This window comes from Hermetia illucens, chromosome 5 (assembly GCF_905115235.1).
Source record: "Hermetia illucens chromosome 5, iHerIll2.2.curated.20191125, whole genome shotgun sequence".
In the NCBI taxonomy this organism is placed as follows: Eukaryota; Metazoa; Arthropoda; class Insecta; order Diptera; family Stratiomyidae; genus Hermetia; species Hermetia illucens.
Genome location: NC_051853.1, coordinates 7001098 through 8154530, shown reverse-complemented (window position 1 = coordinate 8154530; position 1153433 = coordinate 7001098). Strand labels below are relative to the sequence as shown.

Here is a 1153433-nt window from a genome sequence, read left to right as displayed (position 1 = left end):
GAATGCTACGGGCTGGCTTTGAAGATCCGAACTGGCTAGACTCTGCCTCCCTGCACCCAGTCACGGTCTTAGGAGTTTGTGGCGTCAAAACGGCGCACCACAGCGCTAATTGGGTTCGTCGGAGCGGCCACTGATACCTACCTACCTACCCATGGTGAAAAATTCGTATTTGTATCTTTATCCAGTTCTTCACAAAAAAAATTCTAAAAAAAGCCAAAAAACGGCCTTCACACAGGATGACCCCCTTAATGGCTCGGCCTCCGTACAGCCCAGCGAGAGGAGTTCTAGGCCAGTCCAGCGGAGATGGTTTTCGGAGAGGATCTACGCCTCCTAAGCAACCTTGTATTGGACATCAGAATAGTGTTAAACGACTCGGGTATGCTGGATATGTCTCCTCAGAGAGGCACTTTCGAAGCTGCGACCGACTCCGCTTTCTCGACACGCAACAACGGAGGTTGAGATGCCCAGGAACCTCGAGACGTGTTTACAGGTCTTCATTAGATGTGATGGCACATCGGAGACGCCAACCTGATCCCCATCGTAAATTTGGCTCTTTCGTTGCATTGAATTGTCGTGGAAACAGCTGATGGCCTGACAGGAGACTACAGTGACAAATGTCAAGCACGTAGTTTCTCAATACAGAGACTGGAATCTTGTCCACCGGAACGTCGGCAGCTGTAACGTAAAAGCTAAAACACTTATTAAACTATTTTTAATTTTGATTGGATGTTTCGATTATTTATAAATAAATTAGTTAAGTTAATGAAACACGCATTTTTCAATATATTGGGGAAATAGTTTCCCAAAGTCTCATTTCATAAGTAAGTAGGTTGTTAGGAAAGTATTATTTATGAAATTTGAATATCTCAGCGAGCGTGTCATTAGTAACAGCCAGTAAAGGCGTTGAGAAATGTAGGTACGCCGATAGTGCGTTCTCAACTATAACCCAAAGAAACATTTAATCAGGACTAATGACGATTTGAGCCTACTCTCCATCCATTCCATTAGCTCAAGTCGTGTGGTCCGAAGTCAGCCTGGCTCTGTTTTGTTTATAACTAAAGCCGGTTTTGAACCAAGTCAAGCGAGCGTACAGGGCATAGCCGTCAAGTGAAAGCCTCATATGAAGATTACCATCGTCTCCACTGTTGCTCACTTAAGTGCACATATGGGCATGCAACCCATACGAGTGCTAGCGCAACATGCATCCTACATAGTACTCACATGTACAACAACCAATCTGGCCTTTCTTCTTGAGCACAAAAGTGCTGTACATTCTCGAACATATTCCAAACGTTCTCGATTTTGAGCTGATGTACTTCTTTGGATTCAGAACAAATAGACGACACACACTGACTATTGCCTTGCGTTAGTTCTTCAATTTTCTATGCAGATCTAAAGATCAGTGTTTATACGCCTACACTCTGGCAAAGTACTACGCGAGCGGCATCTCAGATTGTCTATCGAAGGATCTTGACTCTCTGACCGGGGGCGGAGAAGATTGTTTCGAATTTTTTTTTTTTTTTTCTGGGAGCTTTGTTGTGATTCTATAGAATCTTTTTGCTGATCGTCGATAGAGTTTTGAAAATTTGAAAGTACTCCACCATCCACATAAGACTACATAACACATGAGAGTCGTGTGCCAGACCCGTTCTAGTCTTGCAGGGGAAACAGCACAGAGCACGGTCTGTCTTGAAGTTAATTCGTTTCGGATTCTGTAATAAAAGCAGCTTTGGTCGAGAGGTTCCGGTGTTTTGGTGTTCTATTTCGGGATCCCTACATATTGTGTTAATGTTGCTTCCCGATCTTGTTATTTTTTCTGGTACTCTTGGTCTGTTTGGGATTACGTACGAGGTGGTGTGGATTGGTTAGGTACCGAGGCTTTAGCCAAGCTATTAGGCAAGAAGCGGTTTCAGTGAGTCAGGAACTATGTGCGTTTGACCTCTTTAATCTTGAATACCTGTCCAAAGACATCAGGATCAACCTCGCTGCCCTTCATATCTTAAAGTGATGTCATATTGTCTTTGCGTGTTAGGAATGTGCATATGTGCCTCAGTAAATCAAGAGCGAAGTGGAACATTGAAGCTAGCACCCGTCTGCAATGATACGTATAATACGTACTAAAATCTGAGCACTTCAAAAGGCGACGAGTTAATAAAATCGAATTGACTAAGTGTCCATGAAGTTATTTCCGTAGGTCGTTAAAGTCGAGCAAGAAATGGAGGAATAGATAAACATAAACAGGGACTCTGAGTCTGTGTTGGGGGATCACAGTGCGATTAAGTGAACTTTTGATATAAATCGTTTGGGAAAGTTCCGCGCCTTCCGCAAGCCCAACATTCTAATGGAAAGCAGAATACATAGTGCTAGAAATAGCCCTCAATGAACACAAGATACTTTGCAGATTCAATGCTAATTGTACTGTTGGAGGAGCTTAACTGGTTGGATTAGCATTGGATGATCTGCGTATGGGTTTTCTTCCGCCCAAGTGTGCCCGAACATCGTCTATGCCTTCCATGCAGATTGTATTCGAGAAAGCGGTTAGGAAGCGACGAGGAGCTAATACGACACCAACAATAATTTAAGACCTAACGACGGCCGCTGAAAATAAAACTAGCAACAACAACAACAACAAAACCAACAACAACGACTAGCCCACGATCGTGAGACTATCACCATGAATCGACGTTCCACGATCAACCCAATCGAGTTTTATAAAAAGACGTCGGCCGATCGCTAGCACGCCTTTAAGATACCCAACACAGTGAACTTCATAGGGGAAGAAGATTTTCTAATTAAATTCAATGTGCATCCCACTTCCGATTTGAAATTAAAAAAAAAACAATCTAAAGAAAAACACACACACACACATAAGAAGAAAGAAGTCAAGCCGAAGGAGGCAAAGCAAGAAATCCGTCTTTGCTGCGAGTGTAATTTCAAATTCAGAAGGTGAAACGCGCATTTCATTTTAAATTAGAGAAATTAAAACGTTTTCGTAACTGAACTTCCAGCTCTTCGGCCGCTTAACGTCCATATTAAATCGCATTTTACACTACTCCTAGTGCCTACGTACTCTAAGTATCTTAGATCCAACAGTTGCAATTCTAGTTTATCGAAAACTTTAAGTTAGTGCGATTTGCGACGACGAAAACGGTGGCGTGCAATTGTCTTAGGAATAAAACTTAAAAAAAAAAAATTAACAAAACCCTAAAAATTAGATAAATCTAAAATAGTGTTTAGTGCTTACACATACATAGATATAATGATGCTGGATAATCATCAGTTACTCGAAAGTACTCCTTTAATACAAAAGATAATCAGAAGGTCCTTAGTCGACCCTAATTTCGGCGGATGTTCGACCCGCAGGGATAACCAGTAATCAATAGACTAGTGCCAAGCCCACAACTATATAAAATCGAAGCAATAGTGTGCCGCGAAGTTCGTGAGACGTAACGTTTGACCTAAAGTAACTTTTTAAGGATTATGGAAATATTTTTGTAAGTTTATATCGTTCTTAGATATAAAGTGAGTTACATTAATACACATAAATGAAGAGGATAATTTCTAGCAGCCGTTGATGATGCAAATCAAAGTAAGTGAAACAAATATTAAATATACTCTAAGCTTTTCCTGGTATACTTCAGCCATTTCCTGTATGAATTAACTATACCCCACCTGTCATGTTGTCGAACCCCCAACGATGAAATTTGATGAGGAAAAGAATGCATACTAGTCAAGGCTAGAAAACCCCCACCCACGCAATTAACCTAACTTTGTTAAAGACTCTATCCCCAGGCCTCCTAGAAAATTCCACGTCCCGAAAGGATTCACCAACCCTCGTCGAACCTGACACTAGTATATCACCGTTTAGTTAGGTAGGATTCGAATAAAGGCCAAATAGTTGCACGTGGGAATCTGCTGGGATCAGTAATTTCAACGCCTCCTTCGGTTTAGGTTGGCGATGTGACAATAATTGATCCAACCTTTCAACGAGGGTCCTCCTTCCTAGACGGCTTTATAATATCGTCCAATCTCTCAGACTGTATTACTGACAGCTCACTCCGACTATCATTCCCTCAGGCTCCCTACGCATTTACAGCAAATTCCCAAGATTTCCCTACGAGTGAAAGAAGCAAATCTGCAGTAACTGCTGTTGCAAAGATAAATAATTCTGCGGAGAGGGCGTCAAACCCAGCAGCTTTACTCCGTTTAAGTGCCTTCATCATCATCATCATCAACGGCGCAACAACCGGTATCCAGTCTAGGCCTGCCTTAATAAGGAACTCCAAACATCCCGGTTTTGCGCCGAGGTCCACCAATTTGATATCCCTAAAAGCTGTCTGGCGTCCTGACCTACGAGATCGCTCCATCTTAGGCAGGGTCTTGCTAAGAACCCAAGTTTCCGAGGAATACATGAGGACTGGCAAGATCATAGTCTTGTACAGTAAGAGCTTTGACCCTATGGTGAGACGTTTCGGGCGGAACAGTCTTTGTAAGCTGAAATAGGCTCTGTTGGCTGACAACAACCGTGCGCGAATTTCATTATCGTAGCTGTTATCGGTTGTGATTTTCGACCCTAGATAGGAGAAATTGTCAACGGTCTCAAAGTTGTATTCTCCTATCCTTATTCTTCCCGTTTGACCAATGCGGTTTGATGTTGTTGGCTGGTTCGTTCTCGGTGCTGACGTTGCCACCATGTACTTTGTCTTGCCTTCCTTACTGTGCAGCCCAAGATCTCGCGCCGCCTACTCGATCTGGATGAAGGCAGTTTGTACGTCTCGGGTGGTTCTTCCCATGATGTCGATATCGTCAGCATAAGCCAATAGTTGGGGGAACTTAAAGAGGCTCGTACCTCTTGCATTTACCTCGGCATCACGGATCACTTTCTCAAGGGCCAGGTTAAAGAGGAGGCATGATAGGGTATCCCCTTGTCGTAGACCGTTGTTGATGTCGAATGGTCTTGAGAGTGATCCTGCTGCTTTTATCTGACCTCGCACATTGGTCAGGGTCAGCCTAGTCAGTCTTATTAATTTCGTCGGGATACCGAATTCTCTCATGGCCGTGTACAGTTTTACCCTGGCTATGCTATCATAGGCGGCTTTAAAGTCGATGAACAGATGGTGTAACTATTGTCCATATTCCAACAGTTTTTCCATCGCTTGCCGCAGAGAGAAAATCTGATCTGTTGCTGATTTGCCTGGAGTGAAGCCTCTTTGGTATGGGCCAATGATGTTCTGGGCGTATGGGGCTATCCGGCCTAGCAAGATAGTGGAGAATATCTTATAGATGGTACTCAGCAACGTGATACCTCTATAATTGCTGCACTGTATGATGCCTCGTTGCCAATCGTCAGGCATTGATTCGCTGTCCCATACCTTGAGCACAAGTTGATGAACCACTTGGTGTAACTGGTCGCCTCCATATTTAACCAATTCCGCAGTAATTCCATCAGCTTCTGGCGACTTATGTTTTCGAACCGATGAATTGCACGGACTGTTTCTCCTAAACTTGATAGTGGCAGTATTTGTCCGTCGTCTTCAGTTGGCAGGACCTCCAACTCGCCGATGGTCTGGTTGTTCAGTAGCTCATCAAAGTACTCAACCCATCGCTCCAATATGCCCATTCTGTCGGAAATCAGATTTCCCTCTTTGTCCCGACAGGATGAGCATCGAGGTGTATAAGGCTTGATCCTGCTGACTTGTTGGTAAAACTTGCGCGCCTGGTGCGGTTGCTCCCTGTACTTTTGTAGTTCACTGACTTGTTTGTTCTCCCAGGCTTCCTTTTTCCGTCTGTGAAGTCGCTTCTCCGCTCGACGGAGTTCGTGATAAGCCTCTGCGCATAACCACAACCAACATGAAACCCCCACTAGGGGGCCAACAGCAAATAACCGGGCCGAGAACACATCCTCCAGGAATTTTCCTGGAGCATATGCTCTCAGAGGGTCACCCTGGTTCCCATGGTACCAGATAACCTCCGGTGAGGCTTCGTTGCAGAGATACTTCAGATGAGTCCCTTGCAGACTCGGATCTGATCGACCTCCTCGAGTACGTGAGGACGGAACTCCCCAACGGGTTAACTGGTCCCCGTCTTCAACCTGACAAACTGGGATGATTTTCAACGCGCTGGGTCCACCCAGACCGCCTGGATAAATCGCGTATTCACCCCAATGAAGATTTAGCCACTTACATTCAACTCTGCCTTTAAAACCACAATTGACAAACATGCTACCGACAAAGAGCCTTGCTACTACAAATACGACTGCCTTTCCCCCTCAACCCTCCTCTTAATCCGCAACAAAAAAAAACAGACTACTGCAACGAAAGAAACGATTATTCCACCTACTGCGTAACAGATGCAACACTGACTACCGTCTTCTTTCCAAGATCATTAAAAACCTATCCAGCTGAATTAAGCTTATAAAGCTATTAGATCCGAACTGAATGTCACCTACAAAAAACTTTTCAAGTCCCCGAATCCTGGCCCCCAAGTTTTCTTAATAATTAATCGACTGGCCGGAAGTTAAAAATCTTCCCTCAACGCCAACTACTCCAGTTCCACTCCCCTGGGAAAAAATATCTGCCTCTATAGACTCCTTCAGCCATTTATTCAGAACCAGATTGCCCGCGAACTCCATCTGGAACTCGGTAGTCGCCACTACTGTCATCGATAAAAGGTTGAGTTTGGAAGGGTGTTACCTATGCCCCTTTTCTCTCAACCGCCCAGCTGACATAGTCAGAATCGGCAAGTTCGCCAAGAAGAAGTTGAACTTGCAAACATTCGGTCTAACAATAAAAAATCAGCGGGTGCTGACGGTATCTCCAACTTCATCCACACCATCAGTGAAAGTCTCGCTATTCTCTTCAGCAGCTGCCTGAATAACGGGCACTTCCCTGTATCCTGGAAATTAGCTGTCCTAATACTTATTCCTAAGAAGGGTTGCTCTGGCGAGTTCAAAGATATGAGACCTATCTATTTTCTACCCAATATTGGAAAAATGTTCGAATGCATCCTACCAATTCAATTTACCAGTATACACCGTCGGCCGGAGGAATTTCCAGCCTTCCTCACTGCGGGAATTACCTACCTTGTCCCTAAAAAGGGCAAGGTAAAAGACCCCGCGGATACAAAACCGATTACTTGCTTACGAACCCTCTACAAATTCATAACCTCCATTATTAGTGGAAGGGTCAATGCGCGCTTCGGGGCCAACAACATTCTGTCCGAGAAGCAGAAAGGGGTCAAGGGATTGCAAAGAGCAACTCATTGTCGACTCGGTAGTTATAGGACAAGCAACTAGAAGCCAAAGAAACCTCTTTAAACTTTAGGCTTTCGACAGGGTCCCACGAGCTTGGCTAATCGATGTCCTACATCTGTACCGCATTATGATTCCAAAGTAATAAAATTTTTGGCGACAGTCATGGAAAGGCAGCATAACACCTTATCAGTGCCTTCATCTGAGCCTATCCATATGCGGAGAGGCATTTTCCGGGGGGATTCTTTGAGTCTCCTTTGGTTTTTGCATGACACTGAACCTTTCATGGATACTGAATGATGCCAGAGGACATGGTTTTGCAGTAAAATATAGCCGAAGTGCAAGCTGGCACATTTGATATGCTTAGATGACCACCTTAGAAGTCTGTTGCGAAAAGCGGACATGATCAGCCATGATAATTGGATGGAATTTGAATTACACAAGTGTCGAATCCAAGCCATCCGCAAAGGTCATCACTAGTCTCATGCTGGACGCACACACCACATCCTAGCTATGACGGAAGCAGACTTCTACAAATACTTAGGAATTCTGCAAGGAACCCATGCTCGAGTTGATGATCTGAAGGATATTCTGCTGTCCGAATTCCTGCGACGTGTAAAGCTGGTACAGAAATCGAATCTGTCAGGGAAGAATAAAATATTCGGTATCCCTTCACTAGCATATGAATTCGGAATATTGCCGTGGAAGAAAACCAATCTGGAAATGGCATCATCCGAACTCTGCCGTGGAGCGGATGAACCTGCCTCGTGACATCGGAGGTAGGGGCATAGTTCACGTGGTGGCACAACATCATCGCCAAGTCGACTCACTACGCGCTGTGTGCTGGGAAGCTCTTTGCTGAGACGGAGGGAGTCATGTGTGCTATTGAGGACAGCGTGATTGCCACACGAGCTTATAAAAAACTTATAATGGAAGAGCGGGTGGAGAACGACCAGCATGGGCTAATTACGGGAACATTTCCGGTTTACCAATATGAGCCGCAAGCACTACTTGATAGTTCTGCTTACAGCATGTGTTGGGACCGGCAAGTTCTAACTGGCTCGGGAAATCGAAGAAATTTGGCATCTCGAGTAGTGTAGTTCCCATAATATTGTCAGTATTGTGCCTGAATCCATCACGGCTTCCCTTGATGTCCTGGGACTCTCACCCAGTCTGGTTGAAACCATGCAGAAGTACACCATTCTGCATACGTGCTCGATGTTGCGGGCAGTTCTCGACGGATTCTCCCATGAATCTACCACCGGCCATCACCACCAGCTCCCCTTTAGCTTTGAAGTAGGTAGGATCATCCGAGCCTAAATGTTTGGCAGTTAGTGTTAGTATTTGGTAAAATCTGGTATTTTCGGAAATTGTAACAACTCAAAAAACTCAGGATTGCACACTTATACACTTTGCACAGTCCCAAAAGTGCGAAGGATAGACCGCGTCTTCCTTCCGTGAGTAAAGAGCTGATAAGTAATTCAGGTTTGTATTGGGCCTAATCGAATAGGGCTTAGGCTTGGTAGTAAACTTTTGATCTAACTCATTTTGCATATAAATCACTATCCAAACGGTCAGTCACTTTCCGCTGACCACACTCGAAGAAGATAAAGGAGAAGATAAAGAAGATAAAGTTGTGCGAAATTGTCAAGCGAAAGAATTTGGCGCAAATTCGCGACAGTTCTATGGGCACAATCCCGGGGGGATGGCCGAAGACCAGTTAAAAGGAGCGAAACACCTTCTAAATAAATCAGAATATGGAATCTGCCGCTTTACGGTCTATTCACACTCCGAATTATCCTTCGCTGACATTTTTACGTCTGATCGTAAACCATTTGAGCTGGAGACTCGTCCGAGGCACAAAGGTAGCATCCACGGTCACTCTTTAAAATCCAGTCTTCTGTATCCCTCAATTCAATTGTATGAATTTCACTCCTCCCTCCTTGGGGGATTTCACCAAAAGGCGTACCAAATCTCGCAGCCGTTGAGCTTCATTTCCAAGAACTTGAACACAGCTCAACAGAACTACAGGACCTACGATCTTGAGCTATTAGCCGCGTACATGGCAGTCAAATACTTCCGATATCCCCCAGAAGGCAGTAGTTCACAGTGTTCACGGACCACAATCCTTTTACCTTCGCTTTTAAGCAGAAGCCCGACAAAACGTCTCACGCCAACTTTGTCACGTATTTCAGAAATCAAAATCCCTGTCACGGTCGATTTTTCAGCAATCACCGAGGCAAACAAAGAAGGATAACGCAGAGCTTCAGAGCCTCAGGGACAACCACAAATCCAAATTTTTGGGAGTTTCTCTTTTTCGACTCAACCTCCGAAATCTCTGCGAGACCTCTGAAAAGAGACCTAGGCCATGTATTCCGACCACTTCTCGCAAGGAAGTATTCCATGCAGTACACGATCTTGCGCACCCATGCATTCGGACAGCGAACCAGCTGGTCGCTGGCAAATATTTTTGGCCCTCTGGGCCAGACAGTGAATCGCGTGCTAGATGTGTAAAGTCACCAAGCACTGAGATTCCTATGGCTTCAAGGATTGCCTCATAATCATCGATAGTTCCAGGCGGCGACCTCAGGCAATACCTCTGGCCGACATTTCCACACAAACGTGCCCTAGACCTTTTGTCAGGAATGGATCCTACGCTTTGGAATTCCTGCCGATGTCATTACTGACTAGGGAATGCAGTTCACGTCTACCCTGTTTTCGGAGTTAGGCAAACTCCTAGGCTTCAAACGCCACCGGACGACTGCCTACCATCCGCAATCGAATGGGATGCTGAAACGCTGGCAGTAATTCACAGACTAGTGCCAAGCACACAACTATATAAAACCGAAGCAATAGTGTACCGCGAAGTTCGTGAGACGTAACGTTTGACCTAAAATAACTTTTTAAGGATTATGGAAATATTTTTGTAAGTTTATATATTAATACACATAAATGAAGAGGATAATTTCTAGCAGCCGTTGATGATGCAAATCAAAGTAAGTGAACCAAATATTAAATATACTATAAGCTTTTCCTGGTATAATTGAGCCATTTCCTGTATGAATTAACTATACCCCACCTCTCAGTTGTCGAACCCGCAACGATGAAATTTGATGAGGAAAGGAATGCATACTAGTGAAGGTCTTAGCTAGAAAACCCCAACCCAAGCAAAGAACCTAACTTTGTTAAAGACTCTATCCCCAGGCCACCTAGAAAATTCCAGGTACCGAAAGGATTCACTCACCCTCGACGGAGATGACACTAGTATATCACCGCTTAGTTAGGTAGGATTCGAATAAAGGCCAAATAGTTGCACGTGGGAATCTGCTGGGAACATAATTTCAACGGTTTAGGTTGGCGATGTGACAATAATTGATCCAACCTTTCAACGAGGGTCCTCCTTCCTAGACGGCTTTATAATATCGTCCAATCTCTCAGACTGTATTACTGACAGCTCACTCCGACTATCATTCCCTCAGTCTCCCAACGCATTTACAGCAAATTCTCCTCTCGCTCGACGTCTGTACAAATGCAGACTCTTCAACCTGACAAACTGGGACGGTTTTCAACGCACTAGGTCCACCCAGACCACCTGGACAAATCGCGTATTTACACCAATGAAAATTTAGCCACTTACATTAGGAAATTCAACTCTGCTTTTAAAACCACTATTGACAACCATGCTCCCGACAAAGAGCCTTGCTACTACAAATACAGCTGCCTTTTCCCCCAACCCTTCCCTTAATCTGCGATAAGACGAGACTACTGCAGCGAAGAAAACGATTATACCACCGACTACATATCAGATGGAACACTGACTACCGTCTCCTCTCCGAGATCATTAAAAACCTGTCCAGCAGAATTAAGCTTATCAAACTATTAGATCTGAACTGAATGCCACCTACAAAAAACGTCTCAGGTTCCCCAAACCTGGCCCCCAAGTTTTCTCAATAATTAATCGACTGGCCGAACACTAGAAAATCTTCTCTCATCGCAACTACTCCCCGATAATAATAGGAAATCTCCAGTTCCACTCCTTTGGGGAAAAAATATCTGCCTGTGTAGACTACTACAGCCATTTATTCAGAGCAAGGTCGCCCGCGAACTCCTTCTGGAACTCGATAGTCGCCACTATTATCAACGATAAAAGGTTGAGTTTGGAAGGGTCTTATCTCTGCTCCCTTTATTTGAACTGCCCAGCTGACATAGTCAGAATCGACCCGTTCGCCCCCTTCTTTACCTCCCAAGAAGAGGTTGAACTTGCAAACATTCGGTCTAACAATAAAAAATTAGCAGGTCCTGATGGTATCTCCAACACCAACATCAACTTCAACAACTGCCTGAATAACGGGCACTTCCCTGTATCCTCGAAATTAGCTCTTCTAATACCTATTCCCAAGAAGGGTTGCTCTGGCGAGCTCAAAGATGAGGCCTATCTCTTTTCTAACCGTCTTGTTTTTATTGCTAGCGAAATCTATAAGACGCTACCCGGTGTCATTCGTGTCTTCATGGGGGCTGCGGCTTCCTGTTGTTCCCCGATGAGAATCCTTTCGTCCAATCTGGGCTTTAAAATCCCCTAGCACTATTTGAATGTCGTTAGAACGTAGTGCATCATAAACTCGTTCCAGGGTATTGTAGAACTCGTCCTTGACCGCGTCGTCTATTCCTTCCGTTCATCCGGCAGTTCATTGGCTGTAGATTAAAAAAATTGTTCATTTATTCCTTTAAAGTCAGTTTTTCTTGGATCGCCACGATGCTGATGTTGTATCCTTCACGAAACTTGGTAGGATCATGCTCAATACTATAGCCTACATTACTGCGTGGTGCTCGGATGAACTTAATTCTAGCCAATTACGAAAAATTATACTAATATGCTATTATCAACTTTATTCGAAAGGATGTCGGTATGCAGGGTATTTCGGAGCCTAGGCTCCACATAGTTGCAGCCTCTTGATTATTTTCAGATTTTTCGGTTTGGTAGTTTCTGTGAATGGATCCGTTAAAGAGATGATCACTTTCGACCCCCGCACTCCCCACGTTTCTAACAAATGTCAAAACTAAGACCGGCTTCAGAAAGTACTAAACGAGACCTTTCATTTGATACCTAATGACTATATTCATCATCATCATCATCATCAACGGCGCAACAACCGGTATCCGGTCTAGGCCTGCCTTAATAAGGAACTTCAAACATCCCGGTTTTGCGCCGAGGTCCACCAATTCGATATCCCTAAAAGCTGGCTGACGTCCTGGCCTACGCCATCGCTCCGTTTTAGGCAGAGTCTCCTCGTCTTCTTTTTCTACCATAGATATTGCCCTTATAGAGTTTCCGGGTGGGATCATCCTCATCCATACGGATCAAGTGAACCGCCCACCGTAACCTATTCAGCCGAATTTTATCCACAACCGGATGGTCATTGTATCGCTCATAGATTTCGTCATTGTGTAGGTTACGGAATCGTCCATCTTCATGTAGGGGGCCAAAAATTCTTCGGAGGATTCTTCTCTCGAACGCGGCCAAGAGTTCGTAATTTTTCTTGCTAAGAACCCAAGTTTCCGAGGAATACATGAGGACTGGCAAGATCATAGTCTTGTACAGTAAGAGCTTTGACCCTATGGTGAGACGTTTCGAGCGGAACAGTCTTTGTAAGCTGAAATAGGCTCTGTTGGCTGACAACAACCGTGCGCGGATTTCATCATCGTAGTTGTTATCGGTTGTGACTTTCGACGCTAGATAGGAGAAATTGTCAACGGTCTCAAAGTTGTATTTTCCTATCCTTATTCTTCTTCGTGTTTGTGTTTGACCAGTGCGGTTTGATGTTGTTGGTTGGTTGGTTTTCGGTGCTGACGTTGCCACCATATATTTTGTCTTGCCTTCATTGATGTGAAGCCCAAGATCTCGCGCCAATCAGCGCCTGCTCGATCTGGATGAAGGCAGTTTGTACGTCTCGGGTGGTTCTTCCCATGATGTCAATATTGTCAGCATAGGCCAGTAGTTGGGTGGACTTGAAGAGGATCGTACTTCTTGCATTTACCTCAGCATCACGGATCACTTCCTCGAGGGACAGGTTAAAGAGGACGCATGATAGGGCATCCCCTTGTCCTAGACCGTTGTTGATTTCGGATGGTCTTGAGAGTGATCCTGCTGCTTTTTTCTGGCCTCGCACATTGGTCAGGGTTAGCCTAGTCAGTCTTATTAATTTCGTCGGGATACCGAATTCTCTCATGGCCGTGTACAGTTTTACCCTGGCTATGCTATCATAGGCGGCTTTAAAGTAGATGAATAGATGGTGCAACTGTTGTCCATATTCCAACAGTTTTTCCATGATTTGCCTGGAGTGAAGCCTCTTTGGTATGGGCCAATGATGTTCTGGGCGTATGGGGCTATCCGACCTAGCAGGATAACGGAGAATATCTTATAGATGGTACTCAGCAACGTGATACCTCTATAATTGCTGCACTGTGCGATATCTCCCTTTTTATGTATGAGACAGATAATGCCTCGTTGCCAATCGCCAGGCATTGATTCGCTGTCCCATACCTTAAGCACAAGTTGATGAACCACTTGGTGTAACTGGTCGCCTCCATATTTAACCAATTCCGCAGTGATTCCATCGGCTTCCGGCGACTTATGTTTTTTAACCGATGAATTTCACGGACTGTTTCTCCTAAACTTGGTGGTGGCAGTATTTGTCAGTCGTCTTCAGTTCGCAGGACCTCCAACTCGCCGATGTTCTGGTTGTTCAGTAGCTCATCAAAGTACTCAACCCGTCGCTCTAATATGCCCATTCTGTCGGAAATCAGATTTGCCTCTTTGTCTCGACAGAATGAGCATCGAGGTGTATAAGGCTTCATCCGGCTGACTTGTTAGTAAAACTTCCGCGCCTGGTGTTTAAGTGCCTTGAAGGGCGAAATGATTCCTGTTCAATTCAGTCCGTATCCGCTTGCTCTGGTGACTGGCCATATCATCAACAAGACGCAAAAGCTCACCAGATGTACCAGAATTAAGGATCGTGGTGAAGTGTTCTTTCCATTTCTTCAATTGTTCATCATCGTGATTGAGAAGTTGACAGTTGACATCCTTCACGGGAACATCGAAAGATTTGTGACCACATGCAAGCTCTTTCGTGATGCGATATTTACTTCTGAAATCATTGCGTTTTACAACATCCTCCACTTCCCTAACCCGCCTAATAGCAAATTGTCTCTTGTCACGGCTTACACTACGCTGAACAACTCCTTCCGTTTATCAATCCGCATCAACGATTCCGCAGTCAGTCAGATCTTATGATGCCCCTTCGGACCGTTCCCGATGGCCTGCGTATCGCTCAAGAAAGCGACATTTTTCATGAATATTCTGAAATGGGTTGTTCAATTGTATTATATAAACAATCGACGTAAAATTTGGAGGGTCGTAGCTCTCCCACCTTGCCAGTATTAACGGTGATCCATTTCGAGCCCGATATCAGAGCCTCTCTAATTCCGCATATCCAGAAGGCAACTTTGCAGCTGATCGCAAAGTTGTCAATTTGATTGCTCATACGGTCTCAGTCTATGCTCGACAAATGCCACCAATGACGAAGCGGTGGAAGCTGTAGAAAACCACAAACCTCCCACCAATGATGGTTGCGAACACCCAAATCAAGTTTCCCCATCACATATCCGAGCAAGGTGTTATCAGAGCCTCCTTTGGCATTCAGATCATCCATCACGATCATAATGTCACATTTTGGAAACCTCTCCGTTGATGCATAGCACTGTCCAATTGTGATGCTTTTAAACATGGACCAGGACCTTATATATCCTGTCAGTCCATGGTCCCCATGTCTAGAGAACACGCCCTACCGTAGCCATCATTAACCATTTGACACTCGATTCTTGTCCGCTAACACTTGGCTTATCAAAGTACAAGAGCGCAGTGCCGCAACAGCATAGGAGTACTTTGCACAGTCCCATTTCACTTAGGCTCAAAATATCATCGCCAAAATTTTCACTCGGGTTAGAGAAAGGGAACATTTTGGCTACCGTCGACACCGTAGTCGAGGAGCGTACACATATTTCAAAAACAATTCATGAAGCATTTTCTGTAGCTAAAGGCCGTAGCCATAAGATCAGTCGAAGGAAGGGAAGGACGTTCACAAAGAATAAGAAGAATAAAGTACACCTACAGCTCCGCACTGCCTTGCCGGAGCCTCATCCTGCGGTGGGGATAACGTTAAAGTGTCAAACACCTTAATATTAACTAGAAGAGGGACGATTTTTTTTCGTTTCTTGGAGGTATCAAAGTGGGTATGCTAAAAGGTTATAGTAAGCCATGCAGTGAAAACTTTTAAACCTCTAAAATGACATTTTCCTAGCACTACTCTGAATAAAATTATTCTAGATCTCCTCCTGGGGAGGAGCTTTGGGGTATACATCAAGGGCATGGTGACAGGTAGAGATTCATTCCAAAAGTGCGCAATGCCTTACATACTGGCAAATATGCTTACCGCGCAGCGAGACGAATTGAAACTATCTGCATACGATGCAATAAAAACTCCTTTCGCTCTCCGTCTGTACAAATGCAGACACTTCAACCTGACAAACTGGGATGGTTTTCAACGCGCTGGGTAAACCCAGACCATCTGGACAAATCGCGTATTTACACCAATGAAGAGTTAGCCACTTACATTAGGAAATTCAACTCTGCCTTTAAAACCACACTTGACAAACATGCTACCGACAAAGAGCCTTGCCACTACAAATACGACTGCCTTCTCCCTCAACCCACCCTCTTAATCCGCAACAAAAACAGACTACTGCAGCGAAGGAAACGATTATACCACCAACTACGTAACAGATGCAACGCCGACTACCGTCTCCTCTCCGGAATCATTAAAAACCTATCCAGCAAAATTAATCGAGCTATTAGATCCGAACTGAATGCCTCTACAAGGAACTTCTCAAGTTCTTCGAAACTGCCCCCAACATTTTTTTGAATAATTACTAGATTGGCCGGAAGTAAAAAAAATCTTCTCTCAACACCAACTACTCCCCGATAAAAATGGAAAATCTCCAGTTCTACTCCCCTAAAGAAAAAATATTTGCCTGCTAAGATTGCTTCAGCTACTTATTCGCCCGCGGACCTCATTTGGAACTCGGTAGTCGCCACTACTATTAACGATAAAAGCTTGAATTTAGAAGGGTCTTCCTATGGCCCTTTTCCCCCAACCGCCCGGCTGACATAGTCAGAATCGGCCCATTCGCCCCCTTCTTCAATTCTCAAGGACAAGTTAAACATTCGGTCTAACAATAAAAGATCAGCGGGTGCTGACAGTATCTCCAACTTCATCCTACGGAAGTGTGCCCCACCATCAGTGAAAGTCTCACCATTCTCTTCGAAAACTGCCTGAATAACGGAAACTCCCCTGTATCCTGGAAATTAGCTGTCCTAATACTTATTCCTAAGAAGGGTTGCTCTGGCGAGTTCAAAGATTTGAGGCCTATCTCTTTTCTAACCAATATTGGAAAAATTTTCGAATGCATCCTACTAATTCAATTTACCAGTATACACCGTCGGCCGGAGAAATTTCCAGCCTTCCTCACTGCGGGAATTACCTACCTTGTCCCTGAAAAGGGCAAGGTAAAAGACCCCGCGGAGACAAGACCGATTACTTGCTTACCAACCCTCTACAAATTTATAACGTCCATTATTAGTGGAAGGGTCAATGCGCGCCTCGGGGCCAACAACATTCTGTCCGAGAAACAGAAAGGGGTCAAGGGATTGCAAAGAGGAACTCATTGTCAACTCGGTAGTTATAGGACAAGCAACTAGAAGCCAAAGAAACCTCTTTAAACTTTAGGCTTTCGACAGGGTCCCACGTGCTTGGCTAATCGATATCCTACATCTGTATCGCATTGATTCCAAAGTAATAAAATTTTTGGCGACAGTCATGGAAAGGCAGCATAACACCTTATCAGTGCCTTCATCCGAGCCTATCCATATACGGAGAGGCATTTTCCAGAGGGATTCTTTGAGTCTCCTTTGGTTTTTGCATGACACTGAACCCTTCATGGATACTAAATTATGCTAGAGGACATGGTTTTGCAGTAAAATATAGCCTAAATGCAAGTTGGCACATTCGATATACTTAGATGACCACCTTAGAAGTCTGTTGCGAAAAGCGGACATGATCAGCCATGATAATCGGATGGACTTTGAATTACACAAGTGTCGAATCCAAGCCATCCGCAAAGGTCACCACTAGGCTCATGCTGGACATACACACACCACGTCCTAGCTATGACGGAGGCAGACTTCTACAAATACTTAGGAATTCTGCAAGGAACCCATGCTCGAGTTGATGATCTGAAGGATATTCTGCTGTCCGAATTCCTGCGACGTGTAAAGCTCTCTCAGGGAAGAATAAAATATTCGGTATCCCTTCACTAGCATATGAATTTGGAATATTGCCGTGGAAGAAAACCAATCTGGAAATGGCATCATCCGAACTCTGCCGTGGAGCGGATGAACCTGCCTCGTGACATCGGAGGTAGGGGCGTAGTTCACGTGGTGGCACAACATTATCGCCAAGTCGACTCACTACGCGCTGTGTGCTGGGAAGCTCTTTGCTGAAACGGAGGGAGTCATGTGTGCCATTGAGGACAGCGTGATTGCCACACGAGCTTATAAAAAACTTATAATGGAAGAGCTTGTGGAGAACGACCTGCATGGGCTAATTACGGGAACATGTCCGGTTTACCAATATGAGCCGCAAGCACTACTTCATAGTTCTGCTTACAGCATGTATTGGGACCGACAAGTTCTAATTGGCTCGGGAAATCGAAGAAATTTGGCGTCTCGAGTAGTGTAGTTCCCATAATATTGTCAGCTACAGGTATTGTACCTGAATCCATCACGGCTTCCCTTGATGTCCTGGGACTCTCACCCAGTCTGGTTAAAACCATGCAGAAGTACACCATTCTGCATACGTGCTCGATGTTGCGGGCAATTCTCGACAGATTCTCCCATGAATCTACCACCGGCCACCACCACCAGCTCCCCTTTAGCTTTGAAGTAGGTAGGATCATCCGAGCCTAAATGTTTGGCAGTTGGTGGTTCACGCCCCTACAGAGGAGACTGCAGAGTCGGAGAAGGATACCTTCTACGAGGCAGTAGAAAGAGCCCTCGAAGCCTGTCCCAGATATGATATCAAAATCATACTTGGGGATTTTAACAGCCAAGTAGGGAAGGAGCCCGTATTCAGGCGATACGTTGGCTCCCATAGCTTACACGAAAAAACAAATGATAACGGACTGCGGACTATTCAATTAGCAGGGTCACACGAAATGGTTGTTGGAAGTACCTGGTTTGCGCGGAAAGCGGTCCACAAACATACGTGGGCCTCTCCAGACGGGACCACTTTCAACCAAATTGACCACGTGTTGATCGAACGCCGCCACCTCTCAGCCTTGATGAATGTCAGAACATATAGGGGGGCCAATATAGACTCGGATCACTATCTCGTTGGCATGGTGCTCCGAGCTCGAATAACAATACCACCTAGAATCCCCTCTGACAATCAGGTGAGAGTGAACACTGAAGCCATCCACAACACAACCCTCCGCGACACCTATAAGAGGGAAATGGATGCCGCAATAACCGCAGTCAATAGAGGACCTGGAGATGAAGCACCAACAAATGATCTTCACAACCACCTGAAGAACGTTATCATGGATACGGCCACAAATATACTTGGCCCCAGCCGAAAAAGGAGTCGGAACGGCTGGTTTGACGATGAATGTAAGCTAGCAACGGAACGGAAGAATGCCGCATACCGAGTAATGTTGCATTCTCAAAGAACGCGGGCACGCGCAGAGACTTATCACGAACTCCGTCGAGCGGAGAAGCGACTTCACAGACGGAAAAAGGAAGCCTGGGAGAACCAACAAGTCTGTGAACTAGAAAAGTACAGGGAGCAACCGCACCAGGCGCGGAAGTTTTACCAACAAGTCAGCAGGATGAAGCCTTATACACCTCGATGCTCATCCTGCCGAGACAAAGAGGGAAATCTGATTTCCGACAGAATGGGCATATTAGAGCGATGGGTTGAGTACTTTGATGAGCTACTGAACAACCAGAACATCGGCGAGTTGGAGGTCCCGCCAACTGAAGACGACGGACAAATACTGCCACCACCAAGTTTAGGAGAAACAGTCCGTGCAATTCATCGGCTAAAAAATCATAAGTCGCCAGGAGCCGATGGAATTACAGCCGAATTGGTTAAATATGGAGGCGACCAGTTACACCAAGTGGTTCATCAACTTGTGCTCAAGGTATGGGACAGCGAATCAATGCCTGACGATTGGCAACGAGGCATAATCTGTCTCATACATAAAAAGGGAGATATCACACAGTGCAGCAATTATAGAGGTATCACGTTGCTGAGTACCATCTATAAGATATTCTCCACTATCTTGCTAGGCCGGATAGCCCCATACGCCCAGAACATCATTGGCCCATACCAAAGAGGCTTCACTCCAGGCAAATCAGCAACAGATCAGATTTTCTCTCTGCGGCAGGCGATGGAAAAACTGTTGGAATATGGACAACAGTTGCACCATCTATTCATCGACTTTAAAGCCGCCTATGATAGCATAGCCAGGGTAAAACTGTACACGGCCATGAGAGAATTCGGTATTCCGACGAAATTAATAAGACTGACTAGGCTGACCCTGACCAATGTGCGAGGCCAGATAAAAGCAGCAGGATCACTCTCAAGACCATTCGACATCAACAACGGTCTACGACAAGGGGATGCGCTATCATGCGTCCTCTTTAACCTGGCCCTCGAGAAGGTGATCCGTGATGCTGAGGTGAATGCAAGAGGTACGATCCTCTTCAAGTCCACCCAACTACTGGCCTATGCTGACGATATCGACATCATGGGAAGAACCACCCGAGACGTTCAAACTGCCTTCATCCAGATCGAGCAGGCGCCGCGAGATCTTGGGCTGCACATCAATGAAGGCAAGACAAAATACATGGTGGCAACGTCAGCACCGAAGACGAATCAACCAACAACATCAAACCGCACTGGTCAAATACAAGCACGAACAAGAATAAGGATAGGGGAATACAACTTTGAGACCGTTGACAATTTCTCCTATCTAGGGTCGAAAATCACAACCGATAACAACTACGATGATGAAATCCGCGCACGGTTGTTGTCAGCCAACAGAGCCTATTTCAGCTTACAAAGACTGTTCCGCTCGAAACGTCTCACCATAGGGTCAAAGCTCTTACTGTACAAGACTATGATCTTGCCAGTCCTCATGTATTCCTCGGAAACTTGGGTTCTTAGCAAGAAAAATTACGAACTCTTGGCCGCGTTCGAGAGAAGAATCCTCCGAAGAATTTTTGGCCCCCTACATGAGGATGGACGATTCCGTAGCCTACACAATGACGAAATCTATGAGCGATACCATGACCGTCCGGTTGTGGATAAAATCCGGCTCAATAGGTTACGGTGGGCGGGTCACTTAATCCGTATGGATGAAGATGATCCCACCCGGAAAGTCTATAAGGGCAATATCTATGGTAGGAAAAGAAGACGAGGCAGACCCTGCCTAAGATGGAGCGATGGCGTGGGCCAGGACGCCAGACAGCTTTTAGGGATATCGAATTGGTGGACCTCGGCGCAAAACCGGGATGTCTGGAGTTCCTTATTAAGGCAGGCCTAGACCGGATACCGGTTGTTGCGCCGTTGATGATGATGATGATGATGATTTGGTAAAATCTGGTATTTTCGGAAATTGTGACAACTCAGAAAACTCAGGATTGCACACTTATACACTTTGCACAGTCCCAAAAGTGCGAAGGATAGACCGCGTCTTCCTTCCTTGAGTAAAGAGCTGATAAGTAATTCAGGTTTGTATTGGGCCTAATCGAATAGGGCTTAGGCTTGGTAGTAAACTTTTGATCTAACTCATTTGCATATAAATCACTATCCAAATGGTTAGTCACTTTCCGCTGACCACACTCGAAGAAACGATAAAGTTGTGCGAAATTGTCAAGCAAAAGAATTTGGCGCAATTTCGCGACAGTTCTATGGGCACAATCCAATTCATCGCGGGGGGATGGACGAAGGCCAGTTAAAAGGAGCGAAACACCTTCTAAATAAATCAGAATATGGAATCTGCCGCTTTACGGTCCATTCACACTCCGAAATACCCATCGCTGACATTTTTGCGTCTGATCGTAAACGATTTGAGCTGGAGACTCGTCCGAGGCACAAAGGAAGCATCCACGATCACTTTTTAAAATCCAGTCTTCGGTATCCCTCAATTCAATTGTATGAATTTCACTCCACCCCCTTTGAGGATTTCACCAAAAGGCGTACCGAATCTCGCAGCCGTTGAGCTTCATTTCGAAGAACTTGAACACAGCTCAACGGATCTACAGGACCTACGATATTGAGCTATTAGCCGCGTACATGGCAGTCAAATACTTCCGATATCCCCCAGAAGGCAGTAGTTCACAGTGTTCACGGACCACAATCCTTTTACCTAAGCTTTTAAGCAGAAGCCCGACAAAGCGTCTCCTTGCCAACTTTGTCACGTATTTCAGAAATCAAAATCCCTGTCACGGTCGATTTTTCAGCAATCATCGAGGCAAACAAAGAAGGATGACGCAAAACTTCAGAGCCTCAGGGACAACCACAAATCCAAATTTTTGAGAGTTTCTCTTTTTCGGCTCAACCTCCGAAATCCTGAAAAGGGATCTAGGTCATGTATTCCGACCGCTTCTCGCAAGGAAGTATTCCATGCAGTACGCAGGTTCGGACAACGAACCAGCTGGTCGTTGGCAAATATTTTTGGCCCTCTGGGCCAGACAGTGAATCGCGTGCTAGATGTGTAAAGTCACCAAGCACCGAGATTCCTATGGCTTTAAGTATTGCCTCATAATCATCGATAGTTCCAGGCGGCGATCTAAGGCTTTTCGCGACCTAAGCTTTTCCTGGTATACTTCAGCCATATCCTGTATGAATTAACTGTAATCTACCTCTTATGTTGTTGAACCTGCAACGATGAAATTTCATTAGGAAAGGGATGCATACTAGTCAGGCTCTTAAGTAGAAAACCCGTGTTCTGTTACGATGAGAGTCCAACGTTGCATCACCTTGGCACCAACACGGTCACCAAGCCTGTCAACCAACCAGACTCCCCTAACATGTTTGCCAGTCGTGAACACCGACTGCGCGAGATAATATATGGAACCGGACGGCACGTGCTGGAGCTAGTTAGTTAGTTAGCTTAGTTAACCGGCGGGAGCCGCAGCTCCGAGCACTCAGGACACTATTAGGCAAATTGTACTATCCCTGTAAGTTGCCTATTCAATGGCTTCCCGCCTACGGTGTTCGCAGGCTTTAGCGAATCTGAGAACATTCTCCAGAGGCAGAGAGTGTGCAGATTCTTCATTGAAGAAAACCTTGCCAAGGTGTCTTCGTCTGAGATCTGAGGATGCCGGGTAGCTGCATAAAAAGTGCAGGGCTGTCTCCTCCTCCTCCTCACATTGGCTGCACACAGCCGAAACCACTACCCCAATCTTTTCCATATGGTAGTTAAGGGGCAGTGTCCCGTCAAAAGCCCTACTAGGGTTTCCATGTCCCACTTCTTAAGGGACAACAAAAATGCCGCTCTAGTGACCCTAGGCTCCTTCACAAGGATTTTCGCTTGCCGGCAAGAGTCCAAATTTCTCCACTCGGTTGCGTGAATCCTTGCAATTTCACCCTTCAGAGTAGACTTGACAGTAGATGGTCGGATTCCAAGAGCTGGTTCTGGCCCCACCATTGTGGATCCAGACCCTCGGCGAGCCAGTCTATCAACCTCCTCATTACCAGCGATGTTAGAGTGCCCTGGCACCCTCATCAGGAATGTTTCGTTCAGTCGGCCAAGTTTCAGCAGCACCTGATGACAACTTCACACCAACTGGCTTGATATGTTGTTGCCATTTAGTGCTGATAATGCCGCCCGACTGTCGGAACAGATTCGAATGGTGCGACCCCTCCATTTTTGTCGCAGACATTCTTCTGCCACCAATGAAATGGCAAATATCTCCACCTGGAATATGGTCGTCATTTTCCGAGGGGTCGGGCCAGTTCTATAATCGGGTTCTCCGAGAACACACCTGCACCCGATCCATCCTCCGTGACTAACCTTAGGTCTGTAGTCTGAAAAAACTCATGGCCACTTATCGCCCATTCTTCTCTTTCGGTGATCACGACAGTGTATGTCTTTTCAAAGACGAATCTGGAAACCATATGATCGGTCGGCATCAGGGCTACCGGATGTCTTTCAAGGAATTTCCAGATAGACGCATGCCCGTTGGATTGGCCGCTTTTCCACACCCCAATGGTATCGAGCCTATATGCGTCGTTGGCTGCTTTCCGTTTCACCTCCAAGTGAATGGGGGGTAAATTTACAATAGCTTCAAGTGCCGCAGTCGGCGTAGTACTCATTGCTCCAGTAATACTTAGGCAACCAAGTCTCTGAATCTGCGTTAGCAGCTTCCTGCTGTTAGCAAAGTTCAGTCTTGGCCACCAGACGATGCATGCATACATCAAAATGGGTTTTATTATGGATGTATATATCCAATATATCCGTTTAGGTGAAAGTCCCCAGGTCTTACCTATCGCATTCCTACAGCACCAGAGCAATCTGCAGGATTTCTGGTATTGTTCCTGGATATGATGCTTCCACGTTAACTTGGAGTCGAAATGTACTTAACTGTTTGTGCCAGCTGGATTTCCGCCCCTGCTAAGATGGGTAGCGTATAGCTGCCCCACCTGACGTTCTTAGTGAACATAACTAGTCCAGTCTTCCTAGCGTTCACCGTGAGTCCATTGCGGAGGCACCAGCTGTGGATTACATGCAGAGTTGCATTCAAGCGGTCACATACTGTGTCCGCAAACTTGCCGGTAATTATTACGGCTAGGTCGTCCGCAAATGCTTGCGCGAAGACTTTTTTGTCCTCCAGGAGCCACAGCAGGGTATCCATTACCAAGAGCCATAACAGTGGAGAGAGAACCCCTCCCTGTGGGCAGCCCCTGAGACATTCTGCTTCAATAGACTTCTAGCCGACCGATAAGTGGATTTTTCTCCACTATAGCATGTGAAGGATCCAACTGATTAGCAGCGGTTCGATTCCATCGCCGCATGTCGCATCACAAATTGCCGCAAATGAGGCATAATTGAAGGCACCTTCGATGTCCATGAATGCACCTAAGGCGTATTTTTTTCGAAAATCGCCTTTTCAATTTCTGCCGTAAGTTTATGGAGTGCTGTCTCCGTGGATTAGCCTTTCTGGTAGGCGTGTTGCTTATGGTGAAGTGGCCACTTAGGAATGTGTGTATCCCTTATGAGCCGATCTACTAGTCTTTCTAGTCCTTTTAGCAGAAAAGACGTTAGACTGATCGGTCGAAAGCTTTTTGCGTCTGTGTAGGTGGGTTTTCCTGGTTTGGGAATGAACAACACCTTCACATCCTGCCATTTAATTGGAATATAAGCGTGTGCAAGGCATGCACGATATATTTTCCGAATGTGTAGACCCAGGGCATCCATTCCTTCTATTACTAGCGCAGGGATGATGCCATCCGGACCTGCAGACCTGTATCTATGGAACGAGTTAAATGCCCATTTTACTCGCTCCAGTGATACTACTTTGCATGCCAGATTCCAGTCTCTCGGTTGAGGGCTGTATGCACCTGTTGGCCCTGAGATTAGATTTTGGATGCTGCCTGGGAAGCAAATGATTTGCCGTTTCTTCATCGCTTTCTGTGTACTTCCCATTCTGTAAACGTAAATAACCCAGTTTCTGGCTACGTTTTCTGACCAGAATCCGCTTCAGCTTTGAGGTTGCCTCAAGAGAGTTAGTCTCTTCGCAAAAGCATCTCCAAGATGATCGTTTGGCCGATCTTATGCTCTTCTTTAGAGCCTTCTGTGCCTCTTTCTAGCGATCCCAACTAGTGCTTGATTCACCCTTCAGAGCACGATTAAGGAGAATCCTTGTCGTTCTCCTCTGTTTTGCCAAATCCGAGTTCCACCATGATGTTTTACCCTTCTTTGGCATCTTGAGTGGACAGCTTTCTTCGAAAGCTTCTCTCATGCTAGTTGTGATCATCTGGGTTGTCTTCTCAATTCCAGTAATGGATTTGATGCGCTTCCCAGGGATCGTGATTCGGGCGCTCAATTCTGTTTGATACATTACCCAATCTGTCTTCCTCGGATTCCGAAATGGAGTGGGTGGAGGTAAATCCATGCCCATAACGAAATCAATGCGTCTGTGATCCGAGAGTGTGATATCGTTTGATACTCTCCACTCTCCGATCAGAGCCGCGATGTCAGGAGATGCCACTGTGATGTCGATGACCTCTCGCCTGACCACGTTGAAGAAAGTGGGTTCATTACCCACATTTAGGATCTGCAAATCGTTTCCTACTAGATACTCCAGTAGTCTCGATCCTCTTGTATTGATGTTCGAACTGCCCCAGCTTATGTGGTGAGCGTTGACATCACATCCTGCTATTACCCCCATGCCTCTACTTTTGGCATATTGGATAGCTCTGATGAATGTTTCGCTGGGATCGTCTTCTGCATCGTAGGGAAAATATGCAGAGCACCATAGTATCTCTTTATCTCCCTGTTGACTTTTTATGGTTAGCTTAGCCGATGTGGTGTCGCCATCACATAGGTCGTTAACCAGGTTAGCCTGGAAGTCTTTGGAGACTACCATGCAGGTGCGGGGTCGATCGCTTCTATTGGCATGCAATTGGTCAGCATGTTGGAAGTTTAGGCTCCTGACTGTCCCCCAAACAACCCACGGTTCTTGTATGAGGTATATAAATGTCTTGCAGCTATTGATCCGACGACTGATAAGTGCAGTCGCCGCTTTACAATGCTGCAAATTTACTTGGGAAATGTGGCACCTCATCTACGTTTCAGATGTAGATGCCGGGGGCTGCATGTCCCCTTCATTGGTTTTAGGAGCCGACACTTGTAACGTGACGGTCCCCAGCCCATAGTAGAGCCGGCAACCCGATTTTTCCCGAACTTTCTTAACATCAGGATCGGGAACGCCGATAGTGAGAAAAGTTCCCGGCCTATCGGTTCTCTCTCCTGTTTTGCTGCCTAGCAGCAACCAGGTGGAAGTGTTAAGGTTGTTCTGTACATCAAGTTGTTCCAGAACCCCGACACCATTTCGCTCTTCTTCTGGAAGCCAGAGAAAGCACTTTTTGATCGATGGAAGCTCAGAGACGCTTTTCAAGGTTGTCGCGCACCCTCCCACACATCGTTAAGCGAGGAGCAGTACTGCCTGAGCCACTCGTTCGTGTCTTAGCTGGAGCTAACCCGAATGCTACAAGTTCGGCAATATGTAGGCCGGGGGTATTGGTTTTCACATATTATCTCCCTGTCAGGACACAGAGATTCAACCACGTGACTCCGAAGTCAATAAAACAAAAACTACTCTAAAAGAGACGTGAAGTCTCGAGGCGGAGTGATACCACCGAGGATTTCAATCCCCATGGAGCTAAAATGCCAAACGCCCTAATAAGGGAGAGGACTAACTGACAAAAAACTTAACGCGACGAGCGGCCCCCGTTTTCCTTTCTTCTTCATGAGAGACCAGATGATATGATGGCCCTGCGATAGTCCACCTCAACCTAATCATTCGCCCCCTGTCGCTTTAAACGTAATGGGGGGAACCTTACATAAACATGGAAGGACTGCCGCTTCCTGGAAGAGGGTTAGGGAGCAACAAGAATTTTACAGCTCAAAACATTATAATAATGATTTCTTCTTAAATTTGCAAAGGCAAGTTGATGTCTTTGTTAAGGTTCTGTGTAAAATGAAGCCTTATTAAAATCAATTCACTGTCTGTCTGTCTATCACACGCACTTTTCTCCAAAACGGCCAAACTGATCCGAACGGAATTTAGTGGACATATGGGAACTATGAAATTCCACGCATGCAGTGAATGACATAAATTTACATACAGTTTAACGGGGGGCTCCCCATACATGTTAAAGGGGGATGTACATTTTTTTTTCATCGAATATAGTCATAAAATTCCGTAGCCTACACAATGACGAAATCTATGAGCGATACCATGACCGTCCGGTTGTGGATAAAATCCGGCTCAATAGGTTACGGTGGGCGGGTCACTTAATCCGTATGGATGAAGATGATCCCACCCGGAAAGTCTATAAGGGCAATATCTATGGTAGGAAAAGAAGACGAGGCAGACCCTGCCTAAGATGGAGCGATGGCGTGGGCCAGGACGCCAGACAGCTTTTAGGGATATCGAATTGGTGGACCTCGGCGCAAAACCGGGATGTCTGGAGTTCCTTATTAAGGCAGGCCTAGACCGGATACCGGTTGTTGCGCCGTTGATGATGATGATAGTCATAAAAGGTATCAAATGAAAGGTCTCAATTAGTACTTTCCGAAGCTGATGTTAGTTTCTAACTATAAATAGTAAAGTAAAAAAAAAAAACCTTCAAATTCATACAAACAACAAAAAAAAACTTTCTTCGACTAGAAATATCAAATCTTTAATTTTCTTCTGTCCATATACTTGGACCTCCTCCATTTAAATCCGTGATATTATTTAATGATTTGTACCACCGGGATCATCCGCGCAATCACGCAGCTGCCTCATAAGATATTGTTCTCTAGGCGCTTAATCGATATGAACCTTGAAGCTGTCTGCGACTTTCTCCGATTTTTATCGCCGACGTCTACACTGGTGCCGCGTTTAAAAGAACAGAGCTGACGATTCGCGATAAGAGTAATCATCGACTGTGTTTCGGGCTGCCTACATTTGGAAGCATCCTTGCCAGTGTTGAGCTGATAGTTGCCGCTTTTTAGCCAGTAAGCTTCAAATGCGTAGCTACTGGGAGCCGTGAAACCCCATTATAGAGAGGGCCCAGAACAGACCTCTGCGGACCTCCTTCCGTTGGTACATACATCTTCGACCCTTTGTCCGAATCATAAACTAGTTTAGGCTGTCGAAAATAGTCGAAGAGCGCTTCGATGATATGGTTCCATCTGGCAAATTTGAACGTAAGAGTCACCAGTGCACTCTATTTTCCTTCGTCGTAGGCTTTTCTGGCTAGTTCAAAACCCAGTTTGGTGGCATCAACCGTTGACCGACCCTTCCGGAAGCCAAACTGCCTATTTGATAAATAACCACCACTGTCAATTAAAGGATATAGCCGGCTATAGATTACCTTGCCAATTGTATTCAGAAGACAGAAAGTCTATAGGATGTTGGTTCACCTATCGGCTTACCTGCCTTCGGGATCAATACAAGCTTTTGTATTTTCCACTCTGAGGGGAAGGGCCCTTCTTTTAAACAGTCTGTGAATACCCGTACGAACATGCTTGGTGCCATTCTCTTTGCCAGTTTCAACGCCTTGTTAAGGACGCGATCAATTCCGGTGGCTGCGGTATCCCGAACCCTTTTCACTGCATCCAAGACTTCGTCTGTGATTACTGGAGGAATGTCTTCGGCGCTCATTGGATTCATTAGGTAGATTGTTTCCGAATATTGGATTGGATAACTATCTCCCACAATAATCTAGGACACATAATAGGAAGGGACCTTTTGCCTTTTACGCTCTTCCCCATGGATCGGAGTCTGCCTCACCACAGAGTCGTTTGAAGCAATAATTTTTACTCTCTGTGATGGGTCACTGCAACTTTTTGCGTGCCTGTTTATATCCGAGGCACCTTTGTTCCTATTCTGGCGTGTTTTTTCGGTGTTGATTCCGCCTTCTAGCATTCAAGCATTCCGTACGACACTTCGCTATTTCAGGGTAGTTACGGTTGCGTTTCCGAGAGTGTGCACGACTTGGCAGGAAACTATCTGTTGGGACAGCTGCGAAGCTTTTTTTAAAGCCGTTCCAGTAAATTCGGTGTTCCACTGCAATACCTCCAGAAATGCATCCTCATCAAATGATCTTGATGACCAACCTGTTTCTGGTTTCTTCATGTGAGGATTTATTGTTCTGGATCCCTTATCAATAGTATAATAATATATATCGCCTGGTGGTTGCTATGCGTATACTCTTCGCTAGCATGCCAATGTAAATGCTTGACCAGCGAATCACTTACGAAAGTCAGATCTACAACGGAGCCTAGCTCTCCACGCCTAAAAATGTTAACGCTTCCAATGTTAGCCAAGCTGACGTTTAGGCAGGAGAAAACCTCGAGTAGGATTCTTCCCTTTCGTTTGTTTTTTCGCTTCCTAACTCCATTGCCCAAGCGTTGAAGTCGCCAGCAATAATTTTGTGGCTACGATCTTTGGCTTCTCTCGCCAATCTATCTGTTTTCTATCTGCATGTTGCAATACTCTGGTGTTGTCATACTTGGGGCGGCATAAGGGCTATATATGTAGAAGTCATTGATCTTAATCCTTACAAAATCGTGTTCGTGATGCTTCAATGCTTACTGTAAGGCCCGATTACCACAAACCCACACCGCAGCCTTTCCACTTATGGCTGTGTCTCAAACGCCGTGATGGAGGCTTTTGTATTGCTTGCGGACAATAGCAACATCGATTTCCTCTGCAGTTTTGACATGTGATGACGGGGGGGTCAAAATTGATCATTTCTTTAACGGACCCATTCTCAGAAACTACCCAACCAAAAAAACTGAAAAAATCAAGAGGCGGCCACTATATGTTACGTAGGCCCTGAAATACCCGTATCACTGGATTGCGTAGCGCTAGACAAAAACCCGTTCTTTAACTTTAATATAAGCATTTATCTTACGTTAACTTATACAATCATACTGCACAGTTAATTATAGAACAATTCCTTCAGCTGGTACAATTCGAGGCGTATTCATAACCGACGCGATCTGTTCCTACTCTAGAACCAGACTAACTTTGTAGGCGGATTTCTGGACCCTTTTATACCCCGCGGAATATTCCAAGACCTGCAAAATCTTTACAAGAAAACTACTTTGCGTCTTTAACAAGATCTCCTAACTGCCGTTAGAACCATCTGTTAACATTTATCTTAACTAAATTTTCGCCTTACTGTTATACAGTTTTGGTGTCCTGCTCAATTAATACGATTTACATTGACGTCACACATAATTTTCTAAAGTGATATTTGTCACAATGTATACGAGTACAGATAATACACAAAACCTTTCATACCTGAAGCTTCCAGCTTCTGATTTCTCGACTTGTTATTGACGATGACCGATGGTTGACCTTATCATCGCTAGGGTGCCTTCATTCTCGACAGCGGGCAGAGTGGCGGTGGATTCGTTGGACGATGTTGTCACCGCAGATATGGCAGCATCCTCAATGGCGACTAAGGCTATCATGTACGGGGATTGGATTTCCCGATTTTTCTTGAGTTTTCGACTGGAAATTGCCCGACACTTTCTAAAGTGGTAAGGGCTCTCCCCTGCGCGAGACGCATTTATTTGCTCGTAAAACACAACTTACCACCATTAATTCGGGAATGAGAATGGAAATGACGACGTTTGTTTTCGCACTCGATAGGAAAACAGAATATGTCCGACTCAATCGCGATCCACTTTTCACATTCAAGTAGCTTCGATCTGGCGGAGCTTACTATTCGTCAATTTTCTCCCTAGGCGACCAACTATCTCCCATCCTTGCAATTTTCGATCTTCCAACCTCAAAAAAACATGCACGACACACTCCGCACTTGTCACCTTTTTTTTCTTCTCCTTTTCTTTCTTCTTTTCTTCCCGGAAAAACTAATTTTCCAGCCAGTTTCGATGGCGTTTGAAGTCTAGAAGTGTGCCCAACTCTGAGAACAGGGTAGACTTGAACTGCATTCCTTGGTCAATAATGACTTCCGCCGAACTCCAAAGCGTGGGATCCATTCACGACAAAGTGCCTCGGCGCACGAATGTGCTAGAATGTCGGCCAGAGGTATTGCTTCAGGCCACCGCCACCACTTGAAGCCATGCGGATCTCATAAGGGACCAATAATGTCTATGTGGATCGTACTCGTTGAGGTCCCCGACGCGCGACTACCCGATCGGCCTTTTCAGGTTGCGGACCGCGAAGGAGTTCGGAATTTACCTCCTAGTGCTTAGTGCTTACACATACATAGATATAATGATGCTGGATAATCACCAGTTACTCGAAAGTACTCCTTTAATACAAAAGATAATCAGAAGGTCCTTAGTCGACCCTAATTTCGGCGGATGTTCGACTCGCAGGGATAACCAGTAATTCATAGACTAGTGCCAAGCCCACAACTATATAAAACCGAAGCAATAGTGTGCCGCGAAGTTCGTGAGACGTAACGTTTGACCTAAAGTAACTTTTTAAGGATTATGGAAATATTTTTGTAAGTTTATATCGTTCTTAGATATAAAGTGAGTTACATTAATACACATAAATGAAGAGGATAATTTCTAGCAGCCGTTGATGATGCAAATCAAAGTAAGTGAACCAAATATTAAATATACTCTAAGCTTTTCGTGGTATAATTGAGCCATTTCCTGTATGAATTAACTATGCCCCACCTCTCAGTGGCCGAACCCGCAACCCGCTAGAAAACCCCCACCCATGCAGTTAACCTAACTTTGTTAAAGACTCTATCCCCAGGCCTCCTAGAAAATTCCAGGTACCGCAAGGATTCACCAACCCTCGACGGAGATGACACTAGTATATCGCCGCCTAGTTAGATAGGATTCGAATAAAGGCCAAATAGTTGCACGTGGGAATCTACTGGGTACAGCAATTTCAACGCCTCCTTCGGTTTAGGTTGGCGATGTGACAATAATTGATCCAACCTTTCAACGAGGGTCCTCCTTCCTCGACGGCTTTATAACCTCGTCCAATCTCTCAGACTGTATTACTGACAGCTCACTCCGACTATCATTCCCTCAATCTCCCAACGCATTTACAGTAAATTCTTCTCTCGCTCCCCCGTTTGTACAAATGCAGACTCTTCGATCTGACAAACTGGGATGATTTTCAACGCGCTGGCTCCACCCAGACCACCTGGACAAATCGCATATTCACACCAATTAAGATTTAGCCACTTACATTAGAAAATTCAACTCTGCCTTCGAAATCACAATTGACAAACATGCTCCCGACAAAGAGCCTTGCTACTACAAATACGGCTGCCTTTTCCCCCAACCCTTCCCTTAATCTGCGATAAGACGAGACTACTTCAGCGAAGAAAACGGTTATACCACCGACTACATAACAGATGGAACGCTGACTACCGTCTCCTCTCCGAGATCATTAAAAACCTGTTCGGCAAAATTAATGGAGCTCGGACGAATCTTCACCAAGCGGATCCACACTACAACGCCTCCTCACTAACCCACCTCCAGCTGATACTGGGTTTCAGCGATAAAACCCAAAACCGCCAAATTTAGGGCCGCAGATCAAATCTCACGTGCACCTTTCTTTTCCGGGACCTCAGCCCCGGGGACCAAAGGCTTTAGTTTGAACAGGGAGACGTTCCTTGGCCTGCCTCAACACTTCATAAAGGCCTCATATACTACGCGAACCAAGACGTATGTGCAGACGTCCAGGTCCTTGAGGGTATTAACCCTCATGGCAGAATGACGGAATGCCGGGGGAGATTTTAATTTGACCACGGTGTCCCGGAGCAAGCGAAAAAGCCCAGTGGTTGAAAGGGCTCACCTGGTATTGAACACAGGGTCGCTAAGCAGTCTCAAATTAACCCTGTATACTAACCCGGCAAAACGATGGGCTGTACGTAAGACAAGTAAAATAAAAGGCAAGACCTGCGACCACGAGGAGTCCTCACTCCCTTTATAGCGGCCTTTAGTGTCTTAAGCCAGCGTTCCAGCATCACATTGGATTGCGGGTGGTACGCAATTATCCGATGGCGTTTGAAGCCTAGAAGTGTGCCCTGAGAACATGGTAGATTCGAACTGCATTCCTTGGTCAGTAATGATTTCGGCCGGAACTCCAAAGGGTGGAATCCATTCACGACAAAGTGCCTCGACGCACGAATATGCTAGAATATCGGCCAGAGGTATTGATTCAGGCCACCGTGTGAACCTATCGATGATTGGAAGGCAACACTTGAAGGCATGCGGATCTCGCAAGGGATCAATGATGTCTATGTGGATCGTGTGAAAACCCTTTGTAGATCGAGAACGAGGGAGGTCGTTAATAAAAAATAGAAATAATAAAGGACCCACAATAAATCTCTCTGGGACGCCAGAGGAGGGAGAGAAGGAGCGGGAAGTACAGCCGTCAAAAGAGACGCGGCAGGATCGGTTGGAAAGGTAAGAGGCAAGCCATAAAACAAGTGATATAGGAACGTTTAGAGACGAGCGTCGAAAGCTTTAGCGAAGTCAGTGTAAATGTTATGCGCTTCTTACCGTGAATTTAGACATTTGGCGGCAAAGTTAGTAAAGTTAAGTAGGTTGGAGGCAGTAGACCTACGCTTAACGAAGCCGTGTTGCTCTTTCAAAGTGGGCGGAATACCAGTCGCTGACATATCTTTCCAGGATTTTGAAACAAGAGGAGAGAAGGGAAATGGGACGGTAATTCTCGGCAAGCGTACGATCGCCACTTTTATGTGTAGGGATGATGAGAGCCTCTTTTCACAACCCGGGAAAATGATTCCCTTCGAGGCTTTTGTTGAAAATAAGAGATAGGGGAAGAGAGATGGACTTACCAGTTTTCAGCAAAAAGAGGTTTGGAAGACAATCGTAGCCAGGTCTGACATTGGCATCAAGTTTGCCAATGAGGTCCTCGACAATAATAGGGGTAAGAGGGGGAATGATAGACGCGGCAAGCTACATCGGGAGAGATTCGAAAGAAGGTGGCGGAAAATAGACTAAGGAAAAGTAGCAGCAGAGTAAATCACAAGATAGTTGTGGCGAGTTAGCTGAGGTGCCAGAAAATTTAATGAACTGAGGGGATAACTGGGCAGAACAGCGGGAGTTGCGAATGTGGTACCAGAAAGGTTTCAGGTTTCCGCACTTTAGTGAGTCTTCCATACTGACGGGGTAAGAGCGTAAGCACTTAGGAGACGAGGGAACGTAACAAGGAAGAAGATCAGATAAAATGGTATAGAAGGTGTGCTTGGTCATACGTAAATGGAGAGGGGAGGGGGACGCAGTTGATTGCCGTCAGGGCTGGGTTCAAATCTTCGAAGTTTGCCTTACGAAAGTTGAACTTGGTAGGCTTGCGAGCGGCAGGAGAGTGGAGTCGGGATATCTGAATATTGAACTCGAGAGCAGGATGATGGGCGTCAGGGGTGAGTGGAGTTATAATATTAGGGAGGAAGGGAAGGCCAAGAGAACATGGGAAGATTAAAGTCGCCAAAGAGTATAAAAGGAACTGAGGGAAACAAAACAATTAGGACCTCTAATAATCTGGCGAAGAAATCCTCGTACAGAGAGACGGGCGGAGCAAGGAAAATTAACACACGATATAATAAAGGGGCATACGTTTGGCGGAATGACTCGTATGATGAGAGAATCGTAGGTAGAGGATGAAAAGATGATTTCGGCACGGAGAAGGGACTTAACAGCTATTAAGGCACCTCCGCCAGTTGTCTTGCCAAGCGCAGCGCAGTCTCTGTCACAACAAAATATAGAGTAACTTTCGAGGAGCTCAGAATCTAAAATCCTGTCATTCAGCCATGTCTCAGAGATGCAGATGACATGATGTTGGAATGCTGGAGGCAATTTGAAATTCGGCAGCTTGGCCCTTAGACCCCTTACATTTTGATAAAAGAGAGTATACTTGTCGGGGCGGGCCGGAAATTTTCACGAATTTTCACGAAATTCTCTGATAAGGCTTGACGAAGACCCGCTGTGGTCAAAAAGAAGATTGGACGATAGCATCGAAATCATGGGGATATGTCGGTCATGAATGCCATTCTTCGTCAGCTTCAGACATGAGAGAGGTAACAAAGTTGAGTTCGTCTTGCTTCTGATGTAGGCCAGAATTTCATCGAACGTGGTGGATTACGCTAGCCTTGACACCAACAGCTGTTTCGGTGGCAAGGCAACGTTCAATTGGGACCCGCTCGGGCGACAAAGGGTCAGAAAGCCCTGCGGTTCAGCGGTGGCGGGTGTCGATAATGCGCTGGAGGAAGCGTGTAGTGGTGCTAATGCAGCGACAGTAGGACAATCGCCAGAAGTGCATAACGCAGCCGATGCTGAGTAGGGAACATGCCCCTCGGATGGAGGACGATTTTTCAATTGGCTAGCGGATGCCGTCGGGTTGATACAATCTTTTATAGACGCACTGAAATAGTGCGTGGCAGATAGAGGCAGAGAATTAGTCGACCGGGCCGACTTAGATATGGCGCCAGTATTGCTGCAGCAGCTTGAGGGAGTGGAATTAACAGTGTTTTTGAAACAGCGTGGTACCGCAGCAAGCGTTACAACGATAGGTAACGTTCGCTGAAAATTTTGCGCGAATACCTATGAACGCAGAGGGAATCCTCAAACATTTGGCGTGGAAGGTCTTCGGAGATCACATCGGGGGTAGCGCAGGGATCCACCCTATGGCCGAACCTCTGGAACTCTTCCAATGATAGTCTACTTAGACTCGGCATGCCAGAGGAATCGCGCCTGGTCGGTTATGCAGATAATATTTTGTTTTGTTGTTTTTGGATGCATGGTCGGACAGACGCAAGCGCAAGACTTGGCATATTGATACGACGCGTAAGCTAATGGATGCTGCTCATGGTTTCAACCTTGCAATGAAAAGTAGTCATCCTGACTATAAAAAACCTTGCGTCCCATAGCGATTGGCAAGTCGATAATCGAGTCAAAATTAACGGTAAAGTACCTTGGACTCACTCTTGACTCAGAGCTGAGCTTTTTCGAGCAAATTAAAGCAGCAACGGAAAAGGCTACAGCTGGAGCTGGAGCTGGAGTTTAAGTCGGCTAATGGCAAATATTGGAAGTCCTACGTCTAGCAGGCGGCGGCTCCTGATGAGTTCATCGCAGTCTGTTCTGCTCTACGACACCGAGGTATAGACTGACGCTCTTGGCAAGGAGGTATACCGTGAGTGTCTTGCACAAGTAGTGAGACGGGGTGGCATCTCTCTACCGCACTGTCTCTGGACCGGCCATGATAGTGATGGCGGTAGTGATCCTCGTTGCCTTTCTTGCTAAGAGCCGTGAAGCCATATACAAGCGCAAGGGAGAAGGATCAGGTTGGTGGTTGTTCATGAAGAACAGCACCATACACTAGATGAGTGGCGACTCTCTTGACAAAATAAGATGAGAGACAGATGGCCTGCACGGCTCATTAGCAACTTAGGAATGTAGCTGAATCAGAAACATGTTGAGACTGACTATTTCCTTACTCAGCTCCTAAGTGGTGAAGCCCATGGTGTTTTACGTAGGCAACTGTCGTGAGACTTAATCCTACGGTCCTCTTCAGACGCGGATTGATTTTGTGACCACAATCAGAGCCCCGCTGAGGCAAGCAACAACGGTACCAGTCTATACCAGGTACATGGCTTAGCATTCATACTGGTGGATGCAAGAATTACCTAAATCTCTACCGAACTAGAGTGTTGATACGCAACACCATGTCGAGCCCCGAAGGTCTCTTCTCGCTTGAGCGTAACCACAACCACCATGAAACTCCCACTAGGGGGGCCAACCGCAAATAACCGAGCTGTCCTCACATACAACAGGAGTTCGCCCGAAGTATGTGAGTCCAGGGGCTTTCCCGGTTCCCATGGTACCAGTATACCCCTGGTTAGGTTTCGTGACCAATTTGCCACTTCAGATGAGTCCCCGTGCAGACTCGGGTCTGATCGCCCTAATTAGGCCTTTGGAGCATTCGCCTACTGAATCACGGCCGGCAAACCAAAGTGATTACAGCGTCTCCCGGTGCCACCACTATGGAAGTTCTCCTCGGCCACATGGTTTTGGTTTGGCCGATAAGGTTGCCGCCCCATCTTCCTCGCCGCCACCTCTGAGCACCCGACAAGGAGTGGTGAAGAGAGAGACAACGGCGGGTTTAAGTTCGGTGCTCACTCTTTAGCAAGTCCTTAAGAATGTGGCCAAGGGGGTGGAATTACCCGCCAGATAAAGCTGCCTCATAAGTGGATTGGGACGATTCTCCATTCTTTCGAAAAATATCTCTATCAGTTTAAGAGCCAACTCTCGAAGAGGTTTTATTCGTGATCGCCGGTACACTCCGGCGTTGCGGCCGCACTTCTTGGTTTTCCAATTGCACGACAAACCGGTATAGTGTCTCAAGATTATGCGCTCGAAGGACTCACATTTCTTCATAGTTTTGGTAGAACAAGTGATCCATGCAAGGGCTCCGTAACAAGGAATGGGTCTTATAAGGCCGTGAAAATGTTGTAAAGTGTAGATCCTGAAATGGATGCCTGCGGTACTCCGGAAGTGACTGGTAGCAGATCGGTCCCGTGCTTGGCTTGCAACCCAAAATGGCGGTTCGGAATAATGCTATTCAATAGTGTTGGACTAACCCCACTATCCATGCTTTCTCGAAAAGCTTGTCCAAGTTTGAAAGGAGAGAAACTGGTCTGAAGTTTTGTGGTTCGTGAGTGCCGCCTTTTTTCTTAATGGCAACTATCTTCGCTACTTTCCAAGTGCTGGGAAAATAATCATTGTTAACGCAGTTGTTGAAGACTGCAAGAAGGAACTTCGTCGACGTCCTAGGGAGGTTTTTGATGACAATATTTGCTATGTCATCCGGCGCGGGTGATTAGCTCAAACAGGTTTTAGTATCCGTAGGTTTGCAAAATGGGTTGGATACGGAGAAAGTAGTCAATTTAATTGAAAAATAAAATTTGTAGTTTGGAGGAAGCTACTGGTCTATCAATTTTTTGTAACCTTCGCGTCAAAATCACTGGAATTGCTACTGGACAGGTAACGATTTCTGCAAGACTTTTCCGCAAACGACCATCAATATATTGCCTTTGAAGTGGTTGACACAAATTCTCGGTGTACGTCACCCTAGCGCACTCTTTCTGTGCTTAGAACGTCGCCAAGGTGAACACCGGGAGGTTTGCAGAAACTCTTGGAACGGAGAGGGGAGGACACAGCAGCTAACCCAGCCATAAATTCAATTATGACCTTGAAAACAACGGCCTGCGGAGCTTCCATGCCCATCGAAAGGTGGCAGGCCTTCTATGTATTGGTAGACAGCGGAACCTGCAGAGCTCCATATTACAAACTCCGCCGCTTGACGCAACGTCTAAACGGCCAAGAGGAGGCATGTAACGTATTCACAGAGTGCAGATCAGGCAAAAGGAGACTCCGCGGCACAATAAACAGGGGGAAAACTCGCTGCTGACTTGGTCAACGAGGTGAATGGGGACCGGTGGGACTCGGTTACAAATCTGGGCTTCGCGAAAACTCTGTTCACTTAAAGCCGAATAGATGTACTGCATTGTAGGGACACTAATCTCTGCGCACCCCGTACGAGATGATGACGGCAGTGCAGAGAACGACGAGGACTGCCCTCTTTTCTCTATAAAAACGATGAAAGGTGCCGTTCTCTTTATGAAAAACAAGAAGATACCAGGACCCGATGGTATTCCAGCAAAGGTATAAAAACTGCTACTGCAACATCAGTCAAACTTACTTTTCGGAGCATTCAACACTTGCCTGAAAGAAGGTACTTTCCATTCTGGTTTAAAGATGGCCAGGCTAGCGCTACTGACCACTTTGTATGCTTCACCCTTCTGGTAAAGTGCTCGGAAAGTTCATCAGAAGTAGGCTCACTGAAGCGATACATGCCGCCAGAGACTTATCCCCATGGCAGTTCGATTTTAGAACGGGGTGATCCACAGTTGATGCTGTCATGGAAGTCATGGATGCCGTTCATCGAACGGAGGCACACAGCCGCTGATTTAGACGGGTGGTGCGTAACGTTTGACGTAAGAAATGCCTTTAATTCTGTAAGATGGAATGACATTCTAGACACACTAGACAATACTTTCCACGGGTCGAACTATCTCTTACGCATATTGAGGGATTGTCTGAGGAATCATTCCCTGCTCTTTGAGACACCGGAGGGTCAGAGGAGGATGAAGGTCACATCGGGGATAGCGCAAGGATCCATCCTAGGGTTGGGCCTCTGGAACGCTTCCTATGATAGTCTGTTTAGACTTGACATGCCAGGAGATTCGAGCCTGGTCAGTTATGCAGATGACGTCGCGGTGCATATTGCTGGACGCACTGTTGAACAGGCACAAAGCAGACTTGGAATATTCAACCAAGCTTGTGGCTTCAACCATGCACTGGAAAAAACTGACGTAGTCATTCTGACTAAAAAGAGAATTCCGGCCCTGCCTCCCATATTGATCGTTGAGTCGATAATCGAGTCAAAACCAACGGTTGAGTACCTTGGACTGACTCTTGACTTGAAGATGAGCTTTTTCGAGCAAGTTGAAACAGCAACGGACAAGGTTGCAGCTGGACTTTCGGCATTAAGTCGGTTAATGCCAAATACTGGGAATCCGAGGTCTAGCAGGCGACGTCGCCTGATAAGCTCAACACAGATTGTTCTACACTACGACGCAGTTGTATGGGCTGACGCTCTTGGCAAGAAGGTATATCGTAAGCGTCTTGCACAAGTACAGAAACGGGGAGGTTCGGGGGTGGCATCTACCTACCGCACTGTCTCTAAATCGGCCGTGATAGTAATCGCAGGAGTGATTACTGTTGCCTTTTTTGCTAAGGGACGTAAAGCCGTAAAGGAGAAGAGTCAACAGAGGTGATTGCTCGTGAAGAACGGCAATGTACACTAGATGACTGTCAACTCTCTTGGCAAAATGAGACTAGGGGCAGATGGACTGTGCGGCTCATTAGCAACTTAGGAACGTAGCTCAATCGGAAACATGGTGAGACTGACTATTTCCTTACCCAGCTCCTAAGTGGGCGGGGAGGTTTTCAGTCTTACTTGCATAAGATTGGAAAGGCATGATCTCCTAATTGTGTGTTTTGCAATGAAGTTGTGGACTACGGCAATCATATCTTTTTTTCTTCAGGTGAAGTTCGAGTTCGAGTTCTTCTCGTTGCAAAGAAGATAGCGCTCGACCTGTGGACGGGTCGGCTGGCAAGGGGTTCCTTGAACTAACAATTCTCTCTCTCTCCCCTCAAATTGGTGAAAGGAATTTGAATGCTCCACAAGGCGGAAAAGCTCCGAGGCTAGCCTGAAGTAATGTGACAAATGGTTCCAGGCTAGCTCTCTGATGATGGGGAGGTGTTTAGTTGGTAGTCCGATGGCGTGCGGTTGTAGGAGGAGTCCAACACTCTGTGCGTAACTGCATTCACCTACCCTTCTCCCAAAAAAAAAAACGCTTTATAAAGTGCATGGGCTACCAAAGTAGAGAAGTTTTGGCACAGCCGATTTTTTCGTTGAACCTAGATAGTCTTTCCAATGAGGAGACCAATACTTAGTGTTCAGGCACGGATTTATGTGGCTCGGAGTAATTTGTTAAAGTCCTGACGTCTTGCTCATTTCTCGGCAAGTCCGAGTAGTGTCCTGCTGGATCAGCTGAGGTGAACGCCCTAGTATTTTTCCGATCTGTTGCGGGATCGCGGGACATATTACCAAGAGAAACGAGGTAGGATTTTGCATATTTTACTAAAGGTAGCGTGTGTGTGTGTGTGTGTGTGTGTATGGTGGGGGAGAAGCTACAGCTTCTGAGCACTCAGGCCGTGTTGGCCCATTGTACTCGCCTCCCCCGTCTAACGGAATATTCCGGATTCGTCAACGTATCGCAGGATTTCCGTTAGTGGATGTGATGCTACCCGTCGCAATTGGAGGACATCGGCACCAAAGATCTGATGCCTGATGCGTCCATAGGCGGGGCATTCACATAGGAAATGCTCCGTGGATTCCGCTTCCTCATTACAGGAGGGACACGTATCATCTTCGGTAATTCCTATTCTGAACATATGCCCAGCTAGTGAATTATGGCCTGTCAGAATGCCCACAATACACCTGCAAGTCCTCCTGCTTTTCGGCAGGATAAACTTTGCGGTACGTATGTTGGGTTCTGGCAGGAAAAGTTTGGTGTGTCCAGCATCATTTAAGCTCTGCTACCTGTCGTTATGGGAAACTTGTTCCCAGTTTTTGAAAACAGATTTAGCCAATGCTACTGATACCCCAATTGCTGGCTCCGGTCCCGGCATAGGGGAGATTGACCCCTCTTTCGCTAAAGCCGAGATATCATTTCCCTCTATGCCACAGTGACCAGGTACCAAGAGTAGTTCCACCGTATTGAATCTAGACATAGAGTTCAAACGGTTTCTGCATTCCTGAACGATTTTCGAGGTGATCAAAAGACTGCTCAATGCCCTCAGTACAGCTTGACTGTCACTGCAGATTGCGATGCGCCTGCCCTTCAACCGCTCGTCAATCACTCAGTTTGCCACCCTTAGGATCGCATAAACTTCGGCTTGAAAAACCGTTGCATATTGTCCCAAAGCAAAAGCCCACTTCTCGTTTTTATTCGAGAGGTAGACTCCGGCTCCAGAACCCTCTTCTGTTTTTGAGCCATCGGTGTAGAAGACTTCCGTATATCCCGCCACGCATTCCTCTGGGTCTTCCCAGTCCTCTCTACGCTTCAGGGTAACTGCATATCTTCTGCCAAACAGATGTATGGGGACACGAGAATCGGAAGGCATTGTAAGAATTGGGTTTAGTCCTCCCAGTAACTCTTCCAATGTTCCCCCCACATCCGTTGTTTTCCCATAGATCTAATCGAATTAGCCTATGAGCTGCTCTCATTGCAATGCTTTGAATAAATATATCCAGGGACTGCAAATTGAGTAGTGCATTCAGAGCTGCGATGTCGTGCTCATGGCACCAGTGATACCCAGACAAACAGTTCTTTGCAGTGCGGCTAGTTTACGGTGAAAACCTTTTTGTCTCACCTTAACCCACCACACTACGGATGCATATACGAACATCGGCCTAATGATGGCATTACCACATGAGGCCTGAGTCCCCATGTCGAGGCAAAGGTCCGGCTGCACAGCCCATAAGCTGTGAGAGCTCGTTTCATATTTACCTCTACATGTTTGTTCCAAAGAAGTTTTTTATCTAGAGTGACCCCCAGATATTTCACTTCTTCGGAGAGTTAAAGGGTAGTACCCCTCATCTCAGGGAGACAAAGTCCACCCAGTTTTCTCCTTTTTGTGAATAAAACCATTGTGGTTTTATTTGGATTAACTGACAAACCATGTCTAAGGCACCAGCTGTCTATCAAATCAACGGCACGCTGTATATTCCTACACACCGTTCCAAGATCCCGATCAACAGCAAGTACAGCCACGTCATCAGCATAAGCTTCAGCGTGTATTGGCAGATTTTGCAGTTCGCATTGCAGTGAGTCGATCAGCATACTCCACAGAAGCGACGAAAGCACACCTCCTTGGGGGCAGCCCTTCGTCGCTTCTGTAGTCAGGTAGCGATCGACCCCTACCTCAACGCACAACAATCTTTGCGTTAGCATAGCATGGATCCACTTAATTAAAGCATCATCAACACCATGCGCTCTAGCGGCATCACAAAGTTTTTGAAAAGGCGCACAGTCAAAAGCCCCTTCAATGTCTACGAACACCCCCATCGCGTACTCACCATTCAAAGTTGCATCCTCTATCTTTGTGACCAAAGAATGAAGAGCAGACTCACAGGACTTTCCACGTTGGTAAGCATGTTGGTTTTCACTAAGTGGGTGTGACCTAAGTGCGTTTCCACGAATGTGACGCTCCAGCAGTCTCTCCAAACCTTTCAGCAAGAATGAAGTCAAGCTGATCTGTCTGAAGTTCTTTGGATTAGAATTGTCATCTTTCCCAGGTTTCGGTATGAAAACTACCTTAACCTGTTGCCAAGAAGAAGGCACGTAGCCCAGAGCAAGACATCCTCGAAAAATATTTCTTAGAGGTCGCTCTAAATGCTCCATACCCTCCTTTAGCATTGCCGGATAGATGCCATCCATGCCAGGTGCTTTGAAATGTTCAAAGGACAGTATCGCAGCTCTCACCTTTTCAAGGGTAACAACCGCTTTCGCAGTGTTCCAGTTCCTCTTGCAACACTTGCGTGTTGAAGGGGTTGCAAGAACCGTCAACTCTCCCCCTACCACTTCTCTCACCCGTTCTCCCGGGTGGTGTACTTCCAGGAGGGTCTGTACTGAGTCCAGTCTGGAGTTCGTGAAAGTACCGTCGGGTTTTCTAAGAGAATCCAACTTGGCCGACTCATCCCTTTTGAGGACTCTGCACAGCCTTGAAGTCTTCCTTTCGCCTTCCAGTTCCTCACAGTACGCTCTAAAGGAGTCTCGTTTCGAGCACCTCACGAGCCTCTTATATTCACGTTGTGAATTCGTGAAATTTAACCAGTCTTCGTTCTTGTTACTTTTGCAAGCACGATTTAGAAGTCGCCTGGTTGATTTCCTGAGTTTTTGCAGTTCTCGGTTCCATCAAGGAACTGTTTTACCGCTTTGGCCTCGGGAAATAGGACAAGCCTCTTCATAACACTCTAAAAGTGTGTAGTTCAGAGTTTTCAATTCATCTTCCAGCACCAAAGGAGTCCTTAGTCGCCTAGGGACCTGTACTTTATTGCCAAGAAGTTCATTGAACTTTGCCCAATCCGTTTTCCTAGGGTTCCGTCTTTGCACTGCAGACTGTTCGCCCGCAATAGTCAGATTGAATTCTAGATATCGGTGATCTGACAGTGAGACCTCGTCTAGCACTCGCCAGTGTGTAATCAACTCTAACAATTTTGGGGTACAGATTGTTAGGTCAATTACTTCGCTTCTTCTCGGTCCCACGAACGCAGGGGCGCACCCTACGTTTGCAGTCATAAGACCAGCTGAAGTGATGAAATCAAATAGCTTCTCTCCTCTTGGATTACATTTGCTGCTGCCCCAACAAATATGTTGAGCATTCGCACCGCAACCTATTAAGAGTTCGAGACTACTTGATTCTGCATACGCCACCAGATCCCTAAGCTCTTGCGTCAGTGGAGGATACAAAGAATCATAGGGTAAATAAGCGGAGGCACTTATGATGTTTTTTCTCTCGCCATTTATTTGGTATTGTATGATGACCGTAGCTAAGTCCTGGGAACAATATTGTCTCAGCATAGTTGCCTCTAACCGTCTTGACATCAGGACGCAAGCTCTCGGTCTTATGGATTTTTCGTCGTAGAAGATCCTAGCCCCCTTTACTGATCCAATGCCACAGATTCTGTTAAATCGAACCCACGGTTCTTGCACCTGAAAGATATAGGGGAAATCCTGCAGCTTTGTCATTCTCGCTGCCAACAGGTAGGAGGGAGCTTTGGCATACTGCAGGTTGATTTGACCAATCTTTATGTTTTTCGACATAAACTTAGTCTATTGTCGCTGACAGAAGAGTCTGGTGCGTCCAGTGTGGATTTTACCGGGGTTTCCAGTTTATCCCCACCTTCCGCCGGAGATTCCGCTTGCTTGTGTCCGATTTCTCTGGGCGTTACCGCGCCTAGTGGTACAGCCACGTCCATGTCCTCATTCCCAAGGTGCTTCATCTTCCTTCGCAGTGCTCTCTTTTGCCGTCGGCTTCGGGCCTTTCCAAGTTCACGGTGTCCGGACCGCTTGGATCCATTTCCACACACCGGCGTTAAACCACTAGCGTCCACGTCACCAGCTTCCCGTTCTTCCGCTCTTCCCGGTATGGATGAAGGAGAAGGTTCTGACAGGCAGGATTCAGCCTGTAGTCACCCCTCCTTAGTGGCCGAAGTTCCCTTCCGCCGGGCCTTCCTCTTCCGCTTGCGGGTAGATTTGGGCTGTAGTACCGCGGACGAGCCGGCCGTAGTCGGATTTCCAGTTTCTCCCAATTTGAGAGTTTCCGTACTTTCCTTTCTGGCTAACTTCGCCGTAGGCACCAAGTGCAAACTTTCCGCTGAGTCGGAAAGCATGCCTTCTACAGATTGATCTGTAGGCGAATATGAATGTGGTGAGGGCTCCAAAATCCGCGCCTCGGCCGCGACATGATTGCTCATGGTCGCGGGTGGATTCGAAGTCTGTGACCTCTTACCACTTGGAGAGTTTAAATCCATCGTTTCCATATTCATATTTTTGGACACCCTTAGTGTAGTAGTAAACTACTACGGGCTCCCCCATCACGACGAGGTGGTGTCCGAGGGGGAGACTAAGGGTAGCACTAAGGACATTGCCTCAAACCCTCCTCCTTGGGCTTGGAACCAGCGTGTTACCTAAATTGCTATTATTGTAAGGAGCCAACTAGGGAAACCTTTCCTAACAAAATCTGGTAGAAAAAGATACGAACGAAAAAGATACAAGATAGCTTACTAGGTGATTTTGTACAGATGCTCGATTGAAAAGATACAAATGCATACAGGACGAAGCTACATAAATCTGCTCTGCTCATAATTAACTTCTTTCACACGATCATTGAATCCAAAATCTGTATTCTGTATTTAACGCAACCATTCATTAATTCCACATTGCTGGTCGGCCTTAATTTTCCAATTAAATCGTAATTATTTTTACTGAAGTATCGACAAGTGGAATAAATTATTAGCACCATCATTTTATTGGAATGTTAGGAAGAATTTATTATTTGATTCCCCGCCAATTGGAGCTCTCGTTTTTTTCACGAATGGTTGCCAGGTAGAAATCAAGTGCTCGATCAGAAGCATTTACATTTGATAGGTGTGGAAGCATTGCTATCATATCTGTGAGCTTATCGATAACCACCGATGTGGGAAAGCAAATTGGGGGTAGGAGACACCGTCCCACTATTGTTCAACGATTTAAGCAATGCTTCCGTCTGTAATTGGCGCGCAATTTAAATAGTGGCCATGGTCTCGCGTTTCTGTACTGTATTGAAAAAATTTGAATATTAAAAGTATAAGTGATTACGAATAAAGTATCTGAAAGATCAGATTGCACGTTGCCAAGATCTCTTATTCGGCAGCACTCCATTGAGCCAGGTTGCCTTCAGTACAGCCCTGGTCGCTTATTCGCTGATCGGAATCTATCTAAAAGGTGGACAACGGTCGCACATAGAGTCGCAAACTGATAATGTGGACTCAGCGAGCAACAGGAAGAAACTCTTAATTAAAATTACATGCGGCTGCTTGGCAATTGATAATTTATTCAATCGGAAATGTGCCTCATGAGAGTTTTATATGAAACAGATACCAACACATCCACATGCCCCAACAAAAGTCACTGAAGCCGCGGCTAATTAGATACCAATTATTGATATGGTCAACGGTTTAGTCAGAGTACCAGACACTGAAATTTATTCTGAAAATTCTGGTCGCGGGCCAAGTGATCAGTAGTCGCCAGAATTAGATAGTCAATTTGACTTGGCCAATCTATTGTTTTCTGGAATGGAGTTTTGTTTACATATTCCGTCGTGGGCTAACTACAGATATCTGAGTGCCTTAAAGACAACCCCAATTGATGCTTCCTCACTTTTGTTGTAGTTCGAACCACCACAACAATTGGCCAGTTGATTTGATTTTAATTGATTGAATTAAAGCAGACTGAATTGAGCCAATTGAAAATATAGACATCATGCCGAGCTAATATCTAAAGAATCAGACAAAAAAATTATCTGATCGATCTGGATAATGGTATCTTATGGAAGATTCTCATTTGGCTTAATTGATACATTTGAGTCAATACAGTTGCTTAACAAACAGTCCGCGACCTTTTTTTTTCGGTTAGGGTAGGTGAATGCATTTACGCACACAGTGGTGTTGGACTCCCGATTCAGTACGTCGTCGGACTACCAACTAAACACCTCCCCATCGTCAGAGAGCTAGCCTAGAACCGTTTGTCACATGACTTCGGGCTAGTCCCCGAACTCTCCCGCCTTGCGGAGCCTTCAAATCAGGGAATTCCTTTCACCAACGGGAGAGGAGAGGAGGAAGGGAACTGTCAGTTCAAGGAACCCCCTGCCATCCGGCTCCTCCACCGGTCGAGTTCTATCTTCTTAGCAACGAGAAGGGCCTGAACGTAATGGGCAACACGGTTCCACCTGTCAGCAGTCCTCAGCATCTCTTCCACAATGTTGTCTGGAGAGAGATCCCCTGTGTTTAAATAGAGCTGCTGACGAACCCCATCCCACCTTCCACAAGAAGAGAAAGTGTGGTGGGCGTCGTCCACAACTCCATTGCAAAACACACAATCCGGAGAACGCGCCTTTCCAATCTTGTGCAGGTAAGACTGAAAACTTCCATACCCACATAAAAATTGGGTAAGGAAATAGTTAGTCTCACCATGCTTCCGATTCAGCCACGCGCCTAAGTTGCCGATGAGCCGCGCAGTCCATCTGCCTCTATTTTCATTTTGCCAAAAGAGCTGCCACTCGTCTAGAGTGTGTTGCCGTTCTTCGCGAGCAACCACCTTCCTTGGCTCATCTCCCTTGCGTTTGTATATGGCCTGACGCTCCCTAGCAAGAAGGGCAACAGGGATAACTCCCGCGATCACCATCGCGGCCGGTTCAGAGACAGTGCGGTACACAGACGCCACCCGTAAAGCTCCCCGTCTCTGTACTTGGGCGAGGCGTTTACCATATACCTCCTTGTTAAGAGCGTCAGCCCATACTTCTGCGCCGTAGAGCAGGACAGACTGCGTTGAACTCATCAGGAGACGTCGCCCACTAGATGTAGGACTCCCAATCTTTGCCATTAGCGTACTTAACGCCGAAACTCCAGCCGCAGCCTTGTTCGCTGCTGCTTGGATTTGCTCAGAAAAGCTCATCTTTGAGTCAAGGGTCAACCCAAGGTACTTTACCCCTGATTTTGACTCGATTGTCGACTCGCCGAACGATATGGGACGCAGGATCGGAATTCTCTTTTTAGTCAGGATGACTACTTCGGTTTTTTCCAGTGTAAGGTTAAAACCATGAGTAGTCTTCCATCCGCTTACTCGTCGCACCAATATGCCGAGTCTGCTTTGCGCCTGTTCGACAGTGCGTCCAGGGACCAGCGCTGCGACATTATCTGCGTAGCTGACCAGGCGCGACTCTGCTGGCATGTCGAGTTTAAGTAGACTGTCATAGGTAGCGTTCCAGAGGTCCGGCCCTAGGATGAATCCCTGTGCTACCCCAGATGTGACCTCCATCCACCTTTGACCCTCTAGGGTTTCATAGAGCAGGGAGCGGTTCCTCAGATAGTCCCTCAAAATCCGTAAGAGCTATCTCTTCTTCTTCTTCGGCACGTTGAAGGTATTGTCTAGTGTGCCTAGAATGTCTTTCCATCTTACGGACTTGAAGGCGTTTCTGACGTCAAGCGTTACGAGGAGCACCACCCGTCGAGTTCGGCGGCTATGTGCCTCTGCTCGTCGAACGGCGTCCACGACCTGCATGACAGCATCAATTGTCGATCTCCCTGCCCTAAAACCAAACTGCGGGGAAGATAAATCTCCGGCAGCGAGTCTACTTCTGATGAGCTTTTCGAGCACTTTCCCAACAGTGTCAAGCATACATAGTGGGCGGTATGAAGACGGCAATTCGGGATCGCCTTTCCCTTTAGGGATCAGCGCAAGCCTCGCAACTTTCCAACGAGCAGGGAAAATACCCTCTTTCAGGCAAGCGTTGAATGCGCCGAGCAGTAGGTCTGGCCGGTGTTGGAATACCAGTTTGTATACCTCTGCTGGAATACCATCGGGTCCTGGCGCCTTCTTATTTTTCATAGAAAGGACTGCCTGTTCCAACTCTTTTATAGCGAAAAGTGGACAATCTTCTGCGCTCTCCGCGCCGACGTCACCATCCCATACGGGGTGCGCAGGGAAGAGTGACCTCACAATGCGGTCCATCTGCTCGCCTTAAGTGAACAGGGTTTCCGCAGAGCCCGATTTTTCGGGTTACCAGTTTGTAACCGAGTCCCCACGGATCCCCATTCACCTCGTCGACCAGATCTTGCCAGCAGCGAGCTTTGCTCTTGTTTATTGCGCTGCGGAGTCTCCTTTTGGCTGATTTGTACTCCATCATTATGGTACATGACTCCCCCCGGTCGCCTAGACGTTGTGTTAAGCGGCGGAGCCTGTGACACTCCTTCCGGAGCTCTGCGATTTCCACTGTCCACCAATACATGGAAGATTTGCCGCGCCTCGATGTCTTCCTGGGCATGGAGGCTCCGCAGGCCGTCGTTATCAGGTTCATAACTGAATTTACGACAGTGTTAGCTGCGGCGCCACCGCCCCCATGAGTACCCTTCGGCGTGGCCTCACCTGTTCCCAGAGTTTCGACAAACTTCCCGGTGTTCACTTTCGCGACGTTCCATACACAGAAAGATCGCTCTGGTGGCGCACACCGAGAGTTTGTGTCCACCACTTCGAAAGCAATGTATTGGCGGTCACTTGCCGAAAAGTCTTCCAGAACTCGCCACCCGTCCACCAGCGACACCAGTGATTCCGACGCGAAGGTTACGTCTGGAATGCTTCCTTCGCAGCCCATCCGCCGGAACGTTGAGGTGGATCCGGTGTTTAGAACTACCAGTCCTGTTCTCGCCGCCATTTCCAGAATTCGTTTCCCTCTGGATTCTGTGTGAGGCATGCCCCATTCAAGTGCTCTAGCATTGAAGTCACCCCCGACCAGGATCCGCCCATCCGTGCCTAAGATAGCGTCGTCCAAAGCATCAAGCCTCCGACGAAAGTCCAGCATCGTCTCATTCGGCGTAAGATAGACACTAAAAAACGTTATCCCTGAACACCGAATCCAGACAAAGCCGTCCCCTCGGCCTTGGGCAAGAACCCCCAGGAGGGTGCCGTCCCGAACCCAGATGGCAGCGGTACCTGATATGTCTGGGTGCCATGAAACTGGGCCCTTGTTTCGGTACTGCTCACTGATGAGTACTAAATCAGCTTTGGTCTCCGCAGCGAACTGCGCTAGCAACTCGTGAGCGGTTGCACTCCGATGAATGTTGATTTGTAAGATGCGAATCATGTTGACCGTATCCTAGCTCTTTCCAGTTCTGCTCTGAAAACTGGACACCGTCCCGATCCCGCAGTGTACGCAATGCTCTCATCAGTCGCGCCACGGTCTCTGCATAGGACGCAGCTTTCCTTTTTATTGCAGGTGTTCGCTTTATGGCCTGCCTGACCGCATTTACGGCATGTTGCCCTTCTGTCAGGTCCCCGACAGTTTGCAGATGTGTGCCCATAATTCAAACATCTGTAACATTTGGTTTGGATTATGGGCACACATCTGCAAACTGTCCGCGACCTTGGCAGCCATTCAGCGGCCCGTGGAGACTTCCGCTTTGGTACCAAAGTCAAATGGACTTCCTCTACCGGCGGCTTCTACTGTTTCTACTGTATCTTCAGCTGTATCTACTTCTCCTTCTGCCAAGGATACCCATATCAAACCCACCGATTCAGCACAATCACTGAATTCCGCCGAAAACGTGAACCGCAACACTGGTGCAATACCAAAAATGCAAGGATCGACGTCGTCATCTACGTGTTCCCGAGGGCTCAGGAATTCGTCAGACGAGACTGTGACTTCCGAAAAGGCACTTCCTACTGTGCATAACAGTGTAGCCTCAACATCATCTCAGGAATCTATGCACCAGGCCTCTCAATTTGTGTTGAATTCGTCTGCAATGTCTTCCTACATCAGGGTTGCTTCCACCTCCGATCGTGTCTCGCTCCATCACGCCTACAACGGGACAATATCCGCAGCCTCTTCAGCAAGTCACGAATTGGAACGCAGCCCCCCCACTTCTTAGCATCGTTCCTGTCGCCAACGAAGCTCCACGTCCCGCCGCTGCAATATATCCTGGCACTTCATCCATCCATACCAGTGGCCCCAAGGTAAAGGTGACATCCCCACCTAAACAGCTCTTCATCTCCAGGCTAGCGTTCACAACTTCTACGGACGATGTTCTGGAATATATGAAGAGCAAAGTTCGTTTACTTTCTCCTTTGTTCTGCGTCAAACTGGCAAAAAACAATAGCACCAACCGGGTGATTGCATCTTTCACGGTTACTTATCCACACGAAGTTGACGTCCTCGGCAAACATTCTTTCTGGCCTGAAGGTGTATTCATCAAGCCATATAAGCGCCCCAATTCGTGGGTAAATTTCAGGGCAACCCCCCGGCCTCGGCGGGCTGTATAACTGGATCCAAGTTTACTGTCCGTCTGTTTCATCAGAACGTTAGGGGTTTAAGAACCAAGCTGAGGGCCTTTGATTTATCCACGCTGGCTCAGCAACACCATGCCATCTGTATCTCCGAAACCTGGAAACCTGGCTGGACGATGCCATATTAAACTCCCAGCTCCCCGAAGGGTACTCCACTTTTCGCTGTGGCAGGGACCGGGATGCTTCTCGTCCACCGGCGGTGGGGTCCTAATTGCAATAAAAGATATACTCCCCGCCGAACTCGTCTTCTCCTCCTCTGGCTTTCTTTTTGATTGTGTTGTGTTCGTGTCTCCCCGTCCAACTTCCTCCCGTTCATTGTATCTTGCGTATATGTCGCCTGTGCTGGCCCTTCTCACCTGTATGAAGAATTGTTTGACAATTTGTCTGAACTCCTTACCGTCAGATTCCCTTCCCTCCCTTTCTTCCTTTGCGGAGATTTCAACCTCCCCATGCTCCACTGGCCTAACCATCCTAGCTTTCCAATTCCTTTCAACAACCTATCCCATTCTTTCCTCCCACTTTCTTCCTTTATGAACACTTGCTCTGCCTTGAATTTTAATACCACCAAAAACTCCTTGGGCCGCACTCTCGATCTCTTCCTTTCCAACCTCCCCGAGCGCCACCTCTCTTTATTTCGTTGCACATCTCCGTATGTCAAAACTGATGCTTACCACACGGTGGTTGAATTTGAAGCGGAGCTCCCTCGTTCAAAACCCAAAACCAAGAATAAATCCACTAAGTCCAACTTCCGTAAAGCCTACTTTGACGGTCTGCACTCAGCTTTAGCGTCTTTCAACTGGGTACATATATTAAGCATCTCATCGTGTGATCGAGCTCTAAACACCTTTTATAATATCCTGTCTGATCTCCTCTCCTGTTATGTCCCCTCTTCGCCTCCTTGCCTACGTTCGTACCAAACTTGGTTCACAACGGAAATTCTTACTAACATTCGCTTGAAACACACACTGCGAAAGACGTTTCGGGCTTCTAAGAATGACGACGACCTTGCTGACTTTAAGGCTATACGCTCTACTGTGAAGTTAATGATCAGAAAAGCGCGTAAAAGGTACTTATTGAGCGTCGAAGCCGGCGTTTCCCGCGGTAACTTAAAACCAATTTGGTCTCACGTTCGCAATTCTCGTAATCCAACTCAATCTTTCCCTTCTTCTATCAGCTTCGCTGACTCCACTCCCAACTCCCCACAACAATCCTTCGACCCTTTTCTGCACCTACTTCTCTTCAGTGTTTTCTCCCTCGAGCCCTCCACCCTCTACACGTCTCATAACTGCAGACTGCTCCGAATTTCTCGCCATTCCTCTCCTTACGCCTTTCTTGGTTGAGTTCCTCATTGGTAATCTTAACCTCAATGTTGGACCTGACCCCGATGGGCCTCCTAATCTCTTCCTCCTTAACTGTAGAAAACACATTTCCCTCCCCCTGGGTATAATCTGCAACAAAAGTCTAGATGAATGCTACTTTCCCCGTCTCAGGAAAGAGACCCTTATCATCCCTATCCTCAAGAGTGGAGACCCTTCCCTTGCTGTGAACTACTATCCCATTTCTCTTCTCGCTTCTTGCTCCAAAATCCAGGAAAGATACGTCAACGACTGGTTGACCGCGCACTTCGGTCACCTCGTTGTCAAAGAGCAGCATGGTTTCGTGAAACATAGATCAACGGCTTCAAATCTTCTGGTCTTTACCAACTTTGTTGCTAAATGCTTGAATTCACGACAAGAGGTACATGCTATTTATGCCGATTTTTCAAAAGCCTTTAATACCGTTAACCATAACATTCTTCTCTCTAAACTTTCATTACTAGACTTCCCTCCCTCAGTCACCTCTTAGCTTTCCTCCTATCTCTCATACCGTGTGCAAAGTTTCTTTTCATGGTTACTCATTTGGTTCCTTCTCTCCTTCCTCTGGTGTTCCCCAAGGCTCTATACTTGACCCCTACTCTTCCTGTTTTTTATCAATGACCTCGCCTCCATCCTCACCAGCCCGTATTCGCTTTCCGCAGAGGACCTTAAATTATTTGCCTCTGTTTCGTCTCCGTTTGACTGTGCTCTCTTACAGTCCAACATCCTTTTCCTATTCTCTCAGTGGACAACCCCTTTCACTACTGACCTCCTTCAAAGACCGACGACAAACTTCATTTCAATTCCCACCTCGTTGACATCATCAATAGAGCTTCCAAAATGTCTGGTTTTATCCTACGTTCCTCCTCCGATTTTACCTCAATTCAGCCCTCCTTAACACTCTTCAATTCCCTTGTCAGAAACATCCTTGAATATTGCTGTGTAGTCTGAAGTTGTGCAACGCAAATTCACCCGGACCCTCTTTTACAAAAAGAACCTTCCACGGGTTGATTATCCGTCACGACTCCGCACCCTCAGTCTCCCCTCCCTACAGCAACGCCGTATCTTCTTTGATATGTGTACTCTTTTCAAACTCTTCAATTGTCTGATGAACTGCTCCGCCAACTCGGATATTACTTTCCGTATCCCCTCGTATCATAACACACGTAATGCGGACATTTTTGATGTACCCTTCGCCGAACTCGAGATTTACTTTCACTCTCCGATCCCGAGGTTTTGCCGGTCCTACAATGCCCTACAGCTTGGTTCCTTTGATTCTATGTCCCTCTCTAGCTTTTAGCGCAAAATATGCCATTTACTTGCTCCTCCCTCTGAGGACAATATGTAATAAGGAATTTGCTTTCTGTGTATTGTCCTCATTAAATAAATAAATAAATAAATAATTGAGTCGACTGAGGCGAATATAATTTAGGAAAACACTAGCAGGGATTGTTTACATTATAATTCAAAAACTCGGAATCATTTCGCACACGCGTCGCTGTCTATACATATGCATCCAATGCGATCTGTTTTTTTCGCACAATCTTAAAATGGACCATTAAATGGAGCAGCCAGTTCATGTTGGAAATGTAAACATGAATTTTCTTAATACGAAGTAAGATTTTCTAGAAATTTCCTCCTGTTAAACATCCGCTGTTTTCTAGCATTAGTACCAGCAGGGTGGCAGGTAGACATGCTTACATATATGCGTAGATACACGTACTATGGAAGTTCGACAAAATATCTTATTTTTCCTGATTGCTGATAATATAGTGGCTGGCATAGATCACTTTAGCTCATTCATTGATGTTCAGTTCTTGATCGGTTCCAGAGGGTGTTGAAAGAGCCGTGGATAAATTTCCGTTGCGAAATCATCTCTCAAAGTGAAATAAGACTATCATTTGCCATAATTTATTAAACTCATTTTATTAATTAATCACAATACTCACCCTTTCTCCTTTCTTTACAGATTATGCCACAACTATTATTAACAACGATCAATCATCACATACTACTCGCCTTTCTTGCATTAGTTTTACTAACGAAATGTTCCTCGAGCCAAGGATCACCTTGCCAAAGCGACAGCTGGTGGGATTCAGTTAATGATAAATGTGTCCAGTGTTCAAAATGTTCTGGACAATTAATAGCCATAAGGCCATGTCAACTCCATCGGGATACGATATGTGGTAGTATCCACGATTTGAAGATTGACATGACGATATTATCAAAAACCGAACCGAACTGGAAAGAGGTAAGTAGTCGATCTATCTATCAACAAATAAATCTTATTGATATATGTACATCTGTACCTTACAACCCTTACAACCTTCTACAAAGATTTTCTGATTTTGTTGTTCAATAGTCTTTTACTTGGAACATGGTCACTTATATTTAGTCGAATTTAGGTTTACTCGACCTTAGTGGGGTATAGAACGTTAACCACACCTACGAACCATCGCTTGCAGTTACCTGAAATGCCCTTCAGTACCCCTCACGACCTTCCGAGACGCTCGCACTTGTCCTCTACTGTTCTGCGCCAAGTGCCTTTGGGACGATCCATTCGTCGCCATCTTGGTAGAGTGGATTCCACTATACGGCCCGCAATACAATTGTCGCCCCTCCTTAAACTGTGGGACTATCCACTACCACTTCCGATCACAATGCGTGCGAGTGGCCGGCCTGTGTGGCGACCAAGTTGTTCGTTTGAGATAGTGTTAGGGCAGCGTACTACGATGAAACGACGCAGGTAGATATCAACGAAAGCTTGGAACTTTTTGGGTAACAGTAGAATTCACCCACGAAAGCGGATTTTGGGCTGTTAATGTGTCAGGAAACATCCAGTTCAGTCCTACTGTCGGCAGAAACCATGCTTCCTAGATATACAAATTGATCGACTCTTTCGATACTCTGTCCATTAATGCGAATATGATTCGTGAGCTACAATTAATCCATTGTTTTTTAATTGTAAAATAATAATGCAATTAATAGCATAGTCAGGGTGTACAGTTTCACCAACTAGGCTGACCCTGTCCAATGTGCGAGGCCAGATATAATAAAAGCAGCAGGATCACTCTCAAGACCGTTCGACATCAACAACGGTCTACGACAAAGGCATGCTCTATCATACGTCCTCTTTAACCTGGCCCTGGAGAAACTGATCCGTGATGCTGAGATAAATGCGAGGAGTATGATTCTCTTTAAGTCCACCCAACTACTAGCCTATGCTGACGATACCGTCATCATGGGAAGAACGACCCGAGGACGTACAAACTGCCTTCATCCAGATCACAGCACTGGTCAAACGGGAAAAATATAGATAGGAGACTACAACTTTGAAACCGTTGATAATTGCCCCTACTTAGAGTCGAAAATTGATGATGATAAAATCCGCGCCCGATTGTTGACTGCCATCAGAGCCTATTTCAGCTTACAAAAACTGTTCCGCTCAAAACGTCTAATCATAGCCCCTTAGGTTATCCTCCGTTGTTGGATGTGTCTGGCTATCAATGATTTGAGGGCATATGTTGGTCTGTTTTTTACTTTCGCCAGATTTGCTTCCCTTATATGTTCGTTGAACCTCATTGCTATTAATCTTGTAGTTTGCCCTATATATGTTTTTTTCATAATCGGTGCAGATTGTAAAAAAATGTAGCCAGGTTAAACGTTCCCCTGCTAAAGGCGTGGTTAGCATGCGATGGAGCGTTATACGGTGCCAGTTTTTGTTTTACACAAAACCTTAAAAACGAATATCCTCGCTGGTGCTGGCTGTCGCTTTTTATTTGTTTATGCTTTCATTATACATCGACCATAATAATTTTATTTTCAAGTTTTATGTCACTTAAAACTATCTAAAATTAATTTACAATTTAGCTCAACTTAATACCACTGTAATCAGAGCCCCGTCATGACTGGCCCAAAGGTACTAGTTTATACTGAGTGAAGGCTCAGCATTCATACAGGTGAATGCGAGGCCTATCTAACACCTTTGCCGTAACTAAGGGCTACGTCGTCGGAGTTGCACAGCGCAACTCCACCCTTGAGCCCACGAGAAGCTCTGTCTCCGATATGGACGCAACCACATGTTGCTTACGTAAGAGAGTTGGCACCCAACGTGGGCTCGAGAGGTGGCATTCCCGCTATCTTCTGGGGTTTACACCCACCGCGCTTGATAGTATTAGGACAAAACGAACTTAGGAGGATGCTCCTGTAAGTTCGAGCTTGACGGTCAAAACAGGACTCTTCAGATTCCTCTGCATATCAGGCTGATATTGTTGCCAAGGTGCCTGAGTTGAGGATATAATACCTTTTTCAATGTTTGCCGATGAGTTAGTTCAAATGACACATCAAATAGTAAATTTCAGTGCCGCGTTTTGTTGACTTTGGGGGTGTCTGGTTTGGATCATGGCTTTGAGTTTCGACCGGACTAGTCGAAGTTAGGAGGATAGCCGTGCCGTCACTCCATCCCTAGTCTGGGAGGGACTTAGGTCTGCGTTTCCGATCACATTCCTCACAAAACGTAGAATTTCCCAACTCTATCCTTTTATTTTCCCGGTTAAAGCTTTGATTTGATTGGGCTACTTGGTCGGATGGTGGCCGTCAACTTTCTTCTTCATCTGGGAATCTTTTTGTATGGACTAACATTTTCTGGGAGTTGGGAAGGAGCATAAATACCGCGAACTCTCACCGTAATTTTTTTGTTGTAATCTTTATCTCTTTACTATTTCGTCATGGCTTTTGAAGAAGCCTCTGTCTGCCTTCAGTTGGAGGAGAATGAGGAGGTGGAGTCGAAACCAGCGCTAGCTATGCCCAAAGTTCCCATAGGGCAAGTGGCCGCTCGACATAAAACTAGAAAGGGAGCCAGAGCGGATCTAACATTTAGTCATCATCATCACCATCATCAACGGCGCAACAACCGGTATCCGGTCTAGGCCTGACTTAATAAGGAACTCCAGACATCCCAGTTTTGCGCCGAGGTCCACCAATTCGATATCCCTAAAAGCTGTCTGGAGTCCTGACCTACGCCATCGCTCCATCTTAGGCAGGGTCTGCCCCGTCTTCTTTTTCTACCATAGATATTGCCCTTATAGACTTTCCGGGCGGGATCTTCCTCATCCATACGGATTAAGTGACGCGACCACCATAACCTATTGAGCCGGATTTTATCCATAACCGGACGGTCATGGTATCGCTCATAGATTTCGTCATTATGTAGGCTACGAAATCGCCCATCCTCATGTAGGGGGCCAAAAATTCTTCGGAGGATTCTTCTCTCGAAAGCGGCCAAGAGTTCGCAATTCTAACATTTAGTGCTGACTTTAAAACGCCCCTCATCTTCTCTCGACAAATAAATACCGGACGTAGCTTACACAGAGCGATCTTCTACGCTCGTCCCTCAGATTGAGGGGGCTGCGGGAGGAGATCGTGGAACTTAGGTTCTCACTGGAGCACTGCTCTGCGACAACCGTATCAACTGAAACCTTGCCGGGTCTCCAATCGTACCAAAATGCTTCTACTGCTCGAGCTGGAGTATCGCATTTGCCATCTCAACTACCGACCTGAACAGATTATCCAGACGACCGCGTAAGTAAGATAGTGTCCGAATGGTGCCTGAAGTTCTCGCCGATAGGCAATGTCCTGCATCGGGTGGCAATACTGACCAAAAATCCCCTGGAAGGGCAATTTCACCTATTGTTACCAGGACCTGCACTGAAATGATATTGACGTTGTCGGCGGAGGATCTAAGTCTAGACTCAGGTTCTCCACCGAAGAGCTCAAGGTTGCCTCTTCGCTCAGGGTTCAATCGTTTTGATCGAAGTGCTGTTGTTTTCTTTTGTATTTCAGATATTTGATTTCTGGCTTCATGGCGACCATGGCCTTTGTTTTACCGGGGAAAATAGCCCCTTTTTTGCCGAGGCAAAGCAAGTTGAAACTGGGGGTCGCCCATTCAACCTACGGCACAGTAGTCACACCTTTGTTTGGAGTTTTGATTATCGCTTAGCTTCAAGTGCCACCTCTAGTTTCCTGGAGTCTTCTCCTTAGTAATCTCCATCAGCACGGCAAAGTAAGAGAGAATGAGGGACTAAACAATACAAGCTTAGCTGCCAATTCAATGAAGCCATTCAAAAATAATTGCTACTTCATAACTGATACCTATCCGATAAAAATAAATCAGGAGGTGTCATCGAGGACCATACAAGAGAGACAACGGCCGAATGCAATGATGCGAAGTTATTATAAAAATACATGTAAAGTAGTAGTCTTGAATGAAGTGCTCTAACACACTTCAAGGCCCTGATCCAATATGGAGTGTTGTGCCAACGATTATTATTATTATAAAGTAGTAAAACCTCAGATTAGAAAAAAAATAAAGAAAATAATAGATAAATTTAAGAACTCACAAATAAAAAATGACAGCGCGGTAGTTGAGGGAGTAGAACCAGCCTCTCAATCTCGCTGGGTCCTGGATTCGTAACCCAGTCGCCATTTGTGTCATTGTTCGTCTTCTGTTTGTTTCGCTGCTGTGAGCTTATCACCTGCACAGTGTTAAGTGTGATGATTATGAAAGTGAAGCACAATCTGACTGTATGGATGCTTCCCACACTCCAGTAAGAAGTGAACAAAAAACACTACTACCGTCAGTCAACTTTTTCGTTCTCTTTTTGAAAACTTGGGTGTTTAACTCAAAAAAGAGGAGTCCGTGGACGACAAAAGAGGAAGTAAGTTGCTTCCCTACTGGTCCGGTCCGTCACTAATTGGGTGCGAACTCAGAACTCCCAGCATCCTCAACAAAAAACTACTACCATGCTAATGCCAATCGGATAGAACAAAAACCCCCGTATGGAAAAATTCCATCTCTCCAGATGAAATTAACAACTTTCCAAATCAAATTAACAGTTTTTCACGCCTAGTTCATGCCTTTTCAAATAAAATTAACGTTTTTTCCGAATCAAATTTACATTTAAACCTTTAATTTTCTACATTCATTGTCAATGATTTTCTTAGATTCTTGAAAGTTCATGAATTTGGTGTAGAAATCCGTTAATTTGATTTGGAAAATTGTTAATTTCATCTGGAATGTTACTAAGAAGGCATGTAGAATAGGCATATATGTATTTTATATATAGGAGCCCAGGGGGACGATGTTGAGAAACTAGCTTTTATTTATTTATTTATTTTATTTAATGAAGACAATACACAGAAAGCAAATTCCTTATTACATATTGTACTCAGAGGGAGGAGCAAATGAATGGCTTATTTTACGCTTAAAGCTACAGAGGGAAATAGAGTCAAAGGATCCAAGCTGTAGGACATGTAGGACCGGCAAGGCCTCGGTATCGGAGAGTGGAAGTAAATCTCGAGCTCCGCGAAGGGTACATCTAGAATGTCCGCACTACGTGTGTTATGAAACGAAGCGATACGGAAAGTAATATTCGAGTTGGCGGAGCAGTTCATCAGACAATTGCAGGGTTTGAAAAGAGTACACATATCAAGGAAGATACGGCGTTGCTGTAGGGAGGGGAGATTGAGGGTGCAGAGTCGTGGCGGATAATCAACCCGTGGAAGGTTCTTTTTGTAAAAGAGGGTCCGGGTGAATTTGCGTTATACAACTTCAAGAGCGCGACAGTCACGAATGCGACTACACAGCAATATTCAAGGATGTTTCTGACAACGGAATTGAAGAGTGTTATGGAGGGCTGAATTGAGGTAAAGTCGGACGAGGAACGTAGGATAAAACCAGACATTTTGGAAGCTCTATTGATGATGTCAACGAAGTGGGAATTGAAACGAAGTTTTTCGTCGAATATTACACCCAGGTCTTTGAAGGAGCCCAGTAGTGAAAGGGGTTGCACACTGAGAGAATAGCAAAAGGATGTTGGGGAGGTTTTAAAGGAATAGCGCATCCAGTGGCATTTGTTGACATTCAGTGTTAGCTTTTTGACCGAACACCAACGGACTAAATTATCAAGATTGGACTGTAAGAGAGCACAGTCAAACGGAGACGAAAGAGAGGCAAACAATTTAAGGTCGTCTGCGTAAAGCAAATACGGGCTGGTGAGGATAGAGGCGAGGTCATTGATAAAAAACATGAAGAGTAAGGGGCCAAGTATAGAACCTTGGGAAACACCAGAGGAAGAAAAGAAGGAACCAGATGAGTAACCATGAAAAGAAACTTTGCAGGAACGGCATGAGAGATAGGAGGAAGGCCAGGAGATGATTGAGGGAGGGAAGTCTAGTAATGAAAGTTTTGAGAGGAGAATGTTATGGCCAACGGTATCAAACGCTTTTCAGAAATCGGTATAAATAGCATGTACCTCCTGTCGTGAATTCAAGTATTTAGCAACAAAGTTGGTAAAGACCAGGAGATTTGAAGCCGTTGATATATATTTCACGAAACCATGCTGTTCTTTGACAATTAGGTGATCGAAGTGCGCAGTCAACCAGTCGTTGACATATCTTTCCAGGATTTTGGAGCAAGAGGCGGGAAGAGAAATGGGGCGATATTTCACAGCAAGGGAAGGATCTCCGCTCTTGAGGATATGGATGATAAGGGGCTCTTTCCAGAGACGGGGAAAATAGCATTCATCTAGACTTTTGTTGTAGATTATACTCAGGGACGAAGAGATTAGGAGGCCCGTCGGGACCAGGTCCAACATTGGGGTCAAAATTACCAATGAGGAACTCAACCAAGGAAGGCGTAAGGAGAGGAATGGCAAGAGATTCGGAGCAGTCTGCAGTTATAAGACGTGTAGAGGGTGGAGGGCTCGAGGGAGAAAACACTGAAGAGAAATAGGTGCAGGGAAGGTCGCAGGATTGTTGTGGGGAGTTGGCATTGGAGTCAGTGAAGCTGATAGAAGAAGGGAGAGATTGAGTTGGATTACGAGAATTTCGAGCGTGAGACTAAAAGGGTTTTAAGTTACCGGGGGCTAGGGCGGCTTCGACGCTCAATAAGTAACTTTTACGCACTTTTTAGCGAATGTTAATAAGAATTTCCGTTATGAACCAAGCTAGGTACGAACATTGGCAGAGAGGGGAAGAAGGGACATAACAGGAGAGGAGATCAGACAGGATATTGTAAAAGATGTTTAGAGCTTGATCACACGATGAGTTGCTTAATATATATACCCAGTTGAAAGACCGCCATGCTATTAACATGCCATGCTGGTCCCAAGCCCAGGTAAAGGAGGAGGGTTTGAGGCAACGTACTCTGTACTATCCTCAGTAAAACAAAAATAAAATGCTGAGATCAGGGAAAGAGATAAATAGAGTATAGTTGGAGTTATTCCACTATGCTAAATCCTACCTGATCTCTCTTGGTGACAGGCCCCGCGACAGGTCGACCAAGAAAATGCATACAATGTCGGAGAAATGCTAGGGCGTCCACCTCAGTCGACGCGGCAGGACAGGCTCCGGTCCTGTCGAGAAATGGGCAAAGGTTCTTGACGCATGGACGGCGTCAGGACGTAAGCAAGTTAGTCCGCACACAACGAACAAAACAAATACGTGTTGGTACCCTAACTGGAAAGACGGACGAACTCGCAAGAGCCCTTTGGAAAAGGTGCCTTGACATCTGCGCTCTGCGAGAAACCCGATGGTCTGGTGCCAAAAGCTGCGACATTGAACGCGAACGCGGTAAAAATGGCTACAAACTTCTCTATTTTGGTAACCCACACACTCAATATGGTGTTGGCATTGCCATCTCAGAGGGTTTCCGTGATGCCATTAAAGAAGTCGAACGATTTGATGATCGGGTGATGAAGCTCACCATTATATCAGCTGATCGCACTATTCACTTCTTCACCGCGTATGCACCATAGACAGGTCGACCTGATGCCGAGAAAGATGCCTTCTGGCAACTTCTCGATGAAAAGACTTGTCACGTGCCCGCTGACGATTACATAATCATTGCCGGCGACCTTAATGGTCATGTGGGTGAAAGGGCAGACGGTAACAGGTGCCATGGGGGAAGGGGGTTCGGAACGCGCAATGAAGGTGGCGAGCGTATAATCGATTTTGCGGACACCCATGACCTTGTACTTATGAATACATGGTTCATCAAACGATTGTCTCATCTTCCCACATTTTATAGTGGGAACAATAAAACACAAATCGACTATATTCTCATAAGACGCCAACATTTTACCACTGTCACTGATTGCAAAGTCGTTCCCTATGAAACCATCGCATCTCAACATCGGCCGTTGATTGCCGTCCTGCGAATTAAGCCACCGATAAAACGGCGTGAGGAACGCACTGGCCCGCCGCGCATTAAATGGTGGCGATTTAGTGAGAAGAAAGAAGAAACGGTCTCACTCATACGATTGCCAACCATTACGAATGTGGAAGAATCATGGAACCAAATGAAAGACACGATCCACAAAGCGGCCTCTGCAACCCTCGGGGTCACCAAGCCGGGTAAGTGGTACATTAACCGAGATACTTGGCTTTCGAATGATGATGTTGAAATGAAGGTCCGTGAAAAGAAACGCCTCTAACACAAATTTCTCGACGATAAAACGCCTGCTAATTGGCAAATCTATAAGAATGCCAACCGGGAAGCAAAGAAAGCGGTCGCTGTCACCCGAGCGAACCACTTCAAAAATCTTTACGATAAACTGGACACTCGGGATGGCGAGAGAGATCTGTATCGACTTGCTAAAAGCCGTGATGAACGCGCACAGGATATCGAACACTTCTGTTGTGTTAATGACAAGAACGGTACTTTGCTCACCAACCGTCGAGCCGCAACGGATAGATGGCGAGAATACTTCGAGCAGATTTCAACTGAAGAATTTGCTCATCCTCCACTTCCATAATCATTGCCGACATTTGGAGCAGTTCCACCAGTCAGCGCAACTGAAGTCGAGGAGGCAATAAAACAAATGAAATCGGGGAAAGCAACAGGACCTGACGACATCGCATCTGAGCTCTGGAAAGCGAAGAGCTGGGACCCAATACTGTGGCTCAGTGAATTCTTTAACCGGGTTATTCAGAAAGGAAGAACACCATCTGACTGGCAAGAAAGTACCACTATTCCAATATGGAAAAAGAAAGGTAGCCCAGCAGAATGTTCAAATTACCGTCCGATCCGGTTACTTTCCCATACCATGAAGATTTTTCAACGCATTCTTGACAACCGTATTCGCGAAATCGTTGAAATAACCGTGAATCAAGCCGGATTTGTCAAGAACTGCGGAACTACTGACGCAATACACGTTGCGCGGTTACTCATGGAGAAACACCGTGAGAAGCATCGCCCTCTTTACATTGTCTTTCTGGATCTAGAGAAAGCGTTTGACCGTGTACCACACGAACTCATCTGGTATGCTTTACGACAACACTTCGTGCCAGAAGAACTCGTGCGCTGGGTTCAATTGCTCTACCACGATCCGAAAAGTAAAGTTCGAAGTATGGCGGGTGTATCAAAACCGCCTCGTGTCTCTGTCGGAGTTCATCAAGGAAGTGCCCTCTCACCACTCCTCTTTGTCCTTGTTATGGACACCGTCACACGGGCTATCCAACGTCCAGCGCCCTACACACTGCTTTATGCAGATGATGTTTTCCTAGCATCTGATAGCAAAAATGGTCTCGAGCAATTTGTTCAAAAATGGGATGATCGCCTCGTGCAAAACGGTCTCAGATTGAATTTAAACAATACTGAACTTTTGACGACCGATCTCCATAAAACAGGGACAATCACTGTCAGCGGCAGTGATCTGCCCAGAACTGAGCGATTTAAATACCTCCGGTCAACGCTATCAGCCAATGGAGAGCTGCGTTATGAAATTGCTTCACGCATTAACGCAACCTGGATGAAATGGCGTTCCACAACTGGTGTTCTTTGTGATCGACGTATCAACGAACGTCTCAAATCTAAAATTTACCGCAATGTCGTCCGTCCAGTCGCTCTCTATGGTTCTGAGTGTTGGCTGACTATAAAAGACAATGAACGGCGTCTTGCGGTGATGGAGACGAAGATGCTACGTTGGACTAGTGGCGTCACACGTTTAGATCATGGTAGATGGTAAATGACCAAAAGGCAGAGCTAAACAACGGTGGCTTGATACGCTAGATGGGGATTTGAAAGCCTCAAGATTGCACCTAGATCAGGCATTCGATAGAGCCAAATGGCGAAGCCGATCACGACGAGCCGACCCCGCTCGTGAACGGGACAAAGGCTGAAGAAAAAGAAGAAGTGAAAGGGATCCCCTGTTAATGTGTCCGGCAACATCCAGTTCTGTGCCACCGTCGACAGAAACCACGCTTCCTAGATATACAAATTTATCTAGAAAACATTCGATGCTCTGCCCATTAATGCAGATAAGGAGAGTGTGCGTTGACTGAGAATAGTGGAGAACACGGCGAGAGACACGTCGAAAAATTCCAACAAACACTGAACAGCACCATGAGCTGAAGTACTGCAACTATGCCATTCGAGTTTTTGTCCGGGACGAAAGTAACGCTGAATAATAACTTGGAATTGACAAAGTTAATTCAAGAAGAAATGGTCACCACGTCCACTGAAAATTCGTAACTACAAAAGGATGCCAAAAAGACATTGATAAAGGTCCAAAAGGAACGAGTCAGAAGAACATTTCCCAGGGAAAATAAACCAGGAGGTGACATCAAGGACCATGTGGTCGAATATGGTGATGCGCAGGTATTGTAAAAATTCATGTGAATACCATCATGCTTAGAGAAATATACCAATTCACCAACAATAAATATTAAAGTACTTTAGCAAATATAAAGCCTGAAAACTGAACACCGCCCTAGCGTTAATATATGCACCGCTCTCATCAGATGCACCACAATCCCTGGAGAGAAAGCACCTGACCGCAGGTGAGAGGTGGTGCCCTCCTGGCAGGCCAGTCGTTCCCCAGATGGGTCATGGTCAAAACATTAACAACACTTAATAGAGGCTATCTCCATTCGTACCCTACATAGTACCCAACCAATTTTGATTTTCCCGCTGTTAAAGAATTTGCTTCCGTATTGTTCGGCAACTTCTCCCACAGCGAGTTTTGGACCTTGAGAATTCTTCTGAGACAGGCAAGATCTTGGATTTCTAGAGGGCACGTATACTCAACGTTAGAAGCCTTTTCTCCAGGTCGCCTTGACCGCCTCGCAGAACATATTCTTGTTTGTTTTCGGACTTAATGTAACGAGGACTTCGCCATCATGTAGAAAACACCTTTGTTCTACTGTGTTAGGACTTGATCTTATAGCGCTGAGAACTGGCGCGAATTCTTTTGGTGCTCGATCATACGTATCCGCCCTGGATTTAGACAAACAGTTTCCTTACGGTGCCACGTGTTGTTTCATTTTGTCCTTCTTTATTTTTTTAGCCCTGGAGATCATATGAATGAAGTCTCCTTCAGTCGTATCTCCCTTCATGCGGTTTTTTTTAGTTTTCCCCGCGTATTCTGGTGCTGAAGAAAATACGGCCGTACAGCAGTATAAATCCTCAGATTAGAAAAAAGTAAAGAAAATAATAGATCGGCGCGATCGTTGAGGGAGTAGAACGTCAGCCCCCCAACCTCGATACTCTGAGTTCGTATCGCAGTCACCGTGGGGGTCTGTGTTCATCTTATGTTTGTTTCGCTGCTGTGAGCTTATCACTTGCACGGCATTAAGTGTGATGATTATGAAACTGAAGCACAATCTCACTGTGTGGATGCCCCCTACACACCACTAAGAAGTGAACAAAAAACACTACTACCGTCAGTCAATTTTTTCGTTCTTTTTTTGAAAACTTGGGGAGTCCGTGGACTACAAAAGAAAAAGTAAATAGCTTCCCAAGTGGTCCGGTCCGTCACCAAGTGGGTGCAGAGTCAGGACTCCCAGCATCCTCAACAAAAAGTATTTTCTTCGGCCTGCTTTAGGTCTGGACTAATGACGGATTTCACGGATTTCGTACCCATTATGTGTTTGCGATTATATTTAAGTGGAGCAATTGCCATCTGTCGTTACTTTCGGTCACGCTGCTCCCAAGGTGGAGGTGAGGCAGCGTCTGATGAGTTGCCCCTGCCCTGGACGAAACCGTCAGTCAACTTTTTCGTTCTTTTTTGAAAAGTTGGGTGTTTAACTCAAAAAAGAGGAGTCCGTGGACTACAAAAGGGGAAGTAAGTTGCTTCCCAAGTGGTCCGGTCCGTCACTAAGTGGGCGCGGGTTCAGGACTCCCAGCATCCTCAACAAAAAACTACTACCATGCTAATGCCAATCAGGAAGAACGAAAATGCCGATATGTAGCATTTCCATTTCTCCAGATGAAATTAACAATTTTCCAAATCAAATTAACAGTTTTTCACGCCTAGTTCATGCCTTTTCAAATAAAATTAACATTTTTTCCGAATCAAATTTACATTTGAACCTTTGATTTCCTACATTCATTGTCAATGATTTTCTCTAGTTCATGAACTTGGTGTAGAAATTCGTTAATTTGATTTGGAAAATTGTTAATTTCATCTGGAATGTTACTAAGAAGGCATATAGAATAGGCATATATGTATTTTATATATAGGAGCCCAGGAAGAAGGTGGTGAGAAACTAACTTTTCTTTAATTATTTTATTTAATGAAGACAATACACAGAAAGCAAATTCCTTATTACATATTGTACTCAGAGGGAGGAGCAAGTGAATGACTTATTTTACGCTTAAATCTAGAGAGGGAAATAGAGTCAAAGGACCCAACCTGTTGGGCATTGTAGGACCGGCAAAGCCTCGGTATCGGAGAGTGGAAGTAAATCTCGAGCTCCGCGAAGGGGTACATCAAAAATGTCCGTACTACGTGTGTTATGAGACGATGCGATACGAAAAGTAATATCCGAGTTGGCGGAGCATTTCATCAGACAATTGCAGAGTTTGAAAAGTGTACACATATCAAGAAAGATACGGCGTTGCTGTAGGGAGGGGAGATTGAGGGTGCGGAGTCGTGGCGGATAATCAACCTGTAGAAGGTTCTTTTTGTAAAAGAGGGTCCGGGTGAATTTGCGTTGTACAACTTCAAAAGCGCGACAGTCACGAATGCGGAAGGGGGACCAGACAACACAGCAATATTCAAGGATGTTTCTGACAAGAGAATCGAAGAGTGTTAAGGAGGGTTGAATTGAGGTAAAGTCGGAGGAAGAACGTAGGATAAAACCAGACATTTTGGAAGCTCTATTGATGATGTCAACGAAGTGGGAATTGAAACGAAGTTTTTCGTCGAATATTACACCCAGGTCTTTGAAGGAGGTCAGTAGTGAAAGGGGTTGTCCACTGAGAGAATAGGAAAAGGATGTTGGGGAGGTTTTAAGGGAATAGCGCATCCAGTGGCATTTGTTGACATTCAGTGTTAGCTTGTTGACCAAACACCAATGGACTAAATTATCAAGATTGGACTATAAGAGAGCACAGTCCAACGAAGACGAAACAGAGGCAAACAATTTAAGGTCGGCTGAGTAAAGCAAATACGGGCAGGTGAGGATAGAGGCGAGGTCATTGATAAAAAACAGGAAGAGTAGGGGACCAAGTATAGAGCCTTGGGGAACCTAAGAGGAAGGAGAAAAGGAACCAGATGAGTAACCATGAAAAGAAACTTTGCAGGAACGGCAGGAGAGATAGGAGGAAAGCCAGGAGATGATTGAGGGAGGGAAGTCTAGTAATGAAAGTTTAGAGAGGAGAATGTTTTGGTTAACGGTATCAAACGCTTTTGAGAAATCGGTATAAATAGCATGTACCTCCTGTCGTGAATTCAAGCATTTAGCAGCAAAGTTGGTAAAGACCAGGAGATTTGAAGCAGTTGATCTATGTTTCACGTAACCATGCTGCTCTTTGACAATGAGGTGACCGAAATACGCGGTCAACCAGTCGTTGACATATCTTTCCAGGATTTTGGAGCAAGAGGCGAGAAGAGAAATGGGGCGATATTTCACAGCAAGGGGAGGATCTCCGCTCTTGAGGATAGGGATGATAAGGGTTTCTTTCTAGAGACGGGGAAAATAGCATTCATCTAGACTTTTGTTGTAGATTATACTCAGCGAGGAAGAGATTAGGAGGCCCGTCGGGACCAGGCCCAACATTGGGGTCAAGATTACCAATGAGAAACTTAACCAAGGAAGCCGTAAGGAGAGGAATGGCTAGAGATTCGGAAGAGTCTGCAGTTATGAGACGTGTAGAGATAGAGGGCTCGAGGGAGAAAACACAGAAGAGAAGTAGGTGCAGAGAAGGTAGCAGGATTGTTGTCGGGAGTTGGCAGTGGAGTCAGCGAAGCTGATAGAAGAAGGGGGAGATTGAGTTGGATTACTAGAATTTCGAGCGTGAGACTAAAAGGGCTTTAAGTTACCGCGAGCTAGGGCGGCTTTGACGCTCAATAAGTACCTTTTACGCACATTTTAGCGAATGTTAATAAGTATTTCCGTTATGAACCAAACTAGGTACGAACGTTGGCAGAGAGGGGAAGAAGGGACATAAGAGGAGAGGAAATGAGACAGGATATTGTAAAAGAAGTTTAGAGCTTGATCTCACGATGAGTTGCTTAATATATATACCCAGTTGAAAGACCGCCATGCTATTAACATAGTATGCTGGTCCCAAGCCCAGATAAAGGGGGAGGGTTTGAGGCAACGTACTCTGAACTATCCTCAGTAAAACAAAAATAAAATGCTGAGATCAGGGAAAGAGATAAATAGAGTATAGTTGGAGTTATTCTACTATGCTAAATCCTACCTGATCTCTCTTGGTGACAGGCCCCGCGACAGGTCGACCAAGAAAATGCATAGAATGTCGTTACAAACATGATCATCGGATTGAGTCACAATCCTCGGAGAAATGCTAGGGCGTCCACCTCAGTCAACGCGGCAGGACGGGCCCCGGTCCTGTCGAGAAATGGGGAAAGTGTTCTTGACGCATGGACGGCGTCAGGACGTAAGCAAGTTAGTCCGCACACAACGAACAAAACAAATACGTGTCTGTACGCTAAATGTTGGTACCCTAACTGGAAAGATCGAGGAACTCGCAAGAGCCCTTCGGAAAAGGCGCATTGATATCTGCGCTCTGCAAGAAACCCGATGGTCTGGTGCCAAAAGCTGCGATATTGAACGCGAACCCGGTAAAAATGGCTACAAACTTCTCTATTTTGGTAACCAACACACTCAATATGGTGTTGGCATTGCCATCTCAGAGGGTTTCCGTGATGCCATTAAAGAAGTCGAACGATTTGATGATCGGCTGATGAAGCTCACCATTATATCAGCTGATCGCACTATTCACTTCTTCACCGTGTATGCACCACAGACAGGTCGACCTGATGCCGAAAAAGATGCCTTCTGGCAACTTCTCGATGAAAAGACTTGTCACATGCCTGCTGACGATTACATAATCATTGCCGGCGACCTTAATGGTCATGTGGGTGAAAAGGCAGACGGTAACAGGTGCCATGGGGGAAAGGGGTTCGTAGCGCGCAATGAGGGTGGCAAGCGTATACTCGATTTTGCGGACACCCATGACCTTGTACTTATGAATACATGGTTCATCAAACGATTGTCTTATCTTCCCACATTTTATAGTGGGAACAATAAAATGCAAATCGACTATATTCTCATAAGCCGCCAACATTTTACCACTGTCACTGATTGCAAAGTCGTTCCCTATGAGACCATCGCACCTCAACATCGGCCGTTGATTGCCGTCCTGCGAATTAAGCCACCGATAAAACGGCGTGAGGAACGCGCTGGCCCGCCGCGCATTAAATGGTAGCGATTTGGTGAGAAGAACGAAGAAACGGTCTCACTCATACGATTACCAACCCACAGTTAGATACTAGACAGCTACCTCACTCCCCCTTGCCCCTCAAGAGGGGAAATCAGTGCGAGTACACACGATTTCAAATTGTTTTGCCCTTGAGCATGAGTGAGATGTACCGAAAACCCGATCAGCTGTGTTTGACATACTGCCCGGACTTGCCAATGTATTGGTGAGATTGGCAAGTTTTTGCTTATGTATAAGTGAATACGTAAAACAACGTTTTGCTATATGGGTGAGCACGCCGTAGTACCAGAAAGTAGAAGCTCACCGATCTCTCTCTTACCAATACGATTTGACGAAGATTATGCCTTTTCCTTGTTTAGCGTCTCTGATGTGTGCAGATAAGCTTCTGCAAGCACATTTGCAAGTGGGATCATTTTTGTAAGGGTGCTGCCTATAGTAGATCTACTGTGTACCAACCATTACGAATGTGGAGGAATCATGAAACCAAATGAAAGACACGATCCACAAAGCGGCCTCTGCAACTCTCGGGGTCACCAAGCTGGGTAAGCGGTACATCAACCGAAATACTTGGCTTTGGAATGATGATGTTGAAATGAAGGTCCGTGAAAAGAAACGCCTCTACCACCAATTTCTCGACGATAAAACGCCTGCTAATTGGCAAATTTATAAGAATGCCAACCGGGAAGCAAAGAAAGCGGTCGCTGTCACCCGAGCGAACCATTTCAAAAATCTTTACGATAAACTGGACACTCGGGATGGCGAGAGAGATCTGTATCGACTTGCTAAAAGCCGTGATGAACGCACACAGGATATCGAACACTTCTGTTGTGTTAATGACAAGAACGGTACTTTGCTTACCAACCGTCGAGCCGCGACGGATAGATGGCGAGAATACTTCGAGCAGATTTCAACTAAAGAATTTGCTCATCCTCCACTTCCACAATCATTGCCGACATTTGGAGCAGTTCCACCAGTCAGCGCAACTGAAGTCGAGGAGGCAATGAAACAAATGAAATCTGGGAAAGCCACGGGACCTGACGACATCGCATCTGAACTCTGGAAAGCGAAGAGCTGGGACCCAACACTGTGGCTCAGTGAATTCTTTAACCGGGTTATTCAGGAAGGTAGACCACCATCTGACTGGCAAGAAAGTACCACTGTTCCAATATGGAAAAAGAAAGGTAGCCCAGCAGAATGTTCAAATTATCGTCCGATCCGGTTACTTTTCCATACCATGAAGATTTTTGAACGCATTCTTGACAACCGTATTCGCGAAATCGTTGAAATAACCGTGAATCAAGCCGGATTTGTCAAGAACTGCGGAACTACTGACGCAATACACGCTGCGCGGTTACTCATGGAGAAACGCCGTGAGAAGCATCGCCCTCTTTACATTGCCTTTCTGGATCTAGAGAAAGCGTTTGACCGTGTACCACATGAACTCATCTGGTATGCTTTACGACAAAACTTCGTGCCAGAAGAACTCGTGCGCTGGGTTCGATTGCTCTACCACAATCCGAAAAGTAAAGTTCGAAGTATGGCGGGTGTATCAAAAGCGCTTCGTGTCTCCGTTGGTGTTCATCAAGGAAGTGCCCTCTCATCACTCCTTTTTGTCCTTGTTATGGACACCGTCACACGGGATATCCAACGTCCAGCGCCCTACACACTGCTTTATGCAGATGATGTTTTCCTAGCATCTGATAGCAAAAATGATCTCGAGCAAGTTGTCCAAAAATGGAATGATCGCCTCATGCAACACGGTCTCAGATTGAATTTAAACGAAACTGAATTTTTGACGACCGATCCCCATGAAACAGGCCCAATCACTGTAAGCGGCAGTGATCTGCCCAGAACTGAGTGATTTAAATACCTCGGGTCAACGCTATCAGCCAATGGAGAACTGCGTTATGAAATTGCTTCACGCATTAACGCAACCTGGATGAAGTGGCGTTTCACAACTGGTGTCCTTTGTAATCGACGTATCAACGAACGTCTCAAATCTAAAATTTACCGCAATGTCGTCCGTCCAGTCGCTCTCTATGGTTCGGAGTGTTGGCCGACCATAAAAGACAATGAACGGCGTCTTGCAGTAATGGAGACGAAGATGCTACGTTGGACTAGTGGCGTCACACGTTTAGATCACATCCGAAATGAGGATATCCGCGATCGTTATGGGGTTGCACCGATCGTGGAAAAGTTGCGAGAGAGGCGTCTTCGATGGTATGGTCACGCAATTCGTGCGAACGAGAATTCACTTGCCAAGATTGGTCTGAACATCGAAGTCGATGGTAAACGACCAAAAGGCAGACCTAAGCAACGGTGGCTTGATACGCTGGATGGAGATTTGAAAGCCTCGAGATTGCATCCAGATCAGGCATTCGATAGAGCCAAATGGCGAAACCGATCACGACGAGCCGACCCCGCTTGTGAACGGGACAAAGGCTGAAGAAAAAGAAGAAGGATACCGCGTAGAATGCAATAGTTGGGGCCGAAGGGGCAGAAGCAGCTATTATGTGAACAGTTAATAAACTGAAGAACCCCGCGAAGCAATACCAGAACGGTTGTCCCGCGGGGAGAGTGTGGAGAAAAGGTTTTAATCGGTAAAAGTCCAGTATGTGCGTTCTCGATTCTAGATACGTATCCATGATGGATTTCCCCCAGCCAAAAAAAAAAGGCAGACAGATAGACAAAAAACCTTAAAAACGGGATGGAGTTGAATTTATACGCCTCTGAGATGAAAATTATGAGGCCTCCCATTGTATCCCTTTCTTTGCTCAAACTTTCTTTCTTCCAGGCCCTCAAGCAAACAAAGGGCCCAGGGGGAATCCCCCTTTCCGTCCCTCTCTCGTCGGGCCTGTCAAATTGTTAGTAAAGTTAAACTAGTTGAGCCAAATTAAGCTAGATATGAATGACTATGTCTTGTAAGACCAAAAATCTTAAACCCAATGATGATATGTAAGAAATTTTCAATTATATTTCTAAAGATTTTTCTCTCTTATTGTCTTTTCTCAATAGCGACGAAAGGAACGAAACGAATCACTTGTGGCTGGAAATCACCAACAAGAGGTTCCACTAGATTGGCAGGCTGTATCCCTAATAGCTGTAGCCGTGGCATGTCTTATGTTCTTCCTGGCAGCCGCCTACGTATTAATACAACACATGAGAGAGTGGCGACAGATTGAACGTAGATTAGATCGAGGTAAGTGCAATGACAGTCACTTTGGGATAGCCATAAAAAATCATTTGAAATTCAACACCTTTGCCATGAATAATTCAGTTTGTGGCCCACAGATGCAATGCGGAGTTAATAGGTATAGTGTAGAGCGATTTTAAGATGGTTTGGTGGGAAATGGATAGTAGACTCCAAAGGGCTGAATTCCTTCACGGATCGATTAGGGGGTATGCGGCTATAAAAGTCACTTTGGTTCCAAATCGATGATAGACCGACACTAATGGGACCAATCAAGTTGCAGTGCTACTTTCGATTTATAGCATATTTTGAAAGAATCGGACCCAAGTGAAAGGTTCATTGTTCCGCACCCACGCTTGGAGCGATGGAGCATTTCTCCGCGGTGAAGTCATCATGCCAAATAATTCTAGTGTCCATTATCCCATAAAAGGGTCTTCATCAAATTGTTTTGAATGCTTCGATAATAAAGTTAATATTATCCCCGAAAGTTCCATTCGGAAAAGTCCACTTCCGCCGTTCACAATGGCACAATTTAAACATATTATCTACTCTCCAGGCGTAATGAAATTAAAACACATCCATCTTTCCGCGAGCCAAAATAGTAATGCTTTGTCTACCTGAATTCGAGTCTATTTGGAACCAAAAATAGTTGTCCAAATTCAGAGCTAGACCGTAGATATGTGCCTCTGCTCAGCCGTCTCACATGTGCCACAGGCACCCGGCCTGAATTTTTCCTCTGAATATTGGAACCGGAAAACGAATACATAAATTTTAATGGTGCATAGAGGACGTGGAAAAGTGGCAGCCGCTCTTCTAAAAATACTCATCATCATAATTTTCAAATTTAAAATAACACTTTTCAGACTAACCGGGTTTGGAATGGCCACGGGGTTTTTAGAGCAGCCGAGGAGAGGGGCGGGCAGGAATAGAAAAAAATACGAAGATATTCATACTTCCAGATGGTGCCCGATGCGTATCTAAAATGTGTCCAAAAACATTACATGGACAGGAAGAGCGCACGTCCTTTATTGGCACCGAATCAAATTGCTACACGAAAGGAATGCAGCAAGATTCCATAGCGTTCAAATTGGCGATAACTAATGACGAGCTAGAATTGGCACTGCTTCTATTGGGCAAGGCTAAATGGCCGCTGTTTGAATGATTTTCGAAGACCGCCGCAGCTGCGGAATTCTGAGGACCGAGAACATATGCGTTGGCTAAATTAGACGCTAAAAATATGAATATAGCGATTAGTTGGGAATCTATGTCTCGTTTATGAATTCGCAATTGAATTGGTTATCAACACTTGGAAAACAGATTTTATGACCGCACATCTGCTACCCAAAATATTATCAAATAATTCTGGAGCTTTAGTCCACAGTTATTATGACGAGAAAGGAAGACAATTAGATGAAGAAGTAAGCAACTGCCATCTACAAGCATGAGCTGCGCTCTCAGATTGAAACGAAATCTCCTGGTTCCTTCACCAAGGTTCGGACTTAAGCAATGTTGTCTATGCGTTCACGCACCCTTCAAAATGACAAGTTTTGTTTGTAGCACTCCCAGTTTGTCTTACGTGGATCGCAATCTTCATTCCCGTGGATTATCCAGTTTATCTGGGGTCTGAGAGCGGTGGTTCATCAGATACGCCTCATCCTTGCACATTATGCTTCCTTGTAATGGGGGATGCTTTAGTGCCCTGGTTCTGTATTATCAAATCGTGTTTAATTTCTAAGGAAGGCTCATCAGGAAATGTGCGATGCGGTCGGTGACGTTCCTCCAGAGAAACGTCAGCAAAGGCATCAAAAAGGGGCTGATGGAACTGGAGGAAGTAATGGACCGCATCTCATTTTACAGGCGAACGTGAAGAGCAACGGAAGATGCTTGGAAAACAGAAACATCCGCACTTCCCGCTAAGAATACCGCTAGCGCCAAACGGACCCCAAATAGCCCCTGCAAAGCGAACTGGAGAAAGAGCGGAAAAAGAGAACGACGTGCCTGAAGGAGACTTTATCCAAGTAGTTCCCAAGGTCAAAAAAATAGAAGACGAAGAAGGATAAAAGGAAACAACTAGCCATACAGCGAGACACCCATCTATCCAAAGACAAGGAGGCCAGAAACCAAATGCCAGCAACAGAAAGGACAAAGAAGCGAAGAAGGGCTAGACGGTCGACGGAAGGCAAGACATTTACGAAAGTCATTAGAGAAATCCGCTACAGGATGAAACCCGAAGACAAAGGAACAGAAGTGTCTGTCATACGGAAAACGAAGAGTAGCGGAGTTTTCGTCGAACTAGGCCCGAAAACGGCTAGGAAGAGTACGTTCTGGGAAGCGATCAAGGGGTTATTGGGGGAGAAGGCTCTCGTTTCTAGTCTAGAGCCTACGTGGTCTCTAGAAAAGATCTAAGTGAAGGAGACCATAAAGCATGAATGTCCAGAGGTAACCAATACCTGGATAGAAATCACCTCTGTGAATGCTTGAGGCCAAAAACTCGCTAGTGTGGAAGTCCCCGAGCAATATGCGAGGAAACTACTTACCAATGGGAAAATCAAAATTGGATGGGTAGTATGCAGGGTACGACTGCGGATAATCCCTATCAAGTGCTACAAGTGTCTGGACTATGGACATACGTCAGCAACTTGCAAGCGACCCGGCAGGAGGACAACATGCCGGAGATGCGGTCAAGTAGGTTACCCAGCGAAGACCTGCAATGAAAGCGAAAGTTGCGTTCTCTGCAGGAATCGAAACGCGTCTGGTGAGAACGTAACACACCTTGACGGTGTCCAGTCTTTAGGGCAAAACTAGAAAACTAGGGCACGAATAACATGATCCAAATTCTACAAGTGAACCTGTATCGGAGCGAAACCGCTCACCAGCTGCCAACGCAGTCCGCTGCGGAGGTAAAGACTGATCTAGTGCTAGTCAGCGAGCAATACCGGGACAGGGAACCGACTTCATGGCATCTCGACTTATCGGGTACTGCCATGCCATCTGAGTTCAGGACGACGTTTGACTTCGTGTTCTCGTCCAAGGCCGAAGGAATGGGTTTGTCTGGATTTGGTGTTAAGGGATACCGTTTTTAATGTTTACGTGACGCCGAATGAGATGATGCCGGACTTTCAGCGCCGGCTTGGTGCTCTGGAGGACGCCGTTTCGAGCACGGAAGGGTGTATCCTGATAGGCGGTGATTTAAATGCTAAGGCCTTTAAATAGGGTATGCCTCAGCCAGATTTCAAAGGGAAATGGATTCTGGAAATGGCGGCCAGAACCGGGCTCGTAGTTTTAAACACTGGATCTACGCCAACGTTTCGGTGTCCAAGCTGCGAAGGAAGCATCTCTGACATCACTTTTGCATCGGAATCTCTGACACCATCGGTGGACGGGTGGCGAATTCTGGAAGACTTCTCGTCAAGTGATCACCAATACATCGCGTTCAAAGTGGTTGACGCTACTTCCCGCGTGCGCCAACCTGGCGCTACCACTGTGTGTGGAATGTCGCGAGGGTGAACATCGGGGATTTCGTCGTAACTCTTAAAACAAGCAGAGTCGCGCTGGAGGGCACTTCGGGAGCTGGTAGCATTGCAGTTGACACTGTCGTAAACTCAGCGACGAACCTAATAATGACAGCGTGTGAGGCTTCCATGCCCCGGAGAGGCCCCAGCCGTGATAAGCATTCTATCTGCTGGTGGACGGCAGGGTCACCTTTGCCCTTACTTATCAGCAGAAATCTTGCTCTCAAGCATGCGTTGAACGCGTTTGACTTGTATTTACATACGGGTTTGAACACTTCGCTGGGAATACCATCTGGTTCAGGTGCTTTTTAAGGTTTTGTTGGAAACAATGTATGTATAAAGAAAACCATCGTGTACCCGAATATTATTACATGAAAGATCATCAGAACCTTCCTGAACCTGAAGCGCCGAACTTCCCTTGTCTGACTTGTTTGTCCTCCATGAACAGGACCGCCTCCGTTAGTTCCTTTGCAGTGAACAGTGAGCAATTCTCAATACTCACTCCTTCACCGACAGTGTCAGCCCAGATCGGGTGGATAGGAAAAAGGGCCTTCACGATTTCTTTCATCTTCACTGTTCCCATATAACAACGTAACCGATACTCACCGAGTTTTTTGGTAACCAGCTTATATCCGAGACCCCATGTCCCTTTTTTAACATTGTTGATAAGCTTCTGCCAGCAGCGTGATTTCGTGGCGGGGTTTCTTTTTCTCACTCTTATATTCTGCGGAACGAAGCGTCAGTTTGTCTTAACCTCTTGCACGATGAACAATCCGCCGAAGTCTAAGATTAAATTTTAGGCGTCCATGGGTACAGAGGTAATTTCCCGGGACACTGCTTCCTTTTGGGAGCCGATGCATTATAAGCTGCAGTGATAAGAACCCTCGGTCTTGTCGCTGATTTACCCCTCTTGAGACAGCTTCGACAAATTTTGCAAAGTCGATTTTCCCAATGTTCCACTCGGTAGATGTTTGTCAAGTGTCAAAACATTGGGAGGGGCCGTTTATCACTTCGAAGGAAATGTACTGATGATCACCTGGCGTAAAATCAAAATTCCAGTAACTTCCATTATTGGACTGCTGACACTAAGAACTGCTTAGAAAAAATTACGTCAGGGATAGTGCCCTCGCAACCCGCTACTGGTAATTAAAACAATAAGTCTCGCTCTGGCGGTCAACTCCAAAATCTGTGTGCCTCGAGAATCTAATTGAGGCATGCCCCATTCGAGGCTATGGCGTTAAAATCTGCTCCGACCAGAATTTTTCCTTCCGTGTTTCTAATCTCGTCCATGCCTGAGATACCAACTGTCAATCAAATCAACGGCGCGTTGTGTATTTCTACACACCATTCCCAGATCTCAACCAACAGCAGCACAGCCACGTCATCTGCATAAGCTTGAACGTGTATTGGCAGATTTTGCAGTTCGCATAGTAGTGAGTTGATCAGCATACTCCACACTTCGTCGCTTCTGTTGTTAAGTAGCGACCAACACCCACTTCAGCACACAATAATCTCTGCGTTAGCATAGCGTTGATCCACTTTATTAGAGTTTCGTCAACACCATGCTCTCTGGCGGTCTCACAGAGCTTTTAGAAGGGCGCACAGTCAAAAACCCCTTCAATGTCAATGAACACTCCCATCGTGTACTCACCCTTCAGAGTTGCATCCTCTATCTTTGAAACCAACGAATGAAGAGCAGACTTACAGGACTTTCCACGTGCAAGCTTAGCGCCTTTTCGCGAATATGACGCTCGACCAGTCTAGTCTCTTCAGACATTTCAGCGAAAATGATGTTAGGCTGATTTGCCTGACGCCTTCTTTCGCAGTGCCTTCCGTTGCCGTCGGCTAGTAGCTCTCCCAGGTTCAAGGAGTCCAGACTGCATGGATCTGTTTTCACATACCGGCGTTAGACCAGTTGCGTCCACATTACCAGATTCCCTTCCTTCCGTTTTTCCGGGTACAGGCGGAGGACAAGGTTCTGTCAAGCAAGCATATAGTCCCTTCTCTTTTGCGGCTAAAGTTTCCTGCTGCAGAGCCTTCCTCCCCTATATTTTAGAATAGTTAGCCAACAGTTTCAACGACAGGCTGGCCGTAGTCAGAATTCCAGTTCCTCTCATTAAGAAAGTAGCTGTACTATCCTTTTTGCTGACCGCGCCATAGACACCCGGTATAGGTTTTCCACTGAAGTGGAGAGCTTGTCTTCCACAGATTTCTCCGTGGGGGAATATGAATTAGGTGAGGCCTCCAAAATCCGTACCTCGGCCACGACCTGATTTCTCACAGTCACGGATGAATTCGAAGTCTGTGACTTCTTACCATTTGGAGAGTTACAATCCTTTGTTTCCATCTTCACGTGTTTTTGGACACCCTTAGTGTAGTAGTAAACTACCACAAGCTCTCTCGCCACGACAAGGTGGTGTCCGAGGGACAGGGGCTCTGACGTAGTGAACGGTATCTTTGATTTTAATCCGACACGGATAGAGTTCCTTAACCCTTCTGTTTCTTCTGTAATATGATAGGCGAATGACGATAGTAGCCATGGTGTATTCACCTCCTGTATGTGACGTCTTTTGTTTTGTATTGTACTCAGCACGGTAGTTGACCAATGGAAAGGTTTCGTTGTGGTTTTCTGCACCAGACCCGAGTTTACAAGGGACTCATCTGAAGTGGCTCTTACCACGAAACCTCACTGGCGGTTATCGGGTGATATGAGAACCAGAATAGCCCTCCGGGAGCATATTTTCCGAAACAATCCCGGGGGTATGCTCTCGGCTCAGTTATTTAGAGTTGACCCCTTGTGGTAGTTTCATGTTGGTTGTGGTTATGCCCATATCGCGGGTAGAGTTCCTTGTGGGCTCAAGCGTGGATTTGCGCTGTATAACTCGGGGGGCCGTACTCCTCGATTGCGGTAGAGCTCTCTAGATAGGGACAACTCCGATAGGCAGAAGTCGTAGTCGTGATATCAATATCTGTTTCTACCCCTCTTAGTCCTCAGCCTTTACGACACTTTGAGAGTATTCTTAAACCCCAACTCACTGGGGTTGGATTGGAAAATTATAGGCAGGGGATTGTCGGAGGAAATTGGGAAACTTCTATTGTTCAGAACGGCTGATTAGTAATTATATACTGAACAACAAATTCCGTTCATTGCGCCATGCCAAATTCACACAATAAAAAACGTGCTATTATGCCATTGCCTCCGTTCTTCTAGAGGTTCGATTTCTTTTTAAATTTATTCGTTATGTTGTAATAATAGCGTGATTATGCGGTGTTAGAACAACTCAGTCGTCACTATTAGTGGTAGCAGAGACCACTCGGAACAGCAATACAACGTGGCCATTAGCATTCCATAAACCATTCACAATACAAACCACGTAGCGCCAGTTTTGGCAGAACTGGTGGGAGGTCATACCTGTGCCAATGAGTAACCACCGTTGCTAACTAGATTGACCACCACCTGACGCAAAATGAAACTTTTTCATTCATCGTTCATTGATAAATCGAACTCTGAATGAATTTTTTTCCAGCACCTTCCATCGGGGTCAATGTGGCTCATTATTATTTGTTGTGCGTTTTCGATTATCGATGAAAAAGTATCTCTGCTGTGATATTGCAGAAATAAAAAAAAAATGCTGAAAAGCTGGGAAGTATGGTTTGCCTAATCCAAAAGCAACCCGAACACGTAACGCTCCTTTTTCGTAGTTTTGTATACACATTCCTAGTCTTACGTAAATCTGCGCGACTCCATGTTGTTTTATGCGGCATGAAGCGCATTTCACATCGAATTTAATTGCACCGATTTGCTGGTGTTTGCAAAGACTTAACATAAACATTCCAGCCAATTTGTTGCAATTAATGTCAACTATGACGTTGGTGAATATCCGCTCGCGCTTTCTAAATTAAGCTCGGAAGTTCGTAGTAGATCCATTCAGTTTTCCACTGGCTAATGCACTTCAAACTACAATTGCGATTCTGGAGCCGAAAATATCTTTCCTTGAATACAGTGAGCGCAATTTCTATATACGCAGCCACATTTTTTCTCTTTTTCTTAGAAAATGCATAGAATGTGAAGATTGCGTGAAACAATTGAAGGGATTATAAGTTCCTTCCCTCCGGTCAAAGGGTAGTATAGGTCCCAGGGCGAAACATGGATTGGTACCCACGATGGAGCATAAAACCTGGGGAACGCCTGCTGAACCAACACCAACAGCTCTACTACCAAACCCTATCTCCACCTCCACGTGGTGACCGCTGGAAGCTCTTTCTTGACGAAAAGCTGCAGACGGAAAAGAATGAAGACGAGTCTCCCGCTCCTAAAAACGGGACAAATTGTACCAACTGGTCCTCCAGGTTGGGTGTAGGGTAGGGCTGACAACCCTACACGGGAAACCGATGTTACGAAGCCACGAAAGGAGACAGATAATACAACAACGGAATAACGATTTGCGCATTTTCTCATGGAACGTGCGCTCCCTGTACAGAGATGAAGCTGATAAGCAGCTAGCCGATACCCTGTCCCAATATAGGGCTGATATAACAGCGTTACAGGAAATGCGATGGACAGGGACCGGTTTCGTGGAGAGGAGCCGCTACACCATATATTATAGTGGTCATCCAGTAAACCATGTGCTCGGAGTAGGTTTCTTAGTCAGCCAAAAAATGAAACCTGCTGTTATCGGCTTTGAAAACATAAGCAAATGGCTATGTACTCTGCGCTTGCGAGGCAAGTTTAGAAATATAAGCCTCATTAAGGTTCACGCCCCTACAGAGGAGACTGCAGAGTCGGAGAAAGATACCTTCTACGAGGCAGTAGAACGAACCCTCGAAGCCTGTCCCAGATATCATATCAAAATCATACTTGGGGATTTTAACAGCCAAGTAGGGAAGGAGCCCATATTCAGGCCATACGTTGGCTACCATAGGTTACACGAAAATACAAATGATAACGGACTGCGGATTATTCACTGGTTTGTCCGGAAAGCGGTCCACAAAAATACGTGGGCCTCTCCAGACGGGACCACTTTCAACCAAATTGACCACATGTTGATCGAACGCTGCCACATCTCAACCTTGATGAACGTCAGAACATATAGGGGGGGGGGGCCAATATAGACTCGGATCGTTGGCATGGTGCTCCGAGCTCGAATAACAATACCACCTAGAATCCCCTCTGACAACCAGGTGAGAATTAATACTGAAGCCATCCACTACACAGCCCTCCGCGACACCTATAAGAGGGAAATGGATGTCCCAATAACCGCAGTCAACAGAGGACCTGGAGAAGAAGCATCAACAAATGATCTTCACAATCACCTGAAGAACGTTATCATGGATACGACCACAAGCATACTTGGCCCCAGCCGTAAAAGGAGTCGGAACGTCTGTTTTCACGATGAATGTAAGCTAGCAACGGAACAGAAGAATGCCGCATACCGAGTAATGTTGCATTCTCAAAGAACGCGGGCACGCGCAGAGACTTATCACGAACTCCGTCGAGCGGAAAAACGAAGCCTGGGAGAACCAACAAGTCTGTGAACCAGAAAAGTACAGGGAGCAACCGCACCAGGTGCGCAAGTTTTACCAACAAGTCAGCAGAATGAAGCCTTATACACCTCGATGCTCATCCTGCCGAGACAAAGAGGGAAATCTGATTTCCGACAGCATGGGCATATTCGAGCGATGGGTTGAGTACTTTGATGAGCTACTGAACAACCAGAACATCGGCGAGTTGGAGGTCCCGCCAACTGAAGACGACGGACAAATACTGCCACCACCAAGTATAGAAGAAACAGTCCGTGCAATTCATCGGCTAAAAAATCATAAGTCGCCAGGAGCCGATGGAATTACAGCCGAATTGGTTAAATATGGAGGCGACCAGTTACACCAAGTGGTTCATCAACTTGTCCTTAAGGTATGGGACAGCGAATCAATGCCTGACGAGGCATTATCTGTCTCATACATAAAAAGGGAGATATCACACAGTGCAGCAATTATAGAGGTATCACGTTGCTGCGTACCATCTATAAGATATTCTCCACTATCTTGCTAAACCGGATAGCCCCATACGCCCAGAATATCATTCATCATCAACGGCGCAACAACCGGTATCCGGTCTAGGCCTGTCGTAATAGGGAACTCCAGACATCCCGGTTTTGCGCCGAGGTCCACCGATTCGATATCGTTAAAAGCTGTCTGGCGTCCTGACCTACGGCATCGCTACATCTTAGGTAGGGTCTGCCTCGTCTTCTTTTTCTACCATAGATATTGCCCTTATAGACTTTCCAGGTGGGATCATCCTCATCCATACGGATTAAGTGACCCGCCCACCGTAACCTATTGAGTCGGATTTTATCCACAACTGGACGGTCATGGTATCGCCCATAGCTTTCGTCATTGTGTAGGCTAGGGAATCGTCCATCCTCATGTAGGGGGCCAAAAATTCTTCGGAGGATTCTTCTCTCGAACGCGGCAAAGAGTTCGCAATTTTTCTTGCTAAGAACCCAAGTCTGCGAGGAATACATGAGGACTGGCAAGATCATTGTCTTGTACAGTAAGAGCTTTGACCCTATGGTAAGACGTTTCGAGCGGAACAGTTTTTGTAAGCTGAAATAGGCTCTGTTGGCTGACAACAACCGTGCGCGGATTTCATCATCGTAGTTGTTATCGGTGTGTGATTTTCGACCCTAGATAGGAGAAATTGTCAACGGTCTCAAAGTTTTATTCTCCTATCCTTATTCTTCCTGTTTGACCAGTGCGGTAGATGACACCGGTCTGGTCGCACCACACACACAGCATGACCTTCCGACTATAACGGCTTGGTCGTGCGGTCGATGTCGATGCTTCACCTGGACTCACCCACGATTTGTTGCGTTTAGGGTCCTCCAAGGAAATCCACTTTTCGTCGCCCGTTACAATACGCTGGAGAAAAGACTTTCTTTTGTACCGTTGAAGCAGCACACTTTTCGGTCCCCTATTTGTCTCTCGGTCAGTTCATGCGGCACCCACTTTTCACACTTCTGAATTTTTCCCATGGCTCCCAGACGTTTCGAAATTGCTTACTTTTGAACTCTCAATGTATCTGCAAGCTGTCGTTGCGTTTGCGTGTTGTCTTCATCCAATAATGGTTGCAATTCGGCGTCATCAAACGATTTTCCCTTGCCGGAGCGAGCGAATTGTCGAAACCACGTTTCAAATGTTCGGAGTGTTAATGCACGATCGCCATAAACTTCCACAAATCAACATGAAACGCAATGCATGACGCATATGCTCGAAATTCGGTACGTACACCGACATTTTTGAAGCGCAATAAAGATTTATTGGAGGAACTTTTTGGAGAAACATCAACGCAGTTTAGACACTCGACAACAACTAAACAAAATGACAGGTATTTGCGACCAACAGCGACACAAAACATAGAACGCCATCTATCGAAAAAAAAACCGGAAATTAATTAGGAATACACCTGGTATATGGGGGATACTTGCAAGGAAAGTCTGTGCGAATGAACGCCATTTGGCTCCGTACTTGAGTTAATGGAAACAATTTTAGAATGCTGGGACCAAATCGTAGAAAACTTTATATTTTTCAAGGCTTCTATATAGTCATAACAAGCAATATATGAGGTGCGTATGTAGAAATTGCGCGCACTGTACTATTTTTAATGGAATTCATAGAGCTTGATCCAATGCCCTGTCCGTAAATGAGTTTCAATGTCGCTATTGGAATCTCAAATTCGGGGTCTATATAGATTTTGGAATAAATATATTCGGGGAGGAAGGACATTTCACGTATACAATCACATTACTGGCTCGAAATTCCCATTTCATTCACAGCAGATCATTTCCTTTCTAAACAAGAAATTTTCCATGAGCTTTCCCCATAAATATTTTTCATACTCTGCTATGAGATCTCGAATTTATTCTAATTATTTTTCCGATTGACTGGTCTTTTTCCTGACTTCCGAATCTCCTCCTACGCAAATCGTCCATCATTCTGGCCACACTTTGCGCAGCTCTAATAAACAGCTTCGCCAAACAAGCGTCCATTTGAGAATTTCCTCTGGCGAATAAATATTCGGCTGGAGTCAAACATCTGCTTTTAATTAATTTCTTATGTTCTCGTTCTCCTTCAGAATATCTGCACAATCATGGGAGGGTTAATTTGTTTTGGCGAATGCAACGGCCACCAAATAGCCATTTGGCAAAGCAAAAAACCGTGAAAATAGATTTTTCAATCTAAAGGCATTCGCTCGGTTTCTAAGAATACTAAGTGTTGCTAGAGAAGGTCAAGTAAATTTTTTGTTAATTGTTTTTCTCGATATTGTATTTTCAGATGTGGAGGAGCTCTCAGCGAAGTTGATGGCCAAACTGGCCCAAGTCCAAAATTTGGAAAATGCAAGCTTTTTCATTGAAAATCCTGTAATTGATTCACATACAGGTCCTGTCGAAATTCGATGCGTTTATCTAGATCAGCTTTTGGGTAAGTGTACATATTAAAAGCATGACCGAGTCAAATTTTACTATAATTATAGCCGAAGATTTCAAAGTAATAATTACGTAATTATAAGCCCCCATATTATGGGTTTTGAGGGTAAGGGGCACGGTCGGATTTATATTTGTGAGCGCTCAGAACCGGGATGGGGATTGTTTTTTAATGGTTCAACCTTTGGGTTTGTGAAAAAATTGGTGAATGTTGAATTTTCAACCCTATCCTGAGAGAGAGTAAAGAGTTTATGGGTGGAGGTCCCATTCTTCAATTCTGAAGAAAACTCGTGGCGGTAGGCCATTCAAAGTGGGATTTTTTTCATCATGGCGAAGTTTGAAATTCCAACCCCATCCCACCAGGGAAAAAGAATGGAGAAAGTATGCAGGGGGAAGGGGAAGGTCTTCTCTCTCTAACCCCGTTACAGAATTGCGACGGCAATCCCCTTTAAAAAGTTATGGCGTCCTAAATTGAGGTTATCTTCATGAAATAATGGTCGGGTTTAGTTTTAGTTTAGTTTAGTTTAGTGGGAGTAGCCTCAGCTCCAAACACTCAGACCTTTACTATTCCAATTATACTATCCCCGGAGATCGCCTATTCATGGGCCTCTCGCCTACGGCGTTCGCAGACTTTCGCGATTCTGAGAACATTCTCCAGCGACAGAGAATGTGCAGACTCTTCGTTGAAAAAAACCTTACCAAGGTATCTTCGTCTGAGGTGTGAGAAGACCCGGTACCTGCATACGAAATGCAATGCCGTCTCTTCCTCCTCCTCACATTGGCTGCATATGGCCGGAACCACCTCGCCGATTTATTCCATGGGGTAGTTGGAAAGTTTGAAAAATAAAATGCGTTAAATTTGGCCAACTGGAACCAAATTGGGAAGTCACTAGGGGCGACTGGTGGAACTAGTTAATTTGTTACTTTTGTCGGTAGCTACCCGGAAGTAAAACGAGTTTATTATGAATACTCATGATCGACTCAAGGATTATATTGGTTTCACAAGTATCCCTCAAACCTCTGTAGCGTTCTCTATTGCGGAACATAACATATTCACCCTTCAACAAGGTGCTGTAGTAGAGACCGTCAAAGATAGCATGGGTTATAGCTACAAATCATATTGTGAATGTGGGGTTGTACTTTTGACGGCACATCGAAGGCGCGAAACTGAATCCCATCGTGAATTCGTCTCTATCGCCGCATTGAATAGCCGTGGAAGCTGACGGCCTGACTGATAAGGCTGATAAGGTGTGGCAAATGTCAATAATGACATTTTGTCACAAAGACTCCGCCAGTCAGCGAAGAGCCATTCTTTCAAAAGGCCCAAAAAGTGAACAAATTGTAATGAATTTAACATTTTGGTAATATTAAAAACATTTGTGATAGTTTTACGGAGAATTGTGCAATAAAGTGTATGGTCGACGAAAAAATGGATCTTTTAATATATCGAGGAAAACGTTTCTCCAAATACTCATGTGCGAGTGACTTCGGGAAGTAGGAGACGAAGGTAATATCCACTTTCACAGAATACGGTACATAAAAATATTGAACTTTTATTATTATTAGGAGTCACATTGTCATCCAGAGAGACAATATGGCTCAGGTGAGGATGATGCCGAACGCAAAAGGTATGTTGTATATTTTCAAGTTGTTCAAGCCTGATGAGAGGAGGGGATTATTCTCATCAGACTCGAAATTTTTTCAGTGGCCTGGAGTAGAGAGAAATAAATGGAGAATATATAAGGGGCCCGTATAATTTTCACCCCGGGCTCGGATATTCTCTCTACGGCTCTGTGTCAAAGCTATGTTATTCTGCTATTCGGCGTAGTGACGAATCCAACAGATCAAAGATTATAAAAGGTCCCAGTCCCGCCATTAACAAAATTTCGCCTGCCTTTTAGCCGATACGTGGGACTGTGGCGGAACCTGAAACAAAAAGTAGAAATAGTATGGGAATCCAACGAAAAGAAGCCAAAAAATGTGAAATTAAAATAAAAAAATACTCAACCGCGCGCGACCATAAAAAACTTGAGACCCGAGTACCGCGGTTTAACTTTGTGTAAAATAAAACCTTATTAAAATCGGTTGACTGTCTGTCTGTCACACGCACTTTCCTCGGGGCCGGTTATAACCATTGATACCAAATTTGCGACTGTGAACGCTCACGCATACAGAGAGTTGCATCCTTTTACGTGAAAGTGACCATCTCTTTAACGGACCCATTCTCAGAGACTACACAAACGAAAAATCTCACAAAAATCATGAGGATGCCACTATGTGGTGAAGCGTCCAGTCCCGAATTGTTTAGTTTCACCTTTGTTTTTTTCATTAGTTCCCTGATCATTCCCTATTTGTTTTTCAGGTTCTGGTGCGCTGTCCGTTGAAAATAAATTTCTTTCAGTTTCATTCAGTTTTTCGTCAATTTGGCATCAGATAGGATGGCAATTTTATTTCAAACTGATGGTTTGTAGCAATAATTGATAGACTGATGACCTGACCAATGAGCATTTAAATTTTTTAATAAAATCTGTTGATCCGATAACAGGCCCAGTTTAATGCAGTTGTCATTGTGTTTTTAGTCGAAACACGACTTCCGAATGGTTGGAATATGCATGCAACAAAAGCTTTTTTTTGTCACTTTGTCTGGTGCTCAGAGGTGGCGGCGAGGAAGATGAGGTGGCAACCCTATCGGCCAAACCAAAACCAAGTGGCCGAGGAGAACCTCCATAGTGGTGGCACCGGGAGACGCTGTAATCACTTTGGTTTGCCGGCCGTGATTCAGTAGGCGAATGCTCCAAAGGCCTAATCAGGGCGATCAGACCCGAGTCTGCACGGGGACTCATCTGAAGTGGTAAATTGGTCACAAAACCTTACCAGAAGTATACTGGTACCATGGGAACCGGGAAAGCCCCTAGACTCACATACTTCGGGTGAACTCCTGTTCTATGTGAGGACAGCTCGGTTATTTGCGGTTGGCCCCCCTAGTGGGAGTTTCATGATGGTTGTGGTTATGCTCAAGCGAGAAGAGACCTTCGGGCCTCGACGTGGTGTTGCGTATCAACACGGGTGCCGTACTCCATAATTCGATAGAGATTTAGGTAATTCTTGCATCCACCAGTATGAATGCTAAGCCATGCACTTGGTATAGACTGGTACCGTTGTTGCTTGTCTCAACGGGGCTCTGATTGTGGTCACAAATTCAATCCGTGTCTTAAGAGGAAGGTAGGGTTAAGTCTCACGACAGGTACCTACGTAAAACACCATGGGCTTCACTGTCACTTTGTCTATATGTTACTAAACATGTCAAGCCATTAGTTTCTCATCAGTCAATTTTGGATGGTTTGATTTATGCCAAATTGATAATAAACCAGCCGTTTAAAATCAGTCTTAAGCCTGTCATCCACGTTCAGTTCGGCCTATCACTTACGCCCGAAGAGTCCGCATTTGACGTGAATGGGATGCATTTGGTCTGTCAGTTTTGACTGTGAATAAAAAATGATTTGGCCAACCGGCCAGGCATGTTTGTTTAGACTGTGAGCGAGAATTTTACGGGCATCTATATCGCTGATGAACATTTTTAAGGTTTTGTGTAAAACAAAACCTTATTAAAATGGAACCACCATATGTCTGTCTGTCTGTCACACGCACTTCCCTTCAAAGCAGCTAAACCGATCCGAAAGAAATTTGTTGATCAGATGGGAACTATGAAATCCCACGCCAGGGGCTCCCTATATACACAAAGAAGGGATGTCAATTTTTTCACAGGATATAGTCATGTGGGATATTAAAGGTCTCGATCAGTACTCTCCAAAACTGATATTTGATTTGACGTGGCTTGTAAAATGCGCGAGTAAGTCGAACAAAAGTACTTAATATTTTTGCTTTAAAAGTACATGAGAAATTGCCTAGCATAGAGCTTGTCCGATTGTTTTGAAACGCCGTGTATAGGATGACGATTAGGTGTTTTCCGATATTAACCTGAGACCTGCGCGCCTCAAGAAAACTAAGGATTAACTCGCACAGGTGCGGATGGAAATTGTAGATTTGGGAAAACTTGTACATAAGATCAACTTTGCGGTACGTGATGGAATTAGATCCTGGTCTTCCGACTGTTTCTATGAAGATTTGATTTTAATGTGGGAAGTCCATGCTTAACAGAATGTTTAGATAGATTGACGAATTGAAAAACTGGAAACATGTCTTTCTTTTCACAGTGCAGTGTACTGCTGCTGATTATTTGTGTTTGCTCACTACTAAGGACATTGTGGCTGATGGACGAATTGTGAGGGAATCAGTGCTCGTCGAAAGGGATGGGTTGGTTTGAAATTGTCGCCACATTGGTTTAAAGCAGAGCTAAGAGACGAAGCGGTTAATTTCAGCTTCGACACCTTGGTCATAGATGTTTAATTTTGGTTTCCCCACTTGCTTAATTTTTGTTTTGCTGACTTCAACTTGACCCTGGTAAGGGAAAGATAGCCTGTCGCTCTCTATGGTTCTGAGTGTTGGCCGACTATAAAAAACATTGAACGGCGTCTAGCGGTAATAGAGACGAAGGTGATCCAACACTGGACTAGCAGCGTAATACGTTTTGATCACATCCGAAATGAAGATATCCGCGATCGATATGGGGTTGCACTGATCGTCTTCGATGATACGGTCACGTAATTCACGCTAACGAGAATTCACTTGTTAAGATTGGTTTGAACAACGAAGTCGATTGTAAGCGACCAAAAGGCTGAGCGGAATAACGGTGGCTTGATACGCTGGATGGGGATTTAAAAGCCTCGCGATTGCATCCAGATCAGGCAGCCGACCCCACTTGTGAATGGGACATAGGCTGAAGAAAAGAAAGACTCCGGCGACCGCCGGGTTCTAACACTGATCGGTTCACGTTGAGCCCCGAGATCCAGAGCATTTTATTTGCTGATAAAGTGGCTGCTTAAATTTGTAAAAATTAGTTGATTGAAGACAAGTTGTTTTTTTTGCCGCTTTGTAGCTTCTGCAGGTTGAAGTCACGTTGCTATTGAGGTTGCTGCTCTGCTGAGGGTGCTTTTATGCTTATCAATGAAAAATTTAATTAAGTTATAAGTCTCAGTCTTCTGATATACATACATATGCATTACTGTTTATTTTTCGCAAGACTTACCAAAGAATCTTCTTTTTTATTTCAGCTGAAAAAGGTAACAATAAAACGAAATCAACGAATCGAGGAAACTTATACATAGAGGATTCTAAAAGCTGAATTAAAACCGCTACTTACGAAACTTGTACATGAAATTGTTTTTATTAAATAATATAATATTTAACGTTGTTAATCTGTTGGAGTCAGTTGATTTCTGCTTCTGAGGAAGGCGCCGCTTTATCTAATCTTATCTCTATTCCAATAAAACGAAATTGTAATGTAAAATATCTACAAATAACATAAATATTATGGAATAACATTTGTTTGAAAACATAAAGTTTAAGCAATGTACAAAGTATTTGTAATTCGTTATTTGAATGTTTGAATGAGACACAAGTGCAGATATGGCTACTTTGGTGAGACGAGAGAGAACGAGGGAATAAACCCCGCCAGGAATAATTCCGCGTTCAAAATAAATTGAATAATAATGTTATTACTTAATATGAGGATTGAATACTTAAATAACTTTACGTTGCAGCTGAGCACTTCTGTAAATAGATATTTTGTGTATTGTAGCTTTTTGTACTACTGGATAACGATTTTAGAAATATAAATAAATAATCATTTTAGATTTGTGTTTCTTTCATGAAGGGAATTTTTAAAAAAGTCATTTTCTACCTGTTTTTCGTCAAGGTTAGCAGCTGCCTCGCGCCTCCACCCTGAGGAACATCGTGACCGAAACCTGCTACAAGTGGCATTTTGCTCTACTTTGTTTAATTCAAAACTCGACAAGGATATGAGTTATTGTTCGAAAGCGCCAGGTTCGCACCTAGACTGATTGTAGTTCACAAGTGATCCTGAGCCCGCCATCTACTGAAGAGCAAAGCAGAACAGATATTGGAATAAGATGAATTTTGAGGCCTAGATTTTGTGTAGGTGCATTATTGTGATTTTGTTCAGATTGTTCGGTTGGATAGGTTCTAAGAACGAAACCTGTTTCAGTTGAGCCAACCTCCCCGCGTTTCACCCATATGAGAAATAAAATATTTTCGGAAAGTACTAATCGAGCCCTTTCGTTTGATACCCCACATGACCATATTCTGTGAAAAATAGTTGCTCCCCCCTTTCGCATAAATGGGTAGCACCCCGTAACGCAAAATGATGCCACTCCTGGAATATAAAAAGCCATACAGACTCCATGTTCTCACCAAATTTCGTGACAATTGGTTCTGCCGTTTCCAAATAAAATCAAGTACGGCAGACTGACAGACAGACAAACAGACCAAAAAATACTGTGCCATAATCACCCTTGACGTGAGAAATGCTTTCAACTCAGTGCAATGACAGCATATAATAAGATCCTTAAACCAGCTGAATGTTCCCTCGTATATTCAGCTAGTCATCAGGAATTATTTCGTGAATAGAAAACTTCTCTACGACACCGATGTAGGCCCAGCTGAATATTTGATAACCGGGGGAGTGCCTCAAGGATCAGTGCTGGGCTCACTGCTCTGGAACGTGATGTATGACCATGTTTGATACGACATTGCAGACGACATTGCAATTATTGTGATAGACAAACACCTGGAGGATGTTATCTTGGCATGTGAGACATTCATCATCATCAACGGCGCAACAACCGGTATCCGGTCTAGGTCTGCCTTAATAAGGAACTCCAAACATCCCGGTTTTGCGCCGATGTCCACCAATTCGATATCCCTAAAAGCTGTCTGGCGTCCTGACCTACGCCATCGCTCCATCTTAGGCAGGGTCTGCCTCGTCTTTTTTTTCTACCATAGATATTGCCCTTATAGACTTTCCGGGTGGGATCATCCTCATCCATACGGATTAAGTGACCCGCCCACCGTAACCTGTTGAGCCGGATTTTATCCACAACCGGACGGTCATGGTATCGCTCATAGATTTCGTCATTGTGTAGGCTACGGAATCGTGCATCCTCATGTAGGGGGCCAAAAATTCTTCGGAGGATTCTTCTCTCGAACGCGGCCAAGAGTTCGCAATTTTTCTTGCTAAGAACCCAAGTCTCCGAGGAATACATGAGGACTGGCAAGATCATAGTCTTGTACAGCAAGAGCTTTGACCCTATGGTGAGACGTTTCCCGTGGAACAGTTTTTGTAAGCTGAAATAGGCTCTGTTGGCTGACAACAACCGTGCGCGGATTTCATCATCGTAGTTGTTATCGGTTATGATTTTCGACCCTAGATAGGAGAAATTGTCAACGGTCTCAAAGTTGTATTCCCCTATCCTTATTCTTCTTCGTGTTTGTGTTTGACCAGTGCGGTTTGATGTTGTTGGTTGGTTGATTTTCGGTGCTGACGTTGCCACCATATATTTTGTCTTGCCTTCATTGATGCGCAGCCCAAGATCTCGCGCCAATTGTCGCCTGCTCGATCTGGATGAAGGCAGTTTGTACATCCCGGGTGGCTCTTCCCATGATGTCGATATCGTCAGCATAGGCCAGTAGTTGGGTGGACTTGAAGAGGATCGTACCTCTTGCATTTACCTCAGCATCACGGATCACTTTCTCGAGGGCCAGGTTAAAGAGGACGCATGATAGTTGTTGATGTCGAATGGTCTTGAGAGTAATCCTGCTGCTTTTATCTGGCCTCGCACATTGGTCAGGGTCAGCCTAGTCAGTCTTATTAATTTTATCGGGATACCGAATTCTCCCATGGTCGTGTACAATTTTACCCTGGCTATGTTATCATAGGCGGCTTTAAAGTCGATGAACAGATAGTGCAACTGTTGTCCATATTCCAACAGTTTTTCCATCGCTTGCCGCAGAGGGAAAATCTGATCTGTTGCTGATTTGTCTGGAGTGAAGCCTCTTTGGTATGGGCCAATGATGTTCTGAGCGTATGGGGCTATCGGCCTAGCAAGATAGTGGAGAATATCTTATAGATGGTACTCAGCAACGTGATACCTCTATAATTGCTGTGTGATATCTCCGGTTTTATGTATCAGACAGATAATGCCTCGTTGCCAATCGTCAGGCATTGATTCGCTGTCCCATACCTTGAGGACAAGTTGATGAACCACTTGGTGTAACTAGTCGCCTCCATATTTAACCAATTCGGCTGTAATTCCATCGGCTCCTGGCGACTTATGATTTTTTAGCCGATGAATTGCACGGACTGTTTCTCCTAAACTTGGTGGTGGCAGTATTTGTCCGTCGTCTTCAGTTGGCGGGACCTCCAACTCGCCGATGTTCTGGTTATTCAGTAGCTCATCAAAGTACTCAACCCATCGCTCCAATATGCCCATTCTGTCGGAAATCAGATTTCCCTCTTTGTCTCGGCAGGATGAGCATCGAGGTGTATAAGGCTTCATCCTGCTGACTTGTTGGTAAAACTTGCGCGCCTGGTGCGGTTGCTCCCTGTACTTTTCTAGTTCACAGACTTGTTGGTTCTCCCAGGCTTCCTTTTTCCGTCTGTGAAGTCGCTTCTCCGCTCGACGGAGTTCGTGATAAGTCTCTGCGCGTGCCCGCGTTCTTTGAGAATGCAACATTACTCGGTATGCGGCATTCTTCCGTTCCGTTGCTAGCTTACATTCATCGTCAAACCAGCCGTTCCGACTCCTTTTGCGGCTGGGGACAAGTATGTTTGTGGCCGTATCCATGATAACGTTCTTCAGGTGATTGTGAAGATCATTTGTTGATGCTTCATCTCCAGGTCCTCTGTTGACTGCGGTTATTGCGGCATCCATTTCCCTCTTATAGGTGTCGCGGAGGGTTGTGTTGTGGATGGTTTCAGTGTTCACTCTCACCTGATTGTCAGAGGGAATTCTAGGTGGTATTGTTATTCGAGCTCGGAGCACCATGCCAACGAGATAGTGATCCGAGTCTATGTTGGCCCCCCTATATGTTCTGACATTCATCAAGGCTGAGAGGTGGCGGCGTTCAATCAACACGTGGTCAATTTGGTTGAAAGTGGCCCCGTCTGGAGAGGCCCATGTATGTTTGTGGACCGCTTTCCGCGCAAACCAGGTACTTCCAACAACCATTTCGTGTGACCCTGCTAATTGAATAATCCGCAGTCCGTTATCATTTGATTTTTCGTGTAAGCTATGGGAGCCAACGTATCGCCTGAATATGGGCTCCCTTCCTACTTGGCTGTGCCCCATCCCCAAGTATGATTTTGATATCATATCTGAGACAGGCTTCGAGGGTTCGTTCTACTGCCTCGTAGAAGGTATCCTTCTCCGACTCTGCAGTCTCCTCTGTAGGGGCGTGAACGTTTATGAGGCTTATATTTCTAAACTTGCCTCGCAAGCGCAGAGTGCATAGCCGTTCGCTTATGTTTTCAAAGCCGATAACAGCAGGTTTCATTTTTTGGCTGACTAAGAAACCTACTCCGAGCACATGGTTTACTGGATGACCGCTATAATATATGGTGTAGTGGCTCTTCTCCAGGAAACCGGTCCCTGTCCATCGCATTTCCTGTAACGCTGTTATATCAGCCCTATATTGGGACAGGGTATCGGCTAGCTGCTCATCAGCTTCATCTCTGTACAGGGAGCGCACGTTCCATGAGAAAATGCGCAAATCGTTGATCCGTTGTCGTTGCCGGGTCCATCGTTTTAAGGTCCGTCCTGTCCGAGGCTCCTGTTGTGGCTTCGTAACAAGTTGTTTTCCGTGTAGGGTTGTCAGCCCTACCCAATCCCCAACCTGGAGGACCAGTTGGTACAATTTGTCCCGTTTTTAGGCGCGGGAGACTCGCCTTCATCCTTCTCCGTATGCAGCTTTTCGTTAAGAAAGAGCTCCCAGCGGTCACCTCGTGGAAGTGGAGATAGGGTTTGGTAGTAGAGCTGTTGGTGTTGGTTCAGCAGGCATTTCCCAGGTTTTATGCTCCATCGTGGGTACCAATCCACGTTTCGCCCTGGGACCTATACTACCCTTTGACCACCAGGCTAATGAAGGATTGGTTGCTATCTCATGGATTAGATTTGGCGGAACACAAAACTGAGAATGAATTTTGTTTTGGGATGAGCTTATCCTTAGCCCACCATCTACTTGATGGCGGGCTGCACATATTTGAGAAGCAACTTACTTACTTACTACGCAGAAGTAAGTTGCTTCTCAAATATGTGCAGCCCGCCATCGAGGAGGCTGCTGCTAGCCAGAGTGTTTTCATCCATTTTATTGTAAGCAGCACCTGTTTGGACAAAAGCCTTTAATGTTCAGGCGTATATGGGAAAATTATCTTCAGTATATCATCTCAGTGCGTTAAAATTCGCTAGCGCATTCCGAACAACGTCAGACGAAGCAGTTTCCGTGGTCGCGGGAATGGAGCCCATTGATATTTTGGCTGTGGAGATTCGAACATTATACAATTGGAAACGAGAAGTAAGAGTGCGCACACTCAGGGTGTGTTAGGAACATTGGGATAATTCTCATAAGGGGAGGTGGACGTACAGGCTTATTCCAAATATCCATCGTTGGATTACGCGCAGCCATGAAGTTCCCCACTATCACTTGACCCAATTTCTAACTGGACATTGTGGATACCGCAGGTATTTGCATCGTTTTGGAGATGACGATTCTCCTTTCTGTCCTGAATGTATAAACAAATACAAGGACCTGGAGCACTTACAGCTTCAACTTCTCTTGACAAGACGCTTACAAGTGGAAACGATCATTCCCAAGAAGCATAGAATGCAGTTAGTGGCACCATAAACTGTATTCAGGAGGAGCTTCGAAGGTTAGAGCGCTTACGAAAAAGCAGCAGGGAGAGACCAATTCTCACCGTAGGAGTGAACCGATAGGACTTTAACCCACTCCACAATGTAGTGTCTTTAGATAGTTCCGTGGGGCATAGCAGGTGAATAGAAGTGGTTTTAGTGGAGTAAAGTCTCACACAGTGGCTTTCAATGCTTTTCACCTCTACAAACAAAAAAAAACGAACAGACGGATAAACGGACAGATGGACAAAATTCTGGATATAATTCTGGCCAACGAAGGTTATGTAAACACCTTTCAGAAATTGTAGACCTGACTTTTGGCAGCCCTGCACTGGTACTTTAGCGCGGACTACACCGGCAGTGATCGCCAGGCAGTCATCTTTGGCCTAAGGAGGGAGCCACAGGCCAGAGAAACAAGATATCTAAAGCCGAGAAGGGCATCAGACTGGCCTACAAAAGCTTTCGACGAGGGAAGCTTCTTGGAAATGACCCTACTGGACAATTCAACCTACTAAGGCAGGCGATCCCACCATCTCTGCGTGTCACACAATGCATCGTCCAGGCATATGACGCATCCATACCTAAGAGCTGCTCAGTCCCCAGTAAAAGATCCAACTACTAGTGGAATAGTGAATTGGCCAGCATTGAGTCAATCTGCCCCCGAGCCAGACGAACGGCTCAGAGGGCGATAGGAAGGAGTGATCAGGGACAAAAGGAGGATGCTTACAAGGTAACCAGCAAAAACCATGCCATTCAGCGGAACAAGAGGGAATGACTTAAGGAGGTCTGGCCGAAAGTGGATGTAAATCCGTGGGGGCGTGCCTATAGAATTGTGATGGGACAATTGAGAGGACGATCAACTCCTCAGATCACGTGCCCTACTCTCTTGTTAAATATTATGTTGGGGAAAAAGTAATGTCGTATTTTGTCAATAGATGGCGACACATAAACATATCTTGTGTTGTATTTATTGCATCGGATCACACTATACGACGATTTGAAGACGACAATCTGGGCTACAGGTGTACAGTCTTATGATCGTACGTTTCAGTCTCAAGTTATAGAGCGTCAAAGATGGAGTCCACCAAGGAAGAAATTCGTCATATTTTACATTTTTACTACCTGAGAGGTACGCAACGAAGGCGGCTAAATTTGTGAAGTTTATGGGTCCGATACTGTAACGATTCGCACAGCACAGCGTCAATTCGATCGATCTCGTTCTTGTGTAGTGGATGTCGAAGATACACCCCGTACTGGTAGGCCAATCGTCGTAGAAATCGATAAAATCGTCGAAATCATCGAAGTACACCGGCATGTGAGCATTCGCTCGATTGACCAGGAACTGGGTATGGAGCATAAAACCATTTGGAACCATTTGCAGAAGATTGGATTTCAAAAAAAGCTGGACGTTTGGGTGCCACACGAGTTGACGCCAAAAAATCTCTTGGACCGAATCAACGCCTGCGATGCACTGCTGAAACGGAACGAATTCGACCCATTTTTGAAGCGGTTGGTGACTGGTGATGAAAAGTGGATCACGTACGAAAATCTCAAGCGAAAAAGATCGTGGTCGAAGCGCAGCGAGCCGGCCCAAACCATCGCCAAGTCCGGATTGAGGGCCAGGAAAATTTTGCTGTGTGTTTGGTGAGATTGGAAGGGAGTCATCCACTATGAGCTGCTAAACTATGACCAGACCCTCAATTCGGTCCTCTACTGTGAGCAACTCGGCCGTTTGAAGCAGGTGATTGACCAGAAGCGGCCAGAATTGGTCAATAGGAATGGTGTTCTGTTCCACCAGAACAACGCTATGCCTCACACATCTTTGATGACCCGCCAGGAGCTCGGATGGGATGTCCTATCGCACCCACCGTATAGTCCGAACCTGGCACCAAGTGATTACCATCCCTTCCGGTCCATGTCAAACGCTCTTGGTGCTACTAAGTTCGCCCCAAAAGAGGCTTGCGAAAATAAATTGACTGTCTGAGTTTTTTGCAAATACGAAGGGGGGGGGGGGGGGGTATAAGAGGGGGATAATGGAGTTGCCTTCTAAATGGCAACAAGTTTACGAACAAAACGGCGCATATTTGACTTAAGTCGGATAATTCTAAGTATGTTAAATAAAGCGTTAAAATTCGATCACAAATACGACATTACTTTTTCCCCAACCCAATATTATACAGAGGATATTCCCCCAGCAAGCGAGGGATTTCTTATCGTGACTGGATTTCGGAAAATCAGCTGTGAATGGGTACCTGAGTCAAATCAGGGTAATAATCTCGATCGAGCGGTTGAATAGCTAGAAGCCACACGGAGAAAATGAGTGGTTTTGGCAATAATCGAGACTTTACACATTTCAGGCCCAAAATATCTTTCAAAATGGTATTGACAGATCCTTTCGAAATGCCAAGACCATCAGTAAGGCCTCTGACAGTCTTTTGACAATTGACACGCATAAGTTCCTCGATTTTTTTGATGTTTTGTTCAGTGGATTGTTTTCCGGAACACTGTTCATCCAACACTTGTAATTTTCCTTTCTGACAATGCATGGTTTCCAAAGGCTTTCTGTAATATCCTGAAAGTTTCTGCACCCGAAATTCCATTCCGTAAACAACAATTTAATGCAAAAAAATGAAAAATACACAGCTGTTGGAGGAGATGACGATCGACGGTTCGACGGGGGCTGACAAACCCCCCACGCAAGCAGATCATGCTGAGGGTAACGCAGATAAATCTGCAGCACTCGAAGTGTGCCTCGGCTAATCTGCTCGTCTTTCTCTTAGAGGAAGACATCGACATCGCATTAATACAGGAGCCCTGGGTCGGAAGCGACCGAACCATCAAAGGGCTCCAAAGCAAATATTTTAATTTATTCCACAGCACCGGAGACGCTGATCAGGCTAAACCTAGAGCATGTTTTCTTGCGAAGAAGAGTCTGCACGCTTTCCTGTGCCCGGACCTGAGTTCCAGTGACCTAGTTGTGGTCAAGCTGGAGCAGGTGGGGGCAGAGAACGTGTATATTTCCTCGGCGTACATGGCTCACGACCGATCAGCTCCACCAGAAGAACTACAACATCTGACGAACACCATAACACCAAAGAAAGCCAACCTGCTGATAGGCTGCGACGCAAATGCAAGGCATACGCTTTGGGGCAGCTCCGAAATCAACGAAAGAGATGAGTCATTCTTTGATTTTATTATTACTTCAAATCTATCGGTGTGTAACAGGGGCAGTACACCAACCTTTCATTTCCCCTGCTCGGAGAACTGTGACGGTTGGGAGGAGGTCCTTGATATCACCCTAATAACCGACAATGGGATTCTTAGGGTAGAGGACTGGAGAGTGTCTGACCAGAGATCCTTCTCTGACCACAGTTGGATACTCTTCAGTCTAGATCTCGCCGCAGAGGTCTCCAAGCCCTTTAGAGACCCCAGGAGGATCGACTGGAGAAAGTTTGGTCAGGTAATTAAGAACAAACTCTCCGGTGCGCAAATTGATAGGATTGGCACGACAGACGAACTGGAGTCAAAGGTCGGGGCTCTGGAGAAGGCTTTTGATACCGCCTTCAAAGTCTCGTGCCCTGCTAAGTACAGCAAAAAGACCCTGCCACCGTGGTGGAACGAAGATCTCTCTAGTCTCAGGAAGCTAACCAGAGAAATCTTCAACATCTGCTACAGGCAAAAATACTGGCAGCCATACAAGGACTGCCTAAAGAAGTACAAGTCGGCCATCAGGACCGCCAAGAGGCGGTCTTGGCTAGACTATTGTCAGAACATTGAAAGCACTAGTGCATCCGCGAGGCTCAATAAGATTCTGTCCAAGGAACATAAGAGTCCATCCTTCCTTAAAAAGTCGGAAGGCTCCTGGACGGAATCTTCTAGTGAAACCTTGGAGCTGCTGGTGCAAACGCACTTTCCTTCCAGCGAGGAGGACTGTGAGTCAGAACCTCGCTTGGAGGGTTTGCGGCAACCCCAGCTGTGCGAGGCTATCAAATCGGTAATTACCGGGGATAGGATCGGCTGGGCTATAAACAGCTTCTCCGCATACAAATCTCCAGGCCCAGATGGCATAATGCCAGTCATGCTACAGAAGCAGCAGGAAAGGGTTGTGCCGTGGCTTGTTGAGATTTACCGGAGCTGCATCACTTTAGGATACGTACCGCAGTCCTGGAGGCGCGCACGGGTGGTTTTCATACCGAAAGCGGGCAGGCGAGGTCATGAGTCTGCGAAGGACTTTCGGCCAATCAGCCTGACCTCTTTCGTGCTGAAGACCCTAGAACGCGTCCTGGACATTCACTTAAGGACGATTATGGAGAGAACGCCTTTCTCTAAGTCCCTCCACGAGGTAATTGGCACGCAGTCGCTGCAGTACAAGCAGTATACCCTTGCTGCCTTCTTGGATATAGGAGCTTTCAACAACGTCAGTACCAACGTCATCAAGGAAGCCTTGACCGGTATTGGATTGGAGGGGTATCTCACGCATTGGATTATATCCATGCTGGGTACCAGGATAATCCAGTCCGATCTGGGAGGCAACCACTTGACCAGAGCCGTGAACAGAGGCACGACCCAGGGTGGTGCTATCTCACCGGTGCTCTGGTTAATAGTAATGGACAAAATTTTACGTACATTGGACACCAGCGGGGTGAAGGTGGTGGCGTATGCCGACGACTTGGTGATATTAGTGTCAGGGATGTTTCTGTCCATTATGAGCGACATCATGGAAGGAGCGTTGCGAAAGGTGTGCCTGTGGGCCGCAAGATGCGGACTCAGCATAAACCCAACCAAAACGCAACTGATGCTATTCACCACCAAGCCAAGGATACCTGAATTCCATCTACCACGACTGAATGAACAAAGATTGGTTCTTTCCTCTAATGTAAAGTATCTGGGTGTAATCCTGGATCCTAAGCTAAATTGGAGGTTGAACATAGAACTGAGGGTTAAGAAGGCCTGTATAGCCTTCTATGCCTGTAAGAGAACCTTTGCGAAGAAATGGGGTCTCCGGCCGAGGATGGTTCTCTGGATGTACACCGCTGTAGTGCGTCCGATCCTGACGTACGGATCTATTGTTTGGTGGCAGGCTTTGAAGAAGAAATACAATAGAACGAAGCTTAATAGTATTCAAAGAACCACGTGTGCAAGTGCTACGGGGCTCTGCAGTCCTGCCCGGCAGATGCTCTCAATGTACTCCTGCATCTCCTCCCCCTTGACCTCCACATCAAATATGTTGCAGCGTGTAGTGCCGTCAGACTACGTGAGTCCGGATGTTGGACAGCGAAGTCCTACGGCCACAGCAACATTCTAGATGAAATACCTCGAGAAATCTAGGCATCCCCCACGGACTATGTCACACGCAAGCTGAACTTTACGAGAAACTTTGCTGTGGACCTTCCAACTAGGGCAAAGTGGAAGACCGGCGGCGTCTTGCAAGACTATGACACGGTATTCTTTACGGACGGATCAAAGATGGCCTATGGAGTCACCGCGGGGGTTTTCTCGAATACACACGGTGTATCCAAGTCGTATGGTCTCCCAGGTTTCGCCAGTGTATTCCAGGCGGAAGTACTGGCGATATTGGAAGTCTGTCGATGGCTGGAGCGTGATTCGAGCCCCAAGCGTAACATAGCCATTCTGACCGACAGCCAAGGGACCATCAAGGCCTTGTGCTCAACGACGACATCTTCTCGGTTGGTGGGGCAGTGCAGAGGCACGCTCAACCATCTGGGCGGCACGCTCAAGATCACTCTCCTCTGGGTTCCCGGGCATAGGAACATAGAGGGGAATGAGCGGGCTGACGGATTGGCCAGGCAAGGTTCTGCTCTTGGCAGTCCCTCGGGGAATACAGTCGGTGTTCCGCTGGCGGCTGTCGGGGGCCGAGTCTACTCGCACTACCTAGCAGCCGCGGGCCTGAGATGGCGAAGGCTTACAAGCTGTGCCAAATCAAGGAGAATTTGGCCCGCTCACAACATAGCCCGATCACGAGAGCTCCTGTGCCAGACGCGTGCAAATGCATTCAAGATTACAGCGGTCTGCACGGGGCACTGGCCCATAGGGGACCATGCCGCTAGGCTCGGCTTACCCTACAACTCGCATTGCCGAAGCTGCGGAGAAGGAAGGGAAACCCTCATGCACTTTCTCTGCGATTGCCCGGCTCTGGCTCGAGTCAGGCTGCGGACACTGGGTAAATCATTCTTTGGGGACCTTAGTGAGATTTCTAGCTGCAGGGTCGGAGAGCTGCTTTCCTTCGTGAATGCTACGGGCTGGCTCTGAAGATCCGAGCCAGCTGGACTCTGCTTCCCTGTTCCTATAACAACAGTCACGGTCTTAGGAGTTTGTGGCATCAAAACGGCGCATCAAAGCGCTAATTGGGCTCCTCGGAGCGGCCACTGATACCTACCTACCTACCCTACACATGAACCACGTATGATTGCAACTCAATCCGCGCAATTAAAAAAATTCCAACCGAACACTGAAGTGAAAGAAATATGGTAGTTTACAATAAATAACTTTTATTTATATTACATAAAACCTAACAGTACATATATTCTTCTTTTCAATCCAGAAAAAATATAATAAATCATAATAATTACTTTCAATAAAAAAGAACAACCCCTTAAAATTCTGACCCCACATAAGCCATCAATCTTTACACTCTCTTCATAAAGTCCAGTTATACTTTCTTAGTTTGTTCTTTGTTTTTACTATTATAAATATGTCTTTGCTGAAGTTTTCATGTATTTGGTTTTTTGTTAAAAGGTTTTATTAATTTTTAATAAAAATGAGATATTTTCTAGATTGTTTCCTTCTCTTTGTCTTAAAAACTAAATGCATTGTGTTAGCAGATTTAAAAATAAAAAATAAGAAAATAACATAAATCATAATGTACAAAAACAGGTTGAGTTGAGAACAAACCGTCCTATAAATGTAGATATAGATATATTGTGTAATGTTTAAGTAGAAATTCACTTTGAGAATTCTAATATGTATTGCGTTATAGTTAAGTCTCCTCTTTGTCTTTTTTGTAGTAAGTAGTCAAAATGTGAGATAAAAAGTAAGAAAATAGGGAAAAATGTAAGTTGCTTAATATTCTCTTAACAAATGCAACAGATTTTATGTGATTTTTACTTATATCGTGAGATATATTGAAATTTATAACAATTCAAATTAGAATTTAATGTAAAGTTCTAGGCATTTTAACATTTTCAACATTACATCATTTTTTGAATAAATAAGGCAACATGGTTGGAACAGCGCTGATAACAAGGCAACAGTGTATCCAATTGGAAATTTAAAATGTGATCGCGCTCCTTAGGATATAATGTCTATCCACTAGAAAAGAAGAGAATATTTATTAATTTATTGGGCATATTATCAATCATATAAATTGCTGTAAATAAATATGCGTCATAATGGAGAATGTAAAAATCAACGTAGGGGACCTCAACATCGAAGTCGTAAACAGCACTATATATCTGGGTAGCAGCCTGTCAAAGGACGCCAATAAGACTCATAAATTCAGCAATGGATACAGCTAGCGAATAAGACTTTCTTCTCGGTTCTTCCCATAATAAAATCGAAGCATGTCCACAGAAATACAAAGCTCCGCGTATACAAAACCATCATACGACCAGTGCTAACACATCATTCAATAAGTCCCGGGACTAGCGTAGAAATGGCGCTAATAATGCCATTTATATACCAAGGTTCAGAAGTACCAACCTTCAGATAAGATGTGTCAAAATTTGATGTAATTCGAAACATAACCAAGAAAGCTACAGTGGTTAAACTGACGCTACCTTTGCAATCGTGAAAAAATGGACCAAAACGAGTTTCGTGTGTTGATAAAACATTGTTTTCTAATGGGGAAAAAACACTGTCCAAGCTCAGCAATGGCTTGAGAAACGTTATCCGGACTCTACTCCGTCGAAAACAACCATTTGTCGGTGGTTTTCAACGTGAAACGCGGTCGTACTGATACAAATGATGCAGAAAGTTCGGGTCGGCCAAATGAGGGAGTAACTCCCGAAAACACCAAGCAAGTATTGAAAATCGTGATGGGTGACCGCAAAATGAAAGTGCGCGAGATAGCTAAGATGGTGAACATATCAACTGGTAGTGCATTTACTATTTAGCACCAAAAATTGGCTATGAAAAAGGTTTTTTCCAAATGGCTGCCGCGTTTGCTCACAATGGAACAAAAGCAACAACGTATCAATGATTCGGAGAACTGTTTGCCACTGTTTACTCGCAATAAACTGGATTTTTTGCGTCGATATGTGACAGTGGGCGAAACATGGATTCACCATTTCACTCCGGAGTCAAGTCGGCAGTCAGCTGAATGGCGTACGACCGGTAAAAGCCGCCGGAAGCATCCGAAAACACAACAGTCGGCCGGCAAAGTGATGGCGTCCGTATTCTGGGATGCGAATGGTATAATTTTCATTGACTACCTCGAAAAACGAAAAACCATCAATAGCGACTACTACATGGTGTTATTGGATCGTTTCAAGGCCGAAATAGCGAAAAAACGCCCACACATGAAGAAGAAGAAAGTCATCTTTCATCAAGACAACACACCGTGCCACAAGTCAATCAAAACAATGACCAAATTCAACGAATTAGGCTTCCAACTGCTTTCTCATCCTCCGTACTCGCCGGATCTGGCTCCAACGACTGCTGGCTCTTTTCGGATCTCAAAAAGATGCTCCAGGGAAAAAGATTTGGCTCAAATGAGGAGGTGATCGCTGCTACTGAGGCTCATTTTGAGTCAAAAGACAAATCGTTCTACAAACATGGCATTGAAAAGTTAGAGAAGCGTTGGAATGATTGTATAACCCTTGATGGAGATTATGTTGATGAATAATAAAGAATTTTGCCGATAAAATGTTGTTTTCATAGTTAGTATAATAAATAAGTTCTGTCGGTTTTTTTGTTAAATTTGAAGCTTTATTGTGAAAAATTGGTTATACATTCATTGTTCAAAGTATTGCCCATCGCTAGTCACAACTTTCTTCAATCTTTCAGGCAATTCATAGATACCATCGCGCCAAAAATTGGCCGGCTTGGCCGCTATCCACTCATCGAGCCATTTTTTGAGTTCGTCGTAATTGGAGAAGTGCTGGTCAGCCAGGCCATGCTGCATCGATCGGAGCAAATAGTAATCAGAAGGAGCAATGTCTGTAGAGTACCGGCGGGTGGGGTAGGACTTCCCATTTCAACGTTTCTAGATATGTTTTAACGAGCTGTGCAACATGTGGACGAACATTGTCATGTTGCAAAATAACTTTATCATGCCTTTGCTGGCATTGCGGCCGTTTTTTTCTTGAATTCGCGGCTCAAACGCATCATTTGACGTCGTTACAGTTTGCCCGTGACCATTTCGTTCGGTTTTAGCAGCTCATATATACCACACCCAACTGGTCCCACCATATACACAGCATGATATTCTCACCATGAATATTCGCTTTGGCCATCGATGATGAGGCATGGCCGGGGTATCCCCACGTTCCCCAACGCTTGGGATTATCGTAATGGATCCACTTTTCATCGCCAGTAACTATTCGATGCAGAAAACCCTTCCTTTCTTGCCGTTGGAGCAGATGTTCGCACGTGAAAAAAAACGGCGTTCGACGTCTCTTGGCTTCAGTTCATACGGAACCCAATTTCCGACCTCTCGGATCATTCCCGTTGCTTTTAAATGGTTGGAAATGGCTTGGTGAGTGACTTCAAGTGTTTTTCCAAGTTCTTCTTCCGTTTGCGATGGATCTTCGTCGAGCAATGCCTCTAATTCTTCATCTTCAAAAATTGTTGGCCGTCCGACGCGCTCTTCGTCTTCCAAGTCAAAGTTGCCACTTTTAAACCGTCCAAACCACCTCTGACACGTTCGTTCAGATAGAGCATGGTCACCATAAACTTCCACCAAAATGCGATGACTTTCGATTGCTTTTTTCTTCATATTGAAATAATGAAGTAGAACTCCCCGCAAAAACACATTATTTGCTACAAAATTGGCCATTTTCGTTGATGAAAACAGTATTGTTGTTTACACTTCAATTAAATAATTTATACTGACGTTTGTGCCTATTGACAGTAACTTTCCGATGAATGTTTGGAAATGTGTATCAATATAATAAAAAACAAGCTACGCCATCTATTGTGAAAACCGACAGAACTTATTTGTAGACCTTATATTAAATCTAATTATCTTATGAAAAACAAAAATGAGATCAGGCTATAAGTGCAGACAGTTAATAGTTCAGCAAATAGATATTAGACCCTGAGTGCATTTATACAACCCTATCGAACCCTATGGAATAAAAGAATGAAAGAAATTCACAAGATTTTATTCCGTCAGTAATGGATTCAATTGTATCACATTGGGGTAATCAATGCGTTATCCAAAGATACCTCAAACGTGATAGGATTTCAGACCATCATAACTTTGGCGGTGGTTGTAATTGAGTTGAGTTGTGTTGTCGAATGGAGCGGACGCGCGCCGGAATCGCTCTTCATCTCTGCGAAACTTAATCTAGTTTCTATTACACTAAATTAGTTTCAGTACAGTGCCAATGTAATTGGCTTATCTATGCCCTTTGCTCAAATTGGATACGCCACATAACCATTATATGTACGTTACAATCGTTCTGTGCATTTGTTATTGTAGTCTATTTCTATTTCAATTTATTTTCTAATAGAATTTTGACGCAGGTTTCCTGTGTCAACTTTTGAAACAGTCGCGGGAGAACTTTTTCTCGGTATATGTGCACTTGACAGCCCGTAAACCAGCTATTTTTGCATTAAGTGAAACTAAGGTCAGCTCATACGCTGACATTAACCAGTCCCACGCCCCTGGTTACCACTCAATGTCTCTTTTCTCTCTCCAGTGGAGGGTTGCTATTTATTTTCGTAATGATGTGCTCTTCTCCATTGTCCCTAATCTAAATTCCGCTAATCCGGAGTTCACCTACGCCTGGATTAGAATTAATCTCTCGAAGTACTTCATATTCCTCTCTCTGATGCCGATGCTGTACATTTCTTTGACACACTCTCTTCTAACATTAATAATTCCACCAAACAATTCCCCCTGTCTGAAATCGTCATTGCCACCCCGAATTCAACGTGCATAACGTACAGTGGCTCTGGTATTCAGCTACCACGAACCTGGTGGCAAGACATGTCAAGCTTCTGTGAGAGTCTCATAACTTACGACAACTAGTGGGTTGTCCAACAAGAATCCCTGATAAACCATGTCATCACATCCTAAAAAGTACATAGTCTCCGTAGCGACACCCTTAGAGAGTTCGGATCACTGCATTTATTATAACGGTCGTTGTAGAGCCTCTCCTAAACATAACACCCGGCTAAGTAACCGCTCCCATCCCCATACTCGGGACAGTGCTAGTCACACCGTGAAATATCACGAATACTTCTTATCTCGAAATATACAAATATGGAACAGACTACCATCTTCTGGCCTCCCGTCTGACTACAACATACAGATGTTTAGGCAAGCAGTGCATCGTCACTTCCTTCATGCTCAACCCCCTCCCCATTCCAACCCCTAACTTCCTTCCTCCTCGCCAAGGCTGTGCTATAGCTTTATAGCATCAAAGGGCATCTTCTAAGCTTCGGCATCATCATAGGAAAAATGCCAGAAGTTCGCAGGTAAATCGAAAATTTCCTACCCACGGAATTAAAACAAAAATGCCTGAGAAGACAAAAATTTATCGCATTTCACGTGATCACGAGGTATTCACTGAATAACGAAAAAGTCGAAAAAAAAGGACTATGAACTCAATATTCACCTCCACTCCAAACACCAGCCCCTTCAGTTTGAAAACTTTACCCTTCTACCGCCTACGAGACTTTCATGTTGGCTATTCTTTGGATTGTTGGTCTTTCGCCTGGGAATTCTTCCCTCTGTCCTCTGCACTGTTATCAGCACACTAGGCCGGCGGAGCAGCGCGCTTCTCGACCGCATGTTGACCCAACCCCAGTCTATGCAAGCTCAGAATCGATCCCATCAACGTACGAGCCTACTCAAAATCTCTGTCAACCTTAGAGAACAAAAAGTTTTCAGCCTGCCAGCCTATCATCAACCATCAACAGCATCGACAGTGCTCGTGTAATAGCCAACATTCCCAGGGAAAACCGTCTGAACCTGGAATTTCGGGAGAATATTAAACAATTCAAAATCACGATATCAAATTGCGCTCATTCCGCCGAATCCCGCAGTCGAGTAGCAGATTTTATATTTACTTTTATTCTTATTATTCGATTAGTTAAATTTTTATTCTTTTTATAAAAGTAAAAAACGTTAAACCGCAAGAGAGGCCACAAGTTTTTTTTTTAAAAGAGAGAAAAAGAGAGGCAAAATTGAGAAGGCTGTCGCTTCTGGCACTTCGCTGGTACTTGTGATTTCGTCTGTAGTTAGCATTGGGGTTCGAGTTGTTCCGCTCCGGGGATGAGTTCCGCTTCTTTCGTGATTAAGTTTTTGCTGAGGTTGCTGGGAGCCCTGAGTCCGCACCCAATTGGTGACGGACCAAACTATGATACTTAGAAACCAGCTTACTTCCTCTTTTGTAGTCCACGGACTCCTTTTTTTTTGGGTTAAACCCCAAGTTTTCCCAAAAAAAAAAAAGAAAAAGTTGACTGACGGTTTCGTCTAGGGCAGAGACAACTCATCAGACGCTGCCTCACCTCTGCCCTGGGAGCAGGTTGACCGAAAATAACGACAGTTTTTGCGTTTTTCGCTCGCTGAGGGGCTTGGACGACTCTTCGTTTTTGTTGCAAGTAATCCGTATACTTTCCCAGATATCGCTTGTGAACGGGACAAAGGCTGAAGAAAAAGAAAGAAGAAGATTTGATAACAGCGCGGCAAACGTTTCCGGCGCGTCCGCACCCTCTTGGCCGTAGTGCCGGTACGAGTGCCACTGTTTTGGCGACGTAACCCGGAGGCTCCAAGGCCCGACAACTAGAGGGCAATGCGCGCTCGTCCGCTTGGACGAGGAGTCGATTGGACTCGTCGCCGACGTTCTAGAGGAGTGTTCCTAGTCGAAATGATTGGCCACCCTCATAAATCGACTGACAGTAAATGAGTCAGCAAAGCTGAATCACTCACTAACGGAACTCACCTTAGGCGGCCGCTTCCCTAGCCAACTGCTGCGTAAAATGGATGGAGATAGGGTGGGGATTGAGCTTCTGAAATCGCTGTGATTGCAGCGGCTCCCGGAGAATACCCAAGCCATCTTAACTTGTGCGGACTCCGGATATTTGGAGGTGTTGGCAAACTCCGTGAGTAAAATCCACGAGGTGTATGCGCGTCCCGTGGCGCGAGAGACACTCGTCAAACTTCCGAGCTTCAGCAGACGGTGGTTTCTAAGCTAGCGGATACAGTGGGAGCTTTCGCGTTCGGGAGATAAGTCCCGGAAAGGGCAATCGAGTGGTCGCGCGTCGGGGACCTCAACGAGTCCTGCAATTTGCTGATATCACCGCATCTTTGCCAACAGAACAAAGAAGTGTACCAGCCCATGCAAGTGCTTCTTCAGCAACAACTTAAACTAGCGGCGGCAAATTCCTCAACCATTCACACTCACGGCTACAGGCAGGTCGACGTAAGTCTAGGACTTCGACGAACGTTCTCATGGCAGTTTGGTGTAACGGATATCAGTAGTTCCACATTAGGCGCAAACTTTCTAGGCCACTATGGATTGCTAGTAGATCTACAGAATAAGTCTCTTATAAATCCCGCAACTTCGCTCAGGTCTTCAGGAAAACTTGCCACCTGCTCTACTGTCAGTCTTTCAATCATTTTTGAAGAAGTGGTCGACCCTCGCATTCACACACATCTTCAAAAATACAGCAACATAACTACCGGAAGTAATCTCTTGCAGCCAACTAAGCATGATGTACAGCACCACATCCGCACTACTGGCTCTCATATCTTCTCCAAGGTGCGCCCATTACCACACCCCGAAGCTCGCTGTTGCTGAAAAAGGATTCGACACACTTTTATAGCAGGGTATTTGCAGACCATCAAACACCACTGACCACTACACATTGTCCCAAACTTCTACGGCGAATGAAGACCATGTGGTGGTTACAGACGTCTGAATTCTCAGACTGTTCCAGACCGCAATCCCACACCACTCATCCACGATTTTGTGCACAATCTCTTAGCTAGTGATTGCGTAGTCACACATCAGATGCAGATGCGGTAGGTGCTGCCCTTCACCAAAAAGTAAACCAAAGCTGGCAGTCGTTGTGCTTCTTTTCTAAGAAATTGAATACAGTTCAACAGAAATACAGCACCTACGATCGATATTAACCGCATACATGGTAATAAAATCCTTCCGATACTCTAGAAGGCAAGCCGTTCGCAGTGTTTACGGACCACAAGCCTCTTACCTTCGCTCTTAAGCAAAAGCAAAAGTCCCCTCGCCAACTCCGACACCTAAACTTGATAAACCAGTTTACTTTGGATATTCAACAGGTGACCGCCAAGAATAATGTAGTTGCAGATGCTTTGTCACGCGTATCAGAGGTTAAAATCCCTGACACGGGCGATTTTTCGGCAATCGCCGAGGCACAGAAGGATGACGCAGTGCTTTAGAGCCTCAGCGGCAACTCCAAATACAAATTTCGGGAGTTTCCCCCATTTGGCTCAACTACCGAAGTACTCTGCGAAACCTCTGAAACGAGACCTAGGCCATATATTCCGGGAGTCTTTTCGCGTGCCACAAGTGTAAAGTCACCAAGCACGTACAGAAAAAAGTAGGCTGATTCCCTCGTTTTCACACGATTCGTTTCGACATTATTTGTCCCTTGCGAGATTCGCATGACTTCAAGTAATACCTCACAATCATCGATAGCTTTACGCGGTGGCCTAAAACATCATCTCTGGCCGACATTTCCGCTTTCCCTTTGTCGGGAATAAATCCCGCGCTTTGGAGTTCCAGCCGAAGACATTACTGACCAGGCAATGCAATTCGAGTCTACCCTGTTCTCGGAGTTAGGCAAACTCCTAGCCTTCTTCTAATTGAGTTGCAATTTATGTGAGCAACCCACAGCATCGCTAATACTTCCATCTATACAAGATTCTGTAGTCAGAATAATCCCATAAAAAGTGGATAAATTTAATGCTGTGTTTGAAGTCCCCTTGATTGATTTAAACAAAAAAAATACCTCTTAGTGGATGAAGTTCGAGTATATGGATTCTGTAGAATCTTCGGATGTGTCTCCATCACCCGCAAAAGCAGATTATCCAGGTAATCCTCAAGCTCCTTTACTCTCGCCTTTTGAATTGACACATCACCTTCTAAACTATTTGCGAGTAACATCAGATCCTAGAAAAAAAATCATTCAACGTATTTAATTCATACAAAAACTAATAAAAAATATTTTCTATAAAAAAATTGATAATTTTCCAATTTTAATGCGACCATCAACATAAAGCTTTCGATTTCAAATACGTTTTCTTACCTCACGTGATTTTCCTTCATATTTTTTAATTATTGCGGGCGAAATTTCAGGTTGTTGAACTTTCGGTTTCATGAAATTATTCTCATGTCCTATAATGATTCTTTCGCCTACATGTTTTGGAGGACTTGATTCTTCCAGACTGTCAGGTTTCTCTGGAATAAAAATTGGTGGTCATTTGTACGAAATTGATGAGAAGTGGTGTAAGCTCCCTTAAAAAAACATACCTCGTCTGAAATATTTCAATTTCTCTCTAAAACGTTTCTTTTCAGTCTTTTCATTGTGATGCTTCTCAGACTCTTTCGCAACTAGCTCCTCTTTATCCACCAACGATGTCGAAGTTTGACTGCGTGGCAATGGTTTTGGTTTCATTGCTTCGTCCTCGAGTTCAGCTGTTTCACAAATATTACTAAGCTGCGGTGATGATGGAGCCGACTTAATAGAACTCTTTTGAGTAGGTACTGCAAGTGTTTCAATCGACTTCTGTGGTTGTTGCTGCTGCTTCACGTCCTCCTTGTGTTCCACTCCATTTTCCGTAACTTCTTCTTTTGTTACCAAAGGTACTCGCGAATTTTCCCATGATCGTCGTTTCAATGAATCGCTGCTACTTATATCTAAATGCTTTCCATATAATTTTGCTTCCCATTCATCCACTTTTGGTGAGTCGTTTGGAGTACGAGGAGGTTTCAATGGCGGAAGGGTTTTGGATCGTAAATTAACATCTTCTTTCGGCGATGAATATTGAGGCACTGGGGAAGACTGTGAGTGTTGATTTCCTGTTGAACCACGGATATTTAACGAGCTCCCTGAGCTCTTATGCGATAGATTATCGAAGACGAATTCATCTTCATCCTCGCTGATAACTCCTGGATCGGCATCTCCCACTGTTTGACCAAATCTTCTAAGTCCTTCATGGCTGTTAGGTGTCCCGATACTAGCTTGACTACTAGTGTATGACTGTGCATCTATGTCCTTATCTTTTTTTGATTTTCCGCTGATATGCATTTTCGATCCAAGTGATTTTGCAAATTTCTTTAGACCTTTACGCTTCTCTATTGTTCCTATACTTAAGAGGCTACCGCCCACCGAGGATGCCAATTGACCAATCGAAGACTTGTGTTTCTCTTTTTTGCTCAAATCCGTTAACGAACCAGATTTCACTACAAATTGTATTCGAACTTCCAGCTCTCCCCGATCTTTATCTTTCTTTTCTTTTCCTGGTTTGCTTTCCAACTTAAACCATTTTGATCGTGGACGGTCATAAACATCCATTTCATTCAGTGGAAGCGTAACTTGACCCAGGAACTCATCAATTCCCAAGTTGTTACGATGCAAACAAGTGAGCACCAGTTCAGCTCTATTTCCACGATCGGGAATGGTCCTGGAAACGAACAAAAATTTGATATTGTTTAGTGTGCAGTATATTCAATGGCCAATCTTTTATTTGAAAATATTTGGAATGTATAAGGCCTACAAATAAGTTCTGTCGGTTTTTTCTTTAAATTTGAAGCTTTATTGTGAAAAATTGGTTCTACATTCATTGTTCAAAGTATTGCCCATCGCTAGCCACAACTTTCTTCCATCTTTCAGACAATTCATAGATACCATCGCGCCAAAAATTGGCCTGCTTGGCCGCTATCCACTCATCGAGCCATTTTTTGAGTTCCTCGTAATTGGAGAAGTGCTGGTCAGCCAAGCCATGCTGCATCGACCGGAACAAATGGTAATCAGAAGGAGCAATGTCTGGAGAGTACAGCGGGTGGGGTAGGACTTCCCATTTCAACGTTTCTAGATATGTTTTAACGAGCTGTGCAACATGTGGACGAGCATTGTCATGTTGCAAAATAACTTTATCATGCCTTTGCTGGTATTGCGGCCGTTTTGTCTTGAGTTCGCGGCTCAAACGCATCATTTGACGTCGGTAGAGTTTGCCCGTGACCGTTTCGTTCGGTTTTAGCAGCTCATAGTATACCACACCCAGCTGGTCCCACCATATACACAGCATGATCTTCTCACCATGAATATTCGCTTTGGCCGTCGATGATGAGGCATGGCCGGGGTATCCCCACATTGCCCGACGCTTGGGATTATCGTAATGGATCCACTTTTCATCGCCAGTAACTATTCGATGCAGAAAACCCTTACTTTCTTGTCGTTGGAGCAGATGTTCGCACGTGAAAAAACGGCATTCAACGTCTCTTGGCTTCAGTTCATACGGAACCCAATTTCCGACCTTTCGGATCATTCCCGTTGCTTTTAAACGGTTGGAAATGGCTTGCTGAGTGACTCCAAGTGTTTTTCCAGGTTCTTCTTCCGTTTGCGATGGGTCTTGGTCGAGCAATGCTTCTAATTCTTCATCTTCAAAAATTGTTGGCCGTCCGGCACGCTCTTCGGGTTCCAAGTCAAAATTGCCACTTTTAAACCGTCCAAACCACCTCTGACACGTTCGTTCAGATAGAGCATGATCACCATAAACTTCCACCAAAATGCGATGATTTTCGGTTGCTTTTTTCTTCATATTAAAATAATGAAGTAGAACTCCCCGCAAAAACACATTATTTGGTACAAAGTTGGCCATTTTCGTTGATGAAAAAAGTATTATTGTTTACACTTCAATTAAATAATTTATACTGACGTTTGTGCCTATTGACAGTAGCTTTCCGATGAATGTTTGGAAATGTGGATCAATGGAATAAAAAACAAGCTACGCCATCTATTGTGAAAACCGACAGAACTTATTTGTAGACCTTATAGGAATGTGCAAAAAATCTGTCGCCTTATGTCTCACTAAACTCATAAATATTATAAATAAAAAATCCAAACCTTCCTCAATGCTTGGTTATGAATTTTTGTAGACTTAGGGTCTTACCCGAGATGTCAAAGGAGCTAGAAAAACCCACGGATAGAAAAAAATGTTTTGGCGAAGTTTTTGAGACCATGGGTGACGGGAACAGCCAAATGACCATTCGTTTTCCCGATGACGCAAAAGCCCAAGCGTTGAGAGTAAAAATTAATAACAAAATTTCCATTCAGAGCGTTTGAATAAAGTTGTGCCTTCTTCAGTTTAGATGATGATCCAAATCTACTGAAGAAGGCGACAAGTAGTCGCCGAAATATCGATATTTGCCAACTAATAAATGAGTTTCAGGAAAGTAAAAGGAAACTGGTTTTCGTTTTTTCGTAAGGATTAAGATGATAGCCGAGGAGACAATTTCGAGGCTATTAAACGTAGAGAAGTTGCGTCAGAGATTAGACCTGATAGGATGACCTACCAAGGGACTAAGTAAGCCCTCTTTGAACGGCTACACAAAGCATCGACGAAGATACCAGGACCAGTAAGCAGGTCCTTCTCATCGATCTCAGATAAATTGTGTCTGATAACTACATAGGAATTGAGAGATGAGGGTCGACGACGAGGGTAGCTTGAAAAGTCCGTACAAAAATAAAAACAACTTAATTGGGGGCCCATCGGAAACCAAACTGGCGACAAACCGTTTGCTGGCTTCGACGATAGTTAGGAGTCTGTTTTAGATGACTCTCTCCATCATTTTTCCCATTGTATCCAACAGGCAGATGGGACGATACGATGCTGGGTTTCGCCAGGATTCGGAAGCAATACCAACTTTTGCTTTTTCCGCTGTACAGGAAATACTCCTTCTTTTAGGCATGCCTCGAAAATGTTAGCGAAAAATCGTACCTAGTCTTCACTGCCAGTTTCAAAGCTCGGTTGGGGATGCCATCCAAACCGTGGGCCTTGTTGTCACCGATCCTACCACATATTTTTCGCAGCTTCTCTACAGTTACTGGAGGCATTATGCCTTCATTTAGTTGGACAACCGTTTGCCTTCCCCTATTTTCGTGATGAGGGGGCACAGTGGTAACATCTGTTTCAGGGGGCGCAGACAGGTTACCTGGGGTCATCTCCGCAGCCTTTTCCTTACCACTCTTTAAGCCCGCCCCAAGAGTTTATGTCGGCATTGTCACACAGCTGTTCGAGACACTTCTTTTTGCTCCTCCGAATAGCTTCTTTTAGGCGACCAGGCAGTTGTCTCTGACGCTACCGGGCTTTCCCCTGAGCCCCTGAGCCCCTGGCAAAGACCGGAAACATGCGGCTCGCAAACTTGCGATTTCGTTGTTCCGCCAGTAGTTGGGTTGCCTACTGGGAAGTAATCGCCTTCTGGGCATAATAGCGGTGCATGCTTCCGTCACCAATTGGGTGGCTTTTTCTCTAGCCATACCATTCAGGGATATGTCGGGTTTGAGCGCCGTGGAAAACATGTCCTCCTCAAAAGCTTTCGCTGTCCAGCCGAACATACCAACCGGCATTCTGCGAGAACTCTTTTTCGAGCTTGATTTCCCCTTGATTTCCATGCAGATTGCCTGATGGTCTCGGTGAGTAGTCCTCACTAACATGCCAAGCGACTCTATTGGCTAAAGCGGTACTCTCGTATATCAGGTTCACTATAGACCTCAGACCCCTTCCCCGAAAAGTGTACGAGGCCCCAACATTCGCCACGATACCTGCGACACATTGCCCAGCTTCTCCCTACTGCCAATAGTTTAGAGTGCTGCATCCACTGGTAGACTGATGATGGCGGTTTGTGTCCCACCGTAGGCTTTTCGTAGCGTCTTTACCGCTCTTGAAGTTCAGTGAGTTCGAACTCTTTTTTCAAAGCCTCACGAACCTCCCCTTCGCGATGACCTCATCTGTATCGTTGCAAACTATAGACATCTCCGGTCTGCTAGCCCTGGTTTTGCGATTTCTGTACCAAGGACTTTCCGATTTGACTCAAGAATTTATCCGCCGTTATATCCTTGGACTTCTTGAGCTCTAACATAAGGTCTCCTTTCTGAGACCGTCTAATGCGGCTAACATTATCTCCCAAAGTGGTGAGGTCGAGATCTGCCTTCACTATCTTGAGAATGTCAGCATATGACCCTTCGCCACGCTTGAAGATAATTATAACCTCCGGTCGTATTCTCCTCCTATCTCTCTTTTTCCAAGGAGCCACCTTTCTCCAGGCTTCCACATCCTCTTTAGGGGGCTCGCACCGTCTCCCCGAAATTGCGGCTACATAAGATTCCTCAGCACCTTGGGCAGTCCTCCTCATTTACTCCACTTTTTTTGGGAGTTGAGCCCTTTTTTCTCTTAGGGGATTGCTGGCCTGTTGACTCGCTCAACCGTTCGCGATGTCTCTTCCCCTGTTTCGCCTCTCTTGTAAAATGGAAATGTTTAAATAGAAACGATAGCCAATACATCTTACTTTTAAAAATACTTAAAATATGTCAACAGAGTTAGACTTCCACTTGGTTAATTTTGTGATAATTATACAAATAACAAATACTCTACGCTGACTAGAACTAAAGATAAATTCCTGTGATGAAAACATGTTCACAGCTCATTCCAACAAACCATTAATCATACGTACAGTTCACACTCTTCGTGCCAGTCCACATTTTGCGGTGATTTATCCTTAATCGAGGTTTGATACTTCTCCTTTCCCAAACCGATTGTAACAAAACAATTGTTTGTGCCATTTTTTCCTTTAGTCAGGAGTCCTTTAGCTCGTTGAACTGAAATAAATTAAAATAAAAACATTATTTGAGTCCCACTAAGTGTCATGAATTAGATACTTCTACTCAATATGTTTATCAGCTGGAAATTTTTCAACTTTGAACGTTTGATAAGAATGAGATAAACCTAACAATGACTCATTTTTCAATTATTCGGCTAAATTCCGTGTAATGTTTTACCATACTTGGCGATAGGAGCTATTGTCGCGCGTTGTGGGAGCAAGTCTACTCACCAGAACGAATAATTTGCCGCCCTAATGTCCTCAACGATTGTTAATTTACATTTTCATTGTAATAAAAATAAAATGTGTGAACAAAATACGCTTCCCCTTCACAATTATGTAAATGGAATTTGCATGGGATCTAATGATGGTCATGAACTTGGGAGTGAATATCGAGATGTTTACTCTCAATAGGCTGTAATTTCTTGAAGAAAATCACGTCATTTAAAAGTTGTGTGCTTTGGAAGTCAAAGAAGAAAGAAATATAAGGCACATGACCAACGAATATTTAATGTACCCACATTCCTAGAAGATTAATATTCACTACATCAACTGGCGCTCTTCGCTCAATGCAAGCATTTTTTTCTAATCTTCCCAAGGTGGTTAAGAATTTTACACAAATGAAAGTTGAAAAAGCAGTCGAGCAGCTCGAACGAGTTGGCCAAACGTTCACTACTCCACCGCTCATATTACTCACTGGATAAAATTGTGATTTCTGAAATGAAGAAACAGTTGAGCCATAAAAATTGCAGAAATCTTGATCTATTAACCAAAATTTCACTTGAGGTGTTTCGTTTTACTGAGCACCGCGTAATGACACAAGTCTATTTTCCACAACACATACAGCAAACGAAAACATTAAAATACCGAGGCATGAAACAAGTTAGTCATTCATCTAAATATCTTATCATTTAGTGTGTCAAGATTACAATGGTCTTTTTCGTTTGCTTTCTGCATAGGTGGGTTTTGTTTATTTCGCTAATTGGCAACAATGCCCCGAATCGAGGAGAATCGCAGAATACTTAATCTCGTCGTGAATTCAATCAATCTATGAAACATTCATGATCATTTAGAAGATAATTAAATGAAAAGATCAGAAGAGTTCAATTGTAAGCATAGTCAAGCGTTCACATGTGACGGCATTTAATGCGGAATGATCAACAGAGACTATATGGGTCGTTTCAAGGCTACCATTCGTTGTTTGGTTCTGGCTTTATTGCGCATGAAGTGCCATCGAAAATGAAATATTACTCAGAATATCAATCAGCCTAGACTTCAAGTGATCAACATTTTCAACAATTTGAAATGATATCGAAACAGCGGCTGCGCAATTTTAATAGGAGGCGATGATTTCCTGCTGGCTTCGAACAGTAAAGTATCTGGAATCGTGCATTGTTTGCATCACAGTACATCTAACAGACAGTGTCCACACTAAATGGTACGAACTTGCGGATGTATTGAGGAAACTTATCCGTACTCATCATAGGCACTAAACCACAGATATATATTGCTAGATGTGTAGGACGAAGAACAACAAAGATGCTCCTCAATCGTGCCCTGAAGTATAATTCAGCCGCTGACTGGAATCGGTGTAAAGAAGCGCAGAAAACTCTAAAGAAGAGCATAAGATCGGCTAAACGATCATCATGGAGACGCTTTTGCGAAAAAACCAACTCTGTTGAGGCCACCTTAAAGCTGAAGCGGATCCTTGTTGAGGAAGGTAGCCCGAAGCTGGGAGGTACACAAAAAGCCATGCAGAAACGGCAAACCATTTTCATTAATTGCACTTCTCAGGCAGCATCCAACATTTCATCTCAGGGCCGACAGATGCATACAGCCGTCAACCGAGAGGCTGAAATCTGACATATGACATGAAAACCCTAGTAGGGCTTTTAACAGGACACTACTCCTTAAACTACCATATGGAAAATATCGAGGTAGTGGTTGCCGGTATATGCAACCAATGTGAGAGAAAGGAACAGACGGCCCTGCACTTCATATGCAACTACCCGGCCTCCTCAGATCTCACACGAAGACATATTGGTAAGGTTTTCTTAAATACACCTTTTCTTGAGGAATAACAAACCCTAAAAAGAGACTTACCTAGGTGCAACAATTCCCTGTAGCTCCCGAATATTTTCCAAAGAAAACAATTTGCACAACTTTCGGACTCTTCGAGTTCACACGGATGGTTTTTGGCCTATGCAATGTGGTGCAGAGATTCATTCACTTTATACTACGAAACTTAGACACCTGTTTCGTCTTCTTGGGTGTTCTGCTTGTTTCTCCTTCCTCTACCAAGTCGATTATGGCACATCTGGAATGCTTTTTGCAAAGCTTGCTTGGCCTGGTTCTAAACATTGAAAAATGCAAACTGCTCCAACCGCAGTTGGAATTTTTAAGCCATTCCATCACCTCTGAAATAGAAGCATACGCGAGTTTCCGCTGCCTAAGACACTAAAATACCTCAATCCAACGAGGAACCAGGCAAGAATAACGGTTCCGAGGAGGCTTGCAAAAAAATAGTTTTGGGTCCGAAATTGATCCAGTGCCGGTACGCCGGCACACGATCACGATTGCCACATCTTCCCAAGTAAATTAAGTATCCAGGCTGCCAGAAAACTAGACGAAAACGCGCTGTGAAATGAGTTTGCCCCGAACTCCTCAATTATAGATTCGGTGATTACGAAAAACTGAAATTCATTGGGTGCACCAACGAAGATTCACGCCACCGCTTGCATCGCCTTCACTTCGCTCACTAGCGCCACATGTCTCGTGGAGACAAATCGCGAGAGGTGCGATCCTGTGACAGCGGTCGGAGTCGGGGTGTCCCCCTTCTTTTTACGGTGCCCCCAGGCATCACAACGGACGCCACGCGTTTTGATCATGCACTTATCGGCCTCAAAGGAGAGACCATCGGGTTAGTTGCGAACGTATTAGAAGACGACTCCTACAATCGACTAAACGAGCAGCTCGTACGTCAGTTGTCAGTGAGTGAGGAAACGAAGCTGAATCACTTGCTGAACGAGCTAACCCTAGGTGACCGTAACTACAACTGCTTCGAGAAGTGAGGCGGCTGAGCGAAGATAAGGTCGACTCAGAGCTTTTGAAAACGCTCTGTTTGAAGTGACTCCGGGAGAGTACCCACGCTATCTTGGCCTACGCGAACTCGGGATCGCTAAAGGTATTGTCCGCCACGGTCGACAAAGTGCACGAGATGTACGCGCACCCCGTCGTCGCGGAAGTGTCTAGAGACACACTTCGGGAGGTCTCAAGTCAATGGTGACGACACTTGCAGAGGCAGTTTCCAAGCTTACGGCAACTGTATGTATTTTGGGTTCGGGAGGTCTCTATCGCAGTCACGGTCGAAACCTGCTTCCCAACCTGCCTCAATACAACAAAAATCTAATAGACATCTGGTCGACACGGACACGGACGTGTCGATTCTCCCCGTACCCCGTCCAAACACGTTAATACCGCAAAACTTAAAGTGGACGTGAGTCTCGGAGTCGTTTCGTGGCAATTCATTTTAGCGGACATTAGCAACCCCCAATATAGGCGCAAATTTCCTGTGTCACTATGGGCTATTGGTAGACCAGCAGAACAAAACGTGTGTCTCCTATCACCCCAGAAGCTAGGTATTGAAAAGAAAGAGTTCGATGATGTCATGAAACAGAGTATTTGTAGACCTTCGAATAGCTGTTAATCATTTCCACTCCATATGGCCCTAAGTCAAACGGCGAATGGAGGTTTTGCGGAGATTACACGCGTCTGAATGCTCAGACAATTCCAAACCGATACCCTATTCCACCCATCCATGACTGCGCGTTCATTGACAAACCAAACATTGCCGTGTGTTCACGAACCAAATCCCTATTGCTCCGGATGACATACAGAAAACGGCTATCTGCACAACTTTCGGACTCTTTAATTTCACCAGGATGACATTTGGCTTGTGCAACGCTGCGCAGACATTTCGGAGATTCATCCATTCTGTCATACGAAACTTAAACTTCTGTTTCGTCTACATGAATGATGTTTTGGTCGCCTCTTCTTCCGAAATCTGACCATTTGGAACATCTCGAGTGCATTTTTCAACGTCTCCTTGATGCCGGGACCATTCTAAATGTTAAAAAATGCAAATTCCTACAGAAGAATATTGTCATCAACCAGACAAGGTTGAAGCGATCAAAAACTTTTCCCTACCAACCACGGTGAAGGATTCGCGAAAGTTGTTGGGCATGTTAAACTTCTATCGTCGTTTCCTGCCCAAGGACGCTCATCACCAAACGATCCTCAACGCTTACTTTCATCATCATCAACGGCGCAACAACCGGTATCCGGTCTAGGCCTGCCTTAATAAGGAATTCCAGACATCCCGGTTTTGCGCCGAGGTCCACCAATTCGATATCCCTAAAAGCTGTCTGGCGTCCTGGCCCACACCATCGCTCCATCTTAGGCAGGGTCTACCTCGTCTTCTTTTTCTACCATAGATATTGCCCTTATAGACTTTCCGGGTGGGATCATCCTCATCCATACGGATTAAGTGACCCGCCCACCGTAACCTATTGAGCCGGATTTTATCCACAACCGGACGGTCATGGTATCGCTCATAGATTTCGTCATTGTGTAGACTACGGAATCGTCCATCCTCATGTAGGGGGCCAAAAATTCTTCGGAGGATTCTTCTCTCGAACGCGGCCAAGAGTTCGCAATTTTTCTTGCTAAACCCAAGTTTCCGAGGAATACATGAGGACTGGCAAGATCATAGTCTTGTACAGTAAGAGCTTTGACCCTATGGTGAGACGTTTCGAGCGGAACAGTCTTTGTAAGCTGAAATAGGCTCTGTTGGCTGACAACAACCGTGCGCGGATTTTTTTTCGAATGGTCTTGAGAGTGATCCTGCTGCTTTTATCTGGCCTCGCACATTGGTCAGGGTCAGCCTAGTCAGTCTTATTAATTTCGTCGGGATACCGAATTTTCTCATGGCCGTGTACAGTTTTACCCTGGCTATGCTATCATAGGCGGCTTTAAAGTCGATGAACAGATGGTGCAACTGTTGTCCATATTCCAACAGTTTCCTGGGCCCAAAACGAAAGAATACGGGGAGATTTCGTGGTCCACTGAGGCCCTCCAGGGGTTTGAATCTGTCAAACAACAGCTGGTTGATGCTACTCTACTGACATTTCCTCGGCCAGATGCACCCCTAGCCGTGTTTGTCGATGCTACCAACGGGTGAACCAAACCTGGTAATCGTCGAGCTTCTTTTCAAAGCAACTCAATCCAGCTGAACGTAACTACAGCGTCGTGAGCTACTCGCCGCTTACCTCTCCATTAAATACCGCTTCTCCTTTGATGCTAGGCCGATCACCGTGTTCACGGACCACGGACTACAAGCGCTTAAACAAAGGCCCAGCAAAGCGGCTCCTCGCCAACTTCAGCAACTGAGCTTCATCACCCAGTTTACTTCCGATATCCAACACGTGTCTGGAAAAGACGCTTCATCACGAATCTCGGAGATCAGAATCCCCGTGCCGGTCAATTATACGGAGATTCAGAGCCTGAGGACAAACTCCAAATAAAAGTTCAAAGTGTTTCCTATCTTCGACGCAAACCCCTACTTACTTTGCGAGGCCTCGGACAAGGAACGTAGGCCATTTATTCCGACCGATTTCCGCAAGGTAATATTCCACGACGACAAACCGGTTAGTCGCCGGAAAATTCTTCTGGCCGTCCATGAATAAGGACGTAAACTCTTGGGTCAGACAGTGCTCGCGTGCCAGAAATATAAGATCAACAAATACGTAAAAAAGAAAGTAGGCATATTCCCTCATCGACAGGTTTACCCGGTGGAATGAAGCAATACCTTTGACTGATATTACGACAAGACCAAGGCCCTCTATCGAGAATAGATCCCGCGCTTTAGTATACCAGCTGTACTCATCACAAACCAGGGAATCAAGTTTCAGTCTACTCCTTTCTCGGAGTTAAGCAAGCTCCTGGGTTTCAAACGCCACAAGCCGGCTACATTTCATTCGCAGTGCAATGAGATGCTGGAACGTTGGCACAGGGGACTAAAGGTCATCTTAATGACTCGTGACGATCCGTCGTGGTCGCAATTCTTGTAGGGTTAAGACACTGTAACATGCTGCGTCTACTCAGGGACCCCCAACGACATTGAGACGTGTTCGCCGGACCTCATTAGAGTGGACACTCCTCGAAGGCCGCTGCTCACCATATCAGGGCCCCTTTAAAGTCCTGGAGCGATGGGAGCACTCCTTCAAACTAGACGTTCGGGGCGGGCCCAAATGGGTCTCTTTGTCGAGCTTTCGCCTAACCTCCAAAAACCCCTCCCCAATGCGTCAGTTTTGCCCGGTAACCTCATTGGCGGGACCACGTCCCGGGTTTTTCCGCTGAAGGCGCGCTGTTTCAGCTAGGGACAGTGTGATGTAGTGGCGCATCGGGGGCAAGAAGCATCGACTGCATTGCCGGTGGTGAGAGCACCTTCGCCGACGCACTGAGCTGCCGCCGACACAGCTAGCGGTCTAGCACGAGGCAAGCGCGTTGCACTTCCACTTCCTTCTTGTGCTGACCACCGGAAACAACAAGAAACCTATTAGATAATTACAATAAATTGTAGTAGTAACGGAACGTGCTAAACACACATTAAGGAGAGGCGACAATTGCAGCTTTAGTAGGACATACAATAACTGATCAGGATGTAGGATCCAAGGATAATCAGGGGAATTGTGCCCTCTATTGCGGATCCCACTATAGCAAAATCTAGCTAATAGCATGCATTTGTTTTAAGTAGGACACGAAAATTCAGATAAAACGTCAATAGCTTCCAGCGAATATCCATTTCTCGGTATTCCGTAAGTTTATTTTGAAATTGAAGCTGCCGAATAACTTTCATCTTTTCATGAAATGCAAAGACAAAGAGTGATACATATTTTATGCAAATCAACGTTTTTATGAGGGGAAAACAAACGCGAGCTATCGACTTCGCAATATTTAAAAAAAAAACTCCAGTGGAAGTACTCTCACCGCGATCATCGTTGCGAACAGGAGGATCGCAACTTTGCACCACAATGCATTGAACTCTTTTTAAGTAAAAGTTTGCAGCCGAAGCACGCAACGTTTTTCTTCGTTTCAACACTTCGTCTAGTTTGGCATCCACTTAGCATAATCGCCAGAATTCTCATCGCTGGTTCCGTCATTCGCACAATCACCCGATATGTGATTGCATGAGTAATGCCGATAACAATGGGATGGATTGGATGGAACCGAGATATCAGAAAGCGGGGGCTGCGAGGGCCCACGGAGGTAAATGCCAACACTCCCGCCCCAACAGGTAGGCCATGGTACCGATTTACCACTGTAATAAGATGCGTTGCCGGCAGCAATGAGTAATAGACGGCGTAATCCACAATTGATAAGCCCCGTGGAATTCACAGTTGTAAATACCTCAAACCGTGCTCGCAGCGCACCGACTACAAGCGAAACGAAAGTGTGGCGTTCAAGCTTCTCTTGATCAAGTCATCACCTAAATCATATGAATGCGATCACACATCATAGAAAGGTAGGCAAACGCCGTACATAGGAGACCGTTAAGGTTTGACCATTCCCAGCGTGAAGAATCGCTGGCGGAGCCCCGTTAGTTCGATTGGTGGCACCTTTGTTGGCATATTTTGCCGATCGCCGATCTAAATTGTTAATTCGATTCAGCAACGCTGCAGCATCTTCCACTGAAGGTTGGTCGCTTCCAAGGCACGGGGGCCGAGGAACACTCAATAAGCGACGCGCAGTAGATTCGAATGAAGGCCTCTAGTTTTTTTATTCGTCTTCTTTGTTGACCTCTTTGACTGAAGCGCTCGCTCATCCGCTGGGATCAATAGCAAATATCCGATTTTCTAGACGTGAGAATATGCCCGCAACTCACGGCGCTTGACAGACCTTCAGCAGCGCATTTCCACGCTTGGAAACCAGCTCAAATTGTACTAATTAACCCAACAAAAGTGAAAAGCTTGCTAAGCTCGCGACCGTGATAGGAAAACAACAATAATAATAACGCCAATGCTAAAAATAATTTCTTACCTGTCACCTGGATATGAGTCGGGCTCCACATTCTGCTCGGGTCGAGGCTACACAATTTCGAGTGCGACGTCGAAATTTACACGAACCGAAATCACCAATTCAGAATAATCACTGTACGACAAATGCACACACTTCACGTTCTTGCAAACTATCCACAGTCGAATTTCTCGGACGAAAGCTACACTATTTGCACTGAATCCCCAATTCCACTCCCGAGTGCCAACTAAACAAAGCAGCCACAGCTGTCAAAGTGACATCACGTCTACGCGAACCCAATTCCCAATTCAACTCACATCTCGCAGCTGCTGAAGAGAGCTAATCGGAACTGCCCGAAAACAGATGAGATGAGAGCTCGTTTTTCACTCAGAATTTTCCTTTGTTAAGCTGAGTTTACACTATCATGGTCTTCGCAACCGATTTTGCCGACCGTCTCACGCAATGCATTTTCCAAATTACTATATCTGTGTAGATCTTGCCTGTTCCTTAGTGATATGATAATCATAAATTTTGAAAATTGATCTAGGCACGTGAGGTGAGGGGAATTTTTATTCTTAAACCATATATCTACATTCAAAGTGGCACTTCAGGAGTATTAATTACGTCAAATATATCCTCTTCATCGATTTCGTCAAAGCCCATCATCATCATCAACGGCGCAACAGCCGGTATCCGATCTAGGGCTGCCTTAATAAGGAACTCCAGACATCCAGTTTTCCGCCGAGTTCCACGAATTCGATATCCCTAAAAGCTCTCTGGCGTCCTGACCTACGTCATCGTTCCATTTCAGGCAGGGTCTGCCTCGTCTTCTTTGTCCACCATAGATATTGCCCTTATAGACTTTCCGGGCTGGATCTTCCTCATCCATATGGATTAAGTGGCCCGCCCACCGTGACCTATTGAGCCGGATTTTACCCACAACCGGACTTTCATGGTATCGCTCATAGATTTCGTCGTTATGTAGGCTTCGAAATCGTCCATCCTCATGTAGGGGGCCAAAAATTCTTCGGAGGATTCTTCTCTCGAACGCGACCAAGAGTTCGCAATTTCTTTTGCTAAGAACTCAAGTCTCCGAGGAATACATGAAGACTGGCAAGATCATAGTCTTGTACAGTAAGAGCTTTGATCCTATGGTGAGGCGTTTCGAGCGAAACAGTTTTTGTAAACTGAAATAGGCTCTGTTGGCTGCCAACAACCGTTCGCGGGTTTCATCATCGTAGCTGTTGTCGGTTCTGATTTCTGACCCTAGATAGCAGAAATTTTCAACGATCTCAAAGTTGTAGTCTCCAATTTTTATTGTTTTGATTTGACCAGTGCAATTCGATGTTGCTGATTCTTTGTTCTTTGGTACTTCATCTTGCCTTCATTGATATGCAGTCCAAGACCTCGCGCCAATCACCGCTCGATCTGGATGGAGACAGTTTGTACGCCTCGGATGGTTCTTCCCATGATGTCGATATCGTCAGCATACGCCAGTAGTTGGGACTTCCTTTTTCCGTCTGTGAAGTCGCTTCTCCGCTCGCCGGAGTTCGTGATAAGTCTCCGCGCGTGTCCGCGTTCTTTGAGAATGCAACATTACTCGGTATGCAGCATTTTTACATTCCGTTGATAGCTTACATTCATCGTCAAACCAGCCGTTCCGACTCTTTCTCTAGTTGTTGCGGAGGGCTGTGTTGTGGATGGCTTCAGTGTTAACTCTCATCTGATTAGCAGAGGGGATTCTGGGTGATAGTGTTATTAGAGCTCGGAACACCATGCCAACGAGATAGTGATCCGAGTCTACATTGACCCCCCTCTATGTTCTGACATTCATCAAAGCTGAGAGGTGGCGGCGTTTGATCAACACTTCGTGTGACACTGCTAATTGAATGATTCGCAGTCCATTATCGTTTGTATTTTGGTTTAAGCTATGGGAGCCAACATACCGCCTGAATACGGGCTCCTTACCTGATTGGCTGTTAGAATCCCCAACTATGATTTTGATATCATATCTGGGACATGCTTCGAGGGTTCGTTCTACTACCTCGTAGAAGGTATCCTTCTCCAACTCTGCAGTTTCCTCTGTAGAGGCATGAACGTTAATGAGGCTCAAATTTCTAAATTTGCCTCGCAAGCGCAGAGTGCATAGCCGCTCGCTAATATTTTCAAAGCCGATAACACCAGGTTTCATTTTTCGGCTGACTAAGAAACCTACTCCGAGGACATGGTTTACTCTACGGTCACTGTAATATATGGTATAGTGGCTCTTCTCCAGGAAGCCGGCCCTTGTTCAGTGCATCTCTTGCAGTGCTTCATATTAGCCTTATATTGGGAAAGGGTAACGGCTGGCTGCTCATCAGCTTCATCCCTGGAGCGCGCGTTCCATGAGAAAATGCGCAAATCATTATTCCGTTGTCGTTGCCGGGTTCGTCGTTGTATAATCCGTCCAGTCCGAGGCTCCTGTTGTGGCTTCGTAACAAGTTGTTTTCCGTGTAGGGTTGTCAGCCCTACCCAACCCCCAACCTGGAGGATCAGTTGGTACAATTTGTCCCGTTTTTAAACGCGGGAGACTCGCCTTCATCCTTCTCCGTCTGCAGCTTTTCGTTAAGAAAGAGCTCCCAGCGGTCCCACGTGGAGGTGGAGGTAGGGTTTGGTAGTAGAGCTGTTGGTGCTGGCTCAGCAGGCGTTTCCCAGGTTTTATGCTTCATTGTGGGTACTAATCCACGTTTCGCCTTAGGACCTATACTACCCTTTGACCACCACCTTGTTAGCATACAAGCCAATAATGGCATCACCATCAATTGTGGAGCCATTCTGGATTCGGGATCCCAAATCAACATCCTGTCCCAGCGGATTTGCAAGAAACTTCAACTAAATCAGCAATTGAGTGATATTAAAATTCAAGGCATTGGATATGGACGTCAGCACACCACAGCACAAGTGATTTTTTTGTTAAAATGACAGGTGACAGCATTCTCAACAAGAGTAGAACCATTCGTACTGCCTCACATAATTTCCGCACAACCTTCAAGACAAATTGATGTTAGCACTTGGCAGATTCCACACAATATACAGATGGCTGATCCTTACTTTTATCAACCTGATCAAGTAGGTCTACTCCTTGGTGTAGAATTTTATTACCAACTACTGTCGATAGGGCAAATACGGTTAGGCAACAACCTTTCCATTCTTCAGAATGCTTCGTTAGGCTGGATTGTTGCAGGAGGAATCAGTGGAACCACTAGCAGTGACTAAATTACGTACGGAATCGGAGTCAATGAAGATATTCTATCTAAACAAGTGGAATGCTTCTGGAGTTTAGACAATGCTCCTCAAGTTAAACAACGCCTATCTCCCGGTGAGAAACAATACGAAGCACATTACGCTCGGTCGACAAAGCGAACTGCAGAAGGTAGATACGAAGTTTCGCTGCCTTTCACCACTGATCCGGCAGCTCTGGGCAATTCCAAAGACACGGCTCAGCGCAGATTCCACGGTTTAGAGCGCAAGCTACTACGTCAACTGGAGTTACAAAAGGAATATATTAAATTTATGAAGGAGTATCTGTTTTGTATCAGGATAGCTGCTAGTGGTTAGTGGTTAGAGCACAAGGCTATCGTACTGAAGGTCGCGGTTCAAATCTCATTAGTGGCAGTGGGATTTGTATCGTGATTTTACGTCGGATACCAGTCGACTCCGACCAGTCTCGGGCAAGCGCAATGCTGACCACATCACCTTCTACAGTATACTGTAGTGTACAATTACGGTCTTGAATGAATTGCTCTAACACACTTCAAGTAGTCCCTGATCCAATATGGAATGTTGCGCCAACGATTATTATTATTATTATTATCTAGCTTTAAGTCACATGCAGGAAATAACAAAGGTTCCAAGCACGTACTACTATTTACCTCATCACTGCGTCATTAAGCCAGATAGTACCACGACGAAAGTTAGAGTCATGTTGCATCAGCCAAAACTAGGTCCAACGTCGCACTCAACGACATCCTACTCGAGGGTCCAACCATCCAAGACGAACTATTATCTATTCTTCTTCGTTTCAGATAACCGAGGCATGTCATGACAGCAGACATTGAGAAGATGTACCGCCAGATTGAACTCTGCCCAGAAGACAGAAATTTTCAACTAATTTTCTGGAAGCGTAGCCCTGATGAGCCCATACGACAATATCAACTGAATTCAGTCACATATAGGACAAGATCAGCACCATACCTTGCGACTAAATGCTTGGAAAAACTCGCAAAGGAAGGGCAATTAAAATATCCTTACGCATCAAAAGCAATACTCCAAAATTGCTATGTCGATGACATAATGACCGGATGCAACAGTATTCCGAAATTATTGAAGACTGAATCGGAGCTCAGCATACTACTCGCTCAAGCCGGATTCAGGCTCAGAAAATGGTGTGCAAATGACGAGCGGTTGTTAAAACAAATACAACCACAAGATATCGTTAGACCTCAACGAGGAAGGAGACAATTACATCAAAACCTTGGGATTGACATAGATACCAAGATCGGATGATTTCAAAATTGCAATCGCATCAACATATTCAAAGGCAGTCACAAAACGCACCATCAGTTCTGATATTTTCCGCATCTTATGATGTTTTGGATGCACCTTGAATTTCTTGTTTTAATTTGTAATTCTTCAAAAAATAGGCAATGACGGCTTTACGGTTTCTTACCAGGGCAGAGGCAAATCGTAAGACGTTATCTCACCTCTGCCGTAGGAGCAATATAATTCATAGTCATGTTGTGTCCTGCGAATTTTATAGAGGAGCATTTACCATCTGCGAGCCGCTTCGGTCACGCTGCTCCCAGGACAGAGGTGAGGCAGCGTCTGACGATTTGCCTCTGCCCTGGTAAAAAATCGTAAAGCCGTCATCGCCTATTTTTTGAAAGTTTGGGTGCTAAGCCCTAAACGAGATGTCCGTGGACCAAAAAAAGAGGGAGTAAATTGCTCCCCATTTGGTCCGGTCCGGCATTAAGTTGATGCAGACTTAGGACCCCACAATTCTCAAAAAAAAATATTCCAATTCTTGTTTGAACAAGTGTTTAGGCTGGTAGAGCAGACATTGTGTCGACTTAAGGTTCTAAACACTGTACGTAGCATCGAAGATATTGTATTTTTAAAGCTCTAAATATTTTAAAACCCGGCAACCGGGCAAGCAGTTTGTTTCACTCATTTCTAGAAATTTCACTCAAATTTTTTCTCTGCATCTAAATTTTCGCTGAATATGCAAATTGAATTTCGGGTAAATTGACGTTTAAAACCTTGGGAATCAGCTGATTCATTGAAAAGATTGATGTGCTGACCATTTATCGTACTAGGAAGTGATTCTAAGTTGTCTGAGCGTAATTTGATTTGCAGTTGTCAGTTTTCACTTGAGTAAAGAAGCTAACATGGTTTGTGTGCCTTGCTTCATCATTCCCATTCTGCTGTTCATCTGGCATAAGTTCTTTCAACCAATCCTGCTTCGCTATTGGAATCCGTGGGAGAAAAAGGACGCCGACGGAAATGTGATCAAATCTGGGCCGGAATTTCCATTCCAGTGCAAAGGAGACTCTTGTCCATTCCCTGTCAAAAAGAATAACAGCGTCACAAGCACGGATAACACGCCTAATGAGACGGCGCACGAAGCAAATCCACTGACGAAGCCGGAAGCGTCTGCTGAGAGCAAAAAAGTGAAGTGAACAACTCTCGGAGCAAAAATATTATTTACGATCATCCAACTATTGTTTAGATTTTAAATGAGTAAATATAAGGTGTATAATGTGTACATTTTGTTTTGATATAATCATTTGACTGGAAGCCATCATGAAGTGGTTTTTTTTGCTTTTCCTGAAGGATTCAAGATAATACAGAAAACGATGAAGGTCTCGTTGTACTCCCTTCAAATGCACTCCTTTCCCAACAGGGTACGTGAAATGACAACCAGTTACACTTGTTTGATCATTAAGCATAGATTTCGCGCCAAGCAGCCCCATATGGTCCCCCATCAGAGGAGCAGCTGTGCCACAAACTGACCAAACCAGTCGATTTTTCAACCGACAATCGGCCCCATTTCATAGAAATACTTTCATAAGCGAAACCACCCAGGGAAATAGGTAAATCTTTAATAAAATACGCACCAATGCGAACGAAAATTCCTCCTCTCTCGGAAAAGTACCTTTTGATTCGACCCTCCCCGTGGAAATAATTGAAATTGAAATGAAAAGTTTGAGTTGCTGACAAGTCATTGAACGTATTCATTCACTAGTAAACACTTTTCCCTGACAGTACGTTCTTTGTTTACGGGTGGGCGCTCATATATTCAAACACCGGTTGATACGAATTTCGCTGAAAGTTGTTTGCATGTCCGTAGCCTAAATATGTCGCAGTCACAGCGCCCTTCGCAATCTCAAGTAACTTCAGTGCCACGCTCGACAGCTATTAAGTTCGTGAAATATATGCTGAACAACTCGCTCAGCAAAATTCCGATAAAACGAGTGGATCTAACCACTCATGTCCTCGGCGGTAATTCAAAAGCGTTCTCCGCATGTTTACAACAAGCTCAGGAAATTTTACTGGAGGTAACCATCGATAAAGTTATAGTAATTATGCAGATAACCGATATTATCGCTTTTACAGATTTATGGATCAAAAATAGTGCAAATTCCAAATAAGACTCCTCCACAATATATTTGTGTTTCAACACTGGACCCTGCGAGTGAGCTTGAACATACCCCGGCGCAAAAGAAAAATATGTCACTGTTGTTCCTGGTTTTATCATTTATTTTTATGAAGGGCGGGTCTATTAATGAAGGTAAGTGAAATAATTTAGATGGAGTGTGCCTTGTTACTCTCATTCGCTTTTACATTGCTCTTCCTTGTGAGTTGGGGCTATATATATATGGTTGCCCTTCACCCCTTCATGCGGTACAGTGTATCAACCACGTCTTCGCGCCATCGCTCGCGGTTACCCGAAATGCGCTTCAGCTCGCACTCCCCCAGGTCAGCGCACTCCGATGTTACGACGCAGGCAGGTATTGATGAAAGCTTGGAGCTTCTGAGTAACAGTGGATTTCCCTTTCCATGTCCTACTTCCACATAGCAACACAAAACAGCCTCAACTTGATCTTGATGCAACAACTGCATTTCCAGATTTTAGACAGGGCAGCAGAAGCGGATCTAGCGTTGTAAAATGCGTCGGGCGACATCCACCGTCCGCAAAAACCACGCTTCCTCTTCTTCTTTTTCTTCAGCCTTTGTCCCGTTCACAAGCGGGGTCGACTCGTCGTGATCGGCTTCGCCATTTGGCTCTATCGAATGCCTGATCTGGGTGCAATCTCGAGGCTTTCAAATCCCCATCCAGCGTATCAAGCCACCGTTGCTTAGGTCTGCCTTTTGGTCGTTTACTATCAACTTCGATGTTCAGACCAATCTTGGCAAGTGAATTCTCGTTTGCACGAATTGCGTGACCATACCATCGAAGACGCCTCTCTCGCAACTTTTCCACGATCGGTGCAACCCCATAACGATCGCGGATATCCTCATTTCGGATGTGATCTAAACGTGTGACGCCACTAGTCCAACGTAGCATCTTCGTCTCCATTACCGCAAGACGCCGTTCATTGTCTTTTATGGTCGGCCAACACTCAGAATCATAGAGAGCAACTGGACGTTCGTTGATACGTCGATCACAAAGGACACCAGTTGTGGAACGCCACTTCATCCAGGTTGCGTTAATGCGTGAAGCAATTTCATAACGCAGCTCTCCATCGGCTGATAGCGTTGACCCGAGGTATCTAAATCGCTCAGTTCTGGGCAGATCACTGCCGCTGACAGTGATTGTGCCTGTTTCATGGGGATCGGTCGTCAAAAATTCAGTTTTGTTTAAATTCAATCTGAGACCGTGTTGCATGAGGCGATCATTCCATTTTTGAACAAGTAGCTCGAGATCATTTTGCTATCAGATGCTAGGAAAACATCATCTGCATAAAGCAGTGTGTAGGGCGCTGGACGTTGGATATCCCGTGTGACGGTGTCCATAACAAGAACAAAGAGGAGTGGTGAGGGGGCGGTTCCTTGATGAACACCAACAGAGACACGAAGCGGTTTTGATACACCCGCCATACTTCGAACTTTACTTTTCGGATCGTGGTAGAGCAATTGAACCCAGCGCACGAGTTCTTCTGGCACGAAGTGTTGTCGTAAAGCATACCAGATGAGTTCGTGTGGTACACGATGAAACGCTTTCTCTAGATCCAGAAAGGCAATGTAAAGAGGACGATGCTTCTCACGGTGTTTCTCCATGAGTAACCGCGCAGCGTGTATTGCGTCAGTAGTTCCGCAGTTCTTGACAAATCCGGCTTGATTCACGGTTATTTCAACGATTTCGCGAATACGGTTGTCAAGAATGCGTTCAAAAATCTTCATGGTATGGGAAAGTAACCGGATCGGACGGTAACTTGAACATTCTGCTGGGCTACCTTTCTTTTTCCATATTGGAACAGTGGTACTTTCTTGCCAGTCAGATGGTGTTCTTCCTTCCTGAATAACCCGGTTAAAGAATTCACTGAGCCACAGTGTTGGGTCCCAGCTCTTCGCTTTCCAGAGCTCAGATGCGATGTCGTCAGGTCCTGTTGCTTTCCCCGATTTCATTTGTTTTATTGCCTCCTCGACTTCAGTTGCGCTGACTGGTGGAACTGCTCCAAATGTCGCCAATGATTGTGGAAGTGGAGGATGAGCAAATTCTTCATTTGAAATCTGCTCGAAGTATTCTCGCCATCTATCCGTTGCGGCTCAACGGTTGGTAAGCAAAGTACCGTTCTTGTCATTAACACAACAGAAATGTTCGATACCCTGTGTGCGTTCATCACGGCTTTTAGCAAGTCGATACAGATCTCTCTCGCCATCCCGAGTGTCCAGTTTATCGTAAAGATTCTTGATGTGGTTCGCTCGGGTGACAGCGACCGCTTTCTTTGCTTCCCGGTTGGAATTCTTATAAATTTGCCAATTAGCAGGCGTTTTATCGTCGAGAAATTTGTGGTAGAGGCGTTTCTTTTCACGGACCTTCATTTCAACATCATCATTCCTAAGTCAAGTATCTCGGTTGATGTACCGCTTACCCGGCTTGGTGACCCCGAGGGTTGCAGAGGCCGCTTTGTGGATCGTGTCTCCTTATCGATGGCTTAATTCGCAGGACGGCAATCAACGGCCGATGTTGAGGTGCGATGGTCTCATAGGGAACGACTTTGCAATCAGTGACAGTGGTAAAATGTTGGCGTCTTATGAGAATATAGTCGATTTGCGTTTTATGGTTCCCACTATAAAATGTGGGAAGATGAGACAATCGTTTGATGAACCGTGTATTCATAAGTACAAGGTCATGGGTGTCCGCAAAATCGATTATACGCTCGCCACCTTCATTGCGCGTTCCGAACCCCCTTCCCCCATAGCACCTGTTACCGTCTGCCTTTTCACCCACATGACCATTAAGGTCGCCGCAATGATTATGTAATCGTCAGCAGGCACGTGACAAGTCTTTTCATCGAGAAGTTGCCAGAAGGCATCTTTCTCGGCATCAGGTCGACCTGTCTGTGGTGCATACGCGGTGAAGAAGTGAATAGTGCGATCAGCTGATATAATGGTGAGCCTCATCAGCCGATCATCAAATCGTTCGGCTTCTTTAATGGTATCACGGAAACCCTCTGAGATGGCAATGCCAACACCATATTGAGTGTGTGGGTTACCAAAATAGAGAAGTTTGTAGCCATTTTTACCGCGTTCGCGTTGAATGTCGCAGCTTTTGGCACCAGACCATCGGGTTGCTTGCAGAGCGCAGATGTCAATGCACCTTTTCCGAAGGGCTCTTGCGAGTTCCTCGGTCTTTCCAGTTAGGGTACCAACATTTAGCGTGCAGACACGTAGTTGTTTTGTTCGTTGTGTGCGGACTAACTTGCTTACGTCCTGACGCCGTCCATGCGTCAAGAACCCTTGCCCATTTCTCGACAGGACCGGGGTCCGTCCTGCCGCGTCGACTGAGATGGACGACCTAGCATTTTTCCGAAGCTTGTGATTCAATCCGATCATCATGTTTGTAACGACATTGTATGCATTTTCTTGGTCGACCTGTCGCAGGGCCTGTCACCAAGAGAGATCAGGTAGGATTTAGCATAGTAGAATAACTCCAACTATCCTCTATCTATCTCTTTCCCTGATCTCAGCATTTTATTTTTGTTTTACTGAGGATAGTACAGAGTACGTTGCCTCAAACCCTCCTCCTTTACCTGGGCTTGAGACCAGCATACTATGTTAATAGTATGCCCCCCCCCCCCCCCCCCTCCTTGTTTGCAAAAAAATCAGCCAACCAGTTTTCGCAAGCCTCTTTTGATTCGAACTTAGTAGCACCAAGAGCGTTTTGCATGGACCGGAAGAGATGGTAATCACTTGGTGCCAGGTCCGGACTATACGGTGGGTGCGATAGGACATCCCATCCGAGCTCCCGTAGCTTCTGGCGGGTCATCAAAGATGTGTGAGGCCGAGCGTTGTCGTGGTGGAACAGAACACCATTCCTATTGACCAATTCTGGCTGCTTCTGGTCAATCGGCTGCTTCAAACGGTCGAGTTGCTCACAGTAGAGGACCGAATTGAGGGTCTGGCCATAGTTGAGCAGCTCATAGTGGATGATTCCCTTCCAATCCCACCAAACACACAGCAAAACCTTCCTGGCCGTCAATCCGGGCTTGGCGATGGTATGGGCCGACTCGCCGCGCTTCGGCCATGATCTTTTTCGCTTGAGATTTTCGTACGTGATCCACTTTTCATCACCAGGCACCATCCACTTCAAAAATGGGTCGAATTCGTTCCGTTTCAGCAGTGCATCGCTGACGGTTTTTGGAATCCAATCTTCTGCAAATGGTTCCAAACGGTTTTATGGTCCTTACCCAGTTCCTGGGGAAATCGAGCGAATGCTCACATGTTGGCTTACTTGGATGATTTCGACGATTTTATCGGTTTCTATGACGATTGGCGTGCCAGTACGGGGTGCATCTTCGACATCCACTACACCAGAACGAAATCGATCGAACCAACGCTGTGCTATGCGAATGGTTACAGTATCGGACCCATAAACTTAACAAATTTTTATGGCTGCCTTCGTTGCATTTTTACCTCTCAGGTAGTAAAAATGTAAAATATGTCGAATTTCTTCCTTGGTGGACTCCATTTTGACGCGCTATAACTTGAGACTGAAACGTACGATTATAAAACTATCAAAGAGACACCTGTAGCCCAGATTGTCGTCTTCTCCGTATAGTATGACCCGATGCGATAAGTACAGCACAAGATATGTTGAAGTGTCGCCATCTATTGATAAAATACGACATTACTTTTTCCCCAACCTAATATATATGTTTTCCATTCACCCCTTCGTGCGGTACAGTGTGTCAGCCACGCCTTCGCGCCATCGTTCGCGGTTACCCGAAATGCGTTTCAGCTCGCACTCCCCGAGGCCAACGCACTCTAATGATACGACGCAGGCAGGTATTGATGAAAGCTTGGAGCTTCTGGGTAACAGTGGATTTCCCTTTCCCTGTTCTACTTCCACATAGCAACACAAAACAGCCTCATCTTGATCTTGGTGCAACAACTGCATTTCCAGATTTTAGACAGGGCAGCGGATCTAGCGTTGTTAATGCGTCGGGCGACATCCATCGTCCGCAGAAACCACGCTTCCTAGATATACAAATTTATCGACGATTTCGATGCTCTGCCCATTAATGCAAATAAGGAGAGTGCGTTGCTGCGTCAGACTTAGAACTTTGGTTTTGTTGGTGTTTATCTTCAATCCAACTCGACTTGCCTTTCTTTCCAAATCCAGAGCCACGTGACCAAGGTCCATGACCCGGTGAGAGAGCAAGCAGATGTCGTCAGTGTAGTCGAGGTGTTTGAGAAAAGATGTCATTGTCCATTGAATTCCTCCATGTCCTTCGAACAAGAAAGCATAAAGAACATCAACGATAGCAACAAGAAATAATATCGGTGACAGGATGCAACCCTGGCGGACTCCGCTTTGGCCCTCAAAATCCTCCGAGATTTTGCCTAAGTGCAGCGCGTGACATTTCGCGCCATCATATGAGGCTCTGATAGTAGCTATTAGTTTCTCTGGAATGTCCCTCCTACGTAGAGCACACCAGATACACTCCCTGTTCACGCTATCGAAAGCTTTTTCGAAATCGTTGAAGAGCAGATGAAATGAAGATCTAAACTTCGCGCACTGTTCCAAAATGATCGGTAAGGTGTTGATGTGGTGAATGCAGGAGATCCGGAACGGAAACTAGCCTGCTCTCTGTCGATCAAACTTTTAGCTATTATCGACCGCAGGGACCCCACAGACACCCCTCCAATTGTCACACTCAAAACGAGTCCCCTTCTTTAGGATCTTGACGATAATCCCCTTTCTCCACTCTACCTGAAAGCTCTCGGTTTCCCAAGAGTTTTGTACGAGTGGAAGGAGCAGCAGGTCACTCATAACTACATGCACAGCGATAAATAACTCTGCGGGGAGACAGTCCAGCCCAGGCTTTACTTCGTTTGAGTGTATTCATGGCCAAAATGATTTCTCTTCTACTCTTCTTCTGCATGGAGTACAGTTCGTATCCGTGGATTACGGTGACTAGTCATTTCATCCACAAGTGGAGAAGTGTGAGTGTTTGAGGTGGGGGAGAGGGAAAGCCTCTAAGCGCTCAGACCCTAGTGGTCCATTATACTCGATTCTCCCGTCTAACGGAATATTCCGGACTCGTTTATGTATCGCAGGATTTCCGTTAGTGGATATGATGCTACTCGCTGCAGTTGTAGCACCTCAGGACCAAAAATCGAATATCTGATGCGTCCATGGGCGGGCCACTCACATAGATAATGTTCCGTGGATTCCGCTGGGAGTACGTGTCATCTTGGAGAATTCCTATTCTGAACATATGCCCAGCTAGTGAATTATTGCCTTTTAGGCGGCCCACAATACTTCTCCAAGTGTTCCTGCTTTTCGACAGGATAAACTTTGCCATATGTTTGTTTGGTTCTGACAGGAAACGTTTGGTGTGTTTAGCAGCATTAAAGCTCAGCCAGCTGTCATTATGGAAAGCGTATTTACAGCTTTTAATAGCAACAATAGCTGACATTACTGACAACCCAGGGTACCCGGGAAATTAAACCCTCTTTTGCTAAAGCATCTGAGATTTCATTTTCCTCTACACTACAATGACCGGATACCCAGAGTAGTTTCACCTTATTGAATCTAGAAACAGAGTTCAATCGCATTAGGCGATGACGGCTTTACGGTTTCTTACCAGGGCAGAGGCAAATCGTCAGACGCTGCCTCACCTCTGCCCTGGGAGTAGTGTAATCGAAGCGGGTTGCAGATGTTAAATGCTCCTTTATGTAATTCGCAGAACACAATATGACTACGAATTATATTGAGTGCAAATCCGCCCTATTGATCAGAGCTTGGCCAGAGCTGAAAATAGTTTTTTGAAAATTGCGGGGTCCTAAGTCCGCATCAACTAGGATGCCGGACCGGAGAGCAACTTACTCCCTCTTCAATCGATTTCTACATTCCCTACATTTTGAAATGATCAAAAAACCGCTTAACACCCTCAATACAGCTTGACTATCGCTACAGATTGCGACGCGCCCGCCCTTCTACCGCTCGTCAATCATCCAGGTTGCCGCCCTTAGGATCGCATACACTTCAGCCTGAAAGACCGTTGTATATTATCCCAAGGGAAAAGCCCACTTTCCGTTTTTATTCGAGAGGTACACTCCTGCCCCAGAACCCTGTTCTTTTTTTAGCCATCGGTGTAGAAGGCGTCAGTGTATCCTGACACGCATTCTTCTGGTTCGTCCCAGTTTTCTCTTTCTCTTCAAGATAACTTCATATCTTCTACCAAACAAATGTATGGGGATCCGAGAATCAAAAAAGGCACTGCGAAAACTGGAATCAGTTCTTCCAATGCTCTGTGCCCTATGGCCATTGTTTCAACATAGAATTAGTCTATGAGATGCTCTCATTGAACTGCTCTCAATAAACAAATCCAAGGGCTGCAAATTGATTAATGCATTCAGAGCTGCGCCGGATGTCGTGGTCATGGCACCGGTAATATCCAGACACACAGTTCTTTGTAATGTGGCTAGTTTACAGCGAAAACTCTTTTGTTTCACCTTAACCGACTATACTAAGGTTGCATAAGCGAACTTCGGCCTAATGATAGCATCATATATCCACATTGCTACCTGAGGCCTAAGTCCACATGTTGAAGCAAAGGTCCGCCTACGCAGCCCATAAGCTGGGAGAGCTCGTTTCATCTTTACCTCGGTCCAAAAAAGCTTCCTGTCTAGAATAACTCCCAGATATTTGACTTCTTCGGAGAGTTGTACTTCTCATTTTTGGAAGGCAAAGACCATTCAGTTTATTTCTTTTTTGCAAGTAATACCATTGTAGTTTTATTTGGATTTACTGAAAGTCCATGCCTGAGGCACCAACTGTCAATCAAACCAACGGCGTGTCGTGTATTTGTACATACCGTTCCGAGATCTGGGCTAACAGCTAGCACAGCCGCGTCATCTGCATAAGCTTGAGCGTGTATTGACCGATTTTGCAGTTCGGATAGTAGTTAGTCGATTAACTTTCTCCACATAGCACCCCTCATTGAGGGCAGCCTTTCGTCGCTACCTTTGTTAGATAGCTATCAACACCCACTTTAGCACACAACAATCTCTGCTGCATAGCATAGCGTAGATCAATTTAATTAAAGTTTCATCAACGCCATGCTCTCTGCCGGCAACACAGAGCTTTTGGAAGGGCACACAGTCAAACGCCCCTTTAATATCCACAAACACCCCCATCGCCTTTCAGAGTAGCGTCCTCTATCTTTGAAACCAAAGAGTGAAAGGCAGAATCACAGGACGTTAATTTGACCAACTCTTATGTTTGTAGACGTAAGTGGAGTCTAATATGAAATTACGGTCGCCAAGACCTTGTTTTCCAATCGCATGTCCGTGCAAGGTGTTGTCAGATCGCACCTTGACATTCAGATCACCCATCACGATCACAATATCACCTTTAGGAAGCCTTCCCTGAACTGCGTTTAATTGCTCGTAGAAAGCATCCTTCTCTACTATATCGAAAGTTTTGGTACGTAGCATTATACAATTGTGATGCTTCTTATGTTGGACCGGAATCTTGCATTTAGAAGTCTGTCAAAAACTGCCTCCCAAGTCAAGAAAACGCGCCTTGCGGTAGAAGTCAAAAGCAACCCGAGACCGGATTCTTGTCTGCTACCACTGCTCCGAAGTACAAAAACACATTGCCGCAAGAGAGAAAGGAGTACTCTCCAGAGTCGCACCATCTTCCTTCGCTTGCGCCCAGAATATAATAATAATCGTTGGCACAACAATCCATATTGGATCAGGGCCTTGAAGTGTGTTAGAGCACTTCATTTAAGACCGTAACGGTACACTAGGAGGCAATGTGGTCAGCATTGCGCTCGCCCGAGATTATTACCCTGATTTGACTCAGGTACTCATTCACAGCTGAGTCGACTGGTATCCGACGTCAAATCACGATGCAAATTCCACTGCCACCAGTGAGATTTGAACCGCGACCTTCCGTATGACAGCCGTATTGCGTATTGCGTATTGCGCCCAGAATGTCCAGCTTATATCGCTGGAAATCCCGCTAAAGTTGGAGAAAGCGAGTATTCTGAGAATCATCGCGACCGTTTCCGTTGTAGTCTCTGTTGGCAGGAGAAATTTTCAACGATCTCAAAGTTGTAGTCTCCTATTTTTATTGTTTTCGTTTGACCAGTGCGATTCGATGTTGCTGATTCTTTGTTCTTTGGCATTGACATCTGCGTCGCGGATCACTTTCTCCAGGGCCAGGTTAAAGAGGACGCATGATAAGTCATCCCCTTGTCTTAGACCGTTGTTGATGTTCTATGATCTCGATAGTGATCTTGCTGCTTTTATCTGGCCTCGCACTTTGGTCAGGATCAGCCTAGTCATTCTTATCAATTTCCTCGAGATACCGAATTCTCTCAGGCCGTGTACAGTTTTACCATGACTATGCTGAAAAGATGGTGCAGCTGATAACCATATTCCAAAAGTTTAACCATTGACATGAGTGCGAATTATTTTGAAGTGAAATCCCTAGACCTAAACTAGGCCGAACTGGATTTTTGTTGAGGGTGCAAGGAGTCCTGAGTCCACATCCACTTGATGACGGATCGGATCATTTGGGAAGCAGTTTATTCCATCTCTTGTGGTCTACGCACCCCTCTGTTTGAGTTAAACACATAAGTTTTTAGAAAAAAATTTGACTGACGGTTTCGTCCAGTTCTTTAATTCTCCCTTTAAAAATTATTACTTCGGCCTAAAGACAGGTCGACATGTTCAGTGCTCCCAGAGCTCCCAGTACTCATCGAAATAGAACAGGCGCATATAAGCAGGATATTATTTTCATCTCATGTATGTCAGGCAACTATAAAATGGGCTAAACAATTTTCATTTTTGCAGAAGCAATTCGTCAGTTTTTGAAAAAATTAGGTATATCGCTTAATGAGCCACATAACTACTTTGGTAATGTTAAGAAACTACTAACGGAAACATATCCAAAGCAGTTGTACTTATCTAGAGAGAAGCACGTAGCGGAAGGGAAAATTGAAGCAGAGTGAGTTCGGTTTTCTCAAACATAAACTGAAATTTTAATCCCACGGAATAATTTCAGGTTTTTGTATTCATGGGGTTTTCGAAGTGAAGTAGAATTTCCGAAGAAAACTGTCTTAGCTCTTGTGGCCGAGGTAATGCGCAAATTTCATTTTCATTTATAGAATTATCGTTATATGTCGGGTTATTTTCGTAGATACTCCAGAAACCAGCAGTCTGTTTCGGGCAGCAATATCAAGAAATCTATGGTGAGGAAAATGTGAACATGGAAACTGATTAGATGTACAGTTTTAACAATTGATAAAGACTTTCCGCTTAGATGTTTTTGTTTTTTATAAAGAAATAAAGTTGCGTTTATTAAAAATGACGTTTTTCTATTACTTGAAAGGGAAGAGAGACATTTTCTAATGCCCCGTTTGAGTGATTTAAAAAATAAATCAGATATAAATATGACTTGCGGTTTCGTCTAGGGCAGAAGCAACTCATCAGACGCTGTCTCACCTCGGCCCTGGGAGCAACGTGACCGAAGTGGTTACAAGTTGGCATTTGCTCCCTTATATTAACTCAAAAGCACGACATGTGTTATATAGGGTTAGATCAAGGTATGTTTGGAAGTATCGGCCAATATAGCTGTGTAAGGCGGGACGGAGATATGGTGAGCCAGTCGTGAAGTCGAAGGTGAGCCAGTCGTGAAGTCGAAGACCGTTGGAGCTACGGATTGTATCTAACTAGGACATGTACCTGGCATTGAGATCACTAGGAATGATAATGTCCAAAGGCTTGTCGGAATGGTGCAGATGAGACTCACAAAAATAGTACAATTTCGAGAAGTCTTCGGTGTCGAAGGATTGTTTTATGCAATATACGGACGCTAAGAAGATGGTCGAAGATTAGGTATCATGCGAGTGTTACCACGAGTGAATCAAAGACGCTTCACCCCACTCTTCTCCAATATATGTAGAATTTCGTCTATCACTATCACCAACCTAGAAAGTAGTTCTAATTGGGGTAAGTGACTACTACTCAAATCAGATTGGATTTTTTTTATGAAGGTAGAAATCTTAAAAAGTCGCTACTGCGCCAGGTGGGCAACGTGTAAGATTCTCACCCATTAAAATCACCCCCACTTCGTAGCCATAAATAACACCGATTGCGAGTTCAACGGGAGCGTTAGGTTCTGTCTATGGAGAAGCTTGTCAGCTCGCGTGGCCAGATTCGATACGCTTTTGATCTTCAAGTGTGGGTACTCTTCATTGAGCTCTCGCATTATGTCAGCCGGGTCTGTTTCGTGTCTCTGTGGAGACCGCGGATTGCCAAGGACTGAGTCTTTAAGGTTGGTAGGGTACTAGTTGTGGCGTGTAGCCCCTTTTCTTTAATAAGCTTGAAGATCGCCGCATAATCTTCGGTGCTCTGCGCAAAAATGGGGGTCTTGTCGGCCCTCGTATTCTTTAGGGTTGCTTTCAACCCTTTTTCTTTTCAAGTCGGGGGAACATTGATTTTGTGCCCAGTGACCAGTGGAATTTTTTTTTGCGGGTAGTTGAGGGTGTAAGGTGCCTGTGAGTTTGCCGGATCCCTTCGAGAGATGCCGATCTTCCAATTGTTTGATGATGCCCTGCTGGCAATTCAGTTACTGGGCCATGACGACCTTCTCCTGTTTCATTTCACGACCTACACTTTTCAACATTTTCCCGGCTGACGCTCCAATCCCAGAGATCGGCACAGAACTGTTACAGCTTGACGACGAAACACTGAACTTCTCATCTAGCCTCCGACCCAGTAAGGGACCTAATGCGATTGTGGAGAATCTATTAGATCTCTGCATATACTACCAGACCTGGGGCGTAAAAATCAATGAGGCAAAAACACAGGTCATTCTCTTCGGAGAAAATCCAGATCCCCACGCATGCAACAGCAGGGCAGCAAGGAAAGAAGCATAAACATTCGAGGCAACTGAGAGTAACAAATCAATCATCTTGACCAACGCATCCGTCAACTGGAGTTCGCTGGGGTCCAAATAGGGCATATCAAAGTTTGACACCAACGTATGCTTTTCCATTCGGAACACTCTGCGGCATTCTTGAAGATAGGCCATGGAACTTGTTGCAAACTTCCAAGTGAGATTCAATCCATCAGACGCTGCCTTACCGTTGCCTTGTCAGCAATGTGTTCGAAGTCAATGTGGTTTTTGCTAGAAACACGTTGTTTAGGTCTAAAGTTGGCCGAAGCTATTTTTATGGTTGAACATTGGGTTCTTACGTTCTTAGTCTCGACCCATTTGATACCGGACCGGAACCATGTAAGAGCGACTTATTCTCAATGGACGCTTCCGTTTGCGGTTCCCATTCCCCGGAAGGCATTTTCTTTTGAGGCAAAACTCAGATCCTCACAAGGAAACGACAATTGCTGTGCTACATAAAATGGCATGCATCCAGATAGAGAAAATCGATATCGCCCACAGAGAGTGTACCTTCTACCCAGGCAAATCAATAAAACCCAAAACATGTGTACATTTATCCTAAAATTTATTAAGAGAACTTATATTTACAAAATTTACCAATATAATGTCAATCAACTTTGCAGTGCCTTCTCCTTATGATTTACAGAGACTTTTCCAAAATAGTATCAACCTCACTGCAATTATACTTCCCAGAGTTACTAACATAGGATCCGCCGTGGGAGCTGATAAGATGAAACATTATGGAATTATGTTCTTTTGAGAAAAATGGGGCGGGAACGAATTTAATGGAATAATCTCTCCCTGAAATAAATGCAGGGAAAAATTCTGCGAATAAAATGTTTCCATATCGTGAAACTGTAGATGACTCCCAGATTTCGGTTTCCATATCGCAAAGCTCTTGTGTCAACTTGCTCATTACTCGGTCCAAGGCGGTTTTGCATCGCTGAATATCAGTTTCGGATAAAATCTCCAGATTTCTTAGTAAGAACTTATCCTGTTTAATGTAATATCCTGGAATTGAAGACTCAACTAAATTTTCTAGCTCCTCCTTTGCTTCTAGGGACTTCTTCAACATTTCTTTGGTGATGACGATACTTTGTGTAACAGTGAATTCCACCTCAGTGTAATTATGCGGTGTTTCCAACGATTAATTATCTGAAATAATAAAAACTTATTGTTTCTTTTTCATTGGTGTGGATATTTATTCTTGCAAAAACCGATATTTCGGGAACCACTTGTTCCCTTCATCAGTGCTAACAAGTTAGTTTAGTAGGGGGAGCCGCAGCTCCAAACATTCAGACCTTTGTTAGCCCATTGTACTATCCCCGGAGCTCGCATATTCAACGGTTTGTCGCCTATGGCGCATGCAGGTTAATGCGAATGTGAAAACATTCTCCAGAAATAGGGAATGCGCAGACTTCTCGTCTGAGGTGGCCGGGTAGCTGTATAAAAAGTGGGGAGCCGTCTCTTCTTCCTGCTCACATTGACTGCATATAATCCAGACCACCACTCCGATTTTTTCCATGTGGTAGTTTAAGAAGCAGTGTTTTCATGTCCTACTTTTTAAAGGAAAACAAAAATGCCGCTCTAGCGGCCCCGGGTTTCTACACAAAGATCGATCCACAGAAAAGCTAAACGCTTAAAATTACCCATCGGGAATACAGTACTGAACAGTTCACAAAAAATGAAATACTTGAGAATGCTATTTCATGAACACTTAAGGTTCAATCCCTACCTTGAGCTCGCTCTCAGCAAAACACGCGGTGCAGTAAGTAGGATCTACTCTTTTCTTCGTAAAAGCTCTGAGCACTCAGGCTATTGTTAGGCCCATTGTACTATCCTCGTAAATCGCCTATTCAATGGCTTCCCACCTACGGCATTCGCGGGCTTTAGCGAATCTGAGAACATTTTCCAGAGGCAGAGAGTGGAGAGATTCTTCATTGAAGAAAACCTTGCCAAGGTGTCTTCGACTGAGATCTGAGTAGGCCGGGCAGCTGCATAAAACGTGGGGGGCCGTCTCCTCCTCCTCCTCACATAGGCGAAACCACCACCCCATTTTTCAGAGGGGTAGGGACAGTTCTATAATCGGATTCCCCGAGAACACCCCTGCGCCCGATCCGCCTTAAATTACTGATCCAGCACCAGATAAGCACTGAACCACATGCAGATACTGCCAGCTGTTGAGGGTCTATGATGTGTACGGATAAGCTTCTCTAATACATTCGCAACTCCGGTCCATTGACCCTGTGCGGAGTTGCCAAATCTCCCATCAGGCGCGTCCCTTCGTGCGGATAAGGGAATGCTCGGCGAATGTGTCATGGGCGTGCACATGCACGCATCCGGAGATGTGTGTGTATGGGCATGCTTATGCGCAGGCTGGGTAGGTGGGAAGTAAACGCCCACCCGTGGATAAAAATTGGCTATGGGAAGGACACCCAGAAATTAAACCAAATATGGAAGAGGAGAAAAGTAGTTTTTTTACGGTGCAGGGCTTCGGAAACCCAGTGCCGGCGGTTTTTGGGAGTGAGCAAGCGGGCTCCCGGCCGTCGATATCCAACGACCGCAGTGCCTCAGTAGTGGGAAACTTGGCTACTGTGGCATCTAATGCTACAAGAGATAATGGTGGAGTGGAAATTAGGTCCACACCGGATCCCTTTAGAAGGAGTTCGAAGCTTGGGAGATCACCACCGAGAACAATGGTTCTTTTTGGTAGTCGAGATTCGTCGCGGGATTCTGAAAGAAATACGAAAAGTCCCTTAATCGAGATCATTCCTTGTGGCGCAAGGCGCGAAAGCAAACGGGAACATACCGGAATGGCGTTCGTTACACTCGGGGAACGAATAAATGAACTGTGCGAGTTCATCAAGGAGAGGCGGAATATCCACCAAAATATTCGAGCCTTGATAAGAGGCATTAAATTGTCTTATATCAAGGCACTCGAAGAAAAGAATTCGCAAGCGTCAGTTGGCAAGGTCACAAGGGAAACGCAGGTGACACCTCCCGTGATAAAGCAGGCGGGAAGATAGGAAAACGGGCTAGAGACGGTACCAGCGAGCCTCTTGGACCACAGCAAGTCCCGAAGAAGAAAAAAGCCTCTTCACCAAAGAAGGCGGAGCCGGCGAGAGTACCCGCGAAACTCGGTAATCTCACGATTGCAGCCACAACACCTACAAAAGTGGAAGAAACCAACGCCCGGAGGCCCGAACAATGGACTAAGGTGAGCAACAAGAGGAAAAAGGACAAAAAGAAGCTCCGCCCGGAAATAATAATTATTTCCAAGAAGGGAAATATGTCCTATGCCAACATCCTCCGAAAGGTGAAGTCAGACCCGGAATTGAAGGATTTGGGGGATAGTGTGAGCCGTATCAGGCGAACACAGAGAGGGGATCTGATGCTGGAGTTAAGTAAATCCGCCGACAAGTCGGCCGATAACTTCCGCGGGAAGGTGGAAAGTGTACTTGGAGAGGAAGCTGAGGTAAGAGCTCGGAAACAGGAGATAGTGGTCGAATGCAAGGACCTAGATGAAGTCACCTCACGGGAGGACATCTGTGCTGCGCTGAAGCAACAGTTCAACCTTGGTGATATAGACCAGAGTGCCATAAGAAGGATGAAGAAGGCATATGGTGGCACACAGACCGCTATTATTAGTTTGCCGGCGTAATCAGCTATTAAGTTAATCAATCACTGTGAGGCAGCTCAGGACCTGCTCTCGCAAACCATTCGAGAGTCGAATGTCGATGTCGCGGTTATTTGCGAGCCGTACAGAAACTACGGCGGTGCGACTTGGGCGGTGGATGCGTCTGGCAACGCCGCAATCTGGGCGTGCGGAAGACAGGCCATTCAGGAAGTCATGGCCCCCCCGGCAGCCGGTTTTATAAGGACGAAGGTCAACGGTGTCCATATTTACAGCTGCTACGCTCCTCCTAGTGCAACCTTAGCAGAATATGAGGAGATGTTAGACAGTCTGGTGTTAGATGCTAGAGACCGCAGCCCTAAAATCATTGCGGGCGATTTCAACGCGTGGGCCCTGGAGTGGGGAAGCCGATCGACGAACACCAGAGGTCAAATTCTGTTGGAGTCATTTGCGGAGCTGGACATCGTGCTGGCCAACGTTGGATGCGTGCCCACCTTTCGAGGAAGAGGGTCGGGTTCGATCGTTGACCTGACATTTGTTAGCACTTCACTGGTAAGGGGGATGGCTTGGCAAGTGAGTGAGCACTACACCCACAGTGACCACCAGGCCATCTTCCTCTGCATTGGGAACCGGGGAAGCAGTCAACGACGCTCTAGAGGTGGAAAGGCTAAGGCGGTTTGCTGGTCTATCGGAGCTTTCGACGAGAAAACATTCCTGGCCGCATTGGAGGGAGCCCATGATCCGGATGGAACAGCGGTGGAAAGGGTCACACAGCTGTCTCAGCGTGTAACCGAAGCATGCGACGCTACGATGCCACGACGACGTTTGCACCACGGCAAGAGGCCAAACTACTGGTGGAACACGGAGATCGCTGCCTTGAGATCCTCTTGTCTCCGAGCGAGGAGACTTTCCCACAGGACAAGGGGAAGGCCGGAGCACTAGGAGCGTGAGGAGGAATACAGGGACCTGCGAAGCAACCTTAAGAAGGCCATTCGGAGAAGCAAGCGGGAATGCTACCAGAAGCTCTGCATGGAGGCTAATACGAATCCGTGGGGTACAGCCTACCAAGTTGTAATGAAGAAGATCCGCGGGCGAAAATCACCTCAGGTGACATGCCCACGGCTCTTGTTGCAAATAATTGCAACTCTTTTCCCGCAGCAGGAGCAGGACGAAAGAGAACCCCAACTGGCAGCTCAGCAGGACGTCTTCTCGATCCCTGATGTTACCGAAGAGGAACTTTGGGAAATCTGCAGACGTATTGGGGACAGCAAGGCTCCGGGATTGGACGGAATTCCGAACAGGGCTCTGAAGGTGGCGGTCAAGGCCAGACCAAGGTGGTTCGCAAGCACATTCGAATCGTGCATGGCGGAAGGAGTGTTTCCCGCCCAGTGGAAGAGGCAGAAGCTGGTCTTGCTACCGAAGCCCCGAAAACCACCCGGCGTGCCCTCTTCATATCGCCCTATTTGTCTCTTAGACACCATGGGGAAGATGTTGGAGAGGGTGATATACAACAGGCTGCTCCCGTTCATCGAGCTTGCGGGTGGCCTTTCAGAGCGGCAATATGGGTTTCGGCGAGCCCGTTCTACGGTCGATGCAGTAGCAAAGGTCGTGGAATTGGCTCGAAATGCAATGGCCATGGGCAAATGCTGTGCTCTGGTGACGCTGGACGTCAAAAATGCTTTTAACTCAGCCAACTGGGGCTGGATTAAGGGCGCTTTGGCCAAACTGGGTGTTCCTAGCTACTTGGCTCGGCTCATCGAGAGTTACTTTTCGGACAGACTTCTCTGGTACGAGACGGACGACGGGCCGAAGGAGTACATTGTGACAGCAGGTGTGCCTCAAAGTTCGCTGCTGTGGAACATAATGTACGACGGAGTGCTTGGCCTTCGCGTGCCGGAGGAGACAACGCTGATTGGTTTTGCGGACGACTTGGCGGTAGTTGCAATTGCAAAGCATCCCGAGGACGTGGAGCTTTATGCAAATGAAGCCATTCATACCATCAAGTCATGGTTACGAATGGCCAAGCTGGACCTGGCGGACGAAAAGACGGAGGCGGTCCTCATTACTAACCGTAGGAAGAACAACACGGTTACCATCCGGGTTGGTAATCGTGAGGTCGTCTCAAAATCGGTTGTCAAATACCTGGCGGTGATGATCGATGCCAAGCTGAGTTTCAAGGGACACTTGGATTATGCGCGAGAGAAGGCAGCAAATGCCAGCTCATCCCTTGCAAGGATGATGCCTAACGTGGGAGGGCCGAAGTATAGTTGCAGGCTAGTCATCGCGGGAGTGGTGAGGTCGATCCTGCTATACGCGGCCCCTGTCTGGGCGGGAGCGTTGAATCACGCTGTCAACCGGAGGAAGATATGTTCGGCATACCGGCCAATTGCGCTAAGGGTGTGCAGCGCATTTAGGACGGCGTCAACGGAGGCAGTGTGTGTTATCGCAGGAATGATCCCTATTGATCTTCTAGCGAGCGAGGCACACTGGCTCTACGAAAAACGGAAGGCAAATCCAGCCGAGGTGAATGCGGATTTCCGAAAAGCCATCAGGAGAGAGTTGTGTGGCAAGTGGCAACAACGATGGGATAACTCCGACAAGGCAACCGAAAGCACGGAGAATTGAATTACCACCTGACACAGTTCCTTACGGGACACGGTGGCTATAGGAAGTACTTGCATCGCTTCGAGTTGGACGAGTCTCCCAACTGTCCTGAATGCGGTGCTACACTCGAGGACCCGGAGCACGTTATGTTCCATTGTCCCAGATTTCTGCAGCAGAAAAGGAGGTTGAACAGCATCTTAGGGGCGGACATCGCGCCCTCCAACCTGGTGGAAGAGATGTTGAAGTCGGAGGAAAACTGGATGGCGGTAAATGAGGCAGTAGCCGTGGTGCAGACAAAACTCCTGGAGTTGGATCGAGCTCGGAAGGCGGCGCGACGGAGACGTGACATGGACGAGCTGGTATAGCGAACCAGAGCCTCCCCCGCGAAGTAATACTTCACGGTGGTCCCGCGGGGAGGGGCGGAAGAGTGGGGGTGGTTTTAGTGGGTGTGAATCCCACACACTGCTGCAACCTGGCGCAGCAGCGTCTTTCTAAGATTTCCACCTCCATCCATAAAAAAAAAAAAAAATACATTCGCAACTCCGGTCCATTGAGTGTGGATACTGCCTGTTAGGTATACTGTGCTCGAGGTAGATTGATGTAGAGGTGTTCGTTTAAGAGCGTTCCGTCTGGCGACGACCCTAATGAGTGCAGGGTAATTCCTATAATTTGCAGAGTTCCCGCAGTTTACATACTTTAGGGTTTCCTCTGGAGTTATACTCCACGCTTGTGTAGACTATCGCACAGCGATCAACAGAGTGGCAGTTGAGAGATGCATGTCCAACCCGCAGACAGTTTTTACATTGCAAAATCCGTTTCGTTTCGATCGGTTCGAAGCGAACGATTATATGATTTATTGCCCTGATCTGAGGTAATTGATCCACTTCAAACGAGACATCAAAAGTAATTAGGCAGAGGTTGCATGCCCCTCAGTTTTTCAATTTGTGGTTGTGGGAAGTTTGTGTTTGAGCGGTGTCACTTTTTTGTATCTTCATGTCCGGGAATATTGCACTCAGTATAGTGTCACGCCGTTCACGAACAGTTCGATTTGGATAGGCAATTTGCTCTCTTTGCTGTATTAGAGGTGAGAACCATCAAACTAAAAAGTTTGGTTGAAATCCTACTGTTATTAACAAAGTTATAGTATAGTTTTCGCATCAAATTACTACTCCCTAAGAGATAAAATGCCACCTAGAATTAAATATCGGGTATATTCAAGCACAGAGCTTCCAATTTCCACCTTATTTACGTGAAATTGTAACCATAGAGGAGCATTGCGTCTAGACGATTTTGATTTCCATTGTGTTCACTGAAACTACCATCCCAAACAAAGATCAAATAGCTTAATAAATTTCTGATCATTCTTTCAAAATTAAATGCAGCTTTAAAGTGATTGCAGCTTAACACTTTAGAAGAAAACATTTCACTAATTCATATGTTGATGCTTATTTGTTCTCTTCGCTCAACTTCACTTGAATCCATTATCTCAGAACGATGTGTTGACGACATTTTTTTCCCATAACACCTGTCCAGTAATAGATAATTAGTACCTAGTTAAGAGCCATAAATCTTTTCCAAATTACACCTTATAATGTGCGCACAGCTACACACCTACTTTTGTGAAACGTAATTATACCTCATATATTTGTTAAGGTAAAGATATGTGTGAAAGTATCTTCTATCCTCACCTTTTCACCCAAGTAGCGATTACTCATTTTATATCCCTATTATTCCCGAACACTGCAGGGCACATTATCCGGGAAACTCAAGTACCTGCTGTTACAAATCAAAGAGCTCCTCGTTAAAGCCATATAAAGTAATGACTATACGAAGAATTCCGGTCATCGTCTCATGAAGAGGCATCAGATTGAATATGATGGCATAATTGTGAGGAACAGTCAATTCAATAGTGGATCGATGGCTGGACCCGGGTCTTAAAGGTTTGTGGTTCGTCTTTTTTTCGGTTTGGGAAATATATCGAATTGAAACCTGTGGTACTTGATGGGTTGATCTGGCTTTTGTTGCGACAGTAGTTGCACATATACACGGAAAATATAAGATAAAAATTATAGTTTTTTTGAGGTATTGATTCATAAGCGATAATGCACATCTGCACTCACTGGAAAGTATCTCTACACAGTAATTGGGTAAAACCACATTGTGATGCAATGATTTATGAATATTATTGGGCAATTTCCAGAAAATATAAAGAGCTATGATTACCAGAAGTAACAAATCACTGTGTTGGTCATTTGCCTAATCAAACGCCCACTGGCGATTAATTTCAAGGCAGGGTGAATCATGACCCCATATAAAATCTTTACTGCGTGAAGGGATGATTCAATTAACAATCATCATAAAGCAGTCAAAAAGTGTATTGCTCTTCGTGGATGAGAATGGATAACTAAGGTTTAGTAAATAATATCTGATGAACGAAAACAGCAGTTGTGTTTGAACCTGAAATAGATAGAATTCTAGATCGTAGGATGCAGTAAATCCCATTTCATACTCACCAAGGTTTCGATCACAAAAAAGGTAATCATATATGTAAGTGCGTGGAACTACATGTGAGTATATGCCAAGGATCTACATAGTACTACGGTCAGAGCATATTCGCATTATTCTTACTGGAACACTGGACTTTGCATTTAAAGCTAACAATTCTCGGTGGATTGGCACAGCGAGCGGCTCTGAAACGAAGGAGCCGAAGGCACTGCACCACATCTTCATCTCCGCCACCGTTCTCGTTTTCATCTTCGTGGATTTCTTGCGGATCATTCATCTTATTTCTGGCTTTCTGGTTCTCGTGCTGGTCAAACGAGCTAGTCTCGACGTCGCCACGGTCGCCACTTGCCCGCAGTCGCATTTAACACTTACTTTTAGTTCGTCGTCAGTGTTGTTACTAAAGTGGTTTGTGCGGTTTTAACAGCTCAAGACTTGTTCACTCGACAACGGCCAGTTGGATATCGATAATCTTAACGCCTTAAGTGCTTAGTGCCGTGTTCCTATCGTCACCCCTGTGTTGCCTTTTTGCCTTGTTTACTTTGTTGTCTAACCCGACGTATCCAAACAGCTCGTTCAATATTATCTCGATAGTGGTAGTGGTAGCGTGCTAGTGCAACTTAGTGTAATATTGATTTGTTCTGAAAGATCGTTGATTGATTTGCAATTAATCTAAAAATAGATCCAAGAGGAATTCATTCGATGTGGTAAAATAGTTTCGAGATATGTAAATTTGGACCACTGGAGAAAACAAGGTAATTTGAATTTGAAAACTCTCCAACATCTCTATTCATATATTCACAAGAATGTTATAAGACATCGCAACGCTATTGCGCATTTTTACTATACCTTTGTACAGTTATACCGATTCTAGCAACAATCAATCCTGAGTATTGGTTATGGCTTTCTGTCTCCATAGAATCTCTATTCTGCCTGCATCCATTTCCTTGAAAATCTACGCAATGCCACTATCTGGATCGGCGATCACCTGCAATTGGTCAATATATATAACTGCGGACACTATACCAAGTGCACAACTTCAGAAGCCATATGTACATACGTGCAATCTCAAAAACGAGTGTTTTTCTACTTATTTGTTCCTTTAAGAAATGCACGACCGTCGCGGTGTTCACCTCGACTGGAAGAGTCACATTTCACTTGACTTGATTCACTACTTACATTGCCGTTTGCCGTTTATCATGGAAGCCCTTTTGTTTTCCGTTTTGTGCAACTTAAGCTTGAAGTTTTTTGTCAACGATTTTCGCTGGCAATTATACTTGACTGTAAAACAGCTGCAGGCTAGCACCGTAGCGCACGCAAGACGGCAACCGGTCTCGTGTGTGCATCACAATGTGTGTTGTCCGGTTCTCAATCGCCTACGATATATATACACATGCAGACTGGAATGTGCTTATTGCAATGAAGGTTGCAGCCTACAGATGTACATACTAACTTGAAAATATCCTGGCTGAAGCTTCATAATGATAGTGAACAACATTAGGCATATGTTACTCTTTCAATTGTAGCAAACGACAATATTGAAGCTACAATTCCAAAAATCCCCTCCTGTACGCTCTCTTCGGGGTTCGCCCTATGATTATACGGGCATATGATCAAACTGTCGCGCGTCACTAGGTGTCAGGGCTAGCCCTCCTCCCGGACAGTGACTCTCCTCTCAACCATCACGCCCCCCCCCCCCCTCCCTTCCTCTTTTATCCCCTCCTTTTATCAAAGCTCCTTCCCGAATTCCACAGAGACTCCGACAGTCAATCCTCGTAAATTTACTGCAACCCAAAGTACCAAACCTAGATATGATATCAAAATCATACTTGGGGATTTTAACAGCCAAGTAGGGAAGGAGCCCGTATTCAGGCGATACGTTGACTCCCATAGCTTACACGAAAAAACAAATGATAACGGACTGCGGACTATTCAATTAGCAGGGTCACACGAAATGGTTGTTGGATGTACCTGGTTTGTGCGGAAAGCGGTCCACAAACATACGTGGGCCTCTCCAGACGGGACCACTTTCAACCAAATTGACCACGTGTTGATCGAACGCCGCCACCTCTCAACCTTGATGAATGTCAGAACATATAGGGGGGGCAATATAGACTCGGATCACAATCTCGTTGGCATGGTGCTCCGAGCTCGAATAACAATACCACCTAAAATCCCCTCTGACAATCAGGTAAGAGTGAACACTGAAGTCATCCACAACACAACCCTCCGCGACACCTATAAGAGGGAAATGGATGCCGCAATAACCGCAGTCAACAGAGGACCTGGAGATGAAGCATCAACAAATGATCTTCACAACCACCTGAAGAACGTTATCATGGATACGGCCACAAGCATACTTGGCCCCAGCCGCAAAAGGAGTCGGAACGGCTGGTTTGACGATGAATGTACGCTAGCAACGGAACAGAAGAATGCCGCATACCGAGTAATGTTGCATTCTCAAAGAACGCGGGCACGCGCAGAGACTTATCACGAACTCCGTCGAGCGGAGAAGCGGCTTCACAGACGGAAAAAGGAAGCCTGGGAGAACCAACAAGTCTGTGAACTAGAAAAGTACAGGGAGCAATCGCACCAAGCGCGGAAGTTTTACCAACAAGTCAGCAGGATGAAGCCTTATACACCTCGATGCTCATCCTGCCGAGACAAAGAGGGAAATCTGATTTCCGACGGAATGGGCGTATTAGAGCGATGGGTTGAGTACTTTGATGAGCTACTGAACAACCAGAACATCGGCGAGTTGGAGGTCCCGCCAACTGAAGACGACGGACAAATACTGCCACCACCAAGTTTAGGAGAAACAGTCCGTGCAATTCATCGGGTAAAAAATCATAAGTCGCCAGGAGCCGATGGAATTACAGCCGAATTGGTTAAATATGGAGGCGATCAGTTCCACCAAGTGGTTCATCAACTTGTGCTCAAGGTATGGGACAGCGAATCAATGCCTGACGATTGGCAACGAGGCATAATCTGTCTCATACATAAAAAGGGAGATATCAGACAGTGCAGCAATTATAGAGGTATCACGTTGCTGAGTACCATCTATAAGATATTCTCCACTATCTTGCTAGGCCGGATAGCCCCATACGCCCAGAACATCATTGACCCATACCAAAGAGGCTTCACTCCAGGCAAATCAGCAACAGATCAGATTTTCTCTCTGCGGCAAGCGATGGAAAAACTGTTGGAATATGGACACCAGTTGCACCATCTATTAATCGACTTTAAAGCCACCTATGATAGCATAGCCAGGGTAAAATTGTATACGGCCATGAGAGAATTCGGTATCCCGACGAAATTAATAAAACTGACTGGGCAGACCCTGTGCGAGGCAGGATAAAAGCAGCAGGATCACTCTAAAGACCATTCGACATCAACAACGGTCTACGACAAGGGGAGGCCCTATCATGCGTCCTCTTTAACCTGGCCCTCGAGAAAGTGATCCGTGATGCTAAGGTGAATGCAAGAGGTACGATCCTCTGCAAGTCCACCCAACTACTGGCCTATGCTGACGATATCGACATCATGGGAAGAACCACCCGAGACGTACAAACTGCCTTCATCCAGATCGAGCAGGCGGCGCGAGATCTTGGGCTGCACATCAACGAAGGCAAGACAAAATATATGGTGGCAACGTCAGCACCGAAGACGAATCAACCAACAACATCAAACCGCACTGGTCAAACACGAACAAGAATAAGGATAGGGGAATACAACTTTGAGACCGTTGACAATTTCTCCTATCTAGGGTCGAAAATCACAACCGATAACAACTACGATGATGAAACCCGCGCACGGTTGTTGTCAGCCAACAGAGCCTATTTCAGCTTACAAAGACTGTTCCGCACGAAACGTCTCACCATAGGGCCAAAGCTCCTACTGTACAAGACTATGATCTTGCCAGTCCTCATGTATTCCTCGGAAACTTGGGTTCTTAGCAAGAAAAATTGCGAACTCTTGGCCGCGTTCGAGAGAAGAATCCTCCGAAGAATTTTTGGCCCCCTACATGAGGATGGACGATTCCGTAGCCTACACAATGACGAAATCTATGAGCGATACCATGACCGCCCGGTTGTGGATAAAATCCGGCTCAATAGGTTACGGTGGGCGGGTCACTTAATCCGTATGGATGAAGATGATCCCACCCGGAAAGTCTATAAGGGCAATATCTATGGTAGAAAAAGAAGACGAGGCAGACCCTGCCTAAGATGGAGCGATGGCGTAGGCCAGGACGCCAGACAGCTTTTAGGGATATCGAATTGGTAGACCTCGGCGCAAAACCGGGATGTCTGGAGTTCCTTATTAAGGCAGACCTACACCGGATACCGGTTGTTGCGCCGTTGATGATGATGAAAGTACCAAATATCAATATCACAGTGAGTAGTCTGGCATGCAAATTGCATATACCTTACGGACGACGTACAAATGGGATAATTCTGCACTCCAATATGGGTAGGCATGGTAGGTATCAGTGGCCGCTGTGAGGAGCTCAATTAGTGCTGTGGTGCACTGCCACAAACTCCTAACACCGTGACTGCTGTTATGAGAGCAGGGAGGCAGAATTCATCCGGCTCAAATCTTCAGAGCCAGCCCGAGACATTCACAAAAGAAAGCCCTTCTCTCACCCTGCAACTAGAAAAGTCTCTTTAAAGTCCCCAAACAATAGTTTACCCAGTTCCCGTAGCCTGATTCTAGCTAGAGCTAGGCAATCACATAGGAAATGACTGAGGGTTTCCTCTCTTCTCCGCAGCTTCGGCAATGCGAATTGTAGGGTATACCGAGCCTGGTGGTATGGTCATCTACGGGCCAGTATCCCGTACAGACCACCATAACCTTGTACGCATTTGATTCTTCTCTGGCACAGGCGCTCTCGTGATCGGGTTTTGTTATAACCGGGCCAAATCCTCCTTGACTTGGCACAGATGGTAAGCCTTTGCCATCTAAGACCGGCGGCTGCTAAATAGTGCGAGTAGATTCCGCCCTTGAAGGTCGCCTGTGAGACACCGACTGTACCCACCGAAGGACTGCCAACAGCACAGCCCTGCTTGGCCAATCTGTCAGCCAGCTCTTTCCCTGTCTATGTTCCTATGCCCGGGAACCCAGAGGAGGGTGTACTTGAGCGTGCCGCCCAGATTGTTCAGCGCGTTTCTGCACTGCCCCACCAGCCAGGAGGATGTCGTCGCTGAGTACAAAGCCTTAATGGCCGCTTAGCTGTCGGTCAAAATGGCTATGTTACGCTTTCCAGCTCAGATCATGGTCCAGCCATCGATAGATTTCCAGTATCGTCAGTACTTCTGCTTGGAATATACTGGCGAAACCTGGGAGACTATGTGTATTCGAGAAAACCCCAAAACCGACTCCACAGACCATCTTCGATCCATCGGTGAAGAATACTGTGTCATAACCTTGCAATACACCGCCTGTCTTCCACGCTGCCCTGGTTTGAAAGTCTATAGCAAAGTTTTTCGTGAAGTTCAGCTTACGCATAATCCATGAGAAATGCGCAGATTTTCCAAGGTACTTCGTCTAGGATGTTACTATCGACGTAGGCGTAGTCTAACGGCACTGTATGCTACAAATATTTAATGTGAACATCTAGGGGGAGAAGATGCAGAAGTATTATACACTGAGAGCATCTGCCGGGCAGGACTGCAGAGGCCCAGTAGTACCTGCACACGCAGTTATTTGAATCCTATTAAGCTTCGTTCTATTGCACTTACTACTCAAAGCCTTCCACAATACAATAGAGCCGTACGTTAGGATTGGGCGCACCACAGCAGTGTACATCCAGAGATCGATCCTCGGCCGAAAACCCCATTTCTTTGCAAAGGTTATCTTGCAGGCATAGCAGTCCTATGTTCAATTTCCAATTTAGTTTTGTATTAAGGATTATAGCCAAGTACTTTACTTTGGATGAAACAACCAATCTTTGTTCATTCAGCGGTGGTAGATGGAATTCAAATACCCTTCTCTTGGTAGTGAATAGCATTAGTTTCGTTTTGGTTGGGTTTATGCCGAATCCGCACCAATATTCGTAAAATTTCGTCCATCACTATTAATCAGAGCACTGGAGAGATGGCGCCACCGTGCTTCTGTTCGCAGTTCTGGTCAAGTGGTTGCCTTCCAGATCCGAATGGATTATCCTGGTACTCAGCATGGATATAATCCAATGCGTCAGATACCCCTACAATTCAATAATGGTCAAGGCTTCCTTGATGGCATTGGCAGTACTAACGTCGTTGAATGCTCCATATATTCAAGAAGGCAACTAGGGTATACTGCTTGTACTGCAGTGACAGCTCAACCGTGCCAATTACCTCGTGGAGAGCGGTTTCTGTCGATTTGCCTTTGAGGTAGACATGCTGGGAATTAAAGAAAGGTGCTCTCTCCATAATCGCCCTTAAGTGGATATGGAGAACGTGCGCTAGGGTCTACAACACGAAACAGTTGAGACTGATTGGTAGAAAGTCATTCGCGGACTCATAACCGCATCTATCCACTAAAAGTATGAAAACTACTCGTGCGCGTCTCCAGGACTGTGGTACGCATCTTAAAAAGATACAGCTCCGGGAAATCTCAACAAGCCTCGGTACAATCCTTTCCTGCTGCTTTTGTAGCATGACTGGCATTCTGTCATCTGGACCCGGAAATTTATATGCTTATAGCCCAACAAATCTTATCCTAACTACTAACTATCGATTTGATAGTCTCGCGCGGCTGGGGTGACCGCAAACCCTCCGCGATGCTATTATGCCAAGAAGGCGACTGCTCTCCAGTATGTACAATTCAACTATTGGTGGAACTACGAAATTGTAAATTTGCACCGATGCTTTGCCAGACATTTAGGGGAAAGCCCGGTAGCAACGATCGATAAGAGGTACAGGCAAGAAGAACTGCTTCAAACAATTGTGCGAATATGCCACTATAAATACAAGGTCGTAATGAAAATGTTTTGCAAAGATCACCTCGGGTGAACTGCTCACACCTTCTAAAAGAAATTGTTGCCGCAATGCTGCGAGAGGCGGGAGTCTAGCTCAAAAAGTAACCGAAGAGGGCGAAAACATGTAGATGACACAGAGTTTAGGAGCTGGCAATGAAGATTAGGCCCGACCATTTCGTCAAGATATTCGAGGCGTGCCTAACAGAAGGAATATTCGCTGCTCATTGGTGAAAACAGAAGTTGGTGTTACTTCCTAAACCCACTTAATCACCTGGAGATCCAACACCATATCGCCCCATCTGCCTGTTGGATACAATGGGGAAGATAATGGAGAGACTGTTACCCCGGCAATGGCCTGTTGGAGCACCAATATGGTTTTTGACATGCCCATTGTACGGTGGATACAACAAGCATAGCATGATGATAGATTTGTCGAAAGGTGTTTTGAGTTCTGGCGGCTGCCGTGCCGTATTGACATTTGATGTCAAAAATACATCCAATTCCGCCAACTGGAATTTAATTAAAGGAACATTAGTTAACACAGCTGTTCTTCGATGTTTGGCAAGTCAGGTCGAGAATTACCGCCCAGAGAGGACTCTCTGATATGGGACGGAAGAATCGCCAAAGCAAGGGTACCAGATCAGGCGTCACCTGTAGGGGCGGAGGTCATTGCAAACTCATCAGACGGTAAACCCAATAAACCTACTTCCCTCTCTGAAGATTTGTAGCACTTTGAGAACCACATCAGATGATGGTGGCGGAGCTTTTCATGCAAGACATATAGACGTATTGCGTGCTAGGTACTAATAGGAGAAATGCTCACTCAAATGTTTCTATAAAAGAAATACACAAAGTCTTTCATACCTGAAGCGCTCACCTTCCGATTCCCCGACCTGTTTTTTTTTATGAAATTGGCGTCCACAAAATTATACGTCCAGTTATGGTATATTTTTTGTGTTTAGTGTATACATGATTGCATTAACTTGCCTTTCAACTTCTTGTTATTGTTATCTTAAGAAAACATTTTCTTTCGTTCCGCATAAAATGGGACGACGTAAATTTCTCAGTGAAGCTGAAAAAACTACGATTTTGGATTATCGTAAATATGCGCATTCAAATCAGTGGATAGTGATAAAAAAATTTCACATAGTCATGATGCTGTTAACTAATTTACAAAACATTCAGTAATTACAAGATTAAAAAGCATTCAAGTCAACAACAAAAACTAAATGCACGCGGTCTTATTATGGACCCAAGGTCAAATTCGACAGCTCCCTGTAAAGAAATTAATGGTAATTAAGTACTCAATATGATGTCTAAGGCTGTAAGGAAAACGATTTGCTAGGACAAGATTAGTAAAAGATCTAAAATGTTGAAAGCATCTGTGCTAACTAATGGAAAGCAAGTTTACAGATTAGAATTTGTGTAGAACTTTTTCAAATATAATTTATTTCAATTTTGAAGACTATTAGTGTTACTTCTGCCGCATGAAAAGAAATAGATACTTGAGGAAAAAACCAACAGTATTTTCACACGCAACTTCGATGGCGACTGCCTTTTCTTTCGGCTCGAATAGACAAATTGGAATGACAAGGTCTTTTCGATACTTACTCACTTTTTTAGGATAACAGAATGATATTCCGCCTTTCAGTAGGACAATGACGGCATCAGTAGCATTTCTACTAACCATTGGTAGTGCCAAACTCCTGTCTCAGGTGGATTATCGGCTAAAACACCCTCCTGGAACGTCCAGGACTCTGACCCGGAACTGTTTGACACATTGCCTCAGGCCAGACCTATTTAGTATAGGAGCAGGGAACCGTTTGACACATTACCTCAGACCAAGCCTACTTAGTACAGGGGTAAAACCCCGTGAATTCAGAAAGCCTCGACTACCCTGGCATCCCTCCTATCCATCTCCCTCTTTTTCGTTTAAGAATGCCTTGAGTATAACGTACCAATCGGCTCCACGTCTTTTCGCTCTGCAGCATGGCCTCAATTATGGTGTCGGGGGACCCAAAAACCTTTTCATCCAAAGGCGATTGCGATGGCGCTTCCACCTTCTGCAGAAGAAAAAGGTGTGGCAGCCATCATCCATCACGTCCTTGCAATAAATACAGTCGCCTTTCCTGAGGTATATAATCTTCCCGCTACCAACATTACAGCAGCGAGACGATACGGTAGGCAAAGGCCCTCGTCTTTGTACTTGCGCTAGGCTTTAACGGTCAATTTTCTTACTAAGGGAATCAACCCATATTTTAAAACCATAAAGGAAAAGGGACTGGATCGCCTCGCTGTAAAACCATATTATATTGGTGAGTAGTATCCCGCAGCACGTATTGCGTCAGTCAGTCGCTGACCACGCCTCTGGGACGCCTTTCCCCTTGCTTATTAGCACAAGTTTCGCAACCTTCCCGCTGTCAAACATGCGCTGAATGTGTCCAGTGCCAAGTCTGGCTTGTATTTATATACCAGTTTAAACATTTCGCTGGGAATACCGTCCGGTTCTGGTGGTTTTTTATCCTCCATGGACAGAACTACCTCCTCTAGTTCCTTTGCAGTGAAGAATGGGCATTCCTCAGTACTCACTTCTTCATCGACAGTGTCAGTTAGAATTGGGTGAACAGGAAAAAGGGTCTACCCGATTTCTTCAATCTTCGCTGCTTCTATAGAATAGAGCGATAAATGGGCACCGATTTTTTTGGAAACCAGCCTCTACCCGAGGCTCTATGGCCTCTGTTTACGACGTTGATTAGCTCCTGCCAGCAGTGTGCCTTCTGCCTGTTAATTTCGTGGCGAAATTCCTTTTCCCCACTCTTAAACTCTGCGGTTCTAAGCGTCATCTCGTCTTGGCCTCTTGCGTACTGAGCAACCTGCCGACGTCTGAGACCTGCAATTTCAGCCGTTCAACAGTATACGGGTAATTTCCCGGAACGCAGTTTCCTTTTGGTAACCGATGCATTAAAAACAGCGGTAATAAGGCTCGTTGTTGAATGAACTAGCGACTCAGGTGCAGTTCTTCTGTCTGCACCTGGGTCTTGTCGCTAATTTACCCCTCTTGTGAGAGCTTCGACAAATTTTGCCACGTCAATTTTCCCGGTGTTTCATCCGGTAGGTGTTTGCTGGACGGCAGAATATTGAGAAGAGCCGTTTGTCACTACACTGTATTGATCTTCTAGTACCTTCCATTGTTAATCGTTAACACTAAGGACTCTGTAGCAAAAGTTACGTTAGTATAGTGCCCTCGCAACCAGGACGTCGGAATGCTACCGGTATTAAGGACAATGAGTCCTGTCCTGGCGGCCAAAATCTGTGTGCCTCGAGAATCTGGTTGAAGTATGTCCCCATGTGGTGTTAAAGTCTCCTCCAACTAGAATTCTCCCTTTCGTGTTTCTAATATCGTTCTCCTTCCGCGAAAGATTTCCCTTCGTTCGGTTTAATGAGAATGGCCCTTCTCTTTTTCTTTGACTCTGATGTCATAGTCGACTTCGACTTTGCTACGAAGGAGTCACTGCTGTTGCTGTTCAACTTAGAATAGCTGTTGTTGCTGAATTTTTTCTTGTTTTCGACACTGCTTGATTCACTTGGTTACTACTTTGCGAAATGTTTACTGTCCTGGTCGGCAGATCCCCGCTGTTTTCCCCTCGCTTTCTTTTGTCGATTTTTTGTCTCCCCTCTAGCGGACAGAGGGCACTTCGTTTTGCACAACTAGAGTCTGCACTAGCGATGTGCTTTTTCCTCAGCGCCTCTTCGGCTGTCATCCAGGAGCTTCACTGGTGTGCAATAAGGTCCAACAGTTCTTCCATCTCCATTATGACATTTTCGATAACCATGTTTCGGTGGACGATGGTAGCACTTCTTGGGTAGCCTGTCTCTCTCTACTCTTATCTTTCTGATAAAAACCATCCTCTCCTGTGAGGTGACTTGCATTTCCGCCTGATTGGAGAGTTCATCACCCGTTTTCCCGACAAAGGGCTCGTAGTTTGCCATCTTTATACCTGGCCCCTTTTCCAAACTCGAATTCGATTTCCTTTTTGGTCGCCAGCACTCTTAGCCTCTACGGTATCACTCCCTTTTTCATTCCCAGGCGCCTTCACCGTTGGAACAGTGGGCCTTTCTACTTTTTCAGAAGATGACCATAGTAACTTGGCGCTTCTTGAAAAGAGATTTTTATTGGGATCTCCCATTTTAGCTGCCAGCAGTGGACGTGTTTCGTCGTGTTTGTTGTTGCTGTTGTGATTGTTGTCATTGTAACTTCGGTCCCAGCTTCAAGCCGTTATTTCCGCTAGAAAGTGCGATCGTCTTGAATGATTCCCGTGATTATCTATAGAGCAGGGAGGTCAAGCATGGGCTAACACATATTCTCATGGTAGTTTGTCTTAAGAGCCGGGATCAGGTGCTAATCAGGAATCCGTCTCAACTGAGCCTGCTCTACCAACTTAATGATGTCATAGTCTGGAACGTACTTGGAGCTCTGCCTTATTATCGGGAAGGAGGCAGCTATAACATTAGCCTGAAAGCAGTTTCCATGAGATATCACTTTGATGTGCTAAGGTAACCGAATACCAGAGCTGTCAGCTCATTTGCAACCTATTCTGAATCGTTTGCCAAATCATAAATCAATGCCATGCCAGGTCGTCGTCGTTGTCGTCGCTCACGTTAATTCACCACTAACTTGACTAGTGGTTATCCGAGACTACCGATTGGCACGCAAAAGGGAAGATATCATCATCAACGGGGCAACAACCGGTATCCGGTGTAGGCCTGCCTTAATAAGGAACTCCAGACATCCCGGTTTTGCGCCGAGGTCCACCAATTCGATATCCCTAAATGCTGTCTTGCGTCCTGACCTACGTCATCGCTCCATCTCAGGCAGGGTCTGCCTTGTCTTCTGTTTCTACCATAGATATTGCCCTTATAGACTTTCCGGGCTGGATAATCCTCATCCATACACACACCGTAACCTATTGAGCCGAATTTCACCCACAACTTGACGGTCATGGTATCGCTCATAGATTTCGTCGTTATGTAGGCCACGGAATCGTCCATCCTCATGTAGTGGGCCAAAAATTCTTCGGAGAATTCTTCTCTCGAACGTGGCCAAGAGTTCGCAATTTTTCTTGCTAAGAACCCAAGTTTCCGAGGAATACATGAGGACTGGCAAGATCATAGTCTTGGACAGTAAGAGCGTTGACTCTATGGTGAGACGTTTCGAGCGGAACAGTTTTTGTAAGCTGAAGTAGGCTCTGTTGGCTGCCAACAACCGTGCGCGGATTTCATCATCGTAGCTGTTATCAGTTGTAATTTTCGACCCTAGATAGGAGAACTTATCAACGGTCTCAAAGTTGTATTCCCCTATCTTTATTCTTCCCGTTTGACCAGTGCGTTTTGATGTTGTTGGTTGGTGGCTTTTTGGTGCTGACGTTGCCACCATATATTTTATCTTGCCTTCATTGATGTGCAGCCCAAGATCTCGCGCCGCCTGCTCGATCTGAACGAAGGAAGTTTGTACGTCTCGGGTCGTTGTTCCCATGATGTCGGTATCGTCAGCATAGGCCAGTAGTAGGGTGGACTTAAAGAGGATCGTATCTTTCGCATTTACCTCAGCATCACGGATCACTTTTTCCAGGGCCAGGTTAAAGAGGGCATGTTAGAACATCCCTTTGTCGTAGAGCGTTGTTGATGTCGAATGGTCTTGAAAGTGATTCTGCTGCTTTTATCAGGCCTCGCACATTGGTCAGGGTCAGCCTAGTCAGTTTTATTAATTTCGTCGGGATACCGAATTCTCTCAAGGCCGTGTACAGTTTTACCCTGGCTATGCTCTCATAGGTGGCTTTAAAGTCGATTAATAGATGGTGCAACTGGTGTCCATATTCCAACAGTTTTTCCATCGCTTGCCGTAGAGAGAAAATCTGATCTGCTGCTGATTTGCCTGGAGTGAAGCCTCTTTGGTATAGGCCAATGATGTTCTGGGCGTATGGGGCTATCCAGCCTAGCAAGATAGCGGAGAATATCTTGTAAATCAGCAACGTGATACGAGACAGATAATGCTCCGTTGCCAGTCGTCAGACGTTGATTCGCTGTCCCACACCTTGAGCACAAGTTGATGAGCCACTTAGTGTAATTGGTCGTCTCCATATTTAACCAGTTGGGCTGTAATTCCATCGGCTCTTGGCGACTTATAATTTTTAAGCCGATGAATTGCACGGACTATTTCTTCTATACTTGGTGGTGGCAGTATTTGTTCATCGTCTTCAGTTGGCGGGACCTCCAACTCACCGGTGGTCAGCTTGTTGAGCAGTTCATGAAAATACTCAACCTATCGTTCCAATATTCCCATTCTGTCGGAAATCAGACTTCCCTCTTTGTCTTGGCAGAATGAGCATCGAGGTATATAAAACTTCATCCTGCTGACTTGTTGGTAAAACTTGCGCGCCTGGTGCGGTTTCTCTCCCTGTACTTTTCGAGCTCACATACCTGTTGGTCTTCCCAGGCTTCCGTTTTCCGTCTGTGAATTGGCTTCACCCTTCGATGGATTTCATGATAAGTCTCCGCTCATGCCCGCGAGAGAGAGAATGCAACATTACCTGGTATGTGGCATTCTTCCGTTTCGTTGCTAGCTTACATTCATCGTCGAACCAGCCATTCCGACTTTTTTGCAACTGTGGCCAAGTATGTTTGTGGCCGTATCAATGATAACGTTTTTCAGGTGAGGACCATTTGTTGTTGCTTAATCTCCAGTATCTCTGTGGGTTGCGGTTATTGCGACTTCCATTTCCCCTTATAGGTGTTACGAGGGGCTGTGTTGTGGATGGCTTCAGTTTAACTCTCACATGATTGTCAGAGGAGTTTCTGGGCGATGTTGTTATTCAAGCTCGGAGCACCATGCCAACGAAATAGTGATCCGAGTCTATATTGCCTCTCCTAATAAGTTCTGACATTCATCAAGCCTGAGAGGTGACGGCGTTCCATCAACACGTGGTCAATTTGGTTGATAATGTTCCCGTCTGGAGAGGCCCACGTTTGTTTTTGGATCGATTTCTTAGCAAACCGGGTACTTCCAAAAACCATTTCGTGTGACACTGCTAATTGAATAACCCACAGTCCGTTATCATGTGCATTTTGATGTAAGCTATGGGAGCCGACGTATCGCCTGAATACGGGTCCGTCCCTACTTGGTTGTTAAAATTCCCAAGTATGATTTTGGTATCATATCTGGGACAGGCTTCGAGGGTTCGTTTTACTGCCCCGTAGAAGGTATCCTTCTCCGACTCTGCAGTCTCCTCTGTAGGGGCGTGAACGTTTATGAGGCTTATATTTCCAAACTTGCCTCGCAAGCGCAGAGTGCATAGCCGTTCGCTTATGTTTTCAAAGCCGATAACAGCAGGTTTCATTTTTTGGCTGACTAAGGAACCTATTCCGAGCACATGGTTTACTGGATGACTACTATATGGTGTAGTGGCTCTTCTCGAGGAAACCGGTCCCTGTCCAACGCATCTCTTGCAACGCTGTTACATCAGCTCTATATTGGGACAGGGTATCGGCTAGCTGCTTGGCTACTCCTTCTCTATAAAGGGAGCACATGTTCCATGAAAAAATGCGCAAATCGTTATTCCGTTGTCGTTGTCGGGTTCGTTGTTGAGCAGTCAATCCAATCCAGGAGGCTACTTTCGGGACTTCGTAACTTCGGTTTTCCGTGTAGGGTTGTTAGTCCTACCCAACCCCCAATCTGGAGAACCATTTGTGCAAATGGTTCTTCAAAAAGAGTGCAGAATAGCGGAATTGTCATGCACACTTTAAGGAAACATAAAATTTTTATACTTGGAACGTCCAGCTTTCGGTTTCCCGACTTGTTTAATATTGAAAACTAAATCACATCACTATCTGTCTCATTTATCTAAAACACTAAAATCATATTTTGTATTTTTCCATCATTTCAGCGTCATGTCGAATCTTGCCAAAGAATGTATGTTGTTATTATTAATATTCATTGTGACGATAACATGTAAAGACCACAGTCGGCGACAGCATAAGAACAAAACAGATGAGCTATCATTATGGATAAATGAACAACAAATGAAAAAGTTGTCAGGTGAGCCTTGATACCACGATTACTATAAAAAAACTGAACATAACAATAGATAAATTTTCTATATTGGATTATCGTCCCGCCCAGGCATTCAAATAAAAGTTTTCGCAATTGACAATGGACGAGTAAATAATGAACTGAGAAACCCAAATTTCAACCAATACTTACCAACGATACCATCTGAAGTGAATTCTGTAAATTTTACGTGGGATGCTGGCAATAAATATTATCTGTATAATTTCGACCGATTGAAGTCTCTCGATGAAACAATTCTACAAGCTCCAACAGTTTCAATCGAACCTAAAGGGCGCATACCAAGGAAAGAAAGTGGTAAATAGTAATTAGTAGAAGATATGATTTAGCAGATAGATCCCCATAGATGCTAATTGATTGAAAATGTTAAAAAGATAGATCAGTAGTCACCCAAATCCGGTCGGCCTTCTGGAGAAATTAGAATACAATAAATTTTGATCATGGAAGCGAGCTTAAGTTTATAACAGAACCGACCGGATTTTCTGGATTCCTGCCGAAAGCATCTAAAAATATGAAACTAAACTTGCATATCGTATATAGGTTTTAGCATATTTCTACCTTGTACTGGAAATAGCTCCGGAACAGCTACATTCAGTATAAGCCTTTCGATTCAAAATCGAAAAGGTAGAGCAGTGCCGGGTACACCACTTCGCTTAAAGTTTAAGAAGGAATGTGCAACGCGAGGTGTGTATGATAGAACATCATTGCAAGGTACGGTTGGCTTTTTGTATATATATATATATAACTTAATCGACACATTTTAACACTAAATACCGAACAATGTGAATAAATTGCTTTTTTAATCGACGAAGATTCATATTCCAGTCTGCAAATATTTTCATTTTTATAAAGCGTTTGTATGCATTTAGTGTTGTAAGTCCTTACATATATATACATACATATATTTTGCTCATACATAATTTTTATTTTCAACGGTTGACCTGGGACTCAACTCGGAATACATTTGAAACATCGAAATATGTGCATGAGTTTTAATTTGTTGATTTACTTTACTTTCTGCTGTTTCACAATTTGGCAAGCCCCATTCGCTGTTTTTTTTGGTTTTGATTAGAAAGGCAATTTAACATGCTATCATTAGAATCGGAAGAAGATAACATTTAAAAAGTAGAAAACGAACTGCAGGAGAGGTACTCCTGAAAAGATACCCTAATGACATTCATATAAATATTTTTCTAAATTTTGCCTTCATAATAAGTTAACGAATTTTCCGATCCTAATGAAAGTAGCTTTACAAAATTCAAAAATAAATTTTAAATTTCAAAAGTAAACATGAACATGCTTTTGCTTCTTCATCAAGAAAAGATTTTTCGAGAGTTGAAATGCAACAAAGATAATAACTGTTTTGTTAGTTACAAAAAACAAAACAAAAATTGATATTTCAACATTTTTGCTGCTTTTGTCGTCCTAATTGCTTGCCTGTAATGCATACTAGAAATTAGATTGCATGCATGCTGCACATACTCTATCAGTGGTTTTTAATTACCTTTAACATGATTCTATATCCAAATTGCGCACAGGTCCTATACCTGATCCTGACTGTGACAAAAAGTGCAAGAACAATGGCTTCTGCAACAATGACAAAATATGTCAATGCAAGGAAGGCTATATGGGTCAATACTGCCAGACGGCGTTATGCTATCCACAATGTATGAATGGAGGAAATTGCACGGCACCAGCTGTGTGCTCGTGTCCCCCAGGATATCAAGGCCCACATTGCGAAGGAGGTAAATATACTTAACATGACTTTGATTACAATTATTACAATAGAATCATTTATTTACAAACAATCACCAACAACTACAAGTTATTTCAAATCTTTTTCGATATGGCTATTGCCGTTTTGCAGCCTAATTTTATAACTTCCGTAAGTGCTTTATAAAAAGGCGCTTGCTCCGCACCGTGATCGATACCGGTATCATGATGTTCTTGTTCTTCATCGCGAAATTTCGTTATAATCTCCAATAATTCCTAAAATTAAATATTAGTCTATGTTGGTCCTGCAATCTAAAATATTTCGTTTCATGATATACCTTATCAGGTGTTGGACTTGCCTCCATAATTTGTCGCAATTGATCATTATAATGTTCTACGATTACGGTTTCAACAGCTACAGTACACGCCATAGCCGCTTTTTCACCTAACAAAGCAGATCCTGGACGGGAAAATAATATTTAAAATGAATTCTGAGAACTATCATACACACATCTGTCCATCGAATTATGAACGATGAACTTTTTTGATCGTGAGGAAAAATCAATTTGTTTCTCCACTAAATGGCTGAAATGTTATTATAGAATAAGAACCGTTATTTGCCTGGAAGTCGCTTCATTCTGTCGAAAGTCGTTTTTTACGCTGATCTATTTTCCGATATTGTTGTGGGGTTTCTCGGGAAAATCGAGAAGTTAAGGCGGATTTGAAAAATCGATTTTTTTTTTGGATCAATTGTATCTATATATGCGAGGTTAGACAATTAAGTAATGAAACTGATTCCATAAAAACCGTATATTTAAAAATTATTCTATAACTCTGCCATCCCCTTCAAAGTAGTCCCCTTGGACAGCGATTCCAGCGCGTTATCCACTCTTCGTAACATTTCTGGAATGCTTCGACTGGGATGGCCTCGGGGGGAACAGCCATTGTGAGCTTTGGCGTTTGGTTTCGGGGTCGTATTGAAAAAAACAGCTCTCATCGCCTGTAATAATTCGATCAAGCAGCGTGGACTAGTTTCCTACTTGTTCCAAATAGTCTTCTACTACGGTCATTCGATGCTACTTTTGCTCCTCAGAAAGGTTCTTTGGAACCATCTTCGTGCACAACTTTTTCATCGCAAAATCGCCTGTTATGACTGTTCTAACTGTTTCACGGTTCATACATAGTTCCAAGGCCAACAATCGAACTGCTAAACACCGATCTTCACGGATTAGGGCGCGCACACTGGTCTCCCATTCCGCGCCTCGTCTGGTCTCCTACTCCGCGCCTCATCTTCCACGCTTTCATCCCCCTCCTTAAACCCTTTATGCCATCGAAACACCTGGGCACGACTAAGAGCACTATACCATGCACTTTTACAATTATAGCGTACGTTTCCGAAGCTATTTCGCCCAATCTGGCGCAAAATTTTATCGCGACGCATTGCTCTAGATTTCGTTTCTCCATTTTTGTGACGAGCACCACCAACACACGTCTACTCAACACGACACAGCAGGCGAACTAAACAAGGTAGAGCGATGGTGAATAAATTAATGGAGAGGGGAAGGATGTCGGGGAAGGGGAAGGGAATTTGAAAGTTGCAGGTTTACCACAAACGCGGCAATAAAAAAAGTCTTATTACTTAATTGTCTAACCTCGTAGTGTAGAATATTTGGGCAACCTTCTTTTTCTTTTTTGTTTTATTCAGTCTTTGTCCCGTTCCCAAGCGGGGTAGGCTCGTCGTGATCGCCATTGGGCTCTATCAAATGCCTGACCTGATGCAATTCGAGGCTTTTAAATCTCTATTCAGTGTGTCAAGCCACCGTTGTTTCTGCCGCACTTTTGGTCGTTTACCATCGACTTCGATTTTCAGAGTAATCTTGGCAAGTGAATTCTCGTTAGGGCGAATTGCGTGACCATACCATCGAAGACGCCTTTCTCGCAATTTTTCCACGATCGATGCAACCCCATAACGATCGCGAATATCCTCATTTCGGGTGTGATCAAAACGTGTCACGCCAATAGTCCAACGCAACAACTTGGTCTCTATTTCCACAAGACGCCGTTCATTGTCCTTTATAGTCGGTCAACACTCAAAACCATAGACGGCGGCAGGACGGACGACATTGCGGTAAATTTTACATTTGAGACGTTCACAAAAGACAAAGAACATCGGTTGTGAAACGCCACTTCATCCAGGTTGCATTAATGCATGAAGCAATTTCATAATGCAGTTCCCCAGTGGCTGAAGGCGTTGACCCGAGGTATTTAAATCGCTCAGTTCTGGGCAGGCCACTGCAACTAACAGTGATTTTGCGAATATGCGGAATCACCTCATCCAAGTACGCGATATACTGCTCCAGGCTATCTGCGGGTGGACAGTATATGCTTAAGCAAAACCACCGTCCTAAAGGTCCCGTGATTGAGACACATACACCCCCACAGACGCAATCTAGATGCGTATCATTAATGACAACGGCCGCTTTTGTCGACCCCCTAGCAGTTAACACCCGCATGTCGTCAGGTAAGCCTCTGACGTAGTCGTTGACTGCCCAGGGTTACTGCAACATGGCTACGCTAATATTGTTCTCGCGCATGTTCTAGCTATGATCATGCATCATGGCAACCGCTCTGGCGCAGTTCAACTGCAGCAGTGTGACCGACATGGCGCTCAGTGGCGGGCGTTAATTCTAGCCACCCTTGCGGCATAGATCGGGCACAACATCGACCGGAGCATATGTCCAGCCGGAAGTTCACGGATCGCACAATTCCTACAGTGTACCTCGTTACTGCAAGAAGAGGCCGTATGGCACTTTGCGAGCACACAAATGGTCCTTCGTTTTGCAGTCAGCGGCCCTATGGTCAAACCCTAGGCACCTGAAGCACGGGGGGAGCACGTCATGCGACCTGGCTCGGTAATTAAACCACTTGACATACACCCACTCGGCGGATGTCAACCTATAAATAACAGTTGTAATTCCCTCCAGCCGATCGGATCGGCCGACTGACAATCTTCATCTCTTTGGCGAATCTCTCAGCTGATATCTCCTCCGCGAGATGATTCTCGTGTGTCTGCTGCAGCATACGTCGTAAATTATGGCTCTAGGCCCAAGCTCATAGGCCAAACCAATTTGCCCCATGGCACCTGTTATCGTCTGCCTTTTCACTCACATGACCATTAAGAGCGCCGGCAATAATGATTTAGTCGTCAGCAGGCACGTGATAAGCCTTTTCATCGAGAAGTTGCCAGAAGGCATCTTTCTCGGCATCAGGTCGACCTATCTGTGGTGCGTATGCGGTGAAGAAGTGAATAGTGCGATCAGCTGATATAATGGTGAGCTTCATCAGCCGATTATCAAATCGTTCGACTTCTTTAATGGCATCACGGAAACCCTCTGAGATGGCAATGCCAACACCATATTGAGTGTGTGGGTTACCAAAGTAGACAAGTTTGTAGCCATTTTTACCGCGTTCGCGTTCAATGTCGCAGCTTTTGGCACCAGACCATCGGGTTTCTTGCAGAGCGCAGATGTCAATGCGCCTTTTCCGAAGGGCTCTTGCGAGTTCCTCCGTCTTTCCAGTTAGGGTACCAACATTTAGCGTGCAGACACGTATTTGTTTTGTTCGTTGTGTGCGGACTAACTTGCTTACGTCCTGACGCCGTCCATGCGTCAAGAACCCTTGCCCATTTCTCGACAGGACGTCGACTGAGGTGGACGCCCTAGCATTTCTCCGAGGCTTGTGACTCAATCCGATCATCATGTTTGTAACGACATTCTATGCATTTTCTTGGTCGACCTGTCGCGGTTACTCATGGAGAAACACCGTGAGAAGCATCGCCCTCTTTACATTGCATTTCTGGATCTAGAGAAAGCGTTTGACCGTGTACCACACGAACTCATCTTGTATGCTTTACGACAACACTTCGTGCCAGAAGAACTCGTGCGCTGGGTTCAATTGCTCTACCACGATCCGAAAAGTAAAGTTCGAAGTATGGCGGGTGTATCAAAACCGCTTCGTGTCTCTGTTGGAGTTCATCAAGGAAGTGCCCTCTCACCACTCCTCTTTGTCCTTGTTATGGACACCGTCACACGGGATATCCAACGTCCAGCGCCCTACACACTGCTTTATGCAGATGATGTTTTCCTAGCATCTGATAGCAAAAATGATCTCGAGCAACTTGATCAAAAATGGAATGATCGCCTCATGCAACACGGTCTCAGATTGAATTTAAACAAAACTGAATTTTTGACGACCGATCCCCATGAAACAGGCACAATCACTGTCAGCGGCAGTGATCTGCCCAGAACTGAGCGATTTAAATACCTCGGGTCAACGCTATCAGCCAATGGAGAACTGCGTTATGAAATTGCTTCACGCATTAACGCAACCTGGATGAAGTGGCGTTCCACAACTGGTGTCCTTTGTGATCGACGTATCAACGAACGTCTCAAATCTAAAATTTACCGCAATGTCGTCCGTCCAGTCGCTCTCTATGGTTCTGGCCGACCATAAAAGACAATGAACGGCGTCTTGCGGTAATGGAGACGAAGATGCTACGTTGGACTAGTGGCGTCACACGTTTAGATCACATCCGAAATGAGGATATCCGCGATCGTTATGGAGTTGCACCGATCGTGGAAAAGTTGCGAGAGAGGCGTCTTCGATGGTATGGTCACGCAATTCGTGCAAACGAGAATTCACTTGCCAAGATTGGTCTGAACATCGAAGTCGATGGTAAACGACCAAAAGGCAGACCTAAGCAACGGTGAGTTGATACGCTGGATGGGGATTTGAAAGCCTCGAGATTGCACCCAGATCAGGCATTCGATAGAGCCAAATGGCGAAGCCGATCACGACGAGCCGACCCCGCTTGTGAACGGGACAAAGGCTGAAGAAAAAGAAGAAGAATGCGCCTTTTCCGAAGGGACCTCGGACAGGATGTACTTTAAGACGACGAACCCAGCAACGACAACGGAATAACGATTTGCACATTTTCTCATGGAACGTGTTCTCCCCGTACAAACCGAATGCTGCTCAGCATCTAGCCGATACCCTGTCCCAATGTAAGGCTGCAAGAGATGCGCTGGATAGGGACCGGTTTCCAGAAGAAGAGCCACTACACCATGAATGTAAGCTAGCAACGGAACGGAAGAATGCTGCAATGTGCGAGGTCAGATAAAAGCAGCAGGATCACTCTCGAGACCTTTCAACATGAACAACGATCTAAGACAAGGAGATGCTCTATCGTGCATCCTCTTCAAAGTGGCCCTGGAGAAGGTGATTGGCCTACGCTGACGATATTGATATTATGGGAAAAACAACCCGAGGTGTACAGTCTAAGTTCATCCATTAATGAAGGCAAGACAAAGTACATGGTGGCAACGTCAGCACCAAAAACCAAAAAACGATCAATATCGAATTGCACTGGTCAAACGAAAACAATAAACATAGGAGACTACAACTTTGAGACCGTTGTAAATTGTTCCTATCTAGGGTTGAAAATTTCTCCTATTTAGGATCGAAAATCACAACTGATAACAGCTGTGACGATGAAATCCGGGCACGGTTGTTGGCGACCAACAGAGCCTATTTCAGCTTACAAAAACTGTTATTGCTCTTACTGTACAAGACTATGATCTTGCTAATCTTATGTATTCCTCGGGGACCCGCGTTCGTGAGAAGAATCCTCCGAAGAATTTTTGGCCCGACGAAATCTATGAGCAATACCACGACCGTCTGGTTGTGGATAAAATCCGGCTCAATAGGTTGCGTTGAGCGGGTCACTTAATCTGTATAGATGAGGATGATCCAGCCCAGAAAGTCTTTAATATCTATGGTAGAAAAAAAAGACGATTCCCTGCCTGAGATGGAGCGATAGCGTAGGTCAGGATGACAAGAAAACTTTGATGATGATGAGTAATGATAAAGAAAAACTTGATCTAATAAAATTTTTGGACGATACAATGCAACCTGGGCAGCACATTAACGTAATACAAACAGTTTTTGTGTCATATACCAACAATCTGCAACTTCCACGTACAGAATATGCTTTCACGCAGGCTGTCGCACCTTGCCATACATCGACAGCGAGCATGAATTATCTAAATTCACTGGATCTGGATCCAATACCTTGGCCCGGCAATTCTCCGAACTTAAACCCGATAGAGAGTTGTTGGGCTCATCTGAAACCCAAGGTATACCAACGCAGCAACACTACGCTTACAAATTTCAAAGAAAACATCAAGGATATACGGCATAATGACGTTGTTTTAAAAACGATGACTAGAAATGGTATTCGCAATATCAGGTATACTACATGAGGAATGCAATTGAAAATGGGGGCGGGGTTACAAAGTAGTAAAGTAAGGAGATGTTAGGGTTTAACAATATATCACGCATATGTCACTCAAATAACAAAGTCATATTTTATTAATCTAAATTCAAAATTTTGGTTTTTATCGCTGCCTAAAGTTAAAATTTTGTATTTTTTGCAGCGTTCATAATTCAATGGACAGATACTGTAGTGGAAAATTAAATATTGCGTTATTTAAGAAAAAAATCTCCTTAATTACCTGCTCCCAGTAGAAATCCTGCTACATTCCACACCGGCGTCATTACTGTCGGCCTTACTCTGTATCTATTGATTAGTTCTTCAAACTGCCGTCTGTGTTCCTTTTCTTGTTCCCACATATGTTTAATCGTTGGTCCCACTTCGGTTTTGCCCAATATAGCCATTTGTCCGGCATAAATACGATCAGCACCTAATTCGCCAGCATGATCAACTCGAATAATTTCATCCGTTAACGGCGAAACTCTTTGATTAAAAAGGCGAACGTTCTTTATCTGCACAAATGTAACTCGGTTTCGCAGCATTTTTGATGGATTCTAGAGAAAGTTTTAAATAGTTCGATTTTTAGAATAATATATATATATGTGAACATCTGGGGTGAAAAGAATTCTGAACTTTATATTAAATTTTCAGGAATTTGTACAGAGAAGTGTTTGAATGGTGGTAAATGCATTCAAAAAGATAAATGCCAATGCACCAAAGGTTATTACGGATTCCGCTGTGAATTTTGTAAGAATATGTTCCAATAGTACATGCGATGCTTGGAAGAAATTTTAATTGAATAATCTTTTATATTTTCTCAAGCCAAATGCGTTATACCCTGCATGAACAGTGGAAAATGTATTGGAAACAATGTCTGTCGATGCCCGCCAGGTTTTGGAGGAAATCACTGTGAAATTGGTCGTCGTCAACGTTCAATTTGCAAAAAGCCTTGTAAACATGGTGTATGTCGCCAAAAAACTCAAAAATGTAAATGTGATAAAGGATGGTATGGTGCATACTGCAATTCACGTAAGGGTTACATTGTTCGCCTTTTCAAATGATGTGTCTGATTTCATTCTTTTGTTGTTTCAGGCGAGCGACGTCGTCAGCGAAGAAAAAATCCAAAGGTCGAACAATAAATGAAACAAAAAAAAAAGGGATAGTGATGTGGTGTCATTTACGTAGTTTTGTGATAAACATGTTTAATAAATGTTAAAAACGTATGATGTTTTAGTATATTTGTTAAAAATGAAGATTAGTGCAGATATCGAATTGGTGGACCTCGGCGCAAATTCGGGATGTCTGGAGTTCCTTATTAAGGCAGGCCTAGAGCGTATATCGGTTGTTGCGCCGTTGATGATGATGAAAATAAGTTAAGCAGGTAGGAAGCCATGTTTCAGTTTTCTTCTATAATTACCTTGTATGCTCTCTTTGTGAACTATGGTTTCTTTACCATCACATAATTTCGGCAAGAGATAATCGAGATCATCGAGGTCGACAATATTTATGGCAACCGATTCGAACGCAAAGCAACGAGATTGAGAGGTTCGCATTCAACCTCCTTAACCGCCTTGCCATAGCAAACTGCATGTAACCAAAGATCAAGATAACCCAAAGTCATAGAGGAAACTTGTGCCATTTGCGGCCTGCCTCGGCCAGTATCTCCAGTGAAAATAGCAATTGCTTTTTAGGAATGGCTTCTGGTTCATTATAACTTTCTAATTCTTCGTCGTCACTGTTTTATAAGCAAAAACCAAAGTCAATGAGAAAAGAGTACGTGGCTGCCAGAACTTCTTAAGAGAAAACCACCATTGATATCCAATCAGCCCAGTTTCCTTACAATGCATAAGATTTTCCATTTAATTTTTGACACAAACCTTGGCACAGGTATGTCATTTCTGGTCTCACATCTCATATGCTAACAGTAGCAAAAGATAAAGTGGTCTAGTGAAGTCACAAAATAGGTACCAGTGCCATCGAGGTTGAACCAATAACAACAGAGCTTATTATGACAGAACTACAATATGCAACGTTGGTCTTTGAAGTAACTCCCCAAAAAATCCAAAAATGAAGAGCTGGAAAGAAAGATGACGGTGCAGAAAAATGAGTCATTATCCAAATGAATCCAAATCCAGCAAACAAACTGAGAGGGATGAATTATGAAAATAGTTACCGACACCAGAGATGGAGCTAATGGCAAAAAGTGTCGAAGAAGAAAATGCATCCTGAGTTACTGAGAGTACAATTTGAATCCGGCGTTTTGTTCATATTAAAACTTTCCAAAAAACCTGGAAAATATCTGCTGAACCTACAAAACACCTGTTGAACTCACATCAAACAAACAATAACAACTGGCAGGATAGACGCCAGTTTCCCGTACCTTCAATCGGGGAAACTGTCCCTTTAGATTGGGAATTCGTATAGTGCTCATGACCCTACCCGAGAAAGTAATCTGTTAAGAAGCCACGAAATATCCCTAACGTCCCTAACGATTTGCACACTTTATCATATAATGTGGCCCTGCACGAAGCAGGATCTGTTCGACACTGGGTATGCGATAAACATTTTCCCAAGGAGAGTCTATATTCCCCCGCGGCGTTGGCAACCATTACTTACATCCGCAAGTAAACCAATGATAATGAAATGGGGATCATTCCAACTAGCAATACCACATGGAATAGTCATTGAAAGTACCTGGTTTGCGCGGGAACAAATCCACAATGAAATGTGCGGTAGGACAACTTTCTACTAAAATGATCACCCGCGGATGCCCCCACCTTTCCGCCTTGATGAATGTCAGAACATGTAAGAGACCAAGGCCAACTACTACCTTGGGAGAATTGGGCTCACATCACTCATTCGATGTCGGAAAAAATCAGTTATTGGTAGTTCGCTCTTCGCCGAGAAACTTTCTCAAGGTTAATACTTAGGAAGCAAGAAGCGGCGGTACGTCTGCACCAGTGCTAGGGCGAATTTGTGGGCCAGTAACCTGCAAATATTAAGACTATTTTTATCGACAACACTTCGGATAGGAACTGACCTCACGCCGAAGACCTTTAAATATGAAAAACGGGCAATGATTGGTTTCTGAAATGTACGCACGCTCCTCGACAATGTTATCGAAGTCTTCAGGATGTTCGCTTTCTCCAACTCGAGCAAAAATTCCAAGAATATAAGGTAGACATTCTGCGTCTAAGCGAAGTAAAATTAAGTAAGATAGTAGAACTCTGAAAAATGTTCCTCTACCTCTTGTCACACTAATGGCAACGTGCTTTTGTACTCTGGAAAGCAAAGTGGTAGCGCCAATCCGGGTTTTCTGATGGTTACCACAAGGCGCGCTCTCTCGACCTGGGAGCCGGTTTCTGACTGAGTTCTAATTACAAAATTTCGATCCAGGTTAAAGAGCGTCATAATTGTACAATACTATGCACCAGTGGAGACTTCCGATATAGTGGGGAAGGATGCTTTCTTCAAGCGGCGGCGGTTTCCTAAAGGTGACATTTTGATCGTGCTGGGTGATTTGAATGCCAAAGTGGGGTCTGACAACACCTTACTCGGATATGTGATGGGGAAACACGGTCTTGGCGACCGTAGCGATAATGGTGGGATGTTCATTTGTTTCTGCAATTTCCACAGCCTCGTAACTGGTGGCACATTTTTCAAGCATAGAGCCTGCCATAAGATCAGTTGGATATCAACTGATCGACCCCGTACAAGTAATCACATCAATCACATTGCAATCAGCAATAGATTTAGGAGTTGTTTCCTGGATGTGCGTAAAAAGAGAGGCACTGACATCGGTCTCGAAAGGGATCTCGTGGGTTTGAAGAGCTACGGCACTTCAAGTTCAGCATTGACCGTTTGTGTGATCAAGCTGTCGCTCGACAATGGGAGAGTTATCACCTGACGGAGAATATAGTTGAACATTGGGCTGCCATCAAAAATAATCTCTTCGCGGGTGCTACAGAGCTCGTCGGCCATGTCCAGAAGGGGCGTCATAAAATCCGACTGATCGTCAGTCAAAGCTCTGATGTCAACGGACTCTGCGTGATTCTATCGATTAAATAAAAGCTATCCATTCGTTACCAGGAAAAATGTTCAATGCTTACGCCATACTGGTGCATGATGGCGAGATTAACCCAGAAGAGGATGATTTAAAGGATTGAAAGTGTGAAAGAAAAACTTGGATTCTACGCAGTAGGCAGTAGTTAACTTTTTTTGTTAACTAACTAATTATTCAACTAAAAACTTGTTAGTTCAGTAGTTAAAATGAACAGCTAATAGTCAGTACCCTCATCGATTAGGGAAATCCGAGTAATTATATAACCGAGGATTTGGTCTACAAGTTTAGTCTGAAAAAGAAAAGCACAAATATTGGAGTCTCTGAGGTGGAGGAGGAGGAGGAATATCGGCCAGTTTCGTTGGTAGTTTGTATTGTTCTTCCGCCAGAGGATTTCTTACACTAGTTCTAGGACGAATTATTGGGTTCGAATATTTTGCCACAAATGATAGTGAATGAGGTAGAAACTTTGAGGAGCATCTTTCTTTAAAATTCAGAGCTATGTGGCTCTCTAGAAGCCAAGCCTCTCGTTTACCAAAACCATCAGTAGGTGGTAATAGCCGCAGCCTATACGAGGTGAACCTACTATTTACAAAACGGATCTAGACCAGAGAGTCGAAAAGCACCTCCCCCAATTCAGGGTGTTATGCGGGACATGCCCATTACATATTTGCAGTCAAGGGTAACTGACTATATTCGAACGAAGCGTCGTCTCAATGAGTATACTTGACCTTACCAGGCAGGCCGCATCTTCAAATGTCCGCACGAGCGAAAAGAAAGAAACGACGTACTCCGAAGTGAACGCTTGTTGCGCACACCAACAAGAAATACGCAAGCTCGCCAAAAGAGCGGAAAGCAGGCGAAAAGAGATCCACCGATGAAAGATTCGGCAAACACCTCGACGCAGTCTCTTGCGGCGATTTTAATTTTTATTTATATTTATGAACGAATTCAATTAAAAATATTGTATTTGTAACTGTTGTTCCTGCTGCTCGCTGCAGCTGTTGTTCTTTGGCCGGAACTTGTGCTGGGCTGCGGTTGTTCGTGCTGCTCCTCGCTGCAACTGCTGCTTTTCGGCCGGAACTTGTGCTGGACTATATCCTGCGAGCGGGCGGCGGAGGACGGGGCACACAATGTAGCAACATCACGAAATGTTTAGCGACACAGATCCGGAGGTAACCTCATCACAATCTTCACAAACCGTGGCCAGGTGGTGATTTCTTTGGGTGAATTTTCACGTTTTCCGTTCAAGGGAAAGCAGGCTCGAGCCGAGTTGCGCGACACAATCTGGGCTCGAGGTGCTTTCCTTGGTTTTTACTGTTTTACTTCGCTGCTAACCCTTTATTTGGGTTTAGTCTGCAATCAGCACGATCTGCACGGGACGGGCAAGTTTGACGTCCAAGTAGATGGGTTGTAAGTTCGGCGAAGATCAAAAGCCGGGGACGTCTCGAAGGATCCCCTCGGTGGCGACTCACAGGTTCAATTGAACACCAAGCGATCGGTTGAGTCCCGGTTCTGGCTGGATTTTTCGTCGGGACTCCTCAGATGAACTTGCGCCGACACACCTATGAGGTATCGTTCCTTCAATTCCAGAGTCTACGATTGTTGCGGATAAGGTTCAGGCGCCCTGGCGGAGGTGTTGCTGTTGTTGTCGTCGCCAAATGTTTTTAGCTCACTCCGATTCTGTGCTGAACTGGGCGTGTTCGTGCGGGGTCACCAATTTAGTATTTAATAAATTATATTTTATTTAAACTTAATTTTATTTTAAAAAACAAAATTCTATTCATAAATCAATACATTTCATAAAAACTTTTTAAAATTCAAATAGTAACCTGCTAGGCCTAATTAAGACGATGCAAAGCCTAATGACCATGGTGGAAGATAATAAGTTTTCCGATGCACAGAGTTCACCTGCCGACTCGCAATTCAGTGAGATTAGCAGCCTTTCTGCATTCCGGTTACCACCGTTTTGGAAAGCACGCCCCGCTTTGTGGTTTGTGCGCGTCGAAGCACAATTTCGTTCGAACCGCGTCGTATGTTCGATAAAGTGATTGGTGAAATCGATCCGGATATCCTGAGTCAGGTTGCGGATATCAACGAGTCACCACCGGAATTCGACAAATCTCTGACCATCATTACCGCAATCAGCGGTTGCTGAGTACTATCTATAAGATATTCTCCTCTATCTTGCTACGCCGGATAGCCGCATACGCCCAGAACATCATTGGTCCCAAAGAGGTTTCACTCTATGCAAATAAGCAACAGATCAGATTTTCTCTCTGCGGCAAGCGATGGAAAAACTGTTGGAATTTGGACATCAGTTGCAAACATCTATTCTTCTTCTTTTTCTTCAGCCTTTGTCCCCTTCGCAAGCGGGGTCGGCTCGTCGTGGTCGGTTTCGCCATCTATTCGGCGACTTTAAAGCCGCCTATGATAGCATAGCCAGGGTAAAACTGTACACGTCCATGAGAGAATTCGGTATCCCGACGAAATTAATAAGACTGACTAGGCTGACCCTGACCAATGTGCGAGGCCAGATAAAAGCAGCAGGATCACTCTCAAGACCATTCGACATCAACAACGATCTACGACAAGGGGTCGCCCTATCATGCGTTCTTTTTGACCTGGCCCTGGAGAAAGTGATCCACGATGCTGAGGTAAATGCGAGGGGTACGATCCTCTTTAAGTCCACCCAGTTATGGAACCGTCGGCATCTTTTAACGACCAGCATAAATCCTGGTTCTAAATAGTAATAAACGAAGATGCATCTGCGCATCTTCTTTCCTCCGTATCATCAGGTCTAATGTTTTCTTTCACAACATGTCCTGTTGTTGAATAATAAACGAAGATGCATTTGCGCATCTTCGCTGCTCAGAATGACCCTAATAAAAGGATAGGATTTTACGTAGATAAGAAGGATTTTACGTATATAAGAACCATATGTGTTATGTATTAGATAGTTTCGTAGAAGATAAGGAATATATATATATTATAAGGAAATATAAATACGAGGTCACCGAGAAGGAACCTCAGTCTTGTTTCGATATTACAGTACGGAAGTACTAAAAGAAACAACTGTGTAACAAAGACACTAAGTTTTATTACTTACCTCACCCAACTACTGGCCTATGCTGACGATATCGACATCATGGGAAGAACGACCCGAGACGTAAAAACTGCCTTCATCCAGATCGAGCAGGCGGCGCGATATGTTCGGATGTACATCAATGAAGGCAAGACAAAATATATGGTGCAAAAGTCAGCACCGAAAACCAACTAACCAACAACATCAAACCGTACTGGTCAAACAGGAACAATAAAGGTAGGAGACAACAACTTTGAGACCGTTGATAATTTCTCCTATCTAGAATCGAAAATCACAACCCATAACAGCTATGACGATGAAATCCACGCACGGTTGTTGGCAGCCAACAGAGCCTATTTCAGCCTAAAAAAACTGTTCCGCTCAAAACGTCTCACCCACAGTTAGATACTAGCCAGCTACCACACTCCCCCTTGCCCCGCAAGGGGAGAAATCAGTGCGAGTACGCACGATTTCAAATTGCTTTGCCCTTGAGCATGAGCGAGATGTAACGAAAATCCGATCAGCTGTGTTTGACTTACCGCCCGGACTTGCCAATGTATTGGTGAGATCGGCAAGTTTTTGCTTATGGATAAGTGAATACGTGAAACAACTTTTTGCTATATGGGTGAGCACGCCGTAGTGCCAGAATAGCAAAAGCTCGCCGATCTCTCTCTTACCAATACGATTTGAAGAAAGATTATGCCTTTTCCTTGTTTAGCGTCTCTGATGTGTAGAGATAAGCTTTTGCAGCGCATTCGCAAGTGGGATCATTTTAGTGTGGGTACTGTCTATAGTAGATCTACTGTGGTCTCACCATAGGGTCAAAGCTCTTACTGTACGAAATAATGATCTTGCCAGTCCTCATGTATTCCTGGGAGACTTGGGTTCTTAGCAAGAAGAATTACGAACTCTTGGCCGCGTTCGAGAGAAGAATCCTCCCAAGAATTTTTGGCCCCCTACATGAGGATGGAGAATTCCGTAGTCTACATAACGAGGAAATCTATGAGCGATACCATGACCGTCAGGTTGTGGATAAAATTCGGCTCGGGAAGTCTAAGGGCAATATTTATGGTAGAAAAAGAAGACGAGGCAGACCCTGCCTGGGATGGAGTGATGGCGTAGGTCAGAACGCCAGACAGCTTTTGGGAATATCGAAATGGTGAATCTCGGCACAAAAACGAGATGTCTGGAGTTCCTTATTAAGGCAGGCCTAGACCAAATACCGGTTGTTGCGCCGCTAATGATGATGAATTAACAGTGAACTTTGGCTTTTTTGTTTTCGAGTTATTTTCTGAATGCTCTTATAATACAGGGTGCGGCAGCATAACTTCCTTTTTTAAAATGCGCGCTACTCAGTTAGTTCATGTCATAGCGGAGCGCTAGTGGTCTCGTTGAAGAGGGGATACTGTAAAGTTTTGTCCCGACACGGTTCAGTCGCCATCATGCGCTGGAATAGTGAGGAGCGTGTCTTTGCCGTTGAGGTTTACTTTTCAAGCGGATGTTCGGTTATTGCAACACAGCGTGCATTTCGGAATCGCTTTTATTTAGCCCCGTTGGCTCCCGTCCCAGACCGCAAATCAATTGTTACATGGGTCACTACATTCAGACAAACTGCAAGTGCGACAAAAGGACGAACTGGAGTCCCTCGGCCCGTTAGATCACCTGAGAACATTGAAGCATCGCCACGGCGTTCTGCGCGCAAACACGCATCTGCCCTTGGACTATCCGATCGTTCTGTGAGAAGAATTCTTCGTGATGATCTTCATTTTCATCCCTATAAGATGGCGATAGTGCAGGAACTTCCAGAACGTGACTTCAATTCTCGGATGAACGCGTGTGAGCTTCTTCTTGATGTCGTTCCCGAGGGTACTATTGTTTTTTTTAGCGATGAAGCCCATTTTCATTTGTATGGTTCGGTTAACAAATAAAACATGCGCTACTGGGCTGACACCAACCTTCGAGAATTGCATCAAAAGCCTTTGCATTCACCCAAAGTCACAGTGTGGTGTGCAATTTCCTCAGCTGGAATTATTGGTCCCTGGTTTTTTGAGGAAAATGAGGTTACAGTGACAGTGAATTCAGACCGGTATGTAAACATGGTACAGAATTTTTTTTTCCCACGGCTAGAAAATTTGGATTTGGGGGACACTTGGTTCCAACAAAACGGTGCAACAGCACACACTTCAAGAGCATCGATGGCTGTTTTGAGGAAACACTTTCCAGAGCGCCTTATCTCAATTAGAGGCGATTTGGAATGGCCGGCACGCTCTCCCGATCTGTCCCCTTGTGATTTTTTTCTATGGGGTTTTTTGAAATCCCGTATTTTTGTGAACCCTACAAGATTTGAAGACCAACATCCAAGAAGAAATTGCCAACATAACACCTGCTATGCTAACAAGAGTCATGACAAACGCCAGAAATCGGTTTACGCAATATATGGAGAATGGGGGACGTCACCTAACAGATTTGATCTTCAAAACAATGTAAATAAAAACTTTGGACATGTACCTACATTATAAAAAATAAATAAATATTTTCCGATGCATACAATCGTTTTTATTGAGTTTTGAAAAAAGGAAGTTATGCTGCCGCACCCAGAGGAGGAAGGGAACTGTCAGTTCAAGGAACCCTCCGCCATCCGGCTCCTCCACCGGTTGTACAAGAGGTACGATCCTCTTTAAGTCCACCCAACTACTGGCCTATGCTGGCGTTATCGACATCACGGGTAGAACGGCCCGGGACGTACAAAATGCCAAAAACATCAACCCGCCCGGGTCAAACGGGAAGAATAAAGACAGGAGACTACAACTTTGAGACCGTTGATAATTTCTCTTATCTAGGGTCGAAAATCACAACCGATAACAGCTATGACGGTGAAATCCACACGGTTGCTGGCAGCCAACAGTTTACAAAAACTGTTCCGCTCGAAACGTCTCACCATAGATTCAAAGCTCTTACTGTACAAGACAATGATCTTGGCCAGTCCTCATACATTCCTCAGGAAGTTGGGTTCTTAATAAGAAAAATTGCGAGCTCTTGGCCGCGTTCGAGAGAAGAATCCTTCGAAGAATTTTTGGCCCCCCTCATGAGGATGGACGATTCCGTAGCCTACATAACGACGAAATCTATGAGCCATACCACGCCTTGTGTTCTTTCGAATATTTTGCCCTCAGAATGTTCCTCTACTTTCAAGAGCACCCTCTTCTGTTGCCTGACAGGACCATAGTTCCTTCCCTAATATCCCAACAGTTTTTAAATGGGATTATGTATATAATGTGCTTCTTATGCATCCGACAAATTTCGTCACTGATTGTTGTCAGTATTACTTACAGAGGAAAATCGGATATGTTTCTCGCACTGAAAGTAATTATCACAACCAAAATAATTCGGATGATTTTTCCAGTTGTCAGCGACCAATAGTTGATAGTAAATACGAAATAAATTCAAGCCGACATCAACTAGCCACAACACGAAAACATCAAAATAATCAGCTGATTCTGATTGTTGCACTCGCTGAATGCAGCGCTTGTCAAATTCCTCATATTCCGCCCTTTTGTCAGGCAGATCTGGAAACGCTGTTCGTGTCAACAAATGAGTGTCCATCGCGGATCCACGTGCGTTTGCTACTAACAAATTTGAGACTGTATAAATGTATATTGTGCGGAAATGAGTGACTTAATCGAGGCTGTTTTCACGAGTGATGCGAATGGTAGTCAGTGGACATGCTGTGCCTGGGATCCACGAACCGGCACCAATGTCATGATGTACAAAGGTGGAGGTGCTGCCGCAGAGAATTCTCTAGTTCTCGTACGCCACGAATATTTAATCACAGCAAACAACACTAAACCAATGCTACACATTTGGCCTTTGAATAGCCAAGATCAAGTGTCCGGAACCCGTTTCATTACACCTGGGAAAGTGTTAAGTTTGGATGTTTCGCCTGATGGGAACTATTTAGTTGCAGGCATTCAGGAAGTCGTCCACATCTGGCATTTGTGCTCAGGAAAAATGATAACAGCTCTATCAAAACATTATCAAGCTGTGACGAAGATTAAGTTCACAGACGACGGATCTCACTTCCTCTCTGCAGGACAAGACGGAAACATCGTAGTGTGGAATCTAACCAAAGCGATAAGCACAAATCAGAAGGAAGCACAACCCTTGTACACGCTCAGCGGCCATGGACTGAGTGTGACCGACTTCCACGTCGGGGCTGGAGGTGTACGAGCTCTTTTATATACGGTTTCACTGGACAGGACCTGCAGAGTGTATGATCTCTCGACTGGAAATCTACTCTTGGATATAGTGTTCCCTGAGGCGATGCAACGTATTGTGGTAAATAAATCGGAAACAGTTGCTTACTTGGGATCAGTGTCAGGACGCATTTACGAAGTCAACCTTTGTTCACCACCGAGGAGCAGGGAATATCATATAGGAATAGAAGAGTCGAAAAATTCGTTCACTGGTCATAACGGCAGCGTGACTTGCCTAGCGCTTTCTGTGGACGGCGAACTCTTGATATCGGGTGGAGTAGATGAGAATGTCAACATTTGGCATACACCTAGTCGGCAACTGATTCGGACCTTGCCTCATAAAGGCAAGATCAGCAATGTAGCTTTCACATGTGTCACTCGCAGACTCAAGGAACCTCTGGAAGCAAAGCACAAACCTAGCTTTGTGGTGACTGGCAACCTGAAGCGAATGGTGGATGTTGAAGACGACAACTATGTTGTTGAGACCATCGTTAACGAAGCAATAGAAGTAACCTCAGCAAGACCAAAACGACCAGCAGTTGTTACGTCTACCGGTACGGCCACAACCGACAGTTCGAATGAAATCGAGAAACTCAGGGCCCAAATCAACGAGCTGCAGAAAGTCAACAAGGAATTGTTTAATTTTTGTGCAAAGCAATCTCTATTGAGGGAATAAAAAATATTTGATAAAAGAGATTAAATGAGTTTATTCAATAACACACGAGTTTATTATTTGGATACAATACGCCGGAACTGTTTCGGTTAATCACTCTTAGGTAAGTTCGCTTGGACAGGAGTCAGCCAAAGCAGTGACTTTCTAAACGGGTTTAGCTGTTGGGTCCAGTCCACACTTTTTCATTTCCACCGCTACCGAAAACAAGTAATCGTAACATTCGGCCCTGCGAAACAAAAGATTATAGATTGGTTAAATATTTGATACCGAAATTGTCACTCACATTGTTTTTGCTTTTTGCCAAGTGCTTCCCCAAACGTAGAGACCATGACGACGAACTAGAATTGCACTAGTTCCTGGATATTTCATCATTGTGCTATACATGTCCTCTGTCAAGTCTTTTTCAAAAGGAGTGTTCTCGATTATGGGCACAACCAGTTCCTCGTCGTAGCGAAGATATGCGTTTCGTTCTTGATCAAAAATACCCTGCGGAGAAGCAATCGCTATTAGAGCTTATCCTCAACATCAATGGCAATGATACACTGTTGACGAATCGCGGCACTTTCTAGTAATCAATCGACTTCATACAAAATACCTTAATCATCTCTAAATGTGTGCAGCGAAACTCATCCCCTGACCATAATAAAGTGGCCATCACAGCATGTTGGGAATGAGTATGGATCACAGCGCCAGCGCCTCGGTGACGATATGCCAGTAAAAACAAGGGTGTGCATTGACTTTTAGTTAGCCTAGCGCAAAATAATTCAGTTTAGTTTTATATACATGGTTTAGTTGAGCAGAATAGTACTTTTTATACTCTGGAGGGAATTGAAGGTCATCGCCTTCGATATTCTGGACGAACAAGTCCTCTGGTTGAATACGCTCCTTTTGGACTCCGGACGGTGCTATGTAAATTTCATTGCTGTCGGAGATATTTGACAAATTAAATAAATTGATGAGGAATTTAATGACTATTACTAATGTTGGTAAATGAAAACTACTTCCTATTGGGCGTTTTGATTAATAAATGATAACTTAGTAGTAGCGCTGTTTACAAATAATCAGAATTTAGCAACTTTATACCATCATTTAGTGCTCCAGAGATGTTCTGTGTTAAGACCGGTCGATGGAAACTAGTAATGGCTAAATACTTCTTTGAATTAGATTTAGCCTCTATCTCCTGAGGAGAAGTGTGATGTAGGAAGGGGTTCTTTTGCATTCTTTCGTCTCCATAATCAACATCTTAGAGCGAATAACAGAGGTATGCGCAGAGGGACTTTACCGTTCTGGGTGTTTCGACTCAACAAAAGAGTCGAAAAGTTGAGAAAGGAGATTGGTCGTGTGACGCAAGCACTCCTTGGAAATCCATCACTAAGAGTACACAGATGCGTTGCGAACATCATTGGAAACTACCATCTGTCCAATGATATGCCAATCGAAGAAATCCTCGAGGTGCTGAAGCAGAAACTTGCGGTATGCTCCAATCGCATTCGTAGGTATCAGAAAAGTTTTCAGCAAAGGACAGACAACACCTTGTTCTTCCAGAGCCAACGGGGATTCTACAAAAATCTCACCAGCTCAGATAGGGAAAGTAACCTCGATCTGGATCAGGCAGAAGACTTCTGGAGAAGTGTTTGGAGCGAATCCAGTCGTTGCAATTTAGAAGCAGCGTGGCTCCCACATCTTATGCGTTCATGCGAGGCCCTCCCCGAAATGACCATGCCTGACGTAACTGAAGTCGACGTTGAAGCAGCCCTTGACAAGGCAGGTAACTGGAAGGCGCCAGGAGTTGACAAGATTCACAACTTCTGGCTGAAGCGGTTCAAGAGCACTCACAGAATATTGGCAAATCAATTTAATCAGATGATTGCAGATCCTGATTTAGTTCCACCATTTTTCACCAAGGGGATAACTTTCCTCATCCCCAAGGAACAGTGTGTCTCTTGCCCTTCAAAATGTCGACCAATTACTTGTCTTCCTACCATCTACAAGGTCTTCACTTCAGTTCTGTTCGCGAACATCTCAAAACATCTTGATGTTCATAAATTGATAGCTGAGGAGCAAAAAGGATGCGCAAAAGGCTCCCGAGGCTGCAAAGAACAGTTTATAATCGATACGGTAGCTGTAAAGCAGGCTGTCCACCAAAAACGAAACATCTCGACAGCCTACATCGATTATAAATCAGCCTTTGACTCCATATCACATTCGTGGTTACTACAAGTGTTACGCTTGTATAAAATCAACCCGAATGTCGTTCTTCTACTGAGAACAGTAATAAAGAATTGGAGCACGAAGCTATCGGTATCTTCGCAAACACCAGGAGAGATACCAATCAGGCGTGGCATTTTCCAAGGCGACTCTCTAAGCCCACTGTGGTTTTGTTTGGCTTTGAATCCGCTATCCCATCTTTTGCATGAAAGCAAATACGGGTTCCAAGTCAAGCATGGCATATTGTCGAAATGTACATTAAGCCATTTAATGTACATTGACGACATCAAATTGTATGCCAAAGACGAGAACCAACTTCGCTCCTTGCTGGACATCACCATCCAGTTCAGCAGGGATATCGGCATGCAGTTGGGTTTGGAGAAATGTCGCATAAAAACAATTGTTCGGGGAAAACACACTGACAACGAAGGATACAGCCAAAATAACATCCGAATTGAGGGCATGGATTCGGACGACGTCTACAAATACCTCGGCATATTGCAAGCAACAACACCTGCTGTGGCAATAATCAAATCTAAGTTGCTGGGGGAATTTGAACGGCGTCTGGATCTTGTCCTTAAAACTGAGCTGTACGGGAAAAATAAAATCATGGCAATCAACACCTTCGCCATTCCCGTCCTTCTATACACTTTCGGTGTGATACAGTGGAGTAATACTGATTTAGAAGCTGTCAATAGACGGGTAAGGGTAGTTCTTGCAAACAACAACATGCACAATAGAGCTGCCGAAAAATTGAGGATCACTATCCCACGTCATCAGGGAGGAAGGGGGGTACTTGATTTAAAAACGTTGCACTACAATCAAGTGCACTCTCTTCGTGAGTTTTCTATGGGAAACAATCCTCTAGCCAAATACATCAGGCTACCGTCATGGCAGATAATAAATTATCTCCTTTGAACTTGAGAAGCAGAGAATGGGATCCCATGTCGAATGTTACTTCAGTCCAACAGAAGATCGACATGTGGAAAGAGAAACCCATTCACGGAGGTCATATCAAAAATTTGTTGTTGTCAGGCATTGACATCGAAGCCTCCAACAAATGGTTGACAAATGGTGTACTTTTCTATGAGACCGAAGCATTCCTAACTTCAATTCAGGATGCTTCGCTCCCAACAAAAAATTATAAACGGTACATTCTTCACGACTCCTTAATCACCAACTCCAGTTGTAGGTTATGCAACTGTGAAGAGACCATCCAGCACATAACATCTGCGTGCAGGATGTTGAGCGGTACCGAGTACACCAATCGTCATAACTCCGTCTGCAAGATTCTCCATCAAAACCTTGCGTTGAAGTATAACTTAGTGGCAACCTACCATCCTTACTATAAGTATACTCCGCAGAGAATCTTGGAAAATGATCGGGTCAAACTACTGTGGGATCACACTATTGCCACCGACCGCAGTGTTAATCATAACAGACCCGATCTAGTTCTGCTTCTGAAGGAAGAACGAGCGTGCTTTATAATCGATGTAGCCGTACCGTTGGACCGGAACACTGTTGAAAAACAGCACGAAAAAATCCGGAACTACGGCCCCTTGGCAGACGATATGAAGCAGACCTGGAGACTACAAAAGATCGAAGTAGTTCCAGTAGTAATTTCAGCGACGGGATTAGTCCCGCAGAACTTACATAAAGCGCTGAAAACGCTCGATCTTAGGGCTGGACTATACATGGAGATGCAAAAAGCGGTTATCCTTGCAACCAATGCTATAATCCGGAGAGTCCTGTCCGGTAACAATCTGACCTAATGGGTTTCAGTCTTGATCCGAACTGTCTTCGATATAAGATCCATGTCTCTGTAGTGTAGAACCTCCGCGTCATTGGCTGAAGTGTTTGCGACAATCGGGATGTAGTAATACATTTTCGCATGGTCGCACACACTTTGCGTTAAAACGCATCATCGCTGTGATGCGGGCCTTTGGATGTTGCCTTCAGCCCATCCTTAGGTTGGTCGCCCCTCGGTCCGGTTGGGCGGGAAGAGGGTCCGTGGGCTTTTTTAACTATATATATACAAATAATTTTAAACACATTGTTGATACGTTCGCCGAAGGAGTTTCGCTTTTGTGGCGAGTTCTTTTCTTTTTGGCCTACGCATCCGCTTCGGAGTGCGTTGTTGGTGTCTGCGTTTCACTCGTGCGGGCATTTGTAGGTACGGTCTGCCGTAGTTAGTGCAGGGCCTTGTTAGAATCCGGTACAGTCGCGTCTTCGACAACACTCGCGTCGTTAACTTAGCTTTAGTTATGTCCTTTGACAATCAAGACGCGGCAGGCCCATCAGACCCTCATGTGACCGCCCTCACTGTCCGGATCCCTCCATTTGGGCGACGGAATCTGGAACTGTGGTTCGTCCATTTGGAGGCGCAGTTCTACATGTCCGGAATAACGACAGACGCAACCAAATTTAACCACGCGATTGTAGGTCTGGATGAGGAGTACGTCCTCCTGGTAGCCGACATTGTGAAATCAAATGCCTGTCGGTAAGTGAGTCAGCTAAGCTGGATCACTTGCTGGCAGGTTTGTCTTTGGGCGATCGAACTCCCAGCCAATTGCTTCGCAAAATGAGGCAATTGGGTGGGAGCACGATGACTTGTTAAAATCACTCTGGCTGCGACGACTCCTGGAGGGCACCCAGGCGGTCCTCGCGTGCGTCTCCGGTTCTTTAGAGGCGCGTTCAACAATAACGGCCGTCCAGCAGCCTTCTAAAGAAGTTGGCGAGCTAAAGCGTGAAATAGCCGGGCTAGTGGCCAGTATGGCTGAATTGAGGGCAACACGGGACGCTCAGTATTCGGACGCCAGGTCGCGAGTTCGCTCGCGGTCTGCTGCTCGAAAAAGGCGATCAGGTATCAGGTCGTCAGGATAACCTACGGACCGAAGTATTTGTTGGTATCATCGCAGATTCGGTGAAAAAAGCACCAAATGTACGCTCCCGTGTAAATTCGCGCCTACCTCAGAAAACTAGGTCCGCGGGAGTCCTGGCGACGGCCACCCAGAGCGCAGCGCCACGTTGCCTGACAATTTATGACCCCCTCAGCAGGCGCAGTTATCTCGTAGATACTGGTGCGGAGGTTTCAGTTCTTCCCGTACCCCAGCACCATCGACTATTTCCTCAATCGTTAAAACTGGCGGCAGAAAATTCCTCCCGGAGTAACACATACGGGTATAGGCAAGTGTACGTGAGTCTTGGCTTGCGTAGGACGTTTTCGTGGCGATTCATCCTGGCGGATGTCAACTTCCCCATACTAGGCGCAGACTTCTTGTGTCACTATGGGTTGCTGGTGGACTTGTCTCTTATAGATCTCACGACCAACCTTAATTCGTCAGGCCAAATGGCATCTCACCCAAGTAACAATCTTTCCGTACTTTTAAAGGACATTACTGAGTCGTGTTCGGGCACTCCTCCAAAAGTTCAGCCAGATTACTACCGAGTGTAGTCTCTCTAAACCAGTGAAGCACAGTGGAGCACCACATTAACACTACTGTTTCCCCTATCTTCTCGAAAGTGTGTCCCTTACCACCCCAGAAGCTGGCTATTGCACAGAAAGAATTTGAACAACTTATGCAACAGGGTGTCGCAGACCTTCGGACAGCTATTGGCCTTCCCCACTTCATATGGTCCCTAAGCCAAATGGCGAATGGCGCCCCTGTGGGGATTACAGAAGGCAAAAAGCGCAGACTGTTCCAGACGGATATCCTATTTCACTCACCCACGACTTTGCACATCATCTCGCAAACTGCCACATCTTTTCGACCTTGGATTTAACCAAGGCCTATCATCAAATCCCTTTAGCTCCAGAAGACATTCCAAAGACGGCAATATGCACACCCTTTGGACTCTCCGAGTTCACACGGATGACTTTCGGGTTGTGCAATGCGGCGCAAACCTTTCAAAGGTTCATCCACTCGGTCCTGCGAAACCTCGACTTTTGTTTCGTATATTTGGATAATGTTTTAGTCGCTTCTTCCTCAGAGTCTGAGCACTTAGCCCATCTCGAGTGCATTTTTGAATGTTTTCTTGAGGCCGGTTTAGTCCTAAACGTTGAGCAATGCAAGTTCCCCCAGACATAGGTGAGATTCCTCGGTCACTTCATTTCCCCTGACGGAATACAGCCCAACCCAGACAAGATGCAAGCGATCTCAAGCTTCCCATGTCCGAAAACCGTGAACCGCGAGAGGTTGTGTGGTCTGAAGAGGCTGTCCGCGCGTTCGATAAATCCCGACAGCAATTGGCTGATGCTACACTATCAGCATTTCCTCGACAAGATGCACCCCTAGCTGTTTTTGTTGATGCCTCTGACTTCGCAGTAGTAGCTGCTCTTCACCAAAAGGTGAATCAAATCTGGCAGCCATTCAGCTTCTTCTTCAGACAGTTGAACCTCGCTCAACGGAACTACAGTATTTACGAACGAGAACTGCTCGCCGCGTATTTGAGCATTAAGTACTTCCGCTTCTCCCTTGAAGGCACGCCGTTGAAACTGTTCACGGACCATAACCCTCTGACAAATGCTTTGAAACAAAAGCCCAACAAAGCGTACCTTCGGCAGCTTCGACACCTGAGCTTTATAAGCAAGTTCACATCTGACATACAGCATATGTCCGGCAAGGACAACATAGTTGCTGACGCTTTGTCACGTGTCTCCGAGGTTAACATCCACGCCTCATTCGACTTCTCGGCTATCGCCAAGGCGCAGGTAGATGACGCAGCACTTCAGAGCCTCAAATCCAACCCCAAATATAAATTTCGCGAGTTGCCCATCTTCGGTTCGAACCTCTCTCTCTGCTGCGAATACTCGGAAAAGGGACCCCGGCCATACATTCTGGCCACCTTTCGCAGGGAAGTGTTCCACGCGGTTCACGACGTAGCGCATCGAGGCATCAGGACGTCAAATCGATTAGTCATCGAGAAATACTTCTGGCCCTCCATGAATAAGGACATCAACACCTGGGCCAGAGAGTGCGTAGAATGCCAAAAGTGTAAGGTCACCAGGCATGTAAGTAAAGAAGTGGGCTCATTTCCCCGCACTACCAAGCGATTCCACACCATACACCTCGATATCGTAAGAACTTTGCGAGATTCGCACAGTTACAGGTATTGCCTTACAATCATCGATAGATTTACGCGGTGGCCTGAGACAATACCTCTGAAGGACATTACGGCGGAATCTTGTGCCGAAGCCCTCTGTCGAGAGTGGATCCCTCGCTTTGGCGTCCCTGCAGTGATCATCACTGACCAGGGAATGAAATTTGGGTCCACTCTTTTCTCTGAATTAGGCAAACTCCTGGGATTCAAACGCCAGCGAACTACGGCTTACCATCCGCAATACAATGGGATGCTAGAACGTTGGCACCGGACGCTGAAAGCTACCATTATGGCTCGCGATGATCCGTCCTGGGCTCAGGTCTTGCCTCTCGTCCTACTCGGTCTACAAACAACCCGCCGAGAGAAGTTTGCTGCCAGCCCTGCGGAGCTAGTATACAAGGAGAGCCAAAGGCTCCCAAGTCATCCGGTCTTCGACAAGAGATCGGGTCTCACGGATTCGGGATTGCTGCGCCTGCAGAAAGACAACCTTCGCCACATGAAATGAATGAATGAAAGCGCCACATGATGCTGTCCGGAAGCCGCTGCAGCCTCGACACGAAGGCCCGTGCCGTGTTCTCGAGCGTGGAGGGCATTTCTTTCTTCTCCGTGGTGGAGGGGGGGGGGTTTCTACCCAATTACAAAAAATTGTAGTAATATACTATTATTAACTTTATTTAAACAGATATCGGCATGGAAGGTATTTCGGAGCCCAGGCACAAAATAGTGGCAGCCTCCTGATTTTTTTTGAGATTTTTCGGTTTGATAGCTTCTGAGAATGGCCCCCTTAAAGAAGTGATTACTTTCAACCCCCCGCGCTCCCCACCCTTCCAACGAATGTCAAAACTAAGATCGGCTTTGAAAAGTACTAATCGGGACCTTTAATTTGATACCCCACATGACTATATTTGATGAAAAAAAATGTTACACCCCCCTTTTGCATGTATGAGGACCCCCCCCCCCCTAAATTCGACGTAAAAGGGTGTAATTCACTGTATGCGTGAGCGTTCACAGCTCCAACCTTTCTACCAAATTTGGTGTTAATCGCTATAACCGTCTCCGAGAAAAATGCGTGTGACGGACAGACAGACAGAGGAAGCCACGGTGGTAGGCTACGCCGATGATATAGCGCTGGTTGTTGTCGCAAAGCATCTCGAAGATGCTGAGTTATACTCATGCGAAGCGATCAGTGCTGTTAAGGGTTGGCTTGAGAGTTCTGGTCTAACACTTGAGGAGGAAAAAACGAAAGCGGTCCTTATCACCAAGCGCCGTAAAAGAAATTTTGCCCGTATTCAAATTGGGAATCATATCATCATTTCTAAGCCTGCGATCAAATACTTGGGAGTGATGATAGATGGGAAACTTAGCTATAAAGCACATGTGCAGTATGTCTATGACAAAGCATCCACTGCGAGTGTGACCCTGGCAAGAATGATGCCGAACGTGGGAGGGCCACGGCATGCTTCCAGGTTGCTTATAGCTAGGGTAGTGAGTTCGATCCTGCTCTATGCAGCTCCAGTTTGGGGAAAGGCATTGCAGGTTACATTTAACGGTAACAAACTGAGTTCAGTCTACAGAAGAACAGCCCTAAGAGTGTGCTCGGCATTCAGGACTGTCTCAGATGATGCAGCATTCGTCATTTCTGGAATGATGCCCATTGGCAGACGAGCTGACGAATATATATAATGCGAAGTCTATCTCTCTAGGGAGAGATCGTTAAATAGATGGTAAGAGCGTTGGGAACACTCGGGAAAGGGTCGGTGGGCACACAGGCTCATTCCTGCCATCCAGGAGTGGTTCGAGAGACGGCACGATGAGATTAATTATAATCTTACTCAATTTCTCACGGGGCATGGAGGATATCGCCAGTATCTGTTCAGGTTTAAACTGGATACCTCACCCCATTGTCCAAACTGCGATGGAGTCCCAGAGAATGTATTCTTCCACTGTCCAAGGTTTGTGGAGGAAAGGAAGAGCCTAGAGGAGACTCTAGGAGAGGTGCTTGTGCCAGAGAATCTGGTGGGAAGAATGCTAACATGTCAGGAAGACTGGGATGCGATCAACTCCATGGTCGTATCTATCTAGAGCAAACTGCGAAAAGCAGAGGAGATCAGAAAAGCGCGGTTACGTACGCCGCGTAGAGACGAAAGGGGGCGAAGCTAAAATGAGTTGACTCGGGCCTGTGATGTAATACCGTACGGTGGTTCCACGGGGCTTGGAGAGAGTCGGGGGTGGTTTTAGTGGGTAAGAATCCCACACGCTGATGTGTCCAGGCCAGTGTCTTTTGAAGATTTCCACCTCCTCAAAAAAAAAGACAGACAGAGTAAACCGATTTTAATAAGGTTTTGTGTTTACACAAAACCTTAAAAATGTGGTTTAGGTCAGGTAAATTATTTTTCTACAATATTTCATTCCAATCTTGATTTTTTATTGCTAACTATTCTGTTGCGTTCCACTAATTCATTGGAGACCTTGCTACAGAAACCAAATTTAAGGATAAGCTCTTTAGTGATTCAGGAATAGTCACAAACACGTTATCGTTCAAATAATAACGCATATTTTCAAATTGTTCTCTTCGTGTTAACGATATCGTAAAATGATTTAATTCACTGTTCAAATATAAACTGTGGTTTACATTGAGAGATTAAATAGTTAACTCTCATCTGCCTTGAGGAATTATGTAATTCCTCGCTATCTTTAAGCTATTTTACGAGCAGGTTCGTTATTATTGCTTCCTTCTGAATAGGACACCTATATACATATATATTCAAATTACCCTAGGGCATCACAACTTATAGCTAAACGGCCTAAATAGGGAAAAATGGGAGATAAAACGCAGAAGCACCCAATACTGTCTGATTGAAAAGCTTAGTATGTGTCGCTACAAGAATAGTGTTAGCTTAGAAATGTAAAATGTCTTGATTACATTAGTCAAATGACTCCTTTTTCAACAAATAAAAACACAAGAGAAAATCCTTTAACTTACTCCAACTTTATACTGATCCCGCCACCTGTGCCAGTCACCCATCCAAGATGGTAAAATTGCCTACACAATTCTGGAATCAATTTTCGCGGATGCTCCTAAATGGCAATAGTAATGTATTATTATTTCGTTGTTTTAGTCCATATCTTACCTCTGGTAAATCTTTATAGATCGACATTTTCAAGCACAATTATCTTCAGAAACCGCACTTTCCAATGGAACCGAGAAACTACTTTTCTCCGCTTCAGTGAACTTCTTCCGATAAGAATCTCATTCACTGATAAGAAATGTCTAGCAAGTCTGGTAGGCAACCGCGAGATGTTGACATTCCAGTCATAGACGTCAAGCGTTTGTGTACATCAAAATTGCATTCCGCACAGAACTGCCAGCTGCATTTGCAGCCAGTGACAATTCACAATCATCATTTAAGTATCAGCCGTTTTTGACACAGTTCTCTCCGCTCGACCGCTCGACTTTTGTTAATTCCGAGCTATTTTAGAAAGTTTAGCTATTTCGTGAAAAATGTTTTGCATTCGAAGTAAACCCTCTAAGTTTATGCCAAATATAGTTAAATATTTGAAGTGTCGCGAAAATTTTGGCAAACCATGTAAAGCAAGTCGAGCGTAGATGCGATTTATTGAACCCTCTTACGTTCTATATATTTTACTTGCAGGTTACGTAGGAGCCCAAAAGTGCATGTCCACAAGCGCTGCGGGAAATTCTACAACTGCAATCAAGCTGAAGGCACGCAAATTGAATCCTAATGAAAACTATGGTCAACCGACACCGTGGACGCATCCTCACATGTTGACCCCGGGTGAAATCGTACCTGGAATAACCCTCGATGAAATTCGAATGAGACGAAATAATCTTGCCCTGAATATCCAAAAGTTTGCTGTGGACCAGTCGAAAGCACTAAAAAAACATTTGGTACTAATTACTTGCAAGCAGCGAGATTCCATGGAATAAATATTTAATTTTGCAGATTGTGATACCTTCGTCAACCAAAAAATATATGAGCGACAAAATTCCATATGTGTTCCGCCAAAGTTCAGATTTTATGTATTTGACGGGCTGTTTGGAACCCGATTCAGTTCTACTGTTGCTTATAAATGAAAAATCAGAGCCAAAGTCAATTTTATTTATGCGGCCAAAAGACAAACACGCAGAGTTGTGGGACGGGCCACGGACCGGGGTCGACCAGTCAGTGGACTACTTTGGGGTGGATGAAGCGTATGATGTGGAGCAGCTAGAGCATTTTATTCAGAGGTAACAAGACCTGATATCTACCGGAAGCAAATTTATTCAAGCTTTATTTCATAGATACCTCCGGACTGAAACCCCGCTCACTTTGTGGTATGATAAACGATCATCAGATCAAGAAAAAATCACGAAAATTCTAGAGACTGCAGCAAAAACCCTTACCCCCAGCACGACAGAGTCACCAACAGCATTTATTCACAAAATGCGTCTGATCAAATCCCCAGCAGAAATTAATCTAATGCGAACAACGTGTGAGATAGCGTCTGAAAGCATCAACCAAACAATAGCTGACACACGACCAGGCGATTGCGAACACCACATCTTCTCGCGTGTAGACCACTACTGTCGAATGCGCAACGCCAGTTTCCTGGCCTATCCACCAGTAGTGGCCGCAGGCAAAAATGCCACAACCATTCACTATATCAATAACAATCAACTGGCCCGAAACGGAGAGCTCGTCTTGATGGATGCAGGTTGCTTTTTACCCTTCTCTCCACAATAAATCTTGGCTTTAAATTGTTCCGATCATTGCAGGATGCGAATACGCAGGCTATACTAGCGACATTACGAGAACTTGGCCAGTAAACGGACATTTCTCAACGATACAGAAGGTCCTTTACGAGGTTTTGTTGACTGTGCAGAAAGAATTGATCAGTATGGAAATCAACATATTTACCTTTTGAAATTTATTTCATGTTTCGAAACAGATACGCTGCTTACGGAAGGTGGACGGACACTTGATGATCTCTTCGATACGATGTGCATGAAATTAGGAAAATATCTGCAGGAAATCGGCTTGATACCGAAGAATTTGAAGACATTGGACCTTGCCAAGGTAAGAAATAGATAAAGTTTAGATGCAATTACATGAAAGAGTACAAAGTTTAACAACAGTTACTTGGTAAAACTTCCTTACGGTTATTGCGCTGCAATAACAAGCTGCGTGAATTCCAAATAATAATCGTTGGCGTGATAAACCACATTGGATCAGGGCCTTGAAGTGCGTTAGAGCAGTGCATTCAAGACCGTAACAGTACACTACAGGATTATAGTGTAGTCAGCATTGCACTCGCCTGAGATTATTACTCTGATTTGACTCAGGTGCTCCATCGATTCACTGTCTGTTTGTGATACGCACTTTCCTCCAAAACGGCTAAACCGATCCGAACAAATTTTGGTGGACAGATGGAATCTATGAAATCCCACGCATAGAGCGAGTAACATGAATTTAGGCGGAGTTCAAAAGGGCGCTCCCCCTGTGTGTGTGTGTGTGTGTGTGTGTGTGTGTATGGTGGGGGAGAAGCTACAGCTTCTGAGCACTCAAGCCGTATTGGCCTATTGTACTCGCCACCCCCGTCTAACGGTATATTCCGGATTCGTTAACGTATCGCAGGATTTCCGTTAGTGGATGTGATGCTACCCGTCGCAATTGGAGGACATCGGCACCAAAAATCTGATGCCTGATGCGTCCATAGGCGGGGCATTCACATAGGAAATGCTCCGTGGATTCCGCTTCCTCATTACAGGAGGGACACGTATCATCTTCGGTAATTCCTATTCTGAACATATGCCCAGCTAGTGAATTATGGCCTGTCAGAATGCCCACAATACACCTGCAAGTCCTCCTGCTTTTCGACAGGATAAACTTTGCGGTACGTATGTTGGGTTCTGGCAGGAAAAGTTTGGTGTGTCGAGCAGCATTTAAGCTCTGCCACCTGTCGTTATGGGAAACTTGTTCCCAGTTTTTGAAAACAGATTTAGCCAATGCTACTGATATCCCAATTGCTGGCTCCGGTCTCGGCATAGGGGAAATTGACCCCTTTTTCGCTAAAGCGTCCGAGATTTCATTTCCCTCTATGCCACAGTGACCAGGTACCCAGAGTAGTTCCACCGTATTGAATCTAGACATAGAGTTCAAACGGTTTCTGCATTCCTGAACGATTTTCGAGGTGATCAAAGGACTGCTCAATGCCCTCAGTGCAGCTTGACTGTCACTGCAGATTGCGATGCGCTTGCCCTTCAACCGCTCGTCAATCACCCAGTTTGCCACCCTTAGGATCGCATAAACTTCGGCTTGAAAAGCCGTTGCATATTGTCCCAAAGGAAAAGCCCACTTCTCGTTTTTATTCGAGAGATAGACTCCGGCTCCAGAACCCTCTTCTGTTTTTGAGCCATCGGTGTAGAAGACTTCCGTATATCCCGCCACGCATTCCTCTAGGTCTTCCCAGTCCACTCTACGCTTCAGGGTAACTACATATCTTCTACCAAACAGATGTATGGGGACACGAGAATCGGAAGGCATTGTGAGAACTGGATTTAGTCCTCCCAGTAACTCTTCCAATGCTCTGTGCCCCCCACATCCGTTGTTTTCCCATAGATCTAATCGAATTAGCCTATGAGCTGCTCTCATTGCAGTGCTTTGAATAAATATACCCAGGGGCTGCAAATTGAGTAGTGCATTCAGAGCTGCGCCGGATGTCGTGCTCATGGCACCAGTGATACCCAGACAAACAGTTCTTTGCAGTGCGTCTAGTTTACGGTGAAAACCTTTTTGTCTCACCTTAACCCACCACACTACGGATGCATATACGAACATCGGCCTAATGATGGCAACGTATATCCACATTACCACATGAGGCCTGAGTCCCCATGTCGAGGCAAACGTCCGTCTGCACAGCCCATAAGCTGTGAGAGCTCGTTTCATCTTTACCTCTACATGTTTGCTCCAAAGAAGTTTTTTATCTAGAGTGACCCCCAGATATTTCAGTTCTTCGGAGAGTTGAAGGGTAGTACCCCTTATCTCAGGGAGACAAAGTCCATCCAGTTTTCTCCTTTTTGTGAATAAAACCATTGTGGTTTTATTTCGATTAACTGACAAACCAAGGCACCAGCTGTCTATCAAATCAACGGCACGCTGTATATTCCTACACACCGTTCCAAGATCCCGATCAACAGCAAGTACAGCCACGTCATCAGCATAAGCTTGAGCGTGTATTGGCAAATTTTGCAGTTCGCATAGCAGTGAGTCGATCAGCATACTCCACAGAAGCGGCGAAAGCACACCTCCTTGGGGGCAGCCCTTCGTCGCTTCCGTAGTCAGGTAGCGATCGACCCCTTCCTCAGCGCACAACAATCTTTGCGTTAGCATAGCATGGATCCACTTAATTAAAGCATCGTCAACACCATGCGCTCTGGCGACATCACAAAGTTTTTGAAAAGGCGCACAGTCAAAAGCCCCTTCAATGTCCACGAACACCCCCATCGCGTACTCACCATTCAAAGTTGCATCCTCTATCTTTGTAACCAAAGAATGAAGAGCAGACTCACAGGACTTTCCACGTTGGTAAGCATATTGGTTTTCACTAAGTGGGTGTGACCTAAGTGCGTTTCCACGAATGTGACGCTCCACCAGTCTCTCCAAACCTTTCAGCAAGAATGAAGTCAAGCTGATCTGTCTGAAGTTCTTTGGATTAGAATAGTTCCAGCTTTCGGTATGAAAACTACCTTAACCATTTGCCAAGAAGAAGGCACGTAGCCCAGAGCAACACATCCTCGAAAAATATTTCTTAGAGGTCGCTCTAAATGCTCCATATCCTCCTTTCGCATTGCCGGATAGATGCCATCCATGCCAGGTGCTTTGAAATGTTCAAAGGACAGTATGGCAGCTCTCACCTTTTCATGGGTAACAACCGCTTTCGCAGTGTTCCAGTTCCCCTTGCAAGGCTTGCGTGTTGAAGGGGTTGCAAGAACCGTCAACTCTCCCCCTACCACTTCTCTCACCCGTTCTCACGGGTGGTGTACTTCCAGGAGGGTCCGTACTGAGTCCAGTCTGGAGCTCGTGAAAGTACCGTCGGGTTTTCTAAGAGAATCCAACTTGGCGCTCCCCCTACATGCATGGAGGTTTAAAATTTGGTTTCACTGGATATAGTTGTGTGGCGCATCAAATGAAAGGTCGCGCTTAGTACTTTCCGAAATGTTTTTCACGTAAATTGTTAAGTGCGCGAATAAGGAGTCAAAATGTACGCACTTAAAGTGAGACAGGACTCATTTTTGGAGACTAGCCAACCCAAAAATCCCTAAAGAATCAGGAAGATGCGCTTAGATGAAATTTAGGCCTCAAAATATGTCTCATTCCGATATCTGCTCAAATAAACTCACTAATAGTACATTACCAGCTTTTAGAAATTAACTGAAAAACCCCCCTTAAATTCATCCTAGGGACACCAAGTTCCATAGAGAACAGTATCTTGCATGCACACGCCAAATTTCATGGAAATTGGGCCATTAACGCCAAAATTATAGTAGTTCAAACTTATCAATTTCACGCGAATTTGCTGTTTCTAAAGGGAAGCAAATAAGATGCTGACGTCATAATTAACGAGAATAATTGACATTCGAATGAAATATTAAAATTCCATTCATGAAGAATATATTCCTCCCCAGCCTTTTTCTGTATCTGTTGTAGGTTAAATTCTCCACATTTGCTAATCATATTAAACTCAGAGTGTGAAGCGTATGAGGTTGACTATTATTAATACAGGGATTTCCATCAAATCTTCTTTTTCTTCAGCCTTAGTCCCGCTCACAAGCGGGGTCGGCTCGTCGTGATCGGTTTCGTCACTTGGCTCTATCGAATGCCTGATCTGGGTGCAATCTTGAGACTTTTAAATCCCCATCCAGCGTATCAAGCCACCGTTATTTCGGCCTGCCTTTTGGTCGTTTACCATCGACTTCGATGTTCAGACCAATCTTGGCAAGTGAATTGTCGTTAGCACGAATTGCATGATCATACCATCGAAGACGCCTTTCTCGCAATTTTTCCACAATCGGTGCAAACCCATAACGATCGCGGATATCCTCATTTCGGATGTGATCAAAAGGTGTCACGCCACTAGTCCAACGCAACATCTTCGTCTCTATTACTGCAAGACGCCGTTCATTGTCTTTTATAGTCGGCCAATACTCAGAACCATAGAGGGCGACAGGATGGACGACATTGCGGTAAATTATAGATTTGAGACGTTCGTTGATATATCGATCACAAAAAACACCATTTGTGGAACGCCACTTCATCCAGGCTGCGTTAATGCGTGAAGTAATTTCATAACGCAGTTCTCCATTGGCCGATAGCGTTGACCCGAGGTATTTAAATCGCTCAGTTCTGAGCAGATCACTGCCGCTGACAGATTGTACTTTTTGATGGGGATCGGTCGTCAAAAATTCAATTTTATTCAGATTCAATCTGAGACCGTGTTGCATGAGGCGATCATTCCATTTTTGGACAGGTGGCTCGAGATCATTTTTGTTATTAGTCGCTAGGAAAACACCATCTGCATAAAGCAGTGTATAGGGCGCTGAACATTGGATGTCCCGTGTGACAGTGTCCGTAGCAAGACGAATGATGCAAGATGCAGTAGATTTATGCTTTCTATGAGCATAACAGTTATCCAAAAGATAGAAGCAATAATTGATAAGGCAAATAAGTATGGCATTCAGCACTGGGTTATTCAGTTTTTTAAACACATTTGCCAGTAAGCTAAGTTAAACAATCAAAAATTAATTCACAAAGATCCTTGTTTTTTGTCGTGGCGATTGGCATATCTTGAACCATATTTCGAGGGGTCTCGAGTTCAGCAAGATTTGATTTAGAGCGCCTAAACTGTATACAAAGAAACCGTGAAAAGAGGAAAAATACCTCACTCCTCACAGTTTGTAAGAGCCTGCCGCACTTATAACCTTATCCGAGTTTCGATAGATAGCATTCTGCCGGGATTTTTATATAACTAAGGTTATGTGCCCGGAGCTTAGAGGCATACAAAGTAAGTTTTGCAATTATAGACAATGAATTCTTGTGAATGTTCGCGATTGTGACGATTCATTCGGAATACCCTAGCCAACTTCGTTCTTTATGAATCCAATTGTTTGCACAACTCTTCTTCCGATAAGAGGGATGCTATTAGTCACTATAAATCTGCATACAGAGTTTTGGGGGATGGATGGCTTGAGAAATATGTTTGACGAAATTATTGGAATCAGTCGTACCAAAATGCTGAGCCGCACTGTTTCTAAACTGACCCTTTGAATACCTATAGTTGAGAAACTTTTTTAGGGATCAAAAATTTAAAACCGTCTTCAGAAAACGTAGTCCGGTTTATTTGGACAGTTATGTACTGATGGTTTAAAGTGAGTATTCATCGTTTTAGGTCTAAACGGACACAATCAGAATCGCGCTGTGACAAGCAACAACAATACCTGTCTATACTGAGTACAAGGCTACCTGAATTCACCCAACTAAGAAGTGCGGAGTGGTGAACGCAACTCGATTTGAGAGCCGAAGGTCTCTTGTCCGTCGGAGGTAACCAAAAACTCGCCCACCAGGGGAACACCCGCAAATAACCGGGCTAAGAACACATGTCCCTGGAATTCTCCTGAAAAATATGAACTCAGAGGGCTATCCCGGTTCCCATGATACAGTATACCTTTGGTAAGGTTTACTAGTCGTAGCAAACTCGAGTCTGATCGCTCTAATTAGGCCTTGGAATATTCGCCTGCATCACGACTAAAAAGTGAAAGTAAGTACAGCGTTTCCCGGTGCCACCAAATGGAGGTTCTCCTCAACCACTTGATTTTGATTCGGCGGAAACCCTACCCCGTTTTCCTCGTCACCACCTTAGAGAACCTGTTTATTTAGACAGGAATCTTTCCGACCCAATTATTGTCTCAGATTATACAGAAGTACTGATAGAATACGCTTTGAGTTGTGCCGGAGTGGAATTCGAGGTATTTGAACGAGATTGTTCAGGAGTCCGGGCGTCAGAATTAATGCGAGATGCGCGTTTCCTTCTCCTAAGAAGCAAACAGACCTTTTATCAGGTAACCAAACAATATCATGTCTTCAGTCTCGAGCGCAATGTTCATCCGAACGTCGCAACATACTTTCAGCGTTGACATTCCAATCTTCAATTACCCTAACAACAGCAATAACATAGTTTCCAAATACTAAAAATGAGTAAATCAAATGTTTTAAGCTTTTCAACGGGATAGTCACAAGCTATAAATGTTTTAATGCCAGGCCAGTGTCTAGAAGTAATTAGCACCGCGGCAGTACTCCCCTGCCAGTGATTGAGTGCAAAAAAAATTCGATAATTCAGCTGGCCGTGCCGTGACGCCAGCTGAGGGTTTCTGGTCTTATTGTTGAAATGCTGGTGGTGTGCGAAATTACTGAAGTCCTGCCTGGTGACCATCAGTAAATCTAACTCGTCTGTTATCTTTCGTTGAGTTTGCCACTGCAGGTTGTTGAAAGCGAGTTTGGCCGGTTTTCGAGATGCCTCTCTTTCTCTCTAGTTCGTGTATTGTCACGATGATCCCCTGGTGTTGATTCGAGATTGGGTTTCCTTCAATGTCGTTGGCCATCGTGTGATTGTTTGTGAATTCGTTTTGCGATGTGCTTTGTTGAATCAGTTACTGAGAACTGCTTGCACATCTTTGCCCCATGATCACTGAGGAGTTTGCGGTTGCAGATGATGTTGGCTTCGCCTCGCTGCCTTGGAAACTCTCTTTTTATATGTGATATAATGCTTCCGAACTAAACTTCCAGTGGTACCAACATATACCTTTCGGGCGAAGATTTTTAGAGCTGTGTATGCGACTTGGACCGAGAACGTTGAGATTTCCGCCTGGAAGAATTCGCGAAGTAAATCTGCCATTGAACTGTGCTTATGCCCATTTGCAGCTCTGCGATCTAACTTAACAATTGCTGAACCAGCTGTGTTAAGCATGTTTCTGCTGCTGAAGGCGATGGTGTTTGTATGACTGACGTTACTTCCGCAGTGCATGGTGTCAAAAGAAGTGCAGCATAGACCTTGTCAGCTACGTCGACTGCGGTTTTTAAGTGACTGGTCATCAGTTGTCGCCATAATCGTTATCGATGGTAGGCGTCTTACCCATAGATTACGTATAAACGGCTCTAGAACTTCAGTACTGCCGAGACACTGCAGGCGGCAGAGGAACTGGTAGGGTTTCTCGTCACCAAAGGAACTGCTCTTCATGAACTGTTTTGTTTTCTCCTCCTGGCTGGCACACAACCGCTTTATTTATTCCGCGCGTAGGCGGTTATACTGCTGATGCCTTCTTGGGCTAAGATTCGTCGCAAGACTCGGAACATTTCCGTTGAATTTGTTGTGCTGCATTTCCGTTGAATATGTTATGCTTCCTATATATGTTATTCTGCTATTCTTCTTTAGTATTTTGATGTCGAGGAAGCGAATTCCACCGTGTGATTCCTCTTCCATCGTGAATTCTATATAAGGGTTTATAAAGGCCAGAACGTTAACCACGTAGTGTAATCAAACTCTTTGGTCATCTGTCGTTACATTTTCTTTTCTAGGCCTGCCATGAAAATTTCACTTAATAGTGGGGATAATGGGTTCCTCATCGCTGTCCCTATGGTCGTCTTATAAAATTTATCCCTAAAAGTAAAATAATTTTCGCCCCTAGTTTAGTATAAAGTTTGGCCTTTATTTTACCCTCCGGAGTACTATCGTGCTTTTCGGCCCATTCTATGCTGATGTTAGGAAATAGTGCCTTTACATCGTATGACACCAATATTTCATCGTCCTCTATACGGCACTCCTTCAATCTCCCACGACTTCTGCCGTTTTTCTTATTGAAGTGCTGTTATAAATATTACCAATTCATTTCACATATCACTCATTTGGCTATGTTGTACGTTAGAGAGTTCGTATCTGTTATTATCACCCTCATTTCTGCTTCTTCTTTGTGAATTCTTTGTAATTCTCGAAAGAGTCGGGTTAGGCATTCTAAGCTTTGCCATATTTGCTATATTCGATTTGCACTCCTTCCTTTTTCACTCGTTTAATCGAATCCGGCAATGGATTGGTTGTTAACTAGAAATATCCTCCAGATTTTAATTTCTAAAATACTCGCCTGTCATATTCCTGCTTTTCCATGACAACCAACGTGTTACCGTTGTTCGCTTTTAGATGTTATATGTGAAATGCATACTTTTTTCAGCTGTTTGATCAGCTTCGTTTCCTTGCAAAGGGCGACTGGGCTTACTTTTAGCCACAGATTTTACAACTTTGGCCATTTCTCTCCTAATCTTCTGTCTGTTTCGAAATATTTTATCTTACCCCATATCCATTACTGTAGTTTCAATTGGTGGTGCAGGTTTAACAGCGTAGCTCATCCCCTTATTGATTTAATTCGTCTATTGTAAATCGGACAGTCGATTTTTTAATAACGTAGTTAGATATCGTTTCAATGGAGTATTTCATTGCCCTATTCGGTTGCGGCTGCGAACTTAATAGGTCCGCTAGTTTTTTGTCATGAATACTTCTTTTTCTGGGTCTCGCACATTCCTGGGTTCTAAATATTTTTGCATATTTTTATATTTTAATTGAAAATATAATCAAGGTTTAGTCATTAAGACAATTATAATCAAATAGTACATATTTAGATTAAGAACATTTCTGGGTTTATTCCGCTAAGGAAGCAGCAAGTGGCGTACGTATACGGAGAATTAAACGAACATCGTTGACATAAAAGGAAATTACAATTTGTTGTTTATTTGTTGGGATATGAATTCTGTCAATGCAAACACACCGTGCGCAACATACAATACTACAAACGAAAGCATTTATAATAAAAAATAGGAAGAATGACTAACGGTTTCGTCCAGGGCAAAGGCAACTCATCCTACACTGTCTCACCTCTGCGCTGGGAGCAGCGTAACCGAGAGTGGCAACGCAAACCTGACAAGGATGCGATTTGTAATAATAATAATAATCGTTGGCGCGACAATCCAATTGGATCAGGGCCTTGAAGTGTGTTAGAGCACTTCATTCAAGACCGTAACGATACACTGTAGGAGGAAATGTAGTCAGCATTGCGCTCGACCGCGATTATTACCTTGATTTGACTCAGATGCCCATTCACAGCTGAGTCGACGTATCCGTATCCGACGTCAAATTAAGATACAAATCCCACTGCCGCCAATGAGATTTGAACCGCGACCTTCGGTACGACAGCTTTGTGGTCTAACCACTCAGCTATCCAAACACATATGCGATTTATGTCAAACTTAAAACCGCCAGTACTTTAAGCCTAAGCCAGGTTCAAGCTAAACTTAAGGTTCCTAAATTCCCAAACAAAAACCATTTATACTAGCCCGTAATTTGTGGGGCTGTTGATCCTGCCTTGAACCTGAGAAGACGATCTCACTCTGTTTTGTCTTGTGTTTCCAAATGATAGACTGTAAAACACACAATACGTGACAAAAATTTTGGGGGTCTGAATCAAGAATTTTGAAAAGGGCTTACCTCGGAAATTTTACCTTTACTGTTTTTTCATATTTACACCATTTAGACCCTTTTAAATAAAAGAAAACCCCCGCATTTAGTTTCCATCTATTTTGACAGAGATATTATGTTAAAACGATTTGATTCAAATTGTCGCTTATAGGAAATCACTTAATTTGACATGTACATTTGTTTCAGGTCGCATACAGTTTCTGTCCGCATCACGTCTCCCACTACCTCGGCATGGATGTGCACGATACCCCGCTCATCTCACGTAGTATTCCTTTGTTACCGGGAATGGTGTGTACTGTAGAGCCCGGTAAGAAGCGATTGAAATGGAAATAATCGAGTATTGATAACATGGAATATTATTTGAAATAGGCATTTACATAGCTTCCGACAGAATGGATGTTCCTACAGAGTTCCGTGGAATCGGAATGCGCATCGAAGATGATGTTCTCATACAATCATCGAACAGTGTTGAAGTCCTCACTCAGAAATGTGTAAAAGAAATAGTCGATTTGGAGAACTTAGCCAAATAACATATGTCTTTTCTGTTTATTGGATATTTTCTTTCATTTTGTAAATACTACTGGCAATTATATATTTAAAATTGATCCTAATTACTGATTTTTTTCTGAGAATTTTTTAAAGATTCTTTTCCTGGAATAAAATTACTATTCTTTTAAATTGGAAATAATCTGTATTTATTCCTTTATTATTAACTTTTCGAACTGACATTTAGTAAAAAAAAGTGTAAGTTTACAAAGAAACTCATAATTTTTATTAGAACTAGAAAACATTTTCAAATGATTGGTGTATCTTTAACTAACCTACGTGCAGGATTCCATAAGATTTATGCTTTGCTTACACCCCGCACCTCACGATCAGCCTTCTTCAAATTTCTTATATTATTGAATTGCTTCACAGCTAACTTGGACCAAATAAGATAATTTGTCAGTGCGAAGATTTGAGCAGCATGCAAGGCAGCAGCCTCTGGATATAGCACAGTAGGGCACCCTAGGCCAGATGGTAAATTTAAACTTGACCAAATATCTATCTCCACATTCTCTGGCTTGAGTGGAGGACAGTTTATCACGGGATATGTTGTATTTCCTGATAACACAGGACCCAAACCATTTGAGCGTCCAGCCACAGCAATAAACACCAAATTGTTTACAACATTTTCATATTCATGTATAATACGCAATGTATCCTCTGTGCTTTTATGTGCCGATGTAACTCTTAGCTCAACATTAAGGCCCAACTCGTGGCAATGCTTTGCAATTTTATCACAATGGGCCTTATCTGAAGGACTCCCCATGAGTATTACCACAAGGTTGTCATTTCCCGGCAAAATGGTCTCCAATTGTTCGTAGATCCACGTGAAATTGCGTTTCACAGTGTCTAAGTCACTCTGAGTTACGGTTGTTAGGTTCCGATAAACTTGCTTGTCGACCATGAGTCTCTTGTCACCTGATGGCCAAAGTCGCCACGAATCGGAATCAATTACATCAGCTACCAGGATGTTACCTGCCATACATAGAAGATAATAAAGAACAACCGCCGATGCAAAAATTGCCAAGTACTTACCATCTGAATCTACACCAAACTCAATCTTCATATCAATAAGGGCACATTGCTTTGTAGCCCACGCTTTCTCCAGGACTTCAAACACCAACCTTGACATCTTCTTCATAATTTTGATTTCATCAGAACCTATGACGTAGAAAAATAAATCATCAATCTGTATGTTATCGTAGAGAGCAACTCAATTGGAAGAAACTTAAATATTGCATTCAAAACACATTCGCGTTTATTCAGCGACACTGGCGTTTGCGACATTTTAATACAATTTAATTTTCTAATACTATGTGTGGGGCGAAGCCACAGTCTTAAATAAATGTAGGATCATTGCGCCTTCAATCTGAGACAAAAAATCAAATGATCAAGAACAATATCGCGAATCATATAATTTAGATAACTACGAAAAACATAATAAAGCCAAAGCGTCCCAATTATTCAAAAGAACGAATGCTAAAGTACGCTAAATTTCGGAAAATCAGAACTATTCTTGAAATAAACTTCCCCCTCGTATTTAAAGGAAAAACACAATCCAGGAAGCTTAATCACGAAATGAAAAAAAAACCGTGTTGCTTGCAATAAATTGACCTGATGCCGAGAAAGATGCCTTCTCGATGCAAATACTTGTAACGTGCCCACCGGTGACTATGTCATCGTTGCAGACGAACTTAATAGTCATGTGGATAAACAGACAGACAACAGGTGCCATGGGGGAAAAGTGTTTGAAGCGCGCAATGAGGGTGGCGAACGTATAATCGATTTTGCGGACATCCGCGACCTTGTAATTTTATATAAATGGAGCGATTACCACCTGTCGCTCCTTTTGGTCATGCTGCTCCCAGGGTAGAGGTGAGGCAACGTCTGATAAGTTGCCTCTGCCCTGGACCAACCATCAGTCAAGATTTATGAATACGTGATTCATCAAACGATTGTCTCATCTTCCTACATTTTATAATGGGAACAGTAAGACGCAAATCGACTATATTCTCATAAGATGCCGACATTCTACCGTTGTCACTGATTGCAAAGCCGTTCCCTATGAGACCATCGCACCCCAACATCGACCGATGATTGCCGTCTTGCAAATCAATCCACCGATAAAACAGCGTGAAGAACACACTGGCCCGACGCGCATTAAATGTTAAAAGTTGAGGGCACGATCCACAAAACGGCCTCTGCAACCCTCGGGGCCACCAAACTAGGTAGGCGGTTCATCAAGTGAGACACCTAGTTTTGGTATGACGATGTTGAAATAAAGGTCCATGAAAACAAACGCCTCTATCACAAGTTTCTCAACGATGAAACGCTGACCAATTGGCAAATTTATAGGAATGCCAACCGGAAAGCAAAAAAAAGCGATCGCTGTCACTCGAGGGGCCATTACAAAAATCTCTACGATAAACTGGACACTCGGGGTGGCGAGAGAGATCTATATCGACTTACCGAAACGAACGCACACCGGATATCGAACACTGTTGTTGCGTTAATGACAAGAACGGTATTTTGCTTACCAACCGTCAAGCCGCAACGGGTAGATGGCGAGAATATTTCAAGCAGATTCCAACTGAAGAATTTGCTTATCCTCCACTTCCACAAGCAATGCCGACATTTGGAGCAATTCCATCTGTCAACTCCATTGGTGCTTAGAGGTGGCGGTGAGGAAGACGGGGCGGCAACCCTGTCGGCAAAACCAAACCAAAGTGGCCGAGGAGAACCTCCACAGTGGTGGCACCGGGGAGACCCGGGTCAGCACGGGGACTCATCTGAAGTGGCTTCGGCGAGGAACCTTACCAGGTGTATACTGGTACCATGAGAACCGGGGTAGTCCCTGGATTCATATACTTCGGGAGAATTCCTCTCGTATATGAGTACAGCTCGGTTGTTTGCGGTTGGCCCCCTAGTGGGAGCTTCATGGGGGCTGTGGTGATACTCAAGCGAGAAGAGACATTCGGGCCTCGGCGTGGTGTTGCGCTTCAACACGGCTGCCGTACTCCTTAGTTCGGTAGAGATTTAGGTAGATCTTGCATCCACCAGTATGAATGCTAAGCCATGCACTTGGTATAGACTGGTACCGTTGTTGCTTGTCACAGCGGGGCTCTGATTGTGGTCCCAAAATCAATCCGTGTCTTAAGAAGACCGTAGGATTAAGTCTCCACGATAGGTACCTACACCCAAGGACGTAACTGTCAACTCTATTGAAGTCGAGAAAGTAATAAAACGAATGAAATTGGAGAAAGCAACAGGACCGACGACATTGTATCTGAGGTCTGGAAAGCGAAGAGCTGGGAGCCAACACTGTGGCTCCGTGAATTCTTCAATGGGGTTATTCAGGAAGGTAGAATGACATATGACTGACAAGAAAGTATCACAGTTCCAATATGGAAAAAGAAAGGTAGTAGTAGCAGAATGTTCAAACTACCGTCCGATCCAGTTGCTGTCCCATACCATGAAGATCTTTGAGCGTGTTCCTGATGACCGGATTTGCGACATCGTCTAAAATAACCATGAATTAAGTCGGGTTTGTCAAGCTGCGGAGCTGCTGACGCAATACATGTTGCGCGGTTGCCTATGGAGAAACATCGCTCTCCTTACATTGCATTGCTTCATTTGGGGAAAGCGTTTGACTGTGTGCCAAATGAACTAATCTGGTGTGCTCTACGACAATGCCTAGTACCGGAGGACTCGTGCGCTGGGTTAAATTGCTCTACTACGAAAAGTAAAGTGCAAAGTATGGCGAGTGTAGTAAAACCGCTTCGCGTTTCTGTCGGTGTTTATCAAGAGAGCGTCCTCTCACCACTCCTCTTTGTTCTTGCTGTCACATGAGACATCAAACTCCAGCGTCCTATACACTTCTTTATGCGGATGACGCTGCCAGTCTTATAGCAAAAATGATCTCGAGCAACTTAACCAAGAATGGAATGATCGCCTCATACAACCCGGTCTCAGATTGAATCTAAATAAAACTGAATTTTTGGCGGCCGATCCCCATGACGCAAAAAATACCACTGTTAATGGCAGTGACTTGCCCAGAAATGAGCAATTTAAATATCTCGGGTCAATGCCAATGGAGAACTGCTTATGAAATTGCTTCACGCATTGTTTACGATCGACGTAACATACAAACTGCCTTCATCCAAATCGAGCAGGCGGCGCGAGATCTTGGGCTGCACATCAATGAAGGCAAGACAAAATATATAGTGGTAACGTCAGCACTGAAAACCAAAACCACCAAATCGCACTGATCAAACGGGAAGAATAAAGATAGGAGACTACAACTTTGAAACCGTTGATAATTTCTCCTATCTAGGGTCGAAAATCACAATCGATAACAGCTACGACGATGAAATCCGCGCACGATTTCGGCTTACAAAAACTGTTCCGCTTGATACGTCTCACCATAGGGTCAAAGCTCACTGTACAAGACAATGATCTAGCCAGTCCTCATTTATTCCTCGGAGATTTGGGCTCTTAGCAAGAAAAATTGCGAACTCTTGGTCGCGTTCGAGAGAAGAATCCTCCGAAGAATTTTCGGCCCCCTACATGAAGATGGACGTTTCCGTATCCTCCATAACGACGAAGTCTATGAGCGATACCATGACCGTCAGGTTGTGGATAAAACGCGACTCAATAGGTCACGGTGGGCGGGTCACTTAATCCGTATGGATGAGGATGATCCAACTCGGAAAGTCTATAAGAGCAATATCTATGGTAGAAAAAGAAGACGAGGCAGACCCTGCCTGAGATGGAGCGATGACGTAGGTCAGGACGCCAGACAGCTTTCAGGGATACCGGATTGGTGGACCTCGGTGCAAAACCGGGAGGTTTGGAGTTCCTTATTGAGACCAGTCTAGACAGGATATCGATTGTTGGGCCGTTGATGATAATGACATAACATTGAACATCTCAAATCTAAAATTTATCGCAATGTCGTCGGTCCTGTCACCTTTTATGGTTCTAAGTGTTGCCCGACTATAAAGGACAATGAACGGCATCTTGCGATAATGGAGACGAAGATGTTGCATTGGACTGGTGGCGTGACACGCTTTGATCACATTCGAAATGAGGATATTCGCAATCGATATGGATAATTGCGTACAGATCGTGGAAAAATTGCGAGAGAGTCATGTAATTCGCACCTAAGAGAATTCACTTGCCAAGATTGATCTGAACATCGAAGTCGATGGTAAGCCACCAAAAGGTCAACCGGAAGAACGGAGGGTTGATACGCTGGATGGTGACTTGAAGACCTCACGACCACATCCAGATCAGGCCTTCGATATAATCAAATGGAGCAATCGAACTCGACGAGCCGATCTTGCTTGTGAACGGGGCAACGGCTGAAAAAAAGAAGAAGAAGCAATGGGCCTGTAAAGCATTCCTTAGGTTCTTTTTGGGGTCACTATTGCATCGAAGCCAGTGGTAGCGACAAACCCATAATGCGGGACATGCTGAGAGAACGCAAATTTTGCGAAGTAAAGAACTATTGGCGTTAATCAGCGCTAAAAAACTAACTAAAGGTGCCTAGGTATTTACACATGGAATTTATGTAAATTTTTCTTAAACGTGTTGTATTCCACATAAATCACGTATTTGAATAAACAATTTACGACCCGTTCATTCATTCAACTATAAATATATGCAGCTCTATTAGCAGTAAACATCAATTGCACACCCTTTCATATTTTATGTAATATCGTTTTTATGTGCTACCTTATTATTTCAATGAGTCAATTATATTTTAGAAGCTCTAAACCGCGGATATACTTCCCGTTCTATAAATATTTGTTTCATGTTGAAGCGTTATCTTCATTCAAGTCATGCAAGCAAAAACACTTGGTAACAATATGTTTTGAAACAAGCAATGAAATCTTCCCATTGTTTTTCATCATTTATGTAGGTTGTTTTTAATGGATCAAAATAATAATATTTTGTAAACAAGCAAAACAATTTTTAATCAATTACTTACCAATCAACAATCCGTTAAATGTGAATTTTGCTGATAGAATCTGTTCGTCAGACCATTGGGGGTCATGGTTTGCGTCATCTTTGAAGAAAGTCTCCTGTTTTGGCGGTGCAAATCTAGTGAATATAACAAAATGTAGATTTTCATATAAAGGAAATGTATTGTGCATATTATTTATTATAATATCGTCGGAGTATTTTATTGTGAAAACAACAACATGCAACTTGTTGTTGTGTTTATAAGTATTTGCGAATAGAGCAGCACAACATGGTGTTGCTAAAAATGATTGTTTTGAAAAGATTAAAATATCTGTTGCAATAATAAAGGAGTTTAAAACGGTAATATCAAGTAACTCTGGTCACAATACTTTTATAAAGTTTAAGGTCATATTTTTTGGCATCCACCTACAAGTCTCCTTTGACTTACCGATGGCCCTCAGGGACCCCGATATTACGCTTGAGGAATGATCCAGTCGCCAAACGTCTTGTAACCCATTCAATGGGAATCATTTGACACTTTTTCGCAATAAATGCATTTTCAGCAGCAGCTTTCACATATGCAGTCTCAATTCCTGTAAAAGGCCGTGCTCAAAATTATTTAGAGCTTCTAAAAACCACAGATAAACTTACCAGCAAGATTAAGAAGTTCGAATACCTTTCCATTCGTTTTGTTGGAAATTTCTGCTTTTCCAACTAAGTCATGGGCTTTCACTCCATCCCCAGCAGTAATACGATCCTTGCTGAGAATCAAACACAAGCCTGGATTTTCTGGGAGATCATACACTTTTTTAGTTTTACCCTCAATGATCACGGCCCCCAATTTATAACCACCAACTAAAATAGAAAGCATAATTATTTTCTTTGCTTTTATTTGTTAAATATATTAGGACAGCTATGGGTCGAAAGGAAGGTAAAATAGTTGGCTACTTTGTGATAGAAGAATGACCTTTTTCCTAAAGGTGAACTAAATGAAAGCCAATCATCATGGGGGTGGGGGTAAGAAATTTGAGTCTTCCATCAAAAATCTAGTAAAACCATGACCTTCTCAAAGTTACATAGGCAAAATGTTCGAGTATTCACTTTCAAACTTGCAGAAAGATTTAACGTAAACTGGGGCTTTTTCGTTTAAAAAGGGTGGATAGAATCGAGATTTTTTTTTTTTAAATTACGTGTTAATCGAAAATACGCGTTGAGGGACGATTGAAACAGATTAAATTGGTTAAAAATTACAATAAAATAGTTCACTTTCCTACAAAAGATATCGTTTCATTAGCACTTCTCATCTGATAGCCTTAAATAAGAAATGATGATAAACTATTTTCTGGAAACTATAAACCTAGCGCAAGCTTAAGACTACTGATACTATTGCTGAAGACTTTAGTGGATCAAAAAGGAAAATTCTGAACGGAGAACAGCATTAGGAAGCGTCAAGGGCCCCAAGGATGACAGCGAGAAAAGCCGAATCTATCAGATAACCTGTACCGATTTAAAAAAAAATCATATATAAGGCCAACTAGAAGGTTAATAACAACGAGGTTCAACGAACACATAAAATTTGGCGAAAGCAAAAAACAGACCAACACATGTCCTCAAATCATTGGTAGCTAGACACATCATCGAGGAGAAACAGGCTATAACGGAGGATAACCTAAGGGTAATTAAGGAGGTAAATGACTTCCGTAAATTGGATGCATTAGAATGTCTCATCATCCACAAGATGCGGGAGGATACAAGAATTAAAGGTGATTTAGGAAACGTCAACAGTTGGCTTTTTAGGTGAATTAAACACTTAAGGTCTGAATTTAGCCTTAAATACAGGCAGTCCTCGACCCACGTCCTTTCAAGTTACGTCGAACAATGTTTTGACACTATTCCTCAAGCATACGTTAATTGTTTCGATTTCCGGCCTTTCGATGTCCTCCCCCTAGACCTCCACATTAAATATGTTGCAGCGTGCAGTCCCGTCAGCCTACGTGAGTCCGGATGCTGGGCAGCGAAGTCCTACGACCACAGCAACATCCTAGATGAAATGCCTCGGGAAATCTGGACATCCTCATTATGCCACACGCAAGCTGAAACTCACGAGAAACTTTGCTGTGGACCTTCCAACCAAGATAAAGTGGAAGACCGGCGGCGTGTTATAAGATTATGACACAGTATTCTTTACGGACGGATCAAAGATGGCCTGTGAAGTCGGCGCGGGGGTTTTCTCGAATACACACAGTGTATCCAAGTCGTATGGTCTCCCAGTTTTCACCAGTGTATTCCAGGCGGAAGTACTGGCGATATTGGAAATCTGTCGATGGCTGGAGGGAGATTCGAGCCCCAAGCGTAACATAGCCATTCTGACCAACAGCCAAGCGGCCATCAAGGCCTTATACTCAGCGACGACATCTCCCAGGCTGGTGGGGCAGTGCGGAGACGCGCTGAAACGTCTGGGCGGCACATTCAATGTCACTCTCCTCTGAGTTCCCGGGCATAGGAACATAAAGGGGAATGAGCGGGCTGACGGATTGGCCAGGCAAGGCTCTACTCGTGGCAGTCCTCCGGCGAATACAGTCGGTGTTTCGCTGACGGCTGTCGGGGGCCGAGTCTACTCGCACTACCTAGCATCCGCGGGCCTAAGATAGCGAAGGCTTATGAGCTGTGCCAAGTCAAAGAGAATTTGGCAAGCTTATAATATAGCCCGATCACGGCATTGACCCATAGGGGATCATGCCGCTAGGCTCGGCATACCCTACAATTCGCATTGCCGAAACTGCGGAGAAGGAAGAGAAAACCTCGTGCACTTTCTCTGCCAGTGCCAGCTCTAGCTAGAGTCAGGCTGTGGACACTTGGTAAACCATTCTTTGGAGATCTCAGGAAGATTTCTAGCTGCAGGGTGGGAGACCTGTTTCTTTCGTGAATACTACGGGCTGGCTCTGAAAATCCGAGGCGACTGGACTCTGCCTCCCTGCTTTCATAACAACAGTCACCGTCTTAGGAGCTTGTGGCATCAAAACGGCGCACCAAAGCACTAATTGGGCTCCTCGGAACGGTCACTGATACCTACCTACCTACCTACATACAGATTTAAGTGCATTTTAATCTAACTATGCCACCTAAACAAGACAGTAATATTAAAGTGAAGAAGAGAGTAAGAAAGGCAATTACAATGGGGGTTATGATGATTTTAAAACTCAAAGATCGCGGTTGTTCGACTTCATCTTTTGGATGAGAACTTAATTTATCACGCACGACCGTACACACCATATTGAAAGATAAAGAAAAACTCCTAACAGCTCTACGGAGACGGAATCCCTTTAAACAGCGCTATTATACGAAAAAGGAATACTTTGATTTGCGAAATGGAAAAATTCTTGTACACTTGGATACAAAATCAAACTCAGCGACGGATTCCTCTAAAGTAAAAATAAACGTGGCGAGAATAATAGTGAAGAAAAAAATCGAGGTCTTAAAAATTACGTCAAGAGTACTTTTCTAGTTATATGAAAGGCTAATCCAAAGGCATGGGTTACATCAATACTTTTTGAAGACTGATTTACTAAGCATTTTATACCTGAAGTGAAAAAGTACTGTTTAAACAAGAATTTGGCTTATAAAGCTTTACTTATTTTGAACAATGCTCCCGGCCATCCTGTGCGTATTGCCGATATCGATCCCCAAATCAAAGTTTTGTTCCTGCCTCCAAACACCACTTCGTTGTTACAACCGATGGATCAAGGAGTTATAGCGTCTTTTAATGCCTATTATCTCAGGAGAATTTTTTCACAGGCTATAAAGGCTAATGAAAAAGGTGGCATGGAGCTGAGAGATTTTTGGAAAAGTTATAATATCTTGCAACGCGTACAAAATATTGCTGCTTCATGGGATAAGGTGACACCGAACAATTTAAAAGGAGTTTGGAAAAAGTTATGCCCAAATTTTTTTAAGCCATTTAAAAGTTCTTCATCTACAGATCAACCAAATATCGATGAGATCACAACTGACATTGTTCATTTGGCTAACAGTTTGCCTGACATTGCAGTTACTGCTGAGGATATTGATGCTCACATTCGCAAGAACTGACTGATGAAGATCTTATTGGATTGGAGGCACAAGTACAAGAGGAAGCAATCGAGTCACAAGCAATAGCTTCTTCTATTAGTAACTCTGACAAAGAACTTAGACTAAAAAAACAAGAATTCACTTGCCAAGATTGGTCTGAACATCGAAGTCGATGGTAAAAAACCAAAAGGCAGGCCTAAACAACAGTGGCTTGATACGCTGGATGGGGATTTAAAAGCCTCGAGATTGCACCCAGGTAAGGCATTCGATAGAGCCAAATGGCGAAAGCGATCACGTCGAGCCGACCCCGCTTGTGAACGGGACAAAAGCTGAAGAAAAAGAAGAAAAGTCCTTTATCAGGACGGAAAGTTCAAGATTTTGTTGATGTTTCGTGATAACTTTTACAAATAATACAAAAATTGCATCGCTATGGTTCTTATACCTTTGCAGCCACCTATGTTTTATTTAAATTGATTTTAGAAGAAATATTTTGGCTTTAGTGGCTTCGACAGTAATAGAAGATATTGATAAGTCAAAAAACTACTAAAAGAGGAATCCTAATTTATGTTAGTTTCGCCGTTGTTCTTTTCCATATCAAGGAAATAGTATGGCTGGCGTATCCACGATTACGCAGTCAGCGCCCCTTCGGGACGAGGTCGACGACCCGTGTAGCACCAGAAAAAAAGCGTGGCCCAATGTTCACCGATATTCTCAGTTGCCTTCTACTTTCCGATCAGCAAAATACCTCTCCCACTGTTGAGCGACAGTTGGATTATACAAACGCTCGATGTTAAACTTAGGGGGTCGCTGCTCTTCGACCCTGCAATAAACGTAAGCGACCATCAGATGATCCCTTTCAAGGCCGATGTGAACGCCTCTCTTGTTAACATTTCCAGGAGACACCTTACCGAGACCGTGTTTCCCCATTACATATCCGAACAAGGTGTTTTCAGAACCCACCTTGGTATTCAGATCACGAATCGCGATCACGACATCACCTTTGCGAAGCTTTTAGGAAGCATCTTTCTCCACTAAATTGGAAGTCTGCGTTGGTACATAGCATTATACAATTGGGATGATCGTTAACTTGGACTGGAATCTTGCAGTTAGAAGTCTATCGGAAACCGACTCCCAAGTAGCCGTCAGAAACAACCAGCACCGGATTCGCGTCTGCTACCACTTGGCTTTCCAGAGTACAACAGCACATTGTCAATTGTGTTAAGAGGGAGAGGAATACTCTCCACAATCCCACCATCTTACTTCACTTAGGTCCAGAATGTCCAGTTTATCTTTTGAATTCCCGATCAAGTTGGAGAAAGCGAGCACTCTGAGGATCCTCGCTACAATCGTCGAGAAGTGTGCGCATACTCCAGAAATCAATCAACGTCCCTTTTCAAACACCCAAAGGTCATAGTCGCGAGGTCAATCCCTATCCGAGACCTTGTTGACGTTTCGGTAGCAATAAAGTTTCAAAATTTGCATGTTGCTAGCCCGCTAATTGCTATCCCTTTCAGTTGCCTTTGAGTGTATTCTTAAGTACCAACTCACAGGGAGCATGGGAAGCCATGAGAATGGGCAAACTTTATGGGGTTAAATCCATCCAAAAGTCAATCCTATTATTATGAATACTGCTAACGGCTTTCCAAAACATAATATTAAAAGTATTAAATATTAAGTGCCGACACCGAGTATCGAGCTGGCATTAAGCTGACTTTGTGTTAGGTTTGGGTTGGCTTTGGACTAGAAAATAATTTGTCATTTTGTAGCTATTGCTAAGGTACCTAGATGGACAGATAGCCTCACTGATAGGCAATCAAACCGTTCTAATAGAGGTTTCATATGGAACATCAAACTCCCAGAACACGCCCTCAAAACTAGCTGCTCAACACGTTACTTCATCTTATCAACTTACTCTCGTCAAGGGTTATTTGAATGGCATATGGTATCAAATCAGTGAGCGTTTTACTACACGAAAAATAAAGTCAATGGATTCTGATAAAAGTATATAAATGTGAACACTTCCATCTTCAATAGCAACGTGCGGATCATTTTTTGAAATCAAAAAAACTAATCAGGCAACAGTGAGTAAGGCGTAGAACTCACGCATGAGTCTTTGCAGTGTTTAAGGTTTACACGAGATTAAAGGTTATAAATTCAGATTTTAAAACCCAGGACGGATTACACAAATTTATACTCATATTTGGTACTTACTTGTAGAGCTCATGTTGAATTTCTGCTGCGAACTTGAAGTAGCTTGAAACCTCCCGGTCAAGATGATACGATCCACTAAACGTCTTCAATTCGCTCTACGAAATTGCACCGCGTTGGTGACACTCACTTTACATATGTAGAACCATAAACTCGGCACGCAGACCACTGAAAATGAGAAGCTCAAGAGTGAGGCAGAATAGATAGAATGTTTTCTGGTTAGGAATACTTCAATGTGGTTCAAACCTACCATCGGACCCCAGTTATTTGATAACTTACTAACTTATCTCTCTCTTCTTGTATGTCTACGAAGATTGGGTTTGCTTGCAGTAAACCAAGCACTTTGCGCTAACCTCTACTCAATTGACTCAAATTAAGTGTATAAGCCAGTTGCTTTGAACCTTCAGTCTGCGAATACTTTTAGATTCTAGACCATGCTACGTCGATATAATTTTCCTGACCGCTTGCAAATTTGCACGACCCCCGGGTTGACAAAATGGCCAAAAATGCAAAATCGGCAGATACCCGTGGGCGATACCTTGATCAAAAGGGGAGTCGGCCCAGATTTCAGAAATGCAATAATTTTCACGCTGCGGTGGCGGGAAAGCGAGATATCGTGGAAATTCGGGCGCCAGAGGGGCTAGCCGAAATTCATGAAAATTGCAAATTTGCACGACCCCCGGGTCGTCAAAATGGCCAAAAATGCAAAATCGGCAGATTCCCGAGGGCGACACCTTGATCGAAAGGGGAGTCGGCCCAGATTTCAGAAATGCAAGAATTTTCACACTGCGATGGCGGAAACGCGAGATATCGGGGAAATTCGGGCGCCGGAGAGGCTGGCCATAATCCAAGAAAATTGCAAATTTGCACGACCCCCCGGTCGACAAAATGGTCAAAAATGCAAAATCGTCGGATTCCCGTGTGCGATACCTTGATCGGAAGGGGAGTCGGCCCAGATTTCAGAAATGCAAGAATTTTCACGCTTCGATGGCGGGAAGGCGAGATATCTGTCTTCAAACTGCTCTTGAAGAGTAAGTAGTCCTAGAAATCTATAGAACACTGACGGACACTAGACGAGTTATCCCCTGCATTTCGAATCACGCTTATCGCTTTTAAGTACATGATTCACCGGATGCTAGCTCTTCCCATTTCCTCGGAAGGAGTGATGAAAGAGGCGAAGCATATTTTTAAAGTGGCCAGAATGAATAGTTATTCCGACCATACCACCAATGGCTTGATCAGTAAAAGGAAGAGGACGCTCCGGCGGCAAGTACTCACTAAGCTGACCTCAGCCCAAACAGGGAATAGCTTTGGATTTCAACGAAATTTCCCTTTTGTTGAAAAGAAGATTGGGGAGACATGGTTTGGACGTTGTCTTCAAAAGCAGGAACAACCAATTCAAAACCCTTCTGCGATCGGCCAAAGATCCTATCGATCAAATGACAGAGTCTGGGTTATACGAAATTTCCTGCGCTGATTGCAGCAAAGTATACATCGGACAAAGCAGAAACGAATATTCTCATCCTTAACCCGATGCCTCAGCAATTTATCAGGAAGGGGTGGATACCGAAGGTACGCTGCTCGTAAATTCCACATAATTTGCGGTGTAAGAAGTCGACATGGATATTATATATTCATATATGGTTGCCATTCATCTCTTGGTGGGGTATACGGCCTCAACCACACCTACGTACCAGCGTTCGCGGTTCCCTGAAATGCCCTTTAGCTCCTCCCACGACTTCCCGAGACACTCGCACTCCTCCTTTACTGTTTTGTGCCATGTGCCCTTGGGGCAACCCGGCCATCTTGGGAGGGCGGATTTCGCAATGCAATTTCAAGTTACTAGCTAACACATTTCTATCCCTTTTTGTTGCCTCTTATGAAAAACAGGAAGGACTTGAAGTGCATTCTTAAGCCCCAACTCACAAGGCGCCAAGATGAATTATTATGGCTCCATCAATATTCTCTAAAAAGGAAGTATGCAAAGAATTGAAGTCAGCAGTGAGCCAAGTTGGAAAAAAAAACAAAACCCAAACGCGAAACTCTACCCACACCATGGTTGAATATCATCGGGTAAATAGAACAGTTTGCTTACTGAAGAGCCCTAATCATTAAAGACGGCAATAAGCGTCATGAGAATCAAAAGAGATTGAGTGGAGCGAAAATTCTCTTGAAAAGTAGAAGGAGTTACCCGGATAAATCAGATCATTCGTCGGTCGGAGGAGTTTCCATCTTTTCTCAGTGCAGAAATTACCTTGCTTGTCCCTAAAAGGGACACGATGCAGTACCCCGATGCAGTAGACCGACTACTTCCTTACCAATCCACAGAAATTCAAAATGCGCACGAGCCCCGGGTCGACAAAATGGCCAAAAATGCAAAATCGTCGGATTCCCGTGGGCGATACCTTGATCGAAAGGGGAGTCGGCCCCGATTTCAGAAATCCACGCTGGAATGGCGGGAACGCGAGATATCGCGGAAAATTGGGCACCGGAGAGGCTGGCCGAAATCCAAAGAAATTCAAAATTTGCACGACCCTCGGATCGACAAAATGGCCAAAAATGCAAAATCAGCAGATTTCCTTGGGCGAGATATCGTGGAAATTCGGGCACCGGAGAGACTGGCCGAAATCGAAAGAAATTGGAAATTTGCACGACTCCCGGGGTCGACGAAATGGTCAAAAATGCAAATTCGCCGAATCCGATACCTTGATCGAAAGGGGAGTCGGCCCAGATTTCAGAAATTCAAGAATTTTCACGCTGCAATGGTAATATCAAGAATTTTCACGCTGCAATGGCGGGAACGCGAGATATCGCGGAAATTCGAACGCCGGAGAGGTTGGGCGAAATCCAAAGAAATTCAAAATTTGCACGACCCCCAAGTCGAAAAATGGCCAATAATGCGAAATCGGCAGATTCCCGTGGGCGATACCTTGATCGAGAGGGGAGGCAGTCCAGATTTCAGAAATGCAAGAATTTTCACACTGCGATGGCGGGAACGCGAGATATCGGTCCGTATCCGCCGCTGGAAGTTTTTCAGATCGGTCTTCAGCCACAACAATATTTCGAATGCATATGTCAGTCAAGGGATAGCGAATATATTCAATGTGCTTATTTTATTCTTCCCGGAGAGATTCAGTATCAGCTTTACACGTTGCAAGAATTCGGACAACAGAGCATCCTTCAGACCACCAAGGCGAGAATGGGTTCCTTGCAGAATTCCTAGGTATTTGTAGAAGTCTGTCTCGATCATAACTTGGATGTAGAGGTCATCAATGTTATGTCCGGCATGTAGCTCGTGACGTCCTTTGCGGACGGCTTGGATTCCACACTTGTCTAATCCAAATTCCATCCTAATATCACGGCTAAACATTTGCAACAGTCTTCTAGGGGGGTCATCAGTACCAGCATTATTATTATCATCCCTTATCTTGCTAAATACTCATTTATTGCAACTTGATACTGGTCATATTACCAGGTTCAGATTACAAATCCAAATTACCAACTGCGCTTCAACAAGTTTCCAACCACTGTTTAACTATGGAGTCTTATCAGTAAATACAAATACTGCTCCAACTCGCTCCCTTGGATCCAAGCAAGAGAGGAATAAATCGGATGGGACTGCACAAATTCGAGTGTGCAAAATATGTTTGGGGTCCACTCTGACTTGAAAGCTGAAAACGTGCCCTAAGATCTGAGATGTTGGTGAAAAACGGCAGCAAACAGCTCGACTTGCTCCATGTAAATTCATTTGAGACCCAATCAAGTTGTGGAACGACGTTGTCGTGGTCGGAACTGGTGCGCTCCACGCACCGTTGTATATACGTAAAGTATTTTAGACTTGTGTAATTTTTGGCACAACTTGTTCGAAATCTCAAAACCTGTATTAAGCAATATAAGTGAAGGTATAGTGAATGAAATATAGTGAAGAAGGAGAACCTTAAGTTCTAAAAGTGAAAGAAGACGTGTCGTCTTACCAACGTGAATATCCGGTCCTACTAGAGTTGATCAGGTGTTTTAGACACGATATTGCTAAGCCTCCATTCAATATTTGATTTATTTGACACCGAGCACGTGCTTTTCTGCATACTTTGTTCACACAGTTTTCATGTGCTTAGCATTGTCAACCCGCATACATAAGAACTGTGAATTTACATTACGGAGAGAGAGAAGACCGACGTCGTCTTAAGTGTTAAAATAACATCAAAGTGAGTTTTATTCAATAATTTAAGTTTCGCCAGTGACAAATTGTTGCCATCGGTGATGAAAATGCCGGTTGGAGTGCACGTCCCACTGGACTGTTTGTCCGAAAAGTGAAAACTGGCGCTTTGCATACTTTGTCATAACCCTACGTATTATCATTTCGTTGCAACTTATGGCGAAGTAGAATTCAAAGTGAAATTTCATATCTTCCCACATGTAATAGTATATGACTCTCATTTTCTTGATATTACATAAATTTTCTAAACTTGAACATAAAAATGATTTAATTCTTCAAAACTAGTTGTGTTCGTCTATCATTTTGTGTCATTGGATATTACAAATTCATATGATAAACAAACTGAAAGTTGAAAGCTAGACGCTTCAGGTATACAAGGTTTCGTGATTTTCTTATATAAGCCATGGGACAGCAGCTTTACAGCTCGAATGTAACCACAGTTGCTATCTAATGATTTTTTTTGGCACATCGTCAAGAACACTTTAATCTGATGTTGCCAGTTTATGAAGTTTTTGTTAATTTTTTTGGCCAAATTGCAGCATACTTGCCAGATGTATTTTCGATTTCTCTTCAGGAATGAATTCAAATTTTGAGATTATCGACGTTTTCATAATTTCTCAAAATCTGTGATATAACTAGTATTCTATAGGTTTTGCAGGTTAAATTCAGAATTTTCCAGTCTAACTTATGACCTTTCGAAATTATCTTCAAAATTTTCCAGGGATTTTTTTCAATATTTTACTATAAAGTGACATCAGCTTTGGTTAAGGGGGAAATAACGTTAGAAGGCCTTTTTTAACGTACTTTTTTGAGATTTTTTTCAGTGGGAAGAATTATTCAGAATTCAATCGAATTTGGGCTTTAGTCATATTCCGGACAGTTATTGAGAATTTTTTCGAAAAGTTTAATTTAAAAATAAAAGACGCGATAATATTCCGCGGAACGTCGCAACTAGAATTCTCCAACTGTGTTGTTTGAAAATTCCCCTTTCGGATATGACGACATTTTTATCTATCTTACGAACAAAATGCAGACACAACAAATACAAATACCCTCATACAAGGAACTGACGCAAATATTTATAAACACACTATTTACATAACGCTATCAGATTTCGTAAAAGCATAAAGCGAACTTTCGTAAAGACATAAAGCGAACTTAAGATATTCTCCACTATCTTGCTAGGCCGGATAGCCCCATACGCCCAGAACATCATTGACCCATACCAAAGAGGCTTCACTTCAGGCAAATCAGCAACAAATCAGATTTTCTCTCTGCGGCAAGCGATGGAAAAACTGTTGGAATATGCACATCAGCTGCACCATCTTTTCATCGACTTTAAAGTCGCCTATAACAGCATAGCTAGGGTAAAACTCTACACGGTCATGAGAGAATTCGGTATCCTGACGAAATTGATAAGACTTATTAGGCTGACCCTTACCAATGTGCGAGGCCAAATAAAAGAAGCTGGATCACTCTCGAGACCATTCAACATCAACAACGGTCTACGACAAGGGGATACCCTATATGCGTCCTACACATAAATGAAAGCAAGACGAAGTACATGGTGGCAACGTCAGCGCCAAAACCAAAAGAACGAACAACATCGAAAATTTTCGGCCCCCTACATGAGGATGGACGATTCCGCAGCCTACATAACGACGAAATCTATGAGCGATACCATTACCGTCAAGTTGTGAATAAAATCCGAATCAATAGGTTACGGTGGGCGGGTCACCTAATCCGTATGGATAAGGATGATCCAGCCCGGAAAGTCTATAAGGGCAATATCTATGGTAGAAAAAGAAGACGAGGCAGACCCTGCCTGAGATGGAGCGATGGCGAAGGTCAGGACGCCAAACAACTTTTAGGGATATCGAATTGGTGGACCTCGCTACAAAACCGGGGTGTCTGGAGTTTCTTATTAAGGCAGGCCTAGACCGGATACCGGTTGTTGCGCCGTTGATGACGATGATAAAGCGACTATTTCCTTGGCGATGGACTCTAAGCCTATACCCGATAATCGCTAGCTTCCCTATGAAATCCAAAGGACCACGAATTTCGTTTTGACATTTCTGCAACATATTCTGAGATAGCTAGGATAACGATCTAAGCAATAAAAATAGTCGATTCTGAAAACCTCCTAATGTGGTTTCCCCCTTTAAGGATGGAGGTGACATTCTATGAAAGAAATCTGGACATAATTTTTTCATAAATAGATTAATCAGAAATAATTTTAGTTATTGAAGTAGAAAAAAACAATAGCCTGAAGGTAAATTTAAATTCCAATGTGTTTTAAGTTATTGAAATTTCGCATCCATGTGAATGTTAGATCAGCTTGGTAGAGAGTAGGGTTTGCCGATGCTTTCGGGAGGTCTTTATCATATCTATCACCACTCTTCAAGCTTTGTCTTGATGGAGCCCCTTACCCATCGCACCATCACTGATCGCACCAAGATTACATGAAAAGAAAGACAAATGAGAATAAAGAGAGTGCATTTTTAGCGACATTCTACAACCCTACTTTTCGTATACTTTTAACATGTCGTTAACTAGCTGCTCCACATTTTCAGTTCTGTGAATCCCAATGAACCTTTTTATAACTGCTTTCAGTGATACCCAGGCATCAAGTTCCTTGTCAGTAAGTTTTTTGTCAAAATTCGTGTTTTTTATCAACGTGCGTATTTGTAGTCCCACAAATATTTTGAGTTTTGCGTCATTTAACTTTGAAAATACTAAATATGCTATTGGTACTGACGCATACTTCTTGCAGAAATACCGCCAGACTTGTTTTTGAACCACCAATAAATAAAGGCTAGTCTTGTGTTACGTAGGAAGTTTCTATATAGTTACAGTAATTATTTGAAATAATAAAAACATGTTTTTCCTATTCGCTAGTGTTGAATTTTATTCTACGAATACCGATATTTCGGGAACCACTTGTTCCCTTCATCAGTGCTAACAAGTCATAACAAGACTAAGAAAAACACAAAATAAAACCATTTCTTCTCTATGTTTCCGTTGCACAGATGCATTTGTGTTGGGAGCCTATAACTCCTTCTTTTAATCTAGATTCTAGTGATTCAGCTTGCCGAACTGATAAATCTAAATTTCATATCAATCAGTCAATTCATTTTGAGTTATCAGATGTCGATAGCCAAGCGAACTTGCTGAAGGTAGGGTAGGTATCAGTGGCCGCTCCGAGGAGCCCAATTAGCGTATTGGTGCGCCGTTTTGATGCCACAAACTCCTAAAACCGTGACTGTTGTTATAGGAACAGGGAAGCAGAGTCCAGCTGGCTCAAATCTTCAGAGTTTTGACAGATCTCTGATTTATGTTTGGTAAAATTTTGACATCATGATATGCCCATTATAGTTCCGCCTTTAAGCGGGTACCAAAATCGTGTAACGTAGTGTTATTGATCTTTATTATAAAGGTCACCTTTCTTTCTCGAGCTGTTGGTATGGCTAATACAAAAGGATTGCTACGCCCAGAACGAATTTACGTTCTACCAAGGTGGAGATTATAATTCGTCGATGAATTACCCCTTCTGTTGGAGCCCAGTCGATAAAACCCGTACTTTGTTTAAGGTTATTCTCAACTTTCTCAGGCAGTTCTAGGGTTTTCATCACACATATTTTCGATGAAAGCAAGCACCTTTGCATTGGACTTTTTCAAAGTAGACGACCCGTTTTGCTCTCCTCTGGAATGCGATTAGACTTTTTATACTTTTTGAAAAAGCAATACTTTCAAATTAAGTTGGTTTTTAAGTTTTTATGTAAAAATCGATTCACTGTTTGTCTGTCTGTCACACGCACTTTTATCCAAAACGGATGAACCGATCCAAACGAAATTTGGTGGACACGTGGGAACTATGAAATCTCACACATACAGTGAGTAACATACATGCAAAGGGGAATTTAAAATTTTTTTTCACCGGATATAGTCGTGTAGGGTATTAGTTTTGACGTGAATTGCAAAGTGCATGAGTAAGGAGTCAAAATGTACGCACTTAAAGTAAGACAGGACTCATTTTCGGAAACTACCCAACCCAAAAATCCGAAAAAATCAGGGAAGTGCGCTTAGATTAAATCTAGGCCTCAAGACATGTCCCATTCCGACATCTTCTCAAATAAACTTACTAATAGTATATTACCAACTTTTAGAAATTTACTGGCAGCATAGAGGACCATATTTCGCATGCACATGCCAAATTTCATGGAAATCTGGCCATTAACACCAAAGTTATAGCAATTCAAACTTCGTTCAATTTCGAGCGAATTTACTGCTTCTAAAGCAACGCATATAAGATGCTGATGTCATAATTAACGAGACTAATTGACATTCGCATCCTAGAAGCATCGGCATAGAGGACAGTCTCTTGCATACATAGTTTTATGAAAATCCAACTATTAGTGTTAAAGTTATATCAGTTTAAACTCATCAATTTCGTGCGAATTAACCCCATCCTAAGCCATACAAATAATATGTTGACGTCATAATTAACGAGGATAATTGACATTCGGATGAAATATTAAAATTCCATTCATGAAGAATCTACTTCCCCCCAGCCTTTTTCTTATATCTGTTGTAGGTTAAATTCTTCGCATTTGCTAATAATATTAAACTCAGAGTGTGAACCACTTTTTAAAAAGAGAGGGCAATCGAATTTTTAGCGATGTGACATGCAGTTGTCACACACTCGCCGCTCCTCACATCATCTTCTTTTTCCTCAGCCTTTGTCCCGTTTACAAGCGGGGTTGGTTCATCATGAATGGTTTCGCCATTTTATTTTATAGAATGCCTGATCTGGATGTAATCGCGAGGCTCTTAAATCCCCATCCAGCGTATCAAGCCACCATTGTTTCGGCCAGTCTTTTGGTCGTTAACCATTGACTTCGATGTTCAGACCAATATTGGCAAGTGAATTTTCGTTAGCGCGAATTACGTGACCACACCATCGAAAACTCTTCACTCGCAGTTTTTCCATGAGCAGTGCAACCCCATAACGATCGCGGATATCCTCATTTCGGATGTGATCAAAACGTGTCACGCCACTAGTCCAACGCAACATCTTCGTTTCCATTACCGCAAGACGCCGTTCATTGTCTTTTATAGTCGGCCTCACGCAGAACTATAGACAGCGGCAGACGGATGACATTGCGGTAAATTTTAGATTTGAGACGTTTGCTGATACATCGATCACAAAGAACTCCAGTTGTGGAATTTCATAACGCAGTTCTCCTTTGGCTGATAGCGTTGACCCGAGGTATTTAAATCGCTCAGTTCTGGGCAGATCACTGCCGCTGACAGTGATTGTGCCTGTTTCATGGGGATCCAAAGTTGCTCCAGATCATTTTTACTATTAGATGCTAGGAAAACAGCATCTGCATAAAGCTGTGTATAGGGTGCTGGACGTTGGATGTCCCGTGTGACGGTGTCCATAACAAGAAGAAAGAGGAGTGGTGAGAGGGCGCTTCCTTGATGAACACCAACAAAGACACGAAGCGGTTTTGATACACCCGCCATACTTCGAACTTTACTTTTCGGATCGTGGTAGAGCAATTGAACCTAGCGCATGAGTTCTTCTGGCACACGGTCAAACGCTTTCTCTACATCCAGAAATGTAATGTAAAGAGGGCGATGCTTCTCACGGTGTTTCTCCATGAGTAACCGCGCAGAATGTATTGCGTTAGTAGTTTGTTATTTGTGTGAGTTCGTTATAGCTTTTGCCAAGCCGATACAGATCTTTCTCGTCATTCCGAGTGTCCAGTTTATCGTAAAGATTTTTGTAATGGTCCACTCGGGTGACAGCGATTGCAAGACGGCAATCATCGGTCAATGTTGAGGTGCGATGGTCTTATAGGGACCGGCTTTGCAACCTGTCTGTGGTGCGTACGTGGTGAAGAAGTGAATAGTGCGATCAGCGGATATAATCGTGAGCTTTAACAGCCGATCATCAAATCGTTCGACTTCTTTAATGGCATTACGGAAACCCTTTGAGATGGCAATGCCAACACCATATTGAGTCTGTAGGCTACTAAAATAGAGAAGTTTGTAGCCATTTTTAGCGCGTTCGCGTTCAATGTCGCAGCTTTTGACACCAGACCATCGGGTTGCTTGCAGAGCGCAGATATCAATGCGCCTTTTCCGAAGGGCTCTTGCGAGTTTCTCAGTCTTTCCAGTTAGGGTGCGAACATTTAGCGTGCAGACACGTATTTGTTTTGTTTGGACTAACTTGCTTACGTCCTGACGCCGTCCATGCTTCAAGAGCCCTTGTCCATTTCTCGACAGGACCGGGGCCCGTCGACTGAGGTGGACGCCTTAACATTTTTCCGAGGCTTGTGACTCAATCGGATCATCTTGCTGCTAACTATATTGTATGCATTTTCTTTGTCGGCCTGTTGCGGGACCTGTCACCAAGAGAGATCAGGTAGGATTTAGCATAGTGGAATAACTCCAACTATACCCTATTTATCTCTTTCCCGGATTCAGCATGTTATTTTTGTTTTTCAAGTACGTTGCCTCAAACCCTCCTCCTTTACCTGGGCTTGGGACCAGCATACTATGTTAATAGCATGGCGTAAGTTTCTTTTTTTAATTACTTTCACATTCCCTCGTATCTACAATTCCAGTTTCGTCTCCATCTCCATTTTACCTGATTTCAAGATTAGCAATTTTGATATCTTTTGGCTGCCCATTCACGTTCAATTTTCCCGAATCAGTAAACATTTTTGGCTTCATTTTAGTTATTCAAATTTCATTGATAGCCACATTTTGATTCCAAGAACGAGCCCCAACTTAATCGACAGTATCGACTCAAGGAATGCATAATATGCAGCATGAACTGGTATTGGACGATATGGAACTCTTGATCTCTGGAAGATAAGTTTAGGAAAGATATTACGTAGTTAGTTGTTTACATATCACAAGATAAAAAAGTGCACTTTGGGCATATGAAAGTGTGGTTTTGGTTTGAATTCCGTAAATATTTATGTAGGATTTAATGTGCTTAGGATATGTCCGTTAATCTAGCGTAGCCAAGATGGCAACATAATTGAATAAGTTGTGAGAAGAAGAGCATATTGCAGTCGGTGTCTTTAAGATTTTAATTTATAATGATTTAATGATAATTTTTCTTTGCAGAAAACAAAATGCAGTCTAACGTGGAGTGCAATTTGCCCACACCAGAGTCAACAACTCCTACGTCATGCTCGGAGTCAAATGGTAGTTTGTAATTAATCATTCAAAAATAATTGTGTTTATTAGAAATTTAATTTGGTTTTTTTCCGATCCAAATACATCAATGAAGGCGTTGAACTAGAAAAACGGAACGCATATAACAAGAGAGCTGGACGCGGCCAAGTACTTAGTGGACTAACACATGAATGTGGGGTATTTGGGGCCATAGCATGCGGCGATTGGCCTACGCAAGTGAGTTGTTTACTATCATTTCGAATCGATGCAGCTCCAATTCTTATCTGACAAAAATTTCCACTATCACTCCTCAACTCGTTTCAATATATGAATATTAACTGCAATTTTAGGTTGATATTGCACAAGTTATCTGCTTGGGACTTGTCGCATTACAGCACCGAGGTCAAGAGTCAGCGGGTATAGTAACATCAGCTGGAAAATGTGCAAAAAACTTCAATGTTCACAAAGGAATGGGAATGATCAATAATATTTTTACGGACGATTCAATAAAAAAGCTGAAGGGTAATTTGGGTATTGGTCATACCCGATATTCAACGGCAGCTGCTTCTGAAGCAGTTAATTGTCAGCCCTTTGTAGTGCATACTCAACATGGTGCCTTAGCAATCGGTCATAATGGCGAACTGGTCAATTGCGACAGTTTGCGAAGAAATGTAGGACAATTTAATGACCCCAATGGATGAACTGTTCATCTATGAACTTGGTTTTCAGGTATTAGAAAGAGGAGTAGGATTATCGACACACAGCGACTCGGAACTGATCACACAAGCATTGTGCTTGAATCCACCAGAAGGAGAAGTAAGTTTCCTAAGCAAATGGAAAAATAATATTTAATTATACTAAACTCCATTTGATTGTAGAGAGATGGTCCGGATTGGCCAGCCAGAATAAGGCACTTCATGCAACTTGCCCCCATGTCGTACTCTTTAGTTATAATGTTAAAAGACAAAATTTACGGAGTTAGAGACCCGTATGGAAATCGTCCACTATGCATCGGGAAAATCGTCCCACTAGATCTAGGAAATCGTATGTATTTGCTATCCCATCGAACTTCTCGCTGAGATAAGATAAACTTAAAAACTGAAATTTTGAAATATAGAAACGCCTGAGGAAGTACCAGCCGACGGATGGGTAATCTCAAGTGAAAGTTGTGGATTTCTATCTATTGGAGCTCGTTATATGCGAGAAGTCGAACCTGGTGAAATTGTAGAGATGACACGCAACGGAATACGTACCATTGACATAGTTGAAAGGCCCGAACAAAAGAAACAGGCATTTTGTATTTTTGAATACGTTTACTTTGCAAGAAGTGACTCGATATTCGAAGGACAAATGGTGTACTCTGTCCGAATGGAATGTGGTCGGCAATTGGCACGCGAGGCACTCGTTAATGCTGACATGGTGAGCTCAGTTCCAGAATCTGGAACAGCCGCGGCACATGGATATGCCAGAGAAGTGAGTTCGTCATCCTTAATCCTGCTTCTACTTACCCTTTTTACTTTAGTCGGGACTACACTTTGCTGAAGTTCTATGCAAAAATCGTTATGTGGGAAGAACATTCATTCAACCATCGCCCAGATTACGACAATTAGGAGTAGCGAAGAAATTCGGAGCCTTATCTGAGAATGTAAAAGGAAAACGACTCGTTCTAATTGATGATTCCATTGTGCGAGGTAAGAATTATATACAAACATGCAGAACTTATATGTAATTAAAAAATGAAACCCAAAAACAGGGAATACTATTGGACCCATCATCAGATTGTTACGAGACGCCGGTGCATCGGAAGTCCACATCAGAATAGCCAGTCCACCTCTTCTATATCCATGTTATATGGGAATAAATATTCCAACGCGAGAGGAATTAATCGCAAACCAATTGGATGCAGATCAGTTAGCTAAACATGTCGGTACGTAATGATTCCCTAGAACAAATGCTGTAAATAAATAATCTGCACGTTACTCTATAGGCGCTGATAGTCTGGCGTATCTTAGTGTAGAAGGGCTTGTTCAAGCCGTTCAACGTAATTTAAAAAGCGCCAATCCAACTCAAGTGGGACATTGCACAGCATGCCTTACAGGCGAATATCCCGGTGGTGTTCCTCAGGAATTAAGCTGGTGAACAATTTACTTTAAGTTAGAAACGTAGGAAAATAACATCTCATATCACTATCCTTTTTTTTATTATTTCTAATAAATTAATTTTTTCGTGGAATGATTGTTTCAAAAGAAGGATACCAGGGAATTGTCTGGACCATTCATTTTATCTGCTATCAATTCTGGATCCGGATAGCTGAGTGATTAGAGCACAAGGGTGTCATACGGAAGGTCGCCGTTCAAATTTCACTGATGGCAGTGGAATTTGTATCGTGATTTGACGTCGGTTACCAGTCGACTCTGTTGTGAATGAGTACTTGAGTCTCATAATCTCGGGCAAGCGCAACGCTGACCACATTGCCTCCTACAGTAATCCTGTAGTGTACCGTTACGGTCTTAAATGAAGTGCTCTAACACACTTCAAGGCCCTGATCCAATTGGATTATTGCGCTAACCGTTATTAATATTATCAATTCTAGATCGGGAAAGATCAATGCTACTTGCAGGCTAGTTAAATGGCGAGAAAGAAAAAAGTAGTTGACAAGAAACTGAGACAAACCATCGACTTATGAAGTCATTTCGCCATGATATCAAGCTCTACTCAACCATTTCCTTATCTTGGGTGTGCGCATAAGTTTTTTCGGCTTTCCCAAGTTACCATGTTCACTCGCTTAAAGACGCTCGTTTACTACCTGCTAGGCCCAGTCGGATCTATGATGTTGGTAAGGTAGGGATAGTTGCTCTCCAGCCTCAGTCTGTAGTGGAAGTAGATAAAATTCATTTAAGCCATTTTTGCTGCATGAAACGAGCTCTCACAGCTTATGGGTTGTATAGGTGAACTTCGGATGGTGGGCCTTTACCTCGACATGGGGACCTAGGCCTCAGGTAGTAATGCGGATATATTTCGCTTTGATTAGGCCGATGTTCGCTTATGCATCCATAGTGTGGTCGGTTAAAGTGAAACAAAAGAGCTTTCGTTGTAAACTAGCCACACTGTAAAGAACGGTGTGTCTGGGTATCACCGGTGCCATAAACACGACATCCGGCGCAGCTCTGAATGCATTACTCAATTTGCAGCCCTTGGATTTATTTATTCGGAGCACTGCAATGAGAGCACAGATCATTGGGAGAACTGAATCCCCATACATCTGTAGAAGATATGATGTTATCTTGAAACGAAGAGAAAACTGGGATGAACCAAAAGAATGCGCATTAGGATATACTGACGTCTTCTACACAGATGGCTCAAAAACAGAACAGGGTTCTGGAGCAGGAGTCTACCTCTCGAATAAAACCGGGAAGTGGGCTTTTCCCTTGGAACAATCTACAACCGTCTTTCAGGTTGGAGTGTATGCGATCCTAAGGGCGGCAAGCTTGATGATTAACGAGCGGTTGAAGGCAGGCACATCACAATCTTTACCGATAGTCAAGCTGCATTGAGGGCGTTGAGGAGTCCTTTGATCACTTCAAAAATCGTTCAGGAATGTAGAAATCGCTTGAACTCTGTTTCTAGATTCCCGGTTATTGTGGTGTAGAAGGAAATGAAATCTCGGTTTTAGCAAAAGAGGGTTCAATTTCCCCCCATGCCCGGACCGGAACCAAAAATTAGGGTATCAGTAGCATTGGTTAATGCTGCGATCAAAAATTGGGAACAAGCTTCCCACAATGACAAGTAGCTGAACCTTAATGCTGCTAAACTTTTTGTGTCAAAACCAAACGAACATACTGCAAGGTTTATCCTGTCGAAGAGCAAGAAGACTTGCAGAAATATTGTGGGCATTCTGACTGGAGTTTAAGTCAAAGGCTTACAATAAGCAAAGCTCCGGCCATAGTTCACTAGCTGGGCATATATTCAGAATAGGAATTCTCCAAGATGATACGTGTTCATCCTGTATTGAGGAAGCGGAATCCACAGAACATTTTCTATATGAGTGCCCCGCCTATGGACGCATCAGACAACAGATCTTTGATGGTAATGTGCTACAAATGTAGCAGGTCGCATCACATCCACTAACGGAAATCTTGCGATACATAAAGGAATCTGGGATACTCCGTTGGACGGAGGAATCGAGTACAATGAATCACTAAGGTCTAAGTGCTAAGAGGCTTCTCCCCCACATCAGACACACACATACTGCATGAGTTCCATCTGAGACACAAGGGATGCTTGATGAAATTCTGCGCATAATTTACCGCCACAACATTGTAGCCAAATTTGTATGTCAGCAGTGGTTTCAATTTTTCCTTGATGGAAAAAGACGGATGAAAGCCAAACGGCATTCTGAAAGCCCAATAAGCGACAAATTGTTGTTAGTGTCAATGAAGAAAAAGGATCAACTAACTGTTGCTGAATTATTATAGTGCAGCTCCAAATATTCAAAGCTTTGTTGGGCCCATTGTACTATTCTCTCGAACCTTTTTCGTGCAACCGATGTCTGGTTTTTGCACTGTTGTGATTCCTGTCTTGTCAACGTTGTATATATGATATCTTGAGGCCCAAATGTATATTTATCTAACACAGATTTTAGTAAAGTAAAAAATCTTGAAAAATTTGTTTTGTTGAAACTTGTAGCTCTCGCCAAACTGATTGCTTCCGGAGTGTGCAGGGATAAACATCCATATTGGTGATTAATACCAATGCGGAATAACCAACTGCGAAATGATATCGGCTGAAATTTTTGAGATCGTTGGATAGTTCGAAAATTGGCGAGCCATTAATAGCTCAAATCGACGTCAGAGCCGCTCCACTTAAGGCAAGTCTATTAATCCGATGGAAGTTGGTAACCCATCTAAAGCATGGATTTTGGAGAAGATGGTCACGTGATTATCTGAATGAACTTCAGTATCAGTGCAAGTGGAAAGAGCAATCACCGAACGTTGAACCTGGCACGTTCGTCAATGGCCTCTCGCAAGAATCATAAGGACATACAAGGGCGACGATGGAAACGTCCGGGTTGCAGCCGTTCAAATGGCAACTGGAGTTTCAAAACGACCAATTCACAAATTAGCTCCTCCACCCACCGAAGATTATTTTAGAGCTAACGGAGCTCAGGAGGTTGCCGAGTCAGAAGAACAAGCAGCCCCTAAAAAAAGGAAACGGATTTCGTCTAGTCCTGGAATCTGTGCTGTGCTGACGACATTAATGATTTTGCCATTGCCGTTCGGAAGTTACATTTTGAAGGTGTCGGTCCGATTAAATTAGTAACAACGAAATGGAATCTCATCACATACTACGATATGTATCCTTTACGGAAGGAAGTCGCTGCACTCACGAATGGAACATTTGTCATACAACACTTGTGCCAAGAATTTCAATGGAAATCCGTCTGTATCCCGTTGATCACCCAATTCGAACATATATAGGAAGATGTGTTGCTAGAGAGTCGCCTCTTATCACTAGGATGAAGGAAGAGAGGAGCAATAGACTTAGTGGGCAATATTGCCCATTCATTATTTGGAGTATTGGACTCCGAATATGCCGACCAAATGTCCAGAACAATAGATCAAGTGAAGGACAACGAAGCCCATTTGCTGAAACTTCTAAAAAATCAAACACCAGTGCTCGACGCAATGATTAACATCATGAAGTAGGACCAGGTTGCGACAAAGGAAAAATTCGATCAGATAGAACATCGCATCAACGAAATTTTAACTAAGGTTAAAGGCAATGATGAAGAGGCATACCAATCGATAAATGTTCCATTTATTTATGTCACTGTCCATCCAGATGATTTTGATGGCGTCTAGTCTACGGAAGATACAATCATCATTAATCGACGTGTTAACTGACACCCATCAATCATTACTGTCACCGCAACAATTAGAAGCAGCGATTACTAAAATAAAAACCCATTTACCAGCAGGTCTTCAACTGTCTGTCAATTATGACTAGGGGGGGATTTAACTAAAGAATATGCAAATTGCCTATTCAACGTAATTCCTGTGCCAATTGTAATCAACAACACCATGTTATCCCTCGAAAACTTGACACAATTACTTGCAGTTAGTTTACATCGGGATCAATATTTTCCTATGAATACAGAAAAATTTAATTCACGTATGCAGATTGAAGAAGGGGACTTTCTATGCTCTGGATTCCATTTACAACAAGAGGTTTGGATTACAGTGGTGCGAAGTCAGTTTACTTTCTAATGAAAGTCACCCGGACTGTAAATTCACATAGCTGAAAAAGTGAGGCATAAGAATCACTGGGTCTTCACCATCAAAACATCAGTGCGAATGACCGCAGTATGTGGACCCCAAAACTCTACATTGCACTTTAAAACATAACCTAACTATCCAAGGACACCACATCACAACGAGTATCATCTGGCCATCCTACTCCGGCTTCATTATACCACCTCCAGTTAATGAGCCATCACTATTACAACCGCTATTGGAAGGGGTCGACAGCAACCACTATGTCACCCAATTGAAGGAACTCACATCACTACAAGAGCAGCTTGTCAAGCAAAGGCTTTTCGAACTACCCAACAATCTCAAAAATATCAGCCGACATCATTTCGCAGTTAGCTATTCGGCATTGGTGTTAATCTTAATCACCATAGGCTACATCGTATGGCGATCAATAAGGAAGCACCACATTCACGATACATCTCCTGCAGTCATCCCACAACCACAACCCAGGCGATGAAATCTTGGCAACGATTTTACGGTCTCTATAGCAGGTTGAGCAGTCACTCAACGCGGGGGAGGATATGTACAATACATTTAATAGAGTCAATATACATTCAATAGATCAACATGCACACGTAATTAAAAAATTAAATTATTTAAATTCATCTTTGCTTGAACATTAAAGTGAATGGCAATTAAAGTGCTCTCGTTAAAGTGCCTGAACACTAAAATTGTTACTAATCATGGGTTAATACATTGATTGGTATCTCTTCATGAAGTTATAAAACCAATCCCATCCTGCTATGTTGTTTACTCCCCATGACTGGGGTATTTTCGTTAAATTTGCTTTCACATACTGATAGGCGAACTTCCTCACTTCTTTCGGTGAAAGCCCACATATCTGCAGCCGATTTTAAGTATTCAGACAACAGCTACTCTTGTTCTATTGTAAATACCTGTAAGGAAATGGAAGCATAAACAAATAAGGTAGATTACTCAACTGCAAAATCATAATACCACAGCTTATAGAGGAGAGGCCAAGGACCGACTACGGACTATAGCGCTATAGAAGAAGAATAATAGAGGATGCGTAGGTATTTACCATCCTCAGCAAGACGTTTCCACAAGATAAAGATGAGGCTACAGGAGTAGTTGCAGCATTTGACGTTGTAGCATTACCGACATACCTTGCAGCCTTACGTTCCCTTTCTTTTTGGGAATGTGTTGGTCAAGCTACGAAGAGAGATGCCAAATTCGGCTGATGTAGAAAAATAGAAAATTGGCCGTCCTCACTTGTTGGCAATTTCAATCAGGCTGAAACAGTAATGAATGCTGTAACACAATGCACTGCTCAAAACAAAAAAACGACAATTATTCGTTGTGGCGCCTACGTGGCAAAATTGAGAAGCTGATTGCCAACTAGCCCCGGCCGCCCCTATTGCACTTCAGGGCAATTATTTAAACTTACTTTTATCATCAACAATCCTAAATCCAACAAATGCGTTAATACTATTTCCTCCTTTATTTCAAATTCTCACATATGTTACTCTACAGTGTGAAAGGAGAATTATTACAGTGAAGATTCTCCTAAAACTTAAATAGTATAATCTAATTCATATCGCGCATATTGATTTTTCGGATCGTTACTTATCCTCGGGTAGCCTACTATCAGAGCATCTTGTCCACCAATATACAGTGAATTATAAATTTTCCAGTAAACATCTCGAACCTTTCGTGCAGGATGGAACAGACCTTGTAATGTGTACTGTAAAATCTTAATTGGTCCCAGAGATACTCTCAAACCTTCCACCGCGTCCATAAACGCCTGCACTAAATGGGGCGATGTTTCGAAAATGTTTGGCCACACATAGTTCAGGAGATGGATTAAAGCGTCTTCACATCCGAATCCGTAAACGCCCAGGGCCATGTGTTTAATAGCAGCACAAGCTGTCTGACGATGGACCAAATCTCGATCCATGAGTGCATCTTCGAGTAGAGGGCAAACAGCGTAAATATAATCCTTCCCCATTTCGCCAATGTACTCGAATAGGAATGAAAGTGACTTCAGAACACCGTTTTGAACGTTCAGTTCCGGAACACGATATTCGTTCATTAGAGCGGGGAGGACTGTAAATGGTCGACAGGTTTCTGCGACAATAGCAATGGCTACCGTTGTACAAACACGATTCTGTCTTTCCTGTACTTTCAAATTATTCAACAATGTCGCCAACACATCATGGGGACCGATAGCTTTTGCAATATAACCGAATGTGTTTACAGTAGCTCGCCGAATAGCTTTCTTGTGGGCTTTCAGAAGTTCCAACAGTTCAAAGCAAATTCTCATCCATTCGCGAGCTGACACGTATTCAGGTCCGCGATCAGCAATTCGGCCCACTAAGTCAATACAATTTTCCTGCACTTTTTCGTGACGATTCTTCAAAATAGGCGTCAGGCGGGGCAGAAGATCCTTTATGGGCGGAGTCATTTTTGTCATACCAATAACATTCACAATCGCCTTCAATGCTCCCAATATTGACCCCAGCACTTCTGGATATTCCTCACCCAGATATTCGTATAGAACGACGCCCAAATGGCCCATAAGCTTCTCTTCCTGGCATGTCTTCATCACCACCGCTATACGTGAAATCAAGTCCGCAGCTTGTTGTCGAACCTTTGCCGATTTATTATTCAATCGCCACAAAATGGTACCGCAAATCTGTGGCAAGTATGGTTTCACACGCTTTCCCAATTGATTGACAATCGTGCCGAAACCGTTCAACATGACAACGTCTTCAGTAGTCTGTTCTTGGAAAGCATACAGAATACCATCAATCAATTGTTCCTCAAGGCGTGAATCAATGTCTGCTGCTCCCAGATTTCCCATGATTTTCTCAATAGTTTCCATTACCATTTTTCTGTATTGTTCGTTTTCATCTTTGAGATCATCCACGACGCGATTTATGATTTCAGAAGCGCCTACTTTGTTCGCGATTTCCACGGTAGTGTCCACCAATTGCCGGTAATTGCGTCGATCCAAGGCCATTCGATGATTCCAGAAAAATTTGAAGAAATGCGGCAGAATTTCCTCCTTGATGTACTGCGCCTCCACACCGTCTGTAGCACAACATTGTTTCACGACTTTCAACACAATTTTCTTCATTTCCTCATCTGGCGACTGGAACTCTCGAATCAGAATCAACATCACTTCCCTCGTGTAGTAGTTAGCGTACTCGGCGTCCATGAGCGGGATCAAATAACCAATGGCCTTTAGAAAGGCAGCTAGACCTTTGCCACGATGCGTACGAATACCTTTCCAAAGAGGTTTCAACACGGAGTCAAATGATTCGATACCGTACGGAGTAGCAGCTTCTGCAAGAGCAGCGATAGCCAGCGCAGTGATCGTTCTTACCTGAAACATGAAAATCGTTAATATTTCAGTCTATAGATAGCAAGTATTTAGTGTTTTCTTACCTTTTGTTGCTCATCGACCAGACCGTGTTCAATAATTTCAACCAATGCTTTTAAATGCGGCAAAATTGCGCAGCCCATCAGAATGGCGATTTGTTGAACGATTTTAATACCCGTGTGCCGAGCTTGCCATGACTTCTTACTTTTACAAACAGCTTTCAAGAATGGTAGCAACGATGGAATGCCCAGGGCTGAAGCTACTACAGCGAAGGCACGAGCAGTGGTATTTCGCACGTATTCATCAATGTTATCAATATCGGGTCGCATAGTGGAAATCATAGTAGCCAAGCCAGCCGCCTTCGCTAAATTAGAAATGATTTCTCTGCCTTCAACACGTGCATAATAATCTTCGTCAATCAATAAAGGTTCAATAACGACCAGAATTTTGTGGACATAGGGGCGTACCAAATCGTCCAATTTGTACAGGATCCGATCGATAACCTTAACAAGCAAATGCCGTTCCTGATCCTCCAAAGTCGGACTCATAAGAAGAGGTAGAATTTGGTTGAATAGAGGACCAGCGCCAAACTCACGAGCTTTATCCGTTATTTGACGTAAAGCTGATTTACGCATTGGCGGAGTGCCGTTTTTAATCTTTAGCAAGAGCTTCATGATCTTCCTTTCTTTCTGTTCTTCTGGACTCAGTGCTTCTTCGTCCACATCCACAAGCAACTTGTCGAAATATTGGGCATCCTCCGGTTTCATGAATGGTAGATTCTGTCCCTTTGGTTGATTATCCACAAATTTTGCATTCTTATCCTCGACTTGAATGAAAAATCCTGCCGGGGTTCCAGCAATCGGAGTCGGAGTGGCCGTCAACTTTCGTGCTGGTGTTCGAAGTGGAATATACCCAGCCGGCGGTGGTAGGATCTTGTAGCCTGCAGGGAACATCGCATCTAACTCATCATCTGTAAATGGTCTGTTTCTTTCATCGATTTCCTTTTCCCACCGATATGCCTGTAATTGTTCAGGAGTCATTGCTGCAAGATGTCCTGGAGTGGGTGTGGCCATAGCCATAGCTTTTGCGCCAACCGGGGTGCTTCCACCAGGTGTTAGCAATGGCGTGGCGTGGCCAGGTGTAGCATGCGGAGTCATACTGGGTGTCATACTAGGAGTCATTGCTGAACTCGGTGTCATTGATGGGGTTGCATTTGATGGAGTTTCATCCCAACGGCTGCGTCGTTTACTAGTTCCCGGTGTCGCGCTTTCAATAAGAACGTTGTCTGCAGTTCCGCGATCGGCTTTAGGAGTTTCTGCCCAGCCACTGTGGCCTGGAGTTTCTCTTTCAGTTTTTGGGGTCTCATCCCAGCGGTTGCGTCGTGTTGATTTCTCGTGAGCTGGAGTATCTCTTCCTGGCGTAGTTGCATGAGCTGGTGTTGCATCCCATATTCGAGTGCCTAGACCAGGTGTTGCTCCTGGAGTCTCACTTCCCTTATGACCAGGCGTTTCATCCCATCGGTGATCGGCTGGTGTTTTCTGAAAATTAGATAAGAATTAAAAATTAGTTGATAATCAGGTAAACCTTTAGACTCCCGCAACAGCACGCTGTCGGACTACCAACTAAACACCTCCCTATCATCAGAGAACTAGCCTGGAACCGTTTGACACATTGGGAACCTTCAACTCAGGGAATTCCTTTCACCAACGGGAGGGGAGGAAGGGAGTTATCAGTTCAGGGAACCCCTTACCGTTCGATCCCTCCACCGGTCGAATTCAAACTTCTTCGCAATAAGAAGAGCCCGAACATAATGCATAATACGATTCCAGCTGCCAGCACTCTTCGGCATCTCTCTGACAATGTTGTTTGGAGAGAGTTCCCCTTTGCATAAAGCTGCTGACGAAAGCCGTCCCCGACGTTGTGAAAAAGGTGGCAATTCTCGACGCTTTCCGCGCTATTGACATCAACTCGTACAGGATGCGCATAATGAAGTCCATCCATCTGGTCGGTACTTAGTATGCAGGGCCTTCGCTGAGCCCCGACTTTACGGGTGACAAGCTTATAGCCAAGTCCCTACGGGTCCTCATTCACCTCGTTGACAAGGCTCTGCCAGTCGTGAGCTTTGCTTTTATTTATAGCGCCGCGTAGTCTACTTTTAGCTGATCTATACTGTGCCTTTATGGCGCATGCCTAGTCGTTGCCGTGCAAACGTTGTTCCAAACGGCACAGCTTATGATACTCCCTCCGTAGGTCGACAATTTCTGCCGTCCACCAGTACATAGAAGGTTTGTCGCGCCTGGGGCCCCTCCAGAGCATGAAAACCTCGCACACCGTCGTTATCAGGTTCATCACTGAATTTACGACGGTGTCAGCTGTGACACTACCATCCGAAGCGCCCTCCAGCGCGGCTCCGCCTGCTCCAAGAGCTTCGACGAACTTGCCGATGTTCACTCTCGCGACATTTCACAGGCAGAGGGAGCGTCGCGTTGGTGCTCGCCAACAAGTCAACTGGTGATCACTTGCCGAGAAGTCTTTTAGGACTCGCCACCCGTCTACCAATGATGCCAGAGATTCCGACGCAAAAGTGATGTCAAGAATGCTTCCTTCACAGCCTGGCGTGGATCTGGTGTTTCCCTTCGTGCTCGAAACAGAGTCCTCCAGAGCATCAAGCCGGCGCCGAAAGTCTGGCATCGTCTCGTCCGGTCCCTTGCAAGCTGTTGACGTGCGTCCATAGTCCAGACACCTGTAGCACTTGGTGAAGACGAGCTTTTAGCCTCGAGAATTTACAGAGGTGATACCTACCCGTGCATTGGTTACCTCTGGACATCCATGCTTTATCGCCTCCTCCACTTCGACCTTTTCAGTGAGGCAGTCAAGACCCCGGATTTCTAGAGAGTACATGGGCTCTAGGCTGGAAACAAGAGCCTTCTTCCCCAACAACCCCTTGAGCGCTTCGCAGAACGTATTTTTGTTAGTCGTGTTTGGGCCCAGTTCAACGACTTCATCCTTATGTAGGCTACGAATTCGTCCATTCTCATGTAAAAGATCAAAAATTCTTCGGATTCTCTCGAACGCGACTGTGTTCGCAATTTTTTTTGCTAAAAACTCAGATCACTCAGATCATGGCCATGTATAAACTATACATGGAACAGATAGTACCTCGTTGTCAGCCGTCAGGTATTGATTCGCTGTCCCACACCTTGAGCGTCAATTGTTGAACTTTTTGGTCACCTCCATATTTAACCAATTCGGCTGTAATTCCATCGGCTTCTGGCGACTTATGATTTTTAAGCCGGTGGATTGCACGAACTGTTTCTTCTATTCTTGTCGGTGGCAGCATTTGTCCGTTTTCAGTTTGGGGGGCCTCGAACTCGCCGATCGCCCATCGCTGCAATATGTCCATTCTGTCGGCATTGAGGTGCATAAGGCTTCATCCTGCTGTTTTTTTGGGAAACCTCCTGCTCCTGATGCGGTTGCTCCCTGTACTTTTTGAGCTTCTCCGGTCGACGAAATAAGTGATAATTCTCTGCGAGCACATGGATTACTGGATGGCCGCTATAATATATGGTGTAGTGGCTCTTCTCCAGCAAGTCGGTTCCTCTCCAGCGCATCTCTTGTAGCGCTGTTAAATCAGCCTTATATTGGGACAGGGTATCGGCTAACTGCTGAGTAGCATTCGGTTTGTACAGGGAGCGCACGTTCCATGAGAAAATGGGCAAATCGTTATTCCGTTGTCGTTGCCGGGTTCATTGCTTTAAAGTCCATATTGTCCGAGGCTCTTTCTGTGGCTTCGTAACATCGGTTTTTCGTGTACGATTATCAGCCCTACACAATCCCCAACCTGGAAGACCAATTGGTACAATTTGTCCCGTTTTTAGGCGTGGAAGACTGGTCTTCATCCAATCCACGCTTCGCTCTGGGACCTATACTACTCTTGGCACAATAATAATAATAATCGTTGACGCAACAATCCATATTGGATCACGGCCTTGAAGTGTGTTAGAGCTCTTCATTCAAGAGCGTAAGGTTACACTACAGGATTACAGGACCATGTAGGAGGCAATGTGGTCAGCATTGAGCTCGCCTGAGATTATTACCCTGATTTGACTCAGGTACTCAGGTGAGTCGACTGGTATCCGACGTCAAATCACGATACAAATCTCACTGCTACCAGTGAGATCTGAACCGCGACCTTCCGTACGACAGCCACGAGTACAAAAATTAATTGAGAAGAGACGAAAAATCAGCCCAAAAATATATTAATGTCTAGATTAGAACCTTGAACAAATTCTTACGGCGAAAATCAGATAGAAATCCTTGAGGGACATCAATCATATCTACATCACAAAATACTTACATCATCCCATGACGGTGTGGGCGCCTCGGCAGTTACTACTTTTTTAGCCGGAACGAATTGATCCTCGATTGTCTGATCCCATCGACCGCGCTTCCTCGGTTCCTTCTTTGCTGCCTCGCCGTTCGAAACTTTCAATGTTCCGTCTTTAGCTTTTTCCAGAATTTTCTTTCGGATCTGTAAAAGGAAGTGAACTAATATTAACAATAATTCTCAATGTTTCTGGTAATTTAATGATTTCAGAAAAACGCTTTTGAATTTGTTTTTTGAGCATTCGAACTTCGAATCATCTGATTCTATGTTCTTGTTATCGAGACCCAATTTAACGTACCTCATTCTCTTCTCCTTTGAGCATTTGTTCGCGCATAATGTCGGTATAGGTCCGAGATCCAACATCTGGAGTTTTGCCCCCTGTAAAACACAACAAATGAACAATAGTTTTAGTAAAGCCAATTCATGGGGACCACTAAACGGAACCTGTGAGTTCCGGGTAGAAACTAGCAACCGAAAATAATTGCATATGAAACATCTCGATCGATTCAAGCTGATTATTTTCGATTCCCGTAAACAAATGAAAGAATATAAAATTTGTTTTGTTACATTGTCGCAAAGTGTACGCACTGCGTATTCTTTAAAATCTACGGAATACATAGTCATTTATTAGTACAAATTTTATATTTCTTTGGGAATATACGTACGTTATCCATCGCTGGTCCCTTTTTATAACAATTTTATTTTTTAAACATTTAATAAAATTAAATGCTCATCTTTGTGTTGGACATAAGCCTGAAATAATGCTCTTTGATTAATACTTTTCTGTAATAACATTCATTCGCAATCAATCATACTGTACTTTTGTACTTTTGTACGCAAATCTGTGCTTTCTTTCAACTTCTTCAGTTACGTACCAAGCAAAATTACAACATTATTTCTAAGCCAACTAGAAGATACTCAAACATTTTCTAATGAAAGCACAGATTTTGTGAACCCGTTAGCAACTCTCTGCTTTTCTCACTGACTTTCTACATATTACGAGAAAACCGTCAGTTTTGATTTTAAGGCAGAGTACTGAGTGGGTGCTTTCGCAAGCTGTGGAGCAGCCGTTGACCTGTTGTAAATTTTGATGCCATTAATTACTTTTTATTTCCACACGATCGGTTTTGCATTCACTCTATCGCACGCACACACAGGAATAGAACGTGGTTACATTGGAGCTATTTTTTTTAAAATTAACTGTCAGGACGTTCAAGCTAAAACACCGCAACAATGAAAGTATATTGCGATGCTTTATTGCAGTAGCAACTATAGTCCTAGTTTGTTTCCTTTGCGCGCTGGATTACAGGAGCGGTGTTGAGGTTTCGAGAAATATAATCTGAGCAGTTTGGATAGTGATAAAAGCGAGATTCGTAGGCAGAGGCAACTCAATAACTCTTGAACCAAAATAGCTACGAGAAGATCTTAAACGGAGTAATAGGGTAAATTATTTTAAGGATTTATATAATGGGCAGCATAGATTTGGGCACAATTAATCTTCTCGATATAACCTGATTGATCCAATGTTAATTATCAGAGAAGGCAAAAAATTATTCATTCATCCAATCGAAATTGAGTTAGGGTGGGTGAGGGCTTTTGAAATATTGTAGCCCAAGAAACTCGTAGGCATGGTTTCGATCTTGTGAAATGAGAGTGGAATGGCTGCAAGAAGGAAAATCCAACAACTCTCATATCTTATCAATATATAACCCCTAATTTTGTCGAGGTTTGATGGAACTTCTAATCATATTGATTGAGGTTAGAGACAATATTTTGTCGAGACTTCAGGGAGCATAACAACTATATGGCAACTAATGTTAGTGAAAGAGTGAAGCACAGCTAGAATGGAAGCATAATCAACGGGGAGATGCATGATAACCATAGATGGGCGTCCTTCTTCCCGGAACTTCAGAACTCTACTCGCTCTTTGCGGAACTTGCAACTGATCCTCCATCCACAGAAGAGGTGGATAACGCCACCTTAGACCTGAAATCAATCAAAGCTGCCACGGTTTATAACACACGTGGAACTAACTCATGAAAGGTTACTTGTTCATCCAACAAATATGGATCGAGAAGAAACCCCCTGTACAAGCAACATTCATCTTATCCAGATCATAGAGTACTATACACAAAGTAATCACCAAAATTTTGAAGAAGAGGGTCAGACCTGTGCGGTCTTAAAGTTGGGACTTTTGGATTTCAAACCTTAAAAAATCTCGCACAGCACAGCGTTGGTTCGATCGATTTCGTTCTGGTGTAGTGGATGTGGAAGATACACCCCGTGCTGGTAGGCCCAATCGTCGTAGAAACCGATAAAATCGTCCAAATCATCCAAGTAGACCGGCATGTGAGCATTTGCTCGATTAGCCAGGAACTGGGTATAAACCATAAAACCGTTTGGAACCATTTGCAGAAGATTGGATTCCAAAAAAAGCTGGATGTTTAGGTGCCACACGAGTTGAGTGAGTCAAATCAGGGGCGAGCGCAATGCTGATCACATTTCCTCTTACAGTGAACTGTAGTGTATCGTTACGGTTTTGAATGAAGTGCTCTAACATACTTCAAGGCCCTGATCCAATATGGATTGTTGCGCCAACGATTATTACTATTATTATAGTAATTTGGAGAGTTTATACTTATGTGGAATATCAATCGAAGTAACCCATATGCTGTGCGGTACTAGTTCATAATTTATAAGCTGTTAACGTTGGAGAGAGAGCGAGAAATCGAATTTAATTTTTATATACTGTACAAGGCCTTGAATAGTAAATGAAATAACGTAATACCTCCTTCAATTGAAATGAGAAAAGATAAGGCAAGTGTACCCCAAGATGGTAACCACTAAGTTTCAATGTAATTGGCATATGAAAGCATTTAACTAAGTGGAGGGTGGTGTTATAGTAACTTACATTTATAAGGTTGATAATGAATTAATTGAGTTGGTGTTGTTCTAGCCCTCTGCCAGGATATCGTCGGTCCTCCCGTTTATTTTAGGTTCCCCCCATTATATTGGAAGCGGTAGGAGCAAACGATTAGGTTGGGGTAGGCCGCTGCAGGGCTATCATATGAACTGGCCCTTCATGAAGAATAAAGGTAGACAGGGGCCATTCGTCGCATAGACGTCCGAATCAGCTCCGAGTTAATCCTTCCCCGCCCATCCGGCGCGCGTTAGGTTTTTTCTTTGTGATTGTGAACCCTTCCTTATTAAGCAGTTAGGCAACGTAGCTCTTTTGTGATTGAAATCATTCGTGGTGTCAATCCGGCTTCAGACGTCCCTATTAGACTAATTTACCCCGGGTGGGTTTTGCTTTGTTGACTCCTGAGTCAAGGCACGTAATAAAATCTCTGTGTCCTGACAGAGAGATAACATTTGAGAACCAAGAACCCCGGCCCACATCTCGTCGAACTGTTAGCATTCAGGTTAGCTCCAACACGTGCCGTCCGGTTCCATATACAGGATGCGGCAGGTTTTGTGTGAAACAAAACCTTATTAGAATCGATTCGATGTCTGTCTGTCACAGCCGATTTATTCGGAAACGGCTAAACCGATTGTCACGAAAATTGGTAGGAGTATGTGATCTGGCGTTCCCTTTACATGCAGCAACTGACGCCATTTTGTGTTAAGTTTAAGGGGGGCTCTCCATACATGTGAAAGGAGGGTGCAACATTTTTTTTCATAGAATGTGGTCATGTGGGGTATCAAATGAAAGGTGTCAATTAGTACTTTTCGAAACTGGTTCAATATTTGATATTGGGTGAAACATAGGGGAGTGAGGGCTCAAAATATGTATAACAGGTCTCGTTCTCAGAACCTATCCAACCGAAAAATCTGAAAAAAATCTCAATAGTGCATCTCTACGAAATCTAGGCCTCAAAATATACCCGGTTCCGATATCTGCACAAATAAACTTAATAATAGTATATTTCCACATTTAAGAAATTTACCCGGCACCCCCCTTATGTTCGTCCCAGAAGTACAAAATTTAGCATGGGTATAACGAAGAATATAGTGCACAATTTGGTCAAGTTTGAGGAAAATCCCACTATTATTAACAAAGTTATAGGAGGTAAAACTACAATTTTTTGTGAGTTTCGTGGACTCTACAACCTGATGACGTCATCATCACATATCAATTCGTCAATACCACAACGAAGTAAGTTCGTATGAATTGGGTGGAAAAGGATTATTTTGTTTTAGTTTTTTAATCATTTGTATATGAATATCAATTATTCCAACGGGACATGTGTGTATGTAGGTATATAGTATATGCGTGCTAATGGACTTTGCGGGTAGTGCCTAATTCTGATAGATATAAGAAGTAAATCGGAAATATGGGCACGATCAATTTATATACGTGCCTATATGTGTACAGTCTTCGAAAATAGACAGTTTGTTTGTTTAGGGCGAACGTAACATCTACGGCTGTAATATGTACGTATGTCTCGTAGTTTTGTAGCTGTATACGGATAGAAAAATGTGAGTTGAAATTTCTTAGATAAGATGAACACAAAACCTTTATACCCGAAGCGCGAGCTTCCGGTATTCCGACTTGTTTAAAATGCGCGCCACTCAGTTAGTTGATGTCATAGCGGAGCGCTAGTGGTCTCGTTCAAGAGGGGATACTGTAAAGTTTTGTCCCCCCCGGTTCAGTCACCATCATCCGTTGGAATAGTGAGGAGCGTGCCTTTGCCGTTGAGGTTTACTTTTCAAGCGGATGTTCGGTTATTGCAACACAGCGTGCATTTCGGAATCGCTTTAATTTAGCCCCGTCCCAGACCGCAAATCAATTGTTACATGGGTCACTACATTCAGACAAACTGCAAGTGCGACAAAAGGAAGAACTGAAGTCCCTCGGCCCGTTAGATCACCTGAGAACATTGAAGCAGTGAGAGCGTCAATGTTGCGATCGCCACGGCGTTCTGCGCGCAAACACGCATCTGCCCTTGGACTATCCGATCGTTCTGTGAGAAGAATTCTTCGTGATGATCTTCATTTTCATCCCTATAAGATGGCGATAGTGCAGGAACTTTCAGAACGTGACTTCAATTCTCGGATGAACGCGTGTGAGCTTCTTCTTGATGTCGTTCCCGAGGGTGCTATTGTTTTTTTTAGCGATGAAGCCTATTTTCATTTGTGTGGGTCGGTTAACAAACAAAATATGCGCTACTGGGCTGACACCAATCCTCGAGAATTGCAACATAACACCTGCTATGCTAACAAGAGTCATGACAAACGCCAGAAATCGGTTTACGCAATGTATGGAGAATGGGGGACGTCACCTAACAAATTTGATCTTCAAAACAATGTAAATAAAAATTTTAGACATGTACCTACGTTATAAAAAATAAATAAATATTTTCCGATGCATACAATAGTTTTTATTGAGTTTTGAAAAAAGGAAGTTATGCTGCCGCACCCTGTATTATCTCGCACTGCCACGACTTGCAAACCTGTTACCACGATCCGAAAAGTAAAGTTCAAGTATGGCGGATGTATCAAAATCGCTTCGTGTCTCTGTTGGTGTTCATCAGGGAAGCGCCCTCTCACCACTCCTCTTTGTTCTTGTTATGGACACCGTCACACGGGACATCCAACGTTCAGTGCCCTATAGACTGCTTTATGCAGATGTTATCCTAGCATCTGATAGCAAAGATGATCTCGGGCATCTTGTCCAAAAATGGAATTACCGCCTCATGCAACACGGTCTGATTTAATCTAAACGAATCCCCATGAAACGGGCACAATCACTGTCAGCGGCAGTGATCTGCCCAGAACTGAGCGGTTTAAATACCTCGGGTCAACGCTATCAGCCAATAGAGAACTGTGTTATAAAATTGTTTCACGCATTAAAGCAGCCTGGATGAAGCGGCGTTCCACAAGAGGTGTTTTTTGTGATCAAAGTATCAACGAACGTCCCAAATTTAAAATTTACCGCAATGTCGTTCGTCCTGTCGCCCTCTATGGTTCTGAGTGTTGGTCGACTATAAAAGACAATGAACGGCGTCTTGCGGTAATGGAGACGAAGATGCTGCGTTGGACAAGTGGTGTGACACGTTTTGATTACATCCCAAATGAGGATATCCGCGATCGTTATGGGGTTACACCGAACGTGGAAAAATTGCAAAAGAGGCGTCTTCGATCGTTTTAGTAAAATTCACTTGCCAAGATTGACTTGAATATCGAAGAGTTGGCGCCCAATGTGACGCCACAAATGTTGCGTATATAACATACTTGGAGACTAAGGTCGCCACCACACCACCTCTGTTGTTGTAAATTGGAGATCACTACCGCCGATGTGCATGTAACAATAGCAATATATCAAAATAGTGCAAGATTTTCTGTGGAATAAGCATTTTTGTTAAATAGACTTCACAGCTCTGAAGTGATACCCAAACTGCCTGACAAATTTTCAAACGCTTATATACGCAAAACACCCGAATCCTTCATTTTTGAACTCGATAGAAAACATAACTTCGAAAAGACTCAATGTAACCACGTCAAGAAACGGGTGATCTGCCGTGCTCTCACTTAAAATAGTTAGCAAATTCCGTTCAGATCGCCCGTTTCCCCCCAATCACACTGTTGCCTAGTAATCCAAGAAATGTTAAAGGTGAATGAGAGAACAAGAAAACTATCAACTACTTAAGCCCAAAGATACTCGGAAGGGTCCGATTACCCACCTTCTGCGAAGGGATCCGCCCGCTCCGGGGAAATTTCCAGCTTTCGCCGCTTCTGCCTGTACTCATCCTCGCGATCAGCAATTGTCGGTCGGCGTCTATCCGCCAATGGGTCGAAATCATCCTTGCCCTGAAAACGTAAAAAGTGGTCATTTACTACTTTACAAATGGAAATTCTAGCGGTTTTCGCCAGGAGTCATTAATTATTCGCAATACTACGCAGAATGTTTCTATGCATTAACATTTGGCGGCGAAATCAAATCTAGCAATCACGTAACCCCACCTGGATTTCCTTTAAAACTGCCTTGGGAGCAGTGTAGGAGGCGCGCTTCTGGGTAACAGGCAGTCCCTCATCCTCGTCCTCATCGGCCTCGTCGTTGGCTGCGATTGACGTATTGTAGCCCTCATAGCGATTCTTCTGCAAGCCGGCGTCATAGAAATCTCGATCGTAGTAGTTCCCACTGTCGAGCAAACCCACTCCCTCGTCGGTGACTGTCTTCAAGTCCTTTTTCTTTGCCTGCAGCTCCTTAATCTGCGCCTCGATATCTGGAAAACATCAGAAAATTTAATGACAACATGGCGACACTATAAACGTCGTATTGGGAAATCGAAAAGTCGTCCCTTGCTACCAAGGGAAGAATTAATAAAAGTCATTATGTTGTCCAATACTATGCACAAATGTGACAAACCTTCGTGTGTCCTAGGAATATTTTCCATAATGTTTTTAAACGTTGAAAAACTTCCTCATCCGAAACTAAACTTGGTTATTGCACTCTCTCACGGCTATCTTCTTCTTCATACAATATTATGAACTGGTTTGAAATTTGTGCCTTCTTCTTTACCGTTGTGATTGATTATTAAAAAATATAAATAAATATTTAGAACAGATAGCCGTGCTATCTACATTTTCAATTGAAATTAATTAGTTTGGTTTTTGGATGGGCTATCCGAACGACAAGAATTCAGATAACTTTTGAAAGAATACAAATCTTGTTAGAGCTCTACTGCATTTATTAGGAAATATACATTATTGCCTTTATTACATTCCACTTGGACTATGAATGTATGTTATAAAATTAATTTACAACTGGATAAGATGTCCGTAGTACCATATGTCTATCAGAGAAATTTCTAAACCGTTGGCGATGATGGAGAAGTTAGAAGAAGAAAGTAGTTACTTTTTACAATCAATTTCCGAAAGTGCAGTTTCCACCTCAAAAACTTCTTTTAACTGTTTAGCCATGTTGATGATATCTGCTTGCTTTCTCACCAGGTCATGGACCTTGACCGAACGGCTCTGGATCTGGAAAGAGTTGGATTAAAGATAAACACCAACCTAAGAACGTGTTCTCTGAAAATCCGAGACCTTACATACAAAAGAACGAGGTAGAAGAAGTCATCAAACGCGAATGCCCGTAGGGAACCAATTTCCGGACTGGTATCATTTCTGCAAAGCCCCGAAGCCAAAAACTCGCTATGGCGGAAGTTGCGGAGCAATACGCGAGGAAGCTTCTAAACAGCGGGAAAATCAGGTTGGGTAGTGAGTAGCATACGAATCCGGGCCGCCTCAATTAAATGTTACAGATATTTGGATTATGGGCACACGTTACTGTTGGGGACCTGACTGAAGGGCAACATGCTGCAAATGCGGTCAGGCAGGCCATAAAGCGAACATCTGCAACGAAAGGAAAGCTGCGTTCCATGCAAGGACCGTGTCGCGTCTGATGAGAACGTTGCGCACATTGCGGGCTTGGCCGGCGTCCAGGCTTCATAACAGAACTGGAAAGAGATAGAAGGCGGTCAACATGATTCGCATCCTAGAAATCAATATGCACCGGAGTGCAACCGCTCACGAGTTGCTAGTGAAGTTCGCTCTGGTGATCAAAGCTGATTTAGTGCCCACTAGTGAGCAGTACCGACACAAAGATCCAGTTTCATGGCACCCTGACATATCAGGTACCGCTGCCATCTGGGTTCGGGACGGAACCCTCTTCAGCGTTCTTTCCCAAGGCCAACGCATTCGACTTTATCTGCAGCTGACACTGTCGTAAATTCAGTTATGAACCTGATGACGACGGTCTGCGAAGCCTCCATGCCCAGGAGAGCATCGAGACCCGATGGTATTCCAGCAAAGGTATACAAACTGGTATTCCAACAACATCTCAAATCTAAAATTTACCGCAATGTCGTCCGTCCAGTCGCTCTCTATGGTTCTGAGTGTTGGCCGACCATAAAAGACAATGAACAGCGTCTTGCGGTAATGGAGACGAAGATGCTACGTTGGACTAGTGGCGTCACACGTTTAGATCACATCCGAAATGAGAATATCCGCGATCGCTATGGGGTTGCACCGATCGTGGAAAAGTTGTGAGAAAGGCTTCTTCGATGGTATGGTCACGCAATTCGTGCAAACGAGAATTCACTGGCCAAGATTGGTCTGAACATCGAGGTCGATGGTAAACGACCAAAAGGCAGACCTAAACAACGGTGGCTTGATACGCTGGATGGGGATTTGAAAGCCTCGAGATTGCACCCAGATCAGGCATTCGATAGAGCCAAATGGCGAAGCCGATCACGACGAGCCGACCCCGCTTGTGAATGGAACAAAGGCTGAAGAAAAAGATTCCAACATCGGCCAGACCTACTACTCGGCGCATTCAACGCTTGCCTAAAAGAGGTCATTTCCCCTTCTCGTTGGAAGGTGGCGAGGCTTGCGCTGATTAGCAAAGGGAAAAAGCGACCCTGAGTTGCCTACTTTGTATGCTTGACACTGCTGAAAAAGTATTCGAAAAGCTCATCAGAAGTAAACTCACTGAAGCGATACGCGCTGCCGGAGATTTATCTCCACGGCAGTTCGGTTTTAGAGCGGGAAGACCCACAGTTCATGCAGTCATGCAAGTCATGGATGCCGTTCCACGAGCGGAGGCACACAGACGCCGATTTCGACGGGTAGTGCTTCTCGTAAGGCTTGACGTTAGAAACGCCTTTACTTCCGTGAAATGGAAAGACATTCTAGACACACTACACAATACTTTTCACGTGCCGAATAATTCCTTACGGATATTGCGGGACTATCGGAGGAACCGCCCCCTGTTCTATGAAACGCTAAAGGGTCAGAGGAGGATGGAGGTCATGTCGGAACGCTATCTATGATAATCTACTTAAACTTGACATGCCAGATGAGTCACGCCTGGTCGATTATGCAGATGATGTTGCGGCGTTTGTTGCTGGACGCACTGTCGAACAGGCGCAAAGCAGACTTGGGATATTTATGCGACGGGCAAGCGGATGGATGGTTTCAACCTTGCACTGGAAAAAAACATATGCGTGTCTCACGCTAGATGTTGGCATTCTAACTGGAAAGACCGAAGAACTCGCAAGAGCCCTTCGGAAAAGGTGCATAGACATCTGTGCTCTGCAAAAAACCCGATGGTCTGGTGCCAAAAGCTGCGACATTGAACGCGAACGCGGTAAAAATGGCTACAAACTTCTCTATTTTGGTAACCCACACACTCAATATGGTGTTGGCATTGCCATCTCAGAGGGTTTCCGTGATGCCATTAAAGAAGTCGAACGATTTGATGATCGGCTGATGAAGCTCACCATTATATCAGCTGATCGCACTATTCACTTCTTCACCGCGTATGCACCACAGACAGGTCGACCTGATGCCGAGAAAGATGCCTTCTGGCAACTTCTCGATGAAAAGACTTGTCAAGTGCCTGCTGACGATTACATAATCATTGCCGGCGACCTTAATGGTCATGTGGGTGAAAAGGCAGACGGTAACAGGTGCCATGGGGGAAAGGGGTTCGGAGCGCGCAAAGAAGGTGGCGAGCGTATAATCGATTTTGCGGACACCCATGACCTTGTACTTATGAATACATGGTTCATCAAACAATTGTCTCATCTTCCCACATTTTATAGTGGGAACAATAAAACGCAAATCGACTATATTCTCATAAGACGCCAACATTTTACCACTGTCACTGATTGCAAAGTCGTTCCCTATGAGACCATCGCACCTCAACATCGGCCGTTGATTGCCGTCCTGCGAATTAAGCCACCGATTAAACAGCGTGAGGAACACACTGGCCCGCCGCGCATTAAATGGTGGCGATTTGGTGAGAAGAAAGAAGAAACGGTCTCACTCATACGATTGCCAACCATTACGAATGTGGAAGAATCATGGAACCAAATGAAAGACCCGATCCACAAAGCGGCCTCTGCAACCCTCGGGGTCACCAAGCCGGGTAAGCGGTACATCAACCGAGATACTTGGCTTTGGAATGATGATGTTGAAATGAAGGTCCGTGAAAAGAAACGCCTCTACCACAAATTTCTCGACGATAAAACGCCTGCTAATTGGCAAATTTATAAGAATGCCAACCGGGAAGCAAAGAAAGCTGTCGCTGTCACCCGAGCGAACCATTTCAAAAATCTTTACGATAAACTGGACACTCGGGATGGCGAGAGAGATCTGTATCGACTTGCTAAAAGCCGTGATGAACGCACACAGGATATCGAACACTTCTGTTGTGTTAATGACAAGAACGGTACTTTGCTTACCAACCGTCGAGCCGCAACGGATAGATGGCGAGAATACTTCGAGCAGATTTCAACTGAAGAATTTGCTCATCCTCCACTTCCACAATCATTGAAGACATTTGGAGCAGTTCCACTAGTCAGCACAACTGAAGTCGAGGAGGCAATAAAACAAATGAAATCGGGGAAAGCAACAGGACCTGACGACATCGCATCTGAGCTCTGGAAAGCGAAGAGCTGGAACCCAACACTGAGGCTCAGTGAACCCTTTAACCGGGTTATTCAGGAAGGAAGAACACCATTTGACTGGCAAGAAAGTACCACTGTTCCAATATGGAAAAAGAAAGGTAGCCCAGCAGAATGTTCAAATTGCCGTCCGATCCGGTTACTTTCCCATACCATGAAGATTTTTGAACGCATTCTTGACAACCGTATTCGCGAAATCATTGAAATAACCGTGAATCAAGCCGGATTTGTCAAGAACTGCGGAACTACTGACGCAATACGTGCTGCGCGGTTATTCATGGAGAAGCACCGTGAGAAGCATCGCCCTCTTTACATTGCCTTTCTGGGTCTAGAGAAAGCGTTTGACCGTGTACCACACGAACTCATCTGGTATGCTTTGCGACAACATTTCGTGCCAGAAGAACTCGTGCGCTGGGTTCAATTGCTCTACCAAGATCCGAAAAATAAAGTTCGAAGTATGGCGGGTGTATCAGAACCGCTTCGTGTCTCTGTTGATGTTCATCAAGGAAGCGCCCTCTCACCATTCCTCGTTGTTCTTGTTATGGACACCGTCACACGGGATATCTAACGTCCAGCGCCCTACACACTGCTTTATGCAGATGATGTTTTCCTAGCATCTGATAGCAAAAATGATCTCGAGCAACTTGTTCAAAAATGGAATGATCGCCTCATGCAACACGGTCTCAGATTGAATTTAAACAAAACTGAATTTTTGACGACCGATCCCCATGAAACAGGCACAATCACTGTCAGCGGCAGTGATCTGCCCAGAACTGAGCGATTTAAATACCTCGGGTGAATGCTATCGGCCAATGGAGAACTGCGTTATGAAATTGCTTCACGCATTAACGCAACCAGGATGAAGTGGCGTTCCACAAATGGTGTTCTTTGTGATCGACGTATCAACGAACGTCTCAATTCTAAAATTTACCGCAATGTTGCCTGTCCTGTCGCTCTCTATGGTTCTGAGTATTGGCCGACTATAAAAGACAATAAACAGCGTCTTGTGGTAATGGAGATGAAGATGTTGCGTTGGACCAGTGGTGTGACACGGTTTAATCACATCCGAAATGAGGATATCCGCCATCGTTATGGGGTCGCATCGATCGTGGAAAAATTGCGAGAGAGGCGTCTTCGGTGGTATGGTGATGCAATTCGTGCTAATGAGAATTCACTTGCCAAGATTGGTCTGAACATCGACGTCGATGGTAAACGACCAAAAGGCAGGCCAAAGCAACGGTGACTTGATACGCTGAATGGGGATTTAAAAGCCTCGAGATTGCATCCAGATCAGGCATTTGATAGAGCCAAATGGCGAAACCGATCACGACGAGCCGACCCCGCTTGTGAACGGAACAAAGGCTGAAGAAGAAAAAGAAGATGGCACATATCTATGATGGACCCGATTCTTTCCCTGATCGGCACGTGAAAAACACCGGATGGGAGAAATCATTAAGCAGGTCGCACCAACGGTAGGAACGGGCGCAAAAGGGTCGGTGGACCCACAAATTGATTCCCAGCATCACGGTGTGAACGCAGAGAACGCATGGTGAGATAAACTTTTATCTCACGCAGTTTCTTACTGGATCTAGTGGTTGCCGTAAATATCTCCTAAGTTTTAAACTGGACAGTTCATGCAACTGTCCCAGCTGCGACGGTATTCCGGAGGAACCGCAGAATGTTTTTTTCCATTGTCCTACATTCGCTGAGGAAAGGCAGAGTCTAGAGGAGACATTGGGAGGAACACTAGCACCGGAAAATATAATCGGAAAAATGCTTGCATGACAGGAGAGCTAGAATGCAGTGAACGACATGGTAGGGCCGATTCGGTGCAGATTAAGAGAGACAGAGGAGGCGGGAAAGGTGCGACTGTGAATGCAATCGATGGGCGAAGGCTAGAGACTAGAGTCATGTCCATCCCGCGACAAAATAGTTTCTGATGATACCGCGGGGAAGAGGACAGGAGTTAGGGGGTGGTTTTAGTGAGTAAAAATATCACACGCTGGAACATGTGTATCAGTGTCTTTGGAAGATTTCTACCTCCGGAAAAAAAAAGACAGACAGTAATAATAATAATAATAACAGACACCCGTTGTTGAAATTCTGGACACACTAAAACAGAAACTTTCTGTTATATGCAGTCGGTTACGACGGTATGGCGAAAGTTATTCCAGACGTGTCCAGAATGCAACATACGCGAGGAACCAGCGGAGCTTTTTCAGATCTCTCAACGAATCCCAACAGAGCGCCCAGACAATACAGTTCTCGGTGACGGAAGCAAAAGAGTATTGGGGTGGACTTTGGGGGTTACCTGCCCAGCATGCTGAGCATGCTGAGTGGATCACCGCCGAAGGCACCCGCCATGCCAATACACCTGGCATGAATTTTGCGGATGTTACCGAAGAGGAAGTTCGACGAGCCATAAACAGCTCGAAGAACTAGAGGGGTCCAGGTCTGGATCGGGTGCAGAATTTCTGGTATAAGAAATTTACCAGCGTACACAGTCGGTTGGCACGCAGTATAAATGAGGTCATGAGTCGGCCGGAGGAATTTCCACCTTTCCTCACTGCGGGGATTACCTACCTTATCCCTAAGAAGGACACGGTGCAGGACCCCGAAGACACAAGACCGATCACTTGCTTACCAACCCTCTATAAATTCATCACGTCCATTATTAGTGGAAGGATCAATGCGCACCTCGAGACCAACAACATTCTGTCCGAGGAGCAGAAGGGGTGCCGAGTTGGGTCAAGGGGTTGCAAAGAGCAACTCATTATCGACTCGGTAGTTGTAGGACAAGCAACTAGATGCGAAAGAAACCTCTTCAGTTGCTATATCGATTATGCCAAGGCTTTTGATAGCGTTCCGCACATCTGGCTAATCGACATCCTACATCTGTATCGCATTGATCCGAAACTAATAAAGTTTTTGGCGACAGTCATGGAAGGGTGGCATACCACCTTATCAGTCCATACATCTGAGGGTGCTAATACCTCAGAGCCCATCCGTATACGGAGGGGCATCTTCCAGGGGTATTCATTGAGTCCTCTTTGGTTTTGTATGAACCCCCTTTCATGGCTACTGAATGATGCTAGAGGGCATGGTTTTGCAATAAAATATGGCCTACGTGCTAAGTGCGAACTGACACACTTGATGTACCTAGATGACATCAAGCTGTATGCTGGTACTGACAACCATCTTAGAAGTCTGTTGCGAATAATATACATGTTCAGCCGTGATATTCGGATGGAGTTTGGATTAGACAAATGTCGAAACCAAGCCACCCGCAAAGGTCATCACGAGCCGCATGCCGGACATAGCATTGGTGACCTCCACATCGAAGCTATGACCGAGACAGACTTCTACAAGTACCTAGGAATTCTGCTCGAGTTGGTAATCTGAAGGAAGCTCTGCTGTCCGAATTCCTGCGACGTGTAAAGCTGGTGCTGAAATCGCATCTCTCGGGGAAGAATGAAATAAGCGCGTTGAATGTATTCGCTATCCCTTCACTGGCTTATGCATTCGGAATATTGCCGTGGACGAAGACCGACCTGGAAAACGTCCAGCGGCGGATACGGACTACTATGTCCAAATTCCGAATGCATCACCCAAAGTCTGCCGTGGAGCTGATGAACCTGCCTCGTGACATCGGAGGTAGGGGCGTGGTTGACGTGGCGGCACAACATCATCGCCAAGTCGACTCGCTGCGCGCTTATTTTTACCGTAAGGAGCAGACGAGCCCCTTGCATGCGGCTGTCTGTAAGGCAGACTGTGGACTGACTCCACTTAACTTGGGGTGAAGTCGGACCAGGAGCGGATCGAGGAATGGAAGTCGAAGGCAATGCACGGTAAACACGTGAATTGTCTTTGGCAGCCATTTGTCGATTTGCATCTGTCGAACAGATGGCTGTGTGCTGGGGAGCTCTTTGCTGAGACGGAATGGTTCATGTGTGCCATTCAGGATGGCGTGGTCGCCACCCGAGCTTATAAAAAGCTCATCATGAAAGAACGGGTGGAGAACGACCAGTGCAGAATGTGTGGTTCGGCGTTAGAGACGTTGGACCATCTCATTTCTGGCTATACTGTTATGGCACCGGTGCAATACATCACCAGGCGTAATGCTGTATGTAAGGTTATCCATCAAATCCTTGCATATAAGCATGGGCTGATCACGGGAATATGTCCGGCTTACCGATATGAGCCGCAAGCAGTACTTGATAGTTCTGCTTACAGCATGTATTGGGACTGGCAAGTTCTGACTGATTGCCATACCGCACACAACAAGCCTGACGTACTGCTAGTTGACAAGACGGGTCGCTCCGCGTATATTATTGATGTTGCAATCCCCCATAATAGCAACATTGAACGGAAATACGTGGAGAAGAAGGTGAACTATGAGCCATTGGCTCGTGAAATCAAAGAAATTTGGCGTCTCGAGCGGGTGGTTGTAGTTCCCATAATATTGTCAGCTACAGGTATTGTACCTAAATCCCTGACGGCTTCCCTTGATGTCCTGGGACTTTCGCACAGTCTGGTTCAAACCATGCAGAAGTACACCATTCTGCATACGTGCTCGATGTTGCGGGGAGTACTCGACGGATTCTCCCACTGACCTACCACCGGCCACCACCACCAGCGCCCCTTTAGTTTTTAAGTAGGTAGGATCGTCCGAGCCTAAATGCTTGGCACTTAGTGCTAGTATTAGGTAAAATCCGGCATCTGCCGAGATTGTGATAACTCGGAATATAATAATCGTTGGCGCAACAATCCATGTTGGATCAGGGCCTTCAAGTGTGTTAGAGCACTTCATTCAAGACCGTAACGGTACACTAGGAGGCAATGTGGACGGTAAACCGATTTTAATAAGGTTTTGTTTTATATAAATCCTTAAAAACGACCGAGGCATGAGCAACCTCAAACGCGTTCGCATTCATTGACGCCACCAAAGGAAGTAATCAACTTTGAAATCAATTGAATATGGGGTAGGTAGGTAGGTATCAGTGGCCGCTCCGAGGAGCCCAATTAGCGCTTTGGTGCGCCGTTTTGATGCCACAAACTCCTAAGACCCTGACTGTTGTTATGGGAACAGGGAAGCAGAGTCCAGCCGGCTCGGATCTTCAGAGCAAGCCCGTAGCATTCACGAAGGAAAGCAGCTCTCCGACCATGCAGCTAGAAATCTCACTGAGGTCCCCAAAGAATGGTTTACCCAGTGCAGCCTGACTCGAGCCAGAGCTGGGCAATCGCAGAGAAAGTGCATGAGGATTTCCCTTCCTTCTCCGCAGCTTCGGCAATGCGAGTTGTAGGGTAAGCCGAGCCTAGCAGCATGGTCCCCTATGGGCCAGTGCCCCGTGCAGACCGCCGTAATCTTGAATGCATTTGCTATGGGGGCTATGTTATAAGCGGGCCAAATTCTCCTTGATTTGGCACAGCTTGTAAGCCTTCGCCATCTCAGGCCCGCGGCTGCTAGGTAGTGCGAGTAGACTCGGCCCCCGACAGCCGCCAGCGGAACACCGACTGTATTCACTGAGGGACTGCCAAGAGCAGAGCCTTGCCTGGCCAATCCGTCAGCCCGCTCATTCCCCTCTATGTTCCTATGCCCGGGAACCCAGAGGAGAGTGACCTTGAGCGGGCCGCCCAGATGGTTGAGCGCGTCTCTGCACTGCCCCACCAGCCGGGATGATGTCGTCGTTGAGTACAAGGCCTTGATGGCCGCTTGACTGTCGGTCAAAATGGCTATGTTACGCTTGGGGCTCGAATCACGTTCCAGCCATCGACAGACTTCCAATATCGCCAGTACTTCCGCCTGGAATACACTGGTGAAAACCTGGGAGACCATACGACTTGGATACACCGTGTGTATTCGAGAAAACCCACGCGCCGACTCCATAGACCATCTTTGATCCGTCCGTAAAGAATACCGTGTCATAGTCTTGCAACACGCCGCCGGTCTTCCACTTTGCCCTGGTTGGAAGGTCCACAGCCAAGTTTCTCGTGATGTTAGCTTGCGTGTGACATAGTCCGTGGGGGATGCCCAGATTTCTCGAGGTATTTCATCTAGGACTTCGCTGCCCAGCATCCGGACTCACGTAGTCTGACGGCACTGCACGCTGCAACATATTTGATGTAGAGGTCTAGTGGGAGGAGATGCAGGAGTACATTGAAAGCATCTGCCGGGCAGGACTGTAGAGCCCCCGTAGCACCTGCACACGCGGTTCTTTGAATCCTATTAAGCTTCGTTCTATTGAATATAAATCAAAATATTTGATAGACAATGAGAGTTAAAACTCAATTTTTCAATTATTTTTTTTTTCTCGTCATGTTTATTATTTTTTCTTTTAGTTTCGCTTCACAGTTATCTACAAAAATTGTGTTTGCTTCTTTATCTTATCTTTTGGTATTTAATTCTTAAGAATTTCCATTTTTTTTTATTTAAATTTAAATCCTTTTATGTTAAATTCAATTTTTTTCACCATTGTTTTCTCTTAGTTTAAATTTACCATTTTTTTTTCTTCTTATATATTTTATATTTCAAGTATATATTTATTTTTGTTGATTTTTTTTTTATTATTTTCGATTTTTTTCTGTATATACTATATCATACTTAATTGTAATGTAATTTCTTTTGTCATTGTTTTTTTTTTGTTGCATATTCACATTCTCTGCGCATTTTATTCCCATCTGTAAGTATGTTTGTTTTGACTTGTTTTTTTTTGGTTTTTCGACAAATATAACATCTTCTATCACTGAATGACTTAGCGGCTCTATGCTGTGTTGGTTTGCTTTCATGTTTTTGTCTTTACAATTCCCCAGAAATTGCCAGCAATTTGGGTTGTTGTCTAGTGAATCGGAAAAAGAGTGTCTTGAAATGTTACTTCCGCACGAAAGTTCAGGTTGTTCAAGTGTTTATTTTTTTTTGTTGTTTTTCGTCAAAGAGAGATAAAATTGCTCAAGATTTTACTTTTTAATTATTCATATAGTTTAAATGTTCTTATTTTATAAGAATATAGAATACTTAAAATTAAGGGTGTTTATTTATAATGAAGGTTGCTCCTTGCTCTGTATAATATTTATAATGTTATTTCTTGGCCTTTAGGTTTTCACCTTAGTTTCAATTGTCCTTGGCGTTTTCGCCCGTTTTACACGCTTTCAGGTCTAACATCATTGGAGTTAGTAGTCTTCCTCTCTTGCTGTTTGGAAGAGATTCTGAATATTTGATATTTGTCTCGTAGGGATTCCATGCTTGTTACCATCATGGCAGATGGTTCGAAAGAGTCAGGGTTCAGAAAAGTCGAGGGAAAGGACTTCACTCAACAGATCGATTTCGACTCCACAAAAACGATTTAGAGAAAGATGGAAACCAAAAAAAATATGACCTTGTCTTGTAAAAATAAAGAAAAAACACGAGTTTAAATTTGAAATTAAAACTAGAAATGTATATTTCAATTATAAGTTACAAAAAAGAAAACATAATTTCAATACATAATAAAATAAAACACTTAAGTCCTAGGAGAAGTTTGACAAAATGGAGGATGGAGAATACATATAGCGTTACAATAATAATAATTAATATTACTTTCGATGTTGCTTGCTAATTTTCAGTTTTTTTCCTTCAATTTATTTAAATTATCAAATAAATTATAGCTATACATCATTTATTTTTCGGTTTACATACAAATTTCATTAGAATACAATATTCCATTAAGAATATTTGTTTATACATTACACAGACAGGTTACAGGTTACAAATAAAATATAAAAAAGAATTATCCTATTTCAACAGTAGACAATGAATTTAAAAATTAAATTATTAAATAGAAAGAAAAATAAAACAAAAATTCACAATTTCTCTGTTGCATTACTATCAGATTCAATTAAAAATAATTAAAATTAGAAAATTATACACTTTCACTGTTTTTTTTTCATTTCACATTCACTAAGATTTCTCTTTCGCGTAGGGTTTTAGTTTTTCTACTTTTTTGTCGTAGGTTCTAGTCATCACTTGAATAGCTTCACGGATTGGTTTTCCGTTCATTTTGAGTGTGGATCTATGTGCATTGTTCACTGTTTTCCATTTTTTGTCTATTTTTTTCTTATTTAATTCGTCATCTATCGCTTTGTTTAGAACAAAAGCCAGCCAATGTCTTACAATAATTTTCACGTACTATCTTCATCGTTTGCATTTTTTTCTTTTAATTTCTACAAGTTGTTCATAAAAATTAATTTTAATTAACTCTTATTCATATTACAATATTTGTCAATTTAATCGAAATGTCTATTTACATGTTTTCTACATTGCGTAAGTTTTTTGTGTGTTCACTTTCTTAATTCTTTTTTTTTTTTACAAAGTTTTTAACACATTTTGTTTGCTATTTTTTTGTGTTGTCTCTTGTTTTTGGGGAGGTTTTAAAAATTAACTTTTGAATTGTGTAGAGAATTCTTGTCTGGGGTATTCCAGAGGTTTTCAGTTGTGTGTTTCGCCTAGTTCCTACCTATTATTATCTTAATGCCCGCCTAGTAGGGCGAAATTTTGTAAATAGATTCGCGATTCGAATGGCAGAGAGGACCTTAGTCACTTCCTTTGCTATTGATTTTATTAGCTCAGAGCGATAACCAAAGGGAAAAAATGTATTTAGATACAAAACAGCAATCACTTTATCTGCTTCAAGACAGCAGAAGGGAGAATCTGTTTAGGGTCATGGTGTGCGCCGAAATCAGCCAAACTTCTCACTTTTAGTTCTCATCGGACGAGAATGACTACAAAAATGTTTTTACTTCAAAATTCACCCATTTGTCTCGTCAGGAGGATGCGTTTAGGTAATACTCGTATAAAATGAATCGAACGATTCAAGTTTTATTGTGTTCTGCGCCATTGAGAAAAAAATTCCCAAAAAAAAGCCAAAGTTCCAAAGATTTTGATTTTCTGATTTCCTTTCAAAATTGTCCGTTTTTTTTTTCCTAAATGCTTGTTAATACTATGAATGTTTTCTTTGCCAAAGCAAATTTCACGGATCTTCTCTTATCACAGTTTCAGCTTTTGATTGCTTACAATTATTTATCAAAATTTCTAGTCAAAATCGAACACAGTTGCTTTATTTTCGAAATAAAAAAAAAATGTTACTTTCGAGTTGTTATGACAAAAAACGGTTATCAGAAATGGAAATTTAGGCTTGATTTGTCCGTTATAGTCGTAAATGACTGTTTGATTATTTTGCCAGCGGAAAAAGTCGAGAAGCAAAATTATTTTCGCGCTCAAGATTCACATCTCTATCTGGAATAGAATCTGATTGGATTGGTCAATGGTTTTGAGGGAGATTTTATGTTTTGATTTGATGAAGTCGTTCATTCATACACCTAAACGTTTTGTGTTAATTTCTAAAGTACCCCCTTAAAATTGTGTTCATCCTCATTAAGGATTTCTAGTTTTTTTACCAGTTCAATTTGCGATCATTAGAAAAAAGGTGGCTTTGTAGAGATCTTTGTTTGTGATTGTTCAGGATAGTGAGGGATCCTAAGTCCACATCGACTTGATGTTGGACTGAACCAAATGGAGAGCAACTTACTCTCACGTTGTATGGTCCGCGGATCCCTCGTTTGGACCATGGCACCCAAGCATTTAAAAATAGTGATTAACCGTTTCGTCCAGGGCAGAGGCAACTCATCAGATGCTGCCGCTGTTACGGTCACGCTGCTCCCAAGGAAGAGGTGAGGCAGCGTCTGATGAGTTGCCTTTGCCCTGGATGAAACCGTTAGTCACTATTTTTGTTTGAGTCTGCATAGCTTTTAAGGTCCAAACAAAAACTTCGGGAAATAGATAAGGAAAATTAAATCGCATAAAAAAATACTTTTCCAAGTTTGGATTAAAGAGATCGTGATTATCACCATCGCGAAGGTGTTATTGATGATTGATTAGATTTTTCAGATGCTCTTCTATTAAGTCATAAAAGATTAAGTGCTCGCAAAGCCATGCGGGATAGAAACCCTTCGAAAAAAAAACCCAAAATCAATTCGAAATTAATGAATTATAAAAAAGTACGAAAGAGCTGACTGACGGTTTCGTCCAGGGCAGAGGCAACTCATCAGACGCTGCCTCACCTCTACCCTGGGAGCAGCGTGATCGTAACAGCGGCAGCGCCTCTGCCCTGGGAGCAGCGTGACCGAAAGTAACGACAGATGGAAATCGCTTCACTTAAATATAATCGCAATTTAAGTGGAGCAATTTCGATCTGTCGTTACTTTCGGTCACACTGCTCCCAGGGCAGAGGTGAGGCAGCGTCTGATGAGTTGCTTCTGCCATGGACGAAACCGTCAGTTAGCTTTATTGTTCTTTTTTGAAAATTTGTGTTTAACTCAAAAGAGAGGAGTCCGTGGACTACAAAAGAGGATGTAAGTTGCTTCCCAGGTGGTCCGGTCCTTCATTAAAATGGTGCGGACTCAGGATTCTCAGCATCCTCAAGAAGAACATACTGAATTATAGTTTGGATCATGACTTTGCAGCAAAGTTTCGAGTTACAATTATTATGAAATTACGCCCAATAAATTTGGCGACAGATTATTTTTCGAGATCTAAGTTTCACTAAACTTTTAAACGATAAGATCATGTCTAATTTGTTCAATATCACAGTTCAAAGTGATTTTCGTGTGACCTAGGGTTGCACATTTCTTTTTTCTTGGTTCTAAATAATAAGCCGGAAATGTGAAGCCTTCTTCCCTTCTTTCTAAATCTACACATTTTAGGATGCAAAGTTGGTTGTATTATTCTGATTATAACATTTCATGATCTTCGCCTTAAATTCTACATTTTTTGTTTTTGTTTGCTAACATATTTCTCTTGATTTTAGTTCAAATGGTTTTACAGTTTCTCATCAGTAAGTTACTCATAAATATAGAAAAATAGAGCAGCGCACACACAACTGCTAATACTCCTATGCTTCGTGAGAGCTTCGTTAACTCCGCCCTCTTTTTCAAGAACTCTTTTTGTTTTTTGTTTTTAAAAGAAATGTATTCTCCTCACTTCCGCCTTAGCAACGTAAACTAATTCATTATCAAATCAAAAATATATTAATTTGTATTTCAGATTGAGATAAATTCATATTTCAGATACTAAACTTATAAATTCCTTTGTTCTGTGATCGTTTAAGGGACATTTTCTGTTTTCTTTTAATAATTATTGTTGGCTTTTCATGGCACCAAAATCATGAAATTAAATTCAATTTTTACTTTTTTTGGGTGAATTCCAAGATGATAAACAAGAAATACAGAGACAATAGTTTTAGGAGTTCGAAAGCGATATAGAGTTTTCAACAACTTTTACGAATTTTTTTCATATTTTTCCTTTCTTCTAAAAAAATGTGTTAATTCAATCTTCATTTGTTACATTTCTCCTTACATTAAGTATATATAAATAATTAAATTTGTTTCTTTTACATTATTTTTTCAGTTTTTTTTTTCCATCTTTATTTATAGCGATTTATTTTTACAAGTTTTAGTTATTTCATAATTAGAATAATTACTAGAATTAAGTCACTATTTAAACTAACAAATTATCATCGAGCAGACGTTGAATCGTCCTTTTTGTGCATTTCAGTAACTGAAACCGGAAGGCCAGGCATATGTTGTTGTGGTGGCTTAATAGCGCCAGGTGGCAGTCTATGATGAGATTGCGATACAACAGATGGCGGTACTGGGCTTGGTTCTTTGCCCCGTAAATGTGCAGCCGAATGGGCAGCGAACATATTCATTTTGTATCGTTCTTCATCGGCACGCATAGCTTCCACCAGAGGATTGTATCTAGGTATCATATAACTATCACGATAGGGATCAATTGTAGGCGGCCAGCCTGGTGGCCCGGCAGAGAAATGCGGCATCGGTGGTCCACCCATGGAGGGTGGCATCATTGATCTGGTTAAAGTTGGATGTGGCGGTGCAAGCACGTGTCCATGTCGTGCAGCCATGTAGGAGTGATGATGGGCCGCAACTTGGGCAGCAGCCAGAGCCGCCGATGAGGTGTGATATCGGGGATCAGTTCGCATCAGAAGTTCGGGATCATCTTTTCGGGGCATTTCTTCTTTAACTCGAATTTCAGCATCTGTTCCGTTTCGTATTGGAGATCGGTCTCGTGATGCATTCGATGCAGCGGCCGCAGCTGCCATTTTCGAGCTTTCGTTAACTCGTTGTTGAAGCAGTCGTTCTCTCTCCATCATTTCACGTCGCTCCATTTCACGTCGTTCACGCTCTTTCCGTTCACGTTCACGTTCTCGCTCTCGTTCTCGTTCCTGTTGTTCACGTTTCAATTTTTCTTCCTTTTCACGTCTTTCGCGCTCTTCACGTTCACGTCGTTGTCGTTCACGTTCTCGTTGCTCGCGTTCACGCATTTCACGTTCTCTTTCTTCAGCTTCACGACGGGCAGCATCTAATCCTGGGTCGGGTTTTAAAGGCCACGATCCTTGGCCTGGAGCAGGTGGATAACCGGGAACGGTTCGTTGTAGTGGGCTGGAAAGAAATAGAACAAGGGTTTAAAGTGTATTCTAATCCATCGTAAATGCTTATGGCGATTTGGAGGCTGATTATCCCAAATATTCAATAGACAGCAGACCAAAGACCGTAAAATAATCAAAATTACGAATACTAATGGATACATAGTCTGACTTGTTGAAAGAACTACCTACTGATGCCAAGCCAACACCAGAGAACTGAAGCGATTACCACTTGTCACTACTTTCGGTCACGCTACTCCCAGGGCAGAGGTGAAGCAGCGCCTGATGAGTTGCCTCTGCCCTGGACGAAACCATCAGTGGCTTTTTTGACAGTATTTATTTATTTACAATTAGTATTCACCAGATATACAAGAGGCAAAAGGCCAAGACGAGGTGATGCTTAGACCCGCACAAATCAATAGGCAAAAGCAGGCTGCTGGTAGGAACTAATCGGTGACCTGAACAGAGAGCCATGAGGCCTCAAAAAATCCTAACCCATCTGTCGCCCTGTTAGATGGAAGCAACGAAGGTAAAAGAAATCATGCAGGCGCTTCCGAACTGACGCTGTCGATAAAGGAGTGAGTACTGAGAAATGCCGACTATTCACTGCAAAGGAACTAGAGGAAGCGGTCCTGTCCATGAAGGACAAAAAAGCACAAGGACCGGACGATATTCCCAGAGAAATGTTGAAGCTCGTATGTAAATACAAGCCGACTGCAGCACTTGAAGCCATCCTAAATTTACCCCCCATCCACTTGGAGGTGAAACGGAAAGCAGCCAACGACGCATATAGGCTCGATACCATTGGGGCGTGGAAAGGCGGCCAATCCAACGGGCATGCGTCTATATGGAAATTCCTTGAAAAACATCCGGTAGCCCTGATGCCGACCGATCATATGGTTTCCAGATTCGTCTTTGAAAAGACATACACTGTCGTAATCACCGAAAGAGAAGAATGGTCGACAAGTGGCCATGAGTCTTTTCAGATTACAGACCTAATAATCTTCACCGACGGGTCAGTCACGGAGGATGGATCGGGTGCAGGTGTGTTCTCGGAGAATCCGATTATAGAACTGGCCCGACCCCTCGGAAAAATGACGACCATATTCCAGGCGGAGATATATGCCATTTCATTGGCAGCAGAAGAATGTCTGCGACAAAAATGGAGGGGTCACACCATTCGAATCTGTTCCGACAGTCGGGCGGCATTATCAGCACTAAATGGCAACAACATATCAAGCCAGTTGGTGTGGAGTTGTCATTAGGTGCTGCTGAAACTTGGCCGACTGAACGAAACATTCCTGATGTGGGTGCCGGGGCACTCTAACATCGCCGGTAATGAGGAGGCTGATAGACTGGCTCGCCGAGGGTCTGGATCCACAATGGTGGGCCCAGAACCAGCTCTTGGAATCCGACCATCTACTGTCAAGTCTACTCTGAAGGGTGAAATTGCAAGGATTCACGCAACCGAGTGGAGAAATTTGGACTCTTGCCGGCAAACGAAAATCCTTGTGAAGGAACTTAGGGCCACTAGAGCGGCATTTTTGTTGTCTCTTAAGAAGTGGGACATGAAAACCCTAGTAGGGCTTTTGACGGGACACTGCCCCTTAAACTACCATATGGAAAAGATTGGGGTAGTAGTTTCGGCTGTGTGCAGCCAATGTGAGGAGGAGGAGGAGACAGCCCTGCACTTTTTATGCAGCTGCCCGGCATCCTCAGATCTCAGACGAAGACACCTTGGCAAGGTTTTCTTCAATGAAGAATCTGCACACTCTCTGCCTCTTGAGAATGTTCTCAGATTCGCTAAAGCCTGCGAACACCGTAGGCGGGAAGCCATTGAATAGGCAACTTACGGGGATAGTACAATGGGCCTAACAATGGCCTGAGTGCTCGGAGCTGCGGCTCCCCCCATTTAACTAAACTAACTAACTAAATACAAGCCGAAATTGCTTTTTCCCTTCCACTAGAAGGTTGCAACACTGCTGCTGATCAGCAACTACACAACACGCAACACCATCAGCTTATCGTCCGCTCAGTATGTTGGACGCAGCGGGGAAGCTGCTTGAGAAGTTCATCAAGCCACGACTGACTGACGCAATATATGCTGCGGAAGACTACTCACCAACACAAAAAGGTTTTAGAGCAGGGCAATCCACAAATGATGCCATTGAGAAGGTTATCCAAGTGGTAAAACTGGCTGAGGCACACAGTCGTCACTGTCGGCGAGTGGTGCTCCTTATGACCCTCAACGTAAGAAACGCTTTCAATTCTGTGAGGAGGTGTGACATGCTTGAGGCACTGGAAAATCTTTTCTATACTTCAGGCTACCTATTTCGGATGTTGAGGGCCTATATAAAGGACGGTGCCCTACTCTATGAGACCAGGGAAGGACAGCGCAGAATGAAGGTAATGAAGGGACCTTTGGAACGCTTTATACGATAGCCTTCTACGATTCGAGATGCCTTATGAATCGCATCTGGTGAGATACGCGGACAATGTTGCGGTACTGGTTACCTCACGCATGGTTAAGCAAGTTCAGCGCACACTGGGAATAACGATGCGTCGAGTAAGCGGATGGATGGCTGAACATGAAATTTTAGAGAAAACTGAAGTCGAATGTGCTGATCAAGGAGAGGGTTCCCATAGTCTCTCCTATTCAAGTTGGTGAAACAACGGTTTTGTCGAAGCGGAATACCTGGGCATGCTAAACATGAAGATGAGTTTCTTCGAGCAAATTCGCAACACAGCCGATAAGGCTGCGGCTAGAAAGCTTGCGATTTGCCGTCTTAAGTTAAACGTCGGAGGTCTCTTATCCAGCAGGCCACTTGCTAATGAGCGCGGTACAGTCCGTTCTCCTTTACGGTTCCCCCAAATATGAGTAAGGAAGTGTACCGTAAGCGCATAACGCAAATACCTTTGTACTTGGTGCTCTACGTGTTGCCTATCGTACCGTCTCGGAGCCAGCTGCAATGGTGATAGCGGAACCTATTCCGATCGCTCTCCACGCTGCCGAGCGGAGGCTTATATGCCTCAGGAAAGCCGAGGGAAATAAAGAAGCTGCCGATTGTGAAGAGAGAGCCCGTACTCTCTGCGCATGGCAGCAATAGTGGGAAACAGAATCAAGAGGTAGATAAACCGCGCATCTCATAAAAAACGTGCGATCGTGGTTCAATCAGAAGCATGGTGAGTTTGACCATTACCTAACACGGGTATTTTCAATCTTATCTGCACAAAATCAGGAAATCACGGTCGCCCGACTGTATTTATTTCAAGGAACTGATGGATGCCACAACTTTTTCTTCTGCAGAAGGTGGGAGCGCCTTCGTCCCACCTTTTGATGGAAGGGCGAAGACACGTGGAGCCGAGCAGCACCTTACACTCAAGGCATTCTTAAGACGAAGAAGAGGCAGATGGATAGGAGAGATGCCAGGGGAGCTGATCCTCCCTAAATCCACATGGTTTTGCACCTATACTGTGCCTGTGTCAAACGGTTCTTGGTCAGAGTGCTGGTGCCTAGTGTCGTTGGTGTTTTTATTTGAGGAAATCTGCGACTGAGTTTGACCGGTTATTTCGAATGGCTAAGCATGCTCCATCGCAAAACACGTGAGAACGTCAATTTCGGCGTTCCAAATGTGGTCACATCGATGTAGTAAATAAAGAACGCGGAAAACCGCCAAAATCAGGAGGTTGACAAACGAATAATATATGAATTGAGCGAGAGAACGATGGAGAGGCGCAAAAAAACTCTGCAATTTTGCATCTCATCGTAACTGGAGATAAAAAGTGGAATCTTTTCGAGAATTCCAAGTAGAAAACAACATGGATAGACCGAGGTGCACCATCTACATTGACCGCAAGACCATATCGCGCTAATCGTAGGAAGACGACGCTCTGTGTTTGGTGGTACCATAAGGGTGCGGTGCTATTATGACCTAATTAAGTTTTGCGGAAAGTTTAATGCTAGATAACTCCAACAACAGTTGTCAGATTCGAACCGTTGACTGGTTGAAGAAACAACCAAAAGTGGCAATACAAGATTGATTGCCGTGAGAAGGACGAAAAGAGCAGAATCTACCCGGCCTAAATCTTCAAAGTTAGACCGTAACGTCCACGAAGGGTAATAATTCTCCCACTACTACCATCAGGGGCCCTCCACAGAATTGTTTACCTAGTATAACAGCCTGGCTCTAGCTAAGGAAATCGCAAAGAAAATGCCCAAGAGCAATTTCGACAATGCAAAATGTAATGTTTGTCGAGTCTGGCAATTTGGTTTACTATATTCCACCGTCTTGATCCTGTATGCGTTTACGGGTTTAGATCTTGCTGTTGGAGGCCCAGATCATTCTTGACTTGACATCTTCGCCATCTGGAATGAGCGGCTGTCAAGTTGCCAGCAGAACGCGGACTGCGTTCACCGAGGAATTGTCTAGAACGGAGCCCTGCCTGGCTAGTTCATCGGAGTGCTCATTTTCCTCCATGTTCTTATGCCCGACGAACCAGGGGAAAATAACTTTGAGCGTGTCAACTTTTCAGCGAGCCTCTGCACTACACCAGCAGCCTGGAGGATGCCGCGACTGAATACAAGGTGTCAATGGCGGCTTAGTTATCGGGCAGAGTGACTGTGTTACGTTATGTGACAATGGACGAAACATGGCTCCATTATTTCATACCAGAATCAAAACGATCGCCATCTGAGTGGATTGGACGTGGTGAACCGACTGAGGTGAAGTGAGGCTAAGGAATCAGTATTTTGGGGTGCATTTGGTATAATATTCATCGATTGTCTTCAGAGGGGAAAAACATCAACAGCGACTATTACATAGCGTTATTGGAGAACTTGAAGGATGAAATCGTGGAAAACGGAGCCATTTGAAGGAAAAGAAAGTGCTGTTTCATCAAGGCAACGCATTGTGTCACAGATCAATGAAAACGATAGCAAAATTGCAGGAATTGGATTTCGAATTTATTTATTTATTTAATTAACGGACAACAAACAGAAAGAATTCCAATTAATTATTGTCTTCAGGAGGAGAAGAAAGCAAAAAAATCTTATCCTACGTTTAAAACTACTTAAAGTAGGGAAGTTAAAAGGACCAAGCTGTTTTGCATTATAATTTCGGCAAAGCCTGGGAATCGGGGAATGAAAATAGACTTCGAGCTCCGCGAAAGGCACGTTGAAAATATCTGCGTTACGTGTGTGACGGCAGGTGATCTCGTCAGCGGCGGAGCAGTCCATCAGGCCCGAGGAAAGTTTAAAGAATGTGCATAGATCCAGATAGGATTTACGCTGTTGTAGGAAGGGAAGGTTTAGAAAGCGGAGGCGGGAGGGGTAATCCACACGAGGGAAGCTTTTCTTAAAGAAGAGAGAACGGGTGAATTTACGTTGCACATTTTCAAGGGCAAGACAATCACAGTTACGAGTGGGTGAACAGATCACGGAGCAATACTCGGGTGTATTCCTCACAAGGGAATTGAAGAGAGCTAAGGAGGGTTGAATGGAGTCAAAATCAGAGGAGGAGCGAAGAATAAAGCCTGACAATTTTGCTGCTCGATTGATGACATCGAGGCAATGGGTGTCAAAGCGGAGCTTATTGTCGAAAGTGACTCCGAGGTCTTGAGTGGAATTTAAGCCAGATAAGGAATGTCCGTTAAGCGCGTAGGAGAAAGAAGTGAGTGAGGATTTTAGGGAGTAGCACATAGAGTGACACTTTCTGACGTTTAGCGCTAAACCATTAGTCGAGCACCAACGAACCAGAGTGTCCAGGTTATTCTGAAGGGAAACACAGTCCATAGGCGACGATATAGCAGAAAACAACTTAAGGTCGTCTGCATAGAGCAAACAGGGACAAGTAAGGAGGGGAGGAAGGTCGTTAATAAAAAATAAAAATAGCAAAGGACCCAGAATAGACCCCTGTGGGACGCCAGAAGAGGAGGAGAAGGAGCGGGAAGTACAGCCGTCAAAAGAGACGCGGCAGAATCGGTTGGAAAGGTAAGAGGCAAGCCATAAAATAAGTGGTATGGGAACGTTTAGGGACGAGAGTTTGGATAGAAGTATCTTGTGATTTACAGTGTCGAAGGCTTTCGCGAAGACAGTGTAAATGGTATGCACTTCTTGCCGTGAATTTAGACATTTGGCGACAAAGTTGGTAAAGTCAAGCAGGTTGGAGGCAGTGGACCTACGTTTAACGAAGCCGTGTTGTTCTTTCACTATGTGTTGGCCAAAGTGGGCGGACAACCAGTCGCTGACGTATCTTTCCAGGATTTTGGAACAGGAGGAGAGGAGGGAAATGGGACGGTAATTCTCGGCAAGCGAACGATCGCCACTTTTGTGAATGGGGATAATGAGAGCCTCTTTCCACAAACTGGGAAAATGATTCTCTTCAAGGCTTTTGTTGAAAATAAGAGAGAGAGGAAGGGAGATGGACTTACCAGTTTTGATCAAAAAGAGGTTTGGAAGACCATCGTAGCCAGGTCTGACCTTGGCATCAAGTTCGCCAATGAGGTATTCGACAAGGATAGGAGTAAGAAGGGGAATGGTAGGCGATGCGGGGCAGGCTACATCTACTATCGGGAGGGATTCGGAAGAAGGAGGAGGAACATAGACTGACGAAAAGTAGCGGCAGAGTAAATCACAAGATCGTTGGGGGGAGTTAGCAGAGAAGCCAGAGAGTTTAATGGACGGAGGGGATAACTGGGCGGGGCAGCGGGAGTTGCGAACGTGGGACCAGAAAGGTTTCAGATTTCCGCGCTTTAGTGGGTCTTGCACGCTGGACAAATATTCGTGTCTGGACTTACGTATTAAAGATTTGACCGAGGAACGAAGGGATTTGAAAAAAACTAAGTCAGCAACGTTTCTAGAGGACAAGAACTTCTTTCTCGCAGTCTGTTTTTGACGTAGTTTTTTGTGAATTTCAGTGGTGAACCAGACGGGGTAAGAGCGTAAGCACTTAGGAGAGGAGGGAACGTAACAAGGAAGAAGATCAGATAAAATGGTATAGAAAGTGTTGAGTGCTTGATCACATGTAAATGGAGAGAGCATGGGGACCCAGTTGATTGACGCCAGGGCTGAGTTCAGACCTTCGAAGTTCGCCTTACGAAAGTTGAACTTGGTAGGCTTGCGAGCGACAGGAGAGTGGAGTCGGGATATCTGAACATCGAACTCGAGAGCAGGATGATGGGCGTCCCACATACACTGTATTCTCCAGATCTGGCCCCCAGCTCCTTTTTCCTGATCTCAGACCTCAAGAGAATGCTCACCGAAAAGAAATTTAGCGCCGATGAAGAGGTAATTCGCCGAAACTAAGGCCTAGTTTGAGGGTAAAGACAAATTGTACTATAAAAATGGTATTAATAAATTGTATGACTGCTGTAATCGTTGTATCGCCCCCAAAGGCAATAGTCAAATCAAATTTTATCATTTTCTATGTTAGACTACGAATTTTTCAGCCCACCTGGTATGGACGAGAAACTGAGTAAAGTTGCCACGAAATATAGTATGGTAAATAGTGTTTTCTTACCTTCGCCATGGATCATGTAACGATGCACCAATCTGTAAGTCTCGCGAAAATGGCGAGAGTCCTGGAAATGGTGATGTACCAAATGGTGGAGCACCATATCGTCCAAACGGTGACACTGCACTCCCTACAATATTCAAAAAAATAAACCGGATTAAAAAAATTTCTTTAATTTCAAATCCTAACTTAAGAAATGATTTTTCTTACCTAAATGACTAGTTGGTCCGGCCAAAAAACTTGCTGGCAGTGGAGCAGTATCGAATGGTGTTCGACCAGGTATTCCCACTGGATAACCAGCCGGGGGTAATTCATGAGGTCGGGATAAACTCGCTGCAGCAGCGGCTGCTGCCGATTGAGGAAACATATGGGATGGCGGTCGTAGCATGTCCGTAACGGACGCTTTAACACCCAATGATGGTGTTGCAGTCTTTTCTGGATTCAGTTTGGCTTGATGGTAGTAGATCTCCCACGCAATACGTACGTGCATAGCATTCCATCGGCCGGTTTTCTATTTTGGAAGAAATGGTGATTTATAATTTGCTTTTTTGGTTTTTAATTTCTTAAGTATTCACAAAAAAATACAAGCGCATAGTGGGTTATATACAAAACCATCGTTATTGGAGTCGAAACATTTTTTCTGGTGCTGTTACTACCATTTCTTCTAGATTTCCATAGGACTCAAATATCTGAAACTAGATCCCTCACTGAGGTACCAAGAGTAGTTCACCGAGGTCTTCCAGAGGCTATTCACTACGGCCTTCAGGACGGCTCTCTGATTTTTTCGCTCTCGACTCCACCTAACGATGATTTTGAGTCCTAAGATTGGACTTAGTGGGGTAACCTCTATAAGTGGCTTGTACTTTTTAGGTATTGCCTATATTTTTACAGCTAGTGACCTTCTCTTAATAACTAAAAATGCATTGATATGTTTATATGAAAGTGTCACACTCAAGACATGTAGCAACTACAGAAATAAAAAACCGCATGCCAACTGAACAGTATTGCATCAGGAGGGTTAGTTGCGCATGATACCTGTGTTAGCAGCTAAGCGGATTTTTAATGCAGTAGCGAATTAATTGAACTTGAGAAGACAGGATGAGAGGCTGATAATGAAAATGAGTTATTCCAATTTTGCTACGACCCCCATGTACTCTGCCAGTTTAGGTAAAATATGGACCTTTCCCGAATCTTTTCTTTTCCGATCTAGTTTTATACGATATCTTCAGAGCATATGGGGTAGAAACAAAATTCTAATAACGCAATTGAGATAAATTCGAAGAGTGCAGATTTCACCAATTTTGACAAAGATACAACTAAACAAAAGGGAACTGAACAAAAAACTAAACTGAAACCTACCATTTGCTTAGGCTTAGTGGGATCAACGACAGAAGGTGGCTGCTGCGAAATGAAACGAAACAATGTATGTAATAATAGCGATGAAATGGTTAAAGATTTTTTGATGATCTATGAAATCAGCAAAAGGGCTCCTCCTGTGAAGAGGGACCCTTTTGCCAGCTTTTAATGTTAGCGTCGACTATAATTAAATGAATTTGAAGATGAGAGATTGGAAGCAATGTAAAGGCAATGAATGAGGGTATTTGGTGTATAATTTCCAATTCGTATCTTATTTCATCCCCGTTTTGTCCGTTCTTAATAATTACATGAAAGCGTTCGTTCTAGAGTCAAACCGGATGAAGATTGTACAGATTAATCTTTGCTGTTACGTTACTTCAAACATATCGAAATCTTACAGACTTTGCGAATTGTAATTCTGGTTTTAACGCAGGGGGTCCTGGTTCTGATTCTGATTCTAAGTATAAAGAACGGAAATGAATGCCCAAATACATGCAAGCTATAATAAAAACAAGATTGTTTCCATAATAGAAGACAACAAATTCATCTATTTACAGCATACAACGGCTTATTCTAAGGGACAGAGGCTCCGATGTCTCCTTCGTATAACTGCACTCACCTTTGGCGCGAAGGATGGTAGATGGTTAGGAGGCACAAACGGTGTTGGACCCCCAAGTCCAGGATGCAGCAAACTTGGCGAGTAGCCCGGATAAGCAGGCATTCCCAGACCCGTCCGATAGAATGGCGAATCGACAGCACCCATTTTCGGAATATCCTTATACAATGGTGGGGGAAATAATGGGGCCGGAGCAGGTGGCGCTGCCGGCAATATTGGTTGATGTTGATGTAAGTGCGTGTGTTGATGTTGATGATGATGCAGTTCTTGGCGAAGATATGTAGGTGGCGGAACTGGACCCAATCCGGTTCGATCGAGAAACCTACTGTCCAGCTCGCGACGTAGTAAGTCTGCTTGATCGGCTGAAAAATCCAAGGTATATTATTATCTCTATTCAATGCAAGCAAGTTAAATATATTCAGTTACTTTTACTGGACTGAAATAACGATTCAGCCGAAAATGGATGCGGAGCAGCCGAGGATGAGCTTACGGCCGGAGGAGGAAGCGGTGCAGCGAATAAGGGTTGTTGAAAAGTGGGATGTGTTGATGCACTTGAATGTAGAGGTGACACGGAAACGGGCACAGCTGGCGGTGGAGTTGGCCGGGTTACCGTATTTGTTATCGCTGGCGATAGTTGCGTTGTAGTTGTGCTGCAAGGATGGAAAATCCTAAATTATAGAAGCATTTTATATGGGTCGTGTTGACACTTTCGACTTACCTTGACCACGCTGAGCTTTTTGGATAAGCAAGACTAGAAGACGATGTTGCACCGGCAACTGATGAAGGTGGCAGTGGCACTGGGGACGACGTGGCCCCAACTGAACTACTGCTATATGGCAGCGAGGGCGATGGACCTGTTGGTGCACTACTGTACGGCACACCACCAGCGCTGGGAGTTGTTGAAGAACGCGACAAACTGCTTACATTACTACTGTAAGTAACAAAACTAATAAGGACCAGGAGGACAGTATTTAAACTTGCTTAACACAACAATGTATGTGCCAGCAATTGGGTATAATCCTTACCTATAGCTATCCCTTTCCCGATTTGGGCTATGTCCTCTCGGTGAATGGGCTCGCGGAATCACAGATGAGTTTGTTACCATCGAATGCTGCGAATGCGGCGGCAACTGTGGTTGCTGTTGATCCCTGAGACCTGAAGGCGGCACTGTCGGCGGTGGACCACTACTGTTACTACTGTTACATAAACTACTACTACTAGTACCCGTGGCGCCCAGCAAGTGCGGCGAAGATCTATGTGGCGCATGCTGCGGCTGATGTAGATGAGGTGCAGATTGCGCCTGCTGTGATGAATGTTGAGACTGTTGTTGCGACGATGTCGACTGTGTTACACCAACAGATTGTGATTGGCCAGATTGCTGGAGCGGACCCTGTTGAGAAGTAGGTGGCGGTGCGGGTGCGGGCGGTAGCCCATTGCTTCCTAATATCGTAGGTGGTTGGCTTCCAGCTGCACTTGACGGGGTTAAAGGTCGTACAGGCTTTGACACCAGCGGTGATTCTCGGTTTGTTCTTGAATCAACCGCCCGTGGAGACGCAGTCGGAGAGGTCACAGCTGGAGGTAAGTAGGGGCTGTGATTATGATGTAAAGCGCTGTACGGCGTATACATGTAATTGTATGGTGTCCGATATGGTGATGGCGGAATGCTTCCATTTGTTGCGTGATTGGGGGCGTTACTGCTTCCATTTAAAGAGGGTGCAGTTGCGGATAGAACCGCACTCGTTGCAACGGCCGGACTATTCGTTCGACCGCCTCCTGCTGCTGTCGCTGCGCTATCTAATCCGGGGTGATGGGAGACTGGCGGAGGTGCAGCAGGTGCCGTAGCCGGAGGGGGCTGAGGCACTGGTACTGACAGCGATGCCGGTAGTTGTACTAAACTGCTATTACTTAAACTATTACTATTACTATTTCCATTGCTTGCAGGCATTGGCTGCGGTTGCTGTGGTTGGGGCTGCTGCTGGGAAGGTGGTACCTGCGATTGCGGTTGTTGCACTTGCGATTGTTGCGCTGTTTGCGGTTGCTGAAGCTGTGCGTGATGTGAATGATGTGGTGGACCAGGCGGATGTTGTGGTGATGCTGGCGATATCCTTGAACTGGAAATCGGATGTGACGTTGTTATCGATGGTGGTATTGACGAAGCGAAACCATTTGCTAATGTCGTCAACGGTGGCCCTACTAAATTTCCTATCGACACTGGTGATTGTTGCGGATGAGATGGGGGCTGTTGTTGCACCTGTGACTGTGAATGATGCTGTGGTGGCTGTTGAGATGAAGGCTGTTGTGGATGCTGCACCTGTGGCTGTTGCGGTTGTTTGCCAGGCGATTGTGCTTGCGCAGACTGTGATTTTATTGATGGCAATGGTGATGTACTTGTGCAGTTGGGTGGAATTTTAGCAGCTGTTGGCATTGGCTTAACCAAATTCGACTGTGACTGCGATGCAGCTTGTTGATTGGATATAGGCGTTAGATGTGTACTTATAGGACCATTTGAGACCTAAAAAAGAAAAATGATATGCAGTTATTTAATGTGGTAAGGATTTTAATTGTATTTTATATGCAGATGATGTTTTCCTAGTAATAAAGCTACCCTCGAACAATTTGTTCAAAAGTGGAATGACCACCTCATGTCATATGGTTGCAGACTGAATAACAGAATAAAACAGAGTTTTTACGGCCGACCCTAATGAAATAGGTACTATCACTGTCAGGGGCAGTGACTTGCCCAGAATTGAGCGATTTAAATATCTCGGATCAATGCTCCGAAATCCAAAATTTACCGGAACGCCGTCCGCTCTGTCAGCTTCTATGGTTCTGAGTGTTGACAGACTATAAAACACAATGGACGATGCCTCTTAGTAATGGAGATAAAGTTTTTGCGTTGAATCAATGGTGTGTGATGTATGATCACATCAGAGAGACATTTTCGATGGTATGGACTTGCATTTCGCGTTGTCGAAAACACACTTTCAGAAATTAGTCAATGGGAAACGACCAAAAGGTCGGCCGAAACCACATCTATGGTTCTGAGTGTTGGTCGACTATAAAAGACATGAACGACGCCTCGTGGTAATGGACTTGGGGCGTAAAACGCCTTGGTTCCATCTGAAATGAGGATATTCGCAATCGATATGGGGTTGCACATATCGTGGAAAAATTGCGGAAGAGAGAGACAAAGACTAAAGGAAAAGAAGAAGAAGAAAACTGCGTTTCGTCAGAAAAGATGATTTTTCCGAGTGAAATCGTTGCGCATTTCGGTTGAATCAGTGATGTGTGATGTATGATCAAATCAGAGAGGCATGTTCGATGATATGGACATGCAATTCGCGTTGTCGAAAACACATTTGCAGAAGTTAGTCAATGGGAAACGACCAAAAGGTCGGCCGAAACCACATCTATGGTTCTGAGTGTTGACCGACTATAAAACACATTGAACGACGCCTCGCTTTTGAATGAGTCAAAGGCTGAAGAAGAAGATGAAAGTAGAAAATTCAAAACTCAATGAAAGAATTTCACAAACATTTTTCCTAATCTTCATTCAACATGTGGATAAATTTGTAGTTTCTATTTGCATAAAAGATAATAAATCTTTCATAGTGCGCGCTTGAGTGTAATGAAGGTCATTAAAAAGAGCTCTCACTGTGAAAGAATGGCGTGCAAAAGCCAATTATTATTGCCTAATCACATCAGTATAAATTCATTAACTACATTATTTGAGGCTTTTACATTCCTCTATTGGCTTAATGCACGCGAAAGAGGAGAGTTATGCCTCATAACCTTGATTAACTACAGGAGTGGTGACAATAACAACCGCGAAAACGAGAAAACTGCCACCTAAAGGTAAATGGATAATATTTCGGGCAAATGAAGTCCTGTACGAACACTCGAGAATTGTCGCAATAACTTTTAGCATCATAATTTGCTCGCTCAGAGGGGGAAGGACCTTTTTAGGTGGATTCCTTTCGTGGTTAGAATGCGTGATAGTTATGGGTAGCAGTAATCAGAATTTCTATTAAATGCTATTTATATTCTTTTTCCATTGTAAGGATTAAATGGAGCGAACATAAGTACGTAGGTTTTGTAGCTGGATCTCAGCAGGGGAGTGGAGCTCACATTTTGACATCACCACCTCCTGTTTGCTTTCTATAATCTTTTCGTCGTAATGATGGATTTCAGTTTATCATGCAATCCTTGGCCGGTTCGCGAGGGAACTTCAGCCTCAGCACAACGACCTCACTTGTATGCATTGCCATGTTAAGGGGATATAAGGTTATGCTTTCAATCTGAGTAAATTATTTAGGACTTTTAGGGCTCTGGTATTTTGGAGTTAGCTCCATGTCAAAGTTGCTACACTTGCTTTAATTTGAAGCGAGCAAAGAGCCGAGAGAACGGTGGTAACACAGTTCTTTGTTAATACTTCTTCCTTGCGGGGAGATCGTATCTACTCCCCGTACTTTTGCTTCATAAAGCTGCACGCCAAAATGGAAATCATCTCTCTTTGAAATGTCCACCACCATCCTATTCAACACTTTTATGACCGCAGTTTTACGGTTGGACTGCGTGTTAAATGCGACACGCCACACTTAATAGAGTCCACGATATGGATGGGACTCCGAAGTCTCGAATTCAACCGAGGACGCCTGCAAAGTCTCAACGCATAAAAGCGCGAATTTGTTGCGGTTAATGGTCTGTAAATCTGAATAAATTCTCTATTATAACGTGGCTGTGTAGTTCATTTATTGCGAACATTGTTGCTATACCGGCCGTTGATATATTATCGTTCATCTATATAATTCCATGGCTGTTAATGCTCTTGTTGCGAGATGTTCTGCTCAAGAGGTGGAATAGTGCCAAGGAGTCGCTAATTGAAATGATCTACCGTCAACCGCCAATTAAATGTGGCCGTTAGGAGTCGTGGTATTATGGGAATTGAATGGAACATGGGGTGGAGTCACGGTCGAAATGGGATCACGGTGCGGAGTTTTCACTTTCTTTTGGCCAACTGAATTATTTACGGACAATAATTTAACGGAAAATCAAGGAGAATAAACGAACATATCCGGGAAAATAATGAATGAGTTTTGATTTCAATCCGCATGTCGGGGTATGGGTATTTACAAGGTGTACCGAGATTAATTCGTTGACTAGGTTCATAGTTTATATTCGAAAGGGGTTCACATCCAGGGCCGAAGGGAGAAAATCCGAGCCCGGGGTGAAAATTATGCGAAAAAATGGGGCCTGAGCTGAAAATTATGTGGCTCCCTATTATCCTTTTTATTCTTCTCCTACACCTTTCAAGGATCAGGCGGGAGAAAGGGAAGCCAGAGATGTGAAAGGAAATGACTTGATGCCGGTTCGAGTGATCGAATCTATGCAAACCGGACACCGCAAACCAATCAAGGTGCTAAGTGGAAAACAGACGAATGCTCTGCGGGATGAGATGAGATTTTTCATGGATGAGGACATAGGAACTGCGGCTTTTTTCAGAGAAATCAAACACGAGGGGATCGAGTCTCTGCCGGTACGGTGTGGCGGAAACCCCGTCACACGCGAACTGCCGCATAAGCATCTAACTGTTTTCTATACCACAACAGACTAAGTTTATGTCGAAAAACATAAAGATTGGTCAAATCAACCTGCAGCATGCCAAAGCTCCCTACTACCTATTGGCAATGAGAATGACAAAGCTACAGGATTTCCCCTACATCTTTCTGGTGCAAGAGCCGTGGGTTAGATTTAACAGAATCTGTGGCATTGGACCAGTCGAGGGGGCTAGGATCTTCTACGACGAAATGTCCATAAGATCGAGAGCTTGCGTCCTGATGTCAAGACGGCTAGAAGCAACCATGCTGAAACAGTACTGTTCCCAAGACTTAGCTATGGTCATCATACAATTCCAGATAAATGGCGAGAGGAAAAACATCACAGTTGCCTCCGCTTATTTTTACCCTATGATTCTTTGTATCCTCCACCGCCGCAAGAGCTTAGGGATCTGGTGGCGTATGCAGGATCAACTGGTCTCGAACTCCTAATAGGTTGCGATGCGAATGCTCAACATATTTGTTGGGGCAGTAGCAAACTCAATCTAAGAGGAGAGAAGCTATTTGATTTCTTCACTTCAGCTGGTCTTATGACTGCGAATGTAGGGTGGGCCCCTACGTTCGTGGGACCGAGAAGAAGCGAAGTAACTGACCTAACTATCTATACCTCAAAAGTGTTAGAGTTCATTACACACTGGCGAGCGCTAGACGAGATCTCCCTCGCTTAGAAAACCCGACGGTACTTTCACGAGCTCCAGACTGGATTCAGTACAGACCCTCCTGGAAGTACGTCACCCGGGAGAACGGGTGAGAGAAGTGGCAGGGGGAGAGTTGACGGTTTTTGTAACCCCTTCAACACGCAAGTGCTGCAAGGGGAACTGCAACACTGTGAAAGTGGTTGTTACCAATGAAAAAGTGAGAGCCTCCTTACTGTCCTTTGAACATTTCAAAGCACCCGGCATGGATGGCATCTATCCAGCAATGTGAGTATGCAGCATTTTTCGAGGATGTCTTTCTCTGGGCGACGTGCCTTCCTCTTGGCAAATGGTTAAGGTAGTCTTCATACCGAAACCTGAGAAAGATGACTATTCTAATGCAAAGAACTTCAGACAGATCAGCTTGACTTCATTCTTGCTCAAAGGTTTGGAGAGACTGGCAGAGCGTCACCATCGCGGAAACGCGCTTAGGTCGCACCCACTTAATGAAAACCAACATGCTTACCAGCGTGGAAAGTCCTGTGAGTCCGACCGTCATTCTTTGGTTTCAAAGATAGAGCATGCAACTCTGAATGGTGAGTTCGCGATGGAGGTGTTCGTGGACATTGCAGGGACTTTTGACTGTGCGCCTTTTCAAAAACTTTGTGATGCCGCCAGAGAGCATGGTGTTGATGATACTTCAATTAAGTGGATTCATGCTATGCTAATCCAGAGATTGCTGTGCGCTGAGGTGAGTGAGTGTCAATCGCTATCTGACTGCAGAAACAACGAAGAGCTACCCCCAAGGAAGTGTGCTTTCGCCACTTCTGTGGAGTATGCTGATCGATTCACTACTATGCGAACTGCAAAATTTACCTATACACGCTCGAGCTTATGCTGATGACGTGGCTGTGGTTGATGTTGATCGAGATCTTGGAACGGTGTGTAGAAATATACAACGGACCGTTGATTTGATAAGACAGTTGGTGCCTCAGACATGGTCTTTCAGTTAATCCAAATAAAACCACAATGGTATTATTCAGAAAAAGGAGAAAACTGGATGGACTTTGCCTCCTTGAGATGAGAGGTACTACCCTTCAACTCTCCGAAGAAGTGAAATATCTGGAAGCCACTCTAGATAAAAAAAGCACTGGAATGGGAGCAGCTCATAGACTAATTCGATTAGATCTGTGGGGAAACAACGGATGTGGGGGGCGCAGAGCATTGGAAGAGTTACTGGGAGGACTGAATCCAGTTCTTACAATGCCTTCCGATTCTCATGTCCCCATACATCTGTTTGGTAGAAGAGTTACCCTGAAGCGTAGAGAGAACTGGGAAGTCCCAGTGGAATGCGTGGCGGAATATACGGAAATCTTCTACACCGATGGTTCTGGAGCAGGACCCTACCTCTCGAATAAAAACGAGAAGTATACTTTTCCTTTGGAACAATATGCAACGGTTTTTCAAGCCGAAGTTTATGCGATCGTAAGGGCGATAAACTGGGTGATTGACGAGCGTTTAAAGGGCAGGCGCATCGCAATCTGCAGTGATTGCCAAGCTGCATTGAGGGCGTTGAGTAGTCCTTTGAGCACCTCGAAAATCATTCAGGAATGCAGAAACCGTTTGAACTCTATCTCTAGATTCAATACGGCGGAACTACTCTGGGTACCTGGTTACTGTGGCGGGAAGGTTACTGTGGAGGGAAATGAAATCTCGGATGCTTTAGCGAAAGTGGTGTCAAGCTCCCCTATGTCTGGACCGGAACCAGCAATTGGAGTATCAGTAGCATTGGCTAAGTCTGTTTTCAAAAACTGGCAATAAGCTTCCCACAATGACAGGTGGCAGAGCCTAAATGCTGCTCGACACACCAAACTTTTCCTGCCAGAACCGAATATGGGTACCGTAAAATTTATCCTGTCGAAAAGCAAGAGGATTTGCAGGTGTATTGCGGGCATTCTGAAAGGCCATAATACACTAGCTGGGCATATGTTCAGAATAGGAATTACTCAAGATGATACGTGTCCCTCCTGTAATGAGGAAGCGGAATTCATGGAACATTTCCTATGTGAATGCCCCGCCTTTGGACGCATCAAGCATTAGATCTTTGGTGCCGATGTTCTCCAATTGCGACGGGTGGCATCACGTCCACTAACGGAAATCCTGCGATACGTTAACGAATCCGGAATATTCCTTTTAGATGGGGGTGGCGAGTACAATGGACCAACACGGCCTGAGTGCTCAGAAGCCCCCACCACATACATACACACATCCCTTTTTATGGTTGAAATTTCTATTCTAAGCCCCCGTAGAATCCCTCCTTTCCACCCCCCTCTCGTCGAGCCTGTTGATTGGTAAGAGGTCTCAGAGCCATGAAACTTTTTTTGCCAAATGGATTGCCATAATCATTGGGAACTATGTCTTCCAGAAAAAGTAGGCATTGACTTCAATGTCCTGCTAAGCGACCTGGTATCTCTATTCCGATTTTCCGATGATTGCTCCTGCATCAGCGCAACCAAGTAACTATCACAGATGCCATCGTCCATTCCTACGACCAAGACTCTGTACGCATCCCTCAAATAGACATTACTAGATTGTGCTATAGAACTAGAAGGGATCGTTTGACCAGAAGTTAATGGTGCAGTAAATCTATTTAAGTGACCGGCACAAAAACTCCTAGAGATTTATAGTTTTCGATTTGCACGTATTCCAATCGGAACGCAAGACAGGCCTGTCCAAGCCGTATGAATATTGCTTTGCTTACTGCTATCTGAAACTCTGCATTGTGTATCTACGATACGAAACTTTGTTGGTTTTATATCACTCCCAAGTATCTATCCGGCCATATAATTGCAAGCAAAAACCAAACAGACGATAAGCTGTAAACGGTCGACCGATTCCCCGGAGGTGAAATCGAGTCAACAGTCAATGGTATTGGGGCCTGAGAGGTGCCCGGGATAGACTAGAGGAATTACTGTGTTTATGAAACACACTCCACTCTAGTCTACGCCACTTTGTTTCATATAAGACACCCATCCAGCAGATATCTTAAGATAAACATCTTACAATCCACTTTATATAAAAACGTTCGCAACGCGAAACCTATTACTCAGTTATTAGTGCCAAGTCAAGTGTTATTATAAAGCGGCTAAGTACTTCAATTAGACGCCTGATTTATGAACAAACAAGTCATACGAAAAGAGAGAGATCGCGTTGAATTTAATGACTAGGCCACTCGATGACAATCAGCGAGGCAAGATTGCGCTTAATAAGATCGTTCGTGACGAGAATGCTGTGTGGGAACACCAAGCCTCTGCTCGTTGTTCATGGAAACTATTAATTTGCTTATGCAGAAAAAAAAACAGATTTTGTGAAAGTAAAATTGATTTATCTCTTTGCATTCCTTTTTTGCACGAATCTACAATTGGAACAAAACATGAAAGCAAATATTTGAGTATAAAACGTTTGGTATAGTCAATTATAAGTGAATCTCCGATTGGGATCAGCTTTCGACAAGGTGGAAGTGAAAATTGTTTAAAACAAGAGAAATATGCAAGAAAAATAACCTGAGGCTGCAGACAAACTTAATTGCCTCCAAAATGACAAGACTAATCTTCAAGCAATGTTAGTAATAATGACAGATATTGCACCAAACTTTCCACTTTTGCAGCCTGGACTTAATTCTCCGTTGGCAGAAAAAATCGACTCCCACAATAACTCTAAGCTATCTAAGCATATTTCCAAAATATGCAAAAATAACATTAATTTTATTTTTCCTAAATTTTGAAATATTTTTCTATTCGAGCGTTGTCCCCCGGACTGACACTATTTGTTTGAAAAATGTCACTGTATTAGAAAGGACATAATATATTTTTCTTCTTTTTCTTCAAACCTGGTCCCGTTCACGAGCGGGTTCGAAAAGACATAGTATGTCAAGCATATGTGTCAAGTTTGAGGACGCCACATTGTTTAGTATTTGTTTGGCAGCCATCAATAGTGAACGTTTTCTGTCAATTTATACAAATGGAGAAAATTGGTCATCGTTATGTGATACAATACTTTTATTTGAAAGGCTTCAGCGCAACCAGCATAAAAGCTGAACTAGATCCAAATCTGGGTGAGTCTGGTCCTTTGTGTACAACAATAAAGTATAGGGTAGAACAGTCTAAATGAGGCCGTACGAGCTGCCAAGAAGAGTCTCGCTCGCACTGGTCGACCAAATGAGGTAACGACTCCAGAAATGATGAAAAAAATCCACAAAGCGGATGATGGTCAACTGAAAGTCCGCGAGTTAGCAGACTTAGTAGACTTTTCAAAAAGTGCGGCGTATCGCAGAAAATTTAGACGTGAAAAGACTTTGGCAGGATGGGTGCCGCGTTTGCTCACACTCGAGCAAAAAGAGATGTTTCAATTGAGTATTTAGCGAAGTTTCACAGGAACAAAGCAGAATTTTTGGGCCATTTCATAACCATTGGATGAATCATGGCAGTACCACTACGCCCACGAAACAAAAGTAAAGTCAAAACAATGGACTTAAAAGGGAGACCCGGCTTCAAAAAAGTCTCAAACTTGAAAAAATGGCTCAAATTTTCCAACGATGACACGATATCACGGCAGTTAATGGCTATTTTGACGAGCTGGGAAAAGTGTATAGAGCTGAAACTGATTACTTTGAAAAATAAATATGTTTTCTTTGTTAGGCCAAGTACTTTTGGGATAACCTTTGTATATAGGTACCGCCATATTAAGGGTATGCTATGTGTTATTCTTAAGTCGCATATATTCTCACTGTGACTGTGTATCACTCCAATGAGCCCCGTCACCCGTATATACTGTACCAGCCTTTTTATGAAGTTTTCGTGCACTGCTGAAAGCATTCTATGATAATAGCAATTTCAGCAATATTGGAATCTTTAAATTTGAGGTATCCCCACAGGAAAAACTCGCAAGGAGCCAAATCAGGAGAGCACGATGGCCAGTTAAAATCTCCTCTTAAAGAGATAAGGCATCCGGGGAACCATGGTCTCAAAAAGACAATGACAATCCTTGCTGTATGGGCTGTGTCCCCATCCTGCTAAAATCAGAAGGCTCCCAGTTCAAACCCATTCGATTCAGGCAAGAAAAAATCCTGGATCATGTTACGAGCTGAATTCACCGACACGGCACGGGTAGGTTATCTTCTTCAAAAAATAAGGGCTGTTGATCCCACTTCTTGAAATCATACTGTAATCTTGTGGGAGGGCAGTACGCTTTATTTATTGACACTGAAGTGGGAATTTGCTTCATTCGGAAAGAAAGTTACGACCTCCTGCGGGAGCACAGCGGGCATGTTTTCAGCTAGTTGTGTGTGAGCAAAGATATTGATGCAAGTGGACGAGGGCATGGTTTTAAAATTATTGCTAAATGAATGGAAAGACTCGATAGCAAAGGACACGCTTTGTACATGGACAGCTTTTTAGTTTCGTCACACTTACGGAATAGCGGCTTGATCAAAAGATATATTGTACCGGGACGCTTAGGGCGAATAGGAAACGATATCCTCAAGAAGTAGCAATGAAAAAGTTACCAAAGGGTAGAAACGGTTTGCATGTATACGAATAAAGGAATCTGTTGCTGCAAATGGGGAGACAAAAGAGACATTTTGACCATCTCTCTCAACTCCCCTCCCTGCCTACGTTCTTACCCAACTTGGTTCACAACGGAACTTCATATTAACATTCGCTTGAAACATACAGTGAGGAAGAAGTTTCGGGCTTCTAAAAATGACGTCGACCTTGCTCACTTTAAAGCTATACGATCTACTGTGAAGTCAATGGTCAGAAAAGCACGTAAAAGGTACCTATTGAGCGTCGAAGCCGCCCTTGCCCGCGGTAACTTAAAACCCTTTTGGTCTCACGCTCGCAACTCTCGTAATCCAATTCAATCTGTCCTTTCTTCTATCAGCTTCGCTGACTCCACTGCCAACTCCCCACAACAATCCTGCGACCTTCTCTGCACCTACTTCTCTTCAGTGTTTTCTCCCTGGAGCCCTTCACCCTCTACACCTTTCATAACCACAGACTCCTCCGAATCACTAGCCATTCCTCTCCTTACGCCTTCCTTGGTTGAGTTCCTCATTGGTAACCTTGACCCCAATGTCGGACCTGGCCCCGATGGGCTTCCTAATCTCTTCCTCCTTAACTGTAGAAAACACATTTCCCTCCCCCTGTGTATAATCTACAACAAAAGTCTAGACGAATGCTACTTTCCCCGTCTCTGGAAAGAGGTCCTTATCATTCCTATCCTCAAGAGCGGAGACCCTTTCCTTGCTGTGAACTACCGCCCCATTTCCCTTCTCTCCTCTTGCTCCAAAATCCTAGAAAGATACGTCAACGACTGGTTGACCGCGCTTTTCGGTCACCTCATTGTCAAAGAGCAGCATGGTTTCGTGAAACATAGATCAACGGCTTCAAATCTTCTGGTCTTTACCAACTTTGTTGCTAAACGCTTGAATTCACGACAGGAGGTACATGCTGTTTATACTGATTTCTCCAAAGTCTTTGACACCGTTGACCATAACATTCTCCTCTCTAAACTTTCTTCGCTAGACTTCCCTCCCTCAGTCATCTCCTGGCTTTCCTCCTATCTCTCATACCATTCCTGCAAAGTTTCTTTTCATGGTCACTCATCTCGTTCCTTCTCTCTTTCCTCTGGTGTTCCCCAAGGCTCTACACTTGGACCCCTACTCTTCCTGTTTTTTATCAATGACCTCGCCTCCGTCCTCACCTGTCCGTATTTGCTTTACGCAGACGACCTTAAATTGTTTGCCTCTGTTCTCTCTTACAATCCAACCTTGATAATTTAGCCCGTTGGTGTTCGGTCAACAAGCTAACACTGAATGTCAACAAATGCCACTGGATGCGCTATTCCCTGAAACCCTCCCCATCATCCTTTTCCTATTCTCTCAGTGGTCAACCCCTTTCACTACTGACCTCCTTCAAAGACCTGGATGTAATATTCGACGATAAACTTCGTTTCAATTCCCACTTCGTTGACATCATCAATAGAGCTTCCAAAATGTCTGGTTTTATCCTACGTTCCTCGTCCGACTTTACCTCAATCCAGTCCTCTTTAACACTCTTCAATTCCCTTGTCAAAAACATCCTTGAATATTGCTGTGTAGTCTGGTCCCCCTACCGCATCCGTGACGGCCGCGCTCTTGAAGCTGTACAACGCAAATTCACCCGGACCCTCTTTTACAAAAAGAACCTTCCACGGGTTGATTATCCGTCACGACTCCGCACCCTCAATCTCCCCTCCCTACAGCAACGCCGTATCTTCCTTGATATGTGTACCCTTTTCAAACTCTGCAATGGTCTGATGGACTGCTCCGCCAACTCGGATATTACTCTCCGTATCGCCTCGTCTCATAACACACGTAATGCGGACATTTGTACGCTGAGCTCGAGATTTACTTTCACTCTCCGATCCCGAGGTTTTGCCGGTCCTAGAACGCCCTACAGCTTGGTTCCTTTGACTCTATTTCCCTCTCTAGCTTTAAGCGCAAAATATGCCATTTACTTGCTCCTCCCTCTGAGGACAATATGTAATAAGAAATTTGCTGTCTGTGTATTGTCCTCATTAAATAAATAAATAAATAAATCTCTAACGAATGAGTAATAAAAGAGGCCAAGAAAAGGAAAAACCCAAGACCGGAACAATTGAATATAACAAGAACATGACGGTTGTTGACCGACAAACATTGAGATATCACAGAACTTGGCATCCATATTCTTTTACAACAAACACAGTGAATAAAAAAAAATAATTTGTATGATTTCCATATTGAAATAGTTTCAAGCTTATTGCCACAGAGGTCAGAACAAACGCGATCAACTAGTGAATCCACTTATTTTCCAGATTTTCTACTCAGAGGCCCAAACAACAGCATGCAACCCAAACGCTGCAAATTTTTTTAGAGAGGTAGCGCGCCTTAAACTAGAGCAAACACCTGAGTTAGTACAACTAAAAGGACAGACAATTAATTCAAGCTAACTCAGGAGACGCGCAGGTTCGACTACTGCTGAAGGTCTACGGAACCTTAGGCGGCTGCCTGCTCTACAAAGGTTACTCGGTGAGAACGCTGGAAAAATAAGCCGTGGGGGGATGGGTGAAATACCTGCACAGATCTCCAAAAGGACGAAACGCCCTTCCGCAAAGAAACCGAAGCAGGCAATGAAAAAAGCCCAAACTGTCAAAGAAAAAGCGGTAGCTGCGATGCCTGCAAAGGTTGTCTCCAAGAAGAAGGAGAAGAGGAAGATTCAGCCAATGACGATCATTTGTCATTTCCTAAAAGGGGGAAGCAACTTATGCCGACATCCTTAAGCAAGTTAAGTTGGACCCAGAACTTAGGGATCTAGGGAACAGCGTCTACCGAATTAGGTGGTCACAGGAAGGAGACCTCATGCTGGAACTAAAGAAGTCTAACGACAAAACAGCGGAAAAATTCCTCGGTCAGGTGGAAAAATTCTTTGGCCAGCAGGCTGATGTAAGGGCCAGACGGCAGGAAGTAACTATCGAGTGCAAGGATATCGATGAGGTTACCACAAGGGAGGATGTCTGCGCAGCACTGGAAAAGGTGTTCGAGCTTCCGGGACTACAGGAGTCGGCAGTCAAATCGATGTGAAAGGCTTATGGAGGGACGCAGACTGCAGTTTTCAGCCTGCCAACAGAGACAGCGTTTGAAATATTAGCGGGGGCAAGGTGAATATAGGTTGGGTCAACTGTCGGCTCAGACAGCGAGTGGAAATGAAAATGACAGATTTAAGCGGTGCCGAAAATGCGGAAGAGAGGGACATACCGCCAAGGAGTGTACAACTGACCCGAAATGCATGCTGTGCGAAGGAGAGGAGGACATCGACAACCGACATATTACAGACAGTAGCAGATACCCAATGTCCAGGAGAGCGCTAAAAACAAGGCCCAAATGAGATTGATTTAAACCAATCTCAACAATTGTAAGGTGGCGCAAAATCTCTTCTCACAGACCATCCGAGAGGAGGGAATTGACGTTGCCATTATATGCATGCGAACCTTATCGCAACTACGGTGGTGGTCCCTGGGCCAGCGTCCAGACCGGTAAAGTAGCGATATGGGCGTGCGGCGGGCAGGTCATTCCAGAAGTTATGCAATTTCCGGAAGCTGGTTTCGTGAGAGCAAAGTTGGGCATAATTTATATCTACAGATACTCCTAGCGCAAGACGTGCGAGTTGCGAGATGCTGCATCATTTGGTGCTAGACGCAAGGAGTCATACCCCGAAAATCATAGCGGGTGACTTCAATACTGGGCATGTGAGTGGGGTAGCCGAAAGGCAAACGAGATGTATCTTGCTCGAGGCATTCGAGTTGGATGTTGTACTTACCAAAGCTGGGAACTCATTTGCGTTCAGAGGAAGAGAGCACCGCATTGATGAGGGGAACAACCTGGTATGTTACTGAGTATTACACTTACAGCGACCACCAGGCGATCTTTATTAAAGTCGCTGGTGGGCCAAGTGGCGAGTTGAATGCTCGCAAAAAGCGAGTAGTGATGCCAGGCTGGATGACGAGGGCGATCGAGCAGGATATGTTCTCTGAAGTTCTGGCGAGTCATCACGACCTGGTATCGAGGATCACGCGATGGGTGACCGAAGCATGCGATGCTACTATACCCCGGAGGCGAGAGTTTGCAAGCAAACAGCCAGACTATTGATGGAATAGCCAAATCGTGGAGTTAAGATCGGCAAAAGAGATTGCTTTAGGCGACTGTGTGGAATGCCAACATAAATATGGTTTATGAACTGTCCACGGCTTCTACGAAAAATTTTAACCACGCTCTTTCCTCACCATATGAGGAGCAGGTATCAGATGGAAGCCCAATTCGAGCTGGATGCAATACCTCGCGTTACAGAGGAGGAACTTCGGGAGGTCTGCGGAAGGATCGGCTTCGAGTTTGGATGGCATCCCTAATAAAGCGCTGAAGCTGGCGGTGGGGTCCAGACTTGATTGGTTCATGAATACCTTCGAGGCGTGCATGGCGGATGATGCATTTCCTCCATAACGCAAAAGGCAAAAAAACTGGTGCTGTTGTCTAAACCCGGCAAGCCACCGGGGGACCCAGCATCCTATCGGCATATTTGTTCGTTGGACACTATGAGGAAGATGTTTGAACGCATCATCTACAATAGATTGCCCTCAATCGTGGAAGACGGGAATGGTCTTGCGGATGAACAGCATAGGTTCCGCAAAGCTTGCTACTGTTGGCGCGGTGGGAAGAGTGGTTGAATTGGCTCGAGAGGCTATGCTTTCTTGCAAGTGTTGTACCGTGGTGACGGTGGTTGTAAAAAACGCATTCAACTTCGCCAACTGGGACCGGATTAAGGAGTCATTGGCCACAATTAATGCCCCTGATTACTTGACTTAAGTATTACTTGTCAGACAGAGCTCTCTGGTATGGGAGGGGTGACGGGCCCAATGAATACGTCATCACAGCGGGGGTACCACAAGGCTCGATGTTGGGCCCTTTGTTCTGGAACGTGATGTATAACGGTGCTCTTGCTTCCTGTAACAGAGGAGGCCTCGTTGGTCGGCTTTGCAGATGACCTGGCCATAGTAATCATTGCAAAACTTCCGGAGGATGTGGAGGTTTATGTCACTGAGACAATTATGGCTGCAAGATCTCGGCTTAGGGAGGCCGGATTGAATCTGGCGGAGGAGAAGACGGAGGCAATCCTCATTACAAATCGCCGGAGAAGAAATACGATCAGTCTGGGAGTTGGAAGCCATATGACCGTCTCAAAGCCGACCATCAAATATCTTGGCGTGACTCTCGATGTCAGGCTGAGTTTCAAAGGGCGTATATCGTACGCCTGTGAAAAAGCTGTAAAGACCATCACGGCCCTTGCCAGGATGATACCGAACGTAGGTTGACCGAAACGGAGCCATTGGACAACGTACAGAACTGGAGCAAGATGAATTCTGCCTATCGTCGAACTAGATGAGAGAGATGCGATGCCTGTACAAACGGAGGCATGCGGGTCCATCAGGAACTGAAGAAGAACGACGGTGGGACGAGTCGTGGGGGGGGGGGGGGGGGGGGGGTCGGTGGACATACAAGCTTATTTCTGATATTAGGGAATGACTTGACCGACGACACGGAAAGGTGAATTATCACCTCACACAATTCCTCACTGGGCACGGTGCTTCCTACCGAACGTATTTGCATCTCATTGGTGTGGATGATTCCCCGAAATGTTACAGAAGTCGTGGGATCCCGGAGGACCCGGAGCATGTGCTGTTTGAGTGTCCGAGATTCTGGGAGGAAGGAAGAAGTCTGAGCGACGCCCTGGGAGTCGGGGAAATGTTCAGGTCGGAGGGAAACTGGACTTCGGTCAACATGCGCAAGAAGAGTGCAAAGAAGTGGAGAGGTGGTACCGTAAAGACAGAATGGAGTTGCTGAAGCAGGCAAAGAGAGGAAAACTGCAGAGCTGAAAACATGAAGGCCTACGGAAGGCAAGCTCGCCCCGTGAAGTAATGCCTAAATGGTGGTCCCGTAGGGCAAAGGCAGGAGAGAGATGGGGATGTTTTTCTAGTGGGCGCGAATCCCACACTACATCCACGTCAGCTTTGACGCTTATATGGAATGGATGTGTCTTTCTAAGATTTTTTAACACCTTCGTGTATGAACGAGAAAATATCGCTGCAAAGTTTCTAGCATGAACTTAAGGGGGGTTTTACAGTCAATTACTTACTAATCATTATAATAATAACTTTATTTGAACAGATATCGGTAGAGAGGGCATTTCAGAGCCAAGGCACCATTAGAGAATGGGTCCGATAAAGAAATGACCACTTTCGCTTCACACTCTATTTTAATTAGAAAGGTGCTGACCAATCTCCGCCGAAACGAAACACTTCTAGAAGTCTCGGAAAATGGATGTTATTTGAACCCCCGAAGTTCCCAATTTTCGTATCAAAAATCACATAGATGCTGAATTCTCCATAGGGACCGGTGAAACGAATGCCCACTTATAACTCCAGCTAGAGCTGATTTTTCCAAGAAGAAGGAGGTTTGAATTATTTTTTGGAAAAATGGGAAACTCACCTGCATTGGTGTAGGATAAGGCGGTGGCAGGCTTGGTGGCGGTAGTGCTGCTGGTGCTGGTGATGGTGCCGGCGGTGCTGGACCAGGACCAGGAGGTACAGGCACTGGACTAGCGCTGCCTCCCAGCCCCAATGGTCCGTTGCTGAGAGGCAGACCAGTTTGTGGAAAATCGGATGATTTTCGTGGTGCTGCCGGACTTGGTGTTGTATTTGTAACTTGTGTTGGTGTTGACGGAAACACCACTGACCCTCCATCAGAACCCTGCGAACGAGAATAATAAATAATTGAGAGAGTTAATTAAAGTCCATATTGTTATAATCATTAAATGAAAGTTAATTAAAAACACCAAAAATCAATTCCAATTCACTACTTGAAAAGTAATTATCGAAATATCGTTTTGTGAATTACTGTATGCTTTCATTAAAAGTGTTTATTTTAATATATTATTCGTACAATTTGCGCCTCCATGGAAATTGAATTGCTCTCGCAGTCCACCGGACCTATCCAAACATCATTTTCGTGCAATTTACATTGTTTGAAATATTAATAAGTTTCATTAATGCACGGCAAACTGTATTGGCAAATTATTGTTTACACTTTCCCAATTTAAAAATTTTCCATTTCGTCGTTTTCCACCCCCATTTCAACGGTCTGGGCCACCATCCGGAACGGCTTGTCGGTAATTTTTTATTCATATGAACTAAATGATTATACGAGTATGCATGGAAATCAGCAGAGCGAAAATATTAAAATTGAAGGCATCACCGAGGTCCTGATTCCATGGAAGGGGGCAAGGGCGATGCAGTTCAATACTTTTGATCAGTCGTAAATATTCATTCCTGGTTTATGGATGGGAAGCATGTTTTATTATAAAACTCAATCAGATGCGTCAAAGCTAATAAATTCACTCAATTAATGTTGTAATCAGGCAATAATTGACAATTAATTAAAATGTAAATTGCCAATGAGTGGCATGCATTTATGGCTGGCTGAAATGCAATTGGTTGGGCAGTAGTGGAGCCTGGGTGAATCGGACAAATGGGTACTGGGACCCTCGTCAATATGCATTTGCTGTGGTGACTGCGGTGTGGAAAAGACAAGATAATGGGTAAGCAACTGATTTATTGTACAATTGTTTCCAAGAATTACTGTCAATCGAATTAACAACATTCGAAATAAATTTCGAAAGTTGTTAATAATGGTAACCCGATGACTCCCGGAGGGCACCCAGACGGTCCTCGCGTGCGTCTCCTCTCAGTATGGCTGAAATGAGGGCGACGCTAGACGCTCAGCGTTCGGGCGCCAGGTCGCGAGTTCGCTCGCGGTCATCTGCTCGAAAAGTGCGATCGGGTAGCAGGTCGTCAGGACAACCTACGGACTGAAGTATTTGTTGGTACCATCGCAGATTCGGCGAAAAAGCCACCAAATGTACGATCCCGTGTAAATTCACATCTACCTCACGAAACTAGGTCCGCGGGGTATAGGCAAGTGGACGTGAGTCTTGGCTTGCGTAGGACGTTTTCGTGGCGATACATCCTGGCGGATGTCAGCTTTCCCATACTAGGCGTAGACTTCTTGTGTCACTATGGGTTGCTGGTGGACTTGCAAAACAAGTCTCTTATAGATCTCACGACTAACCTTAATTCGTCGGACCAAATGACATCTCACCCAAGTAACAATCTTTCCGTACTTTTAGAGGACATTACTGATTCTCATGTTCGGGCACTCCTCCAAAAGTTCAGCCAGATTACTACCGAGTGTAGTCTCTCTAAACCAGTGAAGCACAATGTGCAGCACCACATTAACACTACTGGTTCCTCGATTTTTTCGAAGGTGCATCCCCTACCACCCCAAAAGCTGGCTATTGCACGGAAAGAGTTTGAACAACTTATGCAACAGGGTATCCGCAGACCTGACAGCTGTTGGTCTTCCCCACTCCATATGGTCCCTAAGCCAAATGGCGAATGGCGCCCCTGTGGGGATTACAGAAGGCTAAACGCAAAGACTGTTCCTAACCGATATCCTATTCCGCTCATCCACGACTTTGCGCATCATCTCACAAACTGCCGCATCTTTTCGACCTTGGATTTAACCAAGGCCTATCACCAAATTCCCTTAGCTTCAGAAGACATTCCAAAGACGGCAATATGCACACCCTTTGGCCTCTTCGAGTTCACATGGATGACTTTCGGGTTGTGCAATGCGGCGCAAACCTCTCAAAGGTTCATCCACTCGGTCCTGCGAAATTTCGACTTCTGTTTCGTATGTTTGGATGATGTTTTCGTTGCTTCTTACTCAGAGTCTGAGCACTTAGCCCATCTCGAGTGCATTTTTCAACGTCTCCTTGAGGCCGGTTTAGTCCTAAACAGGTGAGATTCCGACCCAGACAAGGTGCAAGCTATTTCAAGCTTCCCGCGTCCGAAAACCGTGAAGGATTTGCGGAGGTTCTTGGGCATGTTAAACTTCTGTCGTCGTTTCCTGCCCAAGGCCACCCAACACCAGTCCGTTTTGAACGCGTACTTGTCTGGCCCCAAAACAAAGGACACACGAGACATTGTGTGGTCTGAAGAGGCTGTTCACGCGTTTGATAAATCCCGACAGCAACTGGCTGATGCTACACTCTTGGCATTTCCTCTGCAAGATGCATCCCTAGCCGTTTTTGTTGATACCTCTGACATCGCAGTAGGTGCTGCTCTTCACCAAAATTTGAACCATGTCTGGCAGCCGTTGAGCTTCTTCTCCAGACAGTTGAACCTCGCTCAACGAAATTACAGCACCTACGTTCGAGAACTGCTCGCCGCTTACTTGAGCATTAAGTACTTCCGCTTCTCCCTAGAAGGTAGGCCATTCACAGTGTTCACGGACCATAAGCCTCTCACATATGCTTTGAAACAAAATCCCGACAAAGCGTCCCCTCGTCAACTTCAACACCTGAGCTTTATAAGCCAGTTCACGTCCGACATACGGCACGTCTCCGGCAAGGAGAACATAGTTACTGACGCTTTGTCACGTATCTCCGAGGTTAACATCCCCGCCTCACTCGACTTCTCGGCTATCGCCAAGGCGCAGGTAGATGACACAGTACTTCAGAGCCTCAAATCCAATCCCAAATATAAATTTCGAGAGTTCCATCTTCCCATCTTCGGCTCGAACCTTCCTCTCTGCTGCGAATACTCGTAAAAGGGACCCCGGTCATACATTCCGGCCACCTTTCGCAAGGAAGTGTTCCACGCGGTTCACGACTTAATGTATCCAGGCATCAGGACAACAAATCGGCTAGTCATCGAGGAATACTTCTGACCCTCAATGGACAAGGATGTCAACTCCTGGGCCAGAGAGTGCATCGCATGCCAGAAGTGTAAGGTCACCAGGCATGTAAGAAAAGAAGTGGGCTCATTCCCCCGCTCTACCAAGTGGTTCCACACCATACACCTCGACATAGTAGGACCTTTTGTGAGACTCGCACGATTACAGGTATTGCCTTACAATCATCGACAGGTTTACGCGGTGGCCTGAGGCAATACCTCTGAAGGACATTACGGCGCAATCTTGTGTCGAAGCCCTCTGTCGAGAGTGGATCCCTCACTTTGGCGGCCCTGCAGTGATCATTACTGAGCAGGGAATGCAATTTGAGTTCACCCTTTTCTCGGAGTTAGGCAAACTCCTGGGATTCAAACGCCAGCGAACTACGGCTTACCACCCGCAATCCAATGGGATACTAGAATGTTGGCACCGGACGCTGAAAGCCGCCATTATGGCTCGCGATGATCCGTCCTGGACTCAGGTTTTGCCTCTCGTCCTACTCGGTCTACGAACCCGCCGAGAGGAGTTTGCTGCCAGCCCCGCGGAGCTGGTATACAGGGAGAGCCAAAGACTCCCAAGTGATCTGGTCTTCGACAGGAGATCGGGTCTCACAGATTCGGGATTGCTGCGCCTGCTGAAAGACAACCTTCGCCACATGAAAGCCACACCTCCCGCACGACATTCGTCCAAGGAGCTGGACACCTGCACGCACGTCCTGGTCAGGACGGATGCTGTCCGAAAGCCACTGCAGCTCCCATACGAAGGCCCCTACCATGTTCTCGAGGGTGGAGAGCATTTCTTCCAGCTCGAGATTGAGGGACAGAAAAAGGCTGTCTCCTTATCCAGGCTGAAGCCCGTTTGCGCCCCAAATCAACGTCGCGTTCACTTCGCCGTATGATGGAGAACGCAGTTCCGAAGTCAGTCGCTGAAACACCTAGGTTCCATCTGGGGGCGAAGTGGACGAAGGACGGATGCTGTCTGGAAGCCGCTGCAGCTTCCATACGAAGGCCCTTACCGTGTTCTCGAGTGTGGAGGGCATTTCTTCCAGCTCGAGATCGAGGGACAGAAAAAGGCTGTCTCCTTATCCAGGCTGAAGACCGTTTGCGTTCTAAATCAACGTCACGTTCGCTTTGCCGTATGATGGGGAACGCAGTTCCGAAGTCAGTCGCTGAAACCCCTAGGTTTCATCTAGGGGCGGAGTGATGTGGCGCAGTTGGATTTCGAAAAAGGAATTTAGTTTAATGTCAGTTGTTTTAAGTGAGAAGTCAGAATTTGAGGAATGAAGAACTCTTGGGATTCTTTAAATTTAGTTAGTAGTAAGCAAAATGTTTTAATGGAATTAAATGTGCTCTTAATAAAAGGAAGATTGATCGGAATCTGTTCGAGTCGGTATAGAGAACTCAGGATTTCCTCAGAAAGCTCAAGATCTTCTCAAAAAATGTATGCCTAGAGAAGCTGCAGAAGACATTTATGGACATTTAGCCCCTGTAATGCTTCTAATAAGTTGCATCCAAGTTTCCCCGAATCTACCCGCTCTATCCTTCAGATCAGATAGATACCGACCAAATGTGATTACTTCCCTCAACCATCTGCTTGGTATACATCGACTGATGGGTCCTCCAGAACCAGTCAGGGCCTGCAACTCCCAGCCCATTTAAATCCATTTAAACGAGCCTTGTTAACTATTACACCTTTGAAGTTCCTAATGCTCTTAAACCGTGGATATAAGCTTATCTGAAATTCACAAGCAAATTTCGCGAAAATTGACTTCCATTATCGTAACTTCAAATTAAGCCTTTCTCTCGCTACTTTCGCTCAACACTGGGGAGCACATTCAAAACGCTTCCAATTATCCACGCCCAACTGAACTACTCTTCTCTGTAGGCCTCCATGGCAGCCCACTCATATAGGGATTGGTACCTCTACCAGCCATGCCATCAGCAGTAATTTATGCAAGCAAGGGAAGGCAACCGAGCAGAGGAGTGTATCGAGCTACCTTTAATCCTCATCTCGTGTCAAATTATATTGCACTAATATGAGCAGTTGCGGTTAATTAAAATTGAAATTAACTCGAGCAACTTGAGAGTGCAGAACAGCGACGTCGTGTTCACAGCCTACTCAGTTTCCATCTGAAATTCAATTCTCCTCCTCTATCCCTGCCTGACTGAGTCGTGGTCTGACCATCTCCGAGCAGGATCCTTTCGTGATTTTCTTGTTCAACCTACTCAAGAGCTACCACCAATTCAGGTTCGCAGCATACCTTCAGCAAGAGACTGGATATAGCGTGTCTCGAGCTCCTGCTGCCTATTCGATTATGTTTGCATCCATTACCTGCCTGCAAGCCAGAATTAACAAGGCAGACACACTTATGCTAATGTAATATGTAAATAGCAATTAAATGCAAAGTAGTACGTAGGTTCGTGAAGCGTGTTAAGTTTTGTAGAATTGGCGCTAATACACGCGAATTAAACATAAGAGGCCAACAACGAGCAGGATGTATTAAGTACACAGCCACGCTGGCTGGGAGCCCTCAGCGCTCACAGTGCTGCACGTATACACCACCTTACCTGGATTACCTGGATTACCTGTGGTACTGAGTTCGTTCCATTAACAAGTTAATGAGAGGAGTGCTAATCTAACTTTACATTCGCCTTTTGCCTAAAAGGTGCCACGCTCGTTCGATTCCAAGATAGCGCGATGACGGTAATTGGTAACACGTAAAATGACTGTTGGCAATGCAAATATGCTTCGCGGCTTAGCATAAACTATCATTTTTAAGCATGTCTGCAAAGTCATAATTTCAACAAATTTATGATACTGTGTGGGGCGAAATGTCGGCACTTTGAGGACTGTGCACTTGTATATATGTATATTGGGTTATGAGCGAACACATATCATTTTCCTTTCCAACAGTTGCTGCTCATGCAAAATGTAGATGATACCACACCGATTGCTTTGCATTTGAATCGATGGAAGTCTTTAATGTTCGCAAAGGATCTAGCTGTGTAAGTAGATAAACGAATTAGTGAATCTTTTTTCAGCCCTCGATTAGTAGCATGTTAGCTTCCTAATTTATCATTCGTGGAAACTGCGTCCTAATCGCTGGTCAAATATAGTTGAATTTTTATAGCATACGGAGGTACACTTTCTATGGTTCTGAGTGTTGGCCGACTATAAAAGACAATGAACGACGCCTCGCGGTAATAGATGTCTTAAATGCAACGGCTTTTACGGCCCGTGACAGTGTCCTAAGAAAGCTGACGAGAGCCGATAACGACGTGTTGCAATTGCGGCACGAACAAGAACTTCGCTTAGGCACGAGCCAGACAGAGCCAGCAACAACAAATCAAACTCGCATCTATAACGAACCCCAGATTCTTGTCACCCACACCATCTAACCAAAATCCTGACATACTCCTCCTAACCGAGACCAAGCTTAAACCTAGAAATACCCTACTTCTTGACTACAAGTCTTTTCGGACGGATAGAATTGAGACCCCTGGAGCAGGCACATCAATTTTAGTGTTAGTTAGATACAGATATTTCTTAAGGGACAACAGTGATTGAAATTTGAGACATTTATCGACCCCCATACAGAAATTATATACCTCCAGCTAATTTATATAAGAACGCATTTGATATATGCTTTTTACATACAGTGAGAACTATCTAGGTGAACGCCCCTCTTGGGCGGACAATTTTTCTTTGATTATGATTTTTTTTTGTATATGTCGGAACAATTTGCCTCTCTTGGCCGGACACCAGATATTTAAATCCCTCAGCTCTGTTAGCGGTAGTGACTTGCCCAGAACTGAGCGTTTTAAATATCTCGATTCAATGCTATCAGCCAACGGAAAACTGCGTAACGAAATTCCTTCACGCATTAACGCAACCTGGATGAAGTGGGGTTCCATAACTGGTGTGCTTTGTGATCGACTTCTCAGCGAACGTGTCAAATTTAAAATTTACTCCATGGTTCTGAGTGTTGGCCGACTATAAAAGACAATGAACGGCGTCTTGCGGTAATGGAGACGAAGATGCTACGTTGGACTAGTGGCGTCACACGTTTAGATCACATCCGAAATGAGGATATCCGCGATCGTTATGGGGTTGCACCGATCGTGGAAAAGTTGCGAGAGAGGCGTCTTCGATGGTATGGTCACGCAATTCGTGCTAACGAGAATTCATTTGCCAAGATTGGTCTGAACCGTCGAAGTCGATGGTAAACGACCAAAAGGCAGACCTAAACAACGGTGGCTTGATACGCTAGATGGGGATTTGAAAGCCTCGAGATTGCACCCAGATCAGGTATTCGATAGAGCCAAATGGCGAAGCTGATCACGACGAGTCGACCCCGCTTGTGAACGGGACAAAGGCTGAAGAAAAAGAAGAAGACAAAAAGTTGAGCAAGGTCTCTATAATAGGAAGAGTACGATAGGGTCAAGGTAGAGAGACTAGAGCTCTCAAGTTGACGGAAAAAGTGGCGAATTTTGATTGTTCATCTACGATACCACCCACTTAGTGGAGCTCAGCCGAGTACTTATCAAGGATAAATTTTAGAGAAAGACACAATTTTGGACTACTATAACTTCGTTAATAATAGTAGGATTCTCATTAAACTTTCCAGTATCGTGCTCTATATTGTTGCAAGTTTACGATTCTGGGGTCAAATTTAGGAAAATTTCTTAAACAGAGCTATACATTATTATTAACCTTATTTGACTAGATATGAATGGAGAGTATTTGTGAGGAGCATTTCCTTTTTTAAGGAATCTTTATCAAGGACTTCAAGAAGAGGGAATACACATTTTGGGAATGGCAATAAGAAGTAGGTTATACGAAGGAAATTTAAGATCGAGAAGACCGGCAAAAAAACCAAAGCTGACCGCGGAAATGAAGAAAGCCAGGCAGGAGGTTAAAAGGCACTATCGGCATTATATATAATTCATAATTGTCGGTCCTAGGCCTGCTCTTGTATATAAATTTTTATAGCGGAATACTGACATTAGATCTCCCCACTGGTGTGGCGTCCATTGGTTCCACAGACGACATTGGAATGACCGTGGTTGCACGCCTCCCCGAAGAAGCCGAGACTTATATGAATGAAGCGATTTATGACATTAAATCCTGATTGGGAAACTGGTCTCTCGCTTACAGAACGTAAGACGTAAGGGAAGAAAGTGCATGTCTGTAAAGATTAAAGCTGGAAACCAAACCATATATTCCCAGCCAGGGCTCAAATATTTAGTAGTAAGAGGCTAAATTTCAAATTACATGTGGAGTGTGGACAACAACTTCTGGAGAATGACCAAATATTTTAAGAACTCAATATTCCCTCCCCACTAACTAATATGAACCGATTTCAATAGAGTTTTGTTTACCACAAAACACAACTTTGGAAAGTCGCTAGAAGCTTCATCAGCTTGAATGGAGATAGTGGGAGACAAGCTTGGGAACTCACTAAAAAATTTCTAAAGTTTAGGTCGAAGGTACCTAAGCGCTCTTATACGTACCATATGCATATTCCAAATTTGGTAGTCTCAGATTATTCACTCTTTCGGCCTCTACCATTTTTTTAGATGGTAAAACGTTTACTAAAAAAATAAGGACGTTAAGAAGGACTTGGGTCAATTGATTGCCAACAAAGATCAGAGATTTGAATTGGTCCCAGGCTCGATATCCTATTGGCCTATTCGAAATGGGATGCTTCCAAAGTGAGCCTTGATGGGTGTTAGGAGGAGCACAACTGAAGCCACCATTCCGCTAATACTGAAGCAGACCGAAGAAATGACGAACAATCTCGGTAGATCAGCAAAGTGGCGAACTTTATACATATGACACAAATTATAGCTCGCTTTTGCTTCACTGAATACAGCAGCATTCTGGAAAATCTATTACATTTCTTTAGTAGTTCCAGCCACGCTCTAGAAGGACGAGCAGACCCGAGTTTGCAATGGGATTCATCTGAAGTGACTTTCGTCATGAAACCACCATTGAAACAGGGATGACCCTCTAAGAGCATATATTGCCGGAGAATTCCTGGAGGATGTGTTCTCGATCCGTTTATTTACATTTGACCCCCCTGTGGGGGTCCCATGGTAGTTGTGCATATATCGCGGGCAGAGCTCCTTGTGGGCTTAAGCGTAGAGTTGTGCTATATAATTTGGTTGCTGTATCCTTTAGTTGCGGCAGAGGTGTTAGATAGGCTTCGCATTCACCGGTGGGATAGGTGCTGCCTATGCCTAATATGGCTAGCGCATTATATCCAGAAGACATATCTGGTGACTGGAAGACGCCTTCCTCGGTATGTTATTACACTTCGTTAGAAGAACTAGGCATTCGGCGTAGTGATCTCTAACACGGCCTGCCCCTAAACTCGTGCAGCTGTAATGAGTTATATTTCTGTGACTTAACCATGACATTAAATTCTAGATTAAACCATCCTCTTGACTTAAAAACAAAGCAAACGTTAAATCCATCGGATTGATGTGAATATGGATATGGGCCTCTGGAAAAAATCCTTTTTTTATGGGCACTGAATGTATTATGATTTCCCTGAAGCTGCTGATGCTTCCCTAGCTTTCCAATATTCCTTCTAGTTGACCGATAAAGCCTTGCTGTTTGGAAGTATGCAAGCCATAATTGAGTGATTTCCCCTTTACACCAATAACGTCGCTGCCTGTTGGGGTACGGTTGACATCTCAGCAAAGATATTTCGCATGCTCCAAACATACGCCTTCTGATCCGTATTACCCATTTAGATTCTGTCCAGTTCTTTTAGATCTTGATGAACTTTTCCCTCATCAGGTCCTCTCAAGAAGCTGAGGAAGGCTCCATGATCTCTACTTCTCCTCCGGACCTCCTAAATTTCCTTAACCTATCCTTTTCGCATTTACATGCTGCCGCTATAGGGTTAAATTCTGAGGCATCTGAATCATCATTTTAGAGACGCTTCCCCGTTTCAATTTGGTTGACCCCATGTTCGCTAACCAGATGCTACATCATCGGTTGTTGCAATCCGTGCAGGGGGAACTGGTCTTCCAAGAGCAGTTCATATGTCCGTTTTTGTTGCAGCCGAATTTGTATCTCAAATCCAGCAAGAACCTTTCTTCCTGAGTGTGTCTAATAAATTTTACGTTTTCTCCGCAGGATATCGATATATCACCCTCTCTCCCCCGTGATTACCTCAGTTCGTCCAGCATTTTTTTACCGCTCTTATGCGTCTCTTCACCGACGAGTGGCATGGGCAGCGTTTTTTGTGTCGATTCTAGGCTTTTCCTTCCCTGATTTCGTCCACTTTCTGTTGGGTTCTAACCGTATCATAACCTTATACCCTTATCATATTACATATACTTCAGTTCACATTTTTTCTACCCTTGATAAACTGGCAAATTCTACATTTCTGTTTTCGGATTGAGGGAGTCCTGAGGCAGCTATCCATTTGAAGGTGGACCAGACCAATGGAGAAAGTTTCTCACACTGTTTTTCTTCCATGAACCTTCCTGTTTTTTTTGGCTAACAACCAATTTTTAATAAGCAATTCCGAATCAATGCTTCCAGGGCAGAGGTGAGTCAACGTCTGATGAGTTGCCTTTGCCTTGGGCGAAACCACAAAACCACACCTCGGCTTTCGTAGCCGCTCTCCCCCACCGGTGGTGTTACGTTTTATTATTTCTAGAAAGGTTAGGTATCTGTCCCAGATTTGGGCATGACTCCGCATTCACGAGAAAGATGCAAATAACTTAGATTTATTCCAATGATCCTGGTTTAAAATAGCTGAGATGAATTTTGAGACCATTATCACCCTTGATGTACTTTCAAAGTCCAAGTCATCTAGGCTGATCCGTATTGCTATCATTTGGATAGATTGCATGTAAAGTTAGACCAAAAATAGCAGCAAGTGTCAACTATCCTTTGTCCTTATGACGTTTGTTCCTTGTTTTAGGAATTACTGCTAATTTTTAATAAAGATACACACCAAATGTTCCTTCATGTTTAAGATCTTATTCGTAATACCACAGCTCCCGCTGGCTCCCTCGTACTTCTTCTGTTGAGTCAGTCCTAGTGACCAAATCATTCCTGCGGTTACCTCACTCTATCTCTCACTCAATATAAACATTTGGCTAAGAATTTTGAACAGTTCCAACATTTTTTTCCTTATGTGTTTATCACACACAGAAGGAGGGCATTATTCACGTATTAAATGTCTCAAAAGTATCTTTTTAGTATCAATCCTTCCTGCAGGCATAATTTATGATGGTAACCGCATGCAGTGAGGCAAAGTAATGAAACAAACAAACCAAAGCAGCCAAAATGTTTCATAAACCGACGCCGCATTGCATTTTGGATGTATCTTTTTTCTCTCACCAGAAGAGCTTATATAAATTACTGACCACATGGGGTAGACCACATACTTTTACTTTGAATCTTCTGAACAACGGAAATGTTTCACGATGGAAGTTTGCCCGGCAGCAAAGGCAGATCGAACTAGTCCAGCGAGAAATTCATTCGGGGAAATGTGAATGATGATTGTTTCTGGCACAACAGGAGTGCACAGTGAAGCTGTTTGTTTAATTGTCAATTAGATACCAACAAATTGTTCTGATGTAATTAATTATGTTGAAATTGTTAGACGTGTGAATAGATGAAATTTTTAAGAGCAGATAGTGTAGGTTTTTTTTTTAAAATTGATGAAAAATGAAAGGCATCGGGGATGGGAATTGCTATAGTTACTTCTCCGAGAGATTAGCATCCTCTTTTTCCAAATAGTTACGGTGGAACAAGAAGGATTCATTGGCTTCCGAGCAACATCATAAATAGCAAAGTATCTAAAATCTATGTTACATATGTAGGTCTCTTGACTCAGGAAAAATTTCAACGAGGCAGAACGTTTTATCTACTGTTGGCATGTTTTGGATATTGGTGGTGTTTTTTTAAAGAAAGTGACGCTGGAAATCCATAATGTTATGGAGTATCTTTTTTGGTTAATTTTCACAAATGATACGAGTCCCTATTTACGAATAAGTTCATCATAATCTTGCCTGGGCGACATTAGCGCTATTTTATCTGCCTCCTATTGCTGCGCTATTTAATCGGACCAGAGAATGGATTCAATAATGAATAATATTCCCTCTATCCTCACATTTTTTTACACACCGTAGCTTTCCCAATCGCCGCTCTCAATTTCGTAATTACCATCCTATGATTCATTTATATACACTATCTGACATTTCAATTAATTAATGGTACTTATTTTTAAAACAACCTAACAACTGGTCTCTTTCCCCTAAATTCAAGAATCTAATTTCATTGGAACAATTTCAAATTTTAGTATTTTAATAATTTTCAAATGGTGTAAGCAAAAATTGGCCAGACCAATCGTTTGTTGACCCTCATAACCTTGCTCATATTACATATTATTGGATGCCGGCAGGTTACTGATCGAGTTGCGAGGAATTTGCATGCCATAAAATTCAATCCAATAGGGTGCAGTTTTTGTTGTCGCTGAGCCGGCTTGGAATTTCAAGTTCAAGGCCGTTCTCAGCGGGGTCAGTATTAACGAGACCGGTTGATTAAATGCGCCGCTGATCAGCTGGAAAGGAGTTCGTTTGAGTACTTTAAAGAAGAAAGACGCGGAGCAACAGTTGGCGGAGGAGTCGATTCGGATTGCCTAGTTCGCCTCGTTTCCCAGTTGGTACGTTTATTTTTACAAATAATTCCCACACATGTGTTTTAGATCCCAATATTGCGGGGGGGCAGTTCCTTAGATTCATCTGTGGAAGCAGCAACAGGTGGTCGGAAGATAGGAATTCACTGTCGGAAAAGGCGAAGCCATCAAATGAGCTAAAGGAGGGGAGTTCTTGTTTAGGATCTGCGGGATCCTAAGTCCCCATCCCCACCATCAAGTGGATGGGGACTTAGAATCTCGCAGATCCTAAACAACATCCTAGCTTTAGTCAAGCTTAGACTACAACGACTGGCGGTTCAATATAACTCGCAACCTTGTTGTGTTTTTGCGATGATAAAAGGGAGCGTCTTTCCACCTGTTGGCACTTTCGGTCACGCTGCTCCCAGGGCAGAGGTGAGGCAGCGTCTGATGAGGGGAGTTCTTTTTTGCTTTTAGAGGAAAGTGGCCGTGGAGGAGTGCTGTTGTCGTGGTGGTGTTGTGGATTATCCGTTTATTGAACACATTTCATTGCTGTGTTTTAGTATCTCATGTGAAAAAGGAACCTAATTGGAAAAAATGTGTGATCGCACAGAGCTCTGGGTGAAAGTATTTAAACCCTTTTGTTGCTTAGTATTGAATTTATCTTGCTTTCCTATATCATTTTTAAGTTTCTTTAACTTTCCTTTTTCTATTTTCTATCTAATTTTTCTTTTGTTTTATTATTTTCTTCTTCCTGTTATTTTTATGTTCTTATGTTATGTTTCTCTCATGACATCTTGATATGAGTTATTGTTTTCCTTAATTTCGATTTTATTTTATTATTCTCCTTCTTTTGTTTTTTTTTTATTTTGGTTTAAATAGACGACTTACCTCCCTCTCCTCTTCTCTAGTCCCGCAAAACACTCTTTACTAAGGGGCATCCTACAAAATAATGGACTGATGATGGCAAGGCAAGGTATGAACCTCGAAGGCCCGGCCTCATCATATATCTGAGGCAGAAGGAACAGTGATCGAGGATGCGATTCGTCGGTGATCCTCCCTTTCGATCGCGGCACTCGAGTCCGAAATTTTACGGCTCTCACGCATGCGGTCGAGCAGTAATTTTTTTTATATCAGTTTCAGGTTTAATTCGCGTGTCACGCATTCGATAGACTTGCACGAATCCTCCTTTTGTTTATTTTTTCTTCAGATCCGATGCGGACCCATGCTCGGGAAGGATACCTGAATTTTTGTAAAATGACACGTGAGGGATCGAATTATTCAAAGGACCCACCATTGTCTGGCTAGCACATAGTAGTGGAAGCGCGTGTCGACGGAGCACTTCCATGGAACTTCAATATTTACGGACGAACCCCCAATGTCAATTTCGCCATCTTTTTTAGGTTTTTGGGGTCGCTCTCTTCTCTTGGTCATCTCCAGCCACGCAGGATTGTCTTTCAACTATCACCAATGCCTTTTTGACATTACAAATATCACAAAAATGATATCACTTTAAGAGTTTCATACCACATTCCCTTCGCCGAGCGCGATTCAAACATCCCCAAATATCATAACATCACTTAACGTCACAACATCACTGCATCACCATCCAGTGGAAAAGTGATGATAATATCACTCTTTTGAAAAGTAACATTTTGTAATGTCCATACGGATGTGATATCACATTACAAAACTCGCCATTATTACCGTTATTCTTAATACAATTGGCAGTGACGGTTGTCGGATGAAGAGTGTACATCTCTTGGCTGACTTTAGCCCCACCACAGAGATCACGATACCAGCAGTCGAGAGAAATCTCGGTATTCATGTAACAATAAGGATCAACGGATGTAGATCTGTGTTTGGTGGAAAATATCATAAAATTCATTGCCAGTTTCAAAACTCTGTTAAGAATGCCTTCCAAACCTGGGTTATCGTTGTTGCTGATCCTACTACATATTCCCCGTAGCCCCTCCGTAGTTACCAGAGGTATTGTGCTCTCCTTGGGCTGAACAACCGTTTGTCTTCCGATGTTTTCGGGATGAGGAAACAGAGTGATAATTTCTTTCAAGGGTCGCGGCGAGATCACATGAGGTGATCTTTGCAGCCTTTTCTTTACCACCATGTGGGCCTCACCCCAAGGTTTGTATCGGCATGGCTGTTAGAAACAGTTCTTTTTACTCCTCCGAATGGCTTCTTTTAAGAGGCCATGCAGTTGACTATGTGTCTCTTTTCGACTCTTACGACCGATACTGGACTTTCTCCTGAGATGATGGTAAAGCCTACTTGACCGGAAATAGGCGGCTCATAAATTTGTGATTTCGTTTTACACCAGTAGTTGGGTGTCACTCATCGGGTGTTTTGAGTGGTTTTTTCTGTGCCTGTATGTACCATCCAGGGATATGTCGTGCATGCTGCGGGAAGCATATCCCCCTCAAAAGCTTTCGCTGTCCAGTCAAGCAAAACACCTCGCATAATCTTTTCGAGCTCGATCTTCCCTTGATTTTCATGAAAATTAACTGAGTGGTCACTGTAAGTATGGTACTCACTGACTTGCCAAGCGACTCTACTGACTGAAGTGATACTCACGTATGTCAGATCACTATAGACTCCAGGCGCCTTCGCCTGAAAGTGTATGAAGCCCAAACATTCGCGAGTACCATTTCCTTGCCTTTACGCAGTGAGCAATTTGGGTCAGCTCCACCGTCCTTGTTGATGTAGCCTGCCACTCTGTACCTCCTGCATTGCTTCGACCTGTCATTTGGACTATGCATGCTTTCGCGATGTGACCAAAGTCAAGACATCTAAAGCATCCCTTTAGTGCCACCTGCTCCCTAAGCCGACATATAACCCAGCCAATTCTTACCGTCACTGCTAACAGTTTGAGTGGTGCCCAATTGGTAGGCTGAAGATGGCAGTTTATGTTCCTTTGTAGGCTTTCCTCTTGTAGTCGAATAAAATCGAGCTGTTTCTCAAAGGCTTTGCGAACTCTTCCTTCTTGCGATCTCATCTATATCTTTGCAGAATGTAGCGTTGTTCGGCCTGCTAGCCATTATGTCAGCTGCCTGTCTTAAAGACTTTCCTTGGATTTTCTGAGCTCCAATATAAGGTTGGGGATACTACCGTGGATAACAACAGTGTCGAAGCAACTTGAAAACATTGTCTATTCGGTGATACACTCTTTGTTAAATGTTGATGGTATCGTTGACGTCTATGTCCTTACTCAAAATCTTCGTTCCTTTGCACAACATTTTTACTCAACAGCTCCACATACGTTTTCTTGAACAGACTATTTTGAGCAAAAAATAAGGTCATTTTTGAAAATTTTTTGGTGAAAGGGGGACGAATTCCACCACGCACTCAAAATACAGTTCGCCTAGAAACGAGCAGATAATCCCCATGAAAACGCAGTATTGCTTACACAGCAGACAGACTGTATAGTCTATTTTCAAATTTTTTTGCAGCCAAAAGTTCAACATCCCTCGCTCCCTGTAAGCTCTTTTCACCTTATCATCTCAAATTCAGGACATCCTTTCATATAATTTTATATTTTCATCCCCAAAAGATTTTAAAAGCGGAAGAAGTAAAACTTCCTCGTCTCCGTATCCACCCCCTACTTGCCTTCTTCGCAAGTGAACTCGGAAAGATTTCAACGAAAAGAACATGAAGGAATTTCTGGCCACCCTCCTTCCATCTCATACAGAAAGAAAATTAATTTTTGAGATAAATTAAGATGAAGAAATTTTCAAAGTGTATATCCATGAAGTGAGGATATGGTTGGTTGGTTAGCATCTTGCCGCCTTGCCAGCTTTTCATCTCTGAAGTTGGATGAAACTGTCAGAAAATTTTGAAGCAGAAGAAATTGTATAGTAAGCGAAATGGGATAATGAAATTTCCTTGAAATGTAATCTTATTAATTTTCGTCGGTAAACATACTCTTCTCTCAAGGTTTTCCCTTTACACATTTTCCGTGGTCCGGGGAGGAAAAACTGGGTGGAATGATGATGGTGGAAGGAGGAGAACAAAGAAGATTTGAGGGCGAAAAGATGATGGTATAGAATGATGGGAGCCTACTGGTTTTAATATGTTTAAATTATGATTCCTTAAGTATCGTTTCTCCTTCGGGTGAAAAGATAGGAGGTGGAGGGAATGAAGCATTTAACGCACTTAATGAAGCTCAAAGCAACGTTTTCTTACTAGGATGCTATGAGGTACAGTTTGTAGGAAGTGAAGAAATGTGAAACTTTAGCGCGACTTAGTTAGTAGCTGCAGATAGGACGTTAGTGCCAATCAGTTGCATTAGTCCACATGGGGAAATATTCATATTTAGTTCTGAAAGAAATGACGCTCCTCATTTTTAAATTACACCACATCTCTATGTTATCTAAGATTAAAAGGTTGGAGACACGATGACCAAGTAGGTAAGGACTGGTCTTTGAATCCGCGGTGATTTGGATTGAATCGAGAATGAAAATTATTACAAAAAAAATGATAATGGAAGCAGGCAGTCCCCGTATGACTCCTTGACTGGAAATTCCTACGTGAAGCACAAACCGACTGCTTAAGGTGTCAGCCTTGCGTTGGAAAAGCCGAAGTAGTAATCTTGACCAGAAAAAGAATCCCAACCCTGCGACCCATATCGATCGCGAATTGATTATAGGGTCAAAATCAGCGGTTAAATACCATGGTTTAATGTTCTACTCGAAGATGAACTTCTTCGAGCAAATCAAAGCAACAGTGGACAGGCCTGCAGCTGGAGTTTCAACCTTGAGTCGACTAACGGCGAATGTTGGGGGCCCTGTATCTACCAGGAGAAGTCTTCCTATGGGACCAACGCAGTCTGTTCTGCTCCGTGGCGCTGACGCCCTTGACAACGAGGGTGCATCGCTTATTTCACTGTCTAGAGCCGGCCGTGATGGTAATCGCGGGGGTGATCCTCGTTACCTGCCTTGCTATGGAACGTAGAGCTATTCACAGCAGCAAAGGCTAAGATTTAAGAAAGGTGGTTGCGGGTGAAGAACGTCAACACATACTTATCGAGTGGCAAAATGAGCCAAGAGGCAGGCAAATGGACTACGCGGCTCATCGAAGATCCGTGGCTGAAATGAGCGCATTGTGAAATTGATTACTCCCTTACCCAATTTCTAAGTGGACACGGAGGTTTTCAGTCTTACATATTTACAAAGTCCCATTAAGACACAAATCACAAAACTGAGCACGACCGCCTCTAATCGGCACCCCGCAGCCACCAGTACCAGGATTTCTCCTTTCCTTCCCGCTTAATACCAATTGCTCTCGCTCTGGAGTATCTCCGCTCGAATTCCGGAGACCCCGGGTATTCTATCCTTTTGTCCTTGGCCTACCTATGTATATGATACATAACCGTCAAGATACAAGAATGCTTCGGGAGGAATGAAGCCTGTCGTGAGAGTTTTCTTGAAATACCCATCATTTGGGTAGAACGGGTGCGAATTCCAAGGATTCCGAATCAATCTGACGATAACTGTGTCCCATCTCGGCACAGCAGTAGCTGCATACATCACCTCATTAGTTACATAATGTTCATAGGTTTACGAAGCGGTCCTTCCAGCGTTTCGTGAAATACCTTTTAAGTTCTCCCGCTATTGAGAGTTCGCTTCATTTATGTGATATTGTCGGATAAGATCCCGCGTGTTCTTAAAGAGTAATTTCAACTCAACCAATATGGAATGATGATAGTCCCCTTATCTCCGATAGATTTTGTTGACGCGAGTGAGCAGAAGGCTTTTCACTTTTTTGAGTCGTCTTATGGCTGTAGTTTCATATCCTCCTCTATTGTAAGTTTCAATCTTAGGGACGATTTGTTCAATTGTATCCAGGGTCAAGTTCTCCAGCTTGAGAAGATATCAAGTATTTCATCGTTGCTCAAATTCCTGGTACCTGGCGCAATTGTGCTATCGGTTTCCCTACCAAGAGCTGGGCATTCCTTTCGATATCCCGGAATAAACCTCTCTTGGAATTTCTTCCAATCTGTTTGTTTCAAGTTTAGCCTGTGGACGATAGTGTCCATCGGCAGAAGGCGAACTCTTCGTCCATCAAACAGTCCTGTTTCCAGAAGTAGTTTTCGTTGAGGATTCCTAAAATTAAAGTTCAGACGCGCGTCAGCAATGCACAAATTCAAATAGGTATTTACCCTGGGCCAGGTTGGACTATCTAACCCGTATAATTCGCAGAGAATGGAATTTCTCCTTGAGCTTGGCTCTCTCTTGTTTCCCACTGCATAGACTGACGGAATGTATAAATTCCCTCCTTTAGACAGTGAAAACAGAATACAAGAGACTTCCATACATTCAAAGGTTTAAAATCAGACCTATTAATATATCTAAAACGATAATGGCGACCCACAAGTATTCCGGTACCACCACCCCCATGACAATTTCGTCTATCATTCCTCACGAATTCAAAATCCTTGAATGTTATCGAATGTTCCGGGCTGAGGTGGGTTTCTGAAATCAAGACAAGGTCACGCTGTTGTTTGGCAGTAAAATCAAGGAGCTACGCTGTTCGGTTGATCCCTACGATGGGATTCAGATTAATCGCGATGATCCGGAGACCATCCAGTGGTACCGCTGTGACTGCAAACCTAACGGCGGGCATGCTGTTTGTGTAAATATTCTGTTTTACTGTTTATTTTTGTATTGTATACGTGCAGCGTAGGCCATATTTTCATCTCATCACTTGTATCTTGATGGGGCTTCTTAGTTCCTTCTTGTCGGACTATTTCTGCAAATGGCATTCCCGGGGCAATTGGTGCTAAAGGGGCGGTACCGTCCAACGCCGCTGAAATCTTCGTACTTTGGGCCGATCTTGCCGCCTGCTGTCTTGTTACCTTAACATTGCGGTATGCAGGACATCCACGGTACGAAGCCAGATACCCTCCGCTTCCGCAGTTGACACGGAAGGTTTTTTCCTTACCCTCCGGCTGCGCACTTTACACATCGCAAGATCATTTGACAGTTCACTGCCGCTGGCATCTTCGGCACTGGGCTATTTCGCCCCTCAGCAGGTGTTCAAAACGAATTGCCTGGTAATTAAGCGGCCTGATGCCGATCAGATCGCTTCCCCGGCTCTCCGGGCTTATCTGCACGAGGAAGTGTGGCAGAATTGGTTTTTTCAAAACGGACCTCTTCGTATTAAAACGCAACACTGGGAGGAACTTGACCTCAGTTCCCGTCTCCCGGAGCACTTTGAGCACCTTTATTAGGTTTTTGGGCTGCCTCACGATGCAGGTTTGACTGTTTGTTAGCTCCACGCAAGCGATAGAAGAACATAATTTGAACCATGTTTTCTAAGCATGGCGGTTTCAAAATTCTCTTTTTGGCACGCGTCCATGTACTTACGGTAGATATCCGCCTTGGAGAAGTCTAACGGCGATTTCGTGGCTCACGGGATGATTCATGTAAAACAGAAGGTTGTGCAGAGGCTATACTCGTACTCGGCTGCGGAGCAGCACTTTGAACAGACAGCTCCATCGACTGCCTGGAAGCCTCACCTTGCTTTCTTTTTTGGAGACACGTGTTAAGACTTCCTTCTTTTTTATATTCCGGGAACCATTTGTTCCCTTCATCAGTGCTGAAAGTCCAGATCTTATGTGTGGAAGTTTTCTCGCCCACATACCGAGGACGGTCGAAGATGCACAATGATAAAACATACAATTTCTACCAATGTGGCCACAGCAGATGCTTTTTCCAGGCTCAAAGAAAGTGGACTGCCACCGACTTGTACCCGTGGCTACCCAGAGAAAATTCGAAGGACCGCTATCAACTGTCAGCTTTTAGGTGCAGAGACTTGTATTGCCACCAGACTGTCGCCGGACGTTATAGCTCGTCAAGAAAGTAAGTGCTCCTCAACTGCCAAATGTCAGTGCCTCCTCTGCTAGTGCCTTAAAGTCCAATTAGGGCACATAATATTAATGTCCCGTAGCTACTGAAATCATTAAAGGGCATAGACCTAAAGGCGGCCCTAAGAAACACGAGGGGTGATACAATCCTCATTTTTGCGGAGTAGACAACGGACCATACCAAATTTTTTTCGCTCATTAAAGAGCAAGGGCTCTATCCCTTAGAACTCAGTCCATTATTATCCGCGGTCTCCACAGGGAAACTGACCCTGAAGAAATTATAGATATACTCACTTCAGAGTACTGATTTCTGAAATTTCGCTCTGTTGCAAATTTTGTGACCCAAAAAGATAAGGCCCTCCACAGGGAGAATACTTTGCTCCCTATCAAATCTCAATCTGGCCTTTTTATAGCCAACTTTGAGCTCGGGCTCTTCCTACGCATTCAAGGCTTTCAGACGGAAGGGGAGTAGGTGAAGTGAGAGGCCTTCACTTGCTCGAAGACTTCTCGTGTTTTCTCGTAATTCGCTATTTTTTTACATTTGATTTGGACTCTCTCGGTCCCCTCTTAGCACCCTCTTCTGGGACATTCTCACGAACACCGTTGTCACTCTCTCGTGCCGTCAGCTTGATGGACAGATCCGCTGCCGAAAACTTATTCGCCCTCAAAGCGGTCCGGCACCTCTATAGCTGCGGAAGTATTCGGAGAAAACTTCACTTTTTTCCTGGCTACCTTTGGAGACGGCGGGCCCGCTTTTCCAGCCATTAATTGGTCCGTAAGCTTTCCATTTTTCTTTATCAAGATTGACATATTATTCTTAAGATCTGCGAGTATCTTCGCCAGCTCGCCATTTCTTCTTTCAAGGTTGCCTGTCCTTACTTTGGATCTTTTGAGGTCTGGATCCTCCTCATTACAGACTCCACGACCGATTCGATTGACTGTGGGAGGCCGGTCTAGCCCGCCACCTGCCGGCGACTCGTTGCTCATTTCCGTCAACAACACAGAAAACAAAAAAAGGGTTTTTTTGCAAAATTTTTCGGGGAAAAAGTAACTTAAATAACAAATCAAATTAATTAAATTTTAAATTAAATTGTATTAATTAATTAAATATAAATATATTTTTATATTATTGATAAAATTTAATTTAATTTAAATTTTAAATTCTTTTGGCAGATGGAGTCGTGTTGCGTATTTTGTTTGGGCTCTTCTTATTGTGAAGAAGATTGAGCTCAACCGGCAAAGGGACCGGATGGCAAGGACTTCCCTGAACTAACAACTCCCTTTCTCCCTCGCGTTGGTTAAAGGAATTTCCCGACTTGAAGGCTCCCGAAGCTGAGAGAGCCATAGGGCTAGCCGTGAATAAAGGTGCCAATCAGTTCCAGGCTAGTTCTCTGATGACAGGGTGGTGTTTAGTTGGTAGTTCGACGGGGTACTCTTGCGGGAGTTCAACACTGTCCATAAACTCATTCACCTACCCTACCCCCAAAACATCTTTCTAAATAATACATTACAAGGTTCATGAGAAATTTCCAGAAACAAAAGTCCTTATCCAGCCAATTTCACATAATCAACTCTAGCAAAATTTGTTATCAATAGCAGCAACCATGTTTTCCACTTCACTGTTCTCAGCATCATTATGTTTCCATTCGTATCTTCTGAGAAAAGAAAAAGTATCTCCAGAAGATGCTTGAAATTCAATCTAACTTCAGAACCCGATGCTTATTCCCAAGAATGTGTCCATAAAACTTATTCAAGCTGAAAACCATAAAAAATCAATGACCGCAATAAACAAGTTAACAGCCGTTAAATGAAAATGAAAACGAGAATGAAAAGCCACGAGCAATGGCAGCCTAGGCTAGTCTGGGCTGTCAAGCAAGACAAGACAGCCCAGAGTAAGGTCAGCAGCCATCTTTACGCTATTGGAACTGTTTATGGCCAAGAAATAACAGAGCCGAAGACTATCCACTTGCTTGTTGCTTCCAGGGGTTTTCCTCCTTCACGTATGGTCGCTCCACCAACAGATACAGCTCCATAAAGCAGATACAATTTCCAAGAGAAGCAACAGCAGAGAAAGAGCCCAGAAAAGTATCGAAACAATTTTCTATGGTTTGATTGTTGCATTACACACAAGCCAATCGTGGGTTCTGTTAAGGCCTCCCTTTATTGTGTTGTTATTTTGTCGTCTTCGACATGCATTTAATTTTAAACAATTTGCTATGGCTTTGCTTTTATTGACACATTAAATCGTTTTAGAAGTGAAACCAACAACAGAACGGTAGCTTAATGGCGGCTTGTTTTATTGTCTGGGCTAAATATAGTCATAATATGCATGACTGAACTAAACACGACATAAAGCACCACCAATTCGCCGGCGGCGCATTATTCTCCATCATTCAATAGTAATACAATAATGGCTGGAAATGAGGCAATAAACTTTACAATAATTTCAATAAATTACACTAAGAAAAGGGAACGTGAGTTGCGGTAGTGGATCCAAAGCTACCGGACATGTTTCAGTTTTATAGACTAAAACGATGTTTGGTTTGTGAGTGTTGCATTTATGGTGGAGTTCCTTAGGGCTACATGTTTTTGCATTGGGGTTTTGTAAGGTTTTCTCATGATAAATATGGGATGAAATACTGAGTGTGGGCTAGTGAATCAACTTCAACATGCAAATATTCGCATCCACAATCCTCGACCCTACAAATTAAAGACAATTCGAGTGTGCTAGGCGACAAGTACGAGTGTGGCTATCAAATATTCAGAAGACGATAGTATGTTCTCGAGAGTCCACTCTCATGAGAGTACCAGTGTTTTTTCATATGCTACCGTACTATGAGGTGTGATTGAGGATTAGTTTATTTGGACCTAAAACACGATTTTAACCTTGGCTATTGTGAAATCAAATGTTATAAGCGCGATGGATGGAGTAGAACTGGTTCCATTGAGGGACCTGTTCAGAAGAAGCTCGATCGTTCGTAGATCCTCACCCTTACAGGCATAAACCTCCGCGAATGAAAATACTACACCCATGGCGCAGAGCGTAGCGTGGTACGGGAAGGAGGAAACAATGCCGGATAACTACTTGAGTCACAAAGGCGCAGCGACAAATCGGGAGCTGCCTTCATTGCACTAGGTAATAAAATCCTAGAGTTTTGCGAATTTATCAAAGAATGATGGACTATCCACCAAAATATAAGGGCCATGATTCGAGGCATTCAGTTGGCGTACGACAAGGCCCAGGGTAAAAGAGTGAAGGCATCGGTTGAAAAAGTAAGCCAGGCAACACAGGTGACGCCCACCAAAAATTCGGGAGAGGAGAAACCGGGGAAGACGCTGCGCGAACGATTGAACGAGTTAACTGTCCAGCAATCCCCAAGAGAAAGAAGTGGAGCAAGTAAGAATAATTGCTCAAGCTGCTGGTGACCCTCATGTAGCCGCAATTCCGGGGAGAGAGTGCGAACCACCTAAAGAGGATGTGGAAACCTGGAGAAAGGGGGCTCCACCACGGAAAACGAGGGATAGGAGGAGGATACGACCGGAGTTCACCATCAGCTCCAAGCGTGGCGAAAGGTCATACGATGACATTCTCAAGAGAGTAAAGCCAGACCCCGAACTCACCAATTTGGGAGATAATGTTAGCCGCATTAGATAGTCTCAGAAAGGAGATCTTATTCTGGAAGGCTCAACAAGTCCAAGGATATAACGGCGGATACATTCTTGAGTCAAATTGAAAAGTCCTTGGGACAGTAAGCCGAAATCAGAGCTAGCAGACCGGAGACCTCTATAGTCTGCGAGGATATGGATGAGGTCATCACGAAGGAGGAGGTTCGTGAGGCTTTAGAAAAAGAGTTCAACCTCATTGGACGTCAAGAGTCAGTGGTAAAGATGCTACGAAAAGCCTACGATGGGACGCAAACCGCCATCATCAGTCTACCAGTTGAGGTAGCACTCGAACTGTTGGCAGCAGGGACAGTAAAAATAGATTGGCCGGCACATAGCCTTAGAGAGCAGGTATCGCTGAAACAGTGCTTTAGATGCCTTGGCTTCGGTCATATCGTGAAGGCCATGTTCCCCTCCCGATGACAGCTCGAAGTTATGCCGGAGACGCGGAGTAGAGGGCCACATCAGCAAGGAGCAGACCCCATCGCCTACTGTGCAAAGGGAAGGAGGAGGTGGACCAGCAACAGATGACCGGAATACAGGAGAACCCTTAACACAAATCGCAGAGAAGGTTGATACAAATCATCCGCAACCACTGCGAGGCGGCGCCGGATCTACTCTCTCTCAAACCATCCGCGAGAAAAACATCGATGTGGCCATATCGAAACCACCATGGTAGCATTTGGGTCAAAGACCAAACTGGCCCAGCAGCGTGTGGAGAACAAGCCTTCGAGGAAATAATGGAGGAGGGCTTCATCAGAGCGAAGGTGAAAGGCGTTCACATCTGCAGATACTTGCCGCTCTGGTTTCGGATGCAAGAGGACGTTGCCCGATCATAATTGCAGGTGACTTCAATGCGTGAGCTCTTGAATGGGGCAGTCGGATAACTAATGTGAGGGGACGTGTGGGGATGTGGTACTTGCGAATATTGGTCTGAGATCTGTAGTGGACCTGACATATTTGAGTACCACTTTAGTCAGTAGAGTCGCTTGGCATGTCAGTGAGGACTATACTCACAGCGACCACCAGGCAATCTGCATGGAAATCAAGGGCGGATCGAGCTCGAAAAAGAATTCTCGCAGAATGCCGTGTGTATGCTCGGCTGGATAGTGAAACCTTTTGAGGGGGACACATTTTCCGCGGCGTTGTGCGGCTAGAGAAAAAGCCACTCAAATCATCCGATGGGTGACGCAAGCATGCGACGCTACCATGCCCAGAGGCCGATTGCTCCCCAATAAGCAACCAACTAGTGGTGGAACAAAGAAGTTGCAAGCTTGCGAGCTGTCTTTTCCGGGCAAGAAGGCTTTGCCAGAGGCTCAGGGGAAAGAAGCTCGGTAGCGACGGTCGAGGGGATGCACACAGGCAACTGCGTGGCCGCCTAAAAGAAGCCATTCGGAGAAGCAAAAAGGACTGCTTCAAACGACTGTGTAACCATAGCGACTTAGATCCTTGGGGCAAGGCTTACAGAGTGGTAATGAAAAGGCTGCGTAGATCACCCCAGATGACCTGTCCTCGCCGCTGAAACAGATTGTTACCACTCCGTTCCCTCACCACGAAAATAAGGAAAGACAAACGGTAGTCCAGCTAAATGAAGGCATAATACTTCCAGTACCTGTAGAGGTGCTGCGGGAAGTATGTGGTAAGATGGGTGACAACAAGGTCCCAGGTTTGCATGGTATCCCCAACCGAGCTTTGAAACTGACGGTGAAGACTAGGCCCGACTTTGTCGCCAATATCTTCAAGGCGTTGGGAGTATTCCCTGCCCAACTCGGACTATGAAAATAGAATTAAAGGGGCGTTGGCTGACCTAGATGTCCCCAGGTATTAACGAATTTGGTGGAAAACTACCTCTCAGAAGGGACTCTCTGATACGGTACGGATGAGGGCCCCAAATAGTACATTGTCACGGCCGGGGTAGCACAGGAATATCATGTATAATGGAGTGATTGCTCTTCCCGTCTCAGAGGGAACACTACGATTGTCGGCTCTGCTGATGACCTAACTGTGACTGTTACAGGAAACCACCCCGAAGATGTGGAGATCTACGCGACGGAAACGGTAAGAGCGGTAAAGTCCTGGCTAGAAAGAGCCGGGGTGACCTTGGCGGATGCGAAAATGGAAGCAGTCTTAATAATGTGATGTTAATGTGAAAGTGGAAGTCGGTGGATATACGCTCGAATCGAAGCCAGCTATCAAGTACTTGGGAGTGATAATTGACACCAAATTGAGCTTTAGGAAACACATAAAAAATGGATGCCAAAAGGCCGAAACATTGTCGCAGGTTGCTTCTAGCCGGAGTGGTACGTTCCATACTGTTTACTCGTTTGTATGGGCAGAGGCGGAAGCAGGTGAATTCGGTTTACCGGTTGTTGACTTTTAGGGATTTGCAGTGCTTTTAGAACCACGTCAGACAAGACAATATTGGTGGTGGCAGGTATGGTCCCTGTCGACATTCTGGCGAAAGAAATGAGTGTGCTGTACCATGCAAGACATATGGAGGGGCAGACAGAACGTAGAAATGCGGGTCAGAGTCGCTTGATCTTTGGCAACGCAGATGGGACGAGTCTACGAAGGGTCGGTGGACGCACAGGCTCATTCCCAACATTAGGGTGTGATTTGAGCGGAAACATGGGGAGACTGACTACCACATTACCGAGCTCTTCAAGGGACACGGCGGTTTTTACAGGTAGTATCTGCACCGCTTTGGATTGGATGATTCTCTGAATTGTCCTAGATGCGGTGGTATACCGGAGCATCTAAAGCGTTTGATGCTTCACTGCCCAAGATTTTTCATAGAGAGGAGGAACCTAAACCAAGTATTGGGCAGGAACGTAAGCCCGGAGAATTTAGTTACGGAGATGTTGACGTCCGAGGACAACTGGATTACGGTTTGCTCCGCAACCGTGAAGATACAAGAGAAGTTGCGGAAGGAGCAAAGAAGGAGGAAAGCCGAAAGGAGAAGAAGGGCGAGTGCCTACCCCGCGAAATCATACCTAAATGGAGGTCCCGCTGGGCTGCGGCTGGGTTTTTAGTGGTCGCAAATATCACACGTGCCCGCTGTAGTTCTATCGTTTGTGCGGCGGAGCTGGGGCGGACGTGCCTTTCTATGATTTTCCGGGGTATGAACAAAAAAAAATATAAAATATTGCCACCGACCACAATGTTAATCACAATAGAATCGATTTAGTTCTGCTTCTCTAGGAAAACCGAGTGGGCTTCATAATCGATGTAGTCGTACCGTTGGATCGGAACACTGTTGAAAAACAGCTAGAACAAATCGGGAACTACGGCCCCTTGACGGACGATATGAAGCAGACTTGGAGACTATAAAATATCGAAGTAGTCCCAGTGATAATGTCAGCGACGGGATTAGTCCCGAAAAATTTACATAAAGCGCTGAAAATGCCCTTTGGGCTGGACTATACATAGAGATGCAAAACGCGGTCATCCTTGCAACCTGTGCTGTAGTCCGACAAATTCGTCCGGTAACAATCTGATCTAGTGGGCTTCAGTCTCGATCCGTACTATCTTCAAATTAAAATCTATGTCTCTGCAGATTATAACTACCGCGTCACTGCTTGAAGTGCTTACGACAATGGGGGAGTGTCACTAGTAAAAGATCGCGGAACGAAAAGACCTTCTTTTCCGACACGAAGGAAGAGCACCATGTTCTCTCTTCCCTCTCGTCTTAAGGAAACTTTGACAGGATCGCAATTGGCAGATATCAAGAATTCTTAAGGATATGTGACAGCGATTGTGAAAACGATTTCAAAACAAGAGTTTCCTGCCAATTTCCAAAGTTAACACGAAAGTTATAGGTAGCCTGTTGTTCCTAGTGGCAACAACTTGAAAAGTTAACAAAGGTATTTCCAGTGTCGCCCTGTCGCTCTCTAAGGTTCTGAGTGTTCGCTGACTATAAATGACAATGAACGGCGCCTCGCGATAATGGAGACAAAGATATTCTTGATATGGTGTTACACCGATCGTAGAGAAATTGAGAGAGAGACGCAAAGATTGATCTGAACATCGAAGTTGATGGGAAACGACCAAAAGGCCGGCAGAAATAATGTTGGATTGATTCGCTAAATGGTGATTTGAGAAGCCTCTTGACTCCATCCAGATCAGGCATATGGTGAACCAAAATGGCGCAATCGATCAAGACGAGTCCACCTCGCTTCTGAACGGGACAAATGCTGAAGAAGATCTTGATTGATGCTATAATGTGTTGCTTCCCCTTTACTCATTGCATACTGAGTGCATCATTAACTAATTGAGAAGTCTTACATTATCAGGCATGTGCCGGACAATGGATTGCATAAACTCGATGAGTCCGTATAGTTTTCCTGAAGGTTTTGCCTTATTTTTGTATTATTTTGCGACGTACATCTTTCTCCACTTTATGCAAGTAACCTAAGGCAAATGGAGGCAGATATTGTCCACAGTGTGCCAGGTATGTCTGTCTGGCTTTTCATATGCACCAACCCATATGAACATGTACGCATACCTTATCTGTGCTGATTTAATCGAATCATTAATTACCTGAAATCCTATCGTGTTCAGCATCCATTTGTTTGCCTACTTGCCGGTATCCGGCTATACTCTGTGTCTGCCATTCGTCGTCCATTGTATCATACGAGTATGTTGGATAGATTTTTAAATAAAGGCGAAGTGGTCAATTTGCATGCTAGACATATTTCAGACTACGGTATTAGGTGATATCACATTGGTGGTATTAGGTGATATCACATTGAAAGCCATTATGTCGTGAAATCAAATTCCATGACTGGTTCCGGTAAGGAGTAGGTTTTTAAAATGTTCGTAAATCGTGTTGGGTTACGGGTTAGTGGCATTTTAAGAATTCATTAGAGCAGCTATTTATTAGGACTGGAATGTCCTAATTGCAAGTTGGAAGTTTGGGGTGGAAAGGATACAATAGTTCTTTTAGGACGCAGTGTGACTTCCTTTGGCAATATTATTGAGGTGAAAAAATGATGATGAGCTCTTTTCAACGCTCCTTCCAGTGTAAAAAATTAGGGATTTTTACAACGAATACAGGTTTAACAATTCAAATTCTTGGAGCATGTTCCGGAATGGCAGGACCTAACAGGGTACAATGAACCACATTTGATCCATATAAGTAAATGAAAACTGCACAAGTACGTATGTTCCCCATACGAAAAAAACCCTATGCTTGGATAGAGTCATGTAACGAATTCTGTGTTACTTTTGAAAACGTTGTTGAAACAACGTTCCCAGATACACATGCACAGAAGCACTACCATTCGCTCCCATTTCCAAGCAATCCTTGCGACTTACTTTCCTTCAGGAACTCTATAAATTGCAGTAGGTATCATGTATCCTGCAAAGTAGATGCATTCGTAGTCAGTGGCCCGAGTAAAGCCTAGAATGTTTCCGTTTACACATTCTTTTCTGCATCCTTTAGAAGCTAAAGCGGAAAATTTATGCAGTCTTTTTAAGTTTTCCATTACGTACCTCCCTGAACCCTTTTGCACGCTTACCAAGTATGATGACGACGATATTTTGCTGAGAGCCTTTTGAAAGTGGAAAAAAAAAGTGGAAACACTGTGATCATAAAAAGATGAAAGGAAAAATTATGAAAATGATTTGCAAAGTGCACTTTTAAGTTCCTGCCTGCTGTTGCCATTCTGGTTCCAAGGAAGAATTGGGCGCCGACGAAGCCAAGTGGATAACGAATGGGTTGGGACTGGTAGAAGGTGCAGGCAACACCATGTCGATGATGAAAACAGAATGATGTGCTTTTCTGTGAGGCAGAGTGGTACTGGCGGTACTGCATAGGAGCAGAATGAACAAACACCAAGTCGAGCAGGAATAGCGCTCCTTTTATTAATTCAAAGTTTTTCCTCGTTCGTGACACTATATTTGCTCTAAAGTGCACAACATATTGCTGGAAATGTAAGAAGCTCAGCAGTTGTTTTCCAAAACGAAGTTACCATCGGCCGGGGAAAGTAGAGCTGTGTGCTCGAGAAAAGGACGCTGTAATGATGGTTATTACAAGTCCTGATGAATATAAAAAACGTTCCTTCAAGGTACATTTACTTCTACAGTAAATACACACAATACAGTGAAGTGAGAATGGTAGGCACTTATCTCTGCACTTTGTCTCCCATTAGCCAACAAAATTATCTCCAGCCCTTGCACAGGGCTCCTTGGTTATGACATAAGGCATCCAAGATAAAAAAAAGTGTTGCTCCGAAGCCCAAAAAGATGAAAGGGTGGTTGGTATTGTAAAAGTTATTCTCTTTTCATATTAATGCATTTAAATGGTCATGTGGAAGAGCTCTTGCGATGACATGCTCAGGTGAAGCTTTCACAGAGTATCTATGCTAATCCTAAACTGTGTGGCCCCAAAACATTTCTTTTTGCAAATACCTCCACCGTAATTTAATTCAGAGTCACAGACACACAGAGGACCCAAGCACAAGGCCATCGACCTCCGATCAAGTAAGACAAAGAGAGGAAAGCTTTGGGGAATCAGCAAGCACCGCCCATTATCAAAAATATCATTTTCGAAAAGTACTAATCGAGCCCTTTCATTTGATACCCCACTCGACTATATTCTGTGAAAAAAAAATTTCACCCCCCCTTTCATATATATGGGAAGCCCCCCTTAAACACAACAGAAAATGGCACCACTTGCTATATGTAAATGGATTCACAGGTTACATCTTCTCACCAAATTTCGTAACAATCGATTCAGTTGCTTCTGAATAAGTCAGGTGTGACAGACAGGCAGATAGACAGATGGACAGACAGACATCGACTCGATTCTAATAAGGTTTTGTTTTATACAGAACCTTAAAAGGGCGTCTTGACCAGTCCAACAAACGGAACTAAAAGTTCAGAAGGGAGAAAACATTTGTCCAAAGTGAAAATGCTGGCTACCGAAGCGAAACCGAAGGAAAATAAAAACGATGATTGGACTAGGGTCGTAAAAGAAAAAAGGACCAAGAAACCAAAGGTGCGAATTCGCCCGGAGGTAATTATAATTTCCAGCAAAGGAAATCTCTCGTATGCAGAAATACTCAAAAAGATGAAATCTGACCCCGACCTAAAAGACCTAGGCGGAAATGTCATCAAAATCCGGAGGACCTAGGAAGAGGGATCTCATATTTGAGCTGAAAAAAAATCCAGCATGGGGAAAACTCTCGGCTTTCGTTACCAAGTTCTTGGGGAGAATACCGCGGATCGTTTCCAAAAACATGAGATCTATATACAATGCCCTTGCATGTTGGTCCTTGGTCGAGATCCTTATCTCGATGAAGTAACATCCAGAGAAGAGATCTGCACTGCCTTGAAGATACAATTCAAGTTGGAGGAATTCATGGAAGAATTTAGCGTGAGCCTAAAAAATGCTTATGACGGTACTGAAACGACCCCAATGCGACTGTCAGTGGGAGTAGCGCAGAAATAGTTGGCTGGGGGGAAGGTTCAGATTGGATGGGCTGTTTAGATCTCTCTAAAGAGGTGCTTCAAATGCCTAATGTTTGGACACTTCACGGAGGCATGCACTAGCGAAGTTGTGGAGAGAAAGGACATATTGTCAAGGAGTTCAATAAGGACCCCAAATGCATTTTGTTCGAAGGCGCAGGAGGGACGGAATAATCGGCATATTGCCGAAAGTGGTAAATGCCTGTAATTTAGGAAGGCATTAACTGCCGTGAAAAAATGAGGTTAATACAAATGAACCTCAATCATTGCAGGGCCGCACAGGATTTGCTTGCGCAAACCAATTACGAATCCGCGGTGGAGGTTCCTATCATTAGTGAACCGTATAGAAATCTTGACGGTGGTGTATGGGTTACAGATTCGACTGGCGGAGTGGCGATATGGGGGTGCGGTCGTCAAGCCATACAATATAGGATGCGTCAGGCGGCTAGTGGCTTTGTGCGGGCAAAAATAATTGGTATATTCGTATACAGTTGCTACGCCCCACCGAGCCTCACGCTGACTGTATTTGAAGACCTGTTAGACGATCTTGTTCATGACGCAAGGGGAAGGGGTCCAAAGGTGATAGCCGGTGACTTTAATGCGTGGGCCATCGAGTGGGGCAGCAAAGAGACTACGCAAGGGGCCGGTGCTTATAAGAAGCATTCGCGCAGCTGCATGAAGTTCTGATCAACGAAGGGGATATAAACACCTATCGGAATAGGAAATCTGGTTCAATTGTAGATCTGACTTTTGTCAGTCCTGTGCTGGCACGTGATATGTCCTGGCAAGTTAGCAAGGACTTCACGTACAGCGACCACCAGGCAATCACGTTTGAACTAAGAACGAAGCCACAGGGCAGGACAACCGCAGCCCGGAAGCTGAAATCCAAAAGAACACCAGGATGGTCTGCAAAAGCCATGAATGAACAAACATTCAAGGGGTGTGGTTAGACCTACTTAACAAAGCAGGCACCCCCACGGAAAGAGCTCTCCATGACACACAAAGCATTTCTAAAGCATGTGACGCGTCAATGCCTAGGAGATGTCCATTTCTCAGTAGAAGAACCAATTAATGAGTATCACTATTAAAAGGACATGGTTCAGGTTTAACTGGGATCAAGGCCAAAAGGAGCATGCTTATAGGGGAGCCCGCAAGAACCTCAAGCTCGGTATCCCCCGGAGTAAGAAGGAATGTTTTAAGGAGCTCTGTTCGGAAGCGGACATAAATCCTCAGGGTAGCGCCTATAAAATTGTGATAGCACGATTCAGACGCCGTTCATCTCCGCAGATCATGTGCCCTATGCTCCTGTTCAAAATAATTCAAGGGACATTTCCCCAGCAAGAGGGCGATACTGACACCTTCCAACCGCCCCTGAATGTGACGCCGATTCCACCAGTCACCAGGGACGAGCTGCTGAAAATCTGCAGCCAAACAGACGACATTAAAATCCCGGGTTTGGACGCCATACCGAATAAGGCCCTCAAACTTGCTGTCTAATATAGACCAGATATGTTCCCGAGCTGTTCCAAGCGCGCATGTGCGAGGTATCTTTCCTGCACCATGGAAGCGACAGAAGCTAGTGCCGCTGCCTAAGGCTTGCAAACCTCCAGGGAAGCCGTCCTTTTATAGACCCGTATGTCCTCTACATACTATGGGGAAAACGTTGGAGCGGGCAATTTATAATAGATTATTTCTGGTCGTCGAGAGCCTTTCAGATCGGCTGTATGGGTTCTGTAAAGTCAGAGCAACCATTGATGCCATCAAAATGGTGGTTACTGGCTTGGACGAAATTGCAATTCACGGAAGGGGCAGTACCAGCAAATATTGCGTGGTGGTGACACTGGATGTGAGGAATGCATTCAACTCGGCCAATTGGAACTTTTATACGGAAGTCTCTGGCAACGATTGCTGTTCCCACCTACCTCGCTGCTATTGTCGACGCACTTGCTCTGGTATAGGAGTACATTGTCTCCGCGGGAGTCCCACAGAGCTCTATACTGGGCCCATTACTACCGAACATCATGTATAATGATGTACTTAACGTTCCGGAGGACGCCACGGTGGTGGGTTACGCCGAGGAGGATCGACTAGAGAAAAGTTCGGTCAAGCTATCAAAAACAAACTCTTCAGTGCACAAATTGGCAATATTGGCACGACAGACGAACTACAGACGACAGACTAGAACTAGGTTTCTGGAAAAGACATTTAAAGCCTAAGGAATCTGATCAGGGAGATCTTTAACATTTTCTACAGGCACATATATTCGCAGCCATACAAGGATTGCCTGAAAAGGTACAAGTCGGTCATCAAGACTGCGAAGAAGCGGCCCTAGTTGATTGTTGTCTGACCATTGAAAGCCGCAACGAATCTGTGAGACTCAGAAAGATTCTGGCTAAGACCATTCTTCCTTAAAAATTCGGAAGGTTTCTGGACGGAATCTGCGCTATAAATCGCTTCTATACATAATTATCCGGTGCTAGTCATGCTATAGAAACAACAAGAAAGGGTTGTGCCGTGACTTGTCACGATCAGTGTATACTCTTGGAGACGCGCGCGTGTGGTTTTCATACCAAACGCGGGCAGGCGCGGTTATGGGTCTACGGAAGACTTTCGACAAATCACCGTTGCCTTTTTCGTGCTAACGACCCCGGAGCGCGTCCTGGGTCTACTTAAGGACGATTATGGAGAAAACACCCTTATAGAAGTCTCAGAACGCCTTCCCGAGGTAATTATCACGGTTGACTGGTCGCTACAATACAAGCAACATACTCTAGTTGCCGCCCTGGATATAGAGGGAGCATTGAACAACGTTAGTATCAACTCCATCAAGAAAGCTTTAACCAGATAGATGTCTTACGCATTGGATAATATCCATGCCAAGAACTAAGAGAATCCAGTTTGATCTGGGAGGTAGCCACTTGATCAGAGCTATGAGCAGAGGTACCCTTCAGGATAGCGTCATCTCTCCGGTGTTCTGGTTGATAGTGATGGCCGAAATTCTACGCAAATTGGACAAAAGTAAGCTGAAGGTAGTGGCGTATGCCAACGACCTGGTGATATTGGTTATGAATGAAATCATAGGAGCATTGGGAAAGGTGTACCTGTTGACTGCAAGATATAGACTCGGCATAAACCCAATCAAAACGGAGCTGATGCTCTTTGGTATCAAGACTCTTCTACTAAATGAAAAAAGATCAATTCTTTTCTCTAATGTAAAGCATCTGGGCGTGATTTTGGATTAATAATAATAATCGTTGGCGCAACAATCCATGTTGGATCAGGGCCTTGAAGTGTGTTAGAGCACTTCATTCAAGACCGTAACGGTACACTTGGAGGCAATGTGGTCAGCATTGCACTCGCCCGAGATTATTACCCTGATTTGACTCAGGTACTCATTCACAGCTGAGTCGACTGGTATCCGACGTCAAATCACGATACAAATTCCACTGCCACCAGTGAGATTTGAACCGCGACCTTCCGTATGACAGCGCTCTAACCACTCAGCTATCCGGATCACGGATTTTGGATTAAGTTAAATTCTAAATTGAACATAGAACTCAGGTTTAAGACGGCCTACCATAGTCTTCCTTCGCTTGCAAGACGGCCTTTTTAAGGAAATTGGGTCTCCGGCCAAATTCTCTAAATGGGCACAGCTGCGGTTCGTCCCACCCTAGCGTATGGGCTTAATAGGATTCAAGAGACCACGTCTGCCGGTGCTATCGGGGCTCTCAGTCCTGCTCGGCAGATGCTTTCAATGTGTTGCTATACCTCCTTTCTGCTCAGCCATAGTATCATCTTAGACGAAGCACCTCGAGAACTCTGCATATTCCCTATGGACTACGCCGCATGCAAGACGAGCTTCACGAAGAACTTAGCCGAGACGTACGGTCTTCCAGGTTTCGCCAGTCTATTCCGTCTGAGCAGAACTCTCAAAGTCACCGACATGACACTAGTTGTGGTCGGAAAACATCTCGAAGATGCTGAGTTGTACTCAAGTGAAGCAATCAGTGTTGTTAAGGCTTGGTTAGAGAGTGCTGCACTGGCACTCGCAGGGGAAAAAATGGAAGCGATCCTCATTATTAGAATCGGGAATCGTATCGTCACTTCCAAGCCGGCTGGGACACTGGGAGTGATGATAGACGGAAAACTTAATTTTAAGTCACGAGTAAGGCTCTGCCAAGGATGATGCCGAACGTAGGAGGACCGTGGCATGCTTACAGGCTGCTCATAGACAGGATAGTGAGTTCTACCTTACTGTATGTAGTCCCAGTTTGGGAAAAATCGCTGCATGTTTTAGGCGATGCACATAAACTGAGTGTGGTCTACAGAAGAACAGTCTTAAGGGTGTGTTCTGCCTTCAGGATCATCATAGATGATGCAGTGTTCGTCATCTCAGGAATAATGCCGGTTGGCATCGTGTCAACCGAGATGATGAACATTTATAACACCAGGTCTTATCGTAGGTGAAAAAAACCGAAAGGGAGAAATCCATAAGCAGATGGCAACAGCGATGGGACCAGTCCGTAAAAGGTTGTTGGACTTACTGGTTGGTTTCAACGGGGAGTGGCTGGAGACAAAGCATCATCCAGTTTTTCACCGGCCATGGAGGATACCATCAGTACCTATACAGGTTTAAGTTGGACACCTCACCTTGTTCAAACGGAGTCGCAGAGGAAACTCTAGGTGAAGTGGTATCACCAGAAAATTTTATCCGGAGAATCGCAGCTTGCCAGGAAGATCGAAAAGCAGAAGAAGTGACGAAGGCGTGACTGCGAACCCCGCGGATAGACGGAAGGAGACCTAGCTAAAGTAAGCTAACTCCGCCCCGTGATGTCATAGTGAAAGGTGGCTCTACGGTGTAGAATGGGGGGGGGGGCATGCCCACTCTGGCATGTCCAGGCTAGTCCTTAAAAAAAATACTTTCAATTTTTGTTTGTTTGAATGCGGGTTTGAAATTTTCGTTGATCTAGAAACAGACGGTCATTATCCTTAGGAAATGGCATTAGCTTTTTCTCTTACAGAATAATTAATCTACGTTCCTCTCAATAGATCTGGAAAATGATGAAAATTTCAAATAAAATCTGAACTATAACATCTGAGATTAGTATGGCAACTCAAAACAGTTGCTTGGGGCTATATTATCTTACGAAAAAAAGATAAAAAAGGCTCTTAATAGATTGAGTAGTGTTGTGCACTTGGTTTTCTGCCGAATCCCGACAACCAACCCCTGCAAGTCATGAGCGTTGTCCGGTCGTAAAACATTCATAACATCATTAAAGTCATCTAGCGTTCACAAGGCTCGAACTTTAACACTTTTCAAACCAACATTGGCGGCAAAGTCAAATGCATTTATGCATGCACCATCCACGGGTCCTTCTTTAGTGACATTTATGCGCTGCAGCAAACTCCTAAGTGATAAAATATGCTATTAAGTTCTGCCACGAATGTGTTTTAGGGGAATGCTTCCCGGATAGCCATGTGTAGTGCCAAGAATACAATACCAAAGTAGTTCTTGGGGGTGACTATGCCTTAGATACTCGTATATCGTGTGGGTAGCTATGGATAGTGTACAAGGCGTACTTGTATCTATGCTTACAGTGCTAGTTGTCGACTACTGTTCACTTTGGTTTTAGAGGTTCTATCGTAGCGCAGGACTTTGATCTACCCTGTCTTCCGGATGGCTGTCAAATGTGGGAACAAGTATTTGAAACGATTTTGGTATTATGAATATTATATTACTTGGGTTGGATGGTGTCCAAAGATATTCTTGGCAGAAAGTAAAGTTCGTGCTTCGGACATTTTATTACGCCGCAATATTTTATAAACATTTAATTTGAATGTTTTTATAGCTACATGGGATAGTGTGGAAATTTACGATGGGGGTTAGGAGTGAAAACAGTCAAATTTTATGAGTTGTTAATCCTTTTAATGATTTCCGCTTTTATGACTTAACTATTTAACAAATGCTACACACTTTATTCTAGTTAGGAGTTTTTGAGAATGATTCATAGCTTAAGGGGGTAGTCTTCTATAACGAGCTACTTTAGGAAGCTTGGCAGCTTAGCTATGAAAGGCTTTGGGAGTCTTATTGTTTATGCATTGAGTATTCAACTTAATTTGATACTAACATTTTATCTCTAGGGTGGTGTAATTTCACGCGTAAGATACAATTTCAAACTCCAGTAAATCAGTTAATAATAGTAGGATTTCCACCAAACTTTCCGGTATGATGTTCCATATCGGTTCCTACAATGTCAAAAATTCTAAGATGAGTTTAAGAGGCAGTTCCAATCAATTCCCAAAAATATAATATGCTATTAATAATCATTTTTGACCAGGGAGAGAGTATGGAGGATACTTTGATTTCTAGATGTCGTGCGGAGGCATGACCACTTTCTTTCAGATTTTGGAAATCGGCAGTTTCTGGGAATGGCCTGAAAACAAACTCAACTGAATATCTGCTTGTATCCTGAGAAAATGCTTGGGTTGACCAGAACCACCCCATTGCAGCAAATTTTTGCTTTGGTCAAGAAGCCGCCTTTCCGTTTCAGAAGGCCCCTCCTGTCAGCCAAAAAACTTCTTAAATTATGCTGCAAATGGGTTCTTCTCGATCTGTAAGTCGTTCCGGAGGTTGTTTGACACTGTAATTCCCGCAACCTCTAATAAGATTCAGGTTTTCTTGTCTTATGATTTGGAGGGCACCGGTGGCACAACTCAGGTGGCGGCTGCATGTGGCAGGTTGGTGAAGAGTCTCAAATCAAGGGGTTGTCTGGTCCTGGCGTCTGATGATGCGTTTATGCGTGTTGAGTCTGCCTGTGCGGTGGTTGGTCCGGATGGGACGCAAGTCTCACATTTTTTCCTTGGATGTCAGTTCGATTTTAGCAGCTGAACTTTTTGTCTTGCTTTAGGCCATCAAGACGGCTTTCAGGATGAGTAAGGAAAAGGTTGCTATCATTACAGACTCTCTCTATACTTGTAAAATACTGAACGAAAAAAATACCCCATCGCATCACCTAATGGGCAAAATACATGCCCTTGTTTCTGACTCTCTTTTTAGGTTTTTAAAAGTTTTATGGTGCAGGGCGCATGCGGGGCACCCATTAATGAACTCGTTCATGTAGGGGCCCGTAAGGCTCTGGGCTCGAGTTCCACAATTTTGATCGAACCCTCCCCTGTAGATGTTCTGGAGGCAATTCAGGAACACTCCTATAGAAAGTGGGTGGATGACATTTTGGCGATATCATGTGTCAAAGGACCATTTTTCTCTAACATTCACGCTGCTTTACCCATAATTCAACCGGAGGCTACGAGTACGCTTACAGCTTCCGAAGAAAAATTATTGAATTGTCTTCAAACCAATCACACATATAACAAAGTTTTTCTCAAAAGGCTTGAAAACATAGATTCGAGTTCGGGATAAGTGTAGATAGTGTAATAAGTTTTTTAGCCTGCAAGAAATCTTTTTGTGTCTACTTGCATGATTGATGACCTTTTATTAGGCCTACAAATAAGTTCTGTCGGTTTTCACAATAGATGGCGTAGCTTGTTTTTTATTCCATTGATCCACATTTCCAAACATTCATCGGAAAGCTACTGTCAATAGGCGCAAACGTCAATATAAATTATTTAATTGAAGTGTAAACAACGATACTTTTTTCATCAACGAAAATGGCCAATTTTGTACCAAATAATGTGTTTTTGCGGGGAGTTCTACTTCATTATTTCAATATGAAGAAAAAAGCAATCGAAAGTCATCGCATTTTGGTGGAAGTTTATGGTGACCATGCTCTATCTGAGCGAACGTGTCAGAGGTGGTTTGGGCGGTTTAAAAGTGGCAATTTTGACTTGGAAGACGAAGAGCGCGGTGGACCGCCACCAATTTTTGAAGATGAAGAATTAGAGGCATTGCTCGACCAAGATCCATCGCAAACGCAAGAAGAACTTGGAAAAACACTTGGAGTCACTCAGCAAGCCATTTCCCACCGTTTAAAAGCAATGGGAATGATCCGAAAGGTCGGAAATTGGGTTCCGTATGAACTGAGGCCAACAGACGTCGAACGCCGTTTTTTCACGTGCGAACAACTGCTTCAACGACAAGAAAGGAAGGGTTTTCTGCATCGAATAGTTACTGGCGATGAAAAGTGGATCCCTTACGATAATCCCAATCCCCCCAATCCCCTTTGAATATGTCCCACTATGTCATTCAATGTGATGCTGACATTTTATCTCATAGGGTTCTGTAATTTCACGTGTAAGATGCAGCTTTAACTTGCTGTAAATTTGTTAATAATAGTAGGGTTTCCACCAAACTTCCCAATATCATGTTTGTTTCCAGTTACGTATTGTTCTCAGCGGGAGGAATAAGTAAGTGGTTTAACTTACGCTTAAAACTAAGGAACGAGCAGACCCCAATGACCCAAACTGAGGGGCGTTGCAGGATCAGTCTCGGCATCGGGAAGTGAAAGTCAATTCCGAGCTCCGCGAAGAGGTCTTCAAAAATAGCTGCACTATGTGTACCATGAGAAGCGACCCGGAAAATGATATCGGAATTGGCAGAGCAGTCCATTAGGTAAATACAGAGTTACGAATGGGGACACATATCAAGAAAGATGCGGCGTTGCTGCAGGAAAGAGGGATTCAGGGTGCCGAGCGGCGACGGATAGTCCACATGGGGAAGGTTCTTTTTGAAAAAGAGGGTCCGAATGAATTTACGTTGTACAACTTGCGCGGCAGTGACGGTTGCGGAAGGGGGACCACCACACAGCAACTACACCGCAATATTCAAGGACGTCCCTGACAAAGGTGCTGAAAAGTATTAACGAGGGCTGGATTGACGTAAAACCGGAGGAGGAAAACCGGACATTTGGGAAGCTCGATTGATGATGTGAATGAAATGGGAACTGAAATGAAGTTTGCCATCGAAGATTATACCCAAGTCTGAAAAGGAGGTCAGTAGTTAAAGAATTGCTCGCCAAGAAAGTAGCGAAAGGATTTTTGGGGAGGGTTTAGGTGAATAGCACATCCAATGACATTTCCTGACATTCAGTAGAAGTGTTCAATATAATGCTCTGATTCTAGGATAAATTTAAGAAGGATTTCCAATCAATTTCTAAAAAATATGTGAAGCTCGTATTAATTACCTTTGAGCAGGGAGAGAGCCTGGAGGGTATTTTGATTCCTAGATATCATCTGGAGGAACCACCACGTTTTTCAGCTTTTCTAGGCTAAGTTAGATTAAGAAATTAGGAGGAGCCTAAACTCTACCGAACAAAATACAACCCGAACCGATTGATATAATAGTTGAATGAGGAAAAAACGATTGAATACACAGGTTGATCGGGAAGTTGACCGGTTCCTTCAAAGGGGTTTTACCAGAGGCCATTTGCCACAAATTGGTTCCAGTTATCCTGAGGTTCAAAATGGATGTTTACTGGATTAGTTTTTATCAGAAACACCTAGTTGTAATGACAAAATGGGTTTGTCGATGATCAAAAGATCATCCTGAGTGGCCGGAGACGACCTAGAGGAAACAGCTATCCCAAAAACCCAAAAAATAATTGGCTAAATTGACCGTGATAGTCCGATCCAATTCGTTAATTAAGTGCCGGACAGTGAAGTTGATTTCTGAGAAAGAGCGTGCATGGGTTGAAAACGTGTATTTTTTCGAGTGTCTAGAAAGATTTCATCCTATCCATCATTGGGTGGTGACACCGGTTCAGCCAAAAAGTATCAGCTAACATTGTAGAACCATACAATGCCACATTGTACATCAATAGGCCGTGAACATAGACGAAATGTACCACCATCAGTAACGAAGCTCTCTGCGACATCTTAGGACAAAGGATTTGAAGTGCCAGTGATCGGGAAAACAAACGTGACCTGAGGAAAACCATTCAAAGGGATTGCGTGCGTGTGAGGGATTGAAGTGTTCGAAGTGTTAATAATAGTGAGATTTCTCTCAAACTTTCTAATACGAGTGTTGTTTCAAAAATAAGATTCCCAAGGCTGAAACTTTGCTGCGCGTTAGGCTAGGCAAAATCTGGCAGCACCGCCTTGGAGCTCGTAATCGCAGTCATCGCGAGGTGCGAAACTTGTGTGGTCTTCCGATTGTTGCACGCAAAAAGTTACCACCCATAGAAATTCATCGCCAGTTAAGTGAAGTGTATGGGGAAACCTGTATAGGCATTCCACATCTCTGCAAATGGTGTAGGGAGTTTGCTGACGGTTGCATGGACATCCACGATGAACAACGGACCGGGATCGGTCTCCGGTTGAGCATTCGCTCGATCTTCGCTACACTGTTCGAACATCGGCAAATTACGATCCGGGAATTGGCTGCTGAAAGTCCTGAGGCTTCAGAAGCTTCACTTGGCAGGATTTTGAAAGCTAGGCTACAACAAGGTGTGTGTCCGCGCGTGCTTTCAAAAATCCACAGACAGCAGCGCGTCGGCTGTGCTTGGCTGGGAGGTCATTGCCCATCCCCCTTACAGCCCTGATATTGCCCCCCGCAATTGCCATCTGTTTCCGAAGTTGAAGGAGCACCTAGACGGTCAACGATTCGAGACGAACGACAAGTTGCAAGACGACATTTTCAGGTTTATCAACGGGTTGGTAGCGGACTTCTTTAAGGCGGGAATGCTAAAGTGGATTACTCGTCAGAAAATGTGCGTAGAAAAAAATGACGAATATGCAGAAAAATAGTTTAAAGATCAACGTTTCCAATGGTGTATTCATTTTTTCATATGAAAAATTCTTTGTGCCTGAAAAAAATGTGGGAATCTTATTTTCGAAAGAACCCAACTTAAGGAGGTGGCAGAAAATATACAAAATGAAAAAATATACTATCAACTTCGGGTTAAAAATAGTGAGCGAAACCTTGATTTTCGAGCGGCTTTTGAGCGATTTTTTTTGGTTCGGACTCGTATTCAAAGCTCCATTCAATCGATTGTTGGCTCGTTTACTTTTCGTTTTCATACACCCGGGTCTCATCTCCTGCAATGATGCGTTTCAGGAAGTCTAATTCACGGGAAATCATGTCTTCAGGGGCCTTTTTCCGATGCCCTTTTTGTAAAAAAATGAGCTCTTTCGGAACCAATCTTATAGCAACGAGGCAAATCTTCTCCCTTCAGGCCCTTCTTTGAATTATTTGTATAATTTATATGATTGCGTTTTCGACATAGATAAGTCACCGAAGGCCTTGTTCAACATTATCAAAGAATCAGCACAAGAAATTACGTTTGCAACACAAAATTTGAGTCAAAATCTATGTTTAACTATTTTATTCATAGTAAAATTCGCAGAGCCCTTTTGAGGTAGACTGACACTGACAGCAGCTGGAAACACACAAACTGACAGATCGCGAACATTTTTTTTTTTGTAAATTAAGAAAGGTGTACCAACTTAAGGGAAAAAAAATTGTTACTGAGTCCTTTTGAGCGGCTATTTTAAATTGCCGTCTCCCGGTCCTTTTTATACAGAAGGTATACTGCCGTTTACCACACATCAGCGTATATATTTGAAAAGACATCATATCGACATATTTGGAATGCGGGACGGGTTCAGTGACATTAAAGCGTTGTTAGAGGACACGTATTCACAACTCTGCTGATGGGGCGAAATTTTGCAGAGTTTTTATAGAGATCACGCTTTTAATAACAACGATGACGAAATTTCAAAGCAGCAAAAGTTGATCCCGGGTTCCCATGAGATTAAAGGCACGAATTTTGGTAGCAGGATGAATTTTGCCGATAAAATTGGCTGATGCATTATTGAAAAAAAAAAAACAGTAAATTGATTCCCTCCTCGAATGTATGAATTCTGCTCTTTTTGAGTTCTACAGCTTCCTTCGAAGATGATTGAAAATAATAATTTAAGCTTACCAATGGCCATTTGACACATACCTGTAGAAAAAAGAAAAATAGAAGATTAGTATTTGTCAAACGTGGTCTTTTTGTAATAATTTCTAATTAATCTAAGTGTTTCAATCGATTCCATCTTGCAAGACGTGGCTCATATTAGGGCGGGAATAATGAACAATTGGAGAACAGTGTGCAGTTTATTTAGAACAATCCGGTGAGTCAGTGTACCTAGTCGCGTGAATGATCACTATAGGTGCACTATTCCTACGACAGAAGAAAATGGAACCCATTCGAAGTAAATGTGGACTGCCGGAAAACCTCTATGTAGGAGCTTTATGGGAGGTAGCAATAACTTCACTTTGAAAAGGGTAACGAGATTCATATACGAAGTATCAACAGACACAGTTCCTTGCCGGACCGGAAATATTTGCATCACATGGGATGGACGAATCTCCCGACTAACCTGAATGCTCGAGGGCCGGAACTCCATTCTGTTTCCTTGTTCGAGGTTCACAAAGTATAGAAGGTTGTTGAGCGACGACTTCAACGTGGACATTTGTAGTGTACGCGTCTTTGGTACAAGTACAGAACTTCATTCACCTTTTCTAGAGGTAATCTTAAAAGGGAATGCATTTAATAATAGTTAATTTTCATCTCTTTTTTTCCATTTTAACACCCACTTTCCCAATATACTTCCCTCATTTTCCAATTTCTCACCCCGACATTCACTTACATTAGCCACATAATATTTTCAATTTATCAGGTTGTCCACAAAGTTTTCGCACAAATATTAATGTGACAATTAAAAAGCAATTAGCAGACAAACCAAAACAGCAGGTACAACATGTGATATCCCAATGGAAAGGTCAGAGTCCTAACTATAAAATGCATGGTAAATTATCCTTGAAGGATCAGTGTTGTGAAGGATATTCAAGGATAAACATGGAATTCGACAAAGTACATTTTCGTCATTGCATTTTGTACGAGTTTCAAATGGGGACGAAGGTGCCGAAGGCGATTGAAAATTTGTCGAAGGTATTCGGTGAAGGAAAGGTAAAGCGCAGGACAGTTTACGATTGGTTCGAAAAATTCTACAGCGGAGACCTGACACTTGAAGATGAACCTCGCTCAGGAAGACCCTATACGATTGACGACGATATCCTGCGCAACAAACTGGAAGCGAATCCTTTTCTTTCGACACGTGTGCTTGCAGAGGATCTCGGTGTATCAAAATCAGGAGTAGCAGTAGCCATTACGCGTCTTGGATATGTTTTGAAGAGCACAAAGTGGGTACCGCACGAAGTGACTGAGCGAAATCTGGCCGATAGAGTGAGAATTTGCTCCGCTAACCTTTTACGGAACGAAAACGACCCTTTTTTGAATCGATTGGTAACTGGCGATGAGAAATGGATTGTGTACGAAAACGTAGCGAAGAAACGAGCCTACACTCATCGAGATCAACCGGGTCCATCGGTAGCAAAGCCGTCTATTCATCAGCAGAAGCGAATGCTCAGTATATGGTGGGACGTTCGTGGCCCCATACACTACGAGCTTTTGGGACCAAACGAGACCATTACTGCCGATAAGTACTGCGAGCAGCTCGACAGATTAAACACCCAGCTACGTTCGAAACGACCAGCATTGGTCAACAGGCGAAATATTGTCTTTCATCATGATAACGCCCGGCCGCATACATCTTTAACTACTCAGCGAAAATTGACTGAGCTTGGCTGGGAAGTTTTGAGTCATCCTGCGTATAGTCCCGACCTTGCTCCTTCTGATTACCATTTGTTCAGGTCCCTCCAACATTTTCTGGATGGTAAAAAAATGACTTCTGAAGCTGACCTCCAAAGTGCACTTCGCACGTACTTTGAGGGGAAGGGGGAAGAGTTTTATAGAGGGGGGATTTTGAAGTTGCCCGATAGATGGAGGGAAGTCGTATCTAATGGAGGCAATTATATATTAGATTAAATAATTAAAGGTTTTTATAAACTTATCTGCTGAATTCTGTCTTTGATTTGTGCGAAAACTTTGTGGACAACCTGATATAATTTTATTTTTATTTGTCCAAAACCTACCACCTGTTAGCTTTCCCTAAAATTCTAAAACTCATTTATATATTTATCTACAAATTGTCATTTTGTATATAATAACAATATTCAAACATTGTATGGCCGGTCAAAAGGGAACACCGACCTCGCATTTAAACTTGACTCGTTCATATATGTCGGTATGCAGGCCTAACGGTTGATCTGGTTGAGGCGAGTAAAATTGCATTTTGTAATAGAATTAGCGGAACTGGGACCGGCTGATCGATGCACAACAGAACAGCTGGACCGGGAGTGGAGTTTGGAGTGGCGGCGACTATGCAGTGCAACAGATTGTAGTGACCACGGCTGCGCGACGGGAGCGGAATCTCATTCGGCTCTTTCTTAATTAATTTGCTGAAACAATACATTTAATAGTGTGCAATTGTCTTAATGTTCGCCGCAGATTGCACATTATTGAATGCATTCGGGCGAATTCATCTTGACAAGAGGCGAATGATTTGCCGCATCCGCAGGCGCATGCGCATGTTGCCGCAACATTGCCTAGCGAGTGAGAAAGGCTATGTAGCGGGAATAGAAGCGGTGCGGGAGAAAAGAACGGTGAGGGTCTGGTTTTGGAGCGTTGAAGCGGTGCGGAGAAAAGAACGGAGGAGTTGGAATTTGCGGTTGGAGTGGATGAGCTGGGCGAAACAAAGGAAGAGGAGAGAAGTCTTTTTCTGAAGGAGTTGGAATTTGCGGTTAGAGTGGATGAGCTGGGCGAAACAAAGGAAGAGGAGAAAAGTCTTTTTCTGAAGGAGTGGGATTTGGCAGTTGAAGTAGATGAGCTGGGCGAAACAAAGGAAAAGAAGAAAAAGTTTTTGGATTTGGGTTGGAGAACTTGGAAGGTGGAAGAAGCACAACTGTTAATATTTATTAAGTGAAGAAAGAGTTTTCGGATTTGGGTTGGAGAACTTGGAAGGTGGAAGAGCAGCAAGTGAGTTAAGGAGAAAAAGTAAGAATTGACATTTGGAAAGAAGAAATATACGGAAATTCAAGCTGACGAAAGTGTTGTGATTCCATTTGTGATGGGATGGATCATTAGGATCGAAAATAGTGGATAAATCCCAGAAAGACACAGTTGTACAGTGAGAAACGTGTGGATTATAGCCTAAAGGATTAATCGTTACGTAAGAGTAAATAATAATAATATTCCAATCTAATTGAAATTAATTTTTGTTTATAATCGTTTTCTTTAATCAATTTGTTTTTAGAACTTTGTAAACCAGCCGCCAACCGAGCTCGGAGTGACGACTAGGGGTGATTTATTGTTTTTATTTTTCTTTTTCTTGTTTTTTTTTTTATTTTCGGAGTTATCACAATCTCGGCAGATGCCGCATTTTACCTAATACTAGCACTAAGTGCCAAGCATTTAGGCTCGGACGATCCTACCTACTTAAAAACTAAAGGGGCACTGGTGGTGGTGGCCGATCGTAGGTCATTGGGAGAATCCGTCGAGTACTCCCCGCAACATCGAGCACGTATGTAGAATGGTGTACTTCTGCATGGTTTGAACCAGACTGTGCGAAAGTCCCAGGACATCAAGGGAAGCCGTGAGGGATTTAGGTACAATACCTGTAGCTGACAATATTATGGGAACTACAACCACCCGCTCGAGACGCCAAATTTCTTTGATTTCCCGAGCCAATGGCTCATAGTTCACCTTCTTCTCCACGTATTTCCGTTCAATGTTGCTATTATGGGGGATAGCAACATCAATAATATACGCGGAGCGACCCGTCTTGTCAACTGACAGTACGTCAGGCTTGTTGTGTGCGATATGGCGATCAGTCAGAACTTGCCGGTCCCAATACATGCTGTAAGCAGAACTATCAAGTACTGCTTGCGGCTCATATCGGTAAACCGGACATGTCCCCGTGATCAGCCCATGCTTGTATGCAAGATTTTGATGGATAACCTTACATACAGTATTATGCCTGGTGATGTATTGCACCGGTGCCATAACAGTACAGCCAGAAATGAGATGGTCCAACGTCTCTAACGCCGAAGCACACATTCTGCACTGGTCGTTCTCCACCCGGTCTTTCATGATGAGCTTTTTATAAGCTCGGGTGGCGACCACGCCATCCTGAATGGCACACATGAACCCCTCCGTCTCAGCAAAGAGCTCCCGAGCACACAGCCATCTGTTCGACAGATGCAAATCGACAAATGGCTGCCAAAGACAATTCACGTGTTTACCGTGCATTGCCTTCGACTTCCATTCCTCGATCCGCTCCTGGTCCGACTTCACCCCACTCAGAGGATTGAAAGATCGATCCTTCAAGTTAAGTGGAGTCAGTCCACAGTCTGCCTTACAGACAGCCGCATGCAAGAGGCTCGCCTGCTCTTTACTGTAAAAATAAGCGCACAGCGAGTCGACTTGGCGATGATGTTGTGCCGCCATGTCAACCACGCCCCTACCTCCGATGTCACGAGGCAGGTTCATCCGCTCCACGGTAGACTTTGGGTGATGCATTCGGAATTTGGACATAGTTGTCCGTATCCGCCGCTGGACGTTTTCCAGGTCGGTCTTCGTCCACGGCAATATTCCGAATGCATAAGCCAGTGAAGGGATAGCGAATATATTCAACGCGCTTATTTTATTCTTTCCCGAGAAATGCGATTTCAGCACCAGCTTTACACGTTGCAGGAATTCGGACAGCAGAACTTCCTTCAGATCACCAACTCGAGCATGGGTTCCTTGCAGAATTCCTAGGTACTTGTAGAAGTCTGTCTCGGTCATAGCTTCGATGTGGAGGTCACCAATGCTATGTCCGGCATGCGGCTCGTGATGACCTTTGCGGATGGCTTGGATTCGACATTTGTCTAATCCAAACTCCATCCGAATATCACGGCTGAACATGTCTATTATTCGTAACAGACTTCTGAGATGGTTGTCAGTACCAGCATACAGCTTGATGTCATCTAGGTACATCAAGTGTGTCAGTTCGCACTTAGCACGTAGGCCATATTTTATTGCAAAACCATGCCCTCTAGCATCATTCAGTAGCCATGAAAGGGGGTTCAGCGCCATACAAAACCAAAGAGGACTCAATGAATCCCCCTGGAAGATGCCCCTCCGTATACGGATGGGCTCTGAGGTATTGGCACTCTTAGATGTACGCACCGATAAGGTGGTATGCCACCCTATTTTATTTTTTCTATTATTATTTCTTTTCTTGTTTTTCTTTTATTGATTTTCTTTTCTTTCTATGTGTAATTTTTCTTTTCTTTCTTTGTGGAATTTTATCTCCATTTTCTTATTTTTTGAATAATTGTTATGAAATTGCTTTGGAATAATGAAGTGTGAATAGTGTGATGGTCCCTTATAAGACAGTTCCCCCCCGCGGAACTGTCTTATAAGGGACATCCTCAAAGTAATAACTGGCCTGAGGATGTCGAGGTAGGGTGGGAACCTTAGAGGCCGTGCCTCATACCAGATCTGAGGCGGAAGAGACGATCATTGAGACAGTGAACCGTCGTGGATCGTCCCCTCCTTGATCGCGGCACTCGGGTCCGGAGACTTACGGCTCCAAGCGCGCGGTCGAGCCATTTTTTTTTCTTTTAATTTCTAAGTTTAGTTCGCGTTTTGTTTGTCCTTCGATAGGCCGTCGCGAAATCCGTACTAAGGTCGAGTTTAGAATCCGGTGCGGACCCACGCATCGGAAAAGGCACGTTGTTTTGAGTAATGAAGCGTGAGGGATCAAAGCGCTCAAAGGACCCCCCTCCCCACATTCCCGAGCCTGGCTAGCACAGAGGCGTACAAGAACGTGTCGACCGAGCACTTTGATGGAGCTTCAATCTTTGTGGGCGGACCTTCACGGTCAATTTAGCCAATTTGTTTAGATTTTTGGGATAGCTCTGCCCTCTAGGTCGTTATCGGCCACTAAGGATGATCGACCTGATTACCTATTTCCACTCTTATCATTACAAGATTGTTAATATCTATGATTTGGGAAGTGTTGGTTGGCGCTGTTAGTGGCGACCTTTTTTTTCAAATTTCCTCAAAGAAATATAGTGAAGGATTCACTCTAGACTACTTTCGAGCAGATGATAAATTTGAGAACAATTTAAATAAATGAGGACCAACAAGTTTCTAAGTAAAATAACCTTTCTATGAGGAACAAGTATTCTACTATAAACGGGAATTAATGTAGACATCTAGTCAGGTTAAGTCTACGCCGGTGGTCCGGACCCTTGAAAACATCTCACCGCGATAAGATTAAAATACTCCGTAAAGAGTTTTCCTCTAAATCACACTTGGCATTTTCTTTCCTTTCATCGAAACGATATCACAGAAACCATGGTTTCCAGCATACATAATTAAAAACAACTCAAAAAGTGTTCTCCTTACACACTAAAGGACATCAGCCCTTCACTATGCTTCTTGCAAATACACAGGACCGAGGTGATGGTGATGTTATTTTCAAAAGGTAATGAAGTGAGCGGCGGGTGAGTGGGTGTGACGCTGAAGGAGTCGAGAGGACAGACGTGGCAAAATGTTCTTAAAGGTACTACAATTTTTCAACCCCAAGCTGAAATTGGATGGTTGTTACTGCATCCCTCGTTTCCGTACACTTTTCCCTCCCCTACCCCCAATGGCTCATCTCCTTGGAATGCTTTTCTCCTTGTCCGCAGGAAAATAAGATAACTTTTAGAATGTCGAGGATGACGTTGAGTACTACACTGCCTGAATTCTTAACGATGATTAATTAGTCAGAGTGTCTTGTGAAATTAATTAAGTTGAAAAATACATTTTTATCGTCTGTTCTTGCAAGATTTTCAGAGGGAATTATTAGGGCTGCTTTGCCAGGCGTGAAGTGAATTAAGAATACTTTAACAAGGATCGAGCTGTAAGGAGTTTGAGCCTTGTTTCAAGAATGGAATGAGGTTTGAGGAGTCTCTGTAGTGGTGTTGAATTTTCGACCACAGTTTCGGTGAAATTTAATTACACTTTTCCTCATATAGCAATGCTTAACCTAAGGGATGCAGATTATCCCTTAAATCGACTCAAAGAAATCAAACCTAGCTTCCCTGGTGTACTTGTATTAGTCAACTCAATCTAATCTTCTTATTACCGCTAATTGAGTTACAAAGTAATCAAAGGGAAAAAAAAATAATTGCTTCAGGCCGAGTGAACTTGTAAATTGCTCTTAATTAATCCCCTCTGCGTATTAAATCCTTTTGGCTCTTTTTCTTGAAAATTTTCCGCCTTCACATCATCCAGTAACTTTTCTAATTTGATTCTATCAACATCTTGCCGTATTTTTCTTTTGCTTTCCTTCAATTCAATCTTTTACATTTATCCTTTTTCCTTCGCAAGTTGCCAGTATCTTCTCAACTTCTTTCTTTGCTCGCTTAATAATATTTGATGAGATGTGTGCAAGAAAGCGTAATAATAATCTGTAAAAGTTCCTCTTTGTGTTGATGCTGGGAAGTAAAAGTTTTCTACTTCCACTTAAAATTTTTACTCGTTTCAAGTCCTTTTAGCACAAGTAAAGGAGAGCATAGCATGAAAATTTGGAAGGATAATTTTAATTGGATCTTCTTTTTATTTGCAGAAAGAGATTTTTATCCACTTCTTATTCCTGCGATGGTTCGTGTAGACAGTGCTGAGACTTCCTTGAAACTAAAGAGTTTTCCGTATAAATTCGCTATTATCTGCGCTCGCTGAAAATGCGGGAGACAATAATTTCGTCTGTGGTGGATTCTTGTCTTACTTTCAGTTCTAGGGATTGGGAAATCTCCTTCTTAGATTAATAGTTTGGTCTATTTTGCGGGTATAACGTATCAAGTCAGGGGGAAGCACATTAATCGACCATTAGGGTAGTGCTCTAGACAATAACAAAATTTAAATTAAGGGGACTTCCTATGTGACCCTCAATATTCCATTTTTAGATTTTTTGGAGCATATGAATGAGCTCTGAGGACCGGACCAACTTGTTTAGATTTTTTTGTGCGATAAAACTGCAATGTTTTCAGAATTTTAATACATTTTTTTTTAATTAAAATTAATTAATTAAAATAGACCCCTTAAAAAGTAGGATGGCTGAATTCCAACGATTCCTTATTACTTATACATCGCTCTATGGTCGGAAACAATTATTTCGGTGTTGAATGTCTTATAAAAGGAAAAAAATGATTTTTCGGAAACCGTCACTTAGGAAGACCCCCTTAAAGTGAAAACATTTCCTAGTATTGGAAGATACTTTTTTAAGAAAGACGAAAAATTATTCAAATTTAGGATCCCCTTGTCGAATCAGATTTTCGACGCTGTTTAAGTGGAGGTTTTCCTAAATGGGAAAAAAACGATATTTTTATTACAAAAATACCCCAGAAGAGTGTAGAAATCTGTCTAACAGCTTGTAGGAATCCAAAAAGGTGGAAACAATATTTCCCACTCTTGCGCCTAGGAAATGCTAACTGGGCGTGTAGTGACAATTCAGTGGAAAACAAAATCCAGCTTCCGAAATGCTCGTACTTATCAGTTAGTTAAAAATGTTGCTCGTATCATCAGAGAACTCGACTCTAAAAATGCATGTTGTCACGACAAAATTACAAACAAAATGGTCATAGAACTCCCCTTCCATGCCAGAAACAGAAAGATACACTTCTTCCACCGTTCCTGCCATTTTTTAACCCCTCCAAAAAAAAAAAGGATTTATCGAACTCTACAAAATATGCTTCTGTCTTCTGAATAGCTTTAGTCATTTCCTCCTGCGTGAGAACCATTCCGCTAATAAGGGATGGTGGAGTAACAGACAGGTTTTCATCACCATCATCAAAGGCGCAAGAACCGGTATCCGGTCTAGGCCTGCCTTAATAAGGAACTCCAGACACCCCGGTTCTGCGCCGAGGTCCACCAATTCGATATCCCTAAAAGCTGTTCGACCTCCTGACCTACGCCATCGCTTCATCTCAGGCGGGATCTGCCTCGTCTTCTTTTTCTACCTAGATATTACCCTTATAGACTTTGTAGGCTGGATCATCCTCATCCATGCAGATTAAGTGACTCGATCACCACAACCTGTTGAGCTAGATTTTATTCACAGCCAGACGGTCGTGGTATCGCTCATAGATTTCGTCGTTATGTAGGTTACGGTTTTGGTGAGCTGAAGCTGTCCGCAATTCAGTTTCAAATTTCCTGTAGGTAAGTAGAGGCAATGGTTCCTCTGGACGTGGGATCAGGAAAATCTGTAGTTTTTCGTTTCATATTAAAGAAGTCAAAGAATTTTTTCCGGTTAATGATGATTTCCTCCCCCATTAAATTTATATATAGCTCATATGCTTCGGGGGATTTGGTGGAGAATTTTTTGAGTAACTATCGTACTTCTCTTTAAGGTCTTCGCTGATATTGGGATCATAGCCTCGTAGAGCATTAAATTTATGTTCAGCCAAGATTCTGTAAGTATATTACGCTTCTTTATTTTTGGTATGAACTTATTAATAGCGTCGAAGATTATCCTACAGAAAGAAGAAAAAGAATCATCAGGATCTGACGTAGCCAAGGAGATTGCCCTATCTAGCGCGCTGGTACAGAGAATTTGAAGCATTTGGGAGATTTAGACCCGTAGAAATGTAGGGGCTATACTTCCTATTTGCACTCTTTGATGCACAATCCACCCTTCAATGTTGTTCAATGCAATGTTTCATCAGCAGGTTTAGGTGCTCATTTAGCGAAGAAAGTTGTTTTCCAAGTGTTGTCAAGATTAGATTTACGAACTCTTTGATTCCGGATATGATTATTGGGTGCACTAATCCTATCGATTCTGCGGTCCCACTCTTATCGAACCCAATAAGTGCCAAACTGGGAGGTTTTTCAGAAGCCGTAGACGGGGAATGATACTGGTTACTCTGATGATGTTAGTATATTTTGGGTACAGGGGACACCCAATTGGAAGTAAGAACTTTTTGGGTATAGCATTTACTTTTGGAACAGTTGCCAATTGATTTGAAGCGGTTTCTTCTATCACAATAGTGTCCCGTCATATCCAAAATAGTCCTGTAAAATATCCCGAGATTTCGCATTTTCTCGTGTATTTTGTCCAGAACTTCAATTGACATATTTTTCATGTTGTTGCTTTTTGTCGACAAGTAATATTAGTTTCTTGATATTTCGACCTACTATTTAAATTTGAAATGGTGTTCACCAACCACCATCGAAGCATCTTGCCATTTCAGTGAAGCTGCCACCGCTTTAGTTCGTGCGAACTGCTTTGCCACACTGACATCTTTGTTCGTGTTTAGATTGTCAATGAGTTCGATAATATTCACAAACATGCATCTAAGTATGTTTTTTTTCGTGCTTTCTCAATCAAAGCAATATCCTGTTCGAACTTCTCTCCTCTTGTGTCCCTTATTCTCCTATTAGCTTTCGTTCTTATTCAACTTGGGTCACAATGCAGATCCTTAATATCATCCGCCTGAAACAATGCGTTACTATTAAAACGAGCATGAACACCCTTATTAAGTTTTAGCCCATTAGTCTACAGAATCACGACCAGCAAACCAATGTGAATACAGAGTCTCCCATAACCATCTCGTGGAGGTTCACCTCAGCCACTTGGTTCTCGTGCAGCCGACAGGGTTGTTCCTCCCCGTCACCTCAGAGCACCAGTGGCACTGACGATTACGTCTCTGTGGATTAACCTGGGTACCTGTCTCGGGGACTTAATCCCATGGTCTTCTTGAGACACGGATTGATTTTGTGACCACAATCAGAGCCCCGCTGAGACAAGCCAAAACAGTATTAGTCTATATTAGGTGATGGCTCAACATTCATACTGGTGGGTGCCAGACCTACCTAAATCTCTACCGCACTATGGAGTACAGCCCCGGTGTTGAAACGCAACACTATGTTTGAGCCCTAAGGATGCTGTTCGCTTAAACGCAATCACAACCCCCATGAAATTCCCACTAGGTGGCCAACGGCAACAACCGAGGTGAACGCACGTACAACAAGAATTCTCCCGAAGTATGGGAATTCAGGGGCTATCCCGGTTCCCCCCCGAAGTGCTACTCAGCAAGTGAGTGGCCCATCGATGAAAACAGATGGTAGTCGGATGAGGTCAGGTCTGGTGAATAAGCGGGATGGGGTAATATCCCCAGTTGAGCGTTTCTAAGTCGTTTTGAACTTTTTTACACGTGCGCGATGAAGCATTATCATGGAGGAAAATCAGCTTTTCATGTCTTTACTCTGATATTCCGGCCGTTTTTTATTCAGAGCACGATGTAATTTGATGAGTTTTTAGTGATAACGGTGGGCATCGATAGTTTCACCAAGTTTCAACAGTTCATAGCAGAAAATACCCCGTTGATTCCACCACACGCACAGCATCGTCTTGCAGAAATCGCTGGTTGGCCGGCATCAACTCACAATTTTTTCGTTTAGGATTCTCGAAATAAATCCACTTATCATCGCCAATCACAATCCTATGCAAAAACGTCTTTTTTTGTGTCTGGCAAGCAAGATTTCGCATGTAGACACATGGAAACGGCTTGCTGAGAAGCACCTAATTGCTTGGCGAGCATTTTCTGTGTTTAAGTATCGTCCTTTTCCAAAAGAGTTTTCGATTCATGGTCCGTAACTTTTCTGGGCCGATTTTCACGCTCCTTGCCGCTCAGAACGAAATCGCCATCTTTAAACTGACAGAAGCAGTCTCGGCAAATTGTTTCCGATAGAGCATCACAAGCATTCGATGCGATTCAGCGGCTGATTTCTTCAAATTGAAGCAAAAAAGTATAGCTTGCCAGAAATCCAGGAACAAAACTGGACATGATTATTGAAGAGAAACAACATGTTTTTGCATGAAATTGCTGATGATATGGACTGACAATTGCTGACAAATATACTAAAAAAAAATATGGCGTGCTAATAGCAGCTGGATACGCTCACTGACGCCACCTGTGAGCAAACAGCGGATCTAAGCTTGTACATCTGGTAGCACTCAAGGACGTGCCAGAAAATTGGACCCCCGTGTGAGTAGTTTTCACACATTTTGAGCCCTCCAAGATCAGTTTCGAAAAGTGCTAATGACCATATTTTGTGAAAAAAAAAATGCTGCCACTCGCTATATGTAAAGGGGCACACAGATCATATCTTCTCACCAACAATCGCTTCAGTCGTTTCCGAGTAAATCGGGAGTGACACACAGACTTAAAAAAAGGGTCAACAAAGAAAAACTAGAAGGTATCACCTTCACCTCACCTTTACAGGACAATTTAGTAATGAAAAAGAAACCAAATTATTGTATTCTGATTTTGTGACATGCTAATGACGTACCGATTTGTGAAATCTTAAATTTTGGGTATTACAGTCACAAGGTAAAAGGTGACATTTGACGGGTTTTATGAACTAGCGATTTTCACTTCTTTCTCTATTTCTTCCCAGACCAAAAATTATTTCAACAAATATAAATTTAGTCATAAAAATAACCTCATTGACGTTATCTCAAAACTATTAAGACTTTGTAGCCATTAGAGTTTCACTTTGTAGTTGAATCAACTGCTGGAGTGACTACTTGTTCATCTGGCACAATGTTTGCCTCAATCCACTAAGAAACCCACTGGCTTATGCAAGACCTAAATATAATTTTTATTTCGCGCAATCGTTGTTACTTTTTATGTGTTCCCATAAAATTAGCATTTTCGCTTAAAGTTAGGCTAGGCTAGCTGTTTATAGCCTCCGCGGCCTGGCGATACGGCGTCTTCGAATGTTATGACCGACAACGATAATTCCTTGGCCATTTTATGCTTATTTTATTTTACTATTTCTATTCACAGCGTACGCGTTCTACTAAAACAATCTAATTTGCCTTCTTCACAAAACTATACATTTGGAATATTGCTTATGTATCTAGATATATTGTACGCTAACAGCAATTTCAGTTAACTTCATTATGGTCGTCAATGTTGTCGTCGTCATCCTTATGGTCGTCATTTTCACATTTTATTGTTTCAACAAGCACAGTTTTATCGTTCTCGCTACAATTTCCTCATAGAACATATTTTAAGACCAAGAAGTATCTTATTCAATGAGTGCGGAAGAATGAGCATGGAACTAACTTTTCTTCGGCTTCCTTCCAAAATACCGTGAGGCGTTTCAGGAACGCGCGATTAGGGGATAAAAGTCAACCGCCAAACCAACCGATACTAACAACAACAAAAAGGAGGAACATGGAGGAAAATGTTTATTATTTCTCAAGTGAATGGAGAAATAACACAAAAAGTCTATAAAGCCGTAAAATTTTACGACGAGGAATATAAATTCCATGATTCGAAAATAGACATGGAGTTGAAAGAGCTTTTTGGTCTCCAGTTATTACTACTATTATTAGTCTCATTATTGTCGTTTCTTAAGTACTTTATTACGTCAATTGTTCATTTAATGACATCATAAGCACTTGCCAAACTGGCCACCCAAATGCTTTTTGAGCCTGCCAGTGATCCCCCGGTCTATTCCAGGAAGCTTCAAGTACGCAACCAGCTTATAAGGATTTTAGTATTATTTAATTCACGCTGTATCTGTATCTATATGTATTCGGTCACAGATAAACTGATTTATCTGAACAACCAAATAATCTGGTCGACACTCTTGTCTCATTTAGTTTTGAAAATTATAAATAATGCGCGCACCCCCGGAGGGGTAACATACATATATTCTGAAATATATTCTGCAATTAACATTTAATGGCAAACAACTCTTCGGTTAATTTTATGTCTGTTCTAAAAATGGTTTTTATGAGTAAACGCGCGAGAAAATTAAATCGCCGAATTTATCTAAAACAAAAAAAGATGGCCAATAAAGATTTTAAACCTTCCAGCGAAATTTCTTAATTTTTCAAACGGTCTGTGTTTGCAGCCATTCCCATCGCTCATGGATCTTCCTTTCCCTCATTTTTCTCTGTTGGTTCCCCAATTTAATTGTTAAGTTATTTGCTAAAATACTTAATGGTTGTTGAAAGAGTTTCTTTCTGGTCATTAAGCTTGTTTAAGAGTGATTGGAGCAAAGCGAAAGAGAAGAAAAAAAAGATCAAAAATTCAATAAAAGTAACATGAGAGGGTCTATAAAATTTAAAAAGAAATCTATGGGAGGAAAAAACGTTTGTAGTAATTTTTTTTTTAATGAGATTTTCGTGTATTTTATTGCATGGCTTTATTTCTATTTTATATTTGAATCTTTATGAGGTGTTGTAATTATTGGAGTCGAGGTTATGTGCTTTATAGATGCAGTCCATTATATTTTAGATGTTTTATAATGATAACCATAAGTCGACTACTAATAATAATTTGGAAAAATCAAGTGGTTTGCATAAATATGAAATGTGAGAGGATTTCTACTTAAGGGGGTCATCTCGTGTTAAGGCCGTTTTTTGGCCTTTTTTAGAAATTTTTTTGTGAAGAACTGGATAAAGATACAAATACGAATTTTTCACCATAGATTCATTAATATCTTGAGCGTACATAATAATTTTTCCAACCCGATCGCATAGTTCATTATTGAAATACAGAGCAATTTATACACCCATCTCCAAAAAAAGGTGTTTTTCTGTTGCCACGCAAGAGGGCGCTATGATCATCTTAAAGAAAAAAAGTAAACGGCATTTTAATTTTATTACGGCAATCGACATAAATCTGGTATGTGACTTATTTCGTGTTTAACACTATAATTTCCGAATGACTCCGAATATCAAAAAATCCCTTTGCCCATATATTCTACATTATATCTAGATACAATTGATGCCAAAAAAATCGATTCCGCGGATCCGACACACGGGATGACCCCCTTAAAGCATTGGAAGCCAATATTCAAGCCACTATTGACAACATACCGCCAGATTTATTGAAAAAAGTAGTCGAAAATTAGACTGATTGAATGGACCATGAAATTCGTAGCCCCGGCAGACATATGCCCGATATCATATTTAAAAAATAAATGGTATGAATTCACCCACCAGATTATAATAAAAAAATGTCATTCCGACAATATTTCTGTCTCGTATTATAATTTTAAGTTCTCAAGCTCTTAAAAAAACCTCTATGCATTCAGTAGTGATTAAAACTTTGTTCATGTAAAATGAATCACAGGCGTTTTTTTTAAATACTTTTTTTGGCGTTGATTTTATACTTTAAATAAATATAATAATATAAATATAATAAATAAATAAATAAATATGATTCCTGGTAATTTAAAATAAAAATAAAAAACTTTCCCTTAAAAAACTAAAGTGGTCGCTTTTGTCTTAGAAGCAGTTTACAACAATAACAATGTGAAAAATGGAGTATTTTTTTAGTATCCTTTGTGAATAGCCTTTATCCTTTATTACTGCTTCAAATCTGCGCGATTAGATTCAACTAAGTTTATTATTACATCTGTTGAAATTCTGATCCATTTTTTTTGGAGAGTAAACATTAGTTCAGCCGTTTTTTTAAAGTTTTGAGTTCAAATACGTTGGTCTAAATCTTCCCAAAGATGCTCAATAAGGTTGGGGTGAAGACTTTGAAAAGGCCAGGTTATTTTTGTAACTTGGTTGTCATTTAGCCAATCTTGTACAAACTTGGACATGTGCTTAGGATCGGTATCCTATTGGAAGACCCATTATTTTTCCATTTGATCATAAGCATGTGAAAACATGTGCTTTTCTAAAATGTTACAATAGATTGGCCGCCACAGAACTCCTCCAATTTAGATCAATGGACCAACACAATTGTGGGAAAAGCACCTCATAATAAATGTTCGTAGTGCCGAAAATTTCACAGAAAAGTAGTATCGGTCCCAGATCACGCTTCCACCCCCAAGTTTCACCGGTACTTGGGATCGTTTCATGCTCCAGCTGGACGACGAACATATCTTATTCCATTAGTACCAAGCAGATTAAGGTTGCTTTTGTCGCTTCAAAAAATGCGACCCAAATCGACTAATCAGTCTTTATCTAAAAAACATGTATACTATTTTTGCGCAGATTTTCTTGCGGAACGTTAACCAAAAATCTGCGCATTGATTTCGTTAAATTAGATGGGTGTCCACTTCCTTCCGCCGAAAGTTCCGCTTTCTTGCGTCCGATGTCTCTGGTTTTCGCCACATTTGGTGGTGTAGCAACGTCCATGTTCTCATTTCCAAGAAACTTCGCCTTCCTTCGCAATGCCTTTCGTTGTCGTCGGCTAAAAGCCCTCCCAGGTTCACGGAGTCCAAGCTACATGGATCTATTTACACATACCGTCGTTAAATCAGTTGCGCCCTCATTACCAGCTTCACTCTCTTCCGTTTTTCCGGGTAGACGCGGTGGAGAAGGTTCGGACAGGCAAGCCGGTAGTTCCTTCTCTTTGGCGACGGAAGTTTCCTTCTGCCGAGCCCTCCTCCCCTGTATTTTAGAAGAGTTGGATAAGGACGTATTGCACTCCTTTCCTTCCATTTCTTATGGACTTTCCATACCGTAGATTTTGTGAAACCAACAGATACTCCACCTTCTCTAAAAGTGATACCATTCTCGATTGCACTTATCATTATTTACTTCATCTCATTTGAAAGTATTTTAGTACGAAAGGTGTAATATCCAACGTTAAAATTAAAGTTTCCAAAGTTTTGATGGGTTAAACCGAATCAACGCCTGCGATGCACTGCTGAAACGGAACGAATTCGACCCATTTTTGAAGCGGATGGTGACTGGTGATGAAAAGTGGATCATGTACGAAAATCTCAAGCGAAAAAGATCGTGGTCGAAGCGCGGCGAGCCGGCCCAACCCATCGCCAAGCCCGGATTGACGGCCAAGAAGATTTTGCTGTGTGTTTGGTGGGATTGGAAGGGAGTCATCCACTATGAGCTGCTCAACTATGGCCAGACCCTCAATTCGGTCCTCTACTGTGAGCAGGCGATTGACCAGAAGCGGCCAGGATTGGTCAATAGGAATGGTGTTCTGCTCCACCAGAACAGCGCTCGGCCTCACACATCTTTGATGACCCGCCACAAGCTACGGGAGCTCAGATGGGATGTCCGGACCTGGTACCAAGTGATTGCCATCTCTTCCGATCTATGCAAAACGCTCTTGGTGCTACTAAGTTCGCCTCAAAAAGGGCTTGCGAAAACTGTCTGAGTTTTTTTACAAATAAGGAGGGGGGTTTATAAGAAGGGGATAATGGAGTTGCCTTCTAAATGGCAACAAGTTTGCAAACAAAACGGCGGATATTTAACTTAAATCGGATAATTCTAAGTATGTTAAATAAAGCGTTAAAATTCGATCACAAATACGACATTACTTTTTCCTCAACCCAATATAAAGCTCCAACAAAAAAAATTTTTTTTTCAAATATACCAAAAAATAGCAATTTTACAAGCATTTCATTCTCTTTACAGAGCAGTTTCCAAAGTTTTGACCACTACTGTATGTGAAGCCGGCAGGTGTACAAGGTTACGTTTAAGGAGACTCTCTAAAAATTTTGAATTTAAAAAATATGATTTAATTAATGGATAGATAGAATGAAATAACACTTTTAACCCTTCAAAAACTTTAAATACCATAGAAGGACGGTTTTTATTATAGGCCAACTTTGGTATGACTCCACGAAGGTTGGGCTCCAGGAAAGTACTTTCCTGACATGATTCCTCATCCGCTTCAGGTGTGGATGGCATCACTTATGATATGCTGTATATCCTGAATGAGTTTGCTCAAGTACAACTGTTAGAGACCTTAAGTGAATCATTCGTGTAGTTCCGATCCCAAGAGACAGAGATCTCACGGACGTCCGCCAGACCAATATCGCTTATCAACGTTTTTGCCAAAACACTCAATGAAATGGTTAAAGATCGGCTTTACAATTGTACAATTGCATGCATCTGCTGCTTCCTTTAACATCCTGCATGAGCGCACACTGCCACACATTCATTCAGAATGGCAGCTGCCTAAGTCCTGTGTATACTTCCAGCATACACACTATTGCGGACGTCTCAACGGCAGTCTTTTAATTTGCTGACGACTTCCGCATTATTTCGTCTGGTATGACCAGAGCACCATAAGATCCGTCAGACACCAAAAGGAAGACCTCAGTATCAGAACAGGAGATCAGCTGATCTTACACATAAGCCATATCAAATTCCTTGGTAGAACGATAACCACTTCCCTCACTATCAATCTTCATTTTGACGATATTTTAACAAATACATCAGCTGCAACCAACGCTCTACGAAAAGTGTCTAGTACAGGTTACATTAACAAGAAGCGATGTTGTGCAGGATTCGCTAGTTCCATCCCAGAGCATGCCATCTTGGGTACTACGGGCGAACCTCCGCCTAAACACCGAAGAATGATTCTCACTGCAAAAGAAATGATCAAATCAAAAGCCTACAAAAGAAAAATTTTAGACAATATCTATCCAACCCTTGAAGTTGAAAAAACGCACTGTTTCAGAGTCTTCGGAAACATCTTTCATCAGGTCAAAGCCGAAGCTATTGCGCTGCTGAAATTCCGTCAAGTCTTCTTGAGACCAGCGTTTCCAAGAATCTTCCTTGATGCGCGACACTAGCTTCCATCTTGTATTGAGGTCCCCTTCTGTTGTCCTCGTATGTGGACCGACAGTTGCTTTCAATGGCTCGACGATGAGAAAATGTCCTGGTGTTAAGGCAGCTAGATCATTGAGGTCTATGTATAGGAGTGTAAGTGGCCTTGAATTTAGAATTGTTTCTACTTCTACACTCAAGGTGCATAGTTCGTCACAGGTTGATGAGCCTGACGCAATTTTTTGCTGATTCAACCGCTGCTTCCCATAGATCACCGAAATGTGGTGCTCTTGGAAGGATGAAATGAAAGGTAATCTGTCCTCCGCTGTATTCCTATGCGTCTTGATAATATATTGCTGGTATGAGTTCGTTCAAATTCCGACTCGCTCCTACAAAATTGGTGATATTATCGCAGTAAAGGTTCTGAAAATGTCCACGTCGTCCAATAAACCATTTAAGTGCCCCAAGGAAAGCATCAGTAGATAAGCCGCAAACTCTGCAAGATGAACCGCTTTGGTGCTGAAGCAGCAGAATACTGCCAGACAGCTTTTTGTGGACGAGTTCCTCGTGAGCGATAGTAGATCCAGATAGGCCTGCAGATATCCACTCCGCAGTTGATGAATGCATATGAGTACATTTGGAAAAAAAGTACACCCGCCCCTTGCACCCCCCCCCCCCCTTCTACAAAAATAAGGTTGTTTTTTAAACAAATCCTTAAGGAAGAACAACCCTGAGTTTTAGTACTGAATTGAGAAAGGCCGAACACATAAAAATCATTGGGAATTCTATCTAAAACCACTCCTTTGTGTTACACATATACTGTTCTATTATCATTGAGATATCTGACAGAGGACGAAAGTGTTAGAAACCTGCTTTCTAAATACTGAATTACAAACCATTTTTCTGCTGTGTTAATTGCCAACTTTCATCAAAGGCCGACATCGACATGTGATTTTTTTCATAAACTTCTTGAACATTTATATCATGGCTACGATCAGTCGAGCCCCAATTCATAAGCCTAAGAAGCATCACGAATCACATTATCGATTTAAACAAAATCCCACAAACAATCCAAGATACATTCTCCAAATATTCCACTGTCTTCAATGGGTTCTCTAATTATAGTTGGTAATACCTCGATAAATACTAATCTCTGAATATATATTTTTCTGCAGTACCGAGAATTTTTTTTAATCCCTCACTCAACAAAGCACTAAAGCAAAAAACCTCATCTCAAATGGCGATAAAATTAATTCAATAAGATCCTCCTGAAGTCCCACAACGCTCCAGAATTAAATCACACGCTTAGCTCCCCAAATTAAAATTTAAGCTTCGTCTGCCTCGCGTACATAAGCAAACTCCGTAGACTCAGCGACTAAAACCCCCGCCATACTCCCTTAATTTTACAACAAGCACACACTCTTATCGACTTAGTGTTATCGAGCAGCTCCAGGGGAAGAAATAGAAACAAGAAAATCACACTTAATCAGATTTAAGCTACTGGACTTAGTGTCTAAGTATGTCGCACCATATTGTGAGCTTGCCCTGAGCATTCGAACAATGCCATAAACATCATTCCAGGGATTTATGCTGCTTATTATAATGTTTCGATTGTAACGCGATGACGATGATGACTTAGATCCCAAATAAGCTTAGGAATAGCAGGCAGAGCAGGCAATGGAAGCGGCCACGAATGAACCGACTTCGAATGGTATTTCTGTCAGCGCGTCATGCTCCTCAAAATAGAGACGTCGGAAAATGGCTTGACTGTAATCTTATTACAGGCAGAAGCGAACCAGGCGCAACGACGAATCATGTTCTTGATGGATTAGAGCAAATGCAGATATAATGTATCGCATTAGGTGTAAAAGAGTCCAGGAGTTACCTGTTCCTCACCTGTTGCCAGCTAATAGACCAGCTCTGGACTGACGACCCCATACCGTTTTACCTCCTTTGATGACCCAATCTAAAAACAAATTCCTCAACATCCCATGCATCCCATGCGTATCAAAATTGATTTTGGCCACATTCTGCCACAACGGGAGACATAATATCGCTACTTCATAAATGGAAAGCAACCCCCATTCAACATGTCGTCCTCACGAACTCCCCGACAGTCGGCAGCCATTTTTAGATTTCCAGCGTCACATCGGGAAACATTGAATAAAGTGCGCGTATTTCAATTTGTTGGCAGGATGTTGGCAGGAAGCATAAAAGCAATTCACTTTTTATGTTGTCCTATGACAGAAGCGTTTCCTTCCACTTCAGTCTTCCCATTCAGATAACGTCCCAGTGGGAGGTGGTGGTAGCGAGCGCAACATTTATCGCGCATCGTTAGCGATGTAAGTAAGCTTCAGCGATTAATATGTCCCTAAATGGCATGAAAATGAAGGAGACAAGAAACAGGGAAGGAGAACACTACAAATCCATTACAGCAGCTATGCCAGGATAAATGTCAACGTACATGTGCTTTTAATCCTATTTCGTCTCAAGAGCACTCTTTTCACCCAATCCCTAGGTGTGTGATGTCTTTTTCCGCCATCTTTACGTTGACTTCAAGCGTTTTATTTTTCAAGAGAAAGGACTACGTAGGAAGTGGGAGTTTGTTCGGAGTGTGCTCCCCGTAAGGACTAACCCAATGACAGTATGACAGTAGAGCACTTGCTGATTCTATGCGGAATGTGGATGATGTGGTTTTTACAGTTGAAAGGATAAACTCAGGATATCTCGTTGGAAGGCATTAGGTTTGGATGAACTCAATTTAAATTAGGTAATGAAGGATTTTTTGGATGGAACAGGTTAGCATGGAAATGTGCTTCACAAACTGGTAAATCATTAGTCCATAGTGGAGATGACTACACTTGGTCGGGAGATTTCGCAGGACTTAGTAATCGATCAATTTAGGAGAAGCCCGACGATCCTGCGGTCTCCACCGACATCAACATTGGCGAAGGAAGTAAATCAAGGAAGCTCCTAGAAGGCAAATAAATATGGGAAAACCAAGCAGAGGGGCAGTGTCAGAATACAGACGAATCATCGTTTGCCCTACTCGGAGGAAAAATAATAGAGTTCTCCGAATTCATAAAGGACAAACACAATGTGTATTAGGCCATCAAAAAATATGGTCCGAGTCATTCGTGTACTGTACAATAGGGCCAAGGACGAAAAAATGCCTCGAAAAAAGCAAGCGTCACTCGGTTAACGCAAGTGAGACCACTTCAAAATCCGAAGAGTAGTGCTACCGCTTGAAAGAAGGAGCAGAGATGGCGCGAACAATTCTTTCAGATCCTCGCTGGACGCTAAAAGGCAAAAAGACCTCTCACCGGCATAGGGTAAGGCAAACAAAGTGACCAAAATCGTGGAAACTGTGGCGTCAGCTTCAATCGACCCAAGCTCCAAAAACGAACCAAGGAAGCATGGACCAAAGTTGGCGGAAAGAAAAATGAGACACGATTTGATTATCATCTCGAAAAATGGTGGTATGACATATACTGCTATCCTCAGGAAGGACAAATCAGATGCGCCCAAAAAGGAGATTTAATGCTGCAGCTGCAGAAGTCTCCGGGAAAAACGGTTGAAAATTTCTCCAGTAATTTAGAGAAGTCCTTAAGGGAAGAGGCACATGTACGGGACAGAAAGCAGGAGATTTTGATACTATGTAAAGACACTGATGAAATCACGATCACGGAGGATATCCGCAAGACCTTAGAAAAGTAGTTTGGATCACTTGGTTTGCAAGATTCCGCAAACAGACGGTGGAGAACGGAGGCTTACCAGCTGAAGCAGGGTTCAAACTGCTTTCGGTTGGTAAAGTACAAATAGGTTGGATCGTTTACCGACTCAGAGAGCAGATGTCCCTCAAGCGCTGCTTTATATCCCTTAAATTTGGCTACATAGCGGTGTGACAGGTCAAAAACATGCAGAAAATGTGGAAGAGAAGGTCATATGTTCAGGGATTACTGAATGTATGTGTTGCAAGGGGGAAAAGTGCGTTGACTGTCGGCACGTTGCAGGCAGTAGCAGATGTCAAGCGTTTAGGAGAGGAGCCTTGGATGCAGTAAATAAATAAATGAACCACTGCGAGGCAGATCAAGACCTATTTTCGCAGACCATCTTTGAGAAGGGAATCGTAGCTACCATGATCAGCGAACCTTACCGCAAAAGTAAGAGTGGTGCCTGGGCTACAGATGTAACTGGCAACGACGATTACCTATCTTGTCGTGGTAAAAGGGCTCAGTAAGGAAGGATCCGCTAGGAAACGAGAGGTGACACCTGAAGCCAAGCGGTAATCAAAATTCCAAGCCAAGGTGTGACTATCGTGCCGAGGTCTGAATGGTCACAGGGGTTAAGACCCCCAGTTTCAACTAGCCTTGTCTCGGCAAAAAGGGGCTCTGCTGGGGTCGACTTAATTTCCCCGATAAAACTGAGGCCATGGCAGCCAATTAGGAGGAAACAAAAAAACAAAAACCAATTAAGAAACTAAAATTAAATCTCGATCGTGACAATCCAATCCCGAGTGAAGGCGCAACCCTAAGCTCATCAATGAAGAACCTGAGTCTAGACTCACATTCTCCATTTACTCGAATGGGAACCAATTTAATTGGGACCCAGTCCTTAACGGACGAGCCGAAGCAGACTCCTTCTGTCAGCACTCCTGACCCCGGAATCCAATCGGTGCCACTTGCTGAGGGTAAAGTCTTGTTCACGGACAGCAAACAGCCTTCGGGCAAACCATTTTCGGGTAAATCGCCTCCGGGAAAACCACCTCCGGGCAAACCGCCTTCAGGCTAATCACAACCCACGGGCTGTGCCAAGGTTGAGGGGAAAGAATCGTTCGGGGCACCTGCAGCCAAGAAAAAACCGAATTCTTTGATACAAAAGACAGCAGAGGGCTCGGCCAGCGACGGCTAGTCCTTCATTTGCAATCAAGGCTATCAAAGCCCATGAATGGGTCTTATATGACGACACCATCCATCCGGTTACGATACTAAGCAGTGCGAACAGCTTAGGAGGAAACCCCTCCTAGCTGTAAGGACTGCATCCTCCCAAGGCATTAAGCTTGGCTTCGAGTCGCTTGGTGTATACCGTAAAATGTTACGGCTAAACTTTGCCGGTGAAAACACGAACGAATGGCTCAGAGAGTACTGATTTCAACATGTGGGCTGTGAATTGGGGCAATCAAGCTACGAACACTATGGGCCGTATTCTGCTCGAGGCTTTCGCGAAGCTAGACTTGATGCTTGCAAATACGGAAAATGTGTCCACCTTTCGTGGGACAGGGTTGAGCTCACTAGTCAATCTGACATATGTGAATACCAAATTGGCGAGGAGAATGGGATGGCCTGTCAGCGAGCGTTATACTCATAGCGACCATCAGCCAATTTTCCTCCAGGTCGAATATGGGACATGCGCGTTTCCGCGGAGCTACCAACCAGGGTCGGTCCGTGAATAAGTTTGAAGAGGATGTGTTCAGAGAGATGGTATTGGGAGGCCACAATACTGGTGGTGGTGCGGCTTCAGAAAAGCAAATAATGGCACGTATAATGAGACCATACGACGCAGCTATGCCGAGGCAGTGAGGCCTCACGGTCAAACTATTGGTGGAATGAAAAGATCGCAGAGTTGCGGGTTGCATGTTTTCGAACTACAAGGATCTGCCAAGAAGACCAAACTTCGACGAGGAACGGCAAGTATATGTGAACCTTCCAGGTAGGCTTAGGCAGGCTATACGGACCAACAAGCGAGAATGCTTCAAGGAACTTTGCGCAGAGGCAGACCAAAGACTCTAGGGAACAGCGTACAAGGTGATTATGAAGAAAATGAGAGGGCGAACACCACAAGTGACCTGCCCGCATCTTCTGCTCGAGATCTTGATGACGCCTTTTCCCCAGGATAAAAGGGAGCACAAAAAACATAAGCAAGCATTGGACGTCTACACCATGCCTGCAGTAACTGAGGAGGAACTTTTGCAAGATTTTCCGGAGAATTGGTGATAGGTCTGGATACTGCTCCCAGAAGAGTTCTTAAGCTCGCTACTAGGATCAGGCCCGACCGGTTTATAAGCGGATTTGAAACATGTACGGTAGAAGGGGTTTTCTCCGCTCGGTGGAAGAGACAGAGTTTTACTTTCGAAGCCGAATACCCACCCAGGACATCCATTATCATACCGACCGATTTGCCTAATTGACACGGTAGGAAAGATCCTCGAAAGGGCCATCTACAATAGACTTCTCCCTATCACTCGAAGAGGACACTTTGGTACGATACAGATGAGGAGTCAAAGCAATAGCAGGAAGCGATAACGTGTGAGACTAATCGAAGGATGGTAAACATGACTTACCACTTAGTGGCACTAAGACTATGTAGCGCTTCAGAACAATATCAGGCGAGGGAGCGTGTGTTATTGCGGGAATGATCCCTGCTTGTACGAGAAAAGTAGAATGAATCTAACTGAAGAAGATACAGAATACCGAAAGGCGGCAGGACGAGAGTCGCTGGATGACTCTCAGAGGAGTCGCTGGAAACACACTTTGATTCCTCGTATTGGGGAGTGGATTCAGTGACGACACGGCGAGATTAACTACTATTTGGCGCAATTCCTGTCAGGACATGGTGGTTACACGAAATACTGCACCAATTCAGGTTGGATGATTCTCCCTTTTGTCCTGAATGTGGTTACACATCTGAGGAGCCGGAGCATGTTATCTCCCACTGTCCATGATTTTACTTGGAGAGGAGGAAGACGGAAGAATTAAGATGAGAAGACGATAACCCAAAACTATTCAGGATGAAAAAGTCCCCCATCCTTGCAGGCATCCAAGACTTCACGATTGTTTCATTACAAGAACTTTTGCCTCCCTTTTACTCTGAAACCTAGTTTTCTTGACTAAATGCCAAAACTTTCCCTACAATTTCCTACCATTGTATCATATTTACGTGCTCTCCGAAAATCCCAATAATGCAAATTTCATGAATCTTTCCAGAGAACCCACCCTCTTTCAGCAGCAGCCCTTCACTACATCTTCATCGTATTCATGCTTTATGGTATTTTTCTCGTTGATATACGGAAATGTCTGGTTTTATGCTGAAGGGAGGAAAATTTGCTCAAGGGGTTTATTAAGGAAATTGAAGGGAAATTTAATGGAATTTACAAGCAGCAATGTTCGCTGTCTATGGATTGTGAACTCCATGTTCATTTGAAGTGACAATCCGTAATGAGTTTATTTTCTTTATGGATGTCTCCTTTTCAGGTTGTCGTTTAGCGACTGTGGTTCCTTATATTCGTTTGATGATAGTCTGACGTTTCTTTGACATCATTTGTACAAGGTCATGATGTAATTGATGCTACCCTATAATTATAATAAAATAATAATCTGGAATCTCTGGAATCTCCTCGGGGTTTACTGTCTGTCTGCCACAGGCATTCTACTTCGAAACGATTGACGTCTAATTAAGGGGACATACAGAAACTATGAAATCCTGCCCGATGTAAGCAGCATGATTTTAAATTGAATTGAAGGGATGCTACATGGGAGGAAGGGGGGAGGGGGAGTAAACATTTTCCTAGGCACATAACCATGTGGGGTATCAAATGAAAGGTCTCGATTACTACTTCCCGAAACTGGCCTTAGTTGAAGAGGAGTGAAGGGTTAGAAATTTCATCACTTATTTCACCGGCTCATTCTCTGAAACGATTCAATCGAACTGAACCGAACTGAACCGAACCGAATCTGAAAAAGATAACAAACCTGCTCTATACAATATCTTTGCCTCAAAATCTTCTTCACACCGATGTCCGCTCCAATAAAGTATATAAAAAGAGGTAACTATATTTTTAGAAAATCGACTGGAAACTCCCCTTAAGTTTACCCTAAGATTAAATTTTTTTCAGCAATGTAAGCTACAAAATAAAAAATGGAGCCAGGAACATTAGAGGACTCTACTCCTCTGTATACCATACTTAATTGCACGCTGAGGCAGGGGGTTTATATTTCGTAGTATGTTCCTAGAAAATAAACACCTCCGAGGTCCATCCACTTTTCACCAGAGAATAACGCAAAAAAGGCCAAAGTCTGATCACATCAGATGGAAAAGCGATTTTCAGAGATGTAGTTGAGGCCATACACATAAACTGTGATAGCATAAAAAAACTATAACTAATAAACTTTACATGAAAAAGATACCCCCCACAGAATTCTAAGAATGTTGACCAATGAAAAAGAGGCGATTTGACATCATGGGATGCTCCAGGCTGACTATGATGAGACTTCGAATCATCACATTGGTGCAAATACTTGGTTTGGAATACCTCCGTAGATACTGAGAAAATTCAGGTTTCAAATTTTCCAGGGAAAGTTACGGCACCCGTTTTTTTACGCCTAGGAAACCACTGTGATTGGTTATCTAGATGAGAAAGTCACTACAAGCAGATCCTACTCCGCAGAGCAGATAAGAAAACTCCGGGAAAGCATGAAGGAAAGAGAGCGAGGTGAACTACGATCTGCGATGGAAGTCAAAACAGCGGAAAGATATGAAAATGTAAGAGGAAATTGCTCGAAAAGAAGTTTAGAGCTCTACAGAAGAAGCAGAAACCGAAGAGCGTTCCGGGACCCTATGGCCAACAAATCGATAAATTCGTAGTAAACCAATCCTCGCAGGAATTCATCGAGCAAGAGTAGAAACTTCTAAACAATGGACTAAAATTTGCCGTCGAAGGCCGAGCAAATATTCCGCTTTCCTTACAGATATAGAGCCGGGAATTAATGCATAATCTCCGACATCACCAATTATTCCAGAATAAGGGCAGGTCGCATCAGGGCAGTAACAGCGGACGCCATGAAAGAAAATAGACTTAGATAGGCCAGGAACACCAACGAAGAGAGGAAGATAATTAAAGAGCTGAGAGAGAAACGCGTTCACTGCATCAAAGTAGCTAGAGGGAATGCACTAGTCATTTTGGACAAAGAGGAGTACGACAATCCAATGAAGGAAAGCTAGAGAAGGGACCGTACAGAAGACTTAAAGTCGATCCTCTACCAGATCTTGTAAACAGGTGGACAGATTTGTTAAGGACTGACAATCACTTTCGGAAACCAGCAGACTGAAAGTTTCAAACCCAGTACTTCCTAGGATCAAAGGACTCCCCAAAATCGATAAACCAGACAAGGAGATAGGGGAAATCGTTTCACCATAAACGTCTCCCATGCATTAGATTGCACAATGATTAATAAAGGAATTCAAGTATATGGAAACACAGATCCGTCAAGAATTCAGGTGAGTTCTCCAAGGCTTTTCAATTGACTGGCGAAATTGAAGAAGACAAAACCTTAGTGTTCTTCAAAATAAAGGCCCTTTTTCCAAGTATCTCGGTCAAAAAACGACCGCTTTAGTAGAGGACTAGCTTCTTCAAAAACATGAGGCCCAACAAAAAAAAACAAGACATAAAGCTGGTCAAAATCTGTATGGTGAGGTGAGTATCATAAACAGTTAAAAGATGTCCCGATGGAGAACCCTTTTTCCCGTTCATTAGGGAAATCTTCATGACCACCCTGGAAACGAAATTAGATTCGGCTGATCGGATGCCAAGGTTTTGAAAGAGGTATGTGGAGGTTATCTGCGCTATCATCAAGTAAAACGATCTGGAAAAATCGGCCGAGTTTCTAAATAAGCTGGACCCCATTATCGAGTTCATCTTGAAGATGGAAAAAGAGGGTCAATTACTTTTTTTGGACCTGCTGTTGAGAAGGAAGCAAAAGAATTTCTTTTGACCTAGAAAGCTACCGGAAATCGACGGACACCAAATGAGTTATCCCTAGCACTTCGAACCACGCTCATCAGCACAAAATCGCCTCTTTCAACCACATTATTTACCGGATGCCAACTTTTCCCCATTTCCTTGGAGAGAGTGATGAAAGAGACGAAGTATATTTTTGAGATCGTCAGACACACCATCAGCAGTTTGATTAGCAAACAGCCCAGACGGAGAATAGTTTTGGAATCCAACGAAATTTCCCTTTCATTGAAAAATGAGGAGAATTGGTTTGGATGTCGCAACTTCAGGAACAACCAGCGCAAAACCGTTCTAAGATCGATCAAATGGTCAAGGTTCGGGATAAACGAAAATTCCTGCGCAAATTAGGAAAGTATATAAAATTTTTTGTTGACGATGCTAGGAGTCCTGAGTCCGCACCCACTTAGTGACGGACCGAACCTCTTGGGGAGCAACTTACTCCCTCTTTTGTAGTTCCCGGACTCCTCTGTTTTGAGTTAAACCCAAGTTTACAAAAAAAAAGCAAAAAGTTGACTGACAGTTTCGTCCAGGGCAGAGGCAAATCATCAGACGCTGCCTCACCTCTGCCCTGGAAGCAGCGTGACCGAAAGTAAGAGCAGAGGTGAGGCAGCGTCTGATGAGTTGTCTTTGCCCTGGACGAAACCGTCAGTCAACTTTTTGCTTTTTTTAGGAAAGTATACATCGGACAAACCAGATGAAATGTGGAAAGAAAGACAGATGACCGACGAGTGGGTTGTCCCAAGAACACTTCGTGCACAATAGTAGAGGAGAAATGCGATCATCTCGGAAAGTCGTGGGGAGAGCTGAAGCGCATTTCAGGTAACCGCGAGCCATGGTACACTTTTGAAAAAGGATGATTGCAGGACAAATCGTAAATTGGCCGAAAAAATGAGCTGCGGTCATATGACAGTGCTCAACGATCTTCATTCGATTGGATTTGCTGAAAAATTAGAAACATGTGTATGCCAAGAGCTCACTGAAGAAAATAAAGTTTACAGGATTGACACATGGATACAAGCATTGTTTCTGGTAACAATTGGTGACGGGGGATGAGAATTGGTGCCTAAAAGTCAACATGGAGCAAAGGAAAGAATGGGTGGTCCCAGGAGAAACGTCCTATTGCCCAGTTACATCGCGTATACTAATTCGGATGAAGAGTTCAGACCGATACGGTCAAACCATACTGTTCCATGACCGACACTATGCCCCGTATTGCACAAGTCGTCAAAAAGGAACTCCAGGAGCTCGAAAGGAGATTCTTTAGCATCCGATGGAAATCCGTGTAGGGGCCGATGGTGTTTCCCCAAAAGGAACAGTTAATTGAAAATAAAACCAAAATAGAATTGGGGCTTTAGGTTCCAATTATTATAATTTATAATAATTTCAACTAAGCCAGGAAAAACTGCAATTAAAATTCAATCGATTCGCTCCCTTGCTATTACTCAACTATAAAATTTATTATGACCTAGAAACATGAGATACTTATATCCATTTAGGGTAGAATTGAGTTAATTTGTGGCATATGTACATGTCAATTCAATCCGATTCAAGCTAATTTCCATTTACCCTCACAGATATGCTATAATCAAATATAATGGCAGTCATTATCTGATCTAATCGGAGGGTAAATAAATGGTTACTATACGGTTTCAAATATCTCTTTCTCTCTCTGTTTATCCCTAGATGTTTATAGATATAATTAAAGCAAAAAAAAACTAAAGGTATCTGTTCCGAAAACCACTACATTGAGAGATATAGGGTATAATGTGTGTAATAATGACCTCAGTTTCACTCAATCCTAACAGAAACATCAGAACATAGTCATCAGAGCGTTTATGGAAACTATCATTACGGAGTGTAATTAATTAATGATACAGTTGTCTAATATCTGTTTATGGACACCACAAACCCTAGCTATAGAATCAGGCAATAATTGTAGAATGTAGAAGGGTTTCATAAGGGAGATGATTTAAGCTTTATATGGTATTATATATTACCAATGGTTTAGAAGTATAAAATCGAATTGTTCATTTAATTTAATCATGATTAATGATTAACGATTAAAGTGACTAATAAAATAACACTTTCCATGATTTTATTATTTTATATAACCAAAAATCACAATGTAATATTTTTTTGTAATCAAGATAGCCAATTTTGATTATTTACATTTAAATTAACATAAAAAGTAAGACGATAATAAACCACTTAAAAAAAGCTTGGAATTATCCACAAGTCAATCAATATAACTCTTCATTGTTTCGATTATTATTTTATTTTATATCAATTCCGATTAATCTGATCGCGATTCTTGATTGGATTAATCGAAATTGATTATATCTAATCAATCAACATTTTAATTAATCGTGACTAATTTAATCAATTTAAATAATAATCATTTAATGACAGACTGTTTAAGCATGCTTTATTACAAAGGACTACTATAATATGAATGGCGAATTGCCTGAGAATTCACAGACCACATGTCCTCACCGAATTTCATGACAATAGGCTCACCCGTTTTCGAATAAATCGGGCGTGACAGACAGAAAAAGAAGGAACACTTTCTAATGGAAGAAACAGAAACTAATGCTAATGCCCAAGCCAGACACACCTTTGGGTGAAGCTTCACCCTATAAACCGTATGCCTTCTAAATAACACTGCAAATTATTAGAACGAATAATCTATAGCAAATTACTTCCAATTGGCAAAAAGGGAGGCGGTCTCTCTGAGAATCAGTTCGGTTTTCGAAAGGGAGGTCTATGACTGATGCAGCTAAGGCGGCACATCTACGAGAATAAATGCTGTGCGGTGATCATACTCGATGTGAACAAAGCCCTCAATTCCGTGAGATGAAGCAAAATAGTTGAGTCCCTAATCAACTTAGGCTGGCCGAAGTACCTGGTGCGTACCGCTGCCGACTTTTTAATTGATAGGTTTCTGCACTACGAATCAGATCGAAAAACACGGGGAGTCCCACAATAGTCCCTCCTAGGCCCACCCTTGTGGATTATTATGTATAAAGGAGTACTGGAGTCCTGGAGGAGTCCTGGTTGACGAATATTAGGCCATTATTTGCAGAACATGGGACGGAGTACTACTTATTACCAAGTGAAGAAAGTACACGTCCATGAAAATCAAAGTTACAACACAAAAAAATCTGCTTTCGGTCACGCTGTTCCTAGGGAAGAGGTGAGCCAGCGTCTGATGAGTTGCCTCTGGCCTGGACGAAACCGTTTGTCACCATTTTTTTCTAAAAAAACTTGCCCAAAAGAGAAATTTCCATGGACCACAGGAGAGGAAGTAAGTTGCTTTCCAAGGGGTCCAGTCCGTCATCAAGTGGATGCGGACTCAGGACTCTCTCCATCCCTAACAAAACATTCCCTTCCGCCTAGTTTAGGTCTGAACATACGACGGATTTCATTTCAATATAATTCGCATTCATCTGGTGTTTGCGTGGAGCGATTACCACCTGTCGCCGCTTTCGATCACGCTGTTCCCAGGCAGAGTCTGATGAGAGAGAACCTCTGTCCTGAACGAAACCGTCAGTCAACTTTTTTTAAATATATTCCAAGCTTACGCTCAAGTGCTTAGGTGTAATGGTTGACCAGAGGCGCATATGGAGTATGCGGCAACAGGAAGCACTGATTGCGAGAATGCTCCCAAATCGACTCCTTGTTTCGGGGATGCTCACTTCAATCCTATTGTATGCAGCCATAATATGGGCTGGTGCACTGAATAATATACTAAATAAGAGATAAAAAAAACAATAAAAAAGAGAAAAAACGCTTGAACCCCAAGAAGTGTGGAATGCAGTTAGTGGCACCATAAGCTGTATTCAGGAGGAGCTTCTAAGGTTAGAGCGCTTACGAAAAAGTGACAGGGAGGGAACAATTCTCACCGTAGAAGTAAGGAGATGGGGCTTTGACTCGCCCCATGAGATAATGTTGGAGGAAGATAGTTCCGTGGGGCATAGCGGATGAAGAGAGGTGGTTTTAGTGGGTTAAAGTCCCGCACTAGCCATGCTTTCCACCTCTATAAACAAAAAAAAAACAAAGATTAATGGAAAAGCGCCTACAGGGTTGTGGTGGGGAGATTTAGAGATCAGGCAGCTCAGCAAATTACATGGTTGTTCTCTCAGGAGAGCAAAAATGGGTACAGTGTAGAGGCCACCAGTAACGAAAAAAGAAGTACTCAAGATTTGGGATATGCTAGGAGACAATAAAACGTCGGGCCTCGACGGCATACCAAACAAAGCCCTTAAGCTCACCGTTAATTCGCGACCAGACCTTTTCGTAGAGTTGTTTGAAGCATGCTTCGAGGATGGGATCTTTCCCGAGACATGGAAAAAACAAAGGTTAGTGTTGTTGCCTAAACGTGGTAAGCCTCCTGGCGAACAATTTTTCTACAGATTTATATGTGTATGTCTATTGGACACTATGGGGAAAATGTTGGAGCGAATAATCTACAACAGATTGCTCGCGCCTGTAGAGTCTGGGAAACTTATCAGATCGACAGTTCGGCTTCCGTACGGCCAGATCAACATTCGACGCCATCAAACTGGTCACTGGCTTAGCTGAAAACGCAATGCATGGAAGGGATTGCACTAGCAAGTATTGTGCTGTGATTACCCTTGACGTGCAAAATGCGTTCAACTCGCCCAAGTTGGAACCTTACAAGGAGGTCTTTGGCGGCGATTGGTGTACCCAGTTACTACACTGCGCTGGTCGACAGCTATTTAACAGATAGAAGGCTCTGGTACGATACAGACAATGGAACCAAAGAATACATTGTCTCCGTGGGTGTTCCACAGGGCTCTGTTCTGGGGTTGCTATTGTGGAACATCATGTATAATGATGTCCTCGACTGGGACAGCTGTTAGCGAGGGTACAATACTGGGTTACGCCGATGACATAGAGGTGATTGTTATTGCAAAAGATTTGGCGGATGTGGAATTATATTCATCCGAAGCGATCACTGCTATAAAAAGAAGTGGCTGAAAGATGCAGATCAGGTACTCGTGGAGGATAAAACAGAAGGACCATATCGAAATGGGGAAGCTTATCATAACTTGAAAACTGGCAATTAAATACCATTGAGTGATGATAGATGCGAGGATGAATTTCAAGCAGCACCTCCAGCATGTCTGCACCAAGGCGCCGAATGTTAGCACAGCCCTGGCAAGGATGATTCCAAATGTTGGTGGCCCGCGATGCACTCTTAGACTGCTTATAGCTACAGTGGTGAACTCTATACTGCTCTACGTGATGCCAATTTGGTACCGCATGCAATGCTCAAGAGATGAGTGCTGTTTATAGAGAGACTGTCTTAAGAGTGTGCTCTGGTTATAGAACTATCTCGAGCGGTAGTAACCGGAATGATGCCGATCGATATTTTGGCCATTGAGGTGGCAATCTGGACCCGATTCTTCCTCTGATCGGCACGTGAAAAGCACCGAAAGGGAGGAATGCTTTCCACCAGGTGGCAGCAACGGCGGGAACGGGCGGAAAAGGGTCGATGGACTTACAGATTGATTCCTAGCATCAAGGTGTGGACACAGAGAACGCATGGTGAGATAGACTATGATCTCACGCAGTTTCTCAATGGACATGGTGGTTGCCGTAAATATCTCTATAGGTTTAAACTGGACAACTGGCTCACCCAACTGTCCTAGCTGCGACGGTATTCTAGAGGACCTGCAGCATGTTTTCTTCCATTGTCCTAGATTCGCAGAGGAAGGGAAGAGCCTGGGAGGTCTGGTCTGGTCTCAAATGCAGTGAACGAAATGGTAGGGTGGATTCAGTGCAGGTGGAGAGAGCTAGAGGAAGCAAGAAGGGCGGCAGTTGTGAATGAAGTCAGAAGGCGACGGGAGAGGCTAGAGCCATGTCCACACCACGACGAAATACTTTATGGTGGTTCCGTGGGGAAGGGAACAGGAGTTAGAGGGTGGTTCTCCTCCATCGAATAGTATAATCTTATCTTTGACTTCAAGCCTCATTTCACTTCATATAAATTTCATATTAAATATCCCATGAATTCATTCAATTGCTGTTGACCATTGTCCTGTTGGGGATACTACTGAAGATTTTTCATCTGTCTTGACCCTTAATAAACACAGCAAACTACAAAATTCACTTCTCTTTAACCCCTACGTTATAGTCGTCTCTCCTTCATCATTGTTTCACTATTGCGGGTGACAACTAATCCTTGAATAGCCATACCATTGGTCGCCTGAATTATCCTTTATTCGGCAACACATTGCCTGCCGGCTCAACTCAAGAGAACAGTGAACTTTGCAATCTTTTATTCAAATCCATCTCCAACTGAGTGGATCAATTCACCCTCCTCCTTTTGCTCCCCATTGACTTCAATCTATCACATTTCTCTATCTCATTTTCAATGACCCCAAAAATCTTTAATCTTCGCTACACATTCCTTTTTCCAGTGAAAAAAAAAAGGCGATAGACATACGGGAAATTATTTCTTTCGCATCAATAACACAAAAGTGGGGGGGGGGGGGGGGACGAGGGGACGAGGGACGTAACAAATAAGGAAGCCAGAAAAAAGGCGAGCTTGACTTTTTCTTCCCGTTTTTCTGCTGACGTTTTCGGAAAATTCTTTTCTGACAAGGGTTTTCCCTCGCCTGTCCTTTCATAATATTCCTTAGCATTCAGCAATATAATGCTGGAGGAAAACAGGACTTTCGGCATTTGGTTTTGTTGACTGTTTTTATTGCTTATTTTTTATTTATTCTTTTTTAGGGGATTTCCCGGGTTTTAAGACGATTTCCTATGCACTACTGAAGCTGGTTACTGAAGGAGGGTTGCTTCCTTCTGTTCTTTTCCTTTGCAGGGGATGAGTTTCCTGTAGAAACAATAACAGATCCGATTGGTTTACTACTCAATAAACATTGCGTTTGTATGTGAATGAGATACGAAGAATTGAAATTAAGATTTCCTTTTTTTTGAGGAAATTGTCTTTTCTGGAATATGATTTTGGGGTTTCTTAGATTGGCAGAGTCAAAAGTTTATAGAAAATCGATTTGGAATTCGATTCATCAGAGAGGATAGCAATAAAATAGATAGTTTGCAGGAAGGGTAAGTACTTGAATGCTCGCTCCTAAATAAGGATAGCTTGCGTACTTCCCTCCTGCTTTGAAAAACCAAAACCATGTTAACACTTTTGAACGTTGTTTCAAAATCTCCCTCCTAGACTCACTTGTTCCATCCTTATTGAGCGGATTATCCTTTATAGCGAACAAGTGAAAACCCTGTTAACTTTCCAAAATTCAATAGGACAGGATCCTAATACGAAATTCCACTCGAAACTGTAAACATTTCCTGGAGTCAAAAGCTTGCTGACTCGCTGTTTACAATCCTTTTCCCTTCGGTTTTTCGTGTTCTCCCTTCACATTTCACGGGAACGTTATTGAGGTTCAATAAAAATGTTACTTCTGTTTCCTATTATCCCATCAGACGATTTGCTTTGTCGCTTCACTGACTTTTCATGCGAATTGTTGTTGTTCATATCATACATATTACTCTATCAATCCGGTCGTATCCCTACTTTTGATATCATCCTGGCCTTGTTGATCCTTTCTACACAGGAACAACGTCGAAGCAGTCATGTTCATTCGTCCCTTGAGGCTAAGTAATGTTACACAAATTCGTTTTATCTTTTCCTGAACTTCCATACAGTTCTTTTTACCATTCAAGATACGACAGCAGTGTATGATCAAACTAGTGCTTATCCTTTTTGCTTGTTCTAGCTATATCCGCCATAAATCCATGAATATATGTATGTGCACTGTTTGCAGAGTTTGTGAATAGTCATCCAATCTCTTTCCATTTTCAGATTGCGAAGGTTTTATCCTTGTTCTTGACTCTTTTTTTTTCTGCATTCAGCCTTGTGAAATCCTGTAAAATTTGCGGATGGTTTGCTTGTGCTGGAAACATGGACTGTCAGGATGGACATCGGGATTTTTTGCTATCTTCGGAATTTATATTACATGCACGCGAAGTACGAGTATTTCTTTGGTATTCATTGCCAAGTCCTTAACGAAAACATATAGGAATGCATATTAGATGAATTCAATGAGTAAAAGTCGGAGCTGAATACTGGAGAAGGTTTTGTAGGGGTAGGGGAATTGGACGAAGCAGAGGGAAACCAATAGAACCAAAAAAAACTCTCCTTTGCATATCCATTTGGGGCCAAGTAGTGCACTGCAGGATAGACTGACGCGGAATATAGTTCCCTGGGACCAACCTTTCTCTTTCTGAGATTAAGCTGTCTCCCCCCTAGGGTGATGTGTGGCTTTCCAGGGGCTAAGACTCTCGTCTACCAAGACCCTGCTATTAAGAAAACGCTACGGATCTAGATTGGGGAGCCGAAAAACACCTTCCCCAATCCAGGGTATCAAGCGAACCGTGTTCGTTGGATAGTTTGCAGTCGGAGGTAACTGACTGTGTTCAAACGGAGCCCCACTGATACCTGGTCGTCTCAGCGAGTAAGTTTGACCTCACCATGCTACGGAGGCTCTGGCATGGCGGATCTAACCCCCATAAATAAGTAAAATTATAAACACAAAGAAAACTATAACCAAACAAGCGGCACCCCGTACCGCACACAAACTGGTCAACAAAGCGGAGGCACATCTCCAAAATACTATGAGCCAGGTGATCACAGCCAAGAAGGGAGAAGTTGGGATGTCAAGTAGCAGATCCAAGGTCAACATTGGTATACTGCTAGGACAACAACCAAGAAAGACCACTGCTCAAAAAGTAGGGACAAGCAAAAGCATGTCTGAGATCAATACATTAAACGCCAGGAAAGAGACTGGTCTCAGCGGTGCATGTGCTAAATGATAACTGTGTTATCTGAAGGAGGGCCTGAAACCAGAAGAGGCTCAGGACAGACCAATGCCATCTTTATCGGAGCCAAGAAAACCCAAACCTGAACCCAAGAGGGAAGAAAACCTGGGTAGGTCAGGGGTGAAGGCAGGAATCAGAAAGCCCACCCTTAGCTCTGCTAGTGCGATCAAGAGCATTCGACTGGCCATAATGCCAAAAACTTTTCCCGAGCAAATACTCACTCGCGAGGAGCAGGAAACTATCAAAGACCTTATCGTCAAGCAAACGTGCAAAGGATGAACTGCGAAACTTGGACCATAGTTCCTAAATTGCCTGGCCAACAATGAAGAGCAGAAGCTGGACGACCTAGATCTAGATCTTCTAGGACTTAGGGTGGACAGCAACATGCAGAAAAGTGCCATGTCAGAGGAGGAGGGTGATGCTACGACAGTGGAGAAGAGCTCCAAATAATAACGAAGCCAATGACCAGCACTAAGATAGCCCAACATTCTGCCTACACCCCAACAACGAACAAATGAGGAAGAAAGGAGAACTGGAATCTAACAAAAGAGGTATCCTCGGAAGCTAGAGTAAAGTGGGCAGTGGGAAAATTTAAACCACTGAAATCACCTGGAGTGGATGGCATCTTCCCAGCACTAATCCAGAGAGGCCTAGAAATCATCTTAGAATTTCTTCTAAGGGTGTGTGACAGCATATCCCAAAGGCATAGAACAAAAAGGATCCTTTTTGCCCTAAATTTTTAAGACCAGTTTGTCTAACATAGTTCATACTCAAAACGGTGGGGAAGGTCATAGACAACTATCATATATCAGACGTAACGTTCTAAAGCGTAATTCCCTAAATCAGTGCCAATACGCTTACTGGGCAGGACGGTCAACCAAAACTGCTTTGTATCAGCTGTCGGACGTGTTACTGGATACCATAGAAACAAAAGGAATACAACTGTATCCGTTTTATACAAAAAAGGAGCGGTTGATGACACATCGCACATAGAAATACAAGAGGCTCTGATCCGCAAGGCAGTGGGAAACACCATGGCTTTCTGAATGGGGGAAATGTTACAGATCATTGTCATAAATACTACTACCACGGATGTCCACAGGGCGGGGTACTATCACTATTATGTGGAGTATGATAGTTGACGAACTCTTGGACGAATTACCAAATACTCGAATACAGTTCCAGGGTCACGCGGACGATATCGTTTTAATCTGTAGAGGCAAATATGAGGATCGATGAAGCAGTTGCCTCCAAGGATCGGTTATCGCTAGATGGGGATTTGAAAGCCTCGAGATTGCACCCAGATCAGGCATTCGATAGAATAGAGCCAAATGGCGAAGCCGATCACAACGAGCCGACCCCGCTTGTGAACGGGACAAAGGCTGAAGAAAAAGAAGAAGAAGGATCGGTTATCGGATCCGATCGTGAGGAGTTTGCTGTGACCTTCTCCTTGCTCCATGACCGTGTGTTGAAATGCACCTTTTGGGTAATGAGGAGGCATACGTTCAGATGAAACTCTACAGTTGTTTCTCGAAAATGATTGAGAACAATAATTCAAGCTTACCAATGTCCATTTGATACATACCTGCAAAAAAGAGAAGAAGAAGAAATTAATATTTGATAAATGTAATTTTTGTGTAATAATGTTTTTGTGGTCATAATCAAGGATCAATATCTCGGTGGTATCTGGAAGCAATCCAGCAGCATCATAGAATAGAGGCTTCAGTATAGTACACACACTTAGGTAGATGAGATGTTGACTACATTCGTTGAGCTAATTGTGGTATCCACCAACGATTACAAAGGGTGACCAATAGCAGCAGGCGTTCTAAAGCTGAAGGACAAGTTCATCATAGTTCTTGCAAAACTTAGAAGACAAGATCACCGAGAAAATTACACTGATTAGTAACGGGCCGTAGAAGCATTTCGTGACATTATGCTCCCATGAACTGAAGGTCCTGGGGGTTTAACGTGAGTACCCGCTGTGTAGGTACAATCCCACGGTGCCCTTCAAATACGGATTGATTTGGAGACCACAATCAAAGCCCCGCCATGTCCACCACAGCGGTACTGGTTTATACTGAGTTCAAACTCAGGATTCATACCAGTGGATGGAAGGCCTATCTAACACTTTTGCCGCAACTAAGGGATACGGCACCTGGGTTGTACAGCGCAACTCCACGCTTGAGCTCCAAGGAGCTCTGCCCGAGATGTAGGCATAACGACAACCACCATGAAACTCCCACGAGGGGGCTATTGCAAATAACCGGGCCGAGAGCACATGCTCTCAGTTGGCCATCTCGGTTCCAAGAGAGTACCAGATAACCTCAGTGAGACTTCGTGGCAAGAGCCACTTCAGATGAGTCCCTTGCGGACCCGGGTCTGATCACCCTCCTGGAGGACGTAGGAGGGTTGGAATTTGCTCAGAGCGGAGAACCGCAACGAAAAATTGACACCAATCAACCACTGCTTTGCGTACACTGCCATGAACTGTGACTTTTGACCTAAGACAGGAGGATAATGCCACTTTTTGGAAGTTGTATCTTCCTATCTTGAATTGACCTCGATGTTGATACTGCTACTATGAATTTAGCATCGATCACGTTCATGTGCAGTCCTGTATGGGCAGTCTGCTCACCCTGGGAAACCATTTCAATATTATGGGCATATACTATTTATTGGGTTGACCAAATGCAGATGGTATTTATTGTGCTTACTCATGAGCCTGGAATCATTTTTTTCCAATGTCAGGTTAGAAAAGGTGTGAGGGGATGGGAATGCAAATGGTTGCTGGCAACCTTGTTTCTCGAGTTCTGACAGATAATCAAAAAGAACCAGATTAGCTCACAAAGGCCATTACTGGTGGTAAGTTATGATGCTATGGTTATGACCCAGAAACAAAGCCACAGTCAAGTCAATGGCAGCAAATATCCTTGGAGCGACCCATGCCGTAAGCCATCTTCGGAGAGCGAATTCCTCTGCATGGCATAGCCAGTAATGCATTTGTTCACCCTCCGTAATGTGTGACCTATTTACTGCCAGTTCCTGCTTCCTCTCAAATCGCATATAAGCGCCAAAGCGAGATGTTCTTTAATGCGTTCCAGGTTTATTTTAGCTGGTATCTTTGCGACGGCAGGTAGCACCCAGATACCCCTCCAATTGTCACATTCAAAAAGGTTGCTTTTTTTTTGAATATTAACGGTCATCCCCTTCTTCCATTTTCTGGGAAAGCTCTCGAGTTGAAGCAGCAGATCTGCAGCAACTGCAACAATAAATAAATATGTGGGGAGACTGTCATGGCCGAAATGATTTCTCTTCTGCTTGGAGGAACAGTCCGTATCCGCATGTTACGGTGACTAGCCATTTCATCCACAAGAGGAGGAACCTCACCGGATGTAATACGATCAAGGATCCTAGTGAAGTGTTCTTTCTATCTCTTGGGTTGTTCATCATCGTGGATGAGAAGTCGATCGTTGATTTGATACCATCATATGCATCACGTGATGCGGTAGCTAGTTCCGAAATCATTGCGACCGCAGTACCCCTCGCTTCTCTGACCAGCGCAATTGCAAATTCTCTTTTGTCACGGCGTAGAATATGCTGAACTTCTCGGAATTTCGCTCGGTATCGGAGGTCGAGCGCGTCACACCCGTCATCACCCGCAGCGGTCGGTAGGGCCTTCAGCCCCTTCCGTTCATCGATTCGTTTCCATGACTCCTCGGTGCGTCAAATTTTATGACACCCCTTCGGAACGTGGCTAATGACCTATGCAGCATCCGGGTAACGAGCATTTTTGATGGCGGCCCAATTCTCATCGATATTTTCAGGCGCTTTATTCAGTGGATCTGCCGTTCGATTAGCAGGATAGCTCTTCCACTGTCGAGTGACAGCTGGGTCGTACCAGTGATCGATGTTGGACTTAGCGGGGTCAGTTGAAACCCAACTAATCTTATGGCAGGCTCTGTGCTCGAACAGTGTCACCAATGACCAGCGGTGGAAGTTGTAGAAATTCACGAACCTGACATCATTACCATTCCGCTAGCCAACACCGTGCTTCCCCATCACATATCCGAGCAAGATGTTGTCAGATCCCACTTTGATATTCAGATTCACTACCCCATGCCCCTTACTTGTCTGACCTGACACCGGTCGACTTTTTCTTATTTTCACTCATAAAATGGGGCAAGAATTCGGTGTCCTGAATTGACACTATTGAAGAAGTCAAGAAAAAAGCCAGGCAAGAGCTGTCAGCCATTTCTAACGATGACTACAAAAAGTGGTTGGAATATTGGAGCGTCCAATATGTTTTGAAGGGGCTAAGATTGCTTTGATCTGGTCCGACACATAGGCCATTGTTATCCTAGTCAATCCAATCAATTTTCTTAGACTGTTGAGTTATCTTATGGTTGTGTTAAGTTTGATATCCTCGGGACGGTGTCCAATCTTTAGAGCGGAGCTGGAAAAGGCTAGGATGCGAATAGCACAATCCGAATTTTATAAATTAACATGCACCGGAATGCAACCACTTACCAATTGCTAGCACATTTCGTTGCGGAGCTAAATGCTGATCTAATGCTAATCAGCGAGCCGAAACAGGGACTCGGCTTCATGGCATCTCGACTTATCAGGTACCGCTGCCATCTAGGTTCGGGACGATTTTCGCCCTCGTGTTCTTGCCCAAGGCCGAGGTAATGGGTTTGTCTGGATTCGGTGTTTAAGGATAATGTCGGTTTGATCCTCTGGAGGATGCCATTCGGGCACGGAGGGGCGAATCCTGGTAGGCGGTGAGTTTAATGCTAGGGCATTTGAGGGGGGCATGCCAGACTCCAGAGGGAAACGGATTCTGGAAATGGGGGAAGGAGCCCGGGCTCGTAGTTTTAAGCACTGGATACACGCCAACGTTTCGGCGCCCAGGCTGTGAAGAAAGTATTCCTGACATCACTTTTGCGTCGGAATCTCTCGCATTATCGGTGGACGGATGGAGAGTCCTGGAAGACTTCTCGGTAGGACTACATCGCGTTCGATGTGATTGTGGCTACTTGCCGGTGGACATCAACCCGACGCTCTCCCTGCCTATGGGATATCTTGATGGTGAACAGCGGCAAGTTCGTCGAAACTCTTGGAGCAGGCAGAGCCGCTCTGGAGGACATTCCTGGAGGTGGTAGTGTCGCAGCTGACATCGTCGTAAATTCAGTGATGAGCCTGATAAAGTCAGTGTGGATGGCTTCCATGCCCCGGATAGGCCCCAGCCGCGACAAGCCTTCTATGTATTGGCAGACGGTACTAACGAGGAGGCATGTGCCATAAAGGCAAAATACCGATCAGCAAAAAGGGGACTCCCCACCGCGATAAATAAAAGCAAAGTGAGGACTTGGCTACAAGCATGTCACTTGGAAAATCGGAGCTCTGCGGAAGCCCTGCATATTAAGTACCGATCAGATGGACTGCATTGTACAGGCGTTATTCCTCAGACATCCTGTACGGGTTGACGCCAATAGTGCGGAAATCGTCGAGGGTTGTCCCCTTTTCACAATGAGAGAACTCGAAAAAGCGATTGTGACTATGAAAGACAAGAAGGCACCAGATCCCGATGGCATTCCGGCGGAAGTTTACAAATTGGTGTTCCGCCAATGGCCAGACTTGCTGCTTGGGGTGTTCAACGATTGCTTGAAGGAGGGCATTTTTCCTTCTTGCTGAAAGTTGGCCAGACTCGGGAAAAGGAGACTCGGAGATCCCGTCTGCATACCAGGAAAGTGCTCGAGAAGCTCATCAGGAGTAGACTCACTGAAGCGATCCACGCTGTTGGTGACTTATTCCCAAAGCAGTTCAGGTTCAGAACAGGGTGATCCACAGTGGATGCTATTCTGGAGATTGTAGATGCGGTTCGTCGAGCCGAAGCACATAGCTGCCGATGATGTCAGAAATGCCTTCCAATTCCGTAAGATGGACACATTGGAAAACTCATTTCATGTGCTACCTCTTGCGGATATTGAAGGATTATTTGAAAGACCGATCCCTGCTCTATGAGACGCTAGAGTACCAGAGGAGGATGGAAATCATGTCGGGAGTAGCGCAGGGATCCATCCTAGGGCTGGACCTCTAAAACGTTTCCTACGGTAGTCTGCTGAGACTCGATATGCTTAAAGAGTCGCGCCTGGTTGGTTATGCAGACGATGTTACGGCACTTGTTGCCGGACGCACTGTTGAAAAGGCGCAAAGTAGACTTGGCATATTAATGCGACGGGTAAGCGGATGGATGGCTGCTCATGGTTTCAGCCTTGCGCTGGAAAAAACCGACGTCGTGATCTTGACCAGAAAGAGAATCTCGACCCTGCATTCCATATCGATCGGTGAGATGACTATAGAGTCAAATCCAGCTATTAGATACCTTGGTTTAATGCTCGCCTCGAAGACGAGATTCTTCGAGCAAATCACAACCAGCAGCGGACAGGACTGCAGCTGGAGCCTCGGCCTTGAGTATCTATTAGGAGACGTCTCCTTATGGGAGCAACACAGTCGGTTTTGTTCTATGGCGCGGAAGTTTGAGCTGACGCCTTTGACAAGGAGATGCATCGTAAGAGCCTTGCTTAAATGCAGAGACAGGGAGCTTTGCACAGTCTCAGAACCGACCGTAATCCCCGTTGATTTTCTTGCCAAGGAGCGTAAAGCTATCTACCGCCGTAAGGGCGAAAACCTAAGAGAGGTGGTTGCCCGTGAAAAACGTCAACGTACCTTTATCGACTGGGGGCAAGGGCAAGGGGCAGATGGACTGCACGGCTCAGGACAATTTAGACTAAGCGGGCATGGAGGTTTTCGGTCTTATCTGCACAGGATTCGAAAGGCATGATCTCCTGATTGCGTATCCTGCAATGGAGTGGCGGACGACACTGAACACTCCTTTTTCTCTTGCGAGAGTTGAGGTGGCTTTCGTCAGCAGTTTTATACCAGATACAGGGGAGCTTTCTCCAGACAATATCAAATCAGAGGGATGGGGACGAGCACTGGCAACCGGAGTCGTGTTGCTCATTATGTTCTGGCTCTTCTTATTGCAAAGAAGATTGAACTCGACTGGCGGAGGGACCGGATGGCAAGGGGTTCCTTGAACTAACAACTTCCTTTCTCCCCTCGCTTCCGTTGGTGAAAGGGATTTCCTGACTTGAAGGCTTCGAATGCCGGGAGAACGGGAGGGCTAGCCCGAAGTAATGAGTCAAACGATGATGAGGAGGGAGGTGCTTAGTTGGTAGTCCAACAGCGTACTGTTGCGGGAGTCTAACACTCTGTGCCTAAATGCATTCACCTACCCTACTCCCAAAAAAATGATATCCTAGATTACCCCGAAGTTGAGCTAAGACGATTGCTGATATCAACGACGACTGTAAATCTATTCAAAGAGAATATCTCGCGTGATACCATGCACGTTTCATTCCATTAACCGATAAAAAGTATCATCCATCTTTTCCCTCTAGGAGACTCCACTAATTCAAAATGCAATTTTAAAATATCAAAACATCCAAGGAGAGGTAGGGGTCGATCGTCAGGAAATATGATGATGATGATCAAGTAAAATCAGAAAATGCTGGCAAGCAAGCAAGCAGGAGGCCACAATTTCCATCCCCAGACCACCATCAGCACCGAATGCAAAGGACGAATGGTGTTGGCAAGAAGGAACGTAAGAATGTAAATCATAAGCAATTTGGTATTTATTGCTTCACATTATGCCACATCGTTCACCGGGGGGTGGATGGATATATGGGGAACATACGACAGTCGTGAGTTATTCTTAGTCTTGCGAATGGATGATGTAGCACGACCATGATGATGATGATGACGACGACTGGAGAAGGTAGACGATTCGAGCTAAGGTGAAGTAAGTCTGGTAATAAATATACGTCACATGGGTAGCGCTGCAAACACCAGATGCTCCAGTCAACTCCATTGATATTCACAGATTGTTCGGATGTTGTGAGGTAAAGTGAGTACTGATTACCTAAGTTGCCACGGAATGTTGCAGTCAATTGCCAATGATGGAACATAATCATTGTCGACAATGGAGATGCATAACTTCGTAATGTTTGGGAATGAGTGACGGTAACCAACCAACTCATGACCAGGACGTTCGCAGGGCATCTGTGTTGAAGTGGGAATCAGAAGTTGATGGAACCACGAAGTTTTACAAAAGTTGCCTCTTTGTTACGTAATTTAGGACTCCTCTTGTGAAAAACCAAGAGCTTGCATAATTCTTAAACGTAATTTAAAATACATATGTCCTTCAGAGCTCTTAACCGGGGACCTTGTGGCTATCCAAGTCTCATTGGAAGCCGGGAGGAGCACTCGAGAGGCAGTTGTGGCATCGGGATACTTCTCAGGAGACGAAATCTGGACTCCACCGGAACAAGTCGCAAAACTAACGAAGTATTGCGAGAAGAGGGCGTTACCACTTCTTCTCGACTGCGATGCCAACGCCCACCACGAAGTCTGGGGAAGCAGCGACACCAATCGTAGAGGTGAGTACCTTCTTGAATTTATTCTTAGCAAAAAGTTAGAAATATACAATGTAGGGAACACCCCAACATGTTTGACCAGCACCAGACAGGAGGTACTTTAGGAAATACCCTAATGTACGGAATGGTCAGGAATTGGAGGGTATCGGATGAACCCTCTATGTCTGATCACAGGATAATCAGATTCGTCATTGAGGGTAACTCCGAAATAGAAACAATAATAAGGAATCCCAGGAGAACGGATTGGGAATCCTACGCAACCCACTTGAATAACAACATTGCCCACCTTCAAGGAGGCGGTGACATCAGGAACGAACTGGAATTAGAAACGGTGGTGGAAAACCTCAACACAATCGTCATTGACGCATATCAGGCCAGCTGTCCGGCTCAGATAGTCAAGTCATCAAGTGATGTACCATGGTAGAACAAGAACCTAGCCAGAATGAGAACAGAGGCACGAAAACTCTTTAACCGGGCAAAACACACTGGGGACTGGCAGAGGTACAAAAATGCACTGACTGCGTATAGCAACGCGATCAAAGAAGCGAAACGGAACAGCTTCAGGGAATTCTGTGAAGGGATCGAAGAGATCACAGAAGCAATCAGGCTGTACAAGGCTGTAGCCAAAGACGGGGGAATATCCTCTGTCTGCTTGAAAAAGGAAGATGGGACATTTACCGAGAATGAGGAGAACAGGGTACACCTGCTTCTCAGAACTCATTTCCCGGGGTCCTACCCCACGGTGGCAGGCGACAACATTCTGCCTGACACCCCAACAACGAATGGAAGGGGAAGGAAGGAGAGCTGGAAACTAGCAAAAGAGGTATGCTCAGAAGCTAGGCTAAGATGGGCAGTGGGAACTTTTAAACCAATGAAATCTCCCGGAGTAGATGGCATTTTCCCAGCACTTATCCAGAGAGGCCTAGGAATTATCTTAGAGTCTCTTCTGAGGGTGGTAAGGGGGAGCATAGCACTGAGACACATACCTGGAGACGGGCAAAAGATGTCTTTATTCCGAAAGCGGGTAAAAAGGATCCTTTTCACCCTAAATCTTTCAGACCAATTTGGCCAACATCGTTCGTACTCAAAACGGTGGAGAAGGTCATAGACAACTATATTAGAACTAACGTTCTAAAGCGTAATCCCCTACATCACTGTCAGCACGGTTACCGGGCAGGACGGTCAACTGAAACTGCTCTATATCAGCTGACAGAGGTACTACGGGATGCCATAGAAACAAAAGAGATTGTCCTATGCGCGTTTTTGGATATCGAAGGAGCATTCGACAACACATCGTACACAGAGATACAAGATACCCTGAGCCGCAAAGGAGTGGGAAACACCCTGGCATTCTGAATGGGCAAAATGCTAGAAAACAGGCAAATAGAGGTACCGACAGGTACAAATTCTACTATTATGAACACCACTCAAGGCTGTCCACAGGGTGGGATATTATCGCCGCTGATGTGGAGTATGGTAGTGGATGAACTCCTGGACGTGTCAACAAATACTGGAATACAAGTCCAGGGTTACGCGGACTACATTGGTTTAATCTGTAGGGGCAAAAATGAGGATACCCTATCTGATAGAATCCAAACTGGACTAAGGGTTACTAGTGCCTCGTGCAGGAAGGTGGGACTGCGGATCAACCTAGCCAAAACCACCATAGTACCATTCACTAGGAGGCGTAAGCTTGATCACCTGAGAGCCATCACATTACATGATGTGGAGGTCAAATACTTGGGAATTACGCTAGACCAAAAATTACTCTGGAAGACACATGTCGGAAACACTTGTCGGGAAGCCACGAGGGCTTTGATGACTTCTAGATCCATAGCAGGAAAAAAATGGGGTTGCAGTCCGAAGATACTACTTTGGATATATACTGCAATAGTAAGGCCAATGATTACCTATCGAGCGGTAATTTGGGCAGAAAGAACCCAACTCAGCACACAAGCCAGCGAATTACATAAGCTCCAAAGGCTGGCTTGCGTGTGTATCAGTGGGGCAATGAGAACATGCCCTGGAGGTCCTTCTGGGATTAACCCTTCTCCATCTGCACATACAGATGCAGGCAAGGAGGTCAATATTCAGGATGGGCGGTAGTATGAGTGAGGCGGGGAGCTGCCTAAATCGAAGGAAGATCGATATTCTTTCTAGGCGGTATCCCGGATTACTGATACCAAGGGATAACATGACAACGTTGCTGACTTAGTTTTTTTCAAATCCCTTCGCTCCTCGGTCAAATCTTTAATACGTAAGTCCAGACACGAATATTTGTCCAGCGTGGAAGACTCACTAAAGCGCGGAAATCTGAAACCTTTCTGGTCCCACATTCGCAACTCCCGCTGCCCCGCCCAGTTATCCCCTGCGTCCATTAAATTCTCTGGTTTCTCAGCTAACTCCCCCCAACGATCTTGTGATTTACTCTGCCGTTACTTTTCGTCAGTCTATGTTCCTCCTCCTTCCTCCGAATCCCTCCCGATAGTAGATGTAGCCTGCCCCGCATCGCCTACCATTCCCCTTCTTACTCCTATCCTTGTCGAATACCTCATTGGCGAACTTGATGCCAAGGTCGGACCTGGCTACGATGGTCTTCCAAACCTCTTTTTGATCAAAACTGGTAAGTTCATCTCCCTTCCCCTATCTCTTATTTTCAACAAAAGCCTTGAAGAGAATCATTTTCCCAGCTTGTGGAAAGAGACTCTCATTATCCCCATTCACAAAAGTGGCGATCGTTCGCTTGCCGAGAATTACCGTCACATTTCCCTCCTCTCCTCCTGTTCCAAAATCCTGGAAAGATATGTCAGCGACTGGTTGTCCGCCCACTTTGGCCAACACATAGTGAAAGAACAACACGGCTTCGTTAAACGTAGGTCCACTGCCTCCAACCTGCTTGACTTTACTAACTTTGTCGCCAAATGTCTAAATTCACGGCAAGAAGTGCATACCATTTACACTGACTTCGCGAAAGCCTTCGACACTGTAAATCACAAGATACTTCTATCCAAACTCTCGTCCCTAAACGTTCCCATACCACTTATTTTATGGCTTGCCTCTCACCTTTCCAACCGATCCTGCAGCGTCTCTTTTGACGGCTGTACTTCCCGCTCTTTCTCCCCCTCTTCTGGCGTCCCACAGGGGTCTATTCTGGGTCCTTTGCTATTTTTGTTTTTTATTAACGACCTTCCTCCCCTCCTTACTTGTCCCTGTTTGCTCTATGCAGACGACCTTAAGCTGTTTTCCGCTATATCGTCGCCTATGGACTGTGTTTCCCTTCAGAATAACCTGAACACTCTGGTTCGTTGGTGCTCGACTAGTGGTTTAGCGCTAAACGTCAGAAAGTGTCACTCTATGTGCTACTCCCTAAAATCCTCACGCACTTCTTTCTCCTACTCGCTTAACGGACATTCCTTATCCTGCTTGAATTCCACTCAAGACCTCGGAGTCACTTTCGACAATAAGCTCCGCTTTGACACCTATTGTCTCGATGTCATCAATCGAGCAGCAAAATTGTCAGGCTTTATTCTTCGCTCCTCCTCTGATTTTGACTCCATCCAACCCTCCTTAGCTCTCTTCAATTCCCTTGTGAGGAATACCCTCGAGTATTGCTCCGTGATCTGGTCACCCACTCGTAACTGTGATTGTCTTGCCCTTGAAAATGTACAACGTAAATTCACCCGTTCCCTCTTCTTTAAGAAAAGTTTCCCTCATGTGGACTACCCCTCCCGCCTCCGCTTTCTGAACCTTCCTACAACAACGTAGATCCTATCTGGATCTATGCACATTCTTTAAACTTTCCTCGGGCCTGATGGACTGCTCCGCCGCTGACGAAATCACCTGCCGTCCTGCGTCTTATAACACACGTAACGCAGATATTTTCAATGTGCCCTTCGCGGAGCTCGAAGTCTATTTTCATTCCCCGATTCCCAGGCTTTGCCGAAATTATAATGCAAAACAGCTTGGTCCTTTTAACTTCCCTACTTTAAGTAGTTTTAAACGTAGGATAAGTTTTTTGCTTTCTCCTCCTCCTGAGGACAATAATTAATTGGAATTCTCTCTGTTTGTTGTCCGTTAATTAAATAAATAAACGAGGTTTGACTTCGATAAAAAGTTTGAAACACGTTGGAGTAACAAGGTAAACTGGGAGAGCGTGGCTAGGACATATGGCTTAAACCAGCAACTGATTACTTGGTACACTGACGGATCCCTCACAGTAGAGGGAGCGGGTGCCGGTGTCACTGGTCCAAGGAGAATGTACTTTGAGCCAATAGACAGGTACAATAGCATATTCCAGACGGAAATATACGACATAATCAAATGTGCCTTCTTTAATCTGGAAAGGAACTGCAGGGGGCAGAACATAGCTATTCTCACCGATAGCCAAGCAGCGATCAAGGCACTTAGGTTCAACCAGGTGAACTCTAAACTGGTATGGGAATGCCTTGAGAGACTGAATACACTCGGCTTGTCCAACAAAGTCTAGATACTTTGGGTTCCAGGCCATGCTGGGTTGAAAGGCAATGACGCAGCGGACGAACTAGCCAAGAAGGAAGCAGGGACGCCTTTACACGGGCCAGAACCCTTCTGTGGAATCGGAAACGGTTTCATGGCTATGAATCTAAGAAATGAAGAGGAACGGTTAAGGCAACTATACTGGGCGGGCCTACCGGAGTTGCCAAATCTCCCATCAGGCGCGTCCCTTCGTGCAGATAAGGGAATGCTCGGCGAATGTGTCATAGGCATGCACATGCACGCATCCGGAGATGTGCGTGTATGGGCATGCTTACGCGCAGGCCGGGTAGGTGGGAAGTAAACGCCCACCCGTGGATAAAAATTGGCCCACCCGTGGTGGAAAACGGGCTAGAGACGGTACCAGCGAGCCTCTTGGACCACAGCAAGTCCCGAAGAAGAAAAGAGCCTCTTCACCAAAGAAGGCGGAGCCGGCGAGAGTACCCGCGAAAGTCGGTAATCTCACGATTGCAGCCACAACACCTACAAAAGTGGAAAAAACCAACGTCCGGAGACCCGAACAATGGACTAAGGTGAGCAACAAGAGGAAAAAGGACAAAAAGAAGCTCCGCCCGGAAATAACAATTATTTCCAAGAAGGGAAATATGTCCTATGCCGACATCCTCCGAAAGGTGAAGTCAGACCCGGAATTGAAGGATTTGGGGGATAGTGTGAGCCGTATCAGGCGAACACAAAGAGGGGATCTGATGCTGGAGTTAAGTAAATCCGCCGACAAGTCGGCCGATAACTTCCGCGGGAAGGTGGAAAGTGTACTAGGAGAGGAAGCTGAGGTAAGAGCTCGGAAACAGGAGATAGTGGTTGAATGCAAAGACCTAGATGAAGTCACCTCACGGGAGGACATCTGTGCTGTGCTAAAGCAGCAGTTCAACCTTGGCGATATAGACCAGAGTGCCATAAAAAGGATGAAGAAGGCGTATGGTGGCACACAGACCGCTATTATTAGTTTGGCGGCGGAATCAGCTATTAAGTTAATTATCGTAAGAGGTAAGAGTAGGTTGGGTCGTGTGCAGACTCAGGGAGCAAGTCTCTCTATAGAGATGCTTCAGATGCCTCGATTTCGGCCATTTTGCGGCAGCATGCACTAGCCAGCATGATAGGTCGAGGAGTTGCAGGAAGTGTGGGGAAGAGGGCCACCTCACAAAGATTGCCCCGGAGATCCACGGTGTATGTTATGTAGTGGGAAAGAGGGCGTGGACGGTCGGCATATTGCGGGAAGCAGCAGATGTCCGGTATATAGGAGGGAGCTGAACCGCACAGGCAAATGAGATTGATACAAATCACTATGAGGCAGCTCAGGACCTGCTCTCGCAAACCATTCGAGAGTCCACATTCGACTCGCGGTTATTTGCGAGCCGTACAGAAACTACGGCGGTGCGACTTGGGCGGTGGATGCGTCTGGCAACGCGGCAATCTGGGCGTGCGGAAGACAGGCCATTCAGGAAGTCATGGCCCCCCGGCAGCCGGTTTTATAAGGACGAAGGTCAACGGTGTCCATATTTACAGCTGCTACGCTCCTCCTAGTGCAACCTTAGCACAATATGAGGAGATGTTAGACAGTCTAGTGTTGGATGCTAGAGACCGCAGCCCTAAAATCATTGCGGGCGATTTCAACGCGTGGGCCCTGGAGTGGGGAAGCCGATCGACGAACACCAGAGGTCAAATTCTGTTGGAGTCATTTGCGGAGCTGGACATCGTGCTGGCCAACGTTGGATGCGTGCCCACCTTTCGAGGAAGAGGGTCGGGTTCGATCGTTGACCTGACATTTGTTAGCACTTCACTGGTGAGGGCAAGTGAGTGAGCACTACAACCTTAAGAAGGCCATTCGGAGAAGCAAGCGGGAATGCTACCAGAAGCTCTACATGAAGGCTAATACGAATCCGTGGGATACAGCCTACTAAGTTGTAATGAAGAAGATCCGCGGGCGAAAATCACCTCAGGTGACATGCCCACGGCTCTTGTTGCAAATAATTGCAACTCTTTTCCCGCAGCAGGAGCAGGACGAAAGAGAACCCCAACTGGCAGCCCAGCAGGACGTCTTCTCGATCCCTGATGTTACCGAAGAGGAACTTTGGGAAATCTGCAGACGTATTGGGGACAGCAAGGCTCCGGGATTGGACGGAATTACGAACAGGGCTCTGAAGGTGGCGGTCAAGGCCAGACCAAGGTGGTTCGCAAGCACATTCGAATCGTGCATGGCGGAAAGAGTGTTTCCCGCCCAGTGGAAGAGGCAGAAGCTGGTCTTGCTACCGAAGCCTCGAAAACCACCCGGCGTGCCCTCTTCATGTCGCCCTATTTGTCTCTTAGACACCATGCGGAAGATGTTGGAGAGGGTGATATACAACAGACTGCTCCCGTTGTATATCACAGGTCTTTCAGAGCGGCAATATGGGTTTCGGCGAGCCCGTTCTACGGTCGATGCAGTAGCAAAGGTCGTGGAATTGGCTCGAAATGCAATGGCCATGGGCAAATGCTGTGCTCTGGTGATGCTGGACGTCAAAAATGCTTTTAACTCAGCCAACTGGGGCTGGATTAAGGGCACTTTGGCCAAATTGGGTGTTCCTAGCTACTTGGCTCGGCTCATCGAGAGTTACTTTTCGGACAGACTTCTCTGGTACGAGACGGACGACGGGCCGAAGGAGTACATTGTAACAGCAGGTGTGCCTCAAGGTTCTGTATTGGGACCGCTGCTGTGGAACATAATGTACGACGGAGTGCTTGGCCTTCACGTGCCGGAGGAGACAACACTGATTGGTTTTGCGGACGACTTGGCGGTAGTTGCAATTGAAAAGCATCCCGAGGACGTGGAGCTTATGCAAATGAAGCCATTCATACCATCAAGTCATGGTTACGAATGGCCAAGCTGGACCTGGCGGACGAAAAGACGGAGGTGGTCCTCATTACCAAACGTAGGAAGAACAACACGGTTACCATCCGGGTTGGTAATCGTGAGGTCGTCTCAAAATCGGTTGTCAAATACCTGGGGGTGATGATCGATGCCAAGCTGAATTTCAAGGGACACTTGGATTATGCGCGAGAGAAGGCAGCAAATGCCAGCTCATCCCTTGCAAGGATGATGCCTAACGTGGGAGGGCCGAAGTATAGTCGCAGGCTACTCATCGCGGGAGTGGTGAGGTCGATCCTGCTATACGCGGCCCCTGTCTGGGTGGGAGCGTTGAACCACGCTGTCAACCGGAGGAAGATATGTTCGGCATACCGGCCAATTGCGCTAAAGGTGTGCAGCGCATTTAGGACGGCGTCGACGGAGGCAGTGTGTGTTATCGCAGGAATGATCCCTATAGATCTTCTAGCGAGCGAGGCACACTGGCTCTACGAAAAACGGAAGGCAAACCCAGCCTAGGTGAACGCGGATTTCCGAAAAGCCATCAGGAGAGAGTTGTGTGGCAAGTGGCAACAACGATGGGATAACTCCGACAAGGGCAGGTGGACCCATACATTGATCCCGTGCATCGAGAAATGGGTCAACCGAAAGCACGGAGAATTGAATTACCACCTGACACAGTTCCTTACGGGACACGGTGGCTATAGGAAGTACTTGCATCGCTTCGAGTTGGACGAGTCTCCCAACTGTCCTGAATGCGGTGCTACACTCGAGGACCCGGAGCACGTTATGTTCCATTGTCCCAGATTTCTGCAGCAGACAAGGAGGTTGAACAGCATCTTAGGGGCGGACATCGAGCCCTCCAACCTGGTGGAACAGATATTGAAGTCGGAGAAAAACTGGATGGCGGTAAATGAGGCAGTAGCCGTGGTGCAGATAAAACTCCTGGAGTTGGATCGAGCTCGGAAGGCGGCGCGACGGAAACGTGACATGGACGAGCTGGTATAGCGAACCAGAGCCTCCCCCGCGAAGTAATACTTCACGGTGGTTCCGCGGGGAGGGGCGGAAGAGTGGGGATGGTTTTAGTGGGTGTGAATCCCACACACTGCTGCAACCTGGCGCAGCAGCGTCTTTCTAAGATTTCCACCTCCATCCATAAAAAAACAAAAGGGTGCTTATTGGGGGATACGAATCCATGCATACAAAGGATTGCTTAAACCTCACCAAAAAGAACCTCCGAATCATAGTGGGAATTCTCACTGGTCATTGTCGGCTGAACTACCACCTAGGGAAGCTAGGGATATCTACGGACACTGCCTGCAGGTTTTGTGAGGAGGAGGGCCAAACCTCTATACACGTCCTGGGACAGTGTCCGGCACTTGTGCAAAGTAGGTCGAGGCATCTGGGAGAACACTTCATTCCAGATGCAAAGCTGAAAGATCTGGAAGTGGGGAACATACTAAAGTTCCTAACGGTTATAGGCCTGCTTGAGATACTATGACCAATAGGTACATTATAGCCAGTAAAAGGGGCACCATAGTTCTTCAAGGACGCGGTGCGACTTTCCCTTAACAGAATAATAATAATCTGTTGTGTAGCGAACCACACTATACATGAAAGAAATCAGCAAGCATTCTATAATAGTTAAGTTCGTGTGATTCGAAATTTTTGACCCCCATTGTTAAAAGCAAAAGGAAAACATGTTTGCGCTATTATCACCTGCTTCCTTGACCGACTGTTTAGTCGGTTCTCGCTCTCCATGTTCCCTGTATAATTTGGACCTCAACCTAACATCCGAAACTCAGAGACGACATATACATAAGGGTAGAAGATAACATGCCGGGGCTATCACCTTTCAACCGGTAACGACGACGACATCCACCGTAACAAGACCAACAAGAACTAGGACGAGACTCCTCTTTAACCCGAATGAAGTGTTTGCTTGTACACATCATTTGCTTAATTGGATGTTCAGGCTTTAATAATTGTGAATCCAAGTGGCAGTAGGTATACACAGACGGGAGAGGTTTAAAATTCCTGCAAGAAGGAACATTGAACATGACACCTTTTACCCCTTTGTGTGTTTTTGAGTGTTCATTTGTCACGTTCTAAAATTATGTTCATGCATATATGCGCATACTTTAGTGGAGAGAATGAGACTAGTCCTTGCGTCGTCGTGGTCAGTGACATGGAAAATGATTCTGGATCTTTTATTCATGCAGTTTAGGGAGGATAAGAGATTAAAATACGAAGCAGATAATGTATTCAGTGACGTTGGCATGGTTGTATCTTTTTTATAATATCTGCTATTACGGACTGGTAGAAAATTCCATACAATTAACTCCCTTATCTGATTTGTATGCCCGGCACGAGTGATTAGGAACTTGCTCTGATTCACAAACCCAGGACCAATAACGTTTCGTGTTTGCGTCTAACAACCATTTGTCGCCATTCTTCTCCACTTTATCTACATCACCCAATAAATCAAATTCAAGATTATCTGCTTTCCACTGATTCAAACAAAACATCCCATTCATCCAGTCATCATCTGCGCTCCCGAAATATACCACAGCATCACATTCATTCATGCCGGGGAAAGAACATCTTATTTCTGCCTCCTCTGCATCCCTGACTAACATACAAACTACTTCTCTGTAAACAATATGTCATGGAATAGTGTCACACATCGTTTACATGCATTCAGGAATTCAGAAAACATTACCCATATCGCTAGCGCAACATTTCACCAAGTTGACAAGACAATCTAACATCTCACATCTTACGTTTTCCTGAAGACAAATAAATGCTGGTCGTTGACGGGGGGATGGAATTGTCACCCGGCAAGTTGACAGGGAAGCATGGATAATAGAGGAGTAGTGAACGTTTTAGATTTCTGTATAATATCCATTTTCTTCACGTCATCATTCACTTTGACGAAGAATGGAGGATAAATGAACTGAGGTGACAAACATTGTTTTTGTCACGTTGAATAATTAAAGTGCTAAAATTAGGACATGGTTAATGGACCAGTGATTTTTTTGTATATTCATTAGTTTTGAAGAAAGAATAGAATTTCTGGTAAGGAGCAGGAAGCATTTGTAGCTTTGAAAACACGTTGAGCTGTGATTAATATTTGAATATGCCTCCAGCCCATTAGCTGTCCATCGATCAGCCGGTCTCGGTCCCGCCAATATCATTCCCGGTCCATGGCCTTGCCGCTCAAGTTTTCCGCATAAATTATTATTTCGTGGCCGACTAATAGAAGATAAATTTCGCTAAGAGAGGTTTTTAAGAAGACTAGAAGTGGAGGGAGGTTGAAGGTGTCCAGTATTGCAATTCTCAACAAAAACTTGGCTAATTCCCGCTGATTTATTTCTTAATTCTATTACCAAATCATATTCTCAACTCTACGTTGATAGCCCCTAGGTAATGCAAAACCGCGGAATCTCTGCCTCGTACACCAAAGATGAGCCGGCTGGCCCTCCAGATTGGAGTTGTGCAACTTGTTTAAAATCTGTTCACAGTACGCTATTGTCATGGAGCCTGAAAGAGAGCGTCGCATGGGATCGGAAATACCGCAACGACTACGGCAACGGGAAAAGGACTACGAGTTCGAAACCAGGAACGCGCGCTCCTTGTTCAGAACTGATGCTCTTAGAGCACTCACTGAACAGGTCGAAAAGTACAATTAGTAGGCAGTGACGTATTTGACTATTTTCAAAAGCGGAAAAAAGTCTGGGAAACGAGAGTGTGACATAGCCACAGGGCCACCATCATTTGAAGCTGGTGATCAAACGATGATTGACGCGAAGATTCAATTTTAAGGGAGACCCGCACTACAGCTGTGGGAGAGCACGAATGATACCTTGTTAGGTTAGGTTAGGTTGGAGCTACTATAGATATACAGCCACATACTACTGATGCCGGAGTTTTCCATTCTACGATACACAGCACCGATATGGGAAGGAGCACTGGAATGTCAGAACCAGCAAAGAAGGGTAAACACTATATACCATTGAGTAACGCTACGAGTGTGTATCAGGCGAAATGGCATGTGTTATGGCGGGAATGGTTCCGTTTGATTTGCTGGCAAAAGAGGTTTGTTTTCTTCATGGGAGAAACAGAATGAATCTACCTAAATAGAAAGTCCTTGAAAAAGTACTAGCGGCGGTGGGATGATTGATACAGATTTTCCAAATTGACGGCATGGCAAAATTAATTACAATTTGAAATAATTTCTGATAGGGCATAGTGGGGTACCAGGAAGTATCCCTACAGATTCAAGTTGCACTCCTGGTATACAATGTCCCAAGTTCTACTCTCTGTGATTTGGCTCAGAAGGAAGGAACTTCTTATAGTGCAAAAAAAAAACTGGTAGGGATTTAATCAATATGTGAGCCCATAGGACCCCCTTTCAACACAACACAATTGTTTCCATACCTAAATTCATAGGGTAGGGGCAGACATGAGGCAAAGTTTGACAGATTGCCTTTGCCCTGGTCGAAAATGCAAGTTGTCCGCCTTTCCCAGCAAGAAGATAGAAGGTTTAGGATTCTTTCAACACGAAAAAAAAAATGGTTCTACTTCACCTGATTTAGGCCTTCACTAGACGGTTTTTCATCTCAATATAGTTTGCATGCAAGTCGAATCTATATGAGGAAGAGCACAATACCTAGAAACCATTTCGTTTACGCTGTTTCCCAAGGTAAAGGCGAACCAGTGCCTGATGCGTTGCTTCTGGGCTAGACGCAAGAAGTCTGCATACTGGAAATTCGTCTCCCGGGGCATTGCATGAATTTGCATGGTGGAAGAAAGGCATTGCATGTTCGTTCTTTAGTCACTTGCGCGTGAAAAATTTGGCGCATTTACTTTAGTGGTAATTTCGTGTATGTGATGCATGGGATTAGGAAACATACACAAGAAAACTGTCTAGGCATCATCGACACACGCGTCAATTAGTTACCTCATACCTAACCGGCGTATTTGGAATGACATTCCATGGCACCTAGAAACTCGATTTGCTCCTCCTGTATGTAGTCTTGTTGCCTAGACGAGACCGCAAATAGTGTTTTATGGGAGGGGAGTTCCTTGACTATTTTACTTTAAATTCTAGGCATGGTAGCCACATGATTTACTAGGATCGAATTTTCTAATCCTAACAGCATTTTTAGCTCTGAAGGGGACATTCCTTTTGGTAGATAAAGAAGTTGAGCTTTGCTTTCCCTCATTTGCATCATCAGGTGTACATATACAAGGATTTTTCAAGTGAGTAAGGTATGACGTACTTTTTTTTCAATAGCATTACTGTTTCAAGTTTTTCAGATTCCTACAAGCTTTCAAAGGAGAATAGCCCGTGTCCGCTCCCAAAGTCGGATCTTTCAAATAAATTCTGCGTGGAGTAGTGTAACTGACTTTCGAGTGTTCAACCGGCTGGGTGTGGAGCCTTCGCGAAGTGAACACGACTTGTACAGTAACCTGTAGACCTTAGTAGATAGGGACTTTCTTTCCTGTGAACGACTGTTTAGAAGAGTCTTCACCATGCAAGGGAGTGTCGAGTAGTACCACAGCGTGAAGTTTTCTTCAAACTTGGAAATACCGCCAATTGATATGATTATGGAGGCCTACGCCGATTCCGCTCTGCCCAAATCAATAGTTTCTCGATAACATGAGTTGTTCCGATTGAGAAGGAAGCCTGTCCGGGATGTCGACCGCACAGGTCGCCTGCCAACATAAAAGGTTGCTGGAAATGTGACGGAAGTGAATGCCCTGTTTTACGCCAGTTTGAAGAAGCTCCACCTCGACAATGCGCCGTGTTTGTGCGGAAGCAGATCGCTCGGTATGACGTTGCCACGTCCCCTCTACAGTCCAGACATAACTCACCTGGACTTTTTTCGCAACAACGATTCCACTTCATAGAAGAAATTCAAGCCACTGCAATATGGACTCTCGGCAGCATTTTGGCAAATGGCTTCCCGGAGGCGTTTGATAACTGGCAAACACGTTATACCCAGTGTGTTGAATCAGAAGAGTTTCGAAAGCTATTAATGTTTTCTAATAATATGATGAGGATGATCCAGCCCGGAAAGTCTATAAGGCCAGTATCTACGGTAGAAAAAAAATACGGGGCAGAATTCAAACGTGGGGCAACAGGATCGACAGGATGACACTCAAACAACTCAATCATCGTACCGTGCATCTTGATGAAATTGGCGTATATGAGCGTTGAAAACTTTGAAAAGGGCGGTTGCCTGTTGAAAGTTTTCACAGAATTTACTTTTGGTAGTTACAAGCAGAATATTAACGACAAATATTGAAAAATTGAAGACGAAACAATTTTGAGAAAATACCTGTCAACTTCTCAAACATAAACTGCTGAAAGTGGCCGCGTTCTATCTATAAAGATGTTCCCCAGAGTAGCTACAAAAAAGCCTTCTAAACGGCTAGTGATATATGGAAAGATCATAGTACTATACTTGAACCAATATCTAGCCCAGCTATGGAGCCAACTTCTGCGTAGACATAGTGGTGAAATACCTACCCCGCTATATCCATATCACATAGGCCTTTCAGGACGATTTTTTTAACTTGACTAGTGTTGATTTTGATTTCACAAAAGGAGAGAGTTGACCCACGAGCCACCAAGATATAGTATTAAATAGATAAAGATACAAGCATAGATAAGCCGCATTGTTTTCCAGGTTTCGGAGACTATAATTGCGGTCAGCTTATATGCGTGTAAATACGGTGTATGAGCAGAAATGGTTAAGTAATTTCAGAAGGTTGTAATGATTAATTGAGATTGAGATGATCAAAAGACCATCCTGAATGACCGGAGACGACCAAGAGCAGAGAGCTATCTCTAAAAAGTTGGCGAAGTTGGCCGTGAAGGTCTGTCCGCAAATATTGAAGTGCTCAGTCGATATGTGCTTGCGCGCCTCTGTGCTACCCAGGTTCGGGAATGTGGGGGGTGTCTTTTGAGGGCTTCGATCCTTCACGTGTCGTTTTTTCAAAACTCACGTTTCTGTAATTCGAGTGGTCCGCTACGTACTGAATCCATGGTGCCGGGCTCTAAATCAACCAATACGGCACGAAGCGCGTATTTACCACCGGATGCATGTTCACTGGAGATGATTTCCCAGAACTTGCTTGACCGCTTGAATATAAACAATTTCACTCCTTTTGACTGATCTATTTTCACAAAATTAAAAATTTTCAAACAATCCACGCACTTCCTCTGAAATTCAACTGCACTTACAAGACGTACAGCTCATCAGCTGTCCATCGATCAGCCGGTCTCGGTTCCGCTAATTTCATCCCCGGTCCATGGCATTGAACTTAACAGTCCATGCCGGCTCAGCGTCAACAGCAACATACACTGTTGTGTGAAGTGTGCGACAGGTCATTCCCCACAGCCACGAACAATCGGCTGCTTGCACCCAATAATGTGCAATATAAGCATTTTTATAAAAAATTGAATTTGAAAGATTTCCAATGAAATTGAACTATGAAATTTAAGGGAAAGGGACCAGTTGTTGGATTGTTTAAAATATAAGAAAATTTAATTAATTGGACTGTTAAGTGTTGTAATGAAGGACCAGATGGAATTGGGAAATAAAGAAGGATAATTGTTGGTTTCACGTCCTAAATGCAGTTGAGTGAGATTCAAAATGAAACCCAGTTCCAAAATTTCATCTAAATTATTTCCTCTATTCCAACATTCCCAACCCAAATTCACTTTCAATCAAAATTATCTACAGAAATAAACCTGTAAAGTACATCACAATAATTAGGTGTCACGCGTCGTGTACTTTTTCATCAAACCATTCCTTCCTGTCGTTGTCAGTATTATACAATTGAAAAATTGAGATACATTAATTTCATGCTACAAGTGTAGCAATTTACTCACTTCTTTCAAAAGTACACTCGTGCACTGAATGAATTGAATAAACATACGGTAGAAGTGTTGACATTAGTCAACAAGTTTAATTGAGCTGAATGGTATGTTTGAATGTGTAATTAATCAAAATTAGATGGTTGAGCTGTTTCATTTCATGTGAAATTTATGCTGGCAATTAACAAAATATACAACAACCAAATGACAAAATCGTTGGGTATTGTTGATTGTTTGATGTTTTCTTGATAAAGTGAGATATTTAGGTCGGGTGTGATATGTGTGGTTTGATAAAGAAGACACATCAATTGTATTCTTAGATTCATTCGCTGTGCGACCATGCCGACATAAACCCTTGGGGCGAGACTTACAGAGTGGTGATGAAAAGGCTGCGGAAATCACCCCAGGTGACCTGTCCGCGCCTCCTGAAACAGATTGTTACCACTCTGTTCCCTCACCACGAAAATAGGGGAAGGCAAATTTTTGTCCAGCTAAATGACGGCATAATACCGCCTGTAACTGTGGAGGAGCTGCGGGAAATATGTGGTAGGTTCGGTGACAACAAGGCCCCAGGTTTGGATGGCATCCCCAACCGAGCTTTGAAACTGGCAGTGAAGACTAGGCCCGACCTTTTCGCCAACACCTTCGAGGCATGCCTAAAAGAAGGAATATTCCCTGCCCAGTGGAAAAAGCAAAAGTTGGTGTTGCTTCCAAAGCCTGGCAAGCCACCTGGAAACCCAGCGTCGTATCGTCCTATCTGCCTGTTGGATACCATGGGGAAGATGATGGAGAGAGTCATCTACAACAGACTCCTGCCCATCGTCGAAGCCAGCAATGGTTTGTCGGAATGCCAGTTTGGTTTCCGACGCGCCCACTCTACGGTGGACGCAATTGGCATGGTGGTAAACCTGGCAAAAGGTGCACTGATTCTGGCGGCTGCTGTGCCGTGGTGGCGTTGGATGTCAAAAACGCATTCAACTCGGCCAACTGGAATAGAATTAAAGGGGCGTTGGCTGACATAGGTGTCCCCGGATACTTAGCGAATTTGGTGGAAAACTACCTCTCAGAGAGGACTCTCTGGTACGGGACGGATGAGGGCCCCAAAGAGTACATTGTCACAGCCGGGGTACCACAGGGATCGGTACTTGGTCCCCTGTTGTGGAATATCATGTATAATGGGGTGCTTGCTCTTCCCGTCCCAGAGGGGACTACGATTGTCGGCTTTGCTGATGACCTAGCTGTGGTTGTTGCAGCAAAACACCCAGAAGATGTGGAGGTTTACGCAGCGGAAACAGTGAGAGCGGTAAAGTCCTGGCTAGAAAAGGCCGGGCTGACCTTGGCGGACGCGAAAACGGAAGCGGTCTTAATAACGAAACGCAGGAAAAATAACACTGTAAAAGTGGAGGTCGGTGGACATACGGTAGTATCAAAGCCGGCTATCAAATACCTGGGGGTAGTAATTGACACCAAATTGAGTTTTAGGGAACACCTAGAGTATGCATGCCAAAAGGCAGCCAGTGCCACCATGGCACTTGCAAAAATGTTGCCAAATATTGGTGGACCGAAACATTGCCGGAGGTTGGTGCTAGCCGGAGTGATGCGCTCCATCCTGCTCTACTCGTCGCCTGTGTGGGCAGAGACGCTTGCAAACTCTCAGAGACGGAAGCAGGTGAACTCGGTTTACCGGCGGATGGCTTTGAGGGTTTGCAGTGCTTTTAGAACCACATCAGATGAGGCAGTAGTGGTGGTGGCAGGCATGATCCCGGTTGACATTCTGGCCAAAGAAATGAGTGTCCTGTACAATGTAAGACATATGGAGGGGCATGCACAGCGTAGAAATGCGGCAAGGTCAGAGTCGCTTGATCTCTGGCAACGCAGATGGGACGAGTCTACGAAAGGTCGGTGGACGCACAGGCTCATTCCCAACATTAGGGTGTGGCTTGAGCGAAAACATGGGGAGACCAACTACCACATTACCTAGTTCCTCACGAGACACGGTGGTTGCTACAGGCAGTATCCGCACCGCTTTGCGTTGGATGATTCTCCGAGCTGTCCCAGATGCGATGACATACCGGAGGATCCAGAGCATGTGATGTTTCACTGCCCACGATTTGCGATGGAGAGAAGGAGCTTAAACCAGGTTCTGGGCAGGAGCGGGACCCCAGAGAGCTTGGTTACTGAAATGCTGGAGTCCGAGGAGAAGTGGCTTGCGGTTGGCTCCGCAATCATCCAAATGCAGGAGGAGTTGCTGAAGGAACAAAGAAGGAGGAAAGCTGCAAATAGGAGAAGGATGAGTGCCTAAGAGCAAACCTACCCCGCGAAGTAATATCTTAATGATGGTCCCGCGGGGCTGGGGCTGGAGAGACCGGGGGTGGTTTTTAGTGGGTGTGAATCCCACACGCGCCCGCTGTAGTTCCGCCGTTCGGGCGGGATTCATTCGTTTTAAAAGGAGTCTGATTGAGCAGATGCCTCACCAGCATGCCCAATGTTAAGTAACGCTCGAAGGCCAATAGCCATGCATATACCGTAAATGAATCTTTTTCCATGTATAAAAGATTAGATACTATACTAGAACTAGTTGCATTGGAGTAGTTAACGACTTCACGCCGCAACTTGAATTAGATTTTAACTTCAACATCACTTGCAACTTTGAGAACATCTTCCTGCCATTGGTGCCATTCCTCCCTTTTTCTTCCTTCCGCGCTGCTCCAACTCCTATTAGTGATATCCTTTCGACGTTTACACATGAGGCCAAGACTCTGCTATAAAAGCGTAGTAGTATCATTAGACATCCACTCAATTTTGTATTTAACTTTGCGCTCAAAACTTGTCTATTATTTCCTCTTGGCTTGACTACCAGGACCAACTAAGAACTTCCAAGTATGCTCCTGCAACATCAGCACGCTTGTTTTTCGTCTCCATGATTATATCGTTTTTCTACGTATCTTTTCTTGTGTAAAAAGGGCAAATTTTCCCCCGAGGACGACAACATGATAAGGAAGACCAGATAGAAAAGTAGTAAAGAAGAAAGAACTCTTGAAAAGAAAGTTTTTCTTGTACCAAGAGCAAGAAGTTGCATCCATCGTCATAGGAGAAAAGCACTTATTCTTTGCTTCTGGTGAAACTACTTCAACAACTTTGTGAGGTTCTATTGCCACTGAAGAACGGCAGAAAAAAGTTCGTTTTAGAATTCATAGAAGTTGTAGTTTCCTGTGCCAGAGAGATTGGCAGTTTCATTCCAACTTCTTCTGGAGATTGCACTGGGTGAGTCAAAGTATGATTTCTTGTGTTTTCATTTTCTTTCGAACCGAGTCCTTTTGTTTTCAGTCATGTTATGGAAGTGAACTGTGCTTGTTACGGCAGAACGAAAAGTTAAGAAGTTTTACTGAGCACAAGCACTTCTTCTGAAGGAGTAGTTGGTGGAGTGTTCACATTTCTGAAAAATCTGAAAGAATTGGTATTTTTTGGATACAACCTGAAGGTGATATATAGGTTTGGTCCTACCATTTACTCAGGGTTGTCAAAATAAAAGTAAGAGCAAGAGTAGAACAAACATGGCTCGACTTGACAATTCAATGGTAATTCCTTATTATCCTTTTCGAGGAAGGATAATATATAACAAGACTAGTAACGAATAATGCCTCCAATGTCCTGTATAAAACCTAACTAATGAACATATATTCAGGACCTGTGACTTTTGAACTTGCATATTCATATGTGAAGGATTTATCCCTCCACCTTTCAAACCACTTCTTGGGGATGCATCCTTTTTGGCTCCCCAGAATTCGGTGGACCAGGCTCCCATTAATAAAGCGAAAGATCCACTCTTGTATGGCGTTGCAACCCAGAGGAAAAGCTATCCCGTCTTGGTCGAAAGGATCGAGATTGCAAAAACTATCCTTCTCAGAAAGTACTCCACTTTGTACAAGCTAGTTGAAGGGGTGTGAAAATACTGTTCCAAGGACTCTTCTAGTGCACACAGGCTGGTCCAGGAAGGCCGTTTGACATCCATGAGCTTCAGAGCGTTCACACCCTTTAGATGCCTCTACAGATATGGGGTGATCAGAAATATACCTCTCTGCTATGACATTTAGGCGATTGTGAATGCTGAATCGTCGACTAAAATCGTCAATGCCGAAAGACTATCTGGTAAAAGTCCTGACCTGGATTAAGCTAGAGTGCCTTCGACCACTGCCAGGGTAACTGGGAGGTTGCCTATTTCAAGTTACGGACGTGGCAGTGTTTTAACTGTGACCGGGCCACATGCACAGATTTATTGTAAAGCCTGAGTTTCGAGAGGTCTGAACTGTCCTGGGCGGTCAAAGGGCACCATAGGTCCAAGGACGAAACGTGGATTGGTACTCACGATGGAGCATAAAACCTGGGAAAGGCCTGCTAAACCAACATCAACAGCTTCACTAGCAAATCCTATCTCCACCTCTACGTGGTGATCGCTGGGAGTTCCTTCTTCATGAAAAACTGCAGATGGAGAAGGATGAAGGCGAGTCTTCCGCGCCTAAAAACAGGACAAAATGTACCAACTGGTCCTCCAGGTTGGGGGTTGGGTGGGCAACCCTACACGGAAAACCGAAGCCACGGGAGAAGCCTCGTACAGGATGGATTCTACAACGACGAACCCGGTAACGACAACGGTTTAACGATTTGCGCATTTTCTCATGGAACGTGCGCTCCCTGTACAGACCGAATGTTGCTGAGAAGCTAGCCGATACCCTGTCCCAATATAAGACTGATGGGACCGGTTTCCTGAGAAGAGCCGCTACACCATATATTATAGCGGCCATCCAGTAAACCATGTGCTCGGAGTAGGTTTCCTAGTCTTTTGGTTGACTAAGCAACCTGCTGTTATCGGCTTTGAAAGTATAAGCGAAAGGACTTTGCGTTTGCGAAGCAAGTTGAGAAGTTCACGCCCCAACAGAGGAAACTGCAGAGATAGAGAAGGATACCTTATACGAGGCAGTTGAGCGGACCCTCGAAGCCTATCCCAAGTATGATATCAAAATCATACTTACGATACGTCGGTTCCCATAGCTTACATAGGGATACCAATGACAACAGACTGCGGATTATTCAATTAGCAGTGTCACACGAAATGGTTATTGGAACTATCTGGTTTGCGCGGAAAGCGGTCCATAAACATACGTGGACCTCTCCAGCCGGGTCCACTTTCAACCAAATTGACCACGTGTTGATCGAATGCCGCCACCTCTCAGCCTTGATGAACGTCAGAACATATAGGAGGGCCAATATAGACTAGGATCACTATCTCGTTGGCATGGTGCTCCGGGCTCGAATTACGACACCACATACAATTCCCTCTGACAATCAGATGAGAGTGAATACTGAAGCCATTCACAACAGAGCCCTCCGCGACACCTATAAGGAGGAAATAGATACCGCAATAATCGCAGTCAACAGAGATCCTGGAGATGAAGCATCAACAAATGATCTTCACAACCACCTAAAGAATGTTATCATTGATACGGTCACAAACATATTGGCTTCAGCCATAAAAAAAATCGGAACGGCTGGTTTGACGATGAATGTAAGTTAGCTACGGAACGGAAGAATGGTGCATACCGAGTAATGTTGCATTCTCAGAGACCGCGGGCATGCGCAGAGACTTAGCACGAACTCCGTCGAGTGGAGAAGCGGGTTGACAAACGGAAAAGGGAAGCCTGGGAGAACCAACAGCTCTGTGAACTAGAAAAGTACAGGGAGCAACCGCACCAGGCGCGAAAGTTTTACCAACAAGTCAGCAGGATGAAGCCTTATATGTACACCTCGATGCTCATCCTCCTCAAAGAGGGAAATCTGATTTGCGACAGAATGGGTATATTGGAGCGATGGGTTGAGTACTTTGATGAGCTACTGAACAACCAAAATATCGGCGAGTTGGAGGTCCCGCCAACTGAAGACGACGGACAAATACTGCCACCACCAAGTTTAGGAGAAACAGTCCGTGCAATTCATCGGCTAAAAAATCATAAGTCGCCAGGAGCCGATGGAATTACAGCCGAATTGGTTAAATATGAAGGCGACCAATTACACAAAGTGGTTCATCAACTGATGCTCAAAGTATGGACTTTGCCTGACGACCGGCAACGAGGCATTATCTGTTTCAGACATAAAAGGGGGGATATCACGCAGTGCAGCAATTATAGAGGTATCACTTTGCTGAGTACCATATATAAGATATTCTCCTCTATCTTCCTAGGCCGGATAGCCCCATATGCCCAGAACATCATTGGCCCATACCAAAGGGGCTTTACTTCAGGCAAATCAGCAACAGATCAGATTTTCTCGGTGCTTCAAGCGATGGAAAAACTGTTGGAATATGGACAACAGTTGCAGCATCTTTTCATCGACTTTAAAGCATAGCATAGCTAGGTTAAAGCTGTACACGGCCATGAGAGAATTCGGTATCCCGACGAAATTGATAACACTGACTAGGCTGACTCTGACCAATGTACGAGACCAGATAAAAACAGCAGGATCACTTTCAAGACCATTCGACATCAACAACGATCTACGACAAGGGGATGCCCTATCATGCGTCCTCTTTAACCTGGCCCTCGAGAAAGTGATCCGTGATGCCGATGAAAATGCGAGAGGCACCCTCCTCTTCAAATCCACTCAACTAATGGCTTACGCTGACGATATCTACATGACGAGAAGAACAACCCGATATGAACAGTCTACCTTCATCCAGATCGAGCAGGCGCTGATTGGCGCGAGATCTTGGGCTGCACATCAACGAGATAGGAGACTACAACTTTGAGACTGTTGAAAATTTCTCCTATCTAGAATCGAAAATCACAACCGATAACAGCTACGATGATAAAATCTGCGCACGGTTGTTGGCAGCCAACAGAACCTGTTTCAGCTTACAAAAACTGTTTCGCTCGACAAGTCTCACCATGGGGTCAAACCTCTTACTTACAAGACTATGATCTTGCCAGTCCTTATGTACTCCTCGGAGACTTGGATTCATAAAAAAAAAACTGCGTTCGAGAGAAGAATCCTCCGAAGAATTTTTGGCCCCCTAAATGAGGATGGACGATTCCGTAGCCTACATAACGACGAAATCTATGAGCGATACCATGACCGTCTGGTTGTGGATAAAATCCGGCTCAATAGGTTACGGTGGGCGGGTCACTTAATCCGTATGGATGAAGATGATCCCACCCGGAAAGTCTATAAGGGCAATATCTATGGTAGGAAAAGAAGACGAGGTAGACCCTGCCTAAGATGGAGCGATGGCGTAGGTCAGGATGCCAGACAGCTTTTAGGGATATCGAATTGGTGGACCTCGGCGCAAAACCGGGATGTCTGGAGTTCCTTATTAAGGCAGGATTAGACCGGATACCGGTTGTTGCGCCGTTGATGATGATGATGACGAGGTGTTGCTAGCTAGTCTCATGAAAGACCATGCATATCATACACAGGATTTGTATGGTGCTACAAGACGTCTCTACATGGCTACAAGGGCGATCTATACGGAGGAGTACCAAAGGCTTGGTAATGTTTCTGACCCTGTCGGAGGCTACGCATTACCCACGGCGAAACAAATTATAACAGCGCTAACCATAGAATACTTCTCTTCTTTTTCTTCAGCCTTTGTTCCGTTCACAAACGGAGTTGGCTCGTCGTGATTGGTTTCGCCATTTGGTTCTATCAAATGCCTGACCTGGATCAAGCCACCGTTGTTTTGGCCTGCCTTTTTGTGGTTTACTATCGACTTTGATGTTCAGACCAATCTTGGCAAGTGAATTCTCGTCAGCGCAAATTACGTGACTACACCATCGAAGACGCTTTTCTCGCAATTTTTCTACGATCGGTGCAACCCCATATTGATCACGGATATCCTTATTTCGGATATGATCAAAACGTGTCATGCCACTCGTCCAACGCAACATCTTCGTCTCCATTACTGCAAGACGCCGTTCATTGTCTTTCATAGTTGGCCAACACTCAGAACCATAGAGAGCGACAGGACGGACGACTTTGCGGTAAATTTTAGATTTGGGACGTTCGTTGCTACGTATCACAAAGAAGACTAGTGCAGAGCGCAAATCCTGTCAGCCTTTCAACACGTGCAACATTCACAATAGCCTGGCTATGGGCTACAGCTACTACTACTACAGTTACTTCCGCCCCAGCAAAGCAAGGTCCTACTCGTAAGGCGGCTTACCCGCTTTGAAAAACATTCGATACAATGTTCACTCTTGGGATTCAATACTGGTTCGCATGGCCATGAGAAAACTCGATGCCCAAAACCTTCGCATGTTTGACGAAAGTCTACGATATCCAAAAGGGATGCCAACCCTTGAGGAATTATACGACTTTCTTTTGAGGAAACACCAAAAACTGGCAAAATTGCCGCGGTAATCGTTTCCCGTTGTAGAAACAAGTCGGAATACCGGAAGCTCGCGCTTCGGGTATAAAGGTTTTGTGTTCATCTTATGTAAGAGACGCACATTTCTCTGTCCGTATATAGCTACAAATCCAACATAATCCTTCATATTTTTCCAAACTACGAGACATACGTACATATTAGAGCCATAGATATCACGCTCACCCTAAACAAACAAACTGCCTATTACCTGCTGTACACATATATGCACGTATCTAAATTTATCGTACCCATAATTCCGATTTACGTCTTATATCTATCTGAATTAGGCACTACCCGCAAAGTTCATTAGCACGCATATATTATCATATATACCTACATACACACATGTCTGGTTGACAAATAACTAAAAAACTAAAACAAAATAATTGTCTGCGACCCAATTCATAAGAATTCATTTCGTTGTGGTATTGACGAATTGATATGTGATGATGACGTCATGCGGGTTGTAGAGTGCACGAAATTCACAAAAAATTGTAAAGTTTCACCCCCAATAACTTTGTTAATAATAGTTGGATTTTCTTCAAACTTGACCAAACTGTGCATTATATTCTTCATTACACTCATGCCAAATTTTGTATTTCTGGGATGAACATAAGGGGGGGTGCCGGGTAAATTTCTAAAATGTGGAAATATACTATTATTAACTTTATTTGTGCAGATATCGGAACCGGATATATTTTGAGGCCTAGATTTCGTAGAGATGCACCACTATGATTTTTTCCAGATTTTTCGGTTGGAGAGGTTCTGAGAACGAGACCTGTTACACTTTTTGGGGGTCATATTTTGAGCGCTCACTCCTCCATGTTTCACCCAATATCAAATATTGCATCAGTTTCAAAAAGTACTAATTGAGACCTTTCATTTGATACCCCACATGGCTACATTCTGTGAAAAAAAAATTTGCACCCTCCATTCACATGTATGGGGAGCCCCCTCTTAAGCTTAACACAAGATGGCGCCACTTACTGCATGTAAAGGGATCACCAGATTACATACTCTCACCAATTTTCGTGACAATCGGTCCAGCCGTTTCCGAATAAATCGGGTGTGACAGACAGACAGACAGACAGACAGACAGACAGACAGACAGACGGACAGACGGACAGACAGACACCGTCACCATTCTAATAAGGTTTTGTTTCACACAAAACCTTAAAAAAGGGTCACATATATGTGTGACACAAAGTCTGGTCCATCTACAAAGAATAGGACCAAGGATCTGAACTGTGGTTCCCACAAAGAACAGAGGTATAATACATATCGGTGTCAGACGGCCAAGGATTTTCCCGTGAGCGACACAACCAGCAATTTGCGCAGAAATTGTCTGTTGGATAAGAAGTCCATAAAATGCAACATCAAATGTACTTGCTTTGAGTGCAAGAGCCTCACCATATCTTGAGCCACTGCACAACAAGCATCAGTATCCTCCAATCTAGCACCGAGAAGACATGTCAATAAAACACTCACCAAAAGGACGATTCTAGGGACCGGTTGCTCCATTCTCGCTTTCTCAGACACGGTAAAGACATCCATCTTTCAACTGGAGGGTCTGCCATTGCGCCCAATAAGACTTTGCGATTGGGCTTTCATTTGAAATTTCTTCCCAGATAAACTCCTAATTTTTCTCCTTGAACTCTATTATTATGGGTAGATCAGAATCATCTTTCTGGTCTTTTCGTTTCTGCCCTTTAGTCCATTCTTCATCGGGTAAAACCGTCAGTAGACGAATGTCGATGATCCCGGCCTTTCTTTCTGCACTGTTACAGAACTTACACTCCACATCACACGGTCGCTTTGCCCTCAAATGAAATGTGTGTCCATAGAGGTACTTATGGAGATACCAATAACTCCCGTCACGTGACGCAATAGTTCCTTTCAGGTTTCGCCAGGACTTTGCTAAAATATCCTATAATTTTTCTTGTCCATCAATAACCTGTGACAAAATTCCCCCGATTCCGTAGTTGCTTGCATCAGTGTCCAATAAAACCTTCTCTCCAGGTATAGGGTATGCCAAAACCGATGCTTCCTCTTGCTTCTTACCCCACGACTACTTACGACCCTTTCTCGTAAGCTCATGTAAACTGCTACCAACATCTGCAAAGCCGGGTACAATTCGGCGATAGTACGTAGAAACACCAAGGAACCTTCGCAGCTCGTGTAAATTATTGGGTCTTTGCCAGGTTTTCATTGCTGCAATCTTCTCTTCATGGATACTTACTCCTTCTGCTGTAAATTTATCGACCAGATACCCCACCTCTTTCTGGAACAGCGAACACTTTTTTGGACTCATTGTGAGCCCGTAAGTGGGTAGCTATCTTTTATTGTTATATCCTTCAGCTCCCTATAGTCTACACAGGACCGAGTACTGCCATCCTTCTTCTTCATGAGTATAACTGGTGAAATCTATGGACTAGCTGATGGCTCAATGACTTTACTTCGCTTCATTTCTTCTATCAATTTTGCGACCTCATCTCGTTTTGCTAATGGCAGCCATAGATTCTGGTCGAGGAGTAAGACCACAAGCGCTGATCGATCCAGGATCGCAGACACCATTCCTTTCTGCTAAGTCTGCTAAACGAATCGGGCTGCGAACTGAAAACTTTATGGCAAATATCACCGGGATCGGAGGCAACGAGACAACAACCGTATGAAAAAAAAGGAACAATCGGAATCACTTCAAGGTTCCCCTCAAGGTCTCATCTTGTTGAAACTTTGGTTATACCAAAACTGACTTCAAAGCTGCCCGAGGAAATCCATTTTTGTGAATGATCTTACTCCTATTTGGTCATTAAAGCTCGTAGATCCATACTTCAGCGAATCAGGAGATGTTGAGTCCTGAACAAGCCAGCCAGAGTTCCGTAAACAAATTGGATGATACTAGGACCACTTGAGAAGCAATTTAATTCCTCTCTGGTCCAGGGACTTCTCTTTTTGGGTTAAAGATCCAAGTTTATCAAAAATCATGACTGATGCTTTCGTCTAGAGCAGAGGCAACTCATCAGATGCTGCCTCATCTCTGCCCTGGGAGCAGTGTCATCGAAAGTAGCGACAGGTGGTGATCGAGTGCGAATTATATTGAAGTGAAATTCGTCCTAAATTCAAACCTACACCAGACCGAAGTGAATTTTTTTGTTGAGGATGCTGGGAGTGCTGAGTCTGAATCCACTTGATGACAGACCGGACCACCGTGAGTCATGATTTTTCAAATTGAACGATTTCGAAATCGACGCGAAGCCAAAAAGGAAACCGAATCCGACAGAAGCAAGATGTAAGGAGCTTAATCACACAACAGTCTAACGAAAATTAAATGGACAATATGAAGTGAAGCTACAATTTAAGGACGAAGCAGGTCTGAAACACTTAGAAAATCCCAGAGACATGGCGGTATGCAGATACAAACAACTGGAAAAATGGTTTAAAAATAGATAAAGAGCTGGCTAAAACCTATCATGAATTTCTGGAGGAATCTGTTTGGTAGAAGATATGTAGTTACCCTGAAGCGTAGAGAGGACTGGGAAGACCCAGAGGAATGCGTGGCGGGATATACGGAAGTCTTCTACACCGATGGCTCAAAAACAGAAGAGGGTTCTGGAGCTGGAGTCTACCTCTCGCATAAAAACGGGAAGTGGGCTTTTCCTTTGGGACAATATGCAACGGTTTTTCAAGCCGAAGTTTATGCGATCCTAAGGGTGGCAAACTGGATGATTGACGAGCGGTTGAAGGGCAGGCGCATCGCAATCTGCAGTGACAGTCAAGCTGCACTGAGGGCATTGAGCAGTCTTTTGATCACCTCGAAAATCGTTCAGGAATGCAGAAACCGTTTGAACTCTATGTCTAGATTCAATACGGTGGAACTACTCTGGGTACCTGGTCACTGTGGCATAGAGGGAAATGAAATCTCGAACGCTTTAGCGAAAGAGGGGTCAATCTCCCCTATGCCGGGACCGTAGCCAGCAATTGGGGTATCAGTAGCATTGGCTAAATCTGTTTTCAAAAACTGGGAACAAGTTTCCCATAATGACAGGTGGCAGAGCCTTTTCCTGCAAGAACCCAACATACGTACCGCAAAGATTATCCTGTCGAAAAGCAAGAGGACTTGCAAGTGTATTGTGGGCATTCTGACAGGCCATAATTCACTAGTTGGGCATATGTTCAGAATAGGAATTACCGAAGATGACACGTGTCCCTCCTGTAATGAGGAAGCGGAATCCATGGAGCATTTCCTATGTGAATGCCCCGCCTATGGACGCATCAGGCATCAGATCTTTGGTGCCGATGTTCTCCAATTGCGACGGGTGGCGAGTACAATGGGCCAACACGGCCTGAGTGCTCAGAAGCTGTAGCTTCTCCCCCACCATACATCCACACACAGCCCCCGAGGATCCCCCCCCCCCCCCCCCGAGGACGACACCAAAGAAGCTGCTGTTCAGCCGTATCAAGATATAAAAGGGCTTCTTCAATCTGGTGGTTTCAATCCAGGGAATTGGACAAGTAACGATCCAGAACTTCTTCCTAGGATCCCGCATAAGGATAGAGAATTCGGACGTCTTGAGATATAGGAAGACAACCAGACCAAGACTTTGGGTGTAATTTGGGTAGAGAAAATTAACAAAGAGGCGGTCGCTGTCTAACATAACGAGGATTTATGATCGCCTTCAATGGTTAGCTCCCGTAACCGTCAAAGCTAAGCTGCTAATGAAATAGGTCTGGAAAGCTAGAGCAGATTGAGATGAATCTCCAGCTGATGAAATCCTGCAAGATTGGGAGTAATTAGAGGCAGATCTCCCGGCGCTGGAAAACATTAGGATTCCACGATGGATTCAATACACTAATACGTTAAAGGCAAAGATATCGCTTCCCAAACTCGAACTAAAAGGAGTCTTGCTGCTAGTCAAATAGATGCATCAAGCAAATTCATAATTGGATATACGTTGTAGCCTACATAAGGACGAAATATATGAGCGATACCATGACCGTTTGGTTGTGGATAAAATCGGGCTCAACTGCCTGAGATGGAGCGATGGCGTAGGTCAGGACGCCAGACAGCTTTTAGGGATATCGAATTGGAGGACCTCGACGCAAAACCGGGGTGTCTAGAGTTCCTTATTAAGGCAGGCCTACACCGAATACCGATTGCTGCGCCGTTGGTGATGATGAGATAGGTTGTAACGAAATCTACTGTTGGACTGACTCCAATATAGTTCTAGAATGGCTAACTAAAGCTCCTTCTTCAATGGAAACTTATGTTGCTAATAGGTGGTGTCCAAAAATCAGAAAATAGGCAGACATTGTCAGCCAGATCTAAGGACATTCCGGCTGATTGCGCCTCCAGAGGTATCACCCCCTGGGAATTGCTAAACCATAAACTTGGTGGATTGGCCCAGAATGGATGACACAAAGAAGCTCGTCAGTCACTATAGAAAACGTTAACACTCTTGCCACGTTGATTGACCTGAGGAAACAATGACGAGGATACATACATAGCCTTGTTCAGCTTCTGAACATAATGCCCCAAATGTCCACAGGAATAACCCGATTCACAACACTAATTAGTTCGAAGAAAACCCGTCTTTGATGTTAAGCATATTCAGGACTTGTGATTTTTGAACTTACATATTCATACCTATAACCATCTGAGCATTACCGATACCAACCCCCTCGCATTACCCGTGACCATCTTCCCTCAGTCTTCCTTTAATTTATTCCTGAAGTCAAGAGTAACGGTGAATTACAAATTTTCATTGTCCTCGTGAATCTCCTTGTTTCGATTTTATCCCCTTCTGCGCTAAGCTGGTTCTATTAAATAAAGTAAACTCCTGGAGGACATTTGTCCTTCTTATCGGCTTCAGGCATCACTAGTTCCAGACTGTCTCTGCCAGGACATAAGAGGATGTAAGGCAGGCAGCAGACGAGCATCGGCTGATGGGTTTACTGTAGAACGATCTGTGAGAAGTCTACCCTGGATATTACGTCTACCAGTGAAAAATTTCCGTTCCTTCTCTCGTCCTGGAGTTTTCTTTTTTTTACGTTTTTCCTTCTTCTTTGGTCGGTCTTGCTTGAAATCGCTTCAGAAGCGACTACATTATTAAAAGTTTTTCTTTGTATAGAAAGTTTTCATGTTCTTCGGTAAAGTTGCAGTGGCATGTAAGCAGGCGAAGGAAGGAACTCTTCAATAAGTTTTTCTTGGAGAAAGAACGAATTAATTCGGGAAAATTGTTGATTTTCCATGTAGAAGAAAAGAATTTGAGAAGATGATATAAACAATCTTTTTTCTTTTGCTTGGGGAAAATTTGAAGGGAATTTGAAAAATATTCGGGATTTTCCTTCGCTCGGGATTTGCGTGACTTTATATTTTTTAAGTGCTCAAGTTTATGCATTCGGAAAACGTCTAATATTAATTGAAAAAGATAGTTTTCCAATTGAATTCAGCTTAAAATTATTAATATTTTGTTAACCCAATCCTTGGTGAAGGCTTCTTAGTATACTCGTAATTTACCGAATACCCCACTTCACTTCTTGTATATTGTGATTGAAAAATGGCCGAAATGATTACCTGTATCTAGAAGAATGACCAACATTAGTCATGCAGGTCTGACAGTATCTACGAATGCTCACACATGTAGGTGGTAACAAATATTACACCAAATCTGCTCTGGGGAAATCAATCAATGACAAGTTCGCCGCAACAGTGGCTAAAATTCGTGAATTAAGCGGCATAGCAGGAGCTAAGAATACTCGTCTGCCGACTTGAATTCGTATGGTGGAAGAAAATCATTGCGCATGTACACCGTCCCATAGATTTCGGTGGAACTTTGTGTAACTATTTTGCTCTTGCATCAATGCCTCTGCCCTGGTAAGAAACCGTAAAGCCGTCATCGCCTGACATTTTTTTAAATTATGAATACTTTCGCTGAGCACGTTCAGTGTTGGATACGGAACGCGTACTGCTGGATCGTATGAATACTCTCATAGTAAATATATGGAAGATTTCTTTGTATCTGATACGTTAGGTTCTGAACACGCTAGCTCCAGGTTGATACGAATATAGCTTTATACTTCCGACTTTTAGTTTCTGTTCAATACATAAACAAACATTCTAAAGAAACTTGATAAGGTGCAGGACCAGGAACTTTTTGAACCATGCAGGTCCACTGAAGCGTTTGGTCGACGCTTGCCACGTGGGAAAATGTGATTATGATTCAACCGCGTGCGTTGAAGCGGAGGTTGAGGATAGGAAACCACTGACAAGTTGCATCCTCGGCCTGATTCTTCGTTGCGCTAGGGGGTTCTCACTCTTTCTCGGTATAGTCTCGCAGGTATCCCAATCAATTATAGGATAACCGAAATAAGACAGGATTCCTCAAACCAAATCTCGGCATGCATCAAACCAACGGTCTCCCTGTGCGTGGAATATCGCAAAGGTGGACATCGGGAGATTTGTGGGAGCTCTTACAGCAGGCAGAGCCACAGTGCAGGACACTTCAAAGCGTGATGGCGTAAATTCAATTATGATCCTTATAACCACAGCCACGGGCTTTAATACGCTGGGAGGCATCCAGCCGTGGCAAGCCTTCAATGCCTTGGTGCATCCTTTCACTTAATGATGAACAGATGAACTGAATTATCCGGAAATTATTCCCTTTGAATCCCGTTCGGATTGATGATAAAAGCGTGGAAAGCGTCGAGGATTACCCACTTTTCAATTTGAAAACCCTGGAAGAGTCAGTCCCCTCTGGGCAAAATAAGAAGGCACCAAGACCCGAAGGTATCCCGGCAGAGGTACAGTACTGGGCAAAAAAAAATCCAATCAATTGAGTGCGCCTTACTTAATCTTGTGTAATTTCCCTATTTTGATTTGTTTTTTTTTTTTTTTTGTGAATAATGGCAGGTGTCAAGCAAGTATTTGCACCGTTAAATTGCAGATCCTCGCATCAATAAATTTTAAAGTGAATTATTGAAAGAAAAAGGCAAAAATTCGTAAAATGAGTGATATCGACAAAGGAAAAATAATTGCCTTATTTCATAAAAAATGTAACACATGACAAGCAGCCAGTCCTCTGTAGGTTACTCCCTTAAAAAATTCCGGATCACAGGCTCTACTGCCCGAAAAGAGGGTTCTGGAAGGCCGAAGAAGACTACATCAGCCGACGACAGACTACTGCAGAAATTCTGTGTGTACGATCGGTTCGGTATTTGGAAGGCCTTTTACGCAAGGATGCATTGTCCAATCTGAAAGCCTTTTTTCTAACCCTTGTATTTCAAGGGTTAGAAAAAACTTTTAAAAATACCGTATTGAAATATACCAAATACCTTTCTCACAGTAAAATTGCAAAAAAACCCTTTAAAAAATGGCCACCACATGAGAACATCCGCTTAAAAAAGAGCTGAAGGATGCCATTGGGATAGAAATTGATCCAGCAACGACCTGCTGGGAGGTCAAAAAGGTGGGATTTCATGGTTGACGTCAAACAAGAAAGTCTTTTTTAAATGGAAGGATGCGGAAACAACGCTGTTTATGAGCCAAGGACTACGTGCAGCTTGAGTTTCGGTCATTAACCGGTCAATGGCAAACGTCGGGGGTCGTTACCTTCTGCTATGTGCGGCGGAAGTTTGGTCTGATGCTCTTGATCTCTTGCTTTTGCGTTGTCTTTTAATCGCCAGTGATGGCGATCGTGGGAGTGATTCACGTTACCCTTCTTGCTGATGCTCTAAGGTGACGAGAAGGCAGAAGGGGTAGCAAACCTGTCAGCTGGATCAAAATGGTCGGAGGGAAACCTCCACGTAGTATCTAACCACCGACACGTGTGCGGTATCCAAGCATGCCATAATGGCTTTCAAATTATTAGAGGACGGTTCACCGGGAGACAGCATAAGCTGTTGGAGCTTGGACTGCGTTCCGAATCCAGCAGATCCCTAAAGGAATTGAACGGACGATTGTACCGGCTTAGGATGAATCTTTAGTGAACCCATGCCTCGGGGTTGAGCAGGCATGATTCATATGCGCTCAATGGTGGAGTTGGACTCGGATTGGCTGTGGTGTACCTTTCGACAAATCTTCCATCTGACTTGCCAGAAAAACGCCGTTTCGTCGGAGAAGAAGTTTGGTCGAAAGGCTTAGGGATTCCTACGGTAAGTGCAGTAGACACGTGGTGCCTGCCCTCCTTGCTAGGGTTGCTCATGAAGATCGGCACTAAAAGAGTGGCCTTGAGAAAACGAATCAAGGGGCACATAGACTGTGCGGCTCATCGGAAACTTAAGTCCGCGACAGATCCGAAAGCATGCTTAGATTGATTATTTCCTTACCCTGCTTCTAAGCGGGAATTGAAGTATTCAGTGTTACCTGCACAAGATTGGTAAGCCAGGCTTCACTGAGTGTCTGTTTTGCAATGAGGTCGGGATGGGATTCGTCAGGAAATTTATCAAGATAAACTGGGGTTTTCGCCACACTGCATTGTCAGAGAGACGCTAAGCAGTGCTGACAGATGAAGCCGTGTTGCACATTATGTTCGGGTTGTTATTTTCATGAAGAAGATTGAGCCCGACCAGTGAAAGGACCGGCTGACAGGGGGTAATTCACTTCCTCGCCCTCCTCCTGATCCTTCCGGTCAAACGATAAAGATTCCCAGCTAATCTTAAATGGTTCTTCGTTTTGTAAGTAAATTCGCCTAACCCACGCTACCGATCAGCAACGCGCACAGATGAGTAACTTCTATATAAGCACCAACCGAGCTCCCAGGAAGGCTACTTCAACCACGCTGAATTACGTACTGTACCCAGAAACAACGTGAAAATTAAAGGAGATGAGGGAATCGAGCGATAGATGGAGGTCGATAAAAAGGGTGAGGTTGCGATGAAGTCTTTTTCGCCCCTACGAGATGTCCCGGTGGAATTTAATAGTAAGGGGTTCAGTAACAACGTCCAGGACCAGTCCCCACTCCGTAGTTTTCGCCGCCAAGAAAGAGACATGCCAGCTATAATGACTGACATTATTTAAGACGTTTCACCATTCATTTGAAAAACACCCTGGATTGGGTCGAAATGTCACCATTAAATAAAAAAATGTAAAAAGTGCAACCGACATTTTCAATTAAACAGAGAAGATATTATTAAAAAAAAAGATACGAAATACAGGATGAGAAAATAACTATTGCGACTAAGAAGAATAGGACGAACGAGGATTTTCCGCTTATTTTTTTTTCCAACATCGAAAACTTCTCTAAAGTCATTAAAAACTTTTCCAAATTAAATTATTAGCACAAAATCCGATTAGCGTCATAACGAGCGCGTTCACTCCAGACGTAAGGGGACTTACTGCCCAACCACTCCCGCCCATCCTTCTGTACTTCCCATCTCAATTAGGATCTCATCCGTCTCCACTTACATCCTTCATTTTCTTGATTATTATTCCGAACAGTACGAGGACGAGAAACTTTTTAGTGTATTTAAACGAATATCGCGAAGGAATGGAAGGACTAAAAACGACGGACCGGAGAAGAGAAGATTTTCTCGTTGAATCAACTGATTTTCATAAAAGATGAAAACTTTTCTTGTCTTAAGCTTCATTTTGTTTTTGGGTCCCGCTAAGCTATTGTAGGGAAAAGGGATTTAAGATAGGAGGCAGATTGTCTATTATTTAGATAATGTGCTCGGATGCCCTGAAGAAGTTATTGTAAGCTGATTATGCGGATTCTATCTAATATTAATTAGGGAGCAAAGCTAGGGGAGGATTAGGTTTACGGATTCTGAGAGGGTTCGAAAATTCCTCGCTCTGAAATGAGGTTTAGTACCACTAAAATTTGTCTGGGTGGATTTTTAAGCCGCGGTGGATATCTTGAAGGAGATTCGCCTCTTCGGAATTCGACTTATTTTAAGGCAGACGTTTATTGATTTTTTCAAGGACTAGACTTTTAAAGTTTAGATATTTACAAAAAATACACACAACACAACCAAGGGGATCACTTATGACAACATCAAGCAATAGGCGTTGTGGTCGGATGGCGATCAGGCGGCGCAAACGGTTCCCAAGCCAAGATTGACCACAAGTTTTACTGTGTTTGGTGGGCAGGGAAACACATACTACAAGCTGAGATAGGGCAGCAACCCTGTCGGCCAAACCAAAATCAAGTGGCCGAGGAGAACCTCCACGAAGAAGCACCGGGGAACGTTGCATTCACTTTGGCTTGCTGGTGGTCAAAGGTTTAATTAGGGCGATCAGACCCAAATCTGTACGGGGACTCATTTGAAGTGGCTTCGGTCTCAAAGCCTTACCAGGAGTATACTGATACCAGGGGAACGGGGGCAGCCCTGCGACTTTGCATGTCTTAAAAAAATTTTTAGCGCGGTTGTAGCGGCTGGTTCCCGAATTGGAGTTTCATGGGGTTACCCTTACGTCCAAGCGGACGAAGGGACTCGGGGTTCAACATGGAGGTCCGCTTCAACTCGGGTGCCGTACTCCTTAGTTCGACAAAGATTTGGGTCTTTCATCCACCAGTATGAATGGCTGTGCACGTAGTATAGAATAGGACTACGCCGTGGTAACCAGCCGAAACCTCCGGGAGCTTAGTTGAGAGGTTCTTAGGCAAAAAATGACCGAAGATCATCTCTTCACGATCGACAAAATTTCAGAGTAAACAGGCGTGCGTCGGAGCTCGTACCAGCAGGTTTGTTATCACTACATTTGCTCCACGACTTTTTAACTAGGATCAAAATACAATCGATTAGCTTTGAGCCAGGACTTGGAAAAGGAAATTGAAAGTAATCCAAACTGTTTGCTCCAAAGTGACAGGTGAGGGGCTAGTGTTACAGGTATCAGTCAGGACCGAAGCAAACGATAAGCTAGTGGAAAATTCCCAAATGCCCTAGATGAAAAACAAAGCAAAAGAAGTGAGGTCGAATACGAAGACGATGGGTTATTGTCTTTTTTGTTCAAGGAATTTGTTCTTCCTGGCTAGACTGGTGACCAACACTTTTATTTGGAAGTTTTAAGACATCTAGGAGCGGATGTGCGGCGAAAAGCCAGGAACCTTCGCGTTAAGGTAACTAGTATCTCTATCACGATAAAGCACTGCAACATTCGGGGGAATGAACCTCGATTGTCCTCTCAGGGATGGCCTGTCAACCTTCGTCCTGGTGCTCGCCATACCAAGTTCGGTGTGACTTTTCCAGTTTTATTTTGAAAACGCTTTCGATAACGTGAACGGGGAATGTATCTGAAATGCTCTACACAGGAGGGGCCTTCCTGGAGAAATTAATGCCATTCATCCAAGGTGTCAACGAGCGGATGTGGGTAACATGGAGCTCGACTGCCCACAGCGATCTATCGCAGGTCAATTTATCTAGAACCTGATGAGTGATGAACTCTTGAATCAGCTTAACTCAGTGATTGGATGAATGGTACATGCGCATCGTTAGTCCGTGACCTCTTAAATTCGATGTCGCGGTCTCAACGGAGAAAATCATTGCGATGTTACTGACAGGCAAGCGGAGGGTACAGGACAGGCCACTGCTCTACGCCTGTCAATGGGTAGTGTTGTTAATGTGTCGTTTTGTATTGAACACGGTTTCGACCGACGCCGTGCAGATATTGCTGGGTGCTCTCTTTTAATCTAGAAGTAGTCCGACGAGCCAGGGCCTGCAGGATCAAGAGGGGCATACCTTTTCTGTAAACAGATTTAGTCAGCGGTGGCCAGGTGGAGGGTCTAGGATGGCTTACGGTCAAAAAGGTGTTATATGAGATAGTAACATCTAAGTTGCAGCCCAGGTCACGAAAGGGGAAAGGTTGGAGCATATATGAGTATTTGAGAAGTTTGTCTACCAGAGAAAGAATTATTGTGGACTTGGGGCTCGAGATGGGCTGCCTCCTGACAGAGCATGTTAGCATGAATGACTTTCTCATCTTGCAGAACCTTGCCTTCCGTCAAGGTGGTCTGCAGAGTATTCATCTCAAATGGGTCTAGCTACGAATCCTCGCCGGAGGTTATCTGGTAGCATGGAGATCGGGTTGGCCCTCTCAGAAAATATTGTGAGGATGGACGTCATTTGTTTTCACAGCACTCATCGTCGTTTTCTGGACGCTGCCTCTTCCAGCGGTTCCATCAATGTCGTCGGATAACCCTCAGCGCATTCCTCAAGCTGGAATGGCGCCTAAGCGTCCTTCTTCTCCATCTGCGACCAATGACAGCCACGGTAATGAGCAAGGTCCTCCTCGATGCAATGAGTATAATGTAAGGATTCCGAATATATCTTATAAAAAATAACAATTCAGATTGTTATTTGCCCGCGATTAATGGGGAAACCAATGGAAACCATCGACGCAATCAAAAAGAAAATAACAGTGAGTGTGTGTGAACAGTGTTTTTTAGAATGAAAAGGAAGGTGCAGTGATGCGTTTTCTCCGAGCGATCCGAAACTGTGGTCACGTTCGAGGTCAAGAAAATCGTCCTCAATTCACCACTAGTAAACCCGTATTCTGCATTCAAAAAGGCATTAATTAAAGGCTTCGATATGTCGCAAGAACAAAGGACCAAACACCTGCTAGAATATGAGGAGATGGGAGACCACAAAACCAAACCAATTTTTACGTCATCTGCAACATTTAGCCGGAACCACAATGGGTGACGAGGTTGTGCGTGCATTATGGATGAGCCGATTGCCAACCAACATGCAGGGTATCCTCGCCACCCAAAAGGAGTTCGCATTTAGCCAAGCAGATTAAAATCGGCGTCAAATGGTACTACCATCGGAACTCACGGCTCAGAAACCTGCACTCTCAACCTCGGTCTGCAGCGTGAGTTTACGCTGAATTTCATAAAAAAAGACGTAGAGCAGGCCATCAATGGCGTCGATTTTTTAGCTCATTGTGGTCTCGTGGTCGGTCTACAAGATAAGCAACTGATCGACAAGACAACCTTGTTCTCTTCGAGAGGTCAGGTAGTGAAGTACGCAACTCTATGTATCAAGGTAGTCTCCAGTGATACGCAGCACCACCAACTACTAGGGTAGTATACGGAAATTACATGTCCTGGTGACCGGCCACCACAAAATTATCCCATAACACGAAACACCATATTTTGACCTCACCAAAATCACAGCTAGCCTACAAGGTTTGTCGCCTCGTCTCCGAACGCTTGGCGATAGCTAAAAAACAATTTGAGCCAATGAGCAAGCAACTGGGCAGCCTCGATGCACATGGTGTCGAGAAGGTACTGAGTTTAGCGACCATGCGGCGACTACTGCCCTTATCGTTTCAAAAGTTCATCGACCAAGTACTGAGCAACCTTGACTTCGTCAATACTTATATAGACGATGTCCTGATTGCACAGAAGAATGAAAAACAACAGCTCGAACAGCTCAAAATTGTCTTCGAACGTCTCTAGAAATATGGTGTTGTCCTGAATCCCTCAAAGTGCGAGTTTGGTCAGGACAAAGTGCTCTTCCCCGGCTACGTTATAGGTAGCCGTCATTCAGAACTTCCCGGAACCCAAGATGGCGAAATAACTACGCCAGTTCGTCAGTATGATCAATTTTTACAGGAAGTGCATACCCTACGCGGTGAGCACCCAATTTCCGCTCAACGACCTGTTACAGGGTAATATCAAAGGTAAAACGCCTGTAGTTTGGACACCAGTTGTTCGTAGGGCTTTTGAGAAAGCAAAGAGCGACCTTTTCAGCACTGCGTTGCTTGCACACCCACGTCCCAACGTCCGTCTTGGCCTCACCTGTGACCCGTTCGACCTCGCGATTGGACCAGTTCAGGAATAGAAGAACTGTAGCTTCTGGGAATCATTAGGTTCGCGCAAATTTAACGCTGCACATGCTTGAACCGCGTGAATTTTCAGTTTTCACCGACCACAAGTAATTGACATTCGCCTTTAAGCGAAAGCACGAACGCTCCTCACCTCGTCATGCTGGATTACATAGGCCAGTTCATGATGGATATCCAACACGCGATTGGAAGAGCGTCGAAACTCTCGAGGGTTCCAATCGATTATGAAGCTCTCGAGAGAGTACAACGCAATGATTCTGAAGTGCTGCAACTTCTACCGAGTGAGTCTGATTCTCGGTTGGAACTCAAGAAAATACTGGGTGCAGCCATTGAAGTCTATTGCAACACTTTCACCGGAAGAGATCGGCCGTTCATCACGCCAGAATTTCAAAAATTCGCATTCAAGTATGTGTACGAACTTATGGTGGCACATCGAAGACGCGAACCTGAACGCCATCGTGAATTCGCCTCTGCCGCCGCATTGAATGGCCGTGGAAACAGCTGACGGCCTGACAGGAGATTGGGGTGACAAATGTAAAAAATGACATTTGTCATCACTCGAATCTTGTCCGCCAACCCGCTAGGGCCAACTGAAATAAAATTCTAGAAAATATCAATTGTAACTGAATGTGAATTAGAAAGGCATCTATGATAATTTAACTAATGAATTATTTTGTAATAAAACGTGTGTGGAATGAAAAACATAACTTTCAATATATTGGGGAAAACAGTGCCCCAAAAAGTAGCTATCATATCCGAGAGTACCCTGCACCGTCAAGAACACCAAGCAACTTAGAAACTACCAAACATTATTTTTCGCCCTACCTACCTTTTACTTAATTTAATCTCAAAATTAACAGGTAATCACTCCTACGTAATTAGTAAATCGTGCTACTACTGAATAGCAAATAGACATGTCAACTTAATGAAATTAATCCGTTTTCAACATACATTCAGCGGCAATCGTTCGTCATGATAACGTCAAATAATCACGTTTTTCCACAACACTACATTTCAAGTATGCGAATTTCCAGTACGGATTCAGAATTCGTAATCAGATTAACATAAAAAGTTGTGGGTTTTTAATATGTGCGATAAGTATGTAAGCGTATTCACGGTTTAATGTAACCTTTCAATATATTCAAGGTGTCATGATTTTTACGAGCTTTTTAGCTGGTAGGTAGCCTCGTGGTATGGCGGTGCATACTTTCACGTTACAAGGAGAGAAATTGGAGGTAGTTATCTTTCAGTTGCCGAATAACATTTAGTTGTATACTTTGTAGATTGCTATACATAAAATATTCCACTTAAAATGGACGACGGCCATTTTTTATACATGACATTTAGGTACCCCCGCAGTGAAAATTACCCTTACTGAAACTGTCAGTTCAACCTAATATTGTGAAAGTATCTATTCCAGAGCTCCCTGAGAAAACTTCATGTCCAGGAAGAATCATCTACTCCTCCCTCTCCATCTTTCTCTTGTTGGCTGGGATTTAAGGGAGGTTCCCCATATACTTAAAAGAGGGGTGCAAATTTTTTTTTCACCGAATATAGGCATGTGGGTTATCAAATGAAAGGTCTCAATTAGTAGAATTAGAATCAGATATTAGTTTTGACATTAGTTGCAAAGTGGAGAAGTCCGGGGATCTGAAAAGGGCAATTATTTTAAGGAAACTACCCAACCGAAAAATGTGAAAAAACTTATGGTGGTACTTTAATTGCGTCTCTGATCTAAGCAAGATTTTTCCCACAATCTCAACCAGGCCTTTTTCCTTCTCAATTAATTTTTAACAAATTATGACATGTTTAAATTATCAAGTTCGTTTTTTGCTAGTTAAGATTTATCGTCCAGTTTATTTTCGCCCCAAATACAGTCGTCTTGGTTTACCCAGTATCCAGGAAAGATATTGTTGAAGTGAAAGCATGAAAACATGAAAAACACGATGTTGAAGCTAAATAGCATACTTGGCATAGTAACATACCCAGCATTAACCATTCTTGGTCTGAAGGCAAAAAGGGGACGAAAAATAAGTCAACAATTAAAAAATACCACTGGATGGTGACAATTTCTCTCCAGCTTAACACACTGGGTTTATGGATAGTATCCAGGTACTCATGTACAATTTAAAGGCCAGATCATCATCATTATTGTTGCTATCTTAATTGTGGCATTGAGACGATGGAGATAACAACAGCAAGAAAGAAAATCTCAGGAAGGAAGAAAAAAAAATAATATTACACCTCTTACACGAATTCTTTGAAGTTTAACAACATGACACCATTCGCTAGACATGTATCTTGCTATATGGAGTCGGATATCGTGTCTTGTGGAGTCGATAACGCTCGACATTGTCTCTGAATTGTTAACAAATAATGACAACAACGACTCCCCCGTTAAGTCTTAATGCGAAGTTTAAGTCAATGTGACGTGATCTCTTGTGAAACCTTCGGTCTTTTACGTTTCCGGTAAATCTTGGTGATTCTAGTCGGACTGACCTTTAACTTGGATCTAAAAATTATTGCAAATAAAAAGATACAAGATTTTGAGAGTAGGACCCGAAAAATCTTGATATTCAAACAGATTTTTAAGATGACTGCGAAAAGATACATTTGATTCCTATTTTTTATAGGAGTACCCTTATAGTGGCGACCTGGTCTGATTATGCTTCAGACTAAGCTCGCATAATTCGGCAAATATTAACATGACCTCCTCGCCGTGGTCGCCTGGAAATTGTCTTCGGATGGGCTACGAGTACGTAGTACCGGGCTCATCCAACTGACAAGGATCTGTTTGCCTGTTGGTCATGTGTTAAGGGCAAGCGAATCTGGTGGGGTGAGGAGCCGAAATAACAACCCGGGGCTACACTGGAAAAGGTGCTAACAGGACATCAAGCCAAAGTGGAACAACAGACGCCGAGCTTGGCCTTTATTTATGCGGCCTCTGTGCACCTTGGGTATCTTCAGTTTCAAATAAGACCCTTACTCTGGCAACCGGGCTAGTCAGACTGGACACTTTTTCAATTTAACAAAAAATAAAACAACAAGGATGGAAAAAGAAGAGATGCTGATAACAGGTGCGCATCATCGGAGGACGAGCTACTGGAATCCAGCCAGGAGACAGTAGCCGCCGAAGGTAGTACAGACGATGCCAGACGAGTCACCGTTGTGCTGAAAAGAACTACCGGTTTCTAACTTGGAGATCACTAGCATCGAGCTGGATGTAGCAAGTACCAACCATAATACTGCTAACCTGAAATCGTCGATTTCAACTGTTCCCTCAAAAGCTAGGGCTGACAAAAATGTCACTCACCCGAAACTAGTAAAGAAGTGGAGTCCTGCACAAGAGCCAGTACCAGAAAGCCATATACATCCTGAGTAAGAATGTGAAGAACAAGGTGGCCGGTACTGTCGACGGGCGGAATGAAAAGGACCTCGCAAATACTAAACGATTGTCCAAGAATATAACAACAAACGCCTGGGAAAGCCAGCAGAAAACAAAATCCACCGCCTTCAAACGCAGACGATGTCAAGATCAGATCTAAGGTCAGCCTTACATGTTCAGTATCTCATCAGTCTACCACAAGTCAATCCATTCAAAATGGACTGATGAAATGACTGCCGCATGTATTTACAGATCTGAATCATTTGGAAGTCAAGTTTCGATTAAGAACAGAAAATCTGAGATTTTACTTAAAAATTTAAATTTTCGTCAATGACTGATGGGTCATTGTCATAAATATACACTAGACGGTCAGTTTTCCATAATTTTGTCATTAGACAGACGCCAGACTGATGAAATACTGATGGTCTAAGACTGATAAGATTTGCACGACAGACGACCTGAAGTCAAAGGTCGGGCTTCTGACATGGATTCAAAGCCGCTTTCAAAGTCTCGTACCTAGTTAAATACAGCAAGAAGACATTACCACCATGATAGAATGAAAATCTGTCCAGCCCCAGGAAGCTGACCGGGGTAGTCTTCAACATCTGGTTCTTAGTGTTGGCCGATTATAAAAGACAATGAACGGCGTCTTGCAGTAATGGACCCGAAGTTGTTGCGCTGGACTGGTGACGTGACACGTTTCGATCACATCCGAAATGAGGATATCCGTGATCGATATGAAGTTGCACCGATCGTGGAAAAATTGCGAGAGAAGCATCTTCGATGATATGGTCATGTAATTCGCACTAACGAGAATCCACTTGCTAAGATTGATCTGAACATGAAAGTCGATGGTAAACGACAAAAATGTCGGCCGAAACTACGATGGCTTGATCCGCTGGATGGGGATTTGAAAGCCTCCCGATTACATCCAGATCATCCAGACCCTGGATACCCACATAAGAACAATTGTGGAGAGAACACCTTTCTCCGAGTTTCAGTGAGCCTACCTCCAAAGGCAAATCCACAGAAATTGCTCTCCATCAGGTAAATAGCACGGTTGAGCATTCACTACAGTACAAACGTTATACTCTAGCTGCCTTCTTGAATACCGAGGGAGCTTTCAACAATGTTGGTTCCAACGCCATCAGGGAAGCCTTAACCAGTATAGGATTAGAAGTCCATCTTACGTATTGGATGATATCCGTTTCAAAAATTAGAATAATCTAGTCTGACCTGGGAGACAGCCACTTGAACAGAGCTGTGGGCAGAGGTACTCCTCAGGGTGGCTAAATCTCGCCGGTGCTCTGGTTGATAGTGATGGTCGAAATTTTAGGCATATTAGGCAGGAGCGGTGTGAAGGTATGCTGACGACTTGGTGATGTTGATGTCAGTGGGTGACATCATGGAAGGAGCGTTGGGAAAGTGTGCCTGTGGGATGCGGACTTGACATAAATGCCACCAAAATGAAGCTAATGCTCTTCACTACCAAGGCAAGGGCACTCGAATTCCAGCTCCTCCAATGTTAAGTATCTGGGTATAATCCTGGATCCGAAGCTAAATTGGATATTGAACGTAGAACTGAGGGTATAGTCCTCTGCGTCTGCAAAAGGACCTTTGCAAGGAAATGTGGTCTCCAGCCAAAGATGGTTCTCTAGATGCACATAGCTATGATGCGTCCCCTCCTAATGTATGGTTCTATTGCGTGATGGCAAGTATTGAGTAAAATGTACGACGCTTAGTAGTATTCAAAGGGCCGCTTGTTCCGAGGGCATTTCGGCTCGGCAAATGCTCTCAATGTAGTCCTATACCTCCTCCCACTAGATCACCACATTACATGCACTGTAGCGTGTAGTGTGGTCAGGCTATGTGAGTCCGGATGTTGGACAGTGAAGCCCTACAGCCATAGTAACATTCTATACACAGTACCTAGGGAAGTCTGAGCATCGCCCATGGACACGCAAGTCAAATTTCACGATGAATTTTGCTGTGCACTTTCCAACCAGAACAGAGCAGAAGACCGGCAGCGTATTGCCAGGCTATGACACGGTATTCTTCGCTGAGGGATCAAGGATTGTCTGTGGATTCAGTATGAGAGTTTTCTTCCTCCCCACCTCGCGTCCAGCTTACAATAAAAATCATTTGGCTTGAATTAAACTAATGGGCCACCATCGTTATTTGATAGTGTTTCCATTGTCCGCTGTATGGGCTCAGATACTGAACTACAATGGAGCGATTTTGCCTACTTCACGCTTTTAGAGAATCCTTTTTTTCGTAGGTTCTGTTTGAAGTCCGATATGGATTGCGCTGAATGCCAGCAAGAAGTTCCAATGTCTTAGTTTCAAGGTTGGACGTTTGGAACTCCAAAATTACCCAAGTGCACACAATGCCTACAATGGACGTTTTAATTTAAGTGTATCATTAATACTTTAAGCGCTTTTGGGAGGAGGTTCCACCGGAACCGTGGGGTAAGGGCGCCTGATTGGATTGCACGTGAAATGTTGTAATTTCGAGTCTGAAGCAAGGACGGCGTCTTGATGGAAATGAGTATTGCATTCATTTAATTACTAACTGTCCATCTGTCCTGCTTTCTATTGCAACAATAGATATATAATTTGGCTTGGAATCACTCATTGTGGATCGGAATCTCGCAGTAATTATCCTGTCTGAAATCGGCTCCTAAGCCAAAAAAGAGAGCCTTGAGGTTACCCAGTCAAAAACTGGATTCATGCCTACTTCAGAATGTCCAAGTAGTAACACTGGAACTCCCACTTAAGTGAGCATCCTAAGGCTCTCAACACCCTTGTCGAGGAGCATGCGCATATTCCTGAAACCAAATCTTGTCCTTATACGATACCCGAAGGTTTTAACAGATAGTCCTTATCCCAGGTGATAACAAAGTTTCGCTAGTTGAAAGAAGAATCGAAATTTGGCTATGAGAGGAATACCCAGAACACAAAACCAACATGGAAGACAAGAGAAGGGGTAAACTTGCGATACAGAAGCTCGAAACATCAGTGCCGGCGACTTTTGGAAGTAACCAAGCGCACTCGTGGTCATCGACATCCCTCGGCAGTGGACATTTTGGCTAAAGTGGCATCAAGTGTTACATATGTTTTAAATTTGGAGAAGAAATTGAAACATGGAACCACTTTACCGAGAGCATTAATAACAAAACTGAAGAGGGATGGGCAAAAAGTAGATCGCTGGAAGACGAAAACAGCAGCAACAACAGCAGGAATTTCTCCAGGTCCAAGAAAATGATCCATTCAGGAGAACCTCGACAAATCCCAGATCTCCGCCAATACCAAAGACCATATGAGATGAAATACAGGGAAGGGCAATACATGACAAAGGTACAGAAGCTTATAAAAGGAGTAATCCTGTTTGGACGCATAGAGAACAGAGTCCTGCTCCGGAGGAATTGCCCTTCCATCAAAAATAGGACATACACCATCTCAAAAGGATATGGTAAGGGGGATGAGATAGGTAAGGTGGAGGAGGTAAGAAATTTACATGGGAAGCCGAATCCTGCAGTCCCCAATGATGCCAAGCATAACCATACTGCCATCGATTTAAGGCCAATCAAAGCAGCGCGGGAAAACGGGGCGGGGTCCCCTGGGAAATCAATAGGTACCCAAGAGAGAAAAAAAGCATATACGCATTTTCGAAAAGTGGAACTAGAAATTCAGAAGAAGGAAGGAATGGACCAAGGATGCCAGAAGAAGAAAAACGAAATGGATAGCAAAAGCCTAAATTCCCCCAAAAACGATTATTTCCAGTAAGGGCACTCTGTCCTATACAGTGTAGCTAAGTCGTACGGTCTCCCAGAATTCGCCAGTATATTCCAAGCGGAAATACTGACGACACTGGATGCTTGCCGATGGCTGGGGCATGATCTGAGCATCAAGCGTAACATAGCTATTCTGACCGACATTCAAGGGGCCATTAAGGCTTTGTATTCAATGGTGGCATCCTCAACTGTTTAAGGGAGCAGCTGCGGAAACCAGATGGGAAGGCTTCCCACCTGCGCCAAATCAAAGAGAATTTGGCCCACTTTTAAGAAGATCTAATCGCAAGAGTTCTGGTGCCAGACGCAAGCAAATGCATACAAGACAAGACCACACTGCCAGATTCGGCATACTCTATAAGGGAGAAGCCCTCAGGCAATCCCTTTCCGATTTCCCAGCTTTAGCTAGAGCTGGGCTACGGACACTAGGTAAACTATTCTTTGAGCTCCTCGGAGAGATGCTTCATCTGGGAGAACTGCTTTTCTTCGTGAATGCTACGGGCTGGTTCGGAGGATCTAAGCCGGCTGGACTGTGCCTCCTTGCTCTTACCACAACAGTCATAGTCTTAGGAGTTTGTGGCACCAAAGCGGCGTATTGTAGAGGAAATTGAGCTCCTCTGAGCGGCAACTGGTACCTACCTACCTACCCTACCCATACAGTCTTTGGTTGTTCTTTATCTATTACTTTTTATTGAGAGAATTCCTGCTCCTTTTTATTATCTCATTACCTAAATCAGAGCTTTGAACTAGCACACGGCCAAATGCCAATTCTCCACCTAGCAGTCAGTGACCATCTCGTCTGTTCTCCAACATAGTGAACTCGGGCTAGAACTATTGAGCACAATTATTCAGAGTATTCTAGGTGTACGCGGTAGTCATCATTGTTTGTATTTAATATAGTCAAACAATACCATTATGCATCCTTACACTTCACACAAATATAGGTATCTTCAAGAGGTTTCAAAGCTACAACCATGAACGAAGAAGACATCTAAAGGGCTTCCTTTCTGCAGCAACTACTCATCTATCTAACTTTAGCGGCACTGCAGGCACTGAGGTAAAAGCGGTTGGAAATCAAATGCATTCCTCCAGCTCCACACATACCTGCAGCTACCTAACAAACCGCTTGTTAATTCAAAATTAGATGCATGTAGAAATCATGCAGATACCATTCTTCAACGATTAGCTGCTCTGTGATTCCATTTCAAGATTCTCAAGAGCAGCTTCAGGTCTGCATTCAACGTGTGCATCATAGAGAAGCACTTGAACAATTTGTTTCTTTTTGCCTTGTACGCCATGACGATGGATAAAGCCAAGAGCAGCAGAAACATCAGTAGTGGAAGTGTTTTATGCCATTAATGACGCTATTTATTATTTAAATGATACACTCGTACCCGCCAGGAAGAGAAGACGTACACAATCGGGGCTGATGATGATAATGGCGCACAGTGACGAAGGTACGACCAAACTACGCAACACTACTCCAGAGCTCTTGGTACCGTGCCGTCACGACGATGGAGTGGCTTCAATTAGCTATAACGTGAATCTTGTTATGAAATCATCTCAGGTGAAGTGCTTTTGCACTGACTTCAGCAGAACACAATGGACTACAGAAGATAGATAAAATGATGTGGTTCCGTAGTACAGTCCCTTTCAGAAAAGTGAAGACAATATGACCTCGCACACCCCAAACGTATTTGGCTACTGATCCACAAAGTTTACGGAGCTTCCTAAGAAAATAGTTTCAGCAGGACCTGAGTCTCTAAGAAGTTAATTTAGAATAGTAACTGGTCCGGATTTCAGATCCAAAAATGTCCTTCCTGAAAGTTTTATCTGAGGACTCTCATTTTTCAACCCCGTCCCTTAGCAAAGCGCTTACAATATTTTTAGTTCTTCCACACTAGCAGCATAATTGCTCCTGTGAACGTCAGGATGAATTCGTTCAATTCTTACACTGCTCCTGGTTTCCCACAGCTCTTCAACCCTCCTAGGTAGATCCCAATAAACTGGGAGCCCTTTGAAATGTAATTTCCCCTGGATATTGTACAACACCATGTAGTGTTGCTAAGAATTATTTATGCTGTTTTCAGAGTGAGTGTTTAGTAAAAGGCAAAGTACCTCCTCCTTGTTTGGTGGTAGTCCCCTTGGTCGCATAAGGGTTTTAGTACGGCTTAAGAGCTACACATAGGTGTAAATAATGCATTAAATTTGAGTTGATGTTTGATGTTGGAGCTTGTAGGAAACCATGTTCTTATGTTCACGTTTGTTATGTTTTACTCGACGAACGAAAGGGTTATGAAGTGCTTATGTAAAGTGGATAACAATTTATGAAACTGAATTTGTCGTTTTACCCAGAATATGGGGCTTTCTGGGCTCCAACTAGAAGTTGGAAGCTCTAAATGTGCAATTGCAAGTCGTGTAATGACATAGCAGTGCAATAATTGACTGATGGCAGCGACATTGGATCACTTAATTTTCAATTAATATCAACACTTCTGAGGGTTCATAATTTGAAAATGAATAAAGGACAATAGAACTTAGCTACAAACTCCAGAGAGTGAACAACCTCTTAGTAGACTCAGTTGCGAGAATCGAAAAGGCGCCCTCTGACTAAAAGGGGCATAGTATGAAGACCTGAATTAAAACCTGTCAAAAGCTCCTCATCGGCTAGACTAGATGAGTGACCAAGTGGCGCTTAAAGCATCCCTTGCCTCCTTATAGCACTAATGTTGGAGGAGTCAGCACTTCGACCAAAAGTGGTGCAGACTCGCTCGGAAGCACTACAACGGGTTAGCTACGAACAGTGGACATCATGTTCTGTCACCTATGCAGCAATGAATGATACCACACAAAAAAAAGTTTATAGATGTACAGGCCTTGCTAAATCTTAGGTTGAGATAACTCCCAATTAAATTTACCTTGCCGTGAACTCTCATGCTCATAAGGTCGCGGAAAAGAGCCAGCCCTTGCATGGATCTCACTACTTGCATCAATGGGACAATCATGTTAACCAAAAATTTGTGACGGTGCGATGATTTAGGGGGTAGAGCGTCAGCCTCCCAATCTCGGTGCTTTGGGTTTGAATCCTAGTCGTCATGGGTATCTGTGTTCGTCTTGTGGTTGTATCGCTGCTGTTAGCTTATCACCTGAACAGTGTTAAGTGTGATGATAGTGAAACTGAAGCACAATCTGGTTGTGTGGATGCCATATACTCCACCAAGGAGTGAACAGGCCAACGTCAATATGACCCTTAGCGGCATCTGGTGACCAAAAACCAGAAAAATGTGGCAGACAATGGAAAGAACCCCTGGCGTCCGAGGACACTTTGAGATGCAGAAAGTGCCAAAAGCAAGGCGTTTCCTAAGGCGAGAGTGAATACTAAAATTACGAGCAGAAAATTAGGACGTGTTGGTTGACTGCAGACGAATCCTAGGTAAAATGTAAGCTGCAGTGATGAAGCAGAAAAACATCAATGTCAGATATCAACATCGGTACTATCTTCCGAGCTCGAAGAGACTTTTGTATAAAGGGAAAAATGCAGAAGGAAACAACACAAAGTAACTCAGTGGTGACCTCGATACTTAATATGGAGATTCCCATCATACATGACATCATACACCTCTTCGATTACGATAAATTGACGTCAAATACACAACTTTGATAACTTCGATAACTTTGTCAATAATATTTGGTTTTTTTTTTTGTAAACTTGTATATTACATTATCCCTTATGACGGTATCAAATTTTGTACTTCTATGAGGAACTTAAGGGGGGCTTCCAGGTAAATTTCTAAAATATGATAATATGCCCTTATTAACTCTTTTTGGGCAGCGCAATGGGATGTATTTTGAGACCTAGATTTTGTATAGCTGCACCATTATGAATTTTCTCAGATTTTTCGGTTCTCTCAGTTTCTGAGAACAGGACCTGTCACCTTTTTCGAGGAACACATTTTGAGTCCTCACTCGCTTATATTTCACCCAGTAGCAGAAATAAGACCAGATTGGAAAAGTACTAATTGTGCCCTTTTATTTGATATCCCACATGATTAAAATCGGTCAAAAAAAAATTATACCCTCTTTTCACATGTAGCGGGAGCCACCCTGCTGTATATAAACGAATTCACAGGCCGCATGTTCGCACCAAATTTCATGACAATAGCTTTAGCAGTTTTTGAATAAATCGGGTGTGACAGACTGACAAACACATAAACAAACAGAAACCTGCCCACTATCCAGATAGATTCCGATGAAACTACCGAGGTAACCACTGTAGAAGTCCTGGATTCCGCAAAGAAAATTGGCGAAAATAAAACCCCAGGCTTAGATGAGATTCCAAATAAAGCCCTGGAAGTGACCGTTAAAACGGTTCAAAGGTGGTTTGCTGAAACATCTCCGACGTGCCTTAAAGACGGAATTTTCCCAAAAAAGTGGAGGTAGCACTGCGCTAATCCCAAATCCCGAAATAAATCTTTGGATGATCCTTCGTCTCTGGAAGAAATCAATGTTAAAGTCATACTGGCCAGCGAAGCGGCTGAAATACCACTCAAATAAAGATGCATAAACTTTTGTGGGATCAGGGCCAAAATGCGCTTCTGCCCGAAAGCGAAGGAATGCTATCAATGTGTCCATCCAGAGATGGACTGCAAAGGTCCCTCCAAATGCCCCCTCATTATACACATGTCGTGTTTTTGAATTAATATAAGGAAGCAAATGCCAATGGTCGGTCACGCTGCTCCCAGAGCAGAGGTGAGGTAGCGTTGGGAAAACTGGCAACCCACCTATTCTTCAAATTTGTTACTTTCAGACCTCCATCTGCTCCTAAAGCTGAAGAAATGGAAAAGCTTTCGTATCCAAATGAGAAGTTAAAAGGGCCGCAAATTGTTGTTTTAAGAGCCTTTGAGACTCTGACCTGATGAAGTGTGCTGAAGTCAAAGGAGATTATACAGGAAAATAAAATTACTTTTTAACTGAAAATCACAGTTCCACGTCAAAAACTGCAATTGGAAAAATCTTACCATATTTTGAAACAAAGAAGAGACCATGTTCGTACATACCTGGAATGAAAAAAGAAAATTATTTAGCGTTATCTTCTAACAAATGATATGAGTACATAGGTTTAGCTAAATATTTAGGAAGGGTGTAGCTCCTTTTTATAAAAAAAAAGTATTAAATGAATTTACCCCTTTAGTAAGGAGAAAAATATTTGAAAAAAAAAAACCGAAAAATAGAAGGATCACTGAACAAATCAAAACAAACACGTCACTGAACAAACTAGGTAGGATCAAGTTTCGGATACACGCTATATCGGTCCACTACTTGTGGGGTTTGATTTTGATATACACTGAATCGGTCTACCTTCACCCAGTTGAAGAAGAAATTTCTGTAATTCTCCCATAGAAATTCTGACACTCCAAATTGAATCAACTATTTATTATACTAACAACGTAATTTTCAACACACGCAACAACCATAGGATTGAATGGGTTCAGATGTACAAGGTAAACTTCCTGATCGCCTGTAACTCGGCAAAGGCCAGTGAAGATCCTGGTCCAGGTCTGCCTCAAGTCGACTCACATCTCCTAGTAGTAGCCCTGGATCGTGTGGAGACAAACGTAAGTGGTGTCAGTGCGTACATACTTTAGAGTCGGACAGACCCCACTGATAAGTGACAAGAAAGAGCGGCGACCCAAGGGAGACCGAAAGATGTAAAAAGATAGAGACCTTGCACTATAGTTGTACTTCTACAATTCGGAAATGGGGCCCAAAGTGCATGGTTGCAATACATAGCACCGTCAAGGCCGGAAGTCCGTGTCTATTTCAGTAGACCATGGTCCATTCGAGATCAACAACGGTCTACGACAAGGGGATGCGCTATCATGCGTCCTCTTTAACCTGGCCCTCGAGAAAGTGATCCGTGATCCGGAGAATTCGGTATCCCGACGAAATTAATAAGACTGACAAGGCTGACCCTGACCAATGTGCGAGGTCAGATAAAAGCAGCAGGATCACTCTCAAGACCATTCGACATCAACAATGGTCAACGACAAGGGGATGCGCTATCATGCGTCCTCTTTAACCTGGCCCTCGAGAAAGTGATCCGTGATGCTGAGGTGAATGCAAGAGGTACGATCCTCTTCAAGTCCACCCAACTACTGGCCTATGCTGATGATATTGACATCATGGGAAGAACCACCCGAGACGTACAAACTGCTTTCATCCAGATCGAGCAGGCGTTGATTGGCGCGAGATCTTGGGCTGCACATCAATGAAGGCAAGACAAAATATATGGTGGCAACGTCAGCACCGAAGACGAATCAACCAACAACATCAAACCGCACTGGTCAAACACAAACACGAAGAAGAATAAGGATAGGAATATACAACTTTGAGACCGTTGACAATTTCTCTATCTAGGGTCGAAAATCACAACCGATAACAGCTACGATGATGAAATTCGCGCACGATTGTTGTCAGCCAACAGAGGCTATTTCAGCTTACAAAGACTGTTCCGCTCGAAACGTCTCACCAATTTTTGGCCCCCTTCATGAGGATAGACGATTCCGTAGCCTACACAATGACGAAATCTATGAGCGATACCATGACCGTCCGGTTGTGGATAAAATCCGGCTCAATAGGTTACGGTGGGCGGGTCACTTAATCCGTATGGATGAGGATGATTCCACCCGGAAAGTCTATAAGGGCAGTATCTATGGTAGAAAAAGAAGACGATCCAGACCCTGCCTGAGATGGAGCGATGGCGTAGGTCAGGACGCCAGACAGCTTTTAGGGATATCGAATTGGTGTACCTCGGCGCAAAGCCGGGATGTCTGTAGTTCCTTATTAAGGCAGGCCTAGACCGGATACCGGTTGTTGCGCCATTGATGGTGATGAAAATTGGTGATACAGCGAACAAAGCTACGATGATAGAAGATGAGTTCGACGTATTGAACAAGATACCAAAATAATCTGATCCTTAGTAGCATCTATTGACCAAAAACCAGAAGAATGTGGTAGCCAATGGAACGAGTGAGGTTCGAAAACACTTTGAGATGCAGGAAATGACAAAAACAAGGCATTGAATAATCAAATTGCGAACAGAAAAATAGGAAAATCTGGTCGAAGGAATGAAAGCTACAATAATGAAGCAGAGAAACATCAGTATCAGATGTCAAGAACGATATTATATTCCGAGCTCGAAAGGGCTTTTGACATCGTTCACTATTCTCAGAAATCATGGGGAACCTGGAAGATGAGGCACTACACGAAGATTACAGAAGAGGTTCCCATTGCATGGCCAAAAATACCAACTTTAAATACAGTGGATCTCTGCACTGGTAGGAAAACAAGCAGCAAAATGTCACTAGGAGCAAATACCGCAAGGAATCAAAGATGTAAAAGAATAAAAATTAAAACGGAGAAAAATACTCCAAAAATGATAGGAAGACAGCGTAGTAAGACAGAATCAGTGGTTATCATTTATGGTGAAATCTTAAAAAACATAAAAAAATTCAACAAGACGAGGCTATAAAGTTCAATGTTATCAGGATGACAAAGACTGGTACCCTACCTCTAGACTTTGGACAAAAGCTCAAACCTAGGTTCCTGCGAAGATTAAAGACGACGATGCAAGGAGCTGCTCCGTTTAAGAATAAAACAAAAGCTGCTGAGTTTACCAGCTAAAGGAGCCACAATTGAGGTACATGACCTCAACTGTTCACTTTGAAAGCCTTTTGGGAGGCCGAAGTAAAATCAACTAAATGACATATTAAGGCTGTATTCAATGAAGCAAAAATCGTACCAAAGTTGGAAGAATTCAACACCATTCTGTGCCAGATAGAGGCATGTTTAAATTCAATGCCGTTTGTACCTCTTTCTTGCAATCCCCCTGATACGGAAGCATTGATACCAGGTCACTTTCTGGTGAACCGTTGATTCTACCACAGCTGGCAACAACACAAATCCGCCAAATCTTTTGGAAAAGGTGGAGTACTACGGAATATTTACACCACTTGCAAATAAGATCGAAATGGATAGAAGATAAACCCAAAGTGAAGGTTGGCCAGTTGGTTTTAATACGAGGGATGGATACACCCCCGACTAAATGGCAGCTAGCTAGAATCACAGCAGTCCACCCTGGAGATGATGGTAGAGAACGTACTGTGATTTTGTGATATTACGGAAGTTAATCAAAGCAAACAGGAGTGGTTAACCTATGCCTTCTACCTATAGATACACCCGACACCAGTACAAGTTTTGAGCAACAAAACTCATATGTCGACCCCTCGGAAACGTTAAGTCAACCAGAAGACTACAGAACATGCATTATCAGATAGCGGAAGGTCTCCTAGCTACAGGAGGCCCAAGGAACGCAGAAGCCCATACATTTGGGCAAAAACCCTTATTAAGTACAATGCTATTATTTTTCAATTTTTTTATGAAACAAAACCTTATTAGCATCGATTCGATGTCTGTCCATCTGTCTGTCTGCCACACCCGATTTCCTCGGAAAAAAACGACATACATAACAGCAGGAGTCCTTGATACTTGAAGATGTGAAGAAAGTCAAAGTCCTGTGATAAAAAACACATGCATTTTCTTCTATCAACTGAACTCGGAAAACTGCAGAAATGACCATATCAGTATGGGGGGTATTACGGAACCTAGGTACCAAATAGTGGCAGCCTTCTGATTTCTCCAGATTTTTCAGTTTGGTGGTTTCAAAGAATGGGTCCATTAAACAAATGATCACTTTCGACCTCCTGCACTCTCCACCTTTCCAATGAATGTGAAAACTAAGACCGGCTTCGGAAAGTAATTACCATGGCCTTTCATTTGATACCCCACATGACTATATTTGGTGAAAACAAAATGTATGCTTTACATGTATGGCGCGAGCGTTCACAGTTCTCATCTTTCCACCAAATTTGGTGTCAATCGCGACAGCCGTTTCCGAGAAAAATGAGTGTGACAGACAGACGGACAAACAGTAAAGCGATTTCAATAAGGTTTTGTTTTACACATTTTTTCGCATATCTAGGAGCTAAAAACGTAGTGTAAAAACATTTATTAAAATATTTTTAGACGGAACTGTCCCAGAACTACCCCCTTAAGTGGCTCTGAATATCTTACTCCTCCCCGATCTGAAAATCGCAGCTGTAAAACCTGCTTGTTTGAAAAGTCTTACCATATTTTGAAACAAGGAGGAGAGCATATGCGTACATACCTGGAATGAAAAGAAAAAAATATTTAGTGTCATCTTCTTACGCATGATATATGAGAACGTAGATATAGTTAAATATTTAGGGAGGGTGTAGCTCTTTTAAAACAACAAAAAAAAAGGTTTTGAATTTAGTTATTTAATAAGGGGATGATGGCAACGTCGGTGGCTTTGCGAGATGGACGATATTTCATCCCACTTTTCGAAGGTCAATCTGACAAGAAAAAGCGTTCAACAAAAAGGTGATATTACCTCTTTTTTTCTATTTTAACACTCCTTAACATTCCCAATTACCCCTGTCAATTTCATAACTCCCGTCCCGACATTCTTTTAACATCTAAAATAATTAATTTTGCTTATTAAAAAAAAAACCTAACAATTGGTCACTTTCCCCTAAATCAAAAAACCCATTTTTATTTGAAGCATTCTAAATTCTATTTGTTAATAATATTCGAATGGTGCCAGCAAAAATTGACCGGGCAGATTGTTCGTTGACCCTCATAAGCTAGCCCATATTACCTATTATAAGATCCAGACAAAGCGATTGGCCTCTATTGAGACGAATTTGCATGGCATTTGTAGTGCAATGCAAATGTCGAATTTTAAAGTTCAAGGTCGGGACCAGCAAAAGGGAACAATATCGAGATCAGGATCGGCTGATGAGGTTGACAGGCAATCAGCTGGACGCAGCACAGGAGGTGGTTTTGGTCTTTGGTAGGACGAAGATTGGAGATTGGATATTGAGTAGTGTTTTTTTTTAGTGTATTTCTTCAGTGATTTTTTTCGTTTTCCAAATTCGAAAGACGTCAATGGGGAAAATAGTTTAAATGGCAGAGATGTGTGAAGCTTGTTCTTGTAAATTTAGAATACATTAGAATATGAAATATATCCTTTGAAACTTTTATAGCGTGTCTTGTGTTGTCTGAACGAAGATTTTTGTGTGAGTGGATTAGAAGAAGCATGATGTGTGCCCGCTTCGCAACCGCAAAACTTGAAACATCTTTGCAAGTGAAGAATATTTTCAGAAGGCAGAGTACAACCTCTGCGACCATCGCTATTATCAGTGTGCGAAGAGTAAAATCTCCAGAGACCAGATTAATCCTCTTTTTTGGGATATAACATCAAAAACTTCATACTGCCAATTGTACCACTACTCACAATAAATATTGATACTTTTGGACAAAAATTTCGTTATATCATCAAACAAAAGGAAACTACAGGGGGCGCCATTTAAATTGAAGGCATCTGGCAACACTATAACTTTTGACAGAACTGTCAAATCGACTAATCAAATATCGCGTTACAAACGCCAGTCTTAGGAGATTTTTCGCCATGGACAGATACACTCCAAAAGAACGTGCTGAAATTGTGCAGCTATACATTCAAAATAACTTCTCAATTGTGCAAACACAACGTGAATATCGAAAAATAAAGAAAGTGAAAACTGCACCGACTGACGTTACCATACGACGTTTTTACGCGAAGTTTATTGATCACGGCAATGTTAATGATGCCAGCCACGCGTCCAGAATGCGCACATCACGCTCCGATGAAAACATCGCGCTCGTTCAAGCCAGTGTTGACGCCACTCCAACAACTTCGACCAAACGCCGTTCTAAGGAATTGAACATCCCGGAAACCACTTTGAGACGCATTATTCGTATAGATTTGAAATTATTTCCGTACAAAATTCAAATGGCACACAAATTAAACCCAGCCGACTGTGTGCGTCGTGTCAATTATGGCAAATGGGCTGTGGAAATGGCTCGAAATCAAAGTGACTTCTGGCAAAAAATCATTATGTCGGATGAGGCACATTTCTCATTATCTGGAGGTGTAAATAAACAGAATTGTCGATTCTATGCCACTGAAAACCCACAAATAATTCATGAAAAGCCTCTTTACGAACAAAAAGTCACAGTTTGGTGCGGCATTTGTGCAACAATGATCATTGGGCCGTACTTTTTTGAAAATGGTGCTAGTGCTACCGAAACCGTCAATGGCGACCGTTATCGAGCTATGATAACCGATTTTATGATGCCGATTGTTCGTGAAAATGATCTGGAGGACTTCTGGTTCCAACAAGATGGCGCCACATGCCATACATCTCGTGCTACAATGGATTTATTGCGCCCATTGTTTCCTGGTCGCATAATATCGAAAAATGGTGACTTTGACTGGCCACCGCGCTCTCCAGATTTAACGCCACCGGACTTTTATTTGTGGGGCTATTTAAAATCCAAAGTATACGCTGGAAAGCCTAAGACTCTGGCTCAACTTAAGGACAACATTCGAAACGAAATCGCCGCCATTACGCCTGAAACGTTGGCCAAAGTGATGCAAAACGCCGAAAAAAGGACCAATTTGTCCATCAAGTCCAAAGGCCAACATTTACGCGATATCATCTTCAAAAAGTAGTTAAAACAAATCTCCCTGAAGCAAAATAAATGACTACGTAAAAAAATTGAAAATATTTGGTCTTTTATTTATATTTTTTTTAAAAAAACATCCCTTCAATTTAAATGGCGCCCCCTGTATTTAGAAAACTGTTCCAATCGAAACGTCTCACCATATGGTCAAAGCTGTTACTGTAGAAGACAATGATCTTGCCTCCTCGGAAATTTGGGTTCGCAACAAGAAAAGAGAAGAATCCTCCGAACATTTTTTGGCCTCCTATATGTGGATGAACGATCCCGTAGCCTATTAAGCAACAAAATTTATGAGCGATACTATGACCGCCTGATTGTAGATAAAATGCGGCTCAATAGATTGCGGTGGACGGATCACTAAATTCGTATGGATGAAGATGATCAAGCCCGGAAAGTCTATAAGGGCAATATCTATAGTAGCAAGAAAAGACGTCGCAGACCCTTACTGAGATGGAGCGATAGCGTAGGTAAGAACGCCAGACAGCTTTTAGGGATATCGAATTGGTGGACCTCGCCGCAAAGCCGGGATGTCTGGAGCTCCATAGTAAGGCAGGCCTAGACCGAATACCAGTTGTTGCACCGTTGATGATGATGACTGGAATCCGCAGTTTTATGGCTCCAAGCGCACGGTCAAACCTTTATGTTTTTCAATTTTTTTTTGCAGGGTTAGCTCGGTTGATGATATTTCGATAGACTCGTGCGAATCCCCTGATTGTGGTATTTTTCCGAATCCGGTGCGGGCCCACGCATCAGTAAGAAATACATGAATTTTTGTATCATGACACGTGAGGGATCGAAATTCGCTCCATATTCCCGAGCCTAGCTAGCATAGAGGCATGCAAACACGTATCGACGGAGCACTTTAATGAATCTTGCATATTTACGGGCGGCCCTTCACCGGCAATTTCGCCTATCTTTTTAGATTTTTGGGGTAGCCTGTAGCGTCCATGTTTTTGGGATGGGTGCAGTCCTTCCAGAGACAATCTAAAAAGAGAATGCACCTAGTAATATGCAATATTTGCCGCTTTCCTTCCATTTTAACACCCCTTACGTTTCTCAATATAGTTTTCCCTATTTCCTTTTTCCCTTCTTCGATATTCATTTACATTCACCATTGAAAATTTTAAAAATCAACAATTTCATTTCATTTATCAAAACCTACCACCTCGCCCAATGCGAGTGAAAATGCGTGTTGCATGAAAATTAGCGGGATCGGGACCGGCTAATCGATTGACAGCGGAACAGCTGAATCGAGGAGTTGAGGTCGTATAGTGCGGGAGAAAAAAAGATCCATTTAAAGCGAAACGATCAAGAAGTTTTGTTTGTGCTTCGGTAAAATAAAAAAGGATTTAAGTGGAAAGTAAGTGGTGGTAAGTGGTGGATGCCAACTCAGACGTGTAAGACCAGATCCTAACTTAATTGAATGAGTTCAAAAGTGGATAATATTTAAGCAAACGATTCCCATATCACCCCTCCCCCAATTCGTGGACTTGAATTTGAGAAAGGCAATGACAGTCTTTTATATGTTGGCTTAACTGAAGGGAACTATCGATGTATGATTCAAGGAAGAATCAGAAGATTCAAACGTTTCAAGACGAATTTGATGCTTAACTAATACCAATCCCGTGGTTGGATATCAATTCAAATGAACGATTATTTCGCGCTGGATTGGAACAAGTGATTAGTGATGCGTTGCTACTATTCTTCGACACACGTCAGAGGAAAAAATAGGTGATTCGATTTTATTTCTGGCTTCAGCATGGCCTACGGTTTTAGTGTGTTGCTGTTCTTCTGCGTCATGTGAGGCTGGGAGGAAAATCTGATGAGGACACTCCTTTCTTGTGAGGAAAATCAGATTTGTGGGAAAAATTGGTGTGCGTGGTAGTTTTAGACGGAAGACCTCAATTTGACGTTTTGTTTTGAGGCTTTCTTGTGTATTGTGTTGGGGTGCGGCGGCCACGATTGATCGATGGATGGATGTATTTTCTTCCTTATTTTACTTTCTTATTTCTTTCTTTATTATTTTCTTATTTTATTTCTTTTTTATTTTGATATTATTTGTTTTTTTTTTATTTTCCTTTATTTTCCTATTTTTATTTCCTTATTTTTGTTCTTTTCTTATTTATATTTTTGTAGCTATTGGGTGTAAACGTTTGTAAATTAAACGCGATTTGTAGCTAACAATTAAACTTTTTATTTAACTCAAATTACAAACACGCGGAATTGAAATTATGACTGTAGATTGAGCGAGAGGATCTGACAGTTGACGGATATATGTATGACAACTTATGACAGCATTGTCACACCCCTACATTTTCTTTTTTTAAGTTTCTGTTCTTCTTTGATTAAATGCGCTGGATTTATATCTTTTTCTCAGTTTTTGAATTACACATGGAAATGAATTTGAATTGATTTTCCTTTTAATTTCAGGACCTCCTTTTCTCCTATTCCTCTTTAACTCCGCAAAACTGTTTAAAGGAGGGACATCCTCCAATGTAATGGGCTGAAAATGTCAAGGTAGGGCGGGAACCTCAGAGGCCGCGCCCGAAATACATCTCGGCCAGGAGGAATAATGATCGAGGAAGTCATCCATCGTGGATCCTCCTTTTCGATCGCTGTACTCGGGTCCGGAGGTTAAGGCCCCACGTGCATGATCGAACCATATTTTTTTTATTTTCAAGTCTAGCTCGCGGATTGTTTGTTTCGATAGGTGCACACGTATCCCCGGGTTCGTGTTTATTTTGTGAAATGACACGGGAGGGTTCGAAGTGTTCTAAGGACCTTATGAGAATTACACATTAGAAACGATTATTGTTGAAAAAAAAAAAGTAATTAAGGACAATGTAGGCGTCATACCATGAATTTATGAATTTTCATTCCCAACGATTCAATTTTCAAAATTGCTTGCACAACTGGTGTTCCACAACTGGTGTCCTTTGTGATCGACGTATCAACGAACGTCTCAAATCTAAAATTTACCGCAATGTCGTCCGTCCAGTCGTTCTCTATGGTTCTGAGTGTTGGCCGACCATAAAAGACAATGAACGGCGTCTTGCGGTAAAGGATATCACATTTAGATCACATCCGAAATGAGGATATCCGCGATCGTTATGGGGTTGCACCGATCGTGGAAAAGTTGCGAGAGAGGCGTCTTCGATGGTATGGTCATGCAGTTCGTGCAAACGAGAATTCACTTGCAAAGATTGGTCTGAACATCGAAGTCGATGGTAAACGACCAAAAGGCAGAGCTAAGCAACGGTGGCTTGATACGCTGGATGGGGATTTGAAAGCCTCGAGATTGCACCCAGATCAGGCATTCGATAGAGCCAAATGGCGAAGCCGATCACGACGAGCCGACCCCGCTTGTGAACGGGACAAAGGCTGAAGAAAAAGAAGAAGAAAAAGAAGATGCGCTCTGAAGAAGGAAACAAATGGTTCCCGAAATATCGATATGTGCTGAATGAAATAATCACTACCAGTGACAGATACGAGGTAACGTTTTAATTCCTTGAACCTTTTCGCTAGAAACATCGCGAACACACATTGATTATAACTGAAAGAACCTGGAGAGGATCTGAAGGAGATTAACGTAGAGTTCACATATTGCTATAAATTTAAATCTTACTATTATTCAAAAAGAATTTAAATTTAATTAAGGAAATTAAGGAAAAAAAAAACGTAAAAATAAAAAAGACCGCCGCAAGAAACGGCGCAGGACCGTTTGTCTTCTCCTCCGCTCTTTCGCTTCTTTCTGTCTCGAACTCCGCTCGTTTTACTTCCGCGTTCTTTCTACTGCATTGTTCGCTTCCGCTAAACGATGTCTTCCGGAATAGAGGCAAGTCCCGCGGTAACTACCGTGGCCGTACAGATGGCACCCTTTTTGGTGTAGGAGCCTGGCGTGGTTCCTCCAACCTGAGGCTTAATTCACTTTGGCCGGCGTCAAAGCGGATGCCGTTCGTTTCAATTACGCGCTGGTCGTGCTGGACGAGGCGGAAGTTGAGCTTGTCCCCGACGTCCTCGAGGACTGCCCTTACAGATAATTAAAAGAGCAGCTCATAAAACGCCTGTCAGTAGTGAGATGGCCAAACCTTACCACTTCCTGACAGAGCAGGCCAACTGCTGCGTGAAATGAAGCAGTTGGGTGGTAACCAGGTCGGTACCGAGTTGCTACAATCTTTGTAGTTGCAGGGGTTTCTGGAGAGCACACAGGCCATCCTGGCATGTGCGGTCCACGTGTCACCCATGGTTGCTGAGGTCTCGCGACAACTCAAGCCAGGTGCTCAGCTGCAGCAGATGGTGACAGCATTAATAGATACCGTCTCTGAGTTGCTTTCGGTGCTTTGCGTTCAGGGAGTAGGACTAGATTAAGATCTGGAACCGCCCCCTGAAATAGGTTAGTAGGTCGCCGGGACCTTAGGCAAGTACCGGGGCATACTGGTATCATCATAGATTCGTTGAAAAGACTAAAAAATATACCAGCCCCTGCAATTTGTCACCAAACAAATCAGACTTGCCGGGAGTTCTGGCGACTACTACCCGAAATTCAGGACCATGTCGCCTCACAATCAACGACCCCTTGAACTGGCGGAACTACTTGGTCGCTACAGGCGCTGAAATTTCGGTTCTTCGCGCATCCTAATTTAATACCATAATCATTGAAACTCGCGGGAGTGAATATTGTCCTGTCATAGTATAAATTTATGAATTTTCATTCCCAACGATTTAATTTTCAAAATGCTTTCCCATTCAAGATACATTTTGTGACGACATATAATCAGATTACGATATTTAATAGAATCAAATAAACTTCCTACAAATTAAAATTAAGCCTGAAAATTTACTGTTTGTCAATTGACCATAAAACGTCGTAAAATCGATCAAAAATTATTAACTGGAAATCTTTTTAGCTGAATAAATATTTTCAGACGTTTTGGTTTGAAAAAAGAAGATTTAAAAATATTATCGTCATTTTAAACGTCAGTTTTCAACTAATGATTTGTTTAACTCAATAAAAATGTTTTTCCAGATATAATAAAAAATCTAAAGAAAATAAAATCAGAATTACTATAGATATTAGGTTTATTCACCTCAGAATGTGGGAAAACGTAAGATAGCATAGTTGTCATGGTCTCGTTATTTTTTTATATATTTAGGATGATGACAAATGTAAATAAAATAAAAAATCAGCAAATAATATACAAAATAAACAGAAACAATCTTTTTTTTTAAACCGCAAAAATCCTATAAATTCAATTGGTTTATTACCTTGCCTATAATCAACATCAAAAGCAATTCTAGTTTATACACGTATGGATTATAATCTGACGTTATTCAAAAGATTAATTTGTTTGAAGCAATTTATATCTTTTTTCAAGGATTCATCATCACACATTGTGTCATTTCGGGTCGTAGAAATTTTAGTATCATATATAAAAAAGATTTATATTTAATGAAAATAAGAGAAAGATACGCATCAACAAACGAATATTTTATCATTAAATTATATCCTGGAAATTGAAAGAAAAAATCTTAAAAATAAGCAAAAATCTTTTTCTGAATGGCAATGATAACAGATTGTAGAAGGTGATGAACATGACTTGGATATTCAACTTGAAAATTTATATTTCATTGTTTATTGTTAACTGCGCTCTTATTTTATTTAGCGATTGCAACCACTTTGTGAAATACAGGATTGTAAAAAAGAAGTGAGTTATTATGTCATATTAATTGTATCTTGTGGACTGAAAGCATGTATCTACATATGGCAATTTGCTTCAATATTACGAGGGTTGTCTGAAAAGTTTCCGACCTCAATGTGAAGTTGGCTGCACTCGTCAATAAAAGCTAGGGAATATGGTTGTGCATCTTTTGACAGCTACTCAGCAAAATTTCAGCCATTTTGGATGCACAGCTGTTGTTTGATAATCGCTTGAGTGAGCCAATATGAGTGTTTTTGTGAAAATGGAAAAAAATCGAGTATCTAGCCGTTATTAAATATTTGTTTTTGAAAGGTAATACGCCTATGCAAATCAAAGATGAGTTGGGGGCTGTGTACGTGGACTCTGAACCATAATTTACCACCGTGAAATTTTGATCAGCTGAATTCAAACGTGGCCGCACAAGCTTGGGAGACGATAAACGTTCGAGGCGTCCAAAAGGACAAAGATTTTCGTCAAATGAGAAGGCCATCACCTTTCTAAACAAGTATTTTGCCGAGAAAGACGCCAACTACTATTTGGACAGGTTAAAGATATGGGAGCATCGCTGGAAGAAGTGTGTAGACTTACAAGGAGACTATGTAGAAAAATAAAAATAAATGTCTTGTGGGAAACTTTCCAGACCAACCTCTTATATAATGTTCACTCATCGTACCCCCAACAGTAGAAGTTCCTTGATTGAATCTATTAGGTACGCCTTTACTGATTATTATCACATCATCAAGTTTTCCAGTAACATTTCTCGGTATTACCAGTCTCGAACTCAGATTATCATCATTATATCTTCTCTCAATAATAGATGGATACGTTTTAGTACATCTTCTACCAATGTTATATGGATGTGCTTTTCCAGATTCGTCCAACTATTATCCTAATTAAGAACCCGGCCTCTTTGCTCTTCATCACAAGAATACGCAACTGGGTAATTTGAGCAAGAGAGGTCGATCTGAATGGATTCTTCCCTATATAGGTTGCAATTTCTTACCCTCTTTTGACACCCCCATCCCGGTCGGGCCAATGGCAGCAAGACGTTCATTTGCGTTGGGCTTTATGTTGTGGCTGAATCTGGTTAATAGAGCATACAGCCTCTGTTATCTCCAGAATACTACCCGAACTGGAACGAGATGTGTGTGGGGTGGGGGCAAGCAAGTTGGCAAATATACTGTGAGATGCTTTTTCAGGCCTTCATGGTAACTTCTGGAAACTACTATCTGTTCATGCTGTGTGACTTGGGTATATAATCGTTTCGAATATTCAAAAACTTTCCACATAACGTTAGTGATTTAGTAACCTCCATGGAAGAGCAAACATATTGACTTTTACCCTCCATTACCCTTCGTGAAGTAACCAGGATAGGATGTAAGAAAATAGTTTTGTGGTAAATATTACATTCTTCGAAGGATTTTGTGTACAAAGAAATCTCGGTGGAAGTATGTTAGTGGGTATTAGAGAATTAGGGAATGTGAATTGGGAATTCTCCAATGGAAGTGAAAATCTCAAATGGATTTAGGGTAAGTTTCGCTTGGAACGATTATGGCAGTGGTAGTAATTGCAGGTGGAAAAGGGAGCGGTGTTTGCTTTTGAATGTACTCCGAGGTTCATTTTTCGGAGGCTTTGCCATTTAAGGGCTCATCCTCTGAGTCGGGTTGGAGAAATTGATTGTTGCAACAACTATGTCCATGTCATCTGGGTAAAATGATTTTCAGATATTCGAAGCCATCATCTTTAATAGTCAATCCGCTCCGGCGAAGTTGGTACCATTGTCGCTGAGTAGGATTCAACATCTACCCTTTCTAGCCATAAACCTGCTTATTGCTGCAATGCGACCCTTTTATGTAAAGTTACTCATCAACTTGAGATATATTGCTTTAGCATATAAACGCAGCTTTAAAAGGAGGTCCTGAACCGAAGGGGATGGCGCTGAAAAAGATGAGCCAATAGGTAAGGTATCAATAGGTAACTGAAGCATGCGACTCTACAATGCCGCGATGGCAATTCCACCACAGTGGGAAACCAAATTACTGGTGGAACCAGAGGATCTCGTAGTTAAGTTCATTGTGTCTATGTGCGAGAAGGCATTTCCAAAGGATAAGAGAGAAGTCAGAACATCGGCAGATGGAGAAGGCGTTGTCTACAAGTTTATAACGAACAAGATGTTAGGCAAAAGTCAGCCCAAGTGACAATAGGCAGGTAGTGGACCTCAGCCCACGGTTCAACAGGACGTCTTCTCGATCCCGAGAGTGACCAAGAAGAAAATACAAGAGGTCTTCGGACGAGTTCGGGATAATAAGACTCCGGGATTGAACAGGATTCTGAAATATGGTGCAAGGAGGTGGAAGGAGTATTTACGGCCCAGTGGAAGAGGTAGGAGTTGGTTGCTACCGAAGCTCCAAAAACCACCTGGCATACCCTGTTCATTACTCCGTATCCTTTTTTTGGACACTATGGGGAAGTTGTGGGAGACGGTAATATACAACAGGCTACTGGATTTCCGAGAGGCTGCTGGGTTCGAGAGCCGTCAGTCGGCCGTTGGTAAGTGCTGCACGATGGTGACGCTAGATGTCAGGAATGCTTTTAACTCGGTCGACTGTTATTGGATTGACTAAGCTAGGCTTCCCTGATTATTTAGCTCGGATAATCGACAGTTACCATTTGGAGAGACTTCTTTGGTACGAGGCGGCTGACTGGCCGGAAGATTATACTGTTCTCCAAGGCTCCGTATTGAAGCATCTGCTTTATGAAAGAGTGCTTGGCTTTCGCGTGACAGAGGGGGCACCAACCTAGCGGTAGTTGTAGTTCGGGAGTGAAACCATTCATACTAACAAAGCATGGTTACGAATATTAAACCGAACGTGGAACGGTTCTCATTACTTATCGCAAGAAAAACAATATTGTCCAAATCAGGATTGGAAGATACTAGGTCAAATCGATCATTAGATACCGGTTCAGGGGGCACTTGGACTATGGGCGAGAAAAGGCAAGTTGTCGGCTGCTTATCGCAGTGATGATAAAATCCATCTTGCTATACGCGGTTTCTGTGTGGGTGGGAGAACTGGACAACCCGATGATCCCGAGAAGGGTGAGTTCGACATACCGGCCAATCACAATCAGGGTGCGCAGCACATATAGGATAGTATCAGGTGAGGAAGTATGTGTCACAGTAGGAACGATTCCGTTGAAATGAGGCACAATGTCTCTCGGCCGATGTGGCTGCGGACTTCCGAAGAGCCACTTGACAGGAGCTGTATAAAAGATAGCAGCAACGGTTGGAAAATTCCGGAAAAAGCTGCCAAATCCATACGGGTTGAACAAGTCCACTGCATCATGTAATGTTCCATTGCCCGAGATTGGGGGATGAAAGAGGGAGATTAAACGATGCTCTCAACGCAATAATTGGATCTCAAAATGACGTGAAAGAGATGCTGAGGTCGGAAGTAAATTGGAGCGCGACAAATACAACAATAATGGCGATATACGAAAAGCTGCTTGAACTGGACCGAACCCGGAAAGTGTGACGGACGCGTGACTGGTATAGACCAGAGCTCTCCCCGCGAAGAAGTGCGGATGGTTTTAATTGATACGAATCCTATACACTGCTTCAACCTGCGGGAGAAGGGTCTTTCTAAGATTTCCACTCTCATACATAAAATTAACTTTATAGCTCCCAACGTATTTTCTGATAATTCATTTGAATACTGTTGTTCCTTCAGCTCAGAGGTAGATAGAAATGAGTTGCTAGGTTTATTCTTCCATCTACGGCAATAAACTATGATCTCTGGGAGCTCTCCGAGCTATGTCTACTCACGAGACACGTGTTATCGGTTCTCAATTCAATGTAAGTATTTTCAAAAGTCAAACTTGCCTCTGCTGCCCCCACGTGTGTGGAAAAGACAACATCTTTGCGGACATTTTGTCACGAATCTCGGAGGTCGCAGTTTCCGCCGCGGTCGATTATACGACAATCGCTGAGGCACAGAAAGACGACGTAGAGCTTCAGAGCCTGAAAGCAAACTTCAAATATAAGTTCAAGGTTTCTTATTTTCGGCTCAAATTTCTACTTTTTCTGCGAGACCTCAGCCAAGGAACCTAAACCATTTATTACGACTGATTTTCGCAAGGAAGTATTTCATGCAATATACGATTCTGCGGACCCAGGCGTTAGAACAACGAACTGGTTAGTTACTGGAAAATATTTCTGCCGTCCTAGCAGTAACCATCACTAGGGAATGCAGTTTGAGTCTACTCTTTTTTCGGAGTTAGGTAAGCTCCTGGGTTGCAAACGTCACAAGACCACTGCATACCATCCGTAGTCCAATAGGATGCTGGAACGTTGGTCTTAATGGTTCGCGACGATCCGTCGTGGTCGCAGTCCTTGCCTCTCGTTCTCCTTGGCCTTCGCAAACCTCATCTAGAAAAGTTTACGGCCAGCCCCGCGGAGATGATATACGGAGAGCATATGCGACTCTCCGCCGACCCTGTGCTGAATACTAGAGCAGGGTTAAGCGACCCCAGCATGTTGTGTCTGCTCAGGGACGCGGTTTCGAAACTGCGGCCGTCTCTACTTTCAGGACATACGACCTCTGAGGTCGACACCCCCAGGGACCTAGAGACATGCTCGCAAGTCCTCATTAGGGTGGACACTCCTTAGAAGCCGTTGGGCCCACCATATAAGGGCCCCTTTAAAGTTCAGGAGCGACGTTCGGGACGGACTCCTTGTCGAGGCTGAAGGCCTTCGCCGAACCGGAAAGCTTCCGCGAAGCGTCAGGTTCGCCCGGCAACCCCATTGGCGGGATCATGTCCCGAGTTCCTACGCTGAATCCACGCAGTTTCAGCTGGGGGCGAAGTAATGTGGCGACAAATCGGAGGCAAGAACCACCGACTGCACTGCCGGCGGTGAGATGAGTGCTTAAAGGGGAGGAATTAAATTCGGACTAACATTGTAGCAAATACGATATAAAGACAACTTATAGCATCAATTTCGAGTCATGCTCACTGACATGACTTCCCAGAAAAATATTTCGTCCCCTTAGCGACCAAGTTCTTTAACTTCTGCAACATCTAAACGCCCCTTTGCCCTGAAGTCACTTAGCCATATTAACAAAAAAAAATAATCCATTTATGGAGAAATCTCACCAAATTGACAATCGAATGCTAACAATGTCTTATTGGTCAATTCCAGACGCAAAGGTGCTATCATTTAACAGCATCGTGTTAAAAATTTTATATATTATCTCAATATTTGATTGGGAGGCTCAAATTACCTATTTTCGTCTTTCAAATGTGCTAAAAACTCTTAAAATACGTTTGCTAATAGATAATCCCAAATTTAGGTAGAATCTAATAAAAACATCTGACTGTAAGCGCGTAAATAGCGGTCATATGGTTTCTACGTGATTACAAGGAAAAAGACCAGAAACTGTGAAAGTTACAATGGAAGGAAATCATCTGACCGAAATAGGCTTCGATAGGTTATTGGTGAGATGCTAATCACTTAAATTGATACGTTCTGCAGGTTGGGCCAATAAAAATAGATGCTCTGTAGCAACAAACTTCATTCGGGGTCGATAATTGAATACGAAAATTGACGGTGTAATATTCTTTAAATTGAAAATGAAAACAATCTGAAGATTTTTCCGTTGCAAGGGAAAATTTTTTAATTTAAATATATGTTCCCTATTTCGGGAACCATCTCATCTAAAGGAAAAAGGAAGCCATTTTTTAAATTAGGGGTAAACCTGTGCATATATCGATAATTAATGAGACAGTTGCGTCTCTCCGGTAATAGGCACTAAGCACGCACTGAGGAAGGGAGCAACTGGCTCCCGAAATATCGGTATATGCACAGGTTCGAGACCCCTTTCTTGATCACCTTATGTACTGATTTATTTAAATTAACGGGGGGAAGGCCGTCAATAAAAAATAAAAATAACAAAGGACCCAAAATAGATCCCTATGAGACGCCAGAGGAGGGAGAGAAGGAGCGGCAAATACAGCCGTCAAAAGAGACGCGGCAGGATCGGTTGGAAAGGTAAGAGGCAAGCCATAAAACTAGTAGTATGGGAACGTTTAGAGACGAGAGTTTGGATAGAAGTATTTTGTGATTTACAGTGTCGAAGCCTTTAGCGAAGTCAGGGTAAATGGTATGCACTTCAGTGTAAATGGTATGCACTTCCGTGAATTTAGACATTTGGCGACAAAGTTGGTGAAGTCAAGCAGGTTGGAGGCAGTGGACCTACGTTTAAGGAAGCCGTGTGGCCAAAGTGGGCGGACAACCAGTCGCTGACATATCTTTCCAAGATTTTGGAACAGAAGGAGAGGAGGGAATTAGGACGGCAATTCTCGGCAAGTGTACGATCGCCATTTTTGTGTACCAGTTACTTACCAGTTTCGAGTAAAAAGAGGTTTGGAAGACTATCCTAGCTCCGACATTGGCATCAAGTTTGCAAATGAGGTACTTGACAAGAATAGGGATAAGAAGGGGAATGGTAGTCGATGCGGGGCAGGCTACATCCACTATCGTGAGGGGCTCGAAGGAAGGAGGGGGAACATAGACTGAGGAAAAACAGCGGCAGAGTAAATCACAAAATAGTTGGGGGGAGTTAGCTGAGAAGCCAGAGAATTTAATGGACGGAGGGGATTACTGGGCAGAGCTGTGGGAGTTGCGAATGTGGGACCAGAAAGGTTTCCGGTTTCCGCAGTTTAGTGAGTCTTCCACACTGGTCAAATATTCGTTTCTGGACTTACGTATTAAAGATTTGACCGAGGAACGTAGAGATTTGAAAAAAACTATTATAAGTCAGCATCGTTTCTAGAAGACAGGAACTTCTTCCTCGCAGTCTGTTTTTGACGTAGCTTTTTGTGAACTTCAGTGGTGAATCAGACGAGGTTAAGAGTTTCAGCACTTAGGAGAGGAGGGAACGCAACAAGAAAGATCAGATAAAATGGTGTTGAGTGCTTGGTCACACGTAAATGGAGAGAGGAGTTGAACCTAGTTGATTGACGCCAAGGCTGAGTTCAGACCTTCGAAGTTCGCCCTACGAAAATTAAACTTGGTAGACTTGCGGGCGACAGGAGAGTGGAGTCGGGATATCTGAGCATCGGACTCGAGAGCAGGATGATGGACGTCAGGGGCAACGCAAGACGGAACATGAAGGGATTGGGAAAGACAACACACAGGAAGGTTAGAGAGGACAAGGTTAAGAGTGCGATCTAAGTGGTTTCTAGAAAGGTTGAACTGGAGGGCGCCACAGGTGTACATGAAAGTGGATAGAGGAAGGGTGGGTGGAATTATTAGGGAGAGAGGGAAGGCCAGGAGAGCATAGGAAGATTAAAGTCGCCACAGAGGATGGAAGGAAGTAAGGGAAACAAAACGATTAGGACCTCTGATAATCTGTTGAAGAAATCCTCGTACAGAGAAGGCGGGCTTAGACAGGGAAAGTATACACACGATATGATAAAGGGACGTACGTGTCATGGTGACAGAATCGTAGGTGGAGAAAGGAGGTACCAAGGGCCATTCAGAAGTTCAACTCTGAAACCACGGACCCTTTCATCATTTATTCAGTTTGAGATGTTACAATAAAGAAGGATCAAATGGTTCCCGAAATACGGTTAATATACTTTTCAGCCAAAAATGGAACCATCTTTCAATTGCGTTGATTTGAAAGATTGACTGACAAAGATACTTTAGACTCAACAACAAACAGTTCTCCTCGAAATTATTCAAAGATTCTGATGTAATAGAGTCCAACCTCGACTTACATTCCCCATGAAGGTGTTCACTACCGAGAGCTTCACTGCTTATCTACCGAATCGATCTTGACATGAGTGCTTCTTCGAGTATCTTGTGTTTTTTTCAATTGATTTTTCCACACAACTGGCATATCACATGTTGTATCTACAATAGTTCGTCAGTTTCAATGCGCGAATTATTTGCATTATGAGATGGAAATGCAATGTTAACCATTATCCACGCGTTTTCACTGCTAATCAGCAGATAGAAGGCACTTCATTCACCCAACCATGATGATTCGCCAGAAAAAAAAAAAAAAAACAGGAATGAGCAGTTTTTACTCTTAATAAAGCAATTCCCACCTGGATTCTATGGAAATGTGTCTACCACTTTATAGGCAACCTATCACTCAACACATCACGAATTCGCAATAATATGGGAGATATTTGCTTGTGATTGGACTTTTTCTCCTTGCAACGAACCGCTAAAGATACTAAAGATACCAGTTTGGAATCAATAATGAATGCATTTCTCGATTGTACTTTTAAGTAGACGTATCTGATTGGCATTTTAACTGGGGTTTTAGCGTGATCAGCGATTATGTATTCAACAAGGTTGATATCAGATATAGACAGCCAGGCACATACATGGCTGAAAAGAAATATTAATGATTGCCTTAAAGCATCACGTATGCAATTCTGCGCATATGTGTCCTGCAATTTTAATGATTCAAGATTGAAGCGAATTCCATGGAGCGTGAGGTATTGTGGAAACTTTTCCAAGACAAAGTTCTTAGGAAAGATACTCTCAGAAGTGCAGGTTTCTTCAAGAATTCAGGGCTCTCTAGACATACATGGTTTTCGTCCCCCCTATGGATAGCTTCCAAATTTAAAGTTCAATTCGAAATTATAGATATCTTTTTGGCTACGTTTATCTTGATAGTTTTTACAAAAAGATCCAACTTAACAGCTGCACATTCTGATCTATTTAGGAATAGTTATCGAACATGTCGTTAAGGCCATAAATTGAGGGCGATCAATAAAACGAATAAAAGCTTTTCCGCCCCTAAAAAAAATCAATAATCTTATAATAACCATGTCAGCATGATATTTACAACACAAAAGAAAAAACACGTGCCTGAAAAAAACTTCAAAGAAAATTATTTTTCGGTTTTAAATCAACTTTTGGAAAACAAAATAAACGCATAGTCAACTTTCAAAGAGTGTTTATAAACGAACAGATTTCTTTGCCGTCCCACCGCGGAATGGGAAAAAAAGATGAATAAAAAAAAAAAAAAGAAAAGATTTGGCACTCCTAAAAGATGTAAAACAATCCTCGAACATATCGGCTGAAATGCTGAAATACTTCAAACATCTATCACCAGTGAACAAGTCATAGCATTCTGGCTAATGGGCTGCCAAAAAATTTGGCGAATGCAGAACAGAGCAAATAACGAGGTGACAAATGATTAAACTCATTTCTCACTTTCAAGACACCTAACCCCAATGTATAGAACTTTTAAAAAGATTCTTTTTCATGCATTGATCCGGAGAGAACGAACGAGACGGGGGTCGATTTTTTTTAAACTAAAATAGCAGCTCCTCCTGTTTATTAGTTTTTATCTCAAAGAATTGTACCAGTTTTCACCAGTTCCATTTCTCCTTTTGATTTAATTAAATCTATAGATACATTGAAGAAAGATTTATATCCGAAAATCCGACCCATACCATAGAAAATCACCATTTACTTGATTCCATCCTAAGCCATTTATAAGGACTCTATTCCTTGGAGTAGAACCCTGGAAAAATCCCTTAGTTAGTTGTTAATTTAAGGAAATTGTTCTCGATATCTTTCGTTTGAAATAAATGACAAAAAGATTGTTCCGATTTGCTTGGGCACGTCTCCTGTGCGCCACGAGTACCATAGAGAGACAATTCGGGACCGGGTTGAAAATTATGTGAGCTCTCTATTATCCCTTTAGTTTGTGCTATTTCATTGTGTATCTCGACTCCAGACTACCCAGAAAACTCTACGTTCGAACGATGTTTTATAACAAGCATAGTGTGCTGCAAAACGAAAACTGCATTTCGGGAATCAGTTGTTCCTTTCTTTAGAGTTTTCCTTTCTTACACTGAAGAAGAGATCAACTGGTTCCCGAAATACGGTTCTAGTTTTAATAGATTTTTTTTTGCAGCCCAAAAAAAAAAGGATCTTTTGAAAGTTTTGTATGAAACAAAGCCTTATTAAAATCGATTCAGTATCAATCTGTCCGCCTGTCACACCCGATTTACACGGAAACCGCAGAATCAATAATCACGAAATTTGGTGAAAATGTGTTCTGTGTGTCTATTCACATGCAGTGAGTGCCACCATTTTGTGTTGAGTTTGATGGGGACTCCCCATATATGCGAAAGGGGGTGTAATTTTTTTCTCCACAGAATATAGTCACGTGGGGTATCGAATAAAAGAGCTCAATTGGTACTTTCTGGAACTGATTATTGTGTGAGGACTTAAAATGTTTACTCCAAAAAATGAAACAGCAGCAGTCAAAGTCAAATTTTTTTTTATGTAAAATAAAACAAGTCGGGAAACCGGAAGCTAAACGCTTCAGGTACGAAAGGTTTTGTGTATTTCTTAGTACGTAGCACGTTATATATCCATATATTATGTGAGAGTATCCACTTTCGGGTGATATTGACATTCATAGTCTTCAATTTTCAAAGAAGCAACAAATTTGAGGTATTATAACTTTGTTAGTAATAGTGCAATTTCCACCAAACTTGGTAAGATCATGCTCTATATTATAGCCTATATCACTGCAAAATTTCATGGTACTAGGATGAACTTAAGGGGGGTTTCTAATCAATTACAAAAAATTGTAGTAATATACTATTATTAACTTTATTTAAACAGATATCGGCATGGAAGGTATTTCGGAGCCCAGGCACCATATAGTGGCAGCCTTCTGATTTTTTTCAGATTTTTCGGTTTGGTAGTTTCTGAGAATGGCTCCCTTAAAGAAGTGATCACTTTCAACCCCCCGCGCTCCCCACCCTTCCAACGAATGTCAAAACTAAGATCGGCTTTGGAAAGTACTAATCGAGACCTTTAATTTGATACCCCACATGACTATATTTGATGAAAAAAAATTTTACACCCCCCTTTTGCATGTATGGGGACCCCCCCTTAAATTCGTCATTAAAGGATGTAATTCACTGTATGCGTGAGCGTTCACAGTTCCCAGCTTTCCACCAAATTTGGTGTCAATCGCTGCAACCGTCTCCGAGAAAAATGCGTGTGACGGACAGACGGACAGACAGACAGACAGACAGACGGACAGACAGACAGACAGGCAGACAGACAGACAGTTCCATTCTTTGGTGGAGAGGCTAGTAACAGACGCACAAAACCATAGTCCTAAGATAGTGGCTGGAGATTTCAACGCATGGGCTGACGAATGGGGCAGCCGAGAAACGAACGCAAGAGGACGAATATTACTCGAAGCTCTTTCTCGTCTGAATCTTGTAGTGGCTAACACTGGATGCGTGAACACTTTTCGTAAGAGAGAAATGGGGTCCGTGATAGATGTCACTTTTGTTAGCGATGTTTTAGCTAAGGATCTGCAGTGGTATGTCAGTGACGAATATACACATAGCGACCACCAGGCCATCATTTTTGAAATCAGGCATGGAAAACGATTGAAAGGGTCTCGGACGAGAGCTGAAAGGTGGGCAGCTAATAGGTTTGACGAGGAGATTTTCGGAGAGGTTCTGCAGCAAAATACAGCGCTTGAAGGAAGCGCAGAAAATAAAGCTCTGCAGATTGGCGAGAAGTTGCGACGAGCATGTGACGCATCCATGCCAAGGTATGTTGTATCACAGAAGCGAGCTCCGAACTTTTGGTGGAATTCTGAAATCGGAGAATGCCGCAAGGCCTGCCTCAAGGCCAGAAGGCGCAGTCAGCGAAATAGAAACCGATCTGGATACGAGCAATTACATGAAGAATATAAAAACGCTCGGAAGAAACTACATGTGGCCATCATGAAAAGTAAAAGCGAACACTTTAAGCGACTGTGTAATGAAGCTGATACGAACCCCTGGGGTGGCGCCTATAAAACCGTAATATCGAAAGTTAAAGGCAAACGCTCCCCACCGATCTCTTCCCCTACTCTGCTTGATGAGATAGTAACGGATCTTTTCCCGCAGAATGTGAGTACCGCTGACCTTCCCACTGTCGAGATAGACACCGCCGAAGTTCCAATGGTAAGCGAAAAGGAGGTCCTCGAAGCTGCGGATAAAATTGTTGGAAACAAAGCACCTGGCTTGGATAGCGTCCCCAATAAAGCTCTGAAGGCAGCAGTAAAAATAGCTCCAAATATGTTTGCCGAGGCGTTCACCACATGCCTTAAAGAAGGAGTATTTCCTACACAATGGAAGAAGCAGAAATTAATTCTAGTCCCCAAGCCAAACAAACCTTTGAGTGAAGCTTCGTCCTACAGGCCGATATGCCTTCTTAATAATACTGGTAAACTATTCGAACGAGTAATCTATAACAGATTAATTCGAATTGCGCGAAAATCAGTTCGGTTTTCGAAAGGGGAGGTCTACAACCGATGCACTTCTCCTAGTAGCTAACACAGCTAAGACCGCACTTGACGAGGGCAAATGTTGTGCAGTGATTACACTTGATGTGAAGAATGCCTTCAATTCCGCTAGATGGAGCAAGATACTTGAGTCCCTAATGAACTTAGGCGTGGCGAAGTACCTGGTGCGTATTGTTGCCGACTTCCTAATCGATAGGACTCCGTGCTGCGAGTCAGATGAAGGAATGAAATCCTACCAAACGACATGCGGAGTTCCACAAGGGTCTGTCCTAGGGCCACTCTTGTGGATTATTATGTATAACGGGGTACTGACCCTAGACCTTCCTACTGGTGTGGCTTCCATTGGTTTCGCGGACGATATTGGTGTGACGGTTGTTTCACGCCTTCTCGAGGAAGCCGAGCTCTATGCAAATGAAGCAGTCTATGAGATTAAATCCTGGTTAAAGAATGCTGGTCTACAGCTCGCAGAGCATAAGACGGAAGTAGTACTTATTAACAAGCGGAGAAAGTGCACTTCCATGAAGATCAAAGTTGGAACGCAAACAATTTATTCCAAGCCTGCACTTAAGTACTTAGGTGTAATGATTGATCAGAGGTTAAATTTCAGATTGCATGTGGAGGGTGCAGCAACCAAGGCATATAACATCGGAGCGCTGGTTGCGAGAATGCTACCAAATATAGGTGGCCCAAGGCCGAGCCGTCGACTCCTTATTTCAAGGGTGGTCAGTTCGATCCTACTGTATGCAGCCCCAGTATGGGCAGATGCACTGGAAAATACAATAAATAAGAAAAAGATTGGAGCTGCGTATCGCATAAGTGTACTCCGAACATGTTGCGCTTACAGAACAATTTCTAATGAAGCAGCTTGCGTGATAGCAGGAATGATCCCGATTGAGATTCTGGCGAAAGAAATACAACGACTTTACGATCGAACGTACCTCACCGGAGAATCTCCTGCCCGTCGGCGACAGTTCGCACGAGGTGAAACTGTCGCGGAATGGCAAGAGAAGTGGGACGAGTCAGAAAAAGGCCGTTGGACTCACAAAATCATATGGGATATCCGGAAATGGATCGAACGACCTCACGGCGAAGTAGGTTTCGACCTAACTCAATTCTTGAGCGGACACGGAGGCTATCGAGCATATCTGTATCGATTTGGGCGTAATGATTCGCCATATTGCCCACAGTGTGCAAACATTCCAGAGGACGCAGAACACGTCTTTTTTCACTGCCCCAGATTCGAAACCCAAAGGGCTACATTAGAAGCTACAACCGGGGAGCACTTTACACCCGAAAATATCATGGAGCTTATGGTGAAAGCCAAGGGGATATGGACCGAAGTTGAAAAAGTGATTACAGCCATCGGAAAGAAGCTTAGGCAGGAGGAAGTCATCCGAAAGAATGAACGCGAGAGGAACACGAATGTTGACATGAGCGCAGAATAAATTCTGATCCAGCCCCGCGACGTAATACCAAATGGGAGTCCCGCGGGGAGAGTGGAAGGAGGAGGAGGTGGTTTTAGTGGGTAAGAGTCCCACATAACCGTGTGGCAGGAGCCTGCGGTAGCTTTTGAAGCTTTCCACCTTCCATCGGGGAAAAAAAAAAAAAGACAGACAGACAGTAAACCGATTTTAATAAGGTTTTGTGTTTACACAAAACCTTAAAAAGAGGAAAACAGAAAATTCCTAAGAAAATGGAGAAAGGTATCGTAGCTGTAATTCACCGGCAACCGGGGAATTGGCCCACGATCAAAAAAGAAATTCAAAAAAAAAAATCAATTTCACGCAGGCAAAGAAAATCGATCTCGGCGTGAGGATTACACCCGAGCAGCTCAGTGACCATCGAAAACTCACAAACTTTTCAGAGAGCAAAGAATTAAATTCGATGCATATCTCTTCCCGGAAGAAAAAACATTAACATCATCATTCGAGGACTCGAGGGAGTAGCACCAGAGGATGTGAAGGAAGATCTTGAAGAGCAGGGCTTCCACTCTATAGAATGTTTCTTCATCAAGACGAAAAACGGACCATCCTGCAACAACTGTAGGGGAGAACACCTAGCAAGCTACGGCGGATTCACAAAAAACCCCAAGAACATCAGAAAATCATTCGCCAAAATAACTCAAACCAATCCTTTTCCACAAATAATTCAACCTAATCAACCAACCAACAAGACGACTGGAAAAAATATACCAACAAAAACTCCCTCTTTCACAACGAACCCGAAATCTGTAGAAATGGATTAAGTGTTGACTAACATGCAATCGCAAATCGAAAATATGATGGAGTCAATAATGCTAGAGAATTTATTTTATTCACCGATCTTCTTAGCCCACCCAATCAGGCACCACTACCACCCAAAATGGTATAGGCTTCCTGTGAAAGGTAATCTATTCCGGCTCACAACTTCGCTTTGTAGTGTTGGATAGAGAAACCATAGATTCTTAATATTGTTCCTCCATTGGTTCTACGTGCATTTGACTTCATCATGCTAGTTTTAGGTTTCACACCTTTTCCCCTGAAAGCAAGCGTTCTTAAGCCTCATTTTCGTTGCCCACCTTATAAAGTTCTCCTATCCTTTCTTTATAGTATACCACGGAAGTAGAGTCATTCTGGCGAGTGTGTTGCGTTTTGTTTAAAGGGGTAAGGTGTAGACCTCACTAGGGAAGCCTCTCATGTACCGATCGAGATGTGTCCAGGCCTTATAGAGTGTCTTCCCCTGACCTTCGTTTTATGTGGTGTTTTGAGATGTAAGGTCTCGGGAGGGGGCGCCTGTTAAGTCTCTGGAATACGAGCCTTGCCCGCCCCACAGGAACAAACCCACTATGGTCGCAGCACAACCGGCTTCATAATCGATATAGCACTAGCAAAGAACGTTAACAACCACATCACAATCAACGTGCTGGGGACGTTTTCTCCTCGGATCACAAGCCAATGTTATTCTCAATGAAAAGAGAAGCGAACCGGGTCCCCAACATCATCAGAGACGAAATCGACAATTTGAGGAATCAGCAGTGGGAATACTTCCTCCAATACCCGGAACCAGGAAGCAACAACTTCTGGCGGCTCACCAAATATTTTGAAAGAGACTCGAAAAGATCGATGCCCACAATACATGGACCCAATGACCTGGAGCACTACAAGGAGGGAAAGGCCGAAGCTTTTGCGAACCACTTAAACTCCAGTTCAAAGAGAGCGATTCATCAGACGATACTGATCAGAAGCGAAGATATAAAACCACTAAGCCTAAACCGAACACATTGAACTGGAAACAGACCAACAGGAACTCCAAAACATCATTCACGGACTAAGTAAGTCTCCTACACTTCCGCAATGGACTCAATCGACGGGACTAATTATGTTCGACATCTCGAAAGCATTCCATAAATTTTGGCATGCAGGCCTCGTATCCAAACTGTACAAATTTAAAATACAAAATTCACTGATTTATCTAATCAAATCACTTAATCAACGAGAGAAGGATAGAAGCAGGAGTACCGCAAGGATCATCCCTTTCACCACTGTTATATACAATATACACGGCGGACATACCAACCGTCCCACAGGGATCTCCTTGTTCGCGGGTGACACGTGTCTATTCCGCACCTCCGTGGCTTTAGCAAAAGAAATATACAAAAGGATTCATTATTTGCTTAGGCAAGGAAACACCATTGCTTCGATCAGCCGCCAACTGGGATGTTTCATTAAAGGCCGTGAAGCTATGGACCACAAGACCTGCAGGACACTTCGAGGAACTCCGCAAAAGTGGTAGACCCTCTGTCCTGTTATAGCTTGTCAAGGGTAAAATCGGGGTTGAAGCTAGGACTGTGACAAAAACCTTAAATGAGTCAACTGAATTTCAATCGTGTCATGGGAAAAAAAATTAGCAGGACAACTATCAGGAATTACATCGGAAGCCGTTCCTGGGGAAAACATGCTTACGTAAGGCCAACGAAACGACTTTTGACTCAAAAAAAAAAAAAAAAAACATTGACGATCGGAAAAGTTTCTGTAAAAGGCTAATGGATGAAGGCTTTACTCTAGATAATGCGAGGGGCAAGCGACAACGAGCTTGCATCCTTTTTACGGACGAATCCCCAGCTGAACTCTACCCAAAACCGAACCGGCAGAACATGCGAGTAAGGACATCGGATCCAAAGTCGATAAAGCCAGTGCAACGATCTAAACAAAGACTTCAAATTATGGTGGTCGAAGGCATCCGCTTGTACGGAAAATCTGAGCTGATGATCATAGTCGAAAATTACACTGCTAACGGCGAGTATAATTGAGATTGAATTTTGCCAATTTACCGAAAGTGCACCAAAGTCCGAAGGCAATATCTCCGATATTGATGCAGGATGAACATCGCTGTCATACTACGAAAGCCAATATCCAGAAGACCAAACAATACTTTTCTACGGTTTGGACAGATTGGTGTGATAACTCACCCGAACTTAACCCCCATTGAAAGTTTGTGAGCTACATTGAAGACAGCTCGAGGGGTGGAATCAATTAATTTTCCAATTTTAACTGAAAACAGGCTTAAATCTTTGTTACTTATGTGGCGGCATATCGGAGGCGCGAACCCAGGCGCCATAATGAATTCGCTTCCGCCGCTGCATTCAGTGACTGCAGAAACAGCTGATGGACAAATGTCAAGAATGACATTTGTTAACCGTCTCAACACTCGAGCCCTGTCAGTCGGCCAGTCAAGGTCGATATAAATAAAGTTTTTCAAAAATTAATTTATCCAATTAATGAAATAGTAAATCTCCAAAAAGAAGGAACGTTTCTTGTAGTCTATTGGAAGGAAATCAGTACCCCAAATTTATTTAGGTATTTTTCTGAAGTAATGACCAAAGTCATGTCAATGCAATCTTTCTAATTTTTCACTATTCAAAGACAACATTTATCATATTTTCATCTCAACTCTTGTTATGAGATTTTGATAATTAGCAGATCTAGCCAAATTATTAATAAACTAATTCAACATTTTGCCAAAATAACATCCATTAATCTTTGGTGAAACTTTCTTTTAACACATGACACTGACAATATTTCAGAGAAAATTTATGACATTTTTTATTTTCTTTTTATTTCTGTGATGATAGGGAAAAAACCAAACAATTTGTTTATCTTGAATTCCTGCTAATTTTGTGCTAACAAGTTAAATTTGTTTAATTAACATGTCACAAGCAACACGATGTCTGACAACCACAAGCGGTGTTGATGGTGAAATATGAAATGAGATTTGTGTGACGTTAGTTGTTATTTGATCGAGGAAGGAAAAATAGATATTTTATTTATGTTGAAGATGCGTGTAAATTTTAGTTGAAACCGGTGTTTGATTTTTCCTGTTCGGGTTTGGAAAAAATAAAACCAGAAACCAGAATTGGCTCATTATTTGACGTTATGTTGGTATTCTATCCAGGTTAGGTCTGACAAGAGGGGTGGCGAGAGGTCGTCGCAGTTTTCTCGCGGGGTGAGAAAGATATTGATTTGTCCGTTCCATACAGAAGATACGGTGATTAAGGCCCCGTTGTCAACGAATGAGACAGGACCTGTAGCGTTTCCCAAATTTGCCTTTGCTGTTTATAATTCGCAGGTGCAAAACTGGTACGGATTGATTTGTTTCCATTTCCATGGTGAATTGGATTTTTGGATGTATCTTATTGATTTCCGTCAGAATATTCTGTATCTTTGTCCAAACTATTGCAGAGTTTGAAGATGTCGATCGCACAAATGAATTGGCAAATCACTGTCGACTGACTGCAGTTATTGCAAGTTTTGATGGACGGTGGCTGTCACCTCCATTTCCTTTTGATGGAAGGGTGTTAAGCGTCCCTGGATATCATAATTGAGGCCATGATGCAGAACGAGGACACCTTACACTCAAGGTATTTTTAAGGCGAAGAAGAGGGAGACGGATAGGAGAAATGCCAGAGTAGCTGAAGCACGGGGTTTTGCTCTTATATTCAAGAGGACTCGCCTGAGGTAATGTGTCAAACAATTTCTGGTTAGAGTCCTAGCCTCTTTAGCTTGATATTTTAGCCGGTAATCTGTCTGAGACAGGAGTCCAGTATCAAAAAAATCAAACACAGGGTATTGGATCAGATATGTAAAGTTCAATTTTAAGTAATACGGACACTATACTTACGGCAAAATATACGCCACAAGTATAGCTCTGACAAGGATGATAAAAGTAAGAAAGACGCGGTATACCGATAAGCTACTTGCAAACAGGGAAATGAGCTCCACCTTGTTCTACGTATATGAATTGTGTTCTATACAGAAGAACGATCTCAAGAGTGTGTCCCGTTTTCAGGACCGTCTCAGCAATCGTCTTCTTGGGAATCATACCGATTGACATTTGCATTGTGCAACGTGTTTACGTGAAATTTTGCATTAAATTGGACAAATCGCTCATGGAAACTTTTCAATTGCTGCAAGTCTTTGGTGATGAAGTGGTAAGTCGTTCACGATGTCACGAGTAGTTTAAATGGTTCAAAGAAGGCAGAACGTCAACGGAAGATGACCTTTGCTCAGGAAGGCCTTCAACCACAATTGAACACTTTCATGTGGCCAAAGTGAATGCTCTTGTGCGTTCCAATCCTCGTTTGATGATTCGAGATATTGCAAAGGAATGGAGCATCTCATTTTGGTTATGTCAGGAGATTGTAGGGTTGTGTATGATTGATGACAGAAGATTAGAAAGCACATTGCTTGGAGGTAAGCGAAACTCCTTGAAAACCATCATTACATATGACGAGTCTTGGGTTGATGGCTACATCATGGAAACCAAGGTGCAGTCGTCCCAGGAGAATGAAAAAGATTACTAAGCCAAGAAAAGCTCGCCAGATGAGATCACCCGTTAAAGTGATGCTCACTGTTTTCTTCGATTTTAAGGGTGTTATCTACCATGAATTCCTCCCACAAGGTGAGACAATCAATGGTATCGATACCTTCAAACCATGAGAAATTTAAACCAAAAGATTCTTCGGAAGAGGCCAGAATTGCAGGCAGGAGCAGAGTGGTTTTTCCACCACGACAACGCGTCTTGCCACACCACGCGACTCTTTTGCAAAAACTCGATTACAACCCTTTCCTAATCTCCTGGCCTAACTCAGGTACCCAATGAAAGAACAGCGGTTTTAGACGATAGAGGAAACCAAGGGAGAAGAATCCTCCGAAGAATTTTTGGCCCCCTACATGAGGATGGACGATTTCGTAGCCTACACAATGACGAAATCTATGAGCGATACCATGACCGTCCGGTTGTGGATAAAATCCGGCTCAATAGGTTACGATGGGCGGGTCACTTAATCCCACCCGGAAAGTCTATAAGGGCAATATCTATGGTAGGAAAAGAAGACGAGGCAGACCCTGCCTAAGATGGAGCGATGGCGTGGGCCAGGACGCCAGACAGCTTTTAGGGATATCGAATTGGTGGACCTCGGCGCAAAACCGGGATGTCTGGAGTTCCTTATTAAGGCAGGCCTAGACCGGATACCGGTTGTTGCGCCGTTGATGATGATGATGATGAAGGGAGAAAAGGATGGAACAGCTGAACAGCATCCATGAAACAGAATATTCCAGATGCAGGTATCGAGTGGAAACCCCGTTGAGAGAAGTGTATTCGCTCCCAAGGGGAGTATTTTGAAGCGGATAAATTAGAACAATTATAAATATTTGTAATAAAGAGTTATTGAAAAAGTGCTAGAACTTTTTGGTTAGACCTCGTATCATGGTCTCCAAGGAGGTCACCAAATACTTGGTAAAGACAATGAAAATAAAGTTTAAGCAACGCGGGGAGCATACTTGCAACAAGGAAGGATGATGCTGAATGAAGGAGGGCCATGGTATGCCTATAGGTGGCTTGTAGCCAGAGTGGTCAATTTCGCCTTGTTCTGCATATTTGTAACTTGGAGAACGGCAAGCATGTTTTATGTGCGCACATAAATGAAGCGTGGTCTAAAGGAAAAAAAAAAACACCTTAAGGGTATGCTCCGCCTTCCGGGCCGTCTCAAATGATTCAGCATTCGTCTTCTCGGGAATGATACCGATTGACATATTGACAGGCGAGATTTTCGTGTATCGTACGCGAAGAGCATTGAAAGCAAGAGATCCAGGAATAAATAGTCGAGATGAGAGCGCTCAGAAAATGGATGATAGACACCCATATTTGTCCTTGCTTTGAGGAAGTACCTGGGGGTTTGGCAAATCTAATTTAACAAAGTTTTTCACAGTTGTCCGGATAGCTCAGTGGTTAGAGCACTGGGTTGTCATACGGAAGGCCGCGGTTCAAATCTCGCTGGTGGCAGTGGGATTTGTATCGTGACTTGACGTCGGATACCAGTCGACTCAGCTGTGAATGAGTACCTGAGTCAAATCAGGGTAATAATCTCGGGCGAGCGCAATGCTGACCACATTGCCTCCTACAGTGTTCTGTAGTGTACCGTTACGGTCTTGAATGAAGTGCTCTAACACACTTCAAGGCCCTGATCCAATATGGATTGTTGCGCCAACGATTATTATTATTTTCACAGGACATGGTGGAAATTGCCTGCACTTATACAGGTTTAAATGGGACACTTCACCTGATTGAGCCCCCACTTCCCGAGAGGAGAAGAGAGAGAACTCAAGGTGGAATGTTAGTATTAGAAAAATGTGATCAGTTTCATCGTCGAATGCATCCAATGTAAACTGAGCGAAATGGAGAAGGTCAGGGAAGCGGGGTTATGAGAAGCGCATAAACACGAAGACCAAGTTTCAGTATTAACTCTGCCTTGTGATGTTTCCACAGCGCAGGAGGGAGTTGAGGGTAGCGTTATTAGACGTGTTGTTTCCAGAGACACAGGTCATGGTCATGGACAGAATCTTAAGTTTTCAATGGGTATATGTTTGCGAGAAATGAGCACTAATAAAACCAATTACTATTCTTTTCATTATACACTAATTTCCATTGTATCCATGGAATTTGTATTCTAATATTTGATAACACAGGGCAGTTGTCTGAACACTACCCTCTACGCTAATAGTTTTTATGTAAAACACGACAAAGTAGCTATTGCTGCAGGGATCTCTCCATTAGGTGTCTAGCATGACACTAAAAAGAAACTGAAACATTTCCTTCATTCTCTAACCACAATGCAACACAGTAGCTTTGGTATACTCCCCGGGATGTAGGCTTCTGGGAGTAATCAAGATAATGATACCGTCGTGGTTTTGGATTCCATCAATCAATCACGAAAGCGTGATGGGAAAAATTCTTCTGAACATAAAAAGATACAAAGTTGCATCGAGGAGCTATGAGCTATTGGTTATCTCATTAGTCTAAGAAGATTAAATTTCCGACTCTTCTCTTGGTTAGAACAACAAAGATAGGGAGGACATATGAGACCGTTTTTATATGTCAGTTGTAGATACATGTATCTGTGGTAAGATCGCATTTCTGAATTTTCGAGTACATGAAGACAAATCAAAAGCAAATAAAAACACCTTTTGATTGGCAAATACTCTAGAAGAAGCAAAAACAAAGATTGGCCAAGAAACATTTCACGGAGTGTAGGAATCATAAAAATCGACGTGCGATGAATTTTTATTGCAATTTCAGCATCATTATTGTCAGTGAATGTGAATAAACTGTAGCACGTATCATTCGCCTGACATCTCCCCCCTCTCCTTTTGCTCCACCTTCTGTCGATGGTATCTCAGGCTCAATATAAAAATTGCTGGCCAAAATGTATCTGTAGATCGTCTGTTGCTTGCCTGTCGTTCGCCCTGGGACTCCCTGGTTACTATCTTCTGTGGAAGACATGTCCGTGTGCATATTTGAAGACGTTTCGTAGTCATGACAAGTATCATTGGGTTAAAATAATGTAATAAATAAAAAGGTAGATGAAGAAGAATAAAAAATGGGATACTGGGATACACTACAAACTGAAGAAATGTGCATACGAAAGATATACTGAGAGTTTTTAAATTTCAGTCACGATGACAAAGCTGTGAAGTTTCGCTAGGAATATTGATGTGAGCCAAGGCGTATTGTTTGGGAAGTCCAAATGTGTGTACGTGTCTGCAAAATAGGTCAGGAATTCATTCGTGGCGAAAACAGAAAGAATTCAGTGGGAATGCCAAAGCATTTTTTTAGATATGTTCATGCAAATATCTGACATCTACGGCTGTTTCTGGTCGGAATCTTTAACGATACCATCTAAGATTGAAGATGTGCATATCTAACTAGGAATTCAATATTGAATACCTACACCATGTAGCGTTGCCTTGGAATACCTTTCAATTCCCACAGATGTAATCAAACTTGGATAGGATCGAAGAAACACTAGCCCCGTTTCAAGACTCATCACTAATCGTCTGCTATTAATCTTCAATGATTTGCTTTTCTTTATTTTCATTAGCTTTAATGTCAGAAGCATTTTCCATATTAATTACAGGCTATTAAGCAATCAAAATTTGATTACCTCTTACCACAAGCTAAAACACTTCTGACCGAAAACCTAAAAAAAAAGCCCCAACCTGTACCCATGGTATCTGTTTAGTCGATAATAAATAAAAATTTAATGGCAGCATTAATTTTTCAACTTAAGACAAATAATCAAAGAGATATTCAAGCAGGAGGTAATATAACACTTAATTGGCATTTTTAATTGCCACCTTGAAGGTATAACACTTCAATGGCCTGTTTTTTACCCTCTGCCCACTCTCCGCACAAAGCGCGTACATGACTTACAACTTTATTTCTTCTTTTTGGTTTTTCTATCTTTTTTTTCCAAGTTTTCCTTTTTTCTTTCATTCTGGGGAAATCAACAGACCAAACAAGTAATCAGATACCGTGTATGTTCGTCCCGATAAAAATCATTAACTTTGTACACAGTATGGGCATATGTAATTAAGACCACAATTAAAAATAATAAATACCACGTTAAGTAATCGTGTTTTATGAGTAATTAAATCTTATTCGTATGTGAAAATAATCGGATTGCTGTAATTTCTTTATATTTTTTTTTGTTTGTTTGGAAAATTAAATCAATTCAAGTGAAGTTTGATCAGCTTTTTTGCTGGTGAAATACAAATTGCAGCATTAAAGGCAAGCAATGAGTTAAAAGGCTAGATAGGTTGAGTTGACAGAGCAATTAAAAGATAGAAATTTATTCATTCCAAGGTTTATTTAATAGTATAGGAATGAATTTATTCATGTTTAGTATCTGCCAGATTGACTCAGAATTTGTAAAGTATTTGCGCCTCGGCGGCCTGGTCTGATTATGCCTTAAGTTAAAACTGCATTAATTCGGCAAGTCCTCATACGATATCCTTGCGGTGGCCGCTGGGAGTGGGCTCATCCAACTGGCAAGGATCTGTTTGTCTGCTGGTCATGTGTTAGGGGCAACTGGATCTGACGGATCTCCCTGCACTGGAGAAGGTGCTAATAAGACTTCAAGCCAAGGCGGAACAGAAGCAAGGGGAGGTCGGTTTTTAGTATGCGAACTCTGAATACTTTGGGTACCTTACCCTGGTGGCCGGGCTAGACAGCGTGGACATTGTTCCCGGACTACTCGTGGGACCAAAACATGGACTCAATTAATAAAAAGACAAAATAACAAACCGACGAGAGAAGAGGTGGTGATGCCAGGTGCATCATCGGAGGATGAGCTGCTGGCATCTAGCCAGGAGGCAATAGTCGTTGAAAGCAATACAATCGGTGCCAGGCTCAGTACCGCTGTGATGAAACCGCAGGGTCCTCCCGGAGTAAGGCGGAAGAGCGGTTTCCAGCTTTGAATGCACTGCCGTCAAGCTGAGTGCAGCTAGCACCAGATACAGTACTCCTAACCTAAAACCGTCGACGTAGGTGGATCCCTCAAAAGCAAAGATCGACAAGAACGTCAGTCACCGGAAACCGGCAAAGAAGCGAAGGTCCAATGGAGTCCGGCTCAAGAGCCAGTACCAGAAGGCTACACATATTCTCAGTACGAATAAAGAGGCCGGTACTACTGACGAGCGAGATGAAAAGTACCTCACTAAATACCAGGCGATTGTTAAGGAGTATAACAGCAAACGCCAGGCAGACGAGCAGAAGGCGAAGCCCATCGCCCTCAAACGCAATCGACCTCAAGACGAGGTCGAACAAAAGCGCAAGCGGAGCAGAATGGCAAAGAGCTCGAACGCTAAGCAACCTCTGTCGAAAAGTAAGCAGCAACAGCCAGTCGACGAGCCACGAACTGCGAAATTTTTTCGCGACGCAGCCAAGAGCCACTTACACATGGTACTGGCGGATGGCAATTCCACTAGCGGCAAACTATCGCCGGAGGTGTGGACCAAAGTTGAGGTCAGGCTGTCGGAGATGATCATTGAGTATCTCCTGGACGCCAAAAACTAACACATGCGATTCATTCCCCGGTTTGATTATTCTCAGGTGGTCCGTGAGTGTGGGTCGCTAAGACTAGCGATGCTTGAGAGGGCGTAAAGCTCAAAATCATCCCCTACGACGAAAACCCCTGGAGGCCGGTCACTCGCATTTGGTTGCCGAAGATCCACACGAATAAGAAGCACCTTGTCCAATCTCTGCGCCTTCGAAACCCGAAGATTCCCATGGACAACTGGGTAGTTATTAAGGAGGAAGAAGCCCCGTCGGGATAGCTGAGCGCTTAGAGCACAAAGCTGCGGTACGGGCTGTCGTGGTTCAAATCTCACTGATGGCAGTCGAATTTGTAACGTGATTTGACGTCGGATACCAGTTGACTCAGTTATGAATGAGTACCTGAGTGAAATCAGGATAATAATCTGGGGTGAGCGCAATGCTTATCACGAACTCCGTCGAGCGGAGAAGCGATTTCACAGACGGAAAAAGGAAGCCTGGGAGAACCAACAAGTCTGTGAACTAGAAAAGTACAGGGAGCAACCGCACCAGGCGCGGAAGTTTTACCAACAAGTCAGCAGGATGAAGCCTTATACACCTCGATGCTCATCCTGCCGAGACAAAGAGGGAAATCTGATTTCCGACAGAATGGGCATATTAGAGCGATGGGTTGAGTACTTTGATGAGCTACTGAACAACCAGAACATCGGCGAGTTGGAGGTCCCGCCAACTGAAGACGACGGACAAATACTGCCACCACCAAGTTTAGGAGAAACAGTCCGTGCAATTCATCGGCTAAAAAATCATAAGTCGCAAGGAGCCGATGGAATTACAGCCGAATTGGTTAAATATGGAGGCGAGCAGTTACACCAAGTGGTTCATCAACTTGCGCTCAAGGTATGGGACAGCGAATCAATGCCTGACGATTGGCAACGAGGCATTATCTGTCTCATACATAAAAAGGGAGATATCATACAGTGCAGCAATTATAGAGGTATCACGTTGCTGAGTACCATCTATAAGATATTCTCCACTATCTTGGTAGGTCGGATAGCCCCATATGCCCAGAACATTATTGGCCCATACCAAAGAGGCTTCACTCCAGGCAAATCAGCAACAGATCAGATTTTCTTTCTGCGGCAAGCGATGGAAAAACTGTTGGAATATGGACAACAGTTGTACCATCTGTTCATCGACTTTAAAGCCGCCTAGGATAGCATAGCCAGGGTAAAACTGTACACGGCCATGAGAGAATTCGGTATCCCGACGAAATTAATAAGACTGACTAGGCTGACCCTGACCAATGTGCGAGGCCAGATAAAAGCAGCAGGATCACTCTCAAGACCATTCGACATCAACAATGGTCTACGACAAGGGGATGCGCTATCATGCGTCCTCTTTAACCTGGCCCTCGAGAAAGTGATCCGTGATGCCGAGGTAAATGCAAGAGGTACGATCCTTTTCAAGTCCACCCAACTACTGGCCTATGCTGACGATATCGAGATCATGGGAAGAACCACCTGAGATGTACAAAATGCCTTCATCCAGATCGAGCAGGCGGCGCGAGATCTTGGGCTGCACATCAATGAAGGCAAGACAAAATATATGGTGGCAACGTCAGCACCGAAGACGAATCAACCAACAACATCAAACCGCACTGGTCAAACACAAACACGAAGAAGAATATGGATAGGAGAATACAACTTTGAGACCGTTGACAATTTCTCCTATCTAGGGTCGAACATCACAACCGATAACAACTACGATGATGAAATCCGCGCACGGTTGTTGTTAGCCAACAGAGCCTATTTCAGCTTACAAGGACTGTTCCGCTCGAAACGTCTCACCATAGGGTCAAAGCTCTTACTGTACAAGACAATGATCTTGCCAGTCCTCATGTATTCCTCGGAAACTTGGGTTCTTAGCAAGAAAAATTGCGAACTCTTGGCTGCGTTCGAGAGAAGAATCCTCCGAAGAATTTTTGGCCCCTTTCATGAGGATGGACGATTCCGTAGCCTACACAATGACGAAATCTATGAGCGATACCATGACCGTCCGGTTGTGGATAAAATCCAGCTCAATAGGTTACGGTGGGCGGGTCACTTAATCCGTATGGATGAGGATGATCCCACCCGGAAAGTCTATAAGGGCAATATCTATGGTAGAAAAAGAAGACGAGGCAGACCCTGCCTAAGATGGAGCGATGGCGTGGGTCAGGACGCCAGACAGCTTTTAGGGATATCGAATTGGTGGACCTCGGCGCAAAACCGGGATGTCTGGAGTTCCTTATTAAGGCAGGCCTAGACCGGATAGCGGTTATTGCGCCGTTGATGATGAAGTTTATGAATCCGATACTGTAACGATTCGCACAGCACAGCGTTGGTTCGATCGATTTCGTTTTGGTGTAGTAGATGTCGAAGACACACCCGGTATCGGTAGGCCAACCGTCGTAGAAACGGATAAAATCGTCGAAATCATCCAAGTAGACCGGCATGTGAGCATTCGCTCTATTGGCCAGGAACTGGGTAAGGACCATAAAACCGTTTGGAACCATTTGCTGAAGATTGGATTCCAAAAAAAGCTGGATGTTTGGGTGCCACACGAGTTGACGCAAAAAAATCTCTTGGACCGAATCAACGTCTGCGATGCACTGCTGAAATGGAACGAATTCGACCCATTTTTGAAGTGGATGGTGACTGGTGATGAAAAGTGGATCACGTACGAAAATCTCAAGCGAAAAAGATTGTAGTCGAAGAGCGGCGAGCTGGCCCAAACCATCGCCAAGCCCGGATTGATGGCCAGGAAGGTTTTGCTGTGTGTTTGGTGGGATTGGAAGGGTGTCATCCCCTATGAGCTGCTCAACTATGGCCAGACCCTCAATTCGATCCTCTACTGTAATGAAGTTGCCTTCTAAATGACAACAAGTTTGCGAACAAAACGGCGCATATTTTACTTAAATCTCATCATTCTAAGTATGTTAAATAAAGCGTTAAAATTCGATCACAAAGACGACATTACTTTTTCCCCCAACTTAATAAATCAAAAAACCCATGATTTATTTGATTTTTTTTTAAATCACAAACAAATCAAAAAAATCTGTCAAAAACAAAAAAATCATGATTTTAACAGCCTCATTTAATTTTAACAAAACAAGAACGGGTAGAATTAATTCACACACCAAATATTATTCACTTTTTTTAGCAGATATCTGGAGAGAAGTAGTTCCATGATTTTTTCGGGTTTTTTAGGTTGGACAGTTTTTGAGAATGGGACCTCGAAATATGAAAAATCAAATTAAAAGTTTTTTGGGAAAGTTGAATGTGGTGAATTCGAACGTGCTTCCATACATTTTCTTGTTTTACACTTCGTTATTATAATATAAGTAAAATTTCAAAACTGGACGTTGATAATCTGGTTCAGCAATTGAAATGAACATCAGGAATCTTTTCAATAAATAAATTTGTGTAAAACAAAACCTTATTAAAATCGATTCAATGTCTGTCTGCCTGTCTGTCTGTCACACGCATTTTTCTCCAAAACGGCTAAACCGATTCGAACGAAATTTGGTGGACAGATGGGAACTATGAAATCCCACGCATACAGTGAGTGGCATACATTTAGATGGAGTTTAAAGGAGGGCTCCCCATACATGCAAAGGGGGGATTCAATAATTTTTTTCACCGGATATAGTTGTGTAGGGCATCAAATGAAAGGTCTCGATTTGTTGATTTGTTGATATTAGTTTTGGCATAAATTGCAAAATGCGTGAGTAAGGAGTCAAAATGTACGCATTCGAAGTGAGACAGGACTCATTTTCGGAAACTACCCACCCTAAAAATCCGAGAAAAAATCAGGGTGGTGCGCCTAGATGAAATTTAGGCCTCAAAATATGTCCCATTCCGATATCTGCTCAAATAAACTTACTAATAGTATATTACTACATTTTAGAAATTTACTGAAAAACCCCCCTTAAATTCATCCTAGGACTTCCGAATTGTACCAGCATAGGGGACAATATTTCGTATATATGTGCTAAATTTCATGGAAATCAGGCAATTAACGCCAAAGTTATAGCAGTTCAAACTTAGCAATTTCGCGCGAGTTTACTGCTTCCAAAGCCATGCAAATCAGATGCTGACGTCATAATTACCCGGAATAATTGACATTCGCGTGAAATATTAAAGTCACATTTATGAAGAATCTATTTATCTGCAGCCCTTTTTAAGGTTTTGTGTGTGTCCTAGGTGTACCAAATGGTGCACCGACATAGAGGACAGCCTCGTGCATACACATGCCAAGTTTCAATCCAACTATTAGTGTCAAAGTTATAGCAGTTCAAACTTGCCAATTTGGTGCGAATTAACAACATCCTGAGCCATACAAATAAGAAGCTGACGTCATAATTAACGAGAATAATTGACATTCGAGTGAAATATTAAAATTCAAGAAGAATCTGATTCTCCCCAGTCTTTTAGGGTTTTGTGTAAAACAACACCTTATTAAAATCGCTTTACTGTCTGTCTGTCCGTCACACACATTTTTCTCGGAGACTGTGGCAGCGATTGACACCAAATTTGGTTCATCCTAGCACCACAAGGCAATTCAGGCAATAGTATAGAGCTTGATCCTACCAAGTTTGGTGCAAATCGCACTATTACTAACAAAGTTATAATAGATCAAAAATGTCACTTCTTTGGAAATTCAAGATTTTGAATGTGAATATTACATAATATATGCGTATATTAAGTTACGTAGTAATGGGACAAATTCACACTGCAATGTCTTTATAAAAGAAATACACAAAACCTTTCATACCTGGAGCGCTCAGCTTCCGGTTTCCCGACTTGTTTTAATTGATTAGCTCTTTTAACTTTTAACGTTCTCAATGCCCATGGCTGTAAAAAATATTAACAATTCGATTCCTTCTCTCATATTAATAATCTCAAGGATATCTAACCAAAAATTCGACATCTGCTCCCTATGCTCTGCACAGAAAATGAGCTATAAATAAGGATAAGACGCAACGTCTGTTTTCACTGTTCAACAGCCTCTTAAAACCGAAAATCAGCTTCAAATGGAAACCTATCTAATGGGAATCGAATTAATGATCCCTTAAATGAGATAATCACTCGTATAGAAAAAGATACACTACACATGGTGTCTTCGTTCCCGATTAAACCTCTGAATTCAATAATAAAAAAAAACAGGAAAGCAAGAAACACCGTGGCCAAACCCAAGGGACCAAGAAAACCCATCACACAAATCGACCAGGCCCAATGGAAAGAAAATCCGGCAGCGTTTAATTGTATCCTGTTTAATACCTAATGATTCTTAGCTACATCTTTTTATCGAGCTCCTGGAGATCTGCCTTTCTTGTTGTTATTTTCCTCTCTTTCTCTGGCTTTGTGTGTGACGTTATTTGTTGGGTGTGTTGTAGCAGCAGTAGCACCATTATCCGCACCATATTACAGTCATTCAGATATGATCCCTTTTATAGGGTCGTTGTTGCATGGAGGTTACTCTTCCCATGGCTTTCTTTTATTCTTGGGATATGTTCGCTTCGGTTTGGCATGAAGAGGTTTCAAATAACATATTCATTGTTTGCTTATTCATGCTTTTTTGTTTTCAATGTTTTGTTAGTTCCTGTGTTTAGATGTTTATCTTGTGTTTGTTGTGCATTTATCTTGGCCCTATCATATGACGTCTGTTTTTGGAATTAATGCTTTCTTTTTCAGAATGTTTTGAATGAGTTTGTTTGGCTATCGGATTATTGTAATCAAAATTTCTCCATTGGAATCAATTTAGGTGCTTGTTAAGATATTATGAATACACAGGAAAAACATAAACACTAAATACAATTCCTAATGAGTTGAAGATTTTGCCCCGCTCATACTAATTCATTGACATCTGAAGGAAATAAACCTACCGGGATTGACGTTATTACTAGCAACCACTCAGTAGGTCAAAAAGAGACAACTTTGAGCTCTATAACTTAATCAGTAATAGTGGGATTTTCACCAAACTCATCATATATAACCCATATTACTGAAAAGCTTCGCGATTTCAAAAGAAACTTAAGGGGAGTCCCCACTCAATTTCTAAGAAATATACTAATATACTAATAATAGTTTTGAGTCCAAATCGGTATGGAGGGTATTTTTTCTGAGAATGGCTCCGTCACACAAGTGATCACTTTCCAGCCCTCCATTCCCCCCTTTACAATTAGGATCAAAACTAATACCGGCTTGGAAAAGTACTAATGGAGACCTTTCATTTGATACTCTACAAGACTATATTCGGTGAAAAAAAATGTACACCCTCTTTTTTGCATGGAACGCAATGTAGAACTACGTTACTCACTGCATGTTCACGGTTCCAAAATGCCCATCAATTTTCGTATCAATAGGTATAACGCGTAAGTGGCGGAAAGGGCTATCACTGCCAGCAAACTCCGGTCTGGGGGTCTGCCAGCTACAAGAGCAAATATTTCTAGGAAAATGCTTTAGATATTTGGAATTTGGCCACATCGCAAAAACCTGAACTAGTGTCCATGACTGGTTCGTGCTATGCCGCAAAAGTTCACATTGCTAAGGATTGTAATGAAAACTGGTCTGTTTCGCAGACGAAAAACTGACATTAATAGCGGCCACATCACAGGGAGCTCTTTTTAAAGAGGGAAACGCAGTTCCAGTACTCAAGCCTTTAGAAGGCCCACAGTACTAATCCCGTTGGACAATTACAAACATCCATGACTATAGCCATAATCCGGACCAGGGCACGAAGTCTGGTGTGCAAATGAGGTTCTTATAGCTAAACCTGAACTATTGTCAAAAAGTGCAGGACCTCCTCTCCCAGGCGCACTTGAAAACAAAATCGATGTCGCCATTGTCTTCAAACAGTACAATGGATGCAAATGATCATGGCCCTAAAATAATAGCTGCCGATTTCAACGCACGGGATGAAAATTAGGGCGGTTGAGAAACAGACGCAAAAGGCCTTGTATTACTCGGAATTTCTTGAATCTTGTTTTCGCAACAACTGATTGCGTCAACACTTTCCGAAAGATGGAAATGAAAATGGTGATAGATCTCATATTTGTCAGTGACATTTTAGCTAAGGACCTTCAGTGGCACGTTAGTGAAAACTGCATACGCAGTGACCATCAGGCCATCATTTTGAGCAGCTTAGTAAGGAAGCTGACTCAGACCGCGGGGGTGAAGCCTTAAAACTGTACTGTTCAAAATCAAAAGCAAACGCTATCTACCGATTACTTGTTTTAACCAGCTACACGAGATATTGACGTACCTTTTCCCCATTGTTCAGGTAGATTCTGCTGAAGCTGGCAAGAAAATGGCAGAAATTACAGGATCCGTTTAATAAGTATCGGGACTGGTTCGCTGTAGTCTCAACGGAGCGGTAGATAGGTGTCTGACTGGTCGACTCGATAGCGGGGTGTTCTACCATTCAGACGCACTTTAGTTTAGTCGTCAGCAGGCATGTGCTGAGACAGGAGGTGGATTTTTTTTATGTGTGATTTTTTACTGGGTGCCCGCGCCTGCATGGAACGCACCGTCGAGCACCGCTATGCTCTGAAATTTTGGTTTAATCTCGAGAAACCCGCATCGGAGACCTTTAAACTCATTAAACAGACTTATGGGGATGCTGCCTTAAGCTGCAGAAGAGTTTTTGAGTGGCACAAAATGTTTAAGGAGCGATTATTGTGCGGTAGCTGCTGGTAAAATTCACCGTAGCAACGTTGCCTCACCCCTCCTACAGCGCAGACCTTGCTCCACCTGACTTTTTCTTGTCTCCGCGAATGGAAAGGCAGCTCAAAGAATATCGGTTCGATTTCATCAGGGCGGTTCAAGTGGCGACGACAAAGGCTCTTAACAGTATTCCAGAAACCGGCTTCCAGGCCCGGGCTTTTGACGAGTAGCAGACGTGCCAATAAATTTTGATTTTTGGAACCAGTCCTGATACATATTGAACGAACCCGGTAAAGCTCTTGGCTTAGATAGCATTCCTAAGAAAACTCTTTAACTGACTTGTTAACACTGATGATGGGAGCAAGTGCTTCCCGAAATATCGGTATTTACAAGACCAATAAATAACACTAGCGAATAGAAAAAGCAAGTTTTTTTTTATTTTAAATAATTTAATCGCTAGAAATATCGCATAATTACAGTCAGAGGTTATTAAGACAGTAGCTCAAATGGCGCCAGATATGCTTGCCGAGGATTTTACCGCAATTTCGAGAGATGGACCAAATTACTAGAAGCCCTAATAAAATTAGTCGGACCAAACTTCCTGGTGCGTATCATTGTCGACTTTTTAATCGATGAAGGGCCAAAATCACATCAAAGAACATGCAGAGCCCCATTAGGATTTGTGGAACACTCTTGTGGGTAATTATGTATAACTGAGTGCTGACGTTAGATCTTCCTATCGACATGGCCATAATTGTTGTACGCTTTATACATGAGGCCAAGCGACACTAATTTTTGCCACGAGTCAGTCGCCCGTAAAACATAAGACGGAGGCAGTCTATGAAGATCAAAGTTGGAACGCAAACAATACATTTCCAGCCTGCGTTCAAGAATTTAGGCGTAAAAATCGCCCAGAGGCAAAATTCCAAATTACATGTTATCAGTGCAGCAACCAAGGCATATAACACCGGAACAATTATCGTGAGAATGCTACCGAATATAGATGGACCAAAACTGAGCCGTCGCTTCCTTGCTTCCAGGGTAGTCAACTCGATCCGACTATATGCAGCAGCCCCAGAGTAGGCGTGTTAAGAAGAAAGTAAATGGAAGCTGCATATTGCCTAACTGAACTCCAAATATGTTGGGCTTATTCAACAATGTCTGATTAAGCGGCCTGCGTGATAGGAGCAGGAGGACTAATTACAATCGATATTTTGGTGAGAAAAGGACAAAGACTTTGCGATCGAGCCTTGCGCGCCGGTGGCAGCTCGCACGTAGTGAAACTATCGCCCAGTGGCATGAGAAGTGGAACGAGTCAAGAAAGGCCGCCGGATCCGCAGGATCATACGAGATATTTGGGGATGGTAGGTTTCGACCTAACCCCACTTTTGGGCGGACTATCGATCATACCTTCATCGATTTGGGGCATGACGATTCGCCATATCATAAGTTTCCATACATCGTCGAGGGCGCCGAAAAGGCCTTATTTCAATGCCCGAGTTTGGCAGTTCGAAAGACCCCATTAGGACCTACAACTTGAGAGTACTTCGTACCCAAAAACACCGTGGAGCTAAAAAAAAAAATTACATCCCCCTTTTGCATGTATGAAATGAAATAGCCTTCTCGTAAGTAATACTTATACAGACACGACACGAAATGGGATGTCCCGTCGAATAGGTTTGCATATTTCACGAGTCATCCCATTACATTCTAGCCATGCTCTGTTCGATCTCATAACTGAACTGAACCTTTAGCGTAAGCGGAGGGAGACACCGAAGGCTCGGATCTTGCTAGGAGTTCATCCTGCAAGGCGCCAAATCTATCAAGCCAAGTCTGCATAGGCGCTCCGTGTTTTGTGAAACACTTTTCTACTGTTTCAAAACTTTTAGTCTTTACCAATTTCGGTACCTTAATTCACGATAGGAGGAACACGTTATTTATACCGATTTCAAAAAAGCCTTTGATATCTTTGATTACAATGTTCTCCTCTCCAAACTATCTATACTCAAATCCGCCCCCCCCCCCTTAAGTATTTTTGGCTTTCCTCCTACCTGCCGAGTTTCTTTTCATTGATACTCATCGTGTTCCTCTTCTCCTTCCTTTGGTGTTCTCCAAGGCTCTACACTCGGCCCCCATAATTTTCGTTTTTTATATCAATGACCTCTTTTCCATCCTCATCAGCCCTTGTTAGCCGTACGCTGACGACCTTAAATGATTTGCCTCTGTTTCGTCTCCGCTGGACAGTGCTCCTTGACCTCCACCTTGACAATTTAGTCCGTTGGTGCTCGGTTAACAAGCTGACATTGAATGTCAGCAAATGCCACTGACAACCCCTTCTTAAAGACCTGGATGTAACTTTCGATGGCAAACTTCGTTTCAGTTCCCATTTCATTGATATCATAAATTGAGCTTAAAAAATATCTGGTTTTATCTACGTTGCTCCTTTGGATTTACCTCAATTCAGCACTCCTTAACACTTTTCAACTCCCTTATCAGAAATACCCTTGAATGTTGCTGTGTAGTCTGCTCCCCCTTCCGCAGGCGTGGCTGTCGTGCCTGTTCATCTGGCCCCTCTTTTTCCAAAAGAACCTTCTCCGTGTGGACTATCTGTCGCAGTTCCCCATCCTCAATCTCCCTTCCCTGTAGCAACGCTGCATCTTCCTTGACAGGTGTACCCTTTTCAAACTCTGTTAGTGCCTGATGGATTGCTCTGCCAACTTCGATATTAGTTTCCGACTCTCGTAGTATACGTAGTCCGGGCACTTTTTAAGTCTCTTTCGCGGAGCTCAACATCTAGTTTCACTCCCAGATTCCGAGACTATGCCGGTCCTACCACGCCCCATAGGTTGGGTCTTCTGGCTCTAACCCTTTCCTTAGGTTTAAGCCTACGTCAAGCCACTTACTTGCTCCTCCCTCTGGGGACAATATGTAACTAGGACTTTATTTTCTGTGCACTGTGATTAAATAACCAAATAATATCTATTATCTAAATAGATTTTTAATAAGCAGAGGATGCCAAATGCCAAAATGGCACTCTTCCAAATAATCTAAGACAACAAGGGACAAGAATGGAATTTTCTATTGACCCGGTCGTTATTTTATTCTTATAATTTTCAACGTCTTTTCGCATAGAAGCCACTCCCAATCATTGCCAACAATCTAATCTGCATCTGTTGTAATGATTCAAAAACTCAGCGACTTAATCCATTCACAAAGATTAAACATTTAATATGCATGAATTACATTCCTCTGCGTCGAGTTCTTTAATAGACATTGTAAGAGAGATTCGCATTTACCCCGTTATTCTAATTTAAATTATTATCCATATCTTGCTTTTTGGCGTTCATCTTGAGAAATTCTCAGAAGAAAATCTTCAGATAAATTATTGGACTACCGAGAGTGACCGAGGACGCATTTGGCGGAGTTGATTCTTGGGAGAATCTCATGAATGGCTTAACTAATTTAATGCAGAAAACTAGATGAAAATCCTTCTTAAAATTTTAATCTAATTTTTTTTCTGGGTTATTTTTGGAGCTGAATTTTCATTTTTGTTGGCGTCATCATCATTATTTAAATATATCTTTCAACGCCAAGTTGATGAGCGAAGATATTATGGTGTGTGGACTAATTGGTGGAGTGCAGCTTGTCACCATGGAAAATCTATGTAGGTACAGTGTGAAATATGAGTTCTGCTTTGATCTTGTCGACAGTATTTTGAAAATTTATGGAGGAGCGGTTGGACCGGAATTTGAGAAGTACATTGCTAACCTCAGATATTCAAAAAATGTTGGTGGGGGTAGAGACGAGCTAAAAAAAGGAGTATGTCGGCCTTGTAACCATGGATACTGGTACTAATAATAACACGTCGGTAACCGGAAGCTCGGATCTAGGATGAATTTAAGGGGGTTCGCAAAAATTTTAAAAATATAAAAATCTATTATTAACTTTATTTAGGCAGATATCTTAACAAAGAGTACTTTGAGGCCAAGATACAATACGCTCGGACATCACAATTTTTTTGCAGATTTTTCGATTGGGTAGTTTCTGAGAATGGGTTCTTGAAGTAATTGCCCCTTTTTGGACCCCCGCACTCCTCCCCTCCTCCAACCAACCAACCATGTCAAAACTAATACCTGATTCGAAAAGTACTAATCGAAACCTTTCATTTGATACCCCACATGACTACGTTCGCAGCAAAAAACAATTTGCACCCCTCTATATGGGGATCCTCCCCCCTTAAATTCGACATAGAATTATGTGGCTCACTGTATGAGTGAGTGCTCAGAGTTCCTACCTTTCCACCAAATTTGGTGTCAATCGCTACAATCGTTTCCGCGAAAAATGCGTGTAGCAGACAGGCAGACAGTAATTTGCGAGTAGTTGCCAGATCTCCCATCAGGCGCGCCCCTTCGGCATGTTTATGCACGGGTCGGGTAGGTGGGAGCAAAACGTCCACCCGTTGACAAAAATGGCTATGGGAAGGATACCCAGAACAGAAAACCAAAAGTCATTGGTATGTGAAGACTGGTTGGCAGTAAGTGGGCCCCGGGGACATACCCACGCACCAGTTACTGATGCAAGCTGGTACAGTAACCATTTGTATCGCCTTGTAAGCGGACCTCCCACCCACACGTGTCAGTGGGACGTCCATGTTCCTCCTTGCATGGGCGATACGGCCACCCGAATAGGATTGCGTCTGGTCGGTTGAGGTGAACGTTCTCTGCGGGTTTCGGAATCCAACACGCCACTTTGTCACAATCCCAAGTAAGTGAACGGCGGTTTACTGGAGGTAGCACGCCCTAAACTAGGGGAAACACCTGATTTGGTCCAGCTAACTCAGGAGATGTGCAGGAGGAACTATTACTGAAAGCCGACGGAACTTTCGGTTGGTGTGTATTGTTTGGTAGATGGGCAGTTCAAAGCAAGGAAAGGACGGCTGGACAAAATAGGACCTTCTATGGAGCACAGGGGTAGTGACAGGCGAAAAGCTGGCGAACGCGAGCCTGTGCCTGAATTTGGGGGCAAATACCCGAACAAAAATATGAATGAAGGAAACAAAATACTGCAGGAAAAAGAGTATATTGACGTCATGCTTGTTGATTATGGAACCATCGAAGTAGATACTGCAACAAGTGATAAGGAGGAGGTAACGAACCTGGATGTCTTTAAGCGAAATGGCAAAATGCTACGCTCTCCATCCAGGTCCGTGAAGACGATAGACGACCAGGTATTGATTGTAGCAAAGGCTACACCGGGCGCAGCAAAGAAGAAGCAGTGCATGCTAACGACGAGAGAATTGATGCAGTCCTAACAAAAGTACTCAGGGTGAAAAATTGTCTGAAGGAGATGGATAATACACTGAACACGCTCTACGAATTCTTCGGGTCCAAGCATAGCGTTCATTGCTATATTAAGGCTATATTACAGATGACTTCTAAAAGGCTAAAAGGCCATCGGTTAGTTAAGTTCAACGAACCAATACTCATACAGGTCAGTACAAACTCCTACGGTGACCCCATTGCGACAGGTACCTATTGCTACCAAAAGGATGGAACGAGCCACTCAAACAAGCTCAAACTCGAAAGTTGTAGAGGCCGTAAAGAGGAATGGAGGATACCAAAGAAAAATCTGAGGGACCAAAGAACCAGTAATGGAGGGAGTGCAACGTTTGGACCCCAAATCGGCTCCACAAATGAAATCCCAGGAAATGGAAACAAATGTTTGGACAACTGTGAAGCCAAAGAAGCAGGTAAAAAGAAAGAGGCCCCGTCCAGACGCAACTCTTATCGAAAGCAGAGGTGACCTCTCTTACGCTGAGATTTTGCGGAAGGTCAAGGGATATCCGGTGCTAAGCGATCTGGGAGACAATGTCATACGGATCAGAAGAACGCAGAAGATAGAACTACTCCTGGAGCTTCGGGAGACGCAGGACAAATGTACGCTCAACTACCAGAACTTAGTTGGTAGATCTTCACATGAGGAAGTTACAGGAAGGTAGTGAACCCACTAGATAACTGCGGAGTGTAGGGACCTTGACGAGATCACGACGAATGGGGACATATGAAGAAAACTGGTGCGACAATTTCAAATTCCAGGCAGCAATGTCAACGCAATTCGAAAGCATACGTTGGCACGCAAACAGCAATCATTAGCTTGCCAGCTAGTTGGGCAAACAAGCTGCTGGAACCTGGCATAGTCAAGATGGGATGGGTTGTCTGTAGGATTCGGGGGATAATATCTCCTGCTAAGTGTTTTAAATGTGTGGAGTACGACCCTATAGCCAGATCTTACACAAGCAAGCACGATAGGTCTGACCGGTGTAGGCGGAATGGCAAAAAGGACACTTGGTTTTGATGATAAAGGTCATGCCACAGGAAGCAGAAAATGTCCTTTTTCTAGGAGGGAACCAAAAGCAAAGAATAAACGAGATTTATACAGATAAATCTCAACCATTGGGCACAAGGCGCACACAATCCTTTTGAGCCAGTCAGTCCAAGAGCTGGATATGGACGTGGCGATTATTAGCGAACCATACCGAGGAAAAGATAACGCGGTAATTGCCCAATTGGACGACTGGATGACAGCGGTTTGAAGAAATAACCGCAACGCTTGGAAATGGGTTCATAAGAACTAAAATTAACGCTGTTGATGTCTATAATTGCTACGGTCTGTCAAATGCAACAAGCGTGAAATATGAGCGAATGTTACATGAACTGGCGTTAGACGTAAGTGTACGATCCCCTGTTGTCATAGCAGGAGACTTCAGCGCATGGTCTACCGAGTGGGGAAGCAAGGTTTCTAACAATGGAGGGCCCATATTGCTGGAAGGTTTTTCTTCGCTGGACATTGTTCTGCCGAATATCGGAAGTACCTATACCTTCCGGAAAGAGAGGATAGGTTCAGTCGTAGATATTACCTTCGTAAGCAGTGCGTTGATGAGGGACATTAGCTGGCGAGTTAGTGAACATTACACGCATAGCGACCATCAAGCCGACATCAATCCGTGGGGAGGAGCCTAAAAAGCGGTAATGGCTAAGGTGAAAAGAAGCAGAGCCACGCAGATAAAGTTGTTCGTTTCCACTTTTAACGCCTGGTTGGAAGAGGGCACCTTCCCGGCTCAGTGGAAAAACAAACGTTAGGGCTGTTACCAAAGAATGGTAAACCACCTGGAGAGCCATCGTCCCATTTGTTTGCTGGACAGTATAGGAAAGTTAATGGAGCGTATAATATACAACAGGCTGCTCCTCCTAATTGTAGAAGGACCAGGAGGCATGTCCACACAACAATATGGTTTTCGCGCCGGCCTATCAACGTAGTAGCCATTCTGGCAGAGGAACCTATTGCAGGTATGAGAAGGCAGGATGGTACCAAAAAATACCCCGTGGGAGAAAAAGCAACGAACGTTGCAGCGCGCGTTAACTGACATGAAGCCCAATATTAGAGCGCCCCAACCACCGAGGAGGCTGACTAGCAACCAGAGTGTGTCATGGATATCTAAAAAACCTCCCTAGTCCCCGAAATTAACAACTCAGTTCTTTATACTTTGTTCCTAACGATTCTATGACTTCGTCTTAACATTTCTGCTTTCAAATTGCTTTCATCCCCTAGTGTGCAGCATAGAACCACATTACAACCAGAAGCTTACTGAGAACATGAAAATCCTAAGAAATCCTCAGCAAAATCAAGAAAATGATTAAAAATACTGTGAACATTTTCATCTGTATCTTTTTGTCACATCACGGCATTGAGATTGTAGCTCCTCTGGTTAAATTATTTTTGTGTTTTCTTAATCCGACGACTTCGCTTCAGTCTAGCTGATTGAGATTTATCATTAATTATTCAACTATTAAGAAGTCGTTGCCCAGGTCCCGACATTCAAGACGGCAATACAAAGTTGATTTTCATTCTTATGCGACTAAATCTGATGGAGCAGAGGTAAGCCAACTAAATTTACTGATTATGTGGTATTATTAATCTGAAATAATTGGCTGGGAACACGAAGAACATTGAAATTTAAATGCACCAGGAGCAAGCTGACCATTCACTAAATAATTTATTCATAAATTTTATCATTAAAGCTGAATTGGAGTGAAGCATTCATGCATAGATATAGCTATGCGACTGAATTTTCTGGCCACGATTTGCTAATATATAGTACATGGCTGGCAATGGATCACAGAATTTAATAAGAAAATAAGATTTGGCACCAGCCTTGGCTTGCTGCATGGTCGAACCAGAATGAGGAAAGACTCCACCGTCTCCTAGCAAACGCCCATCCAAGCACAAACCTGTCCCAACTTTAACACAACCCTTTCCACTTTCCATAAAGGTTCCTATCAGTCACATCTGGAGCACTTCATCATAAGAAGTAACATTACTGTTGATCCCCATGCTAAGATATATCCTTTTCTGGAAATCGTCCCCAGCATTAGGAGCCAGTTCCTGAAAGATCCATCTGCCCAGCCCCACCCTCAGTTCCGAAATCGTCCCCAGCATTAGGAGCCAGTTCCTGAAAGATCCATTTGCCCAGCCCCACCCTCAGTTCCGGATTACCAGAAGGCGAACTGGAAGCCCATTAACCGAATCCTTAAGGCCAGACTTGATGCGCTACTGGTCCCATCCAACAGCATGATATCTAACGACACCACCAACCGAGCAGTTCTTCAGTACACTGAAGTAGTTCAGCGTGTTTACCATGAACTGATTTCCACTCGTCTCCTCAACTACCGCAAGATCATCTCTTTCGCCAAGGATATCCTCAACGATATGAAATTCAAAAAGACTTTTCGGCGGAGACTATTTAGAAATAGTTCTCTCATCTCACCTAAGTGAAGAAATCCGCAACCTTGACCGGTCAATCCACCAATTAACCTTATATACCGACTACCTCAACAAGTGCCTCTCCAACATCGAATTGAATCCTGGCACGTTCAGGGAAATCAGAAAAACTTGGCCCCGCCTGGGCAAAAAAAAACAACCCAACAAACTCCAATCCTATCCCAAACCATCTCTCTTCCTGAAAAGGCTAACATCCTTGCAAAGAGCTTCCTGCAAGCACATCATTGCACATAGGGTTTTTAAAACCGAGGTCAACGAATCAATTTCCCGACTCCAATCGATCCCATCTTCCGAGCGCACCCAAACTCAATCACCCGGATCGCCGGGAGAACATCCCACTCTTCCATTTTGTCACACCGAACATGGTCACGGCGCCGAAAAATAAGAAAACGATAGGTCCTTACAAAATTCCATCCAACTATCCCATCTGGAAGCTCGACGCTTCTTGTATGAAAGGTTTTGTATATTTCTTTTATAAAAGAAGGAAGGATGGAAGGTATTTCGGAGCCTAGACACCATGTAGTAGCAGCTTATTGTTTTTTTTTTAATTTTGTCGGTTGGTTAGTTTCCGCCGTCACATTCCCCACCCTTAGAACCAATGTCTTAACTAAGACCACCTTCGGAAAGTACTAACCGAGACCTCTCATTTGATAACCCACATGACTATATTCGGTGAAAAACAAAATTTACTACCACCTTTTGCATATATAGGGATCCCCCCCCCCCCTAAAATTCGACTTAGAATGATGTGTATCAGTTAGTGTTCACAATCGCCACCTTTCCACCGAATTTGGTGACAATCGCTACAACCGTCTCCGAGAAAAATGAGTGTGCCAGACAGACAGACGGACAGACCCTGTGCCGAGCTGCCAGCTCTTTCATCAGCCGCGCCTCTTTGTGCGGATAGGGGAATGCTCGGTGGATGCTTAGCAATATGCACTTGGACGTATTTGGAGGTGTGCGTGGATGGTCATGTTTATGCGCAGGTCGGGCAGGTGGGAGAAAAACACCCACCATGGACAAAAATGGCTTTGAGAAGTACACCCAAAACAAGAAGAAGAAGAAAGGAGGGAAAAATTTACGGTGCAGGGACTCGAAACCCCAGTATCAACGGGTTTTGGGGGTGGGCAAGCAGGATACCGGTCGTCGATATCCCTCGACTGCACCGCCTCAGTGGTGAATTACTACGCCAGGGACAAGTGAAATTCCAAGGGCGATAAGCTTGAAAAGAGCAGTAGAGAGGTACGATTCTTTGGGATCCCTGCAGGACGCGAAAAGGCAAAAATGTCTTTCACCGGCAAAGGGGAAGACAAACAAAGTGTTCAAAATCGTGGAAACAGCGGCGCCGGGTCCAATCGACCCAAGGGCTGGTAAAGTAAGAATAGGTTGGGCAGGTGTCTCTCAAGCGTTGCTTTAGATGCCATGTATTTGGCCACATAGGGGCGGAATGCACCGGTGGCTTTGACAGGCCAAAAACATGCAGAAAATATGGAAGATAAGGTCAGGGAATGTAAGGCGGGACTGAATGTATGCATTGCAAGGGGAAAAAGGGCGTCCACTGTCGCCACGTTGCAGGCCGCAGCAAATGACCAGTGTTTAAGGGAGCATTGGATGCAGTAACGAAATGAGATTGATACAAATCAACCTCAACCACTGCAAAGCAGCGCAAGACCTTCTCTAGGAAGGCTTAAGCAGGTTATACGGACCAGCAAGCGAGAATGCTTCAAGGAAATTCACACAGAGGTATGCCAAAGCCTCTGGGAAACAGTGAAGAAGCCAAGAGAGCGAAACCCCACAAATGACTCGCCCAGATCTTCTGCTCGACATCATGATGGCGCAAACAACCCAATAAACTCCAATCCTACCCCAAACCATCTCCTGAAAAGGCTAATATCCTTGCAAAGAGCTTCCTGCAAGCACATCATTGCACATAAGGTTTTTAAAACTGAGGTCAACGACTCAATTTCCCGACTTCAATGGATCCCATTTTTTGACCGTATCCAAACTACACAAAACCTTTTCACCCATCCCCTTAATCACCCGGATCGCCGGGAGAACATCCCGCCCATCCAATTTGTCACACTGAACATGGTCACAGCGTCGAAAAACAAGAAATCGATAGGGCCTGACAAAATCCCATCCAAAAGCTCGACGCTTCAGGTGTGAAAGGTTTTGTGTATTTCTTTTATAAAAACACAAATTATTAACTTTATTTAAACAGATATCTGGATTGAAGATATTCCGGAGCCTAGAGCCCATATAGTAGCAGCTGTTTTTTTTGGAATTTTGCGGTTGGATAGTTTCCGAGAATGAGTACGTGAAAGAAATGATCATTTTCGATCTACCGCACTCCCCACCTTTAGAACCAATATCTTAACTACTACCGGCTCCAGAAAGTATTAACTGAGCCCTTTCATTTGACACCCCCTTTGGCATGTACAGGTGGGGTAGGTGGGAGAAAAACACCCACTCGTGGAAAAAAATGGCTATTGGAAGGGCACCCAAAACAAGAAGAAGAAAGGAGAGAAAAATGTACGGTACATGGACTCAGAACCCCAGCACCGGCGGCTTTTGGGAGAGGGCAGGCAGACTTTTGACCGTCGATATGCCTCGACTGCAGTGCCTTGGTAGTGAATTATAACACAAGTGATAGCCCCTCAAAATCCAAAGGGCGATAAATTTGAAAAGAGCAGTAGAGAAGACGCGAGCGATTCTTTCGGATCCTCGCAGGACGCGAAAAGACAAAAAGGTTTCTCATCGGCAAAGGGGAAGGCAAACAATGTGATCAAAGTCGTGAAAACAGCGGTGTCAGGTGCAATTGATCCAAGGGCTGGTAAAAAAAAGTAAAAATAGGTTGGGTCAAAAATGTTGACTGATGGTTTCGTCCAGGGCAGAGGCAACATATCAGACGCTGCCTCACCACTGCCCTGGGAACCGGGCCGGTGACTGTGCCAAGTCAAAAACATGCAGAAAATGTGAGGGCGTCGACTGTTGGCACGTTGCAGGCAGTAAAGAAATGAGGTTGATACAAATCAACCTCAATCACTGCAAGGCAGCGCAATGCCTTCTCTCGCAGACCATCTATGAGAAGGGAATCGAAGCTGCCACAATCAGTGAGCCTTATCGCAACGATAAAAGCGGTTCCTGGTCTATAGGTATAACTGGCAATTGGTTATATGGGCGTGTGGAAATCAAGCCATTCAAGAAGTGATGGAGTTTCCAGAAGTTGAATTCGTCAGGGCAAAAATAGCTGGCATCTACATATATAGTTGTCATGCTCCACCAAGCGCGACGAGAGCAGAATTCTAAGGAATGCTAGGTATGGTAGTCTCGGATGCAAGAAGTCGAAATCCCAAAATCATAGCGTGTTATTTCAACGCGTGGGCCGTGGATTTGGGGCAGTCACACTAGAAATACTGAGAGCATACGATGCTGCTATGCCAAGGTGGTCAAACTACTGGTGGAATGAAGAGATCGCGAAGTTACAGGCGACATGTTTTCGAGCTAAAAGGACCTGACAACGATCTAGAAGAAGATCAGACTTCAAAGGGAAACGACAAATATATGTGAACCTTCGAGGTAGGCTTAAGCAGGTTATACCGACCAGCTAGCGAGAATGCTTAAGGATTGTTACGCAGAGGCAAACCAAAGCCCCTAGGGAACAGTGAAGAAGCTGAGAGGGCGAACACCGCAAGTGATCTGCCCGCATGTTCTGCTTGATATCGTGTTGGTGCTCTTCCCCCGGATAAAGGGGAGCGCAAAAAAACAGAAGGAAGCATTGGACGTCTACACTATATTTGCGGTAACTGAGGAGGAACTTGCCCAAATTTTTTGGTGAACTGGCGAACTCCCGGTTTGGGTGCTGTCCCCAATAGAGCTGTTAAACTCGCTGTTAAGGGCCCGCCCGAATGGTTTATCAGCGTATTTGAAATATGCATGGTCGACCGATCGTTGAAAGAGGAAAAAACTAGTGTTGCCCTCTAGAACATCTATCATCATATCGCCCGATTCGCCTCATCGACACGGTAGGAAAGATGCTCTAAAGGGCCATTTACAATATACTGCTCTCTATCATTGAATGTAGGGATGGACTATCGGAGCGACAAGCCAAGTCAACGATCGACGCCGCAGACGCTAGCTTGAAACGCAGTGTCGTCTAATAAATGCTGTGTCGTGGTGACGTTGAATGTGAAAAATGCGCTAGCTGGGAGTGAATTAAAAGTTCACTGACTAAAACGAGTGTCCGTAGTTATTTGACTATGCTCCTCGACAGTCACTTTTCGGAGAGGACACTCTGGTACGATACGGATGAGGGATCCAATTAGTACACCGTTACCGCAGGAGTACCACAGGGATCAGTGTTGAGTCCTTTCCAGGGGAACGTGATGTATAATAGGGTCCTTGTCCTTCCCGTGCCAAAGTAGGCCACAATAATGGGTTTCGCAGATGATCTAGCCGTGGTTGTCGTCGCGAAACAGCCTGAAAACGTTGAAGTATACACAAACGAAACCGGTAGCGCCATGAAAGCGTGGCTGGAGATGGTTCAGCTTGACATTGCGGAGCAAAAGACGGAGGCGGTCTTGATTTGGTGGTGGTTAGTTTAGTTTAGTTAACTGGTGGGAGCCGCAGCTCCGAGCACTCAGGCCATTATTAGGCCCATTGTACTATCCCTGTAAGTTGCCTATTCAATGGCTTCCCGCCTACGGTGTTCGCAGGCTTTACCGAATCTGAAAACATTCTCAAGAGGCAGAGAGTGTGCAGATTCTTCATTGAAGAAAACCTTGCCAATGTGTCTTCGTCTGAGATCTGAGGATGCCGGGCAGCTGCATAAAAAGTGCAGGGCTGTCTCCTCCTCCTCCTCACGTTGGCTGCACACAGCCGAAACCACTACCCCAATCTTTTCCATATGGTAGTTTAAGGGGCAGTGTGCCGTTGGTGGTGGTTAAGGCCACATCATCACTTCGAAGCCGGTTATCAAATGCAACAAAGCGAGAGTCGCTGGAAAAGTGGCAGTAACGATGGAATGACTCTCAGAGGGGTCGCTGGACCCACACTTTAATTTCCCGTATTGAGGACTGGACGACACGACGAGATTAACTACCATCTGACGCAGCCTTATAGATGCTTACCTGTTGGGAATTATCCCCTAATCCCCAAAAGTTTGAAACAAGTGTATTTCGCGACAGCAGGAGGATCACGCCAAAAATAAGAAGAGAAATTGTCGTCCTTTCCCTCAAAATTCAGGACATGCCCATTATCGCACTGTGAACGAAATCACCTACCTAGGGGTGACCATGAACTTGATGACTGACGTTAATCGTTCACAATTGAAGATTAATCTAAACCGATCAACCATCTCATCGGTTGCGATTTGCGCGGACAAAAAAACAGCTTTGTTGATATCTGCTGCTTTTCATCTTTCATAGAGTCAAAAAAGTCGCGGCAGGTGCTGGGACGTTTGCAATGTTTACGGATTTACAAAATTTAAAAATGGTGACTTCGACTTCTACAGCAGGCCTAGTGCCGGACGAGCCTTAGAATTCAACGAAGGTAACAGTGCCCAACCGTCTTCATTCAATAGAATTTTCCGATAAATTGCAAACATGGTTGACTCATGTGCTCAGCGAAGAGAACAAAGGTGCCTTCAAATGGCCTCTCAATATTTTGCTCTTCATCGAGTTATGTGGATACAAGCAAGGTTCTTCTACGAATACATGACCTAGGATGGGAAATTATGGCTATACGGCAATATGAGTGGCTCAAGGAGTAACGCCGAAGCCGAGAGTTAAGCAAGACCTCCAACCAAACAAGAGATGATTTGGGTTTGGGGCGACCAGAAGGGTATAGTGCATTGGGAGATTGAAAGTAACAGCACGATCAGTAGAGAGCACTTGACTGTCTTCCTACAATACAGAAACGAAGCGATTTAGTTTAAGACATCCGACCGACACTGCTTCACGGCAACACTAAGCGAAGTTTTCAAAAGCGCACTGCAAGCTTTCGAATGGGAGGTACTTTAGCATCCACTATACTCTCCAGATCTTGCATCAATTGATTTCCATCCTTATTGAAGCAAATGAAAGGCGTTACTTCTGACAATGGAAAGGACCTTAAAAATTTACTCAAGAACAAAAAAAAACCTTTGGACCGATTGACCAACCCCATACTATCTGAGTCTCTAGCATATTTATTGGCCATCCTTCACGAGTTCCTCACAAGATCTCATGCTGAAGGTGAAAACTGGTTCCCGAAATACCATATATGAAAAGCAAAATTTAGTCAAAAGTGGAACTATTTGCCAGCGTTCTAATGTCCTTATTTTGAGGTTAATTTTACTCACCAAAATCGTCATTTTAGAGGAGATAAACGCTGAACATACCTGGAATTAAAAAGAAAAATATTGTTAAGCAAACTGGTCTTCCACACTTCTTAGTTTTAGAAATATCGTTCATGTACGAGTATATAAGATGAACGCACATAAACTGCATGATTCCCTGGTAGTATATGTACACTTGCACGGGGATGGAAAATAAATAACCCCACTTAATACCTTTATTCCTCTAAATCTTCTCTGAATCTCTTAAAACTTCCAGTTTATACTCCTTTTATCATCGTGTAAAACCATAAAAAATAAACAAAAAATCTATAAAATGTGACTTAAGCGCAAAGCCAAGAAGCATACCCCAAAAATTCTACCCTTCTTCGTCAGGTTTTTTCTATCCATTCATTTCCATCCATAGAATCATCCACAAAGGAATAAATAAAAGAGTCTACTACTCCTCTGGGAGCATAAACCCCTGAATATTATTCTCAATCTTGTACGCAATTTTCTCGCCCCGGCCCGACCATATTCAGAAGGGAGATTTCTTTCTTGGTTGGGTTTTTTTTTTTGTGGGCCCACCACCTTTCCCCCATTCATTTTCCTCGGAATCTCGGGTTATATTACTGGATCTACTTTTCTTATTAGAGGCTTACACAAACGGAAGGCGAAAAATTCGAACAAAAGGCATAAAGAAGTATCCGGGAAAATGATGACATCCCACAGTGGCACTTATCAAATTCAATTTAACTAAGCAGAAAGAAAAACAGGGTAGCATAGTCATATGCATGTGCGGATGGGGTGTAGAGTTACGAGGGAGGAATTCAAGGCTGTAAAATTATTGTCCTAAGAAAATTGCATGGAGTGTAGTTGAGTAACTCTCCGGCGTATTTAATATGCTATAATTTTTAGAACATAAATCTCTATTAGGGGTGGCAATTTGAGTGCACTTAATCCACCCAGAGGGTGGCTGGAAATATTTTTTGAGCGAACTAAGCGGTGATTAGGAGGAAAAAGGTACAATATTTTTATTCCGCGCGTTGACGTGAGTGATCGAAATAGAAAACGAAACGCACGAAACGCATCATGCTGAAGAAATGTCAGAAAGGTATTGTCAGTCCACTCAGCCTGAAGTTGAAACTGCCTCCGCAAATTGGATTTCAACGAATAAATACGAGAAGGCAATCTTCATTTACCCGCCATAATAATTCTGAAGGATGATTAATTTAAATCATTTGATTTAAATCGATGATTTATGATTTTAATCAATGATTTATGATTTTGGTCAATGGTTTGTTGGTTTAAATCAATGATTTATTTATTTTGTGCGTGTGTGGCGGAGGAGAAGCTACAGCCTCTGAGCACTCAGCCCTTGTTGGTCCAGTGTACTCGCCACCCCTATCTAACGTATCGCAGGATTTCCGTTAGCGGATGTGATGCTACCTTACGCAACTAGAGAACATCGGCACCAAAGATCTGATACCTGATGTGTCCATAGACGGGGCAATCACATAGGAAAACTCTGTGGATTCTGCTTTCTCCTTACAGAAGGGAGACGTATCATCTTGAACAATTCCTATTCTGAACATATGCCCAGATAGCGAATTATGGCCTGTCAGAATGCCCACAATACTCCTGCAAGTCCTCCTGCTTTTCGACAGGATAAACTTTGCTGTGCGCGGGCAGCATTTAGGCTCTGCCACCTGTCATTGTGGGAAGCATGTTCCCAGTTTTTTAAGACAGACTTAGCCAATGATACTGATACTCCAATTGCTGGTTCCGGTCCGGCATGGAGGAGATTGAACCCTCTTTCGGTAAAGCATCCGAGATTTTATTCCCCTCTACGCCACAGCGACCAGAGTAGTTCCACCGTATTGAATCTAGAGTTAGAGTTCATACGGTTTCTGCATTCCTGAACGATTTTCAAGGTGATCAAAGGATTATTCAACGCCCTCAATGCAGCTTGGCTATCACTGCAGATTGCGATGCGCCAGCCCTTCAACCGCTCGTCAATGATCCAGTTTGCCGCCCTTAGGATCGCATAAATTTTGGTTTGAAAAATCTTTGCATATTCGAGTGTAATTATGCGGTGTTTCCAACGATTAATTATCTGAAATAATAAAAACTTGTTGTTTCTTTTTCGTTGGTGTGGATATTTATTCTTGCAAATACCCATATTTCGAGAACCACTTATTCCCTTCATCAGTACTAACAAGTTTGCTCATCTGTAGGCAATAAGGTTGTATTTACACTACCCTAAATCTATACTATATGCTATGATATAGATTTAGACTAGTATAAACATTACCTTATTGCCTATAGATGATCAAACTTGTTAGCACTGATGAGGGGAACAAGTGGTTCCCGAAATATCGGTATTTGCAAGAATAAATATCCACACCAACGAAAAAGAAACAACAAGTTTTTATTATTTCAGACGTTGCATATTGTCCCAAAGAAAAATCCATTTCTCGTTTTTATTCAAGAAGTGGACTCCGGCTGCCGAACCATGTTCTGTTTTTGATCCATCGGTGTAGAAGACTTCCGCATTCCTCTGGGACTTCCCAGTTCTCTCTACGCTTCACGGTAACTTCATATCTTCTACCAAACAGATGTATGGGGACACGAGAATCGGAAGGCATTGTAAGAACTGGATTCAGTACTCCCAGTAACTCTTCCAATGCTCTGTGCCCCCACATCCGTTGTTTCCCCATAGATCGAATAGAATTAGTCTATGAGCTGCTCCCATTGCAGTGATTTGAATAAATATATCCAGGCGCTGCAAACTGAGTAGTGCATTCATCTCATGGCACCAGTGACACCCAGACACACAGTTCTTTGCAGTGCGGCTACTTTACGGTGAAAACCTTTTTGTCGGCCTAATGATGGCAACGTGTATCCACATTACCACATAAGGCCTGAGTCCACATGTCGAGGCAAAGGTCCGTCTGCACAGCCCATAAGCTGTGAGAGGTCGTTTCATCTTTACCTTTACATGTTTTTTCCAAAAAAGTTTTTTATCTAGAGTGACTCCCAGATATTTCATTTCTTCGGAGAGTTGAAGGGTAGTACCCCTCATCTCAGAGAGGCAAAGTCCATCCAGTTTTCCCCTTTTTGTGAATAATATCGTTGTGGCGTTATTTGGATTAACTGAAAGGCCATGTCTGAGGCACCAACTGTCTATCAAATTAACGGCACGTTGTATATTCCTACACACCGTTCCAAGATCCCGTTTAACAGCAAGCACAGCCACGTCATCAGCATAAGCTTGAGGGTTCAAATTTTGCGGTTCGCATAGTAGTGAGTCGATCAGCATACTCCACAGAAGTGGCGAAAGCACACCTCCTTGGGGGCAGCCTTTTGTTGCTTCTACAGTCAAATAGCAATCGACACCCACCTCAGCGCATAGCAATCTCTGCATTAGCATAGCATGGATCCACTTAATTAAAGCATCATCAACACCATGCACTCTGGCGGAATCACAAAGCTTTTGAAAAGGCGCACAGTCAAAAGCCCCTTCAATGTCCACGAAAACCCCCATTGTGTACTCACCATTCACAGTTACATCCTCTATCTTTGTAACCAAAGAATGAAGAGCAGACTCACAGGACTTTCCACGCTGGTAAGCATGTTGGTTTTCATTAAGTGGGTGTGACCTAAGTGCGTTTCCACGAATGTGACGCTCTACCAGTCCCTCCAAACCTTTCAGCAAGAATGAAGCCAAGCAGATCTGTCTGAAGTTCTTTGGAATAGTCATCTTTCTCAGGTTTCGGTATGAAGACTACCTTAACCATTTGCCAAGTGGAAGGCACGTAGCCCAGAGGAAGACATCCTCGAAAAACATTTCTTAGGGGTTGCTCTAAGTGTCCCATACCCTCCTTTAGCATTGCCGGATAGATGCCATCTATGCCAGGTGCTTTGAAATGTTCAAAGGACAGTATGGCAGCTCTTACCTTTTCATGGGTAACAACCGCTTTCGCAGTGTTCCAGTTCCCCTGCAGCACTTGCGTGTTGAAAGGATTGCACCGTCAACTCTCCCCCCGCCATTTCTTTTTTTTGCCAAGAAGTTCATTGAACTTTGTCCAATCCGTTTTCGCAGGATTCCGCCTTTGTACTGCAAACTGTTTGCCCGCAGTAGTCAGATTGAATTCTAGGTATCGGTGATCTGATAGTGACACCTCGTCTAGCACTCACCAGTGTGTAATCAACTCTAACCCTTTTAAGGTACAGATTGTTAGGTCAATTAATTCGCTTCTTCTCGCTCCCACGAACGTAGGGGGGCACCCTTCGTTTGCAGTCATAAGACCAGCTGAAGTGATGAAATCAAATAGCTTCTCTCCTCTTGGATTGCATTTGCTACTGCCCCAACAAATATGTTGAGCATTCGCATCGCAACCTCATGTTTTTCCTCTCGCCATTTATCTGATATTGTACGATGACTGTAACTGAGTCCTGGGAACAGAACTGTCTCAGCATAGTTGCCTCTAACGGTCTTGACATCAGGACGCAAGCTCTCGGTGTTATGGATCTTTTCATCGTAGAAGATCCAAGCTCCCTTTTACTGATCCAATGCCACAGATTCAGTTAAATCGAATCCACGGTCCTTGCACCAGAAAAATGTAGGGGAAATCCTGCAGCTTTGTCAGTCTCATTGCCAGCAGATAGGAACGGGCTTTGACATGCTGCAGGTTGATTTGGCCAATCTTTATGTTTTTCGACATAAACTTAGTCGGTTAGAAGCATATGCCACCGTACCGCCAGAGATTAGATGCCCTCGCGGTTGATTTCTCTGAGAAAAGCCACGCTTGAAGGTACCGCAGTTCCCATGTTCTCATCCATGAAAAATCTCGTCTCATCCATCCATTCGTCTGTCTTCCACTTAACACCTTGACTGGGTTGCGGGGCCCGGTTTGTATAGATTCGATCACTCGAACTGGCATCAAGTCAGTTCCGTTCACGTCTCTGGCTTCCTTTTCTTCCGCCTGTTTCGTAAATGGTGTAGGAGAAGTTACTAGCAGGTAGGATTCACTCTGTAGTCCCTTTATCCCCGCCCCGCCCAGGATGCACTATCCACCGCACTCAACTCCATTGTGGGAGAGCGCACCGAAGATGCTGCAATTTGCTCTATATTGTATGAGTCGAAGACCATCATTGTTCTTCGCTCTCAAAATGGAGATGATGCTTTACAGTTTTCTGATATGACTGAATTTCAGTCTACCTAGGAAAAAATGGAGCACCATATGGTGACTTCCCTTGAACACATTCAGACTCTTTTGGTCCAGTGCGAACATCACTAAGTTGAAACCCTCCACGTTTGTAGATTTGCCCTTCCTGGCATTCATGAACTCTATCCTCCAGTGTCCAAAGTCCATGCCCGGGTTCTGTTCACCCAGCATGCGGATGATGTCCTCTGCCTTCCTTCGAGAGCCCGGTAACCAACATTCGACATTTCCTGTCTGTCATACCTCAGTGTTCACAATAATGTACTTGGGCCGACCGCCGGAATTCAAAACCGGGATTGCCTGCTGGAGCCACTTTAAGCCAGCCTCATCAGTGCACTCCAAATGGAGAAGCCCGTCGCGAAAACCTTGATTGTTAAATCTTGGCTTCGTTCCAGGCTCCAGCATTTTTTTCCAGAGGCATTCCCGGAGGATGGTAAATTGCCCCTCTGACATTTTGCCATCCTTGAAGGAAACTCCCACGGCAGCAGTCAACACAGAGGCTGCAGCTTGCGCATACGTCCTCTTCCTTCCCGTCTTCGTGTCGGTATGTCTATGGGAGGGACCAGCTTCATTGAGATTATTTATTTTAAATATTATTTTTTTTTAATCAAGTGATTTTTTTTATAAAAATCTTTTATCTTTTTTAAACCGGAAAAATCAAAAAATAATTGTTTTCATCAATCCTTTCTTCATTCAAGATCGAGGTCTGCATTTCGGTAGTCACTTTCGATAAAACTGTTTCTCATATCTTCAGATAGCTTCTCCAGGTGCTGAATTATAACCAATAAAAGTTTGGTCCATCCATCAAGCCACACATCATTCCAGGCACTTCTCTTTAGGCTTCTGCCCGCGCATTAGCCTAATTTCCACCACTTTTCCCTCGTTTTCAATTTTCAATATAAATTTCATGTTATACCCCCAATAAGTGCATAATCACATTATTAAAGTTTCAACCGTCTCAATCCAAATTATACGCGAAATACAATTTAATTGATTCAAATTAAAAGCCTGTCGACATGCTGAGTGGTACACTGTTCGTAACAACGGCAGCAATTTCTTCCATTTAACCATGATGGGATACCGCAAGGCACCATAAATGGGCCTTTACTTATTCCACAATAATAATTCCGATATTTTCGCCTTATTAATTGCAGTCATTGCCATTCACTTGCATACCTAAGTGCATACAAATGTGCCTGAATTGACTGAATTTTCGAAAGGCCAACACCGAGATCTTTAAGATACGTTTTTCCGGCCCAAAACAAGTATTTTATTGATGTTAAGACTGAAATTTACAACTGAATTTAATTTGCCAGGAATGGCAGCTGCCGAAGTGCTCGGCCTGTTGTGCTGTTGTTACTAAATTAGTGGTAAATTTTAATAAGGGAATTAATGTAATGCCAATCATGTGTAAAATGTGCACGCTCGTAAACAACACTGCCGGGGGGCAACGCTGAATAAGCTGGCCGTTGTGCAAAATAGAAAAGAAAAATGATGGAAATTTTAATTGCGATATGTTATTAGTGGCCTGGTGACTTTCTGGCATTTAGGTCAAACCGTTGCAGTTATGGAGATTGGATCGAGTTACTGTGAATTTTATGGACAATCTTAGATGCACAATGTTGCTACCACAGATCACTGGTGGTATGCCTTTGTTTGCAGAAGAGTGCGAAGTGAAAGTTGCAAAACTGTTCCTTAGTGGCCTCTAGAACTTATGTGGCTATGATGGAAGACTAGGCCAGATTAATCTCCAAAATTTGATCACAAATTGTTCCTTCTTAAGGTACAGATTGATTTTGTGACTACAATCAGAGCCCTGCAGTGACAAGCCCAACCGCATCAGTTTGAACTATTAGAATGTTGCACATAAAATGGCCGATTTGACAATCAAGTGAAGTTAGTTGCGATTTTGCTGTATCAAACCACAACCAGTTGGCGCTGTTGGTGTCAGATAATGAACTACAAAGATTCCTACATTTAATTAAAGACTCATTTCGGTTTTGACCATCGTTGTGATAACAGTGAATAAAAAGGAAAAAAGAATGGAAAAGAGCCAAGAACGTATACTTTTTCTGTATGAGTCCAAACTAGATCATAAAGCAGCGGAGGCGATCAAGAACATTAACATCGTATTTGGAGCAGGTATGGTAAGCGAACGAAACACACGGCGGTGGTTCGAAAAATTCCGGTCAAGCGACGTAAACATTCAAAGTGAGCCACGTGGACATCCAGGACCATCGATTAACAATGACGAGCTGCGTTTGCTAGTCGAATTCGACACACGTCAGTTTGTGAGAGATTGTGCAGACAAACTGGGTGTACACTATTCGACAGTCTTCCGGCAATTGCAACAACTTGGAAAGGTGAAAAACGCGACAAATGGGTTCCGCATGCCCCTACGGACTAAAACATGGCGCTTTGAATGGAAATTTGCAGTTCTTTGCTCTTCCGCAATATAAGCGAACCCTGTTTGCACAGAATAGATGAGATGAAAAGTGGATATTATACGACAATCTTCGCCGATCAGCAGAATGGCTAGATGCTGATGAGCCACCGATGCATATGCCGAAACCGAGTCTCCGTCCGAACAAGGTAATGGTGACTATTTGGTAGTCCACAACTGGAGTTATCCACCATTCTTTTTTGGCACCTGGAGAAACGATAGATGCACAGAAATGCTGTGCCCAACTCAAGGAAATGCACCAAAAATTGAATACTCAACGGCCGAGATTAGTCAACAGAAATGGTGTGACACTCCTTCACGACAATGCATGGCCTCATGTATCCAGAAAAACGGTTCAAAAGTTGAACGAATTGCAGTATGAGACTCTGTCGCATCCACCATATTCACTGGACCTTTCGCCAACCGACTACCACTTTTTTAAGCATTTAGATCTTTTTTTGGCGGAACAACAATTTGGGAATGAAGAGGCCATCAAAATTGCCTTCGACAAGTTTATCAACCCTCGAAAATTGGATTTCTTTGAAACTGTCATACATGGTATTGTATCTCGCTGGGAGAAGTGTTTTGAATCGATTGGCACCTATTTCGATTAATTAAATAAATTTTTGTAAGCTTTACAGTTGTTTCAAATTTTAGTACCAAATCGGCCATTTCATGTGCAACAACCTAATAAGTGCAGGCTCAGCATTCATATTGGTGGATTCAAGACCTACCTAGCGTCTCTACCGAACAAAGGAAGGCCCCAACGGGGTTGTGCAGCCCCGCTACACGATTGACATCCGATGGTCTCTGTCTGCAATGTGGAAGTAATCACAACCCTCATGAAATTGCCACTAGAGAGTCAACCAAGCAAATAACCGGGCCGAGAACACATACCTCAGGAATTCTCCTGAGACATACGAGCTTGGAGGTATATCCCGATTCCCATAGTACCTAATAATCTTTGGTGAGACTTGCAGAGGCCATTTCAGATAAATCCCCTCACAGACTGGAGTCTGATCGTTCAAAATTTTGGAGCATTCGCCTAAGGCATCACCACCAGCAAATCAATGTGAGTATAGCGTTAACCGGTTATACAACGTCGATGTTCTCCTTGGCTAATTGGTCTTTCTACATTGCGATTAAGGGGGGGGGGCCCTCATACATGCAAAAGGGAAGTGTACAATTTTGTTCTCACCGAATATAGTCATGTTGGGTATCAAATAAAAGGTCTTGATTAGTACTTTTCGCCAGTCTCCAGTCTAAGTTTTGGCATTTCTGGTAAAGGCAAGGAATGCGGGGGATCGAAAGTGATGATTTTTTAACAGGCCCATTCTCAGAAACTACCCAACCGAAAATCTGAAAAAAAAATCATGAAGCTGCCTTTGTACGGTGTCCAGGCCTCAAAATACTCTCCATATCGAAATCTGCTCAAATTAAGTCAACAATAGTATATCATATTATTTTTGGGGAGAGTGACTAGGAACCCTCTTAAGTTTATCCTAGAATTACAAAAACTGCAGCAATATAGGTTATAGTATGAAGTGTGATATCCCCAAGTTTGATCAAAACCGTATTATTACTAACAAAGTTACAGTAGCTCAAGGTTGTCTTTATCATGTAAATTTACTGCAATTGAATATCAATATCACACTAAAGGGAGTAGTCTGACGTTCTATCATAAATGCATATACATTACGAGCTACGTAAAAATGGGGTAGTTCGGCACTCCAATATACTCACACAAGAGACAAACAAAACCTTTCATACCTGAGTTGCCGAGCTTCCGGTTTTCCGACTTGTTCTTTTCTGTTTTCTGGTTGACGAAAGCCTGCTCCTACCTTGTTGCTCCGTCGGCCTCGTGGCTGTCAATCTGCTATCAACCGATAGGTGTGACACTCAGGCGGGGGAGTTTCGAGTCGCGGTGAATTGCGCTACTTTACCCCACCCCTAGTTGATAACGATTTTCAACAACAAAACCCGAATACTGGCCCGCCAATTTTAGGGACACAGATCGAATCTCGCGCGTCGTGCACCTTCCTTCCCCGAAATCTCAGCCCTGGGGACAGAAAGTTTAAGTCTGGACAAAGCGACGTTCTTGAGTCTGCCATCGACATCAAGCCTAAAGAAATGCTCCCTTTTGTTCAATACTCCAAACGAGCCCTCATACCGCCTCAAGGACTTCCTGAAAGCATCCACACAAACCAAGACGTGTGTGCAGAAGTCCAGGTCCTTGAGGGTGTTTGCCTTCGTCGAAGAATGAAGGCGTCGTGGCCAAATTAACATCACCCCCACCATCCAGGTGCAAGCGTGGAAGCCCAGTAGTTGAAAGGACTGACCTGGTATCAAACACAAGATCGCTGAGGAGTCTTAAGGAGTCTTAGGAGTCCTGGGGACAGAAAGTTAAGTCTGGGCACGGCGACGTTCTTGAGTTTGCCGTCGACATCAAGCCTAAAGAAATGCTCCCTTTCGTTCAATACTTCAAATGAGCCCTCATATGGTGGTTGCAAGGACTTCCTGAAAGCATCCACACAAACCAAGACGTGTGTGCAGAAGTCCAGGTCTTTGAGGCTGTTAGCCTTCGTCGAAGAATGAAGACGTCATGGCCAAATTAACATCACCCCCGCCATCCAGGAGCAAGGGTGACAGCCCAGTAGTTGAAAGGACTGACCTGGTATCAAACACAGGATCGCTGAGGAGTGTTAAATTCCCCCCGTATACTAGCTCGGTGGAGCTGGCGACAAACTCTTCACGATACGCAGGCTAAGAAGAACAAAAGGCAGAACTTGCGACCACCAAGAGTCAGCATGTGTCATTATAGCGGCCTTCAACGTCCTATGCCAGTGTTATAGCATCCCATTGGATGTCGAGTGGTACGTAGTCGTCCTAGGAGTTTGCCCAACTCCGGGAACAGGATTGACTCGAAATGCATTCCCTGATCAGTAATGATTTCGGCTGAAACCCCAAAGCCTGCAATCCATTCTTGATAAAGGGCCTAGGCGCACGATTGTGCGGAAATGTCGCCAGAGGTATTGCCTCAGGCCACCACGTGAATCTAGAGATGATTCTGAAGTAATACTTGAAACCATGCGAATCTCGCAATGGGTCAATAATGTCGATGTGGATTGTGTGAAAGCGTTTTGTATATCCAGGCAATCAGCCTACTTCATTCTGTACATGCTTGGTGACTTTCTGGCCCAAGAGTTAACGACTGCCAGATTTGGTTGATCTTTTGGTGAAGCGCAGCATATACTGCAATGTCTGAATACGACTAAGGGGTGCGCCTGATTGAAGGAATGCCAGGAGTGCAGCTTCCGCCAGCTGTCGTTTGGGTAGCTCAAATGCCAGGACGGCCTGTGTGGACCACGAAATCACGCGGGAAGTCTTTGGTCTTGGATCCAGACAATTAGGCATAGAGGATCCCTTGATGCTTTCATTTTATTTCTTAAATAATTGAAGGAGTTTCCAACGACGTGGTGCAACACAAGTAGAAACAAAATTTACAATACAACCATTACCTTATTTTTGAATGAGGCAAAGGATGACGCTAAAGGACATTCTAGGCCCAGGAGAATAAAAGTAACGTAAAAGCTCCGCGAAAGGCACTTCGAAAACTCTAAGGGCGGCTACAGAACCTCATGAGGCCGTTACGAAGCTTGAGCCGGACACAAGCGAGAGAGATACAATGTTTATATCGGCACCTGTGCCTACAGGCAACTGCGCTTTCGTATTTTGATTGGACATAGACAGGCGTCTTGAAAGGGATGAAAGGGAGCCATTCGCATTAACAGAAGTCCAATTACATGAGTTCGTACATGAATATCTGAGGCTGGAGGATGTGATTCGTCGTGGATATTCCTTCTCTATCACGGCACTTGTGTCCGGCGTTTTGTGTTTTCACATAAGCGATTGAGCTGTCATTTTTTTATTTTCAACTCTAGATCCGGTGTTTACTTCCGATAGGTATGCGCGATATTTCTAGGTTAAGGGTAGGGTGTTGAAACCAGTAAAAGCCCTTAATTCTTCTCCTATAATGCATTAGCGAAACCTGGATGTAGTGGCGTTTCCCAATTGGAGTTATGTGTGATCGACATATCAACGAACGTTTCAAGTCGAAAATTTACCACAATTTCGTTCGCCCTGTCGCCCTCTATGATTCTGAGTGTTGGCCGACTATAAAAGGCAATGAAGAGCGCCTCGCCCCTGGATCACACCCGAAACGAGGATATCCGCGGTCGATATGAGGTTGCACGGATCATTGAAAAATTATGAGGGAGAGGCATCTTCGATAGTATGGCCATGTAATTGGCGCGAGAATTCACTAGCAAGGTTGGTCTGAACATTGAAGTCGATGGGGAAAGACCAAAAAGTCGTCGGACACGTGACTGCATTCAGAGCAAGCCTTTGACAGAACAAAATGGCGGAACCGATTAAGCCGAGCTAACCCCTGTTGGTCGGCGACAAAGGCTGAAAAAGAAGAACCCAAAATGACTCAAGGAGGTACGAACCCCTTGGGCATTGTTGGTCAGGGGGATACCTCAGTAAAAAAGTTCAATTTCATGAGAATATCTAACTTTCCACCCCAGGGTTCAGTGAACTGAAAAATAGTTCAAAGTATACAGTGGAATAAACATTCTGAATACGTAGCACATTCATAAAATACTTCGTGCAAACGCACTCCAGTTTTGCATCAACTTATTCTTCCATCGGAGTCTTCCAAGTTCCATTATATTTAAGTAATTCGAATTGCTTGAAGCACCATGAAATGAAGCTCAACAGTTACAGCCTATGAACGCAAAGCCATTTGCAATGGTGGCGCAACACTACAAACAGTCGTCGGACGTGGCTCTTATGGCCAGAACGAAGCATGGGTCTTCGTCTCCTTCTTTCTGTCTCCACAAATATTATCATTTCGTATAAACTTATCCAAGTTATAGTGTCCATAAATGGCCATCGTAAATTATTATATTGACCAGAGTGCATTTTGCACTATAAGTAATTGAGCTTAATTGAGTTGAATGGCTTTGGGGACAAGACACTAGATGCTTTCCGAGCAGGCTGCCTCTGTGCCTCTAGACCTCGATGATTGAGTTCAAAATGTCTTGAATTTGTTATGATGGTATTTTATTGAAATGATCACCAGCGCTGATCATATAGAAATTGCAGAGGAGCCAGGTCCATTGGATATCGCTACAAATGATGATGGTCGGCGACTGGAACCTTGGTATAAAGACGACGAAGAACTGGTCCGATTAGTTAGTGGTTAATTGATCAGAGACATAAAATAAATTGATAACGAGTCCTCTCTCAGTTTGAATGGAAATTATTATTGGAAATATTACGGTTTGCTTTCATTAATTTATGTGTAGTAAGAGGATTTAGTAAGACAACCAAGGAATAACTTTCGAAGCGCACGCCCAAAAATTTCTCCTAATTTCTATAGGACTATAGGTACTTGTTTTTCTGGTCCCCATAGTAGACCTCAGTCAATAAAGCATAAGACTCTTAATCTCAAGGCCGTGCGGACCATCCTGAGAGGCCGGCGACGACCTAAAGGGAAGAGCTATCCCAAAAACCTAAAAAGTTGGCGAAACTGACAGTGAAAGTCCCCCCTGCAAATACTGAAACTCCATAGGGCAGGGAACTCTACTCTATTAGGTGAGAAGGAAAAATTGACACTTAGGAACACTGGGGCAAAAGGGCGTGAAACCTAAAACTGGAACGTGGAGCCTAACCGGGAACAACAAAACGAAGTTGTGACCCGGAACGGGCTATCTTCCATAGGTTCAGGGAACCTGAAACTAGAAAATGTGTGCCGGAATTCAGAAAACGTTGGGCCCCACGTTGGGCGCCATTTGTAATGAACTAATGGGACTGCAATAATCAACCTACCAACCTGAGTGATCGAAGACGACCTAGAGGGAAGAGTTATCCCAAAGTCTTCAGTATTTATGGGCGAACCTTCACGGTCAATTTCGCCAACTTTTTAGGTTTTTGGGATAGCTCTCCCCTCTAGGTTGTCTTCGGCAACTCAGAATAGTCGGCTGACCATCGCAATCCCATTGGTTGATTACACCTATTCCGCTGTATCTATTTTACCTTCTCATATCTAAGACAACAAAAAAACATGGAAACAACTGATAATCTCACGGAGTAATGCCAGTGGATTAGGTCAACGCGACAATTGTGTCATGAATTTTACTCTGCTTTAATCGTCCCAAAAGAATAATTAAAAAATCTAAAAAAAAAAACTTGGCAATTTCTAAGATTTCAGATCAGGATTTAAGTCTTCCATCTCAGCATGTGGCTAATTGATATGTTTATGAGATTTTTTTTCTGGCCTATTCAACAGTCATATAAAAGCCAAGAAATTAACCACTTAATTAGCTGCATTTGCTTTTTGGTCAGAAAGGCAGACACTGAAGAAATAAACTCGTTATGTGACCGGCCTAGACTTTTAAAATTTATTCTGACACAAGTCACTGCGGGGGTCCTCTAATTGCCCAAAAATGTGAAGAGATATGAGAATACGTGTTAATTAAGAATCTTTCAGTTTCCGGTAAAATATCGTAAATTTAGATATTGAAATTGAGTCCTTGAGGAAGGTGAGCGTGTCAAAGTGGTTTGCCCAGTGTGTGATTCCAAGTCTGTATCCGCATCGAATTGTTAATTAAGTAAATTCATCTCAACAGTTTTATATCGCGATTAATAAAAGTGGAAAAATAGATGAAACATCACAAGATGCTAGAATTTTTTTTAGGGATCGTCTATTGCCCTGTACTCCGACCTTTTTCAGGCAGAGCTCCCCTGGGAGCACCGTGAGAGCTAAGCGGATCACAGACACCCCGTTGCAGAGCGAACTGGGGGAAAAAGAAAGTAGGAAGGGACATCTGAAGGAGACTTCATCCAGGTACTCTCCAGGACTCAAAAGAAGAAGGCGAAGAGCGAGAAGAGTCAACCACATGCCGCGTGGTCAGAAAAACCTCTGCATAAAATAAAGGCGGACACAAATGTTGGAGCACCAAAAGGAAAGGTAAGGAGACCAAGTAGGACTAGACCACCAAATTTGCTGATGGAAAGCAAGACCTCTGGGCAAGTCCTTAGCGAAACCCCTTATAGGATCAAGCTCGAAAATGCCGAGGTAGAAGTGTCTTCCATTGGAGTGGTGGTGGAATCCTTGTCGTTCTGTGAAGAAGTCAACGGATATATTGGTGAACGGCGAAAATTGCGGAGTTCTGGAAGGAGTGTTCGTCGCTTGGCAAAACGTGTAAACGACCGAGAGAAGGCATATAAGCATGTTAGCATTATGACAGAGTACAGATCAACCACAAGGAGACTCTGTCGCGTAATAAACAGGACCTGGCCGACGAGGTGAATGGGGACCGATGGGGTGGTAATCCAAAAAATCGGGGCTCTTCGGAAACCCTGACCACTTAAGGCCGAGCAAATTACCGCTTTGTACGGGCACTATTCTCGGCGCATCCCGTACGAGTTGATGAGACCAGCGTGGAAGGCCAAGAGGATCGCCTACTTTTTTCTATGAAAAACAAGAAGGCACTAGGCAGAGGTATATGAAGTGTGCTCTAACATCGGTCAAACCTACTGATCGGCGCATTTAATGCGTGCCTGAAAGAAGGCATATTTCCTTCCCGATAGAAGGTGGCGAGCCTTGCGCTGATCAGCAAAAGGAAAGGCGACCTTGAACTACAAGCGACTTTGCATGCTTGACACGGCCGATAAAGGGCTCGAAAAGTTCGTCAGAAGTAGACTCGCTGAAGAAATACGTGCGGCCGGGGACCTCTCCTTATGTTTTAGACCACAACAAAAAATCGAAAAAAAAACATCTGGGGTCTACACAGGATTGGTAAGCGTTTCGTACCTCCAATCCTTTAAGTTCTTTTTTTTTAGGGAGCTTCTGACGAGTTGCCTCCACCCTGGTAAGAAACGGTACAGCCATCTTCGTCTACTATGCATATTACCAATCTTGGTAAGTCCTAATTGGAGATGCCCTTAGGTGTTTTGGATGTGATACTCATCGTGCCTTATTGAAATCTGGCCTAAATGTCCAAAATTTTAAAGGTTACAACAAACAAATCTAAGGGGCGACCAAAAAACATGGTCTTTCATAGAAAGGTGAAGTCTCCTGGAAGAGTGATAAAAACGGCTGCATCTTATCATTATTTTCTGGAAGTTCTTCAGCAATTTTACTACGGCGTTCTTAGAATTTTTGGAATATAAGGGGTACCCGGGATCGACCGTTTATGATGTCGTTGCAAAGTACAATGAATCGGATAAACCCAACGAAGGCTTTGCAACACAAGTGAGGAAAACATACTCGAAGGAATGCATTGACAGAACGCCTGCCATCATTCAACGGTGTCAGGAGCTGCTTTTTAAAACTGGGGACAATCGATCTGAAAATTGGAATGACCGTTGGTTTGCCCATGAACATAAAAATGTAAAAATTGCTGCAAGGACGAAATTTCTGGTGAATGCTCATATGCTAGATGTTTTACCCAGTGAAGGTGAGTAATGCCAGCGCATTTTTTTAGCAAAAAGAAAAGTGTCACAAAAGAGGTTTATTTATGTATTCTATGCATTGAAGCCATGGTTAGACACTGTTTTGTCTGAAAATCCCCATGTTTTTCGGGGCAAAATTGGTTGTCAAACATCGTTGAGAGGTCTTCATCGTCCAAGGAATTCAATGCAGTATGAAGAATGGGGTTGAGTTTTTTCAGACATTTAAGCGAAAATGACGCGAAAATTTCTGACGTTTTTTGGGTTTGATCAGTCATCCTTTCCAAGCTTTGGTATGAACCTGCCGAACTTTTTGAAAAGAGGTAGATACATACCACAGAGCGAAAATTGGCAAAAATATTTACTAAAATAAAAGTCAATCTTGATGCTCTACAGCCTCTTTTTTGCGTTGGTAAATAGACGTTGATTAGAGGAATAATACAGAGTTGGACGAAGTTTCCCAATGTCTGAGAGCGCACTAAAATTATCGGGTTAATGTTGATCAAACATTCAGGTCCGGTTCATAAGCAATCATTTGTTGGGTCAATCGGGGATGTTCGTCTAATTTAGTTTTCACTAAGGTCACATTCGCATCAGCAGTCAAGGATTATGGGTGACCTTCACGTGGTTCATCATCCAAGGAAAAATGCCGAATCTGAAATATTTCAAACCACTTTGACACAGTTTTCGGTGAGGCTGCATCTGTCCCTTATGCGTCCTGACATTCATAAAAATTGGATTGGCTTTAGATGACGTCGAAAGGCCTTAAGAATAATGCATCGAATTTCCTGCATTGAAATCTTTTTTTAAACGAGCTGGAACCCAGTCATCAAATAGATGAAATGGTCTCGAATCGGACTACCAAGTGCGGTAGATTCGACTCTGAAGGGTCACCGCATGTGCGTAAAAGGTGCGTAACAGTACCACCTGCGATCATCGACCGGGAAGACTGTTCTAAGCGGCCCCGAAATTCGATTTTCCGAAAATAGTGGTAGAATTGAATTTTATCGCTATATATTGTGGTTCTGATTTTTATCCTTTCATATGTGAATGGTATCAACTATGTTATAAGGAAAGCGAAACAGGATCTACCAAAAAGAGTGAAGAAGAAAATAAGTTTCATTTGCAAGGGATTGGTGGAGGTATGAACCCTGCTACTTGAAACTTTTTCAACTCAGAGAATATCTCTTCAAGGTAGCAGCGCTTTATTCCTTTCCAAGTCTCCCTAAAAAGTCTAGACTCCTCCCCTACGTCGGTTGAAATAATGCGACCAAGATAGACAAATTGATCGACACCTTCTAAGTTCGGCCCGTTGATGCAGACAGGAAGAGTATGATGATCAGTCAGGCTGAGGACCTTGGGTTTGTAGGTGTTTCTCCAACTCTGGTTGTCTATCTTTCCGAATTCAGGGCCATTTGGTCAAAATTCATAACTCAGTTGGAGTGCAGGTAGATGTCATGAGCGTAGACGAGGTGTTTGAGACAGGATGTCATGGTCTATTGAAGTCCTCCATGACGTCCGGTGAAAGTAGCATAGGAAACGTCACAGACAACAAGGAAAGAGGGACCACTTTAATTTTTATTCGATTGAGTTAAAATTTTAAAGGTAACCTCAAAGTATGATTTTCCAGTAAGCATTATTGGAATTCTTCGAGAAATTCAAATTTGATGCTAATTTTTTTTTTTTTGGCAATTTTTCGAAAAACAAAGGCAAACAGAAAAAATCACCGCCTTCCTTTAAAAAAAATATAATTTTTTAAAAATATTCTACAATGTTCACAGCCATATTTTCATTTTTGTTAAGCACTTCCCGGTACCGCTTTAGATGCGTAAGGTAAGGTGCTAGCTACTTTTTTTTTGACTGAAATCCGGTTTAACTTTGACCTCGTCACGTTACTCTCTTCACAAAAGCATTCCCATGACCATTCAGCCGATGTATCTTTTTTGGATCTCTCTGAGTGTCTTTCTACAAAATTTAAGCCTACGGTTGGAGAGTGTCTTTGTCATCCTCTTCGGTTTTGTCAAATTCGAGTTCCACCATTGTTTTCTCCCTTTCTTTGGCGCGCTGAGAGGACAGCTCTCTTCGATTGTTTCCCTCATTCCAGTAGTGATCAACTGGGTTGTTTTTTCAATTCTGACAATGGATCTGATGTGCTTCCATGGACTGCGATCCAAGTGCTTAACACTAGTCTGTAGGTTACCCAATTTCGAATCAACAGTTCTCACATTTTTTTGGCTGCTTTCATCTGGTACAAGGGATACATTGTCCAAGAGCGACCGTGGGAGCAACGAGAATAAATTTGTGTGCAATTAATGTATTGGTGCGTCGATGGTGTTTAGATGGTTTTCTCGTGTGCGTTCCCACATTTCATATGACAAGCTATAAATAGTTGTGCAATACCACACGCCTGCTACCATGTGGGCACATACCAATGCATTGCGTCCCACACACGGCACTGACATCAAACCTTACGGGCGGAATTTTTCTCCCGCAATTACCGCCGCGGTCAAAGATGCGCAATGATTTTTGTTCCCATAAAATTTCGAAGAATGCGCTGGGAGTTGAATTTACTGGATACAGTCTTCTTTAAAGGATACGCCCGCTTGATTTCAAGATAATCATTCCAAGGCCTTTAATACACAAATAGCAATCATAATTTTACACTTGGCAAAATATTTGTTGAATGATTTTACTTAGTCAAACCACCCTCCATACAGAGCAGAATATTCCCTATATAATTCTGTGTCCTTCCACTTCTGAAATTTCTTACTGCTTGCTTTGGAGATAAACAATCAGTCTGGGCGGAATTTAACTAATACACGACATTATTAGTCCTCACGCTCATCCAACTAATCCATTAATTATTCCAGCCAGTTCTCTCCAGCGTGTGGATAATTGCTGGTGTCTACTCCTGGTGGTCCTACTCCTACCCCCTACCCATAAGTGCGATAAAGCTCCAGACCTTCTGCCTCTGCAGTTGCTATTACACTCCTCGGAAGGCAGGGGAGGTAGAAAGTTATCACAGTTTCGCAACAATCCCAATTCAAACAAACATTCATGGATAAAATTATAGACAACATTTTGTGCTGGCATTCTCTTCTATTTCCGTTGCTTATATATTCCATGGCATGCACAGACGAAATTTTGTATACATAATAGGTGTAAACAGCGGTAGGAAAGTTTGCCGGTCGAATCCTGTAGAAACAAAACCTCAACCAGGAGAACATGTGCAATATAACCAGACAATGGGAAGAGAGGCGAAGGGAGGAAAAAGGAAATGGAAGTGATAATTGCGCATATACTGCTTCATTTCAACGAGTATCTTGCACACTTGGCCACCATAGTTGTGTTTATTGTCTCAAACTGAAGCTATGATTCTCACATCCTTGCTGAAGGAAACACAGATAACTCTGACTAGGTGGTCGTCAGGAGAAACAAGTGGTGTTGGAAGTTTCTTCTCTCCTTTAGCAGATCCCCGGTTCATTAAGAAAAACACTTTAGGGTGAAAACTTATATTTGATTAAGGAAATTGTTTAAACCGGTTAGTTAAAAGTTCTCCTTCCCTTGGAGAGTTCTCTTGGTTGACTCAAAGTTGTGGTCTGGGCATTTCGGTGTATCGTCACAGAATTTGTTGGGAATTGTGCTCCTTGAAATCATCATCCTATCCACAAGGATATCTTGAGGGTGATTTTTAAGAATAGCTGCTGGTTAAGTTGGCTGGTTCAGACTCCTCCGAGACGAAAGTGGTATGAATGGTTGGGTTATACCATACTATGCGGAGGGGTGGACAGAGAAACTCAGTGTAGATATGAGTATAGTCGCTGTTTGTTGGTAAGCCAATGGTGAATGTTTATAGACGCTCTAGCGGAGTTATTTTAAATGTTGATACTTCGACAACAACATGGTATTAACGACAGGGCTAACGTTCTCCCCAGATCGCTTCGGATACGAGGAGCGACGTCACCGAGGTGAACAAATAAGTAGGTTTGACTCCCGTGGTGGGAGTTAATGCGAGCCTAGTTCTACCAAGGTGGTAGTTGTAAAGTGTATCAGGAGCCAACTCCAGGTCAAATGGTGTGCATTGAACCAGTATTAGTAGACCGCGTTGCCGCGAGTAAGCCCTGATTTGTCCGTGAGTCCCGGGATCGGCTAAGTGTAGATCAGGCCTTAAGGAATTGCTTTGTTCCCGATGGTACATCTGTTCCTGTACAAAAACAAAAAAAAATCGATGGAATATCAAAGAAGACGGAAGAGCTGACTGCGTTTAGGCGCAGTACCGGCCAACAAAAGAAGGACCGTGGGTTGAAACACCCGATGTGACACGAAGGCGCCCAAATCAAAAGGACGTCTTACAAAGTGACGCGACTGATGGTGTGGGTGACGGTAACTCTAATATCCTGTAGTGTCCATGTGCCAGAAAAAACCCAATCAAAATCGCTGGACCTGAGCAGGTGGATTTGGACATGAACCGAATGGAAGTTCAGTCGACCGTCCTAGCTAGAGCCAAAGAGCAAGGGCTTATTCGAAAGTGCGCGACAGTGGTGGAGTGTATGCGGTCGGCAACGTTCCTCCAGAAGAACGTCAGAAAAAGCCGCAAAAACAGGCTGATCAAACTAGAGCAACTAATGAACCGCATCTCCTTCTACAGGCGAACATGGGTCGCAGCAGAAGACGCGTGAAAAGCAAAAACCACCGCACTTTTCGCTAAGAAGGAGATTTTATCCAAGTACTTTCCAGGGCCCAAAACAAGAAGACACAGAATGACAAAATAAAAGAATACACTACGCCGCTGAGACCCGTCTGTCCAAAGACAAGGAGGTTACAAATCGAAAATCAGTTACAGAAAAGACGAAGAAACGAAGAGAACTAGACCGGTAGCTCTGGTCATTAAGCTGACGGAAAGCAAGAGATTTGTTGAGGTCCTTAGTGAAATTCGCTACAAGCGTGTCTTCCATACGGAAAACGAAAGGCGGGGGAGTCCTCCTTGAAATAGACCCGAAGACAAATAGCCTTAACAGCATGAAAATCAAATTTGAATGGGTAATATGCAGGATATGAATGCGGATATCCCCTACCAAGTGCTAGGTGTCAGGACTATGAACACACGTCGGCTACTTGCAAGGGACCCGTCACGAGGACAGTATGCCATAGATGCGGTCAGGGAGGTCACCAAGCGGATACCTGCAACGAAAACGAAAATTTCATTCTCTGCGAGGATCGTGCCTCGTCTGGTGAAAGCGTTGCATACACTGCAGGTTCGGGGCGGTGTCCAGTCTTTAGGGCGAAACTAGAAAGAGCTAGGACGTGACTAGCATGGTTCGCATCCTACAAATTAAAGTGCACCGGGATGCAACTGTTCACGAGTTGCTCGCGCGGTTGGCTGCGGAGGTAAAAGCTGATCAGCGAGTAATACCGGAAAAGGGACCCGGCTTCATGGCATCTTGACTTATCGAGTACCGCTGCCATCTGGTTTTAGGAAGGCGTTCGACTTCGTGTTCTTACCCAAGATCGAAAGAATGGCTTTCCCTGGATTCGATGTTTAGGGGTAAGGTTTTTTCAGCGTTTACCTAAGGCCGACCATCTACGCTCAGTTCGGGTTGTCAGTTACGCCAGAAGATCGTATCGAGACCGTAACATCATTAGTTCAAATCTGGACGTGGAAGGCCCTGAGATGATCAAAAATGTTCATCAACGATAAAGATGCCAATGAAATTCTCGCTCACAGACTGGACAAACATGAAATCCTCGTTCACATCCTATGTATGTGTGTGGGTTTGAGGCGCGGGAAAGGCAAAGCCTCTGAGCATTCAGACCTTAGCGTGGTCCATTGTATTGGACTTCCCAGTCTAATGGAATATCTCAGATTCGTTTATGTATCGCAGGATTTCCGTTAGTGGATGTGATGCTAACTGCTGCAGTCGGAGCACATCAGCACCAAAAATCTGATGTCTGATGCGGCCATAGGCGAGGCACTCACATAGAAAATGTTCGGTGGATCCCGCTTTCTCATTACAGGATGGGTACGTATCCGCTTGGAGAATTCCTATTATGAACTGCTAGCTAACTATGGACTGTCAGAATGTCCACAACTCTCTTGCAAGTCTTCCTGCTTTTCGACAGGATAAACTTTGACGGATGCTTGTTTGGTTCTGACTGGAAAAGTTTGGTGTGTTTAGCAGTATTAAAGTCCATTCACCTGTCATTATGCGAAGCTCCTGATTTTTGGTAGCAGCATTAGTCAATGCTACTGACACTCCAATTTCCGCGTCTTTTTTGGGATAGGGAAAATTGAACCCTCTTTTGCTAAAGCATACGAGATTTCGTTTCCCTCAATACCACAATGATCGGATACCCAGGGTAGCTCCATCGTATTGAATTTAGAAACAGAGTTCAATCGATTCCTATATTCCTGGACGATATTTGAAGTAATCAAAGGACAACTCAACGCCCCCAATGGAGCTTGACTATCGCTACAGATTGCGATGCGCCTGCCTTTCAACCGCTCGTCAATCATTCAGGTTGATGCCCTTAGGATCGCATACACTTTAGCTTGAAAGACCGTTGTATATTATCCCAAGGGAAAAGCCCAGTCTCGTTATTATTCGAGAGGTACTGTCCTTTCCGGAATCCTGTTTTGTTTTCGAGCCATCGGTATAGAAGACGTCAGTATATGCTAACATGCATTCTTCTGGTTTGCCCCAGTTTTCTCTTCGTTTCAAGGTAACTTCATATCTTCTACCAAACAGTTGGTGGCAATCCGAGAATCAGAAGGCATTGCAGAAACTGGGTTCAGTTCTTCCAATAACCCGGAATTGGACGACCTACGGAAGGAATGTCAGAAGACTGAGTATAGATCACCAAGAAGGAGGATCGGGTTAGCCAGCAAAGGAAAAGGAAACCCTGAGCTGCCGTTTGCATACCACTATGTATACTTGCCACAGCAGGGGAAGTGCTCGAAAAACTCATCAGGAGTAGCCGCGCTGAAGCGAACTGTGATGCCGGGGACTTAATACCATGGCAGTTCCGGTTCAGAGTAGGGAAATCCACGGTGGATGCTGCGGTTCATCGAGTCGTGGCACACAGCCGCCGATCTCGACGAATAGGGCTCCTCATAACGCTTGATGTCAGAAATGCCTTCAATTCCGTATATTAGAAAACTCAGTCCACGTACCGAGCTATTTCTTGCGGATATTGAGGGATTATCTGAGACTCTATGAGACGTTTGGGCCAGAAGAGTATGGAGACCACATCGGGAGTAACAAAGCTGATTTGGCATATTGGTGCGACGGATAAACCGATGCATGGCTGGTCATGGTTTCAGCCTTGCACTGGAATAAACCAAAGTAGCCATATTGTCCAGACAGCGAATCCCGATTCTGCGTCCTAAATAGATCGGCGAGCTGACTATTTAGCTCTACAGCGCAGAAATATTGGCTGATACCCTTCATAAGGAGCGTAGGTAACTTGCCCAAGTGCAAAACCAGCCGTGATGGTGATCGCGGGAGTGACCCCCGTTGCTCTTCTTGCTAAGGAAGGGCAAAGATTTAATAGAGATAGTTGCCCGTAAAGAATTACCGAGTGGTAGCCTTCTTAGCGAAATGGGCCAAGAGGTAGATGGACTGCGTGGCATATCGACAATTTAGATTTATAGGTGAACTGAACGCATGATGAGATTGATTATTTCTTTATCCAGCTTCTAAGAGGGCATGGAGCTTTTCCAGTCTTCGGTGCACAAGATTGAGAAGGTACGATCTCCTGATTGTATGGAGACAACATTGTCAGAGAGATGCTGAGGAGCGCTGGCAAATGGAGTAGTGTTGCGCATAATGTCCGGGTTCTTTGTATAGCGAAAACGATTAAGCTCGACTGGCGAAGGGACCCGATCGCAAGGAGTTCCTTGAACTAACAACTCCCTTCCTCCTCTCCCATCTTGTTGATGGAAGGTTTCCCTAACTTGAAGGCTCACTAGGCCCGGGACTACGGTAGGGCTAACCCGAAGAAATGTGTCAAACGGTTCCAGGCTACTTCTCGGATGACAGGGGCTTGGTAGTCCGTACTATTTCGAGAGCCCAGCACTCTGCCAGTAAACGCATTCAATTGCGCTACTCCAAAAAAAGGACGTTCCTGGGATAATTCTGACAGGGCATGCAAGTGCAGATAACGATGCTCTTTCTCTCGGTGATCAATATTGTAATACCATTCATTCTTCATAACAATTTGTACATAAATTGATTACAATTCAAGCTACACCAATATCCAGGATGGCAGAATTCCATTGAGTGTATCCTCACGTCTTACAAAGTGTTCACATTGATACAACTGTCTCAGGAGGTGCCATCCCATGCACTGTTTACCTACTAGAAAGTATGCATGGTGCGCAGTGAAAGAATATCTTTTCCATTTCATCATAAAGATTTCTTTTTCACTTTTTACTCAAAATGAAAGACTGTCGTGCCTTTCGCAGAAGATATCTATTCAAGAAACAGTAAGAGCATCACCGATACGAGCACAGTGGGTATCAGCAGTAGCACCAGGAGAAGCAGTAGCATCACACGATGGAGATTTTCTGCTGATGACGCGAATGACTACATGAATAACACATCACATTCCAACATGTCTTGTATGTCGTCCTCTTTTCGAGAAAAGCAAAAGGAGATTTTACGTAGCCTTTTTGCCCTCCGATGCATATCTGACTAAAATATGTCGTTCACTTGCTTCTTCGCCATCGTGAACGTTTCATGTTTCTTTTCCGTCTATTTGCCAAGGAACGTATGTGATTTCCACTGATGTTCGTTTTTTTTGCAGTGTAGAAGTAGTTCTGAACATGGAATGAGCGGCTTGACTGCATTGACCAACCTGACGACGGACGACCAAGCTATGAAAAACCATGAGTATTGTTGCGTATAAGTTTCCGATACGAGAACATGCCAACGCTCCAAGAATTTCGCCAAAAAAGTGTTGGAATCTCAAATAGCTTTACGATGCCACCAAGGAATTCTCTATGTTAGATTGTCTTCTTCGTCGTTACTGATAAAACTGAGAATAGGGGAGACCTGTGCAACATGTTCCCTTGTTCTCTTTGACTTGATGATACAGAGTAAGGGGAGTGTTACGAATGGAAGACCAGTGTCTTCCCAACCTTATGGAAGTCTACCGGTTCCCAGGTTCCCTTAAATTTTGAGCCATGCATTGTCATACCCTCTCAATGGTAATATCAATTGCTGAAAAATATGCATGCACGCCCGTTGGCATCCACTTCGTCAAATCATATTCAAAAGACCAAACGCCTAAAAAGAGAATTATCATGTCTGGAGGTCTTGTATTTTTATTCCAGCATATCTACCAGCAAAAACCCAGCAACTGAGACGACATAACATCACATCCAACAAAAGACTGTCGTCATTGTCATCATCTAGATTGCATAAAACTACATAAGAATTTCTTTTTTGTCCAACTCAATGAATCTGTGTCCGCTAGCGCATTCGTTGGTTTCACCATTTGACAAGGCTTGCGTTCGTCCGTTGTGAGGCAAGCGTGTATGAAAAATCATCGTCAACCAATTCAATCTTGCCTGAATTCATCCATTCGAAATGAGGTCTTTGAAACACACACACAGGATAACAACAAGGGAGTGCTGGAGAAGCAAGAAAAGTGGAACACTAAAGGGTAAAATAGCATTGAGGACGACTGCATGTACATGAAATATTCATTGAGAATGTTTGTTTGTTGTTAATCGATCTCGAGTTTTTTCAATTGGAAAATGGCCTGGAATTGAGGCAACATGGGCAGCACAAATTTAGTTGAATGGAAATGGAATTCCTTCGAGTATTTCTTTAGTAACGGATAACTCAGGTTAGTTATACTTTTGGTTGGAAGATATTTCGCCTCTTCTTCCTGGCAAATTAGATTAATTATTTCAAATAAAACCTAAAATTCGCGGTTTTCTTGTCTGTCCTACAATGCCAACCCTCGAACGAAGTCAAATATTTTTTACTACTAACGACATCTATCTTCTGTGTTGATACTGATTCGATGTTCAGCGCTATAGTCGTCACCAACTGTCATGCCCGGTCAAATTGTTCGGCCTGATTTAGGTCTGAACTTACGACCGATTTCACTTCAATAAGATTTACACTCATGTCATGTTTGCGATTATATATAAATTGCGATTACTACCTGTCACTACTTTCGGTCATGTTGCTCCCAGGGCAGAGGTGAGGCAGCGTCTGATGAGTTGCCTCTGACCTAGACGAAACCGTCAGTCAACTTCTAGTGAAATATCCTCCAAGTGATTTTACGCAAGTATTACAATGCTATAGTGGGTAGCCAACCGCTGCGTAAAGGACTTATTTGCTTTATGTCAGGGCTCACTTCTGAAGGTCGGCCAAAGGAACCGTCGCCATCAGAGTTGTCAAAAGAAAATCCGAGGAGAGCCAAGCATCCTTCTTTTGAAATTGCGTGGTTAATATATATATATATTTTTTTTAATTTCTGGTTTGGGCTCTCGAAAACGAGTCAGAAGAGAATCACATCTTCTTGCGTCGCCTTTCAACGGGTCTAGTTATCATAAGATGCCTAAATTGATGCATGAGACTCGTGCGATATACATGGGTGCAGTGGTGGTGTGAGACCCCCGGAAACATAGTAAATTTTTGCTGAGATTGAATCACTTGCGTGATGTAAAAACCATCAATCCATCTATCTAGAGACACCCAAACTTCTGCAATATATCTTTTTTAATATGGTATATCGGCAAATTGCTTCCCAATGTCCTTGAAATCTCCCGGAATTGTTTTACTCCCCAAATCAACAGAAAAAGATAAGAGTAGTTTCCAGCCGTAGAAGGGCGGAACTTTTCCTCCCTCGTTTGGTAAAACTCAACAGGATAATGGTCTACCGACTTGACATTTTTGAGGGGTCTATTGAATCAAAGAAAATTTCCTCCTTTTTGGCCTTAAAGATCAAGATTTTTTGAAATTATATTTTTTTCGGAATTATAGATGTTTTTATGAACGTTTACAACATTTAAAAAAAATAATTTTTAGTGTTGATTTTAAATTTCACCTCAAAATTGATAGTAAAAGAGGAAATACTCCTCGTTCTAACAGGCAATAAAGCCCTTGTAATCCTCGTACTGTGGAACATGATACAAGCTTTAAGAATGTCTCAGCTGCAAAGCGAGAATCCAAATTTTCAGCGTGTTTTTTGCAGAAACTATGTTTTTTGAAACGATTCACATATCTAAAATTCCGCTGAACCGATTTATTTCGAATTTTGCAGTCTCGTAATATAGATAAGATCGTACTTTGTTGAAAGAGGTCTAGTCTTGAACTGTATTTTCTATGGTAACATTTTACCGATTTTGACAAGTAGCCGCGTGTTGAAAAGGTGACAGTTTATAGAATATTTTGCGTCTTTTGGTCAAATGTTTAAAAGTTGTTCCATTTTGAAAACGAATGTATGAAGCGAGGAATTTCGTACTATTTTGCAGATATATTTCCTGAAAGGCAAGAATGCGAGGCAGACCGATAAAAATATCTGTAGGGTTGATCATAACATATAACTGTTTTAAAATATTTGAACTCCGCTGGATTTTTCAAGAAGCTCGATAGATGGCTGCCGCATGAACTGAGTGCAAAAAATTTTATCAACCGAATTTTCGCATTCATTGGGCTGCTGAAATAGTTAAAAAAAAACAAGCCTCTGTTGAAACGTCTTTGCTGAGCGGTGAGACTGAGTACTTATTGGACCGCCTAGGTTTATTAAATCCCTTCACTTCCTCCAAGGACAAAAAATATTGGTAAGTAGAAGCAATCCTGGCAAACCCCAATTCAGACTTCAATTTTTTTTAAAATTTTACCTCGATGCAGCGTGTGACATACGCTGCTCTGATTGTAACTATTAGCTTCTCCGGAACGCTCCTACCGGAGACCATTCCAGATACCCTCTCTGTTCCCACTGTCCGAAGTTTTCTTGAAATCGACGTGGAGTATGGAGCGATGATCTGACCCCAACAATTGTTCTACAATGATTCGGAAGGTATTGTTGTGGCCGGTACAGTAGGATCCAGAGCGGGAACCTCACTGCTTTTTGTCGATCAAGGTTTCGAAATGCACTTTGATGCGCTCCAAGATTACTTAAATTAGTATCTTCGCGACCCTGAAGTTGTTGCACTCAAGATAGAAGTTCCTCGGAATCTTAACGATCATCGTCCTCCTTCCACTCGCAGTGAAAGTTCCCAGATTCCCAGAACTTAAAAAGTCAGTGGAGGTAACAGCTTTAGAGAGACTGCACACGCTGCCAAAATCAGTACCGCAGAGAGACCAACAAGACCGACGGCTTTACTCCAATTTAATGTGTTGATGGCAAAAATAAATTCACTAATATCTGGAGGATCGTGGTAAAGTATTCCTTCCACCTTTTCAGCCGTTCATCACCGTGAATGAGAAGTCTGCCGTTAACATCCCTCATAGCACCATGATCACCTCCAAACTCTTTCGTGATGCAGTATACGCTAGTGAAATCTTTATTATTTGCGGGAGCTTGTGCTCCTCCCACCAACCCAACATTGTGGGATTGCTTTTGTCACGACGTACGATATGTTGCACTTCGCTTTCGCGCTCACTCCTCACTCGCAGCCATTGATCTCTCAGACTCTCCTATTCGTTCGATCCGTCTCCAGATTTTTTCAGTTAGACAGGTCTGACGAAGTATTTTTAAAACGTCTTACCCGCGCCAGAGACGTAGACTTTTTAATAGCGGTTCAGTACCTGTCGGAAGTTCATTATCACTGGTGTTGGGGGAGGGCCTGAGCTTGAAAATGGTATATAGTCTGTGGAGTCTAGGTGACAGGAAAATTGCTGAAATTTTGAGGAATCTTGGGAAGAATTTTAAACCCTTATTCTCGTTAATATTGAGAATTTCGAGAACAGGCGCGAAATTCGTGATCACTGGTGTTGGGGGAGGGTCTGAGCCTTAAAATGGTATATAGGTTTTGACCTTGTCGGGCGGGCGCTTTGGTACTGGTCGAAAAGCATGGATCGACTACTGACCTCTCTACAATAGATTGAATCCAGACACAATAGAGTTGAAAGAGATAAATCACTGCTATCAGAGATCATCAGATTTGGTGAGTCAATTTTTTGTTAAACCAATATATTAGCTTTTCCATTTGCCTTTTATCAGGATTAATTTAAGCAAATAATGCATTCTATAGCGTGCATTTACCTTAAATTTCGGCGCATGTTGCACACTATTAAATGCACTCGAGGGAACCGATCGTGGCAGAGGGGAATGATCTGCCGCACCCGTCAACGTACTGCAGATGTTGCTGGCAACATGAACTCTGAGACTTCAGGGCAATGTCACCGGCACCGGGAGCTGTTCATGGAGGAACAGCTGATCAACGGAAGGGGACCGGCAACTGGGACTGGTGAAAAGAATTTTGGAGAGTAAAGTTTTGAAGGTCGAAGATGATAGAATAGAACACGATACCGTTGATTAAGTCTGTATCGGAACCAAATCCAACCTGAATAAAAGGGTAAATATTCCCAAAGTGCGAATTTCTATTTGGGGTTGATTGTGTTTTGTTCTTCTCCGGCATTCTGGTAACATCCTCGCAATAGGTAGATCCCAGTGGGTTCAGGGTGATGTTCAACTAACAGCCAAGCACAAGAATGATCTGATCGCAACAAATAACAATTTCACTCTGGCACTTTCAATCCGGACAAATCATAAGGTCACAGTAATCTATAGAGCGGCAACCATAGTGACGTCCCTCGAGGAATATGGATGGTGGTGATAGGGATATGAAGAAAGTACATGCAAAAGAGGAGTGCAAATTCTTTTTGCATCAAATATAATCATGTGGGGTATCAAATTAAGGGTCTCGGTTAGTACTTTTCGAAGCCGGTCTTAGTTTTGACATTGGTTGGAAAGGTGGGGAGTGCGTGGGTTGAACGGACCCATTCTCAGAAACTACTTAACCGAAAAATCTGAAAAAAAAATCAGGACGCTGCCACTGTATGGTCCTTAGGCTCCGAAGTACCCTTCATACCGATATCTGATCAAATTTACTATAATTTTTAGTAATTGGCTGTAGAACCCCCTTTAAGTTCATCCCAGACCAGCAATGTAAGCTATAAGATAAAGTATGATCCTACCAAGTTTGGTGGAAATCGCACTATTACTAACAAAGTTATAATAGGTCAAAATTGTCGCTTCTGTGCAAATTCAAGACTTTGAATGTCAGTATCAAGCAGAAGTGGGTATTCTCATATAAGATATGATATATATTACTTGCTAGATTTTAATGGGACACGTATCCACTCAAATATTTTTATATAAGAAAAAACCTTTCATGCAGTGTTTAGCTTCCGGCTTCCCGACCTGTTTTTGATTTTCCAAGTTTACCTCGCTTTCTGTTTTAACTCGTTAGGTCGTCGCGAATTCCTTTATTTGTTTGATGATTTTCCGGTGCGGTGCGGACCCATGCATCGGTACAGGCACGTTAATTTTTTTATAATGACACGTGAGGGATCTAAGCACTCCTCATACATGCAAAGGGGAGATTAAAAGAAATTTTCACCGGATATAGTCGTGTAGGGTATCAAATGAAAGATCTCGATTAGTACTTTTCGAAAATGACATTAGTTTTGGCGTTAATTGCAAAGTGGGTGAGTAAGGAGTCAAAATGTACGCACTTAAAATGAGACAGGAATCATTTTCGGAAACTCCCCATCCTAAGAATCCGAAAAAAATAAGAAAGTGCGATGAAATCTAGGCCTCAATGTATGTCTCATTCCGATATCTACTCAAATAAACTTACTAATAGTATATTACCAACTTTTAGAAACTGACTGAAAAACTCCCCTGAAGTTCATCCTAGGCGTACTAAATTTTGCACCGGAATAGAGGGCAGTATCGTGCATACACATGACAAGCTTTTAAACTCAGAGTGTGACTGTTATCAATACAGGGCTTTCCATCAAATGATTTATTTAAATCGGTTTCTAAAAAATAGAAGGCAATGGAATTTTCAGCTATGTGACACGGAGCTGTCGTGCACTCTTTTTCTTCAGTCTTTGTTCCGTTCACAAGCGGGTTCGGCTCGTCGTGACCGATTTCGCCATTTTATTTTATCAAATGCCTGATCAGGATGTAATCGCGAGGCCTTTAAATCCCCATCCAGCGTATCGAGCCACCGTTGTTCCGACCGGCTTTTTGGTTGCTTACCATTGACTTCGATGTTCAGACCAATATTGGTAAGTGAATTCTCGTTAACATGAATTACGTGACAACACCATCGAAAGCGCCTCACTCGCAGTTGTTCTATGATCGGTGCAAACCCATATCGATCGTGGATATCCTCATTTCGGAGTCCAACGCAACATCTTCGTTTCCATTACGGCAAGACGCCGCTCATTGTCTTTTATAGTCGGCCAACACTCAGAACTATAGAGAGCGGCAGACGGACGACATTGCAGTAAATTTTAGATTTGAGACGTGCGCTGATACGTCGATCACAAAGGACATCAGTTGTGGAATGTCACTTCATCCAGGTTGCGTTAATGCGTGGAGCAATTTCATTACGCAGTTCTCCATTGACTGATAGCATTGACTCGAGATATTTAAATCCTTCAGTTCTGGGCAGGTTACTGCCATTGCCAGAACTGAAGGATTTAAATATCTCGAGTCAATGCTATCAGCCAATGGAGAACTGCGTTATGCTCCTCACGTAGGGAAACACAAAACTTTTTATACCTGAACCGTCAAGCTTCCGGTTTCCCGACTTGTTTTAATGTTATCATTTCAGGGAGCGTTGAAGAGACTAGGTTCCGATTTTGATATCATGAAATTAATTTGAAATTTTTAGTAATCCCCATCAGAATAAATATTAAATTTCACATTTGATAACATTTGAATTAAATCTAAAGCAGAAGTCTTTAACTTCGAAGTTGGTTCCATCCGGGGTATTTTTCAAAAGTTAGTTAATCCGAAAGATTGTGCCGATTTAGGGTGGAAAACCTTTAGATGTAATCTTGCACTTACTGTTTTCAAATGTAGTATTCCGGAAAATTCATGGAAAATCTGCGAACCAATGCACTTCCCCAAAGCATGACACCCATCTCTATAAATATCTACAAAAACGTCCCAACACCAAATGGGACGAAAAGCAGATTTTACGGTTGATCTTTTCCATTTTTCCTTTCTCATCTCCAGGAGATTTTTGGCTTTCCAACAATGCGGTATTTTTATTCGAAATATTCGGACACATGTGGTGTTCTCTCACTGCAATCGTTTTTATTGGATTAATATTATTTTATTTTTGGCCTTTAAACTCACACATGAACCACGGACACCCCATCCCCGGCCACCCCTTCCCAAACGATTCAATGCGATTGTGGGTAGTCAGTCAGACAGCCCAGTCCTGAGGATAGTATGGAAGACAGCCGGATTTATAACCAACCAAGCAGGGGGCAATCTATGGATTAAATTGTGAGTGCGGTGGAGTTGAGCCCCAACTAAGCTCTCGACCCAATGGCCGTCGTCGTTGTTGTACTGCTCAGTATGTGGAAAATTTATAGGTGGGAATAATGTGTTTGGATTAGATTACAGACTGCGGTGAAAAATGAGGTTTACGTGATTTTGACCGGAAGTAATCGGTATGTTTAGGGAGCAATAAAAAGATTTAAGCAGCTAAAGAGCAAAGGGGGTTGGTGATCCTAAAAACGAGCCTCCCAGGTATGCGGTCGACCCCGTTCGCTCTTTGTTATTGTTTATAGACTCTAAAGCTGCACAGCTGAGAAGATTAATAGCGGCCAACTAATAGATATCCAGGATGTATCTACAGGAGAAGTGTAAACATCGATTAATGAACGGGAATGTTTATTGGTTGGGGATGAGTGTTTTAAAGTGGAATTTGATGAGTTTCGGGTGAATTCGAACTAGTGGATGATTGAAATCCCGACGGTGATTGAGGAGCGCACTGTTGGGATTACACGTTTATGGATAAACAGAATTTTCCAGGAAAAATAAACACAAAAGGTTTATAAATTGCCTACGTGGAAGGAAACACGCTCAGGGTTCATTTTCTGGTACCAGACCACCTACCCTAGCTTTTTAATGGCAAATTTCGAACTGATTAGCGTTTATTTCACTAACTAAAACATCCATTTATCAAAGCGTTTTATATCATTCCAACCATGCATTCCATGTATAACACGGATCACGACTATTTCGCTTTGTTCATCGCAGGCCATTTATCTTTCCGCTTGGCCGTTTTTTCTAAATCCCCACAAAGTGCTCCACTGATGACACCACCAGACCGACCACACTAAATAGTTTTGATGATCATTCAGAGTGAATGGTTCATGTCAATATTATCACAATTCTCCGGATATTTATTTAAATTTATGACTAGCATATGTCACTATTTATCTTGAACCACCATAAATAAATAAAAGGCACTCGGGACTCACTGGAAATCGAATGCAACTCTATTGTTGTCTCCCGGCTTGCTTTTTCCTCATGTTGTTTGGCATTTCAATATAAAGTGATATTTGTCAAACAACAACAAATAAACAATACAAGTTGATATTGTTAATAAATTGTTTAGTAAGAGCAGTGATAATCATAGTGACAATAATCGATGAATAAATGGATTTAAAAGTAAGTGGGAGTAGCTAATAATCTTTTTGGATAATTTAAGATGGAATTTGATCACTTTTGGAGCAATGACAAAATAGATGTTTATTTATAAGATTTTTTGAAATATAAAATGGAAATTTATTAGCTGAAATGGAGACGGATGACTAATTTAATGATATAATTTTATTTTAATTCGTCACTTGGTATATCGGGACAGATTTGCTGCTCGTTTTTTAAGGTTTTGTGTGAAACAAAACCTTATTAGAATCGATTCGATGTCTGTCTGTCCGTCTGTCTGTCTGTCTGTCTGTCTGTCTGTCTGTCTGTCTGTCTGTCTGTCTGTCTGTCTGTCCGTCTGTCTGTCTGTCTGTCTGTCTGTCTGTCACACCCGATTTATTCGGAAACGGCTAGACCGATTGTCACGAAAATTGGTAAGAGTATGTGATCTGCCGTTCCCTTTACATGCAGTAACTGGCACCATTTTGTGTTAAGTTTAAGGGGGGCTCCCCATACAGGTGAAAGGAGGCTGCAAATTTTTTTTTCACAGAATGTAGCCATGTGGGGTATCAAATGAAAGGTCTCAATTAGTACTTTTCGAAACTGGTCCAATATTTGATATTGGGTGAAGCATGGGGGAGTGAGGGCTCAAAATGTGACCCCCAAAAAGTGTAACAGGTCTCGTTCTCAGAACCTATCCAACCGAAAAATCCGAAAAAAATCACAGTAGTGCATCTCTATGAAATCTAGACCTCAAAATATATCTGGTTCCGATATCTGCACAAATAAAGCTAATAATAGTATATTTCCATATTTTAGAAATTTACCCGGCACCCCCCTTATGTTCATCGCAGAAGTACAAAATTTAGCATAGGTGTAATGAAGAACATTGTGCACAATTTGGTCGAGTTTGAAGAAAATCCGACTATTATTAACAAAGTTATAGGGGTTGAAACTTTACAATTTTTTGTGAATTTCTTGCCCTCTAGAACCTGCATGACGTCATCATCACATGTCAATTCGTCAATACCACAACGAAATGAGTTCTTATGGATGGGGGCGGAAAGAATTATTTTGTTTTAGTTTTTAGTCATTTGTATATGAATATCGATTACTCCAACCAGACATGTGTGTATGTAGGTATATAGTATATGCGTGCTAATGAACTTTGCGGGTAGTCCCTATTCAGATAGATATAAGAAGTAAATCGGAAATATGGGCACGATCAATTGATATACGTGCATATATGTGTACAGTATTCGGAAATAGGCAGTTTGTTTAGGGTAAACGTAACATCTACAGCTGTAACATGTACGTATGTCTCGTAGTTTTGTAGCTGTATACGGATAGAAAAATGTTAGTTGAAATTCCTTAGATAGGATGAACACAAAACCTTTATACCCGAAGCCCGAGCTTCCGGTATTCCGACTTGTTTCCACCTTCATCTTCAGCTTTTTAGATAAATTTTCTGATACCAGAGCTTCTTCTGACAAAAAAATCGGGAGACCAATTCTTAGCTTGTTCTATAAGGACCAATTATTATTATTCTGTTAAGGGAAAGTCGCACCGCGTCCTTAAAGAATTAGTGCGCCCCTTTTACTGGTATAGTGTACCTGCTGATCATAGTATCTCTGCGGAGCTGACCCAAATTGTCTACTGTGCAAAGAAGGAAAGGAGGGTGTGGACCATCGCGACATTGCGGGCAGCAGCAGGTGCCCGGAATACAGGAGAGCCCTTAGCACAAATCGCAGATGAGGTTGATACAAATCAACCTCAACCACTGCGAGGCGGCGCAAGATCTACTCGCGCAAACCATCCGCGAGAAAAACATTGATGTGGCCATACTAAGTGAACCATACCGAAACCGCGGTGGTAGCGTTTGGGTCAAAGACCAAACGGGCCAAGCAGCGCTGTGGACTTGTGGAGAACAAGCCTTCCAGGAAATAATGGAGCACCCGGAGGAGGGCTTCATCAGAGCGAGGGTGAAGGGCATCCACATCTACAGCTGCTATGCTCCACCCAGCGCTACACTCGTCGAGTATGAGCGGATGCTTGCTGCTCTTGTTTTGGATGCAAGAGGACGTTGGCCGATCATAATAGGAGGCGATTTCAATGCGTGGGCTCTTGAATGGGGCAGCCGGATAACTAATGTCAAGGGACGTAGTCTCCTCGAAGCATTCGCGGAGCTGGACGTGGTACTGGCGAATGTTGGGTCTTCGTACACTTTCCGGGGAAGGGGCCTGGGGTCTATAGTGGACCTGACATACGTGAGTGCCACTTTAGCCAGTAGAATCGCTTGGCATGTCAGTGAGGACTATACTCACAGCGACCACCAAGCAATCTGCAAAGAGATCAAGGGCGGATCGAGCTCGAAAAAGAGTTTTCGCGGAATGCCGGATGGTATGCTTGGCTGGACAGTGAAAGCTTTCGAGGGGGACACGTTTTCCGCGCTGCTCAAATCCGACATATCCCTGAATGGTACGGCTGGAGAGAAAGCCACCCAGATCATTCGATGGGTGACGGAAGCATGCGATGCTACTATGGCCAGAAGGCGATTGCTCCCCAGTAGGCAACCCAACTACTGGTGGAACAACGAAATCGCAAGTTTGCGAGCCGCATGTTTTCGGGCAAGGAGGCTTTGCCAGAGGCTCAGGGGAAAACCCGGTGGCGGCGGTCGAGAGGAGGCAAACAAGCAATTGCGTGGCCGCCTAAAGGAAGCCATTCGGAGGAGCAAAAAGAACTGCTTCAAAAAGCTGTGCGACCATGCCCACATAAACCCTTGGGGCGAGGATTACAGAGTGGTGATGAAAATGCTGCGGAAATCACACCAGGTAACCTGTCCGTGCCTCCTGAAACAGATTGTTACCACTCTGTTCCCTCACCACGAAAATAGGGGAAAGCAAATTTGTGTCCAGCTAAATGACGGCATAATACCGCCTGTAACTGTGGAGGAGCTGCGGGAAATATGTGGTAGGTTCGGTGACAACAAGGCCCCAGGTTTGGATGGCATCCCCAACCGAGCTTTGAAACTGGCAGTGAAGACTAGGCCCGACCTTTTCGTCAACACCTTTGAGGCGTGCCTAAAAGAGGGAATATTCCCTGCCCAGTGGAAAAAGCAAAAGTTGGTGTTGCTTCCGAAGCCTGGCAAGCCACCTGGATGCCCAGCGTCGTATCGTCCTATCTGCCTGTTGGATACAATGGGGAAGATGATGGAGAGAGTCATCTACAACAGACTCCTGCCCATCGTCGAAGCCAGCAACGGTTTGTCGGAACGCCAGTTTGGTTTCCGACGCGCCCACTCTACGGTGGACGCAATTGCATGGTGGTAAACCTGGCCAAAGGTGCACTGATTTCTGGCGGCTGCTGTGCCGTGGTAGCGTTGGATGTCAAAAACGCATTCAACTCGGCCAACTGGAATAGAATTAAAGGGGCGTTGGCTGACATAGGTGTCCCCGGATACTTAGCGAATTTGCTGGAAAACTACCTCTCAGAGAGGACTCTCTGGCACGAGACGGATGAGGGCCCCAAAGAGTACATTGTCACAGCCGGGGTACCACAGGGATCGGTACTTGGTCCCCTGTTGTGGAATATCATGTATAATGGGGTGCTTGCTCTTCCCGTCCCAGAGGGGACTACGACTGTCGGCTTTGTTGATGACCTAGCTGTGGTTGTTGCAGCAAAACACCCAAAAGATGTGGAGGTTTACGCAACGGAAACAGTGAGAGCGGTAAGGTCCTGGCTAGAAAAGGCCAGGCTGACCTTGGCGGACGCGAAAACGGAAGCGGTCTTAATAACGAAATAACACTGTAAAAGTGGAGGTCGGTGGACATACGGTCGTATCAAAGCCGGCTATCAAATACCTGAGAGTAATAATTGACACCAAGTTGAGGTTGGTGCTAGCCGGAGTGGTGCGCTCCATCCTGCTCTACTCGTCGCCTGTGTGGGCAGAGGCGCTGGCAAACTCTCAGAGACGGAAGCAGGTGAACTCGGTTTACCGGCGGATGGCTTTGAGGGTTTGCAGTGCTTTTAGAACCACATCAGATGAGGCAATATTGGTGGTGGCAGGCATGATCCTCACGGGACACGGTGGTTGCTATAGGTAGTATCTGCACCGCTTTGGATTGGATGATTCTCCGAACTGTCCCAGATGCGATGGCATACCGGAGGATCCAGAGCATGTGATGTTTCACTGCCCACGATTTCCGATAGAGAGAAGGAGCTTAAACCAGGTGCTGAGCAAGAGCGGGACCCCGGAGAGCTTGGTTACTGAGATGCTGGAGTCCGAGGAGAAGTCGCTTGCGGTTGGCTCCGCAATCATCCAAATGCAGGAGGAGTTGCTGAAGGAACAAAGAAGGAGGAAAGCTGCAAATAGGAGAAGGATGAGTGCCTAAGAGCAAACCTACCCCGCGAAGTAATACCTCAATGGTGGTCCCGTGGGGCTGGGGCTGGAGAGACCGGGGGTGGTTTTTAGTGGGCGTGAATCCCACACGCGCCCGCTGTAGTTCCGCGGTTCGGGCGGCGGACGTGTCTTTCTAAGATTTTCCACCTCCGTGTACGCACAACAAAAAAAAAAAAAAAAAAAAAGTATCTCAAGCAGGCCTATAACCGTCTGGAACTTTAGTATGTTCCCTACTTCCAGATCTCTCACCTTTGCATCTGGTATTAAGTGTTCTCCCAGATGCCTCGACTTACTTTGCACAAGTGCCGGACACTGATCCAAGACGTGTATATAGATTTCGTCATTCTCCTCACAAAACCTGCAGGCAGTGTCTGTAGATATCCCTAGCTTCCCTAGGTGATAGTTCAGCCGACAATGACCAGTGAGAATTCCCACTATAATTCGGAGGTTCTTTTTGGTGAGGTTTAAACAATCCTTTGTGCGCATGGGTTCGTATCCCCCAATAAGCACCCTGGACTACTCCATCCCTGGTAGGCTCGCCCAGTATAGTTCCGTCAACCGGTCCGCTTCATTTGTCAAAGTCAGACCAATGAAACTGTCACCGATTCCACAAAAGGGTTTTGGCCCGTGTAAAGGCGTCTCTGCTCCCTTCTTGGCTAGTTCGTCCGCTGCCTTGTTGCCTTACAACCCAGCATGGCCTGAACCCACAGTATTCAAACCTTGTTGGACGAGCCGAGTGTATTCAGTCTCTCAAGGCATTCTCACACCAGTTTAGAGTGCACATGGTTAGACTTAATTAGCGCTGGTTGGCTATCGGTGAGAATAGCTATGTTGAATGTATGAAATTACTGGACTATCACAACGAAACAAATGACCCCTCCCCCTCTCCTTACCAATTTACAGAATTATTAATTAAATCTCTGCTGACGTTTTCAACCCTTCTTAATTTGGCTAAACTACCGAGTATATTTTCAAAGAATTATCAAAAAATGTCTTATTTTCAAATTTCTGGAAAAGAGTCCCCAAACAACAAGAAATGGACTACGCATTGCCCTAATTTCCAAGCCACCATGTCATGTACAGGGAGTCGCCTAATTTCGTGGAAATAAAATAGATGTATCTCTGACAAGCAATAACCATCCGCCCTTGTTCCGCATAAAGTGTATGACCAATTTTACAAATTATGGATTTCCTGGTCTAGGCCTTACTCTGTTCCGGACTCTAGGTCTTCTCGGCCACACACTCTCTTGTAAATGTAAATAGTTTGGGGGGTTTAGGGGGTTGGGTTCTTGTCTCTTTTGATGTATTACAACTGAATTAGGATCTATTGTAAATTGTCATATGTAGGGCTATCTTGATGATGCTTCAGCTATTTGTCGGTTTATTGTCATCGTAATTTCCATTGTCATGATCATTATGGAGCGACTCTGTTGTCGGATATGGATATAAATGTAGATTAGAGTTCAAGGGGTGACGGATTTGACTGGGAGTTAATGTTTGTTTATGAAAGAGATGATTATGCGCAAAGGGAATTAAGTCGGGATTAGCTGGGTTGATTCCCAAGAAAATGGGAGAGATAAAACGCCATATTCAAACGTCAAAAGTGGCATCTTTTGTTTTGAAGTTACTGTGTTTAAGCTTAGTCTTTTCCTTTGATTCCTACAAAATTTGCGCCGAAATCCGGGAAAACCAAAAGACAAAGAGGTTAGAGGTTAGACTCGAGCGCGTTTAAAAGATACAGTGGAATCCCTGATCAGCCATCGCTTATACTAACAGCGAGGTAGCTGCTGGGAATGCTACTCCGGGAGAAAGGAATGAGTCCCCTCACCACAGAACATGGAAGGGTGCCTTTATCTACTGCAACAGCAACTGGACAAAGTGAAAAAAATACCCAGCAACGCCTGTCACACAGGGCCCTTCTCCGACATCTCTTGGTTTCGACGTATAGGACGAGGGCATAAAGAAAATTCCCAGCCTTTCAGAAGAAAAATCTGGCCTCCTGAAGTCAAAGCCAACTTTAGTATCAATAGAATAGCGCGAAAGCACGAAATTAGACGATATCGTCCAGTACGCACAACTGGTTTTTTTTTAAAATTGGCAGTGTCAATTGCAAGGGACTCCCTGCAATCGAATCTGTACACAGTGATCAAAAACTGTATCATCTCCGCCTTTGAGGAATCGGAGGCGCGTCCCAAACGCCTGCTGCATGGCCAAAACTTAGGAAGAAAGTTGTCCACACTTACAGGATCTTAGGAATTTGACAGGATTCGAAGGGTAACCTCTATTTATGGAGCATCTGTCTGAGCATGCTCGTTGTGTGCTCACAGTTTTTGATAAAGACACGAATTTGGACAAGTTGGCGGAAACTGTCGATCGAATCGCGGTGTAAAAATAGAACAGGATAGGGAACCGGATCCAACCGCAAGAAAGTCCACTCCAGATCTTGTGGCTCGCATAAGGGTGGACGCGTCTATTTTTATTACCATCGTTTCGGTGACAAACCCCGCAAATGTGAATTGCTGTGCCGTTGGAACAGTTTCTAGAAGCAGGAAAACTAGAAAGGTTACCTAGCATTCAGGCGTGCAGGGTCGACCTTTCCAAAGAAACTCGCCTGATAGTACTCGACAAGAATACAGGAAACAAATTTCAAGTAGATGCAGGAGCAGGCGTCTCATTACTCTCGCGGATAAGATCGAAAAGAGCACGCCAAAAGCCGACTTAACACCATACGCTGTCAATTCCACACCCATCCACACGTGCGGGGAAAGACCACTGGACCTCCGTTTGCGATGGGAATGCAGATGGGAGCTTATAGTTGCAAACGTTGAACAGCCGATCCTGAATGTATATAAAAGACAGACAGATTATTGATGAAGCGTAGAGCCTTAGGATATGAGCAATAGGGATTGACAAACAATATTACCGGCCCAGCCAGCACAACGAAGATAGAGAAAAGAGGAGTATTCCACTATATAACCACGACTGGTCCGTCAGAGGCCCACCGGGCGCGCAGAGCAAATCTAGTAAAACTCCAAATAGTCAAGGCAGAATTTGAATCTATGATAGTCCAGAGAATCTTCCACCCATCTAACATTCGATGTATGAGACCGTTCGTAGTGCCCAAGAAAAGTGATACCACAGGGACGGTGCGGTGACCACCGGGGCTTGAATAATATCACCACACCGGATAAGTATCCGACTGCCTACCTAAACTGCATGTTTCTAAAATCTACAACCTTGGATCTCACCAGGGTGTATTACCAAATACTGGTAGCACTAGAGAACGTACCCAGGCAATCGTTATCACACTTTCAGGCTATTTCAGGTAATAACGTTTGGCCTAAAAAATGCGACGCAGACTTTTCAACGATACATAGACACCGCCAATACACGGATCAAGACCACTACCACTACGCTTCGTTAGATTCATGGGGATGGTATGCACAGGCGCCTCTACATTGTCTGTTAACCGGAACCAAAAAGGGGGACAAAACCCCAATTTCCCCAAAGGTACTGCAGGGGGTGTTGTGCCTGACCAACAAACTGACAACAGATAGGAACCACCAGATTTTTTTCCACGAAATTTAGCGAGACGCAGACCCATAAAAGCATAATTTTGATTGAATATCTGGTTCTGGGAAGATCACCACCGAAGCAAGATATTCTAGGACCCACAAAAGATACTGAAAAAGGCAATTAAGAATAAAAGGAGAGACATACTGACAAAAGGAGTCAGCCTGTTGGATGGCTATTCCAGGTCTCATACGGCCAAAGTCATGAAGTAACTTCCAAACTCCTTTGTATGGAGCATTTCGAGCCAACACGTGCATTTCTCTGCCCTTGAAACAATCTGTTCTTTTTCCTGATGGTGTGCATGAGTGGAAGAGGTTTCCAACGAACGAAGAAATTAAAGAAGGTGGGGGAAGGGGTTGAAAAAGCTACCAGGAGATTTTTTCGAGGAGTCATCAAAAAATTGCCGGGAATTCATTTATCAACGGAACATAGGAATGAGTCAGAAGGAAGATGGCAACCCAAAGCACAGAAAGGCATGAATTAAGCCCCACCCAACTATCAGCATCAGAGGAGAAGCAGAATATCTATGCAACTAAGCACGTTCTCCGCATTGGTGCGTGGTGAAAACAAAGACGTGAAATTTACTATAATCTTCTAAAATCGAATAAAACCATGACAGGGGATCACTATCAACTACAATTGATGCACCTGAGTTGGGCCGGTATAGTGTCAAAGGCACGACAAAGTAATTTTGATACACGACAACGCAGGTCTTCTTGTTGCATATTTAGGTCCACCGCTAGTTTGAGCAGACGTTCGCTTTTTATGAAGACCTTGGAAAATGGGCCGATTCACAGCTTGCATTTAAAAACGAACCTTTCCTCTGATGCGGTCCCCCCCCCCCCCCTATTTTTAGCCAATTTTTCAAAGGAAAGCAATTGGAAGGTTTCTAAGTTCTAGCCTAGAGCAAAGCATACTCCGTATTTCGGGAACCATTCGTTCCCTTCTTCAATAGAAGACCTTTTGCTGATACCAATCTCGTTGTAAGGAACTCGTGAAACACCAGAACCCTTCTTGGTAAAGAATTGCTCCAAACAATTTTTCAAATAGCGAAATTACACCCATTTTGGATATCACTCCACAAAATCATATTCACATATTACAACCATATGGGAGACATCACCATGAGGAAGGAACAAGCAGATGGTTTGAGGGAACCGACTAGACCGGACAAATGAACGGACGGAAGTAAATTATCAAACAATATTCAGACGAGATTTCCCTCTTCATTCAATATTGAGCTCCTCACTTTCGCCGCACATCTACCCCCGGTCGAAGGCAATTTACTCCATACCTCGACTACCCCAACCCATTCATTGTGCAGACGAGCATAAACAAAATTCATATTATTAAATTATATGTGGCCTGTGGCTTATATCGAATGGTCATCAACATCATCTACAATTCTACAGTTTGGCCACATGCAGGTCCATTCACTGCCCGTCACATCCTCCGCATCCACTTAGCTTCTGCTTCGTTCTTCAGGACTTCACTGCCTCCTTCTCGACTACCGAAATCCTACCCACAAAGTTTCCAGAGTTTGGACATATCACAGATATTTTGAAACGATAGATGGAATATACCTTTATCATTTTATGGCCTATGACCATCAAACCATTTCCGATTCGATACGAAACGGATAAGCCCATTAGGGATACACACAGAGTTCGACATAAACCTTCCAAAAAGGACGACATGTGTACCATATGAATAATGTAATAAAGGTCGTTTCGAAGGATTGAATGCGGGTCGAGATGATGGGGAGAATGGGACTGGGAAAGGATAAAGGTGGGCACGTCCACTGCCGGATGCCGGACTGGAGTTGTAATGCCTTCAAAGCGTCAATTCTCTCAGAGAGGACATTCCAATACTAAACACATACTTTTATATCTCGATATCGACCCATTCACATATTCTAGTTTTGGGGTTGAATTTTCCATCTGATATTTGCAGGGATAATATGATTACAGATCAAGAGCCAATTGGCTGTATGTTTTGCTGGATTGCTTTCGCTTTGCTTGGTTGTGCTTATTATGGAGCTGTCTCCGTATTTGAGGAGTTTGAATTCCGATTTAGAAGTGGTATCTGAACTCTTGTTGATGTTATTGTTGAACTGACAATAATTTAGTATCCGGTCAAGCAATGTGATGACATTTTTGAAGAGGAAGGGATGGTCCCAATTGTAATTATTCCCGAGAACCAGATGGTTTGGTATTTTCATTGTTTTCCGAGGTAACCAGCTATTTGGAACAATAACATGGCCCCGTGATTGAACACCTGTAGATTCAGATAATTCATCTCAATCTAAAACGAAAGCTGAGATACAAAACTATTTAGTGAAAAGTACATTCAGATTGTCATCTAAATTCGTTGATTCCAAACTGAGCTGCTTTCTGAGTCCTTCATTGGAGCTCTTAACGACGCCTCTCGATTTGATGATGATAAAAACAATCATTGCGGAACTACTGCCTAGAATTTAAAACCACCCCATTCCGGTGATTACTGATTTTTCAATCTCAACACGGTAATGCTGATCGTGATGTGGATGGACTACGTTGAGTGATTGTGCCGTAAGCCAAGAAGATAGTGCGGGCGGCACCGTGTTAAATGAAAGGGAACCAAACACGAACGACCGAAGATTGAGGAAGACTGGATGTACTCCTTTATTAGCTTTTATTTCGCTTCTCTTTGCATCCATCATGTTATCATTAGCTTGAATAATTGTCGAATATTAAAGGTAAATTGTAGATAATTTACGATGAAATTCTCTACTCCACCCCTTTCATTATATATTCAATTTTTTATGCAGTTTTGAGACCATGAACATTTCTGGGGAGATATTTAGGAGCTGTAGAGGAGTGTGGTGTAGCTGTATCTTTTCCTAGTAGAATTTCTTGACAGTTTTCTAAGGCAGTATTGTATATCCTAATCCGTACCGTTATTTCACTCAAAATAGATACCACGCATTAACCAAACCCGATATTTAGTTGAATTCTCCAACATTAAAGCGAGATTCGGCTTTCAAAGTTTTCCAAAGGATTTCCTAACTTTTCTTCAATTTTCACCAAGTTTTGATCCCGCGACCCATATACCACCCTCCAGTTCTCCTCGCCCTCTAGGCCGGTGATCATGAATTAAGTTCCTTTTCTTCGAATTCCTAATATTAAGTGAGATATCGGCCTTAAGTTTTTCAAAGAATTTTCCGTTTTTTTTCGACAAGTTTCGATTCCCCAACCCATATCTCACACTCCTCTTCGCCATCTAAGCCGGCGATCACGAATTAAGGCAGGCTTCGAAAAATACTCATCGAGACCTTTCATTTGATACCCCACATGACTATATTCGGCAAAAAAAAATTTACTCCCTCCCTTTTGCATGTATGAGGAACCCCTTCCCTCTTAAAGTGAACATGGAAACATGTAACACAGTTCCTACCTTCTCACCAAATTTCGTATCAATCTGTGTAGCCGTTTCTGACAAAAGTGCGTGTGTCAGTGTGGCTTGGGTTGGATTCTCCCCGGGCTCGCTGTTTTTCGGGGATCCCTCACCCCAGACTTGTGCAATTTTCACCCCCAGTGCAGTATTTTCGCATAATTTTCACCCTGGGCCCAGAATTTCTCCTTTCAGCACTGTGTCGCACGAAGCATGCAACGCCGAGTCCCTCCTAGCGCAAAACAGAGCCAAACTCGAGCAACTTGTCCAAAAGTGGAATAATAGCATGATTCGCTAAATGGTGATTTGATCGCCTTTGGACTCCACCACGCTCACGGATCGTCGACACACAGTTGATCAACTCTCAGTGAACGGTCGGTTATCTTGGAGCTCGGTTCAGCGAATATAAACGGAAAATTTGGGAATGGAAAGGATCACTGCCAAGTTTGTTCCTTGGGTTCTTACTGACAATCAAAGGGAACATCGGGTTGAAACAAGTGGTGCTTGAAACAGCAATTTGTTAGTGTCAAAGGATGAGTCATGGTCCTATGGTTATAACCCAGAAACAAACTAACAGTCAAGCCAATGAAAGAGATGCCAAGGGTATAATTCATTCAAAATTTGCTTCCCCAGGTCAGACTGTCAATGAAACCTTTTATTTTGAAGTTTGAAGAAGAACATACAACAGTGTTCGTCAAAAAGACCCGATTTATGGCGGACAAGAGACTGGTTCTTCTATCACGACAATACACTCACCCACACAGTCATCACAGTTTTTGTCTAAAATCTGGCTCCGTGCGATTTTTTTCTTATTACCACGAATGAAAAGGGGGATGAAAGGACACCAATTTGATAGTATCAAAGAGGTCAAGAAAAAAGGGAAGAACTGTCAGTAGTTTGTGTTTCGAACAGCGGAAACACCGGTGGGACAATTGTATTAGCTGTACAAGAGAGGATTTTGAAGGGGATAATTCCTGCTTTTGGACTCTCTCTCGCATTTATCTGCGATATTCAATTCAATGTAATACTGACAATTTATCTCTTAGCAAGCAGTAATATGACGCGCAGCTTTCGGCAAGTATACCTTTGCTAATAATTCTAGAATTTCCACCAAACTTTCCAGTATGATGAGAGAATTCATCGCAGATCTACGATGAACTTAAGGGGGACTCGCAGTAAATTTACAAAATATCACACACTCAAATAATAATAGTATATTATTATTTGAGTAGATATCGTGATAGAGAGTATTTTAGTATCCTAGATGCCACGCGCAGAGACCACCATGTTTTATCAGATTCTCCAATTAGGTAGTTTCTGAGAACAGATTCTTAAAAAAGTGAACCCCGGCACTACATCACTTTAAAATGAATGTCGAAAATAACATTTTCTTCCCCGATACGAAGCCGGGAACACGAGATATCGCACAAAATCCATGGTCGGAGTGGCTGGCGGAAAAGCAAGAAAATTGTAAATTTCCACGACCCCTGGGTTGACAAAATCGTCAAAAATACACAATCGGCGGAATCCTACGGGAGATACCTTGATCGAAGGCTAGTGCGGTCCAAATTCCGCAAATGCATGAACTTTCACCATCACCGGAGTGTTTGGCCGAAATCCAAGAAAATTAAGAATTTCCACGACTCCCAGGTCGGAAAAATCGCCAAAAATAGAAAATCGGCGGAACCCTGCGGAAGATACCTTGATCGAAAGAGGATGCGCCCCAGTTCTGGAAATGCAAAAATGTTGAAGCTACGAAGCCAAGAACACGAGATATCGTGAAAAATTCATCGCCGGGAGGCCAGAATTCGAGCAAATTGAAAATTTCCACGACCCCCGGCAAAATGGCCGAAAATCTTCGGAATTCTGCGAGAGAAGCCTTGATTGGAAAAGGAAGCAGTCCAGATTCAGCAAGTGCAAGAATTTTCACACTATGAAGCCGAGCCCACAAGATATTGCGGAAAATCCATCGCTGGAGGGGTTGGCCGAAATCCAAGAAAATTGAGAATTTCCACGACTCCCAGGTCGACAAAATAACCAAAAATGCCAAGTCTTCGGAATTCTGTGGGATATCTTGATTGAAAGAAGATGCGGCCCGGATTCCGGAAATGCAATAATTTTGAAGCTACGAAGCCGGGAACGCGAGATATCGGGGAAAATCCACCCAAGGAGGGGCTCGCCGAAATCCAAGAAAACAGAAAATTTCCACGACTCTCAGGTCGACAAAATGACCAAAAATGCAAAATCGTCAGAATCATGTGGAAGATACCTTGATCGAAAGGGGATGCGTCCAGAATTTCGGAAATGCAGAAGTTTTCTCGATACGAAGCCGGGAACACGAGATAATGCGGAAAATTCATCGTCGAAGGGGCTGGCAGAAAAGCAAGAAAATTGTAAATTTCCACGACCCCCGGGGTTGACCAAACCGTCAAAAATACAAAATCGGGGGAATCCAACGGGAGATACCTTGATCGAAAGCGGATGCGGCCCGGATTCTGGAAATGAAAAAATTTTGAAGCTACGAAGTGTTCCCGGGCAGAGCTCGTGAAAAATCCATTATCGGAGAGACTGGCCAGAATTTGGGAAAATTGAAAATTTAGACGACCCCCGGGTCGGTCGTCGAAAATGCAAAATCGTCGGAATTCTGCGGAAGATACCTTGATGGAAAGGGGACGCAGCCCAAATATCAGAAATGCAAAAATTTTTAAAGCACGAAGCCGGGAACATAGGTTACCGCGGAAAATTCACCCACCTGGCCGAAATCGAAGAAAATTGAGTATTTCCACGACATCTGGGTCGACAAAATGACCTAAAATGCAAAATCTTCGGAATTCTGCTAGAGATACCTTGATCAAAAGGGGCAGCGGCCCAGATTCCGCAGATGCGAGAATTTTGAAGCTACAAAGTCGGGAACACGAGATATCGTGAAAAATCCATCAGCGGAGCGGCGAAATTCAAGAAAATTGAAAATTTCCACGACCCCCAAAAATGGCCAAAAATGCAAAATTGTCGGAATCTTGCAGGGAATACCTTGATCGAAAGGGGACGCAGCCCAGATTTGGGAAATGCAGAAATTTTTAAGCTAGGAAGCCGGGAACAATTGATATCGTGGAAAATTCACCCAAGGAGGGGCTGGCCGGAACCGAAGAAAATTGAGAATTTGCACGACTCCAAAATCGACGGAATCCTGCGTAAGATACTTTAATCGAAAGAGAATGCAGCCCAAATTTCGTAAATGCAAGAATTTTCACGATACGAAGCCGGGAATGCGAGATATCGCCTAAAATCCATCACCGGAGGCGCTGGCCGGAACCAAAGAAAGTTGAAAATTTGTACCACCCCCGGGGTCGCCGAAAATGCAAAATCGGCAGAATCCTGCATGAGATACCTTGATCGAAAGGGGATGCGGTCAGAATTTCGGAAATGCAAAAATTTTCACACTACAAAGCCGAGATATCGCGGAAAATCCATCACCGGAGGGGCTGGTCGCAACTAAAGAAAATTAAGAATTTTCATGACCCCCGGGTTGACAAAATCGCCAAAAACACAAAATTTGCGGAATCCTGCGGGAGATAACTTGATAGAAAGGGGACGCAGCTCAGATTTCGGAAATGCAAAAATGTTCACACTACAAAGCCGAGATATCGCAGAAAATCCATCGCCGGAGGGACGAAATCCAACAAAATAAAAAATTTCCACGATCTCCAAGTCCACAAAATGACTGAAAATGCAAAATTGTCTGAACTCTGCGGGAAATACCTTAACCCGAAGGGGATGCAGCTCAAATTCCAGAAATTCAAAAATTGTAAAGCTACGGAAACAGAAGATGTCGCGGAAAATCCACCCAAGAAGGGGCTGGCCGGAATTCAAGAAAAATAAAAATTTACACAACCCCGGGTCGACAAAATCGCGGAAAATGCACCCAACTTTTTGAAAAATGACACTAGCTACAAGCTTTTGCAGCAGTGTAGGTCGATTGTCCATTATCCTCGAATAGATTGATATATGAGTCGTGTAGCACAGAATCCTACCCTGGTCTCTTTGAAGCATCGTATCGAGGAGAATCCACTCAAGAGCTGGCCGAAATCCAAGAAAATTGAGAATTTCCACGCCCCCCAGGTCGACAAAATTGCTAAAAATGCAAAATCTTTGGGAGACACCTTGATCAAAAGGGGATGCGGCCGGGATTCCGGAAATGCAATAATTTTGAAGCTACGAAGCCGGAAACGCGAGAAATCGCGGAAAATCCGTCGCTGGAGGCGCTGGTCGAAATGCAAGAAAATTGTAAGTTTTCACGACCTCCGGGTCGACAAACTCGTCAGAAAATACAAAGTCGGCGGGATTCTGCGGGAGATACCTTGATCGAAAGGGGATGCGGCCCGGATTCTGGAAAATTTTGAAGCTATGAAGTGTTCCCGGCTTCAGCTTCCAGAATCCTGGCCACATCCTTGAGAAATCGTGAAAAATCCACCGTCGGAGAGGCTAGCCGGAATTCGAGAAAATTTAAAATTTAGACGACCCCGACCAAAATCGGCGGAATCTGACGGAATATACAAGAATTTTCACGGTATGAAGCCGGGAACACCAGATATCGCACAAAATCCATCGTCGGAGGGCTGGTGGAAAAGCAAGAAAATTGTAAATTTCCACGACCCCCGGGTCGACAAAATCGGCGCAATCCTGCGGGAGATAGCTTGATCGAAAGGGGAAGCAGCCCAGATTTCGGAAATGCAAGAATTTTCACGTTATGAAGCCAGGAGCACGATATATCGCGGAAAATCCATCACAATTGCCACGACTTCGGTCGACACAATGGCCAAAAATACAAAATCGGCGGAATCCTGCGAGAGATAGCTTGATCGAAAGGGGAAGCAGCCCAGATTTCGGAAATGCAAAATTTCTGAAGCTACAAAGCCGGGAACACGAAATTATCGCGGAAAATCCATCACCGGAAGGGCTGGCCGAAATCCAAGAAAATTGAAAATTTCGACGACAAAATGTCAAAAAATACAAAATCGTCGAAATCCTGTGAGAGATATCTTGATCGAAAGGGGAAGCAGCCCAGATTGCGGAAATGCAAGAATTTTCACGCTACGAAGCCGAGACCACGAGATATCGCTCAAAATCCACCCAAAGAGGAGCTGGCCAAAAAACGAAGAAACTTGAAAATTTCCACGACACCAGGGTCGACAAAATCGTCGGAATCCTTGCATGAGATACCTTAATCGAAAGGAGAAGCGGCTCGGATTCAGGAAATGCAAGAATTTTCACGCTACGAAGCCGAGGAGGCGAGATATCGCGGAAAATCCATCGCCGGAGGGCTTTAAGAAAATTGAAAATTTCCACGACCACCTTCGACCAAATAGCCAAAAATGCAAAATCGCCGGAATACTGCGGGGGATGAAAAGGGGTCGCAACTCAGATTTCAGAAATGCAAAACTTTAGAAGTTATGAAGCCGGGAACACGAGATATCAGGGCAATTCCACCAAAGAAGGAGCCGGCCGAAATCGAAGAAAATTGAGAATTTTCACGACAAAATGGCCGAACATGCAAAATCGTCGGAATCCTGTGGGAGATACCTTGATCGAATCGGGATGCGGCCCAGATTTCCCAGATCCAAAAATCCTAACAGAGCGAAGCTGGAAACACGAGATATCGCGGGAAAATCCATCCATGTGCACGACCCCCGTCGACCAAATGGCCGAACATGCAAAATCGTCGGAATACTGCGGGAGATAGCTTGATCGAAAGGGGATGCGGGCCTGATTCCGGAAATAGAAAAATGTTTAAGCTTCGAAGCCGGGAACACGAGATATCGCGTAAAATCCGCCCAATGAGGAGCTGGCCGAAATTGAAAAAAATTGAGAATTTCCATACGAAATTGGCGGAATCCGGTGGGAGATGCCTTGATCGAAAGAAGACGCAGCCCAGAATTCGGAAATGGATGATTTTTTACGCTACGAAGCCGGGAACACGAGATATCGTGGAAAATTCATCGCCGTCGAGGAACTGATTCGTATTCAAGAAAATTGAGAATTCCACGACTCCGAGGTCGACACAATCGAAGCCAGGAACGCGAGATATCGCCCAAAATCCATCCATGAAAATTGAAAATATCTACAACTCTTTGAAAAATATCCAAAATTAGGGGTGGAGCTAAAAAACATTTGCAGTATTGTAGGTCCATTTTTCTCGAATCAATTGGCATATGAACCGCATACCACAGAATGCTGCACTGGTCTCTTTCAAGCAAGCAACCGCAAGGACCTTAAATAGAATCCACCTACTTTTGCATGGTCCTTTGACAGAAAAATCGAATAATGTTTGACTGATCAACCCTAAAATAATCCTCCTATGATTCATCCATAAATAGTCACGACATTTTCGTCGAAAATAGATTTTAGAAGAAAAAACAAACATAATAGAGCAAAAAAAGATTCAAATCATTCCCGGATACACCAATATCTCCTGTACGTCCCCTTCCCTATTGGAATCATCACGGAACCTCCCAGAGTTATGTTTTCACGCTGTTGCGACCAATTCGTTTCAGAATTAACTTGGAAATTACCAATTAATTTCTATAGGTGAATCTTTTGATCGTGTACAATTCAAGTTTGAAAATTCTAGACATCACAGCACGCAATCTATCACTGGAAATAACAAAAACTAAAAAAAAAGACTTCTGTTTCCAATTTATCTTCGACATAGTTAATAAAATTACTGTAAAATCAGTCTCACTCGCTACTGATCATTTTACTATTATGACCCAATTATATGTTGTTTTCGGAGAGAATTATTATGCTATAAAGATGGTTTCATCTGACATTTCTCTATAATAGATTTTAGATGGTAATAGTTTAGGTTTCTAGACTGTATCTATATTGTTTCACCTTCGGACCATCTCTATATATTTTTTTCTCAAATTTTATCGCTTGAGATTTTTTCTTTCTACATTTTATACGATTTTTGCCATATTTACGACCTCCTACTGAGTTGCTTGCATATTATACCATAATTTCTTATTCAGATTCCATTAATATTAATATTAAACGAGCACATTTTATTTCATTTCAACAATAAATTATCAGTCACTAGCGTTTATGGCTTGTTTCAAAATAATAGTAAGACAATAAAAAAGGTTGACCATCATTTATTGCTCCATTGTTTTAATATGGTCGCCATGGATGACCAAAAAAACCTTAACTGCGCCATCACTTACGTCAGATATTTTCAGTCAAACATGAAAAAATTCAGAATAAAACAAGATAAGCATAAATGCATATTCTTAATGTGACACTTATTATTAGTTATATTGCTCAGCGAGGACAACTTCATATAGAGACGGAAAAGGCATTAAAATAAGAAATAATGAATACTTCTCGCCGTCGTCCAGGAATGGTGGATGGACATGCCCCGTGTGGTGGTCATTTTTTCGGAAATTTATGCGATTGCTTAATAGTTAAGTCGAACCGGTTGGATATGTCGCAAGTTTGCTAAATTGCTGCCAGTTGGTTCCCTTTCCTTTGTTCGACCAGGGGCTGTTTTCTGTTTCTATGACTCTTTCGAGAATTCAACCATTTGCTAACTAGTTTGCGATGGGGTCGTTAAATAAAACTTTATTGCCAAATCGTGTGTGTGAATTTTCGAAATAGTTTAGCTCGTTACGAGCATACTTAAGTAGTGTGTTACGTCTATTGAACTGGTTTTTTTTTGTCAGACCATTAATACCGTTTTCTTCGAGGGTATTTCAGTTGGTGGCGTATGGTTCGAATTGCAAATAACGTCGATCCTGAGTAGAATGGCTTAAAAAGCGTCAATCATCGCCTTCATGTCTGTGATTTTTTCCTCATCTAGGCCTGTAAGTTACCAACAGGCCACTCACCATAAATAACAATTTCTTGCAAACTCACCTGCAAAAAAAAAGAAAAAGAAAAACATCAGTTAGTGAGGAAGCAACAACAAAACTCCACATTAAGCTTACAATATAATCAATTCAAAAACAAATATAAGTAATATTCAAGTGGTAGTCATGTCTATTAACTATTAAGACATAATTGGACACGCTTAACTTCTTACGAATGATTTAGCATAAATCAAAATCCCATAACCGCCCACACAGCCTTCTCTTTTTTGTATTTGTGCCTACTCGAATTAATGCTGCTCGAATCCGAACGTAACATGTAGGACTGCTATAAGAAATGCATGTAATGGGCGCCTGACGCCGCAACGTCGACTTTCAAGAAACTGAAACGGAGCAATAAATACTATGTAGCCGAGGTAATGATTGGAATGTTTAGTTGCGAGTATCTAATTTGTTGCGTAGAGTTCAATTTATTTTATTGGGAATTACGTAGGCAAGCTTAAGAAATAAGCAGTTGCTAGGGTGAGTTTACCCGTGCCTACCTATTATCCCATTTGCAGTACTGTCGACTGTTTGAGTCTTTCATTTTTAAGGTTTTGTGTAAACACAAAACCTTATTAAAATCGGTTTACTGTCTGTCTTTTTTTTTCGGCGTTGGAAGGTGGAAAGGTTCAAAACCTACTGCTGGCTCCTGCCACGCAGTTATGTGAGAGTTCTACTCACTAAAACCACCTCCTTCTCATTCCACTCTCCCCACGAAACTCCTATCAAGTATTGCATCGCGGGGCTGGATCAGCTTTTAACTGCGGCTCATTATGGTCCTCTCTCTTCCTTGTTTTCGTCGTAGTTCTTCCTGCCTAAGCTGTTGGTGAATAGCTTGCAGTTCCCTTACAACCTGGTTCCAGGCATCCGTTGACTCCAGCATAAACTCCACAATGTTTTTGGATGTTAAACGCCTGTCTGCGACCGCTTCCATTCTTGTTCGGTGCGCGGTGAACCTGGGGCAATCAAATATGACATGCTCCGCATTCTCAGCCACGTTACCACATCTTGGGCAGCATGGTGATTCGTCGTGACCAAATCGATGTAAATAAGCACGATAACCTCCATGTCCACTCAAGAATTGTGTTAACTCGTAGCTTAATTCCCCATGGTTTCGTTCAAACCATCTCCGAATATCCTGAATGATGCGGTATGTCCAACGACCAGTTTGGGACTCGTCCCATCGCTGTTGCCACCGTTCGATAGATTCCCACCGTGCCAGCTGCCGTCGAAATGCGCTAGACTCTCCAGCTGCATACGGTTTGTCGTAGAGTCGCCGACTTTCCTTCGCCAAGATGTCTATGGGGAGCATCCCTGCTAGTACATATGCCGCTTCTCCTGATGTTGTCCGATATGGACTGCATACCCGGAGTGCACTTAACCGATACGCCATTCCCAATTTTCGGCAGTTCACTTTGTTATTCAGAGCAGTTGCCCAAACTGGAGCTGCGTAGAGTAGCACGGAGCTGACTACCCTGGAGAGCAGAAGTCAATAGTTGTCACGTTGTCCGGTAGGCGTAGCGTCAACACTCCATCGTACATAACTAGCCACAGCAAGGCACCCAGGACAGAACCCTGTGGCACACCGCAAGTTGTCGGGAATATTTTTAGCCCATCGTCCGAGTCGCAGTAAAGTCCTCTCCCAAGGAGAAACTCGACCACAATGCGTACAATGTACTTCGGGGCTTGTATTTTGTCGAGTGCTCCGATGATTTTTTTCCACTTTGCACTATTGAACGCATTTTTTACGTCGAGGGTTATTACTGCACAGCATTTTCCTTCCTCTATTGCAGCCTGAGCCAAGCCAGTCAGCATGCTGATTGCGTCGACAGTTGATTTTGCCTTACGAAATCCGAATTGTTTGTCGGAAAGGCCTCCTTCCTTTTCCGCAACAGCGAGCAGTCTGTTATATATTACTCGTTCAAATAGTTTGCCAATGGTATTGACCAGACATATCGGCCTATATGAGGAGGGGACACCCAATGGTTTACCTGCCTTCGGAATGAGTATTAGCTTTTGTACCTTCCATTGCTCGGGGAATTCTCCTTCCCTAAGGTATGCTGTGAAAACTTGGGCAAACATACCTGGTGCTGTCCTGGCGGCTACCTTCAGGACAATGTTAGGGATTCCATCCGCTCCTGGAGTCTTTTTTTCAATCAATCTTTTTTGCGCGTCTAGAACCTCCTCATTTACCACTATCGGAACTTCGTCGGGACTTAAATGTAGTGCAGACAGACTTGTACCATTCAGATCCACTGGGAATAGAGTGTTCACTATATTCTGCAACAACTCTGGGCAAGTAATCGGTGGGGAGCGCTCGCCTTTTAGTGATGACATCACCGACCTATATGCGCCACCCCATGGGTCAGAATCAGCTTCAGTACACGTCCGCTTGAAATGTTCGGATTTGCTCCTTGCGATATCTACTTGCAAACTCAGGTCGGTTTCTTCTGCGCTGGGTGCGTCTCCTAGCTTTGAGGCACTTTTTCCGGCATTCCTCAATTTCGGAATTCGGAAAGTGCTACGTCGAGGCATAGCGGCATCGCATGCCCGCTGCAATTTTTCCACGACCTGTGAAACTTTGTTTTGTGCGCTTCCCGATAGCAATGTATCTTCCAGAAGTACCTCCTTGAACATTTCTGCGTCTGTCTGTCTGTCACACGCATTTTTCTCGGAGACGATTATAACCATTGACACCAAATTTGGTAGAAAGGTGGGAACTGTGAACGCTCACGCATACAGTGAATTACATCCTTTTACGTTGAATTTAAGGGGAGGTCCCCATACATGCAAAGGGGGGTGTACAACTTTTTTTTTCAAATATAGTCATGTGGGGTCTCGATTAGTACTTTTCAAAGCCGATCTTAGTTTTGACATTCGTTGGAAGGGTGAGGAGCGCGAGGGGTTGAAAGTGATCACTTCTTTAAGGGGGCCATTCTCAGAAACTACCAAACCGAAAAATCTGAAAAAAAAATCAGGAGGCTGCCACTATATGGTGCCTGGGCTCCGAAATACCTTCCATGCCGATATCTGTTTAAATAAAGTTAATAATAGTATATTACTACAATTTTTTGTAATTGGTTAGAAACCCCCCTTAAGTTCATCCTAGTACCATGAAATTTTGCAGTGATATAGGCTATAATATAGAGCATGATCTTACCAAAGTTATAATACCTCAAATTTGTTGCTTCTTTGAAAATTGAAGACTATGAATGTCAATATCACCCGAAAGTGGATACTCTCACATAATATATGGATATATTACGTGATACGTACTAAGAAATACACAAAACCTTTCGTACCTGAAGCGTCCAGCTTCCGGTTTCCCGACTTGTTAATGTTTTCGTGTGAAACAAAACCTTATTAAAATCGGTTCAATACCTCTCTGTCCGTCCGTCAGTCTGTCACACCAATTTACTCGGAAGCAGATGAACCGATTATCACGAAATTTTGCGACAACATATGGTCAGTGTGTCCCTTTACACACAGCGGGTGGCGCCATTTTGTGTTGAATTTGAAGGGCGGCTCTCCATACATGCGAAAAAGGAATGTAATTTTTTTTTCAAAGGATATGGTAGGGGTGGAGTATCAAATGAAAGGGCTCAATTAGTAACTTCGAAACAATTGTGACTTAGTAGCTTTGTACTGATAAAAGGTCGCTCCCAAATTATATATTTACATTTAAAATTAAAAATTATAGTTTTGAGGAACCACCCCTTGTCTATTAATTTTAGACTAGGCTACAAGTAGCAGATGAAAATCTAATCTCTTAGAAATGGTACCCAACCAGAAGTCTGAGTTCAACAAATTATTGAGGCTGAAGAAAATAATTGGAAGGAAAAACGAAAATATCCGATTTTTAAAGAAATGCATCAAATCCCGCGTAATACCGAAATCCCATCGCATTAAGCTGAAATCGGGGCGCGTTAATAGCAAATTAGTTCTGAAGTAAGAACTGCACATGTCACCGTAACTCTTAATTCTATGCACGCTAAACAGAGTAGCATCGCGTTACGGCCATACAGCACAAACCTCAAGATGACAGTTACGTCACCGTGTTTAATGTGGATACCTGTTTCGTGGACTTAATCCCATGGTCTTCTTAAGACACGGATTGATTTTGTGACCACAATCAGAGCTCCGCCGCAACAAGCTACAACGATACCAGTCTATGCCAAGTGCATGGGTCAGTATTCATACTGGTGGATGCAAGACCTGCCTAAATCTCTACCGAACTAGGGAGTATGGCACCCATGTTGAAACGCAACACCACGCTGAGACCCGAAGGTCTCTGTTCGCTTGAATGCAACCACAACCCCCATGAAGCTCCCACTAGGGGACCAATCGTAAACAACCGAGCTGAACGCACATACAACAGGAGTTCACCTGAAGTATGTGAATTCAGGGGCTATCCCGGTTCCCATGGTACCAGTATACCCCTGGTAAGGTTTCGTGACTATTGCCACTTCAGATGAGTCCCCGTGCAGACTAGGGTCGAATTGCCCTAATTAAGCCTAATCCGCCTACTGCATCACGGCCGGCAAGCCAATGTGATATAACGTCTCCCGGTGCCACCACTATGGAGGTTCTCCTTAGGAACTTGATTTGAATACTTGTGGACGCCTACGCCGACAATGCTCTATGGGAAACAGCGTGCCGGGACTGGTTCCGTCGGTTCAAAGATGGCGATTTCGATCTGAGCGACGAGGAACGTGAAAATCGTCCCAGGAAAGTTAAGGACCACGAATTGGAAGCTTTTTTGGACGATTACTATCGCTATATTTTCTCAAGGCGGACAAGGGGAACAACTTCGTCGGTATGGACAAAAATAAGTAAGACCAGGCTGTTTTTCGGAAACTGGAGAGAGGAAACTTCTTCGAATTTTGGAACAACCTGCTTCCCAACTCTATCAAAAGGATCTATGGAGCGTTGAAGGAAGTTAGTGCGATATTCCCGAGCATTGGCCGACTTCGAATTCCTAATCCTGAAAAGCTGATTTTCCCCCATTGCACACGCCGAAAAAAGTTCGAAACTACTTAGAAACGCTCAACTGGGAGATACTACCCTACCACACTTGTTCACCAGACCTGGCCCCAGCCGACTATCATCTGTTTTCGTCGATGGGCCACTGACTCACTGGGCAGCACTTCGATTTTTACGCAGACGTCCGAAAATGGCTTGATTGTTGGTTTGCCTCGAAAGATCAACAATTTTTTTGTCATGGAATCCATAAATTACCCGAGAGATAGGAGATAGGCCGACTCCGAATTCCTAATCCTGCGCTTCCAAGAATCAGATGTCAAGCAAAAATTCACAAGGATGAGGACGAGATGCGAGAAATCATTGCCGACTCGAACTCACCGACGTACAACATCTCCGAGTGGTTGATCAATGAGAGCCAGTCCTTGTAATTATTTAGTGGCTAACTCCCATGAACTAATACAGAAGCTGCAACGCATTGAGAGGGTGAGTGAGGGCGAGGTGATGGTGTCGTTCGTCGTGAAGGTATTGTTTTTCAACACGCCGATGAAAGAGTCAATTTTCGGATTCGAGAAATGGTTGAGTCAGTTTGGATCTGGCCCGGAATGGAATCTATGCAAACCTTACCAGGCTCTGCATGAACGGGAACTATTTTACGTTTCGGGATAGTTTCTACAAAAATACTTGGAGAGTAGCGATGGGGTACCCCCTCTCACCGTTACTCACTTAGGTTCATGTCATCAATTGATATCGACGACGAGACGATATCAACATGGGCATCTCCTCTATAAACAAGATTCATCATAAAATCGAGCTTACACTGGAAGTAGAAAAGGATGAGGCTCTATCCTTCCTTGATCCGAATATCATTAACTTTAGCGGGAAGCGTAAGTTCGAGATATAACGTAAGCCTACAGTAACGCAGAGAACGATATCAGCAAGTTCACCCCATATATTTTCCTAAAAAATGGCAGCCATGATTCACCGACTTAAATAGGGAGCGACAGCATATTATTGACACCGCTATTAAGAATGGGTATAACCCTTAGACTATTGGGCATTGTCGTGGTGGAGCTTGAAAACGTCTTTGAAGTCAGGCGTACGCGTGCGACTGTCGTTTCAGTTTCTTGAGTACCTCCTGATAAAAAGCTGGGTTGACAGTTTGTCCTTGCGGTACAAACTCAAAACGGACGATTCCTCTAACGTCAAAGAAGACAATCAGCACTACTTTGATGCGAAATTTGCTCATGCGCGGTTTTTTGGGGTTGGGAGAAGATTGTATGTGTCATTCGGAGCTCTGCCTTTTGGATTCTGGATCATACTCAAAAATCTTAGATTCCTCGACGGTTAGAGTGGAGCTCAAAAACGCTGGATCATTTATAATCAATCGTAATAATTTTTTACTGTGGAAAACTCGAACTTCTTTTTGCTCCTTCGGCATAAGCTTTGCACAAAACTTTCGCATTTGCAAATCCTCCATCACTATCCCATGTACCACGAATATTGCGAAGTTCAAGGTGTCAGCGATTACCTGAATACTTAACTGACAGTCAAAACCCAAAACTTCGCACACACGCTGGACGTTTTCATCAGTTCGGGCTGTTGTTGGGCGCCGAAAACGAGGCTTGTCAGTGATCTCCTCCCGGCCATTCTTGAAGGCCTTGGGTCACCTTCCGCATTGGCATCTCAAAATGCATCCCTCCTTAAAGGAGTTTTAAAGCATTTGCCAAGTTTCTATTGCATTCTTCCCAAGCCGCACGCAAAACTTGATCGCGTACCGCTGTTCCAGTGAGCGCTCCATTACGTAGTGACACAATCGAAAAACAGACTTCGGACAAAGACATGTCCTAAACCTCCTACTACTCAGAGAAAGCTGAGAGAAGGCGCATTTGAAAGAGACAAGTTTGGTGCAACCGATGGATCAAGGGATGGTTGGCCGTAGAGGACAGTATCGCGAATAATACTGCAAACTTTCGCTGAAAGCCGATTATCAGTGTCAAAGTTGTAGCAGTTCAAACTGTCATGCACTTATCATTCCGGGAAACACAAAACCTTTTATACCTGAAGCGTCTAGCTTGCGATTTCTCCACTTGTTTGCAATTATTATCGAAGTTCGTTATCATAAACCGCACCTAATCCACATTCAAACAATGTCTAGGAAATAACCCCAATTTAGATCAATGTCAACAGCTCTTTACTACTGCGAAATGTCCCAATAGCATAATAAATTATACTGAATTAAACTGAAAAATGAACAACGAAATCGTCCCACTTCAATCTGCTATTATACCCAATTTCGACAGCCCCGTCTAACAGCCAACGTACCTATGCAACAATAATGACCATCATTTCAACCTCAAATAACCATGAAAATTATCATCATCGCTAGTTAATAATAATTATCATTCACTATAAAAAAAAACCTCCCCATGCCAAGCAAAAACTGGGTATAATAATTAAACAATTTATTCTCAATAAATTCCAATAAATTAAACACGAAAATTACCGGCAATAACAATCACTCATTCCCATCTGTCTTGTTCGCCTTATGCTCCCTTGAAAATGATGGAAGAATTAATTTCTAACTTTATAACGTGCATTAAATGTACCCAAACACTGGCTGGTGTTCTTAATTAGCAGCTTGAGATCCGCATTTATAATTATATTTCACCTTCAGAGAGTATCTCTAGAAATACGGGCCAGTTGGGTGCTGTCGTAATGGCTGACTTGTCCCCTGTGGGGCTATCTATCTATGAACATGAAATTGATTCTAGGGGAAATCGGGGAATGTCAATGATAGTGTCACAGCTCAGATTTCTACCAACGCGGATCAGAACGGCCTAGATTCGACTGGAATCTACTGTAAGAAAAAGATTTTAGAAGATCTCAACTAACAATTGGGAGATTTTCCTTTTATAAACTGTATTTCGGGAACCAGTTGATGATCCCTTCAGTATGAGACCTGGTCCTGAAGAAGAGATCAAATGGTTCTCGAAATACAGTAATAAAATATTTTAACCTAAATCAGGAAAATCTTCCGATCATTTCGTTTTTTAAAAAAAAGATTGACTACAAAACGTACACAAAGGAAATTGGGATTTATGGGGAACTCTAAACTTCATCAGTTTGGTCCCCCTTCAAGTTTTCCCAACTTCTTGAATTTCCTTGAATCTCAATGAAGAAAATTTGACATCGAATCTACAACTAATTACCACAGAGACAGATCGAATTGAAAAGAAACTTTATATGATTTGGAGACTGGAGTGCATTAGAAAGATATTTTTCTTTAAATCAAAAGATATTTTTCTGAAGATTTTTTTTCAAATGCTTCCGTCTTGCGCCATTACGAGTACCATGACCCTAGTGAGCCAGCAATTGGCTGGCAATCAATTGACACTCAGTTGTAGAAAAAGCAGATTTTCACCTTTCCGACTCCGGATAGAGCGTCCAACTTTAATAGTAGCGCTCACCGTTCCACTGGATTTTCTCGAAGCAACTTTTCTTCAGCTGGCGTTGGTGGTTGAAAAACGGCGGAGACACATAAACTAACATTTTTGACATGTGGATTTTTTTTTGCATTTTTCGATAGGAGGGGTGATCCCGAATCTTCAAGATATTCATCGACCTAGCCGCAACCGAGGTTATCTGGTACCACGTGAACCGGGAGGGCCCTCTGAAAACATATATTCCAAGAAAATTCTTAGGAGATATGCTCCTCATAGGCTCTAGAGTAGAGATGCGTTCTACAACTCGTGCGGCGTACCCCTTCGATATTCAAATCGATGCGATATCTCTTAAAGAGTCTCAATTTGATGCAAAGGAGGCAACTTTGACGTACTGAAACTTTGTTAATAATAGTAGGATTTCCACCAAACTTTCCAGTAGGCTGCCCCATATTATTAAAGACTATGTCAATGCAAAATTCAACAGAAATGGGGGATTTTAGAGGGGAGGGGGATGGTGGGGGGAAGGTATCGCAACTTATTTTAAAAATATATTAATATACTATTATTAACTTAATTTTAGCAAATATCCGCATGACGGGTATTTTCGAACCTAAATGCCATATAGAGATAACCTCAGGATTTTTTTTACAGATTTTTCTAGGTAGTTTCTGAGAATGGCCCCTTATCTTAGGAGCCCCTTTTACGATCCCTCCCTGTCACTCCTCCGTTTCGGATTCGGCTTCAAAGCTAACAACTGATTTCGAAAGTAGTAATCATTTGATACCTTATATGATAATATTCGGTGAAGAAAAATTTACCCTGGATCAACAGCCTAAAAGGAGAATAACTTTGAAATCGAACTAAATTTCTCTTTCGTTAAAAAGAAAACTGGGCAAACATAGTTTCAAACTCGTTTTCAGCAGCAGGACCAGTCAACGGAAAACTCTTCTGGAATCAACCAAAGACCCAATCGAGCAAATGACGCAAGTTCGGGATACACGAACCTACTTCAGAACGAAAGTAGCGGAACACATCGTTTTCAAGAATGACAACGTTTCCAACGAGAATGCGTGATCACTGAAATATGTAAAAGATGCAAAAAACAAGCGTGAAAGACACACTTCTTAACAAGGTTCAAGGCAGCGGACACCTGATCACAGACGTCCGATTCCTCAAGTGAACAAAATGAAAATTTCATCAGCTCAACCCAAGAAAACTATGGTATATATACGAGATTCAACTCCCAGCGCACTCATTGAAATTTTCTCCTTTCTTCTTTTTCTTCAGTCTTTGTCCCGTTCACAAGCGTGGTCGGCTCGTCGTAATCGGTTTCGCCATTTGGCTCTATCAAATGTCTGATCTGGAAGCACTCGCGACGCTTGTAAATCCCCATCCAGCGTATCAAGCCAAACGTTGTTTCGGCCGACCTTCTGGTCGTTTACCATCAACTACGATATATGATGACGTAAAATCATTGCACATCTTCGACCGTCATGGGAGTTCCGCGACCAAAAATTCCAGTGCGGTTTTCCGAGGCGTTTTTTGGAATTTTACCGAGAGAAAAGTGTGTAATATTTTTCATTGCTCTTTTTTTTAGTTTCATTAGTCTTTGAAGTACAAAAAATATTGACATTTTGTATTTGGGCACTGCAACCTTGCCAAGAAAGATTGTCAAAAAAAGATGGATCGATGGTTCGCATGAAATGGCAAATACTGTTGGTCTGAAACACAGTCGAGATTTTTTTTCAAACTACACTTTTGTGGTTTTCGTCCCACAAACTTATAAATGTTTATCATAACAATTTTTAAAATGGCGTCCTCAAGAAAAAAAAAATTTTCAGCCATTTTTATGTTTTAAAAAAATTGTTAGATTTAATAAGGAGCAAAATTTCGGTCGAATGATAGCGACGAAATTACTACACCAAAAAAAAAAAAGTTCATTATGCTATTATTAACTTAACTTGGATAGATATCAACATGGAGAGTATTATGGAGCCTGAGCACCTTATATTTTCATAGAATGGGTCCATGAACGAAATCATCCCTTTCCAACTCCCACACTCCCCCCTCTCCAATAAATGTCATAATTAGGTTAGCTTCGGAAAGTACTAATCGAGATCTTTGATTTGATAACCAACATGACTGCATTCGATGGAGAAAATGTTGCACTCCCCTTTGCATATATGAGAACTCCTCCCCCCGCCTGAACTCAACGTAGAAAGATGTCACTCGCTGCATGTGTGAGTGGGTGTTCATCATCATCCTCAATTTCTCACTAAATTTTGTGTCAATCGGTATAGCTACTTCTGAGAATAGCGCTTAGATAGGCAGGCATTGAAACTGTGGCGCGACAGGATTCGCAAAGGCCCTACTATGTCGAGGTGTATTGTGTGGAACCGCTTGGTAGTGCAGGGGAATGAGCCCACTTCTTTCCTTACATGCCTGGAAACTTTACACTTCTGGCATGCGATGCACTCTCTGGCCTAGGAATTGACATCTTTATTCATAGAGGGCCAGAAGTATTTCTCGGTGACTAGCCGATTTGTTGTCCTGATACCTGGATGCGCTAAGTCGTGAACTGCGTAGAACACTTCCTTGCGAAAGGTGGCCGGAATGTATGGCCGAGGTCCCTTTTCCGAGTCTTCGCAGCAGAGAGAGAGGTTTGAGCCGAAGATGGGCAACTCCCGAAATTTGTATTTGGGGTTGGATTTGAGGCTCTGAATCCTCCTGCGCCTTGGCAATAGCCGAGAAATCGAGTGAGGCGGGGATGTTAACCTCGGAGACACGAGACAAAGCGTCAGCAACTATGTTGTCCTTGCCGGACACGTGCTGGATGTCTGACGTAAACTGGCTTATAAAGCTCAGATGCCGAAGCTGACGAGGGGACGCTTTGTCGAGCTTCTGTTTCAAAGCATACGTGAGAGACTTATGGTCCGTGAACACTGGGGGCGGAGTGATGTGGCGCGGCAGGATTCGCAGTATTCGAAATTTATTTCGTATGTTGCGAATCCTTCCGCGCCACAAAACGACTTTGAGAAGCTTTTGCTTTACAAACAAAATCTTTCAAAAAAAGGATAATATGTTATTATCAACCTTACCTAACCGATATTGAAGGTATTTCGAAACCTAGACACCGTGTATTGGCAGGTTCCTAGATAACTTCTGAGAATGGATCTGTGAAAGAAATGACCATTTTCCGGTCTCTGCACTCGTCCTTTAGCAGTAAATGTCAGAACTAATGAAAGAGCATTCTAGTGTGACCAAGTGAAAAATAGGATTTTTTCTTTTTTTTTGATAGTTAAGCAGATTTCCACTTTCGGGTTATCGGTATCAATGTTTAATGGTAGCGCTCAACGGCTACGTAGTCTATTTGCAGCAGTCAACTAAATAGGCCGTCTTGTCCTCTAATAAGGACTTAGTTGAGGTTGAACTCTTGTGAAGAAGTAGAAGAATCGATTCTGTCTGAAAAGTTGTTTAACGCTTAGCAACCGGCTTTGAGTGAAAACTTTTCCGCCATTGAACCAGCCAAAGTAGGCAGGGCACCAGAAACTTTTAAGCTTATATGCCCAACCTTGGAAGCAAGTTAGAGGTAGCGGTACCTTCTACGTGGGGCCAACTACCTGTAAATGAAAATTCCCGTAATAACTAGATATAATCTAAAAGTTTCATCATTTCTGAAAGCCTTCAAAGAAAAAAGCCTTAAGGCTTCATTAAAAAACACAAAGGCAAATAGGACCCTTATTTTTGCTGATTCCCTTGAGGATCATGCCAAAATATTCCCCCTTATCCAAGAGAAAAGATTAAATGCCTCAACAAGAACCCCATCCACTATTAAACTTATGATGGCAAGTGTCGTTAAATGGGACCTCGCGTCGTTAATTTCAAGCGTTCAACGCCCTACTGTCCAAGTCTTGGTTGATTCTCTGAAAGCAGACTTCTACTGCATTTGAGAGAATCATTGAAAGAGCAGACATCATGTTAACTTCACCGAATATAACACTATTCGGAATGACTAACCACAGCGCTGCCTTCTCAGTCATGAAAGATCATAGTCTTTCATGAGAAAGTTATCATCGAGAATCCGCCTACGTCTTCCTCTGCGGCGGCGACGGATTTTGATAGATTCAGTTTATATCAATATAGACCCCTAATCAAGTAACTAGAAAACGATGTAAAAGTTTCAAATTAAAATCTAAATTTTTGATGGTGGCTTCAACCTCAGTCACACTTCCTGAGGCGATACACGTTCCAACACATAAACAGATTAACAAGGAAACACGAACCTCGCAATTTCGTTCCTAAAAAGAACAGGGATCCCATCTGCAGCGCTACTAGTAAAGGGGGGGAGGCACTCCGGGAGGTGGTATTATCGCAGCTGACACCGTCGTAAATTCAGTGATGAATCTGATAACGACAGCGTGTGAGGCTTCCATGCCGCGGAGAGGCCCCAGGCACGACAAGCCTTCTATGTACTGGTGGACGGCAGAAATTGCCGACCTACGGAAGGAGTGTCATAAGCTCCGCCGTTTGGCACAACGTTTGTCCGCCAACGAGGAGGCATGTGCCATAAAGGCACACAAGGATCAGCAAAAAAGAGACTCCGCAGCGCTATAAATAAAAGCAAAGCTCGCGGCTGACAGAATCTTGTTAATGAGGCGAATGAGGACCCGTGGGGACTTGGCTATAAGCTTGTCACTCGGAAAATCGGGGCTCTGCGGAAGCCCTGCATACTGAGCACCGACCAGATGGACCGCATTGTGCGGGCATTGTTCCCCAGACACCTTGTACGGGTTGATGTAAATAGCACGGAAAGCGTCGTGGATTGTCCCCTTTTCACAATGAGAGAGCTCGAAGAAGCGGTTCTCACTATGAAAAACAGGAAGGCGCCAGGTCCTGATGGCATCCCGGCGGAAGTTTACAAACTGGTGTTCCACCAACGGCCAGAATTGTTGCTTGAAGTGTTCCTTGTCGCTGGAAAGTGGCCAGACTCGCGTTGATCAGTAAGGGTAACGGAGACTCGGAGCTCCCGTCTGCATGCCGACCGCTGCGTATGCTTGACACGGCCGGAAAAGTGCTCGAGAAGGGTAGACTCGCTGAAGCATCCGTGGTGCCGGGGACTTATCCGCAAGGCAATTCGGGTTTAGAACAGGGAAATCTACAGTGGATGCTGTTATGGAGGTCGTAAATGCGTTTAATCGAGCCGGGGCATACAGCCGCCGATCTCGACGGATAGTGCTCCTCATAACGCTTGATGTCAGAAATGCCTTCAGTTCCGTAAGATGGACAGATATGCTAGGCACACTAGAGAACTCCTTTCACGTGCCAAGCTATTATATCTCTTGCGGATATTGAGGGATTATCTGAAAGACCGCTCCCTGCTCTATGAGACGCTAGAGGACCAGAGGAGGATGGAAATCACGTCGGGAGTAGCACAGGGATCCATCCTAGGGCCGGACCTCTGGAACGCTTCCTACGATAGTCTGCTTAGACTCGATATGCCCGAAGAGTCGCGCCTGGTCGGTTATGCAGACGACATTGCGGCACTTGTTGCCGGACGCACTGTTGAACAGGCGCAAAGCAGACTTGGCATATTGATGCGACGGGTAAGCGGATGGATGACTGCTCACGGTTTCAACCTTGCGCTGGAAAAAACCGAAGTAGTCATCCTGACCAGAAGGAGAATCCCGACCTTGCGTCCCATATCGATCGGCGAGTTGACTATAGAGTCAAAACCATTGATTAAATACCTTGGTTTAATGCTCGACTCGAAGATGAGCTTCTTCGAGCAAATCAAAGCAGCAGCGGACAGGGCTGCAGCAGGAGTCGCGGCCTTGAGTCGGTTAATGGCGAATGTCGGGGGCCCTATATCAACTAGGAGACGTCTCCTCATGGGAGCAACGCAGTCCGTTCTTCTCTATGGTGCGGAGGTATGGACTGATGCCCTTGACAAGGAAGTGCATCGTAAACGCCTCGCTCAAGTGCAGAGTCGGGGAGCTTTGCGAGTGGCGTATGCTTATCGCACCGTCTCCGAATCGGCTGTGATGGTGATTGCGGGAGTGATCCCCGTTGCCCTCCTTGCCAAGGAGCGCAAAGCTATCTATCGCCGTAAGGGCGAAAACTTAAGAGAAGTGGTTGCCCGTGAAGAACGTCAACGCACCCTTAGCGAGTGGCAACTTTCTTGGCAAAATGAGCCAAGGAGCAAGTGGACTGCGCGGCTCATGGACAAATTAGACCCATGGTTGAACAGAAAGCACGGTGAGATTGATTACTTCCTTACCCAACTTCTAAGTGGGCATGGAGGTTTTCAGTCTTACCTGCACAGGGTTGGGAAGGCGCGATCTCCTGATTGTTTGTTCTGCAATAGAGTGGCGGATGACGCTGAACACACCTTTTTCTCTTGCGAGAGGTGGTACGGCCTCCGCCAGCAGCTTTATGCAGACGCAGGGGTGCTCTCTCCAGACAACATTGTCAGAGAGATACTGAAGAGCGCTGGCAGCTGGAATCGTATTGCGCATTATGTTCGGGCTCTTCTTACTACGAAGAAGATTGAACTCAATCGGCGGAGGGATCGGACGGTAAGGGGCTCCCTGAACTAACAACAACTCCCTTCCTCCCCTCCCCTTCCGTTGGTGAAAGGAATTCCCTGACTTGCAGGCTCCCAAAGCCGGGAGAGCGGGAGGGCTAGCCCGAAGTAATGTGTCAAACGGTTCCAGGCTAGTTCTCTGATATGACAGGGAGGTGTTTAGTTGGTAGTCCGCCAGCGTGCTGTTGCGGGAGTCCAACACTCTGTGCGTAAACGCATTCACCTATCCTACTCCCAAAAAAAAAAAAATCCTTTGGAGGGCAGCTTAACGCACCTCCTCCTCAGAAAAACCAGGTTTCAATCACACTGGGGAAAACTTTTTGAGAGAGAGTGGACATTTGGGTTAGTCCAGCACTCTGACCTTAAGAATATTATCCTAACCACCTGTTTGGATCCATCTATACTAAGAGGGTAAAGCGTCAACAAGGCGCAACTATGCAATTTGATCAGGGCCCTGAAGCTTGTTAGAGAACTTTATTCAAGACGATACATTACTGAGGTTCCCTGTGGAAGGCAATGCCCTCGCCAGTGACTTATACCCAGACTCAGATACTCGTTCACAGCTGACTGTCATCCGGCATTTAATCATGGTACAAATCACTCTGTCACCAATGAGATTTGAACCGCGGTCTTCCGCTTTGACAATCTAGCGTTCTAACCACTGAGTTATCCGGACCAGTTCAACTGACATGAAAGATACGTGCGTCGTAATTTTCTGTCAGTCAAGTTTTCAATTACTTTTGTAATAAAAAGAAACAGATTTAGGTCTCTTACTGGATTTATTTATGAATTCAGACTCTCGAGTTGTCAGGAATTTTTGTGTTTGTCTGGCTGCTGTAGGCTTACCGCCAGAAACACTGAAGCGCAGGCATGGAGAAAATACTTATGGAGGTTAGTTTATTTGCTCGGCTACCGACTTCCATTTTCATAATAAATTAACGGACGCTCTCGGTCAATAAAACTATTTATTTTAGCCACTCAAGATTTAATTTTTTTTGGGTTAATCTACAGCATTAGCTTCTCATCCCCCAACTCCTATACCTTTTATCTATCTTGCATATATTCGTGTCAGCTCTAATCTATTATTCATAGATACAAATAGAAAATAAATATTTTACGGTGATCTTGTCATATTCTTGTTTTTCTCCAGTATCTTATTTTTATTTCCTTTGTTGTCTGGAGATATATCTAAAATCTCTGAGAAAATATCATGTTATCGTTTGGCGGCAAATATCTATATATAGTCAAGACTTAATTATCTTAATTAATCTTGAATAGAAATCATATAAATTTTATAATGCTTAACAAATAGACAAGACAGCCAATTGCATATAAATAAATATCTAAACATACTATAGATACCTCCATCCATATGTGCAGATGAAATATTTATGAGATTAGGAGAGCATTTAGTAAGAATGGTTTTTGTTAAATGTTAACTAATGAATTGAATTTTTAGTATCGAATAATAAATTTTATTTTTGTTCAGATGAATATTTGAATAATAGTTTGACAAACTGATGATGTTGTCGTGTCTATTGATGAAGTGATATGCATATCGTCTCGATTAATCTAGGTAGCCTTAACGGAGGCCAATAGATGGATTGGGAATTTGAAAAGGCTGACTGATCCCCACGACTGTCGTATTATATTAGAGATACACGACGGATGATTGGGGAGAGTAACGGGGCATGTAGGTGTTTAGAAAGGCGTAAAATTACAAGGTAGCTGATTGGAATCATTTAAATCGTGCTCATAATTGATGAAAATGTTGGTTACAAGCATTAATATTCATAGATATAAATTTGATTAGGTGGTTGGTATTTCAACGGGCTGCACGAATGCACAAATTATGGAGATTTGATTGAATAATGATGTTTGCAGTGTTAATCGTACGGTTTTGCAATTGTAGTTAGTGTTTTTGGAAATTTGAGATATGTTAATCAAATTTTGATTTATACACGACGAAGCGTTTATCAACTACCCAAAATACAGTTTATCTACAGGAAAACCCTCTGTTGTCCTCAAAACAAAAATTACTTTTCTGCCTAGGTTCATAAAAAAATCCTATATTTCGTTTGAAGTGCACCAAAACTATCAAAAAGTGCCGCCTCAAATTTGCTTTCAAATACTATACCTATCCTGTAGGCGGGGGAGGAATCAGGATGTGGGTTGGGATAGGGAGCATGCGGGAGGGGTTTGGGCAAGGAAGCTTGGGTTGGCGCTGGGATGGGTGGGTTTTGCAAATTGTGATGAGGAGTAGTTGCCGGTGTAGAAAATCACCTTACTATCGGAGTCGAAAAGGGAGTTTCGGGTCTGGAGAGATAGGAGAATTTTAGGAAACAGATGAGTTCGCAGTAGATTCACTTCGACAATCTCGATCTGCATGGCCTGGGAGATAAGGGGATTAGGATGGGATAGACATTTATTGAGGAATTTGAGGGCATGACGGACTAGGACGGCATCGATGCGAGTCGTTTAGCAGGAGTCGCAGAGGATTTGGTTGGGGATGTATTTGTAGCGGTCTTCGTTTTTGTAGGCGTTTTAACAGTGGCGTAAAATTCTGCGTTGTTTAAGTCGGAGTCGTTCAATTTGGATAGGGGAACTGTCGGGCCAGAAGATGAAACCGAAAATGAGGAGGGGACGGATAAGCTATTTGTAGCAAAACAGCTTGGCTTTCAGAGTGGTTGGGCTGTGGGATTTCAGGATTGGGAAAAGGGATTAGAAGGCACCATTTGCACGGCTTAGTGGTTTCGTCATATGTGGGATAGGCGGGAATTCATAGTCACAGCAAGATAGTTGACTTCATTTACGATTGGGATTGGGGCGTTGTGAATTTTCAGGAATAGGGGTGATATGTTACTCCTCATTTTCGGTATCATCCTTGCGTTACCGTAGAATACCATAGTCTTGCATTTCTGTGGATTTAGGGAGAGTTTCCAGCGAAGTACCGATAAAACTCGTCCAAATAGGAATTAAGGCTGGCTTCATCGGCCGGGATGGTTCTGGTGGATGTGTAAGGGACGAGGTCATTCGCGTGTTGGATGATTCGGATTGGGTTTGGGTAGGTCTGCGATGAATAGGGAGAAGAGTGTAGTGGAGAGGACTAATCCGCGAGGGATGCCAGCCGGACTTGAAGGGAGAAGAGAGATGCTCTTGGAGTTGGACTTGTCCTTCTTCTTCTTCAGCCTTTGTCCCGTTTACAAGCGGGGTTGGCTCGTCGTGATCGGTTTCGTCATTTAGCTCTATCGAATGCCTGATCTGGGTGCTATCTCGAGGCTTTTAAATCCCCATCCAGCGTATCAAGCCACAGTTGGTTCGGCCTGTCTTTTGGTCGTTTAACATCGACTTCGATGTTCAGACCAATCTTGGCAAGTGAATTCTCGTTAGCAAGAATAACATGGCCATACCATTGAAGACGCCTCCCTTGCAATTTTCCCACATTCGATGCAACCCCATAACAATCGCGGATATCCTCATTTCGTCAAGAAAGCTAAGAATTAACATGCAGAAGTGCGGATGAAAATGGAGGACTTCGAAAAGTTTATAAACGATTCCATATTACCATACAAAGTCGAAAGCTTTCTTTATGCGAGGAGACAGGCTATGATCGGCGTTCCAGTTGAGACCCTGGAGAACGTCCGATTGGAGCACAAGGAGTACATGCTCAACCGAGTGTTTGGGTCGGTTGGCGAATTGAAAATCGGTGAATGAATGATTGGGAGTCACAGTGCTCTTCGATGATGGCTTTTATGGTCCGCTCGAAGATCTTGGCGGAGGATGAAAGGGTCGAGATAGGCTTGTAACTTACGGGATTTAGAGGTTTCTGGTTCCTTTTTGGGTTAGGAACTATTCCGAGCACTCCTCCAATCTGTTGGGAAGTGGGCATTGATCAGGCAATGGTTGATGATGGAGGACATGATGGGAGCAATGCTAGCATCGCATTTCTTTAGCACGATGGAAGGGATTTTGTCAAGTCCAACCGATTTTTTATTTTTTGAGGTGGCGATTGACGCCATGACGGAGTCTGGACTGATAAAGTGCATAGGGAGAGTATTTTCGCGTTAACTTAGGTCGGTGAGAGCTTGATTGAAGGGATTTTGTGTAAGCAGAGAAACGTCGATGGAAGGAAGGAAAAGGAGTTGGGAGATTTTTCCGTTTACCTCGTTGTCAAAACGTGGTTCACGGAAGTGGAGGGTGCAGTGTTGGGCATGGAGGAAGTGCTCAGCAAGGATGTTCACCTTTTCTGTGGGAGGAGATGTTTTGGGGTAGAATCGCGTCTTTTTGGACAGATTTGCCCAAACGCGGGCAGGTGTTCCGGAGTTCCCTGTATGTACTAGGGGTCAATTCGGTTTTGGAGAGGCGGCTGTGGAGATATTGGGTGTAGAGGGTGAGGATTCTTTCGCGGATGGACTTGCTCAATTCACGTATTTCGGAAAGAAGCTGAGAGGATTGCGGAGAGTATCTATTTCTAAATAGTCTCCGCCTGTAGTCTTTTTGTATTGGATATAGTTTAGGATGTCACCAGGGAGGGTAATGAGGTTCCGGTAGCGTAATGGCCGGGATGGGATCAGTTCGTCACATACTTCCCGAATTGCTTCGGTGTATTCACGGACTCTTTCGTCTATGGTGTAATTGGGAACTGCACTGCTGGTAGGTAGTAGGAGGGGTTGAAGTTTAGTTTTGAGGGCCTGGTTGATGCGTTTCCAGTTTGGGCACTGGAAGTCGGCAATTGTAGGCAAGGTGGAACGAATAACTCTGACTGGAAACTTGATGTGTATGATTATGGCATCATGGTCGCTGATGCCAGGGACTCTTTCGAGGAAAGGAAAGGTGTTTGGGTTGGGAATAACAGTTCGAGTAATACTAATCAGCAAGTGGTCTAGGTAGGAATGGTAGTTAGTAGCTTTTGTTGAAGGTTGGAAGGATCGGGTTGAAATAGGCTAGACTGATGGTAGGATGGGAGGTTGTTAAGAAAGGAGCTGTTCTGGTGTTCTCGTTCTGGTGCGACCGTGCATCGAAAGAGAGGGTCTGACGTTGGGCTCTTCACCGCTAATTAAGGACCATAGTTTTCCAGGAGGACGGCGTTGAGAAGCGCAGAGGGATGAGGAGCAAGTCGTGTTTGTCTGGGAATTGGTTAAGGCAGTAAATGGAGGCAACGAAGACCAAGGTTGATTGGGATTTGAAGCTGTTGGGAGGTGGCTGAATTGGTAGGAATTGGTAGGAAAATGACAGAACTGTGTAGCTAACGATGGCCAATTTTTCGAATGATATAAATTTAAGCATTTTTTTTTTTTAAATATATACGTGTTTTGACAGATTGATATTTATACACTTAGTAGACTTGCCATTTGCGGTCTGACCTAGAATTAATAGACCATTAGCTTAATCCCAACTACAATTTTATTTTATTATGTATATATATATTTTATTTAGCTTTGTACTGATGAAGGGAGTAAGTTGCTCCCGAAATATATATATACATAATAAAATAAAATTGTAGTTGGGATTAAGCTAATGGTCTATTAATTTTGGACTTAACTACAAACTGAAGGCGATATCTAACAGGTCTGACCTAGATTATTCCATTCCCAGAAGGAGCGTAAGTGCCTCAGGATCAGGTCAATTAGAAACTCTCCTAAGCACGCCGTTGTGGCCGATGATTTTTTAAGTCTCCTTCGTGGAGCTCGATATTTACTTTCACTCCTCGATGCGAAGACTATGTTGGTCCTAAAACGCCGAATTTTACGACTTCAAGCACGAGGTCAAACCAATATTTTTTTTTTTATTTTAGCTTTGCCTGTGGGCGAACATGAAATTTTGGTAAATAACATATGAAAGGGTAAATTGTCGTGTTGTTGTTCGTTTGTATTTTACTCAGCCACAAATTACATGTTTCCTGTTAAACCCCTTGTGGAGTAGTAGTAGCAGCTGTCATAGTATCCCATTCGTAATTTTTTTTCCTTTTATCTGATTTTCAATGAGATTGTGCTTCAGTTCCACTGTCATCATACTTAATGTTGCATCAGTGATAAGCCTACGGCAGGGCGACCGCATAGAGACGATAAAAATAGCCATGACCAACGGAGATTCGAACCAGGAGCATCGAGGTTGAAGGGTTCATGCTCAACCAACTCGACCATAGCACCGTCATAGGAAACTACATTTTATTGGAAGGTAGCATTTTACCATTGGTAACAAAATTTTAAGAGGAAGGATTTCGAGTATTTACGATGTACATAATTTGAAGTAACTAAAAGTCAGATGTGTATGGTCTTTTACGCTGTTTGTCCTTTCGAACCTCAAACAATACCATAATCAATGATGCAAAAACCAGTAACCTGGGCCTGACTTAGTAAGGAATGCCACACATCCTAGTTTGGAGCCGGACTTCTCCCCTTTGTTATGTCTAAAAGCTGTCTGGCGTCCTAGATTGAAAAAGATACATACGTTAATCTGCAGAGTTCTTCAAATAACCTTGCTAGTAACACCTCTAAATATGACGTGGAGAAAATTTGGTTTGAGGTCGCTGACCAAAAAACTCTACACATTTCGACTAGATACCTTACCAACAGGCTCCTGTCCCTTTTATATGCATACAATCTCCCAACTTTCAGACTAGACATGCGATTTTCTACAAATGCAAATAAACTTCCCATCATCCATAAGTTCGGAGTGAAAATGGAGGAGATAGCTGACATACGCGTACATAATTTCAGTTGGAAGAGAAGATATCACGTCTATGTCTGGAATGCTGCAAGCTTGGACCAAATTGTGAATTTTCGATTCTTGAAAATCCTTGTATTTGTCGTCCTGCTAATCCTTCGCTATCTTTGAAAATACATCCCCGAGTGGTAGACGTTCAACGGAGGGTTTGAGGTTGAAAAATATACACGAATATGTAGAGGCTCGATGCCGATAGTGAATGTCCTTGTTTCCGGTCTTGTGGTTGTATCGTTTCGTTCTTCTACCCGAAAAAATCTATTCAATTTGTTTCAGTTGAAACTGTTTTCTTTGTTATGGCCAACCCTTTTTGAGTCCTTATGGCATGAAGTTGCCCTTAACCAACCAAACGTTGTTGGCTGTTATCTTGTGTAAGTTTTGTATCGGACGAACCAAAAGACCATAACGTGATAAAAGGGGATGAAATTGGTAATTGGTTTTCAGCGAGATTGTCAGTTTGTAGAGCGAAAGGTTATATCGAAAACCTATCCTTGACCCTTTGACTCTGTTTGAAAGGACTCCGCAATAAAACTGCGTTTTCGAGCCCGTGGTATTTCAGCGACACGTAAAAGGTTATATCGAAAAACTATCCTTGATCCTTTGACTCTGTTTGAAAGGACCTCGCAACAAAATTACGTTTTCGAGCCCGTGGTATTCCAGCGAAACGTGAGACCAAGCAATTGACAATTCACGAGCTCTACATAGCTGCATACACTACTAAAAAGCAAAGAGCTTCCAAACCGAGCCACACAGGCTTATCTCCTGAAACTCCAAACTCCTTCATTCCAAAGTCATCCATGCTTTCCCAAAAGCTTTCAAATCCGCACATCTCACTATGCTGAAAAACAAAAGAAATACTAGAACCATACATTGTCACGAAGCCATATCATAAACTTTCCGGAAAATTCAGTGAAACTCCAGCAGCAGTTCATGTCTTCCGGGAACAAATAACCTCAGGGAAATTTATCCCGCTACAATAGAACCAGACAGTTAACATAACCAAGCGAAATATCATACAAATCAGACACATGAACGTCTGGAACAAGTTAACAGCTATATAAACGAGGACTTTTCCAGTAGGAAAGGATCTGATGGTGGTGATACGAATAGGGAACACCGAATATGAGCCAGGAAGTGCTTTGTTGAAACATTTCATGCCAAGCAGTTTGTAGGTAGTGTCTGTCATGTGAAAAACGAGATGGCTACGATTTGGTGTATACTTCCTTCCACCATAGAATATTTTCAGAATTTATTCACTCACTGGTGCACTTGGAATCCTGCCGGGATGTACAAGGATAGTAATCGTCACCCTTCCATGTGCAATGTAGACTCGTACAATCTAGTGAGAACATGTTGAGCTACTATTCCATTTACTTGGAGGAATTAGTACTTCGTCGAAACGAATGCCAGGATAGCTGGTCTCATACTCTCAGAAAGGATAAAGGATAAAGGAGAGGTTTATTGTGGAAAATTATTGGAGCATATTCTAAAGGATTAGGTGCAAAGGCTTAAATTTAGATAAGGCCTTGCTTTCTATGTTTCTGGGTAAGTTATTGAGTGAGTGTAACTTCAGCCCAGTTGGCATGTTCATCAGCCGGTCGTATCCTTATTGGGGATGTCATTTTTGACTGAATCAACCCCACTTAAAATGTAGTAGAACCAATAAAAATCGCACCGACCTCATAAACCAATTAGAGGAACAGTAAACTGTAAAACCTATAACAATATAATTGGCCTTTCCTCCAGCCCTTACTGCAGAACAGTCTCATTCTTGCCCTCATTGAGCATAATAAACATTAGCCCTTTTCCCTACATATCGCGGATACCGCAGTTTCGTACGGTGCCACAGTAAAATTAAAACCTCGACTATAAACAGTTTAATGTTGTTCGTCGTAAATAGAATACTTAATAGCGAAACCATTTAAAGTCTCAATTGCTTCCCTGGGGTATCATGAAATCGTAGAACGCGCCACTGTCACAAGGACCAAGCCATTGAAAAAAAGCGGACACGGATACACACATATTACAAATGCCTGGAATACCATACCACAGTAACGTCGCTTTCTACATCGCGTCACACAATAAAGCCCCACCCGGGGCTATCCTAGAACCAAATGCCAGACAATGTAGTGAGGACTATACAGGATAGGATTCACTAGCAACGGTTATCATGAACCTCAACGAAGAGAATCTCATGGCTATAATCGTAAAAATAAAAATTCCAAGCGCTCTCGGTTGTAAAAATTCCTCCTCGTCGTCAGGATGTTAAACAGCATCATCTGCACTGCACAGTTGCGCACAACTTCGGGAAGGACCCGTCCTCCATAACCTCCCTGCACTTCCTGCAAGCGTTCAGACTCGGCCTCGGCTAGGTCTGTTCTCCGGAGCTCCTAGAATCCTATAGAGCGAATAATATGCGAAAAGATACTTTTTTTTCAGGACACCGACAAATACGAGTACATATTTAGATAGAAAACAGTTTGCAGGGAAAAAACATCCCCCAGACCCAGAGAATAGGAAAAATATGACAGGAGAGAGGCAAAGGATACTGAAAAGAGCATAACCGTTAAACCACTTTTACGGCTTGAACATAAAGCTGAGGAAAGAACAGACAACAAACCACGCCGCAAAGATTGCAAGGGAGAAAAGATATCGCCCAAGGTTTTTATTATACTTTCAAACTAGCAATATTTCGCCAAAATGGAGTAGTTTTCGTATAAATTGGGAAAATATGTTTGTTGAAAAGTATTCAGCTTTCACTATTTGGAGTGTTGCAATTATTTTTATTAACCGTGAAAGGAGAAATAAAGCAGATAATTGAAATGCCTTTTACGCTTTTACTTTCTGCTCCATTATCTGTGCCTGGAAGCGCAAACCACCCCAAGGCATTTGATTGTTAGATGATGTTGGGAAGACAGAATATTTTTAGTGAAGGGGTCATTGAATATTCTGGAAAGTTGAACTGATAATAGTTGATAACAGCGAACGGTTAACTGAGTTGAACTATAAGAATCTTTAGGCATGGTTGCTCACACCACAGAGGTAAAATCGAGTTACCTAACTTGTCAAAATATAAGAAGGACTAGCGACAAACTGCCACAACGAATACTCTCCTTTACACTGGTGGTAGGTGGACACCCTACTATGCAATCATTAGTATGTGACGGCACATGGGAAGCACGAACCACGAACATTGATGGGCCGCGGACACAGCTGACAGCCCAATAGGAGGCAGGTGGACGTGAGTCTCGGACTGTGCCGAACGGTTTCGCAGCGATTCGTCCTGGCGGACATTAGCACCCCCATTTTAGGAGCAGAACTCCTGTGTCACTATGGGTTGTTGGTGAACCTGCAGAACGAGGCATTAGTAGACCTCCAAAACAAGGCATTATTAGCCCTCACAACCACTTGACAGACCTCAGGGAAAATTTCCACCTGCGTAAACGACACTCTTTCCATTATTTTCGAGGACTTTGCCAACCATTGCATTTGCGCACTCCTTCGAAAATAACGCAACATAACTACTGAAAGTTGTTTTTTCCAGCAACACTACCGACTCCCCAATCTTCTCAAAGGTGCATCCTCTATCACTCCAGAAGCTGGCTATTGCAAGGAAAGAGGATTTCAATGATTTCATGAAACAGGGTATTTGCAGACCTTCCAATAGCTGTTGTTCAGATGATCCCGCAGACAATAGACAAGACCGGTACCCTATTCTACTCATCCATGATTTCCGGCAATCACTTACAAACTGCCGTATTTTCAGGACTCATCTAGCCAAGGCGTATCGCCAAATCCCTGTCGCTCCTAAAGACATTCCGAAAACGGCTATCTGCACGCCTTGGGAACTATTCATCATCAGGGAAACTTTCGGCTTGTATAACACTGGGCAGACATTCCAGAGATTCATTCCCTCTGTCCTGCGGAACTTAAACCTTTGTTTCGTATTCATAGATGATATTTTGGTCGCTTCTTTTTCCGAATCTGAGCACTTGAACCATTTCGAGTACATTTTTCAACGTCTCCTTGAGGCCTGACTCGTTCTAAACGTTGAAAAATGCAGATTCCTGCAGAATAGGTGAAACGTCTCGGCCACATGATTACTCTTGACGAAATTGAGTCAGACCCAGACAAGGTTGAAGCGATTAAGAACTTTTCCCTGCCAAACACACTGAGGGATCTGTGAAAGTTTTTGGGCATGTTAAACTCCTATCGTCGATTCTTGCCCAAGCCCGCTCATCACCAAGCGATCCTCAATGCTTACTTGTCTAGGCCTAAAATCAAAGACTCCCGCGAGGTTGCATAGTCTACTGAGGTCATCCAGGCGTTGAAGACGGTCAAACAACAGCTTGTTGATACAACACTGCTGACATTTCCTCGACCAGATGCACCCCCTTTTTTTTTTTATGGATGGAGGTGGAAATCTTCGAAAGACACTGCCGCGCCAGGTTGCAGCAGCGTGTGGGATTCTCACCCACTAAACCCACCCCACTTTCTCTTTTTTCCTTCCCCGCGGGACCGCCGCAAAGCATTATTTCGCGGGATGGACTGCGCTTTACGCGACCACGCCTTCCGTTCTTCGCGTCCACCTTGCGCGCTCCGCTCTTCCCAGTTCCTCTTGTATTCGTTTGATTGCGGTGTTCACCGCACACCAGTTTCCCTCCGATTTCAACATTTCCCCGACGAAATTCTGCGGGCTTAGAGTGGTTTTCAGGGAGTCTTCCAGACTCTTCCTTTCTGAGAGAAATCGTGGACAGTGGAACATAACATGCTCCGGGTCCTCAGGTGTGCAACCACATTCAGGACACAAGGGAGAATCATCCAACCTGAATTGGTGCAGGTACTTCCTGTAACCGCCATGTCCTGATAGGAATTGCGTCAGATGGTAGTTAATCTCACCGTGTCGTCGCTGGATCCACTCCTCAATACGGGGAATCAAAGTGTGGGTCCAGCGACCCCTCTGCGAGTCACCCCACCGTTTCTGCCACTTCTCCAGCGACTCTCGCCTTGCTGCCTTTCGGCATTCTGCATCCTTTTCAAGAGGATTCATTTTCCTTGTCTCGTACAGGCAGCGTGTCTCATTTGCCAGAATGTCTATCGGGATCGTTCCCGCAATAACACACGCTGCCTCGCCTGATATTGTTCTGAAGGCGCTGCACACCCTTAGCGCCACTAAGCGGTAAGTCATATTCACTCTCCTACTCTCACTCGCTAATGCTTCCTCCCAAACTGGTGCCGCGTATAATAGTGTGGAGCGAACCACTCCGGCCACAAGTAATCTGCGACTGTACCTTGGACCTCCAATGTTAGGCATCATCCACGCTAATGATACGCTGGTATTTGCCGCTTTCTCACAGGCATAGTCCAGATGTCCCTTGAAATTGATTTTAGCGTCAATCATGACCCCTAGGTATTTGATAACCGGCCTCGAAGTGATGACGTGACCACCAACGCGAATATTAACCGTATTCCTCTTCCTACGATTGGTAATCAAGACCGCCTCCGTCTTTTGTTCCGGAAGGTCAAGCTGAACCAGCTCCAGCCACGCTTTTATGGCGCTAATGGTTTCGTTAGCGTACATTTCAACGTCTTCAGGTTCTTTCGCGACGATAACCACAGCTAGGTCATCTGCGAAATCGATTATCGTGAAGAACAAGGACCCCATTGTACATGACGTTCCACAGGAGAGGACCCAACACTGAGCCCTGTGGTACTCCTGCGGTGACGGTGTACTGCTTGGATCCCTCATCCGTGTCGTACCACAGTGTCCTCTTCGATAGGTAACTGTTGAGGAGCTTAGTCAAGTAACTAGGGACACCCGTTTTAGCCACCAGATGCACCCCTATAGCTGCGTTCGTCAATGCCTCAGACAAAGCGGTAGGCGCCGACCTTCATCAGGAGGTGAATCAACCCTGGCAACCGTTGGGCTTCTTTTCGAACCAACTCAACGTAACTACAGCGCTTACGATCGCGACCTACTCTCCATCAAATACTTCCACTTCTCCCTTGACTTGAGGGCAGGTCGTTCACATTGTTCACGGAACATAAGTCAATCACTCACTTTTGCTTTGAAAAAAAAGCTCGACAGAACGTCCCCTCGCCAACTTTATCACTCAGTTCACTTTTGATATCCTACACGTGTCTGGAAAAGACAATGTTGTTGCAGACGCTTTGTCTCGAATCTCGGAGATCGCAGTCTCCGCCGCGGTCGATTATACGGCAATCGCTGAGGCACAGAAAGGTACAGGGCTTTAGAGCTTGAAGGTCAACACTAAATACAAGTTCAAGGAGTTTCCTATCTTTGGCTTAAACTACTACTTACTTTGCGAGACCTCACGCAAGAGCGGCCGATTTTCGCAGGGAACTATTCCACGCAATACACGATCTAGCGCTCCCAGACATCAGGACGACGAACCGGTTAGCCATCATCTTGACATCATTGGCCCTTTACGAGATTCATACGGACACAAACATTACCTCACAATCATCGACAGGTTTACGCGGTGGCCTGAAGCAATACCTTTGACTGACATTACGACATAATCATGTGCAGGGGCCCTCTGTCCAGTATGGATCCCGTGCTTTTGTGTACCAACCGTAATTATTACAGACTAGGGAATGCGGGAGTTTGACTCTACTCTTTTCTCGGAGTTAGGCAAGCTCCTTGGCTTCAAAAACAAACAAACGGCACAGGAATATTGCATACCTTCCACATGGGATCGGGAACGTTAGCACCGGACGCTAAAGGCCATCTCGTGATGATCCGTGGTGGTCGCGGTTCTTGCCTTTCGTCCTTCTGAGTCTTCGAACAGCCTACCGAGAGGATTTCACGGCCAAATCCGCAGAGATGGTGTACGGAAAGAATCTGCACCACCTCGCTGACCCTGTGCTAGACATCAGGGCTCAGAGACGTGGTTTCAAAGCAACGACCGACTCCACCTTCCGGAAACACGACAACGGAGGTCGACATCCCCAGAAAGCTGGAGACATATTCACATGTCCTCATTCGGGTAGATGCTCCTCGGAGGCCGGTGTAAACAGCATACGAGGGCCCCTTTAGAGTTCTGGAGCGGGGTGAGCACTCCTTCAAGCTCGACGTTAGAGACGGGCCCAAGTGGGTCTCTTGTCGAGATTGAAACCGTTCGATGAGCCGGCGAACGCTTCAAACAAAGAGCCTGCGAAGCATCAGGTTCGCCCAGTAACCCCATTTCGGGGATCACGTTATCGGGTTGCTCCGCTGAATCCGCACGATTTCAGCAGGGGGCAGAGAGATGGGGTGCACATCGGAACTACGAACAACGAGCACATCGCCTTGGTGATTCGTCTCTGCTGACGCATTGGACTGCTGCGGATACAGCTGACATCCTGACAGGAGGCTGGGGGAGAAAATGTCAACGGATTGACACTCCCGAAGAACTCTTTGGAGATTGGACCATCGGCGTTAACGGCCGAAAGTTGAAAATTATTATTAGTGCTTGCATCCGATATCACAAGTTTCATCTGAGTTGTTTAATTTTTTAATGACAGTCGAGTCAAGTTTTGGTTAATTACAAAGATTAAAAAGACGGCTTCCACGCCCAGCAGGATCGAGTATTTGAAAACCGACACCAGCCCTTCAAAAAGAACGAAGAAACATTAGTCGGGCAAGAGAATTATTTTCAGCAATTTTGCTTGTCACATTACTTGGAAAAGCAAGAAACCATTACGATCGACTTTTCGAAGTTAACTTAGAAATTTTCTAATATTTCCAGAACGATCATTAACCTTTTTTGTTGTTGTTTACATATATCTAGATTTAATCATGTTACTCATTACGAAATGCATTCCTAGCGCTTGTTCTTGGCTAAATTGAAATAATGCTCGACCGAATAATAGGAAAAAAAACGGGGAAGCGAATACTACAATCATATTCTAGTCAGTTTCGATGACAGTTCTGGTTCCGTGAAAAATTCACTAAAGCGAACGCTTCCACGTTGTCGTCATGCGAAATCAAATGAGAGCTTCTTCGGTCGGTTTATTTTGCGGACAGAAAGGGTGACGTGACCACGAGCAAGAAATCAGATGAAGGCTGCAGACTCCTGCGTTCAAGGTTGGGGACGAGGAATCCCGCAAGATTTCCTCATTGAGTGACCGAGCCGAGGCTAAGTTGCAGAATTTGAAGACTTCCTCTTCCCCTCCTCCTCTCTAACGCCCCATTATAAGGGGCATCCTCCATTATAATGGCCTGAGGATGCCAAAGCAGGGTAGGAAGTCCAAAGGCTGAAGCATGAGACGTATCGATTGAGGATGGATCCGTCATGGATTTTCTGACAGCTCCCCTTTTTTAGACTACTCAAGATGGTATTTTGACAGTAGGCAAACCACACTTTGTTATTTAAAACGTCCTTACCAAAATGTGCTTCTATGGTTGGAAAGGTTAATGTTAAAATATTTATTATGGAGTCCTTTAAGGATTGTGATCCTGACTTAGAGTAAATTTGCTGAAAAACACTGGCACATTGCTCAGCAACGCTGCTTTTGTTGAAGCGTGAAAATAATGAACTTTTTTAAAGGGAGCAACTGAAACCAGAAACAAATGTTTCATCCGTGCTTAAGCTAACCAGGATGCTATGCTGTTTCGAAAAAACCCCAAAACATCACATCAAAATTGCAAAAATCACACATGCCCACAACAATTCCTTTGAGTACTAAGTTTCCACTTTGACACATTAAAAATTCCTTTTTCACAAACACGATGAAGTTCTTGAGAATCCTTTCTCTCGCTTTTCCCTAAGATATGCGTAACATGTCCTTTGACTTCTTTTAAGATAATGCGGTTTTTCATCTTCTTTCTTTTTGTCATATCTGCATTAAGAAACATTAACACAACGGACCAAAGGAAAGCACAATGATTTCAGCAGAACTGACATTTTAATATATGCTTGTGTGGGAAACAGTTTTTTGTTGAATTGTTTTCCCTTTGATAAGGATATAATGTGGAAAGTTGTTCTAGCTTCGTCAGTGACATATGGAAATGTTCAGTGATGTCTGAGTTGGCGGTAAATTTTCAATGAAACTTTATTAAAATGAAAGCATTTTTGATGATGGTGTTAAAAAAGAAAATGATGGAAGAATTGTTAGGATAAATGGTATCCTAATTGGGGGGTGTCAAAGCAGTGGACTGCAGGATAGCCTGATGGGGATCTAGACTGAAGTGTCGAAAAACACCTCTCTCAAATCAGGGTGTTATGCCAGCTATGCCCACTGGATAGTTTGCAATCGAGGGTAACTGACTGTATCTGAAGGGAGCCTCACTTGACACCTTGTCGCCTCAGTGAGTTAGCTTGACCTCATCAGGCTACCTGGGTCTCTGATACGCTGGGTTTACCACCAGCATACTCCTGGGATTCGAATGAGTACACCTGGTTTAAAAAAATATAACAAGAGCCAGGTGAGTATACCTAAGAAGGGAGAAGTTGGAAAATCAAGCAATTGAGCTAAGGTCAACATTGACCTAATGCGAAAACTGCAACCAACAAAGGTCCCTGTTCCAAATGCAATCGTAATCTGATAAACTGCACGACTGAGGGTACAACGGACTGGTTTAGGACCATAGTCCCAAATTTCCCCGATGATATACCAGGAGTACACACGGTGACGGTCTACTTTCCCATAGACGCAGCAACTGAGACTCATCACTCAAAACGCAGATTTCCCCACACTATTATCGAGAGTTTTTAGAAACAACCTATGTGGAGTTGACAAACCTCCCATCAGGCGCGTCCCTTCGTGCGGATAAGGGAAAGCTCGGCGATGTGTCATGCGCGCATCCGGAGATGTGCGTATATGGACATGCTTATGCGCAGACCAGGTGGACGGGAACAAAAAATCTACCCCCAGAAATAAAACCGAACATGGAGGAACAGGCGGAGAATAAAATTACGGTGCAGGGCTTTGAAAACCCAGTGCCAGCGGTTTTTAGAATGGGCAAGCGGACTCCCGCCGTCGATATCCAACGACCGCAGTGCCTCAGTAGTGGGAACCTTGACATCTAATGTTACAAGCGCAAGGGAGGAACTGGAACTGGCTCCATCGACGGATCCGTTCAGAAGAAGCTCGATTCTTTGCCCAGTGGGAAGTGTGTAGCAAGAATCTTCGATAAAGAAGAATCCTTGGTGCTGAATCACCCAAGCCATGTTTTAGGCAACGATTAGTCTGGAGTTGCCTTTACTGACCTCAATAAAAAGATTACGGCAAGGTCCAGCACGAAAGAGGGGGAAAGCTGTCGATTGAAAAAGTGAACCAGGCGACTCAAGAAACGCCTGTTAAAAAAAAGGGGAGAAACCGGGGAAGAGGCTGCGCGAAAAACTGAACGACTCAATAGGCCAGCAAACCCAAAAAAAAGAGCGAATGAGGACTACGACTGAAGTTGCTAGCGAAACTTTTGCAACGACCTTCAAAGGTGGGTGCGGAAGACTGGAGGAAAGTGGAACGGCGGAAAAGAAACGATCGGAAGAAGATAATATTGGAGGTGATTATTATTTCCAAACTAGGTGAAGGGTCATATGCTGACATTCTCAGGAGAGTAAAGACAGACGTCGAACTTACCAACTTAGATAATGTCAACCGCACTAGATAGTCCCAGAAGGGAGATCTTACGTTGGAACACAAGAAATCCAAGGATGTAACTGCGGACAAATTCCTGGGCTAAATTGGAAAGTCGTTAGGACAGGAAGCCGATATAAGGGCTAGCAGCCCGGAGATCATTATAATTTGCAAAGGTATAGATGAAATCACCACGAAGGAGGAGGTTCGCGAAGCGTTGGAGAAGCAGTTCGATTTTGTCGGACTACAAGAGTCAGCGGTAAAAACGCTAAGGAAAGCCTACGGGGAACACAAAGCGCCATCATCACCTTACCAGTAGGGGCAGCACTCAAACTATAAGCAGAAGGGAGAGTGAGAATAGGCTGGGTTATATGTTGTCTTAGGGAACAGGTGGCGTTGAAGCGATACCTTAGGTGCCTGAGCCTCGGTCACATTGCGAAGGCATGCAACAGTCCAAATAACAGGTCGAAATCAAGAGATGCGGAATGTCAGGTCATATCAGTAAGGATTGCGAAGCTGAGACAAATTCACAAATGACAGGTGCCTAGAATACAGAAGAACACTTAACACAAATCGCAAATGAGGTTGATACAAATCAACCTTAACCACTGCGAAGTGGCGCAGGATTTACTCTCGCCAACTATCCGCGAGAAAAACCTCGATGTGGCTATAATTAGTGAGCCATATCAAAACCACGGTGGTAGCATTTGGGTCAAAGACCAAACCGGCCAAGCCGCGTTACGGGCTTGTGGAGAACAAGCCTTCGAGGAAATAATGGAGCACCCACAGGAGGGCGAAAGGCGTCCACACCTACAGTTGCTATGCTTCACCCAGCGCTGCACTTGCCAAGTATGAGCAAATGCTTGCCGACCATAAGAGCAGGCGATTTTAACGCGTGGGCAGCCGGACAACTAATGTGAGGGGATATGTTCTCCTCGAAGCATTCACGGAGCTAGACGGTACGGCTGGATAGCGAAAGCTTTTGAGGGGGATACATTTTCCGAGGCGCTCAAAACCGGCATACCCCTGAATGGTACGGCTAGAGAAAATGCCACCCAAATCATCCGATGGATGACAGAAGCATGTGACGCTACTATGCCCAGAAGGCGATTACCCCCCAGTAGGCAACCCAACTACTGGTGGAACAACGATGTCGAAAGTTTGCGAGCCGCATGTTTCCGGGCAAAGAGGCTTTACCAGAAGCTCAGGGAAAAGCCTGGTGGCGACGATGGAAAGGAGGCACCGATGCAACGGCGTGGCCGCCTAAAAGAAGCCATTCGGAGGTGCAAAAAGAACTGCTTCAAACATCTGTGTGATCATGCCGAAATAAACCCTTGGAGCGAGGCTTAGAGGATGATAATGGAAAAACTGCAGAGATCAGCCCAGGTGACCTCTCCGTGCCTCTTGAAACAGATTGTTACCACTCTGTTCCCTCTCTACGAAAATAGGGGAAGGCAAATGATTGTCCTGCTAAATAAGGAAATAATACCAGTAACTGGAGAAGCTGTGAAAAATGTGGTAAGATCGGTGACAAGACCCAAGGTTTGGATCCCCAACCGAGCTTTGAAACTGGCAGTGAAAACTCGGCCCGATCTTTAGCCAACATCTTCGAGGTATGCCAAAAAGAAAGCGTGGAGAAAGTAAAAATAGGTGTTGCTTCTGAAACCACCTGGAAACCCAGCATCGCATCGGAAGATTATGGAGAGAGTCATCTACAACAGACTCTTGCCAATCGCCGAAGCCAGCAATGGTGTGTGATAACACCAGTTTGGTTTCCAACGTGCCCGCTTTACGGTGGACGCAATTAGCATGGTAGTAAACTTGACAAAGGCGCGCTGATTTCTGGTGGGTGTTGTGCCGTGTTGGCGCTGGATAGGTGTCTTCGGGTATTTAGCGAATTTGGTGGAAAACTACCTTTCAGGGAGGACTCTCTGATGCGGGACAGATGAGGGCTCCAAAGAGTATATCGTCACAACCGTGATACACAAGGATCGGTACTTAGTCCCCTGTTGTGAAATATCATACATAAGGGGGTGCTTGCTGTTCCCGTCCCAGAGGGGACTACGATTGTCGGTTTTGCTGATGACTTAGCTGTGATCGTTACAGCAAAACACCTAGAAGATATGGAGGTCTATGCGACGGAAATAGTACGAGCGATAACCTTGGCGAACGCGAAAACGAAAACGTGAAAGTGGTAGTCGGTGGATATACGGTCATATGAAAGCCGGCTATCAAATACCTGGGGGTGATAATTGACACTAAATTGAGTTCTAGGGAACACCTAGAATATGCATGCCAAAAAGCAACCAGTGCCACCGAGCCATTTGCAAAAATGTTGCCGAATATTGGTGGGCCGAAACACTGTCGGAGGTTGCTTCTAGCTTGAGTGGTGCGTTCCATCCTGCTTTACTCGTCACATATGTGGGTAAAGATGCTTGTAAACTTTCAGAGACGGAAGCAAGTGAACTCGGTTTACCAGCTGATGGCTTGGAGGTTTTGTAGTGTTTTTAGAACCACATCAAATGAGGCAATATTGGTGATGGTAGGCATGATCCCTGTCGACATTCTGGCGAAAGAAATGAGTGTGCTGTACGATGCAGGGGAAGATGTTGGAGGGGCACAGAGAGCGTAGAAATGCGGCAAGGTCAGAGTCATATGCTCTCTGGCAATTTAGATGGGACGAGTGTACGAAAGGTCGGGGGACGCATAGGTTCATTCCTAACATTAGTGTATGGTTTGAGCGGAAATATAGGGAGACCAACTACGAGATTACCCAGCTCCTCACGGAACACGGTGGTTGCTACAGACAGTATCTGCACCGCTTTGGGTCGAATGATTCTCCGAATTGTCCTAAATGCGGAGACATACCGGAGGATCCGGAGCATGTGATATTTCACTGCCCAAGATTCGGAATGAAGAGGAGAAACCTAAACCTATTTATTGGTCTTGCAAATACCGATATTTCGGGTACCACTTGTTCTCAAGTCTCTGGGACTGGGAAGTGATTCCCGAAATATATGTCTGAGGTCCGAGGAGAACTGGATTACGGTTTGCTCTGCAATCGTGCAAATACTGGAAGAGTTGCTGAAGGAACAAAGAAGGAGAAAAGCCGAAAGGATAGGAAGGACGAGTGCCGAAGGGCAAACCTAGCCGCGAAGTAATACCTAAATGGTGGTTCCACAGGAGTGGGATTGGAGAGACCGGAGGTGGTTTGTAGTGGGTACGAATCCCACAAGCGTCCGCTGTAGCTCCGGCGTTTGTTCGGTGGACGTGTCTTTCTAAAATTTTCTACTTCCGTGTACGAAAAAAAGGGAAGCCGACATGTACTGGCGATGATATACCAGGAGCAGGTGTAAAGAGGTAGCAACTAAGACTCCTTCCTCAAAACGCAAATTTCCACACACTATTAGGGAGAATTTTAGGAGAAGATTGAAGGCAAACTCCTCACGATCGGGATAAATGATCGATTCTTTGGGGAAATGCTGCTTCATCACGTGCATACCTCTGCACGTGCACAGGGAGAAACTGAGCAAGGATACTTCGGAGGATATATCGGGTGGAAGGCCTGCCGCGGGTCTCGAAAGAATCGTGAATACCCTAGAGGTGGAAAGGGCAGGACCGAATAGGGAAGAAGACCTGCTGCCCACAGAATAGGAAAAGCTAGGCGACCTAGACTTTTAAGGACCCAAGTCGAACAACGAAACACAAGGAAGTGCCACGACGGAGGAAAAGGATATAACTCCGACAGTGAAGAAGAGCTTCAAGGACTAATGGAACCAATGGCCTGCACTAAAATAGCCAAGGTGAATTTCCACCAGGCAAAAACTGCATCTGTAGTAATTTCCAAGGATAACACTGAAATAGTCCTGGCTCAAGAATCGTGGGTGTACAGGGGCTAGATTCGGGATCTGCAAGGAGGAAACGTACAGGTATTTTGGAATTTTTCTTGGGGGAAACCATGAGTTTCTAACTGGGGAGGAAGAGAGAGGCATACCCCTGCATTTTGGGACCAGCTTGTTCTCTTCTTCAGTGCAAAGTGTCCTGGAGAAGGAGGCTGGTATATGCAAAATAAAAAATTGTGTTTACTTCCGCTAGAAGCAGCGCTTGCTGTTACCTGCTGATAAGGCTCTGTCGATAATATATATTTGCAATGGTCCTTTGTATTGAACCCTAAATTAATGGGAAATTCGTAAGCAATCTCTGCTGCTGGTTCCCTGGAATACCTATCAGAATATCAAATCCACTGCCTGTGCTCCAAAAGAAAGTAAAACGGATGAAAACCAGAAGCTCTATCTCCCAGGGGTCTACTTTCCTTTCTTCGCAGCATAGCGGTAGCGACGCTCTTTGTCCATTTATTTGACTTTGTTGTCTGAATGCGATTAAAATCAACTAAACAAAGTTCTTATGCCACCTCATTTGCATACCTTCTTCTCGAAAGATATATAGCCAAGCGGAACAACGAACCAAGTGAAAGAAGGCTGGCGTGGCAGAGGGGTTGAGTGCAGAAAATTACGCCGACCAAATGGAGGATCAGAAATTTCGTATGCTGAAGCACGAAATGCAGAAGAGAAAAGAAAAAACAGAACACATCCTCCGGCAAGACAAGCCAGTATGAGGGACTATCTTTTGTACCAGTAACAGAACAGCAGCAGCAACAAGAAAAGCAACTCCACAACCAAGAAATGAAGAAGTTTTAGAAGGTATTAAGATGGAGTTCTTGTTTTTGTCGTTTCAAGCGGAATTAGTCAGATGGTTGTACGGATGGCTGGGCTGAGTTGGTCTTTGTCTGGTCCTGGCTAGTCTAAGTACTGATTTCCCAACTGGATTAGCTACAGACCAGCAACCCTCCTCTCTCTTGGCGACGGAAAAGATGTCTTCACGTAAAGTTTGCTAATTAAGTTTTCTCTTTGCTGGTATGGTGCACGATGTGCCATGAAAAACAAGAAAATTATGTCTTTTGCATCTTCTTGAAAGATGGAAATGCAAATTTAATTTTGAAAAGATGAAATGATGCCGGAAAAGTTTTCATTGGATTGGCGGGCGCTGGGTTTGAATTAAGTCTTCCAATTGTAGTCTGTGAGCCTCTAATCATACTTAAAATGGAAAGAGCTATCAGATTATCGGGAGTTTCATTTAAAGTTGAAATTCAGTTGACAATGAGATAGTCAATTGGTTTGACATAGATTGAACCATTGACCATACTGCCGGGGCCGTAAAGAGAAAATCTGAGCCGGGGCTGAAAAATTATACGGTCCCCTTATTATCCTTTTTTGATTCGACTTTCTATTTTGGGTCTCTGAAAAAAAATCGGCCCCGGGGGAATCCCCGCATTTTCCCACCCCTCTCTGGTCAGGCCTGCATATTTCAGAAGCCACTTCCATCAGGTTCCTGCTCCTCCAAAAACCAACTAAACCTCCCAGCACTAAGGGGCAGCATTCATTCCTAAACGAGTGGCTTAAATTTTATAATCCAAAACCTTAACCCCAACTCCTCACAATTGGAGGCATCCAATTCTCCCCTTTTTTCCGCAACTTATTTGATTCATCCCGATAATTACGAAATTAAGCCTCAACTTGCACTCATTAAGATAATATGCTGATTGTTGCAAAAAGGCACCCCACTTACACAAATTAGACATTAAGGCGGCTAATAACCGTTGCCAGGTCTGCAATTTGTTTAATGTGGCGGCGGCGATGGCGGAGTGTTTTGTTGGGCCCAATACATTCCTGTGTGAATTTCTTTGCCTTTTGTTTCTTCCGAAAAGGTGGGAAATCCCCTCAGTGTATGATAAAGCCGCGACTCACCTGCCCGCCAGCCTCCTCAATTTACCTTCTCAATCGGCCCCGAAGACGACGGCAATAAGGAAATCAAGTTACAGGTGAGGAACGAGAAGAACGCGAAAAGCGATTCATGTAAATTAGAGTCCTCGGGTTAAAATTGTAAATGAGCCAATTGCAGAGTAACAAAGGGTCTCGCCTTTCAGAGAAGTTTATCGTTGAGGTAAGTCGTTCGTGTGAATTCACCTGGAAATGTTATATTGTTGTGTGAATTTATAATGGAGGAATGATTGAATTAGCGTGCAACATCGGTATGTTGCGGAGCACGGTCAGGTCGGGAAGAAGTCATGGTGAGGCTGCTGCTGGTGGGTATCAGACTATTATTCGTTTAACGACCGGTAGCAGTCTTTTGCACTTTTGAAGTGTTATTAAGTTAACAATAATTACATGATCAAGAGCTGTGATGGGTGGTAAATTATAGTCGTTACATATCGCATATGGAATGGTTACATGGATTGCAAGGCGATGTAAGACTTGTGGGCAAAGAATGTGTTGTCGTTCAGGAGAATGTCTTTTGCGGGAGCTTCAATGGTGGTATGAGTTCGAACCGTAGAAATGTTTCGCCAATGACACCCTAAAAAACAGCCATTTATCAGTAGCACGGACAGTGCAGAAGCGATCATTAGTCCGTCGACGATGATGGACACCCCCTTCACCATTACAATCGAAAATCGACGAAAACACCTTAACCTCGCACAAGATATGATACATTAAACACATCATTACCGAAGATTGTAATATACCACGACTTAAGGCGAGCTACTTGAGACGTCGCGAGAGGATTGGCTTGGCAAATTTCTTTAATTTAAGCTTTTTATCATATCAGGACACTTTTGGCAATATAATTTTTATTATAGTTTATTTTTATTCAAATTTGTTGTTTGTTGAGGGAGGCGGGTTTCGAAATTTCCATTTTTCACTTTTTGGGAACACTTCGAAGGAAAAAACAGGATTTTTTGCGAAAAAATCGATTAATTTGTTATTGTAAAATGGAAAATATTAAAAAATTTCAAAAATTTATCCTTCCAGCGTTAACTCGTAAATTATGTACAGAAATAGAGTTTAAAATTTCAAAACGGTCCGTGCAGTAGTTTTGAAGTTATGACGGGGACCGACTCTGAAAACGTGAGTTGTAGGGAAAATGCTTTAAAGTTTTGAACACTAAAAAAATTGGGATTAAACATTCATGAGCGAGTTCTATCGGTTTACCTCACACTGAATCATCGATGCCAGGTCCATAAAGGATGCTGCAATCATCCATGGTGTCTAAGGCATCTTTTTGCTTCTGTCTACGATGAATCCTGCCTTATTTTGTTTATTTTTCAGCTTTTTCCTCTGCTCGGTCTATACGCATGCAGCCAGTTGATCACGCCCACTCATGAGCGTTTGATCCACTACTGATTCTTATGTTTTGCATGAAGGTTAGATAAGCAAAAGCACCTTCATTGAAGACACAGGCTGCCACATAAGCTGCAATCTGAACGATGACAGAGGTTCCACCCAAGTGATTTGGTGAGTTTTTCCAAAAAGGATGGTTCAAACTGTCATTGTTGTTCTGCGTAAAGCCTCCGGGACATCGCTCCACGAGGGCATCTTTGCTCAGATCGTCATAGATGGGCTTGCTGGCATCCAAAACATCCTTCGGAAGGGCACTATACGTATGTTTCAACGAGTTCAATTCATTGGCACCTGCAGCTTTTTGCCATGCCTGCCTGGTAATTAATTTTAAAATTTTGAAACCCTACTCCCTCCTTAAGGGAGCAACCTACTATTCAATTTTATTTTCTGTTATTTTTTACTTGTTTTAGGAGAAAAATACTTCAAGAATATCTGCTTAAAATTTCAAATCGGTATTTACTTTCGTTTTCATTTTTCAGCGCTTTTTTTTGCGGTATTGCAACGCGTTTTTCTTGAAACTTTTCTAATGAATATCGTAAAGATTCAGAAAAACTACTCGTCCAATTTTCGTCGTTGCTTACCTAAACATCGTTTATCTGTTGTTGTTTGAACCTAAATTTTTAGCGTAAAATAATTTTTTGGACATCTTAGCACACTTTCTCTAATCAAAAAATTGAACAGGGAGCATTTTGAAATCAAATGGGCGTGGAAATAGAGTAGGCTCCCCAAAAAGGCCGCACTTTAACTTCATCAGATGCTAGGTATGTGTTTCCGATGTGGATGCTATCCGTCGTGAAACTTTCATCCCTACTTCGCTGCTACGTCCGAGTCTTCTGGCCTCACGCTCGGTCGCGATTTACCCTGCCTATGGACGAAGCTTCTCTTTTGGCACAAATCTCTCTCGTACCTGTTAGAATGAACGCATTTCCTTCTATTGTAGTGGAAGAGGTACTGAAATTTTCAACGAAGCCCCCACCGAGGGGCACAACCGATCAAGGGATCGCGCCAACTCTCCAACATCCGACCCACCCTGATGCTGGTATCACCAATAATATAGCTTGCAGGGGTAGTAATACAGGACGCTTTGTTTGTTCCATAGTATTATAGCACAACCAGAAAAATGGGTTAAAACGGTTTGGTACCCAAAGAGATTGACACTACTATTCCCATAGGAAACTGCTCGAATTTATTCGACCGTGACAGTGTCATCAAGTACTTAACACACCCCATCTCACTACTTTCTTAGGCAATAATCAAGAAGAAGCAAATCTAGCGTAAACCTTTCACTCGTCACGCAGTCAACTTTTGACCAAATACCACGTTCGGAACACACAATGATGCTGAATTTGGGCCTGCGACATCCCTACACCTAGTATTCCACCGTCACAGACGTGCAATTGGCAACCATCGGCGCATACTTTTTGTCCCAACAAGGTCTTCTTGCCGAAATCAGAGACAACGCCTCAATTATTTCGGAGTTTGCTACACCTTTAGGAGAACTCATGCGCCTCGCCTCTTCTATTGTAGAACAAACCGAAAATGTCTGTTCTTTATAAAGTGCAGTCATCTCAATTCGAGATCTACCAGTATATCATGAGATTCATACAACTGGCTCACCGATTTTCGATAGACCATGCACGCTCGTCAGATCCCGCCTTCAAGCAACCAAGAAGCAATTTTATGAATGAAAGCAGGGCATTATTTGAACATCGTTCAGCCAGTTCTACCTCCCCTCAACCGCAGATTGCACACGTTGAATCACCGTACGACTCCTATGGGATCGTCTGGTCGAACGATTCTACTTGGCCGAAATATTCGTGGACGTTTGGACGACCACGGTCAACACCTCCCACATCCGTGACAGCTTGTTCCTACACTGACTCACTTGAAACTACACATTAACCCTTGGGGCTCAGAGGTGGCGGTGATGAAGACAGAGCGGCAACCCTGTCGGCCAAACCAAAACCAAGTGGCCGAGAAGAGCCTCCATAGTGGTGGTACCGGGAGACGCTGTACTGACTTTGGCTTGCCGGCCGTGATGCAGTAGGCCTAATTAGGGCGATCAGACCCGAGTCTGCACGGGGACTCATCTGAAGTGGCAAAAAACTGATACCATGGGAACCGGGATAGCTCCTGGACTCTCCTACTCGGGTAAACTCTCGTTGTATGTGAGTACAGTTCGGTTGTTTGCGGTTGGCCCCCTGGTGGGAGTTTCAAGAGAGTTGTGGTTATGCTCAAGCGAGAAGAGACCTTCGGGCCTCGGCGTGGTGTTGTGTTTCAACACGGGTGCCGTACTCCTTAGTTCGGTAGAAATTTAAATATGTTTTGCATCCACCAGTATGAATGCTAAGCCATGCATTTGGTATAGACTGGTGCCGTTGTTTTTTCCATCACGTGGCTTCATTCTGAGAACTACTGGTACTTTAGCTCCACTGATCAGACATTTCAAAGAGAAATCCGCTTAATTTGAACGCCCGAAGGAGGACTCACTGACGCAACTGTAATCTCGTTTTCGTTGCCATTAAACATTTTCTGGAAGACCCTTCCTTTACAGTTTCTACCATAATCGACCACTGATCTACGCCACATGGCAATGATCGGATAAGGCCTCGCCTAGAAAAGCGCAACAATTGGGCTATATCCTGTTGAATCAGATAACCTTCAAGTTCGTGAAGGATATGGACAACGACGTAGCACGGGCGCCACCGCTATGCAATGTAGAAGCGAAGCTCAAACGAGGGACCAGGACATTTACCCTCTAGCCGAAAATTCTCCAACAACTAAACACCCATGGACACCACTCTGTGCAACATTTCGACTGGGAGCGTTAGGCCATATCTATCCATCGCCTTAGCCTTACGCAGGAGAGTTTTGGACTTGCTTCACCACCTGAGACTTCCCAGCATTTCGGGGCCACCTTTCTTCCACTCCCCTACCATTGGTGAATGAAATTCCCTGACCTGATGGATCCGTAAGCCGGGAGAGCGGAGCGTTAGCCCAACGAAATGTACCAAATATTTCCATAGTAGTTCCAGGCGTATGTTCAATTGGTCGTTCGAAGGTGCACAGAGGAGTATTTCCAGGAAAAAATAAAGTCAATTTCAAAAACTCTGCAATCAAGCCTACATCCTCAGAGGACCATTTAAGGCAAGTCACGCCTTTCTTTTATGATTTATTTGACTTTTTTTTCGGCGCTCGTGTTGAAACATAAAATTCCATACGCCTTTTTGAGTTCGTTTATAATGAACATCTGTAATAAAAACACATAGCGACCATTCACCCCCCGCAGATTACATGCCCTACTCTCTTCGGGAGGAGAAGCAGTATATGTACTACTACTCCTCATAGACAACTTGACGCCCATCCATTTTGTCAGCCCAAGTTCAGTGGAAGCTGCAGTCGCAGCCTCCAAGAACAAAAATTCAGTGGGTCTCGACAAAATCCCCTCCATAGTTTTGAAAAAGCGCGCCCCCAACATTTCCACCACACTCTCCTCGATCATTAACCACTGCATCCTCAACCCACACTTCCCCACCGAATGGAAAAATGCTCGCATAGTTCCCGTCCCAAAAAAGAACCTTAATCCACTCAATCCTGATAGCTACATGCCTATCTCCATCCTTTCTTCATCCACCAAAATCTTCGAGCGGATTATCAAACCCCTCATAGACGAGCATTGCACTTCCAACAACACCCTACCCGAGTTCCAATTCGCCAACCGAACTAAACACTCGGTTGAGCACGCACTGCTTGTCCTCAAGACTGATATCCTACTGGGTATCAATTGGAGGACACCCACCATAGCCTGCCTCCTCGACCTAAGGAAAGCTTTCGACTCCGTATGGTAATACGGATTCACGTACAAGCTTTCCGAAATCCTCAACTTCCATCCGCACCTCTGTAAGCTAATTCTTAGCTTTCTAGATAGGCGGAAATCCTCAGTCAACATCCAGCAGCACCTTTCCTCGTCTTATACTTGCCCCGCCGGCATTCCCCAGGGTTCAGTACTGTCTGCAACCCTTTTCTCTCTGTTCACCGCAGACATCCCCAAACCACCTCCACACCCATGTCCCATCCAGATCCTCCAATACGCGGATGACCTAATCATATACACGGCCACCAAAGACATCTCCCGTGGTGAAGCGCGTCTGAATGCTTATTTGGACGAACTTTACCACTATTTCACCCGTTGGAAACGTTCCCTAAATCCCGACTAGTGTGAGACCATCGTCTTCCACGGAGACATGAGAATGACACCGAAGATGTGGAGTGACACCAGATCATTATCACTCACAATCCACGACCAGCCCATTCCCACTGTTAAAGAAGTCACCTACCTCGGGGTGACAATGAACTCCCGCCTCTCCCACGTACCACACATAACGAAGGCACTAGGCCGTGCAACTGGTGCCTTCCGGTCCCTGTATCCTATCCTTAAATACAACATCCCGACTCCAAAAAAGGTTAAACTGTTTTGCTATAAACAGCTTATCCGCCCACTCCTCATCTTCGGCTTCACTTTCTGGTCCGATTGCTCTCCATCCCAAATGGAGCGACTCCGCCTCAGAGAGCGCAGGATCTTTCGCCACTGCGCCAACCTCTTTAAGAACGAGGACCGCTCCAGTACATTTCCAACCAGATCCTCTATGAATCCTGCCAAACCCCACGCATCGAAGCCTTCCTTGCTCGTCTTGCCCTCAACTTCCTGGCCAAGTGCCAAGCCCATCCCAATCCTCTTGTCGCCAATGCCATGCAGATCGAGATCGTTGAAGATAACCTTCTCCGGACTCATCTGTTTCCCCAGATCCTCCTTTCCCTCCAGTCACAGAACCGTCTGTTCGATCCCCTAGGCAGAGTAGTCTTCTACACGGGCAACTTCTCCTACTCCCAATATGACAGAGTGGCAAAAGAGATAGGACGAGTCACAAACTGGTCGTTAGGCATACGGTATTATTCCGGAAATTCGGAGGTGATTTGAACAAAGCCGCGGGGAATTAAGCTAAGTGAGTTAACACAATTCTTAAGGGGCATGGAGGCTGTCGAGCATGTCTTATTCGATTGCCCCAGGTTTACCGCCCACCGAACAAGAATGGAAGCGGTCGCTGACAGACACTTGACACTCGAAAATATTGTGGAGTTTATGCTGAAGTCAACGGATTCTTGGAACCAGGTTGTAAAGGCCCCATCAGCAGCTTAGGCAGGAAGAACTACGACGAAAACAAGAAAGGAAGAGAACCATAATGAGCTGCAGTTAAAAGCTGATCCAGCCCCGTTGTACAATATTTTAAAGGGGTTCCGTATGGAAGTAGTTTTAGTAAGTAGAAGTAGAGTCAGAAATAGGTTTTGAACCTTTCCACCTTCCAGCGCCAACATTTTACAACCAAAACCTTAAAATTTATTTTTTGTTGAGAAAGCTGGGATTCCTGGGTCCACACCCACTTGGTGACGGACCGCATCACTTGTGAAGCAACTTACTTCCTCTTTTGTAGTCCACGGACTCCTTTTTTAACACACACAACCCAAAACCTTATTAAAATCGGTTTACTGTCTGCCTGTCTGTATGTCTGTCCGTCCGTCTGTCTGTCTGTCTGTCTGTCCGTCACACGCATTTTGCTCGGAGACGGTTATAGCGATTGACACCAAATTTGGTAGAAAGGTGGGAACTGTGAACGCTCACGCATACAGTGAATTACATCCTTCTACGTCGAATTTAAGGGGGGTCGCCATGTACATGCAAAAGGGGGGTGTAAAATTTTTTTCATCAAATATAGTCATGTGGGGTATCAACTTAAAGGTCTCGATTTCAAAGCCGATCCTAGTTTTGACATTCGTTGGAAGGGTGGGGAGCGCGGGGGGTTGAAAGTGATCACTTTTTTAAGGAGGCCATTCTCAGAAACTACCAAACCGAAAAATCTGAAAAAAATCAGGTGGCTGCCACTATATGGTGCCTGAGCTCCGAAATACCTTCCATGCCATTTTTTGTAATTGGTTAGAAACCCCTCTTAAGTTCATCCTAGTACCATGCAATTTTGTAGTGATATAGGCTATAATACAGAGCATGATTTTACCAAGTTTAGTGGAAATCGCACTACCACTAACAAAGTAATAGTAAATCAAATTTGTTGCTTCTTTGAAAATTGAAGACTATGAATGTCAATATCACCCGAAAGTGGATACTCTCACATAATATATGGATATATTACGTGCTACGTACTAAGAAATACACAAAACCTTTCGTATCTGAAGCGTCTAGCTTCCGGTTTCCCGACTTGTTTTTGGGTTAAACACCCAAGTTTTCCAAAAAAAGAGAAAAATTGATTGACTGTTTCGTCCAGGGCAGAGGCAACGCCTCAGAAGCTGCTTCAGGACAAAGTATATAAATGGAGCGATTATCATCTGTCGTTACTTTCGATCACGTTGCTCCCAGGGCAGAGGTGAGGCAGCATCTGATGAGTTGCCTCTGCCCTGGATGGAACCATCTGTCAACTTTTTATCTTAAACAGTAACTGGAGAACTAAAGGGCTTTTTAGGAGATGGTTCCCAACGGAGATGTTAAGGGTTCCTTTACATAATTCGCAGAACACAACATGACTACGAATGATATTGAGCTTGGTCAGAGTTGAATATATTTTTTTAAGAATTGCGGGCTCCTTAGTCCGCATCCACTTGATGCCGGACCGGACCAAAAACCCAAAAAAAAGGAATAAAAACAGACGGAGTAAGTTGCTCCCCATTTGGTCCGGTCCGACATCAAGTGGATGTCGACTTAGGACCATGCCATCCTCAAAAAAATACCTTCTTTTACGGTTTTCACCAATCATCGGTTCCTGGTCAACAACAAGACCTCGACGAGGAATACGTCAATTGGATTACACCCTGCAGCACTAAGTAACTTTCAAATCCATGAAGGCAATTGACGAAGAAGCAGAAGACACTTTCTCGCGCGCGTTCGTCATCGCTATGCTTTCAAAATTCAATCAATCCGGAAGTTACCGACGAAGCTCAAGCCAGCGGCCTGGAAAACATATAGCCGAAAACCTGAAGCTAGGTCTCTAACTACATCGAAGGCGACCGCATCCCGTGCGACACTTCGACCAGGAACTTCAGACCATATCTACCAACCGCTTTACGCAGACAACATGAGGTAACCCAGCGTACGAGACGGTGTTCGCGTGCTGGCGTTGCTGAGCTGGCTAAATCCTTCGAAGCTAAATGGATCCGAACAACTTCACATCACCCGCAATACAAAGGCTTGGTTGAACGCTCCATCGAGAATAATCAAGCCCGACACCTTTATACAATCGAGACGTTCCTTGGCCCGAACTACTACCGACAGCCTTTCTCGGCCCTTAAAGAGGATCTTTAAGTTTCCCTACACGGAACGACGTCCCAGTCCTAGGTGAATTTTTCTTTTTGTCGTGCGGATACTCCACTGACGACCTAATGTGCGAATTTCTGCAGACTTCTCGATGTCAAGGTCCACATGGACATCAGGTCCTTTGGAACACAGTAATGAATTCGCAACATAGCGCCACAATCCCAGGAGTAATCCCCACCAGTCTCGCAACCCATGCAGTCAAGAGACGACCTAATAGGCGGATGTCTTTCAGTCCGCAACTAGGAACAAGCACTGAAGGGGTAGTGGCAGTGGTTGCCCCAACGTCAACTCCACTTTCGAACCGACACCAGAGCCTTGAGTGGGGACCGATCTTTGTCGTCCGGAGGAATCTTCTAGCGCATTGAATTGGAGACAGAAAGAAATCGATTTAGAACTCTTTCTTTCAGGGCGGTTACAGTGGTTGAATTCAACACTTTATTATCCTGAAAGGTCCTTCGAACTCTCCCCCTCTCTCGATTTTCCAGCCAGAGATCCCAGGTTTTTTCCGGGGCTCTGAGCTGGTATTCTAGGATATTGCAGGATGTCTAAGGTGGCCAAAAAATTTTTATCCTGAGAAATCCGATAATAGGATTCGGCATAGTGCGAAAAGTATATCCTGCTCTTGGTGCAACGGTAACACTACCAACAAGAAATACATTCAGCACAACAAGATTGATACCCATCGACTGAACAAGTTAGACGTATCCTTGATACTCCCAACGATTGCTACTTTACTAAGTACCTCATACTTAATTCAAGTGCATGGAATGCTTCTGAAAATTGAGGCACTCTTCAACGGCTTCCAAGTGCCGGATGGCTGCATTGGTCTTTCTTCTTCGCCATCATCGTCTGTCGACAGCGATGTGGCGATTATTATATTGAGCGTGCATATAACTCCCAACTCCACGGCCATAATACCAACAAAATGGAAAACTCAGGTTTTTCTTCTCAGCTATTTTCTTTTTTTAGGGTTTTTGCTTTTATTACGATTTCAAGACCCTCTCCAACTATACCATTATCACAGAGCTCGCAGTCGATTCCGACCGGGCAACAAAGCATGGCTCTAATTGAAAATAATTTTGTTAAGTCACGACTTAATATCCAAGAATCCAGGGAAGTTCGAGGAGGTTTCATCGTCAGCTCTCCTTCATATCCGACGTTATTATTATTCACGTTTCGTTGCGTGCTTACAACGTCGTGAAGAATTTATTAAATGAGGTAAAATGAATGCCACGCCAGGGGGAGCGAAGTGGCTTGAGGATGAGAACGGAGACGGGGCAAGTGGCTTTTGGTACTTCTTTTTTCGTGTTAAGAGTGCGGAGAAGTAGGAGTCGAAACGTGTGATGATTAGCCGGTTACGTGGAATTGTAATTGGATAATTTTATACACTAATTTTTAGGTGAATTCATCTTTTTTTCGCAAGGGATTTCCACGGCAGCAGGTGCGAGAATTATCGATGGGGTTGGGGAGAGAGTGAATGAATTATTGGCAGAGTTCACGCTTGATCCCTGATAAAACCAAAGTGAAAACAAAAAGATATAAATATGGCTCGAAAAAATGAGTTTTATGGATTAGATATTGAAAGTATCTATCTCTATGTATCTACGGAATCTATAGCTAGTCATAATGCTTACGGTTCTCAATATTTACCATAAATTATTCAGTACAGATATTTTTTTTGTAATTATGATGACCATCCGTTGATATACTCGATCAGTATCTTAAATCCTTGCGTTATCTGATTAGCTTCTGTTAAGCACACAATAAGTCTTGAAATCACTTCAAAGTCACAGAGCTCACATGACCCGGCAAACCTATCTTAGCGACACACTATTACTAACAGTCACACGACCTATTCAAGAAATACAGAAAATACTATCTTTATTGATTGAGACCACAGATTAATTGTACATGTGACCAGTCAAAATAAGTAGATTAATTTTTGATGAGAGTTGCAAGAACTTTTTTGTGACAGTGATTAGGCAGATTACAGTTGATTATCTATATTTTTTGCAACAAATATGGGTGGATTTTCAATATCTTAGGGTCAGACTCAGTGTCAGTTGCGTTTTTTACATAGATACTCCCCTCCAACGGGTGTGGTATAGACCGATGAATTGGAAGAGTACGAAAGGTATCCATATTGCCGTGTTGGGAATGTCTTCGGGAGCTACAGGGATTTGATGGTATGCCTTGACTAATTTCAAGGTTAAGAAGATAGAGTTCCCAAAGTCGTGGATAAGAGGTATGAGATAGCGGTCTGGAATGGTCTGAGCATTCAGATACCTTGTGCCACCACAAGGTCTCCATTTGCCATTAGGTTTAGGGACCATGTGAAGTGGCGAAGACCAACAACGTCTCAAGGTCTGCAAATACCCTGCTTACGAAGTTCGTCGAATTCTTTTCCTGATGACCTAAGGGAAACTGTCAGGTCAATGAGGGGCCCATTATGGATATCCGCTAGCAGACCATAGTGGTACAAGAAATCTGCCCCTAAGATGGGTATCCTGATGTCCGCCATTAGGAAGGGCCAAGAAAACGTTGGCCAAAGTTTTAAACTTGCCTGCAGCCATACGTGCGAATCAACTAAGAATTTGCTGCCATGAGTTTCAATGATTGTGGTAGTAAATTGCTATGCCGAGATACGGGGAGAACCGAGACTTCAGCGCCTGTAGGGACCAGGGAGTTGCACCCGATCAAGGGGTCGAAGATTGTCAGGTGACCTGGTGTTGGATTTTGGATAGCAGTCGTTAGAACTCCTGGCAAGTCTGATTTATTTGGTGAGAAATTGCAGGGGCTGTTAACTTTGTAGTCTTTTCAGCGAACCTACTAACCGATCGCCCATTTCGGGAGGCGGATCTAGACCTTAATCTACTCCGCTAACGCAAAGCACTGACGGCCTCTGCCAACTCAGAGATGGTGACTGTTAATGCTGCCACCGAGCCACCTGACCTAAATTGTCGCGGGATACCTGACCAACCATGGGTCACACGTGGACCTCATGAATTTTGTCCGCGATGACGGCTAGCTTATCTAGGGCACACGTCAGCATAATATGTGTGCTCTCCGGAAGCCTCTGCGGCCACAAAGACAGTAGCACCTCGGTGCCGACTTTGTCACCGCCCAATTGTTTCATATCACACAGCAGTTGGCTTGGTGCATGGTCGGTCAGTGTTAGCTCTGTCAATAAGCTGTTGAATTTAGCCGTCTTACTTACTCACAGGCGTTTCACGAGCTGCTCTTTTAACTGCCTATAAGAGCAGTCCTCAAGGACGTCGGAGATAATCCCAACTGCTTCCTTGTCCAGCCCGATCAACGAGTAATTGAAACAAACGGCATCCGCTGTGACGCCGGCCAAAGTGAATTGGACCTCGAGTTGAAGAAACCAAGCTGAAGGACTCCTACGCCAAAACGTAGGTTACCAAACACACTGTTTTGCAGAAACAAACGGCCCAAGAGAGAAAACGCGCAAGTAGAATGAGCGGAGTTCGAGAAGCAAAGAAAAAAGCGGAGGAGAAGAAAATGGTCCGGAGTCGTTCTCTCTTTTTTTTCGCTAACAAATACGAGGCAGTGACGACTCTTGCGGCCTGACGTTGTTTTACTACAAAAAAAATCTAAGGTTCCTTTGAGAACCGACTGGCTAGTGAAGGCGACTGGACCTGATAAAGATATTGATGTTGCGATCAATCAAAAGACGCTGTTTGTGGCACCTCCGTTTTCACTGTCATCTCCTGCGATAAAGTGTACGACGCAGTTGGTTCAAACCGATAGTTATCAGCACCAGCATTATAACTACTGACGTCAATCAAGTGATTAGTTTTAGGAGCAGTTATTATGTGTGAAATTAAATGATTCTCTGTCATTGGAAAAGCGTAATTATTCTGAGATTCTAGCTCTGAATGTTGATAGGTGATCGCACTCGTTGGATTTTCCTGGGGCGTCGGCTCTCCAAGTACGCCTGAATACATGGTAACCGACGAGTTCGCTGCGATGAGTGAGAATTGCAACAACGGTGGTGGAGTCTTCTGACAGTGCGAATAGTCGACACTTTCAATTTTCGCGTTCGCGACCTACTGAGCGGCCTCGGGCAACAAACGACCCCGAATTATTGCGTGAGATTCCAATAAAATACAAAGACGCTGGACTATGAGATATATTACAGGACACACCGATCACCGCTCTGGAGCTTCTTTGAAACCCATTGGCCAACACTTTACAGATACAGCATTAAGGCTCTGTCACCTGTCATTATGGGAAGCTTGTTCCCAATTTTTGATAGCAGAATTAGCCAATACTACTAACACCCCAATTGTGGAGTCCTTTTCGGGCATGGAGGAAATTGAAGCCTCTTTTGCTAAGGAATCCAAGATTTCGTTTCCTTCTACACCATAGTGACCGGGTACCCAGAATAGGTTCCACCGTATTGAATCTAGAAATAGGGTTCAATCGGTTTCTACATTCCTGAACGATTTTTGAAGTGATCAAAGGATTGCTAAACGCCCTGAATGCAGCTTGATTATCGCTACAGTGCCAACGAGGAGGAGACTGTAGCTCCAGAACCCTGTTCTTTTTTTGAGCTACCGATATAGAAGACTTCCGAATGTCCCGCCACGCATTTCTCTGGCGCTTCACAGTCTTCTCTGTTTCAAAATAACTTCATACTTTCTAACAAACAGATGTATGGGCATCCGGAAACCAAAAGGCATTGCGAAAACTGAATTCAGTTCTCCCAACAACTCTTTCAATTGCTCTGTGATCTAGCTAGAGCTGCGCCGGAGGTCATGCTAATGGAAGTGGTAATACCCAGACACACAGTTCATTGCAGTGTGGCTAGTTTACAATGAAAACTCTTTGTTTCGCCATTTAGTGGATGCAACCTTAGCGTCTTCTGACGAATGTGATGCCCAACTAGTCTCTCCAGACATTTCAGCGGAAATGATGCCACACTGATTTGTTTGAAATTCTTTGGATTTCTTTCCCAAGCTTCAGTATGAAGACTAGCTTAATGTAGCTCAGAGCAGCACATCCTCGAAAAATATTTCTTAGAACTTGCTCTAAGTGCTTAATGCCGTCCTTTGGTATCGCTGAAAAGATGTCATCCATGCCAGCAATGCTGGGATGACAACCCAGGCAAGGAGCTTCTGAACCAATAGAGATGCTTAGAAGCCGAACTATCAATGTTAAAGTCTATTATCGGGTCCCTCGATTGGTTCAACATTTATAGAACCAAAGAAACGAGTGACATGGATACTTTGACGCATCAAAGTCTGCGCATGCCGCTGTCGTCGACTATAAGACAATGGACATACCAGAGGAAGTGAATATTACCCTGTTCAATGTCAAGAAGACAAGTGTGAAGCCGCTGAAAGTAAAAATAACTCTGCCACAAGTGGAGCTTAATGGAACCCTATTAGCCAAACTGATGAAAATGATGCAATTGAAAGTATCAAAGGTACAATGCTGGGGTGACTTGACCATAGTCTTAGAATGACTTCAAAAGGATGCAACGAGCCTGGGGAATTATGTCCATAATCGGGGGACCAAAATACAGAAAACCACCGATAAATCCTAGTCTCGGGGCTACATAAATCCGAAGTCAAAAATACTGTATACAGAAGATTCAACCCCCAGCACATTGTTCGAAATTACATGGTGGAGAAAAATTCTTGCGCATCTTCGACCGCCGACGGTAATTGCGGAGAGAAAATTCCGCGCATAAGATTTGATTTATGCCCACGTGGTTGCGGACATATTGCATTGCACCACTGTTCATGGCTTATCACATTTGATGGGTAACATACACTATGACATTCCGAGCCCTTTTGTCGTTGGATTTACATTCCTCTGTATACAATCCTGCAGACCGAAGGACAACCCTCCAAAATTGTGTTTCCAGAAGAATGAGCAGCAAGAAGCTCATAGTGCATCGAATATTGTAGAACAGTCTTCGATGCCTAGAAGTGGATGCGGTAATTCAAGACGAGGTAAGTTTTCCCAGCGTGGTTAAGGAGCGGGATATACTAGGACGCTTTTCGTCACGGCATCTCAAAAGATGCATGGGTCATATCCTGCATGCAATTCTGGGCATGGAAGAGGCTGTCGGTGCAACGTGTGCCGCGTTTGCTCACTCCGGAAAATAAGCGCAACCGTGAGACCCCTTCAGAGCAATGTTTGGCATTGTTTAAGCGCAATCCGAAAGAGTTCCTGCGTGGCTTCGTCAATGTCCTCGAAACATGATTCCATTGGTACACACTAGAGACCAAGGAGCAGTCGAAACAATGGACTTCACTCAGTGAACGTGCTCCACCGTTTTCTGCGATTCACAAGGTGGGATCTACTTCAACTAGGCGGTCAAAACGGTCACAGGACGCTACTATGCCGAATTATTGGGCGGATTTGAAGCCGAATTGCAGGAAGAAAGCCTTCATTTGGTGAAGAAAAAAGTGCTTTTCACCATGAAAACCCAGTGGCTCACACCTCCACCGTCGCTACGTCCAAATTGGGATACGAGCTGCTACCATATTCTCCAGATTTGGCCTCATGCAACTTCTTTCTGTTCTTTAACTTGGAAAAGTCACTCGCTGGGCATAAATTTGAGTCGAATGAGGGGGTCATCGCCAAAGAAAACGTATTTTTAAGACGGATTAAAGAAATTAGACCATCGCTGAATCAAGTGTATCAAGCTCAAAGGAAACTATGTTGAGAAAAAATTTGCCACTTCTCCAAAATTTTCATTTTTCTTTGAAGTACTTACGGTGCCATCCCATATAGTGATCACGGTAGGAGTCAAGAACAAGATGGATGGAGAGATGCAGAAGAGGATAACTTCGGCGTCAAAGAAGGTTGGGTCCATTTCCGTGAAAAAGAGTGTCACTTAGTGGTTTATTCTGGTGACAACCCCATATTTTGGCGAGTTATTAGAAACTCCAGTAAAATCAGCAACGCAGCAGCTAAGTGAATATTCTATGAAACGAAAAAAGGCCGGAGACGACCAAGAGGAGAAAGCTATCCCAAAAACCGAAAAAGATGGAGAAATTTACTGTGAAAGTCCGCTCGCAAATATTGGACTCCATAGAAGTGCTGCGTCGGCATGTGGTTGCCCGTCTCTTTGGAAGCCAAGGTTCGGAATGTGATGTGTGGGGGCGGGTCCTTCACGTGTCATTTTACAAAAAATCACGTGCCCCTTCCGATGTGTGGGTCCGCACCGAATGTTGAAAAATTAACCACCAGGGAGATTCACGCGAGCCTATCGAATGACCAATGCGCAAAGTAAACCTGAAAAGTGAAAAAAAATAATAAAAAAAAAACAGCTTGACCGCGCGCGTAGAGCAGTATAACTCCGGATCTCCGGAGTACTGTGATCGGAAGGGAAGATCCATGACGGATCACGTCCTCACTGATTGTTCCTCCAACATGGTGAGGCGTAACCTTCGAGGATCTCTCCCTGTCTTGGCATACTGGCGATTATATCGAAAGATGTCTCTGTTCATTTACTTTTCAGGGACTGGTGCGGACTCACACATCGCAAAGGACACGTGAATTTTTGTAAAATGATAAGTGAGAGATCGGAAGGTTCGAAAGATCCTTCCACATTACCAACCCTGGCTAGCACAGAGGCGTCCAAGCATGTGTCAACAGAACACTTCAGTTATTTCAAATGGCGCCCAACGTGGGTATCATTTGTAATGACAATCTTGAGGCCATCGAAGCATTGACGCCGGAACAATTTTTGGTGCAGCGACCGTTAAAGGTATTACCGGAAGCCTACAAATCACAGCGGGATTTCTGTGCAAACAGCTCAAGGCATTTCACCAAGCGTTCTCGAGTAAACTATCAGAGGTATATCTGCACCACCTTCAATCCAGAGCAAAGTGGACTAAGGAGCGTAAGATAACCCGCCTGCAAGATGGCCGTTGCTACGAATTCGTGAAGAGATGATAAATTTACCGTGTAATATCACGGCGCACAAAAGAAATAAGTCGGACTTGTAAATCTATGCTTTTTACCAACCAAGACGCCTGGCGAATCTAAGCCGCCGCTTCTGCCACTGACAAAGCTACGGGGGAGTACGGAGGTGACAAAACGACCAAAGAAGTCACGAATCGCGAAATGTACATGGGAACGCGCGCTCCTGAATGTAATGATTTTGTCCCTCACGTTTGGCAAGGTACTTTCTCAAAATATCACCACCGAGGACTAAGAAATTTGGAGACCTCACACCGGGTACCACGTAGAAAGGTAGAAGAGGCAAGGTCAGTCCAGAATAGTTCGGGGAGTAGCTTGAGAGTAGAGGTCGATTTGTCCGTTTAAGGAACTTTACAGGATGTGTTAGGAGTTGCAGTACGTTATTGTGGCACCTCCTATTCAAGTGTGGGGGCATTACTCTTCAAATCGGCGAAATCCTTGACGTTCCAGTAATAAGGAGAACTAAAAAAGGACTACCCGGGAAGGTGTTAACACCTTTTGGAGTCAATGATGAGATCTATCCCACAGAACGTCTTACTCAACTCTCCGATAGAGGGGTACTATTGGGGCCTGACAAATTTGCGAACTTCTACGACTACGACTTGATGACCTCAACAGGATGACCAGGTGGTTCGCCAAAGTGGATGTTGGTATCCTGAGGATGCAAATCTTATCCACATACCTAACAGTCATCGACTACTACGATAAAGTGGACACGAAATACACCAGAATGGGATCTGCTTTATATGGTCGAGGAGACACATTGGGGCTCTTGAACATTGATAAAGTGACAATGGTTAGAGAGCTAAGATACTCCTTTCCTGAAGCTTCCCATCCCCATCCCAAAACGTCAGTTTACTGAACCTCCTTCAAACAGAACCAGAAGTTTATAATTTTGCGGTAACAAACATTACAAATAACGACAAGTCTTTACAATAATATCGTAATCGTGTTAAAATCGACTTAACTCTGCAGCCAGCAGACAAAGAAGCTTGTTAAGCTGCTCAAAAACCCTTCACACATCCAGTCGAAAACAACATAGCGACGCGACACAATGAGCGACAATGACAACAAGAACGACGACTTCAAGATGAAGGGATTAGTGGTGTTGGTTTTCTAATGCAAATGTTTGCTGTTTTTACTGCCACCATTATCCACCTTTCGCTGCACACATATCCCTCATATGGGTTCACAGCTAGTTATCCAGCACCTAAGAGGATCTTGACTATTTATCTTTCATACGAGTTTTTTTCTTCTTTGCTTTTTTTTGCTGCTCCTCACGCTCACCTTAAATTTGTTGTCACCTTAACAACGGAATAGTGGTTTTTTGCCCTCCGGTCATAAGACTTTTAAAATGTTATTAAAACCGGATTACAAAATACCAAACACCATACTCTAAATACCATATGCACATTAAGCAGATACAGATACAGATACGAGTAGACAAGATAGTCGCGTATGTTCAGAAAACATGTTCAGCTACATGAGAGGATTAGGTTGCGCTTTAACATTTTTAAATCTGATCTTTATGACGCTCTGGGGCTCTTTGGCTCTCGGGCTCTTGGGCAATATAATATCACTTGGGGACCAAGACATAATACTTCTAATCCTCGGAATTGTACCGTTTGTGATGAAAGTTCAAACGAGTGCGGGATCATTAGATTTCTGCAATCCAATCTAAACCACAAATTCCACAAAAGATTTTTGTTCGAAACCATTGTACAGTGTTACGAGGTACAGCCTTCCTACGAGTGGTGTAAATAGACCGGGGCCCCTCGAGTCAAATTATCGCCCTGGTTAGGCGGCTATTGAGGTCTTGGAATGCGATGAAATAATGATATATGATTGTGTACACTCAGAGGTATACCAGCTGAATTTCGCTAGTTATGATTCGGAAAATGGTAATTAATTGCAACAGGGGCCACGAAAGAAAAGAGCATGACGGACAGATATAAAAGAGTGCCAAGGATTTTTGAGGTGCATTTGATGAAATGCAATTCTAATTATTGGTTTGAATGGTATGAACGGTTTGGTTACCAATCAATGATTTGTCTAACGATATCTACACAGTTGCAAAATGTGCCAAATTGCAAAAAAATTGTCCTTGCTTCAAGGGATTTAGATGAGTAGTGAAATTCGAAATAATTGCCTTGTGAATATCTAATCAGCTTCTTTCAATAACTCTATTATAGATAAAGCGAGATGCGGAAATGTTGTGTCTACAAAAGGAAATACTTCACTTTATTTGCATAAAATGCTTGTTCCAAGCCCACATAAAAGAGGATTTAAGGTAATGCGCCCAGTACTGTCGCCAGTAAAATAAAACGAGTGAGACCACAAAAAGAGATAGGTAAAATATAAGTGGGATAACTCCAAACCATGCTAAATTGGATATAATCTCCCCTGGTGACAGGTCCCACGATAGGGCGGACAAATAGATTTAACTTCGTTAACCATTGACAATCCTGAAGCGTCCACGAGGTGACAGGCCCGGACCCGACCCCTGTCCTGACTAAAATTCCAACGACATTTTCAATCCAAATCAAATTTGCATTAACATTTACTAAAGGAAAACGAAAGGGATCTTCTGAAGGGAATAAGTGGGGGGAAGAGGATCGGCTCTCCTGCTATTTACTTGGAGTACAGGTCGGTCTGTCAACTAATTCTTTGACAGTTGAGAGGTCAGTTCATCGTTAAGGATCAATTTTATTAGGATAAGTGTATTGTATTGGTTTTGAATGTAAACATAAATGACTGAGAAAATTTGGGAAATTCTACCTAATCCTACAGCAGAGCGTTGTCCCCGTGAAGACTTTTTTGCTGTCTGTGATACGACCAGTGATAAGATTCGTCAATCGATATGTAATTAAGTTTTGTGCGAAACTTAAAAGCATTTTCGAGGCTAACGCAATGATCAGTCAAGCTTAATAAGAAAAGTTTCTCTAACTTATTTACAAGTTTTAAGGTGGTTGAAGAAGTTTCAGGACAGTCAGCCGTAGTCCTTCAAACTCAAGAAGGGGGGAATGGGCAAATCAACAGTCAAAAATAGGCTGATCAGATTTTCCAATTGTAAAGCTGTGGTCTGCAACGATTTTCTACTTCAAGGCTTGACAGTCAACGCTGTCCACTATGCGAATCTTTCGAAAACTGGTAGAGGCGTCCAAATCAAAAAGGATATTGCTGTTACCTGAAAGCTGCATTACGATCACAAGAGTACTTCAAACTCAAGAAGACAGGAATGGGCAAGATACGAAGTCGAAACAAGGCTGATCAGATTTTCCAATTGTTAAGCCGTGGTCTGCCACGATTTTCTACTTCAAAACTAGATAGTCAACGCTACCCACTATGTGAACCTTTCGAAAACTTCTAAAGTCGTCCAAATCAAAAAGGATATTGCTGTTACCTGGAAGCTGCATTGCGATAGTTCTCCGAACCACACCGGTTTGTCCGCCTTGTAGTATGGGCGAAGTACAATTCAGAAACTAGATAGTGCCCTACCGTAGCCACCCTAAAACCTTAGCTTGGATCTTTATTTTAGTTGATTTGAGACATACAAACCCCAAGTAGGACCTTACAAGACCTTTCGATTGATACGTTCCACGAAGCGCGTGTGTGTGCAGGGCCGGAGAGAGACCCTATCTTCGAACGCTCAGACCGTAGTGGTCCATTGTACTCGATGCCCCGCCTAATAGAATATCCCAGGTTTGGTTAAGTATCGCAGGATTTCTGCTTGTGAATATGGCGCTACTCGTTGCACCAAAAATCAGACGGATACGAACTCAAACGGGAAGTTTGGCATGGATTCCATCTCCTTATTATAGGATAGACATATGCCCAGCCAATGAATTTCGACCAATAATACTTCTGTACGTCATCCTGACTTTTAATAGAATCCACGATGTCTACCATGAGTGGTCGCATCGTTGAAAAAAAAGAAGATAGTGGGAACGCAAGGCGGTTACTTTTGAAAAATAATGAATATTTGCGACGATACTTTTAACGAATTATGTCCGGACCTATAAGATAGTTACAAAAAGAAAGTGTTTGGGCGCCTTATTAACTTAGTAAAAAAAAATTCAATGCACCAAATTGTTGCCCGAGCTTGTTAATTGTCAGCTCTTCGGTCTTATGTTTTGGGATTTGAATCCTGGTTGCGTTTCGGATGCAATTTGGTTTTGTGTTTGTTTCGCTGCTGTAGGCTTATCATTTGACCAGCCTCACGCTGAAGCACATTCTCATGAAAAATGAGGCAAGGTCGGAGTAACACTAAAAAGGAAGTGAATGGATTTGAACGAACCGAAATTGGGACCATTTTTGAAAATAGAGATAACGTATGACGAAAAATTGGTTTTATAAAATCTCGTGTAGAAGCGACTTGGGTCGAGAAGAAAGACTAGGCTATCCCAAACTGTCAAACTGGAACATACTCGGAACAAACTCTGCGATTATCACATTCTTGTCTCCTTGTCTATCTTGTCATTCGTAGGTTCACTCCAGTCCTCATATTCACTGGGTAATTCAAAGTTTGCATAGCCTAGCTCGGATCTACTCTTGACTAACATTCATTTATCTGGTCCGAGGATTAGAGCGCAGAGCCATAACAAATACTCACGGTCAAAAGGATATATGTGAATCGTCGCTGGGGGTTGGGGGGGGAATCGTGGCTTTCAGATTGTTTTGTTGGAATAAAGAGCCAAAATAATATTGCCGAGGTATCAGACAATCGAGATCATTGCAGGAAACTGGTTTAATGGTAGGGAGAATACCACTTAAATTAGCATGATTTTTGTCAGTGAAAATTGATTTGTGTTCAGTGATTTAAATGCGAGTCGAAAGCCATTTTCACACTCGATACAAAAAGAGCGAGTTTGACCTACTGTAACTTTGTTATTAAAAATAGGATTTCCACCAAATTTTCCATTTAAGCTTCCTATTAAAATCACTTCTCTGCAATTTTACGGATCTAGGGTGAACTTAGGGAGGATTCGCGGCGAATTTTCAAAATATAACAATATGCTATTGTTAACTTTATTTGGGCAAATTTTTGAGTCCAAGATTCCATGTTTAATACATGGACCACCATATTTTCTTTCAGATTTCCAGGTGGGGTGGATTCTGAGAACGGGTCCTTGACATAATTAATCCATTCCCCAACCTGTAACCAATGTCAAAACCATAAATTCGAAAAGTACTGATCGAGACCTTTCATTTGATACCCCACATGACTATCTTCGATGAATAAAAAATTCTGCATCTTCCTTTTGTTTGTATGGGTTTTGTTTTTATTAAAGTTTGTTAAACTTTTAACCTCTTCAATAGGATCTTTACTTCTTACACCGAACACTCCTGCTAATGCATATTTACTGAATTGAACATTCTTGCTACTGTTGATTTATTAGTGGTCTCGAAATCAATGTTAGTTTTTCATCATTGTTTTAAACACAAGGCTCTTGGAGAGTATCTTTTCGAAATTATGGAAAAAATTGATGATAATAATTGTCCTTCTAGAAAATGTCTTAACATTTTTTTTAATTGTCACAAAGCAAACTTTCTAAATATAGCGTCCAATAAGTATATCATCGCTTTTATCCGTTTTTCATTACTTACATACGTTTTTCCAATATATGCAACTTTTGGGCTTACCTGAAACGAAAAAAAGTTTATGTTTATTTCAATCCAGATCCATAAATAATGATAGATATTACTAATTTCTATTATACTACATTGTTTAGAATTACTACGAATATCAGGTCGAAAATATTGGTATAAAACCTTCTAGTAGAACATTGAAAAAAATTCTGAATCTGAAATGGGAAATTCTAATTTTGAAATGGAAAAATTTGAATTTGATATGGAAAATTCTGAAACTGAGTGGAAAAATCTGAAATTGTTTGGAAAATTGAGAATTTGATTTGAAAAATTCGGATTTTGATTTAGAAAATCCTTGCAACTCCTATGAAATTGCTCATCCTTTTTTTTCTCAATAGTAACTTGGAAATACCAGCCCAAATATCTATGGAATCATCTCCTGCTCTCGCATATAGATGACCGTTCCGGACATAAAATTGAAGCACACGCTGACATTTCACGTTCTTTTGACAGAAAACCAAACCACCACATTGAAAGCACTGAGAAAACCCTGTTTGGAATGCTTGTCCCAGTCCCAGGACTTTATCGACAAATGACAGGTCTCGATTAGCACTTTCGAATCAGGTCTTTGCCTCAATATCAAATACAAAGGAGGAGCATTGAAAGCATTATCATGAACTAGCAACTCTGTTTCCTTATCTGCTAAAGACTCTTCAGTGCACTGTATTCCCCAAACGTCGGCTTCAAGGTAAAAATGATAAAATTGGAAGTCAATTTTTATGATCGAGGCTTTCATAATCCAAAGGGTTTTTGTTAAACCCTCATTGAAGTTGTATGCCTGTTGGATTTGGAAGACTCGAGTGAAGAAGAAATTTTAAGCGTGGGCCAGGTAACTCCAGAGAGGTTCCCCAGGTAGATCCCCCTTCCTTTCATAAGGGATGATGAAATTTGACCGTTTTGGGGATTACGGGAACGGATCTTTCAATTTATTGTTCAGTAATTTATACAGATTCTGGTGATAGACATATGAATAATCAGGGACACGCTACCAAGTTACTCAAAAAATTGATGACTGACTTTTAGGGGAAAAACGATAAATATGGGCAAATAATTACCTTACAGTATCAGTCTTTAATCAGTCTCCCATAAGTCAATCCTTCAAAAATGGGTTGATGAAGTGACTGATAAAACTCACGTGTTCAGTGTAAACAAGTCGACAAAAAAGGAGTTTTGATGCATATATTTAAAGGTCCGAATCATTCGGAAGTCATGTTTCGATTAACAACACAATGACAACTACACTAAACTTCATCAGTCCGGCCAGTATGATTTTTTATTAAAAAATTTAGATTTGCCTCAGTTCATGAATCATTGCCAGAAAAATACACTAGACGATCAGTTTACCATAAATTTGCCATTCAAATCGACGCTAGACTGACCATCTGAGGTCAGCCATACAGTGAATCACTTCAATTTACCTTAAGTGTAAGGAGCAAAAGGAGGATAAATTTTTTTCGACTCCATATAGTCATGTGGGAAAATGAAAGGTCTAAGAGTGGGAGGATGAGAAAAGGGTCACTTAAATTAAGTTTATCCGAGTTGCAAAATTTGGCTATACAAGTCATAATATACAGCATGATGTTGAAAAGTTTGGTGAAAACATTGCTACTAATATTGAAGTCATCTACTATTCAACTGCTCAATGTCATCATCGGCTAGCGATGCAAAAATTTTGCTGAAGCCATCGATGCTGAGCGCACAACGCCGGAGAACCGGTGCGCATCATCTTCTACCAAGGAGACTCGTACAGCCTGAACATCAGAAATCCTAAGTTTTTTGAAGAACAGGAAGGACTACTGTATGGGCCAGGGATAGCTGATTAACATCTAATTACTGGACCTAAAATTTTGAAGTGCGTTTTCTCGAGTTTTCATTTTTACGATCCCTCGATTCCGAAAAATCAAAGTAATATAGCTTCAGTATTAAATTATCTTTTATTTGAACTAAAAAATATATAATTTAAACAATTTTTTTGGCAACATAAAATTAATCTTTTTTTAAAAGTGATTTTCTTTTTTTTTAAAAAAAAGGGATTTTTTTTCAAGTTGGAAAAGAAACTGAAATTTAACAACTTTTTTAGTATTTTCTTAGTTCATATAGAAAGGAAACTTACAGAAATTAAAAAAAGCTGAAATACAGTACAAGCTTAATTTCCTTTCAAAAAAAAATCGCTGGTAAAGCGCTTTTTGGGCTCCTAGATCCGACTCCCCCCTTAAGGAGCGTAGACACTGGGTGGTTTTTTGTTCTCAAGTATATTTCTCTAGATCCTTTCGGAGGTTCACTCTCACTTGTTCAATTTCCAACATTTCGTAATAGAAATTCGGAAAATGGTATTGAAATATTTCACTATTATATCGAAATTGGTTAAATAAATTGACACTATCTGTATCCGCAAAACAAAGATTCTTAAACCATCATTTTTTTGCACCAAATTGACCCTATCCTCCCCCCTTTAGTGTACCAATCAACAAATGCAATAATATCAACCATAATATGGGGTACGATTCTGGAAAGTTTTGTAGAAAATCTATTATGACTAACGAAGTTACAGTAGATCGAAATTGTATCTTTCTATCACCTGAAGCGTCGAGCTTGAGATAATTTATTAATTTCTTGGTAACTACAGTCACAGAATCGAACAATTCTAATACAAAATCCTAATCTAAATCCTCCATCATCTCGTACATATTAACAATACAAACATTACTCAAATAATTGAATATAATCCACTGTTCAAACATGAAATGATCTCCGAACATCTTTGAAATTATGATGATATTGAAGCTCTTTATCACTGCTCAATTGCATTCAATCCAAAGTGAATGTCAATACGTGTTTACTCTATTCCATATGAATTATTTGATTTGATTTGAGATTTCATCCGGAATTGAGTCGATTCCATGATTTCCTATATTCCTGGATACCCGTGGATTCGCACTCTCTGCCTCAATTCAAGTGTGTTCTATTTTTCAGTCTTTTTATCTATTCATATATCATAAATATTTTAGAACGTTTTCAGCTGCATATGTGAACGGAATCAAATGATGATGATTCATTCCTTTATGCATGATATTCCACTTGGAAAATTCATCGTCGTCAGTTGGATATTCTCAACTTTGAATCTCAATATTTCATAGGATATTCTAAGAGCTTACAGGGCTGTCGTCGGTGATGATGGGTCCCGATGATGTAGTAGGAATCTGGCTAATCTGTGAAATTTTCATGAGTGGAATATTTCGTAGGTTGCGTTTTAGTTTTGATGGTCTGTTTTGATTTATAGTAGGGAAATGAGGATTCAGATTTTTCCTGAGGTTTTAAAGTGCCAAAAGATACATGAGATCTATCTTATTTTTGTATAGAACATCATAGCTCCACAATTTCATATTATATTTTGGGGAATTCCCTGAATCCAACGCACAATGAACAACACAAGCAAATCTAAACGAGCGTGACCATTGGGACCGACACGACACGACAATTTTGCTAACACCCACTGGAAACGCTACGACACGACACGACAGAATATTGCCTAATGTATTTGTAAGGTAAGCACATTGAAAACACTATTATTAACTTATGTTTCATCATCATCAACGGCGCAACAACCGGTATCCGGTCTACGCCTGCCTTAATAAGGAACTCCAGACATCCCGGTTTTGTGCCGAGGTCCACCAATTCGATATCCCTAAAAGCTGTCTGGCGTCCTGATCTACGCCATCGCTCCATCTTAGGCAGGGTCTGCGTAGTCTCAGCTCCTGAGATGCCGCTGACTGGCTCTGCTTATACCTCGCCGGCGACTGCAGCCAACAAAACTGGCGCCATATCTAAGTCGCCCCGGTCGAGTAATTCTAATTCTTTGCCTCAATCTGCCTCGCTCTATTCCAGTGTGTCCATAAAAGATGGTATCAACCCGATGACGTCCGCTAGCCTACTGAAAAATTCTCCATCCGAGGGACAAGTTCCCTACGCAACATCGGATGCGCTACGAAGTTCTGGCGTTTATCCTACAGTCGCTACATTAGCACCACCGCACGCTTCCTCCTGTGGATCATCGACGCCCGCCACCGCTGAACCGCAGGCCTTTCCGAACTCATGTCATCCGACCGGCCCCCAATTGAACGTCGCCTCGCCACCGAAACAGCTGTTCGTGTCAAGGCTAGCGTACTCCACTATGCCCGACGAAATTCGGCCCTATATCAGAAGCAAAAGTAACTTAACTTTGTCACCTCTTTCCTGTGTGAAGCTGACGAAGGATAGCTCTCCTGACCGAGTGATAGCTTCCTTCAAAGTGACATATCCCCATGACTTCGATGCTATCGTCCAATCCTCCTTTTGGCCACAGGGGGTCTTCGTTAAGCCTTATCAGAGGTCTAAGCTTCGTGAAAATTTCCGGCCCGCCCGCCTGCCTCGCCGAACTTGAATGATTCCAATAACTATACGCTATTTTATCAAAATGTAAGGGGTCTAAGGACCAAAATTTCAAACTGTCTGCCTTAGCATTCAGCAGCATCATGTCATCTGCATTTCTGAAACCTGGCTGGATGACAAGATTTTAGATTCTGCCCTCCTCGAAGGTTACTCTGTCTTTCGTTGTGACAGAGACTGCGTTGCGGTTGGCAAGACAACTGGCGGAGGTGCCCTAATAGCTGTTAAGTCCCCTCTCCGTGCCGAAATCATCTTTTCCTCCTCCTCCTCCTACGATTCTGTTACCATACGTAGGTCCCTTTATCATATCGTGTGTATATTTTCCCTGCCTAAGCCCGCCTTCTCTGTATGAGGATTTCTTCGACAGATTATCAGAGGCCCTAACCGTTTTGTTTCCCTCACTTCCTTTCATCCTCTGTGGTGACTTTAATCTTCCTATGCTCTCCTGGCCCGTTACACCTGGCCATCCCTCCCTCCCTAATAACTCGACCCACTCTTCCCTTCCTCTATCCACTTTCATATACACCTGTGGGGCCCTCCAATTTAACCTTTCTAGAAACCACTTAGATCGCACTCTTGACCTTGTCCTCTCTAACCTCCCTGTACGTTATCTTTCCCAATTCCTTCATGCTCCGTCTTACGTTGCCCCTGACGCCCATCATCCTGCTCTCGAGTTCGATGTTCAGATATCCCGACTCCACTCTCCTGTCGCTCGCAAGCCTACCAAGTTCAACTTTCTAAGGCGAACTTCGAAGGTCTAAACTCTCGTCCCTAAACGTTCCCAAACCACTTGTTTTATGGCTTGCCTCTTACCTTTCCAACCGATCCTGCCGCGTCTCTTTTGACGGCTGTACTTCCCGCTCCTTCTCCCCCTCTTCTGGCGTCCCACAGGGGTCTATTCTGGCTCCTTTGCTATTTTTATTTTTTATTAACGACCTTCCTCCCCTCCTTACTTGTCCCTGTTTGCTCTATGCAGACGACCTTAAGCTGTTTTCCGCTATATCGTCGCCTATGGACTGTGTTTCCCTTCAGACTAACCTGGACACTCTGGTTCGTTGGTGCTCGACTAATGGTTTAGCACTAAACGTCAGAAAGTGTCACTCTATGTGCTACTGCCTAAAATCCTACCCACTTCTTTCTCCTACTCGCTTGACGGACATTCCTTATCCTGCTTAAGTTCCACTCAAGACCTCGGAGTCACTTTCGACAATAAGCTCCGCTTTGACATCAATTGCCTCGATGTCATCAATCGAGCAGAAAAATTGTCAGGCTTTATTCTTCGCTCCTCCTCTGATTTTGACTCCATCCAACCCTCCTTAGCGCTCTTCAATTCCCTCGTAAGGAATACCCTCGAGTATTGCTCCGTGATCTGGTCACCCACTCGTAACTGTGATTGTCTTGCCCTTGAAAATGTACAACGTAAATTCACCCGTTCTCTCTTCTTTAAGAAAAGCTTCCTTCGTGTGGATTACCCCTCCCGCCTCCGCTTTCTAAACCTTCGCGCGGATTTCGTTATCGTAGCTCCTATCGGTTGTGATTTTCGACCCTAGATAGGAGAAATTGTCAACGGTCTCAAAGTTGTATTCTCCTATCTTTGTCTCCTCCTATCCTTCGTGTTTGACCAGTGCGGTTTGATGTTGTTGGTTGATTCGTCTCCGGTGCTGACGTTGCCACCATATATTTTGTCTTGCCTTCATTGATGTGCAGCCCAAGATCTCGCGCCGCCTGCTCGATCTGGATGAAGGCTGTTTATACGTCTCACTTATGTTTAGCGTAGGAAAATGCCTCCGGCTGCCTCAGATAACAGAAGGACAAATGTCTGTGCACGTTTCAGTGATGAGACAAATGTCTATACCTGTCTCACACATCAAACAGATATTTGTCAGACAAATGTCTGACTTTATCTGAAAAAACATTTGTAAAATGAACTATGATTGGTTTCTGGAATGTGTGGACACTTCTTGATAACGGTAGCGAGGGTCCTCAGATTGTTCCCTTATTTCAAACTGAGTTCTGGGCCAAAGCGAAGTAAAATAATGGAACTCTGAGGAGTATTCCTCTCCCTTTCGCGGCACTGTACTTTTATGCTCTGAAATCCGAGTGGTAGCAGACAAAGCTCCAGAGTCTATTATAACTGGCAACTTCAACGAGATGCGCTCTCTTGATCTGAAAACTGGTTTCTGACCGGATTTAGACTGTAAGGTTCCGCTCCAGGTTAAGGAGTACCAAAATTGTACAGCACAGTTCAAGGTAGCTTTCTAAAGTTGACCCTGCGGTCGTTCCAGGTGATCTGCATGCCAAAATTGGTTTTGACAATACCTTCCTCGAGCATGTAATATGGAAGTGCGGTCTTGGTTATCGTAACAGTGATGGTAGGAGGTTTGTGGAATCCTACAGCTTCTGCAGCCTCGTCATTGGATGCACACGCTTTAAGCAAAGAGTTAGCCATAAGGTCATTTGAGTTTCAACTGGCGAGCAATCAGACCGACCACTTCGCGATCAGCAGAAGATTTAGGAGTTGTCTTCTGGATGACATTGTCTTCGAAAGGGATCACCATCTGATGGTCGCTCACTTTTGCTTGCTTGTTGCGCTCGCACTCTTCCCACTTGTTCAACACTAATCGCTTGTGTCATCTCGATGTCGCTCGAGCTATCTAGCTGCGAGTGATGAAATTCCGGGAAGCTCAACGAATTATGACCTACATAAAAAGGTGTTTATCATTTCGCTGGTCAGAGAAGGAGAAGATGCCATGAAGATCCTGTGAAGAACGTTAACGATCGACTCCCTATTTATCATAACGAGCAGTTGAAGAGGTGAAAGGAACATTTCATCACGATTCATTACCATATCCCATCTCGTGAGGTTCCCTTCCTGTGGCTGAAATAGTTAGTCACCTTAACATATGGGTACGAGCTGGTTCTCTAAACAGAAAGGGAAATTGTTTCGGCCATCAATTTACTCCAGCGGGGTAAAGCCACTGTATTGAACAGCCTCGCCGTAGAGTTATTTACCGTGGCACCTGGAGTTACTGCATATCAACTATTCCCAATCGTATGGAAACCTCGTGACTCCGAGACCTTTCCGAGAGAGTGAACGCGGTATATGGTCGTCTAAATGAAACCCGTTTTGAGTGTAACAATTGCAGGGGTATGTGCGTGTTCCCTGCTGTTGAAAAAGTAATCCTGGAGCGCATCAGAGAACATCTCGAGTATGATCGACAGAGAGCAGACTGGTTTCCATTCCGGATCATTTCGCATTCGCCACATCGATACCCTATGGATCATTTTGGAAGAGTGCGCGAAGTTTAGACCTTCACTTCACTTGCTTTTCATCGATTTCGAAAAAGCTTTCAATAGCGTATCTGGCGTGCTCTACGCTGGAGGAGCATAAGGAAGAAACTAATAACTATTATCAGAGCGACATATGATGGCGCAAAATGTCACATGCTGCACCGAGGTAAAATCATAGAGGATTTTGAGATCCAAGTGGAATCCGCCAGAGTTACATCTTTTCAGCGATATTTTTTCTTCTTCTTATCGGCAAGATTCTTCATGCGACCTTGTCCCTAGGATGTGGAGCAGTTAAATAGACTATGACATCTTTCCTTAAACACTTCAACTATGTTGATGACATTTTTCTGCTCTCTCAACGGATCATAAACCTTGGCCAGGAGGCTGTGGATTCGGTTAGAGAATCGGATAGAGTCGAACTGAAGATAAACACCAATAAGAAACCAAGGTTCTCAATTTGACGGGCCAGCGTACTCTCCCTATGGGCAGAGCATCGAAAGCGTTGATCAATTTGTACATTTAGGAAGCGATGTTTCTGACGTGGATCCTGGACTCCCCTTCGTTGTCTTTTCTAAATTCCGGAAAGACAGTTATCTCAACACCAAGATCAAGTTGAGACTCTTCTGGGCTAGTATCCTTTCCGTGTTGCTATATGGAAGCAGCACATGGAAAGTGACCCCTACTCTTACTCGGAAGATCCAAGCCTTCATCAACACCTGTTTACACCGTATCATCGGAGGACGCTGACCTAATATTACTACAAACGAAGTACTTGATCGGCATACAGGCCTGCCACTCGGAAGCACTGTGAACGGAAGGCGCAAGTAGCAGTGAATAAATTATATAAGGAGTGGCAATTACATTGCGGGCTATGCCATGCAGTGGAATCGTCTCTGCCAAGATAACCGGCCATGAGATGAGAGAAAAGAACTAACAACTCGTATGCTCCTCCGGTAAAAACTGTTAGTTGCAGTATAGTCTGCACCATGGCCGAAAAATTTTACGATGCAGATAACCAAGAAAGTAACACATGCCGGAAATAAGGGCCATTTCCGTATAGTGTTCTATATCCTGAAACAGCTTACAGGTTATTGTAAATCCTCTAGTAGCCTGGACATCTAGATTTACATGAAGGTCTTGGGAGCTTAACGTGAGTGTCAACTTTGTAGGCATAATCGCATGGTCCTCTTGCGAGTACGGATGGATTTGGTAGCCACAATCATAGACTCACCCTCCATGATTTGCTCCGCGGTACAATTTTTAATGAACGTTTGCTCAGCAGTTATACCAATAGATACGCGGCCTATATAACACTTTGGGCACTACTTAGGGGTACAGCGTCCTCGCAGCTCCACGCTTGAGCTAATATGGAGCTCCGCACCCGAAATGGGTGCAAATACAATCACCACAAAAATCCTAGAAGGGAACCAGAGAATTTTTCTGAAGCATATCTGTCGTGACAATGAACTGATGCTCAAACTATGGGACAGCGAATCAATGCCTGACGAATGGGAAAGAGGCATTATCCGTCTCATATATAAAAAGGGGGATATCACACAATGCACGCCGGATAGCCCCATACGCCCAGAACATCATTGGCCCATATCAAAGAGGCATCACTCCAGGCAAATCAGCAACAGATCAGATTTTCTCTCTGCGGAAAGCGAAGAAGAAGAAGAAGGCCAGGGTAAAACTGTACACGGCCATGAGAAAATTCGGTGTCCCGACGAAATTAATAAGACTGACTAGGCTGACCCTGACCAATGTGCGAGGCCAGATAAAAGCAGCAGGATCACTCTCAAGACCATTCGACATCAACAACGGTCTACGACAAGGAGATGCCCTATCATGCGTTCTCTTTAACCTGGCCCTCGAGAAAGTGATCCGTGATGTTGAGGTAAATGCGAGGGATACTACCCTCTTTAAGTCCACCCAACTACTGACCTATGCTGGCGATATCGACATCATGGGAAGAACCACCCGAGACGTACAAGCTGCCTTCATCCAGATCGAGCAGGCGGCGAATGGTGGCAACGTCAGCACCGAAAACCAACCAACCAACAACATCAAACCGCACTGGTCAAACAGGAAGAATAAAGATAGGAGAATACAAATTTGCGACCGTTGATAATTTCTCCTCTTTAGGGTCGAAAATCACAACCCATACGATGATGAAATCTGCGCACGGTTGTTGTCAGCCAACAGGGCCTATTTCAGCTTACAAAAACTGTTCCGCTCGAAACGTCTCACCATAGGGTCAAAGTTCTTACTGTACAAGACAATCATCTTGCCAGTCTTGCCAGAAGAATTGCGAACTTTTGGCCGTGTTTGAGAGAAGAATCCTCCGAAGAATTTTTAGCTCCCTACATGAGGATGGACGATACCGTAGCCTACATAACGACGAAATCTATGAACGATACCATGACCGTCCGGTTGTGGATAAAATCCAGGTTGCGGGCCACTTAATCCGTATGGATGAGGATGATCCAGCCCGAAAAGTCGATAAGGGCAATATCTATGGGAGCAAAAGAATACGAGGCAGATCCTGCTTGAGATGGATCGATCGCGTAGATCAGGACGCCAGACAGCTTTTAGGGATATCAAATTAATGGACCTCGGCGGAAAACCGGAGTATCTGGAGTGCCTTATTAAGGGAGGCCTAGACTGGATACCGGTTGTGACGCCGTTGATGATGATGGTACCCTCAACAGTTCGTTTATAAACCAGAAGAGTTTTGGAAAACGACCAGTCGAAATTTAACATTTTCGGTTCCGATGGCCCAAAATTGGTGTGAAGAAGAGTAGTCACTGCCTTAGAAGACGATATTTGCTAGTAGTTAAACACGAAGGTGGCAGCATCATGTTGTGGGGTGCTATGGCTTCTAAAGACCAGTGGGCTACCTTAATATACTAAGGCAGCACATACCAGGTACGATAGCGATGTTCAGGTCAGTTATCATGATAGTTCATGATAACGACCCAAAACACACAGCCATGGTTGTTAAGGAATGGCTGCTTTATCATGTTAAAAAGACCCTTCCTTATCCACCTCAGAGCCCGGATTTATGGAGAAGAGCATCCTATTAAAAAAAATGTGTTAACCTTGTTAGCAAAAGAATGGGCTCGAACTTAGTAAAGCTTCACCCTTCTTTGAAAGGGAAAGGATTGGAGCGCAGATATACAGGTTGTCCAAATGTTATGGAAATGCAATTAGAAGCAAACTTTTGAAGTAGAAGAAATAAGGAAGGCCATAGCGACCACCTATTGCCACCGTGCCTCAACTGACAATGACTCACAGCACTTTTACTGCCTGCAAGGTGGAACGTCATGGTGAGGCTGACAGTGGGCTATGGCATGAAATGAAGAAGAATGCAAGCACCAGGATCTCCTTCCCTATGAAGCAATGGAACCAATCTAAAAGGACCAAACAAGAGAAGAGTAGCTCTGATAAGACGTGCAGGAGCCTTTAATCAAAATACAAATGACAGTTTCAACAGCATGACTTGCCAAATTGCACCAGAGACACTGTTCAATGGCAAAGTGGTAGTTGACACTGCCTGCAATATTCTGACTGTTCAATGAAGGACACTTCACTCTCAAGAAGATCATGGAAGAGTTAGGTGTGACTACAGGAAAATAAAATAGCAGAAATGATTGTCAGAAGCCCAAGTAGTAGCTGCACAAGAGAAGCGAAGATCTCCTTTAGAGAAGCCAGGAGAAGAGCCCAAGAGGAAGCCATCGAAAAGGATGGAGCACTGTTCGGCCCGGGGATTGATTCAGGCTGGTAAGGTTCGTTTTATCCAAGTTTTCGTAAGGAATCCTCCCTTTTTTTTTAAATCGATTTTTCTCAAAATGCCGCTTTTTGAAGCGGCGAACCCTCCTCAGGGCGTAAAAATGAAGATAATTTAATGCGGTTTTTGGGAAACAACACATGCCATGCTCGTGTGAACCTCTGACATTAGTTTGTTTTTACTCAGAAACATTTTTTTTTAAAACTTGAAAATTTTTAATATTTATTTTCCACATTTTTTTTCTTGAAGGCGGGGACTTAAATGGGAGGTTCACATGATATTTACAAGTGTCCTGAGTGCTAAGAATTTTGGTTTTTGTATTTCAGACCGGCCGGAGGGCTGCAATCGTGTCCGCTAATGGACGCCGTTTTTTTGTTTACACCCCAAACGGTTGGTGACGTAGAGGGGGTAGGGAGGGCCTAGGAAGGTTTTTCTTTTAAATTGAAGTCAAAGATGTGGTCAATAATTCTATTTGAACAATAAATACCTAATTTGCCAATTTTAACCTTGATTTACTTCCGAAAATAGACCTGATTTAGACCCTTCTACACTGTACTCCTCTCTTAATTGGTTGACTGTCTTATTTTTGTAAAAAACATCACCACTGCACAATTTCTTATTGCATTTTGTGCAGTTCCCCGAATTCAACGCGCAATGGACAACACAAGCGAATCTTAAGGAGCGCGCTCATTGGGACCGACACGATACGACAATTTTGCTAACACTCATTGGGAATGCCAGGACACGACACGACAGAATATTGCCTAGTGTATTTGCAAGGTAAACATATTGATTTATGTTTGGCGTAGGAAACTGCCTCCGGTTGCCTCAGACAACAGACAGACAAATGCCTGTGCATGTTTCAGACATGAGACCGACAAATGTCTGTTTCAGGCAAAATCAATTTCTGCAGCGGACAAATGTCTGTCTCAAACACCCAACAGATATTTGTCAGACAAATGTCTAATTTCATACGAAACAGACATTTGTCTGTCTGATGTCTGATGCCGACCCAGATACTTGTCTGACTGATGTATGCGACAGACATTTATTTGTCTGTTCCAGAAAAAATTTTTGTCTAAAACAGACATTTGTCTGTATTCTGTCGTGTCGTGTCGTTCCCAGTGTTTGCTAGCAAATTTTTCGCGTCGTTCCCTGGGGATGTGACCAAAATGTCGTGTCGGTCCCAGGTGGTCGCGCTCTCTAAGGATTCCTCGTTAAATCTCTCATCAGTTTATTAAAAATCAAGTGCCAATTACTTTGGCTCTAAATTTCGGGACGCAAATAAACAATGTTTAAATATTTATTACAGCATTTATCTGTAGATTTGTTTCACTTAGAAAATTCATTGGCAATAACATAAAATATCAAGTGATTTTCTTCAGGTAAAGGATCAATAAATACCCAAAATTCGTCGAAATTTCATTACGACAAGCACCAACCATTACAAACTTTTATTGATTTTCACCAAATGACCATTGAATTACAAACAAATTTCTTGTTTACATGAATTTTAGATGAGTTTATCTTGGCGATACATTAAACACCTTCTAGATAGGTTCCCCAGATACTTTTCAAGAAGCTACTTGCCCCCGTCAATATATTGACGGTAAATTTCATCCATGAAATTCTCTGGTTTATACAAGAGCCGGTGATTAAATATATCAAACTCTTGACCCGCCCCCTCCCCCTTTCACTATGATATCACTCTCAAATGAATTCAAACCCGGTCGGCAAACAACAAAAGCATCCCCAATGCTTCACAGGATGTAATTTGAAATTAAATTAGTCTAAACTTCCGGAATAGTTTTAATTATTGTGTTTTATGGTCGTTCAATAATTTATACATTAAACATGTTGAATGTTTATGAACGTCGTGCCGTCCGTCGTTGCGCTCTTTGAGTGTGCAATTTATGCTTCAACATTGGTTTGGCGGACGAATAAAAATGTACTCCGTATGTAGGTAAAACGTACGTGGATGAAATTGAAATGAAAATGGGAAAATTGTCGGTTTATTTAATGGATTTTCGCTTTGATGTTTTATTAGTCGATTGAGTAGTTGGTGCTGGGTTGTGCCTTTTCTTGCTTTTATGGCATGGAAACATGAGGAATGTTATAAAGTAAAGTGAGCACGAGAAAGTCTTGTTTGTTTACGGATAAAACATCAGATGCAGACACGCAACGAACTTTTTTTTGTCGACGATATGACGTATAATTATCACTTCTCTCCCCACTACCCCCAGAAAAAAAATTTAGTCCAACCCTTCTGACAAGAGTCTCCTGATCATCTGTCGCTTATAGACTACTAATTCCATGTCATCTCACTGTATCCCAAGGCCAGGACACCATGACGAGATTTTCAGGCTGGTCTGCAAAATCTTTGAATGAGCAGACCTTCATAGAGGTGTGGTTAGATGAACCTGATAAAGCAAGCGCCCCTACGGAAAGAGCCGTTCATCTGGCTCAATGCATCACATGTAACGCGTCTATGCCTAGGAGGTGCGCATTCCCCAGTAGAAGGCCTTCGATCAGCCTGCCACTGAACCAGAAGATCGGCTCAGAGGGCGGTAGGTAGAGCCGATCAAGGGCAAAAAGGGCCTATAAGGCAGCCTGCAAAAACCTCAATCTTGCCATCCAGCAGCAAGAGCGAGTGCTTTAGGGAGCTCTGCTCAGAAGCGGACATAAACCCGTGGGTGGGTGCCTACAGAATCGTGATAGGACGAGTCAGAGGCCGTTCATCTCCGCTGATCACGTGCCCCCCCCCCCCTTTTTGCTAGAAATCATCCAGGGGTTATTCCCCCTGCAAGAGGAGAGCACCGACACATTCCAACCACCTCTGAATGTGACGGCAATTCCGCCAGTCACCAGAGACGAGCTGTTGGATATCTGCGGTAGAATAGGAGACAATAAAGCGCCGGGCCTGGACGGAGGCCCTTAATCTTGCCGTGAAATCCAGACCGGACATGTTCGCTAAGTAGTTTGAAGCGTGAATGGCGGCATGGAAGCGGCAGAAGTTGGTAGTTCTGCCTAAGCCAGGTAAACCTCCAGGTAAACCATCCTCATACCGACTCATATGTCTTCTGGACACGGTGGATCAACCATTGGTTACTGGCTTGGCCGAAGATGCAATTCACGGAGAGGGTAGTGCCAGCAAATATTGCGTGGTAGTATCATCCAAAATGCATTCAATTCGGCTAATTGGAACCTAATACGCAAATCCCTAGCGAAGGTTGGTATTCCCGCCTATCTCGCTGCTATCGTCGATAGTTATTTAACTGTAAGGAAGCTCTGGTACGACACCGATGACGGACCCCAGGATTACTTTGTTTCCGCGGGTGTCCCGCAGGGCTCCGTATTGGGCCAACTTCTGTGGAACATCATGTACAACGATGTACTTAATCTTCCCCTTCCGGGAGAAGCCACAGTGGTGGGTTACGCTGACGACATAGCGCTGGTTGTTGTCCAAAAGCATCTCGAAGATGCTGAGTTATACTCAAGTGAGGCAATCAGTGCTGTTAAAATTTGGCTAAAGAGCTGTGGTCTGACACTTGCGGAGGGAAAAACAGAAGCGGTCCTCATCACTAGGCGCCATCAAATACTTGGGGGTGGTGATAGACAGGAAGCTTAGCTATAAGCAACGTGTGCGGTATGTTTGCGAACAATCATCATCTGCAAGTATGGCCCTGGCAAGGATGATGCTGAACGTGGGAGGGCCACGGCATACCTCGAGGTTACTTATAGCCAGGATGATGATCTCGATCATGCTCTATGCAACCCCAGTTTGGGGGGAGGCGTTGTGGATGTTAGGAGACGCTACCAAACTGAGTTCAGTCTACAGGAGAACAGCGCTGAGGGTATGCTCTGCCTTCAGGACTGTCTCAGATGATGCAGCAGGCGCAGGGCTTCATCAGAGCGAAGGTGAAGGGCATCCACATCTACAGCTGCTATGCTCCACCCAGCGCTACACTCGTCGAGTACGAGCGGATGCTTGCCGCTCTTGTTTTGGATGCAAGAGGACGTTGGCCGATCATAATAGGAGGCGATTTCAATGCGTGGGCTCTTGAATGGGGCAGCCGGATAACTAATGTCAGGGGACGTGTTCTCCTCGAAGCATTCACGGAGCTGGACGGGGTACTGGCGAATGTTGGGTCTTCGTACACTTTCCGGGGAAGGGGCCTGGGGTCTATAGTGGACCTGACATACGTGAGTGCCACTTTAGCCAGTAGAATCGCTTGGCATGTCAGTGAGGACTATACTCACAGCGACCACCAGGCAATCTGCATAGAGATCAAGGGCGGATCGAGCTCGAAAGAGTTTTCGCAAAATGCCGGGTGGTATGCTTGGCTGGACAGTGAATGCGTTCGAGGGGGACACGTTTTCCGCGGTGCTCAAATCCGACATATCCCTGAATGGTACGGCTGGAGAGAAAGCCACCCAGATCACTCGATGGGTGACGGAAGCATGCGGTGCTACTATGCCCAGAAGGCGATTGCTCCCCAGTAGGCAACCCAACTACTGGTGGAACAACGAAATCGCAAGTTTGCGAGCCGCATGTTTTCGGGCAAGGAGGCTTTGCCAGAGACTCAGGGGAAAACCCGGTGGCGACGGTCGAGAGGAGGCACACAAGCAATTGCGTGGCCGCCTAAAGGAAGCCATTCGGAGGAGCAAAAAGAACTGCTTCAAACAGCTGTGCGACCATGCCGACATAAACCCTTGGGGCGAGGCTTACAGAGTGGTGATGAAAAGGCTGCGGAAATCACCCCAGGTGACCTGTCCGCGCCTCCTGAAACAGATTGCTACCACTCTGTTCCCTCACCACGAAAATAGGGGAAGGCAAATTTTTGTCCAGCCAAATGTCGGCATAATACCGCCTGTAACTGTGGAGGAGCTGCGGGAAATATGTGCAACGGTTTGTCGGAACGCCAGTTTGGTTTCCGACGCGCCCAGTTTACGGTCGACGCAATTGGCATGGTGGTAAACCTGGCAAAAGGTGCACTGATTTCTGGCGGCTGCTGTGCCGTGGTGGCGTTGGATGTCAAAAACGCATTCAACTCGGCCAACTGGAATAGAATTAAAGGGGCGTTGGCTGACATAGGTGTCCCCGAATACTTAGCGAATTTGGTGGAAAACTACCTCTCAGAGAGGACTCTCTGGTACGGGACGGATGAGGGCCCCAAAGAGTACATTGTCACAGCCGGGGTATCACAGGGATCGGTACTTGGTCCCCTGTTGTGGAATATCATGTATAATGGGGTGCTTGCTCTTCCCGTTCCAGAGGGGACTACGATTGTCGGCTTTGCTGATGACCTAGCTGTGGTTGTTGAAGCAAAATACCCAGAAGATGTGGAGGTTTACGCAACGGAAACAGTGAGAGAGGTAAAGTCCTGGCTAAAAAAGGCCGGGCAGACCTTGGCGGACGCGAAAACGGAAGCGGTCTTAATAACGAAACGCAGGAAAAATAACACTGTAAAAGTGGAGGTCGGTGGACATACGGTCGTATCAAAGACCTGGGGGTAATAATTGACACCAAATTGAGTTTTAGGGAGCACCTAGAGTATGCATGCCAAAAGACAGCTAGTGCCGCCACGGCACTTGCAAAAATGTTGCCAAATATTGGTGGGCCGAAACATTGCCGGAGGTTGGTGCTAGCCGGAGTGATGCGCTCCATCCTGCTCTACTCGTCGCCTGTGTGAGCAGAGGCGCTAGCAAACTCTCAGAGACGGAAGCAGGTGAACTCGGTTTACCGGCGGATGGCTTTGAGGGTTTGCAGTGCTTTTAGAACCACATCAGATGAGGCAGTATTGGTGGTGGCAGGCATGATCCCGGTTGACATTCTGGCCAAAGAAATGAGTGTCCTGTACAATGCAAGACACATGGAGGGGCATGCACAGCGTAGAAATGCGGCAAGGTCAGAGTCGCTTGATCTCTGGCAACGCAGATGGGACGAGTCTGCGAAAGGTCGGGGGATGCACAGGCTCATTCCCAACATTAGGGTGTGGCTTGAGCGAAAACATGGGGAGACCAACTACCACATTACCCAGTTCCTCACGGGACACGGTGGTTGCTATAGGCAGTATCTGCACCGCTTTGGGTTGGATGATTTTCCGAACTGTCCCAGATGTGATGGCATACCGGAGGATCCAGAGCATGTGATGTTTCACTGCCCACGATTTGCGATGGAGAGAAGGAGCTTAAACCAGATGCTGGGCAGGAGCGGGACCCCGGAGAGCTTGGTTACTGAGATGCTGGAGTCCGAGGAGAAGTGGCTTGCGGTTGGCTCCGCAATCATCCAAATGCAAGAGGAGTTGCAGAAGGAACAAAGAAGGAGCTACAAATAGGAGAAGGATGAGTGCCTAAGAGCAAACCTACCCCGCGAAGTAATACCTCAATGGTGGTCCCGCGGGGCTGGGGCTGGAGAGACCGGGGGTGGTTTTTAGTGGGTGTGAATCCCACACGCGTCCGCTGTTGTTCCGCCGTTTGGGCGGCGGAGCTGCGGCGGACGTGTCTTTCTAAGATTTTCCACCTCCGTGTACGCACAAAAAAAAAGATGATGCAGCATCCGCATCTCTGGAATGATGCCCATTGACATCTCGGCAGATGAGATAGCGAACATATACAATGCGAAGCCAACCTCTTCCTCATCGCGGACGAAGAAGATTGAAAGGGAAAGATCCATAAATAGATGACAAAAGCGGTGGGAACGCTCGGGAAAGAGTCGGTGGACTCACAAGCTCATTTCTGCTATCAAGGAGTTGTTACGGAGGCGACACGGTGGGATTAATTATAATCTCACCTAGTTTCTCACGGGGCATGGAGGATATCTCTAATATCTTCACAGGTTTAAATTGGAGACTTCACCCGACTGTCCAAATTGCGATGGAGTCCCAGAGGACCCAGAGCATGTATTGTGAAAAAAAGGAGGAATCTAGAGGAGACTCTAGGAGAGGTGCTGGTACCAGAAAATCTGGTGCCGAAAATGATAGCATATCAAGAGAATTGGGTTGCAGTCAACTGCATGAGCAGTGTCTTTTGAAGATTTCCACATCCTCAAAAAAAAAAAGGACACCATGACCACCATTTGCTCCTGTACAGAACGTCTCTCTCTTCGAAGCTTTTCCATATTACAGCAGATAATACCGCTGTTCAGATTCCCAATTACATAGATCCCATAAATACTAAAGTCACCCTCTGGCTCTCATTGAGCCCAACTCCACTTGTACGTAAATCTAATTAATCCTCCCTCAAATTTTCCACTATATGCCAGTAGACTTGCACACTTATATTAGCTTTGTGGAATTTCCAGATTTTATTAGGATATTCGTTTACACAAGACCAACGCTGAATATTGCACGCTCCTATCCAAAATGGAACGTCGTTCTCTCAGGACGACGACAGGAACAAGGTGCATCAGGTCTAATCAAAGTTTGGACACATGTTTCAATGGCACATTCTACCAAGGGTGCATGATGCATTGGACCCTATTTTCAGCATATTTCCCTTTTCAAATCCACTTTGCTTCTATGGTAACATTGTGAACGATTTCAGAACAACATAATTAATTCACCCCTTGGAGTACAAGCTACTATAAGCCACCAAAAGTCCAAGAGGGATTTACTGAAGGGATTCGAAGCCACCCCACGACGGAGATCCGATATGCACCCTTGGTTTCATGGTCTCGTATGTAAGGGATGAATAACATTCCCGGGATTAAATTGAATATTGCACGCAGAGCCAATACAATTGGTATCCTTGATGTTGTATGTAACATTCGTTGAAGTACTTTGCATTCATGCAATTGATAGGTGCTCCGGGACTGGCTACTCTTCAATGTAAGTTTGAGTACAGAACCCTCAACGTAGAAACATGATTACCCTCTAATTTTGTTACGTTTTATATTTGAAGTTCAATTACCAAATTGAACTGAATTTCGATCCAGTGAATTGATTCAACAGGATTCTCATGGGGCTTCAAACTTCTATATTTACATCCAATTGGTTGGATTTCTGTAGAGAGCAATACTCTCGCGCAACCCTCCTCTCCCTGGCTGCATTTTTTTCGCGAAGAAAGACTTTGCCAAGCCAGGGAAACCCCGACGTCAAGGCGGAAATGGAAGGGGCCTCGCTCGAGAACCTCAAAAGGGACTTAATCCGAGAAAAATAAGGACTCCTTGGATACAATTTAAGGGACATCCAGCCTTACATCGACCACTTCCTGATAAGCAGCAACAGTAGAATAAATTTCAATCCAAACACCGCCCCTCGCTAAACTCAGTGGATTGTCAGGATAATCAGCAAATGAAGCCCAACTACAAGCGCTGAAGGCCATCACCTTTGAAAAAGGGGTGTCAAATGACCCGCCTTTCTACTAAGGTCGAGAAATTGATAAGACATTTTTCTGTAACCAACGATAAGTTCCGAGGGCGACACACATGTTGTATAAGCAGTCGTTGAAAAATTCAAAAGGACTTCAATCCATCGGCGGATTTTTGCAATTCCTCAAAATGCAGTTCCAGTCAGTTGAAGCCTTAGTACTAAAAGGCAAGTCACCCAGCGATAAACAGGCACCGTCAAAGGCATGTGTCATTTGTAAGGAATATCATACGCTACATGCCTGCAAAAATTCCTTAAATAAAGCCCTTAACGAGAGGATGCGAATTGTCCGAAGCAACCATCTGTGTAGAAACTGCCTTAAATCCATCCATTATTCGATCACCTGCGTGCCGAGTTCCTGTCGAAAATGTTCGCGGAAGCACAAAACTCTGTTGCATAAGGATCAGCGAAAGAAGAATGTCACACCACACACCACTAGTGAATCAACAAAAAACAAGGCACGTAATAAGCCACCATCAGACAAGGCCGCCCTTCTGACAACTCAAGATAATCAGCAAAGAGGAAATTATGTCCTTTTGAGCACTACAAAAGTAGGACTAACGGCGGTCAACGCGCAATCACTGGAATGTCAAGCATTATTAGATTCAGGATCGCAGGTGAACCTCATCACAGAGAGACTAGTGAAAAAACTGGTGATGACAACAAGTTCAGGCAACTTGTCGATGCAAGGCATTAGCAATTGGAAACAACGTACTCAAAGGCGAATCAATGTGCAATTAGAATCCAGAATCGCAGGATTCTGACAACCCCTTGAACCCTACGTTTTACAGCAAATAGTACCCCGGCAACCAGCAGAGACATTTGACACTAAGAACTGGTCGATCCCAAAAAACATCAGTTCAATATTTGAGACTGTTGACGTGCCAATTGGCGCAGAATTTATCAATTGTTGGTCATCGGCCAAATCAGGGTCCACAATGACTTGCCAACATTATAAAACTATGTATTCGGATGGATAATTCCTGGCGGAATAAGGAACAATGCAATCTAAAAAGCAGTTTACGGTGTGTTTAGTGCGGATGAGTTACTCAATCAATTTTGACAGATCGAGAAAATGGATTCAGGCGCAACAACACTAACCCCCATGGATAAAGTTTGCGAAAACCAGTTCAATCAAACAACCAAGGGATCACCAGACGGAAGGTTCATGGTTTCCATTTCCATTGTCAAGTGAAGCTGATGTTTTAGGAAAATCCATAGACATGGGCGCTACGAAGGTCCTTAGCGTTAGAAAGACGAATTTTGGTCAGTCTCTGCGGAGACAGATAGACCTTGACGTTGGTCGTCTCCGGTATCCTATTGGTTTTCAGAAAACCTTTCATACTATTCGAAAACATGCACAGGGGATAGAGAATCCTTAGCATAGGCCTCTTTCAATAACTTATAGCTCCCAGTCGTCTTTTTTTTTTAACACACACGAGGTTTGACCCATTCAAAAATTGTCCAGCCTCCGTTTTGAAAGCCCAAATGAAACTAACGGCCTGGGACCTAAAATGTCAGCTCTGTCAAATAGTCAAGTCCTTCATGTCCACGTCCACCTTGCCTTTGCATCGTTTACGGGGTTTTCTACTGGTACGCCCTTCGGGGTGATCTTGTATCTCGAGTGCTGCTTGCAGAGCCTTTCCACTTTGATATTGGGTCCTTCTTATTTATTTATTTAATGAGGACAATACACAGAAAGCAAATTTCTTATTACAAATTGTCCTCAGAGAGAGGAGCAAGTAAATGGCATATTTTGCGCATAAAGCTAGAGAGGGACATAGAGTCAAAGGAACCAAGCTGTAGGGCGTTCTAGGACCGGCAAAACCTCGGGATCGGAGAGTGAAAGTAAATCTCGAGCTCGGCGAAGGGCACATCAAAAATGTCCGCATTACGTGTGTCATGAGACGAGGCGATACGGAGAGTAATATCCGAGTTGGCGGAGCAGTCCACCATCAGACCATTGCAGAGTTTGAAAAGAGTACACATATCAAGGAAAATACGGCGTTGCTGTAGAGAGAGATTGAGGGTGCGGAGTCGTGACGGATAATCAACCCGTGGAAGGTTCTTTTTATAAAAGAGGGACCGGGTGAATTTGCGTTGTACAGCTTCAAGAGCGCGGCCGTCACGGATGCGGCAGGAGGACCAGACTACACAGCAATATTCAGGGATGTTTTTGACAAGGGAATTGAAGAGTGTTAAGGAGGGCTGGATTGAGGTAAAGTCGGACGAGGAACGTAGGATAAAATCAGACATTTTCGAAGCTCTATTGATGATGTCAACGAAGTGGGAATTGAAACGAAGTTTATCGTCGAATATTACACCATTGAGAGAATAGGAAAAGGATGATGGGGAGGGTTTAGGGGAATAGCGCATCCAGTGGCATTTGTTGACATTGAGTGTTAGCTTGTTGACCGAACACCAACGGGCTAAATTATCAAGATTGGATTGTAAGAGAGCACAGTCCAATGGAGACGAAACAGAGGCAAACAATTTAAGGTCGTCTGCGTAAAGCAAATACGGACAGGTGAGGATGGAGGCGAGGTCATTGATAAAAAACAGGAAGAGTAGGGGGCCAAGTGTAGAGCCTTGGGGAACACCAGAGGAAGGAGAGAAGGAACCAGATGAGTGACCATGAAAAAAAACTTTGCAGGAACGGTATGAGAGATAGGAGGAAAGCCAGGAGATGACTGAGGGAGGGAAGTCTAGCGAAGAAAGTTTAGAGAGGAGAATGTTATGGTCAACGGTGTCAAAGGCTTTGGAGAAATCAGTATAAACAGCATGTACCTCCTGTCGTGAATTCAAGCGTTTTGCAACAAAGTTGGTAAAGACCAGAAGATTTGAAGCCGTTGATCTATGTTTCACGAAACCATGCTGCTCTTTGACAATGAGGTGACCGAAGTGCGCGGTCAACCAGTCGTGGACGTATCTTTCTAGGATTTTGGAGGAAGAGGAGAGAAGAGAAATGGGGCGGTAGTTCACAGCAAGGGAAGGGTCTCCGCTCTTGAGGATAGGAATGAGAAGGGCCTCTTTCCAGAGACGGGGAAAGTAGCATTCGTCTAGACTTTTGTTATAGATTATACACAGGGGGAGGGAAATGTGTTTTCTACAGTTAAGGAGGAAGAGATTAGGAAGCCCATCTGGGCCAGGTCCGACATTGGGGTCAAGGTTAGCAATGAGGAACTCAACCAAGGAAAACGTAAGGAGAGGAATGGCTAGTGATTCGGAGGAGTCTGTGGTTATGAAAGGTGTAGAGGGTGAAGGGTTCGAGGGAGAAAACACTGAAGAAAAGTAGGTGCAGAGAAGATCGCAGGATTGTTGTGGGGAGTTGGCAGTGGAGTCAGCGAAGCTGATAGAAGAAGGGACAGATTCAGTTGGATTACGAGAGTTGCGAGCGTGACACCAAAAGGGTTTTAAGTTACCGCGGGCAAGGGCCGCTTCGACGCTCAATAGGCACCTTTTACGCGCTTTTCTGACCATTGACTTCACAGTAGATCGTACAGCCTTAAAGTGAGCAAGGTCGGCGTCATTTTTAGAAGCCCGAAACTTCTTCCTCAGTGTATGTTTCAAGCGAATGTTAATATGAAGTTCCGTTGTGAACCAAGTTGGGTACGAACGTAGGCAGGGAGGAGAAGAAGGGACATAACAGGAGAGGAGATCAGAGAGAATATTGTAGAAGGTGTTAAGAGCTTGATCACACGATGAATTACTTAATATATGTACCCAGTTGAAAGACGTTAAAGCTGAGTTCAGACCGTCAAAATTGGCTTTGCGGAAATTGAACTTAGTGGGTTTAGGCTTGGTTTTGGGTTTTGAACGAGGGAGCTCCGCTTCAAATTCAACCGCGGGATGGTGAGCGTCGGTTTTTACATACGGGGATGTGCAAGGAAATAAAGAGAGGAGGTGCTCGGGGAGGTTGGAAAGGAAGAGATCGAGAGTGCAGCCCAAGGAGTTTTTGGTGGTATTGAAATTCAGGGCAGAGCAAGTATACATAAAGGAAGAAAGTGGGAGAGGTTGTTATAAGAAATTGGAAGGCTAGGATGATTAGGCCAGTTGAGCATGGGGAGGTTGAAATCTCCACAAAGGAAGAAAGGGAGGGAAGGGAATCTGACGGTAAGAAGTTCAGACAAACTGTCAAACAATTCTTTATACAGGTGAGAAGAGCTAGCACAGGGGACATATGCACAAGAAACAATGAACGTGAGGAAGTTGGGCGGGGAGACACGAAGAGCAACACAATCAAAAGGAAAGCCAGAGGAGGAGAAGACGAGTTCAGCGAGGAGTGAATCTTTTATAGCAATTAGGACTCCACCGCCAGTGGACTTACGAGAAGCATCCCGGTCCTTGTCACAGCGGAAAGTGGAGTACCCTTCGGGGAGCTCGGAGTATAATATGGCATCGTCTAGCCAGGTTTCGGAGATACAGATGGCATGGTGTTGCTGAGCCAGCGTGGATAAATTGAAGACCCCCAGTTTGGTTCTTAAACCCCTGACGTTCTGATAAAGCAGGTGGACAGTAAACATAGATCCAATTACATTACTCGCCGAGATAGGCGGGTTGTCTTGAAATTTACCTGCGAGTTGGGGCGCTTGTATGACTTGATGAAAGAAGGGTTGCCGAGGACGCCAAATTCCTGAAGATAAGAAGAAAGAACAAGAAGAAAGATGTCAGTCAGTCTCACATAGAACAGCGAAAATTAACTTTGCTCTTTATGTACTTCAGCACATCGTCCGTAGAAGTTAAGATCGTTAGCCTGGAGATAAAGTTTTTTAGGTGGGGATGCCACCTTTATCCCGGGGCCGCTGGTATGGGTGGATGAAGTCCCAGGGTATTTAGCAGCGGTGGGAAAAAGAGCGATATGTAAAAGTGAAGCGGCTGTGTTCCGATTTGTGGCCTGCTGACAAGGCTGCGGATGTTGTCCCGTTGAAGACACGATGGAGCGAGGGAGAATCGGAGGCTTGGAGCTCGCTGCATCAGAAACATAGAGCAAGTTAAAGCAGCCTTGATGTGGGGAGGCTTTGCAGATGAAATCAACTCAGATTGAGAGGCCTAGTGCACAGACTTCTGAGAAGATGGTGAGGCTACACTGTTAGGCACAGTAGCAAGCAAATTTTCAGAAGTCAAAGTCCCGTCGACCGAATTCCTAAATCCCCAGGAACACGAACAACTTAGTAGGTCGTGGCATTTTTGACAATGCCCCAGTGCTGCGATTCACGTTTTCGAGGGAATTCAGTGATTGAGCTGAATCGCTGGGCTTGATTAAGTCATCCTTGGCAGAAGGAGAAGTAGAAACAGCTGTAGATATAGTTGATACTGCCGGTAGAGGGATTGCATTCGACTTCGGTACTAAAGTAGAAGCCTCAACGGCATGGAAAGGCTGTCAAGGTCGTAGACTGTTTATTAAGTAATGCCAAAGAGGCCAAACTACTGGTGGAACACGGAGATCGCTGCCTTGAGATCCTCTTGTCTCCGAGCGAGGAGACTTTCCCACAGGACAAGATGAAGGCCGGAGCACCAGGAGCGTGAGGAGGAATACAGGGATCTGCGAAGCAACCTTAAGAAAGCCATTCGGAGAAGCAAGCGGGAATGCTACCAGAAGCTCTGCATGGAAGCTAATACGAATCCGTGGGGTACAGCCTACCAAGTTGTAATGAAGAAGATCCGCGGCCGAAAATCACCTCAGGTGACATGCCCACGGCTCTTGTTGCAAATAATTACAACTCTTTTCCCGCAGCAGGAGCAGGACGAAAGAGAACCCCAACTGGCAGTTCAGCAGGACGTCTTCTCGATCCCTAATGTTACCGAAGAGGAACTTTGGGAAATCTGCAGACGTATTGGGGACAGCAAGGCTCCGGGATTGAACGGAATTCCGAACAGGGCTCTGAAGGTGGCGGTCAAAGCCAGACCAAGGTGGTTCGCAAGCACATTCGAATCGTGCATGGCGGAAGGAGTGTTTCCCGCCCAGTGGAAGAGGCAGAAGCTGGTCTTGCTACCGAAGCTCTGAAAACCACCCAGCGTGCCCTCTTCATATCGCCCTATTTGTCTCTTAGACACCATGGGGAAGATGTTGGAGAGGGTAACATACAACAGGCTGCTCCCGTTCATCGAGCTTGAGGGTGGTCTTTCAAAACGGCAATATGGGTTTCGGCGAGCCCGTTCTGCGGTCGATGCAGTAGCAAAGGTCGTGGAATTGGCTCGAAATGCAATGGCCATGGGCAAATGCTGTGCTCTGGTGACGCTGGACGTCAAAAATGCTTTTGACTCAGCCAACTGGGGCTGGATTAAGGGCGCTTTGGCCAAACTGCGCATTCCTAGATACTTGGCTCGGCTCATCGAGAGTTACTTTTCGGACAGACTTCTCTGGTACGAGACGGACGACGGGCCGAAGGAGTACATTGTGACAGCAGGTGTGCCTCAAAGTTCTGTATTGGGACCGCTGCTGTGGAACATAATGTGCGACGGAGTGCTTGGCCTTCGCGTGCCGGAGGAGACAACGCTGATTGGTTTTGCGGACGATTTGGCGGTAGTTGCAATTGCAAAGCATCCCGAGGACGTGGAGCTTTATGCAAATAAAGCCATTCATACCATCAAGTCATGGTTACGAATGGCCAAGCTGGACCTGGCGGACGAAAAGACGGAAGCGGTCCTCATTACCAACCGTAGGAAGAACAACACGGTTACCATCCAGATTGGTAATCGTGAGGTCGTCTCAAAATCGGTTGTCAAATACCTGGGGGTGATGATCGATGCCAAGCTGAGTTTCAAGGGACACTTGGATTATGCGCGAGAGAAGGCAGCAAATGCCAGCTCATCCCTTGCAAGGATGATGCCTAACGTGGGAGGGCCGAAGTATAGTCGCAGGCTACTCATCGCGGGAGTGGTGAGGTCGATCCTGCTATACGCGGCCCCTGTCTGGGCGGGAGCGTTGAACCACGCTGTCAACCGGAGGAAGATATGTTCGGCATACCGGCCAATTGCGCTGAGGGTGTGCAGCGCATTTAGGAGGGCGTCGACGGAGGCAGTGTGTGTTATCGCAGGAATGATGCCTATAGATCTTCTAGCGAGCGAGGCACACTGGCTCTACGAAAAACGGAAGGCAAATCCAGCCGAGGTGAATGCGGATTTCCGAAAAGCCATCAGGAGAGAATTGTGTGGCAAGTGGCAACAACGATGGGATAACTCCGACAAGGGCAGGTGGACCCATACATTGATCCCGTGTATCGAGAAATGGGTCAACCGAAAGCACGGAGAGTTCAATTACCACCTGACACAGTTCCTTACGGGACACGGTGGCTATAGGAAGTACTTGCATCGCTTCGAGTTGGACGAGTCTCCCAACTGTCCTGAATGCGGTGCTACACTCGAGGACCCGGAGCACGTTATGTTCCATTGTCCCAGATTTCTGCAGCAGAAAAGGAGGTTGAACAGCATCTTAGGAGTGGACATGGAGCCCTCCAACCTGGTGGAAGAGATATTGAAGTCGGAGGAAAACTGGATGGCGGTAAATGAGGCAGTAGCTGTGGTGCAGACAAAACTCCTGGAGTTGGATCGAACTCGGAAGGTGGCGCGACGGAGACGTGACATGGACGAGCTGGTATAGCGAACCAGAGCCTCCCCCGCGAAGTAATACTAGCATTGGACACCACTTTCAACCAGAAGGGAGGGAGTTCGATACACCGACCAAACGCGCTGAGGATGTACAACTTTCAAAGGACAACATTGAATGAATCAGGAGCACTGCCTCTACGTGAGGAGGATGATGAATCTGTCCGAGGTGAATACAAAGTCACAAGGAAAGAGCTGGAAAGAAGATGGCAATAGGGGACACGTTAGGATGTAGGAAGTTCACCTCAGATTGGATGAGTTTCCTGACTGACTGATCTCCAATGCATCGCTATGCCGGAGGGCCCTGAACGTGTTCTGCTCCAATGTCCAAGAGGGAGGTTGAACGACGCTCTCAACGCTCAGTTAACCTCCGTTGACAGCGTTCACTGATGAGTAATAAGAATCCTTTCAGAATAATGTAAACAACCCCTCTCAAATTCAATTTCCAAACAAGCCAAACTGAAAACTTAATCCAATTTGAAATGCCTAACCCTTTCCTTTCATCGCCATTTTATCCTTTCACGCACTCATCTTTCAACAAATAAAACACTTCCATTATTCCATCACAAACCATTTAAAACATTATCCTTTTTAATTCCATGTGTGTGTTTTTCTTCTAATTGAACTGTGAGGCATGAATAGGGGAATATGTGATTGAAGAAAAGTAGCAGTAATAAACTAAGGGATCATAACCCATCCGTTTAATGTATATTTCCACCCAACACAGAAAAAAGGGTTTACTTTTTTCGGGAGGATTTCATTTAGACTTGGTAAGACCACATTTGTGACCGCTTAGTCACTGAGTCTATGTCCTTCTAGAGTGTTTCACCCCTTTTTTGGTTTTTTCTTTGTATTTCTCTTGGCTCATTTTTATGCCATTACCGTCTTTGCCTCTTTCGACGTTATAGACTTTTAATTTTTTACGAAATACTTAAAATACAAAGATTCACAAGGACTTTTTTTCCGTGTAGCCGTTGACAATAATAAAAGGATTTTACAGAGTCTACTTATCCTGGTTTTTTTTTGAATATTTTTTAAGTATAAGGGGGCTCGGCAGGATATACTATGAAGACCAATGTGACGAAACTTGATGAGAGAAGAAGTAGGCAACACGATAAATGAAAGTAGAGGACATAGCTAAGGGTTGTAGCAGGCTGTGGCACCACAATCCCTCAACATTCATGAGCCATCTAAGTTAAAATACAAACCATCAAAGCCTTCCGCAGAGCGGGCATGAAAGAGGGGGAGGGGGGACGATACTATCTAAAAACTCAATTAAGTTGGCCCTCAACAGACGAGGCCTTATCTAATGACTCTGCAACTGCCTGAATCTCTGCTCAAAAAAGGAGCTCGAAAACAAAGAGTAATCACCAAAAACTTTGCATACCCCCCCTTAAGCCATTTGCAAAATCCCGAATAGCCGGAGGAGAGAGAAAATTCAAGAGTATACCGATGGAAATGTGTTCCATGCACAAAAACTAGTGCTAACCCTTCCACATACTGGCTTTTGTGCACAGAGAAAAAAAGCGATTCCAAAGGATTTCCATTATGCACTTTACATGCGAATGGGTGATTACCGCATGGTTGAATTTAAGGGGTTCTGCCAAGAGCCCATTATTACTATCCCTTGTTGTCGTTGTTGTTGATTCGATGGAGATCGAAAAAAAACGGCGCTCATATATCGTTTCGTTTCCAACGTTAGTCGCCGTTCTTGACGATGTCAAGTTTCCCTTCTACTCTGCAATAAGAGGGTGCACATAAAGTAGGCTCTACTTCCCGACTTGAGTGGCGACATAGTATGTGAACTTCTTCATGTCGTTAAAAGAGGATATAACGTATAATGAGACACTCCATACACCTCCCGAACTCTTAGCGGTGAACAGAACAAGAAGTACCCTTGGGGCTAACTAGCTATGACTCTTCCTGTTTTTTTCGTGAACGGCGGAAAATTGTATAATGTGGTGTTGACGGCTATGAAAAACCTCTTCAGCAGATCCTTGAGGTTGTGTTTCTACGAAAAAAATAAACCATTGTTAACCGAGGGAGACAATAGGAAAAAATAAAATCTCTTTGGAAAAGACAATAGAACTTAGCCGACGAATGTCACTTTGGGGATAATGAAATCCTTCCAATATATATCTCGTCCTTGAGCAAACTATCTCAATTCGACTAGCAAAATCAAGCTAATTCGAACTTAATATGAAATGAAAAGTGTCCAAGAAAAAACCATGCAATCAGAAACATGTCACCAAACTTCCCATATGATTGTATGGGTGTTTCCTTGCAAAAAGGACGAACTCTGGAATCATACTCTTCACAATACTTAATAAAATGTTCACAAGTTTTCCCCGAAACATTTTCGCCTCACTGAACACCAAACGGACATTGTTGTGTTGCCGTCGTTGTCGTCCTTTCACGACAAAAGCCTTTCCATTTTTTTTTCTGGAGACAGGAGCAATATAACGCCAATGCGGATAGCAGTTACGGTTGTTAGCCACATTGGGCGTCTGTGTTCAAATCCGGTCACGCGTACGATTACCCTCCAATAAGAAACTCGGTGTGAATAGATTTACAATGAAGGCAAACTCGGGAGGGTTAATAATCTCCCTTACATAGACCCTTGCCACTCTCATATCCACTCCACCTTTATCCCTCGATCCGGTTGAGTTTTAATAGTTTCTGGCAGGCAGTCGAAAACGGACAATATCCTGTGTGTTGTATAGTGAAACGTAGACACTTTATTATCTACTAACATACGAAACACGATAGAGCGTATATCACGCCATTTGATATGCCTTTTGAGATTTATTGCTAACGGACCGTACAGGCTTTAATGCAATTAAATCATTGTCGCCCTCTGTCAAGGATAACGCAAAAACCACAAGGGTTAATTAAATATATCAAAGTAGCGATTGGTCGCTTTTGTCTGGTGTTATTTATATGCCAGGTCGACTTTGTGAACCGTCCCTGAGTGTTAACTGGGGTGAAGTGGAGTAATCAGAATTTCTTGATAAGAAACTCGAAGGGATATTTTGGGCCTGGGCTTTTGGATATGGAACAGGACCGCTGGCATTGTCAAGTCATAAAATGATACTATAGATATCAAAATGATCAACACATTCCAACCCATCAATCCATATCCACTGCTACCTCTCCTCAGCTGTCCTGTGATTTATTTTGCAGTCCTTGGTCCATCTCCTTCTTCTGAGTACAGCTTCCTCTGAATCGCCTGCCATTCTCCTCCTTACTCCATCATTGGTACTTCATTGACAACCTGGATGTCAATGTCGGACTCGGCACCGATGGTCTTCCCAATCTCTTCCTGATTAAAACCTCTAAGTTCATTTCCCATCCTCTCTCCATCATTTTCAATAAGAGCCTCGAAAAGTGTCATTTTCCCAGCCTGTGGAACGAAGCCCTCATTTTCACCATACATAAAGGTCGCCCTATGTCGCTCCTCTCATCCTGGTTCAAGATTCTCGAGAGGTACGTCAATGACTGCTTGATCACCCACTTCGGCCACCTTATAGTTTAGGAACAGGCCGGCTTCATAAAACGCCGATCCACTGCTACCAATCTTCTGGACTTGACCAACTTTGTGGCCAAATGCCACAACTCTCGGCAGGAAGTCCACGTCATTTGCAAGGACTTTTCCAAACTCTTCGATTCCGATAACCACGAGATACTATTGTCCAAACTCGCCTCTCTCAAATACCTTCATCACTTATTACATGGCTTGCCTTCTACCTCTCTTTGTGGTCCTGTGCGTTTCCTTTAATAGTTACACTTCTAGTCCTGCTCCCCCTTTTCATTCTAGGGCCTCTTTTATTTTTATCCTTTATTGACGATCTCCCCTCTATCCTCACTTGTCCTTGCTTCTTATATACCTCAAGCTCCTTTCCTGTTTCGCCCCCAATGGATTGCGCTTCCCTGCAGCCAAATCTGGATACTTTTGTCCATTGGTGTACAGTTGCTGCCAGAGGATACTTCTAGGAGTGGTGGCGCTCCAGCTGTCGTAAATTCAGCTATGAACCTGATAACGACAGTCTGCGGAGCTTCCATGTCCAGGAGGGCATCAAAACGTGGCAAACCTTCCATAATTGATGGACGATGCAGGGCTCCGGAAGAAGTGTCTCAGACTCCGCCGCTTAACACAACATCCAAGCGACCGGGAGGAGGCATGTACCATAATTACGGAACACAAATCAGCCAATAGGAGACTCCGCAGCGCAATAAATAGGAGCAAAGCTCGCCGCTGACAGAATCTGGTCGACGAGGTGAACGGGGTCCTGTGGGGACTCGGTTACAAACTGGGAACCCCAAAAATCAGGGCTTCGCGGAAATCCGATTCACTTAAGGCCGAGTAGATGGACCGCATTGCACGGACACTATTCCCTGCGCACCCCGTACGTGGTGATGACGTCGGCGCGGAAAACGGACTGAAAGCGGAAAAAGGAATGTACACTTTTCTCTATGAAAAAGAAGACACCAGGATCCGATGATATTCCAGCAGAGGTGTACAAACTGGTATACCAACATCGGCCACAGCTAATACTCGGCGCATTCAACGCTTGCCTGAAAGAGAGGATTTTCCCTTCTCGTTGGAAAGTGGCGAGGCTTCCGCTGATCAGGAAAGGAAAAGGCGATCCTGACTTGCCGTCTTCATACCGCCCACTTTGTATGCTTGACACTGCTGAAAAAGCGCTTGAAAAGCTCATCAGAAGTAGATTCGCTGATGCGATATGCGCTGCCGGAGACTTATTCCACCGCAGTTTGGTTTTAGAGCAAAGAGATCCACAATTTATGCTATCATGCAAGTCATAGATGCCTTTCAACGAGCACAGGCACATAGCCGCCGAACTCGTCGGGAGGTGCTCCTCGTAACGCTTGACGTCAGAAACGCCGTTAATTCCGCAAGATGGAAACACATTCTAGACGCACTAGACAATACTTTCCACGTGCCGAACTATCTCTTGCAGATATTGGAGGACTATCTGAGGAACTGCTCCCTACTCAATGAAACGCTATAGAGTCAGAGGAGGATAGAGGTTATCCGAGGGCCAGACTCTTGGAACGCTACCTACCATAGCTGGAACGCTACCTAACATAATCTACTTAAACTCGACATGGCAGAAGAGTCACTTCTGGTCGGTTAAGCAGACGATGTCGCCGTGCTTGTTGCTGGACGCACTGTCGAACAGGCACGAAGCAGACTCGACATATTAATGCGCCAGGTAAGCGGATGGAAGACTAGCCATAGTTTCAACCTTGCACTGGATAAAGCCTCATCTTTGACTAAAATGAGAATTCCAACCCTGCGTCCCATATGGATCGACAAATCGATAATCGAGTCAAAATCAGCGGTAAAGTACCTCAGGCTTTTGACTTTTGACTCAAAGATGAACTTGAGATTTGCTCAAATCAAAGCAGCAACGAACATGGCTGCAGCTGGAGTTTCAGCGTTAAGGCAGCTAATGGCAAATATTGGAGGTGCTATGTCTAGCAGGCGACGTCTCCTAATGAGTTCAACGGAGTCTGTCCTGCTCTACGATGCAAAGGTATGGGTTGACGCTCTTGACAAAGAGGTATATCGTAAGCGCTTCGCGTAAGTACAGAGACGGGGAGCTTTGCGGGTAGATGGTGATCGCAGTAGTGATCCTAGTTGCCCTTCTTGCTAAAGAGTGTCAAGCCATATACAAGCCCAAGGGAGGTGGTTGCTCGTGAAAAAAAGGCAACGCAACCTAGACGAGTGGCAACTCTCTTGGCAAAATGAAACTAGAGCCAGATGGACGGCGCGGCTCATCGGCAACATAGGTGCGTGGCTGAATCGAAAGCATGGTGAGGCTGACTATTTGCTTACCCAGTTCTTAAGTGGACATAGAGGTTTTCAGTCGATGACCTATCATATTTTTTTTTGTGCAAGGTGGGATGGGATTCGTCAGCAGCTCTATTTAAACACAGGAGGTCTCTCTCCAGACAACATGGTCGAGGAGATGCTGAGGAGCGCTGTCAGGTGGAGCCGCGTTGCTCGTTACGTTCGTTCGGGTCCTTCCCATTGCAAAGAAAATAGAGCTCGACCGTTGGATGGGCCGGATGGCAGAGGGTTCCTTGAACTGACAGTTCCCTTCCTCCTCTCCACTCCCGTTGGTGAAAGGAAATCCTTAATTTGAAGGCTCCGCAAGGTGGGAGAGTTCGGCTACTAGCCCGAAGTAATGTGACAAACGGTTCCCGGCTAGTTGGTAGTCCAAAGTTGCGGTAGCCCAACACTCTGGGCGTAAGTGCAGTCATCTACCCTACCCCCCAAAAAAAAAAATTGGTGCACAATTAATAAATTGGCTCTTAATGTCAGCAAATGCCACTCGATGTGTTACTCGCTTAAAATCTCCACCACCCCTTTCTCCTACTCTCTTGGTGGCTGCTCTCTGCCCTATCTGAACTGTATCCTCGACCTGGGCGTAACTTTCGACGAAAAATTCCGTTTCCACAGCCACTACCGTGCTTCCAAAAGGCCAGGTTTTCTACTGCGTTCCTGTACTGATTTCACCTTGGTCCTCCTCCTCCATAAGGCTTTTTAAAACCCTCGTATAACTATTCTTGAATATTGCTCCGTGATTTGGTCCCCCTTCTGTAATTGTGATTGTCTTGGCCTACAGAAGATACACCGCAAATTCACCCTCTCGCTCTTCTTCAAGGTGAACCTCCTTGGTGTTGACAATCCCACCCGCCGCCGTACCTTTCGCGCCCTTTACCTACAACAAGGTAAATGAAGAAGGGAATAGTTGGTTCCCGAAATACCATACACGTACTACATATATCCAAACACGGAAAAAAATCCTTTTTATCCTTTTTCAATCTTTTAAAAATATATTTTATCACTTACCTGTTTCGTTGCTGGCGGCAACTGTTGTTGCTGTGATTGTGTCTGTTGCTGGTTTTGTTGCTGTTGTTGTTGCGGAGTAACCAGCTTTTTTGGGCTCTGTGGTCCCGCAGAATCCTGCGGGTTACCGGAGGGTTCAACACGTACTATGATCGCAATGATTGATTATTAGAGAAGCGTCCTTCTATAGCAGAAGGACACTCCACTTAGATTCAATTAAAGAAAGAATATAAAAGAAAAATATGGAAAAAGGAGGGATTTGAAAAGGTTGGTCTTTGGTAGTGGACTGTATTTCTCTTTCAAATAAGATCCTTGCGATGAACCAATTTCATCAGGAATTAGGGAAAGATCGATCATCGACGATAGATACTCTGTTGAGAGTAGGGAAATATTATAATCCAAATTTCTGGTGATTACTCCTTTGAAGTTAGATCCAATTGAATCGTAATCCAGGTTAGAATAATCCAAGTGGTATGAACGCGTTTGGTACGTTTTTTTGTTCAATTAACTGAAAAAAAACCGCAGGGTTTTCCCGTTTTACGGAAATCTGTAAAAGACATACATTGTCTCATAAGGATTGGGTAACATTAGTAAAGGTTTCTAAATGGTGATTAACTGCAGATCGACGCTGGAGGGATAGTGTTAAAAAATTGACGCTACTGTGTTGGAGCTATCTTCCTACGGGCTAGAAAATCCTTGAGAAAACTAGGCATTTTTTATTCAAGAGATTAAAACTGAATTTCAGTTTGTCTCAAAAGGTCAGCTGCCGACTACCAGACAGCAGCTTGCAACTCACTTACCAATCTGAGCTGTATACAATGGTCTTGAATGTCTTCCACCATCTGCCGGTCAAAAATCTTGCCGAATTTGTCTAAGTGCTGCGACATTAGATACAGATTCCGCATGAAATTTCCCGAAGTTGCGGTGATGTACTTAGGGTCGAATGCATTCACCTGTATCAAACCCAGTTCCACTATTCTGGTTCCTAAGACTCCCCACCAGGACGCCACAGCAGCTGGTAACAGGCATAGACACAGCTGAGTGGCTAGATGCGCCAAAGAAAACCGCATCCTAGTTGTTTCCCGAACTGGGGTTGGAGCGCGCGACGGAGCCATGGTCGGGTCAGTCCCACTATTGACGGGCTTCTGTACTTGGGCTAGCTCCTTTTTCTCTCCCGAAAGAAGAGGAATGAGCTGATGCACGGATCGATGAATGTTATTTCTTCCGCCGGTCCTAAGCTTCACTTGGATGATACTCTTAATGTCTGGATAAAGTTCCAGCAATCATCCCATTTTAGAGCTCAACGAACTGTGACCACCTTTCTTCATCAGTATCAGGTCCCCTTGAGATACTTGGCTTTCCGAATTCTTCCACTTGTACAACTTTTGAAGATAACCAAAGTAGTCAGCCTCGAACCTGGTCCAAAAGTATCTCTTCAAGTCCTGATCTGAAACCATTTCTTGGTTGCCGAAAGATTTTTCCGAAGTCCTTCGCCAAGTGGGTGCGATAAAAAACGAAGTCAGTAACGGAAATCATGTCTTTTGCAAAAATTTAATATAAACTCGTTATTGTAAATTCAATTCCACTTATTTACTGACAAACGCACTTAACACAGTGCCGCTTCCCTCAGTGATGAGTTATGACGCTGGAGGGAGTATCAGTGACAGATCGGGCAACTTAACAAAAAAAAAAGGAATCCAAATTGGGTCAAATAGGAGCAGGTAGCAACTCCGAGAACTCTTTGGGAATCAAGGCAGTATTCCTCCCCTTTGGTGATTACTATTGAAGCCGATTTGGACTTGTTTTGGAGGTCAAAGAAAACCCCATCGGAGGAACCCATGGAGAGACGGCCATTGTGGTCAGTTCCAGGTTTCTAGTCAGAAGCTTGCTTTATGACGGGATGAAGAATAAATGAAATGTTAAAAGGTGGCACCCAAAGGAGATTTTTTCACCTCTCCAACTTTGAATTGGATTTAGTGGAAAAAATCAAACGGAAAAAGGCAGGGATTCGAGGTACAAGAGGGACAAAGTAGAGCGACCAGGTATAACCAGGATATAGATGCGACCACACTGTGGTTCGAGTTAGATTAACGAAAAGAAGAATAGACCATCTGGGACACTATGAGGAAAGTTATGCTCGAGCATGGAAGATTTACGTAGTAATCCGCGAGAAAAAGAAATGCAAGAATTTGTTGACCCCAGAAAGATCCAAGTACGCTTGAGGCACAATGCGATTGGTGATACAGAAACTTCTCAAGAGGGAATGCAGTGTTGAAAGAGTACCAGTCACTATATTTGTCCTGACACGAAGAGGATGGACATCTCGACGTGCAGGGAGTTTGACACGGTATTGCGATCCCGCAAAATCGCGTGGCGACAGAGCAGTTGGACCAGTTCCTCAAAAATGGATACGTTGTAATATCTCCTGGCTGAGAAGAGATGTATGGATTCCAGCGAGGTGAAAAATCAAAGTAAAAAGAAAATGCATAGACAAGTCACTCCTCTCATAAGTGTTCCCCCAAATGGGGGAAACATCATCAAATTTTTAGTGACGCTGCCTTTGAATATTCAGAGTAAGCAGAGAATGGGAGAAATTAACAGAGCACTATTCTTCAGGAAAGGGGACTCTGCAAAAGGGCAAGTATCTGAAATGCGGTATTTACAAGGATCTGCATCTCACTCTCCATTCCTCCCGATGAAATCTCATTTAGGAAAACGACCATCCACTGGCAGCGCTACTATTTAGGTATTTGCTAATAAAGCTTACGGGTAGCAACCAATACAATGGACTTGTGTGTACCTGGTTACTAGCGGTTTTTAATTTACGGATTTGCTTTTACGGAGTGAGATGCGTTAGACCAATTTGATCATGAAGACAAAATCATTATACCCAAAGCGCCCAACTTTCGACATCTTAACTTGTTATATTTATTTAATATTCTTAACAAATAAATTTTCATGTATTTCAAAAATAATCATTAACGATTTTGTTGTTGTTTTCACTGTCTGATCTGATTATGCTGCATATAACTAAATACATTTCTAGCGTTTGTTTCGGACCAAAGCAAAATGCTATATATAAAAATTGTAATTGCTGGGATCTTACAGGGTTTTTGTTTGTTGAACGGAGGCCGGTTAGAAAAAATTCGAAATAGCTTTTGTTGTTGTTCCAGTTGATATAAATTCTGGGTACATTATCTGGGCCGCAAAATTAGCAGGATATGGACCGGCAAGTCAGCTGACAAGACGAAGTTGATTCAGGGCTATTTCTGGAGTAGCACAGTTCTTATGATTATTGAATTCGAAAATCGAATGAGCCAAATTAAGTAACCAACAATTTCTAGAGACTTACGGTACACTCACCCACTTGGTGACGGACCGGACCACTTGGTAAACAACTTACTTCCTCTTTTGTAGTCCACGGTCCAAGTTTTCAAAAAAGAACAGGATAAGCTGTCTGACGGTTCCGTCCAGGGCAGAGGCAACTCATCAGACGCTGCCTCACCTCTGCCCTGGGAGCAGCGTGACCCAAAGTAACGACAGATGGTAATCGTTCCACTTGAATATAATCCCAAACACGTAATGGGTACGAATTATATTCAAGTGAAATCCGTCATGAGACCTAAACCAGGCCGAAGTAAATTTTTTATTGAGGATGCTGAGAGTCCTGCGCCCGCACCCAATTGATGACGGACCGGACAATTTCGAAATGATTTTGTGATAGTGATGTTCAATCCTACGTTTAGTTTTCACTGATGGATGTGGCGGCAAACAGCATTCTATGTTGCTCCGGAGTGGTTGTGAATGAGAATAGTGGCAAAGTGCGCGGACCCCTTTCTATCTAATGTGAAGTTCCTTGACGTATCTCTGCGATTCTTTCATATGAGATTCTCGTGACCTCAGTTGAACGTCTGATGATCTCTCTTTAATCAACTATGATCAGGTCTTCGATCTTTAAAGGGTTGTTTTCTGCGTGAGTCCTTGATGGACCAGTTTTACTGAGTCCATCTTTTGTAATTACGCCTCCCAACTAAAACCCCTTACATCAGCGTCCAACGGTGGTACAAGGAGGACTCAAATATTCTGGCTAGCGTGTATTTTTTAGTAGATTTTTTGAAACAGAGGCGCCTATTGGCGTATCTCAAATTAAGGTAGATTGCAGCAATGACGACATGTTTTTGTGATTTTTGGGTATGCAACTAACAAGGGTGGGGTCGATATACATATTTTTCATATTCATATAGGCACTGTAAATATCAGTTTATCATTACTACCCTGGGATAACCCCGCGTATATCATGTGAGCATTTTCAAAAATGTGTCGTTTCAAGTCACCTTTTGCGTAATCACAATCTAATCACAAACTCCAAATCTCCATATAAACTTTTCCGACAGTTCTGATGAACTATTCCCTAGTCTTCCAGGGAAATTGAGGCAAAACAATTACATTGTTTTCTTTATTTTTTTCCAAGACTTTCCTCTGTTTCCTCCGAATTTTTTATCTGTGATGTTGACAATGTATCACTGCAACGTACAAAATTCAACCTCAATTTAGGAAATATGCAATGAGAATCGTGTTTTTTGTCACACTTCACCAACTTTTTCGTGATCCAATCATGTACAAAAATACACACCACATGTACATATATTAGACGTGTACAAAATGATACTGGAAAACTTAAATATTTATGAACTTCATAGACGTGATAGTGAGCACGTACTTTCCCAAACATTTGACGTCGAGGACTCACTCAACTGAGCAGAAAATTGTGTTGCTGTTGGCATTATTCAATGGTTCCATGTAAATTGATTGAATAATTGAAATTTTACATTTAAAACCATTTGAATCTAAAATATATAAAATTCACATCACAACTGTACGCTGACGTGGTTTAACTTTTTAAATGTTTGATGTAATTCACGAAGGTTGCGTGTCGAGTATGGAGTTGGGTGTCAGAGATGTGATCGGAATAGAAGTGCGAAAAATTATGAGGGAAATGTGTGATGTTGCGGAAGTTGGTCATGGAAAATGGAGGTTTTATTTTCAGTTTGGACAGTGATTTGCGTTGATTTATTCTGAACATTTCACTGGTTTGCCCACGTGTGTACCATATTTCCGGACTTCACGGGAGTTGTATTACTTAGTGTTGACAGAGCCTGTTCAGCAGAACTTTCAACCCCAATCAATGTTTCCGCGATATCTCTCTACATCAGCACGACATCCCCTATTATTTCATTATGATTCCTAAAATGAATCCATCTTCCCTATCACCCTAAGCTTCCCTAGGCAAGGAGCCTTGTTGCCAGACAACTGACTTCACTAGTCCCTACCCTCATCCTGGACGTATGAAGTATCCATATTTGTCTATACAATGTGCAACCACAATCTGAATGCTAAGCAGTCACCATTCTCATCACTGCATGTCTCTCCTTCCTCCTTTTGTCAGAGTCATGCTAGTTGTCATTTTTTGGCAAGGATAACCGAGCATGAAAGGAAAGTGCTCGGAAGCGAGGAATTCCAGGACGTTGTAACATGAACAGCAGAAGCAGTCTAAAAACTTGAACGATTAGCATAAAAATGGTGTGTTGAAATGCTTACACAAAAAATTCTTCGGTGCCTTTTTTGTCTGATGTCCCATCGAGCGTGGAGTGGAATTTTTTCAGGGACTGTGAGCTGATCCTTGGTGGATTCGGTTCATATTTTTCACGGTTGTTCTGGAGTCATCAAAAAAAGACACTTTTCACGATTGAAGCTAGGTCTTATGAGGCATATCTCAAATTTGGCAAACACCAGCCTCCGCAAATATTGGCCTTAGCCATGAGTCCTTACTTTGTTCATTGACTTCAGTGGAGATAAGAAATTAAATTTTCCGGTTCCCTTTTTCGCAGCTTGAGGTTTGCTAATTCCTGGGCTGCTCGCAATTCAATTATAGTCCCTGAACCAAAACATGTCCAAACTTTCAAGGTTTTCCCATTTTACATTATGAGACCAGTCCAGTCCTAAAGTAGAACAATGTCCCATCCCTATTCCGTTTCTCGAAAAAAGAACTTTCAAATACACTTAATGCAGTACATCTACTTATCTCCTTATCTCCCATTCTTCATTTCTTCCATCGCAATTTGCATTTTTTGCAATCTCAATCTCGTTCGAAGGCTCTTTTTACTCCGCATTCAAATAGTTGAATTGCATTTCGTACAGTCCTTGCTATCCGCTCTATCTCCACCAACCCATGCAATGGTATCACATCCGATGACAACCACGTCTCTTTCTTCTTTCCTCAAAGGAGTCCTTTTCATTGCACCATTGAATGTTGGAAAAGTCGGTAGAAAATTTGCATAACAAAAAAATCTTTTTTCGTTCGCCATGAAATAGTTCGTCTGGCTCCTCGATAAGCAAGTAAAGAAGCAAAAAAATTCAGGACGCAAAAGGATGATTTCAAGTAAGAGCGACGCGACGATGTGCAATGGAAAAGGGGTGCAAAAGACGTAAAGAAAAAACGAAATTTTCCTCTAACAGGATAAGTATATCTTTCGCTTTTCATCACCGGTTCGAGGGATATTCAAGAGAGAACATTTTCAACTCTGATATTTAGAAGGATAATTTGCAAAAGATCTCTATTGAAATTGTTGATTCGGAAACGTTTAAATTAAAAATGGAATACTTTGCCCTAAGAGAGCCTCTTTTCGGGCATATTTTTTTCTCTCTCTCGAAAGGAGATGCGGAAAGGGACTATTTGATTAAGATAAAATGTTGATAGGATAAGCTGTTTTCAAGTAGAGTACTTGGGAGCTCATTTGAAGTGTTTCCTTTTTAAATGTCCACCTAAAAGAACAGGCAATCAAAGCCCGGAAGAATTAAGAGCGATTGAAACCCAAAGCAAAAATGAGCTCCTGTAAATCAACCCAAGGACCAAATGCAGTTTGTCAGATGTGTAGAATTGTCCTTTGACATGTGCGAATGAAATTTGTGAAGTGAGGTCCATCATGAGCCTCACGCCGGTGCTCGCAAGAGAAAAAGAAAAAACAAACGTGGAAGCTGCCTGATGTGCAAATGTAAGTACCGACAGGTTGTCCTCAGGGCGGGGACATATGTCTGGAAGACACAAGTCGCAAAGCCACGAGGTCTCTGATGATCTAAAGGTCCATAGCAGGAAAAAATGAGGTTACAGCCCGAAGCCGGAAGGCCTATGATTACCTACGAAGCGATAATCTGGGCAGAAAGAACTGAACTCAGCACACAAGCCAGGGAGTTACACAAACTGCAACTGATTACTTGGCACACTGACGAATCTCTCACAGCAGAGGGAGCGGGCCCCGGTGTCATTGGTTCATGGAAAATGTACATGAAGTCAATGAGTAGGTACGCTAGCATATTCCAGGCGGAAATATACGCTATAGACAGATGTGTCTCCTTCAATCTCCAGAGCAACTACAGAGGGCAGAATATTGCTATTTTCACCGACAGCTAAGCAGCGATCAAGGCACTTAGGTCCAACCAGGTGAACTCTAAACTGGTATGGGAATGCCTTGAGAGACTGAATACGCTCGGCTCTTCCCACAAGGTCTGGATACCCTGTGTTCCAAGCCATGTTGGGTTGGAATACAATGATGCAGCGGACGAGCTAGCCAAGAAGGGAGCAAGAACGCCTTTACACGGGCCAGAACCCTATGACATTAAAAAATGAAGAGGAACGATTGAGACAACTATACTGGGCGGGCCTACCAGGAATGGAGCAATCCAGGGTGCTTATTGGGGGACACGAACAAGCGCACAAAGGATTGCTTAAATCTCACCAAAAAGAACCTCCGAACCATAGTGGGAATTCTCATTGGTCACTGTCGTGTAAACTGTCACCTAGGGAATCAATCCTTTCCAGAAAATTCTCAATATAGCCGTTTAAAGTCCTTCAAAAGATCCTTTCACTTTTCGGCCTTTTTCCTGGTCCTAGGCCCCCCACCCATATACGATTTTGGAGGTGTTTTTCGCCTCTAAACAAGTAATCACAAATTTGAATCCTTTTCTCGACGTTTGCACTATTAAATTTTTCAAAAGACTCCTCCAATTTTCGGCTATTTTCCCAGCTCCTAGACCCTACAACCCATATATCATTTTGCAGGCGTTTTTCGCCTCTGAACAAGTGATCACGACTTTCAATCCTTTGCCCGAAGTTCTCAATATTATCGGAGATATAGTCCTTCAAAGGAGTTCTCCATTTTTCTCTCTGTCGCACGTCCCAAGTTACTTTCACTTTGACATTATCCACCCCTGAACCAAATCGAATTTCATCCACTCAAATCTGCTATTACTGCTTCCAAAGAGAAGCGCCACATTTGATAAAGTATCTTGTAGCCAAATGTTGCTGTTGTTGCGAAAATCACCTCTGAATTCACCCTGAACTCGGAGACTATCTCATAACACCACGGTCCACAGTTGATCCCTGAACCCAAACAGAAGACGGAAAGCACATTCCTGTATGCTCTGCTCCCATACGTGCTCTTCCTCCGCAGCATATATAATTTTTGTACTTTCACGATGTACAATAATCACAATATGGTATCGAATAAAATGAACTCCGTTATGTTCCGTGATAGATTCAGCCAAGGATATGATGGCTCGTAACGGCCACGACTACAACTTGGGCTTGCTTCGGGGTCATGATGCGGAAAATGTAGTCGTAATGTGTGTGCGATATGGGCGACAATATGTGAGAAAGCCAGAGATCCTCCAGACTGGAAGAGAATGTAAAAGGATTCCGTCTGGACTTCAGAGCACGATTCAAATGTTATGACCTTAGAATCGCATTTGTGAAACTTAAAATGTCGTTTTTTTCAGAGATTTTCTTGTTGCCACGAAGACCTCTCTCTGCTGGGTTATTGCTACGAATGGGTTTAAGCTTATGCATGGATAGTACTTTCTCTCACATTGTTCGCTGGCCATGTACACAAACTTGCTAATATGACATATACAAAAGGACGAGTATAGAGTTTTTTGCTTGGTAATTCAAAAATTGGGTTTATCAGACTTCATCAGACAGAAAAGACTTTCTTAGCTGTAGAGATATTTGATTAGACAGGACAGATATCTCTCTGAGCGCTTTAAGAGCAAACTCTTTTAAATCCGGCTCTCACCAGGTTTCCTTTCATTTGTTTCTAGAGAATATTCTACCGAGTTCAACGCCATTAGAGTACGATTCCACTTCATTTTCAAATGTCATCCTGACATAAGAAGATGTCCTATAGACCTCGCATTGGCAATTAATATAACGACAGAGCAAGGGCTCACCAGATTGTACTCATATTTCAATAGGGAACCGGGTTATTCTCAGTTCCTCTTTCCTCGACTCGTTGGCCATTCCGAGGATAGTCGATTCCATAGCATGGTGAAACCTGGAAACAGGAGCACGTACGATTTCCTAACTTTATACGCCACCAACCGTAAATTTACGAGCCATACCACGACCATTTGGTAGTCAAAAAAATCCATCTGAGCAAGGGTCCAACACAGAAACTCTATTAGGACAGTATCTATCATGGAAAGAGAAGACGTGGCACACACTGCCCCCAATATCCAATTGGCGAACCTCGTCGCAAAACCAGGATATCTAGAATTCCTCAAAGAGTCTAAACTGGACACCTATTGTTGCGCCAATGATGATTATGATGACAAAATTGTATAACTCACAATGGAATTGTCACCCTTTTTCAATATTTGTTGCTTCCGCGTTTTGGTTTCGCGGACTAAGTTCTTCATTTGTTTTTGTCTTAGCCAAGAATACACCGATGACACCAAGCTCATATCTGCTTGATACAAGCTTCGATATGTTTGAGGAAAAATGACACAGTTTATTGAAACCCTCCAAGTCGTCCAACTAAGGTAGCAGGAAGGTCATTACTGATAATCAGAAGAAATAATATTGTCGAAAAGATGCCATCCTGTAGAGTTCAGTTTTCAATTTCACTAAAGGATATTAACGCGATTGATGCAAGAGAATCCTTAGCGAAAACAAAACCTGTTCTATGTCTACCAAATGTTCAAGGTTTTCCTTGGTGCTTTCCAGCTAGTATTTTCACGACAACAGATAGCACACAAATTAATTGAAATATAAAATTCTGAAATTGACGTGATAAAGTCTGAACTTAGTTTGGCAAATTCTGAATTGGTTTGGAAAATTCTGAATTTGACTTATAAAGCCTTTAATCGATTTGTTCTTTGTCGGCCATTGGAAACCCAACTGACCTTGTGGCAGGTCTCGAACAGTATGCTCCCGACGACGTATTGCAATGCTTCTTAACTTGGCCAGAATCTTGCAGTCAAAATCCTTTCAGAAATTGGCTCCCATATAATGACGGCGCACCTTATAGTAACCGCCAAAAGTAGGTCAACACCAGGTTCGCGTCTGCGACCACTCAATTTTCCAGAGTAGAGAAGCATAGTAGCGCGAGAGTAGGTATACTACCCGAAGTCCTACCATTTCAATTTGCTTAGGCTTAGCCTCAGAATATCAAAATTGAAGGGAGCATGCACCTTGGGGGCCTTGTTGACGTTTCGGTAGTAGAAAGGAAGCTTGGAGCTACCACGACACTAGTTAATCTGAACACATCAAATTTAGAGAGCTCAGTGTATCACTTCTAGCGATATGCAATATGCCTCCAAAGAGATGATTTTTTGATAAAAATTTTGTTCATTGTCCATCACGCCTATCTGCGAACTCATGTCATAATTTTTAGCTTGAGTGGTTATGAAACCTTATATGGATGAAATCCAGAATCCAAGCGGAAAAGACGCCAAATAACCATTTTACATAGGCGAGGGAGGCGAGGCGAGGGAACGAGGCGGAATCGACACATTATTGTTGGAGCAACACTCACTTAAAAAACTGCAGTCTTCTCGGAACTACATGCAGTACAATGCCATTTTGGTGACTTAGTTTTATGCAGAGTAAACTAACTTTATCACTTTATCAATTTTTTGACGTTCGCAAGCTCAGAAGGAGCAAATTGACGGCCATATTTTGCACGAAATGTTCTTTGAGTAGGAACAAAACTTCATTTTCGGATTACTTACAAACGTTCTGATCATGTTAACTTACTTGTTCATGGGAAAATGGTAAACTTTGCTGAACGCAATTGACACCAGATGTCAAAAATCTATTCGTAAATATGCCCACTATGAACTATCGACATCCTACCATCCCTAATGGTAAACCCTTTATTAGGCCCACAACTTAAAAACCGCGTATTCACAATTAACTTCATACCTAATATTTCGACATACTTTTTGGCAGTGACAACTGTCATAAGTACTAAAACTACTGGTAAAGCTTGAATTTTCAACACCCAGGGTCCCCGAAAATTTTTAACAAGGCTAGAAAGGGTTGAACTTTCTCTTTCTCCCACATATCCTCCCCATCCTCTCCTCCTATCAGAGTAGGATTGACAATTCAAACTTGATCATAATGATTTCAAAGAGTCCCACTTTGAGGGGCCATAATTTTTGAAGGCGGGGTTTGAAGAAGGATCATCTCCCCCGTTCCCACTTCATAGACTTTTCTGTCCCCTCCGAGGACTGGGTGAAAATTCAACCTCTACTTTTCCGAGAAATATTACTATCATTTTTAACAGAAAGAAAAATGAAGCGTTTATTCGCTGAAGCTTATAAAGAGTGTGTTTTACCGTCTGTGTGAAGCGTGGTTCACGCGGTTTAATAGTGGTGATTTTGACGTGGAAAGTAAAGAATTGCATGAATAGCCTAAAAAGAAACTAGTTAATGAATTGGAAGCGATACCGAAGGGAAAACTTGAGCCAAATACGAGAAAAACAGGCAGTGTCACTGAAAGTTACCATTTCTAAACCGGCATAATCCGAAAACCAGGAAATTGGATATCACATGAATTGATTCCAAGAGAAGTGGGAAGGCGATTACATATACATATGAACTGCTCTCGAACGGCAAAGCCAGGAAGACTTTTTATGTGTGTGATCCTTCAAGATGATAACGCATGTTGGGAGACCACTGAAATAGGAAGTCCTATCTCACCCGCTGTATTTACCAGACTTCGCTCCTTAGGATTTCTACCTGCTTCAGTCGATGGCGCATAGCCTATCTGGAGAGCAACTATATTCATATTAGCAAACGAGAAATTGAGTTGATTGACAGTTTGACACCAAACATAATCATATATTCTAAAAAAAGCTCAACATCTCCCTTTTGCCGGCCGTTTGTTACCCCCTCCACTTTGTAGACTCAATATGGAATATTTTAATCGTCTTATTCTGAGGAAATTGAGAAGATCATATGATATTGCTCTCTGGCCGAGCCATTGGACATACTGTGGCAGTACATACCGAGGACTAAATTAAACGTAAACATCAAACCATCCACAATAAGATAACTGGCGGATCAACACAGTTTTTGGAGATGGTAGGTAGGAAATCGGTGCTCAGAGAGGAAATTGTGCACAATCAACCTACTTTTTTTAGCTCCCCTATTCCGGGTCTGTGAGAAAATTCCGAACCCGACACAAACAAGATCTCGGTGAGTACCTTCAGGAGTTTTTAAGAGATAGTTTTGGCGAAAATTATAAAACAAGAAACCAAGAGGCCAAACTTAAAGTGAGACAGGTCTCATTTTTGGACACTATCAAAAAAATGAAAAAAATTCAGGACGGTGCCTCTTTCTCTCTCTCTCTCTCTCTGCGGCTGTATTACGGCCAAAATAGTGCCTTGTTTAAAGTCGAAATCGCTTCTGCAGAAGGTATCTTTTTTTTACGAGTCTCCACTACCTATTCCTGTCTGTGAGCTTCCACCGTGTGATTCATCTGATAAAATTTGGCAGTCACCCATATTCCTAGAGTCGGTTTCGGTTTTACCCATTGACAACACTTAAAATTTTCTCCTTTCTATTCCTAATTTTGTATATAGACGATTTCGAAAAATTCGGGAGGCCGAAGAAACTATTAGTCATCATCATCAACGGCGCAACAAGCGCTATCCGGTCTAGGTCTGCCTTAATAAGGAACTCTAGACATCCCGGTTTTGCACCGAAGTCTACCAATTCGAAATCCCTAGAAGCTGTCTGGCATCCTGACCTACCCCATCACTCCATCTCAAGCAGGGTAATTTTTTGAACAGATTTGCACGATCACTTAAAATTCTTTAAATTAATATCCTTGAGCCTCTGCCATGACCAGTACGCGCCCCGAAACGCGTCTTCAAAGACCTCCCGCAAACTCTTCATCATGACTGATTGATCTCTTCTACAGACCAAAATGATGCTCCTTTCAGGACCGCCTTAATTCGAAGGAACAAAAAGAAGTCTGCTGGGAGGACGTCAGGACTATAGAGGGGTTGGGGCACCGTTGGCACCTAGGTATTCGGCCAAGAACTCGCGGTACTAATTCGCGATACGTTGTGGCAAGGCGCGTTGTCGTAATGGAGTTTCCAGGTAGCGGAGATGTCTTTTCTCGTCCTGATGACTTTTTTCAGAGTCTTTCCAGCGCATCCATGTGTCTTTTAGCACATCCTTGTCTGTCCTTGAGAAACAAAGTCCTTTTTACTGTCGAAAAGACAATGAGCATTACTTCACTTCTGATTTGCTCATTCATGTTTTTCTGGACTTGGGTGACCGGTCGATACCCCATTCAGGGCTTTGTCGTTTTGTTTCTGGCTGGTATTGAAAAACCCAAGTTTCAGCACCAGTGATGACGTTATCCAAAAAAATAGATTCAATTTCAGTACATTGCAAAAGTTCACTTGAAATTTCCGCCCGTTTGGTCTTTCGACCATCTGACAATACCCTGGACACAATAACATTGCGAAACACAGCATCAGACGACAAGTTCAGTTCATTGGCAACCATGTTCATACTCAATCGACAGTCAGAGTCCAACAATTGGCCAACACGAGCCACATTGTTTTTGATTTTGTTGGTTGACGCCCGTCCAGATCATCGCGATCCTATTCCCGTTGGTTATTTAACGTACCAAATGTGAGAAAACTGTTGTTCGCGATTTGGGGTGTTCGTTATTCCAAGCGCCTACTGTACTACAGTCTGTTACATAAGAGCGTGGTCACTGTTACACGTAGATAAAAAATCTGACCGTCCTATTTTCTATGACACTGAGGGCACCTCAGTCCTTCATGCTTTTTGTAAAAAGTCACCTCTCTGTCAAATTTAGTCTTCAATTGAGTGGTTTTTCGAAATGAGTGCTGTTTACGCCTCTCGCTTTGAGGCAATTTTTCTATGTTTGAATGAAAAAGGACCCAAATTAACGCAAACTGCTGCTGCGAAATATATGGGAAAGTCGAAGCAGTTCGTTAGCAAGTGGATAAATCGCTATAAAAAGATCGGTAACGTTGATGATTTTCCTGATCGCGGAAGTGCAAGCAAAGTCTCAAAAAAAGACGAAAAAAAGATTCTCGCATTGTTCTCGAAAGATCCAACTTTGACTTTACGTGGAGCTACTGTGAAATTGAAAGCAAAAGGTGTTGACATATCTTACGGAACGATTCGCAGGCTCTTGCTTGCCAATAAACTGAAATATCACAGTACTTTGGAAAAATCAATGTTGAGTGCAAAACACGTTGAAAAACGAGTGGAATGGGTGAACGGAAACTTGGACCGCGATTGGAGCAACGTAATTTTTCCTTCTGGGCATTTCCGAGCATCAAACGCGCGGTTCTGAGGCGCCCATTTGAGGGAGAAAATAGACCGATGCCAGAGTTATATTGGATTGAAGGTTCGGGTTTCCGCAATGATGACATCTAAGTCAGTATTAACTTCTTTCAATGTGATATCATTTTTGAAGGCGATGGCCAACCCTCCAAAACCATCCTTTCATATATTTTGTTGAATATTAGCATCATCTTGTGGAAGTCTCTGGTAGTGAGAGACAATGTGGTATGCAGGGCTATTGAACACCGGACCATTCTTGATTGTATTATTGGATTGCTCAGCCCCCTCCCCTTTCTAGCACCACGAAATTTTCAAGCAATATAAGGTAAAGCCGTCATCGCCTAATATTTTGAAAGTTTGGGTGCTAAGCTCCCGATTTGGTCCCTGTCCAGCATTAAGTTGATGCTGATTTAGGAGACCACAATTCTCAAAAAAATATTTTCAGCTCTAGCCAAGCTCTGTTCAATAAGGCGGATTTGCGCTCAATATAATTTCTAGTCATGCTGTTTTCTGCAAATTATATAAAGGAGCACTTAACATCTGCGAGCCGCTTCGGTCACGCTGCTCCGAGGGCAGAGGTGAGGCAGCGTCTGACGATTTGCCTCTGCCCTGGTAAGAAACCGTAAAGTCGTCATTGCCTAATATTTTGAAAGTTTTGGGTGCTAAGCCCTCAACAAAAAAAGGGAAAGTAAGTTGTTCCCCATTTGGTCCGGTCCGGCATTAAGTTGATGCAAATTTAGGAACCCACAATTCTCAAAAAAATATAGGGTATAAGGGGTTTGATGGAAATCGCACTATTACTAACAAAGTTATAACCGGTCAAAGTTGCCGCTTCTTTGCAAATTCAAGGCTTTAAATGTCAATATCATCTGAATGTCGATATTTTAACATAATATTGGGTTGGGGAAAAATAAATGTGGTTTTTTGTCAATAGATGGCTACACTTAAACACATCTTGTGTTGTACTGATTGCATCGGGTCATACTATACGGCGATTTGAAATCTGTGCTATAAGTGTCTCTTTGACAGTGTTGTGATCGTACATTTCAGTCTCAAGTTATAGCGCTCAAAGATGGAGTCCGCCAAGCAAGAAATTCGTCATATTTTACATTTTTACTATCTGAGAGGTAAAAATGCAACGTAGGCGGCCGAAAATATTTGTGAAGTTTATGGGCCCGATACTATATTGATTCGCACAGCACAGCGTTGGTTCGATCGATTTCGTTCTGGTGTAGTGGATAGTCGAAGATACACCCCGTACTGGTAGGCCAATTGTCGTAGAAACCGATAAAATCGTCAAAATAATCTAAGTAGACTGGCATGTGAGCATTCGCTCGATTGGGCAGGAACTGGGTAAGAGCCATAAAACCGTTTGGAATCATTTGCAGAAGATTGGATTCCAAAAAAAGCTGGATGTTTGGGTGTCACACGAGTTGACGCAAAAAAATCTCTTGGACCGAATCAATGCCTGCGATGCACTGCTAAAACGGAACGAATTCGAGCCATTTCTGAAGCGGATGGTGAATAGTGACGAAAAGTGGATCACGTACAAAAATCTTAAGCGAAAAAAATTGTGGTCGTAGCGCGGCAAGCCGGCCCAAACCATCGTCAAACCCGGATTGACGGCCAGGAAGATTTGGCTGCGTGTTTGGTGGGATTGGGAGGGAATCATCCACTATGAGCTGCTCAAGTATGACCAGACCCTCAATTCGGTCTTCTACTGTGAGCAATTCGACCGTTTAAAGCAGGCGATTGACCAGGAACGGCAAAAATTGGTCAATAGGAATGATGGTGTGTTCCACCAGCACAACGCTCGGCCTCACACATCTTTGATGATTCGCCAGAAGCTACGTGAGCTCGGATGGGATGTCCTATCGCACCCATTGTATAGTCCGCACCTGGTACCAAGTCATTAACATCTCCTTCGGTCCATGGAAAATGCTCTTGGTGCTACTAAGTTGGCCTCTGGGTTTTTTGCAAACAAGGAGGAGGGGTTTATAAGGGGGGATAATGAAGTTGCCTTCTAAATGGCAACGAGTTCGCGAACAAAACGGCGCATATTTGACTTAAATCGGATAATTCTAAGTATGTTAAATAAAGCGTCAAATTTCGATCACAAATACGACATTTCATTTTCCCCAACCCAATATATGCATATATCACATGATATGCACTAATGGGACACGCCTCTTTTTCCAAGCTGTTGTCTACAATTTCGTTAAGTAATGTCGGACCCCTGTCCGGGTACTCTCTTTCTTCACCATTCTTGCCAAAAGCACTTTAGATCCCGATTTCGCACCAGAGTACGAAAAGCCCGGGCCCCAAAGAAACAAACCAATAATTCGGAGATTAGGATTACAGTCCCCAAGAATCAAAATGTACACACGCGCTGAAAAAGGGAACCATTAGGCAGTGCTTATCAATCCACAGCGGGAAAAAAAAGACTTCACTGGGAACATTTCTCTGAAAACACAAGAGGACCACAACGTGTCTGTTCAAATCTCCCGCTTCTCATCGCGTAGGCGCGACAGTACTCTGTCTGCGTTAGCGCTGACTTAACAAAGTCAAAATGGATTTCACGCGGCAATTCAGTAGGACATCATTCTTCTGAACCAAACCAAACTTATAAGTGTACAACTACATCACCGCTTGACATCTATCATATCATTTTTGACGCGCACTTCGCCCTGCTTACTTTTTTCTCTTTTTCGTTTCGTTTTCGTTTTCTTTCTTCTCATCGTGCTTTGTGCGGTCAATAAATTTAATCAAAATTAATCTTTCGCTTTTTTTTATATCATTTCGTTCTCACCCGACCGTGAATTTGGTTGAATGTCGAAAGAAGTCCGGTCCCAGTATTTTCTAAAAACGAGTTTTTCAGACATTGTTTTTTGAAGCGTTCCCCAAACATTTTTTGGCCCTTCGAGCCGGATACGGGCTTCTTTAAGCTTACATTTTGTAAGAAACTGTGTGGAGTGTAGTTCGTGTCTTCAACTTCGAGTTATCGCCGAGTACTTCGAACTCTTTATAGTGAAGTGCGATTTTAGACTCAGTGGTGCGATCCTGTGAGTACGCGTATTACAATACAAAGAACATTTGCACATTTAAACATTCTCAGTTTTACGGACTTTTAAATCGGCTTCTCATCTGCTAACTATGGCTATTACAAAGTTAATTATAGCCCAAGAGATCAACTTTGAATACGTGGAGCAGATAACCACAGAAGTGGACAGCGGTGATATCGGCCAGCTCACCATCTTTCTCAGCCAGATCTGGCAACATCTCGGTTTCATCTGGCAACATCACGTGCTCTCTGCAATAACTGTCTCGGTATGCATCAAGTAGAAGATTGCCGTAGTACAAGGCACTGTAAGATTTGTCGCGCGGCACATCATTCAATGCTGCACGACTCTCGCTTTTTCTGAAAGCCATCTCATCAGAACACTCAACCCAGCTTAGCTTATCCAACAAAGTCCAGCAGCCAGGAAAAGGCAACACAAAATTGGTGTACTTCTCATCAATCACTTCAAACTGACAGCTAATATCTCCAGGAAGTCTCATCAACGCCTCAAATCGGAAATCATACCTCGTCAAACGGTTTTGCTGGCAATTGCTCTAGCTCTCATCTTAACATCGTCACGGAATTCTCACCCAGTAAGACTTCTCATCGATCCAGGATCGGAGATCACCCTCATCTTTCGCACTCTCAACCCCGCTGTCCCGAATGTTTACATTCCATTTGTTGGAATAGGCAGTGTCTCATCTGGAGAAACAAAAGGAGCTATCACCTTTAAATTGTTATCAAGATTTTCAACTCAAAAAACAGAGTTCGACGCACACATTCTCCCGAATCTCACCCTCAAATTGCCGTCAGTCGAAATATTCGCAAAGAGTTGACCTCATCTTCATAATCTGGAACTAGCTGACCCAGATTTCCTCTCACCTGGCAAGATTGATATTATCATCGGTGCAGAGCCCTACGGCAAAATCCTAAAACCTGGAGTTAACTCTGGTTCACCAAATGGGCCTACGGCTTTTAACACCATGTTTGAATGGACAATTTTTGGTCCAGTCGATGGCTCTTCATCCAGTACACCTTCCCATACTGGTTTCGCAAACTTAAATGAGCAGCTACATGATAACATCTCCAAATTCTGAGAAATTGAGGATGTTTCGTCTCATCGGGAGGATTCGCTCAGCGCCCAAGAAGCAGAATTCTAAAAGAATACAAATCGCTGGGTCACATGAAAAAAGTCTCAGAAGATAAGGCATCACCTACTGAGAGCTTTTACCTTCCTCATCACGGCGTATTGCGTGAAGATAGTCTCACTACAAAGCTGAGGGTCGTGTTCAACGGGTCCTGTAAATCAAGCACAGGAATTTCACTCAACGATACGTTGCATACTGGTCCGAAACTTCAAGCAGATGTTTTCGATATACTGCTGTATGTAAAGCAGTACAAATTCATCTTTACGACGGACATTACCAAAATGTTCCGTCAAATCGATGTTCATCCAGATGACTGGAAGTTCCAGAGGATACTTTGGACTCATCATCAATCAAGCACCAGCAAGCCTGCAATGTACGATCTTACAACCGTTACTTACGGTACAAAGCCAGCACCATACTTAGCATGTTGCGTTCTTACACAACTTATCAGCGACGAGAGCCACAAGTTCCCATTAGCAATCGAACCTTTTGAAAAGGGTAGCTACGTCAACGACATCACCGGAGGTGCTGACACTCTCTCACGTCTGAATGAAATCGTGTCTCAGGTTGAAGCTCTCTGTCTCACTGGGTGTTTCCCAGTAGCGAAGTGGAAAAGCAATCATCCCTTGTTCAGTAAAATCAGCCCATCGAGTCTCAGCCGCAATACATCTCACCAGTTCGATGAGTCTACGTGTAAAATTCTCGGAATGTCCTGGAAATGTTCTCCGGACATTTTGACTTTTACAGGCCATATATCTCAAACTTCGGCCATCACGAAACGCATCATACTGTCAGAAATAGCACAGTTGTTTGATCCTGTTGGATTAATCTCACCAGTCATTGCCCGAGCCAAAATTCTGATGCAGGACTAATGGCTAGAAAAGATTGAATGGGCTGACCCACTAACTCCTCAGATAACTCATCGTTGGAAGACGTTCAGGAGTGAATTGACTGATCTTGCAAGCCTCAAAATTCCCCTCATCTCACACGTCGAGATACACGGATTTTCGGACGCATCACAAACTGCAATGGCTGCAGCAGTGTACATCAGAGTTTCTCATCCAAGTCCGGTCCCAGTATTTTCTAAGAACGCGTTTTTCAGACATTGTTTTTTGAAGCGTTCCTCGAAAATCTTAACAACTTTCAATTTAGAAGTGCAAATAAAGTATTGAGATACATATACCTGCTACTTTAAAGTCATCTTAGAAGTATCGCATAGCAGTAGCATAGATAATAGAATCACGCATGATATTGGAAAGTTTTGTACAAATCGTGGTATTTGTAACGAGGTTTCAGCAGCTCAAAATGATCAACCGTATGGAATTTCCCCTACCCCAGTTGAATACTTGATTATTCTCTGGAGATATCCTTATTCCAACTGGCTTCTTTCCCTCTGTCCGCCAGCTACTTCTCCCCCTGCAAATTTCGAACTATAGTGAGTGTTGGAGATCCCTTTTCTTCAAATAGATAGTCCTGGATTATGGGAGTGAATTCCAACCCCAAATTGATGATGTCAGCGGTAACTATGGTCGTACTTAACGATATTATTCAAAGCGATACAGTTAAGCTCTCCAACACAATTCTACCATACCATATTATCTATAATCTAAATATCTCATCTCATGGATCTGCAGTTATTCACCATCTAAAAATTCCATATCAGAATAAAATAACATTACATTTTCTCATACAGGAATACAGCTGGTGCCTTCCTTCGTAACCGTATTACCATAAATCCTCATTGACTGCCATTAATCCAACGTAATCCTCTTGATTTCATATAATATCCCAAATATAGCACACAATTATCCAGTTATCTATCAAATGCACAACACTTCAATATCACATAAATAACCAGATTTTCTCGGCTTTTTGCACAAAAAGGCGAACCGCAATCCGTTTTTCCAACGAAATCAGCATTAAGATCGGCTCAATTTATAATTCCAAAAACACTGAATGCATACATCATTTGTACTTGATGTATTCCTATACTTTCCATGCACTTAATCCCGCTGATTTTAGCATTACAGATATTAGATACTTTCTCGCATATAACGTCGACCATATAAACAATTTAGATACGACAGGGCGTAATTTAATGACCGGATATTCACACTTAAATCCACATTACCGGCGGCGATGGTGGCGGCACGCTTTAACTGAATTGGGCCTATCACTGGGACAGACATTAAATCATATAACGATTACATTAATTCCCTATGTTTGGGTACACACAGAGCGACAGATAGGCCGACATTCAGATATCTGCAAACATTTCAAATATACACACTCAGCACTAGCGACAAGAGCGATAATTGAAACACTTTGGAGAGTGTAATTAACCACAGAATCACTTAATGATTAGCTCGTAACGCGCGACATGGGCTCGAATTACCAGAGTATTGTCACTCCTGCAATTAACACTTTAATCCTCTTGGCAGTTAATTAATCCGCAATAATACATGTATCTGGTGTGAGGTGTAGAGTGCTTGTTCCTGCTGTAATGGCGCTTGTTGTTGGCATTTCCTTGGAAAATTATGAGTGGGTCGTCGCTCCAGAGGGGCTCCCTGTCAGCAGAGTGCAACAGAGTTTCAGTGAAAACAGAAACCTCGACTGTGCTCGATATCTGACAGATTTGTTTTCAGATTAATGTATCTTATAGTGGAGTAATACAGGGGGTCGAAAACTGTGCCTGCATCTCCTTTATCACATGAACGTAACAATAGTTGGGTTCAGTTCCAGGTATTCATCTCCCGCAAATAAGGGCCTTTATAACAACGCTTCATACATTTCCATCCAATTCTTATCACAAAAAATTAACATAAAAACGAACAAATGGGAAAATTCGCGGTTTGGTCGCCGCATTCACATTTCATTTTCATACCAGGAATTTCCCTTGTTTACTTTCAATTTGTCGTGGTTTATTGCACAATTTCCACGAAATTCACGATTCAGAATAAACACAGATAAAACATCACAAATTTCCTCTATTTTTCCAATGGAAGCACATCAAAGAAAATAGGTCAGACCATGGAAAACTATATAAAACTCGGGACGAAAATCAAGATAATCTAACCCTTATTTCAATATTGTTATTAGATGTATCTATTTACGAATAAAGACGGCACGAAACGGCAACATCCACTCGTCACAAGCACTCTACTCGTTCTGAAGTACCCCAACATTCCGTGAAATTTTCTCTTACGAAACAAATATGGCCGCCTGTATTGAAGTAGCGTTACTCTGAGCGTATTCCAATCTCACCAATCTCTTCACCAACACACAAAAGATACATTTTCAATCTAGATTTCGTGTAAGAGATACGATAGACCGGTCTTGAATTTCTAATTTAAGAGTTGAAAAAGATACACCAACGCTACTCGTTGGTGAAACGGTAAAAGAGCGAGAAATCGAGGCAAAAAAAGATAAAAACCGGTGAATCCATGATGGTGAATATGTCATAAGGCGCAGTACAGAATTGTACGTCGCTATGGTAACGCCTGAAGCAGAATATTGAATCAAGCGGAATGGGACATTCACCAACGGACTTGTTCTTGTTCTTAGTCAGCAGGTTGAGCAGCGTGGAGCGAGACATGCCATGGGAACTACCAGAGACCAGAAATTGGTCAACTGGAAAACTCCCAGAAGATCCGGAAAAAGACAGGAAACAACAGTATTTGAATGATTTGACAACCGATTAGTGTCTTCCTGCTGGTGTCAACCATACCCAGATTATCTCAATGAAACCAAAAGACAAAACAAAAAAATCACCTTATCGCATTCTAGACAAGGGAGAGGTTGAAAAACAACGCGATTCCGCGCAGAATCTTTAAAGAAGTACGCCATGATGGCTGCCATCGACGTCGCGTACTTCGTTCCTCTACACCGGTCGAAACTTCTTTTTGTTTTTGACTGAAGGGGACGACGGAGTCGCGTTTTTGCTACCACGAGAATCGAGGATTGTACAGCCAATGCATTTTCTTGGGAGAGAAGTAGGAGCGTGACAACGCGGTCAAGATGAAGAGGGTGTTTGACGGTGCGCGCTAAATGTTATTGTACAACGAGGAGAACGGATGGAATTTCATTTACCCACAATAGTTTCCATGGTAGACGACGTTGTCAAGTTTGGTTGGTGAATTTCGATTAAAAATATTGAAATTGACGTTTGAAATCTTTTTTGGGAGTATCTTTTAATATTTAGATACAATGAAAGAGTATTGAGACTCCAGATATAATCTATACAAAGATGGGTCCCACAAAATATAAAAGATTAATTAACATCTGTCATTTATTGGCAAATTTTAAACCAAAAATGACTTTAGGATGCCCTAATGACAATGGAAAATTCACCCACATTGGGCGCCCTTTTTATAAAGCAGAAAAACGGCTAAAAAACAACGGGAAAAACACTACCTGAAATCTATCAAAAAATTAAAAGTTTACTTAAAATCTACAAAGAACATTTAGATACAATTCTCAGCTATCTGGAAGTCTTTTTTCAACACTCCTACTTTAGTTTTTCAATTAACTCCTATGGAACAAAGATGTCATGCCCCAGATTATGATAAAAAGCGAAATATTGGTTAAATTCTTTCGATCCCTTTCTATATTTCTGGATTAAATAATAAGAAATCAAGTCCTTTCACCTTCCTTGATATCGAAAACAAGTCAAACCTGTCAAATAACAGATAATTTCCTATATGAGCTGATCAAAAAAAATATAAGAAAATCAGCCCACATTGGGCGCACTTTAGAGAAAGCATTATTTGAATCTTAAGTCACTTAGTTGCGATGTATTTAAGATTTTCAGCGTTTTCAGGAGCAGATTTTCTGGTTACCGTCCTATATAACCTGGATCTTCCTTTGACTAATATTAAAAGGGAAGTACAGGCGGACGGAAAGAGGCAAAAACGAGAGTGACAAGAGAGAAGCAATTTTCGAATTCAAAAATCTCATCCTCTGGGAAGATCTTGATTGACACCAAGGGCGACTCGGTTGATTAGATTCCAAGAATGGGACCTACTATACCTTAGGGTCCATAGATTTCGACTCCTCATTCCATTTTATGGTTCATCAAACGATTGTCTCATCTTCCTACATTTTATAGTGGGAATAGCAAAACGACTATATTCTCATAAGACGACGACATTTTACCACCGTCACTGATCGCAAAGCCGTTCTCTATGAGACCGTGGCACCTCAACATCGTCCTGCGAAACAAGCCACCGATAAAAGAGCGTGAGGAACGCATTGGAACCGGATCCAGTGAAACTCCTACATTGGTGATCTCCCGTCAAGGGGAAATAAGGCAAATCAAATGCATCATCTGCGCAGTTCATGCGGGATTCGGCATGCATTCTCCGCGTCAGCCTTACTGGCCCTGCATGCCTACGGCACAATTCAACATGACGTAGGAAAAGTTCGATGACGCCCAGAGCTCTCCAAGTGACCAGCAGGAGAGCGAAATCAACAGCGTGACTGCTTCTCGGCTGCCTCCGTTTTGGAACGCGCGGTTAGCTCTGTGGTTTGCGCGTGCGGAAGCGGGGTGACAAAGGACGACACCCAGTTCGACAAAGTACCGAACGAATTGGATCCAGAGGTTCCTGGAAAAGTGGCCGACATCATTGAATCACCCCCACTCACTGACAGATATCGAACAATCAAAAATAGGATTATTACTGCTTACGCAGCGTTGGAGGAGGTAGAACTGCGTGCTGTCTGCAATTCGTCCAGGCCATCATCAGCGATTCAGAAGCTACGGATATGTCACGGTTGTCAGAAATGGTCGACAGAATCTTAGAAGGTCGAGAGCCACTAGAATTGTCCGCGGTGGATGCATCTACCTCCCCGTGGTCTTCAGCGGAAGAAACTTGCAAAAAGGGTTGCAAAAATCCGCAGTCGCCAAGATCGAATGGGTTTGAACAGATTCCCAAGTCGTCGCGACAACAGCCGGGGTAAACACGCGGTTTGCAAAAAATCTCGGGAAACATATTCTAGCTCCTTGTGGTATTTCCACCGAGAGTACTCACGGAAGTGCCAAAAACCTTGTTCTTGGGTTTCCAGGGGCGAGTCATAGGAAAACTAATTATGGCCCTTGCAGATTCGGTGGATGGAAGCGCCACCAAACAAAGTCGCCTCCATATCCTTTCCGAACAAGTTGATATTTTTAATAGATACGGGCGCGGACATATCAGTTATCCCGCCACCGCGAAATATCCGCAAACTCAAAGCCGGTGACACCAAACTTTTCGTCGCCATTGGATTATGTATTAACACATATGGCCAGTAAGTGACCCCAGTTAGCCTTGGCCAGCGCAGGGGATTTTGCTGGAAGTTTTTTTTTGAACGTACCATCAGCTACTCAAAGAGTACCCCAACATATCGAACTCCTCCGTTCAAATCAATTGCCAACATGGAGTCGAACACCAGATTGTTACCAACAGACTGCCCGTTGCAGAGAGACCTCGACGTCTGAAGGTATCGAGAAAGGAGTACATCGCCAGGATGGGTTTTTGCCGCCCGTCGAACAGCCTTTAGGCCAGTCCCTCGCATTTAGCCCCCAAAAAGGATACAACTTGAGGGAGATTCAATGCGGTAACAGCCCCGGATCGATATTCAATGCAGCATATCCAGGATATCGTCGTCGGACAAAAAACGCGTTTTCTCCAAGATTGACATTCACAGAGCGTTCCACCAAATACCAATCGCCGAGGCAGACATCTCCAAAACCGCCGTGACAATGCCATTTGGTCTTTACGCGGGGCTGGAGTTTTGTGAATGATACGTCGACGATATCTTGGTCGCATCCGACACCACGCAACAACACACCGAACACTTGCGCAAGGTTTTTCAGCGTCTAACTGATTACGGTCTCGTGGTGAACATGTTGAAATGTGTGTTCGGAACCAATGAAATCGAGTTCCTTGGCCATACGAATCACGAACGTGAAATCTTACCACCATAGTCCCTTGTCGAGGCAATCCAGAAGTGCAAACGTCCTACGATTGCCAAACAACTCAGACGATTTCTGGGTGTCCTTAATTTTACAGCTCCAGTGAACGGCCTAGTGAGAACGCGAAAAAAACGGGACCGAAGACCCATTACATGGACAACGCAGGCAGACCAGCCCTTCGACGCTTTCAGAAACAGCCCAGCGAACGCAACATTCCTGATGCACTTCCAACTGAACGCAACATTTGCTTTGGTAACCGACGCATCGGACGTGACCGTAGGTGCTATCTTGGAACAACAACATGACGACAGCTGGCTTCCAATAGCATTCTTCAGGCGAAACCTTTCAACCTCCGAACGCAACACAATCGACAGAGAGCTGTTGCAGCGTTTGACACTTTCGTCATTTTTTGGAGGGCTTGCAGTTTGTTATCAAGACGGATCACAAGCCGCTGATCTATGTGATCAGGTAAAAGGCGGATAAAGCATCGTCTCGTCAAGTACGCTAACTGACATACATAGCCGAATTTTCAACCAACATCGTTAATGTCAGGGGAGAAGCCAACGTGGTAGCTGACGCATTCTCGCGCGTTGACACTATTTCTCTACCAACAAGTTTGATACTGACGAGCTGATAGTGGGACAAGAGAAGGGCCAACAGCTCCAACAAATAAGTGCTGACAATTCAACATCGCTCAAAGTGGAATCAGTGAACGTCGGTGACGGGAAGAGGTTGTTTTGCGACACTTCGCGCTCCAGCCGCGCTTCGAAGGCGCATATTCGACACAGTACACTCAATCTGATCAACAGAAAGTTCGTGGCCAGGCAAACAACCCGTACCAACCATTCGAGGTGCTTGATGGAAGATTCCAGCAGGTTCACTTGGATATTATGGGTCCCCTTCCCCCTTCACCTGGGTACATGTATTGCTTGACAGATTCTCCCGTTGGCCGAAAGCCCCACCACTGGCAGACCAGTCTGCCAATTCCGTTGCGGAAGCATTCGTCGCGACGTCGGTGTCGCGCTACGAGACGCTTGAGGTTATAATCACAGATCAGGACACTCAGTTTGAATCGTCACTTTTCATTGCTTTAGAAAAAATCCTGGAATGCAAGCGGACCAGAACATCCCCATGCCATCCGGTATCAAACGGCACATCGAACGGTGGCACTGTTCTCATAAGGCATCATGTGCTTAGAAGACAATCGCAGCTGGGTAGAGGTCTTGCCTATGGTTCTCCCGGTCCTCAGGGCAAGTGTCAAACAAGACCTGAATGCGTCTTCAGTAGAGCTGTTATTCGGCGCCGCATTACGGCTGCCAGGTGAATGGTTCCTGGATTCGGAAGTCCAGAGTGATCACAGCGTATTTCTCAGCAAAATCCAACAGAACCTCAGACAGGTTCGCCCAACGACCATCCCCCATTTGTGCACAAAGAATTAAAGTCTTGCACACACGTTTTGGTTAGGGTGGATGCCGTAAAAAGATCGTTGGAAAAGCCATTCAGTGGACCTCACCACGTTATCCACCGCATTTCGCTTGTACTGTTCAAGGTGGATCTTAAGAGACGGCAGGCAAATATTTTCACTGATAGGCTGAAACCAGCCTTCCTGGAATACGACGTGGACAATCCAATGCCGCAATCAGAATACAGTCAGCCAACAACACGGCCTCTCGAACTAAGGTCCAGCACATTACGAATTTCGGATGCGGATTCTCCGGGGCAATCGCAACCGCACATCGGCCATCAACTAGAACCTCCAATGGAAAAGCTATTAACGATTCCCCAGCCATCAGAAAAGGCTCCTTGATGGCCGGCAAAGTTTCAGCCTACGAAGAAGACACCAGTCAACACCGAGTCAGGACAAACCTCTGATTCCAACTCAAGCAGAAGCAATCCCGACTGCAGTTGCAGAACACTTGACCCAGTCACCTGCTATCTTGAGTCCATTCAACCCGCGTCCGCAGCACATCCAACATGTGTACCAACCGAAATCCGGAACGTCAACGTAGAAAAAATGACGACCCTAATCTCAGGTGACTTCATCACTCAAGGAGGAATTATGTAGCAACACAAGCACACCTCACTTCAGGCGCCAAAAACTCACCACCAGGGCTGTTTATTCGGGAAGCAAAGAAAGCAAGCCGATCACTATCCCCCGAGCGATCCATTACAAAAACATTTACGATAAACTGGACACTCGGGATGACGACAGAGATCTATATCGACTTGCCCAAAGCGCACACAGGATGTCGAACACTTGCGTTAATCACAAGAGCGGTACCTTGCTTACCGACCGTCGAGCCGCGACGGATAGATGGCGAGAGTATTTCGGGCAGTTTTCAACTGAAGCAAGCTACCATGAGTTTCTCTTCTCGCGGAACCTTGCCTCCAGTCAGGTCAGACTGGTTCCATGTCCTCTGTGTCTGTCCGTCATACTGTGACATTCACAATCTAGACGAAATGGGCGGTCACGTGGTGAACGGTATCTTTCATTTTAGTCAGTACCTTGCTAGCAGTGAGACACTTCAATGCGTTAATGACAATCCAGCTGGTTACTTTCCTATACCATGAAGATTTTTAAACGCATTCTTGACAACCGTATTCGTGAAATCGTTGAAATAACCGTGAATCAAGCTGGATTTAACGCAACACACGCTGCGTGGTTACTCATGGAGAAACATCGTGAGAAGCATCGCCCTGGATCTGGAGAAAGGGTTTCACCATATGCCACACAAACTCATCTGGTATGCTCTACGACAACACTTAGTGCCAGAAGAACTCGTGCGCTGGGTTCAATGGCTCTACCACGATCCGAAAAATAGAGTTCGAAGTGTAGCAGGTGTATCAACACAGCTTCGTATCTCTGTTGGTGTTCATTAAGGTAGCGCCGTCTCAACACTCCTCTTTGTTCTTGTCATGGACATTCAACGTCCAACACCCTATACACTGCTTCATGCAGATGATGTTTTCCTAGCGCCTGATCTCCAGTAACTTTTCCAGTAAAAAATTTACCACAATGTCGTCCGTCCTGCCGGTCTCTATGGTTCTGAGTGTTGACCGACTATAAAAAACAATGAACCACAATGACTAGTGGCGTGACATGTTTTGATCACATCCGAAATGGGGATATCCGCGACCGATTTGGGGTTGCACCGATCGTGGAAAAACTGCGAGAGAGACGTCTTCGATGGTATGGTTACGTGATTCTTGCTAAGGAGAATTCACTTGCCAAGATTGGTTTGAACATCAAAGTCCATGGTAAGCGACCAAAAGGCCGGCCAAAACGGTGGAGTGACTGTGGATAACCAATTCGGATGGTAATTCTCGGCGTCCAAATGCAATCAATAACTACTTTCACGTGCATTGTTTGCAGCAGTCAGTAAAGAGAAGTCTGCACCCTTTCTATACTGTAGTCCGCCTTCTGTACTCCTAGACGATTCACTCCTTGGTCATTCTGTCATAGTGTACTTTATTGCCAGCAAAGCTAGCAAAGCATTTGCCTTACTTAAAATGTGACCTACACACTGCCACTTTCGCCTTCTAATCAGTATGTCTGCTAGTACCTTGTCCGTTCGCCGACACAATTCTTTATTCGAGATTTGTCTGGGTCAGATTTTAGACAAAACAAGGTACGTGGAGCAAGCGCTATTAATGCGTCGAGTCACATCGAGTTCTGTACCGTCGTCAGTAGAAACAATGGTGTCAAGATAAATAGATGCTAGATTGGTGTTCTGCGTACTAATACAAACAGGAAGCATGCATTAAATTATCAGACTGAGGACCTCAGATTTATTGGTGGTATTGTCAGTCCCAGTCTGCCAGTCTCCTTCTGCAAATCCAGAGTCAGAGACTCAACTCTAACTACAGAGTCAGATGTGGTAATAACCACATCTGTTTGCTTTCTCTGACTCTGTAGTTAGAGTTGAGTCTCTGACTCTGGATTTGCAGAAGTTGGGGTATTCCCCAACGCCTCCGAGCACAAAATTACAGTCCGTGCCTATTCTTAAGAGATAATTTCTTGGACCTTCAAGTTTGAGAACAATCAACCCCTTTCATTTTTCTACCAACCGCAGCTTATAGCCTTATGAAATTTTCAAGCACCACTTCTCACCTTATCTAGCAATAAAAGATACAGTATGACATCTTCCTAGAAAAACGATAAACGCTTGATTGTTATTACTGCAATTTCTGAGGTGGCTCTGTGTTTGCACATTGTTGAAAGTGCATAAACCCATATTTATTACTCAGAAACCAGTCATAATTTATAGTAAAAAAATTTTAAAGATTATTTTTAATAGTGTTTTGACAGAAATACCGCAATGCAATACACGGTATCAAAGGAGTAGGAAAAATCATCCTCTGAGAGATGTTTTCTGTTGAATCAAGACAACGAACCCTTGATGAATATTAGCTGAACCGCATAATAAATGGGTATGCATTGAAGCTGAAGTATATCTTTTTCTGTAGTTTAGGGTTATAAATATAAAAACTCTCTCTAAAACAAAAATACCAAACTGGCAACAACTGAACCTCAACTGTCGTTTACCTTCACAGAGCACTGAACCTGGTACTGGTAGCGAGCGCATCATGTTACGTCGGCATTCAATGTGATGGCAGCACAATCGCAACAAACTACTTACTGGTCCCGCTGAGACTTGCTCTGGCCTAACCGAAAATCCACGAACCTTCTATATATCCGCCGACCACAAAGAAGAAATAAGCAAATACGTTCAGTGAACTTTGGCACAACGAACAGTTGCGAGGAGTTGAACCTCGTCTCCACTGTACCCAATGGTATACCTCACCTCTACTGTAGCTCTACTACTCCGTCGTAGATACTACACTCATGCTGCACTGAAAACTCATAGTGGATAGATATAGTGAACCTGACTGCCTCCACCCTTCCACTCTACCATCCCCCTCCGTGACTGTGTGTATCTGTTGTAGACGCGAACCTGTTTGCTAAAACATCACAACTTCTAAATTAAGGTTATAATACCCTCGACGGTGTATTATTGAGGCAGTTCGGAAAGTTATAGGTTAAATATCTGCTTGTATAACTGAAATGTTTGTATCTGTATCTAGCAAATCCGGTTTTTTCGGCTCTCTTTCAGTAGTCAGGTATCTCTTTACCAACAGCCGTCAAAGAGAAGTATCTACTGCCAGAATCAGATACTCACCAACTGCGTGCGCATGATATCATCTTCAGTTCACCAATCTCTCTTCGTTCACTGCTCTCCTCTCTTGTACAGTCGTGGCTGTTTCACCACTGAGGAGCGCAGACCTACCAGAGAAACTTTCACCAGCTCTGCCGATTCCCTCGTGGGTATTCCACCGTTTCATTTCATTAGTTTTCCTTACGTGAGGCTTGGAGGCTGGGCATGGATGTTGGATAATCAATGGGGGTTAGATATCGGATTTCGTAGCTCCTTGGAACGGTTATGCACGTTGGTGAATTGAAAAGACTTGCCAAGTACTGGTAGCGTTTTGTACACGTTTCTATCTATTCACTTTTCCTGGCTTCTTGCTCGTTTGTCCTGGCCTAGGCTGTACTTTTCTAATAAGGGTTCAGAGTTTTATGGCTGTTGGGAAATTTCTGATCGGAATTTAAATGTGTACTTTGTAATGAGAAATGTATGGAACGTGATTGTGACTCGTTTTCGTAGTTGGGAGTTTTTATGTACGTTGCAGGGAAGTTTTTTTTTTATTAATTTTCCAAGTTTTTCTGTTGCTAAATAAATTTTGTTTTGGAGAGGAATTTTCACTTGGAAACAGCTGGCAAATTAGATTTGAGTAGAAATGTTATTCGATATGGTTTTTGAGGAAAAATAGTCACAGTTACAAAAAGGATAATAGACGATCTTGCCTTAACTTTCGTCCGTAGTTAAGATCCCTTGAAATTAGCCAGGACTCTGCAATCCAGTCCCTCTCTCAAAGCTGGGTGTTTTAAGAGAACCCACAATGTAATTATGTATGAATGAATTTTCGTTTAAAAAATCCTGTCTAGGGGTCCTTTGAATAGTATCGTAGTAACAATCAATCAAAAAGTGGAAAAATTCGGCCCATTTCGTGAATGTAATGAATTTTTCAGACTTTCTCCAAATGGCGCCCAACGTGGGTCAAAAAGTACTCTAATTTCAAACTACGATTTGAGGTGTCAAATAAAAATGACAGTAAATCTGTCAAACATAGTCCAAGGCTGAGATCTAGGCCCACTTGTCTCACTTGTCAAGCACAATATTTTTGGCATTGCATAGGTTGCTTGCCTTGCTTACAAATTATTACTCCAGCTTTTTACGAAAAGTAGAACTTCCACATCCTTTCTTCTTTACTTTCCCACCCTTTTTCATTCTGACAGGGATCTGAGTTAAGTTTAAGTTAATTTAATGACAGTCAAACCTCCAGTGTGCATTTATGAATAGTCACCATAATGCATTTTGTCGATAAGCGGAAATGAGACGAAAAATTCCATCACCAACAATGCTCAATCACTCTCTGTTTTTCTAAGCGATTTGAAAAAAAGTAATTGATGAAATAAAATATCACTGGCGATGTGATCGGAACGCGGATTGACTTATGGCAGGTTAGTAAAATACTGACCGTGTAGCGTAGGTCACACTCTTCCCCCTGCAAAATCTGCGTCTGTGTTCCCTGAATTTTTTGAGGCGGGAAAAACACCTCCACCACTTTGAAATTGTCCTTTTGGTTTTTTTCACCAGTTCTGCTTTCGGAAACACGAATCTTGGTTTCTCAAAATCCAGGCCAACGAATCCTTGGAACAAAGTGAGAAACACGAATAGCATGGAGCAGGCACCACTTGCGCTCCCAGCCCGAGACCTTCCCAACGCTCAAAGAAGCCAAGAAGCTACGTCCCTGCCACCGTGGCCAAGCAACCATTACCAGATCAACCGAGGCGAACAACCGCTACGACCAACAGCGCGTCGCCAACAAATAAACAAGAAATAAGTCGAAAGATCCCTCCACTCGTGGTCGTAGAGAGCCCCGGGATTTTTTAATCAATTAAATCATTTCCCGCGCTCCCTAACAGCTACCTGATAAAAAATCAGGTAAGTCTCACCAAATTTTAACAAAAACACCAGAAGATTACTCTACCGTCAGGCAGATCCTTGTGGAGAACCATAACAAGTTCTTCACGTATACCCTCACGTCCCAGAAGACTACCAGCCTCATCCTCCGAGGATCAGACGCAACGTTCTCCCCTCAGGTCTCCAGCACAGCACGAAACCCTTTACCATGAACTGGGCAAAAAACAACAATATTCACCTCGACCTGTGGCTGGTCACTTTTCACGCAACGTTCAACGAGGAACAATTCAACGTAGCACATTATCGTTCGTTTCGAGCAGATCAAGAACAAGCAAGTACTGCAATGTAAGATTTGCTGGCGCATAGGACTCGCGGCAACCAACTACCATCTCGCATTCAGATGCGTTAAGTGTGATCAGCTTTATGGTCCAAGCGAATGGGCCAAAACACCTAAACAGGCACCTAAGTGTGTTAACTGCGCGGGCAATTTACAAGAAATTCCCTCAGTTTGTTCAGGTAGTGGCAAACGTGCGCCTCCCAACCAGCCTCTCCCCACAACTGCATCTCGTCCTTCTGGTCGCGCAATAACGAATTCCGCCTTCACCCGTCCATCTGTATTCTTCGCAGACGCAGCACGAAGCGAAGCCTCCCCCCCATCCACCTGTAAAAACCACCATCTCCAATCCTGACTTCCTTGGGTTTGCTAGGAAATCGCAGACACGAGTTCGATCTATTCCTTGGCGAGGACAAACCCCATATAGTCCTCCTATATGAAACTAGGTTGAATTATAGATACAAACGTTCCATTCACAATTTCAACCTCTTCCGGACTGACCAGCGGTGGAATGGCCGTCCTCAATCCAGAAAAATTCCCAGCCTCGGAAATACATCAACCTCCCAGCACCTTCAAATCAATTGAAGCCACCCATCTCCTTTGAATCCCAATCAACCTCGGTCTTCGTCGCCTCTGTTTCCTGCTCTAATCAATCACTTGATACACACGACTTCCTCCGCATGAAGTCCCTCTGCGCTTCTCAACCCCACCCTACTGGAAAACAATGGTCCTCAATTATCGGTGGAGACCTCAACCCTAAACACCTGTCCTGGTTCGATGCACGGTCGAACCAGAACGGGGAACAGCTTCACCTTTTCCTCACAACCTCCCATCGCACAATCAACCTAGCCCATTTCAACCCGGCCCTTCCAAGCTTCAACTAAAGCTACTACGATTCCTACCTAGACCACATCTTGATTAACAGTAACCTAACTGTTATTCCCAACCCAAACATCTTTCCCTTCCTCGAAACAGTCCCTGGCATCAGTGACCATGATACCATAATCCTAGACATCAAGCTGTCAGACAGTCATTTGTTCCACCCCACCCTCAGTTCCCGACTTCCAGCACGGAAACTGGAAACACATCAACCTGGCTCTCAAAGCTAAATTTCAACTACTCCTGCTCCCATCCAGCAGTACAGTATCTAACACACCATCGGTCAAACAGTCCGTCAATCAAACAAAGCAATTCGGCAAGTATGTGACGAACTGATCCCATTCCGTTCCTTAAACTACCGCAATCTCATTACCCTCCCTGATGATATCCTAAACGATATCCAATATGTGATTCTCAGATTTGCAAAAGCCTGCTAACGTCTAGCGAAGAGCCTGAGTACTTGGAGCTGCGGCCCTCAAATTTCACAACATATAGGCGACAGAACCTTATAAACGGTGTCCACTGTACTGAATTTTTGCCCCCCCGGGGTGGCGATACGAGGTGTGCTGCCCCCGAGGTGGCAGAGCAAGCAGTTCTATCCCCCAAGCTGGCAATATACCTGCGTGCTAGGTAGTAGCCTTGAGAAAACCTCTCGATGAAGAATGAACCGCGAATGACCGGTACACTTCGGGACACACTGGGAGTTCTTAGAAGCCGTCGACAGCTCTCTGTCGACATCGATGCGGTGATGGGAGCCTAGTTCTGCTAAGGTGGTAGTTGTGACGTGTATCAGGAGCCAACCCCCTGGGGATCCTGGTCGGGTAGTGTGCATTCCACTGGTGTTAGTAGATCGCGTTGTCCTGAGCGAGCGAAGATTCGGCGGTGAATTCCGTGATCAACTAAGCGTAGGTCAGGCCTCAGAGAACTGTGTCTTCGAGGGTACACCCGCTCCTGACTATTGCGGCCCGCTCCCTTACACACGATGCGCGCGATGGTAAATTTTCCATGGAGAACAAACCTAAATCAACAAAAATATCGACGAAATAGGAAGGAAGGAGGGGGAGGAGGAATAAGAGCTGAGTACGTTTTGGGTGCAGCTCACCGTGGTGATCAGCGAAAGAGACAGCGAGGGCTAAAGTATTCGATGTTACACCTTGACGTCCAAATAAAGAGAAAACCTTACCAAATGACGCGACCGACCGTGTGGAGATGGCAATTCCAATACCTTGTAGTGTCCTTGTACCAAAAAAAAACCAGTCAGAATCGCTAGTCCTGAGCAGACGAATTCTACCACAAACAGTGCAGTCAGCCGTTCTAGCTACAGACGAAGAGGAAAGGCTCATCAGGAAATGCCCAGCAGTGGTGGCGCGTATGCGGTCGGCAACGTTCGTCCCGAGGAACGTTAGTAAAGGCGTCAAAAAGGGGCTGATGCAACGGGAGGAACTATTCGATCGGATCTCCTTCTACAGGCGAACGTGGAGAGCAGCGGAAGACGATTGCACAGCAGAAACAGCCGCACTTCCCGTTAAGAACGCTGCCTAAGCCAAACGGACCGCAGATAGCTCACTTCAAAGCGAACTGGGGAAAAAGCAGAAAGACGACTTGCCTTAAGGAGACTCTATCTAAGTAGTTTCCAGGGACGAAAAAAGAAGGGGAAGAAGGATAAAAAGAAACAACTGACTAGGCCGCTAGAGACCCGTCTGTCCAAAAACAAGGATGCTACAAACCAAAATCCAGTAGCAGAAACGTTTGACTTCGTAAAATTGATAGACCAGTAGCTTACTCCAAACTACAATTTTATTTTGTTATGTATATATATATTTCGGGAGAAACTTACTCCCTTCATCAGTACAAATCTACTTAGCTTTGTGCTTGTAGACTTAACTACAAATAGAAGACAATATCTAACCTCTCTGTTTGACTTCGTGTTCTTGCCGAAGGCCGAGGAAATGGGTTTGTCTGGATGGGATGTTTAAGGATAACGTTAACATGACACCGATTGAGACGTCGCCGGACTTTCTGTGCCGACTTGATGCTCTGGAGGACGACGTTTTGAGCAAGGCGGGGCGAATTCTGGTAGGCGGTGGAAAATGCAGAGCTCCGGAAAGGATGTCATAGACTCCGTCACTTAGCACAAAGTCTAAATGACCGGGAGGGGGCATGTACCATAATGAAACAGTACAGATCAGCCAAAAGAAGACTCCGCAGCGCAATAAACAGGAGCAAAGATCGCTGCTGGCAGGTTCTGGTCGGCTAAGTGAATGAGGACCCGTGAGGACTCGGTTACAAACTGGTAATCCGAAAAATCGGGACACTGCGGAAACCCTGTTCACTTAAGGTCGAGCAGATTGACCGCATTGTACGGGCATTAATTATTCCCTGCATACCTCGTACGGGGCTCTCCGCGTCACGGACTGTCCACTTTTCTCTATAAAAGGGTTGAAACAGGCAGTCCTCTCTATGAAGAGCAAGAAGGCGCCAGGACCCGATAGTATTCCAACAGAGGTATACAAACTGGTAGTCCACCATCGGCCAGACTTATTGCTCCGCAAATTCAACGCTTGCCTAAAAGAGGGCATTTTCCCTTCTCGTTGGAAGGTGCAAAGGCTTGCGATGATCAGCAAAGGGAAAGGCGACTCTGAGTTGCCGTCTTTATACCGCCCATTTGTATGCTTGACACTGCTGGAAAAATGCTCGAAAAGTTCATCAGAAGTAGACTCGCTGAAGCGGTACGCGCTACCGGAGATTTATCTTCACGGCAGTTTTGTTTTAGAGCAGGCAGATCCACAGTTGATGCTGGCATGCATGTCGTGGATGCCGTTCGTCAAGCAGAGGCACATAGCCGCCGAACTGGATGGTGCTCTTGGTAACGATTGACATCAGAAACGCCTTCAATTCCGTAAGATAGAAAGACATTCTAGGCACACTAGACAATACCTTCAACATGCCGAACTATCTCTTACGGATTTTGAGGGACTATCTGAGGAACCGCTCCCTGCTCTATGAAACACTAGAGGGTCAAAGGTGGATGGAGGTCACGTCGGGCGTAGCACAGGGATCCATCCTAGGGCCGCACCTCTGGAACGCTACTTATGATAGTCTACTTAAACTCGACATGTCAGAAGAGTTGCGCCTGGTCGGTTAAGCAAATGATGCCGCGGCGCTTATTGCTGGACGCACTGTCGAACAGGCGCAAAGCAGACTCGGCATATTGATGCGACAGGTAAGCGGATGGATGACTGCTCATGGTTTCAATCTTGCACTGAAAAAAATCGAAGTAGTCATCCTGATTAAAAAGAGAATTCCGACCCTGCATCCCATGTCGTTCGCGAGTCGTTATTCGAGTCAAAATCAGGGATGAAGTATCATACATTGAGATGACCCTTGATTCAAAGATGGGCTCTTTTGAGGAAATGAAAGCAGCAGAAACAAGGCTGCAGCTCGAGTTTTGGTGTTAAGTAGACAATACAATGGCAAATATTTGGGGTCCAACGTCTAACAGGCGACGTCTTCTGATGAGTTCAACGCAGTCTGTCCTGCTGTACCGAGGTGGTTGTTCGTAAAGAACGGCAACATACCTTAGATGAGTAGCAATTCTCTTGGCAAAATGAAACTAGAGGCAGATGGATTGCGGGGCTCATTGGGAACTTAGGTGCAGGGCTTAATCGAAAGCATGGTGAAACTGACTATTTCCTCACCCAGTTCTTAAGTGGGCATGGAGGCTTTCAGTTTTACCTGCACAAGATTGGAAAGGCACGATCTCCGCACTGTGTGCTTTACAATGGAGTTGTGGACGACACCAATCACACCCTTCTTTATTGTGGAAGATGGGATGGGATTCGCCAGCAGCTCTATTTAAATACAGGGCATATTTCTCTAGACAACATTGTCGAGGAGATGCTGAGGAGCGCTGGCAAGTGGAGCCGTGTTGCCCATTACGCTCGGGTCCTTGTTGTTGCAAAGAAGATAGAGCTCGACCAGTGGAGGAGCCGGATGGCAGAGAGTTCCTTGAACTGACAGCTCCCTTCCCCCTCTCCCTTTTCGTTGCTGAAAGGAATTCCCTGATTTGAAGGCTCCGCAAAGCAAGAGAGTTCGGGGTCTAGTCCGAAGTACTGTGACAAACGGTTCCAGATTAGCTTTCTGACGATTGCGAATTGTTTAGTTGGTAGTCCGACGATGTACCATTGCGGAAGTCCAACACCCTGTGCGTAAATACATTCACCTACCCCACCACAAAAAAATGGCCATCCTTTTCAAACCTTAGGCGGAGAAATTTCGGAAAGATTTTCTTCAGCATAGAATCACCATTTCTAGAGGTAAGGGCCATTGGAGACCCGATTCTAGGTGACCGTACAAAGGGCATAGTGAAAGGCCTGAGTGCTTGGAGGTACGTCCCCCCTTCGCCCAATTTCACAACCTAACTTAGCCTAACCAGGCCTTGTCGGGACTACTTCTGCCGACTCTGAGTCCCATACGCAACTGAATCTTATATCCCCAAGTCCTAGAAGGGAAGTCCACTGTACTGTGTTTCGAGAATCAGTTTTGTCCTTTTCTAAGATTTACAGAGTAAAATTGGACTGCCGCTTTCCTTAGATATCATAGTCGGATTCAGAACTGATAGAAAAGGTCAGCAGCTAGTCACTACCCAAAAATTGAAACTGGAATTAACCACGAAACCTTTCATAGTCACCTCTAAAAACCCTGACAAATTCGTCAGATAATATAATTAATTTTCTCATTTTTGCTTATTCCAACTATACAAACATGTACACCAAAGTATTAACTGGATCCAACCCCCCAAAACCAAATAAACAATTCTCCTGAATTTCCGTTTGCAATCATTGCAACAGATAAACCTAATTTCAGCCAAAAGGCAAAGTGCTAACACATGAAATTATAATGTTCATTATGGCGATAATTAATACGTCCACAACTTCCATCTATTCACATTATCATCATTCACATAAAATATACATTCACCTAAACATCTGTCGGGCATGTCATCTCAGCACCATCATCCCAGATACTTGTATTCCACAATCATTTCATCTCCTATACAAAGTTGGAACATGGAAGCGAGCAAGGAGTGCCTGTGCCGTCACTAGTCCATAATTAACAATTATTCCGACTCAACTTCTAATTGAATCATCACACATCAACTTGCTCTTGACTCGAGTTAAGTAAACTTTTAGCAATCTCCGAAAGCATAACAAACATTATTATTTGTATGCTTGTGTGAAGTTTGGTGTTTTCCGTGTACAGTGGATGGTGTGAGTTTTGTGATATTTGAGGAACGCAGGGAGCGAAGAGAAGGGGATTTGATTGAGGTCACAGTCGCCAGAATTATTAGAAGGTATCCCTTTTTAGACTATCAAAAGATACAGAATTAGACGAGCTCTACAGATTGGAAAGATTAACCATTTTCTTCCTTATCACACATTGCTTCTACTTTATCACTTCACTTCACTTCACTTCTATCTTAGTCAAGGAACGATTGCTGCCTTCGTTGGAAACCAAGACAATCTTTCTTTTTGCAGTGATTCTTTCTTATTCGGATATAATCCACTAGGGACTCATCAGTTTTGGGCTGAAAATCGAGACGATCTTCGTAGAAGATCTTAGACTGAAAAAGGAAACAACTGGTTCCCGAAATGCGGAAAATCTTAACAACTTTTGTCAGCAACGGAGAAATCTTTTAATTGTCTTCAGGGGTCAAGCAGTGCACTTCAGGATAGACTGACGCGGAACATAGCTCCTTGAGGCCAACCTATCTCTCTCTGAGGATCAGCTGTCTCTCTTCTGGGGCGGTGCGTGGCTTTTCAGGGGTCAAGCCTCTCGTCTACCAAGACCGTTAGTGAGTGGTGATAGCCACACCCTGTACGAGGTGACCCTACTATTAACAAAGTACTACGGATCTAGACTGGGGAGTCGACAAACAATCCAGGGTGTTATGCGAACCGTGCCCATTGGATAGTTTGCAGGCGGGGGTAACTGACTGTATTCGAACGGAGCCTCACTAATACCTGGTCGCCTCAGTGAGTAAGTCAGACCTTATCGTGCTCCGGGGGCTATGGCATGGCGAACCTCATAACCCCCATACTCGTAGGAATCAAATGAGTACAAAAAAAGAAAAGAAAACGAAAACCAACAAAGCGGGGCCCCGTACCGCACAAAAACTGGTTAATCAGGCGGAGACCCATCTCCGAATTACTGACAGCCAAGTGATTACACCCAAGAAGGGAAAAGTTGGAACGTCAAGCAATGGATCCAAGGTTAACATTGGTATACTGCGTCAACAACAGGCAACGAACGCCATTGCGCACAAAACAGGGACCAGCAAAGGCACGTCTAAGATAAATATAACAGACGTCAGGAAGGAGATAAGTCTCAGTGGCGCCGGTGTTAAATGGTACCTGCGCTATCTGAAGGAAGGCATGAAACCAGAAGAGGTCCTTAAGAAAGCTCAGGACAGACCTAAGCCATCTCTACCGGAGCCGAGAAAGCGGGGAGCAGCAGAAATCAGCCCGTATGAAGGGAATGCTCCCAAAAAATTCAAACCTGAACCCAAGGGGGGAGAAAACCTGGGCAGGCCAGGAGTGAAGACAAGACCCTGGAGACAATCAAACATCGGAGTTGCCATATCAACTACCGATTTGACAACATACCCGTGCATGTGCACAGGCAAAAGCCGAGGAAAGATACCTCGGAGGAGCCACCGGGTGAAAAACATACCAAAGTCCCCGAAGAAGTCTCGAAAACGATAGAGGCGGGAAGGACTGGATCAACCAGGGAAGTAGACCTGCTGCCCAGTGAAGAGTAGAAGTTGGACGACCTAGACTCAGGACTCCTAAGGCTCAGGGTGGACAGCGATGCGCAGAAAAGCGCCATGCCGGAGGAGGAGGGCGGCACTCCGACTGTGAGAAGAGCTCCAAACAATAACGGAGTCAATGGCCAGCATTAGGATAGCCCAGATAAACCTCCACCATGCGAGAGCTTCATCTGCAGTGATTGCAAGGGCAAGTTCCAAGGAGAACATTAGAATAGTGCTGGCTCAGGAGCCCCGGGTGTACCGGGGGAAGATTCGCGGTCTGCAAGGAGGGAGCATGCAGGTAATTTGAGACTTCTCTTTTGAAAAACCCAGAGCTTGCATAATTCTTAAACGTAATTTAAAATACATATGTCTTTCAGAGTTCTTAACCGGGGACCTTGTGGCTATCCAAGTCGCATTGGAAGCGAAGAGGAGCACTCGTCAGTCAGTTGTGGCATCGGGATACTTCCTAGGAGATGAAATCCGGGATCCAACGAGACAAGTCGCAAAACTGACGAAGTATTGCGAGAAGAGGGCGTTACCACTTCTTCTCGGCTGCAAAGTCTGAGAAAGCAACGACACCAATCGTAGAGGTGAGTACCCTCTTGAATTTATTCTTAGCAATAAGTTAGAAATATATAACTTAGGGAACACTCCAACATTTGTGACCAGCAACAGACAGGAGGTACTAGACATAACTCTAGGAAATACTCTAATGATCGGAATGGTCAGGAATTGAAGGGTGTCGGATGAACTCTCTATGTCTGATCACGGGATAATCAGAGTCAACATTGAGGGTAACTCCGAAATAGAAAGAATAATAAGGAATCCCAAGATAACGGATGGGGAATCCTACGCAACACACTTAAGCAACAACATTGCCCACCTTCAAGGGGGCGGTGACATCAGGAGCGAACTGGAATTAGAAACAGTAGTGAAAAACCTCAACACAGTGATCATTGACGCATATGAGGCCAACTGTCCGGCTAAGACAGTTAAGTCATCAAGGGATGTACCATGGTGGAACAACAACCTGGCCAGAATGAGAATAGAGGCAGGGAAACTCTTCAACCGGGCAAAACAAACCGGGGACTGGCAGAAGTACAAAAATGCACTGACTGCGTATAACAACGCGATCAGGGAAGCGAAACGGAGCAGCTTCAGGGAATTCTGTGAGGGGATCGAACAGATCACAGAAGCAATCAGGCTCTACAAGGCTGTAGACATAGACGGGGGAATATCCTGTTTGTTTGAAGAAGGATGATGGGACATTTAGCGAGAATGAGGAGGACAGGGTATACCTGCTTTTCAGAGCTCATTTCCCGGAGTCCTACCCCACGGTGGCAGGCGACAACATTCTGCCTGACACCCCAACAACGAATAAAAGGGGAAGAACGGTGAGCTGGAAACTAGCAAAAGAGGTATGCTGAAAAGCTAGGCTAAGGTGGGCAGTGGGAACTTTTAAACCACTGAAATCGCCCGGAGTAGATGACATTTTCCCAACACTAATCCAGAGAGGCCTAGGAATTATTTTAGAGTCTCTTCTGAGGGTGGTAACGGGGAGCATAGCACTGGGATACATACCAAGGGCATCGAGATGAGCAAAAATGGTCTTTATTCCGAAAGCGGGTAGAAAGGATCCTTTTCGCCCTAAATCTTTCAGACCAATCTGCCTAACATCGTTCGTATTCAAAACGGTGGAGAAGGTCAGAGACAACTATATTAGAACTAACGTTCTAAAGCGTAATGCTCTACATCAGTGTCAACACGCTTACCGGCCAGGACGGTCAACTGAAACTGCTCTGTATCAGCTGACAGAGGTACTACGGGATGCCATAGAAACAAAAGAAATTGCACTGTGCGCGTTTTTGGATATCGAAGGAGCATTTGGCAACACATTGCACACAGAGATACAAGATGTCCTGAGCCGCAAAGGAGTAGGAAACACCCTGGCATTCAGGATTGGCAAAATGCTAGAAAGCAGGCAAATAGAAGTATCGACAGGTACAAATTCTATTGTCATGAACACCACTCAATGCTGTCCACAGGGTGGGGTATTATTGCGGCTGATGTAGAGTATGGTAGTGGAAGAACTCCTGGACGTGTTAACAAATACTGGAATACAAGTCCAGGGTTACGCGGACGACATTGCTTTAATATGTAGGGGCAAATATGAAGATATCCTATGTGATAGAATCCAAACTGGACTAAAGGTGCCTGGTGCTGGAAGGTGGGACTGCGAATCAATCCAGCAATGAGGCAATGAGGACATGCCCAACGGCATCCCTGGAGGTCCTTCTGGGATTAACCCCTCTCCATCTGCACATACAGATGCAGGCAAGGAGGGCAATATTCAGGATGGCCGGTATTATCAGTGAGGCGGGGAGCTGCCTAAATCGAAGGAAGATTGATATTCTTTCTAGGCGGTATCCCGCATTACGGATACCAAGGGATAACATGACAACGAGGTTAACTTCGATAGGAAGTTTGAAATAAGTTGGAGTAACAAGGCAAACTGGGCTTAAACCAGCAACTGATTACTTGGTACATTGACGGATCCCTCACAGCAGAGGGAGCTTGGTCCAAGGAAAATGTACTTTAAGCTAATGGGCAGGTACACTAACATATTCCAGACGGAAATATACGCCATAGACAAATGTGCCTCCTTTAATCTGCAAAGGAACTACAGGGGGCAGAACATAGCTATTCTCACTGATAACCAAGCAGCGATCAAGGCACTTAGGTCCAACTAGGTGAACTCTAAATTGGTGTGGGAATGCCTTGAGAGACTGAATACACTCGGCTCGTCCAACAAGGTCTGGATGCTTTGGGTTCCAGGCCATGCTGGGTTGGAAGGTAACGAGTCAGCCGACGAACTACCCAAGAAGGGAGCAGGGACGCAATGACACGGGCCAGAATCCTACTGTGGAATCAGGAACGGTTTCATGGCTATGAATCTAAGAAATGAAGAGGAACGGTTGAGGGAAGTATACTGGGCGGACCTACCAGGGATGAAGCAGTCCAGGGTGCTTATTGGGGGATACGAACTCATACGCACAAAGGATTGCTTGAACCTCACCGAAAAGAACCTCCGAACTCAATGGTCATTAACGGCTGATCTTTCACCTAGGGAAGCTAGCGATGTCTACGGACACTGCCTGCAGGTTTTGTGAGGAGGAGGACGAAGCCTCTATGCACGTCCTGGGACAGTGTCCGGCACTTGTGCATAGTTGGTCGAGGCATCTGGGAAAACACTTAAAACCAGATGCAAAGCTGAAAGATCTGGAAGTAGGGAACATACTAAAGTTCCTGACGGTTATAGGCCTACTTGACATACTATGATCAATAGGTTATTCCGTATCTTTGTAAGAAAAATATAATAAAATAGAAAAAATCAGCATCAACCAGAGACACTAAGCCATAATCCGTGAACTATCTCTTTCGAGACTCAGTGTAATCACTTGTGCAATCTGCATCCTACAATCCATTCCGTTCAAAAGCTGAAAATTCAATTACCAAATGAGATATTTCGCCTATTTAACGCCAACATGCTTATTAGCTCTTCTATTTTTGACGTTCCAAAAACTACCTCCAAACTGAAGTTTCTGAGTGAACGCGTCAATGATTCAACCCCCAACAAGTTCGATACATTTGCCACTAAACATTTCATCGAATTCCCTGGCAGCACTATATCTGAAAGTAACGTAATTAACATTTGTGCATGTCGAGTTGTCTGTTCAAAATCAGCAGCAATAAGTAGCAACACGAGCAACAACAACAGCAACAACAATATTAGCAACAAATGTAGGAGCTATAATGGAAATGAAAATATGAGCGCTCGTGTTCGCCCTAGATAAACTTTTAATGATTCCTGACACTTTTAATAGATACTTTTTCAGATAGCGACAAATATTATCTTTCATTCAGTTTGTGTTCTTGTCGCAATAGTCGTGAACATTTTACAACAACTCGTTTCTGGTATGATTACTAGCGTAATTGTTGTTGTTGGTGTTGTCAGGTTTTTTAATTAATTACCCCCTGATGGTTGGATGTGGGTATGTAGGGGGAAGTAGCCAGTGAGGTATTGTGTTGGGAATTTTTGATTGGTAAAGTGTATGGAAACGTTATAAATTCATACTAAGAAACTTGCTCTGAGCATTTTGATATTTCCTGATAAGTTAGGTAAGCTGAAAAAGGGATGCTTGTAATTGTCTAAGGCTTCCTGCACAATGGGCCTACTAAATGTCTAAATGTTCGATCTGCCGCTTTTCTATAAAATAAGTGAAAGAAGCTCCTCATATATGTGAAAGAGGAGAACAAGACTTATACATTTGTGAACCGGTTAAGCGTTGTTGGTAGTTGTTAGTACTTTGATGGGTGACCACATGGAAGTATATTACTTTTAATTCTTTCATCATTTCTTCCAAATCTTTTTTATCATTCATTAGTGCGTAGTACGTAATATATACATACATTTTATGAAAATATCCACTCTCAAGTAATATTGACATTCAAAGTCTTGAAAGTCTGAATTTGCAAAAGAAGTGACAACTTTGGCCTATAATAACTTTGTTAGATACAGTATGATTTTCACCAAACCTGATAGGATCCTGCTCTATATTACAGCCTACATTGTTGGTACTAGGATGAACTAGGGAGGGTTCTGCAGTCAATTACCAAAAATGAAATTATGGAGGTATTCCGGAGCCTTTCATCTTTCATCTTTCATATTTGATGAAAAAAAATTACACCCCACTTTTACATGTATGGGGACCCTCCCACTAAAATTCGACGTAGAGTTATATAACTCATTGTATGCGTGAGCGTTTACAGTTCCCACCTTTTCACCAAGTTTGGTGCCAATCGCTACAACCGTTTCCGAGAAAAATGCGTGTGGCAGACAGACAGACAGACGGAAGAGGAAAATCATTTGACGAAGGACTGCAGTAAAAACCCTCACTCCCTTTTATGCAGTGAAACCAAAGATCGGGATTGGAACCACATAACGGATAGTATCAAGTGTCCAGCCTACAGGATCGCTTTAAATAGCCTACGTAAATGAGAGTCATCCAGCATCCAGCAGAGAGCATCACTGCCAAACCGCCCAGGACCTGCTAGCACAGAAAATGTATGAAGAAGACTTCGATGCTGCTATTGCCTGCGAACAATACAAAAGCCTCCATCACGACGTTTGGGAAATAGACATAAGTCGAAAGGCTGCGGTGTGGGTTTGCGATAATCGAGCCTTAGAGCAATCAATGAAGCACCGCCGACACGATTTTGTAAGGACTAAGATCGATGACCTCTACACTTATAGCTGTTATGCCGCCCAAAGTATGACAATACCAGAGTATTGCAACATGCTTGATAGACGAGGTCGAGAGACGCTAAAGATCACAATCCAAAAATTATTGCTGGCGACTTCAACGCTTTGGCAATGAAGTTGAGAAGCCAGAAAATAAATGAAAGGGGAAGAATCCTACTCGAGGTTTTCTGTTGCTTAAACATCACCCTGGGTAACATCGGAAGCGTAAAAACTTTTACGCGTGGAGAGCTAGCGTGATTGTAGGGAGGATCCCGGTGGATATTCTAACCGATGAGGCAAGTCGTCTGCACGAGAATCAGGAAGCGACCCTAAAGAAGCAAATTGTATGCGGTCATTGGCTGCATGGCAAACAATATTGAACCAGGCGGAGAATGGCCGGTGGTCACACAGGCCTATCCCAGACATAATGTGGACTATGCGGAACCACGGTGAGACGAGTTACGATCTGACTCAGTTCTTAACCGGACACGATGGATACAGGAATTATCTCTATAGGTTCGGCCCAATTGTCCTACGTGTGAAGGTGCAGTACGTCTTCTTCGCCTGTCTAAGATTTAAAAGCTCCAGGAGAAAACTTGAAACAGAGCTAAATACCCGCTTAACGGTGGAAAATCTGATAAGGTACATGGTGAAATCAAATACAGTATGGGACGCGGTAGTTGCAATAGTGAAACAGATCCACCAGCAGCTAAAACCAGCAGAAGCGCAGCGGAGACATAGAAGGGGAGCTATTATTAGCTATTAATGCCACGCAAGGCAGCTTGTTTAGAGTCACGAAGCAATACCAGAACTGTGGTCCCGCAGGGAGAGTGTGGAGAAAATATGGGAGGTTTTACACAAAACCTTAGAAAAATGTCGCTCTCCTTGGGCGATCCCGCATTCGAAATATCAATACGATCTTTTCATTAAAAGTCGCTTAGTTGTATCAGATACTTCCTGTTTGACATGAGTGCTGAAGTTTCACTATTTTCTCGAATGCTTGCAGAAACTGCAGCTAATACGACGCACATTGATACTTACGGAGAAACGCTGCTCGCATTTAATCTCCGCCTTCCTCGCGAATTCCACTGGATATTTATTCTGGTAGATGTTGAGCATCTTATTTTGGGGCGAACTTTTCAAGCGTATTGACCGGTTTACTATCTTGAGAGTCGGATAGATTATTAACAAAGCAACCAAACTATATTCTCTGAAGTTTAAGTCAATCACTGTGTTCCGGAAATAATCGTCATTATCCACTTCAGGGCCTTCAAGTTTTAAGATATGACATTTGGCCTACGTAATGCCAACCTAACAACGATTCACTGACAGTTTTGCTACGGGACTATAAATGATATTCTTTATCTATGCATCGTCTTTGAACGGCTTCGAGAATCTGACCCTAACATCAACGTCGCCAAATGTAGAGCCACTTTTCGAAGGACAATTTAGAATCGTCGTGTATTGCGAAGCATGTTTTCACCCTGGATGGTACGGAAACATAGGTCAACGTCGATCGTCCAAAAGCTGCATTTTTTGAAGCAGCTGCCGAAGAATACCTTGATCGACAAAACACCACTCTATCAAATGATAACCTTTTAAGTCCTTCAACAACTGAGGAACAGCTCACACTCAAATAAACATTGTTTCAGGTCAAGATCAATTGTCATCTGGAAACACATCTAATCAGTTCACAACCTATCCAGAGCCAAAAGCAAAGCGAGGTCCTTTTGTCCAGAAGATACTATCAGCAGGTGGACTGTGACAGATTTTCGTCTCTATGTCCGCCGACACAATTCTAAGAGACCTCTCTTCTACATTGCGAGGTATAGGACGCGATGTTCTTAAGCAAAAACTCTGTTGCATCACCTTTCATAGTGAATACTAAAGATGGTGAAAAGACGACAATAAAGCTAAAATGATCTCCGGTATGGTTTTGACACGAAACGAAAATGCTCGATGTAAAATAGAAATCTTAGCCCTCCGATTTGGCCTTACTAAAAACTGCTCCAGGTTTCAATTCCCAGAGAAAAGGCCCATCAAGGAGCTTCAAAGAACTGTCATTTCTGGGTTTTTATTAAAGATTTTTATCTGGTTTGAAAAGAAAGAAGATGATTCGTTTTTTTCTTCGGTTTTGTTTTTAAGGAAGAACTTCTGAAGAAGTTATGGTCAGTCGGAGATAAATTTAATCAAATATCAAACAAATAATTTTATCAAATAAAATTGATTAAGGGCCAGCTTTTCGATCTCGTTGCCCCCGAGTTCGAGTCCCTCATGGTCATGGATGCTTGCGTTCGTCTTTGTGCTGTTCCGCTGCTGTAGGTCATCCCCGAGTTCGGGTTCCTCATGGGCATGGGATGCTTGTGTTCGTCTTTGTGCTGTCCCGCTACTGTAGGTTTATCACTTGTACTGTATCAAATATGTTGACAATGAAGTGGATCGTGGACCCATTGACATGATGTAAATTCCAAAAATGATTTGCTCACAAAAATGGGATCATCAACACGAAAATTCTCTCTGAGACGCTTTATTACTTACAAGTAATGCTTCTTGTAGAGTTTATGGTGTTTTTCGAGAAATTCGAAGTGGACCATATCACGCCATCGGAAAACGATAAGCGTGAATTTAATTTTCGACCGACTTTGATGTGGTTTTCTCGATTTCGGGTTCTTTGGTAGGCACCATTCTGAATTTTGTTGACTTGCTTCCATCTCATATTTACACACCCTTGTTGTGCCATCACTAGCAACAAGAGAATCCTTTCAGTGACAGATTTTCGGTGTTTTTTTTTTTGTGAAAAACGAGTTTTAGAGAAATCCATTTATACAAAAACCTACACATAGCCAAAATCCGGCAAAACTCCTGAGGTAGGCTCACAAAAACGATTAATAGGAACTGACTAAATGATAGACGGTGCGAAAATTCAACGTCATTTCATACAAGAATTTATGATGGTTGGTGGGAAAATCAAGGAGCGAAACTTCCGACATGCTGACGACAGGTTATCTTGGTTGCTTATTTTGCCTATGAGGACGACGGAATTCCAAGTGGAACATTCATTAGAACTATCTAATAGGCCAAGAGTACAGGCATCAGATTATAGCAGGATGTAAAGTTAACGTCCATCATATCTGTTGGGAATAATTGTAACATCAATACGGCAGGATCAAGACTATGAGAGTATCTAGTAGGAATCGAACTGCAGAGCATCAACTTGGGTACTGACCCATCGTTCTTTAATGCGGTCAAGCGAGAGGTTATCGAAATCATGGTGGCATCCCCTGATATGGCGGCTCTTGTTGGAGAGCGGAGGATCATTGAAAGATACCACGTTCTCAGATTACAGGAACATGGATTTCGAAATTTACCTCTAATCGATCCATTTCTGAATCCAAACAAAGCCTCTGGGCAGGGTATAAAGCAGAACTGAGCGCCCTGGGAGGCAGATCAAGTCTTTCAAAGGGAGCTCATCGCGCTGGAACTCACAGCAAGGTAGTTTTCAACCGAGCCCTAAAGTCTCACACAAAGAGGCGTACAAAGCTCTAGAAAACAGCATAAAGTAAGCTAAATAATCACCATGGAGGTGCTTTTGGGAAGAGACTAAGTCTCTTGAAGCGACCTCAAATTTGAAGTGGATCCTTGCCAAAAAACATAGTCAGCATCTGGGTTATCTACGCTTACAAAGGGAGAGATACAAAAAAGTGACTTCTCAGGCAGCATCCAAAAAATTAGCACACAAGGTAGAATCGCGGAGCGAGTAAAATTGTCATTTAACTCGTTTCATAGAAACAAGTCTACGGGCCTGAAATTCCACCATTTCTGCTGGATGCCCCAGGTCTACATATTCAAAATATATATCATACATGCATGCATATGCTTAAATTCCAATCAACTGGCGTGATGCGAAGGTGATATTTACCCCAAACTAGCGAAATCCACGAACACGGAGGCAAAATGATGCCAACCTATCAGTCTAACTTCCGTTCTTCTAAAAGGACTGGAAAGACTAGCACATCGGGTCCTAAAGGATGCATACATTCCTAGGTGGCCGCTTCATTGTAGGCAACATGCCGACCAGAAAGGCACATCCACGAAGATAGTACTCCATTAACCTTAAGCGCTTTGATAGATATCGAAGGTGCCTTCAATTATGCCTCTATCGGCGGTTTAAAACGTGGCAAACATTCTGTTCACTCTTTGATGGAGTATAGGGCATCCACAGTCAGATTGTGCAAGTGATAATCTCACAGCAGCGAGACAAACACAAGCCGAACACAATAACCCATGACGATTGGGATTCGAACCCAGAACAGCGAGCTTCGGAGGCTGACCCTCTACTCCCTCAACCATCGCGCCATCATGCAGCAACATAGCATAAAATCGATCCACTATTAATCAGTTTGGTCTTTCATATGCTGGAATGGAGATTGATCGAAGGGAAGTCTATTGAGGCATGATGTCTAAAGAGATGCTCACAGGAAGGGGCGCTCTCTAATTCCTTGAGAATACAAAGGTCTTTGCACAGTATATGACCGCCTGAATTCAATTCTGGAGGTAATCCCCAGATTGTGCTTCCGTAACGAATTCACGGTGAACGCTAGGAAGGCTGAGCTAGTTATGTTCCCTAGGAGATTTCTTGGGAAACATCTGATGGTTCCAATACCTATCAATCATTTGGTTTCCAGATTTATCTTCATATCGTCCTAATCACCAGAAGAGAAAAATGGTCGATAAATTACCACGGGTGCTTTGGGATTATAGACCTAATAATCTTCATCGACGGGTCAGTTATGGAGAACGGATCGACGCAAGAGTATTCTTGGAAAATCCGACTATCTAACTGGCCCGACCTCTTTTACCATACTCCAGGCGGAAGCATATGCCACTTTCTTGAAAGCAAAAGAAAATTTCTGACCAAATTCTCAAAGTACTCTGTTTTGGCAGTCGGACAGCATTATCAGCACTAAATAGCAACAACATATTAAGCCAATTGGCCTGGAGTTGTCACCAGTCACTGCTGAAATTTGGCCGACTAAACGAAACACCCTTGATATGACTGCCAAGGCTCTGGAACATCGTTGATAATAAGGAAGCTAACAAATTTTCTCAACATGGAAGTGGGTCCATTATGACGAGGCCAAAGCCAGCATTTGACATCCTGCCATAAAGTCACAAGGATTCACGCAGCCGAATGGAGATATCTGAATTCCTGGCAGCAGGCGACAATCTTTGTGAAAGAATTCGGTGCTGTTAGAGCGGCATTTGTATTCCCCCTTAAGAAGCAAGGCATGAAGGGCTTTTGATGGGACACTGCTCCTTAATCTACCACGTGCAAAAAAATTGGAGCAATAGTCTTGACTAAATGTAGTCAAGGTGAGCAGGAGAAGATGGGCTTGGACTTCTTATACAGCTGCCTGGCCTCCTCATATCTTAGATCAAGTTACCCCCCTTAAGATTTTCTCTGCGGCTTAGATTCGCAGAAGTCTGCTAACGTTACAGGTGGGAAGCCATTGATTAGGTGATTTTCGGGTATAGTACAATACGCTTAACAAAAGGGCCTGAGTGCTTGTGCTTTTCAACAAAATCTGCTTATTGATATATGTATATGTCATGCCGTGTATTGTCCTTCAAAAAGGGAAAAACAATCTTTCACTCCCAAAATAGACCAAACAAAGAAGCCTAAACACAAAGCTAAACCCATTTCGGCCACGTTACCCTACACAAAACCAACTACCTCATGAACCAGAAATAAAAGATAGAAAGTAACAAAAAGTTGGCGAGCCAACAGTAACCACTCACCAGTTACGATTTATTCATTATCCATTTTATATAGAGCCCATACTCGTATATTTCGTACGTGGGTGGTGGACACTTAGATCGATTTGCATTTTGTATAATAATTAATTTAATTGATTTCCTCTTTGTCGGCATAGACATGACCCCGGCGTGCGCACAACATAATTTAGTGGAATCTATCTAAAGTGTCAATTAGCACAACAATTGTCACGGTTAAGAGATTATGATCGTGTAATTAAAAGAATTGATATATTTGCCTGTGTACGTAATTTACGCTTGGCTATATTCGTATCCATATGAAGAGATTATTTCCTCGCCGCTAATATGATTAGATACTAACACAATACGGCAGCAATTAGCGGATGATATGGGCTGTTAATCGCGGCGTTATAATGATTTATTTTTATGGTAAGCTGATTTGATTTGTCGGAATTGAGAGATTGTTATACGCAGATAATTAGAATTTGTAGTCGAAAAGGGGGAGAATAAAATGAGAGAAGAGTAAATGAACTAAAAGTGCCCCCGTTGGGGTTAGAATGGGAGAAGGTCCCACATACGTAAAATCTAGATGGGATCAACTACGGTGGCAAATTAGGAGGGGTACGGTCTTACACTCTCAACCTTTCTATTTCACGGATTTCCCGAAATTACTTTGTTTTTCATACTTACGTCTAGGTCTGCTACAGGAATCTACTGAACTACGCAAAAGTTCATACCATTTTTAAGTGTCGAATCCTTTTATCCTCTTGTAATATCGAGAAAAATCCAAACCATACATACCTGAAATGAAAGAAAGAAAAAAAAAATAGTCATGTAATTCGATAGGACGTCATAATTTATAATTCATAAAGAAAGCACAAGCGAGTGGTATATATGCAAGTCAAATCAACGCTCTTACAAATGAAATTAACGCTCTGTCATCGCTTTTTACAAGTGAATTTTTTCATCGGACCGGACCCTCTAAGTGCGCGCAACCCTAGTACTCCGCTGCAGGCAAATCTTACGCACCGACAGATTCTGTTACAGCGGTCTCCACAGCATTCCACCCTTGGCTGAAACCAGGGGGCTTCAGTGAAAGTCCGAGGCGTAACTGCCTCAGCTCGGCAAGTAGAACTGGACGCGCCGCTCGCGTTTTTCCATGAAAGTATTTATCTCCCGGAAGAAAGGTTTTAGACGAACTGTCGAGACCTTCTTTGACACCCTTCCGACGTCGAGGATAAAGTAGTGCGGACCTCGCTCCAGAACTTTGTGAGGCCTCCGGAGGGCGTCGGTCCTTATCAAGACGTGCGTGCAAGACTCAAGACCGCTGGGCACGCTGGCGACGTTTTCCGCATGGTTGGTGGGTGGCAGTGGTTTGATCCGGCTCATGGCGTCTCTAAGCAGACACAACAGGCCGGTTGGATTTATGCTCGATCGCACCTCGGGAACTGGATCGTTAAGGAGTTTCAGGTTTCCCCCCGTACACAAGTTCCGCGGGGTTTCCAGCAAACTCCTCGCGGTTCACTGTCCGTAAGCCAAGTATGACGAGAGAGAGGACTTGCGACCAGAAAGGACCGTTTTGCGCCATTATAGTGTCCTGTGCCATCTTTCGAGTATCCCGTTGGATTGAGGGTGGTAGGCAGTTGTCCATTGGCGATTGAAGCCAAGTAGTTCGCCTAACTCTGAGAAAATAGAGAATTCGATTTTCATTCCCTAATCAGTGATGATAACCGCCGGTACACCAAAACGTGGGATCCACTTTCGCCAACAGGCCTCGGTACATATATATGTGAACCAATCCACAATTGTGAGGCAATACCTGAAATCGTGCGAGTCTCGTAATGGCACAATAATGTCGAGGTGAATGGTGTAGAAGCGCTTGGTGGACCTGGGGAACACGCCTCACATGCTTCAAAGTTTTACACTTCTGATATTGATGCCCTTGTTCATGGATGGCCAGAAATATTTCGCAATGACTAACCGATTCGTTGTTCGGATGCTTGGGTACGCCAAATCTTGAACTGCGTTAAATACTCGCTTGCGAAAAGCTGCGCAGAGGTTTCGTAGCATAATGTAGAGGTCGAGTCTAAAGTGGGGAACTCCCTGAAAGTGTATTTGGAATTACTCCTCAGGCTCTGAAGAACTGCGTCGTCCTTCTGCGCCTCCGCGATTGCCGGAAAATCGATTGTGGCAGAGTTATCTCGACGTCCTCAATGTGTGACAAAACGTCAGCAACTACGTTGTCTTTTCCGGATACCACGTGTTAGATGTCAAAGGTGAACTAACTTATGAAGCTCAGGTACCTGAGTTGACGCGGAGACGCTTGGCTGGGTTTCTGCTTTAAGACAAACGTAAAAAGTTTGTGGTCCGTGAACACTGTCAACAGCCTGCCTTCCAAGGAATAGCGAAAGCATTTTATTTGGAAAGTATTTTAGTAAAAATGAAATTAACGCTTTAACAAATGAAATTAACGTTTGAAGAAATGAAATTAGAACTTAAACAAATGAAATGTTTTTGAAGTTTATTTCGTCTTGTTTAAACTAACTGCCCACAAGTACGTATAATTTGTTGAAAACAATTAGACCAACCGCAATAAGCACCGGTAATTTCTAATGAAAATTACAATAAGTCCATTTCTAAAATAATGGCTGTAAGATAAGATTTTGTGGTCCTCTTTATGAAGTCTAACTGTTTTGACCGTAATTTTTGAATGAATACCTCAGTAAGTTTCGTCAGATATTGACGTCCAACAACCTCCATCCGGGTCTTCATCTAATATTCGAACAAGTGTAGTGGCTTCGCGACGGAAGTGGTATTTTATTCGCCTTTTTCGGGATTAATTTGATCAAATAATGCATTCTATAGCTTAAAATTCAGCGCATATTGCACATTATTAAATGCATTCGGGTAAATTGATCGTGACAGTGGGGAACGATCTGCTGCATCCGTCAACGCCGGTGCGCATGCTGTTGGCAACATGAACTCGAGAAGTTCAAAATCAAAATTAGCGAGACCAGCTGATCGAGAGACAGCTGATGGACAGAGGAGATTATTTTTGGTCGAGATTTCAGTCGTGTATGAAGTGAATGACAGTTCTGTTCTTAGAGGAAGGATTTTGGACCGTGGTGGATCAGAGTCGGAGATTTTGTTGTGAGGTAGTCATCTCGGGCACATTTTCTTTTTTGTTTCTATTTCGCATTTTAGATAACTTTACGAAGGGGTGAAGGATTGAAAGGATTCGTTGAACGGACGGATCGAACTCGCCAAGTTATTGTAAAAGGAGATTTTGTTTCGGATCGCTTGGTGGCGGTTGAGTCATCATCTTTTGTGAAGTTGGGGTTCCCGCAATTTCTGGGGGTGTGAAGATGGAAGGGAGGGCGTGAGTTTTTCTCAACGGATTCACATCAACGAGGGGATTGCTTCTGATTTTCTGCAATTTTCCCTTTTTCAGTCAGGGAAAATTTTTTGGAGGAGATTGTAGCTCGGGGGAATTTTCCACGGTTAAGTGTTTAGTGCAGTTTTCTCGGTTTCTTGGCAGATTTTGTAGCCTGAAAACGTTCAAAATTAGCAACCGAGCGTGATGGTAGAGAAAAAAAAGAAATTTTTGACTTTGTCGAGTGGAAAATTTGAATCGCAACCAAAAAAAGGCCATTAACAGTGTTTAGGGTCTTTCCAACCTCGATTTCGCTTTAGATTATGTGGCATCGAGGGTAGGTACTTGTGGAAATTACTCATAATTTGGGAAGAGTTTTGCGTTCGGCGAAGAGGAGACGCTATGCTAGTTTCGACTCCGAGAGTTTTTGTTGATCTTCTTTTCGATTTTTGTGAATTGATGTACAATTCCGAAGAAATACTGTTCGCGAAGGAGTATTGGCTGGACTGTATCATTGGCCGGTTATAGTTAGTGTATTTAATATTTCAGCGACTCTGTGCTCTCTCAATAATTTGAGAATCTTATTGCTCGGTCCGGCAATCGAGCTACCCGCAAGTAGCGACAATAATCATGCCATCAGACATCCTGTAAAATAATGGCTGGACGATATCAAGGAAGGGAGAGAACCTCGGGGGCCGCACGTCATTGAAAATCTGAGACAAAGGAAACAATGATTGAGGCTGGGAGTCATCGTGGATGTCCCCCCCCCCCCTCCCCCACGATCGCGGCACTCGAGTCACGATTCCAAGAGCGCTGTCGAGCCGTTTCCTTATCTTCCAGATTTCGCTCGCGGTTTGGTTTATCTCGTTAGGCCGTCGTGAACCCCTTTCTCGTTAGGTTATTTTTAGATCCGGTGTGGACACGCTGACTTTGTAAAAATGACACATGAAAGATCAAAGCACTCAAAGGACACCCCTCTCCCCCACATTCCCGAGCCTGGCTAGCAGAGAGGCGTGCAAGAGAGTGCCAACCTGATGAAGCTTGAGTATTTGCGGGCAGACTTTCACGGTTACCTAGCCAATTTCTTTTAGGTTTTGGGATAACTCTTCCCTCTAGGTCGTTTTCGGCCACTCATGATGGTTGTTTGTCCACCTTAATCCAGTATATTTCATGACACCAGACAGAGGGACCGACGTCATTATACTTGGCCTACCAGGCAACAAAACGGCCTCTTGAGAAAAATGTATAAGGACGGAATGAGTGTAAAGGAAGTAGCAAAAGTCACCAATAACATCATCATTCTATGGCAATATAAACAAAACTATGTCTTTTGGTGGGACAGAAACGGGGTGGTTGTTGCCAGAAAAAACTGACAGATAAAGTGTTAGTTCAACTTGAAGCATGCGTGGAAAGAAACCCATCAATTTCCATCTAGGAAATTAGGTGCCAACTTTCTCTAAAAAGGGTTCAGTGTAGGTATCTCGGCGGTCAACAATGGATTGGCAAAACTTGGCATCACCTTGAACCCTGCGCACTTCGATTTAAATAGCGTTGACGCTCCACACAGTATTAAGCTGAAAAAAGAGTATGCCTTCGAGTTGTCGAAAAGGTTTCAGCAAACACAACAGAAAATGGTTTTGATTGATTAATGTGGTTTTAGCTTGCACCTTCGACGTCGACAGGCTCGATCCAAAAAATAGTAGTAGTAGTACTGCCGACAGTAAGGGACCGCAATTTATTTTGTATTTGATGGACAGTAAACAGAGTAAGCCCCTACTACTTATTGTCCTCAGGAAGAGGAGAAAGCAATAACCTTATCCTACGCTTAAAACTATTTAAAGAAGAGAAGGACTAAGCTGTTGTACGTTGTAACTTCGGCGGATACTAGGAATCGAAAAATGGAAGTAGATTTCGAGCTCTGCGAAGGGCACGTCGCAAATGTCTGCGTTACGTGTATTATGAGACGCAGGATGGCAGGTCGTTAGCGGCGGAGCTGCCCATCAGGCCCGAAGAAAGTTTAAAAAATGTGCATAATCCCAGATAGGATCTACGCTTATTGTTGGGAAGGGAAGTTCAGAAAGCGGAGGCGGGAGAGGTACGAAAGAATCTTCTGTTAAAGAAGAGGGAACGGGTGAATTTAGGTTGCATATTTTCAAAGGCAAAACAATCACAGTTGAGGGAATTGAAGAGAGGTAAGGAGGGTTGAGTCCAAATCAGAGGAGGAACGAAGTATAAAACCTGACAATTTTGCTGCACAATTGGTGACTTCGAAGCAATGGAGTGTCGAAGCGGAGCTTATTGTCGAAAGTGACTCCGAGGTCTTGAGTGTAATTTAGGTATGATAAGGAATGTCTGTTAAGAGAGTAGGAGAAGGAAGTGGATGAGGATTTAGTTGAGTAGCACACAGAGTGACACTTTCTGGCGTTTAGCGCTAAACCATTAGTCGAGGACCAACGAACCAGAGTGTCTAGATTAGAATGAAGGGAAGCACAGTCCACAGACGACGCTATTGCAAAAAACAGTTTGAGGTCGCTGGCATAGAGCGAACAGGGACAAATAAGGAGGGAGGAAGGTCGTTGATAAAAAATTAAAATAACAAAGAACCTATAATAGATCCCTGTGGGTCGCCAGAGGAGGGAGAGAAAGAAAGGGATGTGCAGCCAGCAAAAGAGACGCGGAAGGACCGATTGAAAAGGCAAGCGGCAAGCTATAAAACAAGTGGTATGGGAACGCTTAGGGACGAAAGTTTGGATAGAAGTATCTTGTGATTTACAGTATCGAAGGCTTTAGCGAACATAGCGTAAATAGTATGCACGTCTTGCCATGAATTTAGACATTTGGCAAGAAAGTTGGTAAAGTCGAGCATTTGGCAGACCATGAATTTCACTCAACAGATCGATAACTTGTCTTGCAAAATAGTTAATTTGTCTTGACATGTCGCTACTTTCACTTCTTAAAATGTTAATTTGATTTGTTAAAGCATAAATCTCATTTGTAAGAGCGTTAATTTGACTTGCAAATGGTATATGACGTATAAAATGTGATATGTACGAGCACATTCCTTGTGTAAGGTGGACAATCAAATGCATAACAACTAAGCTACCACAACGTCACTCTATTACTACTAAACAATTTCAAACTTTTCAATTATACCCTAATTGAATGCAGGGGAATTTCGCTAAATCATGTTTTTCTCAAAGCTCCACTTAATTGAAATTACCTTGGACTAAATCTCAATGTTCATCTTATCTCCATTGCAAACAAGTATCAGAGATTCAGTTACAGACTCAACTATTCAATCTCATCATTCGACACGATCAATGACGATGAGATTGTTATAAATTCCAATGGCACGTGACCAGTTCAATTCAAAACAATTTCATCCTCTACCAAGGGGGGCTGAGATCAGGAGATCGGGAGATTGGAGAAGACGACTAGGGCATACCACATTCAACCTAAATACCACACTTTTAACGACTCGTTTCTCCCCAGTGAGTAGATTCCCTCTTCATGTGTCAGTGATCTCCATTGTAGTGGTCCACGCCGATGATGATCAACATCTTATCGCATCTTGTTTGATTCATCCACTAAAGTATTCATCAGGACTGTCAAAATGTCCATCAAGTGGGCTTTTGAGCCACGTTTGCGACGCGGCTCTTCGCCTGTCTGCCTTGGCTATACAGTGTCCACTTCGCTGGGTATGGTTGTTTGCCTGTTTGTCGTACGCTAAGTGCCTTCTTTAAATTCATCATTTCATCGACTTGATGAGATCTTGAGGAGGACTAGATGCAGACAAGTTGATGGAGAAAAAGAAAAAGTTAAGAAAGTAGTGAAAAAAAGGCACAATTGGGTTACCAACTTTGGGAATGTAGATATATTACTGCTGTCAGTTATTTATGAATGTTTGAGGTAACAAAATTGGCTAAATACTATCCAGTTTGCAATCAAATTTCCACAATTTCTCTGATATCTTTTCTAATTTCCCAGAGATTTTGAAGGGTTTCGCATGATTCCTCGGAAAAGTAATTGACGCCCCCTACTATCTGCACCTTTAAAATTCAGATATAAGTATCAATCTCACACTACAATAGTAATATTATGGCATTTCTAAGGAAAAAGCATCTACACTTCACGTGGTAACTCCGAATAAACAGCTTTGTTAATCTTGCATCTTTTCTCACTTTGAACCATTCGTGCAGTGCCTAAATCCAGAAGCATTAAAGTATCTTGCCCCTTTCAATAATGTGCTTCATCTCAAAACCGTAATAATTAAATATTTATTTAGTTTAGATTTTTGTTTGTTTGATGGAAGTCTGCAGATACAACTGATTCAACTTAACTTTGAAGTATGAAGCGAAACCGTGAAGAGGATATGCAACTATTTTTAGAATGAAAACCAGATAATTAGCATTGTTTTGACAATCGCTCTTATGATGAAGGACTTCTGTCTGAAGTGAATGAGGTCTGCATTTGTTGTTTGTTGCTTTCTTGAAGGTGATGCAGTAGTCATTAATCCTTAAGTAAATACTGTAAAACATACGCTCAGTAGATAGATTATCTTGTTTTAATATTCAGCGTGACTAGGGCAATCTAAATTTGTCAATCTAAAAATCTCTTCCACAAATATTTTATGTATCTTGGCTCTGCACTGAGAAACGAGATTAACCACCCCCACCCCATGACTTATCTCGTCTAGATGATGTTTTGCCTCAAAAAAATTTATTTCCAATATAAATCTCTCAAAAAATTCGTTTAAAATAAATGAAAAATTATTTCAATATTTTGCATGCATCACTTCCAGATAATCTCAATGAATTCTCTTTTTCATGGCTTCCTGTTGAACGACATAAATCTTTATAATTTAATGGCTTTGAATTGCGGCATACGCACCCCAAAAAAAAAAAATTTTATCATGTGAAGAAAATTCACTTTTAGAAAAATTATCTGTTTATATACAAAATGACAGTGCGCAAACAGAAAACAGTCAGCAACGTGTTAAATGGAAAATTTATAGATACGTGAAGCTGCAACGTGTGAGTGTGAAACGATGGTAAAAGATTAAGGGGGAAAAGATAAATTTTCATGTCGCGTTTTAAATGTCAGTTTATAGAAAGATGGATTTTGTATATTTTGAGAAAACATGTAAAGTTTGGGAAATTATGAGTGTTAAAATATCTTTTTATTTGGCATTCAAGTTTGTGGCAAAATATCCTTGAAAGTAACCGCAGACACGTTTCCTGTTTAATTCCGATACCAACGCAGATGTTCCATCATATGATGTCAGCTCTTTTCAATGTCATACTATCGCATTCAGGGTGGACTGACCTGATTATGCTTCAGGTTAAAGTTGTATAATTCGGCAAATCCTCATACGTCCTCCTCGTGGTGTCCGCTGCAAACCGTCTTCGGACGACCCAAGAGTATGGAGGGCCAAGGTGAGAGTAGGCTCATCCAACTGACGAGGATCTGCTTGTCTGCTGGTCACGTGTCAGGGACAAGTAGATCTGGCGGAGGGATGGACGGAAGCAACAGCCCGGGGATCGTCCCCCCTGCACTGGAGAAGGTGCTAACATGACCCCAAGCCAAGGTGGAACAGGATATGCCGAGGGCCGCGTGGCCAATGGGGAGGTTGATCTTTAGTATGCGAACTCTGAATACCTTGGGCACCTTCAGTTCCAAATGAGACCCTTACCCTGGTGACCGGGCTAGCCGGGGTGGACATTCTTCCCGGACTACTCGTGGGGCCAAGACGTGGACTCAATTTTAAAAATAAATAAATCGACGGTAGAAGATACCAGGCTCATCGTCGGAGAACGAGTTGCTGGCATACAGTCAGGAGACAGTAGCCGTCGAGAGCAGTACACTCGGTGCCAGCGATAGCAACGCTCTGCCGAAACCAACCACAAGGACCTCCTAGAGCGAGGCGGCAGACGGACTAGTGGTTTCCAGCCTGGCAACCACTGCCGTCAAACTGGGTGTAGCGGGTACAAGACATAGTTCTCCTAACCCGAAACCCTCGACGTCGGGGAACCCTCAAAAGTGAAAATCGACAAGAACGTCGGTTGCCAGAAACCGACTAAGAAGCGAAGGTCCATTGGTGTTCTGTTCAAGAGCCAGTACCAGAGGGTCATGCATATTCTCAGCAAGATTGCTACGAATAAGGAGGCTAGTACTATCGACGAGCGGAATGAAAAAGACCTCGCTAAATACCAGGCGATTATTGAGCAATACAATAGCAAACGCCTGGCAGACGAGCAGAAGGCGAAGCCCATCGCTATGAAACGCAATCGATCCCAAGACGAGATCGAGCAAGATCCCAAGTCGAACCGAGTGGGCAAGAGCTCAGACGCTATGCCACATTTGAAAATAAATACGCAGGAACAGTCAGCCGATGGGCCCCGAACTGCGAAACCCTTCAGCAACATGAGACGCTAGCGGATGGTAATTCCGCTAGTGGCAAACTAGCGCCGCAGGTGTAGACCACTGTTGACGCCAGGCTGTTGGAGATGATCATTGAGGATATCCTGGAAACCGAAGGCAAACACACGAGATTCATCACTTGCTTTGATTCCTCTCAGGTAGACCGTGGGTTCCACGTTATAGCATGCGAGGACCAATTTTCTAGGGACTTTCTCGCTAAGATTAGGCGACGCCTGGGAGGGCGTAAAGCTCAATGTCATCCCTTACGACGAAATTCCCAGGAGACCGGTCGCTCGCATCTCGATGCCGAAGATTTGCATGGATAAGGACAAGCTCGTCCAATCGTTGCGCCTTCAAAACCCTAGGTTTCCCATAAACGACTGGCTTGTTATCAAGGAGAAACACCCAACCTCTTCTACTCTGTATAAACGAATAGTGCCTAGATGTATTGGAAAAAGTCAACTATAAAATGCGGTGCGGAGTCAGAAAAACAAAGATAAAAGTGTTCCGCTCTGCAAAACCGGCCGACGATCTAGATCCAATTAACGCCGCCAACGAGCTGTTGGGGGAAATGACGATCGACGGTCCGACGGAGACTGACAAACTCCCCCCAGTAGATCATGCTGAAGGTAACGCAGATAAATCTGCAGCACTCGAAGTGCGCCTCGGCTAATCTGCCTGTCTTCCTCCTAGAGAAAGACATCGACATCGCACTAATACAGGAGCCCTGGGTCGGAGGCGACCGAACCGTCAAAGAGCTCCAAAGCAAATATTTTAATTTATTCCACAGCACAGGAGATGCTGATCAGGACAGACCTAGAGCATGTATTCTCGCGAGGATGGTGTGTTCTGTTCAAGAGCCGAATAAGGAGGCCAGTACTGTCGATGAGCGGAATGAAAAAGGCCACGCTAAATGCCAGGCGATTATTGAGGAATACAACACCCAACGGCTGGCAGATGAGCAGAAGGCTAAACCCATCGCTCTGAAACCCAATCAATTTCAAGGTGAAGTCGAGCAAGATCACAAGTGGAGAAGAGTGAGTAAGAGCACGGACGCTAACCAACATCTGAAGAAACGCACGCGGCAACAGCCTGCCAACGAGCCGCGAACTGCGAAACCCTCCAGCTTTGATTCCTCTCAGGTGGTCCGTGGGCTCCACATTATAGCTAATGAGAACCAATTCTCAGGGACTTTCTCGGTTCGTGCGTCGCTAAGATAAGGGACGGGGAATATATTAAAATATTGCTTTGGAGCCCCCCTTTGATGGTTAGGGCGCCTCCGTATAAGTGCAATATCGATGTCTTCTTCTAGGAGGACAACGAGCAGATTAGCCGAAGCGCACTTTCAGTGCTGCAGATTTGTCTGCGTTACCGTCAGGATGCTCTGCTTGCGTGGGGGGTTCGTCAGTCCCCGTCGGACCTTCGATCCTCATCTCCTCCTACAGTTCTTTGGCGGCGTCGATTGGATCTCGGTTCCGATTTTGCAGAGAGGAGCCCTTTTATCTTTCCTGACTCCGAACCACATTTTATAGTCGACTTTTTCGAGTGCCTCCAAGCATTCTCATTTTATACGGAGTAGAAAAGGTTGGCTGTTTAGTCTGATAACAATGCATTCGTCCATGGGAATCCTGGGGTTTTGAACGCACAGGGATTGGACGAGCTTGTCCTTATTCATGCAGATCTTTGGCAACCAGATGCGAGCGACCGGTCTCCTGCGAATCTCGTCGTAGGGTGTGGCATTGAGCTTTACGCCCGCCAATCAGTCCCGTCAGACGAACTACAAAATCTGGCGAACACCATAGTAACAAAGAAGGACAACCTGTTGATAGGTTACGACGCCAATGCAAGGCATACGCTTTGGGGCAGCTCGAAAATCAGCGAGAGGTGAGTCATTTTTTGATTTTATTATTACCTCAAAACTACCGGTGTGTAACAGGGGCAGTACACCAACTTTCCATTTCCACAGTTCGGAGAACTGTGACGGTTGGGAGGAGGTCCTTGATATCACCCTAATAACCGACAATGTGGTGGAGGACTGGAGTGTGTCTGACCAGAGATCCTTCTCGCATCACAGTTGGATACTTTTCAGTCTAGATTTCACCGCAGAGGTTTCCAAACCCTTCAGAGAGGATCGACTGGGGAAAGTTTGGTCAAGTAATTAACAGCAAACTCTCTAGTGCGAAAATTGCCAACATTGGCACGACAGACGAACTGGAGCCAAAGGTAGGGGCTCCAGAAAAGACATTCGATACCGCCTTTAAAGTTTCGTGCCCTACTAAGTACAGTAAAAAGACACTACTATCGCGGTGGAAAGAAGATTTCTCCAGCCTCAGGAAGCTGACCAGAGAAATCTTCAGCATTTGCTACAGGTATAAGTATTGGCAGCCATGCAAGGATTGCCTGAAGAAGTACAAGTCGGCCATCAGGACCGGCAAGAGGCGGTTTTGGTTGGGCTATTCTCAGAACATCGAAAGCGCCAGTGAATCCGCGAGGCTCAGTAAGATTCTGTCCAAGGAACATAAGAGCCCATCCTTTCTTAAAAAATCGAAAGGCTCCTGGACTGAATCTTCTGGCGAAACCTTGGAGATGCTAGTTCAGACGCATTTTCCCGCCAGAGAGGAGGACTGTGAGTCACAACCTTGCTTGGAGGGTTTGCGGCCACCTCAGCCATGCGAGGCTATCAAATCGGAAATTACCGGGGATAAGATCGGCTGGGCTATAAACAACTTCTCCGCATATAAATCTCCGGGTCCAGATGGCATAATGCCAATCATGCTACAGAAGCAACATGAAAGGTCCTGGAGACGCGCACGAGTGGTTTTCATCCCGAAAGTGGGAAGGCGCGGCAATGAGTCCACGAAGAACGCGTGTTGAAGACCCTAGAGTGCGTCCTGGACATCCACTTAAGGGCGATTTCTCTAAGTCCTAGCATCCCTATCTTCACAGAAACCGCTCTCCACGAGGTAATTGGCACGATTGAGCGGTCCCTGCAGTACAAGCAGTATACCCTAGTTGTCTTCTTGGATATAGAGGAAGCTTTCAACAATGTTAGTGCCAACGCCATCAAGGAAGCCTTGACCAGCATTGGATAGGAGGGGTATCTTACACATTGGATTATATCCATGGTAAGTTCCAGGATAGGATCTAGGAGGCAACCACTTGACAGAGGCAAAGCTGTAAACAGAGGCACGCCCCGAGGTGGCACCATCTCTCCGGTGCTCTGGTTAATAGTGATGGACGAAATTTAACGAACATTGGACAGCAGCTGGGTGAAGGTGGTGGCGTATGCCGACGATTTGCTGATATTAGTGTCAGGAATGTTTCCGTCCATTATGAGCGACATCACGGAAGGAGCGTTGCGAAAGGTGTGTCTGTGGGCCGCAAGATGCGAATTCGGCACAAACCCAGCCAAAACGGAACTGATGTTATTCAGCACCAAGACTAGGATACCTGAATTTCACCTACCGCGGCTGAATGAACAAAGGTTGTTTTTTTCTTCCAATGTAAAGTATCTGGATGTAATCCTGGATCCAAAGCTAAATTGGAGATTGAACACAGAATTGAGAGTTAGGAAGGCTTGTATTCGATAGAGCCAAATGGCGAAACCGATCACGAGGAGCCGGCTCCGCTTGTGAACGGGATAAACGCTGAAGCAAAAGCTAGCAGAAAATACAATAGGATGAAGCTTAATAGGATTCAAAGAATCGTGTGTGCAGGTGCTACTGGAATTCTGCAGTCTTGCCCGGCAGATGTTGTCAATGGACTCCCACATCTCCTCCGCCTAGACCTCCACATTTAAGACGTTGCAGCGTGCAGTGCCGTCAGTATGGTCTCCCAGGTTTTGGCAGTGTATCCAAGCCGAAGTACTGACGATTTGCCGATGGCTGGAGCGAGATTTGAGCCCAAAGCGTAACATAACCATTCTGACCGACGGCCAAGCGGTCATCAAGGCCTTGTACTCAGCGACCACATCTTCCAGGCTGGTGAGGCAGTGCAGAGACCCGCTGAACCGACTGGGCGGCACGCTTAAGGTCACCCTCCTCCGGGTTCCCGAGCATAGGAACATAGAGGAGAATGAGTGGACTGACGGACTGGCCAGGCGAGGCTCTGTTCTTGGCAGCCCTTCGGGGAATACAGTCGGTGTTTCGCTGGCGGCTGTCAGGGGCGGAGTCTACTGACACTACTTAGCAGCCGCGAGCCTTAGATGGCGAAAGCTTACCACTTGTGCAAAGTCAAGGAGGATTTGGCCCGCTTATAACATAAGCCGATCACGAGAGCCCCTGTGCCAGACGTGTGCAAATGCATTCAAGATTACGGTGGTCTGCACGGAGCACTGGACCAGGCTCGGCATACCCTACAATTCGTATTGCCCAAGCACGGGGAGAAGGGGAGAAACCCTCTTGCACTTTCTCTGCGATTGGCCACCTGTAACTAGAATCAGGCTACCGACACTGGATAAACCTTCTTTGGGACCTCAGAGGGATTACTAGCTGCAGGGTAGGACAGCTGCTTCGTAGATGCCACGAGCTGGCTCTGAAATCCGGACCGGCTGGACCCTGCCTCCCCGCTTTCATAACAGCAGTCACGGTCTTAAGAATTTATGGCATCAAAACGGCATACCACAGGGAAGGGGGGGGGGGGGATTTCGTTGATAGGAAATCAGGATAATAAAGGACCCAGAGGAAGGAGAGGAGGAGCGGGAAGTGCAGCCTTCAAAAGAGACGCGGCAGATTCGGATGGAAAGATAAAAGGCAAGCTATAAAACGAGTGATGTGTGAACCTTTAGAAATAAGATTTTGGATAGAAATATCTTTGATTTACAGTGTTGAAAGCTTTAGCAAAGTTAGTGTATATGGTATGCACTTTCTACTGTGAATTTAGCGACGAAGTTGGTAAAATCAAGCAAGTTGGAGGCAGTAGATCTGCACCTAACAAAGCCGTGTTGCTTTCACTATGTGATGGCGGACAACCAGTCGCATATATTTACAAGACTTGGGAACAGGGGGAGAGAAAGGAAGTGGGGAAATGATTCTCTTCGAGGCTTTTGTTGAAAATGGGGATAGGGACAGGGGATGTACTGACGAGCTTTAAGCAAAAAGAGCTTTGGAAGACCGTTGTAGGCAAGGCCAACATTGGCATCAAGTTTGCCAATGAGGTACTCGACAAGGAGAGGAATATTAGCGATGTTGGGCAGGCTACATCCACTAACGAGAGGGAAGCGGAGGAAGGAGGGGGAACATGGACAGAAGAAAACTGACGCAGAGTATATCACAAGATAGTTGGGGACAGGGGGTAATTAGTTGAGTAGCCAGAGAATTTAATGGATAGAGGGATAGTTGAGTAGGACAGCGAAAGTTACCAATGTAGCACCAGAAAGGTTTGAGGTTTCTGCGCTTCAGTAAGTCTTCAACATTGGTCAGATATTTGTTTCAGGACTTACACTGGCCAGATATTCGTTTCTGGACTTATGTATTAGGGATTTGACCGAGGATCGCAGAGTTTTGAAAAATAACTAAATCAGCATAGGTTCTCGAGGACAGGAACTTCTTCCTCGCGGTATTTTTGGCGAAAATTTCGGGGACTTTAGTGGTGAACCAGACAGGGTAAGAGCACAAGCACCTAGGAAAGGAGGGGACGTAACAGGGAAGAAGACCACGTTAATGGAGAGAGAAGGGAAACCCAATTTCACCTTACGAAAGTTAAACTAAGAGGGGGCACGAGGGAATTGGGAAAGGCAACGCATAGGAATGTTAGAGAGGACAAGATCAAGAATGCGATCTAAATGGTTTCTACAAAGGTTAAATTGGAGGGCGGCATAGGTATACATGAGAGTGGATAAAGGAAGTGAAGGGTGGATAGAGTTATTATGGAGGGAGGGAGGGAAGACCGGGGTTAGCACGCCAGGAGAACATAGGAAGATTAAAGACGATTAAAGCTTCTGATAATCTGTCGAAGAAATCTTCGTACAGCGAAGGGGAGCTGAGGCAGGGAAAATATGTACAGGATATGATAAAGGGGCATACGTTTGGCGGAATGACTCGTACGGTAACAGAAACGTAGGTTGAGGAAAACATGATTTCGGCACGGAGAGGGGATTTAACAGCTATTAGGGCACCTCCGGCGGTTGTTTTGCCAAGCGCAGCGTAGTCTCTATCACAACGAAAGACAGAGTAACTTTCGAGGAGCTTGGAATCTAAAATCTTGTTATCCAACCAGGTTTCAGAAACGCAGATGACGTGATGTTGGAATGCTAAGGCAGACAGCTTGAAACCGGACAACTTGGTCCTTAGTACCCTTACCTTTTGGTAAAACAGTGTAATGTTGTGAAAATTATTTAAGTCCGCCGAGGCAAGCGGGCGACTCAGAAATTTCCACGAAGCTTATTCCTCTGATAAGAACTGACGAAGATCCCTTGCGGCCAAAAGGAAGATTGGAAGTCGTGGGGAACCGTCATTTTAAAGGAACCTATCACTCGGCCTGGAGATTCATCCTTTGTCAGCTTCAAACATGAGAGAGGTGACAGATGTAGGCCAGAATTTCGTCGGAAGTGATGGACTAGCCTCGACAACACGAACAGTTGTTTCAACAGGAGAGCTGCTCGGGCGATATGAGGTCGAGTAGATCGCAGGTGTAGGCTGCGGTTCAGCGGTGGGGGGTGGGGTCGATGATGCGCAGGAGGAAGCATTCCAATGCAGCGACTGCAGGACAATTGTCAGAGCTGCGTAGCACAGCCGATGCTGAGTAGGGAACACGTCCCTCAGATTGAGGGCTGGTGGTCTTTTATAGACGCACTGAAATAGGCTATGCTGGCGCTTGATGAAGCAGCAACTTGAAGGAGCAGATTGGATGGTGATTTTAAGACTGCATGTTGAATCGACGTTAAAATTGACGTGTGTTGATGCGCGAATATTTAGTTCTATTTGTAGCACCACACTTACTGACATTCCCAAAGAGCTTCGCCTTCTAGTTCCTTTCTTAAAGCTCGGGACGTTGATTAATTTTAGGCCATACTTAAAAGAAAATTTCCTGTTGTCACCAGCAATCTCAAACATTCGTGACTTTCACTTTGACAATGTCCCATGCAATGTTAATTTGAATAACATGCATGTCAACATGACTAGCTTAAACACATGCATTTCACACATCCACTTAAAAATTTATGTAGTTTTCATGTCCTGAGCAATCACAACAATAGTTTCAATAATTCACCATCTTTCCACACACCATATGAATATATTCCAATGGACTATCGCCCACAATTTGTGGTGTTTGCTTGTTAGCATAGGTTGCGTGCATAGTCGATATTTCGTCTGATTTGACAGCACACGACATAGCTTAGTGCAGAGGTGTACACTCCTTCCTCAGTCTCTCCATTGTCTGCCCAGTCTGACATGTAGCCTAGTTAGTAAAATCCAATATCACCACATCACTTGAATATATCACGAATAAATTTATTAGTTGCCTTTCTTAACTCTGGCATATCCATATTTCTCGCAAACGGAGTATAATGAACGAGCAATCTGACGCGACCCCCAACTGATTTGAAATGATGTTTTTATGCATATATGCCAACAGGCAAAAATTATTATATATTTTCATTGGATTATTAATATCTTTCGTATTGATTTTTATGCGGTGTAAATTTACGATGAATTTATGGGGAGTTGATTGGAGCAGGATCTTTGGATTTTGCTGTTTTGTTTGTTTATTTTTTTTCAACGATAAATTTGGAATATCTTAACATTTTGGGACTTTTTCTATTTCTTCAGCCTTTGTCACGTTCAGAAGCGGGGCCGGCTCAGTTTCGCTATTTGGTTCTATCAAATGCCTGATCTGGATAGCAATCGCGAGGTTTTTCAAACCCCATCCAGCGTACCAAGCCACCGTTGTTTCGGCCGACCCTTTGGTCGCTTACTTCGATGTTCAGACCAAATTTGACAAGCGAATCTTCGTTACCACGAATTACCTAACCATACCATCGAAGAGCCTTTCTCCTAGTTTTTCACGATCGATCGCAGATTTCCTCATTTCAAATGTGATCAAAACGTGTCAAACCACTAGTCCCAGGCAACATTTTCGGTTCCATTACCGCAAGACACCGTTCATTGTCTTTTATAGTCGGTCAACACTCAGAACCGTAATTTTAGATTTGAGCCGTTCATTGACGCGTCGATCATTGGAATTCTACGTTACTCGATTATTTATCCTTTCCATCCTGTATTTATCTTCTACTAAATAACAAGGCCGCAACCAAATCGATAAAGCTCAAACCAAACCACAATCGTAAGCTTTTTTTGTCCTTCTTACTCAAATCACAGAAACCTCCTTTTTAATTCAACCAAAATGTAGATTTCTAACCAATCAATAAAATAGATTAAAAAAATCAACCCCCTAATGCCTTTCCTCTTTGCATTTTTCTATTTCCGTATTAATCCTCCCGGAGGACCTCAGTCCACCATTAAAGCTTCCCAATATATACCGAGTATCTGTATCCACTTCTAATTGCGCTGTAAAACTGAAATTAATTTCAATTAAGCAATAAACTAAGCGCCCATAGATTTAAATTTAGATTGATTGTGTTCATTAAGGGGGAGTCGATCCTACTTCCCCTAAGGGCGGCCACCACGGCAATTTAATGCAAGAGCGGCCCAAGGACATCATTCCATGTTGAGTCTATTCTCTTGAAATGATAATAAAAGTGAATATAAAAGGGTAATGGACTATATTCAACCGGACTTTCCCTGCGTTATTTCAATCTATCTCAAATTAAATGGCTACATTAGGTACTTTACTGACAAGGACATGATGTTCAGGATATTTGGGAAAGGAGATGTAGAGCCATAATATTTTACGGATAAAGCAGAATGAGTTCAGCTCTTGTAATATAGTCAACGCAAAGTAGTCTCAGATATAACTCTTGATTTCACACGTCATAAACACAAAATTCAACGTTCGTTGCTCATAACAAAGTGGTCGTTTGAAATGGAAGATTCCGGAGGTGGTATGCCTTCCTGACAGTAGCATACAAAATACTGGGTACACGTAATTCGTTCATATTTTCACTACACGGTTAGTAACTCGGGAGGGACACCCAGAAATCAAACCAAATATGGAGGTCGGGAAAGCTAGTTTTTTTACGGAGCAGGACTTCGGGAGCTCAGTACCGGCGGTTTGTGGGAGTGGGTAAGCGGGCTCCCGGCCGATCATGGCGCCTGAGTAGTGAGAAACTACTTTGGCAGCTTATGCTACAAGAGATCTTAGTGGACTGGAAATCAGGTCTACACTGGATCCTTTTCGCAAGAGCTCAAAACTTGGGAGGTCACCACTGAGGCCCACATTACTTCTAGGTAGTCGAGATTCGTCGCGGGGCTCGGAAAGGAACTTGAATAGTCCTCGAGTTGACTAAATTACCGCTGTTGCAAAATACGAGCGTGGAAGGCAGCGAACTACCGTAGCGTTTGTTTCACTGGGGGAACGGATAAATTAACTCTGCGACTTCATCAAGGAGAGGGGGAATATCCACCAAAATATCAGGGCTCTGATACGTGGCATTAAGTTCTCCCCTATATTAGATCGGTGGAGGAGAAAAATGACCAAGCGTCATGTAGAAAAGTCATGCGGAACACGCAAGTCACGCCACCTCAACATAAGATAGGTGAGAACCGGGGCAAACGAAGTAGGGACGGAATGAGTAAACCCATTGGTACTCAACAAGCGGTCATGAAGAAAAAGGTCTCTTCGCCGAAGAAAACGGCACCGGAGAAGGTTTCGGGTAGTTCTTCGACTACGGCCTCAACTTTGATGAAAGGAAAAGAGTCTACAGCTGGTAAACCCAAACAATGGATAAAGGTGGGCGGCATAAAGCAACAGAAGGAAACAAAGAAAATTCTTCTGGAAATCATGATTACTTCCAAGAAAGGAGATATATCCTACGCCGATACCCTTCGGAAAGTCAAAGCCGATCCAGAGGTGACTGACCGGGGCGGCGGTGTGAGTCGTATCAGACGTACGCAAAAGGGGGATCTGATGCTGGAACTAAACAAATCCAGCGAGAAGACAGCAAATAGTTTTCACGGCCAGGTGGAGAGAGAACCTGAGCAAGCTAAAGTAAAAACTCGAAACCAACAAATAGTAATGGAGAGTAAAGACCTGGATGAAGTCATATCACGAGGATATCTGTGCAGAAAGCGCGATAAAGAGAATGAAGAAGGCGTATGGAGGTACCCCTATCATTAGCTTGCGGATTGAATCAGGCATTAAACTAATTACCGCGGGCAAAGTAAAAAAAGGTTGAATCGAGTGTCGACTTAGGGAGCAAGTATCTCGGAAGAGATGTTTCAGATGCCTCGATTTCGATCACTTTGCAGCAGCATGTTCTGGTGAGTACAATAGGTCGATAAAGCGCAGAAAGTGTGGGGATGAGGGTCACCTTATCAAAGACTGCACTGTGCAACACAAGTGCAACATTAGCCCAGGAGGAGAAGGAGACACTAGACAGCTTGGTGTTGGACACTAGAGACTACAGCCCTAAAATCATTGCCGACGATTTCCACGCTTGGGCCTTAGACTGGGGAAAACGAGTGACGCAGACCAAGGGCCAAATCCTACTGGAACGCTTGGTAGAGTTGGACGTTATACTAGCCAATACTGGATGTGTGCCCACCTTCCGAGGCAGAGGGCTAGGCTCGATCGTCGATCTGACGTACCTCAGTACCTCGTTGGCAAGAGGTATAGTCTGGCGGATGAGTGAACACTACACCCACAGTGACCACCAGCCATCCAGCCATTCTCGAGATCAGGAATGGGGAGACGACGGTTAAGTAAGCAAGAGATGCAGAAAAACCAGGATAGCTGAGTGGTACACTGGATCTTTCGAGGAAGAGACATTCCTGTGGCGGCATTAGAAGCAGATCATGACCCGAAGGCAACGGTGCTGGAAAAAGTGAGCCAGCTATATCAACGGGTAACTGAGGCATGCAAATCTACAATGCCCCGACGGAAGTTCCGGGACAGTAGAAAACCAAACTACTTGTGTAACCAAGAAATCGCGCTGTTGAGAGCATCCTGTCTGCGAGCGAGGAGGCTTTGCCAAAGGACCAGAGGGAAGCCAGAGCACCGGCCGTCGGAGAAGGAATACCGCGGTATTCGAAGTAGCCTTAAGAAGGCTATACGGGAAAGTAAGCGGAATTGCTAGAAGCAGTTGTGTTGTGTTTTTTTTTATGGAAGAGGGGGGGCTGCTTACAAGGTTGCAATGAACAAGATTCATGGACAAAAATCACCCCAAGTGACGTGCCCGCGATTCGTATTCAAAATAATCGTAATCCTTTTCCCCCAACAGGGAAGAAAATGGACCTCAACCAACGGTGCAACTGGACGTCTTCACAGTCCGCGGGAAGACCGAGGAGAAATTACGAGGGATTTGTGGACGAATTGGGGATAATAAGACTCCGAGATTGCATGGGATTCCAACCAAAGCCCTGAAGTTGGCTGCTAAAATCAAGCCTGGATGGTTCATAAGCAGATTAGTATCGTGCATGGTGGAAGGAAGGTTTCTCGCCCAGTGTGGAAAAGGCAGAGGTTGGTTCTGCTATCGGAACCCCCAAAATCACCTGGCGCATCCTCTTCCTATCGCCTTATTTTTTTTTTAGAAACTATGGGGAAGATGTTGGAGAATCGCCGTTCTGCAGCCTCTGCTGTGGAACGTAATGTATGACGGGGTGCTCGGCTTTCGCATGCCAAAGGAGACAACGTTCATTGGTTTTGCAGACGAAATGGCAGGGACGGTAGTGGCAAAACACCCCCAGGATGTGCACTATATGCAAGTGAAACCATTCATGCCATCAAATGGTGAAGACGGAGACGGTCCTTATTACCAATCGCAAGAAAAACAATACTGTCAAAATCTGATTTGGGAATCACGAGGTCGTTTCAAAATCGACCATTAGATATCTGGGGGTAATGATCGATGCTAATTTGAGCTTCAAAGGACACCTGAATTATACGAGCGAAAAGGCAACAAAGCCTAGCTCATCTCTAGGAAGGATGATATCTAATATTGGAGGGCCAAAATCTAATTGCAGGCTGCTTATCGCAGGGGTGGTAAAATCCATCCTATTGGATAACACAGTGAACCAGGGAAGGGTAACTTCGGCATACCAGCCAATTGTGCTGAGACTGCACACTCTCAGCACGATTGGCCGATATGCCAAACTTACCCTTCCCTGGTTCACTGTGTTATCCAGTGGGATGAACAGTATCCGGTGGCGCAGTTTGTGTCATCGTGGGGATGATTCCCGTGGATCCTCTAGCGAATGAGGTACACTGTCTTCACCGGAGAAGGAAAGCGAATTCGGCCGAAGTGACTGCGGACTTCCGGAAACCCACTAGAAAGAAGCTGTACAGGAGATGGCAGCAGCGATGAGATAATTTCGAGAAAGGCCCCTGGACCCATACACTGATCCCGTGTGTTGAGAGATATGTCGAGCGGAAGCATGGGGAGTTGAGTTACCACCTAACGCAGTTCCTTCGGGACGCGGTGGATACAGAAAGTACTTACATCACTGCGCATTGGATGAGTCCTCAGGCTGCCCCGAATGCACCGCTACATCTGAAGACGCGGAACATGTTATGTTCCATTGTCCGAGATTCACGAATGAAAGAAGAATGTTAACCGATGCCCTTAACGTAGTTATCGGATCCCACAATTTTGTGGAGGATATGCTGAAGTCGAAGGAAATTAGAGTGCGATAAACGCAACAGTAACTGTGATACAAGAAGAGCTGCAGGAGCTGGATCGAGCCAGGAAAGTGAAACGAACGCACGACTTAGTTGTGCTGATGTAAACCAGTGCCCTGCGTGCGAAGTAATACTTGACGGTGGTCCCGGGGGGACATGGGCGGAGAAATGGGGGTGGTTTTAGTTTTACAGTGATCATGGAACTAACTTTATCGGAGCCAAAAACTAGATCGAAAAGAAAATGCAGAATACAATAATGGCAGCATCAGTGAAGATCGCAGCCATAACAGCCAAAGACGGCGTTACTTGGAAATTTATACCAGTCGCCACACCACGTTTTGAAGGTCTTTGGGAAGCTGCAATAAAGTCTACAAAACAACATTTAAAGCGCGTAAGATTGTGCCGAGTTTCGAAGAGCTTACTACGATTCTCTGCCAGATCAAGGCGTGCCTAATTTCTAGCCCACTCGAACAAATCAAAAATTTGACTGACGGTTTCGTCCAGGGCAGAGGCAACTCATCAGACGCTGCCTCACCTCCGCCCTGGGAGCAGCGTGACCGAAAGTGCCAACAGGTGGAAAGACGCTCCCTTTTATCATCGCAAAAAGTCCAATATAACTCGCAACCTTGTCGTGTTTTTGCGATGATAAAAGAGAGCGTCTTTCCACCTGTTGGCACTTTCGGTCACGCTGCTCCCAGGGCAGAGGTGAGGCAGCGTCTGATGAGTTGCCTCTGCCCTGGACGAAACCGTCAGTCAAATTTTTGATTTTTTCGATTCTTAATGCTTGGGGTGCTACGCTCCAAACTAGGGATCCATGGACTAAAAAACGAGGGAGTAAGTTGCTCCTTATTTAGTCCGGTCCACCATCAAGTGGATGGGGACTTAGGATCCCGCAGATCCTAAACAACAATCTAGCCCACTCGTTCCGCTCTCTAGCAATCCAGATGATGTTGAGGCTTTGACTCCTGGGCACTTTTTAGTTCAACGACCAATTTGATTGAACTCTCGGAGGCCGATCGCACTCAACGGACCCTTTATGAACGCTGGCAGCAGCTTGAGGCCATCCACCAAACCTTTTGGAGAAGGTGTTCTCAGGAGTATTTGCGCCACTTACCAAGTCCGGACAAAATGGGACAAAGTGAACCCAAGTGTGAGGCCTGGTCAGCTGGTACTGGTTCGAGAAAGGGAGACACCTCCGATGAAGTAATCATTTGCACGTGTCTGTGCAATCCACTCTGGAAACGACAGAATAGTCCGAGCAGTTTCGGCTCAGTATCACGGCTCTTTAAGGAAACAAATTGGTACAGTGAACTTGTATCGCCTATCGGTAGAGCTACCAAACGACCAGGAGGTGATATCTTCCGAAATAAGTCCTGTTAAACGAAAGCGGCCAGCTCTATCGCCCATCCCGGACCCCGCCAATCGCGTATTACACAGTAATCTGGCGGTAGTGGATCCTAACGTTCCTCCCCGGAGAAGCCAATCCGAGTAATGGAGCGGCGAAACGCCCAAAGAGACCAAGGATAGCTCCATGTTTATGGGGACAAACATTGCTTAACCTGATCATAATAATGCTATCTTTCGGAACAACGTTTCCGGAGAACATAACGACGAACAATTACAAACTATAGACACCGCAGGTTGGATTCTATGTGGAGGAACTAGGGGAATCAAGAGTGGTTCGTGGATACCTGGGGATTGAGGTGGACTTTCTGATACAGGCGATGATCAAGGATCGCCATAACATGACAGAGGTGCTAGAGCAAACTGGACGAATGTGCCGTGAAACCTCAAAAGGTATATCGACCACACACTGCGACGTCTTCAATTCAAATATGAAGACATCGTCCGAAAGATCGAGGGGATACTCAATGTCCTGGAAGCGAGGAGACAAAAAAAGTGGGTTACCTGGCAAAGTACTAACCGCACTTTTCAGCATAAACGACAAAATATACAGAGACATCGATGAACTCCGACACGACCAGCTTGTGGGACTGCAGACTTCGACCCGGCAAAATGTCCTCTTGAACGATCGGATTGAGGCGTGCCATTCAGCGGTCCCTGATTGGAAGAGTTTGGCGGCAAACTGAACTCTGTCATCAGAGCAGCCAACGAAATGAGTAGCTCAGATCTCCTGGGTACTGGGCCTGGTACCGAAAAACACCCTTACCAAAGTTGTGGATGACGTCCTTAGAAGAATCGGGTGAAAATTCCACACACTGCTGCAACCTGGTGCACCTCCACTCATTAAAAAAAAACCATTAACATCCTTCGGAATGAAAATAATGAATAGCAACTCCCTATCCATATCCTGATATATTCATTCCAGTCACTGTACTTAGCAAATCACTCCAACTGCAAAGCTGTTTTCCAGGACGCTTTTATCCATTACCATCGTAGTCTTTTACGTCCCATCATGAGGGTGATGAAATGCGGTAAAGCAACTGAAAGTAATCCAAACATATAGCTCTTTTCACGTCAGTTTATTCACGTCCTCATCTTTCTAGTTACACTCCTGTCGGGTATAGAAACTTAGACCATACCATTGAATAATAATACTTTCATTTAAGAGCCACCCACCCTTCTCTGTATCATAGAGAGTTGTTAATTCTAGAGACTCTCTCCAAAATCCTTCAGAATATATCCACTCAATTAACTGGTATGCCATTTGCAAAAACACATAAACCTTTTGAATGGAGATTGCAGCAGAAGGTAGCCTGGGGATGAAATCATGATACAAAATGATGACTACGGGATGAGCTAACTGGCGAAACGGATCAATTTGCTTCCTGTACATGATGGTATGCCCTTAAACCGAGTTCCGAAATTCAAAGCTTCCAGCACCAGCAGACGTATGATTACCCCATATCAGAGGCAGAAACAAAACGAAATAATTCAACCCCCAAAAGGGATTGGATATTGACCGTATGTGCAATGTCAAATTGTTAAAAGGGGCTACCATTCTGAGACCGTTGCAGACAACAAATGGCCCCGACCATCGTACTCTGCCACGTCCTTTCAGTGCCGCATGCTGTCCGAGCAGGGAGGCATACAACAAAGTAAAGGTGGTGGTGGATATCCCAAGCTGTCTCTCATCTTCCAGTGAAGTCAGTGGCGATATGAGATTTCCTTGTTCCTCGGTTCACTTCATTTTGTCCCCACTAATTTCCCACCCCTCCCGATATCACGAAGGATATCAGACAACATAAAAGCAGGAAATATACCGAAGAGAAAGGCATTTCATAATGTAGTTAGCCTTCAGCCTTGTTGTATTATGAATGGCAATTTGAAATGTTAGCAATCATATTAAATGCGTTCGGGAGTCCTTTTTGATTATGACGGTACGTTAGGATTTGGGCATTTTCAGAATATTTTGAAGCATCCAAATGAGCCGAACTAATTTATGGTAATTATGTTGATAGAAGTAAATGGACCATGATGAATTTTACCGTAGTAGAGAACTATCCAGGCTTCTATTCAGTTATTGAGTTCTAGATACTCCTGACATCTCCATCAATTGGAAGCATTCCCAATGAGACCGTCCCGAAAACGTCAAGTATCTTTTCATCATGAGCTCCACGTCAACAGGTATTCATCAAGTTATCTTACCTGGAAATTACCCATAGGCTTCCCTTTCTGTCGCCAACAGGAAACAAAATCGAAGCTTACCCACAGTACCCCATCCCCTTCCATCTGTCAACTATCATATCCAATGAGTTTGCTATAATATTACCTCATATCAAGCTTTATCAGCACCATGTGTAATTACCCCACAAATCACAGTCACTTTCGTAATAATTGGCACCTCAATATGTGCTGACACTTTTTTCCACTTAACCACAGCTGAATGAAGGACAGCGTCAGGTTAACGCGATAGATATCTAATTAAACGACATTAAGAATTAATGTGCGGCACAAACTACACTAGTATGATAGTGTGTTATGATAGTATTATCGAATTATGAAATTATATTCAAACCCAGGAGACAGGTAATCGATGGTGGAGGCGCTTTTTATCTGTCAAAGTTGGATAAAGACTGGAACAACAATGGTTTTTTTTAGGTTCCTATTGATTAGACCATTTAGGACGGGGACTCCAGAGGAAATCAACTTGTGCGTACTTCTATGTCTGCAAAGGATACGTCCAACCTATTTCCATTGAATTCTGAGAATCTGAACGAGCCTAATTTGGAATGCAAAACCGGGCGCGAGTGCTCAAAAAACACGAACTATTAAGGAATCAACAGTTGTAAAACGCTAAATTGTCCAGAAGAGGATTTCCATATCAAGGACTGCTTCGTTTCTTGACTGCAGGATATACCGATGCGGTCTGAAAACCAACCTGTCGCTCTTCCAGTGATTGGCATGTAGTTCTCCCGGAACCAAACCTCGCGTCTACCATAGTCACACTCTGGTCAAGGAGGCCCTGCTACTAACAAACCACTACGTATCTAGACTAGGGAATCGAAAAACACCTCCCCCAATCCAGTGGAGTGACTAGCTGTATTCGAACGGAGTATAACTGATGACACCTGGTCGCCTCAAATGAGTAAGCTTGACCTTACACTAGACCCACCAAGATTGGGGTAGTCGCAAGAGGCATCATCTACCTCGAAGCATTTTCACGTCTGAATGTAGTTCTGGCATCCTAGCATACCTATTTCGCTATTCCCGAGTTTATCCTTCTGTTATCGGAGTGTCAGGCAGAATTTGACAGTTCTCCACTGCAGAATGAAACGTGGGAAAAAGACTTTTGACAAGTAGGCACACTCTGCAAATAAGGATTCCCGATAAAAGTCCCAACTACCCCTTTCAGACAGAAAGAGGATATTTTTCAGTCTTCAGGGAAGATCTAGTTGGTTACTGATACTGCCTCTAGATGAACCACGGTGAAATTCAGGTATCTGAGAGAAGTATCTAAATTTGTTCTCCTTAGATGCTTGATTATCCTATCGATTTCAGAATTAATCTATAAAATCAAATTATTCTGGAGTCCAACATGGAAGGTTCTCCACTTCCTAATTAAGGATACTCATAAGAATGCTATCTGTGATTATGTCTTAACTCCTTATCTAGAACTAAGTACAAATCGGCTATCGATTTGCTCCAGTGAGATTTGGGTGTCCTCTGCAGATGCCACGATTTCTTCCGTAAGCTTCCGAGGAAACTATGGACAGCTACGAGGTTTCCAGCTAGGAACTTTGGAAGAATTTATACATAAAATTTGGATGTAAGGCTGATCTAAATTTTTCCTTTGTCCGAGAAGGTATCCAAAACACCTGAATAATGGCAGTACCCGGATCTGCTCCAAGAATCCACAGACTTCACGAAACAGCATTATTCTGACACCATTCTTGCTAAGTTGCTCGTGGAAATCCAGTGTATGCAGCGCTTGCATGATGGAGTATCATCTAGTTTTCTTCTAACGTCAGACAAACCGTCCGCTTTGATCTCAAGGGAATCAAATTTGAGATCGTCCACCTTGTTGTTCTCGATTGGTAACAAAACTTTTCGGAGGCGGGATGTAGGCTCAGTGATAGATTCTTCTTTTGTTATCGACATATTATCCAATGACAGATGAGCGAGGAATACCCTCAAAGCGACTATCAAGCTATCATTTTCCAGGTGGAGCCTTAGACAAGAGCAGAACATACCAAGAAAACTGCAGTAGCGGGCTGGACATTCAAGAAACTTGATAAGCAAATATTCGAAGTACTATTGCAGGAGACGATATCGTTCGCCATGTTATGAATTAGGGGGGAACGCTCACCACCGATCACTAACCTTGAGTTGCTGCAAAAAATTACTAGCATTCTCTTTCCATAAGTTCCAAGGGAATCGAACCTATCCACTGTTTAGGTAGATCCTGATGAAATTCCCGAGGTCCCCACAGAAGAAGTCCTTGAAGCCGCGAGGAAGATTGCCAAAAATAAAGCTACAAGCTCAAACGGCGTCCCAAATAAAGCGCTGTTAGTGGCTGTCATGACACTTCCAAATTGATTCCCTCAAACATTTACGGGGTGCCTGAAAAAAGGGGGTTTCCTTGTAAAGTAGAAAAAAATGAAAACTAGTACCAAAGCCAAATAAATGCCAGGACGATTCTCCATCTCATAGGCCCATATCCCTAGTAAACGGCACTGACAAACTTTTCGAACGGCTCATCTACAATAGGTTTATTTCGATCATAGAAACGGAGGGTGGTCTCCCAGAAAGACGGTTCGGATTCCCAAAGGCGAGATCTCCTGTCAATGCGATTGGTACGGTAACAAAAATTGTGAAGGTAGTATTGACGGTCCGGTAGCTACTCTCGATGTGACAAACCCCTTTATTCAAACACCTCAATTATGCTGCGATATGCAGCAACATAATTGAGGCTTTAGCTAAACTAAGCGATGCCAAAATATCTGACGATTTGATAATATAAAATGAGCATAAGACACATCAAACAACCTATGGGGTTCCACAAGAATCGGTCCTCGGTCCTCGGTCCTCGGTCCTCTTCTGTGGATAATAATGTATGACGGAGTTTTGAGATTAGAAGGTTAGGACGTCTAAAAGGGCAACCATTACTGATTTCGCAGATGACATAGGCTTGGCTATCGTGGCACAGGATATTAAAAAGGTCCAAATTTTGACAAACATGACAATCAGGGCAATCAGAGAAATCAAATTTTGACTAGAAGGCGCTCATAGAGCAAGGACAATCAGGCAAATTAGATTTTGACTAGAAGACATTCGCAGAGCATAAAAAGAGGTAATTATGATCATCTGATGAAGGAGGCAAGCATAATAAAGATTAGGATTGACCCTGACTAGCAGGGTTCAAAAATTGCCCAAAAACTAAACTTTAAACCACATCTTGAAAGCTTAGCAGCAAGAGCGGCTGGAGTTGCTACATTGTTTGCAAAAGAAGTTACCGAATGCAGGTTGTCGAAGACACATCTTTGCCAATACTGCAAAAAAGACCCACAATACCAATGTAAATTGCCCAACCCACTCTAAGTTATCCCAGATTCAGGTGATTGTAGCGGCCTTTTCGAACTCTTTAGTTTTATTAGATACCTAAAAAACTGGACTCAGCTTTCTGTTTGGAACGAGTGCTGATGATTCAGTACTTCCTCGAAGATTTGCAGACAAGACCACAAAACGCCCTAAGGACCTCAAACTTCATGCCGCTAACACGAAGCTCATTGATACCTACGGAAAAAGCTGCCCGTGTTTATCTGCGGCCTTCATCAAGAATTCAATTGGACATTTATTATCGCAGGTGTCGAGCAACTTATCTTGGGGCGAACTCCTCATGCATATTGATCTGCTTTAACGATCTGCGGGAGGGGAGACAATGAAGTGTGGGGCAGATATCCCCGGTTTTCTTGTTCCGGGGCGGATCGATATGATCTAGGGGCTGAGGTATTTGAGAAAATTGTGTTGAAGGGAATGTTGCATCGGCCATCAGAGACTCTAATTGCGTAACGAACTGTTACAATGCCAACAGACAGGAGCTAGATAAAGCAACATTTAGCTGATAAACTTCCGAGGAGGCCAAGTTTATCAGCTAAACCTTGCTTTATGCAGCTCCTGTCTATTGGCATTGAAGCAAGGAGCAAATAGGAAAAAAATGCAGCCCCGTAACGATTGAAAACATTGCGAATGGCGTGCGCTTACCATACTACATATAACAGACGAAGCAGAATGTGTGATAACAGGTATGGTCCCCATTGACATCTTGGCGAACGAGGGTCAACGCCTCTAAGACCCGGCATGTTCAATTGGCAAGGCCTGTACTTGTCGTCAACAATTAGTACCAAAAGAGGGGACGATTCACCTAAGGGACGCTTGACTCACAGAATTACCCCAGATGTGTCAAAGTGGATTAAACGACGACCCTGAGAAGCTACCTACGACATAAACCAATTTTTATGCGGACGCGGAGGATATCGTTCATAGGTTTTCCGCTTCGGACATCATGTCTTCTCGTAATTTCCGACATGCGAGAAGACTCCCGAGAATGTGGAATACGTTATTTTTTAACTGCCCGAGATTTGCCGCGCACAGGACGGAGGTAGAAATTGTCGCTATTGTCACCCGATAATATCGTGAACCACATGTCACCCACCCAAACAACTTGAAAAGTGGCAGAAAAATTACTAAAGACGATAGCAACAGGAGCCATATTTAGTAACTAAGGTGCAGGAATACCTTCCCAATAATGATACTTAGGTGATTCTATCCAAGAAAGAAGAAATTAGGAAGTCAGACACTGGAAGCAAGCTCAATATTGACCTTCTGTGAAGATCACAATCAGCTAAGGTCCTTGATCGGAAGTGCGTCTAAGGTCAGCATTTCAAACATCAGAAGGAAGAAAGTTTCTCAGTGGTGCAGGCCCTAACTGGAAGGAGGATTTGGAACCAAAAGAGACCATTAAGAAAGCTCAGGATAGACCTAAGTCTTTAGCAGCCGAACTGAAAAGCAGGGGAACAGCAGAGATTAGCCCACACAAAAATAGAAATCTAACAAGAAACACAAATTCGAACCCAAGAAAGAGGAAGTCTCAGATAGGTCGGGGCCGAAGATAGGAGCCAGGTGGTCCGGCATTAACTATGCTAGTGCGGTGAAGGATGTTCGATTGACCATGCTACCAAAATCATTTCCGGAACAATACTCACTCGTGAAGATAAGACGATCATTGAAGACGATTTCGTTCCGTAGATGTGTAAGGGATGGAATGTCCAGCTCGCGTTCTCCGGGAGATGGTTTCGACCGGGTTTTATACTGGTAGACTCGCGAAGTCCCTACATTGCCAGGCTGGACGAGAACAGAACTGTTGATATATCAGGGGCACCATGATGACAGTCTACCTTCACATGAACGAAAAAGGTTCTTTATGGCCGAATAATCACCTTGTGCGACTTGTTTAAAATCTCTATTGGGAGTAGCATTTGAATGGAATGCACAAGGACTTGACCAATTATTGCAACGTTTTTTGGAAACAAAAACATATTTGCCGTGAGGAAACTCGCAGCAGGCAACAGGTCTAGTAGGTGCTAGCGGATTAACTCGAGTAATTCACCAAATAGGCACAGTAGTTGATCGTCTATCTAGTCTTCTGCAGTGTCCCTGCGAACTTTGGTAGTCCCTTCTTCCATAGGTATTAGCTAATTTCTGGTCTCCTTCCAAGCTTGGAAAAGGTTGCCATATTATTTTCTTCAATGGGCGATAATCCTATTTTTGATCGGCATCTTTTTGGGAGCTGAGGGTAGCGGAAAGTCCTATGACTTAAGATTGATGGGCAATCAATGGCTACGCCTTTAGGATGTGCCATTTCCGGATAATGTTGAAACAGACCGTGGAATTGATGTATCCGGTATTGTCTTTGTTCTGAGAGCTAGAGAATGCTAGTTGAACCACCTTCGCCAGCGGCATAAGAGGAATGGTTTAGTTTAATAGGCGCCGATTTCTTATGTTTACCAGGAACCCATATGATATAATCAGCCTCCTGTATCGACCGAGACGGGACTCAACACTACCGGTCTTTTGCGTCTGCTCAAGAACGCAATGCGAAGACTGAAGTCGCCACCACTCGCCTCGCGAAAACCGTGATTGACGTGCCCAGGGATCCCAAATCCTGTACGTCCTAATTAGGAAGGACGCTCCTCAGAGCCCGGTGCAACCACCTTATGATGAACCTTTTGAAGACCTCGAGCGAGACCGACATTAATATAGCCTCAAAGTCAGGGGCACCACCAAACGGATCTCCTTGGCTCGGCTAAAATCCTTCATCCAGCAAGAAAACGCGACCAGGGTGAGAGGCGCGTGAAGCAGATGCTTTGACTTGTGGCAGCCGAGGTCAGGGAGCTGCGTGTCTATCTTCTTGCTGAAACTCCCCTTCGTTTCAGCTAGAGGTGGAGTATTGTGGCGGAGCGAACAACTTGCATATCGCACGCGTACAAGTGCGAATTGAGTTGACGTAGCTTGGTTTTACGTATTTGGGTGCTTGGATGTAATGTCAAAAGTGATGTCAACATACACCGCCTCTCGATTGAATTCAACCATCAAACCGTATTGGTCTAAACCGTGAATCTTCCATGACGATGTTGACCATAAGCCCTACGTAGTCGTCAAATAAGGTAGAAGTGACCATATAAAATCGGCAGTAGTAAGGTACCTTGTCGAAAACAGCCAATTATCAACAAGGATGCAGATGAAGCTCAAAGATGATGTAACGATGCTTAGGGAAGTGAGAGAGAAGAGAAGGGCCTAACGTGGCTGGAAAAGGTTCAACAGCGATAAAGGCTGCAAACAAAGTTGAAATTCATTGTCAGTACGCTAGAGCGTTGAAGCGATTGGATGGATTCAATCAGCAGAATAAATTAGGTAAGTCCATCCCAGAAGTGATATCTATGCGAATCATCAGCAAAACCAACAGTGATCGATTTGTAGCCTATCAAGAATGTTGTCACCATGGTTATATACTGACATTATACAATGTCTTATAGTGCTATAAATTGGCAAGTTGGACTTACTAGAATTTTTTTAATGACACAAAGAAAAGCATACGCTATAGAAACACACACTTACTCAAGGGTTGAAACTTAGCATGTCAGAAGGCGAAGGTTCATCAAAAAACTTCAGGAAGTTTCATGAAGATCGCGCCACTGTACTGGTTTTTGAAGCGCAGTCTCAAACTTATAGGACGTTTTACGATGAGAGTCCAGCGTTGCATCACCTTGGCATCAACATGGATACCAAGGCTGTCAACCAACCAAACTCTCTTGACATATTTGCCAGTGGTGAACACCGACTGCGCAAAGTAATATGAGGAACCGGACGGCACGTGCTGGAGCTAACCCGAACGCTAACAGTTCGACGAGATGGGGGCCGGGGTTCTTGGTTCTCAAATATCATCTCTCTGTCAGGACACATAGATTTTATCAAATGCCTTAACTCAATAGTCAACAAAATTAAACCCACCCGGGGTTAATTGCTCTAATAAAAACGTGAATTCTCGAGGCGGATTGATACCACCGAAGATTTCAATCCCAAAGGACCTACACTACTTAATTGCCTAAGGAGGGAGAGGACACAATCATAAAAAGAAAACCTAACGCGCGAGATGGTCGGGAAAGAACTAGCTCTGAGCCGATTCTGGCATCTACGCGACGATTGGTCCTGGTCTTCCTTTCCTATGCATGGGGGTCTAGATGACATGGTGGCCCTGCGCCGACCCACCCCAACCTGAACGTCCACCCCCTGCCGCCCCCTAAATAACCGGGAAGATTGACGCTATCCCGGTCACTCGCGTCCAGTTGAAGAAGACTCCGAGTAAGCATTTCGTTTAGGTATAGATACTCCCTGCTGATTCGGGAACCGACCTAGAATTGCTTCACTCAGTCCATCAATCTGAACCTTTTGGAGTATGACAATCGCCTCGAGCGACTGTTGTCCCGCTGGTGACGACTTTTCGGTAGCCGCGGTATCAACTTTATCAGAAGCGATAAATCGATGTTAGAAGCGAGCTGCCTAGGAGTGTTCCGAGAGCTAGACTTTAAGTCCTTTCCATGGAATACCCCACGATCATCCATCAGTTGGTACAGATGGGCAACCAGCTGCTCCTTCACTACATTGGGCAAGAACTTCAGGTCCAACTTGACGTTATAGTGGTTATTAAAATCGCTGTGCCGAAAGTTCCTCCGGAACAGCCTGCCAGCTACCGCGAAGATAGATGGTCTTGCCCTCAAGTTGTGATGGCCATCTGCTCTCTGCTGGGCCAATCGCAGTTTCTCTTGAACCTCCTGTTTTAGGAGTTCCGTCCTCACATCACATGAAGATGGCCGAGGAGGGATCCTGAAGGAGGTTCAATTGGCGTAACAGAGAGTAGGATCCTCCATGAGTGATCATATTCTGATAAAAAATAAAAAAGTAAGGGGTGTGTCCGATACATTGTTGCGTTTTTTCTATAATACTCCTTTGATGAAGGTATGAGGAGTTTTTCAGTAATATGGTATCACTTATTTTGTTTGAAGAGTTACTTATTTGTTGAGATCGCTGGCGACTCCTGGCAATTTGGTTAAACTCCCTTTACGATTTTCGGAGGAGTTTGCGTTCTTTCTCTACTGCTATGCGCCAAGTAGTTCTAGGACAGTCCACTCGTTGTCCATACTGGAAGGTTGGTTCGATATCATGGCATAACCCGGAATGGAGTTGTGGCCATTCCTTCATATGTGACCTATCCACTGCCACTTTGGCCTTCTATTTTTGTCTGTAACTATCCAACTATTTCAAAAAACCAATCCATTAATTAAATATATTAAAAACGTGCCATATGCTGCTGCAAAGCTCATCAATACATTCCGTTTGACTTACTGCCATGATTGCACCCCGTTTTTCAGCCCTTTAGCTGCTTCGTCACTTAAGTCCTTTCCCGGTGAAGATAAATCAAAATGAGCCTCTTCAGCGGCAAAAACCCATTAAAAATGCCCCCACGTAACACAACTATCATCATTTAATTTAATTCAAACAATAAAACAAATAGAAGTACATTTGAAATACACATTAAGCATACATAAAACGTACATCTTAAGCATGTTGTCTGATATGTTAGGTATGTTTGCCACCATAAACGCTTAGCATAGCATTCTTGCTGATTTTTTTCTTCACTTCTCTTCATGCTTTTTGCATGGACGGACTACAACAATTACTAAAGCCAGCGGCAAGAGAGCCCCACTGGCATCATCTTGCTTTCCTCCAGCTTCCCTAAACCTCATCGTCTTTGCCAGGTATATCTGGTTACATAAATTTTAATCGTACACCTTTTTAAATATTCGTGTCATGTTGGAAGAAAGACCATGTAGTTTTACACAAACGAAATTTCTACAATGTTTTGTATGATGGCGGAGACTTTCTGGATGGATTTCGAAGCGCAGAAAATGAGCCAACATGCGCTATGCTCTGGCTGCTGCCAAGGAGGTAAAAAGGCTGCAAAAAAGGTGAAAATGCAAAAAAAAAAACTGAAGAGAAGGTAAGTGGAGGCTATCGTGATTGAATGGAAGAAGCGTTTAACCCTCGGATGATATGTTTCTTGGACTTTGGGTTTGGTTAAGTTGTAGGGACCTGGTCTGAGAATCACCTCCTTTGATGTCTACCCAAAAAATGTCCTTCAAGCCTCTTCAAAGCGGGGTAGTACTGCTGGATTTCGGGGGTCGAAAAATAGTTTGCTCCAAGATTTACTAGTTCCTCGATTCATCCACCGGCCATTACCTTTGCTTTGCTTGTTCAAAGCGGGGTAGTACTGTTGGATTTCGGGGGTCGAAAAATAGTTTGCTCCAAGATCTACTAGTTCCTCCATTCATCCACCGGCCATTACCTTTGGTTCTCCAACCTAAACCATCACTACCATTCAACACAGTTCAATCTCGGGTTAATCTTAAAATTTTACCACGAAAGTAGCTTCCTCCAAGTTGGTCGATAACGATGGAACCAAGAAAGGCAGGCACGAAAATAGCTAGTCTGACCGCACACATGGCTTACTTGCCTGCCTTTACCAACTCTCAAGACCTCTGAACACTGAAAATATGCTTCTGGCTAGCGGCAAGAGGTAAAAGTAGATACCATCGTTTTCGGCACGACGGGAAACTCTGTGAAATTCACCATCTTCACGGGGCAAGCCACCTTTGTTCGTGGTTACCATGGGTAAAAAGAAGGCATAAATAATAAGCAAAGGAGGAAGTGACCTTTTCGAAATCACGACCATGTTGAAGATATCGGCACAGATACTTCTCTTTCGGATGCAGATAAACAAATTATCTTGTACGCGATAGTAGAAAGCATCTTATTCTTTGATAGTGTCCATGTGCCCGTGTGAAAAAATAAAAGTAAATTTCTTGAAGACGAAGGAGATTGAGGGAATCCGAGGTAGGGTCTCATTGAAAGATAGATTCTCTAAAACAACTGCCATCAACCACAATAAACATATTTATACCCAATAAATTTATCTACGAATCGAAAACTTGCCATGAACTTTATTAGGTGCAAATTTGGCGAAGTAAAATCAAAATTTATTCAAACTTTGTTTTCACACACATAAATTCCAATATGGCTACCAGCCAAATCTATTCTCCCAAAATTTTCAATATCATAGAAAACCAATCAACTGACTTTATAGATTTCATGTCCATTAAATCATTCCCAGATTGTTATAACTGCCATCATTTTTTAATGTGATTTTCAAAGAAGCTTTTGAAATGACAAATCCATTGATTTATTTTACTACCTTCGCTGAACATTAAAACACCATTATTAATGTAAATTTCAGATGGGACCATGATTTCAGATAAAAAAACGAACGGAATAAGATTAAAACAAAAAAATCTCTCAAGTTTGTTAGGAGACGGAAATCTAAATCGACTCAAAAATTAACTCATATCAATTAATTCGATTATTTATTGATGTTGAATGAGTGGTTGACATTAACGCCGATAACAAAATGGGCATATTCTGGGTAATTAAATTGATATAAATTTATTATTATTGATGCCGTTGCTTATTAATTTTTGGTTGTGTTTTCATTAATTATAATATTGGGACTTCTGAGCATGTGAATGAAACATAAAATTTAATTTGGTAAGCATCCATAGTGGGCGTAGGAAAGTAGCCAAAGTAGTATGACTTTTACAGTAGGAAAACAGATGGCGCGACAATGCATTGTGTTGTAGAAACATGAAAAAGTACGTTTTTAGGTTCTACCCATTTATTCAAATTCGAAAACAATTAAGTTACAAACACCGAGAAGGTCGAGAGAAAGACTGCGTAAAAGAGTCGGATGGCGTCGAAGTTATATCCTTGCCGATCCATATAGTGACGTTACTTTGTTGAGCATATCAGCTGTTGAGAGGCGTTGCCATGTTGGTGCTGTCATGTCATTACCATGTCGCTACACTGCTCCCTCCTGAGTAGTTTTGACGGTTAACGGCTGGAAAACTACGTATCGAATATTACTCGTCTCTTACTCGCTGGTTTCGCTCTTCGTCCTACATACGACCGAACGTTATTACTCGGAACTCAAAAAGCCCAAAAGGAGTAATGACAGCTGTTTTGGGAATGTCCTCGGGTGCTACAGGAATCTGGTGGTATGCTCTCGTCAGATCAATCGTGGAAAATACCTTGCATCCACTCAGTTTGTGCGCAAAGTCACTAATGTGAGCGATGGGGTACTTATCTGGGACGGTGATAGCGTTCAAATGCCGATAATCTCCACATGGTCTCCATTGTCCGTTTTTCTTGCGTACCAAGTGTAACGGGCTCGCCCATGGGCTACTCGATGGTTGGCAAACTCCCTGTTGTAGCATGTAGTCAAATTCGGCCTTTGCTTCGCGCAGTTTTTCGGGCGTTAATCGTCTGGGTCGGTCAAAAACAGGCGGTCCTTTAGTCAGGATATGGTGGTAGATATCATGAGCCATCACCTTCGCTCCGTCAGATGGAATTGTGATGTCGACAAAATCTCTCAGAATATCATGATAACTTTCGCTAGACTTCAGCGTTGTCATACCACAAGTTATGGTGTCGGTGAGCTTTGCGATGCAGGATAAGTTGGTCTTTTCGTCGATTATCTTCCTCCTGCGTAGGTCCACTAATAAGCCATAATGGTGCAGCAAATCGACTCCGATTATTGGTTGTCGAACATCCGCTAAAACGAACCTCCAGGTAAACGGTCGTCGTAAGCCGAGGTCGAGCGTTATGATGCGATGTCCATATGTTTTGATCGGCGTATTGTTGGCGACATAAAGCTGAAATTGCATTGGCGTATCCACTAGTAAATGCATGCCGCTTTTCCGATCGAGTACTAATAATCGGCTGGGTTTACTGTGAGAGGGGTCGTCCTCGACCGCCGAAATTCGGTACGACGAATTTAGTTTTCCGAAGTCGCAGAATTATTTTGCCACTTACATGGCGGTCGGCAATTACGCGCTTGTTTCCCAAACCGTTGATGAAAGAAGCAAAACCCTCGATTCCGTGAACCTGATCTTTGCCTTCTGGTGCTCCGTTGTTTGGATCGGGACCGGTTGCGTGTCGTGATTTCCAGTCGGTCAATTCGGCTCAATATTTGCTCCAAGACATCATTTTGCGTGAATGCCTTCTGAACGGTGGAAATGCAAGGCAGTTGTTGCATCTCGATCATTAAATCCGCCATTTTCGCCAATTTATCGACGTCTGCTTCATTAGAAATCGCTAACACCATTCGAATGTTTTCGGGCAATTGCTCAAGTAGCAACGATCTTAGCATGGCGTCAGTTACCTGCTCTCCGCCAGTGTTTCGCAAGTCCTGCAGGTAATGCGATGGTCTCTTTCCTTCCAAATTCTTCCCTTGGAAAAGTCGTCGCAGCTTGGATTCGGCGGACTCTGCAAATGCTGCCAATATCCTCTCCTTCACGGCTTCGTACTTATTTGTTGCCGGAGGATTGCGTGCTATCGAGATCACATGCGGAAGGATTTCCGGCTCGGCAAATTGTATCACGTACTTAAATCTTGTTTCGTCCGACGTGATGTGATTAGTGTGGAACGCAGCCTCTACCTGCTCAAACCAAAATGCCGGGTCGGGTCGATAAAATGACGGAAATTTTTGTATGTGTGCCGCTTCCACGAATACGCCTGCTGGTCGATTAGCTATCCGAGGCCGGAAATCACTCTGAAGGGATGTTTTCGGCGTCTCTGGCGATTTGGATTCGGTGGCCATTTTGAAACTCGCGCTTGGTGTCGATTGAACGTATAGAAATTTAAGATCACTGCACTTTTTATTTTAACTCTAGTCGTCGGGGTCACCAATGTAGAAACATGAAAAAGTATGTTTTTAAGGTTCTACCCATTTATTCAAATTCGAAAACAATTAAGTTACAAACACCGAGAAAGTCGAGAGAAAGAGTGCGTAAAAGAGTCGGATGGCGTCGAATTTATATCCTTGCCGATCTATATAGTGACGTTACTTTGTTGAGCATATCAGCTGTTGAGAGGCGTTGCCATGTTGGTGTTGTCATGTCATTACCATGTCGCTACAGTGTGGTAAAAAAATTTGACATTTACTGTATCATCAGCAAGTGTCAAACACGCATGATTGAGTGTGCATCATCGAAACGATATGAACTCAAATAACAAATGCAATTTGAAAAAAATTGTTAGGGAAAACTTATTATTCGGTGTCGAACGGGGTCACATGGAAATGAGCGGCGTCGAAACGATCCCCATCGCAATGTGGTCGCGTGGAAACGAGCGGCGTCGAAACGTCCACGTTGAAAGCAAATCAGCATTCGCGGACAGTATTAAATAAGAAGCAATTCGGGAAACTAAGTTGATTGAATGCAAGGGCAAAAAAGATAAGGGAACTTCCTTGTGCCTCTTTTTGGAAAAAAAAAATTAGGCCGACAATTTTTAGTATGCAAACGTACGGCCAGCTGTCAAAATTGTCACGACTGTTCATCTTATGTGAGCAACTTTCTACGCACATTTTCCCATTCGCATGTGGCTAAAAACCACTGCCAAATTTTGTACTTCTAACATGAACCTGAGGGGGGTTTCCGGCTAAATTTCTAAAATATGCTAAAATATTGTTATCAACTTTATTTGTGCAGATATTGGAATGGCATCTATTTTGAAGACTAGATTTCGTTCAGATATACCACTGCGACTTTTTTCAGATTTTTCGGGTCACATTTTGAGCCCTTATTCCCCTATGTTCCCGAGATCAAATAGGGAACCAGTTTCGAAAACTACTAATTGTGCCCTTTCATTTGATACCCCACATGGCCACATTCTGTGAAAAAAAATTTCCACTTTCCTTTCGCATGTGCCTAAACGTCACTCTGGTCAACATCGAAAGCGTAAACACTTTTAGGCATAGAAAGCTAAGCTCCGTCGTGGATCTTCCCTTCGTAAGAGATTTGTTGGTTAAGCGTCTAAAATGGCAATTACCAGGCGATATATATTACTGCCGATAAGGGACCTAGAACAATAAATCCCCACCTGAAGAAACCAGAAACAGGTTGGTCATCAAGAGCACCTGATGAGGATACATTTCTGAAGGTATTACAGTGGAACACCGAGTTTACTGGAACGGCCATAGAAAAAAGCATGTCGCAACAGATACACCGAGTATGTGACGCTTCCATGCCAACACGTGCACACTCTCGAAAGCGCAACCCTAACTACTGGTGAAACGCTGAAATAGCGAAGTGTCGTACGAAATGCTTAAAGACCAGAAAGCGGATTCAACGCCGAAGAAACACGCCAGAGTATGAACAAAGGTACGTCTCGCACGCAAAAAGTTCCAGTGGGCCATTACAAAAAGTGAAAATTATTGCTCCAAGCAACTCTGTGATGAGGCAGACTCACATCCATAGGGACGAACGTAAGGTCGGTTATGTCGGCAATAAAAGGCATATTATATGCCCTAGATTATTGTGGGAGATAGTTTCGACATTGTCCTCCCAGCATTCGGAAACAATCTTCTCAATGATACCAACGAGCGCCGGAGACATCCCTCCAGTAACCAGAGCGAAGTTTTGGACGCAGACCGTAAAAACACGACAAGATTGCGTATTATATTGAAGTTAAACCGCCAGTTGTTTGAGTCTTAGCTAGACTAAAGCTGGGTAATTGTTTAGCAAGAAGAAAGACAAGAGGCAACAACACGCAGCGCCGTCAGAAAACCTTCCATCTAAAGCTAAAATGGACACGAATAGTAGAGCACCGAAGGAAAAGGTGGCGAGACGAAGACAGCCAGCTCTGCTTATCAAGCCGATGGAAGGCAGTACTTTTGTGGAAGTCCTTAGTGAGATCCGTTACAGAACCAATCCCGAAGATAGCGAAGCAGAGGTCTTTTGCATTCGAAAAACGAAGAGTCCGGAAGTCCTTGAATCCACGTGCCCTCTGGAAATCCGAGATCTTGACTGCCTCACAGAAAAGACCAAAGTAGAAGTAGCCCGGATTGGTATCATCTGCGCGAATTCTCGAGGACAAAAACTCGCTACGGTGAAAGTTGCCGAGCAATGAACGAAGAAACTATACAGGATACGAGTTTGGGCGTTCCCCACCAAGTGTAAGCTCCTAAGTGGGCAAGGAAGTTTTCAGTCTTACCGGAACAAATTTGAGATCACCTGATCACACCCTTTCTCCTTGGGGTGAAGTGGAATTCGTCACCAACTTTACTTAAATAGCTCTCTCCAGATAACATAGTCGGGGAGATGTTAAGGAATGCCCTGTTGGGCATTCGGGTTCTCGTTGTTGCAAAGAAGATAGAGCTCGACCGGCGGAGAGTTCCTTGAACTAATAGTTCCTTTCCTCATGTCCTGACCTGAAGGGTTCCAAGGGCGGAATAGTTTGAGGGCTAGCCTGAATTAATGTCACAAGGCTAGCTTTCTGCCGACTGGGGGGTGTTTAGTTGGTAGTCCGCTGTGGACCGTTGCGGAAGTCCAACACAGGGTCCAACCGCATTCACTTACCTTACCCCAAACAAAAAAAACTTAGCGAATTACAGTACATCAAAAGTAAGGTTAGTTTCGGAAAGTGCTGACTGAAACCTTAGATACCCAAGGTAATAATTTACTTCATTCTCCAAATAAACAAAGACTACGGTTAGTTCAAACCCATAATTTTTGACATCTTACGAAATCTCATGACAACGGGTTTGATAATGTATAAATAACTGTCAGAGGGGAATTCAGAAACTGTCTCAAAAAGTAGATAAACAAAGTCAGATGCATTTTCTGGCTCACGTCGATCCTCGCATTCACCGCATCGTTTGCAAGCCAATCAAAGTAAAACTTGCATCTATCATTGCAGGTTCGCTGACAAAGCAAAAAAGTGACCGCTAAACCGTGAAGTTGGACTACTAGGCAGGAGAACTGCAGCTTCCACCGATGAATTCGGCAACTATTGGTGGTACTGCGATTATTTGTCGAATCTTCACGATAAAAAATATAGGCGTTAAATTCCTCGTCGATACCGACGCGGATATGTCGGTTGTACCTGCTAATCGTAGCCACTTACATTTAGTAACCTCCAACTTTATGCTGGTAACTCAAGTAGAATCGCAACTTATGATGAATGAGCTTTCACCCCCAATTTAGAGTTTCGACGGCCTACCTCGTTGACATTCTGTGTAGCGATTGTTCCTTGAGCAATTATAGGTGATCATTTCCTACACAAATACGACATATTAGTGGACTTAAAACGAGGTCGAATTATCGACCTACACATGGAATGTCACACGAAGGAAACAACGAGTCAGCACCAATTACCGCATTAACCACAATTCGCGGAAATATGAAGTTCACCTGCTATTACCAAGGCATAAAACACTCCACCAAAGATTTTATCACCACCACCGGCCCATCGTGCTACCAATGGGTTTGACAACTATGCCCCGAATGGCCTAAAGTTGCTGAGTCCTCATCAGGCTCATGGCTGAACTTGATTGCGCACGACATTCTACCAGCCAGTCTGGTCAGACAAATGTGTGTACGAAGCAAGTGCTGCAAAGTTTTTGGGTTTCCGCATATCTGAACAGGACTGACCACCGTCGGTGAGACTAGTTAGTCCTCATGGTTATACTGACACTGTATACAGGATTCAGAAGGTCTTCCAATGAGTAACCTTAGGGAAAAACTAAACCACTTAATAAGGACGTCGTGCGAAAAGGTTAGTCTGAATAAACCAGCAATACTTGAGAACTTCGTAGTGAATAATCCCGGCAAGTCTTCAATAAGGACCAGGAAGAACTATTGACTATAGACTTAAGTTTGCACTCCAACAGTCAGGAAAAATCATAAAGGAACTGACAGTAGGTATTTGATTTAAAAGCGGAGAAAGGGAATGCGGTAGTAATAGTCGAAAAAACGGGGCTATGTCGGGCCTATGTTGGAGAAACTTCGGACGGGAGGATACTTTGAATTGAGGAATCCTTTACCGGATTCAATCAAACGGATGGAAAAAATATTGAAGGAATGCCGCTACATTATCGAGAATCCAAGCAAAGTAAGTATGCCCAACTCCGTACTGCCAAAAATAAGAGGTCTACCGAAGATCCAGAAACCTGACAAAGAATTTCGTGAAATTATAACAGCTACAAACTCGCCCACACAAAATATCGCTAAGTCGCCGGTGAGTAGGTTTAAGGAGCTACTAAGAGGAATACTTGCTGGAAACACCATCAAGAATATAGAGTACCTCATCAGGAAACTAATGGATGTGGAGTTCACGACATCGGATGAACGGCTAGTATCATTGGACGTGGAGGCCTCGATTCCAAGCATCTTTACCTGGGGGAGGGGCAACTAAGAAAAAATCCCATATCCTTGATGTGGAAACAAGAAGCCAGGATGCTCATGAAGCTTGCAGGGAAATGCATGACAGAGAACTACCTGACTTTTACAGGAAAGTTCTACAAAGGAACCAGAAGGATTGCAATGGGAACCTCCTGTCCCCCTTTTTGAGTGACCTATTCAAGGACAGAATTGCGAATGATCTAGATTTCAAAGGCCTGTTCCCTGAAATTAGGACAAGGTATGTAGATGACTTTTTCACCATTGGCTATAAAGACAAAGTGCAAGAGATTCTAGAGGTTCTGAATTAGGTACATCGGAGCTTAATGTTTACAATGGAAGTCGAGGATGATGAAGGAGTCCTACTTCTAGATTTCCTCGTTCTGAAAGATAAAGGAAAAGGAGCACATCATCGACATCGGAGTGAAGAACGGCTTTTAACCATCGATTATTGAAAGTATTATGAGGAAAAAGACGAAAGTTCAAGAAATACGGGGACTAACATTCCTCATCAACACCTTGGAAGTGAACAAAATGAATATGGGCTAAGAGAGCAATGAAATGGTTGAATATCGACATGATCATGATGCCATTGAGTAGGATGCAAAATTCTCAAAGAAACTAGGATGCTCCAAAGGCAGGAACTTAAAACACAAATCCAGCGGAAAAAAATAAACGTGTCTGGATCGCGAAAAGAGCTAGATAGGAGAAATGAAAAGACTGATTTCGATACGGTGATTAGAGCAGAAGAGAGAAACTGAAGCGGTCAGGAAGAACGCAAGGTTGAAATTGACGATAGCACGGCACATCATAGAGGAAGGATACAGCATCCCATGGGACAACGCATGTGTAAGTCGCAGAAGAGGGCTTGGCGATCTTACGGGTACCAGAGGGTAACAGATTGAATCACGCCATGGGCAATATGCAATCGAAGCTTCTGAGAAAGGGGGCAAATGAGACACTCGGTAATATCAATTATTCTCACCGAAACTCCGCATTATAATTACTAGGAAATTACTTAGCCATCCACTAACCATTATCTTCACTGTATTAATTTTTATTTGTGACACTCCAGCTCCCTCCTCCTCCTCCCAGCCTTGTGATATTCGTTGATCTCTTGGTTCGTAGCTAAGCCATGCGTTCCATGAGCTGGTCCGGGGCCAGTTGGACACTCCATCTAATTGTCTATTTCCCCCTTTTCCTCAACTAACATAGTGTTCCTATTATTGAGCCTGCCCAACACTCCCAATGGTCTTGCCGAAACCATCTTCTAATCACCATATGATGTTCGAATGTGGTTAAATGTAATTCCAATTCTTGGTTCAGGATGTCAACTCCAAAAGTTTTCCGTGTAAGTGTCAGATATTAATCGCCCGCTTAAGATTCCCAGTTTATCCACTGTTTCAAAAAAGTGGTGGTGAATAGACAAAACAGATGCAACGGAAGACGATTGAACGTACGGAAAGAGAAACTCGTTTAATGACCAAGTTATGTTTTGGTCGAAACTCTTGGACGCTGATCCTTGAAGGTCTAGAAAGTTGGTGGCAGGCCATCACTGTTGATGTTGGGACACAACCATAAAACTAGGTTCGTAAGGAAATCTCAATTGTCAAAAACCGAGGTCAGCTTTTTGGTTTGCATTGTTGAAAATACTCACCCAAAATTAATAATTTATTTAGCTTAGTAACGAGCCGAATAGAGAACATGAGTCCTAGATTTATATCAAATGAACCCGAGCCGAGATTTTGTTATCATGAAATCATGGTATCCACTGTCCCAAAGTTAGGTCCGTTTTATAAATCAATAACTCAACATTCGCATTAGAATGAAATCGAAAAACTTGTTCATCTCTAAATGTCAGTCCAGGCCAAGGAAACTACATACAGGAGGAGCAAATCAATTTTTAAGGCGTAGTTAAGATGTACCTAATTGAGGTGCTGAGCTTGTCGTTTATATATTGATGTGCTGGTGTGCCGTTGGCGTCTAGATGGTGCCACACACCAATGCGTTGCATCATATCCACGACACTAACCATTGAAGAACGTCGAAGATGCGCATTGCTTTTCTTCCACCATACCAATCCAAGCAATGTGCCGGGAGACGAATCTACTGTATGTAGTCTAGGTCTAGATACTGAAAGTTGCAACAAATGAAGTAATTTGATGGCAGCTCTGCTGATGAATACAAAGAAGCAATTGATAGCAAAAAACAAAAAACAGGAAAAGGAAAGTAATAGTGCGAGAAGAGCACCGAAAAAGTTCATCTTTTTTAATAAGAACATCTCATTTGCCGAGTACATATCTTAGTGTTCACACTTCAACTAAAATATTGGGTGCAGATAATCCGTGAAGTAAAAAGGCCTGAAGGCGTTTTGTTGAAGATACTCATCCGGAAAAGAATGAGCATAGGTATACGACAAAAATTATATATTCATATCCTTATCCCTTAATTTATTTAACTACCTTTTCCAAACTGGCCATCCCCCATCTAAATCCAAACGCCTGGCATCCAAACAATGGTCGTAACACTTCTCAATCAACCTAGCAAAAGGCGAGAAGGGTCTAATTTCAAAGGGCACACATGAATAAATAATTGTAGTGTAAATGTTGAAAAATTTTATTGCTTCATCCGCACCATTTAAGGACAGGTGTCGCGAGACTGGCGCTTGTTCCGAACATCATGCCACGAGTCGACACCATCCACTGTTTTTCCCCCCAAGTCTAAAAGGAACCCTTGATAATGGCAGCTGAACTGAATAAATTCTGCCTTCCTTACCAGTTACCAAGCATCCTTTCAGTTCCGTTCCCTTTGGTCGTTGATTTTAAGGCCCAGAAAAAAAAAACGGAGACAACTCCTTTTCTTCTTGATATGCAAAAACTACCTTAATGCCCACAACATGCAAGCAGGCATTCAGGTTCTTGTACTGGGCAGCTGATCGTACCATAATTTAAAGCATTGTTGATCGGTTTCTTGCATTTTTATTTCCCCCTTTAAAATAAAAACCCGTGAATTGAGAGCTCATCCGCTTTTGTACTTTGTGGGCTCAAGAAGCCGCTGATCTGTACACACAACTTCAAATAAAAAATCGAGATCATGAATTCAGATACGCCAAGGAGGACTTTTATGATCTTGGGTGGTGGTCTTTGCAATGGATGGGGCACACGTATCAGAAGCAACGCATAAAAGTGGAATTAACAAATTACTTTGGTGATACGGCCAAGGTGATTTTTTTGCGCAAACGACCAGACAACAATAACAACAACTGACAGATAAAAGGGTTCGTCGTGATCATTTTGATGTTGATCTCGTACGCGGATCTGTTTGATACCCGGTTTTGTGGTCTTGCCCTACATTGCAATGAAATTTGGAGAGCAAAGGAAATGTTTAATTTTTTTGGTACATGAGTAGTGTCCGCTGAAGGTTGACAAATAAACCCATCTTTGGCTACTGCTCAAAAAATCTTTCATCTCCAGGAAAAAAGTCACCGCATTTTCTACGCCTGGAACATAATCAGGAGCATTTGAACCGAGGATATTGTCTCTTTTTCCCTTTCTTTAAGGATACAACACAAACAGTCCTTCAGCTCCCAAAGGAGAACATTTCTCTGACCGTCACTTCGCTGAAATATGTCACGCTATTGTAGTTTTTGCACCTCAATTTATTGCTATCTATCTGGGGTAATAATATCTTCGTGTGTCACCTACTCTCTTGCCGTCATAACAATTAGTTGACAAGAAAATTTATGACAATTATATATCAACCAGAAGGACGAACATATTGTTGGATTCTGGTCATTCGTCCAGGACAGTGTGCGACAATATAGGGTCGAAGGTCTGAAGGTTTACGGATTTCGGGAAATTGAAATTTACTTTGATGAAGACATATTGGGTACCAACTTTTGGAAGATACAAATGCAGAGGAAAATGGTGCATTTTGATTTAAAGCGTGGCTACTATAGGAGACCATCTACTGAGATATTGGAGCTCGAACCGACGGGTCTGTCAAATTTAATGAAAGGTCAGCTCAGGGGTGTAAATTCGAAAAGAAGACCTGGGACCTAAACTCAGACTAGGTGGTAGTAGGGACGAAAATTTTTCGATCGAATCTACCTAATATTGCATAATTATCCTAATTTTGGAACCTTTTTCTGGGATCCTCGGAGAACTTCCAGGTTCGGGGGGAGTCCTTTTTTTCCCAGTCTCTGTCTACATATTTATAAACTTCATTCGCGCAGACACCTGCGAATTTTTCCATTTTGGGAAGTAAGGGCTACTCCCCACAACGGTTAACAGAAAAAGCGGGGAAGGTATTCGGAAAAAAAAAACAATTTTAAGCCACTTTCTGATTAATATTATAGTATGATTTCGCTATTCTCAGTATAATACCCAATAGTATTAATTTGCTTTAAAATTAACTAGAAAATACAGAAAAAATGAAAGAAATTTCTAATCGGGACTCCAGCGAAAAACTACCATTTCCAACAACGCTTAACCTCGGCGTATTAAAAACTATTACTTCACCTATTCGATCAGTCTTGAGTTAATTACGCCATTTCAGTAATTGGTAATATAATTAGGTTATCTGCGAATTCCTTGTGTATTTGACAGACTTTCCAATCGGTTTGTTCCTTCATTGCATTTAAGGGTGTGCCCGGTAGAGACGAACCAATGAAACGCTTGGAAATAGGATAGAAAGACTTGCTTTCGCGTTGCTAGGATAGGTCAAAGGAAAATAAAACTCCTCCAGGCTGCAGGTAAGGATGATCAGAAATGCAAGTCTTAAATTATTCAACGAATCGTGGTCAGCGTAAATAAAAGCTAAGGAAACCGCTTTCCATGTGTAAAAAACGCTTCGTAAGCTAATTTTAGTGCGTAGCCTCGGTTGTGTATGAATTTAGGTGCCAAAAACGATATACAAGAGGAAGAGCAGTACTCTCCAGAGCTCATCCATTTTGCTTCGCTTGGGCGCAGAATGTCTAGCTTATATCACTGGAGTCCTCGCTCGAGGTGGAGAAAGCGAGTATTCTGAGTCCAGAAATCAGCCATAATCCACTTTCGATAGCCAAAGATCGTAGTTGTGAGGTCAATCCTTGTTCGAGGTGTTGTTGACGTTTCGGTAGTAATGAAATTTCGAAATTTTCAGGTTTCTGACCCACAAATTGCCATCCTTTTCAGTCGCCTTTTATCACAAACAGGGACATATCAGTGTATGAGGTGGGGGATAAGCGAAGCTTCTGAGCACTCAGTCCCTGTTGGTCCATTGTATTCGAAAGCGGAAGTGCCCAGAATCTTCAAATTAAAAATTAAGTTAGAACAATTGTCACAATTCCAATTCACCGCCCGATTTATTAGAAGAACTGAAAAAAAATTTGTTGGTGCCAGGTGTTGTTACTTTGTCACGAGGGTTCCACACATCACAAAGAAGGAACCCTTTTTTCTTTAATGGCGCAAACTCAGGACTCTCGATCACTACAAGATAAATACTAAACGCTAATCCCAGGTTTCACAGATGAATCTCAGTTTACTGAGTAAAGGAGTGAACCCCGGTCTTCGAATATTCGCTGCATTCAAGCATCACGGTCTGATCCATCGAATATTCACGAAATTCCAGTGACTATTGACGATGCGATCGGAATACATTATTATCACCGACACACTGTCAAGAATATCGGCCACAGAGCGAAAAGACAAAACTCCGCAACAACAAGACAAATAGTGGCCAAATTCCATTCGCAGCAGCCTTCGTATCACGATAAAAATGAAGTTGAAGGCCACCACCATAAGAAGGGTCGAATGAGAAACAAGAAACGAAAATCTTTGAAGGGCGAGTGCAACAGCGGAAATGGAAAAGGTGGCAAACTCCAGAGACTTTACAGCAAACACTTGGCGCAGTCGGTAGTAGCTGCATTGATTCTGGTCTTCAGCTGCCCTTTCCCTACCTGGTTTCGAAAACCTAGTTGGCCTGTAATATCCCTCGCTTCGAAGTAATATTTATTTAGAAATTATAAGTTTTCTTATTTTTTGAATTTTATGTCCCAAAAACTCTCCCCTCGTTTTAAATTTTGCGAAACCTTGAATCCCATTTTTCAGTAATAATAAATAAATTTCCAAATATACAAAACCGATCATTAACCCTTCGTTTTTGTTGTTGTTTTCATTATGCATTACATGGCTCGGCCAGTGCATGGGATGCTGTGTATTAACGAATGCATTTTTAGCATTTGTCTTGGGGTAATGCGAAATGTTAAGTATGTAAGTAAAGGTTTCCCGAGCAAATACTCACTCGGGAGGAACAGAAAATCATTGAAGAACTTGTCGTCAAGCAGATGATCAAGGGTTGGACGTCGAAACTGGTGTTCACCGGGATACGCTTTCGACCAGGCCTTATACTGGTGGACTGCGCGACGGAAGGTACCGCAGAATGGGTCAGAACCATAATTCCTAGATTGCCAGGCTGGGAAGGGGTGGAACTGTCAACATGTGCTGGAGATGATATACCAGGAGCCCACATGGTGACAGTTTTTCTCCCAAAGGCCGCGGCAATAGTAACAGAAGACCTCATGAGACTCCTAATTGCTCAGAACGAAGATCTCCATACTCGACTATGGAGAGTCTTCAGAAGCAAGGTGGAGGGAAAGGGTAAACTCCTCACGATCGGGGTAGATGACCGATCCCTAGAGGCAATTAAACGTCGGAGTTGTCATATCAACTACCGATTTGGCAACATACCCGTGCATGTGCACAAGGAAAAGCCAAGGAAAGAGACCTCGGAGGAGGCATCGGGTGGAAAACTTACCGAGGTCCCTGAAGAAGTCGCGGAAGCCATAGAGGTGGAAAGAACTGGATCAACCAGGGAAATAGACCTGCTGCCCAGTGAAGAGCAGAAGCTGGACGACCTAGACCTAGGACTGCTAGGGCTCGGGGTGGACAGCGACGCGCAGGAAAGCGCCATGTCGGAGGAGGAGGGTGACACGCCGATAGTGGAGAAGAGCTCCAAACAATAACGGAGCCAATGGCCAGCACTAGGATAGCCCAGATAAACCTCCACCATGCGAGAGCTGCATCTGCAGTGATTGCAAGGGCAAATTCCAAGGAGAACATTGGAATAGTGCTGGCTCAGGAGCCCTGGGTGTACCGGGGCCAGATTCGCGGTCTGCAAGGAGACATGCAGGTAATTTGGGACTCCTCTTGTGAAAAACCAAGAGCTTGCATAATTCTCAAACGTAATCTAAAATACATATGTCTTTCAGAGTTCTTAACCGGAGACCTTGTGGCTATCCAAGTCTCATTGGAAGCCGGGAAGAGCACTCGAAAGGTAGTGGTAGCATCGGGATACTTCCCAGGAGACGAGAGCCGGGCTCCACCGGAACAAGTCGCAAAGCTGACGGAGTATTGCGAGGAGAGGGCGTTACCACTTCTTCTCGGCTGCGATGCCAACGCCTACCACGAAGTGTGGGGAAGCAGTGACACTAATCGTAGAGGTGAGTACCTTCTCGAATTTATTCTTAGTAATAAGTTAGAAATATACAACGTAGGGAAAACTCCAACATTTGTGACCAGCACCAGACAAGAGGTACTAGATATAACTCTAGGAAATACCCTAATGAACGGGATGGTCAGGAATTGGAGGGTGTCGGATGAACCCTCAATGTCTGATCACAGGATAATCAGATTCGACATTGAGGGTAACTCCGAAATAAAAAGAATAATAAGGAATCCCGAGAGAACGGATTGGGAATCCTACGCAATGCACTTAAGCAACAACATTGCCCAGCTTTAAGGGGGCGGTGACATCAGGAGCGAACTGGAATTAGAAACAGTGGTGGAAAACCTCAACACAGGGGTCATTGACGCATATGAGGCCAGCTGTCCGGCTAAGACAGATAAGTCATCAAGGGATGTACCATGGGGGAACAACAACCTGGCCAGAATGAGAGCAGAGGCACGAAAAGTCTTCAACCGGGCAAAACAAACCGGAGACTGGCAGAAGTACAAAAATGCACTGACTCCGTATAATAACGCGATCAGGGAAGCGAAACGGAACAGCTTTAGCGAATTCTGTGAAGGGATTGAACAGATCACAGAAGCAACCAGGCTGTACAAGGCTGTAGCCAAAGACGGGAGAATATCCTCTGTCTGGCTGAAAAAGGAAGATGGGACATTCACCGAGAATGAGGAGGACAGGGTACACCTGCTTCTCAGAACTCATTTCCCGGGGTCCTACCCCTCGGCGGCAGGCGACAATAATCTGCCTGACACCCCAACAAACGAATAAAAGGGGAAGGAAAGAGAGCTGGAAACTAGCAAAAGAGGTATGCTCAGAAGCTAGGCTAAGATGGGCAGTGGGAACCTTTCAACCAATGAAATCTCCCGGAGCAGATGGCATTTTCCCAGCACTTATCCAGAGAGGCCTAGGAATTATCTTAGAGTCTCTTCTGAGGGTGGTAAGGGGGAGCATAGCACTGGGTTACATACCAAGGGCATGGAGACGGGCAAAAGTGGTCTTTATTCCGAAGGCGGGTAAAAAGGATCCTTTTCACCCTAAATCTTTCAGACCAATCTGCCTAACATCGTTCGTACTCAAAACGGTGGAGAAGGTCATAGACAACTATATTAGAACTAACGTTCTAAAGCGTAATCCCTTACATCACTGTCAACACGCCTACCGGGCAGGAAGGTCAACTGAAACTGCTCTGTATCAGCTGACAGAGGTACTACGGGACGCCATAGAAACAAAAGAAATTGCACTGTGCGCGTTTTTGGATATCGAAGGAGCATTCGACAACACATCGCACACAGAGATACAGGATGCCCTGAGCCGCAAAGGAGTGGGAAACACCCTGGCACTCTGGATGGGCAAAATGCTAGAAAGCAGACAAATAGAGGTACAAACAGGTACAAATTCTATTATCATGAACACCACTCAAGGCTGTCCATAGGGCGGAGTACTATCGCCGCTGATGTGGAGTATGGTAGTGGATGAACTCCTGGACGTGTTAACTAATACTGGAATACAAGTCCAGGGCTACGCGGACGACATTGTTCTAATCTGTAGGGGCAAATATGAAGATACCCTATGTGATAGAATCCAAACTGGATTAAGGGTTACTAGTGTCTGGTGCAGGAAGGTGGGACTGCGGATCAACCCAACCAAAACCACCATAGTACCATTCACTAGGAGGCGTAAGCTAGATCACCTGAAAGCCATAACATTACATGATATGGAGGTGAAACGAGAAACAGAGGTCAAATACTTGGGAATCACGCTAGACCAAAAATTACTCTGGAAGACACATGTCGGAAAGCCACGAGGGCTCTGATGACTTGCAGATCCATAGCAGGAAAAAAATGGGGTTGTAGCCCGAAGATACTACTTTGGATATATACTGCAATAGTAAGACCAATGATTACCTATGGAGCGGTAATCTGGGCAGAAAGAACCCAACTCAGCACACAAGCCAGGGAATTACATAAGCTCCAAAGGCTGGCTTGCGTGTGTATCAGTGGGGCAATGAGGACATGCCCAACGGCATCCCTGGAGGTCCTTCTGGGATTAACCCCTCTCCATCTGCACATACAGATGCAGGCAAGGAGATCAATATTCAGGATGGCCGGTAGCATGAGTGAGGCGGGGAGCTGCCTAAATCGAAGGAAGATTGATATCCTTTCTAGGCGGTATCCCGAATTACTGATACCGAGGGACAACATGACAACGAGGTTTCACTTCGATAAGAAGTTTGAAAAACGTTGGAGTAACAAGGCAAACTGGGAGAGCGTGGCTGCGACATATGGCTTAAACCAGCAACTGATTACTTGGTACACTGACGGATCCCTCACAGCAGAGGGAGCGGATGCCGGTGTCATTGGTCCAAGGAAAATGTACTTTGAGCCAATGGGCAGGTACACTAGCATATTCCAGGCGGAAATTTACGCCATAGACAAATGTGCCTCCTTTAATCTGCAAAGGAACTACAGGGGGCAGAACATAGCTATTCTCACCGATAGCCAAGCAGCGATCAAGGCACTTAGGTCCAACCAGGTGAACTCTAAACTGGTATGGGAATGCCTTGAGAGACTGAATACACTCGGCTCGTCCAACAAGGTCTGGATACTTTGGGTTCCCGGCCATGCTGGGCTGGAAGGCAATGAGGCAGCGGATGAATTAGCCAAGAAGGGAGCAGGGATGCCTTTATACGGGCCAGAACCCTTCTGTGGAATCGGAAACGGTTTCATGGCTATGAATCTAAGAAACGAAGAAAAACGGTTGAGGGAACTATATTGGGCGGGCCTACCAGGGATGGAGCAGTCCAGGGTGCTTATTGGGGGATACGAACCCATGCGTACAAAGGATTGCTTAAACCTCACCAAAAAGAACCTCCGAATCATAGTGGGAATTCTCACTGATCATTGTCGGCTGAACTACCACCTAGGAAAGCTAGGGATATCTACGGACACTGCCTGCAGGTTCTGTGAGGAGGAGGACGAAACCTCTATGCACGTCCTGGGACAGTGTCCGACACTTGTGCAAAGTGGGTCAATACATCTGGGAGAACACTTAATACCAGATGCAAAGCTGAAACTTCTGGAAGTGGCGAACATACTAAAGTTCCTAACGGTTACTGGCCTGCTTGAGATACTATGATCAACAGGTACACTATAACCAGTAAAAGGGGCACAATAGTTCTTCAAGGACGCGGTGCGACTTTCCCTTAACAGAATAATAATAATAAGTATTGCAGGGAGCATCTGATGCTGCGGGGATTTTCGTGGTATACGAAAATACAGCTGAAACTTGATCCTTGGTTCTTTGTACGTGGGAATTTTGGAGACCTTTCTTTTTCATCTTGTTCGAGCTCTTGGTTGAAAGTGCAATGTTGGGAAGTAAATGAAGAAGACACGAATTTGGAAAGGAGAGAAGAACGTTTTGTTTGGAGAGAGATTGTCGGGAGGAGGGATGCCTTGTTCACGGCATATGGCGTGTAATCGCGCTTACTAAGAAAGGTTGTTTAAAAAGAAATCCTTTTGCTTCCTAACGATTTGGAATTGTTTCTTGGGACAAAAAAGGCAAAGGCAAATGTAGTATATAGGAGCAGTGTATTCGTCCTTCGTAACCTTTGGCCAACAGTAAGATCTAGGCCTAGATCTAGAGATGAAAATTTATAACGAAATCAGAAGAGAAACAATCGAAAGCCGGAAGGCAAGGGATTGATTTTCTGTGAATCGGGGAGATAATTTCTAGCCGCGAAGTATAATAATAGCCAGCGACAGAAGATTGTTTAGTTGAGGGAGAAAGTAAGGTTTGTATGCTACGAATGCGGGCGGATCAGCGTTTAATTGGTCGCATTATCTCTCAATAAACATTTTCACACATTTGTCACGGATTAGGCAAATTCGACATCCCGCTAATTGCAGACCAATCCCTGCCAATTTTCCGCGTGTTTGATATGACTCTTCACCAGATAAGAAACATCAGTTTAGGGTTGATGACTTGTCTATTTGTCGCGGCGTCAATGAAAGGCTACTTTTGGTTCAGGTCTTGTGAATTGGAAATTCAGTGACAAGCCGATGGTCGAAGATACCAAAAGCCCAAAAAAAGGGTTATAGTATTATTGCTTAGACGCTAGTAGTGTTTCCTAGTGTTTCAACTTCTAGTGCAGCTCCACGAATAGGTTAAAGAACATATTCAATTTTGTAAAATAACACGAGGAGGACTGCAATGTCCAAAAGAACATCAAATGTTCCGGAGCCTGACTATCGCAAAGGCATGGAAGCGCGTCTCGGCGGGACACTTCAGCAAAATTTCAATATTTGCGGCCGGAATTTCACGTTCAAATTTACCAACTTTTCAAGTTTTTAGGATAGCTTCTCCTATCTAGATCAACTCCGACCAACTAGGATGATCTTACGTCCAACGCTTAATCTATTCTCTAGTATCTAGTCAGTACAAGTTTCAAATAGTTCCTTGAGTATGCTTCGTTACTTTTGCAAGAAAGTTCCCATCCTCGTTAAAAATGTTCTTTCTATACCAAACTCCCAATACCGTTTTGTTAGCAGGCAAAGTTGGAATTGGACAAGACTCACTCCTGTACCAAACTCCAAACATCCTTTTATCAGCAGGCAACAACGAGTTCAAGAAATTTTGACTCAGAAAGGCACGGCAGAGTTGACAATCATTAACGAGACGACTAGACCCAACAACGGTTTCAACCATTGTTGAAATTTTAACAAGCTGACACCTAAACGGATGCAATAAACTTTAGATATTAAGTGTTTTGTGTTCTTTTATCCGAAGTATTAGGTTGTTGCAAATGAAATGTCGGATTTTTCAATGAAGTGAAGTTAGTTATGATTTTAATGTTTAAAACTGCCGCAAGGTGACTCTGGTGGTATGGGATAATTGAGTATAAATAGTCGTTCGTTCGATCAAGGAGTCATTTCAGTTTCAATCGTCATTGAAGTTCCAAGTAAAACTCAAAGAAAAAAGCATGGAAGGGAGTCAAAAACGTCTACTTTTTCTATATGAATTTAAACTTGGTCACAACGCAGCGGAGGCAACCAGAAACATTTGCAGAGCATTTGGAGCTGACGCAGCAAACGAACGAACGACACAGCGGTGGTTCGAAAAATTCCGATCAGGCGACATGACCCTCCAAAGTGAACCTCGTGGACACCCAGGACCATCGATCGACAACGACGAGTTGCGTTTGATAGTGGAATCTGATCCCCGATCATCGATTCGTGACATTGCAGAGAAAATAGGCGTACACTATTCGACAGTATCTCGGCACTTACAACAGCTTGGAAAGGTGAAGAAGCTTGATAAGTGGGTTCCGCATGAACTCAACGAGCAAAACATGGCGCTGCGAATGGAAATATCCAGTTCTCTACTCAACCGCAACAGGAACAATCCCTTTTTGCGCAGAATAGTGACATGCGATGAAAAGTGGATATTGTACGACAACCGTCGCAGATCAGCGCAATGGCTAGATGCCGATCAGCCTCCACAACACATGCCAAAACCGAGCCTTCACCCGAAGAAGGTAATGGTAACTGTTTGGTGGTCTGCATCTGGAATTATTCATTATTCGTTTTTGGAGCGTGGTGAAACAATTAATGCAGAGAAATATTGTGCCCAACTTGATGAAATGCACGAGAAATTACGTGTTCAGCGGCCTAGATTGGTCAACAGAGATGGAGTGATACTGCTCCATGATAACGCCCGACCTCATGTTTCCAGAATGACGGTCCAAAAATTAAATGAATTACGATATGAGACTCTTCCTCATCCACCATATTCACCCGACCTCTCGCCAACCGACTACCACTTTTTTAAGCATTTGGATCACTTTTTGGCGGGGAAACAATTCAGCAATGAAGTAGCTGTCAAAAGTGCCTTTGAAGAATTTCTTAGCTCTAGAAACCCAGACTTTTACGAAACTGGAATAAATGCCCTTGTATCTCGTTGGGAGAAGTGCATTGAAGCTGCTGGTTCTTATTTTGACTAATAAAATTAATTTTCATAAAAGTTATAGTTTTTTGAAATTTTACTCAAATATCCGACATTTCATTTGCAACAACCTAATAGTTTAACTGTACGAACGTACTATTTATATGTAGGTTGGAATCCAATGGTTTACTCTACCCTAAGACGAATAGGTTTTGGAATAGTCCACCTTCGTTATTATCCGGCTTCATGATGAGAACTGAGCATATGTTTGGCAGTTAACTGCACAAAATAGGAAAATGGAATGTTTCCCTTTTTCTGTCCCATTTTGAGGAGTAATAGCCACTCCCAACAACGTTTAACAAAACAAGAGGTAGAGGCACTCGGAAAAGATAATTCTAAGCAACTATAGCTTTCTTAATAATAGTAAGATTTCCCCATTTTTTAGTATAATATCCAATGTTATGAATCTATTTCAAAATTAACTAGAAAAGAAAAGAATAAGCAAAAAAAAATTTTATCCGGACCCCATCGAAGTACTACCATATTCAACAACGCTTAACTTCGGCGAAAAACCACTAAATTACGTGTGATAGACAGAAACATTGACATAGACTTTTAGAATGTTCGGACAAATTTTTGGACTCTCAAAAGCAGCCAGTGTAGAATAACTGTTGCGGGGACTAGAATAGAAACTGCAACTGAGAGATGTCACCAATCAGCCGCCTAGGTGCTGTGATCTCACACCATTTGAGCATTTTTTGAGAGCATCAAACTTTATCTTAACGTGCTCATGTCTTGACAAATTTCAGGACAACGCAAAGGTAGTCCTAATCATGAACATCATACCAGATAAGGCCAGTGATCGCTTAATCCATCAAGGAACTTGTGACCTTACAGATACAGATATCACTCTGTAAAAAGGATACTAGGAAAGATTACAAATTACATTTGGCCCAAAAAAATTTTTGTCACATACTGCACTGTCTCACTCCAGACATATTATTCACCACATAGACCACATTTGCAGCACTCACATCGAGGACACAATAGTCCCTATGACCGTCAAAACCCATGCAGGAGTAATAATTTGTAATCATGTCCGCCACATGCAATGTGCGTTCGTGCGTGCTTGCGTGCTGGCCCACTCAGGATGCCGACAGGAAAGATAAAAATTACAACCATAAAGTCTACCGCACCATGGGACCAGATAGCCCTAATACTATCGTAATATACACTAACTGAGGTTGGCTAATCATGTGGTTCCGTCCCGTTATTATTTTCACTTTCAAGGAAGGGTTGTTCGCAAGACGGTTCCCTTCCAGTCATAAGTGAAATGAGTAGTTAGATCCGACCCAGGTTAATACATGGAATTAAAATATCAATCAACAATATTGTATAATTTCCAACGAGGTAACCTGTAATGTTGGCAGGTTGTTACCGTACGAGAGCTCTATGTGTGGTTCAGATTATAGACAACGAATCGACCAACGGTGGCATTTAGTTCCTTTCAAGGCAAAACACATTCTGTTACCACTCTCCTTACAAACTTCCACGATAGTAGTAATTTTCCTCACTCAAAACCTTTATCTCATATCATCAGCGGCGGCCATCACCATTATCATGATACTCTTCATTACTGACAATCTTAATGCCACTAAATTACAATAATCAAGTTTTCTGGTGCTAATCGACCCGGAGAATCTCAATTAAGTGGCTGCAGCAGAAACTCGATCCTGGTTGACCAGATGGTTGGCAATGGATGTTAACGGTTAGTTACATGGCACATTGGTGAATGCAAGACGATATCAACATGGAAGACATCGCCAGCATTCCTTCAAGAAGTTGATTGGTACAAATGGAAATAATATTTTATGGCCATGACTTACTTCATTTTATGGTGAGACGTTCTGCATATGAATGAGGAGAAGTTGGAGCATTAAAATGTACTTCAGGATTGTATGGAGACCCAGTTGGAATTACAAATGTGACTTGGTTAATTTTAGGACAACCGGCACCATCAAAATGGGAGTGATAAGTCAGAAAAACCTAAAAGCACCAGTGTTTGATGGACAAACTTCTTACAGGACCCTGTTCGAGACTGTTGTGTTAAGCAATAAATGGACTCAGCAAGAAAGGGCCTATGTATTAATTTTGACTCTAAGGGGATCAGGACCTGGACCTTCGATATGGGCGGGGACACAGAAAGGGTCCAAAAGAGCAAGGACACTCTACAAGAACTCACTCAGGACATCGAAAGATTGGTCTTGCTCTCCTCCCTGACAATGGGTCTGAAAAATAGAAACTAGGCTCCTGGGGATGCGATTATGCAGGCTCTCTGTGATGCAGAACTGCAGCAGGCATTGAGACTGAGAAAACTACGAAGGAAGCCTTGGCATACAGTCTCCAAGTTGCGCCCGCAAAATCCAAATTAAGGACCCACTCTCGAGTTCGGGTTCGGATGGACGAATAAGCAGGGAATTATCCGTTGTTGAAAATGCGACCAGACTCTACATCTGAGACACGACTGCAGAAAACTAAGGAGAAATCGTTGTCCAGTATGTGAAGGGAAAGACATGGAATGTCGAGGTGAGCACCTCGTCTACGAGTACGGGAAACTAGTAAGGTGCCCCATCTTCGTGGGGCAGAAGTTGGTTAGTAGAATCGCTTCCCCCGAAACCGTCATCACAGCTTCCCCCTGGCGAATATGATCTTTCCACGAACGGACTTATTGAAGGATTGAAATGTGTTACAATAATTGACACAAGCAGTAATATGGTAGAAGGTGATTGCTTGCAAGCAAAAAGGATGGTATGCCCTCCGAACAGCGACAGGGGAAACGCCACAGCATATGGAGAAATAGTACGGGAAAATTCTAGTTACTAATATCAGTTACGCCCCAATTCGCGGGTAAATTTCAGGGCAACCCGCCTGCCTCGCCGAGCTATATAACTGGATCCATGTTCACTGTCCGTATGTTTTATCAGAACGTCAGGGGTTTAAGAACCAAGCTGGGGGCCTTCAATTTATCCGCGCTGGCTCATCAACACCATGCCATCTGTATTTCCGAAACCTGGCTAGACGATGCCATATTATACTCCGAGCTCCCCGAAGGGTACTCCACTTTCCGTTGTGACAGGGACCGGGATGCTTCTCGTAAGTCCACTGGCGGTGGAGTCCTAATTGCTATAAAAGATTCACTCCCCGCTGAACTCGTCTTCTCCTCCTCTGGCTTTCCTTTTGATTGTGTTGCTCTTCGTGTCTCCCCGCCCAACTTCCTCCCGTTCATTGTTTCTTGTGTTTATGTCCCCTGTGCTAGCCCTTCTCACCTGTATGAAGAATTGTTTGACAGTTTGTCTGAACTCCTTACCGTCAGATTCCCTTCCCTCCCTTTCTTCCTTTGTGGAGATTTCAACCTCCCCATGCTCAACTGGCCTAATCATCCTAGTCTTCCAATTCCTTCCAACAACCTCTCCCACTCTTCCCTCCCACTTTCTTCCTTTATGTATACTTGCTCTGCCCTGAATTTCAACACCACCAAAAACTCCTTGGGCCGCACTCTCGATCTCTTCCTTTCCAACCTCCCCGAGCGCCTCCTCTCTTTATTTCCTGGCACATCCCCGTATGTAAAAACCGACGCTCACCATCCCGCGGTTGAATTTGAAGCGGAGCTCCCTCGTTCAAAACCCCAAAACCAAGCGTAAACCCACTAAGTTCAACTTCCGCAAAGCCAATTTTGTCGGTCTGAACTCAGCTTTAGCGTCTTTCAACTGGGTTCATATATTAAATAATTCATCGTGTGATCAAGCTGTTAACACCTTCTACAATATCCTCTCTGATCTCCTCTCCTGTTATGTCCCTTCTTCCCCTTCCTGCCTACGTTCTTTCCCAACTTGGTTCACAACGGAACTTCATATTAACATGCGCTTGAAACATACACTGCGGAAGAAGTTTCGGGCTTTTAAAAATGACGCCGACCTTGCTCAATTTAAAGCTATACGATCTACTGTGAAGTCAATGGTCAGAAAGGCGCGTAAAAGGTACCTATTGAGCGTCGAAGCCGCCCTTGCCCGCGGTAACTTAAAACTCTTTTGGTCTCACGCTCGCAACTCTCGTAATCCAACTCAATCTGTCCCTTCTTCTATCAGCTTCGCTGACTCCACTGCCAACTCCCCACAACAATCCTGCGACCTTCTCTGCACCTACTTCTCTTCAGTGTTTTCTCCCTCGAGCCCTTCACTCTCTACACCTTTCATAACCACAGACTCCTCCGAATCACTAGCCATCCCTCTCCTTACGCTTTCCTTGGTTGAGTTCCTCATTGGCAACCTTGACCCCAATGTCGGACCTGCCCCCGATGGGCTTCCTAATCTCTTCCTCCTTAACTGTAGAAAACACATTTCCCTCCCCCTGTGTATAATCTATAACAAAAGTCTAGACGAATGCTACTTTCCCCGTCTCTGGAAAGAGGCCCTTATCATTCCTATCCTCAAGAGCGGAGACCCTTCCCTTGCTGTGAACTACCGCCCCATTTCCGTTCTCTCCTCTTGCTCCAAAATCCTAGAAAGATACTTCAACGACTGGTTGACCCCGCACTTCGGTCACCTCATTGTCAAAGAGCAGCATGGTTTCGTGAAACATAGATCAACGGCTTCAAATCTTCTGGTCTTTACCAACTTTGTTGCTAAACGCTTGAATTCACGACAGGAGGTACATGCTGTTTATACTGATTTCTCCAAAGCCTTTGACACCGTTGACCATAACATTCTCCTCTCTAAACTTTCTTCGCTAGAGTTCCCTCCCTCAGTCATCTCCTGGCTTTCCTCCTATCTCTCATACCGTTCCTGCAAAGTTTCTTTTCATGGTCACTCATCTCGTTCCTTCTCTCCTTCCTCTGGTGTTCCCCAAGGCTCTATACTTGGTCCGCTACTCTTCCTGTTTTTTATCAATGACCTCGCCTCCATCCTCACCTGTCCGTATTTGCTTTACGCAGACGACCTTAAATTGTTTGCCTCTGTTTCCTCTCCATTGGACTGTGCTCTCTTACAATCCAACCTTGATAATTTAGCCCGTTGGTGTTCGGTCAACAAGCTAACACTGAATGTCAACAAATGCCACTGGATGCGCTATTCCCTGAAACCCTCCCCATCATCCTTTCCCCATTCTCTCAGTGGTCAACCCCTTTCACTACTGACCTCCTTCAAAGACCTGGGTGTAATATTCGACGATAAACTTTGTTTCAATTTCCACTTCGTTGACATCATCAATAGAGCTTCCAAAATGTCTGGTTTTATCCTACGTTCCTCGTCCGACTTTACCTCAATCCAGCCCTCCTTAACACTCTTCAATTCCCTTGTCAAAAACATCCTTGAATACTGCTCTGTAGTCTGGTCCCCCTACCGCATCCGTGACGGCCGCGCTCTTGAAGCTGTACAACGCAAATTCACCCGGACCCTCTTTTACAAAAAGAACCTTCCACGGGTTGATTATCCGTCACGACTCCGCACCCTCAATCTCCCCTCCCTACAGCAACGCCGTATTTTCCTTGATATGTGTACTCTTTTCAAACTCTGCAATGGTCTGATGGACTGCTCCGCCAACTCGGATATTACTCTCCGTATCGCCTCGTCTCATAACACACGTAATGCGGACATTTTTGATGTGCCCTTCGCGGAGCTCGAGATTTACTTTCACTCTCCGATCCCGAGGTTTTGCCGGTCCTACAATGCCCTACAGCTTGGTTCCTTTAACTCTATGTCCCTCTCTAGCTTTAAGCGGAAAATATGCCATTTAGTTGCTCCTCCCTCTGAGGACAATATGTAATAAGAAATCTGCTTTCTGTGTATTGTCCTCATTAAATAAATAAATAAATAAATAAATAAATAAATAAATCACCGATACTTGGAATCGATTTCTTTGCTACACAAGGCTGCAAATTGGATGATCTAGGTCCACAGATGCTAATATGACGAAACATTGAAATCCTTATTGAGGTAACCTCCAATCCAGCCCAAACTAAACTGAAGGTTGTGGTGTGTAACTCCGTTGATATCCCTAAATCCTCAGACAATTTGATATGGACCAAATTAGATGACGATTCCAGGAACCACCGATTCTACCTGTTCGAACCAGAGGCGACACCAGCATTACGAAAACTAATATTGGCTGGATCACTAGTGGAAACTCATGAAGGTTACATCAATACAATAGAGAGCTCAATATTTCAAAGAGCATTATTAGCGTAAAAAAGTAACCTTTTTGGAAACTGCGAACCGATTTCTGCAGTAACAAGGATTGACGAAGAACACCAGGAGCACTTCACTATGGGCTAGTAATCTGCATGGAGATCAACACCAACAGGCAGTAAAGCTCCTGGAGAAATTCAGCGACATATTTTCTACTGAGGATGATGATCTTAGAAGGATCGTTATAATTCATCACCGATATAACAACCTCCGAAAAGGATTTCTCTGGCAAAACAAAATGAAGCCACCTCAATGACCCAAACGATGCAGAAAGAGGGTATCATCGAGGAGTTCAAAAGCTCGTGGAATTCACCAGCAGTCCTCGTGAAGAACAAAGAGGGCCCTATTTGGTTCTGCGTGGATTACCAACGACCACGATTGAATGAAGTGACCAAAAGTGACAAGTCCACTACCTAGAATCGATGACATCATGGACGATTTTGACCAATGCACTATAGTTCTCTACCCTCGATCTTAAAAGTGGCTATTGGCAAGTAGACTTTCGATAGACTAATGGGTTTCACGTTGTGCGATCTCATTTATTATAGAAAACCTACCTTGTCTACTCAGATATCATTATTATCTGGAGATCGTTCAAGAAACACGTGAACAACTTACAAGAAGTGTTTCAACGGTTGCGACTAGCAAAGCTGAAACCAAGTCCAGAAATCTTCACTGTTCTATAAAGAAGTCTAGTACATTGGTCACATAGTATCTCCGGAAAGTGTCAAAAAGGATTCGGAAAAAAACGCTCGCCGTAATGAACTGGCCTACTCCAAAGGATAAACATCAACTTCGTAGTTTTTTTAGGTTGGTGACATATTATCACCAATTTGTCAAAGGAATTGCCAGTATTATGCACTGTTTTCATTAGTCAACGGAGGACAGACAATTCACTGGGAATGGACAACACCGAAAAGCATCTGCGTGAGTCCTCCGTTTTGAGCTACCCAAACCCAAGGAACATTTCTATTGTGGATACCGACGTAAGTAACGTTGGAATTAGAGAGGTACTCTCGCAAGAGAGGGACCTGTCGTATTACAGCTGTGAAATGATTATGCAAATCGCAGGGATTCATTGGCAGTTGTAGATGCAACTAGGCATTTCCACAAATATGGTACCGCTATGGTCTAAAATTTACCGCAACATCGTCCGTCCTGTCGCTCTCTATGGTTCTGAGTGTTGGCCAACTATAAAAGACAATGAACGTCGTCTCGCGATAATGGAGACGAAGATGTTACGTTGGACTACTGGCGTAACACGTTTTGATCACATCCGAAATGGGGATATCCGCGATCGTTATCGGGGTTGTCTTCGATGGTATGGTCACGTAATGCATGCTAACGAGAATTCACTTGCCAAGATTGGTCTGAACATCGAAGTTGATGGTAAACAACCAAAAGGCCGGCCGGAACAACGGTGGCTTGATACGCTGGATGGGGAATTAAAAGCCTCAAGATTACACCGAGATCAGGTATTCGATAGAGCCAAATGGCGAAACCAATCACGACGAATCGACCTCGCTTGTGAACGGGAAAAAGGCTGAAGAAAAAGAAGATAGTCAGAAGTTTATTCTGAGAACAAATCATGCATCGCCAAAGTGGTTGCTTCAATTCAAAAACCCCCAAAGCCAAGTCGAACGCAGATAGAAAGACTGCAATTATACAATTTCGAGATTGTTCTTCGAAAGAGAAAAATTCACGGAAATGCGGATGCCCTATCCCGCAGACTGTGTTCTCAGAACTGTGGTTATTGTACTCGTTTAGAGAAGATGAAAACAGGCGAAAATTTGCGGTTGCTGGCCTTAAGCCCGAACTATGGATGGAGTCCTCACGAATGGCAGGAGGCTCATCAAGATGATCCTAATATATCGCCAAAAATCGACTGTAAAAAAAAGGGAAAGATCTGAGTGGATAGATATATCGGGACGAATTGAAGTCCTGTCAAGCTACTGGGCCCAATGGAACTTCTTTCAACTGGGCGACGGAGTATTAAAATGGAAATGAGAATCTTACATGTCATGCAAACAATTGTTCCACGATTCAACGTTGCAGAAATGTTAAAAGAGCACTACGAAGGAATCTCCGGTGGACACCATGGAATCACTAGAACGCTAGCTGAAGTACGTAAGAAGTACTATTGGATCCACTTGTGTGATGACGTGGAGGGCTGGTGTGTGCAAAGGTCCACAACGCCGATCATGACGAGGAATGCAATAGTACAACGTGGGAGCCCCATTTCAAGCAACAGCTATCGATACTGCTGGATCGTTTGCGGAGTCTCAAAAAGACAAAAAATACGTGTTGGTTGCGATGGATTACTTCAGTAAATGGCTGGAAGCTTATGCCATTCCAAATCAGGAGACCACCACAATTATCGATCAGTTGATTACGAAGTGGGTTATCTGATTTTGAATTCCTTGGGAATTACATTCCGATTAAGGAAGAAACATTGAATCCAGCATTTTCAGACGAATGCGCAAACCATTGGAGGTATCAGTGGCCGCTCCGAGGAGCCCAATTAGCGCTTTGGTGCGCCGTTTTGATGCCACAAACTCCTAAAACCGTGACTGTTGTTATAGGAACAGGGAAGCAGAGTCCAGCTGGCTCGGATCTTCAGAGCCAGCCCGTAGCATTCACGAAGGAAAGCAGCTCTCCGACCCTGCAGCTAGAAATCTCACTAAGGTCCCCAAAGAATGGTTTACCCAGTGTCCGCAGCCTGACTCGAGCCAGAGCCGGGCAATCGCAGAGAAAGTGCATGATGATTTCCCTTCCTTCTCCGCAGCTTCGGCAATGCGAGTTGTAGGGTAAGCCGAGCCTAGCGGCATGGTCCCCTATGGGCCAGTGCCCCGTGCAGACCGCCGTAATCTTGAATGCATTTGCACGCATCTGGCACAGGAGCTCTCGTGATCGGGCTATGTTGTAAGCGGGCCAAATTCTCCTTGATTTGGCACAGCTTGTAAGCCTTCGTCATCTCAGGCCCGCGGCTGCTAGGCAGTGCGAGTAGACTCGGCCCCCGACAGCCGCCAGCGGAACACCGACTGTATTCCCCGAGGGACTGCCAAGAGCAGAGCCTTGCCTGGCCAATCCGTCAGCCCGCTCATTCCCCTCTATGTTCCTATGCCCGGGAACCCAGAGGAGAGTGATCTTGAGCGTGCCGCCCAGATGGTTGAGCGTGTCTCTGTACTGCCCCACCAACCGGGAAGATGTCGTCGTTGAGCACAAGGCCTTGATGGCCGCTTGGCTGTCGGTCAGAATGGCTATGTTACGCTTGGGGCTCGAATCACGCTCCAGCCATCGACAGACTTCCAATATCGCCAATACTTCCGCCTGGAATACACTGGCGAAACCTGGGAGACCATACGACTTGGATACACCGTGTGTATTCGAGAAAACCACCGCGCCGACTCCATAGGCCATCTTTGATCCGTCCGTAAAGAATACCGTGTCATAGTCTTGCAACACGCCGCCGGTCTTCCACTTTGCCCTGGTTGGAAGGTCCACAGGAAAGTTTCTCGTGAAGTTCAGCTTGCGTGTGACATAGTCCGTGGGGGATGCCCAGATTTCTCGAGGTATTTCATCTAGAATGTTGCTGTGGCCGTAGGACTTCGCTGCCCAGTATCAGGACTCATGTAGTCTGACGGCACTGCACGCTGCAACATATTTGATGTGGAGGTCTAGGGGGAGTAGATGCAGGAGTACATTGAGAGCATCTGCCGGGCAGGACTGCAGAGCCCCCGTAGCACTTACACACGCGGTTGTTTGAATCCTATTAAGCTTCGTTCTATTGTATTTCTTCTTCAAAGCCTGCCACTATACAATAGAGCCGGACGTCAGGATCGGACGCACTACAGCGGTGTACATCCAGAGAACCATCCTCGGCCGGAGACCCCATTTCTTTGCAAAGGTTCTCTTACAGGCATAGAAGGCTATACAGGCCTTCTTAACCCTCAGTTCTATGTTCAACCTCCAATTTAGCTTAGGATCCAGGATTACACCCAGATATTTTACATTAGAGGAAAGAACCAATCTTTATTCATTCAGCCGTGGTAGATGGAATTCAGGTATCCTTGTCTTGGTGGTGAACAGCATCAGTTGCGTTTTGGTTGGGTTTATGCTGAGTCCGCATCTTGCGGCCCACATGCACACCTTTCGCAACGCTCCTTCCATGATGCCGCTCATAATGGACAGAAACATCCCTGATACTAATATCACCAAGTCGTCGGCATACGCCACCACCTTCACCCCGCTGCTGTCCAATGTACGTAAAACTTTGTCCATTACTATTAACCAGAGCACCGGTGAGATAGCACCACCCTGGGGCGTGCCTCTGTTCACAGCTCTGGTCAAGTGGTTGCCTCCCAGATCGGACTGGATTATCCTGGTACTCAGCATGGATATAATCCAATGCGTGAGATACCCCTCCAGTCCAATACCGGTCAAGGCTTCCTTGATGGCATTGGTACTGACGTTGTTGAAAGCTCCTTCTATATCCAAGAAGGCAGCAAGGGTATACTGCTTGTACTGCAGCGACCGCTCAACCGTGCCAATTACCTCGTGGAGGGCGGTTTCTGTGGATTTTCCTTTGAGGTAGGCATGCTGGGACTTAGAGAAAGGCGTTCTCTCCATAATCGTCCTTAAGTGAATGTCCAGGACGCGTTCTAGGGTCTTCAGCACGAAAGAGGTCAGGCTGATTGGCCGAAAGTCCTTCGCGGACTCATGACCTCGCCTGCCCGCTTTCGGTATGAAAACCACCCGTGCGCGCCTCCAGGACTGCGGTACGTATCCTAAAGTAATGCAGCTTCGGTAAATCTCAACAAGCCACGGCACAATCCGTTCCTGCTGCTTCTGTAGCATGACTGGCATTATGCCATCTGGGCCTGGAGATTTGTATGCGGAGAAGCTCTTTATAGCCCAGCCGATCCTATCCCCGGTAATTACCGATTTGATAGTCTCGCACAGCTGAGGTTGCCGCAAACCCTCCAAGCGAGGTTCTGACTCACAGTCCTCCTCGCTGGAGGGAAAGTGCGTTTGCACCAGCAGCTCCAAGGTTTCACTAGAAGATTCCGTCCAGGAGCCTTCCGACTTTTTAAGGAAGGATGGACTCTTATGTTCCTTGGACAGAATCTTATTGAGCCTCGCGGATTCACTAGTGCTTTCAATGTTCTGACAATAGTCTAGCCAAGACCGCCTCTTGGCGGTCCTGATAGCCGACTTGTACTTCTTTAGGCAGTCCTTGTATGGCTGCCAGTATTTTTGCCTGTAGCAGATGTTGCAGATTTCTCTGGTCAGCTTCCTGAGACTAGAGAGATCTTCATTTCACCACGGTGGCAGGGTCTTTTTGCTGTACTTAGCAGGGCACGAGACTTTGAAGGCGGTATCAAAAGCCTTCTCCAGAGCCCCGACCTTTGACTCCAGTTCGTCTGTCGTGCCAATCCTACCAATTTGCGCACCGGAGAGTTTGTTCTTAATTACCTGACCAAACTTTCTCCAGTCGATCCTCCTGGGGTCTCTAAAGGGCTTGGAGACCTCTGCGGTGAGATCTATACTGAAGAGTATCCAACTGTGGTCAGAGAACCATTGGAGACTCATCAAACCAAGACAACACCATTTCACCCACAATCGGACGCAATGGTCGAAGAGCTCAACAGGACTTTAAATGCGAATCTGCCTAAATTGATCAGCGAAGGACAACGAGACTGACACCAGTACATGCCACAGTTTTTGATGGAGGGTGCATGCGCTAACTGGAGGAACCCCATCCAGAATTCTGTTTTGTAAAAATACCCGGATTCTTGGCGACCTCAGTTTTGGACTACCACTACGACAGGCGATGAATCTGGGAGATTATGCATCCCGTCTGCGACATTGCCAACACATAATACACGAATCTGTAAGAAACAAAATTCGCTTGGCGGCGGACCGGATAAAGACCCCATACGACCTACATGTCAAATCTTCTAGATTTTAGAAAGGTGACTTGATGTGGCTGTACAACCAGCGACGTCAAAAAGGAAAATCCCTGAAATTGCAATGTAACTGTATCAGATTCAACTATGTACACGGAAAGCCTCGGACAAAACTGAAGATGCATTTAGACCGATTAGCAAAATATCAGAACAGCGCTGCTGAGGGAACAAACTTAGTTCGGGACGAACAAGAACTAGGTAGGGTGGTAATATTGCGAATTTCCACATATAGGAAAAGGAGGCACTTAGAAGCTTCTCGAAACAACGCCAATCATGAACCGTGTGGAATATAGAATCCGGTATTAGATAGCAGATATCCCTAAAAAAGTTCAAACTACTCGTATCCTTAGAAGAGTTTAACTTTTGGTGAAGACCTAAAGGGAGTGAAGGGAGGAGAGAATAAGCCTCCTTACATCAGCTACCAACCCCATTTTTTTAGACCATGTGGGTGACCAGCTCGTCAGCCATGAAATTGTTGCTTTTTCAAGAATGTGTGACCTATGCACTGCAACTTTTGCCTTTTTTTATTCAAAAATTCACGGGTATAGGGCCCGTATGCCGACGAAGTTGTTTGTTTCATATTAACTGTTGAGATTGGGGGTGAAGGGAGGCAAATTTATGTTGGAGAGTGTTTATGTCAAAGTGATTTTTTTTAAAAAACAAACCCATTATGTGAGAAAAAATCTGATAAGGTTGAATTGTCATCATTCTGGCAGATTATAGCTCTTCGTCAAAGATGGGAGAAAATTTTCAATAAAAGAACTGAACTTTGTATACTGATGATGGTGGATTCCCACTATCTAGGATCATAGATTCCTTTGCATAATAAGATAAAAGATTTGGTAAGCCTTCTCTAACTGTACAAGCTAAAATCTAAATTTCTTAGTTTACAAACATGGAATGTATTGTTATATTCCATGTTTATCTTTTTTTACCTTTTTCGCGTACATTACACAAAGACTTTTCTATTGGTTCGCTATTTTCACTTAAATTTTCAAAGCAGAAAGGTAAATCAAATAAAATACAAACGCTCTAGAACGGAAACTATTGCACCGACGAAAAAAAAAACGCAAAGATACTTTTTGTATCTTTTAAACATAACAAGCTCTTCATTGTACTTTTTTCTGTAGACTCACGATTTATGTTAACAAGCAAAAAGTAGTAAGCAAAGTCAGAAGGGAAAAAAAGAAAGACTATCAAGAAAATAGGATTTTCTGTTGTTTCACAAATAAATGAACACAAAGAGTTTTCAGAGGTCAAAGATTCAATAGATTTATGGTGGTTTTTTTTTCTTCTGTTGATGAATCGATGCTTGCTTCTGTGTCTTACTTCTGAAGTTTCTTTAGTACAAGAAGAAATGAAGGGAAAAAAAATTGTATGAAAACTTGTAAAATATCATCTGGAACTTACTGAAGTTGGCTGAGACGTTTATCTTTAAACAACGAACCTAAATGTGATTCTAAATATCGAAAAAACGGCCCCAAATTGTTTATTGCAAACTACTTGAGTCGAATATCAAACGAGGCGACGTTCGACACAGTTTGATCTTCATTGAACTCAGATACAGTAGTTTGGAGAGCAAAGAGCTATCTGAAAAACGGCTAACTTCGAGCCAGGAGCCAACAGTCACGAAGAAAGATACCAGTCACAGTACACCAGGGCTCACATTTGAAGCAACTAGAATTCAGCCTCAGGAGAATCCACGCGCAGTTGATAGTTTCTCAGAGAAAAACTAAGAAATGCTAAGGTAAACACAGCGAGAACCAAACAAAGTACACCTGGAGTCACTGGATTGCCGATGGAGCTTGACAGTTGGACCTGATGAAGCAAAATTTGGTGCAGTATCTTTTAGCGAGATATCCAGGAGCGGAAAATTTACCAAACAAAAGCTAAACGAACACAAAGTCTCGCCTTTTCCTGATGTTTTGTGTAGTCAAGATCAACAAAACCTGGAACGAAGCTCAGTGAATGTCTGCCCCTCCAAAATACCCCTTCGGGGTTTGACAGTCATTAAGGAAAATGGGCCGCGAGAAATTAGTCCACCTTTTCTTATTCACACTAACGCATAGTGCTCGGATTTATTAAAAATGGCTGCCTACAAACTAAGGTTAGGAATGCCAAAAATAAGGTATTCTGGGCCACGAAACCGGAAAACATGAAAGATGTCTATCGGGGACAAAAACAACGCTGCTGAAGACTATACAGATTCACCTTCAGCATTCGAAGTGTGCCTGAGGTTCTCTCTCTGAAAAGAGTATCAACGTGAGAGGGGAAGGGGGATTGGATTAGATATTCACTAAAGGACTCCAGTTCAAACATCCTTTCCTAACCTCTTCTTCAATCAATACAACACAGGTAACCTTAGGACGCGGCTTCAAGTGGTATGTCTCGAAAGCTCCAGTTGGCAGGACAGGTAGAGCGTATGGACGACAGAAGGATCCCAGGCGTCTACTCAAAAGTAACAAGGAAACGACCGCCAGAAAAAAACCGCAATAGATGAGAGGAGTCAGTCGACCACGCAAGCTACACGCTCATCTCTAAATGCCCATATTCTCAGGAAGGTCAAATTGGATCCGTAACTGATTGACCTAAGAGAAAACGTCAACTAGATCAGACGTTCCCATACAGGATATTTGATGACGGAGTTGAATGTCTCCGAGCAACAAGGCTGAAAACGTTCTCAGCAAGATTGTGAAGTCGTTATGGGAACACTCAGAGTAGATGTTCCTCAAGCGCTCTTTTAGATGCCCTGGCGAATAGTCGGGTTTGCCAGTGAGCACAACGCTGACAGCGACCACCAGGCAATTTTATTTCAGATCGAAAGTGGGCCATGCGCGATGTACGTTCCCGCGAAGATGGAAATCAGGGCTGGTCTTTGAAAACGTTTTAAGGGGATGCATTGGTAGAGGTGCTATTGGCTTACCAATGGTACTACCAGAAAAGTTAGTACAAATGATGTGACACATAATGAGTGCGGTGTTGCATGGTGGTCAAACGAAGAAATTGCACGGTTGCGGGCTGCATGCTCTTGAGCAAGAAGGATTTGCCAACGAACTGGAGTAAGGCAAGATTTCGGCAGAAGACGAGAAGTATACACAAATCTAGAGGTAGTAAGCTATGTAAGTAAGCTATGAGCCTAGCAAGCGAGAATGCTTCAAGGAACTTTGCATAGAGGCAGACTAGAACCTTTGGGGAGCAGTGTACAGAATTCTTAAGAAGAATATGAAGGAACGAATGCCATAAACGCATCTCCCTTCACTTTCTTCTTGATATAGTGATGATCCTCTTCCCCCCGCACAAAGAGGAACGCAAAACATATAAACAAGCGTTGGATGTCTTCACCATACCTGCAGTACCTGAGAAAAAACTTGCGCAGATTTTCCAGAGAATCTGTTTAATAATAATAACAATAAAACTCCCAGTTTGGATGCCATTCCTAATAGAGCCACTAAACTCGCTGTTAAAATCAGCCTCGACTGGTTTATCTGCGTATTTGAGGCATGCAAGGTAGAAGCAGCAGTGGAAGAGGCGCAAACTAGGCGCCCAACTAAAGCCAGATAAGCTACCGGGACATCCATGACACACCCATCATAATTCTAGAAAAGGTCATCTATGTACAATAGACTTCCCCCTATCAACCCCCTAGAATAGAATAGGAGGGCTGACCTATCCAGGCGACAGTTTGGTTAATGTCAAGTTCATTCAACGATCTACGTTACAGATATCATTTTGAAGTTAGCTTGAGACGTGATGTCCTCCAATAAATCCTGCGTGGTATCATTGGATGTCAAAAATGCGTTCAATTCAGCTAGTTAGGAGTGGATAAAAATTTCATTGGCTAGAATAGGTGTCTTCAGTTTTTTGACTAAGCTACTCGAAAGTCACATCTCGGAAAGGACACTTCGGTACCACAAGCCATATACCGTCATGACAAAAATATCACAGGTCCCGGTGTTGGGTTCTCTCCTGTGGAACATCAGGTCCAATGAGGTCCTTGTCCACCCCGCAGCAAAGGAAGACCACCAGATTAATGCCAAGATCAATTTTAAGGAACACTTGGATTATGCCTAAAAAAACGCAAATACCAGCGTATCGTTAGCACAGGCAACGCCTTACATTGGAGGTCTAAGTTACATTTGCAGATTACTTGTGGTCGAACTGGTCTGGTTTACATTATTATAGGCCGCCTCGTGTGAGCGCAACCAAAGGAGAGTAAACGTGACTTCATGACAATTTCAGGCAAGGCAGCGTGCGTTATTGCGGGAATAGTCTTGACGGACATTTGTACGCGAAAAAGAGAATGAATCTACTTGAAAACGTTACAGAGTACTGAAGTTCGGTAAGGTGCAAGTCGTCGGGAGAGTGAAGAAAAAAGAAGAGGAGTGTGGAAGACTCTTTGAAAATCATCATAAGGCCTCAGAACATCGTCGGCGAAATGCTTAAATCGGAGACAAACTGGTGCGCGATGAACTTCGTAATCAAAAGGATTCAGGCGGAACATGGAAAAGCGGAGCACGCAAAGAAGGCGCCAAGAGTGAACGACGTGGTCGTTTAAAGTGCAGTCCCTTTCACGAAATAATGGCTAGCGATGTTTTCGCGAGGAAGAAGAAAGTGGGGGTTTTACACAAAAGCTTATCGCATTATTTTTTATGCTCATACTTGCTGGACAATGAAACCCTATGACCATAGTAGCATCCTAGACAAAGTACCTCGGGAAATCGCCCGATAAGAACACCGCGATCGTCAAAAAGAGTGCAGAAATTCTATTGCAGAAGGAGCTGATCTGAAGGAGACTTCACTCAGCTACTCTCCAGGGCCCAAAAGACGTAGGGGAAGAGGGACAAGGGACAACAACACACCGGGTGATCAGGAAATCCTCTGCTTAAAATTAAGGCGGAGACGGAGGACTAGACCGCCAGGCAAGACTTTTGCAGAAGTCCTCAGTGAAACTCGTTACAAGATCAAGTCCGAAGATAGCGGAGCAGGAGTGTCTTCCATTCGAAAAACGAAGGGTGATTGAGTCCTTGCCGAATTACCTCCGAGGGCAGCAAATAATGTTACGTTCTGTGTAGCCGTCAAAGGGCTTCTGGGAGAAAAAGCTTTGGTTTCCAACCTGGATATCCGAGACCTTGACGGCCTCACAGAAAAGAATCTGGTAGAAGAAGACATCAAGCGGAAATGTCTGAAGGAAATCAATGTCCGAATCGGTGTTACCTCTGCCCTTTCCCGACGTCAAAAACTCGCAGTGGTGAAAGGTGCGAAGCAGTACTCGAGGAAGCTTGCCAAAATTGGGGAAATCAGAATTGGTTGTATAGTATGTAGGCTACGAATCCGGGAGGGGGGGGGGGCCAACCAAATGCTACAGATGTTTGGATTATAGGCACTCGTCTGCAACCTGCCGGGAACCTGACAGAAGGGTAATATGCCGCATATGAAGTCAGGTAGACCATAAAGTGAATACCTGCAACGAAAAGGAGCGCTGCGTCCTATGCAGGGAAAACGTTGTGCACACTACGGCCTCGGGGAGGTGTCCAGTCTTCAGAGCAGAACTGGAAAGAGCTAGAACGCAGTCAGCATGATTCCCAGGCTACAAATCAATATGTGCCCGAGTGCAACCGCTCATGCGTTGCTGGCGCGGAGACCAAAGCTGATTTAGTGCTCATCAGTAAGTAGCACCGAAACAAGGACCCAACTTCATGGTCGTTGGCATCTGGGTTCAGGACGGGACCCTCATGTGTTTAGAGGGACTGCTTTTCACTGTCTATCTTACGCCGAATGAAACGATACCGAACTTTCGACGCAGAAATGGACTGGTAGTCTTAAACACCGGATCCACCCTAACTTTCCGCCTCCCAGGTTGCGAGGGACGCATTCCAGACGTAACCATTGCGTCGGAGTCACTGGTGTTGTTGGAAGACGAGTGGCGAGTTCTGGAAGACTTCTCGGCAAGCGACCATCAATACATTGCTTTCGAAGTGGTTGACAGAAATCCTCGGCGTGCGCCACCTCGGCGCTCTTTCTATGCATGGAACGTTGTTAAGGTAAACACCACGAGGTTTGTCGCTACTCTTGGAACAGGTGGGGCCGCAATGGAGTCCACCCCTGGGGGTGGTGGTGCTGCAACTTACACTGTCGTAAATTCAGTTATGAACATGATAACGACGGCCAGCAGAGCTTCCATGCTCAGGAGGGCATCGAGACATAGCAAACCTTCTATGTACTGATGGACGATAGGAATTGCAGAACTCCGGAAATGTGTTACAGAATCCGCCGAACTACACAAGACACTTTGCTGCAGACTTTCCAAACAGAGTGGAAGAGTGGAAAACTGGCGGCATGTTACAAGGCTATGACACAATATTCTCCACTGACGGATCAAAGATGGTTTGTGGAGTCTGTGCGGGGGTTTTCTCGAATACACACAGTGAATTCGAGTCGTATGGTCTCCCAGGTTTCGCCAGTGTATTCCAAGCGGAAGTACTGAGGAATACTGGAAGCCAGTCGGTGGCTAGGGCATGATCCGAGTCCGAAGAGTAACATAGCCCTGCTGATGACCATTTTAACAATGAAATCAGACCTTTACTTGTTCAGTACCGACGACTAGCTTACCAGAAAGTGTCAAAATAAAAATGGCGCCCAACAAAGAAGAGATTTCGTTGTAGAGAGAGAGATCATTTGTGAAGACTGTATCAACGGAAAAATCCACCTTTCATGCTTTTGGATTACCATCGACCTTGACAGTATTCTTCACCGATGAATCAAAGAAGGTCTGTAGAGTTGGTGCGAGGGTTTTCTCGAATACACACAGTATATCCTAGTCATATGGTCTCGCAGGTTTGGCCAGTGTATTCCAAGCGGAAGTGGTGAATAAGTTCCGGATACATTCGGTTTCCAGTTGGTTACGAGACGATTGATAAACATGTTGGTTACAGAATCATTGTTGTGGTGGTTTTGTGGTGATTGAGACATGTCACACTGGAGGCCTGTCGATTGCTGATTCGAGCCCCAAGTGTAACATAGCTATTCTGACTGACAGCCAAGCGGCCATTAAGGCCTTGTACTCAGTAGCAACATCTTCCATGCTGGTAGGTAGTGCAGAAACGCGTTGAATAGTCTGGGCAGCATGCTCCAAATTTTCCTCCTCCTCTGGGTTCCCGATCATAGGAACATAGAGGGAAATGAGCGAACTGACGGATTGGCGGGACGGGCCAGACGATTGTCCAGCTTTAACTAGAGTCAGGATACGGACACTAGGTATACCATTCTTTGAGAACTTCAGAGAGATTTTTAGTTGCAGGGTGGGAGAGCTGCTTTTCTTCGTGAATGTTAGGGGTTGGCTCCGAAAATTTAAGCTGGCTGGACGCTGCCTCCTTACCGTCACGGTCTTAGAAGTTTGTGGGACCAAAACGGCGCATCACAGCGCTAATTGGGCTCCTCGGACCGGTCACTGATAGCTACCTACCTAAGTGATCGGAGCGGCCACTGATACCCACCTACCTACGAGCCCCTGACAAGGGGCCATGAGAAGACCTGAATCAATCTTGCGCTCCATCGATAGAGCTTTCTCCTTCTCCTTTTTCTTCACGCTTTCCTTTCCATAAAATCATGCCTAACATGTTGAATGTGAAACGCTCGTTCCCTAGCCATTAAACTACATTTAACACTCCATAAATTTCCGCGGAAAAAAGAAAGATGACTGCCAACATGCCGAAACATGCCATCGAAGCAAGCAAGCAACAGTACACAGAGCAACCAGACATGTTTATGGTAAACCTATGACATATTTTGTAATTGAATATCATTTCAAATCGATTGATTTAATGCACTAACCACACCGCATAAATATTGAACATGTAAGGTAAGTATGGCTTTCCGTGCTAGCATGTGTTTAATGCATTACGAGTAACAATATAATATCGTAATTGAAAGCAAACACCGCGCACCCAACAGGCCCTGTTGTCCCATACTACGGGCCAGAGTAGATACTTTTATTTCAATCCGATTATTTCCCTTCGTTTCATTATATTGATATTTATTGTAATTCTTAATGCATCGCGGATAAAATATTAATAAAGAAACAATAAACATAAAACACCACAATGTTATGGCGGTGGTTCGAGCCTGGGAGGGTAGCCAGCGAGAAGGTGGGGCTGTCGAGGGATTCTAGGTGTTGGAATGGAGATTGTAATTTCATACTTTTCTTGTCAAGTGATATTTAACGCTGAAGTATCATAACTGAGCCGTTGAAATTTATAGGATTTGTCGTGTTGTGGCAGATGTTGGGTGGTGAAACGTTTGTGAAAAAAAAAACCTAAACATCAGGGACAAGATGTTTAACAAGAAAATGTTTAAATTCGATATAAATCAAGGCGGAGTGGGTGTGAAGGGTGGGTTGGATATGGATGTCGCTCTGGACTGCAGGTCAACGTGTTAATTTCTAGATGCATCTGAAGCGGTTGTAGATTAATTGGTTATAAATGGAAGCACTTTGTTTGTAGACATACTAAACGCTTCTCCTGAACCCATCCAAGGAGGAACTACAAAACCACCCCAAAGTTCCTCGCCTTCCATTATTTCCTTCTATTATTTCCCTTTATCCTGTCATAAATAATACCGGTAGCTGCCCTGCTTATTGCTATGCCATTTCGAACATTTAATAAACTGTGGTATCCAACCAACTATATGAGGTCATAGAAAATCAATTCTCTCTTCAGGAACAGCACAAGCTTTGACATGAAATCCCTTAGCTTCATTCTGTTCCTTAAATGGAAGGATACGTTGGCAAGTATTGTATTGAATCGATTCCCTTCTTGTGTCTTAACAATAATTCAATGAATAGGTATTATAATGGAATCAAGTATCTCTCTGTGTGCATGATATGGTTCCACTATCTGCACTATTGTGGTTTGCTTATGTGGTATCTGCCAGGCTGGGCACGTCCCCAAGGTTCGAAGCGGTTCGTCTCTATACACACCAATGTCCGGTTTTCAATTCATCCACTTAAGTCTCAATTCCAATCTTCTATCGACTCCAGGCGCACTATTATATAGTGAAGGTAGAAGTTTAGATAATATGGACATCTGAAATAATGGAGTGCATTGCATATGCAGCGTGAGAGGGTATCGCTTCAGTGGTGTAGAGAGATTGTTGGAAATTTACACTGAAAGATATAAGTTGTCAACTTCAGATTGGGTTTAATTTTTTCTTGTTAAATGTTTTTGTATTGGATGAGACCAGTTAAACGACTAAATCATATAAAAGAGTGAAAATTAATTAGTAATTTTCAGTCATGAGGTAATGTTCTGTTCGGTAGGTAATACATTAGGTGATGTTTTGGAATGTAATGAAAATCTTTAGAGGTGAAAATTAACAGATGGTCTCAACAACACACTTTCTAATCAGTAAATTACCCTTTTTTGTGGTGAATTAGCTAGTCAGTTTCTCACGTAAAAAGAAAAAGAAGAAGTTTCCTTTGTTGGCTTAAATTTTGTTTATTAAAACAAATACTGTATTTCGAAAATCACTTTTCCCCTTCCTCAGTGTTTTGTTGAAGGAACAAAAAACTAAAGCTTTGTTAACAATAATACGATTTCGACCAAACTTTTCAGCTTTTAGTGGTCCATATTATGAGTTCTATTTGTGGACTACATTTGTGAAAAATACAGCTTTTATAAAGAAGTACATAATAGGCGATCGGGAAAGTATGGAACCCACAAACTGAGGATCAATTGTGTATTTTGAGGCTCAGTGATAGTCTTTTGATAAACCAGATTCTGATCCAAGGGGGGTGTGCAATGCCGACGATAAAAGGTCCACTCCTATTATGCTCTCTAAAGTTTTGTGCGAGATAGTTTGACATTATTTTATTAGCATCCGGGAACTACATTCTCCAAGATATCACCAAAGGTCGAAAGCATTCCTACAGTAACCAAGAACAAGGTCCTGGACACAGCGAAAAAAGTCCAAAATAACGCAGGCCCAGTATTGATAGAACAAGGTGCTGAAATTGGTGATTAGAATGCTAGTCATGTTCGAACAGATGTTCACGGACTGCTTAAAAGAAGGGTCTCATCCTGCAGAGTAGAAACCCTGAAGGTTGGCAAACCAATAGGTGGACCAACATCTTTTATATCTTGTCTTCTTACCTATAACCGATTATAAGACGATTATTTATTAAATAAAAAGTTTAGCTCGTTTTTCTTACTAAAGTGTTTTTTTAGGAAAAGCCTTTGATGAAAGGCATTGGTAATTTTTGATATCAAGAAAGTGTTCAATTCAGCGAGATGGAACCGTACCATTGAAGCGCTCATTCCAATATCAATAGTGAATCGAAGGATAAAATCTAAGTGACAGAACATTTCTCGGGTTTTCGATGAAAGACGAATATAAGTAAAATGTTGGGTTTTTTAAAGTCCGGATTGCTGTAGCTTTATAAGACCTTTTGTTGGAGACCGAAAAAATTAGAAATTTAATCTTGAATGGTTTAAAACGATGCAATATTGGCAGAAGCGTTGGAGTTTTATCTATATACGATCCAAAGGTTCCTTTTCTGGCCCTGAGATCATTAGCATCGGTCGATGCAAGGGTAACAGAAACTGAACACTGAGTATACCGCACCGATGAACTGTTGAAAGATTTGCGACGCAAATATAATTTTAAGAACATGAACAGAAACATAAAGACGCAGCAAGACTTCCCAATAACGATTTTTAGGCCATGTTCATGGGTAGCAAGGATCAGGCAGTAAGCCCGAGCCAACCTGATCGTTAAAAAGTTCTTTCCAACGTAAAGTAGCGCATAGCGGTTGTAGATACTCTAGGCACTGAGTACGTGATAATTTTCGCACCGTAGCCTAATGCTGTTCCGTTTAAGAGCCAGATGCAGCACAGATGACAGGATAGTCTCGAACTTCTTTTCGTGTTCATCAGGGACCAAATTAAGTGGTTTGTTGGCTGTCCATGGTCTACGTGTCATCTGGATGCCGTACTTGATCTAAAGGTCGAAATACTAACCATTAAAGAGTGACGAGAACTAATTCCTAGAAATTGTGTTAAAAAGTCCCATTAAAAATGCCTTAAAGTTGAAACAAATTTTACAGTTTGGTGGCGTAACTGAGGAGATTTCCAACTGCCGTTTTGATGCTACAAATTCCTAAGACCGTGAATGCTGTGACAAGAACACAGAATACAGATTCTAGTCCACTCAGATCCGCAGAGCTAGTCCGTAGCGTTCTCGAAGGGCAGCAGCTCTTCAACTCTTCAATCAGGTCAGCCTTTAAGGTCTCCAGAAAATTGCTTACTTAATGTCAGCGGCTTGGAACAAAGGAAATGCTTCCTTCTCTTCACAACTTCGATAATACGAATTGTAGGGCACACTGAGCTGGTCGCATCTTCTTCTTTTTCTTCAGCCTTTGTCCCGTTCACAAGCGGGGTCGGCTCGTCGTGATCGGCTTCGCCATTTGGCTCTATCGAATGCCTGATCTGGGTGCAATCTCGAGGCTTTCAAATCGCCATCCAGCGTATCAAGCCACCGTTGCTTAGGTCTGCCTTTTGGTCGTTTACCATCGACTTCGATGTTCAGACCAATCTTGGCAAATGAATTCTCATTTGCACGAATTGCGTGACCATACCATCGAAGACGCCTGTCTCGCAACTTCTCCACCATCGGTGCAACCCCATAACGATCGCGGATATCCTCATTTCGGATGTGATCTAAACGTGTGACGCCACTAGTTCAACGTAGCATCTTCGTCTCCATTACCGCAAGACGCCGTTCATTGTCTTTTATGGTCGGCCAACACTCAGAACCATAGAGAGCGACTGGACGGACGACATTGCGGTAAATTTTAGATTTGAGACGTTCGTTGATTCGTCGATCACAGAGGACACCAGTTGTGGAACGCCACTTCATCCTGAGCTGGTCGCATGATCACTTGTAAGCCAGTGTCTCCTTGGATCACGGCAGAGCAGATTAAATGCTGATTATTAAGTACATCCATGACATCTTCTGTCATCTAAGCCTTGTTTGTTACTCCGGACAATTCATGCCGCTTAGTGATTCATGGATAATCGTATGAATTTTAGAATTCACAGTCAAACAATGCCTGATTGTAGTATATAGAGTACGCTAACATAGCGAATGGATTCAACAACTACCGTTTAACATGGAAAATAAAACCAACCTGGACGAATTGACAAGGAGTAAAATGACGGTGCAGAGGCTCGGAACCCTAGTAGCGGCGGCTTTTCGAAGTGAGGAAGCAGGCCCCGGCTGTCGATATCCCGCCTCAGTGGTGGACGACTTGGCCACCGTGGTATTTAATGCTACAAGTGTTTTAGATTTGGAGAAGGAGGTGTTCAAATGAAGCACAGCACTGCCAAGAACACCAACTGCAAAGGTAAAGAATGATGGGCTGAAAAGAGATAGCTGGGAAAAAAGGCGATTTCGACATCCATTGCATCTGATCAAAAGTAGCAGGAAATAGATCCATTCAGTAGAGGTTCATCAAATTTACGATCTCCACCAGTACCAAACCCACACAAAAGAGAAAGCTCACGGAGGTTCAGCAATTGAAAAAGGTGAAGAAGTCTGCAAAAAGAGTAATCAAATCAAGACTCACCGAGAACAGATCCCTGACCCAGAAGAACTACCTTTTATGCAACTTTGGGGTAAAATAGTGCGAATTCATCAAGAACAAGCACAACGTGCACCAAGCGAGAGAGGAAGCTTCGGGGTATCAACAGATGCCAAAGAGGAAAAAGGTGGCTTGACAGTTAAACAAAGGGAACTAAAGAGTTCAGAAGGGGAAAACATGTACCCACAGTTGGAATGCCGGCTAGCGAAGCGAAACGAAAGGAAAATAAAAACAGTGTGCGGACTGAGGAACAAGAAACCAAAGGTGCGAATTTGCCCAGAGGCAGCAAAGGAAATTTATTGTATGCGGAGATACTGAAAAAAGTGAAATCTGACCCCGACTTAAGAGACCTAAGGGGAAGTGTCAGAAAGGGGAAGTGTCAGAAAAGGGAAGTGTCAGAAAGGCGATCTACTGCCTTCAAACAACAATTCAAGTTGGAAGAATTCAGGGAAGAATCTATCGTGAGCCTAAGAAAAGCTTCTGGCAGTACTCAAATGGCCACAATGCGACTGCCAGTGGAGAAAGCGCAGACGTCGTTGGCCGTGGGGAAGGTTCAGATTAGATGGGTTATTTGCTACCGAAGGGAACAGTCTCTCTAAAGACGTGCTTCAGACCCCTGATGTTGGAACACTTCGTGAAGCACTAGCGGGATCGAACAATCCGATCGATGTCGACGGTCTGGGGAGAAAGGACATATTGGTAAGGAGTGCAATAGGGACTCCAAATGCGTTTTGTGCGAAGGAAGGAACGGGATAACCGGCATAGTGCTGGATGTGACAAATGCTTGGAATTTAGGAAGACGTTAACTGCAGTGAAAAAATGAGGATAATACAAATAAACCTCAATCATTGCAAGGTCACATAGGATTTGCTTGCACAGAGCACTTACGAATCCACGATGGAAACTGCTATCATTAGCGAACCGACGGTTGTGTATGGGTCACAGATTCGACTGGTGGAGTGGCGATATGGGTATGCGGTCGTCGAGTCAGACAATATAGCATGCGTTGGGCCCCTAGTGGTTTTATTTGAGTATATTCGTATACAGCTGCTACGCCCCACCGAGCCTTACACTACCTAAGTTTGAAAACTTGTTAGACGATCTTGTTCGCGACGCAAGGAGACGAAGTCCAAAGGTGTAATAGCCGACGACTTTAATGCGTGGACCATTGAGTGGGGCAACAAAAAGAGACTAACGCAAGAAGACGGTGCTTATTAAAAGCATTCGGCGGGGTGTCTGTCGAGGTTTAGAAGGTAAAAATCCCACGCTCTACCGAGTCTTTTCAAGATTTCCACCTCCCTAAAAAAACAGATCAGGTATGTGATGGCGCAATCGATCAAGACAAGCAAGTCAAAGTCACCTCCTGAGAAAACTCCTGGCCTGGATTAATCACTCCTTCTCCTACTCCTTTTCCGGCGAGTCTGACAGCACCTACAAGTGAAGAGAGGTATCTGAAATCCATGAGCGATTAGCGAAGATCCTTTTATCTGCGCCTTAAGAAAAGCTTTGATCACAGGATATCAGAACTTTGATTATTTTTAGTTGTCCTCAACTAAGTCATATGTCAGCCAGGCTGACATATGGCACATTTGAGCGCTCAATTTTAACGTTTTGTGTAAAACAAAACCTTATTAAAATCAGTTTACTGTCTGTCCGTCTGTCTGTCCGCTACATGGATTTTTCTCGAAGACGGTTATAGCGATTAACACCAAATTTGGTGGGAAGTATGACCGCTCACGCATGCATTGAATCACATCGTACTACGTCGAATTTAATGGGGGGGTGCGTGTGTGTGTAGTCCCCATACAGGCAAACGAGTGCACTGTTTTTCACCAAATATAGTCATGTGGGGTATCAAATGAAAGCCCGCGATTAGTACTTTCCGAAGCCGGTCTTTGTTTTGACATTTCATGAAAAGGTGGGGGTGCGGGGGGTCGAAAGTGACCATTTCTTCAACGCACTCATTCCTAGAAACTACCCAACCGAAAAATCTGAAAAAAATCAAAAGATGACCACTATATGGTGCCTAGGCTCCGCAACACCTTCCATATCGATATCTGTTCAAATACACAAAACAGCTTCGGCTTTCCCGACTTCTTTCAAATATTTTCCACCAAAGGCTCGACCTCCTGCAATTTAAACTTCATCTTCCAACATCCAACGCTGAAACCACAAAGCAGATGAAGTAATTCCGGCAAGCGCTTGTGTGATACGGGCAACGTAGGTTGAGGAAAGTCCACACCCTCCTCCTCCGAGAAAATTTTCTCGATCGGAGACTTATCACTCCACCCCTACCTCCCTCTCTAGATGAGATTGTCCCTAAAAAAACAATTCTGGCAAGCGCTTGTATTATGCGGGCAGAGTTGTTCTGGTAAGGTCCAGACACCCCCCCCCCCACCCTTCGAGGAAATTTCTTGATCCCAGGCTAATCACGCCTCCCCTCACCCCCTATCTTGATGGAATTGTCCCTAAAAAGGCTACTCGATTTGTAGTTCTTGTTTTTTTCGGAAAATTGATGGTCAATTTCGACTTTTTAAGGTAGACAAACGTGTGACCATTATCTCGGCGTTAGTCACACCTGGATAATCTTGTTTTTTTTTCTAACCTGCTGCACATCTTTTGAACAGAAAACAGCCCAGGTAGTTTGCTTCACGAATACAAGTAGATTGTAGGTTCAATATCATAGTTTTCACATCCAAAGTACTTCTGTGCAAAGACAGGATTGACCAGAGGAGGAAGAAGGATAATCGACGGTTCAGAATTTTTACGGAGCTCGAAAGGAGGGAATCAGGAGGGGCCAGGTTTCCTGGGCTCGGATTTTTTCTCTGGGGCCCTGGGTATGGCCCGTCATTAAGTGGACGTGGACAGTCCCCAACCCTAAATAAAAATATGACCTGATATTTATCATAAAATCGGTTCAGACAGAGGCCTCTCGAATAAAAAAATGGCCATAAACTGACACTGTTTACTGTAAATAATGCATGCTGAATCGTAGGTTGGATTTTAGCATCCATAACCACAAGTCTCTAGTTACATTTTCAGATTCTGCACTTGGAAACTACCCGAAGATACTATCTGGTACGTGTTGGAACAGATTGCACCATATTTGCATACACTTATGGCATGGGCCACCATTATAGCACCTTCAGGAAATGGAGATAGAAGACATAACAGCGAATCAATATCAAGCCTTTTACCTGTACAAGTACGACTACGTCCATGGACCATGTATGGTGGATTAAGTCTCACTATGGACATCATCTACGAGTACTTTAGATGTAAACACTGCGCACTGTACGAGAAATCGGTCTTGGTAGTCCCCGAGATGAATGAGTTGGGGGGGGCGGAGAGGAAGGCAGCAGGAGGTAGTAAATCGTATTTCACTTGGCTCCTCCATCTCAAGCGCTCAAGACCCCAAGATCCCCTCAGCTTAATTATAATTAGTCGCCGGATTATAGTTGGAGCTAATATAGAATGGATGTCGATACGCTCATATAAGGAGATATTGATTCGTTAACATGCTCGGGACAACAAGGCTTATCCACCATTTGTGCATGATTGGGCACTGAGGAGCGAGCCATGGAATGGAGGTTCCAGACATATGCAAAGGTATGCGCTCTACATGTTCTGATGTGATTATTATGGCAGGCGATTTTACGTTTATTATTATATCAATTACCGATTTCGATTCATGCGATTGGATTCAGATAATGCGGCCACATAGACCGAGATTAAACGTAGGAAGCGAGAGGGCAATGAAACTATAATTGCTTTGTTTATCAACCCCGCCGACATGGGAGTTGATGAAGATACTGTCATCGCAGTGCTAATGCGTTAAAGCATTTGCGGTTTCATTATCTGATTGTCACATCAAATTTGCATATTAACACATTTGTATAAACAATTGGGGCCGAAATTCATGTGGTACTTTGCATTTTGAGTAGAATTTCGAGGCCAGTTTATGAGTTAATCTTTTCCAGGACAGGATATTTGGGAAATTTGCAACCATGCCCCCATTGATTCGATGAAGCAAACGAAAAATGCGTTTTAGGTTCTTCCAGCTCCTCCTCCCTCACACTGGAATTCGGCTTCCACTCTACCGAAATTAATTATCGTCAATTTGGCATTTAAATACTCATTCTGAAAACAGATACTCGTATTTCTATCTAAAGATGAAAGAATTCACAGAGCTGCACTAATTTGTTGAAATTCAAATGACTGGAAGGCATGAGAGGTTCCCTTTCAATTTCATTTTTCTAGAGAGCTGGTGTATGCCCAACTAGTTTGGACCCTGGTGTTAACCAATTAATGTAAGCCGAGGAATTGTGGAAGTGTTGATGATGTTGGTCAATGTAATTTTAAATGTTTAACAAAATGAAAGGAAAAACAGAAATAAGTGAGATTTTTGAGGTGTGAAAAGGTGAGTATGGGGCTGAAGCCTTGGCAGCACAAAAAAAAGCTCCGTTCAAAATTCCATCACTAGGGATCGGAACTTACCGGATTCCCTGAGGAAAATTGGGCTGGTCAGTCCACCGCAACTTCAAAAAGAGTTCAACCCATGAATTCCCTGTGACTGCACCGACGTGGATTCTACCGAATCACATTACCAGCAACCCGATAAGGCCATTGTGTATAGAAATCCGCGCTGTTTTGAATATCCAATCAGCGCGTCAGCTACCGGTTATTCAAAAGAACTCCAACTTTCAAGAGCTCTATAGCAACGTGTCAGTCAATGAGTTTGCTGAGCAACTGCTGGTATGCCCCCTGAATATGAAATCAGTTGAAGAATCCAAGTGCGTCCCTCCTCGATACTAATTAACAAACAAATCCAGTCCCCGACAACCTCTAATCGCTCTCTAGACTAAGCCAAAAGTTTGCTCATACCGTCGACATGTATATTAATTAATAAATAACCCCAAGATGCGGAAGGCATACAGAAAAAGTTTGTTCAGTGCTCACGACTAATCCGCCACTCGCCATATTTGTTATTAGGAACTGAACTGTCTTGTTCGCTTGAATGGATTATCAATTAATTGTAATTGTTGGAATAAATATTAATGAAAACGACGAAGATGATTGGCAGACATTGCCGATAGACAAATGTCTTTTGTGCTGAATGACTGACAGCGAAACCCCATCCTCCCCTTTGGTTGGAAGCAGCACACATGGATTGGGGCATGCAAGAGGAGACCTCGTGTGGAATTACAATAACTCTTCGCCTGTCGTGACTGAAATGTGTATTTATCAATTGAGAAATTGTTTTCGTGAACAAATAGAGCTACCAGCTACCATCTACCCACCGTCCCGGAGTGGAGAGGAGAGCGGCCCAATAGTGACATGATGAAGTGTTTGCTGCTCGTTATATAGTTTAGAGGTGTAATAATTGCCATTGAGTGAATTATCAATTAGGAGAGTAGTTAGCACCTGTAAATTAGCATATTCGAATGCCATTAGACCATTTAGAGAAGTACAGTGCGGAACGTGTGAATTGACTGGAGTGGTTGGTTCGTTGTGTAATGCACACAGACATGATTTATGCGAACGCTGAAGTTTTAAAATTTATGGGTTTGGGTTGGTATTTCTCTGCATACTTCAAACGTTTCGAGCAGGGTCTTTAGATAGCTCTGAAACACCATATGCTGACTTAACCAATAGCTACGCCAAATGCGGCATCTGAAACCCGACTTGCCCAGATCACCCGACTCCACTCCCCTATCATACGCAAGCCTGCCAAATTAACCTGTCATAAGGCGAATTTCGAGGGCCTAAACTCAACCCTGGCGACAATCAATTGGACGACTCTCCTCTCTCCAAGCACTCATCACTTTCTATATTATTTTATCAGACCTCCTTCCCTATTACGCCCCCTTCTCCCCTAAATCCCTCGTACCTAGTTTCGGTCACCACTGAAGTCCACAAAAAACTTTGTGCTAGAAAAAAGTTCCTGTCTTCTCGAAACCATGCTGACTTCATTTTTTCAAAACTCGGCACTCCTCGGTGAAATCTCTAATACTTAAGTCCAGAAAGGAATACCTGACCAGTGTTGAAGCATCACTGGGGCGCGGAAACCTTTTCGAAACTCTCTACCTCCTCCTTTCATTAAATTTCCTGGCTTCTTTCCCATGACTGGATGCACCCTGCCCCATATCTCCTACATGTCCCTCGTTACCCCTTTCCTTGCCGAATACCTCCTTAACAACTTTGATGCCAATGTTGACCCTGGTCACAACGGTTTCCTAACCTCTTTTTGATTTAAACTGATCAACCCATTTCCCCACTCCTCTCCATTATATTCAACACGAGCCTCGCAGAGAATCATTTTCCTAAGCTGCCGAAAGGAGGTCTCATCATCTCCATTCAAAAAAGTCGCGACTGCGCACTTGCTGGCAATTACCAAGCAAGCAGGATCTTTAGATAGCTCTGAAACACCATATGCTGACCTGGCTAATAGCTACGTCAAATGCGGTGTCTGAACCTCAACTTGCCCAGATCACCCGACCCCACTCCCCTATCATGCGCAAGCCTGGCAAGTTAACCTATCCTAAGTAGAATTTCTAGAGCCTAAACTCAGCCAACTGGACGACTCTCCTCGCTCCAAGCACTCATCACCTTCTATACTATTCTATCCGATCTCCTTCCTTATCACGCTCCCTTCTCCCCTAAATCCCTGAGCTCTTACCCAGTTTCGTTCACCACTGAACTCCATAAAAAATCTTTGTCAAAAACTTACTGCTAACAAAAATCTCTTGTCGTCTGGAAACCATGCTCACTTCGCTTCAAAACTCTGCGTTCGTCGATCAAATCTCCAATACTTGAATCCAGATAGAAATATCTAGCGAGTGTTGGAGCGCGGAAACCGATTCGAAATTCCCGCAATTCCACTCAGCTATCTCGCTCTTTCATCAAATTCCCAGGCTTTCTCATGACTAGATTTAACCTGCCTCGTACCGCCTACCATTTCCCTCCTTACTTGTTCCCTTGCCTTTCCTTGGCAACCTTAAAGCCAATGTTGGTCCTAGTCACAACAGTCTTCCTAACCTCTTAGATTTAAACTGATCAACCCATTTCCCCACCCCTCTCCATTATATTCAACAAAAGCCTCTTAAAGAACCATAGCCCTAACATGCCGAAAGGAGTTCTCATCATCACCATTCAAATAAGTGGCGACGACTGGATGCCCGCTCAGTTTGGCCACCTCATACTGAAAAAACAAAATGGACATGTTAAATGTAAGCCCGGTGCCTCCAACCTGCCTGACTTTACCAACTTTGTGGCCAAATGTCTAGATTCAGGAGGAGGAAGTGCATTCTATCTATACTGATTTTGTTAAAGCCTTCGACACGATACTTTTGTCCAAATTCTCTCTCTCTCAGCGTCCCCATATCACCTCTAAAATAGCTTGGCTCTTATCTTTCCAACCGTTTCCCCCTCCTTTGGCAACACACAAGGCTCTATTCTCTGCTCTACGCCGGTGACTTTAAACTGGTTTCCGCTACATCGTCAGATATGGACTCTTCAATCAAGCTTAGGCACTTTGGTTCGCTAGTGTACTACTACCAAGTTAGCGCTAAACGGTGACACTTACTGACGTTTGTGCTACTCCTTCCCTTTCCTACTCTCTTGACAGATATTTTTTTTATCAAATCAGAACTACACTTAAGGTCTGTGCGTCACTTTCGACAATAAGCTCTGGCAATCGAGCAGTATAATGCCTGACAATTTGGTAAATTTTCAGGCATTATACTATGCTTTTAACTCCTCCCAACCCTCCAATACTGCTCCGTAATCTGGTCACCCTCCAGAGAAAAAGTGCAAGGTAAATTTACCTGTTCCCTATTTTTGAAAAAAAAACAATTCGTAGTCACTGCGGCTTCTCGACACGAGCGGAATTTCATTCGGCCTTTTTCTGGATTAATTTGATCTAATAATGCATTCTATGATATGCTATTACCTTAAATTTCGCCGCATATTGCACATTATTGAATGCGTTCAGGCGAACTGATTGTGACATAGGGGAATGATCTGCCACATCCGTCAACGCTACTGCGTATGCTGCTGCCAACATGAACTCTAGAAGTTCAAGGATAGGTTTCGCGGGACCAGCTGATCAAGAGACAGCAGATGGGCACAGGTCATTTTTAGCTGTTGGTGAAGAAGGTTCAATTTTCACACTTGCTAGAAATGAGTGTGATTTGACAGTTGTGCTATTGTTTGTGCCGACAAAACAAGGAGGGGGATTTTGATCGCGAGAAATCACACTTGACAACTGTTCACAATTATTTGAGGATGTGATATTGGATTCTGAACGATCGGAAGGTGAGTCGAAACAAGATTCGTCATTTTCTGACCTTTGTTAGATACAAGAGCAGTCGTACTCAACAACTGATAGGGAACATTCTTGATGTTCGCGTCATCCCCAGCTCCACGTTTTTGCATTGCGGGGTAGACTACGAAGATCCTTTCAAGACACAGATGTCCAAAAGCCGGTCTATTATTGTTCTGCAAGGATAAGTTTGCGTCTTCATATGCATGACCAAGGCTGTGAGTTTGGAACTAGTGAGCGACTTATCTACCGAAGCTTTCCTAGCAGCATTCACTTCGAGAAGAGGTCTTTGTTCCGAGATCTATAACGATCACGGTACTAATTTCGTAGGAGGAAGCAATCAATTAGATAAGAAAATACAGCAGGCGATAGCGGTGGCAACGAAGAGGGCGAAAGACGATATTACTTGGAAATTTATTCCTGTAACTACGCTACACTTGGGTGGGGAGGCAGCAGTGTAGTCAGCTTAAGAAGACCTGAAGTGCGTACTCGACGAAACGAAGATAATTCCAGCGAATTTGCGACTATACTGTGACAGGTGGAGCCTTCCCGGAACTCAAGACCTCTAGTTCCACTCTCAAGCAATCCTAACGATTTCGAAGCGTTGAGGCCGGGACATTTTTTGGTGCAACGATTATTGATTACAATTCCTGAAGTTGGTAGGACTCAACGGAGTCTGTACGTGCGGTGGCAACAACTGAAACCGATACATCAAACTTACAGGCAGAGGTGGACTAGAGGGTATCTGCATCATTTACAGGCCAATAAAATACTAAAAAGCGCTAGGACTGGATGGCATCTTCAAGGAAAGGGCACCCTAAATTGCGATCTGTGTACTTCTCAGCATGTTAGACATAACGGAAATGCAATTCGAGAAGCTCATCAAGCCATATTTGCCGACGCGATTGCGCTGCGGGGTACCAGCGATTCACTATATATCAATACAATTGAGAGACCGTCCAAGCAGTCAGAAGAGCTAAGGCACATAGCTGTGATTATCAACTAGTGCCGCTTTTCGTATCACTGGTAAGAGGGTAAAAGCCGGTTTCAATTCTGGGAACTAGGCTGACATGCTGGAAAATCCATATTCCACGCTAAGATCACAAGGAACGATTCCTTTGGAACAATAAGTGAGAGTAAGCGAGTCATAAAGTGAGATCCGTCTTGTTCAAGGTTCAATCACAAGGCCCAAGGCCAACGTTGAACGAGAGACGGACAGGTTAATGTAACAGAAGAACTCGAACCAAACTCCATAGTCTGGACGTAGCGGAAACGCTGTTCGATAAGTTCTTCAAGCGGTATTTACTGACACTATACGTACTGCAGAATACGATTGAGAAAAACGTCCAACCGGTCAGACGAGTTGAGGCATACACAACTGTGATTGTTAAGTGGTGTTACTTTTCGTAACATTGGTAGTAGAATAAAGATCGTTTTCAGTTCTGGGAGGCGGGCTGTCATGCTGGAAAATCCATGTTACAGACTACCTCTCCATGCTACCGAGCGACTACCAAAAGCACTGCGTTCTATCATACTCTACTAAGTCCCGGAAAGACAACGGAGAATAATTGCCACATCTTCGGTAGCTCGCCTTCCCTCTATCCATGGCTCGGATCACGGGGGTGTTTTGTATGATGGTTTGATGGCGTGAGTACTTTATATGATAATGACAGACCCAATGACAGAGGATGCCCTAACCACGGTACCAACCCCACGTTGGGCGCCACTTAGGATGTGGTATTATTCCAGTCTTCAAACGATTTCAGAATCGCAAGCATTGATTGCTTTGAAATAATAGGTGGCAGACTCAATGAGTGACATCCGCCTTGTTTGTAAATTCCAGAACTTGGCTAACTCCAAAGCTGTTGCAAGCTTCTACCAATGGGGGACTTTACCTAAGCACTAGGCACTGGTCCACCGGCACGAACAATTTTTATTACTTTTTTCATTTGACAATAGCTCTCCCTCCCGACTGGTAAGAACAACGAGGGATCTTGCAGATCTAGATTTGTTGCTTATGATCACTGGGTAATTAAAGGTATGCACTTTCCAAGGGACAACTCGGGCTCGCTCATCATCAACATCAACGGCGCAACAACCGGTATGCGGTCTAGCCCTGCTTTGGTAAAGAAGTCCAGACATCCCGGTTTTGCGCTGAAGTCCACCGATTCACTAGCCAATCTGGTAAATGCGAATACCACATCAGCAAAGAGGATGATCTAGTAAATTAATAAGCACCATGCTTACAGCAAACATCAAGCCATTTCGCCTAGAACTTTGTTCCATCAAATAAGAAGACACTGCTTGCAGACCAAAGAGAGGTCGCCTGAGTGCGAGAGTGTGTGAAGCATGCACAATGGAAGGAATCTACCCGTTTGGTAGAAGGAACAGAGACAAGTTTTGCTATCAAAGCCCAATAACCAATCGCCATATGGCTTGATCTGTCTTACAGACACAATAGCGAAGATTCTGAAGAAGATTGGTCTGAACCTCGAAACTGATGGGAGACGACCAAAAGGTCGGCCGAAGCAACGACAATCGATGTTATAGACGTGATATTGAAGCTTATGTTGTGGGGTGATTGGACGTTAAAAATGCCTTCAAGACATACAGCTGGCGAAGCATTAAGGGCTCATTGGCTAAAATGTTTCACTAGTGACTTCACTGATCTGATGAAAGTTAGCTCTCCGAAAAGGCACTTTGGTATGATGCATGTGAAGGATCTAAGGAAGCTCGGTGGTGGATCCTCTCTTGTGGAAAGTCGATTATTAACTAACTCAGGGTGATGAGTGATGCGAAGGCCAATTTTAAGGGATCTATAAATTATGCCTGCGTGATATACTAAGGCGGATGGGGTTATAAATTCCGGGCCCGAAATACAGTTCCAGGTTAATCGTGATCCGAATAGTTCGCTCTACGCTTTTATATGCGGCACTGGCGTGCGGGAGCAATCGGAGATCATGACCTAACATTTAGTGCCACTAATTGTGTGAAGCGCTTTCAGAGCAATCTTAGATTATGCAGGGTGTGTTATTGCAGGAATGACCCTGATGAAGCCCCTGATAAGTACGGCCTATACAAGAAAGAGAGAATGAATCCACCCGTTGAAAAAATGTACCCTATTGAAAAAGTGTCAACTGCTAGGATATGATTCCCAAAAGGATCGTTTGGCGCACCCATTGGATTGTATGGATTCAGTGGGTCAAAGTAGAAGGCCTTTGTTGAGTCAGAAGTTTGTTTGTTGACCAACCTTTTAAACCAATTTTTTCCATTTTACGCTAAAGTTTGAAGTAGGTTTTGCACTGAAAAAAGGAAGAAGTGGTTCCCGAAATACGGTATGTGCTAATAAAATAACATTTTCAAAATACAACGGAAAAAGCAGTTTTCATTTAGAAGGTAGTGTTAGCAAATTTACGGAACTTATTTTCAATGGTTTATGCGAAAATCTAAACACTTTTGGACCACCACTCATGGGATGGTATTGACATTGTGAACGTATAGAAAGCCTTCAATATAGTTAAGGAAATAAAAGGAGAAGATGGGTCTCCGTTGGCAGGAAAGACAGTATGTCTTGATGAATAGGAGCAACCCAACAAGTCACGTCCCATGCAACAACATTCCCGTTTCCAAAAGTTAAGACAATCCCGGGGGCTTTGAATGACAAAGGAAGAACCAGCTAACATAGCAGACGTTCATGACATAATGATGTACTTTATTATATTGGCGGAAGTAATCTCACGCCCGAATATCAACTGCTCCGTCCGTTAAGTATCCATTCAGATTCACATCAAGAAGCATCGCATTCGAATTACTTCCAACCCGTCGACCGTTCTCAACCAATATATTACCAAATCTCATTACAGGTGCCCTCCTCCTTTTCATTCTCATCACCGACATACGTAATTCGATTGAATCACATTCCGTGTTCAAATTTAAAGCATTCATGACTTTCATACCAAATAACCTGAGGCCACAGTCATCACTGCTTCTCTTCTGATATATCCAGCACGGATACGCCCCCTTTAACCCTCCGACATGCACAAAGATCTAATCTCTATCAACGACCTTCCCCTTCCTTATTTATCAGTGCTTGCTCTATAACCGCGATTTTAAACTGTTTTTCGCTATAACGTCAACTATCGACTCATCAATGAAACCTAGGAACTCTGGTTCGCTAGTGTACTACTACCAAGTTAGCGCTAAACGGTGACACTTGCTGACTTTGTGCTACTCCTTCCTTTGCATACTCTTTTTACAGATATCCTTCATCCCTCAGAACTACACTTAAGGTCTCTGAATCACTTTCGACAAAAAGCTCAGACAATCGAGTTACCAAATTGTCAGGCATTATACTATGCTCTTATTTTAACTCCTCCCAACTCTCCTCCACTCTTTTCAACTGCTTCCTTAAAAGTACCCTCGAATACTGCTCCGTAATCTGGTCATCCTCCGGAGAAAAAGTGGAACGTAAATTCATCTGTTCCCTATTTTTGAAAAAACAATTTGTAGTGGCCGCGGCTTCTCGACCGAACCGGAATTTAATTCGCCTTTTGGTGGGATTCAGTGAACATTTTCCAAGTCCAGATAGGAATATCTGACCGGTGTTGAATCCACGTTCATTGGAGTGCGCAAATTCGAAACTTCCCCAATCCCGCCCAGCTATCTACTATTCTAACTCCACCCAACTACCTTGTGATTTACTCTGCATCTACTTTTTGCCAGTGTATGTTTCCTCTTCTCCCAATTGCTCTTTCCCATGACTGAATGCAGCTTCCCTTGACGCTCCCCCGTGAAGCCAATGTTAGACCTGGTCACGACGGTCTTCCAAACCTCTTTTTGATTCAAATAGGACAACCCATTTCCATTATTCTTCAGCAAGAGCCTCGAAAAGAACCATTTTCCTAGCTTGTCGAAAGGCCTTCTTATTATCCCAATTCAGAAAAATGGCGACCGTGCTTTTGCTGAGAATTACCGTCCTTAAAAGGATATGTCAACGACTGTGGAGGTAGCGGTGTATTGCTGGTGCAACTCAACGATGGTTTTGGACTGGTTTTAAAAGGACCCAGTGAAGCTGGACAGTGATATCAACGAGCATATGGCCTAGTTAAAAATTGAGATTCCTGGATTATGATGATATGATAAGGCCTTGTTTCAGCCTTAGGTGCAATGACTTCAGGATCGCAAGCCCCGATTCCAAGGCTCGAACTGCTGATAGCAGGCAAATTGGCTCATTTGTTAGCTCATGGAGTTTTTCCAGAAGCCTTGGATTTAGGTGCAGAACGGCCATATATACCGGTAAAGGCGACAGATCAAAAAGATGCAAAAAATATGGAATAGAAGGGCACATATTCAAGGATCGCAAACCTGGCCCTAAGTTCAAAAGGATATAAGGTAGAAAGCCAAAGATGCCCAAAAGTTTGGAAAGTATTGGTCGCAATAAACAAATCCAGTACCAGCAAACCACAACTATTTCGAAGTAGTGGAGGATTCTCTTACAGGCCATATTGAGAACGACAAGGAACCGGACATACTTCGTGAGCCCAATTAAAGAATAATCACGAGGAGCTTGAGCACAAGATAATCGTGAAGTTTTATTTGTGCGACCATCCATCATCGTTCCTCGGCTCCGTATAGATCAGTTCTTCAACTGAATAAAACGGCGAAACCGATGAAGTCGAGTCGACCCCGCTTCTGAATGGGACCAAAGCTGAAGAAAAAGAATTGAAGATCTTCAGGCAAGGACATCTATAAAAAAAAATGTTAGAATAAAAGGATGGTCTGGCGAAGTGGCAGTTTGGCTTTCATCAAGCCCATTCTATTATAAAATTGCCGTAGACGTGATATTGAAGCTTGCTCGAAGTGCGGGTCCTTCCAGCCAGGGACATGTTGTGCGATTATTGGGCATTAAAAATGCCCTCAAGTAGGACAGGTGGAGAAGCATTAAGAGCTCATCGGCTGAAATAAGTGTTACTGGTTATTTGACTGATCTGACCAAAGTTAGCTCTTCCAAAGGAGACTTTGATATGATTGATGTGAAGCTCAATTTCAAGGAACATCTGGATTATGCCTGCGCGGATGCAGTGAGTACTGGAAAAATTTTCAAAGCAGATGGCGCTAAACATGCGCTAGCCGAGATACAGTCCCACGTTACTTGTGGTCAGAATTGTTCGCTCTAAGCTTTTATATGCGGAACTGGTTGCGCTAGCGTAACAATGCAATCGGCGAAGATTTAGTGTTTAGTGGCATCAATGATGTGAAGTGAGTACAATCTTAATTGAGGCAGAATATCTTATTCTAGAAATGATCTGGATGGAACCACTCTACAAGAAAAGGAGAATGAATTTTACCTGAAGAAGAGCGGAAGAGCATTGAGGGAGTCTTGAGTCCACATTGACTTGATGATAGATCGGACCACTTGGAAAGCAGCTTACTTCCTCCCTTGAGGTTCACGGACACCTCTTTTTGGATTAAATGTCCAAGTTATTGAATGACACTCAGGACTTCCTTCCACTTTCAGTCACGCTGCGCTCAGCCCGGAGGTGAAGCAACGTCTGTTGAGTTACTTCTGTCCTAGACGAAACTGTCAGTCAACTTATTCGAGCTCTGGAATGATTCCCAAAAAGATCGTTTGACGCACACATGGGACTGGGTAGATTCGGTAACGATGCGATGGCACGGAGGAATAAGCTGACACAATTCCTGACGAGGCATGGAACTCGTAAGGGAAGCACGAGGAGCGGAGAGCGCGCTCACTTAAAATATAATCCCTTTCGCGAAGTAGTGATTGACAACGAAGGAGAAAATGAGGGTGGTTTAGGTAGTGTTTCTACGATTTCTACTTCCAGCCATAAAAAGAAGAAGAAGAAGAAGACTTTGTTCTACATAAAACCTTAGAAATTGCAGAACGAAAAAGCTCACAACTTTCAACATTTTCTCGAAGAAAATCCAAACTGGTTGCAACATTTAAGATAGATTCACTCAAAGTAGAACCCTTTGTTGAGTCTAAAGTGTGTTTGTTGACCACACTTATAAACGAAATTGCCCCGTTTTACGCTGAAGTTTGGGGTTTTTGTACTGAAAAAAAGGGAGAAATGGTTCCCGAAATGCGGTGTTTGCTATTGAAATGTTTTTTTTTAATACAACGGAAAAAACTGTTTTCATTTAGAAGGTAGTGTTAGACAATTTCTGGAACTGATTTTCAATGGTTAATGCGATAATTTAAACACTTTTGGACCACCACTCATGGGATGGTATTGACATTGTGAGCCTTCAATATAGTTGAGGAAATAAAAGGAGAAGATGGGTCTGCGTTGGCGGGAAAGACAGTCTGTTTTGATGAGTAGGAGCAACCCAACAAGTCACGTCCCATGCAACAACATTATATATTACGTTTCCAAAAGTTAAGGCAATCCCGGGGGGCTTTGAATGACAAAGGAAGAACCAGCTAACATAGCAGACGTTCATGACATAATGATGTACTTTATTATATTGGCGGAAGTAATCTCACGCCCGAATATCAACTGCTCCGTCCGTTAAGTATCCATTCAGATTCACATCAAGAAGCATCGCATTAGAATTACTTCCAACCCGTCGACCGTTCTCAACCAATATATTACCAAATCTCATTACAGGTGCCCTCCTCCTTTTCATTCTCATCACCGACATACGTAATTCGATTGAATCACATTCCGTGTTCAAATTTAAAGCATTCATGACTTTCATACCAAATAACCTGAGGCCACAGTCATCACTGCTTCTCTCCTGATATATCCAGCACGGATACGCCCCCTTTAACCCTCCGACTGTCGTCACCCATGGTCGTTGAGCGAGATGTCGTTTTGTCGCTCCACCGTTGTCGGTGTGTCAGTCAATATGTCAAGAATTTATTTACGAAATTACATTCACTACCGAGGCAATCGACGCTTTGTTGCGCTTTTCCTTCCAGTTCGCTCCTCATCTCATCCTCCCGAGGTGGCTGCCTGCTGCCAAGTGTTATATGCAAGCAACCATGGCTTCACCAGTCTCGTTCGCATATCAATGTGCCTCCGTGCGATATAAAACTTTTCCGCTGAATTCCTTCATCGAATACAAATCAGGTGCGATTCGATCTTTTGTCGTTCCAATTGAAATACTTGGCACGTACTGAATCGACGACGACGATGACTCCGAGTCTTTCCAATGATGGATAAAAAGTGACAACGAGGAGTGCGAGAATGAAAAAAGCAGCCAAGCAAAATGTGAATGACACAACGACGGTGAAACTGAATTTCAAAATCGGAATCTGAAATGATGCTGGTGGTAGATGCAGTGATAGACTTGGAGAATGTAAGCCGCAGCATGTTATAAATTCCAGTGATAGCATTGTCCCGAAAGGGAGCTATCAGTAGAAAGGATATGCACTTACTGAGGAATTCACGGGGCTCACTTAATTTGGGAGAAATTAGTCTTCCTTCTGAGTGGCACATGGTCCCGCTTGTCATGCCCCAAACCCAGAGCTGGGCCGTACCGTCAAAGCAGCAAAAATTATCTCCTCTCTTCCCAGCATCTGAACTCCACAATGCCTGACACGTTGAGGAACAAGTGGAGCTTACGAATCACCAAGGAGTAGCCAAAGCTAGAATACGGCATAAACCTTACAAACCACCAAATCCACCGAAAAGCCCAAATATATCATCATCTTCTGTAAACCCGCGAGCAAACCTCCTTCCTCGTTTCCATTCCTTTCATTTAATTCCCAAAAAGAAAATCTAAAAAAACTCCATATGTCTAGGCTTTCCCTTAATACTTCCACGCTCCCAATGGTTGCGGTGCCTTAAACATGTCTCTTTTCGGCAGTCACGGTGGCATGATAATTCTACATGTAGTTCGTGCCTGAATGGGAAACCTCTTCTTCGCAGGAACATAGAGGAAAAACAGAGGAAATCTGTAAGAGGAACATGACGACAAGATGAGAACAAGAAGACATACCATACCACCGGCCGAGAAGGGGTTAAAAAAGATTCTTATCTGTGTCAGAAATTGAATGTTAAACATGTTGTTGACATGGTGATGAATTGTTGTTATTTGTGATGAGACCGGATGTGAAGATATCCTTGAGTAGCACTTTGTGATGATAATGGGACATTTTCTCGCATACATCACAAGAGGACTTTCTGCAGACATGGTCGGGCCATCTTCCACCATTCTTCTGATGCTGCGGGTCATAGCGAAGGTGTTGATAAGGAAAATACTAATTAACAGTTTCAATTCGGGAAATCAATTTTTTTCAAATTTGCAAGGACCGCGATATAGATCTGTAAAATCGTCCGACCAGTTAAAAGTAGTTACCGAAGGCTCGATTTAAAGCACTATTTACCGGCTCGGTCACTGAAGGATCTCTCAACGTGCGGTCTTATCATCCTAGAGGAACAAGGCCCCTCAGTAGTTACACCGTCAACAAAAAGGAGTTGAGTGTCATCACCAGCCGCCTCCAGGATGCAATTAGTTTTATTGTTAGTGTAAGTGGAAGTCATTAATATGCCCCCCCCCCCCCCCCCCAGACTCAATTTGAATGAAAACCTTCCAAATCCAGGAGTTGGTCCTGTAGGGGCACTCCCCGGAAAAGTTCAAGCTCAGATAGAGTCCTTGATAACTAATATGCTGGCACGGAAATGTCCCCGCATGATACAGCAAGCGACCCTTCAGGGATCGTTAGCGACCTTTAACGGGTCGTTTACGATACGGGGTGTAACGTCCCCGAGGTGCCCGAGTAAGTAGTTCTGACCCCCTAGCTGGCAGTATACCTGTGTCCTAGGTAGTAGCTTCGAGAAAGTTTCTCGGTGAAGAGCGAACCGCGAACGACCGGTACACGTTGGGACACACTGGGAGTCTCCGGAACTCTGGACAACTCTCTGTCGACATTGACGGGGTGATGTGAGCGTAGTCCTGCCAAGGTGGCAGTTGTGAGCCCCTTCGGGACCCTGGTCGGGTAGTATGCATTGAACCGGTGTTAGTAGACCGCGTTTCCTCGAGCGTGCGCTAATTCGTCCGTGAATTCCGGGATCAGCTAAGCGTACGTCAGGTCTCAGGAAACTGGATTAGGGGCTGTATCCCCGAAGATACACCCATTCCTGACTATTGCGGCCCGCTGCCTTGCATATGATACGCTGGTTAGTTTTTCATGGAGAATAAAAATAAACTGATAGAAAAAAACGACGAAACAACAGTTGAGTGCATTTGGGCGGAGCACAAAAATGCGTAGTTCACCGCAGCGAAAGAGACAGCGAGGGCTGACATACCTTGTAGTGCCCCTGTTCCGGAAGAAAGCCCAGTCAGAATCGCGAGTCCTGAGCAGAGGATTTGGACACAAATCGAGTGAAAGTACAGTCGACCGTCCTAGCTAGAGCCGAAGAGGAAAGGCTCATCAAGACATGCGCAGCAGTGGTGAAGCGTATACGGTCGGCCACCAGAGGAACGTCAGCAAAGGCGTCAAAAAACGGGCTGATGAAACTGTAGGAACTATTGGACCGCATCTCCCTCTATAGACGAACGTGGAGAGCAGCGGAAGACGATTGGAGAACATGCGTCAAACGGACCGCCGATAGCCTACTGCAAAGCGAACTGGGGAAAAGCAGAGAGAGAAAGACGTGCCTGATGGAGACTTCATTGAAGTAGTTTCCAGGATCCAAAAAAAGAAGGCGAAAAAGGAAAAAAAAGAAACAACTAACTCCGCCGCCAGAGACACGTCTGTCCAAAGACAAGCAGGCTGCAAACCAAAAGCCAGGAGCAGAAAAGACGAGGAAACGAAGAAGGACTACATCGTGGGCTCTGCTCATTAAGCCGATGGAAGGCAAGACATTTTCGGAAGTCCTTAGTGAAATCCGCTACAGGATTAAACCCGAAGACAACGGAGCAGAGGTGTCTTCCATACGGAAAACAAGGAGTGCCGGAGTTCTGGTCGAACTGGGCCCAATGACGACTAGCAAGAGTACGTTCTGCGAAGCGGTCAAGGGATTATTGAGGGAGAAGACTCTTATTTCCAGCCTAGAACCCATGTGCTCTCTAGAAATCCGGGATCTTGACTGCCTCACAGAAAAGGTCCAAGTAGAAGAGGCGATAAAGCGTGAATGTCCAGAGGTAACCAATGCCCGGGTATGTATCACCTCTGTAAATGCTCAAGGTCAAAAGCTCGCCTTGGTGGAAGTCCCCAAGCAATATGCGAGGAAACTCCTTAGCAGCGGGAGAATCAAAATTGGATGGCTAATATGCAGGGTGCGAATGCGGATAGTCCCTAACAAGTGCTTCAGGTGTCTGGGCTATGGACACACGTCAGCAGCTTTCAAGCGACCGGACAAGAGGACAGCATGCCGGAGATGCGGCCAAGTAGGTCATCAAACGAAAACCTGCAATGAAAGCGAGAGTTGCGTTCTCTGCAGGGATCGTGGCGCATCTGGTGAGAGCGTCGCACATACTGCGGGCTCGGGATCCGGTGTCCGATCTTCAGGGCGGAATTGGAGAGGGCTAGGGTGCGAATGGCATGATTTGTATTTTACAAATTAAAATGCACCAGAATGCAACCGCTCACCAGTTGCTAGCACAGTTCGCTGCGGGAGTAAATGATGATCTAGTGCTGATTAGTGAGCAATACCGAAACAAGGCCCCGTCCTCATGGCATCTCGACTTATTGGGCGCCGCTGCCATCTTTGTTCGGGACGACGTTCGACTTTGTGTTCTTGCCGAAGGCCGAGGGGAGTTTTTCTGGATCCAGTGTTTAACGTTTTTTAGCGTTTACCTGAGGACTAACGAGACGGCGGGACGAATCCTGGTAGGCAGTGATTTTCATGCCAGGGTTCTTGAATGGGGCATGCCTCAGTCAGACTCCAGAGGGAAACGGATTCTGGAAATGGCGGCGAAAACCGGGCTCGTAGTTTTAAACACCGGATCCATGCCAACGTTTCGGCGCCCAGGCTGTGAAGGAAGAATTCCTGACATCAGTTTTGCGTTGGTGTCTGTGACATCATTGGTGGACGGGTGGCGAGTCCTAGAAGACTCCTCGGCAAGTGATCACCAGTAAACCGCGTTTGAGGTGGTTGACGCTATTTGCCGACGAGCACCAACGCGACGCTTCCCTTCCCTGTGGAATTTCGCGAGGGTGAACATCGGGAAGTTCGCCGAAGCTCTGGAGCAGGAAGGGCCGCGCTAAAGGGTGCACCGGGGGGATGGTAATGTGGCAGCTGATATCGTCGTAAATTCAGTGATGAACCTGACAGTAACAGCGAGTAAGGCTTCGATGCCACGAAGGAACCCCAGCCGCGACAAGCCTTCTATGTATTGGTGGACGGCAGAAATTGCCGACTTACCGAGAGGGTATCATAAGCTCCGCCGTTTGGCAAAACGTTTGCACGCCAATGAGGAGGCATGTGCCATAAAGGCACAGAATATATCAGCAAAAAGGGGAATGCGCGCTGCTATAAATAAAACCAAAGCTCGCGGCTGGCAGAACCTTGTTAACGAGGTAAATAAGGACTCGTGGGGAGTTGGCTATAAGCTTGTCACTCGGAAAATTGGGGCTCTACGGAGACCCTGCATACTGAGTACCGACGGGCATAGTTCCTCAAACACCCTGTACGGGTTGATGTAAATAGCGTGAAAAGCATCAAGGATTGCCCCCTTTTCACAATGAGAGAGCTCGAAGAAACGGTTCGCACTATGAAAAACAAGAAGGCGCCAGCCCTTGATGGCATCCCGGCGGAAGTTTACAAACTGGTGTTTCGCCAATGGCCAGAATTGCTGCCTGAAGCGTTGAACGCTTGCTTGAAGGAGGGCATTTTTCCTTGTCGCTGGAAAGTGACCAGACTCGTGCTAATCAGCAAGGGTAAAGGAGACCCGGAGCTCCAGCCGGCATACCGACCGCTTTGTATGCTTGACACGGCCGGAAAAGTGCTCGAGAAGCTTATCAGGAGTAGACTCGCTGAAGTGATCTGCGCTGCGGGGGACTTATTCCCAAGGCAGTTCGGGTTCAGAGCAGGGAGATACTCAGTGGATGCTATTATGGAGGTCGTAGATGCGGTTCGAGCCGAGGCACACAGCTGACAGTCTCGATGGATAGTGCTCCTCATAACGCTTGATGTCAGAAATCCCTTCAATTCCGTAAGATGGACAGATATACTGGGCACACTAGAAAACTAATTTCACGTCCCAAAGTATCTCTTGCGGATATTGAAGGATTATCTGAAAGACCGCTCCCGCTTGCGGCACTTGTTGCCGGACGCACTGTTCAACAGGCGCAAAGCAGACTTGGTATATTGATGCAACAGGTAAGTGGATGGATTTCAGCCTTGCGCTGGAAAAAAACCGAAGTAGTCATCTTGACCAGAAGGAGAGTCCCGACCCTGCGTCCCATATCGATCGGCGAGTTGACTATAGAGTCAAAACCAGCGGTTAAATACCTTGGTTTATTGCTCGATTCGAAGATGAGCTTCTTCGAGCGAATCAAAGTAGCAGCGGACAGGACTGCAGCTGGAGTCACGGCCTCGAGTCGGTTAATGGCGAATGTCGGGGGCCCTATATCTACTAGGAGACGTCTCCTTATGGGAGCAACGCAGTCGGTTCTGTTCGATGACGCGGAGGTAATGGCTGATGCCCTTGACAAGGCGGTGCATCGTAAACGCCTTGCTCAAGTGCAGAGGCAGGGAGCTTTGCGAGTGGCGTCTGCTTATCGCACCGTCTCCGAACCAGCCGTGATGATCGAATTGGTGGACCTCGGAGCAAAACTGTCTGGAGTGCCTTTTGAAGATAGGCTTAGATCGGATACCGGTCGGAGGCGTCTACCGCAGTCCCGCATACAAGAGTGAGGTGAACGGCGAAGTGGAAAGGTTCCACTCCACCCTAACAGAGAGGGAAAGCAGATGGTAGTCATCACACCTATGAAGAGCTGTTAGAAAGACCCGTCTAGAAGTATAACTCAACCATCCATTCCAAGACTGGAAGAAAACCTCTTCAGATCTTTTAATAGAAAAATCCAGAAAGGACAATGATTAGTAAAAGCTACTATTACCCTTTCAGTTTAATTAGGACCTTATCTAAATCGTTCCATTTACGTCGTCTTTAGAACTGCTTCCGACATCATTAAAATCCGTGTTTAACATCATCCTCAATGGCTCCATAATTGAGCGCTTAATCGGTCAATTACAATCGCTAATTGAATACCCCATTTCACTTCCTTATCTGACCAACATGAATGGCCTCAACTCGAATGTGTTTATACTTTTCTGTTATTGTTGCATGCTGGGAACTGAACTTAAGGCCGAACGAAACTATTCCCTAAAGCCCATTTAAGTAATGGCTGAGTGGCAAGAAGAGAAGAAAATCCGATAGTTTCTAATTTCTTGTCGGTACTTAGGAATAGAGGCAAACAATGGAATGGACAGAGAAAGTGGACTCCGACAAGAGAGTTGGGTCTTATTGCTGAGCGAATTTGCAGAGTTGAGTGGTCTTTTGGAACGATTTATCTCTGATTTTTGATGAAGGTTATTATGTTGTACGGATTCTCTTCGGAATTGCAGGGTAATGTTACTGGATCTGATTCCTCGGTCTTCCTTGTTTAACAATAATTAGCTCCTCATGATTAGCGAGGTTAAATGTTGAGTTGGAATTTACAGGAAGCAACCAAAGTCAGCACTAAGAGAATACATAAAATAAGTATACAAAACCACACTTAAAAGTAATCTTACACAAAACCTTAAAGCACACTTCAAAAAACCCGTACAGAAGGTGATTCCCTTAATAAATAACAAATTAATTGTTATCAAAATTATAATAAAGATACAGCAAAAAATACTACTACTGAGACCCTTAGTGCACAACTAAAACTTAGAAATTGCCTGCAGACAGACTGCATATCAAATGTCACTTGTGTGTTCCTGTGATTCTGCGCAGGCCAGAGGTACAGCTCTAGAGCTCCTCTGGGAGAGCGGACAACAGCTTCCTAGTTATCCGCCCCTGAAGCTGTTTCCCCGTCAAGGCTCCTCTCAGACGATACCAGAGGACGACCGCGACATTAGGTCACACCACAATATGGGCACTTTCCTGGCTGGGAAAAATCCTTCAAGTCCTTAAGATACATATATTTGTGCCTGTAGTCCCCAATTAACATACCTGACACATGCAGTTTAAATGCATTAGACAAACTTGAATCGCTGCACTCACCTGAAATGGAAAAAACGAAAGTCAACGCAAATACGAACAAGCCATGAATACACGTAAATATAATAACAAACAATTGTTCAACAAGCAAAAACCTATAAAGGAGAATACAGAGAACAAAATGTAGTAATCACTATAAAAACACTAATCCATACATTTTTTCCGGGTAGTCCGACAATAGTGCCTATGTACGGACAATAGAGGCAAACGTTTTTCTTTTCACTTAGACATTTCACCTGGGTTCACGTAACCATTAGGTAGGTGAACCACAACAAACGTTCACGGGCCGTTTACACTTGATTGCATGTCAAATAATCGTAAATATTTAAATAAATGCTCTTGAATGGAGTGTATGAAGCGGTAAAGTCATAGGTTGGGTATACGCGAGTACGTATGGAGTACAGATGGGATGAGAGCTTGGAGGCACCATAGGGAGACAACAACGACAACGTTCCACGACGATGATGTCGATGGCGGGCATGGTAATCAACATGAATTGCTTATTACACTGACGACCCTATTCATTTAGTAGCAATCATATTTCGCAAAGAAAACTATTCACCTTTGAAGTGAGTTCATATAAGATACAGTTTCAGGAGAAAGTTTTCAGACAGAGGAGAGGAATTTGGCTAGTGCAAAACAACATGGCTTTTGGGTAGTTTCAGAGAAGGGGTCTGTCAAAAAAAATTATCATTTTCGAGCCCCCGACTCCCCTATTTTCGACTAATGTCAAAACTAATACTGGTGTCGGAAAATACCAATTGAGACGTTTCGTTTGATACCTCACATGACTATATTCGGTGAAAAAAATGTACACCCTCTTTTGCGTGTATGAGGCCCTTCCAACCCTCCCCCTGAAAACCAATACAGAATGGTGTTTCTTCATATATGCATACGTGTTCACAATACCAAACTGTTCACCAAATTACGTTCCAACAGATTCGAAACCATTCTGAGAAACTCATGTGGGATTGACAGACAGACAGACTGGGAGAACCTTTATCTGAACTACTAAATGCACTGAAGACTCTACTTGGATGAGAGGAGAAAGTAAGAAACGGTTGCAAAAGAGAACCCAGCCAGATGTGGTCATCATAACCAAAACCAGCTCAGTTGACGTATGCAGAAAGCTGATCCTTCCCTGACTGTTCTGAGTCGAAGTGTCATGGGTATAAGACGAACACAGAAAGGGAACTTGCTGCTAGGTATTAAAGCGGGTGAAGATGGAGGTGAAAACTCACGGAAGAAAATCGAAGCATCATTAGATCGGCGGTCCAAATGAGCAAGGATTTGGTGGTGATCCAGTCCATGAACTTGGATGAAGTTGGTACTAAGTCTAAAACCAGCGAAGTCCTGAAGTCTCAATTAGGACTATCATGTGTGAGCGTAGCCAATGTGTTATGATTTAGGAGGGTGTTAAAATCTCCCGTTTCTTACTGATCAACCACCTTCACATTAACATCAAGACTCTCAACTCAAGAGGCAGAGTTCAACACACACATTTCTCGAATCTCACTGTCAGTTGAAATATTCGCCAAGAATTGGCCTCACCTTCATAATTTTGAATTATCTGACCCAGACTTCCTCTCGCCTCGCAAGATTGATGTTATCATCGGTGCAGACTCCTGGGGCAAAATTTTAAGGCCTGGAGTTAAATCTGGTTCATGAAATTAACCTACGGATTTTAAAAGCATATTTGGATGGACAACTCTTGGTCCAGTTGATGGCTCATCTTCCAGTGCACCTTCTCATAAGGGTTTCATAATCTCAAGAGAGCAGGCACATGATAATATCTCCAAGTTCTTGGAACTTGAAGATGTCTGGTCTCATCAGGAGGATTCCCTCAGCGCCTCTCGCCGAAGAAGCAGAATTTGAAGCACATTTTCAGAGTACACATACTCGCGACAGTACAGGTCGGCATGTGGTGCGCTTACCCTTCACAACTCGGACAAACGAAGCATATCGCTGAAAAATCTCTCGCCAGGCTCATCAAACGGATTTCTCACTGACCTGAGTTCCATAAGTTGTACTCAAATTTTCTAAAAGAGTCCGAATCTCTGGGTCACATGAAAAAAAGTCTCAAAAGATAAAGCGTCACCTACTGAGAGCTAGAAGGGATTAGCTGTTGTGACCCACTTACTCCTCAGATAACTCATCGTTGGGAGACGTTCAGGGATGAACTTATTGATCTCGCAAGCCTTCAAGTTGCACGCTGGCTATTGCTCACACTTGACCTTTCACACGTTGAGATACACGGATTTTCAGACGCATTACAAATTGCAATGGCTGCAGCAGTGTACATCAGAGTTTCTCATCCAAATCAGCAATCAAAAGTAACTCTTGTGCAAAAATTCGGGTTGCTCTTCTCAAACGTCTCAAAATTCCACGATTGGAATTATCTGCCGCATTACTCCTGGCGAAAACTCATCTCACGGATGCAAAAGGCTCTCAACTTGATCAACATGCCAATTAACTTATGGACAGATTCATCAGTCATCCTCTCAAGGGTTAACAGTGATCTCACTCGTTGGAAGGAATTTGTTGAGAATCGAGTACGTGACATTCATGAAATCTCTCCGTCAGCAGAGTGAAAATTCATCTCCGCCAAGCAGAATCCAGCTGATTGCGCATCACGGGACTGAAACCCCTCTCAAAAAATCAAGCACTCTGTATGGTGGTCAGATCCAGATTGGCCAACCAAGCCGTCTCACCAGTGGCCCTTATTCTCACCACTTGACGCCTCTCATAAAGACATGCAAGTGCGATCATCAGCAGTACATGTCGTCTTATCAACTCCATCCCTGCCATTGGATCATCTCTTAACTAGAGGCAGCACTCTCACAAAACTTCTTAGTCTTCAAGCGGATACCAGGCTCCAAACTCAACAGCTCGACTCTCACACACTGGATTCGTACTACACAGCAAGGATCCTCCCCATCAGAAATTCGTATACTTTCCTCCTCTCCCCTCTCCCCAAGTTTCATCCCTTTTCACCCCACGCATTGACCAAACCGGACTCTTATGAGTCGGTGGTCAACTTCAAAACTCTCAGTTTGGCGAAGAGAGAAAGCATCCGCTTATACTTCCGAAAAACTGTGTTCTCTCACATTCCATCATCGCCAACGCTCATTCTCGCACTCTACATGGAGGAACGCAGCTCACTCTCAACTACATTTGTAGATACTGGTGGATCATATGAGGCAGAGCCCCGAAAAAATCATTCATCCAAAAGCGCATAACCTGCACACGTTAAGCTGCAAGACTTTTGCGGAAGTCCTCAGTGAAATCCATTACAAGATATCGGGGCAGAAGTGTCTTCCCGAAGATAACGGGGCAGAAGTGTCTTCCATTTATAAAACGAAGGGTGATGGAGTCCTAGCCGAACTAGGCACGAAGACAATAAATAAAGTTACGTTCTGTAGAGCAGTCAAGGGGCTTCTGGAAGAAAAAGCTTTGGTTTCCAGCCTGGAACCCACGCGTTCTCTGAAAATCGGAGACCTTAATTGCCTCACAGAAAAGAACGAGGTAGAAGAGGCCACCAAACGCGAATGTCCGGAGGTAGCCAACGCCCGGATTGGTATCACTTCTGCGAACTCCCGAGGCCAAAAACTCGCTGTAGTGGAAGTTGCCGAGCAATACGTCAGGAAGCTTCTAAACAGTGGGAAAATAAACTGTGTGTGTATCTCTGAACACCGGGAGGTTTGTCAAAACTCTGGGAACAGGTGGGGCCGCGCTGGAGGGTACTCCTGCGGGCGGTGGCGCTGTAGCCAACACTGTCGTAAATTCATTTATGAACCTGATAACGACGGCCTGCGGAGCCTCCCTGCCCAGGAGTGCATCGAGATGTGGCAAATATTTTATGTATTGATGTACAGTGGAAATCGCAGAGCTCCGGAAGGCGTGTCCCAGACTCCGCCACTTAACACAGCGTCTAAGCGAGTCGGAGGAGGCATGTACCATAATGACGGAGTACAAATCAGCCAAAACAAGACTCCGCAGCGCAATAAACAAGAGCAAAGCTCGCTGCTGACAGGTCGACGAGGTGAATGGAAACCCGTGGCGACTCGGTTACAAACTGGTAACCCGAAAAATGGGGGCTCTGCGGAAACCCTGTTCACTTAAGGCCGAGCAGATGGACTACATTGTAAGGGCACTATTCCCTGCGCACCCCGTATGAGGTGGGGCAGAGAACTGTCCACTTTTCTCCATAAAAGAGTTGGAACAGGCAGTCCTCTCTATGAAAAGCAAGAATGCGCCAGGACCCAATGATATTCCAGCACCGGTCAGACCTACTGCTCGGCGCATTCAACGCTTGCCCGAAAGATGCCACTTTCCCTGCTCGTTGAAAGATGGCGAGGCTTGCGCTGATCCACAAAAGGAAAGGTAACCCCGAGTTGCCGTCTTCGTACCACCCACTATGTATGCTTGACATTCCTGAAAAAGTGCTCGAAAAGCTCACCAGAAGTAGACTCACTGAAGCGATACGCGCTGTCGGGGATTTATCTCCGTTCGACGAGCGGAGGCACATAGCCGCCAAACTCGACGGGTGGTGCTCTTAGTAACGCTTGACAGCAGAAACGCCTTTAATTCCGTAAGATGGAAATACATTCTAGGCACACTACGCAATGCTTCCTCGTGCCGAACTATCTCTTACGGATATTAAGGAACTATCTGAGGAACCGCTCCCTGCTCTATGAAACACTAGAGGGTCAAAGAAGGATGGAGGTCACGTCGGGGGTAGCACAGGGATTCATCCTAGGGCCGCACCTCTGGAACGCTACCTATGATAGTCTACTTAAACTCGACATGTCGGAAGAGTTGCGCCTGGTCGGTTATGCAGATGATGCCGCGGCGCTTGTTGCTGGACGCACTGTCGAACAGGCGCAAAGCAGACTCGGCTTATTGATGCGACGGGTAAGCGGATGGATGACTGCTCATGGTTTCAATCTTGTACTGGAAAAAATCGAAGTAGTCATCCTGATTAAAAAGAGAATTCCGACCCTGCGTCCCATGTCGTTCGGCGAGTCGATAATCAAAGATGAGCTTCTTTAAGCAAATCAAAGCAGCAGCGAACAAGGCTGTGGCTGAAGTTGCAGCTCTAGATGAGTGGCAGCTCTCTTGGCAAAATGAAACTAGAGGCAAATGGACTGCACGGCTCATTGGCAACTTAGGTGCGTGGCTGAATCCGAAACATGGTGAGATTGACTATTTCCTTATCCAATTTTTAAGTGGCGCAATCTCCGGATTGTGTTTTGCAATGGAGTTGTGAACGACGTTCATCACACTTTTTTTCTTGTGGAAGGTGGGGTGGGATTCGTCAGCACTTCTATTTAGACACCGGGGATCTCTCTCCAGACAACATTGTCGAAGAGATGCTGAGGAATACTGACAGGTGGAACCGTGTTGCCCATTACATTCGGCTCCTTCTCGTTGCTAAGAAGATAGAGCTCGACCGGTGGAGGAGCCGGATGGCACAGGGTTCCTTGAACTGACAGTTCCTTTCCCTCCCGTTGGTGAAAGAAATTCCCTGATTTGAAAACTCCGCAAGGCGATAGAGTTCGGGGACTAGCCCGAAGTAATGTGACAAACGGTTCCAGGCTAGTTCTCTGACGATGGGGAGGTGTTTAGTTGGTAGTCCGATGACGTACCTTTTCAGGAGCCCAACACTCTGTGAGTAAATGCATTCACCCCCCCCCCCCCCCCCCCCCCTTTGACTTCTTTTGACATTGCAGCAAAATAATGTGTTGGATTCCGAAAATTGTAGAAGACGTCCACCTCAACCAACCAATCACAGTTTCATTCAAAAGTTGGTGGGGAGGTTAAAATTGAATGAATCCTCAAGCATATATTCAACAACATAATTTTACGTTAAGTTTAAAGGAATTTTCCATACGAATATATCCCGGTCTCGATAGGTATATTTCGGTAACGAGCCCAAAAAATGCACCCTTATTCAAGGACCCATTCTCAGATTCTGCCCAACCTAAGTTGATTCTGAAATCGGAAAACTTGGTGGTTATACAAGGCATCATATAGCGCACAAAACTAGAAAGTCTGGTGAAAATGGTATTATTATTAACAAAGTGGTGGAGAGTCAATTTTTTAAGATTTTGTGCAAAACAAAATCTTATTAAAATCGGTTTACTGTAGCAGCAATTGACATCAAATTTGGTGGAAAGGTGGGAACTGTCAACGCTCACGCATACAGTGAACTACATCCTTTTACATCGAATTTAAGGGGAGGTTCCCATCCATGCAAAAGAGGGGTGTCAATTTTTTTTTCACAAAGTATAGTCATGTGGGGCATCAAATGAAAGGTCTCGGTTAGTACTTTCCAAAGCCTATCTTAGTTTTGACATTTGTTGGAAAAGCGGGTAGTTCGGGGGGTCGAAAGTGATCATTTGTTTAACGAGGCCATTACGAGAAACTGCAGAGAGAGCTATATACAAGTGCCATCCTTGAATTTTTACATTGGAAATACACAAAACCCTTCATAGCTGAAAAGTGAGTATCCAGTTTCCGACTGGTTTTATCGACCAGTGGGACAATTCTACAGAAACCACGTAGAGTGGATAATATTTACCCTCGTGTCCATGAATCCTACGATTTCTCACTTGCTCAGTTCGATCTAGTTTAGTCCATAAATCTTTCTGGTACGACCAAATTAATAACTTAGTCAGGCCCTCAAGTGTTTCGAAAGTATCAATTTTCCCAGACAACACTGAAATTATTACATACCCAGCACGACATAATGAAATTCAATTCGCCCGCCCACCCCCTTCCCTCACAGTCGAGTCAGTAAAGTTATTATCAACTTCCCAAGTCACAACTTGAAATTATTAACAATTTATCTGTAAAATTTATCATTTCCTACAAAACTTCATGTTTCGCGTGATACCATCATTAATTCCCGAACTCGAACCTCTTGTTACGGCAAATAACTTTGTCATTACAAGAAAACGATAGCTACCAACTATAAAGTTACTTCTGTATGGCCGCGAACTGCCATCGCAACCACCATTCTCTTCCCCCGACCCCCTCCCTTTATGGATTTTTAACATTTCCATTTAACCATGCCACTTGGCGGGATGGAAAGGTGGAGACCCCGTGACGTATAAAGTTATTGCTGTTGAAAATATGAAAGTCTATTTAGCGAGGCAACAAAACTTTTTGTCTTGTGCTGTTGCGCTGATACCAATTTACGATTCAACGTGATGATTGTATTGGAGCCGGGGCGATGGCTGCTTGTGTATTGTATTCGATAATTGGTTAGTTCATAAATTTACAATGATAGCAGTAACAACTGGTACTTTTACAAAACGCTGGGTTGGGTTGCAGCAGCATAAAAAATATTATTGAGCCATAAGACCTGGGGAGGCGAGTGGACAGCGTATGATAGAGCTCAACGAACATACGACCAGATAAATATTTAGTGCGCATTGTTATATTAAGTTTGATATCTTGTGTATAACCAGCTGAAGTTAATGGATCAATTCAGTTAGTGGTAAAGGTGGATAAAATAGCACCATTTGGAAAAAACTTACACCGACATGGTTCAAAGTTCAGGTAAAAACAAAGTCCTTATCAACTATTCCCTTGGGATCAAGCAGTACACGGAGGCCAACCTATCCCCCCTTGAGAATGAGCTATCTCTTCTCTGGAGCAATATGTGGCTTTCCAGGGGCAAAGCCTCTCGTATACCAAGAGTGGCGATAGCCACACCCAGTACGAGGTATTACTATTTACAAAACGCTACGGATCTAGACTGAGGAGTCGAAAAACAACTCCCCCAATCCAGGGTGTTATGTGAACCATGCCTTGCTTACCAACTTTGTTGCTAAACGCTTGAATTCACGACAGGAGGTACATGCTGTTTATACTGATTTCTCCAAAGCCTTTGACACCGTTGACCATAACATTCTCCTCTTTAAACTTTCTTCGCTAGACTTCCCTCCCTCAGTCATCTCCTGGCTTTCCTCCTATCTCTCATACCGTTCCTGCAAAGTTTCTTTTCATGGTCACTCATCTCGTTCCTTCTCTCCTTCCTCTGGTGTTTCCCAAGGCTCTATACTTGGCCCCATACTCTTCCTGTTTTTTATCAATGACCTCGCCTCCATCCTCACCTGTCCGTATTTGCTTTACGCAGACGACCTTAAATTGTTTGCCTCTGTTTCGTCTCCATTGGACTGTGCTCTCTTACAATCCAACCTTGATAATTTAGCCCGTTGGTGTTCGGTCAACAAGCTAACACTGAATGTCAACAAATGCCACTGGATGCGCTATTCCCTGAAACCCTCCCCATCATCCTTTTCCTATTCTCTCAGTGGTCAACCCTTTTCACTACTGACCTCCTTCAAAGACCTGGGTGTAATATTCGACTATAAACTTCGTTTCAATTCCCACTTCGTTGACATCATCAATAGAGCTTCCAAAATGTCTGGTTTTATCCTACCTTCCTCGTCCGACTTTACCTCAATCCAGCCCTCCTTAATACTCTTCAATTCCCTTGTCAAAAACATCCTTAAATATTGCTGTGTAGTCCGGTCCCCCTACCGCATCCGTGACGGCCGCGCTCTTGAAGCTGTACAACGCAAATTCACCCGGACCCTCTTTTACAAAAAGAACCTTCCACGGGTTGATTATCCGTCACGACTCCGCACCCTCAATCTCCCCTCACTACAGCAACGCCGTATCTTCCTTGATATACATACTCTTTTCAAACTCTGCAATGGTCTGATGGTGGACTGCTCCGCCAACTCGGATATTACTCTCCGTATCGCCTCGTCTCATGACACACGTAATGCGGACATTTTTGATGTGCCCTTCGCCGAGCTCGAGATTTACTTTCACTCTCCGATCCCGAAGTTTTGCCGGTCCTACAATGCCCTATAACTTGGTTCCTTTGACTCTATGTTCCCTCTCTAGCTTTAAGCGCAAAATATGCCATTTACTTGCTCCTCCCTCTGAGGACAATATGTAATAAGAAATTTGCTTTCTGTGTATTGTCCTCATTAAATAAATAAATAAAATAAATAAATGCCCATTGGATAGTTTGCAGTAAGAGGTAACTGACTGTATTCGAACGGAGCCTCACTGATACCTGCTCCCCTCAGTGAATAAGTTTGACCTTACCGTGCTACGATGGGCTACCGCACGGCCGACCTCCTAATCCCCATAGTTGTGAGATTCAAATGAGTACACGTATTGAAACAAAAAAACCTACAACCAGGCAAGCAGGACCCCGTACCGAGCACAAACTGGTTAACCAGGCGGAGCCACATCTCCGAAAAATTGAGGGCCAGGTGATTACACCCAAGAAGGAAGAAGTTAGGACGTCAAACCGTGGATCCAAGGTCAACATTGGTATACTGCGAGGACAACAACCAACAAAGACCACTGCTCAAAAAGCAGGGACCAGCAAAAGCACGTCTGAGTTAATTATATCAGACGTCAGCAAAGAGACAGGTCTCAGTGGCGCAGGTACTAAATGGTATCTGCGTTATCTGAAGAAGGCTCAGGATAGACCTAAGCCATCTTTATCGGAACCAAGAAAGCGGGAAGCAGCGAAAATTAGCCGACAAAAAAATCCAAACCTGAACACAAGCGTGGAGAAAACCCGGGCAGGGCAGGAGTGAAGGCAGGAATCAAAAGGCTCGCCATTAGCTGTGCTAGTGCGGTCAAAAGCATTCGCCTGGTCATACTGCCAAAAATGTTTTCCGAGCAAATATTCACTTCTGAGGAGCAGGAAATTATCGTAAACCTTGACGTCAGGCAGATGTGCAAAGGATGGACTGCGAAAGTTGTGTTCACCGGGATACGCTTTCGACCAGATCATATACTGGTGGACTGCGCGCCGGAAGACACTGCAAAGTGGCTTAGGATCATAGTTCCTAAATTATTAGGCTGGGAAGGAGCAGAACTGTTAACATGTGCTCGGGATGATATACCAGGAGCACACATGCCGATAGTTTTCCTCCCGAAAGCCGCAACAATAGAGATGGAAGATCTCCTAGACGTCCTAATCGCTCAGAATGAGAATCTCCATACGGAGGAGGGCAAGGATACACAAGGAGGCGGTCCCCGAAAAACCCTCGAAAGCAATAGAGGCAGAAAAGATTGGATCAACCAGGGAAATAGACCTGCTGCCCAGGGAAGAGCAGAAGCTGGACGACCTAGACCTAGGGCTTCTACGGCTTAGAGTAGACAACAATGCGCAGGAAAGTGCCATGTCGGAAAAGGAGGACGATACTCCGACAGTGGAGAAGAGCTCCAAACAATAACGGAGCCAATGACCAGCGCTAAGATAGCTCAGATAAACCTCCACCATACGAAAGCTGCATCTACGGTAATTGCAGCGGCAAGGAGAACATTGGAATAGTGCTGACTCAGGAACCCTGTGTGTACCGGAAGCAGATCCGGAGTCTGAAAGGAGAAAGCATACTGGTAATTTGGGACTCTTCTTGTGAAAAACCAAGAGCTTCCATAATTCTTAAACGTAATTTAACATATATATGTTTTTCAGAGTTGCTCACCGGGGACCTTCTGGCTATCCAAGTCTCACTCACCGGGAGAAACACTCGAGAGGCAGTCGTGCCATCTGGATACTTCCCAGGAGACGGAATACGGATTCCATCGGAACAAGTGGCTAAACTGGTGAAGTACTGTGAGATAAGGGCATTACCACTTCTCCTCGGCTGTGATGCCAACGTCAATGACGAAGTCTTAGAAAGCAGCGACACCACCCGAACAGTTGAGTACCTTCTTGAATTCTTAGTAATAAGTTAGAAATATATAACATAGGGAACACTGCAACCTTTGTAACCAGCACTAGACAGTAGGTATTAGACACAACTTCAGGAAAAACTCTACTGAACGGGCTGGTCGGGAATTGGGGGATTGGGAATCTTATACAACGCACCTGAGCAACAACATAGCTCACCTTCAAGGGGGCGCCCGATCGAACTGGAGCTAGAAACAGTGGTGGAAACAACAGTATCGTCATTGACACACATGAGACCAGCTATCCGGCTAAGACAGTTAGGCCATCAAGGGATGTACCCTGTCGGAACAGGAACCTAGCCTGAATGAGAACAGAGGTTCGAAAACAACCGGGCAAAACAAACCGGGAACTGACCGAAGTACAAAAATGCATTCACTGCGTATAGCAACGCAATCAGGGAAGGAAAACGGAACAGCTTCAGGGAATTATGTGGTTGTCGCGGAAGCCGGGGCAATATCCTCTGTCTGTTTAAAGAAAGAAGGGGGGGGGGGAAAGTATACCTGCTTCTCAGAATTCATTACCCTAGGTCCGAGACCATAGCGGCAGGTGACAACATTCTGCCTGACACCCCAACAGAAGCTAGGGTAGTAGTAGATGGCATTTTCCCAGCACTAATCCAGAGACCCCTAAAAAACACCTTAGAGTTGCTTCTGAGGGTGATAAGGGGGAGGGGAAGAGACGGGAAAAAATAGTCTTTATTCTAAAAGCGAGTAAAAAGGATCCTTTCCACCCTAAATCGGGGTACTATCACCGCTTATCTGGAGTATGGTAGTGCACGAACTCCTGGACGTGCTAACAAATACTGGAATACAGGTCCAGGGTTACGCGGATGACATCGTTTTAATCTGTACGGGCAAATATGAGGATACCCTATGCGATAGAATCTAAACCGGACTAAGGGTTACTAGTTCCTGGTGCAGGAAGGTGGGACTGCGTATCAATCCAGTCAAAATCACCATAGTACCATTCACTAGGGAACGAAAGTTTGATCACCTGAGAGCCATAAGGTTACATGACGTGGAGATGAAACGAGACGCAGAGGTTAAATATTTGCGAATTACGCTCTAGACCTAAAAATACTATGGAAGACGCATGACGGAGGTCCGTAGCAGGTAAAAAATAGGGTTGCAACCAATGGTTATCTATGGGGCGGTAATCTGGGCAGAAAGAACTGAACTCAACACACAAGCCAGGGAGTTACACAAACTCCAAAGACTGGCTTGCAGGTATATCAATGGGGCAATGAAGACATGCACAACGGCATCCCTGGAGGTGCCCTCTCCATCTGCACATACAGATGCAACCAAGGCGAGAACTATTTAGTATCAGTGAGATGGGGAGCTGCCTAAATCAAAGGAAGATTGATATTCTTTCTAGGTAGTACCCCAAATTATTGATACCAAGGGATAACATGACAACGAGGTTTCACCTGGATGAGAAGTTTGAAACACGTTGAAGTAATAAGTCAAACTAGAAGAGCATGGCTGCAATATACGGCTTAAACCAGCAAATCATTACTTGGTACATTGGCGGATCCCTCACAGAAGAAGGAAGCGGTCATTGGTCAAAGAAAAATATACTTGGAGCCAGAGAGACAGGTGTGCCTCCCTTAATCTCCAAACGAACTAAAGGAGGCAGAACTTTGCTATTCTCACCGACAGCCAAGCAGCGATTAAGGCACTTAGGTCCAACCAGGTGAATTCTAAACTGGTAAAGAAGAGAAGGCTCTGGTATGACACAGACAATGGAACCAAAGTATACATTGTCTTCCCGGGTGTTCCACAGGATTCTGTGCTGCGAGATCATGTATAATGATGTCTTCGATATCCCAGTTGGGGTGTGGGTTGCGCCGATGACATGGCGGTGATTTTTATGGCAAAAGATCTGGCAGATGTGGAATTATATTCATCTGAAGCAATCACTTCTATAAAGAAGTGGCTGAAAGATGCAGGTCTTGCATTCACGAAGGATGCAACAGAGGCGGTGCTTATCACGAAGCGGCGTAAGGAAACCACTGTCCGTATCAGAATGGGGAAGCATATGATCACTTCAAAGCCAGCAATCAAATACCTTGGAGTGATGACAGATGCGAAGCTGAACTTTAAGCAGCACTTACAAAATGTTTTCACCAAGGCGTCCAATGTTAGCATGGCCTTGGCAAAGATGATGTCAAATGTTGATGGTCAGCGATGCATTCGTAGACTGTTTATAGATAGAGTGGTGAGCTCTATACTGCTTTACGCAGCGCTAATTTTGTCAACTGCATTGCATACCGCATGCAATGCTCAAAAGATGAGCGCGACATATAGAAAGACCGCCCTAAGAGTCTGCTGGGGCTATAGAACCATCTCGGACGAAGCGGCATATGCAGTAGCCGGAATGATGCCGATCGATATTTTGGCACGTATCTATGTTGGACCCGATTCTTGCTCTGATCGGTAAATAACAAACGCCGAAGGGAAGGAATCGTTAAGCAGGTGGCAGCAACGGTGGGAAAAGGCGAAAAAGGGTCGATGGACTCAAAGATTGATTCCCAGCATCAAGGTGTGGACGCAGAGAATGCACGGTGAGATAAATTTGCGCAGTTTGCCATCATGGGACATGGCGGTTACCGAAAATACCTCTCCAGCTGCGACGGTATTCCGGAGGACCCGGAGCATGTTTTCTTCCTTTGCCCTAGATTCGCTGAGGAAATACTTTGTGATTGTTCCGCGGGGAAGAGGACATGAGTAAGGGAGTGGTTTTAGTGGGTGAAAACATGTGTAGATTTGCACCTCCGGGAAAAAAAAGACCCGAGTCTGCACGAGACTCATTCGAAGTGGCTTTTGTCACGAAACCTTACTAGAGATTATCTGGCATGTCTCAGGAGAATTCCTGGGGGATACGTTTTCGGCCCGGTTATTTGCAGTTGGGGCTCTGATGGGAGTTTCATGATGCCTGTACTGATAATGCGGGTGGAGTTTCTTGTGGACTCAAGTGTGAAGTTGCGCTAAACAACTCTGAGGCCTGGATGGCTATCGCGTCGACTGGACCGAATGCTGAGCCTACAGTCAGTAGAAACCAGTACCGCTGTGCCAGTGATGGCAGGGCACTGGTTGTGGTCTCCAAATCGATAAGTGTTTGAAGAAGACCGTGGGGTTAGGTCGACTCGGCGCCAGGAATTAACTTTAGCATTTCTTGTAGCTTCCTTTGTCGACCAAATAATTTGAAAGGTTCCCTACATCCCGAAGGATCTATGAAATTCCCATATATGAAAATCTTTATTACTTCCCTGTCCGTTTATCCTTTCAATAAATCCCTCATATCAGACAGGCAATTTCACAACCACAATTTCGAACATATTCAATTTTCATCAGGCTGACTACGCTCATCACATAATTGCTATTGCAGCACCTATTGTCCTCAATACCCTTGCACATTGTACTATTGCTGGTATCCCTCATCCTGAACCTCCAAGCGACCCGTTTCAAATCGATTCCCAGACTGTAATCAGTAATAATCCGATATTTTTACGAAAAGATATCGCCGGATGAGTTGGATCCAAAAAATGCAAATAGGATCATCAAACAGCACGTCCTTTTTTTTTCGTCGGACATTCTGTTGGATTTAAGCTTGTTTTTCTGCATGGAAACGACCCTCGTAAAGTGGATATGAGTTCAGCGGAAGCATAATGCAAATACAATGCGAAAATGTTTTTATAAAAAAAGATACCACATTGTTGTTGGGGGTTTACTACCGGTAAATGCCATATTGGTGCTGAGAGAGAGGGGTAGTGTCAGCTAGTATGAAAGGATGCTTTGGAATATGTACACAATAAGACAACAAAATGCAATCTGTGAGGGCTGATAAAGGCTCAAGCCCACACATGATTTATTCGTTGGTCTGTTTTGCCTGAGAGAAAAAGCCAGAATGGAGGAAGGGGAAACCTCATGAAGCAATTTTAATTCAATTAAGGAAATCTTTCATGTTGACGACAGGGACAGTGTTTTGGCGATGGCGACGGTGTGTTCTGCTTGGAGATTTTTTACTCCACGGTTGGTCTATCCAGGCGGTCATACCGCTGACAATATAAACCTTTGATTTCGTGTAGGCACACTGCATGAAAGCCTCCACAATCCAATATGAACTTCCAGGAAACATACTTTCTGAAGAAGAAGAAGAAGTACAAGTAAGCTGGGAATTGGTAAACGGCACCTTTGTATATTAGTTCCATGTCTTTTGGTCATTCCTTTGTGTTCCCTAGAGTTCGATGATGAAGCTATTATCATCGCACTAGCACTCATAAGCCTATAACAGCACGTTAAGCAGGATTCGAACTCGGGGCAATGAAGGTCTGACGCTCAATCAACTCGACCATCGCACCATCATACCCTGTAGCGTTAAACAAATTGGAAAGGTGCGAATCACTGCTCAATTTGAAATGAGTTCCGGAATAGGTCACTAAAATGCAGTACGTTGCTGGTAAACAACTTTTATCCAGTGTGGACTCCACCGATCCTCCTATTCGTAGTTGCGTCAGGATTTATGGTAAATTGAAAATTTTCCGTTTCGCTGAGTCCTTGAATGGTGCCGACGCTATCCAAACAAAACGCAAAAAAAAAAAAAAAATACTGAACAGGGCATAATCATATGGATGGATTGATTTAGGAGTCGGCTACCAGCAGGACTGTTGGCTCCACAAAAATGAATTAAGTCTATGGTAGGAAGCCCTTGAAAAATCATCGGTGCATTGAAATAGAAGAGAATTCTGTATTTTCACATGCATGTACGGTTCAGAGGATTCCGGGTCAGATACGCCTACGACGGGAATGCATAAAAGGGAGTTTAGGGAGTCCTCTGTTTTCAACAAGCTCTATGGGCCTATTGTATCATTTTTCAGTTTGTTTAGACAGGACTCTGTTTTGATATCGTCTGGTATGCATTCAGGAATTCTCTCAATGTATCTTTTTTTTGAGCAAATCGTGTCTGTCATGAGAGATTATTTTTCAATGGATTATTTATCGCGGAAAAACCGGGACGTGTAGCAGTTACGCCATCGAATAGTCGAAAGGATTTTTTTGGGTTCCAGGACGGTGAAATTATGCGATGCTATTCATTGAGAATTTGAATTCTAGGGAATCGGAACGGTTGAAATTTATATCTTCAGCTTCTCAATATTAGGAGACATACGTTTAGATTACATAGAAAAGCTACAGTGATTTCTTTAGGCAGTGTAGTTGTCAATTCCTTTTAAATCTCCCGAAAAGTTTTCCGGAAGTTTTCCTATACATTTTGACTATAAGAAATCGTAGGAAGTAATTAAATAGCATAGAATCTACTCTCTCTCTACATATAGCATCTTCTTCTCTCAATACACTTCTGCCCCACCAATGGGAGAACTACCCTAGCCACCTTTCAAACTCGTCCGTTTTGCTGACTATATTATGAAAATCGGAAAAGTTTGTCAACTTTCACAGTTCTCATCTAATTTTCTGCAGTTATCACCAGTATCCCGTTGTATTGCTGGGTGCTGTTGCTTTAGTCTGCTAGGATTCTAGTTAGGGGAGACGAAAGAAAAACCATCCAACCGGATTCAGCAAACTAGGGAGCGCACAGGGCGAGCAGAATGGTCCTCGGAAAATCTAAAACTTTGCACTGAAGCCCCAAAAATCGTTACAAGGATAGAAGGAAAGAAGGAAAACCGATGTGTGCGCTACAAAGTCGAAAAAGTGGGAGCAGCAGGAGATAAAACGAAGAAGGGAAAAATATTGGGTGAAATGTAAAATTGAAACAAATGAAAAACTGTAAACGGAAAAGTTTGAATTGGTTTGGAAAATGTTCTTGAGGTCTTTTATATCGTCGTTTTTCGTACACGGAAGTTTCCTATAGGAGGGAAGGGGATGGTTTCTAGGAGGATTTCTATGTGTTAACTCCGGCCGTTTTGGGGGTTTTCATTTATTCTCGTTCGCTCCTTCTTGTTTTTCCGCTTTTTTGGTTTGCAGAGGTTTTGGTTGAGTTTAGTCCGGAATTGAATGTTTATTATTATGAATGATGCCTTGAAGAGCGGCTGAGTAGATTTTAGATTTATGGTAACGTCGGCTGAAGGATGGCTGTAGACATTTCAATGTCGGGTTCCTTGCTTTAGATTGGAGTTTTCCCAGTTTCATTGTTGTAATTTGACTTCTGATTAGAAGTTTTCATTAGTCCGATTTCTCGGTATTATGTTAATTTTGGTTCTGTTGCTGATTAAAAAACCAGATGGGATGAGGCAAGCCGAAGTACGGGGTGATTGTTACCGGATTCTGTACAGATGAAAACGAAATGAAGTCCTTTATTTTTCTATGTTCGACAACACAACTCGGGCTCGGAACCCCAGCACCGGCGGTTTTTGGAGTGAGCAAGTGGGCTCCCGGCCGTCGATATCCCTCGACTGCAGTGCCTCGGTGGTGGACAACTTGGCATCCAATGCCACAAGTGTTTTAGATTTGGAGAAGCAGGTGTTCAACCAAAGAACTTCGCCGAGAACACCAATTGCAAAGGCAAAGAATGATGGGTTAAAAGGAGAAAGTTGGTCAAAAAAGGTGATTTCGACCCCCATCGGATCTGATCAAGAGGTACTCCAGCAGCAGCAAATAGATTGAGGAGAAGACAAGCAATCATCATGGAAGCTTAGCAATTGAAAGAGGTGAAGGAGTCTGTAAAAGGAGTAAATTGGCCAAGACTCACTGAGAACAGAGCCCTGACCCAGAAGAGCTACCTTTTATGCAGCTTGAGACTGAAGCAGTTGAGCTGTCCAAATTCATCAAGGACAAGCACAACGTGCACCAAGCCATTGAGAACATGATGAGAGCCATCAGGGTGCTTTAAAATAGGTCGCAAGAAGAAGAAAGAAAGCCTAAAGAAAAGCCGAACATTTCAGCCCCAAAAGTGTCACATGCGACCAAAGTGACACCAAAGCACAAGGTCATCGACCATCGATCAAGTAAGAGAGTGCGAGACAAAGAGGGGGAAGCTTTGGGGCTTCAACAGGCACGAAAAAGGAAAAAAAGGGTCTTGACCACTTCAACAAACGGAACTAAAAGTTCAGAAGCACCCAAAGTGCCCAAAGTAGAAATGTCGGCTAGCGAAGCGAAACCGAAGGAAAATAAGAACGGTGGTTGAAAAAGGCGAAATTTGACAGGCGGAAATGTCAGCAAAATCCGGAGGATCTAGAAAGGGGATCTCATGTTCGAGCTGAAAAAAGCCAGCGTGGGGAAAACTGACGGCTTTCAGAACCAAGCCGCGGTTCGTTCCCAAAAACATGAGATCTATATACAGTGCAAGGGTCGCGATGAGATAATATCCAGAGATGAGATCTGCACTGCCTTGAAGCAACAACTCAAGTTGGAAGAATTCAGCGAATAATCGATCGTGAACCTAAGAAAAGCTTATGGCAGTATTCAAACGGCCACAACGCGACTGCCAATGGAGTCACCGCAGAAGTTGTTGGCCGTGGGGAAGGTTCGGATTGGGTAGTTTGCCGACTAAGGGAACGGATCTCTTTAAAGAGGTGCTTCAAATGCCTAATTTTTGGGCACTTCGAGAAGGCATGCACTAGCGGCATCAATCGTTCCGATCGGGGTCGAATGTGTGGGGAGAAAGGAGATATTGCCAAGGATTGCAATAGAGACCCTAAATGCATTTTGGGCGAAGAAAAGAAGGGACGGGATAACCGGAATCGGTAAATGCCCGGAATTTAGAAAGCCATTAATTGCAGGTAAAAAATGAGGTTAATACCACTAAACCTCAATCATTTCAGGGTCGCACAGGATTTGCTTGCGCAAACCGCTTACGAATCCGCGATAAAGATTGATATCATCAGTGAAGCATACAGAAATCTTGACGATGGAGTATAGGTCACAGATTCGACTGGTGGAGCGGTGATATGGGCGTGCCATAGCATAGATCAGGCGACTAGTGGCTCTGTGTGGGCAGAAAAGCGGTATATTCGTATACAGCTGCTACGCCCCACTGAGCCTCACACTGTCTGACCTGTTAGACGATCTTTTTCACGACGTAAAGGGACGAGGTCCAAAGGTGGATAACCGGTGACTTTTAATCCGTGGGCCATCGAGTGTGGCAGCAAAGAGATTAACGCAAGGGGGCGGTGCTTATTAGAAGCATTCGCCCAGATGGATATAGTTCTGACCAACGAAGGTGATGTACACACTTATCGGAAAGGGGGATCTGGTTCAATCTTAGATCTGACTTTTGTCTGCCCTGCGCTGGCAAGTTAGCGAGGACTTCACGTACAGCAACCACCAGGCAATCACCTTTGAACTAAGGGCAGACCCACAAGGCAGGATACTCGTACCCTGGAAGCCGAAATCCAAAAGAACACGGGAGTGGAGGAGACTCGTACCCTGGAAGCCGAAATCCAAAAGAACACGGGAGTGGTCTGCAAAAGTGATGGATGAGCAAACATTCATGAAGGTGTGGTTAGACCTGCCCAGCTCCACTGATAGAGCTCTCCATGTTACACAAAGCATCTCGAAACCAAGTGACGCGTCGATGCCTAGGAGATGCTCATCCCCCACTAGAAGATCCAATTATTGGTGGGATAGTGAACTTGCACGCCTCTGATCGATTTGTCACAGAGCCAGACGAACGGCTCAGAGGACAATAGGTAGGATCGATCACGAGCAAAAGGAGCATGTCTATAGAGAAGCCCGCAAGAACCTCAAGCTTACCATCCAGCGAAGCAAGAGGAAATGTTGTAAGGAGCTCTGTTCGGAAGTGGACATCCGTGGGGTAGCGACTATAAAAACGTGACAATACGATTCAGAGGCCGATCATCTCCGCAAATCACGTGCCCTATGCTGTTGTTGAAAATAATCCAAGGGTTATTCCCCCCAGCAAGAGAGGGTACTGACACCTTCCAGCGACCGCCGAATGTGACGCCGATTCCACCAGTGATCAGGGGCGAGCTGCTGGAGATCTTCAGTCGAATAGGCGATAGTTGAGCCCCGAAACTGGACGGCATACCAAATAGGGCCCTCAAACTTGCCGTCAAATATAGACGGGAATGTTCGCGGAGCTGTTCGAAACGTGCATGTCCGAGGGTATCTTTCCTGCTTCTCATGGAAGCGGCAAAAGCTGGTGTCGTTGCCTAGGGCTGGCAAACCTCCAGGGGAACCGTCCGCCTATAGACCCATATGTCTTCTAGACACTGTGAGGAAAATGTTGGAACGGTAATTTATGATAGATTACTCCCAGTCGTGGAGAGAAAAGGAGGCCTTTCAGATAGGCAGTATATGTTCCGTAAAGCCAGATTAACGATTGATGCCTTCAAAATGGTTACTGATTTGGGTGAAACCGAAATTCACGGAAGGGGTTGTACCAGCTATTATTCTGTGGTGGTGACCCTGGATGTGAGGAATGCATTCAACTCGGCCAATTGGAACCTTTTACGCAAGTATCTGGTGACCATTGGTGTTCCTACCTACCTCGCCGTTATTATCGACAGCTTCTTGCAAGAGCGGACGCTCTGGTGTAATACCGATAATGGACCCAAGGAGTACATTGTCTCCGCGGGTGTCCCACAGGGCTCTGTACTGGGCCCACTATTGTGGAACATCATGTATAATGATGTCTTAACCTTCCGGTTCCGGAGAATGCCACGGTGGTGTGTTACGCCGACGATATAGCACTGATTGTGGTCGCAAAGCCTCTCGAGGATGTTGAGTTGTACTCAAGCGGAGCAATCAGTGTTGTTAAGGCTTGGTTAGAGAGTGCTGGAGTGGTACTCGTCAATAAAGACGAAAGCGGTCCTCATCACTAAGCGCCACAAGAGAAATTAATCCTGCATTAGAATCAGGAATCGTATCATCACTTCCGAGCCGGCCATCAAATGCTCGGGGGTGATGATAAGTGGACAACTCAATTTTAAGCAGCACATAGAGCATACTTACGAGAAAGCATCCACCACGAGTATGGCTCTCGCAAGGATGATGCCGAACGTAGGAGGACCGCGGCATACTTGCAGGCTGCTCATAGCCAGGGTGGTGAGTTCTATATTGTTGTATGCAGTCCCAGTTTGAGGAAAAGCGCTGTATGTATTAAGCACATAAACGATCTACAGAAGACCAGCCTTAAAGGTGTGTTTTGCCTTCAAGACTATCTCATGTCGGGAATGATGCCTGGCCTGCCTGACAACCGAGTTGAACATTTATGACACCAGGTTCATCTCTCGCTTATCGCAGGTGAAAAAAGCCGAAAGAGAGAGATTCATAAACAGATGGCAACAGCGATATGACCAGTCAGAAAAGGGTCGTTGGGCGTACAGGTCGATCCCTTCCATTGGGGAGTGGCTGAACAGAAAGTATGGGAAGATCAATTATAATCGATATAGGGATACGATCAATTCCATGATCGCAGTGCCTGGCGTACCCAGGCCAGAGTCTTTTGAAGATTTCCAACTCCTAAAAAAAAGACAGATAAACAGTCAACTGATTTTAATAAGGTTTTGTTTTACAAAAAACCTGAAAAAAGGTTGGTGAATATTTCTATTTGGAGCCACGTGAGAACAAATGGATTTAAGATTGAGGAAAGTTAGTTTAAATATAAAATTATTGAATGAAATATTGAAACGAACGCATATCTTAAATTTGCAAACCCATGAGGAGATGCAAAAATAAAGAATTTTGGAGTGTGCTAATTCTGCAATTGCTATGCTATAAGGCAATTAGATGGATTTCTATGCCAGTTCAGATTAAACCGGAGATAGTCTGTAAGACACGAGTCCAGCGGGCACTACAGATTTCTCTTGAAGATTTTATTTAACGGATGCAACTATCCCGAGAACTCCGAAAAGCATAGAAAACCTAACGTCTCTGATACAATGATAAAAATGATAATTTTCACTTATCAACCTTCTTTCATAAAAAAAAAATATGTAAATTTTCAGTGATAAATCAAAGCTTTTTATCGTCCGATTATAAATTAGCTTTTTAGTCTCTGATAAATAATTGTAGCTTCATTAATTCATCACGAAGTCGAGATAGACGTTTTGAATAGCAAAAACTGATGTTGCTTATTAATTCAATCTATCAATTTTCCGTGCTTTTTCGCTCTTTTGATTTGTTTTTTTTTCTTTGAAATTTATTAGAAAGTTACTGGTCATAGTTGGATTGATCTGTCAATTAATCTTTTTGCATTTATGCAATGAAGAGAAAATTGAATCAACGTGAAATTGTTAGACATTTGTTAACCGTTGTTAGAAATGAGGCAGTTGAAGTGAAATAATAAGCAATTATAGTAATATTTGTAATGAGTTTTATGAGTGCTATTTATCTATTAGCACTTCAACAATCTGAACATTGTTTCCAATAAAAGATAGTAGATTGAATTTGTTTTTGGATTACAAAGCGAGTATACGTCTGAATCTATTCTTTTTTTTTGTGGTATCATTTTAATTGTGATGTGATGTGATGTGATGAGCTTATTACCAATTAACAATTATCGAACTTTACTTGGTTTTTCATTGGAAAAAATAGCAGACATCCGCGCTGATCATTGAATTTTTCCAATGAAACCCGTTGCGATTCTTCTCTACCAATTTGTATCTATTTTTTATCTACCATATGCGACCAGAGCTAAAAATATCAATGCAAATGATATTATTAACAGATGCTTTTCAAAGAGCTACGAAAAAATAGCACTCAACCGGCTCGTCACTGACATCTCTGTTCTAAAAATATTCAGATACAGATAAATTTAAATAAAAGAAAAAAATAAAAAGAAAATATCCGAAGCGTTTGTTGTCGAGAGCGCGAGGAGGATTTGAGAAGTATGTGATAAATTGTTTATAAATTAGATGAGATGAGATTGAAAATGTCAAGTATGTGAGGCTTTTGTGTGCGGAATGATTAACTAAATGTTTATAAATTGGTTGATTTGTGTTACGCGATGCTTAGATTAACAGATGATGTATGAGAGTTCGTTTGATGTCCAATGTTTCCGTGTGTCTATCTCATATGGGTGAAAGAGGACTCGAATTTCGAGTGAATTGTAAGACGTTACGACTTGACTCTATGACTTTCAAGTTTTCAGCTCCGAGTTTGAACTTAACTACCTCGAAACTCGCATAACAAGATTTATAAAAGATTGTTTTCGCTGCTTTTGCATTTATCGTCCCCAACCATGGCAAGAATGGTAAGGACCATCAAACTGAACATGAGGAAGAGCATATATACCACTTTATAGGTGTCATTAATTTTACGATTTACTGACTGAACAACCATGAGGCTCATTTCTAGCCCTACTAGTTGTCCTCTTGCCTCACATTCGGCGTGGTGTTATTTTATGTAACCGACAAAGTGAAAATGGCCAGAGGAGCGATGATGGTGTGATTAAGGTTCATAGAAGTGTGTTGCTCAAGTGAGGGAGCTCCCTTTTTCCTGATGAGCGGCTGTGGTAATTCAGAAGGAAGTGTATTGGAAATGTTCACAAGCATTACTCCATGTGGTGTTATGTAATAATGTAAAGTACCATAACCTCTCGGTAGAGGTGGTATCATTTTGAAATTATTTTATCATTTTATTGGCAGAATAATTAATAATTAGGCGCAAAACACGTTACTTTTCATGACAGGCTTGAATAGGATAAGTACTCACCCTAGGTGGCATTTATTGGCAGAGTTATGTATTTTTAGGTGCGTAAATGTTGTACGTGTTATAATATCGAACTAATGATATAATTGATGTTTTGGGAATGGAAAAATAGAAGTGTTTAGCGACTATTTAAGAAGTTGATTGTTGGGAACATAAGAGAGTAAGTTCGAATATAAAAATAAAATGCATCCAAAACTTACTCCTCTAGAAAGCAACTGAAGACCATACCCGCAAACGTGGAAGCAAGGCATATATGTCGGTACGTATTGTGTCTACCTTTTCCTGATTTGGTTAAAACCATCTATTCCCTTCGTCAGTGCTTGTTCTTTCTTCTTCTACTTCAGTTGTTTCCTTAATGATGCGCCTTCTAAGAGGATGCACTGAAGAAGGGTAGAGCTGGTTCCCGAAATACGGCATTGAGGGTGCTCAGTAAGGAGGATCCTCCGGGAAACCAGAGGTGACACTTGAAGGTAAGCGGTTATCAAAACCCCAAGCGAAAGGAGTAGTTACCCCTTCGCGCCGACGAATGGCCGCAGGAGTTAAGAAGCGGTCGTGAACGGTGAGCTCTGTATACCTGTCGACCCCCAGTTTCCACCAGCCTTATCTCGACTAAAAGGGGCTCTGTTGAGATCGACTTATTTTCCCCCCGGTAAAACAAAAGCCATGGCAGCCAATCGTGAAGAAAGTAAAAACTTGAAAAACAAAAACAAAAAAATTCAACTGCACTTTGATCATGACGATCCAACCCTGGGCGAAAGGGCAACCCTGAGCTCTTCGATGGGGAACCTGAGTCTAGACTTAAACTCGCCACTTATTGGCTATTGGTAGGAACATCCTTAACGGACGACCCAGAACAGTCCTTTTCTGTCAGTGTTCCTGACTCCGGGTCCCAATCGACGCCAACTGCTGAGGCTAAAGTATTATCTACGGGTAAGCATTTGTTTTCGGGTAGCAAACAGTATTCGGGCAAAAGGTCTTCGGAAAAACCGCCTCCGGGCAAACCGACTCTGAACACATCGTCTTCGCATTCGGGCAAAACACAATCCCCGGGATGTGTCAATGTTGAAAGGAAAGGATAGTCTGGGGCGTTTGAGGATAAGGACAAACCAAACCGGCAGCGCTCTTCTGACGATCCCACTTCTTCGGCTCAAATGGTTGAAAAAAAAATGCTCGGTCGGCAACGGCTAAGTCTTCATTTACAGCCAAGGCTATCGAAGCCGATGGATGGGTCTTGTATAACGACACCAATCCTTCCGGTTGCAATACAGAGCGATGTGAGTAGCTTAGGAGGAAACTCCTCCTAATGGTAAGGACTGCATCCTTGCAAGGGAATACACTACGCTTTGAGTCGGTAGGTGTATACCGTAAAATGTTACAGATAAACTTTGCCGACAAAAGCAGGAACGAGTGGCTTAAGCAGTACAGCTTCCCCTTCAGCGATGTGTGGGAGGGTGCGCGACTGACCTCGAAAAAGGTTTCCGAGCTACCATCATTTATACCTCAAGAAATCTGGGCAACCCCCACGGACTATGTCACACGCAAGCTGAACTTCACGAGAAACTTTGCTGTGGACTTTCCAACCAAGGCAAAGTGGAAAACCGGCGGCGTGTTGCAAGACTATGACACGGTATTCTTTGCGGACGGATCAAAGATGGCCTATGGAGTGGGCGCGGGGTTTTCTCGAATACACACGGTGTATCCAAGTCGTATGGTCTCCCAGATTTCGCCAGTGTATTCCAGGCGGAAGTACTGGCGATATTGGAAGTCTGTCGATGGCTGGAGCGTGATTCAAGCCCCAAGCGTAACATAGCCATTCTGACCGACAGCCAAGCGGCCATCAAGGCCTTGTACTCAACGACGACATCTTCCCGGTTGGTGGGGCAGTGCAGAGACGCGCTCAACCATTGGGCTCCTCGGAGCGGCCACTGATACCTACCTACCTACCTACCATCATTTAGAAAATGCTTTCTCTGGCTTCCAGAAGCGGAGCGTAATCGTGCTGAGGTCCTGGAACAACTTGGAGTCCAGAATAACCTCAATAGCTGGATGCTACTAGGTAATAAACCAGGGGGAATATCCGATAGGTCGGGAACTTTCCTCACTATTGGCGTTCCTGAACCAGTTATTACGAAGGTTCAGGAACAAACGGGGTACTGGCTCTACTACGGGTTTGGGACCGTCACATTACAAGTGTGTCGGCTCCTAAAACCATCGGGGGGACGTGCAGCCCACGGCATGTTTATCTGAACCGTAGATCAGATGCCCCATCTCTCAGATAAATTTGCAGCATTATAAAGCATCGCCTACACTTATCAGTCATCGGATCAATACCTGCAAGACATGTATATATATACCGCATACAAGAACCATGGGTTGTTGGTGGGGAAATTAGGAGCTTAAACTTCCGACACGCTGACTTGCTATATGGCAATGGCCAATAGTCCTGCATGATGGTTTCAAAAGACCTCCAAGCTATCTTGGTTAACGCTCTATCTGATGGCGACACCACAACGATCAAATTGACCATAAAAAGCCAACAGGGAGATAAGGAGATCTGATGGTGTTCTGCTTATTTTCCTTATGACGTGGACGAAGTTCCTAGTGGAACATTCATCAGAGCTAATCAATATGCTAAAAACAAAGGCCTGGGAATAATAGCAGGATGTGATGTTAACGCCCACCAAATATGCTGGGGAAGTTTCGACAACAACGAGAGAGGATCAAGTCTACTGGAGTATCTGATAGGAATCGAATTGCAGATCCTCAATTTGGATAAAGAACCCACTTTCTTCAACCTAGTCAGGCAAGAGGTCATCGACATCACTGAGAGTGAAGAGTATAAAACGATATCATGCTCTCGGATCACAGGGGCATTGATTTCGTAATGGGCATGGATCCACCTGCACTCACACTATTTCGGAATCCACGTAAGACAGATTGAGCGACGTATAAAGCGGAGCTGAGCGCCCGAATTACGATCCCTGGGAGACGCATCAAATCCATTGCTGGAATTGAGAAAACAACCCAGGTGATCAGTACCAGCATGAGAGAAGCTTTCGAAGGGAGCTGTCCGCTCATGATGCCAAAGAAGGATAGAATACCATGGTGGAACTCGAACTTGGTGAAATAGAGGAGAACGACAAGGGTGCTCCTCAACCTTGCCTAGCACACACTTATATTTCAACCAGGTGGCGTGATGTGAAGATAATATTTATTCCCAAACCGGGGAAACCATCGGTACAGACGCAAAAAATTCTGACCGATCAGTATCACATCCTTTCTGCTAAAAGGACTGGAACGACTAGTAGATCAGTTGATAAGAGATACATGTATCCTTAAGTGGCCACTTCACTGTTTGCAACATGCCTAACAGAAAGGCAAATCCACGGAGACAACACTCCATGAACTAACGATAAAAATTGAGAAGGCAATGTGCGATAAAGAATACGCCATAGGCGAATTTATGGTCATCGAAGGCGCCTTCAATTAAGTCAAAACAGCATGGAATCGAACCGCTGTTAACCACTTGGATCCTTTACATGCTGGAGTGAAAAAAAATCTTCATATTAGTCGGCCAGAAAGCTATTGAGGCAGGATATCTTAGGGGCTGCCCACAGGGAAGAGTTCTCTCCCCTCTGTTATGGCTCCTGGCAATGGATACCTCGATTTGGCTCCTGGAGGGTACAAAGGTTTTCGCACAAGCATTTGCGGACGACTTAGCGGCAATAATTATCGACAGGTTTGCGGGCACAGTATGTAATCCATAGTTGGTGCTTCCATAATGGACTCACGGTGAACGCTAGGAAGACTGGACTAGTTATGATCACTAGGAACGTCAGGTGAGGTATCTACACGCTACCTATCTTAGCAGGGGCGGAGATCCAGCTAGTCCAAACAGTCAAATATTTAGCAGTACATCTCAACTCCAAGTTAACGTGGATACCAAAAATCCTGCAGATTGCTCTGGTGTTGTAGGACTGCGATAGGTAAGACTTGGGGACTTTCGCCAAAACGGATTCATGGGATGTATACATCCCTAATAAAACCCATTTTGATGTATGCGTGCATCGTCTGGTGGCCGAGACTGAACTTTGCTAACAGCAGGAAGTTTCTGATGCAGATTCAGAGTCTCGGTTGCCTAAGTATTAACGGGGCAATGAGTAAACTTGACCGACTGAACGAAACATTCCTGATGTGGGTGTCAGGGCACTAAAACATCGCTGGTAATGAAGAAGCTGACAGAGTGGCTCGCCAAGGTTCTGAATCCACAATGGTGGAGCCAGGACTAGCTTTTGGCATCCGGCCATCTACTGTCAAGTCTACTCTGAAGGGGAAAATGGCAAGGATTCACGCAGCCGAATGGAGAAATTTGAACTTCTGCCAGTAGACGAAAATCTTTGTGAAGAAACTCGAGGTCGTTGGAGCGGTATTTTTGTTGTCCTTTAAGAAATGAGACACGAAAACCCTAGGGGGGCTTTCAACGGGACACTGCCTCTTAAACTACCACATGGAAAAAAATCAGAGTGGTGCCATATGCAGCCAATACAAGAAGGAAGAGGAGACGGCTCTGCACTTCGTATGCAGTTGCCCGCCCTCTTCAGATTTCAGACGAAGATACCTTGGTAAGGTTTTCTGCAGCGAAGAGTTTGCGCATTCTGTGTCTGGAGAATGTTTTCAGATTCTCGAAAGCCTGACATTGGCGAACGGCCGATAAATAGGCGATCTCCGAGGATAATACAATGGGCCTAGCAAAAGTCTGAGTGCTTGAAACTGCTCCTCCCCCCACTAAACTAAACTAACTAACTTGCTATAGTTTTTCACACATTTCTAAATCATGTTGCATACTATGAAGTTCAATTCTAACGCTTGATTCTGGCTAAAGCAGAATTTTGTGCATGCGCATGTCAATCCATGAAATTGAAATGAAAAATGCCTCGTTTTTGAGAAGCCCTCATCCAGTGAGTAGTATTGATAAGAAACAGAGGAAGGTAATTTAGCGAATGAAATGGTAAAGTAAGTCCATACTTTATAAATTGAGCAGAAAATCCAGAGCTAACAATAGGTATGTCAATTATTGTTGTTTTTATTTATTTTTTTTCTGGATTTTTCTTAACGATTTTACGTCATGAGAAAACCTTTCAGCATTTATTCTAATTTTATATCCCAAAACAATATCGGATATCAGCCGGTTAAAAATAACATAGTTTCCTAATTTCACGCCAAATTTAGCCATTCTTTGCTGTAGTAATCATTGCGTTTACTGCGACGAAAACAAAAACACACAAACCTTAGCCTTTTTAGAAAAAGCGTAAACTGTAACGAATTATGTGCTTCATTACTTCCTGGGCTATTAGCGGTAATATTACCCTAACCATGACCGATCTATTGTTACCATGAGATTGATTCTTGAGATGGGTAAAGGATCTGAAATAGTAGGGATCCGTGGCGGAAGCATAGATTTAATTCAAAGAGCTTGGTATAATTATAGAGGATAAATTCAATAATTAGAGTTTTTAAGTGCACGATGAGTAACTGAACTGATATAATGGGAGAATAAAGGAGTCTAGTATACCGAGAAGAAATTCGGCCCTTGCAGTTATTCGACAGAGGAGTTTGTGAAATCATGGAATTTTACCATCAAAAAGCTACAACGATTAGTAGCTTTTATTGGAATCTTTGATGGTAAAGACCAGAGAAAGATAAGGCTCACTTATCCGAAAGCAAAACAGAATATTTGGCTTAACAACAACTCTCGTGAATACCATAACCGAACCGGCGCAGCTCCGAACTCCCGATTCCTTAACTAAACGAAACCTCAGTTGGAAAATAAGAGGCAAAAAGGCAATACATATTTGGTCTTACGAAGTTCTATTCAATCCTAAGTCGGCATTAAGTTTAGCAACGCACATGTTGCCGACTTGTTGCCAACTTGTATGACACAGGTGAGTAAGTGTCCGCCATTGTTTGCACCGTTCAGGCAATCTTTCATCTGTGATATACAAGTTGGTAGCAGGTCGGAAACATGGGCATTATTAGATGTGCTGGCTTCATTTTGAAAGACGTGTGAGGCTATGTAGCAGATTATAAATATTCAATTAGAGGAACCATAGAACTGTCGCCAATTATAGTTCCAATAAAATAGTAATTGTTTCCTGAAGTAACGACATCGTAGAGTGTTAATCCAATTTCACAAGACGAGGTGGATTCGAATCAAGACGAAGATCGTGTTACGCAAAGTATGCCTAAATATTGTTTTTTATTCGGCCTAAACCCCTCCCCCCTTCCCCCTTTTCCATTGTCGGATTGAAGTCTATTCTCACTTCCAGGCCATAACCATGGATAGCAACTAACCGTTGGCTGATGAACCAAAAAGGATAGCGCCCGGGCAGTAGGTGTTAAATTTCCACAGGAAATGAAAAACCAAAATTGGTGAGCTAGAGTGGGGATGTTTACTCAAACGTCAGTAAAAGAAACCGATGATAGATATTGCCGATTGCTTGATGTACAAAGAGATCCGTCTATGCGTTTTAAGGGTCATACTTTCGTAGGAAGTGAAGCAAGTTCCAAACGTACTGTTCAGAGAAGGGGGGGGGGAGTGCAGGGTTGGGCAGGGATGGGCAGAAGAACAATAAGATTGACCAAAAGATCTTTGGTAGAAGATAAAGCATAACAGCCGCAAAGAATACAGTAATCTCACACAAAGCTGGTGCAAAGCCGACATCAAATCAAGGCGAGCGGAAGCACCCGCAATCCCCTCCTTAAAAGGGGTTTGTAAAATTGACAAAGAAAAATCCCAAAAACCTACCTCACAGAAAAAAAAAACACGCAAACCCAGCCCAGTCTGCAAGCAAGAGACCCTTCTATATAGGAGGACTAGTTTCTCATCCGAATCTCTTAGTGAGAAATGGACGTAGGCAAGTGGTTACTCAAGAGGAAGCACAAATGGCCGAAAAGAATGTCATCCAAAACAAGAAAAAGAATAAGACGGATGTACCCTTACTATATAATCAACCGAAAAGTAGAGATCCGAGAGCAAGTCGCAAAGAGGATCAGGATTAAGAGCCGAAACTGCACAGAACCCCTGAAAACAGAAGCCACAAAATTGATAGCTGGGATGCGAAAAGTGAGAGTAGGAAAGCTGCTTCTAGGGCTTGAAAAAGGCGAGAAACCGAGATAAGATGAAGCCAGAAACATACAGGAATAAAGGAGGCACTGAAACTTGGTGGGTTTATGCATGAAGTAGAGATAACAGGCGCTTTGAGTGACCAAGAAAAGTAACTAGAAATGTCTCTCAAAGATCCAAAGAAGAGAGCTGAACCAAGCATATGCAAACATAGCCTAAGTTAGCTTGGAAATTCCTCCGAAAATTAGAAAGACATAGTCAAAACAGCGGTTAGACAACGGTAAGAACAGATGCGTACAATATCGTAAGCAGGTATCATAGGTGCTCTGGGTATGGTTATGAATAATACAAATCTGAATGACTGTGGACTATGCATCTGCTGGGATGAATCAAAACAAAAGAGAAGAAAATGCCTAAAAGGTGTAGAAATTTCAGAGGCAAACAAGTACTCAACATAACTGTGAGAGCCTTTATTTTCACGGCCTGAAACCGTGTTACTTTAGCATGAGACTTCCATCATTCGTGAGGTGCGATTTTACTAACTTCTCTAGGAGCTCCCCATGCCGCGAATACAGCATGTCAAGTGACCGATATGGCTTACCACCGCCTTCAAAATATCATTTTCTTTTGCTGCTGAGAGTGACCTTTGGCCTCCCGCATTCTTGGGAAAATACCTTTGGAAAGACACCCTAATTCATATCTAACAAGGTTTGTGAGCAGCCGCTAGGGATATTTTTTGTTGAGGATGCTGTGACTCCTAAGTCCACATCCACCTGATGACGGAGCACTTGGGAAGCAACTTACTTCCACGGACTTCTTTTTTTTGGGTTAAACACCCAAGTTTTCCAAAAAAAGTTGACTGACAATTTCATCCAGGGCAGAGGCAACTCATTAGACGTTGCCTCACCTCTACCCTGGGAGCAGCGTGACCGAAAGTAGCAACAGGCTTAGGTTTAGGGTTTATAATTCGCACTCATGTTGTATTTGGGATTATATATAAATGGAGTGATTACCACCTGTCGTTGCTTTAAGTCACGATGTTCCCAGGGCAGAGGTGAGGCAGCGTCTGATGGGTTGCCTTTGCCCTGAACGAAATTGACCCTTTAACTTTATTACTTTCGGAGTTTTTCTTCAGTGAACGGCTGCGTCGACAATGATTCCTGTTCCTTGGCCTATGTATTTTTGGATTGTTGCTATTTCTATCATTTTTCAGCTTTGATAAAAGGGAATTTATGATCTCATTTCTTGCTTATTCATAGGGACCTTACCTCCAATATGTCGTAAGTTACATCCCATACGTCGCGTAATTTACGAAATACTTTCGGCTTGTTGTGGTGTTTGTGTCTACTTCCGCTATTCTCTCTAATGCCAGGGTTATACCCAGAATAGTGCCTTCACAATTTGATGGTCTGAAGATTGATGAAAACCACTAAATCTAGGTACGATGCAAGAAGTTATGCAGCCCAGGGGGGCTGTACAAGTTTCGAGTTCCTCAGTAGGAACATGATAAAATGTTATCGAAAGGACACAAAACGAATCTACGACCCCATCGAGAACCTCCAGGTATCAATCTTGGAATCCAATCTCCAGAACAATAAATAATGATTGGGTGAGACCGACAATAGGTAGGTGTGAAACAGAAAAATGCATCGGCTATGGTGAATCACAGGTTTAGGACTACCAGGGTGTATCCAATATGAATGGAACTGATTCTTCTTAAGATTCCAAAACAATCCCTCCCAGATATTAACAAAGAGTGGATTTCCAGGTATTTAGTACTTTTATTGAAAAGGTGGGATCGAGCGAAACTCTCTGGAACCCCTTAGTAACGAAAGAAACCATGGGCGAGAAAGAAGTGCACGTATCCGCGCAGCAAGGAGGACCAGGGAGAGAGTGGATCCCACCCAAACTTTGGAGCGATTGGGCAAACAGTTCGGGGAAAAACCTTTAAAGGGTCCGAGTATTTGCGTAAGGAATTCTCTGGAGTGCGTGAGGAAGTCAAAAAGCTGAGCCACGATCGCCGTCCAAGGACGAGTGTTACTCATAGAGCAAAATCGAAGAACACAACCGACTGAAAAGCTTTCTGTGGCTTTCCGGAGGATTCCAGCAAGCGGAAGACGCGTTTTTGGATAGAATTGACACCTGTGAAGAAACCTGGGAGCACCATTACACATCCGAGTCGAAACATGTTAGTATGGAATGTAGGAATGCTGGAGGACCAAAGTGAAGGCCAAGCCGATAAGGTAATGCCAACTGTTTCTTTTATCAAAAAGGAGTTGTTTATTTCGATTTTCTCTATGATCAACGCACTATTAATGCACAGTGCTACTGTGAAATGTTGGAAGCCGTGAAATTGTCATTTCGGGAAAAAAGGAGACAGAACCCGTCAGAAAAGTGATTCGTAAGGCCTCACATAGTCGACGCAGTAAAACAAAAATTGGAGTCCTTTGATTGGAAAACCTTAAAACATGCCCCCTACAGTTCGGACTGGCTCCCTTGCAATTTCCATCTTTTTGGGCCACTCAAGAAAGCACTTGAAGGAAAACTTCCAAACGATGGGGTTCAGAACCTCTAGTTTGGTGAGAAAAATATTTCCCCAGCACTTAACTGGAGCTCCCGTAAAAAATTCTATCAGCACACGCCTGAAGATATATCGGCCACTTTGGACACTTCAATCGAGCTTCACTTAGATGCTAGCGGCCCAGTGTAGTCAATATTAAAAAAAAGGGGGGCAGCTCTGTTCATTACCTCACTTCTCTCATAATTTGAAGATTATTTTGGCCAGCGCGAACATTTTTCTGTCCTATGAAATGGCGTCCAACATGGGACTCTACATTCGTTTGGGTGTTACAATTGTGAACCAGTGGAATATCGCCTATTCCAGCGTCAAACTTCGTTTTAGGTTCACTGGAAACAGATGACATCAGCCTGTCAACTGTGTTCCCGAATAAGCCCCACATAGACTTGACTTCAAATTCTAAATGCTGGGTTAAGCAAATTTTCCCTATAAAATGAGGGTTATCCTTTCTCCCTTTCCCATTTTACGTTGAAGTTTCCTATCATTTCAATCTTAGCATAACATAGAAGTCCAGCCATTCTTTTGAATGTCTTTGGTGTCCCTCTAAGTTTGCAATGTAGACTTTTTAAGGGAAGGCTCCAAACAATCTTTCGAGACAGGTCAGTGCGATGTGATGTCTTATTTTGACCTTTAGTAGTGTCTACTTTCGGCCTAAATTCCGAAAGTAAACTCCTATTGAATTTCCGAAATAGAGCCCGCATTAGCTAGGACCTGAAACGTTGTTTCGTTCGTCTTTCCTTCTATTCATGTAGACGGGAGTCCTTTTTCTTAATTCAGATTTTTTATTTTTTCTTGCTTGTATGGAGGAACAAGATGATTGTCTGTGAATACTAAGTCGAGAACGGAGCTAGACAGTTGTCATGCCTAGATGAACCTAACAATTCATTCCATCTTATTTTGGAGGCCATATATCATCATTTCATCACTATTGTCTCTAGAACTTCAACATATACAGCAGAGTTAACTGAAAGCCCTTGAGCAAAGAAGTGTGCTGGCATGACATGACCTTTATTGCTCACAACAGTGGCTGGAAACTTCGTGCGCATGACAACAGGAATTTCGTTTAGAAGGTGTTTTGATCGGATTACTCCCTATTCTCATCTTTGCTATGCCATAAACTGTCTTCTCCACATAACGAAGGATTCACATCGGAGATGTTGGTAGAGAACTCGATGAATAAGACTGTCAGAAACATTAAGCTCCTTCGTAAGGGCCTTATTGATTTTGAAGGGTCTTCGTCAAAGATCGCTTGCACTTGTTGAATGAATTCTGCAGATCGGAAGGTACCAGAACGTTCCTCGTGCTTTTTTTGAGGTTTGCAACAGAATCTGCATCGGCACTGACGCTTCCAAGTCAGGGTGAACTTTATCAACGGATCAACGGACGCACTCAGGATTTCTAAATCGGTGTCATTTACAGATATAGCGACGATAACTGCATGTTTCTTCATTTCTTGAGTTAAGTTGTAGTCCTCCATGTCTTTCAATTCAGCACCTGTTTGGCGACCGTGAAAGATCCTTTGAGACGATCTTTGACGAATTTTGGATGTTGCTGTGTGAGGCTGTCATTTATGCAACGATTTCCAGGCGGTTGTCACGCAGAATATACAGCGAGACTCTCATTAGTAGTCCGCAAGAGTAGCTGCGAAAATGCTGGTTCGCAGATGGCATAATCCTTATTGATGATTTCGTCCATCATTTGGTGCGACAATTTTCCCTACTCAGAAGCGAACATATTGCATTTAACGCAAATTGCGTGTTGCTAACGTAAACAATTGTAGTTTTCTTAGAAGGTGGGCAATTACTAACGCTAAATTCCACCATTTATCTCTTAATTAAGATTAATTTGTTGTCAATATAAATAAATAAAAAAAAATCATTATTTGATTTTTTGAAAAAAAAATCATGATTTATTTGATTTAAAAAAAAACAAAACAAAATTTAATAAAAAAAAATAAAAAATAATAAATAAAAAAAAATAAAAAAAGTCATGATTAAAAAAAATTGAAAAAAATCATGATTAATAAAAAAAATCGTGATTGATAAAAAAATCATGATTAATAAAAAAAATCATGATTAATAAAAAAAATAAAAATAAAAATCAGTCAAACGAAAAAATCATGGTTTTTATCAATTTTGATTCCCAGCAACTATAAAACGACCGAAGTTTAAGAGGTGAGAAATAAACAAGGTACGATTGGGAATATTTGGGACATAATCACCTTAAACTTATGAAACTTTTCTTTGTGCAATTGGATCTGATCAGTCTACAGACCACCATATGCCAATGAAGGAAGCATTACACACCTTGAGAAACGAGGGCTTGCCAACAGGTAGTCTGAGGCGCAATATATAATAGGAACAAATATTAACTGTTTTTTGCCTTTGATTTACCTCCCACATTTGGTCGATCTTTTGGTTACCAAGTTCTGAATTTTTAGCTAAAAGGAAAAAAAATACATATTTGGTCTTAAACATTTTGGTCCTTTTACACATTAGACTTTTCCAAATTCATTCTCAAGTAGGTACATTTGTGTTGCGAACTTGTTGCCAACTTGTAGGCGACAGTTGAGGGGTGTTCCATCATTGCTTTTCACCGTTCGGACAAACAATCGGCCGAGTTGGCAGCAGGCAAAAAACATCGACATTACTAGGCTTAACGCTTGCTTTGTGTAAGGAATATACTTCGTGATCCCAGAGAAAATTAAAACGTGTCTGCCATAAATCTCAACATAAGACAGCCGGTCCGACCAGATACAGAATGCAGAAGCTCTGAGTAAGGCAACACCGCGGGAAACCCAGACATAAGAGCAAATCACTTTTGCACGTCTAAAAGCTGTTTTTACATTAAAGTAGAGCTCAATTCAAGAAAATAACAAGCCTAGGGTCACCCTGGCATACTAGTGACTGCCTACTTGATCTCAAGTGACAGTAGAAAAGTATTCCAAGAAAAACTAAATCCAAAAATTACAATCTTCAGAACAATTCCATGTATTGGGACGACTAGGTCAAGAAATTACAAGGTCAATGGATATCTAACAACCACCGTAAATGAAATACAACAAAGTTAAACATGACTTTCTAATCATCAAACCTAATGGAGCACCACTACGGAAAAAAAGAGAGGAAATGCCAGAACGTTGGTCGATACCACACCACGATACAAACCTGTAATATTTCAATGGTCCAGATCGAAGGGTATCACAAGAAACAAGCGGTCTATTGGCATGTCTCCTTCGGAAAGTGTAACCATCCACATAGTCACCTTTCCACATTGTTATTTTTGTCTTATTTTATTTTTATTGAGACTATGTTTCACTTTCATTATTATCCCACCTAATGTTGCAGAAGGGATAACCTTATAGCAACGGACCAGCACAAAGACGAACACAGACATTCATGACCAAGCCTGATTCGAAATCATGGCAATGAGAGGTTCACGCTCAACCAACTCGATCATCGCACCGTCAATTCTATTGATCTGATGAACTAACTGAATTCAAATGAATATGTTTCAGGAGTAGATGAGGACGAAAAACTGAAAACCTGTTGAGATGATTCCCTTGGATCTTCTAGCGAATGAGGCACACTGTCTCTACCGAAGAACGAAGGAGCGTGAATACGACCGAAGTGACTGCAGGCTTCCGAAAGGCTACTAGAAAGGAGCTGTATAGGAGATGGCAGCAACGGTGGAATAATCCCAAAAAAGGCCGCTGGACCCACCGCTGATCCCCTTTTATTGAGAGATGGGTCGAGCGCAAAAATGGAGAAATAAATAACCACCTAACACGGTTCCTTACGGGACATTGTCAGTACAGGAAGAACTTGCATCCCTTCGGATTGGATAAGTTCCCAGACTGTCCCATGCCCAATGTGCCGCTACACCCGAGGACCCGGAGCATGTTATGTTCCACTGTCCGAGATTCACGGATGAAAGAGGGAGGTAAAACGATGCCCTCAACGCAGTTATCCGAACCCATAATTTGAGTGCGATAAACGCAACAGTAACTGCGATACAGCAACTGGAACTTTTTTTGCAAATGACACCTCCATTCAATAAGGGTAAGAAAAAACGAGAGGAGACACAGGTATATCCCCCTTGGAACACTGGACCATATACCGGCTCTGGACAGCTGGAGCAGAACTGGCATTGGTTCCGCCTTAGATCTTCTTTTCAATCGCGGTATTCAACTTCCCTGACCCTTCGTGGCAATCTTGATCTTTTCTGATGTGAGCCATGATATTTTGCGTGAAGTCTTGAGGGATGAAAGTGTCCAAAAAATCCGATCTATCTCCCCGAGTCTGGCTACCACAGATTTGATTTTGAATGATAGACCATAGGCAATCTGGATGAACTTTATGGCCATCGTCAATTATCTCCCTCTCTCCCTTAGAGAATATGGTGGATGATAAAGAAGCTTCATTCCGAGCTCTTGGGGTGGGCCTTTGACCACTTGTACATCATGAGGCCTAGGGTTGTTGTGAAGCAGTATGGTTTGACCTTGTCGGCGGTGCAGCTGGACGATTTATAGCTCCTTGCTGGATGCACTGTTTCTTTCAATCATCTCCTCATGAGTTATACCCTTCTGGTCTCACAAAGCGCCAATCATGGACTTCTTTGGCTTCAGATCCTGTTTTGCTCTTGGTGTCGGTATAAAAAAATATTGCTTATGTCCACGTGTTGCTCGGTGGCGCCCAAGATTTTCGAGACAATTTGAATAAACCTTTCGTTACTTTCTTCGTCGAGCCCGAAAGGCACCCGTGTTCCCAATTTTTCGGCAAATCTCATCGAATGAAGTTACTTGAGCACTGTTACATGATCGCAGCTCCTTTTCTCGGTCAATTCAGGTCAAAGTTATCCATTTTTAGGATTTGTGTAAAACAAAGGATTTGTATAAAACAAAGGACTTGTGTGAAACAAAACCTTATTAAAATCAGTTTTGTTGTTGTCTGTCCGTCCGTCACACGCATTTTTCTCAGAAACGGTTACGTCTGTTGACACCAAATTTGGTGGGAAGGAGGAAACTCTAAACACTCACGCATACAGTGAGCTACATCGTTCTACGTGGAATTTAAGGCGGAGTTCCTCATACATACGAAGGGAAGTGTGCAAAATTTCTTTGCACCAAATATAGTCATGTGGGGTATCAAATGAAAGGTCTCAATTAGTACTTTTCAAAACTGTTTTCACAGTTTTGACATTTAATCCACATGGGGAGATGGCGGGGGCTGGGAAGTGGTCATTTCTTCCACGGGCCCATTCTCAGAATCTACTCAACCGAGGAATCAAAAAAAAATCAGGAAGCTGCCACTTTCTGGAGCCTAGGCTCCGAAATACTGACATCTGTTCAAATAAAGTTAATAATAGTGTATTGCTATAATTTTTGGTAAGTCCATCCTAGAATCATGAAATTTTGAAGCAATATTGCCTACATTGATCATGATCCTACCAAGTTTACGTCCGTACGTTTAGGTCCGTAGTAATCCAGGGACTTCAATATATGCAGCAGAGTTCACTCAAAGCTCTTGAGCAAAGAAGAGTGGTGGCATGACATGACCTTTGGTGCTCACAACAGTGGCTGGAAACTTCGTACGCATGACAACAGGAACTTCTGTAGGATGGTAGCCATCTGTCATTTTCACAATTTTATCCGTCATACAAAAACGATAACACCTCAGGCGGTTCAGGATGTTTAGTTTTATTTAGAAGGTGAATTGATTGGATTGCCCGTTGGTCTTGTGTTTGCTCTGTCATAAACTCTCTTCTGCGCGTAACGGAGGATTTACACCGGAGATGTTCGTGGGGAACTCGATGGATAAGACCGTCAGAAACATTAAACTCCCTCGCAAGGGCGTCATTGATTTTGAAGGGTCCTCGTCCAAGATCGGTTGCACATTTTGAATAAATTCTACAAATCGGACAGTGTCAGATTCTCCATCGTCACCTGACGCTCCCAAGTCAGCGCGAACCTTATAAACGAATCAACAGACGCACTTAAGAAAATGAAAGATTTCTAAATCGGTGACATTTGCAGATATAGCGACGATAACTGCATGTCTCTTCATTTGTTGAGTTAAGTTATAGTCCTCCATGTCTTTCAATCCAGCACCTTTTTGACGACCGTCAAAGGTGCTTTGAGACGATCTTCGACGAATTTTGAATGCGAGTTTTTTTTTGCTATGGGAGGCTGTCGCTTATATAACGATTTTCAGGCAGAACAGAAAAGTTGTCACGCAGAATTTTGAATACAGTCAGACTCTTATTGGTAGTCTGCAACAGTAGTTGCGAAAATGCTCGTTTGCAGATGGCATAATCCTTATTGATGATTTTATCGAACATTCGACGAGGCAATTCTCCCATTCCGCTGTGAACGTATTGCATATAGTATAACGCCAAATTAAGGGTTACTAATGTAAACAAATGTAATTTTCTTAGAAGGTGGGCAGTCACTAAAGCTAAAATCCACTATTTACCTCTTAACGAAGATTAATTTGTTGTCAATATTAATAAATTTAAATTTTTTTTAAATCAAATAAATTATGATTTAAAAAAATCCAAAAAAAATCATGATTAAAAAAAATTATGATTAAAAAAAATCATGATTAAAAAAAATCATGATTAAAAAAAATCAAAAAAATCGTGATTAAAATCCGAAAAATCGTGATTAAAAAAAAATCAAAAAAAATCAATCAAACCAAAAAAATACGATCATTTTCAATTTTGGCGCCCAGCAACTATAAAACGACCGAAGTTTAGGGAATCATAAATAAACAAGGTACGATTGGCTCAGTTAGGAAGCATTACACACCCTGAGGGATTGGCAACAGGTAGCCTGAGGGGCCATATACATAGACTAAATGCCGGGGCGTATGCCACAGCGGAAAATTCAGTTTTCTATATTCATCTGAAAGACGTCACCAAGATTGATCCTTCCAGGAAATCTCTACCATGGCGTGTTGTGGAGATATCCAAGAAATCTTCTCTAGTCAGAAGGAAAGAAAGCTCCAACTCCATCTCTTACTCCAAACCCTTTCTTACTTTCTCGATAGTCTCACAGTAAAAGATATGCACGCAACAATTCAACGTAAGCGAGAACAAATTAATTCTGACAACTTAATGTTGCATCGCCCCAAGGCATGAATCGAATCTTAAACAACTTGAATCTCACATTTCAACTTGAAAGTCAACACAGAAGATGGCTCACGACCGCAAAGACAAAACAGTGCGGCCAGGGGGACCATCGAAAGATTTTTGCCTCATGAAGAGTGGTGTTAAGGTCGTAATTAAGTCAACATTACGACAATCTGATAATTTCATGTTGTTGGAAATGAGGAAACAAGAAAAAGGCTGTCTCCCCGGGGTTGTGTGCTCGTATCTAATTCTATATATAATTCAACCCAACATATTCATACGGTCGTGGATCAGATTCAGAGCTAAAAGGATGGTGAATTCTTGCCTGGAATCTTGACTGTCTTCGACTTGTTTGTAATAAACTGCTTTTAAGATGCTGCATTTAGCATTTGCAACGTTAATGAGCCCCGGGAGATTTTCGAGATTTTCTCGGATGATTCGGTTGTAGCGGCTTGAAAGATGCCAAGATTTCAGATAGCTGAAATTTTTATGCAATGTAATTGGATATGGGAAGTAAGCCATTGAGTTGGTGATGTCTTATCTTTTTTATTTATCTATGAATAATTTTTTTCGCTCTCATGTGGAGATTTGCAGATCGATAAGTTGTTACCTCAATAAATGGGTCTTTTTTGTATCTCTGGCTAGCTCCGTTGGGTACCGACCATACAAGCTTTGGCTAATATATTGTTGGGCTTTTCAGCCGTCTCTAAAAGCGACAGATTATATAGTCCATTTTTCCAAAATCAATCTGATAGCTGGCAAATTGGTTGAAATAATCTTTGTAGAATCAATAGACAGATTAAGATCCATTCAGAAAGTCAAATTAGGTTATTTACGACTAGATTATGTAAAACCGAACTAATTGGCTTAAGAGTGACATTTTCGAATCTATTTTGAATGTTATCTTGCCTTCTATAGTCTTTCTTCATAAAACCATCTCTGAAAACATTCAGATATTTGATCTTCCCTTGGAAAGAGAAGACCAAAAAAAAGACACATTTTCACTATACAATTTAAATCTACTCAACAGAAGCAAAAGATACTTTTTTATTCATGGAATTTCTTGGTCGAATGTAAGAAAGAAGCACCTCCATAAAAACCAGACCCGTAGTAGCGACAGCGAACCATTTCTGGTGCGAAGGGGCCGGAAAAAAAGCCATTTTTTTGTGGAGTCGTCTTCATCGTTTGTTGTCATCATTGTCTGTTCGGCAGCTAATCGTCTTAAATGTTAAGCTCTTAATGAGATTTTTATGCATAGAAAAGATCAATCGCACGCATGAAAATTAAATTGAGTGTTAACATTATTTAGGGTTTAGCCTATGCAGTGACTACCCATAAATTGCTCTTTTAAATTTCTAGAGGGGCTTTCAGTGGGGCTTGATTGATTTCAAATTGTATGAAGCCATTTTGCAAGGCTTTGAAACATAGTGCGTTGTTGGTGCTAGAAAATGGGACTGGGGTGACTTGGACGGGGTATCAAGACAGGTATTAATTTGAGCTTGAACCCAACAGTCACAGGTCGACCACATTTTGACCCTCCATTCCAGCAGCAGAAATCCCCCCTCCCCCCTCCTGAAATTACTTTCCTCACTCAAATGACTGAAAACCTCTCAAACAACGAAGGCTAATCCTTGAGTCACGATTCCATTACTGTGTTGAAGCATTATCTCTGGCGTTTCTCTACGAGCTATTCTCATGAACTGCTTCCCACTTAGTAGCCATCATCAACGACTACGTTAATTTTCCTTTAATCTTAATTTCATTCATTTCGCCTTCATTAAAAGAAATCAAATCTAGTCACGAAGTTGGTGCTGAGACGTTCAAGTTGCTCTTTTCTCTATGTATACCCTCCGGTCGGGGAACGACATAAATCTCGGGGGCTTTACATTACATTATTGTATAGCGTCCAGTTTCTCATGTTTTATTCTCTTGCCAGCCAAAGGATGGCATCATGCCATATATTTACGCTTGCGAATTCCAATGACAAGTGACAAATGGCGGAATTACTTGCAATTAGCGATAGTTGCTATTTGCATGATTTCGCCCAATAAGATGGAGGGAAGGGATTGAGATGTGTTGATGCACATTTAACAGAATGGACTAAGATGACTATAAGAAAAACAAAAAACATGACGGCGCACATAGAAAAGGAATCCTTTGGTGGGGCGAAGCACGTCAACCGCACCTACGCTCCCGGGTAGTACCCAGCTTTCCCAGGACTTCTCGAGACGTTCGCACTTCTTTTCGGGCGACCCATTCGCTTGCCATATTGGGAGGGTGACTTCCACTGGCTTAGTCAGTAATGGCATTATCGTCTCTCCTTAATATGTGACCTACCCACTGCCAGTTCTGCCTTCCAACCACATCGCCTATCGGTTACAGGCCTGTGCGTCAACCAAGTTCTTTGCTCCAAATAGAATCAGGCCATCGTATTTCGATGATACGTCGCAGACAGGTGTTCGCGAAGGCTTGGAGCTTTTGAATGATAGTGGTCACAATCCTTGTGCTACCCCCACCCATCACAGATCAACCGTGATCTCTGTGTTAAAGTAATTCCATTTTCAGATTTTAGATTAGGCACCGAAGGCCAGTGATATCCAGTTCAGTGCCACATCCCGCGCTAAACGGAACGCAGACAGCCCATTGTAATGCGAACTGGGGAAAAAACGAAAGGAGGAAGAGGCATCTGAAGGAGACTTCATTCAGGTACTCTCCAGGGTTCAAAAGAAGAAATCGAAGAGGGACACGAGATAACAACACGCCACGTCATCAGAAAAACCTCTGCTTAAAATGAAGGTGGATACGAAGAATGGAGCGCCAAAGGAAAAGCTGGGGAGACGAAGGAGGTCTAGACCGCCAGCTCTGTTTATTAAGCTGACGAAAAGCAAGACTTTTGCGAAAGTCCTTAGTGAAATTCGCTACAAGATCAAACCTGAAGATAGCGGAGCGGAAGTATCTTCTCCTCGAAAAACAAAGGGTGGTGGAGCCCTAGTCGAATTAGGCCCAAGGACAACAAATAAAATTACGTTCTGTGAAGCAGTCAAGAGGCTTCTGAGGGAGAAATCTTTGATTTCCAGCCTGGAACCCACGTGTTCTCTGCAAATCCGAGACCCTGACTGTCTCACCGAAAAGAACGAGGTAGAAGAGGTCATCAAACGCGAATGTCCGGAGATAACGAGTTTCCAGATTGGCATCACTTCTGCGAACTCTCGAAGCCAAAAACTCGCTGTGGTGGAAGGGGCGGAGCAATACCCGAGGAAGCTTCCAAACAGGGGGAAAATCAGCAGTAGTTGGGTAGGGTGTAGGATAGGAACATGGACCCCCCAAACCAAATGTTACAGATGTTTGGATTATGGGCACACGTCTGCAACTTGTCGTGGTCCAGACAGAAGGGGAACATACCACATATGCGGTCAGGCAGACCATAAGGCGAACACCTGCAGCGAAAAATAGAGATGTGCCCTTTGCAGGGACGGTGGCGCGTTTAATGAGAACGTTGCGCACACTGCGGGCTCGGCGCGGTGTCCAGTCTTCAGAGTAGAACTGTAAAGAGCTGGGACGCAGTCAACATGATTCCCATCCTACAATTCAATATTCACCGGAGTCCAACTGCTCACGAGTTGCTAGCGCAGTTCGTTGCGGAGACCAAAATTGATTTAGTGCTTATCAGTGAGCAGCACCGAAATAAGGACCCAGCTACGTGGCATCCTGACATATCAGATACCACTGTTCTTTCCGAAGACCGAGGAGACGGCTTTGTCTGGATTCAGTGTTCAGGGATAACGTTTTTCAGCGTCCATTTTATGCCAAATGAGACGATGCCGTAGGCTAGATACTCTGGAGGACGCTATCCTAGCATAGAGGCGAAAGATTTATTCGACACTGAAGAGAAGTCAGAGCAGGAGTCGCGGCCTTGAGTCGGCTAATGGCGAATGTCGGCGGTCCTATATCAACTAGGAGACGTCTCCTCATGGGAGCAACGCTGTTCGTCCTTCTCTATGGTGCGGAGGTATGGGCTGATGCCCTTGGCAAAGAGGTGCATCGTAAACGCCTCGCTCAAGCGCAGAGGCGGGGAGCTTTGCGAGTGGCGTCTGCTTATCGCACCGTCTCCGAACCGGCTGTGATGGTGATTGCGGGAGTGATCCCCGTTGCCCTCCTTGCCAAGGAGCGCAAAGCTACCTATCGCCGTAAGGGCGAAAAGGTTGCCCGTGAAGAACGTCAACGCACCCTTAACGAGTGGCAACTTTCTTGGCAAAATGAGCCAAGGGGCAAGTGGACTGCGCGGTTCATCGACAAATTAGACCCATGGTTGAACAGAAAGCACGGTGAGATTGATTACTTCCTTACCCAACTTCTAAGTGGGCATGGAGGTTTTCAGTCTCACCTGTACAACATTGGGAAGGCGCGATCTCCTGATTGTGTGTTCTGCAATAGAGTGGCGGATGACGCTGAACACACCTTTTTCTCTTGCGAGAGGTGGGACGGCCTCCGCCAGCAGCTTTATGCAGACACAGGGGAGCTCTCTCCAGACAACATTATCAGAGAGATGCTGAAGAGCGCTGGCAGCTGGAATCGTATTGCGCATTATGTTCGGGCTCTTCTTACTACGAAGAAGATTGAACTCGACCGGCAGAGGGATCGGACGGTAAGGGGCTCCCTGAACTAACAACTCCCTTCCTCCCCTCCCCTCCCGTTGGTGAAAGGAATTCCCTGACTTGAAGGCTCCCAAGGCCGGGAGAGCGGGAAGGCTAGCCCGAAGTAATGTGTCAAACGGTTCCAGGCTAGTTTTCTGATGACAGGGAGATGTTTAGTTGGTAGTCCGCCAGCGTGCTGTTGCGGGAGTCTAACACTCTGTGCGTAAACGCATTCACCTACTCTACTCCCAAAAAAAAAACAAAAAAAAAATATCCTAGCATAGAGGAAGGAATCCTGGTCGGGGGTGAGTTCATTGCCAACGCACTTGAATGGGGTATACCTCACCCAGACAGAGACTCTCACAGACTCCAGAGGAAAACGAACTCTCGAAATGGCGACGAGAACAGAACTGGTAGTTTCAACCACCGGATTCACCTTAACGTCCCAGCGTCCAGGCTGCGAGGGAAGCATTCCAGACTTAATCTTCGCCTCGGGAGTCACTAGTGTCGCTGGTGGACGGGTGGCGAGTTCTGGAAGATTTCTCGGCACGAGGCCATCAATACATTGCCTTCGAAGTGGTTGACATAAATTCTCGGTGTGCGCCACTTCGGCATTCTTCTTGCGGGTGGAATGTAGCGAAGGTGAACACCAGGAAGTTTGTCGAAACTCTTGGAACAGGTGGGATCCGTGCTGGAGGGTACTCCTGGGTGTGATGGTACTGCAGCTAACACTGTCGTAAATTCAGTTATGAACATGATAGCGATGCCCTGCGGAACTTCTACACTCAGGAGGGCATGAAGAACTTCGGAAGGAGTGTCACAGACTGCGCCGCTTAACACAACGTTCAACGACCGGGAAGAGGCATGTACCATAATGGCAGAATGCAGGTCAGTCAAAAGGAGACTCCGCAGCGTAATAAACGGGAGTAAACCTCGCTGCTGGCGGGACCTGATCAACAAGATGAATGGGGACCCGTGGGGACTCGGTTACAAAATGCCAGCCCGAAATATCGGGGCTCTACGAAAACACTGTTTACATAAACCGAGCAGAAGGACTGCATTGTATGGACACTATTCCCTGCGCAGGTCGTATGGCATGAGGCCGAGGACTGTCTGACCAAACAAACCAAAACCTGCATTACCAATTAGGTATTATTCTTGATTAACGTTGAGAATTATACCTTCCGAAACATCCTCGCTGACTGGAGCCGTCAGATCGGCTACTATGAAAACTCAAAATGATGGAAATCTAATCAAGATATGTTTCAGGAATCCCTAAATTTATCGCTACTCTTACTACCATCATAAATACCGCACACCATACCGTATCATACCGTGTCCGGATAGCTGAGTGGTTAGAGCACAAGGCTATCGTACGAAAGGCCGCAATTCAAACTTCACTGGTGGAGCTGGGTTTGTATCCTGATTTCGCGCCGGATACAGGTCGACTCAGTTGTGAATGAGTACCTAAGTCAAATCAGGGTAATAAACTAGGACGAGCGCAATGAGCCTCCTATAGGGTACTATAATCCTATAGTGTACCGTTACGGTGAATGAAGTGCTCTAACACACTTCAAGGCACTGATCCAATTGGATTGTTGCGCCAACGATTATTCTAATACCGCATCGTCAACGATAAGCGGACAAACGAGGTATACCTCCGAGACACGGGGGCAGCTGTCTCAGTTTTACTCCTACCTAAAAACTCCAAGGCGACACCAGCATCTTACACTCTCTATGGAAATAATGGGACCACAACCACAATCAAACCTTTCGGCAGAACCAACAAGGTTACGCATTTCAACCTAAGGCGACCTCTACAGCGGGAATTCGTCATTGCACAAATAGACCGTCCCATCATAAGAGCCGGTTTTTTGGCTATCCACGGTTTTCTAGTAGATCTCCAGCATCGACAACTGATCGATAGCCAAACCCGGCTCACTATGAAAGAAAGAGTGATGCAAAGCAATCTACTCAGTTGTGAAGACCTGCACAACCTAAGGAACAACCAAAGGACTCTGTAGAACACATCATAGACACTACAGGCTAGCCCGTGGGCGCCAAAGCTAAAAGACTTCCCCCACATACATCTAGCAAGGTAAAGCTGGAGACGGTAAATGCAGCTACGGATATTCCTCGGGGTGCTGAACTTCTACCGAAGATGCCTTCCCCTTCCAGCCACTGTTTTAACCAGACGCCGCTCAACGCATTTCCATACATGTCAAAGAAGAACGACAATTCTCCGATCCTCTGGACTGACTCTGCAGAAAAATGTAAAGCAGATCTTCTTGCGAAAAATGCAAAACACAGATCGTTAGAAGGCTACTCTACTAGGTCATCCAGACCCAGAAGCAGAAATATCAATAGACCGCGATGCTTCAAATCACGGTATAGGAGCTGTACTTCACCAACGAGTCAAGGGAATTTGGAAATTGCATGGGTTCTACTCAAAGGTATTCAACGAGGCTCAGGACAAATACCCTACATATAATAGAGGACTTCAGTATCATACGTCACATTCACCAATTACTTGAAGGCAGGCAATTTACCATACGCACAGACCACAAACCTTTGGTGTTCACCTTCAATAAGAAGACAACTACTAAACCCAGGAGAACCAGGGAACTCATTTATTTTAGCCAGTTCACTATCGACATAAGGTACCTAAGCGAACCGATAACACCGATAACGCCGACGGGTGGAAGAAATAAGTCTACCTAGAGATGCAACTAGACTAGCCAGCGCACAGACATTGGATTCATCCTTAAGGGACTCAGAAGCAACCCGAATCTACGATTCCAATGAATGGATATCCCCGGAGCGAAAACCTCTATTCTGTGTGAAGCAACCTCAAAACTACAGCCGTACCTGCCAGTCGACTTCAAAAGAAGCATCTTCGACAGCCTCTCATGGGCTCAGCCACCGGGGCATTCGAGCTACTAGAAAGCTTGTTTACCAGCGCTACTTCTGGCCAAACAATATTGGTGAATGGTCGGAAGCTAGCACAGGTTGCCAACGATCCAAAATTCACAAGCACACCTTCATACCCAGAGCAGCTTTTCCATCAGCGATTCGTTTCGAGCACCTCCAGATCACAGACCCTTTACCTACGTCCGATGGAAACAGACTCTGCCTGACCATGATCGACAGATGCACAGGTTGAACATTTTCTTACTATGTTAACTCAAAAATGATGGAAATCAAATCGGGATAGGTTTCAGGAATCCCTAAATTTATCGCTATAAATATGCCAATTATAACCTTGACGAAAACAAAAGGACCCACATTTTTCCAAATCCACTACGTCAAACCTCAGCTTCTGAACCACAATAACAACAGCTTTCCTCACAACAATAAGAATTAGCTGCTTCGGAATCCACTCCTGACACCAATTAAACTCTTGTATTCCAAACAACCAAAAAAAAATCGATTTCCCACCACAGCAATCCCTCTTATTCCCGACAACACAGCCAGCTCTTAATCGTCCAATTTCTCGCCCCCAACTACCCTTCCAACTTGCCCGGAACCATTGTCCTTTGTAAGCACGTTAACCGCTTGTCTGAGGCACATAGAAACCTTCAAGTTGAGAAAATCCATTTGCAATTGTTGTTAACACATCCTACACTTTCCGCTCCGTTGTAAACGATTCCTATGCAATAAGGGTTGCGGGGTGGGGTCTTAAGCTTAAGTACTGTAAAGATTTTCAATAAGATGTTGGCTCAATCCTGGACTTCTTGTCGTTGGCTCCAAAATGCCATTTCATTTTGTGTGTTACACATTTCTACCAGGATCGGATGCTATGTATAGTGAGGGCTGAAAAGTGTGGAAATAGAGATGCCATAGGGAGGAAACTGGTAGGTGGTAGGTATCAGCACCAGGATATGGCAGTATTGCGCAAATAGGAAGCCAATTTCGTCAGTGAAGTTCATGAATACTCAAAAGCTGTGAAAATCGCAACAATCCAGCGTGTCCTCGCACAATGGAGACCCTTTTCCCGGAAAACAGAATTCGTTCACTTCGTTTCGAGACATCGACAGGCTGAGTTGCTGTTGAACACAAGGTTCAATGTGTAATAACCCAATTAGAGTAAATGGTATCACCAAACCGTCTCACCAACATCTGCGCATACCCCCAACTTCTCAGATTCCTTTTTGTTGGGGTGAAAGGATTTCCGGTTCACTTTTCTAGGAGAATGTGGCGCACTTAGGGGCTTCGAAACCATTAAGCTGGTCTCTCCTTTTCTCCCATAACAAGGCACCTTCGCGTTTTCAACACTGCTCAGCGTAGAAGGATGAATGTGAACAATCACCCAGTCCTTCCCTACAGGACCAACTACAACAAACCAAATTAGCACATTCCCTACATACACCACATTTACCACAGAATGCCACTTACAGGATTACCAATGACTCCTACAAGGACAAAATGTGACAAGAACGACACAATTTAAAGTGTCCTTCTACAAATCGAGGTTTTCAAACGATGATGGGAAGGACTCGCCTGTACCAGGCTAAGAACTTTGGCATCTAGTTCTTGCCTTATGGAGCTCCCGAAGCCGATTGCTATTACGAAGTTGATATATTCCTACCAACTTTAGAATGACACTTAGTTCATAGGAGTCCAGGCTAGCTTGAAGTCCTTTACGGTTCGAGTGCAAGGACTTGTGTGAAGTTCTAGAGAGAGAGAGAGAGAGCTGAGGGTGTTCGTCAAGCTCTTGTGTATACATTTATTGTGAAAGTTACACTATTGAGACTTCTGTCAAGCTATCGTCTGGAAGCTAAAAAGATGTAGATAAATCACACGGAAACAGACACTCAAGACAAGTGTCTTCTCATGGTTGACCATATCCTAGAGCGTGCACAGTGAAAATGGTGAGAAACTTTTCAGTCTGCGCTCAATTGCATGCAAATGCTATGAGAATAACGTTCAATGGATGCAGGGATAATCTAGGGTTTCATACAATCTGGAAGTTTATAGATTCGAGTACAAAAGCTTTGACAATTCGATGGACATATTTATCGGGGGCATACGAAGATCTGAGGAATTCATATTTCAAACGAAAAGGACACTTTGATATTCTGGATTTGTTAGATTTTCTATGTTTGTACTACAAAAAAAAAACAGCCACATTGCACCAATTCTGAAGAGTAACTGGTTGCCGGGAACCACTCTTTTTGGTCAAGTACCCACTTCTACCGGCCTGTGGGAAAAAAAGACCTGATTGATACTCCTGACCATTTTTGGGAACACTCCTTTTTGAGGTAAAATACGCGCTCTGTTCGTCCTCGGCTACTTTTCCAACCCATCAACCTTTTCATTTATTGTCCTTTACTGTTATTATCACAAAGAAGTTAACATGCCGATGCATGCGGGCAATTAGGTGCATTTCGCCTAGCAGATCTATGCCGGTATAAAGGAGACATTTGGGTTGTAATGCTGTGAAGCTGCAAAATATATACAGAGAGACAAAAATTCCAGAACAAACGCAAAAACTCAGTGGTGGAAAAGGCCCACTTGGTATCGAACACAGGATCGCTGGGGAGTCTCAAGTTCTCCCTGTATACCAACTCGACGGAACTGGCGGTAAACTCCTCGCGATGGGATGTACGTAGGCCAAGTAAAACGAAGGGCAGGACTTGCGACCACGAGGCCATTATAGCGGCCTTCAGTGTCCTATGCCAGCGTTCCAGCATCCCATTGGATTGCGGATGGTATGCACCCGTCCGGTGGCGTTTGAAGCCTCGGAGTTTGCTCAACTCCGAGAACAACTGGTCAGTATTGACTTCGGCTGGAACTCAAAAGCGTGGGATCCATTCACGACAAAGGACCTCGGCGCACAATTGTACGGAAATGTCGGCCAGAGGTACTGCTTCAGGCCACCGTGTGAACCTATACCAATCCTTGAAGCCATCCGAATCTCGCAAGGGGCCAACAAAGTCGATGTGGATCATATGAAAACGCTTTGTAGACCGACGAAATGGGCCTACCTCTTTCTGTACGTGCTTGATGACTTTACACTTCTGGCACGCAATGCACTGTATCGCTCAGCAGCTAACATCCTTATTCATGGACGGCCAGAAGTATCTACTAGTGGCAAGCCGATTCGTTGTCCGTATGCCTCCGCAAGATCGTGTACTGCATGGAATACTTTCTTGCGAAAAGCGGCCTGGGCCCCATTTCACAGGTCTCGCAGACTATTTCGGAGGTTGAGTCGAAAAGGAGAAACTCCCGAAATTTGTATTTGAAGTTGTCCCTGCGGCTCTGAGACACTGCGTCATCCTTCTGTGCCTCGGCGATTGCCGAAAAATCGAGCGTGACAGGGATTTTAACCTCTGAAACACGTGAGAAAGCATCTGCTACCACATAATTTTTGCCACATGTTGGATGTTCGAAGTAAACTGGCTTATGGAACTCAGGTGCTCAGGTTGATGAGGGGACGCTTTGTCGGGCTTCTACTTAAACGCGAAGATAAGAGGCTTGTGGTCCGTGAACACTGCGAACGGCCCCTTTCTAGGGAGTATCGGAAGTACTTTATTGTTCACCTTTTGGTAAGGGTAGCACCTATCCCGATGTATGAGGCATTCACGAATACGGCTAGCGGTGCATCTGTTTGAGGAAATGACGGGAGTATAGCGTCAGCCAGCTGTGGTTTGGCTAGCTCAAAAGCCTGGACGGCCTCTGTAGACCACGAAATCATACGTGAGTCTTTAGTCTTAGATCTAGACAAGTAGGCATTGAGGATCGTTTGAAGTTGTGCAGCTTTGGGCAAGAAACGACGATAGAAGTTTAACATGCCCAAAAACCCTAGCAGATTCTGAACCGTATTAGGTTGTAAAAAGTCTATGATAGCCTGAACCTGCCTGAACCTAGTCTGAATCGGGTTGGAATCCCGCAAGAGAAATCATGTGGCCTAAAAACTTCACCTGCTGTTGAAGGAATTTGCACTTTTCAACGTTTTGTACAAGACCGGCCTCTAGGAAACGTTGAAAAATGCAATTGAGATGTACCAAATGTCAGACTTAGAGGAAAAGGCGATTAAAATATCATCCAAGTACACGAAACAAAAGTTAAGGTTTCGCAGGACAGAGTGGATAAACCTCTGAAAAGTTTCCGACGCAATGCACCCACCAAAAGGTATCTGTGTGAACTGGAAGAGTCCGAGGTGTATGCATATTGCCTCTTTCGGAATATCTTCTGGAGCCATAGGGATTTGATGGTAAGCCTTGACTAATTCCAAGGTCCTGGAAACACGCGAGTTAGTGAGGTTATGGGAGTGGTATAGGTCAGCGATCTAGAAAGATCTGAGCATTCAGACGTCTGTAATCGCTGGGAGAACTAACAGATCTGTGAACGCAAGAAGTACATGGAGCAACCACATCAGACGCGGAAGTTCTACCAACAAGTCAACAGGATGAAGCCTTACACACCTCGATGCTCATCCTGACGAGACAAAGAGGCAAATCTGATTTCCGACAGAATGCGCATATTGGAGCGATGGGTTGAGTACTTTGATGAGCCACTGAACAACCAGAACATCGGCGAGTTGGGAGATCCCGCCAATTGAATCAGACAGACAAATACTGCCACCACCAAGTATAGAAGAAGCAGTATTTAAAAATTATAAGTCACCAGGGGCCTATGGTTAAATGTGGGGGCGACCAATCACACCAAGCGGTTGACCAACTTATGCTCAACGTGTGGGACAGAGCGAATCAACGCCTGTCGGCTGGCAACGGGGCATTATTTGTCTCATACAAAAAAGGGAGATATTACCCAGTGCAGCAATTATAGAGGTATCACGTTGCTGAGTACCATTGAAATATTGGGGTCATCATGGCCAATATCCATCCAGATCTTTATAACCAACGATATAAGCTGGACGTTCTTGGTCTAAGTGGAACTCTGGAGAGTACTCCTCTCTCAAGCGGCAATATGCTTTCGAACCCTGGAAAGTCAAGTGGTAGCAGGTGCGAATTTCGTGTAGCGCTCTCTTTACCTAGGAGCCGATTCCTGACAGGTTTCCAGCTGGAAGATTCCGGTCTATACAATGCTATGCACCAATGGAAACTTCCGATGTAGTGGGCAAGGATGCTTTCTACGAGCAAATACATGCCAATTTAGGACAGACTTCCTAAAGGTGCCATTGTGGTCGTGGTGGGTTACCTGAATGCCAAGATAGATTCTGACAACACCTTGCTCGGACATGGGATGGGGAGATAATGGTGGGAGGTTTGTGGATTTCAGTAACTTCCATCGCCTCGTTATTGGTGGCACATTGTATTGCGTTGGTCAGCGAAGCGGAAGATACTGAATATTGCAGTGATTTCAGAAGTGTGCATTGCATCACGGAGGAGCTTGCATGTGGTTGCAAATGGTGCACCTGTGAAGGACGTTCACGATCGACTTTCCATCTACGGTGACAACCAACTGATAAAGTGGAAAGAATACTCCACTCCGGTTCTTAACCATATCACATCCGGTGAAGTTCCTGCTTTTGGGAATGAAATAGCTAGTCACGATAACATGCGCACACAAGCTGTTCCCCCAAGCAGAAGAGAAGCCATTCCAATGCTCTCAAATGGAGTGAAGCCGCTACGCTTGACGGTCTCCCGGTAGAGTTATTTACTGCCGATCTGATGCTTTGAACAGATGGAAAACGTTCCTTTTTATATTTAGAAAAACAGGCCAAGGGTGTGAATTTTATCCAAGTGAAACCGCCAATAGTTTGAGTCTGAGCTAGGCTAAAATGATCGTCAGACGCTGCCTCACCTCTGCCCTGGGAGCAGCGTGACGGTGAGTGGCACGCCAAGCTAAATTATTGTTTAGGATAAATGAGGGATGCTAAGTCCCTTCCCAGCGTGTTTTTACAAATATATAAAGGAGCGTTTTCTATCCGCTGTTCCCAGGGCAGAGGTGAGGCAGCGTCTGACGAGTTGCCCCTGCCCTGGACGAAGCCGTTTGTCGATACATTTCTTAAATGCTTCGGTGCCATGCCCCAAGCGAGGGATCGGTGAACCAAAAAGACGTGAGAGTAAGTTGCTCTCCATTTGGTCCGGTCCAACATCAAGTGGATGTGGACTTAGGATCCCTCACTTATCCTAAACAATAACATTTTGAAAGCTTGATCGACAGAGAGCAGGCTGGTTTCCACCCCGGATCCTTCTGCGTTCACCACGTTCAACACACTAAGGATCATTTTGTAACAGTGCGCGGAGTTAAGTTCTTCGTTACGCCCACTCTTCATTGGTTTCAAGAGAGTTTTCAATAAGAAAAGAGAGAGTGAATCTGGAGAGCTCTACCCATGATGATGGCGCAAAATGTCACGTGCTGCATCAAAGTAAAATCTCGGAGAATTGCCAGGTAGAAGATGGAGTCCGCCAGGGTTGCATTTTGTCACCGATATCAGTTCTTCTTGTTATCGGTGATGTTCTTCATGCTGCCTTGGCTGGAGGACTTTGAAGAATTCAGTAAATGATGACATCTCTCCTTAAGTACCTACGCTGATGGCATATGTTTGCTCTCTCACCGGATCATGGACCTTGGTCAAATAGCTCTGGATTTGGAAAGAGAGGCAAGTAGAGTTAGACTGAAGATAAACACCAAGAAAACCAAAGTTCTCAGTATGACTGGCCATCGCACTCTCCCTATCTGCATTAATTGGCAGAGCTTTAAAAGCGTCGATCAATTTGTATATCTAGGAAGCGTAATTTCTGCCGATGGTGGCACTGAACTAAATGTTGGCCGACACATTAACAGCGCCACATTCACTTTGGCTGTCCTGTCTAAAATCTGGAAATGCAGTTATCTCAACACCAACGCCAAATTGGGATTGTTCTATGCTAGTGTTGTTTCTGTGTGGTTTTAAGGGAGTAGTGCAAGGAAAGTGAACTCCTGTTACTCTAATGCTTGAAACCTTTGACAACACCTGCCTGCATCATACCATCGGGGTACCCTGGCCTGATACCATCTCAAACAAACAACTTGGTCGGCGCACAGGGCTGGTATTTGTACGCAGTGTGATGGGAAGGTGAAAGTGGCAGAGGATAGGTCACACATTAGGGAGGGGCGACAATTGCGCTGCTGACTACGTCATACAGTAGAATCTACTCTCCCAAGATTATCGACGAGTGAGTCGTCCCAAAGAAACTTAGTGCAGGACAGCAGAGAAGGAGTGCCGGTGCTTCAGGAAATGGTGGGAGGAGCTGAAGTCCCTTTCAGTTTACAGCAAACGATGGCGCGTCAGTGTGGTTACCGCGCTATATTCAACCATATATGTATACAGGGAAGAGAGGGAGTTTTCTCGGAAAATTGAAATAGAAATTTTAGAGAAAGCAAGGAAAAAGGAGGTATATTTTTCACCCTGACCAATTTTTTCGCATAATTTTCGACCCGCGCTCCCGTTTTTTGTCCCTGCTGGAGCGGCCCAAGTGTCACTTTTTGTCCATTAGACCCCCCCATAAGGCACTTTTCCACATTTATCAAATGCTAGGAGTATTCATCAAAAAATTTCACAATTGTGTTTCTTCTCTCTAGACTGACAGTACTGACAAAAGTTTCAATATTCTCCCAAAGGATCAACCAAAAATTATCTTATTAGACTTTAATATTTTATTGTGCACCATCCAGATCCCCATCCCCATCCCCAGGACATTTCAGATGAAAGTGTCAAAAAGTTACAAAGCAGACACCATCTTTATCTCTAATATTTATTCAACCGGAAAACAACCCCATGGAGGATTGTGTTCAGAATTTCAATAGCGGACATTGTACGTAAGGAAATATGAAAGAACATATCCTGGCAAATGAACAGCAAACAGAAAAGAAAAATTAAGAAATGTAACGTCTGCTCCAGGCACAGACGCTTATATCCTTCACCAACATCTAGAGTTTGCCTTTCCCACCATTACGAACATGCCATGCATACTCATATGAATGTCATACGTCTCTAATGAAACCTGGACTGAAGGTGATACCTGGAAAATTCAGCAACAATCTGCTAACGTCTTCCTGAAATTTACTTAGGGAATTCAACTATATTGAATTTAGATGTGTAAAATTTTGTGAAATCTTGAATATCTTTTTGTGAACAAGATGCGTTGGTATTCTCGCGTTTCTTGTGTCTTCAATATTCGCTCCCCCCAAGGATTCGTGCTTGGAAATTGCCTCAACAATAAGATTCCACTGTGTCCAAATAAACGAGACACGAGATTATATGACAGTTGATAGACAGATGAAGATGTAGGCGAACAGATAAATGGGTGAATGGATAGACAGGTAGACATGGATGACGCTGAAGCACAGTAAACGAAATTGATTTAGATATCCTTGGTGGAATGCAATGTAGGATATATCCCCAGATAAGGGTGGGTAACTAAGTTAACTTAATTTCTTTCTCATTTGGAAGAAAACGTCTGTTCCGTTATTGTCAACATATCCTTTTTTTATATTTCACAAGGACTGTATTCCGGGAACCAACTATTCCCCTTTTCAGCCCAAACCGAAGGTTTTTCTACTTTTGCTACTTTTTTCTCTGCGGCTATTTCAGTGCAAAACCCACCAAACTTTCCAATAAAAATGACCTAGATCGGTTTTTCATATTATCTAAAATCTAAACTGGTCCTGCTAAAAAGATGCTGAATGAATTTCAAAACCATTTGTCCTTCAAACAAATAGAATAGAACTGATCCAATCCAGGAGCATATGCCAGATAAAGCAAAGAACACTTCTGCCAAGGTAGAGACTTCTATGTTAAACGACCAAAGAAATCCCTTTTACCTATGTATAAATCATGTCTAACTTCGACGAGGGTTGCGCTCCATTAGGAAAACACAGTCCCAAATGATACTCCGGTATCTAAGATTCATTTGCTCCATTTGCCTAGGGAACACACGAATTATTGTCGCTTACTTACCTAGTTCATAGGCACGACGAGCCAACTTCTTGTTATTCATTCCACACAGCTACGGGAAAAGGACGAAGAGGCAAAGGGATGTCAAGCAATTGGTTAATCCTACGAGACCATTTGGCTTACTCTCTAATGGACTTCCATTAAATGATTACATTCCGGACGATGCAGTTCGAATATTCGTTCTCAAGGCAACTGAGGAGGTACAGGAGGAATATAAATTTCATAGAAAGGACATTTGGATAATTTGGTTGAACTTCTTTCTTCGATGAAGTGGAAAGGGTTGCAAACTGGGACAGTTTAACTAGCTGGTACATGTCCCTGAAGATTGCAACACAAATTGCAGAATGTTCGATTTGGTAATTGGAAGTGTATTGGAGACGATGGAGGCCAATGGCGAGGAAACATGTCAACGTTTTTAGAGAGTTGCCAAATATAAAAATTGGTTTGAACGAATAGAGTAGGATGTTTGAATGTTATTGATTGTTTGGATTAAAAAAAACCTGCTACACTAAGGGTGTCAAAAAACACAAAAAGGATTGTAACTTTCCAAGTGGTAAGAAGTCACACACACTTCAAATCCACCCTCGACTTTGAGAAATAAGGTCGAGGCCTCACCAGGTTCATGTTCCCTCACGGAGAAATCTTTGGAAAGCAGGCTCTCGACTTTAGTGGAAATCATACACCTGGTGTCTATGATGCAGTCAGCCAGAAAAGATAGTACAGCAACTCCCTTAATGAGAGGGACTGGAAACCTAACTATGACAGGCCTGTCGATGATACTGCTTCCTAACTCTTCCACAAAAAAGGGGGAATAAGGCTCGACAGAACAAAACTTCAGCCGCAAAGAAAAAGGGACTACAGGCTTGGTAATATAGTTACCATCTAATCTGCTTCCTCAAGCTGCTGTTTGATCGAGCACTCGCGTCGCCTCGGCTTCCGAGATGCCTCTCTCTGGTTTTGCGTACAACCTGCCGGCGATTGTGGCTAACAGTACTGACGCCATTCCTTAGACCATGCATTGGTGCCTTCTCGCGCTACCTTCAGTACTTCATTGAAACCTCCCACTGCTGACCATCAAGCCATACCAGCCGTCATCTCGATCTCCAGCGATCCCCTGCTGAAAGTTGCCTCGCCACCACTTCCGACGATATTTTGGTACATCAGAAGCAAGGCCAACTCAACTCTGCCACCACCATTGTGTGTGAAGTAGACGATAAAGACCGAATATCCTCCTTCAAAGTGACGTATCCTCACGATTTCGACCGTCTCACCCAATTTTACTTTTGGCCGCAAGGGTCTTCATCAACGCCTATCAGAGCACCAACCTTCTAGAAAATTTCCGGCCCGCCCAACTGCCCCGACGAAGTTGATTGATTTTCATAGTTTAAGACTTTTTACCCAAATATAAGGGCTCTAAGGACCCAGCCATCGGGTTTCGCATTCCAATATCACGTCATCTGCGTTACTGAAACCTGTTTGAGTTGCAATGCAACCCTCACTGTAGTCAGGCCGATTCGCCGTCTTCTAAGCCCTCCGGACACAACTAAAAATGGGACATCAGTAACGCTACCGACTCTGTTTTTAGAGCAATATGGCTCATATTATTGCTTGTTGAAGCCAGCAGTATCCATTGTGTGCTGCGTTTCGGTGCCGAAACCATTTTTCCTCCACCTTTGCCATAAAAGATTCTGTCACCGTACGAGTCAGTCCCCCGTACGCCCTTTATCATATCCTATGTATAATTTCCTTGCCTCAGCCCCTCCTCTCAGTACGAATATTTCTTCGACAGATTATCAGGAGTCCTTACCGTTTTGTTGGAGCAATGAATACTACGCCGACTGCGGCACATGAAGCTATCCTAAATTTACCCCCTTGGAGGCGAAACGGACACATATAGGCTCGATACCATTGGGGAGTAGAAAGGCGACCAATCACACGGTTATGCGTCTATCTGGAAATATGGAGTGTTCTCGGAGAATGCGGTTCTAAAACTGGCCCGACCCCTCGGAAAAATGACGACCATATTTCAGGCGGAGATATATGCCATTTTATTGGCAGCAGAAGAATGTCTGCGACAAAAGTGGAGTGATCGCACCATTTGAATCTGTTCAGCACTAAATGGCAACGATATATCAAGCCAGTTGGTATGGAGTTGTCATCTTCTGAAACTTGGCCGACTGAACGAAACATTCCTGATGTGGGTGCCGGGGCACTCTAACATCGCCGGTAACGAGGAGGCTGACAGACTGGCTTGCCGAAGTTCTGGATCCACAATGGGGGGGGGGCATAATCAGCTCTTGGAATCCGACCATCTACTGTCAAGTCTTCTCTGAAGGGTGAAATTGCAAGGATCCACGCAGCCGAGTGGAGAAATTGGGACTCTTGCCGGCAGGCGAAAATCCTTGTGAAAGAGCCTAGGGCCAATAGAACGGCATTTTTATTGTCCCTTGTGGGACATGAAAAACCTAGTAGGGCTTTTAAAGGGACACTGCTCCTTAAACTAAAATATGGAAAAGATTGGGGTAGCGGTTTGCGCTATGTGCAGCCAATGTGAGGAGGAGGAGGAGACGGGCCTGCAGTTTTTATGGAGCTGTCCGGTATCCTCAGATCTCAGACGGAGGCTCCTTGGCAAGGTTTCCTTCAATGAAGAATCTGCACCCTCCCTGCCTCTGGAGAATGTTCTCAGATTCGCTAAAGCCTGCGAACACCGAAGGCAATTTACGGGTATAGTACAATAGGTCTAACAATGGCCTGAGTGCTCGAAGCTGCGCCTCACCCCCGGTAAACTAAACTAACTAACTAACTACCGTTTTCTTCCCCTCTCTTCCTTTCATTTTCCGTGGCGATTTCAATTTTCCTATGCTTTCTTGGCTTACTACTCCCGGGCTTTCATCCATTCCCCAATAACTCCACCCGTTCTTCCATTCCCTAATTCCATTCATGAATACCTTTGACGTCCTTCAATTTAACCTCTCTAACCCTCCTATCCATGGCTTTCCTTAACCAGCTCATGCCTCTTCTTACCTAGCTCCTGACGTCCATCATTTTGGTCTCGAGTTTGATGCTCAGGTCACCGAATGCCAAATTTAACTTGCGTAACACAAACTTCGAAGGCCTGAAATCAGGCCTGGCGGCAATCAACTGGGCTCCCCTTCTCTTTCCATTAAAAACCAATTACTCAGCCACTTCTATATCATTTTATCAGATCTTCAACAAAAAGTCTCCGCTGGGAAGAAGTTCTTGTCCCTTGGAACCCAGGCTGAATTTGCTTTTTTATTCCAAAACTCTGGGTTCCCCGACAAAATGCTTTATATTTTAGCTCAGAAAGAAATATCTGGCCAGTGTTGAAGACTCACTGGAGCACGGAAATTTCAAAGCATTTTGGTCCCACCATCGCAGCTTCCACAATCCCGCCCAGCTATCTCCTCCTTCCATTAAATTCGCTGAATCCTCCGTTAACTTTCCCCAGCTATCTTATGATTTACTCTGCTGCTACCTTTTCGAAGTCTATGTCCCCTCTTCCCTCTTCTTCTATCACGCTAGTCCTTACACCTCTGCTTCCAGTTTGGTTTCCGACACGCCCACTCTGCGGTGGACGCAATTGGCATGGTGGTAAACCTGGCAAAAGGTGCACTGATTTCTGGCGGCTGCTGTGCCGTGGTGGCGTTGGATGTCAAAAACGCATTCAACTCGGCCAACTATAAGAATTAAAGGGGCGTTGGCTAACATAGGTGTTCCCGGATACTTAGCGAATTTGGTGGAAAACTCAGAGAGGTACTCAGAGAGGACTCTCCGGTACGGTACGGATGAGGGCCCCAAAGAGTACATTGTCACAGCCGGGGTATCGCAGGGATCGGTGCTTGGTCCCCTGTTGTGGAATATCATGTATAACGGGGGGCTTGCTCTTCCCGTCCCAGAGAGGACTACGATTGTCGGCTTTGCTGATGACCTAGCTGTGGTTGTTGCAGCAAAACACCCAGAAGATGTGGAGGTTTACGCAACGGAAACAGTGAGAGCGATAAAGTCCTGGCTAGAAAAGGCCGGGCTGACCTTGGCGGACGCGAAAACGGAAGCGGTCTTAATAACGAAACGCAGGAAAAATAACACTGTAAAAGTGGAGGTCGGTGGACATACGGTCGTATCAAAGCCGGCTATCAAATACCTAGGGGTAATATTTGACACCAAACTGAGTTTTTATTATCATTATTGGAGTATGCATGCCAAAAAGCAGCCAGTGCCACCACGGCATTTGCAAAAATGTTACCAAATATTGGTGCACCGAAACATTGCCGGAGGTTGGTGCTAGCCGGAGTGGTGCGCTCTATCCTGCTCTACTCGTCGCCTGTGTGGGCAGAGGCGCTTGCAAACTCTCAGAGACGGAAACAGGTGAACTCGGTTTACCGGCGGATGGTTTTGAGGGTTTGCAGTGCTTTTAGAACCACATCAGATGAGGCAGTACTGGTGGTGGCAGGCATGATCCCGGTTGACATTCTGGCCAAAGAAATGAGTGTCCTGTACAATGCAAGACATATGGAGGGGCATGCACAGCGTAGAAATGCCGCAAGGTCAGAGTCGCTTGATCTCTGGCAACGCAGATGGGGCGAGCCTGCAAAAGGTCGGTGGACGCACAGGCTCATTCCCAACATTAGGGTGTAGCTTGAGCGAAAACATGGGGAGACCAACTACCACATTACCCAGTTGCTCACGGGACACGGCGGTTGCTACAGGCAGTATCTGCACCGCTTTGGGTTGGATGATTCTCCGAACTGTCCCATATGCGATGGCATACCGGAGGATCCAGAGCATGTGATATTTCACTGCCCACGATTTGCGATGGAGAGAAGGAGCTTAAACCAAGTGCTGGGCAGGAGCGGGACCCCGGGAGCTTGGTTACTGAAATGCTGGATTCCGAGGAGAAGTGGCTTGCGGTTGGCTCCGCAATCATCCAAATGCAGGAGGAGTTGCTGAAATAACAAAGAAGGAGGAAAGCTGCAAATTGGAGAAGGATGAGTGCCTAAGAGCAAACCTAACCTGCGAAGTAATACCTCAATGGTGGTCCCGTGGGGCTGGGGCTGGAGAGACCGGGGGTGGTTTTCAGTGGGTGTGAATCCCGCACGCGCCCGCTGTAGTTCCGCCGTTCGGACGGCGAAGCTGCAGGGGACGTGTCTTTCTAAGATTTTTCACCTCCGTGTACGCAACACAAAAAAAAAAAACACCTCTGCTCGAGTACCTCACTGACAAGCTTAACGCCAATATCAGCCCTGGATAGGACACCCCTTCCATTCTCTTTTTGCTTAAAACTGATCACTCCATCTCCCCTCTCCTCTCCAATATTTTTAACAAGAGCCTTGAAGATAACTATTTTCTTGGCCTGGGGAAAGACGCTCTCATCATCCCCATTCATAAAAGTGACTATCGCAATTTAATTACTCGGAAGATTGGATTGTTTGAGGCTTATTTTTGTCCTTCCGTTTTAGCTTCTTCGTTGAAGACAACAGCTGAGGTCTAGTGCGGCAGGAAGAAAACTCGAGGGGATCCCAAGGCGAATTACCTCCACTCAGTTTAGGATTAGGTAGAGTCAGGGTGTCGACCGGAACACACGTATTTTAAGGGATAATTTAGTAATTACAATCATAGTTAAATATCCCCAAAGGCAAGTGTCTTTTCGGTCGACCTAAATTCACTTAATATCTGTCTGCATTCCATCCAGCCAACACATCCAAACCATACCCCTTTTAAGCACTAATCAATCGAAACTAAACCACTTCGTTTTCATCTCCCTTTGGGATTGTAAATAATCGTCTGGTGAACCTCTCTCCGTTCCAGCTACTTGCGGGCTACCCCTTCCTCTCTACAAATTTGCTAATTAATTATATGTGAAGCCACATGTACATCAGCTAAACTGAATCCCATTATGGAAATCCAAAGGATTACGGAGTAGATTGACTTTGAAATTAATCTTAAATTAAGCAGAATATTCTCAAATCAGATACACAATAAGGCAATCAGACGAATCGATCATTTTAGTCGCAGATATCCAGAAATTCATCTTAATCTACTTATCAGGCTTTACCTTTACTAGAGTATAATACGTCATAATAGTCTCGACTCGCATTCGCGGATACAAACTTCAGATAAACCCTTGGGGAGTGCGAATATGAGCAGTAGTATCCATACCTAATCAAACGCTCCAATCAACAATCTGATTTCAAATGTTCCGCACTCTTAATAGATACGAAAGCCAAATGGCACCTTTACGTCAAAAAAAAAAGATTCAGCTGGATCCCATGTGTCCTGTTCATTTTCCAATTCCTTTTCTGAAAGATTCCATGCAATATCTTCAGTGAACGTAAAGCAATTTACTGGAAATAGGGAGACAGATTAAATCTGAACCAATTTTCATTCGCAGCGGTCTGGGTCGTCCGAAACAAGGTGAGTTCACGGCTCGTCGCATGAGTGCTCTTTGGGGGAAAAAAAGGCGAATTCAGAATATACCAGCAGAGATAATCGAATCACCTTCAGTAGGGACCGTTTTCGTGTGCTTTGTCCTTTGTGTTTCAGATGAATGCTTATCTTGTCAATTTGGATTCGTTGTGACATATGGGGCTAATCTAAATTAGGATTGTAAAGTTGATAAGATGTGGAAGGTTCGTAGTAGATTCACAAGGGTTGGAAGAGAAAGGACATTTATTAAGAAGAATATGATTCAGATTTGGAAAATGCACCGATTCAGATTCAATTAGAAGGTGCCGATGCCTGATAGCCGTAAGAAAAGCTGCATCCTGCAAGGAATAACCCTCACAAGTATTTTGGTCTTACTCTTGGCAGTATTCTCCTAGGTGCTTTGCACAAGCACCGGATATCGTCCCAGATTACGTGCGGCGGTTTCAATACTTCCTCCACATATCCTCCTCCTCAAATATCCCAAACTTTTCCAGGTGATAGTCTAGTCCGCAGGGACCTGTTCTATTCCCACTATGATCCTAAGGCTCTTTTTGGTGAATCCTCACCTAACTGTCCCTTTTTTCCTTAAATGTTATGTCATTTGAGCCCTTCACGATACTCGAGAGTGGTCCTGGACCATTGAGTGGCCTCTCTGATCCTTTGACAGCTAGTTCATCTACTACTTCATCGCCTTCTATCTAAATATGATCTGAAATCTAAAAAATGCAAAAACCTTTATTTTCGAGTCCATCGTGTGTAATCTGTCAAGACGTTCCCTTACCAGTTTAGAGTTCAGTTGTTGGAGCCTAAAGGCTTTAACAGCTGCCTGATTGTCAGTGTACTTTATTGCGCCCTCCGTAGAAGCCTGTGGTATTCCCACTATGATCCTAAGGTAAAGCTTCACTCAACGGCCCCATTTTCCCCTAAAATTTTATGCCATTTGAGCCCTTCACGATTCCGAAAAATCATTCTGGACCATCGAGCGGCGTTTCTGATCTTTCCTAACTAGTTCATCTACCACTTCATTGCCTCTATCTCAATATGACCCGACATTTAAAAAAATGTAGAAACCTTTTTGTACGGGCCAACCATGTTTAATTTGTTAAGGCATTCCCATATCAGTTTAGAGTCCAGTTGTTTAGACTTCAAGGCTTTAACAGCTGCCTGTCAGTTGGGATCGCATTGTCGTTCCTTTAGAGAAGTACTTTTTCCTGGTATCAACCACGCTCACTGCTTGAGGAACCCGTCGAAATGCTAAACAGTTAATCGCTGATAAAAGCAATAGATAACTGATTTTCTCTACTAGTTTGCCTTCTTGCTCATTTGCATTTCAACTTTATTGTCAAAATAAAATCGTGTTGTCATGCCATCCTTTGACCAGTAATTCGAGAAACCGCCTGAAAATAATGTCAATCCTGCTCCTTTTTTGGCCGCTCTGCACCTCATTGGTGCCCCCGGACAATCTAGAGGCTGCCCACTCCGACTGTGTTTACATGTGAAGCCGAAGAGGAGTCAATTCCAAGAGGACCTCAAAGGATGACATTGAGCATGTTGTCATGGCCTCCTCACCAGGCAAGTCTTTGGAGATCACTTGAGAGCATACCTGCATCTTGATTTCTGTACAAAATTGAACTGATCAGGCTAAGAGCCGTACTCCCGATGAAAACATAGATATAAATGTTAGACCCAAATAGGCTCGTTCTCGATATAGCTCGTAACCATGCCATGCCTCCGAATTGACAGCATCTGGTTACTCCCTGGACGAAACTGATGGCAAATTTTTCAAATTATGTGAACCGATTGGACCGCAACGGGTTTATCCAATACTTTATAAACGATAATCATTTCGCTATAGCTGAGGCTCCTTTGGATCCCACCATTATTAGGGGTACTCGATTTTCTACACATATTTTTTTTTCTATTTCAACAAACTACACCAATTTTTTAAATTTAATTTTATAGTAAACTTAAAGATTTCATCCTAGAATTTTGTGAGCCCCTTCTGACAAAACAATGTCTCCGGGCAAACTGCGTTCTGGCAAAATCATGGCAACCGCTTCCGAACAAACCACAACCCCCGAATTGTGCCAAAGTTGAGGAGAAAGCATCCTCCGGAGCATCTGGCTATGGGCAAAAAAAAACAGCAGCGGTTATGGTACTGACTAACGCAAACAGTTTAAGAAGAAACTCCTCCTAACTGTAAGGACTGCATCCTCACAAGACATTAAGCTTCGATTTGAGTTGATAGATGTAGGGCATAAAATGCCACTGCTATACTTTTCCGACTAAAGCACGAATAATTTGTTCCTGCAGTATTGCTCCCCCCTTAATGGAGGTTGTAAGACTAATCTTGAAGAGGATATCTGAGTTGCCTTCCTTCACAAGAAGTGTAATGGTCCTGAGGTTCTAGAACAGCTTGGTGCCCAGAATAACCCCAACACTTTTACCTGGGTGCTATTAGGCAAAAAAACCAGGAGAGAAATAGAGCAGATGTACTACAAACTCTCTTTACTATCGGCGTTCCTGAAACGGTTATTAAGGTTATTAGGGTTCGAGACTAAAAAGTTTGCCGGATTCACTATGGGCTTGGGACCGTCATTTTACAAATATCATGCAGTCGACGGTATCTTCATCTGAAGCATAGTTGAAGTACCATTTTTTCTAAATAATTTTTCAGCATTGTCAGCATTAATCAGTGATCGGAACAATAGCTGCAAGTTCCCTCTTTTCCCGACTTGCTCACGGACAAATCAACGCTTGCTCGGCACAACGCAATCTACTAACAACGGTTCAATAGACACTACGCCCCTATCAAAGGGGTCCTGATACCCGCCACAACTGCGACCTTAGCAGAGCTAAACTTACACCACCCAGCGACATTTGCAACTTTGAAATTGTCGGCAACTCCGTAGACCCCCAGTGTATCATGACAGCGGTAACAGAACCAACTTTTGCCTTTTTCACTTCCCGAGAGAAACTGCTTTTACCAAGCAAGATTCGAATGGGACTATCCCTAGTAGCCAAACTAAAGGCTTCATTCAGAATCCCATCCAATCGTAGAGCGTTGTAATGTCCAATATGCTTACAGGCTTCTTATAGCTCTTCGTCGATAACCTCAGAGATCAAGCAGAAGTCTTCTCCAGACGTTGGCCGAGGTCCACTTTCTACCTGTTACGAAGAAAGAGCCATTTTGAATAAGAGTCGCAATGACGTCACTTGAGATGATTTTTGCACAAATGCAACTATATCTTGTCCATTATAATCTTGTAGGCAGTGCTTCACGAGTTCATGTTTGCCTCAAGATACAACTGCCTGTATCAACTTCGTCTGCTTCGCTATATGTCGTTTTTGATACGACTATGAAGATCTCGGTGTTCTCTCGTATTCCTGCTCCTTACAGGCACTCCAGTAAAATCTCTTTGATTATAGACAAGACCAACTTAACGTCGAGATTTCCCGATTCTACCAATAGTTTTGTTTCTTATTGTGCTAAATTTCAGCACCTTTTGCAGGGTCGCTTCCTTCAGATCGTGACCTTCTTCTAGAACCATCAGGAATGACTCTTTCTTTCCTGACTCCTAAATTCTCCAGACAACCCTTCGAGCTTTTCATTTGACTAAACTGTTTGCACCTTTTGCAGTGCCGCTTCCTTGGGGTCATGACATTCTTCTATGATTCTCCTTATGACGCATACCGTAACTTCAGAACGGTTCGCATCATATCTACATTCGACTCTCGAATCGTTTGTGAAAGCAGGCCTCGAACTTGATCCCAGTATTTGCCGTTGATTCGCATCAACCTCATGTACCATGTGATTCAGCTTGTTCCAATAAGACGGACACCTCGTCGCCGACTCCTTCTCTCCCATCATATTTAATGACATGGCCCCATTCTCACATTTCCTTTTCAATCTAAGAAATAACAACTTTCCCCTGAATTTTCGTCGGTTCAGCAAGAGATTTATATACCTCACACAAAAACCAGGTTATTGGTGGGGGAATCCGGGGATCAAACCTCCGACATGGTGACCTGTTGCATACCAATGGAAGTGTTAGAGCCCTTTCCTGCATGGTGGTTTCAAAAGATCTCTAGGCTTAGCTGGTTGGGTGACAACACAACGACCAAACTACCCATAAAAATCAATGGGGAGAAGGAAAATAAAGTCATTCTTTGGTGCCCTGCTTATTTTCCCTATGAGGTGAACGAAATTCCCAGTAAAACATTCGTCAGAGCTATCTTATATGCCACAAGTAAAATCCAGGGGATAGTAGCAAAATCTGATGATCCCATCGTATATGTTGCAGAAGTTTCAACATCAACGCGAGAGGATGCAGACTAATAGAATATTTGGTAGGAACCGAACTGTAGATCCTCAATTTTGATAATAAATCCACACTTTTGACATGGTTGGGCGAGACTTGACCTGACCTGACATTTCGGCTCTTGTCGAAAATCATAAAACGCTATCTCACACTCGGACCACAGGCACATTGAACGACTCCATTTCGGAATCCATAGATTCCGACAGAGTCGACAAGGGTACAAAATAGAACTGAAATTTCGAGCTACAAACCCCGGAGGCACACCAAATCTTTTGCAGGAATTGAAAAATCAACCAAGATGATCACAACTAACATGAGAGAAGTTCTTGAAAAAAGTTGCCCAATCAATACCCTAAAGAAGGATAAAACACCTTGGTGGAACTCGAATTTGACAAAACAGAGGAGAACGACAAGGCTACTTGTCAACCGACCTCTAAAGTCTCAGCCATTGTTTGGAATCGATACAAAGGGGCTCAAATAGCTCTAAAGAAGTGCATAAGGTCGGCGAAACTCTTGAGGTGCCAGTGCTCACGCTGTTTTATCGGTGGCTTAATTCGAAGGACGGCAATCAACAGCCGATGTTGAGGTGCGATGGTCTCATAGGGAACGACTTTGCAATCAGTGACAGTGGTAAAATGTTGGCGTCTTATGACAATATAGTCGATTTGCGTTTTACTGTTCCCACTATGTCACTTCCTCCAGCGACCTCCAGTTATTAAACGATGGTTCACCAATTTACCGGGGGACGACGAATCCAACAGATCCCTAAAGGAATTGAACGGACGATTGCATGCCTCGGGGTTGAGCACTGGTCCAGGCATACTTCGTATGGGTTCAACGGTGGAGTTCGCCTCGGGGTGGCTGTGGTGTTAAAACAAATCAACCTGCTAGAGTTGCACTCCCGATGAGGGTCTTGTGAGAGCGCACCTTTCGAGAAATCTTCCATCTGGTTTGCCAGAAAAACGCCGTTTCTTCGGAAGGAAAGTCTGGTCAAAAGACATAGACATTCCTAAGGTACGTGCAAGAGACACAAGGAGCTTGTTCCATTTTGGGTGACGCCCAACCAAAACACAACTTCAATAATAGCAATCACAAAAATCACGGAAGAAATGTTGCTGGTTTCATTAGTTTTCTGACATACCTTATATGCAACCTTATTGGCAGCAGAAGAATATTTGGGACAAAAAATCACGGAGTTGCACGTGGTATACAGTTGCTTGCGGTGGCAGGTCAAACTTGGCCGACTGAACGAAACATTCCTGATCTAGGTGCCAGAAGCTGACAGACAGGCTCGCCAAGTTTCTGGGTCTATAATAGCGGAACTAGAGCCAGCACCGCCAAGTCTACTCTGAATTGGGGAATTAAAAACAGTCACGCCACCGAATGGAGAAATTTGTATCTCTACCAAAACCTATAATATGTGGAACCTCAAAACCCTAGTAGGAATTTTAACGGGACACTGATTCTTAAACTTCATAGAAAAAATTGGGGTGGTAGTCTAGATTACATGTAGCCAATGTCAGGAGGAGGAGGAGGAGATGACCTTTCATCTGGTTACCGTTGAGTCATTTAGGATATTGAGACTTTTCCCTAATGTTGTCTCATCCTCCCTTAATTGCTTCCCTGAGCTCTGATGCTTTTGTGTAAAGCAATATTGCAGAGCATCTAAAATTAGAGGTATCCACTTTTCCTTTTATGGGTAATGAAAACCAAACTTTTGGTTTTTACGAAAATTAGATGTCAGGATTCAAGGCTCGAATTCTCCAAAGAACTATTTCCTCGATAAATCTCACAAGACTTCAATCTTAACTATGATAGCGATTTTCCCATCAAACTATTACTGCTAATATATTATCCTTATAAACTCTTTTTTATCTACACAATGCGAAAATCCCTTATTCACAACCATTTCATCCTCAAAGTCCAAATCTTGGAGCATCCTCTCTACTTAAATAAGCTCTTACCAAGATAACTCTTTTCCACTTCAACAATAAATTTTCATTCCGAATCAAACTGGATCGTCCTCTAACCCACTCGACCATTAAATGAGTCCCGACTAACAATTTGCTCTGGTCATTATCGCACGATACTCAAACTCTAGTTTTCCCCGTCACCTAACCCCTACTCCGATTCTCAAAAAAAAATATGCACGACCTTATTGCATACCCTCGACTACAAACCAGCACCCTCAGCATATCTTGGTCCTTCTGAAACGAATATGAATGACCAGAAACTCGGTACGAATGAACGGACGTGGCAACAATGACACCGATAATGTCACAATAGAAGTCGCCTCCGAAAAAATGGGGAACCAACCCAACTGAAATAAAAATAAATTGTTGCAAATTGACAGAGAGATTTACTGTCTGCGCTTGGTGTATCCTATCTTGCGTCCTATCTTGGGATGCTTCCTTTTTTTTTTTGTCCACGTTTGTTGATTATTCCTACAGTTCAATATGGGTTCCGATTGAATCATTGAGTCAGGGAATCGTTCAGAAAGTGGCGCAGTGAAGCACAAAATGGGTGAGACTAGGTTAGATTGCAGGACACCATGGGGGACTACCACCATCAAAAGCATCGTTCCAGCACAGAATTCGCAGAAAACGGGAAAATTCAAAAACCAAGGACCATTTTTCCGTTTAATTCTTTCACACTGTCAAGATATAAATCACTCTTCTCCAAGGAGCAGTCCTTTTTTATTAGCGACCGGACAAGGGAAAGAGTACGACACTTTGCTGCAGACCAATAGATACTTATGGCCTTTCATTCGTCTAGTGGAGGACGAACGATGGAACGTAAAGGATATAAAAACTGCTGGAAGTAGGGCGAGCCACAATAATAGAAAGCTATTTGTAAGTTACCACTCCTCTTGCATGATGCTGACCGGATATCGGGAGCAAAACAATTGGTTGTCCTTTTTGTGATTTCATCGTTGCCCCAGAGGGTCGTTCTTCACCCGAATGCAGTATAATCAAGGGAGAATACTGAACGCCCAGATCAGGATAAATCCATACATATAATCCGTTTTTTAGGCTTCTGTTTGTCTGAAAAGAGATTTGAAATCAACCGAAGTAAAAAGAGATGTATTGCGAAGGAGAGTCCTGAATTTCATCCTTGTTATCCGGCGATATTTCACTGTTATCGAGAGTTGCTGACCGAACATTTAGATTTCTCTGAAAGATACGATAACAGACAAACTGAGAAAATAGTCGACCATTTTTCTCGCTTGACAGCATTGTATTTTGTTAACCGAAATTGGTACGTATTAGATGGTCTGTTTTTTCAGTCAAGAAAACGCTCAGAAACAATTAGAACCCAATTTTCTCCAGAAGATTTACTTTGGATTAAGGATGTGGTATCTTGCTTTCGTGCATATGTTTCAAGGGAAAGGAATATCTGTCAAAAAAAATTATAGTTCATCGACTTTAGGAGACGCCAGTTGACAATATGCATTTCTTGAAAAAGGTCCTGTTTAAAATTCAAATCTTCACTGAAGTACCCCCAACAGGATAATTATCTCCAAATCATCCCCTTCCAGGCATAATTAGATTTTCACAATCCGCAATAGTCCAATACAAATCAAACTTTACTGAACACCCAATTCGAACTTTTACGAAACTAATTCTCACGTAGCTGTCTAAACTTTTTGTACAGTTTTTGGCACACTTTCAGATGGAAGTATCTTCTTCAATTGGTTCTTTTATTGATAAATTGTATCGATAAAGTGTAAAAGTATATAACACAGTGGAAACTTTTACAGAAAATGTTGGGAGAATTGAGTTAAGGTGAAACGATTCAACTTAATTCAATTTTGATCCTTTTCTGCCAGTGGAATTGAGAAGGTGAGATGCTTTACTGCAGGAGAGGGTGGCCATATTTTGCATGGATAACACATACATAAGTGACAATGAGGAAGATTTCCTTGTCATCCTGACATTCCTTAATGCTGAACTTAGCTGTCGTCAAATTTTCACTTATTCTAGGACCTACCTTATCATCGTCTCCTTCACTATCACACTGTAAAGAAAGAAGAAAACTCGATTAAAGATTGTAAAATAATAGAAAATATCTAGATAAATAGTTAAGATTGATTTATTCTAAAGATAAACAACTGATTACTATTTATGTTATCTTATTATCTAAGAACATATCTAAGATAACCCTTATACGAAGGACCCAAAAGTAACCGAACTGACGGACGCTGCCATCCGAAGACGTAGTAAAGAGTTCTTTTGTAAGGTTTTGTGTAAAACAAAACCTTATTAAAATCGATTTACCGTCTGTCTAGATCTCTCTCTGTCACACGCACTTTGCTCAGAAAAGGTTGTACCGATGGACACCAAAGTTGGTGGAAAAGTAGCAACTATGGAAGTTCAGGCATATAGTGAGTTACATCGTTCTATGCAGAACCTAACTGGGTCTCCATACATACAAAGGGGGGTTGGAACTTCTTTTCAGCAAATATAGTCATGTGGGGTATAAAATAAAAGGTCGCAGCTAGTACTTTTCAAGTTCAGTTCTGACATTTAGTGCAAAAAAGAAGAGGGCGAGATTAGAAGGTGGTCATTGGTGGTCTCACGGGTCCATTCTCAGAACGTACCCAGCAGGAAATATACAAAACCATTCATACTTGAAGTGTCCAGCTCCCGGTTTCCGAACTTATCTTTGTAAGGAGTTCCAAATATTCAAAAGACCCTGGCCTGAACACGCCACAGTGTGGGATTTTTACCCAGTAAGTCTCTCTCGCTGCCTCAGTGGAGTTAGCTCACTTTAGCTAGGTCTCCTTTCTTTTACATATGCATGGCATTCGTAACGGTGCCTTCCTGATTTCTTCCGCTTTCCGCAGATTACCCTGGATTGTTTCAATCATTCTAACCCTCTTAGCGTGTTTTCTCCGGACACACTTTTCCGGTGATAATAGAGTTTCTTCTCTCAGGCGAGGTGTCAAATTTAAACCTGTAGAGGTACTGACGGTATCCTGCATGGTTTGCGAGAAACTGGATGAGATAATAATTGATCTTCCCATGCTTTCTCTCCAGCCACTCCCCAACAGTAGGAATCAACCTATATATCCAACGTCCTTTTTTGAGCAGTCCCACAGGTAAGCCATCTACTTTATGAAGGCTTTTTTCGCTTTCGATAGAGGACTGATGAACTTGATATTATACATATATGTTTGTCATCTCGTCTGCCCAGATGCCAATCGGCACTATTTCCGAGATGACGCCTCATCATCTGGAATTGCCCGGAAAGCAGAACACACCCTAAGGACTGTAGATCACACTCAGTTTATCTGCGTTAGATAAAACATGCAGCGGTATTTCCCAAACTAGAACTGCAAACAACAAGATGAAACTCACCACCCTGACTACAAGCGGCTTGTAAGTATGCTACGGACCTCCTGCATTCGGTATCATTCCTGTTAGGGCCAAATTGACAGTAGATGCCTTTTGGCAAGGATACTCCACGCGCTGCTTAAAATTGAACTTTGCATCTATTATCCCTCCCAAGTATTTGATGGCCGACTTGAAAGTGATGATATGGGCCCGAATTCTAATGCGCTTGGTGATGAGGCCGCTTCGGTCTTTTCCTTCGCAAGTGCCAGTCTAGCGCTCTCTACTCAGCATTTTCGAGATGCTTTTTGAACACAACCAATGGTTTTTCGTCAGCGTAACCCACCACTGTTGCCTCCTCCGAAACTGGAAGATTAAGGACAGTACGGAGCATCGCAGGACATCCGCGAAGACAACGTTTCCCTTAGGTCGCTAGATGGAGTTCGTAAAGATCTTCACGAAACACTTGACAACTCGGCGTCAGTTTGTCAGGTTACTATAGGTTAGATCGTGCTGTTGTCGTATGCTACCTCGAGGACGTTATGGAAAGCTATATTTACAAATTAGAGAGTATGCTTCTAATGTTTTTTCCGCTTGCCAAATGTTGACGGATGCTTAGGACTGCGCACAAATTTTTGATTTACTTGGGAAATTTAAACGTTGTTAGATGAAAATTGAGATTTGAAAAAAGCGACTCAAAGTGATCCAAACTTTTTGTACAAAGTCATTATAGTAATGGGAGTTGGCGTTACGAGTATGATTTAAAAAATAACCAAATGTCAAGCTAGTGGAGGACTACCAGTTGTTCTAGGCTAAAAAAGGCAAGACAAGTGACGTAGAAAGTGAAGACCATGGCCATTGCATTTTTTGACGTTTGTGCATCGGAAATTTATAACCTCTGGCGAGACTATTAACTAGCGCTTTACTTTTGCAGCTTTAAAGACGCCTACGAAAGTGCGGTGGAATTGTCCAGAACCTTAGCGTTGGGGTGACCCGCTCCTTGATCTCGATCATGCCCCGACACACATTGTATTACGAATGAGCCGCTTCTTGGTCTCTCAGAAGTGATCTGTCAATTGCCGGCCCCTGTGTTTGCCAGACCTACCTCCGTGCGACATTTCTCGATTTCCAAAAATTAAGAAAAACTTAAAACAAAACCGTTTTGGTGTTGTGGAGGCGGTCAAAACAGCTCCACAACGGGACCTGGACGATCTGCTGGATGGAGTTAAAGAATTTCAGATATCATATCTAATGGACAATACTTCGTCGGAAATTTAAAATTGAATGTTAAATGAACCCAAAAATTCTGCGTAGAACAACTCAGTAAGACAACGTTTGGTCGAAAGAAGTATCAATATAGCTCGCATTCTATCTCTGCCCGAAATACGACTAAAATTCGAATAGCGGTTATATCCTAAGCAGAAATAACTCTGCTGGCAATACGGCCAAAATTCAAAAAACAATTGACGCCATTTTTCGGATGCTACAGCGCCTCTGCCCTAAAAGCAGCATCACAACCTTCTGGTTGCTCCCATTTTGGAAGGCAGGCCCTGCATTATGATTTGTCCGTGTTTAGGCTCAATTTCGTTTACACCAGATCGACAAGGAGGAAGTTAGATTTGACAAAGTAGTAGGTGATCTCGATTCCGAAATACTGAGCCAACCTAATGATATAGTTGAAACGCACCAAAATGAGAGCAGGTACGGTGCCATCAGAAGGCGAGCTGTGAACAGAACTGAATTTAGGCACTTAGGATAATGAATTTAGGCGTCGTACAGCGGACCCTCAACATTTGTGAGGCAACTGATCTTCCGTGGTTATTCGGAACGGCCGATTCGATACTCGAATTTCGCGGACCAGTCCCCTTCGGCGCACGACAGTACTTTGAAAGAGCTAATCGTTTTTCGGCAGAAAATCAAGATTTTGCAGTAGCTCCAGTTACTTGAAGCTTTCATCGTCACAAAGGTGATCCAGTTTGTAAGCCAATTCCACAATGCTTGTGGGAATCACCAACAGGTAACACCAGAGCCAATAAGCAGAGCCGAATACATATTGATGCAAGAAACGGATCAGTGATTAAAATCTTTGTCAAGCTAGGCCTTCGTCGTGAGTTCATTTAAAAATTGTTGATTGCGGATATACCTCCACCTCTGACCTATGACCATTTTGATAAAGTCATAGAAAGATAAGCGCATTGTCACTGTGCTTGGAGCGCTGTAACAAACGGTATCGCCTTTGTCACAATGTACCACGTAAGACTTGGACAATTCCCCAACTTAATTAATCCATCCCAGCAAGCTCAGCACCAAGTTTCGCATTATATTATCACTGACGGTCGTAGTAGATAAACCTTGTTCACTTAGACTCAAGAAGTTAGCAGGAGACCGGTTACATATAGAATATAAGGTACTATCGACCATCTAGCTTTCGCTGGGGATCACCATTACACATCGTACTTAAGAAGGATAAGCCCGAAATGGGTCTGAAGGCCGATCGAAACAACGGTGCCTTGACACGTTGATGGGGGTTTAAAAGCCTCGCGACTGCATCCCGGTCAAGCCTTTGATAGAACAAAATGGTGCAACCGATTACAACGAGCCGATCCCGCTTCTAAACGGGTCAAAGGCTAAAGAAAAAAAAAAGATGTTATTTCAATGTTCAAAGTTGATCAACAAAACAATTTTCTGGAAAGTCGACCTATCTCCAGCATTCCATTACATACTTATTTCCCGAGCCGATGTTGCTAAACCAGCCAACACCACACCCTTGGGCTTGTTTGATTTTTTGATGATGATCTTCGGTCTCTAAAAAGCTGCGCAGTCTTTTTAGCGGGGTATTACCTGATCCCGACTTTTGTATCTGTCATGTCAACGACATCTTGGTCGCACCAGAAACGCCAGAGCAACATCTCCAGCATCTTGAACTCGTGTTCGAAAGAATGAATATTAACCACTATGCCAAGCGCATATTCGGTTTGTCAGAGGTCGAATATGCCCGTTGTATAACTGAAAAACGAGTTGTCGGCTAACGGAGACCTCCGATGTATGGAGAAGGATGCTTTATACAAGCAAATAAACGCGGTTCAAGGGAATCTATCTAAAAGTGACATTGTTATCGTAATGGGTGATTTGAATGCCAAGGTGAGATCTGACAACACCCTACTCGGATCTGCGATGAGAAAGTAAAGGTAATGGTGGCAGGTTCGTGCATTTCTGTAACTTCCACCGCCATTGGTGGCACATTGTTCGAGCACAGAGCTTGGTAGAAGGTCAGTTGGGTTTCAACTGACCGACACCGTACGAGCAATAAAATCGACCACTTCGCGATCAACAGTAGATTTAGGAGTTGTCTTCAAGTGATCGGCCACGTACCGAAAGGGTGTTATAAGATCTGGCTAATTGCGTAGACGTGGAAGCGGAAGGGGTTGAAGGCTCTACTGACGGCGGCGGGTGGTGGCGAGTGTGATGCGGTCGAACTCCGATACCGAGCGAAATCCCGAGAGGTTCAGAGTACTGTACGCCGTGACAAAAGATAATTTGCTGTTGCGCTGATCAGGGAAGCGGAAGATGCCGCAGATCGCAATGAACTAGAACTGTATACCGTATCACGAAAATGTGGTCACAAATCTTTCAATGGTCCTGTGAAGGACGTTAGTGGTCGACTTCTCATCCACGATGATGAACAACTAAAGCGGTGAAAAGAACACTTGCCTAGGATCCTTAACCGTATTACATCCGGTAAGATTCCCCCCTCTTGTGGATGAAGTGGCTAGTCACCGTAACATGCAGATACGGAGTGTTCCTCGGGGAAAATCATTTCGCCCATCATCAAACGAATTAAAGTCGCTAAGCTTGACGGTTTCCCCAGTGAGTTATTTATTGCTGCACTTGCAGTTATTGCAGATCTACTTCTTCCACTCATACGGAAATCTTGAGGATCCGAAACCTTTCCCAAAGAGTGGAAGAAGGGGATGATCGTTAAGATTCCAAAAAAGAGCACCCGTTTTGAGTGTGACAATTGGAGGGCTAAAATGATCGTGGAACCCATCTAAAAACATCTCGAAAGCCTTGCCAACGTATTAACAGCGCTAGATCCGCATTCGTTGCCCCGTCTAAAATCTGAAAATGCAGTTATCTCAATTCTAAGATCAAGTTCTGTGCTAGTCTTCTTTCTGTGTTGCTATATGGGAGTAGCACATGGAAGGTTAACTCCACTGTTACTCAAAAGTTCCAAGCTTTCGTCAATACCGATCTACGTAGTATCATCGGAGTACACTGTCCTCACACTATCTCAAATGAAGAACTTGATCGGCGCACAACCTTTGCAGTCTTATGTGATGTAATAGGAAGACGGAAGTGACAGTGGATAGGTCACGCATTAAGGAGAGACGACAATTGAATTGCGGACTATGCCATGCAGTGAAATCCACTTTATTAAAATGGGCGATGAGTGGGTCGCCCCAAGAGGACTTGGCGCAGAACATTGGAGGAGAAGTGCGAGCGTCTTGAGAAGTCGTGAGGGAAGCTGAAGTACATTTCAGGTAACCACGAGCGATGGCGCGTAGGTGTGGCTTACGCGCGATATCCCACCAAGGGATGAAAGGCAACCAATATATAATACCACTTTGCTTATACTCTGAGATATAGTAACCAAAAATTAGAAGAAATTGGTGTATCATCGCCGACGATTTGACCTTTCGTAATTGTTGTGTTACGAAGGAAGATTTTTGACATTTTTCACAAGGTATCACACCCTAGAAGCCGAGCAACACACCAAGAGTCATCAATGACAAATTGTTGTTTGGCATACAGAAGGACATTCAACTCTGGATCGTCCGCCATACAGAAACCTAATTTCAATATTTTGCACTTCTGGGAAAGCGTTTTCATCAGATTCGTATCGACATTTTTGGACCCTTTTGTTCGTCCCGTGGGTATCGCTACTGTTTTACGTTATTGGGCAAATTCACTCGCCGAAGACAATACCTCTTGTTGGTCAGACTACAGATTCAGATCGTTAGCTTAACTTAATTTCCTGTGCACCGAATTTAGTAAATGAATTTTGCACTCCCATCCACATGATTCAATTAACATATTTCTTTTGCACGCTTGTTCCTGTGTGTTCAGATTTGTTACGCAAGTTGCTTCTAAGTTACAAACGATACCACATCTAAGACCTTTGCCTTTATCTTCAACGATACCGAAAATATATTGAAATTTCATATCCTTTTCAACCTTTATAAATCCGTCCTTGAAAAGCACTGTCAAGTATACAACTTCAATCAATTCCACTCGAATAAAAATCCGATTAACCCAATAAAACCCCTTCGAAAATTCAAGAACCCTTTAAGTGATTTTCCTCTTGGTTACAAGCACACCAAACAAACGTCCTCCTCAAGACAATTCCATTTAATCCCACATTTCCTTTTCTCTTTTACGATCAATAAAAAACTTCTCCTACCCCCAAAAAAAAAAAGTAAAAAGAATGAAAAAATCGTCACCGTTAAAATCGTACATTGCTTCGATTCATCCGCTACTGCTAAGTGCATTTGCTGTCTTTGCTCCTTTATTCCATCTTAAATCATTTAAAATTTTCATGTCACGTTATTGCCATGTTGTCACTTCTATTATATCCTCCATGACAATATCCTTCTTGTGTCTTAAAACTCAGTTCAATAAGTACTTAAGAAGTGAGTACGTTGGAAGAAAAGATTCCTCTTGAGCTCAAGAGGGATGAGATGTAGCCAAGTACCCACGTAAAATCGAACAAGTCCCTATAAAAATCCCAATCGTAAAATGAGTTGAGCTTCTCGTCTCCTGTGTTCGCCTTAGATTTCAACAAGCGTCGAGATGAATCGCAGATAGAAAATTCTATTCCTTCTTTGTTGGCAGGACATCCAGAATAGTCTCAGCATAAGCATTTATGCTCCTCCAGGGTACGATGGAAATGAAGAGCATTTCAAGATATAAGACAGAAATCAAAAATAAAGAAAACCGTTAGGAAATCACTTCAATCTCCATTTTTATGATACTTCTCTTTCACAATTTTTTGAATAGAAAAAAAAAGGATATTCACTCTATGTCCATTTCAGCAGAAGGAAAAAAAAGGGATTCTCTTTGACGTCATCACATCCTTTTTCACTGCAAAAGGTTCTTTTGGCTTTCCACTTGTGAAAAGCTGATGATGATAGCATGGGACTAAATATGAGCAAAGCGAGCGCAACCAACTGAAAGATGGTTCACATACTTTTGGACTTTTTCGCGGAAATACGTACCACAAACAGGACGAAGTGCAGAATGGGTGAGACTGAATCCAAGAGAGCTGAATTGAATAAAAGTGGTTGGAAAAGCGTTGGGAAATATTTGTCTTCAAGAAACTTTGTGGGTTTTCGTTTTAGACGGAAAAAGGATTGCGTTTTCTACTTCCTTAGTCCTTTAAGGCAACATTCCCTGAACTATGGTCAAAGGTGTCATGCCGGTGTAGTTAGTCGTAGTCATTAAAATCCAGAGAATTCCAAATTACACAAATTTGAAAAAAGTCAACCCTTCGCCTCCCCATATTCTCCCAAACTGGATACTACACCCCACGTTCGCTTTATCCTTTATGATCTGAATACTACCCTTAGAACGCGCCGTCTTAAGGATGTCAATAAACTGTCATTCTTTATCGAGATTTTTATTTCACCCCACCCCACTTTCCATAGGGTTGACTTCTACACTTTTATGACTCCTTTTTTCCATCCATTTTTATTATGCTATGTGTGAGCATGTTGTTCGCCCCGTATTTCGGCAATGTACAATCTTAAGTGATTTGCATTTACAAAGTCCTGACTGCCAGAGAAAAAAACGAAAGGTAATTGATGAGCTTGCTAAGCTGCTCGGAAAAAGGGCGCTGCTGAAAATTTACCGCATTACATCCCTTCTTTCTGCTCCTCTTTTTGTCATAATTCTACTTTTTTCTGAGGAGCATTTATGATTCCTGCACGCTTTTTGTTGCTGTCAATTTCCATATCATAAAGGAGCAGATTGGGTTTACATAGCTTGAGCTGAGATGATATGGTTATCTTTTTTTTAATAAATTGTCGAAGCATCGAAGATAGGTAAAAGATTTTCAAGGGGAAGCAACACATTCGACGTAAGGTTGTAAAAATACATGCATGTAAATGAAGAGCTTAAGGACATATTAGTAAATTAAAGATACTTACGATATATCCTTTGCCAGAACTGCAACGACTACTTGCCTGTGGAGAAACGGAATAAAATATTGATGAATAATACGTCAAAACTATTTTCTGTTTATTTTAGGTTTTTGTTTTGAAGTCCAATTCTACAATCCTGGTATTCACCACTGCGATCATATGCTATTTAGCAAAAAAAGAAAAAACAGACCTGCAAGCTCATAAACGCAACACTTACAACCACAGTCACCAATCCAAAAGTGCTTCGAACCACTAGCCAACAAGGTGACAGCTGGTATACCCAATATCGCGACTAAAGTTTTCAATGAATATCTCCGTCCTCCAACCCTTTTCCAAACGAAATCGCTTGAAATCCCTACAAACTTTTTGCGGCCAACGATACTACCATTAGCACGTACGGTGTCAAAGCTCTTACCCTGTCTATGGTCTGCTCGCAAATACCAGAAATCACAGGTTCTCAGACCTTGTTACACCCGCGTCTATAACAGGCTTACCAAAATTTGCCAAACTTGCCACTACTAGAAGGGTTCCCTGACCTTACAAGCCTTGCTATAAGGATAGGTGCCCCTAATGACAACACATAACACTTCATTACATCTGTCAGTTCACCTATAACAGGCCAGTCTCAAGGGCTAAACCACAAAAAATTGAAAATCGTGAATGGCGAGTTTCAATTCTTAATCCGGAATCCTTAAGAGTTTACGGGGATGACCTTCAGCAAACATTTCAACGATTTGCGCAAGAGGTTCTGCTATGATTTGACTGCTTCATTTCCATATGGACGATATATTGGTCACATCAAATGTCAATGAACAAAAAAAAACATTTGTAGCACCCGCGCCTAATTGTCGACCGTCCCGCGAAATTCGGAACCATTGACGAATAGTGAATTTGCCTTGCAAATGATATATCACATGTTATTAATGAAAAAAAAAAAAAAAAAAGAGTGTGTATGACTACGAGCTGGTGACTATATACAGCAGAGTCCGCTACCTCCTCCATTTTCTGCAGAAGCCTTACTTCTTCGTTTTGACAGACCATAAACCGCTTACTTACACGTTTACTCAGAGTTAGCCTTCAAAGTCGCCACGTCAATTGAGGCACCTCGGCTACATTTCCTAATTCACAATTGACTTTTATTTTATTCCTTGATTACGCAATGGAGTAGCAGACACATTCTCCCGTGTTGAAGCAATTGGAATCCCTGCACTCATCAACGAAGACGAGCTATCTAACGAGCAATCGCTGGACGCTGAGCTACAGAATCGTCGTTAGCAACATCACATCTTTACAGCCTCAGACAAGAAAATAGTCTACGCTGCGTCTCTCAGGTATTTCTGCCTTTTCGTCCTTACGTCGTTGCGCAGGAAAATATTTAATGTCTTTTATCAACTGGTACACTCCATCGATGTACCGAATGCAAAACTACTGCAAAGAAATTGGTGTGAACTCGAAGGAAAAGAGATGTCCATACTTTGGCCCGTTTGCTTACGCTCAAAAATCACCCGCTACCAAAGAAACCAGGTTAAAATCTTCTCATTACCCGAGCAGACGAGTATTTCCCACATATCCATCTGAAGGTCCTCTAACCCCTCTTCCTTTCGCTGGCTTTCAAATATCATTTAAACGTAATCGATCGGTTGGCCACATGGCTTGCGGTCATTCCAATGACCAACTAGACTGCAGACTCCGTGACAAAACCCTTCTAGAATAACTGGGACACACGCTATGGAATGCCACGTAAAATTACCACAGACCAAGGTACGCAATTCGAATTGTTCGTTAGCCAACTTCATAGGATGCTCTAAGAGCTGAATATCACGTCACCACCCCCATCAAAGGGGACCGTCGAGCGTAGGCACTGCATCCTTAAGACTGCAATTATGTGACACAGCTAAATAGCGAACCCTCTTTTCCTCCTTCTGCCGCTTCTTGGCGCCCACCTTTGTCCATTCTTCGGGTTTACCAACTGTAGGTTCTTCCCCTTTTGTCAAAGTTGGAATTGTAATCGAAGAACTCCCCGGAACTTTCGCCGGCTCAGATTTCTTCGGCGATGAGACTTTTTTCTTCTTGGTCGTTTGTTGGACACCAAGGGATTCACTTATTCCATCCCTACTCTATTCGGGTCGGGTTCTCACCTACCTTATGTTGAGGGGGCGTTTCCCGCGTGACTTTGTCATATGATGCTTGGGCATTTTTCTCCTCCATCTTCCTAATAAACAACAACTTAATGACACTATGTCAGTCTGGGGCTGTCCAAGTTCCTTTCCGAGTCAGGCGACGAATCTCGACTGCCTAGGGTTAATGCTGCCTTTAGCGAAAGCCTCCCAAGTTTTGAGCTTTTGCGAACAGGTTTCGGACTAGAGATTTCATTTCCACTCCACCACGAGTTCTTGTAGCTTTAGATGTTTCCCACTACTGGGGCACTGCGGTCGCTGGATATCGACGGCCGGGAGCTCGCTTGCCCACTGAGTTTCCCAAGTCCTGCACCGTAAAAAGAATACCTTTCTCTTCCCCCATATTTGGCTTGCTTTCTGTGTGTCCCTCCCATAGCCAATTCTTATTCACGTTTACTTCCCACTTAGCCGGCCCTCCCAAAACGCATCCATCCAGCGTTCCCTTATTTGAACGAAGGGACGCGTCTAATGGGAGATTTGGCAACTCCGCACAGAGAAAACGACAGGCAATTAAAACATGTCATAATTTTCAAGATAGTTGAAAGTTGGCCCTGAAATCGTAACTTGCTGCAATGTAGTTCGCGGGGTACTGTTCATAGTAGACAGCTAATCACATTTGCCTACAATACGACAAACAACAGCTGGATATCTGTGCTTTTCAAAGTCCCTAAAAGACAGGTCCACTACAGTACTAGTCAATATCCCAAAACGGATATATAGTTTTACATTTCAGGATATTCAAACCGCATTTTATCTGCCCATAAACTCTATATTCGCCTGTTAAACCAACATCAACAGCTCTACTGCTAAACCCTATCTCCTATCCATCTCTACGTGGTGATCGTTGGGAGTTTCTTTCTTAATGGAAAACTGCGGACGGAAAAGGATGAAGGCGAGTCTCCCGCCCCTAAAAACGGGACAAATTGTACCAACTGGTCCTCCAGGTTGGGGGTTGGGGGTTGGGCAGGACTGACAACTCAACATGGAAAACTGACGTTACGAAGCCACAGAAGGAGCCTTGGACAGGACGGACGTTACAACAACGAACCCGGCAACGACAAAGGAATAACGATTTGCGTACTTTCTCAAGGAACGTGCGCTCCCTGTACAGAATAAAATATTGATGAATAATACGACAAAACTATTTTCTGTTTATTTTAGGTTTTTGTTTTGAAGTCCAATGCTACAATCCTGGTATTCACCACTACTTAGCAAAAAAAACTCAGATGCAGTCAGCAATGACTTGCAAGCTCATAAACGCAACACTTACAACCACAGTCACCAATCCAAAAATGCAACGAACCACAGCCAACAAGGTGACAGCTGGTATACCCAACATCGCGACTAAAGTGTTTAGCGGATATCTCCGCCCTCCGACCCTTTTTTGGACGAAAATTGCTAGAAAGCCCTGTAAATTTTTTGCGGCCAACGATACTACCATTGGCACGTACGGTATTAAAGCTCTTACCCTGTCTATGGTCTGCTCGCAAATACCAGAAATCACAGGTTCTCAGATCCCGCGTCTACAACAGACTTACCAAAATTCGCCAAACTTGCCACTACTAGAAGGGTTCCCTGACCTTACAAGCCCTGCTATAAGGATAGGTGCCCCTAATGACAACACCTAACACTTCATTACATCTGTCAGTCCACCTATAAAAGGCCAGTCTCAAGGGCTAAACCACAAAAAATTGAAAATCGTGAAAGGCGAGTTTCAATTCTTAATCCGGAATCCTTAAGAGTTTACGGGGATGACCTTCAGCAAACATTTCAGCGATTTGCGCAAGAGGTCCTGCTATGATCTGACTGCTGAATTTGCATATGGACGATATATAGGTATTACCTGTCAATGAACAAGAAAACATTTGTAGCGCTTGCACCTAGTCGTCGACCGTCCCGCGAAATTCGAAACTGTCATCAACCTATCGAAGTGTCCCTTCGGTGTAAGTGAACTTTTATATCTGAACCATTTGCAAGACACATTCACTATTCGTCAAATTAAATTAACTATTCAGGAAATGAAATTAGCTATCTAACAAATGAAATTAACTCTCAAATAAATTAACTGTTAAACAACTGAAATTAACGCTTTAACAAATGAAAATTATTTCATACGTTTCGCAAAAAAATTAACCATTTTCAAGACACGAGGTGGATATCGAAAAAAAAGCTGTCAAGATGAAGCCTTAATAGAAACTGACGCGTGCATGAAAGGAACTCATCAATTTCCGTCAACTTTCTTTAAAAGACCTCAACATAAGTACGTCGAAGATGAACAATGGATTGAGGTTATCCAAGATCGACCATGCTTTTCATACTGTCGGCAGTGATAGTCTGGCCCAAATCTCCCTTTTTGGATGAAGCCTGTTGAAACCACACTCGAAGATCATTTTCTGTCACTTTATCTAGCATCCCCTCGACATAAATATGTTGGAGCCGTTTAGAAAAGTTAGCGTTTAATTTCCTTAATGGAAATTGAAGAGCGCCCTTCCACGCACGCCTCATTTTCTATTAAAATTTCATCCAACTCATGTTGACTTATCTTCACAATCACTTTCATTTACTAAAGAATTGTTAATTTGATTTGTTAAACAGTTAATTTCATTTATTAAATAGTTAATTTCATTTATTAAATAGTTAATTTCATTTATCAAAGCGTTAATTTAAATTGGAGAATAGTGAATTCGCCTTGCACATGGTATATTACATATTGTTAATGGAAAAGGTTCCTTGCGGCCTCGGTGTCGGGTCGATACCTTCGGCAAGTTCCTGAAAGACCTCTGACCTCTCTCTAGGACCAGCGAATTTTATCGACGTTTCACCCACAACGCTGCTTCACTGCAAGTTTCCCGCAACAAATGCTGAACAAAGACTAGAAAAAGAGACAAGATGGTCACCACGTGGACGGAAAAAGCTAAGAGTGCTTTTCGAAAAATTAAAAAACAGCCTGCATTCCCGAGCGAATTGGTCCTATAGGCTCACTACCGGCGAGTTCGATATTGCAGTCGATGCAGTCCTTGAAGGGAATTGATATAGGTATGTCATTACCGTAGGTGAAAAGGTGAAAACGGGTCTTCCTTTTTTGGATACAATTTTCTTTATTTAAAAAAAAGCCGTAATTCGGGAATCACTTCTTTCCTCTTCAGTGTGAGAAAGAGCAAAACTGATTCCCGAAACACAGTATTTATTTAAATAAAAAAAAATCCGAAACTTTAAAGAATTGGCTATAAAACTAACGCTTTGTATATCAACGAACGAACAACACCTAGTAACCACTTCAATCACGCTACTCCCAGAGCTGAAGTGAGGCAGCTCCTGATGATTTGAATCTGTCCTATATTGAACCTGGTATCGGATTGGATCGCAACTACAACGGCGACTATGGCAACGGAAAAAGAACTACCAGTTTGGAACTTGGAATCTGTGCTGCCTGTTCACAGCAGATGCCTAAGAGAGGGGGAGAAAATCCACACAGATCAGGTCGAAAAGTACAAGATAGATAGGCTTGAGGGTTCGGGAAACGTAATTTTCAATCAGTGAGGCGTTTGACTCTCGAACGGACATTACTTAAGCAAAAACAAGTCGGAATACCAGAAGCTGGACAGTCGGAATACCACGCGGTGATGGGATTTATTTTAAGCCTTAGATTTTGTTTAGGTCAACCACTATGAATTTTTTCAGATTTATCCGTTGTTACACTTTTCGAGGTCACTCCCCTATGTTTCTTGCATTATCAGAAATAGGATCAGTTTCGGAAAGTAGATCCAACATGACTGTATTACCATGTATGGAAAGCCCCTCTTAAATTCAAGACAAAATGCTACATGTAAAGGGATTCATAGAACACATATTCTCACCAAATTTCGTAACAATAGCTTCAACCGTTTCCGAACAAACCGGGTGTGACAGACAGACAGACAGACAGACGGACAGGCAGACATCGAATCGATTCTAATAAGATTTTATTTAAAAAAAAACCTTAAAAAGTGTGGTACGTGAGGATAGTGAAGAGCTTTTTCGTTCATAAGAACTTCACCCCATAGCATCATAGACCTCAAACCAATTAAGGAAAGAATTGTTGCAGTTCAAGTAAAAACTCAACTTTTCATATTTTTCGTTTGGGTATTTTCTGAGAATGAGTCCGTTAAAGAAATGATCACTTTCAACCCCCCGCACTCCCACCATTCCAACAAATGTCAAAACTAAGACAGGCTTCGGAAAGTACTAACCGACACCTTATTTAATGGAAAAAAATTTACAACCCCCGCTTAAATTCGATGTACTCCCTGTATTTGTGGGCGTTCACAGTTCCCACCTTTCCACTAAATTTGATGTGACGGGCAGACAGACTGACCGAGTGAGGTTTATTCAAATAAATCTAAATCATTGCAAGGTCGTTCAGGATTTGCTCGAGCAGACCACATACGAATATGAGGAGGAAATTACCATCATTGGCGAACCCTATAGAAACCGTCATGGTGGCGTATGAGTTACAGATTCGACTGGTGTAGCGGTGATATGGACATGCGCTCAACAAGCCATCCTATGTACTGGGAGTCAGCCAGCTGTTACGCCCCAAAGTCTGACACTGTCCGAATTCGAGGAAGTGCTTGACAGTCTTATTCTCAACGCAAGGGGTGGGGGCCCATGAGTCGGGTAGCAGAGAAATAAATGCAAGGGGCCGCAGTCTATTAGACGCTTTTGCACAGTTGGATTTAGTTCTGGCCAACGAAGGTTATGTAAACACCTTTCAGAAAGAGGGTCTGCCTCAATCATAGACCTAACTTTTGCCAGCCTTGCAGTGGCACGCGATATATCCTGGTACGTTAGCAAGGATTACACTCACAGCGATCACCAGGCAATCTTCTTTGGACTATGGGTGGAGTCACCGGATGAAAGACCGTCATGTCCGAAATCGAGAAAGATGTTAAGTTGGTCTGCTAAAGCTCTGGATGAGCAGACGTTCATACAGGTGGGGCTAGACAAACCTAATAAAGCAGGCGCCTCTACGGCAAGACCGGCCCATATGGCCAAATGCGTGACAAAGCATGTGACGCGTCTATACTCACTCCCCAGTAGAAGACCAAATACTGCTGGAATACAGAACTGGTCAGCCTTCTACCAGCCTGCTCAGAAGAGCGGCTCAGAGGGCGTTAGGCAGAATCGACTAAGGGTAAAAAGAGCTCGCCTATAAGGAGGCCTACAAAACCTTCAAGCTCATCATCCAACGGGGAAAGAAGAATGCTTTAAGGAGTTCTGTTCAGAAGTGCACATAAACCTCTGCGAAAGCGCCTATAGAGTTGTAATTGGGTGATTCAGAGACCGATCATCTCCGCACATCACATGCCCTTCACTCTTGTTAAAAATTAACCAGAGGTTATTCCCCCAGCAAGAGGAGGGCACTGACGGCTTTCAGCAGACCTCTGAAAGTGACGGTAGTATCGCCAGTCACTAGTGACGAGCTACTGGAGATCTGCGCTAAAATAGGAGAAAACAAAGCTCCGGATCTGGATGGCGTGCCGAATGTTCGCTGAGTTGGTCAAAGCGTGCATGTCCGAGAAAATATTTTCCGCATCATGGAAGCGACAGAAGTTAGTACTACTGCCTACGGCTGGAAAACCTTCAGGTGAGCCTAGGTCCTACAGACCTATTTGTCTTTTGGATACTGTGGGAAAATGGTAGAGCGAGTAATCTACAATAGATTACTCCCGGTTGTTGCGAGGCAGGGAGGTCTTCTAGATCGACCGTATGGTTTCCGTAAAGCCAGATCAACCATTGATGCCATAAAAATGGTTATTGGCTTGGCAGAAGATGCAATCCACGGAAAGGGTAGTTACCAGCAAATATTTCAGTGGGCTCAGTACGGAGCCCTGTGGGACACCCGCACAGGCAACGTACTCCTGGGGTCCGCCATCAGTATCAAACCGCGCTTTTCTAGTCTCCTCTGCCTTTCGCAGTTTGCTTTGGATAGATCCGACCATCGAGTTGAGCGCATCCCAGTGTCCCTGCCATGCTCACATTCTTCACACCAGATTTTCTGGTGCCTGGATTTTTCTAGGTCGCTTATAGCTAGTGTAGTGAGTCCGATGGTGCCCTATGCAGCTCCAGTTTGGGGAAATGAATTGCAGGTTACTATTAACGCTATCAAACTGGGTGCAGTTTACAGAAGAACAGCCCTAAGGGTGTGCTCGACATTCAGGACTGTCTCAAATGATGCGGCATTCGTCATCTCGGGAATGATACAGATTGACATTCTGGCAGATGAGATGACGAATATATACAATGTGAAGTCTATCTCTCCTTCATCGCAGACGAAGAACCCAGAAAGGGACAGCTCTCTAAATAGATGGCAAGAGTATTGGGAACGCTCGGGAAAGGGTAGGTTGATACACAGGCTCATCCCTACCATCAAGGAGAGGTTGGATAGACGGCACGGTGATGTTAATTATAATCTTACCCAGTTTCTCACAGGGCATGGAGGATATCGCCAGTAACATTTCGGTTTGTGGGCGACACCTTGTATTGTACATTACAAGATGGCTTGACCCGTGACTATCCGCCTGTGACTATTCTCTAATTCAGTGTTCTCGTTATGAGATATCCACAAACTACAACAGCTGTTACTCTAAGATAGGGTCCCGCTCCCTCACAGTACCGAGTCCCCGTCCTCAGACAAGCACTTTTCTGTTGTGTTCTGGCTACAAGCTCATCCTATTATTTGTTGCTATCACTTACTAACGTAAGGTTGGTGTAGCAATCTCAATGCATATCTGGTTTCTTATCTTACTACCAGATTTGCGTATAGGTGGCTGAGACTACTCGTATGGAAGCAGCCAACCCTCTCATTTGGACATAGTATGAGCATCCAATATAGAGGTGTAGCTACATTCTACTTAGGGCAGCTCCATGTCCTCCGACCTCTTACTTCAAGATCAAAAACAGAGGTAAGAGAGAAGAAAGGAGGATAGTAGGAGTATGAAAGGAGAATGCTACTGATGGAGACAAGACCTTCCCTGATGTACTTACACTCCAAAGTACAGGGAGGGCAGGTCGTTCCAAGACGGCATCCTTGTATTCATCAGATGACGAATACCGATCTATAAGATCAGAAACAAAAATTGAGAAGAGAAGTAGTATGAAAAAGAAATGAGAATGCTCCTGATTAAGTTAGACTCTCCCTATGTGCTTTATACTTTAAAGCCAGTGAGGGACTGGTCGCTCCAATGGGCATCCTTGTATTCGTCGATTTAGCCAGGAAAATACCCCAGGTAAACCTACGGCTGGGTGAAAGGTCAGACAGGAAATACCCCAGGTAAATCCTTAGCTGGGTGACGAATACTGATCTCTCAGTGAGGGTCATTGGGGGAACTCTGAGTTGCCCTCTGAGTGTGGTTCAGCTCACCACAGGTCAAAACCAATGCAGGCTGCAAACAGTATACCTGTGCAACCTGAGAAACATCCCCAAAAAGGAAGAAGCTTGGGATGTGTATACAGTGGGTTAGCCTAAATATTCTGAAGTACCTAACATGATTACTAATATTGGGATAAACTACTGGCTTGTGACATAATGCATATGTCTCGCCCTTGAAATATTCTATTCTATTTGTCCTAATGCTATATTTTTTGGAGGAAGTGTAATTGATAAATATCGGTCAGTGCATCATTGGGAACAAGGGAGATGCTTGAGGACCTCTGAAGACTTCACTCCTAAGTTGGGGTATTGAGAACCTATTGGGATCGCCTAGATACGTATTTCGTCCATTCCCAATGGACTCATCAGTAGGCTTTTCAAAAAATGAACTAGAGACAGTATTGTTAAACTAGATACCTCACCCGATTGTCCAAACTGCAGTGGAGTCCCAGAGAACCCAGAGCATGTATTCTTCCACTGTCCAAGGTTTGTGTAGAAAAGGAAGAACCTAGAGGAGACTCTAGGAGAGGTACCGATTTTAATAAGATTTTCTTTTACACAAAACCTTAAAACTTAGCTGCGAGAACCACAGCTGCATATCATCGTTGTGTACATGTTGCAAAGTGCTATGAAAAATAATCGAAAGAACACTCGAACCGTTCTTGAAAAACATTTTTGACGAACACCAGCAAGAATTTCAAAGTGTAAAGCGATTTTCGAACGCATTGATTTGAATTTTTTATACATTGCGCCGCGACAAAAACTGACATTTTTGATCTTTTATGAGTGTAAATGCAAGAAAGAAAAGTAAACCCCTTTGCGTTCAGGACAATTGCTTAAATTAGTCCAATTTACCCGAAAGATACAAAACAAGGTCTTCGATGCATAGCGTATTAGAAAAAACTGCATGCAATTAGAAAATGTCATAATTTTTACATAGCCAAGAGGAAGTGTAGATTATTGTAATGGAGTTAAGCAGTTAGTTGGACAAACCATACCAGACAATGTACCGTAAGAGAAATATATGTACACAGTTTTCCATTTCAGAATATTCAAACCACATTTTATCTCCCCATAAACTCCATATTCGAATTGCCAATACGTAAAAACTAACTTACAAAAAGTGGTCATTCATGTCAAAGTTCCAAACAAAACTATCTACAAAATTTACCCAAAGTTTCAACATTTCTACAAATGATACTTACATCACTTAGCCTAGAGCTATCTGCATCACGTGGTGCTACAGATGATGTTGTTAACCGTTCCGATGCTCGACCGCTGTCATCTGAAGTTCCAGCATCTTGAGCGAGTGTAATTGAATTCTGGAATTGAAAAGAAAATTAATTAGTTAAGTTCCCAGCGTCGTTTCGAATCCGATTTACTATATCTATGTCCAAGTAAACTATGGTGAATAGAGTCTCAGGGCAAGAAAACCTGTTTAAAGATAGTCTCTGCCTAATTGGTTAAGATATTCACCGAATTTTTAACGCAAGCAATAGTCAAGGTGTTCTAAATCTTTCTCGATTTGTACCCGGATGTATCTTTATCTTATGATAACTCTTTATGCCTCATTTAAGTAACAGCTTGATGATACATAAATAATCTCACGCAGCTTCAACACTCATCACACATAATTACGTTTGAGTAACGCAGAAGCGCGCATTTTCCAACGGTAGCGAAATTCATAAAAAGAAAATTTCCTAGCACTTTCCGCCTTGCCTAATAGCCTTCCTACATCTCCCGGAGTTCAATTAATTCTATTTAATTAAACCCGTTAATTTCCCATATTGCCCCTCATTAAACATTGTATCATTTTCGATTATAATATCGAATATCTAATCATCATGTAAATTAACGTGCAATTAAAACCCCTACGCTGGCATTAACCAAGCCAGCCGGACTGAGTCCATTCGAGAATATACTCGTAATTATCATGGTTGCCACTTCACAACATGTCTGACATCTAAATGTGATTATTAGCTCCGTAGAGTGTTGAGCAAAATCTAATGAGTCTAAATAAAATTGTGGATGAGTATCTAATTCGCAAGCCCATTTGTTTTGCTGTTTCTCTAAACACAAACATTACATGGCAAATTAATTATACCATTTGGAAATTACCGAGTAAATTTACCATTGCGCATTGCATGGGGTGGGTTGGATTTTCACTTGACTGGCGGGGAGGACTTGAGGGAATCCATGGGGATTCTGTTTACAGTCGGTTTTGTAGCAGTTCATTACGGCAAAGAGGAATCAGGTTTAGGGTTAGAGATTGGCGAAATTATTGTTGATATTTGGAGAAGAGATGGGAATATCTATAAACTTGGGATTCTACTCAAAAATAAATAGATCTGGAAAGACCATCGTTTTAGAAATGGTTTAGGTAAGTGGTAGACGTAAATAAGACATGCATTTCGTAAGTCCACCAACGGTAGCGTCCTAATTACAATAAAAGATACACTCCTCGTCGAACTCATCGTCTCCTCATCTGGCCCTCCTTCGGACTGTATCGTTTTTCGTGTCTCTCCGCCCAACTCCCCTCCGTTCATTGTATCTTGTATAAACGTCTCTTGTGCTTGCCCTTCTCACCTGGTTAAAGAATTGTTTGAGAGTTCGCCTGAACTTCTTACTGTCAGATTCCCTTCCTTCCCTTTCTTCCTTTGCATGGATTTTAACCTCCCCATGCTCCACTGGCCTAATCATCCTCGCCTTCCAATTCCTTCCCACAATCTCTCCCACTCTTCTCTTCTACTTTCTTCCTTTATGAACACTCGCATTTCAATACCACCAAAAACTCCTTGCGCCACACTCTCGATCTCCCCTTTTCCAACTTCCACGATCGCCACATCCCTTCATTGCCTTGCACATCCGCATATGTCAAAACTGACACTCACCACCCCCACTTGAATTTGAAGCGGAGTTCCCTTGATCAAACTCCAAAACTGTGCTTAAATCTACTAAGTTCAACTTCCGCAAAGCAAACTTAGACGGTCTCAACTCAACTTTAGCGTCTATCAGCTGCATTTACATGTTACACCCTTGGAATCTTTGATAAAATCTTGTCCGGTCTCCTCTCCTGTTATATCCTTTCTTCCCCTGCTTGCTGGCGTTCGTACCCAACTTTGTTTACAACTAAGATCCTTAATAACATTCACCCGAAGCATGCGCAGCGGAAGAAGCCTCGGATTTCTAAGAATGATGCCAACCTTGCTCACTTTAAGGCTATCCGATCCACTGTTTAGTCCATGATTAAAAATGTCTATAAAAATAATATACTTGTTGAGCTTCGAAGCCGCCCTTGTCCGCGGTACCTTAAAACCGCTTTGGTCTCACACTCGCTACTCCCGTAATCCCACCCAATCTCTCCCTTCTTCCATCAGCTTTGCTGATTCCACTGGCAGCTCTCGCACAACAATCCTGCGACCTTCTCTGCTCCTATTTCTCTTCCGTGTTTTCTGCCTCGGCCGCATCATCACCCTGTAGGCCTCTTTTAACTGCAAACTGCTCCGAATATCTGGCCATTAGTAGTTGAGTTCCTCATTGGTAGTCTTGACCCTAATGGGCTTCCATACCGCTTACTTTTTAACTGTAGAAAACACATTTCCCTCCCTCCCTGTAAAATCTAGAATAACATTCTAAAAGAATGCTACTTTCGCCCATCTCTGGAAAGACGCCCTTATCATCCCTATCCTCAAGAGCGGAGACCTTTCTCTTCCCTTGCTCCGAAATTCTCAAGAGATACGTCAACGACTGGTTGGTCACCTCCTTGCCAAAGAGCAGCATGGTTTCGTGAAACAAAGATCTACGACTTCAAACCTTCTGGTCTTTACCAACTTCTTTGTTAAATGCTTTAACCTACGACAGGAAGTACATGCTATTTATACTAATTTCTCCAAAGCCTTTGATACCGTTGACCATAATATTCTCCTCTCTAAACTCTCATCACTCAATCATCTCCTAGCTTTCCTCCTATCTCTCATACCGTTCCTGCAGAGTTTCTTTCCATGGGTACTCATCTTATTCCTTCCTCTGGTGTTCCCCAAGGATCTACATTTACCCCCTACTTTCCCAGTTTTTTTCATCAATGACCTCGCCTCCATTTTCACCTGCTCGTGCTTGCTTTACGCCGACAACCTTAAATTATTTGCCTCTGTTTCGTCTCCGCTGGACTATGCTCTCTTGCAGTCTAACCTTGGTACTCTGATCCATTGCTGTTCGGTTAACAAACTAACACTGAATATCACCAAATGTCACTGGATGTGCTATTTCCTTAAACCCTTCCCAACATCCTTTTCCTATTCACTTAGTGGACCTTTTACTACTGTCCTCTTCCAAGACCCGGGTGTAGTATTCGATGACAAGCTTCGTTTCAAATTCCCACTTCGCTGACATCATCAATAGAGCTTCCAAAATGTCTGGTTTTATCCTACGTTCTTCCTCCGACTTTACCTCAATTTAGCCCTCCTTAACTCTGTTCAATTCCCTTGTCAGAAACATTAGTTTGGTCCCCCCTCCGCATTTGTGACTATCGCTCTTGAAGTTGTACACCGTAAATTCACTCAGACTCTCTTTTCCAAAAAGAACCTTCCACGGGTTGACTATATGCCACGGCTCCGCACACTCAATCTCTCTTCCTTGCAACAACGCCGCATCTTCCTTGATATGTGTACCCTTTTCAAACTCTGTAATTGCCTGATGAACTGCTCTGTCAACTCTGATATTATTTTCCGCGCCGCCTCTCATAATGCACTTAGTGCGAACATTTTTGAAGTACCGTTCCCGAAGATATGCCGATCCTACAACGGGCTACAGCTTGGGTCCTTTGACTCTGTCTTCTTCTTTAGCTTTAAGCATAAGTCATTTACTTGCTCCTCCCTCTGAAGACAATAGACTTCCTGGGATGCCTATACTCCTCTTTGTTCTTCGCCAAATGCTCTTGGGACGACCCAATCGTCGACCATCTTGTAATGGTGATTTCCACTATATAGCGTGGCCAGCAATGCAATTGTCCCCCCTTCTTAATGCGTGACCTATCCACTGCCACTTCCGTTTTCCATGTGCGCCGACCAAGTTCTTCTTTTGACATAGTGTCAGGCCAGCGTACCACCTTGGTATGATACAGAGAGGTGTTGACGAAGGATTGGAGTTTTCGAGTGACACTGGTGGTCACCTTCTATCTGCTACTCCCATATAGCAACACAGAAAGAGAACTAGCTCAATTTCATCTTGATGTTGAGGTAACTGCATTTCCAGACTTAGACAAGGAGCTACTGCAATTAAAATCACAAGCGTGAATCTGCTGTGGCTTTAATTTTGTGCATTTCTAGAGAGGTAACAACAACGGTGAAACTACAGCCAAGTTTTCTAGTTACTTATAAACAGGACACTGTGTTTCTTGGAAAAGCAGCATACTAATGGGGAGTTCTGCCCCCACATTCTCTTATCGGTGTGTAAGGTGCGATCCTACCATATGGAGGGCAAATACAGGATTCCATGGGTTGAGAGCTAACATCTTTATGTTCTGGTCTGGACATACGCCGTCGATTTTCCGCGATTATCTCGCGTCTCCGAAAACGTAACACTCAAATTCTTGCATTTCTTGTGCTCTTTAGTTTTGCAGTTGACGTTCAAGCGGACAGGACAGCATTGCCTTAGACCTTACACTGTGAAGGTTTATGTTAGAGAGGCAGCAATACTGGAGGACCTGCATGCTCTCATTCAAAATAACCACTGTCAGTTGATTGTCTTAAGTCGTAAGTTTCCATGCCAACCGACTGACAAAAAATCTTACAGTAGTACCCTTCCCATTAGGTATATGCCGAAGTCAATTAAAGTGGTTACTCGCAAGGGGTTGAAGGGGCCATCTGGTATCTTTTAGCAAGTTTTTTTCCTAGAAAAGTTTATTTACCCAATAAATCCTTTTCACCCAAGAATGAGAGAAGTTTGTGTTTTGCTCATTTTTACGACCCGGGGTTAGTGAAAATTTTCAAGTTTCCTCGTTGGGCCAGGCTCTCCGGCCGACGGTTTTCCGCGATATCTCGCGTTTCTAGCGTCATAGTACGCACATTCTTGGATTTCCTGAATCTAGGCGGCCTGCCCATTCGAAAGAGGCATTTTTGCCATTATTGCAAATTTTTACGACCCGCGGGTGATTTTCAATTTTCCCACCATGCGGCCAGGTCCTTCGAACGTCGATTCCCTACGATGACTCGCATTTATGGTATCGTAGCACGCAAATTCTTGAATTTCCTCAATTTGGGACGCCTGCCCGGTCAAAATAGGTATCACCCGCAGCAATGCGATGTTTCTGCATTTTTGAACATTTTTAAGATCCTGGGGCCGTGGGAATTTTCAATATTGCAGGACCTTGGGGCCCCGTCAATTTTCAATTTTCCTCGATTTCTGCCAGGTTCTATGGCCGTAAATTTTCCGCTGTATTTCGCGTTCCTGACACCGTGACATGAAAATTTTGCATCTCCCAAATTCGAGCAGCCTGTTCGTTCGAACGATGTATTAACCCGGGCAATCTGGGGATTTCTCGCGTTTTCGAGACCGTAGCACGAAAATTCCTGCATTTCCTGAATCTGGGTCGCCCGCTCGTTCAAACGGGATGTCGGAAATGTTCAATTTTCTTCGACTCGGGAAGGCTTTTCGGCTGTTGATTACTCACGACATCTTGCATTTTGTAAATCTGGATCGCCTGCCCGTTTTAACGAAGTATCCCTCGCCGTAATATGATAGGGGTCGTAACGCCGTAACGCAACCGAGAAAGATGTCAGGCTGATTTGGAAAAGCTTCCGATTAGCAGACCTTCATAAAGCTGTAGTTACATCAATCTAATAAGGCAGTCGGCCAAAGCATGTGAGGTGTCCATGCCTGGATGGTGTTCATTCCTCAGTAGAAGACCAAACTACTGCTGGATTAGTAAACTGATCAGCCTGTCACGGAGCCAAAAAAGTGACTCAGAGGGCGGTAGATACAATTAAACAGAGCAAGAGGAATCGCTTTAAGGAATTCTGTTCGGAAGCACATGTAAAGCTTTCGGGGAGGGCCTAGAATCGTATTGGAGCGATGCGGTGACAGTTCATTTCCGCGGATCACGTGCCCTACCCTATTTTTGTAGCATCATCTCAGGATTATTTTTCAATCAAGAAGATGGCACTGACAACTTCCAGCGACCTCTGAATATGACAGCAATCTCGCCAGTCACCAGGAATTGCTGAAGATCTCCGGTAGAATAGAAGACGCATATCGGACATGTTCGCTGAGGTTTCCGAAGGTTGCCCGTCCGAGGGGATATTTCCATGCGCCATAGAAGCGGCAGAAGTTAGCACTACTTTATAAGGCGGGTAAAATTTCAGATGAGCCAACCTCCTACAGAAATATATGTCTTTTGGATACTTTGGGAAGAATGCTAGAGTGAGTAACCTACAATAGATTACTCTCAGTTATTGAGAGCCAGAAAGGCTCCTCAGATTAGTAGCATGAGTTCCGTAAAGCCAGGTCGACATCAACTGTGGACCTTCCTGCTCTGAAACCGAACTGCCTTGGGGATAATTCTCCGGCAGCACGAATCGTTACATCGAGTGTACTCCTGATGGGTTTTGCATCACCTTCCCAGATATGTCAAGCCTACAGAGATGCTGGTATGCAAATGACAGCTCAGAGGCCGTTTTCCCTTTGCTAATCAGAAGAAAGAAGAAAGAAACGATGCCCTACTTCAGCCGAACTTTAGATAAGACGAACAGTAGGTCTGGCTAATGTTGGGAGGACTAGCTGGTAAACCATTGGGTTTCGGCGCCTTTTGATTTTTCATAGAGAGGGTTGACTCTTTCGAGTTTTTTATAGAGGAAAGTGGGCAATCCTGGATGAATTCCACGTTGCTGGCATCAAGTTGCACGAAATGTGAGGGGAATAGTACCAAAGATTCCGCAGAGCTCGCATTTTTCGGGTTACAAGTTTATAACTGAGTCCTGGCGGGTCCTCATTTATCTTATCGATCAAGTCCTACTAGCAACGAGCTTTGCTTTTGTTCACGGCCCCACGGAGTTCCTTTTGAATGATTTGTACTCGGTTCTGCCAACAAAAAGCTTAACTGAGTCCGAAACTCTTCACTTTGATCCATATTCAAGAAGCTAGAACCATTTGAACACCGGCCTTATTGCCAGTATATCAAGACCGCTTAATTCGACACGATTCATTCCAAAGAACATTAAAATTTAAGGATCAGCATTCACACCTCGGCTATTATCTTCCCCAGATCGACCAAAACACATAAAAAGATTCTAAGCCATTTTGATGAGTTGAGAGGAAGCCTTTCTTTTGAAGGTGCGGCAGAGACTAATAAAGTTTATTGCGAAACCGTGAAATTCAATACAAGGGTGGTGTGAAGCAAAACGAAAACGAAGCAAATTAGTGAATTATTTTATAGCTCATTTAATACATTAGCACGATACACAGGAGTTTCAACACGTTCCACTTAATTAGAATTCTCTCGGTTTTTAGTGTTTTAATTTTGTTTTTAATGTGCTCCCAGTCTAGGCGTATGTACTTATAGGTGCATGGCACATATAGCGTGAAAGTATACGCTGATTGTTTCCATCAGTCGAATGAGTTATGCTTTGGCGATTCTTTCCTTGAAATTGATTTTAATAGGCATTAAATTCGTTTACAATTAGCGTAATTATAGTGGAGGTGTTGGGTCGTGTCTGTGTTCGATTTAAGAGAGAAGGGGGTGAATCAGCACCCTGAGAGTGGAGGTATAAAAGAGAAGGGGGTGAGGAAGCACCCTTAGAGTGGAGGTATTGGCCCGTGCCTATGCTCGATTTAAAAGAGAAGGGAGTGAGTCAGCACCCTTAGAGTGGAGATATTGGGTCGTGTCTGTGCTCGATTCAAAAGAGAAGGGACTGAGTCAGCATCTTTAGAGTGGAGGTATTGGGCCGTGCCTATGCTCGAATTAAAAGAGAAGGGAGTGAGTCAGCACCCTTAGAGTGGAGGTATTGGGCCGTGCCTATGCTCGATTTAAAAGAGAAGGGAGTGAGTCAGCACCCTTAGAGTGGAGGTATTGGGGTGTGTCTGTGCTCGATTTAATAGAGAAGAGAGTGAGTCAGCACCCTTAGAGTGGAGATATTGGGCCGTGTCTGTGCTCGATTCAAAAGAGAAGGGAGTGAGTCAATACCCTTAAAATGGAGGTATTGGACCGTGTTTGTGTTCCATTCAAAGGCCACTTCTCTTTGAGTCAGCACCCTTAGAGTTGATAGATGTAACTACAAGTCCTGATTCCAAACAAGTGAAATTCCATTTCCATTCCATTTAAAATTATCGAAAAAATCTTCCCACAAATTTTATCCGTGACTTCCAACCGCTACCAAATTACCACCGTTATTGCTGCGACCATATTCTCATTCATATCTACTCACAAATAATTTATATTTTGGCCATAATTCTGTCAGCTTTACTGCTAAATAACCATGAATACAACACTTCCCCCGCCCATCTTGCTCGTTCCGCACCGTAGTCTGGTACAAATCACTGTCGATTTAAAGCCTTATAAAGCTGACAATCCTAAGGAGACAGTAATCGTTTCTAAAGCGGATCCCATAAACTCCTAAGGAAATGTCGTTTGCTAGAAGCACAGACACACACATCCAGTCGGAGCAATACCCACTGCTCGCGGGGGTAGATGGTGTTTTTATGTTTGCCATTTTTGTTCCAGATTTATCATAACACTTAGCGTACACTTTTTATGCTATAATTGAAGAAAAAAGGAGTTGGTGAGTGTGGAACAGCGACCAAAAGCATATTATGTCGTTCAACGGAGTTTCTATTGTGCTGACAGTGCGTAGGTCCCCGACGAAACTACCTTGCAAACAATATTTTCCGCCTGGGCATTGCCTTTTCGAGGGGTTTTCCACTCCTTCGAGCAAGTGACATTCGACTCATAACGACGAACGAAGGATGTAATTTCCAAAATTCTGTCTCGGAAGAGGAAAGGCGAATATAACGAAAAAAAAAAAAACTGGAAAAATGTATATCCTTAGAGGAGCGACATTATGCCAAGAAAAGAAAATCGCCCATAAGAAGATAACATAACGAGCAACTGTCTCATTTTTATCACATTTTTATACTCTAAAACGATTTGGTAATCCTTGGAAGATATCCTCGTCCCGCCGCTCGCTCAGCCTGCGAGCAAGGAGCAGGACAACAGGGGGATATAATTCCTTTCCTTGACTCTGTTCTTTTTGTCAGTGATGGTGGTGGTATTATGTTATGAAGAGCTTTTCAAAAGATTAGGCACAAACTGTTCTGTTGTTGCCTCTGCATGGCCTTCCCCATAGAAGGAACAGACAGAAATAAGGACGAAAAGTATGTGAACGAACTTCTCTCTGAAGCGTTGAAACCTACTCGGCTTTGTGATGTGTTTGAGACAGACGACAAGGGAATGCCAGAGGGAGGAAGATGGGTAAATTTGGAGTTGATATCCTAAATATGGTACGAAAATTTCACACTATATTATATTGTACATTGGTTTGTTATGTGTGTCAGATTGTCATAAAAATTTAATGGACTGGAAGAAAAGGATTTCGTTTCTTTTTTTTTTGCGCTACTCTTTATATTGGCGCTTTATTCGCTATTGTGCAGATGACGATGGGGAATTCATAGATTTTCATTCGTGTTTTGCATTTTCTTGGGCAGGTTTCGGTCTATTCAGTGCTATTTTTTGGTCTATTCGTTTTTATTGGTATTTTTTATTAATGCAAGCCGGAGGAATAATAGAGACATCGAAAAACGGAAAATATTAGAGAGATTGGGGACGAATTGTTGCCTTGCTGCCCAAAAATTATAAACTGGAATATATCTGAAGTGCTTTTGGATAGTTCAGACTCAATATTGCGATGTAATAATTTATTATTTAAAAGAAGGAGTTAGGAAAATAGCCCAGAATTATTGAATTTTGACATTTTGACGTACAATAACTTTGTTAATAATAATTGTTAGTCCATCAAACTTTCCGAAATTGTGCATTATATTATTACGTATGATGGTACCAAATTTTGCACTACTAGATGTGCAGATATCGGAATGAGATGTATTTTGAGGCGCCGATTCTACATAAGTGCACCATTGTGATTTTTTTCAGATTTTTCGGTTGGATAGGTTCCGAGAACGAGCCCTGTTAGACTTTTCTGGCATATATTTTAAGCCTTCAGCTGCCTACGTTTCCCTCAATATCAGAAGTAAGACCATTTTTGAAAAGTACTAATCAGACCTTTTCATTTGATATCCCACATGGCTATATTCTGTAAAAGAAAAATTTACTCCTCTCTTTCGCATGTATGGGGAGTCCGCCCCCTCTCCCTTCTTAGACTCAATAAAGGGATTCACGGGTCACATTTTCTCACCAAATTTCGGATGTGACAGATAGACAGACAGACGATTCTAATAAGGTTTTGTTTTTGAGTTGGGTAGCTTCCGAAAATGAGTCATGTCTCTCTTTAAGTGTGCACATTTTGATCCCTTACTCGCACATTTTGTAATTTGTATCAAAATTAAAATCTGCTTGTGCAAGTACTAACTGAGACCTTTCATTTGATGTCTCACATGGATACATTATGCGAAAAAAATGTTCATCCCCCTTTGCATGTATGGGTGTAAATTTATATCACTCACTGTCTGCATGTGATTTCATAGTTCCCAAATGTCCACGAAATTTCGTTTGAATCAGTGTAGTCGTTTCGGAGAAAACTTCATGTGACAGGCAGACAGACAGTGAATTGATTTAAAAAATCCTAAAAAAATAAATCAACGCTATCCAAAAATTATTCGGAGCTTTTCATCTGTTTCTTCGAATCTCCGTTCTTTATCAGGGATATCAGATTTGCACCCTCTTAGACACAGCCAACCAACAGGTTCCATCGCTTTAACCATGGTGAATTCGATGTTGACGACCAAAAATGTTCGAAGACGCGAAATCGGAGGAATTGCTCGGTGAGGTTCCGTACCAAATGCAGGACTAATTTGCTTCGTTAGCAGGAGTTAACCACCGAACCATTACCAAGCGTTAGGAATGTATAAAAAACAAGGAAAAATAGATTCATTACAACAACTCAAAGAAAGAAAGTCATGGGGACTGCCCGACTATTCCTCTACGTCATTGGCTTAACCGAATATACATACCGCGAAGGTTATGCTGTATATTTGGTATATTTGGTGGGACCAGGTCGGTCAGCTTCAAACAAAACCATCACTGGGGAACGGCACGCACATTAATCAATGCGATTCAGCCGCACACTGTGCGAAAAACCATCATAATATGAGCAGAGGAACGAAAAGTGATTCTACTGCATAACAACACTCGGCCCATGTTGCCAAACCCGTTCAAACCGACATGGAGACGCTCAAATGGGAACTCCTATTCAGTTGCTATATTCCACAGATTATTTTGCGATGTCGTGGTTTTAGATATCTCACTCTTCCACAGAGCAATCAGGCCCCCTCCACCCTCACTTCTAGAAGGCGAACTGGAAACTCATCAACCAAACCCTCAAATCCAAACTTATAATAAATCGCTCCTCTTCCCTTCCAACGTAACAGTTTCCAACGATACCATAGCTTGGAGAGTTGGTCAATACACTGAAGTAGTTCAGCAAGTATGTGACAAACGGATACCATCTCTTTTGTAACGCGCAGACTATTTACGAATAGATACTCTCCGCACTCCTCTTTTCTCCGTGACGAAATCCGTCCCCTTGGCAGGTCAATCCGCGAAAGAATCTTAACCCTTTATACCAATCACCTCCACAAACGCTTCTCCAGCAAAGAACTGAACCCTGACACCTTCAGGGAACTCGGTAAAACTTGCCCTCATCTAGGCAACTCAACTCAACAAATCGCTATCCTTCCGTAAAATATTTGCACTCCCGAAGTGTACATTCCAGCCAATCGCTTCCTTCAAGCGCACCACCGAACCCTTCATATTCGTGATCAACCCTTCGAAAGTTCGAGCGGACCATTATATCCCTGATCGATTGGCACTGTGATTTCAACAACACTCTTCCTGAGTTCCAATTTGCCAACCGATCTAAACACTCGGTTAAGCACGCACTTTTTGACGCCAAGACTCATATCCTTCTAGGTATCCATCGGAAGACAGCCACCATAGCCTGCCTCCTTGACTTAAGGAAAGCTTTCAACTTCGTATGGCAATACGGACTCGCGTAGAAGCTTCCCGAGATCCTCAATTTCCATCCGCACCTCTCTAAGCTAATTCTTTACTTTCTAAGCGGGCGGAAATCCATAGTCAATGTCCAACAGCATTTTTCCTCGTTGCATTCTTTATACTTCCACCAAAGGCATCTCCCACGGTAAAGGTCGTCTGAATTCTTATTTAGATGAGCTTTACCATTATTTCACCCATTGGAAACTTTCCTTAAATCCCGACAAATCTGAGACCATCGTCTTTCATGAAAACATGTGAACGAATGTGGGGGAAAATCAGAACTTTGTCACTCAAAATTCACGCAATCCTATTACCACGGTGAAAGAAGGCACATACCTCGGAGTGACATAAGCAGCTTATCCGACCATTCCCCATCTCAAATGGAACGACTCCTTCGCCACTTCCAATCACAAAACCGCTCATTTGATTCCCAAGGTAGAGTAGTCTTCAATACCAGCAATTACTCCAGCTCCTAATTTTTTAACCCGGTTCCCATGATAACCTTCGTGACTAAAACCACTTCAAATGGGTCTCCTGCACACTCCGGTCTGGTCGCCCTAGCTAGACTTTGAGAGCATTCGCCTCGTGCATCATGACCAGCAATACAATGTGAATACAGCGTTTTCCGGTGCTAGCGCTTTTAGGTTCTCCTTCGCCACTTGGTGTTGAGTTAGCCAAAAGGGTCGCTGCTTCACCCCCTCTGAGTAGCAGAGCGGACAGTACACATACAACGATTAGCAAACGGGAAATGATCTGGTTGAAGTGTGTACTTTGTTGTAGCATCCAATATTCGAGTTCGAGGACGACAGCCATATATAGCCTTCGATTCGAAGACTTGCTCCTTGGTTGCTTATAGTAAATTCCAATTGCCTGGTGTGATGTGAAGGTGCTATTTACCTCGAAACTTGAGAGACTCACCATCATGGGTGCCAAAACTTACGACTGCCGCAACATACTTTCTACTAAAAGGGCTTGGTCTTTCTTCTTCTTTTTCTTCAGCCTTTGTCCCGTTCCCAAGCGGGGTCGGCTCGTCGTGATCGGCTTCGCCATTTGGCTCTATCGAATGCCTGATCTGGGTGCAATCTCGAGGCTTTCAAATCCCCATCCAGCGTATCAAGCCACCGTTGCTTAGGTCTGCCTTTTGGTCGTTTACCATCGACTTCGATGTTCAGACCAATCTTTGCAAGTGAATTCTCGTTTGCACGAATTGCGTGACCATACCATCGAAGACGCCTCTCTCGCAACTTTTCCACGATCGGTGCAACCCCATAACGAACGATGGATATCCTCATTTCGGATGTGATCTAAACGTGTGACGCCACTAGTCCAACGTAGCATCTTCGTCTCCATTACCGCGAGACGCCGTCCATTGTCTTTTATGGTCGGCCAACACTCAGAACCATAGAGAGCGACTGGACGGACAACATTGCCGTAAATTTTAGATTTGAGACGTTCGTTGATACGTCGATCACAAAGGACACCAGTTGTGGAACGCCACTTCATCCAGGTTGCATTAATGCTATAGCATTGACCCGAGATATTTAAATCGCTCAGTTCTGGATTGCCGCTGACAGTGATTATGCCTGTTTCATGGGAACTGGTCGTCAAAAATTTAGTTTTATTCAGATTCAATCTGGTTTATACTGAGTGCAGGCTCAGAATTCAGTGGATGCAAGGCATATCTAACACCTCTGCCACAACTAAGGGGTATGGCATCCGAGTTGTACAGCGCAACTCCACACTTGAGCCCCAAGCAGCTCTCTGCCCGCGATGTAGGCAACGAAACATTTCCACCAGTCAACTACTCTTCTGCGTACAATACAACACAAAACACACAAGACTGGTGGCTGTCCACCACAGCCGCTATGGTCATTCGCCCATGATACTTCAAGTGGAGCAGCGTTGAGGAACATCCCCCTTCCTCGGGAGGCAGCACGCGCGAATTCATTAGCGTATTGAAGTGTGCTAGCACTGGCTAAAATCATAGATACCATTCACTACGTGAACGCCCATATCGTCTAGATCACGGATGTCACATTATGCTGGACAGACACAAAGGACATGCAACCTGCCCTTTGAGTCTGTTTCACACAAAACACAAGCCTGACTGGAGGCAAGGCTCCGCGTGAAGAGAAACTCATTCAAACTACCATGCCCCGTCAGGAGGAAGCCTATCTCAAGCCCGAAGTCCACGACGGAACTTCCTCTGGCAGACAAATTTCTGACGTACTCACACGTGACCCGACCATTCCCACATTCGTTCCATCTAAGCTGCCACTTAGATATTGCACTTTGATGTAACACCTTTTGGATTTACATTTACTAAGTCTGTTTGCAGCAAAGGTACGTCTCTCCTGATCCTGTACGCCGTGGTACGTCGGACTACCTGCAGATCAAGAGGAGGAACACCCAACAAGACCTGCATGGCGTCGGTCGAGACCGTACGACATACAGGAAGACAGGCTAACCACGCCACACCCTGGCAAGCGTAGAACAGTTTCCTGCCCTGTGCCGTCGTTACAGAGTCACACAACATAGAGGACCCGTACGTAGAACATCCAAGATGGATATGGATCTAGCAGCTCTCCTGCTTAAACCCCACTCACACCTGATAAGACACTTTAACATACACACCAATTTAATACGCTCCCGCGATCATGACTGGCAAGTATGTTAAGGCATCCAGGGCCGATCGACGTAGGCCAGTCGCTGGACCATAATCCTCTCCAGGACCTTGCCAAGGGCCAGTCAGCACATCTCAGCCAGGTGACTTCCGAGACCTGAGCCTCGCCAGGCTCTCCTCATTCTGACACCTCAAGGGTCCTCTCTTTTTTCCGCTCCATCAGAAGACACCGAAGGTTCAGATCTCAGAGTTTCGCTGACAAGTGGAACTGCTGCAAATGTCGGCAATGATTGTGGAAGTGGAGGATATGCAAATTCCTCGGTTGAAATCTGCTCGAAACATTTTCACCATCTATACGTTGCGGTTCGACGGTCGATAAGCAAAATACCGTCGGCCGATAAGCAAAGTACCGTTCTTGTCATTAACGCAACAGAAGTGTTCGATACCCTATGAGCGTTCATCTCGTCTTTTGGCAAGTCGATACAGATATTTCACGCCATCCCAAGTGTCCAATTTAAATTCCTCATCGACGAGCACTGTGATTCCAACAGCGCTCTTCTTGAGTTCGAATTCACCAACGAAACTAAACACTCGGTTGAGCACGCACTTCTTGTCCCCAAGACTGATATTCTTCGTCGACTTAAGGAGAGCTTTCGATTTCGCATGGTATGTTCACCGCAGATATCCTCAAACCAACTCCACACTAATTTTCTATCCGAATCCTACGATATGCAGATGAACTTATCCTTTATACTTCCACCAAAGACACCCCCCACGGTGAAGCACGTCTGAATTTTTATTTAGATGAGCTTTACCATTATTTCACCCGTTGGAAACTTTCCGCTCCAAACCGAATTGTCTACAAGCCCTGCCAAACCCCACGTATCGATGTCTTCCTTAATCATCATGTCCTTAACTTCCTGGTCCAATGTCAATCCCACCCTAATCCTATTGTTTCCAAGGCCATGTAGATCGAGACAGTTGAAAATAACCTTCGTCGGACTCATCTGTTTTCCCAGATCCTCTTATCCCTCCAATCACAAACTGACTGTTTGATTCCCAAGGTAGAGTAGTCTTCCACACCGGCAATTACTCCGACTCCCGATTTTTTAAACCTTCCCATCATTAGGGCCCCTCCTAGTTTCTGATTCTCTCCCCTCTTCCGCATGTCACCCATCCTGCTCCCTCTCCTTTTTCCTTAGCCGTTGTAATGAATTGTATAATATCATATATAAAGGGGCAAACAAGAAATTGACGTCACTTCGATCACGCTGCTCCCAGGGCAAAGGTGAGGCAGCCTTTGATGAGTTGCCTCTGCCCTGGACGAAACCGTTGTCTATTTTTGAGTATAAAGATGTTCAAAAAGCTCTGAAAATAATTGATCGCTTTAGCTAGACGTTGGGAGCATTCGCCTAGTACATCTCGACCAGTAAGTCAAGGTGAATACAGGTGCTGCTCCGTCTGCCTCTTCATCCCCTCTGAGCACCAGAGCGGAAAATATACAAAAAACGATTAGTAAATGGAAAACAATCTGGTTGAAGTATGCACTTTGTTGAAACAGGTCTAGGTCTGCCTAAATTCGAAAGGCTCTTGCTGAGGATTCCTAACAGGAAGTGAGGTTGTCAGCTTTGCCTAAAGCCTAACATTGCAGGACTAGGTTTTTTTTGCCCCAAGAGGTAAGCCTTCCATCCAATGACACATGGTCTGACTGATCAGCAGTTGCGCTCATATGAAGACATCGATGAATGGCTTGATTCGTGGATAGCCTCAAGAGACGAAAACTTTTATCGTAACGGTATTCGAGCTCTGGCAGAAAGATAGGAAAAAGTTGAAGCCACTCATTGGCAGTATTTGTACACCACGCTTCAAGTATGAAAGGTTTTGTTGATCTGTTATGTAATAATAATTGGGTACACGATGGTTTCATTTATACATTGTTCGCAGTATATATCCGTTGAACATATCCAATATTGAATTCGATGTGGCCGTGACATTTGTCTGTTAGAGAGTACCAATTTGACACAAAAGAGGCAACCTTGACCTACTATAAGTCTGTTAATAATGATAGGATTTCCACCAAACTTTCCAGTATGATGCTTCAATGAAAGCCTATATTAATGCAATACATTTTACGGGTCTAGAACCAACTTATGGGGGGTTCGCAGTAAATTTGAAAAATACATTTATTTACTATTATTAAATCCATTTAAGTAGATCCTCCGTACCGAGGGTAATTCAGGGCCTAGGTGTTATATAGGTGCCTCATTATAATTTTTTTCACATTTTTCTTGTGGGTAGTTTCTGAGAAGATTTAAGTGACTTTTCTAATTCCTCTCAGATACTATACAGAATAGTTCGACGCTTTGGAATCCCTAGAAAATACTGTGAATGATATAGGAAGCGCTGGAGAACAAAGAGCTACGGGCGAAATTCACAGATAACATACATAATCAAGAGTTCTTCAACAGACTCTTGCCCAAAATAGTAGAAGGCGTCCATTAGGCGTGCGTTACGAGGTAGTTATATGATCGCGCAAGATTCTCAAAAACAAAGATACCTTTACTGGAAAAATCCGTTGCCTGTACCAATAGTCATTAAATGGTCAGCATATACGATCCGATCGTGGTGGTTCCCCGTCATAATGAGGCTAAGGATCGAAATTCAGCGATTGTGGCAGGAAGGGTAAGGTTGGGATGACACCATTTCTGGCCCGCCCAGGAAACAATTGGAGAGGAGGTTTCGGCGTACGACTGATTACAGCTCGGGGACGTGTAACGCATGTTAAGACACGAAGAAACTAGGTTGGCCAAGTATGCACTATCCCAAAATTTGAATTGGAGAGCACAGTCCTTCTGGTAGAGCTGTTTAAGGAGATACGCGATAGGCTTGGTGAAATCGCTTTGTGCCGGCTCCCTAGCCAAAAACCATTTGAGAACAAGTTCATAAAGAAAAGAGTAGCTTACAATTAGCTTTTATCGCCTGACAGCATACATCATATAAAATCCAGCTCCTGCCGATTGTGCATCAAGAGGTATCAGTTGGTAAAGCATTTGTGGTTCAGCGGACCCCGTTTCTAGAGGAAGAGTTTCCTCGAACAGGATATTTCCCTTCAGAACTAGAAACAGTAGCGTACTTGATTGATGAAAGTTCGGAATTAGAATCTTCATCAAACTTCATAAAGCGGTTTTCGAGTCCACCACGTCTCCTAAACGCTGGAGGAGCGGTGAGTCAGGAACTTTTTCAGTTCAGTAGCTAGAAAGGGCTGAATGCGCGGTGATAAAATATCACCAAGATCAAGCAATTGGTTAGAATTCGGAAGGGGGTACCAGTGGAAAAGGATAATTGGTAGTCAACACTCAATCCTTTTATAGAAGAGAGTTCCGGACTCCTTCACGTAGGGGGTCGTTTAGAACAGGCGCTTGTGCCTTTTGATAATAAGGCAAGTGCACGAGCGGAATCAACATTATGGGGTCGGTCTAAAAATGACGATATTACGGGGAAAATACTATTATATTATTTAAAAGAAGGAGTTAGGAAAATAGCCCAAAATTATTGAATTTCGACATTTTTAGGTACAATAACTTTGTTAATAATAACTGTTAGTCCTTCAAACTTTCCAAAATTGTGTATTATATTATTACTTATGATGGTACAAAATTTTGCACGTCTAGATGTGCAGATATCGGAATGAGATGTATTTTGAGGCGCCGATTCTACATAGGTGCACCATTGTGATTTTTTTCAGATTTTTCGGTTGGATAGGTTCCGAGAACGTGCCCTGTTAGACTTTTCTGGCATACATTTTAAGCCCTCAGCCGCCTACGTTTCCTTCAATATCAGAAGTAATACCACTTTTGAAAAGCTCCTGCCAACAAAGAATAGTGACAGAATGTAGGCAAATGAGAGAATTAAAATAAAAAAAAATAATAAAACATTCTTTAACAAAAAAACAACTTTCAATTCGTAAAGTCTTCGAAATTCGAGAAGAAAACACAATGACAAACGGAACAGTTGGTTCCCGAAATCCAGGATTTGGCATTGCTAGCAATAATTTCAGTGAATAGTGGAAAAATGTTCTCAATGAAACAAAACCTTAAAAATGATAATACGAAAAAGAGGTCGTGTTGATGCGCTCATACTCCAGAAAGAAGTGAACAAACGAGATGATAGTATTTCCTAATTTTGAATTGAATTGAATTTCTACAGCGAAACTGATGAAAATGACGATTAACCGAAAATGTCTCATTTAGATTAGCGCCCCAAAACTACTCAATTATGATACCATGTACGTAAAAATTGGAAGCCCCTAGCTTACTTCATCACTGCAGATGCACTTGAAAAGAGCGCACGGAGGAACTCAATACACACACCAAAGTATGCATATTTTCTGATCCCTTTCCTCCTCTGGATATGAAAACACACGTCACTATTGCAATCCATTTTTATTGATAAATAAGGACAGCGGTAAATGACTAGAATACCAGATTCTTTTTTTACCTTTCTCATTGTTCTTGCTAACTCCTAGGTCTATCTGAGGAGTTGCCTTTGCCGGGGACGAAACCATAGTTTTAATAGAAAGTTGCTAACTTTGGGTGCCCAAAAAGAGGACGACATGGACCAGAAAAGTGAGGAGCAATTTCTCTCAAATTGGTCTGGTCCGCCATCAAATGGATGGAAAATGCAGGACTCCAACAATTCCTAACAAAAATTTAATTGGTATTACTAGGTTTTCTCCCCAACACAAGTTAAATCCCTAAAACTCGCCATTTTTTAACTTTTCGACCACAGAGTGACCAGTGCATAAAGGCACTCATAACTGAAAATCTATCACATTTTGAAATTATTTCGATAAAACGGGGTAACTAAAGAAACGCCACGAAACTCAAAATCCTTATTAAGGATAATCACAACACGTGCAGAACGCAAGAGCAGGTCAGTAGAGATATGCTGGGCTCAAAGATTGACATTCAAAGTGATGCCTCACCGGCTAGCCAAAGTTGACAATTCAAGAGCGTAAGGCGAAAACAGACCCAATTTTATCATGAACCCCAGACGAATTAAGACAAGTACAATGTTCCAGCATATCAAAAGAAAGGTAGAGAAACCCGAAATCATTTTTTATATCAAAAATGGTCAACCTCTTTAAGTGACTTATTCAACACAAAAAGGAAAGACTTCAGAAGTCATCTCTCCAAATTTCTCGAAGGAATGGATGCACGCCAATATACACTGGCATCTATTGATATCAACAATTATATTCCTTTACAGCCTCCTCAGTAAATTTGATAGTTTTTGATGTACTAAAGAGTCCAGGGACGCATTATCGAAGACTTAAGGTCTAAACACTCGAAGAAAGCGTCACCCGATCTCACAAATAAAAAAAATCCATCCGGAAGCATCTCTAAGAAGACAAAGACGGCTCCAATATTAAACCCAAAGAATCCGGTTGATGAGCGAAATGGACGAAGTAAGCTCAAAAAAAAAGACCCAGACCGTTAACAGTTTCGTCCAGATGCTGTCTCACCTTTGACATGAAAGCAGCGTGATCGGAGCGGCACAGGTGTTGAACGAGCTGGAACGAAACCGTCAGCCGCTTTTTGTCCTTATTTTTGATTACTTGAATGCTAAGTCCGAAAAAAGAAATGGATGGGCCACAAAAGTATTTGGTTAGGTCTGAAAGTGAACGTGGATTTAGGATTTTATCTCTCTCTCAACTTTAGCTTTCCTGTGTGGTCACTACATGAAATGAAAAGTGACAAGCTGATTACCATATTCAACGGTGAAGGAAACTCCAGGCTAGGAATTACTTTTATCCCAGTTCTGACAGGCAATCTGATGCGATTCATAAAAACATTGGCAATGATCACCAGATACCTTTCATTAAAAAGATCAGAACATGCTCATGTTACAAAGGGGGTAACACAAGAATGGTCGCAAATAGGTACGGACAGCTGGGTCATCTGAATCCTCGTGATTTTGAAATTATACCGAAAAGCAAGAGAACGCGCGTATGACTTAAAAAAACTGTCCTGTGAAAAGGTCAAGTTTAATACTTCCGTAATCGTTCAAACTGGAGCGACAACTGACCTACATAGACCACGTATACCAATGGATGCAGCTTCGTAAAACGGAGCAAGATACTTAATGATATTTATTGTCAATTGTAGAAGTGGTGCGTGGTGTTCTTTATCAAAAGTAAATCTGAGAAAGTTGGAAAAATTATCGAATTTAACAATTTCGTCAAAACCAAACTGGGCGGAAAATAAAATGGACTGCAATTTGACGAAAAGTCTGATATCTTCGAAATCCTCAAAAAGGCGGGAACTCAGTAACTTCAAACAACCCCCCACAGTCAAACGGTATTGCTGAGCGGTAGAACAGGATTTTGATGAAGGCAGTTTTTGCTTCCCTTGCAACTAGGACTGTCGTCACCCTTCTGAGCAAAAACAATGGAGACTTCAAACAATTTAGAAACCGAGATATGACAGGAAGCATGAAAAATAGATTAACACACCTCCAAATTACGAATATCTCCAAATCTTCATACTTGCTGCGGTAAGTCACAGAGAAAAATTCGACCCGAAGGCCCTAAAAGACGTGTTTGTTTGCTATTTGGAAAATACTAAGGCAGATCGAATCTGGTTTGCACAGGCCAAGAAAATTATCATCTCCAGAAACTTAATCTTAAACCTTTTTGATGATTTCGAGGGTGATAGAGACGTATACGAGGATGCCATTGACAAGAGCACTCAAAACGCCATTGAAAGAACACTCAAAACGGGAGTGACAGTTCTCTCGCCACATCACATCACCGGCACTCTGGCATCTGGGCGAGGTCGATATAATCTAAGTACCCCTTGACAACCATTGGACAATCGGACCCCCACGAGATTGGAAAATGCTAGATCACGTCTAACTTAAACGACTTAGAACGATGAATCTAAAGGAGAAAAGGATGTCGAAAACCTCAATAACGAAGAGAAGCAAACACAATGAATGTGGAATAGCATTGGATGAGCAACTATTACAGATCGCTATGCTTTTCGGCAAGGTACCATCTTCATAAGCTAATTCATGTGTAACATTGATATGATGTAATCGAGGTCATGCCGCTAGTGATCCTTGAGAAATTGCTGATCGTCGTCAGGGACAAAGCCAAGTTTATGAAATAGATCCACCCGTTGCAGGTTTCTTTTCATTAAGCTTTTAGTTGCATTTCCAGGCGAATTCATGGAGCAAGGAGAGAGCACTATAGGAGCAAAATGAAGAAAATGACCATGGACCCAACTCACGACAATAAGTCTGGAGGCACCTCAAGTTTCTTTATGGGCTACGGGGATTCCCGAAATTTTCTCATGAACCGGAATAGAATTGAGAAAAGGAAATATCATTTCTTCACAACAAATCCCTATAATTTTCACCATGTGCCCCCTTTTTCCGCATAATTTTCAACTGGGATTTTCTCACTACGGTCCTGATGCCAGTCAGTATGTCAATGTTATGAACGACAGAATCAGTCTCTGCAAAGATCGCTGTTTGTTCCCACCAAAGTCGACTTATATTTTTATGACGATTATGAAAAAGCAAGTCGGTCAAAGTCTGGAGGATTTTCTTGATCAAGACCCTGGAAAAGAGCCGCAGAATCAAGTTGTCTCTAAGCAATTCTAGTTACATACCAATGAAGATAGGCTACATTCGTGATTTACTGAAGGTCCTCGGGTTGATGTGACATTGTAAACATCGTATAGTCCCCTTGGGGCACGGATTGTTTTGAGACAATAGGGGATTGCACTTAGAGGTTTTACAAGGCGGGGCAAAAGATTCTCGAATATGTGCAAAATGAACAGACGATCATAAACAGATGAGACCCCTATCCTAGCCAAAATTATATTTTCTTGGAAATTCCGCATAAATAGTCCAGAATATCTTTAAGGGATTGATTTTCTTTCTTCCAGCATTATGATGATGACGTCAAAATGCGACTTTTATTGAATTTGGATCAAGTCGGTGTTATTTTGTTATGAGCTGTTGAAACCGAAAGAATCCATCATCACTGGGGACCGGCCTTAACATTAACTGATGCGATTCGGCCGCGCATTGTGCAAAAAACGACCGTAACACGAGCAGAGTCATGAAAAAATAAGTCTATTGCATGAGAACGACCCACTGTAACTTTGTTAATGATGCTATAATTTCCACCAAATTTTCCACTATGATGCTTCGTACGAAAGCCTATATTAATACAGGTATTTTCGAGCCTAGGTCTCAAACAAGGGCAACATCATAATTGTTTTTTCAGATTTTTCTGGTGAATTGTTTCTGAGAACGTCCCTTAATTTAAGTGACCTTCTTATGTCTACGTCCCTCTCCCGCTTTCGCAAACGGATTCAAAACTAATATCTAATTTAGAAACTACTATTATCGGTCCCCCACATAACTATGAAGATATCGAGTCATTATTCCTTGAAATGTTTTGGAGATAAAACACAGCAATGGTTTCCTAGGGACAGTATGGGGAAACCTCGACAATGCTGACAGCAAAACTCTGTAAACCTTCGCCAACTGTACAACACGGTCAGAAAATCAGAAAGGAACAAAGAAGATACTGCTGGATGACAAGACTAATGCAGTATGCATAATGATAGTGATTTTTTTATTAAGAGCAATAAAAGTGGTAAGTTTGGTGGAAATGGCGTTAATATTAACAAATTTACAGTAGATCAAAAATGACTTTTTTTACAGCGAAATTTGTAAATCTTAAATCACTTGGCCAGACGACATACCAAAGAAGATTTAAATGATAATCAGAAACGTTGCTTGAGCCCAAAAGATCCCCTGAACTGTCAAAACATGTTTGAAGATTTAAACAGTGTTCAAGGGGTGCAAAATTCGAAACTCATTACACATTTACAAAGAACAGGAATCTACATAATAAATAATCATTTGTGAAAATTCAAAACAGATTACGGAAATACACCATTTTCCTTCTTAATGAAAATTTCTTTCGCCTTTATTCCACTTATCTTTCAAAATCATCTAATTGATATTCAAAAAGCAACCGACATATTAATTCGAGTCCTTCCTTACAAGTTTCCCCCCATTTCATTCTTCCTTTCCAACTAAGTGTTTTCCTTGAATTGTACAATCGCAGCCATTCCCGATTTATCACTCTTAATGAACACTCGTTAGGGACTGGAAAAGTTTTGTAATTCCATCGAATAAACTTGGCAGTGTCACCGCACATATATATATATTATAAGTACATAGAATGACTTGAGCCAAAATGAGAAGGATGCTAGGATTTTTCTTCAAAAAGACATTGCATTATCCAGGAATTTCCCGCTGAGTTAAATAGGGTTTTCTCGTGCATGAATACTTCGGAAGTGAGCGGTTGGTGCGATGCATATTTCCGAAGTACCACATACAAATGAGGACATGAAATGGGGGAGGGTGACCAAAGGATAAGCTTTCTGCCTGTTACCCTACTCGAGTTGCGCAAAAAGACCCTTATGCCTGTACATAAAATTCGCTTTGTGGATTTTCCTTTGTAAAGCTTATCTAAAGAAGCCTCACCTCCTTGGATGAATGATTTATGTCCCCAAAGTTGAGCTTGCGACTTTTCCAAGTGGATTCTGCGCGATAACTGGAAACTTTGCACCATTTTGTATTTCGCCCTTCAGTAGGCACTGGTTGTTGAATCGAGCAACAGCTGCTCCTGAATTGGAGGAAGCATGCTTCGCACTCTATTAATTTATTATAATAGCCCCACATCTATCGCACACGCTCCATATCACATGCAATTATCCCGTCATCATGCATTCAGCGGATTGCATTACAAAAGCAAATATGGGCTGGGAAATTACGCAGAAAAGGAGAATAGGGTTAACAAACTCCAGTCCAATCATAGGAGTACCTGAAGACCGTCTTCGCTCCGGCAACCATTAGAAATTGCATTCGAGTATCTCCTCGAATCAGCCCGTTTGCCCATTAGTATCTGAACTGTTGATATCTATTTCTCACGAAAGGGTTCTCCGGAGTCATCTTAACGGCGATTGCATGGTACGGTATAGGAAATCGCAAGTAAGACCCCTTCATTTCATGCTATTATTACCATTATCAATCCCCGTCCGCCAGAAACCTCTAATATATATGTCCCTCGGTGGTTAATTGGCCGTAAGCCTATAATTACAATTCAACCACATAATTGGCCTTGCATGTTCAACCTCCTTTTTCCTTTGAATACCGTCCAAGAACTTATCATTTTGTCCGTCCATTCAATTCGATTCCCGCCGCGTTTCTTTACACCGTCGTCGCCGCCATACAATAAAAACAGTCCCAACAAAATTGATGTTATATGTGCAAGAGTGAACCTCATAAAGGGGGAGCTCCATATGAATGGGCATAGGGGGCGTAGGGAAAAAGCACATTGGGGAGACGAAGAGAAGGAAAAGCGATAAAATAAAAACATGTGTGGTCGGAAATTGACCTCATAAATAAATTAGCAGGATACTGCAGGGAGTAGTTAGTATAGTTTAGTAGTACGCCTCTAGGTAAAGTGGTTGGAATTTGTATTAAAGTGCGAAGGATAAAATTGAAAGTCACGATAATTATCTGAAATGTCGGTGGATTCGAGTAGTTTGAGAATTGAGGGAATTTATGAGGTAAAGGTTAGATGTTGATTTGAGGTGAGGGCCAGGGTTGATTAATTTGAATCATTTAATTTAAAGAATGACGATCCCACGATAACGACCTCATCCAATTCTACTCCAACTTACAGAGCACCAACGCTAGCCTCTCCTAACGCCCTCATCCCCTCCCTATAGATCTCCTAATCCTAACCGCTACCTAGTCACCAAATTATCTAGCCTTGCTCAGTCAGGATGTACTGACTAATGTTGACAGCGCGATGGTCAGAGACCATCTTGAGTGACCGGAGTCAACCTAGAGAAAAAAGCTATTCCAAAAACCTAAAAATTTGACGAAGGTGACAGTGAAGGTCCGCCCGCAAATACTGAAGCTCCAGTGTTCCGTCGTTGGTCTCTGACCATCGCACCCTCAACATTAGTCATTACAAATGCCATTGGTTGATGGTCTAAATATCATCCCAGTTAGCCGGAATCGACCCCAGATAGTTATGTCAAACGCCTAAAAAGTTGACGAAAATGACACATGACAGGCTGTAGTGTTTACAAGATCCACCCCCCCCCCCCCCCCACATTCTCCACATTTGACGGTGCACTTCAGTGAAGCTTCAGTATTTGCAGGCCACCAAATTTTTAGCTTTTTGGAATAAATTTCCCTTAATGATCGACTCCGGCCAATCAAGGATCTAAAAATCACCTCGACCAATCGTCATAACAAGGGTAATGCTCATTTTAAGCTCAAGATAGGGCTCCCTCTTGGAGAAACACATTTGACGAACTCGAATATCTGACCCGATCTTTATAAGTTTCGTTCTACCTAATCTGATATTTAAACGTTACTCTCTTGTCCAAGTGATCCTAGTCGTCCCATCTGACTACCATTTAGAATACCACTTTGTAGAGCGTGGCATGATGCACTACCCCTAAACCAAGAAGAGAAGTACCTAACAGAACCTGTATTATGTCGACTGAAACCGTGCGACATTCAGGAAAACACGGTAAAAAGGCAAGTAGCTGACAGATATAAAGCATATTTCTGCCACACCCCGCCTTCGTATATTGACACAATGGAGGGAGGATCCATGAATGGGACAATAGACAGTCGTGTTCAACATTCAACTTTTTAACTTTGGAGGAATGCCTCTTTACAAAGGAAATGAAAAGTAGTGGGAGTTAAATTGAGTTCATTTTCCGGTATAACAAACCCCTTGGTAAAGCACGTTGACACTTATAACCACACCTACTGCCAAATTTTACTTTGAATATAACGCTAGTAACCTCCGGACAGTGCTCGATACTGTACACAATATTGTCTGAACTTAGAACTCCAGTAAAACAGATTAGGCACCTCAAAGTGACAGTAAGTCAGTCTAGCACTCAAACAAAGCTGCAAAACCAGCTAACGAGACTCCGAATTAAAGTAAGTCGATAAAGTGACCCTAACGTCATTTAACATCACTCTGGAGTATATAATAAGAAAGATGCCCTTTTAAATAGTAAATTACGGAACAAATCATCTAAGGTCTATATAAATGATGTAAACAGCCAGGCATGAACGAAAGGGAACCCGAAGAAAGCCTTGATGAAGCTTGACAAAGTATTGAGGGACCTGACCTAAAAATAAATCAGAAAAAAACCAAAATTATGACACAAGCCAGAAAACGCACCACTAAATGATTCCAGTTTCGAACAGGTCTACAATTTTGTATACTGAGGCACAACTTTCATGAATGACATGAAAGTCCTGAGGATTTAACGTGAGTACCTGCCGTACAGGCATAATCCCACGGTCCTCTTCGGACACGGATTGATTTTAGGACCATAATCAAAGACTCGCCATGACTAGCACAGCAGTACTGGTTTATACTGAGTGCGGGCTCAGCATTCATACCAGTGGATGCGAGACCTATCTAACAACTAAGGGGTACGGCACCCTAGTTGTACAGCGCAACTCCACGCTTGAACTCCGAGGAGCTTTGCCCGCGATGTAGGCATAACCACAACCACCATGAGACTCCCACTAGAGGGCCAACCGCAAATAACCGGGCCGAGAGCACATCCTCCAGGAATTCTCCTGGTGCATATGCTCTCAGAGGGCCATCCCGGTTCCCATGGTACCAGATAACCTCCGGTGGGGCTTCGTGGCAGAGCCACTTCAGATGAGTCCCTTGCAGACTCGGGTCTGATCGCCCTCCTCGAATCATGAAGGACAAAAGCTAAATGAACAAAATCAACAGATGGGTCATGATTGAGAACAAAACAGGAAAAGGAACTTTACGTACATAAAACTTTGGTTCCACCGGGCATGTGTTTCAATAGAGGGTCCTCAGGAAAATCTTAGGCCCAGTCAGGGTGGACAAGGGATGGGGATGAGTTACAGCAATGAGTTGTACCTATTATGCGACGAACCAAAAGCTGCCATCCATATTATAATTTGAAAGTGCTAATGGCCAGGCCATTTAGAGCCGAATTGGTAAGCACCTACTCAAAGGTCAGAGGAAACAAAGCGGCCACCTGAAAAAGGAGGACTCAGTGGGAGTGGGGTGAGAGGACGCGACGCTCAACTAAGAAAAATGGTCATAAAGACTTCGGGAGGCCAAGGGACGACACCGGACTCCAGCATCATATAAGCAGAGGAATGAAGTAGCTCTTACACAGAGCTAGATCCTGGCAACTACACTCATGAAATTTTGATAACAAAGTCTTGAAATCTATAAAAATTCCAAGGATATGCTTGTTAGCACAACGGACTACAAAGCTGTTTAGATACATTAAAGCGTCATCTGTGGACCTGCCAGTTTGGAAGTCGGCTTAATTCAATGATTTATATTAGCTGACTTTTTACAAAAATCATGATTTAAATGAATAATAAAATGTCGAGTGCAAAATGTTGGCTGTCTACAAGCACGGTTTGACCTTCTCGGTCTGGTCTCTTCAGCTGAATTGTTTCATTTACTGGCGCTGGTCCTGCTTGGCTTTCGGCGTTAACGTTTCTCCTGGAGCCATCATTTCCATCCCCTGTCACAATTCGGTACAAAAAATATTCCTTGTGTCCAGGTGGTAAAGAAAAGCCCTTATCGCGGTATAAATACATTGGTGACCCCGACGTAATCAAGAGCGATCCTTGATAACAACAATGTAGTCGGAACCTTACAATAACAACAGTATTGTCCAAGTTTTCCACAATGGAGAAACAGACGGCTGTACCGTCGACTTCGGATGGTGACCCCTCATCATCATGCATCATCTAAGGGCACATCTAAAAATACTTCTGAACTGAAGAGCTCTCAAGGTCCAACAAAACTCGAACTCGCAGGTGAATATGGAGAAGTATCTGAATCAAAGGAGGTATTTCAGAAGAGGACGCTAACGCAGCTTATTCAGGACATAGAGAAGGCTAGGGGAGAGCATTCTGAGGAATACTACGAATTAAAATCAACAACCTTCAAAAATACGTCAACGAACTGACAGAGAAAGACCAGGCAATATGGGAGCATGTCACTGAGGGAACTTTACCTGGCTACCAGCCTGAACGCTGCCAAGAACTGCAGTGTTGGACGCAAGACGCAGTAATTTCGCTACAAGAGCGACTGAGAAGCGCCCACTCACTGCCTCAATCAAGTAACATTCAAGTACAACTGCCCAAAATTATTCTGCCGACTTTCGAGGGCGATTATTTGCAGTAGTTTGCATTTTCGCGATTTCAATTGATCCATAATCGCGTATTAATTGATAAGCAATCTATCAGGTGAAGCATGACGACTAGTCCAACACTTACCAATTTCCAGCGAAAATTATTTAGACCCGTGGAACTTAGTGATCTGGCGATCGAGGATGCAGAAAATGTTCGTGCCAATGAACTCAACAACCCTACCAGGGACAATATCTCACTTAGCACAGTACTTATTAAGGTACTAACAATGGATGGTCATAAACTTGAGTGTCAGGCTTTCCTTGATTCCGGATCTCAATTGAACTGCATCACCGAACACCTTGTGGAACGACCTGGTTTGAAGGAATTTCCCCATGCGTTGTGCATACAAGAAATCGGTCAAGGGACTCAAAGAACTTCATCAATCCAGTCCAGGACAACTCGATTCTCAATAAGGATCGAAACTTTTGTTGAGCAGGAGGGTTCGAGTTGATAAAGTAGTGCGCAAACCACAATGAGCTGGTTCAAGGCATCCCCCAAAGAAGATCAAGCGGTCCGATTCTATCTAAACAGCAAAGATGGTTATCATGGGAAGACTTTAAGCGTAACAATCCGTGGTTACCTCAAGAAGACAACTTCTGCGTGAAAACTCTCCAGCCAAGTGACAGCTAAGAGAGAAGAGAGAACAGTTTCCTTTGATATAACGCATCTCTTCGACCCGTTTGGAATAGTGAGCTCAGTGATAACCTAAGCAAAAATCTGGAATCTAAAAATAGATTGGGATGCAGCAATGCCAATGGAGATGCACTCCCTTCGTGAGGAGCTGTAATGTTTGGAAGACATTAAATTTTCCAGACATATATTATCTGGAAACACAAAATATCGAATCTAGCGATGCATCAAAACGGACTTACAGAGCAGTCTTATACGTACGATCAAAGCAGAAGGATGGTACCGTGGTTGCCACGCGGCAAAGATTTTGGCCACTCAAAGGAAAGACCATCGTGCGTTCAATTGTGTTGAGTTGACCATTTCAAACTACAGGAGTTGATTTTTGTGGCCCATTCTGGATTCACTACACTACACTGTTTACGCGGTAGTGTTCGTTTGCCTCGTGGCAAAGGCAGTAAATTTTGAAGTGGTCAAGTGGTCAGCGACCTAACAACCAAAACATTTATTGGCGCATTAAAAAGCTTTGTAAGCAGGCGTGGAAACTGCTGCCATTTATACTGCGACAACGCTACAAACTTTGCCGCACGACCCGAGTTCGAAGAATCGCCATTTTTGAATTTAATTACCGACAATTTAAGGGAATCCCAGGAATATAATGGGTGTTCTTAGAGAATTGTCACACGGTTTTGTAGGAATCCGTGCTTTTTTTGCCGAATGAGGCCGACGTCCCATGTAACGAGTCTGGGCTTAGACAGAAAAGTTGTTACGCAGAATCTTAAGTGCAGCCAGACTCTTATTGGTAGTCCGGGAAAGTCGTTCCCAAAATGCTTGGTCGGAAATGACATCATCCTTATTGATAATTTTGAAAATCTATCATTTATCTCTTAATTAAGATAAATTAGCTATAAGTATAAATAAATAAAGGAAATCATAATTTATTTGATTTTTTTAAATCATGATTTATTTGATTAATTTTTAAATCATGATTTATTTGATTAATTTTTAAATCATGATTTACTTGATTTTTTTTTAAATCATGATTTATTTGATTTTTTTTTAAAAAACGAAAAAACTACCAGAAACAAAAAAAAAAAGAATAAATATGATTTTTATCAACCCTTTTTTCAACATTATTTGGCAGAGTTTATGCTCTTGTTTTACAAAGGTATCCCTTGAGTTTTAGGGGTAAATCTAGTTGTTGGCGCGGATTTGGAAACTGATTTTCCACTCAACCGGCAACCATACCAAAAAGATATTATTCGCCCCAACTTTCGCTAGCTATTCACACTCATAAATTCTTCCTGGCGTGATCAAAATCCCAATATTTACATTTCAAAGTGTTCATTAAATTAACAGACCAAAGAGAGAGAGTTCAACATCATATAAATTCCATCCAGCCCGAACAACACGCAATTTCAATTATAATCAACATCGGAAATGAACTGATTCGTTGTTATTAATAATGTTTTCAGGCTCGATAATTAATTATGTGCCATTCGTAATATGCATTTATTTGTGTTTGCCACTATCAATTGGAATATGTTCAGTTGGGCCTGCTGCCCCATTCCTTCATTTCGTCTCCTTGTCAGTTTGCCTGACATAGTGTGTGGTTTTTGAAACGAAATTCACTTGGCGGCTGGCTGGCTTCGAAATAATTCGTTTAATTTATTTTTTGTCCAATTTGCCAGGGCCCGGTCGGCGTGCCAATGAGCTTCGGGGAAGGAAATACATTAGCGTCGCCCAGCATTTATTATGGCTAATTTGTTTGAAATGAGCCTTTGCGGGTATTTAGTTGGCCTAATAGTGCCTATAAATTTTCTAGATTAGTTTTCTGCTATTTGCTTTCGAGTGTGTGGAGTAATATTTGTTTTTACAAATGATTCAATGCCAGAGTGCATTACATAATTAAAAATATGAAGTGAGATGACGAGGTTATAGTTGGGATTCGCAGAAGGGTAAAACAGCGTTTGCGACGAATGTCTGTCTGATGCCATTTCTGACCGCTCCTTTACACACTAAATCTGTCTAAAAAGTGACCAAATATTAGCCCTTCTCTTCTTCAATGAGACTCTGTATTTCAACCCCATTATCATCACGCTTAATGAGAGTGGTGAACCTACAGCAGCGGAACAGCACAAAGAATCATGACCAACCAAAATTCGAGCCCGGGAGTCAGGATTGAGAAGATTACACTCTTGAATTTGAAGAACTAGAAAAAATCACAAAGAACCAAGTTAGATAGGGTAAAAGATTGGGGAATGGTTGCATTATCCAGATGGAGAAATAGTGCGTCAGATTAATGGTCTTTTCTTGCGAACTATTTCGCATAGTCTTTGCGGTCAAAACAACCTTGGTTTTCTGAATGGTCCCCGCTATTCCACGCAAATGTATCAAATACAAACTTATTCCGGGAGATATCAGGCGTTTTGCGGTCAACAATAAGGAGATCAAAACAGACGGTGAAAAACCCAGTTGAGGTTAATCTCGGACTTCCAAAATACTTAAAATGGTGGCAACATTGATACACCTATTAAAGTTAATTCCCTATCTCCTCGTAGATATTAGTAACAAATGCCTCATAGGCAACACTTTACCGCTTACGATGTCAGGAGACATTGTTTGAACATCTGAGTATGACATTTCTATTGTGACACATAGGTTCCTCAAAGTGACAAAATCGTCATAATCATCACTAACAGTCAATCAATTTCCAAATTTGCCGGACAGTTCCACGACGAGAGTGAACGATAACAAGGAAAGTGTTAACGACATTGGACCTATGGATATCACCAAATTCCAAAGCTAAGGAGGTCAAGTGCTGTTCGGATATCATTTGGATCATTCAACTTCCTGATGATGCCCTTTGGCTTATGCAGACATTCACATTCATTCACATAAGGCTCCAGAAACTAAATGTAGATGAGATGGCAACCACCTAATGTGCCATTTTCTCTGGTATCGTCAGGCCACATATACAAAAGGCACTACGACACAAAGCTCTCACCTCCATCGGCGGCTCACCACACTCCAGCGGCAGAACATGAAGAAAGACATTCTGAGTTAGGTAACTCTCAGCCTTGTCAAAGGTCAAAATCCACAACAGGGATGCGGCAAAGAAGATCTTTGTATCGGACCAGTGTTTTGACCATACCCACATGGATGTTATTCTACCAGAGATTAAGGTTAGAATTGCCTTATCCTGATCGAACGATTCTCACGCTGACTCGATGCAGTACCATTGAAGGATAGAACTGTCATCACCAATACTACGTCTGAATTTCTTGATTTGATGCGCCCGAGACCATTACCACGGATCAAGATTCTTAATTTCAAACGACTCGGGCACACAAATACGATTGAAACCTTACCATCCAGCATCGAATGGACTTTTGGTGCGCTGACACTGATCGCTGAAAGTCCCATTAAGGTGCCAAAAAAACAACATCTTATGTCAATCTACATACTCCCAACTTTCATGTTGGAAATACGAACCTATTTCAAAGAAAGTTTAAGGCCTATGGTTACCAACACCAACGGCTCATCATGGCAAGTCACGATTGTCTCATCACGAAAATCTCTGCTACACTTGCTTTCTTGAGAACTGGCCTAATTAAAAAACCTTTGAAACTCCTGTACGCAGAGCAGTATAAAATAATGGAACGCCTGGACGAATAAGTCAAGTGTCAAACTATCAAAGTTTCAACTGTCAGACTTAAACAACAACACAAGCCGAATAAGGACGACGTAGATTGCGGAGACACAGTTTGGACGTCGTCTTCAGCAGCAGGAACAACCAACTCAAAACCCTTCTGAGATCAACCAAAGATCCTATCGATCAAATGGCAAAGTCTAGGGTATATGCAATTTCCTGCGCTGATTACAGGAAAGTATACATCAGACAAGCCAGAAGGAACGTGGAAATAGGTTTTAAGGAACACTTATATAGGAAGCAGAATTGGTAGAAAAAAAGGGTGCGTCGGCTTTCAGATCAAAGGTAGCGGAGCATATCGTCCTAAACAAACACAGGGTTTCCAGGGAGCACGTAAGGCTATATATAAGGTATAGAAATTTTCAAAACACCGAAGGATCAACTTCTCAACGGGAAGCAAGGCAACGGTTACTCCTGGCTCTTCAAATTCATCAGAAGGCGCACTTGTGGGCAAAATTATAACATCCGGCACATTGGGGAGATTAATGACCAGGAGGAGAGGGTAAATGAGATTTGAACTATCCCAGTGATACCAGCGATTTTGGATTTCTCTTTTCATCCAAACCATCCAAACCATCCAAGTCGCCGAAATATGCACATTTGATGCTTCCTATTCACTCCTTGGTGGACTATTTTCATGCCCCCTTATGGATAAATTCGTGAAGCCATGCTTTTCGAATCAACGAAAAGCTTGCATTTAGTGGCTACGGCAAAGCTGCCCAAAAAGGTAGGTTCGGAAACTTTCAACTTGAGAGAAACTAAAAATCCAACTGCGACCGGCCCGTCCGCGATACTACAGCGCAAAACTACCCGCAATGCAAACGGAAGAGGAAGGCTCGGCAGAAGGGAACTTCCCCCACAGGCTGAACCCTGCCTGTCAGGACACGATGAACCTGCAAAGGCCTCAAGCGGATGGCAGAAAAAGGCACTGCGAAGTAAGATGTAGCACCTTGGGACGTGGCTGTATCATTACGGGTGGTAATGTCCAGAGAAATCGGACGCAAAGAAGCGAAATCTTCGGCGCAAGATGGGGATAAACTGGTACCCCCGGGGAGATCCATACTGGACACACCAGACTCATCTGTGGTGTTCAACTCTTTATTGTGTACTACACCAGGACCTACATGCACGCGCTCTGCGGTGATTAGGACCGGTGTGCCCGGAGGTGATCAAATCGGCGGGAGAGCTCTCAATTAAGCTGGTCCCTCCCATAGGAAAACGGACACGAAAGCAAGAAGGAGGAGGACGTTTGCGCAAGCTGCAACCTCAGTTCTGACTGTTGCTTTGAGAGGATGGCAAAATGTCAGACGGACAATTTACCATCTTCCAAAAATGCCAGTAGACAAAAATGCTGGAGCCTGGAACGAAGCCAAGATTTAACAATCAAGGATTTTGCGATGGACTTCTCCATTTGGAGTGGCTGACATCGTCCGCATGTTGAGGGAGCAGAACCCGGGCATGGACTTCAGACACTGGAGGGTAAAGTTAATGAATGCCAAAAAGGACAAACGTGGAGGGTTTCAGCTTGGTATTCGTACGGGGGTTCGCACTGGTGAAGGGGCTACATGGTAAACCCTACCTGCTAATAACTTCACCGACACCATTTAATGAACAGGTGGAAGAAAGGGAAGCTAGAAACGTGAACGGAACTGACTTGATGCCAATTCGATTGAACGAATCTATGCAAACCGAACACCACAAACCAGTGAAGGTGCTAAGTCGAAGACAGTACAGTAGCAGCTTCAGTACTTCCAAGCGCGGCTTTCCTCAGAGAAATCAAATAAAAAGGGATCGAGTCTCTGGCGGTACGGTCACACGCGGACAGTTTTCCATTATATATTAGACCAAGTTTATGTCGAAAAACATAAATATTGATCGAATTAACCTCACAGCATGCCAAAGTCTCCTCCTATCTGCTAGCAGCGGGGCTGACAAAGCTGCAGGACTGCCCCTACATTTTTCTGGTACAAGACCCATGGGTTCGATTTAATAGAATCTCTGACCTTGGGTCAGTAAAGGGGGCTAGGATCTTCTACGATGAAAGATCCATAAGACCCACAGACTGCGTCCTGGTGTCAAGACGGTTAGAGGAAACAATGCTGAGACAATTTTGTTTCCAGGATTTAGTTACGGACGTCGTACAATATCAGATTGATGGCGAGAGGAACAGCATCATAGTTGCCTCCGCTTATTCATCCTATGATTCTTTGTATCTTCCACCGACGCAAGAAGTAAGGGATCTGGTAGCGTATGAAGAATCCAGTGGTCTCGAACTCTTAATAGGTTGCGATGCGAACCTTCATATTGAAGGTTCTGTGGGTGCAGTAGCAAATGCAATCCGAGAGGAGAAAGGCTATTTGATTTCATCACTTCAGCCGGTGTCATGACTGCAAATGTAGAAGAAGTGAAGTAATTGACCTAACAATCTGTACTTCAAAAGTGGCGGGTGCTAGACGACGTCTCACTGTCAGATCACCGTTGCTTACAATCCAATCTGACTGTTCCGGGCGAACAGTCTGAAATATAAAGACAGAATCCTCAGATAACTGATTGGGCAAAGTTCAATGAACTGCCAATACAGTGCAGCTCTCTAGGAGTCCTTTAGTGCTATGAAGAGGTTCCTTAGTGGAACAGGAAACTGCAAAAAGGACGGCGAACTGAGGAGCGGTTGAAGGGCAGATGTATCGCAATTTGCAGTGATAGCAAGGGTGCATTGAGGGCGTTGTCCTTTGGTCACCTCGAAAATCGTTCAGGAATGCAAAAACCATTTGAACTCTATCTCTAGATTCAATACGGTGGAACTACATTGGGTACTTGGTCACTGTGGTATAGAGGGAAATGAAACCTCGGATGCTTTAGCAAAATAGGGTACTTTCTCCCCCATGCCAGAACCGGACCAAGTAATTGGAGTGCCAGTACCATTGGCAAAGGCCGTCTTACGAAACTGGGAACGAGCTTCCCACAATGACAGGTGGCAGAGCTTAAATGCTGGTAGATACACCAAACTTTTCCGGTCAGAACCGAACATGCGTACCGAAAAGTTTATCCTGTCGAAAAGCAGGAGGACTTGCTGGACATGTGATCAGAATAGGAATTATTCAAGATGATGTGTGTCCCTCCTGTGATGAGGAAGCGGAATCCACGGAGTATATTCTACTATAGTCATGTCCTTGAAAATGAAAACACTTCCAAGGTCAGTACCTATTCAGATAAATTTGAATAAATGTCGTTAAGGCATTCTTGTTACAAAAGATGAATAGCAAAGATGACAGATGACATGTTGCCTTATCGATACAAGATCCGCCATCATTTGGTTTCCTCAATGACCCATATTTTCCTAAAAATATTACCCAATTCAGGAAAAGGTGTAGATGGTATTCCCAGATTCGAATTCATACCTACCCGCTGCTACTGATAAGTTGCAATCCCTTCACCCCGCCAACCCTTCCCATATCATACACACACCGCCACTCAAAAATATCTTTTTTTTCCGCAGAATCAATCTTTCCAACAAATCCTGATTTCCGTCGAACAATGTTCCACTTCTTGTTCGCAAGCAGATGTTGCACAATGAATATCAATAGGAAAAGCTTTCAGGTATGTCAACATCTTCTTGTCACAGGGGCTCTCTTGAGACTTGAATCACAATATGCACATATTGGGTATGCTTAAATCATTCTGAAGGAAGTAGCAGCAGCAAGGAAAGTGGAGTGGAAAGGCAACGGGTGTGGAGGAAAAACTGACGACGATAGCATCTTTTTCCACTTTCTTATCTTTCAAAGACGAAAAGATGAGGTCGTATGAGTGTGTTGAATGGCTTCCGAAAGCCTTGACATATCACTCTCGAGATGAATGGCATGACAGAATGACCTTAGAATGAACAGAGGAATGGATGGAGGATGCACAAAAACACTTGAGTACTGTGCAGCGAAAAGTCATGAATTTGTTATTTTAGGAATGAGGTAATAATTGGCGGATCTGGGAGATGTGAAGTGACCAGCCCTTGGAAAGATACAATTGAACAAACTTGGAGTCAACATGAAGTTGGGACATTTGGACCTGGACTTTTCCTTAAATTCAGTGGTTCTCATTGCGGGTATATATAGGAAGGATTACTGGAGAAAAACTAAGTCCGATTACCTCCATTGAGATACTTGTATCTGTGCTGTAACATGTCCAAACAATTTCCAACCCTAGTGTCTTTTTGCACCTTACTTTATTCAGATTCCAACTAAGGTTCATGTTAGGCAAGCAAAGTACTTATCTCGGTAAATCTTCTTTGGCTTCTTCATGTCATGTAGTCGGGCATTCTTCTACCTGACTACGTATGCTAGTTTAGTATCTTGAACAGGTACTAGATATGTCTCCATCTAATGCCGCATTTGAGGAAGATATAGTAAGAACTAAGCGACGTCATGTGTCGTAAAGAATCTAATCGCTCCGGCAAAATGTATCCGGAAAATATTTATGGGGGATTTTGAAAGTGATTTTCATGATGTTAGTTAACGATAGGGTTCATAAATAGTCGAGGCTGATTGGGGATTTACGATCTCAGATATTTCGAGGTATAATAAAATCACCGCGCGTGTTTTGCTGGAATGATTCTCTCTTCTCATAAATTGGCAAACTTCTGAGATTAAGATCAGCCAGATTTTCATGGAAAGATGTATCTTATCGACGTTGGGGAAATTCCGCTGATTGGATTTTCAATTAGCTCGGATTCATCTGGTATCTATTCCCAGCTAGTTGCTCGCTTCCTAGTCCGAGTAATATGTCAACACCCCACAAGCTGTTTCTCGCAGTCTCGTCACCATCTGTCCATTTCATGTTGTTGGCTTCTTGACATGTTTTGAAAATTCCGTACAGGAACATTTCCTCGTTTGATGATTTCAACACAAACTAAAATTGAAAAGGAAACACCAAAAGCATTCAAAATAGACAAGCGGAAAACTTGGACGTGCTCAGGAGAAAAATACCGAGGACGGATCAAACCATACAATTTGGTTAGGCTCCATCCGCATCGAGTCATGCCAGCCTACCAGCTGGATTGGATACGTGCAGAACAAGATGGGCAATAGGAGGACAGAATAGCCTTCAAGGCTCTTGGTGTGGATGTTTCGGAGGATGCCGGAGAACTACGAGAATCAGTTGTGAGCAATCATGCAACTCCAATAAATCACTCAAAGCTGCTGACTGCAGAACTAACGAATTACTTCCACACTAAGTATGCATGTTGGGATGGACGAATGAATGCATGGATTGCTTCAGTGCAGTCAGTTGGGTGTAGTTTCAAAGAGGATTTGAATGCTTTGAGAATTAGACGATGTGTGGAATGCTGTGAATGCCACGTTAAAGATGGAAATTGTCGACAGTTTGTTTGCATGTTATGGGATTTGATTTTCTGCTACTGAAATGGGAGTCTCTGTGAGTCAGTTTCGTTTTGGACTTCAGCAGATGGGTTGGAATTTTCATTTTGATTTTCAGATGAAATCGTTAAAGTTTGGAAATGAAAACTGGGAATACAGCCTGACGTTAATACATAAACTACTGTCAAAATGTTTATATTTAACAATTCCCATCCTGTCCTTCACTTAAATTCAATACTTACAATATTTTGTTTTGTTTTAAACAATCCAACAACTGGTCCCTTTCCCTTAAATTTCATAGTTAAATTTCACTTAAACCATTTCAAATTCAATTTTTTCGAAAACTTACTCATATTGCATATTATTGGGCGCAGTCAAGCGATTGTGCGTGGTTGAGGGGAATGACCTGTCACCTGACACTTCACCAAGAGTGTATCGTGTCTGTTGACGCTGAGCACGCATGAACTTTTCAGTAAAATGCAAGGTCATAGAACTAAAAATAAACTAGCGAGACCGGCTGATCGATGAACAGCGGATCAGCTGAACCGGGGACTCTTGAATTTGTAAGGAAGTCTCGCATAGTCAAGTTGTGTCTTCAGAGGAGAAAAGAAAATCGCAAATTACAGAATCGACAGTTTGTGCTGTAGAGATGAAAAGTAACTCTGAGTTCGTTGGGTTGTATTTCGGTTTCATTGTTTATTGCCAGTGATTCGTGAACATCATTTGTGATCCTTGGGAGGCCCATCGTTGATTTCTGATTTTTCTCATATCGGAAAGAGCTCCGCGCACGGAATTTAGCAAAAAATAAAAGCGGAGATTCACGTAGTTTTCCACACGTGAAAGTGTTCAGCGCTTACTCCTTCGCCTGCTTATACCGGAATTGTGTTTGCTGTGCTGTTTCGTGTCCAGGAAAATCCGCCCTCCGTTCCGTGCAAGTCCAGGACAGCCACAAGTAGTGTGAACTAGATACTTCTGCATTGATCTCAGAAGAAATCACAGTAACGGAAGGACTCGTCAGGAACAGTTTAGTCCCGCTAAACTGCGTCGCCTTCAACAGCACCCGGAATTACACACTTTGTCCTGACAATCACAGAAAACTGGGTTGGGTTTTGAACGTGTTTCGTGCTGAATCCACATTTTGAAGGAATTCCATAAAGAAGTGCAAAACAGAAGAATTGCAAGTTCTTGTCCCTGAGACGGAGGAAGTCACTTTTTTTTCACAAACCTCGTGTTCTTTGCAGTTAACAAAATTCGAAATACTTCGAGTATAAATTGAACTCCGTGGTCCACGGATTCCTCTTTTTTGGGGTTTGGAGTTGGGGAATTGCAGGAATCCGCATGAGCGGAAGTAAGCTCGTTGTGTCTGGGTCGGTTTCCTGTAGATGTTGAATTCAAAATCCTCTTCTCCCGGATTATTATAGTCCAAGTCCAAGAACAGTATCTCCCCTTCTTTTTCGTTCTCCATGGTGAATTCGATGTTCCTGTATGGTCGGTTGAGTTTCGCGAGGATTTCAGAATCTCGGGAGTGCCTCAGACTCCTCGAGTTCAGTCTGCAGGTTCTCCACAAATATAATACCTCGCATAGGAGCGGTGAGAAGGGGTTGCCCATTGTTTCCCCGTTGTTTATTCCTGAATGTGTAATAGGATTTACTCATGCATATGAAGGTAAGTTTTCTATACAGTAAAGCCTACTTCCTTCATTCGAGTTTTCGAACAACTATAAGGCTTCCATCATCGGTACGCTTAGAAATAGCGCTTTTACTTCGGAGGATACTAATATTTCATCATTTTGTATTCCCCCGGGCCTCGTTGAGTCTTGCGAGAGTGTGTTTAGGAGCTTGGGTCAGCTTCGACATTCCTTCCCGCCGCATGGGTTTTTTCGTCTCCCCGTGATAAACATAGCAACCGGTGATTTTCCTTTTCCATTCATCGAGAGAAACGGACGCGCGTAGTGATCCTTTTTTTTTGGTTTTTGGTCAGGCAACACCACTCGAGTCGCTCAACTTCTCTCCCCGCTCGAATTTGTAAGTCAAGTCGACAACAGTTCGTTGTTACACGGTATGATGAGGTCATCCGCTTCATTAATTTCGAGGAAGGCGATAAGACCCGAGTTTGCAAGGGACTCATGTGAAGTGGTTCTCGCCACGAAGTCTCGCCGGAGGTTATCTGGTACAATGGGAACCGGGTTGACCCTCTGAGAGCATATGTTCCAGGAAAATTTTTAGAGGATGTGCTCTCGGCCCGATAATTTGTGGTTGGCCGTCTTGTGAGAGTTTCATGGTGGTTGTGATTATGCCTCCTTGCAGCTCAAATGTGAAGTTGCGTTGTACAACTCGGGTGCCGTACCACTTAGTTGCGGCAGAGTTGTTAGATGGGCCTTGCATCCACTGGTATGAATGTTCAGCCCGCACTCAGTATAAACCAGTACCGCTGTGCCAGTTCTGGCAGGGTGGTCCCCAAACAAATCCGTGTCCGAAGCAGACAGTGGGATTGTGCCTGCATGGCACGCACTCCAAATAAACCTCCAGCCCCAGGACCTTCATCCGCTTCATTAATAAAAACGTCTCCATAATCAATTACTGTCCCATCTTTCAATTATTCTGGCCATTTCTATCTGTGACTCGCATTCTTTAAGTCACGGGAAAACGCCAGCAAACAAACATTTGGTAGCAGAGCTTGCAAAAAGGCCAGTGTTTCTTGCTATTGTCGAGTCGTAAGAGATCAAGCGAGATTTGACAACAGGAACAAGTCGTACAGTTTATCAATGAAGACTTGATAATTTGAGAGGCTCCTTATATATCATGCTGTGCGGCTCGAGGACTCGTCGCAGTTTTTAGACGACTTCGGCCATCACGGCGCGAAAAGCGATAAGCCTCATTTTCAGTAATTGAAGTTGGTGCTACAGAATCGTCAAACCCTTGACATCCTACAATCAAGCAGAAACCAGGAATTTGGCAAGGGTTTCCCCGCTCTCGTACTCGCCGAACTAACGCGTTTCTTGCCGAAAGAAAAGATTTCATACAACAATGGGCCACCTCTAGCAGGTTTGGATCTTACTGATCCTGACTACGCTGACCCTTCGAAGATAGACTGCTTCTCAGCGTGGACATATACTCAACTATCTTCTTGAATGGTTTAATCAAAGACCCTCTCCAGGTTCCTATCGCTCAGCAGTCAGTGTTTGAATGACTGCTGACGGATGCGATATCCTTGGTCTGCACAAGCTTATCTCGCTCAATGACTTACTCCTACCCCGACCAAAATTGCAGGCGAACATCTCAATGGTTCTCATGCAATGGAGGTTTTATGAATTCGTATTTACGACTGATGTTGTCAAGTTGTTTAGGCAAATATTGGTACACCCATGATGACGCCGATTCACAACGCATCCTGTGGCGACACGGTAGCAGCCGCGAGCTTCGGGGCTTCATGTGCATCACAGTAACCTACGGGGACTGCTTCGGCTCCATTTTTGGCGCTTAGCGTAATGAACAAGCTGGCCACTGATATACCTAAGGAGTATCCTAAGGTGGCTACTACTCTTCGGCACACCGGTCTCTTTGGTGGAACAGACACGAAAGAAGAGGCACTTCATCGGCGAGAGCAACTAGTGTAATTATTGGCATCAGCAACTATGACACTAGGCAAATGTGTAGCGAAAGAAAAGAAACTTTTGCCAAGGTTGACGTCAACGTTTCTGCGCGAAGTAAATGTCAAACTAGATAAGATAATATCCGCCCTTGGGCTCAAGTGACTCCCCATTGACGATGCCTATATGTTTAAAACATCAACTGCGGAAATAACAAAACGATCGATTTTATCTGAGATCGCCGATCCGTTAGGCTGGATTGCTCCCGTGATTGTCATTATACAGGACTAGTGGCTCGACAACCTGTATTGGGACTCCGTTTTACCGCAACCTTTTCAAGATCGTTGGGCGCAATTTCGAGGCGACCTTGCGGAGATCTCCACCATTCGCATACCCAGATGGCTCGGCACTTTATTGCCAACCGTACAAGTGAAATCATCACCCGGTTTCTTACGGCTACTTGGAGGCATGTGAGACCAGCTGACAGCACCACAGATTATGCAACGTGAGGCCTGAGTCCGCTGACCTCGCTTTTGGTGACATGGACCAGATCCGTTGACGAAACCGATTGGACATCCTCAGCGTCTGTCAACTCGCACGCTGACGAGGACGCGCACTCCCTTGTTACCTTGGAGGAGAGAATAGACGAACCATCAACGCAGTCTACAATGCAATTGCTTGCCATAGCTGCAGCGGTTTTCAAAATTTGAAAAAATCATATGGATTTTGACCTGTTTCTGCCGTTGGAGATTTCGCACTGTTGAAAAGCCAACGCACAGAGCCTCATTGAGCAACGAACAGAGCCACGCTCGTGTATTTTGTTTCAGAGCCGTTCACTTATAACATTTCAAGGACGAATATGCGCGGATCATCGCTGGCGAGTCAGCATCACAAAGTAGCCAATTGGCCGGACTCAGCCCTACCATTTGCCAGCAAGGATTGATTGGAGTAGGTGGACGCCTACACTACTAACCGCTTTCGGGTTCAACTCCATCAGACGTCTCTTCGAGGATGCACACCAACTGACATTGCATGGTGCCGTCTATTCATACTATCGAATGTCTACCGCTCGTTCTGGATAACGAAATGTTCAGCAGTTGCCATCGGAGTACTTCGTCGATGCGTTCACTGCATTCGATTCGGCGGCAGAAAACCTGTGAAACAAATGCACCAACTACCCTTCGAACGCATCATCCCATCACGAGTTCTCCCTCACATTTCCTGGCGACCTCTATGAGGCTTGGTGCGCAGCTTCAAGCATCACTTTCGCAGAACTATCGGAGATCTCACTCTTACCTTTGAAGACCGATCAACACTGGCTGCAAAAATCGAAGCATGTCCCAACTCGAGGCTCCTCCGTCCACTCAGCTCAAACGCCAATGACGCCACGGCCCTAACGCCGGGCCATTTGTTATTTACATCATCCTTGCTGTGCCTTCCAGCGTACGTCCATTAACAACCGATGGAGGCTACTCAGCAAATTGCGTGACTCCTTCTGTGCTCGCTGGAAGAAGGCGGTCTTACATCACATGCTGCAATAAATGGCTGAATCCCCAATTCAACTTACAAAAAAAAAAGATATCGTCTTGTTGACAAACGAGTTCTCCGCCCCTACTAAATGCCCCTCGGCCTGATCACCAAGACACATCTAGGTATTGATGGCCGTGTGCGAGTCGTTGCGGTGAAGACACTCGAGCAATAGGTGGAGTGGGGTTCCCCATATATGTGAAAGGGAGGTGTACATTTTTTTCGCAGGTCCCAATTAGTACTTTTCGAAACTTACGATATTTTTGAAACTAAGTGAAACATAGACGAGTGTGTTGTTCATTACCATAGGGGCAGGCGAAAATCCATGTTTGAGTATTTATCAGGATCCGGTGAGGACCTACGCACCGGAAAGGACACGTCTATTTACGTGAAATGACACGTGAGGGATTGAAGTCCTCAAAGTACCACCAATTGAAGATGTGATCCGTCGTGGATCCCCCCTTACGATCGCGGCACTTGCGTTCGAAGATTTACGTACTTGCGCGCACATGGAACTTGTGGTGGCATCATTTTGCACTGGGTTTTAGTAGTCGGAGGGAGTGGGGCTCTCCACATATGTAGAAGGGGGGTGTACATTTTTTTACAGAATATGGTCGTGTGGGGTATCAAATGAAAGGTCTCAATCAGTACTTTTCGAGACTGAGGACATGTTTGATGCTAAGTGAAACATAGGGGAGTGTGTTGTTTATTTCCATAGGTGCACGTGAATCCCCATGTTTGAGTGAATTTCAGGATCTACAGACCGAAAAGGACGCGCGAGGTTTTGTGAAATGACGTGTGAGGGATCAAAGTGCTCAAAGCACTCCTCTTCCCCCCTTCCCCGCATTCCAAACCCTTGCTAGCACGCACAGAGGCGTGAAAGCATGCATCGACGGAGCATTTCGATGAGGCTTCAAAATTTGTGGGCCGACCTTGACGGTCAATTTCGCCATCTTTTTAGGTTTTGGGGATAGTTCTCCCCCCTTGGTCGTCTCCGGTCATTTAGCATGGTCGTTTGACCGTCTCAACTCAATTTAATCATTACAATCTTGTTCGACTAGCGTCGTTTAATATTAATTTTCTAGAATTTTCATTGGAATCGTTTTCAAGTTCAGTGAATCCCAACACCTAACTCACACTAATGAGCACTTACGTTCCGATCCTAATCTCTCACGCATGAACTGTTGCAATAACATTCCAATAACACCAGCCAAATAAAACACCACCAAAAATAAACGTTTCACGGTGGTGAGCCTTAAAATTTTCCTCTTCAGAAATCACCGAAATCCAGTGCTGATACCCTCCTGCCCCATTGCCTGAACTCATCACATCAAACCGAAATTAACATGATTATCAAAATTCCCTCATTAATGATTTATTAGATGAACTGTTAACTAATTAGCGAGATTATCCATTTTCATAATAACAACCAAATATTCAACTGCGTGTGGGTGTGCACTTTTGAAGGAATTGCGGTCGTCCAAATACCGCGAAAACCTCAAAAGTCTGTTCATTTAATAATCATGCAATCATGAATGCTACACATTTTCACAATAATTTTCCATTTTCCTCCTTTTCACTTACCACCGGGGCTCCTGGACTGAGTTTAGTGTGCGGAATACGCAGAAACAGAGGTTCTTGTATACACCCCAGTTTCCTGGAAGGTTTCGCCTTCATCATCGTTTCGAATTCATTTCTGTGCCCAACCACCCTTCGCCGGTCCTCTGTACATATTTATATAATTTACAATTTGCCATAAAGCAACGCGAAACACGGATCATTTTCAAATATAATTAATCTGGGAAATTCTCGACGTTTTGTGCACGGAAAATGTGTGGAATAGCCGCAAGCGCTACCGTTCCGCAAGAATTTCAAAAATAAATTGAAATCGTGCGGTTGTTGGGTTTTTGGAAGTTGCCATGGCATATTAATTTTGTGGAAGTAGCAAAGCGTTTCGCTGGGAACGATGGCTGAGTGGCGGTAAAGAGATTTTCACTTTGGGACGTTGTGCTGATGGGGCCCCCCCGATTGGAATCTGCTGAACTCGATGAAACAGAGAAAAATTTATGGACTGGAATCTGGTTTCATTTCAGTGAAAATGCTTTAGTTCAAGCCGCATTCCACCTCCAACAGAACCAGCACCCCAATAGTGTGACCAAAAAGTAAAAGAAAATTTAAGGAAGCGAACATTTATCTTCAATAAAAAAAAGTACGCCTTTTAGCGGAGGAAGCCTACTCCACTGCCAATCAATCCTTGTGGAGAACAACAAGACGCTCTTCACATACACCCAACCCTCCTAAAAAACACCCTCACCCTTCGCAAGCTAGATTCATTCTGCTCTCCGCTCAATGAGCCTCTAGTGTCATCAACGCCATTCCCTTCGCCACAACCCGGGTGAGGGCGAGAATGTCCAATTGGACCTTTGGCTTGTCACCTTTGACGCCACCCTCTATGAAGGCTACGTCAAAAACACAAGAGCAATCCAACAGGCAATAAAATTTGCTGCAAACCTGAGAAAATAAGTGCTCCAATACAAGCATTCCCAGCTGGTGAGACATACCAGCTGTCATCTGATCTACCAACGCGTCAAGTGTGGCGAGGTTCATGGTCCAGGCGAGCGTCCCACCGGAGCAAGGAACAAAGCGCGTCGATGCTAGAGATATTGACAACCTTGCAAATTATTGGTATTGTCAAAGTTTCGTTAAGGTTGAGGCACCGTCTCATAGTCTATTTGGCTTTACCACGTCCGTTTGTGTCGCAAAGCGGCACCATACCATCTGTCCAGTCCTACCCAGCAACCTTATCCAATACCCATTTCCCTAAATTTACCAGCAAATTGCCAGAATTTCTGCAAATGTTCAGCACGATAGTTGATACCCCGACTTCCATTAATTGACATTAACATCACCGAGTTGAAAATCAACTCTGTCATTGGTCGAGCTCACAGAGTTCGAGGTATTTCTGACAAATACAAGCTCTGAATGGTGTTTGTTTGTAACACCAGATCGCACTATAAGCACAAACTCCCCCCTTTCCACACGTCAAAGTTTTCGGTATCGACCGCCAAAAGTCCAATCAGCGCTATGTAGGTGACGACTGAACAATTCCTATCGCCGAAGAATTTCCGCCTCACCAAATTTACCGCCCACTCACAACATCACTCGAAATCAACCTCATTTCCTTTGAAACCCAATCGACCCCAGTCTTCGCTGCCCCAGCCAGTCCCTAGATATCCACGGTTTCCAATGAATCCACTCCTTCTGTGCCCCACAAACCTTGTGGTTAACATTACCATAATAGGAGACCCCAGTGCCAGTTTTGATTCGAGGCATGGTTGAATCTGTATGAAGAAAGTCTCTATCAGTTTCTCAGAAACGCTCGCTCCAGTATCAACTTGCCTTCCCACCTTCAATAACTATTATTACTCCTACCTGAACCACTTCATCATCAGCGAAAATATTACTAATTAATCTACATCCTAATACCTATCCTTCCTTGGTCCCCTGGTCCACGATGGCATAATCCTCAACCACAAATTTCCTACCAGAGTCAACTGTGCCACTCCAACATAAACTTCAAAAGTGAGCGGGAACTAGCGCGATAGTTATGGGGGTAGAGCCGCAATCTTTCAATTTTGTTGCTCTGCCAGGAGAGCTATTGCCTTGATCCCTGCCAGGAGTATCCATTGCCTTGATCCCTGTTGAAAAGCGCGTCTTTCGAAATTCTATAAATTTCTGGAATTTCGGTCACCTTTAATTTCGATCCGCTCCTGGTCCCATTCAACAGCATAGTATCCAACGTCACCAGTCTGCCAACATACTAAAGTAGTTCAACAAATATGCAAACAACTAATCCCGAATTTTACTCTCCAATCACGTCCTCGACGATATTAAATATAAAAGGACTTTCCGGCCGAAGCTATTTAGAAGTAGATGCTCTGCGCAATCATCTCAACTCATTGAAGAAATCCACAACCGTAACAGGTCACACCTGCCAACTAATTTTAATCTTGTATATCGACTAAATCCACAAACGTCGCTCCAACATCAAACTGAACGGTGACACGTTCAGGGAAGTCAGAAACGCCTATACTCGCCCCCCGCAGAGGACGAATACCGTAGCATACGATTTCCTTCGAGTCCTCCAAGTCCAACCGAGACCAACGAATCGGCTCCAACCGATCCCATCTTTATACCGCACCCAACCCACAAAAAAAAAACCCTTAACTATCCGGGCCACCGAGAAAACATCCGATCCATTCATTTTGTCACACCGGACATGGTCATGGTGTCAATCGTGACGTCTGAAAACAAGGAATTGGTATCAACGATACAGAAGTAACACCCGAATACGAGGGGACTTTTTTAACATACACCCTTCTCTCCTTGGTGGTTGTTTTTGCCACCTTCATCATTGGCTGACTTGATCCATCTTTCTCCCCACCCAAGATGCCTCAAGTGCCTCAGCGTAAACCCTGTGCCAAAATCTGGGCGAGGATCATTGACACAATCTTCCATAAAGACCACATTAAAAGTATGAAATCTACAATTGCGGCGTAATAATCACTTTGAAAACCATCGAAACTCGCAAATTTCCGGAGGAGATCGTCCAAACTAGTCAAACGTCAAGGCATCCCATAACCAATGCGTACGTGTCTTTTCCCAGACGGTATGCGGAACTGCACCATACAATTTGCCCAATCCCACCCTCAAAACATCGTTCATGGACGTTAAGATCATCGAACATCAACTCCAGCGGCTGAGCTTGCAGGCACAGTTTCGAATTATTTTTTGATTAACCCAAGCCCCACATAGTGCTCCTGTACGAAAGCAGGTGGAATTATAGGCCCAAACGCATTTTCCCCAACTTCAACTTGTCCCGTATCGGCTGCCTACAGTCCAATCCTTGTTCCATAGATGTTGGTACATCCATTCATATCGTGGAGAAATTCCTGTCTCACCAATATATTTCACCAACAGTTTAAAATCACTAGAAGCCACCCTGATTTCCTTAAAAACCCAACCACCCTTAACTTCCGTTGTCACCGTTTCATCATCATCCAGGAGATCTGCTCCACCTTTCAACCAAGAGTACAAGACACAGACGGGTAGTATTTAAATCGGATGAAGACCGCAATGACAGACACCAATCTTGGTGGAGAAATGGGGAAAGACTCCAACGAACCACCATTATCAAGGGTCTCAAGGAAAAACCGATATTTTACATAAACGCGAACAAGGGAAATGTAATTGTGATCATAGACAAGGAGGAGTAAGCAGTCATGGAACATTGAACAATTAACAATGAATTATGGAAAGACCCACCCTCCCCACAAAATCGATCAAACGGGTGGATTAAGGTATGCGAAAGTGACATTTGAAATCTTTCAAAAAGGCGAATGTCCAATCCAACCCTCCTAAGGATGAGGTACTTGCCTAAAATCCATAAACCTGGAAACTAAATGAGCAAAATATTCGCCGCAACAAACTCGCTAACTCAGAAATCAGCAAAATGGCTGGCATCCAGACCAAGCAGTTTGGAGCTGAGGAGCAAATACAGAGTGGAAGACGGGAAAAGGTCATCGAACGAATTCGCGAAAACCTGAAGGAAATAACAAATGAGAAAATGCTAGTATCCTTCGATGTGAAAGCTCTGTTTTTCTTAACAGTCTGTGAAGAAGGCCCTCAGTTATGTACCTGGAAGGGGACCTCCTGAAGGTTCACCTAAGTGGAGAAAGGAGGCTCGCCAGTATGTAAAATTGGCCTCCCTATGTATGAACCAAACCTATTTCGTCTCCAGGGGTAGATTCTACAAGAGAACCTCATCATCGTCAACGGCGCAACAACCGGTATCCGGTCTAGGCCTGCCTTAATAAGGAACTCCAGACATCCCGGTTTTGCGCCGACAACCTCAGGAGTTGAAATTGGTAACCCTCTTTGCCCACTACTCATCGAAATCTTCACGAAAAAATGGCAGGGAGGATGGAAAAAGAGGAAACAATCCCTTCATTTTGGCTAAGATATAACTCCGCCATGCTATTAACATAGTATGCTGGTCCCAAGCCCAGGTAAAGGAGGAGGGTTTGAGACAGCGTACTCTGTACTATCCTCAGTAAAACAAATATAAAATGCTGAGATCAGGGAAAGAAATAAATAGAGTATAGTTGGAGTTATTCTACTATGCTAAATCCTACCTGATCTCTCTTGGTGACAGGCTCCGCGACAGGTCGACCAGTCGACGCGGCAGGACGGGCCCCGGTCCTGTCCAGAAATGGGCAAGGGTTCTTGACGCATGGACGGGGTCTGGACCTAAGCAAGTTAGTCCGCACACAACGAACAAAACAAATACGTGTCTGCACGCTAAATGTTGGTACCCTAACTGGAAAGACGGAGGAACTCGCAAGAGCCCTTCGGAAAAGGTGCATTGATATCTGCGCTCCGCAAGAAACCCGATTGCCTGGTGCCAAAAGCTGCGACATTGAACGCAAACGCGGTAAAAATGGCTACAAACTTCTCTATTTTGGTAACCCACACACTCAATATGGTGTTGGCATTGCCATCTCAGAGGGTTTCCGTGATACCATTAAAGGAGTCGAACGATTTGATGATCGGCTGATGAAGCTCACCATTATATCAGCTGATCACACTATTCACTTCTTCACCGCGTATGCACCACAGACAGGTCGATCTGATGCCGAGAAAGACTTGTCACGTGCCTGCTGACGATTACATCATCATTGCCGGGGACTTTAATGGTCATGTGGGTGAAAAAGCAGACGGTAACAGGTGCCATGGGGGAAAGGGGTTCGGAGCGCGCAATGAAAGTGGCGAGCGTATAATCGATTTTGCGGACACCCATGACCTTGTACTTATGAATACATGGTTCATCAAACGATTGTCTCATCTTCCACATTTTATAGTGGGAACAGTAAAACGCAAATCGACTATATTCTCATAAGACGCCAACATTTTACCACTGTCACTGATTGCAAAGTCGTTCCCTATGAGACCATCGCACCTTAACATCGGTCGTTGATTGCCGTCCTGCGAATTAAGCCACCGATTAAACAGCGTGAGGAACGCACTGGTCCGCCGCGCATTAAATGGTGGCGATTTGGTGAGAAGAAAGAAGAAACGGTCTCACTCATAGGATTGCCAACCATTACGACTGTGGAAGAATCATGGAACCAAATGAAAGACACGATCCACAAAGCGGCCTCTGCAACCCTCGGGGTCACCAAGCCGGGTAAGCGGTACATCAACCGAGATACTTGGCTTTGGAATGATGACGTTGAAATGAAGGCCCGTGAAAAGGAACGCCTCTACCACAAATTTCTCGACGATAAAACGCCTGCTAATTGGCAAATTTATAAGAATGCCAACCGGGAAGCAAAGAAAGCGGTCGCTGTCACCCGAGCGAACCATTTCAAAAATCTTTACGATAAACTGGACACTCGGGATGGCGAGAGAGATCTGTATCGACTTGCTAAAAGCCGTAATGAACGCACACAGGATATCGAACACTTCTGTTGTGTTAATGACAAGAATGGTACTTTGCTTACCAACCGTCGAGCCGCAACGGATAGATGGCGAGAATACTTCGAGCAGATTTCAACTGAAGAATTTGCTCATCCTCCACTTCCACAATCATTGTCGACATTTGGAGCAGTTCCACCAGTCAGCGCAACTGAAGTCGAGGAGGCAATAAAACAAATGAAATCGGGGAAAGCAACAGGACCTGACGACATCGCATCTGAGCTCTGGAAAGCGAAGAGCTGGGACCCAACACTGTTGCGCAGTGAATTCTTTAACCGGGTTATTCAGGAAGAAAGAACACCATCTGACTGGCAAGAAAGTACCACTGTTCCAATATGGAAAAAGAAAGGTAGTCCAGGTGTATCAAAACCGCTTCGTGTCTCTGTTGGAGTTCATCAAGGAAGTGCCCTCTCACCACTCCTCTTTGTCCTTGTTATGGACACCGTCACACGGGATATCCAACGTCCAGCGGCCTACACACTGCTTTATGCAGATGATGTTTTCCTAGGATCTGATAGCCAAAATGATCTCGAGCAACTTGTCCAAAAAATGGAATGATCGCCTCATGCAACACGGTCTCAGATTGAATTTAAACAAAACTGAATTTTTGACGACCGATCCCCATGAAACAGGCACAATCACTGTCAGCGGCAATGATCTGCCCAGAACTGAGCGATTTAAATACCTCGGGTCAACGCTATCAGCCAATGGAGAACTGCGTTATGAAATTGCTTCACGCATTAACGCAACCTGGATGAAGTGGCGTTCCACAACTGGTGTCCTTTGTGATCGACGTATCAACAAACGTCTCAAATCTAAAATTTACCGCCATGTCGTCCGTCCAGTCGCTCTCTATGGTTCTGAATGTTGGCCGTCCATAAAAGACAATGAACGGCGTCTTGCGGTAATGGAGACGAAGATGCTACGTTGGACTAGTGGCGTCACACGTTTAGATCACATCCGAAATGAGGATATCCGCGATCGTTATGGGGTTGCACCGATCGTGGAAAAGTTGCGAGAGAGGCGTCTTCGATGGTATGGTCACCCAATTCGTGCAAACGAGAATTCATTTGCCAAGATTGGTCTGAACATCGAAGTCGATGGTAAACGAACAAAAGGCAGACCTAAGCAACGGTGGCTTGATACGCTGGATGGGGATTTGAAAGCCTCGAGATTGCACCCAGATCAGGCATTCGATAGAGTCAAATGGCGAAGCCGATCACGACGAGCCGACCCCACTGAAGAAAAAGAAGATGTGTAATCACCAATAGGACATTATATCCAAATGAAATCCGTTTTCCTTCACTGCCCAGGAAACTATCAGTCACTTTTTTAAAAATTTGGAGGAGGGGTCCCTCGACCACAAATGAGGAACGAAGTTTTCTTCCCAACTGGTCAAACTGGATGTGGACTTAGGACTCCCTCAATCCTTAAACCTGTCCCTAATTCCAGCTCATCTCCAACCCATCATTTTCGAAAATGACCTGTAATAAGTTAGTTTAGATTATATTTTAGATTGGATTCAACTGTTAAGGTGGAGGGAACAGTCAACTTTAAAATAGAGCGCCAAGGTTGTAACGCCCCATGGTTACATCCAAAGCTATTCGGATGGAAGCCGCAAAAGTACGACATTGTAATTCATCTCGGATTAGGAATTTTTTCAGAAGGTTTTCTCCCCTAAAGGAAGAATAGGCAAGGAAAACAAACACAAATAAAACCTTCTACTTGTCAGCGGCTACTTATTTGCAGAATTAAGCTGCGATATTCGTAGCTGATCTGGAGGATCATGTCACTATCCGCAACCAATAACACACGCGTGGTCGCATGTAGCTTTGGGTTCACAATTCAGGTCAGAATTAATTTGGTATTCCATCCATCCTTTTAAAAATATACCCCGACTTTGGATTCGTATCTAAAAAAGCATCCTGGACTGTTCCATTCCTGGTTCGCCCAATAAAGTTCCCCCGGCCGTTCCACTTCATTTGTCACTGTGGTCCATATAGTGGCGTCGCTGCTCTTTTCCTGGCCAGCTACTACCTGCCTCATTGCTTTCTAGCCCAATGTGGCTTGGAGCCCAAAGTATCCAGACCTTATTGAGCGAACCGAGCGTGTCTATTAAGACAATCCCAAGCCAGTTTGGAATTTACCTAGTACGGTAATAGGCGCGGGCGATAAATTCGTTCAGCAGATTCGTCCAAACTGAGTCTTCTGTCCGTAGTGGTTGACGAAATAGCGATTCTCAAGCGTGTTAGCTACTATATCCGTGTCGCTGAAGAACAACAAGAAGCATAATAGAGCTGCCGACAAATTAAGGATCACTATTCCATATCATTAGTAAGGAATACCTCCCTTGATTTAAAAACATTGCACTACAATCAAGTGAATTCTCTTCCTGAGTTTTTCTATGAGAAGAAGGTCCGCTAGCCAATTACATCAGGCTACGTCAACTCCAATTGTTGGTTATGCAACTGTCAAGAGGAGACCACCCAGCACATAACATCTACGTGCAGGATCTGTACCGAGTACACCAGTCGTCATAGCTCTGCAAAGCTGTCCATCAAAACCTTGCGTTGAAGTATAACTTTGTGGCAAATTACCATCCTTATCATAAGTAAAATCGGCAGAAAATCTTGGCAAGTGATCGAATAAAACTACTGTGAGATCATACTATTGTCACCGTCCACAGTGCTAATCATAATAGACCCAGTCTAGTTCTGCTTCTTAAGGAGACAGTCCGTACTTACGGAAACTTGACGGACTTTGGTCACCCCTCGGTCCGGTTGGGTGGTGAGAGAGTTTTTCACTTAAGTATATATATTTTTGGTATATATGCACCCTTCACCAGGTTTGGAGATGATGATAACCCTCACCTTTTCGTCCTTTGCTGTCTCCTTTTCTGAGGTGCCAACTTTCTCCAGGTTTCCACATCCTCCATGTGAATTCCCCTCCATTTCTTCAGAATTGCGGCAACGTGAGTCTCGCTGACAGCCATCCTTTCCACCCGCTCCACTTTTTTAGGAGTTAAGTCCTTATTTTCAGAATTAGCTTCTCTGTTGATTCGTTCACCTGTTGGCACAGCCACCTCCCCCCTTCATATTTTGAACCAGCAGCCCTTGTGTCGCCTGGCTCACTTTTTCGACGGACGTCCTCAGTCTTCCTTCATCCTGGGCGTTGCTGTCAACCTAACGCCTCTAATTATGACCTTAAATTCTGATGAATATTCCGACCCTCTTTGATGAATTCGGAAAGCTCCATAATTGTGCTACCTTGTACGATTGGTGGCTGCATCTTACAGCGCGAAAGTGGTTCGGGGTCAAGTTTTCTTCCTTTCAGTATTCACCCAGTACACCCTCTCCTTCGACCGGGAGAACGTGTGCCTGTATAGACGGGCACCTGGGAAGAATCGAGTTTCTTCTGAACAGGTCCGTCAGTCGATTCAGCTATAGCCCCTCCCATGCACTTGTAATATTAGATGCCAAGGTTCCCACGACTGAGGCGTACCGGTAGCTGCATGTCGCCATAAAAATGTTAACCAATGAACAAAGGAAGAAGCAATTTGATATTCCACCGGGAAATGATGAGATATTTCAACCGGATCAGAATCTATTTGGTGTTGCAGTTGGTGACCATGGATCTTATCCGCTCCGCACTCGCTTCCATCACTGCGCTCCAAAGACCAAGAACAACTCGATTATTCAAGAGAGAACACTGCTCAGTAAATTGAAGTTTCAAGATCTTCCGAGAAGTTTATGACTTTCATTTTCTGGGATGATTAGGAGATCATCGTTACTGATTACCTAGAACAGATAAAAGATAGCCACCATAATCGCTTAGATTGGGAAAAAGCAAGAGAATCAGCGAGCTGGGTTCCAGTTTTCTCCTCTGAAGGATCAGTTTTGAGGATAGAAAGCATAGTCGTGTCATAGTCGTATTTTATCTAAAGTTGCGAAACTGCCTACTTGAGTTCAGCCCCTAGATTTGCTCAACTTTCTCACGCCCAAAACAACTCATTATAGATATTTGATAAGTTACACCTTCCACTACTCCCAAGACACTCATCCCACCACCAACTTTTTGTCGAATCTTCATTTCTGTTTAGTGTCAATCCATCTTCACTCATTCCACCAAACTTCATTAATATTTTCAACATCTTATCTCCATCGGCCTCGACATATTCTCAACAGCACAAGATACTTGTTGTTTGATGTTGTATTTGATGTCGATAAAAGGTTTTGCGTATCTTTTTGCCTCGTTGTCGTCATCAACATCGTATCTACGCTAATGAACTTCAAACGTTGACGCGATTGGAAGAGCGTCAATATATTGAGAGGCTAATTAAATGTAATTAGAATGTTTAGAGGATTCTTTTAGTGGAAATTGTATCTATAAAAAGACAATGTTCTAACTTTGCGTTTATCTCATTCCAATAGATTGATGGAATATATGTGACTCGAGTTAATAATATAATTTATAATAGTCGAATCACGATCGTAATTTAATAGACGTGAGGTGATTAAAGAGGCTTTTTTTCGTAATACATTTTTGATTTAATTAATCCAGCCAATGATAATTTTTTCTAGTTGAGATAAAGCGCGTGCCCCGGTTTTCAGAGGGAAACGCAATTCATTTTTTGCTTCTATCACGTTTGAGAAAACGATTAGATTCTTGAAAGTATAATTAATTTTTGTAATTATTGCTCTTATGATTTCTGAGTATTTTTCCCCAATTTAAATTGGAGCCAGTCAGAACTATTTTCAATATAATAATTTTAGGGAGAGACATTATATTGGACTCTCTGACTATATTTACAGAGCGATATGGGAAAATCGATAAAGAAATTTTAAACAAGTCGCGAAACCGGAAGCTGGACGCTTCCCCACTCCCCACCTTTCCTGTAAATGTCAAAACTAACACCAGCTTCGGAAAGTACTAATCGAGACCTTTCATTTGGTACCCCACGTGACTATATTTGATGAAAAAAAAATATACACCTCCCCTTTTGCGTGTATGAAGAACCCCCTTCTGAAATTCAACGTAGAAGGATGTAACTCGCTGTATGCATGAGCGTTCACAGTTCCCACCTTTCCACCGAATTTAGTGTCAATCGCTTTAACCGTCTCCGACAAAATGCTTGTGGCAGCCAAATAGGCAGATGGACAGACAGACAGACAGTGACAGTGATCTCCCGATGGTGTACGAACATGCACTTGTACGCATTGGACAAAAATGGCTATGGGAAAGATACTCAGAACAGAAAACCAAAAGTCGTTGATATGTGAAGACGGGTTGGCAATAACTGCGTCCCAGGCACATATCCACCCACCAGTACTGACACAAGCTGATACAATAACCATCTGTATCGCCTTATAAGCGGTCTTCCCACCCACACGTGTCAGTGGGACGTTCCCCGCATGGACGATACGCCGACCTGTTTAGGGTGGTGTCTAGACGGTTGAGGTGAACGTTTCCTGCGATTTCGGAACACAACACGCCACTTTGTCACAATCCCGAGACGGGTGAACGGCGGTTTAGTAGAGGTAGCACGTCCTAAACTAAGGGAAACACCTGCGTTAGTTCAGCTAACTCAGGAGATGTGCAGGGGGAACTATTACTGTAAGAGGGAAAAGCAGACTTCGCACTCGCACGTGTCAGTGGGACGTCAATCTTCCTCTCCGTATGGTCGATACGTCGACTCAGGTAGGGTTGTGTCTGGGCGGTTGAGGTGAACGTTTTCAGCGGGTTTCGGAATCCAACAAGCCACTTTGTCATAATCCCGAGACGGGCGAACCGCGGTTTTGTGGAGGTAGCACGCCCTAAATTAAGGGTAACGCCTAAGTTAGTCCAGCTAAGTCAGGAGATGTGCAGAGGAACTACTACTGAAAGCCTACAGAACTTTCGGCAGCCGTCTACAGTTTGGTTGGTGGGTAATTCAAAGAGAGGGAAGTATGGATGAAGGAAACCAAGTACCATTAATATTGAATATTGAACGTGGATCCCTTTAAGCAAAGCGGTAAAATGCTACGCTCTCTACCCAGGTCTGTGAAGACGGATGGACGACCAGGTATTGATTGCGGCACAGGCTGGACCGGGCCCAGGAAAGAAGAAGCGATCTATGCCAAAAACAAGAGAATTGATGCAATCCTATCATCATCAACGGCGCAACAACCAGTATCCGGTCTAGGCCTGCCTTAATAAGGAACCCCATGTCCACCAATTCGATATTCCTAAAAGCTATCTGGCGTCCTGACCCACGCCATCGCTCCATCTTAGGCAGGGTCTGCCTCGTCTTCTTTTTCTACCATAGATATTGCCCTTATAGACTTTCCGGGTAGGATCATCCTCATCCATACAGATTAAGTGACCCGCCCACCGTAACCTATTGAGCCGGATTTTATCCACAACCGGACGGTCATGGTATCGCTCATAGATTTCGTTATTGTGTAGGCTACGGAATCGTCCATCCTCATGTAGGGGCCAAAAATTCTTCGGAGGATTCTTTTCTCGAACGCGGCCAAGAGTTCGCAATTTTTGTTGCTAAGAACCCAAGTTTCCGAGGAATACATGAGGACTGGCAAGATCATAGTCTTGTACAGTAAGAGCTTTGACCCTATGGTGAGACGTTTCGAGCGGAACAGTCTTTGTAAGCTGAAATAGGCTCTGTTGGCTGACAACAACCGTGCGCGGATTTCATCGTCGTAGTTGTTATCGGTTGTGATTTTCGACCCTAGATAGGAGAAATTGTCAACGGTATCAAAGTTGTATTCTCCTATCCTTATTCTTCTTCGTGTTTGTGTTTGACCAGTGCGGTTTGATGTTGTTGGTTGATTCGTCTTCGGTGCTGACGTTGCCACCATATATTTTGTCTTGCCTTCATTGATGTGCAGCCCAAGATCTCGCCCCCATTGCCGCCTGCTCGATCTGGATGAAGGCAGTTTGTACATCTCGGGTGGTTCTTCCCATGATGTCGATATCGTCAGCATAGGCCAGTAGTTGGGTGGACTTGAAGAGGATCGTACCTCTTGCATTTACCTCGGCATCACGGATCACTTTCTCGAGGGCCCGGTTAAAAAGGACGCATGATAGGGCATCCCCTTGACGTAGACCGTTGTTGATATCGAATGGTCTTGAGAGTGATCCTGCTGCTTTTATCTGGCCTCGCACATTGGTCAGGGTCAGCCTAGTCAGTCTTATTAATTTCGTCGGGATACCGAATTCTCTCATGGCCGTGTACAGTTTTACCCTGGCTATGCTATCATAGGCGGCTTTAAAGTCGATGAACAGATGGTGCAACTGTGGTCCATATTCCAACAGTTTTTCCATCGGTTGCCGCAGAGAGAAAATCTGATCTGTTGCTGATTTGCCTGGAGTGAAACCTCTTTGGTATGGGCCAATGATGTTCTCGGCGTATGGGGCTATCCGGCCTAGCAAGATAGTGGAGAATATCTTATGGATGGTACTCAGCAACGTGATACCTCTATAATTGCTGCACTGTGTGATATCTCCCTTTTTATGTATGAGACATATAATGCCTCGTTGCCAATCGTCAGGCATTGATTCGCTGTCCCATACCTTGAGCACAAGTTGATGAACCACTTGGTGTAACTGGTCGCCTCCATATTCCAATATTCCTCCAATTCGGCTGTAATTCCATCGGCTCCTGGCGACTTATGATTTTTTAGCCGATGAATTGCACGGACTGTTTCTCCTAAACTTGGTGGTGTCAGTATTTGTCCGTCGTCTTCAGTTGGCGGGACCTCCAACTCGCCGATGTTCTGGTTGTTCAGTAGCTCATCAAAGTACTCAACCCATCGCTCTAATATGCCCATTCTGTCGGAAATCAGATTTCCCTCTTTGTCTCGGCAGAATGAGCATCGAGGTGTATAAGGCTTTATCCCATAAACTTAATAATAATAATCATTGCGGCAACAATCCATATTGAATCAGAGCCTTGTGTATTAGAACACTTCAGTCGGCTCACGATGACAACAAAGGACTTGTAGTCTGGGACAATCAAAACAACAAAACATATGTGGACATGTTATCCAAACAATATCAAAATCCTAAAATCCCTATTGAAGTCCAATTTTTACACCCCTTTGTTCAGCCACTCCTTTCTTCTGAAGAACTCCACTCAGTAATCCAAAAGCATAAAGGCCGTTCGGCTCGAGGAATGGACCAGATCACATATCAATATGTGGTCTGAATCTGACCCGGGGTCAAATAGACTCTTCTCAACTGTCTCAGCCTTTGCTGGCTTGGTTTCAAACCACCGAAGGACTGTTCCGTCATTGAAATCATCCCTATCCCAAAAGAGGGTAGAGATCTAAACAAATTAGACAGCTTCAGACAAAATTCTCCCATTTTTGTGTTTGCCAAAATTGTTAGTTCCATCGTCAAGGACAGGCTGATGGATTAACTTGAGGACCAACAGCTGCTACCATCCTATGCTTACCAAAGGGGCTGATCCACTGACTCTTGCATCAATGGCTGCCTTCTCAACATCTCCGTTACCAAGGACAAGTGCCTCTATATACAGGCCATCGCCTTCGACATAAAAAATGCTTATGAAAAGGTTGATCTGTCCATCCTGAAAAACATCCTCAGAGATTTTCAAGTTTCTACCGATCCGTCTGCCTGAATCATCTAGTTTCTCTTGTTGGTGATGAGACCACTGAAGTTATCAGTGACATTCGTCCAGGTTGCGCCCTCAGCCCATTACTTTTCAACATTTATACTCACTCTCTTCACTCCAAAACATCTAACATCAACAAATAATTTCTTCATTATTGCAACAAATGGCCGGACGGAACTGGAAGCTTTTTCGTTCCTCAGAAGACAATCACATAATTTCATTAGAGAGGCTAAAACTACCCCTCATTCTGCACTAATCCAAAACCATTTTCTTTAAAAAATCTCGTATCAAGCCTCGAAATTTCAAAATCAACAAAATCGTTTTTGAACACGTTAACTCCATTAAATTCCTAGGCAGGATCATCAGCAATTCGCTCGCCCTTAAGGATCACACGGATGACGTGTCTAGCAACGTCAGAAAAGCCGACGGTGCTCTAAGATTCCACCCAGGCAAAGTCTAAAGATCTATAGGTAGAAACTTCATTAGACACACAATCGACTACGCAGCGACCTCCACCTTGCTCGCCCCCAAATACATCGATTCAAAACTCAAATCTTCAGCTGCGACACAGCTCAAAATTTATCTGGGTATTACAAGGACTACCCCTCCATGTGATCTTTGCCTTGGCGGATATATCGACCCCAATTCCCCCAGACGGGAGATAGCTAGGACACGTGAACTCCACTCATCGTCCCCCCGTAGGCAAGGTTTCACCCTTTTTGTAACTGACGCTGCCCATCCTGGACTGGATTACCGATTAGCTCAAATTTCATGCGCTTGCACTTCTCCGTACCTAGACCTTCACAGTTGCTTCATTTTCAACAATGTCTCTACCATCACAGCGTAATTATTTGCCATTCTTCAAGCCATTACCTTACCACATCAAAGAGAGGTTAGCAAACTTGCCATAATCACCGATGCGCTCCATGCCTGTATCCTTCTTACCTCCAAAACCACGGTTCACTTCCTAGTCCAAAACATTCACCAGGCCCTATGGGGTGCTAACTTTGAGCAAGTAATCCTTCTGTGATGTCCTACGCATTCCGGGGGCTCATTGACTTGCCACCAATCCAAACGTTCAAAGCACCACGCTGAATGTTCCCTATGCGCCTGTAGACCTTTTAGCCGCTGTCAAGAAATCTGGAGGATTGGAACACTCACTGTCAGGCAACCTCCCGGTTCAAGGGTAGATTCTTCGCTGGCCTATTTCCTGCCCTGCCAGTTTTGACTAGTGAACTTTCCAACCCCCATTCGGAAGCTGAGGAGAAAACTCTAAATCGACCTAGGTTTGGTCACAAGTACACCAAATCTTTCATAAAATTCATGAAAATCATAGAATCGGACCTTTGTGATGAATGCAGGGTTGCTAAATCCAGTAAGCACTTAATTTTTCGTTATTCCAAATACGCCCAGGTCAGGGCCAAATATCACTGGAGTAAGTCCTTTTCGTTCCTTTACATGCTTCTGAAAAACAGGAAACAACAGCAGCACAAGGAGTTAATCAATTTTCTGATGGAAGCAAGGGAAAGCCTCTAACACTTATGATTTTATTTCCTTTCCTCACAAAAGAAAGCCATTTTTGCCTCGCATCATTACTGGTGACAACAAGTTAATTTTGTCAAGGATCCCAAGCGGAAAAATTCATTGGCAGACCGTATCGCTTTGACAGGAAAACCATGCATTGTATTTGGTGGCGCAGGAAGGAGGTGGTCTATTGTGAATTGTTAAAACCCGGCGTAACCATTAATGCTAGTCACTGAATAATTTGAACCTACTTGAAATACGACCAGAATACCAAAAGAGGTAACATAAAGACAATTTCCGGAACGGACACGTTTGAAGCACTCAGCTGGTAAATTCTACCCCATGCAGCTTACTGACCAGACTTGGCTCTGTCCGATTAACACTTCAAGTCATTCAGGACCATGCTTTTGGACAAGAGTGGTTTCTTCACTCCCAGTCCTCTCTGTTTTAATTTTGCCTATCCTCCTTCCTTAGCGAAAACAAGTTTTTTGTCACTTTTCCTACTGAACCAGGATCTTGATGGTCATCAATATTTTGACACTGTCTATACCGCTGTACCCAATTCTCGATGAACAATTTCGACTCGTTAATATAGCGATCATGTGGGGTACGATTTCTAAGACCATTTTGGGTATAGAGGAACATTACCTCAAAGAGCGTATGCATAGCGATTACAATGCCTTTCTAACCAACAACTGACACGACTGACTGACCTATCAGGGTGCCAAAGGCAGGGAAGCCCTCTACCTACTTGTAGAAGGTGTACATTTATAGCATCTACTGACTGTGAGCATTGACGTCCCCTGCCTTATTTGACTGACTCTAAAGTCCGATTTATTAGACTGCGATATGTGGATTATATAATATATGGGTAAAGAGAATCCAGACCGAAAAGTCTATAGTGGCAATATCTATGGTAAAAAAGGAAGATGTAGCAGATTCTACCTCAAATGAAGCCATGGCATGGAGCAGGAAGCTAGGTAGTTGCTAGGGTACCAAATTGTTGGAATGTTTTAAATTTTCCAGTGCAGGCAAACTGAATAATGCAATCAAAGAAAAATATCCAAAACTCGCGAATTGTAGAGGTGACGCGTTTCGGAGTGCTCATCCACGATACTCACTTGACTTTGCACCTTCAGACTACGATTCGATTTCTACAACACTCTCTCGACGAGGTTATAAATCGGCACCTTATACGATGAGGGTCGTTCTTTCAGGGCGGAATTATGAAGCTTTTTTGAAAGATGGCGAAAGCTGATCGGAGAAAATGGTCAATAAAATATGATTGATCTGCATTCCTTATATGAAAAAATTACCTTTGAAAAAGTAAAATTATTTTTTTCTTCAGCCTTTGTTCCGATCAGAGGCTCGACTAATTTTAATCAGTTACGCCTTTCTGCTTTCAACTGCCAACACAAATCATCTTCCAGCGTATCAAGCCATCGTTGACGTTTTGGTCTTTTTGATTTCGATGTTCAGACCATTCTTGACAAACAAGTTTTCGGCAGCGCGAACATGGTGGGTCACACCACTGTCCCAACGCAATATCTTCGTCTACATTACCGCGAGGCGGCGTTCACTGTTTTTAATACCATAGTCGGTGAGCAATCAGAACCATGGAGTGTGATATGGCGGATGACACTCCAGTAAATTTTCGATTTAAGACGTTCATTTGATGAGTGAAGCAATAGTCGGCCAGTACTCAGAACCATAGAGGGCGACAGGGCGGATGAGGCCCCGCGTTCGAGCTTTGTATGATGTTGCTTTTTGATGAAAGGAGCCAACAGATTCCAAGTGGATGCATCGAATCAAAATATCTTTTACTCGCTAGCATAGCTACTGTTCTCTTGAAAATACATAGTTCTCACGATTCCACCATATTTTCTGATACTTGGTATAAACTTTTGGAAACTGCTGACCAAAATATGGAATGCCACTCTACATTGCATATCACCTTCCCCAATTTTATTTCATGAAAGAATTTCACACTTAAGTGTTGACTATCCGGTCTTAGGCTATTTTCAAAATCTCTTGTAGAATCCGTACAGCATCACGCAACCTCCCTTTTACGCATTTCATATTTCACGCAAAGCAATGTCTAATATTTCATAAATTTTCCACGGGAAATCAATATGCAAAGCCATCATCATCAAAGAGCGCAAATCTTTTCATATACACATCGCCCAGCAATGAAATCCTGTAAAAATCATAAATCAAAATCTGATGAAGAGATTTTGTCACCCACCCCCCCCACCAAATTGGCTACTAATAAAATCCAGAAAAGCAGTCCTAAAAGATTGAAAATCGTAAATTCCGTAGCTATCATCATGCGCCCACATTGATGGTGTTAAATTTATTATTATTTTGTATGTATGTGTGGCGCATGTACTTATTTACAGGAGAGAGATCAAATCATTGCAATGTGTTGCTGATAAAATGGTTGTCAGTACAGCCTTCATGAGGGAATGAGTTGAAATTTCATTAGTCTTTTCACCTGATGGCCTTGATTATGCTCTCAATTCAGTTCCCTTCAAATTTTAGTAAAGCATGTCGTTCGGGGATGTTTTAACCCTAGGAGGATATTTGAAATTTGAAACTCGCAGCAGTGAACTCCTCAGAAATAAATACCTATGGATATAGGCAAGGGGACGTGAGTCTTGGCCTGTGTAAAATGTTTTCGTGGCGGTTCATCCAAGCGGCTGTCGGCTTCCCCATTTTAGGCGCAGACTTCTTGCGTCACTATGGATGCTAGTGGACCTGCAAAACAGGTCACTTAAAGACCCCACAACGAGCCTCATTTTGTCGGGAAGAATCTCGACCCACCAAAGTAATAGCCTTTCCGTACTCTTGGAGGACATTACCGACGCTCGTGTCCGGGCACTCCTCCAGAAGTTCCGCTAGATTACTATGGAATGTAGTCTCTCGAAGCTAGTGAAGCACGATATTCTGCACCACATCAATACCACGAGAAGATAGGGGAACTATCTTCTCGAAGGTGCGTCCCTTACCACCCCAGAAGTTGGAAGCATGGAAGGATTTGGAGCAACCAATTCAACAGGGTATCTGCCGACCCTCAGACAGCTATTGGTCATCACCACTCCAAATGGTCCCTAAGCCAAACGGCGAATGGCGCCCCTGCAGAGACTATCGAAGACTAAACGCTCAGACCATTCCAGGCCGATACCAATACCACTCATCCACGACTTTGCGCACCATCTCGCAAACTGCCGCATCTTTTCTACCTTGGACTTAGCCAAGGCTTATCACCAAATCCTTGTAGCTCCCAAAGATATACCAAAGACAGCAATATGGACACCCTGTGGACTCTTCGAGTTCACGCGGATGACTTTTGGGCTGTACAAAGCGACGCAAACCTTTGAGAGGTTTATCCAGTCGGTCCTGCGAAACCTTGATTTCTGTTTCGTATCGCCGCTTCTTTCTCAGATTCTGAGCATTTGGCACATCTCGAGTGCATTTTTCAACGTCTCCTTGAGGCCGGACTAGTCCTAAACGTGGACAAATGCAAGTTTCTTCAGAATCAGGTGAGATTCCTCGGCTATTCCATTACCCCTGATGGAATCCAATCCAAACCAAACAAGGCGCCAGCAATTTCAAGCTTCCCGCGTCCTAAGACAGTGAAAGACCTTCGGAGGTTCTGGGGCATGCTAAACTTCTATCGCCGTTTGCTGCCGAAGGCTACCCACCACCAGTCTGTTTTGAACGCGTACTTGTCTGTCCCCAAAACCAAGGACACACGAGTGATTGTGTGGTGTGAAAAGGCTGTCCAAGCGGTTGAAAAATCCCGACAGCAGCTGGTTGATGCTATACTCTTGTCATTCCCTCAACAAGATGCACCCCTAGTCGTATTCGTTGGTGCCTCTGACGTCGCAGTAGATGCTCTCCACCAGAAAGTGAATCAAGTCTGCAAATGCTGAGTTTCTTCTCTAAACAGCTGAACTCCGCTCAACGGAACTATAGCACTTACGATCGAGAATTGCTCGCCACGTATTTGAGCATCAAATACTTCCGTTTCTCTCTAAAAGGCAGGAGGCCGTTCACAGTGTTCACGGCCCACAGGCCTCTAACGTATGCTTTAAAATGAAAGCCCGATAAAGCGTCCCTTCGTCAGCTTCGATAACTGAGCTTCATAGGCCAGTACACTTCTAACACACATCACATGTCCGACAAGGACAACATAGTTGCTGACCCTTTGCCATGTATCTCCGAAGTAAACACCCCCGCCTCAGTCAACTTTCCGGCTATCGCCAAGGTACAAGAAGATGACGCAGTACTTTAGAGCCTCAAGTCCAACCCCAAATAGAAATTTCGGGAGTTGCCTATCTTCGGCTCAAACCTCAATATTTTCTGCAAAGACTCGGAGAAGGGACCTCGGCCATACATTCCGGCCACCTTTCGCAAGAAAGGAAGGTGGAAATCTTCAAAAGACACTGGTCTGGACACACCAGCGTGTGGGATTTTTACCCACTAAAACCACCCCCGACTCCCTTCCTGCCCCGCGGAAGCACCATAAGGTATTATATCACGGGGCGGAGTCAGCTCACCTTAGCTTAATCCCATTTCTTCGATACGCGGCACACGTGGCCGCGCTTTTCTCCTTTCCTCTGCCTTTCGCAGTTTATCTTGAATAGATGCGATCATGGAGTTGACCGCATCCCAATTCTCTTGATGTGCTAGCATTTTCGGCACCAGATTTTCTGGTACCAGCACCTCTCCTAGAGTCTCCTCTAGATTTCTCCTTTCTTCCACAAATCTCGGACAGTGGAAGAATACATGCTCTGGGTCCTCTGGGACTCCATCACAATTTGGACAATCGGGTGAGGTCTCCAATTTAAACCTTGAAAGTATTGGAGATATCCTCCATGTCCCGTGATAAACTGGGTGAGATTATAGTTAATCTCACCGTGTCGTCTCTGCAACTACTCCTTGATGGCAGGAATGAGCCTGTGAGTCCACCGACCCTTTCCCGAGCATTCCCACCGCTCTTGCCATGTATTTATGGATCACTCCCTCTCAGCGTTCTTCGTCTGCAATAAGGGAGAGATTGACTTCGCATGGTATATATTCGCCATCTCGTCTGCCAAGATATCAATCGGCAGAGATGACGAATGCTGCATCATCTCAGACAGTCCTGAAGGCAGAGCATACCCTCAGAGCTGTCCTCTTGTAGACTGCATTCAGTTTGCTAGTATTAACTGACATCCGCAACGCCTCGCTCCAAACTGAGGTCGCATAGAGCATGATTGAGGTCACCACCCTGGCTATAAGCAACCTAGAGGTATGTCGTTGTCCTTCCACGTTCGGCATCATCCTCGCCAGGGCCAAACTAGCAGTGGATGATTTATCACAAACATACTGTACGTGTTGCTTATAGCTGAGCTTCCTGTCTATCACCACCCCCAAGTATTTGATGGTCGGCTTGGAAACGATGATATGATTCCCTTCTAACACAGGCGTAATTTCTCTTCCGGCGTTTCATGATGAGGACCGCTTCTGTTCGCGGGCTAAAGGAAAAGAAGCGGGTTCATTCCCTCGAACGACCAAGCGGTTACACACGATCCATCTCGAACTCATAGACTCTTTGCAAGATTCGCACGGCTTCAAGTATTACCTCACAATCATCGACAGGTTCACGCGGTGGCCTGAAGCTGGCTGACATTACAGCAGAGTCTTATGGCGAAGCCCTCTGTCGAAAGTGGATCCCGCACTTTAGAGTCCCGGCAGTGGTAATCACTGATCGGGGAATGCAGTTTGAGTCCACCGTTTTCTCGGAGCTAGGCAAACTCAAGTGATTCAAACGGCATAGGACCACTGTATACCACCCGCAATCCAATACCATGATAGAAGGTTGGCACCGGATGCTGAAATCCGCCATCATGGCTCGCGACGATCCGCCCTGGACGCAGGTCTTGCTTCTCGTCCTACTTGGCCTCCGAACAGCCAGCTGGGAAGAGTTTGCTGCCAGCCCCGGGGAGCTAGTGTACAGGGATAGCCTGAAGCTCCCGAGTGACCCGGTCTTTCACAGAAGATCGGGTCTCACAGACTCAGGATTACTGCTTCTGCTAAGGGAAACTTTAAGAGAATCAAACTGACACCACCCACTCGTCACGCATGAAATTCTGGACACACTAAAGCAGAAATCTTCTGTCATATGCAGTCGGTTACGACGGTATTGCGAAAGTCATTCCAGACGTGCTCAGGATGCAACATACGCGAGGAACCAGCGCAGCTTTTTCAGATCTCTCAACGAATCCAAACAGAGTGTCCAGACAGTCCATTTTTCGGTGACGGAAGCGAAAAAGTATTGGAGTGGACTTTGGGGGTTGCCGGTTACTCGCCCAGTATGCTAAGCATGCTGAGTGGATCACAACCGGAGGCCTCCGCCGTGCCAATACGCCTGGCATGAATTTTGCCGATGTTACCGAAGAGGAAGCTCGACGAGCCATAAACAGCTCAAAGCTGGAGGGGCCCAGGTCTGGATCGGGTGCACAATTTCTGGTATAAGAAATTTACCAGCGTACACAGTCGGTTGGCACACAGTATAAATGAGGTCATGAGGCGGCCGGAGGAATTTCCACCCTTCCTCACTTCGGGGATTTCCTACCTTATCCCTAAGAAGGACACGATGAAGGATCCCGCAGACACAAAACCGATTACTTGCTTACCAACGTTCTACAAATTCATAACGTCCATTATTAGTGGAATGGTCAATGCGCACCTTGAGACCAACAGCATTCTGTCCAAGGAGCAGAACTGTTGCTGAGTTGGGTTAAGGGGTTGCAAAGAGCAACTCATTATCGACTCGGTAGTTATGGGACCGTCCCGCATACCTGGCTAATCGATGTCCTACATCTGTATCGCATTAATCCGAAAGTAATGAAATTTTTGGCGACAGTTATGGAAGGGTCGCATACCACCTTATCAGTGCGTACATCTGAGGGTGCCAATACCTCAGAGCCCATCTGTATACGCAGGGGCAGCATCCAGGGGGATTCGTTGAGACCCCTTTAATTTTGCATGGTACTGAACCCCCTTTCATGGTTACTGAATGATGCTAGAGGGCATGGTTTTGCAAGAAAGTATGGCCTACCTGCTAAGTTCGAACTGACGCACTTGATGTACTTAGATGACATCAAGCTGTATGCTGGTACTGACGTTCATTTTAGAAGTCTGTTGCGAATAATAGACATGTTCAGCTGTGATATTCGGATGGAGTTTGAATTGGACAAGTGTCGAGTCCAAAGGTCATCACGAGCCGCATGCCGGAGATAGCATTGGTGACCTCCACATCAAAGCTATGACCGAGACAGACTTCTACAAGTACCTAGGAATTCTGCAAGGAACCCATGTTCGAGTTGGTGATCTGAAGGAAGCTCTGCTGTCCGAATTCCTGCGACGTGTAAAGCTGGTGCTGAAATCGCATCTCTCGGGGAAGAATAAAATAAGCGCGTTGAATGTATTCGCTATCCCTTCACTGGCTTATGTATTCGGAATATTGTCGTGGACGAAGACCGATTTTGAAAACGTCCAGCGGCGGATACGGGCAACTATGTCCAAATTCCGAATGCATCATCCAAACTTTGCCGTGGAGCGGATGAACCTGCCTCGTGAAATCGGAGGTAGGGGCGTGGTTAACGTGGCTGCAGAACATCATCGCCAAGTCGACTCGCTGTGCGTTTATTTTTACAGCAAAGAACAGGCGAGTCCCTTGCATGAAGCTGTCTGGAAGGCAGACTGTGGGCTGACTCCACTTAACTTGAAGGATCGATCTTTCACGATTCCGTAGCCTACATAACGAGGAAATCTATGAGCGATACCATGACCGTCTAGTTGTGGATAAAATCGGACTGAATAGGTTACGGTCGGCGGATCACTTAATCAGTATGAGGATGATCCAGTCCGGAAAGTCTATGAGGGCAATATCTATGGTAGAAAAAGAAGACGAGGCAAACCCTACCTGAGATGGAGCAATGGCGTAGACCAGGGCACCAGGCAGCCCCAGTGGGCTCTCACACAGTTCGGTTCAAACCATGCAGAACTATATCATTCTGCATAGGTGCTTGATGTTGCGGGGAGTTCTCGACGGATTCTTCCACTGACTTACCAACAGCCAATTTAAGAAGGTAGGATCGTCCAAGCCTAGATGCTTGGCACTTAGTGCTAGTATTAGGTAAAATCCGGCATCCGCCGAGATTGTGACAATTCGGAAATAATAAACTCCGCCGTAGCCGGTTCCAAACCTGGCTGTGAAAAAAGGAGGGATGGATAGCTTCAATCTAAATGGTTATACGCCATCGCAGCGTCTGAGGGGGTAGGTGAGGAAAGTGCAGGCACTTTGTCATCTTGCAGATTAAGCACTGAGGAAGCTATTACCACACCTGTCAGTTAGGAATAAAATGCAAATCCAAAAAGGAGGAGAAGGAGAAATTTATAGTTCGGGAGCAATAACCGGCGGGAGTCGTCTGACCGGTGACTGGATCGCGATCTCCAGTAGACAGCACAGTGTCGAAACCGCTAATCGTGGGGTGATTCGACGTCTAGGCTCCACGATGACCAATAGCTCCACTTGCTGTAGATGTTTCGCCACAATCTTTGGCGACCGATTCAGCAGGTTCGCGTAGGCAGCGGATGAAGTGGACTGAGGAAATGAACTTCTTTATTATTATTGTCGAGTGTTTCTTGCAATAAGTAGGCGTGGCTGTGAAACGAAACGCAGACCAGTACCGTTTTATTAATCGCAATGACACAATCTTTTTTAGTAGGTAGGATCGTCCAACCCTAAATGCTTGGAACTTAGTGTTAGTATTTGGTAAAATTTGGTATCTGCCAAGATTGTGACAGCTCGGAATAATAATGAAAAACTTTGGTTCGACAATCAAATTGGATCAGGGCCTTGAAGTGTGTTAGAGCACTTCATTGAAGACCGGGTAAGCGACAATGTGATCAGTATTGTACTCGCCCGTGGTTATTACCCTGATTTGACTCAGCTACTCCTTCCCAACTTAGACGGCTGATATCCACTCCCACTAGTGAGATTTGAACCGCAACCTTCTGTACGACAACCTAGCGCTCTAACAATTGATGACTAAAAGGAATGAAAAAGTTGACCTTTCTAAGGGATGCGAGTATGTGATTTTGAACAAGGTTATGATTTGGTTTGGATTACAATCTTTCGTCAGGTTTGTCAAACAAGAGAAGATGACAAATACTTGAGTCTTCATAAAACATACTTAAACAAGTCGGGAAACCGGAAGCTAAACGCTTCAGGTACGAAGGGTTTTGTGTATTTCTTAATACGTAGCAAGTAATATATCCATATATTATGTGAGAGTATCCACTTTCGGGTGATATTGACATTGATAGTCTTCAATTTTCAAAGAAGCAACAAATTTGAGGTATTATAACTTTGTTAGTAATAGTGCGATTTCCACCAAACTTGGTAAGATCATGCTTTATATTATCACTGCAAAATTTCATGGTACTAGGATGAACTTAAGGGGGGGGGGGGGGGGGGGGGGGGGTTTCTAACCAATTACAAAAAATTGTAGTAATATACTATTATTAACTTTATTTAAACAGATATAGGCTTGGAAGGTATTTCGAAGCCCAGGCACCATATAGTGGCAGACTCCTGATTTTTTTCAGATTTTTCGGTTTGGTAGTTTCTGAGAATGGCCCCCTTAAAGAAGTGATCACTTTCAACCCTCCGTAATCCCCACCCTTCCAACGAATGTCAAAACTAAGATCGACTTTGAAAAGTACCAATCGAGACCTTTAATTTGATACCCCACATGACTATATTTGATGAAAAAAATTTTTACACCCCCCTTTTGCATGTATGGGGACCCCCCCCCTTAAATTCGACGTAAAAGGATGTAATTCACTGTATGCGTGAGCGTTCACAGTTCCCACCTTTCTACCAAATTTGGTGTCAATCGCTATAACTGTCTCCGAGAAAAATGCGTGTGACGGACAGACAGACAGACAGACGGAATAAAGGAGAGCGCAAACAACACAAGCGAGCACTCGACGTCTACACCATACCTGCGGTAACTGAGGAGGAACTTATGCAAATTTGCCGGAGAATTGGTGATAACAAAGCACCCGGTCTGGATGCTGTTCCCAATAGAGCCCTTAAACTCACTGTTAAGACCAGACCCGACTGGTTTATCAGCGTGTTTGAGACATGCATGATAGAAGGAATTTTCCCCGATCGGTGGAAGAGGCAAAAACTAGTTTTGCTCCCGAAGCCGAATAAACACCCAGGACACCCATCATCATACCGGCCGATTTGCCTTATCGACACGGCAGGAAAGATGCTCGAAAGGGTCATCTACAACAGACTGCTCCCTATCATTGAATACAAGGATGGACTATCGGAGCGACAATTTGGATTTCGTCAAGCCCACTCAACGATCGACGCCGTAGACGTTGTTTTGAAGCTGGCTCGAGACGCGATGTCGTCTAAAAAATGCTGTGCCGTAGTGACATTGGACATCAAAAATGCGTTCAATTCCGCAAGCTGGGGGTGGATAAAAAGTTCACTGGCTAACACGGGTGTCCCTAGTTACTTGACTAAGCTCCTCAACAGTTACCTTTCGGAGAGGACACTGTGGTACGACACGGATGAGGGATCCAAGCAGTACACCGTCACCGCAGGAGTACCACAGCGCTCAGTGTTGGGTCCTCTCCTGTGGAACGTCATGTACAATGGGGTCCTTGTCCTTCCCGTGCCAAAGGAGGCCACGATAATCGGTTTCGCAGATGATCTAGCTGTGGTTGTCGTCGCGAAAGAACCTAAAGACGTTGAAATGTACGCTAACGAAACCATTAGCGCCATAAAAGCGTGGCTGGAGATGGTTCAGCTTGACCTTGCGGAACAAAAGACGGAGGCGGTCTTGATTACCAATCGTAGGAAGAGAAATACGATTAATATTCGCGTTGGTGGTCACGTTATCACTTCGAAGCCGGTTATCAAATACCTAGGGGTGATGATTGACGCTAAAATCAATTTCAAGGGACATCTGGACTATGCCTGTGAGAAAGTGGCAAATACCAGCGTATCATTAGCGCGGATGATGCCTAACATTGGAGGTCCAAGGTACAGTCGCAGATTACTTGTGGCCGGAGTGGTTCGCTCCACACTATTATACGCGGCACCAGTCTGGGAGGAAGCATTAGCGTGTGAGAGTAATCGTAGGAGAGTGAATATGACTTACCGCTTAGTGGCGCTAAGGGTGTGCAGCGCCTTCAGAACAATATCAGGTGAGGCAGCGTGTGTTATTGCGGGAATGATCCCGATAGACATTCTGGCAAGTGAGACACGCCGCCTGTACGAGACAAGGAAAATGAATCCTCTTGAAAAGGATGCAGAATGCCGAAAGGCGGCAAGGCAAGAGTCGCTGGAGAAGTGGCAGAAACGGTGGAATGACTCGCAGAGGGGTCGCTGGACCCACACTTTGATTCCCCGTATTCCTGTCAGGACATGGCGGTTACAGGAAGTACCTGCACCAATTCAGGCTGGATGATTCTCCCTTGTGTCCTGAATGTGGTTGCACACCTGAGGACCCGGAGCATGTTATGTTCCACTGTCCACGATTTCTCTCAGAAAGGAGGAGTCTGGAAGACTCCCTGAAAACCACTCTAAGCCCGCAGAACAGCGTCGGGGAAATGTTGAAATCGGAGGGAAACTGGTGTGCGGTGAACACCGCCATCAAACGAATACAAGAGGAACTGACAAGAGCGGAGCGCGCAAGGAGGACGCGAAGAACGGAAGGCGTGGTCGCGTAAAGCGCAGTCCACCCCGCGAAGTAATGCTTTGCGGCGGTCCCGCGGGGAAGGAAAAAGGAGAAAGTGGGGGTGGTTTTAGTGGGTGAGAATCCCAAACGCTGCTGCAACCTGGCGCAGCAGTGTCTTTCTAAGATTTCCACCTCCATCCATAAAAAAAAAAAAAAAAAAAAAAAAAAGGCAAACAGACAGACAGACAGACAGACAGTAAACCGATTTTAATAACCTTAAAAAAGTAGCATCAGTTGGGCTGTCGAACATCAATCTTTAGACAAAAAATTGTTTGACAGACACCCAATACCACTATGTTGTAAAACAAAGGTGGTATTTTCGGTGCTTTACCGGTGTTCTGTTTTGAGCTTTTGCTGAAACAGTTTTCGACGCATCTTGGTCGACGGAAACAGGAGAAATGGAAGGTGAATTGCTTCCAAGTGATGAAAAAGGGCGGATTGCTCGCTGAATGGAAACCAAAGTGGTAGACGGATGAGAAATCGCATCCAAAAGTGCGGTTCCATGGCAGATATTTCGACGATGGGAAACGCTCGCAGGGAATCCTGTCTGAACCTCCAAGAAAGGATTTGATGCAACAGTGAGTCATTGGAGAGTCCCTTTTATATTGTCGTCCCGAATAAAAGACTACGAAGGTATACCAATTTAAAAACGAGGTTATAATCAGTCGGTCAGTCAGGTGAGTACCTAGACCTTGTTGCTCCGTGCTCGAATCCCCGTTGTCAACGATGTTTGTGTCCATCTTTGTGTTTGTCCCGCTGCTGCAAGCTTGTCACTTGCACAATATTAAGTGTGATAAAATCAAAGGAGAGGAAAAATTGCAATAACAACAAGGACACTATGTGGATGACCTACCAACCACAAAGGAGCAGGAAGCATTTGTAAAAATAAACAGTGACAAAACTCGAATCCTGATATATTCAGAACCCTTAATCTGTCTGAGACAATGACTTACTTACAAGGAAATCTAAGGAGACAACAAGCAAACAAGGAGGCATATTTCACTAGCAAATTCCAGCTCCTTCATCAACTACATTCTAGGGTTAACCACAATCATTCACCACCATCATCAGCACCTCGCTCCAATGCTGAACAATTTAAATAAATTAATTAAAATTATTATACCCTGGGGTCTATACACAAAAACCAGTATCAGAATGTGTAGAAGGCAAGTCATTTGGTCCTCTCCGAAGCTGTGAGCTATACGTGACAAAACTACCCAATGATGTAGCCAGATCTCACCCATAATCGTCTTGGAGATTTCATCTCCTTTTAATACTTTCACTGCCAAGATGATTATGGCGGCCGATATACCATGCCCGGCCTGACTTCCCAAACAGGGCCTGAGCGCAACCTGTGGTGATGGTGTAATATCCACTTAATCCCAATCTTGTAAGCCTAAATGGAGAAAGTTTTCTGCTTGCTTTATATCATCATCTCGGCATCCTTGTCATTTCTCGGTGTGGCTTCTGTGATGGAAACATTTTGAGCGCAGAGTGGATTCGAATAAGGACTATGAACCTGTGTATGTGAACGGGGATGTACAGGATATAAGGACACAGCGCAAGATGAGGACGTAAAATGACTTTTATTTCAATGGTTGTATTTTAATAATGGCTTAAGGATACGGTTGTAAAACACCTCGTTTTTCGGCACGTTTTCCCTTAGCTTTTTTGAGACCATTTCCTTCGACAACGTCGAAAAGGAGAAGCATCCTTTTTATATGTCAAGTGGTGGTGATGGTGGCTGTTCTTTTGGATGTTTCCCATTTTATTTTATAGCTGCCAGACTTTCTCGCTGCTTGGTTGCCTGTTGGCGACTGAAGTTTTATGGGATTCTGTTGTGCCTCAAGGATCTCAATGTTTTCGTTTCAGACAGCTTGTTTTCCTTTCCACCAGGATTCCGATACAGTCGACAATTGTTTATTGAATCTGCTCTTGGTGGGTATTTATTTTGGAAGGACGTGTGTATTAGCTTCCTTGATTTTAATACTGATATCTTCTTGAGACTCTCTCATTTCTCCAGGATCTTACTGAGATGAGACAAGGACTATCTACTTCATGGGAAAGCAATCGTCCTACCGTGACTGTGAAATTCTCGAAAAAACAACGTAGTACAAGTGGAGATACTTTCAGAGAAAACAATAAAAAAGAGATGACTATGAAAAGGATGACGGAAAATGTTGCTTTAGGCATTGGCGTAATAAAATTCGGCCTAAGTAGATTATCACATTTCAGATTAAGGACAATATTAAGGGTGACGATGAAGACGAGAACGACGACAACTGAAATTCCAAAGAGGAACACACCAGATCAGATTGAGTGAAGAAACTCATCCTTGGACTCTCAATTTTCAACAAGATGTTTTCAGATAAAAATCTGGAATGGAAAAATCTTCCGGATTGAATTTAATTAGGGAAGTGTACATGGGTGCGATGAACGCGCTTAGGGTGGAAACAGCACCTAGGTAATGGGTGATTCCGGCATGATAATGGAAAAGATCCTCAAGGTATTTTCTGTAATCCGAATCGACACCTCATTCTAATGAGGTTGAATACTGGGAAGTAGTTTCAAACTTATATAATGATGCATCCCGGCCTGGTCCTGCGATTCCAAGTCGAGTCGATCCAAAATACCCTTATACCCTGCTCAATCTCCCCCTCGGCCACCACCTTGTCGTCTCCTGCCTGTCAGCACCTTTGTCTTCACCCTTACCGAAAAGAGCAGAAGAAAGGGAACCTAATGACGTCAACGCTACTGGTTTAACGACAGTATGTGGAAATGGATCCAAGCGGCCCGGACATCGTGAACCTAGAAAGGCCCCAAGTCGGCGGCATAAGAAGGCACTGCGAAAGAAAATGAAGCACCTTAGAAATGAGGACATGGACGTGGCTGTACCACTGGATACGATAATGTCCACAGGAATCGGACGCAAAAAGCGAAATCTTCGGCGGAAGGTAGACTTAAACTGGTAACCCCGATGAGATCCACACTGAACGCACCAGACTCTTCCGTCAGCGATAATGCGCACAAGAAGCGTAAGACCAACAAGCCGGTGATTAGGACCAGTGTGCCGGGAGATGATCAAATCAGCGAGAGAGATCTCAATGAAGCTGGTCCCTCCGATAGGAATACAGATACGAAGACGGGAAGGAACAGGACGTATGCGCAAGCTGCAGACTCAGTCCTGACTGCTGCTGTGGGAATTTCCTCCAAAGATGCCAAAATGTTAGAGAGACAATCTACCATCCTCCGGGAATGCTTGTGAAAAAAATGCAGGAGCCTGGAATGAAGCCAAGATTTAGCAATCAAGATTTTCGTAATGGACTTCTCCTTTTGGGGGCACTGATAAGGCTGTTTTAAAGTGGCCCCAGCAGATAATCCCGGCTTTGAGTTCTGGCGGTCGGCCCAAGTCCACTATTTCGAACCCTGAGCAGCGCAGGCCAAAATACGTAGGGTATTGGTTACCAGGCCCTTGAAGGAAAGCAGAGGCCAACTTCCGAATGCTGGGTGAACAGAACCCGGGCATCGACTTCGGACCCTGGAGGGTAAAATTCATGAATGCCAGGAAGGACAAATCTACAAACGTGGAGGGTTCAACCTGGTATTCGAACTGAACCAAAAGAATCTGAATGTACTCCGGGGTGTCACCATATGATGCTCCAATTTTCCGTAGATAGATTGAAATTCAATCATATCAGGAAACTGTAGAGCATCATCTCCATTTTGAGAGCGAAGAACAATGATGGTCTTCGACTCACATAATATAGAGTAAATTGCAGCATCTTCGGTGCGCTCTCCCACAATGGAGGATACAGTGGCGGAATCCCCGCCCCCGTATGGGGGTTCCCACTGGTGAAGGGACTACAGAGTAAAACAGGCAGAAGAAAGGGAAGCCAGGGACGTGAACGGAAGGGGTTTGATACCAGTTTGAGTGATTGAATCTATGCTAACCGGACACCGCAAACCAGTCAAGATGTTAAGCGAAAAAGAGACGAATGCTCTATGGGATGAGATGGAACCTTTCATAGATGAGGACGTGGGAACTGCTGTACCTCCAAATGCGCCTTTTCTCAGAGAAATTAAACACGAGGGGATCTAGTCTCTGGCGATATGGTGTGGGGGAAACCGCGGCATACGCTTCTAGGTATGTCGACAAACATAAAGATTGGTCAAATTAACCTGTCAGAGCCTCCTCGTCAGCCAGCGAAGATGACAATTTACGATTTAATAGAATCTGTGGCATTGGATCAGTAAAGAGGACTAGGATTTTCTGCGGTGACAGATCCATAAGATCGAGAGCTTGGGTCCTGATGTCAAAACTGTTAGAGGCAATCATGCTGAGACAGTTCTGTTCCCAGGACCAATATCGGACTAATGGCAAGAGAAAAAACATCATAATGACTTCCGCGTATTTACCCTATGATCCTTTGAATCCTCCACCAACGCAAGAGCAAAGGGATCTGCGATGCAAATGCTAAACATATTTGGTAGGGCAGTAGCAGGAGAGAAGATTTCATCTCATCAGTTGGTCTCATGACTGCAAAAGTAGGGTGTGCCCCTACGCTAGTGGGACCGAGAAAAAGTGAAGTAACTGGCCTAACAATCTGTACATCAAAAGTGTCAGAATTAATTACACATTGGCGAGTGCTAGACGAGGTCTCACTGTCAGATCACCGATATCTAGAATTCAATCTGACTATTACGGGCGAACAGTCTGCAGTACAAAGACGGAACCCTAGGAAAACGGATTGGACAAAGTTCAACGAACTTCTTGGCAATAAAGTACAGTTCCCTAGGCACCTAAGGACTCCTTTGGCGCTAGAAGATAAATTGGAAGGTCTGAACTGCACTTTAGAGTACTATGAAGAGGCTTGTTCTATTCCCGGAGGCCAAAGCTGCAAAACGATTCCTTTTTGGAACCGGGAACTTCAAAGGCTCAGGAAATCAACCAAGCGACTTCTGAACCGTGCTTGCAAAAGCAATAAGAACGAAGACTGGTGAAACTTCCGTAACTCACAGCGTGAATATAAGAGGCTCGTTAGGTGTTCGGAAAGAGGCTCCTTTAAAGCGTACTGTAAGGAATTGGAAGACTAAAAAGAGGCTATGCAGAGTCTTTAAAAAAAATAAGTCCGCCAAGTAGGCCTCTCTTAGAAAACACGGTGGTATTTTCACGAGCTTCAGACTGGAATCAGTACAGACCCTCCTGGAAGTACACCATCTGGGAAACGGATGAGAGAAGTGGCAGGGGGAGAATTGACGGTTCTTGCAACCCTGTCAACACGAAAGTGCTGCAAGGTGAACTAGAACACTGCGAAAGCGGTTGTTACCAATAAAACGGCGAGAGCTTGCATACTGTCCTTTGAACATTTCAAAGCATCTAGCAGGGATGGCATCTACCCATCAATGCTAAAGGGCGGTATGGACCACTTAGAGCGATTGCTAAGGAATATTTTTTGAGCAAGTCTTGCTTTGGGCTATGTGCCTACCTCTTGGCAGAAGGTTGACGTAGTATTCATATTGAAGCCTGGGAAAGATGACTATTCTAATCCAAAGAACTTGAGACAGATCAGCTTGACTTCATTCTTGCTGAAAGGTTTGGAGAGACTGGTTGAGCGTCACATTCGTGGAAAGGTACTTAGGTCGCACCCACTTAATGAAAACCAACATGCTTACCACTGTGGAACGTCCTGTGAGTCTGTTCTTCATTCTTTGGTTTCAAAGATAGAGGATGCCACTCTGAAGGGTGAGTACGTGATGGGGGTTTTCGTGGGTATTGAAGGGGCGTTTGAGTGTGTGCCTTTGTGATGCCACCAGAGCGCATGGTTTTGATGATGCCTGAATTAAGTGGTTCCATGCTATGCTAATGCAGAGATTGCTGTGTGCTGAAGTGGGTATCAAGCGCTACCTAACAGCAGAAGCAACGAAAAGCTGCCCCCAAGAAGGTGTGCTGTCGCGACTTCTGTGGAGTATGCTGATCGACCCACTGCTATGCGAACTGCAAGTCAATACAGGCTCAAGCTTATTCTGATGACGTGGCTGTGCTTGCTGTTGCTCAGGATCTTGGAACAGTGCGTAGAAATATAGAACATATGGTTGATCTGATAGACAGCTGGTGACTCAGACATGGTCTTTCAGTTAATCCAAATAAAACCACAATAGTATTATTCACAAAAAAGAGAAAACTCTGTACTGGATGGATTTTGCCTCCCAGAGATAAAGGGTACAACCCTCCAACTCTCCGAAGAAGTGAAATATCTGGGAGTCACTCTAGATAAAAAGCTTCTTTGGAACAAACATGTACAGGCAAAGTTGAAACGAGCTCTCACAGCTTATGGCTGTGCAGACGGACCTTTGCCTCGACATGGGAACTTCGGCCCCATTTGGTAATGTGGATATACGTTGTTATCATTAAGCCGAAGTTCGCTTAGGCATCCGTAGTGTAGTGGGTTAAGGTGAGACAAGAAGGTAGGGGTATCACGCAGCGCAGCTCTAAATGCATTACTCAATTTGTAGTTCTTGAATCACGTAGCGCAGCTCTAAATGCATTACTCAATTTGTAGTTCTTGAATTTATTTATTCAGAGCAGAGGGAGGGCACAGAGCATTGGATGAGTCACTGGGAGTCCTGAATCCAGTTCGTACAATGCCTTTCGATTCTCGGGTCTCCATACATCTGTTTGGTAGAAAATATGAAGTTATCCTGAAACGTAGAGAGAGAGAGAGAAAGACAGAGAGAGAGAGAGAGAAAGAGAGAGAGAGAGAGAGAGAAAGACAGAGAAAGAGAGAGAGAGAAAAACAGAGAGAGAGAGAGAGAGAGAGAGAGAGAAAGACAGAGAGAGAGAGAGAAAGAGAGAGAGAGAGAAAGAGAGAGAGAGAAAGAGAGAGAGAGAAAGAGAGAGAGAGAAAAAGAGAGAGAAAAAGAGAGAGAGAGAAAAGGAGAGAGAGAGAAAGAGAGAGAAAGAGAGAGAGAGAAAGAGAAAGAAAAAGAGAGAGAGAGAGTGGAGTCCCAGAGGAATGTATGTCGGGATGTACGGAAATTCTCTACACTGATGGCTCAAAAACAGAACAGGGTTCTGGAGTCTACCTCTCGAGTAAAAAGGAGAAGTGGGCTTTCCCTTCGGGACAATATGCAACGGTTTTTGAAGAAGAAGCATATGCGATCCTAAGGGCGGCAAACTGGGTGATTGACGAGCGGTTGAAGGGCAGGCGCATCGCAATCTGCAGTGATAGCCAGGTTACATTGAGGTCACTGAGAAGTTCTTTGCTCATCTCGAAAATCATTCAGGAATGCAGAAACCGTTTGAACTCTATCTCTAGGTTCAATACGGTGGAACTACTCTGGGTACCTGATCACTGTAGCGTAGAGGGAAATAAAATCTGGATGCTTTAGCAAAAGATGTTTCAATCTCCCCCATGACGAGACCGAAACCAGCAATTGGAATACCAGTAGCATTGATTAAGGCTGCCTTCAAAAACTGGGAACAAGTTTCCCACAATGACAGGAGACAGAGCTTAAATGCTGGTAGACACAGGCATTCTGACAGGCCATAATTCACTACCTGGACATATGTTCAGAATAGGAATTATTTAAGATGATACATGTCCCTTCTGTAATTAGGAGCATTTCCTATGTGAATGCCCCGCCTATGGACGCATCAGACTTCAGATCTTTGGTGCCGATGTTCTCCAGTTGTGACGGGTAGCATCACACCACTAATCCTGGGATACGTTAAAGAATCTGGGATATTCCTTTAGTTGGGGATGTCAATCACATTGGGCCACGGCGGCCTGAGTCCTCAGAAACTATAGCTTCTCCCCCACCACACATACCCACAAAAACACAAACGCTCAATGTTACTTTGACTTTTATTGTCAAAGAAAATTCGGTGAATTGAGTAGGTCACTTACTGCATTGTATATCAAATCAAGCTTCGTTGCACCACTGACGGATTCAATCGAATTTCGTCCACCCCCCGTGGTCCCATGGCCCAACAGCAAACCTTCCTTCATTCATTGCGAATTCTGTTCATTTGCCACATTACAATGCGTCCCATTGTTGGGATCAATCACAGACATACCACCAGACTGAACAGAAATATTGCTGCCAGACGAAAATAATTTCATTTGTGCGCTTCCATCATGTCCATTTGGTATGGCAGAGAATTTTGATTCGTGGGTCACATCTGCAGACACAAGAGACACCTATATTTAACGGTTCGTTTATCATTAAATTTATTTTCATTTCAACGGAGCTGGTCCGTGATCTGGCTTCTGAGTGTTGAATCCATTTTGGTATTGGGTCGCGTGTGCATGTTCACCACCTTCGGTGATTTAATGTCAGTATGCCAATAATGCATTGTTCTTTGTTTGGTTTGTAGAGTATAGGAGGGTTACCAGTGGAGGTCAGGTCTGTTTTGGAGGAAGAACCACACTCCATTCGAGAGCAGACCCACATCATCTTTGATTCTTCTGAATTGCCATTGTATGACGGCGATGTCTCCAGATTCCTCGAGGCTTGCAGATAGTGTCCTTTGGAAGCACAGATTTATACTGTGTTATCCTTCCTGATTTTTCCAGGACACTGTCAGGTTAAACCCTTTTTCCATCTGCTTCCAAATTGGACAGCAACACCAATCAAAAATATCGCAATACGCAATTGAGCACGCATTCCAGCTAGTGCTGCGACGATTTCCAACCCCGCATGGATGGGACCTCCCATATTCATGTGATTAAAACCAAACCGCGCAACAGCCTAACGTACAGCAAATAACTTAATGAATGTTAACAATTTACATTATGCCCGATTAATAATTATTTCAACGAGAGAAAATTTATTGGACATGAACAACAAATGGCCCGAAGCAAGCTGTTCAAGTTATCTCTGTACGTCGAGCCCCTGCGATCTGGTCGCTCCATGCCATGGATGCGGGACGTAACTTATGAAAGTGAGCCAACTCCACAGGCAAACCTAAGGAGCTCGAGACTTGCAGAGCCACCGAAACTGGAGCACATCTATTCCATACGCTGGCTACAATCTGTAACATGGCTGAATCCAAAGGAAAAGTCTTGCTGCTCTAGGATGCAGGGAGGAGTGCACAGGGATCGATTGTTGTTGCTGGAGGAGCAGACATGCTATTTGTGAACCATGTATCAATGGCCGGGCAGAAAGCAGTTTCGACGCTTATGGGTGAAAACTTAATCGATTTGAAATATATCCGTGGAACGTATGTGCACACTATGTCGGTACCACCGATCATCCAGGGACGGAAAATCCAAAAAGGCTCTCGACGTAGGTGCAATTTAATGGTTTCCTTTTGAGTTCTGTGGTTGACGATTTATTGTTTGTTTATTACGTGCCGTATGTTACTGATACGTACACACTATCGTGTTTTATTATTGGGTTTGTGGACAGCATAATAAATGAATGGAACAGTTGTCGTCACTCTAACGGGTTTCGGTGCTTAAAATGGATAATAAAATTGTTTGTTCAATTTATAGATAGTATTTGAAGTTAATTCCATGAAAACAAGATTGCGTGCAGCAGGGCCAAAGAAAAGTGCAGTGATAGGCATTGAATTGGGTCATGAACAAAAGAGACTTGATTGAATCCTTCAAAGCGAACTGGGTACTTATTTCGCCAGTTTAACGACTTTTTAACATTTATGACGCACGCACATTAACTTCCTTTCACCGGAAAATAATTTCCTGGTAGATGAGTGGGTAGTAGGCCAGGATATCAGCTTCCACTACATCTCCCATAAGCGCAGAACTTGCATCTTCCCCTCTCTGGATACATTCGAAGGAAAACGTCACCGAAGACAGCCAAACTACATTTGACGTTTCACCAGTGAACAAAACTCGAGCCTGTTATTGGCAGTTCCCGGGAAATTTTAAATTGCTTCCTGAAAATTAGACTGATCGAAGCTCGTTCGTAACTACACGGTTTGAGCACTGCAATGCACCTCATACTATGCAACGGCTGATCGAGCCGCCCTGAAAAACCAAATGTCCTTCCGACCTATTTCCTCATAGTCCATCACTTCATCCTTCAGCATGAATGACCAAAACGTAGAAGTCGAAATCAGTGGATTAATCGCCTTTCCTCAATCGATAACATCATACTTCCAAACTATTAGGTAAATAGGAAAATTCCAGGACCCACTTTTCGTAACTAGATTTCCTGGCTCAACAGAGCTTGTCAAAACTGACAAACGAAAATCCTCTCCACCAAAGTGTTCGAGCGCACTGTCAAATCCATCATTGATGAATACCGCGCTAGAAACAATTCTATCCTAGATTGCCAGCTGGCCAACCGAATAGGCCACTCGATTGAACAAGCCCTTCGGACCCTCCAAACTGATGCGTTAATTGCGGTAGCCCCGACCATCCGGCTAATTATAGGAATTGTCCTACCTTCATTGAAAGCGCACCCAAACAAACACGTACAACCCCGAGAAAAATCCTCAATCCTGGTTTCACAAGACCAGCAGTCTCCTTTTTGATGGTGCTGTTCGCACACAACAGACAAGAATTCGTTGAAAAATCACAACAATTCTTGAATATGTTCAACGCCATGATCGCTGCCTTTCCATCCAACCATGGACATTCAAATTATCGAATTGAATTCCAACTCGATTGTAGGTAGTCCCCGTAGACACGAGTTCGACCTTTTCCTCAAGAAGTACAAGCCCTACATAGTTCTCCTTCGGCTTCAAACCATTCTTCTCCTGGTTCAACTTTTTCGGAACCGACCGCCACAATCAAAACAGTAACAACTTGACCAGAGATACTGCAATTCTCGCCTCCGACAAACTCCCAATCACCAAAATTTTCCCTTCGGTTAACACATTTGTGTCCCTAGAAGTAAAACTTGTTGACACAGAAACCCATTCTTCCAATATTTATTTAGCTCCGTCTACTGCCCAAACGCTTCAATACTGGTGATTTCTCAAATCTGTTGAACTTCTGCGCGTCCCATCCGCGCCCCTCCAACAAATCATGGCACATGATCATCGAAGGTGATTTCAATGTCAAACATAGGTCCTGGCTTGACACGGCCAACAACTGAAGCGGCCTTCGATTATATGACTGGCTTACTACCGCCCCGCTAACCCTGAAAATCCAACATTTCAGTCCTGCCCTACCCAGTTATATTGGCCGTTACACGCAATCAAACCTTGACCACTTACTTATAATAAACGACCTAAATTCAATCCCACACCCGAAAACATTTCCCTTCCTCAAAACCCTTACAGGCATCAGTGATCATGATGCGGTTGTAATTGAAATCAACCTGCCTAATATCACTTCCAGCCCCAATTACCGAACCCTAACTGACTACCAACAGGCAAATTAGAGAAGTATCAACTAGTCCTTCAGATCCTCCCTCTCGCAGATCCAAATCAGTAACATCACACCCATCTACAGCGAGACAATGGACGCAGCAGTCAATCAATATACCACCATCATCGAAGAGATGTGCAAAAATGATCCCTCAGCTCTCTGCCTGAAGATCTCCTAAGGGTCATCAAATTGAAAAGAACCCTTCGAAGAAGGCTTTTCAGAAACATATATCGCGCCCATCGCCTTTCCCTTAAAAACGAGATTCACGATCTCGATAATTCGATTCGACAGAGAATTCAAACTCTCGCCTGCACACCTACCGTGAACTAAGACACACGTGTCCCAGACTCGGTAAAGGTAATACTCCAAGCACCATCTTACCCCAAAACATTTCACCACTCGAAAAAACCGAGCAATTAGGCAACCAAGCCCATCAGACCACGCTCCAGAGAAAGAAGTCGCCTCCTCCATCTTCTCTCTTTCCTCAACTCACCATCATTTCGGCCGCAACCCACCAACCTGCCTTCAGTTCGAGGCTACCTAGTACCCGCCCCCCCCCCCCCCCCCCTCTCCCTTCGACAGCGTCCCGAGCATTAAGTTCTTGAAGCCTAATCAAGTTGCAAAACTTATTAAGCTCTCCAAGAACAAAAATTCAACCGGTTTTGATGATATCCCAAATATCGTCCTCAGAAAATGTTTCGCCTCTCTCAGTCCCTTCCTCTCCATAGTCTTCATACACCGTCTATTCAATGCGCACTTCCCCACTATCTCCAAAAATGCCAAAATAGTCCCTATCCCGCAGAAAAACGAGAACTCGTTAATACCAGATAGCTATGGACCTATCTCAATCTTGTCGTCAACCGCCAAAATCTTCGAGCGGTCCTTCAAAAGATTTTTGAGGAGAACTGCGAGGCCGAAACCGTTCACAACATTTCATCGATCGAGTGCGTACTCTTCGCACTCAAAACCGATCTGTTAAGCGGATTCAATCACAAAACACCAACCATCGCCTGCCCTCTTGATCTGGAAAAAGCCTTTGACTGCGCTTGGCAACAGCGACTCATTTCTAAACTTTCAAGGTCCTTCCGTTTCCACCCACAACTCTGCAAACTTCTCCTCAGCTTTCTCCATAATATAAAAGCCTAGGTTTCTATCCAAGTTCATCTATCTGAAACATACACTTGCCCCGCGGGCATTCCACAGGTGACATACCCCGCGGTTACTATTAACACTTCGCTCTTAAATATTCCCCACATTGACCTCGCACTGAAACGAGCAAGCAACGCTTTTGGTTCTCTTCTACCAATCATCCGGTACAATGGACCCGTTCTGCAAAAAAACTATTCTGTTATAAGCAACTCATACAGACCCTTCTCACCTCCGGGTTCATTTTCTGAGCAGATCGTTCATCAACCCAACAACAGCAGTGTGTTACCTCCGTAGAGCACAGTTCCTTCAAACCCTCGTACACGCTTGCACCGATGTAATATTCTCGACGAGACTGGAAAGGTGACACTTAAGCCGGGTTCCTCCCCAACGACCAGTTCGTGCCATCAGCCAAAAGGCCAATCACCTTGACAGACTAAATCTTTCTCTTTCCCACTTTCCACCTTTACCCACCCCTCTCTCCTTCCTCTCTCCCTAATAGCGGCAGGTAAACCGTAGATTAAGTTTTATGCTGTTAAGTCAACAGAGATCCTGGAGATGAAGCATCAATAAATGTTCTTCACAATCACCTAAAGAACGTCATCATAAATAGGGCCACAAAGATAGCCTCAAGTTCGGCAATGAATGTAAGCCATTAACGGAACGGAAGAATGCCGCAGATCACGTAATGTTGTATCCTCAAAGGACGCAGGCACCGCAGAGACTTACCACGAATCCCGGCGAGCGAAGAAGCGACTTCACAGACGGAGAAAGGAAGTCTGGGAGAACCAACCACGAAGGTCTGTGTCGCGGAAGTTTTACCAATAAACTAACAGGATGAAGTGTTATATACTTCGATGCTCGTCCTGCCGAGACAAAGAAGGAAATCTGATTTCCGACAGAATGGATATATTTCAGAGATGGGTTAAGTACTTTGATGAACTGCTCAACAACCAGAACATCGGCGAGTTGGAGGTCCCGCTAACTGAAGTCGACGGACAAATAATGCCAACACCAAGTATAGAAGAAACAGTCTGTGCAATTCATCACCAGGAGCCGATGGAATTACAGCCGAATTGTTTAAATATGGAGGCATCCAACTACATCAAGTGGTTCATCAACTTATGCTCAAGGTTTGGGACAGCGAATCAATGCCTGAAGCTGACAAGGAGGGATTATCTGTCCCATGCATAAAAAGGGAGATATCACCCAGTGCAGCAGTTATAGAGGTATCAGGTTGCTGAGTACCATCTATAAGATATTCTTCGCTATGTTGAGAGAGAGACTTCACTCCAGATAAATCAGCAATAAATAAGATTTTCTCTCCCGACGAAATTGATAAGACTGACCCTGACCAATATGCGAGACCAGATAAAAGCAGCAGGATCACTCTGAAGACCATTCGACATCAACAACGGTCTACGACAAGGGAATGCCCTGTCATGCATCCTCTTTAACCTGGCCCTCGAGAAAGTGATCCATGATGTTGGGGTAAATGTGAAAGGTACGATCCTCTTCAAGTCCATCCAACTACTGGTCTATTAGTCTGCTGAGACTTGATATGTCCGAAGAGTCGCGCCTGGTCGGTTATGCAGACGACGTTGCGACACTTGTTGCCGAACGCACTGTTGAACAGGCGCAAAGCAGACTTGGCATATTGATGCGACGGGTAAGCGGATGGATGACTGCTCACGGTTTCAACCTAGCGCTGGAAAAAACCGAAGTAGTCATCCTGACCAGAAGGAGAATCCCGACCTTGCGTCCCATATCGATCGGCGAGTTGACTATAGAGTCAAAACCAGCGATTAAATACCTTGGTTTAATGCTCGACTCGAAGATGAGCATCTTCGAGCAAATCAGAGCAGCCGCGGACAGGGCTGCAGCAGGAGTCGCGGCCTTGAGTCGACTAATGGCGAATGTCGGCGGCCCTATATCTACTAGGAGACGTCTCCTCATGGGAGCAACGCCGTTCGTCCTTCTCTATGGTGCGGAGGTATGGGCTGATGCCCTTGATAACGAGGTCCATCGTAAACGCCTCGCTCAAGTGCACAGGCGGGGAGCTTTGTGAGTGGCGTCTGCTTATCGTACCGTCTCCGAACCGGCTGTGATGGTGATTGCGGGAGTGATCCCCGTTGCCCTCCTTGCCAAGGAGCGCAAAGCTTTCTATCGCCGTAAGGGCGAAAACTTAAGAGAAGTGGTTGCCCGTGAAGAACGTTAACGCACCCTTAGCGAGTGGCAACTTAATTGGCAAAATGAGCCAAGGGGCAGGTGGACTGCGCGGCTCATCGACAAATTAGACCCGTGGTTGAACAGAAAGCACGATGAGATTGATTACTTCTTTACCCAACTTCTAAGTGGGCATGAAGGTTTTCAGTCTTACCTGCACAGGGTTGGGAACGCGCGATCTCCTGATTGTGTGTTCTGCAATAGAGTGGCGGATGACGCTGAACACACCTTTTTCTCTTGCGAGCGGTGGGACAGCCTCCGCCAGCAGCTTTATGCAGACACAGGGGAGCTCTCTCCAGACAACATTGTCAGAGAAATGCTGAAGAGCGCTGGCAGCTGGAATCGTATTGCGCATTATTTTCGAGCTCTTCTTACTACGAAGAAGATTGAACTCGACCGGCGGAGGGATCGGACGGTAAGGGGTTCCCTGAACTAACAACAACTCCCTTCCCCCGCCTCCCCTCCCGTTGGGGGGGGGGGGGGGGGGAGGAGAGCGGGAGGGCTAGCCCGAAGTAATGTGTCAAACGGTTCCAGGCTAGTTCTCTGATGACAGGGAGGTGTTTAGTTGGTAGTCCGCCAGCGTGCTGTTGCGGGAGTCCAGCACTCTGTGCGTAAACGCATTCACCTACCTTCCTCCCAAAAAAAAAAACTACTGGTCTATGCTGACGATATCGACATCATGGGAAGAACAACCCGAGATGTTCAGTTTACCTTCATCCAGATCGAGCATCAACAACATCAATAAAGGCATGACAAAATATATGATGGTAACAATAGCGACAAAAACCAAAGAACGAACAACATGGCGGCGCAATGGTCAAACGAAAACAGTAAAGATAGGAGACTACAAATTTGAGACCGTTGAAAATTTCTCCTATCTAGGGGGGAAAATCACAACCGATAATAGCTATGACGACGAAATCGGCGCACGGTTGGCTGCCAACAGAGCCTATTTCAGCTTATAAAAACTGTTCCGCTTGAAACGTCTCAACATAGGGTTAAACCTTTTACTGTACAGGGCAATGATCTTACCAGTCCTCATGTACTTGGGTTGACCGCGTTCGAAGATACAAAACGACGAAATCAGACCCTGCTTGAGATGGAACGATAGTACCAAATAAGGACGCCAAATTGCTCTTAGGGATATCGAAATGTTGGACCTCAGGGCAAAACCCGGGTGTCTGAAGTTCCTTATTAAGGCAGGTCTAGACCGGATACCGAATACCGGATGTTTTCCACAGTACCTTAAAAAGATGTAAATGAGCTTCGTTTGAGGATTGAGGGAATCCTAAGTCCGCATCTAGATGATGTCGGACCGATCCAATTTGGAAGGAACTTTCTTCCATATTTCTGGTCCTTTCTTTCTAAATATCCAAATTTCTAAAAAAGGGATTGATGATTTTGCCCAGGACAGATGCAACTCATCAGACGCTGCGTCTGCCGTTTATACATAAGGGAGCGATTACCGCCTGTGGCCACTTTCTGTTATGCTACTCCCAGGGCAAAGGCAGAGGCAGCGTCTCAAGGGTTTTCTTCTGCCTTAGACAAAACTGTCAGTCACTTTTTTGAAAATTTAGACAAATGGCCTTATTTGCGTATTCTAAGAAAGAACGGCTTTTTGACAAGAGACAAAAGGAAATGATATGGGAAGCTGCTTACAAATATCGAGGCAGAGAATAATCTAATTAGCCTTAGTTTGATAGCCAGCTTTTTGTGTCAAAGAAAAGGAAGCCCCGCGTTGGCTACAATTTTCTTCGTGACAACAAAGACCGAGTCTGAGACTGAGTGTAATTACGCGGTATTTTTAGCGATAAAATTATTTGAAATAATTAAAACTTGCTTTTTCTATTCGCTAGTGTTATTTATTGGTCTTGCGGATACCGATGTTTCGGGAAGCACTTGCTCCCTTCATCAGTGCTAACAAGTCCCCAAGGAGACTTGGGCTATTTATTGGTCTTGCAAATACCGACATGTCGACAACCACTTGTTCCCTTCATCAGTGATAAAAATGTTAGCACTGATCGAGGGAACAATTGCTCCCCGAAATATCCGTATAACCCCAAGGATACTAAAAAGCACTGATGAAGGGAACAAGTGGTTCGCGAAATATCGGTATTCGCAAGACCAATAAATAACATTAGCGAATAGAAAGAAGCAAGTTTTGAGTATTTCAAACAAATACCGTATTTCGGGAACTAGTTTTTCCCTTCCTCAGTGTTTTGTTCATTCGGGGAAATAATGACATGTATGTCAGTGGCTTAGAAATTTGCTGGTGCTCAAAATAAAGACCTGAAATTTTAAGATTAAAGAGCAGAAGTGGGAACATTTCGTGCTTATTGAAGCTGCGAAAATTTGATTCCTCTGGTGGTTGTCAAATATTTCGGGGAAATGAATTGACATTTGCAGCGACATGTTCGAAGAAGTTTCGCATCACATGTCGCTGGTTTCCAAGTAATCCATTACCGCAAACCTACAGGATATACTGTAGTCCTTTCTCTTCAGCAAAGTTTTAATGTAATAATTGAGCCAATTAACTTGATGCCCTTAGAGCATTTCAACAATTTCCTGTTGGTTTTCTGAACGAAGTAATACCACATGCGACCAAAAACCGAGGGAACAAAATGCATTTCCGCCCTCCTAATTCTGTTCTCCACATGTAAATGACCACGACAAACAGGATCGCATGATACATTCAGAACTAGCTTATAATTTCATTTAAATTGGCAACCATGCTCATCATATCGACATTTATTCGATTATCGATTCGGTTATCAATTTCATTATCTGACTATTAATTAATGGACGCTGGAAACTTTTGCAAAGACCCCGAACCCAAGCTATCCAACTAACGAATGAACCCACAATGAATGACTCCCCGAGCCAATGGAGAATTTCGATTAAATCAAGCCTTGTCAGAGCCTGGCTATACGGCCCTACTGGCCGACATGCTCGAAATTGCCAGTCAGCTAGTAACATAGCTACCTAAACTCACGTCCGTGGGATGACCACCTCATTCTAGCAGTCAAAGGGACGGAATGGGAGAACTGGCCGCGATGGGCAATGGGCATATGAAAGTAATTACGTGAATAATGACTTGCGGGTTCATTTTGCCGGACCAATGATTTTTGCTATAACTTCGATAGTGCTATGGCTACTGGAAGTGCGGACCTTAATACACTCATATTGGAGTTTGATATGGATAACCCTAACCCTGCGATTGGGGGCCGAGTGAGTAGGCAGATATGTGTAAGCATAGTTTGTCAAAATGTTTTTACTATTTGCGGGAAATTGATAGTGTTCATGGACTGGATGATTTGATTGGGAGGTCGTTAGGCTGGATTTTGAGAGCTGGTCATATCCGCGTGAGAAGAGATGTTAAAATGACGAAGTTAGATTTGCTTGGAATTGAATTTTAGGATTAGTTTATGCGATTTTGAACACGTTTTTGCTACGAATGGTCCAGGTTCATTGAAAAAAGATTTCGGCCCCAGGAAGCAACATGTAAAAATAGGGATCCTAAGCTGCAAATAACTTAGCGGATAGGGTCCTTAGAAAGGCACTTTCTTCCTGTCGTCCTGCCTACTCCATTATTCACTTCTTGGATTAGTTCTTTAGGTTTTTGCACACTCAGCCGTTGTTCTTCATCAAATGTGCACCTTTCCCTATACTGACGTCTCACCCCCAGTTCTCCCATTCTTCAGCACATCCTACCTTTTACGTCTAAAGACCTTTCCTTCCTCGAAACACACACAGGACACGCCGACAACTGTTCGTGTTTGGAGCCAGTGAATAATTTAGCTGTCATGCCTCTCAGTATAATTAATTTATGCGCCTTATGGCTTTGAACTGTGACTATGAGACTAGCAAGGCTGCAAAACGACCAAGCACAAACAAATACCACCATTAAGAGGAGGCGAAACAAAACGAACTGACTACACAATATAATATGAGAAAGTCAAGGCGTTAAAACCCACTTTACGGGTTATATCCTGTTTTATTTCCCAACGAAATTATTTCGGAAAAAGTAAATAAAGTTGTGTGTCCGTACAGGATTGCCGAGTCTTGTTTTGTGTCTACTTCGAAAACACGATTTCCGACTAGGTTTCAGGATAGTCTGGGAAAAGGACGAGCCCGGCATAGGCAAGGACAAAAAAACAAGCGCCCGGAACGAGACGAACTGGAGAGAATCCACCAGAGCTTTGCAGTCATTACCGTCATGAACTTCCTCTGGAATATTCACTTCCTCAAGATGGACGAGTTACACCTTCCCGTTGTGGCTCTGGATAGAATCCGCAGACGGAAAGCTTTCGCATTCCTTCATCGCATCCTGGAAAAACTACTTGTAGAGACAGAAGAAATGAAATTCTAAGAATTTTTTCTCGCTCCTGGTTAATAGCCTTTGAGCTGCTAAACTGTAATGAAAACCTAGCGTTTAGGGAAGGACGATGAAAAGCGTCGAAAATGAATTGGAGAAAGCAAAAGTGAGGTTCGACGCCACACGAAAGGAAGCATGTGGTTGGGAGAATCTGGAGAAAATCATGGAGAGAAAAATAAGAAACGGAAGAGATCACTAATTGGAACACAAATTGGATGCCATTAACTTATTTAGGACTGGTGAATTCTAAGGAAATTGTCCGTTTGCCTTCCGTTTTCCGTTCAGTTTTATCTCTCTGTCGGTCTCAAGTGGCCGCTGAATTTTTATGGTTAAGAGGTTTCCTTGTATCAATATTGCATCTGGAGTGGGAGGTCAGTGGAATGTTGGCAATCAAATTTCATTAGGTCCTTTATATTTAGAAACGGTTTTGATTCGTTGTTTCACGAATCCTTGGGATGGAAATCCTACTGACCTTGCAAGACGAATTTTTATCGATTTGGAATATTTAATCGAATCCCTTTGAGGAGAACTTATTTTTAAAGGACAGCCCCTAGCTTACTCCTAAAAAGCGGATTATTCTTGAATTACGAACGGCGAATCCTGAAGCTCACTGAAAGATGGTATGGATATCATTATAAGCAGTGACGCCGCTGAATTGAACGGTCTTCTCGCAGAGTTATTCGTCGTTGTTCCTACCCTTTCTGCCGACTTGCTATTTCCGGAGCCTTCCCCAAATGGTGGAAGAAAGCCCCTAGCTTACCCCTAAAAAGCGGATAATCCTTGAATTACGAACGGCGAATCCTGAAGCTCACCGAAAGATGGTAAAGGATCATAGAACAAAACAGAAATATATCATTATAAGCAGTGACACCGCTGCATTGGACAGTCTTCCCACAGATTTATTCATCGTTGTTCCTACCCTTTCTGCCGACCTATTTCCGGAGCCTTTCCCAGAGGATAGAAGAAGGGGATGATCCTTAAATTTCCGAAAGACATCCGCCTTAAGTGCGACACTTTTAGGAGCATTTGTGTGCCCTCTACCGCCACAAAGACAATAATCCTGGGTCGCATCAAGGAACATCTAGAAAGCTTAATCGATGGAGACCTCTGGATCCTCCTGCACTGGTCACACCCCGTGAAGTCCAGATTCTCGCTTTACCTCCTTTTCATAGATTTAAAAATGCTTTCAGAAGTGTGTCTGAAGTCCTCTACGAAGAAGAAATTAGCTATTACCAGAGCCACATAGGATAGCGCAAAGTGTCACTTGCTACATAGAGGTAAAATCTCAGAGTAAACACAAAACCTTATTAAAATCGGTTTACTGTCTGTCTGTCTGTCCGTCACACGCATTTTTCTCGGAGACGGTTATAGCGATTGACACCAAATTTGTTAGAAAGGTGGGAACTGTGAACGCTCACGCATACAGTGAATTACATCCTTTTACGTCGAATTTAAGGAGGGGTCCTCATACATGCAAAAGGGGGGTGTAAAATTTTTTTTCATCAAATATAGTCATGTGGGGTATCAAATTAAAGGTTAGTACTTTTCAAAGCCGATCTTAGTTTCGACATTCGTTGGAAGGGTGGGGAGGCCGGGGGGAAGTTGAAAGTGATCACTTCTTTAAGGGGGCCATTCTCAGAAACTACCAAACCGAAAAATCAAGAAGAAAATCAGAAGGCTGCCACTATATGGTGCCTGGGCTCCGAAATATCTTCCATGCCGATATCTGTTTAAATAAAGTTAATAATAGTATATTACTACAATTTTTTGTAACTGGTTAGAAACCCCCCCTTAAGTTCATCCTAGTACCATGAAATTTTATAGTGCTATAGGCTATAATATAGAGCATGATCTTACCAAGTTTGGTGGAAATCGCACTATTACTAACAAAGTTATATACCTCAAATTTGTTGCTTCTTTGAAAATTCAAGACTATGAATGTCAATATCACCCGAAAGTGGATACTCTCACATAATATACGGATATATTACGCGCTACGTACCAAGAAATCCACAAAACCTTTCGTACTTGAAGCGTCCAGCTTCCGATTTCCCGACTTGTTTCTCTCTACATTAATGGGCAGAGACTCCAAACCCTTGACCGATTTGTATATCTATGAAACGTCATTCTTCCCGAAGGTGGTGCTGAATTTGATGTTGCTCGACGTATTGACAGCCCTAAATCCACCTTCGCTGCTTTGTCTAAAATCTTGAAATCAAGTTGTTTCTTTTATGATTACCAAGATCAGGTCTCGCAACTGCATCCAGATTAGGCCTCGCGACTACATCTAGATCGGGCCTCGCAGCTACATCCAGATCAGACCTCGTGACTGCATCCAGATCGAGCCTCGCAACTACATCCAGATCACGCCTTTGATAAAATAAAATGGCGCAACCGATCTCGACAAGTTAGCCCCGCTTGTGAACGGGGCAAAAGTTAAAGAAAAAAAGAGATGATCACCAAGATCGGGGACTAGCAACAACTCTATTGCTGGCTACGCAATGTAGAGGATTCTACTAGCCCAGGATGGCCGTTGTGAGTTGTGTGGAGTAGGATAGCGCGTAGGCGTGGTTGACGCACTGTATTCCATCAAGGAGTGAATGGCAACTATATTCAATGAGATCATCTACAAGAACCAATCTCAGAAACATAGTTTCCAAGACCGTCAGTTTAGGAATGATCCCCAATCACGTCTGACATTATCTCAGAAGCGAAACATACCGAGGCTGCAAATGGTTTGTGTTTCTAAAAGTACGAACATACCAATGCGATCCCTTCTGCATTAACCTTGCCTCAACATCATCTTAGGAGTCTAGGCACCAGGCCTCTCAATCTGAGTTGATTTCGCCTGCAATGCTTTCCTACATCAGGGCTGCTTCCACTGGCTCTACACCTCTGATCCAGCGGCCCCTATGCGACGAGTTACGGTCCACCGAGCCTCCATCGCGCCTACAACGGGCAATATCCGCAGCCTCCTCAGCAAGTTACGAATCGGAGCACAGCCGCTCCACTTTTTGACATCGTTCCTGTTCGCAACTTCAAAAGTTGGATCACTTTTTCCTTTGTCCTGCGTCAAACTGACAGAAGACAATAACACCGACCGGATGATTGCATCTTTTAAGGTGACTTATCCACACGAAGTTGGCTTCCTCGGTAACCCTTCTTTCTGGGCTGAAGGTGTATTCATCAAGCTATACACGCGCCCCAATTCGCGGGTAAATTTCAAGGCAACCCGTCTGCCTCGCCGAGCTATATAGCTGGATCCATGTTTACTGTCCGTCTGTTTTATCAGAACGTTAAAGGTTTAAGAACCAAGCTAGGGGTCTTCAATTTATCTACGCTGGCTCAGCAACACCATGCCATCTGTATTTCCGAAACCTGGCTGGACGATGCCATATGAAACTCCGAGCTCCTAGAAGGGTACTCCACTGTCCGCTGTGACAGGGACCGGAATGCATTTCGTAAGTCCATCAGCGGTGGGGTCCTAATTGCAATAAACTCCCCGCCGAACTCGTCTTTTCCTTCTCTGGCTTTCCTTTTGATTGTGTTGCTCTTCGTATCTCCCCACCCAATTTCCTCCCGTTCATTGTATCTTGTGTCCATGTCCCCTGTGCTTGCCCTTCTCACCTGAATGAACAATTATTTGACAGTTTGTCTGAGCTCCTTACTGTCAGATTCCCTTCCCTCCCTTTCTTCCTTTGCGGAGATTTTAACCTCCCCATGCTCCACTGGCCTAATCATCCTAGCCTTCCAATTCCTGCCGACAACCTCTCCCATTCTTCCCTTCTACTTTCTTACTTTATGAGCACTTGCTCTGCCCTGAATTTCAATTCCACCAAAAACTCCTTGGGCCGCACTCTCGATCTCTTCTTTTCCAACCTCCCCAAGCGCTACCTCTCTTTATTTCCTTGCACATCCCCGTATGTCAAAACTGACGCTCACCATCCCGCGGTTGAATTTGAAGCGGAGCTCCCTCGTTCAAAACCCAAAACCAAGCGTAAATCTACTAAGTTCAACTTCTGCAAAGCCAATTTTGACAGTCTGAACTCAGTTTTAGCCTCTTTTAACTGGGTACGTATATTAAGCAACTCATGGTGTGATCAAGCTCTAACCACCTTTTACAATATCCTGGTTGATCTTCTCTCCTGTTATGTCCCTTCTTCCCTTCCTTGCCTATGTTCGCACCCAACTTGATTCACAACGGAAATTTTTATTAACGTTCGCCTGAAACATACATCTTCCGACTTTACCTCAATTCAGCCCTTCTTAACACTCTTCTTCTTGTCAGAAACATCCTTAAATATTGCTGTGTAGTCTGGTTCCCTTCCACATACGTGACTACCGCGCTCTTGAAGTTGTACAACGCAAATTCACCCGGACCCCCTTTTACAAAAAGAACCTTCCACGGGTTTGGCAGAGATAAAATTTGTCAAAGGGACGTTGTAATGGCCTAGTTGGTTGGACGTCAGCTACTCACTTGGGCGTCCTGGGTTCAAATCCCAGTTGTGCGATAAATGTTTGTTTCTGCGACCACCCTGCTGCTTTAGACGTATTACCTCACAGAGATAAGTGTGATGATAATGAAACTGAGTCCAATCATAGGAGACCTTAGATGACCTATGCTCCACAGGGGAGTGAATAAGAGATCCTTTTTTTTGCTCCTGCAGTAAGTCCACGGTATCTTCGATTAGCACTTCAGCCCGGCTCATCACAGGCTTTGATAGGAACAATGTTTTGTCATTCATAAATTGCAGGATGTGGTCATTTCTTGTGGTTCCAGCACTAAGGCCCTTGGACTAGCCTGGAACCCTGATTCGAACCTGGGACTCGAGGTTGTCGTGATTCTGAATCAAATAATAAATAAGACTAAAAACTTCAAAGCAAAATCAATATTTCAGGGATATCTGGCATTGAAGGATCGTGAATAGTTGACAGACAGTTATTAGGGATACCGAATTTGGTGGACCTCGGCCAAAAACCGGGATGTCTGGAGTTCCTTATTAAGGCAGGCCTATACCGGATACAGATTCTTGCGCCGTTGATGATGATGATGATGGACAATACTTAAGCCTTCTTAAGTAAAAAGGTAAGCTTTCCGATGAAACTAGTTACGCATTTGTCCTGATCAATTCTGGCGCAAACTAGCATAACCTAGAAGCAGAATTGACGGATTTGATAGGACAAGGGGGCGAGTTACTTACCGGTTTTTTATTAAAAGGCTACTCAGAGCAACGGTAATGGAAAGGCCAAAAAATCAGAATTAGTTTGTTATACCAACGCTTCACACTCTTGCATGTGCATTGACTTTAATCTTGGAAGTACATCTCTATGTATCCAGGTCAAGAAAAGTAGCCGCCTTGATAGGGTAGGTCCAGTAATTTTAAGCTGAACTTTGTGCAGGAATTTTGGATGATGAGGTCGATTTGGGACAGTTACAAAATGAGATAGAATTTCACCATGCGAAGCTGAAAAAAAATAAAAGAAAAAAGCTTGACAGACGGTTTCGTCCAAGGCGGAGGCAACTTATCAGACGCTGCTTTACCTCTGCCCTGGGAGCAGCGTGACCGAAGGTGGTAATCGCTCCATTTACATATCATCCCAAACACGACATGAGTGCGAATTATATTGAAGTGAAATCCGTTGTGTGCTCGAACCTGAACTATGCGTGAAGTGAAGTGAATTTTTGTCGAGGATGTAGTGGGTCCTGAGTGCGCATCCACTTGGTGACAGACCGCACCACTTCGGAAGCAACTTACTTCCTCTCTTTTAGTCTGGAAGGGCCCTTTTTTTGGGTAAACACCCAATTTTTTTTTAAAGAAATTGACTGACAGTTTCTTCTAGGGCAGAGGCAACTCAGTTTGCCTACTCTGAAAAGTTGTCCTGCTAGAATACAACCGGAGTCTTTCTTGTAAAAAAATCATCTCTCAGTGATTGAATTGTCAGGGATGCAGGTTGTCCTGAGTCCGCATCCACTTGATGACAGATCAGACCACTTGGGAAGCAACTTAGTTCCTCTCTTGTGGCCTACGGACCCCTCTTTTTGGGCTAAACTCCAAGTTTTTAAAAAAAAATTGACTGACAGTTCTGTCCATGGCAGAGACAACTCAGTTTGCCTGTTCTGAAAAAATTGTTCTGCTGGAATAAAACCGGGGTCTTTCTTGTAAAAAAAAAATCCTATCCCTCAGTGATGGAATTGTCAGCATCATCGGAAGAGATTAATTGAATCTTATCCTATCTTACTAAGATACAATAAATAATATAAAATAATACTTACATGAGATGTATGATTAATCAAATTATTCTGTGCATGATTACTACTATTATTAATATTAACATTACTATTATTACTGCTATTATTGTTACTACTATTATTTTGATTATTATTTTTGTTGTTATTATTATTATTAACTAAGCTCAATTTTGTTTGATGATGGAAGTTTGTCCATTCACGTTCACGATCACGATTATCTTGATCGATACGATTACTTGTCGTATCAATAATTTTTGGTGGTTTATTATCAATTATCAATGTTGTCAGTTCGTCCAGGGCCGATAAACGTTTCTCCTTACGTTTCTGACCATATTTGATAGCGTACTGAAAAGAGATTAAAAAAAAGATATGCAATTAGTTGTGGTTCAACTGGGGGTCTTATTTTAGGTTGTAGAAAAAAACTAGGCAAGAAAAAAGGCTAAAGGTAGATGACAACGTCTTTATGTTGACGAAATTAGCATACACAGGTTGGCGAAATTTTGGTCATACACAGGTTTACTCACCGCCCGTCGGTCTAGCCTGCGTGATTGGATAAACATGTACACCCTTAATGGGGTAACAATCCAAGAAGTCCAGTCTCAAAGAAGAACATTTCACTTCTAGGTACACTAGTAGAAAAATTTGTGAAGCATTCAGTTCGACCCGAGCTATTAACCTGGTTTGACCCGACTGGTGCCCGTCATCCAGCCTACGACACAAATCCCTTTGCCACCAGTGAGATTCGAACCACCTTCCGTTGTGATAGATTAGTGCTCTAGGCCGGTGTTACGATATACAATCATGGCAAGACTCCACCTTATTAAGGGTTTTACGCATAGTCTTATATGAAGGAAAAACCAGGGCCGCAGGTGCCTGTTCGTCCTTATTTTGTCAAAGTTTAACCTCAATAGAACTCTATGCCCGGGGAGACCTCCTACTCGCTCCTCTGTACTTGAACTTCCCTTAAGTGACTTATGATCTGTGTAGACAGTGAACTTCCTAGCCTGCATGTGGCACCTGAAGTTCTTCACAGACCAGACAATAGCCAAAGGTTCTCAGTAGTCGAGTAATTCTTTTCTGCCTTGTTCTACACGCCTTGAAAGCACCCTGGAACTCCTCGACTGGAATGACTCTTAAGGACCTTGTAACTTGAGCTTGAATGTTCTCCACCGAATCCCAGTGCTTTCCCTTCAGCTCATTTTTCAGGCGGGGGGAACAAAAAAAATGTCACATTTAGCCAAGTTAGTAAGAAGGCTGGGGCACCACAGAGGTCTTGTTCTAAGCCAGGAAGTTGGTAACGACGAAGGCCGTGTGGCTGGGGGCATTGTCGTGGTGGAACTTGAAAACGTCTTTGATGTCAGGAATGACGCGTGCGACCCATCGTTTCAGTCTCTTGAGCACCTCCAGGTAGAAGGCTGCGTTGACAGTTTGTCCTTGGACGATTCCTCTGACGTCGAAGAAGACAATCAGCATTGTTTTGGTGCGAGACTTGCTCATGCGTGCTTTTTTGGGTTTGGGAGAAGATTGTGTGCCACTCGGAGCTCTGATTTTTGGATTCTGGATCATACTCGACCCCGGTTAGAGTGGAAAAAACTCTGGATCATTTATAATCATAAGTTTATAAGTGATCGAACAATTTCTCGACAAAAAATACACCCTTCTGAGAGCTCCGCCCTGAGAACGAGTGGCTCCTCTGTCCTCATTACTACTCCAAATTCCATCTGAGGGTTAGCCAAATATTCGATCTTTGATGAGTGCTGTTCCTGATTGGTGTTTCCGGATTTGTTTAGCCACACCTCCTCAGGGCACGATCTTGGTTCTAAACTCCCCAAAGATATCTGGAATGGTGTCGTATTGATTCTGATTTTTGGGAATATCAGCTGTTCCTGAGGTCCTGACACATTGCAATGTTTAGGAAAAAAGGCATTTTCTAACAATCCATCTACTACTATACCAGGCATGTCCCTTAATACCTGGAGCTCACACGGTATCACCTTATAAAGCCCGGGTTTGCCTAAGCATTTTCCTTTGTCAAATGGGGTTTGTAGTAGGCATGCCTCTGCATGATTTACTTTCGTTCCTTTTTTTTAAAGAAGTCCCCTTAAGAAGCAACACCAACAGCATTCAAACTTCTAAGCTTAATGCGATGTAAGCAGCTGTGAAACACACTGAGGCCACCTACATACGAAATCACTTGCTGGCTGCGAAACAATACAGTAGGCGAACGTCCCTAGTCTTTGTACTTGCGCTTCGAAATGGTAGAAGGATGGACTGAACTCCACTGAATTGCACTCATCAGCAACCGACGTCTGATGGATAAGGGACCTCCAATATTGGACACCAGTCGGAAAATCGCAAAACAAACTCTGTGTCGCTTTGACAAGACCGTGGTTTCACCAACTTGAATAGAAAGGACTGTGTCTTCGGTTTTCTCCAAAGGGTAGCGAGGTTCCATGTTTAGCCACTCATCTGCTTAATCGCTGCATCACCATTCCAAATGTGCACTGAACGATTTTTCAATGCCTATGTGCAGTATGTGGTACCACTTCGCGGAATTGAAGGCGTTTCTTACGTCAAGGGCCAAAAGGAGCACCACTCGCCGACACTGCTTGGACCCCCTCCATCGAATCAATTGTGGATCGGACCATTCTAAGACCATATCATGTTGAATGTGTGAGTAGTCTCCCGTAGCACGTATTGGGTCAGTCTTGGCTTAAGGAGGTTTCCAAGCAGCTTCAACGCTGTGTCCAACATACTGAGCGGATGATATGCGGAAGGCGCCTCGAGGTCGGCCTTGCTAGCTTATCAGCACAAGTATGTCAAGTTTCCAGCAGGAGGCGAAAACACCGGCTGCCAAACATGCGCTGAGGAGTAAGTTCGGCTTGTATTTACGTACAAGTTTCAACACTTCGTTGGGAATACCATGAACATAAAGCCAGATAGGGTGCACCTAGGCTAGAATTCAGAAAGTGGAGGCAGGAGGGGTAGTCTACATGAGAAAAGTTTGTTTTAAAGAAGAGAGAACGGATGAATTTACACCACACTTTTGCTAGGGCAAGAAAATCACACTTACAGGAGGGTGACCAGATCACGACGGAAGTTGAATAGAGTTAAGGAGGTTGATGGAATCAAAATCAGAGGAGGAGGTCTTGAGTGGAGATTTGATATGATAAGGAATGCCCGTTAGGAGACTAGGAAAAGGAAATGGACAAGAATTTACGCGAAAAGTACATAGAGTGACACTTTCGGACCTACAGCTCTAGACAATTTGCAGAGCACTTGCGAGCCAGAGTGTCTAGGTTTTATTGAAGGGAAACAGCATTGAGCAAACAGGGACAAGAAAGGAGGAAGGGCGGAAAAAAAATAATGAAGGGCGCGGAATAGATCCTTGTTGGGCGCCATAGGAGGGGAGAAGCAACGAGATGTGTTGCCATCAAATGCGAGTTCAAACCTTCGAAGTTTGCCTTATGAAAGTTAAACTTTGCGTGGTATGTGGTAGGATCGGTGACAAGACCTCAAGTTTGGATGGTATACCCAAACGTAGTGAAAACTAGACCCCATCTTTTTGCCAGCACCTTCGAGGTGTGCCTAAAAGAAAGAATATTCCCTGTCCCGTGGAAAAAACAATAGTGTTGCTTCCCAAAAGTACCTTAGGCCCAGTATCATATCGTGCTATCTGCCTGCTGAATACAATAGGGCAGATGATGGAGAAAGTCATCTACTACAGACTCCTACTCATCGTCGAAAAAGCAATGGCTTGTTGGAGCGCCAGTTTGGTTTCCGGCATGCCCATTCTACGGTGGATGCAATAAGCCTAGTAGTTAACCTGGCAGAAGACGCACCAATTTCTGGCGACTGCTGTGTCGTGTTGGCACTGGATGTCAAAAGCGCATTCAACCCGGCCAGAACTGGAACAGAATTAAAGGAACGTTGGCTGGCATAGGTATCCCCGCCGATTTAACGAACTTAGTGCAAAATTATCTCTCAGAGAGGACTCTCTGTACGGGACGGAAGAGGGCCTCGACCTCGATAAAGTACCAGAAATAAGGGACGAGGAGGTTTTGGAAGCGGCTGGGAGAATGGATGCAGAAGGAGGTGGTTTTAGTGGGTAAAAAAGTACTACGTAACCGTTTGACAGAAGCTTTCCACCTACAAAAAAACAGGCAGTAAACCGATTTTCATTAGGTTTTGTTTTCAACAAAATGGTAACAAGTTAACATGCGATAGCTACAGAAAATTCCACTAGTTTCGTGGACCTACGCGCTCTTCAGCAAAATCTTTAAAAACAGGTCTAAGGTTGGGAAAGTTTAATGTTGTCGCCAGGGATTAGTAAATATTTGTTGACTCCAGATGAGCATTATCCACCCCAGCGTACTGTGTGAATTCATCCTCCAGTTTGGCATCCAAGAAAAACAAGTTTGCCTCATGACAGACTAAGCCTTTCAGATAGGAATTGAGAACAGTTTGAATAATACGGAGTGGTATCCGACAGAAAGACGGGCTGGCTCCTATGGTCTTCAACTGGACCCTCAGATACGCAATAAGGAGAGATAATAGGGTAGGCTCCTTGCTTGGTGGAAAGTAAACCTCAATCTTGACGATACAGCACAGGAAATAGATCATGACTTACAGTATAAAACAGATGCCAGTTAGGCAAAATACCATAATTAGTGACTGCAAGAGAATATAGATTGCTTTACATATTTTAGGATGTTGTTTAGGATCTGCGGGATCCTAAGTCCACATCCAACGTGATGGTGGATCGGACTAAATGAGGAGCAACTTACTCCCACGTTTTTTAGTCCATGGATCCCTAGTTTGGAGCGTAGCACCCGAAGCATTAAAAATCGAAAAAATCAAAAATTGACTGACAGTTTCGTCCAGGGCAGAGGCAACTCATCAGACGCTGCCTCACCTCTGCCCTGGGAGGAGCGTGACCGAAAGTGCCAACAGGTGGAAAGACGCTCCCTTTTATCATCGCAAAAACACGGCAAGGTTGCGAATTATATTGGACTTAAAACGCCAGTCGTTGTAGTCTAAACTAGACTAAGGCTAAAACTAGGTTGTTGTTTAGGATCTGCGGGATCCTAAGTCCACATCCAACGTGATGGTGGACCGGACTAAATGAGGAGCAACTCACTCCCACGTTTTCTAGTCCATGGATCCCTAGTTTGGAGCGTAGCACCCCAAGTATTAAAAATCGAAAAAATCAAAAATTGACTGACAGTTTCGTCCAGGGCAGAGGCAACTCATCAGACGCTGCCTCACCGCTGCTCTGGGAGTCCAATATAATTCGCAACCTTGCCGTGTTTTTGCGATGATAAAAGGGAGCGTCTTTCCACCTGTTGGCACTTTCGGTCACGCTGCTCCCAGGGCAGAGGTGAGGCAGCGTCTGATGAGTTGCCTCTGCCCTGGACGAAACCGTCAGTCAATTTTTGATTTTTTCGATATTTTAGGAGTAACTTTCTGGGGTAATGCCAATGAAGTAGAAGAAAAAGGACCTCCTCATCATAAACTAGAAGTACATATACAGGATGTGTTATATGTCCGCTGTGAAGCTTGTACTTTGAGTTAATCTTCCGAAAAAATCTTATACATTTTTGAAAGATGATGCTAAGAAGAAACCTCGGAATAGTTTGACAGAAGCAGGTATAGCGAATCAGGTACAATAGGGAGCTGAATAATAAACATATATCACTACGCGAGAGATAAAAACAAGATAAAATTACGGAAGATCCAATGAACCGAGATCCTGCAATGAATGGCCGCTCCAAGAAGATAGAATAAGGGACTGTCGAGTGCGGTTATTGACCGAGACGATTGGAGGCAACACCCAATAATGCCCCAAAAACAAGTAACACACTAAATATACATACATTTGAGTTTTGCCTGTCAATCCAGGTGAAGTAGGCCAGCACTTCCCTTTGGTACTACGTAGAGATACCCTCTTTGATCAACTCTGCGGAGGTGATCCCCCGAGGACCAGACAAACCAGTGGATTACGCTTCTTCTTTTTCTTTAGCCTCCGTCCAGTTCAGAAATGAAGTCCGCCCAACGAGTGGATCGGTCCTGAGTGATGAATTTTGCCTTTTCAAAAACTGCTTCGTTTACCCCTTTCCTCCACAACCGCTTGTGATCCATTTTTTATATTTTTACCGGTCACTTTAGAAATTACTCAATTTCAGTTCGTTCCAATAGCAATTTGTAGATGGAAATTCGGCCCATTAACACATCGTTCAATAAGTCCCGGGACTAACTATGAAAATAACATTTTATCGGCAAAATTCTTTATTATTCATCAACATAATCTCCTTCAAGGGTAATACAATCATTCCAAACCTTCTCTAAATTGTCAATGCCATGTTTGGAGAACGATCTGTCTTTTGACTGAAAATGAACCTCAGTAGCAGCGATCACCTCCTCATTTGAGCCAAATCTTTTTCCTTGGAGCATCTTTTTGAGATCCGCAAAGAGCCAGTAGTCACTGGGGGCCAGATCCGGCGAGTACGGAGAATGAGGAAGCAATTGGAAGCCTAATTCGTTGAATTTGGTCATCGTTTTGATTGACTTGTGACACGGTGCGTTGTCTTGATGAAAGATGACTTTCTTCTTCTTCATGTGTGGGCGTTTTTTCGCTATTTCGGCCTTCAAACGATCCAATAACACTATGTAGTAGTCGCTATTGATGGTTTTTCCTTTTTCGAGGTAGTCAATGAAAATTATACCATTCGCATCCCAGAATACGGACGCCATCACTTTGGCGGCCGACTGTTGTGTTTTTGCACGCTTCGGGCGGCTTTCACCGGTCATACGCCATTCAGCTGACTGCCAACTTGACTCCGGAGTCCACTGTCACATATCGACGCAAAAAATCCTGTTTATTGCGAGTAAACAGTGCCAAACAGCTCTCCGAATCATTGATACGTTGTTGCTTTTGTTCCATTGTGACCAAACGCGGCACCCATTTGGAAATAACCTTTTTCATAGCCAATTTTTGGTGCAAAATAGTAAATGCGCTACCAGTTGATATGTTCACCATCTTAGCTATCTCGCGCCTTTCATTTTGCGGTCACCCATCACGATTTTCAATACGTGCTTGGTGTTTTCGGGAGTTACTGCCATATTTGGCCGACCCGAACGTTCCGCATTATTTGTATCAGCACGACCGCGTTTCAAGTCAGCATACCACCGACAAATGGTTGTTTTCGACGGAGTAGAGTCCGGATAACGTTTTTCAAGCCATTGCTGAGCTTGAACAGTGTTTTTTTCCCATTAGAAAACAATGTTTTATCAACACACGAAACTCGTTTTGGTCCATTTTTTTTTCACGATTGCAAAGGTAGCGTCACTTTGACCACTATAGCTTTCTTGGTTATATTTCGAATTACATCAAATTTTGACACATCTTATCTGAAGGTTGGTACTTCCGAACCTTGGTATATAAATGGCATTATTAGCGCCATTTCTACGCTAGTCCCGGGACTTATTGAACGATGTGTTACATTTTAAGGCTTACTTTGCAAGGTAATCAAATACCGAGCTTGTTCCAATCGATTTAAAACCGAAATTGATAGACCAGCAGCTTACTCCAAACTACAATTTTATTTTATAGTATATATATATATTTCGGGAGCAATTTATCCCCTTCACTCCAGAACAAAGTCGAACAAACGCTTCTTGGGGGTAGTTTGGAATGCCATCATCATAAGCAGCACTTTCTTGCTTTTATCGAAGCAAAATTGTAAAATAAACCAATAAATTTTGATACAACGCACCTATCCCAATAAAACACCAACGATCATCTGATCCGCCAACTGTCAAATGAAAAGGAGTTGCCCGAAGCAATAAGAGTTGCCAAGAGATAGATACTTTTCCCCGACTTGTTGCAATTAATCAATTTTCCTATTCCTCTTGATTTTTCTCTTAACTTTTCCGTTTTAGCACCTTAACCCAAACAATTGTGAATAGAAACGAACAATTTTCACACGTGCAATTTATTCGAGTGCATATACACCACCTACTTCCCAAGTTTTTCGTAGTATATTTGAATAATAATCGTACATTTTGCACATACCACAAGTGAAGAGTGCTCAAGTACCTGACTACGTAGTTTGCATATGCACTAAACTAATAACGTCCTACTCAAAGTACCACGGATGCTGGATAACATGGTTAGCTGGGCGCCGTTTACAGAGGGCGGAATACAAGATTCACCTGCTTGTTTACGTTTAGAGTATTCGCAGGGGAGCAAACTGCTATCAAAGTCTCACCAAAGGAATATGAGGGATGGAGATTCTGTACACATCCAAGAGGACTCCACTAGGGTTCAATGAGTTAACAAATCGTCGAGATAATAAATAGCGTACTTTTTGTATCCAGGAAAGTAGCTCCACATATTACACTGCATATGAAAAGAGAAGGTAATCATGCAGTTACTTTCAAGGACATCACTCAAAAATTTTATCCTGACGAACATTTAGGATTTGACCTGGTTTCCAAGCATGTTGCCATTCACAAAAGTTTCCCGTGTTTATTTGATGCATGAGATTCTGGGCTAGCACTCACCAGTCTCCAGCCTCCATTCATAACTGAGCACTATTAAGGACTTGTTCCCCTACTTTACATTCTATGGACTCATTAAGACAGCTCCGTACTAAACGGTGATAAGGATGGTGATATGGAAATCAGCCAACCACTTAGAACCTGAGAACAGGATTGGTGGAATTATCTTGGTCTGCAAATAATATATGATGTCGTCAGGAATTCAGGGATAAAACTTCTGGTCAGGGATGACACTGACAGATGATGAGAACCAGGCAGTCTACCTTATTTTTTTTGCTGAAAAATTTTCCCAGAATTCCTTATTCGGACAAAATTTCAGGCGAATGAACCTTCTACCTGTACAGGCCGATACCAATATACATTGGGTTCTACCCAACCTAATCATATTGCTCCGTACAAAATGCAGCTGTCCCCTAACCCAAACAAGTCCTGCCGGCTGCCTTGACTTTTCTGCCATCATCAAAATACTCCCTTTTCATCATATACGCCAGCATCCTTTTTCTCATTTGATTTCATATCCTGCTGTTCCATACAAATATTCGACGAGCACTTCTTTTGATCTGGCATACAGGACCGAAAAAGGAGCAGGAAAGCTACGAAATCCTGAAGTGCATGATGTGAACGTAATTGAGTATGCAAAAATTGATTCGTTTTTCCGATGAAATGCCGTGAATTACATACAAGTCGGGAACCAAGTGCTTCATCCGATGAAGATTCCATTTCCATATTGCCGTGGCTGCCTTTTGCGTCCCGTGTCCTTTTTATTATTGTCAATCTCTTTTCCGAAGCATTCTCGAGCGAGCGTGTAATATGGTTTTCGAGGTACGTGTGTTTCGCTACAGGAGGAAATCTTTCGTATGTGAAGGCCACAGCGAAGAGGAAAGCACCAAAAAAAAAAACCAGCCAAACATGATCGCTCTGTTGTAGGTCCTTAACATGAAAGGACACACACGAGGAAGTATATGTGCAAGGCATATTGGAAAAAGGATTTTTTTATGACCCTACTGTTGCCCGTATGGAAACGCCAGAACACACCGTTCTGTTTGTTCTATACATGCTCACGGGAAGGATGTAGGAAATTTCATTTTGCTCGAAAGGATATTTGGGTTTATAGAGTACCAATACATTGAGAAAATGCCGGAGTTTGCGCAATATGATGAAAGCAAAAGTATGTCCTACCGTCACGGAACCATGTCCAAAAGGATACCACTTGAATTTTCATGGGATTTTTATTCGAGGAGGTTGGCAGAACTTGTTCTTCTCGACATTGCTATCGTCCAGAGGAAGTGTTTCCCTAAAAAAAGGATATGTGTGCATATATTGAAGGCTTGGATATATGGGACTCGCGGGAGGAACTGTGCCGGGGGATTTGAAAGAATATGGGATGATTGTTATGAATATGAGAAGAGATGGAGATTAAAATGGTTATGAAAATTCAATGAATTTTATTATTCATTGGAAAATGATTATCTTTTCGTTTATTGAGATATTCGTACTTTGATTCGAAGCTAGAAAGGAGCACAGAATTGAATTGCTTAACCATAATCTGCGATAAAGGAAGTGACTGTAAGCGATTGGCCGATGCGAATGTCGGTTCACTATTCGACAATAATTTCACTTCTAAAAGGCTTAATACTAATCCTGGCATATGCAGCAGACGAGAAGATACAAACAGGATAGCAGATGGTCGCTGGATGCCCATCATCAGTGAGGCAGATTGAGAATTATATCTTTACATTGAATGGATCCTTTTAGAGTTTGGTATTTTGTTTCCCATCTTTACTTTGGACCCTCAATAAAACTTCAACTCGAAAGGGAATTATTATCCTTCTCCTCTCGACGAACAAGAAAAAGATACTTCTAACAATAATGTCAACAAAAGATACATGGAAAGCTCGTGCGTGCTTTGACATTCATCCAACATTTTGACCATGCCATGCCATGCAATTCCTGCTCAGAAATGTTCGACTTTATTCTGTCAGTTTTCAAACGAATGGTTCGTCAAAATCCCTACTAAGTTCGGTGAATTCCATCCAACTTTCCGTCCTGTCATTTCAAGCGATGGAACTCTAGATATGATTCTAATTTCGAGGATTCAACAGATATGCAATTCGCAGGATTGATCAAACTCTATAGTGTCATGTGCAATATTTTGTTCACCTTGTCCGATGACAAGCTGACGGGAAAATGCATTTGTTAATATGCAGCATTTCTCTCTATACTTAATTTTTATCAGCAACTACCATTTACTCGAAGGCAACTACCATTTACCACGAAGGCTGCACATCTTGAATTAGTGGGCGATCTTTCGACGAAGGCATTTCTGAATGCATTGCAAGAGGAGGCTTGTGCTCCGAAATCTACAGTGATCACGGAACATGCTATTTTGTACAACTGTGAACACATAGCAGTGTACACAGACAGTAGATTGGCATGCAATGCTTTCAGCAACAACAGCGGTGAAAATTATTTGATAACTAAACAAGCAAAAACACCTCTGAGATCCATATACCAATGTCAGGAACACACACACAGGTCGCAATGGCGCAGGTGCTAAATGATACCTGTGCAACTGCATGGTCGTATCTATCCAGAGCAAACTGCGAAAGGCAGAGGAGATCAGAAAAGCGCGGTTACGTACGCCGCGTAGAGACGAAAGGGGACGAAGCTAAAATGAGCTGACTGCGCCCTGTGATGTAATACCGTACGGTGGTTCCACGGGGCTTGGAGGGAGTCGGGGGTGGTTTTAGTGGTTAAGAATCCCACACGCTGGCGTGTCCAGGCCAGTGTCTTTTGAAAATTTCCACCTCCTCAAAAAACAAAAAAAAAAAAAAAACTGGATACCTGTGTTATCTGAAGCACGGCCTGAAACCGGAGATGTCCTTAAGAAAGCTCAGGACAGACCTAAGCCATCTTTATCGAAGCCAATAAAGCGGGGAGCAGCGGAGATCAGCGCGCATCAGGGAATGCTCCCCAAAAAAAAACCAATCCTGAACTCAAGAGAGGAGAAAGCCCGAGGTAATGCCAGGAATCAGGAAGCCCGCCATTAGCCATACTAGTGAGGTCAAGGGCATTCGACTGGCCATACTGCCAAACACGTTTCCCATGCAAGCACTCACTTGTGATGGGCAGGAAACATTGTCGTCAAGCAGATGTGCAAGGAAGGACTGAGAAACTTTTGTTCACCGGGATACGCTTGCGACCAGGTCACATACTGGTGGACTGCGCTACGGAGGACAGTCCAGAGTGGCATAGAACCATTGTTCCTAAGTTACCAGGCTTATAAGGAACAGAACTGTCAGGCTGGTGGAGCAGATTGAGGGTCTCCCTACGCAATTACGGAGAGTCTTCAGAAGCAAAAGTAGAATCCTCATAATCGGGATGGTTAACCGATCCTTGGAGGCAATCAAATGTCGAAGTTGGCGTATCAATTGTCGATTTGGCAACATACCTGTGCACAAGAAAACGCCGAAGAAAGACACCTCGGAGGATACATCGGCTGGAAAACTAACTCCGAAGGAATCTGGGAAACCATAGAGGCGGAAAGGGCTGGATCAGTCAGCGAAATAGACCTATCCAGAAATTGGACGACCTGGATCTAAAACATTGGAACAGTGCTGGCTCAGAAGCCCTGGGTGTACCGGGGGCAGATTTGCGGTCTGCAAGAAGGAAGCGTGCAAGTAATTTGGGACACTTCATCATTCTTAAGTGCAATTTAAAATATATATGTCTTTCAGAGTTCCTGACCGGGTAGAAACAACCAAGGTCTCACTGGAAGCTAAGAGGAGCACTCGAGAGATATCCGTGGCATCGGGATACTTTCCAGGAGATGACATCCAGGTTCTACCGGGGCTAGCTGCTAAACTGGTGAAGTATTATGAGAGGAACGCGCGTTATCACTTCTCCTCGGCTGTGATGCCAACATCCATCACGAAGTCTGGGAAAACAGCGACACCAATCGAAGAGGTGAGTCTTCTTCTTTTTCTTCAGCCTTTGTCCCGTTCACAAGCGGGGTCGGCTCGTCGTGATCGGCTTCGCCATTTGGCTTTATCGAATGCCTGATCTGGGTGCAATCTCGAGGCTTTCAAATCCCCATCTAGCGTATCAAGCCACCGTTGCTTAGGTCTGCCTTTTGGTCGTTTACCATCGACTTCGATGTTCAGACCAATCTTTGCAAGTGAATTCTCGTTTGCACGAATTGCGTGACCATACCATCGAAGACGCCTCTCTCGCAACTTTTCCACGATCGGTGCAACCCCATAACGATCGCGGATATCCTCATTTCGGATGTGATCAAAACGTGTGACGCCACTAGTCCAACGTAGCATCTTCGTTTCCATTACCGCAAGACGCCGTTCATTGTCTTTCATGATCGGCCAACACTCAGAACCATAGAGAGCGACTGGACGGACGACATTGCGGTAAATTTTAGATTTGAGACGTTCGTTAATACGTCGATCACCAATCGAAGAGGTGAGTACCTTATTGAATTCATTCTTAGCAATAAGTTTGTAATATATAGCATAGGGAACACTCCAACATTCGTGACCAGCACTCGACAAAAGGTACTAGACATAACTCTAGGAAATACTCTGATGAACGGGCTGACTAGGAATTGGAGGGTGTCAGATGAGCTCTATATGTCTGATCATAGAATAATCAGATTCGACATTGAGGAATCCCAAAAAAACGTATTGAAATTACGCATCTGAGCAACAATATGGCTCACCTCCGAGGGGGCGGTGACATCACGAGTGAACTGGAACTAAAAACTGGTGGAAAACCTAAAAAAAAGTCGTCATTGGCGCCTATTAGGCCAGCTGTGCGGCTAAGCCATTTAAGTCCTTAAGGAATGTAACCTGGTGAAATAGGAACCTAACCAAAATGAGGACAGAGGTACGAAAACTCTTCAACCGGGCAAAACCAACCGGACACTGGCCGAGGTACAAAAATGTGACCGTGTTGAAACCAATGCTGCTATTTCACAATGAAGTGACTGAAACGAGAAGAAAGGCAGTGTTTTATGTATCATTCAAAAATTTTGAAGGAGGAAATGGTGGATGTAGGCTGGTAAGCCAAAGTAATGTCACCTTTTTTTTTGTAAGGGGATAATAGGACCTTCCTTCCACATGCCAGGAAAATACGTTCGGATCACCAAGGGAGAAGCTGGAGCAAGGGGAGACTTATAAAATCAGGAACTTAAGGATATAATGGGGCTAATAATAAAAATCACAGTACCACCCGCCGTCAGTTTACCTGACACGTTGACATCACGATTGCGATGAAAGTCAGAGTAACCAGGAGCAGTTCTCCTTTGTATACTCTTGAATGGAGCCATGGTTCAGATATGCAAATGTTGTCAGGCATTGCAGACTATCTGAAAGCCGACAGCTTGGTTATGACGCCCCTCACATTTTGACGGTATAAAAATAAAGGCATTAACTGTGACGCTGATTGCGCGATCCTTCCAGAAATTCACAAGGTGAGTTTTTCGCTAAAAATACTCAACATGAACGCCGGTTGGTCAAAACTGGATGATTCAATCGCTCCACTTTATGTGGGTAGGTTATTTCGCTTGATGCTATGATTTCATCAGGATTGTTGTCTTTCATTGACTTAGTGCAAGCAAACGGAGTCGGTAGATACGGTAGTCTACCTTTAACATAGCCAAGGATATCATCCGATGAGGTGCCGAAACCAGCCAAGGAACATACCAGTCAGGTAAAACAATGCTTTTCAGCCCGACTCAACGTACGCTTACGAGGCGAGAAAAACTCAGGATTGGGTTCATACCAACGGACGACGTAACCCAGACAGACCAACCCAAAAGTCAGTCTTAAACCGATGGGCAGTCTCAGACGTTCAAAAGCGAGAACTCCATTCGCTAGACAGGCACTGAAAACCTCACAACTCCACTTGGCCTAAGCTTACGACGAAGAGAAGTGTAGGCAACCCGATAGAGGTGTGCCTGGTCCTCTAGACAGCACTCAAAACTTTTAGATATTCTGCAATGGCCGGAATCAATACAACAAATAAACTCCTTCTTTTTTTAGGAATTGAGAAATCCTAAGTTCGCCGGACCAAATGGAGAGCAATTTGCTGCCACGCTTTATGGTCCACGGACTCCTTTTTTTTACGTTAACACCCAAAGTTCAAAAATAAAAAGAGGCACGAACATGGCTACGATTTCGTACCAGGGCAGAGGCAACTCATCAGACGCTACCTCACGTCTACCCTGGGAGCAGCGTGACCAAAGTGGCTCGCAGAAGTTGTACGCTTCTTTTATATGATAATTCGTAAAAGAAAAGGATACGAATTATATCCAAGCTAAATCCGCCCATAATTCGGACCAAATCGTAGCTGTCTTCGCCCCTCTTTTCATTTTTGAACTTTGGGTGTTAACACAAAAGTTCGTGGACTAGAAATAGTGGGAGCAAGTTGCTCTCCATTTGGTCCGGTCCGACATCAAGTGTATGTGGATTTACGACTCCTGAATCCCTAAAAAAAAATTGTCTAGTTCCGGCCAAGCTTTGGTCCGAACTATGGGCAGATTTACGTAGGATATAATTCGTGCCCTTGTTGTCTTTGACGAATTATAAAAGGGAGCGTACAACGCCTTTGAGCCGCTTCGGTCACGCTGCTCCCAGGACAGAGGTGAGGCAGCATCTGATTAGTCCCTCTTTTCAAATAAATTCCATTCAGAAATCCCTTCACTTTACTTCTTTTTCGAAGGAAGGCAAAACAGACAGCTGGAAACTTCAGTTCACCATCCGTTTCTAGCCCCTTGATAATGACGCCAAAAATCCACGTAAACCAACTGACATCTGTCAAATTAATTTTACTAAATCAGGAATCTTTAAATATTTTTATTAAATAAATGATACAATGCAATTACTGATAAGATACATTTGAGCCAATACTTTCCAAAAATAAACAACCAAAATATTTACGAATCACTTAATACACTTTACAATCTACACAACCCTCTGACGCAATATCCAACCAATATGGAATTTTGTAGAAATTTCGTATCAATTTTTTGTTTTAAGATTATCCGATTGAACATGCAGATATGCAGTTTTCGTACACACATGCAGCGGAAATTCCATTGTTTTTCAAAGATTATATCGTATCGCTTTGTTGACGAGAGAGAACTACCCTTGCACTGGCGTGGTATCACTGGATAACCGATATCAGTGTGCACTAATTTCGGGAAAAAGAATTTAAAGGAACTTTGGCTTATCCTTTCTTTGGGATAGTGAACAGGAGTTCACTCCTTTCTGGAGAATGAGAGTATTCACACAGCCACAATGTTCAATGAGAGTCTACTTCAGCCTCATTAGCATCATACTTAAGGTTATACAGTTGACACCCCGATAAAAGCAGGATTGTGAAAATGCGAACACCAATATCGATGACGAACCGGGATACGAAGCCCGGGCGACGAGACTTAGAAGCTGGCTCTCAACCAACTCAATCATCAGAGCCCAAATATTTCATGGGTGCCTTTCAACCCTTGGTGGAGTATAGCGCGTCAACCGTACCTACGCGCCATCGTTCGCGGTTACCTGAAATGCCCTTCAGCACTCCCCACGACTTCCGGAGATGCTCGCACTTCTCCTCGACAATTCTGCGCAAAGTACCCTTGGGGCGACCCACTGGTCGGTCATCTTGGGAGAGTGAATTTCATTGCTTGGCGTGGTTGGCAATGCAATTTTCGCCCCTCCTTATAGTGTGACTTATCCACTGCCAATTCCGTCTGCCGATCACAGTGCATACGAGTACCAGGCCTGGGCGTCGACCAAGTTCTTTTTTTGAGATAGTGTCAGGTCAGCGTACTTCGATGATATGACGTAGACAGGAGTTGGCAAAAGCTTGAATCTTTCTTACCGTTGAACATCGGACAAGGTGCTCGCCTCACAACAGTACCAACTAAACATTTATCTGTGTCTACATTCTAATTTGCGGTCCGAGTCCTGTCTGGTCTGATCTCCTATACCAATCTGGTTCACAAAGGCTTAACAGGCGCTACTAATCCAACACTGGAAATGGCTATTTTCTAACCCCTCCTTTAAGGATATCGTAGCATCCTCATAAAACAAAAAATAAGGAAATAACATTTTTTGCATCATTTCAAAGAAACGTCAGAAATTTCATCCCCTTCGTCTCCACTTGCTGGCTTCCTCTTATCCTTTAAGCTCCCATGATCCCATCATTACTCTTCAAAAAGGATGGCTGACTTCAATGCTGATTGGGTTCAACCCTCCGAAATCCGTCAATAGGTTGCAATTCCTGACCTTATAAGACTTCAACATGCAGGACTCATCCTGACTTCTCTTCTACTTTCCTATCCACCCTCTCATTTTTTTTGAATGACCACCACCTCTTTTCGCTAACCCATTGTTTCCGTTCAATTCTATTCATTCACCCCAATTTTTCCTTAAATTAAAAGACCACCCCAATCAATCGTGTAGTTTGTAACCGCAATACACGTTAATGCATATCCTGTGACACTGTAGGGTGGACACATATTTGGTGCGGTCGTCCAAGTGGACACACTCAAATATCCGTTTTTTTTTTCACGTCTCCCCATTTAACGCCTGTCGCATGTGTCCTTGTTACACCAATCGCCGTCTCACCCATTGATTGACCAGTTTTATCAATTAATAGGCGCGCGGACTTTTGATTAGTATCATTGTTCCGCGTGTGTTCGCGGCTTGGGTTCAATTTCAGATGAAAGCCTACAAATAAATTGACTGCTCTGGTGTTGTTGTGTGTAAATGACCGTGGAGGAAAATGAGTTGAATACATTTTGTTTGCATGAGGGCAGGAGCTGTCAAAGTGAGGTGAAGGGAAGGATATGAAAAGGAAAGGTGGCAGTTATCATGCCCCGAAAAACATTGAAAAACGGTGAGAAGTAAATTGGTGTGGAAATAACAAGGCAGATAATTTTGGCAGGATATGACCATAAACTGGCTGAATGAAAATGTCATTTATTAATTTTGGAGGAAATTGGAGATAGTGGAAGTGATGATAATTATTGTAATTTGTACGATCTCGGACCTTAAAGTGGGGTAGCAAAGGGAAAAATTGAAAAGTTTATCATTAAGATATGTTCATCGAAAGTCGAGTTCAAGTTTAGACCGCGAAGCGTCGTTCATTGTCTTTTGTAGTCGGCCTGCACTGAGAACCATAGAGAGCGACATGGTGAAAGACACTACGGTGGATTTTAGAACTTTGAAAAAACTTCAAGCAATATCGAAGGCAATTTCTTTCTTTGGTTAGCAATGTACTTCCTTTTAATTCCCTTCAAAACATGTCGGTCAAGCATAAGTGAAGGCTACCCTGAAAAATTCCTAAATGCGGTGGTAATACTCACAGCAAGAAAAACTGCCAGAATTTTGTAGGTTAAGTGACAAAAAAGCATTAGGCCTGGATGACATACCCATCACCCATCAATGCTTATATACTAGAGTCTCCGCCGAGCATGATCGCTATTCATATAAGAGAGTGTTGCTTCCGCGGCATCAGCAATGATAGAGGCAATGTTTACGCCGAAAGTTAAAAAACCTTGTGGCGAGTAATCTTCGTAACAACCCACATGACTTTTAGGCCCGATAGAAAATTGTTGAAGCCTGCACTCTACAAAAGATTCTTCCACTATTCGGAATCCAATTTTGCATTGATCGAGATTGAAGACTAACCAGAAATTTCCATCGATAGTTTGAATTTCCACCTATCTATGCACTTGTAAGCATATACCTTCCATGGGTTCTTCATTAGCGCTTTTGTGGTACCTCAAAGAAAATGGTACACCTAACCTTCAGGCTCCCGAAAGACGAGGGTAATTGCTTACTGCAGAGATAAAACAATGGCTGTGGTTCGAGGACATTTTTAATTTGTTGAATTATACTCATGCTGGGGTAACACTTGGCAATCACTTTCACAAAACAGTATAAGAGACCTTTTGGCCACAGCTATCGTATGCTTGTTACGAAACAGCGTCAGGCAAGAACGACTTCGAATGTAGTAAGGCCGCGCCACGCTTCTAGCCCGATGTAATCTACGCAGCACCATCTTGAGGAAAATCACTATATAGCCTAGCATGTAGGTACGAGTGTACAGCACAACTGTCATAAAGAGCGTGCTGTATCTCCAGGGCGATCTCGGATGAAACAACATCACACACCACAACACACCCTCGTGATTAAAATTTTGACAAATGGAATTTTGATAGATTTTAGCTCATCAAAAACGGAAAGCGCGAATGGACCTTGATAAAAGCCTGAAAAGCTTGATAGCTTGATAATTGCAGAAGCTGTGATGTTTGGCGGACCCTGGATTATAAATTTTATGGATGAAAGGAGGAATCTCAAATAAAAATTAGAACATAATTACAGGCATAACCGATAAAGGAAGAAATTAGGAGAAATCCGCTATACAGGACTGTAGTTCCACAAGAGAGGCGTAGAAATAAAAAGTGGTTTTAATGATTATAACCAAAGGCGGACAAAGAGCTGGGGAGGGGATTCTGGACTTTAACACTTTATGTCCAATAATTCTGGCCGATGGCTAATCCAAAACCCTTATCAAAATTAATTACCCCTGCGTGGGAGACCCGTACGTTCAATTCCTAGCCTTTGAAATCGCAGCTAGTCGTTGAATTCAACTTCAGATCACTAAGGTCGTCATTCAGTTCTTCGACCCAAGCATCCGTTACTTCCTACAGGGATCAGGCATCCATATATTGCGTGTTGTGGCAATCGAAAAACTCTACCTGATTAAGAGGTTCTATGCTTCCTGTCTAAGCCTTAGAATGGTAAATGGAATATCTCGCTCATGAGTGTGCTCTAGGCACAGTGATCCAAAAGTTTCTTCCACCTCGATAGCAAGTTTGAAAAACTGAATCCCTAGCGGACTTGAAAAACAAAAAAAGCTTCAACTTGAATGTGATAATGGCGACGAGAACAGGAGGTCAAACACTGGATTCACATCAGGCTGTGAAAAGCATGGTGAAGCTGAAGCTAGTACTGTTGTAATTTCAGCTATAAACCTGGCAATGACAGCGTGATATGTCCCGGAGGGCACCCAACACGTGAAATTTTCTATGGATTGGTGGACGGTAAATTGCCTACCCGCAGAGGCACGGTCATATCCTTCGTGGTTTACCACAACCTGCAAGGTATAGATCAACCTACTTTGCACAACTGCCGGACACTGCGCCGAAAACGTATGGAGGCTTCAACACTCTCTCACAGAATTTACAGATAGTATCCGTAGATGTCCCTAGCTTCCTCACGTGATAATTTAGCCTGAGCATTTTCCTACGATCCGGAACCTCAACTTGGTGGGGTTTAAACAATCTTTCGAGCACATGGGTTCTTATCCCCCCATGAGTACACTGGAGTGTTCCATTCGTGGTAAGTTCGTCCAGTACGTTTCTACTCTCTTCCCGGCTAGCTCGCCAGTTGCTTGATTGCCTTCCAACTCAATCTGGCCTAGAACCCAAAATATCAAGACCAATATCAGTTTTGAATTCATCTGCTAGGAGCTGAGTGCCTTAATAGCCGCTCGATTATCGGTTAGAATAGCAATATGCTGTTCCCTATAGTTCCTTTCTACGCTGAAGTATGTATTCCTTACACCAATGACCTCAGCAGCTGGTCCCTCTACCTTAAAGGATACGTTAATGTACTAGGTAATTAGTTGCTGATTTAAGCCGTGTCTCTATGCCACGCTGTCTTCGTTTTCAACTTTTTATAGAAATTAAACCTGGTTGTCATGTTATCCCTTGGTATCAATAATTCGGGATACCACCTAGAGAGAATATCAATCTTCCTTCGAATTAGGTAGCTCTTCTCATTGGTACTGCCGGACATTCTGTATATCTGTGTGTGATGTGCTATCGAACTCTCCTTCGATCCCATCCAAAATTTTTTTTTTCTTCTTCTGTTCCCATGGCACTGTATGGCATGGAAGATGCAGGATAGTTTCGGTTGACCATCCTGTGGTCGACAAACATGTTGATATGGATATAGGGGATTGCGCATTAGAACGTTAGTTTTAATATAGTTGTCTATGACCTTATCCATCGTTTTATGTACGAACGATGTCAGACAGATTAGTCTGAAAGATTTGATGTGAAAATCATCCTTTTGAAATGAAGACCACTCTTGTTCATCTCCATGCCCTGGTATATCTCCCAAGACTATGCTTAGCCCCTAAGATGATTTTTAGACACCTCTAGAGAATTATTGGCAAATGACATCTACTCCTGTTTTAAAGATCCCAGCAATAGAATCTGCTGGGTGGGAGTGACCTCTCTTGAATTTTCTCCAGAAATGATGAATACGGTGAGGTCGCCATTTCCATAGGATTCTTGACCCGACAGATATGGACGTCATCATTACTGAAACATCCAACCTAAAACCTAATTCGACAATAGCATCGATATACTTTCCCCCTCCACAGACAGAAGAGGAGCTCAACATGCGCATCAACTTCCACGGAAGCAGGCACAATGCCCGCTCAAACTCCGCTGGTAACCATTACACTTCTGCCAAGGGCCGTGCCCTCGAGGAGGTTATTATTACCACTAATTTTCGTCTGCTTAATAATGGTAAACCAACTTTTTTCAAGTTCCTTGCCGGGCCAAACCCTTTAGACTGTCCCTGATATCACAATCTCAAACTCAGTCGAAACCAACTGGTTGTGGTACACTCTGGATGAAAAGATCTCAAACAGCCATCACCGACTTATCCTCATTCAGAACAAGAGGTTATCCCAAAACTGCACGTCCAAAATTGAGCACAGACATCTCCATCTCAGAATCTCCAACATCACCCTTCCCCCTAACAATAAAGAAATAGCTGAAATTATCACAAATCAAGCCCCTCTTCTACTTTCAAGTCTAAAGATAGAGGATCAGTTCAGATCAACACTGGTGATCTGCAGACATGAAACCCCATTTCCGAGCAAAACAACAAGCTTTCAGGAACTTTAGAACAATAGCGAATCAGCAAAACTTGAAAACCTTTATCCAAGCAAGAAATAACTGCTTCGCTATGAGGGAGGCTAAGAGAATATCCTGGGATAACACATGGATGAACATCTTGAGCTGTAAATCTTCCAAAGATTTCTGGAGTCAAATTAACTGGCTCAAAACCCTCCAGGATCCAAAGGAACCGCTTGATGATTGGGACGATACTAAGTACCTTCGTTTACTAAACCTCATAAAAGGGCATTGTAACAATGGATCCGTATCCTTTCCACCCGCTCAGGCAATTCCAGCAAGAGGTGTTTGACAGACACAAAAAGTGCTCTGGGCCAGGCGCGGATGGAATCATCACACGTATGTCCAGCGGCTGAATCAATCGACACGAGAAATTCTTCTGGAAGCGGTAAATGAGGTATGACTATCTCAGAATGCACTAGGCGATTGGCGTGAAGTCGAACTTGTCCCGATCCCCAAAGAGGGTAAATCTCAAAATGTTCCCAGAAAAAAGCTTTGCTTACAGGAGACATAGGTCCACTCCTCGTGTCTCAATCACTAATTACTTCACATCGCCATTGAAAAGAGCCACAAAAAACATGTTCTTGACCTATCCCTGGACATCAATAAAACCTAGGAGAGGTTGGACCTGTCTCTCCTCATAGGAATCATGGCTGACATGAATCTCCCCCTGACATCATCTTCTGGATATGGAACAGTTTGCGCAATAAGAAGTTGATCATGGAGGGCCATCATGTCCCGATAAAGAACGGTGTTCCCCAAAGCTGTATCCTTAGCTCAGTAATATGATATATGCTAAGTTCTTGGTTCACAAAAAAATATGCCCGGCTACCTCTTCCGCATATCCAAGGATTATTTGAGACGGCTCCCTGTTCTATGAGACGCTGGAGGACCAGAACAGGAAGGAGATTACATCGTCACAGGGACCCATTCTAGGCTCGCACGCGCATTTTACGATAGCCTACAAAGACTGAATATACCAGAAGAGTGGAGAAAAAAACCGAACTAGTAATCTTGACTAATAGAACAATCCCGACCCTGCATACCGTGCCGATCCGCGAGTTGATTATAGATTCAAAACCTACGGTTAAGTAGTTTGGATTGTTGTTCGATTCGAAGATGATTTTTTTCCAACAGCAGCGGACAAGGCCGCAATAAGACTTTCGGCCTTAAGTCGCCTAATGCCAACCTTTGGAAGATTCAAAGTGAAAACCAGTATGGTTCCTTTCAATGATGTTTCCAAGGCGTATCTTCATGACAACCCAAATACCCTCTTGGTAGTCGCATTCCAGACAGATGCCTTTCTTCAAAATCTTAACGATCATTCCCTTCTCCATTCTATTGGGAAAGACTTCAAATTTTTATTACGCACGTTGATAAGACAGTCTCCAAAATCGAACGCTAATCGCGTTATGAACGATCTGGCCAACGAGACCCCAAATGATCTTCTGACAGACCTCAGACTTGAATACTGCAGAAGTCTGAAAATCACTTCACGGTGTCTGTCAGCAACAGTTCGACCCCAGATTTGTGTCTACAATCGCCAGACTTTCCACACTACCAAGGCACAGTGCTGTAAGAGCCAGAGGAATATCCTCCAGAGTAAAAAGAGAACAAAAACGACTTACGATTTCATCAGACATTGCCTAATCTCTACCCTGAGAGCACCGTGACCTAAGCGAATCGCAGGTGTTATACGCTCCTTTTTATAATTCGCCAAATGCACACCTAGTACGAAACTGTAAACCGTCTTCGTCCTCCCTTACTTTGTGATATTTGGGTATCAAGTCCGAATAAAGAACTCCGTGGACTACAAAAAGTGGGAGTAAGTTGCTATTCATTAGGTAACTACTGAATCAAGGCACGTTATAAAATCTGTGTCCCGACAGGAAAATAATATTTGGGAACCAAGAATCCCGGCCCTCATCCTGCCGAACTGCTGGCATTCAGGTTAGCTCCAGCAAGTGAGGTACGGTTCCACATATTATCCCGCCCTCCACATATTCTCTCGCATTAGGGGAGTTTGATTGTTTGACAGTCTTGACGACCGTGTTGGTGCCAAGGTGATTCAACGCCGGACTTCCATCGTAATACACTTTTAGTTTTCTAACGTCTGTGGAATCAGGCTTGATTTTATTAGAGTAATGATATTCCTGAAGGATTCTTTCAAAATAACAGTTACGCGATATCCAAAAACAATCTAATAAAAAAATATTACATTTCCAGCTGATAATCGTATTTTCTATTTTCCCGACGTCTTCCCATTTCTCGAAACACCAGCTTTCTGCTGAAATGAAACAGAAGCTGTCACAGATCATGCTTCGATACAAAAACGGCTCTTTTCAACAGCGTCTCCCCTTACGCGATCGGAACTTGAGGCCGTTACATATACAACATCGAAGAATACATATGATTGCCAGTTAACCTTAAATGAAGCATAGCACGTCGGCCACGTCTACGCGTTCTTGCTGTTGGTTCACTCGTCAGCTATTCTGAGATTGTGATTTCTGTTGTGTGACATAGCCACCAATGGATTTGCCGGCTTTTCTTAATTTGTGACTTATCCACTGGCATTTGTGGCTTCTGACCAGCATATTCTTTCTCCCACTCCAATCAGCCTACGCGGAACTTTTCAAGGGCCTCTTGACCATCCCATACCTTTTTTGATGGAAATAACTTAAACTAATTTGTATCTTTAGGTCTGAGCGAAATTTTCAACTAAATTCACACACGTACCGAAATATTACGCAATGCATTCATCCCATTGTATGACCATGTGGAGAAGTCAGTTTGCATGTTTACCATTGTAAATTATCATCTGTATCTTCAAATGGCTTTTTACGACCAGATTGTAAGTGTAATTGCCTTCGAAAACACAGCAAACAACATGACCATAATAACCATAAAATCTTATTATCCGTTTTGCTTCTATTGTCATTCGTTCAAATAGCGGCGCACTGAATTGATGTCAATAGCTTGTGTTCTGTCTATTCCACTGTTGGGAGTGCTTACGGCTCAAATCTATTCGTAGAACCACGTACTACTACGAAAAGATACTTTTATGAAGCGCGCACATAGGCAACGACCACAAGAGGTGATAAATGGCAGCCTTCAGGTACGCCACTTCGCTTCGTTGACTATCACCTCACAATTGCCACTGGCATCGGCGTCGCGGCAAGCGTGACAATTTATCAAATAGGAAAACTAATCAGAGACAAATTGTCTTTTCGGTGGGAAAGATGAAGTGTCAAGATTTATCTTCTGAAGAAGCATTGTTAGCTTTTCAGCCTGAATGGAATGCAGGAGCGCTGATGGTTTTTAAGCGATTTTAATTTTTGTCTGGTCTCTCTCAATAAAGAGGTCACAATAGGCTAATGAGTAAGAACTAAAGATACAATTATGGAAAAGTTAGTGATGATTCACTCATTATTGATCCACCAAGCTAGTAATCAGAGAATTGATATAAGAATGATGCCTTCCATCGATGATTCCTTAGAACAAAATTTCGTCCTTGCAGACTCCTAGTAAAAAGCGATGTGCGATACGTCCCCAGTTTTGTCAGCTTCTGCAACTTCCCACCCCATAACACAATGACATCCCGTTTGACTTCTATACGTTTTTCATTATCCTGGAAAAACCACTACCAGCTACATCGACTATTTCCTCCTCGTCCCTCACTCTCAACATAGTCCTTACCGACAACCGAAGACAAATTACCATGATAACAAGTACTTTGGAGGAAACCCGAAGCATCACTATCAGGAGATATCCTGCAAGAATTACAACCGATGGAAAAAGGATGTTCACAAAAAGCTCTTCAAGCTGGAAATATGGTGTGAAAGCGATGAAATATCTTTTCATAATGATGACGGCTTCGAAGCAGAAAACGTGACTTTGATGCAATCAGTTAACGCTGAGATTACTGCGTTTCAGTTTTGACCATGAAGTGGTCCTAAAAGTATCTTGATGTGTATCTTTTTTGTTTTTGTGTAATTTATGCTTTGGTTCGACATCGGTAGTATTATGTTACTGGAAAGCCAATGTCCTGAACTTATTTTCTTGAAGGAACGCACCGAGGTATCACAAGGGAGCCTCTCCAAATTTACCTGTCATGCCCAGGACCAACAAGGACATTCACTCCATTGGAATAATTGACCTGGAGGTCGTAGTTACTTCTCGGAGGCTTCCCAGAAAGGGATGATGCAAACGAAAACTTTTGTGAACGCTCAAACACTATCCATTGCTGAACGCTTCACTCACTTTTAGGCAATCAATCTTTCATGTAATAAGATTGACAAAATGGGCGTCAAATTCGATTTAAATCTTCATGATGAAATCTGCATTCCACAGATGAATGAACCCAACTTGACGAAAAACGATTTCAATTTGTAAAAAAAGATAGATCCGGCATCATATCTCCTTTTCGACAAGATAAAGGTTGTTCGTCTGCAGATATTCGAGTCCTGTGTAAGAATGCTGACTGAAAAAAAGCTGGTCCTTCACTGAATAATAAAATTGAAGTCGAAACTTTCGTTGTTGCGAAGAAAGCGAATCTGGATGAATGTAGTCGTCAGTCAGTCAACGAACAACTTAACATTTTTTTTTCGGAGGAACAAACGTGTCCTTCGCAGAAAGTTTTCTTTTAACGGATTTTTCCGCATATTTTCCGCCCTTCATCGTCGTCTGTCTGATACTTTGCCAATTCAGTTTCATTCTTTTTCTCAATTTTTTTTTTGTTATTGACAATTTAATTATTCAAGAGAACACCCATGCGAAGGTAAGATTCGGTTAAAGGTTACGCGGGTGATGGAGGGCAACGACTCAGTAAGGGTAGATGGCACACAGCTGGAATGTCAAAGATTCGACAAAAGGAAAATGAGTATGGAAATAAGTTCTTTCGCATCAGGCTCGATTCCCTGCAGCCTTTTTTTTTTTGATCGGGTTATTCAGTTATTCAGCCAACCAAGCATTAAGCCCATTCAGCTATTCAGGAACCGTACCGTTATCGTTGGTTTGGCGGCAACCCGGTACCCCCGACGCGAAAAAAGGATCAGATGTAGAAATCAGTGGAAAGGAAAATTAAAGGCTAACGGGGTTGAAAAAAGGAAAACGTGAAGTCGATTAGATTAAACTCTTATCCGTTTTTTTTTCTTCCTTCGGATTGTATTCCGTTCAAGATTGATAAGGATGGAGCTTGCAATCGAAAGGCAGGGGATAAAGGATATTTCAATTATATTGGCCTTTTGATATCTACAAGGGATGTTATTGACATTGGAGTTGAATATAAGCAGACTTACTGGAGGAAAGTATCTGATCTGATTATGGAGCATAATATGAAGTAGTTGGAGAGGAGGAGATAGTCCTTGTTGATCTAAAAACTTAATTCGTTTGATTCGTAATCAAAACTTCCGTTTCGTGAAAGTTCTGAGCTTGGTGGTGGAACTAGACTGACAATTGGCGTAAAGGAATTACAGGTGACAATGCTGTAGTGAACCGTGAGATAGCAAGGAAAGAGTGCTCTCCCTGCCATAGGATCCTGAGCTTAATTCCTCTGACATCTGAAAACGGATAAATGTTACGCTAGGAGCTTATTGGTGTTTTTTTTTTAATTTGACAGGTCGACCTTAACTGGGTAATCAGATAATGTGTATTGCAGACACATTTGGGGTTAACGTTGCAGCCAATTATGCTAGTCATGGGGTAGGACAAAAAATGACAAATCATAGACTTATGGTTGTCGTATACCTTCCACTGTGTCACTGTGACCCTAAACAATTTTGTCAAATGCAAACATATGACCTTCTGCAGGACTGCACTTTGGTTCGGGCGAACCTACAAGTTAAGCGCGTCATTCCACTCATTTTCGCTACAAAGTTTCAACAGTAAACCTTTAAGAAGGACTGTTTACGTCTCGTATTTTAATCGCCCGCAATACTCTGAATCAACTCTGGAGGAATTTCCATTAGTTCGACTAAGTGATTATACCAGGACGTACCTAAAAACCACCGAATGCCTGCGTTCATAGGGATGTAAAGAGCAAGCATTTCCAAGCAACTAAGTGCCGTAGAAAAAGAACCTGAGGTTTTCTCGTGGTTCCTTGACTTGACTGATGCGAACAGATACTCTTGAGATATAAGAAATGCTAGTTAGTTTAAATCATTAAAAATGTCAATAAACTCCACATCATCCAAGGTGATCAGCGACGAAGCATTGATGAAGTTGTGCTACTGCCTTAGGTGCATTGAAGCTTAGCGAATTTTAAGGAAAGGTCTAGGGAAGGCAATTTGACCGCGAAGTCCGTACCCCAGATGTTTACAGCACAACGAAAATAAGGTCAAGATGAAATTATGAAATTGTCAATCGCCCATCAGACACGCATCTGGATAAGAAACGGCTCACCCATGGATAGAAATTAGTTATGGCAAGGATACTCAGGAAAATCAACTAAAAATGGGGAAAGAGCAAGGAAATTTGTTAAGGTGCCTGGTCTTCGGTAACCCGATACTGACGGTTTTTGGAAATGAGCAAGTGCACTCCAACCGTTGATGTCAAGCAACCGTAGTGCCTCTGTAAGTTGGCTATTGTGAAACCTAGTTGTAACGTGTATCGGGAGCGAGCTGCTTCGGGACCCTGTTCGTGTAGTGTGCATTGGACCTGTGTTAGTCGACCGCGTTGCCCCGAGCGAGTTCTGGGATCAGCTAAGCGTAGGTCCGGCCTCAGGAAACTGCATTAGGAGCTGTATCCCGGAAGGTACACCCGTTCCTGACTATTGTAGCCCGTTCCCATGTACACGATGCGCGGGTGAAATTTTCATTGAGACAATCAAATGTCGGGGAAGGAAGAAGAGCTGACTGCGTTTGGGCGCAGCACCAAAACCCGGCGCTCACCACAACAATCAGCGAAAGAGGCAGCGAGGGCTGAAATATCCGATGTGACACCGGGATGCCCAAATAAAGAGGAAACCTCACCAAGCGGCGCGACTGTCGGTGCGGGGAAGGCAACTCCAACACCCCGCAGTGTCCTTGTTTCGGAAAAAAGCTCAGTTAGAATCGCTAGTCCTGGACGGGTGGATTCGGACACGAATCGAGTAGAAGTGCAGTCGACCGTTCTAGCTATAGCCGAAGAGGAAAGGTTCATCAGGAAAAGTGGGGTAGTGGTGAAGCGTATGCGGTCGGCAACGTTCCTCCAGAAGAACGTCAGGCGTTAATAATGGGCTGATAGAACTGGAGAAACTACTGGACCCCATCTCCGTCAACAGGCGAACGTGGCGACCAGCGGAAAACACGTAGAAAGCAGAAATAGCCGCACTTCCGGCTAAGAACCCTGCAAGCTCTAAATGGATGGCAACTAGTCCACTTCAAAGCGAACTAGGAAAAGTGGAAAGAAAAAGACACGCCTGAAGGAAAATTTATTCAACTAGTTTCCAGGGTCTAAAAAAGAAGGTAAAGAAGAATAAAAGGAAACAACTGGCTATGCTGCCAGAGACCCGTCTGTCCATAGACAAGGCTACAAAGCAAAAGCCAATTACCGGAACGGCGAGGAAGCGAAGAAGGACTAGACCGTCAACTCCACTCATTAAGCCGAAGGAGGGCAAGACATTCGTGAAAGTCCTTAATGAAATCCGCTACACGATGAAACTCGAATACAACGGAGCAGAAGTGTCTTCCATACGGAAAACCACCCTTCGTTTTCCGTATAGAAGAATTCGGGTCGAACTAGGAACGAAAACGACTAACAACAGCGCGTTCTGCGAAGCGGTCAACGGGTTACTGGGGAAGAAGGCCCTTATTTCCAGTCTAGAGCCTATGCCCTCTCTAGAAATCCGAGATCTTAACTGCCTTACAGCAAAGGTCGAAGTGGAGGAGATGATTAACCGCCTGGATAAATATCACCTCTGTGAATGCTCCAGGCCAAAAACTGGCTACGCAAGGAAACTCGTTAGAAGCGGGAAATTGAAAATTAAATGGATATTATGCAGGGCACGAATGCGAATAATCCCCATCAAGTGCTACAGGGGTGTGGACTATGGACACACGTCAGCAACTTGCAAGGAACCCGGCAGGAGGACAGCATGCCGTAGATACGGTCAGGTAGGTCACCAAGCGAAAACCTGCAATGAAAGCGAAAGTTGCGTTCTCCGCAGGGAACGTGGCGCGTTTGGTGGGATTGTCGCACACAATGCGAGTTCGAGACGATGTACAATTCTGAGAGCGGAACTACAAAAATCTAATAAGACGATGCGGGACTTTCGTTGCCGGCTTGATGTTCTGGAGGACGCCGTTTCGGGCACAGAAGAGCGAATCATGGTAGGCGGTAATTGAAATGTTAAGGCTCTTGAATGGGGCGTGCCTCAGCCAGACTCCAGAGGGAAACGGATTCTGGCAATGGTGGCGAGAACCGGGCTCGTGGTTTTATACACGGGATCCATACCAACGTTTCGGCGCCTATGCTAGGAGGGAAGCATCCCTGACATCACTTTTGCGTTGGAATTTCTGGCACAATCGGTAGACGGATGGCGAGTCCTAGAAGACTTCTTGGCAAGTGCTCAGCAATGCATCGCATTCGAAGTGGTTGTCAGTGTACACCAACCGGGTGCCCCCCCTGCATATGGAATGTCGCTACAGTGAACATCAGGTATTTCGTCGAAGGTATTGGAACAGGCAGAGTCGCGCTGGAGGGCGTTGCTGCTGACACCGTTGTAAACTCAGTGATGAATGTCATAAGCTCCCCCTTTTGGCGGAAGGATTACACACCAACGAGGAAGCATGCGCCCTAAAGGCAGTGTATAGATCAGCAAAAAGGAGATTCCGTAGTGCTATAAATAAAAGCAAAGCTCGCGACTGGCAGAACTTCGTCAACGTAATGAATGAGAACCCGTGCGAACTTAGCTATAACCTGCTCTGCGGAAGCCCTGCAAGTACCGACCAGATGGACCGCATTGTACGGCCATTATCCACCAGACATCCTGTACGGGTTGATATCAATAGCGCGGAAAGCGTCGAGGAATTGCCGGTTGAATCTCAACTAAAGCTTGAAGAGAGCACCATCTGGCCCCCTGATGTTACCAAAGAGGAATTACGGGAATTTTGCGGATGTCTTACAGGTAAGAAGACTCCGGAAGGAATTGCGCTGTTAGTTAGCTTCCAAGATCATATCCGAGTTCTATTATGCGACCCCCTTTTTGAACGTTCCATTGCTCTTGCTGTCTTCATACGAGTAAATTTCTCCCTTTTGGCATTCTTCTTCTGCAATAAAATAGAGATGAACTTTACGTTGTACATATCCGTCATCTTTTCCGCTGCTCGAATGGTGCATCATCTGAGACGGTCCTGGCGGGCATACCTTCTGCTTCTGTCAGTTTAGCACTCTTTCGCTACAAACATTATTTCGCATGACTATAATTCCACAACGATGCATTAAGTACATCATTGCACTGGATATACCACACCAATGGATCTACAAGGGGGCCCTTTGGGACACCTCCGTAGATAACATATTCCTTGGATCCTCTATCGGACCTTCGAAAGTAATTCCAACTTCTGACGGTTTTATGACTGTTTTAAGAGGTGACAATCTTCAAAGGACCAACCAAAGGGTTCATGTTCCCTGAGAGTGGGAGGTTTTTACTCACTTCCCAAGCTACGACTGAAATATATCCATCCAGCAACTTCCTTTGCAAATTTAAGTTTTGTATTTATAGGAAAAAGACCCCCACATTGATTGATCTTGCTGAAGAACTGGCTGCTCCTCAAAAGCTTCTGTCCTTATGCAGTTTGCCTTTTATGATGATGTGCACCTGTTGAATTTTAGAATGTTGATGATTTGATTAAGCCTCTTAAGGAGAAGCCTTTCAAAAAACTTGGAGGTAGTAGAGAGTAGCGATATTGGCCGATACGATTTGACTCCACTTGGCTCCTTCCCTGGTTCAGGGACCATTATAACTTCGGTTACTTTCCATTGTTGAGGAACGTATTTGAATTTGAACACTGCATTGATAATTTGTAACAATATGATTAGGCCCCTTTTGGCAATCCATGCAGTATGTAATAAGTTCTGCACTGGTCCACAGGGAGCCATGCCGCCCGACTCGGCATACCTTGCAATTTGCATTACCGAAACTGCGGAAAAGAGGGAGAAACCCTCAGACAATTCCTTTTCCATGGCTCAGCTCGAGCTTTAGCCAGGCTACGAATACTAGGTAAACCATTCTTTGAGAACTTCAGAGAAGCTAATTGGGCTCTTCGGAGCGACCACTGATACCTATGTAATAAGGTCTATATATTGGCATGTGGTGCGGGGCGGTTGCGCTCGATGTCAAGACTAAGTTGAATTCGCCAAATTGGCATGTGCTTCAGAGTACCAAAAGTGCTCTGCATTTTGTAAAGCCAGAGATGTCCTGCTTGAGAGCATAACTACTTGCCTGACATTGTAGTGACATTAAGGAAACCAACTCAAGGTGTGTGCCCTTACATTTACCTCCATTAGCACCCCTACTCGAGACGAGCAACATCAAAGGCAATACGTTGCTTGCCAAAGTGTCCGACAGCTTATCTTCACTTTCCTTTCCAACTTCTGTAACTTGAATCAAGTAAGAGTTTTTTCTTAGTAAGATCCTTGGGTTTGTTACTGTTGCTGACGTGGTTAATCTAATTGAAAGTAAATTTCAAAAAATGCACCATAAAAGTACTTTCCGCTAGAAAGGATAATGCTCACCAAATATAACCTTTCAAACTTACAGAAGACGGCTCACAAGCAAAAGCAGACAAGCTAAGAAAGGACTCTACGAAGGAAACCATTATAAACTGCACTACCACTCCCGTTCTGCAGGCACCATTCCTAGCCAACTAGACAGACGAACGCGACACGTTGCTCAAACAGTCCTCTCCATTACCGAGAAAAAAGCTTGCTAAAAGGACGCCGAGAACTCTCTCACTTTCTGTATCCTTTCACTGAAGCAGGAACAACATCAGCAATAAAAACACAACAAAAAACATGAAAGCATATAAACAAGAAATATAAATCCCTTTTGGGTTTCTATCTTCTTATTAGAAGTATCTGAGAATAGAGAAACCCAAAACGATTTTAATACACAAAACTTCTTCGTCTTTTAGTTGACTCTGAACCCGATTCTCTTGTTCTAGTTTTACCCCTGCAGACTTTCAAGGGTAGCTTTTCTACCATTTCGTCTTGGAAATGCCTTTTTCTATGGTTAATTGGACGTAGATGAAAGGATTAATGGCTTTACTCAAGACCAATGGTATTTTATATAATTTTCAGGCTCTAAATTGAAATTGCTATCACTGTGGAGATGAGGAAGTGAAACTCAGCCAGCATTGTGGGGGATGAAAAAAGGAGTTAATAATGGGTTAGCATTAAATTGTGTGTCGGGTATGCTGAGAATGGATGGGCAACTGGTCTGAATCGATTTAATAAAGTTAATTATAAAGTTGGAATAATTCGGCTTAAGAGTAATTTGCAAAGAAGAGCCCCAAGGGAGCGATGCACTTTTTCAGTTTTAATTACTTTCAGATTTCAGTTTTTTAGGGTTGAAAACTTTCCAAAACTTTTACCTTTTTGACAACCTTTATTAAATAATTAATTGGATAGCCTTTGCATAGGATTCAGCTGTACCTAACATCACGTGGAGCTCTGAGGGACCATTTTAAAGGAGTCCAAATCGGGCCCTAAAAAGACTCCATTCTACTATTGATGATTGATTCTTTTTCTGCGTTTTCTGGATCGGGGGGAATCAACAGGAGCATTGGAAATCCCGATTTTCGAGAATTGGACAAAACTTCCAATCTGGCCTTTAAGTTAAGACCATATTGATCAATGCAACAATTAAGTCCATGCTCATCGCCTTCCTTCACGACAGAGACATTATCCACCGTGAACTAGCACTTACCGGGAATACTTCGAACGCAGCTTTCTATTTGTAAGTGGCCAAAAGACCTAAAACTAGAAACGAGTCCAGACTTCATCACAATTACGATTGAAACTATACCATCATCGTTGTCAACGATTTTTTAACCAAGGCTTACATACCATAGGTTCTCTAACTTTACCATACCGGCGAAACCTCCGGACCAAACTTCGCCTGTAGAACGTGTTGAACGTGTTTCGTCAGGAGAAGCTGCTGTTCACCCCCCGATAGGAGTACTTGGGAGCTCCATAGCACTTCCAGTAGCAGCCAACCCATCTTCAGCACGCTACATATCTTCTCATCGGATTACCAATGCCTTCCGCCGGACCGCAGCAGTTCTACGCTCACCGATACACCTCTACTGCAAGTCGCTTGACCACCTAAGCAACTTTTCGTTACCAGACTTGCCTAGTCTACTTTTTCTGATGAAGTTCATAATTAGATCAGAAATAAAGCTGGTTTATCACCATTGCCTCTTTCGTGCATCAAACTGACGAAGGATGGCTCCTCTGACCGTGTAACTGCATCCTTCAAAGTGACATATCCACATGACTTCTATGCCGTTGCCTAACCCTCTCTTTGGCCGGAAAGGATATTCATTAAGCCTTACCAGCGGAATAAATTACGAACAAATGTCCCTGTCGCCGCCTGCCTTGTCGACCAGCATAAACAAGCTGTCAAGTAGCTTACGTCTTTACTATCAAAATGTGAAAGCCCTACGTACCCAGCTGTCGTCTTCCAAACTTTCTGCCTTGGTTTTCCAGCACAATCTCATCTGTATCACTGAAACGCGGTTGGATGATAGAATTTTGAGCTCTGAGCTCCTCGAGGAGTTCTCTGTTTTTCGCTACGACATGTAAGTCAGCTGGTGGAGGTGTCTTGATCAGGTCCTCCCTCCCAGCCGATTCCATCTTTTCTTTATCTTCTACACCCTATGATTGTATCACTTTACATGTTTTCCCTCCAAACGCCGGTGTTTTTATTATACGTTGCGTATACTTCCCTTGCCTCAATCCCTTCAATATGTACGTCGAATTCTCCGACAGTCTTTCAGAAGTCCTTACTGTAATTTTTCCATCTTTTCCCTTAATTGTCTGTGGTGACTTTGACCACACCTCAACTCCCATACTACACGCAAGCCCTCTAAGCTCATCTTTCGTAAGGGAAAATTTGAGGGTTTGAACTTAGCTCTGGTGTCAATCAACTAGACTCCCATTCTCTCACCATTAACAAACCCTCCTCTCCTTTTATTTTATTCTGCCTGATCTCTTTCCTAGTTACGTTCCTTTCTCCCCCAAATGCCTGAGCTTCCACCCGTTATGGTTTACCACTGGAAATCCATCAAAAAACTTCGTCTGAAGCAAGCTACGAGGGAAAAGTGTTTATCCATCGGGAGCCCTGCAGACTTTGACCATTTCAGCGCTCTACGAACTTCAGTTATGTCGCTGATAGTTAAGTCTAGGAAGGGTTATCTGGATTTTGTGAGGGAGTGTCTCTAAGTCTAAAATGAAGGGAGCATCAAGCTGGACATCGAAAATGAAAAACTAGCCAACTTTTGGAGAAGTGTCCTCAAATCAGTTAGTCGTGCAGAGAGAGCAAATGCAACTCATTGCCGAGATGATATGCATAATTCTGAACAGAAAACCTAATACTGTGGTGCCTAAACGTCACTCGAGTCGGCATCGTGTCAAACTATTCCTGAGCGGATGGTAAGTAAGACTGATTAAATAGGAAAGAATGAGCATATAAGGAAACTTAGAGAAACCTCAATTGGACTGCGGCGCAGTGATGCTCAGAGAAGAACGTAAGTTTGTGGTAGGATACCAGAAGGTTTTCGTGGGACCACTTAAAAGTCTTACGTTATAGCGGACCACGTACATCACGTAATCACCTCAACAGAAGAAGAAAAATTTGGATGAAAGTGGTAGTCCCGCAGTAATCAGTGAGGAGCTGGTAATAGGCCCAAAAAGCAACTTTTTAATTGGATCTCCAAGAGGACAATGTCAGACACGATATCGCTAGTCAAAATCCGCCGGATAGATTTAAGATCTACCCCAGCGTCTTCTGGTTCGGAGTTGTTGCGAACTTTTCGAAGAACTTACGCGAAGGATCTCCCTTCCTTCGGCTTAATGAGAATGGCCTCTGACGGTAGTTTGTCCCTTTTCTTTGACGCTGGTTTCGTAGTTGACTTGGACTTTCCTACAGTGGAGCCACTGCTGTCGCTATTCAACTTATGTAGGGTGTTGTTGCTGAATTTTCTTCTGTTTTCGACGCTATTTGGTCTGCTTGGTTACCAATTCGTGAAATTCTTCCCACCACGTCCTGGCCGACAGATCCCCGCTGTTTTGCCCTTACTTCCTTTTGCCCCCTCGGGCGGGCTGAGGGCACTGCATTTTGTCCAACTAGAGGCTGCACAAGCGATGTGTTTTTCCTTAGTTCCTCTTCGGCTGTCATTCAGGAGTTTCGTTGGTGTGCAATAAGGTCCAGCAGGTCTTCCATCTTCATTATGCCATTTTGACGTCTTGCCGCAATAGAGACGAAGATATTGCGGGGGACTAGTGACGTGACACGTTTTAATCACATCTGAAATGAGGATATCCGAGATCGATATGGAGTTGCAACGATCATGGACAAATTGCGAGAGAGGTGCCTTCGATGGTGTGGTCACGTAATTGAACGGGACAAAGGCTGAAGAAAAAGAAATATTTCGCTGGAAGATGATAGCAGCCTTCATTCTCCGTAGGATTACCTCCTACTTCTGGAGAAGCTTTTCTTCTTCTATTCTTGCCTTTCGAATGAGGTCCATCCTTTCCGGTGAGACGACTTGCATTTCCGCCTGATTGGAGTAATCCCGAGAGTTCGTCTTTTTTCCTGACGAAGCTCGGATTTTGCTCTCTTTTTTCGTGGCCCCTCGATTTCGATGCCGTCTCCCTTTTCTGGACACCAGGACTCTTAGCCTCTACGGTGTCACTCCCTTTTTCACTTCCATCTAAATGATGAGGACATAAAAAAAGTAGACTGTGAAATATCGAAGCAGCATTGCAGAGGAGAGTGCCTGCCTTTATGGGAGTTGCAGAAGCTTGTGTTTGTGCCCAGACAAAGCGAACCTCCTGGCTAGCTATCCTTTTATGTGAAGAGCCGTGGCCTAAATTATCCTTTTATTTGAAGAGCCGTGGCCTAAATTAAGATGAAATTTATAAGTGGCCACCTGGTTGTGGATATAATCCGACTCAATAGGTGTCAGTGGGCAGACAGCCAAACAGCTTTTAAGGATACCGAATTGGTGGACCTCAGTGCACAGCCGATGGGTCTGAAGTTCCCTACTATGGCAGCTCAAGACCGGATACCCCCCCCTCCCTGAATAATGACTGCTCCGGGTAGCAGATGACCTACAGGCCTTTGACATTTGACGCATGATTTCCTTAGAGCCATTATACACCCACACTGAAAATATACGAATGTAACCTGAATCAAATTGAGGGGTCCCTAACGACTATATATATTCCCGATTATATAGTCCAGGAGAGACTAATGCCGAAGACAAGAGGTATGTGATATACTTGTAGATTGCTTAGACCCGTTGAGAGGAGTGGAGTAGGAGATGATTTCCTTCTGGTGTAGGATTTTCTGAGGACCTGGAATTGCATAATTTCCACCCCGGGCAGGAGCTTTCTCTCTACGGCTTTGTATAGATGTGTTTACTCAATTTCTGCTTGTTTCGAATTTTCTACCCAAACTTGCTCTTTTACCCCAACTTTTCACTACAGTTACCTTCCTTTTTTCACTAGAATATGTTCCTATTCAGTTCCATCACCCTGGGGCCAAGCTACATTTTATTTAGGCACTTCAATGTCGGTTGTCAATCTCATGATAAAATACCTTTCCATTCGTCCCTCCAGAACCCCTATCCTTTCGTCCCCTGTTGGTTGGCATAAAACCATGCCTGCCAATAAATTTTATTGACTTATCAAATATACATGACTTGGCGCTTAGAAATAGTGGAAAACGTTGTCACAGACACCGTTTCACGTTCGACTCCGTGCTGGAGTTATTCAGATATTAGATATGATGCACCAAACGATTGAACTTCACGTGAACCTCCTGGGCCGAAAAATTATATTCATTTCCGCAAACAATCCACCATGAGGGTTGAATGTAACACGAAAAAGTGGAAATTACGAGATTTTCAGGGAGCGCACGCCAAGTGAAAGGCAGCAAGGATGAAGCCAACAAACAAGGAATTCATGTAATCCACACGTGTGACACGCAACATTGTTGTCCGGTGAAGATAAACAATGTTGATGGGAATGCCGCTCCTATGGTTCGCGCTCACTATTAAATGTTTACAATAGTAAATAGCGGCTAATACTGAGTGCTAACAGGTTTCCTCTGTTAGACTATGGATCTCTAATGGCGGAATGTATAGCGTCAGCAGTGCTGGTATGCATGGTGGCTCTCGTGTTCGTTGTTTTCCATTGAGTTCATAAACGTTCATTGGAAATTTATAAGTGCGAGTTGAAGAGGTGGTTCAAATGTTTTGAGGAGTTTCGTTGGAATAATAGAAATGTATCGGATTAGATTGCCAGCACATGAGGGAGGAAATTCAATATTTAGTCATGGTTTACAAACATGTGCGTTGTAAATTCGGAATCAGTAAGCAATTATATGTGTTTTTGTGTAGCTGACGCTGGGTCGGTTGGCTACCGGGGAGTTTATTGTTCCTCCATTATAAACTCAGTCATTGATGTAGTCTTTTCTGTCAATAATTTTGGTGGAAAATCATATTGTTGTATTGTAGCCTTTTACTTACGATGGTTTGGACATTTGTAGAAGTTGGCGGAATACATACCTGTAAAAGGAAAATAGAAAACATGTTCAATCCAATAATTTAAATCGTGCATTTTAGAAAGATGTATAAGATAATATCCTACTATGTTCCGCAGGAAATGAGCTATTCAGCCAAGTTTTGGCTAACGAAATACCTAATTGACTACGTCATAAATGTCGAATTTTCAACCCCATTCTTCAAGGACTGACAAGTTGATGCAAAGAGGAAAAAAGTCCTCTCTTAGAAACCCCGATGAAAACTCGTTGTGGTCACACAACTTCGAAGGTTACTGTCCCCAAATTGGGGTTTTTTTATATCACCATCAACCCTACCCCGTGATGGAAAGGGTAAAAGTCATGACTTTCCAAAATGGATGTATTATCGTGTCATAGCAGTGGGGTCTAAGGTAGAGCCTCACCCACGCAGGAAAAAGAGAAGTATGGAGAGAGAAGCGCGAGATCCTCTTTGACAAACTCCGCAAAGGATCTTACTTGTCTGCTCTCAGATTAAAGGCAGCCTTTCCCTGCCTGTCACATTATTTCTGGTAAGAAGAAGAAGAAGAAGAAGAACTGGAGCGTAACTTGCAATATAGCTCCATTTGTCAATGCTCTTGAACATCTCTCTGACAATGTTATCTGAAAAGAGCTCCTTTGTGTCTGGACAGAGTTGCAGACGAATCGCATCCCACCTGTCACAAGAAAAAAAATTGTGATCGACATTGTCCACCATGCTGAATGGTTTTCCCAATAGGGCTACCTCATTTTCACATTATGTCGACGTTTTTCACGGACAATCACCCCTCATGTTTGTAGATGGTGTTGCATCAGCAATGAGCAAGTGGATTGGCGAGAATCATTCTCCGCGATCACGATTACAACTCTGAGACAGTAAGGCAGACAAACGTCATCCAAAGCTCGCATTCTATGTTCACCTCCTTAAAAAGGGCAGCTCAAACCTCCACGTTACAGATCAGAACGGACTGCGACTCATTAGAAACCGTCAGTGTTTTAATTTGCCTGAAAAAGTTCACTTTCGAGCGTCAATCCAAGATACATAGCTGTTGGTTTTTGACTTCTGGTCGATCACCGCGGGAGGCACGGTCAGGATTCTATTTCTAATCAAGGTAATGCAGTCACACATCTCTTTACCCGTCAGTTCCATATATGATGTTTGCTTTCCGTTTGGTCAATACTGTGTCCGACAAGAAGTGCTGCAATATCATCTGCAAACCAACTCTTAATGCATTGTCTTAGAAATCCTTCTGGAAATCTGGCCCTAGGATGGATCCCTGGCCCGACGTGGTCTCTATTCTCCTCTGACCCTTCAGCATCTTATGAAACAGGGAATCATCTCTCAGATAATCCCCCAATACTTGGCATTGAAAAAAATTTCTAGTTCACGTAGGCTGGCTGCCTATCTTACGGAATAGAAGGTATTTCTATCCTCAAGTATTACGAGCCACGGCTGCGTGGATGTTTCTCCACCAAGGTATATCCCTCGATGAGGTGATCGCCGAACGGGCCTGATTTTAGTAGCCCGTTTCGCAGCTTTGTGCGAAATCCACTCCAATCCCGGAGCCTTATTAAACCTAATTCGTCCACAGATCTCTTGTAGTTCCCCCATCCAGAAAACGTCCTGGATACCGGCTTAGGTCCACTTTCTCCGTTTTAAAAAGTAAGAATTGTCATAATTTTGAACAAGAGTCGCGGGCACGTCATAGCAGTAATTTTTAAGGCTGCTATGAAGATCTCGGTGGTCTAGCTTCCCTGTTGCTCTTTTACGAAGCCTTCTGCATGATTTTAACAGCAATCATTCCTAGTTTCACCAGTCTTTTGGTTTCCTACTGTTACGGAAGCGTATTAAATTATCTCGAAAAATGAACTGTAGTTTAGTCCGGGATAGGCTACCCTGCGAGCATTATGATTGCAGTACATTTGATACAACTGTAGGGAGCAATCTGACGTCAACAAAATCTGATCCTAGGGCTCTCTCAACCTTGACAGTAAATACCTTTATTTGGTCAGTTGAGATTCAAACCTCAGCGCTTTCTGACAATATGTTCAAATTTATAGACATGCCGCATTGAATTAATAAACTAGGGTCTGGTTGCCAATTACGGCCTCGTTGCTTCCAGGCCAGAGGTGTGGCAACCTACCCTTTTCCTGAAAGCAATTGCTAAAAATTTACACAAATTTCATTACCAATTGCAAAGGTCTCAAGCAATAATAGGCAGTTACTCGCCTTTTAGTGTAACGCCTGAAAAAACAGGTGGACCTCAGATCTTCAAAGCCATCCCGTAGCATCCCCCCCCCCTTCTGCTGGCCACAGTTTGGCACTACCTTGAGCTGCTGTCAAGAAGGAAGTGCCTGAGGGAGGAGATTTCCCTCTTCTCCGCAGTTTTAGCAACGCGAATGGTAGAGTATGCAGAGTCTGACGACATGGTACCCTATAGGTCAGTACTCCGTGCAGGCCGCCGTAATCTTGCACGTGTTTGGCACATGAGCTCTCGCAATCGGATCTTGTTATAGGCGGGCCAAATCATCCTTGACTTGGCGGAGGTGGTCCGCGACTACTAAGTAGTGCATGCAGATTCCACTCTGAACTGTGTCCACAAAGGACTGCCAAGAGCAGAGCCGCGCCTGACTAGTCCGCTATCCCGTTCTTTATTATTTATGTTCATATGATTGGAAACCCAGATGAGGGTGACCTTCAAACTGCCACCCAGAGTGTTCAGCGCGCTCCTGGACTACCCTATCACCGTGGAGGATATCGCCACTGGAAACAAAGTTTTTAGGGTCGATTGGCTGTTGGTCAGAATGTCTACGTTACGCTTAGGGCTCAGACCATGTTGCAGCCATCGGCAGGCTTCTAGTTTCGCCAGTACTTCCCTTTAGAATACAGTGGCGTATGGGAGGGGGGGTTACCAGAGAAGCTCCATCAAAAACCAGATACACAATAACCCAAATCTTCCTAGTCAGTTGTCGGTTGCAAACTGCCTCATAGTATAATCTCTGCCCTTGGACTGAAAGAGATTTGACAGTTTTGGACATACAATGTGTCATTTTTTCCAAATTATATGTTATCTTGGTTGGGGAAGAGTTCATCTTTGCAATCATTGGAGCTGCAACACAACGATCACCCTATTCTTCCACTGAACAGCGAGAATTACAAGTTCCCAGGAATTAGGGATAAATAGAAGTAACAACTCTGCAGAAACTGCAGGACTCACTGAAGAAGTTACACAGGGAGATCGTCAGGACCAGCAAGTTCTCTGTATGAAAGCGCAAATGACAAAGAGAATTTCACTTCTATTTGGAAGAGCGGTCATTATCCTTAAGGTTTCTCGCCATAACATCTACATCGGTTTCTGTACGATTTGGAATCAGGGTAAAATCCTTTTTCAACATCCTCCACTACTCATCCTGGTGGAAGAGAAGCTCAAGGGAACATCGAAAGCTTTTGACCACCTTCATGATGTGATATGAAATGGGGAAATCATTGCTCTTTAGGCAATCTGTTCGTCTTCTATTCCTACTATAGATATATAGACTTTCCGGGGCTGGAACATCCTCATCCACACGGATTGGGTGACCCGCTCATCGTAACCTGTTGAGCCGGATTTTATCCACAACCAGACGGTCGTGATATCGCTCATAGAATTCGCCGTTAAGTAGGCTACGGAATCGTCCATTCTCATGTAGGGGGCCAAAAATTCTTCGGAGGATTTTTCTCTCGATCGCGGCCGAAAGTTCGCAATTTTTTGCTAAGAACCCAGGTCTCCAAGGAATACGTAAGGACTAGCAAGATCAGAGTCTTGTACAGTACGGACAGTACGGACAGTACGGACGCTCTGTTACCTTTTGAGTCAACGTGGTATAGGAATAGAAGTGAAGGTAACCGAACATCAAGCAATTGTCCGTTTCAAGACTGATGTCAGCTTACCTGTTAATACGCTCAAGCAATCGGGTCTTACGGGTACCCCATCACATACTGGAAAGGACCCATTTCGACATCCAGATTAGCACGATCTATATCACGATCTCAATGTTAGCTTCGGAAAGCCTCTCTTGAACTACATGTGATACCATAACCAGCAGCGCGGCAGCGTTGTTCTCTAAGCCAGAAATCGCCGTTGGTGCATAACACTACACCCGGATGGAAACCTCTCAGTCAAAATGCTGCCAGAAATCGTCCTCGGCAAAAGAGGGAAATGTTCAGCTAATATCGATAGAGATTGGGGAAGCAAAGATGCTAGAGGGGGTAATGTGCATACATTCCTGAAATCAGGGCGAAGAGGGCGTGGACGGCCGACATATTGCGGGAAGCAGCAGATGTCCGGTATATAGGAGGGAGCTGAACCGCACAGGCAAATGAGATTGATACAAATCAATCTCAATCACTGTGAGGCAGCTCAGGACCTGCTCTCGCAAACCCTTCGAGAGTCGAATGTCGATGTCGCGGTTATTTGCGAGCCGTACAGAAACTACGGCGGTGCGAGTTGGGCGGTGGATGCGTCTGGCAACGCCGCAATCTGGGCGTGCGGAAGACAGGCCATTCAGGAAGTCATGGCCCCCCCGGCTGCCGGAAGGTCAACGGTGTCCATGTTTACAGCTGCTACGCTCCTCCTAGTGCGACCTTAGCACAATATGAGGAGATGTTAGACAGTCTGGTGTTGGACACTAGAGACCGCAGCCCTAAAATCATTGTGGGCGATTTCAACGCGTGGGCCCTGGAGTGGGGAAGCCGATCGACGAACACCAGAGGTCAATTTCTGTTGGAGTCATTTGCGGAGCTGGACATCGTCCTGGCCAACGTTGGATGCGTGCCCACCTTTCGAGGAAGAGGGTCGGGTTCGATCGTTGACCTGACATTTGTTAGCACTTCACTGGTGAGGGGGATGGCTTGGCAAGTGAGTGAGCACTACACCCACAGTGACCACCAGGCCATCTTCCTCCGCATTGGGAACCGGGGAAGCAGTGAACGACGCTCTGGAGGTGGAAAGGCTAAGGCGGCTGGCTGGTATATCGGAGCTTTCGACGAGGAGACATTCCTGGCCGCATTGGAGGGAGCCCATGATCCGGATGGAACAGCGATGGAAAGGGTCACACAGCTGTCTCAGCGTGTAATCGAAGCGTGCGACGCTACGATGCCACGACGACGTTTGCACCACGGCAAGAGGCCAAACTACTGGTGGAACACGGAGATCGCCGCCTTGAGATCCTCTTGTCTCCGAGCGAGGAGACTTTCCCACAGGACAAGGGGAAGGCTGGAGCACCAGGAGCGTGAAAAGGAATACAGGGATCTGCGAAGCAACCTTAAGAAGGCCTTTCGGAGAAGCAAGCGGGAATGCTACCAGAAGCTCTGCATGGAGGCGAATACGAATCCGTGGGATACAGCCTACCAAGTTGTAATGAAGAAGATCCGCGGGCGAAAATCACCTCAGGTGACATGCCCACGGCTCTTGTTGCAAATAATTACAACTCTTTTCATGCAGCAGGAGCAGGACGAAAGAGAACCCCAACTGGCAGCTCAGCAGGACGTCTTCTCGATCCCTGATGTTACCGAAGAGGAACTTTGGGAAATCTGCAAACGTATTGGGGACAGCAAGGCTCCGGGATTGGACGGAATTCCGAACAGAGCTCTGAAGGTGGCGGTCAAGGCCAGACCAAGGTGGTTCGCAAGCACATTCGAATCGTGCATGGCGGAAGGAGTGTTTCCCGCCCAGTGGAAGAGGCAGAAGCTGGTCTTGTTACCGAAGCCCCGAAAACCATCCCGCGTGTCCTCTTCATATCGCCCTATTTGTCTCTTAGACACCATGGGGAAGATGTTGGAGAGGGTGATATACAACATGCTGCTCCCGTTCATCGAGCTTGCGGGTGGTTTTTCAGAGCGGCAATATGGATTTCGGCAAGCCCGCTCTACGGTCGATGCAGTAGCAAAGGTCGTGAAATTGGCTCGAAATGCAATGGCCATGGGCAAATGCTGTGCTCTGGTGATGCTGCTTTTAACTCAGCCAACTGGGGCTGGATTAAGGGCGCTTTGGCCAAACTGGGTGTTCCTAGCTACTTGGCTCGGCTCATCGAGAGTTACTTTTCGGACAGACTTCTCTGGTACGAGACGGATGACGGGCCGAAGGAGTACATTGTGACAGCCGGTGTGCCTCAAGGTTTTGTATTGGGACCGCTGCTGTGGAACATAATGTACAACGGAGTGCTTGGCCTTCGCGTGCCGGAGGAGACAACGCTGATTGGTTTTGCGGACGACTTGGCGGTAGTTGCAATTGCAAAGCATCCCGATGACGTGGAGCTTTATGCAAATGAAGCCATTCATACCATCAAGTCATGGTTACGAATGGCATTCGCAATTGGAATCGTTGGTTTCGTTGCGTTTTGACACTCTTCATTGGTAATCCCGTAAGACTGGCCTCGTTATCATAGTTGTGCATCTCGTAAGATGTTTTTCTTCCGTTTATAGCGAATACTTTATCCTCCCTATCCACTCCCCCTTGAGGTAGGGTTGAAATTTCGAACTACCAAAAACTTCACTTTAAGGGCATAGGGGAGAGCGCCCAGTTCCGGGGATGGATCGGACTGAAGTTCAACTTTTACCCCGAAACGCCCTAAACGGACCAGGCTCGCAACTAATAAGATATGAATATGTAAATCTTAAAGTCAACTCATTGCTCATCCAAATAATTCAACTATATTTACAGAGAAACATCTAAGATCGAAAATTCCATGAAAATCTCAATAAAATCTCCTTCATGTTTTCCAACGTCCCGTTTTTGAAACAAACATTCAAAAAACATCATACGGTCGAACAATTTAATCCACATTCGAATATATCCAGGCACATAATTGTAAGGAGACGACACAGGAGAGCAACCAACAACAAAGAACACAAAACAGATAAACACAGGATGAATGATGTGATTTGATCAAAGTGTATAAATTCCAGATGATATTATTATAAAAGGAAATAAACACACAATCATCAAAGAGAAAATGTTTTCATATTGAACTTTTATTCGTTTCGTTCGTTCATTCACTGAAGCAAAAGGGGACGACAGGGCGGTGCTGAGGGAGGTTGGAATGCTCCATGCCAACGTGTTCTCTGTACGCTTTTTAGTTTTTTTTTTATGTGGCCCTTAGTCATTTTTGTGTATTTTTTTGTTATTCTGCTTCGCTTCAGTGTGTTTTTCTGTTTTTGTTTTCCTTCTTTCTCGTGTGTATGTTGCTGGCGCTGTTGACGAGTGGGTGGGGGTTCCCCGGAAAAACTGGGGCATATGTCGGTCGATTGGTCTATTTGGTTTGTTGGAATTTAGGATGAAATATCGTTCATTCACATGAATTGACGAACGATGATATGTTTTTGGTGTTTTCACAGTAGCTCAGATGATGATAGACGAGCATATATGGATGTTGCGTCTGTTTAAGGGAGAGAGAGAAAGAAAAAATAATAACACCCAGAAATATGGGAAGTTTACATTGCACCCTAGAGAATTTCCATTTTATATGAGCGATCGATGAATTGGAAATTTTAATTGTAATCGACAAGAATAAAGATCGATACTACGAACTAGTAGAGGATTGAAGGGTATCATGTGTACATGTATCCCCACACGGTAGAGAATCCTTCTAATGACCTGACTCGACTAAGCAAAAGCACTAAAGAATTAGAGTGGAATGTAATGATTCTGATAGACATGGGGGTGAAATCACGATCTGATCAAAATAAAACAATTTTTTTTAGAAATCTCGTCACCCACAAAGAAACTGTAAAGGTTGAATCTTCAGTCCCAACCCCCCAGACGAATGAAAAGGTCCTTGTTTCTTCGAATCGTACTTAAATGAATGGGACCATCCTCCCATAAAAAGTCATATTCCCTCAAACTGGGGCTATTTTCTTTTCATAAGGGTAGGGCTCTAATTTTAAGCCTCATTCCTACAGCGGAAAATGAGGATATGAACAAGTCGGAATATCGGAATCTGGGCCCAAATTTTTCGGTTGGGTAGGTTCTGAGAACGAGACCTGTCACACTTTTTGAGCCCTCACTCTCCTACGTTTCTTGCAATATTAAAAATATGATCAGTTTCAAAAAGTACTAATCAAGCCCATTCGTTTGATGCCCCACATCAACATTTTTTAAAAAAATTTACATCCCCCTTTCGCATGTGGAGAGCCACCCTTAAACTCAAACACAAAATGGCGGCATTTGCTATATGTAAAGGAATCTTCTAACCAAATTTCGTAACAATCCGTTCAATCGTTTCCAAATTGAGTGAAGAAATGATGAATCGTCTCATCTCCCATTAAAAATTGCGGCGATCAGCCCTCCTTAAACAGTTGTGATCCTTCAAATGAGCGATATTTTGATATCATCATGATAAAATTTGATTTCTCAACCTCAAGCCCGGAGAGTGGAGGGATAATGAAAATATGTTAAACGTGGCGGTCAAATCCTGTGGAAAAATTATCGCACCTTAAAATGGAGGTATCATTATCAATAAGCTTACCGGCGCGATGTGTAAGAGGAGTTACAAATGGGAGGGGAGGGGGCGAAGAAATAAAGCCGATGATTGCATATTATTCATCGCCAATGTTAACGTAAGCGAAGTCTGAAGGATATTGCCAAATCCGCTTCTTGCACCAAACATCAGCAATCTTACGAGGAGCTTCCTAAAAACCAAAGGTGTCGGTGACCCTGAAATGACAGTTAGTAGTGATAAGCCCGTTTGTTGTCATTATTGAAGTGTCAAATATGGTAACCTCCGGGCCCACTGTAGAAAAGGTGGTCTCAATACTCATACAATCACGTGGGTTTGACTCAGGAACCCCCTTATGACTAGGAGGCTCTGGAATTCAACATTTTGCATTTTGGGACATGTAAGGTAGTCCACAATTACTGCAGAAAACCAGGCGTGCACTCAGAAAGTCCTGTTAAGAATGTGTCATCTATTGACAATTTTGACAAACCAAAACCTAAGAAACTGATCTCCTCACTGACAATTCGACCAATCTGTCCGTCGTCAAAAAACGTTCTAGGCGATCGACTAGGCAAAGTACAGCGTCAAGACAACTGTCAAAATGCTGACTCAGATCTCGAGTGTAGCGTTTCGTCATGCCAAGGATAACCCAAGGGTCTTTAAATTCATCGTCATCGGGGGATACTTGAAAACTGACCACAACTACGCCGGAGTATTCTGACCTGAGACAATAACAAATGATGAACTTCGTCTGCGTAGGGGGAGATTCCAATCGAAGTGCCTTTGAGAAAGCAGAAGTGGCAGATGACACATTGAGAAAGGGTGAAAACTCAATTGCGGAGTGATGCCATGGATTCGAACCCACTATCCCAGGATGGACGTCGAGTAGGTCTTCTAAGAACTACGGAAGGAGAGTACAAGCTTTTGAAAAAATTATGGAAGAAGTTGAAGCACATTGCCAGAAGCCGACAGCGCAACATAGGGTTCTTCTTCTTCTTCTTCAGCCTTTGTCCCGTTCACAAGCGGGATCGGCTCGTCATGATCGGCTTCGCCATTTGGCTCTATCGAATGCCTGATCTGGGTGCAATCTCGAGGCTTTCAAATCCTCATTCAGCGTATCAAGCCACCGTTGCTTAGGTCTGCCTTTTGGTCGTTTACCATCGACTTCGATGTTCAGACCAATCTTGGCAAGTGAATTCTCGTTTGCACGAATTGCGTGACCATACCATCGAAGACGCCTCTCTCGCAACTTTTCCACGATCGGTGCAACCCCAAAACGATCGCGGATATCCTCATTTCGGATGTGATCTAAACGTGTGACGCCACTAGTCCAACGTAGCATCTTCGTCTCCATTACCGCAAGACGCCGTTCATTGTCTTTTATAGTTGGCCAACACTCAGAACCATAGAGAGCGACAGGACGGACAATATTGCGGTAAATTTTCGATTTGAGACGTTCGTTGATACGTCGATCGCAAAGAACACCAGTTGTGGAACGCCACTTCATCCAGGTTGCGTTAATGCGTGAAGCAATTTCATAGCGCAGTTCTCCATTGGCTGATAGTGTTGACCCGAGGTATTTAAATCGCTGTTCTGGGCAGATCACTGCCGTTGACAGTGATTGTGCCCGTTTCATGGGGATCGGTCGTCAAAAATCGCCTTAATATGGTAACTTTGGGCCTACTGTAGAAAAGGCAGTGTTAACACTCATGCAGTTACGTGCGTTTGACTCAGGATCTCCCCCTTATGACTGAGAGGCTCTGGCATATAAGGTAGTCCACAACAATTGCAGAAGACTAGGCGTGCACTCAAACAGTCTCCGTAAAAATGTGTCACCTATTGCCGACTTCGGTAAACCTAAAAACTGATTTCCACACTGACAAACTGTCTGTCGTCAAAAAATGTTCTAGGCAATCGACTAGGTAAAGCACAGCATCAAGACAGCTGTCAAAATGCTGACTCAGATCTCGAGTGTCGCCTCTACTCATTCCAAGAATATTCCGCCCTTAAGCCAATGACGAAGGTTTTCCTGAAAAAAGGACCGTTAAATTCGTCGTCGTTGGGGGATACATGAAAACTAACCATTGCTACTTCGGAGTATTCTGACCTGAGACAATAACAAGTGACGAGCTTCGTCTGCGTAGGGGGAGATTCCAATCGAGGTGTCATTGAGAAAGCGGAAGTGACAGATGACACATTGAGAAAGGATGAAAACTCCATTGTGGAATAAAGCCATGAAATCGAACCCACTATCCCAGAATGGACGACGAGTAAGTCTTCTAAGAACTACGAGAGGGGAATACAAGCTTTTCAAAAAATCGGTGAAACCGCTAACTGTTGGGAAATTTGACGTCTAGGAGCCATGATGAGCAGGAGCACGGCTCTGCCAGTTGTAGCTGCTTTCAGCAGGTTCACCTAGGCAGCGGAAAAAGTGGACTAAGGAAATGAACCTCTTTATCAACCGATCCTACTACGAAATATCGGCAGGGAGAGGTACAACATCTTACCACCCTCTGTTGCACTAGAGGTTCGTCAAGCGTTTCCCGCAATATGCGCACGTGACTGTACAGCGAGTCTCGGACCAATAGCGCTTTATTATTCGTGGCGACACTATCAAAAAAATGCAACTCCCTTAAAAAGTTATGGCGTCTCAAAAAGGGGCAATTTTCATGTTATAACGGTAGGGTTTAATTTTTAACCCCATTTTTGCAAGAGAAAAGAAGGGTATAACGGGCGATTATCTCTGTCGATCTCCGTTAAAAAAAGATTGACTGGCGCAATTAACGGGATTAGAAAGGCAGAGTCTCCTTTTTTCTACTATATATCCTCTCCATCCTCTTCCCCTCACCGGGTAGAGTTGAAAATTCAGACGCTATCGTGATGTTATTAAAAAAAACACGTTAGAGAGCGAAACTTCTTATGGGAGTGATCGTAACAAGTTTTCATCGGTGTTGAATGTGGAGAACTTTCTATTTTTCTCTTGATCAACTTCCCCCTCCGGCGAGTGCTCTGAGGTGGCAGCCTGGAAAATAGGGTAGCAAACCTGTCGGCCAGACCAAATCCAAGTGGTTCAGGAGAACCTTCACGTGCTGACACTGGAAAACACTGCAGTCAGTATGAATTGCTGGTCGTGATGCGGTAAGCGAATGCTCCCAGGTTTATATAGGCGACTAGACCAGAGTCAGCACGGAGGCTTATCTGACATGGCTTCGGTCACGAAACCTTACCAGGGATAAACTGGTACCATGGGAACCGGGATAGCCCTTTGAATTTACATGACTCAGGAGAATTCCTGGTTCATGTACTTTGTTTGAGTTTCATGGGGGTTGTGGTTACGTCCAAGTGGACAGGAGACCTTCAGGCCTCAAACGTGGTGCTCTGAAGCGACGATGAGGAAGACGGGCCAGTAACCTTGTCGGCCAAATCAAAACCAAGTGGCTCAGAAGAACCCCCACGTGGTGGGACTGGGAATCTGATTGTGGTCACAAAATCAATCCGCGTCCTAAGACCGTTTGATTAAGTCAATTTGACAGATACTCACGTTAAGGCACTTCAACCTTTATCCTATCGTCTCACCCGTGAGTTCTATGTACCACACGAGTTGAGACAGGCTGATGCTGTGATGCCTGAGGCATTTTGACTGTATTGGAGTTCAAGAAATAGGGTGAAGCTAATCATGGTCGAACCAATTCTCCAGCTCTTTTTCCAGTGGTATATCCAGTATGCCTCCCATGCATCCTGTGTGAACTTACACAAAGTCCGATTTAAAAATGAAGCAACCCCCAGATGAGTTTTTCCCTATAACGGAGTGTATGAGCCACAAACATATATTCTCCCTTGTTTGGGATTAAAAGCCGAGCGTTACGTGCGGTATAGAAAACCTAGTGATATGTGATGTCATTTGTCAAAGAGTTTTAAAAAGTGCACATGTCGAATGTCAGCCAAGTCACGGAGCAACACTCGAATTTGCTTCCGACCAAGGAATTCAAGAGGGGTAAGGAGGATCGGACAGAGTTAAAATTAGGAGAGGGAGACACTATGAAGCCAGACAATCTGGAAGCACGATTAGTGACATGAAGGCGGTGTCTGCTGAAGGTTAAACCCAGCTTGTGGGTGGAGCTCAGATATGATAAAGGATGTATGGCCCAATAGTTGGAGTGCAGGTTGCAGGTTGACATCTATTGTAAACTCATTAACAAGAAGTTAGCAAAACCATCAGGACCAGATCCAAAATTGACCAAATTGGAAGAAGACTGGGCGGAGTTTCTTGAAGTTTTCGCAAACCAATACTGAACCTTGTTATGAGTGACAGTTTAGGTCAATCGGTATAAAGGGAATGATGATGAGATCCCAGTTGATAATTGTTAGGGCTCGGTTCAGATCTTCGGTTTGAAAGGTAAACTTGGCATTCTTGCGGAGACATGGGAGTACAGACTACCAATTTGAGCATTGACTAGCTTCAGAAACGACGTAAGTAGGAGCTTCTGACAGTTGAGAACGGCAGAACTAGAGCAGATTGGAGACGAAAAAATCAAGAATGCCATTTAAATAATTTCTGATGAAGTAGAAATGAATGCAGGTGCAAGTGTTTATGAAGATTAATTAAGGAAGAGGACGGTGGAATGGTAGTTGGGAAGGGATGGATAACTGGTAAGGCTAGGCCAGATAAGCACCACAAACAATGATAGGAAGGAGAAATTTGTCGTTTAACATGAAGACCGGAAAAGGGTACTTCTCAGGAGCTTGACTGACGGTACCTCTCAGCATAGACCCGCACAGATCCTTATTTCCGGAGACTTCGGGGAAAGAAATCACTTACGAGACTGCAAGTCTCAAAATTAACTCAAAAAATGTCAAATTTTGAGGTATTTCAGCGAAGAATAGAAAGGGAAAACAATAATTTGGAGGTGTGTGTCAGGTGAAGCAAAAAATACTTGCTCCTTGGGGAAACTTGATATTAAGGTAAATTCAGCTGGAGTTTAGCCAGGGACAAGTGAAATTTGGTGCTGGAATTGCCTACTATCCAGAGTTCACTTTTGAAATCTGTGGAAGTTCGGGCCTTCATCCGAACTATGATCAATCACGAAGGTATAGTTCTCCCAAAACTTCCTAACAGGTAGGGTGAAAACCCCACAGGACGGGTCTGAACATTATCTGAGGCAGATTGAAGCATCGAATGGGGATGCGATCCGTTGTGGATTTTTTGTCTCCGATGACGGCATTCAGGTTGGCGTCTTATTGGTCCTATAGTCGAGATGATTGAGCGTCAGGCTCTTGATCTAGCTAAGTCCAGGTTCGAGTCTTGGCCGTCATGGATGCTTGTGTTCGTCTTTATTCCGGTTAGTACTTCGGCATTATTGTTTGGAGATTGAAGCATCGAATGGGGATGCGATCCGTTGTGGATTTTTCGTCTCCGATGACGGCATTCGGGTTGGCGTCTTTTGAGTCCTATGGTCGAGATAATTGAGCGCCAGGCTCTTGATCTAGCTAAGTCCAGGTTCGAGTCTTGGCCGTCATGGATGCTTGTGCTCGTCTTTATTCCGGTTAGTACTTCGGCATTATTGTTTGGATAATGAAACTGAAAAAGCATTAGCGGACGCTGACAGTGTGTGGAAATCTTGTAGTCCAGAAAGGAGTGAACAAGAGGCCTACAATTTTAGCTCCGCTTAGGTTTAACCCTAGCTCTTCACAGTTTTCGAAATATGTATAGGATTCAGAGCAAAGCAAGACCAAAATGCAGCATGACATTCGGATATGAGAATTTTGAATATATGAGAGACTGAATTGCTCAAATGACCCTCCCATATTGCCTAACAAGGCTTGAGTAGAGTCATGCCAACGCGTGCTGCAGGTGGTAGTGGACTTGCCTGGTCGAATTTCACCTCTTTTTCAGATGTTCAAGTGGCTCCACCCCCGTGATTGAAACTAGTCAAGGTAAAGCCGCTAGAGAGTTGACACCACTTTGATTAGAAACACATGTCATTGTCAGAATTCAAGATGAAAACAACTCCCTAGACCCTCTTTTCATCCTGTTCGTTCACCTTACCCGTCATAACTCCATTCGCGTGCGGCAATATGGGCGGCATATTACAAACGTGTCCTGTAACTTACGAACTGAAACTGAAAAAGTGAAACATGTCTCCGCATAGCAAAACAACACACATCAGGCAAAATGAGATTTTATGAAATCAAAGCAACAACTCGTGATCCACAAAACGCCCTAAGGGCTCACCATACGATTCACATTGATGGCGAACAATAAATAAACGAAAAAAAAAGGAAACAAATGTGACGATATCAAAGGAGACGAAGAACGCTGGAACGATATTGGCGACGAATTGTTGACATGAAATGCAATCGATTTTGATGTTAAAAATGTTTTATTTAAAAGATTTAAAAATGTATCTTTTATACGAAAAAAGAGGAGATAAATCAACAGCGACAAGTACACGATGTTCAATCAGTGCAATCAACATTTATTCAGGAGACATCATAAATGCTAACAAGACAAGTGGATTTTTGAGTAGTTGCAGGTTGGCTTCATGCATGGCTACCGGTTTGCAGTGATATCTTCAGATCTTTCACGTAAAAGATATTCGGTAATTGCTTGTTAAGTTATTGGGAGTGGATTTGATGAAAATGTGATACGATGCGTGTGCTGGAGAAAGGAGGATTTTCTGGTTTTTTGTGGTCGTTTTGGAAAGTTGTCGTTGTAAGAAGTTGGAAAAAAAGAGCCCCGATGAAACCTGAATTTGGGTAGGAACTTGAGTTAACAACACCTGACGGATTTACGATTCTGGTGGATTTAGAATTTCGACGAAAAGAATCTTGGTTGACTGTTTAGACAAAGACAACGGCCCGGCTCTTTTTTAACCAGGACTTTGCCACTCAAACTGTCTCCGTTGCGTACAACTCTACATCCTCTGGGTGAGAACTAAAGCCGAGTCATCCACAAAGCCGACAACCGTAGCTTTTCCTGGAACAGAAAGAACAAGCACCCCATTTTACACGACATTCCACAGCAGGGGACCAGGGACCAGACACCGAGACCCCGTAGGGACGAGGCATTTTTTGGGACCCTCATCCTTCCTGCATCAAAGAGTTTTCTCTTTGGGAAATAATTCTCGACCAGACTCGCCAAATATCCAGGAACACCAATATCAGATAATGCACCTTTAATTCGGTTCCAGTTGGCGGAGTTGGATGCTTTTTTTGGCAGCCAGTCGTCAGAACTCAGTGCCACTTTTGCCGGGACCACCACCTTAGGGTGCATCCACAATAGACTCTGTGAATCGAAACCGATGCTGATGTTTCGATCGGCCATTGCCGCTTTCGACCTTCTGCCGCTTCTGTTCTACATGACTCCTCCCATCATTCTCTCCATTGTATACAACAGGCACACGATATGATGCTGGATCTCCAGATGGCTTATTGAATATTCCTTCTGTTAGGTACTCCTGGATCTCCTGGTCTTCACTTCTAGTTTCAAAACTACGTTAGAGATACCATCCACATCTGGGGCCTTATTGTTGCAGACCTTACTACATAGTTCCCGTATCTTTTCCTCGATTACTCGAGATGTCACGTGTTCGTTGGGCTGAATCACCGTTTACCTTCCGCTGTTTTCGTGGTGAGGAAACTGAGTGGCAACAATCTTTGTCAGAAGGCGGTAGCAGACCACCTGCGGTGCTCTTCGCAATCTTTTCATTCGCACTCAGTAGATCTCACCTCAAACTTTTATATGACATGGTCAGATAGCCATATCAAGCAGTTCCTTTTGTTCTTCCAAAAAGCTTCTTTTAGGCGGCCTCGAAGTTGTCTACGTGTCTCCTCTCGATCGCCGTCACCGGGGTTTCCTCTAAATCTAACCTAAATCCCCTTTGCCCGAAAACAACCGGCTCGCAAAGTTGGGATTTCGTTGTTCTACTAGTAATTAGCTTCCCTACTGCAGAACAGTCGCTTTCCCGGCGTAGTAGTATCAAATGCTTCCGTCATCTATGAGTGATCTGAGTGACTTTTTTTCTAACCATAACGTCCAGGGACAGATAGGACTTGAGCACCGCGACATGACCGGTGCACACGTATGTCACGCCCACTTTAGAACACAGATCCCTTCCTTACTCTGATCTATCAAGGGCTCGATTTAAAGAGCCAAAAACAATGATTCCATGGCTGAAGCACATGGCTTCGAAGCTGGGGAAAAATTCGAATTCGGAGCAGATAGCTCTACAATGGATGCTGTTGTGGAGATCGTTTATGAAGTTTATCGACCCAAGGCATACGGCCGCCGATCTCGAAGGATAATGCTCCTCATAACGCTTGAAGACCAAAAATTACTCTGGAAGACACATGTCGGAAAGCCACGAGGGCTCTGATGACTTGTAGATCCATAGCAAGAAAAAGATGGGGTTGCAGCCCGAAGATACTACTTTGGATATATACTGCAATAGTAGGGCCAATGATTACCTATGGAGCGGTAATCTGGGCAGGAAGAACCCAACTCAGCACACAAGCCAGGGAATTACATAAGCTCCAAAAGCTGGCTTGCGTGTGTATCAGTGGGGCAATGAGGACATGCCCAACGGCATCCCTGGAGGTCCTTCTGGGATAAACCCATCTGCACATACAGATGCAGGCAAGGAGATCAATATCCAGGATGGCCGGTAGTATGAGTGAGGCGGGGAGCTGCCTAAATCGAAGGAAGATTGATATCCTTTCTAGGCTGTATCCCGAATTACTGATACCGAGGGACAACATGACAACGAGGTTTCACTTCGATAAGAAGTTTGAAACACGTTGGAGTAACAAGGCACACTGGGAGAGCGTGGCTGCGATATACGGTTTATACCAGCAACTGATTACTTGGTACACTGACGGATCCCTCACAGCAGAGGGAGCGGGTGCCGGTGTCATTGGTCCAAGGAAAATGTACTTTGAGCCAATGGGCAGGTACACTAGCATATTCCAGACGGAAATATACGTCATAGACAAATGTGCCTCTTTTAATCTGCAAAGGAACTATAGGGGCAGAACATAGCTATTCTCACCGATGGCCAAGCAGCGATCAAGGCACTTAGGTCCAACCAGGTGAACTCTAAACTGGTATGGGAATGCCTTGAGACACTGAATACACTCGGCTCGTCCAACAAGGTCTGGATACTTTGGGTTCCAGGCCATGCTGGGTTGAAAGGCAACGAGGCAGCGGATGAACTAGCCAAGAAGGGAGCAGGGATGCCTTTACACGGGCCAGAACCCTTCTGTGGAATCGGAAACGGTTTCATGGCTATGAATCTAAGAAATGAAGAGAAACGGTTGAGGGAACTATATTGGGCGGGCCTACCAGAGATGGAGCAATCCAGGATGCTTATTGGTGGATACGAACCCATACGTACAAAGGATTGCTTAAACCTCACCAAAATGAACCTCCGAATCATAGTGGGAATTCTCACTGGTCATTGTCGGCTGAACTATCACCTAGGGAGGCTAGGGATATCTACGGACACTGCCTGCAGGTTTTGGGAGGAGGAGGACGAAACCTCTATACACGTCCTGGGAGTGTCCGGCACTTGTGCAAAGTAGGTCGAGACATCTGGGAGAACACGTAATACCAGATGCAAAGCTGAAACGTCTGGAAGTGGGGAACATACTAAAATTCCTAACGGTTACAGGCCTGGTTGAGATACTATGATCAACAGGTACACTATAACCAGTAAAAGGGGCACAATAGTTCTTCAAGGACGCGGTGCGACTTTCCCTTAACAGAATAATAATAACGCTTGAAGTCAGAAATGCCTTCGATTGCGTAAGATGGACAGATACACTAAGCATTTTAGAAAACCCATTCCACGTGCCGAGCTACCTTTTGCGGATATTGAGGTATCTGAAAGACCACTTCCTGCTCTATGAGACGCTAGAGGGCCAGAAAAAGATGGAGGTCATAGGGGACGATTCTAGAACCGAACTTCTGGAACGCTTCCTATAGTCTATTAAGATTCGACATCTCAGAAGGGTCACATCTCGTCAGTTATGCAGACAACGTGGCGACACTTGTTGCCCGACACATTGTTGAACATTGTTTCAGCCTTGCGCTAGAAGAAAACTGAAGTAAACATCCTGACCAGAAAGAGAATCCCGGCCCTGCGTCCCATATCGAGTTGACTATCTTGGTTTAATCCTCTGTTCTGACCCTTTGGCAAGAAGGTGTATAATAAGCGCCATGCCCAAATGCAGTGCCGGGAACCTTTGGTAGTAGCGTCTGCTTATCGTGTTGCCTTAGAACCGGCCGTATTGGTGATCCTGGGATAGACTTCCGCAGCTGTCTTCGCTAAGGAACGTAAAGCCATCTAGAGCCGCAAAAGTGAAAACTTAAGAGAGGTGGTTACCCGTGAAAACCGGCAAAGCATGCTATCGAAGCAAATGGCAAAATGAGTCAACAGGCAGATAGACTGCGCGGCTCATCGAGAATTTAGATTCATGGCTGCATCGAAAGCATGGTGAGATTGACTATTTCCTCACCCAACCTCGAAGTGGGAATGGAGGTTGTCGGTTTTACCTGCACTGGACTGAGAAGGCCCGACCTCTTGATTGTGAGCTTTGCAATCGAGTGGTGAACGACGCGGATCACAGTTTTTCCTCTTGTAAAAGATCAGATGAATTTTGTCAACAACTTTATGCAGATACAGGGAAACTCTCTCTCCAGACAAATTTGTGAGAGAGATGCTGATGCTCGCTGGGAGATGCGAGTCGTGGTGCATATCACGGTTGGGTTCTTCTTATTACGAATTGAGCCGGACCGCGGGAGGGACCAGGTGGCAAGGATTCCTTGAACTAACCTCCCTTTCTTCTCTCCATTCCAATTCGTGAAAGGGAGAGAGTGGGTGACGTAGGAAAGCGGCAACTGAAATCGTCTGCACATAGCGAACGTGAAAGGTGTAGGTTTATCGCCAGTATTTGTTTGCCAAAGCCCACCGGAATGACCGATATCTTTCTTGATTTTTTCAGGATCTAATTCAATGATGGCGAAGAAGAAGGGATTGTAACAAAATTCTCTAAAAAGCTTTCAAAAAAGAGTTATCTGAAGGAGAATTCAAGGTCCAAACTGACTTTCAACTTGCGTCGACCTTCTTCTTCTTTTTCTTCAGCCTTTGTCCCGTTCACAAGCGGGGTCGGCTCGTCGTGATCAGCTTCGCCATTTGGCTCTATCGAATGCCTGATCTGGGTGCAATCTCGAGGCTTTCAAATCCCCATCTAGCGTATCAAGCCACCGTTGTTTAGGTCTGCCTTTTGGTCGTTTACCATCGACTTCGATGTTCAGACCAATCTTGGCAAGTGAAGAATGCTGAAGTCTCACCGAAGGCTTTAAGCGAAACGATGGAGGATCTGCTTTCGGTTATTTGTAGTTGACCCCCTTTTGGGAGTTTCATGGTGGTTTTTATTGGGGTCACTTTCTTGCCTTTTCTTCATTGAAATTGTAACGACCACAGGGTGAATTTTGGAATCATACCAGCTCCTCTTGCTAATTGGGGCGCTCCCTCTACGGATCAAAAATGCAATGTAACCAACTGCATTTAATTTTCCATTGCATCCAATCACAAGTTCATTTCCAACTTATACCTGAAAAAGTGTCAGCAATTGCCGTCATTTAGTAGTAAATCCTAAGCCCCCGATGCTTGTGCACTACACACTCAACTCAAATGCCGCCAGGCATACAAGACGATTATTAACGACTGAATACCCTTAAGCTCCTGTCTGTTCTTAAGGAGATGATAATATCGGTGTCACACTTTTGTGTTTCCCGGTGCCACGTACCCCTTGTACCATGTTGCTTCCATGCAATCATGCTTACTCGAAATTACTCTGGCTTTGCGACATTTATTCAGGTTGGTGCATGGCGTTATGCAGAAAATTAAAAAAGCCCAAGACGTGCAAAGACGATTAAAGACCACTCTTACCTTTTCGGGTGAGTTCACACCATGTGTTTTCATTTGCTTGTCTACTTATCACTTTCTTGGGTCTCTCAGCGAGTAGAATTGTTTTTGAGAGAGAAGAAGGGGTGGGGGATTGCCATGGACATGGGGGTAGTTAATTTTGTAATTTGTCTTAGGTGTGAATTGTGTGATTATCATCGATAATTGATTTATGACTTTATGAAGCAATAAAGCCATTTACTGACGAGGTAGATAAATCAGTCAGTCTGATTCGTTGGTACAAATAACGAATGTAATTAACTCAATAATTCATGAAAACCTTTGAAGACACTCAATCCCGTAATCCAATCATTGCCAAAAGCTAGATTTATAGAAGTATTATGTGAAGTTAATCAAGTGAAGTGTAAAGGTAAAAAGACAGAGAACCGAAGTCCTCGTTTGGTGTTGGCTAGGAATAGATCGCAAATAGGAAGTGTCCTAGGTATCAAAGATACGTTAACATGTACACTTTTATATAATACATTACGTCGCAGAAGCGCTCGTCATTAATTTCCCCGTCTAAAGTAAAAATGTCGACACCATTAACTCTCCGGTCCAGCTTTTCTGCTGTCCACCGATTAGCCGGTCCCGGTCCCGCTAATCCTCCATATATAGGGGTGGGAAATAAGAAATTGGGAGGAATATATTGGGAAATAAGAATTTGGAAGGAGTATATTGGGAAAAGTGTTAAAATGAACGAAAAGGTGAGAATATTGAAAAACGCGAATGAACTACTGTGAATGTAGCACGTGTACGTGGGCACTGCAACTATTATTTACTTTATTACGCTAAGGAAACATAAACTCACACGAGACAAATTTGACCCATTTTAACTTCGTCATCCTTTAATAAGGTTTGCACCAAACTTTCCAATATGCTCTAAGCTATGGATTACATTACTGAAATTCATAATTTCTTTCCTTCCCTGCACAATCCAGTCTACTTTAACTTTACAATTTTACTTCTTTCCTTTTAAATATTTCTGTACTTTTCTGACCACAACGAGAAAAGAATAAAACGTGAAAATGTTTGTACTTTAAATATCCCTAACGTCGCACTGTCACTCCCTCAACTAATCCATAAAAGGAAACAATTTTCTACACTTTTCGAGATTATCTTTCAGTTCACAATGCAATTATGTGTTCTTTGGACAATATCTCTTGTTTATAAATGGCGGTGAATAAGCCGAACGATTAGCTTTGCCTAAATTCTTATCCTCAACAGTCCTCAACAGAAGAGCGACCTTTCCTACCCTCGCTTGGCATTTATACTCTACACTATTGAGTATCTTTTAGCTTCATTTCAGGCAGGCGTATGGAAAAAGAACGAGCAATATCATCCAGGGATCCAGGCAGTTTTATGGAGAGGAGAAAAAGATGCTTTCATATCCTGAACTGGTTTGGTACTCCAGAAGACTAGTTTTTCAACTATTAGAAAACAGTTAACAGCCCAAGATTACTACTTAGCTGAACTGTAACTGTTGCCTGCCATATGCGATAGTCTCTCTGCAGCTTTGCAGCAAAACATAGCCAAAATTAGATCTCCAGAATTCTCAACGCCAAGTATTAGGACCTCAATCTGCGAAGACATCTTGGGGTTCGTGCCAGAAGAATTCCAGTTATCAATAGGCAATTCGACAAGAGCTGTACAAAAATTTAATTTATAATCAGAACTCATAAGAACCCCATAAACGCGGGCTTAGAAAACCTAACCGACATTGACAACCTTCAAATCAAGGGACTTTCAGGAATCGTCGACGGTAAAACCACGGTTCGAAAGTCTGGGATTCATTCACATGAACCCCTTACTTCAAAGAACCCCACAGAAAGAAGTCTAGGAAAGTTAAATCTGGTGATCTCACCAAACAGTAAATACCGCCAAATATGATATCAAACAGCCTGGAAATGCTGGCTTGGCTTTTCTTTGTTTATGTTTCCACTAAGACGAAAACGAGCCTGGTCACTCATGATGAAGGCGTCAGTTTAAGTAGAGTTATCACTGAGAAACAGACACTTGACATAACCGCAAAGAAAATAGGCCAAAGGAGTCATATCAGACGATCTAGTCGGTCAATTACCGGGCCACCAAAATTATTTTACAATAAGTCCATTGTTTCTCGCGATGCACGGGGGAACACAAACTCAGGTATCAGGCAATCTGTCATCATGGCTCAATAGCAGACATCACTGACACTTATGTACGTTCTGTCCGAATTGATTTTTGAACAGATATGGACCAATTCCTAAACCATTTCATCGCCCCATAAATCCCATAAATCGAACTTCTGTCCTCTGGGGATATAGTGGTACCTCTTAGAACTCGGGTTGTTCATCTGCCCAATTTTTCGTTAAAGTACCCATTTCTAGTGAACCCGTTGGGGAGTGCCATCCTCACGTACTCAAGCAGGACGATCAAACCCGAATCTGCAAGAGACTAATCTGAAGGGGCTTTCACCACAAAGCCTCAGCGGAGCTTGTCTTGTACCACTGAACTGGGATGATCGGGATCCAGGAGAATTTCTGGTAGATGTCCTCTCGGTTCGATCATTTGCGGTTGGCCTCCTTGTGGAAGTTTCATTTACTTGTGCCCATCTTCCGGGCAAAGCTCCTGGTGGATTCAAGCGTGGAGTTTCGCCATACAACCCGGGCGCCGTACCTCTTAGTTACGGCGGAGCTGACATGAATCTGAGCTTGGCCTCAATATAAACCAGTACAGCTGTACTAGTCACGGCGGGACTCTGATTATGCTCTTCAAAACAATCAATGTCAGATGAGGATCATCATACTTACACGCAGGTGCTGCTCAAGGACCTTCATGTTAACATATCCATAGTGTTTGAACCTGGCATCTGGTATTATTATTATTTTGTTAAGGGAAAGTCGCACCGCGTCCTTGAAGAACTATTGTGCCCCTTTTACTGGTTATAGTGTACCTGTTGATCATAGTATCTCAAGCAGGCCAGTAACCGTTAGGAACTTTAGTATGTTCCCCACTTCCAGAAGTTTCAGCTTTGCATCTGGTATTAAGTGTTCTCCCAGATGTATCGACCTACTTTGCACAAGTGCTGGACACTGTCCCAGGACGTGCATAGAGGTTTCGTCCTCCTCCTCACAGAACCTGCAGGCAGTGTCCGTAGATATCCCTAGCTTCCCTAGGTGGTAGTTCAGCCGACAATGACCAGTGAGAATTCCCACTATGATTCGGAGGTTCTTTTTGGTGAGGTTTAAGCAATCCTTTGTGCGCATGGGTTCGTATCCCCCAATAAGCACCCTGGACTGCTCCATCCCTGGAACTCTGGTATTAAGTATTCTCCCAAGTACCTGAACTTACTTCGCACAAGTGCCGGGCACTGTCTTATAATATGTGTGAAGATTTCATTACTCTCTTCACAGAATCTACAGACAGTGTCCGTAGATATCCCTTGGTAATGGTGTAGCCTGCAGTGACCACTGTCCCACTAGGACCTGGAGGGTATTTTTGACGAAATTTAAACAATCTTTCGAGCACTTGGATTCGTATCCCCTCATCAGCACCCTGGACTGTTCCATTTCCGGTAGGTTTCCTCATCATTTCCATACTTCTTTCAATTTTGAAGCCATGAACCCAGTAACAACCATAGAGAATGGCTCTTACTCGTATAACGGCGTCACTGCTGTTTTCCTGGCCAGCTAGTCCGCTGCTTCAATGCCTTCTAATCGAATCTGGAACCCAGAGTATGCAGGCCTTATTGAGCGAACCGACCGTATTGAATCTGTTAATGCACTCCCAATTGGATTTTACCTGGTAGGACCTAAATGCCTTAATAGCCGCTTGACTGTTGGTTCGAATAGCAATTTCCTGCCCTCAATAGTTCGTTTCAAGGTTGAAGGAGGCACATCTGGCTATGGCGTATATTTCCGCCTGAAATATGCTGGTATGGTTACACATTGGTTCATAGTGCGTTTTCTTTGGACCAATGGTCCCTCTGCCGTAAGGGGAGTCAGTCTACCAGGTAATCAGTTGCTGGTCAATGCCACGCTTTCATAATTTGCGCTGTTGCTTCAACTTGTTTCAAGCTTCTTATTAAAGTGGAACCTCGTTGTCATATTATCCCTTGGTATCAGTAATTCTGGATGCAGCCTAGAAAGAATATCAATTTTCCTTCGATTTAGGAAATTCCCCGCCTTGCTTGTATTCCCGGATATTCTGAAGATCGCCCCCCTTGCCTGTATCTGTATGTGCAGATATTAAACTACCCTAAGAAAAAGGTTAAAATGAATTACCGGTTAGTAGTGAACCTCTGGTATCTACACACGAACGACTTTCACCTACTTATAATTTTGGTAATTATGATATGATTTGCACGAAATTTTCCAGAATTATCTCTTACCCAAAATTGTATTTCATATGATGATAATATCGATCAATTTATAAAAAGGAAAATTGTAACTTCATTTTGAGGAAATATTGCAGAATAAAATGACAGAATTTTAAGGGCTACACATTTCGAAAGTCTTGAGAAATTTACCCAAATACGCAACTGAACCAAAACACTGCCGAAATACTGCATGCCCTGAAAAGTCCTGGGATTTCTCAATAGGTGCGACCACTGCAAAAGGAACTTAGTTTATTCAAGGAAATTCTTCTGTCACTAGTTTATGTGAGAAGTTTCATGACACTCCGTTCGTTGATTGCAAGCCTCGTTCTGCAAGGCTAAAAGAAGCTGCGAGCGCGGAAATCATAAAGCAAATTCATCGAATCGTTTTGAAAGATCGTAGAGACGAATAGTGAGTTAGCTGAGGTCGTTGGAAAAAAAGAAACGGGTGGACGATGTGTTAATTTTTGAACATGAAAAGGTCATCTACGCTATAGGCGCTATAGGTCATCTACGTTATAGGCGCTATAGGTCATCTACGTATATCCAGACCGCCTACCAAAAACAGCAGCACGTTGATGATACTACGGACGATTTGACGTTGTTGCAGTATATCCAGCAGACTTTTTTGGCGTTTTGTAACGATGGATACCATGCGTCTGAATCCTCTAGGTAGTCTGTAGAGTGACTGAAAAGCCAGGAAAACCGATCAATCAAAGACCAGCGCTGGTTCGGCGAGGTTTTCGGGACCAGTTTTCCGCGACGCAAGTGATATAATCTTCATCGATGAAATTTTGTATCATCACGATAATGCACTTTCACACACGTCATTGAAAGTTAGTTCCTCACCCACCATATTTTCCAAACTTGGCTCCCCCGCGACTATTACCTGTTCCCAACCATGGAGGGGTGACTCCAGGAAAAGAGTTTCACATCGAATAAGGAAGTCATCGCAGAAGCCGAAGGGTCTTTCGAAGGCTTGGACGTTTCGTACTATAGAAAGGACATCAAAATGTGTATGGCCCTCGAAGTCAAAGGACATCACGTTCGTTCCTCACGAGCAATTGCAGGCTCCGTTTTCCAAGGAGTTAAGAAGCTTCTCAATAGATTAATGGGCTCTTTGCTCAGGTTTTTTGTCGACACGAATGATTGAGGAGGCCAGGAACCTTAAAACGCAGAACTTCCGGGCTGTATGTACATTGACGGGGTCCATTCCTCCTTATCCACGATTCTGTATATAGAAATATGATGACATGATTGAGAAATTTTCTAGGCAAACCCCCCCAAACAAGCACAATACTCTAAGCCAATTTCTTCACCACCGACCCCTCCTTCAACTCTTCTTGTCTGCCTTATCACACGCAACAATCAATTGAATTTGCATGAACTCATAAAACTTTCACCTTATATTACTTCCTTACAGTCAATTTACAAAAAAAAAAAACCCCTCGAAGAACAGAATTCCATCATCCTCAAACAGCAGACTTTGATGACGGCGCCAATAATGTTGATGGAAAGCGTCTCCGTTTTGTTTTTCTTACCGCCAAGATAGCACATACGTACGCCATAGCAGACGATTAGGTCTTACCGATAGTTTTTTTTCCACCTATTGTTCCATCCTATGCCTCCATTTCACTATCTTCCTTTCATCAACTCAGTTTTTGATAGGGACGACGTGGTTACTATTCTATGGCACTATCGTTCGTGTGATTTATTGCCATTGACTGATTGAACGCTCGTAAATTATGAACACGATATTGGATTCCGGACGTGGAGTATTGGCTGAAGGGAGGCTAAGCTGTTAGGAGCAGTCAGACAAGTCATGTTTTGCACCTATGACGACTGATGGAATCGCTGTTGGATCTGTGTAGTTTGGTAAAAACGGAGGAAGGAGCTTTTAGCGTGAACATTGTATTTACCTAAAGTAAACCCAAACGGGATGCTTACGTCGTCTTCGAGGAAGTTATTGGGAATACGCCTGTTTCGGTGTGTTGCCGTAAGTACATCGGTATGCAGAGGGGAGCTGAATTTTGACACACTGTTTCCGCGCTTTCGACCCAGGAACATCACTCCTGCTTAACCCCAACACCAAATCAGCCGAACATCTCACAACCCCAAAGACTCCACTGTCGGCAACCCTCTGTTCTGTCCACCTCACCCCAAGTCTCCACTAACACCGTCGTTCTAGATGAAAATGACGATTCAACTTTTTCGTGTCTAAACTCAATTAGAGTTTTCCACCCGAGACCAGGAACTTTGCGTGTTACTTGCAGCTAACTTATTGCCAGTTGTTCAGTCGGTCCTGAAAATTCCATCTCACTTTTCCTTTCCATCTTGCCCCCCTCCTCCTCCCTTCCGTTCCGACATTTGCGCGATGGCATGGCATAATTGGTAGTCCATTAGTTTCAAGGGGACCTCGAAATTGCCCATACAATTTGATTATTTATTTCCAGAGATTTGTACAATACCAAGTGTACAAGGACTCGGTGGGAAATCAAAGTTCTTCTTGCTTCCGGTATATTTCTATAGTTTTTACACCCTTCATCGGTTAAATTAGTCAATTCCGGAGAAAATTCAACCTCAACAAAAAGCATTCCACCACCGCAGCACGTTCGGAAAATCTGTCAATCAACTTACCCTCCACCTGCCACGCAACCAGGGGAGCCAAGAACTTAATAGATCCATCAGTGGAATGGCGATGAAATTCCATAAATCATATTTTCCCGGTACCTAATCGCTTCGGATTGTTATGTGTAATTATTATGATTTTTCCTTGTGGAAAATTACAATTACACCGCGGAAACAGTCACGGCAGTCCTAGCGGGAAAGTGGCTCTTGATTGGAAATCTCTTTATTGACGGTGCTTGGGTTCTTTTGTTGATAAACTGGCGTTGGTTGGTTTCCCCGGGTCGAAATTAAATAGAAAGCTCGATATGATTGCGCGTTTTTCGTACCCTATTTCTGGGTGGAACTGAATGACGAACAAAAAGAAAATCAAATGCTCACGGGGATGAAAAATCGAGAAAGTTCCGAGGTGTACTACCAATTTGTGGGCGGAATTGATTGCTGTGCCCCATACAATGTAATGGGTACTACCAAGATACCTATCCGGAGACTCAAAAAATAACAAAAACTCAAATGAATTCCATAAAGAAAGGGTGTGCCTGTGCCTCGAGTCCCAAGCAAAAATCAAGTTCGTCCACAAACGTTTCCAGTGAATAATCGGAACGAGGAAGAGTTGAGTGTGTTTGGGCGCATAGCGATCAGCGAAAGAGGCACCGAGGGCTGAATCACCCGATGTGATACCTGGATGCCAAAATAAAGAGGAAGCCTTGCCAAATTGCGCGACTGACGGTGCGGGGACGGCAACTCCAATACCCTGAAGTGCCCCTGTCCCGAAAAAAAAGCGCTAGTCCTGAGCAGGTGGACTCGGTCACGAACCGAGTACAAGTGCAGTCGACCTTCCTAGCTAGAGCCGATGAGGAAAGGCTCATCAGGAAATGCGCGGCTGTGGTCAAGCATATGCGGTCGGCAACGTTCCTCCAGAGGAACGTCAGCAAAGGTATCAAAAACTGGCTGATGGAACTGGAGGACCTATTGGACCTAATCTCCCTCTACTGACGAACGAGGAGAGCAGGGGAAGACGACAGGAAAGCAGAAACAGCCGCACTTCTCGCTGAGAACACTGCTAGCGCCAAAGGGACCGCAGATAGCCCACTGCAAAGTGAACTGGGGAAAAAGCGGAAAGAGGAGGACGTGCCTGAAGGAGACTTCATCGAAGTAGTTTCCGGGGCCCAAAAAAAGGCAAGGAAGGGTAAAAGAAAACAACTGACTACGCCACCAGAGACCCGTCTGTCCAAAGACAAGGAAGCGACAAACCAAAAGTCAGTAGCAGAAAAGACGACGAAGCTAAGTCTAGACCAACAGCTCTACTCATTAAGCCGACGGAAAACAAGACATTTGCAGAGGTCCTTGGTGAAATCCGCTACAGGATGAAACCCGAAGACAACGGAGCAAGAGGTGTCTTCCACGAAAAACAAAGGATTGCGGAGTTCTGGTCGAACTGCGCCCGAAGACGACTGGCAAGAGTGCGTTCTGCGAAGCGATCAAGGGGTTATTCCGGGAAAAGGTTCTTGTTTCTAGTCTTATGCCCTACAGAAATCTAGATCTAGACTACCTCACAGAAAAGGATTGAAGTGGAGGAGGTCATAAACCGCGAATGTCCAGAGGCAACCAATGCCCGGATAGCTATCACTTCTGTAAATGTTTTAAGCCAAAAACTCGTCGTGGTGGAAGTCCCCGGGCAATATGCGAGGAAACTCCCTAGCAGCAGGAAAATCAAAATTGAATGGGTAGTATGCAGGATATGAATGCGGATAGTTCCCACCAAGTGCTAGAAGTGTCTGGACTATGGGCACACGTCAGCAAATTGCAAAGGACTGGACCGGAGGATGCGGCCAGGAAGGTCACCAAGCGAATACCTGCGATGAAGGCAAAAGTTTCATTCTCTGCAGGGATCGTTGCGCGTCTGGTGTGAGAGTCGCACACTCTGGGGGTTCGGGACAGTGTCCAAACTTAAGGGTGGAACTGGAAAGGGCTAGGACGCGAATGGCATGATCCAACCACTCACCAGTTGCTAGCGCAGTTCGCTGCGGAAGTAAAGGCTGATCTAGTGGTAACCAGCGAGTAATACCGGAACAGGAACCCGGCTTCATGGCAAATCGAGACTTATTGTTTACCGCTGCCATCTAGGTTGCCCAATGCCGAGGGAATTGCTTTGTCTGGATTCAGTGTCCAGGGATAACGTTTTTAGCGTTTACCTGACGCCAAATGAGACGATCCCGGACTTTCGGCGCCGACTTGATGCTCTGGAGGACGCCGTTTCGGGCACCGAGGGGCAAATCCTAGTATGCGGTTATTTTAATGCTAGGGGCCTTGAATGGGGCATACCTCAGCCAGATTTCAGAGCAAAGGCTCGTAGCTGCGAAGGAAGCATCCCTGACATCACTTTTGCGTCGGAATCTCTGATATCTGGAAGGCTTCTCGCAAGTGATCAGCAGTACCTCACGCTCGAACAATCTATGTACTGGTAGGCGGCAGAAATTGTCGACCTAAGGAGGGAGTGCCATAAGCTCCACCATTTGGCACAAGTTTTACACACGAACGAGCAGGCATGCGCCATAGTGACAAAGTATAGGTCAACAAAAAGGAGACTCCGCAGTGCGATTAAAAAATAAAAGCAAAGCTCGAGAATGGCAGAGCCTGGTCAACGAGATGAATGAGGAAGCATGGCGACTTGACTTGGCTATAAACTTGCTACCCGAAAAATCGGGGCTCTGTGGAAGCCCTGGATACTAAATACCGACCAAATGGACCGCATTGTACGAACATTATTCCCCAGATATCCCGTACGGGTTGATGCCAATAGCGCGGAAAACGTCGATGATCGCCCCCCTTTTCACAATGAGAGAGCTCGAAGAAGCAGTTATCACTGTGAAAAACAAGAAGGTGCCAGGATCCCGGTGGAAGTTTGCAAACTTGTGTTGCGCCAACGGCTAGACTTGCTGCTTGCTTGAAGGAGGGCATTTTTCCTTGTCACTGGAAGGTGGCCAGAATCGCGCTGATCAGCAAGGGAAAGGAGACCTGGAGCTACCATCGGCATAGGGACCGCTGTGTATGCTTGACAGGTGGTGTCGTTAGCGGCGGAACAATCCATCAGACCCGAGAAAAGTTTAAAAAATGTGCATAAATCCAGATAGGACCTACGCTGTTGTAGGAAAGGGAGGTTCAGAAAGCGGAGGTGAGAGAGGTAGTTCACACGAGGGAAGCTTTTCTTCAAGAAGAGGAAACAGGTGAATTTATGTTACACATTTTCAAGAATAAGACAATCACAGTTACGGGAAGGTGTCCAGTTCACGGAGCAGTACTCGAGGGTATTCCTCACGCAAGAATTGAAAAGAGCTAAAGAGGGTTGGATGGGGTCAAAATCAGAGGAGAAGCGAAGTAGTTAAGCCTGGCAATTTTGCTGCTCTATTGGTGACTTCGAAGCAATGGGTGTCAAAGCGGAGCTTACTGTCGAAAGTGGAATTTGGCCATGATAAGGAATGTCCGTTAAGAGAGTAGGGGAAAGAAGTGATTGAGGATTTAAGCGAGTAGCACATCGAGTGATACTTTCTGACTTTTAGCGTTAAACCATTAGTATACCACCAACGAACCAAGGTGTCTAGGTTAGGTTGAAGGAAAACATAGTCCATATGCCACGATATAGCGGAAAACAGCGTCGACATAGAGCAAACAGGGACAAGTAAGGAAGGAGGGAAGGTCATTTATAAAAAATAAAAATAACAAAGGGCCCAGAATAGATCCCTGTGGGACGCCAGAGGAGGGGGAGAAGGAGCGAGAAGTGCAGAGACACGGCAGGACCGGTTGAAAAGGTAAGAGATAAGTCATAAACCAAGTAGTATGGGAAGGCTTTGAGACGGGAGTTTGGATAGAAGTATCTTGTGTGGAAGGCTTCAGCGAAATCAGTGTAAATGGTGTGTACTTCTTGCCCTGAATTTAGACATTTGACGACAAAGTTGGTAAAGTTAAGCAGGTTGGAGGCGGATCATCAGGAGTAGACTTGCTGAAGCGATCCGCACTGCCGGGGGCTTATCCCTAAGGCATTTCGGGTTCAGAACAGTGAGATCCACAGTGGACGGTGCTATAGAGGTCGTGGATGTGGTTCACAGCCGCCGATCTTGACGTATAGGGCTCCTCATAGTACTTGATGCCAGAAATGCCTTCAATTCCGTAAGATGGACAGATATGCTAGGCATTCCACGTGCCAAACGATCTCTTGTCGATATTTAGGAATTATATGAGACGCTAGAGGGCCAAAGGAGGATGGAAATAACGTCGAGAGGAGCACAGGGATCCATCCTAGGGCCGGACTTCCGGAACGCTTCCTACGATAGTCTGATGAGACTTGAAGTGACCGAAGAGTCGCGCCTTCTGGGTTATGCAGACGACGTTGCAGCACTTCTTGCCGGAGGTACTGTTGAACAGGCGCAAAGCAGACTTGGCATAATGATGCGACGGGTGCGTGAATAGATAACTGCTCATGGTTTTAACCTTGGGCTGGATTAAAACCGAAGTAGTCAGTGGCTTAATGCTCGACTCGAAGATAAGTTTCTTCGAGCAAATTAAAGCAGCAGCGGACAAGGCTGCCTTGAGTCGGGTAAGTGGCGTCTGCTTGCTGCTATGAAAACTTAAGAGAGGTAGTTACCGGTGAAGAACGTCAAAGCACCTTTACTAAATGACAGCTGTCTGGGCAAAATGAGCCAAGAGGCAAATGAACTGCACGACTCGTCGATAATTTAGACCCGTGGCTGAACCGAACACATGATGAGATTGGTTACTTCTTTAACCAACTTCTAAGCAGGCATGGAGGTTTACAGTTTTACCTGCACAGGATTGGGAATTGGCGCGATTTTCTGATTGTGTGTTCTGCAATGGAGTGGGAGACGACGCTGGGCACAGTTTTTCTCTTGTGAAAGGTTGGACGGCTTTCGTCAGGAACTTTATACGGACACAGGAGAGCTCTCTTCAGGCAACATTGTCAGAGAGATGCTGAAGAGCGCTGGCTGCTGAAGTCGTGTTGCGCATTATGTTCGGGCTCTTCTTAGTGCGAAGAAGATTGATCTCGATCGGTGGAAAGACCGGATGGCAAGGGGTTCCCTGAACTAACAACTCCCTTCTTCCTCTGCCTTCCCGTTGATTAAAGGGATTCCCTGACTTGAAGGCTCCCAACATCGTACTGTTGCGGGAGTCGCAACGTAAACGGATTCACCTGCCCTTCTGACAAGGAACCTATTACCTCTTCAGAGGCTCTAAAAATAACAAACATTCAAATGAATTCCGTCTAGAAAGGATCCTTCAATTGTGTCGTCATCATTACAGGATGAATTGCTTGCTCCAACACTTAATTACTTCTTTTTATCCACCTCTCCATTCATCAATAGAATTTACTCTCCCCAATTAAATTACAATGAAATCTACTTTGACCTCTTCACTTGCTGCTAATGTCCGCCCACTTGGACAGTTCCCCTGTGCCTCGCGTCCCCCAGCAAAAATCAATTTCGTCCACAAACGCCTCCGGCGAACAATCGTCCGTGGCTGCCATACTAAATACAATATTGCTCGACTCTTCCCTATCCTTGGCTTTCATATCATATCAGAAGCGAAATTTAATTAACTATCAACTATTTGCTCGGAATTGAATCTATTTTGTTATCTTGATGTTCTTGTGCTCAATGTTCGTTGGTTCGTTCATTTAGCTCCGAGTGTTCGCCGTGTTTGGTTCGCTTGGCTCGTTCTTTCGCCGTCCTCGACATGATCTAAATTATGATAGTGAAAAGAAGAAAATGGCAAAGTGGAGGCGCGGGACGACCAGCAGAGGCTTAAAAGACCCAGAAGTATTTATGGGACAGTGGATACTGGAAACCGCATGCTATGAAAAGATACAGGAAAGCCGATCGAAACGTGTGCGAGAACAGCTGGAGTATGGACGAATAGACGAGCAGATTGTCGGCCCAATACACATCATCCCAGACAAGCGGGGGGGTCGACACCCCTATTCCTCCGCAATTCGAATCCTCTTTTGCTCTGATCGTCGTCGTCGCCTGTATTTTCCATCTATGCCAATTTATTCCGAGTGTTTGGTTTGCGAGCCACTTAAAATGACTCCATACAACAGTGAGTTGAGTGAACGAAAACGATTCAATTGATTGCCTCACTCCAATCGACTTGGGTCTCTCTTGACTATATTTGCTTCTATTGCCACTTTCTGCTCGATGTCACACAATTGAACGGCAATTCTCGCTTTTCGCAAAGCACCAGAGCCCCGGGACGAAGGGAGGCGTCAGCCACAGGATTCAGGACTAAAGATGTTTCCCATCATCACAGTGACAATGAATGATTTTATTATTATTTTACATGTTGAGTAGGGTCTCCTCTATATGCTGAGTCTCATCTACATTGAGTTAAGTATTTACAGGATATTAAATGAGTTATATGGTAAGCGAAAATGATGATGGCATATAAAGACATGGGGTAGCAGCCGGTTGGAAGTGGAGACGAGGTGGCGAACAAGGACGTGAAAAATGTGTACAAATGCGGGAAAATGGGGCGTCAGGAGAGAGGGGTCTGCATGGCAAAGGAAGGACAATCAAGATGACAGAGCCTTTGGTTCTTTTCCGTCCTTTCTTAGCGATTTGGAGTGTTTCCGCTATGTGTCAGCAAAATCTCCCCAACAACACACAACAGACTCCCCCGAATGGTTGCTTCGGCTCTTGTTGTTATGTTGCTGAGTTTCAAAGGAAGAAATTGGAAATGAGGTTCATCGGTGAAGGAGACGAGGATAAAAGTTTATTGATTTTCCGTTTGCTTCCATTTTGTAGATAATTTAAAGGGTAGCTTAAAGTGGCACTCTATGGTTGATAAAATTGATAGAAATCTGCAGGTTTTGAGTTTCGAAAAGAACCCACCATATCAGTGATTTTCGAAAGGGTAGATTCAGCTTATACCGAACAAATCTTATACACTTTGTATATTCGCTTTGCCCTTATGCAAACATTAAGACCAAAATGCGGCCTCAATAACTATGCTTGCAACGAAGTACCAAAATGCTTCCTAAACCGAACGCTAAGCAGATTTTGTAGGTAAAGGACCCTTTTAAATCAAGTCCTAAATACTGCATTACTATTGATAGCATCAGTGGAGACTATCTCAAGATTGCCCAATGCAAATTGTTATGAATTTGATGGGATGGCGGTAGTCAACAGACCATCCTGATTGGCCGAAGTCGACCTAGAGGGAAGAGCTATCTTCAAAATCTAAAAAATTGGCGAAATTGACCGTAAAGGTCCACCCGCAAATATTTAAATTTCACTGAAGTACTGAACACGCCTCTGTACTAACCAGACTCGGGAATGTGGGAGTCCTTTTGAACATTTCAGTCCCTTGCGTGTCATTTTACAAGAACTTCACGTGGACTTAAACCAAGGTGTGGATACACCTCAGAACCTTTAACAAAATCAAATCTTAAAATCGCTAAAATCACACAAATTCCGCCTATTTGCTGGTCCAAACAATGAACCCATAACTATCTCCATAGCCCTCGCAATTTTGGATTGGAACATTTGCATTTGCATGCATAAAACTTCACATTTGCCCGAAACAAACGTTAGAAATGCATTTAATAATACGCAGCATAATAAGTCTATGTAATAACAGCAACAAAAAAGGTTAATGATCATTTTCGTAACATTCTAAAATTTGTTTGTTATCACTGAAAATATTTAAATGCATTTTAGAATTTTGGAAAAATTTAAAAAGTGGGAGGGTTTTGTGAATAAAATTGCCAAAAGAAACATAACAAATCAAGAGGCCAGAAGCTGGACGTTTTAGGTATGAAAGGTTTTTGATATTTCTTTCAATTTGCTCATGAAAAAATTAGTGCACGTTTGGTACTACAAATGCTCACATCGTACGACAAGCAACGAGGATTGGAGACCTGTAAAATTTTTTTGGAATTGTGTCAGAGTAATTTGGATGAAATTCGCAACCATATTGTGACTGTTGGTGAAACTTGGATTCATCAATATGATCCGGAATTCAATGTCGTGGATAAAAACAAGAGAAAGGCCACCAAAGAAATTGGCTAGCATTTTTTGGGACAGCGAGGAAATTTTACCATTGACTACTAGCCTAAAGGGACTACAATGAACGGCAAGTACAGCGCTAATCTATTGGGTCCGGCACGTGAGGCAGTCCTAAAGAAGAGACGAAGCAAGTTGGCGTGGAGAGTGTTGTTTCTGAAAGACAACGCGCCTGTTCACATCGCTCAGGTTGCGAGGGCTGCCCTGAAACTACGGGATTGAGAGAACTTGACCAACCACCTGACAGTCCGGACCTGGCTCCCAGCGACTTTTTCCTTTTTTCCAATTTAAAGTAGAAACTACGAGCACGAAATGAAGGCGACCTTAAAACTTCATTTCAAAGAGAAGTCTAAGGAATATTTTTTCAGTGGCAAAAAAGTCATTATATTTACGATATGGAAAAGTGTATTTCAGTTGAAGGGATTTACTTTGAAAAATAAAAAAAACGTAACACCATCTTTTTCTTTCATTGAGTACCTTAGGCCGCGAACTTATCAGTTGACCCTCGTATGTCAGAATATTTACTCCCTGGCGCTATTGACATTCAAAGTCTCGTATTCGCAAAGAAGCGACAATTTTGACGTATCATAACTTTGTTAGTAATGGTGCGATTTCCACCAAAGTTGATAGGATCATGCTCTATATTATACTCTACATTGCTGCAAAATTGTTAAAATGAATTTAAGAGGGGTTTTGCGTGCGATAATAGGAAACATTCAGGACAGTGGTTGGATCGCGGAGGAACTCCCAGGTACCAAGCAAGAGCGGAACTGCAACCTAAGAAGGTCATGGTGACTATTTGGTTGATTTCTGAAGGCGTCATTCACAATTCTTTCCTGAATTCCTGCGAAACGATAACTACGGAGCCTTACTGTCCACAGTTGGACGAAGTTAACGCGAAATTGCGTTTAAAACAGCCTTCTCTGGTGTCCCGTCTGACCCTGCAAAAACTTCCGGTGGTTGCAATACGAAATTTTGGCTTAAGCAATAGTGACCCACCTGGGACGAAGGGATACTAAGCACCCGCTTCACAGCCTTGTCTGGGACGAGCCATGGCTCATCGATGGACCCGCTACACATTCGCTTAATTTCTAGCCCCAGATTTGATTCACCGGAACGTCAACTGTGATGTCTGAGGTATCGACGAGTGCAGCTAGGAATGCATCCTGTTGAGGGAATGCCAAAAGTGTAACGTCAATCAATTGTTGCTCGAACTGCTTCTGGAGGCAACAAAACCTTCCACGAATCGTTGGTCTTAGGACCAGACAGGAGGCCGTTAAGTAATGGCTGATGGTGAGCGGCTTTGGGACGGAAACTACGGTAGAAACTTACCATCCCCAAGAACCTTCTAAGGTCTTTGAACGTATTTGGGAGCGGAAAGCTCGCGATCGCTTGTACCTTGTCTGGGTCGGGTTGTATGCCGTCAAGGATGATGGCGTGGCCTAGAAATTTCACCTACTGCCAGTGAAATTTGTATATTTCAACGTTGAGAATTAGGTCAGTGTTAAGAAAGCGTTGAAAATTGCAGACACACCTCTACCCTGCGGAGTAACGTGACCGAAAGCGGCTACCACAAAATTTTATTTTATTAGCTGAAACCAGTCCAGGGGCAAACCAGGCGGTTTTGAATGTCATAAAAAAAGAGTTGGATGCCATCTGTAGCCGGTCACGCTGTTCCGAACGGTAGAGGCGCGGAAGGAGCGTCTGATGAGATCGCATTTGTCCTGCGATCGAGGCCGACCAAGCCAAATACACAATTGCAGAAATTCAAGTTTCGTAGTGTAGAGTTGATGAATTTCTGGACGGTTTGCGCCGCATTGCACAGGCCAAAAGTCATCCGTATGAACTGGAAGATTTCAAAAGGAAAGCAAATTGCTGTCTTTGGAATATTTTCAGCAGCTCTGGAAATTTGGTGCTAAGTCTTGGTGAGATTCAAGGTCGAGAAAACACAACAGTTTGGTAAGTAATGCACAAAGTTTTGGACGGGCTGGAAGGTCTCCACAAACTAATCAGGTAGGGTATCCTGATTAGTTTGTCGAGCTCTTTTCGCACAACAACGAGTTTCAGAAGTGATAGATTGAAAATTTCCCTGAAGACCGAAGAATGAGGTCTATTAGGTACCTATTCTGCATATTTACCAGCAGTTCATAGTGACTTAGGAAATCTGCGCCTAATATGGAGACGCAGCAAAAATGAAGCGCCACGAAAACATGTGATGCAAGCCAAGACTTACGTCCACTTGCCTGTAGCCGTAAGTTGCGATGGGCGAGGAGTTGTAGCTTATTGGTTCTGGAGACGGAGAGGACCGAGACTCCCGCACCTAAGTTTACCAGAGAATTACGAGCACTAAGAGGGTCGTGCACTGTAAGGCGACGTGTTGCATCGGCTGGTATATTTCGTGGCCTGATCTGCAAACCTACGATGGTACTAACAGACGCTCAAGTTAGATGCGGATCGCGGCGTGCGGCTATCCGAACGCCCATTTCTCGAAGTGGCCTCCGAAAGACTTCGCTACCGCCCTCTTGAACGCAAAGCACTTACCGTCGCCATCAGTGTGGCCAAATTGGCTGTAATTGTGCCTATTTGGCTCCTCAGACTCGCGAGACCTCCACGATCAAGGAATCACTCTATTATGGCCTGCGTACCCTTCGACAATCGTTGAAGCCACAAGGACTTCAGGAGCTCCGAGCCACCCTTATCCCCATTCAGGTGCTTCATCTCCCGAAGTAGATGGCTGGTATGGATGGTGTGCTCGTCAAGCGTCAGATCCGTCAGTAAGTGATTCAGCTTGGCTGTCTCACTTACCGACAGACGCCAGATAAACTGGCCTTGAATTGCATTTAGGAACCCTCGCTTAGCCCGTCATACGTAACTTAAATTTTGAAAAATGACGTATGATGAATGGACATCTCAAGCTCCAGGTCCACTTTCCCAAACTAGCTTGTGGCGAGCAAGTGATTACTGGCTGTTACCTCGGCAGATATGAGAATAATTCTGCCCTCGTGGTTGGCAATAATTAACTCAGATTGACTATCCGATCATCCTCAATTGCGAGGACCATTATGTATAGAGACCAACAGGATATTTCGCAAAACACTACTAGATAAAACATGCAAAGGAAGGACTACCGTTTTCTTCCCGGGCAGAGGAAAATCATCAGACGCTACCTCACCTCTGCCTTGGGAGCAGCCTGTGTCCTGGACGATATTGTTAGTCCCTGTTTTTGAATGCTTGGGAGCTGTTCCCCAAACGAGGGATCCATAGACCAAAACATATGTGGAAGTAAGTTGCTCTCCATCTGGTTCAACATCAGATGGATTTGGACTTAGGATCCCTCATATTCCAAACAATAATCTAGCTTTAGCCTAGCTTAGACTCAAACTATTGAAGGTTTAAGCTTGTATATAATTCGCACCCCTGTCGTGTTTTGCGATTATATAAAGGAGCGTTTTCCACCTGTTACCACTTTGGATCACGCTGCTCCCTGGACAGAGGTGAGGTGTGCCTCTGCCCTGGACGGAAACAGTAGCCCCTCTTTTCGAATGCTTGGCTACTGTGCTCCAAACGAGGAGTCGGTGGACCAAAAACACGTGGGAGTAAGTTGCCCTCTATTTAGTCCGGTTAATATCAAGTGGATGTGGATTTGATTTTGGACCGGACCCTCATATTCCAAACAATAATAAAGGGAGCGTTGACCAAGCAAGTGTTTAGAAACTACACTCGGCCTCGTTACTGAGCAAATCAATGATATATTTTCAGTAGTGCCAATTTAATTGTAATTTCTCAACCCCAACGAAGGACATACTGTCACTGTCAGTGGCAACCACCTACCCAGAACTAAGCGATTTAAATCTTAGATCAATACTGTCAGCCAATGGTAAAGCATCAGCGGGGATTGGATAAGTGGCGTTCTTCAACTAACATTCTTCTAAATGACAGCCTCATATCCAAAATTTACCGCCGTGTCGTCCGGTCTGACGCCCTCTGCTGTTCCGACTGATGACTGACTACCAAAGACAATGAACGGCGCCTCGCGGTAACGGCGACAAAGATGTTTCGTCGGGCCAGTGGAACAATCATGAGGGCGTTCAAAACAACAATGAATTGCGGGGTTAGATGGTGATTTAGGAACCTATCGACTCCACGCATAGCACCACTGTGGAAAGGCATCGGAGCCAACCTTATTTGAGGAAGAAACCTATGCTTCTCCGAACAGAATCCGTCCCATTCTAACTTTAAAACTATCGAAATGAAAATGTTGATAGCATTTAGGGAAGTAATGCAGTGTCAAAGGTTAGAGCTGATATTTGTTAGGTTGGATAAATCGATTCATATCTCCTCAGGGAATATCCACGGATACAGTTCGGAAAACGAAATTATAAAACAAATTATCCAAATTTCGTGGTACTTCTCATTCAGGTGATATCCCAACAGTCGTTTACAAACAAACCTGACACAACCATCGTGCTTCCTTCTCTCCAAACACATTTCAATACTTAACACTGCTTAATTGCATGAACTCTACAAAAAAGATACCCTCGTCTTGGTTAATGACCCTTAAAAAGTGCCATCGGTTGCTCTTAACCTCGCTCTCTATGACCCTAACCAACCAAGAGAACTCCAAGTGTCAGCAAAAGAAGCCAGAAGCCAGCAATATTTAAAAATCAGGTGTTTTCATCCCTCCCTTCCCGACTGGTTCCATCATAATGTCATATTTTAATATTCTCCCGGTCCTTCGTCTGCTCTTTTGGATAGGTTCTGGTTACGGCGGTAGTTAGTCGTTCAAAAAGGTCTGTTTTTGTTTCTGTCTGCGGCGGAAAGTTCTTCTGATTTCAAGAAGCAACAAAACTGTTAGGCGAGAATCCCTTCAAGTTGGCTACTCGGGCTAATTGGTAATTAAGTGGGAAGCAGTATTTCAAAACTGTTCTTTCCAGATAGTACCTTAGTTGTGTACAGGTAATGGAAACGTTGGCAACGTAATTAACATTAAATTGAAGAAGCAACAAAGTAGAGAGGAGTGAGATGGACGTTGGATTTTTCTTATTTTTTGAAGGACTTGAATGGAACATTTTTCAATGACTTTGGATAGTTGGTCCTGCAATATCGGAAGGTCTGCTTTATCCTGGACCTAAATATCTATGGAGCGTTCTGGAAGTGGGAGAGAATACAAAATTTAATCAATAGTGTCCCACACCAAAGGGTTCACACCTACATGATGCCAGTGATCAGCAAGTTAAGTTTTCGTAAGACAGTAGCTCTGGTCAGGCTTGACACCCACCGGTTCAGACCCACCCTCCGCTGCTTCTAAGACGTCACCATATTTGCAGCTTCGGCTCCAGTTGTTGCCAGTATCTGTAGCAGGAGCCCCGTTCTTGCTTTACAAGTATAATTATAGTAATTTCCTTCAGAGCGAGGAGATTATAGTAAAGAGATTAGAGCTGGAACTCCCTGGTGGCCATCACAACCATTCGCCACTGGCAGCTCCGTCTAATTAGCCAATTATGTAACAGCAGTACATAATTAAGTGCTTAGTTTTTCATTTCCAAATTCTGTTTTCTTAGTTTGCTTGTTACGAAGTAAGACAAGCTCAGTTCACACAGTCAGTGGTCGACGTCTTTCAAATCGACCACCACACTTCGCTTGGGGGTGGGTCAGCAAGTGAATGATCTCCGGCTGAGATTTGGACAGGGGCGTTTTCGAATCGTAATTGTGTTTTCGTTAAATGACATATTGCCTTGATGTCTTAGGAAATAGGTGCCCATTCACCGAGGGAGGTTTGAAAAGCAAATTTCAATGATGGCACGGATGTTTGTAAACAGTGGGGGCGATTGGTCGGAAATGGAAAACTTCAAGGTCGTAATGGTAGTTGAAAATAGGAACAGAGTTTTGCTTGAATAGAATCCGGATGAGATCGAAATGAGATTCTGGATTCCAGCAGATACTTAAATGTGTTTCACGTAGAGATTCTTATAATAGAAAATTGATCACTCCGTAAATAGGGTCCTGAAGAGTTTTCCTCCCATGACTAAGCAGAATTCGGCCCAGCATTTAAGAAATCTTCTTAATCCAATATTTACCTAATCAAAAACAGACTAGTTTCATGGAACCCATGTGGGGTGGTCCTATTATGAAAGAATGTCATGAATTTTCTCTTGAATTTCACACAAGCTTCGGCCACGTACGAGTTTATGGCATTTCAATTCGCGCCACTTCACCCCAATTCATTTCCATGTATATTTCCCTAGCACGCTCGGTTGGGGTTCTTACATCCAAACCAGGAGATAATTTATTCAAAAAGCCAGCGCCAACAGCAATAGTACTCTCTCCAATTGAACTCCGGAAAATTCTGAAAATTTTATCGTGTTCGTCGGTGATACCATGCACACACGCTCCCACTTAACCCTCCTAAACGCATTCAATCTCGTCATCATTTATTCAATCTTGAATGTTGAAAAAGTTTTGAAATTCAATAAGGTCCCGCATTCATACACATACGCCGGAGTGGTGCCAAATTGAAGGCGAAGAAGTGAGCGAATTTCTTGTGTGGTTCACTTAACCTACTGCCGCCACTATTGCTGATGCACACGTTGGCGTACGTAGCCAGGAAGCAGGGATAACACTCGTATTGTACATAAATGCATGAATGTATCTACGAGCTTGGTATATCTGAAGAACAGAATGCCAGCAAATGATTTCTTTATTCCACTGAATATTCTATGCAATCCCCTCTCTTTGCTCATCTGCTCCCTTACATTCCAACCCTCAGCAGCATGACTTGACGACATAGTTCGTTGCTGGAACCTAGCATTTTCCTCGCATGGTACATCCATATGTAGAAATGGCACAGAACAACAGCACGAAGGAAGAACATCGTCTTCTTGTTCTAGTTGTCTTGATGGCTTGCGCGAAATTGGTGTTCATTTCAAATCCTGGTCGTGCTCAGACGGCGATAGATTGTCTCTGGAGAGCATTCCGTGCCTCAAAGGAAGCATTTAGTGTGTGACTTAATTTTCTGAAGGATTTCATAAACCCGGTTCCACAGGATATGCTCCCGAGGAAGGGTCCTTTTTCTAGGCCTCCCCACTCGGTTTACTATATCAACCCCGGATGCGTGAAAATCCTAGCACCAGCTGTATGCGAATTGATTGTTCCGTCTTTCGATACTTTGGGCGGATATTTGAACTGCATTGCATTCCATTACAGGGAAAAAAGGATCCTCCCCCATTAGCAGTAGCAAATGAGGACGAGAAATGTCCTCTATACAAGAGAAGTCAACTAAAATTGCATATTTACTTCTTCTGACCTTCTTAAGGAAGGCCCAGAGCAGGGAAAAGTGAAAAAGACCTACCCAAGGCAGCAGTTACCAGCGCCTTAGAATTTAGGTACGATTTTTTTAGATAAAGGACAGGACGCCCGCTACACCTGGGACAAACACGCTGTCCCTTCACCTGAATCTGTCTGTATTTGGGGAAGATACAACCTCGCTTTTCACATAGACCTTCCAAGGTTGACATCGAACACAATTTCCTGTAATCCGGGGAGCTGCAGGAGGACAAAAAGTGAGGGCTTTTTTCATTTTTCACTAAATAAATGACAGTTACCCTTTTCAATGGGAGAACTGTAGCTCCAGCACTTAGGGCACTCTGTAAATGGGGCAGCAGTCAGGAATGTGGAGGAACCTTTTAAACGCTTTAATGCCTTACGTGTCACTTTATAAAAAAATCAATTATCCTTAATTCTATCCGTGGGATTGCACAGAACCTTATTCTCAACAAAGAGAGGAAATGATGACGAAAACCATGTCAGCCCACTCTTTCCTTTTCAAATTCGAAAAGTTGGCCGGAGTCCAAGACATGCACAGTCTGACGATACATACTTTTATTTCCAAGGGAATACCCGCCACCAACCAACATCTTCCTCCCGATCACGATGAAAAGATGTCACTTCAATCATCTAGGATCCATTTTCATGTCTGACATCAGAAGCCAAACAGAGCGAAATATTGGAGACGGCTAGGTATGGCAGCTTCTTGATTTTTTTTTCAGATTTTTCGGTTGAGTAGTTTCTGAGAATGGGTTCATAAAAGAAATAACCAATTTCGATCCCCCTCACTCTGCACTTTCCCAACAAATGTCAAAACTAAGACCGGTTTCGGAAAGTACTAACCAAGACCTTCCATTTGATACCCCACATGACTACATTTGAGGAGAAAAAAATGTACACCTCCCTTTCGCATGTACAGGGACTCCCCCTCCCTTAAATTCGACGTAGAATGATGTAACTCATTGCGTGTATGTGCGTTCACAGTTCTCATCTTTCCACTAAATTTAGTGTCAATCGCTGCAACCGTTTCCGAGAAAAATGCGTGTGACAGACAAACAGACAGTAAACCGATTTCAATAAGGTTTTGTTTTACACAAAACTCATAAAAGCAAGCTCGGACGGAGCAATCTTTCAACCTCTAGCCCACCGCCTCGTATTTGAGCGACCTAAGGGAAACCCACTTGCGAAGATCTAAAGTATCAAACGTAACACAAACGAGGGTCAGAGTAAGACACTTCCCAGTACCTGCAAGCATTTACGACGATATCTCAAAGGCTTCCCTTGGGAAGTCCACAATTCAACCTCAAAACAACGCCATACACACTACGATGACTCAACTTTCATGGCATACTATAAGATCAGGAAAGGATAGGAACCTCTGGTCAACATGATATGATTGGCAAATAAGGCTTAGGGACACTTGCTTCCGGGAAAAAGGTGTGTAAACCAAACTTAAACGATAACAACGTTGAAGAACTGTCGCCTCTCTATCGCATACACCAAAAAACGAGGCTCGAAAAAGATAATGTTCCACCAGTTCACTTACATATTTGCAACCAAATGATGTTTGGCCTGAAAGCTAACGACTATAGAGCCCCACTTTGGGCGTCATTTGTAACCTTTAGAAGGTGGGGGCGTTACAGTCAACAGACCATCCTGATTAAACGAAGTCGACCAAGCGGGTAGAGCTATCGCAAATGCCTAAAAGGATATTAAAAATGACAACGAAGGTCCACCTACAAATACTGAAACCTCACCAATACCCAGAAAAGTGAGTTTTCAAGAACGTATTGTCCTCAGAGGGGGGAGCAAGTAAATAGCTGTATCTACGCTTGAAACTAAGAAAACAGACAAAGTTCAGGGAACCAAGCTCTAGGGTCGGCATAATTTCGGGATTGGGGAGTAAAATAATCTGCCGAGCTCCGCGGAGGGAACTTTAAAAATTTACGCCGTCGAGTGCCACAGGAAACAATGAGGAAGACAAAGCTAACTTGAACAGGATATTCATGTGATGATTCAGCATTGCTGCAGTAGAAGGAGGTTGAGAGTACGAAGCCGAGTTCACACCGGAAAAGTAATTTTTCAAAAAGAGGGTTCGGTAAATTTGCGCTCTCTAGCTTCAAAAAGAAATGGTCAAATGATAGTAAAGATCACAGGGCGTGACCATGATCTGGTACACGAGTAGTACAAATCCAGTGAAACGTCTTCTGTATTTTAATATCGACAGCTTTGCTATCGAATCCTACCTCCATTTCCACGCGGTGACCACTAGATATTTTGTCATCAAAATAGCAGACGGAGGACAGTTTTCCGTGGTTTAAAACGGAAAAAAGCTATTCAGACCGGCCCTCATGGTAGGAGGTTGAGCGAACCGTTGTCAATGCTATTTTGGAAAATATCAAAGTGTTCAGGAACCCAGGATTCAGCCTCAGATTGGACAGATCAAACGGCAACGACTTCGGCAACGTAACATGGACTACCCTTTTGGGAATACTTCCACTTCATGTCGGACCGACCCAAATGGAGAGCAACTTACTCTCTTTTTTTTTAGTCCACGGGGCCCTCGTTTAGGACTTAGCATCCAAACTTCAAAAAATAGTAGGGGAAGGCGACTTTTCGGTTTCTTAACACGACTGAGGCATATGATGAGAGGTGAGGCAGCGTCTGACGATTTATAATATAATTTTAGGCGGGTTGCCCTCTAATGACATCAAAGTATTATTGGGAGACTTCAGCGTTAAATTTGGCAATTAACTGTTCTTTAGAGGCATAACAGGAGGGCGGAACCTCCATAAAGAAACAAAGGATAATGACCAAAGGTTCATCAACTCCTCCAGCAGCAAACTATAGTCGTAAGCTGCACTTGTTTCTCCCAAAAAACATACATAAAGTGACGTGGACATCACCAGGCGGACAGATATTCAATCAAATCGACCCCGTCCTCGTCGAAAAAACAGCTGCCTTGAACATATTGGACGTGAGGTTACTACAAGGTACTAACTGTTACGGGGGTCATTTCTTGTTTAGAGAGAAATACCGGAGTCGATAAGCCACAGGAGCTGGACTCCTAAAATCAATGTGGAAAATTTAAAAGACGGCATGGTCAAAGTGGGTTCCATGTCCACGATCAAGGTACATTTTGACGCACTACCTTATGCTGGTCCTGAGGAAAGTAGTGACGAAATGTGGCGAAAAATTAGGGATGCATCTAAAGTATGGCTAAAAACACCCTTGGGCATGTAGAATGAAGGAACCTTAAAGAATGGTTCAATGATACCTGCCTGGAGGAGACCAACGAGAAAAACGAAGGTTACCAGGGTTCAGTATTTTCAAGACCTCTTGAATCCAACGACCACACATTTCCACTCCTTTGCCATTCCAGGTAACCAAAACGGAGAACAAGTGCCCATACACCATGACTTTGTACGAAGTAGAGGCAGCTTTGTTGATCAACACTTTTTACAAGGAAATCAAAAAATCGGTCGATTCCTGGGGGTTGTAGGGGGTCCTTTTTTAACACTTTAGTAGAGCTGGACTGTGATGCTGACAGAGACTCAGGGACAAAATCGTTACCTTTTCTCTAAATTTTGACAAAACTTAGCTCTTGTAGTTGATAGGGATCATTCAGGATAATTTTTATGTTGTGTCTTCATAAACCTGTGGAACATAGCCTGTTTCGGTTTCCAACTTCGTTTTGGTGTGCCGGAAGGAGAGGCAATTGTCTTTCAACTTTGCTGTTGGCTAGGCCCCCGGTACACTTGACTACAATTCCCCACCTTTTCCCTGAAGCGGGTATTCCAAAACCTGATCCTAATCCCACCTTGCGGGGACTGTTTCCTCTCCAGTCTTTCCTTATTATATTCAAGAGTTCGTGGTTTTTGTTTGGGAATTTTTCGTTTTTTAGGTGATTGCCTTCCAAAAAGGCCTTAGCGGCTATAGTTATTGCCATCCAAGCTTTTGAGGAGCGTCCTTCGTTACGCGAGTCTCAAATGTCCGCTTCTTTAAACATGTTTTGATGTTTCTTCATTTCAGAATGCAACGTATGCGGGAGTTTTCTCGTACGCGAGTGCGAGGGGGGGGGGGGAGTGGCTCCTCGCCTCCTGCGGGGAGTGGCTCCTCGCCATCAGTGAGTTCCAATGGTTGAGTTTGTTTTGTGGAAAAATTTAGAAAGAAGGGAGTCTGCAAGCTTCATTCACCAGGTCTACCGATTTTTTTTTTTTTGGGTCTCATCAGCATACCGCGCTGATTAGATGGAACGGGACTACGAGGAGGGACGCTGTGGGTTGGGTTCAGTCTTCGGCGGTCTGCGAACTAATCTATGATTCTAAGAAATGTAGAGAAACGGTTGAGGGAACTATATTGGACGGGCCTACCAGGGATGGAGCAGTCCAGGGTGCTTATTGGGGGATACGAACCCATGCGTACAAAGGAATGCTTAAACCTCACCAAAAAGAACCTCCGAATCTTAGTAGGAATTCTCACTGGTCATTGTCGGCTGAACTATCACCTAGGGAAGCTAGGGATATCTACGGACATTGCCTGCAGGTTTTGTGAGGAGGAGGACGAAACTTCTATGCACGTCCTGGGACAGAGTCCGGCACTTATGCAAAGTAGGTCGAGACATCTGGGAAAACACTTAATACCAGATGCAAAGCTGAAATATCTGGAAGTGGAGAACATACTAAAGTTCCTAACGGTTACAGGCTGCTTGAAATACTATGATCAATAGGTACACTATAACCAGTAAAAGGAGCACAATAGTTCTTCAAGGACGCGGTGCGACTTTCCCTTAACAGAATAATAATAATCGGTCTGCGAACAGAAGCACTAATTCGAAAAAGTTGGTTACCTTCCAATCATAAAACTCTATCAAGTGTCCAGCGCATCAGACCACAGTCGCTGTCTGCTTTAACTCGTGCGGCATATTTAACTGACAAGTGACAGATATGACAATGCCCGTAATGAGCGTAACTTTATCGAATTGATGACAAAGCCGGATCCGATAACTTTTAAGACGACAGTTTTGAACCTGACTACAGTGACATTTCGCCTCTATGTCTGGCACGACTGCTTAGTTCTACCTTTATGGATCGCTTCTTGAGATCTGGTTTATGACACCACACTAACACCTTCGCCCATTACCCGATTCTTTTTCTGTGGGGAAGCATTGGTCAACCCGACTTTGCAGGGGGATTTCAAGGTGCCCTTTACTCAGCATATTTAGAGCAAGAGATTGGTATTGGGGCTACCACCAATCTGTCGGGCGAATCAAAAGGGCCTCTTTTCTTGAGGCTTCTCGGCAACAGTTTAAGGACCCGTTATATAAGCAAGATATTCTCGAACTAATGCGAGGAAGCACCAAAGATTCATGCGAAGAAAGGCGCCTCCCAAGCAAACATTCTGACCAATCGCCCAATTTTTCTGTTTAATTTGGAGAGGAGGTAGACATCCAATGTATGTCAGGAAATCTACAGTCTCAGTATCGAGTTTTTAGGTAATATGTGGTCTGTTTGAATTGCCGACAGATTGGACATACCCACGAATACTGTTTGGAGGGTTGTCGAGGCTTTCGTAATGGTTGAGACCAAGCACCTGTGTCCAAAATATCGCGTTCAAAAGACCAGTCCCTATTATCCGGGTGCTCCTATATTGAACGCAAGCGATTTGAGATAAGATAAGATAAGATTTTCAACGATAACACCAGGAATTACCATATTGGAGCTGTCGATATTTTCGACTGCCACGAATGCGATCGGACTGGTATTTTTTTCCATCTTCGGGTTTCCGATCGTATGTAAAAATAATATCGCGTGATTTGTGTTTCAAGCTTAAGGACTCGAGAAATTTTTGTGGTTGACATAAAATGGGCTGAAGTGTCAAAGGGACTTCTGCCTCCCCTCATCCCCAAGCCTAGTTTGCATGCGTGTGGAGATCTAAATATTTTGTGGTACCGCCGGTGTGAGCCAACCAGGTGCATTGCACGGACACGGACTTGATCTAGACATCCAAATGAGGTGATCTGAAACCATTTAATTTTTTTGACATGTGGTATGTGCAGTAATTCAAAAGTCAATCGTTTTGTCGGACGAGAAATAGTTCGCCCTTGAAGACCCAGCTGGTACTAGGTTTCTACTGGTATGTACTTCGAATTTTTGAAACTTTGCCTAAGTTGAGATTTGGACAGGCATCTGTCAATATCGAAAAACGATGATGGCGATCATTTTGATGAAAATAGGTAGTAACATAGGCGGGGAACGATAATGTTGGCTAGAGTTAGTAGGAACCAAGTCGGAGATTGGAAGCTCAGTGCTTCTGGTATGAAAGGTTTTATGGAGTTTTGGACATGCGATATTTCCATTCCATGCATTGAGTACGTTCGACTCTTCGCCTCAATGTGACACTGACATTTTATCTCTGAGGATGCAGTAGTTTCACTTCGAAAGGCAAATTTGGCCTATCATAACTTTGTTAACAATAGTATGATTTCCACCAAACTTTCCAGTATCGTGTCCCATACGATCGACTAAGTTATTCCGAAATTTCATGATTGAAGGAATAACGTAACAAGGTCTTTTCCGAAAATTTCCAAAATATAATAATTATCGGTATTTGTCACCCCCTTAAAGAGTATTTTGATGGTGTTAAGAAGCGTACTAGTACGGCAAGTATTTAGGTATATGCCGATATAAAACAGTCCCATTTTGAGCAAAGGAGGATAGGGAAGGACGGCCGCTCTTTCCGCTTCCAACTCTGCAACATCTGAGTTCCCCTCAGTCCGCCTTTACCGACAAATAATCTTATCCCTAAAGCAATATTTTTACCAGAAAAGAGGGACAGCAGAGAAAGGTAGGCATCTCCAATAAAATCTTGGATTTGATGTTCTTTCACGAAAATGAAGATTGACGGGAAGTAATCTTGAAATTGTTGGCAACCAATTGCGTAGAGAATACTAGGTGACTCGCCAAGGAAACAGGACTAGGTGATGAAGAGAGATAAACCGTCATCCGAGCGCGGTTTGACCTTCATTGTGCCTTTATAACTTAGCCGGTCCACGACTTGTATAATCAATGAATTGAATGTGATAAAATTAAAGCGCATATCCTGAAGTGACATTTGAAGCTAAGCCACGTATGTTTCCCTTATTTATGAGGTTACCGCTGTATCCATAGATTGAAACGTCCTTCCCCTTCATGGGCTCCTTTTTAGCGATTTACTTTCCGGCCAACTCCAATTAGCACCCTAAATGTCCTTTTTTGACGGAAACAAATTAAACTTCTTCCTTTTTAGGACCATCATAAGCAATAAAATGTCCAATAACAAAAAATCAAATTTCAGGACTTGCTGAGAAAGAAAATTACAATCTTGAAATCGCTCACATCCTCGGTGCTTTGGTACTTCCTATTAGGGTTGAGTTCACTGTTCGACCTATCTGAACTCACGTTGAAGATACCATCACCATAAAATGCCAACGACATACCTCCTCCTCCTCCTGCTTGCAGACATTCGACTCAGTCAATACATTCTAGGAAACTTTTCCATGTAGCATATCAAAAAATCGCTTACAACTGCATGTTAACAGACTAAATAGAATCAAACTTTCCACAACTAGCCAAGCATCATATCCATACGACTAGGATAGAAATATATTTGCCATTCAACAGCACTTGAGCACCTTCACAAGTGAATTACTTGAGGGTATAAAATCCCATCAACATCTTTTTGAAAACTTGGCAAAAGTAAATTTCCAACCAAAAACGATTTTTTTCTGCTACTTTTTCAGGTCCTTTTTTGCACTAAATTTCATATGGTCCCCTATAGAGCGTCGACACCCTTAGCCCGAGTCTCGTCTCTTGTCGCCTCCCAGAAAAGTAACCAAAAAAAATTACAGAGAGCCTGGAAAAAAAACAACCCTCACATAAACACCGACCAAAATACATTAAACCTTTGCTTTGCCATCTTCCGCTCAACTGCGGGGACATGAGACTCGGTGCCTTTTTTTCGTCCCTGTCGGAGAGTAGATTTTACCGGAACGACCTTCTAATTTAATGCAAAGTGAAAGTTTTTTAACAAATTCCTGTAATAAATCTTCGCTGGCTTCTTGGGTAGAAGATGTCCTGGGTCCTGGTCGCAGCAGAAGTAGGAGAGAGTCGAAGGGTGGAAAAGCGGGTCGATCCAAGCAGACAACCCAAGAGGGTGTCTCGCTAAGGAGCGAAGCTGGAAAAGCATAGCTCTCTAGCTCAAAAGTGGTGAATGGTTAGTGGTATGGGGTAAGGAATGGTCTCCCTTAGAAAAAGCTGCTAAAATGGAAGTCTCCTTTGCTGTCGTTCTGCATAGCCTTGGAAGGAGCTCGGATATATTTCTCGCGTCGTTTTGCGGTACAGAAACGGATGAAAAACTGAAGGAAAACGAATTTCCTCCCACCAAATGACAATAGATGACCTATAGCTGTATATATAGTTAAAGGGTTGCAGGCGGAAAATTCACAAGTGAAATACCGCGAAACGGTAACTATTCCAGGAAGAGAGGGGTCGAAAAACGTATGTGAAATGTGACGGGGCTTTTTTCCCGATGAAAAACGGCGGAGAGCTTGGCGAATAGATAAGAAATTGGTGTGATCGGAAAGCAAACTTGTGTGACGGGGTGGATGTTTGGCTTGCCAAGAATCTTCGAGCGAGAGGAAGGACCTTTTCTTCTACAGGAAAATTTATTGTTAGGTGGAAAATATTTAAAGGGACATGTTGTGAAGGGAAATTAGACAAGCCTGAGGAGCGAAAAATTACTGATTTGAGAGGTATACATTGGGGATATTTTCTCCTTTGACGTCTCATCGAATAAGGTCACATAGGGCTGGCTATGTTATTTTTGGACCTGTGTGGAGTTGCCAAATCTCCCATCAGGCGCGTCCCTTCGTGCGGATAAGGGAATGCTCGGCGAATGTGTCATGGCCATGCACATGCACGCATCCGGAGATGTGCGTGTATGGGCATGTTTATGCGCAGGCCGGGTAGGTGGGAAGTAAACGCCCACCCGTGGACGAAAATTGGCTATGGGAAGGATACCCAGAAATAAAACCAAACATGATATCCAACGACCGCAGTGCCTCAGTAGTGGGAACCTTGGTTACTGTGGCATCTAATGTTACAAGCGTACGGGAGGAACTTGAACTGGCTCCAGTGATGGACCCGTTCAGAAGGAGCTCGATTTTTCGCAGATCCCTTCCCACACGGGCACAAGCCCCCACGAGACCCCCAGTGGGAAGCGTATAACGGGAGTCTTCAATGAGGAAGAATCACTGACGCCGATTCACTCGAGCGATGTTTTGGGCAATGATCAGTCTGGAGCTGCCTTTACTACCCTCGGTAAAAAGATCATGGAGCTGTGTGAGTTTATAAAGGAGCGCAGGAACATTCACCAAAATATAAGGGCCATGATAAGAGGCATCCGTTTGACGTACGGCAAGGCCCAGGATGAACGAGTAGGGAAGTCTCCGTTTGGAAGGCAACTCAAGTAACGCCGGTTCAAAACACAAAAGAGGAGAAACCGGGGAAGAGGCTGCGCGAGAAGCTGAATGACTCAACTGGCCAGCAAACCCCGAAAAGAAAAAAGGACTCAACTCCCAAAAAGGCGAGGAGTTCATGAAAAGTACGTCCGAAGCTGCTAGTGAAAATACTGCAGTGGCTACCTCGAGAAAAGGGATCGAACCTTCAAAGGCGGATGCGGAAGCTTGGAGGAAGGTAGAACCGCGGAAAAGAAATTATCGGAGGACGATTAGACCGGAGGTGATTTTCATTTTCATTTCCAAACGGGGCGAAGGGTCATACGCCGACATTCTCAGGAAAGTGAAGGCAGACCCTGAACTCACCAATTTGGGAGACAATGTCAGCCGCATTAGACGGTCCCAGAAGGGAGATCTTATGTTGGAACTTAAGAAATCCAAGGATGTAATCGCGGACAAATTCTTAAGCCAAATCGGGAAGACTTTAGGGCAGGAAGTCGACATAAGAGCTAGCAGGCCGGAGATCACTATAATCTGCAAAGATATAGATGAAATCACGACGAAGGAGGAGGTTCGCGAAGCGTTGGAGAAACAGTTCGATCTTGTCGGACTACAAGAGTCAGTGGTGAAAACGCTAAGGAAAGCCTATGGGGGAACACAAACCGCCATCATCAGCCTACCAGTAGAGAACGCACTCAAACTGTTAGCAGCAGGGAGAGTGAGAATAGGCTGGGTTATGTGTCGCCTTAGGGAACAGGTGGCGTTAAAACGGTGCTTTAGATGCCTTGCCTTTGGTCACATTGCGAAGGCATGCACTAACCCAAATGACAGGTCAAAGCAATGCAGGAGATGCGGAGTGGAAGGCCATATCAGCATGGACTGCGGAGCTGACCCAAATTGTCTACTGTGCAAAGGAAAGGAGGGTGTAGACCATCGGCACATTGCGGGCAGCAGCAGGTGCCCGGAATACAGGAGAGCCCTTAGCACAAATCGCAGATGAGGTTGATACAAATCAACCAAAACCACTGCGAGGCGGCGCAGGATCTACTCGCGCAAACCATCCGCGAGAAAAACATCGATGTGGCCATACTAAGTGAACCATACCGAAACCGCGGTGGTAGCGTTTGGGTCAAAGACCAAACGGGCCAAGCAGCGCTGTGGACTTGTGGAGAACAAGCCTTCCAGGAAATAATGGAGCACCCGGAGGAGGACTTCATCAGGGCATCCACATCTACAGCTCCTATGCTCCACCCAGCGCTACACTCGTCGAGTATGAGCAGATGCTTGCTGCTCTTGTTTTGGATGCAAGAGGACGTTGGCCGATCATAATAGGAGGCGATTTTAATGCATGGGCTCTTGAATGGGGCAGCCGGATAACTAATGTCAGGGGACGTGTTCTCCTCGAGGCATTCGCAGAGCTGGACGTGGTACTGGCGAATGTTGGGTCTTCGTACACTTTCCAGGGAAGGGGCTTGGGGTCTATAGTGGACCTGACATACGTGAGTGCCACTTTAGCCAGTAGAATCGCTTGGCATGTCAGTGAGGACTATACTCACAGCGACCACCAGGCAATCTGCATAGAGATCAAGGGCGGATCGAGCTTGAAAAAGAGTTTTCGCAGAATGCCGGGTGGTATGCTTGGCTGGACAGTGAAAGCTTTCGAGGGGGACACGTTTTCCGCGGTGCTCAAATCCGACATATCCCTGAATGGTACGGCTGGAGAGAAAGCCACGCAGATCACTCACTACTATGCCCAGAAGGCGATTGCTCCCCAGTAGGCAACCCAACTACTGGTGGAACAACGAAATCGCAAGTTTGCGAGCCGCATGTTTTCGGGCAAGAAGGCTTTACCAGAGGCTCAGGGGAAAACCCGGTGGCGACGATCGAGAGAAGGCACACAAGCAATTGCGTGGCCGCCTAAAGGAAGCCATTCGGAGGAGCAAAAAGAACTGCTTCAAACAGCTGTGCGACCATGCCGACATAAACCCTTGGGGCGAGGCTTACAGAGTGGTGATGAAAAGGCTGCGGAAATCACCCCAGGTGACCTGTCCGCGCCTCCCGAAACAGATTGTTACCACTCTGTTCCCTCACCACGAAAATAGGGGAAGGCAAATTTTTGTCCAGCTAAATGACGGCATAATACCGCCTGTAACTGTGGAGGAGCTGCGGGAAATATGTGGTAGGTTCGGTGACAACAAGGCCCCAGGTTTGGATGGCATCCCCAACCGAGCTTTGAAACTGGCAGTGAAGACTAGGCCCGACCTTTTCGTCAACACCTTCGAGGCGTGCCTAAAAGAAGGAATATTCCCTGTCCAGTGGAAAAAGCAAAAGTTGGTGTTGCTTCCGAAGTCTGGCAAGCCACCTGGAAAACCAGCGTCTTATCGTCCTATCTGCCTGTTGGATACAATGGGGAAGATGATGGAGAGAGTCATCTACAACAGACTCCTGCCCATCGTCGAAGCCAGCAATGGTTTGTCGGAACGCCAGTACTTGGTCCCCTGTTGTGGAATATCATGTATAATGGGGTGCTTGCTCTTCCCGTTCCAGAGGGGACTACGATTGTCGGCTTTGCTGATGACCTAGCTGTGGTTGTTGCAGCAAAACACCCAGAAGATGTGGAGATTTGCGCAACGGAAACAGTGAGAGCGGTAAAGTCCTGGCTAGAAAAGGCTGGGTTGACCTTGGCGGACGTGAAAACGGAAGCGGTCTTAATAACGAACCGCAGGAAAAATAACACTGTAAAAGTGGAGGTCGGTGGACATACGGTCGTATCAAAGCCGGCTATCAAATACCTGGGGGTAATAATTGACACCAAATTGAGTTTTAGGGAACACCTAGAGTATGCTTGCCAAAAGGCAACCAGTGCCACCACGGTACTTGCAAAAATGTTGCCAAATATTGGTGGACCGAAACATTGCCGGAGGTTGGTGCTAGCCGGAGTGGTGCGCTCCATCCTGCTCTACTCGTCGCCTGTGTGGGCAGAGGCGCTTGCAAACTCTCAGAGACGGAAGCCGGTGAACTCGGTTTACCGGCGGATGACTTTGAGGGTTTGCAGTGCTTTTAGAACCACATCAGATGAGACAGTATTGGTGGTGGCAGGCATGATCCCGGTTGACATTCTGGCCAAACAAATGAATGTCCTGTACAATGCAAGACATATGGAGGGGCATGCACAGCGTAGAAATGCGGCAAGGTCAGAGTCGCATGATCTCTGGCAACGCAGATGAGACGAGTCTACGAAAGGTCGGCGGACGCATAGGCTCATTCCCAACATTAGGGTGTGGCTTGAGCGAAACCATGGGGAGACCAACTACCACATTACCCAGTTTCTCACGGAACACGGTGGTTGCTACAGGCAGTATCTGCACCGCTTTGGGTTGGATGATTCTCCGAACTGTCCCAGATGCGATGGCATACCGGAGGATCCAGAGCATGTGATGTTTCACTGCGCACGATTTGCGATGGAGAGAAGGAGCTTAAACCAGGTGCTGGGCAGGAGCGCGACCCCGGAGAGCTTGGTTATTGGGATGCTGGAGTCCGAGGAGAAGTGGCTTGCGGTTGGCTCCGCAATCATCCAAATGCAGGAGGAGTTGCTGAAGGAACAAAGAAGGAAAAAAGCCGGAAATAGGAGAAGGATGAGTGCCTAAGAGCAAACCTACCCCGCGAAGTAATACCTCAATGGTGGTTCCGCGGGGCTGGGGCTGGAGAGACCGGGGGTGGTTTTTAGTGGGTGTGAATCCCACACGCGCCCGCTGTAGTTCCGCGGTTCGGGCGACATATCAACAGTAGCTGTTGGTGACATGCGGAATAGGACATAGAAAATATCTGCCACAACTGGCGACCAATTAGGGGTGAAATCACTAACGAGTCTCCAGCTAATATCGCCAAGCACGTTTTAATACGAATTGACTCCATTTGGATTAACTTTCCACATAACTACCTCAACCTCGCCCAAGGGCCTTCGAATAGTTCCAATGACACAGTATCCACATGCTTCCTTCAAGCAAGGTTATAGCCATCATAAACTGCATCATATTCCGAACCAACTAAGTGCCCACATTAAACAGACGAAAGGCAGTTGTCGACCCAAAGCCCCATTTACTTCTACAGACTGAGTTCAGGTGATTTAGTCACGATTAACCCTACGCGTTGCTTACATTGAAAGACGAGAAAATGCTACCTAAAACAACCCCGGCAAATAAATGCTTACACAACAACGTGCAAAGCGCTCAACATAACATGAAGACCAAGTTTTCTCGTTTCCCTTCCATAGAGTCATACCCAATTTTTTTCAACCCCCACCTTCCGTCGTGCGTGTGTATATGCTGGCCTTCGCACTCGCTAAGCAGATCAACGGAAAAGTCTGTTATGAAAATGTCATAAAAAAAGTTAGAACAAAGTTTTGTGTTTTGCCTGCGTTTTTCCCCGTCATTTTCGGTCCTTCTCTGCCGACATGACAGGAACTCGAGTTGGCTTTTTATGGGCTTTTCCATTATTTTGGTATGCCGTTTTTGTGGTATCGTTGTTGAAGACTTTTAGACACAACTTTATCGGCTGCCGATTGACGATGACTTTTCAGATGACGGAAGGGGTGTCTGTTGTATGTTTTGAGGGATTTTTTCATTTGTTTTCTTCACGGGTCTTCTCGTTAGGATAATATACAGCATTATTACCCGAAACTAATTGAATCGTTTTATTAGGAACAGAAAAAATAAGTGAAGTAAGTGGAAAAGTCATGAGAAGGGTTCATAGGACCAATGAGTCCGTTGAGACGTTTTGAAGAGAGTTAGAAAACATGACGGAAAAAGGAGTGTGGGATGGTCCTACATGTTCACAAAGGGCGCCTTTAGTGTAAGAAATGCATTAACGTTAAGATTATTGACACTCTAGAAGGAGGTGAAGGATCGAATACGACTTAAGGGTCATGGTCTATGCACCTAAAGCAGGTGTCAAGCGACTAATAGAAAGTGCTCAAATTTTCTGTCCCCTTCCTTATTTGCAGGAATACTTGTTACACTAGATGATTTTCGATTTTTATGGTTTCCCACTTTCCCATTCATCCTGAATCTTACCCTTACCCTTAGTCACTGCACTATACCATTACCAACAGTCGATAGCCTCCACAATGTCATAACTTGACCATCATAAATTACACACCACTTATACCTCTTACAATACTCACTTCTCGTGTCCTTTGTCCTTCGCAAACAAACATTCACCTGATGGCATGGCAGTCTCACAATGTCACTGTAGACTGTGGACAATGAACAGGCGTATTTGCTCTGTGTAAATGATAAGACCCTTGTGACGGCCGAGAATAAATATGACACGCGCTCTATACCAGTGACGACCAGAGCAAGTAGCAAAGTGTATTGTTTCGCGCTTCATATTTGCTGGTATACCAAAAGGGATGAAACCCTGACGCGTGCAAAGCAAAGTGCGTGATAGGTATGATGCTCTCTAGAATGTGTTACACTTGAGAGTAAGTGTCCTTGAAACAGGATGCTGTATGTAGTCTGGGATGTGTGAGAACGCTTCGATTTATAATGCACGAAACAAGGAAAAAATTTCAAAATGGCAGGGAGACTGTAGAAGATGGTGGTAAACATGCTTCTTGATTGACTTAGAAATTGACTGGGCGGTCGTCTTAGATGGGGTGGAATTCATCACCAGTATAACTTGGCAGTAGAAATAAAATTTTGTCCGATGGTCGCATGACTGACATTAAAAATTCATTTAATTTTTTACAGCCCCTACTTTATCGTTCCATACATAAAATTCCCAACCCCAAAATTTCTCACTCCCTTCCGAAATCCATAAAATTTACCATCCTCACTGCTATTTACTTCCATCTTTCATTTGAAAGCCCTAAATTCACTAATCCTTAGATTGCTTCTCTTTAAAAATAAAATATTTTTGTAATGCTATGCATTTCCTTGGTCTGTGAGCAATTATATGGATTACGATTAGGACTTTGAAGCTACACGCAACTATAATCATTTGAGTTGCAGCTGAGAGCCTTTCTATGGTGTTATTTTCAAAATGGACCAGAAAGACTCGGCAGAAGTAAACTTCAGCCAGTAAAGAGTGGAGACCACAGATTAAATCCAGCATGTAAGAACCTCCTCCTCCGCCTTCCCAGGAAAAGCGGAAAAATGCAAATTGATGATGTGGATCCAATTAACCAACTATCGGTATAGAAAAACGAATCCATTGGGATCTCACCATGTCAACCTGGAAAGCCTCCCAACCGATCGCAGAGAAAGGCACTTCGAAAGAACCTAAAGCGAACTTTTGCGTTCCTATACCACCAAATATTGCAGATACCAGAGAAATAAGGCACAAGGAACTGGAACATTCGTTGGAAAGTTGTGAACCTAGTAACTCCCATGAAACCCACATTGGACGCAGACTCTCCCTGCAAGAAGCGACAAAGACCAACATATCCGTGGTGACCAACGCTTTGTTGCGTTCCCTATTAGGATTCACGTCCTCGTTTTCCGAATTCTTTACTCTGTGGTAGTTGCAGGACCTTAAGCCGAATCCCTTCGAATTATACGGTGGAACTAGATCCTTTCAATCGTGTTACGAAGCGAGAAGCAAATGCCATAACTCATAGGAGTCTGGAAGAATTTGTAGAATTCCAGAATGTTGACGTCATAAGACCTACATCCTTGGTCCATTTACGGTCCTTGCCACGACAGAGGATGCTTTATTAACTCGCACGTAATAATATTGCTCAAAGCTCAGTCTGAAGGATTATCCTTAGAATTGACACGTTCCAAAGCCCAGGATTGCTTGCGTAGATTCCGAACATTATGGATTGGATTCGTAGCATAACTCTCTAGACATGCAGGCTCCATTTTAATTTACCGTGAAGACCGCCTCGTTCAGTTATAAAGTAGAAGACACCAGATTGATCGCAGATTCGGGGGCGTCGCAAAATCCCTAAGGCTAGCAGTGGCGTTCTTTGGTATAATAGATCCCCCAAGGAATACGTATGAACTCTGAGCTTGACACCTCTGTCCCAATACGCTTCCACTGTAACAGCAGTTCTTCCGAGAGAAGGAGGGCCTAACCAACGCTTGACATTTTTGTTATCTGTTTGATCAGAATCTTGATTTCTCAGTAGATTGTCAATATAATCCTCCTATAGCCTCTCTGTTGGTACCGGGTATCCTGCGACTTCGCTAAATGATGCGAATGCCAGATAGATAAAAACCTAGTATTATTCTGTTAAGGGAAAGTCGCACCGCGTCCTTGAAGAACTATTGTGCCCCTTTCACTGGTTATAGTGTACCTGTTGATCATAGTATCTCAAGCAGGCCTGTAACCGTTAGGAATTTTAGTATGTTCCCCACTTCCAGAAGTTTCAGCTTTGCATCTGGTATTAAGGGTTCGCCCAGATGTATCGACCTACTTTGCACAAGTGCCGGACACTGTCCCAGGACGTGCATAGAGGTTTCGTCCTCCTCCTCACAGAACCTGCAGGCAGTGTCCGTAGATATCCCTAGCTTCCCTAGGTGATAGTTCAGCCGACAATGACCAGTGAGAATTCCCACTATGATTCGGAGGTTCTTTTTGGTGAGGTTTAAGCAATCCTTTGTACGCATGGGTTCGTATCCCTCAATAAGCACCCTGGACTGCTCCATCCCTGGTAGGCCCGCCCAATATAGTTCCCTCAACCGTTTCTTAGATTCATAGCCATGAAACCGTTTCCGATTCCACAGAAGGGTTCTGGCCCATGTAAAGGCATCCCTGCTCCCTTCTTGGCTAGTTCATCCGCTGCCTCATTGCCTTCCAACCCAGCATGGCCTGGAACCCAAAGTATCCAGACCTTGTTGGGCGAGCCGCGTGTATTCAGTCTCTCAAGGCATTCCCATACCAATTTAGAGTTCACCTGGTTGGACCTAAGTGCCTTGATCGCTGCTTGGCTATCGGTGAGAATAGCTATGTTCTGCCCCCTGTAGTTCCTTTGCAAATTAAAGGAGGCACATTTGTCTATGGCGTAAATTTCCGCCTGGAATATGCTAGTGTACCTGCCCATTGGCTCAAAGTACCAATGACACCGGCACCCGCTCCCTCTGCTGTGAGGGATCCGTCAGTGTACCAAGTAATCAGTTGCTGGTTTAAACCGTATGTCGCAGCCACGCTCTCCCAGTTTGCCTTGTTACTCCAACGTGTTTCAAACTTCTTATCGAAGTGAAACCTCGTTGTCATGTTGTCCCTCGGTATCAGTAATTCGGGATACTGCCTAAAAAGGATATCAATCTTCCTTCGATTTAGGTAGCTCCCCGCCTCACTCATATTCCCGGCCATCCTGAATATTGATCTCCTTGCCTGCATCTGTATGTGCAGATGGAGAGGGGTTAATTCCAGAAGGACCTCCAGGGATGCCGTTGGGCATGTCCTCATTGCCCCACTGATACACACGCAAGCCAGCAGGCAAATGTCATAATTCATAGAAGTCTGGAAGAATTTGAATACCGTTCCAGAATGTTGACATCATAAAACCTACATCCTTGGTACTCTTGACGGTCCTTACCACTATAGAGGACGCTTTGTCAATACGCGCGGAATAATATTGCTCGCCGCCGAGTCTGAAGGGCTATCCTTACAACTAAAATGTCCTAAAGTCCAGAATTGCTTGCGTAGATTTCGAACATTAGGACTTGGGTTCGTAGCACTCTAGGCATCCAGGCTCCATTTTAATTTATCGTGAAGCCCGCCTCGTTTAGTTATAATGTACAAGACACCAGATTGATCGATTCGACCATAAAAAGAGCACCATTTAATTACACGACGATTTCGACGAAATCTATGAGTGATACCATAGGTTGCGGTGGGTGGCTCACTTAATCCGTATTGATAAGGATGAGCCAGCACGGGAAGTCTATAAGTGCAATATCTATGGTAAAACAAGTAGACGTGGTAGACCATACCTGAGATGGAGCGACGGTGTAGACCAGGACGCTAGACAGCTTTTAGAGATATCAAATTGGTAGTCCTCGGCGCTAAACCGGGATGTCTCGAGTTCCGTAGAAAGGCAGGCCTAGACCGGGTACCGGTCGTTACGCCGTTGATGATGGTGATAATGATTTAATTCCAATTTCAGTAATGCCAGTCTGCTGTCAGTCACGATCATCTCCCAACTGTTACCGATGATATTTCTCTCGATTACGATAGTGTAAGCAGATTCGTAGGCGTTGCAAAGCCCCTAAAGCTAGCAATGGCGTTCTTTGGTATAATGGATCCACCAAGGAATACGTATGAACTCTGAGCTTGATTCCTCTGTCCCAATACGCTTCCACTGTATCAGCAGTTCTTCCGAGAGAAGGAGGGCCCAACCAAACTAAATCTTGGCTTCTTGCCTTGTTTCAATTCGACTCAGTAGATTGTCAATATGATCCTTCTAGAGTTTCTTTGCAGTAACCGAGTATCCTGCTCATTCGCTTATTGATGCAATTGCAGATAGACAAAATCCCAATAAGTGCTTTGCCAAAAGAGTGGGCACGTACTTCTGGCTGGCATAACTTTTGTTTGACTATAGAGCAGACGCTGGAGATCTGGGTTGCATCTGGCCAATTTTGAACACCTTCCCTATGTCAGCAATTTGTATTTCCCCCATATAAGGAGGCCCAAAATAATGCTTGTCGATCAAGATAAAAACATATCACCCTTCCTTACACCACTCAAGCTACTTGAAGTAGGCCAAGGTTCTGCTCCTACAGTTTCCAGTGCCGCAGTATTGGGACTGTCTTTAAACGGCAAAATAAGGGCATATCTACCATTTGCATTCCGGAAAGGATACTTTGGTGAATCACTTCATATTCATTCGCTGATAGCTTATGTATAGTCGCCCTCGAGGAAACATTGAAGAGCCTTACGGAAGCCAGCCATTGAAATATTTGACACAAAATTTCTGTCATTTTGGGGGGAGCGTAGTGGCACTTTGTCAAACAGCAGCCACCCCCGTTTTGTTTCTCAAGCTAACAGAGGTTTTCTTTCCCTTAGACCCCGATTCTCAGAAACTGCCACTCTCGGTATCATATCGATACCAAATTTTCTGTTAAATCTGGATCAGCTAGTTGAAGTTTAGAAATCCACTCAGGTTTACCGATATCGGAGCCTTCGTTTGGAAATAGCATTGACAATGATTCCAGAACATATGCTTCCACAATAAGATTGTAATGTGATGGAAAATCTGGTGAAATAGCGGCATTCACTGATTTTCGAAGGCTTGCATGTCTCCCGCCGATTCTGTGTTTTTTTCTGTTGACTTAACCTGTTCGTGGCCTTCAGTGAAATGAACGATGTTTGTGATCTCCGATCGATCAAAGCACGAAGGACCACGTACTCGTCACTAGAGCCAACAGCTTTGAAATGGGCCGCTGCTAGAAGAACATTGGAGCGTGCTGTTTTTTTTTGTTCCATTGGCACTGACTGCCTTCTTAAAGTCCGGTTTTTGACGCTATTTAACCAACGTATTTCAATGCTGAATCTTCTTAACTTACCGTGGGACAGGCAATTTCTGCACAATATATTGTTTTGCCAGTTGGCCCTTTCCTCAGTGCTTCCAATCTCTAGACTGGGGAAGGACGGTGCCGAATGAAGGTGACATCGGGGCCAGCTAAGGGATCTATCCTTGGTTGGGACCTTCGGAACGCTTTATGTCATAGTCTTCTACGACCCGAGATTCCTGATGAATCCCATCTGATCGGATACCCGGATGATGTTGCATCATTGGTTACCGCATGCATGGTCAAGCAAACTCAGCCCACACTGGGAATGGTTATGTGGCGAGTATGGTGGATCGCTGAGCATGAATTCTCCCCAGCTCCGGAGAAAACCGAAGTCGTTCTGCTGACCAAGGAGAGGGTTCTTACAGTCCTCCTTATTTACTCGAGGAGGGCGATCAGACCCGAGTTTGCAAGGGACTCATCTGTAGTGGCTCTGTCACGAAGCCTCACCGGAGATTATCTGGTACCATGGGAACCGGGATGGCCCTCTGAGAACATATGCTCCAGGAGAATTCCTGCACTCAGTATAAACCAGGACCGCTGTGCTTGCATGGCGGGGCTCTGATTGTGGTCCCAAAATCAATCCGTGTCTGAAGAGGACCGTGGGATTATGCCTTCACGGCAGGTACTCACGTTAAACCCCCCAGGACTTTCAGTCCTCCTTATTTAGGTTGGTGAAATCAAGGTTTTGTCGAAGACGGTGGTAAAACACTTCAGGAGCATGATAGATACGAAGATGAGCTTCTTCGCTGCAGATTCGTAACACCGCGATTTGCGATTTACCGGCCGATGTCCAATGTGGGTGGTCCTTTATCCAGCAGTCACCGCTTGCTGATGAGCGCGGTTCAGTCCGTCCTTTGTTACGGTTCCGAAATATAAGCTGACTTCTTCAGTAAGGAAATGTACCGTAAGCTCCTAGCGCAAGTACAAAGGCGAGGGGCTCTGCACGACGTGTCTGCCTATCGTAGCGTCTCTGAGCCAGCTATAATGTTGATAGCGGGAGGAATTCTGATCGCTCTCTATGCTGCCAAGCGGAGCCTTATATACCTCAGGAAAGCCGGAGGAAATGAGAAGAGAGAGCCCGTACTCTCTGCGCATGACAGCAATCTTCTGGAACAGAATCGAAAGGTAAGTGGGCCGCGCATTTCATAAAAAACGTATGGCCGCGGTTCAATCGAAAGGACGGTGATGCTGACTATTGCCAGTACACAATCGGGAAGTCACGTCGCCCGACTGCATTTATCGCAAAGATGTGATGCCTGCCATAATTTTTACTTCTGCAGAAGGTGGGAGCGCCATTGCTATCACCTTTCAATGAAAGGGTATTTTGCGTCCCCGGGCACCATAATTGAAGCCATACTGCAGAGCGAAGACATGTGGAGCCGAATGACACTACACTCAAGGCATTCTTAAGAAGAAAAGGATGAAGATGGATAGGAGAGATGCCAGGGTAGCTACGTCTCGCTGAATCCATGGGGTTATACTGAATAGCCCTGGCCTGAGGTAATGTGTCAAACGGTTGGAGCTTGATCACACGTTGAGGTAGATAATATGTGATCCAAGTTGATAGATGCTAAGGCTAAGGTGAGGTAAGAAAGGAAGAGATGGATAGTGCGGCAGAGAGTAAAAGGGAAGAGTGGGAGAGGTTGTTGGAAGGAATTGGTAGGCTAGGATGATTAGATTTCGTTAAAATCTCCTCAGAGGAAGAGAATTTGACAATAAGGAGTTCGGACAAACTGTCAAACAATTCTTCGTACAGGTGAAAAGGGCAAGCACTGGGAACATATGTCCAAGATATATTGAACAGGAGAAAATTGATCGACACGAAGACACGAACAACACAGTCATAAGGAGAGCCAGAGGAGGAGAGGACAGGTTGGCCCCGAAGTGTATCTTTTATCGCAATTAGAACCCCATTATGAGTGGACTTACGTGATGCATGCCGGTTCCTGTCGCACAGAAAATGGTAGAGTTTAATGTGATATCGTCCAGGTAGCTTTTAGAGATATAGATGGCATGATGTTGCCGAACTTGCTTGTTTCTTAAACCCCTAACATTTTGACAAAATAGATGGACTGCAAACACGGAGCCAGTTCAAGGTTGGCGAAGATGTTTTGAAATTTACCCGCGAATTGGTGCGCTGGTATGGTTTGACGCTGATCACAACCGATAACAACTACGATGATGAAATCCGCGCACGGTTGTTGTCAGCCAACAGCGCCTATTTCAGCTTACAAAGACTGCCCCGCTCGAAACGTCTCACCATAGGGTCAAAGCTCTTACTGTACAAGACTATGATCTTGCCAGTCCTCATGTATTCCTCGGAAACATGGGTTCTTAGCAAGAAAAATTGCGAACTCTTGGCCGCGTTCGAGAGAAGAATCCTCCGAAGAATTTTTGGCCCCCTACATGAGGATGGACGATTCTGTAGCCTACACAATGACGAAATCTATGAGCGATACCATGACCGTCCGGTTGTAGATAAAATCCGGCTCAATAGGTTACGATGGGCGGGTCACTTAATCCGTATGGATGAGGATGATCCAGCCCGGAAAGTCTATAAGGGCAATATCTATGGTAGAAAAAGAAGACGAGGCAGACCCTGCCTAAGATGGAGCGATGGCGTGGGTCAGGACGCCAGACAGCTTTTAGGGATATCGAATTGGTGGACCTCGGCGCAAAACCGGGATGTCTGGAGTTCCTTATTAAGGCAGGCCTAGACCGGATACCGGTTGTTGCGCCGTTGATGATGATGATGACGATATGGTTTGACGAATATACCTTCAGGCCGATTACGTCAAATTCGTGGGGATAAGTGACCTTGTCTCTTTCGGGTCGGGGTTGCTGGCTTTTGCCAATTTGTCAGAGGACCACTGTGTGAACCAACTTTGCTCTTAATGTACTCTAGTATCTCGTCCTAGAAGTAGCGAACGCTAGACTGGAGATAAATAACTATTTTGGTGGGAAGGCCATCTTTAACCCCGGGGCTACTCGCATGGGTGGATAAAGAGCGTAGGGGAAGTCGATCTTCGTCGGCGTCAAAGTGTGGAGCAGCTGTGTTCTGATTTGAGACTAGGCAGACCATAACTCGTTGCGTAGAGTCCGCTGAATCAGTGATGTAGAGTTAGTTGAGTAAGGCAGGAAGACATTGTAAATGAAAGCGTCGGCATGGACTTCTAAATGAGGTTGTGCAAAATCAATTCAGCTTGAGAGATATGTTGTACAGACGCGTGAAAGGCGTTGAATCTAGACTGTGTAGCACAGTAGAAGGTGCATTTTCAGAAGTCAAAGCGTCGTCGAACGAATTCCTATGCTGCAGGGAATACGTAGATAGCGACGACTTAGTAGGTCGCGGCATTCTGGGCACTGCCAAGTGTTCCAATCCACGTTCTCGCGAGTATTTAGTGGGAAGTAAATCAAGTGTTTAGGGGCACGGAATGTCATTGAACTGCATCACATACATGGCACTAACACCAGACGTAATGCCCGATATTTTTCTCGCTCATTTACCGCAGAAGGTCAACCATGCGCAATGATTTATTCCCTCCATTTAATTTCGTGCAATGCGCTGGGAAATGGATCTCCGGCACTTAGTCTTTTTTCTTTGGATCTCTGGATCATTCCTGAATTATCAAACTCTCCTAAAAATTCGTCTACTATTGTATTCCACATTATCAGTGGCAGTACCTCACTCTGCCCTAATAGAGAGCAGTTTCAGTTGATCGTGTTATTCGGAAAGTAATTATGGAAGATTTTCTTCACTGTTTTTAGTGCGAAGGATACTAGGCAAATTGGTCTGGAAAATTCAAGGGTAAAAAGGATCTTAATGAAAACCACGTTTGCCCGGCTTCATGCCTTTACATTGAATTTTTTTTTTATTTCGATCCCACAATCAGAGCCCTGCTGAGACAAGCAACAACGGTACCAGTCTATACCAAGTGCATGGCTTAGCATTCATACTGGTGGATGGAAGAATTACCTAAATCTCTACCGAACTATGGAGTACGGCACCCGTGTTGATACGCAACACCACGTCGAGGCCCGAAGGTCTCTTCTCGCTTGAGCATAACCACAACCACCATGAAACTCCCACTAGGGGGGCCAACCGCAAATAATCGAGCTGTCCTCACATAGGACAGGAGTTCACCCAAAGTATGTGAGTCCAGGGGCTTTCCCGGTACCCATGGTACCAGTATACCCCTGGTAAGGTTTCGTGACCAATTTGCCACTTCAGATGAGTCCCTGTGCAGACTCCGGTCTGATCGCCCTGATTAGGTCTTTGGAGCATTCGCCTACTGAATAACGCCGGCAAACCAAAGTGATTACAGCGTCTCCCAGTGCCACCACTATGGAGGTTGGTTTTGGTTTGGTCGATAGGGTTGCCGCCCCATCTTCCTCGCCGCCACCTCTGAGCACCTGTTTAGCATGTATAGAAGGATTTGTTTGGTTAGCACAGGAGGCATATTATATTCTTATGTCACAAATCTACGAATACAAGACAACCAGAGCTATAAAACGCGAATTATACATCCTTCTCTCTGTCATGACCATCCGCCATCATCTCCCTCGATGCATTTCTTTCCCTAATGCACTTATTCCTTCCTCCTTATTCCTCTCAACCTCCTGATTATTTCAAAAACTCCTTATCCGGCAATATGTCACCCCAATTCCATTCAGTCCCTCGCTTGTTCAATCACTCAGTCGCCGAGAACGATGTTGTTCATGAAGCAAATATGACATGGTATATGACAACCTTTGAAAACACTCGCAAGCAAACAGAATCAGCCATCCGTCAACGATATGATGCCAAGCAGTTGTGCTGAGGAAGACGTGGAACTCTCAAGGTGACAGGATGGTACAATTTGTATAAAAATTGTGTTAGGGGTTGAATTTTTGAATTGAATCCTTTTCGAAAGAGCTAATACCACCTACTTTCCTGTATTTAAATATTTTGAGCAAGGATTCGGCATGAATAGTGATTGTCCGCTTGCTATGAATGGCTGTCAATACCCCAGTGAAACCAGGGCCAGAAAATCGGCTTCAATGGCCTTGCTCGCAGCAAGAATTGTTTTTAGATTGTCTCCTTTTTTGTTTTATTGATGCGCAATAGACGTCTTATTTGTCTGCAAAATGTAGTCAGTCAATTGCTGAGTTCTACGGAAGTGCAAGCAAGGATCAGGCACTCGCAAGGACTCCATGAGCATCAATGCACTCCAAAGGGCACACTGAACGACCCGGAACAATAGGTAAGTCATATACATAGGACCAAACAAGAGGCAGATTGATAGAGTGATGACGTGAAAGAATTTAAAATGCTTCAATCCAACCCCCCTCCCCCCCCATTGACAAGAAGCTCTGCAGTGTAAAGCAGAAATCACTATCGAGCGTTCAGCATAGGAGAGCCCCCACAGGAGCGAGAATGCAAGCATAAGCTCGAACATATCTTCTGTGCACTAAAGACAGCTTATTTTTCATCTGACATAGATTTCCAAGTTCCTATTCTTTTATGTTCGGTAGCAGCAGTGTCAGGACGAAAAAAAAGATTGCAGACAAGCGAGCATGCCAGCATGGAGGAGTCTAAGAACAACACAGCCAAGTACACACGTCACATATGCTCTTGGGAATCCGAAAGTATGTTCGAAACGAAAAGGAGGACTATCTGCTCTATCTGCTTGTTCCTGGTGTCCATCACATGACATCCAGGCAAACCGCTTAGATTTCCTGTTTCGTTTAGTCTATGGTCCTTGCCTTCCAAGTTTTTGGTAGAGTAGTTCTCTGTTCTTCTGCTACTTCGGTCGAAATTGATAGTCTGCTGAAATATAAGGATGGGAACCACTAAATTGCTCATGTTCAACTGAACTTGGTTCGGCTAAAGACGATGTTGACAATTTTCGGTTGGAAGAATATGGTGAACACTACTGCACTGTCATCCCCCACGTGTCCCCAATACCATGAGCTCGTTTTCTTGAATAGCAAAGTGGAACTTTAAGTGAATGACTTTTATACTTGGTCGCTCCACTCTTCCTCTCCATGTGCATGATGATGATGATGATATCGTGTTCATGTCACCGCTGGCATGGCAAATGGGAAAGAATGGAAAGTCGACAGCTTTCTCGGTCTTTTTTCTTCCTTTAGTTACGTTCAATGCTGTCGTTCCACTTCAGAGGCTTTTTTTTCTTATTTCAATACATTTCCTAATTTCCCTTCATATCCTACAGTTTGTCCTCATGCTTTACATGTTTCGCTCTATATCTCTCTCCATTTATTTAAATGTACTCCTTGTCCCTCATCCATTCCCAGCAGTTCGTCCTTGGGAAATCTCTGTCTTAGAATGGGTCATTTATTTCACTTCAATTTTTAAACTCGCCAAACGAGCCAAAATGAGAAAATTCTCGACAATAAGAAGCTGCTTAGGGGGGGCCGAAATTTGGAGCGCTTGTCGAGTAATCTCTCCCCTACCATGAGTACCGCATCCCCTTCAAACACTACGGAAGTCTAAGGTTACATGTCGAGTTTATCCTGACGTAAGGAGTGAAACGTTGGCGGAATACGAATGGAATGCCAAAGGACTTGGGGAGAGTTGACTCAAGGTGGTCGTGATGTGATGGTAAAGCTGACAAGCCCAGTAGATTTGGGTCGTTTTGTCAATACCCCCATTATCCTTGCAAGAAATGACATACATTTCGCGACCTTAATTGCTTGTTCTAGCTCCAGACCTAGTCATTCTTGCATACCTAACCCCAGCCCCATTATTTCTCCATTAGACCTTTTCGCGCCCATTTCCATTCCGTCTAATCGAGTCAACCATTCAACAGAGCACAAAAGCCAATTACAAACAAATTTCATCAGCGTCTAAACAATCATCTCCTTCGTTATTGCCAGCTACTCAATGGTACCTGACACCCCCGCTTCATTCGCGAGTGCCTCCACGCTCCTGGTCGCCTGGGTGCTCTTCAAGTCCATTACAATAAACACTATCCAGCACTAAGCCCTCTTCTGGGGCTGCACACGTAAACATTCCCAAGTACTCCCATACGAATATATGCAATGCTTATCAAAAGCCATATGGGATTTTATTTATTTTTATGACCATAATCTTAAGGCATTTGTCGTCTTTCCACTCTGCCGGGGGAGGTTTTATTTCGCTTTTTTGCCTTACCAAGATTTTAAGCCTATTCGCGTGAGATTTTAAAACCCACCGAGTCGAATGTGTAGCGCATAAAATACATAAAAAGCAGGAGAAAAACAAAGCCTTAAATTTATGTGGAGTGGAAAAACATGGAGACGGAACCGGGGTATTAGGCTCTTTAGACAAGCCACTCTCGATATAATATTTTTTTCTTGGGATTCAGAAAATGTTGGCAATAAACGATACAATGAATGACGACGACAATAATCAGTTTATTGTTGCGTGATATGAATATAATCTTGACTTGGAAGAAATAATTATGTGGGATGCGATTTAGATAAATATCGTTGTCGAGACTGTGAGTGGAATTGAGTTTCGGATGAGTTGATGGGGGGATGGGCAGGCCGGGGAGGAGGAGCTGGGGGGAAGAGTGCTTTGAAGAGGATTTATTTGAAGTAAATTGAGTGTAAGATTCAATGGAAGAGGAAAAGGAATTCAGCGTTCACTTACACGCTATTAATTATAAAACCGTCGGTAAGGGTTGATTTTTCAACCCCTCCTTCGAAGAGAGTGGGGATTGAAATCCCCCTCTATAATCCCGATGAAAAATCCTAGCAATTGCACCCATCACACAATTCTGGCGCCCAAAAATGTTTCTCTTTAAAAGTTTGAATTGTTAGCTCCACCCCGAGAGAGACAGAGGGGATGAGAAGGGCATCCAGGATGAAAAAAAAGATCCCTCTTCTATAACCACGTTGATGACTCACAAAATCACAAAATCTCCCTTAAAAAGTTATGGTGCCTCAAAATGGCATTGTTTTGATATAAAAACGGTAGAGTTTCTGATCCCCCACCCCCGGAGGAGCTATGTGAAGAGAGGAACAAAGGACCCTTTTTCTCCGGTCTCGCTCATCAAAACGGTCGCTCTTTCTTAGAAAGTTCTCACAACACCATGGTAAATTTTGATTTGTCAGCCCCACCGCAAGCAGGAGAAAATGCCAAGGAAGATAGGCATGAAAAAGAGGAAAGCCATACCTCCCTAGCCACACCGAAAACTCCCTTCAGTCACACCTCCCTAGAAAGTTACTAGCGGAACTCGATAGACCTTGTTTTGCCTGTGAATCTTTGCAAAAACTGCAGATTTTATTCACGTACTGGAAGAAATGAACCAAACTGATGACACCCTTGTCTGTTCATCTAGTGCTCAGAGGTGGCGGTGAGGAAGACGAGGCGGCAACCCTGTCGGCCGAACCAAAACCAAGTGGCCGAAGAGAACCTCCATAGTGGTGACACCGGGAGGCAATGTACCACATTAGTTTGTCGGCCGTGATGCAGTAGGCGAATGTTGCAAAGGCTTAATTAGGACGATCAGACCCGAGTCTGGACGAGGACTCATGTAAAGTGGCAATAGGTCACGAAACCTTACCAGGGACCAGTATAACCCTGGGGACCCGGCATAGCCCTTGAATTCAGATACTTCAGGAGAATTCCTGTTGGTAGTGCGTTCAGCTCGGTTGTTGCGGTTGGCCCCCAAATGGGAGCTTCATGGAGGTTGTTGGCTACGTTCAAGCGAACAGGGAACTTCGGGCCTCAACGTGGTGTTGCATTTCAACACGAGAGCCGTACTCCTTATTTCGGTAGAGATTTAGGTAGGTCTTGCATCCACCAGTATAAATGCTGAGTCATGCACTCAGTATAGACTGGTCCCGTTGTAGCGTGCCGCAGCGGAGCTCTGATTGTGGTTACAAAATCAATCCCTGTCTGAAGAGACCGTGGGATTAAGTCCCCGAGATAGGTACCCACGTAAAACCAGTGCGACGTAACTGGCTGCTCACTTGTACGTAGAGCGATGGTTGACGAGTGGAAAGGTTCCATTGCGGTTCTTTGCCCCGAACTGACTCCAGTCGACCCGTTGGAGAGTGCCGTCCCCACGTATTCGAGGAAGGCAATCATACTCTAATTTGCAAGGGACTTATCTGTAGTGGCTTTTGCCACGAAGTTTTACCGGAGGTTATCTGGTACCTGGATGAAGTGGCGTTCCACAACTGGTGTCCTTTGTGATCGACGTATCAACGAACGTCTCAAATCTAAAATTTACCGCAATGTCGTCCGTCCAGTCGCTCTCTATGGCTCTGAGTGTTGGCCAACCATAAAAGAAAATGAACGGCGTCTTGCGGTAATGGAGACGAAGATGCTACGTTGGACTATTGGCGTCACACGTTTAGATCACATCCGAAATGAGGATATCCGCGATCGTTATGGGGTTGCACCAATCGTGGAAAAGCTGCGAGAGAGGCGTCTTCGATGGTATGGTCACGCAATTCGTGCAAACGAGAATTCACTTGCAAAGATTGGTCTGAACATCGAAGTCGATGGTAAACGACCAAAAGGCAGACCTAAGCAACGGTGGCTTGATACGTTGGATGGGGATTTGAAAGCCTCGAGATTGCACCCAGATCAGGCATTCGATAGAGCCAATCAAGCCGATCACGACGAGCCGACCCCGCTTGTGAACGGGACAAAGGCTGAAGAAGAAGAAGAAGATCTAGTACCTGGGAACCGGAATGGCCCTCTTCCGGGAGAATGTGCCCTCGGTGGGTTTTTTCGGGGTGGGCCCCCTTGTGGGAGTTTCATGGTGCTTGTGCCTATATCGCGGACAAAGCTCCCTGTAGGCTCAAGTGTGGAGTTGCGCCGTACTCCTTAGTTTCCACAGAAGTATTAGATTGTCCTCGCATCCACTGGTATGATTACTGAGTCTCAGTATATATAAAGTAGTGCCGTTGTGTCAGTCATGGCGGGGCATTGATTGTGGTCTCCAAATCAATCCCTGTCTGAATCTGTACGTTTACTTGAGTTCTGCTTTATAAAGATCGACTCTCAAAATTGATCGAGCCTGCCGTAAGCGTCCAGTTTCACGAGGTTGTGTGTCTTGCACTTCGATAATTGCAGCAGTTCTGAAAGTAGACACTTTGGCACGAAAGTTTGTAATTCTTACACTACGTTGTTGATGTGTTTCGGCATTTCTTACAGTGAAGGCTCCTTTTTCAAATCCGATAGAAACTCGTGGCGGCTATCCCTAGTAGAAAGTTAAGGTGATGCAAATTGGGACTATTTTGATAAAGTTTAATCTGCCAATCATGCCACCGGAAGGGGAGGAGGGAGGTAAATGAAGAACGAAACCCACAATGACCACTGGTAAGGGTGAAATTCAAATCTCATAGAAACTCGTGACGGTAGAAAAGTCACTGCGTTCACCCCTCTTAGAAACTGAAGAAGCTACATTTGGGGACTATTTCGACATCATCATGATAAAGTTTGATTTGCCAACCCTGTTACCTTAAAGGGAGGAGAAAAAAGCAGAACCAATAATAAAATCTCCCCTTTCTGCCCCCGCTAAAAACCCATAACAACCACTTCTTCTTCAAAAATTACGGTGCCCTGAAAGGCGCTATTTTCTTAACAATAATTGGCTTGTTGATAGGTCAATCAACGTTGTGATGTGCAAAGAGGATTGCAGAAAGTGTTGCTTTTTATCCCTCCACCCCCCTTCCGCACCCACGCAATGGACGGAGGGGACGAGTAGGCCACTTTTTGTAACCTCGCTTGTACATCGCGGCAATGATTGGCCTACCAATTAACTTTTTAATATTACGAAAGTAGCCCCTTTTTGAGGTCCCATAACCGGCACAATTATTTGACGATTTTTGATAGGGGAGAACTTCTTCTTCCTTTTACGTACCCTCTTCACACCCCCCCAACCCCTGCCCCCCTTCCTCACCAGGAATGGCGCTGGTGAATCAAATTTACTTTTCAAAGGGAGGTGAACATTCCGATTTTTCAACGGGCTTTGAGAGAGAAGATCTTAATAGGAGCATAATAGGATTCAAAGTGAACGCGTGTGCAAGTGCTACTGAGGCTCTACAGTCATGCCCGCCAAACACCCTTAATGTACTGCCAAACCTCCTCCCCTGGGCCTCCACATTAAATATGCTGTAGCGTGCAGTGGGTGAGTTCGGATGTTGGGCAGGGAAGCGCTACGACCATAGTAACATCTTAGTACCTTGGGAACTCAGGGCGTTCCGCGCAGACTACGTCAAACGCAAGCCGAGCTCCACTAGAAAGTTTCCTGTGCACTTTTCAACCAGGGTAGAGTGCAAGACTGATGACATGTTGCAAGGTAATGACAAAGTATTCTTCGTTGACGGATCACAAATGGTCTGTCGAGTCGGTACAGTGGTTTTCTCGGATACACAGAGCGCAACCGGATCGTTTGGTCTCCCAGGTTTCGCTAGGGTATTCCAAGCCGAAAAACTGGCGATACTGGAAGCCTGTTGATGGCTGGGTTCTGATCCGAGCCCCAAGCCCAAAATAGCCCTTCTGAACGACAGCCAACCGGCCATTAAGGTCTTGTACTCAGTGGCGACATCGTCCAGGCTGGTAGTACAGTGCAGGGCGCGCTGAGCAGACTCGACGGCACAATCAACGTACGTCCCGATCATAGGCATATAGAGGGCAATAAGCGAGCTCGGCGGGCACAGTATGTGTCCCACTTGTGATTGTTAGGAGCGGAATCCAATCGCACTACTAAGTAGCCGCTGACTTCAGGCGGCGAAAACTCACCACCTGCATCAAATCAAGGAGGATTTGGCCCGCCTACAACAAAGACCAGATCGTAAGAACTCTTACACCGCACACGTGCAAATGCGTACAAGTACATGCCAGACTCGGCATATAATAAGCACTGCGGAAGGGAACAACTGGTTTCCGAAATATCGATATCTGCAAATAAAGACAACTGGGTTGTCTCTAATCAAAAAAACAATCTTTTCGTTTCATTCGGGCATGGTTCACCATTTATTGGTTACGATTCCATTGGAATACGACACAATCGTCGCTGATCGTGGACCCTTCTCGATATAAAATCTCGCAATAAGTTCTATCAAGAACAAGCGGGACTACTAACTACTAAATAATGGACGGTGTGATTGCAAAGATACTTGGGGCAGTAGTTACGCGATCTCACGTTCCATCCCGGGTTCAAATCCCGACTACAGCCATCCATATTTGTGATTGTCCAAAGGGGGAAGTTATATAGAAAAAGGCTTAATAAAGGCGCGAAAACTGAAACTGCGGATCATCTATCTAAAAAGGGAAGGAAAGGAAGTATGCAAAACTTGAAAGCGGTTGAAGGCCCAGACGCAGAAGACTGCCGACAATTGTGCGTTTTTATCTAGAGGCGTGGGGTAGACATAGAGTGACAAAAGATCCGTTCCAATTTGTCATTTTTGCGGGAAGACAAACCATATAGGGAAGGAATGCAAGAAGCAGGACAATCGAAATCAAATATTAGATCAGAAATTAGATCCCTGACAACAGTCTTTGTCCTGAAGAACCGTATACCGTATTATTGTCTTGTCATAGGAATGCTGGGTGACGAAACACAGTTCGTACAGTATAATTTCACTTCATCAGAGACGGACCCCTTCAGCTGATTCACAATGATTTTGGTGCAATTCCACTGCCATTTGACGGCAAGAGAGGAGTACCTCTTAGCAGTGGGACCAATTATTACACTTACTTAATCATTGCAAGCGAAGTGGAGGTCTTTCATTTTCTCAAAACCGAGGAATGGCCACTTTGGAGGGAAACTGTATTTGATCAATTTAAACCTCGCGGCTACAATGGACGAAAGAGGTCCTTCCTGCCTGAGATATGACGTTTTTGTAGACCTGCTGAAATTTCGGAGCATTTGACAAAATAGTTCCAGTCTACATCCGCAAAATGTTTAAAGGTTGATTACTGGAGTCCCGAACATTGGACATTCTCGTTGTTATCGAAGCTTGTAAGGTCATTTCGACAAATAATGCATCAGCATCGAGGATATACAAGCTTGGAAATGACTGCACAGAGAAACCAGAAAAAGAGCAAAAAAAATCCATTGAAATGTTTCTTTCAATAGAATTCATAAAGAACCCCTTCAAGTATACCTCGATAAAATTTGGAAAGCCACAGGGCTATTTAAAAAAATTGCTATTCCGGCACTTTGCGTAATTTTTTTTTATTGAAGATAACTGAGAACTTCAAGGACGTTGAAGACAAACGGAATTGACTAGTGCAATTGGGGAAGTGATAGATTCTCTGAGAATAGTCTTTGCGGATGGATTGAAGTAAGACCTTTCCACACATTTGTGAAGATACTGGGATTTGAAAGATTCGAGACTGACCAATGCAATCAAATTGTGAAAACGAGACACGCAAGAATATTTTTACTGGGAGTATTATATATAAATATCACCATCGCTAGAAAGTACAATAGATCCAAGCCGCAAAAAAGAACTGTGCTCAAATGATCACTAAGCGCGATCCAAACATCACAACTTCACTAAACATTGCATCACCGAATATTATTCTTGTGATAAGTAATATTTTGCCAAGCCTGTGTCAATGTGATATCACATTATAAAACATCACCGTTTTTCGTAGCACAAATATCGCTCTGTTGGCGTTATGACTCGCTGCTTAGCGTTGCCGTACATTTTACGCTATGAATGCGATAAATGCAGCAGGGCAAATATCAGTCCAAGGATTAGAAATAATTGATAATATCGGCTGCCAGTTGTAATATGTGATGGTGGTGTAACATCACATGTACGGTTAGGGTAATGAAAGGAACAAGTGATGTGATATCACATTACCTACTAAAGTGATATTTCACATATTTCAATCCATCACTTCAGTCTGAAAGAAATAATATCAAAGTTGAATGGAGAACATAATCTGGAGGAGCGAAACATTTTTTTCTGTTGGTTATGTGATGTCTGCAGTTTTCTACGACTATGGGTTTTGCTTCTTGACTTTTACAATGATCGTATGACAAGGAAATTAGCAGCTATTTTTGGATATGAATTCTGATATGCTGTTTACCGTGGAACACCCTCTAGTTGCTCAATTATAACTTCAGTTTGCTCTGCCAGGTTCGCATGTTTCTTGCTTGTGATGTCGTCGCATCACAACACCGGCAAGAGTATCGAACTCCTGGAATCACGCTGTGAATTTTTAATTAGCATGGATTATTGCAGTCGCAGCCACTTTTTCCGTCTTATCCGTGACTGACGATCTATCTCAGCCACTACTCCGGAAGCAATCAAACCACCAAACCATGGCTGGTCTAAATCTCTTGCAACATCTCCTAATGAACTTCAAAATCACCAATTAATTATTCGGATTGTGAACAAATGGTGTTGAAGCAAATTGATAACAATTTGTAATTACAAATTTCCAACCCATATTCCCCGATCGGCAGCAACTATCCACGCCACTAGGCCCCATCTATTTCCCCCAATACATCACTCGGAGTGTGACAGTTAAAATCACAACACGACATCACATATTTTATGTTTCTTATCTTTATTGTTATCGCTTGGCCGCAAAAAAAAAGCGATGGAATAGGAATAAAAGAAACCATCCACGAGAAAGTAAGGAAAAATGAGGAGACAAAAAATTATAAAAAAATAACTCGCAACTACCAGTTTTTTGCCGTGGGCATGTTTGCCTGCTTTTGTCAGCAACGAGCAGCAAAATTTAATAACAATAGCAACAATTATTAAACAAACAATATTTTCATGTGACACATTATCACTTTTCGCCTTGCCACACCTCATCTTAAATAAATTGTTGATTATCGTATCTAGCATGTGTGCAATGACGACATGGCCGACTTATCGTACCCAGAACTGTGTACATGTGTTCCCTTGTTGTTGTTCGTTGCTAAATTGTTGCTACAGTTTGTCTTGCTGTTAGCATATCGGGTTTTGTGCAAATACAAGAATCCACGGCATCTCCAGATACTTTCCTGCAAAACCTAAATGATAATTGTCAGAGTGCGAAAAAAACCCGGAGAGTGACATCGAAAGCGGGACAAAAAGATACTAAAAAAGAGTTCAAAAAAAAGATACTAAAAGAGTTCAAAAAAAGATACTAAGATACTAACAATAAAAGTTGGTGGAGGAGACGAGCGGAGTCAAATATAGAGCACAAGTGAGTCGACATGTGTGTGGGATCAGAGATTAAGTGCTGAACTTGAATTACGGCCGGTTGGCGATAAGGCGGAGATAGAGGGTAAACGAACGGTCGAGCCGGCCGCCCGGCTTGTCATGCATTCCCAGATCACGAATGGGGGAGACGACACTCTAGGTGAAATTTATGAGGTTGGGAGTATGTTCACAATGAGTGGAGCGTGGTAGACGTCCGCGGAAACTTGAGGTTTTTTCATAGTAATTCGGCTGGGAATCATGAAATTGGCTCCAAGTTGGTTATATTTAGCAGTTGAGGGACACTTGTAGCTTGTTTATGGCTTGCAAAGAAAGCTGCAAGTTATATTCCTTCTTGGAAGTGCTGACAGTTGTTATCCGAAGCGCTAGCTATCTCGGTAATTCCATACTTCCGAAGAGGTATCAGTGTGTCCCTCTCAACACTTCGAATACATTTTTCAGCCATAGTCGACCAGTCAGACTACACTGGAAAAGTTAGACTAGACTCCACATCGATTCACTCTTTTACTTCAACTACCTCTTTGAACTGAATGACCTACTCACTGTCAAATCCTTCTGCGCGAACCAGCCCTGCCTACCTGACACATGGTGGTCCCTAATACGAGAGGGCGACTTAAATGCCAAAAATACTTCTTGACTTCGCTCTCTACACAAAAATGATCTTCAGCTGCCCCGCTACTTGACAACAAGTCTTACTGCACAAAATGTCCCTCATTTTACTCCAGTACTCCCTATTTACAACGTAAGGAATTGGGACTGACACTACACTACTTGCAAATTAGGAACAAAACGTTCCTGCCATCAGTGACCACAATGACATGACCCTTCATATTCAACTCCCAAATCAACTATGCTCCCACCCTCTTTGATAGCACCTGACTTCAGGAAGGGTAACTAGGGGCTCGTAAACTAATTCTTAGGACATAAGCTATACCATATCTAACTTCAAACCCGTAGGACATCAAATGATATCGTTGATAGCACGATCATCGCCCTGTATACCGACTACCTCCATAACAACCTGTCAAATACAGAACTCAAAACTGTCATCCGCAATGATATCCTACTCCAAAACATAGCTCCTCCTGAAAAAACAAATGCCCTTACAAGCCCAAGCTCACCACCTGCTGAACTACTACTTCCTTTAAATTGACACCATCATATTCCCAAACAATCAGTCAAAAGAGGTTCAGCAACCGCTTCTTCTTCTTCCAATTAGACCTGGCTCTTTTTCATCAATTCACTTCGTCAACCAAAAATGGCGGCAAAGTCCATTAAGCAGAATAAAAACAAAAAGTCGACTGGACTTGTCAAAATTCCAATCAACATCCTAAAAAAAAATTCTGCAACCATTAGTCCTTTCCTGTCATTTTTGATTAGTGCCTGGTGAACGCCGACTTCTCCGCAAGCTGGAAATATGCTCAAATCACTCATAACCCTTAAAAGGTTGAAAACCTTCTTTTTCTTCTTAGCTACATGCCTATCTCCTTCCTCTCAACCTCCGCCGAAATCTTCGTGTGAACCATCAAATTAACCATCCATCAGCACTGAGATAAGTACCTTATCCCAGAGTTTCAGTTCGCCCACCTACTTAGGTCTTCCTAATTCCTAATTCCACCCCCTGGTGTCTTGCTAGGAGTTAACAGGATGACACCTACAATAGCCTGCTTCCTTGACATTAAGAAAGCCTTAGACTCCGTACGATAACATCTCAAACTGTCAATCACTCTTCTGCAAGATAATCTCTAGCTTTCTAGGTGGTCAGCGATCTAAAGTAAAACTTAAACAGTTCAGCAGATCTTCTTTCCATATACCAACCTTATGTAATCCTACAAGGGCCCGTCCTATCTGCAATTCTATTCTCACTATTCACAGCAGACATCCTAAGCCTTCAAACCATAACCACGCCAAAATGCTTCAATTTGCCGTTGCCCTCAACTCTCTCTCTCCCTTCCGAAGGGTATAGTATGTGCACTAGCTCGTCTGAATTCATATTTGGATCAGTTTTACCAATATCGGATCCTAGCCACTAGTAGAATTCGCCCACGTGATTAAGTATGACATCAAATTTGATACCCAGATATCCTATCCCCGACAAAATAAAGACTGCAAAGGCCGAATTCCAACGAACGATCAAACAGGGCAAGTTTCCGCAGAACCAATGGGCCAGCCCAATGCACTTGAAGCGTCAAAAAATGCCAGTGGAGGCTCCACGGAAATTTCTCATTTCTGAACGCTGTCACCTACTCAGATTGGACAAAACCTCGATATCACCCATCTAAGATGACGCGGTTCTTGCAAGGGTGCGAAGTATTTTAAGCCCTGAATTTCCTGGGGCTGTACTACCAAATATCCACTGCCCCAAAAAATCGTTCTAAAATCGCTAGAACGACACTTTTGGTTTCAACATGATGACGATCGATCTACGGTCCCAGCGCCTTATAAAAACCGTATCACGGAGACTTGTTTTCTTTATATCGATTATTTGCTCTTCGTTTCAGATATCGATATAAGGCCATAACGATGTTCCCAAAGCCAAAAACAGTCACCGAATTTTCTCTTTTCCTGGGAATCATCACCAACGGCGCAACAACTGGTATCCGGTCTAGGCCTTCCTTTGTAAGAAACTACAGATACCCCGGTCTTACGCCGAGGTTCATCAATTCAATACCCCTAAAAGCCGTCTGGCGTCCTGACCTACGCCATCGCTCCATCTTCTGCAGCGTCTGTCTCGTCTCCTTTTTCCTGGGAATGCTGAATTTTTTTTGTAGATGTTTCCTGAAGGTAGCGGACACCACAACAAACAGCGCTCTATGAGTACCCACGGAATTAAAAGAGAAAAGAACAGCGACAAATTATAAGAACTTTGGGTCTGGAGGAAGCTGTCAAAAACTGCAAAGTATCCCTTAAGAAGCACCTCAAACAATGGCCGCAAAGTGCTTGGTAATCATTTGGTTTCTTTTCGGTGGGAGTCTCAACCTCTCAAGGTACGCTTATGGACTTGAACCCCACGCTGCCTACAAGGGCTCGAACATCGTTTTATGATGCCATGTTACAGTCTTTTCGGATGATAATTCCTCGACCTATGAATTCCACCAGAAACCAAATAAGGCCACCCCTGACACTTGCCCCCAATTAAACAAAATGCCAATCTACAATCGTCTTGAATCGAATCACATTCCAGCACAAGTCACCGGTTTTCGCATCTATAAATTGATATTGTCGGTCTACCGACCCTGCCAAATGGTCTCCCAGTAATCGACCCTTTATACAGGAGTAGGATTGCGCGATTCGGTGAACCTACGGTAATTATTACCGACCAAAGGATTATACGAGTATATCTAACTTCGCTAACTTGGTAGCATCCAGTAGAACCAGGACAATGGTTTTCTGCCCGACTTCAAACGGCATCATCTAACCCAATTATGTGCCGTGAACCCAGATCGGACTGAATTAACGAAATTCCGACAATTCTACCTGGGTTAGATTCCAGTTTCAAAGAGGACTGTCAAGTAACAGCTGCTGGGACGATGGATGGCACGACATTCAGATTTCCATTTCCAATGGAACTGTTCGTAAACGTCAAGTTGAACGAGCTCTCAGTTTTGCGGAAAACCGTAACCTATTCCTAACCCAGATGAAGCTGCGGCGTATGTTGCTGGATGCACTGTCGAATAGGCGCAAAACAGACTTGGCATATTGATGTGACGGGTAAGCGGATGAATGACTGCCCATGGTTTCAGCTTTGCACTGGAAAAAATCGAAGTAGTCATCCTGACTAAAAAGAGAGTTCCGACCCTGCGTCTCATATCGGTAAAGTACCTTGGAATGACTCTTGACTCAAAGATCAGCTTTTTCGAGCAAGTCAAAGCAGCAACGAGGAAGGCTGCAGCTGGAGTTTCAGCCTTAAATCGGCCAATGGCAAATATTGGCGTGCCTACGTCTAGCAGGCGACGTCTCTTGATGATATCAGCGCAATCTGTTTTGCTCTACGACGCAGAGGTATGGGCTGACACTTTTGGCAAGGAGGTATATCGTAAGCGTCTTACACAAGTGCAGAGACGAGGAGCTTTGTGGGTGGCATCTGCCTATCACAGTTTCTTTGAATCGGCCGTGATGGTTTTAACTTACATAAAACCAATAGACCATTCCAGTGCACTTGATGTCCAGAAAGAGCGGACGAGCAATAGCCCTACGGCGATTTCCGGTGTCTAAACGGATCTGTAACAAATACCACACATCCAAAAGTGCAAAGTACTTTCAAAAGTAGGTCTTATGAGGGGGGTACTACCAAATTTCTATAGTCCCAAAAGATTGTCTTAAAACGGTAGGGACAACCCTTTTTGGATTCAACACGATGACATTCGATATAAGGAACGCCGTGCAGGCTATCCTCGTGTCCTGCTATATCAATGATCCGCTGATCACTCCAAAGGACGAGACACGACCTAAGGATCTTCTAGGAATGGTTCTAAGCAAGGTTCCCAACGCTGCAACTTTGCCACGCGTGAGGCTAGCCGAAATTTGGCAACACCGATTTGTTCGCTGATTTCCCCATGGTCCTATCCCTCCCTTGAATCGGTACCCAATACTACACATTCAAAGGTGCGAAGTACTTTCAACCGTAGATCTTATGAGGGGATGCTGCCAAATTCCGATAGCCCCAAAAGATCGTCCTAAAAACCTATTTCCCAAAAGCTGTACGACCCCCAACTTTCGGCACATCTTAGAAGGCCCGCCAGAACTGCATTGACCTAGCGATACTTACAACAAGATCGACCCACTTGATCCTCAAACTGCTGCCATACTGAAGCCTGGACATTTTTTTCATCCCCTGACACCTGTGTTGTTGTCTCCTGCCTGAAATATTGTCCGAAAAGTGATTGGTGTTAAAAAAACCTGAGAGATCTACGCCATCACTTCCTACACATTCCCTTCATGATATTGTTGAATCGGTAACGGGAGCGCTCTTGTTTGATACAGTGCCAGTATTTGACTCAGCAAAATCCAAAGTTTTTTCGGGGAAGTTTCAAAATTGGAGTATGACCAAATTTGAGATAAAATACTGTTTTTGGTTGAACGCAACAAAGGCGTCTGGTTCTTAAAATAGAAATCCAACCACGATTTCTGAGAGATAAGTGAAAAACAGAACACAGTTCATAGAAAAAACTGACGAAGCTGTTTTTAACAATTAATGGCATAAGCGGTTGGTTGGTAATCCAAATTGGGAGAATAGAAATGACTATTCCTTTTTCCTCTAAACTGACCAAAATAACAATGGTTCGGTACGATAGCATAGATGGTAATTTACAAACCAGTAAAGACTGCGCCAGGATCAAGCCGATGATCGAGAAAAACGCCGAACCTAGACAAGCCCACCCCGCTACCGAACGGGGCAAAGGTTAAAGAAGAGACCAGCAAGCGATTTCCGAAAATGCGCCTTGTCTCTCAAGAGTCCAGCCATCTTTAACACTTGGGAATGCTCAGTCTACACCGTCGCTGCATTCTGAGGGCTGCTGCAATATTAGGTCCACTGAACGAGCTTCTCAAGGGACTGCCAAGGATAAGAAGTTCCCCCTAGTCTGCATGCAAGAATTAAAAGGTGCATTTCGAAATGGCAAAATAGCACTCGCTGAAGCGACGACAACCTTGTTCTTGTCGCCGAACGCCACTCTAGTCCATCGAACACCGCCATTGGCACGTCCCTCGAGCAAGGATTTCCTCAGGGTATTTGCCACCCTCTGGGTTTCTTTTCCAGATGATCGAGCGCTCCCCACTGTCTTTCCTTTCAACAGATTCGGAACGCTGATCCTTTGCAGTTTCTACCGACCATTGACTACTGGTCTACGCTGCTCAGTAACGTTCGGAGAAGACTTCGCCTGATCAAGCACATTAACTGAACTACATCCTGTAGCAATAGGTAGACGTCAAGTTCATCAAAGGGATGAACAACAAAGTAGCAGACGTTCCTGCGCACGCATTAAATTGCATTTCCCTCAATTTCAGTCCTGAAGCCATTGCCCAGGCCAAAGCGAGCGATCAAATCAATGCCGAGCTGGAAACCCCAAGTTAGCACTTCAACACTTGGACATCAATGATGATAATTGTGGTGTCCCCATGGTGCGACTAGTTTCACGCCGGAAGTAATGACTCGAATCGGGACAGGCCGCTCTTTTAGCGCATCCACATCTCGCGTCTTGTCATCTTCTTGTAAATCGTACAGTGGTTAAGGAACTTTCAGGTAGACCTCGTCGGTTGCGGTCTCTCTCTCACTTTGATGTTGGCCTAGCCAGAAATCCGACGCTCCCCGAGACTCTAAGCTAGAATTGCACGATCAAATAAAAGTCGGTGGTGTCTATGGTTTTGAGTGTTGGCCGACTATAAAAGACAATGAATGTGTCTCGCGGTAATGGAGACGAAAATGTTACGGTGGACCATGCCACGATCATGATCGATATGGAGTTGCATCGATCTTGGAAAAATTGCATCTTCGAAAATTGGTCTGAACATGGAAGTCGATGATAAGCGACCAAAAGGATGGCTGAAACAGCGGTGCCTTGATACGCCAGATTGGGACATGCTGTGTCTGCAGCCGAAAAACCGAGCATTCGACGAGTGTCACGAAAGCATGGTTTCCATTACATTACTAGTTTATTACGAACCAAACAAGCCGTTGGCCTTGGTTACCGATGCGTCTGATGTGGCCGCCGGAGCTGTCTTCAGGCAGAAGCAGGGCGACCGTTGGTTACCGCTCGCATATTTTCAGCGGAAGTTGTCTAAAGCCGAACGCAATTACAGTACGTAGGACCGTGAGCTCCACGCGATATACGCAAGCATCTAGGACTTACTCGAGGGAGTTCGGTTTGTAATAAAAGCAGACCACAAGCCGCTAATTTTCGCGCTTGCCCAGAAATCGAACAAGCCAACTGCTTGACAGATTTGTCATCTCAGCTACATCTCGCAGTTTTCGATGCAGATTGAGTAAATAGCGGAAGACACAGTGTTGCAGACGCTTTATCTCGCGTGGAAGAGATATCTCTGGCCATGGATTTCAACCCCAAAGAACTGGCCGAGGAACAATCTCGCGATCCGGAGTTGCAGCGGCACTTCGTTGGAACTGACAGTTTTCACTATCTAAAACTCAATTATTTGGTGCAATGCTTCCCTTCGTTTGACCTAGGATGCGTAGCGACATTCGGTAGTGGTTGCGCTGGTGTGTACAGTGCCAGCGCTCGAAAATGAGAAAACATACGAAAAACGTCACCCAACCGTTTCCGATGCCCGACCAGCGATTCCAGCAGGTTCATATTGACATCGTCAGACCATTTACTCGGGAAGGTGGTTTCCGATACTGCCTCACCATGCTCAACAGGTTTTTGCGTTCGCCCGAGGTCTATCCTTTGAAGGACCAGTGAGCGGAGTCAATGGCCAAAGCATTCTACTTCTTTTCCTTCAGCCTTTGTCCCGTTCACAAGCGGGGTCGGCTCGTCGTGATCGGTTTCGCCATTTGGCTCTATCGAATGCCTGATCTGAGTGCAATCTCAAGGCATCCAGCGTATCAAGTCACTGTTGTTTAGGCCTGCCTTTTGGTCGTTTACCATGGACTTGGCCAAAGCATTCTACTCAACCTGGATATCACGCGGTGAATCGTGCATCGTTACCAAGGATCAGAGCGCACAGTTTGAATCCGCCTTCTAGTCGCTAGCGGATCTAACCGACTGTAAACGAACCCACACCACCCCGTACCGCCCAGGGTCCAACGGAGCGATCAAGCGGTGGCACTGTTCAATAAAAGCATCCCTAATGCGCCATGAAAGCAAAGCGAATTGGATCCAGCTGCTGCCTACGATGTTAATTGGTCTTCGAGACAGTGTTAAGGACGACCTCGAGACGTCGCCTGCTGAATTAGTATTCGGAACCACTCATCGGTTGCCGGGCGAATGGATCTTCGACGATAACCTCAGTGTCGATCATTGCGAGTTTGTCAACAATTTGCGGGAGCACATGCGAGGGATACGTTTACGCCCAATTGTTCATCGCAGCAGCAGGACGCCTTTTGTACATAAGGACTTAGGTTTTTGCTCACACGTGTTTGTTCGAGTTGACACTATGAAGAAGTTTTTGACTCAGCCGCATACCGGTCCGAACCGCGTTGTCGAAAGGCTAACTTCTACAGCCTACACAGTCGAAATTAACGAAAGGCTTGTGAATGTGTCGACTGAAAGGCTGAAACCAGCGTTCCTTCCGGCCACGGAGTTTGGCCTTTATACGGCACCGTTTCAGTCATCTCCTTCTGTTATCCGCGCGAGGCAGCTCGCTGAGTTATCCCAAAATTGCGTGTTATCACCGCATTCTAGTCTTCCTTAGCTCAAGTTTCGGATTTGCTACCAGTCACTCCTCCGGCCAGACCATTTGATTCAATTGCCAGATACACAAGTTGGCATGCATCGGCCAAGTCATCAAAGATCAGCGAGGCGGAACATTCGGGATAGCAGCGGATGTACAGCATTTTCACTCAACAGAGGCGCCGAGAGCCGTCCAGCGTAGGAACGCAGTATAGTCACCAACGTTGGCTGTACCCTTTGGTAGCTGATTCCCGCCACCTGACAGAAGCTTACGTGGCAGTTCGCTCCCCATCGCAATTTTCAGAATCATCGTGATGGAGGCACTGATGTAGGGGTTGCGGAGTTGCCCGCCAGAGTATAAAATCAGTTCTACACGGCAGGTGAGGTCTCCCACATCACCTCCCTAATTTTTCCATATGATAGTTTAGGGAGCCGTATTAGGGTTTTCATGTCCCACTTTTTAAGGGACGTTAAAAATGACGCTCCAGCGGCCTGGAGTTCTTTCACAAGGATTTTCGCCTGCCAGCAAGATTTCAAATTTCTCCACTCGGTTGCATGGATCTTTGCAATTTCACCCTTGAAAGTAGACTTGACAGTAGATGACGGGATGCCAAAAGCTGGCCCTGGCCCTACTGTTGTGGATTCAGATCCTTGGCGAGCCAGTTTTTGGGCTTCCCCATTACCAGCCAGGTTTGAGTGTCCTGTCATCCACATCAGAAATGTTTCGTTTACTCGGGAAAGTTTCAGCAGCAATTCCACCCCAACTGGCTTCACATGCTATTGCTATTTAGTGCTGATAGCGTTGGAACAGATTTGAATGGTGCAAACCCCGACATTTTGGTCGAAACCATCCTTCTGCTGCCAATGAAGTGGCATATATCTCCGCCTGGAACATGGTCGTCGTTTTTCAAAGGATCGGGCCAGTTCCATAATCGGATTACCCGAGGACAATCCTTTTCTACGTCTGTGAATATTAGTAGGTCTGTAGGGTAGGTAAGTAGGTATCAGTGGCCGCTCCGAGGAGCGCAATTACCGCTTTGGTGCGCCGTTTCGATGCAGAAACTCCTAAGACCGTGACTGTTGTTATGGGAGCAGTGAGGTAGAGTCCAGATAGCTCGGATTTACAGAGCCAGCCTGTAGCATTCACGAAGGAAAGCAGCTCCCCGACCCTGCAGCTAGAAATCTCTCTGAGGTCCCCAAAGAATGGTTTGCCCAGTGTCCGCAGCCCGACTCTAGCCAGAGCTGGGCAATTGCAGAGAAAGGGCATGAGGGTTTCCCTTCCTTATTCGCAACTTCGGCAATGCGAGTTGTAGGGTATGCCGAACCGAGCGGCATGGTCCCCTATGCGCCAGTGCCCCGTGCAGACCGCCGTAATCTTGAAAGCATTTGCGCGCGTCTGACACAGGACCTCTCGGGTCTGTAATCCCAAAAGACTCGTGGCCACTCATCGACCATTCGACCACAGCTATTACGACAGGATATGCCTTTTCAAAGGCGAATCTGGAAACCATATGACCGATAGGCATCAGAACAATGGGATGTTTGTCAAGGAATTTCCTGATGGACGCATGACCGTATGATTGGCCAGAATTATCAAGTCTATAGGCGTCGTTTTTAGCTTTCCGGGTAAATTTAGGATAGCTTCGAGTGCCGCAATCGGCATAGCCCAGAAATGCTTTTAAATACTTGACTGTTTGTGCCAGTTGATCACTGCAGCAGTTCTATCGTCTTCAATGGACTATCATGAGCAAGGATCATCTTTAATATCAAAATTCCCAACGCAGAACTTCTTAAATCGGATTCGATACTAACCTTTTTCAGGGCCATCACTCGCGCTCTTCCCTTTACGGAAGTGAAAGAGTAAAATATGGCAAAAATGCGCAGTTTGGTTCTCCAATTTTCATCTTGTTTTGAAATCTCTACCAAATCTGGCAAGTTTTACTAAAGAATGAAGCTTAAATCGTTTGTTGACAAAGGACGTACGACAAACACGTATAATAAGGACATTAGGGATACCAAAACTGTACCAAATGTGATCCCGTCGATGACCTCATTGAAGTTGCTCAAGAATTCGAATGAAAGCAATATGAATACTTCACTTGGAGGTTTATGATCCTTTGAGGGATCGTTCCAGGAGATATTCTGCTTGTGATAGACAAGATCTAACTTCAAAGCCATCAATGGACGATCAACGCTGTTAGGCTTTGCCTATTTTGAAGGGAAACGTTGGGAATATTGACCGCATGCGCCTTACAAAGTGGAATTTCTCCTGGAACTCCTCAGTGAGGGCTTCATATTGCTTCCAAACGAAACGACAACTTACTGGCGTTTCGTCTAGATCGGCAGCAAGTCAGCCAAGCCTCACCTGCAAGAGAATGTTAACCCAAAAAGTTGAAGCAATGAATGCGGACGCTGTTTCTGGATGGAAGCCAAGCGGATCCTTTTGTTGATTGAGAGCCTAATCCAGGGGAAGGATCGCCCAGTCTCCCTGTGGTGAGAATAAAACAACAAATTCATGTAAAAATCCGTCAAAAACTCACCTCTAAGTCTTCATAAGTTTTGAATGCCAGAATAGCGAATCCATCGATGATATCCTCCTCCAAAATTGGCGATGACACGTCATCGTCCTTAATGACGCACTTTTTATTGTTATTCAAGTTTTTACGCCTGATCGGCGGTGGCGGTCGCGGTTTATCATGCAACATCGTCGACGAGGACGATGTCGACATGAGATCCTCATCCACTGACTCCTCATCGTCGGAACATTCCCGATCGTCATCCGTTTCACCAACGGAAGCGGGAATCGACTGAGCCCGCGCACTATTATTGTTTGTGGCATTGTGATGGGAGGTAACGGTGGCCGCGGGCGGCAAAGTGTCCATCGACGTATCGGACGTGACGGTGCCGTTCAAATGGTTCAGGTTGGGAGGGGGCAGGAGGTCCTGTTGCGGTCCACCCACGCTCAGGGTCGTCAACGACCCGCCGCCGGGGTTAGATGTGGTCGTTGTGTCCGTGACATCGCTGCTCTCGTGACCGCCACCGCCGTTATTGTTCGTTGTATTTATGCCCGCCGTGTTGCTGCGCTCCCGTGAGTCACGCTCGGCCTGCATACGTTGGGCACGTTCGCGCCGCCGGTTCCGCTGCTGAATCTGCTGCCGGATCTGTTTGCCGGTCAACTGTTGGCCACCTGGGCTGGTGCCGCCAATGCAGTTAATCGAGGCTCCTCCACTTCCGCCGCTGCCTGCACCCGGGGGCAGCACTGAATGCGATTTCGGGATCGATTTCGTTATATCGTCACCTGCAGGTTCCATATTTTTCCATGTGCGAGAGATTCAGGCGGATTCACGTGTTGCGGCGACAACATCATTCACTGGTCTGGGTTTGGCTCGCGAGAGTTACAAATTGGGCACGCGGAGGGTGGTTGGGTTCAAGGTATCCGGGGTCCTGCAGAGTCTTGGCCGTACCCGGGGGGACCGTGATTACTTGGGGACGTTTCCTATTGGGACCTCTCCCGCTTGGGTTGCGCGCATAAAACCCGTTCTGGACTGATTTCCATTAACATCGAGGAATTCGCTTCACTTCCGGCCGTCTGACTCCATTCGGGCGTGCGAGAAATTCCCAAAAACAGGCGCGTTTTTTTACAGTACAAACTTTTGACATTCAAAGTGGAAAATTGCATTTTTTCTGGTGCTAAAGCAGACACTTCTTTGTAGGCAGTGCTTCTCACTCGCACGGCATTGACACTCCGATAACACCATCTCACTCGCACTCGACTCCGGCCAATTGTCAAAATTACATCCGACTTCGAATCAGACGCTTGTATGTGTGCGTGTGTATGCCAAAGCAATGAACAAAGTATTTGTCGAGTTTTACGGAAATTTCACACGGAACTCATGCAATTTGCGGGATTTTCACTGACCGGGACAATTGCCACGATTCCCGTTTGATTAAGTTGCGGAATTCGGCCGGGATGGGGCGATTTCGGGACTAAAGCATGGAATCCCTTGCGGGCATTCTCAAGGTACGCACACACCTCGCTGCGGCAATGTCACATGCACTCACACACACTCTTGCGCTGAAATTCCCTTCGATCTAATCCATGATTCCTCGTTCATTTCGCCTGGATCCCAGCATCGGCGGGTTCTGGAGGTGTTTCCTCGTTCTCTAGATCGCCGGGAGGTCCAGAATTTTCAATTGGGAATATTCCCGTTCACTGAGTACCGGAACCACGCGAAAAACACAAATCAAACAAAAACCAGACAATTCGCACGCGTGTTTGTATACCACCGACTCGCAATCGTCCCGTCTCGTTCGCTCCACAGCCTCGGTCGTGTTCGGCGCCGTCGTCGTTTGCATTCGTTTCGCACCAACACTCTTACACTCGCGGTACGACCGTCAACGCGCCGTCATTTTTCACTTGAAAACATTCAGTTGGGGAAATTCTCACGTTTTCCGATTTTCCAGCAATTCCACGCGCTCGGGCGCCCGTAAACTTCGCCCGAAAGCAGCCCGGACACCTGTCAGCCTTGCCTAGCCCCAAGTACCCCGTGCTCGGCCGAGCACTCGTGAAATTCGGCGTGAAAGCAAAGCGCGTCGCCGCGAGCTAGGGCCCAAATTTCCTGCACAGGAGATCGAACTCGCATGAAAAAAACCGACGGATCACGCACATTGACGCACTTACACTACGCCACACTGTACACTCGCACTGACACTCACTCACGGCGCCATCCGTCGCACCAACACCACCCCGCCAAGGGCACAAAAATATCCCAGCCGAGATTTTTTCTCGTCGACAACTCGATGGGGTCCGAGTCGACCAAAAAATGCACAAACGACGGCACAGGGGCCCCCGGAATTCTCAGCTTTGCACGGCTTTTCACGCCCGCCTTGAATAAAACCCGCCGCAATTCACGCGGCCATTGATCACGGTAGCTGTGGAGCGCTCACGCGGCACTGCGAAACGCAAACAAACGTCCACCGACCTGGCGGACTAAACGTCGGGCCGCCGACCGCTCGCAGGTCGACCAGAGCAAAAAAAAAACACAAGAAACGTCTCCGCAGTCCAACTCGGAGAACCCGTGCGGCTCGCGGCTCGTTTTTTACTCACTGTACGCGTCCCGGACCGATTTCACGCACGAACCGATCGAGTCCGCGAGCACGGCAGCTGCGGGCTAGATCCTGTCACAAATTCGCGATTTATCTGCGTCCCCGTGAGGCCGAAATTCGCCTTTTCCCGCACTGGCGATGATTCCCTCACAACTTTTGTATGCAATGTTCGCAAAATGACGGACAGTCGCTCGCGCCACCAACACACATGCGTGCCGAGGGTAATTTTCGTGTCGTCAAAGTTGGTTCGCTCGTGTACGGACAGCACGTGGGGCGGTGTGTGTGCGAGTATGAAGATTCCATGAAAAGTATGACATGAAGTTGGCCGTCAGAAACCCGTGGAAGTTGCCAACATACAAAAGCAAATGATACAACTTTTGAATAATTTCCCCGGGGGCAGGGCACGGAGAGTTTAAGGACGGGCGTCACCGACTTCTACCCCGTTTGGCGAAAATGAAAACAATCGGCTGACTCCTATCGGACGACAGCGCTCACAGAATTGAATTCCTCATTCATAAATAATTCCCCAATCCACTATCAAATAGAAACGAAAGCGCTTTGACCGCATTATCGCAGCCACATTGGCTCTGCAACGGAATCATGAGAACAAAGAACGCGCGACCCCACGTTCTTCATTCAATTCCACTCAGCACTGGATCACCGCGAATTTCGTCTGTCTCTCGCTCTCGTGGCCACAAACTAGAGTTTTTCAGGTTTGATGGTTGGCTGCGTTGCGGAAGTTGTCACCAGTTATGGCGGATAAATGTTTTGAAATTTCTGTTGCCTTCATTATGGCTGCAAAAAGATGGAATATGGCTTCTGCCGGGTCTATGCAAGCACGTGCGACGGCAGAATTCAATGAACTACCCTTAAACGAATAGAAAGTGGACCTCATGGCATGGCGGGAAAATACTTTTAACTCAATGGTTCCGACCACGCTATTGAACGGGACAAAGGCTGAAGAATACGTTTTGGGTATTTTTCGGAATGTTTACGCGTTATAAGGGCATGGCGAATAGTACATATTTGAGCCAGAGTAAAATAGCAATTTGCACTTTCTCATGGAATTCAGATTGTCCACACAATTAATTTCGTATCCAGACCAAGTTGGATCGAAAATTAAGGTCAATTACGAGGGGAATTGCATTGAATACAGCTTCGAGCGGTTCCGTATAGACCAGTGCCTCGCAAGATCCGCAGTAATTTTATATGAATTTGCTCGCGTTTGGCCCAAAATCTCTTGGGATCAGGTCTTGTTATAGCAGGGCTAAATCCTCTTTGGCTTGGCCCAAGTGGTGAGTCTTCGGCATCTGAAGTCAGCGACAGTTAAGTAGTGCAAGCTGACTCCACCTTCCAAAGCCGCCAGTGGGACGCTTGCCACATGGAAGGACTGCCAAGAGCAGAGCCTTGTCTGGCCAGTTCAGAGTCAGCCCTCTTATTCCCTTTAGGGCACTATGGTCGGGAACTGAGGAAAGAATGACTGCTAATTGCGTCCCCGCATTGACCCATAAGCTTGGAGGGTGTGTCTGCTGTACAAAGCCTTAATGACCATCTTTTTTTTTTTTTTTTGAGGAGGTGGAAATCTTCAAAAGACACTGGTCTGGACACACCAGCGTGTGGGATTTTTACCCACTAAAACCACCTCCGACTCCCTCCCTGCCCCGCGGAACCACCATAAGGTATTACATCACGGGGCGGAGTCAGCTCACTCTAGCTTAATCCCATTTCTTCTATACGCGGCGCACGTGACCGCGTTTTTCTCCTTTCCTCTGCCTTTCGCAATTTATTTTGAATTGATGCGATCATGGAGTTGACCGCATCCCAATTCTCTTGATGTGCTAGCATTTTCGGTACCAGCACCTCTCCTAGAGTCTCCTCTAGATTCCTCCTTTTTTCCACAAATCGCGGACAGTGGAAGAATACATGCTCTGGGTCCTCTGGGACTCCATCGCAATTTGGACAGTCGGGTGAGGTCTCCAATTTAAACCTGTGAAGGTATTGGAGATATCCTCCATGTCCCGTGAGAAATTGGGTGAGATTATAATTAACCTCACCGTGTCGTCTCTCCAACCACTCCTTGATTGCAGGAATGAGCCTGTGAGTTCACCGACTCTTTCCCGAGCGTTCCCATCGCTCTTGCCATCTATTTATGGATCTCTCCCTCTTGGCTTCGCATGGTATATATTCGCCATCTCATCTGCCAAGATGTCAGTCGGCATCATTCCAGAGATGACGAATGCTGCATCATCTGAGACAGTCCTGAAGGCAGAGCATACCCTCAGAGCTGTCCTCCTGTAGACTGCATTCAGTTTGCTAATATTAACTGACATTTGCAATGCCTCGCTCCAAACTGGGGTCGCATAGAGCATGATTGAGGTCACCACCCTGGCTATAAGCAACCTAGAGGTATGCCGTGGCCCTCCCACGTTCGGCATCATCCTCGCCAGGGCCATACTGGCAGTGGATGATTTATCACACACATGCTGTACGTGTTGCTTATAGCTGAGCTTCCTGTCTATCACCACCCTCAAATATTTGATTCTAACACAGGCGAAGTTTCTCTTCTGGCGCTTCGTGATGAGGACCGCTTCTGTTTTTTCCTCCGCAAACGTCAAACCAGAGCTCTCCAACCAACATTTGACAACACTGATTGCCTCGCTTGAGTATAACTCAGCATCTTCGAGATGCCTTGCCACAACAACCAGTGCTATGTCGTCAGCGTAACCCACCACTGTGGCTTCCTCCGGAAGGGGAAGATTAAGTACATCGTTGTACATGATGTTCCACAGTAGGGGGCCCAATACGGAGCCCTGCGGGACACCCGCGGAAACAACATACTCCTGGGGTCCGTCATCAGTGTCATACCAGAGCCTCCTTTCGTTAAGTAACTATCGACGATAGCAGCGAGATAGGCGGGAATACCAACCTTCGCTAAAGATTTCCGTATTAGATTCCAATTGGCCGAATTGAATGCATTTTTCACGTCCAAGGTTACTACCACGCAATATTTGCTGGTACTACCCTTTCCGTGAATTGCATCTTCGGCGAAGCCAGTAACCAATTTGATGATATCAATGGTTGATCTGGCTTTTCGGAACCCATACTGCCGATCTGAAAGGCCGCCTTGGCTCTCAACAACCGGGAGTAATCTATTATAGATTACTCGCTCCAACATTTTCCCCACCGTGTCCAAAAGACATATGGGTCGGTATGACGATGGTTCACCTGGAGGTTTACCAGGCTTAGGCAGAAGTACCAACTTCTGATGCTTCCAAGCCGCCGGAAATATTCCTTCGGACATGCACGCTTCGAACAACTCAGCGAACATGTCCGGCCTGGATTTCACGGCAAGCTTAAGAGCCTTATTCGGTACTCCGTCCAGGCCCGGCGCTTTATTGTCTGCTATTCTGCCACAGATCTCCAGCAGTTCGTCTCTGGTGACTGGAGGAATTGCCGTCACATTCAGAGGTGGTTGGAATATGTCGGTGCTCTCCTCTTGCTGGGGGAATAACCCCTGGATGATTTTTAGCAAGAGGGTGGTATACGTGATCTGCGGAGATGAACGGCCTCTGAATCGTCCCATCACGATTCCATAAGCTCTTCCCCGCGGGTTTACGTCCGCTTCTGAGCAGAGATCCTTAAAGCATTTCCTCTTGCTAAGCTGTATGGCGAGCTTGAGGGTTTTGCGGGCTGCCTTATAGGCGCACTCTTTCTGCCCCTGATCGACTCTACCAACCGCCCTTTCAGCCGCTCTTCTGGCTCGGTGGCAGGCTGATCGAAGACCGGTCAGTTCATCATTCCACCAGTAGTTTGGTCTTCTACTGGGGAATGAGCACCTCCTAGGCATGGACGCGTCACATGCTTTGGCGATGCATTGAGTCAGATGGACGGCTCTTTCCGTAGAGGCGCCTGCATTATTAGGTTGATCTAACCACACCTCTATGAAGGTCTGCTCATCCAAAGATTTTGAAGATCAGCCTGAGATCTTTTTCGGTTTCGGGCATGATAGCTCTTTGGCCTGAGGCTCGACACATACCTCAAAGAAGATTGCCTGGTGATCGCTGTGGGTGTAGCGTTCGCTGACGTACCAGGACATACCACGCGCCAGGGAAGGGCTGATAAAGGTCAGGTCTACAACCGAGCCTGACCCCCCTTTCTGGAAGGTGTTTACGGCGCCTTCGTTAGCCAAAACTATGACCATCTGCGCAAAAGCTTCTATTAAACTGCGCCCCCTAGCATTTGATTCTCTGCTGCCCCACTCTAGGGCCCAAGCATTGAAATCATCAGCAATCACCTTTGGACTTCGTCCCCTTGCGTCGTACTCGCTTATTCCGCTGGAATTCGATGGTAGTACGGTTAGGCGTCACTTGGGTCGCTTGTGATACTGTTGGCACAGCGGGGTTCGGCGTGTTCTTCTTATTCTTTTCCTCCATCTGTGATCTATTGTAGAGCACTCTAATAGCCCTCACCATATTCTTTATCGCTTGGTGCACGTTGTGCTTGTCCTTGATAAACTCGGACAGTTCAACTATTTTTGCCTCAAGCTGGGTGAAGGGTAATTCCTCCAGATCGGGACTCTGTTCCTTATAAGTCCCGGCAGGGTTACCCCTTTTACAAGGTCCTTCACTTTTGGCGTTTATTGACCTTGCCTGTACGAGTACTTTGTCCTTCATCGTCTTTGGTGGAGATCTCAAAGTTGATGAACTTCTTTTGAATGGGTCTCTTCCTTGTTCCTGGAGCACCTCCTGCTGTCGAGCATCTTGAACATGTGTGCTGGGTGTTGTCACGGTTTTTGTTGTCCAAAAAGCTGCTTTTAGTTCATCTTTGTTTGGTCTTGTTATTGGTGTTCTCGGTAAAGTCGTACTTCGCTTGAATACCTTCTTCTCCAGATCCAAATCACTTGTAGCATTATATGCCAAGGTGGCCAAGTTGTCCACCACCGAGGCACTGCGGTCGAGGGATATCGATGACCGGGAGCCCGCTTGCTCACTCCCAAAAGCCGCCGGTACTGGGGTTCCGAGCCCCTGCACCGTAAGTTTCCTCCTTCTCTCGTCTTCCATGGTGGTTTTATGTTCTGGGTATCCTTCCCATAGCCATTTTGGTCCGCGCACCAGAAATGAGCAAACACTAGTCCATGCACAGTCAGAAAAGAAAAGTGTATGAACACATATTTACACATCAATAGGTATGCCCCCATCCGCCAGCTGGGGTCGCGCCTGATGGGATGGGAGATCTGGCCACTCCTCACATCTGGCTGTCCATTAAAAAGACTATGTTACGCTCAGATCATATCCTAGCAATCGGCAGGCCTCCAATACTTTCAGGAGGACCGTACAGCTCGACAACACTGTATGTATCCGAGAAAACCTCCTAACGGACTCCATAAGTGAAGCTCCCTCGACGATTACCTATCTTGTCGTGGTGAGGGAGCTCAATAAGGAGGATCCTTCAGGAAACCAGAGGTGACACCTGAAGCTAGACGATAATCAAAACCTCAAGCCAAGGTGCAACTACTGTGCCGACAGCTGAATGGTCACAGGGGTTAAGATGTGGCTGTAAACGGTTAATTCTAGGTACCAGGCGATCCCCAGTTTCAACTAGTCTTGCCTCGGTTAAAAAGGGCTCTGCCGAGATCGACTTATTTTCCCCGGTAAAACAAAGGCCATGGGAGCCAACTATGAAGAAACTAAGAACTTAAAAAACAAAAGAATTCAACAGCACTTTGATCGTAACGCTCCAACTTTGAGCTCTTCGATGGAGAACCTGAGTCTAGACTCAGATTCGCCACTTATTCGAGTGGGAACCAACCCTATTGGAACCCAGTCCTTAACGGACGAACCAAAGAAGTCGGTATTCCTGACCCCGGGCTCCAATCGGACTCCGGGCTGAGGCTAAAGTCTTACCTATGGGCAAGCATCTGCCTTCGGGCAACAAACTGCCTCAGGACAAATAGCCTTCGGACAAAATAATGCCTCCGGGCAAAAGTTTTCGGACAAAACAATGCCTCCGGGGAAACCCCCTTCGGATAACACACAACCCCCGGGTTGTGGCAACGTTGAAGGGAAAGGATCGTTTGGGGCATCTGCAGCTAAAGGCAAACTAAAGCAAAGTGACAGCGGTCTTCTGATGATCCCAACTTTTGGTTCAAATGGCTGCAAAAGAAGGCTTAGTCGTCAACGATGTGTTGGAGGGTGCCCGACTGGCTCTGAAGAGGGTTTCGGAGCTACCATCGTTTAGAAAGCGCTTTCTTCTCCAGAAGAGGAGCGTAATGATGCTGAGGTCCTACAGCAACTTGGAGTCCAGAATAACCTCAACATCTCCACCGGGATACTACTAGATAGCAAAGCAAGGGGAAGTGCCGATAGGCCACGAATTTCACTCACTATCTGTGTTCCTGAATTTTGGTTAACGGCCTACGTGATGGCGACATCACAACGATCAAATTGACCATAAAAAGCCAACAGGGAGATAACGAGATCCTATGGTGCTTTGCTTATTTCCCTTATGACCTAGACGAAGTTCCCAGTGGAACATTCATCAGAGCTAATAGCAAGATGTGATGTCAACACTCACCACATATGCCGGGGAAGTTCCAACATCATCCAGACTACTGGAATATCTGGTAGGAACCGAATTGCAGATCCTCAATTTGGGTGATGAACCCACTTTCTTCAACGTGGTAAGGCAAGAGGTCATCAACAACACGGTGGCATCTACTGACATCGCGGCTCTTGTCGGAGAGTGGAGAGTATCAAACGATATCACGCTCTTGGATCATAGGTGCATCGATTTCGTAGTGGGCATGGATCTATTTCCACCAACTCCGTTTCGGAATCCACGTAAGACAGATTGGGCGACGTGCAAAACAGAACTGAGCGCCCGGGTTATGGTCCTTGGGAGACGCATCCAATCCATTGCTAGAATTGAGAAAACAACCCAGATGATCACTACCACGATGAGAGAAGCTTTCGACGAGAGCTGTCCACTCATGATGCCAAAGAAGGGTAAAACACCATGGGAGAATTCGGTCATGTGTCCATCTGGAAGCTTCTTGGCAAATATTATCTTTTAGAATTACAGACTTCACCGACGGGTCAGTCATGGAAAACGGTTCGGGTGCAAGGGTGGTCTCGGGCAATCCAATTATGGAACTGGTTCGACCTCTCGGAAAAATGACGACCATATTCTAGGCGGAGATATATGTCATTTTATTGGTAGCAGAAAAAGGTTTGCGGCAAAAATGAAGGGATCGCACCATTCGAATCTGTTCCGACAGTGGGGCAGCATCACCAGCACTAAACAGCAACGACATATCAAGCCAGTTGGTGTGAAGTTGTCATCAGGTGCTGCTGAAACTTGGCTGACTGAACGAAATATTCCTGATGCTTTGCTTTGGATGGCATTATGGCCTTAAGGACAGCACTGCACGATATAGCGTATTTAATATGGGGGTCCAAGGAGAGGAGACGCAGGAGTACATTGAGGACATCTACCGGGTACGACTGGAGAGTCCCAGTAGGACCTATACATGCGGTTCTTTGAACCCTATTAAGGAGCTTGTTTTCGATAGCGGGGCTGGGTCCTCTGAGCAATAGTGCATAGACTTTTGAACCTTCATCGCCGTATATACTGCTTCAAGTGCAGCAGCAAAAAAAGCGGTAAAAACGTGGGAATAGGTTGCTCTCCATACGGTCCGGTCCAACATCAAGTGGATGTGAACTTAGGATATATCCCAAGAAGCCATGCGTTTAAGTACTAGTTCATTTCCGGCCTCAGGCCCGGGGGTCCCTACTGTTGTTTCCAATATAGCGGAGTTGCGGATGACGCTGACTATACTGTCCACGACGATGCCAGTGGTTTATCCGCCGATGATGCGCCTGGCATCAACACCGCTTGTTGCACTTCTGCTCCCTATTTTTTATTTGTAAAGTTTGAGCCCATTTCTTCTTCCCACAAGTAATCCGGTCAACAGTGTAAAGGTCTTACTTGAAATCAAAAATGCTTAAGGTATTCAGAGCCCGCATACTTGAAACCAAGCGGCGCATGTTGTTTCATGCTGGATTGTCGTCATATTAGGAGTTTTTCCAGTGCAGGGATGGTCCTCGGGCTATTAGCTTGGCTCACCCCCCGCCAGATTCGCTGGCCTCTAAAACATGACCAGCTGACGAACAAATCTTTACTTCAGTCGGCCCCTTCACACTCCTAGCCCATCCGAAGGCAGTTTCCAGAGGCCACTGCTTGGAGTTTGTTTGCGGACTTTCCCAATTATACAACCCTGAAGCATAATCAGACTAGTCCGCCTAGTTTACCTGAATTCCTAGATGTCATGCTTCTCTCTCTTTCATCTCTATAACTATCCATATAAAGGGTGTATAAGCAGGGCCGTAAAGAGGAAATCAGGACCCGGGATGAAAACTATAAATTGGGTCCGGAGTGAATATGATATGAGCCTGGGGTAACAATTATGCCGGGTCCCATATTATCCCTTTTTTCACTGCAGTTTATATTTCGGGCAGAGTATTTTTCAATGGCTACTCCTCGTGGTGCTTTTCTCCCTCCTCTGTAGATCCCCAAGGACATACGCTAGGCTTCTAATTATTAAGATAGTGGGGCCGGGTCGACTACGGTGAGTTAGACAATTTTTGGTTTGGTTCGGGAGGTCTTAAAACCACCATGTAGCGTATCAAGCCACTGCTGTTTTGATTGGTTTTCTGGTCATTTCTGGTGGCTAGCCCAATCTTACCTAGTGAGTTCTTGAGCACGGTTTAAGGCTGTTGCCGGAAAAGGTAACAGCGATTCGTAACTAAGAAGAGCCAGCATCGTTAGATTGAGCTAAGAAGATTCCTTGGAATAGATAATATCCAGAGCAACCTTTGTACAGACGTCCCTAGGTAGACTGTTAGGCGGAGTCAAAACGAAGGTCAAGGCCTCAAACCTTTACGGCGACGAAACACTATCTAGTCCACGCCATTGAAGGCCTTGGTCTGATATGGAACCCTACGAAGGACGACTTATGCCTGAAAATGGCGAAATATGATCCACTAGAATTGCCGGCGTTGATGGCAATTACAGCAAAAACTCTGATGCGGAGAATAAACAACCAGATATAGGCTGGGGTGAACTGACTTCGAGAGAAATTCTGGCATATTTTGAGGCAGAGTGGAAGTTATCCAAATTCTCCGATGGATGCATTATGCCAAAGGTCATCATTGTGAATTGTTGCAAAAGTGTCGCAAACCGGGTTGATAAAATGGTGGACTCTGGGAACGATGGTGTGGTCAGAGATCCTTGAAGAAGCAAGTAGGCACCGTGAATCTCTGCCCCTTACCGGTTGAAATGATATCTGCAACCGGTGGCCCCGAACTCCGTGAAAATACATAGCAGACAGTCATTGCGAGCTGTAGTGAGGCGAAGGGTCCGAAAAAAACCGAGGATACCCCCAGGATACCCCGGGCTTAATCTGCTTATAAGTATGGTCTCCTTTGGTACCATATTCGCATAGAACATTACGACATATGACTATAACGTACGAAAACCGTAGTTGTGCAGGAACGGGGGCAATCAAAATTTGTCCGATGAAATTTGAGGATCTCCTTAACCGAAAGCGGGCAACGCTGCGAGCTTGCTTCAGGAGGTGTTGGTATAATCCAGACGGAAGGTAGATGCGTCAACGGTACGAACCTACGATCAGGGCTTATGGAAGCAAGTAAGGTATTATCCGCTTTCATGAGGATCATTCCGCCTGGAAAGTGGAATCGCTAAATGCAGAGGTAAAACTTGAAGTATTTCAGTACCAATTGAAAGGACCCCCACGTTATCATTTAACACACGCTATCATCGTCCAATTTTCATTACAGCTGGATTCGTTATTGTCATGTCGTGCTACGCTTCTAGTAATTCTCTGCGAACTAATACTCGTCTGGCGGTCTAGATCCTACCAGAATCCGCCACAGGTGGAGCTTATCGAAAACCATTATATCATCGACTATGAAACTTAAACAACCAGCCATCCCCTCCGACTTTAAGGTTCTGTGTTAGACATTAAAATCAATTACGATGCCTGTCCACCCTTCTGCTTATCGATCTGATTGTCTCATCCAACGATTGTAGGTCCACAGAACCCTGAAGCCCCTGGAAATAATCTACTACTTGTGGTACCGCAATTTCACTCCACATAGCTATCGACAACCGCCTTGGTATTAGCTTCTAATTGGAACCCCAGTGGTTTGTCGCTGTCAGTGCAGCTATAAATTTCCACTAGGTCTTTCCTCGTTACTGTGTTACTTCCACGGAAATTGGAGGCAGTCCTTGGGCCTCCTCTCCTGATGAAGGGTTTTATACGATGGTGTCGTGGCCCACATTCCTCTTCTTCAGCTTTTGTCTGCGGGGTTGGCTCGCTTTGATTGGTTGCGCCAGTCTGGTCGGTCATGAGCCTGGTGCAGAGACAGTCCAGAGAATTTCAAATGGTCATCCAGCGTGCCAAGCAATCATTGTTTTGACAGGCCTTTTCCCATCGACTGCTATGTTCAGACCAATCTTGGCAAGTCAGTTTTCATAATCGCGAATTACATGACCCTACCATCGATTACGCCCCTCTAGGAATTTTTGGTCAATCGATACAACACCGTATCGTTCACTGATGCCTTCCCTGGCCGAATGCTACATCTTTGTCTCTAATACCGCAAGGCGCCGTTGATTGTCTTTTATAGTCGGTCAGCTCTCAGAACCATACAGGTCGGCAGGGTGGACGGCACTGTGGTAAATTAGTTCGTCGATCAAAAATAATGCCAGTTGTTTAACGTAAAGTAATTCACCATTGGTTGGTAGCGTTGGTCCAAGATATTTCATGCATCAGTACAACTTGGGTTGCAGAGTGGTTCGGAATGTCGACAGTGCTTCGGGAAGTTTGGTTTTGATATCTAAATTCCTGCTAGCGTTATAATCATATCCTGAATAACTTGTAACCATTTAGCGAACGGTGGGTCCTCAGTGAATGGGATTGAAATATTGAGGACGGAACAGGCGCAGCATGGGTCAACTGCCCCCATATTCCATAAAAGTTTCATCTCACTTGCCGCTTTCCCCCGGCTTCTGCAGATTTCACATTGTACACAAAGGGCATCCTCTATTATCAGGGCCTAAGGATGTCAAAGAAGGATAGGAACCCCAAAGTCTGCCTCTTTTGAAAGTTAAAGGCAGGAGACACATCGTTGTGGATTTTCACTCTCGACTACAGCACTCAGACTCTGGAGTTTCTCGGCTCCAGTTGCGTGGTCGAGGTGGTACTTTCATCCATTTTTAGCTTCACGCTCCTAGTGGCTGCATAATGTTGTGCAATAGCCCTTCTTATATTGCAGATTCCCTTGCGGTTCCGCGCATCGGGTTGAAGGATACGCGAAAATTCCGTGAAAGCACTTAAGAGAGATAAAAGGACTCCCCTCTCCAAGATTCTCGAGCCTGGCTGGTCAAGTCAGCCGCTCAGCTCCTGCAATTTAATAATTAACTAATAAGCGAGAAGGAAAGCCATAGGTATCCTCTTTCATTGCCACTTCCCATTTGCTTTCTAAAACATGAGTATTTCAAACCTTTAATATCCTAACAGGTCCTTAAAATGTGGTTCAGAATATTCTTCCATTCACCTTATCCTCCCTTCTTAAGGTTTCAAATTTCCGAGCACGAAGACGGAAAAAATAGGAAAGACCTGATTACTTCCATTTGTTAAAAAAACCTGGAGATTACTTAAGAAGGATTCCGCTCCAAATCCATTCAACAAAGATAACAGACACAAACTCCATAATTAAAAAAGCATGATCCTAAAATATGATTCTCATTTAAGGAAACAAAAACCTAACCAGCTTTCATGGAGCGAGCGGAAAACCTCTAATTTTCCAATTATTCCTCGTTGAGTTGGTTCAGTTGTCGTGTGCCCCCTTGTGCCATTCACACCCGCAATCAACCACCTGCTCGCCATTAATCCGCCAAGAATAAAGTCAGTGGGCTAAACGGAACCCATATCTCATGATAAACCTACTGCGGAAGAAGGAACACGAAATGCCACCATATATTTTATGCAAAATGAATTCCCTGCGTCTTCTCTAGGATACGTTTTTTTTCGATTCATGTCTCCGGCTTCGGTTTAGTCCTTGTTTTCGACCCTCCACTTTGCCCGCCTATCCTTATGCTTGTGAACTTATCAGAAGAGTCCTTTCCTCGTCGCTACTCCTGTCGGCAACAGTGTGTCGTTTTTACCACTATCACGAAAAGATTTCGAGTTGAAAATGAGAGGAAAATTGGTATGACTTATGGTTGGAAATCTTCGTATTTTCCAAAGGATAAAAAAATGGTTTCCCGAAAGTTTTTCACTTTATTTTATGTGAAATGAATTTTTATAAGTTTCAAGGCATAAAAAGGAGGTGGTTACCAAACATAATTTATAGTTGATGATGGTCTAGGGCGGGAAGTAAACTTATGAAGGCCACCGTTTTTTGGGGCTATGAACCTCTTTAATGCATCCTGTGGAAGTCACGAGATGAATTAGTGTTTAAGGAGTGATGCTGGCAGGTTGCATAAAGGAGAGAAATGACTAGCAAATGTGCTTGTTAGTATGAAACTAGTGAAATGCAGCCTTGCTTCCGTTGTAAATAATGGGTCTGTGATCCAAAAAACAACGTCGTAGATGACAGGCAGAGGTCCTTCCTCGTCCTCGGCGCATTCTGCAATAGGATGGTCGACAAGCTGACAAGTTGAAGAAATTCAGAACTCTGAATTTGGGCACTCTACAGCGAGCTATCCAGTCCTTGATTGACCCACTCACTAATTTGGAGACGCAGGACACCCTAGCAACATAAAGCTTCACTCAATGTCCAGTGTCATGGGCTCATTCCATAGCAAGAAACTGACTCAGCACTCGACGAAATTTATTGAACAGTTGCGAGGTGTGTTTGGCACCAACATCAAACCTGTCCTGAATACCAGGACCACCAGTGGCAGGGGGGTCATAATGACTGCATTAATCCAGGTCGCTACCCATTCCTTCTTAAGGAAGACTTCCTTGAAGCGAGCCCTGGACCAACCTTCTAGGTAGATGATCTGGGGTGAAGTCTCCTATCAGGTTCCAATCACCAAAGATGATCTACAGAAAACAGCAACGACAATGCGTATTAGACCTTTCGAAGCTTCAACCGCTTTCCTGGCCCTGAGGAATGCAGTGCAACCGATGCATCACATCCAATTAAAAGCGGCATTTTGTTGTGTCTGATGGGCACAAACAGGGTGTGAGCTACCAGTTCCTATACTCGCAGATGCACCTTAAGAGACCAAGTTTCATATCAAACTAAAAAGGACCATTTTAAGTAACCATAAGTAATCTGCCTAGGCTAGTGAATGGTTTACAGGTGTCCCAGCGAAAGACAACGACTCTCCTAAGAGAGTCACCACAGCGGAACTTCATTAATCCTTGCACAACATAAACTACCTCAGATGCTGCATACCACATGTCGTCATCCTACAATCAAAATTACATGACTTACTCAAATTCTTAATTAAAGAAAGCCAGATTGAAATGGACTCTCTAGGTGAACCAAGCCATAGTTTTCTGAGAGGCACTGGACTACTTTCTTCCCTCAGGTTTTCTTTCAAAAGTTATCCAACACTAAGAGGTGTTGAAATAAGCACAATAGAGAGTTGTCAGCGACTTATGTGCCTATAAAAAGCTTTTGAAAGAATCGTTCAAGGTCGGCGAGGCCTTTTAATGTTCGAGCTAACTCGACGCAGCAGGGCAGTATGCGGAAAGTTTGACGAATCAGGCGACTTCATAAGTATGTCCATATCGACTTCCTTCAAATTCTACTGATGGAAGAAATGCAGCAGCCATCACTGCCTCTGCGTAAATTCTAAACTGGCACAGTGTTAAGTTTTCCTCTTTTATAGACTTAGCAGATCCAGAACTCCTCTCTGCGTAACATCGGCACAAGAGATCCACTTTGAGGCGGGACTTTCCGTAGAGTTCACCAAAATTTTTAGTACACAGGCCCTAACAAAGCGTTGATTCAATGATATGATAGAGCGATTCCATGGTACCTTCACAGTGGCCCTTCGATGGATTGACTGTTTACCCGTCGCTCTACTGCGGTTCAGAAGGCCATTCGACGAGTACCTTGAACCCTGCTCCGCAGGGATGATCTACGAGACAGCGCTTCCCTGGCGAATTGTGTATTATAGATTTCAGCTAGGCAAACGAAGCTTTTAGTCGATAGCCTGCGATGATTCTCCAGCGACGTCAGTCCCTCTCTTCTTGCTTTTCAAAGAGACTTAATAACTGTTCTTATATTTGCAAATTAGGCTCATAAACAGTTCGCTGCGCTTTACATAGGCCCTCATGGTATTGCTCAGTGTCCCGAAGAGAGGACTCCCATAACCGGCGTTAGTTTCCGTTGAAGAGCTAAAGCTTGCGTATCTGGAGGTGACAAAACCAGGGTAAGGTAGGTAGGTATCAGTGGCCGCTCCGAGGAGCCCAATTAGCGCTTTGGTGCGCCGTTTTGATGCCACAAACTCCCAAGACCGTGACTGTTGTTATAGGAACAGGGAAGCGGAGTCCAGCTGGCTCGGATCCTCAGAGCCAGCCCGTAGCATTCACGAAGGAAAGCAGCTCTCCGACCCTGTAACTAGAAATCTCACCGAGGTCCCCAAAGAATGGTTTACCCAGTGTCCGCAGCCTGACTCGAGCTAGAGCCGGGCAATCGCAGAGAAAGTGCATGAGGGTTTCCCTTCCTTCTCCGCAGCTTCGGCAATGCGAGTTGTAGGGTAAGCCGAGCCTAGCGGCATGGTCCCCTATGGGCCAGTGCCCCGTGCAGACCGCCGTAATCTTGAATGCATTTGCACGCGTCTGGCACAGGAGCTCTCGTGATCGGGCTATGTTATAAGCGGGCCAAATTCTCCTTGATTTGGCACAGCTTGTAAGCCTTCGCCATCTCAGGCCCGCGGCTGCTAGGTAGTGCGAGTAGACTCGGCCCCCGACAGCCGCCAGCGGAACACCGACTGTGTTCCCCGAGGGACTGCCAAGAGCAGAGCCTTGCCTGGCCAATCCGTCAGCCCGCTCATTCCCTTCTATGTTCCTATGCCCGGGAACCCAGAGGAGAGTGATCTTGAGCGTGCCGCCCAGATGGTTGAGCGTGTCTCTGCACTGCCCCACCAACCGGGAAGATGTCGTAGTTGAGTACAAGGCCTTGATGGCCGCTTGGCTGTCGGTCAGAATGGCTATGTTACGCTTGGGACTCGAATCACGCTCCAGCCATCGACAGACTTCCAATATCGCCAGTACTTCCGCCTGGAATACACTGGTGAAACCTGGGAGACCATACGACTTGGATACACCGTGTGTATTCGAGAAAACCCCCGCGCCGACTCCATAGGCCATCTTTGATCCGTCCGTAAAGAATACCGTGTCATAGTCTTGCAACACGCCGCCGGTCTTCCACTTTGCCCTGGTTGGAAGGTCCACAGCAAAGTTTCTCGTGAAGTTCAGCTTGCGTGTGACATAGTCCGTGGGGGATGCCCAGATTTCTCGAGGTATTTCATCTAGAATGTTGCTGTGGCCATAGGACTTCGCTGCCCAGCATCCGGACTCACGCAGTCTTACGGCACTGCACGCTGCAACATATTTGATGTGGAGGTCAAGGGGGAGGAGATGCAGGAGTACATTGAGAGCATCTGCCGGGCAAGACTTCAGAGCCCCCGTAGCACCTGCACACGCGGTTCTTTGAATCCTATTAAGCTTCGTTCTATTGTATTTCTTCTTCAAAGCCTGCCACCATACAATAGATCCGTACGTCAGGATCGGACGCACTACAGCGGTGTACATCCAGAGAACCATCCTCGGCTGGAGACCCCATTTCCTGGCAAAGGTTCTCTTACAGGCATAGAAGGCTATACAGGCCTTCTTAACCCTCAGTTCTATGTTCAACCTCCAATTTAGCTTAGGATCCAGGATTACACCCAAATACTTCACATTAGAGGAAAGAACCAATCTTTGTTCATTCAGCCGTGGTAGATGGAATTCAGGTATCCTTGTCTTGGTGGTGAATAGCATCAGTTGCGTTTTGGTTGGGTTTATGCTGAGTCCGCATCTTGCGGCCCACAGGCACACCTTTCGCAACGCTCCTTCCATAATGTCGCTCATAATGGACAGAAACATCCCAGATACTAGTATCACCAAGTCGTCGGCATACGCCACCACTTTCACCCCGCTGCTGTCTAATGTACGTAAAATTTTGTCCATTACTATTAACCAGAGCACCGGTGAGATAGCACCACCCTGGGGCGTGCCTCTATTCACAGCTCTGGTCAAGTGGTTGCCTCCCAGATCGGATTGGATTATCCTGGTACTCAGCATGGATATAATCCAATGCGTGAGATACCCCTCCAATCCAATACCGGTCAAGGCTTCCTTGATGGCGTTGGTACTGACGTTGTTGAAGGCTCCTTCTATATCCAAGAAGGCAGCAAGGGTATACTGCTTGTACTGCAGCGACCGCTCAACCGTGCCAATTACCTCGTGGAGGGCGGTTTCTGTGGATTTTCCTTTGAGGTAGGCATGCTGGGACTTGGAGAAAGGCGTTCTCTCCATAACCAGGGTAAACTGATCAACCAGATCAACAACAGCAGCTGGTATGGCAAGCTGCCACAATAGTTCAGGAAGCAACAACTCCCTGACAAGCGAAACCCCATACTCGTTACTTTCTTGCAAGAAGTAGAGACTCCAGCGGGATTACGTCGGATCAACGCAGTTCTGCAAAAGTTTTTCTTTTCTAGACACATCCACCGAGCAACCACTGCTGAAGAATCTATTGCAGCCAAGTAGCCAAAACTCGAGTTTCTTCTGGCCTCGCTCGGAAACACGTTCAGTAAAGCTTGTTGGCGAATAGCAACAAACAACTATCGGTCATAAACACACAGTGGACCTACTGCATGCAGGCCTGACGAAATGAGTTCCGGGCCTGATTTTTTCTCAGGGGCCCAGAATAGAAATTTCAGTGAGAAAAGGAATAATAGAGCGACTCACGTAATTGTCAACCCAAGCTCGAAAAATGTTTATCCCGGGACCCGTTTTTCTGCATAATTTTCACCCCGGGTCCAGATTTTCTCTCTATGGCTCTAACTGACTGGATAGATGTGCGTGTATAATCAAAATTTTGCGTAGGCCCTATAGTTGGGAAGGATACTCAGAAATAAACCTGAACATGGAGGAAAAGAAGAGAAAAAAATGTGTGCTGCAGAACACCGGCAATAGGGTTTGATATCCAACGACCGCAGTGTCTTAGTAGTGGGAACCTTGACTACTGTCGCATCAAACGTCACAAGCACACGGGAGGGAGTAGAACTGGTTCCATTGACGGATGCATTTAGAAGGAACTCGATTGAAAGTATTACCCCCGATGTGGAGTGTGCTGCGGTATAATACGCGAAGAAAGATACTTTGACGTCTAACCACCCGAGCTATGTACGGTGTAGGGATAGGAATGTGCCGGAATATTAATTAGAATATAAGGGCCATGATGAGAGGCATCAAGTTTCCGTACGGCAAGGCTCAGGAAGAAGAGCGAAGGCGGTGATTGAACAAATAAGCCGACGAAAATTGGTGTCAAAACACGGAAGCCGAGGAGAGGGCTCACCTTCCAGAGAAGTGTGGCAGCCATAATTCAGGAGAAAAGGAGTGGATCCCGCAAGGATAATGTGTAACCCAGGAGAAAGCTAGTACCTCGGAAAAGGAGAGATTGGAGGAAGATGAGATCATTATCATCACCTCAAAACAAGGTCATATGCTGACCATCCCAGGAAAATGAAGGCTGATGCAGAACTCATCAATTACCCAAGTTGAGTCAAATTGAAAGGTCCTTAGAACAAAATGCCGACATACGTGCTAGTAAGCGTGGATCATTATAGTCTGCAACGATGTAGTTGAGGTTAACACCAACGAGGAGGTTCGTAGGACCATGAAAAAGTAGTTCGATCTTATCAGACTTCAACAGTGATCGGTGGACACGGTAAGGAAAGCTTACGATGGAACGATGGACGGCCATAATCAGCCTACCAGCGGAGGCAGCACTCAAAATGTTGGTAGTTACGAGAGTTAAAATAGACTGTGTTATGTGTCAGCATACTAAGTAGCAGCATATGGACTATTGACACATTGCAGGCGGAGTATAAGAGAGCCCTCAATGTAAACCGGAGGTGCGGTTGATATAAATCAACCAGCCGGAACAGGACTTGATTTCGCAAACCATCCGAAAGAAAGATACCGCTGGTGCCATAAATAGTGAGTCCTATCGATATTATGATGATGTCAGTTGGTTCAAGGATCGAACGGGCCAAGAACCGCTACGGGCTTGTGAAGAACCTACCTTCCATGAAATAATGGAGGCTCCAGAGGAAGAATTTTTTAGATCGAAAGTGGAAAGAATCAACATATATACTTGCTATGCCCCACCCAGGGTTACCTTCGCCGTGTATGATTAGATTCTGAGTGTGCTGGTTCTGGAAGCAGGGGACAATGACCTAAAACTATAGCAGGGGAGTTTAACGTTTGCGCCTCTTGAATGGACCAATTGGATAACGTATGTGAGATGACGGGTTCTGCCCGAAGCACTCGCGGATGGTACTCGCAAATGCCGGGACCTACAGTGGATCTGACATACGTGATCATCGTTTTAGCCAAGTTAGTGAGGACTATACCACCAGGTAATTTGTATGCAGATCAAGAGTGGATCGAGCTCGAAAAAAAGCTCTTGCATAAGGCCATGTGAGTTGTCCGGTTAGTGGCGATAATTTTTGAAGGGTGTAACTGTGGTTTTCCGTGGAGTCCAAGCCTGACATATCCTTGGATGGTATGACGATAGTCACCCAGATCACCCAATGGGTGATGAAAGCATGCGATGCCACTGCGCCCAGAAGGTGACTGCCTTTAAGTAAGCAACCCAACTGCTGGTAAAGCAACGAAATACCCAGAGCATGTGAATATCTACGAAGATTAATGAGAGCAGAAAATTATTGGCTAAAAAGAGCCGGGCTGACATTGGCGGATTAGGGAGCGGAACTGGTCTTAATATCAAACCGATGAAAAAAGAACACTGTACGGTCAAAGTCGGTGGCAATACGGTCGTTTCGAAGTCTGACGCCAAAGGAGAATTGGCTTAGGGTCTCTTCCGGAATCATCCAAGTACAAAACAAGCTATTGAAGTAAGCAGGAGGAAAGCTGAATGAGCCGAAGCACGGGTGCATAAAAGCTGCAGCTAGGGGCTATCTGATATTTATATGTTAAGCGGAGTCGCGGTGTTAGGTGGAAAGATGTTAGATATCACACCAATGTTCCTTCATCTGGTTGGGTGATTTAAGTTTGTAGAAAAAACCATCTCCAGCACAATGCCGTCACCTATCTCTGAAGAGGTAAATATAGGGCACTCTAAAATACCGGGTCCCTCTATGCGTTTTATTGGGCCTAACTATTTAGATTGTGACTGACATCTCAGCTGGTAAGAACGTACTGTGATGTTTGCCTCGAAAATGACGATCATCGGGTGTACCGTATTATACTCAGAGCCAGGGTTTTGAGTATTACGCTCTCTCGGGTTTATTATTCTGATTTGGCTTAGCTACTCCTTTACAGTTAAGATGGCTGCTATACGATATACACTGACCAGTGAATGATGATCGACTGAAGCTTATTACTTGGACTATTAAGCGATATGAACATTATGAATACAACAGGGAAATCTGAAAATTCCCTGCTGATGTGAGACGTAGGATCGTAAATTGCACCATATTTCTAAATAAAGCCTAGTGAAATCCGTTGTACCAGATGTTCTGTTTCGATAGGTAATGTGATATCACATTACTTTTTGAGAAACACCAACATCATCATTCATTACGCTGACAGCATATGTGATGTTATATTACCAGCATCACATATTAAGAAGCCGATAATATCGAATATTACTTATCAAAAGAGTAATATTTCTCCTAAATTTACCACATTCCTAGCATGAAATGTATGGCAGGTCAGGTAGGTATGAACGAAGGGTAATCCCTATCAAAGAGGTGGAAAAAAATGTCCAAATATATATTATAATAAGAAATTTGCACTTTGAAGGACAGTACAATTATATCATTTTCTATTGCAAAAAAATTATCTTCATAGTTACAAGTTATGACACGCAAAACCTGAAATTAATGCTCCTGCCAAAGCCGTTGAAGCGAACGGGGATTCATCACACTAATATGTTCGCAAACAATAGTCAGGATCGACACGGGGCTCGACAACCGCCTAAGCTGCTTGCGGTAGGAAGGACGGTGTTGTTTGGTGATGTTTTCTCATCACATTGCCCTGAACACTATAAAAGGTTACTCATCCTAAGAGTAATATGGTTATCACTTCTCTACAAGGCGCGGTGATATTATAATGTTAGCTAATGCTGTGATGTTTAGTGGTGCTAAAATTGCGCTCGGTATTGATAAGTATAATATCACACAGTTTAAGGTGATATCACCTTTGTGATAATACATGCATCACCTATCCATCTCTATTTTTCGAGCCAAGCTTGAACGGTTTTTTCCCTTAATTGTTGCATAATGCATAATATTGTTTAGGTCCGGAATTTTGATTCAGGATGTAGGTTTCTCCTGAGTCCCTACCTACTTGGTGATGAACTGCACTCATTTTAAGGAGCAACTGAGTCCCGCATTCAAATGTACTTTCTGTGATGTATGAAAATCCATCTATGAAAATAGAGTATATCTCTGGCCCTCTTAAAGAAAGGTATTTAAAGTAGGTATTGAAATCCACCTACCTGTCTCCTCTTCAATGGAAATTGATGTAGGTACATTCCTTGATAACACTGAAATGCAGAATTCAAAAGCCTCACTATTTACAGAATCAATCACTCCAATCATTCGCCAAGTCTTAATCAACACTCGTATCAAATTTACAACCCGAAGTCAAGTAACTCCTTATCTTATCGTTGAAATTCACATGAAGTAATGGCTCTGCTTGAGCTGACTTTCCTAGCCGAAGAAATCAACTCCACTTATCATTATTAAATAATAATACAAGTATGCAGCAATTCTTTTCGTTATCACACCGATAACAGCGGGTAATGTATGTTTGCCTGGGTGTACATGCGATTGCGTGCAATCCAAATATTTTGTGAACAAACACACGGTAAGCTCCCACTTGAGAGATAATCTCGAAAACCTGTTGTTATCCTTCATCGATCTTAATGGGCCTCTTGTTGACTGCTTGGCGCGATAATTCCAATTAATCACAATACGACCGAGATTACAATTCAATGGCAGTTGAATGATATATTTCGTCGATAAGAATATCACTGGGAACTGGAAGAGGTTTTTTTTCTTTTTTCTGGTCAGGTGGGGTCAGGTATTAACCTCGTTTAGCAGAGAATTTTGATTCAGTAATAGGATTTATGACCTTACTTTAATGCAGCCTCAACTAAGTTAAGGAATGGTGAAAGCAACCTCATCTTTTAAATCCCATAAAGTAACGTCGGGACCGTAGAAGGAAAATCCGGGCCTGGGGCGAAAATTATGCGAAAAAATCGGGCTCGGGGTGAAAATTATGCGGGCCCTTACGTTATCCTTCTATATCAATAAAATTCGTTTTACGGGCCTCCAGGGAGAATGGCACCTCTTTCTTCTTTATCTATGTGACCATTCAGTTACGACAGCGGATTGAGCTTATGGCTCCGAATTTCTACCTGCAATATTGGTTCATGGTTCTCAGATGAGATCCCTATCGCTTGGATACGCTAACGCGCTCAACTCATTTGCTCTCCACTACAACCACTATTCCCGGGAAGGAAGCACAAAAGGAAGCCCTCGAACTGGTCCAACTCCGTTTCTGAAGCAAACCCATCAGTGACTTGAACAGTGATATTATCCTTATGGTCATTCTCAGGGTTGACTATCGTCTTTCGTAGCAGAAGTCCGAAAAATGCCTTCACTCAAGCTACCACCAAACGGAGGTCAAGTCATGTTATGCTTTTGGTTAAGATAGTATTTGCAGACAAATCCTTAGGCGGTTTTCCCGAAAGGTGACTGGAAACTGTCTTTGACAGGCCAAGAGTGTGCTCTGCGGGATAGGAGTAGATTCATCTAGCTAATGATGATCCGCTTGGCTATTGGACATCCAGATGTATTAGCTGGACCAGTTCTCCCACTTGAGAAGCAACACATCTGCCTTTTTGTGCACTTCCTTCTTACTTTATCGGTTTGCTGTAATTCACTGATTCTCTCCCGATGGGGAGATATCACGTATCAGTTCTCGAGAAACTATAGATTCTGGAGCACCCACAATTTTTTTAATAAATTGGTATATTTAAGCCAATATTTTCGGGAGCAACTTGATCCTTTCGTCAACTCTTAGGACAAGATTATAATTAGCAACGGACAATGTCCTTTTTGTATCGTAAAAGGTGGTTGACCGAGCGGGTGCCTGGCCTTAAGTATAAGGACTATTCAAATATTTTATGGGACGTTCGACTTCATTTCAGACCTTTACCCTGGTGCTTGAACTAGTCAGATTGACTCTTTTCTACCAAAACCGGTGGGACCCAGGATAAGTCCTACCATACCTGCAATAAAATGACATTAAAAGGCAGTGGGAAAGAGAGTTCTGTCATGCCTGTCAAAGGAGAATGAGTTTTCTGTTTTCAGCACAGCAGTTAGTGAGTAATAGTGAGTTAGGATATGTACTGGCGGAATAAAGTTCAAAAACCACTAACGTAAAAATGGCCGTAGCGAGTACCAGTCATAGTACATCTGCCTCAAGATAGTCAACGTTGGGAATTGACCGTGGAAAAATACAGGAAACGCCAACCATGGCGACCATAAACTAGTGAGGCAAGGGAACTTACGTGGAGTCCTTCTCAATAGCCGCTATCAGAGGTCCTTCCATATTTTAAGCAAGACAGCCAAAAACAAGTCGAGAAACCGGAAGCTAGACGCTTCAGGTATGAAAGGTTTTGTGTATTTCTTTTATAAAGAGATTTGAGTGTGCATTTGTCTCATTAGCATGTAGCCCGTAAAATATGCATATATTATGTGAAAATATCCACTTTCAAGTGATATTGACATTCATAGTCTTGAATTTGCAGAGGAGCGACAGTTTTGACCTAGTATAACTTTGTTAGTAATAGTGCGATTTTCACCAAATTTGGCAGGATCATGCTCTATGCTATAGCCTATATTGCTGTGATTCTAAGGTGAACTTAAGGGGGGCTTTCCTTTCAATTACTAAAGATTATAGTAATGTACTATTATTAACTTTATTTGAACAGGTATCGGTATGTAGGGTATTTCGGAGCCTAGGCATGATATAGTGGCAGCCCCCTGATTTTTTTCAGATTTTTCGGTTGGGTAGTTTCTGAGAATGGATTCGTTAAAAAAATGATCACTTTCAGTCCCCCCCCCCCCGATTCAAGTACTAACCGAGACCTTTAATTTGATACCCCACATGACTATATTTGATGGAAAAAAAATTGACACCCTCCTTTTGCATGTGTGGCGACCCCCCTTAAATTCATCGTAAAAGGATGTAACTCACTATATGCGTGGGCGTTCACAGTTCCCACCTTTCTACCAAATTTGGTGCGAATTCCTACAACCATCTCTGAGAAAAATGCGTGTGACAGACAGACAGACAGACAGACAGTCAGACGGACAGACAGACAGACAGTAAACCGATTTTAATAAGGTTTTCTGTTTACACAAAACCTTAAAAAAGAGGCTGGTACTATCGATGAACGAGGAGAAAAAGAACAAGTTTGGATATTACGCGATTGGTAGCGAATAGTACAGTAATGGCAGAGCCAGCAGAAAACATAGTCCACTGTACTGTAACCAAATATACAGGGTGCGGCAGCATAACTTCGTTTTTTCAAAACTCAATAAAAACTATTGTATGCATAGGAAAATATTTATTTATTTTTTATAATGTAGGTACATGTCTAAAGTTTTTATTTACATTGTCTTGAAGATCAAATCTGTTAGGTGACGTCCCCCATTCTCTATACATTGCGTAAACCGATTTCTGGCGTTTGTCATGACTCTTGTTAGCATAGCAGGTGTTATGTTGGCAATTTCTTCTTGGATGTTGGTCTTCAAATCTTGTAGGGTTCTTGGACGGTTCACATAAACACGGGATGTCAAAAAACCCCATAGAAAAAAATCACAAGGGGACAGATCGGGAGAGCGTGCCGGCCATTCCAAATCGCCTCTAATTGAGATAAGGCGCTCTGGAAAGTGTTCCCTCAAAACAGTCATCGAGGCTCTTGAAGTGTGTGCTGTTGCACCGTCTTGTTGGAACCAAGTGTCCCCCAAATCCAAATTTTCTAGCCGTGGGAAAAAAAAATCTGTAGCATGTTTACATACCGGTCCGAATTCACTGTCACTGTAACCTCATTTTCCTCAAAAAACCAGGGACCAATAATTCCAGCTGAGGAAATTGCACACCACACTGTGACTTACAAAGGCTTTTGATGCAATTCTCGAGGGTTGGTGTCAGCCCAGTAGCGCATGTTTTGTTTGTTAACCGACCTACACAAATGAAAATGGGCTTCATCGCTAAAAAAAACAATAGCACCCTCGGGAACGACATCAAGAAGAAGCTCACACGCGTTCATCCGAGAATTGAAGTCACGTTCTGAAAGTTCCTGCACTATCGCCATCTTCTAGGGATGAAAATGAAGATCATCACGAAGAATTCTTCTCACAGAACGATCGGATAGTCCAAGGACAGGTGCGTGTTGTTGTGTGTTGCATTAACCGAACCTCCGCTTGAAAAGTAAACCTCAACGGCAAAGGCACGCTCCTCACTATTCCAACGCATGATGGCGATTGAACCGTGTCGGGACAAAACTTTACAGTATCCCCTCTTGAACGAGACCACTAGCGCTCCGCTATGACATCAACTAACTGAGTGGCGCGCATTTTAAAAAAGGAAGTTATGCTGCCGCACCCTGTAACTGATTTCAAAAGAAGGTTGGTCACACTAAAAAAAATAAGGCTGGCAGAATCACCTAAACTGGAAAATTAAATCAGAAAACATACAAACAACGGTCGCGCAACAGCGCATCCTCATTGAGGTTTTTTAGCGAGGTAGCTGGTCATCGGGTATCACATCTTCGTATATGAAGACCAGGGGTCAAGCAGTCAACCGCAGGATAGACTCACGCGGAATATAGTTTTTTGGGGCCAACCTAATTCTCTCAGAGAGTAGTGATATTTGGCTTTCCAGACCGTTAGTGTTTGGTGATAACTACACCCTGTACAAGATAACCACAAATCAAATCAATCACAAAACGCTACGGATCTAGAATGAGGAGTCGAAAAACACCTCTCCAAATCTCGGATGTCATGTGAACCGTGCCCATTGTAGACCTTGCAGTCGGGAATAACTGACTGAATTCGAACGGAGCTTCATTTATACCTGGTCGCCTCAGTGCGTAAGCCTTACCTTACCGTGCTATGGTACGACCGATCTCCTAATCCTCATGGAATTCAAATGAGTACAAAGAAGAAAGACCCAGAAAATACATTCAATAAGCTAGTGGGACCCCATACCCCCAAGAGGGAAGAAAACCCCGGGCAGGTCAGGGGTGAAGGCAGGAATCAGGAGAGCCGCCATTAGCTATGTTAGTGCGGTCAAGGGCATTCGACTGGCCATACTGCTGAAAACGTTTTCCGAGCAAATACTCGCTCGTGAGGAGCAAGAAACCGTCGACGACCTTGTCGTCAGGCAGATGTGCAGGGGATGGAATGCCAAACTTGTGCTCACCGGGATACGCTTTCAACCTGGTCACATACTGGCGGACTGCGCGACGAAAGACACTGCAGAATGGATTAGGACCATAGTTCCTAAATTGCCAGGCTGTGAAACAGTAGAACTGTCAACATGTGCTGGGGATGATTTACCAAGAGCACACATGGTGACAGTGTTTCTTCCGAAAGCCACAACACTTGAGGCGGCTGATCTTATGGACCTCCTTATTGCTCAGAATGAGAATCTCTATACGCAATTATGGAGAGTCTTCGGAAGCAAGGTGGAGGGCAGGGGTAGACTCCTCACGATCGGGTTAGACGACCGTTCCCGCCATGTCGGAGGAGGAAGCTAATACTCCGACAGGGGATAAGAGCTCCAAATAATAACGGAGCCAATGGCCAGCACTAAGATAGCCTAGATAACGCTCATCAACACAAATTCAACACTTTCAACCACATGATTCAGAGGATATAGATCCTATGGAAACATGGAAATGGACCGCACTAGAGTTGAAGGTAAAAAAGGGATCGACAGACTTGAGATCCAGGAGGACGTACGGTTATCAATGCACTGCCTATGAAGGTAATATCTACTACCTATCTTCCAATTACGGAAGATATTCCCGACTTGGTAGACCATAGATTGAGGTTTCCCGCGATCACATTGAAAGATCGTACAATTCCCTCCTGGACAGAGGGCATTTTCTGCTTCCTTCGAGCTGGCCGACTTGCATTTTTGCACAACGTGCATTTAGGGCCTTTTTTACAATTCTGTGCCAGGTGGTTTTCTCCGCCACACTGGTTGCATCGGTCAGACCTATCGTACCTTCTTCGTCATAATCTCATCAAGGTCTCTGCACTCGAGTGTTATCTCGTGGATCAATTGCCTGGCCGTAGCCTCCCAATGATCTGCCAACCAAGTTCTGGTAGTTGAGCGTCCTTTCGTCCTGTGTCTTCCTGAGTTCCAAAAGCAGCTCTCCATCCTGCGTTCTTCTAATTTTTGTGATATTGTTTCCCAGACCGCTTAGCATCGGATCTTCTTTGAATCTCCGCACAATCTCAGCGTAAGAGACGTGACTTGTTTTCGTGATAAAAAACGCGTCCAGACGAAGCTTCTTTCGGTTTATCTGTGTCTTTGACCTTACAGTAGTCCAAATATTTGCTTCCATCTTCTGGGATTTCATTTTTGAACTCGATTTGAAATCCAATCCTTGCTCTCCCTCCGTTGCTGGTTCTTCGGAGCTTTTGCTGTTTTTGGCATTGAGAGCTTTACGCCAGTATCCTCCATTCCTTCTTTGCTCCGCTTTACGCCTTCAACAGCTTTCGACTTTGGAAATGTGTGAGTGGCTCGTTCCATTCTTTTGGTAGCAATAACCAGCCACAGTGGGGCCCCGGTAAGAGTTTGTAACAGTCCTGTATTTGCTGTGCGTTGGGCCGTTGAACCTAATTCGTCCAGGTCCTTTTCATCGCTGTCTTTAAGGTTTCGAACAACCAGCTTAATATAGCGGAGGACTCAGGTTTTTCCTCTAGTCAAAGTCATCTTACCTCCACTTAACTGAAGTTCACCCTACTCGGGATTGTGACAAAGCAGCGTCTTGGATTCCGAAATCCGTAGAAAACGTTCACTTCAATCGACCAGTTACAACCTTACCCGGTTCGCCATATCGCACATGTGGGGAGGAACATAGGCGTACGGTTGGGATGTTCGCTTACATGGCGATACAGATGGTTACTGCTTGCATACCAATGCATGCTCGTAGACCGTCGAGAATTCCCTTATCCGCACGAAGGAATCTGCCTGACGGGAGATTCGGCAACTCCTCAAGGGGGCCTGTTTGTCTGTCACATCAAATTTACTCGCAAATAGCTGAAGCTATTATCATGAAATTTGGTGAGAACATGTGATCTGTGAATTCCTGTATATCCAAAGAGTGGAGGGCGCCCCATAGACTCGAAAGGGGGTGGAAAATTTATTTTCACAGAATATGGTCATGTGGGGTATCAAATGAAAGGGCTCGATTAGTACTTTTCGAAACTGATTTCTGATACTGCATGAAACTTAGAGGAGTGAGGGCTCAAAATGCGTGCACCAAAAGCGTAAAAGGTCTCGTTCTCGGAACCTATCCAACCGAAAAATCTGGAAAAAATCACAATGGTGCATTTATATGAAGTCCTCAACCCCCTGGGGTTTCGGGCCCCTTCGCCCTCCGTAAGTTTGTCTTCTTCTATCTTCTTCCATTTTGGTTTAATATACTGCTATATTGGTGGGGGGTACTCACATATAAACTGGTATGTTTCTATTCGCCACCTGGGATCACGCTCGATGGGGGTC

At 44.0% G+C, this 1153433-nt stretch overlaps 15 protein-coding genes and 2 long non-coding RNA genes across 29 annotated transcripts; 8 read left to right on the top strand and 9 right to left on the bottom strand.

Moving 5' to 3' along the window:
- The first annotated feature begins 1415 nt into the window (after positions 1-1415).
- On the top strand, positions 1416-3212 carry LOC119658248. The gene is made up of 2 exons (XR_005250205.1): positions 1416-2946; positions 3009-3212. It is a non-coding gene; the product is annotated as an uncharacterized LOC119658248 (long non-coding RNA).
- Positions 3213-31390: 28178 nt separating this feature from the next.
- LOC119658362 (tumor necrosis factor receptor superfamily member wengen) lies at positions 31391-91442 on the top strand. The gene is made up of 5 exons (XM_038065722.1): positions 31391-31727; positions 54730-55011; positions 73525-73708; positions 85543-85689; positions 90863-91442. Exons 1-5 carry the CDS (start codon positions 31713-31715, stop codon positions 90931-90933), a joined length of 699 nt encoding a protein of 232 aa, XP_037921650.1. The 5' UTR covers positions 31391-31712; the 3' UTR covers positions 90934-91442.
- Positions 91443-103002: 11560 nt separating this feature from the next.
- On the bottom strand, positions 103003-125934 carry LOC119656934 (rab11 family-interacting protein 1). Its single transcript, XM_038063632.1, has 6 exons — positions 125665-125934; positions 117421-117565; positions 112219-113372; positions 111995-112146; positions 111698-111858; positions 103003-103843 (listed from the first exon to the last, which is right to left on the bottom strand). The coding sequence occupies exons 1-6, from the start codon at positions 125693-125695 to the stop codon at positions 103837-103839; spliced, it is 1650 nt and encodes a 549-aa protein (XP_037919560.1). The 5' UTR covers positions 125696-125934; the 3' UTR covers positions 103003-103836.
- Positions 117657-118396, bottom strand: LOC119656935. 2 transcript variants are annotated; one of them, XM_038063633.1, is made up of 2 exons: positions 118089-118396; positions 117657-117991 (listed from the first exon to the last, which is right to left on the bottom strand). In XM_038063633.1, exons 1-2 carry the CDS (start codon positions 118253-118255, stop codon positions 117844-117846), a joined length of 315 nt encoding a protein of 104 aa, XP_037919561.1. In that variant the 5' UTR covers positions 118256-118396; the 3' UTR covers positions 117657-117843. The 2 variants fall into 2 exon arrangements, with proteins under 2 accessions (XP_037919561.1, XP_037919562.1); XM_038063634.1 differs by having other exon boundaries at positions 117657-117982.
- Positions 125935-130849: 4915 nt separating the features above from the next.
- On the top strand, positions 130850-131443 carry LOC119656666 (UPF0729 protein CG18508). Its single transcript, XM_038063144.1, has one exon. The coding sequence runs from the start codon at positions 131067-131069 to the stop codon at positions 131355-131357; it is 291 nt and encodes a 96-aa protein (XP_037919072.1). The 5' UTR covers positions 130850-131066; the 3' UTR covers positions 131358-131443.
- A 475-nt stretch (positions 131444-131918) lies between these two features.
- LOC119656661 (non-structural maintenance of chromosomes element 3 homolog) lies at positions 131919-142726 on the top strand. The gene is made up of 5 exons (XM_038063140.1): positions 131919-132236; positions 132295-132469; positions 142219-142372; positions 142430-142502; positions 142565-142726. The coding sequence occupies exons 1-5, from the start codon at positions 132036-132038 to the stop codon at positions 142646-142648; spliced, it is 687 nt and encodes a 228-aa protein (XP_037919068.1). The 5' UTR covers positions 131919-132035; the 3' UTR covers positions 142649-142726.
- Positions 142727-144903: 2177 nt separating this feature from the next.
- On the bottom strand, positions 144904-146209 carry LOC119656665. The gene is made up of 2 exons (XM_038063143.1): positions 146061-146209; positions 144904-145480 (listed from the first exon to the last, which is right to left on the bottom strand). Exon 2 carries the CDS (start codon positions 145398-145400, stop codon positions 144966-144968), a length of 435 nt encoding a protein of 144 aa, XP_037919071.1. The 5' UTR covers positions 145401-145480; positions 146061-146209; the 3' UTR covers positions 144904-144965.
- A 6519-nt stretch (positions 146210-152728) lies between these two features.
- Positions 152729-154396, bottom strand: LOC119656667. 2 transcript variants are annotated; one of them, XR_005250068.1, is made up of 4 exons: positions 154245-154396; positions 153915-154053; positions 153077-153737; positions 152729-153020 (listed from the first exon to the last, which is right to left on the bottom strand). It is a non-coding gene; the product is annotated as an uncharacterized LOC119656667 (long non-coding RNA). The 2 variants fall into 2 exon arrangements; XR_005250067.1 differs by having other exon boundaries at positions 152732-153020; positions 154126-154396.
- LOC119656660 (protein shifted) lies at positions 153680-177412 on the top strand. Of its 2 annotated transcripts, none has more exons than XM_038063139.1 (8): positions 153680-153820; positions 167964-168115; positions 168200-168442; positions 168686-168829; positions 169684-169890; positions 176841-176936; positions 177012-177218; positions 177282-177412. In XM_038063139.1, the coding sequence occupies exons 2-8, from the start codon at positions 167968-167970 to the stop codon at positions 177326-177328; spliced, it is 1092 nt and encodes a 363-aa protein (XP_037919067.1). In that variant the 5' UTR covers positions 153680-153820; positions 167964-167967; the 3' UTR covers positions 177329-177412. The 2 variants fall into 2 exon arrangements, with proteins under 2 accessions (XP_037919067.1, XP_037919066.1); XM_038063138.1 differs by having other exon boundaries at positions 168686-168856.
- Positions 169916-186860, bottom strand: LOC119656664 (5-demethoxyubiquinone hydroxylase, mitochondrial). The gene is made up of 4 exons (XM_038063142.1): positions 186665-186860; positions 176431-176743; positions 170197-170318; positions 169916-170134 (listed from the first exon to the last, which is right to left on the bottom strand). Exons 2-4 carry the CDS (start codon positions 176729-176731, stop codon positions 169976-169978), a joined length of 582 nt encoding a protein of 193 aa, XP_037919070.1. The 5' UTR covers positions 176732-176743; positions 186665-186860; the 3' UTR covers positions 169916-169975.
- Positions 186861-186882: 22 nt separating this feature from the next.
- Positions 186883-188298, top strand: LOC119656659 (WD repeat-containing protein 18). Its single transcript, XM_038063137.1, has one exon. The coding sequence runs from the start codon at positions 187001-187003 to the stop codon at positions 188261-188263; it is 1263 nt and encodes a 420-aa protein (XP_037919065.1). The 5' UTR covers positions 186883-187000; the 3' UTR covers positions 188264-188298.
- A 49-nt stretch (positions 188299-188347) lies between these two features.
- Positions 188348-198873, bottom strand: LOC119656662 (probable methylthioribulose-1-phosphate dehydratase). The gene is made up of 6 exons (XM_038063141.1): positions 198700-198873; positions 198552-198646; positions 189069-189182; positions 188856-189009; positions 188544-188746; positions 188348-188486 (listed from the first exon to the last, which is right to left on the bottom strand). Exons 1-6 carry the CDS (start codon positions 198724-198726, stop codon positions 188405-188407), a joined length of 675 nt encoding a protein of 224 aa, XP_037919069.1. The 5' UTR covers positions 198727-198873; the 3' UTR covers positions 188348-188404.
- A 75-nt stretch (positions 198874-198948) lies between these two features.
- Positions 198949-210753, top strand: LOC119656657 (xaa-Pro aminopeptidase 3). Of its 2 annotated transcripts, none has more exons than XM_038063131.1 (8): positions 198949-199155; positions 199222-199478; positions 199534-199817; positions 199872-200284; positions 200346-200465; positions 200519-200646; positions 210329-210449; positions 210512-210753. In XM_038063131.1, exons 1-8 carry the CDS (start codon positions 199071-199073, stop codon positions 210670-210672), a joined length of 1569 nt encoding a protein of 522 aa, XP_037919059.1. In that variant the 5' UTR covers positions 198949-199070; the 3' UTR covers positions 210673-210753. The 2 variants fall into 2 exon arrangements, with proteins under 2 accessions (XP_037919059.1, XP_037919060.1); XM_038063132.1 differs by having other exon boundaries at positions 199014-199160; positions 210512-210672.
- Positions 210754-210820: 67 nt separating this feature from the next.
- LOC119656658 (multifunctional protein ADE2) lies at positions 210821-223309 on the bottom strand. Of its 3 annotated transcripts, XM_038063135.1 has the most exons (7): positions 223182-223309; positions 222935-223099; positions 217307-217510; positions 217104-217248; positions 216681-216793; positions 211724-211849; positions 210821-211663 (listed from the first exon to the last, which is right to left on the bottom strand). In XM_038063135.1, exons 2-7 carry the CDS (start codon positions 222945-222947, stop codon positions 210987-210989), a joined length of 1278 nt encoding a protein of 425 aa, XP_037919063.1. In that variant the 5' UTR covers positions 222948-223099; positions 223182-223309; the 3' UTR covers positions 210821-210986. The 3 variants fall into 3 exon arrangements, with proteins under 3 accessions (XP_037919063.1, XP_037919064.1, XP_037919062.1); XM_038063136.1 differs by lacking the exon at positions 223182-223309 and having other exon boundaries at positions 222935-223118; XM_038063134.1 differs by lacking the exons at positions 222935-223099; positions 223182-223309 and having other exon boundaries at positions 217307-217526.
- A 3215-nt stretch (positions 223310-226524) lies between these two features.
- On the top strand, positions 226525-236576 carry LOC119656656 (amidophosphoribosyltransferase-like). Of its 4 annotated transcripts, XM_038063127.1 has the most exons (11): positions 226525-226833; positions 227032-227136; positions 234294-234374; positions 234460-234581; positions 234695-235015; positions 235074-235160; positions 235223-235388; positions 235462-235817; positions 235867-236035; positions 236098-236271; positions 236332-236483. In XM_038063127.1, the coding sequence occupies exons 3-11, from the start codon at positions 234302-234304 to the stop codon at positions 236481-236483; spliced, it is 1620 nt and encodes a 539-aa protein (XP_037919055.1). In that variant the 5' UTR covers positions 226525-226833; positions 227032-227136; positions 234294-234301. The 4 variants fall into 4 exon arrangements, with proteins under 4 accessions (XP_037919055.1, XP_037919057.1, XP_037919056.1 ...); XM_038063129.1 differs by lacking the exon at positions 227032-227136; XM_038063128.1 differs by lacking the exon at positions 227032-227136 and having other exon boundaries at positions 226525-226940.
- A 5518-nt stretch (positions 236577-242094) lies between these two features.
- On the bottom strand, positions 242095-255899 carry LOC119656738 (splicing factor 3B subunit 1). Of its 2 annotated transcripts, XM_038063284.1 has the most exons (7): positions 255758-255899; positions 255352-255614; positions 255072-255198; positions 248687-248766; positions 248359-248532; positions 244067-245539; positions 242095-244004 (listed from the first exon to the last, which is right to left on the bottom strand). In XM_038063284.1, the coding sequence occupies exons 1-7, from the start codon at positions 255783-255785 to the stop codon at positions 242190-242192; spliced, it is 3960 nt and encodes a 1319-aa protein (XP_037919212.1). In that variant the 5' UTR covers positions 255786-255899; the 3' UTR covers positions 242095-242189. The 2 variants fall into 2 exon arrangements, with proteins under 2 accessions (XP_037919212.1, XP_037919213.1); XM_038063285.1 differs by lacking the exons at positions 255072-255198; positions 255352-255614; positions 255758-255899 and adding an exon at positions 249054-249412.
- A 14236-nt stretch (positions 255900-270135) lies between these two features.
- On the bottom strand, positions 270136-1125443 carry LOC119656545 (autism susceptibility gene 2 protein homolog). 3 transcript variants are annotated; one of them, XM_038062905.1, is made up of 14 exons: positions 1122709-1125443; positions 995498-995818; positions 896835-896951; positions 886048-886083; positions 877500-877526; positions 300184-300444; positions 282841-284327; positions 282534-282746; positions 282242-282465; positions 281819-282177; positions 281203-281244; positions 280054-280354; positions 279850-279973; positions 270136-272348 (listed from the first exon to the last, which is right to left on the bottom strand). In XM_038062905.1, exons 1-14 carry the CDS (start codon positions 1123477-1123479, stop codon positions 271403-271405), a joined length of 5229 nt encoding a protein of 1742 aa, XP_037918833.1. In that variant the 5' UTR covers positions 1123480-1125443; the 3' UTR covers positions 270136-271402. The 3 variants fall into 3 exon arrangements, with proteins under 3 accessions (XP_037918833.1, XP_037918834.1, XP_037918835.1); XM_038062906.1 differs by having other exon boundaries at positions 282534-282743; XM_038062907.1 differs by lacking the exon at positions 281203-281244.
- Between the last annotated feature and the right edge of the window lie 27990 nt (positions 1125444-1153433).

What these genes read in the sequence shown, in the direction of transcription:
- LOC119656934 (XM_038063632.1), bottom strand. Translation starts at nt 125,695, where the DNA reads ATGTGGAGCCCGACTCATATCCAGGTGACAG. An exon ending in TGGCACGAAGAGTGTGAACT is followed by an intron (nt 113,373 to 117,420) that starts GTACGTATGATT and finishes GTTCGTTTCCAG; the next exon opens with GACCATTCCCGATCGTGGAA. An exon ending in ATGAAGGAAAATCACGTGAG is followed by an intron (nt 111,859 to 111,994) that starts GTAAGAAAACGT and finishes TTTTTTTTCTAG; the next exon opens with GATCTGATGTTACTCGCAAA.
- LOC119656658 (XM_038063134.1), bottom strand. Translation starts at nt 217,526, where the DNA reads ATGCTTTCTATTTTAGTTGGTGGTTATAAATTGGGGGCCGTGATCATT. An exon ending in ATTTAACGGATTGTTGATTG is followed by an intron (nt 211,850 to 216,680) that starts GTAAGTAATTGA and finishes TCTACGTCATAG; the next exon opens with GTTCTGATGAAATCAAAATT. An exon ending in GTTTGGTGTAGATTCAGATG is followed by an intron (nt 211,664 to 211,723) that starts GTAAGTACTTGG and finishes TATGTATGGCAG; the next exon opens with GTAACATCCTGGTAGCTGAT.
- LOC119656545 (XM_038062905.1), bottom strand. Translation starts at nt 1,123,479, where the DNA reads ATGGAACCTGCAGGTGACGATATAACGAAATCGATCCCGAAATCGCAT. An exon ending in AAACTTATGAAGACTTAGAG is followed by an intron (nt 995,819 to 1,122,708) that starts GTGAGTTTTTGA and finishes ATCTCTTTTCAG; the next exon opens with TACGCTATCAAATATGGTCA. An exon ending in GTTATTTCAGTCCAGTAAAA is followed by an intron (nt 282,178 to 282,241) that starts GTAACTGAATAT and finishes TGGATTTTTCAG; the next exon opens with CCGATCAAGCAGACTTACTA.
- LOC119656666 (XM_038063144.1), top strand. Translation starts at nt 131,067, where the DNA reads ATGGTTTGTGTGCCTTGCTTCATCATTCCCATTCTGCTGTTCATCTGG.
- LOC119656656 (XM_038063130.1), top strand. Translation starts at nt 234,302, where the DNA reads ATGCAGTCTAACGTGGAGTGCAATTTGCCCACACCAGAGTCAACAACT. An exon ending in TGAATCCACCAGAAGGAGAA is followed by an intron (nt 235,161 to 235,222) that starts GTAAGTTTCCTA and finishes ATTTGATTGTAG; the next exon opens with AGAGATGGTCCGGATTGGCC. An exon ending in TGATGATTCCATTGTGCGAG is followed by an intron (nt 236,036 to 236,097) that starts GTAAGAATTATA and finishes ACCCAAAAACAG; the next exon opens with GGAATACTATTGGACCCATC.
- LOC119656738 (XM_038063284.1), bottom strand. Translation starts at nt 255,785, where the DNA reads ATGGAAAATATTCCTAGGACACACGAAG. An exon ending in GGCGGATCCCTTCGCAGAAG is followed by an intron (nt 248,767 to 255,071) that starts GTGGGTAATCGG and finishes TGTGTTTTACAG; the next exon opens with GGGGCAAAACTCCAGATGTT. An exon ending in TCAAAGGAGAAGAGAATGAG is followed by an intron (nt 248,533 to 248,686) that starts GTACGTTAAATT and finishes TTCCTTTTACAG; the next exon opens with ATCCGAAAGAAAATTCTGGA.
- LOC119656662 (XM_038063141.1), bottom strand. Translation starts at nt 198,726, where the DNA reads ATGTCGATCTATAAAGATTTACCAGAG. An exon ending in TCTATAAAGATTTACCAGAG is followed by an intron (nt 198,647 to 198,699) that starts GTAAGATATGGA and finishes ATTGCCATTTAG; the next exon opens with GAGCATCCGCGAAAATTGAT. An exon ending in TGGCAAAAAGCAAAAACAAT is followed by an intron (nt 188,487 to 188,543) that starts GTGAGTGACAAT and finishes TTTGTTTCGCAG; the next exon opens with GGCCGAATGTTACGATTACT.
- LOC119656661 (XM_038063140.1), top strand. Translation starts at nt 132,036, where the DNA reads ATGTCGCAGTCACAGCGCCCTTCGCAATCTCAAGTAACTTCAGTGCCA. An exon ending in GGGCGGGTCTATTAATGAAG is followed by an intron (nt 132,470 to 142,218) that starts GTAAGTGAAATA and finishes TCATTTTTGCAG; the next exon opens with AAGCAATTCGTCAGTTTTTG. An exon ending in GAAGGGAAAATTGAAGCAGA is followed by an intron (nt 142,373 to 142,429) that starts GTGAGTTCGGTT and finishes GAATAATTTCAG; the next exon opens with GTTTTTGTATTCATGGGGTT.
- LOC119658362 (XM_038065722.1), top strand. An exon ending in CCGAACCGAACTGGAAAGAG is followed by an intron (nt 55,012 to 73,524) that starts GTAAGTAGTCGA and finishes TTTTCTCAATAG; the next exon opens with CGACGAAAGGAACGAAACGA. An exon ending in TTATCTAGATCAGCTTTTGG is followed by an intron (nt 85,690 to 90,862) that starts GTAAGTGTACAT and finishes TTTTTATTTCAG; the next exon opens with CTGAAAAAGGTAACAATAAA.
- LOC119656660 (XM_038063138.1), top strand. Translation starts at nt 167,968, where the DNA reads ATGTCGAATCTTGCCAAAGAATGTATGTTGTTATTATTAATATTCATT. An exon ending in CATACCAAGGAAAGAAAGTG is followed by an intron (nt 168,443 to 168,685) that starts GTAAATAGTAAT and finishes TATCGTATATAG; the next exon opens with GTTTTAGCATATTTCTACCT. An exon ending in TGATAGAACATCATTGCAAG is followed by an intron (nt 168,857 to 169,683) that starts GTACGGTTGGCT and finishes AATTGCGCACAG; the next exon opens with GTCCTATACCTGATCCTGAC.
- LOC119656665 (XM_038063143.1), bottom strand. Translation starts at nt 145,400, where the DNA reads ATGTTGAAGAAGTCCCTAGAAGCAAAGGAGGAGCTAGAAAATTTAGTT.
- LOC119656664 (XM_038063142.1), bottom strand. Translation starts at nt 176,731, where the DNA reads ATGCTGCGAAACCGAGTTACATTTGTGCAGATAAAGAACGTTCGCCTT. An exon ending in AGGATTTCTACTGGGAGCAG is followed by an intron (nt 170,319 to 176,430) that starts GTAATTAAGGAG and finishes TTTCCCGTCCAG; the next exon opens with GATCTGCTTTGTTAGGTGAA. An exon ending in CAAGTCCAACACCTGATAAG is followed by an intron (nt 170,135 to 170,196) that starts GTATATCATGAA and finishes ATTTAATTTTAG; the next exon opens with GAATTATTGGAGATTATAAC.
- LOC119656659 (XM_038063137.1), top strand. Translation starts at nt 187,001, where the DNA reads ATGAGTGACTTAATCGAGGCTGTTTTCACGAGTGATGCGAATGGTAGT.
- LOC119656657 (XM_038063131.1), top strand. Translation starts at nt 199,071, where the DNA reads ATGTTTTGCATTCGAAGTAAACCCTCTAAGTTTATGCCAAATATAGTT. An exon ending in GCTCGTCTTGATGGATGCAG is followed by an intron (nt 200,285 to 200,345) that starts GTTGCTTTTTAC and finishes CGATCATTGCAG; the next exon opens with GATGCGAATACGCAGGCTAT. An exon ending in AGACATTGGACCTTGCCAAG is followed by an intron (nt 200,647 to 210,328) that starts GTAAGAAATAGA and finishes CATTTGTTTCAG; the next exon opens with GTCGCATACAGTTTCTGTCC.
- LOC119656935 (XM_038063633.1), bottom strand. Translation starts at nt 118,255, where the DNA reads ATGAGCGGTGGAGTAGTGAACGTTTGGCCAACTCGTTCGAGCTGCTCG. An exon ending in AATATTAATCTTCTAGGAAT is followed by an intron (nt 117,992 to 118,088) that starts GTGGGTACATTA and finishes ATTTTCTTCAAG; the next exon opens with AAATTACAGCCTATTGAGAG.